We start from the raw sequence: 1,153,433 nt of genomic DNA, 5'->3' as shown, positions 1-1,153,433 counted from the left end.
TTGACTCTTGCCTGCTTTCGGTAGATACCTCATCCAGCATCTAAGAATCTGTTGATTATTATCACTACTCTAAATTGCAAGAGAATGTGGAGTTCAAATTGTAGAAGAAATCTGATCTTTTTTTTACCGTCTAACAAGCCCTGGTGGAAAGCCAATAGCAATATATATCTATTGTCAATGGGAGATCATAGAAAGCTTGGTGTTGTTACAACGGAGCCCCACCTATTTAGATACTAACAACTACTGTCAGGTTAAAGCAGTACAACAAGATATTTTTTAATCCCCATTTTTGTCATTTTTAATGTCAATAAAGATTCCTACCAACTATGTTTATGGATTTAAACCACAAAAGTCAGAAAAGCATTTGTGAAAATAAATGAAGATTTAATGAGATTTTAACTCAAAATTTGTAAATAAAATCAAAATGTCAAGGAATAATTTCTAAAGGAGAAACTGATTTTGAAATGCTTGGATGTGGTCTAAACAAAATATGACTAAAGAACGATTAAAAATTAAACATTTTGGGCAGACTGAATCAATAGCTTGAAATGCATGGCCAGAGAATGGCTCAATGGAGAAAATGGAGAGGGCTGGTTAGTTTTACCATCTCCTGTTAGTTGGTTTAATATAGCTGGAAACATGTGGATATCATCACATCTGTGTTCCTGTTCCAGCTGAGACAGCACTTATCCTTCATCTTTTCCACTGAAGTACAAATACTGGGTACAGAACTCAGTCCTTCCTCCATATCTCAGGCAGTCCAAGTGAATAGATCCTGAAAGTTACTATGCTAAAGGGTCAGTTTATTCAATTCAATTCAAGTTTAATTGTCATTCAACCATTCGTGATACCCATGAATACAGTGAATGAAACAGTGTTACTCCAGGGCCAAGGTGCAAAACACATTACCAACAGTCACACAGCACATACAAGATAGCAAGCATATAGCATATAAAGTATCAGTAAGATGCAGCCACATAAAAAAAATAGTCCAGACCCAAGCCATGAATCTGCAGTCAACCAGAATACAGTCTCTCTACTGCCGAGCAAATACTGTTGGGGGGGAGGGGACTCCGAATCCAACCTGGACACAATGCCACACCACCCTGGGGAAGTGCGCCAAATCCAACAACTCTCTCCTGGTGGCTGTAAGCAGGTAACACCATGGCTTGAGGCCCTGAGTCCTTGCACATACAAGACAGCAAATATAAGATATCAGTAATCAATCACACAAAATATACATATATGGACCAGACACTGAGTCCATGAATGCCCGCAAAAATCTACAGTCAACCTTACTACATCTTGTCTTCTGCCGAGCGAACACTGGGGGGCAGCACCGAATCCAGCCTGGATGCCATGTCGCATCACACCTCCCCCCGCCCCCTCATATATATACTGGTTGTAGTGGATGACCATGACATCTTCTGTGCCTTATGGATAGGTAAACTACCACAATCCTTTTATGAAGCATCCATTTCCTTAATTCTTAAAAAAGATAAAGACCCTACTGCATGTGCTTCATATAGACCAATATCTTTGTTGGATGTAGATTTTAAAAGAATTTTAATTAGATTGGAGAATGTGTTGGTCAAAATTGTTTCAGAAAATTAGACAGGATTCAGACAGAAAATCAGTAGGGGGCAGGGCTTCAGATTCTTGGATAATTGGGATCTCTTCTGGGGGAAGTACGACCTGTTCAAAAAGGACAGGTTACACCTGAACCCAAAGGGGACCAATATCCTGGCGGGAAAGTTTAATAGAGCTGTTAGGGAGGGTTTAAACTAATTTGGCAGGCGGATGGGAACCGGAATGATAGAGCGGAGGAAGGGGAAAACAGAAATAAATCTAAGATAGTGAGCAGTAAAGATGTCAGGAAAGACAGGCAGGTGATGGGGCAAATGTGTAGCCATTGGGATGAGTTGCAGTGCAATAAAGTTGCAGTGAAATCAAAGCAAAAAGTATCAAATACTGGTCTTAAGTTGTTGTACTTAAATGCACGCAGCATAAGAAATAAGGTGGATAATCTTATTGTACAGCTACAGATTGGCAGGTATGATATTGTGGCCATCACTGAGACCTGGCTAAAGGATGCATGTCTCTGGGAGCTGAACGTCCAAGGATACACGGTGTATCGGAAGGATTGGAAGGTAGGCAGAGGGGGAGGCGTGGCTTTATTGGTAAGAAATGATATTAAATCATTAGAAAGAGGTGATATAGGATCGGAAGGTGCAGAATCTTTATGGGTTGAGCTAAGGAATAGCAGGGGTAAAAGGACCCTGATGGCAGTTATTTATAGGCCTCCAAACAGCTGCAAGGATGTGGACTACAAATTACAACTGGAAATAGAAAAGGCTTGTCAGAAGGGCAGTGTTATGATAATTGTGGGGGATTTTAACATGTGAGTAGATTGGAAAAATCAGGTCGGCATTGGATCTCAAGAGAGAGAATTTGTAGAATGTCTGAGAGATGGCTTTTTAGAACAGCTTGTTGTTAAGCCCACTGGGGGACCGGCTGTACTGGATTGGGTATTGTGTAATGAACCGGAGGTGATTGGAGAGATTGAGGTGAAAGAACCCTTAGGAGACAGTGATCATAACCTGATTGAGTTCACTGTGAAATTAGAAAAAGAGAAGCCAAAATCTGATGTGTCGGTGTTTCAGTGGAGTGAAGGAAACTACAGTGGCATGAGAGAGGAACTGGCCAAAGTTGACTGGAAAGAGACACTGGCGGGAAAGACGGCAAAGCAGCAGTGGCTGGAGTTTATGCGAGAAATGAGGAATGTGCAAGACAGGTATATTCCAAAAAAGAAGAAATTTTCCAGTGGAAAAAGGATGCAACCGTGGTTGACAAGAGAAGTCAAAGCCAAAGTTAAAGCTAAGGAGAGGACATACAAGGAAACAAAAATTAGTGGGAAGACAGAGGATTGGGAAGTCTTTAAAACCTTACAAAAGGAAACCAGAAAGGTCATTAAGAGAGAAAAGATTAACTATGAAAGGAAACTAGCAAATAATATCAAAGAGGATACTAAAAGCTTTTTCAAGTATATAAAGAGTAAAAGACAGGTGAGAGTAGATATAGGACCGATAGAAAATGATACTGGAGAAATTGTAATGGGAGATGAGGAGATGGCAGAGGAACTGAACAAGTATTTTGCATCAGTCTTCACTGAGGAAGACAGCAGGATACCGGACACTCAAGGGTGGCAGGGAAGAGAAGTGTGCGCAGTCACAATTACGACAGAGAAAGTACTCAGGAAGCTGAATAGGCTAAAGGTCGATAAATCTCCTGGACCAGATGGAATGCACCCTCGTGTTCTGAAGGAAGTAGCTGTGGAGATCGCGGAGGCATTAGCGAAGATCTTTCAAAAGTCGATAGATTCTGGCATTGTTCCGGAAAACTGGAAGATTGCAAATGTCACTCCGCTATTTAAGAAGGGGGCAAGGAAGCAAAAAGGAAATTATAGACCTGTTAGCTTGACGTCGGTGGTTGGGAAGTTGTTGGAGTTGATTGTCAAGGATGAGGTTACAGAGTACCTGGAGGCATATGACAAGATCGGCAGAACTCAGCATGGATTCCTTAAAGGAAAATCCTGCCTGACAAACCTATTACAATTTTTTGAGGAAATTACCAGTAGGCTAGACAAGGGAGATGCAGTGGATGTTGTATATTTGGATTTTCAGAAGGCCTTTGACAAGGTGCCACACATGAGGCTACTTAACAAGATAAGAGCCCATGGAATTACAGGAAAGTTACATACGTGGATAGAGCATTGGCTGATTGGCAGGAAACAGAGAGTGGGAATAAAGGGATCCTATTCTGGTTGGCTGCCGGTTACCAGTGGTGTTCCACAGGGATCAGTGTTGGGGCCGCTTCTTTTTACATTGTACATCAACGATTTGGATTATGGAATAGATGGCTTTGTGGCTAAGTTTGCTGACGATACGAAGATAGGTGGAGGGGCTGGTAGTGCTGAGGAAACGGAGAGTCTGCAGAGAGACTTGGATAGATTGGAAGAATGGGCAGAGAAGTGGCAAACGAAGTACAATGTTGGAAAGTGTATGGTTATGCACTTTGGCAGAAAAAATAAACGGGCAGACTATTATTTAAATGGGGAAAGAATTCAAAGTTCTGAGATGCAATGGGACTTGGGAGTCCTCGTACAGGATTCCCTTAAAGTTAACCTCCAGGTTGAGTCAGTAGTGAAGAAGGCGAATGCAATGTTGGCATTCATTTCTAGAGGAATAGAGTATAGGAGCAGGATGTGATGTTGAGGCTCTATAAGGCGCCGGTGAGACCTCACTTGGAGTACTGTGGGCACTTTTGGTCTCCTTATTTAAGAAAGGATGTGCTGACGTTGGAGAGGGTACAGAGAAGATTCACTAGAATGATTCCGGGAATGAGAGGGTTAACATATGAGGAACGTTTGTCCGCTCTTGGACTGTATTCCTTGGAGTTTAGAAGAATGAGGGGAGACCTCATAGAAACATTTCGAATGTTAAAAGGCATGGACAGAGTGGATGTGGCAAAGTTGTTTCCCATGATGGGGGAGTCTAGTACGAGAGGGCATGACTTCAGGGTTGAAGGGCGCCCTTTCAGAACAGAAATGTGAAAAAATTTTTTTAGTCAGAGGGTGGTGAATCTATGGAATTTGTTGCCACGGGCAGCAGTGGAGGCCAAGTCATTGGGTGTATTTAAGGCAGAGATTGATAGGTATCTGAGTAGCCAGGGCATCAAAGGTTATGGTGAGAAGGCGGGGCAGTGGGACTAAATAGGATAAAATGGATCAGCTCATGATAAAATGGCGGAGCAGACTCGATGGGCCAAATAGCCTACTTCTGCTCTTTTGTCTTATGGTCTTATGGATTTATAAAAAATCGTTACTCATACTTTAATGTTAGGAGATCATTGAATATTATATATACTTCCTCACCTGAAATTCCAGAATGTATTATTTCATTGGATGCTGAGAAGGCATTTGACAGAATTGATTGGAAATATCTGTTTAATACACTTGAAAATTTTAATTTTAGTCCAAAGTTTATATCCTGGATTAAATTGATATATCATACACCTTTGGCCTCTGTAGTTACAAACAGTCAAATATCTCCCTTTTTTAGGCTTTTTTGTGGTACTAGGCAGGGCTGTCCTTTAAGTCCTTTACTATTTGACATTGCTTTAGAACCCTTGGCAATTGCTTTTCAAGATTCACCAAATATATTTGGCATTATTCGGGCCAATGAAACACATAAGGTATCACTATATGTAGATGATTTGTTATTATATACGTCTAATCCAGTGAAATCCCTTCCTTCAGTAATATCATTACTTGCTCAATTTAGTAGCTTTTCTGGTTATAAATTAAATTTTGATAAGAATGAGTTATTCCCATTAGATACACAAACTTTAATTTACAGAAGTTTTCCATTTAGATTGGCTACAGAATACTTTATGTATTTAGGGGTTAAAATTACTAAGAAACATCAGGACTTATTCAAGGCTAAGTTCTTACCTTTAATTGATCATATTAAACAATTATTAACAAAATGGTCTCCGATGTCCTTATCATTAGTTGGCTGAATCAATGCTATTAAGATGATATTTCTACCTAAGTTTCTTTATTTATTTCAGGTAGTACCATCCTTTTTTGATATTATTGATTCCAAAATTTCTTCATATATATGGCAGAGTAAAAATCCCAGGTTGAGTAAGAAATATTTACAGAAACCCAAAAAGGTTGGTTGTTTGGCGATGTCAAACTTTAGATTTTACTACTGGGCAATTAATATCCGAAATTTAACCTTTTGGACCCAAGAGTTAGATAAAACCCAAAGTCCAAGGTGGTTGAATCTTGAATGTGAGTCTGTGGCGTCTATTTTAGGGGCTTTGCTCCCCTTTGCATTTACTAAATTGAACAAGCAAATTACAAACCCAATAATTAAATACACAATATGAATATGGTTCCAATTTCATAAATTTTTTGATTTGAATAAATTTACCCATTCCAGCCCTATTTTATTTAATTTTTTTTTCAACCATCCAGAATTGATCAAGCCTTTCTTTTTTGGAAAATGAAAGGAATAAACTATTCTCTGGATTTATTTACAGATAACTGTTTTATGTCTTTTGAACAGTTATCTAATAAATACAATTTGCCTAGATTGCACTTTTTTAGATATCAACAGATTAGAATTTTTTTGAATGTTATTTCGCCTACCTTTCCAATGTCACATCAAGCTGAAATCACAGGAAAAATGTTTAAGTTTCAATCCCTTACAAAAGAATGTAATAACAACTATCTACAACTTGATCATGAAAATCCCTTCAGGTATATCTGATAAAATAAAGAATGAATGGGAACGATAACTTCAAGTAAATATATCCATAGAAGAATGGGAAAAGATTCTTAGTTAATACTTCTTCAATGTGTGCTAGACATACTTTAATACAATTTAAAGTGGTTCATAGAACATACATGTCAAAAGACAAACTAACCCATTTTTATTCCCATATAAACCCTATGTGTGACAGATGTACCTCTGAGGTTGCTTCTTTAACCCATATGTTTTGGTCCTGCCCTCTTTTGAAAAAATATTGGAAAGACCTCTTTGATATTGTTTCAGCAGTTTTACATATTGATTTACAACTCCATCCTATTACTGCAATTTTTGGATTGCCGATGATTGATTCTAGTTATTTATCATGTTCAGACTGCCGTTTGACAGCATTTGTTATACTGATGGCCAGAAGATCCATTTTATTTAAGTGGAAAGATTTTGATCCCTCTACTACACTTCAATGGTTTACTCAAACTATAGATTGTTTAAACCTAGAAAAAAATAGGAGTGGCACGGTTAATTCCTCAATTAAGTTTGAGGAAACTTGGGAATCTTTTATTCAAAATTTCCATACATATGACCTAAGCTGATTTTTAAAAATCCTTTTTCCTAATATTTAATCATTTCTGGAAGGAGGAACAGAGTCAAGGACAGAATAATTATAATTGACAAATTATGGCAGCCCAGTTTTTTGTTTTGTTTTGTTTTCTGTTTAGTTTAGGGGATTTTTGGTTTTTTTTGTTTTTTTTCTTGAACAAATCTTTTGAACTTTTTCCTGTTACAGTTATCAAGAAATCGGGTGGACTTGTCTGGATATGATATTTGGAACTTATGTTTGTATATATTATTGTTATTATTGTAATCCTGTTCTCTTGGTATTGTTATTATTGATATGTTCATTTAACTGATTAGAATGCAATTAAAAGATTTGAAAAGAAAGAAAGACATCTTCTGTGCCTTGTCATGCCCTTCACTCTCCACAGAGCATTGCAGAGCCACCTTCCTGGTTGTTGGATCTCACTGTAGATCCCATCCACCCAGTCTGCTGGAGCTGACTTCACAAGCTAGGACAGGCATGTCTCTATCTCACCGGGGTATGAAGATGCCTGCTACCTTCACCTGGGTTAGCCTGCCCTTTGAAGGTGAAAGTGAGTGTAGTTATCCCCATTACTTCAAGAGCCTGATGATTGAGGGGTAGTAACAGTTCTTGAACCTGGTGGTGGTGGTCCTGAGGCTCTTGCACCTTCTACCTGTGAGAAGACAGAGTGACCTGGGTAGTGAGGATCTCTGACGATGGATGCTGCTTTCCTACAACAACGTTTCATGTAGATGTGCTCAATGGTTGAGAGGACTTGACCTGTGATGTACTGGGCCCAATCCACTACCTTTTCTAGGAATTTCAGTTGAAGGGCATTAGTGTTTCCATACCAGGCCATGATGTAGCCAGTCAATGCATTCTCCACTTCACAGCTGAAGAAGTTTTTAGATATCATGCGGAATCTCTGCAGACTCCTAAGGAAGTAGAGGTGCTGCTGTGCTTTCTTTGCTTATGTGCTGGGTCCAGGACAGATCCTTTGAAATAGTAACACATAGGAATTTAAAGTCGCTAACCCTCTCCACCTCTGAGGACTGGCTCAAGTGATCGAACTGCCCCAAACTGGACATGAGAAGCCCCTTCACCAGAGGTGCTCACCCTCCCTGGACACCCCATACACCCCACCCTTAATATACTGCAATGTAAATGTCCGCCTGTCTTTTCTGCTTTGAATGACATGTAAATAAATTGGAATCGCTAAAACCTGATATCTGCAGGACTAGGTGGGCTTCTAAGTTACCATTTCAGCCACACAGCCCCTAAGTGAAGTTAAATTCAACACTTGGAAGTTAAAACTGACTACGCCACTCTCTGACCAAAAAAACAGGAAGCCACCTTATTAAACACTGCACCAGAAGCAATGAATCCTCCTAATTATGAGCAATAACTAGAATGTGCACAAAATAAACGCCATCAAGGAGAATGAGAATGAACAGAGAATGAAAAGTGAACAATTCAGGGAAAAGAATTAGTAAGCTGTCATGACATCACTGCACATCAATGCTTTCTCAGTTGGTGCATTTATCAACATCTATCATGGAAGTATTGATTTTTCTTTGTAATCCTGAAGCATGAGGGTAGATAATTTCCTCAACCAACAGACAGCGGGGCAGGCTAGCAGTGCAGTAGATTGGTTTTCTGACGCTTGGCAAAACAGAATAATGGAACACTGATTCACATCATGATCTGCAGCACAAAGCCTGACTCTGATGTTATACAATACCACCAGAGAAAGGATGACAGGCTTGGAAAGCAATATTCTTCAGTGAAAAAGAGTGAGGAAAAATGGCAAGTTATCTGGGGTCAGTTTTGCATAAGGCCTCATGGGCTACTGCGTTAAGTCTGACCATTATCTGCACAGAAGAATGTTACGAATCAGCATCAGAATCAGGTTTAATATCGCTGACGTATGTCGTGGAATTGGTTGTTATGCAGCAAAAGTACGTAATATTAAAAGCTGTAAATTACAGTATATATATATGTGTATGTGTGTGTGTGTGTGAGTGTGTGTGTGTGTGTGTGTGTGTGTGTGTGTGTGTGTGTGTGTGTGTGTGTACTCCACTGTGCTCTGATCTCAACACCATTGAGGCTGTCTGGGATTACTTGGAAAGACAAGAGCAAGCGAGACAGCCAATGTCTGCAGAAGACCTGTGGCAAGCTCTCCCAGATGCTTGGAACAAGCTACCAGCCGATTTTCTTATAAACCACTCGACAGTGTACCTAAGGGAATTGATGCAAAGGGTGGTCACATCAAATACTTATTTGATGTTTTTAACTGTTTGCTGCTCTTTATCGTAATTTTTAAATATTTATAAACTTCATGTTTCATTGTTTTTGGAAGCAACTTCGCTTCACAGTTTTTACATGTGCCTAAGACTTTTGCACAGTACTGCTTTTCAAAGAAGTTGAATAATTAGTCCAAAAAGAGAAAGAAGGTAGTGAGGTAATGTTCATGGGTTCAATGTCGATTTAGAAGTCTGACGGCAGAAGGGAAGAAGTTATTATTGAATCACTGTGTGTGTGCTTTCAGGCTCCTGTACCCCCTCTCTCATGTTAGCAATGAAAAGAGGGCATGTCCTGGGTGATGAAGGTCCTTGAAGATGGATGCCACCTTTTTGAGCCATCTCTCCTTGAGGATATTCTGAATGCTGGGGAGGCCAGTGTCCATGATGGAGTTGACTGAGTTTACAACCTTCTGTAGTTTATTTCAATCCTGTGCAGCAGCCAGCCCATGCCGGTTTATGATGCAACCAGTTAGAATGCTCTCCATGGTACATCCAGAGAAATTTGGGAGTGTCTTCGGGGACTACCAAATCTCCTCATAACTCCTAATAAAATATAGCTGCTGTCGTGCTTTCTTTGTAACTGCATCGATATGTTGGGCCCAGGATAGACCCTCGGAGATGCTGACACTCAGGAACCTGAAATTGCTCAGCCTTTCCACTTCTGTCCCTTGATGAGGACTGGTGAATGTTCCCATGTCTCACCCTTTCTGAGATCCACAGTCAATTTTTTGGTCTTACTAACGTTGAGTGCAAGGTCACTCCTGCAACACCACTCAGCTAGCTGATCAACCTCTGTCCTGTACGCCTTCTCGTCACCATCTGAAATTCTGCCAACAATAGTTGGGAGCAATGAAAAGCAATAAAGGCAGTTAAGGTTCAGTAGTGGGGAGAAAGGTGGAGGTGGAAAACAGCTATTAATTCATCAAAAACAAACATTAGTTAGAGACCTTGTCCCAAATCTCAGCACACAAGGTTTAGGTTTATTAATGTCACATGCACTGCTTGTGCTTAGTGCCACCTGGACAGATCACTCAATATGCAAGTACATAAGAGTAGAAAAGAGAAAACAGAATGAAGAATAGAGTGTTGCGGTTACAGACAAAGTGCAATGCAGGCAGACAAATAAAGTGCAAGAGCCACAAAGAGATAGATTGCAAGAGCAAGAGTTCATCTTCAAGCAGATCTTTACTGTGTAGACCTTTCTGGCTGCCTAGGGAGTTAACAGATGCTATTATCACAGCCGTGTAATATAACACTACAGGCTGATACTGATCTGGCTCTCGAGGAACTCGATGAGACAATCAAGCACCCTGGAGACTGCACTTCATTGTCGCTGGTGAATCAAATACAGCATCACTGTCTAAAGGTCTCTCTGAAGTTACCAACACATCTCGGTGAGCATATAGGGAGATAACATATTTGACCACTGCTACCCTTACTTCTTCAAAGTATTCTTCGGTCCGCCATTTGGAAAGTAGGATCACTCCTCCATCTTGCTTCTGCTGATGTACAGGCAGAAGCTGAAACAAGAGGCAGCCATTGTTAAAACCCTGCTGTTGGTCACACCAATCGTTCTCCATGCTTTGATGACATCAACTGGAATGCCTTTCATGATGAGGATGTCTTTGAGTTCACGGAAGGGGTCACGAGCTTAATCAGGAAGTGCATCAAAGATGTTGTCCTCCAAAAATCGGACAGGATCTATCCAAACCAGAAACCCTGGATTAACAGCTCCATGCAAGCAGCATTTTATCGCGTGACAGAGCTTACATTACCGGTAATCAGTAGGAGCTCAAGAAATGCAGCTACAACCTGAACAAAGTCAGCAAGGCAGTGAAACAACAATACAGTTACAAGATCCAGACACAGCTCTTCACCAACAACACATGCAGCTTATGGCAAGGTCTGCACACCATCGCAGACGTCAAAGCCAAGCGCAGCAGTGTTGCAAACATCACTGCCCCTCACCCAGATGAGCTAAATCTTTTTTACGCTTGGTTCAATATTGCCAACACTGAGCCCCTGCGGAGGGCCAGCAAAGCGACTTGCACCCTGGTCATCTCTGAGGCGGAATTACGCCGGTGTTTCCAACGAGTGGACAGTCGCAAGGCTGCGGGACCAGACGGCATCTCCCTCTCCCAGTGTAGAGTGTACTCCTGCTTCAAAACATCCACCATTGTTTGTATACCTAAAAAGACCAAGGTAACATGTCTGAACGACTGGCATCCTGTCGCACTCTTCTCAATAATAAGCAAATGCTTTGAGAGGCTGGTCAAGGACCACATCTGCAGCTTGCTACCACCCAAACTGGATCCCCCAAAATTCACATACCAGCACAACCAATTGACAGATGGCACAATAGCCACAGCTCTGCACACCCTCCTTACACATCTGGAGAAAAAGGCCACTTATGTGAGAATACTGTTCTTGGATTACAGTTCAGCATTCAACACCATAATTCCTTCCAGGCTCGACAAGAAGCTCAGAGACCTTGGCTTTCGCGCTGCCCTGTGTAGCTGGATCCTGGACTTCCTGTGAGATCATTGGCAGATAGAAAGAGTGGGCTCCCTCACCTCTGTCCCTCTGACTCTCAATACAGGTGCCCCTCAGTGCTGTGTACTAAGCCTCTTCCCTTATTCTCTGTATACTCAGGACTGTGTCGCCACCCACAGCTCCAATCTACTCATTAAATTTGCTGACAATACTACATTGATTGGCCTAATCTCAAATAATAATGAGGCAGCCTACAGAGAAGAAGTCATCACTCTGACAGAGTCGGGTCAAGAAAACAACCTCTCCTTCTATGTGGCTAAAACAAAGGAGCTGGATGTGGACTACAGGAGGAATGGAGATAGGCTAACCCCTATGGACATCAATGGATCTCGGGTTGAGAGGGTGAACAGCGTTAAGTTCTCCGGCATACATATCACCGAGGATCTCACGTGGTCTGTGCATACCGGCTGTGTGGTGAAAAAAGCACAATAGCACCTCTTTCACCTCAGACGGTTGAAGAAGTTTGGTGTGGGTCCCCAAATCCTAAGAACTTTCTACGGGGGCACAATTGAGAGCATCCTGACTGGCTGAATCACTCCCTGGCATGGGAACTGTACTTCCCTCAATCGCAGGACTCTGCAGAGAGTGGTGTGGACAGCCCAGCACATCTGTAGATGTGAACTTACCACTATTCAGGACATTTACAAAGGCAAGTATGTAAAAAGGGCCTGAAGGATCACTGGGGACTCGAGTCACCCCAACCACAAACTGTTCCAGCTGCTACCCTCTAGAAAACGGTATTGCAGCATAAAAGCCAGGTCCAACAGGTCCTTGGACAGCTTCTTCCACCAGGCCATCAGACAGATTAATTCACGCTTTGTATTTCTATGTTATATTGACTGTCCTGTTGTACATGCTATTTTTTACAATTATCTATAAATTGCACATTGCAGGTCAAGTCACTCGTCTGAGTGCTTCTGGTACCATATAACGCAGTACTGCCTGTCGCATGGTCGGGTGGTCGGCGACTAAACCAGCTCCCCTACCAGGCTTGCCTGGTGAGGAGGGTGGCTAGACATCCTACAGGACGAAAAACAAGACCTGTCAAAGGGCGGATGAACCCTCTCGTAGGGTCAACAACCATCTAGAAAACACGTACCATGAAACGCGAAAAGAGCATCCCTTGCATTGAAGCTTGGTCTGGCCATTCACTGCAACAGAACTTCCCCCAGCCATCTTGGACCCCACCATGCCACTGGATCCGGGAGGAGATGTCGAGAGGGTGGGTCTGGACCTGTGCAACCCCCTACTCACCTAAAATCCACTCACGCACACGCTGTTCCTTTCTGAGGAGTGGGGTATCCTCTGTTACGTACCCCATAACTGGGTTGCCAAACCAGCAGAAATAGACCACTTAGTTGGAGTCTGGATTACTGGAACTAAAAAAGTTTTATTAAAGAAATAAGTAACACAGTACTCTAAACGTAAGGATATAAATGCAACAGGTTAGCAATGATAAAACACACGTACACAGAACTAGAATAGGATCAATCAAGCTCTATCGCAGTCTAGGGGTAAAATGATCAGTCTCAAGTGACACAGAGTTCAGTTCAGTTTCAGTTTGAAGTATTTGCTGTTGTGCCATTGGGGAGAGAGAGAGAGAGAGAGAGAGAGAGAGAGCGCGAATGCTGATATTCAAATCGGATTCAACAGACCGACCTTTGTTCTTCGCAGTTAGCTATCGGCGTGAGCCCTTTTTAATGTCTTCTGAGTTCACCGACTGTGACCCCTCCGTTCCGGATACAATCGTTCTTCTGCAGTGAACCCGGCACCCAGGCAAGGGTGGACACACACACCAGGTTCCCGCCGACCGCACCTTCTCACCCTGTGCGTCTATGGTTGGTCCGGCGACCAGCTCTCCAAAACTCGCACCAACTTGTGGGGGCACACCGCTTTTCCAGGGTCTCGTTATCTCGTGGTGTCGTGTGTCCCTTGCCTTAGCGAACCTGTTCCTTTTATCCCCCTGCTGGGATATCACCTGTCCATCAAACTTCAAACAGTTCAGGTTCAAAGCAACCGGTCTCTGACAATACTCGGAACTGTGTCTCCTTTCGGTAATCTCTCTCGTCTTCCATTAACATTTCTGAATGTTCCCCCATTGTCTTTCTCTTATCTCTCTTATCGGCATCAAGCTTCTGATAACTTGGTCACACCCCTACCCTTCAAAGGATTTTTACCGGGGTAAAAATTATAGGCATGAATACATTATTAGATACACACAAATATACATGTTCATCAGCTATTTGGCTAATACAGAGAACTTTAAGTTGTCAACACCTTGACAGACAGTCAGCAATCACATTTTCCGTTCCTTTTATATGTGTTATTTTAATAATCCTCTAAGACCAGGCTCCAATTTAGCAAACTTCATAGTGGCCAAAAACACTAATGAGTTGTGATCAGTGTAACTTCTCAGTGGTTTTCGTCCCGGACACAGATAACAAGGGTCGTCCCATACCAACTTAGCATTCTTTGGCAAGAGCTTAGTAAGAGGGTGGGTAATATGCGCAAAGTTCTTGCAAAACTTCCTATAGTACCCCACCATCTCCAAGAACCTTCTCAGGGCTCTCTTGTCTGTTGGGGTTGGGACGTCGGAGACAGCCCACACCTTAGCCTGCATCGGAGCCAGCTGCCCCTGTCCTACCACAAATCCCAGATAAGTGACCTTCGCGTGGCCGAACTCACTTTTTTCGAGGTTCACTGTCAGGCTGGCTTTAAACAGCCGTTTAAACAGTTTCACTACTGCCACAAAGTGCTCCTCCCACGTGTCACTCCAGACCACTACATCGCCAATATACACTTCTGTGTTCCTTAGCCCTTTTGTCACTGAATTAATCATTCTATAAGGGTGTTGCTCACTAGGCCGACCTGATGTGACAACAACTCCATGTCCCAGCTCTTTGCATTGCCTCAGGACATTCAGACATACGTGTGCCTTCCATTTAATTAGCTTTATCAATGGCCTGCTTTGTTCGGGGTTTAGGTGAGAGACCTTATCAGCAAAATTAGCCAGAACAATAGAGTTCTCCAATTGGGTCGGCACCATATTCATCTTTTCAAGATGGGGTTTCCCCGTATCATTCGACACCCCAGTCTCATTAATTTTCGTGATAACACCAACCAGATTTGCTTTCTGATCGTGGTAAGCTTTTAACATGTTAATATGTACCAACTGTGTGGGTTTACGCCTGTCTGGTGTTTCAATAACATAATTCAAGGGGTCTAGCTTTTTAATCACTTTGTACAGACCATGGAATCTCGCCTGGAGGGGGCTGGTTACCACTGGGAACAGAACTAAGACCCGATCGCCCACTTGGAACACTTGTTCGCGGGCACGCCTATCATACCATTGTTTCATTTTAGTTTGGGAGTGTCGCAGATTTCCTTTGGCAAGGTCACAGATCCTTTCAAGCCTCTCACGAAATTTGAAAATTAATCAATCACATTAACTTGGACTGCCGGACTGGACCATTGCTCTTTCAGTCAGGTCAGAGGCCCTCTGGGCCGATGACCGAAGACGAGCTCGAATGGGCTGAACCCCAATGACTCTTGAACCGTGTCCCTCAAGGCAAATAACAAGAGGGGCAAAGCATCATCCCAGCCCCTAGCGTTCTCTTGACAGTAAATTTTAATCATGGTCTTTAATGTGGCGTGGAATCGTTCCAACGCCCCTTGGGACTCTGGGTGGTACGCGGAGGCCAAAATCTGCTTTGCTCCCATCTCATCCAACACCCGTCGGAATGTGTGAGATGTGAAGACACTCCCCTGATCTGACTGGATTTCCCTGGGCAGCCCCACCGTAGTGAAAAATTTTACAAGCGCCTTTACCACTGCGGGTGCCTTGACGCTTGCCAGGGGCACCGCCTCCGGAAACCTGGTGACGGCGCACTGCATAGTCATCACATACTCCCGCCCACTCGCAGTTCTGGGCAGGGGATCGACAAAATCCACAATTATTCGGGAAAAAGGTTCCCCGAAAGCAGGTAGTGGTCGAAGGGGCGCTTTTGGCAGGACCTGATTTGGCTTTCCTACCACATGACATAAATGACATCGCCTACAATATTCAACAATATCCTTCCTCATGTTCGGCCAGTAAAACTCTTTCATAATTCTGTCAACTGTCTTCCTCACTCCAAAATGTCCACCGAGGGGTACCTTGTGGGCCAGGTGAAAAATCTTGCCCCTATAAATTTTCGGCACTACCACCTGGTGTACAACTCCCCATTCCTCATCTGCGGGCACAGTACATGGTCTCCATTTCCTCATTAGTACTCCCTCCTTCACATAATAGCCCACTGGCTCCCTTTTTAATTCTGCTTCAGAGAGAGCTGTCTCCGCCAAGACCATCAGCTCCTCGTCTTACTCCTGTGCCTGTATAAAGTCCTTCCTGGCTCATGCTAAGTCTGCCTCAACTCTCTCATTTCCTCCTGTTTCACTACACTCCTTCTTTCCACTTTCTAACCCCCCCCCCCCCCGGTACAAGGCTGGTAGAAACGTCTCAGCTAACTCTATATCAGTCTCTGCAGCCTTTCTGGACATACGCCGAGTCACTGCGCAAACGGGATAAACCTGTGAGTCCATGGGCGGGGTCTCAATGCTGGCAGGCTGGCTTGTCAATCTCACTGCTGGGTACACTTCTTCGCCGGCGAGGTCATTACCGAGTAAGACTTCCACGTCTTCCATTGGTAGTTCGGGCCTCACCCCGATCGTGACCGGTCCGGAGACCAAGTCACTTTGTAAGTTTACCTCGTGCAAAGGTACTGCTTCAGTCCCTTTCCCAATGCCTTTGATCACACTGACCTCCCCAGTCTCGGTCTCTGAACTAAAGTCTAAGACACTCTTTAAAATCAATGACTGACATGCTCCAGTGTCTCTCCAGATCCGTACTGGAACTGGGTTTAGCCCCTCCTTCACCGACACCAATCCGGCCGAGATAAACCTCTTGTGCCCTTTCCTGAACTTTATCAGACCTCTTCTCTCCTAGCGGTTTGTTTGCCGGCTCAATACAGCCAGTCAGAACCATTGTCTTTCCTTTTCCCATCCCCTTCTTTGGGGCAAAGCACCTGGTCGCAAAGTGTCTGACTTTCCCCACAATTATAGCATACGACCCCAGGAGACTTCCTACCAAACTGCTCCCGGTCTACCTTATCCTTCTCACTAGTCCCCGGCTTACTTTCTGACTTTTCTGGCGGACTCTCCCCGCCGTCCTGACTACCCTTCTGGTAGCCTTTACTCGAGGCAAACTTCGTTTTATGTGTCAATGCGTACTCATCCGCTAACTTAGCAGTTGCGGCTAACGTGGCTGCCTCTTTCTCATCGAGGTAGGGTCTCATACCCTCAGGGACACAACCTTTAAACTGCTCAATCAGGATCAGCTGTAGCAGTCTGTCATAATCCCCATTGACCCCTTTCGAGGCGCACCAACGCTCACAATATGTCTGCAGCTCTCAGGCAAACTCTAAATACATGCGGCTCCACTGTTTCCTCGCATTCCGGAACCTCTGCCGGTATGCCTCCGGGACCAACTCATAAATCCTGAGGATGGCCTCCTTCACCACCTCATACCTCTGGGCATCTTCTGTGGACAAAGTCGAGTAAGCTTGTTGGGCTTTTCCTTTAAGTACACTCTGAAGCAAAACAGCCCACTTATCCCTCGGCCAGTCCTGACTTGCAGCAACTTTTTCGAAATGGAGAAAGTACCGATCCACATCGGTATCGTCAAATGGGGGAACCAGCCTAACCTCCTTGGTCACCCTGAACCCTCCACCTTGGTTCGGCACGAGCCCCTGCGCTGCCCTCATCTTTATCCTCTCCAGTTCCAATTCCCTTTCCCTCTGCCTCTCTTCTCGCTCCAACTGTTTGTCCCTCTCTTCTCACTCCAACTGCCTCTCTCTCTCTTGCCGTTCTATCTCTCTCTTTCTTGCCGTTCTAACTGTTTCTCTTCGTGTTCTAGCTGCCGTACCCGGAACTCGTGTTCGAGCCTCAATTTTTCAAGCTGCACCTGTACTGCGTCTCCACCAGGTTTTCCAATAGATAACACCTCCAGCTCCCCTTGGGGAAACACCCCTTTAGACACATAATACTCTATGATAGCTCTGTGCATCTCCTCTCTCCTCATTATCGACTTCCCCTTAAAAAGATTCAACCGTTTGGCCACAGCTGCCAATTCTACTTTCCTGGCATCCTCTAATGCCTCCAAGGTCGGCGCCTTTAGAAATTCCTCAATCTCCATTTCTGCTGTTTGCCTTTTCTTTCTTTCGGGAATTTTAACCCAATCAATTTACCCTGTCCCAAATTTAGCGTTCAAAATCGCGGACGAGAACCCCACTTATGTTACGTACCCCGTAACTGGGTTGCCAAATCAGCAGAAATGGACCACTTAGTTGGAGTCTGGATTACTGGAACTATGGAAGTTTTATTAAAGAAATAAGTAACACAGTACTCTAAACGTAAGGATATAAATGCAATGGGTTAGCAATGATAGAACACACATGTACACAGAACTAGGATAATAGGATCAATCAAGCTCTATCGCAGTCTAGGGGTAAAATGATCAGTCTCAAGTGACACAGAGTTCAGTTCAGTTTCAGTTCGCAGTAATTGCTGTTGTGCCATTGGGAAGAGAGAGAGAGAGAGAGAGAGCGAATGCTGATATTCAAATCGGATTCAACAGACCGACCTTTGTTCTTCACAATTAGCTATCGGTGCGAGCCCTTTTTAATGTCTTCTGAGGTCACCGACTGTGACCCCTCCATTCCAGATACAATCGTTCTTCTGCGGTGAACCCGGCACCCAGGCAAGGGTGAACACATACACCAGGTTCCCACCGACCGCACCTTCTCACCCTGTGCGTCTATGGTTGGTCCGGCGACCAGCTCTCCAAAAATCCTACCAACTTGTGGGGGCACACCGCTTTTCCAGGGTCTCATTATCTCGTGGTGTTGTGTGTCCCTTGCCTTAGCGAACCTGTTCCTTTTATCCCCCTGCTGGGGTATCGCCTGTCCATCAAACTTCAAACAGTTCAGGTTCAAAGCAACCGGTCTCTGACAATACTCGGAACTGTGTCTCCTTTCAGTAATCTCTCTCGTCTTCCATTAACATTTCTGAATGTTCCCCCATTGTCTTTCTCTTATCTCTCTTATCGGCATCAATCTTCTGATAACTTGGTCACACCTCAAACCCCACTAACTGACTGAAAGGGAGAGAGGGAGAAAGGGAGAGAGCGAGAGAGAGGGAGAGAGGGAAAGAGAGGGAAAGAAGGGGAGAGAGGGAGAGAGGGAGAGCGAGAGAGAGAGAGAAGATTGCACATTTAGATAGAGACATAATGTAAAGATTTTTTACTCCTCATGTATGTGAAGGATGTAAGAAATAAAGTCAATTCAATTCAAAATTCCATTCCAGAATCTGATAACTGTAGGTCTGTCACAGCCACGGATTCTGCTGCGGTGTCTATGTGCTTGCGCAAGTGGGCTGCAATACAGGTTCGACAATTGCACTCATGAGTACAAATGTTCCATCTAATTTGTGTTTCAATATGATGATATTTAACTCCCTTCAGTTTGTTGTAGTTTTGTTGAGACTTGACCAAAAGCACAGCAACATTTATGATTCCTGATTACCCTTGCCATTGTCTGGGACTGATGCTGTAAAGGAGTGCTATTCATTTACTATTTAGTTACTGCTTCCAGCTGCAGTGACATTTAACTTTCGGTTTGAGAGTTTTATTTTACAGCCTTGTTGGCCTAGTGTTTACTGTTTTCCCTTCCGTTTAAATTCTGCAACAGCTCTCATTAAAGTCAGTGAACTGTTGACCCACTTCAGTCTCAGTCTCTCTCTCTCTCTCTCTCTCTCTCTCTCTCTCTCTCTCTCTCTCTGTCTCGGAGGGGTGGAAGCGGTAGTGTTGTATGCTGGTTTGTGTAATGAGCTGGGTTTTGTTTACAGCTCTCTGCAATTTCTTGGGTTTAGCAGTTTTAATGTGCCACGATGTGTCATTATTATAGCATTCCCCAAAGACACGTAGAAGCTGTACGCACTTAAGGACCAGTAGAATAGACATTTTGAAATGCCGGGGGAACTCCGCAGGTCAGTCTGCATTGAAATGAACCAACAGTCGACATTTCCAGCCAATACCCTTCTTCAGGACTGGAAAGGAAGGGGGAAAATGCCGGAATAAAAAGGTGGGGAGAGGGAAGTTGGGATAAACTGGAAGGTGATAGGTGAAGCCAGGGAGATGGGAAAGGTAAAGGACTGGAGATGAAGGAATCTGAGAGAAGGAGGACCATAGGAGAAATGGAAGGAGGCTGGTCACTGGAGGAGGTGAAAGGCAGGTGAGAAAAGGTAAAAGGCTAAAGTGGGGAACTGAAAAAGAGGGGATGGGAAGGATTTTTTTTACTCTAAGGAGAAATCAATGTTCATGTCAATAGGCTCCCCAAAATGGAATATCAGGTGTTGCTCCTCCACCCTGAGGGGGACCTCATCATGGCACAAGGGAAGACCATGGACCACCATGTCGGAATGGGAATGGGATTCTCCTCTCCTATCAGATTCTTTCATCTCCAGCCTTTCCCAGCAGCCTGACGTCACCTATCACCTTCCAGCTATCCTCCTTCCCCTCCTCTCACCTCATTGTTAAGTCCTCCCACTTCCTTCTCCAGTTCTGAAGAAGAGTCCCGTCTCCAAACGTCGGCTGTTTGCCCATTTTCATAGATGCCGCCTGACATACTGACCTCCTCCAGCGCTTTGTGGGTGTTGCTTCGGATTTCCAGCATCTGCAGAATTTCTTGTGTTTTGGATATTTTGAACTGACAGAGCCAATCCACGGAGAGATACCTTTTGCGTTTGAACAAATCTTGAGCTTGCGGTGATTGAGCTCAGCAGTGAATTATGATGGTGTTCAGATCAGTTATATCTTTCTTGGCAGGATACTGAAAACAGAAGAAATTATACAAACTACTGCGATCAAGTAAAGTGCTGTGGAGGTTTTCCCTGGGAAATTAAAGTGTCAGCATTCTGTTGCTGCTGGAAAGAACTGGCGTAACTTTACCGAAAAGCCAGAGCACGAAGTTGTGAGAACTGGGACATGGCGCTTCTCCCCGAGGTCTGGGCAGCGTAGTAACCCACTGCGAGAACCCAACGTCTTCACTTCTGAAGTCGCCGGAGAAAGTATTTGCAAGCGCGATGCCGATGAGGCACTGGGGGAATTGAAAGGAGTCGAATCAAAAATATTGTGAGCGTGAACATTTCAAGCATGGCAACAAATTGGCAAGGCAGAGAGTTCAAACCGAACGTATCTCAAAGGGGCCGCAAAACAGAAGTGAAAATAGCCGGAGGTCACAGCAAATCACGTGACGACAGGTCCCTGTTAGAAATAAAGACCCATCGCGGAAAAAATTGAGAGTGAACATGCTGTTGAATTGCAGCAAGATATTAGACTGCCAGCGGCACCTTTGCAGGACCGTACTTGACAGTGAGACATTACAATAGTGTGATGAGTGGTCAAAGAGAATGGGAGCTTCGCACAAAGGGCTGTGACAAACGAGAGCTCTGAGCGTGGTAATTAATCCTGAAAAGAAAATGGGATTATTATGTGGACGTCAAAACCGGTTATTGAAAGGAATATGACGCCGGCAAAAAAAAAACTCAGAGAAGTAAAAGTTAGAAGAAATTGAGAGATTTCCAGGAATTGTTTCCAGGGGAGGTCGTCGTGAGTTATTGCAAGGAAAAGAACGCGAGAGCCTTCCTGCCTCGCATAATGGCAGCACAGCCTTGGAGAAGCGTCAAATTTTATTCCCAACAAAATCAAGCACCGCCCTAAACCTTTAAGAGAAATAGGCGCGTGGTGAAATCCTGATGAAAGGTCTCAGCCCTGAACTTCTATAGATGCTGCCCGACTTGCAGAGCTCCTCCAGCATTTTGTGTGGTGGTGGAGTGTTATTGTGAGGACGAAAAACACGCAGCAAATCATGGCAGGGAATGAAGAACGCGGTGGCAACTATCGGAAACAAAAAAAAATGAATACATTGTGGGGGGGGGGGTTAAAACAGGTTCAGCGGAGTGGGGAATGGACTTCTGCCAGAAATCGGACCCACAAAAAGGAAGTGTTCCCCACGAATTCTGACCTACAGCAAAAAAAAAGAATTTTGCAGCGGGAGCGTCGAAGTTGTGGGGAACTTCAGCACAATGGCAATAAATCCCCGTGGGAAGATGAGCGGCAAGCCATCTTGCGGGAAATACGATGACCACGCGTTGCTGTGAGAAACAAGGATGCCAGATTTGAGCGCTGGAGTAATTTATTGCACCGGACAACTATATTGTAATGCTGTACGTCGTCACAAGGTTTGAAGGCATCATATTGAATCGGAGGGGGATAAAAAAGCTCTAGTAATAGAATACTGGGCGACACTGTAAAACTTAGTCATCTTTCCCAAAATAAAGAACTGCTGAATTACACCTGGAAAAGTGAAAGGCCTCACAACAAGAACATCTGAAAAAGAACAACAGAGGAGTAGAGATAGCCAAATTACCGTCATAAAACTGAAGCTCTGTCTACATGGTTAGTTATTTTTTTGTCTATGTTCAACTTTAAATCACTAACTTCACCCTATTCCTCACATTTACACGGAATTTCTCACAAGATTTGATCGGCTTTAATTTCTGTTGCCTACTGTTTCTTTAATTTCAACTCCTACAGCTGTGATGCAAATAGCTGATAATTGCCATTCACAGCCTTGCTCTAGTCTAGGGGTCCCAACATTTCTTATGCCATAGACCAGTACTATTAAGCAAAGGGTCTGTCGACCCGAGGTTGGGGAGCTCTGCTCTAGTCAGACAGTTGGAAATGGAAACTTGTAAGGACTTCTGGTGGTGCATTTGCCCCATTACCTCATTGTACCACCGGAAGAGAGAATGCCAGTGAAAAGAACATTGTTTGAAGTTCCCCTTGACTAGTAATCACTTTAATGGATATTGGAAAATATTCAGTCCATGGCCTGCTGTTACATGTTAAACTTCAAAGTTTAAAGTAAATGTATTATCAAAGTACATATACGTCACCATATACAACCCGGAGATTCATTTCTTTGCAGACATTCTCAATAAACTCATTATAGAATAATAACCATTATAGGATCAATGAAAGACAGCACCAATGGGCATTCAACCTGTCTGTAAAAGATAACACACTGTGCAATTATAAAAAGAAAGAAAGAATAATAATAAGTAGATAAGCAATAAATATCAAAAGACATGAGGTTAAGTGTCCTTGAAAGTGAGTCCATTGGTTGTGGGAACATTTCAATGATGGGCAAGTGAAGGTGAGTGAAGTTATCCCTTTTGGCTCAAAAGCCTGATGGTTGAGGGGTAATAACTGTTCCTGAATCTGGTGGTGTGTGTCCTGAGCCTTCTGTACCTTCTTCCTGATGGCAGCAGTGAGAAGAAAGCATGTTCTGAGTGGTGTGGGTCCCCGATGATGATGATAAAACGTTGCTAATCAATTTTCTGTAGCCACCCTTTGCTCTTTCAGAGAAGAAGAAGCCATGTATCCTTCTACAAGGTGATTCTCCATAACTTTTCTGAAGTTTTATTGTGCATGTCTGAGTACCTCAAGGGCTCATTCACTGAGTGACACAGTCACGCCAGAAACAGATCAAATGGATGGTGCAGCCAATTATGCTGTCCAGATATTTCCTCAACAAGTGGTAACTGTGTCATGAGCCCTGCAGACTCATATGGCGAACCATCGAGCATTGGGCTCCAAAGTTTCTACAGCACCTGTATTTTGAATTGTTGTCTTAACTAGAGTTAATAAGCCCTATGCTCTCTTTTTAATGTTGTGAAGATTATTTTGACCAGCATGGGTTTTCCATGTGCTGTGATTATTTAAAGTAGGCTCCAGCTTCGCACTTATCGTGGGATCCTTGTTCTGAGAATGATTTGTCTCATGGTGTCACTTGATCGAGCCACCATTTTTTTGTTGGAATTCTCATGTATAAAATCTTGTTTTCATCTCTGCTGTTCCTCTGCCCCTGTTCAGTCTACTTCCTGCTACGTTCTGCTTTCTTCTTCAACAGCTTATGTAGCATCACTATAGAAGAGTCCATGCTGTTTGCCACAACCACTCTTTGTGGGAACGTTCTGGCAAAGTTTACTTCAACAAGTTTTAGGAGGATCTTCTTTCAGTTCATGAATGGCAACACAGTGGTCCAACTGCCTCACAGTTTCAGCAGTGTCATCTTTTATGCAAAGTTTTGGTCTCCTTTCTCTCCAATCATCAGTTTGCCAGTCCTTCTTAGCCCAACCTATGTAAAAGATCTTTCAATCTTTTCAAAGTTTCCACTCCTTGAAAAATTTGGTGATGAAATTATGAAATATAACGAAGTTCATCATCATCATTATGTACCACATCATAAGGCCATGATAGTTCTTGGCAGCATTTTCTTCAGAAGGAGTAAAATTTTAAAAGTGGCAAAGTTATGATATGAAATTTGATAGAAAATACTGAGCTTCAACCATTTTATTAATAACCTAAAAGTGAGTCTCATCACTTGTCATGCTCATTATTAACATAATGGCATTCCTAGAGAAAGCAACAGCATGGTAGTAGAGAAAGTAACAGTGGCACAGCTACTTGAGCTTCTGCCTCACTGCTCCCGCTACCTGGGTTCAATTCGGATGTTCGATCATCTCTGAGTAGAACTTGTACATTGACCAAGTGAGTTCCCTTCCATATCTCTAACTTCTACAATCTGGTAGTCTCATTGGCCATTGTAAATATTGTCCCTGGTGTCTAGGTGAGTGGCAGAACCTGAGGAGATGAGAATGATAGGAACGTGGGGATTGGTGTAAATGAGTGCTTGAATGTCATGGTGGTCTCAGTAAGCTGAAGAACCTACTCTGGTACTGCTATGATTCTATTGCTTCAATGATTATCAACATTAAATTGATCAGGTACTGTAAATAAAACAATAATTGTGATTAATTATGCAATAAAAACATGGATTACAGATTTAGTCAGTGTAAAATGATGGAATGCCAACATTTTTGATGATTCTGAAAGAAAACACTTCACCTTTGAGAGAGGGAGTAAGGGAGCAGAGAGATCAGGCACAGAGAGAGAGTAACACACATCAAAGTTGCTGGTGAACGCAGCAGGCCAGGCAGCATCTGTAGGAAGAGGTGCAGTCGACGTTTCAGGCCGAGACCCTTCGTCAGGACTAACTCACAGAGAGAGAGTTACGGCTTTATGCGAGGGGATGGATAGACAAAGGAGACTCAATAGAAGCATCTTCCTTTCTTTCATGGACTTTGAGTTTGTCTCTGTAGCGAGAGTTTGGGCTGCCCACCAGTGAGATTTCATGTATAGAAGCAGTCAATTTACTGGAGAGGTGGACAGGGTATCAGAGATCCCAATACAAAGGAGTATACAGTTGGCTATTGTGGACTGTAGTAATAATTTATTGTTTTTTTTCCAGGATCTGTGGATTCCTGGCAAGGCCTATATCTATTAAATATCCCTAAATACCTTGAGAAGTTGGTAGTAAGATGCTTGCTTGAAATGCTGCTTTTCTTCTAGTGAAGGTACTTTAACAGTTCAATTGGGAATGAAAAAGTAGATTTGGACAGTGACAATGAAGAATTGGACATTTACTTCCAAGTCAGAATATTGTGAAACACATTCAGGACAAAAAAAAGACGTAAAAGACATAACAGAAGTGAAATAAATAGTCGTGTGGTCTATCCAGAAGATGTCAACCGTGGGAGTGTTGTATACAGATACGAGTGTTGTAACTGAATTGGAGCAACCCAGCTTGGAGATTTAGCTAGTTCTGGTGTGCAGGCCTTCAATACTACAGCGGGGATGCTGTCTGCTCCTGATGTCTACGCTACATCTAGTGCACACAGCATCTCTTTATATCATAGTGTGAACTAAATTGACTGAAGACAAGCTTCATTGAATGTGAGGGATCTCAGGAGAACATTAAGATAGATCACTTACTTGGTATTTCCAGCTGATCATGGCTATGAACCCTTTACCTCTGTCTTCAGCACTCACATGCTGGGCCCCTGCCATCAGCAAGGATATGTCATAGTGTCATCGAATGATACAGCATTGAAATAGGCCCTCTGGTCTATTGAGTCCACACCAACCATTAACCACTCATTCTATACCAATTCTATATTAATCTCTCTGCGTTCTCTTTAACTCTTTCTGGAATCTTGTAATGATGTGCTCCAGTTCTCATAGCTCTTTTTTGTCACTACTTTTGGGTGATTTTTTTGATTCAGGGCAGCCTGCAGATAATGAACACTGAACTGAAATGCACTGATACTGGACTATCCACGCCAGGGGTGCATAAAAAGAGCTACTTTTAAATCAGGATGGTGATTGAGATTTTGAAGGCAGAGTTTTGCGGCAATTTTTCAAGTTTGAGGAGCTAGCAATCAGCAAGAAGCAGTGCATAAAAAGACCTTCAACTCTTACAGGGGAATGAGGAAGTGATAGACAGAAACTACAGGGAGGTACCCATTCCTGGACTGCAGGAGACATGGAGCTAGGTGACTGTCAGGAAAAGGGGAATTGCACAGCAAATGCAAAGTACACCTGTAGCCATTCCCTTCAATAATAGATATATGGCTTTAGATACTATTGAGAAGGATGAACAACCAGGGGGTAGCCACAGTGACCAGGTCTCTGGTGCTGTGGCTCAGAACAGCAGAGAGGTGAAGAGGACTGCAGTGTTGATAGGAGATTCCTTAGTCAGAGGAACAGAGATGAGGTGCTGTGGGTGCGTGAGACACATCCAGATGGTATGTTGCCTCCCTGGTGCCAGGATCATGGATGACTCAAATCGTGTCCGTGGCATTCTCAAGGACGAGGGTGAGCAGCCAGAACTCTTGGTACATATTGGCACCAATAACATAGGTAGACAAGGTGAGGATGTCCTGAAGAGAGATTTTAGGGAGCCAAGTAGAAAGCTGAGAAACAGGATCTCCAGTGTAGTAACCTCTGGATTGTTGCTCGTGCCACATGCCAGTGAGGGTAAGAATAGAATGATTTGGCAGGTGAATGTGTGGCTGAGGAACTGGTGCAGGGATCCAGGATTAAGATTTATGGAAGATTGGGATCTCTTCTGGGGAAGGTATGACCTACACAAAAGGGATGGGTTACACCTGAACACAAGGGGGATCTAATATCCTTGGTTAGAGTTGTTCGGGTGGTTTAAGTTAATTTGGCAGGGGTACGGGAACCAGAAAGATAGTGCTGAAGGTGAGGTAATTGGTTTACAAACAGAGGGTATCTGCAGTGAGTCTCCCAACAAGGAGAGACTGATGATAGGGCAAAATTGCAGTCAACATGATGAGTTGCAGCACAGAAGATGGACAAAATTGAAAAAGGTGAATAGAGGACTGTTATATTTGAATGTGCATAGTATACAGAATAACGTCGATGAACTTGTAGCACAATTACAGATTGGCAAGTATGATGTTGCAGGCATCACTGAATCAGGGCTGAAAGAAGATTATAGCTGGGAGCTTAATGTCCAAGGATATACAGTGTATCAAAAGGATAGGCAGGAAGGCAGAGGATGCAGAGTAGCCCTGTCGGTAAAAATTGAAATCAAATCATTAACATAGGGTTAGAAGAAGTGGATTGAGCTATGGAACTGCACGAGTAAAAAGACCCCGATGGGACTTTTATACAGACCACCAAACAGTAAGGAAGTGGTCTAAAAGTTACATTGATTGATAGAAAATGCATGCCAATAAGGCAATGTTACAATAGACATGGGGGATTTCAATATGCATGTGGATTGGGAAAATCAGGTTGGTGTGGGATTCCAAGACGACAATCTTCCAGAATGCCTAAAAGATGGCTTTTTAGAGCAGCTCATGGTTGAGCCCACTAAGGGATCAGCAATTCTGGACTGGGTGATGTGCAATGATCCGAAATTGATTAGAGAACTCTTGGGGAGAGTAATTATAACATGATCAAATTCATCCTGGAACTTAAGAGGGAGAAGCTAAAATCAGATGTATCAGTATTACAGTGGAGTAAAAGGAATTACAGAGGCATGAGAGTGGAGTTGGCCAGAATTGATTGGAAAAGAACACTGGCAGGGATGATAGCAGAGCAGCAATGATTGCTCTCAGATACATGAGGTGTAAAAGAGAGGCAAGAGTGGATATCAGATAGCTGGAAAAATGATGCGGGAGAGATAGTAAACAGGAGACAAGGAAATGGAAGACAAACTGAGTATTTTGCATCAGTCTTCACTGTGGAAGACACTAGCAGTATGGTGGAAGTTCCATGTATCGGGGGTCAAGAAGTGTGTGAAGTTACCATAACTAGAGAGAAGGTTGTTGGAAAACTGAGAGGTCTGAAGGTAGATAACTCAACTGGTCCAGATGGTCTACACTTCACAGGTTCTGAAAGAGGTGGCTAAAGAGATCATGGAGGCATTAGTAATGATCTTTCAAGAATCAATAGATTCTGGAATGGTTCTGGAGGACTGGAAAATCGCAAATATTACTCTGCTCTTCAAGATGAGAGAGAGACAGTGTAGGGAAACCATAGGGCAGTTAGTCTGACCTTAGTGGTTGGGATGATGTTGAAGTCGATTGTTTTAAGGATGTAGTTTCGGGAAACTTGGAGCCACTTGGTAAAATAGATCGTAGTCAGCATGGTTTCCTCAAGGGAAAACCTTGCCTGACGAATCTGTTGGAATTCTTTGAAGAAATAAGAAGTAGGTTAGACAGAGGAGAATTGGTTAATGCTGTTAACTTTGGACTTTCGGAAAGCATTTGACAAGGTGCCACACATGAGGCTGCTTAACAAGCTATGAGCCCATGGTATTACAGGAAAGATTCTAGCATGGATAAAGCAGTGGCTGATTGGCAGGAGGCAAAGAGTGGGAATAATGGGAGCCTTTTCTGGTTGGCTGCTGGTGACTAGTGGTGTTCTTGGGAAATGTGTTGGGACCAATTCTTTTTATGTTATATGTCAGTGATTTGGATGATGGAATTGATGGCTTTGTGGCAAGGATTGCAGACAATATGAAGACAGAAGGAGGAGTGGGCAGTTTTGTGGAAGTAAGGAGGCTACAGAAGGACTTAGACAGTTTAGGAGAATGGGCAAAGAAGTGGCAGGTGGAATACAGTCAGGAAGTGAATGGTCAGCACTTTGCTAGAAGAAATGAAAGGGTTGACTATTTTCTAAATGGAGAGAAAATACAAAACATACTGAGGTGCAAAGGGAATTGCCAGTCTTTGTGCAGGATTCCCTGAAGGTTAATTTGCAGGTTGAGTCTGTGGTGAGCAAGGCAAATGCAATGTTAGCATCCATCTCAAGAGGATGAGAATATAAAAGCAAGGATGTAATATTGAGACTTTATAAAGCACTGGTGAGGCCTCATTTGTGAGTAGTTTTGGGCTCCTCATCTTAGAAAGGACATGCTGAAACTGGAGAGGGTTCAAAGGAAGTTCATGAAAATGATCCCTGGTTTAAACGGTTTGTCCTATGAAGAGTGTTTGATGACTCTGGGCCAGTATTCACTGGAATTCAGAAGAATGAATAATTCAAACTATCGAATGGTGAAAGGCCTTGATAGAATGGATGTGGTGAGGATGTTTCCTGTGGTGGGAGTATCTAAGACCAGAAAACACAGCCTCAACATAGAGGGGCATCCTTTTAGAACTGAAGTGAGGCAGAATTTCTTTAGGGTGAGGGGTGAATCTGTGGAATTTATTGCCACAGGCAGCTGTGGAGGCTAAGACTTTATGCTTATTTAAGGTGGAGGTTGATAGATTCTTAATTGGACAGGGCATGAAGGTGTGCGGGGGGGGGGGGAGTAAGCAGGAAATTGGGTCTGAGAGGAAAAATGGATCAGTCATGATGAAGTGGAAGAATAGACTTGATGTTCCAAATGGCCTAAATCTGCTCCTATATATTATGGTCTCCTATATCTGATGGTCGTATGGTCTTATGAAATATGCCTTTTATGTTCTTTGCTTTCGCTCATTTTTTTGTTGCCATTTGTGCAGGGAGAGGCAGGTTTGATGATTGATGTTTCTCTTTGGGTGTGTTCGTTCCATGGATCTTCTTTGTTTTGCAACTTTCTGTTGGGAAGACAAATTTCAGGGTTGTATACTGCATACATACTTTGATAATAAATGTACTTTGAATCTATGTCTCACTTTTATAACAAGGGCAATTCATGGTACTTCCTTAACATGCCAGTACAGGTAGTTTTGCGATGTAGGTGTAGTACATCTGTTAACAATGGTTGTTGGGTATCGCGTCTAAATGCAACAATAATCTCATCAGACAGAATATTTCTAGGCCCAATGATACAACCTTCAACAACATAGGAAACAGGTTGAGAGACGGGACGTACAACTCCACAGGTTTGCTCTGACATTCAATGAGATTATACTAATATAATCTTCCACTTCAGCCTGACTCTTCAGTTTGATTTCCATATCCAACAATTTCAATAAACATTTCCCTCTGTTCTTTTTCATTGACAGTGAGATTCTCACAGATAAAGTTTCTATGCTCAGGTTAAAGTCCCATCAAGTGATTAAACATCAGAATGACATCAGATAGTAATAATACTTCAATAACATAACAAGGATTTACAACTAACATTGACCTATTAAAATCAATTTAAATCCATTTTCATGTACAGGTATTAGAAAATGCAGAAGCACTTCTTAATGAAAGTACAGGTATTTTATTCGAACGTAAAGTAAAATGGCCAACTTGTCTCCGGATAAAATGTAATTTTAATATACAATTTTAAAATGTGACTTGAATGGCTAATTGAAAGGCAATGAAGTCTTAAAGCTTTCACTATGCCCTCAGGGGACCATCAACAAATTGCACAAAATAAATGGAACTCATTGGATAAAGTTAGAAGTTATTTAAAGGGAATTGTTTAGGATTCTCTGCAAATTTCCATTTGTCATGAAGTTGCCATTAAGAAATCTCCGAGCAATATTTCCAGAATAATTTCTTAAAACAGACAGCCTTAAACCACGAGAAGGCATCTGCCTAAGCACTCTAATGCAGATGCACTGACATTTAGAAATTGGAATGAAAAGAAAGTTTCTATGACCATGAATTTAGGTTTTGGAATATAAACATGTACATGCTTAACATAATTCCAAAAGTTCTTTTGTGCATCACATTAGTAGAATTGTCACTTTATTAATTTTAAGTGGTTAATGCCTCTATTAAAATAGCAAGGAAATTTCTTACAAAATGATTAACTGAGTGGAAGATAATATTCAAACAGCCTAATTTCAGGCTATGTCGAGGGACTCATGGAACTGAACTCATTTGCAACGCAGAAGAAAAAGATCAAAGAGGTTTATTATCCAGCTCATTAAAGTGATGAAGAGAAAGAATAAGACAGATTCAAGCAGATTACTTGCCTTGAACTTTGACCATAAGGCTAGAGGACGCAAGTAAAGGTAATACATCTTTTCCAAGGTGAGAGAGGAGATTAAAACTCCACGGTTAAAGCCTTTGTGAAAGAGGTCCAACCCTGTCATGGAGAGATACAGCACAGAAACTGGCCCTTCAGCCCACCAGATCAATCAACCATCAATTTTCAATAATCTATGTTATTCCCAATTTTTATCCTCCCTATTTGCCCATCAAATCCCCCCAGATTGTACCGCTCATCCACACACTGCGATCATTTATAGTGGCTAGTTAACCACAAGTCTGCATGGCTTTGGGATGTGTGAGGAAACAACTACAGTCATGGCAGGAACACTGTGGAAGGGCCCAGTAAAGCTTGTTGTTGAAGCACAATGCTTTACAGTCCCAGCCACCCAGGTTCATTTCCTTCCTGGAAGGAGTCCGTACATTCTCCCTGTGATTGCATGAGTTTCCTCAGTGTGCTCTGGTTTCCTCCCACCATCCAAAGACGTACTAGTTGGTAGGTGAATTGGTCATTATAAATTTCCCTGTGATTAGGCTAGGATTAATTGGGGGATTGCTGGGCAGCATGGCTTGAAGGGCCTATTCCGCGCTTATTTCAATAAATAAGTAAACATGTAAACTCAAATTAGACAGAACCTGAGGTGAGGATTGACCTGCACTATGGCAGCACTGAGCACATTCACTGTTGATTGATCCAATGAGAAGGAATAGATAAAATATGACTCATGGATTAAAGCCGGTTACAGCTGGTCAACTTGGAACATTGTAACTTCTTCTCAGGTACAAGAGAGATAGGTTTCACCTTAACTGGAGGGGAATCAATATCCTCATCAGGAGGATTGCTGGTGCCACTTGGGAAGGTCTAAACTTGTTTGATAGGGGGGAGGGAACCGGAGCACGCAGTCAGAAAGCAGAAGGATTGAAAGGAATGTGGATGCCATCACCATGAAGCACAGGCAGGAGCAAAGTAAGAGACACAATAGGACAGAGCTGAAATCCTCGCTCCTGCACCAGTTCTGTAGGAAGCCATTCAATCTGCCCATGCCCTGGTTAATGACCCTGGTCAGGTAACTTGTCAAACCAAAGTAGGCTTATTATCAAAGTACATATTGTATAAGTCACCATATACAAACCTGAGATTCATTTTCTTGTGGGCATACTCAATAAATCTGTAGAATAATAACCATAATAGAATCAGTGAAAGACGACCCAACTAGAATTTTCAACCAGATTGCAGAAGACAACAAACTGTGCAAATACAAAAGAAGAAATAATAATAAATAAATAAGCAATAAGTATGAAGACTCCTTGGAAGTGAGTCCATTGGTTGTGTGAACATTTCAATGATGGGTCAAGTGAAGTTGAGTGAAATTATCCCTTTTGGTTCAAGAGACTGAGGCAATAACTGTTCCTGAACCTGGTGGTGTGAGTCCTGAGACTTCTGTACCTTTCTCCTGATGGCAGCAGTGAGAAGAGAGCATGTTTTGGGTGGTGGGGATCTCTGATGACAGATTCTGCTTTCCTGTGACCACATTTCATGTAGATGTGCTCAATAATTGGGAGGGTTTTATCTGTGATGGATTGGGCTGTATTCATCCTAGGATTTTCCATGCAAGGACATTAATGTTTCACTCCTTTCAGTGGGAAAACAGTTGGGAAACAGTGATCACAACTCCTTAAGTTTTACAGTAGCTATAGATAAGGATAAGTTTGGACCCTGTAGGAGAGTATTAAATTGGAGTAGGGAAAATTACAGGAGTATTATGGAAGAACAAGGGAGATTAGTGGGGAACAATGCTCAGCAAAGCGGTGTCCCGATCTACGTCAGGTCTCACCGATATACAGGAGATTATATCAGGAATACCAGACATAGTAAATGACCCGAACAGACTTACAGGTGAAGTGTCGTCTCACCTGGGACAGCTGTTTAGGGTCCTGAATGGTAGTGAAGGAGGAGGTGTAGGGGGAGGTGTAGCACTTGTTCCACACAATGATAAGTGCCAGGAGGGAGATCAGTGGGGAGGGACGAATGGACAAGGGAGTCGTGTAGGGAGCGATGCCTGTGGAAAGCAGAAAGTGGGGGGGAGGGAGAGGGAAAGGTCTGCTTGGTGGTGGGATCCTAATGGAGATGGCAAAGTTTCAGAGAAATATGTGCTGCGTGCGGAGGCTGGTGAGGTGGTAGATGAGGACAAGAGAAACCTTATCCTTGGTAGAGTGACGGGAGGATGGGGCAAGAGCAGACGTGTGTGAAATGGAAGAGATGCAGTTGAGGGCAACATTGGCAAGTTTTCCTTTTTCAGTTGAGGAATTGAATTCAAAAGTTGGAAAGTTATATTGCAGGTTTATAAATCTCTAGTTAGGCCATATCTGGAGTATTGCATTCAGTTCTAGTCACTCCATTATAGAAAGGGTTTAGAGAACATGCAGAAGAGGTTTACCAAGATACTGCATATATGGCATGAGCTATAAGGATAGTTTGGACAAACTTGGGTTGTTTCCTCTGGAGTGGCAGATGCTGAGGGGAGATCTGATAGAGATTTATAAGACATGAGACCCGAGTCTTTTTCCGAGTGTTGAAATATCCAGAGTGCATGCTTTTAAGGTTAGAGGGGTAAGTTCAAAGAAAATGTTTTATTTACAGAGAATGGAGGATGCCTGGATTATACTGCCAAGGGAGTTGATGGAGACAAATATGGCAGAGACATTTAAGAGGCTCTAGGACAGGCGCATGAATGTGTATGAAATAGGAGGATTTGGACATTGATTAGGCAGAAGGGATTATCCAATTAGTTTGGCACAACATTGTGGGCTGAAGGGCCTTTTGCTATGCTGCCCTGTTTTAGTTTCTTTTTTTTTGCAATTTATTTTTTATTGAGTTTCATCATTAAACAAACATTTCCATAGGATGTATTTCAGATACTGTACATATATATCATATAATCATATTTGTCACAAATCTCCACATAATATTTAACTGAAGTATACTCTTATAGAAAGAAGAGGAAAGAAAGGACAATCGAAAGAAGAAAACTATGTACAGAGTAGGAAGTGATTTTTTTAAATAACATATTCATTGATTGTGAGAATAAAATCAGGCCTATGAGATGTTATGTAGTTAAACCACTTTTTCCAGTATGAATAAAATTGTTCCAACTTATGATTAACAGACGTTGTTATCTTCTCCATTTTGTAAATGTCCATTGTAATTTCCATCCATACACTTAAAGTTGGGCTCTCCTGTGACAACCATTTCCTGGTCAGGGTCTTTTTACCAGCCACCAGCAGTATATTCATTAAATATTTATATTTATCTCTTTTCAACCATTCTTGAGGTATATACCCAAAATATATGGTCTTACTCTCTTAGTATATTGTTGAAGTTTGCAGAATATAACTTTATCGATCTACTCCCTGAACAAATAAGAACTAAGAAAAGTGAATAATAAAAAGAAAGGTAAGGAAGGTGTGGTTCCAAGGCTGGGGTCTCTAGATGACCCTGGGTTGTGCTAGAAGAAAAGTCTAGCCGTGGGGGATAGCCCCTCCTACCTGTGGGTTGTGGGTCCCCACTGCAGTACCTATAAGAGTACGTAAAAAAAAACTATGTCCATTACACAGAAATGATTTTTCTGTGTATTCCTTCCATGTATATATTCTCATTTAGGTGGGGAAAAAGGAATGAATAAATGATTTTTTTAAAAAAATTGAGTAATATAAAATCCACACTATAACACGTATATCACCGTCTAATTTTGCTTCCGTTTAGTTTATCAGCACTTTTAAAGTTAGCCAAACCTTATGGCTCTTCTGGAGGAGGTGAGGGCTGCCCTCGGAGAACTGACAGTCCCTTCCTAAAATCCTTCTCTCGTCCTGCTCCCGTCCCCTGCTTTCTAGGTTCTCTTACTATTTCCCAAGCAGCTCGGGACAACTGCTCAGCCAGAGTTTCACTTGGTTTGACCACGCTAATGGACAGTCCTCTGTTCTTCATGTCTGTAGTCGCCTCTTTCACTGTCTGATATAGTCGCATCCCTTCTTGGTAAAATACCCTCAGTTTAGCAGGGTACAGGGTTTGGAATTTAATCTTTAATATTCGTTTCGCTTCAGAATATTCCTTCCGTTTTTGTAGGACCACCAGGGGGTAATCATGATCAAAGTATATTAACTTCCTATTCCAAACAGCCCTGTTTTAATTTCTATGTTCTAAATGTATTGAATGTGAAGTGAATTATGTTCCTGCTATTTTTCTGGTTGCCCATGCAGACTAATTGGTCAGGATTACATAGATTGTATCAGTCATTCCATTTCACCCAAGCACCCATGGTTGTCTTTCGAGGAGCTGCTTGTTGTTACACACTTCATTTCTGACCTTCAAGATCTGATCATCTTGAATGACACAATATTTCAATTATGAAAACTTATGTCACATCCAACTATAAAAGAATTATGGCTAAGTTATTCCAACCACTGTAAAGGCAATATAAGATTAACCAAGTTTATTGTCACTGTTGTCTTAAAGGTTGAACGTCAGTCAATCTACCATGATATAAATGGTGAGAACTGGAAAGAAAAATCATCAAGAATACTAATAGACAACCGTAAAACCATTAAACACAGGGACTGTTGAGAAGATTCCCTGAGTGCATTTTAAGTAGGCAGAATGGAAACATTATGGGGTTCTTGTAACCAGATAGACTACGACTGGATAATTGGTAAAATTATTAATGGAGCACTTTCTGTGTAACAGCACGAGAGCTTTTCATTTCACAAATGTTTTTTAAATGGAGTCCTAAACACGTTCGAGGCAAATGAAGAACGACTCATGCCACCAGGAAAACAGTGTGCAGCCCTTTCAGGTATTTTAAATGATAATCGGCACTGCAGGCTATACCTAGGAGAAGATATTCAGAGCCAAAAATAGAATAGTAGAGTAAAATATTGCCTCAATTTGAAGTACCTATATCATATAAATGAAAACATTAACCATGTTAAAAAATTATTTCTGCAACAGAAATAGTTGAAGAAAGCCCAATAGATCTTCTCATAATACAGCTTTAGATGAATAGGTGGGAAGAGTGTTGCTGGTAACTTCATCAAAGTATTTCCCCCAGGAATTGTCCAATGTTCCATTGCTAAGCAGAAACCCTAGTGGTATATTGTTAAGTGAATGAAAATGGTACAATTAGATGAGAGCATTTTCAAACATCATTTAATCCATGCTGCTTTGCAACAAGGATTCCCATTGTGTCTGTGTGTTCAGCGCAATGCCCTGCTGAGATCTGAGGTGCGTACTCACAGATACCTGTTCAATCATGTCTCTATGCAATCTTTGTATTCAAGTCTGATGAAGAGATTGCATTTTATATTTAAACACATTAAATGTATGAAGGGAACAATGGCTTTTCACCTCTTACCTTTCATGGTATGCTTAACATTGTTATTTTCTGCATGGCTGAATGTACTGTGATTGCAAATCACATAAAAGAGATTGAAAGTATTTAAGCTAAACATGAGACATGATTTAAATTTGTCATTTCACTGTGATGCAATTCTTGGTATGAAAAACATTGGTTGATTGTTAAATAAAACACAGGTTCAGCAGGAAAGAATGAACGGTTGAATACGTGAACACAATGGAGGGTATGTTGCTGGATGGGGTAATTGTGCGACTGCTAAAGTTATTGCCTCCTCAGCTGAAAGCTTCACGGACTCCAGAAGGTGATGCTATGTCTAGGAAATGGGTGTGAACTAAAGTCTAGTGGGTCAGTAAAAGTATGTTCCATCTGTTTTTTGGAAAACTATGAATATGATCTGTGCTTTGTACTTCATACCTTCTGTACCTAAACCTTACAAATCTAAGAGACCGATTGGGTCCACTGTTTGTCATCTTTATCAATGAACTGGATAATGGTAAACTGGATCAACAAGTTTGTGGATGACACCAAGATTGGGGGTATAATGGACAGCGAGGAAGACTATGAAAACTTGTGGTGGGACCTTGACCCAGATGTAAAAATGGGCTGAAAAATCGCTGCTGGAATTTAAGATAGACAAGTGTGAGGTGTTTGCACTTTGAGAGGGACTGACCAGGGTAGGTCTTACACAGTGAGTGGCAGGGCACTGTGGAGTGTGGTAGAACAATGGGATCTGGGAATACAAGCCATAATTCATTGAAAGTAGTGTCACAAGTAGATAGGGTCATGAAGAAAGCTTTAGCACATTGGCCTTCATAGATCAAAGTATTGAGTACAGGAGTTGGGATGTTATGTTGAAGTTGTATAAGACTTTGGTGAGGCTTAATTTGGAGTATGTCTGCAGTTTTGGTCAGCTATGTACAGGAAAATAGATTCAAAGATTACAAAGGAAATTTCTAAGGATATTGCCAGGACTGGAGGACCTGAGTTATAAGGAAAGATTGAATAGATTAGAACCTTATTCCATTGAAAGTAGACAACTGAGGAAGATTTGATAGAGGTATACAAAATTATGAGGGGTATAGATAGAGTAAATACGACCAGGCTTTTTCCACTGAGGTTGAGTGAGACTACAACTAGAGGTCATACGTTAAGGGTGAAATGTGAAACGTTTAAGGGGAACATGAGGGGAAACTTCTTCACTCAGAGAGTTGTGAGAGTGTGGAATGAGCTGCCAGTGGAAGTGGTGGATGTGATTTCAAATTCAGCATTCAAGAGAAGTTTGGATAAGTACCTGGATGGGAGGGGTGTGGAGGGCTGTGGTCCCGGTGCAGGCTGATGGGACTAAGCAGTTTAAGTGGTTCAGCATGGACTAGATGGGCCTGTTTCTGTGCTGCACTCTTCTTTGACTCTATGTGCCTTACTCTGCAGAGAGTATCACATAACTATTCGGAAGATTCTGGTTAATGCATTCTGAATGATGCTGTTTATCTTTATAAAGAGCCTGAAGAACATCTTCAGTTCATCAATCATTTCTTCATTGTTGCACAGCAAAGCAGATGGACTTGACTGCACCACTCATGACTCTGGATAATGGCGAAAGTAATGTAAAAGTTATTTTACTGGTACTTTTTTATCATTAGCATTACTGATTTCATCCATCTGTCCTAATTATGTTGCCTACTTTCTTACTGAAGAAGCTCACTCACATTCAAGCCTTGTACTCTCAAAATTTTGTTTTTGAAGGCCTCCCACTTGCCAGGTACACCTTTGCCAGAAAACACAGTACTAGCTTCATTTCACCCCTACATCATCTTGATGCATAACAGCAGCAACGTTTTAAGTAGGGATCCTTGTCTTCTGGCAGGCGCAGAGATCATGCAGGTAGTGCTCTCAGAAAGATGCTCTTGCTGTGCGTGACAGCTGTAGACTGAAGGGGTTACAGTTTCCTGGGTGCTCTGGGGATGCCTTAGATCCCATATGCATGGCACTGATGACATCCTGAACGTTTGCAGAGCTACAGAAACAGAACACCAGCTCATTTAGACTGGCGTTGCAGCAGGGAAAGAGTGCATGATTGCCAACCGGGCAAAGAGGCCAACAGCCAGTTACAGTCATGATCCTGACTGGACAGCAGCAGGCATCCAAGTTTCGGCACACCATTTACCCGGAGTATGGTTAGTTGCCGCTGTCCCTTTAAGACTCAGACTGCCAATTATTGCCTGCCACATTCCTTCACGGAAAGTCTGTTCTTAGAGTCACAGAAAAGTAAAGCACAGTAACAGGCCCTTCATCCCCTCTGTTCTGTACCGAACCATTATAACTGCCTATTCCCATTGACCTGCCCAGGGATCATAGCCCTCCATACACCTATCATCCATGTACCTATCCAAACTTCCCTTAAACATTGAAATCGAGTTTGCATGCACCACTTGTGCTGACAGCTCGAAAAACCTGCTTGCATTTACCCTATCTATCCCCTTCATAATGTTGTATACCTCTATCAAATCTCTCAATCTTTTATGTACCAAGGAATAAAATACTAACTTATTCAATCTTTCCTTATAACTCATGTCCTCCAGACCCAGCAACATTCTTGTAAATGTTATCTGTATACTTTCAAACTTCTTTTAGATCTTTCCTGAAGGAAGGTGACCAAGACTGCACACAATACTCCAAATTAGGCCTCACCAACCTCTTATACAACTTCAACATAACATAATCAATACATCGATTTATGAAGGCCAAAGTGCCAAAACCTTTTGCTAAAACCTTATCTACATATGACGCCACTTTCAAAGAATTATGGACCTCTATTCCCAGATCCCTTTGTTCTACCACTGTGATTGGTCCTACTGAAGTCCAATACCTCGCACTTGCCTGCTTTAAATTCCATCTACCATTATTCAGCCCATTTTTCCAGCTTGTCCAGATCACTCTGCAAGCCATGACAGCCTTCCTCACTATCCACAACACCCCTAATCTTGCTGGAAAAAACCTGCTTGCATTTACCCTCTTGATACACCTCATAAATTTGTATATCTCTATCAAATCTCATCTCAGTCTTCTACATTCTGAAGAATATAGTCCGAATCTATTCAATCTTTCCTTGTAACTCAGGAGGAGGTACCTGGCGACCTTATGCTAGTCACTGCCACAACTCCGGGAGTCTCTCTCCACGGCCTGTAATGGACCTGCACGCTTCCTTACCCTCCGCCGGATCCACGATTTCAATTGCCAGTTCTTTGTCTTTCTCACTTCCTGCAAGGAGCGGAAGATCACCTGACTATAGACTCCCATTGACTCCAATGCCGGCAGGCCTGGATGCCTCCAGAACACGATCCCTGCTGCTGATCTCAACGGATCTAACAATCCAGAGCGGACTCAAAACCGGGACTCCACCGCCATCAATACAGGTTCCAATGACCTCGGACATCTCCAAAGTGCTGATTGCGCAACCTCCAACTCCGACTCTGGCATTGACCTCCAGACCGGATCTTCACCGCTGCCCTTAGAACCCCCGTCTCCCTTTCCCCGACCACCACTTCGCAATCCCGTCTGTCTCAGGTCCCACTGTCAGCTCCTGGGTCCTCAGAAACACTCTAAAACTACCCTTTCATCAGACACTACCAACCCCCTTCCCCCCTCCGATCGCAACTTTCATCCAAGTCAGGTTTTCACTATCCCCTCCGACCTTTCCCTCTCTGAGACGGAACGTTCTGACCTCAGTAAGGGCCTCACCTTTGTCAACCATTCCCTCCAACCTTTCCCTCTCTGAAACAGAATGTTCTGTCCTCAGTAAAGTCCTCACTTTTGTCCCCCTGCACCCATACCTCAGTGAGTTCCGTGCCCGCCACAATGTCTCCATCTCCATCTCCGTCTCCGAGCCTATTTCTTTGGAAAGGACTCCCTACCCCGCATCGATGACCCTTTCTCCCATCTTCAACCCTCCTCCTCTTCTTGGACACCCCTCCTGCCTGCTCTGGAGCTTTTCATCGTCAACTGAAGGGACACCAACCATCTCGACTTCAACACTCCTCGCTCCAATTCCAACCTCACTCCTTCCGAATGCTTGGCTCTCCACTCCTTCCGCACTAATACTAACCTCACCATCAAAACCACAGATAAAGGAGGTGCTGTAGTAGTCTGGCGAACTGACCTCTACCTTAATGACGCCCAGCGCCAACTCTCAGACACCTCCTCTTACTTACCCCTCAAAAAGGACCCCACTAAGAAACAATAGGCCATTGTCTCCCATACCATCACCAACCTTACTGACTCTGGGGATCTCCCATCCATTGCACCAACTGCATAGTTCTTCCACCCCACATCTCCGGTCTCTACCTCCTACCCAAAATCTACAAACCTGCTTATCCAGGTAGACCCATTGTTTCAGCTTGTTCCAGCCCCACTGAACTCATATCAGCATACCTCTACTCTGTTTTATTCCCCCCGATTCATTCCCTTCCCACTTATATCCATGACAGCTCACACAGTCTTGATCTTTTCAAGGATTTCAGGTTCATTGGCCCCTATCATCTTATTTTTTCTATGGATGTCCAGTCCCTCCCCCACTAGGAAGGCCTCAAAGCCCTTTATTTCTTTCTGGACACCAGACCCAACCAGTTCCCCACCACCACCACTCTCCTCCACCTAGTGGAACTTGTCCTCACTCTAAATAATTAATTTCTCTTTTGGGTCCTCCCATTTCCTTCAAACAAAAGGTGCAGCCATGGGTACTCGCATAGGTCCCAGCTATGACTGCCTGTTTGTTGGCTACACGGAACAGCCTATGTTGCAAGCCTACACTGTTGACCGTCCTGCACTTTTCTTTAGCTGCATCGACGACTGCATTGGTGCTGCTTTCTGTACCCATGCTCAATTTGTTGATTTCATCCACTTTGTCTCCAACTTCCACTCGGCCTTCAAATTCACCTGGTCCATTTCCGACAATTCCCTTCCATTTCTCGATCTCACTGTCTCTCCGGAGACAGCTTATCCATCTATGTCTATTATAAACCAATGGATTCTCACAGCAACCTGAACTATACCTCATCTCACCCTGCTATTTGTAAAAGCACCATCCCCTTTTCTCAATTCCTCCGTCTCCACCACAACTGCTTTCAGGATGAGGCTTTTCATTCTAGAACAAAGGAGATGTCCTCCTTTTTCAAAGAAGGGGGCTTCTCTTCCCCCACAATCAACGCTGCTCTCAACCACATCTCTTCCATTTCACAACCATCCTTCTGCTACACTACCAGGGATAGGGTTTCTTTTGTCATCATCTACCACCCCACCAGCCTTCGCGTCTAGCACATAATTCTCTGAAACTTCTGCCACCTCCAACTGGATCCCACCACCAAACGTATCTTTCCCTCTCCCCCACTTTCTGCTTTCCGCAGGGATGGCTCCCTACATGACTCTATTATACATTTGTTCTTCCGCACTGATCTGCCTCCTGGCACTTATCCTTTCAAGCATAACAAGTGCTTTGCCTGCCCCTACACCTTCTCCCTCACAACCATTCAGGGCCCCAAACAGCCCTTCGAGCTGAGGCGACACTTCATCTGTGAGACAGTTGGGGTCATATACTATGTTCGGTGCTCCCGGTGTGGCCTCCTGTATATCAGTGAGATCCAACGTAGACTGAGAGACCGCTTCGCTGAGCACCTATGCTCCATCTTCCAGAACAAGTGGGATCTCCCAGTGGCCACGCATTTTAATTCCACTTCTCATTCCCATTCTGACATGTCAGTCCATGGCCTCCTCCACTGTCAGGATACGGCCACGCTTAGACTGGAGGAACAGCACCTTATATTCTGTATTGGTAGCCTCCAACCTGATGGCATGAACATCAATTCGTCAAACTCCCAGTAATGCCTCTACCCACCCCCCCTTCACTATTTCCCATCCCCTTGACCCTCTTTCATGTTATCTCCTTGTCTGCACACCCATCACCTCCCTTTGGTGCTCCTTCCTCCCTTTCTTCTTTCTTCCATGGCCTCTGCCTCTTTCACCAATCAACTTCTGCCTCTTTCACCAATCAACTTCCTAGCTCTTTGCTTCATCACTCCCCCTCCAAGTTGCACTTATCGCCTGGCGTCTCTCTTTCCCCTTCCCTCACTTTCCAAATCTACTCTTCAGCTTTTTTTCTCCAGTCGTGCCAAAGGGTTTCAGCCCAAAACATTGACTGTACTTTTTTCCATAGATGCTGCCTGGCAGCATTTTGTGCAAGTCCCTGTACTTAATACTTTGATTTATGAAGTCCAATGTGCCGAAAGCTTTCTTTATGACCCTATTCTGTGCACCACTTTCAAAAAGTGATGAAACTGTATTTCCAGATCCCTTCATTCCACTGCACTCCTCAATGTCCTGCCATTCATTGTGTAAATACCTCGTGCAGAGCACTCAGTACTTAATCATAGGAGTTCTATTTCTATTACCACTGTTTGTGATTCCACTTTTTGATTTCATTTGTGTCATCTTGTTTATTTTGAGTCTGTGCCTGAGTTAATTCCAGACCTTAATCTGTATTTGGGTTCACCACTATCCATAGCTCTCTCGTTACAGTTTCCACTGAATGGCATTCTGAAAAGATTCAGAAGCACGAGCAGTTGTTATAACGTGTGGCCACCAGGTCAATGACAATAACTCCAGTTCTTGTTGCCTGCAAACAGTTGCCATTCCTTCTGAGAATCGAGATTTATAAAGAAAGATTGGCTTTGTTTGTCAAATGTGCATTGAAACATATGGTAAAATGTGTCATTTGCATCAAATCAAATCAGCGAATATTGTGCTGGGCCCCAGTGTTTCAGATCCCAACATACCATTCCCACAACTTACTAACTCTAACCCATACAGTATTGTGCAAAGTCTTAGCTTCATATATATTAGCTAGGGTGACTAAGACTTTTGCAGAGTACTGTAGTAATTTTATGTATTGCACTGTATTGTTGCCGCAAAATAAATCAAACTTCATGACATATGTGAGTGATACTAGAAGACACTAGACACTAGAACACTACAGCACAGTACAGGTCCTTTGGCCCTCGATGTTGTGCCGACCCATATATTCTTAAAAAAAAAGTACTAACCCACACTACCCCGTAACCCTCTATTTTTCTTTCATCCATTTGCCTGTCCAAGAGGCTCTTAAACGCCCCTAATGTTTTAGCCTACACCACCATCCCTGGCAAGTCATTCCAGGCACCCACAGCCTTCTGTGTAAAAACTTAACCCTGATGTCTCCCTTAAACTTCCCTCTCTTAACTTTGTACATATGCCCTCTGGTGTTTGCTATTCAAGCCCTGGGAAACAGGTACTGGCTATCCACCCTATCTATGCCTCTCATAATCTTGTAGACCTCTATCAAATCCCCTCTCATCCTTCTACATTCCAAAAAGAAAAGTCCCAGTTCTGCTAACCTTGCCTCATAAGACTTGTTTTCCAATCCAGACAACATCCTGGTAAATCTCCTCTGCACCCTCTCCATAGCTTCCACATCCTTCCTATAATGAGGTGACCAAAACTGAACACAATACTCTAAGTGTGGTCTCACCAGAGATTTGTAGAGTTGCAACATGACCTCTCTACTCTTGAACTCAATCACCCTCGTAATGAAGCCAAGCATCCCATAGGCCTTCTTAACTATCCTATCAACCTGTGCAGCGACCTTGAGGGATGTATGGATTTGAACCCCAAGGTCCCTCTGTTCATCCACACTCTTAAGAAACCGACCATTAACCCTGTACTCAGCCTTCTGGTTTGTCCTTCCAAAATGCATCACCTCACACTTAACCGGATTGAACTCCACCTGCCACTTTTCTGCTCAACTCTGCATCCTGTCTATATCTTCTTGTAATCTTCCACAACCTACAGCTTCTCCAATCTTCGTGTCATCCGCAAACTTACTCACCCATCTTTCCGCCTCTTCATCCAGGTCATTAACAAAAATCACAAAGAGCAGGGGTCCCAGGACAGATCCTTGCGGCACTCCACTAGTCACCGACCTCCAGGCAGAATACTTTCCTTCCACTACTACCCTCTGCTTTCTTCCTGTAAGCCAATGTTTCATCCAAACAGCCAAAGTTCCACTGATGCCATGCCTCATGACTTTCTGGATGAGTCTCTCATGGGGGACCTTGTCAAATGCCTTGCTAAAATCCATGTAGACCACATCTACTGCCCTACCCTCATCAACTTCTTTTGTTACTTCTTCAAAAAACTCAGTTAGGCTCGTGAGGCGCACCTTCCCTTCACAAAGCCATGTTGACTATCCTTGAGTAGACTGTACTTCTCCAAATGCTTGTAGATCCTATCCTTAAGAATGATAAACCTGATTCTGATACGGATCTCTATTGTGGACTGAGAGTGGGAAGAGTGCAGAGAGAGGGGAATCACCATTGCGAAAAGGGAAAGTGAGATGGGAGGGAGCAGGAAGCACCAGAGAGACACTCTGTAATGATCAATACACCAATTGTTTGGAATCAAATAACCTTACCTGGTGTCTCAGGCTGGGTGTGTCTGCACCGGCACCACTTCAAGCCTCTGGCACTTCTTCTCTGCCACCTGCCCCAGACCCCTCCCATAGTACCTCACCCTCAAGATTCCCAAAATCCTTTGCTCCCCACCCCCAGATTTACTCACTCTCTGCTCGCTCCACGTTGATAAATACAGTACTGTGCAAAAGTCTTAGGCATGCTAGCTATGATGCAATATATGTGACTAAGACTTTTGCACAGTACATTACTGTATGTCTCTGGAATGTGGGAGGAAAACAGAGCACCCAGAGGAAACCCATGTGGTCACGCGAAGAATTTACAAATTCTTTATGGACAGCGGTGGAAATCAAATTCTAATCATACAGCTGGTGCTGCAAAAATGGCTGTGCTAACCTCTGTGCTGCCAGATTACGGTATCATTAACCATAAACTGAAGAAGCTGAGAGATTCTGCCTGTAAACCTTAAGGACTGCAGTGGCCTTTTGTAAGCTAAACCTCCTTCCTACTCCCTACCACACTTCAGTGTCCTGTGGACTGGAGACATGTGTTGTGCTGACTGTTGCTGCTGGTCCTGTACTTACAGGTCCTGCTAATTATCCTTGATCTTCATTTGTGGCCCAACATTATGCAGTAAAAGTGGCTCCCATGGTGATTTAATAGATGAATGCAGTGCAGTGATGACCTGCTTCCTGCCTGTGGACTTACTTTTGTGAACTTCAGTTTTGAATGCTATCACCTTCCAGCTAGCCTCCTTTCTCTCAACCCACCTTCTTATTCTGGCATCTTCTCCCTTTCTTCTCAGTCTTGAAAGAGGGTCTTGCCCCAAAACATTAACTGCTTACTCATTTCCATATGTTCTGCCTGACTTGCTGAGGTCCTCCAGCACTTTTCGTGTTGCTATGGATCTCCAGCATCTGCAGATTTTTGCGTGTTTCACAATGTTATTTGCTTGCTTTTATCCTTTTTTTTGTATATTGGGTGTCTACCAGTCTTTTTTTTAATGGGTTCGATTGTATTTCTTGGTTTTATGGATGCTTGTAAGGAGATGAATCTCAAGGTTGGATATAGTATACATACTTCGATAATAAATGTACTTTGAACTTTGTACTTTCCAGAGTACAGATCTAACAATAAAAGTTAATTCTCAGCACAAGTGTAGGAAAGAAATTGGAATTGGTTTATCATTGTCACATGTATCAAGATACAGTGAAAAGTTTGTCTTGCATACTGGTCATATAGATCAATTCATTACACAGTACATTGAGGTAGTACCGAATAAAACAATAACAGAATGCAGAATAAAGTAACTAGAAAGAAAAATCAGGTGATAAAGCAAGGTGCATTAATTATTGGTGTAGTTTCTTGTGAGGTCTTCAATATTAAGTTGCAAAAGCCACATTTACAGGTTATTTAATACCATGGAATTGATAAGACTGTCTTCCTAAGTTGATATTGGTTTGCAGGCTTATGCATTGGAATGAAATACAGATGTCTGCATTGGAAAGAGTAATATCAAACACTGTTATCACCTCACGTTCCTGTCCCATTCCCACTATAACCCTACATTCTCAAATCCATGCATTCCTGTAATTCAAATTTCAGCCCAGGTCCTGATTTTAAACTGAAGTGGATTGGTTCAAGAACTTAAAAAGCAGTCTAAACATCTTCACTTCAGAGACGGTAATCCACGTGGCCCTAGTCATTTTCCAGTTCAGAACTGATAGGAATTCACAGCTCGACATTAGTTTGTTGATGGCGTAAGAGTGTGATATCAAGCAAAAGGGTGTGGAGTAATGGCCCCAACATTCAAGTCCCAAGAAGGTCAGTTGGGTTTGTGAAGCAGGAAGTGAAGACAAAGTAAAGAGGTGGGGAAGGGGAGAACAAAGCCCTGGATTTTAAAATTGGACTTTTGAAAGCACCTACACTGCTTACAAGTTAGAAAAAATATTTTTTATGAACTCACAACTTTGGAATCACAACCCAGTAGTCTTTCCATTCATTTCTTCTTCAGTACAGAAGCCATTGCTCAAAAAAAAATACTTTCTGAGAAACAGAGACACCATTAAAGAGTGATCTGTCTATATTCAGCAAGGACCCACCAAATTTTGGCAGTGAGGTAGGTTGCCTGCTCAGAAGTACTTGGCATTTGAAACGACAGGAAAAAAAAGTGAGTTTTCATTGAATGGTACCTTCAAACTTTTGTCTTCCTGTCAATCTAAATGCCTTCAAAAAAGATGGCTAAAATTGGTCCTGATGATGAGACATCAAACTTATAGCATTCTGTTGTGGTTATTACTCCATTCACAAGCAACAGTGAAACAAATCTAAGTTTTAAAAAAGGTTTGATTTTGCTTGCAGGGTCCAGCTTTCCTCTTGTTCTTCATGTTTTAGTGAAGAGAGTTATCAAAGTCAGCAAAGTGAAGTATAAAAGTCTTAGGTATATGTGTATATAAACTGTACCTTCTTAAATGGTCTTCTCTGCAGAATATCTGTTTACATAGCAGATGGTGCAGAGAAAAATTACAACAATTAAAGTTAAAATCTGTATCCTAAATTCTGCAAAGAACCAAGCTACCTATCAGTGATCCAGGATTTCACAAGCTGCCCAAATTAACTCTGCAAATGTGATTGCTTCTGGTCAAAAACAATTGTATAGATTTTTAATTTAAGAAACCAACATGATTCTTCACACTGAACATAGGTTTTGATGTCTTTCTTCTTAATTATATCAACAGACACATTTTTTACATGTGTTCTGGAGTTTGAAACAAGCAGCAACCAACCCCTCAGATAATTCAGCAGTCCCTTGACAGAACCAAGAATTGTAAAAGTCTTCCATCCCTAGGTGTTTTTATTTATTACAGAAAACCTGTGTAAGTCTCTTCAAGAGAATTTCAAGATAAATGGTAGACTGGGATTTAAAATCTGCTCCCAGGGTTCAAAGCTGTATTCACTATTTTTTTATTTCTACTGAACAAACAGGAGTGTTCAAATCTGCAGAGACACATCTACTTTTGGAAATAGTCCATGGAAGAGGTTACCCAACTATTGCTATGGAAAATTTTTTAATAACAATTCTAAATCTATGCTTTCCTTGAAAACTATTCTAGATTCCTTGTAGCTTGTGCAGCGGATATAAAGTTCATGGTTATCAACATGCTTTCTAAAGGCAAATTTCTACTCTCCCAACAGGAGACAAAAAGGAGTACGTGTGGAACATTCAGCATGTTAACCAGTGCTGAACTGAGGCCCAGGCTGTGGTCTGCTCTGGCTGCTCTGGGCTCCATGACATTTACTTGGCTGAGGCTATGGTCTGCTTCAGGCTCCATGTCTGAGGCTCTGTGATGTTTACGCAACCGTGCACTGAACAGAGGCTGAGGCTGAGACGATGGCCGCTCCAGGCTCCATGTCTGAGAGCTCCATGGCATTTGCTTGCCTCTGCAATGAATTGAGTCTGAGACAGTGGCCTGCTCCCACTGCCGTGTGCTTCATGTCTATGGACTCACTTTTGCCCTGAATGCTATTTGCTTACCTTTATTGTTTGTACGATTTGCTGTTGTTTTTTCTTCTGTCTGCATATGGGTGTTTGAAGTCTTTTTTTTAATCAACACACATCAAAGTTGCTGGTGAACGCAGCAGGCCAAGCAGCATCTATAGGAAGAGGCGCAGTCGACGTTTCAGGCCGAGACCCTTCATCAGGACCTCTGGTGTCTCGGCCTGAAACGTCGACTGCGCCTCTTCCTATAGATGCTGCTTGGCCTGCTGCGTTCATCAGCAACTTTGATGTGTGTTGCTTGAATTTCCAGCATCTGCAGAATTCCTGTTGTTTTCTTTTTTTTAATGTTTATTTTTGGGTTTCTTTGTTCTGTGGCTGCCTGTAAGGAGCTGAAACTCAAGGCTGCATAATTTGTACATTCTTTGATAATAAATATACTTTGAAACTTTGAAACATTTTCCTTCTCAGTCCACAGATTTTGGCAACACATGGTTACGGTTATCAACATACTTTCTAAAGCTCAATTTCTACTTTTCCAACAGGAGACAAAAGAGAATATGTGTGGAATATTCAGCATGTGAATTTTCATAGCTTAGCTCAAAACTGCCCTCACCTTACATCACTGGATAGGAATAAGAGCATTTTTCTTACAAATCCCTCCTCAGTCCAAAGATATTGTCAATTTTGATTTCATTATTCATGCACGTGATGTTGGTTTAACTGGATAGGCTATCGTTCACTGTCTGTCTCAAACTGTTCTTGAACCAAGTGGCATTCAAGGTCATCCAGGGAGCAGTTAAAAGCCAATCACATTGTTATAAATCTTGGCTCACAGAGAGGTCAGATTGATTAAGGATATCATGCATATGGATTCTGTTCCATATGACAAGAGACTTGCATGTTTTAGGGGCAGGAATGGCTGCGGAATGTGCCAGGCTTTAGATGTTTCTAAAAGGACAGGGAAGGAGGCAAGAGAGGTGGGGGTGTGGCATTGCTAATCAGAGATAGTGTCATGGCTACAGAAAAGGAGTAAATCATGGAGGGATTATCTACTGAGTCAGTCTGGGTGGAAGTCAGAAACAGGAAGGGAGCAATAACTCCACAGGGTGTTTTTTTATAGACCCCCCGCCCAATAGTAATAAAGACATCAAGGAGCAAATAAGGAGACAGATTCTGGAACAGTGCAATACTAATAGAGTTGTTGTGAATGGGAGATTTTAACTTTCCTAATATTGACAGGCATCTCCTTAGAGCAAGGGGTTTAGGTAAGGTGGGGTTTGTTAGGTGTGTTCAGGAATGTTTCCTGATGCAATATGTAGACAAGCCAAAGTGAAGAGAAGCTGTATTTGATCTGGTATTGGGAAATGAACCTGGTCAGGTGTCATCTCTCGGTGGGAGAGCATTTTTGAGGTAATGATTACAACTCTAATTCCTTTACCATAGTGCTGGAGAGGGAGAGGAGACAATTCGGGAGAACATTTAATTGGGGTAGGGGGAAATATGATGCTATTAGACAAGAACTTCTGAGCATATATTGGGAGCAGAAGCTCTCAGGGAAATGTGTGGCAGAAATGTGGTAAATGTTCAGGGAACATTTGTATGGCATTTTGCATGGGTATGTTCCATTGAGGAAGGGAATGGATGGTAGGGTAAAAGAACCATGGTGTACGAAGGATGTGGGAATTCTAATGAAGAAGTAAAGAAAAGCTTATGAAAGGTTCAAGAAAATATGTACTGATAAAGTTCTAGAAAATTACAAGGTTGCCAGGAAGGAGCTTAAGAATGAGATTAGGAGAGCAGAAAGGGGCTATGAGAAGGCCTTGAGGAGCAGGATTAAGGAAAACTCCAAGGCATTCTGCAAGTATGTGAAGAGCAAAAGGATGAGCTGTGTGAGAAAGAGGATCAATCAGTGCAACAGGGGAAAAGTGTGCATGGAGTTGGAGGTACTTAATGAATACTTCAGTATTCACCAGGGAAAAGGACCTTGGCAGTTTTAGGGTTGATTTACAGCAGACTGAAATGCTTGAGCATATAGGCATTAAGAACGAGGATGTGCTGGAGTTTTTGAAAAGCATTAAGTTAGATAAGTTGCCAGACGAGATATACCCCAGGCTACTGTGAAAAGCAAGGGAAAAGATTGCTGAGTTTCTGGCAATGATCTTTACATCATCAATAGGGATGGGAGAAGTACCGGAGGATTGGAGTGTTGCAAATATCATTCCTTTGTTCAAAAAAGGAGTGAAGATACCCCAGGAAATTATAGACCAGTGAGTTTGACTTCAGTGGTGGGCAAGTTGTTGGAGAAGATCCTGAGAGGCAGGATCTATGAGCATTTGGAGAGACATAATCTGATTAGGGATAGTCAGGGTGGCTTTGTCAAGGGCAGGGCCTTATAAGTCTGATTGAATTCTTAGAGGATATAACAAAACATATTGATGAAGGTAGAGCAGTGGATGTAGTGTATGTGGATTTCAGTAAGGTATTTGATAAGGTCCCCCATGCCAGGATCATTCAAAAAGTAAGGAGGCATGGGATCCAAAGAGACCTTGCTTTGTGGATTCAGAATGGGCTTGCCCACAGAAGGCAAAAGGTGTTTGTAGATGGTTTGTAGTCTGCATGGAGGACGGTGACCAGTGGTGTTCTGGGACCCCTCCTCTTTGCAATTTTTATAAAAGACCTGGACGAAATGGAGGGTGGGTGAGTAAGTTTGCTGATGACACAAAGGCTGGGGATGTTGTGGATAGTCTACAGGATCGTCAGAGGGACATCAGTAGGATGCAGAACTGTGCTGAGAAGTGACAGATGTGTGAAGTGGTTCATTGCAGTAGGTCAAACTTGATGGCAGAATATAGTATTAATGGTAAGACTCCTGGCAGTATGGAGGATCAGAGAGATCCTGGGGTACTTGTCCGTAGGATACTCAAAGCTGCTGAACATGTTGACAGTATTGTTAAGAAGGTGTATGGTGTGTGGGCATTCATCAACCATAGGATTGAGTTCAAGGGCCGTGAGGTAATATTATAGTTATATAAGGCCTTAGTCAGACCCCACTTGGAGTACTGTGTTCAGTTCTGGTCACCTCATTACAGAAAGGATGTGGATACTATAGAAAGAGTGCAAAGGAAATTTACAGGATGTTGCCTGCATTGAACAGCTTGCCTTATGATAATAGGTTGAGTGAACCTGGTCTTTTCACTTTGGAGCGACGGAGGATGAGATGTGAACTGATAGAGGGGTATAAGGTGATGAGAGGCATTGATCATGTGGAAAAGCCAGAGGCTTTTTCCCAGACTGAAATAGCTAACACTGGGGGGGGGGGGGCATAGTTTAAAGGTGGTTGGAAATAGGTACAGAGGGGATGTCAGGGGTAAGTTTTTCACACAGGGTAATGTGTGCATGAGTATACAATAGGGTCTTTTAAGAGACCCTTAGATAGGGACATGGAGCTTAGAAAAATAGAGGGCTGTGTGCTAGGGTATATCTAGGCAGTTTCTAGAGTAGGTTACATGGTCGGCACAACATTGTGGGTCGAAGGGCCTGTAATATTCTGTAGTTCTATGTTCCTGTGAATTGCTCATAACCCAAACAATTTGTAAATTGGAAGTATGGTCGCGCACCAAGTTTCACAGTGCGAAAAATGCCCGCGTCCTCACAGTAGCCAGAAAATTCATCCTGTGAATCTCCCAGAAATATGTTCCTATGTATAGGCTTTACATACTTCAGCTGTTCATATTTGGGGAGAACTCATATTCATTCATGGAATGAGGATTTCACAGAGGGAGTCAGCATTTAATTGTCCATCCCCAGCTGTGTTTGAGAAGGTGGTAATGATATGCTTTCATGAACCGCTGCAGTCCTTATAGGATATGAACAAATCAAGTCAGTTTTTACAAATATCCACCATTTCACAGTCGCCTTCTGATACTAGTATTTTCATTATTTTTCAAAAGGTTTGTTCATGTCTGTGACTATCAAGTAAGATGAGCACATCTTCATTACCCTGCAGGTCATCATACAAGCCAGTCACATTCCCCACCCTGCACTCTTACTTCTTCTCACCTGCCTATCACTTCCTACTTGGTTCCCTCCTCCTTCCCTTTCGTCTATGATCCACTCTCCTCTCCTATCACATTCCTTCCTCTCCAGCCCTTTACCTTTTCCATCCACCTGGCTTCAGCTCCCTCCTTCTAGCTGTCCTCCTTTCCCTCCCACCACCTTTTTATTCTGTCGTCTTCCCCTTTCCATTCCAGTCCTGAAGAAGGGTCTTGGTGAAAAACATCAGCTGTTTGTTCATTTCCATAGATGCTGCCTGACCTGCAGAGTTCCCCCGACATTTTGTGTGTGTTACTCTTGTATATTGGTATGTCTGGATTCACACACAAGACAGCCTAGATCATGATCTTCAGTGAACAAGATGGCTGTTTAACTATAATCTGAACGGTTCATTGACATCATCATTGATAATTACTTCTCATGAGCAATTACACCTTCAGTTTATAGAGCAGGACAAAACACTTGTAGCCACTAGTTTCTCGACAAGTCTTTGAATTGTTTCCAGATTGTGAAGCTGGATTTTCATCATGGCTGCTGATTTCACATGGCCTCATTTCACATGGCTTGCTTAGAAGGACTTTATCTCTTATACTTGACTCTAAATTGTTATGCTGTATCACTGCAATAATTTGTACTTAGTCTGTAAGTTTCAAAAATGAATTCTTGGCATGTTTCTTGGTTTCAACCCCTTCAAAGTTCAAAGTAAATTTTATTATCAAAGTACATATATGTCAGCCTATACAACCCTGAGGTTCAGTTTCTTGTGGACATACTCAACAAATCTGCAGAATGGTAACTATAACAGATTCAATTAAAGACCGCCCAACTAGCGCATTCAAACAAAGTGCAGAAGACAACAAAATGTGCAAATGCAGAAGGAAGAAACAACAGTAATAAATAAATAAGCAGCAAATATTGAGAACCTGAAGTGATGAGTCCTTGAAAGTGAGCTCATTGGTTGTGGGGACATTTCAATGATGGGGCAAGTGAAGTTGAGTGAAGTTACCTGCTTCGTTCAAGAGCCTAATTGTTCTTGAACCTGGTGATGTGAGTTCTGATAATGGATAATGGATAATTTCAGTCTTCATGTCATTAACTTCCTTTTAGCTTTCATCACTGCTTCTTGTTGATCATCACAATCCGTATCAGACAGCACGAGCTAGTATTTCCACAGAAGCGTCTGCAACCTGTTGTGTTCTTCACTCCACAACTTTACTAGTGCTGTGCCTAACCCTCAGTCTGAGGAATCGGGGTGTCTGGGTTATGTGGCCCCTGCTCTTCAGACCAACTTGTTTGGGCAAGGTTAAATTCTGTTACCAAATTCATTTTTATCCCCGCCTCACCATATCCTCATCTTCCCATCCCAAAGAATAGTGCATTCACTGTTGTGCTGCCAACTTACAAACTACAGTACTGTGCAGAAATCTGAGGCACATCTATAGCAAGGTTGCCTAAGACTTTACCACAGTACAGTATTTGTCCACATGGAGCAGAGAGCGAGTTTGTAAGTCTGACAGGAACAAAGGATGTTAGGAATGGTGAGGATGAAGCACCTCACAAGGGGAGTGGGACAGGAGGCAGAGGAGGAGTGCAGGGGCGTGGGGGTGGCATGGATGCAGTTGTACCCAACCCTGAGACACAGGCAAGGCCAATTGATGCCAAACAATTGGTTTATTGATCATTATAGATTGTCTCTCTGGTGCCTCCAACTCCCTCCCTCTTCCTTCTCCTTTTACCAGCCATGATTCCCCTCTCCCTGCCCCCTTCCCACTCTCAGTCCACAATAGAGACCCATGTCAGAATCAGGATTATCATCATTCACATATGTCATGAAATTAGCTTTTTCTTTTGCGGCAGCAGTACAGTGCAAGACATTAAATTACCACAGTACTATGCAAAAGTCTTAGGCACCCTGGTGGTATATATGTGCCTAAGACTTTTGCACAGTACTGTATATCACCCAAATTTTGCAGGCAGCCTTGCCATGTTCATGCTTTTCCCGTCCTCTATTGTGCAATGAACAGAGTCCAATAAATGTTGTGTTTGCAACATGCTTTTAAGCTGTGAACCTGAAAGAAAGTCATGTGTTGCACCATTACACTCATTCAGCTGAATCATGTGGAAAACTCAGAAAGCTTAATAGAAAGACTGATCATTTCAACCCTTACAAATGAACTGCAAAGTGCTTGGGTCACCCAACCTCTGTCAAGTCTTCATTCTACTAAATATGTTTCTGAAAGCTATTATACTATTCACCATCTAATATCACAGGTAGGTCTTAATTATTTAATAGCTTAATAGGACCAAAAATTAAGCAAAAACCCAGCTGTTAGAGTGGATTTCTTTTTGGGAAGATGATTTGTTAACACTTAAATGACTTTGGCCACCAGACTTCTATTTTAAAAATGCAAACAACAGGAATTCTGCAGATGCTGGAAATTCAAGCAACACACATCAAAGTTGCCTCCCCCTCCCCCTCCAACTTTCATATCTCTTACTCACTCTTCCTTCAGTTAGTCCTGACGAAGGGTCTCGGCCTGAAACGTCGACTGTACCTCTTCCTAGAGATGCTGCCTGGCCTGCTGCGTTCACCAGCAACTTTGATGTGTGAGACTTCTATTTTAACTGTTTGACAAAGGACTGTGGATTGAGTCCACCACAATGGGCTTCCTAAAAGGTGTAAATACCAGATGTTTCTGGTGCCCGATGCTGTAGTTTAGAAGACAGTCTTATCTATACATTATAAATATTAATTGTCTTCTATGTTAGCACGTAAAATGCCAAATAAATGTATTGTGGATTGAACTAAAGGCTGTGGATACCAACACAGACATGTTGGCGTCAGAAGGAAAGGATGAAATCCGAAGGTGTGATGTTTGTATGTAACTTCAAAAGGAAGCATTGTCTGTAACTTTTTAAGTAGCAATTGCCTTTGTGTTTAGCATATAAATATCGAGCCCACATTTTATCTAGCAGACCTTTCTACGGAAAGCGTCTCCATCCGTAAGATGCCTGCTGTACCTTGTTGTGTTGAATAAAGAAGCTGCTTTGTGACTCTGTCTCTCCAGTAATTTCATCCACGCTACAACACCAGCCTTATAATATATTAACTAAACTGAGAGCCAAATTTAACATTGATGCTATTTCTATTTCTGTTGTTACAGGAGAAAGGCCTTAATAAATATATTTCCAACCACAAAATACATTTGTTATCAAAGTTTTTTCCAAACCCTGTGCACCGCCTACACGGCACAAATCAAGTGTGCGATGGAATTCTCTCCACTAGCCTGAGTGAGTGCAGCTTCAGCAACACCCAAAGAGTTTGACACCACACAGGACGGGTAGGCACCCAATCTACCATCAGCTACCCGCTCCACTTCAGATGCACAGTAGCAGCAGTTTCTCCCATCCACAGGATACACTGCAGCCATTCACCAAACATCTTAGAGAGCACATTCCAAACCCACAATCTATTACAGCTAGTAGGACTAGACAGCAAAAGCATGGGAATATCAAAGAATCAAGATTCAAAGCATGTTTATTATCAAAGTATGTGTGCAGTACACAACCCTGAGATTCGTGAGGTGGTTGCGAAGAAAAAGCATTTCAGGATGTATATTGTATACATTTCTCTGACATTAAATTGTACCTTTGAACCTTTGAACCCACAGACAGCCCTGAAACAAGATACAATCCATGGCACCCATTCAGAGAAAAACAATCCATGGCACCCATTCAGAGAAAAACATCAACTACCCTATGTACAAAAGAACCAAATATGCAAATGGTAATGAAAAAAAAACAAACAAAAAAAACACTGAATATAAAACACAAAATTGAAAGAATCCAGGCATATTTAAGTTCAGCTTAGTGTTCATTATCTGCAGGCCGCCCCAATTCAAAATCCAAACTGGCAACAAAAAAAGAAATGACAAGAAACTAGAGACACATCACAACATGAACTAGAAACCAATGCACAGATCGCATCGACTAAAAATTGCTCTGGCACCATCCTCTGACAGCATTTCAACCCACACACTGTTCTGACTTGGTAATACCTTCACCATCACTGGGTCAAAGTCCAGGTACTCTCTCCCTATCTGCATTGACGGATGGCTTGCACTCTATGAATTGCAGAAGGGCAACTAGAGATGAGCAACTAAATGTCCGAGTAGCTCGCATTTCTTGAATCAATTAATAAAGTGTATTGGACTTTACTATTTTGTAAATCATGTTCAGTTTTAATGTGTCTCAGATAGGATGGCAAAGTTGGAGGGTGAATATTTACACTATTCTGGCAATAAGTGATAATACTAAAAATTATTGACAAGATGTTGATTGACATTTTTGATGTAAGACCATTGACCTAAAATGTTAACTCTGATTCGGGCCAAGACCTCCCATCCCATACTCCCCTGCCCCTTTCTTTCTCCTTTCTCCCTAGGCCTCCCGTCCCATGATCCTCTCCCTTCTCCAGCTCTGTATCCATTTTGCCAATCAACTTTCCGTCTCTTAGCTTCATCCCTCCTTCTCCTGTCTTCTCTTATCATTTCAGATCTCCCCTTCCCCCTCCCACTTTCAAATCTCTTACCATCTCTTCTTTCAGTTAGTCCTGATGAAGAGTCTCGGCCCAAAATGTCGACTGTATCTCTTCCTATAGATACTGCCTGGCCTGCTGCATTCCACCAGCATTTTGTGTGTTTTGCTTATAATTAGGTTGCCATCTTCATGGACTGTGCACAGTCTGCTTGGAGCTTTCTTTTACCACGAAATGATCAATAACTTTGTGACTACACATTTTGGATGATGCCGTTTTGCTCCATAATTTTGTATTCTGTTAATGTTCTTCTTCAACATGCTCAGACATCTCAGGAATTCCAAAAGGTCAGCACCAATGATCAGAGACTAAGAGAACAGTCAATAGACCCCAGAATTCAGTGAGGAATTTAAAAGCGATTACACAGGTAAGAAACCCATCTTTGATTTCCCACTGCACTGGTGGGATGCATTTAAAGTGAATACCAAATGATCATCCATTCTGAAGGCTTTACAAAAAAAAGCAAAGGAATCAATCAGATGAAGAGATGCCATCTCCCTGAGAGTATGCAGCAGAGTGATATCCAGCTGTAATTAATGTCAAGGAGAAACCTTTATGGGTAAAGATCCAGAAAACTATAATCATTGCTTCGAGTTCTGCAAATTAGATTTTTTTTAGATTAGATTATGAGGACATGCAGTCCTCTTTTATTGTCATTTAGTAATGCATGCATAAAGAAATGATACAATGGTCCTCCAGAATGATATCACAGAAACACAAGACAAACCAAGACTAAAAAAACTGACAAAAACCACATAATTATAATATATAGTTACAACAGTGCAAAGCAATACTGCAATTTGATAAAGAACAGACCATGGGCACGGGAAAAAAAAGTCTCAAAGTCTCTTGAAAGTCCCATCGTCTCACGCAGACGGTAGAAGGAAGAAAGACTCTCCCTGCCATGAACCTCCAGCGCCACAAACTTGCCGATGCAGCACCCTGGAAGCACCCAGCCGCAGCCGACTCTTGAGTCTGTCCGAAAACTTTGAGCCTCCGACCAGCCCTCCGACACCGAGCACTGAGCACCATCTCTGCTGGGCGCTTCAACTCCAGCCCCGGCAACAGGCAATAGGCAAAGCCGAGGATTTGGGGCCTTCCCCTCCGGAGATTCTCGATCGCACAGTAGCAGCGGCAGCGAAGCAGGCATTTCAGAAGTTTCTCCAGATGTTCCTCCGTGCTTCTCACATCTGCCTCCATCAAATCAGGATTGTGCATGGTACCTACTTAACAAATACTGATATCTTTTCAGAGTGTCCACGTGCTGCGTCGCACCACCATCTTCTCCTCCCCTCCTTAGTTAATTAATTAGACTATTAACTTTTATCCAGGGAATTAGCAACCATTTTCTCACAAAGATGTATTTTCAAAAAAAAAGATTGCTTAATGTCATTTCCTGTACACAAGTGAAAAGGAGAACAAAGTATTTGTTACTTCTAATCTGATGCAGCATAAAAAACGCAATAAGATAAAGAGCACACTAATATAAAAACAATAAATATACATAATTTGTAAGCTGGCTTACATACATAGAATGATTTATATCCATATAGTGAACCTAGGCTCAGGAGTGCCTGTACATTAAGTGACTGAAAGGAGATGATAAAGTAATGGTGGTTGATCAGCCTTACTGCTTGGGAAAAGTAACTGTTTTTGAGTCTGGTGGTCCTGGCATAGATGCTATGAAGCCGCTTCCCTGATGAGAGTGGGACAAACAGCTTATGATCAGACTGGCAGGGTCCTTCATGATGTTACTGGCTCTTTCTATACACGTATATGTTCTTGCTGGTAAACATGCTGGTGCTGGTGGTACATTGGACAGTTTAGACAACTCATTGTAAAGCCCTCCTTTCCACAACGGTGCAATTTCCATACCATGCTTGTTAGAATGCTCTCTACTGTACATTTGTAGAATGACATGAATATAGGTATACAGAGTCCAGCTCTCTTCAGCCTCCTCAGAAAGTTGAGGTATCAATCTGACTATGAGGAAGGAAAAGTAGGCTGCTTCAACTGTAACATCTAGTCCAGTTGTTCTGAAGGGTGACACCATTGATGTATGGCAAGCTCTTCCAGCGGAGCCATCGGCAAACTCAAACCAAGGCTTCCATGAGGCACTGTGATCACAAACAGCAACAGATATATACGTCATCTTGGACTGTAACCTCACATTCAACCTATCTCTTAATCTGCTGGTTTTAGCAAGCCTGGCATCCCTGGCTCACGGGGGAGTGCAGAAGGACATGTTAGGACCACCAGCAAGAATATACATATATGAACTAGATACCAAGCCGGTGAAGCAACAATTCAGGATTGTATCTGTGCTAAACAGTAAAATCAACATGCAGTAGACAGGGTTAAGCAATCGCACACTGAGACTCTGCAATTCTGCTACACCAAATCATGAGTCGTTGAGGGTAATTCAATTATTAATGGGAGGGCCAACTCTCCATTCAGGCCCACAAATGCCAAAATGTTCACAACACTGTTCAGCCAGGTGGATCAAGTAGATCCACTTCAGCTTCCTCCTGAGATCTCCACCACCACAGAAACCTATTATAAACAAATCTGATTCACTCAAACATCATCAAGAAATGGCTCACATTACTGAGCAAATCAAAGACCATTAGACCAGGCAACATCTCAGCTGTAATACTAATGATACAACTCCAGAACTAACTCTAATTATGTTTCAGAATTGCCTTCAACCTGAATGTGGAAATTCATACAGTATGCCCCATTCTCACAAAGCAAGAAGCAGTTCCAATCCTATCCAATTAATTATCAACCAATTTATTCTGAGTCATCATTAGACTGTTAAAAATATTGTTACCATCTGTGCTATTGAGTGACACTTACACATCAATAACCAGATCTGTAATGTCCAGTTTGCAGTTCACCTGAATCACTTTACTCTAGACCTCATTACACGTATCGTCCACGCATGGATGCAGACCCAACTTCCAGAGGTTAGGAAAGAAAGACAAGCCTTGACATTGAAGCACATGTGGAACGGGGTAGCAAACCCCCCCCCCCATGACTCATGACTGTAGCAAGGAAACTACTCATTAGATGGGATGTCCTCTCGGTATTGCTGTTCATTTTGTGGATGTGGAGTCCATCCTACGCTTGTGTTGCAGCAGTTACCCAAGCCGTTTTCTACTTTTCCTTTTTTCAATATTTTTATTAGTTTCTACATAGAAGAATACAGAGTACAAGAAAGTATATATAAAGGTCGAAAAAAAAACAACAATCAATTACATTATATCTATTCATAATAACAATCTCATTACCCTGTATTCATGTAGGTTAGTCAAAGTTATATTGAAATATGCTAATTTATCACAAAAAAAGAGTCTAACCCCTAACAAGACCAAAGCTGTTTATTAAGGAAAAAAAAGGTAAAATACCTTCTTGAATAATAAAAAATGAATAATAGCCAACATCTAATTTAAACAATAAATTGAGGGTTTTGAAAGTTTTGAAAAATAATTCAGAAAGGGTCCCCACAATGAAAGTATTGATGAGATTCAGAAATTGAACAATGAATCTTCTCTAAATTTAAGCATGACAAAACGTCGCATAACCATTGAACATGAGTAGGAGGAGAAACATCCTTCCATTTAAACAAAAGCGCCCTCCTAGCTACAAGAGAACTAAAGGCCAAAATATGTAAATCGGATGCCTTCAACTTGATATCTTGTCCTGCAACAATACCGAATAGGGCTGTCAGAAGATTAGGCTTAAAATTGACTTTGAAAAGTAAAGAAAAAGTTTGAAAGACTTCCTTCCAACATTTTTCAAGAAATGGACAAGTCCAAAACATATGAATTAATGAAACTTCTCCATTATTGCATCTGTCACAGTAGGGAGATATATCCGAATAAAAACATGACAGCTTATCTTTAGTCATATGGACTCTCTGTACCACCTTAAATTGTATGAAGGAATGGCGAGCACATAGCCATGAAGTATTAACCAGCTTAAAAATTTCATTCCAAGTTTCCTCAGATATTGATGTCTGTAAATCTTGTTCCCAGAGATTCTTAATTTTGTTTAAAGGAACATTCCTTGTCTCCAGTAACATACCATAAATGTTAGATATTGATCCATTATAAAAAGGTGTCAAATTAAAAATTATGTCTAGTAAGTTCTTATCTGAGTTTGTAGGAAATGTGCATAATTGAGATCTTAGAAAGTCTCTGATTTGTAGATATCTAAAAACATGAGTTTTGGGTAGGCTATATTTAGCTGACATTTGCTCAAATGAAAAAATATTTCCTCCAACAATCAGATCTCAAAAACATTTACTGTAATACCCAACCTGTCCCATTCCTTAAAGACTAAATCAGTCATGGAGGGTTTAAAAAAATTAGAATAAATGGGACAAGAAAGGGAAAATCTCAATAAACCAGAATGTTTTCTAAATTGTCTCCAGATCCTCAGAGTATGTTTAACTATTAAATTATCAGTTAATTTACTTACAAATAAAGGAAGTGAGGGTCCAGGAAGAGAAATAATAGAAAATTTATTAACAGAATTTGCTTCTAAAGAAACCCATGCCGGGCAGTCTACACGATTAATATAATATAGCCAAAACGTGAGATATCATATATTAACTGCCCAGTAATAAAACCTAAAATTAGGTAAGGCTAGACCTCCAGACTTTTTAGGTTTTTGAAGATGAACTTTACTTAAACGAGGACATTTATTTTTCCATATATAGGAGGAAAAAATAGATTCAAGAGAGTCAAAAAAGGATTTAGGAATAAAAACGGGTAAAGCCTGAAAAAGATATATAAATTTAGGTAGAATATTCATTTTAATAGAATTAATTTGTCCAATCAACAATTTTGGAAGAGGAGACCAATTTAATAATATCTTTTTTACATGGTTGAATAAAGTCAGAAAGTTTTCTTTAAACAGGTGTTTGTAATTCTCAGCGATTGTTACACCCAAATAAGTAAATTGATTCCTTACAATTTTAAAAGGGAGATTGGTATTAATTGATACCACATTGTTTAAAGGAAATAATTCATTCTTATGTAGGTTCAGTTTATATCCTGAAAACTGGCTAAAAGGGGAGAGTAAAGAAAGTACAGAAGGTAATGAGGTCTCAACATTAGAGATAAAAAGCAATATATCATCAGCGTAAAGCGAGATTTTGTGGGTGATACCTCTCCTTAAAATACCACAAATGCCATTAGATTCTCAAAAAGCAATGGCAAGGGTTTCTAAAGCTAAATCAAAAAGCAAAGGACTCAACGGACAGCCTTGTCTAGTTCCGCGGTGAAGTTTAAGTGGTTTGGAATTTTGAAAATTAGTAAGAACCCAAGCAGAAGGAGGTAAATAAAGTAATTTAATCCATTGAATAAAATCTGGTCCAAAATTAAATTTTTCTAAGGTTTTAAACAAATAATTCCATTCAACCCGATCAAAGGCCTTCTCAGCATCTAAGGATATCACACATTCCGATATCTCCTGAGAAGGAGAATAAGTAACATTTAATACACAGCATATATTAAAATGGGAATGTCGGTTTTTAATAAATCCAGTCTGATCATCAGAAATAATAGAAGATAACATATTATCAATCCTACGAGCCAGAACTTTAGAAAGAATTTTAGTATCTACATTAAGTAATGAAATGGACCTATATGAAGAGCATTCAGTTGGATCCTTGTACTTTTTTAGGATAAGCGAAATAGAAGCTTCATAAAAAGATTGAGGCAAACTACCCGATTTGAAAGAATCTAAAAAGATTAAGTGTAACTGCAGTATAATTAATGAAGAAAAAGCCTTATAAAATTCTCCAGAAAATCCATCTGGACCCATTTTGTGGATGTGGAGTCTATCCAACGCTTGTGTTGCAGCAGTTACCCAAGCCGTTTTCCACTTTACTTGGAAGTTGAAAATTGACCATGTCCACAAAGATGCAATGTACGTCATTGATCTGTAATGTGCCATGTTGTATAACGTGGACGATCATGGTCTTATCCATGACCCATCATTGGTGTTGGCAATTTCTCCTACAGAAGTGGTTTTCCATTGTCTTCTTCTGGGCTGTATCTTTACAAGAGGGGTGACCCCAGCCATCATAAATCATCTCTGGATATAGTCTCCCTGGTGTCAGTGGTCGCATAACCAAGAGCACCACCTACTCCCATGGCTTCAGGTAACCTTGATTGAGGTGCGGGGGGGGGGAGTGGGTGAGCTTAGCATGTGCTACATCTTGCTCAATGATGACCTATAGGCTAGTGGAGGGAAGAAGTGCTTTGAACCTCCTTTGGAAGAGACGTATCTTCACGCTGCCAGCAATGTACATATAAAACCAATAACTAAGCATCTGGTGCAATGTACATATTTACAGAGAAAAGGGTGAAAATGCACCTGACATGGTCCTTCTTTCTGCCAATGTTCCCTATTTCTGTGGCGTACTCAAGTTGGATTACTGACAAGAAGTGTCATTACTTCATTAGGTTCTGTCTGTTCCTGATGTTGCAAAAAATGGCTCTGGCTATGTTGTCATAGAATATTTAATTCAAATGGACCAACTTTCCCTCAGACAAATGCTTGTACCTTTAAACATAAGCCAATCAGACAGTGGTCTGTGCAGAAAGTCTCAAGACCTTGTGAGAATAGGTGATGATGGCCCCTGTAGAGCCGTTTTATGAGTTAACTGCCATTGTCACTTGGCATCACTGGAACTTCAAAACAAGCTTGGCCTTTATATACTGATCAATCAACTGATAAAAAAGCCAAACATTCACAGGACATATGACAATTAACAGCACACTGATGATGTCTCCTTGTATAGCGATGAAATGCTTACAAGTAATTTGCCAAAATCAGAAAACAACTCAACCCAAACACCAAACACCTGAGCTACAATTTTACAAATTATTCCAATCCTTAAACTTGTTTGATGCTTTTTGTGAAATGATGACAGCAGTTCAATTGTCTCTTGTTTCTTCACTACTGAAACAAGAGACATATACTCCAACATCATCTATCCACAAATTACAATATATTCCTGTGTTTCTTCAAATGAAAAGTGTCCTGGTTTTAATCATCTTTCATTCCTATAGATGTCTTATCAATTATCTTTACACCTTATCTATGGTCTCAATGCAGTTGCAAAAGAACAACAACCAAAATAGGACATTAAGAAGTACAAGGTGTCCAAGAACATTTAAACATAACCATTTGTAAGAAGAACATTGCATGTTTTTCTTGAAGAAGTTTTGCATTGTTGATTTACACTGCTTTCACATTGAAACACTGTAATTACGTACTTCTGTTATAATCTATAGTGTGTCTGAGATTACTTTCTCTTCAATTTTCTTACACCCACTTGCAAAAGGCCTGTTTGTGAGAGTTTCCAACATTTCTTCAAATAACACATTGACTTAAACTTCTAAAATCTCAGGTACAGTGAATGTTGATGTAAAGGAGATTTCTGGAGATCAGGGCATGAATAGCTACATAGTTTTTAACTTTGCCTTAGTTTAAACCTTTTGATGGTTAATGCATAGATTTCAGCAGGCTAGTGTTTCTAAGCATGGCTATTGATAAATTAAAGGCACAATTACATTTTGAAATAGATACATAACTATTTCCTTAGATATATGTCAAAGAATCTTGCTATAGTTTCACTTTGATACTGACTATATAATTGTTAACATTGTGGAACATAATTCATATTTTAATTTCCAGCCATTTCAGAATAATAATACTGATGCTGAGGAGAGAAAGGTATCAGGAAGGAGACAACAGCCAATTTTAAGGTGTGTTGTAGAGTAGTACTAAGATAAATCAATCAAACAGTTGAGTGTGCTCAGACAGATTATCATCAGAATGAAGAGCCATAGAAAATCATAGCACAGAAACAGGCCATTCGGTCCATCTAGACTATGCTGAACAATTTAAATTGCCTACACCTATCGACCTGCACTGGGACCATCACTGTCCATACCACTTTCGTCCGTGTACCTATCCAGAGTTCTCTTAAACGTTGAAATTGAGCTTGCGTACACCACTTGTGCTGGCAGCTCTTTCCACACTCTCTGAGTAAAGAAGTTTCCCCTCATGTTTCCCTTAAACTTTTCACCTTTCACCGTTAATAAACGACCACTGGTTGTATTTCCACCCAACCTCAGTGGAAAAAATTGTTTGCATTTACTGTATCTACACCCCTCAAAATTTTGTATACCTCTATCAAATCACCTCTCAATCTCCTACTTTCCAAGTATTCAGTCTTTTCTTACAACTCAGATTCTCCAGATGCAGCAATATCCTTGTCAATTTTCTCTGTACTTGTTCAAACTTATTTACATCTTTCCCATAGGTAGGTGACCAAAACTGCACACAATACTCCAAATTAGGCCTGACCAATTTCTTATACAAGTTCAACATAACATCCTATCTCCTGGACTCAATACTCTGATTTATGAATGCTTTCTTTACAACTCAATCAACCTGTGAAGCTACTATCAATAAATTTTGGTCCTGTATTCCCCACAGTTCTCAGTGCCCTACCATTCACTGTGTAAGACCTACCATGGTTGGTCCTACCTAAATGCAACACCTCACACTTGTTTGTATTAAATTCCACTTACCATATTTTGGCTCATTTTTCCAGCTGGTTCAGATCACTCTGCAAGCCATGATAGCCTTCCTCACTATCCAGTACACACCAAATCTTGGGGTCATCTGCAAATTTACTGACCCAGTTAACCAGATTATCATCCAGATCATTGATATAGATGACAAACAACAATGGACCCAGCACCATTCGCTGTAGCACTCCACTAATCACAGGCCTCCAGTCAGAGAGGAAACCATCTACTACCACTGCCTGGCTTCTCCCACAAAGCCAATGTCCAATCCAATTTACTACCTCATCATGAATACCTAGTGACTGAACTTTCTTGACCAATCTCCCATGTAATTCCTTGTCAAATGCCATGCTAAAGTCCATGTAGACAAAATCCACTACCTTGCCTTCATCAATTTCCCTGGAAACTTCCTCAAAAAACTCTATAAGATTAGTTAGACATTCCCTATCACAAATGAAGCAATACTAACTATCCTTAACCAGTCAAAATACTTATCTATCAATTCCCATAGAATACCTTCCAGTAACTTCCCCTCTACTGATGTCAGGCTCACTAGCCTATAATTTCCTGGTTTATTTTAAGAGCCTTTCTTAAACAGCCAAACAACATTCAAGATGCGAAATATTCATTCAAGATCTCCCCCATCTCTTTTGACTCCATACATGGGTTACCATTGTGATGTCCCAGAGGAACCAATTTTGTCCCTTGTAATCTTTTTGCTTTTATCGTAACTGTAGAATCTCTTGAGATTCTCCTTCATCTCGTCTGTTAAAGCAATCTCATGCCTTCTTTTAGCCCTCCTGATTTCTTTCTTAATTGTCCTCTTGCATTTCCTATAGTTCTTAAGCACCCCATTTTTCCTATCTGCCTATACCTGCTATGCACCTCTTTTTATCTTAACCAAGGTCTCAATATCTCTTAAAAACCAAGATTCCTTACACCTGTTAGTTTTACCTTTTATTCTGACAGGCACATACAAGCTTTGTACTCACAAAATTTCCCTCTTGAAGGCCTTCCACTTACCAAGTACATCTTATCCAGAAAACAGATTATCCCAATCTACATTTGCCAGATCCTTTCTGATAACATCAAAATTGGCCTTTCTCCAATTTAGAATCTCAGCCCGCAGACCAGACCTATCTTTCTGCATATTTTCTTTGAAGCAAATGGCATTATGATCACTAGATGCAAAATCTTCCCCTACACAAACTTTTGTCATCTGCTTTGTCTCTTTTGTTTCCGCTAGACCTGTTAGCTTGACGTCGGTGGTTGGGAAGTTGTTGGAGTCGATTGTCAAGGATGAGGTTACAGAGTACCTGGAGGTATATGACAAGATAGGCAGAACTCAGCATGGATTCCTTAAAGGAAAATCCTGCCTGAGAAACCTATTACAATTTTTTGAGGAAATTACCAGTAGGCTAGACAAGGGAGATGCAGTGGATGTTGTGTATCTGGATATTCAGAAGGCCTTTGACAAGGTGCCACACATGAGGCTACTTAACAAAATAAGAGCCCAGGGGATTATGGGAAAGTTACATATGTGGATAGAGCGTTGGCTGATTGGCAGGAAACAGAGAGTGGGAATAAAGGGATCCTATTCTGGCTGGCTGCCAGTTACCAGTGGTGTTCCACAGGGGTCTGTGTTGGGGCCGCTTCTTTATACATTGTACATCAACGATTTGGGTTATGGAATAGATGGCTTTGTGGCTAAGTTTGCTGACGATACGAAGATAGGTGGAGGGGCTGGTAGTGCTGAGGAAACGAAGAGTCTGCAGAGAGACTTGGATAGATTGGAAGAATGGGCAGAGAAGTGGCAAATGAAGTACAATGTTGGAAAGTGTATGGTTATGCACTTTGGCAGAAAAAATAAACAGGCAGACTATTATTTAAATGGGGAAAGAATTCAAAGTTCTGAGATGCAATGGGACTTGGGAGTCCTTGTACAAGATACCCTTAAAGTTAATCTCCAGGTTGAGTCGGTACTGAAGAAGGCAAATGTAATGTTGGCATTCATTTCTAGAGGTATAGAGTATAGGAGCAGGGATGTGATGTTGAGGCTCTATAAGGTGCTGGTGAGACCTCACTTGGAGTACTGTAGGCAGTTTTGGTCTCCTTATTTAAGAAAGGATGTGCTGACGTTTGAGAAGGTACAGAGTAGATTCACTAGAATGGTTCTGGGAATGAGAGGGTTAACATATGAGGAACGTTTGTCTACTCTTGGACTGTATTCCTTGGAGTTTAGAAGAATGAGGGGAGACCTCATAGAAACATTTCGAATGTTGAAAGGCATGGACAGAGTGAATGTGGCAAAATTGTTTCCCATGATGGGGGAGTCTAGTACGAGAGGGCATGACTTAAGGATTGAAGGGCGCCCATTCAGAACAGAAATGCGAAGAAATTTTTTTAGTCAGGGGGTGGTGAATCTATGGAATTTGTTGCCACGGGCAGCAGTGGAGGCCAAGTCATTGAGTGTATTTAAGGCAGAGATTGATAGGTATCTGAGTAGCCAGGGCATCAAAGATTATGGTGAGAAGGCAGGGGAGTGAGACTAAATGGGAGAATAGATCAGCTCATGATAAAATGGCGGAGCAGACTCAATGGGCCAAATGGCCGACTTCTCCTCCTTTGTCTTATGGTCTTATTCCCTAATGGCCCACTCTCTTATTGGGATTGCTACATACTGATTAAGGAAACTTTTATACACGCATTTTACAAACTCTGTCCAGCTAGTTATTTACAATATTTGAGTCTCATTCAATGTGTGGAAAGTTAAAATCAACAAATTTATTTCTCTTGCAACAGTCAGCGATCAGTCTGCAAATTTGTGCCTCTAAATCCCTCACACAGTTGGGTGGTCTGTAATATAGCCTCATTAACATGGTCATACATTTCTTATCACTCATTTCCACCCATAATGCCTCACTAGATAAGTTCTTCAGTCCGTCCTGACTGAGCTTTGCCATGACGTTTTCCCTGACTAATAACACCACCAATCCTCTTTTAATTCCTCCCACTCTCATGTGTCTAAAACAACTGTACCCCCAAATAGTGAGCTGCCAGTCCTGCCCCTCCTGCAACCAAGTCTCACTAATGTATACAATGTCAGAATTCCATGAGTTGATCCATGCCTTGAGCTCTTCTGCCTTACCTATGATACTTCTTGCACTGAAATATATGCAGTGGCACGATGCTTAACCTTTTGATTCCTGGCTTCGTCTGAGGTCTTAACCACATCCGTGTCCACAACGTCTCCGCTAATTGTTCAAGCACTCTGATTCCGATCTCCTGGTAAATTCTACTTAAGTAGTGGTTAAAACAGCCACACATGTTCAGCCAGATTTTTCCCAGGGGCGAGGGCAAGTAGGAAGAGAAGCAGCACCTTGATATTTGCTGCCTGGCATTCACTATTAAGTGAGAATTGGAAGATGGGGAATGGGATCATGAGTGGAAATGCAGCATGATGGAGTGTGTTTCCTACTCCGTCTTCCTTCTCTTATCTTCCTTGTTCGTAAATGCATAATATAGCTAGTTTGTAGTAAAATCAAAAAAGTACTAAACATATCCAACAGATTAAGCAGACTCTGTGAAGATAGAAAGAGTGTTTGATCAGTGACTAGGAAAAGATAAAACATATTTTAACTAGCAGTCCAGGGAAGCACTGTAGAGAATAAATTCTAGCTCCTATGTAATGTCATGCTGATAAAACCAAAGGAAACGAGAAGTTTAAAATTGCCTTCAATTAAGCAGATAACCAAAGTAATTTAATCTGGAGTTGAAATCATTGGGAAGTTTGCTCTAACTATGACTTGCACGTGTTTTTTTTGAAAGTCAAACTATCGATGTATAAGTTAAGTCAAGTCTTTACTTTTTATTGTCATTTCGACTATAACTGCTGGTACAGTACATAATAAAAATGAAGCAACGTTTTTCAGGACCATGGTGCTGCATGAAACAACACAAAAACTACACTGAACTACAGACCTACCCAGGACTGCATAAGGTGCACAAAACAGTGCAGGCATTACAATAAATAATAAACAAGACAATAGGCACAGTAGAGGGCAGTAGGTTGGTGTCAGTCCAGGCTCTGGGTATTGAGGAGTCTGATGACTTGGGGGAAGAAACTGTTACATAGTCTGGCCATGAGAGTCTGAATGCTTCGGTGCCTTTTGCCAGATGGCAGGAGGGAGAAGAGTTTGTATGAGGGGTGCGTGGGGTCCTTCATAATGCTGTTTGCTTTACAGATACAGCATGTGGTGTAAACGTCTGTAATGGCAGGAAGAGAGACCCCGAGGATCTTCTCAGCTGACCTCACTATCCACAGCAGGGTCTTGTGATCCTGTTGATTGACAATGTGAAATTGTCATGTGGAGCGTCAGTCATCATAATCTTTTTATGTGCATTCACCACGGAAAAAAATCGGCATACAATTATCCATTAGAGAATGCTTTTGAAGCAAGCAATAAAGATAGCCATTGTTAAATGCAAATATTGTATTGGTATCTTTCTACATTAGAGATTTAAGTCATAGACTGCCCTGGCCAATTAACAATATACCACACAACAATGTCACAATGGCAACTGCTGGAAAGATGCCAATGTTTGTTGCAACTTAACATAACCTGAACATTGCTTGATTTAATGTTTAGATTATAGCAACCATCCTATATTGTAGAATATTTATGGAGGATGTGATTATGTGCTTGTGATGTTAAAAGATTGGGGCATAAAATGTACTGTAAGTTGTTAAGCTTGTATATTTTGAATCAGAGAGGTTTATAATTACCTGCTAAATGGCAAAAAAGTAGTTGTTTGATTCATAAAAGTAGGTTTATGTTTGTAAAAATAAAGGAGTTAGGTGTCAATACTACTTGTTACTCTAAATTTGGGAGGTTCTGAATTGTGTGACGGACTTTCAGGTGACTTGTCTATTATCAGTGTGGTTCTAGAAACAGTAATAATGATAATCCAGGGGAAGTCAACGAACCTTCGTCCCTCATCATTGTGATATGTAAAGAACGAATATCATGCAATTTATTTGCCTTTGTTACTCTGACAAGATGGATAGCAGGGTGGAGATACGTCCCTACCGGAGGAAGTGTAAGGTGCTCCGTACCTTCACTGATTTGTAGGTCACCTTTGGGCAAGGTGTAACACCTGTTTAGCACCTCCCCCCAAATCAGGGTCTCGTGAAGCCACAGGAGCAGGTGATGGATGGTCCTATGAGCAGCCAGTGCACATCATAAGTCTACTGATGCAGTACAGACAGTCTCTGAAGAGTATTGATGATGGCTGGGGTCAGCCATCTGCAAAGACACTGCCCAGAAAAAGGCAATGGCAAACTACTTCTGTAGAAAAAATTGTCGAGAACAATCAAGGTGATGGAAAGTATTCAGGATATCTTCAGGAGGGATGCCTCAAAATGGTCATGCCTTGTTCTTATTGCTACCATCAGGAAGGAGGTACAGTCTCAATGTCTCAGGAACATCTTCTTCCCCTCTGACTTCTGATTGGACATTGAATCCCTGAACACACCTCATTATTTTTTAATTTCTATTTTTGTACTTCTTATTTAATTTAACTGTTCTATATATATAAATTTACTGTAACTCCCAGTTGTTTTTCTCTGTTATTATGTATTGCATTGTACTGCTGCCACAAAGTCAATAAATTTCACAATGTCTGCCGGTGATACTAAAGCTGAACCATTTTAAGCTAGGAAGGAAGTCTATATTACATGGCACCTCTTGCAGCTTCACAATCTGAGGAAGAATCTTTCACCCAGAGGACTGTGGGATCTAGAACACACTGTTTCAGAGGACTCAGTTAGAAACTCTCACAGCATTCACTAAGTCTGGAGATGAACACTTGAATCGTCAAATCACTAAGTGTTATGGAAAAAGTGCTGGTAAATGGATTTACTACACCCAGGTACTTGATAGTTGACGTGGACGTAGTGGGCTGGATGTCTCTGTAACTTTTCAAAGTACTCATGGTTATTAAAATTACTGTTTGAATGTTGGAAAGAACATGATACCACATACCAGATATTGGAGGGGAAAGTGGCAGGACAAGAGATGGTTACTAAAAGTGAGCAAAGTAGCCAGTAATGTTTTTGCTCTTCAAGAACTTATGGAGTAGAGGGCAGTTATAGTAGAAGAAAATTAGACAAAAAATCAAGACATCGCTCTGCTGGTGATGAATTGCCGAGCTACCTATATAGCCAAGAAGATATGCCAAGTCTTATTTCTGAGAGGATTGTTTACCGATGTATTTGGGGAATTCACAGAGATGAGCCAGTGACGAGTTTGCTGTGTACAAGGGCAACAGAAATGGACGCAAAAAAAAAAAGAAATTGTTGTCAGATTGAACCTGCTGAAGTGTTATGGAGAAAGAATAGCAGAAATGAAGGTAAGTTAGATTTAGAAAGCACAATTGCAGGTGACTTGGGAGGACTTTTTCCAAGACACTTAATCAAGTTGCAGATGAAACAGATAGACCGTAACATTCTGCCTGTGAAAGGGCAGCTGGTGAAAGGAGCTGTGCTGATGAAACGCTAAGCAACATGGTTTGAAATATATATTTAGAGTGAAATAGTTTCATTTATAATAAATTGAACACTTATTCAAAGAGTTTTTAGATAAAAAGTTATATTCAGTTTTAAATTGAATATTTAAGAGATTTGCAGTAAATTTTCAGAGCTTCTAGACATACCTTTGGGAGAAAAGGTTTAACGAGGGATCAGGATGACAAGAAATTACTTTCAGTCGGTAGGTGTATAACTTAAGGAGGCAAGCATTGAATTATTTAGGCAGATTTAACATAAGCTATAAGGACTTTTGTTGATGTTCTTCCCTTTAGGAGAGTATCTATTGCACAGCAGAGTTGTGATTCATCCAAGCACTTTACCAGATGGCACATCTGTCTGTTAGCAGGAACATCCATTGAGCAGATAATTGGACACTTCAGGCAATGATACCATTGCCTCTGCACATTTTCTACTTTCAAAACAGCCCACAAAGAATGACCATAATTTCTTAGTAGGCTGGATGTACTTTACTTCGCAATGGGCATCCAGATGGATATATTTGTGACTAAGAATTGTTATCATGAAGGAAGGAAGGCGGGATTCAACATTTCACTTTAGCAGCAGCTCTTTCAATGATGCTAGCTAAATGACCTTCATAATTCCGATTCTCATTCTGATGTCAGAACACCTTATATTCAGTCCGGGTATCCTCCAACCTGTTGGCATGAGTATTGATTTCTCCTTACGGTGAACAAAAATTCCCCCACCCCCACCTCTATTTCCCCCTCTGACCTTATACTTCTTCTCACATGCCTATTACTTCCCCCCGGTTCCTAGATTCCCTCTTCCCCCACCTTCTCTTTTTCTGTCCGCTCTCCTCTCCTATCAGATTCTTTCCTCTCCAGCCCTTGACTTTTCCCATCCACCTAACCTATCACTTCCAGCTCATTTCTCCCCCTCCCCCCACCTTCTGATTCAGGCAACCCGCCCCTTCCCCCCCAGTCCTGAAGGAGGGTTTTGGCCCAAAATGTTGATTGTTTGCTCGTTTCCATCGATGCTGCCTGGCCTGCTGAGCTCCTCCAGCATTTTGTGTGTGTTACTTCGGATTTCCAGCGTCTGCAGATTTTCTCCTGTCTGCAACCTTTATACGAATAAACATTCCTACAGTAAGCTCAGATGCTCAAACACTAACATTAGTATGCCAATCCATTTAGCACTGAATATTCACTAGCCTTTCATGTAACACCACTCACAAACATTTGAAGAATATTGCAATTACCAAATCTCCCAAGTATTACCAATAGTGTTTCCTACAGAAAATTCCTAGTGTCTGCATTAATATTCTTTATCCTGTCCTCTGATGCTTTGAACTTCCCTTCCACAGTCTGAGAATAAACAGTGTTAGAGTTGCTCAGACTCTGCTGATGTTCGAGCCTCAGGAGTTTAGCTGTGTGGCATTGCCTTTTTGCTGCCTCACGTGCAGCACTGAACAGCCAGTGATCCCATATCCTGACAGCCATTGGTGGAATGACAATGGAAAAGATGTATTACTACTTCAAACTTCAACTATTCTGCATGAAAACAGACTGACAGAGGCCCGTTATCAAATTGATCCATATCCATTTGGTTTCTAGAACACAAACTATGGATCTTTAATCCTGTCCAGCAGCAATATCATCAAGAGATGCTGCTACCAGTGGATGAGGGACTTGCACATGACCATCTGCAGTATCCTTTGTGCTGACAATTGTCTGCTACCTGAGGTTGGGAGTGGCTGTATTTACACTCACGATTATACTGGAGCAACCCAGTCTCTCTACTGTCCGTTACGCTGCTGGCATTTACAACAGCAAGGAAGGTCCTCCATCTCCTTCATTGTGCCAGTAGCTCCGTTTCACTGCTGTCAGTCATGCAAGTTCCGGGTGGAGACTCAGGAAAACCATCTCGCTAAATTGTAGATGGATTCTTCATTGCTGTTTCTGTAACAATTTTGTTACACTGGTCATGGTTGTGCTCCTCTTGAAGGGGAGAAATCCACTGGCTGCTTTAAAGAGGAGGCAACATGAAAGATAGTTGCCCTCAAAGTCCAAACCTCTGTCCTTTCTACTAGGAGCTACTGAACTTTCGCACAGACGTTCCCCTGAGCTCTTCATCATTGAAACTCAGTTACTTGTTCCTGGCTAACTTTCTAACTCTTTTAGAAAGCATGGGAGTGAATGGTGGTGTATTCTTCAGAGGGATCTCCCTGTGTATGCTGGCCTCAGCTCAAGCTTAGGAAAAGAGAGACAGGCAGCTATTATTTGCTGTAGAGGTTCATTGTAACAGAATGTTGGTCACACTATTCAACAACAGATTGGTGTGTTATGTTAGTGAGCAGATTGCTGTAATGTTCGTGATCAGATTGGTGTGACATGTCAGTATGAGAAAGAGAAGATGCCCAAGTTCCCTCCTCTGCTTTGCCTTCAGCCTCACCCTTTTACAGGTTTCAGATCCCCACTCTGCTTGTGATATTAATAACTTTTACCTCTGTCAATGTTAACCGTTCCCCTGATGCCAGCATATCTCCTGTTTCTCTTCATCCCTTTGCTAATGTGCCAATTTATGCTTATAGTGTGCTATTATGTAATCTTGAAGGTTTTTAGAATAAGTGTGCATGTTGTGTGCATGGATGGAGACAAGGTCTTGTAAAGTGCATGAGGGTTTGGTGAGGTTACATCAACACTAAGACAGCAGTCAAGTGTGTGCCTGGGCTGCAGTTGTGTCGATGGGAAGTCAGCAAGGGGCAATGAGAAGTTGAAAAGCAAGATTACTAATACAAGCTGCGCATATAGTTGTGAACTGGGCTGTTGTGCAAAAAAAAAACACTACATTACATTACACTACATTAAAAACAAGTTTATTCCAGCATACGGAAAGGAAAACTCTCCATGACTTATGTACATATATGCACATGTGTTTGTGTGTATATATGTGTGTGTGTGTGTGTATATATATACACATACACGTATATGTTTGTACATACACAGTATATTTGTTGTCTTTGCAGCAGCAGTACAATGCAATACATAATAATAGAAAAAACTGTGAACAGTAAGTACATATATAATAGGTAAATTAAATAAGTAATGCAAAAATAGAAATTTAAAAAAGTAGTGAGGTCATGTTGATGGGTTCAATGTCCATTCAGAAATCAGATGGCAGAGGGGAGGAAGCTGTTCTTGAATCACTGAGTGTACCTTCAGGCTCCTGTAGCAATAAGAATAAGGTATGTCTTGGGTAATGGGGATGAATGGGTGACCAGTAGGTCCGTACTTCTCGTTATCCCTGTCCGGTAGAGCTGACTTTATACTTATAAGGTGCACATGCAAGGCTAAGGAGCAGCTTGAACACTTCTGGTTGTACTTGTGCACTCCAGGACAGTGGCATTCCTTAACACATCCTGTTTGTTGTTGCTAACAGTTTGCAGGAGGGGACCCTACTGATGGTGGAATATCTTTAAATAGGTACCTCTTTGTGGTGGCACGTGCTCAGTGGAAGAGTTATTTTTTGGGGATGGGGAGAGCTGGATCCTGGAAAGCGCTGAGTTGTTGATTGATTTTGTTGCACTATGTCATTGCGGTCTTACTGTGATGAATGTATTTATGGATGTTTGTGATTGTGAAGAAAGATGTGAAATCCTGTGGTTTGGCTTTTGTGTAATTGTTCAGGCTCATGGTAACAACTCCCCTGCAATCCAAAGAATGGACTACCTCTTTTCTGCTGGAGTAAGGAGATGCCCACTTAAAGGCTCATTTGGGTGTAAGCAGTGAGGTGAGGTGAATTTGTATCTTGGTGAATGATTTATGTCATATGGCCATAATGCTCTGTAACTTCTGCCATCTACAATGAAATCCTACCACAAGGCTCGTCATCCTCTCAGCTTCCCCCCCCCCAACAAATCTCCATTTTCCATAGGGATCACTCTCTATGTGAATCCCTTGTCCACTTGTCCCTCCCCCTGACTCCCTCCTGGCAATCACGGCTGGTGGGACAAGTGCTACACCTCCTCCTTCACCACTGTTACAGGCCGCAAGCAGTCCTTGCAACATTTCAGTTGCAATGCTCTCTAGTTCATCTGCTCAATGTTCATCATCCCAGTGTGGAGCACACAATACAATATATGACCCCGATAGTATACCCCACCACAGGAAAACATCCTCTCCACGACCACTCTTTCAAGGCCTTTCAGCATTTGATAGGTTTCAATGAGATCCCCCCTCATTCTTTTGAATTCCAGTGAGTACAGTCCCACAGCCGTCTACCGGTCCTCATATGGTAACCCTTCCATTCCTGGAATCATTCTCGTGAGCCTTCTCAAAGATTCAAAGTACATTTATTATCAAAGTACGTATGCTGTAAGCAACCCTGAGATTTGTCTTTCCCGCAGACAGCCACAAAACTAAGAAAAACCATGGAACTCGTTCGAAGAAAAACATCAACACCCCCCCCCCGTGCATTAAAAAAAACAAATCGCACCAAATGGCAATAAAAATAATGGAGTGAAAAACACAGAATGTAAAACAAAAAAATTAAAAGAAATCAGGCATATTCAGCTCAGCTCAGTGTTCATTATCTGCTGGATTCTCTCCAATGTCAGCACATCCTTTCTTAGATAAGTGGCCAAAACCTGCTCAGAATACTCCAGCCGAGGCCGCACCAGTGCCTTGTGACGCCTCGCATTCCATCCTTGCTTCTATATTCTAACCACAAACGCAGAGGCAAGTCGAGAAATCTGTAGTTTTGCAGCAGCATTACAGTGCAATACATGAAAATACCATAAATCACAATAAGAAATATATATAAAAATAAATTAAATAAGTAAATAAAAAGCGATCAAAAATAGTGAGGTAGTGTTCATTGTTCGGTTCAGAGACCTAATGGAGGAGTGGAAGAACCTACTTGTAAAATTTTGAGTGTGCGTTGCCTCTCCTCTGATGGTACTAATGAGAAAGGGCATGTTCTGGGTGATAGGGCTTCTTCATTTATTGAAGGTGTCCCCAATGGTGGGGAGGCAAGTGTTTGTGATGGAACATGATGGAGTAATTTGTCATTATTGAAAAATAATTTAACTTTTCCTCTCAAAGCCCTTAAAATAAAATGTATTTTGTTCTAAAATGCTGAATACCATGGGGTGGAAATATCTATTGTTGAATCACCATGAACAGCCATTAGATAATTAGAATATGGCAAATAGATTTCATTAAATCATCCACAAGTAATAATTTCCCATTATTTTAAAAAGTGATTGCATCACTAATTATACCCTTCAATTTTCACAATACAGATCTTAAGAATATACAGATATGAACAGAAATGATAATAAAAGCAAATTTAAATTTTAAGTACTTCTGTTTTCTTTGCAAACTTAACACTGTCATTTAATAATGCACAGGTTTATAATTGGAGCTGTGCTGATAGGTTTTGACTTGAACACTTTCCAGTGGAATAACTTTGCATGATTTTGCAATTGTGATTTCTGCTGAGCCTTGTGAACTGGGTCACAAAGAGATAGGAAGCTACTCGGGAGACATGGAGACAAGGCTGGAACAAAATGCAAGATTTTCAATTGAAGGGATTTGAGATGAAAGAGCACTCCAAACAACAGAAAACACCAGAGGCAAGTACAAGATGGTGCTTCATCTACCAGCAGGCAGAAGTAAAGATCAAGCTGTGAAGCTAAGAAAAAATGTTTTTCTTCCCCCTAGTCACAGTTTACCCTCTTGCAACCTTGGACTTTCCTTCAGTCTTTAATTGTTCGAATTGTATCATTTCATTAAATGTTGCATTTATTCACAAATACATAAAAGTGGAAATTCATTACTTTATAATTACCAGCTGTTACAATGAAGTTAAAATATGTCTCTTTGAGAATTTATTCTACAGACATGAAAGGACTGGTTCAGCCGTCACTCTGTCTGGGTCACTTTTTATACTTAAGCTCTTACAGCTCCTGCCATTTGACTTATCTACATCTCCAGTGTGAGCAATTGCCTTAATTTAAAACATTAAATGACTCAGTTTGTTAAATTTATCACCTTCCCTTGTACTGATGTAAGTTTAGCTTCTTGGCTCTCTTGATTTTCAATACGATCAGTTTTCATATTTCACTCCCATTTATCTTCGAAGCCTAAGGAATCAGCAAATTATTCTTCACCTGAATAATTTTTGGTGACATTATATACCATAAAATTAGAAAATGCCACAAGTACCACAATATCGACAGATGAGCACAATCTGACTTTGAAAGTGCACTACAAACATTAAATGATTCAGTTTGTTAAACCCATCACAAAACTAGCTTCTCGTTTGATTCTAAACATTCATGTTTGATTCGATAACGATACTGTGGAGTAACTCATTTTCTCCTTCATAACTGGGACTTGATTCACAAACGGATGAGGAAGAGCAAACGTAATAGAGAAATGCTCTTAGTATTATTTAAAACGTGCTTTCAGTTCCTTACAGATACAGATGCTAGAAATCTAGAGCAATGCACAATGCGTTGGAGGAGTTCAGCAGGATAGGCAGCATCTATGGATGGGAAGTAACAATCGATGTTTCGCGCTGAGACCATTCACCAGGGCTGGAAAGGAAGGGGGAAGAAATCAGAATGAGAAGGTGGGGCGGGGGGAGAGGAGGAAGGAATACAAGGTGGCAGGGGATAAGTGAAACTGGGAGAGAGGAAGGGGAAGTGAAGAGTGGGAAGTTGATTGGTGGAAGGTTCCCTTTCTTCCACGGTCTTCTGTCCTTTCCTATCAGATTCCCCTTCTCCTGTTCTCTATCTCTCACCAATCAACTTCACAGCTCTATACTTTACCCCCCCTTCTCTCTCCCCAGTTTCACCCATCATCTGCCACTTTGTACTTCTTCCACCCCTCCCCTCCCCTGACCTTCTTGTTCTGAATTGTTCCCCATTCCTTTCCAGTCCTGATGAACGATCTCAGCCTGAAGCTCCAACTGTTTATTCCCATCCATAGATGCTGCCTGACTGCTGAGTTTCTCCAGCATTTTGTGTGTGTTGCAAATGTCTAAAGAATTCAGCAGATTAAGGTTTTTCTTTTTCAAAAGCCTTAATAAAATAGCTTTGCTATTTACAATCCAATTCTAAAATATTGTATTATAAGCATTACAAATCTTAATGGATTTAGGAGGCATAGAAGGTGTAACATACTGCATAATGTAATACCTTCTCAATTCTCCCACCCTTTGCCTCTCCTGAGAGAATTTAAGGCTTTGTTAATATTTATTAGTATTGCAATGACACCAGTAACCATGGCAATGAAAATCACAGTGACATCAGATTTTATCAATTTGGAATTGTTCCGAATACCAAGAAGCCCTTTTCCTGAAATGGAATAGGATGCATTCTTTTTCACTGAAACTAAAAGCATTCTCACTGGAAAACTAAAAGACTCAATTATCTCCACAAAAAAGCAGATCGTATAAAGCCTAAAATAATACCATAAAGGTACACACGAGCAGTGAACCTCTAGCTTTTTTCTGAATGCTGATCTCAAGATTTACTAATAGTGATGCGACTGAGGAGGAAAAATAGCTGCTGAGTGTATAAAGAAAATCTCAGTGATGTGAGCATGTGAAACCAAGAGAAAAGAGGAAGCAGTAATTACTGACTTATATGATGGCATTTTAACACCATACCTGTACAAAGGATCAATGATCTGACCATAAGACCTGGGAGTAGAGTTAGGCCATTTGGCCCGTCGAGTCTGTTCCATCATTCAATGAAATCTATTTGCTAGTTTGTAAATTTTACTGTTCATGGCAATTCTGCAAGACATTTTCACCCCATAATATCTAACATGTTACAACAAAATAAATTAAGTTTTCAAGGGCTTTGAGAGGAAAAGCTAAATTATTTTTCAATCAGGATGAGTTACTCTATCACTTGTTTCAGAAGAATTTTTTTTTCATCGGAAGGGACTGTGCAATGTTACACTTACCCATTCCAAAGTGGTTTACTGCCTATAATCTCCTGTCCCCAACTTAAATCTTACAGCTTTCATGAACTATAAAAATATGAAGTAACATTCATTTCTTTTTCTTACAGATTCTGTCTTCCCCCAATACCTGTGGCTGGTTCTTTAATTGCAAGCTTTGCAGGCATGGAGCATGCAATACATTTGACCTTATATATTTGTGAAGGATCTATTGACAACAGGAATACATGGAGAAGGACCATCCTTTCTCAATATTTCTACTATAACTTGCACTGTTTGAAATTGATACTTGGCCAGGAAGAGAAGGAGCAGATGATAGGGAGTATTCTGCATTTTGCCATCTTGCTCTGCCCTAACAACTCACCAAGATATCTTACCACTTGATCAGCATCAAATTAAATCTTCCACTATTGACTAATATTCATACTGTAACTCCTGACCAAATTATGTCAGTGATGCACGCACTAAGTGTGATATCATGTTGGCTGAGGTATAATGAATCTGGTCTTTAGACATCATTTCAGAGCCAGTGTAGAGGGATACAGGGCCATCTCACTGAAGGAAAGTTTGCTGAGGCCCTATTTTTATGCCCCATGCTGAAGTGAAGGGTCTTTGACTTGAAATGATAATTCTGTCCCTCTCAGTTGTTGCTTGATATGCCAAACAATTTCCTAATTTTCTGTTTTCATGACAAGCAATTGTGCTGTTGGAATTGGTATAGAAACGTAAGGATAAATGAGAGGATCTGAGATTACTACCTCAGCTGCTCAACAGGTTAAAAGGGGAAGCCGTTAACACAACAGTAATCCTTGGAATGCAGTGGTCTCCAGAGTACCATGAGTATCCATTTGGTAGGTGAGGGAACATTGATGACCCTGTAGAAAAATTCACAAATCAGCTTTAAAGTCAACAGTGCGCCTTGGGTGCAAGTCCAATAGGTGAGCAGCCAGTGTATTATGAAATTACTAAAAGTAGTCACGGTCACAGTTTCTCTCCCCTCTTGATGTTTCCGGAGGAACGTCCCCGAGTTCAAATGGTCTCTTTCTCCTTCTCGATCACTGCTACCAGAGTCCAGGGACAGGGTAAGGTTTAACTGATGCCGTTTGTGGATTAGACTCTGCAATTCACATAGTGATGTGCTTCTGCTTTCTGGTCGCTCCTTTTTTGTTGCTATTTTGTGCGATTTTGATTGGTGCAGATTGGCTCTGCAGCCTGAGGTTACCGAACAACACAGAGCTAGAATGAACTGAACTGAGCTGAACTGATCAGTGATTTGTGGTTTGGTGTTTTATATTCTCAGTTTTTTTTGCTAATTATTTTGCCATTTGCACGATTTTTTTGAAACATTGGGGTTTGATGTTTTCCTTTGAACGGGTTCCATGGTTTTCTATCTTCGTTTCGTGGCTGTCTATGGGGAAGACGAATCTCAGGGTTGTATACTGCATACGTACTTTGATAATATAAGTTCTTTGAATCTTTGAACCTAAAGTTCATGTTTCTAGTGGAGGCGAGGAATTGCAGTGTAGCTTCACTCGGGAAGGATGCTATCCTTGTGCCACGCAGGACAGCACATCTTCAGGAGGCCTCTGCCCCTACGACAGCTTGCGATTCATGTTTCAGAACTAGAATGGCGCTGGAGTCACTGTGGCGGATCTCTGAAGCTGAGTCTTTATCAACAGCATGCTTAAAGTGGAGGCCACACTGCAGCTTTGACTGAGCAGGCACAGAGAGCAGGGGTGACCAGCAGACAGACTAGGAGAGCAGCCAGATAGTGCAGGCATTCTCTGACTCTCCCTCTCTAACTGCTATAGGGGAACGTTTAAATGACATTAGTTGAGAATGACTGTCATGCATAAGAGAGAAACAAAGGATGAAAAGGTGGTGAAGTGAAATAAATACTTCAAGTATTTAGATCAAGGGAATTAAATTAATTGCAGAAAATTTTTCGGAAGTGATCTAATTGCCATTCCCAGAGCATGGCTGCAATGCGAATTAAATTAGGAACTAAATATTCCTGGCCACTTGACATGCAATTAGGGCAGAAAGGAATGGACAGGGGTGATAACTTAGCAGATCATTCAAGAATCTAGGACCATGAGGCACAGTCTGAGAATGAGGGGTAGCTCATTTATTTCTGAAATGAGGAAAATTTCCTCACAAACGATAGAATATAGAACATAGAACAGTACAGGCCAAACCAGCTAAAAAGTAAATCAAAAAACCCTCAAAAACTAATCCCTCCTATTAACCCAATGTCCATATCCCTCCATCTTTCTTATATTAATGTACCTATACAAACATCTCTTAAAAGCCTCTAAGTTTTTGCCTCTACCACCATGCAGAGCATTTCAAGCATCCACCACGCTTTGAATAAAAAACGTACCCCTCACATTCCCTTTGAAATTACCCTTCACGTCCCCTCTCACCTTCAACGCATGCCCTCTAGTATTAGACATTTCTACCCTGGAACAAAGATATTCCCTGTCTACTCTATCTATGCCTCTCATAATTTTATAGACCTCTATCAGATCTCCCCTCAGCTTCTGCCACTCCAGAGAAAACAACCCGGCCTCTCATGATAGCACATGTCCTCTAAACTGGGCAGTGTCCTGGTAAACCTCCTCTCCACCCTCTCCAAAGCATCAACATCTTTCCTATAGTTGGGTGACCAATTACAATATAATTAGCAAAAAAACACACACAACAAACACTAACAAACTAGAAATATGTAAAATAAAACAAACTGTGCAAAACAAAAAAGATGCAATAATAATATATAAATGAATAAATGAATATATAATTCTGAGAAAGTGAATTGTAGAGTCCTTGAAAGTGAGTCCATAGGTAGTGGAATCAATTCAGTGTTGAGGTGAGTGAAGTTTTCTCCGCTGGTTCAAGAGCCTGATGGCTGATGGGAAATCGCTGTTCCTGAACCTGGTGGTGTGGGGACTGAGGCTCCTTTACCTTCTTTCTGATGGCAGCAGCTGGAAGAGAAGATGGCCTAGATGTCAGGGGTACTGATGATGGATCCTGCGACAGCTCTCCTTGTGGACGTGCCCAGTGGCAGTGGGGACTTCACCTGTGATGATATGGGCTGTATCCACCACTTCTTGTAGTCTTTTCTGTTCAAGGGCATTGCTGTTTCTGTAATCTTAAATTGGTGATGCATTTAGAAATCTCTACCCAAAAGGGTGTGGAGCCTCAATTATTGAGTTCATTTAGGATCAAGATTATAGATTTTTGGATATTAAGCAAATTAAAGGATACCGGGCTTGTACTGGAAAATGGCGACTGTATGTTCAAAGTCAGATGACCTACTGCTACTCCTACTCCTATTTCTTGTTTATGTGTAGAGTTAGAGCCAACATAGTTGTACCTAGTCCCATATATCAAATAGCTAAGATCATTTACAAATCAATATGACCTTTTACTTCTTCTCAACTGCCTATTACTTCCTCCTGGATCCCCTCCTCATTCCCTTTCTCCTATGGTCCACTCCCCTCTCCTATCAGATTCTTTCTCTCCATCTCTTGATCTTTCCCACTCACCTGGCTTCACCTATCACCTTCCAGCTAGCCTCCTTCCCCTCCCCCCACCACCTTTTAATTAAGGGATCTCCCTCCTTCCTACTCAGTCCTGAAGAAGGGTCTCAGCCCAAAATGTGGCCTGCTTACTCTTCTCCACAGATGCAGCCTGACCTGCTGAGTTCCTCCAGCATTTTTTTTGTGTGTATTGCTTTAGATTTCCAGCATCTGCGGCTTTTCTGGTGTTTGCGATGTCCCGTCTCTTTAGTTTTTGCTTCCTGAAATGTTTTTCCCCTCTCCTCAGCTACCACATACCACAGTGAGAAAGATGCACATGCAGTGTCACTCTCATATGTGTGAGAGCCCAATAAAAGAGATTTAACAGAGAAAACAGCAGAAGTGTTAGACTGAAGCGGAGACTGCTGGCACAGTGTACAAGACTGTGAAAGTGCAGTCCGCAGAGAGCGATGGGGAGGAGGAGATCACAATCTCACGTGTAACGTCCCAGGCACACCTGGGAGTGTTGCTAAGCCTGCAGTTCTTGCTTGCTCGCATTCAGAGCTAGCTTTAAGTACTGAGGGAGGATAAATGTGCTTACATGGTGATCAGAGGACTAATAGTCAACCTATTAGTGTACATCAACCACAGAGCCTCCTTCAAAAGGACAGGGAGCACACGTCCACGAGATTATGTAATTCCATCCGCACAGGTTCCTCCATATTCGCAGTATGGTACAAAGCACAAGGTAATAGTTATTGCTATCAAGCAGTTATCTCTCTGTAGACTACTGTGACAGGAGAACGCAGAATGCTCATTGCACCACAGTTGTAAAGATTGGTCCCTAGGGAAATCACATGCTATTTTCAGCTATATTTAGACTTATTCCTTCTTGGGAACAGGAAAGGGGGGCCATTTGATGATAGGATTTCAGTGGTGTCAATCAGCACCCCAAATAAAAAAGGAAATGTGAGTGAATTAAGAAATATAAACAGGAAATACTGAGCATGCTCAGCAGACCTGACATCATTGGTGGAAAAAGGCAATCGGTGGAGAAGAGAAAGGTAAGAAAGTAGCTATGGTTTAAGTTGCAGAGGAAGGTATTGATGGAAAGAGCAGAGGAAACATCTTGGTAGAGTTATTGTCCAATGACAATATTTCAATACCTCTTAAGAGTGGGAAATGAATATCCATTTGTCATTGCTGATCTACACTTTATGGCCTGTTTATTAGATATACCTGTACACCTGTTTGTTATTACAATCATGTAGCAGAAAGGCAATGCATAAGAGCATGCAGACATGGTCAAGAGGTTCAGTTGTTGTTCAGAATGGGAAAGAAATATGATGTAAGTGGCTTTGACTGTTACATGATTGTTAGTGCCAGGCAGAGTGGTTTCAGCATCTCAGGATCCGCTGATCTCCTGGGATTTTCATGCACAGAGTTTACGGAGAATAGTGCATAAAACAAAGAACATCCAGAGAGTGGTGTTTTGTGGGTGAAAACACCTTGCTAATGTGAGAAGTCAGAGGTGAATTGCCAGACTGATTCAAGTTGACATAACATGTTGAACCTTGAACTGGATGGGCACCAGCATCAGATCACCACGAACATACACTCAGTGGGCACTTTATTAGGTAGAGGGGGTAGCTTATAAAATCTCCACTGAGTGTATGTGAAGCAATGTAAATAATTAAGATCTTTAACCTAAACTACTCTCCCTGTTTTCTTTCCAGAGATCCTTTCTAAGCTGCCGAGAAGCTCCAGGTTTTTTTTTTCTGCTATTTTCCCCAGATTTCTAGCATCTGCAAACTTCCACTTTTTAATGGCGTTAAAAAAACAGCACTGACTGAAGACGCATTTCATAAATTCTTGGAATCTTATGGTACAGCAAGCTATTGAACCAACAATGATATATCAATCCAAAGAAATCGTGTTCTTGGTTCCTTCCCAAAGACCCATAAATGGCTGCTTCCCCACTCCACCCACCAACTACAAATCCAATTCCCTTTGGAAATTTTTTATTGAAACTGTTTCTGGCACCTTCTCAGGAAGCACGTTCCATAGCACGACAATTCATGCATTAAAATATATGTCCCTTCTGTGTCCTCTGGTTGGTAACCCTCCAACATAGAAACAGTTTCTCCTCCATATAAGTGCTCAAAATCATTGAAAACCTCTACTAAATCTCATCTAAACCTGCCCTTTTAAAAGGGGAAAAATTCATGGCTAACCCAGTCATGCTATAAAACTAATGGCCTTTGTCTCTTAAAATATCATCTCAATAAATGTCCTCAGAACTATCTTGGCATTCTTCTTAAAATATGGTATCAGTGCAAAACTCAATAATTGGGCTAGGACATACAGCGTGATTTAAAAGCACTTCATACTCCCGAGAAATAGAAATTTGTTCTCAAGCACTTATCCTATGCAAGTGAAGGCATGTTGCATCCTGTTTTCAAAATTCAACTCCATTCACTATGCTGGTCATTTAGTAACCAAGGGCAAATTCCAATGGTGGCTCTCTTAACAATGTATAATAAAAAATACAAGTAAAAACACAGAGCTTTACCTGACTTTTCTTGCTGCATTCAAAGTTACAAATGATCAGTTGAGATTATTCCAAAAATGTTTATTTATTTATTGAGATGTAGTGTGGAATAGGCCCTTCCAGCCCTTTGAGACACACCACCTAGCAACCCCACAACTCAATCCTAGCCTAATCACTGGACAATTTACAATGACCAATTAACCTACCAACCAGTACATCTTTGGACTGTGGGAGGAAACCGGAGCATCTAGAGGAAACCCATGTGGTCATAGCGAGAACATACAAACTCCTTACAGTCATCAGTGGGAATTGAACCCAGGTCGACTGTATTGTAAACTCTTGTGCTAACCACTATGCTACCATATCACTTTGACATTATTCAATACATTTTAGGACTTTGAAGGCTGTTAGATACGTGCGTAATGTCCAAAGGAAATAATGGCTGGGGCCGTCTTGCACTTTCGCGCAAGGGTGTTTATAGGTGCATCAAAAATCAAACTTACAAAAATTAGCAAATATAGTGAAAAGAAAATTACCAGTATTTACAAAAGACATCTAAATAAAAAACACAATAACATCTCTGTTCTTTGTCCAGAGGTAATTGGTGGCAGCCCTATTCTATCTCTCTGCTACTGAGAATGATGATCCCCATTTATTAGGCACCAGGACTTACCACTTTTAATTTTCCACAAAGGTAACTTAAGACTAGAGATGAATTAGAATATGATGCACCCTACAATGCAGTTGCAATCATATTACAAATTAAACAGAAATATCTACCTTAAATAGGGAATACAAACAACATTTACACATTTACACATCCCATTACTAGTGAAATGGAATATTCCGGTGTGTATGGTGAAAAAGGCATCATAAAGCCTACCTGTTATAATAATATGCCAAGGAAAGGCATTGAAGTGTGTGCACTCTGCACAATGACAAGACAATGCTTCTGTGTGTGTGTGTGTGTGTGTGTGTGTAGAGTGCATTTACTGAGTGCTCTATCACAATGGCCTTTGGATTTTGCCATAAATGTAACTAATATTCTCTGATACCATAGTGAGTATATATCTGCTAGTGTGTTACTGAATATCATCGAGCAAAAGGCTGATGATTTGTTGTTCTCAGTTCTGGTAGCAGGTGGGTAACCATGGTTAGGAAGGGGGGAAACTTTAGCTTCAAGTTCTTGTTCTCTTTTTTTTCATCCTATAACAGTAAATCTGTTGTTTTTGTCGCAGCAATGAAATGCAATACATTATAATAAAAAACTGTGGATTACAGAAAATATATACATATGTATATAGTAATTAAATTAGTGCAAAAAAGTAGTGAGGTAGTGTTCATAGGTTCAATGTACATTCATAAATTGGATAGTAGAGGGGAAAAAGCTGTTTCCAAATCATTGAGTGTGTACCTTCAGGTTCCTGTACCTCCTTCCTGATGGTAGCAATGAGAAGAGGGCATGTCCTGGGTGACGGGGGTCCTTAATGATGGATGCCACCTTTTCGAGACAATGTTTCTTGAATATGTTCTGGATGCTAAAAAATAGGAACATAAGTGGATATTGGAAGGGCATAAGGAGGGATGTTTTGCTCTATGGATATGTTCCTTTTTTGAATTATTTAGTTTTGTGACTTTTTGGGTGCCATGGTAGTACAGTGATTAGTACAATGTTATTAGACCTCAGGGTGTCAGAGTTCAGAACTCAATTCTGACACCATCGGGAAGTAGTCTGTTTGTCCTTCCCTGGAATGTGTGGGGTTTCTCCGCGTGCTCCAGTTTCCCTCCACAATTCAAAGATGTACTGGCTAATAGGTTAATTGGTCTTCGTAAATTGTCCCGTGATTAGGGTAGGGCTAATTCGGGAGTTTGCCAGATGTATACTCAATAAATCTATGGAATAATAACCATAACAGAATCAATGAAAGACCGGCCAACTATGGCATTCAACCGGTGTGCTGAAGGCAACAATTATGCAAACACGAAAGAAAGGAATAATAATAATAAATAAATAAACAAACAAACAAATAAATAAATGTGAAGAACATATATATGCAACCATATACAACCTGGAGTTTCACTTTCTTGCGGGCATCCCTAATAAACCCCAAATAGAATAAAAACTATAATAGAGTAAATGAAAGATTGAACAAACTGTGTGCAAAAGACAACAGACTGTTCAAGTACAGAAAGAAAGAAAGAAGAAGAATACATAAATAAGTAATAAATATCGAGAACCTGAGATGAAGAGTCCTTGAAAGAGAGTCCATTGGTTGTGGGAAAATTTCAATGATGAGGCAAGTGAAGTTGAGTGAAGTTATCCCCTTTGGTTCAACAGCCTGATGGTAGAGGGGTCGGCTACATCCTGGGAAATAAAAGAACCAGTAGACCACATTCCTGTACATGCCAGTGACATCAGCAATGATTGGTCTAAGAATTTTGATGATGCTTTTACATTGCAGAGAAAGAATACAAAAACTGCTTCTGAAAGCCATGATATTTGGAAGTGGAAATGTATTCGTCACACGTGCATTGAAATCAAACCATTTGCAGAGTACATGGTAGGCACTAAGATCTTAGCCTTTCAGCACAGTGCAGTGGTGGCAAAACATTCTACTTGTTTGACATTTAGTTTTAATGAGATGAATGGGACAGCATTTCAGAGACAGAATGTGACATACAGCCATAACTAAATTGTGCATTTGATCATACAATAAAGAATGAACAATGAAGATTATTTCAGCAAAAGACATCACTTCAAACTCTATTTTAAAACTTCAGTGTAAAATTATGTTGCAACTCAGAATTTTGGACCAGGCTACACAGGGAGAAAAAGGTGTGAACATTTCAACTACTGAGCTAAATTTAGCACTCAACGGGTTAAATTTTACTGGGCAGCAGGGGTTGACAGAGTAGGATTAGGTTTGAACCATCTGTTGAAGACAATGAAAGATAATTTGACAACCCAGTGAACATTCACACTCTTGGCTGCTGTGACACTCCATTCATTTTGAACCCAGCAGGGATCATTGGCAAGTTAGGCTGGTGAATCCTGCTGGGTTGGTTGAGTAATCAGTCTGACTAAATGCTAATACTACAGAGGCTTTTCGAAGCAGGATGCTGCACAGTTAGTCAGACAGCAAAGTTCTGCAATTACGATGGAATACAGAAAAGTTAGAAAATTAATGTGAAGTCAAGCAGTAGAACTCTGATGTGGGGCAGTGTACACTGCGTGGTGTCAATTTATAATGAAGGGAATAGATTGAATCAATACTTAACTACTATTATGATGAAAATGATCATTCTAAACTAATTTAACCTGCTACTCGTATTCTCAATGAACCTGAAACAAATGCAAAAGACATGGGTAGCCAGTCCAGATCAAGTTTGTTATGTCCTTGTGAAATGTGCCAGTTTTGAAAAAGTGTGGGACAATCATGGTCAAATCCATTAGGATGCAAAACTCAAATCATGCAAGAAAGAAAGAGACATTACTGAACCAATAAAGGCCTGGAGATAACTTATTTCTTGTGGTTACTAATTTATTACGTTACCACACAAAATACAAGTTACAATTTTAATTCCAGAAGCGCACATTTCAATAAATAATAACTTGTATAAGTTTGTGATTCTATGAATCAGTTAGCCACTTTTAAACATATTCTTTGTTACCAGTGATTCCTGGTTCGAAGACTGATACAGAATCCAGAGCATGAAAAGGTGAGGAGGGAGCATCTCAAAAATATGTAGTTGATTAGAATCTGGATAGAGACAACTCCAGATTAAGAATACTCGGTGGAGCATGGCCAGTTCCAATACAATAAAAACAGTGTTGACTTGAAGAAATTGGAGTCAAAACTTGACAGGAGGAACTACAATTGAACAATAGGAAGTCATTATGGTGGAGATGTTTCAGCTGATGGCACATTTTCATAAGGGTCCCCACTTATTAATCAAATGGATAAATAGAGAAAAAAACAATAAAAGCCAAAAATTATAAATGCCAGGATGTTAATAAAGCATGAACCAAAATGTAGGAGCAATACAGCACAAAAACAGGCCCTTTGGCCCATCTATTCCATGCCCACCTAAGCTGGTCCCATTTGCCCACATGTGGTTCATATTTCTCTGGATCTTTCCTACCCAAGTGTCTTTCAAATCTTATTATTGTGACACCCTCATCCACTTTCTATGGCAGCTCACCCTCTACATGACGTTGCTGCTGTTATGTTTTGAAACTTCAGACACTAATGGAAAGGAAAACACAGGAGCCGGGAAGCAGGTCTACTTCAGTGAGGCACTCACCTATGACGAGGTGACCCAGGACATATGCCATTCACATACTTCTTCCATATACCGTATTTGTTTACTGAGATACAGCATGGAATACTCCCTTCTGACCCTTCAAGCCAGCGCCAGCCAGCAACCCCTGATTTAACCCTACCCTCACCATGGGATAATATACAATGACCGATTAATCTACCAACCGATATGTCTTTGGACTGTGGGAGGAAACCGGAACAGCCAGAGGAGAACATACAGACTCCTTACGGACAGCAGTGGGAATATGACCCATAATGAATTACGTAGAAAAAAAAGTCTTATTCAAACAATATACAATATTACTGAAATATAAAATATACTACACTTTTCCTGCTATGCTATCCACCCCAACTCAATGTAGAAAGCATCTCAATTCCAATATGCAGCATATTGTTTTCTAGTCATATACAATATATATATATATATATATACACAGTCTGTTACTCCCATGTGGGCCTCTACAGCCACAACAGACACTGCTCTAACACAGACTGAAGCAAGACTTTCCAGGCGCAGATCCATGGTCTCACGAGACTAATAGATGCCACCAGTATATATATATATATATACACACACTGTATAATATATAACATAAAGACTGCGCAAACATTCATAGCATAATAAATCTTAAATTGTCCTATTCAGGACTAAAGATGTAATCACTCTGGAGGATTTCTTATTTTTGTGGGATAATATCTTTCCTGAAAAGAAGGGTCATTCTACTTGGCAGGTGAGGCTTGAATTGAATTGACTTTATTTCTTATATCCTTCACAAACATGAGGAGTAAAAATCTTTATGTTACATCTCCATCTAAATGTGCAATGTGCAATCATAGTAATTAATAATAATTTATAATAAATAGAACAGTCAATAGAAACACTCTCAGATCAGCATGAGTTAATCAGTCTGATGGCCTAGTGGAAGAAGCTGTCCTGGAGATTGTTGTTCCTGACTTTTATACTGTAATACTGTTTCCCGGATGGTAGCAGCTGGAATAGGTTGTGGTTGGGGTGACTCAGGTCCCCAATGATCCTTTGGGAACTTTTTAGACACCTGTCATTGTAAATGTCCTGAATAGTGGGAAGTTCACAACTACAGATGTGCTGGGCTGTCCGCTCCACTCTCTGCAGAATCCAATCCTGCGACTGGGATTAAACAATTTCAGATTCTGGGTCCTTCTCTGTGGTAGTTGTGGGAGTTGACTCTGGGACTGTAGGAAGTAAGTGGTTCTGACTGTTCTGCACTCCTTTCTTCTGCCTGTGCTGGCATCCGAAACAGTGCACGGCAAGCTGCTCTGCTCGATCTGCTGATCCGTCCCAGGCTGGCACTTTCATTATGACCATGCCAAGATGACCAGCAATTAGCTCCTCTGTTATTTTAGCTCTCAGCTTGGATGGTACAACAACTCTCAATCCCCACATAAGGCAAGCCCCATCAAGGGTAAGTTCATCCTAGAACTGGTAAAAATAGAGGAAATGAAATTTCTGCTGCACACTTCAGCCATTTTGGGTTGCCACGTAGACCAAAGACAGGGTGCAGTCTTCTCCGGTTTCCATTTGGATCATAACTTCTACAAATGTACAACGGAGAGCATTCTGACTGGCTGGTATGGTGGGATGGGGTGGGGTGGGGTGGGGCACTGCATAAGGTTGAAATAAGTTGCAGAAACTGGTAAAATTAGTCAGCTCCATCATGGTTACCGGCCTCCGTAGTATCCAAGATATTTTCAAGGAGCGGTGCCTTAGGAAGGTGGGGTCCATGATTAAGGATCCACACCACCCAGGACGTGCCCTCTTCACACTTGTACCATGGTGAAGGAGGTACAGAAGCCTGACGACATACAGTTAGTGATTTAGCAACAGCTTCTTCCCCTCTGCCATCAGATTTCTGAATGGACATTGAACCCATGAACACTACCTCATTACCTTTTTATTTCTGTATTTTACACTGTTTATTTTAACTATTTAATAGACATATTAATGCAACTCAATTTTTTTCTCTATATTTGTTATCATGTATTTCATTGTACTGCTGCTGTAAAGTTAACAAATTTCACGACACATGCTGGTGATATTAAACCTGATTCTGATTCTGATTCTAGATCATCTCTGCAATAATAGGGGGACTTTCAATTTGCATTAGGGAGAATGCCCCCTTTCATAACTTTTTCAGGTATTCCCTCTTCCAAGGGTAAACAGGACAATCCATCAGCACTTCTATGATTAGTCATGCTCTTGAATTGTGTCAAGAGCCCATCTCTGAATTTGCGCGGCAGCAGTTAGTGGCATACCCTTCCAGAGATTGAAAACAGACACCGGTGGCTGATGATCAGTAACAAGGATAATCTCTCTCCCAAATAGATACTGGTTGACACATTTCACTCCCCAAACCAGCCTCAAGGCCCCTGTCAATCTGTGTAAATTTCCTTTGCAGCAGTAAGGGAACGTGATGCAAAGGCTATGGAGATTCTTGACTGGTCAGGACTTGAAGGGATACAGGCAGAAGGAAGGAGATTGGGACTAAGAGGAAAATTGGATCAGCCATGATTAAATGGTGGTACAGACTCAATGGGCCAAATGGGCTAATTCTGCTCCTATATTTTATGTTATTATCACCCATAACATGTGACATGACTGCACCTACACTATTAGGCAAGGCATCATAGGCAAGCGTCGCTATATGATGTGGATCATAATGTGTGAGTACAGTGCTTGATGTCAACATTCCCTTTGTCTTTTGGAAAGCCATCTCACACTGCTTCTCCATTGCCAATTCTTCTCAATCTGTAGTAATCAGTTCAAGGGGTGGAGCATAGTAGCCACGTTTGACAGGAACATGTCATAGTAATTGTCAAATCCTGAAAAGGTCTGCAACTGTGACACATCCTTTGGGCTTGGGGCATTCACTACTGCTTGAATTTTCTCATCACCCTCGTCTAATCCTTGTGTTTCAGTGGCTTGACCACAGTATCCAGTATCCAGGTGAGGATGACATCATCCAGGTTACATTGAGTGCCTGGGCATTCTTGCAGCAACTGGTTCATAGTTTTCTGCCAGAGTGCAGGTGAAGATGCTACTCTAAAAATAAGCCTACTATAGCGATGAAGCCCTTTGTAAGTGCTTATATTGGGAAACACTTTAGACTCTTCTTCCATCTCCATCTGTAGGTAGGCCTTAGCTATGTCCACTTTGTTGAAGTGTTGCCCTCCAGAAAGGTTTGCAAAGATGTCCATTATCCTGGGCAGAGAATATCGATCTACATTCAGCACTGGGTTGATGGTGACCTTAACATCGCCACAGGTCCTGACAGACCCATTGTACTTGGCTACTGGGATTACTGGTGTTGCCCATGGGGTCCCCTCAACCTTTGAAAGAATTCCTTCAGCCTCTATGTGATCTAGCTCATTGGCTACTTAATCACAGATGGTATAAGGAACCAAACAGGCTTTGTAAAATCTGGTTATGGTGTTTTCATTTAACAGCATTTTACCCTTGATATCTTTAAGTTTTCAAATGTCATTCTTGAACACTACAGTGGCATCATCCAGGATTAACTGAATGCACTACATTAGTATTTCCAAGAAGGATGCTACTGATGGAGACAAAATTCTGAATGGGCTAAAAATGGAAGACGCAGAGTCAGGCAGTGTCATAGATCACAGATACATACCTTACAGCCCATTGAATTTATTCTGATAATTAATTTTACACGAGCTTACACTATTACAATTTTATTCTCCCACATTCCCATCAACTCTCCTTGATTCTACCATTCACCTATCATTATGGTTACTGAATGTAAAATAGATAAATTCCTTGGTCCTGATGTAGTACCATCTGGATTAGGAAGGGAGGACCTTACAAAGGTTATGGCTCAAATAATTCAATCATCTATAGATTCAATGGTGATGTCAAATGATAGTAAAATTGTAAATATTGCAGTATTATTCAATACAAGTGGGGCAGGAATAGCGGTAAATACAAGGGAGACAACCTAACCTTGCAGACAGAGGACCATTCTTGCACAAATTGTTCTGATATTAGGAGAGCAACTACATTTTCTCTGGTCTGTCCACATAAATAAAGTAAATCTCTGTTTCAAATCCTTTATGTCTTACCTAAAGTGTGTCATCCAGATTGGGAAATAATGCTCCATTTGTGCCTAAGTCATATCTTGTAGTTTATACATTATTTACTAAGTCCATCGCCCCAATTACTTTTAACTCTGCCTTGCCACTTCCAATGAATTATACACATACACACACACTCCCAGACTTCTGCTTGGTACTCCTTTGACAACTAAACCCACCAGATTATTGTCCCGTCCACTGATCCCTCTAAACTGTGCAGATGCCTGCAGAGCAGTAACTGAAATGCTCCTGTGCACATAGTTTTGTTGCCAAGCAGCTAGAATTTTCCTTTATAAAATGTGCCGCGCAGTTTTCAGGCTGTGTAAAAAATCCCTGTTCAGAGAAATTGTTGGTCCATGCAGCTGTAAAAAGAATTAGAGGGAATTTTGGTCCCTTCTTAATCAATGCACCAAAATGAACTAGTTTACATCGCTAGGAATTAAGTTCGGTCTGATGCTTAGTTATTCCACAAGGCTATACATTTCTTCTCAGTCCGTTTTACCAGGCACCACACTCCCAAGTTTTATGTTACCTGCAGGTCTGGAAAGTATGCTCTTTATAGCCAAGTCAAATTAATTATATGCATTAAGAAAACAGAGTAAGTCCAACAGCAATCCTTGTGAAACTCTACTGCACCTATCCCTCCATGATTCTCTGCTACACTCTAATTCTTGCCAACTAGCTAATTTTCTTTCCCCACGGCTACGTTTTGTATTATTTCTTTGGCTCTACTATTGAAGACAGAAGTATTACGTGGAGCTCTATAAAATGCCTTTCAGAATTCCATATATGCAACGTCTGTCATGGTGACCGCTGTCCAGGTGCGGAGAAACTGCAGACTCCCATGTAAAGATGGGAGCAAGGGCTTAAACATGGGAATTGCAACAGGACATCAGTGGCACAACTGTGCGACGCTGCGAGACAAATCATTCTCAACACAATGAGCACTAAATGGAGTCTGCATTAAATAATCATAGAATGCAGAGAACCTGTGTCGATCACAATTAACTTGACAAGAATAAACAGAAAGCACAAAGGCTTATCAACTCTAGTTAAGTCAACAATTATTAAATACAGGTGTTTGGGAAACCTAGAAGCCCTTCTGCACACCATTATTATAATACATCACTATTGGAGCTACTTTCCTATCGGCTTGAATCAGTTTGGCCATTCTCCTCTGAGCTTTCTTATTAACAAGGTATTTTAGACCACTGAACTGATGTTGACTGGATTTTTTTTTGTTTTATGCACCATTCTGGGTAAACTCTAGAGACTGCTGTACATGAAAATCCCAGGAGTTTAGTAGCTTATGATTACTCAAACCATCCCATCTAGCACCAACAATCATTCTATGGTCAAAATCACTTAGATCATATTTCTTCTCCATTCTGATATTTTGTCTGAACAGCAACAGAACCTCTGGACCATGTCTGCATGCTTTGATGCACTGAGTTGCTACTATGTGATTGGCTGACTAAATATTTAAATTAACAAGAGGCGTGCTTAATAAAGTGGCCACTGAGTGTATATTACATGGTGCTTTATAAAATGCCTCTTAGCGTTCCATTTCTGCAACATCAGCTGGATGCCACACTTTCAACTTCTCTGTTAATTTATTAACTCTGCTAACCTAATTGCACTCTTGAATTACCACAGAATATTATTTAAGGCAAAACAATTTAAAAAATACGCTTTAATATTTTACTCAACTGGGCTAGCTCTTGCAAATAGCCTTCAGCAATAAAGTGAAAAAAGAAAAAGCACTTCCGAGAAGTAACTTTGGTTTAAAATTGTATTTGACCCACCAATTGCATCCGAAAATGAAACCTTTGTTTTATTACATCTGTTTTCATAATTTCACTTACAGTAAACAGATCTATACAAATTTACCAACGCTCTTTCATGACTGAATTATTTTTATGCGGTATGTTTTTCGGCAAACGGCTTTATGAAATGGAATTGTAGGATTAAAAGTGCAAAGATGAATGAAAATTGACATTTGATGCTCAGTAAATGATGATGAATTCATTCCATTCCTGCTGCTGATATGTACAAGAAAATAAAGATAAATTACTTTTTACTTCATTACTTTAAGCCAACAAAGCATGAGATTTGTATACCCATATCATATCCGAGCTGATTTCTGAAAACAATGTCTCATATGCACATGCAGCCAATAAGTGCAACCTTTCATTCCATTTCATTAGAAAACAGCTTATCATTTTAATGACAGCATCAGTTCTGCAAATGGAATCCTGTTCTGCAAAAGGAAATATAATTTCATCATATACGGGGGAAGTATGCAAGTACATTGACTAGAATCAAGAATAATATATTAAATTCTGGCCCTTTAAAATAGATATTTACAAAAAAGAACAATATATGGTTTGCAAGAAAAAAAAATGTAGGAATTGTCACACAAGGCTCTGCAAAGTTGGCATCCTGCTGAGGGTGACCCTGGTTTTGATGCATAACTGAGACATTATGAGTGAGTCACAAATGCATTTGCACTAATAATCTCAAAGAGTATATTTTCTTTCAATTGCTTCCTCTGTACTTATCAATTTGATTTTAATATGCTTGCTAAACCTACGACATCCCAAAGGTAAATGTATAGCACTCAAGTACGGTATCCCCCTCTTATTAAAAAAGATGTACAATTTCAATGCAAATCTCAGTTTTAGAGTCATAGAGCAACAGAACGCTGAAACACGCCTTCTGACCCATTTAGTCTCTGCTGCCCTCGAAGCTAGTCCCATTGCCTGCATTTGGACCACATCCCCCAAAATCTTTTCCATCCATTAAAAGTCCAATGTGTTTTAAAATTGGATTTGGGTCACATCATCAAAACCTTTCCTGTCCATGTAACTCTCCAATGTGATTCCATCCTCTCCAGCCCTTCATCTTTCCTACCCACATGGCTTCACCTTTCATCTTCTAGCTATCTTCCTTCCCCTACCCCTCACCTTTTTATTCTCATGTCTCTTCCCTTCCTTCTCAGACCTAATGAAGAGTCTTTGGCTAGAATTGTCGACCGTTTGCTCATTTCCACGGATGCTGCCAATATCTTGTGTGTGTCACTTTGGATTTCTAGTATCTGCAAATTACTTCTGTTTATATCCCAGCTGGTGGTGCAACGGGATCAGTGCCGGACCCCGGGTCGAAGGTTCCCGAGTTCGGATCCAAGTCGGGCTACCCCTGAGCATGCTTTCCATCCGTGCTGGGTTCAGAGTCGAGCTAGCCGCTCGGCCTCGTTAAAAAAAAGGGTCGAATCAGGAACGTTCATATCGTGACCCGGTTAATCCGAAAGGAGACCAATCCTGACACCACGCACCAGACAAGAATGGCTGACTGTCCAGTGTGACACACTAAAACAAAAACTTGTGTTTATAATGTGCTATAAATGTTGTCATTGTACCTGAACCAACTACTCTCTCTTGCAGCCTGTTCCATATGCATACCATCCTCTGTGGTAAGAAGTTGTCCCTCGGCTCTCTTTTACATCTTTTCACTCTCAGCTTTAACCTGTGCCTTCATGTTTTTGCTTTTCTTTTACTGGAAAAAGAAAGTGTGAATTTACCCTGTCCAGCACCTTCATGATTTTATACACCTCTGTAAGGTTACTGTACAGTTTCCTATGCTCCAATAAAAAATGTTTTAGTTTATCCTAACTCTCAAGTCCTGGCAACATTCTTATAAATCTTCTTTGCAGTGTTTCCAACTTAATGACATAGTTACTATAATGGGGTAACTAAAACTATATGCAATATTTCAAATGCAGCCTCACCAGCATCATGTACAACAGCAACATTGCTGCAGGAAAGCAGCATCCATCATCAGAGACCCCCACCACACAGGCCATGCTCTGTTCTCACTACTGCCCATCAGGGAAAAGGAACCGGAGCCTCAGGGAACATACCACCGGGTTCAGGAGCAGCTTTCAGCTCTTAGCTATCAGGCTTTTGAACCAAAAGGGTTTACCTCACTTGCCCCTTCACTGAACTGTTCCCACAACCTATAGACTCATTTTCAAGGACTCTTCATCTCATGTTCTCAATAATTATTGCTTATTTATTTATTATTATTTCTTTCTTTTTGTATTTGCACAGTGTTTGCTGTCTTCTGCACACTGGTTGAAAACCCAAGTTGGGTGGTCTTTCATTGATTCTACTATGGATTTATTGAGTATGCCCGCAAGAAAATGAATCTCAGGGTTGGATATGGTGACATTGATAATAAATTTATTTAAACTTTGAACATTGAACTCCCCACTCAGTGCCTTGACTGAAGTCCAGTAAGCCAAGTGACTTCTTCACCAACCTGTCTACCTGTAATGACACTTTTAGGGAACCATGTACATTGACTTCTGGGTCCCATGTTATACATCAGTCTCTAGTGCCACTGTGAAAGTCCTACCCTGCTTAGTCTTCCTAAAATGCAACACCTCACACGTACCTGGATTGAAGGCCATTTATCATTCCTCACCCACTTACCAAGTTAATCAAAGTCCCCTATAATCATTGGTGTTTGCGTCTGTGAAATCCACGTAAGGCCAGGCTACGTTCTTCTTGAGAAATCAAACTAAATAAAACTGGCTGGTGTATTCCCAAATATCTTCAACCTCTTGTTCCGGTGGTGTGTGGTACACCTGCTGCCAGCAGGCTTCAGTCAAACTGGTGCCCAAGCAGATCGTGGTGCCCTGTCTCAGTGACTATCGTCCAGTAGCACTTACATCCACAGTGACAAAGTGTTTTGAGAAGCTGGCATTGAAGCATACTTGTAGATACCAGTCAGTTCAGATTGACACAAACATCTCCTCCACAATCTCCATCAACACAAGAGCACCACATGGATGTGTGCCGAGAACCCTGCTCTACTTGCTTTACACCTATGACTGTGTGGCTAATTACAGCTCCAACACCATATACAAGTTTGCTGATGACTTCACTGTCGTGGGCTGTATTAAAGCTGGTGATGAATCAGCATTCAGGAGAGAGATTGAAAACTTGGCTGAGTGGTGTCATAACAACAACCTCTCATTCAATGTCAATAAAACCAAGGAACAGATTGTGGACTTCAGGAAAAGGAAACCATAGGTCCTTCAGCCAAGAATCATCAGAGAATATGAGGTGGAGAGGGTCAGTAACTTTAAATTCCTGGGTGTCACTATCTCAGAGGACCTATGCTAGACCCACCATATAAAATATAATTGCAAAGAAAGCACGACAGGGCCTCTGCTTCCTCAGGAGTCTGCAGAGATTAGACATGTCATCAAAACCTTTGCAAGGCTCTATAGATATGGGGTGAAAATATTACAATAAATTGTTAATAACTTGTGTAACAACTTTGTTCATCCATGTTCTAACATTTACCATATCGATGAAGTTGTACTCAGAACTGTTCCATTTGCACATAACGAGCTTTAATAGAGAAAAAGTTAAGAAAATATTCCAAGATATTCTGAAGCAAGGGAAATACAGAAAAGGGAAGATGATGCAAGGAGAAGGTACTGGAGCATGCAGTTCAAGCAGGATATCTGTTAGCACATACACTGAAACCACATGTGATGCAGGAAGCAAATTTGTTGCACATAACATAGTCCAAAGTTTAAAGAACCAAAGTAAGTTTTATTAACAAAGGACATATTTCTCGCCATGTACAACCTTGGGATTCATTTTCTTGTGGACATATTCAATAGATCTATCGAATAATAACTATATAGAATAATAACTATAACAGAATCAATGAAAGACCTCCCAACTGGGATATTTAACCAGAGTGCAGAAGCCAACAAACTGTGCAAATACTAAAGAAGAAATAGTAAAAATAAATAACAAGCAATAAATATCAATGACGTGATAAGGAGTCCTTGAAAGTGAGTCCATTGCCTGTGGGAACACTACAATGATGGGGCAAGTGAGGTTGAGTGAAGTTATCCCCTTTGGTTCAAGAGCCTAATGGTTGATGGGTAATAACTGTTCCTGAACTTGGTAGTGTGAGCCCTAAGGCTCCTGCACCTTCTTTCTGATGACAGCAGCAAGAAGAGAGCATGTCGTGGGTATTGGGAGTTCCTAATGATGGATGCTACTTTCCTGTGACAGCATTTCATATAGATGTGCTCAATGGTGAGGAGTGCTTTATTTGTGAGGGACTGGGCCGTATCCACTACTTTTTGTATCCAGTACTTTCTGTATGTTTCACTTTATCAAATGTTAGCATAGCTCAAATGAAGTAATTGGAGAATATTTTAGAAGCACAAAGCTATTCCTTAAAATGAAAAAAAGAACTGTCTTTATTCTTAGCTAATATTTTTTTTCAGCTCTTTCCACTGTTATCACCCAACATAAGCTTTAAACATTTTTTATTTTTATTAATATTTTGCATTTTTACCTCATACGGTAAATTATGCTTAAAGTTACTGAAGAAGTCCTGGGATTATTGGGTTATGCAGATGCAGTGGTAGATGATAGAAGTGGTAGTGGTTTGAAAGTGGAAACTTATAATTTAAAACAGGAGAAAGTCTGCAGATGCTGGAAATCCAAAGCAACTTGCACATAATGCTGGAGGAACTCAGCAGACCAGGCAGCATCTATGGAAATGAATAAACTTTTGACTTTTCAGGCTGAGACCATTCTTCAGTACTGGAAGGAAGGGAGAAGACGTCAGAACAAAAAGGTATGGGAAGGACGATAGCTAGAAGGTGATAGGTGAAGCCAGTTGAGTATGAAATGTAAAGGGCTTGAGGAAGGAATCTGATAGGAGGAGAGCATATCATAGGAGAAAAGGAGGGAGGAGTGGACAAACGAGGAGGTGATAGGTAGCTGAGAAGAGGTAAGAGTTCAGAGTAGAGAATAGAAGGGGAGGGGGAGTGATTTTTTTTTTAAACTAAGAGAAATCAATATTCATACCATTAGGTTGGAGGCTACCTAGATGGAATATAAGGTATTTCTCCTCCACCCTAAGGGAGGCCTCATCTTAGCACAAGACGAGGTTATGGACAGAAATGTTAGAATGTGTATGGGAATTGGAATTAAATGTTTGTCCACATAGAAGTTCCACAGAGGTGCTTGATGAACCAGTCCTGCATCAGAAGCACTGGACACAATAGACAACCTCAACAGATTCACTGGTGAAATGTTGCCTCACGTGGAAGGACTGTTTGGGGCCCTGAACTGGGGTGAGGGAATAGTTGAATGTGTAGCACTTTGGTCACTTGCAGGGATAAGTGCCAGGAGGGAGATTAGTGGGGAAGGACAGGTGAACAAGGGAATCACTGAGGGAGTGATCCCTGTGGAAAGCCAGGTGGGGGAGGGTGTGGAAGGTAAAGACATGCTTGGTGGTAGGATCCCTTTGGAGATGGTGGAAGTTGTAGAGAATGATGCATTGGATGCGGAGGCTCATGGGATGCTAGGTAAGGACAAGAGGACTTCTATCACTGTTAAGATGAGGGACAGATGGGGTGAGCACAGATGTTCAGGAAATGAAGGAGATGCAGGTGAGGGCAGCCTCAGTAGTTGAGGAAGGGAAACCCTGTTCTTTGAAGAAGGAGGACATCTCCGATGTCTTGGAAAGGAAAGACACTTTCTGGGACACATGGTGGAAGCAAAGGAACTGAAAAAAGGGAATTGCATTTTTACAGGAAACAGGGTGGGAAGAGGTATAGTCAAAATAACTATGGGAATTGGGAGGTTTATAAAAGATGTCAGTCAACTGTTTGTCTCCAGGAATAGAGAGGGAGAGATTGAGGAAATGGAGAGAGGAGTCAGAAATGGACCAAGTGAATTTAAGGGAAGCGTGGAAGTTGGAGGCAAAGTTGATGAAAACGATGAGCTCAGCATATGATATTTGACTTTTACCTCTCATGTATTCTGCCCTAGAAAAAGAGCGAGAGTTGATTAAAACAAATCATTCTGAAAATATGCTGTTGCTTGTTAGAACCTTGTTAATGAGATTTCAGGGCAAGATACAACAGGTTTTTTCCTGATGTTATTAAAATTATCCAGTAGGAATTAGCTTCCCAACAGAGCTGGAGTTAAATCAATGTTAGATCAGTTTTTTTGTTTGACAGAGCATCTGTTCAACATAGATGTTGCAACAGCTACTAACTGGTCTTGCACTGGCATTGATGGTAAATGCCGTCCATGTTGACAATGAGCAGTCTTTCAAGCAATAAAATCTACTCAATGCCTATTAACCAACTGAGTATCACTTGGCTTTGGGGGACCTTAAACAGGCACACCAATAAAGATCCCAATGAGTGGCAGAGCAGTGTGTATTTCAGTTGGCCCTGTGGGAAACTGTAAGTAACAATTTGGATGTGCATGTCAAACATTTTGAATGAATTAGCTGGTCAGTTGTTTCAAGAAGTCATTATTTAGAGTCATAGAAAAGTACAGCACAGAAACAGGCCTTTCGGCCCATCTAGTATGCACTGAACCATTTAATTTCCGTATTCCCATCTACCTGCACCTGGACCATTGCCCTCCATACCCTTACCATCCATGGGCCTATCCAAACTTCACTTAAACGTTGAAATCAAACTCGCATGGATCACTTGTGCTGAGTTAATTCAACATTCTCTCTGAGTGATGAAGTTTTCCCTTATGTTTCCCTTAAATACTTCACCCTTAACCCATGACCTCTAATTGTAGTCCCACTGAACCTCAGTGGAAAAAGCCTGCTTGCATTTACCCTATCTAAACCCCTCATAATTTTGTATACCTCTATCAAGTCTCCCCTCAATCGTCTACTTTCAATGGAATAACGTCTTAACCTATTCAATCTTCCCATATTGAACTTCACCAATGTCTTATACAATTTCAATATAACATCTCAGTTTGGCAGATTGACCCCAGGAGCTATGTCATCACTTCTTGACCTTTATAATTGTCCAAGAGGATTTTACCATCTGCTTCTAAGATGGTGAGGCCTAATTTGGACTATTTTGTGTAATGTTGTTCACCTACCCCAATAGGAAAGATGGAAATAAGGTTGAAAGGGTACAGAAAAAATTTACAATGATGTTATTGGGACAGGAAGACCTAAGTTATAAGGAACGATTGAATAGGTTAGGACTTTATTCCTTGGAACGTAAAAGATTGAGAGGAGATTTGATAAAGATATACAAAATTTTGAGTGGTATAGACAGGTCTCGTGTGGGGTTATGGCTTATTTGACAGCCGAAAGCCGCTTCCACTGTGTCAGTCACTAATTGGCCAGTTTGAAATCTATAGCAGCTCTTTGCCATTGGTTGCCTTGTGTGCCAGAGCTCAGGTGTTCAGTTTCAAACACCCCAGGTATAAAGAATAGCATGTGCGGCAGGATTGCTCTCTTTCCCTTTGTCTCCAAGGCACGCTTCATAGAACCATTAGGAAGGTATGCTACGTGCGCACTTTTAGCTAAGTATCTGCTTGTTGATTATTTAGTTTTGTAGTAAGAGTATCTTGGGGGAGCTTAAATGTTTGGCTGAATCTTTTATTGTTTGTAAGTAAATGATTAATGTGCTTATAATATCTCACTCACCAAACCCGTGAAACGGCTTCCACGTTACAATAGGATAAACGCAAGCAGGTTTTTTTCCTCTGAGGTTGGGTGGAACTACAACTAGAGTTCATGGGTTGAGGGTAAAAGCTGAAAAACTTAAAGGGAACATGAGGGGAAACTTCTTCACTCAGAGGGTGGTGAGAGTACGGAAAAAGCTGCCAATGCAAGTGGTGTATGTGACCTCAATTTCAACATTTAAGTGAAGTTCAGATAGGTACATGGATGGTAGGGGTATGGAGGGCTATGGTCTGAGTGCAGGTCAATGGGAGTGGGCTGTTTAATGGTTCATCATGGACTAGATGGGCTGAAGGGCCTGTTTCTGTGCTGTATTTTTCTATGACTATTTTATTTTTTTCTAGTTAGGATATGCCTTTTTCCTGGTTGGCCGCACTAGATCAAATAGGTTGCAGTGGGATGGAATCATAGTTCAGACGACCAATGAAACATAGGGAGAGCACCACTGAGGAGGTTTTTCAATGATGGATACACACCTATTCTTGCCTTTAGCACCCCAAATCCTTGGATATTCTGACATAGATCGGTTTTAAAATTATAACGAAGCTGAGCGTGTTATGGCTTTCAGCAAGTTGCCAATTCTCTTCCAATCAGCCTTGTTTCCTCTTAGTCCAGTGACCAACAGTCTATTCACAGGTAAAATTATGGCTCACTTCAGGGTAGCTGATAAACTGCTGACACCCTGCAGCTCCTGAAGTTTGGGAGTTGACAGGTTGTGAGACGCTGTGTCCTTGAGAGCTTTAACATTGATCTGCTTGCAGCAACACTTCTGATGAAGTGCATGCTTTGTGGCCAGGTTGATAGAGATAACAGACTAGATTAAGCCTGGACAGTTCGGCAGTCATCATTCTGGTTTGCCTGTGAGAAAGACTACCAGTGTTTAGACTGGGGTGTCAATCGATGTCTTTTAGCTAATCCTTTATAATGAAATTATTTATTATGGCAAAGTGAAGCTACAAGTACTTTTTCCAAGAGGACCACACAAAAGACCAACATAATCAGAAGACCGTCCCAAAATATAACCACCATCATTCACCTTCTGTCCCATCTATGGAAGAGGCTGCAGTTTCCATATCAGCAGCCTCAGAACCCACAAAACCAGGAATAGAAGTACGTCATCGTTGATCTTGAGGGACTCTTAAAAAACAAGAACACAATGTCCAAAAGCCAAAGCAAAGCTTCTGTGCCGCAAGTTCAACAATTAGCTCAAAAGGCACAGGGCTGAATCAGAAAGGATGTTTACAGGCCAAATCGAGGCAGTGGGGTCCTGGCTCCAGAGCATATCGAATCCAAAGTTTGGAAGTCGTTTTAGGCGCCAGGCTAGATTGAAAAGTTCAGGGAGTAGGGGCCCGAGCTAAGAGATGGGCCAGTTCGTATCACTGATCCACGACTCGGCTGAGCACTGAACTATGGGACTCTTTGCAGACTTCAGTTCAAAATGATATTTGCTTGCAGTTATCGTTTGCCTGATGTGTTCTTTTTCTCTGCATATTGGATGTTCAATGGCCGTTTTGTTGTGGGTTCTTTTTTATGGGCATAATGTGTTTCTTTTCTCTCTGCACTTTGTGTGTTTGACGGTCTTCTTTTCTCATTCGGGTTTCTTTGTTTCATGACTGCCTGTCAGGTGACGATTCTCAAGGTTGTATAGGGCACTTTGATCATAAATGTTCTTTGAACTTTGAAATATGGCAAAAGTTGAGCAGCAAAAGGGCCAACCACAGAAAGGGATGATGGTGCAAAGCAAAAGAGAAGGTATCAATGGCAGAAGGATAAAAGCAAACAATGTGAGTTAGTTCAGACTTGTTATTCTCATATATATTCATAATCGTTATTCCTGATCAAAAGATGATGTTTTTTTTTCCCTCAGGCTTATTTAGAGTTTTATTAGAAAGCTGTGGGAGACTGCAGAAATGCCAGATAAGAAATGGGCCATAGAATCAAGGTAATCGGTGACCAATAATCTAAGGCTCACTCCTGCAAACTGAGAGGAAGAGTATTACGTTTGGTGTTTCCACAATTTAGAGGAGATTGATACATTAATCAAGTCTAACTTATTTGATAGCCAGAGCTTCCATGGTTTCTCATCAGTATTGTTTTCTAACCTCAATTTCTTTTTCTGTTTTTTGGTGGTCTCTATATGTCAGGATCGACCATGGATGTTGTGTCCTAGCTGCCTTGGCAGTACCGTACAGGGAGCAAACTTTTGCCATGTAGGAAGCTCCCCCTCTCTACGCACCTGATTAACCCAAAGGAATGGCAGAGACCAATACAGTTTGGGACCAGTAGCATTGCAGGAGTTGCCAGTCAGCGTTGAACTCAACATAGGAACTCCAGATTTGGATCTATCCCTCGGGGTTTACTCCTGAAGTCTTCCCCATAACTGGGTATATCCACAAGGCAGCAGAGGTTTGAGATCAGAGTTTTCCTTCTAGATAAGCTGCCAACCATGGCTGATGTACCGCATCTACCCAAATTGACTGGTTTTACAGTGCCAGTAAATCATCTTCTCCTGTCAGTAGAAACAGTCCCACCAGGCTTAGTAGCTAAGGCCAACAAGAAGGCCTGGAGCTAGAACTGGTTGTCAAAGGCTATTTGAGACATACACCATTGGGAGCATCTAATAGGTAGTGGGAGTGTGTCTCCCTCCCCCACTACGCCCTGTTATAACAACCTTGAGGAAGCATTTTTCTCTTTATTAGCCTCATTATCACATTTCAAATCATCTCTTTTTTGAAGTAAATTACTTCAACCCTCGACCAGATGAGTGTTTTCCATCTTCATAATTTCAGAACTTTTAATCTCTTAAATTCTGATTGCTATGGAAGGTCACAATCTGAAATAGTAAATCTGCTTTTCTCTCACAGACGTTGCCTTACTCATTAACATTTTCCAGTACTCTCTGCTTTGTGCTATTGTCAACTTCAGAGGTCATCTGTTGGATATTGTTCAGTGTGTGGACCTGACAAGTGGCCTTCAACAAAGAAATCCAACATTGTATAAACTTCAGCAAATCTAGGAAAGAGCATTCTCTTCAAAAGTGGTTGTGATCATTGGACTAATAAAGAAATGAAAGCAATGTAATCTCCTTCACTGTAAAATAAAATCAAACTAAATTATGTATGAGCTCAATTCTTGAAACAGTCTAATGATAAGAAGCTGCTTTTCAGACATCAATAATTGTCATTTCAGTTTGCACTATTTTTGGCTGGATTAGAATAAAAGAGATCAATAGTATGAGAAAATTACAAACAATTATTCATTTTCAAGAAATGTTCTAATAAATTGAAAGCCAATATGTTCTCTGGAAGAAGAATTGGGCAGTGAAAATTTTAAGATGAATTGGAATTATTTCATGGTTTGTTGTGATCTTGGCAAGCAACTAAAGTCCCCTGACTTCATCACATCAACATCCCTGAGGCCTGACATGGTCATTCTGTCAGAAACCTCAAAGCAGGTGGTTGTGGTAGGACTGACAGTGTCTTGGCAAGACTGGATTGAGGAGGCATTTGAGCGTAAGAAAGCCAAATGCCAGGAGTTGGTAGAGCAGTGCCACAGATAAGGATGTAGGGCATGATGTGAGCCTATAGCGGGGGGATGCAGAGGTTTTGGTGGCTGGTTGTTGTGCAGAACTGACTTTCTCTCCTTGGCATTTTGGGGGCTGCAAAAGAAAAGAGTCATCAAGACCGTCACATAGCCTCCAATGCTATGTGAACTGTGGACTAATACTGCTGGGACACAAGCCAGGGCCTGATCAAGCCTGGCTGGGTCACCTGGCCAAGGATGTCTGATGTTGAGTGACCCGAAACACCCGATGACCCCAGGTTACATCAGTATTGGTGTGTCATAGCATATCCTAGGATATATCTCAGCATCAGTGCTGCTTGTTTGCAGACAACTTCTCTTCCTTCTTCACATATGTTATCTAACCTGTTAAATGTTTCCAGTGCTTCCTGTTTTTATTTCGGATTTCCAGCATCTACAGTACATTTCCCCCTTTATGAAGCACCTTTTTTTGGAGACCCCTGGTTGCCTGACCATCTTAGGTACCCCAGCAGTTTGTACTTTTTTGCTCCAAATCACAGCATCAGCAGGTTCGTGCATATCTATACCTACAGTACGGTGCAAAAGTCTTGGGCAAATGTAAAAAATAGTTGTGAAGTGAAGATGCTTTCAACAATAATAAAACAAGAAGTTCCTAAATATCAAAAAGAATTACAATAAAGACCAGTAAACAGTAAAAAACTAAATTGTATTTATATTTGGTGTGATCACACTTTACCTTTCAAACTGCACCAACTCTCTTTGAAGTTTAAAGTTCAATGTAAATTTATTATCAAAGCACATATGTGTCACCATATACAATTTTGAGATTCATTTTCCTTTGGGCTTAGTCAGCAAACCTACAGAATAGTAACTATAACAGGATCAATAAAAGATCAATCGGAGTGCAGATGACAATAAACTTTGCAAATGCAAATATAAATAAATAGCAATAAATAAAGAGAACATGAGATAATGAGATAAAGAGTCCTTAAACTGAGATCATTGGTTGAGGGAACATTTCACTGATGGGATAAGTGAGTGTAGTTTTTCCCTTTTATTCAAGAGCCTGATGTTTGAGGGTGAGAAACATTCTTGATTCTGGTGGAATGAGTCCTGATGCTCTTGTACCAGCAGCAAAGAGAGAACATAACCTGAGTACACTGTCAAGAAGTTTTATAAGAAGCCTGTCTGGTAAGTTGTAAGCATATTGGAGAACTTGCCACCATTCTTCTGCATACTTTGGCTGAATTGATTACTTCTGTCTCTCCAGGTAATCACAGAGCCTCAACGATATTGAGATCAGGGCTCTGTGGAGCTCATAATATCTGAAACTATTTTAAAAATCTAAGGTGCCTAAGACATTTTCACAGTACTGTGTTGATCAATAATATATATACAGTTCTGTGCAAATGCCTTAGACACATATATATAGCTAAGGTGCCTCAGACTTTGGCACAGTACTGTATTTGTCAATGTGAAGCAGACAGCAAGTTTCTAAATCTGATGGAAGCGAAGGATGTTGAGAATGGTAAGGGTGGATATCCTTGGGAGGGGTGTGGGTCAGGTGGCAGAGAAGGAGTGCAGGGGTGGGGTTATGCAGATGGAGACACACTCAGCTCTGAGACACCAGGCAAGGTCATTTGATTCCAAACAATTGGTTTATTGATCATTACAGAATGAGTCTCTGCTTCCTCCCCTTTCTCTTCCCCTTTCTCTTCCCTTTTTCAACCTCTTCCTGCCCTCTTCCCACTCTCAGCCCATAATCAAAGATCAAAGTTCAAAGTAAATTTTATCATAAATGTTCATATATATCACCGTAGGTAATGGAGGCAACAGTTAGGGTTGTCGAATGCTCCGTTTGCAGGATGTGTGAAGTCAGGGTGAGCACAATTGTCCCTGATGACTACACCTGTAAAAGGTGCATCCAGCTGCAGCTCCTGACAAACCGAGTTAGGGAACTGGAGCTGGAGCTGGATGAACTTCGGATCATTTGTGAGGCAGAGGCAGAAATAGAAATAGACAGGAGTTTCAGGGAGATAGACACCCCTAAAGGTCAGGAGACAGGTAGCTGGGTGACTGTCAGGAGAGGGAAGGGGAATAGACAGAATGAGCAGAGCACCCCTGTGGCTGTTCCCACCAATAATAAGTACATCATTTTGGATACTGTTGATGGGGACGACCTACCAGGGACAAGTTGCAGTGGTTGCATCTCTGGCACCGAGACTGGACCCTCAGCTCAGAAAGCAAGGAGGGAAAAGAGGAGAGCAGTAGTGACAGGGGATTCCATAGTTAGGGGAACAGATAAGAGGTTCTGTGGGAGAGATTGAGAATCCCGGATGGCCTATTGCCTCCCTGGTGCCAGGGTCCACGATATCTCGGACCAAGTTCTCAGTATTCTCAAGAAGGAGGGTGAGCAGCCAGATGTCGTGGTCTATGTAGGGACCAATGACATAGATAGGAAGAAGGAGGAGGACCTGCAAAGAGAGTTTAGGGAGTTAGGTGCAAAGTTGAAGGACAGGACTTCCAGGGTGGCAATCTCAGGATTGCTACCTCTGCCACGTGCTAGTGAGGCTGGAAATAGGAAGATAAAGCAGCTAAATACGTGGCTAAGGAGTTGGTGTAGGAGGGAGGGCTTCATGTTTCTGGACAATTGGGCCTTGTTCCAGGGAAGGTGGGACCTGTTCCGACGGGACGGGTTGCACCTGAACTGGATGGGGACTAACATCCTTGCGGGAAGGTTTGCTAGTGCTGCTCTGGAGGGTTTAAACTAGATTTGCAGGGGGAGGGGAACCAGAGTGTTAGAGCAGATAGTGAGGTGGAGGAGGATAAAGGTCATGCGAGAACTGCAAGTATACTGCATGGAGTAAAGCCAGACCCAACATATAAAGAGGCTTTGAGGAAAGAGAAGCAGAATAAAGGGTGTAAAGGTAGTAAGTTAGAAGGGCTAAAGTGCATGTACTTCAATGCAAGAAGCATCAGGAACAAAGGTGATGAACTGAGAGCTTGGATACATACATGGAATTATGATGTAGTGGCCATTACAGAGACTTGGCTTGCACCAGGGCAAGAATGGGTTCTCAGTGTTCCTGGATTTCAGTGCTTTAAAAGGGATAGAGGGGAGGAAGAAAGGTGGCATTACTGGTTAGGAATACTATTACAGCTACAGAAAGGGTGGGTAATGTAGCAGGATCCTCTTTTGAGTCAGTATGGGTGGAAGTCAGGAACAGGAAGGGAGCAGTTACTCTATTAAGGGTATTCTATAGGCCCCCTGGTAGCAGCAGAGATACCGAGGAGCAGATTGGGAGGCAGATTTTGGAAAGGTGCAAAAATAACAGGGTTGTTACCGTGGGTGACTTTAACTTCCCTAATATTGATTGACACCTGATTAGTTCCAAGGGTTTGGATGGGGCAGAGTTTGTTAAGTGTGTCCAGGATGGATTCCTGTCACAGTATGTGGACAGGCCGACTAGGGGGAATGCCATACTAGGTCTAGTATTAGGTAACGAACCGGGTCAGGTCACAGATCTCTCAGTGGGTGAGCATCTGGGGGACAGGGACAGTGACCACCGCTCCCTGGCCTTTAGCATTATCATAGAAAAGGATAGAATCAGAGAGGACAGGAACATTTTTAATTGGGGAAGGGCAAATTATGAGGCTATAAGGCTAGAGCTTGCGGGTGTGAATTGGGATGATGTTTTTGCAGAGAAGTGTACTATGGACATGTGGTCGATGTTTAGGGATTTCTTGCAAGGTGTTAAGGATAAATTTGTCCCGGTGAGAAAGATAAAGAATGGTAGGGTGAAGGAACCATGGGTGACAAGTGAGGTGGAAAATCTAGTCAGATGGAAGAAGGCAACATACATAGATCTAGGAAGCAAGGATCAGATGGGTCTATTGAGGAATATAGGGTAGCAAGAAAGGAGCTTAAGCAGGGGCTGAGGAGAGCAAGAAGGGGGCATGAGAAGGCCTTGGCAAGAAGGGTAAAGGAAAACCCCAAGGCTTTCTTCAATTATGTGAAGAACAAAAGGATGACAGGAGTGAAGGTAGGACCGATTAGAGATAAAGGTGGGAGTGAGCGAGGTCCTCAATAAACACTTCTCTTTGGTATTCACCAAGAGAAGGAACTTGATGACAGTGAGGACAATATGAGTGAGGTTGATGTTCTGGAACACGTTGATATTAAGGGAGAGAAGGTATTGGAGTTTCTAAAATACATTAGGACGGGTACTTCCCCAGGGCCTGACGGAATATTCCCCAGGCTGCTCCATGAGGCGGGGAAAGAGATTGCTGATCCTCTGGCTAGGATCTTTACGTCCTTGTTGTCTACGGGAATGATACCAGAGGACTGGAGGGAGGCGAATGTTGTCCCCTTGTTCAAAAAAGGTAGTAGGGATAGTCGGGTAGTCTGGATAATTATAGACCAGTGAACCTTACGTCTATGGTGGGAAAACTGTTGGAAAGGATTCTTAGAGATAGGATCTCTGGGCACTTACAGAATCATGTGTGATCAGGGGCAGTCAGTAAGGCTTTGTGAAGGGCAGATCGTGTCTAACAAGCCTGATAGAGTTCTTTGAGGAGGTGACCAGGCATATAGATGAGGGTAGTGCAGTGGATGTGATCTATATGGATTTTAGTAAGGCATTTGACAAGGTTCCACACAGTAGGCTTATTCAGAAAGTCAGAAGGCATTGGATCCAGGGGAGTTTGGCCAGGTGGATTCAGAATTGGCTTGCCTGCAGAAAGCAGAGGGTCATGGTGGAGGGAGTACGTTCAGATTAGAGGGTTGTGACTAGTGGTGTCCCACAAGGATTGGTTCCAGGACCTCTACTTTTCGTGATTTTTATTAACCACCTGGATGTGGGGGTAGAAGGGTGGGTTGGCAAGTTTGCAGACGACATAAAGTTTGGTGGTGTTGTGGATAGTGTAGAGGATTGTCAAAGATTGCAGAGAGACATTAATAGGATGTAAAAGTGGGCTGAGAAGTGGCAGATGGAGTTCAACCCGGAGAAGTGTGAGGTGGTACACTTTGGAAGGACAAACTCCAAGTCAGAGTACAAAATAAGTGGCAGGATACTTGGTAGTGTGGAGGAGCAGAGGGATCTCGGGGTACATGTCCTCAGATCCCTGAAAGTTGCCTCACAGGTAGATAGGGTAGTTAAGAAAGCTTATGGGGTGTTAGTTTTCATAAGTCGAGGGATAGAGTTTAAGAGTCGCAAGATAATGATGCAGCTCTATAAAACTCTGGTTAGGCCACACTTGGAGTACTGTGTCCAGTTCTGGTCACCTCACTATAGGAAGGATGTGGAAGCGTTGGAAAGGGTACAAAGGAGATTTACCAAGATGCTGCCTGGTTTAGAATATATGCATTGTGATCAGAGATTAAGGGAGCTAGGGCTTTACTCTTTGGAGAGAAGGAGAATGAGAGGAGATATGATAGAGGTATACAAGATAAGAAAAGGAATAGGTAAAGTGGACAGCCAGCGCCTCTTCCCCAGGGCACCACTGCTCAATACAAGAGGACATGGATTTAAAGTAAGGGGTAGGAAGTTCAAGGGGGATATTAGAGGAAGGTTTTTTACTCAGAGAGTGGTTGGTGCGTGGAATGCACTGCCTGAGTCAGTGGTGGAGGCAGATACACTAGTGAAATTTAAGAGACTACTGGACAGGTACGTGGAGGAATTTAAGGTGGGGGGTTATATGGGAGGCAGGTTTTAAGGATCGGCACAACATTGTAGGCTGAAGGGCCTGTAATGTGCTGTACTATTCTATGTTCTATGTTCTTTATATACAATTCTGAGATTCATTTTCCTGGGGGTATACTCAGCAAATCTATAGAATAGTAACTACAACAGGAACAGTGAAAGATCACAGTGCAGAAGACAACAAACTGTGCAGATGCAAATATAGATAAATAGCAATAACTAATGAGAACATGAGATAATGAGATAAAGAGTCCTTAAACTGAGATCATTGACTCCGAGAACATCTCCATGAATGGGTGAGTGTATTTATCTCCTTTTGTTCAAGAGTCTAATGGTAGTGGAGTTGTAGCAGTACTTGAACCTGGAGGCATGAGTCCAGAGGCTCTTGTATCTTCTACCGGATGGCAGCAGCAGGAAAAGAGCATGGCCTGAGTGGTGAGAATCTCTGATGATGGATGCTGCTTTCCTCTGTCAATGTTTTATGTAGATATGAATAATGGTTTTGAGGGCTTTAGTGGAATGTACTGGGTTGAATCCATTACCTCGGTCCAAGACATATCCTCTGAAATATTAACACTCAGCAATTTAAAGTTGCTAAGCGTGTCCATGTCTGATGATCCAATGTGGACTGCTCATGGATCCCTAGTTTCCTTCTCCAGAAGTCTACCTTCAGTTACATGGTCTTGCTGACATTGAGTGAGAGGTTATTGTTCTGATACCACTCAGCCAGACTTTCAATCACCATCCTATACATTGATTCATCACCACCTATGGTTTGCCCCACAACAGTGGTGTCATCAAAAAGCTTGAATATGGTATTGGAGCTGTCCAGTCATTGGTGTAAAGTGAGTAGAACAGGGGGCTGAGCACTCAGCTCATGGTGCATCTGTAAATATACGTGTGTGTGTGTGTGTGTGTGTGTGTGTGTGTGTGTGTGTGTGTGTGTATTATATTTATGTATATATACACATGTATATTTATGTACTGTATATACATTCCTCAATTAACCTGTTTCCTAGAAATAGTTAAAAAGGCATAAAAATTACAAACTACTCTTCAACTGAGTAACAAATTATGTTTTTAAATGAAATACGGAAAAAATTTGAACACTAACAATGCTACTACAGTTCTATAAAACTACGTAATAGTTTCTAATAGTTCTTTCATTGTACACTGCCACATTCTTTTGCTTGACTATAAGTGAACAAAATTAGTGCAGATAATGGAGTGCCTTCTTACAAAATACTTTCAAAGATTGTACCCTCAAAATCTTCATTTTCATTGTAACATTCAAGATGATTGTCGATACCTTTAAGTTTTTAGTTGTTCCTAACTTGCTGAAATAGTGGAATTGTTTAATTTTCACTCCTGGCCATTCGTGGCATCTCCAAACCTTAATGCTTGAAATTGCAGTGAGCAAAACAGTTCTGGATTGTCTTAATGCTGAATTCTCACTAACTATCAGTGACAAAAATCACTATTTTTTGAACACAAGCACATTCAACTGATGCTATTTAAAAGCTGTTCGTTTTAAGCACGGTGTAGTGTCTGACAGTCACAAGATGTGCATGCAACCAACACTGGTTACAAAGCTTTCAGCAACAGTCTGCTGCTCTAATTAAGCAGCATAATATCCCAAATAAACAAAGGGAACCCAGGCTATTTTTTCGATTAATTTTTGTTCTTTAAAAGATGTTCCAATTTAATGGTTGCCTGATTAACTGATGCCCCCTTTAACCAGAATTCACTGTTTCTGTAAATCTAGGAAAGACCGTTTTCTTCAACAATGGTCATGATCATTGGACTAAACAGGAAATGAAAGTGATGTAATCTGCTTCCACTTTAAAATAAAATCAAACTAAATTATGCATGAGCTCAATTCTTGAACCAGTCTAATGATAACAAGCTGCTTTTCAGACATCAATCAGTGTCATTTCAGTTTGCACTACTCTTTGTTGGTTGATTTAAAATAAAAGAAATCAATAGCATGAGAAAAATTACAAATAATTATTCATTTTCAAGAAATTTTCTAATAAACTGAAAGCCAATATGTTCTCTGGAAGAAAAATTAGGCAGTGAAAATTTTAAGGAAGATGAACTGGAATTACTTCAGGGTTTGTTGTTGCAGCACCGCTTGTTTTCAGACAAAAAAACGTTGACTTCGCTACCTTAATCATACATGCAGTCAAACCTGTTAAATGTTCCCAATGCCTCCTGTTTTTATTTTGGGTTTCCAACTTCCACGGCACATCTCCCTCTTTATGAAGCACCTTTTATTTAGAGACCCCTTGTTCTCCACAGTTGTTGCCTGACCATCTTATTATCTCAGAATATTGACTTCTGCTCCAAGTCCCAGCATTGACAGTGTTGTGTGTTCGTTTGTGTTTTTTCTTTTTTTCTTCTCTCTCTCTCTCTCTCTCTCTCTCTATTATATATATATATATAGTGGCTCAGACTTTTGCACAGAACTACAGTAATTTTATATATTGCACTATATTGCTGCAAAAAATCAAGTCTCATCACCTATCTGAATGATGATAATCTGATTTTGATATGGATCTCTATGAGGACTGAGAGTGGGAATGGAACAAGGAGAGGGTAATCATGGTTGGAAAAATGGGAAAGGAGGGGGAAGGAAGCAGGAAGCAACAGAGAGACATTCTGCAATGATCAATAAACCAATTGTTTGGAATCAAGTGACCTTGCCTGATATTTCAGGGCTAGGTGTGTCTGCACCCACGCCAACCCCAACCCTAGATTCCTTCTCCGCCACACTCCTCCCACAGAACTCCACCCTTACCATTCCCAACACCTTTTGCTTGCACAGGCTTTACAAACTTAAAGGTTCAAAGGTTCATTTTCTGTCAAGGTATACAACTCTGAAATTCTTCAATTCTCTAGGTAACCTTGAAACCAAGAAAAAATAGAAAGGCACCAAGATCATCAAACCCCAAATCCCACCTCCCTTTAAAAAACAATGAACAAAAAATGGAACAGGCAAATCAACCCCCAAATCCCTCTTACTACACAAATAAAGAAGAAAATCAGGAGATAAAACACAGAATATAAAAGCCATAAGATTGAAAAAAAGAGTCCCTTGTCCAAAACACAGGAAAAACCTGAGTAACACTCTCCGAACATACAGCAGGCTTTCCTCTCTCCAAGAGTAAGCAACAGATCAAAAGGCAAGCAGCCAGCACTCACCCTCTGCACTCACTTTGGTGCTTCAATCTCCCTCATCACTTTAATCGGCAAACAACGGAAGCTATCATCGGTGAAATGGAGCCAAACATCAGCTTGCACCCCGTCTTGCAGCCTGCCCGCTACAAAGTTCGTCCACGCTGCCTCTGCCTCTCAGAATCCTCTCGGAGACTGCAGAAACTCCGTTTCCATTCCACATTGAACAATACAATACTGTGCAAGAGTCGTGGGCATCCTAACTATATATGTGTCTAAGACATTTGTGCATTACTATATACAGTTTTTAAATCAGATATAAAGTTTTCAGCTGACTGTGGTATTTATTAATTATGAATGGGTTTGTGAAAGCGTATGTGGTTTACTGATAGTTGTGACATATTTTAAAATATTAAAATATATGAAATATAAATCCATTATCATTATTACTTCTCTCTCACATATTCCTACCCAATTTATTTTGGGCAAATACAGACTCTGTTTCAGAGATTCACATGAATCACACGGACAATTACTCATTAAATAGACTATACAATTTCTGAGCAGACTTTTTCAAAACATTTGAAAGTAAATTCGCAATTTCTCCATTGAAATAACGTAAATACAAAAGGAACTTTTCCCCAAATATACAGTAGTATCCTATTGAGTTAAGAAAGTGTCCCAAGTTAGATCATCCATGCTTTGCCATATATTCTGCAGATGTTCTCAACAGAAATGAAATCTCCACTCTGCTGTAGAAATCGGAGTGATATAATTGTTTGAAATTATTACCACACAAGATGAAGAATTCACTCTGGCCATGGCACAATATTTTCACTACATCAAAGCTTGAGAGCTATCAATTTGCTTAGTATTATGGCACTGCTTTCATGCATTGTGTCATCTCTCAGCACATAGTAACAAATCATCTGATTTAGAACCATAGAACCATATAACATTGCAGCACAGAAACAGGCCTTTTGGCCCTTCTTGGCTGTGCCGAACCATTTTTCTGCCTAGTCTCACTGACCTGCACCTGGACCATAACCCTCCATACACCTCTTATCCACGTACCTGTCCAAGTTTTTCTTAAATGTTAAAAGTGAACCCGCATTTACCACTTCATCTGGCAGCTGATTCCACACTCCCACCACTCTCTGTGTGAAGAAGCCCCCCAGTGTTCTCTTTAAACTTTTCCCCCTACACCCTTAACCCATGTCCTCTGTTTTATTTTCTCCCCTAGCCTCAGTGAAAAAGCCTGCTTGCATTCACTCAGTCTATACCCATCATAATTTTATATACCTCTATCAAATCTCCCCTCATTCTCCTACGCTCCAGGGAATAAAGTCCTAACATATTCAACCTTTCTCTGTAACTCAGTTTCTCAAGTCCTGGCAACATCCTTGTAAACCTTCTCTGCACTCTTTCAACCTTATTAATACCCTTCCTGTAATTTGGTGACCAAAACTGTACACAATACTCCAAATTCAGCCTCACCAATGCCTTATGGAACCTCACCATAACATTCCAGCTCTTATACTCAATACTTTGATATATAAAGGCCAATGTATCAAAAGCTCTCTATGACGCCACTTTTAGGGAATTTTGTATCTGTATTCCAGATCCCTCTGTTCTACTGCACTCCTCAGTGCCCTACCATTTACCTTGTATGTCCTACCTTGGTTTGTCCTTCCAAAGTGCAATACCTCACACTTGTCTGTATTAAACTCCATCTGCAATTTTTCAGCCCATTTTTCTAGCTGGTCCAAATCCCTCTGCAAGCTATACAGAACACGTTTCTCCATAGAACACGTAGTTCAGAATTTTCATGAGTACTCACTCAGTAAGCCATTGATTAAATTAACTCTATGCTTTAATAGCTGCTTACAGGATTTAAGAACTATCTGTAATTGAATGCTATGATCTCTAAATTTCATCATTCAGTAAGATTTGAAATTATAATTTTTCAGCTTTCTGCCACTTAACTACAAATGCAGGTATCTTAATGAAACTTATTACAGAACACCTCTACTATTGTCACACTAAGATACTTAAGCCAAGGCTGGATTTTGGATAAATTGTAGGTCATTTAAAGTCCATTGATGTCATCCCCATGTCATTAATTAGACAATTTCCAGCAACATCCAGTATGTATTTATTTAATTATTCGATCATTCATTTATTGAGTTACAGTGTGGAATAGGCCCATCCAGCCCTTCCAGCTGCGCTGCCCCGCAATCTCCTGATTTAACCCTAGCCTAACCTCGGGACAACTCACAATGACCAATTAACCTACAAACTGGTAAACTGGAGCACCCGAAGGAAACCCACGCGGTCACAGGCAAACCCTTTACAGGCAGCAGTGGGAATTGAACCCACGTTGCTGGTACTGTAAAGCGTTGTGCTAACCACTACGCTTCCATGCAATATGATCTCTAGCACTGTAAAAAGTAGCACTGTATACTTTGATTAAGGTCCAATACGTTTTATATAAACCATTAGAATAAATTAGTTTAATGGCAGTTTCTTTAATAACTTAGCATTCATCTTTCAAAATTCAATTTCACATGTGAAATTGCTCAAGTCACATTTCTGCATATTTATAATGATCTTTAAATTATATTCGGTTAACCCAATTAATCTGTTATCTGTTTCAATGTAATCTGGGTATCATTGCATTATGTAAGGAAATTATTCTGTGTTCATTTCAGTACCATCCTAATCCATCACCCCACCAGAAAACTAATCACAAGCTCAGTCTTTCCTGCCAACTATCACCATGTAAATCTATGTAGAGCAGTGCATCTTGAATGGATATTCACACATACTTATCTAGGTATACACAGAAATATTGGCATATTTTAGCATCTACGTGAAGATGGAGAACATTGTGTCACTGTATGTAGGTATTGTTTAATAAATAATTATAAAATAAGCAGCAATTGATTTAAAAAAAGTCAAATATAGGGTTAATTGGATACATTGCATTGGAAATGAACAAGTAATCAATTATTGCATTGTTGTTGTTGTTCTTTTCTGTGTCCTGTGACGTATCGACTGCAACCTTGTCATTTCTTTACCAATTTTTTCTGTTCTTTATGAGGCCGAGTTGCTAGTTCGACGCTCGCCCAGCATGGATGAAGTGTGTAAGCAGTTCCCCTGCGTGGATGCCATTATGCCACCGGCTGGCTAATTATTGGGCTTCATATACTACTGTGAGATTCATTTTCTTGTGGGCATTCACAGTAAATGCAAACATACACAATAGAATCAATGAAAAACTGCACACAAACCAAGATGGACAAACAACCAATGTGCAAAAGACAATAAATAGTACAAATACAAAAAAGAGAAAAAAATAAGAACACCAAATAAATAAGTAATAAATATTGATAACATGAGTTATACAGTCCTTGAAAGTGAGACCATAGGTTGTGGAATCTGTTTTTTTTTGGGGTGAGTGAAGTTATCCACTCTGGTTCACAAGCCTGATAGTTGAGGGGTAATAACTGTTCTTGAACCTAATGGTATTGAACCTAAGGCTCCTCTACCTCCTTTTTTGATGGCAGCAGCGAGAAGAGAGCATGGCCTGGATGGTGGGGTCTTAGCGGGGTGAATATTCAACACCTTATTACCTATTCTGTGGTTCATAGCTAGTGGCTACAGAGCTATGATGGTTGGCCTTTGCACCCTAACTACTGCTCAATTTAATAGGGCCTTTTCTTTATTTAGGTGGCAACACAGATTACCTGCAAGTAATCAGGACATCAATGCCGTGGTAAAATGAGACTTGTCCATAATTCTAGGCTCATTATTCAAAATGGTTAAAAGTATATTCCATTATAAGATGCAGCTGCTCCTAATTATTACCATTAGCCACCATTACCATCCTGAATCGATTCACCCAGTGCACACCCCAAGCATCCACAGGCTGACTCAGTACATATCTGCAGATGACCAGAGATCAAACACTGAAGCACGTGATCCAGTTTAAGATGTTGGGCATTTCTGTTTTGACACAGATTTGGTATCTACTTCATGAACGCTACTTCATAGGAGGCAGTGTGAAATGTGAGGAGGATGTTATGAGGATGCAGGGTGACTTGGACAGGCTGGGTGAGTGGGCAGGTGCATGACAGATGCAGTTTAATGTGGATAAATGTGAGGTTATCCACTTTGGTGGTAAGAACGGGAAGGCAGATTATTATCTAAATGGAGTCAAGTTAAGAAAAGGGGAAGCACAATGAGATCTAGGTGTTCTTGTACATCAGTCACTGAAAGCAAGCATGCAAGTACAGCAGGCAGTGAAAAAAGCTAATGGCATGCTGGCAAGGGGAATTGAGTATAAGAGCAAAGAGGTCCTTCTGCAGCTGTACAGGGCCCTGTTGAGACCACACCTAGAGTACTGTGTGCAGTTTTGGTCTCCAAATTTGAGGAAGGACATTCTTGCTATTGAGGGAGTGAAGCGTAGGTTCACAAGGTTAATTCCCGGAATGACGGGACTGTCATATGTTGAACGATTGGAGCGACTGGGCTTGTATACTCTGGAATTTAGAAGGCTGAGAGGGGATCTTATTGAAACATATAAGATTATTAAGGGATTGGACACGCTGCAGGCAGGAAGCATGTTCCCGCTGATGGGTGAGTCCAGAACCAGAGGCCACAGTTTAAGAATTAGGGGTAGGCCATTTAGAACGGAGTTGAGGAAAAACTTTTTCACCCAGAGAGTGGTGGATATATGGAATGCTCTGCCCCAGAAGGCTGCGGAGGCCAAGTCTCTGGATGCTTTCAAGGAAGAGATGGATAGAGCTCTTAAAGATAGTGGAATCAAAGGTTATGGGGATAAGGCAGGAACTGGATACTGATAGTGGATGATCAGCCATGATCACAGTGAATGGCGGTGCTGGCACGAAGGGCCGAATGGCCTACTCCTGCACCTATTGTCTATTGTCTATTGTCATTTGGAGCAGTAAGGAAGTCAGTTATCAGCAGGTTTGCTATTTTTCAATAACTGCAATACACAGAAAAAGAATCCCAGATGCAGTTTGTTGTGTATTTAATATTTTAATAATATTTGAGTAATGCTGTAAATGTATTTTTTGATTAAGCATTATTTGTTTGTTTACATAATTCATTACAGGTTATATGTAAAAGTATGTGAATGGCATATGGAGGAATCTAAGGTGGGGGCTTATATGGGAGGCAGGGTTTGAGGGTCGGCACAATATTGTGGGCCGAAGGGCCTGTACTGTGCTGTACTATTCTATATGTTCTATAAGTTCTATATATGTCTTTACACCACCAAGTCAAAACTCCATGCCTCATTAAGGTAAAAAAAAACTAAACATATGCGAGCTATTCAATTAGTTATGTCTTTTGATCATGATTGCCCATGGCAAATTTTTCTGCAGAAGTAGTTTGCCATTGCCTTCTTCTGGGCAGTATCTTTACACGACGGGTGATCCAGCCATTATCACCAGAGATTGTTAGCCTGGTGCCAATGGCTGCATAACCATGATTTGGGATATGTACCAGCTGTTCCTATGACCATCTACCATCAGCTTCCATGGCTTCTCATGACTCTGATCCGGTGGGGGGGGGGGCTAAGCGGGTGCTACCTTGCCCAAGGGTGACCTGCAGTCTAGCGGAGGGAAGGAGTGTGTTACACCTCCTTTGGTAGAGGCATATCTCCACCTTGCCACCCATACAAAAAATAACACTTTTATAATCTTGTGAATAGTTGTGTATTAGACTTCTCAAAAGGAAATAGTTTGGAATGGGACAGAGAAAAGAACAAACAAGGAGAAATAAATTGATATTGTAAGTGTGCTCTCAATCATTACTTTGCCTAACATTTCTGAATGTATAGTATTAGGTTTGCATTCAACCTGCAAGGCAGTACTGGTAGTGACAGAAGTTCATTGACACTGAGAACACTGGAAATGTATCATTGCAAACCCACATTTTGACAACACTTTTAACACAGTTAAACATGAACATTTGCTGATGTATTAACGCAAGGGAATAAGTGTTGTATGGCTTCTCGTAGCTAAGAAATGACTGTCTAGAAGAATATCATTATCACAGGAGTTAGGTATGTTATACTGCCTTAGAGATAAGGAAAAATCAGATTTAGAATCAGAATCACTTTATAGCCAGTATGTGAAATATACCAGAGTTGATTGTGGTTTGGTGCCAAGCATAAAACAGAAGACAATACCATAACAGACAGCACTATAGCAACCAACAACTTACAAGACAATAGTGCAAATGTCATGAGCAACAACAATTAGTGCAATCGTCAATAATTAAACGTAAATAGAACACAGAACAGTACAGTACAGGAGCAGGCCCTTCAGCCCACAATGTTGTGCTGAACCAGCTAAAAAGTTAATCAAAAACACCCAAAAGTTAATCCCTCCTACCTACACAATGTCCATATCCCTCCATTTTCCTCATATTCATGTGCCCATCTAAATGTGCCTTAAAAACCTCTAATGCATTTGCCTCTACCACCATACCAGGCAGTGCATTCCAGGCATCCACCAGTGTCTGAGTAAAAAACTTAGCCCTCCATGCTCTTTGAAGCTAACTCCACTCACCTTCAATGCATGCCCTCTGGTATTAGACATCTCTACCTTGGGAAAAAGATATTCCCTGTCTACTCTATCTATGCCTCTCATAATCTTATAAACCTCTCTCAGATCTCCCCTCAGACTCTGCCACTCCAGAGAAAAGAACACGTTTGTCCAGCCTATCATGATAGTACATACCCTCTAAACCAGGCAGCGATATAGTAATCCTCTTCTGCACCCTCTCAAAGCCTCAACATCCTTCCTATAGTGGGGCGACTAGAACTGTATGTAATACTTCAGATGTGGCCTAACCAGAGTTCCGTAAAGATGCAATGTAACCTCTTGGCCTCAAATAATAAATCAAGCATTACATGAGCCTTCTTAACTACCCTATTGCCCAGTGTAGCAACTTTCAAAGAGCTATGAACTTGGACCCCAAGATCTCTCCACTCAGCAAAATTGTTAAGGGCCTTGCCCTTAACAGTGTTCTGTCTCCTTGCAGTTGCCCTACCGAGGTGAAACACCTCACTTTTATCGGGGTCAAACTCCATCTTCCATTTCTCTGCACATATCTGCATCTGATCTATATCGTGCTGTATTCTTTGACAGTCTTCTACACTATCCACAATAAATGCGAACGTATGAACAGACTCAATAATTATCAACAGGACAAGAAGAGCAGGAAAAGACTATTTAACGGATTGTGCAGGGACAATTAGGATATTACACCTGAGTGAGTTTTGTTAAGATGCTGGATACCTACAGGAAAGAAGCTTTGGAGATGATATATCGTCCTGGTGGTGATGGAGTTCTGGGTCTCCCTGGCGGAAATTTGGTGACTGCATGACTGCTAGGGTCATTCTAATCAGTGAAATTATTTTATTAATATGCTCCTTCATGCCATAGAATGTTAAAAACAACAAGAGAAGAAAGCAAAACCCTGATAGGAAACTCAAAAATTACCTCTTGTCACCTTAAACACCTTTATCACTGTATTGTTAAACAAATAAAATTTAATTAACATTGGATGTGTTTGTTTATTCATCAATAGGTTGATAACCATGAGTTCTGAACTTACTGCTACACAACTTCTTAGCTCTTAGAATAACAACTTATTCAGAAATATTGCCTCATTTTGGCAAATTTGCAGCCAAGATCTAACATTGGCCTGGATGCATCTTTGGCCAGATGGATTGATGAGAACAATATTTGGTCTCACTCCCAAACCCAACTCATTATTACTAACAGGAAACCATGCTCAGCTTTTTTTTTTGCAGCTGATAATACACAACACTTTCGTTCAACAGAATGATGGATATTTGTATGAAAGAATTGCATCATCCATGATATAAGTGGATTGTGAAGGTCTCCTGTCTTTGCAAACCGGCAGTGTTCTCTGCTCGGTAATAAAAATAACTTTTTAATTTTCATTCTAATTTACTGTCTCTATTCTGTAAAGATCATATTAAAAAACAGAACCATTCAGTCCAAAGTATTCAATCAGAACACATGTTGAATAGTTAATTTGTTGTGGGGAAGATTGAAGGTCATATGATTTAAGATTCAGGATTAAAGTCATTTCCAGTACAGAAGTGTAAAGGAGAATGAAATAATTGTTACTCCAGATCCATTGCAGCATATGAAAACACAATAAGATAAAGAACACAATAATAAAAAAACACAATAAATATAAATCCATAAGATAGCTTATATACATAAATTATTTATAAGTCCATAAGGTGATGCTAAGCACAGGAATGTCTGTACATAAGGTGACCCTAACGGGAAATGATAAAGTAGTGGTAGTGGGGGTTGTGTAGGGCTAGGTTAGTAGGTGGAGGTGGAGGTGGTGAAAGCAATTGTTTTTGTGTATGGTAGTTCTGGCTTGGATGCTACATTGCCTCCTCCCTTATGGGAGTGGGACAAATGGTCCCACTGTTTGGCGATACTCGTTAAGCATGTTTAAATTTTGACAGTTGGTTTGACCAAAAATATGACTCTACCAGAGGGAATATGGATAAAATAAATGAGGCTCATTTGTTTAAAATAGAACAGAAAATGCTGGAAATACTCAACCAATCAGGAAGTGAATATGGAGAAAAAAACATTTCACATGGACGACCTCGTATCTGAACTGAGAAAAGTTAAAGTTAAAACAAGGTTTAAGATCCAAAGAAAGGACAGAAACAAAATAATGATCTGTAATATAGAAGGGGGTAGGGATGATTGAATGAAAATACTGAGGAAATATCTTGTGTCCTGTTATCTTGTATGTGCTATGGGTGCTTTGTGCTGTATGTGATGTTGGTACTGTGTTTTGCACAGGAGATGCGTTATTAACTTCAAACTTTCTGCATGATCACTCAAAGCGTTGAACTGCATGTGCATGCAACGAGAGCCGTATAACTCCTCTCTTTCTACTGTAGGCCACGAACTTATCAATCACCCCTGCTGTGGACCACTTTCTGGAGGTCCAAGACATTTACTTCTACAAAGAAGGGATCCGTATGCTCTATGACTTCTGGACTAAGTGTGTAAATGTAGGAGGGGACTACGTTGAAAAATAAATGTGCTAAGTTTTCTAAAATTGACTCCTTCTACCTTAGGCCACAAACGTATCAATCACCCCTCGTATGTCACTATATACAACCTTGAGATTTATTTCCTTGTGGGTATGCTCAATAAATCTATAGAACAATAACCAGAAGAGAATCAGTGAAAGACCACTCAACTAGGGCATTCAACCAGAGTGCAGAAGGCAACAAGCTGTGCAAATGCAAAAAGAAGAAATAATAATAATAAATAAATAAGCAATAAATATCATGAACATGAGATGAAGAGTCCAGAAGGGAATGAAACAATGATCTATTTCCAGCATTGTGTAGTTTATGATTTGAAATGAATTTAGACATAATGCTGACTGCCGTTTCTTGACGTCTTTCCCTTCATCGTGACAGATGGTGCTATCCAACAACACTTGGCAAGTTCTAGCAATGTTTCATAAAGCTGGTTCAGCTGATTTTAATACACCTGTCCACAGTTGAAAGAAGTAACCCCACATGCCAAGGTGGTTACACAAGGAAATTGAGGTGAGCATGTGAGACTGGGATTAAACAAAAGAATGCCTGTAGTGTATGCAGCATAATTACTATATTGCATCAGCAACTTTCTTCCTCTTTCTTCTGCTAATGAAGGGATTTCCAATCATTTTTATGCCATGGACCAATACCATTAATCAAGGGGTTCGTGGACCCCAGGTTGGGAAGATAGATTAGAGTCTTCTAAATATTTACCTAATTCCCATACATGCTCCATTAACTCAGCTTCAGTTACCATTTCAATAATCATATGTATCCCAATTCTTCTATTCTCTTCCTTTCTGAATGTTATACTTGTGGTAAAAAAAAATGACAGAAGAAGATGGGAGAGTTTGTCAATGAAATGTCGCTTAAAATTGATACTTGTACTCAGCTGGAAGCCCGAGAAGAGTTTGTTTGTTATATTTCTGTTGTTGATTCTCCAGTCAGTGGAACAGACTATTATGCATCCCTCAAATTATTTTACCATTTTAAATGTATCTTTCAAAACTGTTCTTTGTCTGGTAGGTAATGCACTCCTTCTGAAACAATAATTGTTTGCAACAAAAGAATCCTCATTCTGGTTACAACACATTCTACAGTTGAGTATATCTTTGTAATTCAGGCACACAGTGAAACAGAGTGGAAAAGGCATCATGAAAACAGCAACAAGACCAGTGGGGCCTTTGGTGCTGACCATGCCTTTGCTGAAATAAACCAACCTTCCGTGACCAGGAGCTTAACTCACAGGGTACTTAAATACCACGGCTCCATGAGCAGGTCAGAGACTAAATATTCCACCGCCACTGGAGACTCACATCCAAAGTCCCCGAGGTTTTGTCATTATCTGCAGGATACAAGCCAAGATCATGGAGAAATATCCACTTTAAATGGTTAATTTTAATACCAGATAATGTATACAGTATACAGCCTGAAATTCTTACGCTTGGTAGGGAAAACCATGTAACAAGAAGTCCCAAAGAATGAATGATTGTAATATCAGTACTCCCAAAGCCCCCTCCTCCCACGCGCAAGCAGCAGAAACATCGATCTTCCCTCTCCCCCTTCCCCCAACTGCATCAGCATAAGCATCACCACCCACCCCCCCTCCACCATGCAAGCAATAGCAAAAGCCCCCAAAGAGACCATCAAAAATGACAGTCCATAACCCAACACTTCAGTATCTCGGGCAGACTCTGTCTCACCATTGAGGGCGATCACTCCTGCAACAATGAGAGCGGGAGACAGCAGACCGTTGGTCCTATGTTACGATCTTCTGTGGTGATTCTCGAAGCCCCCCAACTTGAGGATGGACAGGTCTTCACCCTCCATCAAGAGAGCGAGAGAGGGGGATAGGTCAAGTACAGAGATCTTCTTCCTGCAGCAGCACGCATCACCTACTATCTCGATGTTTCATTCTCCCTCAGCCGGCGAAATCAGTGAGGAATCAGGTCATCTATGGAGCCGCCCCACACCCCCCAAAGGCGCACCTCCCCGAGGCCACCCTGGGAGATATCGAGTAAGTACAACTTCAGCTACATCAGAAACTTAATTCCCAGAATAAACCTGCTCAAATGATCAATATTCCATTCACCACCCGAAACATTCACTAAACAGTGGTTACTACAATGAGAACTAAACATTGCCTTGTACAAACACAGTTTCATGAGACCCAGTTGATGAGCATTCATGGAGGCTGGTGGGGACTAATGCCCAGGAACAGAAAAGAATACAGAAAGTGGTAGATACAGTCCAGTCCATCACAGGTAAAGCCCTCTCCATCACTGAATACATTTACAAGAAAGCAGCGTCCATCATGAAAGACTCCTACCATCCAGATCATGCCCTCTTCTCACTTCTACCATTGGGCAGGAGGTACAAGTGACTTAGGTCCCACACCACAAGGTTCAAGAACAGTTACAACAGGAATTCTGCAGATGCTGGAAATTCAAGCAACACACATAAAAGTTGCTGGTGAACGCAGCAGGCCAGGCAACATCTCTAGGAAGAGGTGCAGTCGATGTTTCAGGCCGAGACCCTTCGTCAGGACTAACTGAAGGAAGAGTGAGTAAGGGATTTGAAAGTTGGAGGGGGAGGGGGAGATCCAAAATGATAGGAGAAGACAGGAGGGGGCCATTAGCAGAAGTAAGAGAAGTCGATGTTCATGCCCTCAGGTTGGAGGCTACCCAGACGGAATATAAGGTGTTGTTCCTCCAACCTGAGTGTGGCTTCATCATTACAGTAGAGGAGGCCGTGGATAGACATGTCAGAATGGGAATGGGATGTGGAATTAAAATGTGTGGCCACTGGGAGATCCTGCTTTCTCTGGCGGACAGAGCGTAGGTGTTCAGCAAAGCCGTCTCCCAGTCTGCGTCGGGTCTCGCCAATAAATAAAAGGCCACATTGGGAGCACCGGATCTCCCCTATTTCACGTACGTCTGCTCTCACTCCATCCTCCCGCCACCCCACTAGGAATAGGGTTCCCCTGGTCCTCACCTACCACCCCACCAGCCTCCGGGTCCAACATATTATTCTCCGTAACTTCCGTCACCTCCAACGGGATCCCACCACTAAGCACATCTTTCCCTCCCGCCCCCCTCTGCATTCCGCAGGGATCGCTCCCTGTCGCAACTCCCTTGTCCATTCGTCCCCCCCATCCCTCCCCACTGATCTCCCTCCTGGCACTTATCCGTGTAAGCGGAACAAGTGCTACACATGCCCTTACATTTCATCCCTTACTACCATTCAGGGCCCCCAAACAGTCCTTCCAGGTGAGGCAACACTTCACCTGTGAGTCGGCTGGGGTGATATACTGCATCCGGTGCTCCCGATGTGGCCTTTTATATATTGGCGAGACCTGACGCAGACTGGGAGACCGCTTTGCTGAACATCTATGCTCTGTCCGCCAGAGAAAGCAGGATCTCCCAGTGGCCACACATTTTAATTCCACATCCCATTCCCATTCTGACATGTCTATCCACGGCCTCCTCTACTGTAAAGATGAAGCCACACTCAGGTTGGAGGAACGACACCTTATATTCCGTCTGGATAGCCTCCAACCTGAGGGCATGAACATCGACTTCTCTAACTTCCGCTAATGCCCCACCTCCCCCTCGTACCCCATCTGTTACTTATTTTTATACACACATTCTTTCTCTCACTCTCCTTTTTCTCCCTCTGTTCCCTCTGAATATACCCCTTGCCCATCCTCTGGGTCCCCCCCCCCCACCCTTGTCTTTCTCCCCGGATCTCCTGTCCCATGATCCTCTCATATCCCCTTTGCCTATCACCTGTCCAGCTCTTGGCTCCATCCCTCCCCCTCCTGTCTTCTCCTATCATTTTGGATCTCCCCCTCCCCCTCCAACTTTCAAATCCTTTACTCACTCTTCCTTCAGTTAGTCCTGACGAAGGGTCTCGGCCTGAAACGTCGACTGCACCTCTTCCCAGAGATGCTGCCTGGCCTGCTGCATTCACCAGCAACTTTGATGTGTGTTGCTTGAATTTCCAGAATCTGCAGAATTCCTGTTGTTTGCAGTATTATATATTGCAAATGTCCAGCAGGGTCTTTCGATCACAAGAGAAATAGTTAAGACACATTTGCACCATGTGTGCACTTGGAGAAGCCACTGTGACCAAACACACTGCAATCTTGCCAGAAGAATGACTGGAGAAACAAGCTCCAATGCAATGCAGTTAACTAGTGATTAACTCCATCGAATTATTTTAAGAGGCAATAATCTCTCAAGCCAAGATAAACAAAATCAACAGAATCTGTGTAAAGAAACTTCAAAGTTCAAAGTAAATTTGTTATGAAAGTACATATATGTCACCATATATATAACAACCCTAAGATTCAGTTTCTTCCAGGTGCACACAATAAGTCTACAATTGAATAAGAACCACATTAGAATTAGTTGAAAGACTGCACCAACCTGGGTGTTCAACTAGTTTTGAACACATTCTGATGTCATTGCACAGTGCAACGACAGCAGGATGACAAGGCAATGTTTGTGTGTGTGTGTGTTTGTGAATATGTGTAAATGTGTGCGTGAGTGTAAATGTGCCTGCGTATGTAATGTGTTTACTGAGCACTCTCTGTCACACTTTGCAAAGCCACAACCCTTTAAAGTTGGTTATTTTACTACAAGCTCCCTTTCACAATAGCAACCATAGAAACTACAGCACAGAAACAGGCCCTTTGGCCCTTCTTGGCTGTGCCGTATCATTTTCTGCCTAGTCCCACTGACCTGCACACGGACCATATCCCTCCATACACCTCCCATCCATGTATCTGTCCAATGTATTCTTAAATGTTAAAAAAGAACCCGCATTTACCACCTCGTCTGGCAGCTCATTCCATACTCCCACCACTCTCTGTGTGAAGAAGCCCCCCCTAATGTTCCCTTTAAACTTTTCCCCCCTCACCCTTAACCCATGTCCTCTGGTTTTTTTCTCCCCTTGCCTCGGTGGAAAAAGCCTGCTTGCATTCACTCTATCTATACCCATCATAATTTTATATACCTCTATCAAATCTCCCCTCATTCTTCTACGCTCCAGGGAATAAAGTCCTAACCTATTCAACCTTTCTCTGTAACTGAGTTTCTCAAGTCCCAGCAACATCCTTGTAAACCTTCTCTGCACTCTTTCAACCTTATTTATATCCTTCCTGTAATTTGGTGATCAAAACTGAACACAATACTCCAGATTCGGCCTCACCAATGCCTTATACAACCTCATCATAACATTCCAGCTCTTATACTCAATACTTCCATTAATAAAGGCCAATGTACCAAAAGCTCTCTTTACGATCCTATCTACCTGTGATGACACTTTTAGGGAATTTTGTATCTGTATTCCCAGATCCCTCTGTTCCACTGCACTCCTCAGTGCCTTACCATTAACCCTGTATGTTCTACGTTGGTTTGTCCTTCCAATGTGCAATACCTCACACTTGTCAGTATTAAACTCCATCTGCTATTTTTCAGCCCATTTTTCCAGGTGGTCCAAGTCCCTCTGCAGGCTCTGAAAACCTTCCTCACCGTCTACTACACCTCCAATCTTTGTATCATCAGCAAACTTGCTGATCCAATTTACCACATTATCATCCAGATCATTGATATAGATGACAAATAACAATGGACCCAGCACTGATCCCTGTGGCACACCACTAGTCACAGGCCTCCACTCAGAGAAGCAATTCTCTACCACCACTCTCAAACTTCTTCCATCGAGCCAATGTCTAATCCAATTTACCACCTCTCCATGTATACCTAGCGACTGAATTTTCCTAACTAACCTCGCATGCGGGACCTTGTCAAAGGCCTTACTGAAGTCCATGTAGACAATATCCACTGCCTTCCCGTCATCCACTTTCCTGGTAACCTCCTCGAAAAATTCCAACAGATTGGTCAAACATGACCTACCACGCACAAAGCCATGTTGACTTTCCCTAATAAGCCCCTGTCTATCCAAATGTTTGTAGATTCTGTCTCTTAGTACTCCCTCCAATAACTTACCTACTACTGATGTTAAACTCACCGGCCTATAATTTCCCGGATTACTTTTTGATCCTTTTTTAAACAACGGAACAACATGAGCCACTCTCCAATCCTCCGGCACTTCACCCGTAGACAGCGACATTTTAAATATTTCCGCCAGGGCCCCTGCAATTTCAACACTAGTCTCCTTCAAGGTCCGAGGGAATACTCTGTCAGGTCCTGGGGATTTATCCACTTTAATTTTCCTCAAGACAGCAAGCACCTCCTCCTTTTCAATCTGTACAGTTTCCATGGTCTCACTACTTGATTCCCTCAATTCCATAGATTTCATGCCAGCTTCCTTAGTAAATACAGACGCAAAAATCCTATTTAAGATCTCCCCCATTTCCTTTGGTTCCGCACAAAGCCAACCACTCTGATCTTCAAGAGGACCAATTTTATCCCTTACAATCCTTTTGCTCTTAATATACTTGTAAAAGCTCTTTGGATTATCCTTCACTTTGATTGCCAAGGCAGCCTCATGTCTTCTTTTTGCCCTCCTGATTTCTTTCTTAAGTATTTTCTTGCACTTCTTATACTCCTCAAGCACCTGATTTACCCCCCTGTTTCCTATACATTTCATACAACTCCCTCTTCTTCTTTATCAGAGTTGCAATATCCCTTGAGAACCAAGGTTCCTTATTCCTATTCAATTTGCCTTTAATCCTGACAGGAACATACAAACAATGCCTCTTACAGGCTTGTTGAACAGACTTTGAAGTTTTTAACTCCTGTTTTTATTGTGAACTTGAATTTGAAAGGGTAAGAAAATGAAGATCTCATGTGAACAAGGTTCTTTTTCATTTGACGAAATTGTATGAATAAAATTCAATAGTCTTTAATTAAATGTCTGATTAATCTTCACAGAAGCTTCCAAATATAAAGTAGCGCTTGTAGACTAAAAGAAGCATAGAGAAAAATTAAACTAATTATTGGAAAATATTTTCCTCACAATTAATTCTATAATTCACTTTGATGTTCATCCAAGAAAACATAATGGTCACAAAGGGACTTCAGAAGCAATAGTTTTCTGCTTCATGAATCTACTAAAGTTCTTTTAATAAATTAATTAATTAAAATGTGATTTTGTAGTGCACTTAGATTTCTAGATAGTGTTAGACACAGTTCCACATGCATGATTTTTAAAGATAAGATGAATAAAATTAATGATAGACTCAAAAAAAATAGATTATTTTTAAGATTTTAATAGATTAAGAGCTGAGGGAAAAAACGTGGGGGTGGTTATAAATATACAAAAGGCTTTGTTTCAAGAAGTGATGCTGAGAAGGAAATGAATTATTGTAGAATCAGATGAATTGTGAAACTGGATGGGATGGGTAGATGACCCATGTAGTGAGCTTGTTGTAACAGAAGAAGATTGAGTTACTATAAATTAACTGAATGGCCTCAGAAAATTACATTTTGCGTTGGTAAAATTTTGAAGGTGTTGGTCCTTTATGTCCATATACACATGGAGTGAAGGATAGGTACAAAAGAAGAGTTAACTTCAGGTGTGATATTTCCTAAGCTCCTGAATATCCCCCACCCATGACTATTCAAAAGGGAGAAGGAACATTTGGTATGGCATAGAGAGCCCTGATGTACCAGGCAATACACAGCATTCGTGTCAGAAGAATCATTTTTCAAGCTGCTTATCCATCCATCCCACTGGCTACCAATCACCTCACGTATGGAAGAGGTTGGACTTCATTGACCATATCAGAACCCATACAATCAGATTGGCAGCAAGAAGAAAAAGAAGAGTTAATGAAAATTGATCAGAACAATCAATTGTAAAAATAATTAAATTAAAGAAAGATAATTTCAGTGATTTATAAAGTATCTGACCATGGCAATGATGCATGGCCTTCACAGAACAGAAACATTTGTACAAGAGAAAAAGAGAACACATAGAATACTGGATTTTCCTAAATGAGCAAGGACATAAAATTTCAGCTTAAATGTTGGTGTAATTTTTGATGGTAATTACTGTTAATCAAAAAACTTCAGTGTAACTACACTGTAATTCCCAAACACTAATATTTTTAAATATGGTGGCTCTAAGATATAATATGCTTTTAGAAACTAACTTGTCATCTGATGGGGGTCCTTAATGCTGGCTGCTGCCTTTTTAAGCCATTGCTCCTTGAAGGTGCCCTGGATACTACGGAGCTGGCTAAGTTTACAAGCCTCTGCAGCCTATTTCGATCCTGCGCAGTAGCCACCGCACCCCCATTACCAGACAGTTAGAATGCTCTTCATGGTACATCTGTAGAAATTTGCAAGGTCATGAAGAATTCTTTAATGCAAATACATTCTAAAAGTAGTTGATGAGACTACAGCTGCTGGGTGACAAAGATTAAACAGTTACTCAACAGTAACTGAGACTAGAAAAGCCAAAGTCCACATTGCAGATACTACAGTCAATCCTCAAGTCAGAACCATGTGCAATGAATCACTGGGCATTGGCCATTTAGCTCTCTGAACTTTAAGTCAGGTATTTCTTGCCATTATTGTACGATTGTCTAATTCCTTGTGATGGAGGAGGCTTGACAAAGCAGACATACGGGGTGATTCCTTAAGTGGCTGTGAATGATTGAATGAGCTTCATAGGTTGGGTTAAAATTTCAAAAATCAGATTCCATGTCCTTAAATGTTCTCATTTTGATAGAATGGATTGAGAGAGCTGTAGGTAGGATGAAGATCCAAATGATTATCAGAATCAAGTTTAAAATCAGTGCCATATCTCATGAAATTTCCTATTATAAGACAGCAACACATTGCAATACGTAATAATAAAAACTGTAAATTACAGTAAGAAGTATATATATTTAGAAAGTTAAATAGGTAGTGAAAAAAAGAAAAAAAAGTCATGAGGTAATGTTCATGGGTTCAATGTCCATTCAGAAATCTGATGGCAGAGGGAAGAAGCTGTTCCTGAATTGTTGAGTGTGTGCTTTCAGGATCCTGTACTTCCTCCCTGATGGTAGTAATGAGAAGATTCTTTCCATCCAGAAATGGTCCATTCCAACAAGGTTACATCCCTCAAATCTCATGTTGATTCTACATTTAAGTGCTATTGCTCAGCTTTTCCAGGCTTTGGGAAATGCAAGGAAGAAAAAATAGTTAAGATCCCACAAGTAAATGTCTTTCCATCAGAGCATACAACCCAGGAGGATAAAAAATGACTCTTTTCAGCATCCCTCCTTCTCTAATCTTGTTTGATTCCTCTGTAAAACATTTCCTTCTCCCCCCACACAACCAAAGATTACTATAATCTCTCTTTCTATTCATAGCAAATCCATACAGCCATAAGATATAGGAGCAGAATTCGGCCATTGGCCCATTGAGTCTGCTCTGCCATTTCACCATGCCGGATCCATTTTTTATTTTCAGCTCCAATCTCCTGCCTTCTCCCTGTCTGTTTCCCTTCATGCCCTGATTAATCAAGAATTTATCAACCTCTGCCTTCAATATACCCTGTGATAACAAATTCCACAGATTCACCACTCTCTGGCTAAAGAAATTCCTGCTCATTTCTTTAGACATCCTTCTATTCTGAAGCTGTGTTCTCTGCTCTTAGCCTCCCCCACCATAGGAAACATCCTGTCCAAATTGACTCTGTTGTGGCTTTTCAATACCCTATTGGTTTCAATGAGATCCCCCGCTTATTCTTGTGAATTCTAGTGAATATGGGCACAGAGCCATCAATGCTCCTCATCTGATAAGCCTTTTAATCTTGAAATCACTTTAATGAACCTTCTTTGAACCCTCTCCAATGTAAGCATGTCCTTTCTTAGGTAAGGGGCCCAAAACTGCTCACAATGCCCCAAATAAGGCTTCACCAGTGCTCTATAAAGTCTCAACGTTGCATCCTGGCCTCTGAACACAGCAACTCACCATCAATTCTATTTCTATCTCTCTGCATTATTCCTGGTCACAGAAGACCTTCCAACCTGCCAAGCAGCCAACCTGCCAAACTGGGAGAGGAGAAAATAAATTGAGTCTGGCTATAAAATTGTGCAGGACCTCAGGGTTACCCATATATTATGGTTACCTTGACCTTCACTATTCAATATTCACCTCCATCTCCCTCAGTTCCTCTGCCTTCAATGCAATAAATATCAGGACCATGACATTGGCAACTTTTCCTTCAATGTGATAATATTTTACACTACAGAAAACTCGATTGCCCTAAGAAATTGATTATTGACAATAAACACTTAATGTGCTTTTAATGGCCAAACCAAGTACTAAACAATGTGTTACGCATGGTTTCACAAAATAATGACATATCGATGCGAATATTTTCACTAAATAAGCTATAAAAGCATTTGTTGGTTGAAATGGTGAAAATATTAATCAAGAGCTTTATTTCATCTCTACTTCCAACTTGTCTGCGTTGTTTTGAGTTGGCAATCACTTCGTTTCTGTTACCTACGGCCTTTACTGAACATTACTGAAGACAGGCTAATTATGTTTTCTCCACAGTACAAAACAACTACTAAATTTAGGAAATAATGTTTGTACAGAAGCACTAGAAGGAGTCTGAGATATTAACATATTTGATATAGTGAGCACTGTGAGGGTCATGTTTTTTGACTTCTCCAGCGCGTTCAACACCATCTGCCCTGCTCCGCTGGGGGAGAAACTGACAGCGATGCAGGTGGATGCTTCCCTGGTGTCATGGATTCTTGATTACCTGACTGGCAGACCACAGTACGTGTCCTTGCAACACTGTGTGTCCAACAGAGTGATCAGTAGCACTGGGGCTCCACAGGGCACTGTCTTGTCTCCCTTTCTCTTCACCATGTACACCTCGGGCTTCAACTACTGCACAGAGACTTGTCATCTTCAGAAGTTTTCGGATGACTCTGCCATAGTTGGATGCATCAGCAAGGGAGATGAGGCTGAGTACAGGGCTACGGTAGGAAACTTTGTCACATGGTGTGAGCAGAATTATCTGCAGCTTAATGTGAAAAAGACTAAGGAGCTGTTGGTAGACCTGAGAAGAGCTAAAGTACCGGTGACCCCTGTTTCCATCCAGGGGGTCAGTGTGGACATGGTGGAGGATTACAAATACCTGGGGATACGAATTGACAATAAACTGGACTGGTCAAAGAACACTGAGGCTGTCTACAAGAAGGGTCAGAGCTGTCTCTATTTCCTGAGGAGACTGAGGTTCTTTAACATCTGCCGGACGATGCTGAGGATGTTCTACGAGTCTGTGGTGGCCATTGCGATCATGTTTGCTGTTGTGTGCTGGGGCAGCAGGCTGAGGGTAGCAGACACCAACAGAATCAACGAACTCATTCGTAAGGCCAGTGATGTTGTGGGGATGGAACTGGACTCTCTGACGTTGGTGTCTGAAAAGAGGATGCTGTCCAAGTTGCATGCCATCTTGGACAATGTCTCCCATCCACTACATAATGTACTGGTTGGGCACAGGAATACATTCAGCCAGAGACTCATTCCACCAAGATGCAACACAGAGCATCATAGGAAGTCATTCCTGCCTGTGGCCATCAAACTTTACAACTCCTCCCTTGGAGGGTCAGACACCCGGAGCCGATAGGCTGGTCCTGGACTTATTTCCTGGCATAACTTACATATTACTATTTAATTATTTATGGTTTTATTACTAATTAATTATTTATGGTGCAACTATAATGAAAACCAATTTCCCCCGGGATCAATAAAGTACGACTATGACTATGACTATGACTATAAATATTGGTGTATCATTACAAAGGAAGATGCTGGGGATATTTCTTCACATGGTTGGATTAACTGTAAAAGAGATACTAAATACCCTTCAAATCCTTCCATGCACAGTTCAGACAACCAAACTTTTAGGCATGAATTATTTTACAACTCCAGGCAGTCCCAAAGTTAGACAGGGTTTTATTCTGTAATCGGAAGTATTCATAAGTGGAAAGCAATCACAATATTTGGAAGATCACAGAAACAGCTGTGAAGGAAGAAGGAGAAGGCACGGGAAGAGTGGCTGCCAACTGGCTTCACTGAATCAGTGACTCTGCTTAGTGCTCCCAGTTTTGCCCCACTCAATCAAGCCTCTAATTGCATTCACTGGGTTGTGGAGGTAGAGATAGAATGCACATGGAAATGCCACAATGCCCCATCTCCACCCAGCAGAGGATGCCTTCAGCCTTGCAGCAACCAACAAGTCCATCCCCATCCATCCTACTGTTCTCCCCCATCCTTCCCGCTAATCTCCCACCTCCATCCTGACAATCTCTCCCATACATCCTGCCGATCTCCCACTTGCATCCTGATGACCTCCCCCATCTACCCTGACAACCTCCCACCTCAATCCTGACAATCTCTCCCATACATCCTGGCGATCTCCCACCTGCATCCTAATGATCTCCCCCACCCATCCTGACAACCTCCCCCATCCATCCTGCCGATTTCCCTAATCCATCCTACTGATCTCCCTCATCCATCCTGACAATCTCCCTCATCCATCCTGCCGATCTCTCACCTCCATCCTGACGATCTCCCACATCCATCCTGACGAGCTCTCCCATCCATCCTGACATTCTTTCCCATCCATCCTACTGATCTCCCACATCCATCATGCCGATATCCCCATTCCATCCTGCCAATCTCCCCCATCCATCCTGCCGATCTCTCACCTCCATCCTGACGATCTCCCACATCCATCCTGATGATATCACAAATGCTCATTCATTAGTGCTGACTGTCCATAAATCAAGCCTTCATTAAAGAACACGTGGTTGAGATTCCACTTCAGTTGATAAATGGAGTCCTTCTAGTGCAATAGTTGCTTCAAGACTGATATTAGGTGGAGCAGTAGTGTAACACTTTACTGTGGTATAGATCAGTCACTTCAATTTCCTCACTATTTGAAGGGAGTTTATATGGTCTCCCCGTGTCCACATGGGTTTCCTCCAGGTGCTCTGGTTTCCTCCTGCATTCCGAAGCCATATGGATTAGTAAGGGTTGATAAAGTCGTGGACATGCTGTGTGGGCTGCCTCTAGCATATATTCAGACCGTGCTGGCCATTGACGCAAACCATTCACTTCAATGTATGTTCCAATGTTTTTGATGTGCATGTGACAAATAAAGCTAATCTTAAATTTTAAATCTTAGTCTTTCAAACTCACATACTGACAGGCTTTTTGATGCTTGAAACTCGTAACACAGTGAAGATGTGTGTGGATGTCATAGTGGTATTCAAAGTTCAAAGTAAATTTATCACCTATGTACATACAAGTCACCATAAGTGCTCACCTACAGAGCAGGTGAGAAGGGCTCTGGGGAAGCTCAGACACAGCTAAGCACTGGGACCGAATGGTGTGAACCCCAGGGTCCTGAAGGACTGTGCTGAGCAGCTGTGTGGAGGTCTCCAGCGCATTTTCAATCAGAGTCACTGTCTGGAAAGGGTCCCGACTGTGTGGAAAACATCATGTGCGGTCCCAGTACCCAAGAAAGGCCAACCAAAAGTCTTCAGTGACTACCATCCAGTGGCCCTAACCTCACACATCATGAAGACTTGAGAAAGGCTGGTGCTGGCTAACCTCTGACCCCTGGTCCAATCAGCCCTCGATCCCCTGCAGTTTGCTGACCAGGAGTACATTAGAGTTGACGATGCTGTCATCTACCTGCTGAACAGAGCCTACTCCCATTTGGATAAGAAGGGCCGCAACTGTGAGGATCAAATTTTCTGATTTCTCAAGTGCCTTCAGTACATAACAGTTCTCATTGCTGGAGGAAAAAGCTCTGTTCAGTGCAGGTTGGCACTTCCATTGTAAGCTGGATAATGGACTACTTGAGTGACAGACTACAGTTTGTGCGGCTTCAGTGGTGTGTGTCAGACATGGCTATTAGCAGCACTGGGGCCCCCACAGGGAACTGTATTGGCTCCCTTCTTGTTTACCCTGAATATCTCAGACTTTAGATACAACACTGAGTCACGTCATCTGCAGAAATTCTCTGCTGACAGCAATAATTGGGTGTATAAAGGGAGGATGGGAGGATGAATACAGAACCCTGGTGAAGAACATTGCCAAATAGTACAAGTTGAATCATCTGCAGCTCAACATCAGTAAAACAAAGGAGATGGTGATGGACTTTAGGGAGACTAAGCCTGCACTATTCCCTGTTACTGTTGATGGGGAGGATGTGGATGTGGTGAGGACCCACAAGACTTGAGTGGAGCACCGACACAGATGCTGTGTACAAAAAGGGCCGGAGTCTCCTCTATTTCCTGAGGAGACTGAGGTCCTTTGGAGTATGCAGGCGTCTCCTTCACATGTTCTACCAGTCTGTTATTGTCAATACAATCTTTTATACAGTGGCATGCTGGGGCAATGGCACCAAGACAGGTGATGCCAACAGGCTCAATAAACTGATTAGAAAGAGTGGCTCTGTTGTAGAAATCAAACCGAACACATCAGAGGCGGTGGTATAACAATGGATTCTATGAAATATCCTGGCATTTCTGGATAATGTTTCTCACCCTCTGCATGCCATCTTGGCTGAACAGAGGAACAACTTTAGAAATAGTCTCAGACAACTGTGCTACTCCAAAGGTCATATGAGGTCATTTGAGGTCTCTATGAGGTCATTCTTACCCTTGACTTTTAAGCTCTATAATGAGTCAACCTATAACCAGGGAAGTGATGACCCCCTCCTGTTAGGCTGTTTGAGGTAACTTGTTTTTTTTTATTCTTTCTTACTTCTCTTCTAATATTTGTATATCTGTGCATTTGTAATGCTGCTATGACACTGTACTTTCCTTTGGGATCAATAATGTATCTATCTATCTATATACAACCCTGAGATTCATTTTCTTGTGGGCAGACTCAAAAAATCCATAATCAAATAACAGAATCAATGAAAGGCCTTACCATCTTGGGTGTTCAACCAGTGTGCAAAGACAACAAACTGTACACATACAAAAAGAGAGAAATAATAATAATAAATAAATAAGCAATAAATATCAAGAATATGAGGTGAAGAGTCCTTGAAAGTGAGTCTATAGGTTGTGGGAAAATTTCAATGATGGGGCAAGAGAAGTTGAATGAAGTTATCCTGTCTGGTTCAAGAGCTCGATGGTTGTGGATAATTACAGTTTCTGAACCTGGTGGTGTGAGTCCTGAGTCTCCTGTACCTTCTTCCTGAAGGTGGCATCAAGAAGAGAGCATGCTCTGAGTGGTGAGGTGGAGGGGTCCCTACTTTCCTGTGAAATCATTTTGTGTAGATGTGCTCAATGGTGGGTTGTGCTTTACCCCTGATGGACTGGGTCACATCCACTACTTTTTGTAGGATTTTCCATTTCAAGGCATTGTTGTATCCATACAGGAAAAGAAAAGGTCTGTTTTTTTATCGAACTATGGTCTGAATGTTTTCCACGAAGACCATGTTGAAATACCACAGATCTCGCAGCAGTTGATTTTCTATCTATAAACTGTTTTCTCACTGGCCTTCAGACCTCAGTAAAGTGTTCCAGCAAGGCTTGTTCCTCTACTCCAGCTCATCTGGAGCAGTTAGATTCAATTGATCCAGTCAGCTAAGGCATCACTGATTAGGTTTACACACAAACTGCAGGAGGTGGAAGAGAGTGCCTGCTCCCATCTTTTCAAGAGCAATTAGAATCAACAATAAACATTGGCATTGCTAATGATGCTTAAACCCTACTTATAAATAAACAAAAGGATGGCTTAACATCCTGTAGTTTATTTTCTTTTCCTCAGCTAAATATTAATCATAACATTCTACAAGTTTGCCTGAACTCAGGGGCTAACCGGGTCCAGGAACTGCATCCCAATTGGCGCTTGTATGTGACTCTATGTGGGAACATTGTGTACAACAGGGTCATGGTCATTGCCTACAGGACTGAACCCAAGTGCAGAGGAACGGTATAATCCGTCATGGTGGTCGCTGGCAGGACTGAACCCAGGAGCGGAGGAATGGTAGAGTGAGTGCTGGCAACGAGTCAACCCAGATGTGGAGAAATGGCAGACACCCACGTAGAGAGGAAAACAGGAGGATATACACAGGAATACCAACAGAGTGTCAGTAGCACAACTGAGCAACACCATGATACAAATCATTTTATACACAAGGACTCCATGATCAGCGCTAATTGAGGTCCGAATAAAATAAACATAAAAAGTGGAAACAACATACATCAAAGTTGCTGGTGAACGCAGCAGGCCAGGCAGCATCTCTAGGAGGAGGTGCAGTCGACGTTTCAGGCCGAGACTTTTCGTCAGGACTAACTGAAGGAAGAGTGAGTAAGGGATTTGAAAGCTGGAGGGGGAGGGGGAGATCCAAAATGATAGGAGAAGACAGGAGGGGGAGGGATGGAGCCAAGAGCTGGACAGGTGATTGGCAAAAGGGGATACGAGAGGATCATGGGACAGGAGGTCCGGGAAGAAAGACGGGGGGGGGTGACCCAGAGGATGGGCAAGAGGTATATTCAGAGGGACAGAGGGAGAAAAAGGAGAGTGAGAGAAAGAATGTGTGCATAAAAATGAGTAACAGATGTGGTACGAGGGGGAGGTGGGTCCTTAGCGGAAGTTAGAGAAGTCGATGTTCATGCCATCAGGTTGGAGGTTACCCAGACGGAATATAAGGTGTTGTTCCTCCAACCTGAGTGTGGCTTCATCTTTACAGTAGAGGAGGCCGTGGATAGACAGTGGAAAAAATGGACAGTGGAAAACCCATTCCAGTTACAATTAATTTGACAAAAAGCACAAAGGGTTAATGACTTTTGTTAAGGCGCTAATGAGTAGATACAGAGGCTTGAGAAACCTGAAACCCAAAGTTCTACGGCAAGCGGTAGAGGCCCGAGGAGATCATGATAAGCAGATTTTCCAATGAAACAAAGGATATTGCAACACCTACGTTGGCTCAGGACTGTGCTTAACATGGATAAGCAATGTCTTATATTGCTACCCAGGCAGGAAAATGCTGGCTTGTAGACGTTGCCATGGCTGTGTGGGTTTCAGCTACGATCTCCCATGTTCACATTATATGTCACCCCACTCCCAAAAATCATTTGCTCAAATTAGTAATTTGCACTTATGGTCTGATAACAGATGGAAAACAAGCAATAATTTGGAGAAATACAGAAAATGTGCTGAAAAACCAAGTGTTTTTCAAGTATGTGCATCAGGTAAATGCAGGTGCACCAAGCACCATTATCAATTTATGTGAAAGAAGAACAGCATCAGGCTAGAATGAATTCTGTAAAGCCAGGCAGATTCAACTCCTGGGCATGTTTCTGATTGGTCAATTCAGCAAATTAAGGAAAAAAATATCAATTGGGTGGTGAGCAGATGAAGAATTTTGAGCAGAAAGAGGCCGTCAGCTGACATCAATGGAACGAGGTCAAAAAGAACAATTTAAACCATGGAAAGAGGGTTTTAAAGAGTCTGGGTTGAAGTTTAAAGTTTAGAAGATCGAAGTAAATTTATTATCAAAATACATATAGATGAAAATTGGCATCCGTTAGTCTCATGAGACCATGGATTTGTGCCTTGGAAGGTTTCCAGGGTGCAGGCCTGGGCAAGGTTGTATGGAAGACCAGCAGTTGCCCATGCTGCAAGTCTCCCCTCTCCACACCACCGACGTTGTCCAAGGGAAGGGCATTAGGACCCATACAGCTTGGCACTGGTGTCGTCGCAGAGCAATGCGTGGTTAAGTGACTTGCTCAAGGACACACGCGCTGCCTCAGCCAAGATTCGAACCAGCAACCTTCAAATCACTAGACAAATGCCTTAACTTCTTGGCCATGTGCCAACACCATATATACACCAAAATACATATATATCACCATATACAACCCTAAGATTCATTTTCTCACAGGCATACTCAATAAATTCATAATAGAATAACAACCATAATAGAAGGGACAATTTTAACAGTTCTGTGCAGGGATACTTAATAAAACTAAAATAGAAGTATTTATCTGCATAAGAATTCCCCATCCCTAGATCTACTTTAAACTGCTTTCACTTGATGAGAAAGCCACAATTACCATCAACCACGCCTATCAAAGTTCAAAGTAAATTTATTATCAAAGTACAATCCTGAGATTAGTTTTCTTGCAAAGATGCTCAGGAAATCCAAGAGCCATATAGAATCAATGAAAGACCGCATCCAACAGGACAAACAATGAATGTGCAAAAGACAGCAAATTATGCAAATACAAAAGAAAAAATAATAACAATAAATAAATAAGCAATAATACCAAGAACATAAGACGAAGAGTCCTTGAAAGTGAGACCATAGATTGCAGGAACATTTCAATGATGAGGTGTGTGAAGTTATCACCTTTGGTTCAAGAGCCTGATGTTGAGGGGTAGTAGTTGTTCCTGAACTTGGTGGTATGAAACCTGAGACTCCTGTACCTTCTTCCTGATGGCAACAGTAAGAAGAGAGCATGACCTGGGTCTTGGAGGTCCCTGATGATGGATGCTGATTTCCTGCTACAGCACAGATAAAACTGCAGTCACTGCCTGAAGTAATTATTGGGCCCCAATCTACATACTTTAACTTAAAACAAGACAGTTCAGACAGGTGACATCGGCTATTTTTTTAACTAAAAAAGGAGAATTATTTCCAGGATTGCAACACTTATATTGTTCTCAATTTAATATTTACAAAAATACTTTCAATTAAAAAATCAAAGTAAAATGTTGCCAACCTTGTCCAGGATGCTTTCCTCCTCTGCAGTGCCCACCTTTTCTGGCTTACCACCGGTCAGGCAGTACAAGTCCTTTTATGTCAGTTTTCTGTATTTTCCCTCCATTTAGAAAATAGTCAACCCTTTTACTACTTCTACCAAAGTGCATAACCATACACTTTTCAACACATTACCATCACATCCCGTGACACTGCTAGTGATATGAAATACCCTCTTATTAAATATAAAAAGCACCAACTAAATGAACTTTATCTTAATATTTCTGGAAGACACAAGAAGAAATTTCTGATTTATAGAAATATATTTTGCATTAAAACTTAGCTTATTAGAGGGATTTGAAGCCACATTATTTTAATTAACTATTGTAGTAACCTGAACTGATGAAAATCAATTTCTAGGACAGGTAGTCTACAGTCAGAGGACACATAGTTAATTGGCAAAAAACACAGCAATTTCTTTTTAACCAGATGAGCTGCTTCAATCTGGAATGTACAGCTGGAATAGAATCTGGAAACAGATTTGGTGATAATTTTCAAAAAGACAGATTTTTTTTTGTTTAACAAGACGAATGGTAAGCCACCAAATGGGGAATAGGGATAATTGTTCTATTAAAGACAAGGAGGAAAATAATGTGTCAAATGGCCCCCTTCTGTGTTGCATGGCACTATAATTCTAGGTATCAATTATATTTTCTACCAAATGGAAGACTTGAATTGTTTCAAAGATTCAAAGTCCATTTATTATCAAAGTATGTATGCAATATGCAGAAATTAATCTTCCCCACAGACAGTCACAAAACAATGAACCATGGAACCAAGCCAAACAAAGAAACACATCATACATCAGATCCCCCCTTCCCCCACGTGTAACAATTGGCACAAACGACAACAAAAAGAGAGCAAAAACACAGAATATAAAACACAAAATCAAAAGTCATATTTCAGTACAGTTCAACTCAGAGTTTATTATCCGCAGGCTGACCTGATTCAAATATCACCCAAAAGTAGTAATGAAAAAGAGCAAACAGAACTAGAATAGGAAGCCAGCACACATCATAAACCTCAATTAGAGTCCAAATCTTCAATCCACTTTGACTAAACCTTGCTCCAGTACCATTCAGCGACAGCATTGTGGGAGAGAGAGAGATCCCTCAAACGCAAGAACCTTCCCTTGATAGCAGCGAGAGAAAGCGAGAGACCACTGCATGCAGACACCTTCTCTGGCAGCAGCGAGTTAGAGGCTGATAGATGACATTGACCCGCCTTGAGGAAGTCACCTTTGGTAGCGCTGTGCGCTGACGCCATCTTCTTACTGATTTGAAAATCAATGCATTGCTTTCAAACCCTACCTTGCAGGTTACAAGGTTATCATGAATGAACTAAGCAAATACATTGCAAATCATAAGATTAGCTCCCCGATTTCAAGTCCATAGCTGTTAATGAACATACTGGATATAACAGACTTTGCACATCTAGTTCAAAGTTCAAGGTACATTTATTATCAAAGTATGTATACTTTATACAACCTTGAGATTCATCTGTACTGCTGTAGATATTGTACTGCTGCAAAAAAAAATTCAGAACAAAATTTATACCAAATTTCATTTCCCGGTAACTACAAATTTCAGTTACTAATATCCGATGAAGTATTGCACTTAAACACAAACTAAAATGCCAGTTGCAAAGTCTTACAATATTAAACATCATTATATGTGCATTACTTTACTTTATTGTCGCCAAACAATTGGTACTGGAATGTACAATCATCACAGTGATATTTGATTCTCGCTTCACACTCCCTGGATTACAAATATTAAATATTAAAGATATTAAAAATAGTTAAAATTAGTAAATATTAAAAATTTAAATTATAAATCATAAATAGAAAATAGAAAAATGGGAAGTAAGGTAGTGCAAAAAAACCGAGAGGCAGGTCCAGATATTTGGAGGGTATGGCCCAGATCTGGGTCAGGATTCGTTCAGCAGTCTTATCACAGTTGGAAAGAAGCTGTTCCCAAATCTGGCCGTACGAGTCTTCAAGCCCCTGAACCTTCTCCCGGAGGGAAGAGGGACGAAAAGTGTGTTGGCTGGGTGGGTCGTGTCCTTGATTATCCTGGCAGCACTGCTCCAACAGCGTGTGGTGTAAAGTGAGTCCACGGACAGAAGATTGGTTTGTGTGATGTGCTGCGCTGTGTTCGCGATCTTCTGCAGCTTCTTTCGGTCTTGGACAGCACAACTTCCATACCAGGTTGTGATGCACCCTAGAAGAATGCTTTCTATGGTGCATCTATAAAAATTAGTGAGAGTTTTAGGGGACAGAGCAAATTTCTTTAGTTTTCTCAGGAAGTAAAGGCGCTGGTGGGCCTTCTTGGCAGTGAACTCCTCTTGGTTGGACCAAGTCAGGTCATTTGTGATATTGCCGTGAGGAACTTAAAGCTTTTGACCTGTTCCACTTGCGCACCACCAATGTAAGTTGGGTCATGCGGTCCGCTACTCCTTCTGAAGTCAGCAGCCAATTCCTTCGTCTTGCTGACGTTGAGGGATAGGTTATTGTCTTTGCACCATGCCACCAGGTTCTTAATTTCTTCTCTGTACTCAAACTCATCATTACCCGAGATACAGCCTACAATTGTTGTGTCATCAGCAAACTTATATATTGAGTTTAATGGACACTTGGCTACACAATCATGGGTGTACAGTGAGTACAGCAGGGGGCTGAGTACACAGCCTTGTGGGGCACCGGTGCTCAGACCGATTGTAGAGGAGAGCTTGTCCCCTATTTTTACAGCCTGAGTCCTGTCTGTGAGGAAGTTGAAGATCCAGCTGCAGATCTGAGTGCTAAGGTCCAGGTTCCAGGGCTTTGGAATCAGTTTATTTGGAATGATAGTATTAAAGGGAGAGCTGTAGTCAATGAAAACGAGCCTTACGTATGTGTCTTTATTCTCCAGGTGTTCTAAGGAGGAATGTGGGGCCAGAGAGATGGCATCTGCCCTTGACCTGTTGCTCTGGTAGGCGAATAGCAAAGCATCGAGGTTGACCGGTAGGCTGTGGTTGATGTGTGCCAAAACCAATCTCTCGAAGCACCTCATAGCAATTGATGTCAGAGCCACAGGTCGATAGTTATTCAGGCATGCCACCTTGCTCTTCTTCGGCACTGGGATTGTCATTGCCTTCTTAAACCACGAGGGGATCTTAGACTGAAGCAAGGAGCAGTTGAAGATGTCAGCAAACACTCCAGCTAGCTCGCTTGCACAGGTCCGGAGAACCTGTCCTGGGACGCCATCTGGGCCCGTCGCCTTCCTTGGATTTATCGTCAGGAAGGCCCTTCTAACATCCTCCTCGGTGACGATGAATCTCGATGCCACCAGGTCCAGTTCATCTGGAGGGAACAGGATGCTCCTCTTCTGTTCGAATCTTGCGTAGAATACGTTAAGTTCGTCAGGAAGAGAAGCGCCACTGTTATTGATATTCCCAGCCTTTTCTTTGCGCCCAGTGATCTCATTTAGACCCTTATTATCATTATTATTACTCTCATTATTCTGGCTTTCCAATTTCCAATTAATTTTTAAGTTGTGCTGAGCTCTGCAGCTTGCTGTACAGCATTAGGCTTCAAGGTTCTAGAGTACCTGTGTTTATTAATTATTGTCCTAACTAGAGCTGTTAAGCCCTGGTGCTTTCAGATTAATCTTGTCAACTTCACTGTGACTGGCATGGGTTTCCACTTTCTATGATTATTTGAAGGGGACTATCATTGTAGCAGAGCTTTTGTGTTTGTGGAGAATGATTTGTCTTATGCTGCAACTAGGTTGTGCCTCTGATGTTCTGTTGGTAATCCTGTGTCTAATCTCTTCCTTCCATTTCTTCGTGGGGCGTCAGCCATTCCTCTGCTCCTGGGTTGATTCACTACCAGTGCTCACTGTGACCGAGTCAGCTGTTCTTCCACTCATCAGTACTGCCAGCGACCACTGTGAGAACGAATCCTATTTGATGAATTGGAGTTTACAGCATGAATTGAAGTAATATTTTTCCTAAATTTGTATTTAGTCTTCTCTGGTGTAATTTGATGCCTATGACATGAAAAATTATTTTCAAGCACATTGTCACTATCATGACTTCAGGAATGGTGGTTTAATATAATGTATTGTCTGCATGATGTTTTCTGTATCTTGGGTAATCATCTCAAGTCAGCACTTTTTAGTTTTTATAAAAGGCAACAGGGCACAAATTTACCTGTGCCACAAGTTCATAATGGAAAATATTCAACAAATTGATCTTCCATAATAACATAATTCAATACACAATTCAACCATGTTACCAAATACATGACATGAAAGTACAAATGCATCAACATGTGTAATCGCTTTTCTCGCCAGTGATTTGGAATAAATAGGAATGGCAACACAATCCTATTCTATAATCCTCTCAATATATTTAAATTAAAACATTAGTGAAATCCAATCAAATGCAAAATAATCACAAATTCCCAAGCCTTGCTATGTACAAGCCACATAAGTTGTAACCTTGTTTTATGGTTTAAGCATTTTGAAACTTAACAATATTCAGATAGTTGCTGTAATATGGCTGATTTATTTTACTGATGAAATAAAACAAGAAATTGAACAAGTATCCACATGCCTTGACTGGAAAACGGAAGGAATTACAACTGGAAGGTACAATCATCACACTGAATCATGACAACTGGACAGAATTTTATTTGCAATAAAATAATTCTTTTAAAAGTCACAATGTACGGGATGTATTTTTTAGCATTGGGTGATATATCTAAGGGTGCCCAGGTGGAGATACAGTACATCTCTACCAAAGGAGGTGTAAGGTGCTCTTTCACTCCACTAGCCTGCAGGTCACCCTTGGGCAAGGGTGTAGCACCTGATTAGCCCCCTGATCAGGGTCAGCAGAAGCCATGGGAGCAGGTGATGGATGGTCACATGAGCAGCTGATACATATCACAAGTCCTGGTTATGCAACTGCTAATGCCAGGCAGACAATCTCTGAAGAGTATTGATAATGGCTGGGCTCACCTGTCTTGTAAAGACACTGCCCAGAAGAAGGCAGTGGGAAACCACTTCTGCAGAAAAAAATGCCAAGAACGATCATGGTCAAGACCATGATCGTCTATGTCATACGACAAAATACGTAATAAATGAATGAATGATGTATTCAAATTTTCTGTCAGAAGTAGACCTTAGAATTATTTATGGACTCAGTTCAGGAAAGTAAATAGAAAAATATGTGTTTTCAGTCCTGTTGAAGGGTTTTAGCCTGAAACATCAACTATACTCTCTTGCAAAATTGTTACTTGATCTGCTGAGTTCCTCCAGTTTTTTGTGTGTGTTGCTCAGATTTCCAGCATCTGCAGATTTTCTCTTATTTATGTGTTCCAAAATGTTGTTTTCTAATTTTTTTTTAAATTATGTCTGTTATCTGACTGATCATTAATAGACACTGGAAGATGCAAAGTTTTGTTACATGGCAACTTAATTTGTTGCAGAAGTTTGGAATAGGCCTTGAAGATATTGAAAGTCTACACTCAATTTAGTTAAAACTGAATCAGTTCTCAAATACTCCTTTAAATTAAGACACACTTAGAATTGCTGTCAATAACTCCTCCGGTACAAGGAGCATTTCTCATCTTTTCATTTTTTAATTGTTGCTGGATGTGTTATTATGTGTGTACATAATAAAGAACTTCATTTCCCAATGTGCATCGCGGGTGCTTCACCCGGAACTTGATGGACTTTGGTAAATGGGACAGACAGACACGCTCTTGGCGGGCTTGAGGGCTGGAGTAAAATAAAATATTTTTCCGTTTTTTATCCATGTAAGTTTGTCCTTGTTAAAGAACAAGCATAACATGGCGTCAGAATATGAAGTGAAACTGAATACTATGAGTGACTAAGAAAGAGACGCTGGTTTCGACAGAGAAAAGCTGCCGGCCAGAGAGGATGCTGTACGCTGAAGCTGCCTTTGTTGCTCACCAAAAGATTCTGGTAAATGAAGCCTGAAAATTCCATAATGGATAACTTATGCAGTTTACCAGCAATCCAACTGATCACTGGAAACGCTTCAAGCAGCAATTGAATATATATTTAATGGTGAGCGGAGCCGGAGGGGCAGAGGAAAAATTGAAAGCATCTATCCTTCTACACATAATTGGCGAAGATGTTTTGGACATCTACAAAACCTTTCACATTGATGAAACAGACTTTAAATTGGACACTCTGATGACAAAATTTGAGGAGTGTTTTGTCCCAAGTGAAAACATTACGGTTGAGATAGAAAATCTTTCTCATGTGAACAGCAATAAGGTGTTAGCTTTTACCAATACTTAACTTTGCTTCACAAACTAAGTACTGTGAGTTTGGAGATTTGAGAGACTCGCTTGTCAGATTCAAAATAGTTTGTGGAATCCCAGATAATATTTTTAGAGAAAGATTGGTCTGAGAAAATGAATTAGTACTAGAAAAGTCTGTGAATATGTGTAGGGCAGTGGAAACCACACGAGCACAAGCTAAACAGCTGCTCAGGGCAGAAACAACAGTGAATACTGTGAAAACGGAGGGGCAGAGCACAAAATATTTCCCAAAACAACAGCAAACCAATGAGGTACACTAAAACAGCAAATGTGGAGGGAAACGCATTCTAAAGAAGTGTCCTGTAATGGAAAGTACTGCAATTATTGTGGGAAGAAGAATCATTTCACAAAGTGCTGCAAAACTGCCAAGGGAAAGGTGCATACGGTTGCTGAGGAAATGGAGGAAGTCCTTCTAAATTCTCTGTAGACTGCTGTTGCTGGTAAAACAGAATGGATTGTTCCAGTGACTGTGAATGAGACAGTAATCCATTCAAGTTTGATACCGAAGCCCAGGAAAATCTGCTGTCTATGGATGATTACAAGACTTTCAAAGTAGAGAACAAGATTTACCCAGTGAAGTTAAAAGTGACAGGCTATACTAGAGAGAACTTTCCAGTAAAAGGAGGCTCTATAACGACCTCCAGGCACAGAGGAGAGCACCTAAAGGCACAGCCAATATTAGGTCTGAGTGCCTGTGAAGAGCTCAAGAAGAGTGTTGAAAAGAGTTTTTGTAGTGGCTTCACAGATCAAAGACTATACTCACTCATGGTAGAATATGCAGATGCCTTTGAGGGGCTCAGATGCTTACCTGGTGTACACAAAATCCATATAGTTAAGACAGTTAGCTCCTGTTGTCCATGCATGCAGGAAAGTTGCGTTTGCACTTACAGATAAACTTAAGTAAGAGCTAGTATGCATGGTGTGGATAAATGTCATACAGAAAATGGAAGAACCGACAAATTGGATGAGCTCACCGGTCATTGTGCAAAAATGGAGCATTGCGGATACCTCTAGGCCCAAGAGATCTCAATAAATCCACAGAGAGAGAGCATTTTAAGTTGCCAACACAGGAGGAGATTGTTGTGTCCGTACAACTACATATCAAATAAATAAAGGCACGCACTCAGAGGAGAAGTTAATGTGTATTTACTTTTCAGAGAGCAACAAAACAATGCACATGCATAAGTTATTAGTCAATAATTAATACTGAGGGGAGTCATTGTGCTAAAAAAAAAAATTGATCCATACATTACAGAGATCATTTCCCGGTTTGCAGGTGCCAAGTGGTTTAGCAAACTTGAGGCGTCGTCTGGGTTTTGGTAGATGAAGTTTGATGAGGCAAGTTCAAGACTGTGTACTTTTCCCATACCAGAGGGAAGATTTCACTTTCTTTGGCTATCATATGGGGTCCTGTCCACACTAGAAGTCCACCACAAAACCATCCAGGTGATCTTTGAGGGCACACCTGGTGTCAAGACCATGATGGATGACATCATCATTTGGGGATCCACCAAAAAAGAACATGATGCATGACTGCAATATGTCCAAGATATGACACGAATGGCAATTTGAAATGAGATAAAGAGAAATGCGTATTTGGTGCTAAGGAACAGATTTTCATAGGAGCTGTCATATCAGAAGAGGGGTTAAAGCCTGACCCAAGAAAGATGTCAGCCATTGAGAACATGGAGAGGCCCCAAAACAAAAAGGTGGTGAGATGTTACCTGGGATGTGACTTAGCTGGCTAAGTTCATCCCTCGACTGTCTACTGTGTCAGCATCACTCAGATCACTCGTGGTACAGCAAATTGAATGAATTTGATCTCAGGAGCAAGAAGAGTGTTTCCAGAAGCTGAAAAGAATCCTAAATCAAAAGCCCATGCTGAAGTATTATGATCTAGAAAGATGTACTAGGATCTCAGCTGATGCCTCCTGGTGTCGCCTTGGAGCAGTACTACTGCAGCAGTATGATGACACGTGGCAACCAGTGACCTATTCATCAAGGGCTTTAACAAGTGCAGAAGATACATGATCTTGGTGAAGATAAATGTAAACAAAGAGCTCGTGAAGTGATGTGCTGGCCAAGAATGAGCCAAGACATCAGCCAGACAACTGCTTCATGTGAGATATGCCTTACCCACAGAACAAAGCAGCAAGCAGAACCTCTTACACCACACCCTGTACCAGACAGGCCATACTTCAAGTTTTGTGTGGTCTTTTCTGGATGTAATGGGAAGAGTTACATTGTTTTAAAGTCTACTTTTCCGATTACCTGGAGGTTGCAACACTGCCCAGCAAAGCAGTCATTGCCCTTCTGAAAGCCGTGCCTGCAAGGCATGGAGTTCCATGTGAGATAGTATCTGACAGTGGTCCACAATTTTCAGTCTATGAACTTGAGTCCTTGGCCAGTGATTAGGGGTTTCACAAACTTCAAGCCTACATTACCCAAAATCTAATGGCCTAGCAGAGAGTTCAGTCAGGGTAGTGAATAGCCTCATGAGGAAGGCACAAGATGGATGAGAGGATTTCCACAAAAGTCTGATGATTTACAGAAGAGCGTCACTGCAGAATGGCCTTTCACAGGCCCAAATGCTGATGGGTCAACACATATGCACTAATGTTCCAGTGCACAAAAACCAGTTGACACCTAAAGCAGCACACAAGGTCAAATTGGCTAAGGAGAAAGGGAAAGAAAATCAGAAACGGTATCATGACAAGACTGCAAAATCCTGAAACCAAGAGATCAAGTGCAAATCCAAGATCATGATTCCAGCATTTGGTCCATGCAAGGATATGTGTAAGAAGAAGTTGCTCCACATTCCTATCACATCCAGAGAGAGTGAGGAACACCTTTGAGAAGGAACAGTATGGATCTACGACCACAAGCTCCAACCATAGCTATGGCATTTCATCTGTCAGTACGCCAAAAGGACTCACAGATGTGAAAAATAAACTTGTTGTTCAGAGTGCTCACAAATACATTAATACTAAGAAAGCAAGTGAAAGCAATACATCTGTGGAGACCAACAGCAGACCAAAAAGGATCATGAAACCACCACAGAGACTGACTGAGGGTAACAGAGTGAACAAGGGACTGTATTTGCTCATTACAATTGAAGTTAGTGTAAATATCTTCATTGGAGAGCATTATTGTGTCTTGCAGGTTTATGAGGACATAATATTGTGTTTGTTTTCTTTAAAGGGGGAAGATGTGTTATTATGTGAGAACATAATATAGAACTGCAGTTCCCAGTGTGCAAAGTGGATGGTTCACCTGAAAACAGCAGTAATGTTGGTGAATGAGACAGGAAGACTTGCCTTTGGCAGGCTGGAGGTCCTGAGTAAAATGTGGTCAAGCTGAAGCTATGACTGTAGGATTCTGTAAATAAAATACTTCTAGCGTTTTTACCCAGAGAAGTTTATCTTTGTTAAAGAACAAACAGAACACAGGAAATTTAAAAAACTAAAGTATTAAAGAAATATACTTGCTTTATCTCTTTTCCTTGTTTCTGACTACCTTTACCTGTCTTTATATTGCACAAAAATTAACTCCTCCAATTTTGTTTAGACAATGCATTATTAATTGCAGGTGGTTCAATCAAATTAGACAATGAAACACACACAAAAGAGGAATTCAACGGGTCAGATAGCCTCTATGGAAATGAGTAAATGGTTGACGTTTCAGGTCGATACCCTTCTTCAGGACAGAAAAGGAAAGAGGAAGATACCAGAATAAAATGGTGGGTGGAGGGGAAGGAGGCTAGCTGGAAGGTGAGAGGTGAAGCCAAGTGGGTGGGAAAGCTAAAGGGCTGGAGAAGAAGGAATCGAATAGGAGAGGAGAGTTGATCATAGGAGAAAGCGAAGGACAAAGGGACCTATGGGGAAGTGATAATGGAATATATGGTTTTAGCTACAAGATGCCTATTTTTCCTTTGCAACGAGTTATGTAATTAGTATAGGACTATAAGACCATATGATATTATTATTGCAATTTCATGATATTATGGCAATTAATAAAATTATTTAAATTAAACAAATACAAGCAGGTAGTTTTGACGACTGGATGGTCTGCTCAGCAAAATATGACCTGTTGCACTTGTAGCAGCAATTTTAATACTTGTCAACAAATATTTTAAAAATATACAAATATTACATTGATAGCATCAAGAAGGAGTTATGGTTTCTTATGTTTGTGAGTTATGGTTTCTTATGTTTGTTATAGCCAGTGGTGATAAGCGAGACAAGCTCCCACTGACTATGAAATGCTCCCAGTGGTGTGCACCTCAAACAGCCTCTGACAACCAAGTCTAGAACCTGGTCTTCACACATGGCTTGGCTACTAAGCCCGGTGGAACTGTTTCTAAAGGGCAAAGGCAGGTTACTGGAACCTCAAAAACGTTTGCTTCGCAGATGGAGCTCGTGTCAGCCATGTTTGGCATCTTATCTAGGAGAAGGGAAACTCTGATCTCACACCTCCACTGCTTTGCGACTATACCCACTCATGGAGAAGGCTTCGGGAGTAACCCCGAGAGGAAAAATCTGGAGTTGGAGCCTCTAAGGCAGTTCTATGTTGGGTTCTATGATGTCTGACAACTGATGTGATGCTGCTGATGCCAGACTGTATTGGTCTCTGCTGTTCCTTCGGGTTCATCAGATGCTTGGAGAGGTGGAGCCTGCCATGGAGGCATCTGCTTGCTCTCCAAATTTCACTGCCCAGGCTTGCATATCTAGACAACTAGGATACAACATCCATGGTCACCCTTGGCCTATGGAGGCTTCTGAACTGAGCTATGAAATGTACAACAGAATTATCAGTAGCAACATCAAATGTTGTAGATGGATACTTTTATAAACTCTAAGTGTAGCTAGAGTGTATTTCAGTTACTCAAAGAACCTACCTCTAGTGCAGGGGTTCCCAGCCTGATGTCTACGGACCCTTCAATTTATGGTAGGGGTCCATGGCATTAAAAAGGTTGGGAACTCCTCCCCTAGTGAAATAATATTCTGGAGATGGATTTCTGGGAAGGTTGGTGCACTAGTTTTGTTACTACAGTAGTATCTTGAAGACAAATACTGCAGAGCCAAAAATTCAAATTGCATGACAACAAGTAGGGAAGTGTAATTCTAGTTAACTAAGTAATCTGGCATTTTGAAAACAAAGCTGCTCTCGGTATTGGTGACCTTGCAAGCCAGGTCATTGTAAATATCCATCTCATTCACTGAAGTTGTTCAAAAAGGAGATCGACCGCTGTTACCAGGTTTGCACTCTTGTGACCCTGAAAATGCTGAACATACAATGAATCGGGAATCAAATGTTTGGAGAGACAGAGAAATATTTCAAGTCAACGACCTTTGATCATAACTTGGTATAATTAGACATAGGGCTACGATTAATATGCAGTAGTATGGCGCAGAGAGTAAAAATGGAAGGTGTTGATAGGGTGATGCTGAGTTACATCCTAGGATGCTCTGAGACACACTATCAGTTGGACCCAGGATGCAGCCAGGGTCTCAGCCCGAAATGTTGACTGTTTATTCATTTCCATAGATGCTGCCTGTGTGTTGCTTTGGGTTTCCAGCATCTGCAGACTTTCTCATTTTAATGATTGGCTGTAACATTTTTAGCACTCTTTCTCAAACTTCTTTGGAACAAAGTAGAAACAAACTATAGAAAGGGATAGGCAGAGAACTAATTAGACAAGAGACAAGAATAGTGGGGATATTATTGCAGTCAGTGTGGATCTGCTGAGTGAAACATCAATGGAGTATAATTGAAGTAGAAAAGATGCAGGAGGAATTCAGCAAGTTAAGCAGTATTTGTGGATAAGAATATAAACAATCAATGTTCTGGGTTGAGTCCCTTCATCAGGACTGGAAAGGAAGGGGACATAAGCCAGAAAATAGATGTAGGTGAAGATTATAAGACATAGGAGCAGAATTAGGCCATTTGGTCTATCGAGTCTGCTCCACCATTTCATCATGGCTAATCCATTTCCCTCTTAACCCTATTCTCCTGCTTTGTCCCTATAACCTTTCATGACCTCACTAATTAAGAACCATCATCTTCTTCCTTAAATGCACCCAGTCTCCACGGCCACTCGCAGCAACGAATTCCACAGACTTCCTCCCCCCGGCTAAAAAATTCCTCCTCACCTTCGTTCTAAATGGAGGTTCTTCTATTTTGAGGCTGTGCCCTCTGGTTTTAGACTCCTCACCAAAGGAAACATTCTCGTCACATTCACTCTATCTAGGTCTTTCAAAGTTTGATAGGTTTCAATGACATTCCCACTCATTCTTCTGAATTTCAGTGAGTACAGGCCCTGAGCCATCAATCAATGCTCACATGATAAACCTTTCATTCCCAGAAACATTCTTGTGAACCCCCCCTGAACCCTCTCCAATATCAGCACACTTTTTCTATTGTTTTACAAAATTGAATTACAGTGGATTTAATTTGACTTTTTTGACACTGATCAACAGAAAAAGGCACTTTCGTGTCAAAGTGAAAACAGATCTCTACAAAGTGATCTAAATTAACTAAAAATATAAAACACAGAATAATTGATAACATAAGTATCACCCCTTCTTAATATGAAACACCAAATCATCACTAGTGCAGCCAATTGGTTGTAGAAGTCACATAATTAGTTAAATGGAGATCTGTTTTTGAAGACCTGTGTGCAGTCAAGGTGTTTCAACTGCTTGTAGTAAAAATACACCTGTATCTGGAAGGTCCAACTGCTGGCAAGTCAGTATCATAGCAAAAATTACACCATGAAGACAAAAGAGCACTCCAAGCAACTCCGCGAAAAGGTTATTGAAAAGCACAATTTGGGAGATGGATACAAGAACATTTCCAAGTCACTGAATATCCTCAGAGTACAGTTAAGTCAATTGTTAATAAGAGAAAGAATATGGCACAGCCGTAGATATGCCTAGAGCAGGCCGTCCTCAAAAACTGAGTGACCATGCAATAAGGGGGACTAGTGAGGGAAGCCACCAAGAGAGCTATGACAACTTTGGAGGAGTTACAAACTTCAGTGGCTGAGATGGGATAGACTGCGCATACAACAACTGTTGCCCTGGTGCTTCACCAGTCACAGCTTTATGGGAAAGCCACTGCTGAAAAAAATTCACATGAAATCTCAGCTAGAGTTTGCCAGAAAGCACGTGGGAGACACTGAAGTCAGCTGAAAGAAGGTTCTATGGTCTGACGAAACCAAGATTCTCCTCACAGTCCTTTGTAGGGACCTGGTCTGATGATCAGCTGCTCCCATACCAGATGGAGATGCAACTTGTCAGGACGCTGTCAATGGTGCTTCTGTAAACGCAGTTAAGATGGCGGCGGCGGGGGGGGGGCGGTAGAAGAGGGAGACTTGCTTACCTCAATCTCCTTAGGAGACGCTGCTGTGCTTCACGTTTAGGGGGGTGATTTTGAGGGTCCAGGTGACATAATCCTGCAGTTATCACATTTCAGGCAATGGGGATGACCCAGTTCATTTCAAAAATTACGTTATAAGCGAGCAGTTAACCCTCTTTAAATTGTAAGGAAAAAGTATATTTGTACACTACTGTGGCTTTTTTACAGTATTGTTTAAAAGGTCAGTTATCTTACCGAATAGAAGGGGTAAACGAGATCATCTTTAAAATTTGCATCATAAATAACAGCGCAATGTTTTTGTTTTGAAAATCTTGGCGCATGGAGAAGCATTTAACAGCTTACCTTGGACTCAAGGTCTTGGCAACATTATCTCCTAAAGTGGTGCCACAAAATTTAAATTTAATTTTATCGCATTGATATTACAGCACTCGTGGGAAACAGATTACAGCCCGCAGCTTCCATCGAGCTCAGCGCCATAAAATGTCCAGGCAACCCAGTGAGGAAGCAGATACATCCTCAGATTGCTTTCCTTGGTGATGTATTCATGCATATTTCCTTCAAAATTCACTGCCCTTGTTCCTAATAGAAGCTGACAGAATGTAAATGAGTTTCCAAAGGAACTGGCAAAAGTGGTAATTTTTCTCATTTAATCTTTAAATGAGCTGTCCATCTCCCAGCTGCTGAGCCTCATTAGAATTCTGAAACTAATTCCACCTATCAACAATGGCCAGGGTGAGATATCCTATTTTGAGGTGGGGAGGCTGCTGTGATTCGTTATGCAGTATGTTAAACTTTTGCCCAACAAAGAGATTGCCACATCAAACAATCTGCCTTTTTTTTTCAATAAGTTCAGGCTTCCCCTTGGCTTCATAACAAGAATTCAACCAATACATGCTACTGGTATAAAAAAACACAGAACCGAGTTCACTTCTGAATGAGGTTCATTGTCCATTAAGGTTTCAGTGTAACATTTCTGAGCAGATTTACAGGGACCACACATTTGCAATGCTGCAAGCAGATTGGCTTAGTGCAGTGAAATCTTCATTAGAGGCAAAACAATGTCTTTTTGTGCATCTGGGACACTTCGATTGGCTTACAGTGGATCAGAATGTTTGTAAAGCCAGCACCACCGGAAAAAATATTCGACGTTACTACTATGCCATCCAAATATTCTGGCTGCATTATTAGGCAGTGTGCATTCAGATTAAGGTTCAAACTCTACACTATTCAAGTATATTCATTACCATTCTATTTCAAAGATGTGCTTTTCTGGATTAATTTACAATGAGAAAATTTAAAATTTGTTATGGTCCGTTATTGTATGGTATGTTGTTTCACGGGATAGAAAGAGGTCTTACTACAAACCTACAGTTACAATTGTAATATCTACAGGGTTATAGCCTTTTTATCAGCTCCTCACATCTGAACATATATATTTATAGATCACTCCAACTTACTAGTTAGATGAGAAAAATATCTCGATATCCATAGAGTGGTACAGTGTGAACACTCAATTTGCTTAACAATATTACTTCTATATGCAATACTATTTTAAGTTCATTTTTATGAAGTTATTAATTATAAAATTATGCTTTAAATTTTTCTGACTTTATTGTTTGTACTTATAACATTTATTTTGATTAAAGTTGAACCATATTCCAAATACGTTCAATCACTTAAAAACCCTTGTGCCTAAGAACCAGACAAAACCACCCTTGTTAATTGGAGAACTGTGGTTAATATGGGAATTGTGCGGCCAATGAGAGGCTTTAATTTATTCAACTTGCTTAAGACGTTAAATGAGCCGTAAAGGCCAAATGACAGAGACAAATAACCCCTTTCCCTTGAAAGAGCAAGGTTTGGAGATTTGAGTTTGTTTTTTCCACTGCCATATTTTGAGAGGCTTCACGAGGTGGGTGTCATATTATGTACAATGTTTAACCTTCAGCTGGAATAAAACTGTCCTGTCCTTAGCCTGCTGGTTTGAACAAGCTCAAGTACACCACCTTTTCCTGCTTAAGTGTGTATTATCTTTATTTCTTCCAAATAAATACTTTTTAAGTAGCATTTTGACTATTCAATAACAAACTGTGGTATCAATGATTGAACAAACAACATCCCGAAGAGTTCAATAAATCAAATGCTGATTGTAACGAATGCAGTGGACAAATGAGTCAAAACATTTTCCCTTCACCTTTAGGAATTGCTTTGTAGCCCAGCCTACGCAGATGGAAATAAAATTTCCTTTTCCAATGACCTCCAGGGGTCCAAGGTAAAATTAATCTGTGATGTTGCAGGGCCAGTTTTCAGTCCATGAATATGAGTCAAGGGGAAGGCTCTGCACATAAGTCAATAATATCTGGCACACACTGGGCAATTTCAACTCAGAGAGCGCATTTTGAACAGATGGTGTGGAAAACGTAAATGTCATGTTGGTTCAGCAGGAGGGGCCCAAATAGCATTCAGTCTAAGGAACATCATGAGGGCAGTGTGCAGGAGGTTTGGAGATGCATCTTTTTTTTTTGGCATGACTAATGTGGATCAGTTCCCACAGAAGAAAGGCATGCCATTATTCAGCAGAACGCTAAGTTCACATAGAGAGTAAATCAAATTGGTTACTAAAATAAAACTGTAAAGTATGGGCTGAATAATGTGAAATCTATATTTTAAATCTGTGGGATTTTTAAATGTTTTGTTTCTATTTCTTAATATATCCAGGGCATCTGCAAGGAGCAATATCTCAAGAAAGCGGCATCCATCATTAAGGACCCCCATTACCCTGGTCATGCCTTGTTCTCATTGCTAAGATCAGGGAGGAGGTACAGGAGCCTGAGGGTACACACTCAGAGATTTAGGGACAGCTTCTTCCCCTCTGCCATACTATTTCTGAGAGAGCACTGTAGCTATGAACACTATCTCACTGAAAAACACACAAAATGCTGGAGGAATTTACCAGGCCAGGCAGCATCCATGGAAAAGAGTAAACAGTTGACATTTTGGGCTAACGGTCCTGATTAAGGGTCTCAGCCTGAAACGTCGACTGTTTACTCTTTTCCATAGAGGCTGCCTGGCCTGCTGAGTTCCTCCAGCATTTTGTCTGTGTTGCTGTCTTCCAGCACCTGCAGATTTTCTCTTGTTTGTGTTAAATCTACCTCACTATTTTTATGTTTCCATTTTTGCACTACTTATTTAATTCGACTATTTTATATATATATATACTCACTGTAATTCATGTTTTTCTGTTATTAAGCATTGCATTGCACTGCGTTGCAAATTCAACAAATTTCACATCATTTGTCGGTGACTGATTCTGATCCCCGTGTAGACTTATGTTTGTCACTCCAGTATGGATGGATGGGTCAGTGAGACATTTAGTTGCTGCTGCAAGTTGCAGTAAGTAATATTCCATGTCATTTTTCAATATCAAAATTTATCCATTACTCCATCAGTAGTTAATGTATTGTGTATGTTCTACTTCAAGGGCGGCATTGCAGCATAGTGGTTAGTGTAATGTTTTACAGTTCCAGCAATGGGGGTTCAATGTGCGCTGTGCTCTGTAAGGCATTTTGTGCACTCTTCCCTTGGGATTCCTCTGGGTGCTCTGATTTCCTCCCTTGTTCTAAAGTCATACAGGTTAGAGTGAAGTTTGGACATGCTGTATAGGTGCTGAATGCATGGTGACACTGCAAGTCAAATCAAATTTATTGTTATTTAACTATAAACATGTATACCGTCATATGAGACAACGTTTCTTCAGACCAGTGTGTAAAGCACAGTAATAAACATAACACACAATAACTTAGGAAAATAAGCATAAAATCTAGAAATGAATTGTGCATAAATAAACAAAGCAAAGCACATAAATTAAATATTGTCAGGTAGAGAACAGATTAACCGGTGACCCTTCGAATGCGTTATGACAAGGAGTTCAGAAGCCTATTGGCCCGAGGGAAGAAACTGTCTCCCATTCTGACCACTTGTGTTTTTATGCATTGGAGTCTGGTAGAAAGTCAAAGAGGGTGCTGGATGGATGAGTGTGATCATTGATTGTACTACAGGTCCTGAGTACACAGCATTCCTGTAATGTCCCTGATGGATGGTAGAGCAGCCCCTGTGATCCTCTGAACCATTCTCATAGTCTTTTGTAGGAACCTCAGATCTAACGCTCTGCTGTTCCCATACAAGATGGAGGTGCAGCTTGTCAGGACTGCTCGTCTTGCGGGCTGCCCCAGCACATCCTCAGACTCTGTTGGATGTTGACACAAACGACGCATTGCACTGTATGTTTCAATGTTTAAACATAAATGTGACAAGGAAAGCAGCTCTTTCATCTTTAATCTTTGTCTTTAACTTCTTTCATAAAAGCCTCTTTTCTTTTCACAGTGGGTGTCAGGACCCTCCTGACCTACCATGACAATAAAAATGAGAGACTGAGAGAAATACTCAGCAAGTCAGGCAGCATCCTGTGGAGAGAGAAATGGATTTTGAATGATACCATTACAAAATTGAGTGGAGCTTTTCTTCCACGTATAGGAAAAACATTCCACCATCAAGAACCTGATGAGGCTGTTTGCCAAGTTTTATTTTACCCTACACTTATACTTCCTCCAGAAACAGATTCTATTTTTGTACGGGCAATAAAAGAAAATACAGAACCAAAGACTGAAGAGAAATGCCTAACAATATAAAAGATGGAAAGAAAATTGAACAAAGAATCAATCTTACTAGGTTTATTTGGATTTATTTATTTATTTAGAGATACAGTATAACAACAGGCCTTTCTAGTCTAATGAACTCACACCACCAAATTACACCCATATGACCAATTAGGGGTGGCGGGGTGGAGATATGTCTCTCCCAAAGGAGTTGTAAGGTGCCCCTTCTCTTCACTAGCCTGCAGGTCACCCTTGGGCAAGGTGTAGCACCTCCTTAGTCTCCGATCAGGGAGCAGGAGGTGGATGGTTCTATGAGCAGCTGGTGCATATCACAAGTCCTGGTTATGTGACCACTGACACCAGGCAGGCAATCTCTGAAGAGTGTTGATAATAGCTGGGGTCGCCATCTTGTAAAGACACTGCCCAGAAGAAGGCAATGCCAAGCAACTTCTACAGAAACACCCACCAAGAACAATCATGGTCATGGAAAGAGCATGAACGCCCATGTCAAACGACCTGTCACATAGTGAATGAATGATAAACAATTAACCAACTAACCCCTACATCCTTGGAATGTGGGAGGAAACCAAAGAACCTGGAGGAAACTCAACTAATTACGAGGAGAATGTGCAAACTCCGTACAGTCAGCTGAAGAAATGAACTCGAATCGCTGGTGCTGTAATATCATCAAACTCTCTGCTACGCCTAGACAAATGCAGGCAGAAATAGACACAAATCAAGGTAAGTTTTGGGCCCCTTCTCTAAGAAACAATGTGCTGATATTGGAGAGGGTTCAGAGGAGGTTCACAAAAATGATTCCAGGATTGAATGGCTTATCATATGAGGGGAGTTTGATGGCTCTAGGCCTGTATGCACTGGAAATCAAAAGAATGATGGTGAGGGGGGTCTCAATGAAATCTATCGAAAGCTGAAAGGTCTCACAAGGGTGGATGTGGAGAGGATGCTTCCTATCTAGAGGAATTATAAGACCAGCCTCAAAATAGGGAGAGAACGGAGATGAAGAGCAATTTCTTTAGCCAGGGAGTGATGAGTCTGTAGAATTTGTTGTCACAGGTGGCTGTGGAGGCCAAGTCATTGGGTATATTAAAGGCAGAGTTTGGCAGATTCTTGATTAGTCAGTGCATGAAAGGTAACAGGAGAAGGCAGGAGACTGGGACTGAGAGGAAAATTGGATCAGCGATATGATATGACCAAGCAGATACGATGAACCACATGGCCTAATTCTGCTCCTATATCTTATGGTCTTAAACTTTCTCACTAGCTTTTCTGCAAAGCAATAATCTATGAGAAATAAATTGTTAAAAGACATAAAGAAGAGAAGACAGACCTTATGAAGGAGCAGTTCTGGGACACACTCTTCTGAAGAGGCAAAATGGTTCCCTCTTGTTTGGTTCCAATCCATTGTTTTGGTTTAGAGGAATTCCACAAGAATTTTTTTTAGAGCTTTTCAGAACATCTGTCAAATTCTATACTAAGGACATTAAAGTGACACTCATTGAGATGGAAGCATTTCCTCAGAAGATTGGATGTTTATGATTTGTTTCAAAAGACAATGAAAACTGGCTGTGTTAATCTATTTGTGGCATGTGACAACAATTCAGTCATTTTCAAAGTGACTGAAGTTAAGATAGATGATGTGCTGAAACTTTTGAAAAACATTTGGATAAGTAAATTCCCTGTGCAAGACAAAAACTCTCATCCTGCCTGGACAGGCGGAGGATGAGATAGCAACGTGCTGCGTGCGCGCAGCCCTCTGGTGAAAAATTATATCGTATCTGTTAAATAGGGGCCGTGGACAATTCTGATTTCGTGAGTCAGACGTGAAAGCACAGAGGAACATCTGGAGAAATTTCTGAAATGCCAGTTCGCTGCCATTGTTACTGCGCGATGGAGAAATCTTCCAGAAGGAAGGCCCTGAAATCCCCAGCTTTGCCTGCTGCTGGCGACCGAGATTGAGGTCGAATTGTTCGGATAGAGATGGTGCTCAGTAGTCGGTGTCAGAGGGCTGATGGGAGGCTCGAAGTTTTCGGACGACTCAGAGTCGGACTGTGGTTGGGCATGGCAGGGAGAGTTTTCTTCCTTCTCCCATCTGCGTGAGATGTGGGACATTTGAGAGACTTTGAACTTTTTACTGTGCCATGGACTGTTCTTCATCAAGTTATGGTATTGTTGCACTGTTGTAACTATATGTTATAATTATGTGGTTTTGTTAGTTTTTCTAGTCTTGGTCTGTCCTGTGTTTTTGTGGTATCACACCGGAGGAAATATTGTATCATTTCATAACGCATGCATTACTAAATGACGATAAAAGAGGACTGTGTGTCTTCATAATTTTAAAAAATATATCCCGGGATACTTAGAGAAGTGAGGGAAGAGATTGCTGTGTCATTGTTAATGACCTTTGTGACATCATTGGAGACAGGGGTAGTACCAGAAGATTGAAGAATGGCAAACATAATTTATTATTTTATTGGGATACAGCGTGAAATAGGCCCTTCCAGCCCTTCAAGCTATGTTGCCCAGCAATCCCCTAATGTAATCCTTGCTGAATCACAGAACAAATTACAATGACCAATTAACCTACCAACTGGTACATCTTTGGACTGTGGAAAGAAACCCACAAGGTCACGGGGAGAACATACCAACTCTTTACAGACTGCAGCAGGAACTGAACCTGTGTCGCCAGTTCTGTAAAGCAAAGATTGGAAGGTGGGAAATGTAATTCCTTTGTTCAAGAAAGGTAATAGGGATAACCCTGGGAATTATAGAGCAATGAGTTTTACATCAGTAATGGACAAACTACTGAAGAGGATTTACAAGCATTTGGAGAAGCATAGCCTGTTCAAGGATAGTCCACAAGGTTTGCTGAGGGACAGGTACTCACAAGCCTGACGGAATTTTTCGGGAAAGTGACAAAACAAGTTGATGAAAGTAGAGTAGTTGATGTGATGTAAATAGATTTTAGTAAGGCCTTTGACAAGGTGCCCATTGTAGATTTATTCAGTAAGTCAGGAGGAAAGGGATCTAGAGAAACTTGGCTGCATGGATGCTGGATTGGCTTGTCCACAGAAGGCAGAGGGTGGTAGTAGATGGAATGTGTTCTCCCATGAGGTCAGTGACTAGTGGTGTTCCACAGGAATCTGCTCTGGGACTCCTGCTATTTTCGACTTTTCTTTTGGAACAGGAAATGGAAGGGTGGGTTAGTAAGTTTCCAGATGACAATAAAGTAGGTAGTATTATCGATAGTGTATTAGTTTGTTGTAAGTAGCAGTGGGACATTTTATGCATGTTGTTCTGCATGCTATCAATATTGGAGGAACTCAGCTGGTCAGTGAGCAGCTGAGGAGGGAATAAATAGCTAACATTTCAGACTGAGACCCTTCATCAGCACTGGAAAGGAAGGGAGAAGAAACCAGAATAAGAAGGTGGGAGGAGGAGAAGGAGCACAACCAAGCAGGTGATACTTGACACCAGGAGAGGGGAAAGGTGCGTGGGTGGAGGAGGGAGGATGAAGCAAGAAGTTGTGAGGTGATAGGTGGAAAAGGCAAAGATCTGAAGAAGAAAGACCCTGCTGGGAGAAGAGAGTGGAGCATGGGGGAAAGGGAAGGAGGATGGCCAACAGAGGGAGGTGATGGGCAGGTGAGGAGAAGAATAGGGGTAGGAGTGAAGCCAGAGTGGGGAATGGGAAAAGAAAGAAGGAGGAGCAAGCAGAAATTACTGGAAGCCAGAGAAATTGGTGCTTATGCCAAAAGGCCAAAGGCCACCCAAACTGAATATGAGGTATGACAAGAATACACATAGATTAAGATGTAGCTGGCCTGGGCTGGCACCAGTGGAATCAGCAGTTGGTCTGCCACCTGTCTTCAGGAGAGAGAGAGATAAGGAAAACAATGGAGCAGCATTTGGAGATGTTAATGAAGGAAGGAGAGCTGTCAAGAGCGGCTCCCCTTTGAACCCTGAACTGTTTGAAGTGATGGACAGGCAATACCCCAGCAGGGGGATAAAAAGGGACAGGTTCGCTAAGGCAGGACACACACGACACCCGAGGTAACGAGACCCTGGAAGCGGTGCGTCTCTCACAAGTCGGTGGGAGGTTTTGGAAAGGCACGATCGGTGGGAACCCAGTGTGTGTCCACCCTTGCCTGGGTGCCAGGTTCACCGCAGGGAAATGATTCGTATCTGGAAACGGAGGGGTCACGGTTGGTGACCTCAGATGACATCACAAAGGACTCGCCCGAAAGCTGACTGCGAAGGTCTGTGTGGAAGCCGTTTTGAATATTCATTCGTTTTGCTCTCTCTCTCCTCCCCCCCCCCCCCCCACTGTCCATCGCCACGGCAGCGATTACTGCGAACTGAACTGAACTAAATTGAACTGAACTTTGCGTCACTTTGAAACTGGTCATTTACCCCTAGACAACGATAGAGCTTGATTGATCCTGTTATCTTAATTCTGTGTGCATGTGTGTTTATCATTGCTGAACTGTTGCATTTATTATCCTTTTGATTAGAGTACTGTGTTGCTTGTTTCTTTAATAAAACTTTCTTAGTTCTAGTAATCCAGACTCCAACTGAGTGATCCATTTCTGCTGGTTTGGCAACCCAGTTACGGGGTACGTAACAGAGGTGTTACACCTCCAACTCGATATTGCCCTCACTATGACATGTCAGAATAGGAATGGGAAGTAGAATTAAAAATGAATGACCACAGAGAATTCCCACCTCATAGGATTTGGAGCCAAGCTGAGAAGAGACAGACGAAGGTCTTTCTGAAAAAAAGTGAAGTGGTACACTTTGGAATGCTGAATTTGAAGGGAGAGTACAAGGTTCATGGCAGGATTCTTACTGGTGTGGAGGAAAAGAGGGATCTTGGGATCAAATTTCAAAGTTTAAAGTAAAATTTATTATCAGAGTACGTACATGTCACCACATACAACCCTGAGATTCTTTTTCTGCAAACATACATAGCAAATCAATAGAACAGTAACTGTAAGCAGGATCAGCACAACGCGCAGGTAACCAACCTGGCGAGATGAAGGAGGGGCCAGGCCCAGAGTCACCCAATAGCGCCCGGAACCTCCAAATGTTGCAAACTAATCCCTATAACATGAAGTCTAACAGGAGGCGGATCAAATGGTCTGCAGCTAACATGACTTCACTGTGGAAGCAGTTTGATGAAGATGTTAACCAAATTCTGGAGGCAACGGCGAAGGGAGGGGTTGATAGGAAGCTGTAAGCCCAGTGGAGGTTGGTTGTAGGGGATTTGCAGCCCGTTCCTTAGTTAGAGCCTTCAGCAATTTGGGCATCGAGGAAGAGAGGAAGAGGAGAGCCATCCGCAGTACCACCGATGCGGCAGAGAGGGCCTCAAGATGGCTGTGGCTCAAAAGAGGGGAGCCATGGAGTCATAAGTAGCTAGCCATCTGGACACAAGCTGGGGTCTGATCAGCCCCGGCTGGGTCACCTGGAGGAGGTTGTATGATGTTGAAAGACCCAAAACACCCGATGATTCCAGGAACATTACTGAGGATGTGTCCAGAAGCATCAGAAGATATATGTACACAGTGTAAACTGTAAACATTAGAAACTATAAACTGTAAACAAACTGTGCAAATGCAGTTGATAAACAAATAGCAATAAATAATGACAGCATGAAATAACAAGATAAAAGAGTCCTTAAATGAGCGTAGTTATCCCCCTTTGTTGAAGAGCCTGATGGTTAAGGGGTAGTAATTGTTCTTGAACCTGGTGGTGCAAGTTCTGAGGTTCTTGTACCTTCTGCCTGATAGCAGCAGAGAGAAAAGAGCATGGCCTGGCTGGCAAGGATCTTTGATAATGGATGTTGCTTTTCTACCACAATGCTTCATGTAGATGTGCACAAAGATTGGGATGGCTTTACGCATGATGTACTGGGCCGAATCCATGACATTTTGTAGGATTTTCCACTCAAAGGCTTTGGTATACCAGCCTGCAATGCAGCCAGTCAGAACACTTTCCACCATACATCTATAGAGGTTTACAAAGGTTTATGATGACATCCCTAATCTTTGCAGACGCCTGAGGAAGTAGAGGCCTTTTGTGCTTTCTTCACAGTTATATTTATATAATGGGTCCAGGACAGATCATCTGAGATAGTGACACCCAGGAATTTAAAGTTACTGACCCTCTCCACCTCTGATCCTACAACGATTACCAGGTCATGGACCTCTGGTTTCCCTCTCCTGAAGTCTACTATCAGTTCTTTGGTCTTACTGACATTGAGTGAGAGGATGTTGTTATTACACCACCGAGCCACATTTTGAATCTCCCCCTTGTATGCTGATTTATTGCCACCTTTGATACAACCCATAACAGTGGTGTCATCAGCAAACTTGTATATGATGTTGGAGCTGTACTTAAGGCATGCAGTCGGAGGTGTAGAGCAGGGTTTAAGTGCACATCTCTGCTGCACTCCTGTGCTGATAGAGATTGTAGAGGAGATGATTTTGCCAATACAAACTGGCTGGAGTCTATAAGACAGGAAATTGCACAACGGGGTATTGAGGCTCAGTTCTTTGAGCTTAAACTGATTAATTTTGAGGGGTTGATGGTGTTAAATGCCAAGCTGTAAGTGATAAAGAGCATCCTGATGTATGCATCCATATATCTCTCAAAGTTGCAGTGCAAATTGATAGGGTGGTTAAGAAGGCAAAGTTCAAATTTCAAAGTTTATATATGTCAGAATACACAACCCTAAGATTCATTTTCTTGTGGGCATACTCAGTGAATCCATAATGGAATAATAACCATAACAGAATCAATGTAAGACCGTCCAACTTGGGTGTTCAACCAAGGTGCAAAAGGCAACAAACTATGAAAATACAAAAAGAAAGAAATGATAATAATAACTAAATAAGCAAAAAATATCAAGAACATGAGATGAAGAGTTCTTGAAAGTGAGTCCATAGGTTGTTGGAACATTTCAATGATGAGGCAAGTGGAGTGAAATTATCCCCTTTGGTTGAAGAGCCTGATGGTTGAGGGGTAGTAACTTTTCCTGGATCTGGTGGTGTGTGTCCTGAGGCTCCTGTACCTTCTGCCTGATGGCAGCAGTGAGAAGAGAGTTAACCTGGGGGAGAGGTCCCTGATGATGGATGATGCTTTCTCGTGACAACACCTTGTGTAGATGTGCTCAATGGTGGGGATGGTTTTACCCAGGATTGACTGGGCTGTATCCATGACATTTTGTAGGATTTTCCATTCAAGGGCACTGGTGCTTCCATACCAGGCTGTGATGCAGCCTATCAATATTCCCTCCATAGACATCTATAGAATTCTGACCAAGTTTCAGAGGTTGTGTCAAATTTTTGCGAACTCCTAAGGAAATAAAGGTGCTGCCGTGCTTTCTTCCTAATTGCACTTATATGCTGGGCCCAAGACAGGTCCTCTGAAATAATAACACTGAGGAACTTAAGGTTGCTGTCCCTCTCCACTTCTGATCCTCTGATGAAGACTGGCTCACAGGCCTCCGGTTTCCTCCTTCTGAAGTCAATAATCGGACTTGCTGCCATTGAGTAGGAGGTCGCTGTTATGGCAACACTCAACCAGAATTTCAATCTTCCTCCTATATGCTTATTCATCACCAGCTTTGATTCAGCCTATGACAGTGGTGTTGTCAGCAAACTTGAATATGGCATTGGAACTATGCTTAGCTGCACAGTCATAAGTGTAAAGCAAATAGAGCAGGGGACTAAGCACACAGCCTTGTGGTGCACTTGTGTTGATGGAGATTTTGGTGGAGGTGCTGTCGCCATATAAAACATAGCATAGGCATATAGGATGTTGGCCTTCATTAGCTGGAGGTTTGAGTTCAAGAGCAGCAAGATAATGTTGCAGCTTATAAAACTCTGGTTTGCACGCACATGAAGTATTGTGTCCAGTTCTGGTTGTCTTGTTACAGGAGAATGTGGAATCTATCAACTGAGTGCGGAGGTTTACAAAGACAATGCCTGGATTAGAGAACATGTCTTATGAGGGAAGGCTGAGTAAGTTAGAGCGTTTTTTCTTTGCAATGAAGGAGGATAAGAGATCAATTGATACAGGTATATAAGATGATATAGGTAGTGTGACAATGCCATTTATCCGAAGGTAACAATGGCTCATTTGGTGGGGGGGCATTGGAGGAACATGTAAAAGGATGCCAGGTGTAGATTATTTTTACACAGAATGTGCATGGAATGATCTGCTGAGGATGGAGGTAGAGGCAAATATGTTAGCGACATTTAAGAGACTCTTGGATAGGCATATGAATGAAAGAAAAATGTAGAGCAGTGTGGAAGGGAAGGGTTAGGTTGTAAAGGAGTAGGTTGAAATGTTGGTTTCACCTTTTCAGCTTTGTGTTTGTGTGTGTGTGTGTGTGTGTGTGTGTGTGTGTGTTGCACTGGATTCACAGAACCTCTTTTGAATATTATCCAATCCATTCCCTTAGTCCAGAAGGAGGAAATGGCAAACAACTTCTGTAGAAAAATTTGCCATAGATATTTATGGTTATGGAAAGACTATGATCACCCATATCACATGACACAGCACATAATGAATGAAAGAACATCCCCTTAAACATTTTTTAATATAGGAGGACTTCAAGCCATAATGACTTTCACTAACATCTGGTTGCTAGCGTCAGAAGGCAAGTCTTTTGCACTGTCAATAGAGTTGAAGAGTAACTATGTTTCGCATAATTTTAGTTAAATGGACCAGTTTTCTTTTAGTTTAACATAATGCTCTTATTCACACTTCACTGATGATTCTGTCACTTTCTTTTCTTCCAATGCACAGTTGTAAGACAGCCCTCTCAGACTGCATGAGACTTAATGAATGGTTTGCTTGTAGAGAAAGCGTAGTGCACAGGAGGGATGCACAAATTGGCAGCAGGCTGCTGAAAGAAATAAGTGACCGGTATGCATGGAGTAGTCCCATTTAAAAGGCTAATCACTATGCATTATCGCTCCTGTGATTTGCCAAACAAAAATTAACCAAGACTTTCAGTGATGATTCATTCCATAAATATCTTGCATTGGAAAACTGGGTTTCTTCACCTTTCCGTGTTTATTTTTATGTACTTACAGTAAATAAGGTTTGCAGCTGTTTCTTAAAACAGGGCCTTCCCATCCTGTGAGTTGAAAGGACCTTTCAGTGTTCCCAGGATGAACTAAGCCAGTCTCAGAAGCAGGATCAGCCCTGAAGACCCTGGACTCTCAGCAACACTATCTGAAATTATGCCAATCTCTCATCATCACTGAGGAACAGAACAGCATTCAGTTTCAACTTCACATTTTCCCTTTAGTCCAGTGGTTTGATGCTGCATATGATTGACATGTGCCCAGGAGTTAACTGTCAGTGTAAATTGTCCCGTGTTTAAGTTAGGGTTTAATTAGGGGCTTCTGATGGATACTGTACATTAAGGTCTCTTTGGGGGCTTTGCTATGCATGCATGGTGGGTGGGGGGTGTCAGTGCTGTTGCTAGAGCAAATGGTGGGAGGGTCAATGCTTTTGCTACTGCTTGTGCATGGGAGGGGAGGGGGGCTTTGGATTTCTGGTGTTTTTGTTATTCATTCTTTTTTTTCTGTTTTGTGGATGTCTGAGAAGAATAAACATTTCAGGTTGTATACTGTATGCATTCTCTGATAATAATTAAATTAATGAACCATTGAACCATTAAAAAAAACATCACCCCTGCTTGGAAATAAATCTGGAAACCTAGGATCCGTTATCTGTTTTTTTTATGTCACACTATTAGAAGTAATTATCAATTATGATGGACTATGTTGACAATGGTTAAAATGTGGTGGGTATATGGGGCATCTACAAGGTGAAACGTTCTGACATACAAGACTACTAGGTGATTGTAGCTTTCTTTATCCAATTCCATTCATTACCACAATAAAAATGCACAAGTTGGTATTCAACTAGAAATACTATTCTCCGAGGATCGTCACCTTGTCATGGTGGAGAGGTATTTGATTGCTGAGGTCCCGAGAGTAATTCTTTTTGGAGTTTAGCCATCTGGATCTTAACTCCTGGTATGCTCATCCATGGCGGAGATTCCAGATAAAGAGCAATTCAACAAAGACATCAGTGGTGCAGGTGTCAGAAGTTAATGACACATCACAATGGCAATGAACACAGCAGAAGGCTGCAGCAGCCAAGTGTCCCCCGCAGTGTTGCTTTCCACTGAACCCCAACCCTGATCTGTCATGGGCTGGTGCCCGTGCATCAGCCTCTCCACGTTAAACAAAGTCACGCACGGGCGTTCTCCACTTGGGTGATCCAGAGTGACCTCTACAGCCACCTGAGGACCCACTACTAAACCACCCCTTAGGAGAACGTCATACTCAACTCAAAAGATCACACTACTACCACTAATTGAATATCAACTCTAACTTCCAAGAGAGACATTGCTGAGAAATTTAACCCAATGGAGTTTATCACCATACCTTTTTATTTATTAAGATACAGTGAGGAGGGCCGGCTGGTGGCGCAATGACATCAGCACTGGACTTCGGAACAAAGGTTCCTGGGTTCGAATCCAGTCGGGGCCGCTACCGAGTACGCCTTCCATCCGTGCCGGGTTGAGTGTCAAGATCGCAACTTGACCTCGTAAAATAAAAAGGAAAAATACTGCGACGTGTCTGTGTGAGGAGTGGCTCACCACACAGTCTCTCTCTCGCTCCGCGCCTTGTAAAGGCATGAAAAAGACATTGCCCCACCAACATCGCACACGCGCACACGGACACACGGACACGCACAGATGCGCACACCAAAAAAAATACAATCCAGCCCTTGCAGCACAATTTAATTCTAGCCTAATCACAGGACAATTTACAATAACCTATCAAGCAGTACATCTTTGGACTGTGGAAGGTACTGAACCACAAGTGGTTACTGGGAGAACGTACAAACTCCTTACAGGCGGGGGATACGAATTGACCCTCTGTCGTCTCTACTGTACTGCGTTGTACTAACCACCACGCTACTGTGCCGCCACCCCCCCCCCCACTAAGTAGTTGATTTCATTCCCCCATACACATTAGGGACTGGGTATTATTTTCTTCTCATACAGCAGCCATTAGTGTCTCTTGGCCTAGCCGAGCCTGACTCTTTCTTGTGATTAATGGTGCTCTTGTTTGCTTTTACTCAGTGTACTCTGTGCAGATGAAGACCTGGGAGGAGAAGCAGACAGCTGAAGACTGATGTTATTTATTCAAGTACAGCTGACATTTTCCAGATAAAACAACAAACAACAAACTTGCCGCCCAACTGAACAACAACAGTTTTATTTATGTACTGTCTTTAGCAGAGCAACATATTCTGAGATATTTTGGAACAGTGTCTTCAAATAAAATTTAACATGTGAAGTGGTAGCAAAAATATAAAACCTGGGTCAAAGGTTCCTTTCCAGTCCTGATGAAGGGTCTCAGCCCAAAATAAAAGAATTAGATTTGCTCGCATTCCCCTCCTCTTTCTCTCCCCAGTCTTCCCTCTTATCTCCTCTCATCTGCCTATCACCTCACCCTGGATTCCACCCTCCTTCCCCTTTCTCCTATGCTCCACTCTCCTCTCCTATCAGATTTCTTCTTCTCCAGCCCGTTACCAGTCCCACCCACCTGGCTTCACCTATCACCTTCCAGCTAGCCTCCTTCCCCTCCCCACCCACCTTTATATTCTGGCACCTTCCCTCTTCTTTCTCAGTCCTGAAGAAGAGTCCCGGCCCGAAACATCGACACTTCATTCATTTCCATAGGTGCTTCCTGGCCTGCTGAGTTCCTCCAGTGATTTGCCTATGTTGCTATGGATTTCCAGCATCTGCTGAATTTCTTGTGTCCCTCTGCATGGATACTGCTCGACCTGCTAAGATCCTCCAGAATGCAGTGTGTTGCTTAAAGACATTAGAAGAACTAATTAAGGAGAAGTGCAGAGGAGAGGAAGTGCCAGCAGTAGTACCTACAGTTTTCCTTAAGTATTCAAAATGGATGTACCTGTACCAGCTCTCTGTTTGAGGCAGCTATGGGTAAACTTCTGAAAATTACTGCTCCATGAGCATAATATTAAGTATCAAAAACATTACTGAAAGAATATACTTTCACTTCCCAATGAGTCAGTGCCTTCTATGTTCACTTTGACTGTGAAAACATGGAGAACCATCATGAACTCCAACAGCCCCCAATGAACCTGTGATTTCATTCTCTAAGGCTGACATGCAAATAGCCTTCAGGAGGCTGAACTGCTCGAAAAGCATCCTGCCCAGGCGAGGTCCCTGGCCGAGCACTAAAGTCCTGTGCTGAGCAACTGACTGAAGTGTTTACTGAGACCTTCAACCTCTCACTTTTGCAGTCTGAGGTACCCACCTGCTTCAAGCAGGCTTCAATCCTACCAGTGCCTAAGAAGGACACTGTGACCTGCCTCAATGACTATCATCCAGTAGTACTTACATCCACAGTGATGAAGTGTTTTGAGATGTTAGTGATGAAACATATCAATTCCTGCCTGAGAAGTGACTTTGATCCACTCCAACTTGCCAACCGTCATGACACGTCCACAGCAGATGCCATCTCGTTGGCTCCTAACTCAACCCTGGAACATCTAGACAACAAAGATGCACACATCAGGATGCTCTTTAATGACTACAGCTCATCATTCAATACCATCATCCCCTCCAAACTAATCAATAAGCTCCAAGAACTTGGCCTCAGTACCTCCATATGCAATTGGATCCTTGGTTTCCTCACTTGCAGTCCACATTCAGTTTGGATTGACAACAACATCATCTCCATAATCTCCACCAGCACATGCACTACAGGGTTGTGCACTTAGACCCCTGGCCTTCTTGCTTTACATTGATGACTGTGTGGATAAGCACAGTTCCAATCACATATTCAAGTTTGCTGATGACACCACTGTCGTAGGCCTAATCCTAAACTGGTGACGAATCAATGTATAGGACGGAGATTGAAAATCTGGCTGAGTGGTGTCACAACAACAACCTCTCACTCAATGCCAGCAATACCAACAAACTGATTATTGACTTCAGGACAAGGAACCCAGAGGCCATGATCCAGTCCTCATCCATAGGTCAGAGGTGGAGAGAATCAGAAACTTTAAATTCCTTGGTGTTATTATTTCGGAAGACATGTCTGGGCCCATCGCATAAGTGCAATTATGGAAAAAGCATGGAAGTACCTTTATTTCCTTAGGAGTTTGAGAAGATATGGCATGACATCTAAAACTTTGACAACTTCTACACTTGCGTAGTAGAGAGTATATTGACTATCTGCATCTCAGCCTGGTATGGGAACATCAATGACCTTGAGCAGAAAATCCTACAAAATATAATGGATATAGCCCAGTCCATCACAGGTAGCCCTTTCCACCATTGAGTAAATCAACATGAAATGCTGTTGGAGAAAGCAGCATCCATCATCAGGGACCCCCAGCACCCTCGTCATGTTCTCTTCTCACTGCTGCCATCAGAAAGAAGGTATGGGAGCCTCAGAACTCACACCACCTGGGATCAGGAACCATTATTACCCCTGATTCATTAAGCTCTTGAAGTACGATTGACAACAATTAGTGGCCACTTTATTAAGTTCCTCCTGTACCTAATAAATTGGTCATTAAGTGTATATTTATAGACTTCCGCTGTTGTAGTCCATCCACTTCAAGGTTCAATGTGTTGTGCATTCTGAGATACCTTTCTGCACACCACTGTTGTAACGCATCATTATTTGAGTCACTGTCATCTTCCTATCAGCTTGAACCAATCTGGACAATCTCCTCTAACCCCTTTCATTAATAAGGCTTTTTCACATAAAACTGCTACACAATAGATGTGCTTTTGATTTCTCACACCCTTTTCTGTAATCTGTACAGAACTGTTGTGCATGCAAATCTCAGATCAGCAGTTTCTGTGATACTCAAACCACCTGGTCTGGCACCAACGATCATTCCATGGTTATATCACATTTCTTCTAATGTTTTCTCAAAACAATAACTGAACCTCTTGACCATGCCTGCATTGAGTGGCTGCCACATGATTGGCTGATTAAATATTTGCATGAACAAGCAACTGTACAGTTGTACCTAATAAAATGGCCACTGAACATATTCGGGCCACAGAGTGGAATGTTAGATCTGGACAAACTGGCACTGTGTTGCAGATTTCCTTGCAGTAACCCGTTGGCTCAGTCTTCAGGGTGAGCATGATACAACTTGGGTCTACATGATAATGAAGAGCTTTGTTGGAAAGAATGAAAAGAGGACGTTTCTCCTTATGGAGAAGAGTATAACTAGAGCTCCTCACCAAAATCCAATAGAAATTAAAAAGACAAATGCAACACAAATCTCAATATAAAATTCCAAGTTTATTAAGGTCCAGAAATTCTTGACTAGGCTCTGGCTTCTGTAGAATTTGAGGTAAGAAACAAGCCAGGTTTTGTCAGATCTCCTTTGAAGCTAAAACATCCTAAATGTGAGCAAAAAATTTTTAGACAAATCACATTCTGCATCCTTATGAATTGAAGAATTCAGTAAATATATCCACAGACACAGCTGGCAAATTCCACTTCAATAACACTAAACAGGCCACTGAATATCAGTCTAAATTCATTGACCTCTACTAACAATTAATATTAATATTTATTGTTCTGGATTCAGTATCCATCATTTTATTATCCTGTGTATGGCTAAATCAGATTATGTACAATTGATTGCAACATTCTGAATTGGTAACATGGTTCCATTTGATTTGAAATTATTTGTGATAATTCTTTACCACTGGAATATCTGTTGCATCCTCTAAGTAATGCTTAAATAGGTGTTGTTGATTTGATTTTAGCTGGTTCAGCATAACATTGTGGGCCGAATGGCCCGTTCCTGTGCTATACTCTTCTATGTATGGCCAACCTAATTGTCTCATCTTTCCTATTGAGAAATATTGTTCTATTTCCTATCACTTGCCAATGAAGGCGTGTAAACGGAAGATAGTTACTCAGGCTACACTTCATATGCTACCATTTTAGGTCTATAGGTGTAACACGATACACTATTATATATTAATTGTAGTTTTCTTTATCATAGATGCCCTCCGTTGTTCAGGGTCAACCACAGAAGTTGTGTCCTAGCTGTCTATGTTTATGTAAGCAATTGTGCAAGTCAGGGCAGAGCAAGTTGCTACCCATGCGGCAGGCTCCTCCTCTCCATGCAACTGAGGAATCCAAAACATTGGCAGAGACCGATACGGTTTGGCACCAGTGACGTTGCAGGAACTGCCAGTCAGCATTGAACTCGATGTAGGACTGCCTTAGTTTACTACTGAAGCCTTCCTCATGAGTGGGTAGCTGAAGCCTGAGATCAGAATTTTTCTTCACCTAGTTGAGCTACCAACTACAGCTGATGAGCCCTATCTGCCCAGAGCAACTGGTTTTAAGATGCCAGTAACCCACCTTTGCCCCATCTTGTGTCACAGAAACAGTTCCACCAGGCACAGTAGTTAAGCCACACATGAAGACCAGGAGCTGGATTTGATTGTCAGAGGCTATTTGAGATGCACGCCATTGAGAGCATTTAATGGGTAGTAGGAGCTTATTCTGAATACCAACCCCAGCTATAACAATATTAAGGACTGTTTTATTTATCAGTCTGGAAGAAATTATAACAATGCTCATATTTTGTACCTCACCATCTAAGCATCAGGATGAGAAATTTAACAGCAGAAAATAAGACAATGCCAATCCATAACACCTTGCATTTAATGAGAACTTTTTTTGTTTTGATGAACATGTATTTGATCAATGATACTGAGTCCTTTTTAAAACAATCAAATCCAATATAGCTAAGTGATTAATTCATGATACAACCCTCCAGTGGAGCATGTTGGAGCAATAACTGTTGACTTTATTGTCAGTCTGCTCTATGAACTATTGATAAGGTGATCTATTCATCTATTTCCCTGCATAAGCTGTTTTGTTGATGCTGGCTGTTGTTCTGCCTTTGTTTGCAGAAAGGATTGTACTGATCTCCTGGATTCGAAACCTATATCATCAAACAAGTCCCATATGTGACTTTTTAACTGACACAGAGCTGATTGGTGACTTTAAAGACACTCATATACAAGGTCAGACATTCTTCTTTCCCAGTGTGAATAGGCAAAGGAACTGGAGCTGCTGCTGGATGATTTTCGGCTCATACGCGAAAATAAGGAGGTAATAGATGCGAACTACAGGGAGGTAGTCACCGCTAAGTTGCAGGAGGTAGGTAGCAGGGTGACTGTCAGGAGAGGAAAGCAGATAGACACCCCTGTGGCAGTTCCCCTCAGTATTAATTTGGATACTATTAGGGGGGGATGACATATCAGGGAAGCCCCAGTGACCTGATTTCCGGCACAGTGTCTGTATCTGTGGCTCAGAAGGGAAGTAGGCAGAACAGAAGGGCAGTAGTGACAGGGGATTCCATAGTTAGAGGAGCAGACAGCAACTTCTGCGGACATGATTGATACACCTGACAGTCTGTTGCCTTCCAGGTGCCCAGGTACCATGGTCGGGGATATCTCGGATCAGGTCCATAGCATTCTAAGGGGGCAATGTGAACAGCCTGAAATTATGGTACATATTGGTACCAACATCATAGATAGGAAATGGGAGGAGGTCCTAAGAGAGAATATCGGGAGATAAATAGCTGAAAAGCAGACCTCCAGGATAGTAATCTCTGGATTGCTGCCTGTGCCATGTGAGGAAGGGTAGACAGATGATAGAGCAAAGTAGGATGAATTAAAGTGTAACAGGGGGACAAAATCAAAATGGGTAGGTAGTGAATACATGACTGAAGGTGTTATATTTGAATGCACATGGTATAGGGAATAAGGCAAAGATCTTGTAGTGCAGTTAGAGACTGGCAGATATGATGTTGTGGGCAGTGCAGAACCGTGGCTGAAAGAAGATGATAGTTGGGAGTTCAACATCCAAAGGTACACATTGCAGTAGAAGGACAGGCAAATAAGCAGGGGGGTGGAGTGGTTCTGTTGGCAAAAAATGAAATCAAATCCTTAGAAAGAGGTGACATAGGATCAGAAGATCTAGAATTATTGTGAGTAGATTTAAGAAAATGCAAGTGTAAAAAAGATCCTGATAGAAATTATATATAGATCGCTGAATAGTAGCTAGGATGTGGGCTACAAGTTACAATGGAAGATAGAAAAGTCATGTAATAAATGCAATGTTACAATAGTGATGGGGGAATTTCAATATGTAAGTACAATAGATTGAGAAAATCAGGTTGGTGCTGGATCCCAAGAGAGGGTATGTATAAAATGCCTATGAAATAGCTTTTTAAATCAAATTGAGATTGAGCCCACTAGTGGAATAGTAATCTGGATTGGGTCTTTTGTAATGACCCTGATTTGATTAGGGAGCTTAAGGTACAGTAACCTTTAGGAGACCGTGATCATATTATGATAGGATTCACCCTGCAGTTTGAGAAGGAGAGGCTAAAATTGTATGTATTGGTATTACAGTGGAGTAAAGGGAACTACACAGGCATGAGAGAGGAGCTAACTGAAGTTGATTGGAAGGGGACAATAGCAGGGATGCTGGCAGAATAGCAATGGCTGGATTTTCTGGAACCAACTGAGATGATGTAGGATAGATACATTCTAAAGGTGAAGAAGTATTCTAAAGGGAGAATAAGGCAAATGTGACTGGCAAGGGAAATTAAAAAACAGCATAAAAGCAAATGAAAGTGCATATAATATCACAAAAATGAGCAGGAAAGTAGAGGATTGGGAAGCTTTTAAAATACAGCTACAGGCAACTAAAAAGCCATTAAGAGAGAAAAGATAAAATATGAGGTTAAGCTAACCAACAATATAAAAATGGATACAAAACGTTTTTATAGGTATACTGTCGGAAGAGAAAAACAGAGTTAAGAGTCGATCAGACTGTTGGAAAATTACACTGGAGAGGAGGTGATGGAGGACAAAGAAATGGTGGAAATTAATGAGTATTTTTCATCAGTCTTCTCTGTGGAAGACACTAGCAGATGGGTAGTAATGCAGAGTGTCAGGGGGCAGGAGTGAGTGTCATTGCTATTACTAAGGAGAAAGTGCTTGGAAAACTGTGACATCTGAAGTCCAGTTGCCTGGAGCAGATGGACTGCACCACTGGGTTAAGAAAGAGCTGAAGACATTATAGAGGCATTAGTAATGATCTTCTGGAATGAGATTAGTAATGAGATTCTGGAATTGTTACAGAGGACCAGAAAATTGCAAATGTCACTCCACCCTTTAAGAAGGGAGGGAGGCAGTAGAAAGAACATCATAGGCCAATTAGACTTCAGTGGTTGGAAAGATGTTGGAGTCTGTTATTAAGGATGAGGTTTTGTGGTACTTGGAGGTACATGATAAAATAGGCCAAAGTCAGGATGGCATCCTTAAGGAGAAATCCTGCCTGACAAATCTGTTGGAATTCTTTGAGAAAATAACAGGCAGGATAGACAAAAGTGAGTCATTGGATGTTGCTTCTTTGGATTTTCAGAAGGCCTTTGGCAAGGAGCCACACATGAGACTGCTTAACAAGATAAGAGCCCATGGTATTACAGGAAAGATATTATCATAGATAGAAGATTGTCTGACTGACAAGAGGCTAAGGCTGCGTCCACTCTAGACCGGATAAATCCGTAACCAAAGCTTTTCCTCTTCATTTTAACCCTCCGTCCACACTAAAACAGTGTTTTCATCCCCCGAAAACGGAGATTTTCAGAAACGGTCTCCAGAGTGAACAAATCTGAAAACGCCTAATATCCGTTGTAGAGAGGACGGGATAAATGGAGAGATTTTAAAACGCTGTCATGACAACACCACAACAACAATGCTTTTTCTGCTTCTGCTTGGTACCGCACAAGCACTGCTGGGTGGCCGTTATAATATGCAGTCGGTGTGAACGGCGAGAGTTAAATTGTAAAGTGAGCCTTTTTGACTATTTAAAAACGCTGTCATGGCGTGCTGGAACAGATGGCCGGAGCGCGGCATTTCATTGTATTCTTGAACGCAACTCCCCACACAACCTAACAATTTCAGAACAGACGGCAATGAGACTGAAGCCAAGAGAGTTAGAAATATACTCACCAAATACTTTGACCGATAGCTTACTGAATAAATGAGTATACTCACTTTGCCCTGTTTTCTGTCCTTGTTTGAATGAAGGTGGTTTACCTATTTATGCAAGTACTTCTCTGACAATAGATGTGTAACAGCCTAATGTAACATTGTATGGAAATACAAGATAACACTGATGCAGACATGTTTTATACATTTAACAAAGTACTCTATTAATGCAACAGAGTTAGTCAGTTTTTCAATGTTTGTCGTCAGCCGGGTCGTACTGTCTGTGAACTCGCTGTCGGTTGCATCCATATGCTCCAGTATTTGTTGTTTTTTAGTTTTAAGTCCTCCTGCGTGAGAGCTAACAGCAATTCCTTTAAAGTTTTTCTAGTCTGTAACTGGACAAACGTGCACCAAGTATACAATTTCATCTTTGCTTGTTTTCTGTGTCCTGCGCATGCCCAGTAGGAGGAGATTCGCCCAAATATCCGTTCTAATGTGGACGGAGATATTTTGAAAAATGCTTGGTGTGGACGCCTGTCGTTTTTACTTGAAACTGGCGTTTTCAAAATTATCCGGTCTAGTGTGGACTAAAGGGGGACTTTTCTGGTTGGCTGCCATTGACTAGGAGTGTACTGTAAGGGTCGGAGCTAGGGCTGCTTCTTTTCATGTTATATGTCAATGATTTGGATGAATGAAATGATGGCTTTTTGACCAAGTTTGTGGACGATAGGGAGATGGAATATAGTGCAGGGGAGTGTATGGTCATGCACTTTAGTAGAAAGAATAAAGCATGAAGTACTTTCTAAATGTGGAGAAATTTCAAACATTAGAAGTGCAACGGAACTTGGGAGTCCTCGTGCAGGATCCCCTAAAGGTTAACTTGCAGGTTGAGTCAATGGTAAGGAAGCCAAATTCAATGTTAGCATTCATTTTGAGAGGACTAGAATACAAAAGCAAGGATGTGATGCTAAGGGTTTATAAGGCATTGTTCAGACTACACTTGGAGTATTGTAAGTAGTTTTTGGCCCTCTATCTAAGAAAAGATATGCTGGTATTGGAGAGGAGCCAGAGGAAGTTCACAAGAATGATCCCAGGTTAACATATGAAAAGCATTTGATGGCGCTGGGCATGTACGTACTGAAGTTTAGAAGAATGATAAGAGATCTCCTTGAAACCTATCAAATACTGGAAGTTCTATATGGAGTGGATGTGACGAGAATGTTTCCTGTAGTGGGGGAATCAAGGACCAGAAAGCAAAACCTGCGAATAAAAAGACATCCATTTAGAACACAGATGAGGTGGAATTTCTTTAGCCAGAGGGTAATAAATCTGTGGAATTCACTGCCCCAGACAGCTGTGCGGACTAATTCATTGGGTATATTTAAAGTGGAGGTTGATAGGTTCTTGATTTGTAAGGGCATCAATGGTTACAGGGACAAGGCAGGTGAATGGGGTTGAGGTGGATAATAAACCAGCCATGATGGAATGGTGGAGCAGACTCAATGAGCTGACTGGCCTAATTCTGCTCCTATGTCTTACTGTCTTATGGTCTTATTAATCCTTGCGCCAAATACCTCTTCAAAACACACTTCATCAAACTAGTCCAACGAATACATTTCTCATATCTTCAACTCCAAATCTTTATCAAGGCTACTTTCCATTGAAGCTCAGTTTTATATTCAGCCACTGCTAACACCCGCGCCAATTTAGGTGCCATTAGCATTAAAGACAAATGCAGACACAGAACGTAGAACACCACTACGCAGGAAATAGCCATTCAGCACACAATGTTGTGCTGAACCAGCTAAGAGCAAATCAAAAGCACCCAAACACTAATCCCTCCTACCTACACCATGTCCATATCCCTCCCCCTTTCTTACATCCATGTGCCTATCCAAACGTCGCTTAAAAACCTGCAATATTTTCTGCCTCTACCACCATAACAGGCAGCACATTCCAGACACACACCACTCTCGGAGTAAAAAACTTACCTCTCACATCCCCCTCGATCCTACTCACTCTCACCTTCAATCCATACCCTTTCAACCCTGAGAAACAGATACTCTCTGTCCACTCTATCTATACCTCTCATAATCGTATAAACCTCTATCAGACCTCCCCTCAGCCTCTAGCAGTTCAGAGAAAACAACACAAGTTTATTCAGCCTCTCATGATTGTACTAAACCAGGCAGCATCCTGGTAAACCTCTTCTGTACCATCTGCAAAGCTTCAACATCCTTCCTATAGTGGGGCAATCAGAACCGTATGCAAAGTTCTAAGTTCTTAAATGAACTATGTTCTTTCTCTGACTGCAGGTCTTTCTCCACGGCTACAGATGACAGGAATTATGCTGAGGCATATTTATTGAACCAACCAAATCTAAAATGCTCTGTAATTATTCATGGACCAAGTACTTGAAGAATCAGTGGAGTGTGCTAAGTTCTGTATACATTAACTTATTGTCAGTTTGCAATATGAACTATCAATAAGGTGAGCCATTGATCTAATTCTTGGTATAAGCTCTTTTGGTTGTGTTGGCTCTTGTTCTGTCTTTGCTCAATTATTTCACAGTGCATCAGAAGTGTCTGACACATTATCACTAGACCTCCATTCAAGTTCATTTTGAAAAATATTTGATGCATGACTGCTAATCAGTTCTGTGTTCTGAAATCATTGTTGCCCAATTTTCAATTAGTTATAAAACAAAAAAAAAAGAAATTTCTTTGAGAGCCTCATTGGAATTGAGTTCACCTTTCTAATGTGAATTGTGATGCAAACACAAATATTTGCTATTCTGAATTTGAGAATCTCGTGTAATGTGTTTTCTTTGCAGTATAGAGTTAAAAGAAAAGTACTATTTTTAAATGGTAATTAGATTATAAAAATAATTTGTTGAAGATATTTATAAATGTAACGTTCAGTTATATTGGCTCGTGTATGTCTAGGGGAAATCCAGCCCAGCACCTGCTTCAACACTCCCCACAGGGTCGGTTGGCGCCCGAATCAATCACAAACATCAATCATCAGCCAGCACACCCAGTAAATTTTAACAAATACACTTTATAGATATTACTAATTCTATGACATTAATATACATTTGATACAGAGAGGAAAGTAATGAAAAAAAAGGCGCCAACACTTATCAAAGTCCAAGTTCTTTACGCGCTAGGTTGGAGCTCAATTCGACTTCAGACGACCACCCGAATTCCGTCGACTCACGGCTCGGGACCACCCTGAGTGATCGACCGGAGCCTCTCCACACGTCCGCGGTCTTCCTCGTCTCTCCTCCGACTCCCCGCCAAACTCAGTCCACAGTCATATCATACAGCATGGTATCCGAAAACAAAACGGTACATAACCACCCATTGGCTAATAGAACCCTGTTATCTCATTTTAAAATAAAACAAACTGTTAGCGCAAACTCTCTTCAACGTTAAAGCACAACAAAGCCGCATTCCCCAGATTAACATAACAAAGTCGCCATTTTAAATGTAACAAAAGAAAGACCCTGTAAACTCTCCCCCCACCACAAAAAGTCATGCCCTCATGACGTTAACAGAGTTCACCAGTGCTTCTTGTAAAACACAAAACCCAACCCATGTGCATAAAGCAGTGACATAACTTTGCAGGGCAGTAAAGATCACACTCTGCTCTCCCGGCGCTTTATGAGTAAGTCTTTCCGGGGGATGCCTACTCCTCTGAGGCCTCTGTACTTCCTCTGCTGTTCAGACACCCCAGTTGATCCCTCGGGCCTATCTGTCGGACCCTCCCCTTCACCGGGATCCCTCTGCCCCTGTGAGCCCTCTGGCTCAGGTTCTGCCTCCACCCTCTCCTCCCCCAATCCCGGCTGTAATACAGGCGGCTCTGCAACTCCCTCCCCCAATCCCGGCTGTAATACAGGCGGCTCTGCAACACCCTCCCTCGGTTCCCCTGACTCAGTGATGGAAGGGCCAAGAGTCTCTTCTTCCGGCACCGGGGAATCAGCGAACGGAAGCAGGTACCACACGTCCGACTCATCATCTTCCGATGACGTATCCCTTCTCGAGGTGGGGACCGGCCCCGTTTTCTTCGCAGCGGGCTCTTCCCGCGCCCCGCGCCCTCGCAAAGTCCTCGTAATAGGCGTAAACTCCCATTCGGGCTCTGGGTCCATCTTCACCTCTCGACCCAGAGGCAACAGGTGGTTCCGATGGAGTACCTTGACAGGCCCCTGCCTGCCCTCAGGTCTCACCCGGTAAACCGGGAGATTCGGCATCTGACTCTCCACCACATATGGGGTGGCTGCCCAACGGTCCGCCAACTTGTGCTTACCCTGTAGTCCTAAATTCCGGATAAGGACTCGGTCTCCCGGCAATAGCTGGACGAACTTTACCTTCTGATCATACCTCCTTTTATTCCGCTGGTTCTGCTTGGTGGCTACCGCCTCAGCCAACTCGTACGCCCTTTTCAACTCTCTCCTCATATCGGACACGTACTTCAGACATGGCTTCGAAGGTATTTCCCCCGCTTCAGTCCCAAAACACAGATCAATGGGCAACCTCGCTTCTCGTCCGAACATCAGATAGTAGGGCGAGTACCCCGTAGCATTATTGCGAGTACAATTGTAACAATGAACCAAATGGGCAATGTGCCAACTCCACTTTCTCTTCTGTCCAATCTCCAAGGTGCCGAGCATGTCCAGCAGGGTCCGGTTAAACCTCTCGGGTTGAGGATCACCCTGTGGGTGATAGGGGGTGGTTCTGGACTTTTCAACCCCAAGCATATCCAGCAATTCATGTATAAGCCTGCTCTCGAAGTCCCATCCCTGATCACTGTGGATCCGCTGGGGAAGGCCATAATGAACAAAGTACTTCTCCCATAACACCTTCACCACTGTAGTCGCTTTCTGATCCTTAGTAGGAAAAGCCTGCGCATATCTAGTGTAGTGATCCGTGAGGACCAAGACATTCGTGGTATTGCTGGTGTCCAGCTCAATAGACAGGAAATCCATACACACCAGGTCCATGGGTCCCACACTCTGCAAGTGGGATAACAGGGCCGCCTGCGTAGGCAAGGTCTTCCTCCTGATGCAACGGCTACAGGTCTTACAGTATTCTTCCACCTCCCCCCTCATCCGGGGCCAGTAAAACCGGTCCTTGAGTAATCCATAGGTCTTCTCTACCCCTAAGTGCCCAGAATCATCATGTAGAGCCTGGAGCACAGTCTTCCGATACTTCTCAGGCATGACCAGCTGCCAGCGCCGGGGGTGGTCCGGAGGCGACGTGACCCGGTACAGGACGTGGTTCTTCAGCTTCAACCGGGGCCACTCCTTCAGTAGTAGGGGAATGGAGGCATGCTTCGCCTTCTGCACCTGCCCCATATCACCCTGGCTAACCGCGTACCAGATAGTGCCAATGCTTGGGTCATCACGCTGAGCCGCCTCTACTTCCTGGGGACTCAACTCCGGCAGCTGCCTGTTCCTCAGAGCAGTCACGTTACAGTAAACAGTGGGCAGTGCGTCATCGTCAGCCCCCAGATGATCTACTGCCCAATCCGTTCCCATCTGTGCTCCTACTTCCCCGTCGCTCCCAACTTGACACATGGCCTTTACTCCCTGGGCAGGGACACTCTTCCACTCTTCAGCCGTGCCTGACTCGTCGTGCGCCCGACGAGACAGGGCATCTGCATCGATGTTCCGACTCCCCGGGCGGTACTTCAGGCTGAACTCATTGGCAGACAAGGCTGCTAACCACCGGTGCCCAGTAGCGTCCAGCTTCGCCGAGGTCAGGATATAAGTGAGGGGGTTGTTATCAGTTCTCACCTCAAACTGGGCCCCGTATAGGTAGTCACTCAACTTGTCCACCACCGCCCATTTCAACGCCAAGAACTCCAGCTTGTGAGTGGGATAGTTTCTCTCAGATGGCGACAAGCTCCGACTGACAAATACCACCGGCCTCAAGCCGTTTCCCTGTTCCTGGTACAGAACAACCCCCAGACCGTCGTGACTGGTATCAGTGTGTAGAACACACGGCTTCCGGGGATCAGCAAATGCCAACACTGGGGCCTGCGTCAGCACCCTTTTTAGAGATTGGAACGCCTCCTCACATTGAGCATCCCACCTCAATCCAAAAGGCTCTCCCGGGTTCAAGTATCCTCCTACCTCCGACCCTCGGTCTCCCTTCCTCCTCCTCCCCACAGGTGGATAGCCACACAGCAGCTGGTTCAATGGATGACTCATTTTCGCATATCCTTTTACGAACCGCCGGTAATATCCGCAAAACCCCAAAAACGAGCGTAAGGCGCTCACCTTCTGAGGTCTCGGTCAGGTGGTGACTGCGGCTATCTTATCCGGATCGGTGGCCACTCCATTTCGTGAGATTATGTGCCCAACATAACTGACTGACGTCTTACAGAACTGGCATTTATCCAGGGAAAGTTTTAACCCTTCCTCCTTCAGCCGACTCAGCACCTTCAGCAGCCGCTCCTCATGTTACTCCAACGTAGATCCAAACACTATCAGGTCGTCCAGGTACACCAATACCTCCAGCAGGTTCATGTCCCCCACTGTCCGCTCCATGAGCCGCTGGAAGGTGGCTGGGGCCCCCGAGATGCCATGGGGCATTCGTTCGAACTGGAAAAACCCCAGCGGGCAGATAAAGGCTGTCTTCTCCTTATCAGTCTCGCTCATCGGAATCTGGTAATACCCACTCCACAAATCCAATACACTGAACCACTGTGCACCACTCAGACAGGCCAAGGCATCTTCCATCCTCGGGACCGTATATTGGTCGGGAACAGTGCGGCGGTTCAAGGTCCTATTGTCCACGCACATGCGTACCTTCCCATTTTTCTTCCTTGCCACCACTATGGGGGACGCATAGGGGCTTCGGGACTCCACAATAATCCCTGCGTCTTTCAACTGCCGCAAGTGCTGCCGCACATCTTCCACATCTGCTGGGGCCAACCGCCACGACCTCTCCCTAAACGGGGTGTCATTTGTTACCCGAATGGTGTGCTGAGTGCTCTTGGAACATCCCACATCAAACTCGTCCTGAGAAAAGACATCCCCTAACTTCAGCATCTTCTCCACCAGCCTGCTCTTATACTCCGGCGGTACAGGGGAGTTTTCAAAATTAAAGGCCTCCTCGGTCAGCCGCCCCCCTGTTTCCCAATAGTTTCCCTCCAGTGGGCTTCACGGGGGCGCTGGACATCGAACAAGTGCGCGAGGGGCATCCCGCGCTTAAAGGTGATCTCCCTCTCTGTTATGTTCCTTACCATCACCCCCATCCGCCGTGCCTGTTCAGCTGAGGGCCTCTGCAATTCAGGTCTCACTAGCGCCCCAGCCGGGAACCGGGACTCCCTTTCCAGGTCGTCGGGGGCGTCTACTAGCAGGGCCTCGCCCGGCGGTAATCCGGGGAATCTGGGGGTCCCCATCACTAGTGCTGCCTCCCCTGACTGTATCACCTTAGGCCTCGCCTGAGTGCACCACACAGTCCCTCGTTTGCACTCAGGATCCAGCCCCTGGGGGTCACCCACTCCTTCGTACACCGCTCGGAACACGGGGTGGACCGAGAGGGTCTCCAGAAAGTTCTCCCCCCGCTTCTTCTTACAGGCTCCCAAGAGCCATCGCACCAGAGGGGAGTTAGTCCCCACCAACAGGGCAGCACCACCGGTCTCCACCAGGTCCGGACAAACCAACACCAGCGTCTCAAAGGCTTCCGATACTCCCACATCTCCCTCCGAAAATTCCAATCTCACTGACAAGTATCCATCATAAGGGTAATCACCATCACTTATGCCCCAAATCTCCAATGCTTTAAACTGAGTGACTGCCAAATGTTTCAGACATTTGTTGTAGAACGACCGGTACAGTTAGGTAACCTGCGACCCGGTGTCAAGGATGGCTTTCGCAAAGATTCCCTCTATCCGTAGGGACACTCTGGAACGGGGTCCCACCAGTCCATCAGGAATTTGGGCTTGTTCTTTCTGGGGTTCCATAGCGGTTTTCTGGGAACGTGTTCCTCCCGAGACTCCAGTCCGTTCCCTCACTGAGCCTCTTCTAAGTTTCCCGACACCTCTCCTTTCTTAGTGGCCTGGGGGCCCTCCCCCTTCGGCGCATCTCGTCTCTCACAATCCTTCCGCAAGTGGCCAGCTTCCCCACAGCGGTAGCATGCCCCCGGCCGCTCACATTCCCGGCGGAAATGCCCCTCTCTTCCACAGTTATAGCACCCACTACTCGCCACCTCTCTCCTCCCAATACGGCCCCCCGGAGACCCCTTGGATTTCTCTGGTCTCACCCCGACTACCACCTCCTGAACCGCTGAAGACCGTCCCTGAGGGTCCGAGCCCCCTGGTCAGCCCAAAGCACACTCCTCGGCCCGTACCTCTCGGATCAGCTGTCCGAATGATGGAGGGGGGCTCTGCTTAAATGACTGTCGTACACTCCAAGCCGCTCTGACATCCTCCCGGGAACCGCTACATACCTGGCTCATCCTTAACTCCGCTACTTCGTCCTCCTTCACTACGCCTCGTCGCAGCAACCCTGTAAGCTTTCCTTCCAGCCTGAAAGCATAGTCTGAGAACTTTCCCCTCTTCTCTGCCCCATCCGTTGAAACTCCACTAAATGCCGCCAGGGATCCCCTGACAGTCCAAACACTTCCTCCAAAGCGTCCAAACACTCCGATAGGGAAGCCAAGGAGCGTGCCGCTCTCAGATCGCGGACCACCCGGGCCGCCCCGCCCCTTAAGCTTTCCACCAATCGCTGTCTCTTTTCCTCATCCGAAACTGGCCACACCTCTAACAATTGGGATGTATCTTCAACCCAGGTATCATAGTCATCCTCCCCTTCCTGGGTGGGCTTGGCTCTCGAGATAATTCTCAGCTTCAGGCGGTGCCCCTCAACCCTTCTCGCCAGGGAGGTAATGGCAACCGTTAACTCGGCAGTCTCATCCCGCCCATGGGGGCTGGGCCTGGCCAAACCTTCCCACTCCACACCTCCACCCCTGGCTACTGGCACCTCCCTTGGGGCGTCATCTAGCTCCTCCTCCTCCGGCACCTCCTCACTTGCGTCCTCGGGGAGGGTGTGGAGACCCCACGGCCCCACCTCCCCCTGGACGTGGACTGTTGCTGGTAGTTCCAAAGTCATGACGTCGGCACTTGTCCGCACCAACATCCAGCTAGCCTCCAGTTCTTTCCCACCCCTTCTAGCTACAAGTTCTACCTGCCTGATACCTTTAATCAAACTCAACCCTCGCACCAGTACCTCTGCCGGAATGCGATAATCGACCCCGCTTACCACACATGCATGATTCACCGGTACCTCCTCCAATTCACACCAACTTACAATCTTATCTCGATCCATCTTCACACCACTTACTGCAACTACAAGTACAACTTTCCCGAAAAAGTCCAAATCCCGGAAGGTAGCCCCCACTTGTAACGTTCCGTTATATTGGCTCGTGTATGTCTAGGGGAAATTCTGCCCAGCACCTGCTTCAACACTCCCCTCAGGGTCAGTCACCGCCCGAATCAATCACAAACATCAATCATCAGCCAGCACACCCAGTAAATTTTAACAAATACACTTTATAAATATTACTAATTCTATGACATTAATATACATTTGATACAGAGAGGAAAGTAATGAAAAAAAAGGCGCCAACACTTATCAAAGTCCAAGTTCTTTGCGCGCTACGTTGGAGCTCAATTCGACTTCAGACGACCACCCGAATTCCGTCGACTCACGGCTCGGGACCACCCAGAGTGATCGACCAGAGCCTCTCCACACGTCCGCGGTCTTCCTCGTCTCTCCTCCGACTCCCCGCCAAAACCCAGTCCACAGTCATATCATACAGCATGGCATCCGAAAACAAAACGATACATAACCACCCATTGGCTAATAGAACCTTGTTATCTCATTTTAAAGTAAAACAAACTGTTAGCGCAAACTCTCTTCAGCGTTAAAGCACAACAAAGCCGCATTCCCCAGATTAACATAACAAATTCGCCATTTTAAATGTAACAAAAGAAAGACCCCGTACATAAAGAAAGGTGGAAATAAATCTTAATTTTGAAATCATACAAGATGATGAATTTTGCAATTTAAAATTACTACCACATAAATCTGTATGAGCGGTACCGTCTACCCAGTAAGTAAATTACTTTAGCAGAAAGAATAAAAACATGGATTATTTTCTAAATGGAGAGGGAACACAGATCTGAGGTATAAAGGGACTTGGAATCATCATGCAGGACTCCCTAAAGGTTAATTTGCAGGTTGAGTCGGTGGGGAGGAAGGCAAATGTGATGTTAATATTCATTTTGAGAAGACTAGAATATAAAAGCAACAATGTAACGTAGAGGCTTTATAAGGCACTGGTGAGGCCTTAGTTGGAGTATTGTGAGCAATTTTGAGCCCCTTATCTGAGAAACAGACATCCCACCTCTCCCGGAACTTCTGGGAGTCTCTTGCATATTAATAGTGGTTCCCTGATGCCCACAGATTATATATAATATCATGGAAATCAATTTTTTTGAGAGCAAGCAAGAGAAAAGCAAGAGAGAGCGCGAGAGCGACCACGAAAGAGAGTGCACGTGCGAGAGAGCAAGAGAGAAAGCAAGCAAGAGCAAAGGCAAGCGAGAGAGCGAGAGACAGAGAGAGAGAAAGAGTGAGTGGGTGTGTGAGTGAGAGTGCGCCATTGCAGAGTGTTCCAAAAAAAAAACGCACATCACCACAGACTACACTAAAGTGTACCCCTGCCGAATAGGGGTCAAAATAATGACAGTGTCGCTCACTGCACTGTTTGCAACAGTGACTTTTCTATTGCCCTCGGTGGGTTTAGACTGTAAAAGACATGTTGAGGTGAGTTTAACAGGTGTCATTTGTTCATTAGCATAGCTAACATTATTTGAACTAACTGGCTAGCTGCTAAGGAGCTACGTTATTGCAGACATCCCACCTCTCCCGGAAGTCTCCGGAAAATTGATGGTGCTACCTCAGGGTGGGATGTCTGGAGAAAGGATGTGCTGACATTGGAGAGGGTTAAAAGGAGGATCACAAAAATAATTCCAGGATTGAAAGGGTTGTCATATGAGGTGTGTTTGATGGCTCTGGGCATCTACTCACTGGAATTCAGAAGAATGAGGGGTGACCACATTGAAAACTATCGAATGTTGAAAGGCTTTGATAGAGTGAACGTGGAGAGGATGTTTCCTATGCTGGGGGAATGTAAGACTAGAGGATATAGCCTCAGAATAGAGATGGGGAGGAATTTTGTTTGCCAGAGAGTGGTGAATTTGTGGAATTTGTTGCCACAGGCAGATGTGGTGGCCTAGTCATTGGGTATACTTAAGCCAGAGCTTGATAGATCCTTGATGAGTTAGGGTATGAATAGATATTGGAGAAGGCAGCAGATTGTGGCTGAGAGGGAAAATATATTAGCCATGATAAATTGATGGAGAAACTCACTGGGCCAAATGGCTTAATTCTGCTCCTATAATTTACGGTCTTACGGTCTTATGGTCTTATAATCCCAAAGTTGAGATGTTAAATTGAATAACACTAGATTCTTTTTTCTCTATTTTCTTAACTATAAAACTTTGTGATAAAGTGAATTTCTTCAGCTTGACCTGTTATATAACTTTGGACCTGAAAGTAGAGGATAACTACAGCTTGTAGCTTCCTTAAATTTTTGAATTATATTCTGAATTTAGCCTCTTTCAAAATCCAGACAACACATTTGAGAGATAAATGCTAGGGGAATTGCAATACATAATTCAAAGCTGGAGATTTTAAGGCACCAAGCTTTGGAAAGCACAAAGGAGGAATGCTAAGCACTGTTTGTGTGGCCACTATCTCTTGTCCTTATGGATAATTGAAGCAAACTTGAATATTAAAACTATGTCTAAGGGAGCACTGGATGCACAATGCTAGCTTCCTTAGTGACATGCTTGTTTTGATAAAGGTATTGGTGCTCAGATTGAAGTTTGAAATAAATATTGGGATTCGTTCATATACAATTAGCTATTGAGTTCCTGTTTCAATAGTCTAGGGTTAGGCACTTCAGTTACAATGTGTTTTACATTTATTTGACTTCAGCACTCCCAAGTTAAAATTGAGCTTTGCATTTTAGTTTGCGCTTTTTCTTGGCTGGTAACAGTGTGGAAAAGACAACCATTCTGGATATGCTCCTATCTATTAGGTACCTCATACATCATTAAGCAAGTGTTTGAAGCATTGAAATAATATTCAAACATTACATGACTCAGTTCATGTCCGGAAGAATGCAGTCTAATTATGTTTTCACTGGCAGGAAAGGCATAAACAAGGTAGAGAAGTTAAGAGGTATGAGGAAGGTAATTTAAAAGCGTGGGTGCTTATAAATTTCTTCTCTCAGAGAGTAGAAAATCTCTGGAATTCTCTGACACAAAAGATGGTGGGCTGCAATTGGTGCCAGAGGTCATTAATTGGTGAGGCAGTGCGAGATTTAAAAGGGGCTCCAGTGCATTCGGCTGTTTTGGGCGGTCTGCAATCAGTGAGAGAGGTTGTTCGTTGGTGATGCAGAGTGAAGTTTCAAAAGAGCTCTGGTGCTTTTGGGTCTTATGAGCGGACTGCAATCAGCACAGGGCCAATAAAAAGAGGTGTAAGCGGAGCAGCCATTGTGTGAGTGAGCCAGTGTTAGAATGGGCAGGCTTTGACTCAACAGGCTTGGGGAAGTTCTAATTAAGAAAGTTTCTATTTCTTTTTTGTTGATAATACATAGCTAGTGTGCTGAGAATGGTTCTGGAGGTATGCTCCTTTTGTAAGATGCGGGATCTCTGTAAGACCTCCAGTCTCCTTGATAAGTACATCTTCGTGAAGTGCACCGTGATACAGCTCCTTAATGACTGTGTTCAGGAACTCGAGCTGCAACTTGGGAACTCATCTCCTAATTTTCTTATACCTTCAGCACATATGGGAAAATTAGGAGGCGATACATAGGAGCTACAGGGAGATAGACACCCCTAAGTTGCAGGAAGCAGGTACTGTCAGGAAGAGGAAAATGGAATAGGCAGCCAGTGCAGAGATACTGTTGCGGGGGTTGGGGGGGGGGAATGGCCTACTGGGAAAATCTGCAGCAAACAAGACTCTGGAACTAAGTCTGGCTCTGCATCCCAGAGGGGAAAATGGGAGAAGAGGAATACGGTAGTGATTGGGGATTCCATAGGAATTGAATTGAATTGAATTGAATGGAATGATCTTTATTGTCATTATACATGGTACAATGAAACTCTGTTTGGTTTCCTCTCAGGCAATTAAATAAAGTGGTAGATAAAAACAAGACAGTAATAGAAAAACAATATTAAATAGATAAGTAGCAGAAAATAAGTTGCAGCAGCACCAGAATATCACAGTAATGCACGGAGTGCCGTTAGTGCAAGTATTTGAGTCCTTGTGTATGCATGTGTGTGCTCACAGTCTCAGTCGTTGTTCTCTGGGAGTGGTGTGATGGAGGCCACAGCTTTGGAGCAGATTTGTGGCACAAATCTGAGACAGGAGCAGAAAGCAGATTTCTGGATGTGAAAGAGACACCTGGAGAGTATGTTGCCTCCCAGGTGCCAGGATCAGGGATTTCACAGATCAAGTCCAAGGCATTCTGAAGGGCCTGGGCGAACAGCCAGAAATAGTGGTACATACAGGTACTAGTGGCATAGGTGGTAAAAGGGAGAAGGTCCTGAAGAGAGAATATAACGAGTTGAGCAAAAATCTGAAAAGCACGACTTCCAGGGTTCTAATCTCTGGATTGCAGCCTGTACTACGTGAGGAAGGATAGGCAGATGATAGGGCAAAGTGGAATGAATTAAAGTGTAATGGGGGACAAAATCAAAAAGGGTAATGAATACAGGCCTTTGTTATTATTGCCACATGTCAATAATGGGATGATTTGGCAGGTGAATGCGTGGCTGAAGAATTTGTGCAGGGGGCAGGGTTTCAGATTTCTCGATCATTGGGATTTTTTCAAGGGAAGGTATGACCTGTACAAAAAGGGCATATTATGAGGCGGATGAGTATCCTCGTGGGCATGTTTTCTGGAGCTACTGGGGAGGGTTTAAACTAATTTTGCAGGGGAATGGGAACTGGAGTAATAGAGCTAAGGATGGGACAGTTGGTATACAATTAAATGTGGTGTGTCGTGAAACTGTGCAGAAGGATAGTCAGATGATAGAGCAAAATTGCAGTCAGTGGGATAAGTTAAAGTGTAACAGGGGCCAAGTTCAAAAAGGGTGATGAAGGTATTATATTTGAATATATGGAATAAGGTAAATGATCTTGTAGTGCAGTTGGAGATTGGCAGGTATGATGTTGCAGACATGGCAGAAAGAAGATCATAGTTGGGAGCTTAACATACAAGATACACATTGTATCAAAAGGACAGGCAGGGAGGCAGAGGGGGTGGGGTGGCTCTGTTGGCAATAAAGATGTGAAATCAAAGCCTTAGAAAGAGGTGACATAGGATTGGAAAATGCAGAACCCTTGTAAGTAGAGTTAAGAAACTCCACGGGATGGGAGTTATACACAGACCTCCAAACAGGAGCTGGGATGTAAGCGACAAATTACAACTGGAGATAGAAAACATATGTCAGAAGGACAACTTTACGATAATCATGAGGGATTTCAATATGCAAGTAGATTGGGAAATTGTGGTTGCTGCTGGATCACACGAGGGGGAATTTGTAGAATACTGATGAGATGGCTTTCTAGAGCAGCTTGTGGTTGAGCCTACTAGGGGAATGGTAATTCTGGTTTGGATGTTATGTAATGTAAAGTGGGTGCTCAGTCTTAGGCATTGAGATAATGGTGGTGCGATGCAGCACGCGCGGCCGTTCCGAATGTGTTAACTAGGGGGCCGTGCACAATCCTGATTTGATGGAGACAACCGTGAGGAGCACAGAGGAACACCTGGAGAAACTTCTGAAATGCCCGCTTCGCTGCCGCTGCTACTGTGCGATCGAGAATCTCCGGAGGGGAAGGCCCCAAATCCTCGGCTTTGCCTATTGCCTGTTGCTGGGGCCGGGGTTGAAGCGCTCGGCAGAGATGGTGCTCGGTGCTCGGTGTCGGAGAGCTGGTCGGAGGCTCGGAGTTTTTGGACGGACTCGGAGTCGGACTGTGGTCGGGTGCTTCCAGGATGCTGCATCGGCAAGTTTGCGGCACTGGAGGTGCACTGCCTGCATGAGATGATGGGACTTTCGAGAGACTTTGAGACTTTTTACCGTGCCCATGGTCTGTTCTTTATCAAATTACGGTATTGCTTTGCACTGTTGTAACTATATGTTATAATTATGTGGTTTTTGTCAGTTTTTCCAGTTGGTTTGTCTTGTGTTTCTGTGATATCATTCTGGAGAAACATTGTATTATTTCTTAATGCATGCATTACTAAATTACAATAAAAGAGGACTGTGTGTCCTCATAATCTAATCTAATCTAATCTAATAATCTAATCATCTGATCCATGTATTTCCAAAATAATTCAGGCAGATCTTCCCTTGAAGCATACATTTTTAAATGATTTTAGCAAATTAATTGTCCAAACTACAGTACATATGGGAAGCAATGAGAGAAACTACAGCATCAAAAGTCCGACTCAAATCACCCAGAGACTGGCAGCTTCAGCTGTTCACCTTCGCCTCTGGTGAACTTAAAAAACAGTTTGTTCAGTCATTTGCCAAGCTACAGTACTTCTTTGTTTCAATTTAGTAGGATATCACTGACATATAATGTATGGATCATCACTCCTTCCCCGTTTCCTTTGAAATCAGGAAAATCAATTAACTAGTCAGACAGAAATTTCCACTTTTGTCTCATTGTCCATTTGCTTCAGAAATAACACCAATCACAGCAATTCTATCACCGAAATCATCGCTGGTCAAAGCAATATTGTCTGATATTCTGACCAATGGGCTGCAGCTCATTCCGTTAGTTTTTCTCACATGGGAAGTTATGTACATATTCCCTGCATCTTCTAGAGTCCTGAAACCAAGTAGGGTGGAGTTTTATTTTTAAATCTCATCACCTTCTCCAGTTTATTGATAATTGTGGACAAGCTTTGGAGCGAGGAAGAAGTTAGGCATCTTTGGAGGTAAACACCACATCTAGAAATCAGGCTGCAAATTCAAATATACAGTATACCCTGAAAGTTCAGTTAGGTTTAGGCTGTGCAGAAGCAGATAGTGAACAATAGTTCTCGAATGATAAAAGATAAAATGGCTTGTCTTTTGGGGGCTGATTCTCTCACCTTCTCCAGTCATCCTCGATCAGGAGTTCCCAATCCGGGGTCCTCTGACCCCTCAGTTAACGGTAGGGGCCCATAACATTAAAAAAAGGCTGGGAAACCCTGCCCTAGAGGTACAAACTTTCAAAATATGCCTTCACACTGTTTATGGGATTTGAAGCTACCTTCCTTAATCTTATTAGAGCAGGTAATATTTCATATTTTTCTGGTTCTCCATGAGCTCTATATTGCATTTGGCTAAGCATCCTGCATTTACCAAGTACTAAAACTTTGCAGATTCTAGTAAGTATCCAGAAAAAGTGTAGGTGAAAACTGTCCAGTTAAAATACAACTTAGTGTCATAAGGGGGGGGGTGGGGTGTTGATGGCAGACCCAAAAGCAAGGCACAGACACTGAAGTACTAGGAACAGGACAAGGTTTAGCAAGAAAGCAAGGGGAGTCAGGAAGAAATGACGCTGAACATTGACAAAGGCCCTGGACGAGACTAGGATTCAAGGCCTGGGCTAGGACTTGGACTAGAAACAAGGGATCCGGATGGGGAACTAGGAATGAGGAGCCTGGACTAGGAACACGGAACTCTGGAACCAGAGCCTGGACAAGGACACAGAACCTGGGTCTTGACTTGGAGCCAGAACCCGGGTCTAGTCTAGGACTCGGGACTAGGATTTTGGCAAGGACAGGACGTAGTTACAGGACAGGACGTGGAACTTCTGCACAGGACGAGGCACATGGACAAGACAAGAACACAAAGCCATGGCTTGGACTGGACGAGGTACTTGACATGGCTTGCACAAGGGATCTCCAGCACTGGATTGGGCGAGGTACTCCTGGGCCAGTGAGGAATCTCCAGCACAGGACAAGGCTCTTGAACTAGATTTGGCTCGGCTCTTGGACTTGGAGTAGTTAGGCTCTTGGGTACGGAGCTGGGACTCCTCCTTGGAGCACAGGGCCGGGATCCTTTCTAGGAAACAGGGCCGGGATGCTTTCTAGGAAACAGGGCCAGGATGACTGCCGAGGTAACTGTCAGGGATTCAGATGGGGATGATCCAGCACAGGACGAGGAACCTCCAGCACAGGGCTGGGCGAGGTACTCCTAGGCTGGGCGAGGAACCAGAACTGGATGAGGACACAAAGATCAGACTTGGACAGGGCTGGAACACAGCACCTGGAACTTGGAACACAGAATACAGAATCAAACCCCTCCTTGAGAACAGGACCTAAGGTTGGGACTCTTCTTTGACACAGACACAAAACACAGGGACAAAAAGAGACAGTTCCAAGCTCAAAGACAGATAGTTCCTTATCTTGGCGTGGCAAGGCTACGGTCTCACTCCGGTGGTTGAACTGGACGGGGATGCTGGCAAGGTTTCAGAAGGAAGGGGAAGGGAACAGTCCAACCAGGAATCCTTGGTTTGAGAGGTATTTATGTGCCAGCCCACAACGAGAATCAGGTGCCTCAAATAAGGCACCCAATAGAACAAGGGAGAAAACAGGAAAACCTGGAATAAGGATCAATGGACTGGACCATGAACTGGAATGCGGACATCACGGACCGGACCATGACACTTAGAACAGTACAGTGGAGGAAGAGGACCTTTGGTCTGGGAGGGTGTGCCAAACTAATTAGAGATGAAATATCACAACTAACTAGCAACTTCAAATGCCTAAGTGCATAAGATTCTGCAGATGCTGGAAATCTTGAGCGACACTCTCAGAATGCTGAAGGAACTCAGCAGGTGAGGCAGGATCCAATGAGAGAAATAAATATCCAAAGTTTCTGCTTGATACTCTTCATCAGGACTGGAAATGAAGGGGGCAGAAGGCAGACTAAGCAAACACAAGAAGCTGGGAGGTAACAGATGGAAGTGGGAAAGGGCTGAAGAAGAAGGAACCTAACAGGAGTGGACAGTGGACTATCGAATAAAGGAAACGATGTGGAGAAACCAAAGCGGGGCGGGGGGGGCGGGTTGGTGAGGGGCAGGTCTTGAGGTTGGCAGAGAACAGAAAGGGCGAGAAGGCAACCACAATGTGAATGCAAAAAGAGAGAAGGGGGAAGTGTGTGGAAACAGAGGGAAATGATGACCAGAAGTTAGAGAAATCAATATTCATACCATCTGGTTGGAGGCTACCTAAATGGATGAGGTGATGCACCTCCAACCCGAGTTTGCCTTCATTGAGGTAGTACAATCATGGATAGACATGCTGGTATGGGAGATTCTGGTTACCCTTTCACCCCTTCTCTTCTACTCCCCTGTCCTCAAGACCATCCATTCACCTCCCTCTGGTTCCCCACCTCCTTCCCATTCTTCCATGGTTCATTGTCCTCTCCTAGTAGATTCCTTCTTCTTCACCCCTTTACCTCTTCCACCTATCAGCTCCCAGATTCTCACATCATTTCCTTCCCCATACACCTATGCCCCCCTCACCTATCACTTGCCAACTTTTATTCCTCCCTCTCTTCCACCTTCTTGTTCTCTCTTCTGCCCCCTTCCTTTCCGGTCTTTGGTGATCTCTGCCCAAAACATCAAATCTTTATTTCCCTCCCTAGATGCTGCCTGACCTGCTCAGTTCTTCCAGCGTCTGCAGAATCTCTTGTGCAGATAAACTAGCAATTAAACAGCTAACTAACCCAATCTCTTCTGCCTGCATGATGGCTATAATTCTGTATTTTCTGCACTTTCGTGTGCCTATTTAAGTATCTCTTAAATGCCTCTATCATATTTGCCTCTACTACCACCCCTGGTAGTTCATTTCAGGCACCTACCATGCTCTATATAAAATAAATCTGGCCCTATGTATCTCCTTTGAATTTAACCTCTTACCTTAAATTAATGGCTACTAATATCAGATAAAAAGAGGACAGCTGTGTACTCTATCCATGTCTCCTTTAATCTTACAAACTTGGTTCAAGTCTCACCTTAGTCTCTGTTGCTCCAGGGAAAGCAACCCATTCTTGTCCAACCCCTCCTTATACTTCTTAATAATTTGATCTTTTATCGTGCGCTGGGTGTTCGATGTTTTCTTGAACAGGTTCCATGGTTTTTCTTTGTCTTGTGGTTGCCTGCGGGAGGACGAATCTTAGAGTTGTATTCTGTATACATACTTTGATAACAAGTGAACTTTGAATCCTTTGCAGCAGTGGTCCCCAACTTCCAGGCCGCGAAGCAAGCAGTCGGCCCAGGTCAGAGGCGATTGCCAATTTCACTTGCTCTACGCAATCGGCAATCGCCTCTGATCTGGACCGAAATTCATGTGCCAGGCAGCACCTAATTAATTAGCTTGCTTATTTCGGCTTTTTTCTGAAAGATGTGCTGGGTGCGTCCCGGCTACCACTGCACTCCTGTCATGCTTCACAGCCCGGAGGTTGGGGACCACTGCTTTACAGCACGTGCCTTCTAATCTGGTTCAGAAGCACTATAGCTCAAGTTTTATTAGTTAGTTTAGTACAGATTGTGATTGGAAACAGAGATCTTCCAGCTCTATAGCTCTGCAGCTGTACACTAAACAAACTATAAAAGAGGATTTTGTTGGTCTCTTTACCCCTGAACCATTTCCACAGCTGTGTGTGCAATGGAAAATTGAGCACTCTTGTCAGCTGAATCTTAGATGATAGTCAGAGTTGCAAAGCTAAAAGGTTTATTGATTTTCACTTTTAGATTTCAATCATTCAAAAGAATCATTACCTGCAACTGATTCTCTGATACTATTACAAGCCATCTTTATGACGTTTCTCTGCTGTTATCTTAAAATAGATACGTACTTTAGTTTGTATTACCTGGTCTGTTTGCAAAAGAAAAATCTAACGAGTGCAAAATAAACTTTCATTATCCAGTGTAATAAAAATCAGCACATCTCTTCCTGAGAGAATAAAATGAGGTTAAGAGTGCATGCTTTACCTTCTGTACCAGTTCTACAGAAAATCCTGTTTGAGATGTGGATAAAATCAGAAATTAAAAAGTTGCTGCTGAAGGTTTGTTATTCCATTGTTAGTTTTACTGATCTCATCATCTGTATCTTCAATCAAATCCGGTGAATGAGGGGAAATTTCTGTCCTTGCAATGTGGAAAAGAATTCAAATTGCTACAATATTATATCAAGTCTTTCCAAGTGCAGATGTCCAATTATAATCCCTTAATAAAGTGCAGATGATATGAAGGTTGGTGGTGTTGTGGATAGTGTCGAAGGTGGTTATCGATTGCAATGGTACATTAATGAGATGTAGGCTTGGCTGAGAAAGTGGCAGATGGAATTCAATCCAGGTAAGTGTGGAATGATGCACTGTGGAAGGTTGAGTTTGAAGGCAGATTACAAGGCAGGGTTCTTTGCAGTGTAAAAGAAAAGAGGGATCTTGAGGTCCATGTCCGTTGATCCCTCAAAGTTGCCAGAAAAATTAATAGGGTAGTTAAGCATGTGTATGGCGTACTGACCTTCCATAGTCAAGGAACTGAGTTCAAGAGCTCTGAAACAGCTCTGTAAAACTCCAGCTCATCACACTTCAAGTATTGTGTTCAGTTCTATTCGCCTCATTATAGGAAGGATGTGGAATTTTTAAAGGGGGTGCTGGGGAAACTCACCAGAATACTGCCTGGATTGGAGTAAATGATTTAAGAGGAAACATTGAGCAAGCTAGGACTTTTCTCTTTGAAGCAAATGAAGATGAGATGTGAATTGACGGAGGTGTATAAGATCACAAGAGTTATAGACAGAGTGGATAGCCAGTGCCTTTTTCTCAATGTGGAAATAGTTAATGAGAGGACATAATCTTGAGGTGATTGAAGGAAAGGAGAGGCAAGATGTCAGAGATAGGATTTTACACAGAGTGGTGGGTGTATGGAATACGCTTACCGGGGTGGTGGTAAAGGCAGATACATCAGGTCTTTTAAGAGACTTTTAGACAGTCACATGGTTGATAGAAAAATCAGAATTAGAGTCAGGTTTAATATCACCGGCATCCATCTTGAAATATGTTAACTGTGGCAGCAATACAATGCAATACATAATAATAATTGTTAAATGTGGATTACAGTAATATATATATTAATGTATATAAATTTTAAAATGTAATGAGGTAGTGTTCATGGGTTCAATATTGATTCAGAAATCAGATGGCAGAGGGGAAGAAGCTGTTCCTGAATCATTGAGCATGTCCCTTCAGACTTCTGTACCTCCTTCCTGATGGTAGCAATGAGAACAAGGCATGACCTGGGCAATGGAGGTCCTTAACGATGGATGCCATCTTTTTGAGGCATGGCTCCTTGAAGATGTCCTGGATACTATGACGGATAGTGCCCATGATAGAGCTGACTAAGTTTACAACTCTCAGCAGCCTACTTGGATCTTGTGCTGTAGCCACTTCCCCCATAACAAATCATGATGCAGCCAAAAAAATGGAAAGTTATGTGGGAGGGAAGGGTTGGAGTAGGAATAGGTTGAAGGGTTGACACAACTTCGTGGGCTGAAGGGCCTATACAGTGTTGCACTTTGCTGTGTTCCATGTTTAATGATTGTAATTTTTAATTACTCTCAGTTAATCCCCCTGGTATTGAAAATTAATGATCTCAACCATGGAGTCACATTCCATTAAGGTTTTAATTATGTTTGCAGATTCAAAAACTAATATCAAAGTATTTCTTTGGTAGTTGTCTCTTTCATCTCATTCACTTAATCTGGTCTGGATTACCTCATTTCTTTTTTAATTATTTTTACACTTCATCAGCTATAGAATCTGTTAATTCAAAATTCTTTTGTTTTTTTTTGGCCTTTAAACTATTTATTTCATCAGTTTTCAATCTCAATAGGTTCAATCTAGCTGAATTGTTAGATACTCTCCTGGTTAATTTGTTTAATTCAGATCCCAGATTTATTTTATTAATTGACATGAACAACTTTGGCTAGGCCTGCATTTAATGTCCATTCCAAAATACCCTTAGAGAGGTAGCATAGAGCCAATTCCGAAACTACATCAGACTTTCTGTGAAGATATACCCACAATGCACTTAGGCATGGAGTTTCAGCAGTTAGACTCATAGAACATTACAACATAGAAACAGGCCCTTCAGCCCATCTAGTCCATGCCTCGACCTGCACCTGGACCATACTCCTCCATACCCCTCCCATCCATGTACCTATTCAAACTTCTCATAAATGTTGAAACTGACCACGCATCCACGACTTGCACTGACAGCTCGTTCCACACTCTCAGTGAAGAAGATGCCCCTCATGTTCTTCTTAAACATTTTACCTTTCACCCTTAACCCAACATCTCTAATTGTAGTCTCACCCAAACTCAGTGGAAAAAGCCTGTTTGCATTTATCCAAGCTATATCCTAAACCTCATAATTTTGTATACCTCTATCAAATCTCTCCTCAATCTTCTAAACTCTAGGAAAGATTTTAGACTCAATAACAATGACAGATGAGTAATATGTTTCCTTTTGAGGGTTTGTGCTATTTTCAATTGTCCATGCAGCATCGGCAGAGCAAAATGTCTTCATTGTGAAAAAGACAATGATATTCTGGAGCCATTCCTTTTCCTCTCCAGTCCTGATAAAGGGTCTTAGCCTAAAACATTGACTGTTTATTCATTCCCATAGATGCTGCCTGACCTGCTGAGTTCCTCCAGCATTTTGTGTGCGTTGCTCTGGATTTCCATTATCTACAGAAACTCTTATATTTATATCTTGTTCCTAACCTTTTAGTCCAGCCTCTCATCACATCCTTCTATCTTCCCTCCAATTTATTTATTTATTTATGTATTTATGTATTTGTTTATTTATTTATTGATTGAGCTACAGCACAGAATAGGCCTTTCTGCCCTTTTGAGCCATGCTGCCCAGCAATCCCCTGATTTAATCTTAGCCTAGTCACAGGACAATTTACAATGACCAATTAACCTACCAATGCATCTGCTTAAAATACTGGATTGTATTAAAGTTGCTCCTATTTAAGATCTCGAGAAATGAATCTAGCTCAGCTGAAGTCATGTTGTTTGTTCCCTTACTCCCCAGGTTATCAGCTTTCTTATTATCTACCCACCTAGACTCGGTTTGACAATGTAATCGTACGTTGTGGAGTTACTGGTCAACTTTACCTTGTGTAGCTACCATTAATACACCTAATCATCATCACCTTCCGCCAATTGATCTGAACCTAGTTCTGTTCTGCAGAGCTAGATTCTCCTGTCAGGATGCTCAACTAAACCTGAGCCTGAATTGAATGCTGTAAATTAGAAGGATTTCCAGCTGGCTGAATAAAAACACACATCACCATGGCCAATTCTGTCTATTCATGTTCCTCATATTTGGAATATTCCTCATACTCCATCTCAGCAGCATCCAACTTAATGGCAAGAACATCGAATTCTCAATCTGGTAATGTTTTTCTCTTTCTTTTTCTCATTCCCCACCCCCTTCCCTATTTTTTCAATCCCCACTTGGCCTTTTATTTCTTCTCACCTGCCTAGCAGCCTCCAGTGTCCCTCCTTTGACCATTTTCCCCGCAGTCCACTCTCCCCTCCTATCAGATTCTTTCTTCTCCAGCCCTTTATCTTTCCCACCCACCTGGCTTGGATTAGAAAGAAGACTTACAACTAAATCTACTGTCATTTCTGTATAGTATATTTTAGAACTTCATTTCCCTTCAACCTGCAGCACAATACAGGACCCATCCATGAATATTTCTCTTCTTTCAGGATTCAATTATAATTATCCATATTCCTTCCGTTATATTCACAGCTCATTTACAGGTGTTGGTGCCTGTAAAAGGGATTTTGTTGACCACAATCAACGGGGAAGATCTCTAGGTGCCATCGAAGTCCAGCTCCTTTTCTTTTCTCTGGCAAATAAAGCCTCAATCATTGTGTGAAGAGCTTCAGGGGCTGCGGACTGATCTGGTGTAAGTTATCAGCACTGTATCTAATTACGTAGAATTTCACTTTCTACAGTTTTTGTGCCTATGAGCAGAACCTCTCATGTGGTAGAAATTGCCTGCAATTTGCTTTTATAGGGACAGTATGACCAGGCAAAAGTCTTTCTGAAGCGGTAACATCAAAAATAAGTCACTACTGATCTAGATGATTCAGTGATAAAAGATATCTGAAAAGAATTTGTAATTTCTAATTATGCCTGACTCCTTGAAAGGAAAAAAAACATAAAATAGTTTTGCAAGTCAAATAAAATTAAGCTTTTTAACCAACAGCAAGAAGTGTGTTAATGAAATACCACCGACAGAGCTAATAAAGCGTAAATCAATGATTTTAATGGGCGTTCAGGTTAGACAGGAGAAGCAGCGGTTATTGTTCTTGAAGAAAAGATATGGAGGAGACTTAGTAGTGGTGTACAAAATGATGACTGATTTAGACAGAGAAAAACAATTCTCACAGGAGGATGGTTCGAGAACAATGTACGTAGACTTCACGTTATGGGCAAAAGGTAGTAAGAATTGTGAGCAATATAAGCTTCTTTATGCAAAGTCTTTTATGATCAGTAATTTTCTGCTGTAAGAGAGGTGGAAACAGAGTTAATCAAGTCTTTCAGAAAGGAATTGCATCAGCACTTTACAGAAAGTAATTTTGAGAGTGCTGGGAAAAGAGCAGGGAAATGGATACAAATGGAATCCCAGGAGCTAACACAGACTCAATGTGCCAAGCGGCCTCCTTCGGAGCTGTAACCAACCTAAATCTGAAAGTATATCAGCAAACAAAGTTAATCAAATGTCTTTCGCTGAAAACTGCAAAATACCTCTATGGGTTTAAGTTTGAAAAAAAATCATGATATTACTGGAGTGTCTAACAGCCATGCAATTTTATGGGTAAATTATAATATAGAGGAAGAAATTCTGTTAAGCTTATATGCTCTCACTCACAACAGCTATTTTAGAAATGAAAAAGCTTCAATTACTCAGCAAGGCAGCTTCCAGAAGTCTGTAAACTGGGAATGTCCAATCCTACTATAGCAGCAAAACTGAACTAATACCAAAAACTGAACAATTCCTGCCAGCCTGAGACCCCACGGAGTTGTTATATTTGAGTGACATGCCCATAGCTCCAATGATCGCCCTAAAGAGCAATTCTCTATTTTGACCCTTTGTCAGCTATTAGCAAACATACAATTGAGCATGATTGAGCGTAATCTCGCTTGTCAGCAAAGATATGACCTCCACAGTCCCAAGCTACAAACTGCCCTGAAATAAGCTTGAATACATAATTTATTCGCTTCACTTTTACCATGCCCCCACTAATGTGACTATTTACCATAACAAACACAGCAAACGCACAGCACAGAAACAAGGCTCCTACACCTATGGTCTGTACTTGTGCTGAGTATCATGAGCACAGGCTGTTAAAGAAGCACCCTTTACTTGTCAGAAGCCAACACTGTTTACTAGTCCCAAGAATCAAGTAGCAATTCTGAGATAATCATCAAAGTACATTGGGGTAGCGTGGTAGTGTAGTGGTTAGCACAAAGCGTTATAGTACCCATGACACAGGTCCAATTCCCACCATTGCCTTTGTACATTCTCCCCCTGGGTTTCCTCCCACGGCCCAAAGATATACCAGTTGGTAGGTTAGAGATCGAAAAAGAGAGGCATTGATCAGATATTCCACCTCCCCGGAAGTGCCGGGAGTCTCCCGCATATAAATGGTGGCTCCCTGATGCCTGCAAATTATATACAATATCACGGAAATCAATTTTTTTGAGAGTGAGCGAGCGAGCGAGAGAAAGCAAGCAAGAGAGCGAGAGAGCGCGCGTGAGAGAGAGAGCGCGAGAGCGCGAGAGAGAGAGCAAGCGAGAGAGAGAGAGAACGAGAGAGAGAGCAAGCAAGAGAGAAAGAGAGAAAGCATGCAAGAGAGCAAGAGCGCAAGCAAGCAAGAGAGAGAGAGCGCGAGAGAGCAAGCAAGCTGAGCGTGAGAGCGCGTGCGAGTGATCACGAGGGAGAGAGAGAGAAAGCGAGAGCGCGCCATGGCAGAGTGTTCCAAAAAAAAAGAAAATATAAAACGTACGTCACCCCAGACTACACTGAAGTGTACCCCTGCCTAATAGGGCTCAAAAATAATGAGTGTTGCTCGCTGCACTGTTTGCAACAGTGACTTTTCTATTGCCCATGGTGGGTTAAGACTGTAAAAGACATGTTGAGGTGAGTTTAACAGGTGTCATTCATTCATTAGCATAGCTAACGTTATTTAAACTAGCTGGCTAGCTGCTAAGGAGCTACTCTATTGCAGACATCCCACCTCTCCCGGAAGTCTCCCGCAAATTGATGGTGCTACCTCCCTGAAATCAGTTTTTGCAGGGTGGGATGTCCACTTTGTGGATGGCCACTTGGATCTCATGCCTCCTTACTTTCTCAATAAGCCTTGCATGAGGTACCTTATCTAAAATCCATATACACTATATCTACTGCTCTTCCTTTAACAAAGTGTTTAGTCACATCCTCAAAAAATTCAATCAGGCTCGTAAGGCACGACCTGCCTTTGACAAAGCCGTGCTGACTATTCCTAATCATATTATGCCTCTCCGAATGTTCATAAATCCTGCCTCTCAGGATCTTCTCCATCAACTTACCAACCACTTGATAAATAAATAAATAAACAAATAAATACTGACTGGGCACTTAACATCATTAAGCACTTTTTTTTGTAATTGGAAAACTTGGAAATTCAAGGTTTTAATGGATTACAGAGTTGCGATTATTAAAAGAGATGACACCAATGAAGTAGGTGTTGTACAATGTCAAGCAGTATTTTTAATGACCAATTGTTTAAAGGAATGAGGATGACAAAATGTTACATTTCCACTGCTAAAATAAAAGCTGGTTTGCTTCTGGAGATACAGCCCATGTTTTGTGAACGCTGAAGTTCACTACTGCGCTCAGCTATGTGATGTCCAAGGGATTATCTCAGCATTCTGAATGAAAGCTCAGAATGAACTGTTCAATAACCAGCTATTAATTACTGGATTTGCGTTGAAGTCTTGTAGCGTATTCTATCACAATCCACCTTGTCTCTATCACTGGAAAAATAACAAAGTGCAAATGTAAAGGTTCTGTGGTATTGACCTTTTCGTTCAGGTGTTCGTGATGCTGTGCAAAGCAGCTGGGAAAACAGTATTACATATTGATTTCTTCCCCAATCCTGTACACCTGTTAATTAGATTTAGATGGCAAACAATGTTGGATTACAGTAAGATGGTGTTATCAAGAATTGGACTGCATGCTCCTGGCTAAATTACAATATCCTCACAAACTCCAGACAAACTGTGCCAACCGAAACTTTTTTGGGGGGAGAGCAGCTACAGCTTTAAGGTGATCATAACATTCAATCATTGTGCCCATCATAATGAAAGATCTCAATGGACTGACATTAATACTTCAAGGAAGTGGGCATTCATTGAAGCTGAGAAAGGGTAGGTTTGAGGGGATGTGAGGGGTACGTTTTTTTACTCAGAGTGGTGGATGCCCGGAATGTGCTGCATGATACGGCAGTATACCAGCAAATACATTAAAGGTATTTAAGAAAGACATTTAAATAGGCACATGGAATCAAGGAAGATGAAGGGATATGGACATGGTGTAGGTAGGAGAGATTAGTGTTTGGATGTTTTTGATTTGTTTTTTAGCTGGTTCAGCACAACTTTTTGAGCCGAATGGCCTGTTCCAATGCTGTACTCTTCTATGTTCTCTGTTCTATTTTTAATGGGTTTTAGCCACAGTTTACTCTTTTACACTGTATTCCTAGCAAATGCAAATAGATGCAAAACATTTCACTTGAATGCCACATTCATCATGTTGGGAAAATATTAGATTGCAAAGATATTTCGAAGATTTCCATGGGAGAATGATATTTCACAAGGATTGTGCCATTTACATGCCTCAGTGATTTCAGAACCACTTCTCTAATTCCTCCCAGTTATAGAGTGTGGAGCTAGCAGTGTGAAGAGATCGATGTCACCCAGATGTATAAACCCTCTCCATTAGAGAGAACTATTGATCTCAAGGGAAATAATGTTCCTTCGCTGCACAGTTGGGAGGCTGCAAAATGTCTTTATGAGGCTGTGTGTTCCCACTGTTTCAGTGGTATTTGGGAAGGTTATCTTTATCTTCAGTTAATTACCTAAATAATTTGTGGTGTTGTTAAAAACTCCTGTTGAGGGACCCCTGCCCTGTAAAACTCCACTTACAAGATATTACACTGTTGAATCTTTTGCTTTTCACTCAACAGTAAGAAGAAAGAGGACTATATGAGTGGGTTAAACTGGATGTATGCTTAGTGAAGGCTTTAGTAATAGACATTACACTGAGTTATGTTCATGGTCTTCTGCTGCTGTAGCCCATCCACTTCAAGGTTCAATAGTTGTGCATTCAGAGATGCTCTTCAGCACACCACTATTGTAATGCATGTTTATTTGAGATACTGTTGCCTTCCTGTCAGCTTGAACCAGTCAGGCCATTCTCCTCCGATCTCTCTCATTAACAAGGCATTTTCACCCACAGAACTGCCACTCACTGGATAATTTTGTTTTTGTGTCTCGCACCATTTTCCGGAAATTGTAGAGACTGTTGTGCGTGAAAATCTCAGGAGATCAGCAGTTTCTGAGATACTCAAACCACCCCATCTAGCACTAACAATCATTCCATGGTCAAAGTCACTTAGATCCCATTTCTCCCCCATTCTGATATTTGGTCTGTACGGCAACTGAACCTCTTGACCATATTTGCATACTTTTATGTATTAAGTCCCTGCCATGTGATTAGCTGATTCGATATTTGCACTAACAAGTAGGAATACAGGCGTACCTAATAATGTGGCTACTGAGTGTAGTACAGGTCGACCTTCACTAATCCGACTACCTGTAATCCGGTTCCTTCGATAATCCAGCACTGACTATGCTTAATGTGATCCTTCTGTAATTCGGCATTTTCACTAATCCGGCAGTCCTCAGGTCCCAATGGTGCCGGATTAGTGAAGGTTGACCTGCTGGTCCTTAACTATGATCTCATGAGTTGACGAGAGTTTTGCATAATTGGAAGGGATAGACTCATTTATTCCTGCTCTAGTTCACTGTGCACTTCCTCCAAGTTGAGTAGAGGAGGGTTTTGTTTAATAATATTTCAGTAATATTGTAAGTATATCATTTGACTAAACATTTTTTGTTTATTTAGCGCATCTCACTATAAAAAAAAGTGAAATTTACATGCATCTCTCAGGCTCCCTTGATTTTCATTCAATTAGTTTTATGTTTTGGGGTTTTAAAACACAACAGAGGGGAGGTCGTCAAGTTTGGAAGACTTGATTCAAGAATAACAAACAAGAAGTCATCACTTGGAATGCTGTCTATTTATTGACAGTAGACTATCATGGAATGACGATAAAATCCAAAAGAACCAATTAACTTCATGAATTGTTTCATGCATATTGATTTTTTTCCTCTTATTGGAATATAGGCTCTTTAAAACTCTTCTTAACTATAACTAAACATAAAATATAAAAGTTCAAGTGATTTATGAACATTATTTGTACCCCAACCCCTCGGTTACTGTTTCAAACCTAATTATAAAATATACGTGCTGCATTTCTCAGTTGTTGAAAGATGTTATTTGAGGCTTTGAATTGTGAATTCAGTGTATCAATACAGTATTGAATAACACTCATACTAGGTATTACTATGAAACCAAAACTTCAGGGTCAGGAAAAATATCTTTCGTCGATTTCAGAGGTCTGCATAGAGATACTATATGTTATTAATACAAATCACTAAGCTTTTCTCAACCTCAAGGCCAAAGGGACTGGAGCCCATGATCGGCTCCATTTCTCATTGATCTCGCCGATCAAAGTGCTGAGGAAGATTGAAATCATCAAGGCAAGTGTGGAAGGCAAGCAAGTGTTCAGCGATGCCTACCAACATCTTGCTCACTACTGCGGAAGAAGGTGTTTGCCTGTGATGGTCTCTCTTGCCTTTTTGGTCACTTCTCTTGAAGGAAGATCCCAACGCTTGAAGGATAGTGCTGGAGTCTTGGGTCTTCAGCAAGGTTTAATCAACATGGTTTGTGGATTGGACTCCATCGTTCACATTATGATGTGTTTCCGGTTTCTGGTTGCTCCTTTTTTTGTTGCTATTTTGGGCGATTTTGAGTCTGGTAGCCTGCTAATAATGAATACTGAACTGAACTGAATAGGCCTGGACCCTTTCATTTTTGGGTTCCATATTCTGTGTTTTTATTTCAATTTGTTTTGTTGCCATCTGCATGATTTTTTTTTGCATATTGGGTGTTGGGTTTGATTTTTTTTTGAACAGGTTCCATGGTTTTCCTAGTTTCATGGCTGTTTGTGAGGAAGACAAAATTTGTTTGGATACTGCATACATACTTTGATAATAAACGTATTTTGAATCTTTGAATTTTAAATCTAAATTCATGAATAACTTTTTCAAGAGTCCTTCATTATTTCTTTCAAAAAATTAAATAAAGAAAAATAATTTTAATTAAAGCTCTAATCTGATTGTGGCCAATTTTTTCATGACTCCAAATTCATTTTTGCTTAAAGAGCAAATTCTGATAACTTTATTAAAGGATCTGGCAGGAGAAAAGGCCAGTCTAAGGATGTAAAGGGAAATATATTGGTTAATAATCCACAGTAGTTCAACAAATGCTGAACCTCAGGTCAAACAGTACATTTAGTTCCTGAGTGGTTGCCCAGTGAATTTAATGCTTCCTTCCAGCCAGTGCAATGGCTATATTATCAGCCTTCATTGTTAAAATGAACTTCTGCAAGGCCAAAATGCATAGGCAAAAAAGATTAAATTCTTATCTGAGGCTTCAACTTCAGTCACTGCTATGCCCAAAGTTCCTGAGCAAAGTTTAATATGTTACTTTGTGGCTTCATTTGAATGGTACCAATCATTTCAATTTTATGCCACAATAATAGCTGATCATTAGTTTTTTACAAATGTTTTGCACAGCCTATAAAAGAGCAGTTGAATAGTTGAAAAGAACTCTGAAAGAGTAATGATTGTAGAATTGTCTGGAATTATACTACCAAAGATGTTGTGATGAAGGTCTCACTGTATGTTGAAAGGTTTGGCCTTGACGAGCGTGACAAGACGGCGAATAACTGGTTTAAAATAAATGGTTTAAAATAAAAAGATAATCATCTACTTTTTGATGATATTGCTACTCTGTTACACTTACTCGACTCTGCGCTGAACTGAGGCCTGCACTGGCTGCTCCAGCTTCGTGTCCGTGGGCTCCGTGATGCTTACTCAGCTCTGCACTGAACTGAGGCCGAACTGCGGCCTGCTGCTGCAGCTTCGGCTTCGTGCCTGTGGGCTCCGTGATACTTACTCAGCTCTGCACTGAACTGAGGCTGAACTGAGGCCTGCACTGTTCGTGTCCGTGGGCTCCGCGATGCTTACTCAGCTCTGCACTGAAGTGAGGCTGAACTGAGGCCTGCACTGGCTGCTCCGGCTTCGTGTCCGTGGGCTCCGCGATGCTTACTCAGCTCAGCACTGAACTGAGGCTGAGGATGAGGCCTGCTCTGGCTTTGTGTCTGTGACCTCTACAACATTTACTCAGCTCTGCACTGAACTGAGGCTGAACTGAGGCCTGCTGCTGCTGTTCCAGCTTCGTGTCTGTGGGCTCCATGACGCTTACTCAGCTCTGCACTGAACTGAGGCTGAGGATGAGGCCTGCTCTGGCTTTGTGTCTGTGACCTCTACAACATTTACTCAGCTCTGCACTGAACTGAGGCTGAACTGAGGCTGAAGCGTGCTGCTGCTCTGGTCTTTATGTCCATGGACTCGCTTTCATTCTGAATGTTATTTGCTTACTTTTATTGTTTGCACAATTTGTTTCTTTTTCTCTGCACATTGGGTAATTGATGGTCTTCTTTCTTATGGGTTTCTTTGTTTTGTGCTGCCTGCTAGGAGATGAATCTCAAGGTTGTATAATGTATAATGAAGTGAGCACGTGGCCAAGTGGTTAAGGTATTGGACTAGCTACCTGAAGGTCGTGAGTTCAAGCCCCAGCTGAGGGAATGTGTTGTGTCCTTGAGCAAGGCACTTAATCACACATTGCTCTGCGACAACACTGGTGCCAAGCTGTATGGGACCTAATGCCCTTCCCTTGGACAACATTGGTGTCGTGGAGAGGGGAGACTTGCAGCATGGGCAACTGCTGGTCTTCCATGCAACCTTGCCCAGGCCTGCGCCCTGGAGAGTGAAGACTTTCCAGGCTCAGATCAATGGTCTCGCAAGACTAACGGATGCCTTTATTATTAGTACATACTTTGATAATAAATGTACTTTGAATTTTGAACTTTGAACAGGATTTCATGAAGAATAAGAAAAAAGTCAAAAATCTTGCTTTAGAGAACAATATTAATAGTGACACGTAGCTACTGACGTGATGAAGGAAGCTTTCAACACCACCAGAAATGGAAGACCTTCATTGCTACCCAAAATGCCATGGGCATAAAGGGCAAGAGAGAGAGAGAGAGAGAGAAGGGGGGAATCTGATAGGAGAGGAGAGAGGAACTATAATCTCCACTATTATATGATTACTACATAACTGCTGCCTAACTTTGCACAGTAACTTTAATCCTTGTGCCTTATTATATTTTGTTTCTTCATTCATTCACAAAACGTGAACGCCATTGGCAATGACCATGTTTGTAATCCTGACAAGGCAGTTAGGAATATACTACACTGATTGTCTGGAATTACATATTGGCCAAACCAAATAAAGATGACAGATTTCCCACCACGACAAACATTAGAGAACCAGATGGTTTTTCTTTTAGCAACAATCTGTTAATTTCATCTTATCCGGTACTGAAACTGTTTTTACTTTGTTTAACTTCCACATTAACTTGGATGCTTAAATGTATTTTCTCCTTAGTAGATGTTACAGTCTAGACCTCAGGGTGCTAGTTCTGTGTTGTGATTTGGCTGCTCTGGACTTCGTGTCTGTGAGCTCTGCGCCAATTTGCCCCGCTGTGTGATCAACTGGGACTCAGGCTATGGGCCTGCCCTGGCTCCTCCAGGTTTTGGATTTATGGACTCAATTTCATTCTGAATGCTGTTGCTTGCTTTATTGTTGGCATAATTAGTGTTTTTTTCTGTCTCTGCGCATTGGGTGTTCATCTTTTTTTTAATTTGGGTTCTTTCAGGTTTCTTGTTTTGTAACTGCTTGTAAGTGGATGTATCTCATGGTTGTATGATTTATACATACTTTAATAATAAATATACTTTGAACTTCGCACTTTTCTACCATTTGGCTAACATCACATGGCTAGATCTTTCAAAGTAGTTAATCAGCCAATGACATACAGTACCTTCTGATTACCTTTGAAGCATTCTGCACAACATCATTCTGATCATTTGATTTTTAAAATGTCCATTTTCAAATTGACATTCCTCTTTATTTAATAAATTATCTTGTTGATCCATAATTTGTCTCTTGACAGTTGTTCTCGCAAACAATTATTTAAGCTCAAATATTAAAAAGTCTGCAGATGACGGAAATCCAAAGCAACACACACAAAATGCTGGGAGATCACAGCAGGTCAGGTAGCATCTATGAAAAAGAGTAAACAGTTGACGTTTCAGGCCGAAAAGGATGGGGAAGATGCCAGAATAAAATGTTGGGGGGAGGGAAAAGAGGCTACCTGGAAAGTGATAGTTGAAGCCAGGCGGTGGGAAAGGAGAAAGGCTGGAGAACAAAGAATCTGGTAGGAGAGAAGAATGGACCATAGGAGAAAGCAAAGGGGGAGAGGATCAAAGGAGAAGTAATAGGCAGGTGAGAAGAAGTAAAAGGTCAGACTGGGGAATAGAGAAGTGGGCAGGGGGGGGAGGAAATTTTGTTACTGGAAGGAGAAATCAGTATTTATGCCTTCAACTTGGAGGCTACTTGGATGGAGTTGCTCCTCCACCCTGAGGTGTTATCACCATGGCACAAGAGGAGGCATTGGATCAACATGTTGGAATGGGAATGGTAATTAGATCTAAAATGTTTAACTATCGGGAGGTCTTGGTAACCAATAAGAAGCTTCTTATTACTAAATTAAGGTGTTCCTTGTTCTGTTGAAAATGTAATTGTGCATTCAGCATTGTTTTGGATTGTTGACATTCACCAGAAACCTCCTACAACTTGATCTGCTGGGTCTCTCATCATCAGCAGCCTGAGACAGACCAAACTCTACCACTCACTTAAACGCTGTGGGAAATAATGGATGGGCGTCCTATGTTTATCACCCACTCTGCTTTGCAGTCACCCCAGAGGACCACAACCTTGTCATGGTTTCAAGGCTCGCATGCCTCAATAACACAGAGAACTATGTTGGCTGGAGTCAGGGCTCTATGCTTTGGCTCTTGGTAGGGTCACCCATGCCGAACAGGTCAAAGGGTAAGAGTTGTCCACCAGGTTCGGGGGTACAGCTTAGAGCTAACAACCCTGACTGGTAAAAAAAACTGTTACGGAAACAGCAATGAAGAATTCTACATCTGAGTGCAATGGTATTCCTGAGTCTCCAGCTTACATGACTGACAGTCGTGAAAACTGAGAGGAAGCTACTGACGCAATGAAGGAAGCCCTGAACACTGCCAGAGATGGAAGACCTTTATTGCTGTCCTAAACGTCAGCGACGGAACAGGCAGTAAGTTAGTAAGTGCTTTGCCATCTGCTACTAACCTCATCAGGAATGTGGGACAATATCCCAAAAAGTGTGAGGTAATCCGTTTTAGGAAGATAAATTAAAGTTAGAATATGTGCAGTAAATGGTGCAGTGCAGACTTTGAAGCTCTTACCTATAACTACCTGAAAGTGGCCACAGTTGGACAGTATCACCAAGTCCCCAGTCTACCTGCTGGATGGATAAGAATATGGAATGCAAAGCCACTCTTTGACCTCTAAATTCTTCCTCAGATCTCACATGGATATTCATTCAATATGTGCACTGTGGAGAGTCGCATAGTCTCTGTTGCACACTATATACTGTACATTCACATCTGTTGCATCTGAAAAAAGCAATTCCCTACCTACCACACTTTGCATCAGCTATGACTGAAGAAGACAGCTTACCAGTAATTCTCAGGAACGCATGCAGATAGGAGCATGAGAGGGCCACCTGGCCCCTTGGGCCTGCCAAACCAATAAATATGACAGCAGCTGATCTGCCTCAGGCCTCCACTCCTCTTCGGTGCCAGTTTCCCATAGCCTTCAATTCCCTCATCTTACAAATGCAGAGGATTCTTGTTAATTAGTCCATCATTTTATCAGTGCAGCCACTTATTTGGGACAATTCTTAAAGAAGGAAAACTAGCTGAGAAAATAGCCACAAGTCCCTTCATTTATTTGGGATACTACGCCGCCTTATTGGGACAGCAGACTGTTGCTGAACAGTTTCTGACCAACATAAGTCATGTGCACTTGTGTGGCTGTTCGACAATGTACCATGCTTACAGCAAATAGTTTTTAAATAATGTAGTTGCATGTGTTTGTTTTCAAAGAACAGTGCTTTTAGTCACTGATCGTTGGCAAGAAATAAGCAGCAAGACAATTTAGAACTGTTTTGCTCACTGCGGTTTCCAGCAATCAGGCTTGGAGTGCCTGATCAGGAGTGAAAATGAAATGATTTCACTACATCAACAAGTTAGGACCCATGAAGAATTTGAAGGTATCGACAATCATCATTAATGTTATAATGAGAATGAAGATTTGAAGCATGCAGTAGTCGAAAGCATTGTATGAAGACAGTTCATTATCTGCACTAGGTGCCTACACTGATTTTGTTCATTTATAGTCGATCAAAAGATCACGGCAGTGTACACTGGATGAATTCCTCTATCAATAACTCTTAGGAACTAATACAGTTTTATAATACTGTAACAGCATTGGTAGTGTTCTAATTTGTTCTGTATTTCACTTAGATACATAAATTGTTACAGTATTCAGTTAAATGGTAGTTTGTCTTTTTTCTACCCCTTTAACTATTTTTCTACCCTTTTAACTAAATTCAGCTATCTGGGGCAGCCATTTAATTGGGCCAAAATGTACTGCTGCCGATGTGTCCCACTTAACTGGAATCCACTGTATTTCTTTAATTACTCCAGCATTTTGTGCGCATTGATATGTCTTTATATGAGAACGGTTCGAGTCTGAACATTTTAAATTCTTTAGTGGAGCTCATTCAAGTCAGAGCTCATATACTAAAGTAACACACACACACACACACACAATGCTGGAGGAACTCAGCAGGTCAGGCAGCATTCACGGAAATGAATAATCAGTCAATGTTTTGGGCCGAGACCCTTTTTTAGGACTGGAAAGGGAGAAGACACCAGAATAAAAAGGTGGGGGCTGAGGGAGGAGAAGAGGGATAGTGAGAAGGTGATAGATGAATCCAGATGAGTGGGAAAGGTAAAGGGCAGGAAAGGAAAGAATCTGATAGGAGAGGAGCGTGGACCATAGGAGAAAGGGAAGGAGGAGGGTGACAGGTAGATGAGAAGAGGTAGGAGGTCAGAGTGGGGTATAGAAGAATTGGGGCTGAGTGAGGGAATTTTTTTTTACCAAAGGAGAAATCGATACTTATGCCATCAATTTGGATGTTACCTAGATGGATTATAAGGTGTTGTTCCTCCACCCTGAGGGTGGGGAGGCTGTGGATTGATAAGTCGGAATGGGAATGGGAATTGGAATTATAATGTTTGGCCATTGGGAAATTTTGCTTTAGGTGACTGGACTGGAAATGCTTGTTGAAGAGGTCCCTTAATTTATGACAGGTCTCCCCAGTGCAGAGTAGGCCACATTGAGTGCACCAGACACAATAGACAACCCAGCAGATCTGCAGATGAGGTGCTGCCTCACCTGGAAGGACTGCTTGGGGCCCTGAATGGAAGTGAGGGAGGAATCCCTGCCCAAAGCAGAGAGAGGAGGGAGAGGTAAAGATGTGTTTGGTGGTCGGATCCCTTTGGAGATGAAGGAGATTACAGAGAATGAGGTGTTGGATGCGGAGGCTCATGGGGTGGTAGGTAAGGACAAAAGGAACTCTATCGTTGGTAAGATGGCAGGAAGATGAGGTGACCGTGGGTGTCTGGGAAATGGAGCAGGTGTGGGTGAGGGCAGCATCAATTGCAGCTGATATACTGCAAATGTGGATATTAAATAGAATGATCGGATACGGGGACAGACAGGAAAGTGCCACTAAGTTGTGAAGATCAGCCTTGATGCACGTGAATGGCAGAGATGTAATGAAGGGCCAGATGACTGAATCCTCTTCCTAATTTTTTATATTCTTTAAAAACACAAAATTCACCAAAGTAAAACAGCTGAGATAGGCTTTTATTTTGCTTCTACTTTAAATGCATGTTGATAAGGTGGAATTAGTAACTCTATACAACCGGAACTAGCCTGGGCGGGAAAGATCAGCATAGTAGAGCAGCTATTGTTATATAAGTGAATGATGTAGAATATGCAGAAGCTGAGGACTGACTGTGATATTGTCAAATCACCAAATGGCACTCACAAATGGAAAAAGATTCCCTGAACAGTTATATTTCATCATCTGTCAGAGCTACATCTGGAGAGGTAAGAAGCTAATGTGGTGGCAGGGTGGGTAGAAATGCTTTGGTTTATTAGATTTAAGAAATTTCTTAGCTAGTCATTCATCTTACTAATGCCAGAGAAATAATATGTTCAAAATTCAAAGCAGAAGCATAAAGAAATGCATTGAACAGATAAAAACAATTTCACTTGGCAGCATTTTTGAGGTATCATTTCTATCTAATCTGTACAGTAATGGTTTCAGTACTGAGCTCTTTGAAATTGCAAATATGGAGGAGGGTAAGACAGACAACAGAATGTCTCAGTTCATCATTAAAGAATGACTCAAGGCTTCCAGTCGATTGTTATTTTAATTTTCTCACCAAATCCCATTCTAACCTCAATCTCCTTCCTAGTTCCAATGAAGTTTCTGTCAATTTGTAAATTGTACCTTCCCTTTCACATTGCAGTGTAATGAACTCAAGAATTTCAGATGGTGGTTTTGCTATTCCATTTACACCTCCACTAAAAATATTTTTCTTTATTTGCTGCAATGTCACTTCCTTTGGTTTTGTACTTTTGTCCCTTTTATCTATCAAAACATCTTTAGCTTACCATTTATCCAATTTTGCTAATACGTCATTGACCTTAAATACCAAATTGTGTTTGCCTCTCTCTTGAAAGCAGAGTGTTTCCAGAGCATTTAAAAAATTTTTTTCATGAGGGTAAGTTGAAGGCAGTGAGGATGTGTGCCCAAACCTCATTGAAGACAGTGTTGGCCATTATTGTAATGGTTTGTTGCTGAGGTACTGTCCAGTAATGTAGCAGAAACAATGAAGGAGGAATTATCTTCATACTTTATCTTCTGTCTCACATTCAATCAACTGATACAAATAACACATTCAGCATCTTCAAGTTTCAGCTACAATGTATAATGCACATTGTCTAACCCAAAAAAACACAGACAGGAACAACCTAGAGCAGGGATTCCTAACCTAGGGTCCATGGACACCTTGCTTAATGGTATCGGTCTGTGGCACAAAAACGCTTGGAGATCCCTGACCAAGAGGCCTTGATTTTTGTTTCATTGCAAAATGGACCCAGTGATGATGTGGGGAAGGTAGGTCTGAGAATTGGGAAGTATAGCTCGGCTATTTATAGTTAAGTGAGATGGGTTGTTCATGGGTCAACTGGTCCAGGTTGCATCCCTCTTCCCTCTTCTTTCTCACAATCAACTCAAAGGCAAGGACTGTTCCTTCATGTTAGCATTGCTCTGGTAACAGAGCACGTTAACACCTATTCTGGAGAAATGCACGGTCCGTGCACAGCAATGAAGGGAGCAGCGTAACAGTTGAAGAATTTTATTAGATGGCATGCATGATAAGGATAGTTCCCACCAGGCTGGACTACGCACAGTAACCCAATGTTGCTGATGATTCAAAAGACAGCCAGTGAAATGTAATCTACTGTTTTCTAAAATATATAGCAGAGAGCACTAGGGGAAAATGAAGGTATCCTTCAAGATGCAGGCACTGGCCTCGGTGATATAAGGAGTGTTGCAGTTTTCGATGCTTTTTAAATTATTTCCATGTTCTACTGAAACTAAATATTATTAATTACAGTAAATCTTGGACTTTAATTATAGTGACTGAAAAGTGTCCCCTGATTTCTGGCCTGCCATGCTACTTGCAGTATTAATGTAGCTGGTTGAATACCCGGCCAATGATAGCTCTAGTAGCATTGACGTGACTCACAGTATGAGGATAATACTATTAAATGTTCAACTCTTAAACACAAGAGTTTCTGCAGATGCTGGAAACTCAGAGCAACACACACACAATGCTGGAGGCACTCTATGGAGTGGAGGGTTCATTTTGAATGTCAATTTCCATCGGACAGCCTCATAGAAACATAGAAACATAGAAAATAGGTGCAGGAGTAGGCCATTCGGCCCTTCGAGCCTGCACCGCCATTTATTATGATCATGGCTGATCCTCCAACTCAGAACCCCGCCCCAGCCTTCCCTCCATACCCCCTGACCCCTGTAGCCACAAGGGCCATATCTAACTCCCTCTTAAATATAGCCAATGAACTGGCCTCAACTGTTTCCCGTGGCAGAGAATTCCACAGATTCACCACTCTCTGTGTGAAGAAGTTTTTCCTATCTCAGTCCTAAAAGGCTTCCCCTCTATCCTCAAACTGTGGCCCCTCGTTCTGGACTTCCCCAACATCGGGAACAATCTTCCTGCATCTAGCCTGTCCAATCCCTTTAGGATCTTATATGTTTCAATCAGATCCCCCCTCAATCTTCTAAATTCCAACGAGTACAAGCCCAGTTCATCCAGTCTTTCTTCATATGCAAGTCCTGCCATCCCAGGAATCAATCTGGTGAACCTTCTTTGTACTCCCTCTATGGCAAGGATGTCTTTCCTCAGATTAGGGGACCAAAACTGCACACAATACTCCAGGTGTGGTCTCACCAAGGCCTTGTACAACTGCAGTAGTACCTCCCTGCTCCTGTACTCGAATCCTCTCGCTATAAATGCCAGCATACCCTTCGCCTTTTTCACCGCCTGCTGTACCTGCATGCCCACTTTCAATGACTGGTGTATAACGACACCCAGGTCTCGTTGCACCTCCCCTTTTCCTAATCGGCCACCATTCACATAATAATCTGTTTTCCTATTTTTGCCACCAAAGTGGATAACTTCACATTTATCATGTTTAAATGTGGACTAGATCTGGCTTCATAGTGAACTTCATTTACAGAAGAGGTGTGAATTGGACTGAGTATAATGCAGTCATTGGTGAACATCATGGTGCAAGTCTTGGGAAGCAGCTGAAGTTAGGATAATGCTCCGAGGAACTCCCACTGTGATGTCTCAGGGAGAGATGATTGACTTCCAATAACCACAACCACTTTGTGTTGTGTGTGGTATAACTCTAGCATGTGGATACCTTACCATTGATATCCTTTGGCTTTAGTTGTACCAGAGCTCCTCAGTACCCTAGTTGAACAAATGGAGCAATGGTGTCAAAAGCAGGTTCTCAAAGATTGTTGCTGGAATTCCACCTTAACTATGTGAAGACCATAACAGAATCCTGAGCTGTGTGTCCTTGAGAAGAGCTGGACAAGGAGGTGACTGTTGAAGAGAAGCTGCCACCTGACCTGTCTGGCAGTAACATTCTCCCTTCCATTTCCAGTGATTTGAAGGTGAAGTGATGGAAGAGTAATTCAAATGTTCTTTATTTTGTGGACAGGATACACCTAACCAATTTCCCATGTTCCAAAAGTGATTATGTACTGATTCTGGAAATCTGAAATAAAAACATAAAGCTTTGAAAGATGAGACTAGCACAGCATTTCTGTTTTTATTTTGTTCTCCATGGCTGGTGGTAGGTCAAGATCTGGAACTTGTATAGCTGCAGTACAGTCCAGGCCCGTTTATCTTTTGTTGAATCCACTACTCTCAGATATTTCTTGATATCACATGAAGTGAATTGACCGTAAGACCATTCGACATAGTAGCCATTCGGCCCATCCAATCTGCTCCCACCCATTGAATGGACTGAAGACCTGTTTCTGTAAAATGAACAGTCCAACGGTATTCTTATGTGATTTACTCTGCAGATGGACCCAAACATTAGAAACCTGCGGAAATACTTTGATTCACCAGTAAGTTTGTTGTTGTTCCTCTCTGTACCTTGTGGGCAACAACCTTGCCATTTCCTTAGCCTTTGTCTATTTGCTTATGTGGCTGAGTTGCTAACTTAAATCTCAATGGATGGAAAGCTTGCAGGGAGCTGGCTGGATTTGAACCTAGGACCACTTACCTTGAAGTCTATTGTACGAAGGGTGATTGATAAGTTTGTGGCCTACGGTAGAAGGAGATGAGTTATTAACTTCAAACTTTCTGCATAATCACTCAAAGAGTTGAACTGCACGTGCACGTAACGAGAGCTGTATAACTCATCTCCTTCTACCTTAGGCCACGAACTTATCAATCACCCCTGCTGTAGACCACATTCTGGAGGTCCAAGATGCCGACTTCTACAAAGAGATTCGTATGCTCCACGACCGCTGGACTAAGTGTGTAAATGAATGAGGGGACTATATTGAAATATAAATGTGCTAGGTTTTCTAAAATTGACTCCTTGTACCTTAGGCCACGGACGTATCAATCACCCCTCGTAGATACCCCTACACCACTGGCTGGCTAAACAGTAAACTTGGTCATCTCATTTAGGGCATTCCTTGGATTGCTTGCAACATGTACATCTTGTAATTTTAACAATCAAAGTCTGCGAAGAGCATTACATATTTTACCTGGTGTTGCATATTTTAAAGGACATGTTTGGAAGAAAATTACACCTTAAGCAAATTCCAACCAATTTTTATCCAGTTCAACCTCCTTTATCTAATATCATATTTAAGTTTAATGATATTTATTAATTGAATTAAATCAAGGTAACATTTTTTCAATATTAGCATTAAGGCTGTATTTTAAATAACATTAAGACTAAAATTGCAATTTATATGGACATTGTGCATAGGTTTTCTTTGTAAATTGTGTCAAAAAAAGAATGTTTCTGAATCTTACAGAGCTGCACTTGAAAATTTAAACATGAGAGGACTTATCTGCTTGTTGAAGAGGTGTATCACAACTATTCCCAAGATTGTATCCTTCTCTCTTATGAGATTTCTGTCTTACTTCAAATTTTTAAAGTGGGTGTAAAGATGAGAAACTATTTCTCCTCTGGTGGTCCCTCAAGATGATCAATGATTTGTCCTTGCTCTGGTTCTGTGGGTACTGAGGCCATTGTGGGGACTACAGTTGAGTCAGTAGCCACCAGGTAGGCCAAGTAGATTTGGAAGGTAAAAAACTCCATCTGGTACTTACAATGGACTTCAAAGTCCCCAAACCATTGACTCAAGGCTTTCAGTGTCTTCCCAAGTACTTCTTCTTCACTTTGAACACTATTGGTCAGTGATGATCTTGCTTATTTTTCTCCCCAAGGAAACTTTGAATATATGAAGAGTGGTTGATGGCTTTGGGCCTGTACTTCCTAGAGTTTAGAAGATCTCATTGAATATTGAAAGGCCTAGACGGAGTGAACATGGAGAGGATGCTTCTTACATTGGGGGAGTCTAGGACCAGAAGGCACAACCTCAGATTAGAAGGATATCCCTTTAAAGCAGTGATGAGGAAGTTTTTTTTTAGCCAGAGGGTGGTGAATCTGTGGAATTCATTGCCACAGATGACTGCAGAAGCCGTCACTGGGTATACAGTATTTAAAGCAGAGGTTGATCATTTCTTGATCAATAACTGAGTCAAAGATTATGGTGAAACGGCACAAGAATGGTGTTGAGAGGGATCATAAGTACTATGATGGATTGGTGGAGCAGACTAGATAGACCAAGTTGCCTAGTTCTGCTCACATGTTCACATGTCTTATGGTTTTATGAACACATTCTTGAATCTTTTCTTTTCTGGAATGTAATATGAGCTTTGGGCATCTTGTGTCAAACATGTGACTGATAAAGCCTGTCCAACAAAACTGACTGGTTGTGATTAGGGCCTCAGGATAGGGACGCTGACTAAGAATAGAATGCTTTTGTTGCTTCACTTATCCTTGGAATGAATTTGGAGAATGCTGTTGTAGGAAAGCAGCATTCATCATCAGAGATCCTCACCACCCAGGCCATGCTCTATTCTTGCTGCTGCCATCAGGTAGAAGGTTCAAAAGTCTCAGAACTCTCACCACCAGGTTCAAGAACAGTTACAACACTACAAGCATCAGGGTCTTGAACAAAGGCACTAACTACACTCAATTGCCCATCATTGATGTTCCCATACCCTATGATCTTAATTTAAGGACTCTTACCTTCTCATCTCATGTTCTCATTATTTATTTATATTTGCATTTGCACACTTGTATAGTCTTCAGCATTCTGGTTGATCTTTCATTGATCCGGTTAGAGTTACTAGCTTTATTGAGTATGCCCACAGGAAAATGAATCTCATTGTTGTATATGGTGACATATATGCACTTTGATAATAAAACTTACTTTGAACTTTTTGAACTTTGAAGATTGTAGACACAACTATTGTGGTACCTTTCCAGAGCCTTGAGAAACCTCTTGTAGGTATTAGAAGCATACCAGGAAAAGGCTCACAATTCAATCAATACATAGATCACTAGTTTTTTGCCAGGTTTGTGTAATTGACCCTCAGATACCACTTTCATAACCAAACTTCCCTAATTTACCTTCCATTATGGGAAATATGAAACAACATGGGTACCATTCACAGAATCTGTGGACCATGATGCAGAGTGAAAGAACAGATTTCATTTAATTAATAAGGATGATATAAGTTCATGTTTAGTCTAGAAAACATGTACATATTTACTGTGGAATATGATTAGATTAAAGGTTTTTAATTCCATGAAATAAATCATTCAATTTCAAACTGCATTTGCTTCAAATAATACTGCTGTTTGAACCTTATTTATTGCCACCTTAGAAAAATGATGGATCCTCAAGTTTTGTGAGCAATTTTATCTTAATATTACTAATAGGCCAACATTTAGTCTTACCTGCTCAGGAACAACCCTTGAATAACATTCCAGCATGTAAGTCTGTCCTCCAAGAGGACCACAACCTTGTCACAGGTTGTCACAGGGTTTGGAGGCTTGCGTGCCTCAATGACCTGGAGATCTATGTTGGCTGGAATCAGGGCTTTATGCTTTGGCTCTTGGTAGGGTCACCCATGTCAAACAGGTCAAAGGGTAGAGGCCAGACTAAGACGTCTAGATTCAGAGATTCAGCTCAGGGCTAATAGGCTTTACTAGTAAAACAAAACTCTTAGGGAAACAACAAGAATTCTTCTTCTACATCTGAGTGTGATGGTATTCCTGAGTCTCCACCCGGGACTTGCATAACTGATAGCAGTGAAAACTGAGCTACTGATACAATGAAGGAAGACCTAAGTGCCACCAAAGATGGAGAACCTTCATTGCTGCCCTAAACGCCAGTGGCGTAATGGGCAGTAGGTAGGTAAGTAAGTCTATACTTTACTGATTATTTTAAACTAGATCTACATTGATTGAAATCAAAACCAAATGACATCTGAATTTTCTGTTGCTCATTGATATCTTGACAGACAAGGGAAAATTTAATTTCAGATTCAAGCTTTGGTCTTTTACCTTGCTTACTATTCAGACTAATGTGAAGTTCAAAGAAAACCAGTTTCATAGTGGACTGTACAATCATCTGTTTTCAATGTAAGTGAGCCAGCAAGTTGAGTGTCTGCTTTTTGAACTAAAGAAGTTCAAGATTCTTTTGGAGGCAAATACAATGGCTTTCAACTTATAGAACACAAATATAGGCTGTAACAAGAATTTACTGTTTAAAAACTGACCTAGACTTTGGCTGCTCTGTTGTAGTAAATTAGCAACTCACATTTTAGGTCAGACATATCTCATTTTGTGTATAATAGCAAAAAAAGAGTATTATTTCAGTGGATCTGAGAGAACAGGATAATGATTAGTCCTGCCCACTGTTTTTCAACAAAACTCCAGTGAGAGCTTGTATTGTACAACTTTAGAATAGCTCAGAAATCCAATTTAGTAAGAGTCAACCACGAGAAAAAGGGGGAGAAATGAAAACCAGTACTGATAGCAAAGTTTACAATGTTTTCCACTCTATTATACCAGTACATAAAAGAAATGAACTGCCTTCCTACAGTGCAATGGTTGAATGTATTGATGTATAAACAGCATTTTTTTTCTACAGAGTTCTTTGTGGTCAGTTTTCAGATCCAGAATGGTCCAAAGGAAAAAATACACCAATCATCTCTTTGACAGATACCAGAAGTTAAAACACAACTCTTGACTGCTTTCAAGGCTGGCATAGTACGACCACATTATTTGTTAAATAAGATTTTCTACAAAGATACAACATATAAAAACTGTTAAATATATAACTTTAGGTTTCTCAAAATACATTTAATGATCCTGTTTTCAAGAAATGTTACTTTCTCCTCTAATGTGATCTTTTTTTTTATTTCTCGCGGTAGATGGTTGATTGAAATGTGACACAGGCTGCAGGTAGCCAGACATGCTCATTGCGAATGTTGTTGGACAGTAGCTACTATTGTGCTGGGAAAGAAAATAAAGAGCTGCAAAGGGTTCACTTTTTTTGTTCTTTCTTTCTGGTTGAAATACAACATGACTTAAGAATGAGAAATAAGTCAGCCAAACTAAACAGGAGACTAAGATATCCTCCCAGCGCAAATGTTCATATGTGTCTTTTTTGTGACAGGAAATAAACTATTTTATCTCCATGCTCCATTAGATCCTTAGACATCTTACATCAGGACTCCCTTTATTTTTTTTTCCCAATAAAGAATTTACCCTAGCCAGTAATGATTTATTTCAGCTCTAGGAAAGAAAAACTGAATCAAAATCCATCAGAAACTCACTACAATCGAAACCAGTAAAGCTCATTCACAATGAGATAGTGTCCACTTCAGCATTCTCCGTGTGTTCTTTGGTCTACTGTTTTGTGAACAACGATGAGGAAATAGATGTATAGACGTCAGAGAAAGAGTTACACGCATAAAAGCACAGTGTCTTTGTTTGAGGAGCCTTCTGTAACTCTTTTAATGTCCCACCTGAAGCTAAGATTCATCACCTGCTAAGGACTGATAAAAATAGTTCAGTCTTCTGTAAAACAGGCTGTCTGGGTTGCAACATCAACAGGGCAAAGGCAAGTCCAACTTCGGCTGAAATGTAGGGACAAGGAGTTCCAAACATGGTCAACATTGCTGCCATCCAGGATTGGCTCAGTCATCTACGTGTTGCACCTGTTCATCTTCAGAATGAATGAAATTTCAGCTCTAAAGTCAGAGATGGGATTGTGTCCTTTGACTCACAGTCAAAGAAAATTGAGGAAATAACGTATACCAGGTGACAGTCTGCAGCAGAAGAACGTGGCTAGGGTAAATAGGTCACTCAGAGTTCTAAGCTGCTCCTAAAAGGATTCTTTCTTGATGCATTTGTCAGGAGACCTGCAAATCAATAGAAACAAAGATGAAAACATTATGTTTTACAATCACCAAACACAATGTTAATTAATCACACAATCTCATGGGAAGTCTAGAACTTGTTAGAAGTTCAGAAAGATCAAATGTTTCATCACCAAATTTCTGTTACTTCACTTCCAACTAGTAAGCATAGTGAAAGGTTTCACAAGGACATTGTGGTCATGGAGAAATAGTATTAGGGCAACTGGAATCCATCAATGCTGGCTAATTATTGTCGGACTCATAAGCAAGAAGCCTCAGATACTGAGTACAAACAAAATACATCAACCAAATATTTTTAGCTTAGTTGAACTATTGCAAAACATCAGCATCATTATGCAATTAAACACATTCTAATTCAATTAAAGTTAATTTTTTGTTTCTCCAAATTCCTACATGATATAAGTAGTCTGAAATTATATTTGTGTTTGGCTTCAATCAAAAACAAAAAACAATCCTGAGGAAGCAACACTTTCAAAAAAAATTGTTGTCCAGTGTATTTAAAGGCACAAAAGGATAAAGACCTAATGTGGGCAAACGGATTAGTGCAGATGGGGATGAAGGCTAAAATGGACATGGGGAATTATAAGGCTTGTTTCTGAGTTGCAAATGTATATATCTAAACCAGCCTGGTGCAAACCTTTTAAAAAATCAAAATAAACTCTTAGGTTTTCCAGCATGGTGATAATTTCCACTTTACTGGGATCTCCTTTGGAAAAATCTGAATTAAAATTCTCAAACTGAAAAAGCGGGATTGAAATTTCTGAATTATTGCTCCATATCAGGGGTTCCCAATCTTTTTTATGCCATGGTCCCCTGCCATTAACAGAGAGTACCGTGGACCCCAGGTTGGGAACTTCTGGTCTAGATTCTTCAGTTCCCAACTCTATGTGTGAGCTTTCTGTGTTCAACAAAATAAAACCAGTCACCACGATCATCTGTGTTTTTGTAGTTTTATATAAAAAAAGAATGTTCCAGCTTGGAGAGAAGAGAAATTTAATCAGCAAGACCAACACCTCACCCTACCCCCACACCGCCTTGCCTGGCTCTCACCATCAGAATGGATGTAGTTTATCACATCTTTGCAAGGCAATGAAAACAAAAAGAAATGCTATTTAATCATCAATCAACAGTATTTGTCACGTTCAGCACTTCAGAACTATATACAGTTTACAAGGTCTGCTTACCAGAAAAAAAGTATAGAACTATCTGAAAGAAATATTGTGGCTTATTCTCTCAGCTGGGAATCTATTTATAATAAGCAAACATTTTGCGTATCCTCAGTAGTATGAATTATGCTTACTTGTCAGTCGGCAGTGGTATCACGGAGGGCCAGCTGACAAAGTTCCTACATCCAGATGTTTCGGACTTTCAGGCCTCAAGTTCAAAACATCTCAGAGATCAGGGACGCTTCCTGATCCACCAGCAGGTTCACTGCTGACCTCAGCAATTGAGTGCTTGTTTACTAATGAGAGTGGTTGGATGAAGTATTGCCCAGCTCCTCCCATGGCCCTAGGATTCGGGGGTAGTCAAGATGGCCTCAGTGATCTGAATGGGGTCAGTAACTCTAGAAATACAAAGGAGATCCGAGGTATTTCACTTCATTTTAGTATTTTTAATTATTTTAAAATTAATTTTGGTTATTTTAATTGTTTTATATTTTATATTTTTGATTATTTAGATTTTAAATTTAGTACCATTTATATTTGCTGGTTATTAAAGACACTATATGACTACTTTTGTTTCCTCTTTGCACTACTTAATAATTTTTTATATCTATTTCTTATAGTTTATATGTTATGCATTGCACTGTTCTTTACTCATTTACAGGAACACAAATTGTCACTGATCTCAGTACATGAAGATCAAGAAAGACATCATTTTAATTGGGACACCACGGAGATTCTGGCGCAGGCAAACACGAGAATTTTTGTAAGTGCGGTTCCCTTCTAATAACTCCGTAAACCAGCATATTGAAATAGATGCCATCTACGGACCCCATAGAGCCAAAGAAATGCAAGCCAATAGAATTCAAAGGTCAATTGAAGGGCTAGCCAGTTAGGACTGAGGCAAGCGAATGGAGGTCCATATAAATGCGAGCACTTCCAGAGAGAAACACTGACAACCATGCACTGAGGATGTCACCTCGACTGGTAATGAAGTGTCTCCAAGCTAATTGCCAAGCTCGGTGAACACCACAACATCAAATTGTACTGTATTGTTGCCATAAAACAACTGAGTTCATGACATATGTCAGTGATAATAAACTGAATTCTGATTCTGAAAATGGTTTGAAGACCTTTGAAAAGAAGAGATGGCAAAGGCCATCAGGGTGGGTCAGAGATCTGGGCCTTGATAGAATGCTGGCTGAAGCCTGCTTCATGCTTAGAACTGACCCACCCCACACAATGGGTTCTTGGGTGCCAAGGGCCTGCTTATCCTGGTCTCGGATCTGGAAGAATCCAGTGTGGCCAAGTCAGTCAGACCTCACAAATATTTTGTGACTGCAGTATGAGGGTATCCTTGTAATAAAATGATTTTACAGAATAACGGCAAAATATAATCCTTTAATTGGCAAAATACTAACCCTTTCTGTATTTCATTTTAAAGTTCCTTCAACCAAACCTATGCTAAACACATTCAAAGCACGTTTATTATCAAAGAATGTATAAATTGTACACCTTGAAATATGTCTGCTTATAGGCAGCCACCAATCAACAAACCAAATATCACAATTAAAAGAAAGAAATAAAATTCGAATGGATTTCACTGCCCCTTGCACATCCTCCCACAGTGATCTCTAAGAAGCTTTAGCATCAATCTACAGTACTGTGTAAAAGTCTTGGGTTTATTTAGCATTGTGGTGAGCATTCAGTCCATGATAACAGATGAGAAAAGCCTGGTTAACTCAACAGCTGGTTTAATTGCAACAAACACAAAACAGACCGGGTGCAATCACATGGGGAGAGAACTCCCTCAGTCACATACAGATGGGGGGAGAGATCATTATTACACACCCCAGTTACAGTCAGGGTGACCCACAAACACACATGCAAATAACTGTATTAACCCGAGCTAAAAAGCAACAAGAAATGAACTTGAACAAACATCCCACCATAATCCCACAAAAGCATTTTAACACAAGAACAAATAGTACCGGTCATTAGGAATTCTGGGATGGCCTGTCGACCACACGCCCCCCCCCCGGAGTACCACACTGCCCCCATCTGAGGGATCAATCGCCCTCAGCAACCCAAGAATCCACAACAAAGTCCATAATTCCCCATGGTGGTTGGCGCTGCCGCCTGAGGTGCTGGGGGGTAGGGGTGCTCTGGAATCTCCCCAGGGGAGGCATTGATTGGTGAGGCAAGAGGCAGGGCAGCTAAAATGTTACTTCTTTCCTTCAGCCACCATAATCCCTCAAAAGCATTTTAACACACGAACAATAAATAAATAGCTCTGGTTATTAGGTATGCTGGGGCAGGCTGTTGACCATGCCCCCTCCACAGAGTGCAACAGTATATCTTTTGTAGATATATATTACTTATGAAATTTTGAACTTTCAACAACAGTGACTACATTCCGAAAAGCAAATATATGTCTGTAAAGTACTTTGGTATTTCTCCAAGGTCATAAAAGGTGCCATAATAAATGCAATCATGGGAGGTGCCACATATATCTACCTTCTTCAACATTATTTATATCAGGTCTTTATAAGTTTTACCCTAATAAACAGAGAACTTCAATCATGAAAATGAAGAACAGAGGAATGATTGCTCGCAGTGGGTTGCAATCTCTTTCCACAAATTATTGTTTTGTAGAAACACAAAATATTCTGCAGGTGCTGAGAATCTTGCACGATATACACAAAATGCCAGAGGATTCAGCAAGTCAGACAGCATTTATGGAGGGAAATAAACAGTCAGCGTTTTGTGCTGAGGTTTTTCTCTTCTCTTCCACCGCCCTCACGATCTGCCCATCACTTCCATGTTTCCTCACCTGCTTCCTTTTACTTCATGTCCGAAAGTGCTAATAGGTCCTATTAGTCTCCTCCTTCTTCAGCACTTAACCTTTTTCCAACTATTACCTCCCAGCTCTTAACATCACCAATCCCCCCATCCACCAACTTTTCCCTTCACCAGCTCTCACTGATCACCTACCAGCTTGTACTCCTCCTTCTCCTCATCCACTCCCCACCTTCATGTTCTGATTTCTGGCCCCTTTCAGTCCAGTCCTGATGAAGGGTCCTGGCTCAAGATGTTAACTGTTTATTAACATCCATAGATGCTGCCTGACCTACAGAGTTCCTTCAGCATTTTGTGTGTGTTGCTTGTGTTTTGTAAGGATATCTGCAAACATAGGTTGGAAATTATTCTATTTCAAACAAAAATCTTAATATTAAAGCCATTTTTATTATTTGCAGTTGGTTGAATTATATCAAATGAACAGGAAGCAAAAGTCACCTGGACCTCCAGCATTGAGAAAGATGCAGATGAAACTTGTCTGGCTTGTAGAGCCCCCTTGTGGCATTGTTTGAAATTTCATCTAGTTTTCTTAAAATAAAGTAATACAAATAATGGAATTTGACAAGGTACAATAAAACCTCTCAAATCTCAGTGCATCCCAAAGGCAAATTAATTGAATTGTTTCTCAAAGCACTGGAAGTTATTAATTCATTCCCTGTACATTCCTGTGTCAAATATGTCCTGCCAGACAAGTCATTTCCTCGAATATATTCATGCATTATGTTGAGCTATGCAAGGAGAAAATAATTTGAAGCGGAATAATTCCTTTAAACTGAACAATTCTTAAAGAATAAAGCAGGCAGTTACTTAATTTGGAACAATAAAGTAGATTGGGGCAAGGTTATACTCTTGGCATCAATTTATTTTTGTGCTTTTTATTCCCTGCCAGATGATAGCACACAATGACGGAAACAATCACATTGGCAGCTGAAAATCTTACATTTGTTACAGTGAAGTTGGCAGCAATGTCAGCACTTGAACAGTGAACCTGCAATCCCAGCTTCTGAAAAACATCCTTCATGATGCACGGGAGTGTAGTGGTTAGGACAATGCTTTACAGTTCCAGCGATCCGGGTTCATTTCCCACTGCTGCTTGTAAGGAGTTTGTACGTTCTCCCTGTGACTGCGTGCACTCCCTCTGGGTGCTCCGGTTTCCTCCCACAATCAAAAGACATTCAGGTTGATAGGTTAATTGGTCATTGTAAATTGTGCTGCAATCATGGAAGTCTGTCAAGGATTAAATCAGGGGTTGCTGGGTGGGCAGTGTGGTTTGAAATGGTCTGTTGAAGTGGTGTGGCCGCTGTGGCATGCAAACAGCTATTGGAGCCACAGGTGAGAGCTGAGTGTTCAGTGAGGACCAAAAGCGAGTGAGCAGCCCCAGAAAAGACACAGCAAGCCCCTTCATCAGAGTTGCTACCTGGATACCCCATACACCCCAATAATAATAATAAATAGTAAATAATTAATACTAAGGCACATGTTGTTGAGTCCCTGAAAGTGAGTCCATAAATTGTGGAATCAGTTCCATATTGATTTGTAAAGTTATTCACACTGGTTCAGGAGCCAGCTTGGGGGTACCTGTGAATGATCCACACGCTGTGTTACAGAAAGTCTGTTCATGATTTTCCTCATCAGCACAAAGGTGATAACAAACATTGTGGGCTACATAATTGCACAAATATATCTAAAAATGAGAGTTTGACGGGTACCGAAATTATCTACCAATGAAGATATTAGCCTTTTAATTATCTATCTATCTATCTAGATACAGCATTGGATAGGCCTTCTGGCCCTTCAAGCCACACCACCCAGGAACCCCAGATTTAATCCCAGCAGTGGGAAAAGAACCAGGTAGGGGTAGCCGGTGGACTGGGTGGATGAGAGCTTCAGTGAGATCCAACGGCAGGAAGGTGGTACTGCGACCCTCCATGGAGATCGAAGGGCATGACAAAATACAGAAGATGTCATGGTCATCCACTGCAACCAAGGAAGACCCCACTTTGTGGCACTTGTTCGTACCACAGGACTCAGACTTCGGAGGTTGAGAGAGTGGAACTACGCCAGTGCAAAGTCTTCTCCACTTTAAGAACTCTCTCACACAGGTCTCCTGCCATTGTTGGGCATGACAGACAACCAGTTTTATTTGTATTTTTTTTGTATTTGCACAGTTTGTCTTCATTCCTGTGTAGTTTTTCATTGATTCTATTGTATCTCTTTGCTCTACTGTGAATTCTGACAAGAAATTGAAGCTCGGGATTGTGTATAGTGACATACACGTACTTTGATAATAAATTTTCTTTAAACTTCTAAGTGCAGCTGCTAGTGGAAGGATTGGTATACAAAATAAATATAGATGTGTAATATTTTGAAGTTTCCGTGTAACTCTACTAGCAAAACCTGAGGCAAATTTGCAAATTTCCTCTGTACATTATAATACTGGGGTCTCCTGCAGTGCATTGTACAGAACAAATGCAAATTGCAAATAAGAGATTCAGCAAGGGGCCACCACTATCACAGGAGAGTGTATAGTCAGTGAAGGAAATAATGAGCATTTCATTTGCCATATCAGGGAGTTTGTTTGCTTCTATTTATTAAAATATTATTGCATATTTTAATAATCCAGCAGTTTCAAAGGCAATAACACTGACCTGACCTGGATCAGGAGACTACTGTAAAACAGAACAGAGAAGACAAATTCCGGGGTGTTGCACCCTTACTCGCTGAAACAGTTTTCGGTAGCTCGCATGCTGTTCAGCACCTTAAGCCACAAATGCAAAAAGGAGATTCATACCTTCAGAAGAAAGCATGACACAACAACAATACAGCAACAAAATCCTTTCTGCTGGTGTAAGTATAAACATATCAAACTGATAAGAAAATGGCCTCTGAAAGTCCAAAGTCATGAGAGATGGAAATGGGTAAGGTCAGGGAACAGGGTGAAGGTGCGTAGGGCAACCCCTGTACTGTGGATGTAATAGATTACAGAAACATTGACAAACTCCAACCATACCATCCACTTTGGACAATAGAGAGGGCAGGTTATCAATGGCTTGAGCAAAGGGCCCAAGCAAACGTGTGCAAATACACTTAAAACTGAATTTTGACTTTAGTCTCATAAAGCTCTTGTTTGCTTTGCAATAAGTACCTACAGCATTGTTTTTATCCTGAGTTGTAGAAGCAAATGATTTGAATCTTCATCTAAGAATAATGAAAATGGAAGATCAGTTTAAATAATTTACGTGTGGTGAGATTAATGCTTTTGCTAAAGTGCCGCCAAATTCCAAGCAACACTTCTGCGATGATAATAAATTTATTATTTCAAAGTTCAAAGTTCAAAGTAAATTTATTATGTGTCACCACATACTATCCTGAGATTCATTTTCTTGCAGGCATTCACAGTAGAACAAACAATTCCAATAAACTCAAACAAAAACTAAACCCAGTCATGGACAAACAAGCAATATGCAAAAGACAAACTGTGTGAGTTCAAACAAACTAGCAATAATAGTAATAATAACTGACCTGAAAAATTTACAAAGAACATAAGAACTGAAATGACAAATTTCAGAAAACACTATGTACACTTCAACACATTTAGATTAACACTACCCAGGGACAGAAGGAGGAAGAGGAATAACAGACATAAAAGATTTACACAACAATCAGATAAAACCTTTAAGGATATATTTTCACCAATGACAACAGGAATCAGCACTCCATGTGAACGTATGCAATTCTGCTAAGAAGTATACACCACTAAACTTAAAACATAACCCAGAAAAATGAAGAAACTATCACTACAGATGAAAAAGTTCACCAATGAAGAGCATGACCCTCCATTGAAAACACCCACATGATCTGAGCAGACTAGATATCATCAAGGGAGTGTTGAAAGCCTGGTTCAGAGTTGGAAACTTCCCAGAAACAGGATTCCTTGTGGCAATACAGGATCAGGTAGTTAACAGATAAAAAAATCAAAAATACAAAATAAAAGACCAAAACATTTAAGATGGTAAATGTAGGAAATGCCAAGAGAAACCAGAAACAATCCAACACATTACAGGATTCCGCAACAGTTTAACTCAATCTGATTACTTACATAGGCACAATCAAGTGGCAAACATCATTCACCAAAACCTTGCTTTAAAATACAAACTCAAAGACACCATACTTTACAACAAATACAGGTCTCATCCAACTGTAGTGTCAGAGTCCTACAAATTGTATTACAACTGAACTGTTATTACTGATAAACCAATACATAATAACCACCCAGATATAATATTACATGATAAAGAAGCAAGAACAACTTATTTAACAGATATAGCAATTCCAAACATATATAACATACAGAAATCAATAAGTGAAGAACACCACAAATATGCCAATTAAAACTGGAAGTTGAAAGACTATGGAACTTGAACAGGGTATACATTGTCCCAATAGTAATATCTACAACTGGTATCATCCCAAAGTCACTATACAATAACATTAAACAATTAGGGCTACACAGCCCTATGTCGATCTCCAGAAAGTCACACTATTAAACACCACTAGAATAGTCTGAAAGTTCTAGCAATTGAGAAATGAGTGTGCTTGGCTACACCTGTACCTCAGGTTTTACTGAGAATAAATGAATGAATGATAGTAAGATACTAAAAATACTGAGAACATGTGTTGTAGAGTCCTTGAAAGTGAAGCTGTAGGATGTGGAATCATTTCAGTGTTGAGGTGAGTGAAGTTATCCACGCTGATTCAGGAGCCTAATGGTTGAAGGATAATAACTGTTTGTGAACTTGGTGGTGTGGGATCTAAGGCCAGTTTGAGGATCATGCCCAAATATGAGACCAAATCATCAGATGGATGGTGTAGAACAGCAATGAAAGCTGGGGGATGTTGTTTGACCAAATAATGTTATTCCTTAATTGCACAAATACTGAATATTTAGTTTTACCACCAAATAAACATAAATCAATCAGAGAAAAGTTAATGCATACAGTTCAAAATGTAAATAGCTATTAATACATTAAATTGATGTCAATCTGTGATAAAATGTTAATGAAGAATAAATCTTGCAGTTTGAAATAGTCAAAAAGGATTTAAACAAGCACATTTATAAATTCCCTAAGTTTCTAAGCTCAAGTTGAAATAACTAGGATTGATGACATTAGTGCATGGGTTACGGGTGAAATGACCTTAGTTGCCTGAGTGAAATTCACTGCACTTTGGAATCCACAACAATGCTAACTCGGTGCTCAGGGAATGAAAGACTGGACAAGAAATTACACGCAACTAGGTGGCTGGTCAGTGGAGGGTTGGACTTGCAAGGCTTTGTCAAGTGTCCAGCTGAGCTCTGCTGGAATTGAGAGCAATAATAACCACTAAGGTGAGATTCTGCAGATGCTGGAAATCTTCACCAACACACAAAAAATACTGGAGGATCCTAGCAAGTCAGGCAGCATGATAGAGGGTCCTGGCCCAAGACATCGAGTGTTTATAGATACCGCCTGAGGTGCTGAGTTTCTCCAGCATTTTGAGGGTGTGTTCCTCAATTACTCTGAGGCAGTCTGGTTCCACAGCCTGGGATTAAAGCTGAACCTCAAAGCACAAAGCTATAGTCATAGACAGTACAGAAGAAAAGTACTGCATAGAAACAGGCCCTTTAGCCCATCTAGCCTGTGCTAAACCATTTAAACTCCCTTCTCCCATAGGCCTACACTGGGACCATAGCCCTCCATGTACCTATCCAAACTTCTCTTAAACATTGAAACCAAGCTTTCATACATCAGTTTTACTGGCAGCTTGTACCACACTTTCACGACCCTCTGTCTGAAGAAGATTCCCCTCATGTTCCCCTTAAACTATTTCCTTTTCACCTTTAACCTCTGTCCTCCTGTTGTAGTCCTACCCAACTTCAGTGGAAGAAGCCTACTTGCATTTATCCTATCTATACCCCTCATAATTTTGTATACCTCTATCAAATCTTCTCTGAACTTTCTATGTTCCAAGGAATGAAGTTCTAACCTATTTAACCTTTCCTTATAACTCAGGTCCTCCAGATTTGGCAGGACCATTATTTTGTTCTTAACTTTACATAAAATGTTCTATTTTTTTTGGATCAGGATTTAAAGTATATAAAAAAATGTCAGCCTTCAGAAGTAAAGTAAAATCCAGAATTGTACATTTTACAGTACAATATATATAATGATAAATTATATGCTGCTTTTGCAATGGTTTCTTACCTTGCCTAACAAAGAGTTTATGCTTGACCTTAACAGAATCTAAGGCAGTGGTACATTTGAAATGTAATGAAGTTGGAAAGCAAATGAGCTTGCTTTGATGACAGGCACCAGGACACAGCAATGACAGAACCATTAGTCAATTCCACACAGGGACGGTCACCACTATTTATTACTTCGCTATTTCTGAGTTTATCAATTGTTAGCCATGGCAATATTAAACTGATATTAGCTGAAAACTTTTCTTCGTCAAGTATTCATCTTGGTGAACAATTTGATATCTGCAGAAAGAAATTCTTCGTTATTTCTCGTGAAACAAGTAGAACCTTGTGATTTCGTGTAACCAATGAATTCAAAAGGCAAATCCCAAGGGCTCTTGAAAAGGCCACTGTAAAGGTAAGCAGAGCCATCCTTTGCAGGCTCTAAGCACTGTGCTGTTGGAATCTTCCTAACAGTTCTCATTAAGCTACAAGGAGGCAGACAAGATTCTCTTGTCCTTTCACCCTCCCCACTAATCTCCCTCCCAGCGTTTATCCTTGCAAGCAGCCAGATTGCTACACCAGCCCATTAAGGGCCCCAAGTAGTCCTTCCAGGTGAGGCAACACTTTAGCTGTGAACCTGGTGGGGTCGACTATTGCATCTGGTGCTCCTGATGCGGCCGCCTTTTCATTTGTGAAACCTGTCGTAAATTGGGGAACCACTTCAACGACCACCTCTGCCCCATCCGCCACATCCAAACTTCTCGGTAGCCAAACATTTTAATTCTGCTTCCCATTTCTGTTCCGTCATGTTGGTTCATCTCCATCCTTAGGGTGGAGGAGCAACACCTTGTAATCCATCTGGGTAGCCTCCTACCTGACGGCATGAATATTGATTTCTCTTTTCTGTAAAAAAAAATCCCTTCCGCTCCCCTCTTCTTCTATTCCTCACTCCAGCCTCTTAATTCTTCTCATCTGCCTATCACCATCCCCTGGCTCCCCTCTGTTCTCCCTTTCTCCTTCGGTCCACCCTCCTGTCCCATCAGATTCCTTTCTCTCCAGCCCTTCACTTTTCCCACCCACCTGGCTTCACCTATTACCTTCTAGCTACCCTCCTTCCCCTACCCCCAACTTTTTCATTCTGGCAGCATCTCCCTTCCTTTCCGGTCCTGAAGAATAGTCTTGGCCCAAAAGATTGACTGTTCGTTAATTTCCGTAGATGCTGCCCGACCTGCTGTGTTCCTCCAGCATTTTGTGTGTGAGACTTTAAATGTTCTGAGGCAGTCTGTTTCTGCACCATGAGTAAGTGATATTGGTGAGTATCCAAGCAGATTAACATCGTTGGACATTCTGGGTGCCCCATCAATCAAACGTACATGGAAGACCCAGAGGAAAGTTGTGGTCTCAGTGGAGAGCTTGGTTGAGTTCCAGGTCATAGTCTACAGACGGTATTTTTCTACATAATTGGATCATGTTGTTCCTATAAACAAAACTGGAATAGTAGGCTGCTGTTTATGGGGCAAGACATTAAATGGAGGCTCCACCTGGGATCTCAAGTGTATAGAAAAGATCCCATGAGACCATTTTGACAAGTTACGCAAGCTTGCTCCTTATTATAGTCATCGTTTGCTTCCTGAGAAATAAATCACCGCTACCGTTATCACAGTACTTTTCTCTGTTTCTGGTGTGTTGTTGTATGTAATTTTCTAACATCACCATAGTGACTACATTTCAAAACTGTTGTAAGGCTGGGAATTGATTTGGGACATCCTGAGATTATGGTGATGCTGTCTAAACACAGGGTTTTCTAAAACAAACAACCCTCTTGTAACCAAGAGAGCAGGTGATGGTAGGGCACTGCCCTATCTCCTCCTACCTCTGCTCCATCCCCAAAAGTTGAATTTCCTGCTGGATAAACATTGTAACACCTATTCCCACTCTGACATGTCATCCGTCGCCTCCTCTTGTGCTACAAAGAGTTCACTCTCAGGGTGGAGGAGCAACACCTAATATTTCATCTGGGTAGCCTCCAACCTGATGGTATGAACAATGATTTCTCCTTCCTGTGAAAAAAAACTCCCCCAATTCCCTCTTCGTCTATTCCCTACTCTCCCCACTCTGGCCTCTTACCTCTGCTCACCTGCAATCACTTACCCCGGTGCAATTCTTTCTTCCCTTTCTCCCACTGTCCTCTCTCCTCTCCCATTAGATTCCTTCTTCTCCATCCCTTTACCTTTCCTACCCAAATAGCTCCATCTATCATCTTCCAGCTATCCTTCTTCTTCCCCTCCCCCCACCTTTTTATTCTGGCATCTTTCCCCTTCCTTGTCAATTCTGATGGAGGGTCTTGGCCCAACATGTCAACTGCTTATTCATTTCCATTGATGCTGCCCGACCTCCCAAGTTCCTCCAGCATTTTGTGTGTGCTGGTCTATATTTCCAGCCTCTGCAGAATTTATTGTGTTTATGACCGTGGATGTTGTCTATATGGACTCTAACAAGGTCACTCATGGCAGGCTAAACTGGAAGGTTAGATCACATGAGATCAAGTGGCTTGGTTTCATAATTGGTTCAGCAGTAGGAAGATGGTCAAGGTCTTTTTCCTCAGAATGGAGGCCCGTGTCTAGTGCTGTGCCACGGGGGTCAGTGCTGGGACCCTTATTGTTTATAATTTATATTAGCAATTTAGATGTGAATGTGCAAGGCATTGTTTATTAGTTTGCAGATGACACTAAAGTAGGTGGTGTTGTAGATAGTGTAGAAAGCTATGACAAATTACAACAGGATCTTGATCAGCTGGATATGTGGGCTCGTGACTAGCAAATGGATTTGCTCCCCATCCACCTATCTTCACCTCACTTGGCTTCAGCAATCACCTTCCAACTTGTACTCCTTCCCTTTCCTCACCTTCTTATCCTGGTTTCATCCCCCTTCCGTTTCCAGGCTGATGAAGGGTCTTGGCCCGAAACATCAGCTCTTTATTCCTCACCATAAATACTGCCTGATCTGTGGGGCTCCTCCAGAATTTTGTTTGTGTCACAAACAAGAGAAAATCTGTAGATGCTGCAAATCAAAGTAATGCACACAAAATGCTGGAGGAACTCAGCAGGCCAGGCAGCATGAAAAAGAGTAAACAGTTGACATTTCAGGCCAAGATCCTGCATCAGGACTGGACAACAAAAGATGAGGAATCAGTGTAAGAAGCTGGGGGGGGGGGGTGGATGGAGGGGAGGAAGAAACACAAGGTGATAGGTGAAACTGGGAGAGGAAGACGGGTGAAGTAATGAGCTGGGAAGTTGATTGGTGAAAGAGATACAGGGTTGGAGAAGGGGGAATCTGATAGGAGTGGACAGAAGGCCATGGAAGAAGGGATAGAGGGAGGAGCACCAGAGGAAGGTGAGGGACAGGCAAGGAGATAATGTGAGAGAGGGAAATGGAAATGGGGAACTGAGAATGGTGAAGGGAGGTGCAATTACTGGAAGGTCTACAAAGTGTGAGTATTATTTTTAGCATCAGCAGTTTTTTTCTTGATTTTCATTTGATTAGATAGTTTGACAGTCTTTTTCATAGTGTCTAAGTTTTGCGGGAACAGGAGGCAAATAGTTATGGATGCCATTAGTCTAAGATTTTGATCAATATACTTCCTTTGGAAGCTGATGAAAGAATTATACGGGACAGCAGTACTCTACTCACCGTCCGACTTAACACACAAGGGCTCCAAAGACATGAATTTCTGAAAACACTTCCATAAATTACAGCCAAAACCATTATTGAAAGTAACTTGAGAATATACCTCTTCTGGTAATTGAAGGAAATAAATTGTCACTGAAAGGAAACAAAAATCTGGATATAAAAGAGCAACCACCAGAGAGTATCCTCCCGATTATTTGTAACACTTATACCCATTTAATGAATGTCAGCAAGAAGATTCACTTCATTGCCAAGTTTAAAGCCCTGCCAGGGTGAAGCACCATATATCTTAGACAAGAAATTGTTAGAAATTATGATACTAAAATATTATACTTATGTAATCTGGTAACTGTGTGCAGTTTTGACAGGGTAATTAATTAGCTAATTGAATTAGCAAGTTAATGGAACTCTTATAATGCTGGACTGAATAATTTTGTTATGATTGTATCAAATGCTCAACTGTTAATGTAACACAGATTCCCACTTTTATTACTTTCTTTAAGTTACTTAAACCACAGTTCAAAGATTCAAAGATTCAAAGTATATTTACTATTAAAGAATGGATACAGAATACAGCTCTGAGATTCATCTTCCTACAGGCAACTACAGAACAAATAAACACCATGGAAGCCGTTCAAGAAAACATTAGACACCCAGCTCGCACAAAAAAGAATAAATTATGCAAACAGCAAAAAGTGAGCAAGCAACACATTGAATATCAAACATCAAACCAGGCATCCGGAAGTATTCACGTTAGTTCAGTTGAGTTCAGTTCAGCACCATGTTGCTAGCCCTCTGTGGAGTGCACGCAGAGCCATTCTACGCTGAAACGCCCCAGTCCGCATCGATCACTCTGAATAAACAGCTCAGAAGCAGCAAAGAACCGTAACCAGAATCCGGAAATACATGCACCATGGACATCAAAGCCCTCCAAAACAAGTCCACAGCCTCACTGATCAATCCCTGCACCATGGAACCCAAGGCTCCTGCACTCTCCTTGGACAGGTCCTAGCAAGAAGGAGAGGAAGGTCAGTCAAGCACAGTGGATGGTGCTGATCATCCACCCGTCCTCCGTCCTCAACTTTGTCGACTTCAGTCTTGCTCGACACCTCGTTCGGAGAGAAGCAATGGAGTCAGTCATGGTCTCCAGGCTTCCAGGCTGCACAATCCACTCCAAATCTTACTGAACTCCTTCAGATACAGCGTGGAGACAGATTGCACAATAGGCCAGAAAAACACACCATCAAACAGGTTCCAATTACACACTGCTTAGCGGTAGAATTATATTTGAAAGGAAAATTAGTAAAATAAATATTTTCATGAACATCTGCAGGACAGAATCAGAATCAGGTTCAGTAGCATCAATAAGTGTTGTGAAATTTGTTGACGTTGTGGCAGCAGTACAATACATAATTATATAGAAAAAACTGGGAATTTCATAAGACTATAAGACATAGAAGCAGAATTAGGCCACTTAGCCGACCAAGTCTGTTCCACCATTCAATCATGGCTGATCCTTTTATTTTTTTCTTACCTCAGCTCCACTCCCTGGCCTTCTCCCTGTAACCTTTGATACCGTGGCCTATCAATCTCCTACTTAAATGCACCCAATGACCTGGCCTCCACAGCTGCCTGTGGCATCAAACTCCACAAATTCACCACCCTCTGGCTAAAGAAATTTCTCTGCATCTCTGTTTTAAATAGACACCCCTCTGCTCTCTTGTCCTAGACTCCCACTCCCATGGAAACATCCTTTCCACTTCTACTCTGACTAGGCCTTTAACATTAGAATGGTTTCAACGAGATCCCCCTTCATCTTTCTAACATTCCTCATATGATAAGCCTTTCATTCCCGGAATCATCCTTGTGAACCTCTAATGAACCCTGTCCAATGCTAGCACAACTTTTTTTAGATCAGGAGCCCAAAACTGTTCACAAATCTCAAGGTGAGTCCTCACCAGTACCTTATAAAGCCTCAGCATCACATCCCTGCGCTTGTATTCTGGAACTCTCGAAACGAATGCTAACATTGCATTTGCCTTCCTCACCACTGATCAACCTGCAAGTTAACCTTTAGGGTGTTCTGCAGAAGGACTCCCAAGTTCCTTTGCATCCCAGATTTTGGATTTTCGACCTGTGTAGAAAATAGTCTGCACATTTATTTCTACTACCAAAGTGCATGACCATGCATTTTCCAACACTGTATTTCTTTTGCCACTTTCTTGCCCATTCTCCTAGTCTGTCTAAGTCCTTCTGCAGCCTTCCTGTTCCCTCAGCACTACCTGTCCCTTCACCAATCTTCGTATCATCTACAAACCTTGCAACAAAGCCATCTAGTCCATTATCTATATCATTGATATACAGCATAAAAAGAAACAGTCCCAACATCTACTCCTGCGAAACACCATTAGTTACTGGCAGCCAACCAGAAAAGGATCCTTTAATCCCCACTCGCTGCCTCCTGCCAATCAATGCTCTAACCATGCCTGTAACTTTCCTGTAATACCACGGGCTCTTAACTTGGTAAGCAGCCTCATGTGTGACACTTTGTCAAAGGCCTTTTGAAAATCCAAATATATAACATCTACTACATCCCTTTATCTATCTTACTTGTAATCTCCTCAAAGAATTCCAACAGGTTCATCAGGCAAGATTTTTCCCTAAGGAAATCATGCTGACTTTGTCCTGTCTTGTCCTGTGTCGCCAAGTACTCCATAACCTTTTCATTAACAATTGACTCCAACATCTTCCCAACCACTGAGGTCAAGTTAATAGGTTCCACCTCTGTTAAAGAGTGAAGCGACACTGGCAATTTTCCCAATCCAGTATAGCTGATCCTTTAGTAGACTCAACAACAAACTGCTCTAAAACACCACCTTGTCGGCATTCAACAAATTTACTCTCTTGACATACATTACCAACCTGATTTTCCCCATCTACCTGCATGTTAAAATCTCACATAACTATCATAACATTGCCCTTTCGACATGCCTTTTCTATTGTAAACTGTAGTCCATATCGCAGCTACTGTTGGGAGGCCTGTATATAACTGCCATCAGGGTCCTTTTATCCTTGCAGTTTCTTAACATTTTCAGATTCTATGTCACATCTTCCTAATAATTTGATGTTATTCTTTACCAGCAGAGCCATGCCACCCCTTCTGCCTACCTTCCTATCCCTCTGATACAATGTGTAACCCTGGACATCCAGCTCCCAACTACAACCATCCTTCAGCACAATTCAGTGATGGCCACAACATCATACCTAACAATCTGTAAAAGTGCAACAAGATCACCACCTTATTTCTTAGACACCATACTTTCAGTTATAAAACTTTGAATACTGCATTTGCTATCCTTTTTGGTTCTGCATTCTTAATGCACTGATACTCACCCTGCTGGCTGCAATTTTGTCCTATCAGTCAGCCTGCCCTCCCTGATAGTTTGACTGCATGCTACCTTTGCTTTTTTTACCATCCATCCTATCTGAGTTCCCACATCCCTGCCAAATTAGTTAATTAGTTGTTAGTTCCCAACAGCTCTAACGAAACTGCCCATGAGTATATTGGTCCCTCTTGGGTTCAGGTGCAACCATGCCAATGTACAGGTCATAACTCCCCCAGAAGAGATCCCCATGGTCCAAGAACCTGAAGCCCTGCCCCCTGCACCAGCTTCTTAGCCATGCATTTATCTGCCAAATCGTCTTGTTTCTATCCTCACTGATGTGTGGCACAGGTATCAATCCAGAAATTACTACCTTGGAGGTCATGCTTCTCAGCTTTCTGCCTCGCTCTCTAAGTTCTCTCTTCAGGACCTCTTTGCTTTTCCTCCTTATGTCATTGGTACCAATATGTACCAAGATATCTGGCTGCTCTCCCACCCTCTCCATAATGCTGTGGACACGATCTGAAATGTCCCTGGCAAACAAGTAACCAAGTAAACGAGTATATATATATATAGTTAAATTAAACAAGTAGTGCATAATTAGAAATAAAAAAGTAGTGAGATGTTGTTCAGAGCTTCAATGTCCACTAAGAAATCAGATGGCAGAGGGGAAGAAGCTGTTCCTGAATCATTGAGTGTGTGCCTGCAGGTTTTTGTAACTCCTTCCTGATGGCAGCAATGAGAAGAGGACATGTTTTGGTCCTTAATGATGGATGCCACCTTCCTGAGTCACCTTTCCTTGAAGATGTTCTGGACACTAGTGCTTATGATAGAGATGACAACTCTCTTACTTCGATCCTGTGCAGTAGCCTGCCGCCCCACACCCCCCACCCCCAAAGTCAGATAGTGATGCAGCCAGTTAGAATGCTCTCAATGTTCTCTGTACATCTGTAGAAATTTATGTTTTGGAGACATACCAAATCATCTCAAACTCCTAATGAAAAATAGCCCCTGTTGCAAGCAATAAATCTACAAAGAATGCATCGAAATTGAAACCTCGGTACACTGGAAGAAGAAAACACTAAGCTGAGGAACTTAAAAGAAGAAAAGTTGCTCAAATAGCAGAACAGTGGGTTCAGAGTGTTACTTCCAATGAGCAATAACTGCAAAACATAAGTTAGGGCGTTAGCATTTCAGGTCTGAAGACTGCAGCAATACCAGCTGATTTGATGAGCATGTCCTGCTTAAATGCTGATCTTTCCACATTCCTGGTATTTTGTTTCTTAATTAATGCTGTTGCTTTACTAGATTTGGAGTGGGAGGGGCTTGTGGGAGAGAGCAGGGTTAGAGAAGCCCCAACAGCTGGCTGAAGAAATGGAAAGAATCTACATGTGGGAGTTTGAAATTGCAGCCGTCAGATTGGGCAATTACCGCAGAATTAAGATCAGGGAAGGTTGGAGAGAACATGGTTAATTTGGCACCTGTGTTTTCCTGATTGGGGATTTCACTTGCAAACAGTGCGGAAGAAAGAACAGATCTAGCAATTAAATCCATTAATGCTGATGAAGGCAGTATTTTTCCCTTAAATTACATGATAATGTAGCCATTGGCCTTAAAACACGGCAGTTCCTCTGCTTCCTTAGGAGTTTACGAAGATTCGGCATGACTTCTGAAACTTTGACAAACTTCTGTAGAAGTGTCATCACAGCCTGGTATAGAAGCACTAATGCCCTTGAATAGAAAATCCTCCATCATAGGTAAAGCCCACCCCACCACTGAGTACATCTACACAGTACAGTGTCGCAGGAAAGCAGCATCCATTATCAGAGATCCCCATCACTCAGGACACGCTCTCTTCTCGTTGCTGCCATCAGGAGGGTGGTACAGGAGCCTCAGGGCTCATGCCAGCAAGTTCTGGAACAGTTATTACCCTTCAATGATCAGGCACTTGAACCAAAGGGAATAACTTTACTTATCTTCACTTGCTCTATCATTGAAATGTTCCTATAACCTATGGACTCACTCTCAAGGACTCTTCATCTCTCATTTTCTCAAAATTTATTGCTTATTTATTTATTACTATTATTTTTTAGTTATTTTTGTGCTTGCACAGTTTGCTGCCTTTTGCACATTGATTGAACGCCCAAGTAGGTGATTCTATTACAGTTATTATTCTATTATGGATTTATTGGGTATGCACACAAATGAATCTCAGGGCTGTATATGTTGATATATTATGTACTTTGACAATAAATTTACTTTGAACACAACTGGTTAAGGTGGTGTTAATGATATTTGCTGAATATTGAACACCAATTTTGCAACATCTCTTCCTCACTGCCACTATGAAACCAAACTACAATTACTCAGGCTGCTGTTAACCTCCTCTCCCGTGGATATGCAAGGCTTTCATGATCATGGTCCTCCAGCTTAGCACAGCCTGCATCTGCTTCTTTCATATGATACAGAAGTAGAAAGACGGATAGATACTTCCTTGATCCCAACAGAAATGAGAGTGCCACAGTAGTATTACAAGTGTACAGATATACAAATATTAGAAAAGAAAGAAAATATAAGTTACCTTAAAAATAAGATGTACAAGATGTACAAGTCAAAGATCACAAGGTTTACAAGATTTCTGAGTTCCCACTGATAAGATAGCAGTGCAAGAATTACCGTAATATTATACAGTAGTGGGTGCACATTCACACCATCCAGATAGGAATTGATGGTAGTATTGCATAGGGTGTCTGCAATAGCAGAGTGTGGTAAACAGAGCTCAAAGAAGGTTGCCCTGGTGAGCAGCTTTTTTTTAAAGCTGGTCTTAAATCAGATTTCCCTAAATTTCCCAGCACTCCCACAAGGAGTTCAGTTTCCTGGCCTTAACCATATCATTTGTGCAGGAACAAGTGCCATTTTACCCCCAGCCCTCTTTATGTGGCCTGTGATGTGAGTCTCAGCTTCGATCATTCTCCACCCACAATCACACACAATAACCAGACTAGATGTATCCTCACTTTGAACAATTGCTCCTTTGAAACCATTCACTTCTTGGCATGGGAATCTGTTTGTGTACTTCAGTGGGATAAAACTGATGTACTTTGTCCCAGTCCTAAAAGTCCTTTTCTCCGCTTCCAGCTACTGACCGTTCTATTCCAGCTTTCCATTTTCCCAATTTGAAATAGAAAATATCAGTTATATGGGTTACAGATAAGATTTATTTCAGGAATCTCTGCGCCATATCAGAGCAAAAAGCACAAAATGTTGGAGGAACTCAGCTGGTCAAGCAGCATTTCTGGAAAGGAACAAACAGTCAACGTTTCAGGCTGAGACCCTTCTTCAGGACTGGAAAGGAAGGGGGGGCTTGAGAGGCCTGCGTCAGGCATTTTCATGCCTTACAAGGTGCAGATTGGAAGTCTGTGTGGGGCACCACTCTTCGCACAGACACTAGAGCAATGTGTGGTTAAGTGCCTTGCTCAAGGACACAAACACGCTGCCACAGCTGAGGCTCCAACTAGCGACCTTCAGATCACTAGACGAACGCCTTAACCACTTGGCCACGTGCCCAGGGAAGAGAAGACAGAGTAAGAAAGGGAGGGGAAGGAGTACAAGTAGGAAGGTGATAGGTGGGTGGCGGGGTTGGGTTGGGGGGGGGGATGAAGTAAGAAGCTTGGAGATGGTAGGTGGAAAAGGGAGATAAGAAAGGAGAACGGACCGTGGAAGAAAGGGAAGGAGGAAGGCACCAAGGGGAGGTTATAAGCAGGTGAGGAGAAGAGAAGGGGTGAGAGGGGATCTAGAGTGGGGAAATTGAAGAAGAGGGAAGGTGTTGGTGGGGGGGTTGGGGGGGAATTGTCGAAATTGATGTTCATGCCTTTAGGTCGGAGGCTACCCAGACGGAATATGAGGTGTTGCTTCTCCAACCTGAGAGTGGCCTTATTATGGCAGTAGAGGAAGCCATGGACTGGCATGTTGGGAGGGAATGGGGATTGGAATTAAAATGGTTGGCCACCAGAAAATCCTGCCTTTTGTGGATGGAGTGAGGGTGCCCGACAAAGCAGTCTCCCCAAACTACGTTGGGTGACACCAATGTAGAGGAGGCCATATTGATTGCACTGGATACAGTAGAGGACACCAACAGACTTGCTGTGGAAATGTTGCCTCACCTGAATGGACTGTTTTGGGCCCTGAATGGAGTGAGGAAGGAAGTGAATGGGCAGGTGTAGCACTTAGGCCGCTTGCAAAGATAAGTGCCTGGAGGGAGTTTAATGGAAAGGAACAACTGGACAAGCAAATCATGGAGGGAGCAATCACTGTAGAAAACAGAGTGCGGGAGTGGGTAGGTAAAAGATGTGTTTGGTGGTGGGGTCCTGTTGAAGGTAGCGGCAGTTGCGGAGAACGATGTGCTGGATGTGGAGGCTCGTGGAGTGACAAGAGGAACTCTATCTCCGTTAAGGCAGCGGGAGGATGGGGTGAGGGTGAATGTAAGGTAAATGGAGGAGATGCGGATGCTGGATGCAGAGGCTCCTCACCTCCCAATATCAGAGGTAGATTAAGTTAGGGGACATAGAAACAGATATGATAGTGGCTTTAACAGACAATTAGATTGGAAAAGGAATATGCAGGGGACGGAAGGTTGTGGATCACGTGCAGGCAAAAGAGATTTAGTTGAATGTGGCATCATGTTTAGCACGAAGGGTGAACTGTGCTGACTGACGTACGCTCTATGTTCTGGATTTAGAGATTTATGGGGGAACTTTAATGTCCCTTGACAAAAGACTCACACAGTAAGTAACGAGAAGGCTCAAGTCAAATCAAGAGCAACATTCCTCTGACGAGAGAAATAGAAAATTGGTCTAATATATATGTCTTGCTTTCATGCATTCAAAGCAACAAGGTCTAAATTATAACCAGGCAAAATGGGAAAGTGAGTCATAAATGTAGGTTTCAAGCAGACTGAAAAGAGGAAAGAAATAAAGCAGCAGAGATATTGAGAGAGCAAAATGTGCGGCTCTGAGTAAGGAAATGAAAGAATTGGAGATTCATAGAACAATATACTGGAAAGAGTGTGTGCCTAGAACAGGCGTTCCCAACCAGGGATCCATGGAGCTCCTGCTTAGTGGTATTAGTTCATGACATAAAAATGTTGGGAACATCAGACTTAGAAGTTGATTGGTCACTGGAAACGTATTTTAATCAGTCAGTTGGTTTGACGTGTTATGACTTAACAGATCTTGTGCAGTTGGTATAAAACATCTGTGGTGATAACGATTGGGTGTAGAGGTGGAGGTAAATAGCATAAGACGTTGAGGTAGTCAGGATGCCAATGATGACCTTGAGATGGAAGGTAGCAGATTTTCAGTGTGGACAGATGTGCAGATATGGAGGAGGGGTGTTGCATTAGGTTAGCACATAGTTGGTATAATGGGTGGGAGGGGGCCTGGTATCAGGAGAGCTTCTTCAGCTTGGTGGGAAGGAAATTAGCAACCAAGAAATCGATGGGTGGTGGGGGCTCTTTCTGAGGGAGGCCTGAGTATTAAGTGACTAATAGGAGACCAGCATGAGCCAAACTCCCTATCAGTGATGATGGAACAACAGCAAGAGCTTGCTTTATAATCCTGTAAATGATAATTATGGAAGTGGCTTCCAGGCATATGTTGCAGTTTGTTGAACACCACTGTGAAGTTCCTGGCTCCTCCATGCATTAATAAACAAATTCAGGGAAGACTGCAAAAGAAAAATTGTGGAGATTGCATTCCACTCAGGCAGTCTCTGAGTGTATTTATATTTCAATTTCCATTGAAATTGAAGTATGTAACAAACAATATGGCAATATCTCAGCTTGCATAGAGGAAGCCTAATAATATGGAAACCAGAGTGTTTTTTGTCTAATAATACATTTTTAATGTTAAAATGCTTTTAAGGTACCTCCAGTTAAAGATGAAAAACTTTCAGTGTCCAAACCATTGCACTTCCGTCACTGAAAGATCATTTTTCAGCTCAACTGTTTTGAACTAACAGTGGAAGGGTCTCCACACCTCTGACTGAAGGACGGTGAAGGCTCTTAGGTTTTTAACTAACAGGAAATTTGAACTGCCACAAATGAAATGCAGGTACATTAAAAAAATAATTGGGTAATAGTAACCAGTAAAAATGGATGTCGGATGAGCAGACTGTCAGCAAGTGGAACAATTGTTTCTGATAATGGCTATTCCTATCTAAGACTGCTGCAGTTCAAAGCTTCCATGATATTATTAGCGGCTATGGTCTGTGATTTTTTTTGTCTCAGAATAAATTTATCTCTTGTCATTTTGTACATGGTGCTCTTTCAAGTCATATTTACTTTGATATGGTCGGTCCTGCTCAGGACTGTTAATGAGCAAATGGCTGGGTAACTAAATATCCAGCACAATGCATCCAAAATGATTATGCAGAATTTCAATGGAATTATTGACAATTCAATCATCCTTTCTAGCATGCAAATTTAATTTCCCTGAACAAAACTGAAAGACCTAGATACCAGTGGAGTTGGAGAGGATGTCTCATGTAGTGGGAGAGGCTAGGAGCAGAGGACACAGCCTTAGAATAGAAGGACCTTGCTTTAGAACAGAGAAGAGGAAGAATTTTTAAAGCCAGAGGCTGATGAATCTGTGGAAATCATTGCCACAGACGGCTGCGGAGGGCAAGTTATTGGGTATATTTAAAGCGGAGGTTGATACATTGCTAAAGCGAAAGGCTTCCGTCTGAAACATCAACTGTGCCTTTTTCCATAGTTGCTGCCTGGGCCTGCTGTGTTCCTCCAGCATTCTGTGTGTGTTGCTCAGATTTCTAGCACCTGCACATTTTCACTTGTTTGTTGATACATTCTTGATTAGTAAGAGCATCAAAGGTTACGGGAAGAAGGCAGGAGAATGGGGTTGAGAGGGAAAATAAACCAGCCATGATGAAATGGCAGAGCAGACTTGATGAGCTGTGACCTAATTATGCTCCTGTGTATCCGTCTCAATTACTCCCTTAGCACCTTGTTCCATGCAATTACTCTGTGTAAATAAAAATCTGAGGAACCATATTAACTAGTCACCAGTCCTGTAGGAATTAGCCAGTAACTAGTGAGTTCACAAGGATATTGGTCAAGGCCCCAACAATCTCATCTCTTTCCTCCCTTAACAACCCGGGGTATATCCAACATGTTCCGAGGACTTACCTGCCTTAATGTTCTTCAAGAGACCAGTACTACATCTTTATCACAAAATACCCTAGCATAGTAGGATTATCCACAATGACCATGTGCCAGCAAATCCCCTGTGGGTTGGAGGTCCTTATGGGCCGGAGTCATGAGGAGCAGTGATTCCTCCCTTCCCCCCAGGTCACCAGGGTCAGAGTGAGTCCAGAACTCAAGGTCTAAAAGGTCAAAGCTGTGATAGGCAAGTGCTGGAGTCGTAACCCAGAGGGAAAATCCAAAGCTCGAAGTCTGCAGCATAGAGTCCGGAAGGTCTGAAGGCCCAAGGCTGTAGTCAGCAAGCCCGAAACCCCTGGGTCAGTTCATCTGGAGGTCAGAGGCCTGATGTCTGCAAGTCTGCGAGTCCAGGGCCAAGAATTGGAGGACCCTCTGCTTGAGAGGGTGCATGGGTGGGTGAGGAAGGGGCTTGTTTTGCTGTTGTCTTATTTTGTTTTGTTGTTGCTGCTGCTCGTGTTGTTCTGTTGAACATGGTGGGCATGTTAGGTAGGCACCCAAATATGTGCTGACACTTGCTGGCTACCCCTAGCACATTTTGGTTATGTTGGTTGTTAACAATACATTTCACTGTATGTTTCAATGTACATGTCATAAATCTGAATATGTCTTATGGTCTTATAACAATTTCTAACAGTGAATATCACAAAACAATTTCAACAAATAACAGAAATTAAGTTCATGAAGAATAGTTTTTGAATTGTCCTGCACTATTGCATTGTCCGTGACAATTTTGATGCGTCAACGTAAAGAGGTAAAGAGCAAAGTAAGCTTTAACCCCCAGTTTGACTTCATTTGAGTCCCCTGACTCGACGTGAATTGCAACCTTTCTCCTACTTTTCCCAAATTCAGTCAAAATCGTCAGAATTAATCAAATTCTCATTGACTCTGATATCTATTGAAGCAGCAGTTGTGGTCCTTCTCTGTGCTGAGGCTTGCATTCACTACTGTGCTAACCCACCTGTACACATCAGCTACAGAACTTAGTACCAAATAACAGAGGAAATTCTATCTTAGCTGTTTAGAGTGGAACTGACATGATGAAAGCAATTCAGACAATCCTCTTCTTCCACCAACGTATTGTACATTGTACTGTATATAAGATATATATAAAACATGACAGTGGAAACATTGTAAAGAAGCATTAGTATGTCATTAACATGAGGCTGGGCAAGAAATGTGATGTAGTCTGTCAGACGCTTCTACTCAAAAAAAAATGAACGTATCCTTGTACAACGCCTTTCTAAAAATCAAGTCAAATAGCTGGCTTGTGAATAACTACAAAACTATAAGATAATTGAAGGGTTTTAATAGCATCTGTTTCAAATCTCAGGTCTGCCCTAGTTATTCTCTCGGGTTCATATGACTGGTTCCTCAGATAATTGGATCTCATGTCTGTTATAATCGGGAGCCTGCAGTAAATGCCCAATATCAAGGTTTATGATAATGTGACCTGAAACTATAACAATGAAGTGGTATATTAAATCGACTGGATATTTCAATCTCACACATGACACCCTGTCTACTACTCCTGTCTTCTGAAGATGGTTTGATTGGCACTGCTGAGGCAAACTCAAACACAAATTACCTTGACGGCTTTATTTCTCAATTGTTAAATGTGCAATCAGGAATATCATAGGAACCTCACTGCACTTCGTATGATTCCCTTTGCCAACAGAAGCGATTGAATGTACTGCAACACACACAAGCTTGTTATAGCCAGGGGTGGTAATAGGGACAAGTTCCCACTACCTATTAAATGCTCCCAATGGCGTGCACCTCAAATAGCCTCTGACCACCAAGTCCAGCTCCTGGTATTAATATATGGTTTAGCTACTAAGCCCAGTGGAACTGTTTCTACTGACAGGAGAAGGGGCAAAGGCAGGTTACTGGCACCTTAAAACCAGACGCGTTGGGCAGATGGGGCTCATCAGCTGTAGTTGGCAGCTCATCTGGGAGAAGGAAAACTCTGATCTCAAACCTCAGCTGTACCCACTCGTCAGGAGGGCTTCAGGAGTAAAACCCTGAGGGAAAAATCCAGAGCTGGAGTCCCTAAGGCAGTCCTACTTTGAACTTAATGGTGACTGGCAACTCTGGCGATGTTGCTGGTACCAAACTGAATCGGTCTCTGGCATTTCTTTGTGTTCATCAGAAACTTGGAGAAGGGGAGCTTGCTACGTGGGAAACAGCTTGCTCTCCATATTGTACAACCCAGGCTTGGGTATCTAGACAGCTAGCACACAATATCCATGGTTAACTCTGACCGACGAAGGCCTCACTCACACACAAAATGCTGGAGGCTTTCAGCAAGCCAGGCAGCATCTATGGAAAAGATGAAACAGTTGGCGTTTCGGGCCGAGATCCCCCTTCAGCTCAAGGGTTGGAGAAGAAAGAATCTGACAGGAGAGGAGAGAAAGTCTTCTCTCCTAATAGATGCTTTCTTCTCCAAGCTGTGACATTTCCTATCCACCTGTCTTCACCTATCAACTCCCATCTAGCCTCTTTCCCCTCTCCCTTTCTTTTTATTCAGGAACGTCCTTCTTTCTTCTCAGTCCTAAGGAAGGGTTTTGGCCTGACACATCGACTATTTACTTTTTCCCATAAATGCTGCCTGACCTGTTGAGTTCATCCAGCATTTTGTGTGAGTTGCTTTGGATTTGCAGCACTGGAGATTTTCTTATGTTTGGGATTAAATGTACTTTTCTGCTTCTAACAGTGGACTAAATACTCCACTTAACCAATAAGCCATTTCTGAAGCTAATTGATTCTATCTTAAGATAATAAAATTTTTAAAGTGATAAACAGTGGAAATATGAAAAATATAGGATTTTGGTAACTCCAGTTTCTATTAAGTATCCATGACCTTGTGATGTTTCCTGTCTGTGGATTCTGTTCGGGTATCAGATAACCAAAGGGCCGTCCTTTGATTCCCATTGAGGTGGGGGTCTGAGGACATGATGTATATTTTGTAAGTCATTTGCAGCGTGGTCCAGACAGCCAATGTTATCTCACTCACATAACACTGAGGAATACTCAGCAGGTCAGGTAGCATTAGTGGAATGAATAACAAAGTGAACATTTTTATGTCAAAGTCTCATTTTCAAAACAGAGGCAAGGGCCTACAACCTGATAGCTAAATTCTTGTTGCTGCCTTGAGATAACATTGGTTGTCTGGATCACACTACAAATGACATACTAAATATATATCATATCCTCAGAACCATATCTTGATGGGAATCAAAGGATAGCCCTTAGGTTTTTTGATACCTGAACAGGATCCACAGTCAGATAACATCACAAGCTCATGAATATTTAATAGAAACTTGGGTTACCAAAATTTATTTTGATTTATTTATTGAGATACAGTGCAGTATAGGCCTTTTCCAGTCCCTTGAGCCACGGCACACAGCAATCTCCCGATCTAATCCTAGTCTAATTGTGGGACAATTTACAGTGAATAATCAACCTATCAACCTACCAAATCTTGTATTGCAAGTTAAATCTTAGAGTTAAATTGAGAATTGGTAACTCATTAAACTATAATTTCTCACCTTTTCTCCTATATTGAAACATTGTCCATAGCCAGGCTGGAGTTAGATGTTTGTCCCCTAATCTCCTGAAAGACACAGACTAGAATATAATTATGTCATTTCCTAGTATGATAAAATGATTCTCAACCTTGGAATCTACCTGATCATAGTTTTGCATTTTCTTGTTTACCTGTCCTGCACATTTTCTGTGGCTGTTACACTTCATTATGCATCGTTATTGTTTGACCTTGTTCTACCTCAATGCACTGTGTAATGATCTGGATGAACAATATGCAAGACAAGATTTTCTCTATATCTTTGTACAAGTGACAATAAGCCAATTTCACTTCTGCAGTTGATAGCTGCCAGTGCTATTGGTTGGCTGGCGATTGCTTAAATAAAGTCAAAGTCACTCCACACTAAAACTTCCAGATACCTCTTTGAGGAAGAACAAACCCACCTCAAACAAGCCCACTCTTGCAAAAGACAAATAGTCAATTAAGCCATGCCCCAATATATCAGTGGACATTTCAAAGGCAATGTTTGTACAGTTAAATGGATTGAAAAGGTTGAGAGGGATATGGTCTAAACACAGGCAAATGGGACTAGTTTGGTTAGACATTTTGGTTGGCATGGACGAGTTGTGCTGAAAGACTTGCTTCTATGTTGCATAACTCTATGCTCCTATATAAACTGCAATTAACTTTTGCCTGGAGCAGCAAGAGATGCCAGCAACAGCAGCAACATACCAAGGAAAATGTCTTGCATTTTTGAAATGCAAATCTGAAAAATCTCTGAAGTTATTTCATTGACAAATGACAATGTGTCTGAAGGGTTCTAAACAAATTTCTGTACATACATTATTTAAGCAAAACCAACCTTGCTCAGATTCTTCAGCATAATTACCACTCAAAGAGCTGCAGTCAAAAAGGGATTGAAACAACTTTCCATAATATTTGGAGAAAATGTCTTCATGGAAGTGAATAATTCAGACTTTGATCCATGTTCCATAACTCCCCATACCTTTCATAGCAGATGCGGTTGTGGAAAGCCTGAACTGCTCCAGGTTTTAGTTCTGTGGTCTGTGTTGAAACGAGTTCCCATCACCACACTGTGGAAGTTCACCACATTTGACCTGACACAACATCTGAGAGTTGATTGATGTTGAAAAGAATTGAATGGCTGCATTTACAAACCAGGGAAACTGTTAAACTTTCCTTCTCTTTACTATTTCAGTTTTATTGAATGTTCTTAAACGTTTCAATTGTTTGACATCATTTATATTTTAAATTGTCCTGGTCCAGTTTGTTCTTCAACTGAGTGAACACCAGAGGGCAGCACCAAGTGAATACTAAAGGATAACACCAAGCGAATATGTGAGGGGCCAGACCCACCCAGCACGGACTCCCAGGGCTTCCACAGAGACCTCTGCACTCTTCCACAACACCTCGGTATCTCCTTTTCGAGGCAGCTGCACCAAGAGAACTCGCAGCCTGACAGCCTAGTCCTCACCATAACCAAAGCAACACAGTTCACTCACCATCAGTCTTTCCAGTAAACCAGTGAGCCAAACCTGTAGTATTTCACATTACCAATGTCCAACAGGGTCTTGTGATGACAAGGAAAATATCCAGGACAATCATTCACAACTGTTTTTGGACCCACATACCACCTCTGCACAACAACAGTGTGCAAGGTATGGGGAGGCCTTGAGTTGTGATCCTGGGTACACACAAGAACACACACAAGAAAATAGGACCTGGGGAAGGCCTTTCAGCCCTCAAGCCTACTATGCCTATACATAATCATGACTGATCTATCCCTTGCCTCATCTCTTGTCAGTTCCAAGATTCATCAAGCTTTTAAAATTATGCTTTTCTTTGACTGTCTCTCATGATACAGCCTCCACATGCTCCTGGGGTGGAGAATTCCAGAGGTTCATCACCCACTGTTAGAAGAATGCAAAGCACCAAGCCTGGCCAGCAAACTTTGACCTGAGAAGCAATTGCCGTGAGCAATCATATTGCCCCAGCCTACTAAGGACGATTGTTTCAGTCCTTTTTTGGATCCACAAGATGATTCAGCTTACCCTCTGTAAGGTGTCAGGTAGGCTGTGAACCCAATGGGAAGCAATTCCCAAAATTTTTCAACTTCAGTTCTAAACAAAAATTAACTGCATCTTCAGCCAAGCAGCACTCCATAAGCAACTAACAATAAACAATTGGCAAAACATCACAATATAATGTAAAGAAATAGTGAATAATGTTGTCCTCATAACACATGGAATATGTTCTGATTATGAATTGGGGGTCTACACATCCAAAGAAATACTAGTTGTATGGCCAGGTGAGCTGATTTTCCTTCCAGTGGTTCAACAGCTTTGGTTCATATTTTGTTAAGTTTGTACAATGATATTCTGCTAACAGTATATAACCAGCAGCTTCCAGACCTACTGTATTATTAACAAGGCAAAAAGGGTCGTAGCATATTATCAGATTACTTACAAGACTGCACGTATTGTTAGTTTGATGCATTAAGCACATTTTAACAATTAGACATGGGTCATTTGCTGCTCGCAATCAAGTTATCCCCAAAAAATTTTTTTCATGTAATTTGAAAATAAATTTGCTGACAAACTAACTATAAACAAATCACATAGAATTATCATTGCATGGTACTAGGTTTTATTCAAATACCAAAGCAGAATAATAAAACAAGGCGGAACTGATTTTTCTGACCTTCAGCTCTTCCAACATGGTCTCCCTGGACAAAAGATCAAGAAATGGAAATACAGCAAGGAAGCAAACTCGTCAGCCCATTAAATAGACAATGATTACTTACATTAACCCTGCACTAATCTTATGTTTTCCACATTTCTGTCTTCCCTCTGCATCCACCCCCCACCCCCACACTCTGTTCACACCACCCAGGACTCTATTATTTACCTGCATGAATGGCCAATTCCCAACCACCTCCACACCTGTAGGATATGGCCAAAAACAGGAGCATCCAGAGGAAACCAAAACAGTGATAAGGAAACTGTACAAATTCCACTACACGGCCAGAAACAGAGGGTAGGATAGAACCAGAGTCTCTAAAGCTGAGTAGCGGCAGCTCTCCTCACTGTGCCACCTACAGAAACTTCTAATTAGGAACCTGTTATGCAAGGTTTTTCTCCCACTTTGCAAAGAATGGAACCTCGGGCGTCTTTCTAAAGAAGTGTAATGATTCAAAGTTCATTTATTATCGAAGTATGTATACAGAATACAACTCTGAGATCCGTCCTCCCACAGGCGGCATCAAAACAATGAGACACCATGGGATCTGTTCAAGAATGCATCAAACACCCAATGCACTAAAAATAACAAGTTGTGGAAATGGCAAAAAACGAGTGAAGAACACAAACAATATTAAACATTAAACCAGGAGTCTAGTAGTATTCGGTTTAGTTCAGTTCAGTGCTGCACCGCTAGCCCACTTCAGGATGTTGATCCAAACAGCAGAAAAAAAGAGTAACCAGAACCCAGGAGCACATGAGACGTGTCCTCAAAGTCCCTCCAAACTAGTCCACAGCCTCACTGATCAATCCTTGTAATGTATATGGAGAATCACCTAATGCATGCTCTGCAAAAATGCTTAAAATGGGGTTGGGATTATTTTTAATCACCTGCCATTTTCTCAACAGGACATTGGCATGGTATATATTATGAAACAGGCAGTGGGTTAAATCTGAAACTCTATTCATCCTGTTTTCTAAAGGAGCACAGCGAAAGGAAGGCAGGGATTACAGTGTTTCCAAATGGCCATGAAATTGCTGATGAGAAGTGTTCATATGAAATACTGGAATAGGCAAATAATACAGGAAGATTTAGTGAAAACAGCATTCTGTAAAAACAGGAGGGTGGCATTTAGAAGCAATCTTGGACAGGACAATATGTTTAAAATTCAGGGCTCTCTGCACCCCAGATAAAAAGAAAATTCTCATGATGGTCATTGCAAAATTTTGGCCCAGATCATACAGACTCACTTGAGTGGATTGGCTTAAACATACAAAGTGGCTGAATTCCATTACGAACACTGAGTTCTACTGAAGCGATATTACATTATATAGTGCATCAACAAAAGCAATTAACGATGAATTCCTGCAGCACGCATGGAAACCATTCAGTTCATTATCATGATTTTTTTGAATTCAATCCCAAAATAGGTTCAGATTCAGATCCTGCCATTCATTAAGAATCAGAATCAGGTTTATTATCACTGGCAATTTGTTATTTTGTGGCAGCAATACAGTGCAAAACCTACTATAAATCACAAAAAGGATATACAAAGAAAGCACAACGAGAGAGCAAAATAGTGAGATAGTGTTCAATGGCTCATGGACCATTTACAAGTCCGATGGCAGAGGAGAAGCAATTATTCCTAAAATGTTGACTGTGTCTACAGGCTCCTGTACTTCCTCCTTGATGGTAGTAATGAGAAGATGACACTAGTTAGGCCGCACTTGGAGTATTGTCAATAGTTTTGGGTCCCATATCTCAGAAAGGATATGCTGTCGTTGGAGGAGTCCAGGGGATGTTCACGAGGATGATTCTGGGAATAAAGGGGTTAACATATGAGGAACATTTGGCAGTTTTGGGCCTGTACTCACTGGAATTTAGAAGAATATATGGCGAACTCATTGAAATGCTGAAAGGACTAGATAGGGTGGATGTGGAGAGGATGTTTCCAATGGTGGGGGTATCTAGAACCAGAGGGCACAACCTCAAAATTGAGGGGTGACCCTTTAGAATCAGAAGTAAGGAGCAATTTTTTTTTGCCAAGGAGTAGTAAATCTGTGGAATGCTCTGCCACGGACTGTGGTGGAGGCCAAGTTCGTGCATATACTTAAGGAGGAAGCTGATCAATTCCTGATGGGTTGGGCATCAAAGGATATGGCGAGAAGGCAGCTGTATGGGGTTGAGTCGGATTCGGGATCAATCATGATGGAATGGTGGAGCAAACTCAATGGGCTGAATGGCCTAATTCTGCTCCTCTGTCTTATGTTCTTATAGGACATGTACTAGACGGTGACGGTCCCTCGTGAAGGATGCCCTCTTCTTGAGGTATTGTCTTTTGGAGGTGTGTTCAATGCTGGGGAGGCTAGTACCCATGATGGAGCTGTCTGAGTTCATAACACTCTGCAATTCTGTGGATTGGTGCCTCCATACCAAACCATGACAAAACCAGTCAGAATGCTTTCCATGGTACATCTGTAGAAAATTGCTACTGTCTTTGGTGACATATCAAATCTCCTCATACTCCCAATGAAATATAGCCATTGGTGTTCCCTGTCCATAATTGTATCAATATGTTGAGCCTAGGATAGATCTTCAGAGATATTGACACCCAGGAGCTTGAAGCTGGTCACTCGTTTCACGGCTGAGCCCTCGATGAGAATTGCTGTGTGTTCTTCCAATTTCCCCTTCCTGAAGTCCACAATCAATTCCTTGGACTTATTGATGTCAAGTGCAAGGATATTGTTGTAAGCCCATTCAACCAGCTGATCTGATGTTAACTTCATCTCTGTGTTTCTAAACACAACGTAGCCCTTCACCTCCATGGGTTTTAATAATAATAATGTAATTTATTGATCCCGAGTGGGAAACTATTTTGTTACAGCTTATCAATAATAATAATAAATAGTAACAAATATAATCATAAAAATATTAACTAATAATAAAGTACAGAATAATAAAATACACAATAATAATTTACCAATGTGCAATAATAATGTTTGAAATAATAAACCAGAGACTATTGTACTATGATGTGTGTTCTTCCGTCGCACAGAGGTGAATTGTTGTATATGCTTATTGTATTTGGTAGGAATCATTTTCTGTAACGATCCTTGTGACAGCAGAGCTGAATGAGCCTGTTGGGAAGGGTGCTCCACTGGTTATTCAGTAGGTCATGGAGGGGATTGCCCGATTGTCCATAATGGACAATGGTTTGTTTAATGACCTTCTCTCCACCACTAACTTAAAAGAGTCTGGGTTGTAGCCAAGGATGGATCCAGCCTTTTAGATGAGTTTATTTAGTCTTTTTCTATCACCAATACTGATGTTGGTCCCCCAACATAAAACCACAAAGAAGACTGCACGCATTACAACAGACAGGTAAAAGATCTCCAGCATCCTGCAGCACACACTGAAGGATCTCAGCTTCCTTAGAACTTAGAGTCTGCTGATCCCTTTCTTGTAAACAGCCTTGGTGTTGGTTTTCCAGTCACGTCTGTTGTTGAGGTGAACACCCAAGTATTTGTCCTCCTCCACCACTGCAACTTCTTCTCTCAGAGTGAAAACAGGGCTAATTACAGTCCTCTTCCTCCTAAAATCAATCACCACCTCCCTGGTTTTTGCCACATTCAGGAGCAGGTAATTCCTCCCGCACCACTCCACAAATTTGTCCACCAATCCTCTGTACTCTGACTCCTGCCCACCTCTGAAACATCCAACCACCACAGAGTCAGCAGAGAACTTCTGCAAATGACAAGACTCAGATTTGTTACTGAAAGTCTGAGGTGTTCGGTGTGAACAGAAACTGAGACAAGACAGTCCCTTGTGGGGCTCCAGTGTCACTCGTCACCATCTCAGACAGAGAGCTACCCAACCGTACAAACTGGGGTCTATTTGTCAGGTAGTCATTAATCCAGGAGATAGTGAATTTGTCTATGCCCATCCTTTGTAGCTTCTTGCTCAGAAGAAGCGACTAGATTGTACTGAAGGCACTAAAGAAATCAAAAAATGTGATTCTCACAATGACATCAGCATCATCCAGGTGGGAGTGAGCTCTCTGCAAGAGGCAGATGTTGGCATCATCCATTCCCACATGAGGTTGGTAGGCAAACTGTAGAGGGTCCAATGAAGATCTCATCTGTGGTCCAAGGTAAGTCAGGACCAGCCTCTCCAGCACCTTCATCACATGAGATGTGAGGGCAATTGGTCTGTATTTCTTAAGTTCAGATGGAGTCACCTTCTTGGGTATAGGAACAAAGCAAGAAGTTTTCCATAGCACTGGTATCTTTTCCGGACTCAGACTCAGATTGTAAAGGTGTTGTAAAATACCAGACAGCTGGCTCGCAAATGCCTTCGGTACCTTGGAGCTTATACCATCCGGCCCAGCAGCCTTGTCTTGATGTAGTTCTCTCCAGCTATCTCCTAACCTGACCTGCAGTCACAGTCAGGTGGGGAGGGTGGTCATCCCCATGGAGGCAGGTGTTACGTACCCCTTAACTGGGTTGCCAAACCAGCAGAAATGGAACGCTCGTTGGAGTCTGGGTTACTAGGAACTAATAAAGTTTTATTAAAGAAATAAGTAATACAGTACACTAATCGTAAGGATATAAATGTAACAGGTTAGCAATGATAATACACACATATACACAGAACTAGAGTAATAGGAATCAACCAAGCTCTATCGCAGTCTAGGGGTAAAATGATCATGCTTAAGTGAAGCAGAATTCAGTTCAGTTTAGTGCAGTTCGCAGTAATCACTGTTGTCATACCGTTGGGGGGAGGGAGAGAGAGAGAGAGATGCAATTTGATTTCAGGCAGACCTTTTGATGTCTTCGAAGTTGGTTTCGGGCAGACCTTTTGATGTCTTCGAAGTTGGTTTCGGGCAGACCTTTTGATGTCTTCTAATCCCGCTGTGGTCACCGACTGTGACCCCTCTGTTCCGGATACGATCGTTCTTCCGCAGTGAACCCGGCACCCAGGCAAGGGCGGACACACACCCCAGGTTCCCACCGATCGTACCTTTTACACCCTGTGAGCCTCTGGTCGGTTCCCGTGAACCGGTCCTCCAAGCTCCTACCAACTTGTGGGGGCACACTGCTCTTTCCAGGGTCTTGTGGTGTGTCGTGCCTTAGCAAACCTGCTCCTTTTATCCCTCTGCTGGGGTATCACCTGTCCATCAAACTTCAAACAATTCAGGTTCAAAGCAACCGGTCTGTCAATATCTGAATTGTGTTTCTTTCCCATTAATCCCTCTCTTCTCTCTTATTAGCATTCTGAATGTTTCTCCATTGTCTTTCTTTTCTCTCTCATTAGCATCATCCGTCCGGTAGCTCTGCTGGGCATCACACATGACAGTGGGGAAGGTGGTCATCCCCATGGAGGCAGGATACTCCAAAGTTGGGCTGGTTTGGAACACAAGCACTCACTAGAGGGGAGGGAGGGGTGGAGGGAGAAGACTTCAGGGGCAGAGAGGGTGTTTGGTTTGGGCAAGTGGGGGAGGAGACAGCAGGAAAAGCTGTTGAAAAACAAATTCAAATTGTTGGCCCTATCCAGGCAGCCCTCCGATTTTCCTTTCCTTAAATGTGAAGCCAGTGATCTGCTTCATGTCCGACCACAAATCCCTAATGCTGTCGTACTGCAGCTTGTACTCCAGCTTCCTCTTGTAGGAGTTCATTCTGTACTTGCCTCAGTACTTGCCCATCTCCAGACCTAAAGCCTTTCTTCTTCATATTCAAAAATCCTTTCACGTTACTGGTAATCCAGAGCTTGCTGTTGGGGAAGCAGCGTACAGTTCTGCCTGGCAAGATGGTGTTCTCACAGAATTTGATATAGTCTGAGATATTAATCAGTCACTTTGTTAATGTCCTCCTTGGGTGGCTCACATAACACATCCCAGTCCATCCTCTGAAAGCATTCCTGCAGTGCTTTTAGCAACATGTCCGCCACAATTATTCTAAAAAATGGAGCTCCTCAAGGTTGCATCCGCAGCCCCATACGCTACTCCCTGTACACTCATGACTGCATGGCCAGGTTCTGCTCTAATTCCATCGACAAGTTTTCAGATGATGCCACAATAGCGTTGAAATGAAAAATGTTCCCTCAATGTCAGCAAAATAAAAGAACTGGTCATTGAATTCAGAAAGTAGGGGAGAAACACATGCTCCTGTCTACAGCAATGGTACTGAGGTTGAGAACCTTGAGGGCTTCCAGTTCCTTAGAGTGAACGTCACCAATGATAGCCTCTTTTGGTCCAACCATCTTGTTGTCATAGCCAAGAAAACTCACTAACACCTCTATTTCCTCAAAGAAATTTGTCATTCCTTGTTGACTCCTAAAGCATTCTGTCTGGATGTATAATGGCTTGGTATGCCAACTATTCTGTTGAGATGGCAAGAAACTGCAGATAGTTGTGGACACAGCTCGGCACATCACACAAAAAGCCATAACTCGGTCTTAAATGGCTATTCCTTATTCCTGAAGAGTGATCCTTAGTTTTAAATTCTCCTACAACAGGAAACTCACTTGGCATTCAGCCCATCAAAATCGCTCTAAGCCATTTATGCTTCACTCTGGGAAAGTAGGGCCCTTTTCCAAAACACTGCAAATTATTGCACTCCAATTTATCTAATCATAGACTCTGACTTTAGTAACCTCCTTAAAGTTCCATCAGCATTCAATTTCTCAACCCTTTCTTGGTTGGACCTTTCAAATCTTGACCAAAATTTATATGGAAAATAAATAGCTTTACGATCTCACTTTGAAAATCATTTTAATCTTTTGGCACATGAATGTTATCCCACTTGCTAGAGGAAGTTATTTCCCTCCATCTTTGCTTTATTATAACTGCATATCTAATATCTCCATTATGTTTCTCCTTAAGTATCTTTGCTGCCAGTGCAAATATATGTATACACTTAAGCCATCTCTTCCTTAGCCACCCACATTACCATCCATAATCCTTGAAATATCTAAGCTCCTTGGCTGTACTTTCCCCGTCTCCCTTTTATATCTCGCAAGTAGTTCCTTCTGTTAGATAATTCACATCTTGCCATGTCTGTAACGGACCTTAAAAGGAGCAATTGTGTCTCTGGGTGGCCAGATGGAGATATGTCTCTACCAAAGGAGATGTAAGGCACTCCTTCCTGCTGTTAGCCTGCAGGTTACCCTTGGGCAAGGAGTAGCCCCCCGATCAGGGTCACATGAGGCCATGGGAGCAGGTGGTGGGTGCATGGTCATATATCACAAGTCCTGGTATGCAACCACTGACGCCAGGCAGGCAATCTCTGAGAAGTATTGATAATGACTGGGGTCACCCGTCTTGTAAAGACACTGCCCAGAAGAAGGCAATGGCAAACCACTTCTGTAAAAAAAATTTGCCAAGAAAAATGATCGCCTACGTCATACGACACAGCACATAAAGAATGATGAATTCTGTCTCACAAATTAGCTGCTTCCTCAGTCTGCATTCTTGGTTTCACAAATCATCCCATCCCTAGTAATTTTTTGAAATCTGTGAAACTGTAATTATCTACGAACAACATTGGCTCCATTAGAAAAGCATGAAATGATTCTCTCTGCTTTTTGTTCAAATAGAGAACCCAAGCAAGGGTCAACTATTTCATTTCTGGAATCATTGTATTGCATTCTTAGTACATCAGTGAATTCTCCATGATCCGATTTAACAGTTTGTGGTATGCAATAATTCGCTCCCCTTATGACCAATCAGATACAATAAAATATATTAACTTTTGTCCGTTTTGCAATTTTTGTTCACTGCCTCCATTGTTTAGACTTGCCTTGAAATCCAGCAGCTTGGGAAGCCTATTGTATGCTTTTCTACTAACTCACACAGCTGATTGTATCTTGGCACAGCTCATTATGTTGCCTCAATTAGGAGGATCACACTGATTGTTCAGAATTCCAGTTCAAGCATGGAGCCGATATTACGTAGTTTCATCAAGCAGCACCTGTGACACACCATGGTTCAGAATCTATTCTTGTTCACTCACTGTGAAACTGGATGACAGATACTTGGTAACTTAGAGTAATAATCAAAAGTCATCATCATCAATACTCTTCAGGGATTATTTGTCTGGCGTCAGTGGTCGCATAACCAGGACTCGTGTGAGCAGCTGTTGCATATTACAACACCCATCTCCTGTCCCCATGGCTTCACGTGATCCTGATCCCGGGGGTGGGGTGGGGGTGCACATTCTAAGCAGGTGCTACACCTTGCCCAAGGATGACCTGCAGGCTAGCGGAGGGAAGGAGTGCCTTACACCTCCTTTGGTAGAGACATATTTCCACCCTGTCACCCAAATCAAAAGAAGCTCATCAAAGTTGCTGGTGAACGCAGCAGGCCAGGCAGCATCTCTAGGAAGAGGTACAGTCGACGTTTCAGGCCGAGACCCTTCGTCAGGACTAACTGAAGGAAGAGTTAGTAAGAGATTTGAAAGTGGGAGGGGGAGGGGGAGATCCAAAATGATAGGAGAAGACAGGAGGGGGAGGGATGGAGCCAAGAGCTGGACAGGTGATTGGCAAAGGGGATATGAGAGGATCATGGGACAGGAGGTGCAGGGAGAAAGACAGGTGAGGGGGGAGAAAAACCAGAGGATGGGCAAGGGGTATAGTTAGAGGGACAGAGGGAGAAAAAGGAGAGTGAGAGAAAGAATGTGTGTATAAAAATAAATAACGGATGGGGTACGAGGGGGAGGTGGGGCATTAGCGGAAGTTAGAGAAGTCGATGTTCATGCCATCAGGTTGGAGGCTACCCAGACGGAATATAAGGTGTTGCTCCTCCAACCTGAGTGTGGCTTCATCTTTACAGTAGAGGAGGCCGTGGATAGACATGTCAGAATGGGAATGGGATGTGGAATTAAAATGTGTGGCCACTGGGAGATCCTGCTTTCTCTGGCGGACAGAGCGTAGGTGTTCAGCAAAGCGGTCTCCCAGTCTGCGTCAGGTCTCGCCAATATATAGAAGGCCACATCGGGAGCACCGGACGCAGTATATCACTCCAGCCGACTCACAGGTGAAGTGCGCCAATATATAGAAGGCCACATCGGGAGCACCAGAAGCAGTATATCACCCCAGTCCAGCAGACTGGGAGACCGTTTTGCTGAACACCTATGCTCTGTCCGCCAGAGAAAGCAGGATCTCCCAGTGGCCACACATTTTAATTCCACATCCCATTCCCATTCTGACATGTCTATCCACGGCCTCCTCTACTGTAAAAATGAAGCCACACTCAGGTTGGAGGAACAACACCTTATATTCCGTCTGGGTAGCCTCCAACCTGATGGCATGAACATCGACTTCTCTAACTTCCACTAATGCCCCACCTCCCCCTCGTACCCCATCCGTTATTTATTTTTATACACACATTCTTTCTCTTACTCTCCTTTTTCTCCCTCTGTTCCTCTGACTATACACCTTGCCCATCCTCAGATTTTTCTCCCCCCCCACCTGTCTTTCTCCCTGGACCTCCTGTCCCATGATCCTCTCATATCCCCTTTGCCAATCACCTGTCCAGCTCTTGGCTCCATCCCTCCCCCTCCTGTCTTCTCCTATCATTTTGGATCGCCCCCTCCCCCTCCCACTTTCAAATCTCTTACTACAGTTAGTCCTGACGAAGGGTCTCGGCCTGAAACATCGACTGTACCTCTTCTTAGAGATGCTGCGTTCACCAGCAACTTTGATGTGTGTTGCTTGAATTTCCAGCATCTGCAGAATTCCTGTTGTTGCTGTTATAAGCTCACGTTGTCCAACGCTACACTTTTTTACTGTGGCTTTCCAGATCTATATTTGTTCATGGGAGGGATGTTTATACTGTCTTCATGAAAGTCTTGTGCAGGTATATAATGCCTTGAGTATTGTTAGTAGGGATTTTGACCTGGTGTTATGTAAGAATAGGAATATTACAATGGTATGTGGCAAGGAGAAGAAATTAGGGATATGGTATTACCATTATTCGGCTTCATAGTTACAAAATACATTTATTATCAAAGTATGTGTGCAGTATACAACCCTGAGATTCATCTTTTCACATACAGTCACCGCATAAAAGAAAACCAAGTTGTACAAATGGCAAAAAATGCCCAGAAACAGAATATACAATATCCAACCACAGAGTCACTCAAACAGTCTAGTTCAGTTCAGTCCTATTTAACACTCTGCCAGCCGTTGACTGCAGGCTGCAGAGCCACTTCGCCCCAATCAAAATTGCACAAAATAGCAATTTTAAAAAAGCAGTAACCAGAAACTAGAGAAGCATGATCACATGAACTGCAGAGTTCAATCCACAAACCGAGTTAATTAGACATTGCCCTCGAACCAGGACTCTGGCACCATCCTCGGGCAGCAGTGAATGAGAGTGAGAAAGAGACCAATCAAATGCAGGCACCTTCCTCCAGCACCAGCAAGTGAGAAAGAGACCGGTTAATAATAGGCAGATGGTGCTGAATACTAGCTAGCATTCTACTCTCATGCTTGTTGATTTCAATCTTGCTTGACGTTTTAATCGGCATTGATCACTGGAGTTGATCATTGGCTCGCGTCCCTTGTCCAGTATCCTTGGTCTCCAGGTCACATATTCACCGAAACTTCACCAAAATCCCTCGGAGACAGCAAAGTACCAGATCGTTCAATCGGTCCGAAAACACACCATCAAAAATGTAAATCACTGGTTCCAATACTGGCACAATGATACTTGAAAGAAGTAGTAAAAGAAATTGTTTTGTGAACTGTTTAAAGGACATCGCCTTTGGTTGCATTGCTCACTAGTGCCATCTTCTCCCCTTGAAGTGAAAGATATAATGCTTACCATAAGACCATAAAACAAAGGAGCAGAAGTCGGCCATTCGGCCCATCGAGTCTGCTCCGCCATTTTATCATGAGCTGATCCATTCTCCCATTTAGTCCCACTCCCCCCGCCTTCTCACCATAACATTTGATGCCCTGGCTACTCAGATACCTATCAATGTCGTCTGCAGATATAGCACACTGGAGTCATGGCGAAGGTAATGAATGCTTAGCGTGCCAATAAAATGGAAGGCTTTGTTCTAGATCTAGAAGCACTCATCCATGAGTTTATTCTTGACTTTTGATGGTATAAAGTCATTTCAAGAGATGAAATTTACAATCAGCCACAATCAAACCTCTGATTTGTTCTTGTAATCTTGCATATGACAGCTTCAACAATGTTCAGGGTAGATATAATTCAATGTTTTGGTCAATTCAGCAAAAGTAAAGCAGCTGATTGTCGTCAGAGGATGGTTATACTCCTGTTGGAAATGGATTTTTGCTAGGCAGCTGTTTGGCATGAATATTACTAGCCCAACCTTGAAGGTTGTCATGTTTTAACAGTGAGTGGACTATTATCTGGGCAGTTGCAAATGGAACTGAGGACAATATAATAAGCAGCAAAATTCCTGCTCTAATCATTCATTGGAAGAAGGGTCATTGATGGAAGAATTCCTGCAATAACAGGACACGCCCTGTTGTCATTGCGACCATCAGCAAGGAGGTATAGGAGCTCGAGAGCACTCAAAGACTCAGGAACAGGCTCTTCCCCTCTGCCATCCAATTTCTGAATGGACATTGAACTCATGGACACTACATCACTACTTTTACTTATTTTTGCACTATTTATATAACTATTTAATACATATACACACACATATACATATACTTACTGTAATTCACCTTCTCTATTATTATGCATTGCATTTTACCACTACTGCAAACTGAACAGATTTCAGGGCATATGCTGGTGATGTTAAACCTGAATCAGATTCTTTTTTTCTAGTGAGACATCAGCAATGCTGCTTATCTGATGCTAAGTACCTGTGGTGTTGCTGCAAATAATTTTTTCATTGCACCTGTGTATACATGTAGTTAAGCATATGACATTAAACTCAACTTCAGTATTGATTTTAGAAACTATACTATTCTAGGTTTTCATTTTCACCAGTTAGATTTAGAACCATAGAACCATAGAAACTACAGCACAGAAACAGGCCCTTTGGCCCTTCTTGGCTGTGCCGAACCATTTTCTGCCTAGTCCCACTGACCTGCACACGGACCATATCCCTCCATACACCTCCCATCCATGTATCTGTCCAATTTATTCTTAAATGTTAAAAAAGAACCCGCATTTACCACCTCGTCTGGCAGCTCATTCCATACTCCCACCACTCTCTGTGTGAAGAAGCCCCCCCTAATGTTCCCTTTAAACTTTTCCCCCCTCACCCTTAACCCATGTCCTCTGGTTTTTTTTCTCCCCTTGCCTCAGTGGAAAAAGCCTGTTTGCATTCACTCTATCTATACCCATCATAATTTTATATACCTCTATCAAATCTCCCCTCATTCTTCTACGCTCCAGGGAATAAAATCCTAACCTATTCAACCTTTCTCTGTAACTGAGTTTCTCAAGTCCCAGCAACATCCTTGTAAACCTTCTCTGCACTCTTTCAACCTTATTTATATCCTTCCTGTAATTTGGTGACCAAAACTGAACACAATACTCCAGATTCGACCTCAACAATGCCTTATACAACCTCATCATAACATTCCAGCTCTTATACTCAATACTTCCATTAATAAAGGCCAATGTACCAAAAGCTCTCTTTACGACCCTATCTACCTGTGACGCCACTTTTAGGGAATTTTGTATCTGTATTCCCAGATCCCTCTGTTCCACTGCACTCCTCAGTGCCTTACCATTAACCCTGTATGTTCTACCTTGGTTTGTCCTTCCAAGTTGGGTTCCAAGTTCTAGCATCCTCCAAATGATCAGTGAGTGTAGCAAGAGGTATGTTCCCAATGATAAGTCTCCCAGTAGGCTACTTCATTGTGTTCACTCATCTTGCTAAATAAACAAGCAGAGACAACACACACAAAATGTTAGAGGAACTCAGCAGGGCAGGCAGCATCTATGGAGAGGAACAAACAGTCAACATTCCGGGGCAAGATCCTTCATCAGGACCGAATGCTCAGGAAGTGAATTCCAGATTATTTATTTATTGAGATACAGCCCGCAATAGGCCTGTCCGGCCCTTCGAGCTGCAGTACCCAGCAACCCTCGATTCAATCCTAGCCTAATCACAGGACAATGTACAATGAGCAATTAACCTACCCATCAGCACATCTTTGGACTGTGGGAGGAAACTGGAGCACCCAGAGGAAGCTCACACGGTCATGGAGAAAACATTCAAGCTCCTCACAGCCAGCGGTGGGAATTGAACCTGGGTCTCTGGTAAAGCATTGTGCTAACTGTAGTGGGCCGACGTAATTGAATGAGCAGCCACTAGTGATTACAACATTCAGTGATTGAAGACTTTTACCGCAAGTGGATTATTAGAGCATCAGGACTCTAATCTCACACTGATTTTATCAGTCAATGTATCAAGATCCTTAACGACATTATGTCGGAATGCTAAAAGTACTGGAGTTGCACTGCATTATCTTGTTTCAATCCAAAGTATTCACTTAGAACGTTACACACTACTGTTTGTGGTTGTAGAACTTCTACATTACTTGACTGTGAAATTAAAAATAATGATTATTCCTCTTGTTCCATCTTGACTGTGAAGGTACCTCAGATATGGGGAACATTACTGTCATGTCTGGTCCTGAACTTAGCCACGTTGAAGAAATGAAAACTTCCAGGAGAGATCAGCTCAAACCAAAGTCCCTGTTTTAAGAATGACTGGTTATTTTGTATTTTCACCAAAACGGATCCATTTTACTTCATGCTAATTGGTTTAAAATCTGCCCCATGGGGAGATCAATTCTTAAAGATTTATAAAAAAATTAACTTGATTTAGCTTGAAATTTTCCAGCAGTCAAGGCTTTGTTAGAGTTCTACAGCTTTTAATCAATTGCTTGAAATATCCTGATCAATAACTATTTTGTTGCATTGACGAGATATTCAGGTTGGCTTTCAGAGGCTCCTTCAGGGTTATGGATACTTCAGTGGCCAAAGTCGATTCTGCACATTTTCTCCGGATTTCTCTATTTGATTTTGTGGTGACTCATTTGCTTCCTCCTCTTGCTTTTACAATCTACACAAATGGAAATGTCCCTCCTGTGCAGCCACTACTGAAACCGTTCCCCCATTTTAAAATTTGACATCCATATTTCCCTTTTGAATAGGGAAGAAAATCCGTCTGATTTTACACTCTTGATGGGCATAACTTCAAACTTTAGGTGCAAAAAGTTTTACAAGAATTTTGTCATTCTCTAAGTCTTTACAACATTTTTACAATGAAGTAGCCAGAACCATACACTATATTTTTATGCCTGATTTTTGCCAGGAGGGAGATCAGTGGGGAGGCAACACTTCACCTGTGAGTCGACTGGGGTGATATACTGCGTCCGGTGCTCCCGATGTGGCCTTTTATATATTGGCAAGACCCGACGCAGACTGGGAGATCACTTTGCTGAACATCTACGCTCTGTCCGCCAGAGAAAGCAGGATCTCCCAGTGGCCACACATTTTAATTCCACATCCCATTCCCATTTTGACATGTCTATCCACGGCCTCCTCTACTGTAAAGGTGAAGCCACACTCAGGTTGGAGGAACAACACCCTATATTCCGTCTGGGTAGCCTCCAACCTGATGGCATGAACATCGACTTCTCTAACTTCCACTAAGGCCCCACCTCCCCCTCGTACCCCATCTGTTACTCATTTTTATACACACATTCTTTCTCTCACTCTCCTTTTTCTCCCTCTGTCCCTCTGAATATACCTCTTGCCCATCCTCTGGGTCCCCCCCCCCCGTCTTTCTTCCCAGACCTCCTGTCCCATGATCCTCTCGTATCCCCTTTTGCCTATCACCTGTCCAGCTCTTGGCTCTATCCCTCCCCCTCCTGTCTTCTCCTATCATTTTGGATCTCCCCCTCCTCCTCCAACTTTCAAATCCCTTACTCACTCTTCCTTCAGTTAGTCCTGACGAAGTGTCTCGGCCTGAAATGTCGACTGCACCTCTTCCTACAGATGCTGCCTGGCCTGCTGCGTTCACCAGCAACTTTGATGTGTGTTACTATATTTTTATGTGTGCCTGAACCAATGTTATGCATCCCTCCTCTATCAACAATTCTTTCTCTCCCACTCAAAGTTCAAAGTAAATTTATTATCAAAGTACATATATATCACCGTATACAACCCTGAGTTTCATTTCCTTGTGGGCATTCACAGTAAATACAAAGAAACAGAATAGGATCAATTGAGGATCGCACCTAATAAGACAAACAGCCAATGTGATAAAGACAACAAACTATGCAAATACTAACTAATTAACTAAATATGTACATACATAAATAAATAAATAAGCACTAAATATCAAGAACATGAGATGAGAGTCCTTGAAAGCTAGTCCATTAGTTGTGCAAACTGTTCAGTGTTGGGGTAAGTGAAGTAATCCCCACTGGTTCAAGAGCTGAGGGGTAATAACTGTTCCTGGACCTGGTGGTATGGGTCCTGAGGCTCCTGTACCTCCTCCTTAATGGCAGCACTGAGAAGACAGCATAGCCTGGTCGGTGTTGTCCTTGATGGTGGATGCTGCTTTCCTGCAATAATGCTCAATGGTGGAGAGGTCTTTACCAATGGTGATGGACTGGGCTGTATCCATTACTTTTTGTAGTCTTTTTCATTCAAGGGGATTGGTGTATCAATACCAGGCCATGATGTAATCAGTGAATATACACTACGCTACACATCGATAAAAGTTTGTCAAAGTTTTAAATGACATGCTGAATCTTCACAAACTTCGAAGAAAGTAGAGGTGCTGTAATACTGGCAATAATTTCAGATACTCTGAAATAGTACTGCTGAAGAATTTAAAGTTGCTGACCCTCTCCACCTTTGATCTCCAAATGAGGACTGGCTCATGGACATGCAGTTTCCTCCTTCTGCAGTCAATAATCAGCTCCTTGGTCTTACCCACATTGACTGAGAGGTTGTTGTTGTACCACTCAGCTGGATTTTCAACCTCCCTCCTAGATCCTGATTCACCACCTCCTTTGGTTTGGCCAACGATAATGGAGTCATTAGCGAACTCATATATGGCATTCGAGCTGTTCTTAGCCTCCCTGTCATAAGCATAGAGAAAGCAGAGCCTGGGGCCTTATCACACAACTGTGTGATGCACCTTTGTTGATGATGAACTGCTGCTAATCCAAACTGACTTGAGTCGGCAACCGAGGAAATCGAGGATCCCGTTGCACAAGGAGGTATTGAGGCCAAGAAGTAGGATTGGAGGTAGCCTGCGTAAATTGCAGCACAATACTGAGCCCAAGTAAAACTTGAGCTTTTACCCCCGGGACATTTTGGCAACTCAAATATTCAAGTAGTTTGGCATCAACTAGGACAAAGCGGTCCACTGGTTTAGTATCCCATCCAACAGATTAAGCATTCACTCCTCCTGTCACTAGCATATCTTGTTTCTACTGTGTGCCCTGCAGTAATTAAGCAAGACTATTGTAACAGCACTTCTCAAGCCAACACACTGCACTGCCAGGAAGGACAAAGAAAACAGAGTTCTGGGAACTTGACCATCTCCAGGATTCCTTCTGAGTCAAAAAGCAAACTGATTTGGAAATAGTGATATATTACAACTATGTATCACCATCATCATTATGTGCCATGCCGTATGATGTGGGCAATCATGGTCTTCCAGCTCTTCTCAATCTAAGAAGTTCTAATAAGCTCTTCAAAACTTCTGCCTGTCCAACTCTTGATGTAACTCATGAATGACATGATATGTATCATAAATAAATATATATTACTATTTTGGTTCCTTAAGTTTGTTATAGCTGGGGGTGGTAATGGAGACAAGCTGCCAATGGTGTGCGCCTCAAATAGCCTCTGACAACCCAGTCCAGTTCCTGGCCTTCACTTGTGGCTTAGCTACTAAGCCCTGAGGGACTGCTTCTACTGACAGGAGGAGGGGCAAAGGCAGGTTACTGGCGCCTTAAAACCAGTCGCTTCGGGCAGATAGGGCTCGTCAGCCATGGCTGGCAGCTCATCTAGGAGAAGGAAAACTCCGCTCAAACCTCCGCTGACTTGCGGCTATATCCACTCATGGGGAAGGCTTTGGGAGTAAACTCTGAGGGAAAAATCTGGAGCTGGATTCCCTAAGGAGCTCAATGCTGACTGGCAATTTCTGTGACGGTCCTGGTACCAAACTATATTGGTCTTTGCCATTCCTTTGGGTTCATCAGATGCATGGAGAGGGGGACTTGCTACATGGGTGACAGCTTGCTTTCCATATCGTACTGCCCAGGCTTGCGTATCTAGACAGGTAGGATGCAGTATACGTGGTTGATCCTGACCGACGGAGGCCTCAGCAGCATTACTATTTCAAACTATATTGCGTATATATCTTTTAAATATATATTTGAGAACATGTATTCCCATTGTTCCTTCATCTGCAAATGGTCTAGCTCATGGAATTAGCTGCCCAACAGCACAGTGGTGTAGCTTTTGTCATTGTTCAAGAAGATCATCTACAATTATTTTCTGAATGGATATTAGAGATATTTAACAAATACTAAGTAAAGTACACAAAAAGCTCCAGGCCAATTCAGATTATTACAATCAACATGCTGGGCGTGGACTAGATGGGCTGAAGGGCCTGTTACTGTGTTGTACTCTTCTATGTCTCTATCAATGTCAAGGCACAAAACTGAGGGCTAAAACCAGATTTTCAAACAGATGTGCCTTAATAACCCAGCACAGAAGAGATGTGATAGCCAAGGCCATTTGTGGTTTCACCTGACTTTAAGGTTCACAGCTGAAACCTGGATTACTAATCCAGGGATGCAAGTGACATCATGTGGCTCAGGACAAACAGTGAGCAAACCCAAAAGATTTGCTTGTTGTGGAGATGATTTAAACCAGCGGTCCCCAACCACCGGGCCGCAAAGCATGCGCTACGGGGCAGCAAGGAAACGATATGATTTGGCAATATGAGTCAGCTGCACCTTTCCTCATTCCCTGTCACGGTCTGTTGAACCATTACGCACGCGTTGTCCATGTCAGCGCGGGAAGGAGATCAACTCCTCGAGCTTGCAAATGACGGCGGGCTGAAAAGTCTGTTTGACATAACATCTCTGCCGGCATTCTGGATCAAAGTCAAGGCTCAATATCCTGAGATAGCCACGGAAGCACCGAAAACGTTGCTTCCATTTCCAACATATCTCTGCGATGAATGTAACAAAAACTAAATTGCGGATTAGACTGGACATAAGGAACCCCGTTCGAGTATCGCTGTCTCCCATCACCCCTCGATGGCACCGTCTTGTTGCAGGAAAACAAGCCCAGGGCTCCCACTGATTCAGCGATATTGGTGCGTTGCAATGATTTTATAAGTTCATACAGGGAAAATATGCGCTGTGTTTAATATCCAAACGTTACTTAAAATGTTATGATGCTATTGACTTATATAACCATATAACAATTACAGCACGGAAACAGGCCATCTCTGCCCTTCCAGTCCGTGCCGAACGCTACTCTCACCTCGTCCCACCGACCTGCACTCAGCCCATAACCCTCCATTACTTTCCTATCCATATACCTATTCAATTTTTCTTTAAACGATAATATCGAACCTGCTTCTACCACTTCTACTGGAAGTTCATTCAACACTTACTTCAAGCTCCCCTGTCCTCCCCTGATAATTGACTTATTGCTATATTCATGCGAGGAAAATGCGCTGCGTGTTTAATATTAAATTTGTTAGATAAAGCCTTTGAGAAACGAAATTGAGTGTATTAGCCACGTATCACCGATATTCCGGTCGTGATTAACACCCACCTCCAAACAGAATCACCAAAAACGATTTACAGAAAAATAATCAGCAGGTGCGTTCATGCGTAAATAACGCATGCGCACTGGTGCCCGCGCAAGTCTTCATGGTCATTGTAGTCTTTCTGTGGGTAAACGCAACGTATTTGACTGCTACTCTTGTCCGTTGGCAACCATCCCGCCCCCCCCCGGTCGGCCGGTCCGCAAGAATATTGTCAACATGAAACCGGTCCGCTCTGCAAAAAAAGGTTGGGGACCCCTGATTTAAACCATCAGTGCAAACTGAAGTGGTGCAAAGTCTAGGCTTAACAACCCACACTTACTGCTGTGAGTTTCTTCCTTGTAATGGTCAACTTCAAAAATCTGGGTCAGAAGAGGGCGAGACTTAGTTATGATGGCGCAAAACGGCGACTCCTTTGCTTGCACCTTCAGAAACAGCTCTTTTTCCATCTTTAATATCTCTATTTTTCCATTTCAGGGTTCTTTTGAAGACCCTGACCTGGAGTTACATGTTGACTTTGGTTCTTTGCAGGAATAGGACCCACTCTCGGGGTTTCATGACTGGCTGTTATTTGACATGCCAAGGACGCAGCCTAAGAGCTCAGCTCACCTTCGGAGGGCTGGGATCTCGTAGCTCTGGAGACAGACGGATCAAAGGTCAGTATCCTGGCAGGAAATCAGTGCGTCATAGGAGTTGGAAGATCTCTGGCTGTGTGCCCAAAGACCCGAGATCTTTGGGCACAGAGCTCTGAGAAAGCGAAAACACAAAATAATCTGCAGATGCTATGATCAAAGCAACACTTTCAGTACTCAGCAGGTCGGGCAGCATCAGTTAGAAATGATGAGTTGACGTTTCGGGCCAGAACCCTTTGTCAAGACTGAAGAATGAAAGATGGGGAAGGATTTGAAGAAGAATGAAAGATGGGGAAGGATTTGAAAGCAATGCAACAGACTTTTAACACCGTAAACCAGGAGTTGTTTGTTATGTCTCCTCTCTCAGCTTGAAATGGAGACATCTCTTTCTCCCTTATTAGGGAGAGAGAAGAGCCTGTGGTATGTCGAACCAGGCAAATGAGTAGTCTTTAGGGTACGGTAAGTCTGTGTCTTTGCTGTCTGCTAGAGTGCCCGGTGACGCTTTTTTTTGCTGGTGGGGGGAGGGGGTTCATTGCTTTGCTGCTGCTTATGTACAGGAGGGGCACTAGGGGGGGACTTTGGGGTTCTAACATTTAACTGTCATTCATTCTTTGGGGGCACTCCTCTGTTTTCATGGATGGTTGCAAGGAAAAAGCATTTCAGAATGTATATTTTATACATTTCTCTGACATTAAATGTACCTTCGAAACCTTGAAACCTTTGAATACTTTTAGGTCTGGCCTGTTGCCTGGGACCTCTGCAACCTTGCACTCACTGCACCTCTATCTCTTAAAGAAAGCTGGTGTGGTCTCGATGGGGTCCAATGCCAGGTGGAGTACAGCTGAGGCCCTGTTGCTGGAACTCCCCCCAGAACATCACCTGAGCAAGAGATAATACTGGAGAGTGAAGCTATGATGCTGTTTTACAATCTTTAGGTGTCTCCAACAGTCAGAGACATTGAAAATACTATTAAAATATAATTCAAATGAAAATTATTTAAAGAAAAATGTATCAGACAGAGACAAACCAAAATAAGAAACTGGAAAACTAAAGCACAGTCATATATTATGTTGGCCAAACTGGGAGAAAAATATCCACAAGGACTCATGAAGATCAACCGGCTGTAAAGTGGTGTGATGAGCCTCTACCCATGAAGATCAAGAGAGGCACAAATTCAACTCAGCAAGAATGAAAGTCCATGTGGCAAACATGCAGCATGCAAGGGAATTCCTAGAAGTATGGTTTTCCACTTACAATTCTGTAAACAGACATGTAGACCTTGATCTTATTTACAAGCCAATGCGAGTAAAATTCCTGACCACAATGCACAGAGTTCACCAGGCAACCAATCAGCAACGAAACCCCCTCCCTACATTACAATTGATTTTCCATAATGACGGGAGGAGAAAGAGCAGCGCACCTGCGCGTGCGCAGCCCTCTGGTGAAAAATGATACCGTATCCGTTAAATAGGGGCCATGGACAATTCTGATTTGATGGAGATGGACGTGAAAGCACAGAGGAACATCTGGAAAAATTTCTGAAACGCTCGTTCGCTGCTGTCGTTACTGCGCGGTCAGGAATCTTTCGGAGGGAAGTCCTCGAAATCCCCGGCCTTGCCTGCTGTTGGCGACCAAGATGGAGGTCAAATCGTTCGGATAGAGATGGTGCTCAGTGCTCAGTGCCGGAGAGCTGATCAGAGCTCGAAGTTTTTGGATGACTCAGAGTCGGACTGTGGTCGGGTATGGCAGGGAGAGTTTTCTTCTTTCTTCCGTCTGCATGAGATGTGGGACATTTGAGAGACTTTGAACTTTTACTGTGCTTGTGGACTTCTTCATCAAGTTATGGTATTGTTGTACTGTTGTAACTATATGTTATAATTATGTGGTTTTGTTAGTTTTTTCCAGTCCTGGTCTGTCCTGTGTTTTGTGACATCACACCGGAGGAAATATTGTATCATTTCTTAATGCACGCATTACTAAATGACAATAGAAGAGGACTGCGTGTCTTCATAATCTAATCTAATCTAATAATGGTAAATCATCTGATTGATAAGTATGTAAAGGCCAAGCATTCGGAGGACACACCACAATTGATAGCTCTCTCATGATGTCTCATCGTATGGTGACAAAATGTTTCCAAATTGACTGCCAAGATCGGAGAATGACTCAGCCCAACCACAGTCATATTAATAAAATATCACCCAGTTTACCGTATCTTTCAGGCCAAGAATTCCAGCTGAAATTGGTGAGGCCTCCTGACCCAGTCAAAGTCTGGATGATGTGGCATCAAATAAATGAACTCCCAGTGTATTACTCGGAAATGCCAGCAAGAATGAACTCAACATTGAGTCCAATGATGGAGAGGAGTGGAGTGGAGTGGAGTGACAGGCGAGGCAGCACCTGTCCCTCAGTATGCCCTGGATTGATACTCGGTCTGTGTACGTCTGAGGTTCACTTGCATGGGAATAGCTGCTGGTCGACAGTTCATATAGCACACAAAGAACAAAATAGTGAATTAAGGCAGAATAAAAGCGAAACAAAATTGAGATATAACAGGAAGTAGCAGCCAGCTGAAGTACTGCACTTTAAATAAATTGTTAAGTACTATTCTGTGCAAGGCATTGGAAATGATTAATTATTAATACAACTTTGTTTCCTTGCTAATAGGTAATTCTACTTAGCTGTGCAGCTCTGTTAATTTGTAATTTAACTTCATTTTGATTCAAGTATTACCCCTCTTGTTCTGAAGAAGCAGAAGCTGCCCCCATAATGGTCCCTGAATGCCGATAGACACAGAGGGCCATTCACCTGAAAATCAATTTATTGTTGATGCCAGAAGGAATTCACTACATGGCTCTATTGTCACTTGTTCAAGCACACAAGAACTGATGTTTGTCCCAAGTAGACAATTTCATTACACAGAGCTAATGTTTTCAGTAGCAGCTCTGACAGAATATGTAGCCTTTAGCTGCAAGTTTCTCATTCTGTCCTCAACAGAATACATTCTTGCAAGTGGGAAGTAAATTGGTTGCAGCTTCCCTTGGCCAATTAGGCATAGCCAGTGTGGTTGGTCTTCAAAGATAATGAAAGAATAATAAAAAAAAACACAGAAAACTTGCTCTGGATAATTTTGATCTCCTTATGGTGGATGGGCATACTTCGAGAGGAAGGAGCTCATTATTTTGATTTCTGGAATGTAGAGAATCTCTTAAGGGGAAATGTTGAACAGCTTGGACCTATAGTTATTTGAATTCAAAAGGAGAAGTGAGTTTACAGAAATATTGAAGATGCTGAGGTGGTGTAATGGGGAACAATTTCAAAACAAGGCCCATTTAAGATGAGCAATTTTAATTCTCAGTGGGCTCTGAACCTTTGGAATTCTCTACACCAAGAAGCTGAAGCAAAGCCATTGATTATAATTAAGGGTAAGAAAGGCGGATGTTTGAACTTATGGGAGGCAAGGGGTTTAAGAAGCAAGCAGAAGAGTGGAGTCAGGGTCAAGATTGGATTAGCGAAGATGTTTAAAGCTGGATCAAGCTTGAGAGGTCCTATTGTCTTCTCCTTCTCTTCTTAATTCTCCTTGTTATCTTCCTATGAAACCAAAATAGCTCCAAGGTAAATTTGTGACAGATACTTGTGCCAAGTTGTAGAGTCTCTGTGGGTTGAGTTAAATGGCAAGGGTAAAAGGACCCTCATGGCAGTTATTTACAGGCCTCCAAAGAGCAGCCAGGATGTGGATTACAAATTACAGCAGGAGTAAAAAAGGCATGTCAGAAAGGCAATATCATGATAATTGTGGGGGATTTTAACATGAAAGTAGATTGGGAAAACCAGGCTAGTACTGGACCACAAGGGAGAGAATTTGCAGAATGTCTAAGGGATGGCTTTTTAGAACAGCTTGTTGTTGAGCCCACTAGGGGATTGGCTGTGCTGGATTAGGTGTTGTGCAATGATCCAGAGGTGATAAGAGAGCTTAAGGTTAAGGAACTCTTAGGGAACAGTGATCACAATATGATCGAGTTCGCTCTGAAATTTGAGAGGGAACAAATAAAATCTAATGTGTTGGTATTTCAGTGGAATAAAGGAAATTACAATGGCATGAGAGGGGAACTGGCCGAAGTTGACTGGAAAGGGACATTTGCAGGAAGGACAGCAGAGCAGCAATGGCTGGAGTTTCTGCGATAAATAAGGGAAGTGCAACAGATATATTCCAAACAAGAAGAAATTTTCAAAGGGGAGAAGGACACTACCATGGCAGACAAGTGAAGTCAGAGCCAAAGTAAAAGCTAAAGAGAGGGCATACAAGGAAGCCAGAGGTAGTGGGAAGATAGAGGATTGGGGAGCTTTTAAAAACTTGCAGAAGGAAACTAAGAAGGTCATTCAGAAGGAAAAGATGAATTATGAGAGGAAGCTGGAGACTAATATCAAAGAAGATACTAAAAGCTTTTTTAAGCATATAAAGGGTAAAAGAGAGTCGAGGGTAGATATAGGACCAATACAAAATGACGCTGGAGATATTGTAATGAGAGATGCAGAGGTGGCAGAGGAACTGAATGTGTATTTTGCACCAGTCCTCAGAGTGGAAGACATCTGCAGTATACCAGACATTCAAGAGTGTCAGGGGAAGTGAGGTTTGAGCAGTGAAAATTACCACTCAAAAAGTGCTCAGGAAGCTTAGTAGTCTAAGGGTGGATAAATCTCCTGGACCTGATGGAATGCACCCTTGGGTTCTGAAGGATGTAGCTGGAGAGATAGTGCAGACATTAACAATAATCTTTCATGAATTGATAGATTCTGGCATTGTACTGGATGACTGGAAAATTGCAAATGTTACTCCACTATTTAAGAAGGGTGGGAGGCAGCAGAAAGGAAACTATAGATCTGTTAGCCTGATATCAGTGGTTGGAAAGTTGTTGGAATCGATTATTAGGGAAGACATTATGGCATACCTGGAGGCACATGACAAGACAGGCCAAAGCCAGCATGGTTTCCTGAAAGGAAGTTCATGCCTGACAAACCTACTGCAATTCTTTGAGGAATTTACAAGCAGGGTAGACAAAGGAGATGTAGTAGACATGGTATACTTGGATTTTCAGAAGGCCTTTGACAAGGTGCCGCACATGAGGCTGCTTAGCAAGTTAAGAGCCCATGGAATTACAGGGAAGCGTGGGTGGAACATTGGCTGATCGTCAGAAAACAGAGAGTGGGAATAAAGAGATCCTATTCTGGCTGGCTGCCGGTTACCAGTGGAGTTCCACAGGGGTCGGTGTTGGGACCGTTACTTTTTACGATGTGTGTCAATGATTTGGACTATGGTATTAAGGGATTTGTGGCTAAATTTGCCGATGATACAATGGAGGAGTGGGTAGTGTTGAGGAAACAGAGAGCCTGCAGAGAGACCTAGATAGTTTAGGGGAATGTGCAAAGAAGTGGCAAATGAAATACAATGTTGGAAAGTATATTGTCATGCACTTTGCTGGAAGAAATAAACGGCAGACTATTATTTAGATGGGGAGAGAATTCAAAATGCGAAGATGCAAAGAGACTTGGGAGTCCTTGTGCAAGATACCCTAAAGGTTAACCTCCAGGTTGGGTCAATTGTGAAGAAGGCAAATGTAATGTTGGCATTCATTTCTAGAGGTATAGAATATAAAAGCTGGGATGTGACGTTGAGGCTTTATAAGGCACTTGTAAGACCACACTTTGAGTATTGTGTGCTGTTCTGGGCTCCTTATTTTAGAAAGGATATACCGACATTGGAGAGGGTTCAGAGAAGATTCACGAGAATGATTCCAGGAATGAGAGGGTTACTGTATGAGGAACGTCTGGCAACTCTTGGGTTGTATTCCCTGGAGTTCAGGAGAATGAAGGGGGATCTCATAGAAACATTCCAAATGTAAAAAAGGCCTGAACAGATTAGATATGGCAAAGTTATTTCCATTGGTAGGGGATTCTAGGACAAGAGGGCACGACTTCGGGATTGAAGGACATCCTTTTAGAACTGAGATGCGGAGAAATTACTTTAATCAGAGGGCGGTAAATCTGTGGAATTTGTTGCCACGAGTGGTTGTGGAGGCCAAGTCATTGGGTGTATTTAAGGCAGAAATAGATAGCTTCTTAATTAGCCAAGGTATCAAAGGGTATGGGGTGAAAGCAGGGGAGTGGGGATGACTGGATGAAGTGGATTAGCCAGTGATTGAATGGCAGAGCAGACTCGATGGGCCGAATGGCCTACCTCTGCTCCTGAATCTTATGGTCTTATTATGGTCAATAATAACATTGACTGCAGCCTGCAGACCCTTTCCTCCCCATTGGTATAAACATTTACTCTGGTGAGGATGGGTGAGAAACTGGGGGATTGCAAATAAAGCTTTAACCATTAGATACTGAAACCTCAGCCCTGAAAGACCCTAAAAGCCTTTGATACGTCATTGACAGTCAAAAGCTGTTATAATTTTTTTTTAAATTTTGTTTATGATCAAGGATGTTTAAAAGATACGGTATCTAATTGAAGAGAAATAAAATCAGAACAAAAATAAATTTAGTGAATCGAATATTAGAATAGCTAATGCATAATTTGGGGTGGCGGGTTGGAGATATGTCTCTACCAAAGGAGGTGTAAGGCACTCCTTCTCTCCACTAGACTGCAGGTCATCCTTGGGCAAGATGCAGCCCCTACTTAGCCCCCACCCTGCCACCTCAATTAGGGCGGTAGATGGTTGCATGAGTAGTGGGTGCAAATCACAAGTCCTGGTTATGTGACCATGGACACCTGAGAGACAATCTCTGAATAGTGTTGATAATGACTGGGGTCACCCATCCTGTAAAGACACCACCCAGAAGGCGGCAATGCCAAGCCACTTCTAAAGAAAAGTTTGGCAAGAATAATCATGGTCATGAGACCATGATCATCTGTGTCATATGACACTGCTCAGAATGATGATGTTGATTCAGCAGGGACTTCTCTGGATAGGTCTGTCCCATTGTGGCAGAGAAGGGATGGTAGGGAGAAGGAACTATGGTTGACAAGAAAAGTGGAACTTTTAATCAAGAGGAAGAACGAAACATATTTAACATTTAGGAAGCAAAGAAGAAGCAGGGCTCTTAAAAGTTACAAGGTGGCCCGGAAGGAGCTCAGGAAGGCACTTAGCAAATGGTGGAGTACTTTACTTATTGTAGGTACTTTTGAGACTGGGATTTAGTTTATTGTTGTATGTACCAAGATACAGTTGCTGTTTGAACAGATTATTCTATAAATAAATATATTGAGGTAGTGAAAAGAAAGCAGCACACAATGTAGTATTACAGTTACAGAGAAAGTATAGTGCTGGTAGTCTTAGAGTACTGTGCAAAAGTCTTAGGCACATATATATATAGCTAGGGTGCCTAAAACCTTTGTACAGTACTGTATTTGTTCATGTGGAGCAGAGGATGAGTTTATAAATCTGGTGGGATTATAGAATGCTGTGAATGAGTGGAGTGCAGAGGGAGGGATGTGGGACAGATGACAGAGAAGGAGTGCAGGGGTGGGTGGAGGTGCAAGTGTAGACACACCCAGTCCTGAGACACCAGGCAAGCTCATTTGATTCCAAACAATTGGTTTGTTAATCATTACAGAATGCCTCTCTGTTGCTTCCTGCTCCCTCCTCTCTCCCCTCCACTTTTCCCAACAATGATGTCCCTCTCCCTGTCCCCTTTGCACTCTCAGTCTCCAATAGAGACCCATATCAGAATCTGCTTTATCATCACTCACATACATCAAGAAACTTGTTTCTTTTTGCGGCAGCAGTACAGTGCAACATGTAGAATAACTACAGTACTGTGAAAAAGTCATAAATAGTTGGGGTGCCAGTGACGTTTGCACAGTACTGTATATTGTCACATGTATTGATGTGCAGTGAAAAACTTTATTTTAATTGCCATTCAGGCAGATCATTTCATCACGTCAATGCATTGCAGCAGTACAGGGGAAAAGCAATAAAAATTCAGAATAAGATGTTATAGTTGCAGAGAAATGCAGTGCAAGCAGGCAATAAATTGCAAGATCACAGGAAGGTAGATTGCGAGGTCAAGAGACCATCTTATTTTACTAAGGGATCACTGAATAGTCATAGAGTATAACAGTGTGATAGTGCCTGGTGTTACGTACTTTCAGATTTCTGTATCTTCTATCCATCGGGATTGGCAAGAAGAGGGAATGTCTGGGATGGGTTCTGTAATTATGTTGGTTGCTTTACCAATGTTGCGAGAAGTATAAACATAGCTTATGGATGGGAGCATGAGGAAATCTGCAGATGCTGGAATTTCAAGCAACCTCTTCTTATAGATGCTGCCTGGCCTGCTGCGTTCACCAGCAACTTTTATGTGTGTTGTTATTGATGGGAGGATGGTTCTATTGATGTGTTGAGCTATGCTGACAAGTCCCGAAATACTGATTGAACTAGAGGTCCTTTGATGTGTTAAGAAGGCACCTTGAATGCACAACAGATATTCTCAGTTAATCGGGTGAAAGTACAGGGTCAGATCAGTAAGTCTATCACTTCCATTTTAAACTCCATCTTCACTTCATCTCCAATAGGTTTTTTGAGGTGAGATGATGGTACTTTGGTTCACCACATAAAACCTAGCTTTGGTGACTATGTATTCATATAGAGCTGCCCGCTTATTAACATTGTTTTAAAGAGAGATAAATACTTTGGGAATTCTCTTGCTAATTCTAATAACTAAAGATATATTTGTCAAATGTGGTGTACTTGACTCTATATAATTAGACAAAGTCAAAATATATTTATTATCAAAGTACATATATGTCACCATATACTATCCTGAGATTTATTTCTTTGTGGGCATACTTAGTAAACCCATAGAATAATAACCATAACCGAATCAATGAAAGACCGCACCAATTTGGGCATTCAACCAGTGTGCAAAAGACAAACTGTGAAAATACAAAAGAAAGACATAATAATAATAATTTAATAAATACACAATAAATATCAAGAACATGAGATGAAGAGTTCTTGAATATGAGTCCATTGGTCGTGGGACAATGATGGGACAAGTGAAGTTGAGTGTTTGACCCTTTGGTTCAAAATCCTGATGGCTGAGGGGCAGTAATGGTTTTTGAAAATGGTAGTGTGAATCCTGAGGCTCTTCTACCTCCTTCTTGATAGCAGCAGTGAGAACAGAGCACATCCTGGACGGTGGGGGTCCCTGATGATAGATGCTGCTTTCCTGCAACAGCTTTTCATGTAGATGTGTTCAATGGTGGGAAGTGCTTTACCTGTGCTGGACTGGGCTATATTCACTACTTTTCCATTCAAGGGCATTGGTATTTCCATACCAGGCTGTGAGATAGCAAGTCAGTATACTCTCCACCACACATCTATAAATGATAGTCAAAGTTTTTGATGTCCTGCTGAATATGACAGAACGAAAAGCATGGGGAATAACAGTAACTGTAACAGTGAAAGCGACTCGGACCAGCCTTTCAAGGAAAGATGCCCATCTGTGCCACCTTTGTACTTTAGCACAACAAGCGTAGTGCAAATAGTTGGCCTTATCCAGAAGTCAGTGCATAGGTGTTTTCTCGTCTACTGTTTCTTTCTAAATCGTAAGCCTCAATATTCAAAGATCCAGAAATAAAAATCTGAACTCTCCAAATGTCAAATACCAGGACTGCTTGCAAATATCAACATCTTCCATTGCAACTTGAATGACAACTTGAATGGAAATTTCAAAAAAAAAAGTTGCATCTCCGAGAGGATTTTTTTTCAGACGTTTTAAAAAGCTTTTGCAAAGCTCAAGCATTCTCTTTAGATTACATCAAAAATCCAATAAGACTGCAAGGATCAGAAACGATATTACCTTTCAAGGAACACAAGCAAGCTACAAACTATCTCATAGCCCTGCTACACAGGTACTATCAGATATAACTTGTCATTCCCGAATGTTATGCCGAACTTCTTGTTTGTATAAACTTATAATTTAAGTGCCTTTTTATGTGTTAAAATCTTGGGGGAGGAGTATCAAAGAATATTTATTTATAAGCAGGTAGGGTATTAAATATAAAAGAGCTATCGATGCCTCAAGCAAAAACACACTCTGAACTAAAAACACGGGTACTCACTAAATAGCAGAATAAATTCTGTGCAAAATTCAAAGGAAAGGAAAGAATGGTTAGATACACCAGTTCATGCTCTGTTCTTGCCTAGTGTTGATGTGATGGTGTGCCATCTGTAGCCTACAAGGTAATGTTCCCACCTTCTGAAGGTTACTGGTATGGAGACATACCAAAAGAAGCAATAGGAGGGGTTGGTCATTTGGCTCCTCTTTCCTACTCTGGCACATAATAGGAATATGGCCTGCCAAGTACCTCAATGTCATTGTCCTGAACTAACTTCATTTCCTTAATCTAAAAAAACCTATTCATCACTCTTCTGAATATGCTTAGAAACCAAGCATCCGCAGCTCTCTTAGGTGAAGAATTCTAAATATTAACAACCCTTGAGTAATGGAATTTCTTCTCATTTCATCCAATTTCTAAGCTTGATTTTGTGACTTCTGCTTATAGAGATCACACTAGGGGAAACATCATCCCTATCATGCCCCATGTAAAGCTTGCTCAGAAGGGTAGGGAAAGGAAGAGGGGGGCAGTTGTAATAGGGGACTCGATAGTAAGGGGGTCAGATAGGCGATTCTGTGGACGCAGTCCAGAGACCCGGATGTAGTTTGCCTCCCTGGTGCCAGATCCGGGATATTTCTGATCGTGTCCAAGATATCCTGAAGTGTGAGGGTGAGGAGCCAGAGGTCGTGGTACATATAGGTACCAATGACATAGGTAGGAAATGGGAAGAGGTCCTGAAAGGAGAATGTAGTGAGTAGGAAGGGAGTTGAGAAAAAGGACCGCAAAGGTAGTAATCTCGGGATTACTGCCTGTGTCATGCGACAGTGAGAGTAGGAATGCAATGAGGTGGAGGATAAATGCGTGGCTGAGGGATTGGAGCAGGAGGCAGGGATTCAAGTTTTTGGATCATTGGGACCTCCTTTCGTGCAGGTATGACCTGTTCAAAAAGGACGGGTTACACTTGAATGCTAGGGGGACCAATATCCTGGCAGGGAGATTTGCGAGAGCTACTGAGGTGACTTTAAACTAGAATGGTTGGGGGGTGGGAATCAAATTAAAGATACTAGGAGAGAGGAGGTTAGTTCACAACAGGGGGATGGGAACAAGTGCAGAGAGACAGAGGGGTGTAAAATGAGGGTAGAAGCAAAAAGTAGTAAGGTGAAAAGTAAAAGTGGCAGCCAGCAAATCCAGGGCAAAAATCAAAAAGGGCCACTTTTCAACATAATTATATAAGGGCTAAGACTGTTGTAAATGCGAGCCTGAAGGCTTTGTGTATCAATGCAAGGAGCATTCGTAACAAGGTGGATGAATTGAAAGTGCAGATTGTTATTAATGAATATGATATAGTTGGGATCACAGAGACATGGCTCCAGGGTGACCAGGGATGGGAGCTCAACATTCAGGGATATTCAATATTCAGGAGGGATAGACATGAAAGGAAAGGAGGTGGGGTAGCATTGCTGGTTAGAGAGGAGATTAACTCAATAGAAAGGAAGGACATTAGCCGGGAGGATGTGGAATCGATATGGGTAGAGCTGCATAACACTAAGGGGCAGAAAACGCTGGCAGGAGTTGTGTACAGGCCACCTAACAGTAGTAGTGAGGCTGGGGATGGTATTAAACAGGAAATTAGAAATGTGTGCAATCAAGGAACAGCAGTTATAATGGGTGACTTCAATCTACATATAGATTGGGTGAACTAAATTGGTAAGGGTGCTGAGGAAGAGGATTTCTTGGAATGTATGCGGGATGGTTTTTTGAACCAACATGTCGAGGAACCAACTAAAGAGTGGGCTATTCTAGACTGGGTATTGAGCAATGAGGAAGGGTTAATTAGCAATCTTGTCGTGAGAGGCCCCTTGGGTAAGAGTGACCATAATATGATGGAATTCCTTATTAAGATGGAGAGTGACATAGTTAATTCAGAAACAAAGGTTCTGAACTTAAAGAAGGGTAACTTTGAAGGTATGAGACGTGAAGTAGCTAAGATAGACTGGCAAATGACACTTAAAGGGTTGATGGTGGATATGCAATGGCAAGCATTTAAAGATTGCATGGATGAACTACAACAATTGTTCATCCCAGTTTGGCAAAAGAATAAATCAAGAAAGGTAGTGAACCCGTGGCTAACAAGGGAAATTAGGGATAGTATCAATTTCAAAGAAGAAGCATACAAATTAGCCAGAGAAAGTGGCTCACCTGAGGACTGGGAGAAATTCAGAGTCCAGCAGAGGAGGACAAAGGGCTTAATTAGGAAGGGGAAAAAAGATTATGAGAGAAAACTGGCAGGGAACATAAAAACTGACTGTAAAAGCTTTATAGATATGTGAAAAGAAAAGGATTGGTTAAGACAAATGTAGGTCTCCTACAGACAGAAACAGATGAATTGATTATGGGGAGCAAGGACATGGCAGACGAATTGAATAACTACTTTGGTTCTGTCTTCACTAAGGAGGACATAAATAATCTTCCAGAAATAGTAGGGGGGACAGGGTCCAGTGAGATGGAGGAACTGAGGGAAATACATGTTAGTAGGGAAGTGGTATTAGGTAAATTGAAGGGATTAAAGGCAGATAAAAATCCCCAGGGCCAGATAGTCTGCATCCCAGAGTGCTTAAGGAAGTAGCCCAAGAAATAATGGATGCATTAGTGATAATTTTTCAAAACTCTTTAGATTCTGGACTAGTTCCTGAGGATTGGAGGGTGGCTAATGTAACCCCACTTTTTAAAAAAGGAGGGAGAGAGAAACCGGGGAATTATAGACCAGTTAGCCTGACATCGGTGGTGGGGAAAATGCTAGAGTCAGTTATCAAAGATGTGATAACAGCACATTTGAAAAACGGTGAAATCATCGGACAAAGTCAGCATGGATTTGTGAAAGGAAAATCATGTCTGACGAATCTCACAGAATTTTTTGAGGATGTAACTAGTGGAGTGGATAGGGGAGAACCAGTGGATGTGGTATATTTGGATTTTCAAAAGGCTTTTGACAAGGTCCCACACAGGAGATTAGTGTGCAAACTTAAAGCACACGGTATTGGGGGTAAGGTATTAATGTGGATAGAGAATTGGTTGGCAGACAGGAAGCAAAGAGTGGGAATAAATAGGACCTTTTCAGAATGGCAGGCAGTGACTAGTGGAGTACCGCAAGGCTCAGTGCTGGGACCCCAGTTGTTTACAATATATATTAATGACTTAGATGAGAGAATTAAATGCAGCATCTCCAAGTTTGTGGTTGACACGAAGCTGGGCGGCAGTGTTAGCTGTGAGGAGGATGCTAAGAGGATGCAGGGTGACTTGGATAGGTTAAGTGAGTGGGCAAATTCATGGCAGATGCGATTTAATATGGATAAACGTGAGGTTATCCACTTTGGTGGCAAAAACAGGAAAACAGATTATTATCTGAATGGTGGCCGATTAGGAAAAGGGGAGGTGCAACGAGACCTGGGTGTCATTATACACCAGTCATTGAAAGTGGGCATTCAGGTACAGCAGACGGTGAAAAAGGCGAATGGTATGCTGGCATTCATAGCAAGAGGATTCGAGTACAGGAGCAGGGAGGTACTACTGCAGTTGTACAAGGCCTTGGTGAGACCACACCTGGAGTATTGCGTACAGTTTTGGTCCCCTAATCTGAGGAAAGACATCCTTGCCATAGAGGGAGTACAAAGAAGGTTCACCAGATTGATTCCTGGAATGGCAGGACTTTCATATGATGAAAGACTGGATCGACTAGGCTTATACTCATTGGAATTTAGAAGATTGAGGGGGGATCTTATTGAAACATATAAAATCCTAAAGGGATTGGACAGGCTAGATGCAGGAAGATTGTTCCTGATGTTGGGGATGTCCAGAACGAGGGGTCACAGTTTGAGGATAAAGGGGAAGCCTTTTAGGACTGAGATTAGGAAAAACTTCTTCACACAGAGAGTGGTGAATCTGTGGAATTCTCTGCCACAGGAAATAGTTGAGGCCAGTTCATTGGCTATATTTAAGAGGGCGTTAGATATGGCCCTTGTGGTTAAAGGGATCAGGGGGTATGGAGAGAAGGCAGGTACAGGGTTCTGAGCTGGATGATCAGCCATGATCATACTGAATGGCGGTGCAGGCTCGAAGGGCCGAATGGCCTACTCCTGCACCTATTTTCTATGTTTCTATTTATATACTTATTTGCTGTCCGTGTTTTCTGTCTCACCTGCTAGACATACAAATCTGATTCAGTATTACACTTTCTTACAACAGGGTGAACAAAACTGTACACAGTGCTCCAAATGCAGCCTCACAGATGACTTTGACACTGCAACATTAAAATTTATTTATTATTTATTAAGATACAGCAGAGAATAGGCCCTTCTGGCCCTTTGAGCCACGCCACCCAGCAATCCCCTAATTTAACCCTGAGCCTAATCACAGGACAATTTACAATGATCAAATAACCTACCAATGGTACACCTTTGGACTGTGTGAGGAAGTGGAGCACCCAGAGGAAACCCATGCAGTCACAGAGAGGATGTATAAACTCTTTATAGACAACGGTGGGAATAGAACCTGGGTCGCTGGTACTATAAGGCATTGTGATAACCACTATATTACTGTTATTATGAAATCTGTGCAATTGTCTGCATTGTCTTGATTTTCTTTGGTATAAGTATGAAAAAAAATCTATTTTTGAATCAGTACATCAAAATGTTTAAAAAAAAAACAAAATAATTTTCATTATTTTCATTTTAATCATATCAGGCAAATCCTGATAACCCATTCAGGCTTAAATACATCTTCTAGTCTTCTGTTCCAAGAATCTTTAATGGTCCTCGTGTATGATAAAATGATCTCCTGGATCTCTCAATTGACATTGTTATGGCCCTTACACTTCCTACACCACTGTGCAAAAGTTTTAGGCACATATCTATAGCTAGCAACACATACAAAATGCTGCAGGAACTCTGCAGGTCAGGCAGCATCTATGGAAATAATAAACAGTCAACGTTTCAGGCCGGGACCCTTCTTCAGAACTAAAGTAGAAAGGGGGAAAACATCAGAATAACAAGGTGGTGGGAGGGGAGAGGAAGGGGGCTAGCTGGAAGGTGATAGGTGAAGTGGCAGCAGCATCTTGTATTCCACCTGAGTAAACTCCAACCTGATGGCATGAGTATCAGTTTTTTCTTTCCAGTAAAAAGCTTCTTCTCTCTTCTCCCTCTTCATCTATTCCCCACTCATTTATCTCTCCTCGACCTGCCTATCATCTCCCCCAGTACCCTTCCTCCTTCCCTTTCTCCTATGGTCCACTCCTATCAGATTCCTTCTTCTCCGGCCCTTGACCTTTCCACCCACCTGCCTTCACCTTTCACCTTTATTCCGGCGTCTTGCCTTTTGCCTTCCAGTCCTGAAGAACTGCCTCGGCCTGAGACGTCGACTGTTTATTCATTTTCATAGATGCTGCCTGACCTGCTGAGTCTCTCCAGTATCTTGTGTATGTGGCTTTGGATTTCCAGCATCTGCAGACTTTCTCATGGTCATATATAGCTGGGGTGCCTAGTTTTGCGCAGTACTATAGTGACTTTATGTATTGCACTGTACTGCTGCCACAAAAAAACTAATTTCATGATATATGTGAGTGAACCTGATTCTGATATGGGCCTCTATTGCAGACTAAGAGTGGGAAGGGGATTGGGAGAGTGGAATTATGAATGGGAAAAGGGAAGGGAGAGGAAAGGAAGCAGGAAGCACCAGATCATTCTGTAATGATCAATAAAACAATTGCTTAGAATCAAATGACCTTCCCTGATGTCTCAGGGCCGGGTGTGTCTGCACCCGCACCAGCCTCGCACCTGGCATTCCTTCTCTGCCACCTGTCCCACACTTTTCCCACCCTCACCATTTCCAAAATCCTTTGCTCCTGCCAGATTTACAAACTCACTCTCCACTCCGCATTGACAAATACAGTGCTATGCAAACGTTTCAGGCACTGTAGCTATATACATGTGCCCAAGCCTGTTGCACATTACTGTATGTCTGCCAGCACTAACCTTTCCCTGCAACTGTAACACTACATTCTGCATTCTCAACTGACTTACTTATAGAATAATCTGTTCAGATAACATGCAAACAAAAGTTTTTTCACTGTATCTTAGTACATATAACATTAATCAACCAATTACAAAAATCTCAAACTCAAAAGTAAGCCAGTTAAAGTACCATTCAATTGGTCATACTGGTAGATACACAGAACTCTGTCTTTTGTACTAATACCACAGCAAGTTCAGAAGCACTTAATTATTCTTTTCTGTAGATCACTCACATGCTGTTCAAATGAGGCACCCTTCCTTGGGTTTTAGAGAAAAATACGTCTATTGCTGGTCAATGGGTTCCCCAGTGAAAGTCACACACTGTGAACCTGAATTATTCATTGCATTAGCAGAATTTTAATTTTAACTAAAAATACAGAAAGTGCTGGGAAAACTCAGCAAGTCACACAGCAAGAAGCAAGTTGTTTCATAAAGTGAGAAACACAGAGTGAAAAACAAGTTAGTTTTCAGTGGCAGAGAAGGTGGAGGAACAAAGGGAATACCTCCGATGGCGTGAAGTCAGATAACCCTGTGTGGCAGTCAGCATCATTGTGCAATATGTTACATAGAAACATAGAAAATAGGTGCAGGAGTAGGCCATTTGGCCCTTCGAGCCTGCATCGCCATTTATTATGATCATGGCTGATCATCCAACTCAGAACCCTGCACCAGCCTTCCCTCCATACCCCCCGATCCCCGTAGCCACAAGGGCCATATCTAACTCCCTCTTAAATATAGCCAATGAACTGGCCTCAACTGTTTCCTGTGGCAGAGAATTCCACAGATTCACCACTCTCTGTGTGAAGAAGTTTTTCCTAATCTCGGTCCTAAAAGGCTTCCCCTTTATCCTCAAACTGTGTTGCTATGGTAAAATTGTGGAACATGCCCAAGAAGGCATAATACAAAAAAAAATCCCAAAAAAATGACCCATTCTGATAGACAGAAAATATGAGTTACAAAAACTGACATCCCTATCTCCTGTAATCTAAGAAATATTTTAGCATTTAGATTACAGATGATTAACTGGCAGTTACTCACCTTCAGTTTCACTGAACCTCATAGTTACTTAACGCAATAGACATCTTATGGTGCCAGACTGATTGTTACCCATTTGGTAAAAAAAAGTCTTCTTTGTAAACCTAATGGAAATATAGCACCCCTGTTCCCCCAAGCTTCAACACATGAGCTTGGGCAGCAGACACACTAATAGGACAACACTTCAGATGTCTTTTATCAATCGTGTCCACCATAGGATGTACAGATGGAAGAATCAGTTATTGTTTGCTCCATCTCCTACACATTGTCCCTCAGCACAGGTGCACCACACATAGCCGTGTGCTTAGCTCCCTGCTCTATACTTTATGACTGTGTGGCTAAGCACAGCTCCAATGTCATATTTAAGTTTGCTGGTGACATTACTGTCACTGGCTGAATCGAAGGTGGTGATGAATCAGCATATAGGAGGGAGACTGAAAATCTGGCTGAGTGGTGTCACAACAACAACCTCTTACTCAATGTCAGCAAGACAAACTTCAATAGATGTGTGATGGAGAGTACATTGACTGGTTGTACCATGGCCTGGAAGGAAAACGCCAATACAGGTTTGCCCCGCCATCCAAAGGTAGAGCATTCCTATGAAATGGTTCATAAGCCGAAACATCATAAAGCGAAGAAGCAATTACCATTTATTTATATGGGAAAATTTTGTGAGCATTCGCAGACCCAAAAATAACTCACCAAATCATGCCAAATAACACATAAAACCTAAAATAACAGTAACATATAGTAAAAGCAGGAATGATAGAATAAATACACAGCCTATATAAAGTAGAAATACTTCTCTACAACGATTGCCTGCATAGATCTCCGTAGTGAAAATCTCACGCAAGCGCTGTTGGCATAAATGCGCTCTCCAGTAACCTTTAAACTATGAAGCTGCCAAATCTACCAAATAACACGTAAAAATACGCAGCCTATATAAAATAGAAATAATGAATGTACAGTGTAGTATCACTTACGGGAATTGGGAAGACATCAAGCACACTGATGATGGTGTGTTAGACTGAGTCATCGCAGGTTGGGGCAGTGCAGTGGCCCCCACCCTCCGGTCCGCCGACTGATACATTGCCGCGAAGCACGCAGGGGTAGCCAGGAGGCACATAGCGCATCTTTAATAAAAAACCCGAAATAAACATGTTAATTAATTACGTGCTAGTCGGCACCTAATTAATTAGCATGTTTATTTCAGCTTTTTTCTTAAAGATGTGCTGTGTGCCTCCTGGCTGCCCCTGCGTTCTCCGCGAATCGGTACAGTATCTGTCCGGGGCCCGGGGGTTGGGGTGGTGGGACACGGGGGTGTCATCTCATCGTCGATCAGGGCAGGCAGCTCATCTTCAGCTGAAATAAACATGAAGACTGGACTTCCATTCTTACAGCTTCATTTTCCAATTGGATAATAATGGGTGTAACTATGGTCTCAGGTCTCTGACTTATTTCTTTGAAAACTGAATGTTTTTGATAGCATTTAATGTGATACCTGTTGATGTAGTGATGTTCACTACAAAGTATCTGTTTGTGTAAGCTTGAAAGCCTTTAGCGCAAAGCTTTTGTTGCCCTGTAAGTTGCAAGTCAGTTATCAGGTAAAAATTTCTGCACAATAAACATTGAGGATTAACTTGAATAATCTGCTTTTTCCCTTATCATGTAGATGGATCATATTCATCAAATCTTAACGATTCCTTCCCACCACCTCCTGGAAGGAGTTTGCATGTTCTACCTGTGGCCGTTCAGTTTCCTCCAGGTGCTCTGGTTTCCTCCCACAGTCTAAAAACGTACCAGTTGGTAGGTTAATTGGTCGTTGGGAATTGTCCTGTGATTAGGCTCGGGTTAAATCTGCAGATTGCTGGATGACATGGTTCTAAGGGCCAGAAGGACTTATTCTGTGTTACATTTCATTTATTATCAAAGTATGCAGGCAGTATACAGCCATGAGATTTGACTTCCCACAGACAGTCAGGAAACAAAGAAGAGACACGGAAGCAAACCGTTGAAAGAAAAGCATCAAACACCCCTCCCTCATGCAAATGGCAACAAAAAAAGTGACCAGAACGAGAACACATCATAAACCTGAATTAGAGTCCAAATTTACAATTTGTGTCTCAACAAATAAATAAAAATCCAAGCAGCAGAATAAATATCAACAAATGTTTTTCAATGAAAAATTAGGTTGACAGAACTACTGACAGGTTGTAAAACATAACATTAAACCTATTAAAGTGTCAGCTAACTGATGAAAACATTAAGACTCTTAACTTTTTGGTATTACTGTTAATGATTTAACCTATTGCCCGTTTATGTATGTAATTCTTTAAAACAAATATAACAACTCAGTGACTCTCAACTGAAATCTTAGCGCTTGTCTGAAATCAATAATGTGCTCAAAGGTAAGACAACATCAAATATAACAAAGCAGCTCCAAAGGCTGTTCCATACTTGACAAAACATTGGTGGCTTTGATCAGATTTCTAACTCACCGCCAGAGACCAGCAGAGCCCCCATTAGCAATCAGGCCGCCATGATGGTCAAGAAACCCCTTTATTGTGAATGGTCGAACTGTCAGGAAGCCAGCAAGGCTGGTAGTAGCAAGTCAAAACAAAAACTTGGCTTGAAAATCAAACACCTACAGATGCTGGAAGTCTGAAATAAGAGCAGGACTTGCTGGAAACGTCAGCAAGACAAGCAGCATTGAATCAGAATGAGGTTTAATATCAACGGCATCTGCCGTGAAATGTGTTGATTTTGCGGCAGAAATACATTGCAATTTGCAATGATAAATAATATAATATATATATACTTATTAATTAAATAAAATTATTAGTGCAAAAAAGTAGTGAGGTTGCGTTCATGGGTTCAATATCCATTCTGAAGGCAAGAAGCTGTTCCTAAATCACCAAGTGTGTGCCTTCAGGCTTCTCTACCTCATTCCTGTGGTCCCCTGCGGTGAACATAGAAACAGTTAACTGTTCAGGTTGAAGACTTCGGTAACACGAAAGAGCAAGTTGAGAACTGGCTGCCGAAAACCAATTTAAACTTCAGTCAGGAAACCAATGGACATCGATAGACACAAAAAAAAACTTAAGAAATATACTCAAACACGAGGAAATCTGCAGATGCTGGAAATTCAAGCAACACACATTAAAGTTGCTGGTGAACGCAGCAGGCCAGGCAGCATCTCTAGGAAGAGGTACAGTCGACGTTTCGGGCCGAGACCCTTCGTCCAGTCCTGCTGCATTCACCAGCAACTTTGATCTGTGTTGCTTAAGAAATATACTTCTTTTTTTATTTAAGTTATTTACTGTAGAAATGTACAGTCCGGATGAAGGGTCTCGACCTAAAACATTGACTGTTTTTCTTTTGATGCTGTGCTGCGTCGCCTCTGAAAGTTTTGTGGAGCTCTAAAATCCAGCATCTGAGTGACTTCTGTCTCCAGTGCACATGCTTGTTTTATTTTAATTATACAAATAAATTCAAATAAATGATAATTTTTTGATAAAGGCATTGTAAGGTCCCCACCAAGTGCACTCCCTTGGAGTACTATCTGTCTTTGTTATGGCACCAGTTTGTTTGAAAACATCTTGATTTGTGATGCAACACTATTGAGCTTTATTGAAGTGACTGTGCTGTCACAACAATGTTTTTATTCACTTAAACAACTATGGAATACACGCTCGTCATTGTGCCGAACAAAGATAGCTGGACAAATAAAGAGCTTAACCTTTGGTCTCATCTTTCAATCATCGACACATCCTAAAGCTGGAAGGGCACACAGATGCCAATACATTATGTATTAAGCAGTAAGCGTTCAGATAACCCACTATTCAGCTATTGCTTGACTTCATTTCAGAAGGAAATTGCCCAGTCATTGAAATTGCGATTTGCAACTACATTTCTTGATAAGATATTGAAGCAAAATTATGCTAGATTACATTAGCATCATATTTTGCAATGAGAAAGAAGCATATTATCTATACTGTGCGACATTTGATGTGATCTTAAAGGACTCTCATTCTAGTTTTATCCATAGTATACTGCACTTTCACAAAACCTTAAATCTGTATTGCATTGAGGTCGTGGAGCAGCAAAATTACTTTAAGATTATTGAGCCAGACAGTTGTGCTAAGGCCAGTAGACTGTAACACATCCTTCATTTCTCTGGATAAGGCACTGAGATGCTTCTATTACATGGTCTATTATACGAGTGTACTGGAGAGATTAAAATTTTCCATTTGTGCATTAAATATCGGTGACCTCATTGATCCTTGTGGGTGGCCTGCTCGGGCTGCTCCAGGCCCCATGTCTGAGGTCTTTGCGACACTTACTCGACAGCGCTGAACTGAGGCTGAAGCTGTGATCTGCTCCAGGCTCTGTGTCTGACGGCTTAGTGACATTTACTCAGCTCTGTGCTGAACTGAGGTTGAAGCTGTGATCTGCTCTAGCTGTCCTGGGCTTCATGTCTCTGGACTCTGATTGCTATTTTTTGCTTACTTTTATTGCTTATTTGTTCTTTTACCCCCTCTCTGCACATTGGGTATTTAACAGTCTTCTATTTTAAGTGGGTTCTTTTGAGTTTCTTTGTCTTGTGGCTGCCTGTAAGGAGACAAATCTCAAGGTTGTATAGTGTATACATACTTTGATAATAAATATACTTTGAACTTTGGGTTTTGGAGTTCTAAATATACAGGGTGTAATCAGACCCGTTAGCCTAAGAGTCCATGCTGATCAGCAAACATCCACTTACTCTAATGGCACTTTACTCTCACCATGTACCCATCAGCTCTCTCCCGATTCACCTATACACCAGAAGCAATTTACAATGGCCTATTACCCTATCAATCATCACATCTCTGGCACTTGGGTGGAAACTGAAGCACCCAGAGAAATTTCTTGTGATCCAGGGTGAATGTGTAAACACCATACACCTCTGAACCTGTCTTCCTCGCCCTGTTAAGCAGCTGTACTGCCCAGTCACCAAAATGGAGAATTCCCTCCCCAAAAGCTTTGGCAATATCCATGAACTACTTTTTTCCCCTCTGCCATCAGATTTCATGAAGCCATGAACTGGCCAGAAGACTCAAAATGCTGGAGGAACTCAGCAGTTCAAGCAGCATCTGTGGAAATGATTAAACAGTCGAAATTTCAGGCCAAGACTCTTCATCAGGATCTGATGAAGGTTCTCAGCCTGAAATGGTGACTGATAATTCATCCCCATAGAGTTCATCCAGCACTTTGAATGTTTTGCCTTGGATTTCCAGTAACTGCAGACCTTCTCATGTTTGTAACACTATCTCACTATTCCTTTTTGATATTATTCAGTTGTAATTTGTAATAATCTCCGACTTGCATAGCAGAGATAACACAAAACAACAAGTTTTAATCAGTAAACCCATAACATTTGCAATATGAGGTAACAGACATGGCTGATAGTAAAAGGTTAAATTCTGATAATCAAATTAAAGGCTATGTATACTATTTTTATGCTTAAGTCTACAAAGAATAAACTATCATTTCGACACACGTTTGACTCCAATTTTACTGAGTTGTTTAATCACTGGAATAAAAGCATATTAAAAAGATTGCTTCAATATACTTTAGTGCCAGGAACCAAATCTCCTATCCATTCTGGGCAGAGATCTTGACTATTCTTTTAAAGACCTGTTTTAGTATTGATTCAAGGCAGCCAATGCATGTCAAAATGATCACCACATTTATCTATGTTGAACAACTGCTTCTCAGCAAGAAAGCAACGGCTGGTGTTTGAATATTGTACCAACTGGCTTATCATCAGCAACGTCCCATAGGCTGTCCAAACACCATGCCTGGTATTGCCACTGTAGGGATGCCTGTGTCAACAATGATGAACAAACAACTTCTTAGCCACTTCAAATCTTAGTGGTCAGATTATTAATGATCAAAATATAAAACAAGCATAGAAAATAGTTAATATAAATGATCATGTAAATCAAGCACTGTAGAAATATTAGTAATTTCACTAAGGATTTAGTTGATGAGATAATAGCAAAAAAATTCCTTTGGAAGTGAATAATCATCAGGATTATGTCATTGCCTTAAAGGCATACTGCAGAAGCCTCAGATTTTATAATCATCTCCTGTTGTGTTCTGAAGAGAAAATAAACATTAATTTCCTCTTGCATTTTTGACTTGCTCATCTGAGTCGATTTGTTGCTTTTCAAAGCTAATATCTTCAGTGGCTCGCTCTCTCAAATAGCTGTCTAATACACACTTCAATAACTCTGTACTGAACAGTGCATACCAATGCAACACACATAAAAGTTGCTGGTGAACGCAGCAGGCCAGGCAGCATCTCTAGGAAGAGGTACAGTTGATGTTTCGGGCCGAGACCCTTCGTCAGGACTAATTGAAAGAAGAGCTAGTAAGATATTTGAAAGTGGGAGGGGGAGGAGGAGATTCGAAATGATAGGAGAAGACAGGAGGGGGAGGGATGGAGCCAAGAGCTGGACAGGTGATTGGCAAAAGGGATATGAGAATATCATGGGACAGGAGGTGTAGGGAGAAAGAAAAGGGGGAGGGGGGAAGCCCAGAGGATGGGCAAGGGGTATAGTGAGAGGGACAGAGGGAGAAAAAGGAGAGAGAGAAAAAGAGTGTGTGTATATAAATAAATAACGGATGGGGTACGAGGGGGAGGTGGGGCATTAGCGGAAGTTTGAAAAGTCAATGTTCATGCCATCAGGTTGGAGGCTACCCAGACAGAATATAAGGTGTTGTTCCTGCAACCTGTGTGTAGCTTCATCTTTACAGTAGAGGAGGCAGTGGATATACATATCAGAATGGGAATGGGACGTGGAATTAAAATGTGTGGCCACTGGGATATCCTGCTTTCTCTGGCCGACAGAGCGTAGGTGTTCAGCTAAACGATCTTCCAGTCTGCGTCAGGTCTCGCCAATATATAGAAGGCCTAATCGGGAGCACCAGACGCAGTATATCACCCCAGCCGACTCACAGGTGAAGTGTCGCCTCACCTGGAAGGACTGTCTGGGGCCCTGCATGGTAGTGAGGGAGGAAGTGTAAGGGCATGTGTAGCACTTGTTCCACTTACAAGGATACGTGCCAGGAGGGAGATCGGTGGGGAGGGATGGAGGGGACGAATGGGTAAGGGAGTCGCGTAGAGAGCAATTCCTGCGGAGAGCTGGGGGGGGGGGCAGGGAAAGATGTGCTTAGTGGTGAGAACATGTTGGAGGTGACGCAAGTTACGGAGAATTATATGTTGGACCTGGAGGCTGGTGGGGTGGTAAGTGAGGACAAGTGCTCCTGATGTGGCCTTCTATATATTGGCGAGACCTGACGCAGACTGGGAGATCGTTTCGCTGAACACCTACGCTCTGTCCACCAGAGAAAGCAGGATCTCCCAGTGGCCACACATTTTAATTCCACGTCCCATTCCCATTCTGATATGTCTATCCACGGCCTCCTCTACTGTAAAGATGAAGCCACACTCAGGGTGGAGGAACAACACCTTATATTTCATCTGGGTAGCCACCAACCTGATGGCATGAACATTGACTTTTCAAACTTCCGCTAATGCCCCACCTCCCCCTCGTACCCAATCCGTTATTTATTTATATACACACACTCTTTTTCTCTCTCTCTCTCCTTTTTTCTCCCTCTGTCCCTCTCACTATACACCTTGCCCATCCTCTGGGCTTCCCCCCTCTCCCTTTTTTTTCTCCTTAGGCCTCTTGTCCCATGATCCTCTCATATCCCTTTTGCCAATCACCTGTCCAGCTCTTGGCTCCATCCCTCCCCCTCCTGTCTTCTCCTATCATTTCGAATCTCCCCCTCCCCTCCCATTTCCAAACCTCTTACTAGCTCCTCCTTCAGTTAGTCCTGACGAAGGGTCTCGACCCGAAACGTCGACTGTACCTCTCCATACAGATGCTGCCTGGCCTGCTGCATTCACCAGCAACTTTGATGTGTGTTGCTTGAAATTCCAGCATCTGCAGATTTCCTCGTGAGTGCATACCAATGGTTGCATCAATCATGATGACTTTCTGTTTGCATTCCAGTTACTTTCTTTGTCTCTTCTCGCCTCATTTCCCCCTCACTCTTGATCAAAAGCACATACATTGGCAGAGCAAATGCGTAGTGGTAACTCTAATAGACCAATGCCATTATTGATGGCCTAGCATGGGTTGTTATCCTTGTATGATCTATCCAGTAATTATCCTTCAAAGATTGGAATGTGCATGGAATTGGCTGCCAGTGGCAGTGGTTGAGGCGGATACAATAGGGTCTTTTAAGAGGCTCCTGGATGGCTACATGGAGCTTTGAAAAGTAGAGGGCTATGAGTAAAGCCTAGGTAGTTCTAAGGTAGGGACCTGTTTGACACAACTTTGTGGGCCGAAGGGCCTGTATTGTGCTGTAGGTTTTCCATTTTTCTATGTTTCTATGTTTCTATTTCTTTGTGTATAGTTTTTCATTGATTCTGTTGTATTTCTTCGTCCTACTGGGCATACCCGCAAGAAAATGAATCTCACAGTTGAATATGGTGACATTTACAGTATGTAGTTTGGTAATAAATTTACTTTGAATTTTGTATTCACGGTGCAATGAAAAGCTTCCAACGGAATTTCCGGCAGAGCATCAGATAAGCAGTGCTCACAGAAAACAGAAATAGATCAATAAAGTCCATTTTCGAGCTTTGATCAAAGTAGTTCAAAGTTCAAAGTAAATTTATTATCGAAATACATGCATATCTGACACATATACAACCACAAGGCTAATTTTCTTCTGGACACTGTGTTTTTTGGCTCTACTGAGGTGGAGATCTGGGTTGTGCTGGTCAGTTCAGGAACTGAGTGGTTGAAGATAAGTAGCTGTTCCTGAGACCTGTGGTGTGGGACTTCAAGCTTCTGTACCTCCTGCCTAATGGGAGCTCTGTGAAGGTGGCATGGAAATGATGGTGGGGATCTTTGTTTTTAGACATCGTAGACAAAACTATCCAGTGCATCACCTGCACCAGCCAACCCTCCATCGAGGACATAAATTTTTGGACAAACAACGTCAACGGATGCATAAAAAGGGCTACCTTTCGGTCAGGTCCATTTTGTGGTAGTGTCTCTGATTGAGGAGTGACCAATCAAGAACAGGGATTCATTAGAAAAAGCCAATAAAAATAACTCGAGTGAAAGTGGGGCAGCCATCCTTTGAGTGTGCCAGTGTTTAGTGAGGCTCTGGCTCATCAAGTTTGGGCCAGGCTTGGGCGAGGTACAGCATCTGGTAAGTTTGACACTTTCTGTTGTTATTTGTTCATTCCCCGTCTGTTAGGGTGTAGTTGTTCAGTGAGAATGGCTCCAGGGGCAGTGTCTGTACTCTGTGTGCAATGAGGGAAATCTGGGAGACCACCAGTCTCCCAGATAAACACATCCGCACCGGGGCACCGAGCTGCAGCTCCTCACAGAACGTATTAAAGAAATGGAGCTGCAGTTCAATCACCTTCGACTCGTATGGGAGATTGAGAAGGTGATAGACTGAGCGGCAGTGTCAATGTGTAGTGAGGAGAAGCTGATGATAGGACAAAATTGCAGTCAACAGGATGAGTTGCAACATAAAAGGCGGACAAATTCGAAAAGGGTGAATACAGGACTGAAAGTGTTACATGTGAATGTGTGCTATATACAGAATAAGGTAGATGAACTTGTAGAACAATTACAGATTGGCATGTACGGAGGCCAGGTCGATATGTGTATTCAAGGCAGATATTAATCGATAATTGATTGGACATAGTATCAAAGGTTACGGGGAGAGAGCTGGGAACTGCGGCTGAGGAGCAGATAGAAAAATAGCTTCAGCCATGATTGAATGGTGAAGCAGACTCGATGGGCCTAATGGCCTAATTCTGCTCCTTTGTCTTGTCTTGTCTTAAATTAAAGAATTATATTCAATCCTTTATTAGCAACTAGCAAAGCATACAATCCTGAAGTGATGAAACTAAGCACAATTAAGCAGTTAGCAAAAGATATGACACCCGGCAGTCCCCAGAGCCAAACTGCCCATGTGGGTCATTATTGTCCTTCATGAAAGAATATCTATGGTCCTTTCTCAGTATGGCCTATAGGCCAGATAAGGAAGATAATTAATTTAAAATTGCTTGGCATTATTATTTCAGATGATTTGTCCTGGTAACACAATACAAGTTCTATTACAAAGAAAATATGGCTGCACCTCTAGTTTCTGAGTAGCTTGTGCAGATTCAGCAAGTCAACTGAAACTTTAACAAACTTCCACTGATGCACAGTGGAAAGTACCCTGACTGGTTACAGCATGGCCTGGAATGGAAATGCCATCACCAAAGAATCAGAATCAGAATCAAAATTAGGTTTATTATCACCGGCATGGGACGTGAAATTTGTTAAGTTAGCAGCAGCAGTTCAATCCAACAAAGAGAAAAAAAATAATAAATTAAAAAAATCATAATAATAAATAAAGTAAATCAATTACGTATATTGAATAGATTTTAAAAACATGCAAAAACAGAAATACTGTATATTTAAAAAAAAGTGAGGTAGTGTTCAAAGCTTCAATGTCCATTTAGCAATCGGATGGCAGAGGGGAAGAAGTTGTTCCTGAATTGCTGAGTGTGTGCCTTCAGGTTTCTGTACTTCCCACCTGATGGTAACAGTGAGAAAAGGGCATGCCCTGGGTGCTGGAGGACCTTAATAATGGATGCTGCCTTTCTGAGACACCACTCCCTAAAAATGTCCTGGGTACTTTGTAGGCTAGTGCCCAAGGTGGAGCTGACTAGATTTACAACCTTCTGCAGCTTCTTTTGGTCCTGTGCAGTAGCCCCTCCATACCAGACAGTATTGCAACCTGTCAGAATCTTCTCTATGGTACAACTATAGTAGTTTTTGAGTGTACTTGTTGACATGCCAAATCTCTTCAAACTCCTAATAAAGTATAGTCGCTGTCTTGCCTCCTTTATGACTACATCTATATGTTGGAACCAGGTTGGACCCTCAGAGAATGGAAAAGCTTACAAATAATGGTGGATACAGTCCAGTCCATCAAAGGGAAAGTCCTCCCCACCATTACACTCCTCTTCACAAAGCACTGTCACAAGAAAGTAGCATGCCTCATCAAAGACCCGCACCATCCAGGCCATGCACGCCTCTCACTGCTGCCATCAAGGTTACGGGAGCCTTAGGTCCCACACCACCAGGTACAGGAGCAGTTATTAACCATCATGCTCCTGAATGAGAGTGGATAATTTCACTCACCTCAACAATGAACTGATTCCACAACCTATAGTCTCACTTTAAAGGACACTACAACTTATGCCCTCAGTTTTAATTACCTATTTGTAGCTGCACACTTTGTCTTCTGTTTCACATTGGTTGTTCATCAGTCTTGGTCTGTGTGTAGTTTTTCATTGATTCTGTTGTATTTCTTTCTTGAACTTTGAATGCCCACAAGAAAACAAATCTCAGGGTACTATATACATATACATACTTTGATAATAAATTTACTTTGAAGTTCATATGTGACTCCATACCAACTGATAAGGTTGAACCATAGCTATCTCCTCTATTCAGATGCAACTAAGACTGGGCAATAAATGCACACACTGCCAGCTAAACACACCACTAAATGAAAGATGAAGTGTTATAAAACACATTCATTCCTTTAAAACAAATGAGGCACAGCACTCTACAAAACTCCTAGGCACATGTGTATAGCTAGGGTGCCTAAGACTATTGCACAGTACTGTATTTGTCAACGTGGAGCAGCGACCGAGCTTGTAAATCTGGCGGGAGCAAAGGATGTTGGGAATGGTGAGGGTGGAGCACTGTGGGAGGGGTGTGGGCCAGGTGGCAGAGAAGGAGTGCCAGGGGAGGGGGGCACAGGTGCAGACACACTCAGCCCTGAGACACCAGGCAAGCTCATTTGATTCCAAACAATTAGTTTATTGATCATTACAATACGTCTCTCTGGTGCTTCCCATTCCTTCCCCTTTTCCCGTCTCTTATTCTACAATAGAGACCCGTGTCATCACTCACATATCTGCAGTGTCTATTGTTTTAAAAAGTATTTAAGTATTGGCTTTTGCTAGTGACTTTTATTCTAGGTAACAATTTTGACATTGTTATTCAAAGGGTAATACAGCTTTAAAATTTTCCTGACAAACTATCATTTAATGGCAAATGATGGAACTATCTATTTATTACTCCGTGCAGCACCTGTTGTGGTGTGCACCAGCAGTTCATTTCCTCTGTGAATGCAACTCGAAGTAATGATTCCAATCCCAATTCCAGACCCCTGGAGAGAAACTGCTTTTGCCATGCTAAGTAAATGAGATCAACACAAACAAGCTTCCAGAAAGAGAATTAGGATTCATATTTTTTAAGAATTTTCACATATTTCTGCCATCTGTTTTTGCATATTATGGCCTGAAGCTCTAAGTTCATTGATATGCAGAACTGAATTAACGTCAGTAAATTCAGTGATTAACTCAGTCTTTGGGCATACTTGTCATTGAAAAAGCTTCTGCTAACTTTCACCTCACAATTTCCTGGTGCATTCTACTTCCAGCACTGTACCGAAATTAAACGTATAATACTGTACATCAATCAGCGAGCTGTTGGCCTCCCCTTCTCCCTGTGGCAGGAGCGATCTCTCTCTCTCTCTCTCATTAGTGAAAGAGAGCGAGCCTGTCTGAGATGTCGAAGTGTTGAGATGAACAGTAGTTTTTGATGGACCCTAAATCATGGTCTCCGGGGGCTGTGCTGTTGCTTGCAGGGTGGGTGGTGGAGGTGGGTGATGCTTGCTCAAGGAAGTGAGAGGAGGGGGGAGTGTTGATGATTTTGTTACTGTTTGTGCATGCAAAGGGGCAGGGGGAGCTTCGGGGTTCTAACTTTTTTTGTCATTCATTCATTGGGGATTTTTTTCTCTGTTTTGTGGGTGTCTGCAAAGAGTAAGAATTTCAGGTTGTTTACTGTATGCATTCTGATATTAAGTTGAACCACTGAAATATTAAAATAAATTGGGATAGGCTGTAGGCTTATCCTCATAAAATGTTGTTCTATATGCTTGACAGGTATGATACAAGTTAGGCATTAAGTAAAACTTCTGTTGTCAATGGCTTTACCAGGACCCCAGATGGGAGATGTAAGGTATTTCCAAAATTTCTAACTCCAGCTGTGTTAAAAAGTGTTTTATTAATGTGTGAAATTTGTCTTGACTCCCAAAAGCAACAACAAGTTATTACTCCAACATAATGCTATCTACACGCTTCAATCTGAGTCAGTTATCCAATGGTTGATATCTTCATGGTTGCAGCAGGGTTGGAATTAAGAGTATTTTATCATTCGCATCTGTCTACAGTTTTCCTTATAATCTTCAGCCCCATTCTTAAGTAGGTATTGATCCAGTTCCTCTTGAAAGATTTAACTCATAAGGCATTAACTGCTTCTGATGGGAATCTATTCTATATTTCTTTAACAAGAATTTTTTTTCATTTCCAGCTTGACTTAAAGCACATCAGTTTGAGCTTACAATCGCAGCACTGATGCCACAACCAAGTTAAGGTCCATCTTCACAGTTGTGTTAGTCAAACCATACAACACTCTGAATGCACAGTATCTGTTTCCTTTCAACCTCCTTTTCCGCAGAGCTCAGTGCACAAGTTTCTGGCTATTAGTTAGAAATCAAATTAGTTTAAGAAAAAGATATGTTAGGATGCCAAAGGCTTTTGCACAGTACTGTATTTATTAATATGGTGAAGAGAATGAGTTTGTAAACCTGGCAGGAGCGAAGGATGTTGGGGATGGAGAGGGTGGGGCGCCACACGAGGGCTGTAGGACCAGTGTTGGAGTGTTGGCTGTACAGGTGTAGACACACCCAGCCTTGTGACACCAGGCAAGATCATTTGATTCCAAGGAATTGGCTTATTGTTCATTACAGAACGTCTCTTTGGTGCTTCCAGTTCCCTCCCTCTCTCTCTTTCCCTTTCCCTAACCATGATTCCCCTTTCCCTGCCCTTTCTTGCTCTCAGTCCACAATAGGGACTCATATCAGAAACAGGTTTATCATCACTCACATATGTCATGATTTTTTTGTGGCAGCAGAACAATGCAATACAAACTTTACTACAGTATTGTGGAAAGGTTTTAGGCACCCTAGCTTATATATCTAAGATTTTACACAGTACTGCATATGTTTAATGTTGTTCAGTCATTAAGTCGAGTCCAACTCTTCGCGACCTCATAGACCATAGGGTCTTCATGGCAAGATACACAAGTAGATTGCCAGGCCTTTCTTCTGCACAGATACTGCTGCTGCCCAGGGTGGGACCCGGCTGGGTTTGAACATCAGTGCAGAGAGCAGGAGTTAATATTTCTAGTCAGTGTGCTTTTATCTGCCTCAATCCTGCAAGTGTCTGATATCTTCCTCCCTGCACCATTCCCTCAGCCAGACATTCATCGGCATGATAGGAACAAAGGAGATTGATGAAAATTATTCCAGGGTTGAACGGTTTGTCATATGAAGAGGATTTGATGGCTCTGGGCCTGTGCTCACTAGAACTCAGAAGAATAAGGAGTGACCTAATTGAAACCTATCGAATGATGAAAGGCCTTGATAGAGTGGATGCGGAGAGGATGTTTCCTACGGTGGGAGTGCCTAAGACCAGAGGAGACAGCTTCAGAATAGAAGGACGTCATTTTAGAAAGGAGATGAAGAGGAATTTCTTTAGCCAGTGAGTGGTATATCTGTGGAATTCTTTGCCACAGGCAGCTATGGCGGACAAGTCTTATGTATATTTATGGCAGAGGTTGATAGATTCTTGATTGGTCAGGGTATGAAGAGATACTTTTATCTGGGAGATGTCAGGAGATTGGTGCTGAGAGGAAACATGGGCCAGCCATAATAAAATGGTGGAGCAGACTCGACGGGCCAAATGGCCTGGTTCTGTTCCTCTATCTTATGGTCTTCTGGTGGTCATAATCCCAACATTCCTGTATGCATCAGAAAACTTGAACAACATACCAACGGCATCTGAAGGCACTTGAAAAGTTCCATCAACACTGTCTTCAAAACATCTTAAATATCAGCAGGGAAGATAGAAGAACCAACGTCAGTGTGCTAAATGAAGCAAAAACAACAAGCATTGAAGCCTAGCAACACACATAAAAGTTGCTGGTGAATGCAGCAGGCCAGGCAGCATCTCTAGGAAAAGGTACAGTCGACGTTTCCGGCCGAGACCCTTCGTCAGGGCTAACTGAAAGAAAAGCTAGTAAGAGATTTGAAAGTGGGAGGGGGAGGGGGAGATCTGAAATGATGGGAGAAGACAGGAGGGGGAGGGATGGAGCCAAGATCTGGACAGGTGATTGGCAAAGGGGATATGAGAGGATCATGGGACAGGAGGCCTAGGGAGAAAGAAAGGGGAACGGGGGAAGTCCAGAGGATGGGCAAGGGGTATAGTGAAAGGGACAAAGGGAGAAAAAGGAAAGAGAGAAAAAGAATGTGTGTATATAAAAAAATAAATAAATAACGGTTGAGGTGGGGCCATTAGCGGAAGTTTGAGAAGTCAATGTTCATGCCATCAGGTTGGAGGATACCCAGACGGAATATAAGGTGTCTTCCTGCAATCTGTGTGTGGCTTCATCTTTACAGTAGAGGAGGCCGTGGATAGACATATCAGAATGGGAATGGGACATGGAATTAAAAACACATCTCCCCTGTTTCATGCACATCTGCTCTCACTCCATCCTCCCACCACCCCACTAGGAATGGGGTTCCCCTTGTCCTCACCTACCACCCCACCAACCTCCGGGTCCAACATGTAATTCTCCGTAACTTCCGCCACCATCATCCGAGAAGGAACAGCAACTTTCGAAGCCAACAGATGTGCAGAATTAGAAGAAAAGAGAAGAAAATGGAAAGAGAGGCAGCAACAACCAAAGCCCGATCTGCCATCTGGAACTACCTGTCCTGAATGCGGAAGAACTTTCAAAGCCAAGATTGGACTCAAAGCCACTTGAGAGCCCATAAGTAGATCAACAGAACGAAGACTATCATCCTCGACCTCAAGGGATAGCCACGACGACCAGTGCAGTCTGATGTGACCAGAATGAACATCCAATTTTCCTGAATGCTATTGGTATCGCTTTGCTTTCGAAACTGAAGTAGAAAACCTCAGTTTATAAAAGAGCGAAGCGTAGCAAAACAAATATAGCTGCTCCTCATTTAACGAAGGACACTTTTGATGGCATCATTCTGGTTTATCTGCCACCCTTGTGCCTCTCATTGTCATTCTGGAGACGTGCAGCCCTTTCATCCCCTGTCTCTTCATCTCCTCGGCTGTTTGTTGTTTGTCTCTGATCCTGGAGACGTGCATACGTCTCCTCCTCTGTCTCTTCTTCTCTCATCTTTTTTTGTCCTGACTCTTTGATCCTGGAGTTGTGCGGCCCTGGCCTCATCCGATTCTTGTTCTCTACCTCTCCTTGCTGCTTCCTGACGACGTTTGGCCATAATGTCCCCCTTCCCTTTCCACGTGGCATAATTAGGCTGACTATTTTTTTACTCTAATGCTGGATAGAAGATACGAACCAATAACACCAAAGGATGCTGATTATTTTTGATATGTGGTTGGCGGTCTCCTAAATGGACGTGATATAGTCACCGCTGTCCTTTGACTGCAGCAAAGGGTTTCATGGATGTCTCGAACTATGTCATTACAATAAGATTAAATTATCTCTTATTGATGGGTGGCAGTTAGATCTGTCCCAATCCTGCACATGCTGATGGTTTAGCAGAATGTCACCCCTCAAAATAGGGTTACCCTGCCCTTATGCTCCGGTAGGTATTGCTGCTGAGGCTGGCCATGTGCTTGCATCGGGCTGTTGCGTCCCGATTTCCGTGATGGCGGATCGACTCTCGGGTTAAAAGAGAGCCTGTTGATTTTGGTGAATCAGCAATTTTATACGAATATATAACCCTGAACTTTGCCTGCATTCTGTAAGTTAGCACATTTTAATTCAATTTGGCCAAAAAAAGTTCTGCTGTAATGCACCGTTTGCGTTAATTGGAGGTCACAAACAGACAAACAGACAGACAGAGCATGAGAATTTTAGTAGTATATAGATAGATAGATAGATAGATAGATAGAGTGGACAGCCAGTGCCTTTTCCCCAGGGCACCACTGCTCAATACAAGAGGACATGGTTTTAAGGTAAGGGATGGGAAGTTCAAGGGGGACATTAGAATAAGGTTTTTTACTCAGAGAGTGGTTGGTACGTGGAATGCACTGCCTGGGTCAGTGGTGGAAGCAGATTCACTAGTGAAGTTTAAGAGACTACTAGACAGGTATATGGAGGAATTTAAGGTGGAGGCAGGGTTTGAGGGTCGGCACACATTGTGGGCCGAAGGGCCTGTACTGTGCTGTACTATTCTATGATCTACGTTGTAGATGCACTTCTGTTCTGAATGTTATTGGCTTACGTTATTGTTTGCACAATGTTTTTTTTCCTCTGCTCATTGGGTGTTTGACAGTCTTCTTTTAAAATAGGTTCTTTTGAGTTTCTTTGTTTTGTAGCTGCCTATAAGGAGATGACTCTCGAGGTTGCATAATGCATACATACTCTGATAATAAATGTACTTTGAACTTTGAGCAATCCAGAGTTACCTACCTGTGAAATCCCAGCTCTTCCATCCTAGATTCTGAAAATTGGACTGTAATGCTACTATTTCTTCCCTTTCTATATCATTGATGCTCCATGTAACTGAATCTTTAGCTCGCTCATTTCTCTTTTAAAATATTCTGCACCCATTTTCTGCTCTCCTTTATCCTTGTACCAGGGTGCCAAAGCACTACGAGGGAGACATTATCTATCTCTAACAATAAATTATCATTGACTTATACAGTTTGATGTTTCACTCTTTTCCTATGTACACACTAACTCGCTGCATGGTAACATGCTGTGGTTTGAAATCCTTTAAGTGCCTCTGATGCTGTGTACCAGTTTTTGAGCAGCACATCCTTGAAGATTTCTGCTTTTTCAGTCCTATTTGAAGACTGACAACTTGTTACCATGAACCCACTGACTGCAGGAGATTGAGAGACAGAAATACTTTCAAGTACCTCAGTAGCTGAAAGCAGGAAAGCAGAGCTGAATCCATAATCCACTGGCATTCTCATGTCCTACAAATTGTGTCTCCACTCTGCAGTTGGTCTAATCCTTCAAAATGTACCTTAAATATTCACCTGTCTGCACGCTCCGTTTCAATAACAATCTCTCAATCATCCTCTCAGGCACTATTTTCTATAACCCCAGTTACTATCTTCTGACGACGGTGGCAACTCCAGTTTATGCAACAATTTCACACAAAAGTTCAGAAAAATTTATTATCAAAGCAAGCGTGTCACCAAATATTACCCTGAGATTGATTTTCTTGTCGGCAGTCGCAGTAAAACAATGAAATACAATGGAATCGATGAAGATCAGCACACAAACACTGTCAAGCAACCAATGTGCAAAAGACCACAAACTGTGCAAATGTAAAGAAAAATCAAATAATAATAATAAATCAATTGTAGAGTCCTTGAAAGTGAGTCCATAGATTGTATTCAGTGATCAGTCAGTGCTGTGGTGAGAGAATTTATCCATGCTGACGAAGCTTGATGGTGGAAGGGTAATAATTGCTCCTGAGCCTGGTATCATGGGACCCAAGGCTCCTCACCTTAGCTAGCTTAGCACTCCTTGCTCCCTGTCTTCAAAGTGTTGTTCTGTGAAGCAGGGTTTTACCATTCCATGGAGCACACATGGACCTCCAGCCTGCGAACCTGGCTACATGTGCAATCCGCTTAAGGGAACCCATGAAGTTAAAATCCAATATTTTAGAAAGCCTTTCCCTGAACTTCCAATGTGTACAACAGCAGGATGTATCACCCAGAGCTAAATACTTTAACTCTGCATAAATAATGCTAACAATATCTGATTTATACAGTACTGTGTAAAAGTCAGTAATTTTATGTATTGCACTATACAGCTGCTGCTGCAAAAAGCAAACAAGTTACATGACATGTGTGAGTGATGATAAATAGGATTATGATACGGGTCCCTATTGTGGATTGAGAGTGGGAGGGGAAAATCATGATTGGAAAAAGGCGAAGGGAAAGGGGAGGGAACAGGAAGCATCCAGAGAGACATTCTGTAATGATCAATAAACCAATTGTTTGGAATCAAATAACCTTGCCTGGTGTCTCAGGGCTGGGTGTGTCTGCACCTGTGCCAAACACTGGTACTTCTTCTCTGCTACCTGTCCCACACCCGTCCTGTGCTGCTCTGCCCTCGCCATTGCCAGCAGCCTATGTTCCCACCAGGTTTATCAACTCGCTCTCCACGTTTGCATATACAGTACTGCGCAAAAGTCTTTGGTACCATAACGATATACTGTCACACAGAGTAGAGAGCACCTGGAATTCACTGCCTGGGTGGTGGCAGAGTCAAATACAACCAGGGCATTCAAAAGCCTCTTAGTCAGTCACAGGAATGTGCAGCAAATTGAAGGACATGGACGTTATGTAGATAAAAGCAATTAGGTTAGTTGGGCTTCTGATTACTAATGTAATTAGTTCAGCACATTGTAGTTCTGTTCCTGTTCTGTACTCTACTCTATGTTCTGAGTTCTCATTGTAGAGGGAATTGCAGTCAACATTATGCCAGTGTTTTGCAGTAAATTTGATATATCAGCAGAGTGCAAAACTGCTTTGTATCAACTTGATTAAAAAGTTTTTAATTCTTCTCTCTCATTTTCAACAAGCTCCAGAATAATTAAAGAATTCCAGAGGGAATCCTCCTCATCACCGAGCTAAGGAAAGCAAAGTAAACTGAACACAAAATTTCTTGTAACATCATTTTGCAGAGGGATGTATAATGTTTTAAATGAACTGTGGAGCATGTTCACAGTTGAAAACGGTAGTTATGAAAGACTTGATTCAGGTATCTATTTTGACCATCTACAAGTTTGCCAGTCTCTTATAATGTTATTACAGGGAACACCAAAGTCAAATGGAAGCCACCTTCAGATTTGTAAAAAGCCTTGAGTTTCTCTTCCTTCTTATTGAAATATGCACAACTGAGACTGTGATGCATAACTCACCACAGCAGTTTAAATCAAAAGGAAGAAAACGAGGAATGATTTATGTAAAACAGAAAATTTTTTGCAGATCCTGGAAATCCAAAGCAACATGCAGAAAATGTACGCGGAACTCAGCAGGTCAAGAAGCATTCATGGATATGAACTCACAGTTGATTCAGGTAAAGACCCTTCTTCAGGACTGGAATGGAAGGGGAAAGATGCCAAAATAAAAAGGTGGGGGGGACGGGAAGGAGGAGAGCTAGAAGGTGATAGGTGAAGCCAGGTGGGTTGGAAAGGTCGAGGCTGGAGAAGAAGGAATCTGATAGGAGAGGAGAGTGGACTACAGGAGAAGGGGTACCAGGGAAGGTGAGAAGAGGTAAGAGGCTACAGTGAGGAATGGAAGAACAGGGGAGGGGGAAGGAAACATTTTTTAAACCGATAGGAGAAATCTACTTGTATATTCGTGCCATCAGTCTGGAGGCTACGCAGACAGAATACACACTGTTACTCCTCCAATCTGAGGATGGTCTCATGGCAGAAGAGGCCATGGACTGACAAGTTGGAATGGGGGTCAGAATTAAAATGCTTGGCCAACGGGAATTTCGATTTTGGAAGATGGAGCAGAGGTGCTTGACAAAGTGGTCCCCCAAACTTTTATATGCAATTTTCCACATCCTTGGGATACCTAAATGCTTTAAAATCAATGAAATCATTTGAAGTATATTCATTGGTATAAGTTCTTGCCAACAGAAATATGACAGCATTAGATAATTTGCTTCAGTCATATAAACTAAAAGACAAGCATTAATCAGAATGATGGGAACAATCTTTGAATTACTACCATGGGAACTATTATAGCCAGCTGAGAGAAAAGATGGAGTCATGGTTAAACACCACATCCAAACAGCAGCACTTCTGACAGCGTAGATTATCTTCATTTCTTCACTGGAGTCAGTATGAATTACATGCTGATGCATCAAGGATCTGGAGCCAATGGATGCTGGTTCACACCCCAACCTCCTCAACAATTCATAATTAACCTGGAATTTTCCGCAGTGAACAATATAAAAAAAGTGGAAAGAGTAAGCTGGCATAAAAATTTGCTTCTGAATTGAATACAAGGTTGTGGATTTGTCAGTCCTGGGAACAAAAGGCAAAGGCTTGGGCCTCACTGTTATGAGACAGATCTGTCAGTGGCCTTTTGCGACAAAAATGCTCCACTAATGTGCAAACTCAATGTAGTTATCCGTGGTACTTGACTATTCCATAAAAGCAAGAGATTGTGAAGATGCTGGAAATCCAGAACAACACACACAAAATGCTGAAGGAAGTCAACAGATCAGGCAGCATCTTTGGAAATGAATAAACAGTTGATGTTATTTCGGGCCAAGACTCTACTTCAGGGTTGAATCCTCCATGTAGGGCACAGTTGCCTCACTCAGTGGTAAATTATACAATGAAATCACAGTGGAGGAGTGGGGAAAGTTATGGCTGGACCTTATAACAGTAAGGACATCCCCAGTGATGTCAAAATAGATACCTGAATCAAGTCTTTCATAACCACAGTCAGCACTCAGATTGGGCTTGTGGTCAGCTTGCCGGAAGACGATAATTTAGTGGTTGAGTGGTGCTGCAACCACAATCACTTGCTCATTGTCACTAAAACTATAGAAAAAGGCATGGAGTGTGAACATGTTGGGGTACTGGCAGTGAAGGGAGTCAGCAGCTTTAAAATCTTGGCCATTAACATATCAGACAATCTGTCCTGGGCCCAGCACATTGATACAATCATACAGGTCAAAGTTAATTTATTATCAAAGTACATATACCTCACCATACGCAGGTATACTCAATAAAACCATAATAGAATCAATGAATAACCTCAACAACTTGGGCATACAACCAATGTGCAAAAGAAACTGTGCAAATACAAAAAGAAAGAAAGACATAATAATAATAAGTAAACAATAAATATCAAGCATATGAGATGAAGAAACCTTCAACGAGAGTCCATATATTATAGGAATATTTCAATGATGAAGTTAAGTTATCCCCTTTGGTTGAATAGCCTAATGGTTGAGGGGTAATAACTCTTCCTGAACCTGGTGGTGAGAGACCAGAAGGTACTGTACGCTCTTCCTGACGGCAGCAGCAAGAGGAATCAGATTTAATATCACTGCCATATGTCGCGAAATTTGTTAACTTAGCAGCAGCAGTACAATCAATACATGATATAGAAAAAACTATGTACATTAAATAGTTAAATTAAAAATAGTGCAAAAACAGATGTAAAAGTGAAGCAACACACACAAAATGCTGGTGGAACACAGCAGGCCAGGCAGCATCTATAGGAAGAGGTACAGTCGATGTTTCGGGCCAAGACCCTTCGTCAGGACTAACTGAAAGAAGAGATAATAAGAGATTTGAAAGTGGGAGGGGGAGGGGGAGATCTGAAATGATAGGAGAAGACAGGAGGGGAGGGATGGAGCCAAGAGCTGGAAAGTTGATTGGCAAAAGGGATACAGAGTTGGAGAAGGATCATGGGATGGGAAGCCTATGGAGAAAGAAAGAAAGGGGGAGGGGAGCCCAGAGGAAGATTTAGAGCAGGCAAGGAGTGATTGTGAGAGGGACAGAGAGAGGAAAAAAAGGGGGGAAATAAAAGTAAATAAGGGATGTGGTAAGACGGGGAGGAGGGGCATTAACGGAAGTGAGAGAAATCAATGTTCATGCAATCAGGTTGGAGGCTACCCAGACGGAATATAAGGTGTTGAAGTAGTGTTTATGAGTTCAATCATCTTTTAGGGATCAGATGGCAGAGCAGAAGGAGCTGTTCCTGCATCGCTGAGTGTGTGCCTTCAGGCTTCTGCAGCTCCTTCCTGATGGTGACAGTGAGAACAGGACATGGCCTGAGTGATGGGGGTCCTTAGTAATGGCTTTCTGAGTCACCACTTATCTTAGATAATACGGAGGCTAGTACCCAAAAGAAGCTGAGTAATTCTACACCTTTCTGTAGCTTCTTTTGTTCCTGTGTAGTAGTCTCCCCCCACACCAGACAGTGATGCAGCTTTTCAGAATACTCTCCACAGCACAACTACAACACTCAAACTTCGAAAGGTTGAAAAACAAATCTTTACCCTCCTATTAAAATATAGCCACTGTTCCTGAGTCACTGAGTGCGTGCCTTCGGGCTTCTGAACCTCCTTCCTGGTGGTAACAATAAGAAGAGAGCATATCCTGGGTGGTGGGGGACCTTGATGATGGATGCCACTTTCCTGCGAAAACGTTTCCTGTAGATGTGCTCAATGGTGGGAAGGTCTGTGATGGGTAGGTGAACCAGCATCTTGACTTTCTTAGGAGGTTTGGCTCATCAGCAAACACTAAAACTTCCACAGATATGCTGTTGAAAGTATCATGAATGGTTGCATCATGATCAGGTTCAGCAATTCAAATGTGCAGGAATGTAAGAAGCTGCAGAAAGTAATGGATGCAGCCTAATATATAACAGACAGATCCCTTCCCACCATCAGTAGTATCTGTGGGGGACATTTCCTCAAGGAGGTAATATCCCTCAAAGATCCCCACTCTCTGGGCGATGCATTCTTCTCATAACTACCATCAGACACGTGTTACAGAAGCCTTAAGTCTAACAACAGCAGGTTCAAAAACAGATACCTGCCTTCAGCTATTCGGGTCAAGTTCTTAAATTAATTGGCACAACCCTAATCACAACAGTCCATTTGTAGTGATTGTGCTCTTTCTTATAATAATTGTTTACCCTGTGAATGCTGCTTATATGATATTATGGCCATATGATACTGCTGCAGGCAATTTTCCTGTGCACTTATGCATAGTTGCATGTATACACAAGTACAAAAAATAAACATTGTGTTGGATACTATCATTATTTGAAAATTATAAGCTATAATTTAATTATCTGAGGAATAGAATTAAATGAAGTTTTGTTACATATCAAAATAGATCTTATTGTACACAGATGTTATGTCTAACTATTCAGAATTAGTAAATGCTCTGTTGTGGAATTCAAATTTATCACAAGGGAAATTGTTTACCTGTGTCTCTTCATCTTTCATGGCAATATTTTGATTCCTTACACAGATCAACAGATAATTCAATGGAGTACTAGATTGCTTTTTGTCAAAGATAGCTAATCTAAACAGGATTAAAAATGCATTGCATAGATTAATAAAATTAACCTAAGAGAGTCTGATATAACTCACACAGAAAAGGAGCTTATCAAGATGAATTTTGTTGAGGCTTGCTGCAGCAATATTTTGAGTGATACGTCATTTGCTTCCAGGGGAATATAGTTGTTTTCAACATCAATTGATTTTCACTGAAGCAATCAAAAGTGTTGCTCTAAGATATAATTCTGTTGTAATTTTTTTCCCATTGTTATGAATACAGGTTCTGTCAAAATAATTGCGATTTTTGTGATATCTAAGCGAGGTGCATTTTTGGGAGGCAGTGCTTTTATCTGTTCTGATTGTTTCCATTAAACGCTCTCCTCATAAATATCAATAGAATTAGTAACCACAATGGCATTTGGTTCACAAAAGGGTCATCACACTCAATGGGACGAAATCCACTTCTGGGCCAATTTTCAAATTCATACTAACATTAAAATTTGAACAATAACATTTTAAGACTGCAACAGATCCCTTGGGATGAAATGTTTCTCTTCACAAAATGAGAGACTATTTTGAGATACTGTAGCTGGCATAAATGTAATATTGCTATGACAGCATTTTTATTGCTTGATGAGATATGCAGATTAGATATAGTTACCCTGTTTCTCAAGGCTTCAATAAGAAACATTCTCATTTTCAGATTCACAGTCAACTGAGGCTTTCCTACGGGGGAGAATGGCCTGTTTCAAAGGCCAATGATCAGAGAAAGAATAGATGAACCAACAGAAGGGTGAGGGCTGTTTGCCACACTGCCTAATCCACCCTTGAGAAAGTTACCTTATGACTACCACAGACAAGGACCATACACCCAAAGACTTTATATTTATCTTGTACTGATGAGGATATGACAAGGTCATACTGTATACAAGGCAAATAACACTAAACTTTGAGATAACTGGTAGGATGTACAGTCCTATGCAAAAGGACGTTGAGAATGGCGAGGGTTGAGTGCTGTGGGAGGTGTGTGGGACGGGTAGGAGAAGAAGTGCTGGGACAGAGCGATGACTCAGGTGCCGATGCATCCAGCCCTGGGACACCAGGAGGCAGAGTCATTCGATTCCAAACAATTGGCTTATTGAACTGGGGCTTTCTGCTCCCTCCCCTCTCCCCTTCAACTTTCCCAACCATGATTCCCCTCTCCCTGCCCCCTTCCCACTCTCAGTCCACAATAGAGACCCAGATCAGAATCAGATTTCTCATCACTCACAAATGTTGTGAAATTTGATTTTTTTTGTGGCAGTACAGTGCAATACATAAAGTTACTACAGTATTAAGGAAAAATCTTAGGCACCCTAGCTATATATGTGCCCAAGACATTTGCATAGTACATTATAACTATCTTATCTTGAGTAATTTTAATTTGCAAAGCTATTGTCCCAACATGGGTTTGCTTTAAATACATTATACTACCTATCTCACCCTACGTGGGATTAGTTAATATTTGATATCGTAAAATTAGAAAGATGTACTGGAAATGGAATTTGAATTGGTATATCATTGCCACGTACTGAGGTACTGTGAAAAACTTGTCTGCATACTGGTCATATTTAATAAACTCATCAAAAAGGCTGGATCCGCCCTTGGCTACAACCCGGACTCTTTTGAATTTAAAACTGTGCCGAACATGTATTTGCTTAGAAATTACCTCAGTTTACCCATAGCCCTCTATTTTTCTAAACTCTGTGTAACTATCCAAGAATCTCTTACAAGACCCTATCATATCCGGCAACTGGCAGCCCATTCCATGCACTCACCACTCGCTGCACAAAAAACATATCCCCCATATCTGCTCTGTACCTACTTCCAAGCATCCTAAAACTGTGCCCTGTCGTGTTAGCCATTTTAGCCCTGGGAAAAAGCCTCTGACTATTGTTACGTACCCCGTAACTGGGTTGCCAAACCAGCAGAAATGGATCACTCAGTTGGAGTCTGGAGTACTAGAACTAAGAAAGTTTTATTAAAGAAACAAGCAACACAGTAATCGAAAGGATAATAAATGCAACAGTTCAGTGATGATAAACACACATGTGCACAGCACTAAGATAACAGCATCAATCAAGCTCTATCGTTGTCTAGGGGTAAATGACCAATTTCAAAATGACTCAAAGTTCAGTCCAGTTAGTAGTTCAGTTCGCAGTAATCGTTGCCATGGCGATGGACAAGGTGGGGGAAGAGAGACAGAGAGAACAGGAACAACTCATCATTCAGCACAGCTTCACTCACAGACCAGCGAGATTGCTCACGAGCAACTTTTGGGCGGGTCCTTGGTGATGTCACCTGAGGTCACCGACTGTGACCCCTCCTCCAGATGCGGTCGATCCTCTGCAGTGAACCCGGCACCCAGGCAAGGGCGGACACACACCGGGTTCCCGCTGATCGTACCTTTCCACCCTTGTCGTTGTCTGGTACTTCTCATCCACTCGTGAGAGGCGCACCGCTTCCAGGGTCTCGTTACCTCGGGTGGCGTGTGTGTGTCCTGCCTTAGCGAACCTGTCCCTTTTTATCCCCCTGCTGGGGTATCGCCTGTCCATCACTTCAAACAGTTCAGGGTTCAAAGGGGGGAGCCGCTCCAGACAGCTCTCCCTCCCACATCCCTTCATTACACATCTCCAGACGCTGCTCCATTGTTCCTTATCTCTCCTTCCCCTGAGGGCAGGTGGCAGACCAACTGCTGATGCCACTGATGCTAGCCCAGGCCAGCAAACATCTTAATTTTATGTGTATTCTCGTAACACTATCCATACGATTAATGCCTCCCATCATCATATACACCCTCTATCAGGTCATCTCTCATCCTCTGTCGCCCCAAGGAGAAAAGGCTGAGTTCACTCAACCTATTCTCATAAGGCACACTCCCCAATCCAGGCAACATCCTTTTAAATCTCCTCTGCACCCTTTCTATAGTTTCCACATCCTTCCTGTTGTAAAGTGACCAGAAATGAGCACTGTACTCCAAATGGGGCCTGACAAGGGTCCTGTGTAGCTGTAACATTACCTCTCAGCTCTTACACTCAATCCCACGGTTGATGAAGACCAATGCACTGTATGCCTTCTTAACCACAGAGTCAACCTGTGCAGCAGCTTTGAGTGTCCTATGGACCTGGACCCCAAGATCCCTCTGATCCTCCACACTGCCAAGAGTCTTACCAATAGTACTATATTCTGCCATCAAATTTAACCAACAAAAATGAATCACCTCACACTTACCTGGGTTAAATTCCATCTGCCACTTCTCAGCCCAGTTTTGCATCCTATCGATGTCCCGATGTAACCTCTGACAGCCCTCCACACTATCCACAACACCCCCAACCTTTGTGTCATCAACAAACTTACTAACCCATCCTCCACTTCCTCATTCAGGTCATTTATAAAAATCATGAAGAGAACAGATCCCAGAACAGATCACTGAGGCACACCACTGGTCACTGCCCTCCATGCAGATAATGATCCGTCTACAACCACTCTTTGCCTTCTCTGAACAAGTCAATTCTGGATCCACAAAGCAAGGTCCCCTTGGATCCCATGCCTCCTTACTTTCACAATAAGCCTTGCATAGAAATCTAGTCAACTCCATCTTGGGCACTAGCCTATAAACTACCGAGGACAGCTTCAGAGCGCAGTGTCTCAGAAAGGCAGCGTATATTATGAAGGACCTCCAGCACCCAGGGCATGCCGTTTTTCACTGTTACCATCAGATACAGAAGCCTGAAGGCACACACTCAGCGGTTCAGGAACACCTTCTTCCCCTCTGCCATCTGATTCCTAAATAGGCATTGAAGCTTTGGACACTATCCCACATTTTTAATACACAGTATTTCTGTTTTTGCACATTTTTAAAAATCTATTCAATATACGTAATTGATTGACTTGTTTATTTATTAGTTTTTATTTTATTTAAGATTTTTTTTCTTTCTCTGCTAGATTATGTATTGCTTTGAACTGCTGCTGCTAAGTTAACAAATTTCACGTTACATGCTGGTGATAATAAACCTGATTCTGATTCTGATTCTGGGGTATCTTATCAAATGCCTTGCTGAAATCCATGTACATGACATCTACTACTCCACCTTCATCAATGTGTTTAGTCACATCCTCAAAAAATTCAATCTGGTTCATAAGGCACGACCTGCCTTTGACAAAGCCATGCTGACTATTCCTAATCATATTATCCCTCTCCAAATATTCATAAATCCTGCCTCTCAGGATCTTCTCCATCAACTTACCAAGCACTGAATTTAGACTCACTGGTCTATAATTTCCTGGGCTATCTCCATCCCTTTCTTGAATAAAGAAACAACATCTGCAACCCTCCAATCCTCCAGAACCTCTCCCATCCCCATTGATGATGCAAAGATCATCGACAGAGGCTCATCAGTCTCCTCCCTTTGCAATGCACTGAAGTAGTACAAGGTAAAACAATAACAGAATGCAGAATAAAGTGTAACAGCTATAGGGAAAGCATTGTGCAGGAAGACAATAAGTTGCACCATGTGGCAGATTGTAATATTGAGTCTATCTTTTTCTATTGGGGAACCATATAGCAGCAAAGAAAGGAGCTTTCCTTGCAGTTAGTGCTTTCAGCCTTTTACATCTACCCGATGGGGAACAGATGAGAGAAGGACCAGAATGGACATGGTCTTTGACTATACTAGCTGCTTACTGAGGCAGTGAGAAATATAGGCGGAATCCTAAATGCTATTTTATTAAAAATCAGGTTTTTATTTTCCCATTCCTATACTGTACAATTGAAAGTTGACCTTTTTTCCCCCACTACTCGAGTTTGTAGCAGGGAGCCAACTATGGGAACAGCTGTTAGTTGCTCAAAGCTGCAATCACCCCATGCACGCTTTAACCTTCGCTACAATTTCCAAGTTTTTTTCCAACAAATATCTATAATGGGTTAAAAACAAAATCAATGAACAGAGGGAAGATTGATCAAGTTCAATTATCGTTCAACATACATGAATGCAGGCAAATGAAACAGCATTCCGCCAGGGCCAACATGCAGAAGCACATCACCAACAGCACACAGCCCATAACACATACAGTTATGATAGCCTAGTCCTCAACACAACCAAGGCAACAGAGCTCCACCACTCTTGTTTTTGTCATTGAACCAAACCTGCAGTATTCCACAATACCAATGTTCAACCAGGTCTTGCAATAACAAGAAGAACGTCCAACACAATCACTTGCACCTTTCTTGGACCGCACACCACCTCACCACAACAATGGTACAAATCCAGTCCAGGTGACAACACAACCATGGTACATAATAAGACCAGCTTCATCACCACTGAGCAACTTGCTGAAGGGGTAGGTGTGCAGTACTTGCTGTTCTTGACTACCAAGAGTGTCTATTGCTAAAGCAAAAAAGACAAAGGGCGAACAGTTTCACCTTTGGTCGCACCCGGAATAGCTGCTGCATCTGAGCACACTGCCACCTTTCTGGAAAAATATCTTCGAAAGTTCAAAGTTCAAGTAAGCTCATGAACTGTTTGTCCCACTCCTAACAAGAAGGCTACATAGCATCCACACTAGGACCACAAGACACAAAAACAGTTACTTTACCCAAGCAGTAAGACCAATCAACACTTCCACCCACAACACAGCCCACCACACCCTCCACTACCACTATATTATTTCAGTCAGAGTCACCTTATGTATAGACATCTGTGCCTAGGAATCACTTTATGTACATACAATTAATGTACAAAGGCTATCTTATCTGAGTTTTTAAAAAATTATTATGTTCTTTACCTTATTGTTTTTGTGCTGCATCGGATCCAGATTAAAAATTACTTTAACAACAGGAATTCTGCAGATGCTGGAAATTCAAGCAACATACATCAAAGTTGCTGGTGAACGCAGCAGGCCAAGCAGCATCTATAGGAAGAGGCGCAGTCGACGTTTCAGGCCGAGACCCTTCGTCAGGACTAACTGAAGGAAGAGTCAGTTAGTCCTGACGAAGGGTCTCGGCCTGAAACGTCGACTGCGCCTCTTCCTATAGATGCTGCTTGGCCTGCTGCGTTCACCAGCAACTTTGATAAAAATTACTTTGTTCCCCTTTACACTGGCGCGCGCGAAATAACATTAATCTTGAAATCAATTATCAAGGTACATGTTACCGTACATAACCTTGACATTTATTTCCTTGCAAAAATTTACAGAAAAATAAACAAAACTTACAAAACACTGACAAGCAACCAACGTGCAAAAGATGACAAACTTCAAAAATACAGTATATATAAAAATACTAAGAACATGAGTTGTAAAGAGACCTTGAAAGTGAGTCTGTAGGTTATAGAATCAATTCAGAGTTGTGCTGATTAAAGTTGTCCATGCTGATTCAGAACTGTGATCGTGTGGGGCCTAAGGCTTCTGTACCTCCTTCCTGAGGGTAGTAACAAGAGGGCATGCTTGATGATGGATGCTGCTTTCTTATGGCAGCACTCCAGGTAAAAATGTACTCTGTAGTAGGAAGGGCTTTGCCTGTGATGGACTGGGCTGTATCCACCACCTTCTATCGTCTTTCTTGTTACTGGGCATTAGTATTTCCAAACTAGGCCATGATCCAACCAGTTAGGATACTCTCCACTGTGAAAAGTTAGGTGCTGTTATTTTTCACTAAAGGCAATAAATCTAAAAGAACATACTTCAAAATAAATGAAAGATGAGATCTATTTGTACTCTCTATGTGAAATCCACTCGCTGTGAACAGCCTGACATACTGTCTTCCTTCCTTTTATACTCAGAAAACGTCCCCCTCCAAAGACTATGCTTTCTTTCAATGAGCTTATCGGCAGACCAATGCATGTCACTTGTCTGGCAGGAAGCCAGCACCACATTGCGTCCGCTGTGCAGTGACATCATGTTCTGAAATAATGAAGACTGCCAAATGCTTGAGGGAATATCGAGAATCAATGCAACTGTTAAGATTGCTAAGGTAATAACATCCTCAAATGTCTAGAAAATTATCATTGTGTCAGCCTACAAATGTATGAAATAACGTCATTTCCATGCCGTGAAGAAAAATCAACATCATCACAGAACCTGAAAATGCTGAATTAATGTGAAAATCAATTAATCGGATGTTTTTATGAAGTGTGTGTTACATTATCGTACTGTAGTTTCACCTTTAGAAAAGGAAACAAATCCACATCTAAACTGCTGTCCGATTTTTTTTTCATTTCTTTCATCCCTTGCATTGAGAATCCCACATGAAATGAAATTAAGCAATTCCAACCAAATTTGAGTGGACATGTCACCCTAGTCTATAATTTGTTGTTCATACTCAAGTCCACAGGACATTTGGAAAAGGGAATAAAGAGCCTTACACCTGCACATGTTCTTCCAAGTGTAGGCAGTTCTTTCCCAATGCTACTGTGCAGGATTTAGATAAGTTGCAGAGAGTTGTAAACTCAATCAGCTCCAACATGGGCACTAGCCTCTATAGTATCCAGGACATCTTCAAGGAGCCATGCCTCCAAAGACGGCGTCCATCATCAATGACCCCTAAAATCTAGGTCATGCCTTGTTCTCATTGCTACCATCAGGAAGGAGGTGAAGGAGCCTGAACACACTGACACAGACACGAACACACAGACACACAAACATGATTCAGGAACAGCTTCTTTCAGTCTGCCATCTGATTTCTGAATGGACATTAAACCCATGAATGCTACATCACTACCTTTTTTTATTCCTATTTTGCTCTATTTATTTAACCATTTCATATACACTTACTGTAATTCATGTTTTTTTCTATTGTTATATATCGCATTGTACTGCTGCCACAAAACCAGTAAATTTCACGGCATACACCGGTGATATTAAGCTTGATTCCGATTCAATTAACTTGGAAATGCTTGGTGCCAGTATGAAGTAACTTACTCATTTGGTACAAGGGAAGAAAATCAAAAGAAGTGGATCAACCACTTTCCAAAATAAATGGCAATGTAAAATAAATCAGCAAACCATCTGAGCTAAAATATAGAAGTAGGATCATTCATCTGACATTCAAATTGCTCCAAATTATATTTGAAATGACCGCAGTCAGGCAAATAACTAAATGTTTCTCCAAGGACAACCTGCATCTTGGAAGAAAATCATGACCGATTTCAGAAAATCAAGCAAAATAACTTACTTGGTGGCACAGTAATAGAATGGTTAGAGCAACACTATATATACCAGCTACTGGGGCTCAATTTCTACCGTTATCTGTAAGGAGTTTGTACATACTCCCCATGACCTCATGGGTTTCCTCCACGTGCTCCAGATTCCTCCCACAGTCCAAAGACGTACCAGTTGGAGGTGAATTGGTCATTGTGAATTGTCCCTCATTAGTAAGAACTGTGCTGAGCAGCCAACAAATGTTGCCATGCTTCCAGAGTCAACATTACATGCCCACAATGCACTAACCTTAACTGTAGTTCTTTGGAATGTGGGAGGAAACTGGAGCATGTAGCAGAAACCTGCATGGTCAAGGGAAGAATATATGAACTCCCTATAAACAGTGATGGGAATTGAACTCCTATCTTACAAGGCATTGTAATAACATCACTCTAATGCCACCGAGCTGTATATATGATCATATATGCAATCAATATCGTAAATAGTGTACTGACAGTGAAAGGGTCAACCTGGGAGGTTGCACCATATAAACCTCATGATATTGTTCACCTGCTATACAGATTACCAATATTCAGTTCTAGTACAGTGAATGGAATTAAATAACTAACATTACTTGATGCCATTGTTTTTGTTATCGTGCAAAACTAATTTCTAACTTATTCAGATCTTTGGGCACAGATTTGTCCGTCTCTGCCCAAACACTGCTTCTGATTTTCATAATAATTAATTTAAGCATATATACATAGGTCATTTTACTAGTTATCTCTTGTACCTAATAAAATGGCCAAAGTGTAGGATCATGGTTTTCTGCTGCTGTAGGCTTGAAGTGTTGTACATTCAGAGATGCTCTTCTGCACACCGCTATTGTAACGCATAGTTACTTGAGTTACTGTCGCCTTCCTGTCAGCTTGAACCAGTCTGGCCCTTTACCTCTGATCTCTCATTAACAGGATAGTTTTGCCCACAAAACTGTCACTTACTGGATTTTTAATTCATTTCTTGCACCATCCTTTAAACTCTAGACACTGTTGTGCATGAAAATCCCAGGAGGTCAACAGCTTTTGAGAAACTCAAACCGCTCTGTCTGGCACCAATTATTTCACAGTCAAAGTCACTTAGGTCACATTTCTTCTTCTTTCTGATAATTGATCTGAACAACTGAATCTCTTGCTTATCGCTGCATGCTTCTATTCATTGTGTTGCTGCCACATGATTTCTTGATTAGATATTTGCATTAATGAGCTGATATACAGATGTAGCTAATAAAGCTAATACTAAATGTATACTGGCCAGGGAAGCAGTGGTGATCAAGACATTGTCCATTTTGCAACTTAATCACATTTCACCTAAGTAGCATGGGAGCAACTATAATTAACAGTTCACTAAGTTGACAAGGGACATGATAAATCAAGGAAAGCACGTTTTGTTTCAAGTACTATTATTTCCTGAAATTGTGTCTATAAAGAGAATGGCCGGGGGTGGGGAGAGTACTACCACTGCACTGTTACTATGATACAAAATTTTGGACTTTCCAATAAATAGCTTCTTAAAACAATGCCAAACACAATTGTAAAGTAGTTGGCATTTTTTTGCTAAACGAGGCAATACCATTTCTCAATTTTTTTGCACTAAATCCCATAGAAAAATAAACAAACATCAGAAAGATGGCATGGTAGTGTAGTGGTTAGCACAACAAATAACAATAGCAGTGACCAGGGTTCAATTCCTGCCACTACCTGTAAGCAGTCTGTACGTTCTCCCTAAGGCCATGTTGATTTCCTCTGGGTGTCCTGGTTTCCTCCCACAGTCCAAAGACATACTGGTAGGTAAGTTAATTGGTCATTGTAAATTGTCCAGGGTTAAACTGGGGGGTTGCTGGGTGGCCTTCGCTTGAAGGGCCATTTCTATGCTGTATCCCAATAAAGAAATAAATAATAAATACAGCACAAAACCAAAGGGAGGCCATTTAACCACTGTTGCTAGCACTATGCTAACACTAATTTCAAACATCTGCTTTCTCCCAAAAGCTCCAAATCATTACTAATGTTTATCAACTGTTTTTTCCTCAAAATTATAGTTTACCTCAAACTAGTTTCTGCAGCAGAGCATTCCAACCTACAAAAAAAAATTCAATAAATTCTACCTAATCTTTCATTTACTTTGTTAGGATTTCAAATTGTTGGTTCCGGTGACGTCATCGTCCAGAATGGCAGCTTAAATCAATAGCTCCTCCGGAAAAACGCACATATTGCCCCATTAATCCAACAAATATAAGATCTTTCAAACATATCTGAATTGATAAGGGGGGCAGGAATGGGGAAAAAGAATGGAGATAAAAAAAGCATCACTGCGGAGCCTACGGACGAGAGAGGTGCAACGCATGGCACTCCTACCCGAACACGTGCTAGCGAGGCTGACGATGGGCCTCATTCAGGTGAAGCAGCAAATATGATAAAAATTCTGGAAGAGATACGGGGATTCCGAAAAGATATAAAACAGCAACGCAATGATATCAAGTCAGAGCTCACCAACATCAATAAAAAAATAGCGGTTGCAGAGGCTCGAATTGAGAAGGTGGAAGATCGCATGCAAAATGTGGAACGGATACTAAGTAAGACGATAAAAATATTAAATCAACAAGAAAGTAAGCTGATTGACCAGGAGGGAAGATCACGATGGAAAAATATCAGGATATACTATGTTCCTGAAGGAGCGGAGGATTTGTCTATGATGGAGTTTGTAGGAAAGTTGCTGCGGAACGCGCTAGAGATTCCCTCCACTATGGAGCTTGAAATTGAGAGGACGCATCATGCGCTCGTCCCGAGGCCTACTGGAGACAGAGAAGATAAGCCACGCTCAATAGTAATTAGATTCCTTCTATACTATACCAAGGCAGAGATTCTACAAAGGGCCTGAGGTAAGAAGAGGGTGTTTTTGGATGTTAAATTAATATATTTCGATCTAGCTTACCTCCTGGCGGTCCTGCAGAAACATAAAGAATACCCTGCAATAAAGCGAATATTAAAGCAAAGAAAGATTAGATTCCAAACTCTGTACCCTGCTAAACTGAGGGTGTTTTATGAAGATGGTATGCAACTGTATCAGACAGTGGAAGAGGCGACTACAGACATGAGGAACAGAGGGCTGCCCATCAGCGTGATCAAACCGAGGGAAAGCCTGGCTGAGCAGTTATCCCGATAAGCGAAAAATAAGAGAACCAAGAAAGCAGGGGACGGGAGGAGGGCGAGAGAATATCAGGAAGAGAACGTGAGTTTTCTGAAGACAGTCCTCACCCCCTCCAGAAGAGCCATAAGGTTTGGCTAACTTTAAAAGTGTTGATAAGATAAATGGAAGCAAAAAATAGACGGTGCTATACCTCTTTCAAGAAATACTTACTATAATGTGGATTTTATATTACTCAATTTTTTTAATTCATTCATTCGCTACTTTTTCCCCACTTAAATGAGAATATATATATATGGGAGGAATACACAGGGAAATCTTTTCTGTGTATTGACATAGACTTGTTCACTTACTTTTATAGGTACAGTAATGGGGGCCCCCAACTCACAGGGAGGAGGGGCTATCCCCCACGGCTAGACGTTTCCTCTAGCTCAACCCAGGGTCATCTACTAGAGACCTCAGCCTTGGAATCACACCTTTGCTGCCTTATTTTTATTATTCGCATTTCTTGGTTCTTGTTTGTTCAGGGAGTAGATCGATTAAGTTTTATTCTGCTAATTTCAATGATATATTGACAGATAAATACACATGGCTAAGGACAAAGTAAAATTAATTTCTTTTAATGTCAATGGGCTGTTAAATCCAATCAAACACAGTAAAATTCTATCCAAAATGAAAAAAGAACAAGCCCATGTAGTATATTTACAGGAAAATCACTTAAGTGATAATGAGCATGGAAAACTAAAGAGAATGGGCTTCACTAATTTGTTTTTCTCCTCATATAAATCAGGACATAGAAGAGGAGTTGTTATTCTCATCTCAAGCAAGCTAAATTTTGAAAAAGTATTTTAAATGGGAGATAAGGAGGGCAGATGTATTCTGGTAAGGGGGAATATAGATGGAAATTCATTACTCTGTTGAATTACGCACCCCCAGGAAGTGATATTAGTTTCTTTCAGAAAATTGTTAATATTATGGTAATGGAAACAGAAGGTCTCCTGATATGTGGGGGAGACTTAAATTTACAATTACAACAAAAGTTCGACTCTTCCAATAGAAAAACCTATGAAACAATATCCTTACCTAAGGGAGTTAATACACTTTTTGAGGATGTTGGTTTAGTTGATATACGGAGGGACCTTTTCCCCGACAGAAGGGATTACACTCATTATTCTGCCCCCCATTCTGTATACACAAGAGTAGACTATTTCATAACATTTGAAAAAGACAAAGACAAAATAATCACCTGTGGATTTGGGACAATAGATGTAAGTGACCATGCACCTATATATTTATACGTTGATTTTGACCTACAACAAAAGAATACTATTTGGAAACTAAACTCAAGTTTACTCAATGATCCCTACTTTAAGGAACAAATTAAAAAAGAAATTGGTCTTTACTTAGAATTCAATGATAATGGAGAGGTTTCACCTCCCATTCTATGGGATTCTCTGAAGGCTATCTTAAGAGGGAAAATTATAGCGAAATCTTCACATATATAAAAAATAAGGAATAAAACATTAGAGGAATTACAAAATAGGCTGAAGGAACTAGAAATAAAAACACAAATTGAATTTGGCACAGGATACGTTAGAGGAAATTTTAAAAATTAGAATGAAATTAATAGTTTGGCTACGTAAGAAATCAGGAAAAATTTATTGTTTCTGAAACAGAGACATTATGAAAGTGGATCTAAATCTATGAAAATACTGGCATGGAAACAAGAAAAAGCAAAAAATACAATTCATAGAATTAGGGATCACAGAACAAAAATGATAAAAAAAATAACCTAAGTGAAATTGAAGAAGCTTTTGAAGTGTTTTACAAAACTCTATATTCCAAAGTTCCAGGGGGAAGCATAACTCAAACTGACACTTTCCTGAATACTCTAGAGTTACTCACTTTAAGCAAAGAACAGACTAGAGCGATGACTGCTGACATAACTGAAGTTGAACTAAAAACTACAATTAGTAGGCTTAAATTAAGCAAGTCACCAGGTTCACATGGGTATATGGCAGAGTGGTTCAAAGAATTTAAAATGAGTTAATTCCTGTCTTACTCCCCACATTAAACTGGGCTCTAAAAAAGGCACAAATGCCACCCAGCTAGAAGGAAGTGATAATCTCAGCTATACCGAAAGAAGGCAAGGATAAAATGGAATGTGGGTCATTTAGACCAATATCCGTTCTTAATGTAGATTATAAATTATTTACCTCCATCATGGCCAAACGATTAGAAGAGTTTCGACCCATACTGATACATAAGGTCAGACAGGTTTTATACAACAACGCCAAACACAAGGCAATATACAAAGGACACTTCACATTATGGATCATATACAAAAAAATAAAATCGAAGCAATAGTGATAAGTGTAGACGCTGAAAAGGCATTTGATTCGGTTAATCGGAATTTTCTTTACAGAGTTTTACATAGATTTGGTTTCCATGACACAATTATTAAAACTATACAGGCACTATACGACAACCCTACTGCTAAGATTAAAATCAATGGATATTTATCAAATAGTTTTACCCTAGAAAGGGGATGAGACAGGGTTGTGCATGGTCACCGCTACTCTTCGCATTATATCTGGAGCCATTAGCTCAATACATCAGACAAAATGAAGATATCAGGGGAATTACTATTAAAGGGACAGAGCATAAATTGGCCTGTTACGTGGATGACATTTTGACCTATCTAGGGCAACGAACATACTCTTTACCTAAATTGATGCAATCCTTTGAACAATATGGTCAATTATCAGGATACAAGATCAACATAGATAAAACTGAATTACTTTCATATAACTATAGCCCACCAAAAGAAATTGAAAGTAGATATCCCTGGGCATGGATATGTCTTTCAAATATTTGGGCATCATTACACCAAAAGATTTGTCAAAATTATCAGAATGCAATTATCAGCCTATATATAAAATAATTAAGGAAGATATAACAAGATGGAACCTAATTCCTTTTTATATTCTCAGTTCAAGGATTGAATCTATTAAAATGAATATATTGCCCAGACTATTATATCTCTTTTAGATCCTACCAATAGAGATTTATCAGAATCAATTCAATGAATGGAACAAAATGTTATCAAGATATATATGGCAAGGTAAAAGGCCTAGAGTTCGTCTCAAAACTTTGCAGTTAGCCAAGGAAAGGGGAGGATGGGGTCTACCTTCTCTGAGAGATTATTTTTTGCAGCACAGTTGAGAGCTGTGATGTGTTGGTGCAAACCATCATATGACGCTCAATGGAAAAACATTGAGGAGCGGATACTTCCCATCCCCATACAGGCAATTTTGGCTGATAACAACCTACAAAGGTATATAAATACTATTGATAATCCATGGGTGAAATGGACTCTTAAAATATGGAAAACTGTTATAGAAGAATATAAACTAGAGGGAGATATTGCAATTCTTAAATGGTGTGCATATGACTCAGATTTTATGCTGAATAAACTGTTGTTAGATTTAAGGACTGGACAGGTAAAGCAAAAACAGTTCTTTGCAAGATAATGAAAGAAGGAACACTGTTTAGTATTGAAATGCTTAAAGAGAAACACTTATTAGAAAAACAAGACTTTTATCGGTATCTACAGATGCGACAGTATGTTAATAGGAGGGTTAAAAATGTAACCAAGGCAAGTACACGTTTGATAGAGCTATTTAGAAAAGCATATTATTCAGGTAACGGTTGTAGAATCATCTCAAGCGTGTATAAGTGTTTGTCAAATCATAAAACATATTTGACTTCATACATTAAAACAAAATGGGAGAAAGAAGGAGAGATCTTGTTACTTGTTACATACACCTGTTAGGGTGCATTCTCCAGTTACCTTATAAGGTAACCGTAGCCTTCAGCCAGGAGCAGATGTCATCAGGTGGTTCCCAACCTTCGCGGAGTGTTTCGACCCTTTAACCACGACACTCTCCAGTTGGTGGGCCGGCAGTGGTGGCCAAATCACTGCCCATCCGCTCCTGTCTTCCAGCTTCCCGCCTCTCGCCTACTCCAAATCCAACAAGAGGCTCGTTCTGCCTCATCCCCAATCCTGCAAGCTGCTTGTTTTTTGCTCCTTTTATCCAGGCCCAGATCTGACAACAACTGCCATGCTGATTTGGCTGGGAAACCTCTGCAGCCGATCTCCACAGGGAACAACCATGCCTGCCATCCCTTGTCTTTACACTCCTGCACTAAGGGCTGGTACTTCAAGGCCTTTCTCTCATGGGCCTCTTCCCATCCCTCCTCCCACGGCACAGTCAGCTCAACCAGAATTATATCTGAGGAAGAATGTACAATAATATGGAGGTATCAATGGAAGTGTACCAGTTCACAGAAATGGAGGGAGTTTGGATGGAAAAACTTGATAAGATATTTTATTACACCCTCTCAGAAATCCCATTATGATAGTAACCTCCCTGTTTGCTGGAGAAATTGTGGAAATCAAAATGCAAACCATTATCATATTTTCTGGGATTGCCCTGTTATCAAAGACTATTGGAATGGGATACACAATACCCTACAAGACACTTTTAAGTGTGAAATACCCTTAGAAAGTAAGACCATATATTCTGGGTATGTATCTCAAGAATGGTTGAAAAGGGACAAATATTTAATGAATATACTGCTGGTGGCTGGTAAAAAGATTCTTACCAGGAAATAGTTATCACAGGGGAGCCCAATTTTAAACGCATGGATGGAAATTACAACGGACATTTACAAAATAGAGAAGATAACAGCATCGTTTAATCATAAGTTGGAACAATTTGATACATACTGGGAAAAATGGTTCAACTGCATAACACCTCATAGGCCTGATTTTACTCTCACAAATCAATGAATATGTTGTAAAAAAAAAGATCACTCCCTACCTGTACATGGTTTTCTCCTTTTGCTTGTTCTTTCTTTCCTCTCTTTTCTATAGGTGTATACCTCAGATAAATATTATGTGGAGATTTGTGGCAAATATGATTATATGATATATATGTACAATGTCTGAAATACATCTTATGTTCATGTTTGTTTGATGCTGAACTTCAATAAAAAATAAATTACAAAAAAAAAGGATTTCAAATTGTTAACCTTTTGTGAACAAGGAGCAGTGAATCAGATTGATTGTGAGAATCTGACGAGTGTGCATACGGACATTTGATAGCAGTGAATAGATTGGGCCCCCTACATGTGGAGGACTCTTTTAGGTGTGGGCTCTCGAGTGCACACGTTTTCATCTCAGTGGGCCCGGTTCATCCCTCGCACACTTTAAATTGCTCAGCGTGTACCTTTACTGAAACGACTCCATGAAAACATTTAATCACACCACTTGATTAGTTCTCGCGCAGTGCCTCTGTAACACAAGTTCATTCAAAGGAATGTGCTTTTTCCACATTTGATTATCAAATCCCTTCATACTTGTACAAGTCTCTATTTAGCATACTCTGTGACAATGGGAATAATTCAGAAACACAAGAGATTCCGCACATGCTGGAAATCTTGAGCAATATGAATAAAATGCTGGATGAACTCAGCAGGTCAGATAGACTCAATGAATGGAATTGAACAGTTTATCTTTCAGGCTGAGGCCGTTCATCAGGAAAGGATGGGAGCAGATGCCAGATTAAGGTTGAGGGTGGGGAGAGGAAGGAGTACAGCTGGCAGGTGATCGGTGAGACAAGGCAAGGGGGAAGGTCGGTCAGTTGGGGAGGAGGGATAATGCGAGCAGCTGGGAAGTGATAGGTGGAAGAGGTAGGATAAAGAAGGAGGAATCTGATAGAAGAGGAAGGAAACCATGAGAAAAAGAGAAAGATGTGGGTATCCAGAAGGAGGGAAGAGAAAGGTTGAGAGGGCCATCGGAATAAGAGAAAACAAAAATTGAGGGAAGGGGAAGGCAGAGGAGTGAACACAAGAAGTTAGAGAAATCGATTTGCATGCATTAGATTGGGGACTACCTAGGTCAGGGGTTCCCAACCTTTCTTATGCCATGAACAATGCCATTAAGCGGGGGTCAATGCGCCTCTGGTTGGGAGCCCCTGACCTAGATGGAATACAAGGTGTTGCTCATAACTTCCGGTACTCGTAGTTCAAATTTATCCAGACATATTTCCCTGGCTGTCATGTTTTGGAAAATCAGCAATCCATTAACTCCAGCTGTCAGTGAGTGAAAGCAAAGGCATTTCCTCAAGTTGTAGTTATTAGCAGCAGGATCACAGTCCGTAAAATCTCACTTACTCCATCTGACAAAGTCTGCTGTGACATTTAGAATTATTTTTTAATTTATATTTTCAAATATTACCTGAAATTAGATTAGATAGACAACCTCTGGCTTAAAAAGCCTACTGTTTACTCAGCCTCAATGCTTGCTTTGATACATCTTTGAGACGTCCCCCTGCGTAATAAAGTTTAACAAACAGAGGACAATTCAACTCTAATGTTCATACAATGAACAATTTAATGTTCCAGGGAGCTACATTGGTTGGAGTCAGGGCTCTGTGTTTTGACTCTTGATAGGGTCACCCATGTCAAACAGGTCAAAGGGTAGAGGCTAAACTAAGAGTAATCCAACAGTCCTCCAGCTTTTTAGGTTTGTTAGCCATGAGCTGAACTCCAACTAGTCAAAAGAAATTGTCATATAAACAGCAATAAAGAATCCTTCTATATCTCTGTGGATGGACAGACAGAGTTGGAGGGCCTTCACTGCTGCCCTAAATGCTAGTGGCATAATGGGGAGCAAGACATAAAACTGTTTAAAAATTAATGCTTTAAAACTACACATTTTGCAGTTGCATTACTGCATTCATCTTGAAATTGTCTTTTCCATTTTTAAGATACTTTACAGTCTTTTAAACATCAACTTGTCAAAAATACTCGGGCTTTGACTGGATAACTCTACCTCAGGGAAGACGGTTCAATCACATTATACAGCTTCAGCATATAGAGATGTTAAAAAACTTCTTGCAAGGAAACTGCAGTTGTAAGAATTAAAAAGCATATCTATTTGTCATATAAAGCTGAAGGTCGTACAAGTCTTAAGCTTTCTCTACACAAAAGGAATTGTATCACCATACCAACAACTTCACTCCTCTGTTGCAAACCATTTTTAGCAAACACGTATCAGCATGTGTGGAAAGCCATGGTGTTCATGCGACTTTGGGGTAGCCTGCCAGCTCCTGTTGTAACTCCAGAGAGATGGCAGAATTTGCAGAGAATCAGCCAAGCTTCACTGTTTCCACCTTCCCTCCAAGGAGTTGCCTTGTTGATTCACCAAACCCTGAGGGGGCTGGTGGTTGGGAGAGATGGCGAAGGACAGAGATTTCTGATGGTTTTTGGAGGGTTCCCCTTTTTTGACTAAACTAAATCTTTAAAAATCCTCTTCTCAATCTTTAAGGAGCTGTGATAGCTGAGTGCTTTGTGCATTCAAAGAAATGGTTTTATAAAAGTGAAGCCATCAGGAAATATATTAATAGAATATCATTTCATTATATTTGTGTTACTGGCATACAACCAAAATGCAAATCAGGCAGATAACTTTATGTTCTGAAGTATCAATCCATTTCATTTATGAAGTATAGAATACACAAGTCCTGGTAATGCAAGCACTGATGCCAAGCAGATAATCTCTGAAAGAGTATTGGTAATGGCTGGGGACACCCGTCTTGTAAAGACACTACACAGAAGGCAGCAATGGCAACATGTAGAAACATTTGGCAAGAACAATCCTGGTCATGGATAGGGCCATAATTGCCCACATTACATGATATGGCACATAATGATGATGACGACGACTTTTGATTGCTACTCTAAGTTACTCTGTGTGTGTAATCCAGTTTCACAGCGAGTGAACAAGAATAAATACTGAACCATGGTGTCACAGGTGCTGGTTGATGAAACTATGAAATATTGGCTCCATGCTTGAACTGGAATTCTGAACAAATGAGTGTGATCCTCCTAATTGAGACAACATAATGAGCTGTGCCAAGATACAATGAGCTTATGTCGTATGACGCAGAACATAATGAGCAAATGAAAATATACAGTTGAATTTGTTAAATCATGAACAAAAAAGCTGGATGAAAGTAACATGGTGGTGGAACACCTAATTCACATCATACCGCATCCCAAAAGTTCTCTTACCTCAACAGTATAGCTGTAAATTGAGCAATCTAGGCTGTCCAATTTCCTCCTTAAGCCTTTTTCTCTCTGCCCTTCCTTCAAATCATTTTAGATGCTGCTTAAGACCTTCCTCATCCTCCGTCCTACTTTTCTCTAAGGTGTACAATAAAGTGCAGCACATTTTTCCCCAGTTTTGAATGACTGAATGAGGAGTGTTACGAGAATACACATAAAATTAAGATGTTTGCTGGCCTGGGTTAGCATCAGTGACATCAGCAGTTGGTCTGCCACCTGCCCTCAGGGGAAGGAGAGATAAGGAACAATGGAGCAGCGTCTGGAGATGTGTAATGAAGGGATGTGGGAGAGAGAGCTGTCTGGAGCGGCTCCCCCTTTGAACCCTGAACTGTTTGAACTGGTGGACAGGCGATGCCCCAGCAGGGGGATAAAAAGGGACAGGTTCGCTAAGGCAGGACACACACGCCACCCGAGGTAACAAGACCCTGGAAGCGGTGCGCCTCTCACGAGTGGGTGAGAAGTACCAGATAACGCCCGGGGTGGAAAGGTACGATCAGCGGGAACCCGGTGTGTGTCCGCCCTTGCCTGGGTGCCGGGTTCACTGCAGAGGATCGACCGCATCTGGAGGAGGGGTCACAGTCGGTGACCTCAGGTGACATCACCAAGGACCCGCCCAAAAGCTGCTTGTGAGCCATATCGCCGGTCTGTGAGTGAAGCAGTGTTCTGAATGATCAGTTGTTCCTGTTCTCTCTGTCTCTCTTCCCCCCACGTTGTCCATCGCCATGGCAACGATTACTGCGAACTGAACTGGACTGAACTTTGAGTCATTTTGAAATTTGGTCATTTACCCCTAGACAACGATAGAGCTTGATTGATGCTGTTATCTTAATTCTGTGCACATGTGTGTTTATCATCGCTGAACTGCTGCATTTATTATCCTTTCGATTACTGTGTTGCTTGTTTCTTTAATAAAACTTTCTTAGTTCTAGTACTCCAGACTCCAACTGAGTGATCCATTTCTGCTGGTTTGGCAACCCAGTTACGGGGTACGTAACATAAGTGGGGTTCTCGTCCGCGATTTTGAACGCTAAATTTGGGACGGAGTAAATTGATTGGGTTAAAATTCCCGAAAGAAAGAAAAGACAAACAGCAGAAATGGAGGTTGAGGAATTTATAAAGGCGCCGACCTTGGAGGCATTAGAGGATGCCAGGAAATCGGAATTGATAGCTGTGGCCAAATGGTTGAATCTTACTAAGGTGAAGTCGACAATGAGGAGAGAGGAGATACACAGAGCTATTGTAGAGCACTATGTATCTAAAGGTGTGTTTCCCCAAGGTGAGCTGGGGGTGGTGTCTATTGAAAAACCTGCTGGAGACGCGGTACAGGTACAGCTTGAAAAACTGAGACTCGAGCACGAGTTCCGGGTACGGCAGTTAGAACACGAAGAGAGACAGTTAGAAAGGCGGGAGAAAGAGAGGGACAGACAGTTGGAGAGAGAGGAGAAACAGAGGGAAAGGGAATTTGAGCTGGAGAAGTTAAAGATAAGGGCCGAGCAGGGGCTCGTGCCGAACCAAGGTGGAGGGTTCCGGGCGACCCAGGAGGTAAGGCTGGTTCCCCCTTTTGACGATACCGACGTGGATCGGTACTTTCTCCACTTCGAAAAGGTGGCTATAAGTCAGGAATGGCCGAGGGATAAGTGGGTTGTTTTACTTCAGAGTGTACTGAAAGGGAAGGCCCAAGAAGCTTACTCAGCTTTGTCCGCGGAAGATGCCCAGAGGTATGAGGTGGTGAAAGAGGCCATCCTCAGGATTTATGAGTTGGTCCCGGAGGCATACCGGCAGAGGTTCCGGAATGCGAGGAAGCGGTGGGACCGCACGTATTTGGAGTTTGCTCGCGAGATGCAAACATATTGTGAGCGTTGGTGCGCCTTGAAGGGGGTAGAGGGGGATTATGACAGACTGCTGCAGCTGATTCTGATTGAGCAGTTTAAAGGTTGTGTCCCTGAGGGTATGAGACCCTACCTCGATGAGAAAGAGGCAGCCACGTTAGCCGCAACTGCTAAGTTAGCGGATGAGTATGCGTTGACGCATAAAATGAAGTTTGCCCCCAGTAAAGGCTACCAGAAGGGTAGTCAGGACGGCGGGGAGAGTCCGCCGGAAAAGTCAGAAAGTAGGCCGGGGACTAGTGAAAAGGATAAGGTAGACCGGGAGCAGTCTGGTAGGAAGTCTCCTGGGGTCGTCTGTTATAATTGTGGGAAAGGCGGACACTTTGCGTCCAGGTGCTTTGCCCCAAGGAAGGAGACGGGGAAAGGAAAAGCGGAAATTTTGAATGGCTGTATCGAGCTGTTAAGCGAACCGCTAGGGAAGGACAGGTCTGAAAAAGTCCAGGAAGGGCGCGAGAGGTTTATCTCGGCCGGACTGGTGTCAGTGAAGGAGGGGTTAAAACCAGTTCCAGTGCGGATCTGGAGAGACACGGGAGCGTGTCAGTCACTAATACTGAGGAGTGTATTAGAGTTTAGCTCAGAGACCCAGACTGGGGAGGTCAAGGTCAAAGGTGTTGGGGAAGGGATAGAGTCAGTCCCTTTGCACCAGATACACTTACAGAGCAACCTGGTGTCTGGACTAGTCACGATCGGGGTGAGGTCCGAATTACCGATGAAAGACGTGGAAGTCTTGCTCGGTAATGACATCGCCGGGGGAATCGTGTTCCCAGTCGTGAGATTGACAGGTCAGCCTGCCAGCATTGAGGCCCCGCCCATGGACTCACAGGTTCATCACCGGCCCGCGATGGTGAATTTGGCTGAAACATTTCTGCCAACCTTGTATGACACAGGGTGTAGTGAGATAAGAGGTAGTGAGGGAGCTGGGACGGACGTAGCAGTAGCCAGGAAAGAATTTGTGCAGACGCAGGAGCGAGACGAGGGGCTGATGGTTTTTGCCGAGACCGCTCTCTCTGACACAGCCTTGACAAGCTATTGTGCGGATGAGGAAGTGCTAAGGAAGAAAGGGAAATCAAGTACAGTATCCGCAGATGAGGAGTGGGGGGTGGTGCAAAAGAGTTATGGGGATGAGGTTTTTAACATGGCCCACGAGGTACCCCCCAGTGGACATTTTGCGGTGCTGGAGGAAACAGTTGGTGGAATCATGAAAGAGATTTACCGGCTGCCCAGGGGGAAGAATGTTATTGATCATGACCGACGCGAACTGAGACGGTCACCGGCTTTTGATATGCTAACAAACCTAGTCGGTGTTAGTGTGGAAATCAATGAAGCTAGGTGCCCCCTGATAAGAGGAAAAAACCATTTTGAAAAGATTAGTATGGGATCGATCAGATGGGAGAAGGCTATTGTTTTGGCCAGGTCTACTGATAAGGTCTCTCCCTTAATCCCCGAACAAAGCGTATCTTTAGAAGGAGTAATTAAACGACTCGCACCCATGTGTTTGATTGTCCCGAGGAAATGCAAAGAACTGGGACGTTGGGTGATTGTGGTTACAATAGGGCAGCCAAGTAAACAACACCCATATTTTTTGAGTAATTCAGTGACTAAAGGGCTGATGAACCCAGAGGTGTGTATTGGCAATTTAATACGGCTGTCTGAAGCCAGTTTGATAGTGAACCTTGAAAAAAATGAATTCGGCCACACGAGGGTCACTTACCTGGGAATTGTGGTGACACAGGGGCAGCTGGCAGCGATGCAAGCTACAGTGCAGGCTCTCGCTGACCTCCCAACCCCGACAGACAAGAGGCCCTCGGAAGGCTTTTGGAGATGGTGGGGTACTGCAGGAAGTTTTGCAATAACTCTGCGGTCAATACCCGTCCCCCTCCTACTAAGCCCTTGCGAGAGAAAATTGAGTCGGAATGGGACGACCCTTGTTATTGTGGTCCGGGACAAAACCCAATGAGAGGTTACATTGGTCGCAATTCATCAGTGTTTTTGGCCACTATGAAGTTTGCTGAGTTGGAGCCTGGTCTAAGGGATTATTAATAACACGTGTAAAAGGAACAGAAAATGTGATGACTGTCTGTCAAGGTGTTGACAGCTTCAAACTCGCTGTGTTAGCCAAATAGCTGATAAAGATGTATATTGTGTATGTATCAAATAATGTAGTCATGTTTGGAATTTTTACCTCCCGGTAAAAATCCTTAAAGGGGGGAAGTGTTACGAGAATACACATAAAATTAAGATGTTTGCTGGCCTGGGTTAGCATCAGTGACATCAGCAAGTGGTCTGCCACCTGCCCTCAGGGGAAGGAGAGATAAGGAACAATGGAGCAGCGTCTGGAGATGTGTAATGAAGGGACGTGGGAGAGAGAGCTGTCTGGAGCGGCTCCCCCTTTGAACCCTGAACTGTTTGAAGTGATGGACAGGCGATGCCCCAGCAGGGGGATAAAAAGGGACCGGTTCGCTAAGGCTGGACACACACGCCACCCGAGGTAACGAGACCCTGGAAGCGGTGCGCCTCTCACGAGTGGGTGAGAAGTACCAGATAACGCCCGGGGTGGAAAGGTACGATCAGCGGGAACCCGGTGTGTGTCCGCCCTTGCCTGGGTGCCGGGTTCACTGCAGAGGATCGACCACATCTGGAGGAGGGGTCACAGTCGGTGACCTCAGGTGACATCACCAAGGACCCGCCCAAAAGCTGCTTGTGAGCCATCTCTCCGGACAGTGAGTGAAGCCGTGTCTGAATGATCAGTTGTTCCTGTTCTATCTCTCTCTTCCCCCACGTTGTCCATCGCCATGGCAACGATTACTGCGAACTGAACTGGACTGAACTTTGAGTCATTTTGAAATTTGGTCATTTACCCCTAGACAACGATAGAGCTTGATTGATGCTGTTATCTTAATTCTGTGCACATGTGTGTTTATCATCGCTGAACTGTTGCATTTATTATCCTTTTGATTACTGTGTTGCTTGTTTCTTTAATAAAACTTTCTTAGTTCTAGTAATCCAGACTCCAACTGAGTGATCCATTTCTGCTGGTTTGGCAACCCAGTTACGGGGTACGTAACAGGAGCAATGCCTCAAAAAGGTGGCATCCATTATTAAGGACCCGCATCACCCAGGTCATGCCCTGCTCTCATTGTTACCATCAAGAAGAAGGTTTAGAAGCCTGAAAGCACACTCAATGATTCAGGAACAGCTTCTCACCTTCTGTCATCCAATTTCTGAATGAACATTGAACCCATGAACACCAACTCATTATTTTTTAATTCCTATTTCTGCACTAATTATTTAATATATATATTTACTCTTTACCATTTACACCTCGGACTTCAACTACTGCACAGAATCTTGTCATCTTCAGAAGTTTTCTGATGACTCTGCCATAGTTGGATGCATCAGCAAGGGAGATGAGGCTGAGTACAGGGCTACGGTGGGAAACTCTGTCACATGGTGTGAGCAGAATTATCTGCAGCTTAATGTGAAAAAGTCTAAGGAGCTGGTGCTAGACCTGAGGAGAGCTAAGGTAGCGGTGACCCCTGTTTCCATCCAAGGGGTCAGGGTGGACATGGTGGAGGATTACAAATACCTGGGGATACGAATTGACAATAAACTGGACTGGTCAAAGAACACTGAGGCTGTCTACAAGAAGGGTCAGAGCCGTCTCTATTTCCTGAGGAGACTGAGGTCCTTTAACATCTGCCGGACAATGCTGAGGATGTTCTACGAGTCTGTGGTGGCCAGTGCTATCATGTTTGCTGTTGTGTGCTGGGGAAGCAGGCTGAGGGTAGCAGACACCAACAGAATCAACAAAGTCATTCATAAGGCCAGTGATGTTGTGGGGATGGAACTGGACTCTCTGACGGTGGTGTCTGAAAAGAGGATGCTGTCCAAGTTGCATGCCATCTTGGACAATGTCTCCCATCCACTACATAATGTACGGGGTGGGCACAGGAGTACATTCAGCCAGAGACTCATTCCACCCAGATGCAGCACAGAGCGTCATAGGAAGTCATTCCTGCCTGTGGCCAACAAACTTTACAACTCCTCACTTGGAGGGTCAGACACCCTGAGCCAATAGGCTGATCCTGGACTTACTTCCTGGCATAATTTACATATTACTATTTAATTATTTATGGTGCAACTGTAACAAAAAACAATTTCCCCCGGGATCAATAAGGTATGACTACCACTACTACTACTACTGTCATTCAAGTTTTTTTTCTATTACTATGTATTTCATTGTACTGTTGCAATTAAGTCAACAAATTTCATGACTTACTTTGTTGATATTAAACCTGATTCTGACTGATAACTGGATAGGCAGCTGTTGCCGTATTTGTCCTTTTACATATCCCGCTGAAACACCTTGATATATTTATTACACACAAGCTCAAACCAGACCTCAGTCAGAATTTTCAGAATACTGACAAAGACCATTTGGCTTCCACTTCCTTTGAAGACTTCATTTGTGATGAAAATGTTAGAACTGGGGAAATAAAATGTTTTTGACCACCTGAAGGTGAAAATCCAGAGAACAAAGCAGCCTAGAAGATATCAGACAATAGTGACTCATTCAGTGAATTCAAGGTAAGCAACTTCCATGTCAAAACATTATATTGTTTTTTTTGTGTGATCAGACCAAGGCAGTTTCTTCTATCTGCCCTTGGGGTTTGGTTGCTGACCTCTTGTGGAAAAACTAGAATAGTACTTTATTTCAAAGAGGAACACACTTCTTACTAAGCAAAGAAAAATCAAATTCTTTATAATCTTATCAGCAGATAGCAGCTGTGTATGTTTCTCAAACTAGACCTCAGTTATTTTATAAATAATTGAATCCTTTTGCACAGAGGTGGAGTTTGTGTGCCCATCACTCAAAATTATGCAGACCTGCTAAAATATTATTTGCTTATAGCTGGAATGTTCAGCAGCATGAGCATTAAATTGTAACAAATGATTCTGCTGTGTGTTTTCCCCTGTTTAAAAATGCATTACCTGCCTACATCATTTAAGGATGTCAGAACACACACAAGAACTGTCTGGCGTTCCCAGCTGCCGAAGCTATTGATGATAATTTCTATTCATCTGAGTGACCACATGAAAAGTGTTCATTAAGTGAACCAATACGATTAACATCACCAACACCAATGCACACAAACTCAGGAGAATATGGCTGCAAGGTATAATGTGTACAGTACTGTGCCAAAACTCCTAGGCACATGTACACAGGTAGGGTGCCTAAGACTTTTGCACAGTACTGTATTTGTCAACGTGGATTGGAGAGCAAGTTTGGAAATCTGCCAGGAGCAAAGAACGTTGGGAGTAGCGAGGGTGGAGCACCATGAGAGGGGTGTGGGACAGGTAGCAGAGGAGTCCCAGGAGCTTGGGGTGGTTTAGGTGCAGACCACCCAGCCCTGAGACACCAGGCACAGTCATTAGTTTCCAAACAATTGGTTATTGATCATCACAGAGTGTCTCTGGCACTTACATTTCCCTTCCCCTTTTCCTAACCATTATTCACTTCTCTCTGCTTCCTTCCCACTCTCAGTCCACAAAAGCGACCAATATCAGTATCAGCAACACACATCAAAGTTGCTGGTGAACACAGCAGGCCAGGCAGCATCTCTAGGAAGAGGTACAGTCGAGGTTTCGGGCTGAGACCCTTCATCAGGACTAACTTCGTCAATTACTAGATTCTGTATTGGAGGACATTAGAAGGGACTTCCTGAAGATAAATTCAAGGAAGGCGACGGGCCCAGATGGCGTCCCAGGACGGGTTCTCCGGGCCTGTGCAAGCGAGCTAGCTGGAGTCTTTGCTGACATCTTCAGCTGCTCCTTGCTTCAGTCTAAGATCCCCTCGTGTTTTAAGAAGGCAACGATAATCCCAGTGCCGAAGAAGAGCAAGGTGGCATGCCTGAATGACTGTCGACCTGTGGCTCTGACATCAGTTGCTATGAAGTGCTTCAAGAGATTGGTTATTGCACACATCAACCACAGCCTACCGGTCAACCTCGACGCTTTGCAATTCGCCTACCGGAGCAACAGGTCAACGGCAGATGCCATCTCTCTGGCCCTACATTCCTCCTTAGAACACCTGGAGAATAAAGACGCATACGTAAGGCTCCTTTTCATTGACTACAGCTCTGTCTTTAATACCATCATTCCAAATAAACTGCTTCCTAAGCTCCGGAACCTGGGCCTTAGCACTCAGATCTGCAGCTGGATCTTCAACTTCCTCACAGACAGGACCCGGGCTGTAAAAACAGGGGACAAGCTCTACTCTACAATCACTCTGAGAACCGGTGCCCCACAAGGTTGTGTACTCAGCCCCCTGCTGTACTCACTGTACACCCATGATTCTGTAGCTAAGTTTCCATTAAACTCAATATATAAGTTTGCTGATGACACAACAATTGTAGACCGTATCTCAAGTAATGATGAGTTTGAGTACAGAGAGGAAATTAAGAACCTGGTGGCGTGGTGCGAAGACAATAACCTATCCCTCAACGTCAGCAAGACGAAGGAATTGGTGTTGACTTCCGAAGGAGTAGCGGTTCGCACGACCCAATTTACATCGGTGGTGCGCAAGTGGAACAGGTCAAAAGCTTTAAGTTCCTCGGGGTCAATATCACAAATGACCGGACTTGGTACAACCAACCAGAGTTCACTGCCAAGAAGGCCCACCAGCGCCTTTACTTCCTGAGAAAACTAAAGAAATTTGGCCTGTCCCCTAAAACACTCACTAATTTTTATAGATGCACCGTAGAAAGCATTCTTCTAGGGTGCATCACAACCTGGTATGGAAGTTGTCCTGTCCAAGACCGAAAGAAGCTGCAGAAGATTGTGAACACGGCGCAGCACATCACACAAACCAATCTTCCGTCCTTGGACTCACTTTACACCACATGCTGTTGGAGCAGTGCTGCCAGGATAATCAAGGACACGATTCACCCAGCCAACACACTTTTCGTCCCTCTTCCCTCCGGGAGAAGGCTCAGGAGCTTGAAGACTCGTAAGGCCAGATTTGGGAACAGGTTTTTTCCAACTGTGATAAGACTGCTGAGCAGATCCTGACCCGGATCTGGGCTGCACCCTCCAAATATCCGGACCTGCCTCTCGTTTTTTTTTGCACTACCTTACTTCCCATTTTTCTATTTTCTATTTATGATTTATAATTTAAATTTTTAATATTTACTAATTTTTACTATTTTAAATATTTAATATTTATAATCCAGGGAGTGGGAAGCACAGAATCAAATATCGCTGTGATGATTGTACGTCCTAGTATCAATTGTTTTGGCGACAATAAATTATAAAGTATAAGTATAAAGTATAATCTTAGTGCAGTAAGGATATAAAGGCAGCTTCTTTTTAGATGCTGAAATGACAGAGTTTTGCAAGAGTTGGAAGTAGAGATTGTTGTCCAATCCCACTATATTTCCCTTAAAGGAACCACTTCACTATCTGTTGTACAGGGCTGCTGAATAATTCAGCAAGTCAGGCACGGGGAACAGGTTACGGATCCTGACCCAAAACATTTAATTATTTTCAGCATTTTCTGTTTTGTTTTACTTCAGATTTCATCATTTGCCATTCTTCTTCATTTTCTGTGGCAGATGAATTGTTGCATCAAACATTCAAAATGCTCCATTATATAGAATTTCAGTAATATTTTCTTCAGGATATAGCCTTCACTGTCAATGTTGGCCAACGGGACATCATTGGCCTGTTTACCAAAAGTATTCCCTGTGCAGAATAGGAGTGAAATGACCTGCCCCTTGAAGGATCTCAGTTGCAATGTTATAAGACCATAAGATATAGGAGGAGGATTAGGCTATCTGGCCCATCGAGCCTGGTCCACCATTTTAGCATGGCTGATCTATTTTCCCTCAGGCCCAATCAGCTGCCTTCTTCCTGCGTTTCTTCATGCCCTGACTAATCAAGAACCTACCAACCTCTGCTTTAGATATATCAAATGACTTGGCCTCCACAGCCACCCGTGACAATGAATTCCACAGATTCACCACTCTCTGGCTGAAGGAATTCCTCTTCACCTCAGTTCTAAAAGGACGTCCCTCTATTTAGAGGCCGTGTCCTCTGGTCCTTGAATCCCCCCATCCCTTTTCACATCCACTCTATTTAGGCCCTTCAATATTCAATCGGATTCAATGAGGTCACCTCACATTCTTCTGCATTCCCGTGAGTACAGGCCATCAAGTGCTCCTCATATGATACGCCTTTCAATCCCGGAATCATTTTCGTGAATCTCCTTTGAACCTTCTCCAATTTCAGCACATCCTTTCTGAGATAAGAGGCCCAGAACTGCTCACAGTACTCCAAGTGCGGCCTCACCAGTGCATTACAAAGTCTCAATATTACATCCTTGCTTTTACAGTAGGTTAAAGTCTATAATGAAGAATAATGAATTCACTCACAAGGCATGTTTTGCTCATCCAATGTTGACTTTCCATTCACTTACAACTAAACATGTGCAGTCTGCTTGAAGGTTGGAATGCGATCTGTACTTGCCAAATGTTGTGATAAGCACATGGTGCTGATCAGACTGATGAGACAATTCGCTTTCTACCACTGTTGACAGTCCTTATCCTACTTTGTGTTTGCATTCTACTCTTTAGTCCACTCCTATATATTTCTGATGCATTTTAATCGTTTAATATTTTCTGTTGTTTTTAATGCTGTGTCTTTTCACTGTTGTACTTTTGAGTGATTTTTCACTTGCACTTCTTTACTGAATTGACACTGTTCGCCCTTTCAGAAGTGCGGGCCAAATGTGTAGCAAGCAATGGGTCACAAGGCAGTATTAGATTTGGTTCGTCACGATACCAGGGGTATCCCACTATCTGGCAGAAAAATCTAAGGTAGTGTAGGTAAACAAACGATGAAACATTGGGGAGATTTGGAAAGAGTCGAGATAAGCATGGAGGAAGTGAGATACAGGATAGAGGGTCATCTTGTGGGGGGGGGGGGGGATTATGCCAAAGTTTGAGATGGTTCTTTGGTACAAAGACAAAACAGATTTTCCCCAAGTCTGGATATATAGGGCTTGCGGTCTGAGTCAGAAGCTACCTGTTGTCTGGAAGGGGGTAAAAGCAGACTGAGCATTTTTAGTAACCGGTCTGTAGTGCAACAATGAATTTGTGAAGGGATTGCAGGAGATGAGCAGAGTTAATTCTGGGATCCATCAGCAAAACTGATGTGTTTGTCATCAACTATACCTTAGGAAGACAAGAATGGCAGCATTCAAGTGGATTTGGGATCGACTGACACCGAAGAACCTTTGAGAGAGCGGACATGATTCAAAAGTTAGGTGACTAGCAGTGTCCATTGCTTCTCAATTCAGCAGAATCTGAGACAAATGGTATTATTTTGAGAAACAGTGTATTCGGAACCCAGTACATTGTGGGCAGGTACCTGTAGGAACGCAGGTAATTACCGAGCATTTGTCGGCATCATAGTAGGGCAGTAGTTGGTACAACATTTTACAGTACCAGTGACCCAGATTCAATTCCCACCACTGCTTGAAAGGAATCGATATGTTCTCCCCGTGAACACGTGGGTTTCCTCCGGGTGCTCAGGTTTCCTCCCACAGTCCTAAGACGTATTGCTTAGGAGGTTAATTGGTCATCGTTAAGTGTCCCATGATCTGGCTAGGAATAAATCGGAGAATTATTAGGCGATGTGTATTGAAGGGCCAGGAAGGCCGATTCCGCGCTTATCTCAATAAAATAGAAATAAAATACACATAAAATGACAGCTAAGTGGGAAATCCAAAACTTTTTATGCAGGAATTGCAGACAAATAAACCTCAAAAGAGAAATTGACCCTTAGTTTCCAACAGTATAAAGAATCACTTAATTGCAAGAAAATAAAAGTTAGGACATTCGGGAAAAAAAAGACATCCTGATTGAAACTATGCCACTGTGAGGTTTCTGATACAAAAAGAAAGTGAGAAAGATAATTAGGACTGTGCAAATGAGTCAGCAACTCAACTTTGGTTGCTAGGATTCACTCATACATCGTACCCACTGATGTTCGACTTCATTGGAACCAGCAGCTACGATCCTTGTACTGATTTAGGTCTTATGACTAAAAACAAATTTCTACTTGTGGGTTTTTATCAGGTGGTTTTGGGTTAATCAGCAGGATTTACACTTAAATCATTATTAGGTACACCTGCTTGTTAATGTAAGTATCTAATCAGCCAATCATATGGCAGCAATACAATGCATAAAAGCATGCAGACATGGTCAAGAGGTTCAGTTGTTGTTCAGACCAAACATCAGAATAGGGAAGAAAGGTGATCTAAGTGACTTTGATCATGGAATGATTGTTGGTGCCAGACGGGGTGGTTGTAAGTCTTCAAAATTGCTGATCTCCTGGGATTTTCACGCACAACCACCTCCAGAGCAGGGGTTCCCAACCTGGGTCCAGGGACACTTCAGTTAATGGTAGGGGGTCCATGGCATAAAAAAGAGTTGGGAACCCCTGCTCTGGAGTTTACAGAGAATGGTGCAAAACAAAATAGTGAGCAGCAGTTCTGTGAATGAAAATGCCTTGTTAAAAAGAGAGGTGAGAGGAAAATGGGCAGACTGGTTCAAACTGACAGGAATGCAACAGTAATTCGATTAACCACACAATACAACAGTGGTGTACAGAAGGGAATCTCTAAACATGTCAGATGTTGAAGTAGATAGGCTGCAGCAGCAGGAGGCCACACCTGATTCTACTACTGCACCTAATAAAGTGACTGGATTGAGTGTAGTTAGAGTCAGAAATCAATAGGGGAAAAAACTATGGACTAGAAATTGTTCTGCAGCCTTTAGTTCGGGCCTACTCATTTTGTCCGGCCTTGTTTGTGCAGATTAATTTTGCAAAAGTAACTGAAAAATGCACACTGAGCCTGACAGTCTCTGAACGAAAGGCGAAAGACAAAAATCTAAAAGAGTGTTTTGGAACAGCAAGCACCCAACTGTGTTTAGTTATCAATAAAATTCAGAATAATTCCATCATGTAGCCCATAAAGGCATCATTACATCAATTGCCTTCATGTGATTCAAGCCACAACTCAGTCTTGAGGGCAGAGTTGCTGAATTCTTAATTCTCCTGCCGGTTTGTGTTAAAAGAAGTAAACTTTATAAACTAATGTGGTAAGTGGTGTGGGACTTCTATGAATTGCTCGGAGCAGAAGTATAACCAAGTTCCTGTATTCACAGAGGCTTCTTGTCTTTATTTTAGGACAGCATTTTATTATTGAAAATTATTGTCTTCATTCATGAGTGTCCCCTGGCTATTTTTAAACTGCAGTAGATCCCTTTACAACCCTCTTTTTCTATCTAGAATTAGCAACTGTGAACAACTGCTTTTAGCAGTTAGCATGTTGGATACTTCCCATTGCACACCATTGAGTTCAAGAGATTAATAAGTGACCACCAGCTAAGGTGTGACAGCTTTATGGAGAACACATTAACTTACTTTGTGCCTTGAGGAGAACAATTAAAGAAAAGTGAAAGCCAAAAAGTGGGAAGATCAAAGCAATGGCTCAGACACAAAGCCATATTTATCTATTGAGATGCAGTGTGGAATAAGCCCTTCTGGCCCTTCAAGCCACGCTGCCCAGCAATCCCCCATTTTAATCCTAGCCTAACCACACGACAATTTACAATGACCAATTAACCTACCAACTGGTACATCTTTGGACTGTGGGAAAAACTTGGAGCACCTGGAGAAAACCCACATGGTTACAGGAGAATGTACAAGCTCCTTACAGGCAGTGGCAGAAATTGAACCTGTGTCGCCTCTACTGTAAAGCATTGTGTTAACCACTACAGTAATGGGCTGCGCCAAATGCTAAAATGGTAGCACAAATACACAAGACTATAAGGTAAAGGAGGCAGGAATAGTCTTATTGTGCTTTGAACTCACTCTGCCAGTACATGGCTGACCTAGATGAGTGACATTTTTCAGTATCATTCTTGCACCCCTCAATTTCCTTAACACAAAGGAATACAGACAGAAAATAAATTGTAAGACAAGTTTCACCTATTGTGCACCGTTGTCCCTGCCTCCTGAAGGTGCCGTGGTAGCAATTAGTGCAACTCTATTACAGCTCGGTTGTTGGAGTTTGGAGTTCGGAGTTCATTTCTGGTGACACCTGTGAGGAGTTTGTATGTTCTACCTGTGACCGTGTGGGTTTCCTCTGGCTGCTCTGGGTTCCTCCCATGGCTCATAGACGTACTGGTTAGGCGAGGGTTAAATAGGTGGGTTGTGGAACAGTGTTACTCATTGGGACACAAGGGCTGTTCCGTACCATTATTTCTAAATAAATAAATATTCTGTGTAATGTAGAGTACTTTTCCTCACCAGGAGGAGCTAAACCAGCCTTTTATTATCAGATAATTTAAATATCTGTGGAATAATACTAAATTCACTCACAGAAGCAATTTATGTTCATCTCTGGTTGACCCTCCACCCACTTATGACACAATGACCAGCAAGTAACAAGTTGTGCCTCTGTGGTTTTGTTTCCACAGTAATTATAATACTTAATTAAAAGCAAATCTTGTAGCTGGGGCTAAGAAATCAAGCCCAATTAAAGATATGGCTAGTTTCACAAACCATTTAACTGAGTAGGTTTGGTGATTGATAATTACCATGTTCATACATTGCTTGTTAGTTCATTCACTGAAGATGCATATATTGTAATTGTAAAACATACAACCACAAACACAAATTTACAGCCCTATGCATAAAAATGTTAATCTACTTAAATATACAGCTGCTTCTTTGAGAGGCGAAACAAATCTAGATTGCACCTAATCACTTAATCTGTCAACAGTTCACCAACCAGAGCAGGAGTCCACTTACCCCTGGGTTTTCAATCTTTATGCTATGGACTAATACCATTAAGCAAGGGGTTCATAGCCCCAGGTTGGGAACCCCTGTTGGTAAGGGTCCACGGCATAAAAAAAGTTTGGGAACCCCTGAACTAGAGCTTTGTAATGGAAAGTGACGCTTCACCTCAGCAGATACATTGATTACAAGGTACCGAAAAAATTGTGGGCACCTACATTAATTTAACAAAGTATATGAATGGCTTTATAGATAGCAGGAAACATCAAGGTAAGAAACACTGAAAGGCAACAAAGAGATAAACAAGAAGTGAAAACAGTTGTGGAAAAGGAGTTTTACTTTGAAATCATCTTGGCATGTAAGTAAAAAAAAATCAAGATGTTGTCATTGGCTTTTGGATTGTGCAGGACTGTTCCCAAAATTGACAAGAATTTTTAAAGTGCTTGCAGAATAGTTAATGAGTGATTTTATGATGGTGACAGCTTTCACATTTCTACTGTCAACAGAAATCCACATTGTAGACATGTGCAACACTGGCACCAGAGACAACTGTCAGCTGGACTATTCTTGCTATTATTCAGAGCATCTGTCTCTCACAGCTTTGATCGACAGCCCTGGCAACTTCTGCAACAGTATTAGCCTTGCAATTTCAAAATATCCTTGGAGCAAAGTGTTCAACCTGCTGGAGCGTGATTTCACATCCTTATTTCCACTCATGACCTGTCTTGCGTGGAGCAACGATGGGTGATGCTGGGCAAAGTCCCTGCCTAAATTAAAGTTAATATGAGTAATGCAAATAGTCTCATTCAGCTCAGTATCAGACCCAGTCCCCTCGAGTGCCCACCAGTCATGGATAGTTTCCAGTAAAATAATAAAGACCCTGTGATCAGACTCCACAATCACCCTGCTGTGAGCTAAAGCTCAGAAAATCTGCTTCTTGATCCCTTTGGGACACTGTACATTTCCACTGCTGTGAGGCTTCAACTTCTCTGGCACCCCACAATCTGGAGAATAAATTGCTTCTCTTCCTCACCAACAATGATTACAACACACTTTGTCCGATAATAAAGGACAATTGTGATATCAAGCAGAGTTTGATGTTACCAGTTGCCTGAAGCACTTATCCAAGATACAGGCACTTTCTTTGGCTCAAAATCTATCTCCATACATTACCTGTGTAGAGCATAACTAGGCATCAGTACTGGGAACATGAGGCATTGCCACCTCCCTTTGTATTTTGAACCCCCAAGAAGACCACAACCTTGTCAAGGTTTGGAGGCTGCATGCCTCAAGGACCCAGAGAGCTATGTTGGCTAGAGTCAGGGCTTTGTGCTTTGGCTCCTTGTATGGACACCCATGCCAGTCAGGTCAGAGGGTAGTGGTCAGACCAAGAGTGGCTCACTGGTCCTCCAGGTCTGGTTATTCGGCTCGGGGCTAACAATCCTGTCAGGTAAAACAAAATTGTTACAGAAACAGCAATGAGGAATTCTTCTACATCTGAGTGGCCAAGGACACTCAGATGGATGATCTACATTCATGCCCTAAACACCAGCAGGCGTAATGGGCAGCAAATTACATTTTGAAATCATTTATTTTGAAGATTATATTCTCAAAAGATTATATTCTTTTTCTTAAAAAAAAATCTAGGTTTCTTAATTCTGTCACGAAGTGCAAATAGGAGGGGAATGAGTAATACAGATAACATCAAAATATTGAGGAGGGAATTGAGATAATTTGAGGGCAGGAAGGCTATTGAAGAGAAGATTCAGGAACATGAGGAAAATCTGAATGCCAAAGACATTCGAGGTACTTAGACATTAATTTCAAAGGGTGTTGGAATGAAAGTGAGGGAAAAAAGGCATAAATTCACAACATGTTGAGATTTACAACCACTTCCTGTTAAACAATCAACAGGGAAACAGGGCATGCCTTTCACAAGTAATGGCAAAGCAAATCTTTGGGCTAATTGCCTATATGGAAGTTGTTTGAGTTTAACTTGCACAAAAAAAAGCTGTCATTTGGCTAAATTCAGAACCCAGAAGTAAGAGTTTAAAGCATACCTCAGCAACAGAGGAATTTAAATTCAGTTAACTAATTAAATGAATCTAAAATGGAATGCCTGTCAATATGATGGCTGTGAAACTGATGAACATTTCCATAAACTCAGCAACTGTGTGAATGCCGTTTAAAGCACGACATCGTACTTGTTTACATACAGCAGCTACCTATACCAACATGTTTGTCTATTAATTCTCATGAAATAGCCTAGTCTGCTACTTAGTTTCAAAAAGTGATAAAAATAGATTATTAAAAAGAATAATTATAAAGAAAAATTATTTTAAAAAGGTCACACCATCCAACATCCAACCGAGCACCATATTTGAATAGGCAGCTATGGAGGTCAAGTTATTGGCTATATTTAAGGCAGAGGTTGATAGATCTGTGGTGTTTCAAGGCATGAAGGGAAATAGGGAGAAGACAGGTGGATGGGATTGAGAAGGAAATAGATCAGCATTAATCAAATGGAGGGCAGATCCGATGGGCCAAATGGCGTCTGCTCCTATATCATATGATCAAACGAAGAACAAGACTACATACTAAGCACTGATAAATGGGTTCAGTATACATGGGCAATTAATGGCTAGTGGAAACACAGTAGGCCAAAGTGCCTGTTTCTGTATGGTATGACCCTGTCTCTACATCAACCTATCGACCATGGAATACACTCCACACTAACACTTACCAATGAGAGCGAATGCGAGGAATTGCCCAAATTACAACAATACTGATTGTTGAATCTGGTATCAAACTGAAACCAGGCATGACTACAGCCAATTCAAACCTAACCTATTCTTAAAGACTTAAAGCAATAGAGTCATAGAGCAATACAGCATGCATACAGGCACATCGAGTCCATGCTGACCATGGTACCACCTGGCTATTCCCAATTTGGCTATGACCCAAATCCCAACATGTACCCATCCAAGCGCTTCTTAAATGACAATACAGGTTTCCCCCGCCATCCGAAGGTAGAGCATTCCTATGAAATGGTTCGTAAGCCGAAATGTTGTAAAGTGAAGAAGCAATTACCATTTATTTACATGAGAAAATTTTGTGAGCGTTCGCAGACCCAAAAATAACCTACCAAATCATGCCAAATAACACATAAAACCTAAAATAACAGTAACATATAGTAAAAGCAGGAATGATATGATAAATACACAGCCTATATATTAAGTAGAAATACTTCTCTACAATGATTGCCTGCACAGATCTCCGTAGTGAAAATCTCACGCAAGCGCCGTCGGCAGAAAATCTCACGCAAGCACTGATGGCAAGAACACAATGCAAGCGCTCTCCAGTAACCTTTAAGCTATGAAGCTGCCAAATCATACCAAATAACAGGTAAAAATACACAGCCTATATAAAGTAGAAATAATGTATGTACAGTGTAGTATCACTTACGGGAATCGGGAAGACAGCACCGAGCACACTGATGATGGTGTGTTAGACTGAATCGTCACAGGTTGGGGTATTGCAGTGGCCCCCACCCTCTGGGCCACCAACTGATACCGATCCTCGAAGCATGCAGGGGTGCAGCAGTAGCCAGGAGGCACACAGCACATCTTTAAGAAAAAAAGCCGAAACAAACATGCTAATTAATTAGGTGCCGCCCGGCACGACACTGCATCGTCCCTGATCTCGGCCGACAATTAGGTATCGGGCGGCACCTAATTAATTAGCATGTTTATTTCGGCTTTTTTCTTAAAGATGTGCTGTGTGTCTCCCGGCTACTGCTGCATTCTCTGCGAATCGGTATCTGTCCATGGCCCGGGGATTGGGATGGTGGGACACTGGGGTGTCATCTCATCATCATCTGTTTCCATTAGAGCAGGCAGCTCATCTTCTTCTATGACCGCCCAACTCGATGTCGAAAATTGAGGTTCGTCGTCTGCTGTGGCTGATGCGGAAGGCTTGCTTGACTGCTGAGCCTCGCGCATTTTTCTATCACACAGTACTTTGTAAGGATTCAAACCATCCTGCAAATATCCCCTAAACCGACGTACCCTTTCAAAATTAAAGTCGCACTTTATCATTACTCATTCGGTTTCGATTGTTATCCTTTTTTCTTCCAATTGCATCAGCTCTTCATCTATCAGTTCTTGGTCATGGGATGCCAAAACCTCTTCAACATCATGTTCGTCAGCTTCCACAAGCCAAACTCATGTTGTCCTTACTTCATTCACCACGATCAAAACGCTTAATTATGTCTAGTTTTACGCTAAGTGTAACACCCTTACGAGCTCTTTTAGGCTTTCCCGATACCTTAGAACTCATCTTGCAAACGACTGCTCACAAGCATGTATTAAAGCAATGCCGGCGAGAATGTCGTTCCGAATCCGGGAAGAGCGGCTGCTCGGGGCGCGCGCTGCCTTTTATTGTGCGCTGATTTTTTTTCATAACAGTGAAAACACCTTCTGAAAGTGAAAACAGGGTACCAATGTAGGTCTTTCGTAACAGTGAGGTTTCGTAAAGCGAACATTCGAAAAGCTGGGGACACCTATAATATTTCTACCTCAATCAATACCTCTGGCAGCTCATACTCACTCTGAAAAAGTTGTTCCTCAGATCACTTTAAATCGTTCCCTTCACCGTAAACCTATATACCCTAATTTTCGCCTCCCCTACCCTGAGGTAAAGACAGTTTCTGTCTGGCTTACCCATACCTCTCATAATTTTAAACACTTTCTACAAGGCCCCTCCTCTTCCCCACACCTCATTCTCCTAAGTTCTAAGGAATAGAGACCTAGCTGACCAACTTTTTCCCTATACCTCAAACCTTCTAGTCCTGGCAACACCCTTGTAATTATTCTATACACACTTTCTAGTTTAATCATGCCTTTTCTACAGTAGGATTAAAACCAGACACAGTATCCAAGTGCACCCTCCTCAATGACTTATATGTACAACTGTAACACAACGCCACAACTCCTATACTCAGGGACCTGGCTGATGAAGGCCAGTGTGATAAGCGCCTTTCTCACTACCCTGTCTACCTGTGCTGTCGCTTTCAATGAAGTATGCACTTGCACTCTCACTCTCAGGTCCCCCGTTCTATTACACACCTTAGTGGCCTACCATTCATAGTATAAAGCCTACACTGGTTTAACTTTCCAATTTTGCCTACAGAGGAGAGGTTAATAGATGGTGCCAAGATCACAACCTCTCCCTCAATGTCCAAAAAACAAAAGAGCTGACCATGGATTACAGAAGAATGGAGATAAGTTTGCCCCGATCAACATCAATAGGACTGCAGTTGGGAGGAGGAGTAGTTACAAACTCCTTGGTATAGACACCACTGAAGATCTCACCCGGCCTGTACATACAGGATGCGTGGCAAAAAAAGCACAACAGCGTATCTTCCACCTCAGGAAACTGAAGAAGATTGGCATGAGCCTCCAAATCCTCAAGACCTTCTATACATGTCTGTACATTGTGATGGAGTCATAACACAAAGATTGTTACTCCGTCACTTTGTGGGATGGAGGTAAGACTTAAATAAATAAATACAATTTCCCAATGCGGGTTTGGCTTGGTGTAGCTTTATCGATATCTGGCCCAAGCATTGCCAAGAATCCAATTCCAGTATTGACATTCAGTCAGAATCAGAATCAAGTTCAATATCTCCAACACATCATGAAATTTGAAATTTATTAACCTTGCAGCAGCAGTACAATGCAATACAAGATAAATATAGAAAAAATACTAAATTACAGTATGTATATTAAGTAAGTAGTACAAAAACAAAACTAAATGTAAAAAAGTAGTGAGGCAGTGTTCATAGTTTCAATGTCCATTCAGAAATCTGCTGGCAGAGGGGAAGAACCTGTTCCTGAATTACTTAGTGTGTGCCTTCAGACTTCTGTACATAACCAACAAGAAGAGGGCATGTCCTAGGTGGCGGGGGAAGGGGGGGTGGGTCCTTAATGATGGACGCTGCCTTCCTGAGGTATCATTCTTTGAAGACGTCTCGGATACTATGGAGGCTAGTACTCAAGACGGATTTGACTAATTTTACAACTTTCTGTAGTTTCTTTTGATCTGTGCAGTATACCCCTCATAGCAGACAGTGATGTAGCCAATCAGAATGCTCTCCACGGTACAACTGGAGAAGTTTGAGTGTTTTTGGTGCCAAACCAAATTTCCTCAAACTCCTTATCAAATATAGCCACTGTCATGCCTTTTTTATAGCTGCATTGATATGTTGGGACCAGGTTAGGTCCTCAGAGAAACTGACACCCAGGAAAACTTGAAATTGCTCACTCTCTCCACTTCTGATCTCTCTAAGAACTGCCTTGTTCTACCCTTTCTGAAGTCTCCAATCAGCTCTTTGGTCTCACTAATGTTGAGTGCAAGGATGTTGCTACGACAACACTCAACTAGCTGGTATATCTTGTTCCTGTACCCCCTCATCACCATCTGAGATTCTACCAACAATGGTTGTATCATCAACAAATTTATAGATGGTATTTGAGCTGTGCCTAGCCACAGTCATGGGTGTAGAGTAGTGGTTGCCAACCTTTTTAAGCCCAAGATCCCCCATCTCGGCCTTAGTGAAAGGCAAGATTGACCTACTAAATCGTTTAAAGAAAAAACAGCTCAGATTGTTCTTCCAACTTGAGGCCTTTTATTTGGGCTAATTGTATTTGAATTACATAAAATGCTTTTGTCAAACTTTCAAATTAATTCAACCAAGAAAACACAGTAACTAGCATATCAAACAGGCTATAGCTGTCTTTCTTTAAGAATATTATAATACTTCATACCTTTTGTAGTAATTTCTACTTTGAAAAAGGACCACTTGACAACTTCATGTCCAAAGGAAGAACTTTATCTGGGACAGCAAAACCAATGCTTCGGAGGGGCTTATACACGCATGCGTAGAAAAGACAGGAAGTAAAAACCCGCAACCCCGGAAACAACCTCTGTTTACAAAAAGTTTTCCATGGCGGGAATATTGCTATATTACCATTATCCTAACTGGTATTAACTTGGCGCATGGCCAAGTGGTTAAGGTGTCGGTCTAGTGATCTGAAGGTCGTGAGTTCAAGCCCCAGCTGAGGCAGCATATTGTGTCCTTGAGCAAGGCACTTAACCACATATTGCTCTGCGATGACACCGGTGCCAAGCTGTATCGGCCCTAGTGCCCTTCCCTTTAGACAACATCAGTGGCGTGGAGAGGGGAGACTTGCAGCATGGGCAGCTGCTGCTCTTCCATACAACCTTGCCCAGGCCTGCGCCCCGGAAACCTTGCAAGGCACAAATCCATGGTCTCATGAGACTAATGGATGCCTATTTATTTATAATACTCACATTACAACACCTCTCCCCCTTTAAATTCCAACATTCCCCAAATGTAAAAGAACTGGGAAACAAAAAACAGTGGTGTCATTAGCTTGCGTACCCCTGAAACTTATACTAGTGTCTCAGTAACAGTTTACCAATACAAACACCTGAAAAACGTGGCAGATTCAACATTCATTCTAACAAAGGAAACCGTCCATTCCAATATGCATTCTGTCAGGAGGTTTGCGAGGGCGCTGAGCTGCAACGGTTTGTTGACTTGCTGCCTGAGATAAAGAAACGAGGAGCATGAGGAACTGTCAGATGATGTGTGGCTACTGGATTTAGGATTTCTGACAGACCTAATGGCTAAATTAAACGCACTTAACAGCGAGCTCATGGGAAAAGACTGACACCTGCCCAACATGATAAGCGCAGTAAATGCGTTTAAGGCCAAGCTCAGTGCTTGGATTTCAAATTTAAAGAATGGGAGGCTGACACACTTTCCCAACTAGGAGAAACTGTTATAGGCAATCAAGGAAAAAAATGCTTTTCGCCTTGAGCAGTACTGTGCTTACCTAGACAAACTGGCAATATAGTTCAATCTGTGTTTTGGGGAGTTAAACGTCATGAAAGATATTGCTGCATTTATTTCAAACCCATTTCTGCCGATCAATATAGAACAGATAGCAGCCAAATTCCAGCAAGTATTTGGTGTGCCAAGTGATATTGAAATGGAAATAATTGATTTGCAAAATGACATCGAGCTTTAAGCAAGATCAAAGGACGATGACTTTTGGGGGCTTGTCGGCAGGGAAAAGGATTCCTCTTCTCACCACATGTGCACTAAAAGTCAGTGCCTACTTTGAGTCAACTTATCTGTGTGAACTTGCATTTTCACAGATGAAAATTATTAAATCTAAGTACAGGAGCTGTTTTACTGAAAGACACCTCACAGACTGTCTCAGACTGGCTGTCTGTAGTTATGAGCTAAATTTCAGGGAACAAGCAGAAAGTATTCAGCTCCAGTCATCACACTGAGTACAACAGTCAAATTTTATTCATTTATTTTTCATATTGAAATAAAATTAAATAATGAAACTTAGGATTAAAGTTGTTGTGATGTGAGCATTATAAAGATAAGTTAATACCAATGAAGATAATGATAATATAGCAATATTCCCGCTACAGAAAGCTGTTTGTAAACAGAGGTTGTTTCCGGGGTTGCAGGGTTTTACTTCTGGTCTTTTCTGTGCATGTGTGTATAAGCCCCTCTGCCGCATTGGTTTTGTCGTCCCAGATAAAGTTGTTCCTTTGGACATGAAGTTGTCGAGTAGTAAGTAGAAGTTACTACATATGACTCACATATGTGCTCTAAGGGTAAAATTTGCTTTTGCATCAAAAGGTTTAACAGGCATAATGTATTTGTGTATTCATTTTTAATTTTCTTTCGGGATCTACTGGGAAAGTCTCAAAGATCGACCGGTTGATCGCGATCGACTGGTTGGTGATCACTAGTGTAGAGAAAGTAGAGCAGTGGGCTAAGAACACATCTCTGTGGTGTGCCAGTGTTGATTGTCATCGAGGTTGAGATGTTATTTCCAATCCACACAGACTGTGGTTTTCCAGTTAGGAAGCTATGGATCCAGGTGCAGGGAAAGGTATAGGGGGCCAGGTTCTGTAGCTTTTCGATCAGGACTTCAGGAATGATGGTATTAAACGCTGAGCTATAGTCAATAAACAGCATCCCAACATGGGAAATTGTCTAGGCAATCCAAGACTACATGGAGAGCTATTGAGATTGTGTCTGCTGTTGACCTATTGTGGGGATAAGCAAATTGCAGAGTGTCCAGAATCTTACTGAGATAGGAGTTGACTCTAGCCATGACCAACCTCTCAAAGAATTTCATCACTTAGAAGTGAATGCGACTGGACAATAGTTGTTAAAGCAGGTTGCACTGCTGTTCTTGGGCACTGGTATAAGTTTTGCCCTTTTGAAGCAGGAGGGGACTTCCAACCGTAGCAATAAGAGATTGAAAATGTCTTTGAATATCCCTGCCAATTGGTTGGCACAGATTTTCAGAGCCTTACCAGGTACTCAATCGGAGCCTGCTGCTTTGCAAGGGTTTAACCTCCTGAAAGACAGCTTGACATCGGCCTCTGAGACAGAGATCGCAGGGTCACCAGATGCTGCAGGGATCGTCACAGCTGTAGTTCTTATTCTTCCTTTCAAAGCAAGCATAAAAGGTGTTGAGTTCACTTGGAAGTGAAACATCACTGTCATTCATGATGCTGGGTTTTGCTTTGTAGGAAGTAATGGCCTGTAAACCCTGCCAGAGTTGACGTGCACCAACATCACCTCTAACCTCTCATGGCATAGTTTCTTCGCTATTGAAACAGCCCTCCACTAGCCATACCTGGTTTTCTTGTACAGACCTGGGTCACCAGACTTAAATGCCACAGACCTAGCCGACAGACTACAAAGCTCCTGGTTCATCCACTGCTTTAGGTTTGGGAATGCACAGTAAGAATTCATTGGCACACACTCAGCCACATAGGTTTTAATGATGTCAGTAACGATTGTGGCATACTGATCCAGACTCTAAGATGAATCCCTGAATACAGTCCAGTCCACCAATTCAAAACAGCCCTGTAAGCGCTCTTGTGTTTCACTTGTCCATACTTTCTTGGTCCTCACTACTGGTGCTGTGATCTCCATTCTCTGCCTGTAATCTGGGAGTAGAAACACAGCCAGGTGATCAGACTTTCCAAAGTGTGAACGTGGAATAGCACAGTAGGCACTCATGATCTTAGTGTAACAATGGTCTAGTGTGTTGTTTCCTCTGGTACTACAAGTGATTTGTTGATAATTATTTCATGACTTTATCAAGCTGGCCTGGTTAAAATCCCCCAAAGTGATGGGGAAGGCATCAGGACGTGCTGTTTCATGCCTGTTGTGTGTGCTTGCCTATTTTCCTATGAGGTTCGCATCCTGGCCTATTCCAAAACCCATTTATATATCTCCTAAACAAAGCTACTGTGTCTGATTTTCCACTACCTTCTTTGCTAGCAAATTCCAGATATTATAACACATACTTATTGGGTCCAGTACTTTAGGAGTCCAGTCGCTACCTCACGAAGAGTCATACAACACAATATTAGGTCCTTTGGCCAACTAATTCCAAGCCAAGCCTTTTGAGTTAATTCCATTTCCCCATATAAGGTCCACATCCTGGCCTATTCAAATGCCTGTCTAAATATCTCCTAATCATAGTGATTGTGTCTGATTTTTCACTACCTCCTTTGGCAGCACATTCCAGATAACAACTACTCTATCTGTAAAAAAATAAACCCGTTGCCCTCAGAACCCCTTTTAAAACCCATCCCCACATCTTGAACTTGCACCCTCTTGTTTTTCTAACCCTAGGCCTTTACAAGTACATAAAACCTTCAGCATGGGAGCAGTTCTTTATTATCCTCCTTATTTTCAAAACAAATTCATTGGCTCTCCATCTCTTAGACATCTAGAATCTGAGTTGGATCTCCTACTTCATTCAGAGACAACTTTTCCCAGTGCCACTCCTTAGCCACTTCAAGAGCAGTGATGATTTGACCCATGAAGCCACGCCACTGCATCTATGCTATTGTTGTACTTCCAGCATCAAATCTTCTCCAACTATTTTATGACAGGATGAAATATGTATATATGACAGTACTTCATTTACCTTGCTTCAAAACGATGAAACCTCTGGGGGTCATCTTCATTTATAACAATAGCTCCCAAAATGGGGTCCATGGACTCCTCAGTAAATGGTAAGGCTCCATGGCATTTTCTGAATTATAACAATCTGGAAACTGTCAGCACAGCCTGATCCATTCCAAGCACACAATCTAATACTTTTGTTTCAATGGACGCCCTTGAATGGAAAAGCCTACAAAAAGTAGTGGATATAATCCAATCCATCACAGGCAAAACTCTCTGCACTACTGAGCACATCTACAAGGAGTGCTGTCACAGGAAAGCAATATCCATCACCAAGGATCCCCACCATCCAAGCAATACTCTCGTCTCCCTGCTGCCATCGGGAAAGGGATACAAGAGCCTTAGGACTCACACCACCAGTTTCATGAGCAGTTATTACCCCTCAACCATCAGGCTCTTGAATCAGAGTAGATAACTTCAGTTGCCCCAACACTGAAGCGATTTCACAACCTATGGACTCACTTTCAAGGAGTGTTCTCAGTATTATTTATTAATTGCTATTTTGCTGTATTTGCATAATTTGTTGTCTTTGCAGATTCATTGTCCGTCAGTCTTTGTTTTCTGTGTTGTTTCTCATTTTATTGTGTTTATTTGTATTTTCTGTGAATGTCCACAAGTAAATTAATCCTAGGATAGTATATGGTGCCATATATGTACTTTTATAATAACACTTACCTCAAACATTATAGCGAGATCCTGTCAGACTCAGGTTGGGTAGCAGAATGTTTAGCCCAATTCACCACAACCAGTCATGGTACCCGAGGCAAATTCTGAATGGATTTTCTCAATTAAACATTGGACTTCCATGAAGCAGAACTATATTGCTCCACAATCTGCCAGCTGATGATCTGAGATAATCCCCACTCTAGTAATAGCATCAAGGCAGGTGTTGAATCCCTAGTTCAACGAGGAGTGTGAAACTGCCTACTGTGAGCACCACACATACGGTTTAAGAAGTGCAGAACTCAACTATTTAAGCAGTATGCGAAGTATAGAATTTAGCAATTCCACAAACAAGGTTCTGTGGCCCTGCCACATCCAGTGAAAAATGATGACGGATAATTGGCCAATTAATAGGCATCGCCATCCTCAATGATAGCAGAACTTAGCAAGGCTGTAGAAAAGTAAAGAAAGGCTGACACGTTTGGAACTATCTTCATCCAGAAATACCAAGTGATGGCACCCTGTCCTCCTCCGAAGACTCCAGCACATCAGAAGTCATTTTATCCTACTATCAAGAGCACGTTAAGAACATTGGTCACAATGGCACTTGCAGGCCTTTACAACATGCTGGCTCTATTGTTAAGAATTTGTGCTCAAGAATTAATCTCACTTCTACATTTGCCATTCCAGTTCAGGTAAAATATTGGCATCTAACTGGCAATGTAAAGAATTGCCTGGGTATATTCTGCTCAGAAAAATCCATAAAACTCCAGTCTGACCAAGTGCAACTGTAAGGGAAACGGCCCGATCAGGAATCAAACTCAGTTCATTGGGTTAAAGGCACAGCACTCTACCACTGAGGATTGTGAGTGAACCCAATTGCAGGAACCACAATGCAGACAGGATTTGATGTGCAGATTCAAAAGCAAAATTTACGTTCTTTGAGCCAAGATGGGCAAAAAAAAAAGGTAACCAGTCCAACTCAAAAATGCAGTAATTCAAACACAGGTTCAGTAATGCAAGATCTTGATGCTCAAATAAGATCCAGAAATGATAGGCGGTAAGCAGACATCATAAAACACTGAAAAGACTAAAAAAAAATCAAAAAAAAAATACCAAGGCTCTTGTTATTTACAAGATCACAATTTCAGACTGAGCAAAGTAAGAAACAGGAAGCAGGGTTTAATTACCCTGGCGTTAATTGGGAGCATGAGCAGTCAATGATCAATAACAAGAGAGTCCAATCAGTTCTGAAAAATCCCTTGGGAAAAAAGTCTGCCCCTGCTGGCCAACCCTGGAATAGACCAGATTCCCAACAGCAACCCCTCAATCTATTCTCAGACATTTGAGAAATGATTGAGGATGTCAAGGGCAATAACACCGTGATACTTACTCACCAATTCACCGATGCTCAGCTTGGGTTCCATTATGACCACTTCACTCCTGACCTCATCACAGCCATGGAGAAAAGGCATGAATTCCAGGGGTGAAGCAAGAATTACAGCCTTGGCATCAAGGCAAGGTTTCACCAAGAGTACCTCAAGGAATCCTAGAAAAATTAAAACCCATAAAGTCATATGAAACTGGGCATCAAGGGCGTTACTGACTATGTAAGGAAAAACAGTGCCAGCTGTACCAGTGATGCCTCCCTCCCCGATGACCTAAACAACTTTTATGCACACTTTGAGGAATGCAACACAACACCGGCCACAAAAGCTACTGCCCCCTCCCAGGTGAGCAGCCACTGTCTGTAACAGCAGTAGATATGAAATGGACTCTGCAGAGAATCAACCCCTGTAAGGCAGCCAGGTCAGACAACTTCTCAGCCGAGTACTCAGGGGTGTGCACACCAACATTTTCACAGACATTTTTAACACTTTACTTGTACAGGCTACTGTTCCCACATGCTTCAAATCAGCCACTATCACCACTGTACCACGGAACTCAACACCATCAGAACTAAGTGGCTACCGCTAGGTGGCACTGACACCAATCATCATGAGGTGCGTTGAATGGCTGGTAATGGTACATATCAAAACTCCATTCCTGCCACACTAAACACTCACCAATATGCTTACTGACAGAAATGCTCTACAACAGATACCATAGCATCTGTCGTGCACCTGGCCCTGCCACACCTAGAAAACAAGGATACTTTTGTCAGGATGCTGCTACTGGATTTCAGTTTGGCATACAACACTATTGTCTCACAGACTTTGGTGAACAAGCTCCTACCCTTCAGTGTTAACTGTGCAACTGGGTGTTGGAATTCTTAACCAACAGTCCCCAGATAGTCAGGATACACAACTGCTCCTCCCGCCCCAGTATCCTCAACATGGGTGCCCCCCAGGGCTGTGTGCTAAGCCCATTCCTGTACACTCTGCTCACACATGACTGCACGGTCAGCCGCCCAAGTAACCACGTTGTCAGGTTTGCCGATGACATGGCTGCGGCGGGGCTCATCACCAGCAACGATGAGATGGCTTCCAGAGAGGAGGTGGAGGAGCTCGAGGACTGGTGCCAGGCAAAATACCTCTTCCCCAATGTCAACAAGACAAAGGAGGTGGATATCGACTTCAGAACGTGCACCCCTCTTTACATCAACTGTACAGCAGTGGAAACTGGGATCAGTTTCAAACTTCAAGGGGTACACATCTTATTCGACTTCCCATGGTTCCAGAACACATTCTACGCAATCAGGAAAGCTCACCAATGCCTCTACTTTCTGAAGAGACTGACGAGAGCTGGATTATACACATCTATATTCACATCATTCTACAGATGCACAGTAGAGAGCGTCCTAACATGCTGCACCATTGCATGGTATGGAAATTGCACTTTAGCTGACAGGAAGGCCCTACAATGGGTGGTCATAACTGCCCAACGCATTTCCAGCAGTAATCTACTCACTATCATAGACATACATACAGACAGGTGCCAGAAGAAGGCTAGTAACATCATGAAGGATCCCTTCCACCTTGCTCACAGACTATTTGTCTCTCTCCCATCAGGAAGGAGGCTACGTAGCATCCATGCCAGTACTATCAGACTCAAAACCTTTCCCAACCAGTAAGCCAAATCAACACCTCCACTCACTAACGCATCCTTCCCCACCGCCAACCATCATTATGTTATCATTTCCTGTCAGTCACCTAATGTACAGACACACACTTCTCTTTATAGACATACAATCAATGTACATAGGTTATCTTATGTATTTGTATGTTGTGTTTTTAAAATTATTATTGACTTCTTTATCTTATTGTGTTTTCTTTTCTGCTGCATTGGATCCAGAGTAACAATTATTTCATTTTTCTTTATACTTGTATACTGGAAATGGCATTAAACAATCTAAAATCTTGAATTTTTACGTTGCTCCCGTTTTATCAGAAGTATTTGACTGACACATAGAGGAAAATTGCAATTTCAAATGAAGTACATATTTCAAACCTCAAACCCATGCTGGGAATAAATTGCACCCCATGAGAGAAATAGGCAATGGATTCTGCAATGGAAAACTTCTTTGTTCTGCAAATGATAAATGGAATAATCTGTGAATAGTTCCTTGTTGTGAACATGAACTGTACATTACAACAAAGGTTAATGCAGCAACTCTGTGAATCAATCAGAATTTCATTCTTGCTTGGTTTGGTCCGGCCTGGATACACATGATGCTGATTTATTTGATTTGATTCAGTAAGGATCACGTTGTGAAACTCTTTCTTTGAATACGCTGCCTCATTGAAGGTTATTTAGAATATAAAAGCAAGGATGTAATGCTGAGGCTTTATAAGGCACTGGCGAGGCCTCACTTGCAGCATTGTGAGCATTTCTGGGCCCCTCATTTAAGAAAGGATGCGCTGACATTGGAGAGGGTTCAGAGGAGGTTCATGAGAATGATTCCAGCAATGAAAGGCTTATCGTATGAGCAGCAACTGATGGCTCTAGGCCTTTACTTGCTGGAATTTAGAAGAATGAGTGGGGATCTCATTGAAATCTATCGAGGGTTGAAAGCCTAGGTGAAGTGGATGTGGAGAGGATGTTTCCTATGGTGGGGAAGTTTTGGACCATAGGGCACAGCCTCAGAACAGAGGGATGTCTATTTAGAATGGAGATGAGGAGGAGTTGCTTTTGTGGAATTTATTGCCGCAGGCAGCAGTGGAGGCCGGGTCATTGGGTGCATTTAACGCAGAGGTTAGTAGGTTCTTGATTAGTCATGGTGTCAAAGGTAATGGGGAGAAAGCAAGAGAATGGGGTTGAGAGGGAAATGATCAGCTATGATGAAATGGTGGAGCAGGCATGATGGGCCAAATCGCCTAATTCTGCTCCTATAGTTTTATTGTAGAGACTCATGGTACAAAGGTAAGATGTCAGTGTGAATAGAAGAATGACTGACTAACAGGAAACAGAGTTTAGACTTAAAGTGCTTGCAAATTTCTGGTTTGTAAAAATGAGTCGCTTGCCATTGGAGTCGGTGCAAAGTCTTCACTTTAAACAATTCATATAATTCATATTATTGGCTGTTGACACCAAAATTATTCCTGCCAAATTTGCTGATGTGATTTAGAAAGGTTGGAAGAGAAAATTGTTAAGAGGAAATAGGAGCAATAAATAAGATACAAATAAGACTAATTGAGTAGGCAATTGGAGCAAAATGTGAAATTGTCCATTTTGGCAGGAAAAAAAATTAAAAATGAAGCATTTTATCCAAATGTTGACAGAACCTTGAGACACAGAGGGATCTTAGTGTTTAGGTTTATAATTCACAACAGTTAGAATGCAAATTCAGTTAGTGGTTTGAAATGAGTTTTACAAAATGTGATTGTTTACTTGGAACTGAGCAAAAATACAGTGGAAAACTTTGCTTTGGTTACATCGAAAATTATTGAGACCACTTTTGAGGTACTGTACACAGTATTAGTTTCCTTAATAAAGGAAAGATGTTAGCATGTTAGAATCAATTCAAGAAGGCTTAGCAGACTAACTTCTGGAATGAGCAAAGGAAATTTTGGGTAGGTTAGGCTTGGTATCTGCTGTATTGAGGTGGGGCTTGGATGAGACATCTACAATCTGAAAGAATTATAAGAAAATGTTTCCTCTTGAGCAATAATCTAGAACAGGGGTTCCCAACCTTTTTTATGCCATGGACCCCTACCATTAATCAAGGGGTCTATGGACCACAGGATGGGAACCGCTGATCTAGAAGTTACAGTCAGTGTTTAAAAATCTGACTTTGCCCATTTAGGACTATGTGATCAATCCATCTTCTGATCATACAATTGGTAGCTTACCTAGTATGGAAATCAATGTCATAGAAAGTAACTTATGATTGAAATCAAGTAGCTACACATATGACTGTAGGGAAAAACAAGTAAGTTTGGATGGCATTGTGATAATGCAACTTGTACAAAATTCTCAAGACTTTTTCATAAGTGATCTTAAAAAAAATACTATTATATTAATTAATTGCCTATATGTTCAATAATCAATGCTCAATCTTTGTAGATTACCAAAACTTTTCTTTAGTGTTTAGGTTTTAGAAATGATGACTTTCGTGAAGACTCTGTGTGTCCATTTCCAGTTGATCAAGTTTAAATTTGGCTTCTCCCCAATCATTGCTGATGATTTACAGTACAGTATAAAGACTGTTTTCCTGAAGTTAAAGAAATATGTTTGTAGTGCAATACTTATTTATTCTTTTTCTGATAAACATTGTGCTTGGTTAGGTTTTCTATCTGTTAGGAGTTATAAATAATTACTACCCGATTATTTAAGAACTGTGCCTAAATCATGAAGATTGTGCTTCTCAACACAACTATGTATCTGTGATATTGAACAGTCTGTTGCATTTCTGAAATAAGAAACGTTGATGCAAGAAATTGTATTAACTCGCATTGTCTAGTTAATTAAAACTGCTGGAAGCTCTCCTATGATTTGGAAGCACTGGATGCCGTTAATCCAGGGAGCAATGTATTCAATCTAATTCAATAGGCACTGAGGCCACCTGGACAATTTCACAAGTGAAGACAAATTAGCTTCTTAATGCAGCCAGGCACAGTGTGCTGGAGACACTTTTTACTAATAGTGCGGTGTGTCAAGTTCCGTTGTGCATAAGTAAACTCTATTAAGAAAGTCACATCCCTCGATAAGCTTCAGTCTTCAATAAATTCTTCTAGCTCCATTACTGTGCAGAATGTCAGAGTAATTACACCTTTTATTCAGATGCAGCTCCGTAACAGCTTTTCCCTTGCACTTGCTAATTTCCCACCCCAACTCATTTAGAAGTGAAATCACTGAGGTTTAGGAAGGTTAGCTACCAATTAGTCTGTACATGAATGTCCTTTTACAGTTTGTGCATTGAAGCAGGACAGAGAGGGAAAAAGAACAATAGAGTTCAATGGGCCAGATGCATTCCCTATAAAATATTTCAAACTTCTCTCTGAATAGTATTTTTACAATGCAAAGTATTACATTAGAAGTATCTGTGCTTCCAACTTGATAATATTCTTATTGTCATATTCCCTAAACAAAACAGTGCATGGATGAGAAAGTGAATTTCTGCCACTGTCTGTAAGGAGTTTGTACGTTCTCCCGATGACTGTGTGGGTTTCCTCCAGGTGCTCCGGTTTCCTCCCACAGTCCAAAGACCTACCGATTGGTTGGTTAATTGATCATTGTAATTTGTCCAGTAATTAGGCTAAGATTACATTTGGGGTTGATGGAATTGTTCCTACTGAGAGGAGAAGGAGCAAATGTGGGTTACTGGTGCCTTAAAACCAGTTGCTCTTGGCAGATAGGGCTCGTCAGCCGTGGTTGGCAGCTCATCTAGGAGAAGGAAAACTCTGACCTCAAACCTCTACTACCTTGAGGGCTATACCCATTCATGGGGGAAGGCTTTGGGAGTAAACCCCAAGGAACAAATCTGGAGCTGAAGTCCCTAAGACAGACCTACGTTGAGTTCAACGCTGACTGACAACTCCTGTGGAGCTGCTGGTTCCAAACTGTAGTGAGCTTGTCTCTTAGGTACATAACAGTATTGAAAGAGCTTCTATTATGCTGTTGGTTAGAACTTCCTCTGCTCTGATCCAGCAAAAACTGAATAATAGAATATCTTTCCAAGTACATGTTATTTGCTGGGAAAATCATGGTGATATTTGTCCATGTTTCTAAATGGTTTTACACGTTTATGGGTTGTCATTAAAACAAACTGTGATAAGTTGCTCCATGTTCAAAGTAAATTATACAACCCGGAGATTAATTTTCTTGTGGGCATACTCTATAAATCTATTATAGAATAATAACTATAATAGAATCAGTGGAAGACCACAACAACTTGGGCATTTAACCAGTGTGCAAGACAACAAACTATACAAATACAACAAGAAAGAAAGAATAATGATAATAAATAAATAAATAAATAAATAAGCAGTAAATATCGAGAACATGAAATAAAGAGTTATTGAAAGTAAGTCTATTGGTTGTGGAAACATTTCAATAATGGGACAAGTGGAGTTATCCCCATTGGTTCAAGAGCCTAATGGTTGAGGGTTAATAGCTGTTCCTGAACCTGGTGGTGCAAGTCCTGGGGCACCTGAACCTTCATCCTGACGGCAGCAGTGAGACAAGAGCATATCCTGGGTGGTAGGGGCCCCTGATGATGGCTTTCCTGCGACAACATTTTGTGTAGATGTACTCAGTGGTGGCGATGGTTTTACCTGTGATGGACTGGGCCAGAGTGCATTCTGCAAACATTCTGTCCAAGCAGTGCTGCCAGGATAATCAAGGACATGACCCACCCAGCCAACACACTTTTTGTCCCTCTTCCCTCCGGGAGGAGGTTCAGGAGCTGGAAGACTCGTACGGCCAGATTTGGAAACAGCTTCTTTCCAACTGTGATAAGACTGCTGAGCGGATCCTGACCCGGATCGGGGCCGTACCCTCCAAATATCCGGACCTGCCTCTCGGTTTTTTTGCACTACCTTACTTCCCATTTTTCTATTTTCTATTTATGATTTATAATTTAAATTTTTAATATTTACTAATTTTAACTATTTTTAATATTTAATATTTGTAATCCAGGGAGTGTGAAACACAGAATCAAATATCGCTGCGATGATTGTACGTTCTAGTACCAATTGTTTGGTGACAATAAAGTATAAAGTATAAAGTACTACATCCAAATGAGAGGGTGAAAGAAACTGAATGTTTAAAGTGGTGCACATTGGCTATCAACAGAGCAGGGTACTCTTGCTTGGATACTATCAAAGCAAATACGTTATCGGAATTGCACATGTGTGGGAGTTGCATTATACGCGGGGAAGCCCGGTGGATCAGGGTCTGACCTCTGTCTAGAGTTTGCACGTTCTCTCAGTGAGTGCGTGGTTTTCCTGCTGGTCCTCTGGTTTCTTCCTGTGGACCAAACATGTACGGGTTTGCAGGTAAATTGGCCACAATAAACTGCTCGTGGTGAATAGATGTGTAGTAAAATTTGGGAGGAGTTGATGAGAAAAATTTGTGGAATAAAATAGGATTAGGCTAGGATTATTGTAAGTAGTTGCTTGATGGTTAGTGGGTCGAAGGGCCAGATTCTGTTCTGTAAGACTTGGGATTCTACAAAAGAAGAGTGTATATTCCATTATTCCTGAGGATGGCGAGTCTCTTTCTTGAAAATACTTCTGACCTATTTTTGGCAATAGTGTTTATGTGATTGGGCCAGTTAAGATTCTGGTCATTATTACCCCTCCGGACGTTGACGGAGTAAGATTTAAGAGTAATAGTGCCATTGAATCTGAAGGCTAAGTGGTTAGATGTTCTCCTTTTTGAGACGTTCATTGCTTGGCACATTTTGATGGAAATGTTATCTGACTAGTTCAACCCCTGCCTGAATGTTGTCTATGTCTTTCTGCATAATGACAATAGATGGCTTCAATATCCAAGGAGTCACAAATGGCATTGAGCACCTCTGAGCAAGACATCCTCAACTGTGGGCAGTTTAAGATGTTTGGGCTAGGACACTGCCTGAGGAACTTTGGAGCAATATCTTGGACCTGAACAGAATGGCTTCCAATATGGAATTAGCTTCCATTGCAAAAATATGATCATTACTGGACAGGTATTCCTGAATTTTTTTGTGCCTAGGCAGACTTTGCCCACTTGATGCCTAAGACAGAGATTCTTCTGGCTGCTCTTAGAGCTGTTCTGCACCAGACTTGAAGGGAACAACCCGGGCTTTTAGTAGGAAGCACACCACTGCATTCGGTCAGAGCTTCTGGTTGGGCTACAGGATGACAATTCATGAAATACCAACACTGTCTACACACTTACTGATGTATCCGGTGACAGATGAAGTTCATTCCTCAAGGTCTGTGTCTTCTCTGTTTGTGGCTTGTTTAAAGAATATTCACTAGGCCTCTGTTCCCATTATGATCAATACTACACTTAAGCTTGTTTATTTTCTATGGGTTCTGCCTCTTAAAGATGACATAAGAATGTAATTCTCAACAAATGAAAAATTTGACACAGGGATTAATGAAAATCTTGGATTTTCAGAAGGCCTTTGACAAGGTTTGGTACATGAGGCTGCTTAACAAAGATAAGAACCCATGGTATTACAGGAGAAATACTAGTATTGGTAGAAGATTGGCTGACTGGCAGGAGTCAAAAAGTGGAAATGAAGGGAGCCTTTTCAGGTTCGCTGCCAGTGACCAGTGGTGTCTTGAAGGTGTTGGTATTGGGACTGCTCCTTTTCATGTTATATGTCAACAATTTGAATGATGGATTTGATGGATTTATGGCCAAATTTGCAGACAGTACAAAGGTAGGTGGAGGGATAGAGAGTTCTGAGGAAGCAGGGTGTCTTCAGAAGGATTTAGACAGGTTGGGAGAATGAGCAAAGAAATGGCAGATGAAGTATAGTGTAGGGAAGTGCATGGTCATGCACTTTGGTAGAAGGAATAAAGGCATGGACTATTTTCTAAACTGGAAGAAAATTCAAAATCTGTGGTGGAAAGGGCCTTGGGAGTCCTTATGGAGGATTCCCAATGGTCAATAATAAGGAAGGCAAATTCAATGCTAGCATTCTGTCTATGAAAGTTCTCGGACATCCAGGTCATTGTATATCAAACAATAGTAAATCAAGGTAACTAGACTTGCTGTGTTGTCTAGAAGACATTTTGCCAATCATTCAAGAGGTTTCCTCAGTTCTAATCCATAGTGGGTAGTTTTCTCATTTATAAAAATTTTGTGAGTTGTTAAAAGGATAGGAATCACATGAGGGGCATTAAAAGTCATAGAGGTAGTGAGAGGGTTATTAGTCTTATCTTTGCATGAAAGGAGGCGTGAATTGTTGTGGAGACACCAGGGTAGAGATGGGCCAATCAACATTACAACTAAAGACAAGGAGCACAAGTATTCGAGAGAAGTCTTGAACACTTGCAGCTACCCTAACAAAGGCTATGTCCACAATACGCCGGATAATTTTGAAAACAAAGCTTTTCTCTTCGTCCACACTAAAACGGCGTTTTCATCCCCCGAAAACGGAGATTTTCAGAAACGGTCTCCAGAGTGAATAAATCTGAAAACACCTAATATCCGTTGTCGTGTGTATGAGGTAAATGGAGAGATTTAAAAACGCTGTCATGACAACACCACAACAACAATGCTTTTTCTGCTTCTGCTTGGTACTGCGCAAGCACTGCCGTATGGCTGTTATAAAGCGCAGTCGGTGTGAACGGCGAGAGTTAAGTTGTAAAATGAGCTATTGTGACTATTTAAAAACGCTGCCATGACGTGCTGGAACAGATGGCCGCAGCGCGACATTTCGTTGTTTTCTTGAATGCAACCCCCCACATAACCTAACAATTTCAGAACAGACAGCAACGAGACTGAAGCCAGAAGAGTTAGAAATGTACTCACCAAATACTTTGACCCATAGCTTACTGAATAAGTATATTCAGTTTGCCCTGTTTTCTATCCTTGCTTGTATGAAGGTGGTTTACCTACTTATGCAAGTACTTCTCTGACAATAGGTGTGTAACAGCCTAATGTAACATGTATGGAAATACATGATAACACTGATGCAGACATGTTTTATACACTTAACAAGGTGCTCTATTAATGCTACAGAGTTAGTCAGTATTTTAATGTTCGTTGTCAGCTGGGTCATACTGTCCATGAACTCCCTCTTGGTTGCCTCCATACACTCCAGTATTTGTTTTTTTTTAGTTTTAAGTCCTCCTGCGCAAGAGCCAAGAGCAATTCCTTTAAAGTTTTCCTACTCTGTAACTGGACAAATGCGCACCAAGTATACCGTTTCCTCTTCGCTTGTTTTCTGTGTCCTGCGCATGCCCAGTAGGAGGAGATTCGCCCAAATATCCATCTAATGTGGACAGAGATATTTTGAAAAACGCTTAGTGTGGATGCCTGTTGTTTTTACTTGAAACCGGCGTTTTCAAAATTATCCAGTGTAATGTGGACGTAGCCTAACCCTTCATTGTGACAGCAACAAAAACCAGAAGAGACATCAGCCCAACAGACAGAGCAAAGCAGACGGGAAAACACAGTCATCCTATATGTAGCTCGAGTTTCAGAGAAACTCAGAAGGATTTTCAGCAAACACCAAATCGCTGTGTTTTTTAAAACTACAAACACACTCAGACAGAAACTTGTCCACCCCAAGGATACTGCACTCAAACATAAATAGAGCTATATTTGTATATGCTATCCAATGCCATGAGAATGGCACAGATCTGTATATTGGCATGACAAAACAACCACTTCAAAAACGAATGGCCCAACATAGGAGGGCGAACACATCAGGTCAAGACCCAGCTGTATATGTACACCTAAAGGACAAAGTACTCTTTTGATGACAACAATGTGCATATTTTGGACAGAGAGGACAGGTGGCTTGAAAGAGGGGTTAAAGAAGTCATGCAACACGCATCAAAGTTGCTGGTGAACACAGCAGACCAGGCAGCATCTCTAGGAAGAGGTACAGTTGACGTTTTAGGACAAGACCCTTCGTCAGGACTAACTGAAGTAAGAGCTAGTATGAGATTTGAAAGTGGGAGGGGGTGGGAGAGATCCAAGATGTTAGGAGAAGACACAGGAGGGGGAGGGATGGAGCCAAGAGCTGGACAAGTGATTGGCAAAGGGGATATGAGAGGATCATGGGACAGGAGGCCCAGGGAGAAGGAAAAGGGGGGGGAACCCAGAGGATGGGCAAGGGGTATAGTCAGAGGTACAGAGGGAGAAAAAGGAGAGTGAGAGAAAGAATGTGTGTATAAAAATAAATAACGGGTGGGGTACGAAGGGGAGGTGGGGCATTAGCGGAAGTTTGAGAAGTCAATGTTCATGCCATCAGGTTGGAGGCTACCCAGACGGAACATAAGGTGTTGTTCCTCCAACCTGAGTGTGGCTTCATCTTTACGGTAGAGGAGGCCGTGGATAGACATGTCAGAATGGGAATGGGATATGGAATTGAAATGTGTGGCCACTATTGTTAAAGAAGTCATCTTTGTCAGACTGGAAAACCCATCTCTGAACAGAGGTGGTGGGGTACGACACCACCTATCAGATACTTACAATGTAGTCCTAACATTTCTACCCTGGTGTCTCCACAACAGTTCGCACTTTCATTCATTCAAAGGTGAGATGAGTGGTGAAACGTCTTCGCGACAACACAGCAAGTCCAGTTGCCTTGATTTACTATTGCTTGATAATGTTAGCATTCATTGCAAGAGAACTAAAATATAAGAGCAAAGGTATATGCAGAAGCTTTCTAGGGTATTGGACAGACAACAGTTGGGAGTATTGAGAGCAGTTTTGGTCCCGTTACCTAAGAAAAGATGTGCTGGTGTTCAAGAGGGTCCAGAGGAGGTTCACGAGAGTGATTCCTGGTATGAAAGGTTTTGTTATTAATTACATTTTTCCACGACGACTTCAAGTTTATGAATGATATTACATCTTCCAAATTTCTGGGTGTCAATTTTATATGTTACAGTAACTACCACAATCATGTGATTAAAAATCAAGTTACACAATAATTAATACATTTTCATACACATATTACTCTAACAGTTGGGAGCATTTATTAATTTTTATGTTGATTTTCTACAGGTGTCTGTAATACAGTAAAGCTGCTGCTTGGCTTCATACTGACAACTCGCTGAAAGAAATGAAACAACAGTTTGTAATTTACTTTTGATTTTTGAATATATTTTTCACATTAACAATTCATTGATAGAGAATCTGTGAGACGTTCTATAAACAGGAACTTGCTAAGTATCAGCTAGAATATAATACACATTCTGGTTTTTGCATTTTCCTAATTATTACATTGCCTCAGCTGCCCATTTACTGTGAGATAATGAGCTATGTGTCGACAGCGAACATAAGAGCAGATCTAATCTCACTTTTATGGTGTCAATAACATCCTCTTTTGTTTCCACCAACAAGGCAAAGAATATGAATATTTGAGGAACTCTGTGTCTGGCAACCCTGGGCCAGTGAGTGGCTCAAACTGATTACATAACAACAATGCCTTGACTCTTCATGAAATCACATCTCAAAGATTCAATGATCCAAAGTACATTTGTTATCAAAGTATGTATGCAGTATGCAAACCTGAGGTTCATTCATCTTTCCACAGACAGCCATGAAACAAAGAAACTCCATGGAACCTGTTCAAAGAAACCATCAAACACCCAACAAGCAAAAAAAATAAATCGTGCAAATGCAGAAAAATGAGTGAAAAACACAGAATATAAAATCTCCAACTGGAGAGTCATTGAAACAATTTAGTTCAGTTCAGTTAGGGCTGTGTCGTTTGTTGACTACAGAGCCAGTCCGCCCCAATCAAACAATAGAAATCAAGCAATAAAACAAGGAGTAAACTTTTTGACAATTGAATTGAATTGGCTTTATTATTTACATCCTTCATATACATGAGAAGTAAAAATCTTTACGTTACCTCTCCATCTAAATGTAAATTGAGAGTAATTTATAATAAATAGTATGTCCAACAGGACAGTCAATATAACATAGAATTACAATTGTATCAGCATGAATAAATCAGTCTGATAGCCTGGTGGAAGAAGCTGTCCCGGAGCCTGTTGATCCTGGCTTTTATGCTGCAGCATACATCAAAGTTGCTGGTATGCTGCAGTACTGCTCCCATATTGTAGCAGCTGGAACAGTTTGTGGTTGGGGTGACTCAGGTCCCCAATGATCCTTTGGGCTCTTTTCACATACCTGTCTGTCAGTATCTCCAGTTGAACTCTGTCTTTTAGTGCATTTCCCCCTAGCTGTCAGTCTGTGGTTTGGTATTACCACATGCTCCTATCCCCACTCCTGCTCTTCTCTGGCCCCTGTATTACTGAGTACTCTATCTCTCATTTGTTTCTCATTATTACCTGTACTGCTGCCACCTGTGTCTCATTGCGCTCCACCTATCATCTGCCTCTCTGTTTATTGCTCTGTGTATTTCAGTCCTGCATTTTCAATTATTGGTTACCAGATTGTGCCACTGAATATTCCTGAGCCTTTCCAGCTGAACTCTTTCTGGTTTTTGGATTTCTCTGGAACTTTTGATCTCTGCCTGAACTTTGATGCTGACTTCCTTGCCTCTCTGGATTTGCTACTCAAGAAATATCACAGTGTGCACAGTACTTGGTCTGTGATTGGGTCCCTGCTTCAGCACCCTGACACTGGCTTTGTAAATGTCCTAAATAATGGGAAGTTCACATCTACAGATGTCCTGGGCTGTCCGTACCACTCTCTGCAATTGGTGGAAACAAAACCAAGTGGCTAGATTTGCAGTGAATGGCAGAATAAAGTTATCTGCAAAGTGTATTATAAGGAGGATAAAATGTGATAGCATTTGACAAAATGGTTCAGTGAGGGATGGGAGTAATAATGAGTTGTAGGGAGAATAAAGAGTAGCTAGTGGATGTCAGATGATATACAAGTTAAGTACTGTGTAGAAGCAGGCCCCTTTTGGAGAATTCAAAGATTTTTTGCCTTTTTCTTCAATTAATCTTGCTGGCTGAACAGAATGCGAAACGGCCTTTTTGCAATTCTTCTAAAGTGGGGGTTCCCAACCTGGGGTCATGGACCCCTTGCTTAATGGTATTAGTCCATGAGAAAAAAGGCTGGAAACCATTGTTCTAAAGCCAGTGGGACAATGAAAGGTTAACACCAAAGATTCTGCAGTTGCTAGGAATCCAGAGCACACACACACACTAAAAGCTGAAGGCATTCAACAGGACAGAAGGGGTCTTGGCCCGAAACATCGACTGTTTATTCCTCTCCATAGATGCTGCATGACCTGCTGAGTTCCTTCAGCATTTGGTGTGGGAAAATGATGGGAACATGACAAAATAACAACAGGAACAACACTGAAGTAGATGTGAACTAAAAAAAAGCGGCAAATTGCAGAAAGCAGTAGAGAAATAAAAGTGAGCATCAGTCCCAACACATGAAAAACTTACAATGATCAGCTTGTGGGTGGAAAGACAGCATTCAAAATGCCAATCTCCAAAAAACATAGCAACCTAATTTTGAGCTATAGAGTTTGAAACTCAACAGCTTGTGGGCTCTCTGTGCCTAGTTTACACTGACTCTCAGTGAGTCAGAACTATATTGTTAATAATCTGCAGGAAATTTGTTCGAAAACCATAATAATTAATTCCAATATTTTCAGAGGCTGTAAAAGGATTGGTTTATGCATCTCATCTGCCTGGCAAATCTGTATGAACTGTTACATAGGCATAGTCATACTTTATTGATCCCGGGGGAAATTGGTTGAACCCTACCAGAGGTTGCCTGGAAAAGAGTTGAGGTTAATCTATTTTAGACTGCTGGGTTTTTGCTTTTGTTAACAAGTATGATATGACAACATCAATGGCCTTATTTCCTAGAATGGATATAGCTTACCAACTACACTTTAAGTGTGCATAAGGTGATCATATTTAATCTACTATTTGAAGAGGCCAACAGTAAAAGGAGGATAGACATGTTGATCATGCCCTACCTTTTGGAACTTACTGCAACACATAAATTTCCACCGTCAGGGACTTCCACTATTCAGGTCTTGGTCTTGTCTCATTGCTGCCATCAGAAAGAAGGTACAGGAGACTCAGGACTCACCACCAGGGTCAGGAACAGTTATTAACCCTCAACCATCAGGCTGTTGAACCAAAGGGGATAACTTCACTTGCCCCATCATTGAAATGTTCCCATAACCAAAGAACTCGCTTTCAAGGACTCTTCGTCTCATGTTCTCAAAATTTAGTGCTAGTACATTTATTATTATAAACTTCTTTTCGTAGTTATGAATTTGGCGTCTTTTGCACACTGGTTGTAGGCCCATTTGGTGCAGTTTTTCATTGATTCTGTTATGGATATTACTCTATGGATTTATTGAAAGTGCCCACAAGAAAATGAATCTTTGGGTTGTATATGGTGACAGATACGTACTTTGATAGTAGACTTACTTTGAACTTCATCACAGCAATATGCCCTCAAACGAATCTCGAACCAGGGTTTTATAGGGCTATTTTCATTTCTTAGGCTGCTCCCTTGTAAGTTTCAGTCAGCTAAAGGACACAAGTTCAAATCCTGCCATGGCATTTAGTGAAACTGAATTCAGTAAAAGCTGCTGCACTGTTGTTAAAGCTCAATGGCTTCAGCAATATCGATAACTGAGCTTGACAAGACCTAAGTGACTCTCTCGTCCAATGTATGATTAGTTTGAAAATGTTCAGTGAGCATGCTCTCATCAACCTCTCGAATGATCAGCAAGTTCACGTGCATCAGGAAAATATAAAAAAGGTCCTTCCCCTTTTATTCTTATCCACAGAGAATGTTTTTTTTGTTAATTCCCAGATAATAAGGGTGAGTAATTTTAGCCGTATAATTAAAATGTAGCAATTGGATTTTTCTTCTGCTTGGCAACTTATCACTTAATTTCAAAAAAGTAAATGGCGAGTTGAAAATCCGCTTCCAGCTAGAACAGCATTGTATAAGTATTTGTTGTCAACCAATGAAAAGCATCCGCAAATTCCAGTTAATCCTGCATTTCATTTGATTCCATCTGAAGCACTTCACCTTCTATGATGTGCTTTATTGTGTGTCACTTATTGCGATGCATTGTTTGATAAGTTCAAGTTCAAGTTTAGTCGTCATTCAACCATGCATGATTACCCATGAATACAGGCAAATGAAACAGCGTTAGTCTGGGGCCAAAGTGCAACACACAGTACCAACAGTCCCACCCAGCACACAGCAGATAGAGCATATACCAGCCAGCAAGCACATATATCAGTAAAATACAGTCACACAAAAAAATATTATGCACAGTATAAATACACTGTGGCATTTATTAATTACTCTGCCAAAGAGGGCCATGCAACAAAATATGTACAAAAGAGAAACAGAAATACCTATATTTGCTTTATTGCATATCAACAAGTGTGCAAAATAGATAGAAGCTTGGATTTTTAAAAGTTTGTATTGATTCAAAGTAAATTACCTGGAAACAGTCTGCACTAAAGATTAGAAAATAAAATTTCTGCGATGTTCTGTGCAAGCTTGTAAAGTTTTCTCTGCTAGTTCCAAACCTTAAAGATAGCTCTTAAAATTAAGTATTTTTAGGCAAATTTAAAATATTTGTTACAAAAATAAGCCTTTTTTTCATATGCCCAATTTATCATCTGTGAGGAAGCAAATAAAATTGACTTAAAAGTACACAGAACTATTACGCTATTGGCATGCACTGGCATCTTTTTTGATGGCATTATTATTTGTGTCATCTTTAAAGTAAATATTTTCTTTTTTCACAGGTGGTGAACTCAAAATTTGTTAAAAAAAATTGCTTATGGGGATTGTGTATTCTAAAACTGACCTGGTGCAGGATCATGAAATTCACTTATCCTACTGGAGAATAATGGTTATTCGAAACCAAGGTAGATTAAAAACCATTACCATTTTTTGAATTGTGCTTATATAACTATTCAAAACAATTTTTTGAAGTGTTAAAGATCTTTTAAATTATTTTTTGTATTTTTCGACAGCTTTGACTGTTATTGAATATCTGTCTGAGTCATTGCATAGCCAGCTGACAATATTTATTCCAGCTGTTTTCATCCATGGGCCTTATTTTGGCATACTTATGTGAAGGCATTAATAATGTCACCACCCAGGGTCTGGCCACATTGTACCCAGGTGGCTATGGGCCAACAGGAGTGGATCCTGTAGAGATGAGCTGAACTTACAAGCCCACTTCCTGCTGCAAGTTCTGGGTAATTAAAGTTCAAAGAAAATTTTATTATTACAGTACATATATGTCACCATATACAACCCTGAAATTTGTTTCCTTGTGGGCGTACTCAATAAATCTATAGAATAATAACCATAACAGAATCAATGAAAGACTGCCCAACTAGGCAGATCAACCAGAGTGCACAAGACAAATTGTGCAAATACAAAAAGAAGAAATAATAATAAATAAATAATATTGAGAACATAAGATGAAGAGTCCTTGAAGGTAGTCCATTGGTTGTGGGAACATTTCAATGATGGGGCAGGTGAAGTTGAATGAAGTTATCCCCTTTGATTGAAGATCCTGATGGGTGAGGATTAGTAAGTCTGAGGCTTCTGTATGACCTTCCTGATGGCAGCAACGAGGTGGTCGGGGTCCCTGATAATTGATGCTGCTTTCCTAAGAGAGCGTCTTATGTAGATGTGCTCTGTGGTTGGGAGGACTTTACCTTTGATGGACTGGGCCATATCCACTATTTTTTTTTGTAGGATTTTTTTGTTCAAGGGCATTATGGCTCATTAATGTAATTGTATTCAAGGAAGAGGCAGTTCTTAACGAATGACAGCAGTACGTTCAAACTCAGTTGAGTAATACAAGAACGTGCAAAATGCTGAACCATTAAGTTGGAAGGCACTGTGAATGAGGTATCACTTGGATGGTTTGAATTTTGATTTCTAAAAGCAGCAAAGGGGAAAGTCACTGATTCAAGTCGATCGAATTGTAATAATGAGCTTTGCCTTCCGCAGCTGGGGAATTGAGCATTCTGGGCTGATTGAAGGACTCAACCTGCAGACTTGTCTGTTAAATCAGTCTGTCTACTCTCAGATCCCCAATGTAATACAAGCACTTCATCATTACTCAAAGGCAAAGGGAAGCCTTGAGGGGATTATTATCCGTTTAAAATACTCCTCCAGCAGTCTCTTAAACAAATATATGAAGAACCAGACACAAAGCCTTTCAGCAAAGAAGCTTGAATTATATGCCCACATTGGAGAAAAAAATGTCATCACTCTCATCCTTGGCTGTTCCAGTAACGCACAGTGCAGGTGCATCATTTGACTCTTAGACAAGCTAACTAACTTTAATAGGAATTACAGCTTAACAGGTCTGAAGACTAATAAGGTCTCCATGAACCAAGGAATAGATGTGCATAGAAGAGTACAGCTGTTTGTAGATTTCTGCACATTGGTGGTTCTGCATCAGCATCACTAATCTCAACTGGACCCACGTTTAGCAAAGGTGCAGTGAGAACTAAGAATGTTTCAAGCCATCGTCTAGATTCAGTTCTGGCTCAAAATCAATTGAATATTGTCATGGACTGATGCTATAAATGTTGAGACAAAAGGATTTAAGCATTGCTTGCTCATTTGTTACATGCCTTGTTATATGACATGGGTGAACATGGTACTTCCATGATTGTTCTTTGCAAATTTTTCTACATAAATTGTTTGCCATTGCTTTCTTCTGTGCAGCGTCTTTACAAGATAGCTGACCCCAGCCATTATCAATACTCTTCAGATATTGCCTGCCTGTGTCAGTTGGTCACATAACCAGGACAACCCAGGAACTTCTGCGAAGGTCCTGTTTGTTGACTTCAGCTCGGTGTTCAACACCATCGTCCCAGAAATCCTCCACTCCAAACTCACCCAGCTCACTGTCTCCTCCGCCATCTGTCAGTGGATCACAAGCTTCCTGACAGGGTGCAGCAAGTGAGGCTGGGGAGCATCATTTCTAGCACCCAGACAATCAGTACCGGTGCCCCCCAGGGATGTGTGCTCTCCCCATTGCTCTTCTCCCTTTACACTAATGACTGCACCTCACAGGATCCATCTGTTAAACTCCTGAAGTTTGCAGACGACACAACTGCCATTGGCCTTATCCGAGACGGTGATGAGTCTGCATACAGACAAGTGGTGGAACGGCTGGCCCTCTGGTGTGGTCAGAACAATCTGGAGCTAAATATGCTCAAGACTGTGGAGATGACAGTGGACTTCAGGAGGAGCCCCCCAATACTCCCTCCACTCACTATACTCAACAGTATTGTGTCTGCTGTGGAGGCCTTCAGGTTTCTGGATGTCACAATCTCCCAGGACCTGAAGTGGACACCCAATGTGGACACTCTGATCAAAAAGGCTCAGCAGAGGTTGTATTTCCTGTGTCAACTCAGGAAGTACAACCTGCCTCAGGAGCTGCTAATTCAATTCTATTCAGGAATAATCCAGTCTGTTCTCTGTTCATCCATCACTGTCTGGTTTGGATCAGCTACCAAACAGGACAAGAATAGACTCCAAAGAACCATCAGGGCTGCAGAAAGGATTATTGATGTGAAGCTGCCCTCGATCCAGGACTTGTATGCATCTAGAGTCAGGAAGCGAGCAAGCAGCATCATTGTAGACCCATCACACCCTGGACATCACCTGTTCCAACTCCTTCCTTCTGGTAGGCGTTTTAGATCACTGTATGCCAGGACAAATAGGTACAAGAACAGTTTCTTTCTGTATGCCATCAGTCTTATGAACACTTGAATTTTAGTCTATTATAAACCAAGTCCACCTGTACATACATAGGTATACCTCATTGTATATAGTTCACGATTATTTGCACTATTGTTTTGTTTGCTTTTTGATCCTGTACAGCGAGAACTCAGGGAAACTGGCATCAAATTTCCTGTATGTGTCCACATACTTGGCGATAATAAAAGATTCTGATTCTGATGTACCAGCTGCTCATACGACCGCCCACCACCTGCTCTCATGGCTTCATGTGACCCTGATCGGGGTGCTAAGCAGATGCTACACCTGCCTAAGGGTGATCTGCACACTAGTGGAGAGAAGGACCATCTTACACCTCCTTTGGTAGAGCCGTATCTCACCCTGCCACCCATTCAGCATTGTGCTACTGCTAAAATGGCAGCAAATACCTCAGATGCAGATTTGACCTCGCTCCAGATCAGGTGTCCTGGATTCCATCAGCTTTTCAGTGTTTTTGAAACATGATGCTGTTGGCTTTCTTCCTGTAGAGAAAACCACCTTCAATATTGTACAGTATTTTTTCCTTAAAAGTTTAGTAAGTGGGACACCCTGATGGAATCTAAGGATCAGAATTGTTGGTCAACACCAAAGCACCAAATGGAAGCAACTCGCAGATTTAGAGGGAGTATATTCACGTGTTACTATCATGTATTTGAATGGTAAATCCTTCAAAAAGTAGTGGATTCGGCCCAGTCTATAACAAGTAAGGCCCTCCTTGCCATTGAGTAAATCTGCCCAAGTGTTATCGCAGGAAACAGCATCCATCATCGGGATCCCCACCACCCAGGGCGTGCTTGCCTCTCACTGCTGCCATCAGAAAGGTTATATGGGAGCCTCAGGACTTGCACCACCAGGTTCAGGAACGGTTACTACCCGTCAGCCATGAGGCTCTTGAAACAGAAGGAATAATAGCATTCGACTTCACTTGTCTCATCAATGAGCTTTCCCCACAACCTATGGACTCACTTTCAAGGACTCTGCATTTCATTTTCACAATATTTATTGCTTATTTATTATTTTTTTTGTATTTGCACAGTTTGTTGTGTTTTGCATACTGGTTGTCCACCCTTTTGGTGTGGTCGTTCATTGATTCTATTACGGTTATTTGATCTATTGAATATACTGCACTAAAATTAATCTCAGAGTTGTAAATATATGTACTTTGATAACAAAAACAACAGGAATTCTGCAGATGCTGGAAATTCAAGCAACACACATAAAAGTTGCTGGTGAACGCAGCAGGCCAGGCAGCATCTCTAGGAAGGGGTGCAGTCGACGTTTCAGGCCCAGACCCTTCGTCAGGACTAACTGAAGGAAGAGTGAGTAAGGGATTTGAAAGTTGGAGGGGGAGGGGGAGATCCAAAATGATAGGAGAAGACAGGAGGGGGAGGGATGGAGCCAAGAGCTGGACAGGTGATAGGCAAAAGGGATACGAGAGGATCATGGGACATGAGGTCCGGGAAGAAAGACAAGGGGGGGGGGGACCCAGAGGATGGGCAAGGGGTATATTCAGAGGGACAGAGGGAGAAAAAGGAGAGTGAGAGAAAGAATGTGTGTATAAAAATAAGTAACAGATGGGGTATGAGGGGGAGGTGGGGCATTAGCGGAAGTTAGAGAAGTCAATGTTCATGCCATCAGGTTGGAGGCTACCCAGACGGAATATAAGGTGTTGTTCCTCCAACCTGAGTGTGGCTTCATCTTTACAGTAGAGGAGGCCGTGGATAGACATGTCAGAATGGGAATGGGATGTGGAATTAAAATGTGTGGCCACTGGGAGATCCTGCTTTCTCTGGCGGACAGAGCGTAGATGTTCAGAATGGGAATCACGTGGTATAGTGGTATGGTAGCTGGTGGTTAGCACAGCACAGCGCTTTACAGTACGGGTGACCCGGTTTAGTTCCTGCTGCTGCCTGCAAGGAGTTTGTACGTTCTCCCTGTGACCTCATGAGTTACCTCTGGATGCTCCGGTTTCCTCCCACAGTCCAAAGATGTAGCGGTTGGTAGGTTAATTAGTCATTGTAAATTGTCCTATGGTTAAGCTAGGGTTAAATAAGGGGGGGGTGGAATTGCTGGGCGGCATGGCTCAAAGGGCTTGAAGGGCCTACTCTGTGATGTATCTCAATAAATAAATGTTAATAAAATTTTAAACATTAGCAAAGAGCCAAACAAAGAATGGAATATGCACATATGGTTAAAGTAAAAATTCAAATATTCAAGAAATGTTATAGTCTTGTATTATATCGCACATATTTTTAAATATTTTGATCAGAAAGTTACAACTTACGCACAACAAAATCCACTTCACAAAGATCAGCTGTCTTACCAGTCAGTAAATGTAGCCGGGTGCATCTCTTGGTTCTTACATAACTAAACATTTTATCATCATGGTATTTTACAGTGGGTATACTTTTTGCTCTTAATTATTGAATGTGAACAATGCTGGCAATTTTGTCCACGCTAAAAGTCAACCACCTGTGTGTGTCTGCTGGCACCAAAAGACTGGGCACTTCCTCCCATCTCGTGGGAGGCTGTGGTCCCAGTGCAGCTTGACGGCAGTAGGCAGTTCAAGTGTTTCAGCACATACTAGATGGGCTGAAGGGCCTACTTCTGTGCTGTACTTTTCTATGACTCTGTGATTGGCTGACTGGCAGGAGACAAAGCGTAGGAATAAAGGGGGCTTTTTCTGGTTGGCTGCCGGCAACTAGGGGGTTTCTACAGGGGTTGGTACTGAGACCATTTCTCCGATTTTGTGTCAATGATTTGGATGATGGAATTGTTGAGAACTGTTGAGGACACAGAGAGTCTGCAGAAAGAATTAGATCGATTTGGAGCATGATCAAAATGGCAAATGGATGTAGTGTAGAGAAGTGCATAGTCATGCACTTTGGTAGAAAGAATAAAGTATAAACTATTTTCTAAGCAGGGAGCAAATTTAGAATTCACAGGTGCAAAGGGACTTCGTCGTCCCTATGTAGGATTCCCAAAAGGTTAACTTGCAGGTTGAGTCAGTGAAAAGGCAGTGAAAGGCAAATGCAATGTGAGTTAGCAGTCATTTCAAGAGGACTAGAATATAAGAGCAAGGATGTAATGCTGAGGCTTTATAGGCGTTGGTCAGTCCACACTTGGAGTACTATAATCAGTTTTGGACCCTATATCTAATAAAAGATGTGCTGGCATTGGAGAGGGAACATAGAAGGTCCCAGGAATGATCCCAGGAATGAAAGGGTTAACTCATGAGGAGCATTTGCTGGCTCTGGGCCTGTACGCGCTGGAGTTTAGAAGTATCACAGGGGATCCCATTGAAAGCTATCGAATATTGAAAGGCGTGGATAGAGTGGATCTGGAGAGGCTGTTTCCTATAGTGGATGAGTCTAGAACCAAAAAGAACAGCCTCGGAATAGAGGGACATCCATTTAGATCAGATATCAGGAGGAATTTCTTTAACCAGATGGTAGTGAATCTGTGGAATTCATTGCCACAGGCAGCTTTGAAGGCCAAATCATTGAGTATATTTAAAGCAGAGGTTGATAGGTTCTTGATTAGTCAGGGCATCAAAGTTTACAGGGAGAAGTCAGGAGAATGGGGTTAAGGATAATAAATCAGCTCTGATGGAATGGTGGAGCGGACTCGATGGGCTGAATGGCCTAATTCTGCTCATATGTCTTCCCCGAGCCAGATAATTTTTTTAAATATAATCCAGGAGTTTCAAACTCATCATTAATTATACAAAACTATCAATTCAAATTCCTCCATTGCATTGCTGCTCGATTAATAATCTGAACAGTAATTGAGAAAATGATGCCACCCTGCTCACATGGTTTCACCTTCCCTCTGCAAGTGAATACGGCAAATAACAGAATCCTGTATACATATGCTGGATCGCTGGCAGAGTTCACCGAACTGAGTGTGAGCATCCTGATATTGCTGTCACTTGTGCTGAGCAATGATTCCTGGCTCCAGTCCCCAGAGTGTATCAAAACGACTGAACCCGATGTTTGGACGGCAATTTAAGCACCAAGTCAGATAGAAAAGGTCAGGGTGTTGGGGCACGAAGGACAGGCCAGTTCAATTTGCTGTCCTGTGATGCTTATTCAGCTCTGCACTGAACTGAGGGTCTGTGGACAGACTCTCTTTCGTGGATTTCGGTTCTGAATGGCTGTTTGCTTGCTTTTATTGTTTGCATGCTTTTGTTTTCTCTCTGCACTTTGGGGGTTTGACGGTCTTTTTTTTAATGGGTTCTTTTGGATGTCTTTGTTTTCTGGCTGCCTGTATGGAGATGAATCTTAAGGCAGTATAATGTATATATACTTTGACGATAAATGTACTTTGAACTTTGATGCTGGTAGTTACAACTATAATTACAAACAGAAAATCTAAGATTTCTAACATAGGAGACAAATCATGGTGCACATGCAGCCACACATAGAGCAATATCTTGCACAGGGCAGAGAAAAAAGATTGACAGGAATATCACGACTCGCACCAGGTTCAGGAAGAGTTACTACCCCACCCCCCCAACCATCACAACCAATCCCCTTGAACCAAAGGGGATGACTTCACTCAACTTCACTTGCCCCATCATTGAAAAGTCCCCGCAGCCTATAGACTCACTTTCAAGGACTCTTCATTTCATGTTCTCATTATTTATTATTATTATTTCTTACTTATTGTATTTGAACAGTTTGTTGAATTTTGCACCTTGAATGCTCAGGCTGATGTGGTCTTTCATTGATTTTATTATTGTTATTATTCGATTATGGATTTATTGAGTATGCCCACAAAAATGAATCTCAGGGTTGTATACAGTGACATATAATTGACTTTGAACTTTTGCTGTTGAGACTGAAAAAGGCTTATTATTGTTTAGATTGTAATTTCCAGTTGTTTCACTCAATTCCTTCAGGTACTTTTTTTGTGTGGCACTGGCAAAGATAATGGTTGCCACCTGTGCAACTATTGCCATGGCAAGCAAAATGGAGAGATCACTGTCAACCCGTCAAGTTGGAAACAGAATCAGCTGTTGGAAATCATTGCTGAGATAAGGCATTGTCATTAGGCAGTCCTTGAAACAAACTTCAACACTTTATCTTATTGTACTATATGGGGAGGAAAGACTGAAGAAGGCTAAAGTCAACCTCCAATGCTGTGAACCTTCATTGATAAAGTAGTGACAGATATGACCTGGTCACAGCAATTGTAGTTATGCTTGAGAGAGCTGCTTTCTCATCAGAAGTCTTCGCATAATGGGAGAGAGGTTGATTAGAAGTGACCTCCCCTTCATTTAGTTGGAGTGGATTACAGTAAGATTAATCATAGGTGAACAGATCTGTCACCTCTTCCGGTGATGCCTACACTGAAGAAGTTTAAATCTTCCTGACGAAGGGTCTCGGCCTGAAATGTCGACTGTACCTCTTCCTAGAGATGCTGCCTGGCCTGTTGCGTTCACCAGCAACTTTGACGTGTGTTCTGTTGTAGTCCTGATCTGTTTCCATTCCTTGGGCATTCCTTGGCCTAATGCATAGCAGCCAGGACACGTATCAATGCTAAATCCAGTTGTAGCATTTGGCCTGCATCCCTCTAAGTCAGGGGATTCCAACCTAGGGTCCGCTAACCCTTCAGTTAATGGTAGGGGTCCATGGCATAAAGAAGGCTGGGAACTCCTGCTCTAAGCCTTACTTATCTACGTAGCTGAACAAATAATTTTTAAATCTCTGGCTGTGTGCTCTATTTATTGACAGCCTTTGTGTGGAAAAATTTGCTCCTTCGATACCCTTTAAACCTTTCCTCTCACCTTCAACCTATGCCTGCTAGTTTTAGACTCCCTTATGCTGGGATAAAAGTCTATGACTATCTATCATATCTTTGCCCCTCATAGTTTTATAAACTGCCACAAGGTCTCCCCCTCAGGTTCCTTCACTCCAAGGAAAAGAGTCCAGGCCTACACATTCTATAATCACATCTTGGAGAATCACATCCTTCAAAGAGTCTCTCATTTCATTTTCTCCATGATTTGAGAATTTGTTCAGGATTAACTGACTCTAACGTTACACTTCAGAATCTGACCCATGGATCAAAAAGCTCCAAAACGTGGGCTTCGCTACCTCCTTCTGCAGTCGGGTCCTCAACTTCGTAACTGTAAAACTACAGTGCATGTGGATTGGAAATAAGATCACTGACAATTAACACTGGTGCACCTCAGGGATGTGTGGTTAGCACACTGCCTTACTCTCTCTACACCCATGGCTGTGTGGCTAGGCACAGAACAAATGCCATCTATAAACTTGCTGATGACACAACAATTATTCGCAGAGTTTCAGATGGTGATGACAGGGCATACAGGAGCGAGATATTTCAGCTAGTTGAGTGATGTCACAGCAACGACCTTGCACTCAACGTCAGTAAGACCAAAGAACTGATTGTGGACTTTAGAAAGGGTAAGACAAGGGAACACAGACCATACCTCGTAGACAGATCAGAAATGGAAATAGACAGCAATGTCAACATCTCTGAGGATCTATCCTGGACCCAACCTATCAATGCAGCTACAAAGAAGACATGACAGTAGCTATATTTCATTAGGAGTTTGAGGAGAAATGTTATGTCACCAATGACGCTCACAAATTGCTAAGATGTAACACAGACAGCATTCTAACTGGCTGCATTACCATCTGGTGCATGGGGTGGGGCTGCTGCACAAGATCAAAATAAGCTGCAGAGAGCTTTAAACAAAGTCAGCTCCATCATGGGCACTAGCCTCCATAGTATTCAGGACATCTTCAAGGAGCGATGCCTCTAAAATGCCGTATCCATCAGTAGGGTACCCCATCACCCAGGACATATCCTCTTTTCATTGGTCCCATTAGGACGGAGGTACAAGAGCCTGAAGGAACATACTCAATGAATCAGTAACAGCTTCTTCCCCTCTGCCATCTGATTTCTGAATGGACATTGAACCCATGAACATTACCTCACTACTTTTAATTTTTAAATTTTTTTTCACTACTTATTTAACTATTTAATCTACATACACTTACTGTAATTCACAGGTTTTTTGCCTCTATTATATATTGCATTGTACTGCTATAATAAAGACAAAAAATTTTCACAACATATGCCGGCGATATTAAAACTGATTCTGATTCGTGGAATATCATGGTAGTGGACATTCTCTTTGTGTGAGATTTTCATCAATGGCAGCTGGTAAAGTGCTGCATTGTCCCTTCTGATTGGCTGAAGTAGTTGACATTATACCTGGGGAATTTCAACAATAAGGTCAATTTAAGCCTTTCCTGCCACTGCCAGGCAATTTACTGTTGACATTTGGGAGTTCATCACTGAGGAGTGTGAGACATTGCTAATGCTGCAAGTGCCTGGAGCTGTTTAAATGTGGAACCAGCGAGCCATCCTTTGTCTCTAGTATACTCTGGGTACATGGAGTGTATTACATCTAGAATTGCAAAGGCAATGAAAAAAAACTGGGAGATAAACTGTATAAAAGATGTTGATTTTCTTAATTATCTACTGCTGTGCAATAGACTTAATGATTTTAACTTTCCACTAGTGATAAAGTTCACTATATTTTTATTTTGATCTCAAAAACATTCAAAGTTTCTGTACCCAAAATAGAATTCCCATTGAACGCAAAACGTCCACTGTATTTCCATGACAACATCTCATTTTGAGTGCTAAGTGCAAATCTTTAACAGTGTTAAAAAAAAACTGCAACCATACAAGTCAATGTTGCTGTCAAAAAGTATGACTGAGAAAATTATGATCCACTAATTCTTATGTTCATCTGGCAGGGAACTCCAGCACTGGATTCCTTAGAAGTCAAAAGATCAATGTGAGAGCAAGTCATTTCGAAGGGGCAGGCCATGTCCATGCAATAGATTTGACAATCACCGGTGTTTGATTATGGAGAACACTATCATTTGCATGACACTAGCAGCATCTCTCTCCAGCCTGAGGGCAAAGGAAGTGATTTATGCAGCAAAGTTTAACAAGACGAGCACTTAAGTGTTGTAAATATAATCCAATTATCATCTTTCCCATTGTCTCCTGTGGAATTGGATAATACAGTACTTCCATTCACCTGGTTTACATGGGCCAGAGGAATGTTATGTCATAACGGAGCTAGATCACAAAGAACACAAAATATGTGATTCCTGTACTCCAGTGCCAACTATTATTTGCCTTATACTTTGCAGTTTTCATAAACATTATAGGTTCATCATGATGGTGAAGAACAGCAGGAATCTTAATAAATTTTCCGGAAGGTGTTGCATCACAGTTATAATAATGCTATCTAAATCACTCCGTGTTGGTTATCAGAATACATTGGAAAAAAAAACAGATCATTGTCACATACAAGATTCTCCCACACTGGCTCTTTAATAACATCGCAGACTCTTATTTGGTCAAATTGTCACTTTTTGAGAGTTGCTCTATCATTGTTGATTTTCCTCTGACATATGCTAGGTGCCAGTTAAAGGATGAAAGTCTTTAGATGCTTGAGATTTAGTACAGGTTGATTACCCCTTATCCAAAATGCTTGGGACCAAAAGTGTTTCGGATTTCAGAATTTTTCAGACTTTGGCATACATAATGAGCTTAGAATCACTATCATTTCTGACTGAATTTACAGTATGAGCTATTGGTAAGCAGTTTTTGTCTTACACTTGTTCATAACACATATGGACTGATGCAACTTTTCAGGATGTTAGATTTTTATCAGTGAATATCTTGGAAAACTCAAAGTATTTCTCTGCAATTTCGTAATCAGTAAACGCTGATCTGCTGATCATAACAAATCTTAAAAAAGATAATGCCGTGCCTTTTCTTAAATTTCTGCAACAAGCCTGCTGAATGTTCACAATTACCTTCAATTTTCAGTTTGTTGTGATAGCTCTTTGCTTTTTTCATGATCAGTGTAGGTTAAGCGGAATATGTTCACTCCGATGCTGATGAATTCACTCTTTCAGTACACATTCAAGATCTTCATTCTTTGCTTTATGAGTGTTTTTCTATGTTTCATTAACTTCTGTTTATTACATATATGAGGTCACTTTCCAAAACTGTCTGTAGTGTGCAAAGACCTGCGCATCGCCTGGAAAACTTCCCAGTGCCTTACGGAATTTTCCATTTGTGTTGTCACATCAGCGCTCAAAAAAAAATTGGATTTCAGAGGTTTTTTGATATTGAAATTTCAGAGAAGGGGTACTCAACCTGGACTTTTAAATTTGTGTTACAATGCACTAAATTCTCCAGCACATGACAGATATTGAAGCATACAATCGCAATTGAAACCAAGTACATTTTCTTAGTCTTTAGTAATTGCAGAGACAATAGAACTGCAGTCTTATTTATCATTCTCTGCAGTTCCTGAGCATGTTAACTGTCTCAAACTCAGCAATGAATTGCTTAAAAGTAATCAGAGTGCACTGTCTTCTATTGAATTCACTAATGTGAGAGGGAACATCATGTACATGAACTGGTTCAGCACCTAACCTATTCATCCAATTGGAATACAGATCAAAATTCACTTGTTAACTCACACAGATGAACATCAGTATTGCATAAGTAACTATAATGTATACAAAATACGACAATGGAAACATATATTACAATTGTCATCCAAAGCATTCAAATACTTAATGTCCAGAACATGTTATTTCCATAATGTGGATATTGGTCATTTTTGAGGTAAGATAAAATAGATCATTTTTAATCTTCACAATTATAACAAAAATAATAAATCATATTGTTACAGTAATTAAAAAGCAATATATTTCAGCCAATTGGTTTTTCAAGGCAATCATATCTCAGAATATTTTAAAATGTCCCACAATCAGTTTGTGTATCCACTGAAGTTGGATTTTGAGTTATTGTTAATGTAATTATTATATTGATAATATAAGTAATTAATATTTCCTTGTCTGATGCAACTTCAGCTTTAAGCATGGGATCGATTATATATTATATTCAGTACGTACTTGGTTAGTCTGTCGATCGGATCCCTGCCTTACCGTAGTTGTCTTTATTCGCCCACCTGGCTGTGTGCAGGTCCAGCCTGATTTATTCATTAACAAATTGCAGCCTTCTCCTTCCAAACAGGGAAGCATTTCACACCATTGTCTAGTCTTTACAATCCGTGCTGAAAAAATAAAGAAGGATAGGCATGAGTCTTCCAACATTCTGCAGTGCTAAGAAAGGCAAGCTAAATTAACTGATTAGATCTGAATGTATACAAACAAATTTGCTTTTTCAGAGCAAGTTACCCTCAGGAATTTTTTTAGACCCACACACAGAATGTGGGAGGATCTCAACAGGTCAGGCAATGAATAAATAGTTGACATTTCTGACCAAGACCCTTCTTCAGGAATAAGATCCCAGAATAAAAAAGGTGGGGGGAGGGGAAGGAGGGTAGCTGGAAGGTGATAGGTGAGGCCAGGTGGGTGGGAGAGGTCAAGGGCTGAAGAAGTATTCTGATAGGTGAGGAGAGTGGACAATAGGAGGAAGGGAAGGAGGACAGGACCTGGTGGTAAGTAATAGGCAGGTGAAAAGAGATAAAAGGTCAGGGTGGGGAATAGAGGAGGGGGGTGGAATTTGTATACCAGAAGGAGAAATCGATATTCATGCCATTAGGTTGGAGGCTACCCAGACAGAATATAAGGTGTTGCTCCTCTACACTGAGGGTGGCCTCACCTTAGCTCAAGAGGAAGCCATGGACTGACACGTTGGAACAGAAGTGGGAATTGGAAATTAAAATATTTGGCCACCGGGAAGTCCCACTTGTGGCAGATGGTGTGGAGGTGCTCACACTGGGAAGCCCTTTCACATCCTTTACTTTCATCATTAAAATTTTGTTCAAGGTAGTTTTTGAGAGTGTGAAGATAAGCATGGAATCTCTATCAAAGCTTTGCAAACACAAAGTGAGTCATTCTGAATGGGTTCAACAAAATCCCTTAATTACAACCTCAGAAGACCATCTATTAATTTCACCATACCAACCATTATTATTAAAAGCCAAGTAAGTCTGCAAAATTACTGCCAAGCTCTTGGAGTCAGGCTCATTAGGAGCTATAAATATTGTGATGACCACAGACTTTTTATAAAAATCTCCTGAGGATTGTCTACTATTAACAGTAGGAAATAATGGGTTGTAGTTCACACTGAGAATTGGGGCAGTGGTGGTGGGATGGATTAGCAATGAGTCATCTGTGCCTTTGACAGCATACAGCCAGATGCTCGACAAAATCCTCCTAACCTGGGATTTCCAACCTTTTTCAAATTTCAAAGTCAATTTTATTATTAAATTCTATATATGTCACCATATACAACCCTGAGATTCATTTTCTTGTGGGCATACTCAATAAATCTATGGAATAATAACCATAACAGAATTGATGAAAGACCACCCAATTGGGGCATTCAACCCCTACCATTAACCGAGTAGTCTATAGACCCCAGATTGAGAACCCCTATCCTAATCTATTTCCTCTCTCCTTCATTATACTACAACTCTATGACCCCCATTTGCAATGCAAGGTAAGTATCACAAATTAATCCCAATCCCAATGGGTCTACTGCAAAAGAAATAAAGCTTATGGTGGAGCCTTTAAATGGTTTAACCTAGTTAAAGGGAAGCATCATTTTTTTCTGTATTAATGGCTGAAGCCTGATGGAATGTAAAGAGTTGGCAGTGCTCCAACATCTTACATGTGCCTCAGGAGATTCACATAGCATAGATTATGGCCAAAAACACACTTCTTTTAGACTCCAAGGGCAGGAAGCCCTTAGTGGAGACTGAACACTGGGAGGGGGCCAGAATCTTGCAGTGTTACTTCCAGTCCCACGAAACATTGCAAAAAATTTATTCACTACCCTCATAAGTGTAGCCATGACTACGCAGACACATCGATACACAGCTCAGCCATCTCGTCACATAATAGAGAGCTAAGGCAATTTATATAATACAGAGTGCAAACATCTTAATGCACAATGCATGACTCAGGCAGCTCATCATATAAAGCATACTGTACTTTAGCAATCTCATTGTACAATACACGGCTTAGATATCTCAGTACACTATATGCATTTCAGGCATCATCTCACAGTCTTATGTCTCCTTCAGTAAATGGGCAACTGGGGAATATACTTCATGAAAGTGCTGCCTCTAGTAAGCTGTTTCACTCAAATCATTGCCAATTTATTTAACGCCACCAAGAGTACTCCCAGTCTTGAAGGATAGGAATTTTGGATATATTACAATTTTCCTCTGTAGAATGTGAGAGGGGTCAATGTGTATCACTGGCTTCTCTCTTTCTCTCTCCATCACCAATCCTCGTACCACCCATAGAGTCATAGAAAAGTGCAGCATACAATCAGGCCCTTCGGCCCATCCAGTCAGTGCCGTTCCATTGAACTGCACCTGTACCATAGCCTACCATCCATGTATCTATCCACACTTCTCTTAAATGTTTCTCGCTGCTGCCATCAAGAAGGAGTTAAAGGAGCCTTAGGTTCATTACCATCAGGTTCAGGAACAGTTATTACCCCTCAACCATCGGGCTCTTGAATCAGAGCAAAAAACTTCACTCACTCCAACACTGAACTGATTCTATAACGTACTGGCTCACTTTCAAGGACTTTACAGCTCATGTTCTCAATATTTACTATTTATTTATTATTATTTAGGGTTTTTTTGTATTTGCACAATTTCTTGTCTTTTGCATGTTGGTTGTATGCCTATCTTTATTGTGTGCAGTTTTCAGAGATTATACTGTATTTATTTGTATTTACTGTGAATTCCCACAAGAAAATGAGTCTCATGGTGGTACATGATGACATGGTGATAATAAAGTACTTTGAACTTTTTAACCCTCTCCACGCTTCCACGCTCACAAAAGTGACTGCTGCCAATTCTTGAGATATGGGTATGATTTGTGCATTGTGCAATGAGATGCCTAGGGTATACAGACAGTTCCAGTCATGGAAATCTCAAAGCTCAAATGAAACATACATTGTCCTAGAAATCTTTTAATTGCCATATGCCTCTTGAGGAATGTTCACCTTGCTGCAAGGTTCTCCTGTCCAACAGGACTGAGGTGTTGCGCATAAAATTTTCCGGTCATTGGTCTAAGGATGTAAACAATAGGCGAGGCAACTACCAAGAGCCCAGTGGGCGTCTGTGGCTTGCCATAGAGTGTTGGGCTTCTAAGTTTCCAGAGCACCGGTATTTAGTAATTGCTGTTTTAACAAGAGTCATTAAGCCTTTGTGCTTTCTGTTTAATCTTCTCAGATTTATTGTGACTCGCATGGATTTCCCACATTCTATAATTATTTAAAGTGGACTCTCCTTGAAGGCTGGTGCGCAGTCCTTCTTTGTGGAGTACGATTAGTCTTGCGGTGTCGCTTGGTCATGCCTCTGATGCTCTGTTGGTATTCCCAAGTCTTGTTTCCATCTCTTCATGGGGAGTCTTCCATTCCTCCGCTCCTGGGCTGAGTCTTTGCCAGCACTCACTGTGACAGAGCCTGCTATGCCTCCGCACCTGGGTTGAGTCACTGTCAGCGCTCAAAGTGACAAGAATCAGCTGATCTTCTGCACCTGGGTTGAGTCGTTGCCAGTGCTCACCGTGGCAGATTCCGCCCTTCCTCCGCTCCTGGGTTGAGTCTTCGTCAGCGACCACCATGACACCAACCCTTCACAGATCCACCGGGCACTAAAATCTTTGAGTCTGTCAGATCCCCAAAATATTACATTCAACATCTGCACAGCTGCAACAACGCCCGTTGATCTCCCGCCCTCTGGAGCTGGTATTACATTCCATATAACCATACAACAATTACAGCATGGCAATAGGCCATCTCGGTCGGCCCTTCTAGTCCGTGCCGAACTCTTACTCTCACCTAGTCCCACCGACCTGCACTCAGCCCATAACCCTCCATTCCTTTCCTGTCCATATAGCTGTCCAATTTAACTTCAAACGACAACATCGAACCTGCCTCAACCACTTCTGCTGGAAACTCGTTCCACACAGCTACCACTCTCTGAGTAAAGAAGTTCCCCCTCATGTTACCCCTAAACTTTTGCCCTTTAACTCTCAACTCGTGTCCTCTTGTTTGAATCTCCCCCACTCTCAATGGAAAAAGCCTATCCACGTCAACGCTATCTATCCCCCTCATAATTTTAAATATCTCTATCAAGTCCCCCCCCAACCTTCTACGCTCCAAGGAATAAAGACCCAACTTGTTCAATCTTTCTCTGTAACTTAGGTGATGAAACCCAGGTAACATTCTAGTAAATCTTCTCTGTACTCTCTCTATTTTGTTGACATCTTTCTTATAATTCCTTAGAAATAATTACAGGACTCTCAATTATTTTCACCCAAATGAAGAAAAAGTTCTGCTGGGTCCACAAGGGAAAATACGCAAAACCCTGCCAGAAGGCTTAAAAAATGTCAGAGATGTTCAACATTAAATATCCCAGCTACCATGCCCATTGATATCCTCACAGGTAAATGGCCACAATCTAATGGAGAAAGTGTGCCAAAAAACTCAGAAACTGATGGTCCTTCACAAAACTCGGGATCCAAGTCTCAGTCTCCTTGAAAGGAAAAGGATCTCCCAGTATATACAACACCGTGCATAAATCTTGGGCACAAATACTGTATATAGCTACGGTGCCTAAGAGTTTGCACAGTGCTGTGTTTGTCAACGTGGAGTGGAGAGTGAGTTTATAAATCTGGAAGGAGCAAAGGATGTTGGGAATAGCGAGGATGGAGTGCCATGGGAGGGCTGTGGTATAGTGAGGGACACCAGGCAAGGTTATTTGATTCCAAATAATTGGTTTATTGATCATTACAAAATGTCTCTCTGGTGCTTCCCATTCCCTCCCATCTTCTTCCCCTTTTCCCAATCATGATTCCCCTCTCCCTGCCCCCTTCCCACTCTCAGTCCACAATTGAGACCCATATCAGAATCAGGTTTATCATCACTCACATATGTCATGAAATTTGTTAGTTTTTTTGTGGCAGCAGTACAGTGCAATACATGAAATTACTACTGTACTGTGCAAAAGGCTTAGCTGCTGTAGCTATATATATGCATGTGCCAAAGGCTTTGCACCAGTTCCGTAAATATCACTAGTATTCACAGTGCTGGATGTTGATTAGAGACTCTTGCCTCCTGTTTAGCGGAGACTTCCATCACGCTGGCTGCTGCAATAGTACAGCATCCTTTGTGGATGTCCAAGGAAAGGACAGATAACACTGAGTCTCTGATGGTAAATTCAGGTTGGCTCGAGTTGGATAAAACAGCTACTAAAGCAGAAAGAGGATATATCCTGCTCTCTAGAATCATTGATCAGAGCTTCTGACTGCACAAGAGAACATGGAACCCAGTGTCCAGTGGTGATGGGAGAGCTAGGTAGACTGCTAGCAACATGAAAAGAGAAGGCTCAGCCTTTGAAACAATAAGGATTCAGGTAGTGTCCTGGGGCACACAGCTTCTGACATTATTATAGTTTGTCAGTTCATGTGTGACAGCAACAGGGAAATATCCCCAAGTCTACGTTATAAGCAACGATTGAACAGGCTAGGACATTATTCCTTGGAATGTAGAAGATTGAAGGGAGATTTGACAGTATACAAAATTATGAGCAGTATAGATAGGGTAAATGCAAGCAGGCTTTCTCAACTGAAGTTGAGTGGGACTACAACGAGGGGTCATTGGTTAAGGGCAAAAGGTGAAAAGTTTAAGGGGAACATGAGGAGCAACTTCTTCAGTCAGAGATTGTTGAGAGTGTGGAATGAGCTGCAAGCGCGAGTAGTGCACGCGAGCTCAATTTCAACGTTTGGCAGAGGTTTGGATAGATACATGGATGGTAAGAGTACAGATGGCTATTGTCCAGGTGCAGGTCAATGGGGCTAGGCAATTTAAATAGTTCAACATGGAATAGATGGGATGAAAAGCCTGTTTTTGTGTTGTACTTTTCAATGACTCTATGACTGGAAGAGATATCTGCTTCTAGGATCAGAACTTAGAATTGGTCTATTATGGACAGTATGCAAGGCAATCTTTTCATTCTACAATGACTAACTAATTCCAATACCAAACTGTAAGCCATTCATGGGCAGAGAGATTTGGAAATACTGTCTGGATTGTAACAACACTGGGGAGAGTTCAAAGAATTGGAGACACCTTCCAAATTTAGAAAGATTTTAAAGCAATTGCAGGGGAACTCCCTGTATCTGACACTACAAAGCATAGCATACAGCAAACTTACATCAGTCTGCTAGAAACCAGTTAAAACTTGCCAAACACAACTCGGACAATCCATCTTGTTACAGATAAAAGCAAAAGACCACAGACGTATCCAAAACAAGCATTTTGTGCATTGTGCATCTTACATTGCATTTATACAACTAATTAATGATAACTATCAACAATTGCAGCAAAGGCACTGAGAAACAGCTTTGAAATAAGAATGGATCTGAACAGTGTGGCAAGCATACAAGATGAGGAAGTCAACATCCTGTTTAATTTAAAGTAAAATTCAGGCTAGGCAGTAGTTGAATTCAATCAGTAGTTTTCCTCCAATGGATTTTGTGTCATCATCACATTCTTCTGAGGGAGTATCAAATTGTGAGAGGTAGGATGTAGACAGTTTACCTATATTGCCAGTGCCAGACATAAAAAAAAGGAAGAAGTACCATGGAATTTCACCAGAGCATATTTACCAGCAAAAGAGAATTGCCCTGGTAAAAACCTAAACTGGAAATTTTGAGTCAAATGTTTTTTGAATCAATATATTGTGAAAAGTTATTGCTGGCATTGAAATCTGAAAATAGTCATAGTGCCATAGAAAAGTACAGCACAGAAACAGGCCCTTTGGCCCATCTAGTCCATGCTGAACCATTTAAACTGCCACCTCCCACTGGCCTGCACGGGACCATAACCCTCCATACCCATACCATCCATGTACCTGTCCAAACTTCTCTTAAACGTTGAAATTGAGTTCACATGTACCACTTGTGCTGACAGCCTCATATGACCCTCTGAGTGAAGAAGTTTCTCCCTGTTCCTCTTAAACTTTTCACCTTTCACCTTTAACCCATGACCTCTGGTTGTAGTCCCACCCAACCTCAGTGGAAAAAGCTTGCTAGCATTTATCTTATCAGTAACCCTCATAATTTTGTATAGCTCCATCAAATCTCCTCTCAATCTTCTACATTCCAAGGAATAAAGTCCTAACCTATTTAGTTTATCCGTATAACCCAGGTCCTCCAGACTCAGCAACATTCTTCTATATTTTCTCAGTACTCTTTCAACCTTATTTACATCTTCCCTGTAAGAAGGTAGCCAAAACTGCACACAACATTCCAAATTAGTCCTCACCAATGTCTCATACAACTTCAACATAACACCCCATCTCCTGTACTCAATATTGCAATTGTTTCAATAGTTCTTCCTAAATCCTTCCTAATATTTACCAATGGGATCAGGTGGTGCTATAGTCACCTAAAGTCTCAGAAGTCAGTGGGTTGTGAAAGACTTCATGGTTTGTAACCGCTGCCTTTCCCTATTCAGCACAGACCACCCACCTCCATGCAGAAAACGTCACAGAATTGGATTCTAGCATGTTAGAGTCTTAAATAAATAATGCCCTCAAAGTAAATTTACAGAAAGATAAATATAGATCTTCCCACTTTAACTGTTCCCAACAAAGGAATTAGTCGAGTTATAATTCACATAGCTTGTGATATAATTGAATGTTTTAGTCTGCAAATACAGGAACACACACAGTACCTGGCTGTGAATTGTACTGAACCTGTGGCAATACTTTATAATATCCAGATCAGAATAGCAGCATCAGTGGGTGGAGAGGTTAAGAAAGGTGAGATATCAAACCTGCATTGAGTAAATTATTCAGATTCTGATGGATTCACCATCAATTAATCCAGTTATAGCTTGTCTGGTGCAGCCACTGTTTTATCTGGCACACAGGGATAAATGTTGTTTTACTGATGTACTGTCTTTTTTTTTTAACCCCAATAGTGCTATAATGGCTTTGAATGACACAGTTTTATCAAAATCCTTCTATCCAGAGTAGGCATTACAAAGCTACATTGAGGGAAAGGTTGTTGTCATAACACCATATCACTAGGCCCTCTACCTCCTTTCTGCACCTCAACTCATCACTATTTGAGATCTGGCTGACTACAGTGATACCATCTGCAAACTTGTAGAGGGAGTTAGAGCAGAATCTGCTCACATCATCATGAATGCATAGGGAGCATGAGGATAGATCCTTTAGGGGAACTTATATTGAGGATAATCATGGTAAAGGCGTTGCTGTCTATCTTTGCTGATTTTTTTTCATGCCCATTACACCACTGGCATTTAGGGTAGCAATGAAGGCCCTTTAAGGATTCATGATTGCTGTTCTTGTAACAATTTTTGTTTTGATCAGTCTTGGTTGATAGGCCTGAGCTAAACACCCGAACTAGAAGACCGGTGGACCACTCTTTGTCTGCCCTCTGCCCTCTGACCTGTTTAGCATGGGTGACCCTACCAAGAGCCAAAGCAGAAAATCCTGACTCCAGCCAACACAGGTGACTGAGGCACGCAAGCCTCCAAACCTTATGACAAGGTTGCGGTCCTCTACGAGGCTTGTGGTCTGCATCTGGAAGTTAGGGATCCTGTTGCAAAGGCAGATGTTAAATCCCATGCTCAGGAGGTATTTTTTGAGCTCGTTTGAACTATAGCATTTAAGGCAGAGCTGTAATCAATTGTCTAATGTGGGTGTCTTTACTGTCCAGATGCTTCACCATGTTACCATCTGGCAGTGGAGGAAGTCCCCAGTGGAAGTCTCTTAATGCAGACGTGCTTCCCCTGTACATTGGGAACCTGGGGTAGAAGGTGTGGCATCAGGCAGTACTGTACAACAGGTCTTTGAGCAGGTTCACTGACATGCTGTCCGCTTGTCCACTCTGTGGGCGGGAGGAGTTAGTACACCACAGGTATACGGAGTGTGAGAGGTTGCAGCAGCTTCTTCAGTTTCTCAAGGGGCTGCTGCTGAGGTTCTGGCTGCACTTTAGTCCCGTGCTGCTTGTATATAGGCACCCGGTTTGGAAGGGGGCAGGTCGTGAGGAAGATCTCCTGGTGGGCTTGCTCCTGGGCCTGGCCAAGAGAGCCATTCATGGGTCTAGGCGGCAGGAAGAGGAGAGCACTGCCCAATGACTGCCTGCCCATTTTTTTGAAGATATGTTTGTGCCCGGCGGTCCTTGGAGAGGAAGCGTGTGGTCGCAATGGGGTACTCTGGGAGTGGTAGGCCTCCCAGGGTATTGACTGTTTTATAGACAGTAGTAACCATATTTTAAGCTTTGTAAATATTGAATGTCTGTACCCAGTGTATATGTGTTGTAAGTAAATTTTTATGGTTTTGTAAAAAAGAGATGAATGTAGAGCCAAGGAGATGGCATCTGCGTTACTCTGTTTCAGTGGTAGGTGAAATGCAGTGGGTTGCGATTACCTAGAGGGCTGGAGTTAATGTTTTGCATGACCAGCCTCTCAAAGCACTTTATAACGCCTGTCATCAAAGCTATCAAATGGTAATCATAAAGCAGATTACTTGTTTTGTTTTTGGGTTCTGGGATGCTAGTGGTCCTCTTAAAGCAGACAGACACCTCAGATTGAAGCCGGGAGAGATTAAAAATGTCTGCAAATACCCCCGCCAGCTGATCTGCACAGGATCTAAGTGCAAGGGCGTGGACAACATCTAAGGCAGATCTTTTCTGAGGGTTCACTCTCCAGATGACTGATTTTATGTTTGCAACAGTGACTGTGAATTCAGGTGCATTGGGTGCTGTAGTGGTGGCTGGTGACATTCCAATCCCCTTCTGTTCAAAACATGGATAGAAATCGAGATGCTCATCAGGGATGCTGCCTGACTCAGTGTGTAACCTCTTATAGCATGACAGCCCTGTTGCAACTGATGGGTCTGGAAGTCAATTTTAGACTTGCATTCTCTCTTGAAACTATGGATGGAAAGCTAAGAATTTGGTACAGGAGAGGTTTACCAGCTTGCTGTCTGGTTTAGATGGCATGTGCTATCACGAGACGCTGGATAAACTTAATTTTCTGGACCGCCAGATGTTTATAAGGTGATGACAGGCGCAGATAGGGTAGTTAGCGGGTATCTGTTTCCCAGAGTTGAAATGTCTAATGCCAGAGGGCATGCAGTGAAGGTGAGAGGGGGTAGGCTCAAGGGGAGGTTAGGGGTGAGGGGTGAGGGGTAAGATTTTTACTCAGAGAGTAGTCGATGCCTGAAATGCGCTGCCTGGTATGGTGTCAGAGGCAAATATATTAGAGGCTTTTAAGAGATGTTTGGATAGGCACATGAATGTAAGGAAGATGGAGGGAAATGGACATTGTGTAAGAGGGAGGGATCAGCGTTTGGGTGTTTTTGATTTGCCTTTTAGCTGGTTCGGCACAACCTTGTGGGCTGAATTGCCAGTTCCTTTGCGGCAAGAGTTCCATGTTATGTGCCTTTGATGTATTGGGCAAAGTCTACTACCCTCTACAGTTTCTTACGTCCCTGTGCATTTGAATTGCATACCAGACCATAATGCAACCAGTCAGGACACTTTCAACAGTACATGAAACAGTGCCGGCAACGGCGGTGGAGGCAGATACGATAGGGTCTTTTTAAGAAACTGCTGGATAGGTACATGGAGCTTAGAAAAATAGAAGGCTATCGGTAACCCTAGGTAATTTCTAAAGTAAGTACACGTTCGGCACAGCGTTGTGGCCAAAGGACCTGTATTGTGCTGTAGGTTTTCAAAATTTCTACATCTGGAGAAGATTGTTGCACCGACAAACCAAACCCCCTTAATCATTCACATGGATTGTTGAAAAGCTAACAAACATTTGAAATATGTGTTGATTGCCGAAATGAGATGTATCTTTTGCCAAGTCCTCCTCTTCAACAAGTATACTCTATGCAACCAAGGCTCCTAGCAACCAGCAGTGTTGACAATATGGATAAGTTCAGTGAGCTCCCAAGCCAGAGTGAAACAGGTCGTTTGACCCAGCAAGTCTATGCCAAACATCAGCTAGCCATTTATACTAATCTTACTGTGATCCCATGTTTTATTCTCTCCATCTTCTCATCAACACACCAGATACTTTCACTCTTGTACACATTAAAGACAGTTTACTCGGACAATTTATCTTCCAATATACACAACGTGCTGGAGGAGCTCAGCTGCTTCCCCCAGCAACCTGCTGAGCTCTTCCAACACGTTGTGTGTATTAATCAAGATTTCCAGCATCCACTGTATCCCTTGTGTCCACAATTAATCTTCCAAACTACATTCTACATATCTGGGAGGCCTGGTAGCATAGTGGTTAGCACAATGCTTTACAGTAAATATGACCTGGGTTTAATTCCTGCCGCTGTGTTTTAGGAGTTTGTAGAATCTCCCCATGACCACATGGGTTTCCTCCAGGTGCTCTGGTTTCCTCCCACAGTCCAAAGACTGTGTTGGTAGGTTAATTGGTCATTGTAAGTTGTCCCACGATTAGGCTGGGATTAAGGGAGATGTCGGGCAGTGTGGCTCGAGGTACAGGAGGGGCCTATTCCACGCTGTATCTCGAAGTTCAGAAGTTGAAAGTACACTTATTATCAAATTCTGTATGCATTATACAATCTTGAGATTCATCTCCTTATTAGCAGCCGCAAAAACATGAAACCCAAAAGAACCCATTAAAAAAAGATCAAACACTCAATGTGCAGATCCTGCAAACAATGAAAGCAAGTAAATATCTCAATAAATAAATAAATAACTTCATCCCCTCAATATGTGCTTAAAAATGGTTGGAAAGTTAATACGTCATTGCAAATGATTAGTCTTGCATTAAATGGGAGGATTGCTGGGCAGTGTGGCTTGAAAGGACGGAAGGATCTATTCTGCAGTGTATCTCAATAAATAATAAATAATAAAAATTATAATAATTCTTGGGGAAGTGTGAAGAAACCTGGGCATCCAGAGAAAACCCATATGAACAGTACCTGAGGTGAGGATTGAACCCACGACTCTAGTGTTGCTAGGCAGCAGCTCTTCTAGTTGTTCCACTGCACAATGAGAATGAGGATGAATTGAAGTTCAGAGAACTGGACCCAGAAGATAGAAATACATTTTATGTTGGTAATAATGTACATTAATTTCATATATTCACTTTCCTCAATATCACCTCTCTGAACAAGAAGGCAGAGCAAGGCCTCCAGTACCTAAGGAGATTGAAGCAAATGAGGATCCGCTCCCCACTCCACCAACTTGATTGAATTTTACAGGAGCATCATTGACAACATCCTAACAAGCTGCATCTCCATCTGGTATGGGAGCAGCTGAGCATTGGCCCGGAAGACCCTACAAAGGACTGTGATAACAGCTGAGAGGATCATAGAGGTCTCCCTACTATCCAGTGGGGACTTTTATCAGGAGTGCTGCATACACAGGAGATCCCACCTGTCCATGCAGCTTTGACTTTCCTCCGTCAGGCAGGAGACTCTGATGCATAAAAACAAGAATGGTCACGATGGGAAACATTTTCTTCCTTCAGGCCATTATGTACTTTACTTTGTTTATTTATGTGTAATTCATTTTATCACTTTCATAAGTTATTGTGTGTTATATGTGTTATGTATACTATATTGCTTACACCCTGGTCCAGAGAAACATTGTCTCATTTGATGGTATATAGTTAGAGTTAAATGTATAGAGTTAAGTGACGATAAACGTATCATGTATGGCTCATGATACAACTGACTTGACTCCTTTTAGGAGTCCCACTGATAATTCTAATATAATACCATAAGATATAGGAACAGAATTAGGTCATATAGCCCTTCGAGTCTGCTCCGCCATTTTGTCAGCCCCAATCTCCTACTTTCTCCCATATCCCTTCATGCTCCTACTAATCAAGAATCTATCAACCTCTTCCTTAAATATATCCAATGACTTGACCTTCACAGCCGCCTGTGGCAACAAATTCCACATATTTACCAATCTCTGGCTAAAGGAATCCCTCCTCATCTCTATTCTAAAAGACAGCCCACTATTTTGGGGCAGTGTCCTCTGATCTTAGACTTTCCCACCACTGGAAACATCCTCTCCACATGCACACTATCTAGGCCTTTTGATGTTTGACAGGTTTCAATGAGGTCACCCATCATTCTCCTGAACTCCAGTGAGTAGAGGCCCAGAGCCATCAAACGCTCTTCATATGACAAGTCCTTCAATCTCGGATTCATTTTCATCAACATCCTTTTAATCCTCTCCAACGTCAACAAACGGTTAACCTAATTGTCAGCCATCTTTTGGGTTGTGGAATAAATTGGATCATTTGGGGAAAAACCATCATTAAGGACTACACCAGAGCCAGCATCAAAACTTAGGCATTGGAGCTGCAGCTCTTCCTGCAATATATTTTTATTAACAATTGGTAACATCATGAGCATATAAAATCCTTCTTAAATTTATCACACTGTCATCCATGCACACAACAGCAGTGCACTGAAGCATAGACTAACTGCAAATCCACCGTTTGTGGCTGAATCAATGGTAGGTGAAGGCCTGCTCCTCATCCTAACCTGGCTAGACCTCTGCCATAAAGGCTGACAATTCTTATTGAGTGGTCTAAGATCATTCTTTTGCAATGCAAGATCTTTTCTCTAATTCTCTTGTGATCCCCAACCACACCATCTCCACTTATTGAATGTTCCTAGGATCAGGGAAGAGGTACAGGAGATTGAAGGCACACACTCAACAATACAGAAATTGCTTCTTCCCCTCCGCCATCAGATTTCTGAATGGACATTAAACCCATAAAGAGAACCTCACTACTTTCATTTCTCTTTTTGTATTACATATTTAACTTAACTTTTTAAATATATATATACATCTTAATGTAATTTAAAATTTTTATTACTATATATTGTGACCACCAACCACCTAGACTCTGCATAGAAGACTATTTCCAGTGGTATGCTGTGCTTTGTCCGACCAGGGCTTTAGTGTGCATCGACATAAGCTAAATCCCATTCAAAATTGCCCAAAGTGCCATGAACCAATCGTTAACAGTGGGGGCTGCCACCTAAACTGAACTGCAGGCATGGCTGGAGATGGTGGAAGAAAGTCTGTGCTTCTGCAAAAATGTGGCCTGAAGTGTATATTATGCAAATATGACCAAGGCTCAGAATTCTAATCTGCATATTTCTATGTACATTGTATACTTTGGATCATCACTCCCTCTACAGTTTCTCCCAGGGCAGAAAGACATCTAGCCTACTTTAACTTTTGAAGTGACATTATGTGATATTTTTCACATTTGCAAAGCTGTTTTCTTCACTTTAAGATCTTAAAGTACTGCAAATCTTCTTCACATTCTTGATGTAGTCGGGTACAGATAAGATGCAACAATGGTTTTCCCTTCCTCTTACAAAAATATGCACTGCAAATGGTAGAGTCATAGAAAAGTACAGCACAGAAACTTCAGCCCATCTAATCCATGCGGAACCATTTAAACTGCCTACTCCCATCAACCTGTACCGGAACCATAGACCTCTATACCCCTACTATCCATGTATCTATTCAAACTTCTCTTGAACGTTGAAATCAAACTCACATGTACCACTGTGCTGGCAGCTCATATGACCCTCTGAGTGAAGACATTTCCCCTCATGCTCCCCTTAAATTTTCCCCTTTCACCCTTAACCCATGATCTCTGGCTGTAGTCCCACTCAATCTCAGTGGGAAAAGCTTGCTTGTGGTTACCCTCATAACTTTGTATACTTCTATCAAATCTCCTCTCAATCTTCCCGATGCGAATCACACCTGAAGTGTGCCTCGCAACAGGAAGTGGCCAAGCAATTTTTTTCCCAAGTGGACCAAGTGGTCAGCATCAGGTTTCACAATGGTAGGGACTGAATGAACAAAATTTCTTCTGCATCTCCTTGGAAAAAAATATCTTGAAGCAAGAAGGAATATTTCTAAGCAAGAGAGGAACAAAAAGCAGAATTGAGGATGACGTTCAGTTCCAATAGTGCTGAATGGTTAAGCAGGTTGGAAGATGCACACGGTTTACTCCTGCTTTTATGTTCTCAAATAACTTTGAATTTATGACCTTACAGCATAGGAGCAGAATTTATCCTTTTGGCCCATTGAGTCTGCTCCCACATTTGATCATGGCTTATTTACTTTCCCTCTCAACCTCATTCTCCTGACTTCCCCCCATTACCTTTGACGTCCATACTAACTAAGTACCTATCAACCTTCGCTTTCAATATACCCAATAACTTGATCTCCACAAGCCATGTGTGGCAATGAGTTCCACAGATTCACTATCCTCTGGCTAAAGAAATTCCTCCTCAACTCTGTTCTAAAGGGATGCCCTTCTATTCTGAGGCTGTGCCCTCTGGTCCTAGATTCTCTCACAATTGGAAACACCCTCTCCATGCCCACTCGTATCTTATCCTTTCAATATTTTGTAGTTTTAGTGAATCTTCCTCTTTTTCTTAACTCCAACAAGTACAGGGCAGAGGCATCAAACACTCCTTATACATTAACCCTTTCCTTATTGGGATAATTCTCGTATACGTCCTCTGGACCCTCTCTAATGCTAGCACAACCTTTCCTAGATATGGGGCCCAAAACTGCTCACAATATTCCAAATGTGGCCTGATCAGTGTCTTACTAATCCTCAGTATTACAGCCTCGCTTTTATATTCCAGTACTCTTGAAATGAATGTTAACTTACTGAAGAACGGTGGTTAATCTGCATTGTTTGCCGCAGTTTTCAGCAAAGACAGATGGAATCTGTGTGATTTATATAAGGCATGGTATATTATGAAATGTCTGAATTAATTCTTGTATATTTTAGTGCATATGGTGGTTGTGAGAATTCTTCCCTTCATACTTTTTCTGTCAGTTGATAGTTATGCGATATTTAACATCCACCTGAATGAACAGATGGAACCTTGGTTTAATGTCCCATACAGAAGATGACATCATTCAAAATTCAGTGCTATCTCAGTAATGTGCTGGTGTGATAGCTCAGATAATGAGCACAAACTGCGTGCCTTGTGCAGAAATGTGTCATGAATGTATCAACCGCAGAAAGTGCATTCCTGCTTTTTACGTGTTAAAACAGTGTTATATAGCATGGTAACACTACTTTAAAAAGGACCAATAAGATTACAATATTCCAGTGCGCTACTTGGAACGCAACTGTGATTGTCATTCTGGAGTAACAATGTTGTGCTGTTGCAGAATTTCATAATGGCTGGCTCAATGTCTCAGCACTGTGACATCTGGGTCCAGGCCTTAAAGGGAGACATGCACAATATAAGATGCATTATTGAGACCGCTGCTGAGTGACACTTCAACCATAGTGACATAGTTATTTGCATGCTCTGAGAGCAGGACCTGGACTGGTTGGTGAGGAACAGAAAGGAAGAGGGATGCCCTCTAACACTACAACCATGTGCTCCAGACAGGAGGTTACCACTGGCGTCTTGTTAAGGAATAATGATAGATAAGTGCAGATAATGACTGTTCAGAGGAGTAGCCGTGCTCACCCCTATCATGTTGAGGGGTGGGGGGGGGGCGGTGGTTGGCTTACTTGCCAGTCAAAAGCTGCTACTGCTGTGTCAACTGTTGACTGATCTGTTTAAAGGTTGTTGCCACAGTTTCCCACTGGTTGGCTTGCACAGCACGGCACCAATTTCCGGTTCCCGGCGAATCGATTCAGGGGTATAAGAACAGCGCATGCGGGAGGCTTGGCCTCTCTTTCCTTTGATAAACCTTTTCTCGCAGCACTTTCAAATTTGGATCCCATTCTGTACTTTGGTGTTTTATCTAAATAAAATACATTATATCCAAAAGTAATATTCGTTCATTATGCATTATATCGTCTGACAAGGACGATCTTGGTCTTTCCATCACAAAGATTGTTCTTGGCAATTTTTTCTACAGAAGTGTTTTTTTAATTTATTTATTGTTTTATTGAGATATAATGTGAGCCTTTGAGCCGCGCCGCTAAGCAATCCCAATTTAACCCTAGCCTAATCAAAGTACAATTTATAATGACCAATTAACCTACTAACTAGTCTGCCTTTGGACCATAGGGGAAAACTGGAGCACCCGTTGAAAACCCGCGCAGTCATGGGGAGAGCATATAAACTCCCTACATGCAGCGGGAAGAATTGAAGCCGGGCTGCCTGTACTGTAAAGCATTCCACTGTGCTACCATGCCACCCACATTTGTGGAATGTGCCATTGCCCTCTTCTGGGCAGTGTCTTTGCAAGACGGGTGACCCCAGCCATTATCAAGACTCTTCAGAGATTGTTTGTCTGATGTCAGGGGTCGCATAACCAGGACTTGTGATATCTACCACCTGCTGCCTGATCTAAGGGTGACCCACAGGCTACTGGAGGGAAGGAGTGCCTTACACCTCCTTTGGTAGAGACGCAGCTCCACCCCACCAACTATTAAAGTAATATAAATGCTTCTAATTGTGTGTATTGTTCCCCCTTCATGTTTTTGGAGGGAATAATCAACCCTTCATTTACATTGATGAACACCTGCAATAATTTGTTTTCTTGAAATATTACCAAACCCATTTGGTTTCTGACTTGTCCTTGACTCTTTTAATAAACAATGATCGGAGGGTCATTATCAGGGAGTCAGGTGACCCAAAATGTCTTCATGGCATGACTGTTGTTCCCCTAGAAACAGAACTAGTGTTAACACAACACTAATAGAATTAAGATAAGACTCTGTGTCTACAGAGGGTGGCCACACTAATAGGTACCTCTTGTATCTACTAAAGTGGCTACTGATTGTATGTTCATGGTCTTAAATTGCTGTTGCCCATCCACTTCAAGGTTCAATGCTGTGCAATCAGAGATGCTCTTCTGCACACAACTTCTGCCCATTCTCTTCTGACCTCTGTTATTAACAAGGCACTTTTGCCCACAGAACTACCACTCACTAGATTTTTGTTTGGTTTATTTGCACCATTAGGGACTGTTATGCATTACTCAAACCCTGGGTCATGAGGGTGACGGGATAAGAGGCAGATGCTGCCTTGCTTATGCAAGCTGACAATAGCCAGACATATTGTTAACCTTTTTTCAAGATTGTCTACTAAGTAGCAAATAGACAAACTAACTGTAGATATGTATCTCTGATTTTGTGCATCACACAGGAACTCTAGCAAACTTGCTGATACCTACAAGGTGCTTTGGAAATCCCTGACCAAGTATGCTTATCTGCTGGCTATTGCCCAAAATTTACTGTACAACTCTAAGATGCAACCTAACATTGTGAGTGTCATAAGACAATGGCTTCCCATGATCATGTGATAAAGAGTTAACTGTATACTGAGGTCTGTGTCTTTATTTCTGTTCCCTAACAGAAAAAATTCTTTTATGGTAAATCAGAGTAAAATTTTCAACACACCTAGATCAATTTATAATCCCATACTGATATCTGGTCTGAACAACAACTGAACCACTTGACTATGTCTACATGCTTTTATGCATTAAGTTGCTGCCACGTGATAGGCTGATTAGATATTTGCATTAATGAGATGTACATGTGTTCCTAATAATGTGGCCACTGAGTGTATTACCTTGTTTCCTGTAAGTTCAAATGGACTGCACAAACAATAAGTGAAGCCAATTCAATCCTAGTTCAATCTTCTTCAGTCATAAGACTCTGTTGTATTCTCTGCTGTGATTCTGACACTTTTACATGATTGGCTGAACTAAGTCAGAAGACAATTAAGAGGCAAATGCATTAATATAGAACAGATATAAATGGAAGAGATAAGGTAAGAAAATTAGGCTTGCTTCCCTCAGAGACATTAGTACTCCAGCAGGATTTTTGAAGAAATGAAGCTTCATGTTCACATACAATGGCATTATTGACATTTTTATTTTGAAACGTACTTAATTTTCTAAATTTGTATTGATGAGACTTGAACCACATTTCTCTGGATTATTGGTCCAGTAACATAATCATAACAAGGCAAATCTGAATGAGAGACCTGCTGGGCCACATTTAGTTGTACAGCTAGAAATAGAAATTTATAATATCAACAACAATCAAGAGCTACTATGGCAATCTTAGGAAGGCGTCCATCAATTTGAACAATCTCATACTAATGTGGAAGTTTACCCTGACGTGAAAGAAATATGAGAAAATCAGAAGCTGAGCATAGAGATTTCACTCTGCCTTCAATCAATAAATTCAACTGTGAGACTATTGAGAAAGAGCAGAAAGGGAATGCTTCAGCGAGTGTTGCTGTAAACATTTCCCATTACACTTCATAAAAAAAGATCTATTGCTCTGGGTTTATTCCTGATGGCCTGACAGATTATCTGATACATAACATCACCCAGGGACAGAAACCCCTGCTGAACAAGGGCCGCTGTCTTCTTGTCGTGTAGGAAGCAAGAAAAAAATATATATACGATGAGAGATGCAATCAATATCAAGTAGTTTGGTAATCATTCTGAAACTGGGTCAATATAGGAAGGCTAAAATAATATCAATTCAACTACATAGGCTCAGTGATGTTTTGAGGAAAACACAAGTCTGCAAAAATGCTTTCCGCGCAAAAGAGTAGAATGTCATATTATTAGATGCTTGTTTGTGTGGCTTCCACTGATTGTTTGAAGTAGGATCGGAGGACATGGGTTTGTAACCTCAGTGTTTAGCCAAATCAGAATCAGAATTAGGTTTAATATGACCGGCATTTGTTGTAAGATCTGTTGGCTTTGCAGCAGCAGTACAATACAAAACAAAATAATAGAGAAAAATAAATCAGTGAATTACAGTAAGTATATACAAACAGTTTTAAATTGTTAAATTAAATAAATGATACAAAATAATAGAAATTAAAAAGAAGTAGTGAGGTAGTGTTCATGTGTTCAATGTCCATTCCGAAATTGGATGGCAGAGGGGAAGAAGCTGTTCCTGAATCTTTGAGTGTGTACCTTCAAGCTTCTATTCCTCGTTCCTGATGGTAGCAATGAGAACCAGGCATGACCTGGGTGCTGGTGGTTTGTTAATAATGGATGCCGCCTTTTGAAGGCATCACTCCATTAAGATGTCCTGGATACTACAAAGGTTAGTGACCATGATGGAGCTGACAAAGTTTATAACTCTCTGCAGCGTACTTCGATCCTGTGAGGTAGCACCCCCCACCCCAGGCCAATACCAGACGGTGATGCAGCCAGTTAGAATGCTCTCCATGGTTCATCTGTAGAAATTTCCGAGAAATTTTCCGTCCTGCCTTTGCAACAGTTAACTCTCGGCAACATACTTTTTCTACAACAGGCATTCTTCATTAATTTATGGTATCATTTTTGGAAATGATGCTCATATCTGCAAACTTGAAACAATGCTTGTGACAGTGACATGGATTGCCCATCTTGCCACTCCATCATAACATTATCATTTGGTAAACCTTAATCCAGATATACAAAATAGTTGGACCAATTGTGCTACCGATTCCTTTGAAACCCATTGGCTGGTTGGGCAAAAGTCCTCTCTAAATCCAGGTGAATTCCATATCTTACTGAACTGAAGCACTGGATACTCTTTATGCCTGGTCCCTCAGCTCCATACCAGCACAAGCTGGCATACATGATGTAGCCCCATTCATTTGAATGAAATTGTCAACCTTAATTAAATAGTTAGCTCTGCTCGTGAGGTACTCGTGGAGCTACAAAGTTACAGGAGGCTGTGAGACCGTGAAACGTAGGGGCAGTTGTGGGGCTAAAATGGTGAGCAAGTTGCATGATGTGAAACCCAATCCATTTTTCTTTAACCACACTCACAGGGCATCAGGGTCTCAAAGTGCTGAAGCGATTTCATAAAATGATATTGGGGCGACAAACTTAAAGGAAACAGAAGCTGGATTTTTTTTTCACTTCCATGCAGAGAACCTTAAATAGAGATTTGATAGCAATTCTCAAAATTATGAGGAGATTTTATATAAATAGACGACTGATAACTTGTTTCCATGGGTACGAAGAACACTAGCCGGAAGGTACAGATTTAACATATTTGGCAAAATGCAAAAGGCAAGGCGGGTGGGTGGAAATGAAGAGAATTTGGTTTTATACATTGAGTTATGACAATCTGGAAAGCATCAGACCTCAGAGATGATGGAAGCCGATTTGACCATAACTTCTGAAATTAAGTTCCTTTGTATTTAAAGTGTAAACAGAAAGGCAGTGGGTGAAGACCAGGGGAGTAGAGCTACAGAGCTGCTCTTTCAAAGTGCTGGTACCGATAAGATTATGTCAAATGGTCTCACAATTCTGTGCTGATTGGTTCTTTGTTATCAAATCTGTACTCCAGAGAGCCAAAACTGCATCACATCTAGCTCCACAGAGAACTGAGATTTATGGAAAACAGGGACTACCTTTTGCAGTTTAGAATATTTCTGGTCTCATCAATACAGGAGAAAGTAATATTATAAAAATTGTGTTTTTTAACATGGATATATAAAAAATACCACAAGAACGAGACTGTCTTGCCCTTAGAAGATAGGGAGCAATGGTTGATGGGACCGATGGTGTTATGGATAGCCTGGACTGGCAAAGGATTTGCAGGATTATGGTTCAGTTGAAGGCATGGATGGAGAATGGCAGATGGAGTTTAAACTGGCCAGATACAAAGTGCTGCACTTTGGGAGATCAAATGTAAAGAGACAGTTCACTGTTAGTGGCAAGACCCTCAATCATGATGAATAAAAGGATCTTGGGGTTAAGTCCATAGCTCCCTAAAAGTGGCCACATAGGTTGACAGGGTGATAAAGAAGGCATGTAGAATGGTTGTTTTCCCTGGAGTAACAGAGATTGAGCAGAAACTGGAAACCTAGCACATTTATTTTTCAATATAGTCCCCTCCTACATGTACACACTTAGTCCAGCGATCGTGGAGCAAACGGATCCCTTCTTTGTAGAAGTCGGTGTCTTGGACCTCCAGAAGTGGTTCACAACAGGGGTGATTGATAAGTTCGTGGCCTAAGGTAGAAGGAGATGAGTTACTAACATCAAATTTTCTGCATTTTCACACAGAGTTGAATTACACGTGCAGGTACCGAGAGCTGTACAACTCATCGCCTTCTACCTTAGGCCACAAACTTATCAATCACACCTGCTGTGGACCACCTGGAGGTCAAAGACACTCTCGTTACATGCATGTGCAGTTCAACTCTTTGAGTGATAATGCAGAAAGTTTGAAGGGATCTGTATGCTTCACGACTGCTGGACTAAGTGTGTACATGTAAGGAAGGGACAATGTTGAAAAATAAATGTGCTAGGTTTTCTAAAATTGACTCCTTCTACCTTACGCTACAAACTTATCAATCACCCTTCATAAGGTCAATTCAATTCAAGGCCATGCTTTTCAGCAGCTGGTATCTTCCTATTCTGAAAATATCTGACAGACATTTCTAGCACTGATATTTAAAGCCAAAGTTCATATATGGCCCCATATACAACCCTGAAGTTCATTTTCTTGTGGGCATACTCAATAAATCCATAATAAAATTATAACCATAATTGTATCAATAAGAATTCATACTAACTTGGGCATTCAAGCAGTGCACAAAAGACAACAAACTGTAAATACAAAAGGAAAGAATTACTAATAATAAATAAATAAACAATAAATATCAAGAATATGAGATGAAGAGTCCTTAAAAATGAGTCCACAGCTTGTGAGAACATTTCAGTGATTGGGCAAGAGAAGTTGAATTAAGTAATCCCATTTGGTTTAAGAGCCTTGAAAAGTACTGCATGTCCTTCAAACCTGAAATTGACAAAAAAAAACTGCAAATACTCAACTTGCCAGGAAGCATCTGTGAAACGGAGTCAATGTTTTAAGTCGATGGCTCTTCATCAGAAAATGTTTTCAACTTAAAGCATGGTGCTTCGGCAAAAGAAACATATCATAAATTGGACCTTTCAGATAATTGAGCTATGAAGGAAAATCGTTTACACAATTATATTCTGGCAGATGTTGCTTTCATTCTCTCAATATCCATGAAATCTTCTTGAATCCATATTCCAACTTAATAAGCTATCATTCTAACTGATGGGTAGTAAACAGCATTAACAAGTGCAAAAAGGAACACTGGTTATTTTTGAAATTTTCAATTTTTCATCCTAAGCATTCTTTACTATTAAATGGTAGATCAGCACAGTGCCACTGAAGGTTGGTTACTTTGGGGGAGATGATTCCATTAGAACTTCATAGAGTTAAAGTGCAAAAAGTCAACAATAATCCAGGAACATTAAATGGTCAGAGTTAACTTTCTAAATATGGAATGCTAGCAGTAAATATAATTTGTACAGTATTTTGGTGCAATATCACAGAAATCAGGAAGGAAGTTAAATGAATCAGTGCTGATTTGTCAGAAATTTTATGTATCAAACCAGCTGCAATCCACAAGAAATTATTCAAGCTTCACATTTATTACATTTTGACAGCCACAACTCATTCATTTTACTTCTATTGTAATCAGACAGTGTTACTTTGATGGAGCTAAATATTTTTGAGATACTGATCTCTACACTTCCTATCCAATGATAACATCATTTAGCTCAGGCAATGCTACTTAATTGACCTGCTGAATGAGGATAGCAGGTTCAGCCATGGTGGCTAGCAGTTAGCGCGATTAGAGCTCGGACCATCAGAGTTTGAAGTTCGATACCGGCGTCATCTGCAAGGTGTCTTTATGTCTTCCCTGTGGAAAGTGTGAGTTTTCTCCAGGCGTTCCGGTTTACTCCCACAGTCCAAAGATGTACTGGTTAGTAGGGTAATTGGTCATTGTAAATCATCTCGTGATTAGGCTAGTGTTAAATCAACGTTCTAGTTTGGGGAACAAGAATGTGACAAGAATGACACATCTGAGCACCATGAAGATTTTATCATAAGACACAGGCCCCCACCTTTGCCCTCTTCCAATCAGTTGCCTAGTCCGTCCAGTGGGTGGAGAAGCCCTAGGGTCTTACCAGCGCATCTGGTATGTCTAAAGTTAGCCATGCCTCTGTGAAACACTGAATGCAGCAAGTCCCTCATTTTCCTCTGAATCAGCAGTCTTTCCCTTATGTCCTCAAGTCTTGTTCTCCAGCAACGGTACATTGCTAACAAGATACTAGGCAGAGGAATTTTCATATCCCAAATTCTTAGTCTGGTTTGAAGTCCTCTAACTGCTCCATCTCTTCTGGCCATGAAAATATAATTTTGCCTGTATAAAGATGCCATACCTGCATTCCTGAGAGTTGAGTCTGTCAAGTTCTTCAGGATATCATAAAATTGCTAGCTCATTAAGTGGGTTTAAAAGTACGTAACTTAAAGGGAAAATACAAGCTGCAGATTGCAGCGATAGTAATTCAGAAGAAATTGTGTATATCTAGGAAGTTTTATGTGCAGCCCACAAGATCTGTCACCAGTGCCATCTTGAAAATATACTCAATGGTTCAAGCTATTGCTCTGCCTTGTTTCCACAGGTGAAAGTTCTGCAGATGGCCATGGGAAGAGTTGCAATATTATTTGAATAGCAGAAGACATGGTGAAAAATTGACAATATCATTTCAAATTAAGTCATTATCCCACTCTTTCTCAGCAGCTTACTTATTTATCTCAACCATTGTTTCTTGTTCCAATTATCAGCCTTTCAAAAACTTCTCTTGGTATCATAAACACGATCTATGGAAATAAATAAACAGTTGACATTTCAGGCCATGACCCTTCATTGGGACAGGAAAGGAAGAGGAAAAGTCAGAATAAGAAGGTGTGGAGAGGGGAGGAAGAAGTACAAGGAGGTAGGTGATAGGTGAAAGGGCTGAAGAAGGGGGAATATGATAGCAGAAGACAGATGACCATGGAAGAAAGGGAGGAGGAAGAGCGCCAGAGGGAGGGGATGGGCAGGTAAGGAGATGAGGTGAGAGAGGGAAGTAGAAATGGGGAATGGTGAAGGGGGGGTGCAATTAGCAGAATTTCAAGAAATGGATGTTTCTGCCATCGGGTTGGAAGCTACCCAGAGAGAATATAAGGTATTGATCCTCCAACCTGAGTGTGCCCTCTTGTGGCAGTAAAGAAGGCCATGGACTGACACATCAGAATGGGAATGGGAAGCAGAATTGAAATGGGTGGAAGCGGGAGATCCCGCTTTTTGTGGTGGATGGAATCATTGTTTTTTGACTTGCCTCTTCTTGACTGACTTGAAACTTTTCAATCACTATATTGTGCTTAAGGCTTTTTCTTAATGAAAATAGGTATTTTTGTAGAAGTTAGGGTGCTGTTCTTAGAAGTGGATCTTCTCATTATTGAACAGCATGTGAAGGAACTCTTACTGCACCCTTATGGATTTGGCTGTAATTATATAAGGTTTAGTTTTATTTGTTATACGTACAGTGAAACATACAGTGAAATATGTTACTTGCATCAAATCAAATCAGCAAGGATGGTGTTGGACAGCCCCTAGGTGCTGCCACCATAGCTTGCTCAATACTGACTAACCCTAACCATACGTCTTTCAAAAGTCAGAGGGAACCAGAACAACCAGAGGAAACCCACCCACTCTTGGGAAGAACGTATAAACTCCTTACAGACAGCAGTGGAAATTGAACCTCACTTTTACAGCCGATGCTGTAAAGCAATGTGCTAACCACTAAGCTACTGTGTGAATCAGTTCAACGTGCAGCCAGTGGACAGCAGTCATTTCCTGAGTTCTACATCCATGTTGATCACAGTAAAATGTGCCTCAGAACAGTAATTTTGTATGTGTTCAAAATTCAAAGTAAATTTTATTATCAAAGTACATATATAGAACATAGAACATAGAATAGTACAGCACAGTACAGGCCCTTCGGCCCACAATGTTGTGCCGACCCTCCCACCCTGCCTCCCATATAAGCCCCCACCTTAAATTCCTCCATATACCTGTCTAGTAGTCTCTTAAACTTCACTAGTGTATCTGCCTCCACCACTGACTCAGGCAGTGCATTCCACGCACCAACCACTCTCTAATATCCCCCTTGAACTTCCCACCCCTTACCTTAAAGCCATGTCCTCTTGTATTGAGCAGTGGTGCCCTGGGGAAGAGGCGCTGGCTATCCACTCTATCTATTCCTTTTATTATCTTGTACACCTCTATCATGTCTCCTCTCATCCTCCTTCTCTCCAAAGAGTAAAGCCCTAGCTCCCTTAATCTCTGATCATAATGCATACTCTCTAAACCAGGCAGCATCCTGGTAAATCTCCTCTGTACCCTTTCCAATGCTTCCACATCCTTCCCATAGTGAGGCGACCAGAACTGGACACAGTACTGTAAGTGTGGCCTAACCAGAGTTTTATAGAGCTGCATCATTACATCGCGACTCTTAAACTCTATCCCTCGACTTATGAAAGCTAACACCCCATAAGCTTTCTTAACTACCCTATCCACCTGTGAGGCAACTTTCAGGGATCTGTGGACATGTACTCCCAGATCCCTCTGCTCCTCCACACTACCAAGTATCCTACCATTTACTTTGTTTATTGTCTTGGAGTTTGTCCTTCCAAAGTGTACCACGCTTCTCTGGGTTGAACTCCATCTGCCACTTCTCAGTCCACTTCTGTATCCTATCAATGTCTCTCTGCAATCTTTGACAATCCTCTACACTATCTACAACACCATCAACCTTTGTGTCATCTGCAAACTTGCCAACCCACCCTTCTATCCCCACATCCAGGTCGTTAATAAAAATCACAAAAAGTAGAGGTCCCAGAACAGATCCTTGTGGGACACCACTAGTCACAACCCTTCAATCCGAATGTACTCCCTCCACCATGACCCTCTGCCTTCTGCAGGCAAGCCAATTCTCAATCCACCTGGCCAAACCTCCCTGGATCCCATGCCTTCTGACTTTCTGAATAAGCCTACCGTGTAGAACCTTGTCAAATACCTTACTAAAATCCATATAGATCACATATATATGTACATATATATTCATTTTCCTGTGGGCATACTCAGCAAATCTATAGAATAGTAACTATAACAGGATCAATGAAAGATCAACCAGCGTGCAGAAGACAACAAACTGCAAACACAAATATAAATAAATAGCAATAAATAATGAGAACAATAGATAAAGAGTCCTTAAAGTGATATCATTGGTTGTAGGAGCATTTCAATGACAGGGCAAGTGAGTGTAGTTACTAGTCTTTTATTCAAGAGCATGATGGTTAAGGGGTAGTAACTGTTCTTGAACCTGCAGCCAGCCAATTAACTCTCCGCTACTCGTCTATGGAAGTCGGTCAATGTTTTAGATGTTGTGCTGAATCTCCTCAGAAGTCACACGTGGTTTTGCTCATTTGTTTACATTAGAGTAAATGAACAGAAACCAATGCACTTGGGGAGGCACGGTACCATGGTGGTTAGTACAATGCCTTGCAGTACGGGTGAGCTGGGTTCAATTCCCACCACTAACTGTCAGGGGTATCTATTGCTGCATAGGTTTCCTCTGGGGGCACCAGTTTCCTCCCACAGTCCAAAGACGTACCCGTTGCTAAGTTAATTGGTCATTGTAAATTGTCCCATGATTAGGTGAGGATTAAATTGAAGGTTTAGTGGACCTTGTGGCTCAAAGGGCTGGAAGGGCCTGTCTATGCGGTATCTCAGTAAAAAAATCAATTAATGGGATCTGCCATTCAAACTCTGGCACTTTCTTCCCACTTTGTGTCAACTTGACAATGGTAGTTTAATTGTAAGCCGTCTCCTTTGTTTTCCCCATTAAAATGACTTGATGTAGCTGTAATGATAGATGGTGCACAACTCACAGAACAGCTGCCACACATTACAATGATACTGAAAAATGGTCTGTACAGTCCGAGATAAACACTGCTGTTCACATACTTGGCTCTAAGTTCTCAATTGTTGCATATATCTTGTTTCATGTAGGTAATCAAAAAACAAACACTTTTTTACTTCAATTTTTGTACTTCTTCGCTCATCCAGAGACTTCCCCAGTTACTTCAGCTGCACTTTTATCAACATTAATTTGCTTTGACAAGCAGAGCTGCCGAGGAAAATTGATGAACTCAGAGCTCCTTTCCTTCCGGTGCTGAAGCTCTCCAAACCACCAAGCTGAAAGCTGGATGCATAAATGCAGGGAAATAGAAATGATGATGGCAGTGGAGGTGGAGATCGGATAGGATCAATCAACATTCAGAAGAGAAAATCTGCCGCTGTTGGAAATCCAGCATGCTGCAGGAACTCAGCAGGCCCGGCAGCATCAGAGACATGAATAAACGGTTGATGCTTTGGTCCGAGCCCTTCATCAGGACTGGTGAAGAAGGGAAGAAGTCAGAGTGAGGGGGAAGGGGAGGGGAGGAAGAAGTGGGTGGGAGGTGATAGGTGAAACTGGGAGAGGGGGAGAAGGTGAAGTAAAAGGCTGAGAAGTTGATTGGTGAAAGAGATAAAGGGCTGGAGAAGGGCAATCAGGCAGGAGAGGACGGAAGACCATGGAAGAAAGAGAAGGGGGAGGAGCACCAGAGGGAGGTGATGGGCAGGTAAGGAGATAAGGTGAAAGAGAGAAACAGGGATGGGGAATAGTGAAAGGGATGGGGAATGGTGAAAGAGATGGGGGGGGCAATTACCCAAAGTTCGAGAAATCTACATTTATGCAATCCGGTTGGAGGCTACCCAAATAGAATATAAGGTGTTGCTCTTCCAATTTGAGTATGGCTTTATCATGGCAGTAGAGAAGACTGTCGGAATGGGAAGTGGAATTGAAATGGGTGGTTACCCGGACAGCCCGCTTTTTGTGGTGCTCGATGAAAGTGATCATCATTTGCTATTTGTGGTACAGTGCATTAACCAACCCAATGGTATTATCAAATAATTGTACTAGTACAAATTTAAGGTAATCCTCCTTGCTGTTGCTGAATTTAAGCTCCCAGGAGAACCTAATGCAGGAGAACTCAGCAGGCCAGGCAGGACACCATACTGTAGGGATGATGAAGGGTCTCGGCCCAAAATGTCGGCCGTTTACTCTTTTCCATCGATATTGCCTGGCCTGCTGAGTTCCTCCAGCATCTTGTGTGTATTACTTTAATTTCCAGCATCTGCAGATTTTCCCTTGTTTGTGATTCCCTACTGTCAAATATGGTGGAATTAGCATCATGCTATGAGGATGCCTTTAAGCAGCAGGGACTGGATATCTGGACAGGATTGATGGGAAGGTGAATGCTGCTAAATACGGAGAGATCCCGGGTAAAAACCTGCTAGCTTCTGCCAGAAAGCATAAACTGAGGAGGAAGTTTATCTTTCAGCAGGACAATGACTCAACACACACTGCCAGAGCAACTACTGAATGGCTTCAAATGAAGAAAATTAATGTGGCCCAGTCAAAGTTCTGACCTTAAACTGATCGAACATATCCGGAAAAACCACAAGATCGCTGTCCACCCCCATTCCCCAACTAATCTGGCACAGCTTGAACAATTTTGCAAGGAGAAATGGGCAAACCTTGCTCCATCGCATTGTGCAAGGCCAAGAGACACATATCCAAAGAGTCTACTGGTTATAATAAATGGGAGAGGTGGTTTAACCAAGTACTGAGCAAAAGAGCGATGAATACTTTGAACTGTGACATTTCTGGTTTTAAATTTTTGGTTTTTCATGCTTTACAATTTCACATTTGTTTGGGCTCTACTGTGAAGAAAGGAGCATGTGATTCACAAATAAAAATTCTCAGTTAAATTGATCAAAATCCTGGTTGTAATACTCATTTATGTGAACAAAGGGTTGAGAGCTGGGTACTTTTTCAAGGCATTGAATGTCCATAAAATGATGCTAGCCACAGGGATATTTGTATATATCGTGCCTGACAGGAAATGATAAAGTTGTGGTGGTTGGGAGGGAGAAGGGGGGAAGGGGTTAGTGGGTAGGGATGTTGAATAGCCTTATTGCTGAGGGAAAGTAACTGCTTTTGAGTCTGGTGGTCCTGCCATGTATGCAACATAGTCAACTCCTCGATGACAAAAAGTCCATGAGCAGGGTGGGTGGGATCCTTCATGATGCTACTGGTCCTTTTCTGCCGCCTTTCTCTATATATGTCGTTGATGGTGGGCAGGTTGGTGATGGTGATACATTGGGCAGTTTTGACTACCTATTGTAGAACTGTCCTGTCCACCGCAGTGAAGTTTCCATACCATACAGTGATGCAGCTTGTTTGGATGCTCTCTACTGCGCACCTGTAGAATGATGTGAGTACAGATCTCTTCAGAAAGTAGAGGCATTGGTGAGCTTTCCTGATTGAGTAGGATACAGTCTGGGATCATGAAAGGTTGCTTGAACCTAGGAGTTTGAAACTGCACACAGTTTCCACTGCTGTGGCACAAACATACAGAGAGGTGTGATTAGTGCGAGTTGTCCTGAAGCTCATAAACATCTCCTTTGTCTTGTTGACATTGAGGAAAAGGTTATTACCTGGCATCAGGCCTCGAGTTCTCCCACCTCCACCACCTCTCTGCAGGCCATCTCATCGTGCTTGGTGATGACTCCCACCACTGTGGTGTCATTGGCGAACTTGATAATGTGATTATTTGGGTGTTTGTCCATGCAGTTTTGTGTGAGCAGAGCATCCATGCATTTCAGGTGAGAGTGGGTAAGTGAAAAGCAAATGTGCAGGCAAGTTTTTTTTAAAACATTGAGAGTAGCGGGTGTCTTGAATGTGCTGCCTGGGGTGGTGATACGGACATATATGATAGAGATGACTGAGGCTCTTGCGCTTCAAGGAAATGGAAGGTTATTGACATTGTGTAGGCAGAAGAGATTAATTTAGTTGGGCATTTAATTGCTAACTTAGTTAGTTTTGCACAGCACTATGCGCTGACAGGCCTGTTCTTGTGTTGTTCTATTTGATAGAACATAAGATATAGGAGCAGGATTAAGCCATTTGGCCCAACAAGTCTGCTCACCATTCCATCATGGTTGATCCACTCTTCCTCTCAGCTGCCGTCTCCTGCCTTCTTCTTCCATGTTCTCTTCTAAATTTCCCTATCAATCAGTTCAGTTGAGAAGAATACAGAACCAGATGTCCAATCTTTTCTAGCATCATGGAAATTTACAGACAAGTAAGAAGGCCTTTCTGTCCATTGTTTGCATGATGGCCAAACAAAATCTCATTTAGGTTAATAGCACCTCCCAGTATTTGGTCTATGGTCTCTAGTTTACAACTTCTAACATTCACATCCGTAGTAATTAAATGTGACTAGGCTTCCTGCCTTCAAAGAAGCAGTTCTATGCTTACGTTGCTGCTTGAGGAAAAATATTTTCCTTAAACCCTTAATCATTTTCTGGAAAGAATTTAAATCCACATCGCATCTAATGTGATAATCCTCTGCATATCACCATTGTTATGGAAGGGGTTTCAGGGAGCTGCAGACTCAGCAAGCGCCAATTGCAACTTGTACGGATTTGTTATACCTGCACTGCAAGGCTGCCAAAACTCAACAAATTTCATGACTAATGTCAGTGACAATAAGCCTGATTCTGATTCCTGGCTGTTGTCTTCACTATTATTGTACTTGTTCATTCTGAGTAGGCTTTTATGTCTTTCTCAATTAAATCAGCTTCACAAAAGCTTTAGATGGACCTACCTCCTGGAAATGAATTTTTCCATGGAGAACTGTTGTTTGCAATCAGCAAATTAACCACATTTGTCCAGAAATTGGATCCCTTGTCAAAAATACATCAAACATTACTCTTTTGTGAAACTGCATCTTAGGACACCTATGTAAGTTGGGCATATCATTCACTTACAGAAAGTGTCAATGTGTGATAACAGCACTACCTTGACCTTGTTAGTACTCATTGATCAGTGACACACCACCGAGTACTTCACAGCCATTTAATAAGCAATTGATGTCAGCACTCTAGTCCGTACAGCAGGAGGAGGGCAGGGCAAGGAATGTATTCTCCATGTTACCTCCGTGGACCTTCATAACCTGCAGCCTCAGATAAGCCATGTCCATTGTTCTGAGGGATGCAGGAGGGGTCAATGAGCAGAAGTGAGGGAATATCAGGAAATAAATTCTCAGAATGTTGCATTCTGCAGCAGTGCAGAAGGAAATTCCACAACCTCACTGGTTGAGTTCAGAAGATATATTGAAACAGTTGCAACACTTGTACACAAAGGCATACAAAGCTCTAATTTTGATGATACGATAATAACTCCTCTCTTTCTCTTAGTGTAAGATCAATTGCAACACTCTCCTAGTGAATTCAACAGAAACACTTCCAGTCCCAAAGGTTTAGCGGGAAGGAACAGATGCATCCTGTGGATTCTAACCATGCCATGGATACAGAAACCTATTCCCTTTACTTATGGCATTGATTGTCCTGTTTATGCACCCCATGGAAAAATGGTACCAACTCCATCAGGAAAGTGATGCAAGGGGTCCTTGAAAGTGACATTAATACGAGACATATCAATGATTTGGTCATCTCTGAGAGTCTGGATTTCACCAGGTGACTCATTTCTAGACGTCATCACAAATTTGATCCAATTATGTATTGAACTGCTGTAGAGATAAAACTTAATATCAAGTTGATGTAGCATGAAGGAAAATTGGTAAAAGCAAAGAAAATGGACATTAAAAGATTGTATTCACACCTTACAAAAAGGATAGCTGTGATTGTTGGAGGTCAATCACCCCTGCCCCAAGACATAGCTACAGAGGTCCTGCAGGGCAGTCTACTTGGCCCAATAATCCCCATCTGCTTCTCAATGGCCTTCACTTCGTCAGAAGTGGGGCTGTTCAGTTCCAGACATAGCTCCTCAGCAAGTGAAGCATGCCGCAAGACCTGGACATCCTTCAGAAATGGGCTGTTAAGTGGAAAGTAACATTCATGTCAAAGATGTGCCAAGCAAAGATTATCTCCATCACTTTATTCCTTAGACCGTAGAAGATTGAGAGGAGATTTGATGAAGGTAATCAAATTTGTGCGAGGTATAGATAGGGTAAATGCTAGCAGGTTGTTTCCACAGAGGTTGTGTGGGATACAATGAGATCATGGGTTATGGGAGAAAGGAGAAAAGTTTGAGGGGAGCATGAGGGGAAACTTCTGGTCAAAATGGTGCCAGCATACAACGCTCCCTCAGTTGACATCTTCCAGATAGCTCACGAAAAATTATTTTTTACTTCTCTTACGTCTGTTGTTTTTTTTTACTTTAAATGTGTTCCTGGGACTGTTAGAACCTGAGATTTACAGTTAAGAAACAGTTTGAGTGACCCAACGCTTTGTTGTCTTTGAGAAGATTCCAGGAGACAAGCGGATATCAGACAGCCTTGATACGAAGAAACCTCAAGTTGGGAAACAAGTCAACGTTTGAGTCCATTTCACTGATTAAAGCATCCATTGATCGCCAATTAAAGTGGTGAGGAAGATTGAGACATTGAGGCAAATGTTGAAGATAAGCAAAAGTTCAGCGCTGACTGCTTTCCTTTTGATCAATGATGGAGAAGGAAACTATGAGCGGCTTATCGCTGTGTGGCTCACTGTGGCAGGCAGGTAGGCCCTTGCGCTCATGTGGGATCCATCTCTTTCGATCCATCTCACAATTATCTGGACTATTCCTCTTCTCACCCTGTCTCTTGCAAAAACGCCATCCCCTTCTTGCAATTCCTCCGTCTCCGTCGCATCTGCTCTCAGGATGAGGCTTTTCATTCTAGGACGAGGGAGATGTCTTCCTTTTTTAAAGAAAGGGGCTTCCCTTCCTCCACTATCAACTCTGCTCTTAAACGCATCTCCCCCATTTCACGTACATCTGCTCTCACTCCATCCTCCCGCCACCCCACTAGGAATAGGATTCCCCTGGTCCTCACCTACCACCCCACCAGCCTCCGGGTCCAACATATTATTCTCCGTAACTTCCGCCACCTCCAACGGGATCTCACCACTAAGCACATCTTTCCCTCCCTCCCTCTCTCTGCGTTCCGCAGGGATCGCTCCCTACGCAACTCCCTTGTCCATTCGTCCCCCCCATCCCTCCCCACTGATCTCCCTCCTGGCACTTATCTGTGTAAGCGGAACAAATGCTACACATGCCCTTACACTTCCTCCCTTACCACCATTCAGGGCCCCAAACAGTCCTTCCAGGTGAGGCATTACTTCACCTGTGAGTCGACTGGGGTGATATACTGCGTCCGGTGCTCCCGATGTGGCCTTTTATATATTGGTGAGACCCGACGCAGACTGGGAGACCGCTTTGCTGAACATCTACGCTCTGTCCGCCAGAAAAAGCAGGATCTCCCAGTGGCCACACATTTTAATTCCACATCCCATTCCCATTCTGACGTGTCTATCCACGGCCTCCTCTACTGTAAAGATGAAGCCACACTCAGGTTGGAGGAAAAACACCTTATATTCCGTCTGGGTAGCCTCCAACCTGATGGCATGAACATCGACTTCTCTAACTTCCGCTAAGGCCCCACCTCCCCCTCGTACCCCATCTGTTACTCATTTTTATGCACACATTCTTTCTCTCACTCTCCTTTTTCTCCCTCTGTCCCTCTGAATATACCTCTTGCCCATCCTCTGGGTCACCCCCCCCTTGTCTTTCTTCCCGGACCTCCTGTCCCATGATCCTCTCGTATCCCCTTTTGCCTATCACCTGTCCAGCTCTCGGCTCTATCCCTCTCCCTCCTGTCTTCTCCTATCATTTTGCATCTCCCCCTCCCCCTCCAGCTTTCAAATCCCTTACTCACTCTTCCTTCAGTTAGTCCTGACGAAGGGTCTCGGCCTGAAACGTCGACTGCGCCTCTTCCTATAGATGCTGCTTGGCCTGCTGCGTTCACCAGCAACTTTGATGTGTCTTTCGATGAATGTTGGTGATATCGGAGAATGGTATCATGGTTCTGCGTTTATGGACTGCAAACTTTTTCAGACTTACAGTTTTCACTATTCTGTGTTTTTTTATTACCCATTCCTTTTCCATTTTGTTGTGCAAGGGGAGGATGTTTGGGGTTGATGTTCTGCTATTTGTGTGGAGAACAGGTTGTTTTGGGAGTTTGATATTCTTGTTTTGTTTTGTGTGGGGGAGGGTTTTTTTGGGGGTGATGAGTGGGATGCCTTTCTTTATGTGCGGGAGGGTGTGGGTCTGATCTTTCTCTCTGAACAACTTTCATGTTCTTTCTTTGTTTCGTGGATATCTGGAGAAGACATTTCAGAGTTCTATATGGATACATGCTTTGATAGTAAATGAATCTTCGAACCTTTAAACTTTTTTGCTCAGAGGGTCGTGTGAAATTGGAATGAACTACTAGCACAAGTAGAGTATGCGAGTTCAATTTCAACATTTAAGCAAAGTTTGGATAGTTACATTGATGATAGGGGTATGGAGGCTATGGTCCCAGCACAGTCTGATGGGAGAAGGCCGTGTAAATGATTTCCTTAAGACGATAAGACCATAAGACATAGGAGCAGAATTAGACCATCTGGCCCATCAAGTCTGCTCCGCCATTCAATTATGGCCAATCCTTTCTTTCTATCTCCTCCTTAACCCTAGTTCCTGGCCTTCTCCCCATAACCCTTGATGCCATGTCCAATCAAGAACGTATCAATCTCTGTCTTAAATATACCCAACCACCTGGCCTCCACAGCTGCACGTGACAACAAATTCCACAAACCCAGCACCCTTTGGCTAAAGAAATTTCTCTGCATCTCTATTTTGAAACAGCTCCATCCTGAGGCTATGCCTTGCTGTTCTAGACTCTCCCACCATGGGAAATATCCTTTCCACATCTACCCAGTCAAGGCTTTTCAACATTCTAAAGATTTCAATGAGATCCCCCTTCATACTCCTGAGTTCCAGTGAGTACAGACACAAAGCCATCAAACGTTCCTCGTATGATAACCCTTTCATTCCTGGAATCATCCTTGTGAACCTCCTCTGGACCCTCTCCAATGCAGCACATCTTTTCTAAGATGAGAGGTCCAAACAGTTCACAATACTGAAGGTGAGGCCTCTCTAGACCTCTTGAAATGGCATTTGCTTTCCTCACCACCACCTCAACCTGCAAGTTAACCTTTAGGTTGTTCTGCACAAGGACTCCCAAGTTCCTCTGCATCTGGATTTTCTCCCCATTTAGAAAATAGTCCACACATTTATTTCTATTACCAAAGTGCGTGACCATGTATTTTCCAACATTGTATTTTATTTGCCACTTTATTGCCCATTCTCCGAATCTGTCTAGGTCCTTCTGCATCCTACCTGTTTCCTCAACATTACCTACCCCTCCACCAATCTTCGTATCATCTGCAAACTTGCCAACAAAGTCACCTATTCCATCTACATCTTTATATACAGCATGAAAAGAAGTGGTCCCAACACCAACCCCTGCAGAACACCACTAGTCACTGGCAGCCAACCAGAAAAGGATCCTTTTATTCCTACTTGCTACCTCCGATCAATCAGCCACTGCTCTAACCATGTTAGTAAATATCCTGTAATACCATGAGCTCTTAACTTGGTAAGCAGCCTCATGTGTGACACCTTGTCAAAGGTCTTCTGGTAGTCCAAATAAACAACATTCACTGCATCCCCTTTATCCATCCTAATGTAATCTCCTCAAAAAATTCCAACAGGTTTGCCAGGCAGGATTACCCCTGAAGAAAACCATGCTGATTTTGTACTATCTTGTCCTGTGTCACGAAGTAGACCAACACCTCATCCTTAAAAATTGACTCCAACATCTTCCCAACCACTGAGGTCAGGCTAACTGGTCTATAATTTCTCTTCTGCTGCGTTCCTCCTTTCTTAAAGTGTGGAGTAACATTTGCATTTTTCCAGTTGTCTTGCAGCATGCCAGAGTCCAATGATTTCATCATGTCCTAGATGGACCAAAGGTCCTAATTTTGTGCTGTATTTTTCTGTAGCTATGATTTTATAAGTAAAACTCTCATCACCTATACTTGATGCTCAATAGTGTCTTGCCAGTAAGCAGTACTGAACTAGACTATGCTATTGCCACTTTTGAAGGTGCAGGTCAGAAGTCAAGTATCCTGCAGCAAGTGACTCACCACCTGACCACCTCAGACCTTCCCACAATCTTCAAAGCAGATCAGGAACATGATCAAACATTCTACCCTTGCTTGTTCAAAACTCAGTATCCTCAGGGCCTTGCAGGACAAAGTAGCCCACTGGATTGGTATCTCATCCTAAACATTCATCCCCACCACTACCCTCCACCATGTTTGCAGTGTGAGCCATTTTGAAAACGCATAACGGTTATCTTCACGGTCTATTAGAGAAAGGGGGACAGCAGGTTCCAAGAAGCATGACCATTTAAAAGCTTGAAAATATTTCAATGTTGCTTTGCCAATGCTGGGCCTAATCCCAAATCTTCCTCCCAAACATTACTGAGGCATACTTTCACCAAAAGGACAGTTACGGTTTAAAATGGTGTCTCACCATCAGCCTCCCATGAGGGGAAGATAAAGGTTCAAAATACAATTATTTTCAAAGCATGTGTACAGTATACAACCCTGAGGGTCGCCTTCCCTATGGATAGCCACAAAAAATAGCAAATCATGCAAACAGCAACAAAAGAAAGTGCTAAAGACACAGAATATAAAATACTAAATCAAAAGAGTCCAGGCATATTCAGTTCAGCTCAGTGTTCATTATCTGCAGGCTGCCCCCATTCAAAGTCGCCCGAAATATCAACGAAAAGAGAAGTGACCAGAAATACATCATAACATGAACGATAGAGTTCAATCCACAATCCGCATTGATTAAACCTTGCCAAAGACCCAGGACTCTGCTACCATTCTCTGACAGCATCAATGGGGGGAGGGAGAGAGAGAGAGAGCATTTGAATGCAAAGATCTTCCTTTCGGAGCAGCGAGTGAGAGGAAGACAGAGAGACCATCATGCGCAACCACCTTCTTCTGCCAACAGTGAGCAAGAGGCTGGCAGAGAGTTCTGACCACTCTCTCACCCTCTGCACCCACCTCAATGTTTTCAATCTTCCTCAGCACTTTAATCGGTGAGAAATGGAGTTGATAATAGGCTCACACTCTATCTCCAAGCTTCGTGGCCTCGAGGCCGATACCATTGGAGACAGCAAAGTGCCAGATTGCTGAATCAGCCTGAAAATACACCATCAAATTGTAGATCTCAGGCTCCAATAGTGGCAAAACCACATTTGAAAGAAAAAGAAGTGAAAGAAGTAGTTTTTTGAACCGTCTGGAAGATGTTGCCCTTAGTCACATTGTTCGCTGGTGACATTGTCTTCTGGAAGTGATACAGATCTTTCCAGTGACATTCATATTGTAAGAAATGAAAATTAAGTTGTAAGTGTTTTCCATTCAAAACCACTGGCATCTGTCAGTCAGGTGTTGAGCACTGAGTTCACTGAACACACCGCAGAAGTATCATGTTGCTGCAGTGAATTACACATAAAGGCACGCAGATCTAGATCAAAATCGCATGATCTAATTTTTAGGCAAGTTCTACAAATTTCGGACAATTCAGGAATTTGCACGAATGAAGTCACCGGAGTGAAGACTGGTAGTTCTGAAACAGTCTCTTTATTTGACAAAATGAGATACAGCAGGCATCAGATTGTGACCCCTTTCAAAGCAAAAGGTCTGCCTGGCCCAACACTACACAATATTTTATACGCTAAAGATCAAAGGGCAATTCCATATTTACAATGCTTCCTTTGAACTACGTGTAACCATTGCAAATGCCTGGACTTTCCCACCATCACATCTCCCTTTTCGCACCTATATTACAGACAGTGAAATACACACAATGGTGGAGCAGACTTGATGGGCCATTGTCTGCTCTTCTAGTTAACTTAATTCATGGTTCTGAGGAACTCATTGTTCAGAGCTGCATTTTAGACTTAATCCAGAAATCATATTCGAATCTGAAGGCTTGTGGCTGAAGTCAGTTGAAGTTATTTGTTAATCTCAAGTTACGTGCAGACTAGACCGGATAAATCCATAACCGAAGCTTTTTCTCTTCGTTTTGACCCTCCGTCCGCACTGAAACAGCGTTTTCCTCCTCCGAAAATGAAGCTTTTCTAAAACACTCTCCAGAGTGTTTAAATCTGAAAACGCCAGTTGGCTGTTGTAGTATGTACGGGGTAACCGGCTAATTTTAAAAACGCTATCATGACGTGCCGGAACAAATGGTGGCGGCAGCACGGTATTTCATTATTTTCTTGAACGCAACCTCCAACACCACAACAACAATATCTGACAAATAGATGTGTAACAGCCTAATGTAACATTGTATGGAAATACAAAATAACACTGATGCAGACATGTTTTATACATTTAACAAGGTGCTTTATTAATGTATTGCTTGTGGAAACATTCAATAGATGCAATTGTCACTTTTGCCCAGTGACTCGTTTTATTGCACATGTTAAATACAGCAAAAATAATACACAAAGACATGGCAAAAGTAAAGGCAAACAAATGAGGTAACAGCAAATTTCACTTTTGCCCAGTAACAGGCCTTATTGCATTTAGTTGTAGCTGTCGTCCCTTTCATCGGTGAAGAGACTATGGCTGTAGGAAATGGACAAACGCGCACCAAGTCTTTCATTTGGCAATTTCATTTTAAGTTTTAATAGTACGTAACTGGACGAACGTGCACCAAGTCTTTCGTCTGGCAATTTCCTTTTAAGTTTTTCTAGTCTGTAACTGGACAAACCCGCATCAAGTATACTGTTTCCTCTTCGCTTGTTTTCTGTGTGTTCTGCGCATGCCCAGTAGGAGGAGATTCGCCCAAATATCCGCTCTAATGTGGATGGATGTATTTTCAAAAACGCCTGGTGTGGATCCCTATCGCTTTTACGCAAAACCGGCGTTATCAAAATTATCCGGTCTAGTGTGGATGTAGCCTCAAAAATCACTCTAAGAGATACAAACGTAAACATATATTCTTACAAATGGAGATGGTTTGACAAATTGACTGAACTTTGTAGGAATGGGTGGTTTCCAGAACAAAGAAAAATCACCATCCTCTCTTAGTCGTTTTTGTGACAAGAGGAATTAAAGCACAGTGGAAAAAAGGCTCAAGGATGTCAAATTAAATTTAATCACACTTTCCTTTCAACATCCTTACCAGTGTTAGCACAATCAAAAATGACCTGTAACAGTGTCATGATTCATCTGCTCATGACAATCTGCTCTGCAGGTTCTCAGTTGTGGATCACAATCCTTGTTACAGAAGTTCTGGTCCCATTAACACTAATAAGCAGTGAAGCGTGAAATAGATACACACCAATAGAAATTTTTAAGATCCTTTTAAAACTCTAATAGGTAGGAAACAAGGGAAACAAATTAGTTAATTAACACGTCGCAAGTGTGAAAAAAATCTGTTGCCTCATACAAATACATTCGTGATTTATTTGTTAATTAGCCGGCATCATAAACTGCCTTTTAAGACATCATTGAACCCTGCTCAAAGTAGGAGACAAAAGGAAGAGATGCATCCTTACATTTACCAGTTCAATTTCATATCATTACAGTCCCATCAAAAGATAATTTGAATCAACAACAGAAATTGAAATTTTAATAAATTGTAAATTCAACAGTACTCTCTAATAACCTAATCTGGAGACAAATCATAACTTCATTCCTCTTTGCTCATGTGGTATTAGGATGTGATTCTTGTGAAAGAGATGTCTTCATAATCAGGGTTAATATCACCAGGATATGTTGTGAATTTGCTGTCTTGGTGGCAGCAGTACAATGCAATAAAATGTGAAGAAAAAGCATTTCAGGATGTATATTGTGTGCATTTCTCTGACATTAAATTGGACCTTTGAATGTTGAAATAATAATAGAAAAATCTGTATATAAAATATAATATCGTTCAAAAATAGAAATAAAAAAGTAGGGAGGTAGTGCTCATGGATTCAATATCCATTCAGAAATCAAGTGGAAGTGGGGAGGAAGCTGTTCCTGAATCATTGAGTGTGTGCCTTCAGGCAACTGTACCTCCTTCCTGATTCGTAGCAATGAGAATAAGGCATGACCTGGGTGCTGGGGGTCCTTAATGATGGATGCCGCCGTTTATAGGCATTGCTTCGTGAAGACATGCTGGATACTACGGAGGCTATTGCCCATGACTAAGTTTACAACCCTCTGCAGCTTACTTTGATCCTGTGCAGTAGCGCCCGCAACCCCTCCCCCACAAACCAGATGGTGATGCAGCCAGCAAGAATACCCCCCATGGTACATCTGTAGAAATTGCGAGTGTTTTCGGTGGCATACAAAATCTCCTTAAACTCCTAATGAAATATCGCCTCTACTGTGCCTTCATCAATATGTTGTGTCCAGGCAAGATCCTTAGAGATATTGACACCCAGGAATTTGATATTTCTCACTCTTTCCACTTCTGATTCCTATAACATCGGATCTGTCTTGCAGAGCACGAAAGCTTGGTAAAAATATCACAGTAAATGGTACGATTTGTTCTTTTATTGAGAAAAGTCACAGTAGTAGTGGTGGCACGGTAGCAAGCAATTACCACAATGCTATTACAGCTCAGGGCAAAAGGGTTCAAGTTCAATTCCAGCATTATCTGTAAGAAAGTTTGTACGTTATTCCCATGAGCGCGTGGGATTCCTCCAGTTTCTCCCCACAGTTTATTTTGTGACAGTAGTAAGGTTCAATACATAAAATTACTCCAATACTGAGCAAGTCGTAGGCACCCCAGCTGTATGTATATACAGTATGTTCCTAGGACTTTTGCACAGTACTGTATCTAATACAACAGAAAACAATCACCTGAGCACAATTCCAAGTATAGACATGGTCCATGAAACCATCTCACCATATTCACATCAATTTTAGTGAAAAGCCATTAGAGAAAATGTTGGAGTGGTTTAACAGCCCTTTGAAATGGAACCAGGTAAAACGTGGATTCATGCACCATTGCAGAATACACAATAAATCTTAGTTCTATTATCTGCACAATATATTGTCTTTATGACAACATTTTAATGGTCAAAGTAAACTTTATTATCAAAGTATGTAACTGTCACCTTATAGAAACATAGAAACATAGAAAATAGGTGCAGGAGTAGGCCCTTCGGCCCTTCGAGCTTGCACCGCCATTTATTATGATCATGGCTGATCATCCAACTCAGAATCCTGCACCAGCCTTCCCTCCATACCCCCTGATCCCCGTAGCCACAAGGGCCATATCTAACTCCCTCTTAAATATAGCCAATGAACCGGCCTCAACTGTTTCCTGTGGCAGAGAATTCCACAGATTCACCACTCTCTGTGTGAAGAAGTTTTTCCTAATCTCAGTCCTAAAAGGTTTTCCCTTTATCCTCAAACTGTGACCCCTCATTCTGGACTTCCCCAACATCGGGAACAATCTTCCTGCATCTAGCCTGTCCAATCCCTTTAGGATTTTATACGTTTCAATCAGATCCCCCCTCAATCTTCTAAATTCCAACGAGTACAAGTCTAGTTCATCCAGTCTTTCTTCATATGAAAGTCCTGCCATCCCAGGAATCAATCTGGTGAACCTTCTTTGTACTCCCTCTATGGCAAGGATATCTTTCCTCAGATTAGGGGACCAAAACTGCACACAATACTCCAGGTGTGGTCTCACCAAGGCCTTGTACAACTGCAGTAGTACCTCCCTGCTCCTGTACTCGAATCCTCTCACTATAAATACCAGCATACCATTCGCCTTTTTCACTGCCTGCTGTATCTGCATGCCCACTTTCAATGACTGGTGTATAATGACACCCAGGTCTCGTTGCACCTCCCCTTCTCCTAATCGGCCACCATTCAGATAATAATCTGTTTTCCTATTTTTGCCACCAAAGTGGATAACTTCACATTTATCCACATTAAATTGCATCTGCCATGAATTTGCCCACTCACCCAACCTATCCAAGTCACCCTGCATCCTGTTAGCATCCTCCTCACAGCTAACACTGCCGCCCAGCTTCGTGTCATCCGCAAACTTGGAGATGCTGCATTTAATTCCCTCATCCAAGTCATTAATATATATTGTAAACAACTGGGGTCCCAGCACTGAGCCTTGCGGTACCCCACTAGTCACTGCCTGCCATTCTGAAAAGGTCCCGTTTATTCCCACTCTTTGCTTCCTGTCTGCTAACCAATTCTCTATCCACATCAATACCTTACCCCCAATACCGTGTGCTTTAAGTTTGCACACTAATCTCCTGTGTGGGACCTTGTCAAAAGCCTTTTGAAAATCCAAATATACCACATCCACTGGTCCTCCCCTATCCACTCTACTAGTTACATCCTCAAAAAATTCTATGAGATTCGTCAGACATGATTTTCCTTTCACAAATCCATGCTGACTTTGTCCGATGATTTCAGCGCTTTCCAAATGTGCTGTTATCACATCCTTGATAACTGACTCCAGCAGTTTCCCCACCACCGACGTTAGGCTAACCGGTCTATAATTCCCCGGTTTCTCTCTCCCTCCTTTTTTAAAAAGTGGGGTTACATTAGCCACCCTCCAATCCTCAGGAACTAGTCCAGAATCTAACGAGTTTTGAAAAATTATCACTAATGCATCCACTATTTCTTGGGCTACTTCCTTAAGCACTCTGGGATGCAGAACATCTGGCCCTGGGGATTTATCTGCCTTCAATCCCTTCAATTTACCTAACACCACTTCCCTACTAACATGTATTTCGCTCAGTTCCTCCATCTCACTGGACCCTCTGTCCCTTACTATTTCTGGAAGATTATTTATGTCCTCCTTAGTGAAGACAGAACCAAAGTAATTATTCATTTGGTCTGCCATGTCCTTGCTCTCCATAATAAATTCACCTGTTTCTGTCTGTAGGGGACCTACATTTGTCTTTACCAGTCTTTTCCTTTTTACATATCTATAAAAGCTTTTACAGTCAGTTTTTATGTTCCCTGCCAGTTTTCTCTCATAATCTTTTTTCCCCTTCCTAATTAAGCCCTTTGTCCTCCTCTGCTGAACTCTGAATTTCTCCCAGTCCTCAGGTGAGCCACTTTTTCTGGCTAATCTGTATGCTTCTTCTTTGGAATTGATACTATCCCTAATTTCTCTTGTCAGCCACGGGTGCACTACCTTCCTTGATTTATTCTTTTGCCAAACTGGGATGAACAATTGTTGTAGTTCATCCATGCAATCTTTAAATGCTTGCCATTGCATATCCACCGTCAATCCTTTAAGTGTCATTTGCCAATCTATCTTAGCTAATTCACGACTCATACCTTCAAAGTTACCCCTCTTTAAGTTCAGAATCTTTGTTTCTGAATTAACTATGTCACTCTCCATCTTAATGAAGAATTCCACCATAATATGGTCACTCTTACCCAAGGGGCCTCTCACGACAAGATTGCTAATTAACCCTTCCTCATTGCTCAAAACCCAGTCTAGAATAGCCTGCTCTCTAGTTGGTTCCTCGACATGTTGGTTCAAAAAACCATCCTGCATATATTCCAAGAAATCCTCTTCCTCAGCACCTTTACCAATTTGGTTCACCCAATCTACATGTAGATTGAAGTCACCCATTATAACTGCTGTTCCTTTATTGCACACATTTCTAATTTCCTGTTTAATACCATCTCCGACCTCACTACTACTGTTAGGTGGCCTGTACACAACTCCCACCAGCGTTTTCTGCCTCTTAATGTTATGCAGCTCTACCCATATCGATTCCACATCTTCCCGGCTTATGTCCTTCCTTTCTATTGCGTTAATCTCCTCTTTAACCAGCAACGCCACCCCACCTCCTTTTCTTTCATGTCTATCCCTCCTGAATATTGAATATCCCTGAACGTTGAGCTCCCATCCTTGGTCACCCTGGTGCCATGTCTCTGTGATCCCAACTATATCATAATCATTAATAACAATCTGCACTTTCAATTCATCCACCTTGTTACGAATGCTCCTTGCATTGACACACAAAGCCTTCAGGCGCTCTTTTACAACTCTCTTAGCCCTTATACAATTATGTTGAAAAGTAGCCCTTTTTGATGCTTGCCCTGGATTTGTCGGCCTGCCACTTTTACTTTCCTCCTTACTACTTTTTGCTTCTACCCTCACTTTACACCCCTCTGTCTCTCTGCACTGGTTCCCATCCCCCTGTTGTGAACTAACCTCCTCTCGCCTAGCCTCTTTAATTTGATTCCCAACCCCCAACCATTCTAGTTTAAAGTCACCTCAGTAGCCCTCGCTAATCTCCCTGCCAGGATATTGGTCCCCCTAGGATTCAAGTGTAACTCGTCCTTTTTGTACAGGTCACACCTGCGCCAAAAGAGGTCCCAATGATCCAAAAACTTGAATCCTGCTCCAATCCCTCAGCCACGCATTTATCCTCCACCTCATCGCATTCCTACTCTCACTGTCGCGTGGCACAGGCAGTAATCCCGAGATTACTACCTTTGCAGTCCTTTTTCTCAACTCTCTTCCTAGCTCCCTATATTCTCCTTTCAGGACGTCTTCCCTTTTCCTACCTATGTCATTGGTACCTATATGTACCACGACCTCTGGCTCCTCACCCTCCCACTTCAGGATATCTTGAACACGATCAGAAATATCCCGGACCCTGGCACCAGGGAGGCAAACTACCATCTGGGTCTCTGGACTACGTCCACAGAATCGCCTATCTGACCCCCTTACTATCGAGTCCCCTAACACAACTGCCCTCCTCCTCCTTTCCCTACCCTTCTGAGCAACAGGGCCGGACTCTGTGCCGGAGGCATGGCCACTGTCACTTACCCCGGGTAAGCTGTCCCCCCCAACAGTACTCAAACAGGAGTACCTATTGTTAAGGGGCACAGCCACCGGGGTACTCTCTATTACCTGACTCTTCCCCTTCCCCCTCCTAACCGTGACCCACTTGTCTGCGTCCCGTGGCCCCGGTGTGACCGCCTGCCTGTAACTCCTCTCTATCAACTCCTTACTCTCCCTGACCAGACGAAGGTCATCAAGCTGCAGCTCCAGTTCCGTAACGCGGTCCCTTTGGAGCTGCATCTCGATGCACTTGGCGCAGATGTGGACGTCCGGGAGGCTTGGAGACTCCAGGGCCTCCCACATCCAAGATCGAGAACAACAAACTGCCCTCACACTCATACTGCCCCTTTCCTCAAATAACAACAGAAAATGAATACCAAACCTTCCTTGCCTCGCCCGTTTCCGCCTAAGCCCGTTGAGCCAAAGCCCTTAAGCCTTCACTCTGCTCCTGGCTCACTCCGCAAGGTTCATCGTCTTGCAGGCACACTCAACAAATCTATAGAACAGTAACTATAACAGAATCAATGAAAGACCACCCAACTAGGGGTGTTCAACCAGAGAGCAGAAGTCAATTGCGCAATTACAAATATAAATAAATAGCAATAATTAATGAGAACATGAGATGAGAGTCCTTGAAAGTGATTGATTGTGGAAACATTTCAATTATGAGGCAAGTGAATTTGAGTGAAATTATCCCCTTTGCAGCAGCAAGAAGGCAACATGCCTTGGTGGTGGAGATCCCTCATGGTGGATGCTGCTTTCCTACAAAAGCTTTCATGCAGCTCTGCTCAATGGTTGGGAAGGCTTAACTGTGATGGACTGGACCAAATCCACGACCTTGTGTAGGATCTTCCATTCAAGTGCATTGATGTTTGCACACCAGGCTGTATAATACCACACAGATAACAATTTGCAGTTTTGATGTTTTCAGTTGAAAGAATTTGTGAAGGACAAAGGAATTTATCTCCTTTATTTCTTCTTACCTTCGAGCCACAAACTGAGAAGCTGAAAGATCTGTGCACATGCTGAAAAAACCACTGAAACTATTAAAGAAATGAGTCTGGAAGGTCAAACGAACATCAACGTGATGTATTGATGCAGCACTTCCTTTAAGCTATTCAACAATGCCATACTCCATGATGTGGTTTCTTCCTGTAGAAACATTTTTTACACAGAAGGCTCAGGACATATTTCAGCTGAATCTGGAAGGGATGCTGGTGAACAGTAGAAACATCAAAGCACAAACTGCAAGAAAAAGGATTCAGCTTGCACAGCAAAGTTACTGTGCAGAGATTTCTCGACAAGTCACTGCCAAGGAAGTGAGAGATATTGGGGAGACAGCAGAAATATACGGTTTCAATTATTTCCTCACGAGTTTGGTAAGAGATTCAGAAAACTTCACAGCAACATCTTGATCATGGCACAAAATACCCAAAAATAGAATAAAAATGATAATGATATAGAAGATATTCCTGATGTGTGCCCCATCAGTGTTCCAGAATCAATATGTAAAATTACTGAAAGGAGTCCGTATGTGGTAACATCACTGAGTCCATTAGAGATAAAAAGAATAGATATGGTCTGCTCTATTTTAGCAAATGCAGACATCCCACCCCTCCTGGAAGTTCCGGGAGTCTCCCGCATATTAATAGTGGCTCCCTGATGCCGGCAAATTATATACAATGTCACGGAAATCAATTTTTTTGAGAGCGATCACGAGAGAGAGAAAGCAAGAGAGAGCGTGAGAGCGAGAGAGAGCGCGCTCGAGCGACCACGAGAGAGGGAGAGGGGGAGAGGGGGAGAGGGGGAAGAGGGAGAGTGTTCCAAAAAAAGAAAATATAAAATGTACGTCTCCCTAGACTACCCTAAAGTTTACCCCTGCCTAATAGGGGTCAAAAATAATGACAGTGCTGCTCGCTGCACTGTTTGCAACAGTGACTTTTCTATTGCCCATGGCGGGTTAAGACTGTAAGAGACATGTTGAGGTGAGTTTAACAGGTGTCATTCATTCATTAGCATAGCTAACGTTATTTAAATTAGCTGACTAGCTGCTCAGGAGCTACTCTATTGCAGACATCCCACCTCTCCCGGAAGTTCCGGGAGTCTCCCGCAAATTGATGGTGCCACCTCCCTGAAATGAGTTTTTGTAGGATGGGATGTCTGCAAATGTTTGGCAAAATTTCCATGGTAGACTGTTCAAGATAGTAAAATCCTATTTGTCCTACATAATTTTAGTGAAAGTATATGTGTATGTGCTGCAGTTCTACAGGGTTTTGTGTTAGACTGCTTAATCTCCATGATATATACCAATGGCTCTGGGCCTGTATTCAATGGAATTCAGAAGAATGAGAGGGAATCTCATTCAAACCTCTCAAATATTGAAAGCCCTGGTTAGAGTGGATGTGAAGGGGATGTTTCCTATAGTGGATGAGCCCAGGACCGGAGAGCACAGACAGAATAGAGCAGGGCTCCCAACCATTTTTTTTTATGTCATGGACTCTGATCATGAACCAATAGGTTTGTGGACCCCAGTTTGGAAACTCCTGGAATAGAGGGACAACCATTTAGAACAGAGATGAGGAGGATTTTTTTTTAGCCAGAATTTATGGAATTCATTGCCATGGATGACTGTGGAGGCCACATAATTGAGTATATTTTAAACCAATTTCGATAGTTTCTTGATTAATCAGGGTGTCAGAGGTTATGGGGAGAAGGCAGGAGAATGTGGTTGAGAAGTTTTATAAATCAGTCATGATGGAATGGTGGAGCAGACTTGATGGGCCAAATGGCCTAATTCTGCTCCTATGTCTCATAGCCTTATGGCTGGAACACAAATATAGGAACAAAAATTAAGGTATTTCCAGATGAAATCACAGATTGGTAGCTTGGCTCAGTGTGTGGTAAGAAATCCTAAATTGTATATAGATATTATTGGACTGGTCATATCAAGAAATTCAATCTAGAGGACCCTGAGATAACGCACTTGGAGAGAGCTAATGAGACAAAGGAATTCACAATAAATGTTAAGGGACAGTTATATTTTGGGGAAAAGACTTGGAGTAGATGGCCACATATTCCTTGTGATAGCAGAACAGCTGGATAAGTGGTTAGGAGGGCATATAGGATAATCATCTTTACTGCTGAGACTCAGAATAGAACAGCATGAAGGTCAGGACTACAACTATATAAAACTCATTAAACCCTTACATGAGTACTTGAAATCTAGTAATTCACAAGCCTGCCGACTGAGAGCTGAGAGATGGGATTAGCCTAAATTGCTCTTTTGTTTGGCTGGTGTGAACATTATGACCTTCCCCTGTGCTGTAAAATTCTCTGAATCTGAAATTATACAGATAAATGTCATGACAGTCCTCAACAAGCCTCACATAGGGCAAAATATCTGCTTTGTCCAATGTTTCCACGTTAACTATCAGCAATATAAATAGCCAGATGACTCTCCAGTGCCTTATCTAAATGTACAAACATAAATTGCAGAAGCAAGGACAGAATAAGGGTATGAACCACAGGAAAGGTAAACTTTCAGCATTCAAGGATTGGATCAATCAAATCCCTTTACCTGATGAGCTGATATCAAGAGATCAGGGAAATGACAGATTTAAAATTAATTACACCGACAGCTAGTAAACTTCTAAAAACCTGCTGAATTACAAGTCTGTGCAAGATGGCGATAAAATAAATGAGGTGCTTTACAAGGCACTAATGAGATATTGCACTCTAGTATTTCGAGCCAATCTATCTGATTGCGATAACCTGTTGGCCCCAACTTGGCAATCCACTTCAGTAAAAAAAAGTAATAAATGGGTAACAATAAGTGAAAAGACAAGTACATATTATCTGCTGTTTCATAATCAGCTTCTCCATATGACTTCTGCTGTTGAATGTGGACATTTTTCAGGTGACCCACTATTAAATCTCAGGCAATTAACTGAAAAGCCAGGACAGACTGCAGGCAATTGTCAAAGCAGTTCACCACATCATATGGTATCATTAAGTTATAAATTCTATTCTGAGAATCTAGAAAGGAAGTGAAATCTCTACATGGGTCTTAAAAGAAATTGGGTGGCAAACTAGTTCAGCTGCCAATTTCTTCCAGTGCAAGATCTTCAGTAAATCTTCCTGCTAATCTGCACTCAAGCTAACTATAATATGTACTAAAAACAGAAAAGGCTGGAAATACTCAGCAGGTCATCTGCTGAGCCAGAAACAGTGAGTGACTTAAACTGATGATCCATCTTCAACAGAACTGGAAAGGGTTCCAGATAGAAAGGTGGGTGGAATGGGGGAAAGGTGGAATAAACAAAAGGGAAGATCTATAAAAGAGTGGTAGACAACAGACAAACAGGCTGGCGACATTGGAGGAAAAGGATCTATAGTAGGGCATACAAAGAAACAAACTAAGGCTTTTCTAAATGCCAATGGAGAATTGTGACAAGGAACATACTTTATTCTCTCCTACTCCATGCGGCAAGGTGGTGTAGTGGTTAGCCCAACACTTTACAGTACAGGCAACCCACTTTTAATTCCCACCACTGCCTGTAAAGAGTTTTTACGTTCTCTGTGACATCCCATTAGTCCCAGCCTAATCGCAGGACAATTTACAATGACCAATTAACTTACCAACTGGTACATCTTTGGTCTGTGGGAGGAAACCCAAACGGTCACAGGGAGAATGTACAATGGTCTTCCTGGAGCTGCTGATTGGGGTTGATTGTAAACCAGGAAACACTCCATTAACCTGAGATGTCTGCATATGCACGATCTAGCTTAGAGACAGTGGCGATTAACATTCAATTTAGGTTGTCTTGAGTGTAGGAGTGAAGATCCAGGTGTTTGAAACTCAAAGGAAGTGTTATGTAACTGAAATAAAGCATTATTAATGTATTGTAACTATAGAATTGTCGTGCTGTTACCTTTGATCTTTAATATATAAAAATGTGATGTGATGTTGAATCAGGGAACCTCTCCCAAGAGTGTCTCCAGAATGATGCCTGCTTGTTGTGCTGAGTAAATACTTCTAAATCACCAGCGTCAGTGTCTCTCTGATGAATTTGTTCACAACACCATGATTCACCTCCAAAAGCCTATTTTAATTTTTTTTCTGTATTACCCCTCTGGCACATGTTGTCTCTGTGAGCACCTCCATCCCAAAGTCTTCATGTAAAATTATCTTCTATCCCCATTCTACTGGAGCACTATCATGCACCCCCCCCCACTCCCACTACATCCTCTTCCAGTTCTCCACCAGCTTCCTCATTAAAATATTCTCCAACGTCTCTTCCCGTGGCCTTTCAATCAAGTCAGCACTTTCTAAAACTTTTTAACCTTCAGCCCAATTGCGTCCCCTCCTTTGAAATCATTATATTATCCTCAATGGCAGAATCACAGAAAGATTACAACATGGAAGGATGTCACTTGGCCTCTTGAGAATGCACTGACATTACCTACAACAATATAACTAGTCCTCTTCTCTCTCCGCCCTCCCCCACCCCAGGGCTTACACAGAAATATGTTTACTTATTTAGCAAGTCAACATGGAGTAGAGTCTTTTGGCCCTTCCAGTTCTGCTGCCCCAGCAACCCTCAACAACGATGACTGACTGCAACCTAAACACGGGACAGTTTACAATCACCAATAAACCTACCCAGTACATCTTTGGACTGTTGGTGGAAACTGGGGCATCCGGGGAAAATCCATGGATTCCCTATGGAGAATGTACAGAGACTCCTTACGGATGGTGTCCGAATTGAACTCTGAGCTCCGACACCCCAAGCTGTAATCGCGTTGTGCTAACCGCTAGATGACTGTGATGCCCTGTCCTTGTACATATTATCCAATTCCCTTTTGAACATTGCAATTGTCCATGTTGGTGCTGCATTTATAACCTAACCACACACTACATTAAAGGATTGTCTCATTCCAGCTCCAGTTCAGTAGCCAATGCCCTTCAACCTATGTCCTCTAGGCCTTGAATTGCCCACCAATACAAACAGTTTCCTTCTACATAGGTGAATTAAAACCCTTATTTTAAATATCTCTAACACAGCCCCTCACAATTTGTTCTGAATCAAGAACAACTGCAGTGTCTTCAGACAACCCCATTACTAAAATTCTCAATCTTAGGATACTACACACATGCTGTGACCAAGTCAATGATTTCTAAGGATTCAACATGACTTCCTGGCTCTTCACCTCTGCCATCCGATTCCTAAATGGACATTGAACCCTTGAACACTACCTCACTTTTTTAATATATATTATTTCTGCTTATCTATTCAATATATGTATACTGTAATTGATTTACTTATTTATTTACCATTATTATTTTCTTCTATATTATGTATTGCATTGACCTGCTGCTGCTAAGTTAACAAATTTCACAACACATGCCAGTGATAATAAACCTGATTCTGATTCTGATAATCTGTGATCTAGTACTAAAATCCAATATTCCATGTCTTTTCACATGCCCAATTTGCCCTAACACTCCCAGCAATCTGTGCACATATAGCCCAGAATTCCCTCCCCTTGTACACATTTTTAATTCTGTTCTTCAGCTTATATAATTTCTTACCCATTCTTCTCTAGCAAAATGCAACACTTTGCATTTTTGAGCTCAAATTACATCTGAAATTTATTTACCTATTCCAAACAGCTGTTGAAGTATCTTAGATGAACAGAGATTATAAAACTTGATGTCATGATAGACTGGTGTTTATTACACTCTGTTAATCATATTCTACCTTAATTTTATATTCCTTATTCTCTCCTTTATCCCTTCTTCTAACCTTAATAATATGTCACATCTATACCTCTACTCCCTCTCTACCCATCTAATAAGCCCTGCCTTCAGGAGGTAACCCGACAAGAGGAGCACAACCTTGAAAGGAGTTTGGGGCTTGCATGCCTCAGTGATCCAGAGAATTAAGCTGGCTGGAGTCAAGGCCTTAGGCTGTGGTAGGGTCACCTATGCCAAATAGGTCAAAGGGTAGAGGCCAGACTAAGAGTGGTCCACTGGTCCTACAGGTTCAGGAGTTTAGCTTAGGGCTAACAATCCTGACTGGTAAAACAAAATTGTTACAGAAACAGCAATGAAGAATCCTTCTACATCTGAGTGAGATAGTATTCCTGAGTCTCTACCTGAGACTTGCATGAGCTGACAGTAGTGAAAGCGAAGAGGGAGCTACCAACTTGAAGAAGGAAGCTCCAAACACCACCGGCAATGGAGAACCTTCATTGCTGCCCTAAATGCCAGCGGCGTAATGGGCAGTAATTAAGTAAGGTGGTAACATTTTCTGTGGCATGTCATGAAAAGTCTTTTGAAAATCTAAATACTTGGCATCTGCTTTTTCCCCTCCTTATCTACTCTATTCATTATAGCTTCAAAATGCTATTATAAATTTGAGATACATATTTTCCCTTCATAAAAAAATTGAATAAGCATGTCTTTGATTGACAGACACAAAATACTAGAGGAACTCCACAGGTCAAGCAGCATCTTTGGAAATGAATAAACAGTTGACATTTCTAGCCAAGACTTTTCTTCAGGACTGGAAAGGAAGGAGGAAGATGCTAGAATAAAAAGCTGGGGGTTGGGGGGAAGAGGATAACTAGTAAGTGATCGGTGAAGCCAGATGGGTGGGAAAGATAAAGGGCTGGAGAAGAATGAATCTGACAGGAGAGGAGAGTAGGCCACAGGAGAATGGGAAGGAGGAGGGGCCCAGGATAGGCAGGTGAGAACAACTAAGAGGTCAGAGTGAGGAACAGAAGGGGGGTGAAAAGTTTTTTATGGGAAAGAGAAATCGATATTCATGCCATCAGGTTGGAGGTTACCCAGGTGAAATACAAGGAGTTTTCCCTCTAACCTGAAGGTGGCCTCATTTTGGCACAAGAGGGGGCCATGAACCAACATGTTGGAATGGGAATGGGAATCGGATTTAAAATGCTTGGCCACCGGGAAGTTCCGCTTTTGGTGGATAGAGTGGAGGTGCTTGATGAAGCTGTCCTCCAATTTACAACAGGTCTCACCAATGTAGAGGAGGCTGCATAGGGAGCACCGGGAACAATAGACAACCCCAGCAGATTTGCAGGTGAAGCGTTGCCTCACTGTTTGGGGCCCTGAACGGAGGTGAATGGGCAAGTGCAGCACTTTGGCCATTTGCAAGGATAAGTGCCTGGAGGGAAATTAGTGGGGAGGGACAAATGGATAAGGGAATCATGGAGGAAGCGATCCGTGTGGAAAGTGGAAAGGAGAGTGGAGGTAAGGATATGTTTGGCGGTAGGATCTCTTTGGCGATGGCGGAAGTTGATGTGTTAGATGTGGAGGCTCATAGAATGGAACCTCAGGAGAAGAGAAACTCTATCACTGTTAAGGCAGCGGGAAGATGGTACGACTGCGGATGTTTGGGAAATGGAAGAGATGCAGGTGAAGGCAGTATCAGTGGTGGAGGAAGGGAAAGCCCACTCCTTGAAGAAGGAGGACATCTCCGGTGTATTGGAAAGGAAAGCCACATCCTGGGAATAGGTGTTACAGAGATGAAGGAGCTAAGAAAAGGGGTATAGCATTTTTACAAGGGACAGGGTGAGAAGAGGTATAGTCAAGTTAACCTTGGGAATCAGCAGGTTTATAAAAGATGTCAGTTGACAGTTTATCTCCAGAGATGGAAACAGAGAGATCGAGTAAGGGGATGGAGGTTCAGAAATGGACCGTGAATTTAAAGGCCCTTTTTAATTTAAGGGTCTTTGAGTGTCCTTTACCATATTCCTAATGATACATCCCAGGACTGACATTTAGCATCAAACTAAGTGGTGTTTACACTGTAACTTCTCTCTCCTTTCCTTCAAATGTTGTTACGTGTGGTCTTTCAAATTGTTGTCACTGTTCCAGAAATTTGAGACTTCTGGAAGATCACTACAAATGGATCCACCTCATTGTTCAGCAAAACATGTTTGATCCTATCTTGTGTGCCAACTGTGCAGACTTTGCACATTTTTGCCATTGTCACAAATGTTCCAGTTTCTTCCTACATGCTAAAGATGTACTTTCTGCCCGTTATGCCACCAGTGTTCAGGGCAGCAATAAAGGCTCTCCATCTCTGTCTGTCCTTGGCCAATACCATCGCACACAAATATAGAAGGATTCTTCATTGCTGTTTCCGTAACAATTTTTCTTTGATCAATCAGGGTCGTTAGCCCCGAGCTGAACTCCTGAACCTAGAGGACCGGTGGACCACTCTTAGTCAGGGCTCTACCCTTTGACCTATTTGGCATGGGTGACTGTACCAAGAGTCAGAACACGAAGGCCCTGACTCCAGCCAACATAGCTCAACAGGTCTTTGAGGCACGCGAGCCTCCAAATCCTATGATAAGGTTGTGGTCCTCTGGGAGGATGCTAAGGACATGCCAGTTAGTATTTCAATTGGCTGCTATAAACTGTCCCCACTGTAGGTGGCTGCCAGGAAAATCATGAAGGAGGGAGTGGTTGGGAGGAGCAGACGGGATGCATATTAGTGTACATGGGTGCTCGATGGTCTGTGCAGACATCGTGATTCAAAGGGCCTGCTTCACCGTGCCTTTATAACTAGGACATAGGCTTATTGGGTCCATGGATTTGTTTAGCTTCCCCTTATTTGTTCAGTCCCCTTATTTTCTTTGGACCCATTAATTTTTAGTGATGTGATTACCTTATGTTAATTTAATCACTATGTAATTTGTAATTCATTAGGAAGACCAAAGGCAACATAATATGATTCCATTTCAGCAAATTTGTCTTTTGAAAGCACATTAATGCATTAAAACCAATTTTTTTAAAAGATCATTAATCTTTCAGCTCCAAACTAAGGGGAACAGTAACTGGATGAATGGGGAAACTGCATGGAAGAGTGATTCTGTACAAGGTGGAAGGAGGTTTGGAAATTTTGAAGCTAAATCCCTGGAATCCCTGCAATTACAGGAATATTTGTTCTTCATTGTAAGCGTCTTTATACATTTTCTGCATGCACTGATGCTGTAGTTTTCAGGCATGAGAAGTTACAGCACTGTGCAAAAGTCTTCAAAACACATATATAGCTAGGGTGCTTAAGACTTTTGTACAGTACTGTATTTGTCAACTTGGAGCAGAGAGTGAGTTTGTAAATCTGGCAGGAGCAAAGGATGTTGGGAATGATGAGGGCTGTGGGACAGGTAGCAGGGAATGAATGCTGGTAAGGGATGGCTTGAGTGGAGACACAGAGCCCTGCGACACCAGGCAAGGTTAATTGCTTCCAAACAATTGGTCTATTGATCATTACAGAATGTCCATCTGGTGCTTCCTGCTCCCTCCCCTCTCCCTTCCCCTTTACCCAACCATGATTCCCCTCTCCCTGCCCTCTTCCCACTCTCAGTCCACAATAGAGACCCATATCAGAATCAGGTTTAGCATCACTCACATATATCATGAAATTTGATTTTTTTTTGTGTGGCAGCAGTACAGTGCAATACATAAAATTACTACAATACCGTTCAAAAGGCTTAGACACACTAACTATACAGACTTTTGCACAGTTCTGTAGTAATTACATATTGTCAACTATTATAATGCAAATTAAAAAAAAACACTGATTGCTTTGGGTCTTTCTATCTAACCTTCATTTTCTTTTTTTAATGTTTAGTTTAATATTTGCTTCTATAATTAATATCAAACTTAGTGCAAAGATCAGAATTGCCTGTTTCCCCGACTCGGATTTCTACTATACACATTAAGAGGTAAGAGCATTGTTTGAAGAAAATCATGAATGCTTTAAAGTGATTAAACAAATTCAATATTTGTTTTACAAGTGAGAACATGATGGTAGTGTAGTGATTAGCACAACACTTTATAGTGCTAATGACCCAGGTTCAATTCCCTCTGCTGTCACTATGAGGTTTGAATGTTTTCCCTGTGACCAAATGGGTTTCCTCTGGGTGCTCCAGTTTCCTCCCACAGTCCAAAGACAGACTGGTTGGTAGGTTAATTGATCATTGTAAATTGTCCCATGATTAAGCTAGAATTAAATCAGGGCTTGTTGGGTAGCACAGCGCAAAAGGCTAGAAGGCACTACTGTGTTCCGCACTATATGTCAATAAATTAAAAAAATTAAATCTACTACATCACATGTGACTAAAACCAGTGTTGCTGCATTTGAAAGTTTAAAACTACAAGAGTTGAATCACAATCAGGTTTAATATCATTGGCATATGTTGTGAAATTTGTGTTTTGCAGTAGCAACCCAGTGCAATATATAATAATAATTTAAAAAATTCTGAATTACAATAACAAAATATATTAAATAATTTGTGCAAAAAGAAAAAAATAGTGAGGTTGTGTAAGTGGTTTCATTTTCTATTCAGGGATCTAATGGCAGAGGGGAAGAAGTTCCTAAAACATTGACTGTCTGTCTTTCGGCTCCTGTACCTCCTTCTTAATGGCAGCAATGAGAAAAGGGCATGTCCTGGGTTTTGGAGGCCCTTAATGATCGATGCAGCCTTTTTGATGCATCACCTGTTGAAGAAATCCTCTATGCTGGGGAAGCTAGCATGCATGATGGAGCTGGCTGAGCGTGTAACTTTCTGCAGCTTTTTTCCAGTCCAGTGCAGTGGCCCCTCCATAACAGACAGTGAGGCAACCAGCTAGAATGCTCTCCACAGTACATCTATAGAAATTTGCTGGTCCTTGGTGCCATACCAAGTCTTCTGAAACTCATAATGAAACATAGCCTCTGCCGTGCCTTCGTTGTAATTGTGTCATTATGTTGGGTCCAGGATAAGTTCTCACAGATGTTGAAACCAGGAACTTGAAATTGCTCAACCTTTCCACTGCTGATCCCTCGATGAAGACTAGTGTGTGTGCCTTCAACTTCCCCTTCCTGAAGTCCACAATCAGTTTCTTGGTCTTACCGAGTTTGAGTGCAATGTTATAGTTGGAACATCACTTAATCAGCTGATCTACCTCACTCTTGTATGCCTCTTCTTCACCATCTGAAATTCTGTCAACAATAGTTGTGTCACTGGCAGATTTATAGATGATACTTGAGATTAACAGGTGAAGAATGCAAATGGCATACTTGTTTTCATATGTTAGGACACAGAACATAAAAGTTGGGATGTTAAGTTACAACTTTAAAAAATACTAGTTAAATCACACTGGGTGCAGTTGTAGTCATCACACAAAAGGAAAGATGTGGTGGTGCAGAGGAGGTTCACCAGGAAGACTATTACGGTGTCCTTTTAAGGGTATATAACTTTGTAAGGCGCGTACTGTAGCTACGATGAATAATCCGTTTCCAGTGGTAGCAGTATCAAGAACAAGAGGGCACAGGTTTAAGGTGAGCAGAAGGAGTTTTGGAAGGGTTTTATTGAGAAAGTTGAAATTTGGAACTCACTGCCAGAGAGATGGTAGAATCAAAGTTCAAAGTAAATTTATTATCAAAGTACATACAGTATATGTCACCATATACAACACTGAGAATCATTTTCTTGTGGGCAATCACAGTAAACTCAAGAAACACCACAGAATCAATGAAGGATCATTGTTGGTAGAATCTCAGGTGGTGATGAGAGGGCGTACAGGAGCGAGATGTGCCAACTAGTGGAGTGGTGTCACAGCAACAACCTGGCACTCAACATCATCAGTAAGACGAAAGAGCTGATTGTGGTCTTCAGGAAGGGTAAGATAAAGGAACACTTACCAATCCTCATAGAGGAATCAGAAGTGGAGAAAGTGAGCAGATTCAAGTTTCTGGGTGTCAAGATCTTTGAGGATCTAACCTAGTCCCAACATATCGATGGAGTTATAAAGAAGGCAAGACAGCAGCTATACTTCATTAGGAGTCTGAAGAGATTTGGTATGTCAACAAAACACACTCAAAAACATCTATAGATGTACCATGGACAGCATTCTGACAGGCTGCATCATTGTCTCATATGGGGGTTGGGGCTACTGCACAGGACTGAAAGAAGCTGCGGAGGGTTGTAAATTTAGTCAGCTTCATCTTGGGCACTAGCCTACAAAGTACCTAGGACAACTTCAGGGAGCGATGTCTCAGAAAGGCAGCGTCCATTATTAAGACTTCCAGCACCCAGGGCATGCCCTTTTCTCACTGTTACCATCAGGTAGAAGGTACAGAAGCCTGAAAGCACACACTCAGTAATTCAGGAAGAGCTTCTTCCCCTCTGCCATCTGATTCCTAAATGGACATTGACACTACCTTACTTTTTAAAAATTTATTATTTCTGATTTTTTGCACGATTTTTAATCTATTCAATATAGGTATACTGTAATTGATTTACTTATTTATTTATTATTATTATTATTTTATTTTGTTATTTTTCTTCTATATTATGTATTGCATTGTAACTGCTGCTGCTAAGTTAACAAATTTCATGACGCATGCCAGTGATAATAAACCTGATTCTGATTCTGATTCTGAAAGAAAATGGAAAAAATATCAGATACAATTTCTACTTTTAAGGGACATTTAGACTGGCACTTGAATATGCATTATTAAGATTTGTGCAGACAGGCAGAAAGGTCGGTATTGTGGGCTGGAGGGCCTATTTCTGACTTGTACAATTCTTTGATTCTATGATGATGTGTCACTTTTACAAGAAGTTCCTCAACAAATGAAATAAGTTATTTCAGTTAACGTTTTGTAGTTGGGGAATAAGACAAATGAAAGCGAGGTGGAGAGTCACACCTTCACCAAATGCTGCTTAATGAGTGAAACAAGAGAATTATCCCGTTTTCCCTGTTTATATGTTAGCACTTTACATTTGTGATTCATTGTAGAGGAAGACTATTTTTTGATTGACTTCACTGATATACACTTCCAGTACTTTTCTGGTTCTGTTTATTACCCCATTATGCACTTAACTGTCGTTGGAAAATGTGTTCTGTAAAGTCTCAGGAGTAATAACCTAGAGCACGGCAATAATGAAGCCTGCCTTTAAGCTGCTAAGCAAAATAATAACAGTGCGAGGAAAATTTCCACAGGAACTTGTTCACAGCGGTACTGACAATGAACACGTATAATATGAGCAAGTTGACAATAACACTTTATCCTCTTACTCCCTCTGAGTACAGATCAACAAAACGGTGGGAGTGAAAACTCTCGCTACAGAATCCTTAACCACAGGAGCCTCAGGACTCACACCACCAGGTTCAGGAACAGTTATTACCCCTCCACCATCAGGCTCTTGAACTAAAGGGGACAACTTCACTAGCCCCATCATTGAAAGGTTCCCACAGCCAATGGGCTCACTTTCAATGACTCTTCATCTCATGTTCTTATTTGTATATTAGTATTGTTTCTTTCTTTCTGTATTCGCTCAGTTTGTTGTCTTCTGCACTCTGGCTGAAGACCCAAGTTGGGTGGTCTTTCATTGATTCTATAGATTTGTTGAGTATACCTACAAGAAAATGAACCTCGCAGTTGTATATGGTGATAATAAAATTTACTTTGAACTTTGAAGAATTGTATTTTTGGTGTATTTTATATACTTTTATCTTTTCATTGCTACCATCTTTTCATTACTAACTCTGTCACCCTTCAGATAGAGTTTTCAGATTTCAACCACCCTCTGGGTAAACCAAATTTTCAATTCCCCTGTGATTCACCCAGCCCATATGTTAAACTTATGTCCTTCAGATATAAACACCTTTGCTATGCTTCTCACGATCGACCCTACTCTCCTTGTTATTGCGTACATATTGGTCAGGTCTACCCCACAACAGGGCACCTGTTTCCAAGGAAAATAAATGCAGTTTTTTCCAGTCTCTCATTGCTAAAATGCTCCATCCTAGGCAACATCACCTCTTCCTTTTTCCTTAACTATGATGTCCCCTTCCACTCTCAACCGTCTTTCCTCCACAGACACTCTTCTGCTCTCACCAACTCCCACTGCAATCAAACATGGGTTGGTTTGAATTCTGTTTTTCGTACCACTCTGATCTCTCTGCCTTTAGCCTCTTAAATTGTCCTAAAAGTGCCCAAAGTAAACTTATCTGCTGCCTGGGCACATTGCAGCCCTCCGAACATTTAACCATTTCTGGTAAACACCTTCATCTTTCTCTGTCTCCAGGGGTTTGTGCACCTTTCTACTGCAGCTTATTACCCTGTTTCTATATTTCTTTTTGTGTTTAAAAGTAAGTACTTGGAAAGGATGTTACCTTGACAACTTCAGCCAGCGACACCAAATTTCCATATTCTCTTTCGACTCACCCTTTCCCTTAGTGCTCTGTAACTTAAAATTTTGTTGGTACAGCCTTAAAACTGGCAGCATACAATAAAAATTGGATTCAAACTATTTTCCATATTTATGCAATCTTCTGGTATCATCTTTTGTTTTAAAAAATATATATAACAACATCATACCTGTCTGCACGGTCATCACACGGCATAGCACATAACAATGATGATGAATCCTGTTCACTTTTGAAGTTAGTTCATAACAATATTGTTGTCTCGTGAGTATACTTAGAAAGTGGGAAAGTGTCACAACTTAAAGCTCTTGATTTCAGAAAGAAAAAATATTGGACTTGTGGAGTAAGAGACAAAGTTTTCTTACAATGTGACTTTCTGTCAGCACGGCTGTGCAAAATAATATCCACCAAAAGTGGGAGAACACAAGTGTGTTTCTACACCAACACCAAAAGTAGGACTGCTGAGACAGCTCATGCATTCTTTCTTGAAAACAAACCAAAACACTGAGAGACTGAGTACGGGAGCTGACACTCTATGATGCGCTTTCAAATAATAAAGTTCCAAGTTGAAAAAAGCACGTTTGATCCTTTATTACAAAACCAGCAGAGCTGAAAGATCATATAGTGATATTAGAATTTAGGGAAATTAGATTAGTGATAGAGCGGAATAAGTGTAAATAGCATTCAAATTAATGTGATTAAGCAGTCAACAAAAAATATTATCCCTGCCCTCGGCTGCCTCTAACTGACTAGGACAAAGCGTGAATACATAACTATACTCATTCACTTCTACCATGCCCGACCCACGTAACACATAATAAATGCACAACACAAGTTATGATACAGACAGACAAAAAAAATCATACATGGCTCCTACACCTTGTGATGGGCAGTAAGCAAAAGAAACTGGAAGCTGAACTGCAGAGCAAAGCAGCTGGCTGAAGTGCATCTGATGTGAGTGGCAGGAGGAAATTGCTTGAGAATTTACAGAATGAAAGGTCTGTGATCCTCTCTTATTTGGAGAATAATTATTAATAACAATAACCATGAACTGAAAATCAAAAAAAAACTATATACGTTCAGTGGTTATTAAGACATCTATGCTACAGTTGTTTGCAATGATGTGCTTTTGAGCTGAACGGAGATGGATTCTGCACTGATGTCAATGGTATCGTTGTACAAATTTGATATACAAATGCTGATTTTAGACAACCTAGATAGAATTAGTTTTCTGCACACAGACAACTGTTTAAGTGCTTGTCAGAGAAGACTTCACAGTAGGAAAGGTTTTCTCAGCACTTCATCGCTAGTGGCAGCTCTAAATGCACTGGAAAAAAAAAAGAAAAAATATCAAAGTTGGCATCAAATTTATAACTGGAAGGAACTGGTAATCAAAAGGTTATGAAAAATGTTTTGAACACAGATTTTGTGATTTTGTATGTGGTGTTGAAAAAATGTTTCAATTGATATATTCACATTTTTACTGTTTTATTTATTGAGTCATTTCTTGGTTAAATGCAACTCAGCACAGAATTCAGCAACTCACCCTACTTATGCTGACCACCAGGTACCTCTCTGTATAAATCCCCCTGACCAGCAAATGGCCTATAGCCTTCTACGTCTTGGCAATTCAAGTAATATGATAGTCTCTGCCTCTACCATCCTCTCTAGCAGTGAAGTCCAAACTCCAACCACATTCTATTCCTTACTTTGAACTGGTGCAATCTGGTTAAAGGCCTTTCTGTTTTAAGCAGAAGTTTACTGCTGTCCATCCTATCTATGCTGCAAATAATCTTGTACATCTATCAGTTCCATTCCATAGCATTCTCCATTCCAAAGAAAATAAAACTAGCCAATCCAGTCTCTCCTCATAATTGAGACACTTCATTCGAAACAACACCTCCTCTGTATCCTCACCAAATGAATCATGTCCTTTCCATACTGTGGCGACTAAAACTACACATAATACTTCAGATATGGCCTCACTTATGTTTTAAAAAATTAAAGTATACTTCCTCAATCACAAGAGAAAATCTGCAGATGCTGGAAATCCAAGCAACACACACAAAATGCTGGAGGAACTCAGCAGGCCATGCAGCATCTATGGAAAAGAGTACAGCCAAATTTTAGGCCAAGACCCTTCAGCAGGACTGGAAGAAAAGATGAGGAGTCAGAGTAAGAAAGTGCTTCCCTCCTTTGTGTGTTCCTGTACATTTGAATTGTTGTACCCATCCATGATGCAAACAGTCAACAGTACATCTGGAGACATTAGAGTATTGGGTGACAGACCAAACCTCCTCCATCTCCTAAGAAAGTAAAGACACTGACATACATTCCTTGTGATGAAATTTATATCTATTTGCCTTTATCAAAAGAAAAAGGTTTTATGCTAACCAAGGTGAAGCTGTACCAGAGCTGTGTTCTGTCTACACTCTTGTATAGGTCAGAATGCTGGCATATGCCAGAGAACATTCTTGCCAAGCTGTCATCATTGCACACCATGAGCCTCTGGAAGATCCTCCCTATTTAATGGCCAAGAAAAATCTCCAACCACGCCCTACTCCTTCAAAGGTTTCAAAGGTACATTTAATGTCAGAGAAATGTATACAATAAACATCCTGAAATTCTTTTTCTTTGCAACCATCCACGAAAACAGAGGAGTGCTCCAAAGAATGAATGACAGTTAAATATTAGAACCCCAAAGCCCGCCCCAGCTCCCCCAACCGACTCATAAGCAGCAGTAGAGCAACAAACCCCACCCCCCATCAGCGCCGTCAAGATGACATAGCTACAATCGTCATGAGGAAACACTGGAGATAGATTGGGCACATGATGGGAATGACCTTGCCTGATATCTCAGGGCTGAGTGTGAATGCACCCATACCACCTCTTGCCCCTGGCACTCCTCTGCCACCTATCCCACACCCCGCCTGCAGGGTCCACCCTCACCATTCCCAACATGTTTTGCTCTTGCCAGATTTACAAATTCGCTCTCTGCTCAACTTTGGCAGGTACAGTACTATGCAAATGTCTAGGACTGTTGCACAGTCCTATATTAAGAGCCTTAGTACAAATCACTGTGGTACAGAACATGTCATAGACTTTCAATCATATAAGCAAACCTCCATTATTCCACCTGGCACACTCCATTCGTCACCCAGCACACATATCTGCAAGGTAAACTACTGACCTAATATTTTTATGGCTAATAACAAGGACATTATAGTAGAAAAAAATTAAACAACTTTTAATGTGACCTTACATTCCCATTCTCTAAAGTAGTGACCAGGATATTATTTATACTCTTGTTGGAGCTTGGTTCAATGTGCAAGTCTAAACATCAAGAAAATAATCAGTATTTGTTTATTTATTTATTGAGATACAGTGCAGAATAGACCTTTATGGCCCTTTGAGCCACATTGCCCAGCAAATAGCCTAAACATAGCCTAATCATGGACCAATTAATCGACCAACTGGAGGAAGCTGGAGCACCTGAAGGAAGCCCACGCGGTCACGGGGAGAATGTACAAACGTCTTTCAGGCAGTGGTGGGAATTGAACCCAGACTTCCTGTACTGTTTGTGTTGTGCTAGCCACACTACAGCAGCACCCCACATTTGTTTGTGAAAGTAACAGATTATGAATGACAAAAAAAACATATTGTTGTTACAAATGTTACAGCATTAGTCATTTTAGAAGTACAGATTGAAAACCACCTACGTCTCTGTATATCTTAGTGGGAAGCCAGAAAGGAAGCTGACTAGAGACCTATTAATGAAGCAGCAAAATACTTTTGACTGATAGAGAGGTTGGGGTCACCAAGAAGGCAAAGACTTTATTCTTATGAACTAGACCAATACCTCGAAGGTAAAATGGGATGTACTTATAGAAAAATTGACTGCTTGAAAATTAAGTATTCCATACCTAATATTAACATCAATCAAATCATTTACTGCAAGAAAGAACTATATTGTAGAACGATTATTTAGAATAGAGGTTCTCAAACTGGGGTCGGCAGATCCCTCCATTAATGTTAAGGGTCTAAGGCATAAAAAAGGTTGGAAACCCCTGATTTAGCATTAGATTTTGAAAAAGTTCTGGAAGAATTTATATTGATGATATTCAAGTAATATTGAAACACCTTCACTGTCCTTAATGATTTTCAGAAAACAAATCAGAAGTAAAAGGTTGCCAATGAAAGAGCCAATGATAATTCAAAAATATCTTTGTAATCAATAACTGCAAGAGCGGACATAATCAGAAGTACAGATCCACAAATACATAGCATCTCAGTCAGACACATACCCTGACAGTGGGAACCTGTCAGCAGATTTAACAAAGACACTAGTCAGGGTTATTTTGTTTTCCAAAGTGAGCTCGAGGCTTCTGTCTTCTTCTGTCTGGTTTTTGTACTTGACAATCTTGAACTTTCAGAACATTTCTGTCCTTTATGCCATTTACAATCTTCATGTTCCCATGTTTCCTGTCATTATAATTTTCCATATCATATGTAATTTTTAAATCAGGCCCTAACATGATACTGTGTATCTGACAGAGCATCTGAATAACATCCACCCAATTCCCAGTGCTGTTTGAGTTCGTGACACCCAGTGGGAGAGAACAGCTGAAGTTTTGACTTTTCTTTCTATTTCTTTAAGAATGTTGAGCGAAGTCGTGATTTGCTTTGGTTCTCAATTAACGGGACTAATTGAAGGGTTTCCTTCTATAAGGTTTTTACCACCATTTGCAAACCTTTATGTAGTAGACATGCAACAGGAGGAAATGAGAGAGGGAAAAAAAAACAGGAAGCAGGGAAGAGGAGAGGAGGCATCTTTGATAACTTTTTTTAAATTGAAAGTGAGGAAAACATCATTGTGGGGTTGTTTAGAGATATTGTTCCACATTTAAAGATTTTACTTTCTAAAGCACCGAAGGAAAAGATATCAAAGCAATGAGCCAAAGTGACAGAAGTAGAAGAGGTACTACAACATCTGGCTTAGGAGGAATAAGACTACTCAAAGTTCAATGTACTGTAAATTTATTCTCAAAGTATGTAAACCATATACAATCTTGAGATTCATTTTCTTATATGCAACCACAAATCAGAGAAATACAATAGAAATCACAAAAACACACACAAAAGACTGATGAACATCCAATGTGCAATAAAAGAACAAATCATGGAAACAATAACAAATAATCATATGAAATACACAGTCAATCCCCAGCCTCAAAGCCAGTTCAAAGCTGAGGTGAGTGAAGCCAGTTCAGGAGCCCGATGGCTGCAGGCCACAGCTCCAGAGTCCACTCTGCCCTGAGGCGACTAAAGCCTACTTACTGATGTTAGTAAAGTTGGTCCAGGAGCCTCACGATGACAGGGCAACAACTACTCCCAAACCTGGAGCTGTGGACCAAAGATTCCTGTACCACCCGTCTGATGGCAGCAGCGAGAAGAAAGGAAGGGGGACTACGGATCAATTTGGAAAATAAAAATGGTTCATGAAGTACTTGAAGAAAAAGAGTCTAATGCAGAGGTTCCCAGCCTTCTTTATGCCATGGACCAATACCATTAAGTAAGTGGTCCATGGACCTTAGGTTGGGAACCCCTGGTCTATTGGAAATTATATAACATGGATCTCTGAAAAGATGATGCGGTTTAGCTCAATGCATGGTGGAGACAAGACAGGTAAGGATTCACTAAGCCAACACAATGAATGAATGAAATAATGAATAGAGTTGTTTAAGTAGATGGTATTTGTAAATTTCACAATATAACCATGAAAATCTACCATGTGAATGAGCTAATATTGGGATGACAATTAAGATTAAAGACTACCCGATCCATGCTGAGCAGACAGCTAGGACAATGAGGTCTCTAGTACCAGAGATGTGCAGTTAGTAAAGGGAACCAAGAAAATTCTTATTTCATTCTGTACTTGCCAACACTGAACAGCACAATCCAAGATAACATTAGGCAAACAGTCAGATAGTGATAGGTCAGCACTGGAATTAGTGATGAAATATCTTGAGGGAAGGTTAAACCTTGTGTCTGTGGGTGATGTAAAAATATATCCTGGCAACAATCCTTCCCGTGTATTTTAATGGCTAGGAATTCTACGAAGGTATTTTGTGCTTATTGGGGGTTGAGAAAACAGCTTTTCTTTTTAATCAGTATCACTGTTTGCTGCTTCAACAACACAAAGCAACTCAGCTACAGACCATACTCCATTGAAGAAATTTCTATAAATCTACAACCTGAGCAAAGATGGTGGTAAATGATGCTTTCTTCAAGATGTGCCTTAGGTAACCGATTAAAAACTGCACCTTTAACATCTTGACATTTGTAATAGTCTGAATGCATAGCCTCCATTTCATCAGTGAATGAATCAATGCCCTTGAAATCTAGTCAATTGTGATGAGGAAGTCAATGTTTCACTTTACACAAGATTATAGCCATTTCCTCTCTCTGTATCCATGGAGACTTTGTGAAATACAAGATTTATCATGTTTTTTTCTCTTATTTGCAAAGAAGTTCTGCTGAAAATGTTCTAGTTTTTCTTCCAGCTGTGTCACAATTGTTTCAGCAGTCCAGCCCTTGATGAGTATTATTTTACACAATCACACTCAAAAAGTCACAGGTGTGAAACACCCAGAGTGAGCTATTTCAAGTTCTTGGATGTCAATATCTCTAACCTGAGCACAACATATCGAAGCAGCTGCAAACAAGGCACAACAGCGGCTATATTTCTTTAGGAGTTTGAGAAGATTTGGTATGTCTACAAAGACACTGGAAAATTTCTACAGATGTACCATGCAGAGCTTTCTAACTGGCTATATTACCATCTGGTATGGAGGGATGGGGTGGACTACTGCACAGGACAAAATAAGCTGCAGAGAGTTGTAAACTTAGTCAGGTCCATCATAAGGACCAGCCTCCATAGTATCCACGACATCTTCAAGGAACAATGCATCAAAAGGCGGCATCCATCATTAAGGACACCCATCACTTAGGTCACGCCTTGTTTTCATTGCTACCATTGGAAAGAGGCACAGATGCATTTCTTATTTTGCCCTACATACATATGTAGGTTAGGACTTTATTCCTTGTAACATAGACAGGAGATTTGTAGAGGTATACAAAATTATGAGGGTAAATGCAAGCAACACACATCAAAGTGTCAAACACACATCAAACACACACCAGCAACTTTGATGTGTGTTGCTTGAATTTCCAGCATCTGCAGAATTCCTGTTGTTTGAGGGTAAATGCAAGTAGGCTTTTTTCACTGAGGTTGGGTGGGATTACAACTGATGGTCATTGGTTAAGGGTGAAAGGTGAAAAGTTTAAGGGGAACATGAGGGGAAACTTCTTCACTCTAGAGGGTCATGAGAGTGTGGAACGAGCTGCCAACACAAGTCGTGTATGCGAGCTCAATTTCAATGCTTAACGTAAGTTTGGATAGGAGTATGGAGGGCTATGGTCCCAGTGCAAGTTGATGGGAGTAGGAAGTTAAAATGGTTCAGCACAGACTAGATGGACCAAAGGGCCTGTTTCTGTGCTGTACTTTTCTATGACTATGTTTGTGGGTTAAAAGAGAGAAGAAATGTGGCAAAAGATTTTAGTCAGACAAAACAGCTAGAAAAATCAATAAAGAATTGAACGAGCCACAGATGGAACAAATGTTATTATCTTCATTGGAATAACACCTTAATTAGTATTTAATATCCCAGTGCGATACAAAGCGAACTGAGGATATTAGCAGCCTCATTGTTTAATGTGTCCAATTATTACACAGCAACAATCAATAAAGCCAGCGAACACTGAACTCCAAGTGATTGACTACATGTGGAGGATGCCTTTCAAAATCGTGCAATGTCTGGGTTAGTCCCATAATCTTGTACATTATGTTGATTGTTATTCATCGAGGCAGAAGTTTTGAAACCAGTGAAATGACACACAGGCTCACCCCCCAGATTCCAAAGACTTTAAGAATAAGAATGAGAAGAAACTGTACCGTGGAAAGTGGCATTTAAAATAGATACGTATAAAACTGTATGGAATTCACTTGGCTACTTCCTGCGGTAAAGGGACTGATTTTATTTATTTATTTGGATACAATGCGGATGAGGCCCTCCAACCCTTCAAGCCACGCTGCCCAGCAACCTAATCACCGGACAATTTACAATGGCCAATTAACCTACTGAAAGGTGCATCTTTGCATTGTGGAGGGAAACTGTAGCACCCAGAGAAATCTGACATGGTCACGAGGAGAATGTACAAACTTCTTACATACAATGGCGGGAATTGAACCTGGGTTACAGATACTGGTAAACATTGTGCTAACCCCTACACTACCTTACAATGACAATTTTTGCCTAGGAAAACTTCAGATGAATGAGGAGTGATCTTTTGAGCATACAAGTACCTTTGAGGTCATGAAAGTGTAGATGACAAAATATTTTCAATAGTAGGAGTATGTCAAATGAGGGGCCATAGTTACAAGATAAGTGGGTGGTCATTAGCACTTCTCAGCGAGGGTAGTAAATCTCTGGAATTCTCTGTCCAAGAGATTTATAGATGCAAGATCATTGGAGATACTTAAAGGGAATTTTGGATTCCGGGGAGCTGACATAGGAGAGAAGTTGAGTCCTAGGGTCTATCTGCACAAGCAGACTGAATGACAGAACAAGCTTATGGGGTCAATGGTCTCTTCCTGCTCACATTTTCTTGTATTCTTATTAATGTTATTTCGCTCATCAATGATGCTGCCTGAACTGTTAAGCATTTCTAGAATTTTATGTTTTTATTTCAGATTTCCAGCACCTACAGAGCATTTCCTTTTATGTTTTCCGTTTGAGCAATTTCAATACATAACCAATGTAATGCATTTCTGAATAGAACAGAGATGGCAAAATTCATGGAAGAACTGAAGCAACAGTTGACAACTACTTCTGGGAATAGTGATTTATCCTGACTGTTTAGATAGGAAGGAACAGCCTTTCAAGCAAGATTTGCCTTTCAATAAAATCCTGGCTAGATCCAGTGTCAGACTTTCAAGCCCACTTTGCTTCTGGATCCCTTTGATCCTCCTAAGATTAAAAATCTAATTTAGCCCTGAATAAACAATGTCTGAAGCCTCTCTGGTGTGGCAAACTCCAAAAGTTCACGTCCCTTCAAAATCATTTCTCCCATATTTCCACTTTAAACAGACAGGCCCTTTGAAAGACAACAACTCTAGTTCTAGACTCATCCTGGGAAAGTTCAACATTCAAAGTAAATTTCATGATCAAAGTACATACACATTACCATTAACGGCCCTGAGTTTAATTTTCATGTAGGCATACTCAACAAATCTATAGAATAGTAACTATAACAGAATCTATGAAAGACTGCCCAATTAGGACATTCAACCGGAGTGCAGAAGACAACAAATTATGAAAATGCAAATGTAAATACATAGCAAAAAATAATGAGAACATGAGATGAAGAGTTCTTGAAAGTGAGTCCATTGGTTGTGGGAACATTTCACTGATGGGACAAGTGAAGTTGAGTGAAGTTATCTCCTTGTAGTCAAGAGCCTGATGGTTGAGGGTTAGTAACTTTTCTTGAACTTGGTGGTGTGAGTCCTGAGGCTCTTGTGCCTTCTACCTGATGGCAGCAGTGAGAAGAGTGCAGAACCAGGGTGATGGTGTTCCCTAATGATGAACGTCATGTAAATATGCTCATTGGTTGGGAGGGCTTCACTCATGATGTAGTGGGCCGAATGCACTGCTCTCCTTTCAAGGGTAATGGGGTCTCCATTCCCAGCTGTGATACAGCCAGACAATACACTTTCCCACCACACACCTATAGCAGTTGGTCCTCGTTTTAGATGTGAAGCAGAACCTCCTAAGAAAATAGAGTTGCTGCCGTGTTTTCTTCACAATTGCACTTACATGCTGGGCCCTGTTACAGTATCTAAGCTACTATGTCCCTTCATAATTGAATGCATCATGTAGATGACCTCCTGGTGTTTCTTTAGACCAAATATTAGTGAGAATATAAATAACTTCTAACTTAGAAGCAATTTAGTGTTATGTACATTCATTTGTAACAGACTAGTGCAAAACAACCAAATATGACTTAACTGGCAAGAAATTTGGATTACTGAAGTGAAAGATTGCAACCATATCAAGTTTGACTGAAGCTGTCAAATTATAAAATGACTCTCTGTTTGAAAGAACATTTACAAAACACTGGTTGGGCACAAATAATTCTCAACACAATTGTGTATTCACAAGACCATAAGATACAGGAGCAGAATTAGGCCACTTAGCCCATCATCATGGATGATCTATTTTCATCTCAGCCCTGATCTCCTGCCTTCTCCCCATATCACTTCATGCCCTGACTAATCAAGAATCTATCAACCTTTATCTTAAATATTTACAATGATGGACTCCACAGCTGCCTGTGGCAGTGAACTCCACAGATTCACCACTCTCTCACTAAAGAAATTCATCCACATCTCTGTTCTAAAAGGACGTCATTCGATCCTTTTATCATCTGCTGGCATTGGAGTGGGAAGCAATGTAGACAAAGCACTGCTGCTGCTAAAAGGTTGGAAAATCACCACAACTTCCCAATCTGTGGTACTTCAATTAAACCCTGCTCAACTTTTTAAATACAGTACTGTGCAAAAATCTTAGGCATGTGTAAAAAAATCTGTAAATGAAGGTGCTTTCAAAAATAATGAAATTGAAAGTCTCCAAATATAAAAAAATACTATAAACAGCAGTAATCAGTAAAAAAGAATAAAATCAGTATTTGGTGTGACTGTTCTTTGCCTTTAAAACTACATCAATGCACTGTCGTACAGTTTTATAAGAAAATCAGCTGGTAGGTTGTTCCAATCATCTTGGAGAACTTTCCACAGTTTTTCCGCAGACTTTGGCTGTCTTGCTTACTTCTGTGTCTCCAGGTTATCTCAGGCAGCCTCAATGATGTTGAGATCAGGGCTGTGTGGAAGTCATACCATCTGAAACCATATAAAAAATCTAGGGTGCCTAAGACTTTTGCACGGTACTGTCGGTGTGATTTTTTTCTGGAATTCTACTTTTTATTGATACAACATTAATGAAGTTGCAATGCTACATGTGTCCCAGTCAGCTGTGTGTAACAAAAGAAATTGCCAATTGTGAGCCAAATCAACCTGCTTTTGCATGATATGACAAGATCTTGTGTGATGGGTATTCACTATTCAGGGCCCAGGGCGAGGATTTTGCCAAGCTGAGCCCTCTAATATAGCAGTTGACTTTTTCAGAGGTCAAAAGAGTTGCTATTGAATAAGTTCAACTCCCAGCCAATATTCATGAACACAAGGGATTCTGCAGATGCTGGAAATCCAAAGCAACAGACAGAAAATGCTGGAGGAACTCAGCAGATCAAGCAGCATCTATGGAAATAAATAAACAATTGACTTTTCAGGCCGAGACTATTCTTCAGGGCTGGAAGGGAGGGTAAAAATGCCAGAATAAAAAGGTGAGGGAAGGGAAGAAGGATAGCTAGAAGCCGATAGGTGAAGCAAGGTGGGTGGGAAAGGTAAAGGGCTGGAGAGGAAAGAATCTAATAGGAGAGGAGAATGGACCATTGGAGGAAGGGAAGGAGGATGGTAGCCAGGGGAAAATAGGTAAGAAGCCAGAATGGGGAATAGAAGATGAGAGGAGGAGGAGGGAATTTTTTTTTACGGGTAGGAGAAATCTATATTCATGCCATCACATTGGAGAATGCCCAGACTGAATGTAAGGTGTTGCTTCACCACCCTGAGGGTGGCCTCATCCTGGCACAAGAGGAGACCATGGATGACATGTCGGAATGGGAATGGGAGTGGGAATTAAAATGTTTGGCTATGTGGAAGTTCCGCATTTGGTTAATGGAGTAGAGGTGCTCAACGAAGCTGTCCCCCAATTTATGACGGTCTCATCAACGTAGAGGAGGCCGCATTAGGAGCACTGGATACAACAGATGACGCCAGCAAATTCTCAGGTGAAGTGTTGCCTATCGAGCCTGCTCTGCCATTGCATCACAACTGATTTATTATCCCTCCTGAGGCCATACCCTCTGGTCCTAAACTCACCCAAAAAAATGAAACATCTTAGCCACATTCACGCTATCACGGTCTTTCAATATTCAAAAGGTTTCAAGGAGGGACATCATCATTCTTCTAAATTCCAGCGAGTGCAGGTGCAGAACTATCAAATGCCCCTCATATATTGAGCCTTTCATTCCTAGGATCACTCTCGTGAGTCTCATCTGAGCGCTCTCCGAAGACAACACATCTTTTCTTATTTAAGGGGTCCAAAACTACTCACTATACTTCAAGTGTGACTGACTAATACCTTAGAAAGCTTCAGTGTCACATCCTTGCTCTTACATTCTTGTCCTCGCAAAATGAATGCTAACATCTCATTTGCCTTCCGTTCCACTGACTCAACCTGCAAGTTAATCTTTAGGGAATCCTGCAGAAAGATCTCAAGTCCCTTTGCACATCTGATTTTTGAAATTTCTCCCCATTCAGAAAACAGTCCACACCTTTATTCCTTCTATTAAAGTGCATGACCATGCACTTCTCCATACTATTCTCCATCTGCCCCTTCCTTGCCCATTCTCCCAGTCTGTCCTGGTTCTTCTGCAGACACCTACTTCCTCAGCACTACCTGCCTCTCCACCTATCTTCATATCATCTACAAACGTGGCTACAAAGTCATCAGTTCCTTCATCCAAACCATTTCATGTAACATGAAATGCCACTTGCAGCACAGCACTAGTCACCGGCAGTCAACCAGAAAAGGCCCCTTTTATTTCCACTCTTTGCCTCCTGACAGTCAACTAATCCTCCATCCACGCTAGTATCTTTTTGCTGTAATATCATGGGATCTTAACCTTCTCAAGCAGGCTCTTGTGCAACACCTTGTCAAAGGCCTTCTGAAAGTCCAAATAAACAACATCCACCGACTCTCCTTTGTCTATCCTGCCTGTTACATCCTCTAAGAATTCCAAAAGATTTACCAGGCAAGATTACCCCTTAATGAAACCATGCTGACTTTGGCCTAATTTGTTGTGTGCCTTCAAGTCCCCTGAAACCTCATCCTTGATAATACGCTCTGATACCTTACCAACCACCGAGAAAAGGCTAACTGGCTTATAATTTCCTTTCTTCTGCCTTCCTCAATTTGTATCACTAAAAAATAATGAACTTTGTTTAAAGTATTTCATTCAATCAAGGTATCCCCTCCTTGGTTGGGAGGTGGCACTCACTGCTCAAACAGGGAAGTGATCTTGCCTTTGATGAGTAGATGGCTGCAGTATAACCTCCCTTTAGTGAGGGTGTAGAAGTAACTGTTGTTACTAAGAATAAATGGTTGGTAAGTTGATGGGGAAGATCCAGAGAGGCAGGATTTATGACCATTTGGAGAGGTATAATATGATTAGGAATAGTCAGCATGGCTTTGTCAAGGGCAGGTCGTGCCTTATGAGCCTGATTGAATTTTTTGAGGATGTGACTAAACACATTGATGAAGGAAGAGCAGTAGATATAGTGTATGTAGATTTCAGCAAGGCATTTGATAAGGTACACCATGCAAGGCTTTTGAGAAAGAAAGGAGGCATGGGATCCAAGGGAACATTGCTTTGTGGATCAAGAACTGGCTTGCCCACAGAAGGCAAAGAGTGGTTGTAGATGGGGCATATTCTGCATGGAGGTTGGTCACCAGTTTTGTGCCTCAGGGATCTGTTCTGGGACCCTTACTCTTAGTGATTTTTATAAATGACCTGGATGAGGAAGTGGAGGGATGGGTTAGTAAATTTGCTGATGACACAAAGGTTGGAGGTGTTGTGGATAGTGTGGAGGGCTGTCAGAGGTTACAGCGGGACATTGATAGGATGCAAAACTGGACTGAGAAGTGGCAGATGGAGTTCAACCCAGATAAGTGCGAAGTGGTTCATTTTGGTTGGTCAAATATGATGGCAGGATATAGTATTAATAGTCAGACTCTTGGCAGTGTGGAGGATCAAAGGGATCTTGGGGTCCAAGTCCATAGGACGATCAAAGCAGCTGTGCAGGTTCACTCTGTGGTTAAGAAGGCATAAGGTGTATTGGCCTTCATCAATCATGGAGTTGAATTTAGGAGCCGAGAGGTAATGTTGCAGCTATATAGGACCATGGTCAGACCCCGCTTGGAGTACTGTGCTCAGTTCTGGTCACCTCACTGCTGGAAGGATGTGGAAACCGTAGAAAGGGTGCAGAGGAGATTTACAAGGATGTTACCTGGATTGGGGAGCATGCCTTATGAAACCAGGTTGCGTGAACTTGGCCTTTTCTCCTTGGAGCGACGGAGGATGAGAGGTGACCTGATAGAGGTGTATAAGATGATAAGAGGCATTGATTGTGTGGATAGTCAGAGGCTTTTTCCCAGAGCTGAAATGGCTGCCACAAGAGGGCACAGGTTTAAGGTGCTAGGTACAGAGGAGATGTCAGGGGTAAGTTTTTTACTCAGAGTGGTGAGTGTGTGGAATGGGCTGACAGCAACAGTGGTGGAGGTGAATACGATAGGGTCTTTTAAGAGACTTTTGGATAGGTACTTGGAGCTTAGAAAAATGGAGGGCTATGGGTAACCCTAGTAATTTCTAAGGTAGGGACATGTTCGGCACAACTTTGTGGGCCGAAGGGCCTGTATTGTGCTGTAGGTTTTCTATGTTCAATGTTCTAAAATAAAATAACTAAAATAACTGGGCCTAGAACACATGCAATCTTATGACATAAGCATTTATGTTTATTTTACCTGTGCACAAGGGGGACAGCATTGGCCCCAGTCACCCACCCTGTTCTGAAATCTGAACAGAAAACTGCTACTTTCATTCAGAATTCACTTATGATTTATGCATATTGATCATTGAAAATATTATCTGTTTGACTTTCTTACTTGCAAGATCAATCAGCATTCACGATGGAGGTGTTCAATTCAATCAAAACTTCTAGTGGATAGCCGATGATACCTTGAAGTTAGTAAAGATGATAGAGCCTTACTTATTGGGTATGTTTCACATCCCTCTGTTACCTCGCCTGTCTATGTGTATAGGGATGCTACATTTTGGGAAGAAATTTCTGAAAAAATCCACTGCAGAGGCCACACTTGCCTGGCTTGAGTATACACTATCTGGTCTGTAGTAAGCAGAGGTATCTCTGGTAGTCTCACTTCAAAGGTCTCACTTGAGTACAACTGCTGTAGCCTATCCTTTACCAACTGTGATTTCCACAAGATTACCCACATCTACCTGTATCAGCAGGGCTTAAGGTCTTTGTTTGAGTTCAGAACTACGTGGAGAACAAACCAAATACCATCATAGTTGTACATTTTGACTCTCAAGGCAAAGCTCCATTCTTTGTTACTTTAGTTTTCAAAGATCCTTGAGTGAGTGAATTGTGATGAATAAATACTAATTGCATGAGCGTGCAGTTTCTATTAAATATCTGATTTCATTAGAAACACGGGAGGTTTTAATAATTGGTCCCACACACCTTTTAAACTAATTTGAACAGGGATTCCAGGGCAAATCCACATAGAGTGCTGCAGCCTAATGTGCAATTAATTATTCAATCACAGAGCAAAAATACAAGACCATTGTATTTCATGTGAATATTTTTAATATTCGTGGTGTATTCTTGTCAGGCCAAACATTATAAAGCATATAATTTCACTTAATTGAAACCTATAAAACTATAGAGCTAAAGCTAAGAATGAGATAATATCACATGCAACTGGACGTTTATTACAAACTCACAAACAGGAAACATAACTGCCCAAGTGACTCACAACTACACTGCCAGATCCAGCTCAAACTGCATCAGCAAGTTTGTTGATGATTCAATAGCAGTTGTCCTCATCGGCAACAATGACGATTCAGCATACAAAGAGGAGATAGGAAGGCTTGTCTAATGGTGTGAGAACAACAATCTGAGTCTCGACATGGACAAGACAAAAGAGATGATTGTGGACTTTAGGAAGGTGCAGGTTGACCACTGTCTATTGTGCATACTGTGTGCATGCGCTGGTCGTGCATGCAGCCGGTTACAGTTGCTCCGTAGTTTCTTACTTTTAAACTTTTTAACTTAGTTATTTGTTGTATTTTTTTTCTCACGGTAACACATTGAAGCTGCACCCTCTCTAACATGCTGGTGGAGAGAGTTTTACTTGTTTTTGTAGCGCTGGAAATAGTTACATTCGGACACGTCTCGTTAGCGTGGCAGCAGGATGGCCGCATTGTGTATTCCAGGGACCAGCTGATTGCGCTCATGCCGGCCGGTTTAGCGAACAGAGCAGCGGACATCCCGGCTGAAATCCGGAGGAAAACACACAGACGATGCAGAGGGGAATCAAAAAGGCGAGGGAAGAGGACCGGGTCGAGACAACAGAGGCTTTTGGAGAAGAGAAGTTATAAGCTGTGTCTCCCCTCTCCTATCATGGGAAATGTGAGATCGCTGGGGAATAAAATGGATGAACTGACTGCGCTTGTCAGGAGTCAGAGAACATTTCGGGAGAGCAGTGTTATGTGCTTCACTGAGACGTGGCTGCACGAGGACGTACCCGATCAAAGCGTTTCCATAGAGGGCTTCCAGAAGGTTTGAGCTGACTGGAATTGCACTAAGAGCAGTAAGCGTAAAGGAGGGGGGCTGGCGGTTCTGGTAAACAACAGGCGGTGCAGTCCTGGGCATATTACGATCAAGGAACGTGTCTGTAGCCCGGATATTGAACCTTTTGCTGTTGGACTCCGGCCATATTATTTGCCAAGGGAAATCTCGCATGCAATTGTGGTTGTTGTGTACATCCCTCCCTCTGCCAACCCGACGTCGGTGTGTAACATCATTTACACCGTCATAGCCAGATTACAAACCCAGCACCCGAGTGCCCTCATTACCATCTCGGGTGGCTTCAACCATATTACCATGGCTAGAACACTGCCCAACTTCACGCGGTATGTGAGCTGTACAACCAGAGGGGAGAGAACTCTGGATTTGATGTATGCTAACGTTAAGGATGCATACAGCTCCTCTCCCCTCCCCCCACTGGGAAGGTCAGATCACAACCTGGTGCATCTAAAACCCTGCTACGTGCCTCTGGTGAAGAGTAAACCTGCAACCTCGAGGACAGTGAGAAAATGGTCGGAGGAGGCTTATGAGGTGCTCCAGGGTTGTTTTGAGGTGACAGACTGGCAGGCACTCTGTGAGTCACATGGAGAGGATATTGATGGGCTCACAGAGTGCATCACTGATTACACCAACTTCTGTGTGGACTGCAATGTTCCGACAGGAACTGTCCTTTGTTATTCAAATAGCAAGCCATGGATGACAAAGGACATTAAGGACATCCTGAATGCTAAAAAGAGGGCGTTTAGAGATGGAAATAGGGAGGAGCTGAGGGCAATGCAGAGTGACCTGAAAGCCAGGATCAGGGAGGCTAAAGACAGGTACAGGAGGAAGCTTGAGTGGAAACTCCAGCAGAACAACATGAGAGAGGTCTGGAGGGGGATGAGGACCATCACTGGGTTCTGGCAAACTAGCAACAGAGGAGCGGAACACAGTGTGGACAGGGCCAATGAACTTAACCTGTTCTTTAGCACATTTGACATTGTGGCCCCTGCCCATCCCACACATGAGCCATCTGTTGTCAGCCCCCAACCAATACATATTCCACTCTCCCCTCCTACCCCTCCTCACAGTCCCCCACATGGACGATGCTGAGGTTGTTCTACAAGTCTGTGGTGGCCAGTGCTATCATGTTTGCTGTTGTGTGCTGGGGCAGCAGGCTGAGGGTAGCAGACACCAAAAGAATCAACAAACTCATTCGTAAAGTCAGTGATGTTGAGGGGATGGAACTGAACTCTCTGACGGTGGTGTCTGAAAAGAGGATGCTGTCTAAGTTGCATGCCATCTTGGTCAATGTCTCCCATCCACTACATAATGTACTGGGTGAGCACAGGAGTACATTCAGCCAGAGACTCATTCCACCGAGATGCAGCACAGAGCGTCATAGGAAGTCATTCCTGCCTGTTGTCATCAAACTTTACAACTCCTCCCTTGGAGGGTCAGACACCCTGAGCCAATAGGCTGGTCCTGGACTTATTTCATAATTTACTGGCATAATTTACATATTACTATTTAACTATTTATGGTTCTATTACTATTTATTATTTATAGAGCAACTGTAATGAAAACCAATTTCCCCCGGGATTAATAAAGTATGACTATGACTATGACTATCAAAGGCTCTGTGTGGAGACAGTGAAGAGCTCAAAGTTCTTTGGTGTGCACATAGCAGACAATCAGCCTTGACCCACAACACCTCCTCATCTGATAAGAAGGCACAGCAGCATCTACACTTTCTGAGAAGATTGAGGTGTGCAAGTCTCCACGCCCCCATTCTAACAACTTTCTATGGGAGCACTTTTAAGAGGGCCTTGTCTGGCTGCATCATTGTGTGGTACGGAAGCAGCAAGACATTGAAGTGCAAGACCTTACAGAGGACAGCGAACACTGCCGAGAGGATCACTGGCGTATCCCTCACACCTATTTGTACATTTACGAGAAGTGTTGTATACGAAGGGTCCGCGGCATTCCCTACCACCCATCCCACAATCTCTTTGACCCGCTACTGCCAGAAAAGAGGCACGGGAGCATCAGGTCTAAGACCCCAGAATGGGGAACGGCTTCTTCCTTTGGGCTTTGAGTAGAATGAATGCCTTGAAATAACTGAGGTCTCACACTAGGACAGCGAGCTGCTTACTGTTCTGGTTATCTGCACTGTGCACTTCACATGAATTTTGAATTATATTTTATTAAACTGTTTGTGGAAATATTTTGTTTTATGTGAGATATGGGTTGTGAGTGCACCGTGGTCTGGAGGAACTTTGCTTTGTTTGCTTGTATATATGTACAGTCAGATAACAATAGACTTGAACTTCAACTTCATGTTCTGTAAGTTCTGTAAGTATGTCTGCAAGAAAATGAATCTGTGTTGTATATAATGACATCCATGTATATTGATAATAAATTTACTTTGAACTTTGAAATGCTCATTTTAAATATCTCAAATACTCCAAAGTATTGTACAAAATGCTCCTTTTTCATACCTGCTAGAGTTCATTGAGCAACCAGCTGAACGAGGTCAGAGTGCAGACAAACCCAGCCCTGAGACACCAGGCAAGGTCATTTGATTCCAAACAATTGGTTTATTGATCATTACTGAATGTCTCTCTGGTGTTTCCTGCTCCCTCCCCTCTCCCTTCCCGTTTTCCCAATCATGATTCCCCTCTCCCTGCCCCCTTCCCATTCTCAGTGCACAATAGTGACCCATATCAGAATCAGGTTTATCAGCACTCACATATGTCATGAAACTTGTTTTTTTGTGTGTGTGTGGCAGCAGTATAGTGCAATACATAAAATTACTACAGTACTGTGCAAAAGTATAGGCGCCAAAGAATTTTGCACAGTACAGATTATATTGTAACGCTTCAAGCAAAGTAACTTTTTGGCAATGGACAAGCACCCCCAAATGTTAAATACATACATTAAGGAACCGATTGCTTTAGGAAAGTTTAACTGTACTTCCCCATTTTCAAGTTGAGTATGATTAAAAAATAAATTGAATGAGTTCTCTGTTTCTTTTTGTTGATAGACTGTTCAATATGTAATGTATTTAATACTTTAAGTTACCTCTAACGTAAACAATGAATATTGTAATTTTGTGAAGCAATGTAAATGTCCTACCTGAGAAAATGAACCAAACACCAAAATGAAGAATACATCTTTATAAATTGATACCACAAAACCATAAGACATAGGAGCAGAATTAGGCCATCTAGTCTGCTCCGACATTCAATCCTGGCAGTTCCTTTTTCCCCCTCCTCAGCCCCACTCCCCATAACCTTTGATGCCATTTCCAATCAAGAACCTATCAAGCTCTGCCTTAAATATACCTTTTCATCTGGCCTCCACAGCTGCCTGTGGTAATAAATTCCACCAATTCACCATCCTCTGGCAAAAGAAATTTCTTTGCACCTCTGTTTCAAATGGACGTACCTCTATCCTGAGGCTGTGCCCTCTTGTCCTAGACTCCCCCACCATGAGAAACATCCTTTCCACATCTACTCTGTCTAGGCCATCCAACAGTCAAAAGGTTTCACTGAGATCCCCCCTCATCCTTCTGAATTCCAGCGAGTACTGTCCTAAAGCTATCAAACATTCCTCGTATGACAATCATTTCATTCTCGGAATCATCCTTGTGAACTTCCTCTCATCCCCTCCAATGCCAGCACATCTTTTCTTAGATCAGGATCCCAAAACTGTTCACAATACTCAAGGTGAAGCCTCACCAGTGCCTTATACAGCCTTAACATCCTTGTTCTTGTTTTCTAGACCTCTTAAAATGAAAGCTAATATTGCATTTGCCTTCCTCACCACTGATTCAAACTGCCAGTTAACCATTAGGGTGTTCTGCACAAGGACTCCCAAGTCCCTTTGCATCTCAGATTTTCGGATTTTCTCCCATTTAGAAAATAATCTGCACATTTGTTTCTACTACTAAAGTACATGACCATGCATTTTCCAACATTGTATTTCTTTTGCCACTCTCTTGCCCATTGTCCTAATCTGTTTAAGTCATTCTGCAGCTTACCTGTTTCCTCAACACTACCTGCCCCTCCATCAATCTTCGTCTCATCTGCAAACCTGGCAACAAAGCCATCTATTTCATCATCTAAATCATTGATATACAGCATAAAAGGAAGTGGTCCCAACACCAACCCCAGCGGAACACCTCTACTCACTGGCAGCCAACCAGAAAAGTATCCTCTTATTCCCACTCACTGCCTCCGACCAATCAGCCAGTATGCTAACCATGCCAGTAACTTTCCTGAAATACCATGGGCTCTTAACTTGGTAAGTAGCCTCATATGTGGCACCTTGTCAATAGCCTTCTGAAAGTCCAAATATGCAACATCCACCGCATCCTTTTTATCTATCCTACTTGTAATCTCCTCAAAGAATTCCAACAAGTTCATCAGGCAAGATTTTCCCTTAAGGACACCATGCTGACTTTGTCCCATCTTGTCCTGTGTCTTCAAGTATTCCATCACCTGATCCTTAACAATTGACTCCAACATCTTTCCAGCCACAGAGGTCAGACTAAGTGACCTATAATTTCCTTTCTGCTGCCTTCCTCCTTTATTAAAGAATGGAGTGATACACTCAATTTGAATACTGCAGTGTTTTCTAAGGTGCAGCAATATTTGCCAAATTTCAAAATCTTTCCTCGATGGTGAGCTTCATCTCATCAGCCCATTTTGGATTAAAACCAGTCCCAGCACCTGAACAGTGCTGATTTTTAATGTTAAAGTGGAAATTATTGACATAAAGTACAGCACATAAATAGGCCCTTTGGCCCATCTAGTCCATGCTAAACTATTTGAACTGCCTAATCACTTCAACCTGCACCCAGACCAGAGCTCTCTACACCCTTCCTCATCCATGTACCTGTTTAAACTTGCCTTAAATGCTGAAATTGAGCTTGCATGCTCCACTAATTAGACTAAGAAAACAACTTAAAAACACACAGATGCAGAGTAATTTTTTTCTTCATGAAACAGATTTAAAAAGTACCACCAAAGGCACTCTACTCAGTCTCCACTTCTCTGCCACTGCAGCATCTGGATATTTAAAATATCTGGACTTGTTAGAAGAGAAAGCAGATTGATGCTGAAATAGAATCTAAATGGTAATTTACAGCTGAAAACAATCATAGAGTTGGTTCCATTGAGTTAATAGAAACATAGAAACATAGAAAATAGGTGCAGGAGTAGGCCATTCGGCCCTTCGAGCCTGCACCGCCATTTATTATGATCGTGGCTGATCATCCAACTCAGAACCCTATACCAGCCTTCCCTCCATACCCCCTGACCCCCGTAGCCACAAGGGCCATATCTAACTCCCTCTTAAACATAGCCAATGAACTGGCCTCAACAGTTTGCTGTGGCAGAGAATTCCACAGATTCACCACTCTCTGTGTGAAGAAGATTTTCCTAATCTCGGTCCTAAAAGGCTTCCCCTCTATCCTCAAACTGTGACCCCTCGTTCTGGACTTCCCCAACATCGGGAACAATCTTCCTGTATCTAGCCTGTCCAATCCCTTTAGGATCTTATACGTTTCAATCATATCCCCCCTCAATCTTCTAAATTCCAACGAGTACAAGCCCAGTTCATCCAGTCTTTCTTCATATGAAAGTCCTGCCATCCCAGGAATCAATCTGGTGAACCTTCTTTGTACTCCCTCTATGGCAAAGATGTCTTTCCTCAGATTAGGGGACCAAAACTGCACACAATACTCCAGGTGTGGTCTCACCAAGGCCTTGTACAACTGCAGTAGTACCCCCCTGCTCCTGTACTCGAATCCTCTCGCTATAAATGCCAGCATACCATTCGCCTTTTTCACCGCCTGCTGTACCTGCATGCCCACTTTCAATAACTGGTGTATAATGACACCCAGGTCTCATTGCACCTCCCCTTTTCCTAATCTGCCACCATTCAGATAATAATCTGTTTTCCTATTTTTGCCACCAAAGTGGATAACTTCACATTTATCCACATTAAATTGCATCTGCCATGAGTTTGCCCACTCACCCAACCTATCCAAGTCACCCTGCATCCTCTTAGCATCCTCCTCACAGCTAACACTGCCACCCAGCTTCGTGTCATCCGCAAACTTGGAGATGCTGCATTTAATTCCCTCATCCAAGTCATTAATATATATTGTAAACAACTGGGGTCCCAGCACTGAGCCTCGCGGTACCCCACTAGTCACCGCCTGCCATTCTGAAAAGGTCCCGTTTATTCCCACTCTTTGCTTCCTGTCTGCTAACCAATTCTCCACCCACACCAATACCTTACCCCCAATACCGTGTGCTTTAAGTTTGCACACTAATCTCCTGTGTGGGACCTTGTCAAAAGCCTTTTGAAAATCCAAATATACCACATCCACTGGTTCTCCCCTATCCACTCTACTAGTTACATCCTCAAAAAATTCTATGAGATTCGTCAGACATGATTTTCCTTTCACAAATCCATGCTGACTTTGTCCGATCATTTCACCGCTTTCCAAATGTGCTGTTATCACATCCTTGATAACTGACTCCAGCAGTTTCCCCACCACCGACGTTAGGCTAACCGGTCTATAATTCCCCAGTTTCTCTCTCCCTCCTTTTTTAAAAAGTGGGGTTACATTAGCCACCCTCCAATCCTCAGGAACTAGTCCAGAATCTAAAGAGTTTTGAAAAATTATCACTGATGCATCCACTATTTCTTGGGCTACTTCCTTAAGCACTCTAGGATGCAGACCATCTGGCCCTGGGGATTTATCTGCCTTCAATCCCTTCAATTTACCTAACACCACTTCCCTACTAACATGTATTTCATTCAGTTCCTCCATCTCACTGGACCCTCTGTCCCTTACTATTTCTGGAAGATTATTTATGTCCTCCTTAGTGAAGACAGAACCAAAGTAATTATTCATTTGGTCTGCCATGTCCTTGCTCCCCATAATCAATTCACCTGTTTCTGTCTGCAGGGGACCTACATTTGTCTTTACCAGTCTTTTCCTTTTTACATATCTATAAAAGCTTTTACAGTCCGTTTTTATGTTCCCCGCCAGTTTTCTCTCATAATCTTTTTTCCCCTTCCTAATTAAGCCCTTTGTCCTCCTCTGCTGAACTCTGAATTTCTCCCAGTCCTCAGGTGAGCCACTTTCTCTGGCTAATTTGTATGCTACTTCTTTGGAATTGATACTATCCCTAATTTCTCTTGTCAGCCACGGGTGCACTACCTTCCTTGATTTATTCTTTTGCCAAACTGGGATGAACAATTGTTGTAGTTCATCCATGCAACCTTTAAATGCTTGCCATTGCATATCCACCGTCAATCCTTTAAGTGTCATTTGCCAGTCTATCTTAGCTAATTCACGTCTCATACCTTCAAAGTTACCCCTATTTAAGTTCAGAACCTTTGTTTCTGAATTAACTATGTCACTCTCCATCTTAATGAAGAATTCCACCATATTATGGTCACTCTTACCCAAGGGGCCTCTCACGACAAGATCGCTAATTAACCCTTCCTCATTGCTCAAAACCCAGTCTAGAATAGCCTGCTCTCTAGTTGGTTCCTCGACATGTTGGTTCAAAAAACCATCCCGCATATATTCAAGGCCGTGTTCAAGGACTTATCAGAGGAGCTGAACAAATATGCCATGCTTGTCACTAAATTTATAAAGAAACACTTTGACAAACTTACTTCCAGAAAATTATTCGGAGTCTTTCTCAACCAGAAACGCTTTATGAGCCGAGAGAATCTCAATCTGCTGAGGGTTAGATCGATGGGATTTAGAATTTTCAGTCTGGGAAAGTGCAAGGCATGACCTTCGAAAAGACAGCTCACATACAATCTGCCTCTACAGTGCACTGAAGCTGAGGCTGTGGCCTGCTCTGTGCTTTGTGGCTGCGGGCTCTGCGATATTTACTCACTATGTACTGAGCTGCGGCCTGCTCCAACTGCCCAGGGCTTTGTGTCTGAGGACTCACTTTCGTTCTAAATGTTATTTGCTTTTTATAATTGTTTGCAGGATTTGTTTTATTGTCTCTCTCTGCACATTGAGTGTTCGATGGTCTTCATTTTTATATTGGTTCTTTTGGGTTTCTTTGTTTTGGGGCTGCTAGTAAGGAGATGAATCTCAAGGTTGTATAATGCATACATACTTTGATAATAAATGCACTTCGAATTTTGAAGTGGCAATTCCAGGCCAAACCTGAATCACAGAAGGATGCTCAACAACTGTGGCAGGACTTGATGACATTGCCTTCTACGAAGCAAAATTAAACAATATTAATGACAAGGTTTCGCTCCTAGATGAGCTCAACAAATTTTATGCTTACTTTGTAGAACAGAACATTAAAGCACCTTCATGAATCCTTGTAGCCACCGTGAGCTTGTGATTTCGGTCTCTGAGGCCGACGTGACAACATCCTTCAGGAAGGTAAGCCCACAGAAGACATCTGGCCCAGATGCCTTTCCTGGCTGAGTACTGAAGAGCTGTCCATATCAACTGGCTGGAGTATTTATGGATATCTTCAGCCTCTTGCTTCAGCAAATCTGAGGTGCTCACTTGCTTCAAGGAAGCTTCAATCACACAGAAAACCAAGAAGAACGTGGTACCCTGCCTCAGTGATGGTCATCCAGTAGCAGTTACATCCACTGTGATGAAGTGCTTTGGGAAGCTGTTCATGATCATATCAACATCTGCCTGAGAAGCAACTTGACCTGCTCCAATCACACTAGGCCAACAGCAAATGCCATTTAATTAGTTCTTCACTCAGCTCTGGAACACCTGGACTACGAAGATGCATACAACAGAATGCTCCTCATTGATTACAGGTCAGCATTCAACACCATCATACCCTTGATCACTAAGCTCCAAGGTTTGAGCCTTGATAACTCCCTGTGCAACTGGATCCTTGATTTCTTCACTGGCAGACCCCAGAGAGTACAGATTGGCAACAACCCACCATCAGCACTGGTACACCACAGGACTGTGTGTTTAGCCACATAGTCATATTCATCAAGCAGGGAACTAAGTACAGATCCAAAGCTGTATGTAAGTTTGCTGACAAACACCACTATTGATGGCCGAATCAAAAATGGTGATGAACTGGCATAGGTGAGGTGGAGTAAAAATCTGGTTGAGTGGTACCACAATGAGAAATTTTCACTTGATGTCAGCAAAACCAAAGAACGTTTTATTGACTACAGGAGGAAGAAGTTGAAGGTCCTTAAACCTGTTCTCATTGGGAAAAGAGAGGTGGAGAAGGTCTGGAGCTTTAATTTCCTTGGATTCAATATATCAGAGGATCTCTCAAAGGACCAACACATAAGTTTCATCGCAAAGAAGCTATGACAGTGCCTTTCCTTTTTCAAAAGTTTGCATAGATTTGGCATGTCACCAACATTTTTGACAAACTTCTATCGATGCACAGTGGAGAGTATCCAAACTGGTTGCATCATTGCCTGGTAGGGAAACACCAAAGTCCAGGAACAGAAAAGGCTACTGTAAGTGGTGGTTACAGCCTAGCTCATCACAGGTGAAGCCCTTCCAACTATTGAGTAGTTGCAGAGTGCTGTCTTTAGAAAGCAGAATCTATCATCAAAATCCCCACCATCCAGGTCATGCCCCCTTTCTGCTTCTACCATCAAATAGGAGGCAGCATTAGCATTAGAGTCCACACCACCAGGTTCAGAAACAGTTATTATCCGACAACCATTAGGCTCCTGAACCATTGTGGATAACTTCATTCACCACTGCTCTGAACTGATTCTATGAATCAATTTCAAGAATTCTTTACAACTCATGTTCTTTGTATTATTTTCATTTGCACAGCTTCTCTTCTTTTGTGAATTGGAGTTTGTCAGTTTTTGTCTGTTTATGTGTAGCTTTTTGTAACTTCTATTGTATTTCTTTTTTCCCTATAAATATCTTCAAGAAAATGAAATTCCAGATAGTATATACTGTATACTTACTTTGATAATAAATTTACTTTTTATTTTGAAGTTTCTGCCAATTTTGATCCGTGATCTTCTGAGGGTTCTTGTATTATCCATTACAAAGACTGCAGACACTAAATGCACTCTTTTTTAAAATATGGCACTAGTGGTTTTTAATCCTCTTCCTGAAGGATTAAAGAAAATATTCTTTAAAACTCTTTAAATCCAAATGAATATTGCTTCTCTTATCAAAGGACAAACCAAAATGTCCTTTGGGAAAGGAATTGATTGAACTTCTGTGATACGATGACTCAAATGCTTCCTTGTATGTCTATGTACCTTCCACACCATTGAGTTTCATTGCTCTACTGTACAGTCCCACATTGGAAAAGATCTTACAGCTTCAAGGTCTGATTATTTTTACCTGTCTCTCCCATCCTAGTAATAAAATGTTCCCTAATAAAGGAGATACCAGTGGTGAGAGAGGATGCTAATTGAAATCCTGACGAAGGGTCTCGGCCCGAAACGTCAACTGTACCTCTTCCTAGAGATGCTGCCTGGCCTGCTGCGTTCACCAGCAACTTTTATGTGTGTTGCTGATTGAAATTATATTTTCATCCTGTCAAATTTAAACTGGAGAGTTTCTACAGTAATTAAAAAAAGATAAACTCAGTACCATAACAACACAACCAAGCCAGAACAGAGAGGAGAATGGTTGCGAACAAAGAGGTTGTTAAGCCTGCACACAAAAACAGGAATGTAACGATTGTGCATAGTGGGAGTGATGTTCTATGTTGCATATATTTCAATGCATTAAGTACTGTAGGAAAGTTAGATGAGTTTAGAGCCTGGATCAGCACTTGGAATTATAACATGTCGGCACTGTTGTGACTTGGTTGCAGGAGGGCAGGATTGGCAGCTCACTGTTCCAGGGTTCCTTTGTTTTAGACATGGTAGAGTGGGAGGGATTAGAAGCAAAGAGGAGGTATTACTAGTCAGGGAAAATGATATGGCAGTGCTCAACCAGGACAGGCAAAAGAGCTGATCTACTGAGGCTAGATAGGTTGAACTGAGGAATAAAAATGGGATGAACTTTGTTAATGGGATCATATTATAGACCATCCAATAGTCATAGAGATTTAGAGGAGCAAATTTTTAGAGAGATCACAGACTGTTGCAAGAAATATAAGTCTGTGATAGTAGGTGATTTTAACCTTCCACAAGTTGACTGGGACTTCCATACTGTAAAAGGACTGGATGGGCTAGAGCTTGTTAAGTGTGTTCAGGAAATTTTTCTTAATCAGTACACAGAAGTCCCTGCTAGAGAGAGTGTGATATTAGATCTCCCATTAGGCAATGAGACAGGGCAGGTGACAGAAGTGTATGTAGGGGAACACTTTGGATCTAGTGATTACAATATCAATAGTTTGAAGTTAATTATGGAGAATGATAGGTCTGGTCCTCAGATTGAGATTATAAATAAGAAAAAGACCAATTTTGGTGATATCAGAAAGGATCTGGCAAGTGTAGATAGGGACAGATTGTTTTCTGACAAAGGTGTACTTAGAAAGTGGGAGGCCTTTAAATGTGAAATTTTGGAAGTCCAGAGTTTGTATATTCCTGTCAGAATAAAAGGCGAGGATAACAGACTTAGTTTTCCTGGGATAACCTGGGTTTATGAGAGATATTGAGGTCCTAGTTAAGAAGAAGAATAAGATGCATAGGAAGTATAGGCAGGAAGGAACAAATGAAGTAGTTGGGGAGCATAAAATGCAGGAGAACACTTAGGAAGGAGATCAGGAGGGCTTAAAGAAGACATGAGGTTGCAGGAAAGATGAAAGAGAATCCTAAGGACTTCTAGAGATACATTAAGAGCAAAAGGATAGGAAGGGACAAAACTGGTCCTCTTGAAGATCAGAGTGGTCATTATACATGGAGTCAAAAGAGATGGGAGAGATAGTAAATTAATTTTTTTTTTGCATCTGTATTTGCTTGTGCAACACCCTGTGAAAGGTTTCACTGCTAATGTAGAAACAAGGTTTGTGTTGTAGTTAGAGATTATGAGTGCTTTGGAATGCGAGCCATCCAAAAAGGGGAGTGTGTTTTTGTGTTGTGTCCCTGACACCCGTGTGAGCTGGGTCCTTTTGTTCGGCAGGAGATGAAGAGAAAAGACACTGGGGAGAAACCATCATATGATATGACTTGGTGGAGACCCATTTGTTCAAGATGGATTGTGAGCGACGTTCGGTAGGTGCCGTGTGCTTTCACACAGACCAAGGGCACAGTGCTTGGATGACACAGAAGTTCAAGATGATCTCCAACTTCTGCACATTTGACTGTTTAATTATAATGGGCTCTTCTTGTTTTTTTCCTTTCTTCTCTTTACTAACCCTTAGCAACCCTTTAGTTAAGTAAGATTCATAGATATAATTCCTTTAATCGTATGCAGGGTGCTGTCGTTATTTCTTGGCACTGAGATATAACAGGGTAGCAAATTACACAGCATCCACACAGACCGGGGTTTGGGGTGGGAGAGCCATCTGAATCTCACGGGTTTGGTGGGACTGGAATGCATTTTCCCTAGACATACACAGCGAGGGAATCAGGTGGTTTCACTTGGTAGACGGACACAAAGTCCATTGAAGTGAGGCAAAGCAGCAGTGAGATCTTGGACCGTACACAGAGTACAAAGGAAGAGATGTTTGCTGCCTTAAGGCAAATTGAGGTGGATAAATCCCCAGGACCTGACATGGCATTTCTTCAAATCTAGTGGGTGGCCAGTGTAGAAATTTCAGGAGCCCTGCTAGAGGTATTTAAAAAGTTCTCAGCCACAGTTGATGTGCCGGAGGATTGGAGGATACCAAATGTTATTCCATTGTTTAAGAAAGGCTCAAAGAATAAACTGGGAAATTACAGGCGATGAGCCTGGCATCAGTATTGAAAGTTATTGGAAAGGGTTCTCAGGGACTGCATATTTACATATTTGGATAGAGAAGGACCGACTAGGATTAGTCAACATGGTTTTGTGCATGGTAAGTCAGGTCTAACCAATCTTACAAAGTTTTTTGAAGAAGTTAACACAGGAAAATTGATGAAGGCAAGGCAGTGAATGCTGTCTACATGAACTTTAGCAAAGCCTTTGACAAGGTCCCACATGGGAGATTGGCCAAGAGGTTCAGTCACTTGGCATTCAGGATGAAATAATAAATTGAATTAGACATTGGTTTTGTGGGAGAAGCCAGAGAGAGGTAGTAGATGGTTGCCTCTCTGACTGGAGGGTAGGGTCTAGTGGTGTGCTGGAGGGATTGGTGCAGGGTTGTTTTGTTTTTGTCATCTATATCAATGAACTGGATGATAATGTAGTAAATTGGATCAGCAAATTTGTGGATGACACCAAGATTGGGGGTGTGGTGGACAGCGACGAAAGCTATCAATGCTTGCAGCGGAATCTGGACCAGCTGGATAAGTGGGCTGAAAAATGGCAGATAGAACTTAATGCAGACAAGTGTGAGGTGTTGCAGTTTGGGAGGACAAACCAGGGTAGGTCTTGCACAGTGAGCATTAATCCCCAACAAATTCCTCATGAAGATAACTCATGGCAGACTGGACTCACTGCTTGGAATTGCTGCTCTCATTCCCAGGACAGGTAGCTGCTTTGGCAGGAGCCATATGTTAAGGGTCTATTGTGATGTTCCTCCATATTCTTGAATTCAATTCAAAAGATTCAGCCAGAAGCACTCTGGTACAGGAGCCTGACCCCTACATTTTCCTGTCTGAAGGCAGTGACGTTTTCAGGGCACTACCAGATATGAATGTTGTAAGCAATATCAGTAACTGTCTCTGATATTATGAGACAGTTAAAAACTATTAAATTAGAAATAAAATTTGCATTATGATAAAGTTAATTAAAACATAAAATAATTTAATAATTTAAAACTAAATCAAATCAATTAAAACTTGCCTTCTCCTATGCCTTTTAATCCACAGTCCAAAAACCCTATTGCCATTGCAGACCCTGTATCTCATTAGAAATTCACAGGGTAAAGCAGTCAGCATGGATTCTGGCCATTCACCAGAGACTTGTAAACTTAGTCAGCTCCATCATGGGCACTAGCCTCCCCAGCATCCAGAACATCTTCAAAAAGCGATCTTCAAGTCAGCACTCATCATTAAGGACCCGCATCAGCCAAGACTTGCCCTGTTCTCCTTGCTAGCATCAGGAAGGAGGAACAGAAGCCTGAAGGAACACACTCAATGATTCCAGAATAGCTTTTTCCCCTCTGCCATCTGATTTCTGAACGGACATTGAACCCTTGAACACTACCTCACTACATTTTTAATTTTTTATTTTTGAACTATTTATTTAATTTGACCATATATATCTCTACTGTAATTCACTGTTTCTGTCTCTCTATTGTTGTGTACTGCATTGTATTGTTGCTGCAAAGACAACAAGTTTCATGACATATGCTGGTGATATTAAACCTGATTCTAATTCCGATCAAATCCCTTTGACTATCAAGCACAAATCCCACTTTTATTCTTTCCCATCATCTCCCTACAGATTCTACCCCTCAGCTGCACACTAGGAAATATATACAATGGTCAATTAATCCCCCTATCAGCCTGCACGACTTTGGGATGTGGAAGCAAACCCATGCAGTCAGCGGGAGAACATGCAAACTCCGTTGAGGGACCATTGAAGATCAGACTGAACTCAGGTCAATGCAGCTGTAGGAAGGCAGTTCTACTGGTCTCCATGGTATCCAAGTGGCAATTCCACAGTGAAGATTTGGGAAATCCCAGCAAAACTGAGTCCACCCCGGCTAGAGTCCAGGGACAGAGCAAGGTGACAGATCCAATGAACTATACCGTTTGATATGTATATCCAGACCTCAGACTCTGGATTCATAGCTGTTCAAGCAGCTATGCACTGAAATTGCTGGCAAAACAGCAAGACCGTGCCCATTTTTTGTTAAATTATTTGGGAAGTCTCCAATCCAGCCTATGCTTGTCATGGCTCTGTACAACTGAAGGAAAGTCCTTATACACTGCCGCTTATCAGCTGTGTATGGTGAATGCTGGGAGTAAGGAACTTCGAAGGAACAGCACCACTCATACTCATTTTCCAAAATGATGAGAGGTACAAGGAAAATGAGGAGCAAACAGATTAAAATTAAGTTAAAAAGTCAAAACTGTAGGAAATGAAGCCACAAACTGGTGTCCTTGAGCATTAAGATATTCAATACTATTCATAACTTTACTCTTAAGTCATGTGCGTTCTCAGCACATAAATTCATGCAGGGGGTCTGTGTGTTCTTTATTTAAAAGAATCTGAGGATTATTTTTAGCCTTGGCTTTAATCCTCCATAAATTATTACTGACATTATTTTTGGTTGAGTTAATAACTCAAGTGATTATATGGTGAATTTTAAATTGTCAGTGCACTGGGTATAGATTAGATTAGATTAAAGAGGGAGAAGGGCAACTGCAGGAAGCCCAGAAGAAAGTCCATCAATTGTGTTCCTGGCTTCAAACACAGCCAATTAACAAAGGCAATAAAAACAGCATGGATGAGTCAATTGCAATCTTAGCATGTAAAGGAGAATTGCAAACAAAATGATTGAAGAAATCCAGTCTAAAGAAAGAATGCAATTATGGAACCAAATCAGAACCAGGTCTAATATCACTGGCATATCTCGTGAAATTTGTTGCTATGCGGCAGCAGTACGTTACAATACATAACAGAAGTTGTAAATTACAGTCAATATAAGTAAGCAGAGCAAAAAGAGGAAATAGTGAGGTAGTGTTCATGAGTTCAATGTCCATTCAGAAATCTGATGGCAGAGGGAAAGAAGCTGTTCCTGAATTGATGAGTGTGTGGCTTCAGGCTTCTGTACCTCCTCCCTGATGGTAACAATGAGAAGTAGGCATGTCCTACGTGATGGGGGTCCTTAACGATAGATGTCACCTTTTTGAGTTATCGCTCCTTGAAGATGCCTTGGACGTTGGGGAGGCGAGTGCCAAATAGTGCCAAAGCCAGCAATGTGATCTAACTAGAGGAAAGCCAGTTAAATTCAGGGATGCATTCACCAAATTTATGCATCTTTTAGCTCCAACCCTTCAATCTGCCCTCTCAAACTTACTCTAGCACATCCATCTCACACCACTTACCATGCGGGCACAGTTTCTTCTAAGCTGCGCGTTGCATGGGTGCGCAGTAACTGAAATGTTCCCGCGCACGTAGCCTTTGTTACCACACAGCTGGAATTGAACGCAGCTCGAAGAAGTTTACAAAAAGTGAAAGATTTTCTTTGCTGTACTGTGTTTCTTTATATCCTTCAATTAATAAATAAAAAGTATGTGATTTTTCAATTTTCATTCTAAATATTCACAGTATGCACATTACAAAAGAAACATTCAAAGTACCACGCAGTTTTCAGGCTATGCAAAAATTTCCTTCTCACAGCAATAGTTGGTCTGCGCAGCTGTAACGAAAATAGAGGGAATGTTGCCTGCAGGTATTCCAGTCTATGACCTTTATTACTCCACATCGCTTCAGCTACGAATCAAACTCAACCCAATGCTTAAGCAGTCACTTCCTCCACATAGCAACCCTCGACTACTCATCCTTCTGTTCAACATATAACATTACACTCAAACACTTTTCCCTGCTTCCCTGCTCACGGTAAGGGCGAGCACAAATTTGACAAACAGAGCGGGAGACCCAGTCATTTGGAAGGGGTAGTGGTGATGGAGACAGGAAATAGCATTGATGATAAGATAAGTCTTAGCATCCTGGACTGCAGGGGATGCAAGCCCAGTAGGCATCTAGTGACAGAATTAAATATGCACCGTATAAATGTCATCTTACAAAGATGTCCTTAGCCATGCATCGCCAAATTAATCTGTTCATTCTATCATCTTAAAGAAGGTGTCACGGAGACAGCCTTGCTACAATATGGAAAATGGGAATATTGCTCAAAACTATGTCTTGATTGACACATTTGTGCAGTTGAAGTCACTGTGCTCCTTTACGAAACTAAGCCCTTACTTATTCTGTCTACATCAAAGTTGCTGGTGAACGCAGCAGGCCAGGCAGCATCTGTAGGTAGAGGTGCAGTCGACGTTTCAGGCCGACACCCTTCGTCAGGACTAACTGAAGGAAGAGTGAGTAAGGGATTTGAAAGTTGGAGGGGGATGGGGAGATCCAAAATGATAGGAGAAGACAGGAGGGGGAGGGATGGAGCCAAGAGCTGGACAGGTGATTGGCAAAAGGGGATACGAGAGGATCCTGGGACAGGAGGTCCGGGAAGAAAGAGAAGGGGGGGGGGACCCAGAGGATGGGCAAGAGGTATAGTCAGAGGGACAGAGGGAGAAAAAGGAGAGTGAGAGAAAGAATGTGTGCATAAAAATAAGTAACAGATGGGGTACGAGGGGGAGGTGGGGCCTTAGCGGAAGTTAGAGAAGTCGATGTTCATGCCATCAGGTTGGAGGCTACCCAGACGGAATATAAGGTGTTGTTCCTCCAACCTGAGTGTGGCTTCATCTTTACAGTAGAGGAGGCCGTGGATAGACATGTCAGAATGGGAATGGGATGTGGAATTAAAATGTGTGGCCACTGGGAGATCCTGCTTTCTCTGGCGGACAGAGCATAGATGTTCAGCAAAGTGGTCTCCCAGTCTGCGTCAGGTCTCGCCAATATATAAAAGGTCGACTGCACCTCTTCCTACAGATGCTGCCTGGCCTGCTGCGTTCACCAGCAACTTTGATGTGTGTTGCTTGAATTTCGAGCATCTGCAGAATTCCTGTTGTTTACTTATTCTGTCTGATTGGTTTCATGGTAAGAAGAAATTGCCTGCCCTGGTAATAAGTTATCAGTCACTTATCCAGTGTGTCAGCTGCCTGCAGGATTCTTCAAATGTCTCCGCCAAAAGCTCTTCCAAAATATAGTACTTTTCTATTAGCTATTCTTCAATAATTTCCAATAGAAGGGACAGCAATTATAAACATGAAGTGTTGGTGCATATTTAAAAAGTAATATAGAAGTGATCTAGAAATTGGAAGCCAGCTGCCTTTTGGGAACTGTCACTCACTAATGAGATGGAAAAATTATGATTAATATTAAACTCAGAGTGAATTCAGAGTTAATCGAAATTACAATCCAAACTGTAAAAAAAAGTTGTTTATTTCTGCCATTTGTAAAAAAAACACTTAATTACAACTGTGAAATAACCATAATCCCCCCGACCTAAACAATTGTGATCCAATCCCAAGTATAGCAGGTCTTCACCTTTCTAGCAGTAATAATGTATTTGAATTGCCAGAGGAGATCACATCATGATTCACAGACACAAGAGGTTACTGCAGATGCTGGAAATCTAGAGCAAGTCCTGAAGAAGGGCCTCGGCCCGAAACATCGACTGCTTATTCCCATCCACAGGTGCCTGACCTGCTGATTGTATAACCCTTGTGTAACCCTCAACTATTCATCCATCTGCTCCACATATAAAATTACACTCCAACACTTCTCCCCACTTCCCTGCTTATGGTTAAGGACATGCACAAAGTAGACAAACAGGGAACCAGAGCGGGTTCGGCACATTGTGTGTATTGCTCACATCATGATTGTTGTGTCGTGGGCATATCTTAGTGCTTTTCCTGAACTGCAGCACAAATTAAGAGATTCTCTTCTGCGGTTCAAAATAAAAAAAAACAAATAACTGGTACTGGATTAGACAGAGTTAACAGCTTGAAGATATTCTACTGGCATCTGAAATAAAAGCTCAGAAACCCATGGCTGCTCTCAGCATCAGGCATTTTACTTTCAAATCTGATTACTTGCAGGTCAAGTTGTCCAATATTGTCACCTGTCTGCCAGTCACTTACTCTGCTCTAAATGATTGAATCTGAAAACTGCTTATAATTGGAGAGAAGAATCAAGTGGATTGTGAAAAAGGCCTCAATTTTCTCTTCATTACAACATTCATGCAGCAAACTTTCAAAGCAATTTTAAATAGGATTCACAAAATTGACTTTAGTGGAGAATTTGGATTAGTCAGAAGCTTTTGGGAGATAAAATGCTTAATCCTGGGAGGAGGATTCTGTGATAGAACCAATGGCAATTACAAATGGTAGTAAGAACTAGGGATGATAATCAGACAAAAAGAGCCAGAAAGGAAGATTTTAGAAAATACCTTTAAATACAGAAGGGACAGCAGTGTTTCACAAGGGAAATACAGGCCTTTTCATCGATTAGCAATATTCTTCCATCATAAGAAACTGCTTCAGCTTAGTTCAGCCATAGAGTATTTGGGCTGAACAATTCCCCACAATTTTTCACCAAGCATCTGCTTGGAATAAGATTCTGGAGGACTTAAAGCTCTGACTGCTATTCAACCAAGTGGGATTACAGAGAGGACTTTTGTGTCACGTGGGGAGATGGCTGTATGTCACTTAATAAAATTGTGTCAAAATTATTCTGTCCTGTTCTAGTGATTGAAAACTAGCTGGACACTGAGTGATGGCTGCTCCTATTTACTAAAATTGCTGGCTGGTCTTCTGGGACACTACTGACCGAATTTGTGCAGTCACTGCATACAAGGGAAACTAGTCATTATATCAAATCTGTGAATCCCCTGAACACTGCATCAATTGGAAATATGATGTATTGGTGGGAATTAATAAAGAGGGCATTGGGGACCCTGCTGTCACATGCACTACTGACTGGGAGACATCCCGATAACAGCTTGGAAGGAGCCAAGGATGGTAACTTTGACAGCCCGTTGTTGTGTGTAGCCTCCAAGAAGCTAACATGTTGAGCAATCTGCCTGTAGAGACAGAGCCAATTGACCCAGTGCTTCTCAGAGGAATCAACAAAGGTGACTTACAGCCAGGAGGCCTTGAGCAGTGGCCTTGTGCAACTAGTTCCTGCTGAGCATCTTCACTAATCTAAAAAATGCACAGCTAAAATGGAGGCCAGTTATGAAGTATTTGGAAATAAGGTTTAAGTATTCCCAAGATTTCACACAGCTCTTGGGGATGTGATGTTAGAATCAGTTCTCAATTTTGCTTTAAGTAACGTACATTTTTCCTTTCAGTATCCTTTGGAAGACCCGGGTGGTGGGATCAGCGTCTGACTTCGGGACAAAAGGTCCCGAGTTCGAATCCAGCTGGTTCCCCTGCACGCTTTCCATCCGTGCTTGGTTACGAGCTGGTGATCTCTTTGGAAACTCACCCGGCAGAAGGCAATGGCAAACCACTGCTGTAACTTGCCTCGTATGCGGTTTCCCCACTACGTCAGAGAGGCGTGGAGGGAAATCGTCCACTAACCGGAAAAACTCCGGATGCGACGTACCTTTCCTTTCCATCCTTTGGAAACAATCCAGAATACAGTTTACGGTTTTGGACTTCTTAATGCAGATTATATTTGAAATGAAAGAGAGGATCGGTAGCTCGGCTTGGCTGCTTGCTTGTAGGGCTGCTCACTGAGCCTGGAGGCTAGGTCGCAAACGTTTCCCCACCAGTCAGGTAACATCGTCTGTGCATAATTGAGCCAACCAATCAGAACAATGAGTCAGACCAATATAAATGTGAGCCCTCCACAGAAAAGCCTACCAGTGGTGTAGTGGCATCAGCACTGGAATTCGAGGTGAAATGTCCCAATTTCTAATCCAGCTGGTCCATTGCATACTTTTGACTGTTAAAAAAGTCAAATGCTACAGAAACAGTAAAATGCCACCCGATGCACTACAAGGTGTGAAAAGGAACAGTGAAAAAAACTCTGCAGAAACAACACTCAATAGCGCGCTGATGATATCACCTCGACTGTTGATGAAATGTCTGTGACCAAACCTTCAGGCTTGGCGATCAACCCTACAAACAAGTAGATTACATCCCCATTACAAATCTTTCAATTCAGTGTATTATTTCACAGATTTTCTTATGAGCCTCAAGAGATTTCCAACAGCCTCACCTTTTCCCCTGTAACCTAATCTCCTTTACATGCATATCAACATTCCTTGATTCACCTGCCACCTACAGTAACTAGTTAACTAGCCAACCAGTCAGCACACTTTGGAAACTAGGGGGAAAAAATATATACGCTCACAGGGAAAACTCCACACCAATGGCAGCTGGTGTGTGCTGCTGTTGGAAGAAGGCCCCTGTACTCGAGCGATCCCCCCTCTCTCTTTTTTGATGTTGAGTGGGAGCCTGTCAGGCTTCGAATCAGGAGCTTGGAGAAGTGGCACGGAAGACCATGACATCGGAACAGCCAGTCGCTGGTCTTCGTAGGAGTGACATCTCTCACCCTCAATGGTGACAGAGAGAGCCTCTGAGATACTGAAGTAGTTTTTGATGGGCTCTGGATCAAGGTCTCTTTGAGGCTGGGCTTTTGCTATTGGTTGCAAGGTGCAAGGGTGTGGGAGGAGGGGAGAGGGGATGGTCAAAGTGTCTACTGCTGTTTGTGTGATTGGCTTGGCTTTGGCATTCTGATGTTTCTCTCATTCATTCTATGTGGCTTCTTGATTTGTGGATGTCTGTGAAGAGTAAGAATTTCAGGCTGTATACTGTTTACATTCTCTGATAGTAAATTGAATCATTTAAACCACTTGATAGCACCAAAGGTCAGAATTAAACCTGGGTAGTTGGAACTGCGTGACATCAGAACCTACTGTTGTTGCACTGTATTGCTCCTTCATTGGTCTTACTTCACATTGTGGAACATTTGAACTCCACCTGCCACCCCTTTGCCCACTCAACTAACCTGCTTACAGCTTCCTCTGACCTCATATATTCCTCTCATAGTTTCTGACATCCTCCTAATTTGTCTTCATCAGCCAGCTCCAACCTTGTGTCTTTTTACACATCATCCTTAATGGGAAACAGAAGAGTTTCCAGCACGGATCCAAGGCATATCATTATACATATCAATATCAACACATCTTCAGCAGAGTACTTTATTCCTCATCCAAGCATAATATTAAAAAGAAAATGCATATTTTGTGCTCCTGTAATTATATTTTTTCCTTTTGCATAAATAACTGGTAGCTACTTCAAAACACTGGGAAGGTCATTGAATAGTTTATGATCTGTATTCTAATCAATAAGTGCTGTCATTCCTGAGAAAGCTTCTTTTAGAAAGCAGAATCTAACCCAAGATGAGAACTGACAACATCAGTGAAGACAAGCTATCTTTAAATATGAAGTTCGTTACTCTTTGATAATTTTCTTTAGATGTGCTCTCTGCAATTCTGGATGTCTTTTCACAGTTGATGTCATCCAACTATCAACCAGCTGCAAAGATAACAGAAAAGGAATGATCTTCAAGATAAATAATCCAAACCTTCATTGTCTGCACTGACTGTTAATAGACACAAGAGAATCTGCAGATGCTGGAAATCTAAAGCAGCACACACACAAAATATTGGAGGAATTCAGCAAGTCAGGCAGTGTCTATGGAAGTGAATAAACAGTGAATATTTGGGGCCTAAACTCTTCTCCAGGACATTACTAAATAGCACACTTCAGATCAATGAGCAACATATGGGGATCAACCAAGTATAGCATCCACACCAAGGTGAAGCTGCACCAGAGCTGTGTTCTGTCCACTCACTTGTATGGGTCAGAAACCTGGCGCATGACAGAAAATGAACTTGACAAGGTGTCGTTATTCCACTCCATGAGTCTCCAGAAGATCCTCTGTATTTTCTGGCCAAGAAATATCTCCAACTATGCCCTGCTCCTTCATTGTCACCAGGAGGATATGGCCACAGTCATCATGAGGAAACGTTGGAGGTAGATTGGGCACATGATGAGAAGAGAGGCCAAGTCCATCATCAAGACAGCACTTCACTGGACCTCAGAAGGCCGGAGGAGCCAAAGACAACATGTCACCATACAGCAGAGGCAGAAGTGAGGACTCTGAACCACACCTGGGCACAATAGAGAAGATGACCAAGGACAAAGATAGAGCACCTTCGCTGCTGCCCTAAATGCCAGCGAAGTAACAGGCAGTAACTAACTAATTAACAAACAGCGAGGTACAAAGAACAACCCTACGCAACCAATACTATAAGTAAAATAAAACAGACATTAATTTAAGGCTGAGGTGAGCTGAATGGAATCAATGGTTTCTCAGGTCACAAATTTATTATTAGAATTGATATTAGAGACTCAGCATGAAAACAATGAAATATAAAGAAGGGAAAATGGGTTAAGATGAATGAATCTCAACAGTAATAACGTATACCTCAAAGTTTAATGTAAAGCAAATCTGTTATCGAGATGTCCATCTTGCAGCCTCCTTACCATTTTTGTTCTGTTACAAATCATTCATTCAGCCACAACTTGTTACTAAATAGTGATATGCCTTTATAAAATTATAATGATAAAATTCTAAAATTACAGTAACTAGTCAGTGCCTCTCACTCACTGTAGCCGGAGAAGGTGTCGGCATTTGGTGGTCTCTTGCTCAATGCTCCAAAGGGAAGATCCTTGCATTCGAATGATCTCTCTCTCCCCAGATGGTGCCAGGGCAAGATTTAATTGATGCGGGTTATAGATTTGGACTCTAATTAAGTTTTTTGATGTGTTCTAGTTCTAATTCTAGTTATGGTCGCTCACTTTTATTCCTACTTTTGAGCAATTTTTGAATGGGGGTGGCTGAGGGTAATGAACACTGAGCCGAACTGTACTGAAATATGCCTTTTGATTTTTTTTTTGTTTTATATTCTGTGTTACCTTGCTTTTCTTCTGTAGCTTGCGCAAGTTTTTTGCGTGGGGGGGAGTGGTTTTGCTTTTTGAGCTTTTCTTTGATCGGGTTAGTTCCATAGTTCTTTTTTGTATCGTGGGAAAGATCTCTGTGTCGAAGTCAAATTTCAGGGTTGTATACTGCATACATACTTTGATAATAAATGTACTTTGAACCTTTGAATAATTACATTTTGTGTAATTATTTCCTGAACACATCTTCTTCATGATACAAGGTATTACAGCCTGGGTAACTCTACTCTAATTTTCAAAGATTATCTCGGGTTATACAGAGAAACATCAGACCATGTATCCAATGGAGGCTCCTGTTTCAATTGCTTCCATGATTTCAGTTATGAAGCAAGCCCTTTATAACAATTCAATGTGTTCTTAAAAATGCTACAAAATAAAATGTCTCTGCTGATTTTCCAGCTGAAGTTGGTTGATCAGGAAAAATAATTGTTTACCATTTGGTGCTATGATTTTGTGGATAGTGAGGAAGTCTGTTGTAGGTTACAACGAGACACTGATAGGAAGCAGAGCTAGGCAGGGTAGTGCCTGATAGATTTCAATCTGGTAAAGTGTGAAGTGATAGATTTAGGAAGACCAAACTTGAAGACAGGATTAATGGCAGGGTTCTCAACAGTGCAGATGAACAAACGGATCTTGGCGTCCACACCCATAGATCCCTCAAAGTTGCCGAGCAAGTTGATAGGGTGATTAAGAAGGCGTATGAAGTCACTAGTCAGGGGTTTGAGTTCAAGAGCCATGAGGAAATGCTCAATAAAACTCTAGGTCTACCGCACTTGGAGTACTGGATTCAATTCTAATCACCTCATTATTGGAAAGATGTGGAAGCTCTACAGAGGGCAGAGAGGATGCTGCCTAGATTAGAGAGAATGCATTATGAGGAAAGGTTGAGCGAAGGATTTTCTCTTTAATATTAAGAAAGATGAGAGCTGACTTGATTGAGGTGTACGACATGATAAGAGGTATAGATCAATTGGACAACCAGAGATATTTTCTCAAAGCAGAAATGGGAACATGATTTTAATACGGTTGGAGGAAAGTATAGGGGGAGATGACAGGGGTACTTTTTTTTAAACACAGCGAGTGGTGGGTGCATGGAATGTACTGGTGGTGGTAGAGACAGATAAGCCAAGGAAATATAAGAGACTTTTAGATAAGCACATGGATGAAAGAGAAATAAAGGGCTATGTGGGAGGGATGGGAAAGTTTGATTTTACAGTAGGTTAATAAAAGGTCGGCACAACATTTTGGACAAGTGGTCTGTAGAACTTGTAATCTATGAAATAAAAACAGATAGTGTTGGAAAAATTTAGCAGGTGGAGCAACATCTAAACAACTTGAAATTTGATGAAGGCAAAGCAGTAGATTTGCCTAGCACGGATTTTGGAATGGTTAGTTCGAATGGTTAAGGCACAGAGGAAACAAGCCATATTGACAAACTGAGTCCCAAGTTAGCTTGGTGATAAGAGGCAGAAGGTAGCAGTGGATGGATGTTTTTTTTTCCCGACAGGAAATCTTTATTAAAAAGGGTGTACCGCAGGATATGTGCTGAGACATGTATAAATGCTTGGCTGAGCACGTAGATGCTATGAACAGTAAGTTTGCAAACAGCATGAAAACTGTGGATCGTGGATATTAAAGGAGCTTATCTAAGGATACAGTAGGAGAAAGATCAGTGCCAGATCCATTGTTGATGGTCATTTAAATAAATGATTTGAATGGGAAAAATACAAGACATAGTTAGTAAGTTTGCAGATATACTAAAATAGTTGGTATTATAAATCGTGAAGGTTATCTAAAAGGGGATTTTGATTAGCTCAGTAAATTATAAAGAGAAAATGACGTTCAATGCAGATAAATGTGTGGCATTGCATTTTGAATCAGACTCAGAATCAGGTTTAATATCACTGGCATATGTTGTGAAATTCATTGTTTTGCAGCAGCAGTACACTGCAATACATAGTAAAAAAACCCTATAAATTACAATAAGAAATATATATTAAAAATAAATTAATTAAGTAGTGCAAAAAGAGAGCAAAGAAAATAACCGTGAGGTAACGTTCATGGGCTCATTGTCCATTGAGAAATCAGATGGTGGAGTGGAAGAAGTTGTTCCTAAAATGTTTAGTGTATGTCTTCAGACTCCAGTGCCTCCTCCCTGAGGGCAGCAATGAGAAAAGGACGTGACCTGGGTGATGGGGTTCCAGATAGACGCCACGTTTTTGAGGCACTGCCTTTGGATGATGTCCTCAATGCATGAAGAAGCTGGCTCAGTTTACAACTTTCTACAGCTTTTTCTGAATATGTGCAGTGGCCCCTCCATACCAGATGGAGATATAACTACTCAGAATGCTCTCCATGGTACGTCTGTAGAAATTTGCGGGAGTCTTTGCTGACGTATCAAGTCTCTTCAAACTCCTAATGAAAAATATCCACTGGTGTGCCTTTTTTGTAATTGCATCGATATGTTTGGCCTGGGATAGATCTTCAGAGATGACACACAGGGGCTTGAAACTGCTCACCTTTTCCACTGCTGATCCCACAATGAGGACTGGTTTGTGTTCCCTCGATCTGCCCTTCTTCAAGTCCACAATCAATTAGTGACATTAAGTGCTAAGAGTAAGTCAAGGTTCCAGTTGCAGGCAGAGGTACAGAGGGCTAGGTTTTGGAGCTTGTTTACGAATACTGAGGGTATGATAGTGTTGAACGCTGTGCTGTAATCAATAAACAGCAGTCAAATGTAGGCATTGCTATTATTCAGGTGATCCTGCTAGGTGGAGAACCAGTGAGATTGTGTCCACTGTGGACACACGCTCAACAATTCAGGAACAGTTCTTCCTCTCTGCCATCAGATTTCTGTGTGGACATTGAATGCATGAATACTACCTCATTACCTTGTATTTCTTTTTGCACTACTTAGTTAATTTAACTTTTAAAAAAAATATTTACTTCTTACTGTAACTTACAGGTTTTATTATTATGTATTGCATTGTAGTTCTGCCACATAACAAAAAATTTCATGACTTCTGCCAGGGATATTAAACCTGATTCTGATGTATTGTTGTGATAGGCAAATTGCATGTTTCCAGGCGCTGACTTAGGTCATATCAGTCAGGTGAGGATTTTAATGGTGAATAGTTGGGCACTGGGTACTGTTGTAGAAAGTGGCAACACAGGCGGAGAGGGTATTGAAGAAGACATTTGCCATATTACCCTTCATCAGTCAGGGCACTGAGTACAGGAGTTGGTTTGTTATATTTCAGCTGCCCCTCAAGTATAACGTACAGTTTTGGTTACATTGTTATAAGAAAGACATCATAAAGCTGGAAAGGGTGTAAAAAAGATTTACAGGAATCTTGCCAGGAATCAAAAAGGTCCCAAGTTATAGCGCAAGCTATGATTTTATTCAATAGAGCAGAGGACACTGAGGGGTGACATTAGAGAGGTGTATGTAGTCATGAGGGGCATAGATAGAGTGAGTGCACTGTAGTTTTTTCAACAAAAGAGGGAACTAAAAATGAGAAGATATAGGTTTAAGGTAAGAGGTAAGATATTTAAAAGGGACTTGAGAAGCAACTTCTTCATGTTGAGGGTGGTGCGTCTATGGAACAAGCTGCTAGAGGGTGCAGGTACCGTAATCATGTTTAAAAGATACCAGGACAGATACATGGATAGGAAGGGTTCAGGGCAGAGATTCCTAACCTTGTTATGGCGCCTTTAGACCCCAGGCTGGGAATCCCTGGTGTAGAGAGATATGGGGACCAACAGTAAGCAAATGGGATTAGTTCAGATGGAAATTTTGGTCAGAAGGGATGACTTGTCCCAAAGGGACCTGTTTTCCATGACACTATTAAAATAAACAGCAGGGTCTTTGGGAGTGTTGATGTGTAGAGAGTGCTTGGGCAAGTCCATACTTCCATGAAAGGGGTGACACAGGTGGAAGGGGTAATGAAAAGGCATCTGGTGGGCTTGCCTTCATAGACCAAGGCATTAAATACAATGAGTCATGATCATGTTGTAATTGTACAAAACATGACTGCACTGGAGTATCATTTTATTTATTTATTTATCATGATACTGTGCGGAATTGGCGCTCACGGCTCTTCGTGCACACCGCCCAGCAATTCCCCCCGATTTAATCCTAGCCTAATCACGGGACAATTTACACTGATCAATTGACCTACTAACCGGTATGTCCGTAGGCTGTAGGAGGAAATGGGAGCACCCAGAGGAAACCTGTGTGGTCACAGGTAGAACGTGTAAGCTACTATGGGCAGCAGCGGGAATTGAACCTGGGTTAGCTGTACTGTAAAGTGTTGTGCTAATCACTACGTTATACTGCCCCATTTTCTTGACAAGTTTCAGAGGAACAGAGTATTATTACTTTGGAACTCTTTAAAATTTATTGGGTATCATGGCTGCTAGCTTTTATTGTTCATTATTTGATGATTTTTCTCCTATTTCGTTGGTGGGATATCATAGACTTGTAAAGGTAGAAACAGTCATTGCACTCCTCTGTTGTACTGTAAAATATTTTAATAGCATGCACAAAATATCGAATAGATTTGTACCTCTGGCACTACATTAATGCACATTCCACAATCTCTCTCACCATGTCCTTCAACCTGTTCTCTGCATTTCTGTAAATACAAATTGTAAAGAGAATCTTGCATTCTCTTTGTGCCTTTCAAACTTTCCAAAGCATTTTTAGCATCTTAAATGTACAGTACTGTGCAAAATCTCAGGCACATTTATATAGCTAGGGTGCCTAAGACTTTTGCACAGTACTGTATTTGTCAACATGGAGTGGACAGCAAGTTTGTAAATCTGGAGGGAGCAAAGGATGTTGGAAATGGCGAGGGTGGAGCACCGCAGGAGGGGTGTAGGACAGGTAGCAGAGAGGAAGTGCCAGGGGCGGGTTTAGCAAGGGTGCTGACACACCCAGCCCTGAGACACCCAGGCAAGATCATTTGATTCCAAACAATTGGTCTATTGATTATTATAGGATGTCCCTCTGGTGCTTCCAGCTCTCTCCCCTCTCCTCTCCCCTATTCCCAACCATGATCCCCTCTTCCTACCCATTTCCACTCTCAGCCGCAGATCCCATATCCCAATCAAATTTATCATCACTCACATATGTCAATATAATCCATGAGATTATAACTGCAAAGTAAGCAAAGTTTTGGGGCACAACTAGAATTTATAGAAATTGCCTTTGGCCAGTTAAAGTTCAAAGTTCCAAGTAAATTTATTATCAAAGTACATACAGTATATGTCACCATATGCAACCCTGTGATTCATTTCTTTGTGGTCATACTCAAGATTGAAAGAGTGTATATCAAAGGGAGTCTGATGAGTTGAAGATGAGTTTTGTGTTCCCCCACAGTTACTATACAGGCTACTGTAAAACTTCAGTTTAATCTTCTCTGCAATAATGGTTCTTACAAATAAGTGTCCAGTTGAATTAGATGTGGAGATGATGTTTCCAATAGTGGGAGATTCTAGAATCAGGGGGCACAGCCTCACAATACAAGGATGTCCCTTTAGAGCAGAAATGAGGTATCTCTTTAGCTCGAGGGAGGTAAATCTGTGGAATTCATTGGCACAGGAAGCTGTTGAAGCCAATTCATTGGGTATATTTAAAGCAGAGGTTGATAGGTCCAAGGTTACAGGGAGAAGGCAGGAGAATGGGGATGAGAGTGATAATAAATCAGCCATGATGGAATGACAGAGCAGACTCGATGGGCTGAATGGTTTAATTCTGCCACAGTAACTTATGGTCTGAAGTACTGTGATCTTGCAAATGCGGTGTTTCACAATCTCAGTTTTGTTCAGTAGACTTTGACTAACTATAAGCAGTATCACAACCAAAGTACATTTGTTGGGCTGTTTGCCAAATTCATTTACAAAGAATGACTGTCGTTACTACCCACAGCATGTTGATCAGTTTACTGAAGCTGCCTGCAGTTTCAACACTGCAAAGACAAAAAGCTCAACGAGGGCCATTCACCTCTGTAACAAAACACATGTGTCAGCTTTAGGCTTTTCCAAGGTTTGGTATGCCATTCTGATAGTTAACATTCATATACTTAGTGACCATTTTATTAGGAAACACTTGTACCTAATTAAGTAGGCACTGAGTGCATGTTTGTCATCTTCTGCTGCTGTAGCCTATCCACTTTAGGGTTCAATGTGTTGTGCATTCAGAGATGCTTTTGAAGAGGTTACTAGGAAAGTTGACGAGGGTAAAGCAGTGGATGTTGTCTATATGGACTTCAGTAAGGCCTTTGACAAGGTCCCACATGGAAAGTTGGTTAGGAAGGTTCAATCGTTAGGTATTAATATTGAAGTAGTAAAATGGATTCAGCAGTGGCTGGATGGGAGACAGCAGAGAGTGGTGGTGGATAACTGTTTGTCAGATTGGAGACCGGTGACTAGTGGTGTGCCTCATAGATCTGTACTGGGTCCAATGTTGTTTATCATACTCATTAATAATCTGGATGATGGGGTGGTAAATTGGATGAGTAAGTATGTATAGATAGATAGATAGATAGGGGGATAGATATACTTTATTGATCCCGAGGGAAATTGGGTTTTGTTACAGCTGCACCAACCAAGAATAGAGCATAAATATAGCAATACAAAAACCACAAACAATCAAATAACAAAATGCAAACTATGCCGGTGGAATAATCAAGGACCATTCTATTGGGTCATGATGATACTAAAATAGGTGGAGTTGTGGATAATGAAGTAGGTTTTCAAAGCTTGCAGAGAGATTTAGGCCAGTTAGAAGAGTGGGCTGAAAGATGGCAGATGGAGTTTAATGCTGATAAATGTCAGGTGCTACATTTTGGTAAGACTAATCAAAATAGGACATACATGGTAAATGGTAGGGCATTGAAGAATGCAGTAGAACAGAGGGATTTAGGAATAATGGTGCCTAGTTCCCTGAAGGTGGAATCTCATGTGGATAGGGTAGTGAAGAAAGCTTTTGGTATGCTGGCCTTTATAAATCAGAGCATTGAGTACAGGAGTTGGGATGCAATGTTGAAATTGTACAAGGCATTGGTGAGGCGAAATTTGGAATATTGTGTACAGTTTTGGTCACCGAATTATAGGAAAAATGCCAACAAAATAGAGAGAGTACAGAGAAGATTTACTAAAATGTTACCTGGGTTTCATCACCTAAGTTACAGAGAAAGGTTGAGCAAGTTGGGCCTTTATTCTTTGGAATGTAGAAGGTTGAGGGGGGACTTGAGAGAGGTGTTTAAAATTACGAGGGGAATAGATAGAATTGACATGGATAGGCTTTTTCCATTGAGAGTGGGAGAGATTCAAACAAGAGGACATGAGTTGAGAGTTAAAGGGCAAAATTTTAGGGGTAACACAAGGGGGAACTTCTTTATTCAGAGAGTGGTAGCTTTGTGGAATGAGCTTCCAGCAGAAGTGGTTGAGGCAGGTTTGATGTTGTCGTTTAAAGTTAAATTGGACAGCTATATGGACACGAAAGGAATGGAGGGTTATGGGCTGAGTGCAGGTCGGTGGGACTAGGTGAGAGTAAGAGTTTGGCACGGACTAGAAGGGCTGAGATGGCCTGTTTCCGTGCTGTAATTGTTATATGGTTATATGCTCTTCTACACACAACTGCTGTAACATGTGGTTATTTAAGTTACTGTTACTTACCTATCAGCTTGAACCAGTCTGACCATTCTCCTCTGACTTGTCTCATCAACAAGGTGTTATCACCCACAGAACTGACACTCACTAGATTTTTATTTTGGGTTTTGTTTGTGCCATTCTCTCTAAATTCTAGGGACTATTGTGTGTGAAAATCCCAGGAGATCTGCAGTTTCTGAGATACTCTAACCACCCCATCTGGCACCAACACAGTCAAAGTCACTTATATCACATTTCTTCCCTATTCTGATAATTGATCTGAATAACAACTGAACCTCTTGACCATGTTTGCATGCTTTCACACATTGAGTTGCTGCCACATGATTGGCTGATTAAATATTTGCATGAAGAAGCATAGGTGTACCTAATAAAGTGGCCACTGAGTGTTGATATTAAATTACCTAACTATTATTTAAATCAAAATGAAAAACATTAATAAAAAGACAAAACATTTCATGCTATTTGTATTCATAACACTGCTATAATGAATTTAGAAAAAACAGACTTTTAACCCTATTAATGATGAGTTGAAGAGGATTTACTTTAGATCTAATTAGTCTTCTGCTGGGCTCCAAAGATTGTAACTACTGGCACTGGTCACTGACAATAAGTATTATGTTTCATCACAAATACTAATTCACTGATAAATTAAATGACAATCTTAATTCAGCTTTATAACCCACGTGACTGCAGTGCAGTGGATTACTGCTTTATCACAACTCCTAGATTAAGTGTGATATGATTCTATAAACATCAATAACACAGTCTGTACCAAACTTTTGAGCAGTATGAACTGTGAATATACACAATCTTCAAACAAATTATTTTCAGCTCCAAAGATGAAACTGGAAGGAAACTTTGAAAGGGTTTGATTAAATTTAGCTGAAAAAAATATATATTGTCATGCTCAGATCACATCTCTCTGGGCAATTGTCAGCTAATGCATGAAGTATGCTCTTGCTCTAATGCAGATTATCATAGCTGTATGTTTCCATGGCAACTAATATCAAGACTTTTCTTTAGTCAATGAATGTAGCTGAACAAGATAAACATTTATTTCAGAAGATCTAATCTGTAAGCAAATTCATGGTAAATCTGAGATTTTGGTGGAAAGAGCTTCATCTCTCAATTCCCTAAAATCTTGCCTCCATGACAAGGCATAAGTCAAGAATATGAAAGAACACTGATCTTACATGGATGGATTGAAGCACTGACAAAAATCAGCACTAGCATACTATTTTATATCCACTGCATTAAGACTTTCACTTCCCTCACTGATGCTCTAAATACAGGATGTGTTGCAGTAAATCACCACTTCTTCCTTGGTAGCAACTTGCAAACCAAGAGTTTCCTCAACCCCTGGCAAGAGCAGTAGATGATGGCAGCACTAGCATCTCCCCAGAGTTTTCTACCAAGTCACATATTGAATTAGCTAATATATACCTGGGTCTTCATTGTCAAGGGTGAAATCCTGTAATAACACATCTAAATAATACCGAGGGTGGAGGGGTAGAGATACATCTCTGCCAAAGGAGGTGTAAGGTGCTCCTTCCCTCTGCTAAGCTGCAGGTCACTCTTGGGCAAGGTGTAGCACCTGCTTAGTTCCCCCGATCAGGGTGAGGTGAAGCCATGGGAGCAGGTGGTGGAAGATTGTGTGAGCAGCTAGTATATATCACAAGTCCTGATTATGCAACCACTGAGGCCAGGCGGACAATCTCTGAACAGTATTGATAATGGCTCAGATCATCTGTATTGTAAGGACACTGCCCAAGATAAGGCAATGGCAAACAACTTCTGTGGAAAAATTTGCCATTAACAATCACGGACATGGAAAGATCATGGTCATCCATGTCATATGACATGGCACATAATGACCGAATGAAACCATACAGGTTATTTGCACCATTGCTTCAAGGAGGTGACACAGCATTATCTTCCAAAAATTGATGAGAGAATAGGAGCGAATATGTTTCATGTGCTCCACACAGCTGAAAAACCATTTTAAGTGTGAAATTCCAAATCAAGTAAATTAGCTCAACAAGCTTCATTAGAAAATTTGCTCCTGTGAACATGAAGAACTTTGCTAAGCCGGCTTTTCCCATCACAGAAACAAACATTAATTTATCTATGAGGCATTTTCAATATTCAAGATTCAAGACTTTTAATGTAATTTCCAAAATGCAAGTGTAGAAGAGAACAAAGTAATTATTACTCTTGATCTGATGCAACACAAAAAAGTAACTCAATAAGATAAAGAACACAATAAAATAAAAAAACACAATTAATGTAAATACATAAGATAGCTTATGTACATAGACTGGTTGTACATGCTAGGTGCAAAGGTGTTTGTACATAAGGTGACTATCAGGAAATAATAAGGTAGTGGTGATCAGGGATGTGGTGGGGTTAGGTTACTGGGTGGAGGTTCTGACTTGAATGCTAGGTAGCCCCTCCTGATGGGAGTGGGATTAAACAGTCTATGAACAGAGTGGATGGGATCCTTCATGATGTTACTGGGCCTTTTCTGGCACCTTTCTCTATAGACAGTATGTCCTTGATGGTGGCAGGCTGGTGTGCTGGACAGTATTCCTGTCTGCCACAGTGCAGTTTCAGTATTAAACAGTGGTACAGCTTGTTAGGGTGTTCTCTGCTACACACCTGTGGAAGAACATGAATATAGATGTGCATATGCCAAGACTGTTTAGCCTCCTCAAAATGTCGAGGCATTGGTGAGCTTTCCTGATTTTGTAGGATGTGTTCTAGGATGATGAGAGTTCCTTTGTCTTGTCGATATTGAGGAAGAGGTTATTTGCCTGGCACTAGGCCTTGAGCTTTTTCACTTCCTCACTGCAGGCTGTCTCATCATTGCTGGTGATGAGGCCCACTGCCACTGTGTCATCAGCAAACCTGGCAGTGTGATTACCCGGGTGTGTGGCCAAGCGTTCACGTGCGAGCAGCATGTGCAGCAATTGGTTCAGCACACAGCTCCGGGTGGGGGTTGGAGGCACCAGTGTTGATGAGTTCATGATGAAGGCATGCCCGTTATTATGGAGTTTGAGTACAGAACCAAATACTAGCAAGCTTCCACAGGTGTATTGTGAACAGCGTTCTAACTGGTTGCATCACTGCCTGCTACGAAGGTACACGACACAGGATGGAAGAGGTTTCGGCGGTAACAGACTCAGCCAGTTCCATCGTGGGCACAATCCTCCCCACAACTGAGGACATCTTCAAAATGCAGTGCCTCAAGAAAGTGGCATCCATCATTAAGTACCCTCACCATCTGGGACATGGCCTCTTCATTATATCATTAGGGAGGAGTCACAGGAGCCTGAAGACTCACGCGCAAAGTTTGAAGAACAGCTTCTTTCCCTCAGCCATCAGATTCCTGAAAGGTCCATAAACCCATGAAAACTACCTTGCACGCACTCTTTTACAACGCTTATTATTTTTATTGTAGCTTATTGTAAGTGGTTACACCTGTACTGTAACACTGCCACAAACCAACAAATTTCATGACTTATTTCAGTGATAATGATTCTGATATTTCCCAATGGTTAAATAGATCCTAAAATACCGTAAAGTTTGAATGAAGTGATGTTTAAGTATCACATACTGAATACAAAGGAAGGGGAATGGTTCTTGTTAAAATAATGACATCTGATTTGCAGATTGGCATAGTCATGGTACAAAAGCTATTTATTTCCTAAATAAACATCACACTGCTGTGCCACAATGCTTATTTTCTTCATTTTGATGTAACATTCAAAATGATTGTAGATACCTTCAAATTCTTTATAGTTCCTAACTGAATGAAGTAGTGGAATTGTTTCATTTTCACTCCCGCCCGCTTTTGGCATCGCCAAGCCTGAATGCTTGAAGCGGCTGTGAGCAAAACAGTTCTGAATTGTTTTACTGCTTATTTCTTGCCAACTAAGGTCACTGCTTTTTGAACACAAATGCATGCAAATGATGATGTTTAAAAACTGCTTGCTCTAAGCTCGGTGTAGTGTCCAATGAGCACGCAAGTGCATGAGACTGATGTTAGTTAGAACCTTGTTTTTTGCATCAATTGATGCATGACCTGTATTTTTTTCTCTTGCCCAAAGAGGGTTGGGCCTTTATTTTTATTGTTATTCTTTATTTTCTTTAATTGGGTTCTTTCAGGTTTCTTGCCTCATGGCTATCTGTGAGCAAGGCAAATTTCAAGGTTGTATCATTCATACATCCTTTGATAATAAATGAATCTTGAATCTTGAACTTGTTCAGCAACAGTCTCCTGTCCCAATCACGGGGCCTTGATTCCCATATAAGCTGAAGGAATCCGGAATGTTTTTGCGTTTGTTTTTGTTATTTAAGGGTTGCTTCAATTAAGCAATTGTTCTGATTAACTAATGGCCCAGTTATAACCAAAATCCACTGTATTTAGATAATTTTCCATTCATGTTTATTAGTTTTTCCAGCTTAATCTTTTATCAAACATTTACATATCAGAAGATTACATATTGAACTGTTTTATTCCTGTTGCAGAAGAGAATTTAAAACATTAAAAACACCTATGGTGCTCCTTTTAAAAATTAAATGAACACTTGTAATAAACTCTTCTTTGCAAGGAGAGCCAGCTTTATAGACCAGTTATCTCTTCTCATCATGGCAACAGAAATGAGGAAGTGCTTGCATACATCTCTTTCAGAGAAGTAAGTGAACTCAATTCAGAGAACAGCTCACCAGAAACATGTTTATTTCACTCACATGTAACCTTAGTTGATATTTACTCTTATATTGAAAGTCACAAATATCGAAAGTCTCATTGCGACACCATTGTCTCCCCATGGCCTCAAGTCCTGCAACTCTTTGCCTCTTCATTGCCTCTTCATTTTTACAGACTCAATTTTCCTAATGTTTCAATTAGCACATCTTTGCTCCACCTTGCCCAACCCATATTGAATAATTCAATATGTATGTGGGTTGAGAGTTGGGTAAGACATCAATTTGAACTTGGGCCCAAAGGAACCAACATGTGCAGTCGTATACTCTGGATTCCTGGCCTTGTTGCCTGGCAAAAGATGGGCCTGACACCTGACATCAGGAGGCCCTGAAGAAGCAGAACCATTTGATGCTGTAACATGTCATCAAAGTTCAAAGTAAATTTACCATCAAAGTATATACATGTCACCATATACAATCCTGAGATTCATTTTCTTGCAGGCATACTCAGAAAATCCAAGAAACTTAATAGAATCAATGAACAACCAAAGGACAACAGGACTGACAAACAAAGGACAACAAAATGTGTAAACACACAAAAAAATTAATAATAGACAATAAATATGAAGAACATGAGATGAAGAGTCTTTGAATGTGAATCCATAAGTTGCGGGAACAGTTCAGTGACAGGGGAGTGAAGTTGAGTGAAATTATCTCCACAGGGTTAAGAGCCTGATGGTTAAGGGGTAATAACTATCCCTGAACCTGCTGGTATAGATCCTGAGGCTCCTTTATCTTTTTCCTGATGGCAGCAGTGAGAAAAGAGCATGGCTTGGACGGTGGGGCTCCTTGATGATGGATGCTACATTTCAGCGAAAGCAAACTGTGTATAGATGTGCTTAATGATGGGGAGGGCTTTACCTGAGATGCACTGGGCTGTATTCAGTGCTTATTGTAGATTGTGTTACGTACCCCGTAACTGGGTTGCCAAACCAGCAGAAATGGATCACTCAGTTGGAGTCTGGAGTACTAGAACTAAGAAAGTTTTATTAAAGAAACAAGCAACACAGTAATCGAAAGGATAATAAATGCAACAGTTCAGTGATGATAAACACACATGTGCACAGAATTAAGATAACAGCATCAATCAAGCTCTATCGTTGTCTAGGGGTAAATGACCAATTTCAAAATGACTCAAAGTTCAGTCCAGTTTAGTAGTTCAGTTCGCAGTAATCGTTGCCATGGCGGTGGACAACGTGGGGGAAGAGAGAGATAGAATAGGAACAACTCATCATTCAGAACGGCTTCACTCACAGACCAGCAAGATGGCTCACAGACCAGCGAGATGGCTCACAAACAGCTTTTGGGCAGGTCCTTGGTGATGTCACCTGAGGTCACCGACTGTGACCCCTCCTCCAGATGCGGTCGATCCTCTGCAGTGAACCCGGCACCCAGGCAAGGGCGGACACACACCGGGTTCCCGCTGATCGTACCTTTCCACCCTTGTCGTTGTCTGGGACTTCTCACCCACTCGTGAGAAGTGCACCGCTTCCAGGGTCTCGTTACCTCGGGTGGCGTGTGTGTCTGTCTTAGCGAACCTGTCCCTTTTTATCCCCCTGCTGGGGTATCGCCTGTCCATCACTTCAAACAGTTCAGGGCTCAAAGGGGGGAGCCGCTCCAGACAGCTCTTCCTCCCACATCCCTTCATTACACATCTCCAGACGCTGCTCCATTGTTCCTTATCTCTCCTTCCCCTGAGGGCAGGTGGCAGACCAACTGCTGATGCCACTGATGCTAGCCCAGGCCAGCAAACATCTTAATTTTATGTGTATTCTCGTAACAATTGTCTATTCAAGGATGTGTTATTATGTGTGCATAATAAAGAACCGCAGTTCCCAGTGGGCAATGCGGGCGGTTCACCCGGAACTGGAAATGACATTGGTGAACAGGTTGCATACGCTCATGTGGTGCTGGAACCATTATTAAATGGTCCTGTAAATAAATATGTGTTAGTTTTACCCAAACTGTTTGTCTTTATTAAGAACAAACATAACAAAGGCATTGGCATTTCCATACCAGGCTATGATGCAACCAGTCAATATACGCTCTACCACATATCTATAGAAGTTCGTCAAAGTTTTAGATGCCATCTCAAACCTCTAAGGAAGTAGAGGCATTTTTCACAATTGCACTTGTGCTCAGCCCGGGACAAATCATCTGAAATCATAACACCAAGGAATTTAAATTGCTGACCCTCTCCATGATGAGAACTGGCTTATGGACCTCGGTTTCCTCCTCAAGAAGTTAATAACTCCTTCAGCTTCAATCATCCACTTCAGGAGACATGCTGAAGAACAGACACTGCACTGCAGCGTTTGGATGTAGAACCACTGATTCAATGAGCCAAATTAGATCTGAATTTGGTATTTAGCTACATTACATTTTTCTTTTATCAATAGCGTTTGCATTTTATCTTTAAGGATACTGCTTATGGATTCAGTCCATAATCAGTAAGGCAATAAGGAAAACATCCATGTTTTCACTGACAAAGTTCTTTAACTTTCTCCACAGACACTGCTTGACCTGCTAGACTTTCATACATTTTAAAAAATATATATTTCAGGCATCTATTGTTTTTTTTATTTTCACATTTCCAATGCAGTCAGCAGTATATTCAAATAATTATTTATAAACATAAAGGATTAAACGACTAGAGTTTACAACAGAAGCCAACTGGACTCTCCAAAATTGCACTGAACTCACAGCTCTGAAGATGTGGCATTTTATAAACACCATGGTATTAGCAATGAAGAAGAGAGTGGAGAAAAGGAAATCAATGTGATGTACAGGGCAGCATTGCAATTATCAGAGTCACAATCAGGATTAATATCACTGGCACATGTGGTGAAACTTGCAGTTATGTGGCAGCAGTACAATGCAATACATAATAAAAACTGAATTACAGTAAGTATATATTGAAAAGTTGAATTAAATAAGTAGTTCAAAAAAGTAGAATGATAGCATTCATGGGTTCAATGTCCATTCAGAATTCTGATGGCAGAGGGGAAGAAGCTGATCCTGAAACATTGAATGTGTGTCTTCAGGCTTCTGAACCTCTTCTCAGATGGTAGCAATGAGAAGGGGGCATGTTCTGGGTGATGGGGGTCCTTAATGACGGATGCTGCCTTTTCTATTTTACTTTAATAATGTAATGATTTAAAAAATAAAATAGAAAACTACAAGGACTACCTTTTTACCTCTCTCACAGGACAGCCTTCTCACCTTAGGATGTTGCTGGTCGATCTCCTTTGTATGCTTTCCATTGTTACAATACCTTCTATGAGGGAATCAGATTCTTCTTGTTTACTCTACCTTAGTCTCTCATTAAGTTTATACACCTCAATTAAGTCTTCCTTCCGCCTCCTTGGTTCTAAAGAAAACAACCACAGCATAAGCTAACTTTCGTCATAGACACATTTTTTTTCCTCAGTCCTGGCAACAGCCTTTTAAAATTCTTTGGCATTCTTTACTGCTATACACTGAATTATATGATTAGAATTGTACTAACAAGCTGCTGTAAGTATTTGGCAATAATCTGTCTACTCTCATACACTTTGCTTCAGTTAAAAGAGGAAAATATCCTTTTTTTCCTTTCAACCATCATTTCATTTGTCCTGCTACCTAAATGGATCTATGAACACAAATGCCCAGGTCCTTTTGTTCCTCCACACTGCCACTATCCTTCCATCTATTGTGTATGGTCATTCTTTCTTACATCGTCCAACACTCCAGAATGAATTCAATTTACCATTTTTCCACTTTAAGTGACCAGTTCCTGACATCTTCCAGCAATTAAAAATTTTCCTTCTATCATCCACCAATCTACTTCAAAGTTCAAAGTATATTTATGATCAAAGTGTGTATAATGTAGACAAACTTGAGATTCATCTTCTTGCAGACGGCTACATAACGAAGAACGCACTTAAAGAAAATCCCCACAAAACAAGAGATTTTGCAGGAACTGGAAATCCAAGCAACACACAACAAAATGCTGGAGGAACTCAGCAGGCCAGCCAGCACCTATGGAAAAGAGTACAGTTAACATTTCAGGTCGTGGCCCTTTGTCAGGACTTCATGAGATCTTCAGACATGCAAAAAAATGAACAAAAAACAGACAAAATATTTTGTATCAGATCGTAGTGTTCCCAAAAGTGAGTCCACAGCCATGAGCCACTGGGGCATGTAGAGCCGATGGCTATGGCCACAGCCACCGAGTCAGTCAGTTCAGCACTGTGTGGATGGCTACAGACCTCGATAAAGGGTAAAGTTGCACAAATAGTAAAGCGCGCTCAGCACTGAGAACATTAAATATAAAATCGTTAATCAGCCATCAAAATTTGTTAGATGGAAGAATCTGGGTGGAGAAGATGAACTGACTGAGAAATAAAATTAGATTTTTATAGTATTAGTGTAAATATCACAAATCGCAATACCACAAATGTCCTGACTTGGTCCAACCAAGCAGAGTCCACTGCCAAGAAGGCCCACCAGTGCCTTTACTTCCTGAGAAAACGAAAGAAATTTGGCCTGTCCCCTAAAACCCTCACTAATTTTTATAGATGCACCGTAGAAAGCATTCTTCTAGGGTGCATCACAACTTGGTATGGAAGTTGTCCTGTCCAAGACCGGAAGAAGCTGCAGAGGATCGTGAACACGGCGCAGCACATCACACAAACCAATCTTCCGTCCTTGGACTCACTTTACACCACATGCTGTTGGAGCAGTACTGCCAGGATAACCAAGGACACGACCCACCCAGCCAACACACATTTTGTCCCTCTCCCCTCCGGGAGAAGGCTCAGGAGCTTGAAGACTCGTACGGCCAGATTTGGGAACAGCTTCTTTCCAACTGTGATAAGACTGCTGAAGGGATCCTGACCTGGATCTGGGCCGTACCCTCCAAATATCTGGACCTGCCTCTCAGTTTTTTTCCATCTTTCTATTTTTTATTTATGATTTATAATTTTAATATTTACTTTCAATTTGTAATCCAGGGAGCGCAAAGCGCAGAATCAAATATCGCTGTGATGATTGTACGTTCTAGTATCAATTGTTTGGAAACAATAAAGTATAAAGTAAATGGGTGTTTGAACACTCATTTACACTAATATGGCTCTTCTTTAAACTCTCAGTAGCCTTAAATATGTATTACATATCTCTGATTATTTACTTTCCTATATTTATTCAGTACCTTCTAATAGCAATAAAATTATCAGAGATTACATTAGCCAACGTAATCCACTGCAGGTTTGAGATTTTCATACCTGCACAAGGAAATGCTGAAGATGCGTTCTCGGGATGACCTCACCTGGTCCCGCAGCACCACCCCTTTGGTCAACAAAGCAGAGCAGCGTCTCCACTTCTTGAGGAGTTTGAAGCTTGTGAGCTTCACCCCGACCCACGTTTTAACTGATTTTTACAGGACCACCATCAAAAGGGGGTCCCGACCAGCTGCATCACCGTCTGGTATGGGAATTACAAGGCATCTGGCCGCAAATCCGGACAAAGGATTGTGAGAACTGCCTAGAGGATCATTCAAAGATTCCAGATTCAAAGTACATTTATTATCAAAGAATGTATAAATTATACAACCGTGAGATTTGTTTGCTCTCAGGCAATCACAAAGCAAGAAACCCAAAAGAACACAATTTTAAAAAATTAAGACCAGCCTCCAATGCGCACAAAGAGAAAAACAAATCATGCAAACAATAGAAGCAAGCAACAACTACAGCACTCTGAACCAAAATGAGTCCTTAGATCCAAATCCCTGGAGTAAGCCTAAAGCCTCAATATTACTTTATGTAATGTGTGTGAGTTTTATGTACTGTATTGTGCACCTTGGACTGGAGGAACGTTGTTGTATTTGGCGGTATACATGTGTACAGTTGACTGACAGTAAACTTAACTTGATCTTGAACTTAAATTTGAATGATTCAACCTTCCTCCATCCGTTGCAAATTTCTCCATCAGAATGATGAACAAAAACAGTTGAATTGATGTGAGCTTATGGTTCTTAAATGCAAAAATCGACATTAAAAAAATCCTGTAAAATGTTACTGAATGCAGGAGTTATCTGTTTAATCCATAACAATCTATAATTACTGCTCGGCAAACTCATTGACAAAAATAATTCTTTTGCTATTTGATTTGTAATTGCTTTACTATTCTTTGGTAAACATTAATATTTTATGGGTAATGTTATTTTAGTTAGTAGTATCAAATGAAGTGAAAGATGTATTTGATGTTGAAAGTAAATTTATTATCTAAGTACATATATGACACCATATATAAGACCATACGACAAAGGAGCAGAAGTTGGCCATTCGGCCCATCGAGTCTGCTCCACCATTTTATCATGAGCTAATCCATTCTCCCATTTAGTCCCACTCCCCCGCCTTCTCACCATAACCTTTGATGCCCTGAGATTCTTTTCCTTGCGGGCATATTCAATAAATCCAATAACCGTAATAGAGTCAATGATAGATTACACCAACAGAGTGGACAACAAACTGTGCAAACACAAAAAGAGAATAACAGTAATAATAAAAATAATAATAATAATAAATACATAAATAATAAGTATTGAGAACGTGACATGAAAAGCCCTTTGAAGTGAGTCCATAGATTGTGGGAACATTTCAATGATGGGGCAAGTGAAGTTGAGTGAACTTTTCCATTCAACTTGGCTGCCCAGTTTGATGTCATTATGGCAATGAATACTAGAAATCCCTTAAACTGATGTCCAACAGCACAGACAGCCTTAAGAAAGGGAACTCTTCCTTCATTTCAGGTCACTGTTGTTTTGCTCCTGACTATAAATTAGGTGTCACTTCATTTCTATTCTCACAATGTTGCAGGAGTTATGTTCTACTTAGATTCAGGCAAAAAAAAATTAAATTCTATTGTCATAATCCAAAACTTAATTTCTGATTAAATATTAAAGTGGGTCCAGGAAAGGATGAGTTTAAACAAGAGATAATGACATCAAAATAGCAATGTTGAAAGAAGCAGCATTTAGGAAGACAGAAAGACCTCAGGCAAGAAACTGCTAAACAGACTTCATATATAGTGCAGGCATACAGTATCAGCAGTGAAATGATTCAAGTTGGCACTTCATATAATGGATCGGTAAACACAAGGAAGTGAACTGAAACTGGATGGGATTCAGAAGGATGGGGTCCATAATGATATATTTCAGACAGGATCATGGAACACGAAGAAACCCAAGAAAGAATATTAGTTGATAGACACATTTAAGATGTTTTGGTTTAGAATTTGTATCAGGTAGCACTGTGTCTTTGTGTACAGCAAGATTTAATTTTATTAAAAAGCAAATTGAATTGAATTGGTTTAATTATTGTCACATGTACTGAGTTACAATGAAAAGCTGGGTTTGCATGCTATCCATACAGATGATTTCATTACATCAGTGTTCTGAGACACTACAAGGGAAAGCAATAACAGAATGCAGAATAAAGTGTTATCATTACGGAGGACGTACAGGCAGACAAGAAGGTGTAAGGCCATAATGAGGTCGTCAATCCATCAAATTGTACTTGAGAATGGTTTGATAGTCTTAGAATAGGATGGAAGATGTCCTTTGGCCTGGTGGTAATTGCTTTCCAGCTTTTGTATTTTCTGCCCGATGAGAGATTGCCTCGGGCCCTCCATGTACACACTGTGTGGCCGCTTGAGAATCCTTGGACCTGTGCGGTGGTGCCACTGGCATTCAAAGCACCTTTGGAGCACTCTTAGCTAAAATTATTTTCCATGTGTATGGCCTATTCACATGGCAGCCATTCCCACAGGACGAGCAGACCTGCAGATGGTATCAACAGCCCAAGACCAGAGGCCGCATAGTCGACCTGGTGGGTCCACTATGTTCTCCACTTATTATCAAGTCCCCACACACCATACCTTTCCTTCGGCTCCCCTGTCATGTGACCCAGCTCCAACTACAACACCCCGTTCACAGCATTCATTCTCAGCCACTAAACTCTTCACCTGAAGCATGAAATAGCAAAGTGTTCCCACTTCCTTGCCACACTGATCACAGACCCAACCCTTCAACTTCGGCCCTGCCTGATTAAAGCCCTCCCAGCCAAAAGCACTCCCCCTGCTGCATTTCTATTCCTCAGACACCATGGCTCACAACACAACTACAATCACCAGTTTCTCTGTTGAATCCGCAGTCAGTTGTGCAGGAACTGTCTACCAAAGGCAATATTTTGGGTTTGGTGCAAGTCCAGTACAAAACTTTTGTTGGCCTACTGCGTGTTCATTGGTGCCTTTGGGAATTGTCATCTACCTCCTGCTCCTGTGTACTGAAATGTGGACATTGGAGATGAACAGGTGCTAGTTTCTGAGTCCAGTTTCCATTGCACTGGCCTGCTGAGGCTTCACACCAGGACTGGCTGGTAAGCAATGGCATAAGCTGGTGTATGGGTTTCCCACCGCATGACAGAACAATTGTTAAATTAAATAGCTTGTTTATTTTTGCTGTTTGATTAATTTTCTAGTGCGTTAAGACTTGAAAATTATACTTTTAATTGTATTAGTTAAATAAATCTATCTATCTAGTACTTTTAAAGGTCTTTGATTCAAGTATTTCATCAGGGGTGGAGGTAGGTTAAAATCGGGTCAGGGTCACAGTATGTCTTCCAAAAGAAAGCTACAGTGGGTGCGAAATCAGGACTATTTCATCTATTCTATTCAATGACGCAAATACTAAACTTCTTTACGCTACAAAATCTAAATTTCAGAAAGCATATTTTTGTTTTTATTTTATTCAAGAACCTGTATTATTCAATTTTATTCCTAATAACAGCTAGATTTTTTAAGTGCCTTCTTTGTTTTCAAGTGATAATATTCTCATTATGTAACCTAAATCAGCTGAGTAAATTGGGAGCATATCATCAGTTGGTTCAGTTCCGTTTCCTCAGCACCCACATATAATTTGTCTTTTTTATGGAAAACAAAAGCAAATGCAAAATGATAATTGCTACTATTATGTCAACCATACACGTAATGGCACAGAAAATACATACAAGTTCACAAAGTCTTTCTGGATCTCCACTGCTGTGTCATGTTGCATTCTTTCAGTAACCACACTCATGAGTGTGCAACAACTGAAAAAGAAAGATACCGTTGATTCCAGTTAATTGGGCCATCAGTTAATCAGGGCAGCAGCTAACTTGCGGCAACTCTCAAGAAAGAAAAACAAATCAAGAAGGAAATAACCGGGATTCCCTTCATTTATTTGGGACACCATGCAACTTACTTTACTCACCTTGGAGGCTCTTGGCTGTGGACTCACTTTTGGGGACGTTGCGGTTTGATGTTTTGTTTGCTACTTGTTCGCTTTTAGCTGGGCGATTTCTTCTTTTTATTGCACGTCTGATGGCCTTGTTGTGTGAGGATTTTCTTTGTTTTGTGGCTGTCTGCACGAACGCCAATCTCAAGGTTGTATACCATATACATACTTTGATAATAAATGTATTTTGAACTTTAAATGTCCTTTGAACTTTAATTGAGACAGGAGACTGCTGCCAAACATTTTCCAACTGGCATCAGTCATGTGTACTCTGTGCGGCTGTTTGTCACTATTCCAAGCAAAACGCTTTTAAAGAGCACTACTTGCATTTTATGTTCAAAAAGCAGCAAATTTGTCACTGATAGTTCACGAGTAATAAACAGTAAGACAATTCAGAACTGTTTTGCTCACTGTGGTTTCTAACATCCAGGCTTTGAGATACCAGAAATGGCCATGAGTGAATACAAAATTATTTCACTACTTCAGCAAGTTAGAAACAATAGAAACTTCGAAGGTATCAACAATCATCTTGAATGTTACAAGTAAAATGAGGATTTGGTGGATGAATTGTTGAAAGCACTGTTTGAAGGCAGTCCATTATGCACTAGGTGCCTATGCTGTTTTTGTTCATTTACAGTCAATCAAAAGAAGACATCAGATGAATTTCTCCATCAATAAATATCAGGAACTAATACACAATTTTATAGTACTATAGTAGTATTGGTACTCTTCCAGTATATTCTGTATTCCATTTAAATACATCATTCGTTACTCAATTAAATCACAAACAAGAGAAAATCTGCAGATGCTGGAAATCCAAGCAACACACACAAAATACTGAAGGAACTCAGCAGGCCAGGCAGCATCCATGGAAAAGAGTATATTTTTTTCCAATCCTGATGAAGGGTCTCAGCTCAAAACATCTACTGTACTCTTGATGCTGCCTGGCCTACTGAGCTCCTCCAGAATTTTATGTGTGTTACTCAATTAAATAGTAGTTTGTCTTTTTATACCCTTTTAACTATTTCATGAAACTTTAGCTGATCAAGGCAGCCACTTAACTGGCTGAAAATATACTGGTCCTGATGCGTCCCAATTAATGGAAATCCACTGTAATTATGTTTACTATGGCAGCAATGTATTTTTTTTCAAAAACTCCATGCATGCTCCTGACTTCAAAGACTCAAGTGCCAAAAAAGGTCTTTTTATTTCTCAAAGTTCACTCCCTCATTTTTTGAGACCGATTAAGAAATGTACTTGTATATTTTATGTCAAGCTCCTTCACTACCAGGCCCCATAGCTGCTGTAGCAAAAAAGAATTTGTTAATGGATAGAAGCACAGGTAATCAGCAGCAGTAATTTAAAGATAAAGTATAGTAACCTTGTCAAGTAGCAAAAATTGTAAATAAGAAAAAGTTCTTAGTAATTCACTTTCTCTATAAATACCACAGCAAGTGTGCAACGGACTGAAAAATGATGGCATTTTGATCCACCAGGTTTACTCTGATTTCTAAAAGAGGCAAACCATCACAGTGGGTGGTTTGCTGAACCACTGGGATCATCAGTGGGAAGCCAGCTACCATCCAATGCAATTTTTAGAAACGCTTCATTGAACATTGTCCTGACCTCGACTTCACAAATTATCCATTGTGCTGCGTGGGAATTTAAATGTCTAAGTTCAAAATACATTATTATCAAAGCATGTAAACATTATACAACCTAGAGATTCGTCTTACAGGCAGCCACTAAAGAAAGAAACCCAAAAGAACCCATAACAAAAAGGACTGTTAAATATCCATTTTACAGAACGAAACAAAGAGAAAAACAAATAGTGCAAACAATAAGAGCAAGCAAATAGCATTCAGAACTGAAGGAAACGAAAGAGAGTCTGTGCACAGACACGAAGCCACAGCCTCAGTTTAGCGCAGAGCCGAGTAAACGTTGCGGAGTGGCCAGCTGAAGTGGCCTGTCCCTGGCCTCCAGCCTTGGCACCCTGACGTTAATAGCTGGATTGCAAAGATATTGAACCTGGACACATGCTGTGCCAGCCATACCTTCTGCTTACTACATGGCCAGCATTAACCCTTTCTTTTGGGATAATTGAACTAATAGCTCTATCGATTTCATCAAGCAATATACCAGCTCTTTGATGGTGTTACTGTTTGAAAAATGTATCATTGTTTCTGAGTTATCATGCATATTAATAAACCTTTGAGGAATTTTTGCAACTCAGGTGATATAATCAACTAGAATGCCAGTGATTAGGATATTAATGTTAGTCTCCACTCAATAAATTAAAATGAACCAATTCAAGGAAGAGAAACAACATTTGACTGCATAATGATTGGCTCGCACGTTATTTTACAAGTTTTTTTCACAGTGGAATATATGACACAGCTGCCAACTTGACCCGACATCTGTGACTGCAGATCACAAAGACTCCAAGAGTCCAAGTCTCCAGGTCTCCAGTGAGCTCGAGCTCTTTTGAGCAAACAACTGGCAGTAAACACTGCAGAACTCCTGTTTTCTAAAAAAATGTACAAAACAAATTGATATAATAGCCTTCAGCTCTCCTAAAGCATGCCTGGATTTTATTTAGGTAAATTAAATTTAAAGTTCTTTGCTTATTTTGCAAAACAAAATTCACCAAAATCATTTAAAATTCAGATAGTGATAACGTGGTTAAACCTTATTGGTTGTTATGTTGTGCAGACATGGGTTGTATTAACAAGCCCAATATTTATTGACCACTCCTACTTGCCTTTTAGTTTTCCCTGTCCTTATTTATCTCCATCTCTTTATATCTCCTCCAGACCAATCGGTAGCACACGACAAGCCTTCATCAGCTTCTTTTACCTAACAACACTCCACTATCTGGATCACAGTATTATTCATTTTGTTCTCAAAGTTCAAAGTAAATTTTATTATCAAATTACATATACGTCACCATATACAACTCTGAGATTCATTTTCTTGTGGGCATGCTCAACAAATATATAGAATAGTAATTATAACAGGATCCATGAAAGACCATCCAACTGGGGCATCCAACCAGAGTGCAGAAGACAACAAACTGCAAATGCAAAAACTAGTAATAATAATAATAAATAATTAAGCAATAAATATTGAGAACATTAGATGAAGGGTCCTTGAAAGTGTATCCACAGATTGTGGGAACATCTGAATGATGGGGGCGAGTAAAGTTATCCCCTATGGTCACGAGCCTGATGGTTAAGGAGTAGGAAATCTTCCTAAACCTGGTGGTGCAAGTTCTGAGGCTCATGCACCTTCTTCCTTATGGCAGCTGCGAGAAGAGAGCATGTCCTGGGTGGTGGGGGTCCTTGATGATGGCTGCTGCTTTCCTGCAACAGTGTTTCATGTAGATATGCTCAATGGTTACGAAGCCTTTACCCATGATGGACTAGGTAGAATTTTCTGTTGAAGGGCATTGATGTTTCCATACCAGGCTGTGATGCAGCCAGTCAAAATACTCTCTACGACACATCTATAGTAATTTCTCAAAGTTTTAGATATCCTGCTGAATCTCTGCAAAATCTTAAGAGAGTGGAGGCACTGCCATGTTTTCTTTGTAATTATACTTTCGTGCTGGACCCAGGACAGGTCCTTGGAAATAATAACATCCGGGTATTTAAAGTTGCTAACACTCTCCATCTCTGATCATCTGATCAGGACTGGCTCATGGACCTCTGGTCTCCTTCTCCTGAAGTCTATAATCAGTTCCTATAATCTCTTGGCCTTTCTCCTTTTCTCCAACCTAAAACATGTTTGTTCCCCTAAAATTGCATACTATAATGAAAAGCCATCGACCTGAAATTGTCACAGTGGCAGGGCATTGGGAGCAAGGGTGGACCCAAATGCAAGACACATCTTGTGAGGTTACTTAGGTTTAGTTTATTGCACAATACCAGGAGAGCAAGACAGAAGCAGGAGTAGTGAACAGGATAAAGACTACAGGACTACGATTAGGCTGGGACCAAGGGTCTGGGCTTGGACTCAGAACTGGCTCCCAGAACTACAGGAGACATGAAGAGGCTAGGGTATGGACTCCGAGCACAAGACTGGGCAAGGACCCAGTACTTGGGTCTTGCCTCGGGCTCGGACCCCAGAACCAGGCATGGACATGACATGGACTAGGGAGAGGAGGAACATGGAAAACAGAGCCTCAGTCTCAGGAGAGCAGGTACATGGAACCATGGACACATACACAGAACAGAGAGCCGGGACCCCTCCTTGGGTACAGGACATAGGGCCGGGACTCATGACCCTCCACGGGGCAAAGGTAAGACGGCCTGACTTACCCCATGGAGGCAAGGACAAGACACGACACGACATGACCCTCTGCGGGGCAACGGCAAGACGGCCTGACTTACCCCACAGAGGCGAGGACAGGACGAGACATGACTCCCCGCGGGGCAACAGCTTGACAGCCAGACTCAACCCTCGGAGGCGAGGACAAGACAAGACAAGGCCAACACGAATGAACACCAGACAGTACCTATCTAGCTCTGGTGATGGAACTAGACCGAAGTGCAAGCAAGGGCTGCAGACGAGGGCTAGAGAAGGGATTCAGTCAAGGGGGTAGGACAGGAATCACAGACCACCAGGGCCAGGACTAGACTCAGAACTGGAAGCCGCCAGGGCCAGGACTTGACTCAGAACTGGAAGCCGCCAGGGTCAGGACTTGACATGGTACTTGAACGCCGCCAGGGTCAGGACATGGACGTGGTACTTGGATGCCGCTAGGGCCAGGACATGAACGTGGTACTTGGATGCCACCGGAGCCAGGACGTGGTGCTTGGAACCTTCAGGTAGTGCCGAGCTCTCGACTCGGCCCGGGAACAGTAGACAGCGGCTCTTGATTCTCTCTGGCGGGTTAACTGACGGACCACCTTGATGAGGAAAGTTTGCAGGCTCGCTTTGGCAAGGTAACTGGACAGGGTTGCTCCGGTGAGGAAAGGCGAATTACCGACACTCGCTTCGGGCAGAGACAAGGCTTGCTCCGGCCAGGTGATATTGGCACGCCGTGACTTTGCAGACGTTCCCGCACCGAACGGCTGAAAGCCGGAGACTATAAACTACCAGTTCAGCCGAGTGTTAATTGCCTCTAATCACCAAGGTCAAGGGACACGGGAAAACAGGGAATCAATGGTCCGGATCGTAACATAAACAAGCTAAATTTAAAGGGACCCCGATCCAGACCATGACAGAAATAGTAAATCTGCTTCTCTCCATAGAGGCTACCTGGTCTCCTGGATATTTCCAGGTGTTGTTGTTTCATTGGAGAGTTCCAGTATGTGAGAACCAATATGGAGGAAGGAAGGCTGGGAAAAGAGATCAAGAAATAATGGATGTCCTGAATCTGTTGCCTTTGTCTTTCAAGGCTATAGAGCTAAGTTCATAAATGGCAACCTAGCTCATCATGAAGAACCTCAGCTCACTGCAATACAAAATGGTGTTCGTGAAAGTAGACCAACAGCATAGAAAATGGAATAAGTCTTCATCCAGATTACTTTGTTGATACCCACATGTACACTGTTAATGTGAGGTTTTCTTTCAGATAGAACTACAAATTTCTAATTATGTTTTAGATTTATCCACCAGAGTTATTTTCCTTGTGCTTTAGCATTTTAAATGTGCATTCATGATTTTCAACAGCAAGTGCAGGTGAAGATTTTCAAAGAAGTTCAATCGCAATGGTAACATTAATGTATTATTTGGCAAATCAGTGAAACAAAAACACACCTCCGCTCCATCCACCAAAAGCAGAACTTTCCAGTGGCCAAACATTTTAATTCCACTTCCCATTCCTGTTTTGGCATGTCGGTCCATAGCTTGCTCTTGCACCATGGTGAGGCCACCCTCAAGGTGGAGAAGCAACACTTTATATTCTGTCTGGGTAGCATTTTATTCCCCACACTGACCTCTTACCTCTTCTCACCTGCCTATCACCTCCACCTGGTGCCCCTCCTCCCTCCATTTCTCTTATGGTCCACACTCCTCTCCTATCAGATTCTTTCCTCTCCACCTCTTTATCTTTCCTACCCACCTAGATTCACCTATCACCTTCTCAGTATCCTCCTTCCCCTTCCCTACCTTTTTTATTCTGGCATCTTCCCCTGTCCTTTTCAGACCTGAAGAAAGGTCTCAGCCAAAAATGTTGATTGTTTGTTCATTTCCATAAATGCTGCCTGACCTGCTGAGTTCTTCCATTATTTTGTGTGTGTGTTGCTTTGGATTTCCAGCATCTGATGAACTTCTTGTGTTTATCAAATACACAAACTGTGAAAAAACTGTGGCTATATAATCCATGTTTGATTAATGTACTCATCAAAAACAACCTTTATTTTGTATCAATTTGCTGTAATTTTAACAAAATGCAACTTCACTCACAGGTACCCTTCAAAGCAGAACTGATTCTGAAAGTATGCAGCAGCTCTTGTAACAGGTTTCTTATACAAGAACTGTTCTTCGTAGCAACAAAGTAGGCTGAACACATTCTGTTCACTTTAATCGGCTATGTGACTCTGAAGGTTGAGGGAAGCAGTGGTTAATGATGTGTGTCACAAGTTTCTACACCTTTTCCCTGATTACTAGAAGTATCAAGGTTCTTTCCTGCTGAGATCTACAATACAGTCAAATGCTTGGACAAAATGCAAAAAAAAAAAAATGGAAATTCACTTCTCCTTCAATATTTAACTGCCTTCAAACTGCTAACCTTGCTCCACAGACCATAAACTTAAGAAAATCATAAAACTGAAGGTTTCTTGTACAGATTTTTTTGCCGTATTGTGAGTTGATCTTTGCTGACAAGGCCAATGTGCAATTCCATCCATAACTACCCCTGTAAAGGTGATAGGACAACTTCTACGATCACCACAGATTTCAGAATGAAGGTTCTCCTAAATTTCTCCCAGTTAATAGTTTAATTAATGTTTTGCGAGGCCATTTCAAATGGTAATTCCCTTTGGGATTCCTTGGTTATGGAGTTGCATACATTCGAGATCAAAGATTCAAAGTACATTTATTATCAAAGTATGTCTCCAGTACACAACCCTGACATTCATCCTCCCACAGATACTATCAAAGAAAACCATGGAACCCATTTAAAGAAAAACATCAAACCACCAATGCACCAAAAAAAACCAAATCACACAAACGGCAAATAAAGAGCAAGAAACACAGAATACTAAACAGCAAATCACAAAGATGTCAAAAGCGTCCAGGCGTATTCAGTTCAGGAAAGGAAGACAGATTACCTTCCACAAAGGACATTAATGAAATAATTCCTTTGTTTTCTTGACAATCCTACAACTTCCAGGAAGGAGCTAATACGGCCTTTACCAATTTGATGACCCTTTTAATTTAAGATATAGGAGCAGAATTAGGCCATTTGGCCCATCAAGTCTAATGCACTATACCATTAAGACTAATCTATTTCCGTGTCAGCCCCATCCTCCTGCCTTTTACCCATATCACTTGACGCCCTGACTAATCAAGAATCTATCAACTCTGCCTTAAATATACCCAGTGACTTGGCCTCCACAGCTGCCCATGGCAACAAATTCTACAGATTCTCTACTCTCCGGTTAAAGGAATTTCTCCTCATCTCAGTTCTAAAAGTACGCCTCTATTCTGAGGCTGTGTCCTCTCGTCTTAGACTCCCCCACCACAGGAAACATTGTCTCCAGATCTGTTCTGTTGAGGCTTTTCATCATTCAATATGATTCAATGATGTCACCCCTCATTCTTCTGAATTCCAGTGAGTAGAGGCCCAGAGCCATCAAATTCTCCTCATATGCCAAGCCTTTCAATCCCGGAATTATTTTTGTGAATCTCCTTTGAACCCTCTCCAGTGTCAGCAAATCCTTTCTTAGATAAGCAGCCCAAAACTGCTCACAATACTCCAAGTTAGGCCTCACCAGATTCTGGACATCACCCGTTGATAGTAATTGGGAAAACATTTAAATGTCAGCAATTCCAGACCTTCAACACAAAGTGCAAAAAAAGTGTTTATTCTTCCTGCCTTTACCTGCTATGTACCTCCTTCTTCTTCTGAACAAAGCCTCAATATCTCTCAATAACCAAGGTTCCCTAATTCTGTTATACTTGCCTTTTAATCTGACAGGAAAATACAAACTCTGTACTCTCAAAATTTCAATTACGAAGTACATCCTTACCAGAAAACAACAGGTCCCAATCCACACGCCATATTCTTTCTGAAACCATCAAAATTGGCCTTTCTCCACTTTGGAATCTCAACCCGAGGACCAGATCTATCCTTTTCCATATTTACTTTAAAATGAATGGAATTATGATCACTAGGTGCAAAGGGTTCCCCTACACAAACTCTGTCACCTACCCTGTCTCATTCCCTAATAGGAGATCTAGTTTCACACACTCTCAAGTTGGGACTTCTATGTATTGATTAAGAAAACCTTCCTGAACACATTTGACAAACTCCATCCCATCCAGCCCTTTTACAATATGGGAGTCCTAGTCATATGTGAGAATTTAAAATCATCTACCGTAACCTTATGTTTCTTGCAACAGACTGCAAACTCTCTACAATCCTGCTCCTCTAAATTTCATGAACTATTAGGTGGTTATCCCTTTCTTATTCCTTAGTTCCACCCATATAGCCTCTGGAGAGACTTGTTCTGGAGCTGCTCCAGCCTATGGTTAGGCCACACTTAGATCCCCTCCAGTTCGCCTACCAGCCCCAACTAGGAGTTGAGGATGCCATCGTCCACCTGCTGAACCGTGTCTACGCCCACCTGGACAAGCCAGCAAGCATTGTGAGGGTCATGTTTTTTGACTTCTCCAGTGCGTTCAACACCATCTGACCTGCTCTGCTGGGGGAGAGGCTGACAGCGATGCAGGTGGATGCTTCCCTGGTGTCATGGATTCTTGATTACCTGACTGGCAGACCACAGTACGTGTGCTTGCAACACTGTGTGTCCGACAGAGTGATCAGCAGCACTGGGGCTCCACAGGGGACTGTCTTGTCTCCCTTTCTCTTCACCATTTACACCTCGGACTTCAACTACTGCACAGAGTCTTGTCATCTTCAGAAGTTTTCTGATGACTCTGCCATAGTTGGATGCATCAGCAAGGGAGATGAGGCTGAGTACAGGGCTACAGTAGGAAACTTTGTCACATGGTGTGAGCAGAATTATCTGCAGCTTAATGTGAAAAAGACTTAAGAGCTGGTGGTAGACCTGAGGAGAGCTAAGGTACCGGTGACCCCTGTTTCCATCTAGGGGGTCAGTGTGGACATGGTGGAGGATTACAAATACCTGGGGATACGAATTGACAATAAACTGGATTGGTCAAAGAACACTGAGGCTGTCTACAAGAAGGGTCAGAGCTGTCTCTATTTCCTGAGGAGACTGAGGTCCTTTAACATCTGCCGGACGATGCTGAGGATGTTGTACGAGTCTGTGGTGGCCAGTGCTATCATGTTTGCTGTTGTGTGCTGGGGCAGCAGGCTGAGGGTAGCAGACACCAACAGAATCAACAAACTCATTCGTAAGGCCAGTGATGTTGTGGGGATGGAACTGGACTCTCTGACGGTGGTGTCTGAAAAGAGGGTGCTGTCTAAGTTGCATGCCATCTTGGACGATGTCTCCCATCCACTACATAATGTACTGGGCGGGCACAGGAGTACTTTCAGCTAGAGACTCATTTCACAGAGATGCAACACAGAGCGTCATAAGAAGTCATTCCTGCCTGTGGCCATCAAACTTTACAACTCCTCCCTTGGAGGGTCAGACACCCTGAGCGAATAGGCTGGTCCTGGACCTATTTCCTGGCATTATTTATGGTTTTATTACTATTTATTATTTATGGTGCAACTGTAATGAAAACCAATTTCCCCCGGGATCAATAAAGTATGACTATGACTATGACTAGCTGAACTCTCCTCTCTGGCCTGCCTGAGCAATGCTGTGACATTTTCTTTAACTAGTAGTGCACCCCCTCCCCCTTATGTCCCCTCCTGCTCTATCACAGCTAAAACAGCGGACCTAGGTTTTTCGTGATTATTTGAGTGAGCTAAGTTGTGGTAATTATTTTGTGACCTGTGCAATAGCTAACTCAACTTCAACGCTTGGTGAATTACATCGAGTTTATGTCGCAAGTCCTCAATAGCACAGCCTTTGTTGGGGTTTTATGAGCAAAATCAGTCAAATCTGAAAAGGTATTAATTTCCATAATCCCTCCTGGAAGATTTGTGTGCCCCAGGAAGCTATTTTATCGCCGGGCTTCTTGTTGATCTCCACAGTTGCATCTGTGATTGATTAACTACATACGTCTTGTAACGAAAATTTCCAGTTTTAATAGAAATACATATAAGAGGCATATTAGCTCAGCTGTAGATGTCGGAGTATTGTTGATTAGGGTCAAGAGATCAATAAAACTGAGATCCTAATCCAGTTCGCACCAGCTCCTCTCCATAATCCAAAAGACAGTTTAATAGGTTATGGCATCTCAATTGAAAACTATTTTTCAGTCTTTGTATGGTTGCAAGATACAACGCTTTACTGAGGAGAAGAGATTATATTGTGCGAGTGGGCCAATGTTGCTTCAGTGAGAATTTCAGGTTTCGGATCACAGAGACTTCAGCGAGCAGAGGCGGAGACTGTAGGAAGATTTCTTTTAAATTTAATTTCTCTTTCTGTCTTATTGCACATTCAGAGCATCGGGGATGCCAGGCAGGATAGTGGAATGCTCCTCTTGCGGAATGTGGGAAGGCAGGGAGACCTTCAGTGTCCTTGATGACTACAACTACAAGAAGAGCATCCACCTGCAGCTTCCTACACACTGTGTTAAGCAATTGGAGCTGCAACTGGACGAACTCCAGATCATTCAAGAAGCCAAGGGGTTTGAATGGGGCAATAAAGGGAGGTAGTTACATTCAAGGTGCAGGACACAGATAACGGGCGACTGTCAGGAGGGGGTAAGTGGAATGTAGGCAGTGCAGAGAACCCCGTGGCTGTTCCCCTTACAACAGCTATACCACTTTGGGTACCTTTGGGAAGGATGACATAGCAGAGAAAAGCCACAGTGCTCAGGTCTCTGGCACTGGCTGGCTCAGAAGGGAAGAAGGAAGAAAAGGCGAGTTGTAGTGATAGGAAATTCATTGGTCAACAGACAGGAGGCTCTGTGGATGAGAACGAGATTTTGAGATGCTATGTTGCCTTCCAGGTGCCAGGTTCAGGGACATTACAGTTCAAATCCACAGCAGCCTTAAAGTGGGAGTGGGAGCAGACTGAAGCTGTGGCCCATGTCGGTACTGAGGACATGGGTAAGAAGGTTCTGTAAAATAACTTTGGGATGTTAAGAGCTAACAGCATCTCCAGGGTTGTTATCTCAGGATTGCTACCCGTGTTATATGCTAGTGAGGCCAGAAGTAAGAAGATTATACAGTTGAACATGTAGCTAAGGAGATGGTACAGAAGGAAGGCCTTCAGATATTTGGATGTCCTTGCGAACCATCTGCATTCTGAATTAGCTGAAGTCTTTGCTTTTAAGTATGTAGTTCGGGCAATAGACATCTTTGCATTCAAAGTTTCTATGATCAAATCTGATTGTGAGGCCAAATTTAAAAAGTCGGGTACAGGCCGAATCGTGGCGGTAGGACCTGTTTCCAAGAGCGAGGAGTGACCCAAGGTTTGGATGCTTTCAGTGCTGGGCCATATTGAAAAGGTCAGGGTGTCAGGGCCGGAGGTGATGGATGGGCTGGTTTAACTCAATGCTGCGCGAGGTTTACTTATCTCTGTGCTGAACTGAGGCTGTGGCCTGCAACTAATAGGCTGCTGAATCGGCTGCAGTGATGAACTGGCTACATGGCTGTGGATTCACTTGTGAACTTCAGTTCTCAACGTTATTTGCTTACTTTTATTGTTTGCACAATTTGTTTTTATCTACACATTGGGCTTTTGATGGTCTTCTCTTTTAAATGGGTTCTATAGGGTTTCTTTGCTCTGTGGCTGCCTGAAAGGAGACAAATCTCAGGGCTGTATATAGTATACAATACATAGTTTCATAATAGACGTGCTTTGAACTTGGAGTCTCAGGCAAGAAACTAGAGGAGAAACTCCAGTTTAGCCTGGTGAAGAGTACAAAGACAAAAGGTAATGCAAGTGCTAGAATCTAGAACGAAAAACATAATGCAGGAAGGACTTAGTGGGTCAGGCAAATGGTGTGCATTAATATTTTGGGTTGAGTCCCAGCATCTGAACTGTATGGAATTAAGAAGGAGGCAGATAAGATTCCAGATACCTAAGGACCAAAGATGTTTAGGGAGAAAGCAAGAATATGCTATAGCAGCCAACATTAGTTTGAAAGGTAAAATGGCCCACTCTTAATCCCGTTTCCTTTGTTTCTAACAGCAGATTATCCACACATTATCATATTGTACCTTGTACATCTCTGAGCAAACTGGTTGCCGTATTGTCTGCATTAAAACAATGACCAGCACTGTAGCAATGCGGTTAAGGTGACGTTACTATAGTTCGGGATGTTGGGGTTTGGAGTTCATTCCCGGCGTCCTGTGTAAGGAATTTGTATGTCCTCCCTATGGAATGTGTGTGTTTTCTCTAGGTGCTCCAATTTCCTCCCACAGTCCAAAGGTTGGTAGGTTAATTGGTCATTGTAAGTATTCCCGTGATTAGGCTAGGGTTAAATCAAAAGTTGCTGGGCAGTGCAGCTTGAAGGGCAGGAAGTGCCTATTTCACACTATATCCCTAAATAAAATAAATAAATAAATCACACACCTCCTTGTTTTCATTGTTTGAAAACCCTTAAATCATCCTAAAAAAAAGGCATAAAAGGCACTGTTAATATTCTTTTTCTTCTACTTCCCCATCTTTAGAAAATAGTTCAAGCGTTGGTTATAATTTATGTGAAGAATATAGTTGTAGGGTGAGGAAAGGTTAAAATAGTGGGAAATTTAGAGAAGTTAAAGCGAAAGAACAAAACTTTGTGTGGGATGGTGGTAAGAGAAACAATAACTACAGTATGAAAGAAAGGGACAGGATAGATCGGTAAAAAGAATGCAAATGCTGATTCAATAAAATAGGGAGAATAGGCAGAGAGAAACAGAAAATCAACTACTCTCTGTCCAAATAAACAGTGCATTGGTAACAAGGTCAATGAAATGATGGCACCAATAGAAATAACAGGTACGATCTATTAAAGAGTCAAGGTTCCATGATGAATGAGAGTGCGAATTAAGAATTTTGGAGCATAATCATTTGGAATCATCAGAACAAAAGAAAAAGTAAGCGAGGTAGTTTTGTTAGCAACTATTAGGACAAAAGCAAGGAAAAAATCTTGGCAGAAGATGTAGTCTCAATTTTTAATGGAGATCATAATTAGTGAGGGAGAAAAAAACCAAATTAGGCCAGACAGAGTAGCTGTAGGCAATTCACCTTGGAGATGGTTCCATTGAAATAACTGGAGCTAGTCAGGCCTAATCCACGGATGGCCATCTGAAGGCTTTCAATAACAACCTACATAGAAGGTTCATCAACAAGGACAGGACACATGGAATTGTGGCTAATGTACAGCCGTGCATTAAGTTGACTATTGGACTGAAAGCAAACAGTGTGAATAAACATATCACACTAACGGGCTGTTGTTAGTGATATATCAGGGATTGGTGCTTGAACTTAGCTTCATAACATATATCAATGATTTAGCCAATATGACAAAGTTTCATCAATCCTTTTAAAAAAAATAATATTTTTGAAGTTCTAAGTTCAAAGTAGATTTATTATCAAAGTACACATTGTAAGGGCATATTCTAGAGTTATGGTATGTAGCAAATAATAATTTCAACAGCAACCAACCTTCAGATCTAAACGTGGATTGTAGATTGAGCTGCAAATGCAGCCCATATTCTTGGAGATGCTGACTGGGGTCAATTGCAAACAAACACTCCATTTGACCTGAGATAGCTGCATATGCATGAATGTAGCCCAGAGTCAGTGTTGATTAACGTTTATTTTGGGTGTCTGAAATGTTGGTGTCAAGATCTAGGTGTTTGAAAATTATATGTAATTCAAAGGAAGCATTGTAGGATACATTGTAACCATAAAATTGTCCTGTTGTTACCTTTGATCTTTACCATATAAAAGCATGATTTAATATTGGGTCAGGAGGCCTCGACTCAGAGTGTCTGCAGTGTGATACCTGCTTGTTTAGCTGAATAAAGACTTCTATATCCATTAGCTTCAGTGTCTCACGGTGACTTCTTTCACAGTCACAACACATATGCCACGATATACATTGTGAGATTCATTTTCTTGCAGGCATTGACATAAATACAAAGAAACACAATAGCATCAATGAAAAACTGCACCCAACAAAGCTGGACAAACAACCAATATGCAAAACACAAGTTGTGCAAATCAAAAAAAAGAATGATAATAAATAATTAAGTAATAAGTATCAAGGAAATGAGTTGCAGAATCTTTGAAAATGCCTCCACAGGTTGTGGAATCAGTTCAGATATGGGCTAAGTGAGGTTATCCCTGCTGTTCAAGAGCCTGATGGTTGAGAGATGATAACAGTTCCTGAACCTGGAGGTTTGGGACCTCGGGCTCCTGTGTCTCCTAACACAATTAAAAGTTTGCTTATGATACAGTTATTGGGACAGGGTGGCGGTGTAGAAGTTAACACAACGTTTTACAGTACCAGTGACCTGGGGTCAATTCCTGCCACTGCTTGTAAGGAGTTTGTCTGTTCTCCCCCCATGACTGCATGGGTTTCCTCCGGGTGCTCCAGCTTCCTCCCACAGTCCAAAGATGTAGTAGGTGGTAGGTTAATTGGTCATTGTAACTTGTCCCTGGATTAAGATAGGGTTAAATCAGGGGATTGATAGGCAGCATGGCTCGAAAGGCCAGAAGGGCTTATTCCATGCTGTAACAGACTAATAATAATAGTAATAATAAAACTGGCTGGGACTTAAAGTCAGGAGGAGAACATAAATAAGCCTCAAGAGTTTATATGTAGGTTGAGGGAATGGATAGGGACATGCAAAATGCAATTTAGTGTGGAAAACACTTGAAAGCATCCACTTTACTGAAAAAAACAAAAAAGTGAGAAAAAAATAGTGAGAGATTGGCTAGTATTGCAACTTAAAGGGAGCTAGATGTTCTTGTAAACAAATCAATGAAGGCCAACACACAGGTGCAGCAAGCAATTGGAAAGACAAATGGCGTATTGGCCCTTATTCAAGAGGATTTAAGTACTGGAATAAAGATGTCATACTGCAATTACATTGAACTTTGGTGAAACTGAACCTTGAGACAGAGTACTGTGCATAGGTTTGGTGTCCTTACCTGAATAATAAACAGCATACATTTCCCATTAGTGTGGCAAGGATTTACTGGACTGGTTTTCCTGAAAGTTGGTTTACTGGATGAAGTGAGATGGCTGTTTGCCAGAATGTTTTAGAATGAGAGGAGATTACAATAAAATGCGCAAAATTCTTACTCGGCTTCATAGACTAAGGGCAGGCAGATATATGGAGAATGTTTTTACCCCTAGCTGAGGAGAATAGAAGAGGCAATCATTTTCTCAGAACACGGCCTGGGAACCTTTTTGTAATGCCATGGACCCCTACCATTAGTTGGGAACCCCTGGCATAAGCTGTTTTGGATTTAAATGAGTAGAAATGATTCTTATGCACTGTGTGATAATCTTTGGAAATCCCCACTTGGAGGCTCCATCATTGTTCATTTAAAAACAGAGATCAATATACTGTATTTCTGAATATTAATGAAAACAAAGGATTTGTAGATAGTGAAGGAAAATGTAATTGAGATAGCAGACATGGACTAGATGGGACAAATGGCCTGTTTCTGTGCTGTAGTTTTCTATGACGCTGATCTTGATGAATGAAGGAACAGGCTCCCAGGGCCAAAGTGCCCAGTCTTGCTCCCAGTTTTCAAGTTCTATGTGTTGTGGACCGATAGAAAGCTGGAGTTTGCAGAACAAAGTTCAAAAGCCAGGACAGTTTTCTGGAGCTATAGAAAATTTAAGCTGATGCAACACTCTACCTTTAGCAAATCTAATAACCAAAGCAGTGAAGAAATACAGTGCAGTGGTGGGAGGATTGTCACCAGTATCCATGTGAAAGTTAGCTTCATGTCTCTTGATACATCACTGAAAGACCAACATAATACATCTAAGGAAAAATGTCTGTGAGATTCTGGGGCGGAATGTCGTTTATTAATAAACTTAATGTAACAATATATCCCTTAAGCTTCACTCATCAAAGTTGCTGGTGAACGCAGCAGGCCAGGCAGCATCTATAGGAAGAAGCGCAGTCGACGTTTCAGGCCGAGACCCTTCGTCAGGACTAACTGAAGGAAGAGTGAGTAAGCTTACAGTTATTTATTTAGTAATTAAAGTCTTGTATCATTTAGCTGTTTGTATTTGTCATTGGAACCAAAATAATATGCATTTATATATGCTTAGCTTTCACAGCACAAACCAGATAGCAATGGAAAAATTCATGATAATTTATTGTGATTGCAGTCTGGCAACTAAATGCTATAAACGAGCAAATTATTATATAATCTGTTATTATATTCAGAAATGTTGATATGAATTCTGAAGCAAAATTCTGATGAAAACAAGCAAGTAAAATACCCTGGGAGTGATGGCATGAAAGGCAAGATCTATGTTATAGACCTGCTGATATACAATATAAGCACTGCATTTTTAGCCATCTATCTATTTATTTATCTATTTATTGATTGACTGATTGATTGATTAATTAGTTAATTATTGAGATACAGCGTGGAATAAGCCATTCCAGCCTTTCGAGCCACACCGTCTAGCAATCCTCCGATTTTAATCCTAGCCTAATCACTGGACAATTTACAATGACCAATTAACCTACTAACCAGTATGTCTTTGGACTGTGGGAGGAGACCAGAGCACCCGGAGGAACCCCATGTGGTCACAGAAAAAATGTGCAAACTCCTTACAGGCGGCAGTGGGAATTGAACCCGGGTCGCTGGTACTGTAAAGCATTGTGCTAACCACTATGCTACCGTGCCACCCCAAACTAATTATTTATTAACAAACACTGCAACTTCACAGTGGCCGAATTAAAAATATCTGCAGGAAGAACACTGTCATTTATCTGTGCCTGAAGGAAACTTGGAGAAAATGGCACATATAATGAAATATGAAGATTTTTATTCGCATTTTAGTGATAACACCTTTGTGCAAAATGTATCCATCAGCAATTTGTTGAATGAGGATTTCTAGCCCCTTTCAACAATCCATTTAGCCACATACAAATAATCTTCTTCAATCACAAAGTGAAGCAGGAAGGCTAAAAGTAATGTATTTTGTTTGGGGAGCCACTAAAGATGTTATAGCCGTAGCGGCTCAGCAGAATGCACAAGCATAAATATCTGTCAGCAGTGACATGGCCAGAGAAATATCTCCTGTCTAAGCTATCTCAAGAATTCCTTCAAAAAAGCTGATAGAAAATGGCTTCTATTATTAAGTCAAAGACAGCTTCCACACACAGGTGGCTGAAATAAACCTTGCTACCTTTTATTGTGAGAGAGAAGGCAGCTTTTCCTAACACAGTCCTGCAATCACTCAACCTCAACAATATACCGGCTGAAATTGCAACAAATTTTGACTGAGTAACAGAAAAGCAATTTACAAGTCAATGCATTTGCATACAGATGTACCAAGTGTAAATGAGCAAAAACAAAAATGTATCTAGTTAAACTCTCAGGCTTAAATTGCATGTATGCCCCTTTTTAATGTAAAAATCAGGGAATTTGTTTTGTGTTGCAAGGAACACACATAAGAGAGCAGATCGATTCTGTTATGTCTTGTAACTTCGAGTTTAAGCGAGGCACACACATATAATATGGTAGCATAATGACATAGGCAATTTACATATCTGTACATATATTATTTGTACATGAATTATTTAAAGTAGAATGCTGAATCAATATATCCATACACACACATACAAGATTACTTAAATATAACTGAGATATTAAATACACAGCATATTCTACTGTAATGACCACACCTGCATTCAAAGCTGTCAGCAGGAAGAGTGCACATGCTGCTTCATTCTTCATTTTCCTGCATTCATAATTTTTCTACAAAAATTACAATCTGGTTATCTTGCTTTGAATGGCGAAATGGCAATTTTTTTTCTCAACACAAGAGATTTTGCAGACGCTGGAAATCTGGAGCAGAACTCACAATCTCAGCAAGTCAGGAAGCATATGGAGGGGAATAAACTGTCGACAGTTTGAGCCAAGACCCTCCATCAGGACTGGGAAGGAAGGAGGCAGAAGCCAGATCTCCCGGAATGCAAATAAGCAGAGAAAAGGGAAGCAATTAGCTCAGTAATTTTGTTTAGTTAGAATAGAAAGTCAATTTATCCATAAGCAACATTCTTACATAGAAAAGCAATTTGGCAGATGTGTTTTCTGGCCAGCAGCAAATTTTCATAAACTATATGATAAATAATTGAATGAGAGTTCTTACTATAAATATTACTCTCAGTGCTAGCTGCAGCTTTGCTTCAGTAATAGATATTGCAACTATCCTTGGAGGACTAGTTTTCCAGTATTTGCTGGTGTTGCATTGCCGAGTTCAGAACTTATTTATAATCCCAATTGGTACTGCAGTGGCAATTCAAACAAACAATGCCACTGTTACAGACGACATGGGGAGTTACCTCTTATGAGGTGCCCCCTGATCAAGCCAATAACAGCAGTCCAAAATGTCAAAGAAATGTATTCGATCCTTTATTAGCAACTCACAAAACACACAATCTTGAAGTGATGAAAGTTATAAAACTAAAACTAGCAATATTAAACGTACTTAAGCAAAGTTAAGCAGATTTAGGGGATTTCAAATGTAATTAAGCCAAGTTAAGCAGTCAACAAAAGCTAAGACATGACATCTAGTGATCCCCAGCTGTAAACTGCGGAAAACAAAAGAGGAATACATAACTTATTCCCTTCACTTTTACCACGCCCCCACTCATGTGACTAGTTACCATAATAAATACGTAACACAAAAAACAATGTAGATAGAAAACAGATGCATGGCTCCTACAGATACTGTTCTACATGAAGGGATTTCTATGCACTTTGGTTTTAAATGATCAGCTTCACCTCCCTCACAGCTATGTTCTCTCCTTTGAAACACTGTCCCTAATTTCTTGAGCAAATGGCTGACCCCTTGACCTGCTTGCTGGTTCTATACTCTGCATGTGGAAGGAGCTTTTCAACATCTATCCTGTTGATCTCTCTTGTTATCTTGTCTGCTGTAATATGAAAATATGTGGCCCCCCTTGCCAAATCAATGTGCCTCCATGGGAAATGCTTTTCAACAGCGTGTTTGGGCCTCTCCCTTGCTCTGAAAGTACATTTTTATCCCCCCATCACTGGGTATGAAAATGGCAATGGAATTTAATCTGGGAAAGAGCAAGAAAATACAGTTCGCATGGGGAGATACAAGTAGACAAGAAGATAAACAGTAAATGGGAGGCTGTTGAGTGGAGGGACACGGCTTTGAAGGGAATGACACCAAGTATCAAGATAGGTCAAAAAAAGTGGTGAAAATGGTATACAAGATTCTTTCCTTCATTAGCTGATGAACAGAATACACGAACAAGGAGGTTATGCTAGACTTGTATTCAACATTCGTGAAGGTCACAGCTAATAGTGTAAGAGATTACAGTATTTATTGAGATACAGCTTGGAATACGCCCATCCAGTCCTTCGAGCCGCACCACCCAGCAACCCTAACCTAATCATGAGACAACTTACAAGGACCAATTAACCAACCAACCAGTACAACTTTGGACTGTGGGAGGAAAGCAGAGCACCTGGAGAAAACCCATGTGGTCATGGATAGAATGTACAAACTCCTTAAAGACAGCAGCGGGAAATGAATCCAGGTCGATAGTGAAGCGCTATGCTACCATGCCACCTGGAGCAATGGAATTATGTGGATAGAAGGCATTAGTTAAAACAAGAATGATCTGTGCCCAAGTGGCCAGCCCATCAACATCCCTCTGGACCTTTTTGCAATCTGCAAATCTCTTTAAAAATTATCAATGTACATATGTCACCATGTTCAACCTTGAGATTCATTTTATTGTGGGCATAATAACCATAACAGAATCAGAGAAAGACCGCTCAACTAGGGCGTTTAACCCGAGTGCAGAAGACAACAAACTGTGCAAATACAAAAGGAAGAAATAATAAATAAGCAATAGTTATCAAGTACATGAGATGAAGAATCCTTGAAAGTCCATTGATTATGGAGACATTTCAATGATAGAGCAAGTGAAGCTGAGTGAAGAATATCGCCTTTGGTCAAGAGCCTAATCCAGTCATAGCAATTACTGTCTACACATTTATCCTTATTTTGAACATTCCTGAATCATAATTTTTCACACCTTCATTATGTCATAGGTAGAATGAAATAAGGTCATCTGTTGAAAATCAGTCTGATTGAATTTGAGACTAATTAGCTTTTTTTGAGTGGGATGGGTTGCAGTTTGTGCTCTGATGTTCGTGCCATTTGTATGATTTGCTTTTCAGGGTGGGGAGGGGTTTGATGATCGTGCTGCCATTTGCGAGATTTGGGTTTTTTGGTGGGGGAGGGGGAGAGTTGATGTTTTTCTTTGACCGACCTCCATGGTTTTCTTTGTTTTGTGGCTATCTAGAGAAGATGAATCTCAGAGTTGTATACTGCGTACATACTTTTATAATAAAGGAACCTTTGACCTCTGCCCCTTATGAAGGAGGCAGCAATCGATTTACTTCCATTTCAACAATTTTAGCTTTATGCCAGAAACTCAGTAAATAAGAAAACACAAATAAGAGAAAATTATTTACTGTGTTCGGTGCTCGCAGTGCGGCCTGCTGTATATTGATGGGACCCGATGTAGATTGGGTAACTAATTTGCCGAGCGTCTACGTTCCGTTCGTCAGAACAAGCGGGGTCTCCCAGTGGCCACCCATTTGGATTCCACTTCCCATTCCCATTCTGATATGTCCATCCATGGTCTCCCCCACTGTCGTGATGCGGCCACACGTAGATTGGAGGAGCAACACCTTATATTCCGTTTGGGTAGCCTCCAACCTGATGGAATGAACATCGATTTCTCAAACTTCTGGTAATGTCCCCCAACCCCCCATTTCTCCATTTCCCATCCCTTTTTCTCTCCCTCATCTCATCTCACCAATCAACTATGCAGCGTTTTACTTCATCCTTCCCTCTCCAGGTTTCACGTATCACTTGGTGGTTCTCTCTCTCTCCCCTCACTCCACCTTTTAATTCTACTCCTCAGCTTTTTTTTCTCCAGTCCTGCTGAAGGATTCTGGCCCGAAACATCAACTATACTTTTTTTCCATAGATGCTGCCTGGCCTGCTGAGCTCCTCCAGCAGTTTGTGTGTGTTGCTTAAGTAAGAAAGCAGCCTGGAGGATGTCCTGAATGTCGAAAATTGTTATCTTATCAAAGTCAACAAATAAGTTTTATCCCTAAAGCCAAACTGTGGCCTACAGTAGAACTGAGCTGGCACGATACTTTGTACTTCTGTTACTCAAAATATTGCAACATATTTCAAAGATAATTAACAAATAATATTTATGCTGCCTGTCTCTTATTTCTACATGGACAATTTATCGGTGCTATATCCTAAGCTAAAGTACTGATGACTAACATGGATTACATGATCAGATCAACCACAGCAGGGGTTTACAACCTGAGGTCTATGGACCCCTCAGTTACTGATAGAGGTTAATGGCATAAATGGTAGGATGGCTCACTGAAACAAAAAGCCATAATTTAATGAACGAATACTGTACATAAAACTGTTCCTGGATGTGTTTTTATTTGTTTATTTTCATCCATAAGATGTTGAGGACAATGTTTGTGAAATTCCTTTCCCAGCTTCAACTTCAAGGTTTTTTATTATTTAGCAGCTTAAGTATACTTTGCATGCTAATCTTCCTATTTTTCATAGCAAATTTTATAGCTTCCAAACATTTTTCCTTCTCATCTCAGCTCTCCTATAGTCACCCTGTCACTGCATCCACTAATAAAAAATTCACTGCATTCGAAGTTCAAAGTAAACGTTATTATCAAAGTACATAGATGTCACCGCATACAATCCCGAGATTCATTTTGTTGTGGGCAAACTCAACAAATCCATAGAATTGACACTGTAACAGAATCCAGTGAAAGATCACCCAACTAGGGCATTCAACCAGAGTGTAGAAGACAACAAACTGTGCAAATATAAAAAGAAGGAACAATAATATAAATAAATAAATAAACAAACAAACAAAGAAACAAACAAACAAACAAACAAACACACACACACACACACACACACACACACACACACATATATAGAGAACATCAAATGAAGAGTCCTTGAAAGTGAGGCAATGCTTCCTTCCTAGCGTGTCGCACCAGACAGTCAGCTATTCTTGTCTGGTGCGTAGTGTCAGGATTGGTCTGCTTTCGGATTAACTGGGTCACGATATGAACTTTCCTGACTCGACCCTTGTTTTTTTATGAAGCCGAGTGGCTAGCTCGCTGCTCAACCCGGCGCGGATAGAAAACGTGCTCGGGGGGCGGCCCAACTTGGATTCGAACTCAGGAGCCTTCGCTCCGAAGTCCGGCACTGGTGCCACTGCGCCACCAGCCGGCAATGCTAGGGCAATTGAAGTTGAGTGCAATTATACTTTTTGTTCAAGAACCTGATGGTTGAGGGGTAATAGCTCTTCCTGATCCTGCTGGTGCATTCCTGAGGCTTCTGTTCCTTTTTCCTGATGGCAGCAGCGAGAAGAGAGCATGTCCTGGGTGACAGATCTCCCTGATGACGTGGTCTGGGCATTCCACAATCTCGATGGAGAATCAGCTGCAAAAGTATCTGCCAGCAATGCTGAGGTATTCTGGTAATGGATGGGTATGGTTGCCCATTGGAGAGGCAAACAGAGCAGATACATCAAATGTAATTGCATGATGCTAAATTAAAGCTTCTAACACAAGCATTGGCTGATGCAGAGATGCATCCTAGGATGTGCTGGGACACATCACCAGTGATATAAGCAGCACACATCAAAGTTGCTGGTGAACGCAGCAGGCCAGGCAGCATCTCTAGGAAGAGGTACGGTCCACAGTTCAGGCCGAGACCCTTTGTCAGGAGTGTCCTGGCCTGCTGCGTTCACCAGCAACTTTGATGTGTGTTGCTTGAATTTCCAGCATCTGCAGAATTCCTGTTGTTATCAGTGATATAACCTGGGGTCATCAGGTGACCCAGCCAAGGTGATCAGGCCCCAGGACCATTGGTCCACAGGTCACACCTCTTGATCCAGAGCCAAACGGAGGTCATTCAGCAGCCTCCGTGACAGCCCTAATGACTCTTCTCTTTGCAGCCAATGAGAATGGTTCACCAGAACAAGCAGCCAGCAAAACATCTACACCCCATTTCTATAAGCTCACATCGTGCCTTCCATCCTTGTCTCTGGCACTGCTTTACCAGCTCCTGGTATATGCAATATTTGTTGGGAGTTTTTGTTTAAGTTTAAGCTGCAACAACCTCCAAAATGTGATGGTTCATTTGCCTAGTTAACAGTACCGTGAAAAAGAATTGTTTAAAAATGACAAGATGATCAGGAGATGGATAAATTAAGAGACCGTTTTTCCACTCAATGCACAAGGTATATTTCTTGAGCTATGCATCATGGGTAAGGTGGCTGTTAAATAGAAGGGAAAAAAATGCTCATTATTGAGGCGATGCTGCAAGAAGGATCTGGAAGGTAGCAAAGTTTATTTTTAGTAATAATAAACTTAATGAAATTGGCAAGTGAAATCATTTTGTAGCCTTTTTTGGTCCTTATTTGAAAAAGATAACTGCGGATTAGCTATATGCACTGCTATGGGGAAAAAAGAAGGTGCAGAATTAGAAGGCCATAGTCAACTCTTCACTTCAGAACGATATTTTGTGTTTTTGCATAGAGTAGCGAAGAGAAAAGGGTCAATAGTCAATTGTATTTTAAGAACAATACTAAATATTCTGGTGCAGTTTCTCCTAAATACACATGCACTCCTATTTGACTGCTATATTTCTGAGATGTGGATGTATATTCAGTATTTTTTCATACGGTATTATATTAAGTTTAGTTTAATGGAATATTGCTATTTAACTTTTGACTAAAATATTATGAGCGTGGCCCACTGTGGTTTACTTAACTTGCTCTCTCGATAAGCATCACCCAAATGCCACTGAAACTAGAGAGTTTTAAGTGGCTGAATGTGCAGTATTGAGCACGGCATGTCAATAAAGTTCATCTCCTGATACCTACAGAATATCTGCTTCATATCTTATTCTCACATTTTCTTCAAATTATTGTTTCTACCCTCCATTTGAATGCCATAAATTCAATTGTCCCCCTAATAAGCACAAGAGAACCTGCTTCTACTACTGATCGGCAAGGTCTGATCAGCACAATTTATGGATTGGATTTGTTTTTAGAGGACTCTGTAGTTCATATTAAATGTGTTTCAGGTTACTCATTATTTTATTGCTGTTTTGCTTCATTTTCATTGGGGTGGATCAGCTCTGTGGCCTGCAGTCAATGAATGACACAGTGCCAAATTGAACTGAACTGAACTAAACGGAACATTCCCAGACTGTTTCAAGGACTCTGTGGCTTGAGGCTTAATATCATACATGTTATTCGCTCGCTTGCTTTCCATTTAGATCACAAGACCATAAGAAATAGGAGCACAATTAGGCCATTTGGCCCTTCGAGTCTGCTCTGCCATTTTATCATGGCTGATCAAATGTTCCTCTCAGCCCCAATCTCCTGCTCCTCCCCATATCCCTTCATGCTTGATCAATCAAGAATCTATCTGCCCCTGCCTTAAATATTCTGTACATACAGACTTGGTCTCCACAGCTGCCTATGACAACAAATTCCATAGATTCACCATTCTCTGGCTAAAGAAATTCCTCCTCATCTCCGTTATGAAAGGCCGCCTCTCTATTCTGAGGCTGTGTCCTCTGATCTTAGACTAAATCCCACCATAGGAAGCATCCACTCCCCATCAACTCTATCAAGGCCTTTTACCATTCACAGACAAGAGAAAATCTGCGGATGCTGGAAATCCAAGCAGCACACACAAAGTGCTGGAGGAACTCAGCAGGCCAGGCAGTATCTGTGGAAAATAGTACAGACTTCTTCTCCATCTTGTTTTACGGCGGTTGGCACCCAGCTTAATGGTGCATTACTGCCAAAATAGTACAGTCAATGAGGAGTAGATTTAAAAGGTGGAGGGAGGGCAGGGAGAAACACAAGGTGATTCAATAGGTTTCAATGAGGTCACCCCTTATTCTTCTGAATTCTAGTGACTACAGGCCCAGGGCCATCAAAAGCTCTTCATATGACAAGCCATTCAAACACAGGATCATTTTTGTGAACTTCCTTTGAACCATCTCCAGTTTTAGCAGATCCTTTCAAAGACAAAATGCCCAAAACTGGTCACGATACTTCAAGTAATGCCTCACGAATGCTTTATAAAATTTCAACATTACATCCTTGCTTTTATATTCTAGTCCTCTTCAAATGCATGCTAACATCACTTTTTTCTTCCTCACCACAGTTGTGACCTGCAAACTAACCTTTAGGGATTCTTGCACAAGGACTCTGAAGTCCCTTTGTACCTCAGTTTTTTGCATTTTCTCTCCATTTAGAAAATAGTCAACCCTTTCATTTCTTCTACCAAACTGCATGACCACACACTTCCCAACACTGCATTCCATCTGTAATTTCTCTGCCCAATCTCCTAATCCGTCAAAGTCTTTCTGTAACCTCTTTACTTCCTCAAAGCTACCTGCCTTTGTATCATCTGCAAATCATTAACGTATAAAGTAAAAAGAATTGGTCCCAACGCAGACCCCTGTGGAACACCACTAGTCACTGGCAGCGAACCAGAAAAGGCTCTCTTTGTTCCCACTCTTTGACACCTGCCAGTCAGCTGCTCCTTTACCAATGCTAGATTCGTTCCTGTTAATACCATGGGCTCCTAGCTTGTTAAGCAGCCTTATGTGTGGCACCTTGTCAAAGGCCTTCTGAAGATCCAAGTACACCACATCTACTGATTCTCTTGTCTATCCCGCTTGTTATTTCTTCAAAGAATTCCAACAGATTTGTCAGGCAAGATTTTCCCTGAGGAAACCATGCTGACTATGGCCTATTTTATCATTTACTTCCAAGTTCCCTGAAACCACATCCTTCACAAATGACTCTAACATTTTCCCAACCTCTGAAGTCAGACTAACTGGCCTATAATTTCCTTTCTTCTGCCTCTCTTCCTTCTTGAAGAGTAGAGTGACATTTTCAGTTTTCAAGTCTTTCAGAACTATTCGGGAATCTACTGATTCTAGAAAGATCATAACTAATGCCTCCACAATCACTTCAGCCACCTCTTTCAGAATCCTGGGGTGGAAACCATCTGGTCCAGGTGACTTATCTACCTTCAGATCTTTCAGTTCCCCAAGAATATTCTCCCCAGTGATAGTAACTTCACAAACTTCATGACCCTTGCCTCCTGGAACTACCACCAAACTGCTAGTATCTTCCACAGTGAATACTGATGCAAAATAGTTAGATTCAGTTTTATTCACCATTTCCTTGCCCCCCAACCCCCACCCCCATTACTACCTCTCTAGCATTGTTTCCCAGCAGTCCAATGTCTACTCTTTCCTCTCTTTTAAACTTTATGAATCAGAAGAAACTTTTGGTTTTCTCTTTAATATTATTGGCTAGCTTACTTTCATATTCTATCATTACCCTCTCAATGACTTTTTAGTTGCCTTCAATTGGTATTTGAAAGTTCCCCAATCCTCTAACTTCACGCTAATTTTTGTTTTATTATATAGCCTCTCTTTGGCTTTTACGTTGGCTTTGACTTCTCTTGTTAGCCACAGTTGGGTCATCTCACCTTTAGACTGCTTCTTCCTCTTTGGGATGTATATATCCTGTGCCTTCTGAATTGCTTCCAGAAATTCCAGCCATTGCTTCTCTTCCATGATCCCTGCCAGTGTTCTTTTCCAATCAATTCTGGCCATCTCCTCTCTCATGTTTCTGTAATTTCCTTTACTCCACTGTAATACTGATACATCTGACTTTAGCTTCTCCTTCTCAAAATTCAGAATGAATTCAATCATATTACAATCACTTTCCTCTAAGGATTTTTTTTACCTTAAGCTCGCCAATCAATTCTGGTTCATTGCACAACACCCAATCCAAAATTGCTGATCTCCTAGTGAGTTCAACTACAAGGTGCTCTAAAAAGCCATCTCATAGGCATTCTGGAACCTCCCTCACTTGGAATCCAGCACCAACCTGATTTTCCCAATCTACCTGCATATTGAAATCCCCTATGACTATTGTAACATTGACTTTTTGACATGCAATTTCATTATGCCATTATAATTGTAGACCACATCCTCACTACTCTTTGGCAGTCTGCATACAACTCCCATCAGTGTCTTTTTACCCTTGCAGTCTCTTCACCCTAACCACAGTGATTAACACCTTCTGACTCCATGTTAACTCTTTCTAATGATTAGACTTCATTTTTCACCAATAGAGAAATGCCATGTCCTCTGCCTTCCTGCCTGTCCTTTTGATACGATGTGTATCCTTGGACGTTAAGTTCCCAGCTATAATTTTCTTTCAGCCATGATTCAGCAATGCTACAACATCATGTATGCCAATGTGTAACTGTGCTACAAGTTCATCAACGTTTTTCCATTTACTGCGTGCATTTAAATATAACTCCTTCAGTCTTGTATTCACCCTTCTCAATTTTATCTGCCTTTTATGTAGCAACTCATCCTGTTGACTGCAAATTTGGCCTATCATCAGCCTCTCCTTGCTAGGAGTCTCACTACACGTCTCCCCTTTTGTAAACCAACTACCTCATCTTCAGCACTATCACTCTGGTTCCCATCCCCCTGCCAAATTAGTTGAACCCCACCCAGGCAACTCTAGCCAACCTGCTTGCAAGGATATTGGACCCCCTTGGGTTTGCATACAGATCATACCTTCCCAAGAAAAGATCCCAAAGGTCCATAACTCTGAACCCCTGCCCCCTACACCAGTTCCTCAGCTAGGCACTCACCTGCCAAATCATCCTATTCTTACCCTCACTGGCATGTGGCACAGGCAGCAATCCAGAGATTACTACGCTAGAGGTCCTGTTTCTCAGCTTTCTACCTAGCTCCCTAAGATTGCTCTTAAGGACTTGCTCACTCTGTCTACCTTTGCCATTGGTGCCAATGTGCACCAAGACTTTTGGCTGCTCACCCTTGCCCTTGAGAATGCCATGGACCTGATCCAAGACATCCCTGATCCTGGCACCAGGGAGGCAACATACCATCTGAACATCTCTATTGCACCCACACAACCTGCCTCTGTTCCACTAACTAAGGAATTTCCTGTCAACACTGCAGTCTTCTTCATTTTACAGTTTTTCTGAGCCACAGCACCAGACTCAGTGCCAGAGACCCGGTCACTGTGGCTCCCCTGGTCGGTCGACCTCTCAACAGAGGGGAACTGCCACAGGGTAGAAATGTAGAAACATAGAAAACCTACAGCACAATACAGGCCTTTCGGCCCACAATGCTGTGCCGAACATGTCCTTACTTTAGAAATTACCTACGGTTACCCATAGCCCTTTATTTTTCTAAGCTCCATGTACCTATCCAGGAGTCTCTTAAAAGACTCTATTGTATCCACCTCCACCACCGTTGCCGGCAGCCCCATTCCACGCACTCACCACTCTCTGGGTGAAAAACCTATCCCTGACATCTGCTCTGTACCTCCTTCCAAGCACCTTAAAACTGTGCCCTCTCGTGTTAGCCATTTCAGCCCTGGGGAAAAAGCCTCTGACTATCCACACGATCAATGCCTCTCATCATCTTATACACAAGGGTACTCTGCACTAGCTGTGCATTTCCCTTCCTTCTTTTGACAAGTCACCCACTTACCTGTCTCCTGCAACCTTGGGGTAAATACCTCCCTGTAGCTCCCGGCTGTCACCTCCTCATTCTCCTGTACGAGTCGAAGATCATCGAGCTGCAGCTCCAGTTCTTTAATATGTTCTCTCAGAAGTTGCAGCTCGGTGCACCTGGTGCAGATGTGTTTATCCAGGAGACTAAGGTAGCCCAGACTTCCTACATCCCACACAGAGTACGAAACACTGCCCCGGAACCCTTCTCACTGATCTACTATGCCCTAACCGATGAAAAATGAACAAATAAGGACAGAACGAGAATAACTTACAAAATGATGTACCTCACCCAAACCTGATCTTGCCCAAGGATGAGCCAAAGACACTCTAAACAGTGGCACACTCAGAAGAATGGCCGCTCTGCTTGCAACTGTGATACTTCAATTGGCCCCTTCCAATGAATCCATCTTGCTGATTGGTCGCTCCTCAACTCGGACAAACCTCCGCGAAAATCTGCCTTCAAAAAATCAATCAAGCTCTGATTAAAAGGAAGCTCTTTTCACGCACCCCTGGTGTGACTTTGTCTGATTTATTCTTTTTTTTTTGTGCATTGGATGTTTGATGTTTTCTTGAATGGGTTCAGTGGTGTTTCTTCATTTCGTGGCTGTCTGCAGGTAGCTAAGTCTCAGGGTTGTATACTGCATACATACTTTGAGAATAAACGTACTTTGAATCTTTGATTATCATGCAGGTCACTCAATCATGATAACAGTGACAGCAGACTTAGCCAATTTCGTGCTGACACAGAGGGAGAAATCCAATCTTGAGTAAGTTCTATTCTGTATTTGTCCTGAAGGTTTATCCAGGTTATACAAATCACAATGGAGCAAGATTTACTTGATGCTTTAGATACAGAAACTGTCTGCGTCCAGAGAAATGAGAACAGCTCTGGTCTGTGCAGCAAATAATTTTGTGGAGCTATGAATGTCAGCTTCTAATTTTCTAACAATCCAGTCCAATATTTACAGCCTCAATTTTTCACTCCTCAAACTCATTCTGACCTATACTCTTCTAACTTGCAGCACACTGTTCACTAGGGACTACCCTTAGGGGTGGCACCTTAGTGTAGTGGTTAGCACAACGCTTTACAGTACCAGTAACCCAGGTTCAATTCCCACCGCTGCCTGTAAGGAATTTGTGCATATTCCCCATGACTGTGAGGGTTTCCTCCAGGTGCTCAGTTTCCTCCCACAGTCCAAAGATGTACCAGTTGGTAGGTAAATTGGTCATTGTAAATTGTCCCCTGATTCAGCTCGGATTAAATCAGGGGGTTGGGCAGGAAGGACCTGTTCCACACTGTATCTAATAAATAAGTGAACCCCAACATTAAACTCAAACTTGAATTTCAAGAGCAATGCTGTTGTGGCTTGGTGAACTAACCTTGACCTCAAGCAAGGCCAGTGTCAGTTCTCAGACTCATCCTTCTACCTCCTATTTGACCATCAGCCCAACACGGAACATTAGCAGGATATTTTTATCAGTCACTGACCTCCGCAGCTTCCAGTCTTCCTTCTACATCCTTCCCATGACCCACAATCAGGACTGCCCGGGCACACCCTCTATTCTGATTTCCATTCCTGTCGGTCCATGGCCTCCTCTTACGCCAAGATGAGGCCACCCTCAGAATGGAGGAGCGACATGCTATATTCTGTCTGAGTAGCCTCCAAACTAATGGCTCAAATATAGCTTTCTCCTTCCAGTAAAGTAAAATAATAATATTCCCTCCTCCTCCCCTCTTCCTCTATTCCCCCGCTCTGGCCTTTTACCCTTTTCTCACCTGTCTATCATTTCAGCCTGGTGTCCCTCTTTACTCCCCCTCTCCTATGGTCCACCCTCCTCTCCTATCAGATTCCTCCCTCTCAGCCCTTTATCTTTCCCATCCCTCTGGCTTCACCTATCACCTTCTAGCTGTCTACCTTTCCCTCCCCCCACCTTTTTATTCTAGTGTATTCCCCCCCTTCCTTTTCAGTCCTGATGAAGGGTCTTCACCCGAAATGTCGACTGTTTATTCATTTCCATAGATACTGCTTGACCTGCCGAGTTCCCCCAGCATTTTGTGCGTGTCCCTTTATTTTTCAGCCTATTATTACCCAGTGGGACTTGTCTCCTGATTTTACTTATCCTTTCTGCCAGTGGCTTCCTATTGCTCTCCACCACTCTGACAATTTCCATCGTCATGCTCACAATGCCATTTTCACCATGGATGCCTAATCCCGCAGGTCCTTGTATCGCACACCAGGGTGACCTGAAAGACCTTCACTCCTTTTTTGCACCACTCTCCTGTATCTAGATGAACTTGTTTCTGTATTGAATGTCTCCACTCACTCTCCAAATGAAAGATGTAACTATGCGAACTCACAGAGGCCCTTACTAAGCATGACCTTTCATTGGATGTGTGGAACAGTTCGAGTTTCAGTTAAATTCAGACCACCCTCCTCAATATTTTTAGTCATGCATTGATGACAATTTTGGCACTGCTTTCAGCATTCAAACAAAACTCAAAAATTTCATCTTTTTTTGACAAATTTCACCTTTGACTCATCTCTTCTCCTTCTTGACATTTCCATCTCACCTTGGGGGATGCTTTAACAACCAATATCTATTACAAACTCTCCACCAGCTAGATTAGACTTTGCTCACATTTCTTCCAGTAAGAATCTATTTCTTTCAGCTAGACACTCCAGTTTTGGCCCATATGCTCTGCCTTCTCGACATTTCTAAGTGTCTATTCGCCTTTGAGACTCTCTGTCTACCTTACATCTCCAGTAAGCACTACCCTTCTCAAACTTTTCTTTCAGATGAAGGAGAACAAACCAATTAAAGATTAGGTTACTCCTTTCCATAACCATGACCATGAAGCTAGTTCTATCATTTTAGTCTCTTGTTAGACAATTCTCCAGCCCAATCCCACTTTGACCTCTCTATCTTTGAGCTCTGACATGGCTTCAATGACAGCCAGTGTAAACTAAAAATACAACACCATGTCTTTTTCCTGGGTAGGTTAAAATTCTTCACACTTATCTTTGTTGTTAACAATTTCAGGTAGCCATTCATTTCTACCCTTTTCTCTGCAGAGTTATTTGTACCTTGCAGTTTCTATTTGTTTTATCTAACAATAACTGTCTTTTACCTCCAACTCAAATCAAAAATAAGCTGAAACAAACTGCAGAAAGTTATAAACTCAGTCAGCTCCATCATGGGCATTAGTCTCCATAGTATCCAGCAGGACATCTTCAAGGAGTAATGTCTCAAAAAGCGGCGTCATCTTTATGGACCCCCCATCACCTGGGTCATGCCTTGTTCTTATTTCTACCATCAGGAAGGAGGTACAGGAGCCTGAAGGCACACACTCAACATTTCAGGAATAGCTTCTTCCCCTCTGCCATCTGATTTCTGAATGGACTTTGAACACATGAACATTAACTTTCTGTTTCTTTTGCACTACTTAAAATAAGTTTGTTTTCTCACTGTTCTAGATTTGCTAAAGGTCCTTGACTTGGAAAAGTCAGCTGTTTCTCTACCCTGGGTGCTGTTTGACCTGCTGATGACACCACTGTCATGGGCCAAATCGAAGGTGGCGATGAAGCAGCATATAGGAGGGAGATTGAAAATTCGACTGAGTGGTGTCTTAACCACAAATCCCACTCAATGTCAGCAACACCAAGGAACTGATTATGGGCTTCAGGACAGGGAAACCAGAGGTCCATGTGCCAGACTTCATTGGAGGATCAGAGGTGAAGAGCGTTAGAAACTTAAAATTCCTGTGTGCTACTATTTCAGAAAACCTATCCTGGACCCAGCATGTAAGTGCAATTGTGAAGATAGAACAGCAGCACCTCTACTTCCTCAGCTGTTTGTGGAGATTTGGCATGACATCTAAAACTCTGACAAACTTCTATTGATGAGTCGTCGAGAGAGAGTACTGATTGGCTACGTCACGACCTGGTATGGAAACACCAATGGCTTTGAACAGACAATCCTAAAAAAAAAATAGTGAACTCAGCCCAGTATACCTCGGATAAAGCTTGGCCAACCATTGAGCACACCTACATTGAACACTCTCGTGGGAAAGCAGCATCCATCATCAGAGATCCTCACCACCCAGGCCATGCTCTTTTCTCGCTGCTGCCATCAGGTAGAAGGTGCAAGAGCCTCAGGACTCACACCACCGGGTTCAAGAACAGTTACTACCCCACAGCCACCAGGTTCTTGAATAAAAGGGAATAACTCCACTTGCCCCATCATTAAAATGCCCCCTCAACGAATGATCTCACTTTCAATGATTCTTTATCTTGTTTTCTCATGTTGTTGTTATTTATTTGTATTTGCATTTACACACTTGTGGTTTCCTGCACTCTGGTTGATCTTTCATTGATCCTGTTATAGTTACTATTCTATAAATTTGCTGTTTATGCCCACAGGAAAATAAATTTCAGGGTTGTATATGGTGACATATAAGTACTTTGACAATAACATTTACTTTGAGCTTTAAGTTCTTCTAGTAATTTCTGTTTTGGTTTACATTTGCTAATTAATGATAAAGTACATTGAAGATTTACTTCAATATGCTTCTCAATTCACAATGAACTTTTCATTTATATTCCCATTTCTTATCTAATGCATCACTGCAGGAAAACTTGATTTTGTCACTTTGTACTCAAGCATCAATAATCATAATTACTGAAGTTAAAGTTGGTTATTATTTAAAACTCTGTGTAATTTAATAAGTTTAAACATTCACAGAAAAGAACTGAAAAGAGAAGAGTCAAGTTTTGATGGCCCATTTCTCTTTACTGATGCTACCAAACTTGTTAACTTCCTCCAGCAGTTTATTTTCTGCTTGGAAAATCTTTCTTTTTCATTGCACGTTGTAAAATATCACATTTTACAATGGGCCACAGTAGATTATCCACCAGTACTGCCACTTGTAATCCCACAGCAAGTTGTGCTGACACAAAATCATTCACTATATTGAGAAAGTTGGAGTTAGCTGAGTCTATCACAGTGTTACAACATGAATAAAATTGCATTTCCATAAACCTGCCCCAGCAGCAAGGTTCCAGCACAAAGTGACATGACAGTTGTACCATATTTAATGTTCCTCTGGAGCTCAGCATTGCTAGCATAGTTCATGACAGGCTAACTGTTGCAGCTGACACTTGCATTGGAAGGGTTGAAATAGTAAGACTGGTTTCCAAAGCTTCATTCCATTCCATCAATAATGACAGGCAATTTGAAGAACTTAAATGAGAAAAATCTTCAGATGCTGGAAATCCAAGCAACACACACAAAATGCTGAAGGAACTCAGCAGACTAGACAACATCCATAGAAAAGAGATGGACTCAGCCCGAAACGTCGACCACTTAATCTTTTCCATAGATGCTGCCTGGACTGCTGACTTCTTCCAGTATTGTGTGAGTGTTAATTCGAAGAACTTCTCGTGGACCGGAGAAAATCGCATGGAAGGCATCCAAAGTTGAAGAAAAATTTTCTTGGCAACTACAGAGCACCAAACTTGAAGTGCAACATGTCACTAAAGATTCATTGCCTACATACTCATTTAGATTTCTTCCTTGCAAATCTTGGCACTGTCAGTGACAAGCATAGTGAAAGGTTTTACCAGGATATTGCAGTCAATGAGAAATGTTATCAGGGTAAATAGAATCCATCAATGCTGGCTGATTATTGTCGTAAATTGTAGCAAAAATCGTCAGGCACTGAGTACAAATGGAAATCATCAATAAAACTTTTTTTTAGCTCAGTTGAACTATTGAAAAGCGTTAGTACCGTTAAACACATTACATTCAATAAAAGAAAAATTGTTTCTCCAAATTCTTACATGATACATGTAGTCTGAATTTGTGTTCTGCTTCAAGCAGTCTATCATAAACAAACAAAAAATTCTGAGGTAGCAACACCGAAAAAAATTGATATCCAGCGTTACGTTAGTGAGTTAATTCCAAAGTGAAAAATAATATTTTGTGGCTCTAAAGACTGGCAAATTAGCATTTAAGGATATGTCAGCTTCAGACACAATATTTACAAATATTATTTACACTTTTATGAAGAGTAAATTTCATGAACTAGGTTATTACTGTTCTGTTTAAGCTTAGGTTAAGGATTAGAAATTTGGAGTCACATCATTTGAACACAAGATGAACTAACACCGGTGTCTTATTATAAGTATGATGCAGGTTTTGGATAGTCACAGCTCATAATTATTACATCAAGAGCCTATTGTCAAAGTATTGTCACAGTTTTCATATTGTTCTCCCCCAGAATCTTTCCATAGTAATAATTTGACTTTCCAGCCAGAAACAATGTTCAACACGCATTTGCTAGTGCCTCTTAATCATCCTTTGACTTTCCATCTCTGCTGACATCAGTTATCGCTCTCGGTTTTGATGCAATAATTAATTAGCTACTGTACATAGAGCATTTAAGTTGAGGTCTGAAAAATGAAATATGCACCTGCCAAGTGCTCACCACATAAGTTACCAAGTTGCCAAGTCAAGATTTCAGCAGTATCATGAATGTACGGAAGGATGAGAACCCTAGTAACATAATTCCCAACAGTCTGAATGAAAGATAATATGGTATTTCAGTATGGAACCTATAGTTTGAATCTATGATCTTCAACTACATATAGTTTCCTAGGGGTACAGTACTCTGCAAAAGTCTTCAGCACGTATATATCGCTTGGGTACCTAAGACTTTTGCACATTACTGTATTGTCAATGTGGAGCAGAGACCGAGTTTGTAAATCTGGCAGGAGGGTGGGGCACCATGGGAGGGGTGTAGTTCAGGTGACACAGGAGTGCCGGGGGGGCGGGGGTTGAGGGGGAGGATGTGATGTGGGTGCAGACACACCCAGCCCTGAGACAGCAGGCAAGGTCATTTGATCCCACCCAACTGGTTTATTAATCTTTACAGAGTGTTCTCTGGTACTTCTGTCTCCCTTCCACTTTCTCAAACATGGCTGTCCTCCCCTGCCCTCTTCCCACTCTCAGCCCACAATAGAGACCCATATCAGAATCAGGTTTATCGTCACTCATATATGTTATGAAATTTGTTTTTTTTATAGCAGCAGTACACTGCAATGCATAAAATTACTACAATATTGTGTAAGTTTTAGGCACCCTAGCTATACATGCACTGTATGTGCTCTGTACGTTCAAAGAAAAGTTCCTTATCATGTTGGTGTAATGAACTGTGTTTCCTTAACATACTTTAATCCATATTGACTATAGCAATATCTTCACACAGTGGGCTCCGGTTAATTGGGAAGAATTGAAACTAGTTGCAAAAACAGCCGGGATTCCCTATGTTTATGTGGAACACCATGTCACTTAATTGGGACAGGAGACTGTTGCTGTACGATTTCTAACCTATATCAGATAATTGCACTGGCATGGCTGTTAGACATTACACTGTGCTTTGAGTGAACAGTTTTAAAATAACATCAGTTGCATGTACTTGTGTACAAAAAACAGTAATATATTTCATTGTTAGTTGGTGAAAAATAAGCAGTAAGACAATTCAGAGCCATCTTACTCACTGTAGTTTCAAACATTCAGGCTTGGAGATCCCAGAAACGGCCGGGAGTAAAAAATGAAATGGTTTCACTCCTCCAACAAGCTGGGAACTATGAAGAATTTGAAGGTATTGACAATCACCTTGAATATTACAATGAAAATGAAGATTTGGAGGATGCAATCATTGAAAGCATTGTATGAAGGCAATCCAATATCTAAACTAGGTGTCTGCGCTGATTTTATTCATCTACAATTAATCAAGAGAACGTGTCATCATACACTGGATGAATTCCTTTGTCAATAACTATTAGGAACTAATACAGTTTTATAATACTGTAGTAATATTGATGCTGCTCTAATTTGTTCTGTATTTCATTTAAAAACCTAATTTGTTACTCGGCTAAACGCCAGTTTGTCTTTTTTTATACCTTTTTAACTATTTCCATGAAACTTCAGCTAATTGGGACAGCTGCTTATTTGAGTCAAAATGTACTTGTCCCAATGTGTTCCAATTAACCAGAGTCCACCATAAAAATAATGAAATTGACTCAACCACAGGCAAATTTAGAAAAATTAACTGCAAAACATTTAGTGGCATGGTAGTGTAGCACAACAGTTTACAGTACAGACAACCTGGATTCAATTCCTGCCACTGCCCATGAGGAGTTTATACATTCTGCCTGTGATCACGGAGTGCTCCATTTTCCTCCCATGGTACAAACACATACTGGCTGTAAGGTTAATTGTTCATTGGACTCAGGTTGTTAGGCGGCTAAGCTCAAAGGGCTATTCCACATTGTATGTTAATAAATAAAATGTATTTCTAAAAACTACTTATGCAATGTCTATTGATCAAGTAATACTAAGCAGTTTATCCTCACCTAGATAAAATATTAAACTTGGCTCTCTTCACCTACCCCATCCCAGAAGCAAAGATATATCTACGTCATCCAAACACTGCACAGATAGAGTGGATCTGCACACAAAATCAATGGGTTATCTCAGACAGCATACTTAAACAATCTAGTCCAGAAAATGTTGCTGCATGTGTGTGAAACTGTTACATCATTGCAAAGCAGGTACACCAGATGAATGTTCTGGCTGAGATTACAAACATACTCAGACAACAGTAAATGCAAAGAAACATTACACTTGTAAAATGTACCTGATTCACTAACTGCATTGTCAGAAACACAAGAAAAAGTCTGCAGACGCTGAAAATCCAAAGCAACACACACAAAATGGTGGAGGAACTCAACAGATCAGGCAGCATCTATGGGAAAGAGTAAATGGTTGATGTTTCGGGCTGAGAGGTCTGCTGTTTTTTTCAGATCCATAGATGCTGCCTGAAACGTTGAGTTCCTCCTGCATTTTATGTGTGTTGTCAGAAACACACTGAGTGCAACATATAATGAGAACTACGAACTAGGAAAGAGGAGTCAAGATTCGCTACAGGTAGCAATGCCACCTGAGAGAAAATTAGAAATATTCTAGAGTGTAGGCAGGAGTTTTGACTGTTTATACACTTCTACAGTGGCAGAATAATAAAATAACTAAGCTAGATAATTAACCGGAGCTTCTTTTGGAAAACTAAATGAAAGTTCAAAAAGCTTCTTAATTTATAGTCACCTTCAAGAGATACTATAACTTTTAGGTTTATTTTGGAGACAAGATGAAAGTTTAGATTTGTTTTAACTTGAACAATCAAAGGAAGTGTGGGGGAGTGAACTAAGAGAACTCAAATATTAATAGCTTCAATACGGTAAATGGATTCGACTGCTGGATTTATTTCACTTACAAAGTAAGATCATTATTTACATACACTTATAAAATAAAGTCCACTATTGAAATTATTAATAGTTTGTTGATAGGTAGAGAAGGCCAAGTTGGGCTCGTGTTGGCAGAATTCACTCATTTGATTTGTATTTTGATGTGGAGTTGGTGGAATATGCAGAGTATACAGATCCCACAGTAAGCAGTACTTTCAGGTACACACAACTTATGTTCCATCACTTGTAAACATTGCCTTCAATTAAGCACCCCATTGGAATACTGATCAAGAGCAAATCTATCTTTGGCACACTAGCTGCTTGCAATTCTAGCACTAGTAATCTCATCACGGGAAAACTGATCGCAGACAATCCTGTCGCTGACAAACTGGTCACAAGTAATCCCATGACTGGAACGTCAATCACAGGTAAAGCAATCATTGATACAATGACATCATCATGCGGATACAGATCACAGTTTATGCCATTATTAGCTTGCTGACACATTCTTCAAGTAATTATTGTGAGAAACCACTTTTTAAAAATCATTCTTTTTATAAGATTTGTACTTTTGAGCAAACTCATGTATTACAAATAAACTCTTCTTGGGCTTCCAGCTGGGTACAGGTATCGATTACAACTGACGTTTCGATGACAAACTCTGCCACCTTCTTCAGAGATTGTGCCTGGGTATGTCAAGACCAGAGGTATTTATGTATTTTTCACACTCACTGGCAGAAAGTGGTATAGAAACTAAACTGACAGTTTATCCTCTGTCTCATTTTTCATTGGCTAAGTAGTAGTACATTTCCCACATGATGTAATTGTTTCAATTAAGTAACCTATTAACTAATTCATTCCTATTTAAGGAATTTGTCTCATCTTACCTATAAAAGTGATCGATTTTTCAAAAGCATTGTTGTTTATTCCTTTGTCTCATACCTTTTAGCATTGTTTCTCAGCTTTTTATATAGTTTGCTTAGTATTCGTATGTTTGCACTCTAAAATAAACTGAAATCTCAGAATTACGACTACAGTACTCGTCATTCTTGATTCCTGGAAGAACCATAATAAGGATCAGAAATTAAACAAAGATCCAACATTCTATATATTGTGCTCGGAACTTCGCACCAGCAGAGAAGGATATTTGACTCAATGTGTCTCTGCTAGTTGGCTCTTTGGTACGGCTATCCAATTAGCCATCCTGCCCCCTACCAGTCCCTCACTCCTCCTCCACAAATTGCGTCTGTAACTGTTTCTCTTAGTGCAATTATTTTTTTTCAGAATCCTGTTTGATGTTTCTCCATCATCCTCTCAGACAACCATTTGCATCAGTACTTCATGAAGTAAGAATAAGCCTTAAACTTCTCCACTTCCATTCAAAAGACACACTGAAATTAACACGAATGTTAAAATAAATATAACAATGATTTGATTATGGACAATTACCAAATGTCAAGAGAGCTCAAGATTACATTTTATAGATTACAAGTCACACTGCAATTGTGTGGGAGTCTCAAAGGCCAACAATGAATCAGACAGCTAAAATTACATAAATAAATTGTCTAATTAGTGTCTCCTAAAGAACAGAAAATGTCAGATTAATTATTACTGAGCAATTGAGATTTATCAAACATATTAATTCAATATAACAATGTTATTACTGATTGAATTTAGGTCCCGGGCACTGCAATCAATACAAGCACAGGCAGGGTATCTTATTCTGTAAACCTGTAAGTGCACATTGGAGATATAAAGAGAATAAAATAACATAGAAGCAACTGCCGTGACTTCGAGCAGAGGTTATATTGCAGTCTGTACAGAGCACAAGTTTCCTGATGTTGGATGAGCAACATCCAATCATCCTGGATCATAGGTCCCAGAGAGAAAAAAAATCCACACAGTTATTTTGTGTTGGCTTTAGGGGAACAGTTAATGACTGAAGAGATCTGACGAGAGAGCGCACAGGAGAGAGATATATATCAGCTAGTTGAGTGGTGTCACAGTAACAACCTTGCACTCAACGCCATTTTGACCAAAGAACTGATTGTGGACTTCAGAAAGGGCGAGACGAAGGAACACACACCAGTCCTCATTGAAGGATCAGAAGTTGAGCGAGTGAGTGATTTCAGGTTCCTGGGTGTCAGTATCACTGAGGATATAACCTATTGATTCAATTACAAAGAAGGTACAACAGCGACTATATTTCATTAGGAGTTTTAGGAGATTTTGTATGTCACCTAAAATGCACGCAAATTTCTACAGTTAAGCCATGAAGAGCATTCTAACTGGCTGCATTGCCATCTAACTGGAGGGAGAAGGGTCGCTACTGCACAGGATCAAAGAAAGCCGCAGAGAGTTGTACACTCAGTCAGCTTCATCATAGGTAATAGTCTTCGTAGTAACTAGGACATCTTCAAGGAGCGATGCTGCAAGAAGCCAGTGTCCATCATTAAGGACCCTCATCACTCAGGTTTTAATGTATGAATCTATATATTTTAGAGCAACAAACCCTAACCATCCCCGTCCCCCCCTCCCCAGCACTGGGTATTGATCTGTTGTCTGCACATGCGTTGTTGTCTACGTATGCACATTGTTCTCTTTCTCACTGCAATGTCAATACACCAGTTACAGCAATCTCCCGTGTGGTGTTTTTATTTATTTGATATGTAGTTGTGTATAGACACAACAAATTGGCAACACGTAGGAAGCTGAATGTCAGAGAATATCATAATCTGCACCAACAGCTAAGGGACGAACCTGCAAGAGTTAAACAACACGGGAAAGCCAAAGGACACATGAGCAACAAAGAAAGTTGACATAATTGATTGAAACACACAAAATGTCCCTGAATGGTGCAAAAAGCCAAAACTGTTATCAATGTGGCAAATTCTCCCATGATGCAAATGACTGTTGCTTCAAAGAAAAATTGTGCAGAACGTGTCACAGACAAGGACACACCAAAAGAATGTGCAAGACAGACAAAAAGCACAACTGAATGAAAAATCTCAAACACAAAACTAAGCAAATGATAAAGTTACCGAACGTAAAACAGATTCAGATAACATAGAGTCTGACAAACGTGAACTGTCATGCCTAGAATTGCATAGTATAACTGAAGCAGATCACAAAATCATCTGGATCAAAAAAGATGTATCCGGTGTCAAACTGAAAATGCTGCTGGATACAGGGTGAGCTTTGTCCATAATTCCAGACGCTGACTACAAAAGACTGCTTTCTAAGATACCATTAGAGAAGACCTCAGTAATGCCAAAGACGTATACGGGTGATAAAGTGTCTCCCAAAGGCAAACTGAAAGGAAATGCGATATAACCAGACACAACTGTTAAGAGTTTTATGTATTGAAAAATGGAGGGCCAGCACTTTTCAGACGTGAATGGTTGAGAAAAATCCAACTAGACTGGCACTCAATCAACAGGCAACTGCAGCTGAAAGGGCAGCACTAACCAGAGCCTACCAGAACTGCTTAATGCTAATCAGAAGGTGTTTGAGAAAGGAATAGATAAATAGATTAAAGACTTGGTCAAGAGTTGTTCAGGATGCCAGAAAGTTCAAAATGCACCCCAATAGGCACTGTTACACCCATGGGAGTGGCCATCTTCACCATGGTAAAGAGTACATATTGACTTTGCTGGGCTATTCATGGACTCCATGTTTCTGATTGCTGTGGATGCTCATTTGAAGTGGCCGGAGGTTATACCAATGAGGTTATACCAGTTCATCAGATATAGCTTACCAGAACAAATTGTGAGTGACAACAGACCACAATAAACATCAAAAGAATTCCGACTGTTCATGGAGAAAAATGGCATCAGACATCTCAAGTCAGCTCCTCACTACCCAGCATCAAATGGATTAGCTGAAAGAATTATCCTACATTCAGGAAGTCCACTAAAGTGATGGACAAGGAGGACATTCCTCTACAAGACAAAACTTTCTTTTTGTCTATCGAAACTCTGTTTATGCAATGACAAATCAAACACCCGCAATGCTGTTCATGAACAGGGATCTGAAATCTCACATAGACCTCCTGAAACCAGATCTATGGAGAGAAATGCAGAATAAACAGTTCAGCCAGTTGCCAGGTGATCGGACAGGAAGTCCTTGCATGTGATTATCGAGAAGACAAATGGACACGCAGCAGGATAGCCACAAGAACTGGACAACTGCTGTACACAGTGGATGTTGGAGATCATACATGGAGACATCATGTGGACCAGATACTTGATGCTCAACCAAAGAACATACCTGAGTCGATTACATGCAAAAAGACAGACACATTACAGTCACTGGACTTACCTCTGAGTGATGATGTCCCTGACAGAAACATGACACTGGAAACCGAGAACTTTATCCTGAAAGAAACAGAGTGCCACCCAAAAGACTGAATCTTTAGAACTGTGAAGTTAGTGATGGACTGTTATTGTGAAATCATGTTTATTTGGAATATGGGTTTATGAAAAGGAAATTGAATGTTTTGTACATATACCATTTTATGTTGCATTAATCTAAAGGGGGAGGAAGTGTAATGTATGAATCTATTTCTTTTAGACCTGTGATCCCTCCCCTTCAGCACTATGTATCGGTCTGATGCCTGTACATGCACTGCTGCCTGTACATGCACTGCTGCCTATGCATGCACACTGTTCTGTCTCTCGCTGCAATGTGAAGAAACCAGTTGAAGCCATCTCCCATGTACATGCTTTTCTGTAATTGATGTGTAGTTGTGCAAGGACACAACACAGGTCATGCGTTGTTCTCATTGCTACCATCGGGAAGAAGGCAGAATGCTCAACGCTTCAGGCACAGCTTCTTCCCCTCTGCTACTATCTGATTTCTGAATGGACTTTGAACCCATGAACACTACCTCACTACTTTTGCATTACTTATTTAATTGAGCACCGCATTTCTGATTTTAGAATTCAAATATTCAGATTCATCTCTCATACGGTATACGCAAAGCAGATTGCCAATTGTTACCACATTTGGAAGGTAACTCCACTATCTTCGAGTTGAAATATGCTGACGTTCAGACTTCATGGAGTGGACGTCCATTCTGCTGTTTGCACTGAATGATGTATGGATATCTCAGAAGTACAGACTGGTGCACGTCCCACTTTTGATTTCTGTTAATTCACAGCTAATAACTCAGAAAAGGAAAAATCCAGCCATGCATTTATGCCTTGTCTAAGAAGGCTGATCAGGTCAGCATGATAGCTGAAACACAAAAGAAAATCTTTGAGGAAGAGACGAGATAAGCATGGTAGAAAATGAACAAATTTAACCACGAATGAAAAAAAACATGACCAACATACTGAGAGACTTCCAATAAACTGGGACAAGACAGCCACCCAGAGAAAACTGCTTTTCAAGCATGTTTCTCACTTCTCTACTTACTTGTCCACCCAAAAATCACCCCAAGATATCTCAAGTACTTATAAGTGGACAAAGTTAGCTAAGCAAATTGCTGCTTTTGGATTTAGCTGAATGTCAATGCACTGAAAGCATTTCCTAAATATAGGGCACCATGGTAGTGTAGCAGTTTGTGCAATGCTACTAGAGCTCAGGAAATTCTGGTATTTGGAGTTCAATTCCAGCGCCATTCACCAGCATTTGGACCTTCCAGTTACAGGTGTATTTTTACTACAACCAATTGAAACACCGTGACTTGCACACAGGTGATCTTTATTTAACTACTTATGTGACCTCTAAAACCAATTGGCTGCACCAGTGATGATTTATTGTGTCATATTAAAGGGAGTGAATACTTTTGCAATCAATTACTTTGTGTTTTATATTTGTATTTAATTTAGATTACTTTGCAGACATCTGTTTTCACTTTGACACAAGTAAGATATTTTCTGTTGATTAGTGTCCAAAAAAAGCCAAATTAAATCCATTGTGATTCATTGTTGTAAAACACTAAAACAAGGGGGATGAATACTTTTTATAGGCGCTGTATATATATACAGACACACACACATATAGACACACACATAATTCTTTTTCTCACTCCTTATGGGTGGTGTGTATGTGTATTTTTCCCTCAAACTCGGGTCCTCTACAAGAGACCAGGGAGTTTGGGCGTTCGGTGTAATATGCTTGCTCTTCCGAGATCTCAGATGTTATTCCAAGGATTGTTGGAGCCCCTCTCCCAGTCTAGGTGCCACAGTCCCAAGCGCACCTATCACCACTGGGATTAATCTGGCTTTAACGTTCCACATTATTTCTATCTGTTCTTTCAAGCCCTGGTATTTCTCCAGCTTCTTATTTCTTTCTTCCTGATGTTACTATTATTCAGGATTTACCACATCTATTACTATTGTTTTCTTCTGTTCCTTGCCCAGTAATACTATGTCTGGTTGGTTAGCCAGTATCTGATTATCAGTCAGTATTTGGAAGTCCCTCAGGATCTTAGCTCTGTCACTCTTCACTACCTTCTCAGGTGTTTCCCATTTCGACTCTAGAGTGTCCCGTCCATACTCAGCGCAGATGTTCCTGTACACAATTCCTGCAACTTGGTTATGCCGTTCAAAGTATGCTGTCCCTGCCTGCATCTTGCACCCTACTACGATGTGCTGGATGGTTTCAGTAGATAATTTCATACAATCTGCATCTTGGGCCTTGCCTGGTGGATAGACCCCTGCTTCTATTGCTCGTGCTCAGTGCCTGTTCTTGTGCAGCCATGAGCAGTGCCTCTCTGTAGTCCCTCAGCCCTGCCATTTCCATCCATTGCTAGGACATTCTTATGTCAATCACCACTGATATCTGGCTATGGTATATCCCGTGTAGTGATATCCTGCCATGATCTCTGGTCCTCTGGCTCTGACCCACTTCCATTTCCATATCCCCTGCATGCTATCTGGTCCTCTTTAAGGTCATCCTTAGGGGCCATCTTCCTGACATACTCATGGATGTTTCTCATTTCTTCCAGGACTGTGGCCTTGACACTCCCAAGTCCCTGTCCTCCTTTATTCCAGCAAGTGTACAGTTGTTCGACATTGGACGTTGGATGGAATCCTTCAAGTATTGTTAGTAGCTTCCAAATCTTGATGTCGGCGGCTTCCAATTCATTCCCAACACACTGTTGCAACTGGGTATCTGATGAGTGGTAGGGCAAATGTCTTGATGGCCCTGACCTTGTTCTTCCCATTCAGCTGGCTTTTTAGGACCTGTCTCACTCTTTGGAGGTACTTGGATGTTGCAGCATTCTTTGTGTCCTCATCGTCGCTTCCATGCGCCTGCAGGATCCCCAAGTAATTGTAGTTGTCCTGTACTTCTGGTATGAGGCCTTCAGGTGGCCTTCACTACCCTCCAGCTGCGCTTTTCCAGTCCAAATGACATCCAATGTCTCTGCTGTGCACCCTTGTTAGGTGGATTAGTGAGTCAATGTCTCTTTCATTTCTGGCATACAGCTTGACGTCATCCAGGTGGCTGATGGTCACTCCACTCTTGAATCTGTACCCATATCCACTCTTTGAGATGAACTGGCTGCGGGGATTCAGGTCCATACAGAACTGCATTGGGGATAGTATATCACCTGGTATGGTCACTTGTGCTATTGGCTTTGAGTTAACTTCTACCATTGTCCTCTAAAAGCCCACTGAGTTCTTGAAGAAGGTCCTTAATGTCTAGTTGCCCTTGTACTGAGACAGGCATTCCAGGATCCATGTGTGGGGCGTTGAATCATATGCTTTCTGGTAGTTGATCCAGGCTGTGCTTACGTTGGTTTGCCTGGTCTTGGAGTTTCGTGTAATTGCTTTGTCTACCAGTAATAGGTGCTTGGAGCCTCTGGTTCCATTACTAATCCCCCACTGAATAGGGCTCAGGAATTTAAACACATGTTTCTTCAGCTTGGTGTCTATGATGCCTGATAGGAGCTTCCATTTTGTAGGCAGGCAGGTTATAGGCCAGTAGTTTGATAGTGTTGCTCTTTGTGAGGATCCTACATTATAAGTACTGACCTTCCTTGAGTTAGCCAGTCAGGGTGGGATCCTGTTTCAAGCAGCTGGTTCATTTGAGCTGCCAACTGTGTATGTAATGCTGTTATATTGTTCAGCCAAATAGGTAAGAAGTATATACCATATACTTACCGTAATTTAGTTTCTTATTGCTTTTGCAATTTACTGCTGCCACATAATGACAAATTTCATGACATATGCCAGTGATATTAAAATTGATTCTGATTCTGAATAAATAAAACCAATTCTGCTTCCAAATCGTTCGGTAGAATACAAACAAGTAGAAAAATATCATGAAAATTGTTTCATCAATACTATGTAAATGTTTGAAACAGTTGCAACTCCTCATATTCAAACTAATGAATGAATTATTATCAGAACCAATACCAGTGGTTGGGAACCCCTGGACTACGCAATACTATAACAGGTGAACTGTATGTAACATCAGTTCAAATTGTAACCTTTCATCCCCTTGCTTCTTAGAACCAGAATCAAGTTTATTACCACTGACACATGTTTGGAAATTTGTTGCCTTGTTAGTAGCAGTACCGTGTAAAACATTAACAATTACTATGAGTTACAAAAACATATAAATATTGAAAAAAATAATTGCAAGAAAGTCTTTGTGGGTCATGGACTGTTCAGCAATCTGTTGGCACAGGAAGAAGAAGATTAAGAATCTGTTTAATACTATTTAAAATATTCAAAGAATCTGCTTCCAACAACTTTGGGGGCGGGGGGGAAGAAAAGAGATCTGAAGGTTCACAATTCTGTAAGAAAGTAATTCAAGCACCTCTGCTCCATCTGCCAAAAGCAAAATTTCCCAGTGGACAAACATCTTAATTCCAATTCCCACTCCCATTGCAACGTGTTTGTCCATGGCCCCCTCTTGGGCCATGAGGATGGCCGTCCTCCGGGAGGGGGATCAATACCTTATATTCTTTCTAGGTAGCCTCCAACATGATGGCGTGAACATCAATTTCTCCAGTTAAAAAAAAAATTCCTCCCCCTCCCCTCTTCTTCTATTTCCCACTCTGGTCTCTTACCTCTCCCTACCTGCCTATCTCCTCCTAGATCCTTTCCTACTTCTCTTTCTCCTGCGGTCCACTCTCCACTTCTCGGAGATCCCTTCCTCTCCAGCCCTTTACCTTTCCAACCCACCTGGCTTCACCTATCACCTTCCAATTAGCCTCCTTCCCCTCCCCCACCCCACCATCTTTTTATTCTGGCGTTGTCGCCCTTCTTTTTCAGTCCCCAGAGGGGTCTCACTCACATTTTGTGTGTGTTTTCTGGTGTCAGAAAATGTTTCTCGGATCTCAAGAGGCCACTCTGCTTGTTGGGGTTTGGTGGGCTGAAGATTCAATAATGCATTCATTTTCAGCCCATCTCCCACAAAATACCACTCTAAGTCCATTGGGTAAACAGGATCACTGTCCCTCGGCAGAGTGGTCAACAGTCTATGCTGCAATCCAAATAAACCAACCCTGGGCTTACTGTCAGCAGCTCTGGTGACCGCCTGCCAACATTACAGCACAGGTCTGCCTCGACTCATACTGGCCTTCACTCAGCAGCTGTCAATCACCACCCCACAAATTTCAAACAGTGACCTGCACGGGAAGGATTCTTATTTCGGCATTTGTACCGACCTGCTAGGCACAAGTACAGAGAGCAGAGCAGCGACCTCGCACTGGCCATTATCTCGGCATCTTTCCACTGATCATTAACCCCACGGTGAACAACAGGAAAGTGCAAGTCACACAGATGACTCCCAGACAGAATGAAAACGCATACAGGGCAGAGTGCACATCTGACGGGGTTGTCTGTTAATGCATCCATGGTCTATTCTTCCATCATCATGCAGATGATAAAGCTTTTACTCATCACAAATTAAACCAAAAAGTACACGTTATTTTCTGTGGCTAATCAAATAACACAAACCACAGTGTACAGCAGTGAATTAGTTTGGAGCAAACACTCGTATGATATCCATCCATAATTCGGTACAGCAGAACACTGTTGCTAAGTGAATACATTACCCAAATGAAAGATAGGATTGATTAAAAATAAATATTGGGTCTGTGCAGATGACGCTGGTTTAATTAGAGTGAATAGAGAAGGTCTGTGAAAATACAGATCTTAACAGAAGCACTGGGTAAAGTGGTGATTGTTGACCTACATCACCACTTTACAGTGCAGTGCAGCCCTTCGAGCCATGCCGCACAGGAATCTCCGGATTTAATCCTAGTCTAATCACGGAATGATTTACAATGACCAATTAACCTACCGATCGCTACATCCTTGGACTGTAGGAGGAAACCAGAGCACCCAGAGGAAACCCACACAGTCATAGGGGGAACGTCTAATCTCCTTACAAGCAGCATTGGGAATTGAACCTGGATCGCCTGTACTGTAAAGGGGAAACCAAGAGGAAACCCACGCAGTCACAGGGGGAACGTCTAATCTCCTTACAGGCAGCATTGGGAATTGAACCTAGATCGCCTGTACGGTAAAGCACTGTACCATTACGCTACAGTGCCGTCGTGTACATGGAGAAAAATGGAAGGGTAAATTCAGCAACCCAAAACTCCTGAAGGAGGATAATCCTTGATTTTATAAACATTAACAGGAATTGTTGAGATTTTCAGCAGGTCGGGTTGTACTTGTAGATAGTTCATAGTTCTTTGTTTAACATATATCAATAATAATATACATCATATATCAGGCTCTGGCAAAAAAAAATGAAGCTCAAACTTAACTGTATTTCACTTTTCATGGAATTTCTTGACCTGATGAGTAGTTTTCACATTTTCAGGGTTCACTCCCACTTTTTGTTATGATAACCCAGGAGAACTGGGACTATGGTATATATAGTTCGAGAGATGTTCCCTGCTGGTGCGCTGCTAACACACGTGGAGTTGGAGCCATGCTGGTTGGAGTGAATGATTCTGAGAGGAGAAGACAAGGCAAGGACATTTAGATGCCCATCTAACCAGCCTGGGTGTGAGGTTGGGTTGCTTCAAGCGCCACACCGATTTGGAGAGGTCGAGAACAGCTTCTTCAGCAGTGAAACCAAGGCTCGAAATGAATCACAAGATGGCATGTTCTCAGCCTGGAGTGATTCACCACAGCGGACCCTCGGTCCTAAAGTGACCTACGATCTGCTGTTCAGACAATTTAAATGCCAGGCCAGATAGACTGGGAGCTCTTCTCTCCACAACACCAAGGCTGTGAGTCTGTCCCCAGCTGCTGTGCTTCTTGTCCGCAAACTTCGTGGTGATATGATGAACTGAATACAGAGGCTTTGGGCCTACTCTGGCTGCTCCAGGGATTTGCAACTGAGAACTCAGTTTGGTTCTGAATGCTGTTGCTGTCACTTGCTTCTATTGTTTACAATATTTGTATTTTCTTCTCTTCTCTGCGCATTGTGGGTTGGTCTTTATTTCTTTTTAATTGGGTTCTTTTGGGATTCTGGTTTTGCTGTTGCCTGTGAGCAGAAGTGTGATTGTGGGTACAATAAAATTATTATTGAATATCATTCATCTTCATAATCATTGTGATATGTCGTATGACATAGGTTATCATGGTGTTGACCATGATTGTTCTTGGCAAAGTTTTCCACGGAAGTGGTTTGACATTGCCTTCTTCTGGGAAGCGTCTTTACAAGACTGTTGACCCCAGTCATTATCAATAATCTTCAGAGACTGTCTGCTTGTTGTCAGTGATCGCATAACCAGGGCTTGTGATATGCACCAGCTGCTCATACGACCATCCACCACCTGCTCCCATGGCTTCACATTTATTGGAGGGCTAAGCAGATACTACATCTTGCCCTAGGGTGACTTGCAGGCTAGTGGAGGGAAGGAGCACCTTACACCTCCTTTGGTAGGGATGCATCTCTACACCACCATACCAGAATACAATTATCAGTGTAAAATTGATGGAACTGGAGATGGTGGATCAAGACTGGACTCAATGAAATTTTATGGTAAATTATCATTGCACTTAGAAACATCCAGACCAGAACTTCAGCAACAAATAAGGCAGGCTCTGGGCTATTTTAGCATATTAGTGAAATACTAATGTTAAGTAACATGATCTCAAGAGAGGTAAGTTCAAGTACCACCATGGCACCTCTAAGTGGACCACAACCTTGTCAGAAGGTTTGGAGAGCTTTGTTGTTTGGCTCTTGATAGGGTCTCCCATGCCAAAGAGGTCAAAGGGTAGAGGCCAGACTAACAGCAGTCCACCGGTCGTCCAGTTTTAGGGATTCAGCTCAGGGCTAATAACCCTGACTGGTAAAATAAAGCTGTTATGGAACCAGCAATGAAGAATCCTTCTACAACTGTATGTGACTGTATGGACAGACCAAGATGGAGGACCTTAATTGATGTCCTAATTGCCAGCGGCTTAACAGACAGTAAGTAAGTAAGTAACCACCATGGCAGCTGGGATATCTAAATTCAGATAATTGAACACAGTTGGAATCAAAAGTTAGCAAAAAAATTATGATCATGAATGATCAAATTGTTCAATGTCTATAGATCTACAGCAATAGCAACATTTCACAGAAGTCTCCTTTTACTTATTCAGTCCGAGACAATTACAAAGAGAATGACAGAGAGGTCACTGTTTATAAATACTTCTATAGATGAGCACCTACTGGGTGTGCACCCAATTCTTTACCAGTGTCGCCAACTGAAACGTCACAGGAGATCAGAACACTGAGACAGTGAGTACATCAGTCAGAGGCTTCGACACTCAAGTGATTGCATGCTCTCTCTCTCTCTCTCTCTCTCTCTCTCTCTCCTTCTCTCTCACACACAATGGGGGTGGGGGGGAGAGTCTGCTGGTTCTCGAGTCATATGTGTCATTTCACACTGTAACATCATAACAGTGAGCTGTTTGTGGTCTCCCTTCTTGCTGTGGAAGGAGTGACACCTCTCTCTCCCTTGTTAGTGAGAGAGAGAGTCTGTGGCATGTTGAACTGTTGGGTGAACAGTGGTTTTTGTTGGCCTGCAGACCATGGTCTCTCTCTGGGGGCTTTGCCTTTGCTTGCTTGGTGGGTGGTAGACGCTGATGCTTCCAGCTGGAACAATTGGGGGGTGGGGGAAGGGGTACTTTGGGGTTCTAATGTTTTTCTGTCATTTGTTCTTGGAGTTTTCTTCTGTTTCATGGATGTCTGCATAGAGTAAGAATTTCTGGTTGTACTTTGTGTACATTCTCTGATATTAAATGGAACCATTGAATTATTGAACAGTCATTGAACTATCTTGTGTTGTTCAGCAGACTGGCTCTACAGAAGTCAGATGGTTAAAATCTGATATATATTTGATAAATTACTTCACAAAATGAGCAGAGAATCACAGTAGTAGGATTGCAATAATAATCAATATTATCAGCATGTCACAACTAGAATATCTATCTTCATCGTTGAAGATTGATTGTAATAATATTGCACAGTGCATACCATGAGCAATACATTTCACTGAATTGTGCTACCAATTTAAAGTAGGCTTAGGGAGAAAAAAATGAGCAAGATATACAGTAATGATGTTTCTGAACAAAGTCGAACCATGCACAAGTAGAATCAGCTACTGTCCTGCACTGGAGGATTCATGTAAAACACATCTGTTTTACAACTTCTCAAAAACTTTGACAAACTTCTATAGAAGCATAGTGGAGAGTGTATTGGCCGACCGCATCACAGCCTGGTATAGAAACACCAATGACTTTGAATGGAAAACCGTGCAAAAGATAATGGATTCAGCCCAGTACATCACAGGTAAAGCCCTCCCAACCATTGAACACATCTACTACACACGAAACGCTATCATAGGAAAGCAGCGTCCATCATCAGAGATCCTCTTCACCCAGGCCATCCCTTTTCTCGCTGCTGCCATCAGGTAGAAGGAATAAGAGCCTCAGGACTTGCACCACCAGATTCAAGAATAGTTACTACCCCTCAACCATCAGACTCTTGAACAAAAGAGGATAACTAAACTCACTTGCCCATCCAGTGAGATGTTCCCACAACCAATGATCTCACTTTAAGGACTCTTAATCTTGTTAGTTCATGTTCTCGTTATTTATTGCTACTTATTTACGTTACATTAGCATAGTTTGTTGTCTTCTACATTCTGGTTGATCTTTCGTTGACCCTGTTATAGTGACTATTCTACAGATTTGTTCAGTTTGCCTGCAGAAAAATGAATCTCAGGGTTGTAGGTGGTGACATATATGTACTTCAATAATAAAATTCACTATGAACTTTAAACTTTTGATCTTTAATGTTTCTGATTCAAGGTAAATTTTAAATAATAAGCTGTCTCAGTCAGGCAAAGTTATTTAGCAGCTAAATCCATTATATCCCCAAATAGAGCATTAAATGGTACATTAAACAAAGCATCAAAACAAATTGAATGTTTGGAATGTTGGAACCCAACAGCTATAATAAACCAATTATTGACACTGATGCATCCAGAGCATGGTTATGACCTACTGATCTTGGATGCTTTTAACCACTAACTTTGGCAATGGATTTTAGAAAATAAATATCTTTGGATAAGCATCCTGAATGGGTTTAATTCATGACATTGCAGATTTGGAAACAGTTATTGTATGAGTGGTTTTCGTTTCAAACATATTATTTCGTATGTCTGATTAAAAAGTTAGAACTGGTAGCCTATTCATGAATTATATGGCTTTATATCAACAACAACTTGCATTAAGGTTAACAATCCCTAAGTGTCACACTGGAATTTATAAAGGTGCTCAAGGTGGTAGTAACTGAAAATAAGCTGACTAAAGGGTCAGTTTTTTGGGAAAAAGAAGCAGAAAAGTGAGAAGTCCAGTGCTTCGAGATTGGCCAGCCGAAGGTACAGTCACCAGAGCCGGGAGAAGAAAAATAAAAGCTGTTCAAAAGACCAAAAATCAGAGCAGAACAAAGGTCTCAAAAAGTCTGCAGTACTGGAGACAGCCACAGGATCCAGGGGAACATAAAGCAACAGGGACACTTGAAGACAAGCACAATCATTTTAAAACTGAGGCATTGTCGCAACAGGAGACAATGTGATGTGTTTCTAGCTTCTGTTCGCTCGTTTATTTTTGTTGCTACTTTGGACGATTTTGATCGAGGCAGTCTGCAGATGGTAAGCGACACAGCGTTGAATTGAACTGGACTGGGCTGGACTGAATATGCCTGGACTCTTTTGATTTTGTGTTTTGCATTCTGTGTTTTCTCGCTCGTTCTTGCCATTTGCACAATTTGTTATTTTTGTTCATTGGGAGGGTTTGGTATCTACTTCTTTGAATATGTTCTACGGTTTTCTTTATTTCGTAGCTATCTTTACGAAGATGCATCTCAGGGTTGCATATGGCATACATACTTTGATAATAAATATACCTTGAATATTTGATTCATTGATTAAAGCATAAGATAACCAGGAGAACAGGAGTTAGTGCCAGCTGGGATATGAGCAGCAGTCTTTTGATGAACGATGAGGAACCAGCCACCACTGCATCAGAAATGATTATAGATTGTGAGGGTATGAACCAGGCCCACGTTCAGTTATTATACTCTAAGAGAAAATATTTAGGGTGCCCAAGTACAATTATCGAAAAGTACCATTTATTATATTAAAATCACTTTGGAAATCTACAAACTTTCCGGTATTGCATCCAATAGTTTCCTGAATCCTAATTGTTCACCCTCTGCAGAGGCCCCATTTCAATGCTAAACAGCTTCCTTAATTATCAACCCAACTTTGGTATATGCTGATTTGGATTTAATATTCATGCACTGTATGCTGGTAGTATCACCATGTAGTAGTTGATTTATAACAGGTCTGATTCAGGATGGCCATTTCAGCACTCCTTTGAACACTCAAGTTCTTTAGGTATATTTTCAAAGTGTATTTCTCTCAGACTAGGGATCTTTGTAGCCAACATCAAATAGGATATCTTGTTTTCCATAAAACTGATCATTTTATTGATTGTAGGGTTTGATAGAAACACTAAAATTGTAAGTTGACTTGTGTGTCCAGAATTGGAAATAAGGTTTTCTTATGTCTGCTTATTGCATCACATTGCATGGTAACACTTAACATAGAATAAAGAACAGTATAAGCCCTTTGGTCCACAATATTGTGCTGACTTTTTAACCTACTCCAAGATCAATCTATTGCTTCTCTTTTGCATAGCTCTTCTTTTTTCTTTCATCCACGTGCCTATCAGACAGCCTCCATCACACCATGTTCCACACATCCACCACTCCCTACATAAAATACTACCCTATAGCATACCTCTACAATCACCTTAAAATATACCCTTGCGTCTCAACCATTTTTGTCCAGCAAATGGCTCCATGGAGAACAACTAGCTCATTACAGTGTTCATGCCTAGACATACTGGAACTTTGGAGACTCTCCCTTGCCAAAGCACCAAATTGGTTTGAGGTGAAATGAGGGAGGATCTGACCTCACCAAAAGTTCAAAGGCATTGGACAACATCAGGGAGCAAATGCACTTCGCATCTGGCCCCACATTTTGCCACAAGTAAAACAGAACAATTGATTTGTTCAAGTAAGGTCAATGACTTCAGCTTAGTAAGATAAAAGTATTTTGTTTGTTTTTTTTTAATTTCATTATATATCTATTTTATTAATTTTGTTCTCCCATAACCTTTGGTATTTTAATATTTTTATTTAAATCAATTCATTCGTGTTTCTATTTTACTATGAGCTTGACAATGCAAGCTGTTAAAGGCCATCGGGCAGGAGCTAGGGCCACAGGACGTAACACCTTAAGGCTTGCTCACCACTTGCACTTTGCAAAACCACAGGTATAATGTGGAGAGTGAGCACAGACTGTAAATCAGATTGAACATGATCTTGCCCAGTCATACATTAAGAGCTCTAATCATGCCACCCACCAAGTGCAGATTCTCTTTGGCAGTAAAAAAAAAAGTAAGGCAGCACGGGTCACCAGAGACCTGGTTTTGAAAGCTATGCAAAGAGGTAAAACTTCAATTACAAGGTTCAGGGAACAGTGTTGTCGAGTGTTCCTGTTAAATGCCATGCTGAATCTAATACTTGTGGTTTTAATTTGGCATCCTTCTTGATGCATTGCAAGTTTTCAGCATTTTGCACAGAAAACTTGAGTTTCACACACATCTCTTCTTAAACCAGGGGTTCCCAACCTGAGGTCCACAGATCCTTCCATTAACGATAAGGCTCAATGTCATAGAAAATTTGGAAACCCTTGTTTTAAAGGGACATATCACAGTATTAGCAACACTCCACCAACTGCTGGCAAATGCCACTACTGAAAAATAGTATTCTACAAACTTGGGCGGGGGGGGGGGGCGCAGAATGGATGGAAGTCTTCACAGGAGAAAGAAAGGTATGGATTAGCTGATAAAGAATAGTGCCATCAGTTCTATGCCTCTGGTGTTCCCGGCAGGACATTGCTCGGGAGGTTTCTGCACCTTGGAGAAGCCAGCCTTTACTCACACTGTGCCTGCTTTTGTGAGGTGAAAGAACATCGAACTAAGTCCCTTGACTTATGCAGCTCAGGTGCTCTGTTTCATGCAGCGGCGAGCAGAAAAAAGAACAAAGATCAGTTGCTTGCAACGATCCTGAAGTCAAGAGTGACTGCATTTTCAGGCTTCCGTGAGTAAAGCAGTCCCAACACACAAGTTTATATTTAATGTTACAAATTGTCCTAAATCTCAATGAGAACAAACACTGTGGCTTGGCACTTTAAATTGCACTATTTCCTGGAAAGCTCTTCATAAAATCTGGCCATTTGGAAATGCACAGAAAAATTGAGGTTCAGAGTTCAAAAATTCGAAGCACATATATTATCTAAGTATGTATACTTTATAAAACCATGCCAGTCATCTCCTTAAAGGCAGCAATAAAACAAAGAACCCCAATAGAACCCAGTCAAAAAACAAAAGAAGACTGTCGAACACTCAATGTGCAGAGAGAAAAAAATAGTGCAAACATTAAAGCAAGCAAACAGCATTCAGAACAGCAAGTTAAAACTTCCACTGCACATGAGAATTGTCTATTGGGTTGTTGATAAATTTGAGGAAGCTCTATGTTAAAAGATGTGCAAGCATTGTTTAGAAGATGTGTGAGTGCGTCTCCAATGTAAAACAAAAATTCTGCTGATTTTCTCTGGTCGGGAAGTGGTTTCCTCACCTAGATGGGCAATCCCCATTCCTTACCCTACAACTCAACATTTTCCTGCCAACAAGTACGTGTTCTTTGTACTTACCCAGACAGTAACTGGGCCGGCACAGTAGCATAGTGGTTAACATGTTGCCTTACAAATACAGGTGACCTGAGTTCAATTCCCACCGCTGCCTGTAGGAGTTAGCACATTCTCCCCATGATCGTCTGTGTTTCCTCGTGGTGCTCCGTTTTATTCCCTCGGTCCAAAGATGTACAGGTTATTAGGTTAATTGGTCATTATAAATTGCCCTGTGATTAGGCTAGGGTTAAATTGGGGAATTGCTGGGCAGTGCGGCTCGACAAGCTGGAAGGGCCTGTTCCATGCTGTAACTCAATAAGTAAATAATATTTTGATTCCTGATTTTGGTTTTAGCCTGGATTCCCAGCATATAATGACTTATGGAGCAAGGAGTAAAGTGGGATTAAATGTCATATGTAGCTAAATAATCCCTGGTTTTCAGTTTGGATATGTTAGATCAGAGGGTATGATCACCATCCATGACATTAAATCCCATAACTTATAATCATCATTACAGATTTACAAGCCAATTTTGTGATCTGCCTTACGCAGGACGTTTCTGATCCATTGACTCGAAGTCAATTTTCTAGGATTAGTCCAGTGCCAATGGAGCACGTTATTTCATAAAATAAACATAAGTTGCAAACATAATTCTTGCAAACACTGCCATTTCCATTTTCAAGGTACCAAAGTATATCCTTATCTAACTATAAAATGTTTGTATCTTTGGCCATCCCTAGTGTAGTCCAGATGCAGTGCTGTCCTATATTTGTGGTTATTTAGCTATGGATTTAAGCTTAGCCATTTTCATTTCATACACTACAATAACAGAATTATTACTGCCACTGTGACTATCTCAAATTCTACCTGTTTCATACTTTTGCACATTCAGCAATATGTTATTAGACCTGCATCTCACAGTCATAGTCAGAGTCATACTTTATTGACCCTGGGGGGAAATTGGTTGATCTGTCATTCAGAAAGTCTTTTCTTTTACTTTTGCTTTTCTGTTCTGCTCCTCCCCACCCCCCCAATATCTGCTCGGAAGAAGACGAGCTGTGTTGCGGCCGCCTGCAGATTTCTGCGGCATTCTTGAACTCAGGGCTTCTAGCCGTGGTGTTGCCTGTTATAGCGGCCAGGAGAGAAGCATCAGAGCTGGTGCACTCCATGGGGGGGGATGTGGCGTGACATTCAAGCCGCAGTCAGTGCTGCCGACATCAGTGTTCACTCGGTGGAAGACACGCCGTATTAAGGTTGACTGCATACTACTGCAGCATACTTGGACTTAGGGTCTGGACTTTTTTTTGCATGGCTGTATTTTACTGATATCTTAAATGTGCTCGCTACCTTGTATGTGCTATGTGTGCTTTGTGCTATGTGTGATTGTTGATTTTGTACCTTGCCCCCAAAGTAATGCTATGTTGTTTGGCTGTATTCATGGGTATTCATGTATGGTTAAAGGACAATTAAACTTGAATTGAATTTAGTTAAATTTTCCTCTCTTCTATTGTGCATTGGAAATTTCCAGGTTCCTGTGTACATCATATAAAATATTAGAATCCATTGAATCACAGGTCCATCTCCCATCTATGTCTCTGACAACTAACAGAGCAATGGGCAAAAACTATAAGACGTAGGAGCAGAATTAGGCCATCGAGTCAGCTCCTCCATTCCATGAAGGCTGATTTATTATCCCTCTCAACCCCATTCTCCTGCCTTCTCTCCATAACATTTCATGCCCTGACTAATCAAAAACATTTTAACTTATGCTTTAAATATATTCAATGATTTGGCCTCCACAGCTGTCCATGGCAATGAATTTCATCAATTCATCACACTCTGGCTGAAGAAATTCCATCTCATTTCAGTTCTAAGTTGATGTCCCTCTATTCTGAGGCTTTATTCCCATTCTTTTCCTCCTGCCAGTCAGCCAATCTTCCATCCATGCTAGTATTTTCCCTGTAATATCATGGGTCTTACCTTGTTATCTTGTAAAGCAGACTCATGTAAGGCACCTTGTCAAAGGCCTTCTGAAAATCCAATTAAACAACCTCCACTGACTCTCCTTGTCGATCCTGCATGTTACTTCCTCAAAGATTTCCAACAGATTTGGAAGGCATGATTTTCCCTTAAGGAAACCATGCTGACTATGGCCTATTTTATCATGTGCCTCCAAGTACCCTGAAACCTGATCCTTAATAATGGACTCTAACATCTTCCCAACCATTGAATTCAGGTTGGCTACCCTATAACTTTCTTTCTTCAGCTCCTTCCCTTCATTAAAAGCGGAGTGACATTTGCAATTTTCCAGACCTCTGGAACCATCCCCAGAATCAAATGATTATTGAAAGATCATTACTAATATCTCCATAAGCTTTTCAGCTACCTCTTCCAGAATCAAGGGCTATAGTCCATGTGGTCCAGGTGACTTGTCAACCTTCAGACCTTTCAGCTTCTCAAGCACCTTCTCCTTAGTAATAGCAACTACATTCATTTCTGCCAAATGACACTGTCAAATTTCGGACATAATGCTAGCGTCTTCCACTGTGAAGACTGGCGCAAAAATACATTAACTTCATATAAAATTTCTTTGTTCCCCATTACTACCGCTCTATCATCATTTTCCAGTAGTCCGATATCCATTCTTGTCTCTCATTTACTCTTTATAGATCTGAAAGTAATTTTGGCATCCTATTTAGATTATTGGTGAGCTCACTTGCATATTTAATCTTTTCTCGCCTTATGACTTTTTGAATTGTCTTCAGTTGTTTTTTCAAAGCTTTCCAACCCTCTAACTTCCCGTTAATTCTTGCTATAGTATAGGCCCTCTCTTCTGCTTTTATGCTGTTTTTGACTTTCCTTGCCAGCCACAGTTGTCTCATCCTCCCTTTAGAATGCTTCTCCGTTTTTGGGATATCTATCCTGTATCTTCCAAATTGCCCCCAGAAATTCCACCCATTGCAATTCTGCCATCATTCCTGATTGTATCCCCTTCAAATCAATTTTGGCCTCTCTCATGCATCTGTAATTCTCTTTACTCCACTGTAATGCTGATACATTTGACTTTATCTTCTTTCTCTCAGACTGCAGGGTGAATTCTACCATATTTCCATTGGCTTTGTACTGCATCTGTACTTGACACAATGACAATAAAGTTGAATCTAATCTAATCTAATTATGATCACTGCCTCCTAAGAGTTATTTTACCTTAAGCTTCCTAATAAAATCTGATTTATTACACAACAACCAATCCAGAATTGTCTTTCCTGTAATGGGCTCAACCACAAGCTGCTCTAAAAAGCATTTCATAGTCATTCTACAAATTCCCTCTCCTGAGGGAATCAGGACCAACCTGATTTTCCCAATCTATTTGCATATTGAAATCCTCCTTGACTATCAGAACGTTTGCCTTTTTATATGCCTTTTCTATATCCCATTGGAACATATCCTACATCCTGGCAACTGTTCAGAGGCTTGAAAATAATTCCCATCAGTGCCTTTTCATCTTTGCAGTTCCTTTACCTATTAGCATTCTACATCTTCCTATCCAATGCCACCTCTTTCCAAGCATTTGATTTAATATTTTACCAACAGAGCCCCTCCAACCCCTCTGCCTACCTGCCCGTCCTTTCGATACAATGTGTATCCTTGTATGTTAAGTTCCCAACTATGATTTTCTTTCAGCCATGACTCAGTGATGTCCAAGGCGTCATATATGCCAATCCTTAACTGTGCTACAAGATCTTCTACCTTACTCAATATACTACATACATTCAAATATAATACCTTCAATCTTGCATTCATCACCTTTTTTGATTTTGCCCCCATGTTACACTTCAACTCGTCTCACTGACTGCAATTTTACCCTATCATCTGCCTGTCCTTCCTCAGCGTCGCTACACACTGCATCTAGTTGTATATCAACTGCCCATTTTCAGCCCTGGTTCCCATACCCCTGCCAATTTAGTTTAAATCCTCACCAACAGCTCTAGCAATCATGCCCACAAGGATACTGGTCACCCTCAGGTTCAGGTGTAAGGTCATACCTTCCTTAGAAGAGATCTGAATGATCCAAAAATATGAGGCCCTATCCCCTGCACCAGATCACCAGCTACTCATTCTTCTGTATTGTCATCCCACTCCTGCCCTGACTCGCATGTGGGACTGGGAGTAATCTGAAGATTATTACCTTGGAAGTCCTGCTCTTTAGCCACTTCCGTAACAGCCTACACTCACTGTGAAGGACCCCTTCCCCATTTCTACCTATGTTATTGGTGCCAACGTGCACCACAACTTCTGACTGCTCACACTCCCTCTTGAGAATCTTGTGCAGGATCCTCTGAGGTACCCTGGACCCTAGCACCTGGGAGACAACACACCATCTAGGCAACTTTTTCATGATCACAGAGTCTCCTGTCTGTCCTCTAACCATCGATTCTCCTATCACTACTGCCATGCCTGACTTTACCCTTCCCTGGTGAACCTCAGAGCCGACCACAGTGCCACTGGACTGCCAGCTGCTGCTATGCCATGATAGGTCATACCCACCTCCCCCCACCGCCCCCAGCAATATCCTAAGGGGTATACTTGTTACTGAGGGGAATGGCCACAGGTGAACCTTGCACTACTTCCTTTCCATACTTCTCCTGGTGGTCCCCCATCTACTATCTGAAGGCTGCACTCTGTGTGTGTCCACCTCAGTACAGTCTCAACTATGAGGTTTTCAGCCTCCTGGGTGGTCCTGAGTACATCCAGCTCTGGATCCATTTACTTGGCCTTGTCTGTCAGGAGGTGAAGTTGGGTGCACTTCTTACAGATGTAGATACCCTGCAATCCTATATCTTACAGGGGTAACATTCCACTACCTTAACTGCCATCCTACTTACATTCGCTATAACTTTGGCCCTAACTTGCTAAGCTTCTCAACTAAATTATTCCAAACGACTCAGCACCATTAGCCTCCTCTATTCGGCCAAAACAAGCATTCAGCAAACTAAAAAGCCACTGGATGGATCATGGTTGATTTCTGCAGCCAAACACAGATCTCAAGCTCCGGGAAGTCTCACTCCCAGTGAGGCAGGCTAATCCATGAACAGTGAATAGACTTCAAGGGCATATCCTGAGATCCACCACAGACCTTGTTGGTGATCTCCTGACAAGTTTATTTAAAGCCATCCCCATCCGATAAGTTAATTGGAAATAAGGATATTCATAGAAAGTGTGGAGAAAAGCCAAACCACGTAGCTGCATTTACCTTTTGAATAAAGGCTGGCAAACTGATCCAAATCAGTGGTGAATGGAAGGGCAGGGTGGAAAGTGAGATGTACTGGGAGCTGATCTCAGGTGGGTCCAACACTTCACCATGCAGTGGGCAGACACAGAAGTGTGAGATGCATATGTAAGCCAGGTTAATTAAACCCAAAGATGTAATGTTAGAAAGTTCTACCGCGGAGAGATGAAAAGGAGGTTTACCGATTTAAAAACAGAGAATTTGAGGAAAAAAGCGTTATGCGAGAAGAGGCAAGGCTGACACAGAACAGACAAGGAGAGAAACGCAACAACGATTAGAAGCTGAAGACAGGAACTGTTAAGAGTGGAATTAGTAGTGAGTATCTTTACCCTACTAACTTGATGTAGCCCCCCTGGCCACCCTCAGGGTTGCTCGGCTCGCTGTCGTCTAGGGAACCGGTCCGGTCCGGCCAAACTGGGTAATTGGTTTGTGTGGATGCTGTGTGATGTACCCCACCCCGCCCAAATGACAGACAATACACCAGATACGATTAAATGATTTACAGTTTATAGGTATTACTGGAACTATATAATTAATAGAGAATAAAATATAAAAGGAAAATAAATGGCGCCACACTTATCAAAGTTCAATCTCTTCGTGCACAAACAGTTGGAGCTCAGGACCCTTCTTCTTCACCCTGCGACCCCTTGGACCAACTCGACCGGCCGCCTGGGACCAACAACGGTGGTCGACCAGACGCTCTACATGAGTCCATCTCCGTCTCCTCTCCTCGCCGACGCCCTCCTCGGGGTCCGACCCCGTTAGCGGACATCGCAGCACCTGGTGCATCCTCTGTCCCTCTCTCCCGCCTTCTGCCCCAAAACCCCACGCATACAGTATCTTCAAACACACCAAAAACATAACAACTATCCCAATTGGTTCAGAACATCTTCTTATCAGTAACGTGATTCAACAAACTGCTAGCGGAAGGACTTTCTCAGCGTTTAACATAACAAAGAAGCATTCCCAAGTATAACATAACAAAGAAGCCATTTTAAATTTAACATACAAAAAAAAAACCCCGTACATTGAAAACCTCAGGGTGAAACCCCTGGAGCAAAGACATAGCGATAAAAGATTTATTGAAGCCGCGGCTATAACACGCAGCAGCTATAACGAGACAATGTCAGCAGAAACGAGTGTCCAAAATCCCCACCACGTAGTTGGGAATTAGTTCTGTAAAATCATACCAAGGGATTTGGTCAAGCTTTTTTACAAGTTCGTGAACTGACTTTCTGTGGATGATCAACTACTTCATCCAATGAACCAAGAAACAAGATGGTGAGCCACCCAAGAGGAGGGTGCTCAGCACAGGAACGAAATGTGTGATGACGCAGAGGATTTAATATGGTTGGATGTGTAAGTTTATTTTCATTCAAAGAATCGGAATTTGATTTTTTGCAAGAACTGATTATTTTTGTAAATACTTTGATAAGCTACTGAATGAGATTTCCTTTGTATAAAAGTTGTGATGTTGGAGAATTGTTGTGAAAGGCGTTAAACTGTACATATATTATAAAATATATATAAAATTTCTGAATTTGTATTAAAACTTGTAGATATACTGCCTGGACTGAAACTGAAATTAATTATAATTCTTAAGAATAGGAATTATATTTGATTTTCTAACTACCTAGGGATAAGTAAAAAGGAAAGTTTAGTCTGTAAACTTTTAACTAGGGAATAACAATAGATCTAATTAGTTAGAGAGATTAGGGTAATAAAGGAATCTCACCGATGCTAATTAAAAAGGAATTTGTTTGGATTTGATATCTAAGATTTAGAACCTAAACAGAATGTTGGAATTTTGAATTGTTCTTGTTCATGTAAATATTTTGTACGTTGTTTTTTTTCTTATCAAACAAAATTGATCTCCAGAAGTGTGTGGTATTCTATTCATTGCTTCTGATACCTAGAATTTTTGGATGGGCTACTAGCATTTAGTGTAGTACTATGTAATTTGATTTTATCAAAGAGCGCGGCGACTTGTCATACGTGATAAGATGGATGTTACATGGGTGTTACACATGGAAATCTGGAATGCACTCTGTAGCTGATTGGCACACTTTGTCGGACTGTTGGGTAAAAATCGGCACAACCAAGCAAAATTTACTTTCACAAAGGATAGCAAAATAGAAGCTTACCAGTCAGCTTTCTAAGACTCAGAGAATCAATGTATTAAGAGAATAGTGTGACCAGAGAACTAAGTAAACAATACAGCACTGTACAAAAGTCTTAAGCAGATATATGTATACAGCAGCTAGGGTACCTTAGACATTTGCACAGTACAGTATTTGTCAATGTGGAGTGGACAGCAAATTTGCAAATCTGGCAGAAGCAAAGGATGTTGGGACTGGTGAGGGTGGAGTGCCGTGGGGAAGATGGCAGAGAAAGAGTGCCAGAGGCAGTGGGGTGGCATAGGTGCAGACATACCCAGCTCTGACACACCGGGCAAAGTCATTTGATTCCAAACAATTGGTATATTGATTATTACAGAGTGTCCTTGTGGTGCTTCCCACTTCCTGCCCTCTCTCTTCCCCTTTTCCCAACCATGATTCCCCTCTCCCTGACCCCTTCCTGCTTTCAGTCCACAGTAGAGACCCATATCAGAATCAGGTTTATCATCACTCACATATGTCATGAAATTTATTTTCTTTTGTGGCAGCAGTACAGTTTAATGCATAAAACTACTACAGTACTGTGCAAAAGTCTTAGGCACCTTATACCTTAGATCTTTGCACAGAGCTGTAAATAAAACTGCCTTGTTGTTGTAATGAACCATAGTTGGCAGCCAGAAGTGATGTGTGGGTCAACACATTCATAAATTAACTACACTTTGCTGTAAGGCACCTAGATTGCCATCACACAGTGAGCTCAGCACTAAGCCCAGGAACAGGGGTCAGATGTAATTAAAAACATGCACTTCCATCTTTTATTGTGTAGGGCTACCCCAATCGTATATGCGTGAATACTGAACTGGATCGGAAATGCAGTGAGCATCTTTACCTTCTGTTACCAAATACAGTGAAACTTCAACGGGGTCAGAATAAGAGATTTGTCAGGTTACCAGATGTCCATGAATACCCCAACACAGTTTTTATTTGGATCGCACTGGGCACCGAGCCGATTTGGAGAGGCCAACAACTGCTTCTCCAGCAGCAAAATCTAGGGTTGGAGCAATTCGCCGCAGAGGGGCTGGGTCCTAGTGCGAGGTTCGGACAATTTAAACAGCATCCCAGATAGTCTGGGGGCTCCTCGCTCTGTGACGCTAAGGCTGTGAGACTGCCTCCAGTTGCAATGATTTGTGTTTGTGAACTTTGCAGTGATTTGCCCCGCTAGTATGCTGAATTGAATACCGAGGCTTTGGGCCTGCTCCAGATATTAGGAGGTAAGGACTCAATCAGGTTCGGAATTATGTTCTTGTTGCTCGCTTGTATTGTTTGCATGATTTGTTCTGTGTTTTTTTTCCTCTTTCTCTGCAGGCACTGGGGATTGGTCTTTTTTTAAATTGGGTTATTTTCTCAAGGTTGTATAATTTATTCATTCTTTGATAATAAATGCGCTTTGAATCTTGAATCTTTGAATTCAGTTCTTTTTAAGATGATAGAATAATAAATTTAAAGAATGGTAAGTCAAAGGGAGCACGGGCCCTGGTGAACAGAAGGGAATCTATGAACCGGGGCCCCTAGGATCAGAGGGGACAAACGGAATCAGGACCTGGTAAGTCAGGTGCCAAACCACTAAGATTTCCTAACAATCATTAGTGTTTTGCTGATTCAATATTTATTAAACATTTGTACAATCATTAAAATGCATTTAAGGTGTTCACATTTTTAATTCCGTAAGATAATTTTTGCAAATGACTTTGGTATGCTTGAATAATTTTCAATGTCTACGATCATCAGCAGCTTTTTAAAGGCAATCAAAGGCCTATAACAACAGCAAACCACCAACAGGCCATCAACACAGCCCAAGGATTGGGCATCAGGATCAAACCGCCACGGCCTTGCAGAAGGTTGGTATTGTTGGAAACCACTGTTTTTTTGTAATACTTTTTATAAGACTTGTACTTTTTAACAAACACATGTATTTTTCACACTCACTGGTAGAAAGCGGGATAGCAGGTAAACTTACAGGTTATCACCTTTCTCATTTTTCTTTGGCTAAGCATGAGCGATGTAATTGATATAATTATGTAGCCTATTAGCTAGTTCAATCCTATCTGAGGAATTTCTTTATCTTATCTATAAAAGTAATGGATTTTTCAGATGTACCAACTTGGCCATCTTTATTCCTTTCTCTTACACCCATTAGCATAATTCTCAGCATTTTATTTAGTTTGCTTAGTACATGCATGTTCATTTGTACTCTAAAATAAACCAAAATCTAGGAATTAAGATTGTTCAACATTCCAGATTCCCAGAAGAACCCTGAGGATCAGAAAATAAACAGAGATGCAACAATACAGATGAAATAAAACACAGGAAGCTAATGCGAGGTGTGAAGTTGACTGGGCACTATCCAGCCTAACAATGTACATTGCACGTTGACTGTGTCCTCAGCAGCATCTTTGTTTATAGATATCTTGAAACGCCATGCAATTGCCCCTCAATCCAATCTCATGAGTAATAATTGGTAGAGGTTTCACAGGAAGACACCCAGAAACAAAATCTCTTACTAACTGTGTCATCTAATGATTTGGAGCAGAGGGAAAGGTGATGGGGTTGGAAGGCTCAGGATGGCTACAACTTTCTAAAATTGCTGAGATTTGCTAATTTAAAAATTAAGTACCCACCCCTCAACACTCCTGGTTTATGCTGGTACCATTAATACAGTTGTGACCAGCTCAGCTGCTGAATAGCCTAAAATGCTGCTTCCTGATATGTACATACAGTTACAGACTCTTCCCAGTTTACAGCGGGATTCTGTTTCTGTGCACTGTTTGTAATTTGAAAAGTTCACAAGCTGCAACTGCGTCCGCGATCCGATTTCCCACACAGCGGAAGATGCTTGCAACCCTACAGCAGTCAGCGAGTGGACCCTGCCAGTCTCCCAGATGCCCATTGAAAGTCAATGTCAGATGCATGTCCATGTGTGCCCAGGTGCAATGACAAACTTACTGGCAGCAACATCACAGGCACAGAGCATCAGATGCACCAAGTTCACATGAAAAACATACACACATTCTTTACAACAAAGAACAAACACAATTAGAACAAAAAGTCCACTTTATAGAAAGTGATCAAAGTGGCCATATAATTGCTAAACTATTATGATTAGAGTTTTTCCATTTGGTTCAGGAACCAAACAGCTGAAGGTAAGTGACGGATATTGAACCTGATCAGGTGAGACTTTGGGCTTCTGGACAGGCTGATGGCAGCCACTGAAAGATGGCATGGCCCAGACGGTGGGGATCTCTGATAATATAATATTGCCTTCTTGAGGCAGCAGCTCCTGTAGGTACTACCACTGGTGGGGAGGAATGTGCCTCTGATGATTCAGGCAGAGTCCACCACTCCTTGAAGCCTCTTACATCCCTGACCATGATGCAAACAATTAAGCTACTTTCAACAGTACATCTGCCGAAGTTTGTTCATGTTCAGTGACGTCAAATCTCCTTAACCTCCTAAGAAAGGAAAGACATTGAAGAACTTTCGTTATGATTGCATTTGCATGTTGGGCCCAGGACAGGGCAGTACATATGTTGGGTATTCGGTAGCTGGGGAAAATGTGTATTCCATTTATAATTACGATGATAAAGGGTGACTTCACATTTGATTTCAGATAGCCCATTCAGCTCCTCCCTCAACTCCACTCAGGGCCCCAGACAATCCTCCCAGGTGAGGCTTGACCTGCGAATCTGCTGGGGTCATCTACTGTATCCAGTGCTCCCGCTGTAGCCTCCTCTACATTGGCGAGACCCATAGTAAATTGGAGTAGCACATCAGCTCCATCTGCCAAAGTGGAACATGATGGTGGCCAAACATTTTAATTCTGATTCCCATTACTGTTCTGACACGTCAGTCTATGGCCTCCTCTTGTGCTAAGATGAGGCCCCCTATGGGTGGAGGATCAATACCTCATATATCGTCTAGATAGCCGCCAGCCTGATGGTATAAATCTTGATTTCTCCTTCCAGTCAAAAAATATTCTTCCCCCTCCCCCTCTCCTCTGCTTCAATTCACCATTCTGGCCTCTTACCTCTTCTCACCTGCCTACCACTTCATGGATCCCCTCCTGCTCTGCTCCTATCAGATTCCTTCCGCTCTAGCCCTTTATCTACCTCACCCACCTGGTTTCACCTATCACCTTCTAGCTATCCTCCTTCTCCTCTCCCCTTCTTTTCGGTCTGACATCTCCCCCTTTTCTCTCCGGTCCTGAAGAAGGGTCTCAGCCCAAAATGTCGACTGCTTATTCATATCCATAGATGTAGCCTGACCTGCCCAGTTCCTCCAGCATTTCATGTGTGTTACCTATCTGGGGTGCTTTCTTATTAGATCCTATCATCTACTCCTACTTCAAATTATGAATTAAGTATTTTCTAAATTAAAAAATCATTCATTATGAATGCACAATACATGAAATTGTACCCATACTTATTCTTATCAAATGCAAAGTGTTTGGCACGTTGCACCAGAAAGGCTACAGATGCTGGAAATCTGGAGCAACACTCAAATTGCTGGCACTCTTTCATGTATGGCATGTTACACCAGGTGATTTGAAATCCAGTTCTCACCATTTCTAAGCCAGATTGATTATCGACCAAAGCAGGGGGTGTTTATAAGTTTTTTTTAAATTTCCTATTCTTTTGTATTCAACAGTATTCAATATCAACCAGATCCAATATTGGCAATGAAGTGATGAAGAAACCAGAAAGCATGAAATTACAATCAGAGACTTGTAAAGTGTTCTGTTTTATAGGAAAAGAATTATTTTTTAAGAGTACAAAGGGGTGGCTTGGTTGGATCTATTAAAGAAACAAAATGATGGAAATATAAACATTGACAAGCGCACACAAAATGCTGGATGAACTCAGCAGGTCAGATAGCATCTATGGAAATAAATAAACTGTCAATGTTCTGGAACAAGACCCTTCTCCAAGAATGGAAAGGAAGGGGAATTATGCTGGAACAAAAAGGTGGAGGGGTCTTCCCAGCCCTTTACCTGTCCCATCCACCTGGCTTCACCTATCACCTTCTTACTAGCCTCCTTCTCCTCACCCAACCTTTTTTAATCTGACATCTTCCCCACTTCCACTTCAGTCCTGAAAAAGGATTTTGGTCAAAGCACAGACTGTTTATTCATTTCCATAGATGCTGCCTAACTTGCTGAGTTCCTCCAGCATTTTGTGTGTGTTGCTTTGGATTTCCAGCATCTGCAGACTTTCTCATGTCTACAATCATTGCAGTTCTCTCTTCTCTCTGATGGTGTTATAAACCATTGGAAGCATCTCCATTTATTCCTTTAATGACACACTGAGTATTTGGCATTTACTACTTTCACCCATCACTGCAAGGGTTGATGAAACAACAACTAACATTCCATTCAAATTTTAAACATAATTAGAATGTATGGATATCAAAGACTCAGCTGGTGTATAAACTATAAAAATTGCAGTTCAGGAGATTCTCCTAGATAACTGCACCACAATCTAAACCTCTGAAGATTTCCGCATTTCAATAACAAACACATCGGCAATACATTTTCACTGTGAAATGCTCTTTTTAACATTTTCAATTGCCACAACTTGATTTCTCTCATATATATGTATGTAAACCCTGGTTATTTAGATCAGAAGACCATAAGACATAGGAGCAGAATTAGGCTACTCAGCAATGTCAAACCAATTCTTTTATGGTATTAGGAGTAATTTTTTTTTATTCAAGATATTTGGTTGATTATTCCTCCAGGCTGCTCTTCTCTGCTGCAAGACTGAACCCTTCACTATTTCTCCAGCAATCACCATTCCATTGGTTCATTTATTACTAAGATTGATACAATTAAAGTTAGTTGCCCTGTCTTTTCTTCTCCCAGCCCACTGGAATATACACCTAAGATTCCTCTTGATCCCAGCATCCCACCTGACTATAAATCATCTTTTCCTACTTGACCCCCTCTTGAAGCCCATCTTGTCCATTAGATACATTTTCTGTTTCTTCAACCCTATTTCCATTGAATATTTTCTCATATAATCTCCCAACCTGACAAAACCAGCTAACGATAATTGTTTTCTTTCTCTTTCTTTACAGTCACTCTCTTCAAATCATCAACACCTTCCTCAGAATTCAGTCCTTCATTCTCCATTCTTACAATCATCTTATCTTCCTGATCTTTTTCAAAACCCCTGTACATATTTTGGATAGTCTCCCAAAATCCGTAACCATCTTTCTCAAGACTTCTGATTTCAGACTCTCCAGTCAGGTTTCTGACACAATATCAAATGTGACCCAAGTAAGTAAAGATGATTGTGGTAATGGTGACCTGTCCCTCCTTATCCTATTTGCTACCTTTGTATGGTTGACCGTACCAACCCCTTACAACTCTCTCCTCCATCACAGAGCAAACTTGGACCATGCATTCTTTTATTTTCATTTATTCAAAAATCACCGTCAGTTCTTTCTACCTATCCTTACATTGTCACCTTCAGCATTCCCCATCCTAGATCTCCTCCTAAATCTGTTCCAAACCTGGCCCTCGGCAACATGATCTGAAAATACAGTACCACCAATCTTACACGTGTCATCTTACCACCACTCAGGACTCTACATTGCCACAAAACTTGATTAATATCCAATAAACATCGGGAAATTCTTAGATGTTGTCTATGCTCATCATCATAAGTTGCATTCCCCAGTTGAATCTGACTCTATCATTGCCACCAGTCTGCAACTGAACAAGATAGCTCTATAAACCCTGGAATAAATTATTGACAATATCACCAAGGCCATCTATTTTCACATCAACTTATCTGCAGCTAATACCCTCATCCATGCCTTCAGACTTGACTGCTACATAGCACTTCAAACCTGCTTCTTTCAACCCAGCCTCAATAAGCCTGCAAGGATCCGTTCTGTATTACAGTGTGCAACAATCTCATTCACCCGTTACCTCAGCAGCTGCCATCCTGCATTGATTCCTGGCTCAGTAATTCTTCACATTTAATATTCTTATCTTCACTTTTAAATTCTTTCTTGGTCTCATCAAACTTTCTGTTGTGTCTTTGATATTTCAGTAATATTTGAGTAATCTTGTATATATCGGTTGATTAAGCATTCTTGTCCGTTAAATAATTCATTACGAGTTATATGTACAAGTATGTGAATTACATACACTATCACGCTACCACGTGATATGTGTGCATCTTACTTAAGGTAAATTCAACGTCTTACTTGAATTTCGGGCCCCTGTGTCTTCCTTTGAATTAGTTTAATGTTCTGAAGTTACAGAACATAATACTTACCTTTTCCAACGTTCTACAGCCGAAACACTCATTCAGAGCTCCAAACTTTTAAAAGTTCTGATCTCTTGTTCAAGGATGAATTGTATTGATGTCTTTGGGCAGACAGGACTTGTCAGCCATGGGTGGCAACTCATCTAGGAGAAGGAAAACACTGATCTCAAACCTCCACTACCCGGCAGCTACACCGACTCATAGGGAAGGCTCCGGGAGTAAACCCCAAGGAAAAATCCAGAGCTGGGGTCCCTAAGGGAGTCCTATGTTGAGTTCAATGCTGACTGGCAGCTTCTGCGATTCCACTGGTGACAAACTGTATTGGTTTCTGCTGTTCCTTTGGATTCATCAGCTGTGTGGAGAGGATGCCTGCTGCATGGGTGACAGCTTGTTCTCCATATCATATTGCCTTGGCTTGTGAGGCTGGGACACCACATCCATGTTTGGACCCTGACCAATGGAAGGCCTCATTGATACCTGAGTTTTCAGGTGCTGAAGTGCCAGATCCATCGGAAGTCTGCCCACCTCCAGTCCTTTTATTTGTTCTTTTCACCTACTGCTTTGAAGTATACTTGACTGATCAAGCTTTTGGACACATCCCAAAAAATCTCCTTATGATGATGTTTAATGTTGTTTGAAAATGTTCCTGTGAAACACTTTGGGATATTTGCTCAAAAGAAAATTCTGATGAGCTAAACCAAGGACTCCCAACCTATTTTTGTACCAAGGATCAATACGATTAAGCAAGGGTCTATAGATCCCATGTTGAAAAAAATTAATTCATATTTTCTTTCTCTCTCTCTCGCTCTCTGCATAAATAGAGAGAGAGAGAGAGAGAGAGTGTGAGAGTATATATATATACTGCCTGACCTACTAACTATTTTCTGTTCTGTTATAACTATCAGATTTTATTATTTTCAGAAACAATGAATTGCAACCTAATGAAGTTCGATTTCGGCACTATTTTGAGATGGCTGAAACTTCTAGCAGGTATCAATTATATCAAATTCCGCCCCAGCAGGGTGAAATTATTGTCTTAAAATACAAGATTTTAAAATTGTTAAAGAAAATACTGAAAGCTTTTAACATCAGGTGATCAAAGGCTGTGGTATAACCATGCTAGACGTTGAATATGCTCCAACACACAAAACGTTGCACCATGTCAAATTATCATTCAATTTAATTTGGAAATCCTATTAAGAAAACAAGTAATGCCTAGTGGTATTAACATTCTAAATTTCCTAAAAAGCATCACAACATTGTGTTGAGCATTAACTAACGTAGGTTGAAGCTGTGAAGATATCAGGATTAAAGAATGTGTTTAACACAACAGAGTGAGGCAAAGAGCCAGGGAATTTTGAGGGAACACACACAAAATGCTGGAGGAACTTAGAAGGCCAGGCAGCATCTATGGAAAAGTGTATAGTCAACGTTTCGGGCCAAGACACTTCATCAGGACTGAAAAAGAAGATGAGGAATCGGAGTAAGAAAGTATGGGGAGGGGAGGAAGAAACATGAGGTGACAGGTGAAACCGGATGGAGGATGGGTGAAGTAAAGAGCTGGGAAGTTGATTGGTGAAAGAGATACAGGCCTGGAGAAGGGGGAATCCAATCAGAGAGGACAGAAGGCCTTGGAAGAAAGAAAAGGAGGAGGAACACTAGAGAGAGGGAGGTGATAGGCTGGTAAGAAATAAGTTGAGAGGGAAATGGGAATGGGGAATGGTGAAGTGGGGGGCATTACCAGAAGTTTGAGAATCAATGTTCATGCCATCAGGTTGGAGGGTACCTATAAGATGTTGCTCCTCCAATCTGAGTGTGCCCTCATTGTGACAGTAGAGGAGGCCATGGACTAATGTGGAATTTTATAGCTTTGACCTCTGGGGTGGTGGGGTACAGATATGTCTTTACCAAAGGAGGAGTAAGATACTCCTTCCCTCCACTAGTCTGCAGGTCACCCTTGGGCAGGGTGTAGTAACTGCTTCGTCCCCTGATCAGTTACGTGAAGCCATGGGAGCAGGTGGTGGATGGTCTTAAGAGCATATAGTGCATTTCACAAGTCCTGGCTATGTAACCACTGACGCCAGGCAGACAATATCTGAAGAGTATTGATACTGGCTGGGGTCATCCGTCTTATAAAGACACTGCCCAGAAGAAGGCATTGGCAAACCAATTCTGTAGAAACTTAGCCAAGAACAATCACAGTCATTCAGATGGAAGTTAATGATCGGCCACATTATACGCCACACCGCATAATGATGATGACCTCAGGCAACTGAACCTTTGACATTTGGACAGTTACATGGTCAGGAAAGGTACAGAGGCAAATGGGCCAAAGGCAGCTTAGTTAGGCAGCTTGATCAGCATGGATGAGTTGTGCCGAGGAGCCTGTTTCATGCTGTATCATTATATAACGGAATAATCAAAGCCAGGAAGGGACCAGAGCATTAAAAATTATGGAGGTTATAGCAATTGGGAAGGGTGAGACCATGTAGGAACTTGAAAACAGATTTAAAACCTGGGGCTTTTTGCCTGATAAATGGACACATAACAGGGAATGACAGAAAATCAAAAACACGAGAAGTCTACAGATGCTGGAAATCCAAAGCAACACACACAGAATGCTAGAGGGACTCTGCAGGTCAAGCAGCATCCATGGATCTGAATATGGAAGTCAATGATTCAGACCGAGGCCCTTCTTCAGGACCGGAAAGGAAGGGGGAAGATGCCAGAATAAAAAGGTGTGGGGAGGGGAAGGAGGATAGCTAGAGGGTGAAGCAAGGTGGGTAGGAAATGTAAAGGGCCAGGGAAGAAATCTGATAGGAGACGAGAGTGGACCAAGGGAGAAAGGGAAGGAAGAGGGGCACGCAGGGGAGATGACAGGCAAGTGGGAAGAGGTAAGAGTCCAGAGTGGGAATTAGAAGAAGAAGAGAGGGGGAAGAAAACATGTTTTTACTGGAAGGAGAAATCTAAAACAGAAAACTGTTGGGAGGTTAATGCTGCAATTGTCCACATATTACAGCTGCTTAAGGTCTGTTCTTATTTTAAACTTGTAACATTGAATACTGTACATCGTTGAGCAAATGGATAAAAAAAAATTGTGAGTATTAGCAATGTGACAGTCTGCTTGGTTTGGCAACTGCTGAGATCATTCTCTGCAGAAATCTTGGTACATTCTGTAATACGTATAAGGGCAGGTTCCCAACATGTTTATGCCTTGGACCAATTACCATTAATCAAGGGGTCTATGGACCCCAGGATGGGTACCCCTGTGTTAAAGAGAATGCATGTGACAAGAGGTACTGCTTTTAAATTACGAACCTATCCTAAGCAATGTACGTCAGACATCTATTACCTCAGTCGCTGCACCATACACTGTAAATACTTTAAACCTCTAACAAGAAAAAATCTTGTTAGATGCTGGAAACCCAAAGCAACGCACACAAATGCTGGAGGAACTCAGCGGAAAAGAGTAAACAGTCGAGGTTTCAGACCGAGAAGAGTTTCAGCACGAAATGTCAACTGTTTGCTCTTTTCCATAGATGCTGCCTGACCTGCTGAGTTCCTCCGTATTTTGTTTGTGCTACTTTAAGTAGCACAAGTAACTGTTTGCAGTGAGGAAAGCTTTGACTGTGATGGGCTGTGCTGTATCAACACCTCTCTGTAGCTTTTCCCATTCCTGGGCATGAGTATTTCCATACAAGGCTGTGAATGAGATGCAAACAGTTAGGATATTCTCCACGGTGCATCAATAAGAAAATGTGTGCATGCAAAACTGTGTTTGTGTGTGTGTGTGTGTTAGTAACTTGATTTACCATTATTTGAAAAGACATGCTGAAAACACAAGGCCCTGTGAATAAACAACTACAACGTGACTGCCCTGGTGTTAAATGTTAATTATAAAATACAAGGTTTAATGCCTGGAACAGAAATTTTCATGCATTACGTCTGAAGGAGGGAGAGAAAGCTTTTCTGAACATTTTATCACAAAAAATAATGAGCTGAACAGTGCACATGACTGAACAGCTCACATTTCAATTTTGTGGAAAAAATGAGTTTAAAGGTCCAAACGCACTTTCTACATTGTACATTTCCTTCTCTGTATTAATAGTTTATAGGAAACCTGTCAAGATAACATATTCTTGGGAATTAACTGGGTTAAATACAGGCCTTATACATGCACGGCTTATGTTGACATGCCAGGTGTAAAAGATGAGTTCCTATATGAGGTGTATTGTTCTCAGGAGATCACATGGGCTTCTCATCACTTTCTCCTGTCTTTCTTGAAGGGTAGAAATTGCTATGTTAATATAGATATGCAAATTGCTATGCAACCACTCATACCATCTCTCTCACACAGTCTCTCTCTTTCTCTCTCTCTCTCTGTGAGTTACAATCTCTAACTTTCTTTCTCTCTAGCACATCCTCTTCCCCTTCTCTTTCTTTCCCCCATCTCTTTCTCCCTCTCACATGCTGATACTCACTCACTAGAAATGGAATTGCACTTATTTTTAATATGCTAATAAAGCTCTGCTTCAGGACAGGAAAACAGCATCCATCATCAAGGACCCCCACCGCCCAGAACATGCTCTCTTCTCGTTGCTGCCATCAGGAAGAAGGTACAGGAGCCTCAGGACTCACACTACTAGGTTCAGAAACGGTAATTACCCCTCAAATAGCAGGTTCTTGAACCAGCGGGACTAAATTCACTCAACTTCACTCACCCCATCACTGAATCGATGTGGTTTATGTGCTTTAGAAAGTGTTAGAAATCAATCTGCATATTCAGAGAATGCATCTGAAATTAACAGCCTCTCGCGGACTTGTGCTAACATTATTTTGTGACTGTACATGCTGGATCAGAATTATAAGCGCTGTGTGTGACTATATATACTGTGTTTTGCATCGAGGCTCCTGAGGAATGATGTTCCACTAAGCTGTATTCGTGCGTATGGTTGAATGACAATAAACTTGAACTTTCACTGGTGAGTTGACAGCTATCTCAGCATGTTCACCCATCCCTATAGCCATCACTTCCTTACAATGGTTCTACATTCCCCAACATTCCATATTCCAGAACTTGACACTGCCTGACTCTGTGACAATTTTCAACTGCTGAATTGACCAAGCCAACTCCAGCTGACCCTAGCCCCGTATTCCAGTGACAACCTGATTTTCTTTCCTAGTTCTGCAGTAGCGTTTCTGTGCACAAGGCATGCAAAGTCTGCTCTTTTTTTACTATACCTGGCAGCCCTGGGCTTCCTCACTTCGAGAAATTCATGGTAGGATGGGCTCACAAAATACTGCCGTCCTCCCCACACACTGATACATTAATGCAGCGTTCCTGTCGCTGAGAAATGTCCAATCCATGATTTTTTTCAATATATATATTGAAATATAAAAGCAAAAAGCAGTGGAAAAGATAACTGGGTCAGTTAAAAATATAGTAGCTACACTTCATGCTGAGAACCTATGCAGAAGTTTACAGCCACCCTTGACAGTGAATGCAAAATTAAATATTTGTCCTTGAATGTTTATCCAATTCATGACATTTGGTCAATTTTGTTCTGGCATTAACAGTACATTGAAACAGATAATTTGTTTGGATTCATTAATTGTCAAATGCTATTAATAGAGATTTTAAATCTAGATTAATGCCTCCAGTGTCTGCAATGAACACTCCCTCTTTGAGCTTCAGTGAAGGTTAGAAGCTCTGAGTTCTCTGCAGCTGCATTCAAACAATTGAATGTAAAACCCAACCACAAATGAACACCACTCAAGTGACATTTCTATTTCAAACACCTTCATGAACTCTCAGAGTGAGACTGCTAATTATGGCCAATTGTAGGAAAATTTCTCCTGAAGAGATACAGCCAATCAGACCTGAACTACGGCCTTTTAGATTGTCAGCCGCTGCAGTAATGATATCGAGGCCCTAGATGTGAAATAGTAGGAAGTGAAATGACATTTAAGTGCCTCGTTACCTTTTTCAGGATTATTAAATGCTTGTTATGGACGTTACAGCCAGATTTATTGATTTTTTTTTTCATTCTTTGAGGGCACAAATTCCATGACACCTTACCCAGCTGAATGTAGTTTTTATGGCTGATTTTGGTTTCAAATCCAAAAATAGGCAGAGGTACCATAGAGACAGAAAATGCTGGAAATACTCAGCAGGCCAGAACAGAATTTAAGAGATTATTCAAGTCGCTGGCACACAATCCAATTCACCATTCACATTACATAAGAAAATGCCTGGGTCCAATGTTAATGATAAGCAGGGGCTCACACTGATGATATGAAAGCATTGATAGAATATGACGAGTTCAGTATTATGGTGCAAAGAATTTGACATATTCCTGTTGAGTTACCCTGTGGCACAGCGTGTAATTAGAGCAAGCATGAGGTAGGGTGTGTGTGTGTGTGTGTGTGTGTGTGTGTATTCTGCCGTCTGTAGTCCAGGCACAAATTAGAGGTGATAATGCTTGATGAAGATTTGAGTCTTACTGTACCAGAGAAGAAAGCATTGTATATATTACCACACTTTTAGAAATATCCATTGATTTTCAATGGGCTAGGAGTGTTTCCTATTGATTTTAATTTACTATGTGTCAGACTCTTGACAGCAAAACAAAAGCTGAGGTCTGACTGTGCCATAGATTTATAAAATTGTCTTTTGTGTCGTCTGGCACTTCTTTATTTTGTTCTGTTTCTATTTGCAAATCTCATTCTCTGAAAAGCTCAAGGTGGAATTGTAAAGATCACAGCACTTGAGCCCATTCATTTCCTTTGGTCTCAATGCATGTTGCTCAGTACAACAATTTAAAGAGCATGTTAGTAATTACGTTTTCCCCCCCCCCCCCCCTTTTAAGGGATTTCCAATGAGATGGACCATAACTTTGGAAAAGGTCTGGCAAGAAAACACTCTGGAGGGTTTCTGTTTTACTTCAAGGAGGGAGAAGACTGAGGGAGATAGAGATGATTACAACATCTGCTTTGTTTTTAGATAATTGGGGACAAGAATAATATTAATCCATCAGTTGTTCACAATGCAAAACATGAGTTGATTTAAAACAGACTGCCAATTCACCGTCTCTTGTTTAAACATGATTGCCCAAAGTCAAAATATCCCCATGGAGTCATAGACAAACCAATGTTAATTAATCGAGAGCATTTTGAATGTTAACAGAACCATTTTTTTCCTCACAAAGATTTACTTTGCAGCTGTGATGTATGCTGATATATTTAGCTGAGGTTACACAGCCTAAAAGTGTGTGGGGTGAATCTTGAAACTGATGATTGGGAATCCTATAGTCCTAAAAGAGTGTCTTATAGGACAGGAAATGTAAGAAAATGATAACAAAGAGAGGCAAAGAAATAGAAAGCAGCTTGCAAAATTTGTTGCATTTTTTCAACTCCCTACTCTCAATGCTGCTGGAAATTTTTTTGTTTCTTTACATAATTCATTATGGGTTATTATGTAAAAGTACATGAATGGCAAACGTCATACGTGCGCGACTCACTAAAGTAAAATCTGAGTACACTTGAACAGAGAAGTGCAGAACATCATTTTCTTCATAAGCCCAGTGAGACAGTTGTTACAAAAAAGTAAAAAATTTGATGAAATTCACAGTTATATAAACAGAGAATAGCGGGTGATAACAATACTAACATTAAAAAAAACAGAAATGGCTCTAAAAGTAATCCGGGAAATTATAGGCCCGTAAATTTGACGTCAGTAGTAGGTAAATTATTGGAAGGAATATTAAGAGACAGGATCTACAAGTATTTGGATACACGGGGACATATTAGGGAGAGTCAACATGGCTTTGTGCGTGGTTGGTCATGTTTAAACAATCTATTAGAGTTTTTCGAGGAGGTTACCAGGAAAGTGGATGAAGGGAAGGCAGTGGATGTTGTCTACATGGACTTCAGGAAGGCCTTTGACAAGGTCCCGCATGGGAGGTTAGTTAGGAAGACTCAGTCGCTAGGAATACATGGAGAGGAAGTAAATTGGATTAGACATTAGCTCAATGGAAGAAGCCAGAGAGTGGTAGTGGAGGATTGCTTCTCTGAGTGGAGGCCCGTGACTAGTGGTGTGCCACAGGGGTCAGTGCTGGGTCCATTGATATTTGGCATCTATATCACTGATCCGCATGATAATGTAGTAAATTGGATCAGCTGATGATACAAAGATTGGAGGTGTAGTGGACAGTGAGGAAGTTTTTCAAAGCTTGCAGAGGGATTTGGACCAGCTGGAAAAATGGGCTGAAAATGGCAGATGGAGTTTAATACAGACAAGTGTGAGGTATTGCACTTTGAAAGGACAAACTAAGGTAGAACATACAAGGTAAATGGTAGGGCACTAAGGAGTGCAGTAGAACAGAGAGATCTGGGAATACAGATACAAAATTCCCTAAAAGTGGCGTCACAGGTAGACAGAGTCGTAAAGAAATCTTTTGGTACATTGGCCTTTATAAATCAAAGTATTGAGTATATCAGTTGGAATGTTATGGTGAGGTTGTATAAGGCATTGGTGAGGCCAGATTTGGAGTATTGTGTGCAGTTTTGGTCACCAAATTACATGAAGGATATTAATAAGGTTGTAAGAGTGCCGAGAAGGTTTACAAGGATGTTGCCGGGACTTGAGAAACTGAGTTACAGAGAAAGGTTGAATAGGTTAAGACTTTATTCCCTGGAGCATAGAAGAATGAGGGGAGATTTGACAGAGGTATATAAAATTATGATGGGTATAGACAGAGTGACTGCAAGCAGGCTTTTTCCACTGAGGCTAGGGGACAAAAAAAAAAGAGAACACGGGTTAAGGGTGAAGGGGAAAATGTTTAAAGGGAACACTGGGGAGGCTTTTCACACAGAGAGTGGTGGGAGTGTGGAATGAGCTGCCAGATGAAGTGGTAAATGCAGGCTCAATTTAACATTTAAGAAAAACTTGGACAGGTACATGGATGAGAGGTGTATGGAGGGATATGGTCCAGGTACAGGTCAGTGGGACTAGGCAGAAAAATGGTTCAGCACAGCCAAGAAGGGCCAAAAGGCCTGTTTCTGTGCTGTAATGTTCTATGGTTCTATGGTTCTATGGCTAGCTACTTATGAAAGATAGATACATTCAATTGTACAACAGATAACTGGAATATGTATACTGAAAGAATTGAGAAGTATTTTAAAGCAAATAAAATAGCCAGTAAAAAGTGAATGGCAATTTTCTTGAGTGTAATTGGTGGAAAAGTATAGAATTTGCTTATAAGTTTGAATGCTCCAACCAAACCAGCTGAAATGAGCTTTGCTGATATCATGAAAATAATGCAGGAAAATTGAGAACTGATTGTGAATGTTTTGGGCTTTATAATCAGAATCAGAAGAAAGTGGAGTTCATTTCAACTTATGTGCCTGAATTGAAGAATTATGGAGCATTGTCAGTGCATGGATAGGCTTAATAATGCACTGGTAAATTGTTTAGTTTGTAGAATCTTACAAGATAGCATTCAAAAATAGATCCTAACGAAAACAGAATTTATGTTTAAATGAGCAGCTGAAATCACTGAATCAATAGAAATTGCAGATCAGGACACAAGTGAGTTACAACCAGAAATGAAAGTGAGCATGAACAAAGTTACAACATCTAAACAGATACTTGTCTGGCTGAACAAATTGTGTTTCCATTATGGCAGGGGCTCACATACACCAGGTCAATGCAAGTTTAAAGATGAAACTTTCAGAAAATGCAACAAAGCAGGACTTACACTAAGAGTGTGTCAGGCAGACAAAATTAAAAAGGGCTGCACAGGAAAGAGAAAAAGATTAAATGTCAAGTTACAATTTCAAAAAGAGCACAAAACTGTATGTTTTGATGAAAAATCTGATAATGATCAGTGACAGAGGGTTGAGTAAGATTTACATTGTAAAAAAACTAGCATGAAACTAGCAATGTGGCTTACACCAGAAGTAGACGGCAAATTAATTAAAATGTAATTGGACATGAGCTCAGTTGTTTCAGTCATTACACAAAATGAGTTTGAATGGCATTTCGAAGATACTAAACTGAAACCTGCAGATATCCAACTATGAACTTCTACTGGTGAGAAGATAACTCTAGTGGGAATGAAAAGCTGTAATGGTGAAATAACACAACCAACAATCCACACTGGGCTCGTATGTGCTAAAAAAAAATACAGGAGGGGCAGCATTTTGGGGGGGGGGGTTGACTGGCAGAGGAAAATTACAATGGGATTAGTGATTCGCATAGACTCAGCTGAAAGTGAATTAAGAAATGTACTCGATGATGTCACAGCTGCCGTCTAGCATGGCATTGGAAAGCTCAAACATATCAAGTGTAAAGTAGTGTTAAATTAAAATGCCTCAACCAAGTTTTACAAAGCCCATCCAGTTCCTTATACCGTCCATGATAAAGCAGCCAGTGAACTAGATCATATGGAGGCCGAAGGAATTCCTTCCAAGGTTGAATGGAGTTCATGGGCAATGTCAGTGGTCCCAGTAGCTAAGGAGGATGGCTCTGTCATGATCAATGGTGATTTTAATTTCATCAGCGATCCAGTACTGAAAGGAGACCCATACCCTCTGCCCAGGATAGAGATTATCTTTGCAAACCTTTCTGGAGGGAAACATTTCAGTCTGGTTTGGGGTTTAAAACATTTCAATTAGTATTTCTATGGGAGAGGGTTTACCCTCATTACTGATCATCGATCACTGGTGTCCATTTTCAATTCACAGAAAGGTGTTCCACTAACAGCAGCAGCAGGAATGCGGAGATGGGCTCTGTTTCTTGGCGGGGGGGGGGAGAATTATGTGGAAATTGAGAGTTGCTCTACCATCCAAACTGACAGCTAAAATGTTAGATGAACTACATGCTGGTCATCAAAGTGTGGTCAAAATGAGAGTGTGGGCTCGTAGTTTTGTCTGATGGCCTGGGATAGATCAGCAGAACTGTTTGGAATGCCAACATGTCCAGGAGATGCCAAGAGTAGCGCCTCTCCATCCCTGGGAATGGCTCGCATTGCCCTGGCAAAGGAGTCATCTGGATTTTACCAAACAATTCAGGGAAATGAGTTTCTGGGTAGTAGTGTATGCAGCTACTGCCAGGAGTGTTCCCAATAGCCTCCTCTACAGCCTTGCATACTGTTATGTGTTGAAAAGCATCTTCTGAAGGACTGGTGCTCCAAAACACTTAGTCAGTGACAATGGACCGCAGTTTGTTGCAGAACAGTTTGTCATTCATGACAATGAATTGCAGTATGGTCGCATTGTTTATTCCAGGGACCAACTGATTGCGCTTATGCCAGCCGGTTTAGCAAACAGAGCAGCGGACACCCCTGCTGAAATCTGGAGGAAAACACACGGAGGATGCAGAGGGGGATCACAAAGGCAAGGAAAGAGGACTGGGTCAAGACAACAGAGACTTGTGGAGAAGAGGAGTTCGGTGGGTAATAAAATGGATGAGTTGACAGCACTAGCCAGGAGTCAGAGAACATTTCGGGAGAGCAGTGTTATGTGTTTTACTGAAATGTGGCTGCGTGAGGACATACCCGACCAAAATATTTCCATGGAGGGCTTCCAGACCGTTTGGGCTGACCGGAAGGGCACTGAGAGCGGTAAGCGTAAAGGAGTTGGGGGCTTGCTGTTCTGGTTAACAACGGATGGTGCAATCCTAGTCATATTACAATTGAGGAACGTGTTTGTAGCCCGGATATTGAACTTTTTGCTGTTGGACTCTGGCGATATTCCACCGAGATACAACACTGGGCATCATGGGAGGTTGTTCCTGCCTGTGGCCATAGAACTTTGCAGCTCCTCCTGTGGAGGGTCAGACACCCTGAGTCAATAGGCTGGTCCTGGACTTACTTCCATCTGGCATAGTTTCCATATTGTTGTTTGATTGTTTGTGGTTTTTGTATTGCTATATTTATGCTCTATTCTTGGTTGGTGCAGCTGTAACGAAACCCGGTTTCCCTCAGGATCAATAAAGTATCTTTATCTCTCTATATATCTATCTATGTATAAGACATATTACATCGGCACCATACCACCCAGCTACAAGTAGCTTGTGGAAAGATTAGTCCAGAGTCTAAAGAACACGTTGTGATCAATATCAGCAGAAAACAGTGAATCAGAAGCTCACTACTTTCCTCCTTCATGTTGCAATGTAGCACACTCCACAACCAAAAGCATAACAGCTATGCTGTTCCTGAATTGTCCCCTGCACTCACGTTTGGTTCTCCATCCACCCAATTTCAGAAGGAGCATGCAGACAAAGAGCTCGGTCAAACTGAGGGCTCCTTGAACAAGGAGGTTCAGGGACGCTGCTTGTACAAGCAGTCCTGGCGAGGGACTACAGAGGTGACCAAAAGAGGGTACTTGGAAAGATTAATTACAGTACTGGACCACGCTCCTACACAGTGAAGGATGTGTCTGATATCACCGGGAGACACACCTCCATCAGTTGAGGAGAGCAGTCAATTGTGTCCAGAGTTGTCAGAATGATTTCTTGCTGTCCCAGAGACAACTCTTACAACCACCGTGGAGGAGGCTCCAGAATCTGAGATTGTTTCACAGCCATGTCTCACCTGCCCAGAAAAGTGACCACCTCCCCATCAGAAAAGATGTTATCCAACAAGAGGAAGAAAACCTTCACAGCAATTAAATATTTAGGCCTGAATGGGACAACTTAAAATTACTATGCTGTTGATGTCAATATGGTAGCAGTTGTATTATATAGTATACTGTACACATACATGCACACACACAAGTTGAAATGCATTCTATATTGAGCTGGCATTTATAGCTCACCAGGGAGGAGGGCTGTGTATTTAATATTTCAAAAATATTTGTGTAATATTGCAAATATATTGTTTGATTAAGCATTCTTTGCTTACATAATTCATGACTAGTTATATGTAAAAATTTGTGAATGGCATACATTGTTACACTATCACATCATAGTTGAGCGCCTCACTAAAGTAAAAACTAAACGTCTGCTAATTATCCCTGGTTCCATGTTTTTCTTTCAATTAGTTCTGAAGGCACAGAATTATATTGTTGTTGCTTCTATATTATACATTGGCTAACATGTCCAGTATGCAGGAAGTACTTGCCAGACTTAAATTGTTAACAGCAAGCTGGAGCTGGGCATAGAGCAGATATTTCAGAATTTGTCCCAAATTAAAGACCACTTGTCTGTGATTCCCTATCTACTGCATCAAGACTATTTATTTGTCAGTTTTACAGACCTCCCAATTCTTATTTTCATTTATTTGTGCATTGTGTAAAACTGACTGTTTAATGTATTGATGTTACCTGTGTTAGCATGATGATCATGTAGGATTGAGGAAAATTACCATGTTAGCAACCATTGGTACTATAGTACACCAAATGGATTCATATCAGTTTGAAGTTTTGGCCATGCTTTCTCCAATATATGAGTTTCCTGGGTTAGAAGCAATTATCAGTGACTTAGTGTATGAATTTTGTCCCAATGCTGTGCACATTTCATTCCTTTGCCGCACTTTATCCTTTATGCAACATAACATAAAGGAAACATTGCTCCTTTAGCAATTTCGGTGCAGAGATTTATTGTCAAAAGAGGCAAGAGAATGAATTCATGCAGTCTGCTTTAAAATCACTGGTTTAGTCAATTTGGAAGTTGTGTGATACAATTGTCTGCAACTTCTCGAGATTGAATTGAACAATCAAATAAATAAATGATTCACCACCATAAAATACATTAAATAAAGTCATTCACAACAAGTTACTACAGAGTTTTATTGTAAAAGAGGCGATGGAATGCATTTATTAAAAACTCTGACAGTCACTTTGGAAGTTTTTAAATCACTACCACGCAGCCCACAATGTTATGCCAACGTTTCAAGCTACTCCAAGATCAATCATACCATTGCCTCCCACATAATGCTCTCTTTTATGTTCATCCATGTGCCTATCTATGAGTCCCTTAAATGTACCTAATGTACTGCCTCTACCACAACCCCAGGCAGAGTCTTCCATGCATCAGCCACCGACGTCTTTAAAGACTTTGTACATTCTCCACATGACCGCACCAGGTTTCCTCCTACAGTCCAAAGACATACTGGTTGGTAGATTAACCTGTGGAATTCTTCACCACAGGCAGCTGTGGAGACCAAGTCTTTACGTATATTTAAGGCAGAAGTTGATAGATTCTTGATTGGTCAGGATATGGGAAGAAGGTAGGAGATTGGGGCTGAGAGTAAAATTGGATCAGCTATGATGAAATGGTGAAGCAGATGGATGGGCCAAATGGCCTAATTCTGTTTCAATATGTTATGGTCTTATGGTCTTAATTGACCATTGTAAAATTGTCCCGTGATTAGACTAGGATTAAATCAGCTGTTGCTGGGTGGTGCCGATCAAAGGGCTGGGAGGGACTATTCTGTGTTGTGTCTCAATAAACAATAAAAAATACCACTCTCTGTGTATTAAAAAAATCGACCTCTGACAAACCCCCCCCCCCCCCACTATCCAGTCATCTTAAAATTATGCCCTTTTCGCCCAGGGAGAAAGGCGCTGGCTCTTCCCTCTACCTACGCTGCTTATCATCTTGTATACCTCTATCAAGTCACCTCTCATCCTCCTTCGTTCCAAAGAGAAAGGTCTTAGCTTACTTTACAGCTTTTGAACAGCATCCAGGTAAATCTCCTCTACACCCTCTCTAAAGCTTCAGCATCCTTCCTGTAACAAGGCAACAAGAACTGAACACAAACCCAAGTGTTGACTAACAAGAATTTTATAGAGCTACAACATTATCTCATAGCTCTTGAACTCATTTCTCTGAATAATGAAAGCCTACACACCACATGCCTTCTTAAACACTCTATCAACTTTGTGCAGCAAAATTGAAGGATCTGTGGACGATGACTCTAAGATCCCTTTGTTCCCCACATTGCTAAAAATTCTGCATTTAATCTTATACTCTTCCTTCAAGTTCAACCTCCCTAAGTGTATCACTTCACATTTTTCCAGATTGAACTCCATCTGCTATTTCTTAGCCCAGGTCTGCATGCCATAAATGTGCCATTAAAATCTACAACAGCCTTCTACACTATCCACAACAAAACCAATCTTCATGTCATCTGCAAATTTACTAACCCACATCATCATCCAAATTTTCTATAACCAGGGGTCCCAGAACAGAATCCTGCAGAACACCACTAGCCACTGACCTCCAGGCAAAGTACACTCCATCTTTTACCATGTTCAGCCTTATGTGGGCAAGCCAATTCCAAATCCATACAACTAAGATCCTCTGGATCTCATGCCTCCTGACTTTCTGAATGGGAAACCTCAACAAACACCTTACTAAAATCTATATACACAACCTCCACTGCTCTACCTTCAACAACTTGCTGCGGCACTTCCTCAAAGAGTTCATTTAGGATCGTGAGGCCTGACCTGCTCCTAACAGATCATAGATGTCTGATGCTCAAAGGATATGGTAAAATATTAATCAACAAATCATGAGAGAATTACTAGATATTACAACAGGGATGAGGATTTCAGCAACAAGGACACAGTGGGAAATCTGGGGTTGTTCTTCATGGAGGATAAGAAGTTGAGGGGTGATTTGATGTAGGAGGGCGAGCTTTGGCATAGGGAGCAAAAACAGGGTTTTGCTGCGAGTTGATGGCGCGAGTACTAGGGGACGCAGATTTGGGGCTGTGGATGCAAGGGGGAAATAATGAAGAATGGTGTGACAGAGTACAATGCAATACATAATAATAGAGGGGAAAAAACTGAATTATCTCCTTCCTCCTGATTGTAGCAATGAGAACAAAGCATAACCTGGCCGATGGAGGCCCTTAATAATGGATGTCAATTTTTTGAGACATCGTTCCTTAAAGATGTCCTGGATATGACAGAGGCTAGTGCCTATGATGAAGTTGACTAAGCTTTTAACTTTGTGCAGCTTACTTCAATCCTGCATAGTATACCCTACTTCCCCCCCATATAAAACAGTGATGCAGCCAGTTAGAATGTAGAATGCTCTCCACAGTGCATCTGTAACAAATTTTCAAGTGTTTTTGATGACATACCAAATCTTCTCAAACTCCTAATGAAATCTATCCACTGTCATGCCTTCTTTGTTGCTGCATCAGTATATTGGGAACACTTGAAATGTGCTGCCATTGAATTAGAGAAAGTAGAGCAGATCAGTACTTTCAAAGGAACTTTGTAATTCAACATGGGAAATAAATTGCAATGCAATGGAAGGAGCATTGAGGAAATATGCTGACTGGATTGTCTTGAGCAACAGCTGGCACGGAGTTGAGGGGCCAAATGATGTCCTGTTCTACAATGACTACCTGACACTTTATCATTTCATAAAGCAATTCAATCAGACAAAATTCCTCATCATTTCTACAATAGGGCAATGAAACAGCTTTGAGTATCTAAGACTAATTTTGTTGCATATTGTAATGCTAATTTGTAACTGGCAAAGATGATGAAGCTATCAAATATCCTCAAAGAAAACTGGGCTTGCATCATAATAGTACTTAATCACAATTATCAACAGAACTTTGATTATTATGCAAATTTTTGTGGCAAATTATACTTCTTGTAATTTCATAATGAAAGCAACTAGCTGCTGCATTTAAAACAAATTAGTATTTTGCGTCTTCTAGAGGCACATATCTGGCAGAGCTCTTACAGTTGTTTCCAGTAGATGAACATTTTGTATCTATAAAGTAATAACACATCTTCCTATAAATTATAAACAATAGAAAATCTGCAGATGTTGGAAATCCAAGCATGACACACACACACAAAATGTTGGAGGAACTTAGCAGGCCAACCAGTATCTATGGAAAAGAGTACAGTCAATGCTTCAGGCCAAGACCCTTCAGCAGAAATATTTTTCTCTTAAAAAGTTCTGTACAGCAATCCAAAACTTGCTTGAAACTTATATCAAAACTATGCTTAGGGTTGTGTAATGCCATTATTCAGTAAAAATTTGGAGGAATATTTTAAGTCACAATGACATTTTTTTACACTGCCTGTATCTCTGTGACCTTATGTGCTGACTTACCAAGAGATCCTCTTCCTTGTGTTTAAGAAAAACACCAGTGGGGAGCTACAGTGACCGAGTCTGGCACTGTGACTCAGAAGGGAAGGGGGAAGAAGAGGACTACAATAGTCAGAGGAGTAGACATGAGATTCTGTGGAAGCGAAAGAGACACTTGAATGGTGTGTTGCCTCCCGGGTGCCAGGGTCAGGGACATCTAGGATCAGGCCCACAGCATTCTAAAGTGGGAAGGTGAACAGCCAGAAGTCCTGCTACATATTAGCACCAATGCCATAGGTAGGAAAAGGGAGGAGGTCCTGAAGATTGAATTTAGGGAGTGAGGTAAAAAGCTGAAAAGCAGGACCTCCAGGGCAGTGATCTCTGGATTGCTGACTGTGCCACACACCAGTAAGGGTAAGAATAGGATGAATTGTGTCTGACAAACTGGTGCAGGGGTCAGAGCTTCAGATGTCTGTATCACTGGAATCTCTTCTGGGGAAAGTATGACCTGTACACCTGAACTTGAGTACAGGTTTGTTAGCTGTTGGGGAGCACTTAAACTAATTTGGCAGAGTGATGGGGCTAAGGATGGGGCAATTGTTATACAGCTAGAAGCAGTGTGCAGTGAGACTGTCGGGACAGACAGATGAAAGAGCAAAATTGCAGTCAATGAAATGAGTTACAGTGTAAAGTAGGGACAAAATTGAAAAGGGTGATGGATACAGGACCGAAGATGTTACATTTGAATGCGTGAATTATACAGAATAGGGTAGATGATCTTGTAACGCAGTTAGAGATTGATAAGTACAAAGTTGTGAGTATCACTAAGTCATGGCTGAAAGAAGATCATAGTTGGGAGCTTAACATCCAAAGATACACCTTGTATTGAAAGGACAAGCAGGTAGGCAGAATGGGTAAAAAATTAAATCAAATCCCTAGAAGGAGGTGATATAGGATCAGAATATGTAGAATTCCTATGGGTAGAGTTAAGAAACTGCAAGTGTGTTAAGGCCCTGATGTGAGTGACAGTATATCCAGTAGCCAGGATGTGGGATACATATTTCAATGGAAGATAGAAAATACATGTCAAAACGGCAATGGATTTTAATCTGCAGGTGGATTGGGAAAATCGGCTTGGTTGCACCTCCATATATCTTCATATCATCCGCAAATTTGGCCACAAATCCATCAATTCTGTCATGCGAATCATTGACATATAATGTGAAATGAAGAGGTCCTATCACTTAAGGTTCAATTGAACATAGCTTTGCCCTTTCTGATACAACTAACCAATTAACAGTCCTGAATGGAGCATAAATTTTTTGTGCAACTGGATCCCTGAATATACTTTCATAGTACAGGTTTCCCCCGCCATCCGAAGGTAGAGCGTTCCTATGAGACGGTTCATAAGCCGAAATGTCGTAAAGCGAAGAAGCAATTACCATTTATTTATATGGGAAAAATTTGTGAGCGTTCGCAGACCCAAAAATAACCTGCCAAATCATGCCAAATAACACATAAAACCTAAAATAACAGTAACATATAGTAAAAGCAGGAATGATATGATAAATACACAGCTTATATAAAGTAGAAATACTTTTCCACAATCATTGCCTGAACTGTTCTCCGTAGCGAAAATCTCGCGCAAGCGCCGTCGGCAGAAAATCTTACGCAAGCGCTGTTGGCAAAAACACGGCGCAAGCGCTCTCCAGTAACCTTTAAGCTATGAAGCTGCCAAGTCATACCAAATAACATGTAAAAATACACAGCCTATATAAAGTAGAAATAATGTATGTACAGTGTAGTATCACTTACCGGAATTGGTTCAGCGCCGAGCACACTGTGATGGTGTGTTAGACTGAGCCATCGGAGGCTGCGGTGGTACAGTGGCCCCCACTGCTCCAGGCCGCCAATCGATACCGAAACGCGAAGCATGCAGGGGTGCAGTGGTAGCCAGGAGGCATCCAGCACATCTTTAAGCAAAAAGCCAAAATAAACATGCTAATTAATTAGGTGCCGCCTGGCACGTAGTTGTCGGCCCAGATCAGTGCCGATTTCCGATTGCGTTGTCTCTGATCTGGGCCGACAACTATGTGTCGGGTCGCACCTAATTAATTAGCTTGTTTATTTCAGCTTTTTTCCTAAAGATGTGCTGTGTGCCTCCTGGCTTCTGTTGCATTCTCTGCGAATCGCGGGATGGTGGGACACTGGGGTGTCATCTCGTCATCTGTTTCCATTAGAGCAAGCAGCTCATCTTCGCCTATGACTGCCCGCCTCGATGTCGAAGGTTGAGGTTCGTCGTCTGCTGTGGCTGATGCGGAAGGCTTGCTTGACGGCTGAGCCTTGCGCATTTTTCTATCATACAGTTCTTTTTAAGGACTCAAAGCACACTGCAAATATCCCCTAAACCTAAGTACCCTTTCAAAATTAAAGTCATACTTTATCATTGCAGCAAAAATCTCACGTAGTTGCTTCATGTTCAGTTCCTGGATGACTTCACTTTCGGTCCGTTCACTACTGCATTCAATTTCAATTGTTATCCTTACCTCTTTCAATTGCATCAGCTCTTCATCTATCAGTTCTTGGTCATGGGATGCCACAACCTCTTCAACATCCAACGTCAGCTTCCACAAGCCAAACTCACTTAGTCCTTACTTCGTTCACCACGATCGAAACGCTTAATTATGTCTAGTTTTACGCTAAGTGTAACACCCTTACGAGCTCTTTTAGGCTTTCCCAATACCTTAGAACTCATCTTGCTAATGGCTGCTCACAGGCACGTGTTTAAGCAATGCCAGCTAGAATGAAGTTCCGAATCCAGGGGAGAGCGGCTGCTCGGGGCGCGCGCTGCCTTTTATCGCGCGCTGATTTTCCCCGTGCACTGCTTTTTTTCCGTAACAGTGAAAACACCTTCTGAAAGCGAAAGCAGGGTACTAATTTGGGTCTTTCTTAACAGTGAGGTTTCGTAAAACCAACATTGGAAAAGCGGGGGACACCTGCATTAGAATGTTTCAATTTATAAATGAAAAAGGCTCGCTGGTTAAATTTCGTCAATCATGCTTCCTTGGTAATATAAACAGTGGCATATAGCAACAAATATTCTCAAGGACAATTGGGGTATGTACTATCAATTGGTCTTGCTAGTAATGTTAATATTCTGTATTAACAATAATATTATTAGTTAATATTCTGTAGCAAATAAAATCAACTTTAAAGTTTGGTTTCGGTCCAAGGTTATGTCCATAATATTGATTATGATTATGAACATGATGTCTGTTATTTTGTTTGTATCCCCATAATGTCATTTTAGGCAGATACCTTCATCAATTTTGGACATTATTTGAACAACCCAAAAAATGCAAACACTAATTCTATGAATTACCAATAATCTAGAATGAATACAAAACTCAGAACATGGTATTCATGCAGGATTCCTGAAACACAAAGACACTTACTGTACATTGAGAATTGGCAGCAATTCTACAAGGAACTGCCAAGATTTACTAAATAAATAAAAGGCAAATAATTTAGTAATTATTTTGGGTAGGGTTGTATCTTTAAGAAAACACTAATAGGTTATAAACTAGTTCAAAGGCTCTCCCTTTTTGGAAAGGGACAGTTGGACAGTGTTGTACAGTCATGCAGAGGAGACCATTGTGCATTTATTAGGACACATTTCCCAACGGTTACTTTGGTGTAAAGATAGATTGATATGCTGTTAACTCACCAAGATGACATCACACCTTTAAAGATTCATGGATTTTGCGCACCGCTGCCGTGAAAGGCTTCAGGCCACAACCACGCCACCCAGTGACTCACTCTGGGAGGCGAAATCTGGGCCCGTAAGTCGGTCTCTGGGTAGCGCTGTCTAGCCCTTAAGCCATTCACTGCAGCAGTGCCTGGATCCCAGTGCGAGGTACGATATGTCGTTTAGACAATTTAAAGCCAGCCCAAAGAGACTGGGAAGACAGTGTGTTGGGATTGGAGGCAACAGCCGATTTTGCTCACTCTCCTGTGATGTTCCCTCCTCTCTCCATGGCACTGAGGCTATGAAGACTGTCCTGCCAGCTGTGCTCTGTGCCTGCTAATATGATGAACTGATACTGAGGCTTTGGGCCGACTCCGGGCTGCTCAGGGTTTCAGATCTGAGGACTCATTTTGGTTCAGAATGTTGTTGCTCGCTTCTATTATTTGAAGGATTTGTGTATTTTTCCCATTCTCTGCACATCAGTTGTTGGTCTTCATTTTATTTTAATTGGATTCGTTTGAATTTCTTGCTTTGTGGCTGCTTATAAGCAAACAAATCTCAAGATTCACACCTCAAAGTTGCTGGTGAACACAGCAGCAGGCCCAGCAACTTTGATGTGTGTTGCTTGAATTTCCAGCATCTGCAGAATTCCTGTTGTTTGCGGTTTAAAAATCTCAAGATTGTTTAATTTATACATTCTTTGATAATAAATGTACTTTGAAACTTTGAAATGAATTGCAACAGTTGTAATGTACTTTCTGTATTTATTTATTTATTCACTTACTTGTTTGCTGAGATACAATGCAGAATAAACCTCTTCTGCCCTTCCAGCCACAACGCCCAGAAATCCCCCAAATTAATCCTAGCCTAATTAGATTAGATTAGATTCAACTTTACTGTCATTGTGCTGAATACAGATACAATGCCAATGAAATGCAGTTAGCATCTAACCAGAAATGCAAAGAATAGTGTTATTTACAAAATAACTGTGAATAAAAAGTAAGTGCTACAGCACACAAATATGAAAGTACTGAGACAGTACAATATGCGTGCAATACTGCTTAACGCTGTGATGTGAGGTTCAGCAGGGACACAGACTCAGGGAAGAAGCTCTTCCTGTGCCTGCTGGTGCAGGAAGCGGAGGCTCCTGTAGCGCCTACCGGATGGGAGAAGAGTAAAAAGTCCATGGTTAGGGTGAGATGCATCCTTGATAATGCTTTTCGCCCTGCCCAGGCAGCGTTTATGGTAGATGTTCTCAATGGTGGGCAATTGGGTGCCGATAATCCGCTGGGCAGTTTTCACCACATGCTGGAGTGCTTTGCACTCCAATACGGGACAATTGCCATACCACACTGAGATGCAGTTGGTGAGTATGCTCTCAATGGTAGAGTGGTAAAAGTCCGTCAGTATCTTGGGACAGAGGTGAGCTTTCTTGATGCTCTGCAGTTACGGAACAATTTACAATGTCCAAGTAACCTACCATCCCGTATGCCTTTGAACTGTGGGAGTAAACCCGAGCACACGGAGGAAACCCACGCGACACCTGGAGAATGTACAAGCACATTACAGACGATGGCACGGAATAAACCTGGATTGCTAGTACTGTGAAGCGTTGTGCTAACCACTACACCACCGTGCCGCCCTACCGCATAAAATCACTGTTGGATGAGAAAATTTTAGTGTGTTCACCCTTGGAGCTTATTCATTTGATATCCATGTTTCAATGGTCAGTGAATATCATGACATGGCCTTCCTGGTCTTTGGCATTATCAGACTGAGCTGGCTGCTTAGAATTAAGATGGCAAGTAGTTAAATAACCCCACCTTGCATTTAATACAAAGAAGTCATTACCCGACCATTGATGTTCAAAAGTAGTAGCTGCTTATAAAATATCCTGTTACTGGAATTTATGGCAAGGAGCATTGTAATAATTCAAACAATTGCCGCCAGAGTCTGTAGAGTTGTACGTTCCCCCCGTGACCACGTGGGTTTCCTCTAAGTGCTGTGGTTTCCTCCCACAATCCAAGGATGTTGTTAGATTAATTGTAAATTGTCCCATGGTTAGGCAAGGGTTAAATCAGAGGTTGCAGGGCGGCACAGCTCAAGTGCCAAAAGGGCTTGTTCTGCACAGCATCTCAATAAATAAATAAAAATAAATAAATTATTAACAGCACAGGGCCCACCTTTGCAGATTTTGCCTGCTTATAAGAAGCAATAAAAATAATAAAAGATGTTTTTTCAATTGTACTCATTGCCAAGGTGTGACGGGGTTGTGTAAGAAGTTGTTCAAAATGAGAAACTACTGTTTCAAAACAAAAAAAAAAGACAGCTGGCATTATGAGTTGGGCTGTAGCCTTCTCTTGGGACCCCTAATTTTCACACAATGCAAATTTATCTGTTCAGAAGATGATTGAAAAAGGTATAAACAATGAGTATCACAACTTGGTCTGATTCCCAGATCTCTTCATGTTCACAACAAAGTGTCATTTGCATGAGTACGCGTGCACCATCTGTGATATACACTAAGGAGCACATTCAGCTAGAGTTGTCTGCCACCACAGCAGTAGCATATACTAATATTACATGGGATCTCCATGTGGTGTTTCTGCCTCATTGGAAAGCAGGCCCCACATTACTAAAGAAACTGAAGTCAACATTTCCAATTCAGTTGAAGTGTCATCGAACTGAAATGTTACTATTTTCTCTTTCCATACATCCTCCCTTGGTTACCTGGTTCAGATGTAACAGTGGCAATGAAAACCTCTTGAGGTTTCAATAGACAATAGACAATAGGTGCAGGAGCAGGCCATTCAGCCCTTCAAGCCAGCTGATCATCCACAATCAGTACCCTGTTCCTGCCTTCTCCCTATATCCCTTGACTCCCCTGTCTTTAAGAGCTCTATCTAACTCTTTCTTGAAAGAATCCAGAGAACTGGCCTCCACTGCCTTCTGAGGCAGAGCATTCCACAGATCCACAACCCTCTGTGTGAAAAGTTTCTTGCAAATGGATTGAGTATCCTTATCAGAAATAGTTTTTATAAATCTATGTAGGGTTTCTACTTGTCCTTGAGGAAATTACAGATGTGCTAGTCAACAACAAATAACTATAACTGTGGTATGTCTTCTTTCTGCTATTTATCAGAATCAGAATCAGGTTTAATACCACTGGCCTATGTCATGGAATTTGTTGTTATGTGGCCGCAGTACAATGCAATACATAATAATAGAAACTGCGAATTACAGTAAGTGCATCTATGTATATAAATAAGAAGCGATCAGAAGTTCAAAATAAGTAATGAGGTATTAATAAAGTTAGACAGATGTTTGCTTGCAGGCCTTGGCTTTCCACTAATAGTTTAATGTAGTGTGGGTTCGATGCCCATTCAGAAAGCTGATGGCAGAGCGGAAGAAGCTGTTCCTGAATCAACACAACATTATAACGCAACATTGGCTTTTCTCCAAAAATATAATCAGTTGTTTACTGGTCAATTAATAATATTCCAACAATAATGTGATACAGTTGTACCCCCGGTTCTCAGAGGCATCGGTAATAAGGTCCATTTGTTAATTTTGAAGATCATGGCTCCAGCTGACCAAGATCTGATCTGATCTGATCAGTTACACAGATCTTTGCTTAGCAGGCCTTGTTAAATGGGGGGGGGGGGTGCGAGAACACATTCCTCACGCTTACTTACTAGATATCTTATACTTCCATTATACCTGAAGAAATTATGTACTATACAATATATTATGTTATTGTGTGCTGGATGCTGGTCACTGTACTAATTAATATATTTAGACCAGCCAATCAAGATTTTTAACTGTCTAAATGATTTAAATGTCAGGTAACCCTAGATCTGAGGATTTCAGCTACAAATCTTAGTGATTAAAACTTACTAAGAACATCCACTACAAGTAAATTAATTACCTTAATGGTTTCTTCTGTTGCTCTGACAACTTGAAGCATAGTAGTACTAAAGTGTGTCTCAGCTAGTTTTGTTCCTAGCATTAAAATCTTTGGCTTGGGGCTTTTTTTTTATATTATCATGTGAAAGTAATTGGTTGTCAAAATGCGATGGCATTAATTTCAAAACAACATGGCCTGGAAATTCTTATAATTACGTGCTGGCAGACTGAATTTCAGAGCAACATCGGTCACCGTTTGCATGTCAGAATATTGGATTGTGCAAAAACGCCACAAGGATGTCAATATCATATGTTACTGATGCAAATCTGACCTGCAATATATAACAATGACATTATGGGTCATGCACAGAAAAGCAGAACACAGGGAGCAAATTGTGAAAAGGTACAGAATTACTTGCATTTTATTTTGTGACTTTTAGAGCAAACATTGATGGAGTTATTGTCAGCAATCATGAAGCAGATTTTTGTTGGTGTCTGGGTGAAGTCATCTATATTCTTATTTTGGTGGCAAGGGTTCTGGGGTCAACTTCTGGCATCAGGATATCTCAGTCATCCGGTGACATTCAACTAAATCAGGCTGTGACCGCAGTAGCAGTCCAGCAGCAGCAGGGCAAGCTGGCGTAAGTCTCCCATACAGTGTCATAGTGTAGCTTTGCATTATTTGTCACGCGTACATCAAAACATCAAAAAAAACAGTAAAATGTGTCATTCTGCATCAACAAGCGACATAAATCTGGAGGCAGCCTGTCAAGTGTTACCACGCTTCCAGCATCACCACTGCCCACAACTTACTAACTCTAACTGTATGCCTTTGGAATGTAGGAGGAAAGCAGAGCACTCAGGAGAAACACACACACACACACACACTCTCACACACACACACACACACACACACACACACACACACACACACACACGAAGAACAAAGTCCTTACCGACTGCAACAAGAATCGAACACCGAATCGCTGACACTGTAAAACAATTGTGCTAACTACTATGCTATGGTGAAAACGTTGATAGAAGTTTGAAGTAAATTTTTATCAAATTATATACTGTATATGTCAACATATAAAATCCTGAGATTCACTTTCTGCAGGCCAAGTACATCCAAGAAACACAATAGAATCAGGATGGACAAACAAGCAACATGCAAAAGACAACAAACTGTGCAAATACGAAAGAACAATAAATAAATATTGAGAACATGAGATGAAGAGTCCTTTAAAGTGAGTCCATAGGTTGTGCAAACAGTGAAGTTACACCCTCTGGTTCAAGAACCTGACGGTAGAGGGGTAATAACAGTTCCTGAACTTGGTGATGTGAGTCCTAATGGTCCGGTACCTTCTTCCTGATGGCAGCAGCGATAAGAGAGCATGGCTTGGGTAGTGGGTGTTCTTGATGATGGACACTGCTCCCCTGCAATAGTGCACTGTGTAGATGTGCTTACTGGTGCACAGGACTCATAGTGGACTTGGCGCATGCTCAAGAAGAAGTGAATACTCTATCTTCTGGTTTCAGGTTAGATCATCTTCTGCATGACGGGGTGGATATACATCTCTACCAAAGGAGGTGTAATGCGCTCCTTTCTTCCGCTAGCCTGCAGGTCACCCTTGGACAAGATGTAACACCCGCTTAGCCCCCTCGATCAGGGTGACATGGAGCCATGGGAGCAGGTGGTGGATGGTCATATGAGTAGCTGGTGCATATCACAAATCCTGGTTATGCAATGACTGATGCCAGGCAGACGATCTCTGAAGAGTATTGATAATGGCTGGGATCATCTGTCTTGTAAAGACACTGTCCAGAAGAAGGCAATGGCAAACCAATTCTGTAGAAAAGCTTGCTAAGGACTATCATGGTGAAGATCATGATCACCCACATCATATGACATGGCACAAAACCATTAAAGAAATTTGCTGTGACTTCCTCGTGACTGGCAGAGAAGTTGTAATTGGGAAGGAGTTCTTTCTGCATCTACTTTGTGTTCAATTATGAACAGGGAAAAAATAATTATCATTTTGAAACTACATGAAAGAACAAAGGAAAATATTAGTACACAATAATATTCAGTTATATGTCGAAGAACATTTTTATGGTGCAGCCAGACTTGGTGAATCCCATATTAAATGCTTACATCTCCCAATCAATTCCTTTGAAATGAATGAAATTATCCCATGTTATTATATCTAGTACCTGCAGTGATAAATTAGAATACAAATTCTCTATGGTTTACCCTTTTGTACCACAATTCATGGATTGTGTGGAGCATATATTTATTTTGATAATATATTGATCTGTGTGTTGATTATGATAGATTTGTTTAACCTTACGACAAGTATGAAAGCACTCGAATCCCACTTTACTTGTGAGAGTTACTTGGCTATTAATATAGCATCAATAGGCAAATGAAACAGGAACAGCCTTTAGAGATTTTCCCATCATTTGATAGGATAGAGCCGATCCAACTTTACTCAAATATTCTTCTGTCACTCTCCCCTTAATGATTCCTTACTGATTAAAAATCTGTTTCAGCTTTGAATATATTCAAGGATTCAACTATCACAGTTTTCTCAGACAAGGAATTCCAAACATTCATAACTTTTTGATCCCCTTCTTAAATGGGCATCCCCTTCTTCTGATTCTGTGTATTCTGCTCATGAACTCTCCTATGAGAGGAAAAATCCTCATAGCACTTAACCTGCTACACTTTATATAGTACTGTCTTCTGTGTAGGGGGTGGCACAGGTGCAGACACACCCAGCCCTGAGTAACCAGTCACGGTCATTTGATTCCAAATAATTGATTTATTGATCATTACAGAATGTCTCTTTGGTACTTCCTGCTTCTCCCCACCTCATCCTTCCCCTTTTCCCGACCATGATACCCCTCTCCCTACTCCTTCCCACTCTCAGTCCACAATAGAGACCCACATCAGAATCAAGTTTACCATCACTCACATATGCCATGAAATTTGCTTTTTTTTTGTAGCTACAGTGCAGTGTAATACAAAAAATTACTACAGTACCGTGCAAAGGTAGGTACCCTAGCTATATATAGTATATTTGTCTAGGACCTTTGCAGAGTACTGTATGTTCAAGCATGCAATAGGGATATTGTTATAAACTCCAATGAGCACAAACTCAGTGTGTTCAACTTCACCTGATATGATGCTCCCTCCATTTATCGTTGCTTCATCCTCAAGAAACCTCTCTGAAGTGCCTCCAAGGGTTTCTGCTCTCTCCTTTTCTGTTGCTATTTTGATCAGTGCAGACTGTCTCTGCAGCCTGCAAATAACAAACCATACAGCGCAACATTGAACTGAACTTAACTGAATTGAATATGCCTGGACTCTTCCGATGACTCTTTGGTTTGGTGTTTTATATTCTGCGGTTTTCATTCTTTGTTTTGCTGTTTGAACAATTTGTTCTTTCTTTTTTCCCCGTTGACGGTTTGATGTTTTTCTTTGATCAGGTCTTATGGTTTTCTTTGTTTTGTGGCTATCTCTGGGAGGACAAACCTCAGGATTGTATACTGCACACATACTTCGATTCTTTGAATCTTTCAAAGTGAAAATATTGAGACCTTAAAACTAAGATATTTGTTGATTTGTTACTTACCAACTTCAGCATTTAGATGGTGAACTGATAGAGAAAAAAGGAAAACCTTTATGAAATTTGCCTGATAATCAATGGAAGGTTCTATAGAGAAAGCCAAGTCTATATTGTGTTGCTTTTTATAATGACAAATACAAAATAAATATTGTGGTAAAATGATGAGATGAGTCTAGGTCAAGAGGCTCCCAACTTGGGGTTCATAGACCCCTTGATTAATCATATTGTTCCATGGTATAAAACAGGTTGAGAACCAGGCACTTTGAGCAGCCGAAAACAGTGATTCAGTTCTTGAGTTTCACTGCTCCTTAGAATCTATTACATTTCATGGTAATTTTCTTTCAAATAACTGTTGGCTATCAGTAGGAATGAGCCTAGCTTCACTCCATATCTCAATCCCAATTTGCCACATGCTGAGTGCCTAGATCTGAGAGGATATTTACTTTCAGATATCCACAGCTACGTGCAGGAAGCCACGGATGATGGTCATCCGTGTTCTCATCAGCAACGTAAGTGCTACTGTGTGCAGCCAATGTAACATGACTTTTGAAATTGAGATGGTATTGTTCAATATGCAACAAAGACATCAGTCGGAATGAAAAATGGAGCTATTCAGGATCATCCCATGGAGCTTTCCCGTGATCCTCTCATATCCCTTTTGCCAATCAGCTGTCCAGCTCTTGGCTCCATCCCTTCCCCCTCCTGTCTTCTCCTATCATTTTGGATCTCCCCCTCCCCCTCCCACTTTCAAATCTCTTACTATCTCTTCTTTCAGTTAGTCCTGACGAAGGGTCTCGGCCCAAAACGTTGACTGTACCTCTTCCTAGAGATGCTGCCTGGCCTGCTGCGTTCACCAGCAATTTTTATGTGTGTTGCTATTCATGATTGCCTGCTTTTTGGAATGCAACCTGAGCTTGCTTCACTTTGAGAAGTTACCGGTTCCTGATGCTGAGTTACACCTGACAGTGAACATAAAAGAAAATTCACCCAATATACAGAATTCATTAGCCACTGGATTTTTCTTTGTAAACTAGATATGATACTGATGTGCTAAAATGGAAGTTCTAGATTTTGTTTCTTCATTGGGAATTATGTTTGATTTTCATATCATCAAAAACCAACAATGTTAAACCAATGTATGATCCTTTTATCAGAGCACACTATCAAATTGCAATGCATTAGTTATCAGTACTTTTTGTGATTGCAAAGAAATCTACTACAGCCTAAAGCAAAATGTCAAGGCATTAATTTCAGGTCAGCCATTAGTCACACTATTAAACCTCTGGACTGTCAGCTTCTATTCTTGAAGGTGAAATCACTGGGCAATCAGGCCACTTGAAGCTTTGTTTCTAGTGTTATCTATAACAGGGAAGCTGATGAATGAGTTGACTATGCTCAGGAATACAATAAGGGTATCAGCCTCACCATAACTACCCCTGTTGAAGGCTTCCAATCTGTTGAATGAATCCTTCTGAAGCACAGAAGTTTTTCACTCAGAGGTTCTTTGGTCTTTAAAAAATTATTCGAATCTGGTCTAAACGTAAACGTCCAAGACAAAAATATACAACCTTTGGAAAGCTAAATATGCACAGAGGCTGGAAATCTGAAATAAGAACAGAACAGCAGAAACTGTTCAGCAGGTTAAAATCAAAGCTGTACAGGGTTCCCAACCTGGTGTCTACAGTAAATGGTATGGTCCATGGCATAAAAAAGCTTGGGAAAATTCTTGGAGTTCTTTATACTTTTGTATTTAAAGGGTGGTCGAACAGAACACAATCATAACTCACACAAAATGCTGGAGGAACTTAGCAGGTCAAGCAGCATCTATGGAAAAGAGCAAACAGTCGATGTTTCAGGCTAAGACCATTCTTCAGGGCTTGATGAGGGATGCCTACCCTGAAGAAATTTAAATCTTCCCTTTGACGGGAGTTTGGTGAAACCATTTCTCACTGCTCCCCCTATGTGCCATCTGCTGCCCTCCAACTCTTCAAACGTGCTCACCCAGACCCGCAACCACAGCCATGTATCCTTCCTGAGAACTTGTTTTCACTGCCATCCTGTGCCACGTGGCTTCCAGATCCATTTTCAGACTTCTCGGTTTGTACTCACCGAAGACTCAGGTACTCACAATCAGTTGTCTGCCTTTCCCCCCGCACTCTACGTGGCATCCTTTCTGCCATGCAGAGATACCTGGCGGCCCCGTCCCAGTCACTGCCACAGTTAGATCATAAGACATAGAAGCAGAATTATACCATTCGGCCCATCGAGTCTGCTTGCCACCTGGTAATGGCTAATCTATTATCTCTTTCAACCCCATTCTCCTGCCTTCTCTCCGTAATCATTGACGTCCTGACTAATCGGGAACCTATCAGCCTCTGCTTTAAACATACCCATGGACTTACCCCCACCACTGTATGGGGCACTATGGCAACACGGTGGTTAATGCAGTGCCTTCACAGCACGGTGCTTTGGCGTTTGGAGTTCAATTTTAGTGTCGTCTGTAAGGAGTTTGTATGCTCTAGTTCTGGAATTTCTCTTCTCTGCCTGCAATGGACCTCTCCGATACTTTATCCTACAGCAGATTCATGCTTTCACCTGCCAAAAAAAGTGTCCTGATGTGGGGACCCAGCCTGAAACGTCAACTGTTTATCCATTTCCATAGATGCTGCCTGACCCACTGAGTTCCTCCAGCAATTTGTGTGTGTTGCTTTGCATTTCCAGCATCTGCTAGTTTCCTCGTGTTTGTCACTTACAATAACGTTGCTGTCCATAGAGCATTCAGAAAATGATGGATAAGCACCAAGTTATATCTACTGTGCGTTGGGTGGACAAGTTGTTCAAAATGATCCTGAATATGTTAGCATGCCCAAAAGGTTCTTTTTTGTTTTTTTTTTGCATGTGGGCAGAAGATGTTGATTTTTTAATTGAATGGGTTCCATGGATCTTTGCTTTGTGGCTGTTTGTGCGAAGACAAACCTCAGAGTTGTATACTACATACACACTTTGATAATGAATATACTTTGAATCCTTGAATCCTTTGAAATGCTACCTTGTACAGAATTAGCTGAAACATTGGCTTTGCTGTTATAATTGATCTCAATATTTCCTGGTTTAATAAGTGTAAATTCAGCCAGTTTTTTTCTGACACTACTTCTTGTATTGCATGACGGAAAACACTGATGGATTTTGTCAGCCCTGACAGGATAAAGCTTGAGCGCAATGCCCATTGTAGTTAGCAGCTGTGACTGCCAATGTTCACACACAAACAAGACTTAGGCAATTTCCAGAATAACTTGCCAACGTGCATGATTGTTTAGAACAGGGGTTCCCAACCTGAGATCCATGAACCCCAGTTAATGGTAAAGGACCATGGCATAAAAAAGGTTGAAAACCTCTGGTTCAGAAAAACTAATAAACCAGAAGAACTATGGTTTGAAAAAGAAGAATAAACAAGCAATTAAAGGAAGAACATTGTCAGTGGACACTCGATACACGGAGATATTTAAAAGGTTTGAAAATGTTTAATTGCTGAAGAAGTTTCAGTGATCACAATCAGACTAAATTACACACTTGATTTATCCACCTTGTGTTGGGTAATCAGACAGTGCTATATAATTGCATTGAAAAGGGTTGAAGAAATGTCCACCAATGTATAGCAGAAGCCTCAAGAGTTTATGTAAATTTTTATTAAGAGAGAAAGTCTTAATTTATTTCAATGGCTTCGTAACCAAAGAGTGTATTACAGATTGCACTGGACAACAAAGATTTTGCATCCTGAATACTTTTGTGTGTATCTTATGGATTTTAGGCTGCCGATCATGAAAATTACCATGAAATTTCCTTACTGCGCACTGTTTAAAAAAATCTCTAATATTTGTTATTTCGTTTCATAATTCAATTCAGAATAAATGATGCCAAAATTAAGGAAAGCATTTTTGTTGGTCTGAAAATCAAACAGATCATTAATGACAATCACTTAAAGAACTTCTAGTGGGACTGGAGAAAATTGCATGGAAGGCACACAAGGTTGTTGCTGAAAATTTTCTTGGCAACTACAGAACACCAAAGTATGTGCAGCTGGTTGACAACATGCTTCAAGTATACAAAACTATGAAGTGCAATTAAATATTACTTTTCTACATTCCTATTTAGACTTCTTCCCTGCAAACCTTGAACAGTCAGTGACGAACATGGTGAAAGGTTTCACCAGGTCATTGCAGTCACAGATAAACAGTGTCAGGGCAACTGGAATCTATCAGTGCCTGCTGATTATTGTTGGACACTTAAGTGAGAAGCCTCAGAAATGGAGTAAAAATGAAAATCATCAACAAAACACTTCTAGCTTAGTTGAACTACTACAACCTGTCAGCACCGTTATGCAATTAAACGTTTTATATTCAATAAAAGTTAGTTTCTTTTTTCTCCAAATTCCTACATAATACAAGTAGTCTGAAATTATATTTGTGTTCAGCTTCAAATGCTCTATCCTAAACAAAAGAAAATTCTACAGAAGCAACACTTTTCAAAAAAATGTGTTGTCTGCTTTATAGAAACTATCAGCCCCCATTGGGGAAATGTTCAATATTTTAAGTACTCTTCAAGATTACAAAAATAAGTTGGGTTCCTCATGAATCAGACTTCTTTCCTCCATCTCTAGTTCCTCTGGACCCTCCTGACTACATAGGAAGGTTCAAAAGTGTTTCTCTTTTTGCTGAATTCCAAAGCTTCCAATAACAATGTCACTGATGCTATGCTTTCCTTTTCAAAGCCAGCATAAACATGCCTCATTAAATGGAACACAATGTCACAATGAAGCCAATTTGTGGCCACAGCTTAAAAAGAATTAAATGCCTGTTAAACTTCTAAGGAACAAAAGGAAGCAACATTTCTATAGAAGAAAAGAATAAAATTTATTCTGGGTATCAAAGCTGCATGAAACACTTAGAAAAGTAATGAAAGGCTTGGGCCAGTCATTATAGATCTTCAATGCACTACTTTGAATTGTTTTTATGAAACACCACATATTCACCCACTGTGTGTTAAAAGCTTAATTCAGTAATTACGATACTGAAAAAATACATCTTCCTTTTGGATCTGTAACCAAGAATATCAAAGTAATTTTCAAAGTACTGTAATGTAGATAATACAGATTTTACTCTCTAGAAAGACCTACTGTGGCAGAATGTTTTACTATTTTTGCCACCATTGATACCTCCAGTATTTTGCGTTATTTAAAAGTATGGACAGATATAATGTATGATGTATTTACTACTGCATTATGTCCGCAAACAAAGTGCACTTTATTTAAATATGCATACTGTGTATCCCGATGACTGGGTGATTTTATCCTGTGCCATGATGGTCCATACATACGAGGCCGTAGAGTTGTCCAGCAACATGCAGCCCAACCAACAAAATCCACCAAATGCAAACAGCAGTTGACCAACAAAATCCTCCATGAGCAAACAGCAACTGGTTACAGGAATTCATTTATGCACCAGCAGATGATCCAGAGTCCATCTTAACCAACCAAGAGCTGACCAAATCCCAGCAGCTGCCAGCCAAGAGAAAAATCACCAAATCCTGATCACAAATAAACAGCATCTAACTAACAGTCGACACACAGGCAATTACCAAAATTCAGCCTGTACCCAAAAGTGCAAAGATGGAAAGTAATGCTTGATCACCAGTGCTAAACAGGAACTATTGGCATTTCACGAGGAATTCTGCAGATGCTGGAAATTCAAGCAACACACATCAAAGTTGCTGGTGAACGCAGCAGGCCAGGCAGCATCTCTAGGAAGAGGTATAGTTGACGTCTCGGCCCGAAACGTCGACTGTTCCTCTTCCTAGAGATGCTACCTGGCCTGCTGCATTCACCAGCAACTATTAACATTTATCACTTTTGATTCACTCTCCGGATAGTTTGTTCTATGATCATTACATTGAGAAATTACGATCTCCTTTGCTTGCAGGTGCCCCTCATCACCCATTCCCTTGCCGGTACAGTCAGAGTGTTTGGAGCTTGCTGCTGGATGTCGTTGTAACAATCAGGAGAGGGGGCTAGGTGCATGGATCCAGAGATATCAGCTTCTGGGGTAGTAGTGATGGGAGAGGAGACAGCGAACAAAAGAATACTCAGATTCTTGCAAATCCAGAGGCTGCATCACTGTTAGCTCATACAGTCAGTTAGTTCAGCTCCTCCAATAATGCTCTGATTTTATCCAAAAGCAATTCCTTGTTCTAATGACAGTATGAAACTTTGCAAAAGAGCAGGAGAAATAGAGTATCTACACAATGTGTTCAAAATTAGGATAATTCTCCATTTATTAAAAGCCAAAATCTGTTCTTTTATAGTGAGTCAATTGTAAAGTACAAAATATATGGTTAAGGTTAATGACAAAAGAGAAAAAAAATTGGTATTTGTTTTTCGCATTATGGAATATTCTGCAAAACTGCTACTTAAAATGGGAAGGTATATTAATATTCGCAAAAGAATATGTTTAACTGGATAGCCACATTCACAGTTCCCAGTGAAAGATTGGGCTCTTTCTATGTTCAACAATTATGATTCTTCTCAAACTCCCATTAAATTAAAGTGGCCTGATGTACCAGTCCTGCGATTTTGTCTCGGGGCATCGCTGCCCATTAACTGAAAAAGTGACTAGGTACAGTATTGTGGAAAAGCTCTAGGTTACATCACTGGTCTTGGACCTCACCTCACAGACAACCTCCAGAACCACAGATAGAATACTATAATACTGAACGCAACTCGTGTACACACTGCTGAATAATATCAGTGTAATGTCTTGGCATAACGTTGTTCCTATTTTGAAGTCTGCCTGAATGTTTTCCAATGGATTTTGTATCTGGTACTCAAAATAAAAGTAATTTTGTACTAGTGTGCTACTTAAAAAGTAAAAGCACCATTTTCAGAAAGAAAAAAATAGCTTAAGTTATTGATAAAGAAATCCAAATAGAATTAGTTGTCTTTTTTTAACTGATAAACAACACAAACACTCTTTTCAGACAATTTCAATTAACCAATCACGGAATACAGTGTATATTATGGCTTTCAGATCATGACGAACAACAACTTGAAGTAGTTTTAGCTGCAGAAGATCTAGTTTTCTCTTTGTCATTGACAGTAACATTTCTTCTACAAATCAACATTATGCTCTGGTTTCCCATCTCATGTCACCTCAAGTTGAAACAAATAAAAATAGGCTCACTCTGCATTTTCTCTTCCTCATCCAAACAAATACAAATTTCTATTAAATACAGTAGAAAAAAAATGTGTCCTTTTGCAAACTTCGTTTTTCTTTACATAGACCAAAGAAGAAATATTAATAATTATTATTATTATATTACGACTAATCCATTATTACAGATAGGACAATCCTTAATAACCGTCCGGATATAATACAACAAGATAAACAAGCAAGAACAACTTACTAAATAGATACAGCCATTCCAAACACACATAACATACAGAAATCAGTAAGTGGAAAACACCAGAAATATGCTGAATTAAAAGAGGAAATTGAAAGACTATGGAACATGAATAGGTTATATGTTATCCCAATTTTAAGATCTACACTGGTATTTTCCCAAAGTCACTGCACAATAGCATTAACCAATAAGGCCTACACAGCAATACTTATTTAAGACTCAAGAAAGTCACTCTACTAAACACCACTTCAAGAGTCCAAAAGTTCCAAGCAATGGAGAAATGAGTAGGGCTTGGCTCTGCCCATACCTCAGGTTTTACTAAATTGAGCTGAGAAAATAAACAATAGTATTAATAATATATAAGCTTCAATTACTTACCATCCACACAGGCTGGTTTTGCTCTTGTTGTGCCGGCAATCTGCCCCTTTTTACATGCACACCTAGCAGTTTGTCTGGCTATAGTCCTTCGTGGTTGACTGCTATCTTTGTCCAGGGTGACTATCTCACAAGTGCCTGCAGCAAGTTGACCTGAGAGGAGAAAAATACAAACACCAGGTATTATTGTGTCCATGGAAACAGAGCAACAAGCAACAGAATCACATCCTTTAAACACTATTAAATTGGTTAGATAAATATATAGGCAAAACAAAGTTTGAAAATCATTTTAATAATCTGCACACAGATAAATCATAGAGGCAAGCAATCACAGAAAGAAGTGACTTCTTGGCCTTTCAATCTTGCTCAACTATGCAATAGGATGTCAGCTAATTGTCTACCTCAATACAAAATATTAATTACAATACAATACTAACGGAGTGGTACAGTGAACTAGCCGTTAGAACAACGCTTTACAGTACCAGCGACCTGGGTTCAGTTTCTGCCACTGCCTGCAAGGAGTTGGTATGCTTTCCCTGTGACCAGATGGGTTTCCTCCGGGTGCTCCAGCTTCCTCCCACAGTCTAAAGAACTACTGGTTGACAGGTTAAATGGTCATTGTAAATTATCCTGTGATTAGGCTAGGATTAAATCAACAGATAATAGGTGCAGGAGTAGGCCATTTGGCCCTTTGAGCTAGCACCGCCATTCACTGTGATCATGGCTGATCATCCACAATCTGTACCCCGTTCCTGCCTTCTCCCCATATCCCTTGACTCCAATATCTTTCAGAGCTCTACCTAACTCTTTCTTGAAAGCATCCAGAGAATTGGCCTCCACTACCTTCTGAGGCAGAGCATTCCACAGATCCATAACTCTCTGGGTGAAAAAAATCAGGGGATTGCTGGGCGGTATGGCTCGAAAGGCTGATTCCACATTGTCTCAAATAAATTAAATAAATAATTAAATACTATATTCCCATGCCCTCTCCCTTTTATTCATGTTGCTATTTGTCTATAGAAAAATTTCTCCATCAAAACAACATTCAGTTAAAAGGTTTCTATACACTCTTTAGTTGCTAATTCCACCCCTCAAGTACTCCCAACCTTTTTTATGCCATGGACCCTTATCATTAACCGAGGGGACCACAGGCCCCAGTATTGAAACCCCTCAGGCCAATGAAGAAAGAGCACAAAAGATATCCTTTGATCTATTGTTTTCCTGCTGGCTATCAAGTATATTTCTACAGTATTCACAGTTAATAGTGTTTAGCCCATTATCTTCCAGGCCGTGTATTTTAACTGGCTGTGTAACGGTCTAATATGGGAGTCCACTGCACAGGATCAAAGTAAGCTGCAGAGAATTGTAAACTCAGTCAGATTCATCATGGGCACTAGCCTTCATAGTATCCAGGACACCTTCAAGGAGTGATGTCTCAAAAAGGTGGCATCCATCATTAAGGGCTCCCATCACCCAGGTTATTCACTGCTACCATCAGGAAGGAGGTACAGGAGCCTGAAGGCACACACTCAATGATTCAGGAACACCTTCTTTCCCTCTGCCATCTGATCTCCAAATGGACACTGAACCCAGAAACACTACCTCACTAGGTTTCTATTTCTATTTTTGCATTACTTATTTAATCGGCGGGAGGAGAAGATGGTGGCGCGCCGCGCATGCGCAGCTCTCCCGTGAAAATGATATCGTATCCGTTAAATAGGGGCCGTGGACAATTCTGATTTGATGGAGAATGGACGTGAAAGCACAGAGGAACATCTGGAGAAATTTCTGAAACGCCCGTTTGCTGCTGTCGTTACTGTTTGGTCGTGAATCTTTCGGAGGGTAGGCCTCAAAATCCCCGGCCTTGCCTGGTTTTGGCGACCGAGAAAGAGGTTGAATCGTTCGAACAGAGATGGCGCTCGGTACTCAGTGTCGGACAGTTGATCAGAGCTCGAAGTTTTTGGATGACTCAGGGTCGGATTGTGGTCGGCATGGCAGGAAGAGTTTTTCTTCCTTCTCCCATCTGCGTGAGATGTGGGACATTTGAGAAACTTTGAACTTTACTGTGCTCACGGACTTCTTCATCAAGTTATGGTATTGTTGCACTGTTGTAACTATATGTTATGTAGTTTTGTCAGTTTTTTCAGTCTTGTCCTGTGTTTTGTTATATCACACCAGAGGAAATAATGTATCATTTCTTAATGCATGCATTACTAAATGACAATAAAAGAGGACTACGTGTCTTCATAATCATAATAATTCAACTATTTAACATATGTACTGACTGTAATCCACTTTTTTCTATTATTATGCAGTGCGTTGTACTGCTGCTGCATAACAATGTTTCATTATATGTCGGCGATATTAAACCTGATTCTGATTTCAAGTGCGTATCTGTATACTTTTAGAATATTTAGAGAGTTCCTGACATGTTCTAGATTTAAACTACCCACTCGGTGAAATATTCTTTCTCAAATCCCCTCTAAACCCCCTGCCCCCTTACCTTAAACCAACTCTCACTGGTTAAAGCATCTAGGAAAAGAAAAGCTTCATCAAATGATACCCTAACTATCCTCCTCAAATTTGTATACCTCCATCAGTTCACCCTTTAGTCTCTTGAACTAGTCTCCTACATGGCACCTTGTCAAAGACCTTATTGAAATCCATAAAGACAATACCACTCCACTGCTTACATCAATACATTGAATTTTCACAGTGGTAACAAAATTGAATTGGATAGATAGGATCTCCCCTGACCAAAACCAAGCTCTCTTTGATTAATCCTTGCCAGTGACATTAATCTCACAGTTTTTTAATTAACCCCCCTAATTATCTTGCTGATCCCTCCTGCCCTTGAATAAAAGGTACTATGCCTGCTGACCTTCAATCATCTGACAGTGTGACAATGGCCAGAGAAGATGTGAACATTTCTGGCAAGGATCGAAGAATTGCTAATGCCACCGAAAGTAGTTGATTTCAGTCCCAAATTTCCTGTTTGCATTGTCCCAGATATATCAGCTAGTGGTAACACCTCCCCATGTCCCATGTGTGTTTTCTTCATTCGTGACCAATTGTCAGCACAGCAAAGCAGAGCAATGGAGGGATCGGGGTCCCAGAATCTAGATTACAGGCACAGCAAAGGAAAGGTAAGGGCTTTTGTACCTGGCTTGTGGCACAGTGGCACTCTCAGAGATATATCTTGCCTTATACAATATGTTCTCCAATAACCGCATTTTGCATTACTAATACAAACTGGGAGGCTGGGTGAAGATATATCTGTATCAAAAGTGGCGTAGAGATTATGGTTTGTGGTCTATGGCCTCTTGCCTAAGCTTTATGTTCTGTGGTCTATGGTCTCTAGCCTAAGCTCCACTAGCCTGCAGGTCACACTTGGGCAAGGTGTAGCACCTGCTAAGCCCCTTGATCTGGGTCACGTGAAGCCATGGGAGAAGGTGGTGGATGCCCATATGAGCAGCTGGTGCACATCACAGGTCCTGGCTATGTGATTTCTAATGCCAGGCAATCTCTGAAGAGTATTGATAATGGCTGGGGACACCCATCTTGTAACAACACTCAGAAGAAGGCAATGGCAAACCACTTCCATAGAAAAATTTGCCAATAATAATCATGGTCATGGACAGGCCATGATCACCCACATCATACTACATGGCACATAATGAATGAATGAAATTGCCATTAGCACTCTTATTTCTTGACATGAATCCTGTGCACTGGCAAGTTATTTCACAATGTCTTTCTTTCATTTTTTTTATAGATTGTTCAGTTCCACTTGCAGCCCACCTATCTGCATGAATTATTCCACTGTTACAACACAAGGTTATTTGAGTTACTGTCATTTTCCTGTCAGTTTGAACTAGACTGGCTATTGTCCTCTGACCTCTCTCATTAACAAGGCATTTTTGCCCACAGAGCTGCCATTCACTCAATGCTTTAGGTTTTTTTCCCACACATTCTTTGTACTTAGAGACTGTCTGAAAATCCCAGGAGATCTGCAGTTTCTGAGATACTCAAACCATGCAGTCTGGCACCACTAACCATTCCACGGTCAAAGTCACTTAGATCACATTTCTTCCCCAATCTGATGTTTGGTCTGAACAACAACTGAAACTCTTGACCATATCGGCATGCTTTTATGCATTATATTGCTGCCACATGATTGGTTGATTATATACACTGTATTTGCATTAACAAGCAGTGTACAAGTGTAACTAATACAGTGGCCCCCAAGTGCATATTAAAACTCCAATAATTCCCCATGTTTGGAATATCAGTGGACCAGGACAGGCAGTTTTATCAGATTATTAAATGTTATTCTACTAATAGCCTTAACAAGCTTCTAATTAACTTACTTTTAAAAAAGATGTTCAGCTGTATTATTGCAAAAAGTTTCCAGTGTATCAGCTTAAGATAAAGGGAGCAAAATGGGAAGTGAAGGGGGGACTGGGGAGCTAGTGATGGAAGAGAAAGTGGGAAGTAGAGAACTGGTGAGTTTAAAAGGAGAACCCAGTGAGCCAACTAATGAATTATTGAGATTTCTGACCAGTTAGAGGATTATCAAAGTTTTACTGTACTTGGATACTGTTGTATATTTTCATTTAGATTCAGCAGTGTAACACCATGTGGCCTTACATTATAATTCACATGTTGGAATGAATTCTTTGCTCTTGTATTCTATCTCTGCACTAATAAACACAAATAACCTGAGTCTTTTTTTAAATACTCTATTTTCAAAATTTTCAAAAAAAACAATGAAATCAACAAAAACATACCGGCTCTGACATATATAAAAAAGAAATAAGCAAAAAAAAGACATAACATTCGAGGGATGCCTATTGTACAAAGTGCTCAAAAATACTAAACATTAAATCTCAAATGAGGGCCGTGAGAAATCAGCTGGGAGGAAATTGCTCATCCGCCCCCGGCCTCGTCCAGGTAGGCAAGAAATGGATCCCAGGTAGCTGAAAATTTTTTAATTGAATTGGTTCTTAAGAACCTAAGTTTCTCCATCTGTATGACTGAGATCATATCAGCCGTCCATCTCCGAAAGGAAGGGGGAAAGGGTGATTTCCATTCCCTCAAGATAAGTCTTTTGGCAACAATCATCCCCAGCATTAGAGACTGTTGTATGACCGCAGGGAAACAAATAGTAGATTGCGAGCAGCCAAATATAGCGAGACCGGCTTCCAAGGGGAAGGATCTTTTACAGGCCTTTTGAGTACCAGTCGAATATTTTGGACCAAAATCCAGTCAGTAATGGGCAAAACCAAAATGTTTGTGACAACGTGGCTTCCATCCCTTGGCATCTATCACACATTGGCAAGACAGAAGGGTAAATCCTGTGCAATCTAAGTTTAGAGTAATGGAGACGGTGGACAACTTTAAACTGGATCAGTTGGTGCCTGCTGTTAACAGAGCAAGCCTGTATCATAGACAAACACTTATCCCAGGCAGCTTCAAATGATTCAATGGCCAACTCCTCTCTGCAGGCATCTCTAATCTTCACAGTAGACACTACAGTGCAATTATCAAACAAACGTACAAACTTAGAAACGAGTTGCCTGGAACCTGCGTATTCTTACATGGTTCCTATCAGTATATGGGACTGATCTTTGTCCTATTGCTTTCTCTAAATGTATAATATCCTATATCCCCATATTGAATTCCATGTCATTCTTCCTGTCTGCCCAGAGTATTGAAATTTTCTTGAAATATGCAGCTTTCTTTGTCCTTTTTGCTCAAACTGTTTTGATATTGTTCCATCAGGTCCATGGCAAGATCACGTATGTGTCCAAGTAACAACTACTTCTCCCTCTCACTGATGTGGCACCCTGTGGCAGACAGCCCAATGTGTCCTGGGTAGAATTGCTGGCCAGCAGTGCCTTACAAGGGATGTGCTCTCTCACAGTCAACATGAGAATTTAGGGCAGGAGGAAGGAGCACAAATCTGACTAAAGAGCCAGCAGCATTGTGACCCAAATAAAACAAATAAAAAGGTTTTAACCTTCTTAGTCACAAACAAGAGAAAATCTGCAGAAAGGTCTCAGCCCGAAACGTCAACTATACTCTTTTCCATAGATGTTGCCTGACCTGCTGAGTTCCTCCAGCATTTTGTGCGTGTTGCTTAAACTTCTTAGATCTGATTTTTGCTTAACCTACAATTTACGATGGATTTCATCAATGTAGAGGAGGATGACCCCAGCAGATTCATAGGTGAAGTGTTGCCTCACCTGGAAGGACTATTTGAGCCCTTGAATGGAGGTGAGGGAGGAGATGAATGGGCAGGTGTAACACTTTGGCCTCTTACAGGGATAAGTGCCAGGAGGGAGTTTTGTGGAAGATTTAGTCTGAACTGCAAATCAGTTTTTGGCAAACTTGCAACCCCCTTTTAAAAAAAGGCATGAACTTTGAGGTCAGCAGCCATGTTTCACAATAATGAGGAAATTTTCCCACAAAAATCCAGAAAACTGATATGAATGTTGCCTCCTTTAAAGTTAGATGATGTTAGTATTCTTCTTGCTCCAGTTGTCCACCAATGATCCTGTCATCCAGCGCAATGTATAGTCAACAACCACAATAAAAAAGTTCTCACAGACAGTAAAGCTGAAACAGAAGAGCTCTATAATGGAGACTGGAAAAAATCTTTTTTGCATATTCCAATCTTTAAAGTTGAAGCCGAAGTATTAGAGAGTCTGTCTGCAGCACTTGAGTTCCTTCAGTGCCATGAACAAACTTTTGCAAAATTTCAGTTTCTTCTTTAAATCCATTTGCAACTCTTTCAAAAATATAGACATTTGAAATATTAGCCCAAGGGAACAATAATGCATACTTAATATGATTGGGGCCAGCCTGAAAGATTATTATGCAATAATTACTATTTAATAAGCTATTGAACTATAAAACAAAGAGCTAGATTTTCAAGGACTTTACTTCCAAACTAAATAAGAATAGTCTGGGAATACCATAGCTCAGTATTTTTTGTGAACTGAGCTGAAGAAGATTGTAATAGGGCAGCTAGTAGGGAGTAAATTAGCAATGACACTTCTTTAACTAAGCCTTGGACTAAGCCAGAAGTTGCTGCTGTTTTCCTTTATTGCAAAGAGCCCAGAGTATCATTATTATTCTCACTCCAAATTGAGGCCTGAATTAATTCATTAAAACTTTTTGAGTCACTTTAACATTTCATAAAATCTGGAACATTCACACTAACCCATTAATTAAGTGATTAACTCAAGTGTATGAAATGCAACTAGGCAGAAAGTAGACTGAAAATTTAACTTGCCCATTATAATTTATTTACCGATTGAATTCAACACTAGGAAAAGAAAAATACTCATTTTCACTTAAACAGAAAAGCATTAGCCTCTAATTACAAAGTCTGCAGGATTCCACATAGAATGTGACACAAAGGTTGCAGCATCTTTAGACCATAAGACCATAAGATCGTAAGACAAAGAAGCAGAAGTAGGCCATTCGGCCCATCGAGTCTGCTCCGCCATTTTATCATGAGCTGATCCATTTTATCCTATTTAGTCCCATTGCCCCGCCTTCTCACCATAACCTTTGATGCCCTGGCTCCTCAGATACCTATCAATCTCTGCCTTAAAGACACCCAATGACTTGGCCTCCACTGCTGCCCGTGGCAACAAATTCCATAGATTCACCACCCTCTGACTAAAAAAATTTTTTCGCATTTCTGTTCTGAAAGGGCGCCCTACAATCCTGAAGTCCTGCCCTCTTGTACTAGACTCCCCCATCATGGGAAACAACTTTGCCACATCCACTCTGTCCATGCCTTTTAACATTCGAAATGTTTCTATGAGGTCTCCCCTCATTCTTCTAAACTCCAAGGAATACAGTCCAAGAGCAGACAAACGTTCCTCATATGTTAACCCTCTCATTCCCGGAATCATTCTAGTGAATCTTCTCTGTACCCTCTCCAACGTCAGCACATCCTTTCTTAAATAAGGAGACCAAAACTGCCCACAGTACTCCAAGTGAGGTCTCACCAGCGCCTTATAGAGCCTCAACATCACATCCCTGCTCCTATACTCTATTCCTCTAGAAATGAATGCCAACATTGCATTCGCCTTCTTCACTACCGACTCAACCTGGAGGTTAACTTTAAGGAAATCCTGTACGAGGACTCCCAAGTCCCTTTGCATCTCAGAACTTTGAATTCTTTCCTCATTTAAATAATAGTCTGCCCGTTTATTTTTTCTGCCAAAGTGCATAACCATACACTTTCCAACATTGTACTTCATTTGCCACTTCTCTGCCCATTCTTCCAATCTATCCAAGTCTCTCTGCAGACTCTCCGTTTCCTCAGCACTACCGGCCTCTCCATCTATCTTTGTACCGTCAGCAAACTTAGCCACAAAGCCCTCTATTCCGTAATCCAAATCGTTGATGTACAATGTAAAAAGAAGCGGCCCCAACACTGATCCCTGTGGAACACCACTGGTAACCGGCAGCCAACCAGAATAGGACCCCTTTATTCCCACTCTCTGTTTCCTGCCAATCAGCCAACACTCTATCCACGTATGTAACTTTCCTGTAATTCCATGGGCTCTTATCTTGTTAAGCAGCCTCATGTGTGGCACCTTGTCAAAGGCCTTCTGAAAATCCAAATATACAACATCCACTGCATCTCCCTTGTCTAGCCTACTGGTAATTTCCTCAAAAAATTGTAATAGGTTTGTCAGGCAGCATTTTCCTTTAAGGAATCCATGCTGAGTTCTGCCTATCTTGTCATATGCCTCCAGGTACTCTGTAACCTCATCCTTGACAATCGACTCCAACAACTTCCCAACCACTGACGTCAAGCTAACAGGTCTATAATTTCCTTTTTGCTTCTTTGCCCCCTTCTTAAATAGCGGAGTGACATTTGCAATCTTCCAGTCCTCCAGAACCAAGCCAGGATCTATTAACTTTTGAAAGATCATCGCTAATGCCTCCGCAATCTCCACAGCTACTTCCTTCAGAACACGAGGGTGCATTCCATCTAGTCCAGGAGATTTATCGACCTTTAGCCTATTCAGCTTCCTGAGTACTTTCTCTGTCGTAATTGTGACTGCGCACACTTCTCTTCCCTGCCACCCTTGAGTGTCCGGTATCCTGCTGTCTTCCTCAGTGAAGACTGATGCAAAATACTTGTTGAGTTCCTCTGCCATCTCCTCATCTCCCATTACAATTTCTCCAGTATCATTTTCTATCGGTCCTATATCTACTCTCACCTGTCTTTTACTCTTTATATACTTGAAAAAGCTTTTAGTATCCTCTTCGATATTATTTGCTAGTTTCCTTTCATAGTTAATCTTTTCTCTCTTAATGACCTTCTTTAGGGAGAAAAGTGATGGTATCATTTTAAATGCAATATATCAACATCACTGCATCGAACTTCTGGAGCTACTGCACAACTCTCTGCAGGCACTATGTTATCATTACTATTAAAACTTATACTGCACATCCAAATGCAGTCAGAAAGCTCAAACTGAATATTTTACAAATTTAGCAACTTGAGATATAAAGATCATCTAATTGAAAATTTTTTCCCATTTCTCTATAGTTAGGAAAGTTGAAGTTCCCTTTCCCATTCATTTTTGATTTTATCAGGTATATCTGGCAGTAATTTCATAATTATATCATCAATTATTTGCTATTAATCCCTTCTGCAAAGGATTAAAACCTAAAATTTTATCAAAAATGCCAGAAGGGGTTGAAATCAGAAAGGTAGGCAACGTAGTATTTTAAAAAAATTCTTATTTGTAGGTATCTTAAAAAATGGGATCCAGGCAAATCAAATTTCTCAGATAATTGCTCAAAAGACATAAAGCCGTTATCCAGAAATAGATCACGAAAACATGTTATACCTTTTGTTTTCCATATCAAAAAGGCTTGGTCCATTACCGAGGGTTGGAAAAAGAACATTCCAATCGTTTTCTCAAACCATATTAAGTTTAAATTTAGAGAAAATTAGAAGTGATATTTTTGACCCTTTGGTTAAATTTGAAGAAATTTGGAAACCTTTTATGCAACATTTTCATATGATGTAATCTGACCTTTCCGAATCTTTTTCCTAAACTTAAATTATATGATGAGAGTAGCGGAGTTAACGGCATTATTGAACGTGTCTGATACAAGCTGTTGGTCTAGCCCTGTTTTGCTTTTTTTTGGGTTTTGTTTCTCTTTTTCTTTTGGGGTTTTTTTTTGTTTATATATTTTTTTTCTTTTTATTTCTTTTTCTAATGTTTAATCTCATTATGAGTTTGGAAGTCTTTTATATCTATGTTACTTAACATTCATTTCATATATGCTGATGAACATTTTTCCAATCTCTTTGTACCAACTTTGTTATTGAGTGTATAATTTTGAAAAATTAATAAAAAGATTTAAAAAGAAAGATCATCATCAACATCATTATGTGCCGTGTTGTGCTGTGGGCGATCATGGTTTTTGACCATGATTGTTCTTGGCAAGTGTGTTTACAGAAGTGGTTTGCCATTACCTTCGTCTGGGCAGTGTCTACAAGATGGGTCACCCCAGCCATTATCAAACCTCTTCAGAGATCGTATGCTGATGTCAATGGTCGCATAACCAGGACTTGTGATATGCACTAGCTGCTCATACGACCAGCCACCACCTGCTCACATGGGTTCAAGTGACCCTGATCGGGGGGTGGGGGTTAAGAAGGTGCTACACCTTGCCCAAGGATGACCTGCAGTCTAGCGAAGGGAAGGAGCGTCTTACACCTCCTTTGGTAGAGATGTAACTCCACACCACTGCGCAAGAGACAGCATTAATTAGCACCATATCACCTTTTTCAGGGACACTCAGAAGTACAATATAACCTTCTGATATGCAGTCATTGCTGAGCGTCCAAGCTGGAGAATCGCTTTAAATGATCACTTTGAATTTCTTGTTTCATGCCAAGGAAAGGTAGTGAAAGCAGGCTTCAAGAATAAGAAAAGAAATTTTAACAAGATTGTAGGACAACTGCAGGGGAGAGGCACTAATTTAGTTCTATTTGACAGAACTGCAACTGGTGCAGACAGACAAATTCCTATTCTGATTTTTTCTCTAAATCTATCAAATATTGGCTTGCAATCCGTAAATGAACTATTGAAACAGACATGGTCATTATATTGTCAGTGATACTGCCTGAGCTGAAGAACAGCATCTATGAGACCCCTAGTATGATATTGAAGCGTCAAGCTCAATTACAAACACATGAAATGGCATGAGATTGGAATGAATTCAAAACCTTCTGGCTGCAAAGTGAGTGTGCTACCAATTGTATCTGCAAAAAGAAGGCATGAAATGCACAGATATCTCCCCGAGGACCGACTTAAAGTGCTTCATCAGAACAGTTAAACAAATCCCTTGAGCTGAGTTGGATGGTGATAGGAAAGACGATCCTTGTCAGATCCTCCACCAACAGCCAAAGAGGCAGCTGGGTCCAGGCCCAAGCGACAGAACCCAATGTTTGGATGACTACTTAAGCACCGGGCCAGATTGAACAGGTCAGGAGGTTGGTAACTGAGGTGAGGACCGGGCCAGCTCAGCTCCCTACCATGCGACGTTTACTCAGCTCTGCGTCGGGCTCTCTTTGTGGACTTCAGTTTTGAACGCTATTTGCTTGTTTTTATTGTTTGCATGATTTTTTTTTGGCACATTAGATATTTGATGGCCTTTTTCTTAATTGTTTTTTGTTTTGTGACTGCCTGTTAGGAGACAAATCTCAAGGTCGCATAATATATACATACTTTAATAATAAATGTACTTTGAACTTTGAAACCTATAAATATCTACTCCTGAAATTGTGCATTTCAGAAGATAAACAAGAAAACTTTTTGTCAAGATTCATCTCAAACAACTAAGCAGCCAGGGCTTGGTGCTCTGCAAGCTGCTCCCAGGAACAAATATCAACGACGCAGATAGACCATCAACTCAGGGCACCACATCCGCTGGTCTGCCCAAAACTCGCTCTTCTCCAAGTATGAGAAGCTGTCCACAGGGACGTCCATTTAGAACGGAGATGAAGAGGGATTTCTTTTGCCAGAGAGTGAAGAATCTGTGGAATTTGTCGCCACAGGAGGCTTTGGAGCCCAAGTCAATGGGTGTATTTAAGGCCTTGATCAGTCAGAGCATGAAGGGATATGGGGAGAAGGCAGGAGGTTGGGGCTGAGCGGGAAATGGTGAGGCAGGCTTGATGGGCCAAATGACTAATTCTCCTCCTATATCTTATGGTCTATAAGGTCCACAGCTATTTGTTGAGCACGCTGCTGAAGCTTAATGAGACCTTCATAAACGCTCAAGTTAAGGCCCCCCTGCCATTGCACACTGCGGAACTGGAACCTGCGTAAAATCCCTTTAAGACAATTTCATGGAGTAATCTACAGAAAGGAAAACCAACACCATGCTGAGATAACAGGAGTGAAATAACATGGTGAGGTAACAGGAATGGAATAACATGTATTACACTGAAAATGGTGAAGATATTCTATTACAGGTTGAGAACCTCATATCAGAAATTCCAAAATCCAAAAACTTGTGAAATCCAAATTTTTTTGAGCGCTGACATGACGTCACAAATAGAAAAATCCACAAGATGCTGGGAAGGTTCCCAGGCGATGCCCAGGTCTCTGCACACCACAGTCACAGACAATTCTGATAAATAACCTCACATATGTAACGAACGGAATTTAATGAAAAATAGAAAACAAAACAGTGTAAATCAAACAATGAAGATCTTGATCCTGTATGGTCACTGTCAGTGTGAACACAGAGCACCTATCGGTATGCCGATTATAAAACAAGCAAAGATCTATCACGATGAATTGAAAATACAAGGTAATTGTGAATATTCAGTAGGTTGGTTGCAGAAATTTAAGAGAAGGTACAGCATTATAATTTTAAAGTGTCTGCCGCTCACGAAAATATAGCACCAGAACAATCATACAAAGCTAATTGGTTTTATACCTTACATACTGGCGTCCAATTTTTAAAGAGTCGCTGATGAAAATCTAGCACCAGAACAAGTCTACAATGCTGAATGTTTTTATACCTTACATAAAACCTTTAAAAAGTAAAATAAATAGAGTGCACTGTAACCTTTTAATAAACACACAGCATCATAGGTGGAGACTGAGAACCTGCCATTATTTGTAGTTGTTCAACAGCTGATTCAGGTATTCTCCCAATGCTGCTGTGCTGCTTTTGTCTCCCTGAACACATTATGTTTTCATCATAACTTTTCATAACTTTTACTGTTAAGTACATATGTGTGATGAACAGGTGTAAGACCAAGACAGCTTACCAGTAGCACGTAAATTCAGAGTCAGAAATGATGGCAATCCCAAGCTATCTGAATATATATCGCCCTGTTTCTCAACTTCAATACATTTGTGATGAAAGCAAATAGGACATTAGGTCTCCTAATCTCCTTTCTGCTAATACTATGTAATGTGTATACAAGAACAACTAGATCCCTTTTGTATCATATTCACCTGCAGTCCTTCTTCATTTAGATAATAATTCATCATTAGATTCCTCCTATCACAGTGCGTAACGTCATACTTTTATACATTAGACTTCATTTTCTAAGGTTTTGCCAACTCAGTCTCCCTATCCAGATTCCATTATACAATCCAAATATCTTCTTTACAACATGTCCTCCCAAAAACTTTCAACTCGTAGGCAAACTTTGACCTGACACTTTGCCTCTCCTCCAGGACATTAATATAAATAGTAAATAACTGAGGAGCAAGTACTGATCCACAGGGCTCTCCACTAAGTAAATCTTTCCCACCTGAAGACCCAAAGATTCCAAGCCTGTCGGTTGTGTGGTGACCAATATTCATCATACTGCCCCTAATAACATGAACTCATCTAATGAGCATCATCAGTAGTCATGTGGTACCTTATCAAATGTCTTTTCTGTCAGAGTGAATATATTTTAGTTAATATTAACCTTGTTAAAGTGTACAAATGAATTTTGTTTAACAGAGCAAGATTTTTGGAAGTGTTATTGTGATATATTATATTAAATTTACTGTATTCTTCAAGTACAATAACATTTCTAAGCATAGTTTTAATCTAATATCCACAGCAAAGTACTCCTGAGAATTTTTGTTCTCATATTGACAACATTCCCCATAGTCATTCTGGCACTAGTTTTAGTCTATAGTTAATTTGCAGCGATGTCTATGGCAACAATTCTGAGAAAGGTAATCTGCGTTAGTTTTCCATGGATGTGATCAATTGCACAAACCTGGCTAGAGTGTTTCTTTGAGAGAGAGAGAGAGACAGACAGAGAGAGAGAGAGAGAGAGCGAGAGAGAGAGAGAGTGTGTGTGTGTGAGTGTGTGTGTGTGTGTGTGTGTGTGTGTGTATATTTGTTTGGGCCACACTGACGCACTGGATTGCCTCAGTAAAAACATCCTGCTGCCCTCTCAGAATAGTTTTGATTGTTGGTGAAGCACTACCAACAGGCTTCTCAAATGCTGTGATCATCCAGACAGGTGGACCATATGACATTGCACTTTTCACTCGTGCCCTGTAGTTGATGGAAAGACTTGGGATATCGGCAGATAGAATATCCAACCTCTGCCCTGTTCTATAATCATGATCTTTATGTAGTTGATCCAGTTGAGTCTCTAGTCAATGGCAAACCACAGATCATTAACAATGAAGATCTGGCAATAGTAGAGTTGTTGAATGAGTGATAAGATACAATGTTTGTGTGATCAGTTAACACATACCATTTCTGTTTCAGACATACTCCTGAGTTGCCGCTAGGTATGCTGTATGTAGCCTCCATCAAAACATTCTACTCTCCACCGTGAACCAAGATTGATGCATTTGGTTGATACTAATGGTAGAGTGAGAGATATTGTATACTGGGCTATGAATTTAGAGATGGGATGAGAGTCTATGTCCCTGCTGATGCTGGTGATACACAGTGACTCATGGATGGCCAGTTTCTGAGCTGCCAGACCTGTTCTGAATCTATCCTGTTTAGCATGTTTATCTGACATTTGCAAAGATTCCAAGTCACCTTGAACCAGCTAAAGGAAAAGTAAATTATTATTTTCGATGGGAACGTTATAATGACTTGAAAATTCACATGCTTGCACATGTTTAAAACAACAAATTACACTCACTTAATTAAACAAGTGTAAGACAAAGACTTCTTAGTGGCAGTACACGAATTCAGAGTCAGAAATGACTGTGATCAAAACTCCCAAATAAAAAGCAAAATCCAAAACACTTCTAGCCTCAAGCATTTCGGATAAGGGGGTACTCAACCCACATATACTTCTGTAAGTTTAATGAATAATTGAAAAGTGATTCAAACCACTGATGTTCACAGAAATTGTGAAAAAAATTCAAGCAATGACAGAGTTACTTGGGGTATTGTGCATATTTTTGTTTATTCTCTTGAAGGAAAATTGTTACTAGACAAGAAAGAATGCAGAAAAGATCTACTAGAAAAATTGTCTGCAATTGAACAAAAGGATAGGTTTAAGATTTGAGGCAAGAGATTTAACAGGGACATTGGGGCAGCTTCTGGCACAGTGATATGTATTTGGATCAAGCTGCCATAAATAGTGGCTGAAGTTTAGTCAACGTCAAAGTACAGTCAGTAACAAAGCGTGTATGCGAGGACAACCCTGACGTTCGTCTTCCCACTGGCAGCCATGAAACAAAAAGAGAAATCCATGGAACCCGTTCAAAGAAAGTCATCAGACCCTCAATGTGCAATAAGAAAAAGGAAATCACTCTATTGGCAAAAAAAGAGCTGGAAACACAGAAAATGAAACGCCAAACCACATACCACTAAAACAATCAAGCCATATTCAGTTCAGCTCAGTTCAGTTCAAACTAGCACTGTGCTGTTCGTTAAGCTGATACATTAGCAACTTTTAAAAGGCATCCAGGTAAGAGAGGAGAGGTTTAGGGGGACATGGGGTAAGTGTAGGCAGACAGAACTAGCATGCTGGGCAACATTGTTGAATGAGTTGGGCCGAAGGGCCTGATTCTATGTTGCATTCCACTATAAAGCCCTCCCCATCATTGAACAGATCTACTCCGAGTGCTGTCGCAGGAAAACAACATCCATCATCAAAGACCCCTATCACCCATGCTCCCTTCTCACTGCTGCCATCAGGAATGAGGTTTAGGAACCTCCTGACCCACACCAGCAGGTTCAGGAACAGTTATTACCTCTCAACCATCAGGCTCTTGAAACAATGGGGATAACTTCACTCAGCTCATTACTGAACTGTTCCCACAATCTATGGACTCACTTTCAAGAAATTCATCTCATGTTTTCAATATGTATTGCTTATTTATTCATTTTTTTTGTTTTGTATTTGCACAGTTTGTTGTTGTTTGTGTATTGGCCCTTTCTCTGTCCTGTTGGGTATGGTCTTTCATTGCTCCTAATGTGTTTCTTGGATTTACTGAGAATTCCCACAAGAAAATGAACCTCAAGGTTGTATATGGTTACATCTATGTACTTTGATAATAAGCTTACTTTGAACTTTGAAATGACTGGTTAATTTGCAAGTAGAGATGTCCTTGGGTACCTATAAACTCTTCCTTAAAACATTGACATAACTAGTTAATCTTTTTTCAAGAGTTGTTGCATATATTCAGGGAAAATGTTGACTCAAAACCTCTCATATTAATGAATTGATTGCATTTAACATACGTCTAAAAGAGTATACAGGATTTAAATATTTTGTCTAATTTAAAAATTAAAGTCAGGATAATTAATCGTTCCCTCAGTACTACAGAAGCCTTAACCTTCAATCTTGCAACAACATGAACGTCGAAGCCAAATGTTGAAAACAAACTGTTGTTGCGAAATCAAACAGTACAAAGAGATAATATTATACTCCCACTTTGCACCAAGCATTTCTAAGTGACCTATGACATAGGCCGGATACAACCTCAAAACTCTGCTACATTACCCTGCCAATCTACCTCAGTAACCTCCTGCTCTAGTGTGCCTCTTCCATTTATTCTATCTCTTGGCCTTTGAGCCAACCGAGTTCCAATTACAAACCCCAGAAAGTCTGTGGATGCTGGAAATCCAAAGCAACACACCCAAAATGCAGGAAAACTCAGCAGGTCAGGCAGCATCTCTGGAAGTGAACAGTTGACGTTTAGGGCTGAGACCCTTCTTCAGGACTGATAAGGAAGGGAGAAGATGCTGGAAGAAGACCATGGCGGGAGGGGAACGAGGCTAGCTGGAAGGTGATAGGTGAAACCAGGTGGGTGGGAAAGGTCAAGGGCTGGAGTATAAGGAATCAGATAGGAGAGGAGAGGGGACCCAGGGGGAAGTGATAGGCAGGTGAGAAGAAGTAAAAAATCAGAGTGGGGAACAGATGAAGTAGGGGGGAGTTCCAATTAGTGCAGCTTTTGAGGTCAGTTGATGCTATGGGCTCAGAACCATTGTAGTCCAAGTTGTTGAGTTTCCAAAGTCTATTAATTTAAAAGTTATTACAGGCAGACACTTTTTCAGGTCTTGAGCCAGAATTCAAACCTAGATCCCAGTGACAGAGATAAAAAGATCTTTTATATTTATTATACCATCTGGCTCATTTTCACATCTCACATTCACAGGTACACACAACATTTTCTGCATTGAAATACAATATACCAATAAAGTGGTAATCTGCTACAATAAAAAGGGCATTGGGTAACTGAAATACCAAGATGACTAACTTTTATCTTGAGCCTTTTGTTTTCACAGGTCATTGCACATCAGTTCCTGGGCAGTGAAAAATTTCTCAACTACAAGGTCAATGCTGTAATGCTGGCAGGCACAATAGCTAAAAATATGAATGTAAAACCTGTCAACTAACAATGAAATAAAAAATGATTATTAATTCCTGCTAATGCAAATTCGCAAAGTGAATGGGAGTGATGGTGGATAGGACATGAACTGCCACTGACTCATAAATATAATCAGAATTTTGTTTTTTTATTTATTGTGATACAGCGTGGAATAGGCCTTTCAGTCCCTTTGTGCCGTACAGCCCAGCAGTCCCTCGATTTAACACAGGAAAATTTGCAATGACCAATTGACCTACTAACTAGTATGTCTATGAGCTGTGGAAGGAAACCGGAGCACCCACAGAAAACGCACATGGAGAATGAACAAACTCCTTACAGGCAGCGTCGGGATTGGACCCCCTGGTACTGTAAAGCGTTGTGCTAAACACTATGCTACCATGCCACTTAATTTGTAAACTGTGTAAATGGTGGTGATTTTAATTTCTGATAGGTACAAACCAATTTCCTGGAGAGGTAAATAATATCACAACGCAGGTAGATCTGAACAACCTGCTGGGGCTTCACATGGGAGAGAAATCCAAGAACTTATTACTTATCAGTGATTAAGAGCATTAAAAATAATAAACAAGAGAAAATCTGAAGATGCTGGAAATCCAAGGAACAGGCACAAGATGCTGGAGGAACTCAGCAGGCCAGGCGGCATCTGTTGAAAAAAGTACAGTCAATGTTTTGGGCTGAAACCCTTCGGCAGGACTGGAGAAAAAAAACTGAGGAGGAGATTTAAAAGGTGGGGAGAGCAAAGAGAGAAAACAAAGTGATAGGTGAAACCTGAAAGGGGGGGGGGAACGAAGTAAAGAGCTGGGAAGTTGATAGGTGAAAGAGACAGAAGGCCATTGAAGAAAGAGAAAGGGGGAAGAGCACTAGATAGAGGTGATGGGCGGGCAAGGAGATAAGGTGAGAGGGAAAGCGGGATGGGAAATGGTGAAAGGAGGGTTGGGGGCATTACCAGAAGTTCAAGAAATCAATGTTCGTGCCATCAGGTTGGAGACTACACAAACAGAATATAAGGTGTTGTTCCTCCAACCTAAGTGTGGCCTCATCACGACAGTGGAGGAGACCATGGATAGAAATATCAGAATGGGAATGGTGAGTGGAATTCAAATAGGTGGCCACTGGGAGATCCCACTTTTTCTGGCGGACAGAGTGTAGGCACTCAGTGAAGCAGTCTTCTGATCTATATTGGGTCTCACCGATGAACAGGAGGCCACACTGGGAGCACCGAACACAGTATATGACCCCAACAGACTCACAGGTGAAGTGTCCCCTCACCTGGAAGGACTGTTTGGGGCCCTGAACAGTAGTGAGGGAGGAGGTGTAGGGGCAGGTGTAGCACTTGTTCCACTTGCAAGGAAAAGTGCCGGGAGGGAGATCAGTGGGGAGGATCAAATGGACAAAGGAGTCGCGTAGGGAGTGATTCTTGCTAAAAACAGAAATTAGGGAGGGGGCGTGAAAGAAGTGCTTGGGATCCTGTTGGAGATGGTGGTAGTTTCGGAGAATTATGTGTCAGAAGCAGAGGCTAGTGGGTGGTGGGTGATTGGACACGGAGGCTGGTGGGGTGGTAGGTGAAAATAGTAAGATTGGACAAATTTAGCCAAATCGTGATTGTCAAGCCTGTTAGACTTTTTCTGAGATGACAATTAGCAAAACAGGGAAGATTAAACCAATGGATGTGGTGTATTTGGGTTTTCAGAAGGGTTACAATGAGCTGCCCCAAAAGAGGTAATTAAGTAAATGAAGTATTAAAAGGATTGGGCACAAAATAGTGGACTTAATCATGAATTGGTTAACAAACAGAAAGCAGTGAAGGTATGAATAGATCAGCCCATGATTGAATGACAGAGCAGACTTGATGGGCCAAGTGGCATACTTCTGCTCCTATATCTTATGATCTTATGGTCTTATTATTTTCCAGTTTTGAGGCAGTAACTTAGGTGTCAATGGCTCAGAGTTGTGGCTCAAGCTGTTCATGAGTATTAGGGCAGACACGAGGAAATCTGCAGATGCTGGAAATTCAAGCAACACACACAAAAAATGCTGGTGGAATGCAGCAGGTCAGGCAGCATCTATGGGAAGAGGTACAGTCGACGTTTCAGGCCGGGACCCAGCATTTTTTGTGTGTGTTGCATGAGTATTAGGGCATAGTCTGGAATTAGAGTCTATAGCAAACATTAACTTCAGCAACCAATATTTAGACTGAAACATGGATTGTACATTAAGCTTAAAATGCAGCCCTGGACAATAGCTTCCTGAAGCCGTGGACAGCAGTTAATTGAAAAACCGAACAATGCTGATTAACATTCATTTTGGGCGTTTGGGGTGTGGGTACAAAGAAAGAGGTATGAAAATTATATGCAATTCAAAGGAAGCACTGCAGATACATTGTAAATATATAATTGTCCTCTAATATTTAGCATATAAAATGTCATGTAATATTGGGTGGAATAGGCCGCTTTCTCTGAAAGGGTCTCAATATGATGCCTGTTACTCATTTTTGTTGAATACTGTAAAAGACCTACATCCACTGACTTCAGTGTCTTTCCAAAAACTTTGTTCATGTTATAACAATGAGCTCTGAATAGAAGAGCATGACAAATGGAATACACTTGGGCAGGTGTCCCCAACCTTTTTCAGACCATGGACCAATACCATTAAACAAGGTGTCCGTGGACCCTAGGTTGGGAACCTCTAGTCTAAAGAAAAGATTCAAAAGTCACCCATTTTGACGGAAATACTGTAAAATCAAGAGTAAATTTAATTTAGCACAAACATTGGTGTTCAGAAGGATCTACAGGCGCTGATGTGCTCCAATCATGGAGAGTTAGCACGCAGGAACAACAAGCAAACAGAATGTTGGCTTTATTGCAATAAGCAAAGAGTAAAGGTACCTTACACAAGTATACAGTGCCCTGGTGAGAGTGTAATGGGAATATTTTATGTATGGTCCTCATATCCCACTGGAAGGATATGTATGGTATAAGGCGGTATTAGGAGTGCAATGACAATTCACTGATCGATTCAGGAGTGTGGTTGTTGGGAGTGATTAAAAGAACTGGACCTACACTCTCATGTATAGAATAATTAAATTTGAAAGAATTGAAATAATTATTCACTTTGCCATAAATCAGATTTGAGAAAGTGAATGTTATTTCCCCTTGCCTGTTATGCTTTGTAACTTCAAAACATTAAACTAATTCAACGGAGGACAAGGGAGTGCGAAATGTGAGTCTAACTTTGTGTTTACTTTAAGCGAGGTGCACATGTATCACATGGTAGCGTGATAATGTATGCAATTCATGTATTCATATACATGACTTGTAGTGAATTATTTAAATGAAAAAGAATGCTTAATCAACAACCTATTTAAAAGTTCAAATTTCAAAGTACATTTATTATCAAAGTATGTATACATTATGCAGCCTTGAGATTTGTCTCCTTAAAGGCAGCCATAAATCAAACAAGCCCAAAATAACCAATTAAAAAAAGAACTGTCAAAAACCCAATATGCGAAGAGTGAAAACATATCATGCAAACAATAAATGCAAGCAAATAGTGTTCTGAACTGAAGTAATATTGTAAGTATTACAATATTACTGAAATATTAAATACTCAACAGTCTCGACCAATGGTCACAGTGTTAAGAGTAAGGGTTCAGCTGTTTGGACTGAGATAACAAAAAGTTCCTTTACCCAGAGAAGAAAATCTGTGTAATTTGCCTTACAGAGCTGTAGAGAATTAGTCATTTGATATTTTCAAGGCATAGGTGGTTGATTTTTGGATATTAAAGGAATCAAGGGATATAGGATTGGTACAGGAAGGTGGTAGAGGGGTCAAAGTTCTGTCATAACCTTATTGTTTTATGGAGAAGGTACAAGGAGATGAATGGTCTCCCCCTGTTTTACTTTGCTATTATTCTTAAGACCATACCTGCAATAATCCCTCATAACAAATTGTGAAGCAGTTAGTGACATAATAATGTGATTAAATTTGTAGGACACTGCTAACAACTTGGTCACTGCAAACTGTTTTACATCTTTGGATCTCAGCTCAGCTAAAGGCATTCCTTCACCTTGACTTAATGAGGAAAATGTAAATCTGCAACTTGTGGTAGTACTAACTGAGTCTGAGCCACTTAGCCACTTGATAAGGAATATCAATATAGAATCCCGCAAATCATATTTTATTTGAATTGGGAACAGTGTATCTGTAGTGATAATGGTAAACAGTTTTGCATAAATCTATGGTTAAAAAATTGAATTGTACTCCTGATTCTATAAGCTGAGTTGTGAAACACCGGGATATTTTAAAAAGTAATAAACTGGTGAGGAACCACAAATACTATAGCATCAAAATGGATTAAGTATTTCAGGTCTGCTTTGCTTTTAGACCACTCTAAGCAGTCAAGTGCAGCCATTACAAATAAGGTATGAAAGAGAAAAGGAACAAAATAATAAAATGCATTCCAGCCTGAAACACGACATTATAAACTGTATCTTGGTATTCTCATGCATAGCTTTTCACTGACCTCATCCTCGTGAATTGTATAATTGACTTACAGAGTTCAGCAATCATGAAGTCAAGAATATTCTCATTCAGGGTCTAAAACTTAATGGTCTGGATATTGCAGTTGTAATGAAGATGGAATTTTCAGTATTCTCAGTCATTACTCAGTGAAACTGAGAACGGCTTACTGAATCTGTAGGACTGCACAGATTTAATTGTTGGGATCCTTAAGCTGTTGTTAGTGACAGCTGAACTTATACACTTGACCTATTTGTGCTTGTGTTTCTATGATTTGAAAGGCATTTTAAAATAAAATGCCACATTTCTAGTGGAAGGCTTGCCCATCAGGAAAGTGAACCAGGCTCTGCAGGATGTAATTTACCTTCAGCTCGTGCTGATGTCATTGGTGTGTGGAACACATGCTTCGGGGCCCCTTGACTGAAATTAGATCAATAATCCATAATTCATTCCCTGATTGTAACTCTCGAAGAAACAAAAAGCAAACATGAATTTAAAAGATCTCACTGGGACATTGATATGCTCTCTCTGTTTCTGCCTGCCTGGGTTTTCCTTGCCCTGCAGACACACACTTCATGCACCACCGCTGGCTCTCATGGTACTGAAAGTGCACTCGTATCCCTGCACAGTGATGAACCTTGCAGTGATTTGGGGTTATTTGTGGCACAGGGTTCGATCCACACTGATGATGGTGTCAGGTTTGTGGGTAAGGTAGGGGAGCATTGGAGGATGAGAGCTTCTCCACAGTCCTGAGGCAATGTGGCACAGCGGCTGATACTGCTGAGGCATAGCTCTAGCAAGCTGGTTTGCTCGTGACCGAGTATTGTGTGTAGTTTCCATGTTCTCCCTTTGCCCTGTAGTATTTCTCCCACACCCAAAAAATATTGTCTGTCATGTTAATTGGATGCTGTATATTAACCCAAAGGTGGTAGACCAATCAGAGTGCAATTGATAGAAAGACAGCTACTTTATTGATCGCAAAGGAAATTACAGTGTCACAGTAGCATTCCAAGTGCACAGATATACAAATATTAAAAGAGAAGTAAGAAAGAATAAAAACATAAGTGACCTCCAACAGACTAACAGGACGGGCTCATCACTTCTCCAACTATAGGTTGACTCTTTATTGAGCCCAATGGCCAAGGGTAAGAATAACCTCATATAGTGGTCTTTGGAGTAGCGCAGTTGTCCTAGCATGTGAAAGAGAATAGAGTATGGGGAAGTGAGTGAGGAACTGATGGACATGCTCGAGGAGCTGCCGTAGACTCAATGGAATGAATAGCCTCCTTTTATGACATAAGAAATTATCACAAAATGTCACATATTTATAGCAGACTTTTCTGCAGATGCTTTGGCTGCCATAAAAACTACACCTTTAAAACTTCCCATGCTTCCTAGTGGCAATGATATGCCAGCTGACATTTGGGGCCATGTACATTGAGATTCTACACAGCAACCAGACTGAAAAAAACTCTGATATTTTTATTGTTAAAATTCTCCTTCATCTGAATGCTAACTCAAAACACATCTATTGGAGCTCACCAAATAAGCGCAAGCTGTAATTAGAAAGCATCTACTATTTTGCAGGGCCAGCTGCTGAAGTATTCAAAGATGACACCATAGGGGGCATGGTAACATAGTGGTTAACACAATGCCTTACAGCACCAATGACATAGGTTCAATTCCCACTGTTGCCTGTAAGAAGTTTGTACATTCTCCCTGTGACCACGTGGCTTTCCTACGGGTACTCCAGTTTCCTCTTACAGTCCAAAGATGTACCGTTTGGTAGGTTAATTGGTCATTGTAAATTGTCCTGTGATTTGGCTAGGGTTGCTGGGCAGCGTGACTCAAAGAGCCAGAAGGGCCTATGCTGTGCTGTGCCTCAATCAATCAATCAATCAATCAATCAATCAATGAACAAATGAATGAATAAACCTGTTAAAGCTTCATTGAATTAGTCATAACTAAGTTTGTGTGGTGCTCTAATTCATTATCTCAGGTTCTTAAAAATTATTTTCTTTTTTTTGTAAGGTCAAGCTTATTTTATCAATGAAAGATTTTCTACCAATTTTTCAGGTTTTATTTTTAAATGTTTTTAAGCATACTTTGTATAATTCAAACATTAAATTTTCTGTAAAATTATCAAAACCTGCTTGTAATTCCTACTTTACTGTCTGTTGATGCTTTTCTTCGTCTTTTCCATGATGGTCACTCCTCTCTCCATGGTGCTGAGGCTACAAAGGCTGCCCTGGCCGCTGTGCTCTGCGCCCGCTGATGTGATGAACTGATAAGCAAGGCTTTGGGCCTACTCCCGGCTGCTCCAGGGTTTGGATCTGAGGACTCAATTTCATTCGGAATGTTGTTGTTTGCTTCAATTGTTTGCATGATTTATTTCTTATTTCCTTTCTGTTGTGCATTGGGTGTTGATCTTTTATTTTCTTTAACTGGGTCCTTTTGGGTTTCTTGCTTTGAGGCTATCTGTAGGCAAACTAATCTCAAGGTTGGATAATTTATACGTTCTTTAAGCTGCATCAGCGATTTGATAGCATCCCTTGTAGGAGATGCCACAATTAAATTTACAATCAGAAAGATGAAAGCTACATCAGGGAGTTCATTAGGTCTTTGCAGGTACCGTTTATACTTTAAGCCAGTTGCGACTTGACACTGACCTCAGAAGCTGTCATGCACTCATTTCATAAAATTTCTCTGAAGTTCTCAGTGGAAGAGAAGACAATTGGCACATATTTAACACGAACTCATTAAGCAATTGGGTTGAGTTATTGAACCGATACAAATGACATCAGCAACAACCACATCCAGAAACTTTTGAAAACTTTTCAAAGTTCAAAGTAAATTTTATCATCAAAGTACATATATGTCACTGTATACCACCCTGAGATTCATTTTCTTGCGAGCATACTCAATAAATCTATAGAAAAGTAACTATAACAGAATCATGAAAGATCAACCAGCATGCAGAAGGCAATAAACTGTGCAAATGCAAATATATAGCAATAAATAATGAGAGCATGAAATAATGAAATAGAGTCCTTAAAATGAGACAGATCATTGGTTGTAGGAACATTTCAATGATGGGGCAAATGAGTGCAGTTATCCCCTTTGATTCAAGAGACTGATGGTTGAGGGGTCAAACTGTTCTTGAACTTGGTGGTGCAAATCCTGAGGCTCTTGTACAATCTACCTGATGGCAATAGTGAGAAGAGAGCATGACCTGGGTGGTGGGGATCTCTGGTGATGGATGCTGCTTTCCATTTCATAGAGTCCTGCATTTTACTGTGTTTTTTTTTAATCCCCAAAAGGATAAGGGCTATTTTATCTTAATTCCAAGAAGTGGTAGACTGCTCTGAGAACGAGAACAGTTCAAGAGAATTAGTTACCAAATTCAGGCTTGACTTTAGCACAGCACTGCCAGAACACTCTTTCGGGTGAGATATTATACCAAGGCTTCCAGCAGCAAAAACTTCCCACTACACTCTCCTCTGTACTTATCAGCCAAGTACAATTTGGATTTGCGCAGAGCCCTTAACATAGGTGTATTAGTAGGAATATCATCTGATACATTTTATGCTTGGGAAGGAAAAACAGCCAGTACAATGCAATGCATGATAATATAAGGAAAAAACTATGAATTACAGAAAGTACATATGTATGTCAAATAGTTGAATTAGATAAGTTGTGCAAAAATATAAATAAAAATAGTAGTGAGGTAGTATTCATGGTTTCAATGTCTATTCAGAAAACAGATGGCAGAGGGAAAGAAGCAGTTCCTGAGTCACTAAGTAGGTGTCTTCAGGCTTCTGTAATTCCTGTCAATGTTTCAGGCCAAGCCCCGCTCATATAAAGGGTCTCAGCACAAAACATCGGTTGTTTATTCTTGCAACACACATAAAAGTTGCTGGTGAACGCAGCAGGCCAGGCAGCATCTCTAGGAAGAGGTGCAGTCGACGTTTCAGGCCCAGACCCTTCTTCAGGACTAACTGAAGGAAGAGTGAGTAAGGGATTTGAAAGTTGGAGGGGGAGGGGGAGATCCAAAATGATAGGAGAAGACAGGAGAGGGAGGGATGGAGCCAAGAGCTGGACAGATGATAGGCAAAAGGGATATGAGGGGATCATGGGACAGGAGGTCTGGGAAGAAAGACGGGGGTGGGCGGGGGGACCCAGAGGATGGGCAAGGGGTATATTCAGAGGGACAGAGGGAGAAAAAGGAGAGTGAGAGAAAGAATGTGTGTATAAAAATAAGTAACAGATGGAGTACGAGGGGGAGGTGGGGCATTAGCGGAAGTTAGAGAAGTCGATGTTCATGCCATCAGGTTGGAGGCTACCCAGACGGAATATAAGGTGTTGTTCCTCCAACCTGAGTGTGGCTTCATCTTTACAGTAGAGGAGGCCGTGGATAGACATGTCAGAATGGGAATGGGATGTGGACTTAAAATGTGTGGCCACTGGGAGATCCTGCTTTCTCTGGCGGACAGAGCGTAGGTGTTCAGCAAAGCAGTCTCCCAGTCTGCGTTGGGTGTTCAGCAAAGTGGTCTCCCAGTCTGCGTCGGGTGTTCAGCAAAGCGGTCTCCCAGTGGCCACACATTTTAATTCCACATCCCATTCCCATTCTGACATGTCTATCCACGGCCTCCTCTACTGTAAAGATGAAGCCACACTCAGGTTGGAGGAACAACACCTTATATTCCTTCTGGGTAGCCTCCAACCTGATGGCATGAACATCGACTTCTCTAACTTCCGCTAATGCCCCACCTCCCCCTCGTACTCCATCTGTTACTTATTTTTATACACACATTCTTTCTCTCACTCTCCTTTTTCTCCCTCTGTCCCTCTGAATATACCCCTTGCCCATCCTCTGGGTCCCCCCGCCCACCCCCGTCTTTCTTCCCGGACCTCCTGTCTCATGATCCTCTCGTATTCCCTTTGCCTATGACCTGTCCAGCTCTTGGCTCCATCCCTCCCCCTCCTGTCTTCTCCTATCATTTTGGATCTCCCCCTTCCCCTCCAACTTTCAAATCCCTTACTCACTCTTCCTTCAGTTAGTCCTGACGAAGGGTCTCAGCCTGAAACGTCGACTGTACCTCTTCCTACAGATGCTGCCTGGCCTGCTGCGTTCACCAGCAACTTTAATGTGTGTTGCTTGAATTTCCAGCATCTGCAGAACTCCTGTTGGTTGTTTATTCTTTTCCATTGATGCTACCTCACCTGCTGAATTCCTCCAGCATGTTGTGTGTGGTGCTTGGATTTCCAGCATCTGCAGATTTTCTCGTGTTCTATACCACGTTCCTAACAGTAACAATGAGAAGAGAGCATGTGGTGGGGGTCCTTAATGTTGGATGCCACCTTCCTGAGGCACAGCAACTTGAAGTTGTCATGGATACTATGGATACCATGGAGGCTGGTGGCCATGATGGAGCTGGCTAATTTTACCACTTTCTACAAATTACTTCGATCCTGTGCAGTAGCACCCACCCCCCTCCCCCCACCTCTCATACCAGATGAAGTAGGGGAAAATAAAAGAAGAAACTTCAAATACTGGAATCTAAAATAAAAACCACAAAAGTTCTGGAAAAACTCAGTGTGTCAGGCTGCATCTGTGGGGAGAGAACTAGATTCAATGCTGTTGGTCAAAGAATACTCTATTTCACTTCCCACAGATTTGGCCTGAACTGGTATTTTCTGCATATTCTGTTAATATTTTATATATAATGATGGAAGGAGTGAATATGCAAAAGGCCTAAATGAAACGACTTGAAGACAGTTTTACTGAAGCAGTTTACAGAAAGGCAGGGACAAGGTCATGGAGGTTAAAACTTGAAACTTCAATTCCAAAGAAAGCAAACACTGAATAACAAGTACCAGGCTCCAAGGTAACTAGAACTGGCTCAGATGATACAATCACATTCAATCTTTTATTTGTTCATCGCTACATCATCATTTGTGTGTGGGGGGGGCGGGGGGGGGGTCGACATATTGAGATTTACTGTCTTTCACACATCAAGAAAATGAGCATTTTTCTAAATTATTTAATTGGCTGTGAAACATAAGGGATAGCTTGAAGTTGCATAAAGTTATTTCAAAGAACATTTACTAACAAAGTATGTATGCATTAAACAACCTTGAAATTCGTCTTCTTACAGGAAGCCACAAAACAAAGAAACTCAAGAGAACCCATTTTAAAAAAAAGACTGTATCAATACAAGTAATTTTCAGTCATTTTTCTTTTCAATTTCCCAACTCGCTCACACAATCTTGGTTGCAATTCCTAGACCCTAAGGCATAGGAGCAGAATTAGGCATTTCAGCCCACTGAGTCTGGTTTGCCATTATATCATGGCTGGTCCATTTCCTTCTCAACCTCCATTTCTTGTCTTCTCTTCATAACATTTCACACACTCACTAATTAAGAATCTACCAGTCTCTTTCTTAAATATACCCAATGACCTGGCCTCCACAGCTTCTTGTGGCAATGAACTCCCCAGATCACCATCCTCTGGCTAAAGAAATTCCTCCTGATTTCCATTCAAAATGGTTGCACCTCTACTCTGAGGCTGTGCCCTCTGGACCTAGACTCCCCCAACATAGGAAACATCCTCTCCACATCCACTCTATCTAAGACTTTCAATGTTTCTTTGAGACTTCCCCCTCCTGCCCCATTAGTAGTCATAGTCATAGTCATAGTCATACTTTATTGATCCCGGGGGAAATTGGTTTTCGCTACAGTTGCACCATAAATAATTAAATAGTAATATGTAAATTATGCAAGGAAATAAGTCCAGGACCAGACTATTGGCTCAGGGTGTCTGACCCTCCAAGGGAGGAGTTGTTAAGTTTGATGTCCACAGGCAGGAATGACTTCCTATGACGCTCTGTGTTGCATCTTGGTGGAATGAGTCTCTGGCTGAATGTACTCCTGTGCCCAACCAATCCATTATGTAGTGGATGGCAGACATTGTCCAAGATGGCATGCAACTTGGACAGCATCCTCTTTTCAGACACCACCGTCAGAGAGTCCAGTTCCATCCCCACAACATCACTGGCCTTACGAATGAGTTTGTTGATTCTGTTGAGGTCTGCTACCCTCAGCCTGCTGCCCCAGCACACAACAGCAAACATGATCACAGTGACCACCACAGACTCGAAGAACATCCTCAGCATCGTCCGGCAGATGTTAAGGGACCTCAGTCTCCTCAGGAAATAGAGACGACTCTGACCCTCCTTGTAGACAGCCTCAGTGTTCTTTGACCAGTCCAGTTTATTGTCAATTTGTATCCCCAGGTATTTGTAATCCTCCACCATGTCCACACTGACCCCCTGGATGGAAACAGGGGTCACCAGTACCTTAGCTCTCCTCAGGTCTACCACCAGCTCCTTAGTCTTTTTCACATTAAGCTGCAGATAATTCTGCTCACACCATGTGACAAAGTTTCCTACCGTAGCCCTGTACTCAGACTCATCTCCCTTGCTGATGCATCCAACTATGGCAGAGTCATCAGAAAACTTTTGAAGATGACAAGACTCTGTGCAGTAGTTGAAGTCTGAGGTGTAAATGGTGAAGAGAAAGGGAGACAAGACAGTCCCCTGTGGAGCCCTAGTGCTGCTGATCACTCTGTCGGACACACAGTGTTGCAAGCACACGTACTGTGGTCTGCCAGTCAGGTAATCAAGGATCCATGACACCAGGGAAGCACCCACCTGCATCGCTATCAGCTTCTCCCCCAGCAGAGCAGGGCAGATGGTGTTGAACGCACTGGAGAAGTCAAAAAACATGACCCTCACAGTGCTCGCTGGCTTGTCCAGGTGGGCATAGACACGGTTCAGCAGGCAAACGATGGCATCTTCAACTCCTAGTCGGGGCTGGTAGGGGAACTGGAGGGGATCTAAGTGTGGCCTGACCATAGGCCGGAGCAGCTCCAGAACAAGTCTCTCCAGGGTCTTCAGGATGTGGGAGGTCAATGCCACCGGTCTGTAGTCATTGAGGCCACTGGGGCGCGGCCTATTCGGCACAGGGACGAGGCAGGACGTCTTCCACAGCACAGGAACCCTCCAGAGCCTCAGGCTCAGGGTGAAGACATGGCGAAGTACTCCAAATAGCTGAGGAGCACCCTGGTACTGACAGCATCCGGTCCTGCAGCCTTGCTTGGGTTGAGACGTTTCAGCTGTCTTCTCACCTGTTCAGCTGTGAAGCCCACCGTGGTGGTTTCGTGTGGGGAAGGGGTATAGTCATGAGAGCAGGGTGGGGGACTGTGAAGAGGGGTAGGAGGGGAGAGTGGAATATGTGTTGGTTGGGGGCGACAACAGATGACTCATGTGGGGGATGGGCAGGGGCCACAATGCCATATCTGTTAAAGAACAGGTTAAGTTCATTGGCCCTGTCCACACTGCCTTCAGCTCCTCTGTTGCTAGTTTGCCGGAACCCAGTGATGGTCCTCATCCCCCTCCAGACCTCTCTCATGTTGTTCTGCTGGAGTTTCCACTCAAGCTTCCTCCTGTACCTGTCTTTAGTCTCCCTGATCCTGGCTTTCAGATTCCTCTGTATTGCCCTCAGCTCCTCCCTATTTTCATCTCTAAACGCCCTCTTTTTAACATTTAGGATGTCCTTAATGTCCTTTGTTACCCATGGAAGAAGTTTTCTAAATTCTTCAGATCATTGGTCTTAATCTGAATTCAGGCCCATGACAACAGTACCCATATTCTGAGTAAGTGGAAAAAATGTTTCCATGGTAATAGATAGAACCTTCATTTTAGATACTATAGAAGTATTCTAGATATCAAAGGAAAGGACACCAATAGTATCCCAATACATTGGAATTACAGGATGCACAACAACCCATATATTAAAGACCATCTTTGCATTCAACATAAATTCAGTATCACAATATGTTTGTGATAATGTCCAGATTATTTACTTATTTATTTTATTTGTTTAGGAACAGGCTCTTCCGGCCCAATGAGATGAGCCACCCAGCAACCCATCTATTTAATCCTCGCCTAACCAGAGGACAATTTACAACGACCAATCAACTACCAACCGGTACTTCTTCGAACAATGGGAGTAAAGTGGATCGCCCGGAGGAAACCCGCACAGTCACAGGAAGAACATTCCAACTCCTTACAGACGGCGCTGGATTTGAACTCCTTGAGCTATAGTAGTGTCACATGAACTGCAACGCTATGGTGGCACCACATGGAAGACAAGGAATGGAAATATTGGTAAAGCTTGAATTTATTCAATCAAGAGCAATATAATTCACCAATCCAAAATTAATGTCAATTAAACCAAATAACATTTATTAATAAGCTATTTGAATTAGAAAAACTTATATACTTCTTGTAGCATGGTTTCAAAACAACTAACAGCCAATTGGAAATATGTTTATCTTCAAAATTTATGTCTCAAATGAAAATATTTGCTTATTTGAAGATTGCTGTAATAAATTGGGTATAAATCAATGCTTTAGTTTAACACAGACTTTAAAACTCACTTTGGTCATAATTAAATGAAATAAATCTTCCTGTAAAATAGAATGTACTGATCTTGGAAAAATTAATTATAAAATAGATATAAATCCAGATTAATTCACCATGGTATATTTATACTGATATTGATTTATGGCATGTTGTTCTTTTTAAATATTATCTTGCAGATTTCACAAGGTTTACTAAGTTGTTTGCTGCTCCTCTCCGCGCCTTACAGCGGATCAGGTGGCAACCTCGCCATTGCTTTAGCAATTGTCTGTTTTTACGAGTTCAAGTTTCTAGTTTGATACTCAACCCAGCATGGATGGAACATAAGAACATAAGAAATAGGAGCAGGAGTTGGCCATCTGGCCCATCGAGCCTGCTCCACCATTCAATAAAATCATGGCTGATCTGTCCATGGACTCATCTCCACCGACACGCCTTTTCCCCGTAACCCTTAATTCCCCTACTGTGCCAAAAAAAAAAGGTGGGCAAGGAACCAACGGGATTCAAACCTGGTACTATTTGCCTTGAAATCCGTTGTGGATGCCACCACACCACTGGCTGGCCAATTACGAAGTATAATTAAATAATTTTGGCACCTGTACGCAAAAATGAACATCAGCATTTGATACTTTAACATATAAATATGAAGGTTCTCAGTCACCCAGGATCCTTGGGGTGATGAGTTTCTGAGTGTGTTTGTAGGTTTGAAAAACACAGGGTTTTGCTGTTTGTTGAAAGTCCTTCTGAGTTTCTCTGAAACTCCAGCTACATATGGGATGACTATGTTCTCCCAAGGATCCTACACCCAAACATAAACTGAGCTATATTGTATATGCTATCCAATGTAATGAGAACTGCACAGATATGTATATCGGTAAGACAAACAACCACTTCACAAGAGGATGGCCCAACATAAGATGGCTAACGCCTCAGGTCAAGAGTCAGCTGTATATCTACCTTAAAGGACAAGGGGCACTCTTCTGATGTTAACAATGTGCACATTTTGGACAGGGAACACAGGTGGTTTGAAAGAGGATTAAAGAAGCCATCATTGTCAAACTGGAAAACCCATTCCTGAACAGAGGAGGTGGGAGATAACACCACCTATCAGCTACTGAAAATGTAGTCCTAACATCTCTACCCCGGCATCTCCACAACAGTTCACACCTTCACTCGTGGAAAGGTAAGACTACGACCCTCTCATTACCTCCACGAAGCTAAATGACCCTCATGTGATTGCTATACCTTTAAACAACTCAGAGTTTATAAGCCGGAAAACTACCCACCGTGGATCAGAACAGAAGAAGCCTCTCAGATGAGTGGCAAAACATTTTCTAGACAACACAGCAAGTCCAGTTGCTTTGATTTATTACTGCTTGATATTTAACATATAAACATGCTTGTGTTTTTCTATTATTGACATGTTAATTAATGGAGCACCCTTTGTTCAGACAATAGAACAGTGCTGCAGGAAAAGGAGATCATTTGATGATTTGACTCTCCTGAAGAACATACAGATTGACCCCATTCCCAACACCAAGAATATGAATTAATTACCCTATCAGGTACCTCCAAGAGGACCACAACCTTGTTCTGGAGCCAGAGCCTTGTGCTTTGTTTCTTGGTAGGGTCATCCATGCCAAACAGGTCAAAGGGTAGGGGTCAGACTGAGAGTTGCCCACCGATATTCCAGGTTTGGGAGTTCAGCTCAGGGCTAAGCATACTGACTGGTAAAAAATATCGTTATGGGAGCAACAATGCAGAATCCTTCTATACAAACAGAGATTGGGGACCTTTATTGCTGCCTTAAATGTCAGCAGAGCATGGGCAGTAAGCAAGTACCCTATCAGGTAATGTGTCCCTTACCCAAACTCCTCAAATCAAAAAGTGATAGCAAATGTTTTTTTCCCTCATATAACCTCTCGTTCTTTTCCCATTTACCCTTACAGCAGTGCCCTCTTCATATATATCCTTCAGCAGCTAAGGACAGTTTCTCTTCTTTATCCTCTGTAAACCATTCAGGATTACACAGACAAGGCGATGTTCACTGAACAGTCTTTCTTGTGCCTGCCACATTATCTCAGCTGTCTTCTGACATGGTGGTCTCCCTCCCTGGTAAGTACCAGTGCCAACTACTACTTCTGTTCTATAGCCAAGTCTTTGCCTGAACTAACAGAGTTCCATGTTCTCAATTGTTCCTCAACTAACAATCAATGTGCCCAAATAAATAACTTTTTTATATTTAAGAGGCAATTAATTTCACACAATCTGACTGGCTTGTGTCCTTCATAGTCTTATCAGTTCTTTTATATTCAGCCATTGTTTGATCAGGCTGACACCTGTCAACCACCTATTCTATCACAATCACTCATCCACAACCACTTCCATGCTCTTATACTCGTCTCCTGTTTTAATTATTTACCAGCTCGTAGACACTTCTGACGATCTCAATGCCCATGAGCTATGCAGGCTGTTAAGAGAAGATCACAAGGCGGATCTGAAGTCACATAAAGGGCAAAAATAGCAGATTTATTTCCCTGAAGGACAGACGTGAACTGGGTGAGCTTTTAACAACAATCCCACAATTCCCTCAATACTGTTACTAAGACCATCTTCTTTATAATTCTTTTACTTAAATGGAAATCAAATTTGCATCTCTGAATCAATGTGTGGTGGTGCAGTAAGCCAATACACTACCACACCAGAAAAATCTTGTATATGCTTTCTACCTTACCTCCTTTTAAAATCCAGGCAGCACAAGCATCGGCTGCCTTCTACCTCCCTCCCCTTGTGGAAATGCAGCTGGAATTAAGGCAGAACACTCACTGCTTCATTACATTTCACTGACCAGAATTTGAATTGGCCCAAGCCAAAATATTCTTCATTCAATCTTTTTCAAATTAAGTTTTCTGTTTCAATCGGGGTCCATGTCTCAGGTAACATGTCACTATTTCTGAGACCTTCCCAACTGATAGTCCCTCAAGCTATTGCATTCTTCAGGATTAAATCCATCAATACCTCATTTTTCGTTGAGTGAGAAAACTCCTAACCAAGAAAACTCAACCGAACAAACATCAGAAATTCTGCCCTTTCTCAGCTCTTAATGTAATCACTGCCTGTTTCAAGCAACACACATAAAAGTTGCTGGTGAACGAGGCCGGCCAGGCAGCATCTCTAGGAAGAGGTACAGTCGATGTTTCAGGCCGGGACCCTTCGTCACGACTAACTGAAAGAAGAGCTAGTAAGAGATTTGAAAGTGGGAAGGGGAGGGGAAGATCCAAAATGATAGGAGAAGACAGGAGGGGGAGGGATGGAGCCAAGAGCTGGACAGTTGATTGGCAAAAGGGATATGGCAGCATCTCTAGGAAGAGGTACAGTTGGCAGCATTTCTAGGAAGAGGTACAGTTTATATATGTGTTGCTTGAAATTACAGCATCTGCAGATTTCCTCGTGACTGCCTGTTTCAATATTGGAAGGTCAAACTCTTCCATTATTATGATCGCTTGAGCCCTTCCACAAATTTACATAATTAGCTGGTTCTCCAATATTTCTCACCTTCTGAAGATACCAACGATCTTTACTGTTTTTCAACTTGAATAAGATAGATAAATTTGTTACTTCAAGGTCATATTTTCAGTTCCCATAGGATTGCCGATAGTTACCCATGTAACAGTCAGAAAGTTCAGAAATTCCTCACCAATGTGAAATTAACAACTTACTAAAAGAACATCACTAGTGATAGCCAGTTGCTCAAGATTGGCTTTTTTCTAATGCCCTGTCTCAGCTCCTCAACTCTTTCACTGAAAAATCTACGTGTTAAATCTGTCCCAGGTCTCAATGAGAAGAAACAACAGCAGGAAGAGAGGCAAGTCTCAGGTAATTTCAGGTGAGTTCTGGTGAAGATCCTGGACACAAAACAGAAACTCTTCTCTTCCTACAGCCGCTTCTTGACCTGGTAAGTTGTAATCGGCTGGGTTCATCACACCCAGGCAACTCGAGTGTCCAGGAGATGTGGTTACAAGGGTACAAGCACAACAAAGTAACTTAGGCCTAATTTAATATCATAAAAAACAAAAGCACAAATAAACTACGCTAAATACTATATCATAATTTACAAAGATTTCCACAGGGATTTCAGGGCTCATGATTCTTAGTCTCCACTTGATTGCAGCTGTCGTCAGGGGACTTGATGTCGCTGTTGTCAAGGTAATTTGGAATTCCGACTCGCAAAACTACCCTGGGTCTGGATTGCGATTCCTCCAGTCTAGATGAAGTTCTCAAGAAACTGATCAAAAGGTACCCCAATGAATAGGGAGTTCTACAAGTGTAGAGAGACACACTAAGACAGGCAATCCCTTCGATCATTTGTTCTCATGCCAGTTCCTCAGCACAATTTCTTTCATTCAAACAACTCGTGTTCATCGACAGACATCCTCATGCCAGTGGTGCTTCTGAGGCCAGGAAAGAATTCAGTCGCTATCAGCAAATATTTAACAAGGCTACAAGTGTTTAACTTGTACAGGCACTTTACGTGCTGTGAACTCAGTGTCACTTGGAGCCGTTCAGACGTTCACCCAGTATTTTACAAAATTTGATACACCACAGCATATTGACCTGATTAAGTGCTTCCACGAACTTCGGTTTTATTTTTACTTCTGTTTTTATTATATTGATTTAAATGCATTTAATTGATATTAAATGTACATTGATGATGCAGCAACTAACTTATTACTCATAATCCAGAGACCTGCAACAGGAACTGTAGATCTTAAATTCACGTAAAATTATTAGTAATCATTAATAATTATTAGCGAATATAACCATTTGTAGTAATGGCCTTGAAAGTTAGCAGATTGTCATTAAAATCCATCTGGTTTTCTATTGTCCTTCAGTGGAGGAAATATGCCATCCTTACTCTGTCTGGCCTATATGTATGGCCAGATTTGGGAACAGCTTCTTTCCAACTGACCTGGATCTGGGCTGTACCCTCCAAATATCTGGACCTGCCTCTCGGATTTTTTGCACTACCTTACTTTCCCTTTTCGATCTTCTATTTATGATTTATAATTTAAATTTTTAATATTTACAATCAATTTGTACTCCAGGGAGCGCAAAGCGCAGAATCAAATATCGCTGTGATGATTGTACGCTCTAGTATCAATTGTTTGGCGACAATAAAGTAAAGTAAAGTAACTCTGCTATGCTGGACCCTTAAATGCATTCTAGAATGGACTACCTGGTTACCCAACTGTAGCTGTTCTGGAGAATACGAAAAGAATCAGATCTTAAAATTTTAAAAGCATTTTCATATAATTTTCTAATATGTTTTCAATTTTAAAACTTTAGAATATATATATATAGAATATAGAATAGTACAGCACAGTACAGGCCCTTCGGCCCACAATGTTGTGCTGACCATTAAACCCTGCCTCCCATATAAGCCCCCACCTTAAATTCCTCTATATACCTGTCTAGTAGTCTCTTAAACTTCACGAGTGTATCTGCCTCCACCACTGACTCAGGCAGTGCATTCCACGCACCAACCACTCTCTGAGTAAAAAACCTTCCTCTAATATCCCCCTTGAACTTCCCACCCCTTACCTTAAAGCCATGTCCTCTTGTATTGAGCAGTGGTGCCCTGGAGAAGAGGCGCTGGCTATCTAGGAAGCATGTGTTTAATTTATTGTAGATCTAAATGTTTGAGAATGCCAGAGATGCTCTTGGAAGTCAAACCCTGCTCGCTTCAGCCCATTATTTCAACAGAGATACTGGCCCAAAATTTGCAACCAATAGAGTGTCCCAGATCTGTGGATTTTGACTACACCAGCTTCCTCTTTAAGTGCCCTGTTCTTCCTGCTGAAAAGGCAGATGAGGTAGGTGCAATGGGTTATCAGGAAGGCAAATGGAATGTTAGTTGAGGGATTGGATTTAGGAGCAGGGAAGTTATGCTGCAACTGCGCAGGGAATTGATGAGGCTATTCCTGCAGTACAACCTATTTGAGGAAAACATACTGGCAATGGAGGTGACACAAATACTGATTCCTGACATGTGAGATTTAGCCTATTAAATTGAATGAGAGAGGATCTTACAAAAACATAACATTATGAAAAAAATAGATAACACTGGGAAATAGATAACCACGGGGAAGTGAGACTAGAACTAGGGAATCTAGCCTCAAGATACGGGTGGAATACATTTAGGATGGAGATGAGGAGAAACTGCTTTACCCAGACAGCAGTCAATCTGTGAAATTCTCTGTCCAGGGAAGCAGTAGAGTTTACTTCATTAAATATATTTAAGAAACAGTTGGATTGATTTTTACATAGCAGGGGAATTGAAAGTTATGAGGAAAAAGCAGGTGGATAGAGCTGTGTCCATGGCTGGATCACCTATGATCTTGCTGTATGCCAGAGCAGACTCAACAGGCCAGAAGGATGAACCCTGTTTCTTTTTCTAATGCTTTCCAAAGCTAACAGCACTGTGCCTCTCCATCAGCAACTTCTTGATTTCAGTCCAGTGATTCTTGCATGAAGTTTTTTGAGATTTGCGTGACTTTTCTCACATTTTACTCTGAACCTCTGTGAGTTCAAAGATGTACATGACAATCGATCTTCTGTGAGTTGACCAAATGCCCAGAATACTTTGTGCGGCCAATTGAATTTTAAAATGAACGCTTAGGAATTCCTGAAGGTAGTGACTGCTGTACTGAAGCTGTTTTCCTGCATGTAAGAAAGGAGATTTTAACTGGCTGCTTTCTCGCGGGAATAAACAAAAACTACTTTTACACAGTCATTAGACTTCACAAGGACATAAGGTTTAGCACCTCTGGCACTTCAAGCAGCACAGGGAGTAATAAACCATGGCAAGAACAGATCAAAACTTCTTCAAACCATGTCTGACAAGGGTTCTTCAACCTGCAGCATTAATTCTATTCTCTTCCCATAGGGTGTTGCCTAACCTACTGAGCATTTCCTGCACGTTATTTTGGATTCAAATTTTCAGAATCTGCAAGTTCTTCTTTTATTTTACTAGGATGAATTGACGAGTCAGCTACTGTAAACATCATTATGTGAATTAGAACGTATCCTGAAACCTTGGAAAATGAACCCCATAGCCAAAAAACATTAAAACATGGTATAATTTGTTACTGTGCACGAATATTATTGTCATCATCATTATGTGCCATGTTGTATGACATGGACAATTATAGTCTTGACCATGACTGTTCTTGGCAATTTTTTCTATATAAGTGGTTCACCATTGCTTTCTTCTGGGCTGTGTCTTTACAAGACAGGTGATCCCAGCCATTACCAATTCTCTTCAGAGAATATCTGCTTGGCATCAGTGGTCACATAACCAGGACTTGTGATATGCGCCAGCTGCTCCCATGGCTTCACCTAACCCTGACTGAGGGGAATAAGCTGGTGTTACACCTTGCCCAAGGGTGACCTGCAGGTTAGTGGAAAGAAGGAGCACCTTACACCTCCTTTGGTAGAGATGTATATCCACCCCGCCAACCTGATATAAAATTATACAGTGTGTAATTGGGTTGGGAGCTGGAAAAACAAGGCCAATTTTAGAAATATTTGGTTTACATATTTGAGAATGGGGTGGCAATTTGCGAGGGATTGTAGATGGAGCCAACTATCTGTACACACGGCAGTCTAGCTCATGGCTGATTAATGAGATGGGAAGAACTTACATTTAGATGGTCAAGTACTAATACCATTTTAAAAAATCAGTGTTTGATATAACAGTCATTGTGCCATTACCCTGGTCCGATACCCACCATAAGGCAATAGAGATGGAACCATTAGGTATGATCTACAAGATGCAGAGAGCAAAGTGAAAATATGTTTTATTTCCCTTTGAAAAAGGGCACTTTCTACATATTAGGGATACCAATTTAAAATAGGTGGGATACATTTGTTCTTTCAGAGTTCTGAACTTCTGTAATTTTTGTGTTTCTTTTCCAAAAAGCAGTCTTTAAATATTTCTAAGATGGAAGTAGGTAGGTTCTTGATAATTAAAAAGGGAACAAGATAAAGGGGCAAGCAAGAATGCTGCTAATATCTGGGTCATCCATCATCTCTTTAAATGGCAGTGTAGGTGTAATGCCAATCCTGCCCCAAACTTATGTTTTCATGCCCATTTGCTAAGTAAATCAAGTCAAAATATTTTCTTCATGGTATTGATTATGTTAACTACTGTTCGATAACATCTCTAATTCTTAAGATTAATCATTACAAAGTAAGAGCTTTATTCCTTAAGGTTTTAATTTTGGAGTCTACAGCTCATTTTCTTCCTTCATGCCAATAGATTTTCCCTTTTCTGTTTAACTAGTTTTGCTCCCTGATATGCCACCAAGTTGACAATTTTAGTTCACATTCCTAGCTCAGACTTTGGATTGCTAATCTCTCTAGGCAAGGAGAAACATAGGCCCAGACTTTCATGAGGGGTTTCAGCAGTATGCATCAGCCTCCCTTTTACCCAATCTACTAATATCCCCAACCTATCCCCTCCCCCCAAACTTGTCTCATTGGTTTAAACGGTCTTGGATGAGTGGTCCTGGAGGTGAACCAAGTAACAGTGAGATTGATCTCATGGATAAGCCAGAACAGGCTCTCCGTATCCCTACCATCGATGTATCTATCCAAGTTTCTCATAAACATTGAAATCGAGCTCTCATATACCACTTGTGCTGGCAGTTTGTTCTACACTCTCGCCACCCTCTGAGTAAACAAGTTTTTCTCCTCATGTTCCCCGTAATACTTTTCACCTTTCACCCTTAACCCATAACAGCTAGTGTAGTCCCATCCAACATCAGTGAAAAAACCCTGCTTTCAATCTATACCCCTCATCCTCCAAGAGGACCACAACCTTGTCATAGGGTTTGGAGGCTTGTGTACCTCAAAGACCCAGAGGGCTATATTGGCTAGAGTCAGGGCCTTGTGCTTTGGCTCTTGGCTGGGTCACCCATGCTGAACAGGTCAAAGGGTAGAGGTCAGACTAAGAGTAGTCCACCAGTCCTCCAGCTTTGGGGGTTCAGCTCAGGACTAACAACCCTACCTGGTCAAAAAAAGTAGTTATGGAAACAGCAAATGACGAATCTGCCTTTATCTATGTGTGATGGTATGGACACATAGACCTTCAAAAGACCTTCAAAGCTGCCTTTAAAGGCAGCAGCATAATGTGCAGTAAGATACCCCTCATAATTTTCTATACTACATCAAATCTCCTCTCAATCTCCAATGTTGGCACATCACCTATCTCTGAATCAGGGTGTATGGGGCGTCAGGGAGGGGTAGCACCTCTGGTCCCCACCTGGCACTCAGCTCTCACCTGTGGCTCCCCGTAGCTGTTTGCATGCGACAGCGGCCACACACCGGGCAACGTCTTTGACAAGCCAGCTAAACCAGGTGAGGGTAGCCGACGGGTCTCAAACCTCAGTGAGAAAGGGAGTTGTCTATCCCAGCATGTGAAGACAGACTCCGGTGGATTGAGCGGACGAGACCAGTGGAAGGTCCAACGGTCAAGAAGGCGGTCTCTGCAAGCGCCGTGGAATGCATAGAGCAGGACAAGACACAGAAGACATCCTGATCATCCACTGCGCCTAGTCCCATCTCCAGCTGTCTCGACTCTGTCTTGCCACTGGATCCAGATGGGAATTGGGAAGAGAGAGTGAGGCTGACACTGCGCAACTCTCCCTCACTTAAATCCAAATCAAGCGCTAGTTTCGACACCATAGCCGGCTGGTGGCGCAGTGATATCAGCGCCGGACTCCGGGAGCGAAGGTTCCCGAGTTCGAATCTAGTCGAGCCACTCCCGGGGACGCTTTCCATTCGTGCCAGGTTGAGTGTCGAGCTAGCAACTCAACCTTGTAAAAAGTACTAATGGTGTCAAGGTCTTCATCGATGACGATGGACGAACCTTACCTCTGAATCTCCCAGGGACTTTCAGATCAAAATATCATAAGGTCTAAATGAACAAAGTGCACTTCCAAACCAACCACAAACCAGCATGTGTTCCAGCAAAGTTTTATCAGTAGTCAATTTAAAATAATGTGGAATATTCACAACGAAACCTACTTGAATAAACGTAATTGGACTATCTTTGAGCAAAGGATGTGCATCACCTTCCACCCAGTACAGCTGGAACCAGGACATTGTTCCAGGGTTGTATGCCTGGGTTTCAGGCTGCAGTATCTGCTTGCTCAGTCTGTGTTTGGTTTAACCTGGGGCAAGTACACTATTCCCATTAAAATGAATTTTAAAAAATGGCAAGACAATTAAGTGAAATTTTTACAAGTTCTAATTAAGTTAATATAATTTGCTGTTCTAAACGTGTGCGAGCATGTGGATTTTCAAATTATTAAAATATTGCTATCGAAAATAATAATATACTTTTCCTTTAGCTGGTTCAAGGTGACTTGGAACCTTTGCAAATGTCAGATAAACATGCTAAACAGGATAGATTCAGAACAGGTCTGGCAGCTCAGAAACTGGGCATCCATGAGTCACTGTGTATCATCAGCAACAGCAGGGACATAGACTCTCATAATCTCTAAATTCATGGCCCAGTATACAATATCTCTCACTCTACCATTAGTATCAACCAAATGCATCAATCTTGGTTCAAGGTGGAGACTAGAATGTTTTGATGGAGGCTACATACAGCATACCTAGCGGCAACTCAGGAGTATGTCTGAAACAGAAATGGTATGTGTTAACTGATCACACAAACATTGTATCTTATCACTCATTCAACAACTCTACTATTGCCAGATCTTCATTGTTAATGATCTGTGGTTTGCCATTGGCTAGAGACTCAACTGGATCAACTACATAAAGATCATGATTACAAAACAGGGCAGAGGTTGGGTATTCCATCTCCTGATATCCCAAGTCTTTCCATCAACTACAGGGCACGACTGAGAAGTGCAATGTCATATGGTCCACCTGTCTGGATGATCACAGCAAAGTACAGATTTGAGAAGCCTGTTCGTAGTGCTTCACCAATTATCAATCAAAGCCATTCTGAGAGGGCAGCAGGATGTTTTCACTGAGGCAATCCAATGCTTCAGTGTGTCATAAAAACACACACACACACACACACACACACACACACACACACACACACACACACACACCTCCACTTCCTACTGCAAAAGGAAAGAAACACTCTATTGAGGTTTGTGCAATTGCTCACATCCATGAAAAACTAACACAGATTACTTTCCACAGAATTGTTGCCATAGATAGCGCTGGAAACTAATTATAAACTGAAACTAGTGCCAGAATGACTATGGGGAATGTTATCAATAGGAGAACAAAAATTCTCAGGAGTACTTTGCTGTGGATAACAAATTAAAATTATGCTTAGAAATATTATTGTACTTGATAAAGTTAATATAATGTATCACAATTAACACTTCCAAAAATCTTGCTCTGTTAAACAAGATTCATTTGTACACTTCTCTAACAAGGTTAACATTTACAGAAATATATTCACTCTGACAGAAAAAAACATCTGATAAGGCGCCACGTGATTACTGACGACGAACATTAGAAGAGTTCATATTGGTAGCGGCAGTATGATGAATATTGGTCACTACACAGCCAACAGGCTTGGAATCTTTGGGTCTTCTTCAGGCAGGAAGGGTGTACTTAGTGGAGAGCCCGTGGATCAGTACTTGCTCCTCAGTTATTTGCTATTTATATTATATTAATATCCTGGAGGAGAGGCAAAGTGTCGAGGGTCAAAGTTTCGCTACGAGTCGAAAGTATTTGGGAAGACATGTTTGTAAGACTCGTTGCATCTAGTGGCATGATCTCGAGGGTGGCATCCCCTCCCTGACCAAACTTTATCACTCTTGTTTGGGCGGATGCTGCGTGTTGTGTCCCTTGTGTAACATCAGTACCCCGAAATAACATTCAGTCCACGATATGTGGTTGAACAATTAAGATTTTATATTTAAGTATGGGGTTAGTAGAGAAACAAAAGAAAAGGAAAACAACTAAAAGGCGCCAATAATCTCATAAACATGTCCAGTGCACAAACATTGGAGCTCATGGATTCCCTTTCACTGATCCTCCTTTGCTAGTTGGCCCCTAGGCTCCCATGCCAAGCCCAGGCCCAGCGGGTCTGGCAACTCTCCTCAAGCCACGTCTTCTCTCTTCATCCTCCTCGTGCCTTCTTCCCCAAGCCCACGCAAACTAACAGCTTTCACACAGACAGAAAGAATAACATCTATCCCAATTGGTTAGCAAATGAATACAAGTCCTGTTATCACTAATTATAACCCAAACACGCTGCTACAGAGAACATTACCTCATCAGTTAACATTACAGAGAAGCCATTTCATTATGCACTACACAGAAGCCATTTCATTATTAGCCTTAGCAAGTAACATGAAGGAAGAAACCCTTACATGTTGTAGAGAGGATATCTGGATTGTACAATGGAATCTGGATAGGGAGACTGAGTTGGCAAAACCTTGGCAAATTAAGTCTAAGTTCAAAGGTTCAAAGGTCAAGTTTAATGTCAGAGAAATGTATACAATATACATCCTGAAATGCTTTTTCTTCGCAAAACATTCACGAAAATAGAGTGCCCCAAAGAATGAACACCAGTTAAACATGAGAACCCCAAGGCCACCCCCAGCTCCCCCCTCCCAGGCATAAGCGGCAGTGAGCAGCGATACCCCCTCCTCCCACCAGCAAAATTAAATGCGCATCGATCTAAAGTATAAAATTTACACACTGTGATCAGAGGAATCTAATGATGAACTATTACCTAAATGAAGAGGGACTGCAGGTGAATATGACACAAAAGGATGTTCTTGTATACACACTGCATAGTATGAACAAATATGAAGTTAGAAAGCCAAATGTCATATTTGCTTTTATCACAAACGTAATGTTGGAGTTTAAAAACAGGGGAGTATTGTTACAATTCAACATGTGTTTGGTGAAGACATGCCTGAGTAGACAGTCTTGGTTCTCATAATTAAGAAAGAATATAGTCAGGCACTAGGGATAATTTGCAACAGATCCACTATCAAACGAAAGAGAAGATTGGTAGCTCAGGTTGGTGCTTGGTGTAAGGTTGCTCGCCGAGCCTGGAGGTTAGTGTGCAAACATTTCATCACCAGTCGAAGTGACATCACCATTGTGCGATTGAATGTTGTTTCTGCCCAGTGCTCGATTACATTGGGGGATTGTTGGGCACTGTAGCCTTGAAGGCCGGAAGGACCTATTCAATGCTGTATGTCAATAAATAAATTAATAAATAAAATGCTGGAGGAACTTAGCAGGTCAGGCAGCATTTATGAAAATGAATAGATTGTTGACATTTTGGACCGACACCCTACCCCAGGACTGGGTATGGTGGTCTACCAAGGTCCTGAGAAAGGATCTCGGATTGAAACATCAATGACCTATTCATTTCTATATATGCTGCCTGACCTGCTGAGTTCGTGTGTGATGCTTATCCAATAATCTGTTGCATTTGTTGTGAAGTTGTTACTTTCCTTAAGATTTCAAAACTTCTCTACCTTTCCACTATTCACTTCTCCCAAAGACGCTGCCTGACCTGCCAAGTATTTCTGGCATTTTGTTTTTAATTCTGTATAATTTCAAGTTTTTTGTTGTTGAAATCTAAGGCTTAACGTGAAATACCCCGTGACTTTAATGATAATTTACTGAAAATGAAGGATCACTGTACATTTTGATGTAAGTGTCCAAGAATGTCTCAGAATATTAATTGGAAAAACGTTACTTCCATATCAAATATTGGATAACTTTTCCCCTCCCAAGAAAAACATTTTATGAAAGAAAAATTGTTCATAGATGAACAAATTGCATACAATGTGGTATTGTTATAAAATCACAGAGTTATAGTGGTTTAACCAAAGACTGGAATCTAATATTTAAAAGATTTCATGGGGAACAAATGGACATTTATTGTAAAATTATTCAAAAATATTACATAAGATATGAATACATTTAAAATACTGCTCTGCACATTACAATTCTCGTAGAGCGCAAGATGTTCTACTGAGTAGAATAAGAATTATATGGAATAAATTTTAACAATTTAATTAGCTTTATTTGGACAGTGTAAAACAATGAAGAAGATGCAAAATAGATCATGAAAGTAATTCTTGTTAAATATGGACAGAACACGGTATTAAAGAATAAATATTTGGCTGACACTTTCTAAAAACCATATATTCTGCTAATACTTCAAAATTCTCTATATGAAACTTTTATTTGTGTAATCTATAATTTATCCTGCATATCACAGCTGAATTCTACTGCAGTTTATAACCTACCAATTTACATTATCTTCCAACCGGGCAAAAAGTACTAGCAGTTCCATGTGAACTAATATAAAGGACAACATCAGGTGAGGTGGCAAATTGTCTCAGTCAACCAGGCCTACCAATTACCAGTTTGCAACCAACCAAGCTTTTTAATACAAAGTCCAGACTAAATGCGTTAATGTCTGACCACATAAACTTGTACTCTAGCACAAACTGCAGAATGAAGAGACTTCTACACTGTATAATCAGATTTTTGTCTTCTTTATTTTAATCAGTCCCATATGGACTGGTCAACCAAGTCATATCATTGCAGCAACCCTGTTCAAGCAGTTGAACCATTTGCCTGCAAGGTGTAATCTTTTGGTAAAATTTTCCTTCAAAAAAGCAAGGAAAAAAAAGCGACACATACAGATCCCTGGAGGAACTCAGCAGGTCAGGTAACATCTATGGAAAACAGTAAACATTTTGGACCAAGACCCTTCTTCAGGACAAAGGAGGAAGATGCCTGAATAAAAAATTAGGAGGCAGGGGAAGGAGACTAGCCGGGAGGTGATAGGTGAAGTCAAGTGGGTGGGGAAAGTCAAGGGCTGGAGAAGAAAGAATCTGATAGGAGAGGAGAGTGGACCATAGAAGAAAGTGGGGGGGGGGGAGAGGAAGGGACCCAGGGAGAAATAATAATCAGGTGAGAAGTAGTGAAAATTCAGAGTGGGGAATGGGGGGTAGGGGAATTTGTTCACCGGAAGGAGACATCTCGATTCATGCCATCTGTTTGGAGGGTAACCAGATAGAATACAAGGAAAAGTTCACGCTTAACCTTATTTTTCTTGGTTTTTAGGAGATGAATTAAAAGATCAATTGCTCCACTCTCTACTATGGGTGTTCAATGTTGTTCAAAATAGTTCAAATTTTGAAATCTGCCTTGCCGATCCACATTAATAGACAAACATTGTGCTTCTATAACATTCCCCTGCTAATTTAGCAGAGACATTGACCCAGTTAACAACATAATTTTAAAAGGAACAGATGCCAAAAGTCACGTCGACACCAAGTGTCTGCCCGCTAATGCTGCCAATTGTAATTTTAGATATCAAGTGGGGACATGAACAATGAAAGGGGATAAAATAAAACTGAATTTCCATTCCAGTGGATGCAATGTTTCCTAGGAGATGGAAAGACCACAAAGCAGCCTGTTATACAGTTGCATTAAGGCTATGGATATGTTAAGCCCCACCGAGTTTTAACTTAAGGAACAGCAGTAAGTAGGTGCCTCAGGATAGATAAATCCACTGGGAAAGCCGCAAGCACCACAGAAAAATTGGCAGTGACTTTGAGAAAAATAGTGGCAGATGTTTCGAAGAATCCAATTGCTAGGCACTGAGTTAAGCAGCTATGATGAAACACTTTGAAGGATATTAGTCTGCCCTGATTAAGATCAGCTCTGCCCAAAATTTATTAAAGAAAACAAGTGGATGACTTTGAGTCAACTGCAGATAGTTTTGTAGGCTGAGCGGTTTCAAAGTCTCCCTAGCCATAGCCCACATCCTATACATACTTGATCTGATCCATGCAGCCCAATATCTCTGTATACAAGAAGATATTACAGGATAGAAATCTGGCTTCAACTGCTGATGCAACAGAGATCTCAGAGTTTCGGCCTCTGTTTGTATTCACATCAAGAGATAATTACTTCAGTTTTAATTAAATGAATGTCTCGAACATTGCCTCTAATATTTTTTACAGCTGCTTGGACCAACCACTGCTCTGAGCAGGAAACATATACACACCCTGAAAGCTGCACGACACTTGAAATGTTTTTTTATGTATAACATAAATACTATGAATAGTGAGAATGAAAATTGGAAAATACTTTTGATCTTATTTATTAATTGAAGGGCATGGTAGAGTAGTGGCTAGCACAACACTTTACAGTACAGACAACCAGGTTCAATTCCCATCTCTGCCTGTAAGGAGTATATTACATTCTCATCGTGACCATGAGTGTTTCCTCTGGATGATTCAGTTTCTTCCCACAGACTTTGTAGGTTAATAGGTCATTGTAAATTGTTCCGTGATTAGGCTAGAGTTAAACTGGGGGAGTGCTGGGTGGTGAGCAGTGGTGCAGTGCTAGTTGGAGCGCACCGGAGTGCGTCCGGCACCTCTTTAAGAAAAAAGCCAAAATAAACAAGCTAATTAATTAGGTGCCGCCCAGGGTGATTTGAGTATCTCAGAAACTGCCAATCTCCTGGGATTTTTATGCACAACAGACTCTGGAGTTTACAAAGAATGGTGCCAAAAACAAAAAAAATCCAGCGAATGGGTTTAACAAAATGTTTTCGCTCACAGAACAGCCACACGCTGGATTTTTTTTAGTTTTTGGCACCATTCTTTGTAAACTCCAGAGTCTGTTGTGCGTAAAAATCCCAGGAGATCGGCAGTTTCTGAGATATTCATATCACAATGGGCGGCACCTAATTAATTAGCTTGTTTATTTCGGCTTTTTTCTCTTAAAGAGGTGCCGGATGCACTCTGGTGCGCTCCGGCTAGCACTGCACCACTGGTGGTGTGGCTCGAAGGGCCAGAAGGGCCTTATCTGTACTGCATCTCAATAAATATGTTTTTTTTAAAAATAGTGAAATACAAAGAAAATCTTTCACATTTTGCAAACCTTTTCTCATGTCTTTATTACAAATCCAATGTCTATATACACTATCCAGTTAAATTTCACATCCAGATGAAAGATACATCTTAATCCTCATTAGTTCATCCAAAATGTTCCACCTCTAGTCTGTTTCTGGATTTGCACTTGCTTGAATGTGTAAGACCGAATCAATGATCACCGTCAGCACTAGAATCTTGAAATATTCCATTCTCCAAATTCTTCATATCTAAGCACATAGTTCAACATATTAGTAAACGTCTTAATTGAACCAGGCTTAACTTTCTCAGAAATGACAAATTTGAAATCACAGTATTGCTGTGATATTTTGAGGCAACACTTTGTTTGTAGCTCAGAATGGCAGCTGAGTATTTATTCCTGTTGGTCATACAATATTTGCTTTTCTAAATCAAAATTGGATGCATTTGCAAGAGCAACCCGGTGAAAAGCTTGCCATTCTCTTAACTCATCGTCAGGAAATCTATTATCCAAGTGATTACACGCACATTGAATGGACTGAATTCCAGATGCATGGCAACAAAGGCTATGTGCGTAGCAGTATTTCAGTTACTGCGCAGCTGTGCAGCTTAGAGGGGACAGTGATCAGGAGGTACATTCAAGTAGCAAATGATATTCTTAAACCCATTTTCTGCTCTTCACATGTATTCCCAAGTGTTTTTTTTATTGTCCAAAACTTTCATACTTTGAAAGATGAGGCAGCTTGACAGAATTACAGTTTAAAATAGCTCAAATAATGTCCTTTTGTACTAGAACACAAAATAATACTTTTCAACTTAATGAGTCATCTTGCAAGACTTTAAAAAAACTCTTGTATTTTTCAGCATTCTAACATCAGTTTGGACCAATTTACTTTTCTCTTGACTATATATGTGTATTTATTTCACTACATTATGTTCCTGTGATCAGTATCAAATGGGGGAGACAACTAACATAGAATGTCTAGCATCAGGCAATTCAGAACAAAGCAGTTGTGATTTCAATGTGTTTGGGATTTGTCCATGAGAGGAGCTTGCTGTATGATTGAATCTGAACATTTGGATGACAGTTCTACACTCAAACTCAAGTTTTAACTTGTTACAGTTAGGACTCTATCACAATCAGAATGAGGTTTAATATCACTGGCATATGTCATGAAATTTGTTGCTTTGTGACTGCAGTACTTTGTGACGAGAAGTGCTTGGGCACCCTAGCTATATATATATATATATATATATGTGCCTAAGACTTTTGTACAATACTGTACATAAACAGTTCAAGACTCCTAGTCCAAACCATTTGCTACTCTCTGTTTCCCATAGTGTTTACACTTCTCTGGAAACTTGTTGTAAATGACAACACTAGAAGTATGGGCAGATGGATTTTTCATGCATGTGGATGCCCTCTACACATAAGAGATCACAAGGGAGTAAAGCAACCAGCTAGTGATTAGTGCTTTAAGATACATTACAGATTAATTAAATTTTTGAAGCACTCCATTATGGTTTTAATGTTGTTAACTGATAGCACAGTAAAAATGATAGATGATTTACAATGGATAATCATCATTTTGCTGGGCTGTAATCGATGAAACTTGCTAAGCATGCTCCCTGCTGCTCCCTTCCCTCAGTGAACCAGCGAAACACATTCACTTACATGTTGTGCTGGCAATAACAGAGCACGTTTCACAACAACCTTTCTCCCAAGTGTAGGGCTGGATAGAGTCTCCCCTTGCCCTCCACATTTATGAGACAGTATAGTGATTTACCATCGTGCGCAAATCCTGTCTAGGGATTTTTTTCCTGTACAAAACAACAAATCAGAATTCCTTATTCTGTAATATCCAAGGTTGAGATATTAAAGCAATCTTAGTGTAACAGCTGACATGAGGATACCCTTCCCCTTGTCTCTAACCACCTGACTGTACGCTAAACCTTGTGTATACTCAGAACTGTTCTGGTAATCAAATCTACTAATGAACTGATGAGATAAAACTCCTGATGAAACACCAGTTCACCCGTCCTGACATATAAATCTCTGGCTGACAAAAAAAAAATAGTCTGACCATAGTCCCTGCCCTGATTATTTTAATATATTTCATAAACAAATTTTATTCATTAAAAAAAATATATATCCCCATGACAGCATGGGTTTCCTCTGGGTGCTCCGGTTTCCTCCTACAGTTCAAAGACGTACCTGTCGGTAGGTTAGTTGGTCATTGTAGATTGTCTCATGATTAGGCTGGGGTTAAATTGGAGGATTGCTGGGTGGTGTGGCTCAGAGGACCAAAATAGGCTGTAGTACAATAAACAAACAAACAAACAAACATCCAAATGCAAGGCCACAGTGCATGTTTCCATTTACGTTTGTAATGTCAGTCCTTTTATACACTTGCTGTTATCAGTTCGATACTGTACATACATATTGTTGTGTATTTAATATATCAGTAATATTTGAGTAATGTTGTAAATATATTGTTGGATTAAGCATTCTTTGTTTGTTTACATAATTCATTACAGGTCAGGTGTAAAAGCACTGTACGTGAATGGCAAACATCATTACGCCACCACGTTAAAAGTGCACACCTCACTAAAAGTAGAAACAAAGAGGACACATTTATCCTGGTCTCCCGCCTTTTTCTTTCAACTAGTCTTATGTATTGGAGTTAGTACTTACCATTTGCACGTCTTGTGTGCACAGTGTCACTGGAACTTATGTGACCTCCTGGATGTTACAAATGTCAAGTGTTTGAGAGGCTTCTCCTCCAGACTTAGCACCCCCCCACCCCCACAATGTTTAGTAGTCGAAGGACTCTATATTGTGGTCTGTCTCCACAAAGCCTTACATTGGCTGCAGTAAGCTTCCATGCATCCCTCAGTAATCTTGCAACCTGGAATTACACTGGCTGCACTAAGCTTCCATGCATCCCTCAGTAATCCTGCAACCCCGAATGTGCTGGGCAGCAGGAGGCTGTGTTACGTACCCCGTAACTGGGTTGCCAAACCAGCAGAAATGGATCACTCAGTTGGAGTCTGGATTACTAGAACTAAGAAAGTTTTATTAAAGAAACAAGCAACACAGTAATCGAAAGGATAATAAATGCAACAGTTCAGCAATGATAAACACACATGTGCACAGAATTAAGATAACAGGATCAATCAAGCTCTATCGTCTAGGGGTAAATGACCAATTTCAAAGTGACGCAAAGTTCAGTCCAATTCAGTTCAGTTCGCAGTAATCGTTGCCGTGGCGATGAACAATGTGGAGGGAAGGAGAGAGAGAACAAGAACGAATGATCATTCAAAACGGCTTCCACACACAGACCTGCGATATTGCTCACAAGCAGCTTTCGGGCAAGTCCTTTGTGATGTCATCTGAGGTCACCGACTGTGACCCCTCCTCCAGATGCGGTCAATCCTCTGCAGTGAACCTGGCACCCAAGCAAGGGCGGACACACACCGGGTTCCCGCTGATCGTACCTTTCCACCCTGTGCGTCTAAGGCTTGGTTCCTCAACCAGCCTTCCAAACGACTCCCGCCGACTTGCGGGGGGGGGGGGCACCGCTTCCAGGGTTTCGTTACCTCGTGGTGTCGTGTGTGTCTTGCCTTAGCAAACCTATCCCTTTTTATCCCCCTGCTGGGGTATCGCCTGTCCATCACTTCAAACAGTTCAGGGTTCAAAGGGGGAGCTGCTCCTGACAGCTCTCCTTCCCCTTCATTACACATCTCCAAATGCTGCTCCATTGTTTTCCTTATATCTCTCTCTCTCCTGAAGACAGGTGGCAGACCAACTGCTGATCACACAGGACAGCTAACATCTTATCTATGTGTATTCTCGTCACAGCTGTTACTGGCATCTCATTCCACTGGACGATCAAGTTTTAGGCAGATGGATCTTTTAGGCATCTTTCGTTGAACTGATGATATCCCAGTGGCAATTGGTGTCTGTACAACCCACAAAGAGAAGGGGGCAACTGTCTTGCCCTACACATTGCTGTCCTGAGAGTAGCATCTGTGAAGAGTCAGACAGGATCTGACAGGGGGAATCCTTTTCACAGCCAGCCAAGTGATGTCTCTGTGCTTGTTGGTGAGTTCTGGTGAGGAGGTGTTCAGCCAGATGATTTGGTCAGTCTGCTCAGGGAACCATCCCACAGGATCCATGTGTCTTTGTCCCACAGTGCCTGCAGCACATTCCGTGCTGACCAAGATGCTTTTCAGAAAGCCATTTTCCACGGAGGATAAGTATTGTGGGGCAATGTCCAACTGACTGGGACTGTCATTCACAACGCCAGGAACAGGTAGAATCTCAGCACAGAGTGACCACATTAGATTCTAACCTTATTGCAATAACACTGGCTGACTGGAGTAATTCAATCTGACTGCCAGACCTGCCACGCCTGCAGTAGTCCTGTAGCTCTGAGTCTACTTCTAAGGTAAAGTCTCTTTACAACTAATAGAATTTGTAAAATTCAAATTCATCAAATACTTGTTTTTAATTCTCCCTTCCCTGCTGCTCTGAGCAAATAGTACTTCAACTCCTTCCTCCTTCCTGTCTGCAACTTGCATCATTTCTGTCAATTTCACCAGTTACAACTGTACCACATTTTAGGTGAAATCTAAAAAGCTTTTGAAAGCTTCTGATTTTGACAAGCACCTATTTTCTGCTTTAGAGCCAATGTTGTTGGAAAACAAACAACTTCTGAAGGTCAGGCCTTCTAAAAGCTTCAGGGACAATCTATTTTACCCAGGTATTCTGAAGGCTGATTCAATGGATAAACAGACATCCCAGCTGGTCACACAAACTGAATCAGAATCAGGTCTAATATCACTGGGATACATTGTGAGATTTGTTGTTACGTGACAGCAGTACATTGCAATGCATAATAATAAAAACTATAAATTTAGTATACAGTATACAAAAAAATCAAATTAATTAAGTAGTGCAAAAAGAGAAGAAAAAATACTGAGGTAGTGGCTCATTGTCCATTCAGAAATCTGATGGCAGAGGGGAAGAAGCAGTTCCTGAAACGTTGAGTGTGTGTCTTCTGGCTCTTGTACCTGTTCCTTGATGGTAGCAATGAAAAGGGGGCATGTCCTGGGTGATGGGGGTCCTTGATGATGGCTGCTGCTGTTCTGAGGCGTCACCTTTTAAAGGAGTCCTCAATGCTGGGGGGGTGCTTGTGCCCATGACGGAGCTGGATAAGTTTACAATGAACCGTTTGCAGCTTTTTCCAACCCTGTGCAGTGGCCCTTACATTCCAGACGGTGATGCGACCAGTTACAACGCTCTCTGCAGTACATCTGTAGAAACTGCGAGTGTCTTTGGTGACATACCAGGTCTCTTCGAACTCCTAATGAAATATAGACACTGACCTGCCTTTCTTGAAATTGCATCAATATGGCACAGGTTAGATCCTCAGAGATGTTGACACCTAGGAACTCAAAACTGATCACCCTTTGCATTTCTGATCCCTCGATAAGGACTGGTGTCCTGAAGTCCACAATCTGCCCCTCCCCCAGCTGCCTATCACCTCCCTCATGGTCCCGCCTCCTTCCACTACCCATTGTGTTTTCCCCTATTCCTTCTCCACCTTTCCTGCCTATCACCTCCCTGCTTCCCCTCCCCTACACCTTTATCTTTCCCCTTACTGGTTTTTCACCTGGAACCTACCAGCCTTCTCCTTCCCACCCTTCCCCCACCTTCTTTATAGGACCTCTGCCCCTTCCCTCTACAGTCCTGACGAAGGGTTCCGGCCCGAAACATTGACTGATTGTTTCCACGGATACTGCCCGACCTGCTGAGTTCCTCCAGCGTGTTGTGAGTGTTGCTTTGACCCCAGCATCTGCAGAGTATTTTGTGGCTACCTTGGTGTTAGTGATCTTGAGTACAAGGCTGCGACTACAACACAACACACTCGGCTGATCTATCTTGCTCTTGTATGTCTTCTCATCACCATCTGAAATTCTACCAATAGTTGTGTTGCCAGCAAACTTAGAGGTAGTGTTTGAACTATGCCCAGCCACACAACCGTGGGTGTAGAGAGAGAGCAGAGCAGTGGGCTAGGCATCGATCCTCGATGTTATTTCCAATTTGTACTGACTGTGATCTCCTGATGAGGAAAACAGTGATCCAGTTGCAGAGCTAGCTACAAGGCCCAGGCTTTGGGGCTTGCTGATTAGAAACGAGGGTATGATTGTGTTGAATGCAAAGCTATAGTCAATAAACAGCAGTCTGGCATAGACTTTGCTGCTGTCCAAGTGATCCTCGGGCCACATTTGGATTGCATATCTGTTCTGTTTCTGACAGCCCACATTTAAAGCTGTCAAGTAGTTGGATGAAAATTGAAAAAGGCAATTAGATTCTTTTGAACTGATACCTGTAATGTGTTGTAAAGAGCATACAGCTGACATAGCCTTCCAGCTTCGTTCGTCAGCCGTTCTTCCTGTAGCTGGTACCTCATGAGGCCCATCCTTTGTCCAGGACCCAAATTATTGCTGATTTCATTTTCTACAGATGCTGCCTGATCTAAGTGAACTGAGCATGTTCTGTTTTAACTCCGACTCCTGTCTATTCACATGAGATGATATTGGCTGGATTGATTGCTTAGCAGGTGCAGTCCAATCTGCAGCAGCATCCTAGCTTTGAAGTGTGCCTGGAAAGCCTCAATGATTGAAACTACATCTCACCATATTGTTACAGGCTGTGCAGCAGATGGCACGGTTTTACATCTGTTTCTTTGCTGATACAATCCCCGAGAAGAACGGTTCCCAGCTAGTTCTGCTACTGCCATCTTTGCCAAACAAGCCAGGTCAAATGTTGAACACCTAAAATAACTTCTTTCGCACGGCACCGATGAAATGTTGAGTAAAGTCTTGCATGTTTCTTCTGGGTGCTCCGGTTTCTTCCCAGAGTGTGAGGACTGTAAGCAGGTTAATTGGTCATTGTAAATTTTCCTGTTCTGGTAGTGGGGTGGAGATACGACCCTACCAAAGGAGGTGTAAGGTGCTCCTTGCCTTCACTAGCCTGAAGGTTACCCTTGGGCAAGTTGCTTAGCTCCACCCACCTCCCCCCAACCCTGATGAAGGTCAAGTGAATCCATGGGAGCAGGTGGTGGATGGTTGTATAAGCAGCTGGTGTATATCACAAATCCTGGTTATGCGACCATTGATGCCAGGCTGACATTCTCTGAACAGTATTGATAATGGCTGGGGTTACCTGCCTCAAAAAGACACCGCCCAGAAGAAGGCAATGGTAAACCTCTTCTGGAGTAAAAATCTGCCAAGAACAATTACCGTCATGGATAAGACCATGATCGCCTATGTCATAAAGACATGGTACATAATAATGATAATGTAGTTGTCCTGTAGTTAGGCTAGGGTTAAATCAGTGGGATGCTGGATGGCGCAGCTCAGTGGCCAGAAGGATGTGTTCCACACTGTATTGCTAAATAAATAATAGAGAATCCTCCATCAATACCAGTACAATTCTTTGTGAGGCAACTACAGACACCGTTAAAAACTGTGGCTCATGCATACACTAATTCTGTTATGAAGAAGAGTAGGTCAACTTGTTCTCTTTGTATAGCAATAGAGTGATAATGAAAAAAAGCAAACTCTTTGGTTACCAAGCAATACACACAAAATGCTGGGGGAACTCAGCAGGCTAGGCAGCACCTATGGAAAAGAGTGAACAGTCGACATTTCAGGCCGAGACTCTTCAAGAAGAACTGGAGGGTCTCAGCCCAAATTATCAACTATTTACTCTTTTCCATAGACGCTACCTGGCCTGCTAAGCCCCACCAGTATTTTGTGTATGTTGCATGGATTTCCAGCATCTGCAGATTTTATCTTGCCTGTGTTTGGTTACCAACTCCATGTCAACGACCAAGTAGCCATTATCACACCAATCCAATTTTATACTCCCCACATCCTACTACTACTCATTCACAAACAGTCAAAATCAGAATCATGTTTATTATCACTGATATATGTCATGAAGTTTGTTGCCAATTAATGAACCAACTCATACTCTTTTTTGTCATGCGAGAGGAAAAGAGCGCACCTGGAGGAAACCGAGAACATTTAAACACAACACAGCCTGTCTGTTTTTTTTGTGCAGGGAGGGGCATTTGGGTGTCAATGCTGGGGGTCAATGTACCTGTTCCATTTTGTTCAGTACTTTCTGCAGGAGGAGGGACTTTGGGGTCAATAAGCCTGTTCTGTTTCGTTGGTTTTCTTTGTGCGGAGAGGGAGACTTGAGGGTTGATGTGCCTGTTTCATTTTGTTCATTTTCTTTGTGTGGGAGGAGAGATTTGGGGCTTGATGTCCCTGTTCCATTTTTCTTCGTTTTTTGTGTGGGAAGAGGAGATTTAGGGGGTTATGACTGTGCTGCCTTTCTTTTCTTTCTTGGTTTCATGGCGACCCAGAGAAGAAGAATTTCAAGTTGTATTCTTTGATAATAAATGAAGTTTTGAACCTTTGAACCTTTGGATAAAACCAAAAATTGGCATTGAACTTGGTCGCTGGAGCTAAGAGTCAGCACCGAAACACTGCGCACATGCCCTGGAAGAGTATGCTTACTGAGCAATTCTACAGCAGTTTAGATCAAAGAACTGTCCTTTTTGAAATCATAAAAACGTGAAATTCTGTCAGAATGAGCAGTTCTATTTGAGAAATCCAGGTTGGCAATGAACTGTGCTATTAAGGAGATTAGCTATATGTGACAAAAAATGGTATCTAAGCAGAAGAACCTGAGGGGAGAAATAAAAGTGCTGAAATAGTCTTAATTTTTTTAAATTATTCATTTTTGACCCTCATTCATCGGTGAACATAGGCTGAACAACTATTTAAGGCAAGCAAGTCAAAGTAAATTTATTTTCAAAGTATGTATACTATATACAACTTTGAGATTCGTCTCCTTACAGGCAGCCACTAAACAAAGAAACCCAATAGATCCTATTTAAAATAACGGTCCTCAAACACCCAATGTGCAGAAAAAAAAACAAATTGTGCAAACAACAAAAGCAAGCAAACCACTGACGTTCAACAAAGTGAGTCTGCAGCCACTGTAGCTGATTCAGGGGCCCGTCAGTTGCAGGCCACAGCATCAGTTCAGTGCAGAGACAAGTAAACCTTGCAGAGCAGCAAGCTGAACTGGCCCCAACACCCTGACCTTTTCAATTTGGCCGCCCGGTGCTTAAATTGTCCAAACCTCGGGACGTTCTTCACTCTCAGACTCAGACCCTGCACTTCGATACGCTATTGGGCCTAGATCCAGCCATCTCGATTCAGCCGTACCTGACCTTTCCAATTTGGCCCTGTGATTAAATGAAATCTACTCCAAATTCCAAATTGACTAAAGGAATAGATTAGAAAGTATGAATTTTATTTGTTGACACTTTTCTGTACCTTCCGACATAACTATGTAAATTGTAACAAAGACAAACAAACTAAGGCAGAATCTTTAGCCGACCATTTAAACTACAACAAGGTAACTGATCTTCCTCAACCTCAATGATGAAGCCATTCAGGTCAGCATCTCTGGCCTCAAAGAATCTTACCATATCTGTAAGAATTAGAGCAACACTCATGAGCATTACCTGCTTAACTTTACTCAGATGGGAGGGAAGCAAATTATCTAAACCCATCTGCAGATTAGTAACTATACAGGACATCTGGGTACAGCCTATGGAAGGCTATTTTAAGAGTGGAAAAAACAATTCAGATTGAAGTTAGAGACAGAATCGGATGCACATCAGCTCTGGCATGGTTGCAGGCTATTACTTCCTACAAAGTGAAACCCAATATCATGAATGGCTGTGGTCACTCACAAACAAGCTTAATGCCTTCCACTGTGCTTTGAGAGTGAGAACAAAATTTCACCTGTGCAAATCCCGACAGCATTCGTTGACCTTATGATCTCTGTCTTGGAGGCCAACGTCAGAATAGCTTTCGTGAGGGTGAATTCTTGAAAGGCATCAGGCCCTGATGGTGTACCTGGTAATGCATTAAAACCCCGTGCCAACGAACTGGCTGGAGTGTTCAAGGACATTTTCAGTCTCTCACTGCTGTGGTCAGAGGTTCCCAGATGCTTCAAAAGGGCGACAGTCATACCTGTGCCCAAGAAGAGCAGGGTGAGCTGCCTCAGCCACTATTGCCCAGTGGCCCTCACATCTACTGAGAAGAAGTGCTTGCGAGATTGGTCACAGCCAGAATCGACTCCTGCCTGAGCAAAGACCCAGACCAGCTGCAATTTGCCTATCATCACAATAGACCTAGAGCAGATACAATCTCACTGGCTCTCCACTTTGCCTTGGGTCACCTGGACAATAGCAATAATCTGCTTCAGACTGCTGTTTATTGATTACCGCTCAGTGTTCAACATCATCATGCCCTCAGTGGTAATCAACAAGCTCAAAAATCCAGGTCCCCGGACATCCCTCTGCAACTGGATCTCAGGCTTCCTCATCGGGAGACCACAGTCAGTGAAGACTGGAGATGTTGTCTCTTCCTCACTGACAATGCACAGTGGCGCATCTAAGCAACGGTTGCTTAGCCCACTGCTCTACTCTCTCTACACCCAATACTGTGTGGCTAGACACTGTTCAAATGTCATCAATAAATTGCAACTATTGTTGGCAGAATTTCAGATGGTGACAAGAAGGCCTATAAGAGCGAGATAGATCAGCTAGTTGAGTGGTGTCACAGCAACCTTGCACTCAATGTCAGCAAGACCAAGAAACTGACTGTGGACTTCAGGAAGGGGAAGTCGAGGAAACGCACACCAGCCCTCATCGAGGGATCGGCAATGGCAATGATGAGCAGGTTCAAATTCCTGGGTGGTAACATCTCTAAAGATCCATCCTGGGTCCACCACATTAATGCAATTAAAAAGAAGACACAACAGTGGCTATATTTCTTGAAGAGTTTGAGTGTTTAGAAGTTTGAGAGTTCTTGGTATGTCACCAAAGATTCTCGCAAATTTCTACAGATTCACCATGGAGAGAATTCTAGCTGGTCACATCACCACCTGGTATGGAGGGTCTCTGCAAAAGGTTAGAAGAAGCTGCAGAAAGTTGAAAGCTCATCCAGCTCCATCATAGGCACTAGCTTCCTCAGCATCCACGACATCTTCATGTGCACTATCTCACTATTTTCTATTTTCTCTGTCATTTTGCACAACTTACTTTATATAGAATAAAATTTAATTTGATGGCTCTGGCCCTGTATTCATTGGAGTTCAGAAGAATGAGGGGTGACCTACTTGAAACCTGTCGAATGGTGAAAGGCCCTGATAAAGTGGATGTGGAGAGGATGTTTCCTATGGTGGGAAAAACTAAGACTAGAGGACACAGCCTCAGAATAGCGAGCATCCTTTTAGAACAGAGATGAGGAGGAATTTCTCAGGGAAATTTCTTCCCCTCTGCCATCCAATTCCTAAACAGACATTGAACCCATGAATACTACCTCACCTTTTTAATATACATTATTTCTGTTTTTGCACAACTTTTAATCTATTCAATATACATATAATATTATTTATTTATTTCTTCTATATTATATGGTATTGAACTGCTGCTGCAAAGTTGACAAATTCATGACACATGCTGGTGATAATAAACCTGATTTTGATTCTGATTCTGAGCCAGAGAGTGGTGAATCTGTGGAATTTATTGCCACAGACAGCTGTGGAGGCCAAATTATTGGATATATTTAAGGCAGAGGTTGATAGATTCTTGATTGGTCAGGGATATGGGGGAAGGCAGGAGATTGAACAGAGAGGGAAAATGGATCAGCCATGATGAGATGGCAGAGCAGACTCGATGGGCCAAATCATTCTAATTGCAATTTATACGCTTTTTTGGGTTTTTTTATTATTGTGTTTTGCAATGTACTGCTGCCGCAAAACAACATATTTCACGACCTATGCGAGTGATATTAAACCTTATTCAGATTCTGATTCTACTGTACCTGCCTCCTGACAGTAGGGGTATTTTTCATGAAAGAATAGCAACAAATCATGACAAAAATTCTCACAGAGAGCAAGCAAGGAAAGAAAAACAGCTGTTCTTTTTTAAGCCGGCTTTTCAAATATTTTCGAGGTTAAAAACTGGAAAACAGAATCTAGAAAAACTGCAACATTGGGGGAAAATATAAAACAGCAATCTTTTTATTAGGTTTTGCAATGAAAGGCATGGAAATTTGAAACATTTAAAAAAGGAGTGAAAATACACAATTCGAGTGAGGACTGAGGACATGAAGGTGGTATTTAAGGCTTAGTTTGTCATTTAAAGAAATTCACTCAATATAGTATAACTTTTTATATTCTCACAGCAAGGTTATTTTGCAAATACTTTAAGCTTGCCGCACTCTCGGTTAAACTGGTATACCCCATCGAGCAACAATTTACTGCATTCAACTGCACATTTCAAGGCTACATAAATTACTAACTTTCACAATGCAGTTAAGGGCAAGATAACAATCTTGTCATTGTTACCACAGCAGGATAAATATTATTTTTTAAGTAAGTAAAAATACGTAATCGTCATAGGCATATAGAATTCAAAGAGAGGATCATAGCACTGTATGACACAGAAACAAGTCCTTCAGCCCAACAAGCCATGCTGACTTCAATGTCCATCTATACTAATCCAATCTGCCCACACTAGAACTGTATCCTTCTACCCTAGGGGTTCCCAACATTTTTATGCCATGGATCCCTACCATTAGCCAAGGGGTCTGTGGACCCAGGTTGGGAACCCCTGCTCTATCGCTTTCCTATCCAAGTACAGTACTGTGCACCCTAGGTATACATATGTGCCTAAGACTTTTGCATAGTATTGTACCTGTTCAAGTGCCTTTCAGACATTGTAACTGTATTGCCTCTTCCTCTTACAGCTCGTTCCTTATAGCCATTCCTCCTATGTGAAAAACTTGACCCTCAGATCTCCTTTGAACTTCTCCCTTCTCATCGTAAACCTATGCTCTCAGTTTTAGAATTCCCCACACTAGGTAAAAGACTCCGGCTATTTATTATATCTATACACCCCATGATATTATAAATCTCAATCAGGTCACACTCAGCCTCCTTCGTTTTACAGACAAAAAACATAGTCTGTGCAATTTATTCTTTAAAGCAGTGTTTCCTAATCTGGGGACACGGACCGCTTGGTTAATGGTAAGGCTCCATGGCATAAAAAGGTTGAGAACACATACTTTAAAGTAAAGCCCTTCAGTCCAGGCAACATTACAGTGAATCTCCAATGTACTCTTTCTAATGCTACTACATTCTTCCTGTAGTATGGCAGTATTGGGGTGTATGGGGTGTCAGGGAGGGGTAGCACCTCTGGTGGGGGAACATGTCGCGTCCTTTTCAGGGCGGTTAGTCCACCTTTGGTCCCCACCTGGCACTCAGCTCTCACCTGTGGCTCCCCGTAGCTGTTTGCATGCGACAGCGGCCACACCCCGGGCAACGGCTTCGACAAGCCGGCTAAACCAGGTGAGGGTAGCCGACGGGTCTCAAACCCTCGGTGAGATAGGGAGTTGTCTATCCCAGCATGTGAAGACAGACTCCGGTGGATTGAGCGGACGAGACCAATGGAAGGTCCAACGGTCAAGAAGGCGGTCTCTGCAAGCGTCGTGGAACGTGTAGAGCAGGACAAGACACAGGAGACGTCTTGGTCATCCACTGCACCTAGTCCTATCTCCAGCCGTCTAGACTCTGTCTTGCCGCTGGATCCAGATGGGAATTGGGAAAAGACAGTGAGGCTGACGCTGCGCAACTCTCCCTCACTTAAATCCAAATCACGCGCTAGTCTCGACACCATCATAATGGTGTTGAGGTCTTCATCGACGTCAATGATGGACGAACAACCAGTATGGCAACCAGAGTGTACACAATACTCCAGATATGACTTGACCAATGGTTTGTATACATGCAATGTGATCATGCAATCCTTATAGTCGGTAATGTAAGCATACTGAATGCCTTCTTCACTGCTGTATCTACTTATGCCACCAATTTCAGGGTTCTATGACACCCCAAGATTCTTCTATTTTCAAACCCCTGATGTCCCAAAATAAATTACTTGGCATTTCTCTGAATTAAATTCCATCTCCCAGTACTCAACCCAACTTTTCAGCTGATCTATGTCCCTCTGTAACCTTTCACAACCTTCTTCGATATCTACTACTCTGCAATTTCTGTACTGTTGCAAACTTATCAAACCACTCCACCAACATTGTCATCCAAGGTATTTAAATACTTAAGAATAAACAATAATCCCACCACTGGTTACAAATTTTTAGTCAGAAAAACATCCCTTAACCACTACCCTTCACGTCCTATCACCAAATCGCTTTTGGATCCAGATTGCCAACACACTTGGATGCTATATGTCCAAACCTTCTTGTTATGTTTTGTAACTTCAAAACATTACACTAGTTCAAAGGAAGACACGAGAGTCAGGGAATGTGGGTCTAACTTCAAGTTTACTTTAAGCAAGGCATGCACGTGTCAAGAGGTAGTGTGATGATGTATGCAATTCACGTACTTATACATTCAAAACGTAATGAATTATTTAAGTAAACAAGAATGTTTAATCAATACACACATATTTTTATTTTATATATAAAATACACACATATATATATATAAGATGACTCACACATTACTTAAATATTAAATAAACAACACTTCTGATCCAGCCTACTGTACAGGATTATGGGATTTTTTCAAAAGTCTTGATAAATCCATGTAAAATACATCTACTATCTTGCTTTCATCAATTTTCAAGAAACTCAGATTTGTGAGGCAGTATTTCCCCCTGTACAAGACCATGATGACTCGTCATAATTAGTTCTTGCCTTTCCAGTTGAACATAGATCCTGAGCCTTACTATTTTTTTTGATAATTTCCCAACTATTCATAAATGCCCACCAACTATGGACTCCGGACTTACTCCTATCCCTTCCCTGAATAAGGAAGATCTTTAGGTATCCTCTGGTACTTCACTCAAGGCTAACAAAGAAAAAAAAAATCTCCATCACATCTTTCTCTCGTCTGACTCAACAGATTGTGGGTTCAAGTAATCAGGGAAAACTTTAGGACATGGTAGCATAGTGGTTAGCACAAGGCTTTACAGTACTAGTGACCTGCTCATTTCCTGCCAATGTCTGTAAATAGTTTGTACACTCTCCCTGTGACCACAACGGTTTCCTTCAGGTGTTCTTGCTTCTTCCTACTGTCCAAAGATGTACTAGTTGGTAGGTTAATTGGTAGATAAATTGTCCCGTGATTAGGCAAGGGTTAAACTGGGGGCCTCCAGGCGGCACACATCGAAGGGCTTGAAAGGCCTGTTCCACACTGTAACAAAATAAATAAGTAAGTAAAGTAAAATAAAAATGCAGATTGATGAGTTCGCTTTCTGGAAAAGACATTAAACTGAGGGGCACAATTATTTTTCAAGTCAAGTTTAAAAACTCCCAAGGTACTTTTTCAAAGAACTGCAGGAATTTTTTTCTTAGTGCTCCACCCAACCATTATCCAACAATCAAAAAAATGATGGTAGAATAGCTGGGCATTGTCATGTTGAATTATTTACTACTGTAATGCATGTAGTATATTTACTGAAACTTAGAGGCCTGGAAGCATTTGAAATAAATTAAAGTCTCTGTTTTTAAAAAATCAGTTTGCTGAAAATTGCAGCCAGATACTACTTCCTAGCCTTACAACATGGTGCCTTTTTTGAAAGGCACTTGGCACTAGGCACTAGGTTTAAATAACAGAAGCAAACAAGATACTTCCTTATGTATGAACTGTCTATATGGCTTATGCTCACTTTCTACTCATTAATCTGCTCCTAGCTTGGTATTAGTAATATTAGTATTAGTATCAATATGATGTGGCAATTATTTATTCTTACAAGCTAAAAATATTTTCAATTTGCATGTCTTGTCATACATATAGAATTAATTTAGTTTGGTTAAACTTAAAAATTAACATGCAAATTATAAAAGAGCTGCTGGGGCAAAATCATAACTTGTGCCTAGATGCTATAAGTGGTGCTGATGTTCAATCCGACATTATGGAACTGCCTTCCATTTCATTGTGATTCAGATGAAATGACAGAAGATGGGAGTCAAAGCAGCAGAATATACTGTAGCTTAATTTTTGTGAACACATTTTTGTGGTATTCCTTTGTTCAATACTTCAAGGGAGGCATTAACCTTGAACTTTACCTAGCTAAAACTTTATTAAAATAGGTGGACTCAATTTCACTTGACTTGACTCAAGAAACACGGGGTAATGTGTTATGTGTTTACGATTTGGCTGCTAACTTTGTCAACAATGATTTGTAGGTTTTAAAGTGATGTTGGGGTTTTAGATTGGACTGGCTAGAGATAAAACTAATGGGAGTAATTGGAGTAATTATCATTTTCGATCTGCTGGCAGTAAACTGGTGAATAAATTATCAATCCCTTGGAAAGCATGGCACTCTTTTATTTTCAAGTAGAAAAGTTCAAAGTTCATTTTTGATCACGACACCAAGAAAGAGTATGGATTTCTACTTGGAAGTTTGGGTCATATTTTCAATACTTTGTCAGATACAGTATTGTTAACCATATCCAAAGTCAGTCTAATCATACTTAGTAGTTTGTCCTGATGCAGACAGATGTGATCCAAACTGAGTCTCTGGCTCTTGCATGACCTTCTTCAATCTCTTTGAAGACCTGCCAAGTAAGCACTAGGGGAAATGAGGCCAGGGAAGAATTTCTAAGCTTCATTACACAGCAATAGTTATAATATTTATGACACAATTTACAGAATAGCAGATTTTTTTTCAAGAATAGTCACCCTGGTGGTTCACATATTTATTTGGCAGTCATCTAAACACATTTAAATATGTTTATTCAGTTTTAATTTTCCCAAACTATTCAGACTTGTTTTCTGAAAAAATAATCATAATTGATATGCTGGAGAACTGTGATGGATATTCACTGTCCAGAGCCAGGGAAATTTTTTGTCAAGCTCAGCTTTGTATACAGCAAGATCAAAGAGTTGTTTTTAAGTAAATTAAACTTCCAACCAATATTCTTTGTAAGTTGCAAGCAATAATCAGTCTGAAGTTAAAAAGACAGTTTTGCAAACAAACTGCACTGTCTATAGAGCACAAATTGCTGAACCTTAGCACAGGGCTGGCTGCTCAAGAAATACAGTGTAAAACAATGGGTTATGTTAATTAGCCTGCATCAACCCAGACAACAGTGGCTAGAATTGTTTAACACATCAACTAGATACAAATATCAACAGATGGAAGATTTGTGTACTCAGAGAGTTAGCATTGACAGCATTAATTTTGGGTGTCTGGGATACCTGTGCCCAGAAGCTTTTATACTATCTGTGTGGAAAATGTATCTGAAAAAAATATCACATATGTATGAAGTCACCCAAGTGGTAAAAGAAAGTAATCAATATGAGAGAGCAGTCAGGCTTGTTAGGAATGGTCAATGGATGAATGACAGAAGGATAGAGTGAACTAGAATCTATTCTTCTGCCTTTGATTTCTGCAAAGGATAACTCATCCATTTGCAGTTCATTGGTATGCCTTTTTAGCTTATAGGAAATGTACCAGTGTTTTGAAAATCCTTTGTATTTCAGAAATCATTCATAATTTGGAAATATTTTATAATATAGAAAACCACTGGAAGTTTTAAATGTACTTTATGAATTTGATTTAATTTAAACTTGTAGCAATAAAGATAAATGAAATGTGTTTAAACTACAGTACTTTGTTAGCAGTATCTCTTCCTTGGTTCGGATGGGACTGGTGGTGGAGAATATACTACCCATATAGTCAGTATTGGCAGCTAAGCGTGCCATGGAGGATAAACAGGGAAGTGATCTTTCTTTAGGGAGGGTATCCATGGCTATCTATATCAGATAGGTCTTAAGATCGTTGTTTATATTTAGAACTTTGCAGTCAGCAAACCCAATACCATCACAAGACTAAGGCTGCCCTGGGGCATACAAAATTTTGACTTTTGTGATGCTTTCGTCTTTGGTGAGGCTCTAGTCGAGATTAACCCCAAAAATGTGTTTATTAAATGAGATGAGGAAAGAAACATCATATATCACAGGTACTGAGGGATTTATATACGTGCGCACAAAGAGCTAGACAGGTGCAGTTTTAAAATTTATTATTCACAACGTAAAGAAAGCAGTAAATATTCCAGTTATAATTCAAACTTTTCTTGGAAATATACTAGGTAAAGAATTATACTCTTGGAATATGTTAAGAATGTAGATTACATTACATTAAACCAGCAGTTCCCAACCTGGGGTTCACAGACCCCTCAGCTAATTGTAGAGGTTCATGGCAGTAAAAAGATTAGGAACACTGCTTTAAGCAACTATTAGCAATAGATACAAAGACAAAAATGGAGAATGCTGGGAAGTAAAAACAGAAAATGCTGCACCAATCAGAAAATCGGGCAACATCTGCAGACGGAGAGAGATCTGTTAATCTCTGCACAGGATGATTATTGGCAGCACTTAAAGTTTTATTTTATTTTACTGAAAACTAGTAAAGAATTACATGGAGCCAATTTTGATTGTGTAGTGCTTGTTCTTCTATTGAAAATCAAAAATATTCTCTCTTGACAACAAACTCAACGTCTATTTCTGAGAAATTTGTCCAGTCACTGCCCAGAGTGCTTCACACTTCTTCAGAGATGCATTTCCAATATTAGGTGCACAGCCAGTGCTCTTGCTTCTGATGTACCATCATTTCACCCCATCATCTGCTCTGCCATATCTTCCCAGAGTTATCCCATTGTTCATCCTCAAAAAACAGCCGAATTATCATGATATTGTTCACTCTGCAATTGCAGAATTTAGAGCAGTGTTTCCCAACCTGGTGTCCATGGACCCCTTGCCTAATGGTATTGATCCATGGCATAAAAAAGATTGTGAAGACGTGATTTACAGGGATGTTCATACTGTTCCTTGCAACTTCTACCACCACAGTAATCTGGAAGCTGCCTGCTCTTTCAAAAGTCAAACTCCCAGTTGCTATGGCTAATGTCCACTACCGTTTCAGAATTAACATTGCTGGATGGTCTGGGACCCTATCAAGTACTTTTCAGGGTTGAAAGTTCTGAAGGAGGTCCACAAGAGAGGCACTAAAGAATTCACCTCTGTTGCCTTGAACACTACCAGGATTCAAGCTAGGATCCATCTGCCCCTCCTGAGCAAAGTCTACACTGATCAAGGTTTATCAAACTATCGCTGAGATCATTTAACTTAAAGCTGGCACATGCCAACAATAAACTGACAATCAAGCTCAAAGTCATGATAACACTTAAAGGTGCAGCCTTCATTGTGATTTGCTAGCTTCCCATAATGGGCTATGCTCTGAAGGAACTTCAGAGTCCTATTAAAAATCTGGACACTTTATGATCACAAGGGCTCCATTTGATTCTCTTGCCATGGTCAGCCAAGGTAGGTGTTTCCTAATGGTTAATGTCAGATATCTTGGGAACTTTTTAATTTTTAAAAATTTATTGAGATACAGCCCTTTTGGCACTTTGAGTCTTGCTGCCCAGTACCCCCTGATTTAACATTAGCCTAATCATGGGACAAGTTACAATGACCAATTAACTGGCACGTCTTTTGACTGTGGGAGGAAAATGGAACACCCAGAGGAAATCCAACTTGTTACATTCTACCTCCTTCCCTGCAATCTGCAGGCAATCTTCTCAGTACTTCCGTAGTCACGGTCAGAACATACAAACTCCGTATATAGCGGCAGGAATGGAACCTTGGTCACTGGTACTGTGAAGCATTGTGCTAACCACTTTGCTACTGTGCTGCCCTTCACTTTGAAATGTGATTGCAGTCCGCATCACTCCAGTACCTGCCAGACAGGGCCTCATCCTTCACTGTCATCTACCGTTTACTACACAATCTGAAAAATTGACCAGCACAGCTCATGCACCAATAGTAAGTGCAAGAACCTAATGGCCAATGGTGCAGAAGGGGAGACCTTTTTGGGATCTGCTAACAGGGGTAACTTAATGAACTTCATTACACTGTACTGCGAGTTCCACTTCAGTCTGCCTACCATCTCAACAGATCAACAGGTGTGTGTTTCTCTAGCTCTTCCCTTCAGGCCATTTGGAATATAGGAACATATACCTCAAGCTGCTGTTCATCATCAACAGTTCAGCAGTCAGCATAATCGTTCCATCCAAATTCATCCAACAAGATTCAAGATCCGGGCTTGTAGCTCCCTCTGCAACTAGCTACTCAACTTCCTCATCAGTAGGCTTCAATCAGTCAGGATTGGTAGCAACATCTCCTTGCTGACCATCAGCACAGTGGCACCTCAAGGGCTTAACCTCCTGGTCTACTTTCCAGACACACAGGACTATGTGTCTAAGCACAGCTCCAATGCCATATACACATGTCCGCACAACACTGTTGTTGGACGAATCGCAGGTGGTGATGAGTCAGGACACTGCAGTGAGACATGACACCAGGTTGACTGGCACTACAACAGCATCCTCTCACTCAACGTTGGGAAGATACAGAGATAACTGTTGAAGGAAGGAAGGTGAACATGTGTCAGTCTACATGGGGTGGGGGTGGAATTGGCAGTGGCGATGGTCAGCTTTAAAGTTCTAATTCAATGGGGATGGCAGAGAGGAAGTCAAAAGGAAAGTACACCAGTATTTTTTTAAACCTTCTTAGAAAACTGACATTCACCTTGTCACAAACATTCCCAACAAATTTTTAGAAATATACTGTTGAAGGTAGCCTGGCTGTTTGCATCATGGCCTGGTAAGGCAATTTAAATGCACAGGAACACAAGCAGTGTGGAGAGGGGCGGACACAGCCCAGTACATCATGGGCACACCCCTGCACACCATTAGCTGTGTCTACTTGAGACACTCTCTCAGGATGTCAATATCCCACCATCTGAGCCAATCAGGTTCAAGAACAACAAGTTTCTTGCAACTGGTCCGTCGTTGAACCAATCAGCACAACACTAGTCACTACAGTATAGCAACAATTTGACCAATTTGATCACTTTGCACTAAAATGGTCTTGTAGTCCTGATGAAGGATCTGGGCCCAAAACGGCAGCAGTTTACTTATTTCCATACATGCTGTCTGACCTGCTGAGTTCCTCCAACATCTTTTTTCTGTTGCTCTCATTGAGTTTTCTTTTAAAAGTTGTGTATATTTTATGTTTAGTTTATGTATTTAATTTAGATGCTGCTTACATGATGCTATCCCCTTATGATGCTGCTTCACCTGTTTTTCCTTGCACCTGTGCTTAAGCAGATCACAAGACCACACCAGTAATGGCACAATACATTGGAGCAGTATCCAAAACATAAACACAATTTAACATTAATTAAATACACCCCGGTTGCAACCTTCTTTCCACAATAGCAGAAGCAAATATCTGTGGCAAAGGGCCACATGAACTCTTTTGCTGCTTCAGGCCACTGCATTCTAAGAGGAACAGCAGAATTTTGGGAAACATGCACAAAAACTCAGAACGTCAGGCAGCATCTATGGATAGGAATAAACAGTCAACTTTCTGGGCCAATACCCTTCATTAGGACCAATGAAGTCATGGTTTTGAGTTCCGGGCCAAAACACTGACTGCTTATTCCTTTCCATAGCCGCTGACTGACTTGCTGAGTTGCTCCAGCATTCTGAGTTGTTCTAGATTTCCAGCATCTGTAGAAGCTCTTGTGTTTGTGTGCGCCTCGCTACAGTAAACTCAAAGTTTGACCTGCATTTCAGACTCGCGTGTCTTCCTTTGAACTAGTCTAATGTACTAAAATCACAGAACATAACATTTAATATTTTGGGAATTCGGCCAGCAGTGGAGCACAGAATTTGAGATAGGATGAGAGGAGAAACCAAGCCATCTCATATTTTCTCACCATAGAGGTAAAGCAGCAAAGAATTACAGAATCACGCCACACAGAAATGCGTCCTTTAGTGCACCAAATCCATGCCGCTTATACCAAACCTACACTAATCCCAGATTTAGGAACATCTAATGCAGAGTGAAATTTCACACTGCTTCTGAGGAAAAGAATATTTCAATCAGTTCCTTTAATGATTTCATTAATCGTGCAACATTGATGTTGTCTGGTATGGAGGGGGTCTCTGCACAGGCTCGGAAAAAGCTGCAAGAAGTTGTAAACTCAGCCAGTTCCAACATGGGCACCAGTCTCCCCAGCATCCAGGTCACCAGAAGGTGATGCCTCCAGAAGGCAGAATCCATTGTTAAGGAAGCCCTTCACTCAGGACATGTCCTCTTCTCATTGCTACCATCAAGGAGAAGGTAAAGGAGCATGAAGACACACACTCCATGTTTCAGGAACAGCTCCTTCCCCTCTGCCATCAGATTTCTGAATGCTCAAAGAACTGAACACGACCTCCCCTCGTTTTTTGCACTAATTATTTTTAAATATACTTATTGTAATTTATAGTTTTTATTATGTATTGCAATGTACTTCTGCCACAAAGCAATACATTTCACAACATATGCTAGTGATATTAAACCTGATTCTGATACTGACAATGACATTTATTGCTCACCTCTAATTACACCTGACTGATACCTTATCAATTAATAAATCTTAAAAGTAATAAGTTCACTTAAAGCCACATAAAATACTAATATTTGTTAAAATACAATATTTACATGTTTTGGGTTCAAGTAGAATACAGCTACATTTTATTTTAATGAAGATTGGTGATCTTATTCATAACAAATGAAGTAGTACTTGAAACCATGGCTACGGCTGATGCAAACCCCAGGGACTAAATATGAACTGCATCTGGCCCCTCGGCTCATGGCTTGAGACCTGCCCCAGGACTCAGTGTATCTGGGACAGAGTAGGTCAGGTGCCTCCACATCTAATCTCCAGCATGTCCTCAGTGCAGGACTCAGGGACAGGAGTTCAAAGTCCACTGATGCATAAACAGCTCACCACCATTCTATCAAACCAAAGGTTAGCCATAACTGCAATTTGCCTATTGCTTCTTGCTCTTCAAGACAAATTCTCACATATATTCATCATTTTTGATAGAGCAGTAAAATTCTCTTGATTCATGGAAAAGGCCAGCACAGAAACAGACCTGCAGACCATCTAGTCTGTACTGAACCATTTAAACTGCCTACTCCCATTGACTATAGCTATCCCTTCTAAGATCTGTGCACTTACACTCTTACTTCTTTAAAACTACCCCATATTTACCTATCTTACCTCTCTTTATTTGTTCTGCCGAAGTATAACTCTCACATTGCTGTGTATTAAATACCACCAGCTGCCCACCCCATGAGTCTCTGCAGCTCGCCATCTCTGTCCATCACCATCTTTCTCATTGTTTACCTCACCTCTATGTTTGGTGTCATACACGACTTGATATAATATATCTAGACGTTATGTGTCAGAAAACTATGGAGCAGGCAGTAATCTCTGAGAAATAGCATGGTTCATCGTCTTCCCATCTGAAAAAGGTTTGAGGTAAGGAGCATGAGCCATTCAATGAGTGCTCCACTTAAGGGTCTACAGCTGCTGAGTTTAAAGGTGTTACTGAACCAGCATTATACTTGGCTTTTTGTGTGCTCACAACAGATTCAGATGTTAATGCTCCAAATTATATCTGTTGTTTTTTTCTGGATCTATTTTCAAATCTTTAAGTTTCAGGATTGTAAGACTGGTACTGATTAGTAACAAAACCAAGGCACCATGCCTGGTTCCCAGTGGGAGAAAAACTATGGGAGAACACATTAAGATTTCCAGTCAGGAATCAGATATTAGAATTGACTGTTCCTGCCCAAAAGTGTTTCCAGATAGCTCCTCCTGAATGTTAGGAATCAGTGATAATAGTCACTAACTTTTTTTGTTAAACTATTGCATTTGAAGAGTGGCGCCAAGGAGAGTCAAGAACTACTTAAAAGCTCTTGTGTGCTTCAGCTGAATGTTACAACAAGGACCCTCTCAGGCTGTGAAAAATTCACCAAGTAGTCTCAAATTTGGCTATCAATAGTGCCCAAGTACAGAACACTGCCAAGGACAGAACAGTGCTAAATTATCTGAAGGGTTACAAATGGAAGATATACAGAAAGAGAATTGATTCATTTAGGGGAGGTAAGTTTAAACCAGCTAAAATGAAGTGCATTCATTCCAATTCCATACTTTGGTTAGTTTTTGATTTACTTGTGGATCATTTGCACAGCAATATCAAATCAAATGTTCACATGAATTACTATATCATCACTTCAGGTTTCCTCTTGGATCACAATATAAAACAGTGACTGTGAAATAATCAGAATATTTTATTTTCCTTTACCGAGTAATACTACTATTATAATATCCAACCACAAATGAGCAATATTTTTTTCCTATTTCAAACTATTCACTTAAAAGAAATCTAAATAATTGATCATATTCCAGGAGGCGGTTGACCTCTAAAGACCAAATTCATATTTACTATAAACAAATAAATCATAAATAGCTCATCTTATATGGTTGTGATTTTAGCAAACAAGACAAAGTATCAAATTTCAAATCTTGTGATCAAAATTTTCAATTATAAAGTCTAAGTGAGCTCAATAATGGACAAGGAGCTTCTTCCGTTGCTAAGCAAGCGTTTGATTTGGTCTAAGCCCCTGTCCGAGTACAAGCAGTAATCAGTGCAGCATTAGATATATTCAAATAAAAGTACATGAGACTATTCATGGTGCCTCATCAAAATGCAGAAAGCAAACTGAACGACCGCAGTGATTGAATACACCCTCAGCTATTGCCTCTAATCTCCATCTCATTCATCAGGGCTTCACTTTGGCATTGCTGTACAGTAAACAGTGACATCTTTTTTTTCTGCAATACTTCAATGCATTCAGAAAACTGCTGGTAAAGGCTGGATGTGTACAAATGTTCACACGTACAGGAAAATATTGATGTCAGTCATTCTCACATCTCGACATTCATTTTGCAGAGTAAAGAGAAATCATAGTTTAAAATGAAGAGGAGATAACAAGCACTTAATCAAAATAAATTGGAATGGAAAGAAGATAAGGAAAAGCATTTGTTGATCTATTTCACCGTGAAAAAATCTTTCATTTTAATTCTGGCTTCAGCAATAGACAGCCTGTGTTTTACACGTTCAAAAATGCCTCCTACTCAAGAAGAACATACTGGGAAAAAGTATTCAAATGATTATAATTCCAAAGACTTTAGACATTAAAACTATAGGTTATAGAACTTGAGGTTACTACACTTGTCAGTGTACATTTCAAGTCAAATAAAATTACAGCCACTGTGCCAACATTTTTGGACTTTTTTTTCTGGCCCGCAAGCAAATTCAAAATGAAAAGGAATAAACAACATCACCAAGGTTTTAAGTTATTATCTGCCTTTCTGAATAGACCCTGATTCATACACAGAAGCACTATGGTGTTCTGCCAGAATCAGCCTATGTCTGAGCTTAGGCAATTCAGTAAATACGCAGGCCTTCATTCACTAACTTAAACTGGTGGCAGGCATTCGGCACATTCAGAAATTCTCCTCATGTGCTTCAATATTCAGCATTCCTTTTATTGAATCTAGTGTTTGTTTAGAAAATGGGTGCTTGTAAGGACTTCCCATTTCAGGCTTCTATGTTAAACCAACAACTTCATTTCAGAATAATAGTTTTCATTGCTATCAAGCGGAACATTTTAATAGACTACATCAGGATTAAAATCTACTGTGGGAATGTACTTGTATTTCTCCCAGCTTGTTTCTCTATGAAGCCACTGACAGAATTGACTTAATTATCAAATGTTTACTCTTTGATAAACCACCTGCTCTATACAAACCTTTTTAGTTTTGTGCTAATTACGTAAGTGAACTAGTGGCTGTGATAGCTGGTTTATCATCCATTCTAGATCTTTTCCCCCAATTTTTTCACCACTTAGTGAAAAATAATACAAAATTAATTTGAACTCCTCTCAAGGAATTGTTTACAAATCATCAACACATACAAGAGATTAGTGTCCATGTTGATAAACTTCCTATTAATCACTTATTAGCTATGATGTTACAGTTGCTATACACAATAACTGCTTGGTCCATCATCTCCACATCAATGCTTATATTAGAAATGAGGCAGCAGAAATTATACAATAGGAATGGCTCAAACTGTACAAGGTCAAAGATTCAAAATACTTTTACCATTAAATTCTGCATTCAGTATCCAAACCTTAGATTCATCTTCCCACAGGGAGCCACAAAACAAACAAGATAATGGAAACCATTCAAAGAAAAACATCAAGCCCCAACATGCAAAAAAAATCACGCAAACGGTAAAAAAAAGGCAAAAAACACAAAATATAAAATACCAAACCACAAAGTCATCAAAGCAGTCCACGCATATTCAGTTAAGTTCAGTTCAATCTTGCACTGCCATTGACTGCAGTCCACTGAGCCAATCAACTGCAATCAATATCACACAAAAAAGTAATAAAAAGGGGCAACCAGAAACCAGCAACATAACGTAACGTCGTCACCAAATGAGCCTACATCGATATCAATTATTTCCTCTTCTTTAATAAAATCCAGACATTAAAAACAAAGGAATTGAACTTCGAATTTCTTCCTCCTAGGTCTCACCAACAAAATTTGGTAAGCAGCAGAGGAAAAGTCTGGTAGGGATCTTCTGCATTTCCGACTTTTTCATTGCAGATAGACTCCAAAACGGAATCCACCCCTGACAATCAAAACAGCCATCAGGTAATACACAACCTGCAGAATCCTGACTGGATTTTAGATCCTACATTTTCTCACAATCAAGTGATCTAGTTGGATGCCTTCCAACTAGTCTTTGTTTTGGAGGGTGAAATGATTATCCAGTGACTTTACCTAACTCCAAAGTTATCATATTAAGGGTGCAGCCATTATTCCTGGTCAGGACTACCTTCTATCTTCATCATTATGTGCCATGTTGTGTGATGTGAACGATCATGGTCTTTCCATGACCATGATTATTCCTGACAAATTTTTCTACAGATGTGCTTTGCCATTGCCTTCTTCTGGATAGTGTGTTTATAAGACGGGTGATCCCAGCCGTCATCAATACTCTTCAGAGATTGTCTGTTTTGCATCAGTGGACGTGACATGCACCAGCTGCTCTTATGACCATCCACCACCTGTGCCCATGGCTTCACCTGACACTGATCGAGGGGCTAAGCAGGTGCTTCACCCTTGCCCAAGGGTGACCTGTAGGTCAGCAAAGGGAAGAAGTCACTTATACCTCCTTTGGTGGAGACGTATCTCCATACCACCACACTATTTAAGAGCATATAGATTCTATGTGGTCCTAAACAAGAAAATACATATATACAGAGTGATCCATAGAAAGTCATGTTCTTGGCCAGGGCTTCACCAGTGTCAACCATAGGCACAAGGAGTCCAGGTAGAGGTGTGACTTCATCTTTTACTGTAAGCAAGGTGAGCTGGTATCACGTGGTAGCATGATGGCGTATACAATTAGCGTAATTTACATATAACCCATAATTAATTACTTAAATGAACAAGAATGCTTTTTCAACCCATATAGACACAAAGATTACTCAAATATTATTGAAATATTACATAAACACTCATCCCTGCTTAGCTATAAATTCCAACTCAATAGGGAATGCATTTCACTATATACACACTGTATATTATATAACTATCATACACAGACATCCACAGCAGAGTAAATTTTTAATTTGTCTTCATCAGATTTGCCTTTTTTAATCTGTACAGATTTTAACTCTTCATTACAGCAGTTTAAAGGTGGTTAAAAGCAATCAGTCATCTCAGATTTATGGAGCTTTTTGTGAGATTGTATTCAAGAACATTACTGGATTTTCATTACAGTAAAAAGGAAGCACTTTTATCATGGCTAATTTTCACTTCCCATTTTCTCCCCATTCCCCTTGATTGATTCCATGAATCTCAAGGTTGTGTACGGTGACATATATGTAATTTGATAAGAGGTTTACTTTCAACTTTGAAACATATCCAAATATTTTATTACCATATTTAACAAGGCAAGCTCCATTGCATTCTACGATAGAGAATTCCACAGTTTCACATCCTCTGAAAGAAGAAATGTCTCAGCTCAAGGTAGCATAAACTAAATCCAGAGACTATGACTGCATTCTGGACTCTGCATAAGCATCTTCCCTCTCTCTACTGGAGTCTTCCTTCTTCAGGCCTATATCTCTTTCACCGATCACCTCCCAGCTTCTAACTTCATTCCCCACCCCACCACCTTCCGAATCACCTGGTCTTACCTATCACCTGCCAGCTTGGACCCCTCCCTCTTCCCCTACCTCTTATTCTGGCTTTGGCCCCCTTCTTTTCCAGTTCTCATGATGGGTCCAGGAACAAAATGTTGACCGTTTATTCCTCTCCATAGGTACTACCTGACTTGCTGACTTCCTCCAGAATTTTGTGTGTGTTGCTCAAGGTTTCCATCACTTGAAGAATATCAAGACCATAATTTCCTCCATCTAGTCTAATTAAAATTTCAAGCTTTCTATAGGATTCCCCCTTATTCTTAAAATGCCAATTAAAATGGATGCCTAATTGACCCAATTTTTCTTCAGATGTCAGTTCCACAAGTACTGGAACAGAAAGAATACAAGAAAGCTGGTGTATTGCATTTTGATGTATAACCACAAAAATACATTATTTTTCTTCATTGACTACAACTGTATAAAAGAAACCTTGCAGGTCAAATGTCCAGTTCTCCAGCAAGGCTTGATGGTCAACTTTAGAAAGGTATAAATAGTGTAAAGCCATGAAACTAGAAACAAGTGCCTTAAAACATCCTTTGTGTGGAACCCCAACAAACAGGTTAAGCCCAACAAAAACAGAGATAAGAATTTCTCGATATGAAGTCACAATACAGTTTATTTTTCTGCAGGGTGCTGTAAGTCTTTCAAACAAGTGCCCAAAGTTCTGAATTAATCTGACTCACTGATGCCCACAAGGGAACTCTATGGAAAGGAGAAACAGAAAGGGTGACACAGTAGCATAGTGGCATACTTAACACTTTGCAGCACCAGAGATCAGCGTTCAATTCCCACCGCTGTCTGTAAGGAGTTTGTACGTTCTCCCGTGACCACGTGGGTTTCTTCCATGTGCTCCGGTTTCCTCCCACGTTCCAAAGCTGTAGATGAGCTAGTAAGGGTTAGTAAGTTGTGGGCATGCTACGTTGGCATTGGACGCATGGTGAGACTTGCAGGCTGCACCCAGCACACCCTCAGATAGTTTTGGTCATTGACGCAAATAACACATTTCACTGTTGCTTCGATAAACATGTGACAAATAAAGCTAATCTTTCATCTTTAGATTGGGGAAATAATAAGCACACTGAAGTATTGGATGGTGAAACTCTAAATGCGGCCATAGCGCAGAGACAACTGCTGTAGCAGACCAGAAACAGCTTCATCTACTTTCCACAAATAGCTTTTCCATCTAGTTTAGGTCATAATACTGAGGTTTGCCGCCATCATTTATTCTTCACTTAAAACAACTTTTAAAAAATTGTCAGCTCATTAAAACACCACACTGTGTTCTATTTTGTGATGTTACTTCTGATCCTTGAAATAGTAAGAGACAAATTTAATCTTTTGCATTAAAATTGAATTATCTCGGGCCAACCATGTTAGAATTTCCGTCCGATTCACTACACATGTTAGCGAACTACAATACACAAATCTTCACAAAAAAGAAATAAATATAATTGATTAAATTCTGAAATGCAGCTATGTGAGTTAACTGAATCTTCAGTAACTATGTGGTCCAATATACTATCACATATTTCTATTCCCCACTCCGATCTTTCACCTGCCTCTTACTTCTCCTGGGCCCCCTCCTCCTTCTCTTTCTCCTATGGTCCATTCTCCTGTCCTATCAGATTCCTTCTTTTCCAGCCTTTGAACTTCTCCACCCACCTGGCTTCACCTATCACCTTCCAGCTCGTTTCTTTCCCCTCCCCTCACATTTTTATTCTGGCATCTTCCCCCTTCCTCCTCAGCTCTGAGGAAAGGTCTCGGCCCATAATGTCGACTGTACTCTTATCCATCGATGTTGCCAGGCCTGCTGAGATCCTCCAGCATCTTGTGTGTGTTGCTTTGGATTTCCAGCATTGGCAGACTTTCTTGAATTTGTAATATCACATATTTAAGAACAATTAGCAGATGTACTTCACAAACCTGAGTGGCAATAAGACTGTGCAGGTGTCTGTAAAAAGTATTCAAAACACTGAAATGCCTGAAATACCATGAAATAACATGAAAAACATTGAAAAATATTTTTTCAGAGAAGGTTTTAATAAAAATATGCACATATTAAAAATTAAGTACATCCTAAGCCAATATTATGTCAGTTTCAAATTCAAGAAAGCTATACTGTACTCCCTGCCCACATTTCATTCCCTGATTAAAATTATAGCTCTTTGATGATTTAAAAAGATAATCTGGTAAATGTGCGTACTTTGGCATCATTTACACGCCAGTTTAAAAACTGTATAATTAAGATTGTAAAACATAAAACAGCTCAATTTTAAAATAAATCAGAAGTAAATATAAAATTATTAGACCATACTTTAATTTGCAGTTTAATTGTGTAAATTCACTGCATGGGAGCAACAATTCTAACATTTATAGAAGAATAAGACTCAATGGCCCTGATCTGCTCAAATTCAAACTCCTTCACAATTTAATCAAAATGATCTTTATGATTTAGTAAAGTAAAACTAATGTTTCTGTAATTAACAAAAACTGCAATTTCTGAAACACTTAAAGTCTTTATTACAAGTGAATGTTATTTAAACTCTCACAAAAATCATATTAACACACACAAAGCAAAAATAAAAGTTTCTATCACAGGTGGAGCTTGATAATTAATTCAAAATGTAACACTTCCACTTTTCAGACTCTTCAAGCAGAGTTGCTGACCTACAGGTTCCATGTGTCTGTAGACAGCACTAATTAAAAGTAAATTGCTCTCTCATGGCTGCTTACTAGAAGAGACAACATCATAAAAGTTCTCTATTCCCCACTCTGACCTTTTATGTCTTCTCATCTACTTATTACTTCCCTCGGGTCACCTCCTCCTTCCATTTTTCCTATGGTCCACTCTCCTCTCCTATCAGATTCCTTCCTCTCCAGCCCTTGACCTTTCTCACTCACCTGACTTCACCTACCACCTTCTAACTATCCTCCTTCGCTTCCCCCACCTTTTTATTCTGGTATCTGCCCCCTTCTTTCTCAGTCCTGAAGAAGGGTCTCGGCCAAAAACGTTGACTATTTATTCCTCTCCATTGATGCTGCCTGACCTATTGAGTTCCTCCAACATTTTGAGCGTGTGTTGATCAAAGAAGTCAGTCAGTGATAATAGGAATACAATATGTCGATGCACCCAACACTCTAAGAATAGTGCCCAAATCTGGATAGTGCTCCTGATTTGGGCATTATCAAACAGGCCCAAATCAGAAGCACGAGTGAATAGTCTTTAGTTGCCAAGATGGCTCTAGCACCAGTCAGTCAGTCAGTGGGTGCAGTCCCGAATCCAGGGTTGGCGGCTATGCACCTCCATCTTCTTTGATCTTGCGACAGCACTGATTCTAGCACCAACAATCTTAAAAAGGCATCTGCCCCACCAAAGAAAGAAGGTGCATGGGAAAGTCATCATATGTAGGTTGTCCTCATACCCTCTGAAAATCTATTGCCAGTCCTTCAGTGACTAAATTCTGGAACTCTCTTTCCAACACCTCAATGAGAGTGCTTTCACCGAGAATGCAACAGTTCAAAGTAGTGCCTAATCTTCATCTTCATGGTAATTAAGGATGGACAATATGCTGGCAGTGCTGAAAATTACACCACCCAAAAATTAACATTTGGTTCACACCATTTCTGGAAATATAGTGTGGCAGAATATAGCCTCCGGAATTTTTACACATAGAATGTGCTACAGCATAGTATTTACCATGAGCAATGTAAGTTGTAATCTGCTTGGCGTTTAATAATAAACAAATGTGTGATACCAGTCTGGTTTCATTATTGCATTATTCTCTCACGACCGTCCATTACTCATTCCTTCTCTTACACTTCTAAGCTCCTAACATTTCTGAGCTTCCTGCTCACTCACTTTCTCCATATTTTGTCATTACTTTATTACGTTGTTAATCTCTTATACCTCCTCTGACAAGCTTCCTTTTTTTCCGCCTCCAATCCTATTAATGTTTTCTCACAGAATCATAGCTTCATTTGAACAATCCCAAATCCAGCCAAACTCATTGTTCTCAGAAATTGTGCTTTCTGGATCCTACTCCAACTAAAATTCTGATGCCCATATATGTTGACAACTTCATTTATGGTTCCTTTTCTTTGCCTGTTGGTCTTTCTCTCTCCTTCTCTTCCTCCTTTTCTGATAAGCTATCAAACTTCCTCAAAAATCCCACTGCACATCCCATGTTACTTGAATGGCATGTTACTCCGTATCTATATTTATCAATATCAGTATATCGGTTAATCTTAAAAAATTAACACACTGTGATAAAACAAACAAAAATAAAGAATGAATACAGATGAGTAGGTGAATATAAAGAGCAGACATATCTATAATCATGATAAGGTCCACAGTAGTAAGCATAGTCCTTTGGTAAACTGAACGAGAGACTTCCTCTTTTCCTTGGTGTGCATCCATGGCCCTACTCCCTTGTGCCCCACAATGCTCCTAAGCTGGTATAAGTTTAAAGTTGCATAATGGCTGCAACCTCAAAAGACACACAAATGTGCTCCAACTTTTATATATTTTTTTCATTCAGCTTTCTAACTAAAGCTCCTCAATATGTTGCCTTCCTTTCTCCATTGTTCCCACAATTATCAGGTTGAATCAAACCATCCTTTGTGACATTTGTGATGATGAATTATTGCTCATTTTTCTTTATCTATTGGTGTTGCTGATCACATTAATGCACAGAGCCCATTTGCATTGTTGCTTGTATTAGCAAAAAAATCGAGGTAGAGCTTTCAACTGAACACCCTTCACTGAAGGCAACGCTGAAGGCACATATCCACCAGTACAACAATGTGCCAAGGTTACTCATGCAGTTTTTGAAAGTATTCTTACACTTATTAACTCTATCATCTCCCATTATAAACGAAACCATCAAATAGTTTTACAGACAAGTTCATATAATACAGTACTGTGCAAAAGTCTTAGGCACATATATATAGCTAGGGTGCCTCAGACTTTTCTAGAGTACTTTATGTACTTTAGAGTAATTTTATGTACACTGTACTGCTGCTGTAAAAAAACCCACAAATTTCATGACATACATCAAAGTTGCTGGTAAACGCAGCAGGCCAAGCAGCATCTGTAGGAAAAGGTGCAGCCGACGTTTCAGGCCGAGACCCTTCGTCAGGACTAACTGAAAGAAGATGCTGCTTGGCCTGCTGCGTTTACCAGCAACTTTGATGTATGTTGCTTGAATTTCCAGCATCTGCAGAATTCCTGTTGTTTGAATTTCATGACATATATGAGCAAGGATAAACCTGATCCTGATATGGGCCATTTGTGGACTGAGAGTGGGAAGGGGGCAGGGAGGGAATCATGGTTGGGAAAAGGGGGAGGGAGCGGGAAGCCCCAGAGGGACATTCTGTAATGATCGATACACCAATTGTTTGGAATCAAATTACCTTGCCTGGTGTCTCGTGCTGGGTGTGTCTAGAACCACACCAACCCCTGCCCCGGTACACCTTCTCTGCCACGTGCCCCACACCCCTACTGTGGTCCTCCAATATCGTCATTCCAACATCCTTTGCTCCCAATGTCTACAACCAATGTCTCTGCTTCACATTGATTTACAGACTTACAGATCTGTAAACCAGATTTACAACCAATGTCTCTGCTTCACATTGATGAATACAGTACTTTACAAAAGTCTTAGGCACTTTAGCTATATATATCTACCTAAGACTTTTGCACAGAGCTGTATGTTAAGCATTCATATGTCCTTAGACAATTACACATTATTATAACCAGTCACATTGAGGAAAATAAGCACCACTTCCCATGTCTTAATGATGAAATCAGCCATCAACAAGAAGACTTCACGTCTGTCACAAAATTCATGATGGCATGTACAGTGATCTCAGCACTCATGTTGTTCTGAAACCTACATTTGGCCTCTCAGGCACCCCCAATGTTGTCTCCATAAAGTCTTCCAAACTCGCTGCAAAAATAAACAAACCAGCAACAACATCCTCTCTCAGATCAACATCCAGACCACTGAGGTCCTGATTACATTCTGACAAACCAGGTCATTTATGTACCCAGTACTAAGCTCCTGAAGATCCATCGACCATTTGGCTAATGGTAAGGCTCCTTGGCATAAAGGAGATTGGGAACCCCTGCTCTAGTCCAAGGCCTGTCATGGAATTGGAACTGATTTATGATGGTCATGTGTACTGAGGTACAATGAAAAGCTTGCCTTGCATATTATTCATAAGGATTAGATCATTACACAGTGTGGAGTACCAAGAGAACAGCACGAAAAATAATAGAGCATACTAAAGCCTCCTTGAAAAAGTTGCAAATTCCTCACTACATTTTCTGAAACTCTGACTCACAGAAGTGGAACATGAACGATTAAAGTGGTATTGAGATTGAGGATCGAGGATACCTTCTCGTCAGTCCATCAATGTCAGCATCTTCCACCCATCTGTGGAAAATGCAATGGTGCCCTTATGAACTTTACCAATCACGTCTAAACAATATCCAGTCACATCACCTTCCCTCGATACCTAAGAAGAGGATGATATATCAACCACTTATAAATTCAATCAACATAATGTCTTTTTAAACTTCTGAAATCACCTTAACTACAATGGTGCCATAGCTACTCCAAAATTGTCGAATCCAGGTACCCTAATTCTTAAGGATTGCTTCTTCATGTAGGTGAGATTACATTGGACAACAAAGATTTGGCTTCCTGAACACATTTGGGTGTACCTTATGGATTTTGGGCTGGTGATCATAAAAATCACCATGAAATTACCTCCCCACCTCCCCTTCATACCCATCCATTATTTATTTATCTTTTATTATTATATATTTTTTTTCTCTCTCTCTCTCCTTTTTCTCCCTCTGTCCTTCTCACTATACTCCTGCCCATCCTCTGGGCTTCCCCCCTCCCCCTTTCTTTCTCCTAGGCCTCCCACCCGTCCCATGATCCTCTCATATCCCTTTGCCAATCACCTGTCCAGCTCTTGGCTCCATCCCTTCCCCCTCCTGCCTTCTCTTATCATTTCAGATCTCCCCCTCCCCCTCCCACTTTCAAATCTCTTACTATCTCTTCTTTCAGTTAGTCCTGACAAAGGGTCTCGGCCCAAGACGTCAACTGTACCTCTTCCTATAGATGCTGCCTGGCCTGCTGCGTTCACCAGCAATTTTTATGTGTGTTGCATGAAATTTCCCTATCACGCACCATTTTTTTGAAATTACCTGTATTTGTTATTTCAATTCATAATTCAAGTCAGAATAATTGATGCCAAGATTAAGGAAAGCATTTTTATTGGTCTACAAATCAAACAGGTCACCAATAGCAGGCTTCTAGTGGGACTGGAGAAAATAGCATGGAAGACATTCAAGGCTATTGTTGAAAATTTTCCTGGCAACTACAGAGCACCAAACTATGTGCAGCTGGCTGACAACATCCTTCAAATCTACAAAACCATGAATTGCAACATGTCACTAAAATTTAATTTTCTGCATTCCCAGTTAGACTTCTTCCCTGCAAATCTAGGTGCTGTCAACGGCAAGCATGGTGAAAGGTTTCACCAGGATATTGCGGTCATGGAGAAACGGTATCAGGGCTACTGGAATCTATCACTGCTGGCTGATTATTGTTAGACAATTAAGTGAGAAGCCTCAGACACTGAGTACAAATGAAAATCGTCAACAAAATATTTTTGACTTAGTTGAACTATTGCAAAGCATCAGCACCGTTAAGCAATTAAATGCATTATATTCAATAAAAGCAAACTGGTTTTTCCAAATTCCTACATAATACAACTAGTCTGAAATTATATTTGTGTTCAGCTTCAAGAGGTCTATCATAGTCACAAAATATTTCTGAGGAAGCAACACTCTGCTGTCTGGAATTATGTGTGTTTTCATCAGCATGAGGCTGCAGCTCAAGCAAATTAATTACAAATTGTGAGCCATCAGAATACGTTGCCAAATCTGAAGCAAGTTTATGTTCTGTTCCACATACTTTGATTTTGATGCCACTAGATTTGCAGACCCATGTCATTTGGTCATTCGTTATTCCTTTATAAAAATTATTTCAGCAATAATAATGGACACATTAGAAGTCACATTCACAGTGAGATTACATTTCCTAATTAGGTGCCATACTTCTTGTGCAAGAGTGAACTTAATTTTTCTCATTAAATTAGCACTGAAATGTAATTGTTCCTCTTTGAAAATCAATTAGTTTCTTAAAGCTTCCTTAAAGCATTGCTCAGAACTTCACAGAGAAGTTAGAAATAATAATCATGTGCATTGAGTTAAACCAAAATAAAAGGCCATTTTCACCTGAGTTTTGTATCTCAGCAGTTCCATGTGGTGGTAGTAACAAAAAGTACCACTGACAGGGTAGATTGTATCAATTAGGAAGGATACTCATCAACCAACCATACAGAGTGAACAGGATCAAGCCATTTAAAAGTCTGATTTCATTTGTTGCCTTGTTGAATGCAGAGCAGTTTCAGGTAGATGTGGGAAACGGGACTGGGATACATCAGGATTATGATCACAAGGGAGTAATCTAAAATTTCAATTTCCCAGTGTAATTATTTTAAAAATATAAGCATTCACAGGATCTGGATGTGACTGACAATAGCAGCTTTAATTTCCAATCTCTTCTGGAAAAATCGTGGCGCATTCAATCGCAGCGGCTTCTATGTGGGTTAACCTAAGGTGCTATTGTATTTTTTTTATATAATTGCAAGACCCTGCTGGACATTAAGAAGTTAACTACTGCAGGTCTACCGCATCAGCAATTTGCTCATTGGTGGAAAAACTGAAGGAGCTGGATTTTTCGTGGATCATGCTGCTGCCTGCGTCAGGGAAGCATCAGAGGAGTCAGTGCGCGAAGATGGTGTGATCATCTTAGTCACTTTTCTTGCGATTGCAAGACCCTGTTGGACTTTGCTAATGTGGAATGCTGCCAGTCCGATTCACTGATATATTGGTGAATGGCAGGGGCAGAGAGTGGGGGAGCTGCATGGCCTCAGTTATAACAAGGACTAGGCCTCAAGCCGTGGTGTTGCCTGCTCACAGCTGCCCAGGAGAGAGGCAGAGTCAGTGCACTTCACGGAGTCAGTGTGGTGCGGTGTCCATGCTGGAGTTGGTGCTGCCCCCAGTGTTTGCTCGGCAGAAGACAAGCCATATTGTGTTTGACTGCAGATTTCTGCACCATTCATGGTTTCAGGTCTTGTACTATTTTTGTTTTGTGTGAATGTATTTTACTGATAATCTTACATGTGCTTGCTATCTTATACGTGGCTTGTGCTGTGTGTGTGAGTGTTTGTACTGTGTCGCACACCTTGACCCTGGAGTTGTTTCATTTGTCTGTATTCATGGGTATTGATGTATGGTTGAATGATAATTAAACTTGAACTTGAACTGAGCTGAGAAGGCAGTTGAAGGTCAACCAATTGGATGGATCTGGAGTGAGATCTAAGCCAGACTGGTCAAGTATGGGGGATTACTTTCCTCAAAGATATTAGTGAACCTGACGGTTTTCTATGATAATCCAATAGTTTTGTGGTTACTGTAACAGTGGCCAGCTTGATATCTTGATTTGTTAAACTCCTTTAATTTAAATGTCTGAGGTACCAAGATAGGATTTAAACTTCCATTTCTGGAATGATAGTTAAGAACTTCCACTGCTACTCCAGTAACTCAACTACAATGTTACCACATTCCAGCCCGCACAATTGCTAACTAGTAACTTGGAACCTCCTTTTCGGTCCTCTTCAATAATATAACCAACAAACCCGCTTAAAATATGCATGGTGCAGGTTCCAAAATGGTCTGGCCCAAGACTTTGATCAAATCGCAGTGGAGCAGAAGTGTGACTTGGATATCCCGTGTAAACAGCAGCAACTACAATGTCAGTGCGAATGGAGCCCATGAAACCTATTCTGAAGCTGACCAGTGGTGTAGTGGTATTAGCACCAGACTCCAAGGCAAAGAATCCAGCCGGCTCCTTGCATGCTTTCCATCCGTGCTGGGTTGAGCGTTGAGCTAGCAACTCAGCCTCATTAAAAGTCAAATACTACAAAAACGGCAAAAATGCCGCCAGATTCACCACAAGGCGTGAATGGGACAACAGCAACAACAAAACCTATTCTGAGATCTTAAATCTCTTTTCAATATCCTTCTGGCATCATTTAAGCAGAGCAATTTTGCATATAGAATTAGGCTGATTGGTTGCAATTCTAATTTGGGGTAGGTCTATCTTTACCAAACCTAGATGTTAACAAAATAGAGGATGCACTCTATGTTTGCAGACATAAGAAAGTTCTCAGCCAATCTGCTCCTGCAGCCTTATCTCTTCCAAGTGCTCCCCTGCCCGAGTAGTGGTGATGCAGCAGCCCCAAAGACCCGAGTCCAATCATGCCCTTGGGTGCTGCCTGGGTAGAATTTCTACATTCTCCCCATTACTGCACCGGTTTTCTCCAGGTGCTCTGCTTTTTTCTCACGGCCCAGAGATGCCCGAGTTAAAATTTTTTGGCTTCTGTAAGTTGTGCCAAATATACAAATGACTGGGAGAACTTGCGAGAAGCTGTTGAGAAAGTCAGGTGAAGAATATATTTATTATAACTATGGACATATTTTGTTGTAATTATTATTACCAGGTATGCTGTTCGCTCTGTGAGCTTCATGTAACCAAAGGATTTCATTGTACCCTGGTGAGTATGACAATAGACTCAAAAAAAAACCTGAACTGGATATCTTAAACTGTTTTCCCTCTAATTCCACAAGTATTATTTTGGAAAATAACCATCAAATTCTACATGCAATAATTTTATTAGACAATCATAATGTTATCTACTGTAGCTTGCATTGTGAAACACATCATCGACCTGCCTCCGAAACCTACTCCAGCTACCAATATATTTTAACCGCTTTCAAAATTAACCCAGGAAGTAGATTTAATTGCTCATATAATGTTATTTTAATTTAAACCTAAAAGGAAAACATTAGCAGTGTGCATGATGAACTGATAGTGATAGTTAGTTGGATTCAGTGCACACATATAGCTCTATTTGTGCCAGCGGTGCATGGAGAGAGGGGGGAGGCTGAGGGGAAAATTATTTTGTAGTTCACAAAGGTTGAAGCATCAACTTGAGTGAATTTATCAGATAATTGAGATGCACTTTGTCACACTAAAAATAAAGGGCATTGTTATTTTTAACATGAATCTCTTAGGTCATAATTTGTGGCACTTCAAGCAGCTTGCTTAGGATCAATGTTCCAAAGGAATATTAAAAGGGAATGACAGAGGAAGGAAATATAGATGTGATGAGAATAATAAGCTGCTAATCTAAAAAAGGTAATTCTTTTGAGTATTTGAGCTTGATGCTGGAAATCCACAGTCCATATTTCAAATTTGGAAAAGACATGAAACCTACCATCTGCTGGTCTAACACTGTGGTGGTCCTTTGTGATAGATGTATTGCCTCAGCATGGCTCAGAGTTCAATTTGGGTAGTAGGAGATCTACAAGAACATTCTGCTTATATATTACTTTATTCATCCATGGCATAAGTCATTTATACAAATCTTCAGGTGATGTAGGAGAGCTGGAGCATTAGGACGGCTAAGGACACAAAACCAAGGGACAGAGTTAGGGAGGAGAATAATAGTATAGACTATTGTCATTGCTCAAGACAACAAGAAGGTATGGGGGGGATGATGTAGGGCAAGTGGGAAGCTGGGGGAGGTTGGAAATGGTTAAAGATTGGAGGCAAAGAAGAAAGCAGGGCTACAGGAAAAGAGCAAGAACAGATGAGAAAGACCAAAACCAATACCAAGAAAAGGGCTGGAGGAAATGCAGGACTATAGAGTGTTGGAAGGAAGACAGAAATGAAGATTAGAAGTGGTGCGTTTGGTGCTCTGATATGTACTGGGGGAGCAACACAACAGAACAACAAATTCCCAAGAACTGGGTTGACATTAAATCTCTCCACAATTCACATTAAAATGTCCAAAATGCTATTAGCAGCATCAAGAATATTAACTTTATAACGCCATTAATCTCATCCATTTGTGGTATGTTGGACTCTAATTAAAATGCTTCATCTGGTTACAGTAAAACTTGCGAAAACACCAAAATTAGGTTGAGTGCAAATTTCTCACGATACCTATACTGTTGCTTGAGAAAGGAAGAAGACACAGCAAACAAAGGGCCTGCAGAAGTCAGAATCGATAAATTGAAAGGTGCTCATCGTCCATTATTAAACAGCAGGCAGAATGTCACAATAGATGTACCTGACCACTGAGGCAATGAGTCCTGAGTAAGAACTAAAGAGGACAACTGCAGAAATGGTCATACTGGATCAGGGCTCTGAACTCATCTTGGCGCTAGACTGAAAGTGCAGGAGTCAAAGGAATCTAAGGGAGTAGAGGCCGAAAACTACAGGAATGGAGCACTTAGCAAATAATTAGATAACATTCAGATCTCTAAATATAGAGGAAAGCACCGGATACATTTGGGCAAAAAAATGGCTTCAGGGCTGGAATTGACCGCTTAAAATTTTGGCTTATACCACCATCCAGGGGTCAGTCTGTGCAATTACAAATCATGACAAGTTGAAATAAACTCCCATCATACATGTGGACTTGACATGTGGTCATACATTGACAGAAAAGGTAATGTGATATCAGAGGAAAAGAAAAAAGGTTTCCAGGCTTTTCTTAGTGATGAAATGTCTACAGGCTAAGTTTTAAGATTGAGCTAGATTTCTCATAAATCCACCATATTTGATGCAACAATCTGTAATTATATAATGCCTTTTGAACTGTAATGCTTTTCTTCAATACAATGGAAAATGAGTGATGATTTCTTAGATTAAAATGAAAATCCAAAATCTATTTTTCTCGCCAATGAGGAGCTTTGCGTAAAACAGCATATCTTTTAAGAATAGATCAAACAGTTGATAACCACTGCCACCGGGGGACACATTACCTCTAAATTTGACTTGTTTTGTCTGCAACAAAAGGTGGGATTTCCTGGCAGCTACCTACATCAATTTGACTACCCATTTTGACAGGTCAATCCAAGGCCCCCTTGACTGTTCTGATGAGGCCACATGAAGGTTGGGGGAGCAACATCTTACATTTTGTCTAGATAGCCTCCAACCTGATGGCATGAACACCAATTTCTCTAACTTCTTGATATTTCTTCCCCTTCCTCTTCTCCCTTCTTCCATCCCCATTTTGGTTCCTTCTCACTTCTTTCCTTCTTCTCACTTACCCTCCACCTCTCTCTGATGTCCCTCTTCCTTCCCTTTCTTTCATGGTCCACTGTTCCCTCCGATCAGATTCCTTCTTCTTCAGCCTCTTTTTCCACTTATCACCTCTCAGAACTCCACTCCCCCAACCACCCACCTTCCCCTTTACCTGGTTTCACCTATCACCTGACAGCTTGTCCTTCTTTCCTTTCCCCCAACTTCCTCATTCTTTTCCAGTCCAGTTGAAGGGCCTTGGGCAGAAACATTGACTACCTATTCCTCTCTATGCTGCCTGACTTGTTCAGTTTCTCCAACATATTGTCTGTGTTGCTCTACATTTGGTGATATTTGTGAATTCTTGACTTGCTCCTTTGGAAACTCTTAAGTCAAGAATTGTCCCAAAGAAATTAACTATCTTTTTTCTCCTCCCCATCTCAATTGTAAAAAAAATGCATCCTTTTTGAGATGCATTTAAATATCTAAAATTTTATTTAAAATGCTAGAATGACTCATGTAAGTTCAACACTTTTGTTTGGCACGTACTATTCCCCCCCATACAGAGTGGATATGTTGTAAATACTTCTACCTCAAAATTCACTGCTGGTTAATAGCACTTGTAGGAGCCATGTATCTATTTTCTTTTTGCCAGTATTGTATATTGCATTACGCGTGTATTACAGGTAATTTGTCACATGGGTGGGGGATGTGGTAGAAGTTCAGTTTCATCCAGGTACAAACGTTTGTAGAACCAGAGCAGCAGCTGAAATATTGTTTTGTTGACTTCTTAAGAATACTTAAATACTCTTAAATGTTCTACTGGCAGCATCAGCGTCTGGTTCGGAAGGGGAGTGGGTTACTGCACAGGATCAAAATAAGCAGAAGAGAGTTCTTAGTCAGCCCATCATGGGTACAAGCAGTCTAGCATCCAGGATGTCTTCAAGGAGCAATGCCTCAGAAAGGCGGCGTCCATCATTAAGGACCCCCATCAGCCAGGTCACGCCCTCTTCTCATTGCTACCATCAGGGAGGAGGTACAGGAGCCTGAAGGCACACACTCAATGATTCAGGAACAGGTTCTTCCCCTCTGCCATCCAATTTCTGAATAGACAATGAACCCACAAACATTACCTCACTACTTTTTTAAGTTATTTTTGCACTATGTATTTAATTTAACTATTTTATATATATTTACTGTAATTCAGTTTTTTTTTCTATCTGCATTGCATTGTACTGTTGCCACAAAGGCAACAAAATTTCACAGCATATGCCAGTGATATAAGTCTGGTTGTGATTCTGATTTCTGATACGCTTAGACCACTTATTTCATTATATTGCTAGTTTTAATTTCATTAGTTTTGCTTATCGTTCATCTTTGCCAGTTTCTTAATAAAGGATCGAGCGTACTTTCTTTGACTTCGAACTTCATTATAGTAGATAGCGCGTCATACAGTGCCAACACGCTGTGCTTCGTCTCTGAGCAGTTCTGCTTTGTTTTCAGGTAACAGCCACAGCATGAAGTGAACTAAAGTTAATGGCATGAATTTGAGAGATAGAAAACAAAGCAACAATGTCTCTATAAGCTGTGCACATAGTCAAAGTTGAGATCATTCTCATATACACAAGTACATGTGAGACATGGGTGCAAAGAAAAACATACAGCAGTATCAAAGTTCAAAGTTCAATGTAAAATTTATCAGAGTACATACATGCCACCTCATACAACCCTGAGATTATTTTATCTGTGGGCATACATAGCAAATTTATAGAACAATAACTATAAACATGATCAATGAACAACACACTGTGCTAATGCAAATATAAGCAAATAGCAATAAATAACAAGAGCATGAAATAACAAGATAAAGAATCCTTAATGTGAGTCCATCTGTTATGGGAACAGTAGAAATTGAATGAGTGTTGTTATCACCTTTTTGTCAAGAGCCTGATGGTTGAGGGGTAGTAACTGTTCTTGAACCTGTTAGGGCAAGTCCTGAGGCTCTATGGTGACAAGAGATGAAATGCGTGGCAAATTAAACTTCTTGAGGCTTCAAATGCCACACAAAAAAAATAAAACTGTGAGTAGGGTTGTTTTGCATATTACTATCACAAGGGGAGATTCTACCCCAGCAACAGAAAATCAACAAACTGTGCATTTGAAAACCTATTTACTTCATTAGAAGCCATAGTTTGTTACATTCAGAAATAGGTTGGGTTGGGGGGGGGGGGGTTAATGTTGCATGAATGAAGTCACCAGAGAAAAGATACTGGTAGTTATGAAGTAGCCTCTTTATTCGACAAAACAAGATACAACAGGCATCATATGGAGACTCTTTTGGTTGATAAAGGTCTGCCTGGCTCAACACTACACAACATTTTATGTGCTAATGATGGAAGAAAACTTAGGACAATTCAGATAAATCATTTAGAATGCCCCCTTGAACTACACATGTAACAATTTAAAATCTCTGGATCTTCCCACCAACACACCAGAAGTAAGTGTTATTTACTGTTGTATCAATGCAATGGGATATTGATTTGATTTATGCATATGTAGACCATCAGTTAAATGCCTGTTTCCTTGTCTGTCTGATCTGCATTTTAAATTTAATCTTCAATGCATATTGTAATCTAAAGGCTAGTGGCCAAAGTCGCTTAAGTTAATTGCTACATGTGCTAAACCCCAATATTCCTCTAATGGGGTTGGGGGAGGGGAAGAAATTACCCTATTGATTAAGGTGATAGCAGATTTAAATCGGTTCACTTGATAGATGGGTTCATAAACAATTTAAGGTATTTAACACAGCAAAATTGCGTGGTGGCGCTTCAATTAAGTGTATTCAAAGTTTGACAAAAATATGACATTTACTAAAAATTGTTTTAGATGCTTCTTGTCAAGCTGCATTTAATGTTTAAATTTTATTCAGGAAACCAAATTTGCTAAATGGTGTGAGAATGTTTAAAAGAAAAACTGAAACAAATATTCCCATAAACAGGAACAAAACACAGTTAAAGAGTACAATCATGGAATTGAAGCAAATAGCCCTTCACCGTTTTCTCCCATTCACTGTAAACATTGATATTCGAAGTCCCTTCTGCCTGAGTATGCAAAAGAAGGCATGTTCAGGAAGTGGAAGTCTTAGGCCCTGACGAGTGCTTGGCAACCGAGAATGTGCTGTTCCAAAGAAACTGAAATGTTTCTGGGTGTGCGCAGTTTAGACCTTGTTAATCCTTAGTTTAGTCATGTCTGCCAGACGGCAAGGTATAAAATCTAGCATGCTGGGGATGAAATCTGGCCTATACCCCAAAGCGATGTTTGTTGACAGCGCGACTAATTCCTTTGTCAGGCAGACAGTCAGTGTACACAATCATCGGAAGTTATCAACAATGTGGTTTTGTGCTCTGCAGTACATTTACAGTCATGTAATGTCACAGTAGTTTTGAAATTATTTTACTTCAGTCTACTGTGTTAGAATTATGTTGTGTTGGTCATCCGTACTGAGTTCTGTTTCCCCTAGTGCAAGCTGGAAAACTAACATTACCCCAACAAATCTGTTTTGGTTTGCACCGCATCCAACAAATTGTTCTTAATTATCAGTTTTAAGCAAGTATTCATGTCCTTAAATTAATGGGAGTCACATTTTTGGATAATAATGAGAAGAAGGAACTTCAGCTGGATTAGCTAGGATCAATGGACTCCTACAAATTTCATAAATGGAGTTTACTGATAGCTTAGGAAGGTGCAGCTTATTCTTCACCTACATATGTTACTATTTTCTGGACTCAACATTGACATTAACAATTTAAGTTAATAATTCTAAACTTTCCATTCACACTTTTATTAAAATCTTTAATATTTATTTTCCTTGCCCTTTAATTGCCATCTTGTTGTGTTCAATATTGAGGGGTAGTGCAGAGCACACCAAGACACGAGTCTTGCAGGATATTCAACTGAACTTTATTGATAACACTGCTTGTACAATGTGTGAACTCCTCCCATGTGGGAGCGGCTAACTGAGTGGCACAGGAATAACCTATTAACTATCACAACATGTCTTTCAACATGCAGCCATCTCTTGTTTATGTCTACTCTGTATTCTAACCCATCACAGACCTAGTCTTCCATTCTCTCTTTCCTCTCTACTCTAAAACTGAAAGATCATTGACCAGAAATGTTCGCACAATTTCACTCACTGCAAATGCTGTCTGGCTAAGTACTTTTTGTATTTGCTGATTTAATTCCATATTTTCAGTATTTTTATTTCAAGCTCTCCCAGGTTGGGTTTGGCTAAAGAACTATTTTATCACTACATTGTACCAGATCCAGATTCAACTATGCAATTTTCTTTCCCAACCCGTCACAACGTGGCAGTTTAAATGGTTTTGGCATGGACTAGATGGGCCAAAGGGCCTGTTTCTGTGCTGTACTTCTCTATGACTATCAGTGCCGGGGGCTGATTCTATTCTCATAAAATTAAGATATAGAAGAAATAAGCCATTTGGGCCAGAGTCAGCTCCACCATCCATCATGGCTGCTTTATAATCCCTCCCAGTCTCAATCTGCTGCTTTCTCCCTGCAAGCTTTGACATCCTGCCTAATGAAGAACCAACTCCACTTTAAATATACCCAATGATGTGGCAATTATGTGGCAATGAATTCCACAGATTCACCACCCTTTGGCTAAAGTATTCCTCTTCATCTCTGTTCACAGACTCCCCCACCACAGGAAACATCCTCTCCACATCCATTTTATCTAGTCCTTTCAATATTTGATAGATTTCAATGACAGTCCCCCCACCACCCCCACTTTCTTTCTTCTAAGCTCCAGCAAGTACAGGCCGAGACCCATCAAAAGTTCCTCACACATTAACCCTTTCATTCCCAGGATCATCCTCATGAATCTCCTCTGAAGGTGAAAGGAATGGTTGAAAATACTTTTTTTATGTTAGCCTTAACCAGATTTTACATGTCAGTATTAATGCTCAAATATTTGGAAACTAGTACAGATGTTGTACGAATAAAAATAAACACAACAGTTGTCCGAAAAGTTAATATTCTGGTCCACAAACACATTACATTAGTTCAGTGGCATGCCTCAGAGTACAGGCAATACAGGCTCTTGTGTTGAAACTGTCAGTTTACAAGATGCAGACACAGGTCATTGTTATTTATGTGTCAGCTTCAGTGTTGTCACATTACTGCTCAATATAGTCTGCTTTGAGACACGTCAAGGATCTCCTCACTTTTTTCCTCCATTAAATCGGTCTAATGGGTCAAACCTTTGCATACTCAAAACAATCCTTGTCTCTTTTTCTCAGAAACAGAAAGGCAGGCCCAAATGCCATGGCAACACCAGCACTTCAAACTCTCTGTGCAGCTTTCAGGCCTCTTTATCAGGCAGTATCTGTTTCACTGGCACAGTCATGAAACTCCATCATGTCCCTGGACACCCCTTCTCCTTGCTACTCTGATGGATGTTCCCAGTGCACCTTGTACTCCCTATGTTTTGTGACAATCCTTTTGTTTGTCTACATTTAATGAGCGATGAACATTTCAGTCACATTAGTCACACTGACAGCAGAATTCTACACAAACAAGTGACAAATTCATACATCCTGTTTATATGATAACTGCAGGGTATAAATATAAAGGTGCTCTGCCAATTTTTTTTTATTATTTGCTTTTTTATCACTAATCTCTTCCTGTACTACCACGAGCCCTGTGGCTACATATCTGCATACATCCCAACAGCATAAGGCAAACCAGATGACAGATTCGTCAAGAGTTGCCAACATTGCTCTTGTTCTCCAGATTTAGCCATTTGTTGTACCCTACGCATTGGTACCTCCGCCCACCTGTGAGTTATCCAAACCCCAGGTTCATCTCAATTGCAGCAATTCACCTTTCTCTGGTGGGTCGCATGAAGTCATAGTCAGAGATGTACAGCACAGGAACAATACCTCTGGCCCAGCAGTCTATGCCGTCCAATTGCTCATCTATACTAAACTCACTAGCTTTCAAAACTACTGCATGCTTCTATGCCTTGCTTATTTGAGTGTCTGTCTAAATTCCCCTTTTTATGATTTTTTTTAACGTTTCAGTGCAAAATAAAACAGATTTGTTGTGGCTATGTTATTTTTCCAGTTTGAACTGGGATATAAAACTTGGTTGAGATGATCAATTCAACATAATTCTAACATGAAAGTGTAGCGATTGCATCAGATTCCACCACAGCCTCTGGCAGCATTTTCCAATCACTGGAGAATTGTAATGGAATAACTTATTTATTTCAGTGTGGAATAGGCCCTTCCAACGCTTCAAGCCATGCCACCCAAACAATCCCATGATCTTAATCTGAGCCTAATCATGGCACAATTTACAATGGCCAATTAACCTACCAACCAGTAAGTCATTGGACCGTGGAAGGCAACTGGAGCACCGGGAGGAAACCCACGTGGTCACGGGGAGAATGTGTAAACTTCTTACAGGCAGCGGCTGGAATTGAACCCGAGTCACCTGTACTGTAAAGAGCTGTGCTAATCACTGTGTTACAGTGCCACCCAATATCCTTCAGATTTGTAAAGAAAATCCTCCTCAAATGTATACTGGAATTATCAGTGCTAGAAACTGTAGAGGCATTCAGAACAATGCAACCCCATCTATTTGTAGCTAACTGCTAAATTGTCAAAGACCACTAGATTTCTACTATTTTTTATTTCTTTGGTTGCGATTTCACAAAGAAGCCTCATCTTGCCAGCAAAAAATTCATAGTCATAGTCATAGTCATACTTTATTGATCCCGGGGGAAATTGGGTTTCATTACAGTTGCACCATAAATAATTAAATAGTAATAAAACGAGAAATAGTTAAATGGTAATATGTAAATTATGCCAGGAAATAATTCCAGGACCAGCCTATTGGCTCAGGGTGTCTGACCCTCCAAGGGAGGAGTTGTAAAGTTTGATGGCCACAGGCAGGAATGACTTCCTATGACGCTTTGTGTTGCATCTCAGTGGAATGAGTCTCTGGCTGAATGTACTCCTGTGCCTAACCAGTCCATTATGTAGTGGATGGGAGACATTGTCCAAGATGGCATGCAACTTGGACAGCATCCTCTTTTCAGACACCACCGTCAGAGAGTCCAGTTCCATCCCCACAACATCACTGGCCTTACGAATGACTTTGTTGATCCTGTTGGTGTCTGCCACCCTCAGCCTGCTGCCCCAGCACACGACAGCAAACATGATCGCACTGGCCACCACAGTACAACATCCTCAGCATCGTCCGGCAGATGTTAAGGGACCTCAGTCTCCTCAGGAAAAAGAGATGGCTCTGACCTTTCTTGTAGACAGCCTGAGTGTTCTTTGACCAGTCCAGTTTTTTGTCAATTCGTATCCCCAGGTATTTGTAATCCTCCACCATGTCCACACTGACTCCCTGGATGGAAACAGGGGTCACCACTGCCTTAGCTCTCCTCAGGTCTACCACCAGCTCCTTAGTCTTTTTCACATTAAGCTGCAGATAATTCTGCTCACACCATGTGACAAAGTGTCCTACCGTAGCCCTGTACTCAGCCTCATCTCCATTGCTGATGCATCCAACTATGGCAGAGTCATCAGAAAACTTCTGAAGATGACAAGACTCTGTGCAGTTGTTGAAGTCCGAGGTGTAAATGGTGAAGAGAAAGGGAGACAAGACAGTCCCCTGTGGAGCCCCAGTGCTGCTGATCACTCTGTCGGACAAATTCAGGCTGCTCAAGACAAAACACTGAAGGAATATTGGCCGCATTGTTCACAGCTTTCAATATATAGTACAGGATTCCAAATAAGACATTTTTATGCTCCATCCAGTCAGAAACATGCCAGGCTCTGGGCAGAATAAAAGGTTGTTAACAGACAGAGAAAACTCATTTGGTCCATCCAGTATTGACTGGCGGGCTCTTCAACTCAGCTACCTGGTTGATAGGAGCACAAGTTCTAATGGCAGAATCATTGCATCACAGCTCCAGCAACTTTGAGTGGAAAATCTGACAAAAGGTAGTGGGTTCAGCCCAGTACATCATGAGTAAAGCCCTCCCAACCATTGAGCACACCTACATGAAACACTGTCGTAGGAAAGCAGCGTCCATCATCAGAGATCCCCAACACCCAGGCCATGCTCTCTTCGCACTGCTGCCATCAGGTAGAAGGTACAAGAGCCTCAGGAATCACACCACTAGGATCAAGAATAGTTACTGCCCCTCAACTATCAGGCTTTTGAATACAAGGGGCATAACTACACCCACTTGCCCATCATTCAAATGTTTCTACAACCAATGATCTCACTTTAATGACTCTTTATCTCATTATCTCATGTTCTTGTTATTTATCGCTATTTATTTATATTTGCATTTGCACAGTTTGTTGTCTTCTGCACTCTAGCTGATCTTTCATCGATCCTGTTATAGTTGCTATTCTATAGATTTGCTGAGTATGCCTGTAGGAAAATGAATCTCAGGGTTGTATATGGTGCCTTATATGTACTTTGATAATAAAATTTACTTTGAGCTTTGAACTCAGGCTCAGTCTCAACCTTGGGTGCTATCAGAGTGTAGTTTGTATGATTTTCCTGGGTGCTCTGGTCCCCTCATACATGTGAGTTCCCAGTTAAGTTATTACTGCAAGTTGTCTTGGTGTGTAGGTGAGTGGAAGAATCTGGATTTGTGTAGAATAAAATGAGATTAGTGTAGACTGGGTGTTTGATGATTGGCTTGAATCCACTTGGCCAAATAATATTCCTGTATTGTATGAGTATATGGTTCTAGGACCGAATTGTACACTTTTGATGGGCACTGGAATTGATGGTACCTTCTTTAAAAAAATCTATATGTTAACTCCCCATGAACTCTACAAGAATAAAAGATTAAAATTAGGCTTGGAGAAATTTCTCTGCAGAGAACTGCTTAGTTTGCTAGTGTCTCTGTAAGGGGTCACCTTCAAAGCAGGATTTATACTTCCCGCATCATTTTATTTAAATTAATAGAGTCATAAAACACTACAGAAAAGAAACAGGCCCTTCAGCCCATCTAGTCGGTGCCAAACCATTAACCTGCCTAGTTCCATCGATCTGCATACAGACTGTAGACCTCCGTATCGCTCCCATCCATGTACCAATCCAAGTTTCTCTTAAATGTTGAAATCGAACCTGCATTCACCACTTGTGCTGGCAGCACATTCCACACTCTCACTTCCCTCTGAGTGAAGAAGTTCCCCCTCATGCTCCCCTTAAACATTTCACCTTTCACCCTTAACCCATTTCTCACCCAACCTCAGTGGAGGTTGCAAACCTGCTTGTATTTACCCTCTCTACATCCCTCATAATTTTGTATTCCTCTATCAAATCTCCCATCAATCGCTGACATTTTAGGGAATGAAGTCCGGACCTATTGAATCTTTCCCTATAACTCAGGTCCTAAAGTCCCAGCAACAATCTTGTAAATTTTATCTGCACTTCTTCAATCTTACTTGCATCTTTCCTATAGGTAGGTGACCAAAACTGCACACAATTCTCCAAATTAGGCCTCACCAACATTTTATACAATTTCAACTTAATATCCCAACTCCTATACTCGATATATTGATTTATGAAGGCCAAGGTGTAAAAACTATCATATGACCCTATCCAGCTGTGATACTATTTTCAAGGAATTATGGATCTGTATTCCCAGGTCCCTCTGTTTTACTGCAGTCCTCAGTTCTCTGCAGCCTACCATGTACAACGTAGCCTGGTTGATCCTCCCAAGGTGCAAAATTTCACACTAGTCTGCATTTTTCAGCCTGTTTTGCCAGCTGGTCCAGATCCCGTTGCAAGCTTTTATAGTCTTACTCATTCCCCGTTGCACCCACAATTTTGGTGACATCTGCAAATTTGCTGATCCAGTTTACTACATTATCATTGAGATTGTTGATATAGATGACAAACAACAATGGACCCAACACCAATCCCTGCAGCATATCACTAGGCACAGACCTTTAGTCAGAGAGGAAACCCTCTACTATCACTCTCTGGCTTCTTCGTGAAAGCCAATGTCTATTCCAATTTACTACCTCAACCTGTCTGCAAGCGAGTGAATCATCTAGACCAAAATCCCATGCAGAACCTTGTCAAAGATCTTGCTAAAGTCCATGTTGACAACAACAACATCATTGCCTTCATCAATGATCCTGGTAAATTCCTCGGAAAACTCTATAAGATTGGTTAGACATGATTTACCATGTACAAAGCAATTTTGACTATTCCTGATTATCCCTGTCTATCCAAATAATCATATATCATTTCCTTAGAATACCTTTCAATAACTTTCCCACTACTGATGTCAGGCTCACCGACCTATAATTTCCCGGCTTATTCTTAGAGTGTCACAATGGCGGGGCATTGGGAGCAAGGGTGGGCCCAAATGCAAGACACATCTTGTGAGGTTACTTAGATTTAGTTTATTGTTTGATACCAGGAGAGCAAGGCAGAAGCAGGAATAGCGAACTGGACAGGGACTCAGGACTACGACTAGGCTGGGACCAAGGGTCTGGACTTGGACTCGGAATTGGATCCCAGAACTAGCGGCGACATGAAGAGGCTATGGTATGGACTCCGAGCCAGAGACTGGGCAAGGACCCAGTACCTGGGTCGTGCCCCGGGCTCGGACCCCAGAACCAGGCATGGACATGACATGGGCTAGGGAGAGGAGGAACATGGAAAACTGAGCCTCGGTCTCAGGAGGGCAGGTACATGGAACCTTGGACACATACACAGAACAGAGAGTTGGGACCCCTCCCTGGGTACAGGACATAGGGCCGGGACTCACACACGGAACAGAGAGCCGGGACCCCTCCTTGGGTACAGGACACAGGGCCGGGACTCGCACACAGAACAGAGAGCCGGGACCCCTCCTTGGGTACAGGACATAGGGCCGGGACTCATGACCCTCCGCGGGGCAAAGGCAAGACGGCCTGACTTATCCCACGGAGGCAAGGACAGGACAAGACAAGACAGAACATAACCCCCCGCAGGGCAACGGCAAGACGCCCTGACCTACCCCATGGAGGCGAGGACAAGACAAGACAAGACATGACTCCCCGCGGGGTAACGGCCAGACAGCCAGACTTACCCCACGGAGGCGAGGACAGGACAAGACAAGACAAGACAGAACATGACCCCCCGCGGGGCAACGGCAAGACGGCCTGACCTACCCCATGGAGGCGAGGACAAGACAAGACAAGACATGACCCCCGTGGGGCAACGGCAAGACGGCCTGACTTACCCCACGGAGGCGAGGACAGGACAAGACAAGACAAGACAGAACATGACCCCCCGCGGGGCAACGGCAAGACGGCCTGACCTACCCCATGGAGGCGAGGACAAGACAAGACAAGACATGACTCCCTGTGGGGCAACGGCAAGACGGCCAAACTTACCCCCACGGAGGCGAGGACAAGGCAAGACAAAACCAACACGAATGAACACCAGACAGTACCTATCTAGCTCCGGTGATGGAACTAGTCCGAAGTGCAGGCGGGGGCTGCAGAAGAGGACTAGAGGTGAGAGGGTCAGAGAAGGGATTCAGACAAGGGGGTAGGACAGGAATCACAGACCGCCAGGGCCAGGACTTGACTCAGAACTGGGAAACCGCCAGGGCCAGGACTTGACTTGGTGCTAGAATGTCACCAGGGCCAGGACTTGACTTGGTGCTAGAATGCCGCCAGGGCCAGGATTTGAGTTGGTGCTTCCGGGCAGTGGCGAGCTCTTGACTCGGCCCAGGAACTGTAGACAGTGGTTCTTGATTCCCTCCGGCAGATTAACTGACGGACCCACCTCAGTGAGGAAACTTTGCAGACTCGCTTTGGCGAGGTATCTTGACAGGGTTGCTCCGGTAAGGAAAGGCGAATTACCGGCACTCACTTCGGACGGAGACTAGGCTTGCTTCGGCCAGATGACATTGGCACGCCATACCTTGGTGACTTTGCAGACTCTCCCACGCCAAATGGCTGAAAGCCAGAGACTATAAACTACCGGTTTTGCCGAGCGTTCATTGCCTCTAATCACCAAAGTCGAGGGACACGGTAAAACAGGGAATCAACGGTCCGGATCATAACATAAACAAGGTAAATTTAAAGGGACCCCGATCCGGACCATGACTTGGAACCTTTTAAATAATGGAACAATGTTAGCTATCCGCCAATCCTCTGGCATCTCACCCATAGCAAAGGATATTTTAAATATTGCTGCTGGAACCCCTGCAATTTCTGCACAAGGATCAATTAGACTCAAAACAGCAACCACCTTCTCTTCTGTAATCTGCATATGCTCTATGAGCTTCTTGCTGCATTGCCTCATGTCTATAGACTGTATCTGTCTCCTGAGTAAATACAGATAAAAAATCCATTTAAGATCCCCCCGCCACCTTTCGGCTCCATACATAGATTATCATTCTGATCTTCCAGAGGACTAATTATGTCCCTTGCAATCCTTTTACTTTTAGTATATCTATAATATATCTATAGAAGCCCTTAGGATTCTCCTTCAGCATGTCTGCTAGATCAACCCCATGTCTTCTTTTAGCTCTCCTGATTTCCTTCATAAGTGTTCTTGCATTTCTTATACTCCCCAAGTACCTCATTTGTTCCTAACTGCCTGTACCTGCTATGCACCTCCTTCTTTTTCTTAACAAGCGTCACATTTATCTCTTGAAAACCAAGTTTCCATAAACCTGTTATCCCTGCCTTTTATTCTGACAGGAAATAAAACTGTGCATTCAAAATTTCACTTTCAAAGGCCTCCCACTTAAGAAGTACACCTTTGCCAAGAAACAACCTGTCCCAGTCCACATTTGCCAGATCCTTTCTGATACCATCAAAATTGGCCTTTCTCCATTTTGGAATCTCAACTCGAGAACCAGACCTATCCTTTACCATAATGGTATTAGGATCACTAGATGCAAAGTGTTCTCCTACATAAACACCTGTTACCTGCTCTATCCCATCTATTATTGCATTCTCTCTAGTTGTGTCTTCTATGTACTGAATGAGGAAACTTTCTTGAACACATTTGATAACCTCTTTCCCTACCAGCCTTTTTACAGTATGGGAGTCCCAGTCAATATTTGGAAAGTTAAAACCACTTACTATCACAATCTTATATTTCTTGTGATTTCTCTCCAAATTTGCTCCTCTAAATTCTGTGGACTATTGGGTGGTCAATAGCATAATCGGATTAATGTGGTCATACCCTTCTTATTACTCAGTTCTACCCATAAGTCCTCAATCGACAATCTCCAATCTGTCCTGACTGAGCACTGCCATGACATTTTCCCTGACTAACAATGCCACCCCTTCCCTTTGATTCCCTCCCACTCTGTTGCATTTAAAACAATGGAATCCTGGATCACTGAGCTGCCATTATCCCTGTAAGCGTAAGTGCTACACCTGTCCCTACACCTCCTCTCTTGCTACCATTCAGGGCCCCAAACAGTCCTTCCAAGTGAGGCAACACTTCACTTGTGAGTCTGTTGGCGTCATCTATTGCATCCGGTGCTCCCGGTGCGGCCTCTTGTACATCGGTGAAACCCGACGCAGATTGGGGGACCGTTTTGTCGAGCACCTCCGCTCCGTCTGCAAAAACAGACAGGATCTCCCAGTAGCCACCCACTTCAACTCTGCTTCCCACTCCCATTCGGATATGTCCATACATGGCCTCCTCTACTGCCATGATGATGCTAAACTCAGGTTGGAGGAGCAACACCTCATATACCGTCTAGGTAGTCTCTAGCCCCTTGGTATGAACATAGAATTCTCCAACTTCCGGTAATTCCCTCCCCCTCCCTTCCCCTATCCCTGTGTCACTCTGCCCCCTCCCCCAGCTGCCTATCACCTCCCTCTTGGTTCCGCCTCCTTCTATCACCCATTGTGTTTTCCCCTATTCTTTCTTCACCTTTCCTGCCTATCACCTCCCTGCCTCCCCTGCCCCACCCTTTTATCTTTCCACTTACTGGATTTTCACCTGGAACCTACCAACCTTCTCCTTCCCACCCTCCCCCCACCTTCTTTATAAGGCCTCCGCCCCTTCCCTCTACTGTCCTGACGAAGGGTTCCGGCCCAAAACATCGACTGATCGTTTCCACCGATGCTGCCCGACCTGCTGAGTTCCTCCACCCAGGTACCTGCCTCCTGCAACTTAAGGATGACTATCTCCTATCTATCACCTCTTCATTTTCCCATATGAGTCGAGTCGAAGGCCATCCAGCTGCAGCTCCAGTTCTTTAACACGGTCTCTAAGGAACTGTGGCTCAGTGCAATTTCCGGGAGACTGGAGGTCTCCAAAAGTTCCTAAATCTCACCCAAGGAACATATCACTAACTCTGGACCTCTTCACATCACACTAGTTATGTAATGACAGAAAAAAAACTTACTAGAAACTTACTTAGACCGTCTCTCTGTGTTTGTCAAAGCCTATTCTCTCCCAAGCCTGTTGAGGCAAAGTCGTACCTCCCTAACACTGCCCCGCTCCACCTACAAGACAATACTATTCTATTCAAATTATGAGCAAAAAAACTTAAATGAACAGAATTTAGTAAATACCTTTACGTTTTTACTTTGCTTCTTGCAATGGGAGTTTGAAATTGTAATATAAACTTTAAGGTCCTGTGCTTTCAATAATTTCTTCTTGTGTGTGTACTGTTTCTTTCAGTTCAGGAAGACAGACTCAGCTACCCCATTTCATGATCTTCTAAGATTAACTATGGAAATATAAATACCTATTAAACTGTACCCAACAGTTCCTAATTTCAAAAAACTAGGGAACAATATACCATTCTATTCACGATTATCGGCCCTCACCAGCACACAAACACCTGACTCCTGTACAGCTGTACATACGAAAGAACATTTGGGAGACTGGCGGGAATGTTTTGCTGGCTGCTGTGGGGCTGCAGGCGGTTGTTCATGATATTATCTGGAAATTTACCACATCAAGCACAAGAAGAAATCATTCCAATTAACACTTTGATGTCCATTTTTCAAATCCTATCTGGAGACATACCATTCAGGCCAGCAGCAGTATCCAATTTAAAACTGCAAATCACATTTAAAACCTCGTCTGCAAAACATTATCAGCACAAGATAGGTTTGTGCTAAATTTGTTAATGGCAGCTTTATTATTAAGAATGGCAAAAGATGGTTTAAAATGGTTCAACTGATTACCTTATTATATTTAAAGCGGAGGTGAACAGGTCCTTGATTAGTCAGACTATCAAAGGTTACAGGAAGAAGGCAGGAGAATAAGGATGGAGAGAGATAATAAATAAGACATGATGGAAAGCAGAGCAGGTTCAAAGGGCCAAATGGCCTGATTCAGCTCCTTTGTCTTATGGTCTTATTAAATTCTATGTGACAACCCAGCTCTGTAGGCATCTATTGCCATGTGGGATCTCTGTTTGTGACCACTTTCCCCAATTGAAATTTGATTCAGTTACACACAATTCTTAGGGAGAGAGCCTTGCTCTAGCCTGGGCAGGTTCTGTACATTCTTGTCAGATATTTATCCAGTTTTCCAGTGAACCAGAATAACTTTCTTCATCATGTCCTTGTTGCATTCTCCATCTTTATCCTTCTGATACAAAATGCAGTCCGTGTTTCCTTTTAGAGCTTTTAATTGACCAGAAACTCCCTCAGGATTGTTCACACTCAACAATCCTACAATCAGGTTATGACATCAAGGGGCCCTAGGGCATGAGGTCACAGCTTTTATTTAGACTCAAAATATACTCTCTTTAAGATTATAAATGCAGCGATCCAAGGCACAAAGCGAGGAAAACTATCGGAGCTTGCAGCAGGATCTGAATTAGCTGGAAATATGGTCTGAAAAACGGCAAATGGAATTTAGTGCAGACAAGAGTGAGGTGTTACACTTCGATAGTACCAAGCAAGGTAGGTCTTACACAGCAAACGGTAGGGCACTGAGGAATGCTGTAGAACAAAGGGATCTGGGAATTCAGCTCCATAATTCATTGAGAGTGGAGTAAGTGCTGTTACAGAGTTCGTATTCTAGATTGGTAGTTGTGTAGACAGAAGAAACACGATAGTAGACTGAGCAACTTTGGTATGATGTGAGCAGGTCCAGGGTTAACAGGAGGTAGGAGTGCAGTGGAGCAAAGGAATCTGGGAATACAGGCCCATAATTCATTGGAAGTGGCATAAAATGTGGATAGGATCATAAAGAAAGCATTTGGCACATTGGCCTTGATAAATCAATGTACTGAGTACAAGAGAATAGATGTCATGTTGAAGTTGTACAAGACTTTGGTGAGGCCTAATTTGGAGATACTGTGTGCAGCTTTGGTCACCTACCTACAGGAAAGATGTAAGTAATGTTGAAAGAGTACAGAGAAAATTTACAAGGATGTTGCCGGGACTGGATTACCCGAGTTATAAAATAGTATAGATTAGGACTTCAATCCTTGGAACATAGAAGATTGAGGGGAGATTTGACAGAGGTATAGATAGCATAAATGCAAGCAGACTTTTTCCACTAAGGTTGGGTGGACTACAACTAGAGGACATGGGTTAAAAGTGAAAGGTGAAATCTTTAAGGGGAACATAAGCGGGAACATCTTCAGAGGGTCATGAGAGAGGGAAATGAGCTGTCAGTGCAAGTGATGCATGTGAGCTTGATTTCAACATTTAAGAGAAGTTTGGACAGGTACATCGATGTTATGGGTTTGGAGGTCTATGGACCCCATGTAGGTTGATGGGAGTAGATAGTTGAAATGGTTTGGTATAGACAAGGTGGGTCGAAGGGCCTGTTTACACTCTGTACTATTCTATGACTCTAACCTTGTGTTTTGTATTAGCTACCCTCCATATCTCAGGTCCTTAATTCAATGCAAATGTCCTTCAGTGTGTCTCCTTCAATTCACGCTGCATGCAACCAGAATTATAGAGCTCTTTTGGTGGAAGATGTTTCTCCAAATATGTTACAAACGTTAAGGACATACTGTGAGTAAGCTCCCCAAGATATCAAAAAGTTACTTCTGCAGCATTTTGCAGCATGCAGTGAGAGCAAAACTATTGTTTTCTACCTTTGGATCAAAAAACTGATATCAACTTTCAGATTCTCCCATTTGAGTAGTGTGGTTCAGAAACCCCCAACTTATTGATTCAGCACACCATTGCAGAATGAAGCAGTTGCCGCTATTTCCACTACAAACAAGGGAATCAATTCAACCAATGTGTCGACAAACCATTTATCACCTGGAACCACAGCAAGGAACAAACACTGAAAAATATTACGAACAAGAGAAAATCTGCAGATGCTGGAAATCAAAGTAATAACACAAAAAATGCTAGAGTAACTCAGCAGGCCAGGACTGCACCTATGGGAAAAAGTAAACAGTCGATGTTTTGGGTCGAGACCTTTCATCAGGACTGGGAAAAAAATGAGAGGTGAGAAGTCAGATTAAGAAGGTGGGGGGAGTGGAGGAAGAAGTACAAGGTAGTAGGTGATAGGTGAAATCAGGAGGGGGAGAGGTGAAGGTTAGAGCTGGGAATTCGATTTGTGAACAAAATAAAGGGCTGGAGAAGGGGGAATTTGATGAGGGACCATGGAAGAAAGGGAAGGGAGAGGGGAACCAGTGGCAAGTGATGGGCAGCTAAGGGGGTAAGGGGAAAGAGGGAAATGGGAATGGGGAATGGTGAAGGAGATTACTGGAAGTTCGAGAAATCATTACTGAAAGCATTAACAACTTAAAGACCTTGTGTGACCAAATATTATGCCTTGATACATCCTAATTACTGCTCAAACAATCTAGCCCTGCAGTATGACAACTTGAACTGAATATTCCAGAATATGGCTCAGTTTCATAATTAAGGAAACAGCTGAAATGTCATATATTCATATTGATAACATTCACAACGTTAATTCAAACTTTCATATTGTGCTTCTTAACATGTTGCTATGACAATTCTTTAATGTGACTGGTTGCTAAGGTAGCTCAATTATATTGGAACAATTATATGACAGTGATCCTCTTCAATTTATTCCTAAAACTACCAGACATAAGAGAAACTCTTACTCTAGAGATCACTGGCTCTTTGCATAGAGTTTCTTTGAGGTTAACAGCGAATGTTGTTGTTTCAAGCTTACCAAAAGGCATATACTTCTAATGCAACTTGCATTGCTCTTCACAAATGCTTCACATTCTCCTGCCTATTCTGTACCCTGCACAAGAAGAGGGGGAAATGTTATGTTTGGATGGAGGGGATGAGAATGGGGCGACACGGTAAGGTAATGGTTAGCATAACGCTTTACAGTACCAGTCATCGGGGTTCAATTCCCACCACTGTCTATAAGGAGTTTGTACGTTCTCCCCGTGACTGTGTGAGTTTCCTCTGGGTGTTTTGACTTCCTCTCACAGTCCAAAGATGTACCAGTTGGTAGGTTAATTGGTCATTGTAAATTGTCCTGTGATTAGGCTAGGGTTAAATTGGGGGATTGCTGGCAGTTTGACTCTAAAGTCCAAAAGGGTCTACTCCAGGAGGGAGGGAGGATGGGAATGAAGGAGGAAAGGAAAGAAGAAAAGAAGGAAAGAAGAAGGAAAGAAGGAAGATGTATAACTCAACCTACGCAGTTTAGGTTCCCATGAGTTCATTGCAAGAAGCTCAAATATGTATCACTTTAAATGGCAGATCCGGAGTGCAATGACAGCTGTTCCAGTCATTAAAAGTGTCAGTGCATTTTTGAATGAGTTACTTGTTTACTGTCCAAGAAGCCATGGGGGAGAACAGCAAAGTATGTCATATAGCATGTGGTGCAACTCAGTCCTCCAGGCCTTCCAAAGAATTCCAAATATCTGCTGGCAACTCAGACCTCTGAAGTAATACCATCATACAAATGGGTCATTCGACTGCGGGCATACATACTACATGGTTAAAGCCCCTTGTGTTTTCATCATTGTTTTATGTTAAGAAACCATTGCTTCAATATAATTAATAAGACATTTTGGGAGATTCCTTCAACCAGCATTGCAATGATAACAAAAGAATATTTCTATATTTAATCATGAGAGTTCATTGAAAAGAATTCATTGATAATACTATATTATTTTCTAAACCCAGGAAAGTACTAAGAACCTGAACACATCCTTTATGGACCTTCCTCCAGCTTGAGCATATCTTAGGAATAAGCATTAAAAATAACAAGAGTGAACATACAAGTTTCCTTTTCCAAGCATCCCAAAAATTCAGAAATTACAACATTTTAACCAAACTCTAATAAAAGTTACGACACAGCTCCAGCAGTTCAGGAGATACTTTGTCTTCTCCTAACCCTAACCACTGTAAATATACCAATAAACCTGAAAAAGAGCCAAGAAAATGTTTAAGGATGTTGCCGGGGCTCGAGGACCTGAGTTGTAGAGAAAGGTTAAATAGGTTAGGAGTCCAGTAAAATGAAGAGAGATAGACCATAAGCCCATACGACATCGGAGCAGAATTAGGCCATTTGGCCCATCGAGTCTGTTCCGCAGATCCATTTCCCTCTCAACTCTCTCCTCCTGCCTTCTCCCCATAAATAGAGATGTACTAAATTATGAAGGTTATAGATAGGGTGAATGCATGCAGGCACTTCCCCTCTGGTTGGATGAGACTAGAAATAGAGGTCATAGGTTTAGGTCAAAGGTGGAATATTTAAGGAAAATCTGAGGAGAACTTCTTCACTCAGATGGTGGTGTGAGTGTTCGAACAAGCTGCCAGTGGAAATGGTAAATATGGATTCAATTGTAATATTTTAAAGTTTGGATAGGACGATGGAGAAGTGAAATATGGAGGGTTAGATGCAACTAGGCAGTAGACCAGCATGAACTAAATCGGCCAAAGAGCCTGTTTCTGTGTAGTTGTGCTCCATGGCTCTCTAACATAGGGATTCCCAACCATTTTTATGCCATGCACCAATACCATTACGCAAGGGCTCCATGGACCCCAGGATGGGAACCCCTGCTCTAATACCTTTGTGTGATGCAAGATGGAGGTGGGTGTGAAATGACGAATTTTCTCCCAAGGCCACACTAAGTTAATTACCACAAAGAAAGTGGAGACTAATTATACCTCGACAAGCCAGCCTTTCTAAACAAAAAGATGTCACATTGCTTAGCGAGGATTGAGGTTCTGGCTTTGACACACTGAATTCTGGGGGACTGTGTGGAGTTCATTCTGAAGCAACTTTAACACTTAACAATACAGGAGCAGCATCTTCCCCTCTGCCATCGATTTGTGAATGGACATTGAACCCATGAACACTACCTCACTACTTACTTATTTCCCATTTATTTTGCGATACACTTATTTAATTTAACTACTTATTATAAATATTTACTGTAATTCAGTTTATATTATCATATATTGCATTGTACTACTGCTGCAAAGTCACCAAATCTCACGACATATGCCGGTGATATTAAACTTGATTCTGAACTTAGCTCCTCCTGGAAATGTACAATGCAGTTTAGAATGGAATGCGTTCCCTTTGTTATAATGATAACACCATATTTAAAAAGAAATATTTTAGAAGGACACAAAGAACAAATAGGTTTCCATCCCATACGGCCAGGAAGCCAGCATAACCTCGCTTGGAGAGGGACGGAAACCAGACGGTGAGGAAATCTGTAAACCCGCTGCCAAGCCACTTCATTTATGGGAAGTGATATCAGGTGCATCATTCATCCTCCTGCATATAGGCAGAAAAATCTAAATAGGAGGCCAAGGATGAAATAACATCACAGAAGACGGTTCCCACAATTAATTACAATTGAACTAAACACTAATTAACCATAGCCATTCACACCCTATAGGTGACGACTGAGCATTTTGTTACAATTGATTTTTCAATGATCCAATTCAAAAGTTACACCATTTTTTTGTCTTGTAATTACTCACTCCTGCTGCTGTTTTGTGAAGAATATTTGCATTACAGACTGGGATATGTGCCTGAGATGAAATCTGTTGTCATTGTTCATCTTTCACTAGAAATATCAGCTACCTTTCACAGCAATTTTAGAAATGAATTGACAAAAATTATTCAAAGGAAGTAAATCCGGAATTAATCAGAAAACTAGTTCATCATGTTGCTAGCAGTGGAAAGTTATTGCCCCTTTAGACACCATGTTGTACACTGCAAAAGAGAATCTGAATCAGGTTTAATATCACTAACATAAGTCTGAAATTTGTTAACTTTGTGGTAGCAAATGCAGTACATGATAATAGAGGAAAAAAAAAGAAAACGGAATTATATATACTGTACATATTAAATATGTACAGTATATATAATTCCGTTTTCTTTTTTCCGGTTTCTGAATGGATTTGAAACCCATGAACACTACCTCACTACATTTTAATTTCCTTTTTTTTGCGCTACTTATTTAACCTAACTATTTAATATGTACAGTATATACTTATATATAGTACTGTACATATTAAATATGTACAGTACTATATATAAGTATATACTGTACATATTAAATAGTTAGGTTAAATAAGTAGCGCAAAAAAAAGGAAATTAAAATGTAGTGAGGTAGTGTTCATGGGTTTCAAATCCATTCAGAAACCGGATGACAGGGGAAGAAGCTGTTCCTGAGTCATTGAGCATGTGTCTTCAGGCTTCTGTACCTCCTTCCCAATGGTAACAGTGAGAATGTCCTGGGTGGTGGAAGTCTTTAGTGATGGACGCTGCTTTCCCAAGGCACCGCTCCTGGAAGATGTCTTGGGTACTACAGAATCCAGAGCCCATGATGAAGCTGGCTAATATAACAACTCTCTGCAGCTTACTTCGATCTCGTGCAGTACCCAACCAGCCCCTCACCGCATACCAGACAGTGATGCTGCCAGTTAGAACGCTCTCCACTGTACATCTGTAGAAATTAGCAAGCTCCATAAAGTATGTACAATTGATTCCGTAAAATACAGGCAATTACCTGTGATTCATATTTTTTGCAGCACTTACAGATGAGCTGGTGTTAGATCTTAACTCAAAAACAACATAATTGATTTTGTTTCAGATCATTAAAGAAGACTGAAAAGGAAGTTCCCTTTGGTATACATGCTGTACAAGTAGAACTTTATAAACCTCTTATTTTGCTGGCAGCTACATTCTGTTGAAATAAAACTGATTACAGTGTGAATATTTACAAAGATCACTCACAACTTTATGCCACGGCATGAAATGATTTTAATACAAAGACTTGAGACATTTCAAGAATTCAGATTACTCAGCTGGTTTTATGCCGACAATTTTTGCAACTTATTAAGTGAAGCCTTTGTCTTTCTATAAGCTACAATATCTAATGTTGTACACACTGAGTAAGAGGGCTCACGGAAACACACATACAATTAAATTAATTACCCAAATATAAATATAAAATGTTACCTTAAGGTTGTCATAGCCATGGGAGGTCGTGGGGATAAGCTCCCACTACCTATTAAAATGCTCCCAATGGTGTGTGTCTCAAATAGCCTCTGACTACCAAGTCCAACTCCTGGTCTTCACATGTGGTTTAGCCATTAAGCCTGGTAGAAACATTTCTACTGACAGGAGAAGGGGAAAAGGCAGATTACTGGCACCTTAAAACTAGTTTCTTCGGACACATGGGGCTCATCAGCTGTGTCTGGCAGCTCATCTAAGAGACGGAAAATTCTGATTTCAATCCCCTGATGGCTTGTGGCTATACGCACTCATGGGGAAGGCTTTGGAAGTGAACCCTGAGAAGGATCCAGAGCTGGAGTCCCAAAGGCAGTCCAACATTGAGTTCAACGCTGACAGGCAACACTTGCGACACCACTACTGCCAAACTGTATCGGACTCTGCTGTTACTTTTGGATTCATCAGCTGTGTGGGAGAGGGTTAGCATGCCACATGGGTAACAGCTTGCTCTCCATATTGTACTGCCCTGGCCTGTGTATCACATAGACCGCCGGGACACAACATCCATGGTCAATCCCAACCAACGGAGCACCTCAAAAATGTAGAAGCCACACATTTAAAATTAAATGCACCCTTATTCCAACCAAGAAGATTTTAAGTCAGATACAGAAATTCATACACTCATCAAGTTGTTATTCATTTTTTTTAGGAACTGGAATTCACTGGCAAAGCTAGAATTTGTTGCACTTTCATTGCTCTCATCAGACTCTGGTGGACTATTAGGTCAGCCAAACTGAGAGAAAACTATCCACTAAGATCCATGAACATAAACTGGCTGTAAAGCAGCATGACTAACTCTCCGTAGTCTCTACCCATGGAGATCGAGAGGGAAACAGGGTTGACTTGGCATCAGTGAAAGTCATGGCACAAGCAAACACACGGCATGCAAGAGCATGGTTTTCAGCAAACAATTCTGTAAACAAACACACAGACCTCAATCCTATTTATGAGATGATGTGGGCAAAATCCCTGATTACAACTGCCACACAGCCAATCAGCGATGAAATTTCCTCTCCTCATCACAAATGAGTTTCCAAAACAATGACCAATTGAGAAGTATATAAAGGCCAGGCATTCAGAGGATACACCACAATCAACAGCACACTGATGATGTCCTTGCACGGTGATGAAATGTTTGCAAATAAATTGCCAAGATCAGAGAACAACTCAACCCAATCATCCACCACCCGACCTACACATCTTTTGAATTATTTCATGAACCATTCCAAGAAATCCAATGTGCAGGGAGTTCCAACGAAGAAAAAAAAAATGTATTTCCGATTCAGGATGATATGTGATTGGAGAGGCGAGGTTCAAGAATTCCCATACACTTGAAACCTTTCCTGGTGGTGGGAGCCACAGATTCAAGGGGAACTTCCCAGAGACGCCCAACCAAAGCTGTGGGATCCCAAAAATTACTATTCACAGCTTTCAAAGCAATGCAGCTCACTGCAGAGTCTGACATATCACATATATTGAAATGGATTGCACAGAACTCAGCCATGCTGTTTTTTTCCTCAAATGCCAATGGTCACACACAAACTTTGGGGCCATACAGCTTTCAATATCTTGCCTATTTTTAGTTGCAGCAGCGATACAGTACAATACATAAAATTATTACAGTACTGTGCAAAAGTCTCAGGCACCCTAGTTATATATACAGAATATATATGTGCCTGAAACTTTACCATGGTACTGTAGGTTTCCAGCCATGACTGACCTAAAACTGAGGGGCCAGGTGCAAAATGTATCCAGTTTGTTTGTTGAACAGATTCCCTGAACAGACTACATTCGACAGCGAGTCCAGAACAGAACAGGAAATCAAGGACTTTACCATCCAAGCCCAGTCCATTCTGAAATGGAAAGCCCAACTATATAACTCTGGTACGAAGTGAACTATGCACAGACTTCACCACCACTTCCCTAATGGAATCATTGACTGAATAGCAGTGCAAGCAGCCCTTCAATAATATTACTGAAACGCTCAGATTGTCTGATCAGTATTATGTGACCTCTTGTAGGTGTTTTGCCATGAACAAACCATTAGTGATGTTTCCCACATTACAACTTGTACTTAAAGTTATTTACTTGGCTGTAAGATGTTTGGGATCTGAAAGTTAATGGATAGGCATGGCTGTTACTTTTGCTTTCCATTTGAAAAATAATTATGTACAGAAAAAGGATCCATGAAATCAATTTAAAGATTTGGAACTTCGGATTAGGCTGAACTGCTGATGGACAACTTCGCTGGTAACCCACTCAATACTTACTGTTTCTAAGGGCAACGAAGATTGGACAGCATGGGGTCTAATTCCATTTCACAATGGTCCAAACCGTTGTGCAGACCGGTGAAAATTATTTAATTTAATAATAGTTATTTTAATTATTAGATGCTCAGTCTATTGTATTATTGTTCCTATATTGTACAGCCTACTAGCAAATACATTTATTTATGTAGTTTATTCTACCCACGGTGACATATATACAGTACAGTGCAAAATACTTAAGCACATCTATATAGCTAGGGTACCTAAGACTTTTGCAGAGTACTGCAGTAATTTTATGTATTGCACCGTACTGCTGCCGCAAAGAGAACCAAATTTCATGACATGTGTGAGTGATGATAAACCTGATTCTGATATGGGACTCTTGTGGACCGGCAGAAGGAAGGGGGCAGGGAGAGGTTATCGTGGTTGGGTAAAGAGCAAAGGAGAGGAGAGGGAGCTGGAAACACCAGAGAGACCATTTGTAATGATCAATAAACCAATTGTTTAGAATCAAATGACCTTGCTTGGTGTCTCAGGGCTGGGTGTGTTGGCACCCACGGCACCCCCTGGCCCTGACATTCCTTCTCTGCCACACCTCTCCTGCTATGCTCCACCCTCACCATTCCCAACATTCTTTACTCCTGTCAGATTTACAAACTCACTTTCCGCTCCATGTTGAAATACAGTACTGTACAAAAGTCTTAGGCACCCTAGATTCATATTTATACACACACAAACTTTTGCACAGTACTATAGTCCATTCATCCTCTCCCTTCTCAACTTGTCCAAGATCAGACGGAATGAATGTTGTGGCTCCAAGATATAACTGTCTGATTCCTAAAATGAGCTGGTATGAATGCATGATGAGTTGAGGTACTACATGGCTGCCCTGACCAGGAACAGGAATACTACTCACATTTAATTACCCTTGTAAATGAGACACAAGGTTGAAAGTTAATTGCTGGGAATAATGGCACTGAAACTGAGCTACTATTACGAATAATATAAAACAAATCCTTCATGCATGTTCATACTTCATTGTCAGTTTTTTCTCTGTCCTTACTATCACAAGTACATCTTTCAGACACTTCTCTGCCAGCCTGCCATTTAACATTAAAAGGAGAAAAGCTGGAAGAACTCAAACAGCCAAGTGGCATCTACGGGAAGATAAATCGGTTAACATTTCGGGCCAGGTACTGACTGTAAAATAGTAAATAAATACAAGAAAATATGCAGATGCTGGAAATCCAAAGCAACACACACAAAATGCTGGATGAACTCAGCAGGTCAGGCAGCACCTATGGAAATGATTAAACAGTTAACATTTTGGGTCGAGACCCTTCATCAAGACTGCAAAAGAAGGGGAGAGACACCAGAATAAAAAGGTGGGTGGGAGGGAAGGAGAATAGCTAGAAGTTGATAGGTGAAGCCAGGTGGGTGGGAAAGGTCAAGGCCTGGAGAAGAAGGAATCTGATAGGAGAGGAGAGTGGACCATAGGAGAAAGGACAGGCGAGAAGAGGTAAAAGGCCAGAATAGGGAATGATATTAGATAGGGAGATTTCGTATGGAACAGAGAATATATTCACAATCTAAATGACTGATGCTGCAGACTTTATGGTCGAAGTTACCTATTCCTGCTCATTCTGATCCATGCATATCTAAAGAAGGTCAAACAAAGATTACACCTGACCTGTACTGATTAGTTTTGAAGTTATAAGATGCAAAACAATGCAAATTTCTTTCTCTTTACTAATAATGTATTAATCTGACAATGTGATTATTATTCTGAGGATGATAGTTAAAATACAGAAAAAATAACATTTTCTGAATCTGGCAATGAAGAAAATGATGAATACAGACACTGAAAATATTTTTCTGCATCTCATTTGGCTTTACGTTACATTACATATTCACTTAACCTTCACACAATAACCATAAAAGTGTTTTGCATAGAGAAGAAATGAATCGTATAAACATTTATCATTGACAAGCAAGGGTACTGTAAGTGAGAATTTCTGATGAATTCCTATTAAAGATAATAGAGCAAGTTCTACACAAAGAAATTACAGAAATCATTACAGGATGAGGTTATTTCTTTATTTTTTTGTGAATACCTGCAAGAAAATGAATCTCAAGGTAGTATATGGTAACATTTCCCTAACAATCAATACCTCAACAGGATAGAGAGGAACACAAGAATAAATGTTGTGTGAGACTGGTAACAACAGACATTTACAGAACTTGACAGAAAGGATGAAAGAAGGGGAAATTCAGCAAATTGTAAAAACTGAGATGGAAAGAGAAAAGAACAAATCAAAAGGAAAAAAAGGCAAAAGTACATTATACTGGGGTTCCCAACCTTTCTTTCTTTTCAAATCTTTTTATTGTTATATTATACAGGAAAAATAACATGAGTACATTGAAGTAACAACACTTACAATGCCTCAAAAAAGACATTATCTTAGAGATTGAAAAAAATTTTTGTGATAACGATAAAAACCTACTAAGCAGAAAAGTGAGGAAAAAAAAGAACCCATTAGGTGTACAACCCCGGAGTCATGCGTCATACAAAAAGCTTCTAAAAATAAACATCAAACCGCCAGCAAGCAAAGAAAATATACTAAAAAATTTACAATTAGATCGTGGAAAAATTATATCAATTAACTCAAATGATAATAACCAGCAAATGAGCCCCATCTTTTCTCAAAATCAAATAAAGGTTCAAAGGTTCGACTTCTAATTTTCTCCAAACTAAGACATAGCATCACTTGAGAGAACCATTGTGACAAAGTGGGAGCTGATGTATCCTTCCACTTCAACAAAATGGCCCTCCTAGCTATCGATGTAACAAATGCAATAACATGTTGGTCAGACACAGAAATACCATGAATATTTTGAGGAATTATTCCCAAAAGCACAGTTAATTTATTAGGTTGTAAATTAATTTTAAGTGCTTTAGAAATTGTTGAAAAAACCGACTTCCAGAACTGTTCCAATATAGAACAAGACCAAAACATATGTGTCAGTGTAGCTATCTCAGTTTTACATCTATCACAATGACTATCAACATTAGAAAAGATTTTAGAAAGTATCTCTTTTGTCAAATGATAACGATGTACAATTTTAAATTGAATCAATGAATGGCTAGCACAAATTGAAGAAGAGTTAACCAACTTCAATATCCGCATCAAATCCTCTGTCATAAAAGTCAAATTAAGTTCCTTTTCCCAATCCTGTTTAATCTTAGATAAAGGACGCTTATCCCATTGTAATAATAAATTATAAATTTTTCCAGTAGAACCCTTAATCAAAGGATTTATGCTCATAATAGTATCTAACAGGTCAGCCTCCAATATGTAAGGAAAATTACTTAAATATTTTTGTAAAAAATGTCTAACTTGAAGGTATTGCAGAAAGTGTGAGTATGAAAGAGAATATTTATCAATTAATTGTTCAAAAGACATCAATCTATCTTCTTTAAATAAATCCAAAAAAGAATTAATACTTTATTTTTCCAAAGTAAAAAAATTGGATCACTCAAAGAAGGCTTAAAAAAGTAATTTCGGTAAATTAAAGTACAAAGTTTAAATTTTTTAAGATTAAAAAAACCGCGGAATTGGAGCCAAATTTGTAAAGAATACTTAATCACAGGATATAGGCTTAAATTAACAACTTTAAATAATTGCATAGGTAAAGGAGCTCCCAATAACGAGGTTAAATAAATCTGTTTTACAACTTTCAGTTCTAGGTCTACCCAAATTGGCCGATCACTTTTATCAACCCAGTATAACCAAAAAGACATATATCGCACATTAACAGCCCAATAATACGTTCTTAGATTAGGCAAAGCAAGACCTCCATCCTTTTTCAATTTTTGTAAATGACATTTACTAATTCTTGGTCTTTTATTATTCCAAATAAAAGATAAAATAATAGAATCAATCCGATCAAAATACTTCCTAGTCAAAAAAACAGGAATATTCTGAAATAAATATAAAAATTTCGGTAAAATCATCATTTTAACTCTATGAATACGACCAACAAGTGAAAATGTAAGTGGACTCTATCGACTAAATAAATACTTCATAGAGTCTACTAAGGGAACAAAATTGGCTTTATAAAGATCCTTACATTTTTTAGTAATTATAATACCTAGATATCTAAAAGAGTCTGTAACTTTAAAAGGAGTATTATCATATATAGAGACAGAATCATTTAAAGGAAACAATTCACTTCTACTAAAATTTATTTTATATCCTGAAAAACCTCCAAATTCATTAAATAATTTTAGCAAGGCATGAATGGATTCGTCAGGGTTAGATATATAAACCAATAAGTCATCAGCGTAAAGAGAAATCTTATGCATGGTCTCAGCCACAAAAATCCCATGGATATTTTTAGTCTCACAAAGAGCAATAGCAAGGGGTTCTAATATTAAATTAAACAACAAAGGACTTAATGGACAGCCTTGCCTTGTCCCCCATGAAAGCTGAAAAAAAGGAGACCTACAATTATTAGTGACAACAGTAGCAATAGGGGCTTTATATATCATTTTAATCCAATTATTAAAATTAGCACCAAAGCCAAATTTCTCTAAAACATTGAATAAATATTTCCATTCGACTCGGTCGAACGCTTTTTCAGCATCCAAAGATACAACATATTGTGGAGTTGTAAAAGAGGATGAATATATAATGTTAAATAGTCTCCGAACATTTGAAAAAGAATAGCGACCCTTTATAAAGCCTGTTTAATCTTTAAAAATAATTTTACCCAAAATATTCTCCAACCAATTGGCCATTATCTTTGACAAAATCTTAGCGTCGACATTCAGTAATGAAATAGGTCTATATGGAGCACAGTCAGTAGGATCTTTATCTTTTTTAAGAATTAAAGAGATAGAAGCCTCATAAAAAGTAGAGGGTAAGTCACCTTTCACAAAAGAATCCTTAAACATTTCCAACATATGCGGAGAAAGCAACTTTCCAAATTTTTTATAAAATTCTACAGGATAGCCATCAAGTCCTGTGGACTTACCAGACTGCATTGAAAAAATAGCTTTATGAATTTCGGCTTCAGTAATTTGAGCATCGAGAGTTTTTTGATCCTCAGCCAAGATTTTAGGGAAAACAATCTTTCGTAAAAAAGCATTCATTTCAGAGGAATCTAACGGACAATGAGATTTTTAAAGCTCAGCATAAAAATCTTGAAAAATCTTATTAATTTCTTCATATTCCTGAGCTAAGGTACCATCTTTCCTACGAATTTTCATGATTTGCCTTTTGGCTGCAGCCATTTTTAATTGAGATGCAAGCAGTTTATTATTTTTATCTCCAAACATATAAAATTGGCTTTTTAACTTAAGCAAATATCCTTCAATGGGATGAGTTAATAACAGGTTATATTGTGATTGAAGTTCCACCCTTTGTTTAAATAAATCAGAATTGGGGGAAATTGCATAGATATTATCTAAATCTTTAATTTGTTTTGAAATTCTATCTAATTCTGCTTTAGTTTGTTTTTTAAGTTTAGCTGAATAAGAAATAATCTGACCACGTAAAAATGCTTTAAGTGTATCCCATATAGCTAATTTAGACATACCCCCTATATCATTAAAAAGAAAAAATTCTTTTATCTGGGTTTCAATGAAACTGACAAAGTCAGAGTTTTGCAATAATGTCTGAGACATGCGCCAAGGTGGGTGGGCAAGAATGACATCATCAAATTCAAAAGACAAACTCAGAGGAGCATGATCAGATATAGCAATAGTGTCATATTCGCAAGTTTTAACACTAGGCAAGAAGCGGGGATCGATTATAATATAATCGATCCTCGAATATTTTTTATAAACATGTAAGAAGAAAGAATATTCTCTATTATCGGGATGAAGATACCTCCACAAATCAATCAATCCAAAATCAATCAAAAAGGAATTAATAAATGACGCGGATCGATTTGGAAGTTACTGATTGGTTGAGCTCTTATCAATCATAGGATTTAAGCAGTAATTAAAATCCCCACCCATTATCAGCACATATTCATTTAAATCAGGCAGTAAAGCAAAGACCTTTTTAAAAAAATAAGGATCCTCTAAGTTAGGACTGGGGTTCCCAACCTTTTGATGACATGGACCTCAACCATTATCCTAAGTGTCTGTGGATCATAGGTTGGAAACCTTTGACTTAAAAGAACCCACACTGAAATTATAAAAAGACAATACTCCATCTGCCAAAGGGGGAACTTCCAGGTGGCCAAACTTAATAATTCTGATTCCGATTCCAATTCTGATATATCAGTCCATGGCTTCCTCTTGTGCCACAATCAGGCCACCCTCAGTGTGGAGGAACAGCAGCAAATATTCCATCTAGGTATCAATTTAGATATCAATTTCTCCTTCTGGTTAAAAGTTTCCCTTCCTCTCCCCTCTTCTTTTCTTCTCCACTCTTGCCTCTTACCTCTTCTTACCTGCCTATCACCTACCCTTCCTCCTAAGGAAGAGAGTGAACCAATCAGATTCCTTCCGCTCCAGCCGTTTATTTTTCCTGCCCACCTTCCTTCACCCATCACGTTCTAGTTATCCTACTTACCCTCCCCTCCCATCTTTTAATTCTGGTGCCTTCCCCCTTCCTTTTCGGTCCTGAAGAAGGATCTCAGCCTGAAACATCGACTATTTATTCATTTCTATAGACACTGCCTGACCTGCTGAGTTCCTCCAGCATTTTGTGTGTGTTGCTTTGGATTTCCAGCATCTGCAGATTTTCTTGTATTTTGATATTCACTCAGGCGAGTAAATGACATTAGCATGTTAAGGAAAACAGAAATAAAAATTGAAGTTGTAAAGCAGTAAAGAAAACAGAAAAAAAAGCATTTGTATTAACTACATAAACCATAAAATTAAAAAAAGAGAGGCAACTTTCAAGCCCATGATTCCGCTGAGGAGGTATGTACTAGAAAGTAGTAACAGGAATCAGACCACAAGTGCCAGTGGGATAGTTAATTTGACCTGATTGGACCTCTTCCTGGCCCTTTTATATGCTCTCACCATGCCAAGTGCTGTGGCAGAAGGCAGCAATCAGGAGAGAGAGAGAAGCAAATTACTGAGTTCAAATTACCTACTGTTCATAATTGAGCTGCCAGCAACAGTGACCAGCAAAGGAAACAAGTTAAACAAAATACATTTTGAAAATGCCTGAGATCTTAATTGGACCCTCTTCTAACACAAAATTCCTTTCAGAATCAGAAACATTTAATATCATTGGCGTATGTCATAAAAAGTTGTTGTCTTGCAGTACAGTGCAATACAAAATAATACTGAAAAATTACAGTAAGTATAAATATATTAGTCAAATAACTAATGCAAAAGTAAAAATAAAAAGCAATGAGGAAGTGTTCATGGATTTTATGTCCATTCAGAAATCCGATGGCAGAGGGGAAGAAGCTGTGCCTGAATTACTGAGTGTGTGCCTTCAGGCTCCTGTACCTGACGGTAGCAATGAGAACAAGGCATGACCTGGGTGATGAGGGTCCTAAATGATAGACGCCACCTTTTTTGAGGCATTGATCCTTGAAGATGTCCTGGATGCTGGTGAGGCTGGTGCCCATGATGGGGCTGACTGTGTTGACAACTCTCTGCTGCTTATTTTGATCCTTTCCAGTAGCTCCCCAACACCCCACCCCATACCAGACAGTAATACAGCCAGTTAGAAAGCTCTCCAAGGTACATCTGTAGAAATTTGCCAGTGTCTTTGAGGACACACCAAATCTCTTCAAACTTGTAATGAAATATTGTCGCTCTCATGTCTTCTGGACAACAGCTTCCTACCTTAAAATATTTGCAGAAAACAACTGCATTCACAACAGTATTTTCTATTGCATTCTAACATCCACCAGGTTCAGGAACAGCCCCTCAACCATCAGGCTCTTGAACCAAAGGGGATAACTTCACCCAACTTCACTTGCCCCATCATCGAAATGTTCCCACAATCTATGTATGTCACAACCGTGGATTCGGCAGCACAGTAGACACGGCAACTGCACTCATGAATATGCACGTGTCAGCTAATTATTATTTCATTGCGATAGGATTTAACTCTATTCTTTCCTTTCTTTCTCTTTAATCTTCATTAATCTTCAACTCTCTTCTTTCCATCGCAGTGCTTGTCGAGACTTGAGCACAGCAACATTTCGCTGCCTGCTTGCATTCGGCCTTGCTTGAGAAAATCAGACTGTTGAGTCAACTGACTCTGAAGACTAGTAGTATTCGTTTAATGTTTAGTTATTCCTTTCAGCCACAGTGTAGGCTTAATTTTCCATTTGAGAGTTTTAGTTAATGGCCCTGTTTGGCCTAGGGTTTATTGTTTTCTTTTCCTTCAAACTCTGTTCGCATTAAAATCTGTGAACTATCGACCCATTTCAGTGTCTGTCACTCCGAACTTGGGCCATATCCCAACCCAGTGACAATGGACTCACTTTCAAAGACTCTTCATCTCATATTATCAACATTTATTTCTTATTTATTTATCATTATTATGTTTTTCTTTTTGTATTTGCACAGTTTGTTGTCTTTTGCACACTGGTTGAACATCCAAGTTGGTGCTGACTTTCATTGATTCTGTTATGGTTATTATTCTTTGGAATAATTGAGTATGCCCACAAGAAAATGAATCTCAGGGTTGTATATAGTGATATATATGTACCTTGATAATAAATTTACAGACATTCCACCCTGCAAAAACTCATTTCAGGGAGGTAGCACCATCAATTTGCGGGAGACTCCTGGAACTTCCGGGAGAGGTGGGACGTCTGCAATAGCGTAGCTCCTTAGCAGCTAGCCAGCTAGTTTAAATAACGCTAACTATGCTAATGAACGAATGACACCTGTTAAACTCACCTCAACATGTCTTTTACAGTCTTAACCCACCGTCGGCAATAGAAAAGTCACTGTTGCAAACACTGTCATTATTTTTGACCCCTATTAGGCAGGGGTACAGTTTAGGGTAGTCTGGGGTGACGTACATTTTATATTTTCTTTTTTTGGAACACTCTGCCATGGCACGCGCTCGCTCTCTCGCTCTCTCTTTCTCTCGTGGTCTCTCTCGCGCTCGCTCTCTCTCTCGTGGTCTCTCTTGCGCTACCTCTTGCTCGCTCGCTCTCAAAAAAATTGATTTCTGGGACATTTTATATAATTTGCGGGCATCAAGGAGCCACTATTAAGATGTGGGAGACTCCCGGAACTTCCGGGAGAGGTGGGATGTCTGAATTTACTGTGAACATTGAATTTTGAAAGTATATGCACTATTTAACAGGGATCCTGAACAAAGCAAGGCCTTGACTTTATTAGGATGCCCAGAGCCATTACTCTTAAATTAGAGGATCCAGCTCCCATCATGCTTCCTCCATCTTCTTCTCCAGCCCTTTACTTTTCCCACCTACCTGGCCTCACCCATCACCCCCTAGCTAGCCTCCTTCCTCTCTTCCCACCTTTTTTATACTGGTGCCTTTCCCCTTTCTTTTCAGTAGTGAAGAAAGGTCTTGGCCCAAGATGTCAACCATTCATTCATTTTCATTGATGCTGCCTGACCTGCTGAACTCCTCCAGCATTTTGTGTATGTGTGTTTCTTTGGATTTCCAGCTTTTGCAGACTTTCTCATGTTTATATGATTCTTAAACTGCTTATGCATTACAGGCAGTTTGAAAGCTCTTTGGCCTCTTACTTGTTCAGGAAAACAGTATTACTGACAAGCAGCCTCTTGGGAGATTAAGGAACATGTGTTTGCTTCACTTTTAGTCATAAGGCATAGGTAAAAATTCGGTCACCTGATGATTTTCTGCTCCTCCACACCAATGGTCATTGAGTGCAATTAGAATGCCCACTGCAGCTACAGCAAGACGAAGGTGACCGAAGCAGATAGAGATGCAAGAACGCCATACAATTTTCATGAGTAGGATATTTTTAGTGGCTGTACAATTTTGATATCTCTTAATTGTGATTTTTTGGAGTAAATAATCAGAGCTTGAATAAGCCATTATTCATGAGCAAATTACTACAATTTCTATGCTTTGTTCATACAAAAATTTCTATTTTCAGTAAATAATGTGGAGATGATGAAATGAAAGTCAAATGAAATCTGGTCTGAAATTTTCTTCAAGATTCATATATTTTTTTAGAATTGGCAATAAAAATGCATCCAACTGGAATCTCACTTCCTTCAGATTTCCTCCCTTGAAACTTACATCACTTTTGCCTCAGGCTACCGAATTAAAATTGGGAGTTGGGTTCCAATGACATAATTAAAACATGGAAATGTTAAAAGTACCCTACAGGCTTTGGACAACTGCCCTTGTTACCTGCTCAAATGCTCAAATTAAAATTAGGATTAGCTTGTTCCTGTCATTGACAGTATTGTGAAATAGCAATCAACTTTACCAGCATGATATGGGTCAGGTGAGCAGAGTTTTGTGGACTTGCATCTTAAAGCAGATGAAAGAAAAATACATAGAGTTGTTGCCTATGTTGCAATTGAACAAATATTCTCTGTGAATGTGCAGTGGATATTTAATTGTGTTATATCTCAACTTGTTTTCTATGATTATCCACTCCAAAAATAATCACAATTAAAACATATCAAAAATGTACAGCCACTAAAAATGTTTCACTCACGAAAATGGTACAGAAATCTTGCATCCAAATTTCCTTCGGTCACCTGCTGTATATCCTCTGATTGCACTTGACGACCATTACTGTGGAAGATCCGAGACAAGGAGTTGAAAATCAGCAGGTGACTTTGTCTTCTCTCACTCCTAGAATTCCGGTGACACTTGACTTCTGTCAGCAAATTGTTCTAATGCCCAGCCTGGCTTCCTAGGTTGGCCTGAACTGCAGTACCCTCCCAAACCAACCCTATCCCGTAAGTGCTTTATAATGAGGCATGGCATCTTTAGGGATCTGGCCAAAATCTGAGAAATATTAAACATATTTCATCGATGATAATAGATTCAAACTGAAATTATCAGAATTCATTAGTGTGAGCAAGGATGGTGAGTGAGCCTTTTATTTGGGAAGCTAAGGGAAACAAATGGATGTATCTTCACCAAGCTCCCTCTTAAGAGCAGGGAGCTTCTGTGGATTGTCATACCAGGGAAACTCAGATTAGATTAGATTAGATTATGAGGGCACGCAGTCCTCTTTTATTGTCATTTAGTAATGCATGCATTAAGAAATGATACAATGTTCCTCCAGAATGATATCACAGAAACACAAGACAAACCAGGACTGAAAAACTGACAAAAACCACATAATTATAACATATAGTTACAACAGTGCAAAGCAATACTGTAATTTGATAAAGAACAGACCATGGGCACGGTAAAAAAAAAGTCTCAAAGTCTCTCGAAAGTCCCATCATCTCACGCAGACGGTAGACGGAAGAAAAACTCTCTCTGCCATGAGCTTCCAGCGCCGCAAACTTGCCAATGCAGCACCCTGGAAGTACCCGGGCCACAGCGACTCTTGAGTCCGTCCGAAAACTTCGAGCCTCCGACCAGCCCTCAGACACCGAGCACCCTCTCTGCCGAGCACTTCGACCCTGGCCCTGGCAACAGGCAATAGGCAAAGCCAAGGAATTGGGGCCTTCCCCTCCGAAGATTCTCGATCACACAGTAGCAGCAGCAGCGAAGCAGGCATTTCATAAATTTCTCCAGATGTTCCTCCATGCTGCTCATGGCTGTCTCCATCAAATCAGGATCGTGCACGGCACCCTACTTCACAAATATGATATCATTTCGGAGCGGCCACGTGCGCTGTGTCGCGCCGCCATCTTCTCCTCCCACCGAGATCATGTTGTGGCACAAGATCTTACTGTCGGTCTTTGGTTTCAATGAACTTCCTGGCCTACCTCCCAAGACTGTGGGGTCACAAGAAGAGACTGATTCTGGAAATATGATTATAAAATGCTACAATGTCCAAGAATAGCCATTTTATTTTCTGTTGGCATTATTAGAATTAAAAATAGAAATCATCCAAGCCTATTTATAACCCACATATCTGTGACTGACCTTATGTAGCTGCTCTGATAGCCAATTCCCACTCGTGCCACACAGGCTGCCATCTGGGCACAGGAAAAGTAATTGGCACAAGTTGAGAAAAGGAGGAGTGCCGGGAGGTATAGACACAGAGAGGGGGAAACCCCTCAGGGACCTGGTACAAGGCAAGGTACGAGTCACAGGAAAAAGGAGGGGATGAGAAAAATAAGGAAGACAAGACACTGCATTTGAAAAATAAAGAACTGGAAAGTTGTAGAAAAACAGCAATAGTTACCGGAAGCAAGACATTGCTGAAATGTGATTTTTTTAAAACTTTGAATAATGCTATTAGAAATTATGTGGTATTCTATTACAAATTACCACCATTTTTCTCACACTCACACATGTGACGACTGTAATTTGCAACTATTTTCTTTCATTCAGCATCTGAAACGGGTGCTAATTTGTAATTTTGCTAAACTGAAAGATGCCTAGAGACTGCAGAAAATTATTTTTGCTGGATTTTTGGCACATTGACATCAGCAGCGTAAAATATGCAGCCATCTGGCACCTACATTCTGTTCTGAGATGACTGCTTATCAACAACACAATGAAAATGCTTCATAATACTGGAAATGAAGAGGTATCAGACAAATGTAGTTGGTACTCAGCTAAGGACAGCCTCCGTAGTATCCAAGATACCTTCAAGGAACGGTGCCTGAGAAAGGCAGCGTCCATTATTAAGAACATCCGTCACCCAGGACATGCCTTCTGCTCATTGTTACCATCAAGAATGAGGTACAGAAGCCTGAAGGTACTCACTTGGTGATTCAGGAACAGCTTCTTCCCCTCTGCCATCTGATATCTAAATAGACATGAACACTACCTCACTTTTTAAAAATTATTTCTGTTTTTGCACTATTTTTAATTTAGCTATTTAATATATATAGATACACACATACTTACCGTAATTGATTTACCTTTTTTCTGCATTATTAGGTGTTTCATTGAACTGCTGTTGCTAAGTTAATAAATTTCATGACATGGGTCAGTGACATTAAACCTGATTCTGACTCTAATACTGAAGAACTAATTTTGAGATCCAAACTGGGAATGAACCAAGAAGACTTTCTTATTGACAACAGACAATAGACAATAGGTGCAGGAGTAGGCCATTCGGCCCTTCGAGCCAGCACCGCCATTCACTGTGATCATGGCTGATCATCCACAATCAGTATCCAGTTCCTGCCTTATCCCCATAACCTTTGATTCCGCTATCTTTAAGAGCTCTATCCATCTCTTTCTTGAAAGCATCCAGAGACTTGGCCTCCACTGCCTTCTGGGGCAGAGCATTCCACATATCCACCACTCTCTGGGTGAAAAAGTTTTTCCTCAACTCTGTTCTAAATGGCCTACCCCTTATTCTTAAATTGTGGCCTCTAGTTCTGGACTCACCCATCAGCGGGAACATGCTTCCTGCCTCCAGCGTGTCCAATCCCTTAATAATCTTATATGTTCCAATCAGATCCCCTCTCATCCTTCTAAATTCCAGTGTATACAAGCCCAGTCGCTCCAATCTTTCAACAGATGACAGTCCCGCCATCCCGGGAATTAACCTTGTGAACCTGCGCTGCACTACCTCAGCAAGAATTGCTGCACGTTAAAATTGCCTGATCTCTGTCAAAAACAACTCATGTGTTTTGTTTGTGTAAAGGGGTGGGGGGAGTGTTTTGGGGGATTACCATGGCAGTTTATTCTTTTGTGTGTTACGGATTGATCAGACTTTCTTTTCATTGTGCATTATTTTGTGCAACTTATGCCCTCGCACTGTTTTGGATTGTAGGCCCTGTGTGCCTTTTGATATGGTTAACGTGAGTGCTGCTGACGGAGGCCACCCTGTGAGGTTTATTTCTTGGGATGTAAAGGGGCTCAATGGTCCGGTTAAAAGAGCTAAAGTTTTCTCTCATCTGAAACAATTAAAAGCAGATATACTATTTCTACAAGAGACACATTTAAGAGTGGAGGACCATAATAGACTTCGTAAAGCATGGAATAGTCAGGTTTTTCCATTCCAGATTTAATAGTAGGTCCAGGGGGGTGGCAATATTAATCACCAAAAGAATGCAGTTCACACCATCTGATGTAATCAGTGACCCTAATGGTGGCTTTATTATAGTCTCTGGCTCTCTCTTTCAGATGCCTGTTATTTTGGTAAATGTTTATGCTCCTAATTGGGACGATGTCCAATTTGCAAATAAGGTTTTATCATTAATACCTAACCTGAATACACATAAACTAATCTTTTCCGGAGATTTGAACTGTGCTATTGACCCACTGCTTCATAGGTCTTGCCCTAGGGGAACATTTTCTGGTATGGCAAAGGCCTTCTCGATGTTTATGCAACAAAATGGTTATATGGATCCTTGGAGATTTTTGAATCCATCAGTTAGGCAATTCTCTTTCTTTTCTCATGTTCACCACTCCTATTCCAGGCTAGACTATTTCTTTATAGATAACTCCTTGATACCAATGATTAGACAAATTGAATACACTGCTATAGTTATATCTGACCACTCGCTTGTGAAACTGGACCTAAGTTTTCCTTTAACCGTTAGAGATCGGCCTCTGTGGAAACTTAACCCCCTTTTGCTTTCTAATAAGAAATTTTGTAGTTATATATCGGCTAACATTGACACATTCTTTGAGACTAACAAAACTGAGTCGGTATCGTACTCTTTACTTTGGGAAACTTTAAAAGCTTACTTGAGGAGTCAAATAATATCTTATACTTCACATGCCAATAAAGAGCGTAGGAAGGAAATGCAAGTGTTATTGCAATCTATTTGGGATCTGGATAGAAAATACTCGGAGGCACCCACTGCGGAATTATATAAAAGCCGGGTTGATTTGCAAGCGAAGTTTAATCTTCTGTCTACAAACCTATCAGAACAATTCATTCTTAAGACACGTGGCCTCTATTATGAATATGGTGACGAGGCGAGCCGGCTTATGGCTCATCAGTTGAAACGTCAAGCTGCATCACGACTTATTCCCCAGATAAGACACATGCACCAGAACTTGACAAGCAATCCAAAAGAGATTAATAACATCTTTGCAACTTTTTATTCCTCTCTGTATGCCTCAGAGTTCCCCTTAGATAAAATAAATATGGAATGTTTTTTAGATAATTTGGAAATACCAACTCTTGAACCAGAGGAGGTGGAGAACCTAGATCGAGCTCTTGGGCAGGAAGAGATTAATAATGCCATTATCGCTATGCAGAGTGGTAAGTCCCCAGGTCCTGATGGTTATCCAATAGAATTTTATAAGAAATTTAAGAATAAGCTCATACCGGTCCTTCTAGAAGTGTTTCAGGAATCTTTGGAGAATGGCTCCTTACCCCCTTCTCTTTCACAGGCAGCTATTTCACTACTTCTTAAAAAGGACAAGGACCTGACTCAATGTGGATCATATCGCCCCATCTCACTTTTGAATGTAGATGTGAAAATTTTGGCTAAAGTGCTTGCATGCCGTTTAGAACATCCCCTTCCCAAGATAATTTCAGACGATCAAACAGGTTTTATTAAAAATCGCTATTCTTTTTTTAAGATCCGTCGACTGGCTGATGTGGTTTATTCACCCAGTGATTCTCTAAGTCCAGAGGTTGCTATCTCCTTGGACGCGGAGAAGGCGTTTGATAGAGTGGAGTGGGCATACTTATTTAGTGTTTTGGAGAAATTTGGATTTGGCAGAATATTTATAGCTTGGGTTAAGCTATTATACCACTCGCAATTAGCATGTATACAGACAAATTATTTTCGATCTGACTATTTCCCATTAACACGTGGCACTCGCCAAGGCTGCCCATTGTCCCCTCTTCTTTTTGCAATTGCAATTGAGCCTCTTTCTATTGCACTTAAGTCAACTACATTATTTCAAGGTGTTAGAAAAGGGGACATGGAACACCGTGTATCCCTATATGCTGATGACCTCTTACTTTATGTTAGCGGCCCTGTAGGTAGTACTCCTGCTATTGTGTCATTATTAGCTCAATTTGGAGCCTTCTCTGGATATAAACTGAACTTTCAAAAAAGCAAATGCTTTCCCATTAATAACTTGGTCCTACAGATCCGACAGGAGTCTTTGCCTTTTCCTTTATCTCAAGATGGTTTTGTATTCCTAGGAATACATATTACTCGCTCTTTTACATCTCTGTTTGAAGCTAACTACAGGCCTCAGGTTAGCCAAATGAAAGCTGATTTCGAGAGATGGCGCAGTTTACCCCTTACTATAGCTGGGAGAATTCAGTCAGTGAAAATGACTATACTTCTTAGATTTCTTTATTTGTTTCAGTGTTTGCTAGTTTCCTTATCTAAGTTATTTTTTAAATCAGTCGACCAAGCTATAACCTCCTTTATTTGGGAAAATAAGGTCCCAAGGGTTAATAAGCACACTCTCCACAGAGGTCGTGACGTAGGTGGAATGGGTCTTCCCAGCTTTATTCATTATTACTGGGCATCGAACATTCAAAAAGTATTATTTTGGCTCCACCGGCCAGATATAATCTGGTGCCTGCTTGAGTCACGGTTTTGCCACTCCTCGTCTCTCCCAGCTTTGGTGTATTCTTCCTTACCATTGAAATCCTCTCAATTCACATCTAACCCGGTCGTGCTCTCTACCCTCAAAATTTTTAATCAATTTCGCTGCCACTATAAGTTCATATCAGCTTCAGTTTTGGGCCCCATTCATAAAAACCATTTATTTCCTCCCTCCACATTTGATTCAGCTTTTAGACAATGGGGTTTGAACGGTCTTATGCACATTAAGGATTTGTATACTGATAACATATTTGATAGTTTTGATAACCTGCGCGGTAAGTATGGCTTTCCGCATAATCATTTTTTAAAATACCTGCAGATTCGCCACTTTGTCAAGGAAAAATTTCCCTCAATTCCTGATCTACCACCTGCTATGTTATGGGAAAAACTCACTCTTAGCTTTAACAATAAAGGGCGGATCTCTGCACTATACTCTCAGCTGATGTCTTTGGGAGTTCAAGAACTAAACAAAACTAAGAGTAGGTGGGAGGATGAGCTCGGTATGGATCTGGCTGAGGAATATTGGGCAAAAGTATTGAATAGGGTTCATTTTTCATCATCATGTGCTAGACTGGGGCTCATACAATTTGAAGTTTTACACAGGATACGTTTAAGTAAAGCCAGACTTGCAGACATATACCCTGGGACAGACGCTGGCTGTGACAGGTGTTCCTTCTCTCCGGCTGGTTTAGTACATGCATTTTGGTCATGCCCTCGGCTTGATGACTATTGGGCACTGGTTTTTAAAATTATCAGTGAGGTTTTGGAGGTGAGACTGAGACCTTGCCCGCTCATAGCTGTGTTTGGTGTGGCAGATGATGATTTGGGTTTAACTGCAAGCCAGTCGGATATCATTTCATTTACATCGCTATTGGCCTGTAGGAGAATTTTGCTGGTTTGGAAATCTGCCACTCCCCCAACTACTGCTGCTTGGTTAGAAGATGTAATGTTTTTTTCTGAAATTAGAAAAGATTAAATTCACTTTGGGGGGGGTCTGTGAAAAAGTTCTATTCAAAATGGGGACCTTTCTTATCATATTTTGGGAGTCTTAAGGAATTACCTACTAGTTGAGGGCATTTGATTGTACTTGGGAAGTTGCCTCCCATTTAACACGCTTATAATTTACCTCACAGGGTAGTTGATGAATTGTAAATACGAGTGTATTTTGGATCATCTGACATGTTGCAGATGTGTGTGAGCCGTCGTCTTGAAGTAGTGTGGGGGTATGATTGTGAAATGTCCGTACTTGTATTTGTGAATTGTTGTGTTATAAATATATTAGCTGCCATGATATGTTCAGGGAGGGCGGGTGGGGGGAGGTTTGTTTTGGGGGTACGATATTATAGCAAAATGGAGGAAAATGTATTCCATTATATATTCTGTATTGTGTCATTCCTTCAATAAAAATAAAAAAATTTTTAAGAATTTAAAAAACACAATTCATATTCAGGAGTTCCATTGCAGGTTGTAAGTGGGGAACTTTCAATAGGAAAGAAGCTTAGACCACCACCCAATGAACATGGCTCAAATGCCATGTCTTATGGAGAAGCAGTCAATACTCATACTGAAAAAATAAACTTTGCTCAACAGAACAGCTCTTGATTAATCAATGACCACAAGTCACACACTGCTGCAGCACTTTAAAACACAAGCCCCGATTCAGAGAAGCCAGTCTACCTTTATACATTTGAGGAAGGTTGCAACTGCTCACTACACATGCAGAACATGAGCCCAAAACTCAGATGCGGCAGCAGCTATGGCAGTCGAACCTGTGCTCCTATCATGACCTCTTTTCCTTAACGCTCCTGTTATTGCGGCAAAGCAACCATCCACCCAGCCTCAACTGAAGTTGCTCAATGGATCCACAATCTCAAAGTTCAAAGTAAATTTATTATCAAATTACATACATGTCACCATATATAACCCTGAGATCAATTTTCTTGCAGGCATACTCAATAATTTCAAAAACTATAATAGAATCAATGAAAGACTGCACTTAATGGGGTGGACAACCAGTGTGAAAAAGACAACTAGGCAAATACAGAAAGTAAAAATAATAATACAGGTGTCCCCCGCTTTTCGAACATTCGCTTTACGAAACCTCACTGTTACAAAAGACCTACATTAGTACCCTGTTTTCACTGTTACGAAAAAAAAGAAGCGCACGGGGAAAATCAGCGCGTGATAAAAGGCAGCACACCGCGCGCCCCGAGCAGCCGCTCTCCCACGGATTCGGAACTGCATTCTCGCCGGCATTGCTTAAACACGTGCCTGTGAGCAGCCGTTTTCAAGATGAGTTCTAAGGTATTGGAAAAGCCTAAAAGAGCTCGTAAGGGTGTTACACTTAGCGTAAAACTAGACATAATTAAGCGTTCTGAGCGTGCTGAACGAAGTAAGGACTAAGTGAGTTTGGCTTGTGGAAGCTGACGAACATGATGTTGAAGAGGTTTTGGCATCCTATGACCAAGAACTGATAGATGAAGAGCTGATGCAATTGGAAGAGGAAAGGATAACAATCAAAACCGAATGCAGTAGCGAACGGACCGAAAGTGACTGCGTGAGATTTTCATTGCAATGATAAAGTACGACTTTAATGTTGAAAGGGTACATAGGTTTAGGGGATATTTGCAGGATGGCTTGAGTCCTTATAAAGAACTGTGTGATAGAAAAATGCGCGAGGCTCAGCAGTCAAGCAAGCCTTCCACATCAGCCACAGCAGACGACGAACCTCGACCTTCGACATTGAGGCAGGCAGTCATAGGAGAAGATGAGCTGCCTGCTCTAATGGAAACAGACAACGAGATGACACCCCAGTGTCCCACCATCCCAACACCCAGGCCACGGACAGATACTGTACCGATTCGCGGAGAATGCAGCAGTAGCCGGGAGACACACAGCACATCTTTAAGAAAAAAGCTGAAATAAACATACTAATTAATTAGGTGCCGCCTGATACGTAATTAATTAGCATGTTTACTTCGGCTTTTTTCTTAAAGATGTGCTGGATGCCTCCCCGCTACCGCTGCACCCCTGCATGCTTCGCGGTTCAGTATCTGTCGGTGGCCCGGAGGGTGGGGGCCACTGCACCACCCAATCTGCGAAGACTCAGTCTAACACACCATCATCAGTGCGCTCGGTGCTGAACCAATTCCGGTAAGTGATACTACACTGTACATACATTATTTCTACTTTATATAAGCTGTGTATTTTTACGTGTTATTTGGTATGATTTGGCAGCTTCATAGCTGAAAGGTTACTGGAGAGCGCTTGTGCCGTGTTTCTGCCAACAGCGTTTGCGTGAGATTTTCGCTACGGAGAACAGTGCAGTAATGATTGTGGAAAAGTATTTCTACTTTATATAGGCTGTGTATTTATCATATCAATCCTGCTTTTACTATATGTTACTGTTACTTTAGGTTTTATGTGTTATTTGGCATGATTTGGTCGGTTATTTTTGGGTTGCGAATGCTCACAAAATTTTCCCATATAAATAAATGGTAATTGCTTCTTCGCTTTACATCATTTCGGCTTACGAACCGTTTCACAGGAACACTCTACCTTTGGATGGCGGGGGAAACCTGTAATAATAGATAAATAAACAATAAATATCAAGAACGAGGTGAAGAGTCCTTGAAAGTGAGTCCATGAAAGGGAATCCATAGGTAGAGGGAACAGTTCAGTCATGGGCGAGTGAAGTTAAGGGAAGATATTCCCTTTTGTTCAAGAGTCTGATGGGTGTGGGGTAATAACGGTTTCTGAACCTGATGGCGTGCATCCTGAGGCTCCTGTCTCTTCTTCCTGATGGCTGTAGTGAAAGCAGAGCATGACTTGAGTGGCGGGGGTGGCTGATGATGGATGTTGCTTTCCTTTGACAATGCTCCATGTAGATGTGATCATTGATGGGGAGGACTTTACCCATGATGAACTCGGCCATAACCACTACTCTTTGTAGGATTTTGCATTCAAGGGCATTGATTTTTCCACACCAGGCTATGATGCAGCCAGTCGATATACAGTCCACTACACATCTGTAGAAGTTTCTCAAAGTTTTAGATGACATGCTGAATCTTTGCAAACTCCTAAGGAAGTAGAAGATTTGCTGTGCTTTCTTCATAATTGCACATGTGCTGGGTCCAGGACAGGTCCTCCAAGTGATAACGCCAAGAAATTTAAAGTTGATGACTCTCTCCACCTCTATCCCCTGCTGAGGATTGGCTCATAGATTGCGATTTCCTCCACCTGAAGGTAATAATCAGCTCCTCGATCTTGCTGACATCAAGTGAGAGGTTGCTGTTGTGACACCACTCAGCCAGAGTTTCAATCACACTCCTGTCTGCTGATGTGTCACCACCTTTAATTTGGCCTACGGTAGTGGTGTCGTCAGCAAACTTAAATATGGCATTGGAGCTGTGCTTAGCCACTCAGTCACAAGTGTAAAGTGAGTAGAACAGGGGACTAAGCACACAGCCTTGGGGTGCACCTGTGCTGATGGAGATTATGGAGGTGATGTTGCAAATCCAAGTCTGCAAGTGAAGAAATCAAGGATCCAAATGCACAAGGAGGTATTGAGGCTGTGGCGGCTGCAATTACCAGCCGCACCATCAACCAGGCATATTAACGTGTTCTGCAGCCGACCATCCTCCTGATAATCTGGCAAACGATTGAGCTGTTGCATTACACCAGCCTAAGTAGATGGGGCTGGATACTGCAATTGGATTGTGCCATTCTGCTACAGCCAGCGGGGTGTTCTCTGGAGCTGCTTCATTTATGCCCTGTCTTTTTAAGGAAAGGAATGTTTTCTCTCCCCCGCAATTTACTATGGACTGGCCAGCATCGAATATAAACCCACAGTCAGGAGATGAGTGGTGTCTCTTGGTTTGAGGAGTATTTACTATGTTGTTGTAACCAAGTTCTGTTTAGCTGATTCAAGTTCCGACTCTAGAACAGTTCTATTGAGTTTGTAAACATTTTGGGTAAATAAAACATCTATTTTTTTCACCTTTACCTGCTCTCCCAGTTTTATGCTTACCCTGGTCCTTCACAGAGGCCAGCGGCTTGGAGCTTATTGATTAGTTTTGACAGGATGATGTATTGAATGCTGAGATACAGTTGATAAAAGAGCACCCTAATATATGAATCTTTGCTGTCCAGATGTTCCAGGGTTGAGCGTACAGCCAATGAAATGGCATCTGCTGTGGACCTGTTGTGATGATAGGCAAATTGAAACAGATCCAAGTTGCATGTCAGGCAGGATTTAATATGTTTCATCACCAACCTCTCAAAGTACTTCATCACAGTGGATGTAGATGCTGCTGGATGATAGTCATTGAGGCAGATTACCACGTTCTTCTTCCGCACTGTAATATTTGACGCCTGCTTGAAGCAGGTGGGTACCTCAGACGCCAAAGCGATAAGTAAAAGATCGCAATGAACACTCCAGCCAGTTGATCACAGGTCTTTGGCACTCCGCCAGGTACCCCATCAGGGCCGGATGCTTTCTGTGCATTCACCCTCCTGAAGGCCGCTCGAGTAGTCAAATGCAACAATAAACACCATACCAGTGGCAAATATGGCTGTACTGTGTACTGTCACCAAGATGCATTGCGTCAAGGGTAGTTGATACAAGGGAACGTACGAAGATGCAAAATGCTCTACGAGCCACACTCTCTCTGGATTTGGAAACTCACACCAGTCAACACACTGCTTTCAGCTTACAAAATAAACAATTCGTTGGCATTTTTAACAAGGTAAATAACATTAAATGATGCAAGGTACTGGATCTATTGACAGTGAATGGATGGAAAGAAAATGGACCATGGCCTTTGATTAAAGACCTTTAGTCTTTGTGTAACACAATCAAAATGCTGGAGGAACTTAGCAGGCCAGGAAGGATCTATGAAATAGAGTACAGTCAACTTTTCAGGTGGTGTGATTTTTTTTAAAAATGGGTTCTATTATGTTTCTTTGTTTTGTGGCTGCCTGCAAGAGGACGAATCTCAAGGTTATATACAGCATTTATACTTTGATAATAAATGTACTTCGAACTTCGGAAGATTGAGAGATATCCTTTCTCAAACAGAATATTCCGAGAAGACTTGACATGGTGAATTGCAGCTAGTATGGGGTAGACAGCATTGAAATGGGAGTCTTTGTCTGGGACTAAAAGGGTTGGCCATTTGGGGCTCAGATGAGAAGAAATTCAGCCATTTGGAAGGTAGCGGGTTCTCTATCACAGGAAGCTATGAATACTCAGCTGTTCAGTAGTTACATGGACAAAATTAATGAATTTTTGGACACCATGGGATGCAGGAATTAGATGGGAATGTAGCTTTTAAGGATCAGCTGTGATCTTACAATACAAGTAACGTTTCTGTACATCTTTGTTCAAATTATTTACAAATAAATTTTCTGAGAGTAACCCTGTCTTTGGATGAATTACAGTTGACAGTGAGTTAATGTTTTGCATTATGACAGAGTGCTAATCACAGATGCAAGGGTGTTATAGGAGATAAATATAAAGGTGTATGCAGAGCATTGGTTATATTTCAAGTCAACTTCCTATATGGGCTTAAAGTCAAATCCAAGTGTGCATTTCAGATAGAGTTCAAGAGTATGAAGGTGAGCAGACTTGTTCAATCCTCATAAAGGCAGAAGAGTTGGACTTAGTAATAGTTCACACACACATCACATGGGGGAGCTTGGATAAGCTGGAGCAAAGGAGCCTGAGGGGTGACCTGATGAATCTATACAAATTGTGAGATGCATCTTTCAGATGCCTGAAGATGAGAGGAGCATCAAAAGCAAGACATCAGTTTAAGGTGAGAGGAAGGTGTTTTAAGAAAAATTTGAGGGGACTTTTTCTTTATATACAGACAATAGATGATATCTGGAACTCATTACAAGAGTAGGTGGTGGAATAAGATATGGTGCTTTCTTTAAGAGACTTTTAGACAGGTATTTGACTGCACAAGTGCCAGCTGGCAATGGCATCCGCACTGGAATTCAAGGCCAGTGGCCTTCAAATCGAGTCGGCTCCTTGCGGCTTTCCATCCATGCTGGGCTGATTGTGAGCTAGTAACTCAGCCTTGTAAAAAAAAGACAAATTAGATTATGAGAATACTCAGTCCTCTTTTATTGTCATTTAGAAATGCATACATGCATTAAGAAATGATGCAATGTTTCTCTGAAGTGATATCACAGAAAACAGGACAAATCAAAGACTAACACTGACAGAACCACATAACTATAACATATAGTTACAGCAGTGCAAAGCAATGCCATAATTTGATGAAGAACAAACCATGGGCACGGTAAATAAAGTCTCAAAAGTCCTCGAGTCGATCGACTACCGAGTCCCTGATAGCAGGCGGCAAAAGAGAGAAACTCCTTGCCATAAACCTCCAGGCACCGTCAACTTGCCAATGCCTTGGAAGCAGCCGACCACAGCCAACACTGAGTCCATCCGTCTGAAAACTTCGAGCTTCCGACCAGCCTCTCCGATATAGCATCCCGAGCACCATCCTCTGCCGAGTGCCTTCGACCTCGCCCCGGCCGCTGAAACACGCAAAGCCGAGGATTTTGGGGCCTTCTGCTCCGGAGATTCCGGTTACCCCACAGTAGCAGCGGCAGCGAAGCGGGCATTTCAGAAGTTTTCCAGATGTTCCTCCATACTCTCACATCCGTCTCCATCAAATCAGAATTGTGCATGATCCTCTACTTGACAGATAACAGACATCACCACTGAAGTGGCCACGTGCACTGCTGTCGCGCCGCCATCTTCTCCTCCTCCTCCTCTGTGATGCTAAAGAAATGGCAAATGCCGCCCAATGTGCAGAGAGGAATTGAATGGGCAAGGCATAGAAAGGTGCAGACCTAATACGGGCAAATGAGATTAGTGTGGGTGGGCAAAATGTTCAGTGGAGCTCATTTTGGCATTGTACGACTCCAGACAGTACATCTAAAACAAGCAGTCTGAAAAAACCCTGCATGGAACCTTATTCCTCTCCTCAGGGGCATTGGTCTCCCACACTGGGCACCAATGAAAAGTTCAATGTCAAAGCCCAGTCAGAAAAGGATGGATGAATAGCTGTCAGCAATTTCTGGAATATTGCTTTCACTAATGTATACGTGGAAAACCAGAAATCACTGGCACTTTTGAATGGTGCAGTAAATTATTTGGAGATTGATGTGGCTCTAACTGCATTTCCTGTAGAATCCAGCCAAGAAACTCAAGTGCTGTAGGCAATACCCTCACGAATTAGTATTTTCTTTGACAGGAAAATTGCTTGACAATTACGTCATGACTCTAGGTTTCTATTAAATTGACAGCCTGAAGGAGTAACCACACTATTGTTTTACTGTAACCACTAGTCTATCAAGTCATACATTGTTGGAGATAATTCTGATGCCTTTCCCCACATAAAGGATTAAGAGTGGGATAGGTGGAGTAAGGTGCAAGATAAAGACCTTTCCCAGCTGAACTAAGGCAGGACAGCGTGTTGAGTGCTTCAGCCTCTTTCAGAATGTGGGCTGGTCACTGTTGATAATCATGAACCTGGCAGCCTCAATGTTAATGGGGCAGATCTTCTGTTAGTATTAACGTGATTACCAAGTATGAGCTGTGGCACTACCCCTGCTCAGCAGAGTGCCAGCCCTGGCACACTTGAACCAGCTTCAGCAGATTTCCCAGCTCTCGGGTTGGGAAATCTGCCAGGTGATCTGGTGCCAATTTAGACTGGCATGTCAAGCAGCCTCATTAACAGGAATGGTGAAGTTCACTGCCAGCGGGAAGATAAGCAAAATTATTTTAGTGGATTTAATTAATTTTGTTTATATGCTTTTAATTGTGCGCATGTATTTTTTCCAGTCTTAAATTTTATTCATTAACTTTAATATTATCATATATTTTCTGAATATGTCACATGGGTGGCACGATAGTGTAGTGGTTAGCATAGCGCTTTATAGTACAAACGACCCAGGTTCAATTCCCGCCGCTGCCTCGAAAGAGCTTGTATGTTTTTTTCATGACCACATGAGTTTCTTCCAGGTGCTCTGGTTTCCTCCCACAGTCCAAAGTGGTTGGTAGGTTCATTGGTCATTGTAAATTGTCCTGTGATTAGGCTAGGATTAAATCAGGGAGTTGCTGGGCAGTGCGACTCAAAGGAACAAAGGGGACTATTCCATGCTGCAGCTCAATAAATAAAAATAATATAAATAACATGATTGTGAGGACACAAGAACACTGCAGAATCAATGGTTGCACCTCCTCTGCTCCAATTCCATTAAAAACCTTGGATGCAGGTATTCAGATTCCAGCTACTTGTTGGCCTTTAGACTCTTTACTAATCCTTCACAATAGCGATGTTCTTCACTCCTTTTTGAAAATTAGTCCATCTGTTATCCCTTACATACTTGCAATGTATTAGTCTTTATGGTAAATGGCAAAATATTAGTGTAAAACATCTAACCTTTCCTAGCTTCCCATTACTAACTCCCACCTTTTCTTCAGGGGCCCACACACTCTTAGATATCCTCTTTATGTATTAGACATAGACCAATACTAGAAGACTGTCAAATTTGTAAATCTATATATCTATATGAGGAAGGGTATCACTAACTGCTCATCTCGTTATTACAAAGCCCTGGCTGCTTAAACAAGGACAGTTCCTCCACAACGACACCCTGGGAGCCAAGTTCCTTGTGGCAAACTGCACCTGAGGCAAAAATGAAATGAGGACACCAGCCAAATAGCTGATAGCCAATCAGCGCAGTCTTTAAGTCTCAACTTTAGAACAGAGATGAGGAAGAACTTCTTCAGCCAGAGGGTGGAGAATTTGTGGATCTCCTTGCCACAGACAGCTGTGGAGGCCAAGTCTTTGGGTATATTTAAAGCAAAGGTTGACAGGTTCTTAATTAGTAAATGTGTCAAAGATAATTGGGTTGAGGGGAAAATAAATCAGCCATTATTAATTGGTGGAGCAGCTTGATGTTGGTCTCAATGGCCTAATTGGACTCCTACATCATATGGTCTTAACACAACAGTTCATAAGGAATGAGGCAGAGGAAAGAAGACTTTCAGACAAAGGTACCTAGACTATTGATTATGGCGTGAAGAAACTAAGAAACTTAAACTAGCACACCATGCTAAACCTCGAAGCAGTTGGTTATGGTAGAACTGACAGTTCCTTGGGAAGAACGGATTGAGGAGGTGTTTGAAAACAAGAAAGCCAAATACCAGGAGCTGAAAGAACCGTGTCAGAGACAGGGGTGGAGAGCACAACATGAGCCTAAAAAGGTGGGGCGAAGAGGTATTTGCCAGCTGCTCACTGTGCAGAACCTACTCTCTCCTTGGCATTAGGGGGCTGCAAGGAAAAGAGCCATCAGAACTATCAAAAATGCTGCTGGGGCAAGCCTCCAGATGGCTATGGCTCAAGAAGTGTGACCGTGGACCAATGTTGCTGGGACACAAGCCAGGTCCTGATCAACCTTGACCGGGTCACCAGGGTGAGAGCATCTGATGTTGAAGGATGCAAAACTTCCGATAAACCAAGGTTACACCACTGACGATGTGTCCCAGCACATCCAAGGAATAATCTCAACATCCCCTTGCCATCTGATCCTACAATTCAAATAAAGCCTAACCACTCCTGGGATTCACAATCCAATCTCTCTCCCTGCAATCTGGTGCAACCTTGAGATCTAGTCAGCCCATTGCATATACAGCAGCAGATCCCTTGTTAGCTCCTGCACTTGCCACTAACACCTTGTAGGATGTGCCAAAGAACAGTGATCAAATCTAAGGAAAGAGGCCAATCTACAGACAGACAGGGCAAAATTATCCATCACAAACGAGTAAGATACTTCTGCAAACCTTGTTTTAATGACTTGAATAAAATTTAGATTCTTTATCAAAAATAACTTAATTTCAATTCCACCCCCACATGATAATCCAGTTCCACAAGGATGTTAAAAACAAGTAGGTTAATTGGTCATTGTAAACTGCCGCACGATTAGGCCAGGATTAAATTGGGGGATTGCTGGGTGGCGTGGCTCGAAGGGATGGAAGGGCCTATTTCACCCTGTATCTTGTATCTCAACAATAATAAACAAGGTTGTCATAAATGCAAAACTATTTTGTGAAAGAATGTTAAGTTCAAATGGAGTAAAATGTAGATATAACTATAAATAGCCATTTGGCAAATCACCAAAAACTGCCTATTGAATTATTCATTCATAATTCAATCCAAAGTTGAAATGGAATTTATTTGCTAAAGCATAATTTACACAATTATAATTACATTTCAAAAAGTTGTTCCAATCTCTTTGGTTAAGTTTAGCATTTTGCCAATTATACTGAACATCCTGCATTTCAATCTCAGAAGATTATGTTGGCGTCAGTAAACAACAACAATGAAAATTACATGGTTTGTTGTTCCTCTCCACACCTTGTGGCACATCGGGCGACAACCTTGCTGCTTCTTTAGCGTTTTGTCTGTTTTTATGGGGCCAAGTTGATAGATCGATGCTCAAGCTAGCACGGATGGAAAGCATGTAAGGAGCACACCGGACTCGAGCCTGGGACCACTCACTTTGACATCTGGTTCTGACGCCACTACACCACCGGCCATTGAAAATTACATAATGGAAATTAACAAAAAGGTGTTTCAGTATCCTGAAGCTTTATGCCATATTGAAATATCATGCCCCCACCTGATGTATATTTTCCCCTTGGTAATTATAAGTGTTTACAAGGTTAAGCTTCAAGCACTTTATTCATGGATCAGAATCCCTGCTGACTTATCACAAAGGACCCTTTCCACCTGGAAAATATCTAGATTCAAAGATTCAAAGTACATTTATTATCAATGTATACAGTCTACAGCCCTGAAATTTATCTTCCTCCCCACAGGCAGCCATGAAACAAAGAAAAACAATACAATTCATTCAAAGCAAAACACGCCCCCCCCCCCACACACACACACAAAATCAAATCATGCAAATGGCAACAAAAAGAATGAGCAAAAAACACAGACTACGAAACACAAAACCAAGAGTCCAGACATACTTCAGTTCAGCTCAGTGTTCATTATCTGCAAGCTGGCCCTATTCAAAATCTCCCAAAAATAGCAACAGAAAATAATCAATCAGAGATCAGAAACACATCATAACGTGAATTATAGAGTCCAATCCATTAACTGCATCGATTAAACCTTGTCCAGGAAATCTGGCACCATCCTCCGATGGAATTGAGTGAGAGAAAGAGAGACCATTCAAATGCACGGACCCTCCTTCGGGAGCAGCGAGTGAGAGGGAGAGAGACCGTCACATACAGACACCTTTCTCCTGGGCAGCAGAGGCTAGAGGATGGCGCTGAACGCTCACTCGCCTTCTGTACTCGCCTTGATGATTTCAATCTTCCTTGGGACTTTAATTGACAAGATGAGTGAAGAATGGAGTTGATCATGGGTTCATTTCCCCCGCCTCATCTCCAGGCTTTTTGGCCTCAAGGTCGCATGCTTCATCCACAGCCTCACAGAGACAGCAAAGTGCTAGATTACTCATTCGGCCCGAAAACACGCTACCAAAAAGTAGATCACCCGCTCCAAAAGTAGCAGAACCACAGTTAAAACAAAAATATGTAAAGGAAGTGAAGGAGGTAGTTTTGTAAACCATCTGGAGGTTGTCACCTTCGGTAGCGTTGTTCACTGGCGCCATCATCTACCAAGCATTATGAAAAAGTGGTGGGTATTCCTGGCCAAGACATAAATAAAAAAACAAATTGAACATTGCAAGCAATGTGAAAATTTGAAAATTTTCTATGCCCACAAGAGATCACTTTGATCAGCCAAATGAAGACTCGTGTGGTGTAGAAAAAAGACACAAGGAATATTCTCACTACAAAATGTCATGCCATCTGCATAGTACTGTTGTTGGCTGGATGAAATAACAGTTTGGGGAATTGGTTGATTTTTGTCACATGTATTGAGGTACAGTGAAAAATTTTGCTTTGCATGCAATCCATACAGGTCATTTGATTACAAAAGGTGCAATGATTCGAAGTCAAGGTACATTTATTATCCAAGTGTGCATACAGAAGCCAGCTGGTGGCGTAGTGTCATCAGCGCCGGACTTCGGAGCGAAGGCACCCGAGTTCGAACCCAGTCGGCTCCCCAGGCACGCTTTCCATCCGTGCTGGGTTGTGCATCGAGCTAGCAACTCGATCTCGTAAAAAAGAAATTGTCTGCTACAGAAACATCAACAGCAAAAAGTTGATGGCCTATGCTCTCTCGTGAGTTTAAAAGGCAATTTCCTTATTTCCTTCATGCATACAGAACACAATTCAGATTTGTCTTCCCACAGGCAGTCATGAAACAAAGAAATACCCATGGAACCTGTTCAAGCACTCAACGTGAAAGGGATCAGGGGCTGTGGACCGAGGTGGTGTGCAGTCCAACAAATGGTACAAGTGATTGTCTTGAACATTTTTCTTCTGACCACAAAACCCTGTTGGGCTTTGGTAATGTAGAATACCACAAGTCTGATTCACTGCTTCATTGATGAGACCAATGGCAGGGGAGCTGTGTGACCTCAGGCCCTCATGCTGCAGGTTCCACTGTTGTATCTGCCCAGGGGAGCAGTCGCAGGAGCCAGTGTCGGAGGGAGCTGGAGTCAGGGCTGGCCATTCCTGTCAGTGCTGCTCTCCAATGTTTGCTTGGTGGAAGGTGAGCTGTCCACGACTGAGGACAGCTGCACCAGCAGTCGACAGGCCATGACACGAAGAGACTTGGGATATATATGTTTTTGTGACTGTACAGTACTATGCAAAAGTCTGAGGCATCTATACAGTGTGTGTGTGTATATATATATATATATATATATATATATATATATATATATATATATATATATATAGCGCTATGGTGCCTAAGACTTTTGTAAAATACTGTATTTGTCAATGTAGAAGGGAAAGCAAGTTTGTAAATCTAGTGGGAGCAAAGGATTTTGGGAATGGTGAAGGTGGAACACCACGGGAGGCGTGTGGGACAAATGACAAAAGAGTGCCAGGGGCAGGGGTTGGCATGGGTGCAGACACACCCAGCCCTGAGACACCACGCAAGGTCATTTGATTCCAAACTCTTGGTTTATTGATCATTACAAAACATCTCTATGGAGCTTCCCAATCCCGCCTCTCTCCCTTCCCCTTTTCACAACCATGATTCCCCTCTCCCTGCCGCCTTCCCACTCTCTGTCCACAATTAAGATCCATATCAGAATCAGGTTTAACATCACTCATATATGTTATGATTTTATTTTGGTGGCAGCTATGTGGTGCACGCCCCAGCGGAGATACTTAAGCCTAAATGTAGGGTAAATGTCAAGAGGCTTAGAAGGAATCTGAGGAAGAATCCTTACAAGCAGCGGACATAATCTGAAACTCGCTGCCAGAGCATGTAATGAAGGCAGGTCTTCCGACATTGAAAAGTGCTTCAATCTTCAGGATATTGAAGGCTTTGGATCAAGTGGTCACAAATGGGATAATACAGAAGGGCACTTGTGGTCAGCATACAGTAACAGGGTGGGCTGATAGGCCTGTTACCTTGGTATATGATTCTATGATCCCAAGTATCAACATTTACAGTTGAGTTGAGTTGATCTCTGATCTTGGTAATTTACTTGCAATCATTTTGTCACCATGTGAGGAGATAGCATCAGTGCACTGTTCACTTGTGGTATGTCCTCTGAACGTTTACTTATCAATTAGCTGATTGGCCATCATTACTGAAATTCAATTGTGATGTAGGAAGAAAATCTCATTACTGATTGGTTGCGTGGCAAAATTCATGTGTTGTGGTCTGGGATTTTGCTTGCATTGACTCATAAATAGGATTGAGGTTTACATGTCCGTTTACAGAATTGTATGCAGAAAACCACTTCTAGGAATTTTGTTGCATGCCACGTGTTTGCTTCCTCCATGACTTCCAGAGATGCCCAGTTGAATTTGTACCCCCCTCGATCTTCGTAGCCGGTGGTGTGATGGTATCTGCACTGGACTTCGAGGTGAGTCGTGCTGGGTTCAAGTCCGGTTGGATCCTTGCATGCTTTCCAGACATGCTGGGTTGAACGACAAGCTAGCAACTCAGCCTTGTTAAAAAACTGAGAAATGCTAAAGAAATGGGAAGATTGCTGCCAATGCGCCACAAAGCGGAGAGAGGAACTCAAAAACAACTAAAACTTCATGGGTAGAGACTTATTGCCAGGATTGGAGAACAACTCAACCCAACTATCAAGTATCTCAGCTACACATTTTCCTGAATAATTTCCATCAACATTTACATTGTGCACAATGAAACTACAGGGATATCAAAGCAAAATTCAAGGTCAAACTAACTGAAGCAGAACTTCCAGGTGTGAATATTGGTGCATCCAGTAAACAAAAAGAAAAATAAAACATCTTCTGTTTAATGTTCAATAAAACCAAGGAACTTTGAAAACTTCATATTGTGAAATGCTTTAAGTGATCACCTGAAGTCTACTTTTTGTGCTGCTGAAACTCACCTGGATGAATTACAATGAGCCGTGCACGGCTACGTCGGAATCTATTATACGATGCTAACATATCCATCAAGTCTGACGACTGCTTCCTTATGAATAAAACGAATGGATTAATAAGACTGATTGACAGTGAAATTCAGCAGCTTACCACCGAAACACAACAGTATGCTACGACAAAGATAAAATTCAGAACTATTTAATGTCAGCGTGGAGTGGAAGAGAGTGTATTTAATCTATTCTTTATAGTCAAACAAAAAGTAGGGGGAAAATACAACTTGAACCCACTACGAAAAAAAAGCTCATTATTATCTAGCCAGCATGAGACACTCTGTGCTGTGGCACAGGTCTTCACGTTTCAGCAGACTAAAGCTCTTCAATGTTCACAGGTTAGGCCCCAGCTGAGATATGGTGACTAAGTCAGTGCACCTAACTTTAGCAATCCTCCCGAGGACTAAGAGAGTTCAGACAACAAACTGAACAGTTGTCCCGGAAGTGAGGAAGTTCATTGACATACAAAGTCTATGTAAGAGAGATAGTTCTTTGCAAACAAAGCCAAACAAAAAATATAAATGAAAACCAGAAAATACTCAGTAACATCTACAGATATTGCCTAGCCTAATATTTCTAGCTAACATGGCTGATCCAAGAATGTTCTGGAACCCATCATCATTGATGTAACCTAGGGCCATCAATGTTTTGGCTCGTTCAACATCAGACTCTCTGGCCCAGACTGCCCAGTCAGGGTTGATCAAGCTTTGGCTTGTGTCCCAACTGCATTGGTCCATGGGTCCAATTTGGTAATCAGGAGGAAGAGAGGAAAGATTTAATCTCAGTCTTAAGCATGTTCAGTGTCCTAGCCATAGTAGCCTCCAGGGTAGAAAATACCATGGGTTCTCAACCCTCTAAGAATTTCTCCTCATTTCTACCTTTTCCTCATCTCTAATACCAATAGCCTTGAATGGAAAAACCTACAGAAACCTACAGCTCAGTCCATTACGGGTAAAGCCCTCCCTACCGCTGAGCACATCAACACAGAGCACTGTCTCAGGAAAGCAGCATCTATCTTCAAGGTCCCTCACCACCCAAGCCATGCTCTCTTCTCATGCTGCCATCAGATTGAAGGTACAAGAACTTCAGGACTCGCAGCACCAAGTTGAAGAACATTTACTACCCCTCAACTATCAGTCTCTTGAATAATAGGGGATAACTATACTCAGTTGCCCCATCATTGAAATGTTCCCACAGCCAATGACCTCACTTTAAGGATTTTACCTCATTATCTCATGTTCTCATTATTTATTGCTATTTATTTAAATTTGCATTTGCACAGTTTGTTGTCTTCTGCACTCTGGTTGATCTTTCACTGATCCTGTTATAATTACTGAACCTATAGATTTATTGGGAATGCCCACAGGAAAATAAATCACAGGGATGTATTACAGTGACATATGTACTTTGACAATAAATTTACTTTACTTAACTATGGACTCAAATTCAAGGACTCTTCATCTCATGTCCTCAATACTTATTGCTTATATATTTTTTATTATTATTTTGTTTTTCCTTCTTTTTTTGCACACCTTGTTGTCCTTTCCACATTGTTTCTTGTTTATCCTGTGGGGGGTTGGGGGGATCTTCCATTAATTCTATTGTGGTTCTTGTATTTGCAGTGAATGCCTGCAAGAAAATGAATTTCAGAGTGCTATATTGTGACATACACAGCATGTACTTTGATAATAAATTTATTTTGAACTTTGAACTTAAATGGCAAGCTCCTTATTCTGAAACCGTGGTTGCTGGTTCTCAATTTCCACCTAAGAGAAACATTAGCACAGTTTCCAACTTGTCAATGCCTCAAAATCATACATACATTAAAAATATCACCAGTCAAATCTTCTAAACTCCAGTGAGCCTAGACCCAGCCTCCTTAAACTTTCTTCGCAAGTCAGCAGTTCACCCCAGGAAACCATGCAATGAACCTTGTTCGATCTGACCCATCCTTCCTTAACTAAAGTCCCTAAAACTGTATGCAGTGCTCCCAGTGACACCACTTGAATTTGTGTAGGAAGTCACTATGAATGTGGTTAGTGCACCAGAGATCAACATGTGGCTTGCCAGGGACACATCTTTTATTGGCAATTCCAAAAGGAAAATGTTCCTCTTATAATTGCTCTGAAGCAAGGGGAAGGGTTGGAAACAATTAGTGAAAGTAATAACATTCCGAGATTTCGAAAGAAATTAACTTTTTTTTGCAAAGCAGCTAAATTTCTCAATCCAACTGGATTAATTGGAAACCTCCAAAGATCATCTCCCTGACCACCATACATAACAAGAATTCACTGGGTGTAGGATTTTGTAATTTCAGGTTTAAGCCTACCTTCCCAGATTAGGTGACTGTGTTCAACCTGTCCACTCTCTCTCTCGCTCATTGCTGCTGCTGGATGTTGCTGGAGTTTTGGGTCTCAGACACTGATTAGTTGATGCAGTTTGTGGATTGGACCCTGTAGTTCATGTTATGGTGTGTTTCTGGTGTTTTTTATATTGCTATTTTTTACGATTTTGATAAGAGGTGGATTGACTCTGCAGCCTGCAGTCAACCAATGACACAGTGCTAAACTGAACTGAACCGAAGACTGTTTCAATGGCTGTGGTTTGATGTTTAACGTTCCGTGTTTTTCACTTGGTTTATGCCTTTTGCGTGATTTGATTTTTTTGTGCATTGGAGTTTTGATGTTTTTCTTTGAACGAGTTCCACGGTTTTCTTTGTTTTCTGGCTGTCTACAGGAAGAAGAAACTCAGGGTTGTATACTGCATGCATACTTTGATAATAAATGTACTTTGAGTCTTTGAATCTGAAGATACCAAAGTCCTTTTCTTCTCTGATTTTCCTTGAAACGAACAAAGGAATTAATTCTTAGCAACAGGAGAAGATGTGGGATAACATATGTTGTCCAGTCAAAGTGAAACACAAATTCTTGTGCACTGGTGACAAGATAGCACCTTACAACAATCTGACGGGGGACAGCTTGCTACAACTACAAGCAACAATGTGAAAAAATGCAAGTCATTTGAATTAATTGCACATGTTGGAGCGAAAATGCAATGTAGGTAAAACAAAATCCTTTAACAGAGGCGATCCGTTCACAAAATGAACAACATAAATTGATGAATCAAAAATCTACTTATTGCATCACCACATTCAACATGTTCCTAAATCAATGCAGTCAAGGGCTTAATCTAATGCAGCTCCATCAAGAAGCAGCATAATTTTCATTTAAGTCTACTTTTGAAATATTATTGTGGGAATTATTTTAGACAAATACTCATCTTAGGGGTTCCCAATCTGGGGTCCACAGACACCTTGCTTAATGATATTTGCCATGGTAGAAAAGAAGGTTGGAAACCTCTGGCACATTTATACACTGATGCTACTTTGATACTATTGTTGAGTCGAGTTTAATTGAGCTGAGTTTATTGTTGGATGCACAATGTATGCATGCACAGGTCCAAAGAAAAGCATAATTGCAGAACATTGTAGGCATATTGCATCATAAAAGCATCGTTCACAATTTTTACAAGAAAGAATGGAATTGGAGCGATAAAAAAAAGGAATACCATGTTAGGACAAAGTGATCAGAGTAATCATAATGTTTTTAAACTGTTGTGATGATTAAGGGTTTGACAGTTGGTTCAAGAAGCAAGTGGTTGAAAGGAAGTAGAACTAGCTGTTCTTGAACTAGATGGTGTGGAATTTCAGGCTTCTGTGCATCCCACCCAATGATAGCTGCAAAACGATGGCATGGCCCTGATGATGGAGAACTGTGTCGATGGAGATCTGGCGCCGAATGTTGCCTTCTTGATGCATCAACTCCTGTAGATACTATTGATGGTGGGGGAGGATGTGCCTGTAATACATAGGGCTGAAACCATTACCCTTTGCAGCATTCGAATTATCATGCCAAACCAGGAGCAACTTGTCAGGATCTTTCAACAGTGCATTTATTAGAGTGTTTTGTGACAAACCAAACTCCTACGTAAAGATGCTGACATGCATTCCTTATGATTGCATTAACATACTGACACCGAGACAGGCTACGGGATATGCTAATACCCAAGAATTTAAAGCTGCTGACTCTCTCCACCACCGATCCCCCAGTGTAGACTGGTGCATGTTCATTCTTCTTCCCTCCCTGAAGTCAACAATCAATTCATCCGTTTTGCTGATGATGACCGAAAGTTTGTTGTGGCACCACTCATCCAAGTGCCCTATCTCACTCTGGTAAGCAAACTCATCTCTATCTACCATTTATTCAACAACACTGTGTCTTCAATGAATTTAGAAATGGTATTGTAACTGTGTTTAGTCAGTCATGCACATGGAGAGTAGAGTGGTGGGCTAAGCATGCAGCCTTGAAGAGTACCTATGTTCATCGAGGAGATGCTATTACCAATTCTCACTACTAAATATTTGCCAGTGAGGAAGATGATTATGCCATTGCAGCATAAAGCTTGAGTCTGGGTGGGAGAGTTGTGCTGAAGACAAAGCTGAAGTCAATGAACAGCAGCCTGACATACAAATTCCTGTTGTCCTCATGGTCCAGAGCAAAGATCCAGAGAAATCATCCGCTGTTGATCTGTTGTGGCGGCCAGCAAATTAGAGTGGATTCAGGGCACGAGGCAAGAGATGATTCCTGAAATAACCAACCACTTAAGGTTGGTACCAAAGCCTTTAAGGTTCTTTAAGGTTGATACCAGTACTACTGGAACTCCGCCATGGACGGTCCCAAGCCCAGCTGCAGAAGGAGGAAGGTTGGGCACGGGGATAGCAACTCTATCCCATAGAAACCCAGTGCTATGGAAACAGCAACAGAAGCTCCAAGGACCTCATCCCTGGGAGGAAAAGGATCTTCAAAGATGGGCTGCACCTGGGAACAAGTTGAAAGACTGGCCCAGGACAGAGGACTCTGGTGAGCTGCCGTTTGGTTGCCTATGCCCCAATAGGGATGATGAGCATAAGAGAAAGAGAGAAGTGCTACTGGATGGTAGTCATTGAGGCAGATCACGAACTTTATGAGCACCAGTATAAAGAAGCCTTTTTGAAGCATGTGAGACCTTCAGACTGCAGAAGTGATAGATTGAACAAGTCTGTAAATACTCTTCAGTTTAAGATTAATACCAATTTTACAATTTTAAAATATCAGCTTACTATTTTAACAATGGAAATATTACTAATGTAAATAACTACTACAATAATTCTATTCTTGACTGCAGCATCCATGGGAAAAAGTTTGCATTTTTCCCCCCCAAGTTTTCTCCTTCAACAATTAAAACCTGCTGACGTGATTTAAAGTTTAACAATGACTGGTTGATGTTATATGCCGAGAAAATTTATTGGTTGTAATTACAATAATTAATTCAAAGATATTTACAAATTGAAAAAGTTTGGCTCGACTTTGTGATGTTTTAATTTGTATCCACAAGTAAACAGTTGCAAATACAGCAACCTCATGGCATTGAATGTATTTCTGAAGTGAGACAGTGAGATGCTGTCCTGAAAGGGACACATCTGCTCCTCAGTGCAGTGCCAGTCATGCATAAATAAAAGCAAATGCCCTTAGTCTCTTAATCTTATGACATCAAATTCCGGCCAAACATTATTTTGCAATGCAGTGCAAAGACTTGCAATGACTTTTAATTACACTACACTTTAAAAGGAGGAAGAATGTGCGATGCTTTGCCAGTCGTTTTTTTCTAAATGCAGGAGAATGCTCAAGTTGTTGCAAATCAATATGTCGAGCCTGTGTCTCATTAAATCTGACGAGTAATTAACACCAAAAACGTTGCCAACATAAATAACTAGAATGCTGGCCGTTTTCATGCACTCTCAGAAGACAGCTGATAGTTTAAGCACTTGATAGTGCACAGCATAATCCCAAAATACTACTTTCAATTCACATCCTTTCCAGGTTCACTTGCTGGACTAGTCAGCCAGCATTTAGAGGAGGGGAAATGCTTTTGCTGTCCTGACATCATCAGCTTTGTCCATTTCAAGAGCACAGTTTCCTGTACAGTATATAACAGGGGAAAATGTCAGCTGGGCCTGCAATACAAAGGAGGCACAAGGGCAGAACAGACAAGTGGGAATTGTAATGTTTTATAACTTCAAAACATTAAACTAATTCGAAACAAAAACATTTGAGTCCAAAATGTGACTCTGTGTTTTACTTTAAGCAAAGACACTCACGTATCACATGGGAGCGTGATGACGTACACAATTCATGTCTTTATACATATAACCTGTAATTAATTATTTAAACAAACAGGAGTGCTTAATCAACCAAAATATATACAAGATAAACACACACAAAACACTGGAGGAAGTCAGCAGGAAAGGCAGCATCTAAGAAAAAGAATAAACAGTTGGTGTTTCGGGCTGAAACCTTTCTTCAGGACTCTTCCAAAATGGTGTTTCAGCCTGAAACGTCGACTGTTTATTCTTTTTCATAGATGCTGCCTGACCTGCTGAGTTCCTCCAGCATCTTGTGAGTGTTGCTTTGGATTTCCAAGATCTGCAGACTTTCTCATGTTTGTTATATACAAGACTACACAACAGGAATCGAGCGAGCGAGTTTTGTAAAAACAAAATACCAAGCAAAGCCGAATTGTGTTTAGTAGCTGCAAATACGATCCGTTTATGCAATCAGACATTATTGGAATGGGAATGTAGAAAAGGTAGCTAGTGCACAGAGAGGGTAAAACAATTTGCATTTTCCTTAAGAGATGAATGAGGGAAATTGTTTTTTGTAGGCTGTCACCATTTTCACTGACTACAGCAAAACATAATCTAATGGCACAAATCTAGAATTTCACTCCTTAAGGTAATTTTTACGATCCATCCTCTGATATATTGAAAAGTTGTCAATGAGGACATATTAAAACAATATAATCAAAGTTCAAAAGTTCAATGTACAAAGTTCAAAGTACATTTATTATCAAAGTATGCAGTACACAACCCTGAGATTCATTTTCCCCACAGACAGCGACGAAACAAGGAAAATCATTGAACCCATTCAAAGAAAACATCAAACAAGGGTAAAAGCAGAATTCCCACCGCTGCTTGTAAGGAGTTTGTACGTTCTCCCCATGACCGTGTGGGTTTCCGCTGGGGGCTCCGGTTTCCTTCCACAGACCAAAGACGTACTGATGTTCGGTTAATTGGTCACTGTAAATTGCCCCATGATCAGGCTACCGTTAAATTGAGAGTAACTGGGCAGCTCAACTTTAAGGGCCAGAAGGGCCTATTCTGCACTGAATCTCAATAAATAAATATATTTTTAAAAAACTGAGCCATTGTATAGGATAATAGCTTATTTCTTAATTTTACCTGCAAGAACCTTTATTGGAAGAGGAGAACCCCAGATGTAAAATGTTCCAATTATTTATGCCCAAATACAAGTCAGTGTTTAAGTCAAATCAACTCTGCAAAACTGTTTACTTTAAAGGGTTAATAAAAGCTGGCTTGACCATTTTTTGAAAATGTGTCCTTCCAACTGTTTAATGTTATTAGAAAATTATATATCATTTCTAGGTTTAAAATCACAATCAACACAAACCTAAGTCAGACACATTTGGAAATGAGTTTAGGTTTTGGTTTGTTATGGTTAATTAAACGTTTGGTCCATTAAATCCGGTGTTTATCTTTCTCATCCCATTGTTATTAGTACCATTCAGTGAGATAAGGTGGTTACTACAGCAATCAGGCCAGTTGTACTTCCAGGAAACAATCAAAAACTTAAAGAAGATAAAGGCTGCAGATGCTGGAAATCCAAAGCAACACACACAAAAGGTTGAAGGAACTCAGCATGTCAGGCAGCATCGATGGAAATGAATAAGCAGTCAATGTTTTGGGCCGACACCCTTCTTCAGGACTGAGAAGGAAGTGGAAAAGACACCAGAATATAAAGGTGTGGGGAGGGGGAAAGAGACTGGAGGAGAAGGAATCTGATAGGAGAGGAAGGTGGACCATAGGAGAAAGGGATGGAGGAGGGGACCCAGAGGGAAGAGATAGGCAGGTGAGAAGAGGTAAAAGTCAGAGTAGGGAATAGAGGAAGAGGGGAGGAGGAGGGAATTTTTTGTACCATAAATTTATCCTTGAAGGTAGTTAAAAAGGCTGTATTGCAGCTGAAAACATTGTTTTGGGAACAGGTTGTATCCCTGCAGATGTCCTGAAACTTGGTGGAGGGAAACCTCTGTCACAAACATCACCAACCTCAGCACCCTCATATGGGAATTGGTGGACATCCTGGTCCTTTCAAAGATGCTACAATTGTGACCTTCTCTGAGAAAGGGTACCGATGTCTGTGTGGTAATGACAAAGAGATCTCTCTAATTATCTGCTATAGGAAAAATCATTTGCTGAGTCCTCTTTCAAGTGTCTGAAGAGTTTATCATGGATTCTGTTCATCAGGCAGAAGAATGGGGTTGAGAGGGAAAATGAATCAGCCATGATGGAATGGCTGAGAATCTCAGTGGGATGAACGGCCATGTCTTACGGTCTTATCTGCAGACACAATGGACTTTATCCTCGCAATGCGTCAACTTGAAAAGAAAAATGCAGGGATCAGCATCAGTCACAATACATGACTTGTTTTGACATCAACTGAGGTTTGTGCTCCATCCTTCTCTAAGTTGGCTATCTGTAAAAGTTTGTTACCATCTTACAAATGCTACTTGATAGTGCATGATCCATGATCTTAATAAAAAAAGGGTCCACAAATCACTGAAGTTGGAAGTCTATATTATTGTTCCAAGACTTCCCTTATCCCTCGCCAAACCTTTCTCCCATTGTAGGGTAATGTAAAGATAGAAATATATGCATAATTCACAGTGACTGACATTGAGTTGGGGTTCATTTTAAGAGGCTAGTCTGACACGGTGACGTAATGACATGAAGTTTTTTACCACGCTTTATATTCTGTGCTTAGTTGACAATAAAAATGAGTTGTTATGGCTTCCCATTAAACTTAAAACGCTTCTGCCATTTTCTTTATGAAAACCCTGCACTCACATGCTGCATCTCACCAAGTTCCTGGACAGAGTAGAATTCATATATAGAAAAATGGAAAACGATTCAATTGAAGCCACTATTCAGTACCAAGGACAGCTCCATTTCAATCACTGAGTTGCAGACCACAGAAGCATTCATATCCTCTCCCCTCTTCATTCCATCATCCTGTCTTTTGGAATGTCATGTTTAAAATGCAAACCCACATGCTAGTGAAATATAAAGATATTAACAAATTTTGAAAACTTTCGTCTACATCATTACATGAACTGAAATCATAGATTTTTCATTGACTTTTCTTCCACACCTTGCTCAATAACTTCCACTGATAATATGCTATCTGCTCCAAATAACGGGAATGTGAAAATGCCTGCAATTAACAAAGATACTGCACTTAAATCATTTCTAATTGTAGCCTTGCATCATATTTCTTGGCATTTTTTTTTACTTCATTCTCTGGGCAAAGGGAGCATCACTATTCTGAAATTTATCATGAAGAAGAATGTGTATTGTTTCAAAACCATTGCCTTTGAATGAAAAATCCTACAAAAGGTAATGGATTCAGCCTAGTAGATCACAGGTAAAGTCCTTCCAACCATCTACATGAAATGACGTCATAGGAAAGCAGCATCCATCATCAGGGATCCCCATCACCCAGGCCATGCTATTTTCTTGCTGCTGCCATTGGGTAGAAAGTACAAAAACCTGAAGACTTGCACCACCAGGTTCAAGAACAGTTACTACCGCACAACCATCAGGTTCTTGAATGAAGGGGCCAACTACACTCACCTGCCCATCCATTGAGATGCTCCTACAACCAATGGTCTCACTTTAAGGACTCTATCTTGTTATCTCATATTTTCATTATTTATTGCTATTTGTTTATATTCCTATATGCATTCTAGTTGATCTTTCATTGATCCTGTTGTAGTTACTATTCTTTCGATTTGCTGAGTATACCCACAGGAAAATGAATCTCAGGGTTGTATATGCTGATATATGTGAACTTTGATAATAAAAATTACTTTGAATGTTGAAAAAAAAAGCATTAAATTGCTTTATGCAATTTACATCAATGTTCCAAGCCTATTTCCCACCAAGCCTGATACGTTTATATATTATTCTATTCAGTACGATTTCTTTGGCAAACCTACATGAGTGATCTCTCAAAGATATTTTATATAACGAAAATACCAAATAGGCTGAGGCAGCTCAACTTTGTCTCCATCCAAACTTAAAGCAATGCAGAATGCTCTATTATTTTCTGGAATTTGTCCCAATAACTATAGTCAATAACATTGAAAGCAAGAATCAAGATATTTTGTAGGAACTTTTGTAGGATTTTTCATTCAAAGGCAATGGTTTTGAAACAATACACATTCTTCTTCATGATAAATTTCAGAATAGTGATGCTACCTTTGCCCAGAGAATGCAGTAAAAAAATAATGCCAAGAAATATAATGCAAGGCTACAATGAGGAATGATTTAAGTGCAGTGTCTTTGTAGGTCCCTTACAGTCAGAAACAGGTGAATTGATCATGGGGAACAAGGACATGGCAGACCAATTGAATAACTACTTTGGTTCTGTCTTCACTAAGGAGGACATAAATAATGTTCCGGAAATAGTAGGGGACCGAGGGTCTAGTGAGATGGAGGAACTGAGGGAAATACATGTTAGTAGGGAGGTGGTGTTAGGTAAATTAAAGGGATTAGAGGCAGATAAATCCCCAGGACCAGATGGTCTGCATTCCAGAATGCTTAAGGAAGTAGCCCAAGAAATAGTGGATGCATTAGTGATAATTTTTCAAAACTCTTTAGATTCTGGATTAGTTCCTGAGGATTAGAGGGTGGCTAATGTAACCCCGCTTTTTAAAAAAAAGGAGGGAGAGAGAAATCGGGGAATTATAGACCGGTTAGCCTAACATCGGTGGTGGGGGAAATGCTAGAGCCAGTTATCAAAGATATGATAACAGCACATTTGGAAAGCGGTGAAATCATTGGACAAAATCAGCATGGATTTGTGAAAAGAAAATCATGTCTGATGAATCTTATAGAATTTTTTGAGGAGGTAACTAGTAGAGTGGATAGGGAAGAACCAGTGGATGTGGTATATTTGGATTTTCAAAAGGCTTTTGACAAGGTCCCAAACAGAAGATTAGTGGGCAAACTTAAAGCACACAGTACTGGGGGTGTGGTATTGATGTGGATAGAGAATTGGTTGGCAGACAGGAAGCAAAGAGTGGGAATAAACGGGACCTTTTCAGAACGGTAGGCAGTGACTAGTGGGGTACCGCAAAGCTCAGTGCTGGGACCCCAGATGTTTACAATATATATTAATGACTTAGACAAAGGAATTAAATGCAGCATCTCCAAGTTTGCGGATGACACGAAGCTGGGCGGCAGTATTAGCTGTGAGGAGGATGCTAAGAGGATGCAGGGTGACTTGGATAGGTTAGGTAAGTGGGCAAATTCATGGCAGATGCAATTTAATGTGGATAAATGTGAGGTTATCCACTTTGGTGGCAAGAACAGGAAAAAAGATTATTATCTGAATGGTGGCCGATTAGGAAAAGGGGAGGTGCAACGAGATGTGGGTGTCATTGTGCACCAGTCATTGAAAGTGGGCATGCAGGTACAGCAGGCGGTGAAAAAGGCGAATGGTATGCTGGCATTTATAGCAAGAGGATTCGGGTACAGGAGCAGGGAGGTACTACTGCAGTTGTACAAGGCCTTGGTGAGACCACACCTGGAGTAATGTGTGCAGCTTTGGTCCCCTAATCTGAGGAAAGACATTCTTGCCATAGAGGGAGTACAAAGAAGGTTCACCAGATTGATTCCTGGGATGGCAGGACTTTCATATGATGAAAGACTGGATTGACTAGGCTTATACTCGCTGGAATTTAGAAGATTGAGGGGGGATCTTATTGAAAGGTATAAAATTCTAAAGGGATTGGACAGGCTAGATGCAGGAAGATTGTTCCCAACGTTGGGGAAGTCCAGAACGAGGGGTCACAGTTTAAGGATAAAAGGGAAGCCTTTTAGGGCCGAGATGAGGGAAAACTTCTTCACACAGAGAGTGGTGAATCTATGGAATTCTCTGCCACAGGAAACAGTTGAGGCCAGTTCATTGGCTATATTTAAGAGAGAGTTAGATATGGCCCTTGTGGCTAAAGGGATCAGGGGGTATGGAGAGAAGGCAGGTACAGGTTTCTGAGTTGGATGATCAGCCATGATCACTGAATGGTGGTGCAAGCTCGAAGGGCCGAAAGGCCTACTCCTGCACCTATTTTCTATGTTTTTCTATGTTTCTAAGATCCTTCTATTTTTGACTGAGCTTGGCCTTTCATAATTAAGCAAACATTTATGTGGTGTTTTAAACGCAAACAACAGGAATTCCGCAGATGCTGGAAATTCAAGCAACATACATCAAAGTTGCTGGTGAACGCAGCAGGCCAGGCAGCATCTATAGGAAGAGGCGCAGTCGACGTTTCAGGCCGAGACCCTTCGTCAGGACTAACTGAAGGAAGAGTGAGTAAGGGATTTGAAAGCTGGAGGGGGAGGGGGAGATGCAAAATGATAGGAGAAGACAGGAGGGGGAGGGATGGAGCCGAGAGCTGGACAGATGATAGGCAGAAGGGGATACGAGAGGATCATGGGACAGGAGGTCCGGGAAGAAAGACGGGGGGGGGGTGACCCAGAGGATGGGCAAGAGGTATATTCAGAGGGACAGAGGGAGAAAAAGGAGAGTGAGAGAAAGAATGTGTGCATAAAAATGAGTAACAGATGGGGTACGAGGGGGAGGTGGGGCCTAGCGGAAGTTAGAGAAGTCAATGTTCATGCCATCAGGTTGGAGGCTACCCAGACGGAATATAAGGTGTTGTTCCTCCAACCTGAGTGTGGCTTCATGTTTACAGTAGAGGAGGCCGTGGATAGACATGTCAGAATGGGAATGGGATGTGGAATTAAAATGTGTGGCCACTGGGAGATCCTGCTTTCTCTGGCGGACAGAGCGTAGATGTTCAGCAAAGCGGTCTCCCAGTCTGCGTCGGGTCTCACCAATATATAAAAGGCCACATCGGGAGCACCGGACGCAGTATATCACCCCAGTCGACTCACAGGTGAAGTGATGCCTCACCTGGAAGGACTGTTTGGGGCCCTGAGTGGTGGTAAGGGAGGAAGTGTAAGGGCATGTGTAGCACTTGTTCCACTTACACGGATAAGTGCCAGGAGGGAGATCAGTGGGGAGGGATGGGGGGGACGAATGGACAAGGGAGTTGTGTAGGGAGCGATCCCTGCGGAATGCAGAGAGAGGCGGGGAGGGAAAGATATGCTTAGTGGTGGGATCCCGTTGGAGGTGGCGGAAGTTACGGAGAATAATATGTTGGACCCGAAGGCTGGTGGGGTGGTAGGTGAGGACCAGGGGAACCCTATTCCTAGTGGGGTGGTGGGAGGATGGAGTGAGAGCAGATGTACGTGAAATGGGGGAGATGCGTTTAAGAGCAGAGTTGATAGTGGAGGAAGGGAAGCCCCTTTCTTTAAAAAATGAAGACATCTCCCTCGTCCTAGAATGAAAAGCCTCATCCTGAGAGCAGATGCGGCGGAGACGGAGGAATTGCGAGAAGGGGATGGCGTTTTTGCAAGAGACAGGGTGAGAAGAGGAATAGTCCAGATAGCTGTGAGAGTCAGTAGGCTTATAGTAGACATCAGTGGATAAGCTGTGTCCAGAGACAGAGACAGAAAGATCTAGAAAGGGGAGGGAGGTGTCAGAAATGGACCAGGTAAACTTGAGGGCAGGGTGAAAGTTGGAGGCAAAGTTAATAAAGTTAACGAGTTCTGCATGCGTGCAGGAAGCAGCGCCAATGCAGTCGTCGATGTAGCGAAGGAAAAGTGGGGGACAGATACCAGAATAGGCACGGAACATAGATTGTTCCACATCCTTTACTCACTCTTTACTTACTCCACAATCCCTTACTCACTCTTCCTTCAGTTAGTCCTGACGAAGGGTCTCGGCCTGAAACGTCGACTGCGCCTCTTCCTATAGATGCTGCCTGGCCTGCTGCGTTCACCAGCAACTTTGATGTATGTTGTGGTGTTTTAAGTTGATTACTCCATCAATTTAGCATCACTAATTCAACATTTATCATCTTTGGAAGACGAGTTTAAATACATCAGTCTTTATTTTGGACACTAGATTTTTCATTTCTAGATGGGAAGGAAAGAAAAATTATCATTCAACTGGCTGCACTGGCTTGCCTTCTCCCTTTTATTGACAAGTTCTTTAAAGCTTATTGTGTTTATAAGCCCTTCCTAGTTTCTCATTAATGTCTTTTCATCATTAATGTGTTTGAATCTTGAGTCTTGCAAAACTTCAAAGTTCAAAGTGCATTTATTTTCAAAGTATAAATTATACAACCTTGAGATCCATCTCCTTCCCAGTACCCACAAAACAAGAAACCCAAAGGAATCCATTTTAAAGAAAGACAAACAAACACCCAATACACAGAGAGAGGGAAAAAAACACAAATTGTGCCAACAGTAAAAGCAAGCGACTGCATTCAGAACTAACGTAAGCCCATGGACTAAGCTCGGAGAAGGCCACAGCCTCAGGCGCAGTTCATAACCCAGTGGCAGACATCCCACCTCTGCCGGAAATTTCGGGAGTCTCCCGCATATTAGTAGTGGCTCGCTGATGCCCGCAAATTGTATACAATATCATGGAAATCAATTTTTTTGAGAGCGAGTGAGTGAGAGAAAGCAAGACAGAGCGCGAGAGCAAGAGAGAGTGAGAGAAAGCAAGCGAGAGCGCAAGAGAGCGCACGAGCAACCACGAGAGAGAGAGAGAGAGAGAGAGTGTGTGTGAGTGAGAGAGCGAGAGAGCGCCATGGCAGAGTGTTCCAAAAAATATATAAAACGTACGTCACCCCAGACTACACTGAAGTGTACCCCTGCCTAATAGGAGTAAAAATAATGACAGTGTTGCTCGCTGCACTGTTTCCAACAGTGACTTTTCTATTGCCCATGATGGGTTAAGACTGTAAAAGATATGTTGAGGTGAGTTTAACAGGTGTCATTCGTTCACTAGCATAGCTAACGTTGTTTAAACTATCTGGCCAGCTGCTAAGGAGCTACTCTATTGCAGACATCCCACCTCTCCCGGAACTTCTGGGAGTCTCCCGCAAATTGATGGTGCTACCCCCCTGAAATGAGTTTTTGCAGGGTGGGATGTCTGCAGTGGAGCAAAACTGAGCTTGCAAACACGATGCCTGGAGCAGATACAACAGGCCAGAATCTCACCCTCATCACTGTGGAGAGTGGTGTAAACATCACAGAGCAGTGAGCAGAACTGCCTTGAACCCTGTCTCCAGTCCCAGCACTTGCCTTTTCAATCCATCCAACCCGGCATTTAAATTGTCCATACAATGGGCCGTCCCACAGAAAATGTTATCATCCTACTGTATATAATCTGTTATTGCTCTAAATGCCAGCAAACCTTTCTCTGATAGTGACAGACCATCTCCTTAAAGCAGCGGTCCCCAACCACCGGGCTGCAAAGCATGTGCTACCGGGCCGCGAGGAAACAATATGATTTGGCGATATGAGTCAGCTGCACTTTTCCTCATTCCCTGTCACGCCCACTGTTGACCTTGAATGCACGCAAGGTCATTACCCGCGCATCATCCATTTCAGCACGGGAAGGAGATCAACTCCTCGAGTTTGTAAATGACGGCGGACTGAAAAGTATGTTTGACATAACATCTCTGCCGGCATTCTGGATCAAAGTCAAGGCTAAAGATCCTGGGATAGCCACGAAAGCACTGAAAACGTTGCTTCCATTTCCAACATATCTCTGCAATGAATGCAATGAAAACTAAATTGCGGAATCGACTGGACATAAGGAACCCCGTTCGAGTATTGCTGTCTCCCATCACCCCTCGATGGCACCGTCTTGTTGCAGGGAAACAAGCCCAGGGCTCCCACTGATTCAGCGATATTGGTGTGTTGCAATGATTTTATATGTTCATATGGGGAAGATATGTGCTGCGTGTTTAATATCCAAACGTTACTTAAAATGTTATGATGCTAATGACTTATATAACCATATAACAATTACAGCACGGAGATCTCTCCCCTTCTAGTCCGTGCCAAACGCTACTCTCACCTAGTCCCACCGACCTGCACTCAGCCCATAACCCTCCATTCCTTTCCTGTCTATATACCTATCCAATTTTTCTTTAAATGATAATATCGAACCTGCCTCTACCACTTCTACTGGAAGTTCTTTCAACACTTACTTAAAGCTCCCCTGATAATTGACTTATCACTATATTCATGCCAAGAAAGTATGCGCTGTGTGCTTAATATTAAATTCGTTAGATAAACCCTTTTAGAAAGGAAATTGAGTGTATTAGCCACTTATCACCAATATTCCGGTCGTGATTAACAGCCCGCCACCCCCCGAACAGAATCGCCAAAACCAATTTATGGAAAAAACGTACACACATGGCAAGTCACGCATGCGCACTGGTGCCCGCGCAAGGCTTCATGGTCATTGTAGTCTTTTCGGGGTAAACCCAGCGTATTTGACTGCTACTCTCGTCCGTTGGCAACCCTACCAGCACCACCCCACCCCCCCACCCCCCCGGTCGGCCGGTCCGCAAGAATATTGTCAATATGAAACCAGTCCGCAGTGTGAAAAAGGTTGGGGACCCCTGCCTTAAAGTGTCCATTGATTGTAAGCATAACTGGACAGCTTGCCAGGGTGCTTCAGAAGCTGTTGAGCATCAATCACAATGTGGACTAGAGCAAGTTTCCTTCCATGAAGGAGATAAATGAGCCATTTGAATCCATGGTCAATTTCCTAGCAGTAGCTCACTAACCCCACACTATGCTGAATTCAGTTCCATATCTTATAGTTGGATTTGAGCTCGAGACGTTTGATGGAGTGAAGTAGAACCATGACTCTGGAAGGAAGCAGTCATGAATTCAGAATGATAACTGTACTGTACCACACGACTCCAAGTCACAGTTTAGGGCATGGATTGATAATCTAATGCCACATGCATGGTATTAAAGTTAAAAAGGAACCTCAAAGGGGGAAGAATTGCTCATCCAACACGATAATATTGCTGTGCAATATCCTCAATGATTATAGTGAAAGGGTTTTGTTGTGTATCTAATTTTTCAATAATATTTGTGTAATCGTGCATATTATATATTTGTGTGTGTGTATATTATATATATTTATATTGATTAAGCATTCTTGTTCATTTAATTAATTGGCTAAAAGTTAAATGTACAAGTATGTGAATTGCATACATCATCACACAACCACGTGATATATGCATGCCTCACTTAAAGTAAACTCAAAGTTAGACCCATATCCCCGGACTCCCGTGGCCTCCTTTGAATCAGTTTTGAAGTTACACAGCATAACATGTCTCTAATCCTATATAATACCACACAACAAATAAATCTTATTGTCTTTAATTGATACTTAATAATTAAAGTCTGCTATGAAAAAAAGAATTGCCTGGACCACAGGAATCCCTCTGCAGTGTAGTTGATGAGATGAGAGATGTGAAACAGGCCACCAGCATCACTCCTGTCCAAAGGACTATATTTCAAATACGACAAGTATACTCTGGTAGATTTTCTAATTCTGTAATTGCAGACATAGAAAAGTAATGGAAAAGAGTGAAAGGAAATTGTGGAATAACAATGCAAACACCATTTCTGTTGGCAGGAATCAGAGGCTGATGCAAGGCAGTTAATATATTACAGAATCTCAACAGCTAAACAACATATCGGGAACAAAAGAAACTGAAAGCACCATGTGTCATTTATATTAGGATTTTGTCACACTTAAGTGCCATATTGCATTCCACAATATGTCATCATAATTCTTTGGGAAAAGTGATTTTAAAAAGTCCATTATGATATCATGTTTCTTGATACATTTTAATGACACCAATATATTCTGATTTATACTACTTCGCTGCCACTTAGCAAGTTTAGGTAGAGCTTGAGTTAAAAAAATATTCCGTGAGACATATACTAGTGCTAGACATTCTTTTTAACTAGGAAAAATATTAGTAAGATAAATTGTACAAGACACATTCACTTGTCAATGTTGACTTTTTTTTAACAGTTCGTTTTTTCAAGTGTTTGTGAAATGCAGACACCTATACTGTAATCAAAATATTCGTTTCGGTAACAAGGTGAGAAGTGACAATCGACACCCCAGAGTAATTTAATAATTCTGTACCGCAAATGTCACTTAAAGCTGTACTCCTCCCAGAATCTTCTGAAATAAAGTATCCACCTTTAGAAATAGTCAGGCTAATACAGTACAATAGGAATCAAAGTGATGAAATAGACATTTTGCCTGTGCTGCTAAAGGAGGGATGGCTGAGAGAGAGAATGCTCTTGGGTCATCAGAAAATAATTATAGGAAGGAACGTACACAGAATGCTAGTTTCTCATGTTGTAATTATAGGGGACTATTCTTGGCCAGTAACATAGACTCCAAATTTTATTACAAGATGCTTTAGTGACAGCTGTGGGTAGGTAGACAGCAGTAGATATGCAATAGGACTGCATCAAGATTGCAAAGATGAGGAAGAGTTCGAAGGTATAGAGGCATAATAGATAAACAATTTGGTGCAAATTGGCTAAAGATTACAATGTAGATGGTGTAGAGCGGATTTTATTTAGAGATACAGTGTGGAACAGGCCCTTCTAGCCCAACAAGTCACACCAACCAGCTACACACCTATTTAACACTAGCCTAATCACAGGACAATTTACAATGACCAATTAACCGAGATGGATTGGAGAGACAGAGTGTCAGGAGCAGAGGTGGGGGGTCGGGCCAATTCTGCGCACTGCTCCGCAACATTTACCCCGTTGTTCTCTGTACTGAGGCTGTGGCCGTGGGCCTGCTCCAAGATTCGTGACACTTACTCCGCTATGTGCTGAACTGACGCTGAGGCTGTGGGCCTGTTCTGGCTGCTCCGGGCTTAGCTTCTGAGCTCTCACTTTTCGTTCTAAATGCTATTAGCTTACTTTTATTGTTTGCACGATTTGTTTTTTTTTGTTCTCTCTCAGCACATTGGGTATTTGTCGGTCTTTTTTAATGGATTCTTTTGGGTTGCTTGTTTAGTGGCCGCCTGAAGATGAATCTCAGGATGTACAATTTATGCAAACTTTGATAATAAGTGTACTTTTCAACTTTTTTGTTCTACTGCTATGCCTTTGGACTGTGGAAGGAAACCCACGTGATCATGGCGAGAACGTATAAACACCTTATAGATGACACTGGAAATAAACAGATAATGGAGAGAACATGGTAGTTTACAGGGGACAGCAGCTGATCTGATATTGTTGTGACAAAGCACTAATCTGAAGAATGGAAATTGGCGTGTTGATTAATGGACTGATCTGCAGAATGGAAGCTTTGGGTTTGCTACGGTTTTCCAACAAAGAGAGAAGCAACCGGGATGTTGAGCATTTACTATAGAAGTGCGAAGATCTTCAAGAGAAGCAGCTGTGATGAACAAGGTAATAAAAATAAAATGATTCAAGTACTTTTATTATCAAAATCTGTATGTGGTATACAACCCCGAGATTCATCTTCCCACAGACAGCCATGAAACAAAAAACCTGTTCAAAGAAAAACATCAAACCCCCAAAGTGCAAAAAAAAGAACAAATCATACAAACAGCCAAAGAAAACTAGCAAAAAAACACAGAATATAAAACACCAAACCACAAAGTCAATGAAAAAGTCCAGGCATATTTATCTCAGCTCAGTTCAGTTCAATCCAGCACTGTGTCGTTCATTATCTGCAGGCTGCAGATAATCAAAATCACAATTTAAAAAACACACACTGCTCTATATTTCAGCAATAAAGAGGAAAGGAATCTGTGGCAATGTTCCACAGGTACAAGTAACATTTATAGGTAATCAGAATTGTTACTATTTGTCTTCATCAGATCAGGTTGATGTGTACCTGCAGATTCAGGGTCACCAATTGGTAGAATCAGTACCAGACGTTTGAAACTAACAATGGGAACCAAACGACTTGTCATTCAACTTAAGGTTATTCAGCCAAATGCTCTTCTCATCAATCTTACACTTATGAGGCAATAAGGGAAGGAGATATCCATCCTCAAACCTGAAAACAAAATTTTGGGAGAATATCAGAGAATTACAGAGGATAATCTCAGAGAATTTGTCAGAGTATGGGAGAAAACGATTCAAACCAATGAATCCATGCCAGCCTATTCGTTTCTTCCCCTAATGATATAGAAGTTATTTTCCCATCCAATTTCCTTTTGGAGTCCCAACCGGTTCTGTTTCTATCACATTTACAGAGAAGAGTTCCAGATTATAAACATACATTGCATCAGAAAGCTTTATCTGACATACCATCAAATTCTTTTGTGCATCAGTTTGAATCTGTGCCAAGTAGCAGCCTAACTAATGATGTATAGAGATTGCAAAGTAGTTGTCAGGCATTTATAGCTTCCCACCTCCATTTATTTCATTTAGTACCTCCGTATGAAATAGGAGGCAGCTATTTGGCCAGTGAGTCAATGCCACCTCTGAGAGAAATCCCATCAATCATCTGTCCCTATGAAAACATACACTCTCATATGTCTGATTAATAACTACCCCCACTCCCAAAATTCTCTTAATACCCACTTCCCCTCAAAGTGATTTTCATTTGTCAATAATTCTACCAACAGGTATTTCTTTGCCTCTCAACGTCCAACCCTACATCCCCATCATGAGAAATGGAAACAGGTAAGGCAGGACAACAGGGCTCTGGTGAAGCTATACAGGCCGATCCCACGTACAGTTGATGTAATGGATTGCAGAGGGGTTGATGAACTCCAACTATAACACCGACTTCAGAGGACGATGGAGACAGAAGGTCATCAATGGCCTGTGCTCCACTTAGAAGCTGAGGGCCCAAATAAGTAAGAAAGAAAGATATCTCCTTGATAGCTGGGAGGGAACGAAAATACCCAGGGGAGCCTCTTGCGAAGAGATGAAGGTACAAAATCCACCTGAAGGAAGGATTGAACTCATGTCCCTGTTTCTGTAAGCAGTAGCACTACCTGTCACCACTTCTGAAAGCCCAGGATTCAAGTTGCTTTCCATTCGGTCATTGTCATAGAAAAGTACAGCATAGGAACAGGACCTTCGACCCATCTAGTCCATGCCGAACCATTTAAACTTCCTACTCCCATCGACCTGCACCAGGACCATAGCTATCACTTTCAAGATTTGTGCACTTATACTCTTACATCTTTATAACCACCCCATTTTTACCTATCTTACCGCTCTTTATTTTTCTTCTGCCAATGTATAACTCTCACACTGCTGTGTATTAAATACCACCAGCTGCCCACTCCATGAGTCTCTGCAGCTCGCCATCTCTGTCCATCACCATCTTTCTTACTGCTTACCTCACCTCCATATTTGGTGTCATACGCAACTTGAAATGTTTTCCTAGAATGCAATATCCAAGCAAGTTATGTATCAGACAGCTATGGAGCTGAAACACCTGAAAAAGATTTTTGAGGTATGGAGCATGAGCCATTCCATGAGTGCTCCACTTACGGGCCTACAGCTGCCGAGTTTAAAAGTGTTACTGAACCAGCATTATTCAAAGATTCAAAGTACATTTATTATTAAAGTATGTTTGCAGTATACAGCTCTGAGGTTTGTCTTCTTGCAGTTCACCATGAAACAAAGAAACACCATGGAACCCGTTCAAAGAAAACATCAGGCACTCAACGCACAAAACAAAAGAGCAAATCATACATATGGCAAAAAGAAATGAGTGAATAACACAGAGAATATTAAGCATTAAACTGCAGAGTCCTTGAAACAGTCTAGGAATGTTCAGTTTAGTTCAATGCAGATTAATTTCGTGCTGTGTCATTCGCAGACTGCAGGCCGAGGGCCAATCCACCCCAATCAAAATTCCACAAATTAGCAATTAAAAAAAAGAGTACTGTAACCAGAAACACGTCATAACATGGCACCAATCAACAAACTGCGCCAATCAAATCTTACCCAAGACTAAAGACTTGAGTACCTACCTCTGGCAGCAGTGAGCAAGAGGGAGAGGGAGAGGGAGACTGGTGAAATGCATGCAGATGACACAGAACGTCCACTTGCCTTCTGCTCTCATCCTCATTCATTTCAATCTTGCTCGATGCTTTAATCAGTGAGATCAGTAAGAATTGGAGTGGATCATGGACTCGCACCCTGTCTCCGGGCTTCTTGGCCTCCAGGTTGCACACTCCGCTCAAAGTCTGACTGAACTCCCTCGGAGAGAGCAAAGTGCTCAATCAGCCCAAAAACACACCATCAAAATGTAAATCACAGGTTCCAATCGCACCCGGCTACGTAGTAGAATCATATTTGAAAGAAGCAGCCTCGTGAACCGTCTGAAAGATGTCAGCATTGGTCATGCTGTTTGGCAGTGCTAGCTTGATCTGATAGCATCACCAGATCATTGTACTTAGCCTTTTGTCTCTTCACAACACTTTCAGGGAGTGCTCTGGCTGTGACCAAGACTGGGTCCTGAAGGCCACTGGATGAAACCTCGATGGGGTTCTTGAGTTGCCACCCACAATCCAAAGATGTACTGGTTTGTAGGTTAATTGATCATTGTAAATTGTCTTGTGATTCGGTTAGGGTTGAATCAAGGGTTGCTGAGCAATCTGGCTAGAGGGGCTGGAAGGACCTATTCAAACACTGTATCTCAATCAATCAATCAATAAATAAATAAATTCCACAACAAATACAATTAAACTCAACTTTTCCATTATTATTGGCAGATGAAGATTCACACCATTCCCTGGAATGGATTCCAATCTTTTGCCTATTACTGAAGCTAAACTGACTAGGAATTACTTGATTTATTCCTCTTTCTCTCATTCTCTCTCCATTTAAACAAATGAACAATTTTGATAGTCCTCCAATCCATTGGCACCACTCCCACAGAGAAGATTTAAACATTATCAAAACCTCCACAATTTCCTACTTTGTTTCCTTCAGTGGCATGTAACTGATTTATTTTCAAAGATGTTAAACCTCTTAGTACTTTTATATCCCATTTAATATTTCACAAACATTTGTTGTAACTGAAACATTACTGTCATCTCCCCTGTCGTGAAGGCAGCCACAATATACTTAGAGAAAGGACCTTAAATGCGTTCTCTACTACTGTATATTTAACATTTGAGTAATATTGTAAATATATTGTTGATTAAGCATTCTTTATTTAAATAATTATGGATTACATAGTATGTAAAAATATATTAATAGCTTATGTCATAATGCTACAACGTGATATGTGCGCACCTCGCTTAAAGTAAACATGAATTTCAACTCAAACAACAGGAATTCTGCAGATGCTGGAAATTCAAGCAACACACATCAAAGTTGCTGGTGAACGCAGCAGGCCAGGCAGCATCTATAGGAAGAGGCGCAGAACTCTTCCTTCAGTTAGTCCTGACGAAGGGTCTCGGCCTGAAACGTCGACTGCGCCTCTTCCTATAGATGCTGCCTGGCCTGCTGCGTTCACCAGCAACTTTGATGTGTGTTGCATAAATTTCAACTCACATTTTGGACTCCTGTGTCTTCCTTTGAATTAGAGAAATGTTTTTGAAGTTACAAAACATAACATCTACCTTCATACATGCAGTTTGCCTCCTGTTCCCCATTAAGCCTGGGGTTACACTGTGGCACAACTCATAAAAATGCTGTCTCAAAGTTCCAGCAGACTGGGCTTCAATGCGTGGTGCAAGCATATTCTCACTGTAACTGCATAGGGCAGTTTCTGGTGCTCTTGTGTCCTCTCACATCCCAAAGATGGGTGGATGACTAGATTAAATCATCCCTGTAAATGTTCTCTAGTGGGTAGGCAAGTGGCAGAATCTAGGGGAGTTGATGGCAGCATCAGTAAAATAAAATGGCATTAATGTAAATAGGTGCTTGATGTTGGCATGGATTCTCTGGACCTGTGCTGTGCGAACTATGTCTCGACTCTTTCCTTAGTTATCTACTTGCTCTTGTGTACTTAAGACATGTTAGGATGTTCATTACTTGGAATTTCTCCACCTCCTCATCACTGCCATATCTTCTTTGCCTTCAGAATTACCCTTTTAAATTCATTCTTATATGTCCAAAGCAGAATTAACTCTCAAATGTCTGACCCAGCTTCTTATCCACCCCTCCCTCACCGCCACCACTTTTCCCCACCTTCTGTGCAACTCATCATCCAAGGATTTCTAAATTTGGCAATCCCATCCTTTCTCTGTGGGGTTATGATCACTCTAAACCTTATCTTCATATATGATGCCGATGTGTTGAGACTAATTTGGCTCTCAGTCCATTTCAAAATAACTTCTCCATCTCAAAACTAACTTCACCCCAATTTAGAATGTTTACTTCTATTTTATCTATCTTTTTCAAGAACCAAGTTCAATTTAATTATGATCACTGCACCAAGAATGCAACTCCACTAATATTCTGTCCATGTATCAAGTTACACCCCCACTCCATTTGTTGGGTTTACTTTATTCTAGTTAAGAAGTTTGGAAATTAAGAAATTATACAGACTCAACTCATCAGTGGTTCTGAAATATTTTTATGCCATGGATCCCTACCATTAATCGTGGGTCTATGGACCGCAGGTTGGGGATCCCTACACTTCACTATCTATATTTCACGTAATTTGAAGATAATTAAAATCTTTCACTACTACATAGAAATTTGCAGAAAACAATGTTCTGTCTCCTCCAGAAACTGAGGCTATAGTACACTTCCAATAATCTTTGTTCCGATTGCATCTTACACAATGATCCTTCTTCCCCAACTGTGGTCATTTTTCAAATTAAGTCTGCAACAATCTACAGACCATAAGATATAGGAACAGAAGTAGGCCATTCAGCCCATCAAGTCTTCTCCATGCCCTTTTAAAATTCCACCCCATCTCTTTTTCATTCAAAAAAGACCTAATGTTAAGCCCTTTGAACCATGTTTCTGTGATAGTAATAATAACATACTTTAATTTCTCCATCATAAAATTCATTGCATTTACAGTGCCATGCAATAGTCTTAGGCAAACATATACATCTAGGGAGCTGAAGACTTTTGCATAGTACTATATCTATCTACATGGTGCGGAGAGTGATTCTGTAAACCTGACAGGATCAAAGAGTGTTGAGAATGGCGAGGATGGAGGGCCATGAGAGGAGTGTGGGACAAGTGGCAGAGGAGTGCCCAGGGTGAGGAGGGGAGGTGGAGCGGGTGCAGGCACTCCCAGCCCTGAGACAGCAGGCAAGGTCATTTGATTCCAAAAATTGGTTTATTTGTCATTGCAGAAAGTCTCTCTGGTGCTTCCCGCTCCCTCCCCTCTCCCTACCCCCTTCCCACTCTCAGTCCACCATAGAGACCCATGTCAGACTCAGGTTTATCATTACTCACATGTGTCACGATTTTTTTTGTGCCAGCAGTACATAAAATTACTACAGTACAGTATGGTTCAACAACAAATGAATATAAGTACTATATGATCTTATTCAGCTCTCGCTTGTGGCTCCAAGTAGCTATTTGCATGTGACAGTGGCCACACCTGCTTCGGCTAAAGCAGGTGAGGGTAACCAGCAGCCTTGTGCTCCGGTGAGTTAGGGACATGCCTGTCCCAGCACGCAAAGTCAGCTCCAGTGGTCTACAGAGACATCTGATGGTCAGGAAGGTTGTACTGCTACATTCCATGGAGTGCAAATGGCACAACAAGGCACAGAAGACATCATGGTTATTGACAGCAACCAAGGAAGACCCCAGTTTTTGATGCCTGTTTGTAGCACCGAACCTGGGCTCCTGAGGTTGAGAGAGTGGAACAGCCCCAATGCAATGGCTTTCCCACTTTAAAACTCTCTTGACATCGTTGGACATGAAGGACAACCACCATTCATGATATGCATTTAATTGATAAGCTTATTTGCAGAAAACTATTTGAGTGCAAAGCAGGTAGATCTAACTAAGCTGCACATTATGCTCCCTTCTTGATATTCGTTGCTCCATTGTAATGAAGTCAATGTACTGAGAGAGGGCAGTGGGGTTTGGATAAGAAGGATAAATCGGCACTTCAACATTCTGGCCTTGACCTGATAATCGTAAGATTGTATCCATTTATCATTCAACAGTCAATAACATTACCTGAAGCAAACTTCACAATGAAAACAAAATGCTTTACAGTTTTCACAAGTTTCTAATTCTTGTTGCTTAATGAGTTTAACCTGTGTTGAATGAGCAGCAGTAATCAATCATATGCTCAATACCATTGATAGTAACCAGGAACAACATTGAAGAAGGCATCTCCATTGACCTTTTCCCATCAATGTAATCAGTATTCATCACAAAATCAGGCTCAAGAAAGACATGTGCTTGGAAATTTCTGGTTAAAGGCAGGGCGTCCCCTTCTGAAATTTCAAAAGTTCCCCATTATCTCCAAGGCAGCAGTCAGGAGCACAATGTTATAGTTCTGGTTTGCTTCCATCAGTGAGATTCAAGACGATCAACACCCTTCAGGAAAAAGCAGTATCCATTTCACTTGTACACCATTCACCAAACTAAATATCGATGCCATCTGCTTTCACTGTTGGGTGGCAGGGTGGCGATAGGTCTCTATCAAAGGAGGTATAAGACACTCCTTCCCTCAGCTAGCCTGCAGGTTACCCTTGGGCAAGGTGTAGCACTTTCTTAGACCCCCCCCCCCCCGCCACCCAGTCAGGGTCACGTGAAGCCATGGGAGCATAGTGGATGAATGAATGAACAGCTGGTGCATATCATAAGTCCTAGTTATGCGACCACTGACACCAATATTGATATATCAATACTGAAGGGTATTGATAATGGCTGGAATCACCAGACTTGTAAAGACACTACCCAGAAAACATAGAATAGTACAGCACAGTACAGACCCTTCGGCCCACAATATTGTGCCGACCCTCAAACCCTGCCTCCCATATAAGCCCCCACCTTAGATTCCTCCATATACCCGTCTAGTAGTCTCTTAAACTTCACTAGTGTATCTGCCTCCACCACTGACTCAGGCAGTGCATTCCACGCACCAACCACTCTCTGAGTAAAAAACCTTCCTCTAATATCCCCCATGAACTTCCCACCCCTTACCTTAAAGCCATGTCCTCTTGTATTGAGCAGTGGTGCCCTGGGGAAGAGGCGCTGGCTATCCACTCTATCCATTCCTCTTATTATCTTGTACACCTCTATCATGTCTCCTCTCATCCTCCTTCTCTCCAAAGAGTGAAGCCCTAGCTCCCTTAATCTCTAATCATAATGCATACTTTCTAAACCAGGCAGCATCCTGGTAAATCTCCTCTGTACCCTTTCCAATGCTTCCACATCCTTCCTATAGTGAAGTGACCAGAACTGGACACAGTACTCCAAGTGTGGCCTAACCAGAGTTTTATAGAGCTGCATCATTACATCGCGACTCTTAAACTCTATCCCTCGACTTATGAAAGCTAACACCCCATAAGCTTTCTTAACTACCCTATCCACCTGTGAGGCAACTTTCAGGGATCTGTGGACATGTACCCCGAGATTCCTCTGCTCCTCCACACTTCCAAGTATCCTGCCATTTACTTTGTACTCTGCCTTGGAGTTTGTCCTTCCAAAGTGTACCACCTCACACTTCTCCGAGTTGAACTCCATCTGCCACTTTTCAGCCCACTTCTGCATCCTATCCAATGTCTTTCTGCAATCTTCGACAATCCTCTACACTATCTACAACACCACCAACCTTTGTGTCGTCTGCAAACTTGCCAACCCACCCTTCTATCCCCACATTCAGGTCGTTAATAAAAATCACAAAAAGTAGAGGTCCCAGAACAGATCCGTGTGGGACACCACTAGTCACAATCCTCCAATCTGAATGTACTCCCTCCACCACCACCCTCTGCCTTCTGCAGGCAAGCCAATTCTTAATCCACCTGACCAAACTTCCCTGGATCCCATGCCTTCTAACTTTCTGAATAAGCCTACCGTGTGGAACCTTGTCAAATGCCTTACTAAAATCCATACAGATCACATCCACTGCACTACCCTCATCTATATGCCTGGTCACCTCCTCAAAGAACTCTATTAGGCTTGTTAGACACGATCTGCCCTTCACAAAGCCATGCTGACTGTCCCTGATCAGACCATGATTCTCTTAATGCCTATAGATCCTATCTCTAAGAATCTTTTCCAACAGCTTTCCCACCACAGACGTAAGGCTCACTGGTCTATAATTACCTGGACTATCCCTACTACCTTTTTTGAACAAGGGAACAACATTTGCCTCCCTCCAGTCCTCCGGTACCATTCCCGTGGACAACAAGGACATAAAGATCCTAGCCAGAGGCTCAGCAATCTCTTCTTTCGCCTCGTGGAGCAGCCTGGGGAACATTCCGTCAGGCCCTGGGGACTTATCTGTCCTAATGTATTTTAACAACTCCAACACCTCCTCTCCCTTAATATCAACATGCTCCAGAACATCAACCTCACTCATATTGTCCTCACCATCATCGTTCCCTCTCATTGGTGAATACCGAAGAGAAGTATTCATTGAGGACCTTGCTCACTTCCACAGCCTCCAGGCACATCTTCCCACCTTTATCTCTAATCGGTTCTACCTTCACTCCTGTCATCCTTTTTTTCTTCACATAGTTGAAGAATGCCTTGGGGTTTTCCTTTACCCTACTCGCCAAGGCCTTCTCATGCCCCCTTCTTGCTCTTCTCAGCCCCTTCTTAAGCTCCTTTCTTGCTTCCCTATATTCCTCAATAGACCCATCTGAACCTTGCTTCCTAAACCTCGTGTATGCTACCTTCTTCCACCTGACTAGATTTTCCACCTCACTTGTCACCCATGGTTCCTTCACCCTACCATTCTTTATCTTCCTCAACGGGACAAATTTATCCCTTACATCCCGCAGGAGATCTCTAAACATCGACCTCATGTCCATAGTACATTTCCCTGCAAAAACATCATCCCAATTCACACCCGCAAGTTCTAGCCTTATAGCCTCATAATTTGCCTTTCCCCAATTAAAAATTTTCCTGTCCTCTTTGATTCTATCCTTTTCCATGATAATTATAAAGGCCAGGGAGCATTGGTCACTGTCCCCCAGATGCTCACCCACTGAGAGATCTGTGACCTGACCCGGTTCATTACCTAGTACTAGATCTAGTATGGCATTCCCCCTGGTCGGCCTGTCCACATACTGTGACAGGAATCCGTCCTGGACACACTTAACAAACTCTGCCCCATCTAAACCCTTGGAACTAATCAGGTGCCAATCAATATTAGGGAAGTTAAAGTCACCCATGATAACAACCCTGTTATTTTTGCACCTTTCCAAAATCTGCCTCCCAATCTGCTCCTCTGTATCTCTGCTGCTACCAGGGAGGCAAAAAGGCAATGGCAAACCACATCTGTGGAAAAAATTTGCCAAGAACAATCATGGTCATAGAGACCATGACAACCCAGGCAATATGACACAACACATAATGATGATGATCATTATTGGTGCATCATGTTGCAATGTGTACTGTCTACAAAATGCAGGGAAGTTACTTACCTAGGCCACTAAACTGCAACCCCTAATTTATTTGCAATAAAGAAAGACACTACCGACAGACACATGGGAACAGCATCACCTGAAGGTTTCATTCAAAGTCACACGCCACACTAACTTGGAAACATATCTTTAACTGTAACTGAGCCTCTGGTCCTGGAAACATTTATCAATAGCATTGTGGGAATACTTTCAAAGTAGTAACTGCTGTGGTTGCAGAAGATGGTATGTGATGACATTGCACGTACCCATTCTCGAATCCTAAACTTTAAGCCAAGACCTTGGACCTTGCAGGTGCCTCATTTTTGGAAGATTATACTTTTTCAACTTATAGTGTAAATACTAACTTACTTTAATGAGTCTTTTTCCTGGAGGGGTTTAACTGTCAATAATCACCATTTTGAGCAGTGAGTACACCCTCCCAACCAAGGCAGGGATACTTCCAGCTAATAAAGCAGATTAAACACAGTTAAAAATCAGAATGAGGTTTATTATCACTGACATATGTCATAAAATTTATTCTTTTGTGGCAGGAGTACAGTGAAATAAATAAAAATTATCATAAATTACTATATTCTAGTTAATTGGGTCATTAGTTATTTGGGCAACTTAAAGAACAAAAACAAATTTGTTACACACAGTTGGCAAGAAATGAATAGCACGACAATTCAGAAGCAACTTGCTCATTGCATTTTCAAGCATTCAGGCTTGGATATGCCAGAAGTAGCCGGGTGTGAAAATAAAATGATTTCACCACTTCAACAAGTTAGGGTGTACAAAGAATTTGAATGTATCATCAATAATCTTGAATGTTACAATGAAAATGAAGACTTGGATGATGCAATCAATCGGGAAGGATTGTATGAAGACATTCTGTTATCTGCACTGGATGTCTGTACTGATTTTGTGCATTTAGAGTCAAAAGAACACAGCAGCATATACTGGATGAATTCCTCCATCAACAACTATTAGGTACTAATACAGTTTTTAATACTGCAGTAGCCTTGATAGTATTCTAATTGTTCAGTTTTCTTTCATTTAAATGTATAATTTTTTACTCAGTTAAATGGTAGCTTATATACCTTTTTTAAAAAATATACCTTTTCAATTATTGGCATGAAACTTTGGCTAATTGGGGCAGCCGCTTTATTAGGCCAAAATATACTAGGGCCCAATTAATTAGTGTGTGTATGTATTGTGCAAAAAGAGAGCAAAATAGTTAGACAGTGATTTTAAGTGGGACACATTTAATTTGAGAAATAATACCAGCAGAGATTATAATTCGACAAAGGATTTTCAACCACAAATACAACTCCTACAAAACTGAAAAACCACATCAATATGTTGCAGACAAGTATGCCGTCTACTGTAAAAAGTGGTTCTGGGAAGAACTACAGGTTGAGAAGTGTTTTCATCTCTTTTACTTGTCCCCACCTTTTCTGCTTTCTAATATTTATTATTTTTGTCAGTCATCTAATACCAAAATCATTTGCATGTAATGTTTGTATGTAATGTAATGTTCAGATGGCAGGGGGTTTGGGTTTACAAGACAATAATTGTTTCTAGTAATTAGGTTGCAGTCTCATTTATGTCAACAATATTGTTTCTGAGCCTGGACAGTATTGTTTCAGAATCAGAACTAGGTTTAATATTACTGGCATATGTTGTGAAGTTTGTTGTGTTACGTAACTGGCAACAATGAATATCAGTTGAGACAGGTTATATAAAAACAAGCAAACATTTATTAAACATGGATAAACAATAAAAAAACAAACAAAATCCTTAACCGGAAGTTAACCACTATGCAGCCGTTCAACAAACCATCACTCAGCACTGGTTCTTAAACCATTAAATGCGAAAACAGTTCTTAAAGCGATAAAGTCAGATATAGTTCTTAAAATGGTAAATTTGAAAGTCCAACAGATTTATACGCTCAATTGGGAGAGACTTCCCTGGAGAAGGATTTCTTCATAGACGCGACTTTCCTGTTGGTTCTGTTCAAAGGATTCACGATGCAGGAAATAAAAAGTTTAAAACAACTGACCTTAATTTCTTTTAGAAAAAGCAAATTCCACATGAACTTCCTTGCTCTTTTGGCAAGAGTTATCTTCGATGCAGGTCGCTACTTCTTCAACGAAGACTCAGTAATGTCGATCCTTTGTTAAACTGCCGAACGATACCAACTTCCCTTAATCCTTCGGGTCCTGTACTTCGATAAAGTCTTCACTCTCCCATACTACTGGAAAAACGTACATCAACACATCTAGCAAAAGTTGCCAGTCCAGCACTATTGTACCTTGCAACAGAACACAACACTCCATTTTAAAAATGAAACTGCGTCATAAAAACAAATATGCAACAGAAACTGAGACACATTAACGTTCTAGCTGGAAAACTAAAACCTAAAAACTAACTGCGTCATCTGAGGTCTTCCCTTATATACCCATGGTGCACATGTCATCACGTGACCTCACATCGGGGGGAAAATTACATTAGGTGACCTCCAAAAGACCATTACATCATCCTCACAAAAAAAATCACAGATCTCCTTGAGGTATGTAACAGTTGTTATGTGGCAGCAGTACATTGCAATTCATAATAATAGGAAAAAACATGAATTAAAGTATATTTGTTATATACTTTAATTTTATATATATTTAAAATAGTTAAATGAAACAAGTTGCGCAAATATAAAAAGTGTAGTGAGGTAGTGTTCATGGGTTCAATATCCATTCAGAGATTAGATGACAGAGGAGAAAAAGCTATTTCTGAATCACTGAGCATGCCTTCAGGCTCCTGTACCTCCTTCCTGATGGTAGCAATGAGAATAAGGCATGGCCTGGCTGGTGGGGGACCTTAATGATAGGTGTCGCCTTTTTGAGGCATCTCTCCTTAAAGATGTCGTGTTTTTCAAGACAATGGCTAATACTAGATAAAATTTAAGAATAAACATATTGGACCTTCAACAATTTTGTTTGCTGTGAAAAAAGCCAAGCTTAGCAAAGATCTCCCGACCCTGGAGAGTGACTATCCATCACAGACTCACCACTATATTCTCAAGGGCAATTACGGATAGGCAATAAATGCAGGTCTTGCCAAATCCTGTAAAGATAATTAAGAACTCACACTGACAATCTCAAGCTTTCTGATGGAGTACACTAAAGGACGCTAGACTATCAAACTCATCTTTATAGATTATTCATCACAATTTGATCTAAGGAGCAATTCATTCACTATTGATTACTAGGTATATTTTGTGTGTGTGTGTGTGTGTGTGTGTGTGTGTGTGTATATATATAAGATTTCTGATGTCACCGTGTGGCCCTTCTGGAGTAGAGAGGCCGCCCCTCAGCTCCTGTGACCTGGTTGCCGTCCTGAACTCCTGCGTTGGTTGCATGGTGCTTGTGAGTTCTCCCTGTTTACTCCGCAAGGTGTTGAACTGAGGCTGAGGCTGCAGGCCGCAGGCCTGCTCCTGCTGCTCTGGGCTTCGTGCCTGATGACGCACTTTCATTCCAAATGCTATTTGCTTACTTTCATTCTTTGCACCATTTGTTTTTTTTTAATCTCTTGGGTGTTTGTCATTTTTTAAAATGGGTTCTTTTTGGGTTTCTTGTTTTGTGGCGTCCTGCAAGGAAACAATTCTCAAGATTGTATAATGTATACATACTTTGATAATAAATGTACCTTGAACTTTGAACTGTGACCATTGGATCCTCCTGTTTCCCTCTCACATCCTAAAACAGGTTGGCACTGTAAATTGCTTCTAAGAAGTGGCTAAATGGTATGTGGGGGTGGGAGGGTTTGAACAGAATACAAGGGAGAAAAACATCAATCTGATTTTCAGTCAGTGCTTGATGGTCAGCATGGAGTTTGTGGGACAAAGGTCCATTTCAGTGTTGGATGCCTTTAAAAGATATCACCGTTGAATTTCTACTGGAGTTATACACAAAAAAATCCTGCATGATGTTTACAGGTCAGGTAGCATCTGTGAAGGGAAATGAACAGCTGACATTTCAGGCCAAAACCCTCATGCATATGACCTATTATTTGAGTTTGGTATTAACAGGCAAAGGACACATTGCTCTAATATTTAAATATATCCTACTTGGAATCTGTTTAAAGCTGGAGAAAACCAAGGAGCATTGCTGGCAGATCTAAAGAGAATTCTTTGTTTTAGACAGTGTTTTTGCTCCATGTGTTTATTCCCTTTTCCTGTTACTGTTGAAGTTAACCAATCCAGCATACTGGGTGTGGCCTGGAAGATGGCAGAAAGCTGTCAAGTGGAATACATTGACTAATACCATTCAATCAGCAAATGAATGATCATGCCAAATCCAGCTGGTCAATAGAGGAACATTCAAAGCCATTTTTTAAAAAAATACACAGAAGACTTATGAATGCCTCATTGTGGTGACAAAAATGTGCATACTAATAACAGGTTAAGCAATTGTCAGGAGTAGAAGGTTTTAGCTCCAAGGAAGTTTGCATGAAATTGGTCCCTTCAGTTGTCAAGAAACAGCCAAATGAGAAGCTTATATATCAATATATCAAATTATGAAGGAACATATTTAACTTCACATCTTCTGGGCCAGGAGTGACCTGTACAAAAGGGACAGCTTGCACTTGAATCTGAGGGGGTCTAATATCCTCATGGGCAGGTTTGCTCGAGCTGTTGAGAGTGGTTTAAACTAACATAGCAGGGGTGATAGGAACCAGTATGATAGAGCTGAGGATGAGCCAGCAGGTTTATAAATAGATGATGTAAGGAAGGCCAAGCCAATAATTGGGTACAAATGCAGACAGAACATAGAATTAAGTTGTACCACAGAGACAAAATTCATAAGGGTGAAGAACGCAGAACTGAACGTGCTCTGTTCAAATGAACGTAGTATTTGGAATAAGGTGGATGAACTCGTGGCGCAATTACAGATTGCTTGGTATGACTGAAGGGGATGACAGCAGAACAGAGGTGGCTGAAGTTTCTGGGAATAGTTCACAAGGTGCAAGACACATATGTCGGACAGGAGTAGTTCTCAAATGGCAAGGGTAGGCAACCATGGCTGAAAACGGAACTGAAGGACTGCATAAAAGCCAAGGAAAGGGTAGCAAAAGTGAGTGGGAAGTTTTTAAAATCCAACAAAAGGCAAGTAAAAGAGTTCAAGAAGGAAAAAGATGAAATATGAGGGCAAACTAGCTGATAATATAAAGTAGAATATTGAAAGTACTGTTTTTCAGTTATATAAAAAAAGGGAGGTGAGAGTTAATATTGGACCACTGGAAAATGATGCTGTTGAGATAGCAATGGGGGCAAAGAAATGGCTAATGAACTTAATGGTACTATGCGTCTATCTTTATTGTGGAAAACACTAGCTGTACACCAGAAGTTCATAAGTGTCAGGGTGCAGGAGTGAGTGCACAAAGGAAAAAATGCTGGGCTAACTGAAAGGTCTTAAGGTGGATAAGTCATCTGGACCAGATGGACTATATCCCGGAGTCCTGAAAGAGATTTCTGAAGAGATAACAGATGCATTGATCATGATCTTTCAAGAATCAAATGATTCTGGCATGGTCCTGGAGGACTGCAAGATTGCAAATGTCACTCCACTCTTTAAGAAGGGAGGAAGGCAAAAGAGAAGAAATTATAGGCCAGTTATCCTAACCTCAGTGGTTGGGAAAGTGTTGGAGTCCATTATTAAGGGTGAGGTTTTGGGGTACTTGGAGACTAATGATAAAATAGGTCAAAGTCAGCATGGTTTCTGTAAACGCAAATCATGCCTGACAAATCTGTTGGAATTCTTCCAGGAAGTAACAAGTAGGGCGGACAAAGGAGAGGCAATGGATGTCATTTCAATTTTCAGAAGGCATAGGACAAGGTGCCACACATGAGGCTACTTAACAAGATAAAGTCCTGCGATGTTATAGGAAATATACTGGCATGGATCGAGGAATGGCTAACAGGCAGGGGGCAGCAAGTGGGAATAAATTGGGCCTTTTCTGCTTGGCTACCGGTGACTAGTGGTAGTCCTCAGTGTTCAGTATTGGGACTGTTACTTTTCACATTATATTTCAATGATTAGAATAATGGAATTGATGGCTTTGTGGCAAAGTTTGCAGACGATATGAAGATAGGTGGAGGGGAAGTTGTGCTGAGGGAGCAATGTGATTGCATCAAGAGTTAGACAAATTGGAAGAATGGGCACAGAAGTGGCAGATAGAATACAGTGCTGGGAAATGTATGATAATGCATTTTGGTAAAAGGAACAATAGTGCAGACTATTACCTAAATGGGGAGAAAATTCAAACTTAGGGGTCCTCGTGTAAGACTCCCAGAAGGTTAATTCACAGGTTGAGTCTCGTAAAGGCGGCAAATGCAATGTTGGCATTTATTTCAAGGGGAATAGAATATAAAAACAATGAGATAATTCTAAAGCTTTATAAGACACTAGTCAGGCCGCACTTGGAGTATTGTCAACGGTTTTGGACCCCTTATCTCAGAAGAACGTATTGTCATTGGAGAGAGTCCAAAGGAGGTGCACGAGGATTATTCTGGGAATGAGGAGTGTCTGGCAGCTTTGGGCCTGTACTCACTGGAATTTAGAAGAATTCAGGGGGATCTGGATGAAACCTACAGAACTAGAGGGAACAGTCTCAATATTGAGGGGCAACCTTTTAGAACGGAAATAAGAAGGAAATTTTTAGCCAAAGTGTGGTGAATCTGTGGAATGCCTTGCATGGACTGCAGTGGAGGCCAAGTCCATGGGTATATTTAAAGTGGAAGTTGATAGATTTCTGATTGGTTGAGGCATCATAGTGAGAGGGCAGGTGAATGAAGTTGAATGGGATCTGGGATCAGCCATGATGAAAAGGCGAAGCAGACTTGACAGGCTGAATGGCCTAATTCAGCTCCTAGCTCTATGGTCTTATCATTGATAGTGATGAGTGGAGCAATGAGAGTTTTATCGCTTCAGAGGATGGTACAGCCTGCAACTTGGGGCCTGAAGAAAAGGTGGTAGAGAGAGAAACCCTCAAATTTCAGCACGATGGGCTGAATAATCTCCTAGGTTGTAACTTTTCTATGATTTGATAAATATTTGTATTGTTTTGTTCAAAAGCAAATACTGATGAATATTTTGGACAGAAGATGAATCCAACCAAAGATAAAAAAGGCAACATCAAAATTGATTATGTTCACCAGCCTCAGATTTAGCAAATTTGTTAACAATGATGACTGATCACAAAGTCATTAATTCAAAAGTTCAATGTGGAAATTAAATTTATTTTCAAAGTACATATATGTCACCATATAAAACCCTGAGATCCGTTTTCTTGTGGGCACATTCAATTAATATATAGAATAATAACTATAACATAATCAATGAAAGACCACCTAACTAGGGTGTTCAGAGTGCAGAAGTCAACAAACTGTGTAAATGCAGAAAGAAGAAATAATAATAATAAATAAGCAATAAATATTGAGAACATGAGATGAAGAGTCCTTGAAAGCAAGTCCATTGACTGTGGGAACATTTCAATGATGAGGCAAATGAAGTTGAGTGAACATATCCCCTTTGGTTCAAGATCCTGATGGTTGAGGGGTGGTAACTGTTCCTGACCTGGTGGTGCAAGTCCTGAGACTCCTGTATCTTCTTCCTGATGGCAGTACAAGAGTTAGCAATAATTGTTTAAGAATATGTTTGCCTTGAATATTACATTTAGAATACAACCCTACGGTATCCTGCAAGTTCACACATATCATAAACGCCTCACTGCAGAATCCAGGATTATAAATTCAGTCAGTGTGATTTAATACTGCACAAAGCTACTTCTAAACACCAGATCGAAGTTAACAGTTCAATATAGCAGCAAAATTATAGCCTGAGTGAAGTAATAGCCAAAGATATTTAAATATTACATTAACCATATGATTATGGTGGATGCTTTACTGAGACAGAAGAAAGTAGAGATAGAGTCCATAAAGGGGAGACCAGTTTCGTTGATTTTTTGAGCTACGTCCACAACTCACTGGGGCTTACTACGAACACATATGGAGTAGTTCCCTTATTAAGCCATTATGCATCCAGATAGAATGCTTTTTTTATGGTGTTTCAATTACAATAGGCAATGTTCAATAGAAATATACCAAATATCTTTAGCGACCTGACAGAAGTGGAAGCATGAGAGAGCTTTCTTTGTAAGGGCATCCTTGTGGCTAGACCAGGACAGGTTAGTGGTGATGTTCATTCCTAGGACCTAGAAACTCTCAATCCTCTCAACCAGAGCGCCACTGAGTTACACAGAAGCACGTGCACCAACCATATCCTGAATTCAATAACCAAGCCCTTTTGTTTTGCCGACTTTGAGGGAAAGGTTGCTTGAGCATAATAGAATTTCTGTCATTTTTGTATTAAAATTGAACTGGCATGCATGGATTTGCTCTGATCCGTGAAATAAATAGGCTATATCAGATAGCTTCATAGGACACTGCTGCATTTGTGTACTTGTATTTTTTTTTAAAGTAGTATTGATTTTTCTTTAAACTAAAATACATTTATAGTCCAAAGACCATAAGGAGCTTTTGTGAAGGCACACCGAAGCAATGTTCATCATAGTATAAGTAAACGATTGTAATTTCCAATAATATCACCCAAAAAATCACATACAATGGCAACAACAACAAAATCGCATGACTGCCAAATTCCTCGACAGCAGCTGGTGGAATCATTTTTTCAGGAAAAGAGACCAGTCACACAAGGTTGAAAAGTGAAGGATGAGAGGATATTAATGGGGGCTGATATTTCAGAAGTGGATGAAAAGTATCAAAATAGGATTAACTACTTGTGGGGCGATGGGAATTATGCATTGTTTTAATTTTGCTCTGATACGCCTTGTGCATAAAGACACCAGTAAGGAGGATGCACACAAAATGCTGGAGGATCTCAGGCAGCATCTATGGAAATTAATAAATAGTCAACGTTTCAGGCCGAGACACTTCATCAGACTGGAAAGGAAGGGAGAAGATGCTAGAATAAGCTGGAGAAAGGGGAAGTAGTACAAGCCAGAAGGTGATAGGTGAAGCCAGGTGGGTGGGGGAAGGGTGATGAAGTAAGAAGCTGGAAGTTGATAGGCGGAAAAGTCAAAGGGCATGTACAATACTCTGCAAAGGTCTTGGGCACATATATACAGCTAGGGTGCCTAAGAATTTGGCACAGTACTGTATTTGTTAATGTGGAGCGGAGAGCGAGTTTGTAAATCTGGCAGGAGCAAAGGATGTTGGGAATGGTGAGGGTGGAGTGCTGCAGGAGGGGTGTGGGACAGGTGGCAGAGAAGGAGTGCCAGGGCTGGGGGTGGTTCAGGTGCAAACACATCCAGCCTCGAGACACCAGGCAAGATCATTTGATTCCAAACAATTGGTATATTGATTATTACAAGAATGTCTCTCTAGTACGTCCTGTTCCCTCCCCTCTCCCTTACCTTTTCCCAACAATGATTCCCCTCTCCCTGCCCCCCTCCCACACTCAGTCCACAACAGAGACCGATATCAGAATCAGTTTTATCATCACGCACGTATGTCATGAGATTTGCTTTTTTTTTGCAGCAGTACATAAAATTACTACAGTACTGTGCAAAAGTCTTGGGACCCTAGCTATCTACTGTATATACAACTCTATCTCTGCATATCTAAGACTTTTTGCAGAATACAACACATTATGAAAACATATACAAAAACATCTCAGAACAAATCAATAGAACTAAAGACAACAGTCGTCAAAAATAATGACAGCTGCCCCTGACATCAATTACAAATGGACCTAGATGTCAATATTTTATAATCATTATCAGTGGTACAAAAAGTTAGCAAAAAGGTTATTCCACAATTCCTGGCCAGGAATAGAATGATATTGATGGAAGCTTGTCCATTGCCTTAACAAGAGATGGCATCAAAGGAGTGTATAGGGGGAGGCAGGGTGGGAAGTGATCATAGCCAAGTAGAACAAAGGAGGAAGCAAAGTGTGGAGAAATGATTTACTTCGTTGCAACTGAGTGACATTTATTAGACTGGGATTCAAGGGTAATCTATTAGTAATGTCATAGAGTAATCTCTTCCTTCACCAAAATTACTGACTTCAACTGCACTTGTATCAGCTGGCCCCCTGAGCAATGAGTAACTGCAAATGTCATATAGATTCTACTGGTCCAAATCTTGTGTGCGCCTTCTGGCAGCCAATTAAGGGCGACAATTATACAGTTGGAGGAGTTTTCTCTACATCCCATACACTAGAGATTTTTGACCTGAAAGAGGATTAGCGGGGGGGGGGGGGGGAGTCAAGGGAAGAAGTCACCAACTTTAAAGAAAACCTACAGATTAGATATGTATAACTGATAGAACTGCTGAAAGACAGGAGGAACTATTATGCATTCAATTACACCTTTTATTAAAATCATATAGGCACTGACAATATTTTAGCTGTGAAACAAAGCTTCCACTGATGTTGAAGTTGCTGTAAGTTCTTATATAGAATTTTAAAAAGACCTGCTTTAGAATCAAAGGATTTGTACAATTAGCATGGATTTGCTAAGCGTTATTTGATTTGTTAACCTGATATTCTCAGATACATTTGAACCCTGGCTAATGTGCAGTATTAGCTTCTGAGAATCAAGCCCTGAGTACACATTTATAGAATTTGAGGTGAAGCTTTTAATCACATGCTATCCTCAAGTACGGGATAAAGTGTTACAGTGAAAAACTCTAATGATGCACCATGCTTTGGTTAGCATTTATCTTCCCGTTCTAATTTAACTCACTGACAAATCAATTTTGTCATTTAATTTGCTACAATCGCATGTTTGTTTGTCAAATTAATGAAAATTTTCAAACTATCAAATCAAAGCTCAAAGTATATTTATTATCAAAGTATATGTGAATTGTACAACCCAGAGATTCATCTCAGGCAGCCACAAAACAAAGAAACCCAAAAGAATCCATTTTTAAAAATACCATCAAACACCCAATGTGCAGAGAAAAAAGACCCACAAATTGTGCAAACAATAAAAGTAAGCAAATGGCTCTCAGAACTGTGATCCACAAGAAGAGTCTGTCCACAGACACGAAGCCACAGCCTCAGTTTAGCACAGAGGCAAACAAACCTCATGAAGCAGCGTGCTGAACTATCCTGTCCCCGTCTTAGCCCCGAAACCCTGACCTTTTCAATCTGGCCCACCACTTAAATCGTTGAAGCACTGGGTTCTATCGCTTCGATACGCTTTGAGGCCTGGACCCTGCTGCCACAATTCAGCCCTGGACTCAACCTTTCCAATTCGGCCCGGTACTTAAAATTAATCGAACCTCAGGTCTTTCCTCACTCTCGGGAATAGGACCAGACTCCACCTCGACTCAGGCCCACCTCTGCGAGCCACAACTCTACCAGGCCTCAGTTCTGTAGCATCAAGTTGCCTCCAACTCCAAATAAAAGTTACCGGCTATTGTTTGCAGTGATTGTTTACTAGAAAAATGTGTTATTAAGAAAGTATTTAGCTGTTTTGTTTGTCACTGGTAAGTAGTCACTGTGCTTCATCATCAGATCTGTTGTCATTACACTGTAAGGTCCAGATCTACAAGTTCCATTTGCAAATGCCAAACGAACCAATAGAATAATTGGTGTTAAACATCCAAATTAGTTCCCGTTCACTGTGCATGCAGGATACGTATACAAGGTTTCTTCAAAATTCCCTTCCAAAATCACAATCTTCACCTCCCCAAGAGAAAACATTCAGAAGTAACATTGATGTTTTATTACCTCCGAGAATCTTCCAAATCTGAAATTAAAAATCCGCTTGATTAGTCAGGGCATGAAGGGATATGGGAAGAAGCCAGGAGATTGGGGCTGAGAGAAACAATGGATCAGCCATGATGAAATGGCAGAGTAGGCTCAATGGGAAAAAAAGGCCTAATTCTTCTCCTATATCTAATGGTCTATGGTCTAAAAGGTTACAGATCGGAAAGATGAACTTAGTTTCCACCTTCCCAGGTGCTGTCTATCCTGGTCACTGTTCCATTATTTTCTGCTTACATCACAGACATTGCTATCTCCAATTTCAGTTTTCTTTTAGACCAAGAGGGTCTAGGCCAAGGGTTTTTTTTATGTCATGGACCCCTACCATTAAACGAGGGGTCTATGGACCCCACGTTGGGAACCCCTGCTCTAGGGCTTCAAGTTCCTAGGAGTGAACATCACCAACAGCCTGTCCTAGTCTAACCACATAGATGCCACAGCCAAGAAAGCTCACCGATGCCTCTACTTCCTTATGAGAAAAATAAAATTGGCATGTCCCCTTTGGCCCTCACCAATTTTTAAACTGATCCACCATAGAAAACGTCCTATCTGGATGTCTCACAGCTTGGTATGACAACTGCTCTGCCCGAGATAGCAAGAAACTGCTGAGAGTTGTGGATACAGTTCACACATCACTGAACGTGCTACAGAAACACCAACAGAAGCTCCAAAGACCTCATCCCTGGGACGGGAAGGATCTCTCATGGGCTACATCTGGGCCAGGACAGAGGACTCCAGTGAACTACTGTCAGCAGCCTGTGCCCTGTAAGGGTAATGGACTTAAGTAAGTGCATCACAGAAACTAGCCTCCCCCCTCCACAGACTGTCTAAGTTGTTCGTTGCCTCAGTAAAGCAGCCGGAATAATCTAAACAATTACCCACCCAGACATTCCCTCTTCTCACCCCTCCCATCGGGCAGAAGATACAAAAGCTTGCAAACACGTACCACCAGGCTCAAGGACAGATTGATCCCGCTGTTGTAAGACTATCGATTGGTTCCCTACAAGATGGACTCTTGACCTCACTAACCTCATGACCATGCACCTTATTGTCTGCCTGTACTTCACAGCAACTGTAGCTTTCTTTTAGGGTTTCACCCCTTGTACTACCTCAAGGCATGATGAGATGAAATGATCTGTATGGATGGCATGCAAAGTAAAATTTACACTGTACTTCAGTGCATATGACAATCATAAGCTAATTTACAAATTTCTCTTTCCTAGTCTAAGCAGCATCAGTCTCTCAAGTGTTACAGTGCAAACAAACTATGAAAGTGAGAACCAGACTCAACTGAACTAACACAGTAGCACACCCTCACAACACTGATTTATATGATATAACATAATATAATAGGTTCGTTTCCAGTTTCTTGTCAGATTCAAATTTATCAAATGAACATCAAAACATGCATCGAAATGTGTTGTTTGCGTTAACAACCAACACAACCCAAGGATGTGTTGAGGGCAGCCTACAAGTGTGGCCACACATTCTGACACCAACAGACCATCCCCAAAACGTTCAGCAGAACAACAGCAACAAAGCAAGCCCCTTTCCTCCCTCCCACCAGCAGCATTCACACACACAGCCAGGCCTCCAGCCTCCTTTGGAGCCACAGACATGTATTGTGCTAAGTTGCAAATGGCTGTCCTGTACAACAACACAATAATTGTGATCACACCCAATGATTGTTCACCAGCTACAAACCATTTCAGGATATCCATAGATTATGAAAGCTGCTATTAAAATACAAGTTCTTTCTTTAATAAACATGATACAAATATGATTCAGCAGTATATCAACAAGCAGCATATTTCATGACATTTCTGATATAAGCTGGCAATAGGATCTTAATGAAACCTGACTGATATAGCACAGCTTCAGGTTTATGTTTCCCCCTCCCGCATTGCTTTCAACTTAGTCCAGTTTTCAGGTTTATGATCTGTACTAGTTCTGGTCATTCCTTTTTCCTGTTGCTACTTTAGGGCGATTTTTTTTTTGAATCAGGGTGGCATGCAGATAATGAACGCTGAACTGATCTGAAATATGCCTTTTGATTTTGTGTTTTATATTCTGTGTTTAAACTAATTTTCTCGTTGCCGTTGGTGCAATTTTTTTGCCTGTAGGGGGAGTTTGATGTTTTCCTTTGAGCAGGTTGGTTCCACGCTTCTTTTTGTGGCAGTCTGCGGGGGAGACAAATTTCAGGATTGTATGCCACATACATATTTTGATAAATAAATGTACTTTGAGCTTAGCCTATTAAGACGCGATGTTTAGCTTCAAGTATTGGCATTATCTCCTGACCCAACGCCATTACTGTTACTGGGACTTGCTAGACTTTCTCAGTTCTGAAGTTCAGGACTAGCTTAGCTTTTGGCGAGATAACTCAAGCTGTTCGCAGTATCTCCATTCTGCTTGCTGCTCCTTGCTATTCAGGTGGCCTCTGCAAAGAAGCCAAAGGGCAGCTTGAAATCTGGGAAGCCTGCATGGAACTAAGCCAGGCCCAGTACCGATGCAATAAAATAAAAAGGAGAGAGTGTCTGCTGGGAAAAAGACAAGTACTTACTTACTTATTCCCCATTATGCTGCTGGTGTTTAGGGCCGAAATGAAAGATTTCTTGTCAGCGCTGTTTTCGTAACAATTTCTTTTGATCAATCAGGGTTGTTAGCCCTGAGCTGAACCTCTGAATCTGGAGGACTGGAGGACCAGAGGACCACTCTTAGCCTGACCTCTACCCTTTGACCTGTTTGGCATGGGTGACCCCACCAAGAGCCAAAACTCAAGTCCCTGACACCAGCCAACACAGCTCTCCAGGTCATTAAGGCACACAACCTTCCAAACCATATGGCAAGTTTAGGGTCCTCTTGGAAGAAAAAGATGAGTACAGTCTTTTTATTCCAAATTAAAATTAACATAATGAGTTTTAGTATTGTAAGTGTATTTAATTTTAACTTTTAAAATATTAGTTCCGGTATTATTTTAATAAGCTGGTTATGCAAGTTTGGGGAAAGTAAGAATTTTAACAGCCAGTTGGCGGCACCAGGTTGTCCTCACCAGCTGTCAAAACAGTTTTACGAGTACAAAGGTTGTCTGCATTAAGACAACTACAATAACACACTGACTTGCCAGTAGTCAAGATTACAGAAGTATAACCAGCTTGGACCAAGACCAGGGGTTTAGAGATGTAAAATTTGCTCTCACGTTCATTGATGATTGATTTCATCTTTTTTCCACAGTACACCTTCAGTGATCATGTGAAATGCGAGCCCTTGTTAGACTAATTCCCATGGTAAAGGATGGTGCTCTTCGCATTTGAGAGAAATATTAAAACAAACTAATAAACATGTTTACAATGTAAATGTAATATTTCCCTTGATTATTAAAATAATTTAAAATAAAAATCTTATCAGACACCTAATATTTAAGGTCTTAGGTATTACAGTATCAGTGTTTTAACCATTTTTCATAAAATTGGAAGCAGTTCACATCAACTGATTTCTTCAAATCAATGTTCCATAGCTCAATAAGGATTATTCTCATGCAGACCAATATGTTTAATGGGGAAACCAAGGCTCTCCGTTGTTAATTGGTCTTCCAATCCAGCTTTAACCACTTTCTAGCCACTTCCTTTGACTAATTTTCATTTGCAATAATTTTTGTTTTGTAATCCTGTGTTAGATCTCAAGCCTTCTTCCGCAGTCTCTTAAGTTTAAATTTTCTCCCTCAAAAGATAATTGGCAGGTCAACTATTTTGAACAATGCTCTTAAACTTTGGAATTCAATACTCAAACTATAAAGGGATGTTCACTCAGTTGATACTTTTAAACACCTATTTCTAGTTTTTTTTCTGGTCATCCCTTTTTTATTGCAAGTTTGGGTAATTTTGGATCGGGGCAGCCTGCAGATAATGAACACTGAGCTAAACTATATTATGCCTTTTATATCCTGTGTTTTCACTCGTTTTTTGTTGCCATTTGCATGATTTGTCTTTTTTTGCACATGGGGGAGTGGAGGTTGACTTATTTTTTCTTTGGTTCTATGGTACTTCTTTGTTTTGTGGCTGTCTGTGCAGAAGATGAATCTCAGAGCTGTGTACATACTTTGAATGTACTCTGAATCCTTCAAAACCTCTTTATTCAAGATTAAAGTCTGTCACGAGCCTTGTGGCCCATCAGGCTGGTTTCCATGGTGTGAAGCGACTGAGAGTATGAGACTCCCCCCCCAGATAGGACGCCAGTCTATTGAGAGGTTAACCCTCAGCAATTTTGCCAGTACTCATTCTCAGCTGGGTAGACTGGAGCATTGTTTGGTTAAGTGCTTTGCTCAAGCTTGCTCACACATGCTGCCTCGGCTGAGGCCCGAACCCACGACCTTCAGATCGCTAGTCCAACGCCCTAACCACTTGGCCACCATCTTTTTGTCTTTTATTTTCATGTTTATTTTTATTTTCATTTTCATGTTTGTACTTTTATCCCATTGTAAAGCACTTAGAACTAAATCATCAGTAGGAAAAGTGCTCTATAAATAAAGATAGTGGTAATATTTACATAGATGAAAATTTTGCAATATAAGACCTCGTACCAATGTCATGTAAACTGATGCCAAGTGAAAATTGTGTTTAATCCTGACTTCCAAAACAATGAATAAAATGCCATGTCTATTGCACAGGTGCAATGGACCAATGCAAACAGCCAGTGGACAGGACACCAGACAGTCTGGTGAAGGAGAAATTAAATATGCCCCATCTCCAGATTGAGTGGTTACAGCCTTAAAACTAAGGCATTTCCTGCAGGCCTTAATCTGAAAAAGTCTGAACATAATGCAAATTAACTGTCACTGCTCACTCTCTACTTATTGCATACATTACGTGCGTTTCTCTCAACCTCCATAAACTCAGCTGAGGCTACCACATGACCAGAAATTGCCTTCTGAAACAAGCCAGTCATTACTAAGAAAACAGACTCAAATCACTTATACAATAGCATATCATGTCAACAGCTGCTATTCCTGCTATTTAATCATTACCTTAACAGAATTTCTCTTCAATCATTGTAAATTTTAAGTGCCCTCAAAATAAATCTTGGCTCCTTGACTGACTAGAATTACAACCTTTTTTTAAAATAACCACCACATCAAATGAAGTACCCAATCTACACTGACAGTTGTTTCCCACCCATCTTCAATGTTAAGTAGATCTGTTTTGAAATCAGCCAGAAAAAAACAACACAAAATTACACTCAACTCTACAGCTATATATACACAATCACAGCTAAAATACATTCAATGGCCATTTTATTAGGTACACCAGCTTGTTAAAGCTAATATTTAATCAGCCAATCCTGTGGCAGCAATTCGATGCATAAAAGCATGCGGACATGGTCAAGAGGTTCAGTTGTTGCACAGACCAAAATCAGAATGGGAAAGAAATGTGATCTAAATGACTTCCACCGTGGAATGATTGTTGGTGCCAGATTTAAGTGCTTTGAGCATCTCAGAAACTGCTGATCTCCTGGGATTTTCACATATCCCAATCCCTGGAGTTTACAGAGAAAATGGTATGAGAAACAAAATACATCGAGTGAGCATCAGTTCTGTGGGCAAAAATGCCTTGTTAATGACAGAGGTCGGAGGAGAATGGCCAGACTGGTTTAAACTGACAGGAAGGGGACAGTAACTCAAGTAACCATGCCTTACAACAGTGGTGTGCAGGAGAGCACAACATGCCAAACCTTGAAGTGGATGGGCAACAGCAGCAGAAGACCACGAACATAGACTCAGTGGCCACTATTAGATACAGGAGGTATCTAATATATTAGCCACTGAGTGTACATGTTCTGTATCCTTTAACACAGGGGTTCCCAAACTTTTTACACGATGGACCAATACCATTAAACAAGTGGTCTATGGACCCCATGTTGGGAACCTCTGCGTTAACACATTTTTAACATTTCTGCTGGAATTTCTATCTATTTCAACAATAGACCAGCCATCAATGACTGTGAAACATCTTTCTCCAATTCACGGTTTCCTTACTCAGAACTGTCAGTGAAAGGGCTTTGTTCCTGAGAACTATAAGCTGATTTCTCCTGAAATTAGAAATATCCATTTTCTATAGTTACCAATATCAACTTAGAAACATAGAAAAGCTACAGTACAATACAGGCCCTTCGGCCCACAAAGTTGTGCCAAACATGTCCCTACCTTAAAAATTACTAGCCCTCCATTTTTGTAAGCTCCATGTACCTATCCGAAAGTCTCTTAAAAGACCCTATCGTATCCGCCTCTACCACCATTGCCAGCAGCCCATTCCACATACTCACCAGTCTGAGGAAAAAACTTACCCCTGACGTCTCCTCTGTACCTACTCCCCAGCACCTTAAACCTGTGTCCTCTTGTGGCAACCATTTCAGCCCTGGGAAAAAGCCTCTGACTATCCACACGATCAATGCCTCTCAGCATCTTATACACCTCTATCAGGTCACCTCTCATCCTCCGTCACTCCAAGGAGAAAAAGCCACGTTCACTCAACCTATTCTCATAAGGCATGCTGCCCAATCCACGCAACATCCTTGTAAATCTCCTCTGCACCCTTTCTATGGCTTCCACATCCTTCCTGTAGTGAGGCGCCAGAACTGAGTACTGTACTCCAAGTGGAGTCTGAACAGGGTCCTATATAGCTGCAACATTACCTCTCGGCTCCTAAATTCAATTCAATGATTGATGAAGGCCAATATACCGTATGCCTTCTTAACCACAGAGTCAACCTGCGCAGCTGCTTTGAGCGTCCTATGGACTCGGTTCCCAAGATCCCTCTGATCCTTCACATTGCCAAGAGTCTTACCATTAATACTATATTCTTTCATCGTATTTGACCTACCAAAATGAAGCACTTCACACTTATCTGGGTTGAACTCCATCTGCCACCTCTCAGCCCAGTTTTGCATTCTATTGATGTCCCGCTGTAACCTCTGACAGCCCTCCATACTATCCACAACACCCCCAACCTTTGTGTCATCAGCAAATTTATTAACCCATCCCTCTACTTCCTCTTCCAGGTCATTTATAAAAATCACGAAGAGTAAGGGTCCCAGAACAGATCCCTGAGGCACACCACTGGTCACCGACCTCCATGCAGAATATGACCCATCTACAACTACTCTTTGCCTTCTGTGGGCAAGCCAGTTCTTGATCCACAAAGCAATGTCCCCTTGGATCCCATGCCTCCTTACTTCCTCAATAAGACTTGCATGGGGTACCTTATCGAATGCCTTGCTGAAATCCATATACACTACATCTATTGCTCTTCCTTCATCAATGTGTTAAGTCGCATCCTCAAAAAATTCAATCAGGCTCATAAGGCATGACCAGCCCTTGACAAAGCCATGCTGACTATTCCTAATCATATTATGCCTCTCCAAATGTTCATAAATCCTGCCGCTCAGGATCTTCTCCAACAACTTACCAACCACTGAGGTAAGACTCACTGGTCTATAATTTCCTAGGCTATCTCTACTCCCTTTCTTGAATAAAGGAACAACATTCACAACCCTCCAATCCTCCGGAACCTCTCCCATCCCTATTGATGATGTTTTGAAAAATCACCTTAACACCCATAATTAAACTAATAGAATAGACTCAGTACTGTATCTAGTTATCTGAATATGTAATACTTCTTTATGTTAATATTACCTTGACAAATACTTTTAAAAATAGTATCAGTTTATTATTGTCACATGTTCCAAGACAGAAGGAAGACTAGTTCCCATGATATGCTGAGCTGTGTCCACAACTCTTCACAGTTTCTCACGGTTAAGTGCAGAGCAGTTACGATACCAAATCGTTATGCACCTAAACAGAATGCCTTCAAAAGTGTATCAATAAAAATTGGTAAGCGTCCATGGGAACGTGTCAAACTCCTTTAGCCTCCTGCAGAAGCCCACAACCACATTCTTAGCAATCAACTTCAACATCTTCCCAACCAGACCAACTGGCCAATAATTTTCTTTCTTCTGCCCCTCTCTCTACTTGGAGAGGAGCAATATTTGCAATTTTACATTCTTCTGGAAGCATTCCAGAATTTAGTGATTCTTCAAAGATCATAGCTAATGCCTCCACAATCTTTTCAGCCACCTCTTTCAGAACCCAAGAGTGCACACCATCTGGTCCAGGTGACTTTTCTACCTTCAGACCTTTCAGTTTCCCAACAACCTTCTCCGAAGTAATGGTACCTTCACATATTTCATGATTCCTGACACCTGGAAATTCCTCCATACTCTTAGAGTCTTCCACAGTGAAGACTGATGTAAAATACTTATTCTGTTCATCCACCCTTTCTTCGTTCCCCATTACTACCTATCGAGCACCATTTTCCAGCGCCCTGATATCCACCCACACCTCTCATTTTCACTTTATATACTGTATCTGAAGAAACTCTTTAATATTATTGGCTAGCTTAGTTTCGTATTCCATCTTTACCTTCTTAATGATTTTTTAGTTGTCTTCTGTTGACATTTAAAAGCTTGCCAATCCCCTAACTTCCCACTGATTTTTGCTCTATTATATGCCCTGTCTTTGGGTTTTATGATGGTTTTAACTTCCTTTGTTATCCCTGTTTGTGTTATCTTTAGAATATTTCTTCCCCTTTCTAAGAGGTAATTTCTTTTTTATTACCAACAGAGTCTTGCCATCCCCTCTGCCTTTCTCTGCCTGTATCCTTGGACATTAAGCTCCCAGCTATAATCTTTCAGCTATGATTCAGTGATGCCTACATCATACTTGCCAATTTGTAACTGTACTACAAGTTCATCAACCTTTTTCCATATACTGAGCGCATTCAAGTAAAGTACCCTCAATCCTGTGTTCACATTTTTCAATTTTGTCCATGTTTTAATGTTGCAACTCATCCTGCTGACTGCAATTTACCTTGTCATCAGCCTCTCCTTGCTAGGAGACTCACTACACATTGTCTCTGTTTGTAAACCAACTTCCTCATCTTCAGCAACATCACTCCACCCCCCTGCCAAATTAGTTTATCTAATTAGCACAAAATCAGTAAAATCCAAATTTCTATCTAAAGTTGTAGTGAAGGAAAGAATGTATTACCACAGAAGAAAAGGACATAAGAATTACAGATCGTATTGGGGTAACTGCAAGTTTGTGTTTTTGCTATTGCTTGGTGCTTGGTGGCAGTGCCAATGTTTGCTTTTTTTTGCCAGTGGGGGGAGGGTGGATTGTTTCTCGCTGCTGCTCATGTGAGGGAGGGAGGGGAGCTGGGGTGTCTTTGGGGTTCTTACATTTAACTGTCATTCATTCTTTGGGACACTTCCCTGTTTTCGTGGATGTTTGTGAAGAAAAAAAGTATTTCAGGATGTATATTGTATACATTTCTCTGACATTAAATTGGACCTTTGAATCTTTGAACCTTTGAAGAAAAGAACATAAGAATTAGAGAGCAGGAGTAGGCCAAATAGCATTGGGAGCTCACTATACCGTGCATATGATCATAGCTTATCGAACTCAAGACCATTTGCCAACATATCATCTCTCTTCATTCTCTTAAATTCATGGATAGTTTTTGAATGACTACATTGCTAGAGACTCCACAGCTCTCTGGGGCAGAAAATTCCTCAGGTTCATCACACTTGGAGATAAAATTTCACTTACACTTCTCAGCCAAGAGAAACTTCCTCCTTGCACCCAGCCTGCTGGGCCCTTTAAGAACTTTGTAAATTTCAATGAGATTTCCTTTCATAACTCTGGGAAATAAGGTCACAGTTTACTCAATCACTCTGCACATGGGGAATCTGCCACCCCTTGAACCAAATTTTTGCTGCATTTCTTTCAAGGCAAGTATTCCTTTCAGAAGGAGACCACAACAAAGTGTTCCAGGTGTGTCGCAAAGGCTCTATGAGCTTCAGTAAACATTTCCTTAGTTCTGTATTCATATCCTCTGCTACCAAAGGCCACCATATAACTTGCTCTCCTGAGTTTGCTCTTCAACAATTTGCCATCTCTCACCATTCAACTTTCTTTCTGTAATATGTACCAGATAACATCACGATCAGTAAGACCAAGGAACTGATAGTGGACTTCAGAAAAGATGAAATGAGGGAACACACACCAGTCCTCAGAGGGATCAGAAGTTATAAGTGTGAGGATTTCAAGTTCCGGAGTGCCCATATCTCTGAGGATCTATCATGGGCCCAACATATTTATGCAGCTACAAAGGCGGCACGACAGCAGCTATATTTCATTAGGAGTTTGAAGAGATTTGGTATGTCACCAAAGACACTCGCAACTTCTACAGATGTACTATGGAGAGCATTCTAACTGGCTGCATCACCGTCTGTTGTGGAGAGGGCGGGGGTTGCTACTGCACAGGACCGAAGTAAGTTGCAGAGAGTTGTAAACTTAGTTAGCTCTATCATGGGCACTAGCCTCTGTAGCATCCAGGATACCTTCAAGGAGCAATGCCTCAAAAAGGCAGCATCCACCATTAAGGACCCCCATCACCCTGGCTTGTTACGAAACATCACTTTATTTATTCATTATTTAATTAAGCTGATGATTGTTGAATCTTCATTTATTTATTTCACACTAATAGAAGAATACCTCAAGGTGGTATTTAAATGCTGCACAAGAGCACAAGTAAAAGCTCAATTAAGAGCATGGAACCTGATTGCAGAGTGGTGTTTTTTGTTGAGCATTACTGGTTTCCATGTGAACATTGCTCTTGGTTTAAGTGACTTGCTGTAAACAGTTAGTGTGAGCCATAGCCACCTCTAAAGAGCACAGGAATCATGAACGTTACACGTTATAACATTTTACATAAAAGAGAAGATTTTTGCACTTTTATTTCACTTATAAATCGAAGGCCTACAAGGTCCTTCTTAAATGTATTGAGTTTATATTGATGGGATGGGCAGGTGGTAGGAGCAATGTGGCAATCAAAAGGAGGCATTCGATAGACATACATTGAGGATTAACTTGATAATGTTCCTCCAAGAGGCCCATAACCTTGCTGTAGGGTTTGGAGTTCTATGTTCGCTGGAGTCCGGGTCTTGTGCTTTGGCTCTGGGTAGGGTCACTCATGCCAAACAGATCAAAGGGTAGAGGGCAGACTAAGAGTGGTCCACCAGTCCTCCAAGTTCAGAGGTTCAGCTCAGGGCTGACAACTCTGACTGACCAAAAAAACAACTGTAATAGCAACAGCAATGAAGAATCCTTCTACAGAGACAAAGATTGTGAACCTTCACTGCTGCCCCAGACGCCAGCAGTTTTAGGAATTACGCTGGTAAAGATAAATCACATGAGATTTCCCACTAATGACTCCACTTTTAGAAAAAGAGAACAAACACCAGGATGTTAACCTGGTAGGAATAATGTTGGTATCAATGCTAAAGGATGTAATAACAGAACGCTTGGTGGGAAAAATTAACAGGATCAAGCAGAGCCGCCATGAAATTATGAAAAAAGAAAAACATTACTTGATCTGCTCGCATTTTCTGAGGAAGTGACTCATGGAATAGATAAGGAAGAAACCATAAATCTGGTATTCTTGGAACGATTTCAATAAGGACCCACACAGGAGGTTTATCAGTCAGGTCAGAGCACTTGGACTCAAGAGTAGGAAAAAGTAGATCACTTTAGTGGCTTACTGCAGGGATTGAAACATGGACCCCAGTTATTTGCCAGCTTTATCAATGATAAGATTTTAAGAGTTAAGATTAGCTTTACTTGTCCCTTGTACATCGAAACATACAGTGAACTATGTCATAGTCAGAGCAAAGCACAGCACAGAAACAAGTCCTTTGCCTATTCCCATCGAACTGCACCAGGACCATAGCCCTCCATACCCCTATGGTCCATGTTCCTATCAAAACTTCTCTTAAGTGTTGAAATTGAGCTTGCTTGCATTACTTGTACTGCCAGCTTGTTCCACGCTCTTACGACCCTCTGAATGAAGTTTCCTGTCATGTTCCCCTTAAATTTTTTACCTTTCACCCTTAACCCATGACTTCTAGCTGTAGTCCCACCCAACCTCAGTGGAAAAAGCCTGCTTGCATTTACCCTAACTATACCACTCATAATTTTGTACACTTCTATTAAATCTCCTCTCAATCTTCTATGTTCCAAGAAATAAATTCCTAGCCTACTCAACGCCAATGAAGAGAATATGTCAAGATAAGTTATATGTTGGTGATTTCTTTTTTGCTTTAAGTATCAGAGATTGATAATTGATTCCACTCCAGCTTTACAAGTTATGACATCAACCATGGACTCATGTTCAAGCCCACATAGTGCAAATCCACTGAGGTTTGAGTGAGTATGGTTCTGGCGTATAGTTGCAGCAGCTTAGCCAGGTTTCATGTAGTTCTGAAGTTAGTCACACTCCCATGTTAGGAGGAGGTCGGGCACAGCATTGCAGTAATACAATCATTCAAATCAAACATGGCTTGATAAACCTGGATATTCTGATTAGAAAAGTGCATCGGAACAATAATGCAATTCATAAATTCCCATCTTCACTGGGATTAGTTCTGTGTAGACCCATTTGTTAGGATCCGGGCTTGAAAACTCTCTTGAAGCAAGCTCAAAATGGAAACCAATTACTGCAAGTAGCCAAATATGAAGATTGCTTGACAGTCCCTCCAGACTAAGGAAGCCAATGGGCCTCAGTGAAGCTGGAAAATTTGCTCCATGCATTTCACTTCAAGTTTGCACTCTCTGACAATCACATCTACAATCTCAAATTGGATAGAATCCACACTACAAGTGGGAAATAGCTATTTGGCTTCTGGGAGAAGCTGACTGAGGAGAATCCCAGCAATGATTTTCCCCATGGCTGGCAGCAGGGAGATGTCTCTGCAATTACTACAGTTGGACTTAGTCTCCTTTCATGAAAACAGCTACATTATATTGCCAGCAACATAGCAAACATCCAAGACAAATCCTTCATTAATACATTCAACAAAATAACTGTCCCACTGAGATAGACATTTTAAAGCTGGGGAACCTCAGAGTTTTCTCAAAAGGATCACATGCTAAATGTACAAATTTCTGCTTTGCTGACAAGCTTATTCAAGCAACTATGAAATCCTGCTATTGATCTTCAAAAGAACAAGAATTAAAGTGTATTTCTTTAAAGGCAAATTCCATCAAACAAGATTTCAAAGCACTTCAAATCAGACTAAACATATATCCCATGTCATATTTAGATGATCCAGTTTTGCAGAACAAATCTTCTTGAAGAACACAAGTGCAATCTCCTGAGAAAAAAAATCAAAATGACAAATTCTTCTCAAGTTAAGCTTGTAACTAATTCAGTTATACAGATGAAATCGTGTCCTTCAATTCCAGTTTTGTATTCAAACCAGCAAACTTGAAACCAGTCAGTCTGTATACAGTGCAATGGCTACACTGTCATTACTGTGTTAATAGCAGAACAGATTCCTCTTTACATCAATATAAAAGCGGAGATTTAACTGCTTGCCAGCCAGCTTGAATCCAAGTATACAGAAACATGCAGGAAATGTGAAAGTATAATATAACATAATGACACTTGGTGCTGGTGAAACTGTGAGAAGGGTCTTCCCCAGTTTCACCAACAAAATGTGACCTTTCAATAAATTTACTGAAATTTTTATCAATTTACAGTACATTCTGTAGTCAGCAATGCACGATACTGCTAGCAGTGTAAGGAACATGCTTAAAGGTGGGCTCAAGGTAAGAGAATTAATATGACTTTGTTCACTTGTGTTCAAAGGAGCAAGTGTATCAGCCACCGGCTGTGGCCACCACCTCCCTATTTTCAGCTTCACTAACTTCAGTTAACATTGGTGCAAGTACTATCAGCATTTTGATACACTGGTACAGATTTCTCCTTCAATTCTCCCTTCTGCTTTGACTGGTAAAATAGATCAGCATGAACCTTAGAACGACAATCTGAGATTTCAATACATCATAGCTTATAAACTTTTGAAATATAAATACTCCTTTCGTAAAAGTACATCAAAATTGCTATTCCGCTTTTACTACTAAATGCAGAAAATGGAATAAAAATACATAATTGCAAGAGCCTGACAGATGATATACCAAGCTAACATATTACCCTTTTGTATCTCAAGAACTGGAACTAATATAATCTCCCATGTAGATGGAATGGAAGAATTCTCTGCAGGTTGTAGATATCCCAGCTGCAATGGTCGGCCTGTACTGTTCAACCCAGACCAGCCCCAAGGCCATAGTCCATTTTATTAGTTCTAAGATGGCAATGAGGATTTTATCTTGCCTCTGTTCAACAATGAACAAGCTACAATCCACAAACCCAGTTAGCAACTCTACAAGATCAGACAAATCAGTTATCAATGGTTCACCATGTTTGAAATTTAAAAAGCTGAGAAGGCATTCTCATTGATAAGTTCAGACTTCTGAAAGAAGACATCAAGATCTTCAGTAATTTAAGATGTTAGAAAATTAACAGGAATACGGACTTAAAAGAACCACAAGATTAACTTTATGCATTCAAGGCAGACAAATTAAAGCATTTTCATTACATCATCATAACAACCTTATAGAAGATTAGTCATACTTAATTATTACCCATGGCATCTGAACACTTGCAACAGTAAAACAGATTTAATAATCAATGTAAACAGCAGTTTAATAATTTGGAATTGTGTTCTCCTATCATTAAAAACGTGAAGTTGAACAAACTAGTGGGACAAAAGGTAGATATCTCCCCTGGGTCTGATGGGATGCATCACAGGGTATGGAATTAAATGGCAGAAGTTACATTAGAGACACTTATAATTTGCCAACATTTTCTAGATTCTGGGCAGGGCCCAGTGGATTAGAAGCCAGTAAATGTCACACCACTGTTTAAAATAATGCAGGCAAAAGGCAGATAGGCTTGTTAGCTTAACTTCTGTAGTAAGGAAAAGGCTTGAAGCTATCATTGAGAAATAACCAGACATATGGTTAGAAATGGTTCCACTAGGCGATCACAGCATGGATTCAGGAAACGCACAGCCTATTTGATAAACTTACTGGAGTTTATTTACAATACTGAGCAGACGTCTTAGGCACATATATATGTTATATATACTCTCTAGTTTCATCACATCCTTTCTAAGGTAAGGGATCCAAACCTGCTCACCATACTTCAAGTGAAGTTTCACCAATCCTTTATAAAGTCTCAACATTACAGACTTGCTTTTAAATTCTAGTCCTCTTGAAATGAAGGCTAACATCACATTTGCCTCTTACCATGGACTCAACCTGCATATTAACCTCTAGAGAATCCTGCATGACTCCTAAATCCCTTTACACCTCAGATTTTTCTGTTTTCTCTCCCTTTAAAAATAGTCAACCCTTTCATTTTTTCTACCAAAGTGCATGGCCCTGTCTTTCATCTACCACTCCCTTGTCCACTCTCCGATTGTGTCTAAGTCCATCTGCGGCCTCTCTACTTCCTCAAAGCTATCCGACCCTCCAATTATCTCTGTATCATCTGCAAACTTCGTTAACAGAGCCATCAATTCCATCATCCAAATCATTGACATTACATAAAAAGATTTGGTCCCAACGCAGACCACTGTGGAACACCACTAGTCACTAGCAGACAACCAGAAAAGGCTCTTTATTCCCACTCTTTGTCTCCTGCTCTTCAGCCACTGCTTTATCCATGGTAGAGTCTTTCCTGTAATAACATGGGCTCATAGCTTGTTCAGCCATCTTGTGTGGCACCTTGTCAAAGGCCTTCTGAAAATACACAACATCAACCGATTGTCCATTGTCTATTCTGCTTGTTCTTTCTCCCCCCAAAGAATTCCAATAGATTTGTCGGCAAGATTTTCTCTTGAGGAAACCATGCTGACTACAGCCAAGCACCCTGAAACCGTACTCTTAAGAATCGATTTCAACATTTTCGCAACCACCGAGATCAGATTTACTGGTCTCTAACTTCCTTTCTTTTGGTTCCCACTTCTTGAAGACTGGAGTGACATTTGCAGTTTTCCAATCTTCAGGAGCCATTCCAGAATCTAGTGATTCTTGAAAGATCATTATTAATGCCTCCATAATCTCTTCTGCCACCTCTTTCGGAACCCTGTGGTATATATTATCTGGTCCAGGTGACTTTTCTACCTTCAGACCTTTCAGTTTCCCAAGAACCTTCTCTCTAGCAATGGTAACTTCACACAGTTCATGACTCCTGACACCTGGAAATTCCACCATACAGCTAGAGTCTTCCGCAGTGAAGAATGATGTAAAATACTCCTTAGGTTCATCCGCCATTTCCTTGTTCCCCATTACTACCTCTCCAGTATCGTTTTTCAGTGGTCTGATATCCACTCTCACCTCTCATTTACACCTTATGTATCTGCAGAAACCTTTGTTACTCTCTTTAATATTAATGGCTAGCTTACTTTCGTAATACATCTTTACCTTCTTGATGACTTTTTGGTTGCCTTCTCCTGGTTTTTAAAAAAGCATCCCAATCCTCTACCTTCCCACTAATTTTTGCTCTACGATATGCCCTCTCTTTGGCTTTTATGTTGGCTTTGGTTAGCCATGGTTATGTCATTGTGCCTTTAGAATACTTCCTCTTTGGGATGTATGTATCCTGTGTTTTCAGAATTGTTTCCAGGAATTCCAGCCATTGCTGCTCTGCTGTCATCCCTGCCAGTGATCTTTTCCAATCAATTCTGGTCAACTCCTGACTCCACACTGGCTTATGAGGCGCTCCAGGGTTGTTTTGAGGTGACAGACTGGCAGGTACTCTGTGAGCCACATGGAGAGGATATTGATGGGCTCACAGAGTGCATCACTGATTACATCAACTTCTGTGTGGACTGCAATGTTCCGACAAGAACTGTCCTTTGTTATTCAAATAATAAGCCATGGGGGACAAAGGACATTAAGGACATCCTGAATGCTGAAAAGAGGGCGTTTAGAGATGGAAATAGGAAGGAGCTGAGGGCAATACAGAGTGACCTGAAAGCCAGGATCAGGGAGGCTAAAGACAGGTACAGGAGGAAGCTTGAGTGGAAAATCCAGCAGAGCAACATGAGAGAGATCTGGAGAGGGATGAGGACCATCACTGGGTTCCGGCAAACTAGCAACAGAGGAGCTGAAGGCAGTGTGGACAGGGCCAATGAACTTAACCTGTTCTTTAACAGATTTGACATTGTGGCCCCTGCCCATCCCCCACGAGTCATCTGTTGTCGGCCCCCAACCAACACATATTCCACTCTCTCCTCCTACCCCTCCTCACAGTCCCCCACCCCGCTCTCATGACTATACCCCTTCCCCACACGAAACCACCACGGTGGCTTCACGGCTGAACAGGTGAGAAGACAGCTGAAACGTCTCAACCCAAGCAAGGCTGCAGGACCAGATGGTGTCGGTACCAGGGTGCTCAAAGCCTGTGCCCCTCAGCTATGTGGAGTGTTTCGCCATGTTTTCAACCTGAGCCTGAGGCTCCGGAGGGTTCCTGTATTCTGGAAGACGTCCTGCCTTGTCCCTGTGCTGAAGACGCCGCGCCCCAGCGGCCTCAATGACTACAGACCGGTGGCATTGACCTCCCACATCATGAAGACCCTGGAGAGACTTGTTCTGGAGCTGCTCCGGCCTATGGTCAGGCCACACTTAGATCCCCTCCAGTTCGCCTACCAGCCCCGACTAGGAGTTGAGGATGCCATCGTCTACCTGCTGAACCGTGTCTACGCCCACCTGGACAAGCCAGTGAGCACTGTGAGGGTCATGTTTTTTGACTTCTCCAGTGCGTTCAACACCATCCGCCCTGCTCTGCCGGGGGAAGATGCTGACAGCGATACAGGTAGACGCTGGTGTCATGGATTCTTGATTACCTGACTGGCAGACCACAGTATGTGTGCTTGCAACCTGTGTGTCCGACAGAGTGATCAGCAGCACTAGGGCTCCACAGGGGACTGTCTTGTCTCCCTTTCTCTTCACCATCTACACCTCGAACTTCAACTACTGAGTTTTCTGACGACTCTGCCATAGTTGGATGCATCAGCAAGCAAGATGAGGCTGAGTATAGGGCTACGGTAGGAAACTTTGTCACATGGTGTGAGCAGAATTATCTGCGGCATAATGTGAAAAAGACTAAGGAGCTGGTGGTAGACCTGAGGAGAGCTAAGGTACCGGTGACCCGTTTCCATCCAGGGGGTCAGTGTGGACTTGGTGGAGGATTACAAATACCTGGGGATACGAATTGACAATAAACTGGACTGGTCAAAGAACACTGAGGCTGTCTACAAGAAGGGTCAGAGCCGTCTCTATTTCCTGAGGAGACTGAGGTCCTTTAACATCTGCCGGACGATGCTGAGGATGTTCTACGAGTCTGTGGGGGCCAGTGCAATCATGTTTGCTGTTGTGTGCTGGGGCAGCAGGCTGAGGGTAGCAGACACCAACAGAATCAACAAACTCATTCGTAAGGCCAGTGATGTTGTGAGGATGGAACTGGACTCTCTGACGGTGGTGTCTGAAAAGAGGATGCTGTCCAAGTTGCATGCCATCTTGGACAATGTCTCCCATCCACTACATAATGTACTGGTTGGACACAGGAGTACATTCAGCCAGAGACTCATTCCTCCATGAGATGCAACACAGAGCGTCATAGGAAGTCATTCCTGCCTGTGGCCATCAAACTTTACAACTCCTCCCTTGGAGGGTCAGACACCCTGAGCCAATAGGTTGGTCCTGGACTTATTTCCTGGCATAATTTACATATTACTATTTAACTATTTATGGTTTTATTACTATTTAATTGTACGGGGTCTTTCTTTTGTTACATTTAAAATGGCGATTTTGTTATGTTAATCTGGGGAATGCGGCTTTGTTGTGCTTTAACGCTGCAGAGAGTTTGCGCTAACAGTTTGTTTTACTTTAAAATGATGATAACAAGGTTCTATTAGCCAATGGGTGGTTATGTATCGTTTAGTTTTCGGATGCCATGCTGTATGATATGACTGTGGACTGGGTTTTGGCGGGGAGTCGGAGGAGAGACGAGGAGGACGGCGGACGTGCAGAGAGGCTCCGGTCAATCACTCAGGGTGGTCCCGAGCCGTGAGTCGACGGAATTCGGGTGGTCATCTGACGTCGAATTGAGCTCCAACGTAGCGCGTAAAGAACTTGGACTTTGATAAGTGTTGGCGTCTTTTTTTTCCATTACTTTCCTCTCTGTTTCAAATGCATATTAATGTCATAGAATTAGTAATATCTATAAAGTGTATTTGTTAAAACTTACTGGGTGTGCTGGCTGATGATTGATGTTTGTGATTGATTCGGGCTGGCGACTGACCCTGTGGGGAGTGTTGAGGCTGGTGCTGGGCGGGATTTCCCCTAGACATACACGAGCCTATATAACGGAACGTTACAAGTGGGGGCTACCGTCCTGGATTTGGACTTTTTCGGGAAAGTTGTACTTGTTGTTGCGGTAAGTGGTGTGAAGATGGATCGAGATAAGATTGTAAGTTGGTGTGAATTGGAGGAGGTACCGGTGAATCATATGTGTGTGGTAAGCGGGGTCGATTATCGCATTCCGGCAGAGGTACTGGTGCGAGGGTTGAGTTTGATTAAAGGTATCGGGCAGGTAGAACTCGTAGCTAGAAGGGGTGGGAAAGAACTGGAGGCTAGCTGGATGTTGGTGCGGACGAGTGCCGACGTCATGACTTTGGAACTACCAGCGACAGTCCACGTCCAGGGGGAGGCGGGGCCGTGGGGTCTCCACACCCTCCCCGAGGACGCAAGTGAGGAGGTGCTGGAATGGGAAGGTTTGGCCAGGCCCTGCCTCCATGGGCTTGAGGAGACTGCCGAGTTAACAGCTGCCATTACCTCCCTGGTGAGAAGGGTTGAGGGGCCCCACCCGAAGCTGAGAATTTTCTCGGGAGCCAAGCCCACCCAGGAAGGGGAGGATGACTATGATACCTGGGTTGAAGATACAACCCAATTGTTAGAGGTGTGGCCAGTTTCGAATGAGGAAAAGAGACAGCGATTGGTGGAAAGCTTAAGGGGCGGGGCGGCCCGGGTGGTCCGCGATCTGAGAGCGGCACGCCCCTTGGCTTCCCTATCGGAGTGTTTGAACGCTTTGGAGGAAGTGTTTGGACTGTCAGGGGATCCCTGGCAGCATTTAGCAGAGTTTCAACGGATGGGGCAGAGAAGAGGGGAAAGCTCTCAGACTATGCTTTCAGTCTGGAACGAAAGCTTACGGGGTTGCTGCGACGAGGGTTAGTGAGGGAGGACAAAGTGGCAGAGTTAAGGATGAGCCAGATATGTAGCGGTTCCCGGGAGGATGACAGGGTGGCTTGGAGTGTACGGCAGTCATTTAAGCGGAGCCCCCCCTCCATCCTTCGGACAGCTGATCCGAGAGGTACGGGCCGAGGAGTGTGCTTTGGGCTGACGGTCTTCAGCGGTTCAGGAGGTGGTAGCCGGGGTGAGACCAGAGAAATCCAAGGGGTCCCCGGGGGCCCGTATCGGGAGGAGAGAGGCGGCGAGTAGTGGGTGCTATAACTGTGGGAGAGAGGAGCATTTCCGCCGGGAATGTGAGTGGCCGGGGGCATGCTACCGCTGTGGGGAAGCTGGCCACTTGCGGAAGGATTGTGAGAGACGAGATGCGCCGAAGGGGGAGGGCCCCTGGGCCACCAAGAAGGGAGAGGTGTCGGGAAACTTAGGAGAGGCTCAGTGAGGGAACGGACTGGAGTCTCGGGAGGAACACGTTCCCAGAAAACCGCTATGGAACCCCAGAAAGAACAAGCCCAAATTCCTGATGGACTGGTGGGACCCCGTTCCAGCGTGTCCCTACGGATAGAGGGAATCTTTGCGAAAGCCATCCTTGACACCGGGTCACAGGTTACCTTACTGTGCCGGTCGTTCTACAACAAATATCTGAAGCATTTGGCAGTAACTCGGTTTAAAGCATTGGAGATTTGGGGCATAAGTGATGGTGATCACCCATACGATGGATACTTGTCAGTGAGATTGGAATTTTCAGAGGGAGATGTGGGAGTATCGGAAGCCTTTGAGACGCTGGTGTTGGTTTGTCCGGACCTGGTGGAGACCGGTGGTGCTGCCCTGTTGGTGGGGACTAACTCCCCTCTGGTGCGACGGCTCTTGGGAGCCTGTAAGAAGAAGTGGGGAGGAGAACTTTCTGGAGACCCTCTCGGTCCACCCCGTGTTCCGAGCGGTGTACGAAGGAGTGGGTGACCCCCAGGGGCTGGATCCGGAGTGCAAACGAGGGACGGTGTGGTGCACTCAGGCAAGGCCTAAGGTGATACGGCCAGGGGAGGCGGCATTAGTGATGGGGACCCCCAGATTCCCCGGATTACCGCCGGGCGAGGCCCTGCTAGTAGGCGCCCCCGACGACCTGGAAAGGGAGTCCCGGTTCCCGGCTGGGGCGCTGGTGAGACCTGAATTGCAGAAGCCCTCAGCTGTACAGGCACGGCAGATGGGGGTGATGGTAAGGAACATAACGGAGAGGGAGATCACCTTTAAGCGCGGGATGCCCCTCGCGCACTTGTTCCCGGTGACGGTGATGTCCAGCGCCCCCGTGAAGCCCACTGGAGGAGAACTATTGGGAAACGGGAGGCAGCTGACCGAGGAGGCCTTTAATTTTGAAAACTCCCCTGTACCGCCGGAGTATAAGGGCAGGCTGGTGGAGAAGATGCTGAAGTTAGGGGATGTCTTTTCTCAGGACGAGTTTGATGTAGGGTGTTCCAAGAGCACTCGACACACCATTCGGGTGACAGATGACACCCTGTTTAGGGAGAGGTCGCGGCGGTTGGCCCCAGCAGATGTGGAAGATGTGCGGCAGTTGGAAGACGCAGGGATTATTGTGGAGTCCCGAAGCCCCTATGCATCCCCCATAGTGGTGGCAAGGAAGAAAAATGGGAAGGTACGCATGTGCGTGGACTATAGGACCCTGAACCGCCGCACTGTTCCCGACCAATATATGGTCCCGAGGGTGGAAGATGCCTTGGCCTGTCTGAGTGGTGCACAGTGGTTCAGTGTATTGGATTTGTGGAGTGGGTATTACCAGATTCCGATGGGCGAGACTGATAAGGAGAAGACAGCCTTTATCTGCCCGCTGGGGTTTTTCCAGTTTGAACGAATGCCCCAAGGTATCTCGGGGGCCCCAGCCACCTTCCAGCGGCTCATGGAGCGGACAGTGGGGGACATGAACCTGCTGGAGGTATTGGTGTACCTGGACGACCTGATAGTGTTTGGATCTACGTTGGAGGAACATGAGGAGCGGCTGCTGAAGGTGCTGAGTCGGCTGAAGGAGGAAGGGTTAAAACTTTCCCTGGATAAATGTCAGTTTTGCAAGACGTCAGTCAGTTATGTTGGGCACATAATCTCGCGAAATGGAGTGGCCACCGATCCGGATAAGATAGCAGCAGTCACCACCTGGCCGAGACCTCAGAAGGTGAGCGCCTTACGCTCGTTTTTGGGGTTTTACGGATATTACCGGCGATTCGTGAAAGGATATGCGAAAATGAGTCATCCATTGAACCAGCTGCTGTGTGGCATCCACCTGTGGGGAGGAGGAGGAAGGGAGACCGAGGGTCGGAGGTAGGAGGATACTTGAACCTGGGAGAGCCTTTTGGATTGAGGTGGGATGCTCAATGTGAGGAGGCGTTCCAATCTCTAAAAAGGGTGCTGACGCAGGCCCCAGTGTTGGCATTTGCTGATCCCCGGAAGCCGTATGTTCTACACACTGATACCAGTCACGACGGTCTGGGGGTTGTTCTGTACCAGGAACAGGGAAACGGCTTGAGGCCGGTGGCATTTGTCAGTCGGAGCTTGTCGCTATCTGAGAGAAACTATCCCACTCACAAGCTGGAGTTCTTGGCGTTGAAATGGGCGGTGGTGGACAAGTTGAGTGACTACCTATACGGGGCCCAGTTTGAGGTGAGAACTGATAACAACCCCCTCACTTATATCCTGACCTCGGCGAAGCTGGACGCTACTGGGCACCGGTGGTTAGCAGCCTTGTCTGCCAATGAGTTCAGCCTGAAGTACCGCCCGGGGAGTCGGAACATCGATGCAGATGCCCTGTCTCGTCGGGCGCACGACAAGTCAGGCACGGCTGAAGAGTGGAAGAGTGTCCCTGCTCAGGGAGTAAAGGCCATGTGTCAAGTTGGGAGCGACGGGGAAGTAGGAGCACAGATGGGAACGGATTGGGCAGTAGATCATCTGGGGGCTGACGATGACGCGCTGCCCACTGTTTACTGTAATGTGACTGCTCTGAGGAACAGGCAGCTGCCGGAGTTGAGTCCCCAGGAAGTAGAGGCGGCTCAGCGTGATGACCCGAGCATTGGCACTATCTGGTACGCGGTTAGCCAGGGTGATATGGGGCAGGTGGAGAAGGCAAAACATGCCTCCGTTCCCCTACTACTGAAGGAGTGGCCCCGGTTGAAGCTGAAGAACCACGTCCTGTATCGAGTCACGTCGCCTCCGGACCACCCCCGGCGCTGGCAGCTGGTCATGCCTGAGAAGTATCGGAAGACTGTGCTCCAGGCTCTACATGATGATTCTGGGCACTTAGGGGTAGAGAAGACCTATGGATTAGTCAAGGACCGGTTTTACTGGCCCCAGATGAGGGGGGAGGTGGAAGAATACTGTAAGACCTGTAGCCGTTGCGTCAGGAGGAAGACCTTGCCTGTGCAGGCGGCCCTGTATTCCCACTTGCAGAGTGCGGGACCCATGGACCTGGTGTGTATGGATTTCCTGTCTATTGAGCCAGACACCAGCAACACCGCCAATGTCTTGGTCCTCACGGATCACTACACTAGATATGCGCAGGATTTTCCTACTAAGGATCAGAAAGCGACTACAGTGGTGAAGGTGTTATGGGAGAAGTACTTGTTCATTATAGCCTTCCACCGGCGGATCCACAGTGATCAGGGATGGGACTTCGAGAGCAGGCTTATACATGAATTACTGGGTATGCTTGGGGTTGAAAAGTCCAGAACCACCCCCTATCACCCACAGGGTGATCCTCAACCCGAGAGGTTTAACCGGACCCTGCTGGACATGCTCGGCACCTTGGAGATTGGACAGAAGAGAAAGTGGAGTCGGCACATTGGCCATTTGGTTCATTGTTACAATTGTACTCACAACGATGCTACGGGGTACTCGCCCTACTATCTGATGTTCGGACGGGAAGCGAGGTTGCCCATTGATCTGTGTTTTGGGACTGAAGCGGGGGAAATACCTTCGAAGCCATGTCTGAAGTACGTGTCCAATATGAGGAGAGAGTTGAAAAGGGCGTACGAGTTGGCTGAGGCGGCAGCCACCAAGCAGAACCAGCGGAATAAAAGGAGGTATGATCAGAAGGTAAAGTTCGTCCAGCTATTGCCGGGAGACCGAGTCCTTATCCGGAATTTAGGACTACAGGGTAAGCACAAGTTGGCGGACCGTTGGGCAGCCACCCCATATGTGGTGGAGAGTCAAATGCCGAATCTCCCGGTTTACCGGGTGAGACCTGAGGGCGGGCAGGGGCCTGTCAAGGTACTCCATCGGAACCACCTGTTGCCTCTGGGTCGAGAGGTGAAGATGGACCCAGAGCCCGAATGGGAGTTTACGCCTAGTACGAGGACTCTGCGAGGGCGCGGGGCGAGGGAAGCGCCGGCTGCGAAGAAAACGGGGCCGGTCCCCACCTCGAGAAGGGATACGTCATCGGAAGATGATGAGTCGGACGTGTGGTACCTGCTTCCGTTCGCTGATTCCCCGGTGCCGGGAGAAGAGACTCTTGGCCCTTCCATCACTGAATCAGGGGAACCGAGGGAGGGTGTTGCAGAGCCGCCTGTATTACAGCCGGGATTGGGGGAGGGTGTTGCAGAGCCGCCTGTATTACAGCCGGGATTGGGGGAGCAGAGGGTGGAGGCAGAACCCGAGGCAGAGGGCTCACCGGGGCAGAGGGATCCCGGTGAAGGGGAAGGTCCGACAGATAGGCCCGAGGGATCAACTGGGGTGTCTGAACAGGGAGAGTCAGCAGGGGAAGTACAGAGGCCTCAGAGGAGTAGGCATCCCCCGGAAAGACTCACTTATATAGCGCCGGGAGAGCAGGGTGTGATCTTTACTGCCCTGCAAAGTTATGTCACTGCTTTATGCACCTGGGTTGGGTTTTGTGTTTTACAAGGAGTACTGGTGAACTCTGTTAACGTCATATTTATGGTGCAACTGCAACGAAAACCAATTTCCCCCGGGATCAATAAAGTATGACTATGACTAAGTCTCTGTAAATTCCATTGCATCACTGTAATACTGATACATCTGACTTTAGCTTCTCCTTCTCAATCTCAGGGTGAATTCGGTCATATTATGATCACCTTCCCCTAAGGGTTCTTTCACCTTAATCCCTCTAATCAATTCTGGCTCATTGCACAACACCCAATGCACAATAGCTGATCCCCTCATGGGCTCAACCACGAGCTACTCTAAAAAAAAAATCATCTTGCAGGCATTCTAGAAATTCCCCCTTTTGGAATCCAGCACCAACCTGTTTTTCCTAATCTACCTGCATATTGAAACCCCCCATGACTATTGTAACATTGCCCTATTGGCATGCATTTTCCATCTCCTATTATAACTTGTAGACCACATCCTTACTACTATTTGGGGGTCTGTATATAAATCCCATCAGGGTCTTTTTACCCTTGCAGTTCCTTAGTTCTGTCCACAGTGAATCAACACCTTCCAAACCAAAGTCACCTCTTTCTAAGAGGTACACAATTTCTTTTTTTTTTAAACCAACAGAGCCTTGCCACCCCCTCTGCCTTTCTGCCTATCCTTTCGATACAATCTGTATCCTTGGAAGTTAAGCTCCCCGCTATGATTCAGTGATGCCTACATCATACTTATCATCAGCCTCTCCTCGCTAGGAGTCTCACTACACATTGCCTCTGCTTTTAAAACCAACCACCTCATCTTCAGCACCATCACTTCAGTTCCCATCCCCCTGCCAATTAGTTGAGACCCACCCAAATAACTCTAGCCAAACTGCCTACAAGAATATTGGACTCCCTCACGTTCAGGTGTAACCCATCACTTTTACACAGATCATACGTTCCCCAGAAGAGATCCAAATGATTTATCAACTAGAACTCCTGCCCCAGTTCATTAGCCACATATTCACCCGCCAAATCATCCAGTTCTTACCCTCACTTGCACATGGCACAGGCAGCAATCCAGAGATTACTACCTGAGAGATCCTGTTTCTCAGCTTTCAACCCATCTCCAAAAATCTCTGTTTAGGACTTCCTCACCTTGTCTACCTATGTCATTGGTGCCAATATGCACCAGGACTTCTGGGTACTCACCCTCACCCTTGAGAATGCCATGACCACGACCACAATCAGAGACATCCCTGATCCTGGCACCAGGGAGGCAACATACTATCCAGGTGTCTCTATCGCATCCACAGAACCTCATCTCTGTTCCTCTGGCTAAGGAATCTCCTATCCACTCTGCAGCCCTCTTCATCTCTCTGCTCTTCTGAGCAATTGGAACAGACTCAGTGCCAGAAACCCAGCTACTCACCCCAGTGGGTTGTCTCCCTCAATTGAGGAGAACGGCTACAGGTGTACTCTGCACTGGCTGTGCATTTCCCTACCTTCTCCTGACCATTACCCAGTTACCTGCAACCTAGTGGTAACTACCTCCCTGTAGCTCCTATTTATCACCTCCTCATTCTCCCATATGAGTCGAAGGTCATCGAGCTGCGGCTCCCATCCCTTAATACTTTCTCTCAGGAGCAGCAACTCGGTGCACCTGGTGCAGGTGTGTTTATCCAGGAGACTAAGGTTGCCCAGACTTCCCACATCTCACACACAGTACAAAGCACTGTCCCTGGAGCCATTCTCACTGAACTACAATGCACTAAAATATGAGGAATGAACAAATAAGAACAGAGAAAGAGTAACTTACCAGACAACTTATCTCACCCAAGCCTGATGAGCCAAAGTCACTGTAAGGACTGGCACACTCCAGAAGAATGGCCGCTCCACTTGCACTTGAATTATTCTTATTGGCCCTTTCTAATGAATCCCTCGTGCTGACTGGTCGCTCCTCAACTTAGAGAAACTACCACAAAGTTCTGCCTTTAAAATCTTGATCACCGTCCTGATTAAAAAATAGCTCTGATATGCACCCCTAACATGGATAGTAAAACTCAGAAAAAAACTGATCGAAGCTCTGCATTTTAAATCTTGAATGCGGTACTGGAGTAACAGTACTATAGCAATTTTATGTATTGCATTTTACTGCCGCCACACAAAATAAACAACAAAATTTCATAACGTATGTGAGTGATAATAAACCTTTATATGGGTTTTGATATGGGTCTCTGTTGTGGATTGAGTGGAAAGGGGCAGGGAGAGGGGAATCATGGTTGGGATAAAGGGACAGGAGCAGAAAGCACCAGAGAGATGTTCTGTAATCACCAATAAACTAATTGTTAGGAATTAAATGACCTTAGGGCTGGGTATGTCTGCTAACCCTCCCCACCACCGGCACTCCTTCTCTGCCACGTGTCCCACAATCATCCCACAGTGCTCCACCCTCGTCACTCCCACCAGCTTTGGTTCCCACCATATTTACAAACTCACTCTCCGCTCCACGTTGAAAACTACAAGTGTAAAATTCTTAAGCATCCTGGATATTATATATGAGTCTTGCACGCAGAGGGGGGCAAGTTGATTGTATATAGTTGGATTTTCAGAATACAATTGATAAAGTGCCACATAAGGATACATGGAGTTGGGATTAATGCCGTAGAATGGATATTGGACTGAGTAACCAATAGAAGGCAGGGATTCAAGGTAAATAAGAGTTTTTCTAGTTAGTGGTCAGTGGTCAGTGGTGAGCTGAGTGTGCAGGGGTCAGTGCTGGGCCTGCAACTGTTCACGATATGCATTAAGAATGCGGAAGAGGGAAAGCATAATACATCCAAGTTTGCTGATAACACCAAACAGAGCAGGAAAGCAAATGTCCATGAGTAACCAAACAAATGGGAAGTAATCATCAACAGTCTTGCATGTCTACTGATGACAGAGAGCTTTGGAAATATGATTAATTGAACATGTATTTGGTTACAGCAATGCGCCAACTCTGCCTAGCTCCATTCAGCAAGCTTTTGTTAATGTTTTGCTCGTGTGAAAGCTAAAAATTTTCAGCAAACATTGGAACATTGTGAATTTAACAAAAAGAGTATACTGCTCCTTCTCACCTCCCAACTCTCGCTGTGACGATATGGATGTGCTCTAGGTTTCTCCCAATTGCTACGCATAAGATAGGTTAAGTGGCAAAAGGAGAGAGAGATAGAGACAGAGACACAGCTGCTGACATACAGGGAAATAAGATTCAGGGGAGTGATCCCAGCGGTATTCCTACCCCAGGAGCCAGCATGATTCCAAGTGACTGCCTCCTCTATCATTACAAGCACAGACTAATGTTCAGTGTACACTGGTACAACTTAAAACAATTCTCAGCTTCAAAAATATGAGCAGTATGAGGGTCCTATGACCCTTCTGCTGTTTACCAAGGTGATGATTGCTCCTTTGCCTCGTGCCACATATCTTTCCAATCCTTTAGAGTCCCAAATAGCTACACAAGTCTTAGTTTTGCTCAGGCATAAGACTACAGAATAGAATCAGAGATTACTGTAGCAGAGAAGGGGAATATTTTATTTTATTGATTTTATTGAGATATAGCGCGGAATAGGCCCTTCAAGCCACATCACCCAGTAAACCCATGATTAAACCTAGCCTAATTACAGGACAATTTGCAATGACCAATTAACCTACCAACCAGTACAGTACGTCTTTGGACTGTGGGAGGAAACCAGATCACCCAGAGGAAACCCACGAAGTTATTGGGAGAATGTACGAACTCCTTTCAGACTATGGCGGGAATAGAACCCATATCACCTGGACTGTAAAGCGTTGTGCTAACCATTACACTACCGTGCCACCCCTAGTTCAACTCAATCAAAGCCTGTACTGAGTGTAGCAGTATATTCAGTCGCACACCTCCGCCCTGAAAATTTTTCTCTCTCAATTACCTTTCCAGTTCCCCCTTGAAAGTCTCAATCGACCTTCACTGTCATTGCATTCCAGATCATTACAACTATTTTCCTTCTTTCACATTTTATGCCTAAACTTTCTTATCTGTATCCCTGCTCCTTCAACCATGTGCCAATGGGAATGGTTTCTATCGCTTTCTAAACCAGTCATGATCTCCTGCTCTCCTTTCAAGTTTTTTTTTACCCCAAGGAAAACACTTGCTAGCGTCTCTAATCCAACCTTATAATGGAAAGGTTTCAACCATGGATTAGTTCTGGTAAATCTTTACTGTACCCTCTCTAGGGCTTTTATATTCTTTCTAAAGTTAATTGACCCAATACTCCAATTACAGCCTATCCAATCTTTTTTTAACTAAACACAGATTCAAAATAAATTTCTTGTTTTTGAACTCAATATTTCTATGAATATCAGATTTCTATTTGCTTCAGCCACCACTCTCCTAATATTCCATACGCCGTTCAAAACTCCTCATGTTTCTGAATTCCCTTTAGCACTGTACCAAATTGATTCAGCTCACACGCTTCATATTAAATTTCATCAAAAGCAGGTTTAATATCATAGGTATATGTCGTGAAATTTGGTAAATTTGCAGCAACAGTACGATGCAATACGTACTATAAAATGTTTAAAAACTGTAAATTAAAGTACACACATGTGTAATAAATATTTAAATTAAATAAGTAGTTCAAAAAACAGAAATAAAAGGTAGTGAGATAGTGTTCATGGATTCAATGTCCATTCAGAAATCAGATGGCAGAAGGGGAAAAAGCTGTTCACGAATCATGTGTGTGCCTTCAGACTTCAGTACCTTCTTACTGATGGTAATATTGAGAAGAGGGCATGTCCTGGGTGGTGGGCGTCTTTAATAATGGACATTCCCTTTCTGAGGCACTGCTCCTTGTAGGCAGCTTGGATACTACATTGGCTTCTACCCATGACAGAGCAGACTAATTTAACAACTATCTGCAGCTTACTTCAATCCTGTGCAGTAGACCCCCCCCCCACCCAACCCATCATACCAGTCAGCAATGCAGCCAATCAGAATGCTCTGCACAGTATCTGTAGAAATTTGAGTGATTTAGGTGACATACCAAATGCCCTCAAACTCCTAATGAAATATATCTGCTGTCTTGCTTTCTTTAAAGCTGCATCAACATGCTGGGACCAGGTTAGATCCTCAGAGAATTAAACATTTGGGAACTTGAAATTACTCCCTCCACTTTTGATCCCTCTATGAGGACTGGTGTGTGTTCCCTCGTCTTACTCTGTCTGAAGTCCACAGTCAGTCCTTTGGTCTGACTGACATTGAGGTTATTGCAAGAACAAGGTTGTTGCTGCAACACCACTCAACTAGCAGCTACATCCCGCTCCTGTACCCACTCATGTCACCACCTGAGATTCTGCCAGCAATGGTTCTATCACCCACAAATTTACAGATGGCATTTGAGCTGTGCCTAGCCACAGTCGTGGGTGTAGAGAGAGTAGTGCTACTCATCTGACCATTTTGTCAGTTTATCCTTGCCCTCCTGAAATTTAGTGCTGTCTTTCTCAGTTAATTTTCTAAATAATGAACACAGTGTAATACGTCAGAGTATGAACCCTTCAGGCCATGATGATATGATGATGTGCCCACCCCTAACCTGCTCTAAGACAATGTAATCCAGGGGTTCCCAACCTGTGGTCCACGGACCCCTTGCTTAATGGCATTGGTCTATGACATAAAAAAAGGTTCGGAACCCTGACCTAATCCTTCCCTCTTACATAGTCCTCCATTTCTCTTCATCCATGACCCGGATGTGTTTCCCGCCACTGCCTGTGAAGAGTTTGTACATGCCTAGGTTTCCTCCAGGTGTTCTGGTTTCCTCCCACAGTCCAAAGACAGACCAGTTGGCAGGTTAATTGGTCTTTGTAAACCGTCCTGCGATTTGGGTAGGAATAAATCGGGGGATTGCTGTGTGGCGCAGCTCGAACGGCCAGAAGGGCCTATCCTGCACTGCATCACGATAGACAGATAGATAGATAAATGTGAGTTACGTAAAAGTTAATAAGAGTCCCTGACGTATATTGCTCAACCACATGGAACAGAAGGTTCCATGTACTAACCCCTCTCTGTGTAATGCACAAGGTACTGACAAACCCAATATCCTTTCCTCGAACCACCTTAAAAGTTACACCCCTTATATCAGTCATTTCTGCTGTGGGAAAAAGTCTCGGGCTATCCACTCTATCTATGCCTCTTATCATTTTGTACAAGCCACCTCTCATCTTCCCTCATTCCAGAGAAAAGTCTCCCAAGTTTAGTTCTAAATAGCAAATTCTAATTGGTCTACAACCTATAATTCTTGAATGAATGGGCATATTTATGGTTATGGAGCTGTAGTGTCAGAGCAATACAGCATAGACATGTGTCAGTAGCATAGAGGTCAATGCGACGCTATTGGAACTCCGGGTGTCCGAGTTCAATTCCAGCATCCTCTGTAAGGAGTCTCTGTACGTCCTCCCATTGGAAGTTGTGGGCTTTTCCCAGGTGCTCCGGCTTCCTCTTACAGCCCAAAGACATACTGCATAGATTAATTGGTCATCTTAAAGTGTCCCATGATTTGGTTAGAGTTAAATTGGGGTTGCCAGGTGATGCAGGGGCAGCACAGGGCCTACTCCAAGCTGTATCACTAAATAAATAAAAAATATATACCATCTCCCTGGTGATACAAATTTTCTCCAAAACATCTCCAGATATTTCCATCATCTACTGAACAATTCTGATTTTCTCCTCAAGTAAACACAAAGGAGAAATATTCATTAAAATCCCATCTATCCCCTGTGGCTTGAGACAAAGGCAGCCCTGCTGATTTCTAAGGGGAACTACTCGCTCTCTAGCTAGCCTTTTAATTTCAATATAACTATAGATTCTTTGTAACTTTACTTGCGAGACCCATCACATCCCTTGCTCTTGAGGTTCACAAACCATAAGAACAAAGGATTCAAATTCAAATCTTCCTCTTGAGATATCCCTAACAATTATTCAAAAATTTCTGTTTCTTTTTTAAATTGGCACTTCAGAATCAGACATAATATCACCAACATATTTTGTGAAATTTGTTCTTTGCGGCAGCGGTGCAATGCCATACGTAATAATAGAAAAAACGTGAATCCAGAAAGTATGCTTATACTTAAATAGTTAAACTAAATAAATAATGCAAAAAAAATAGTGAGGTAGTGTTCATGGGTTCAATGTCCATTCAGAAATCATATGGCAGAGGGGAAGAAGCTGTTCTTGTATTGTTTCATGTCTCCTTTCTGGTAGTAGCAATGAGAAGCTGGCATGTTCTGGGTGATGGGAGTCCTTAATGATGGATGCTGCCTTTTTGAGGCATCGCTCCTTGAAGGTGTCCTGGATATTACAGAGGCTAGTGCCCATGATGGAGCTGAGTAAATTTACAATTGTCCGCAGCTTATTTCGATCCTGTGCAGTGGACATACCCCATCGCTCCCCCCACCCACTAGGCAGTGATGCAGTCAGTTTCTGTAGGAATTTTTGCAAGTCTCTTCAATGACGTGCCAAATCTCCTCAAACTCCTAATGAAATATAGCCAATATCATGCTTTCTTTGTAGTTGCATCGATATGTTTAAAAACACATTCTGGTTAACACACTTCAAAAACATAAATAAGAACTGTGCAGTTATTTTTGCAGTTCCTCCTCTTCCTTACAGATCTACGTAATGAGAAGATTCAATGATGCGGATACAATGTGTGGCAACTTTTGCATCTGCTCATCAACAATACATACAAATTACTGACCTCATTCTAAAAGATTTCTCAGCAGCACTCTTTGAAGCCACTCCATCAGTCACCATGACGACTTTCTTTAGGCTCTAACCCACAAATGGGTTATTTGTCATTTTTCTCTAAGTATCAGCAAGTTGTAGAGGTCAGAATCGGAAAGGCGCAAGTTTGATGTGCTGACAGTACAGAGGGTCATCATCATACACAAATGCCTTGACAGTCAGAGGAATCTTAATAAAAAATTCTTTAACGTAAAACTAGAAAATTGTGTGTATTTTCAAGAGTAAGTTAAGAAAAAAAGCCTGCTACCACAGTTTGTTGCATAGAAACCCTATCAACTCTTCCAAAGTGACTGACTGAAATCCACAATGTAATTAGAACCTTTCAAGAAAATTTACTCCTGCACAGCTATTACCCTCCCATAACTAGTCACAGGGTTTTTCTAAAACACAATTTTCTTCCAATTTTTCTCCCACTTCCTTGGTTGAAGGTACTGATTCCATGCTTGGAGTAAAGTTAATGAGTGGTTGTCACCCTCTCAGAGTCAGCATTCCTCATGGGTGAATCGAAGCACACTGTTGAATGCTTGTTGAAGGTTTTACAGTGGAGCTTGATTACGCCTTCACCTGATGTCCACTGACTCATCATGCCTTTTAGCATCACTGCTTCAGAACTCACAACTTCCTCATTAAAAGCATGATGAAATTGTCTAAAATACATTAATTAATGCAATTACATGTTCCTCCCTGCGACTTGTTCAAGGTGGCAACTTTGCTGTTTCATGAGGCTCGGTTGCTAGCTCGATGCTCAAACCAGCATGGATGAAAACCGAGTGGAGGAGCCGGCTAGATTTGAACCCAAGACCTTTTGTTTCAAAGCCCTGGTGCAGATACCACAACACTACCGGCACAGACTAATGCAAATAAAATCAGCTTTAACGCTTAAAGCTGGTTTGGTTGACACAGGTTAAAATCTAAAAACTCAGACCACTTAGAGCACATATTGCAGCCCAACACATTTCTATCTGTATTCTCCACAATCCACCACACATCCAACCGCACCCCCCACACCATGACCACCTCCTTCAATAACATGTACAGGCTCTCCCTGAAATCTCTCACTCGTCCCCAACCATGACAACTCCCAAACCTTACTGATATTCTTCCCCTATAACGACACTTAATCATCATCTTCATGGAAGTCCTCCAGAAAAATAACATTAATATCTGAAGAATGCCCAAGAAACTCAATTTGCTGTAACTAATGGACTAAAGAATCCACAAGATCCTCAAACATAGGAGCAAAGTTAAGCCATTTGGCCCATTGAGACTTCCACCATTCCATCATAACTGATTTATTATCCATATCAACCCCATTCTCGTGTCTTCTCTGAATAACCTTTGATGCCCATATTAATCAAGAACCTACCAAACTCTGCTTCAAATACACTCAATGACTTGGCCTCCACAAACATCTGTGTCAATAAATTCCACAGATTAATTGATCTCTAGCTTAAAACTTCCCCCCTCATCTCTGTTTTAAAGAGTATCCTGAGGCCATGCCCTCTGTCCTAAACAACCCAATGTAGGAAACATTCTCTCCATATCCATTCTATCTAGGCCTTTCAATATTCGGCAGGTTACAATGCAATTGCATCCCCACCTCCATTCTCCCCCCCAACCCAACTCATTCTTCTAAACACCAACGAGCACAGGCCCAAAGTGGCCCTTAAATTCAGGTGGTTGGATTAGATTGTAGTAGGCTACTATATTCAGAAATTAGTATTCTATTGCATCTAATGCCCTAGATAATACCCCCACCCTGTGAACAGGAAAAATCAATTATTCAGAATTATCTGTTAATAATAATTTTACATAGTTAATACCCTCAAGCAATTCTTAGATTCAGTGGATTTTGTTTGAAAGCAGTAAATAATGCATGAACCAGATGGGCTGAAGGGCCAGCTTCTATATTACTCTATGACTCTAATTCAGGTGGAAATCAGACAACAGGTACGGTAGCCATTTATGGAAACTCAGTGATATACAGTACTGTGCAGAAGTATTAGGCACATATACATAGCCGGTGTGCCTAGGACCTTTGCACAGTACCTATTTGTCAATGTAGGGCAGAGAGAGAGTTTGCAAATCTAGCGGGAGCAACGGATGCTGGAAATGTTGAAGGTTGAAGCACCAGAGGAGGGGTGTGAGACAGGTGGCGGAAAAGAAGTGACAAAGGCAGAAAGTGGCGGGGCGCAATCACACCCAGCCCTGAGATACCAGGCAAAGTCATTTTACTCCAAACAATTGGTTTATTGATCGTTACCGAGTGTGTCTCTGGTGTTTCCCGCTCCCTCCATTCTCCCTTCCCCTTTTCCCAAACATGATCCCCCTCTCCCTGTCCCCTTCCCACCCTCAGTCCACAATAGAGACCCATATCAGAATCTGGTTTATCATTACTCACATGTGTCATGAATTCCCCACTGTGGCCTCTATATCTTCTCATTCACCTATCATCTCTCATATCACCATATAACCATATAACAATTACAGCACGGAAACAGCCCATCTTGGCCCTACTAATCCGTGCCGAACTCTTACCCTCACTTAGTCCCACCAACCTGCACTCGGTCCATAACCCTCCATTCCCTTCCTGTCCATATATCTATCCAATTTAACTTTAAACAACAACATCGAACCTGCCTCAACCACTTCTGCTAAAAGCTCGCTCCACACAGCCACCACTCTCTGGGTAAAGAAGTTCCCCCTCATGTTACCCCTAAACTTTTGCCCTTTAACTCACAATTCATGTCCTCTTGTTTAAATCTCCCCCATTCTCAATGGAAAAAGCCTATCCACGTCAACTCTATCAATCCACCTCATAATTTTAAACACCTCTATCAAGTCCTCCCCTCAACCTTCTATGCTCCAAAGAATAAAGACCTAACTTGTTCAACCTTTCTCTGTAACTTAGGAGATGAAACCCAGGCAACATTTTGGTAAATCTCCTCTGTACTCTCTCAATTTTATTGACATCTTTCCTATAATTCGGTGACCAGAACTATACACAATACTCCAAATTTGGCCTTACCAATGCCTTATACAATTTCAACATTGCATCCCAACTCCTATACTCAATGCTCTGAATAATCAAGGCCAGCATACCAAAAGCTTTCTTCACCACCCTATCCACGTGAGATTCCACCTTCAGGGAACTATGCACCATTATTCCTAGATCCCCCTGTTCTACAGCATTCTTCAATGCCCTACTATTTAACATGTATGTGCTATTTTGATTAGTCCTACCAAAATGTAGCACCTCATATTTTTCAGCATTAAACTCCATCTGCCATCTTTCAGCCCACTCTTCTAACTGGCCTAAATCTCTCTGCAAGCTTTGAAAACCTACTTCATTATCCACAACTCCACCTATCTTAGTATCATCTGCATACTTACTAATCCGATTTACCACCCCATCATCCAGATAATTAATATATATGACAAACAACATTGGACCCAGTACAGATCCCTGAGGCACACTGCTACACATCATCTTCCAATCTGACACACAGTTATCCACCACTACTCTTGTCGTCTCCCATCCAGCCACTACTGAATGCGTTTTACTACTTCGATATTAATGCCTAACGATTGAACCTTCCTAACTAGCCTTCTGTGTGGAACCTTGTCAAAGGCCTTACTGAAGTCCATATAGACAACATCCACCTCTTTACCCTCGTCAACTTTCCTAGTAACCTCATCAAAAAATTCAATAAGATTTGTCAAACATGACCTTCCACGCACAAATCCATGTTGACTGTTCCTAATCAGACCCTGTCTATCCAGATAATTACATATACTATCTCTAAGAATACTTTCCATCAATTTACCCACCACTGACGTCAAACTCACAGGCCGATAATTGCTAGGTTTACTCTGAGAACCCTTTTTAAACAATGGAACCACATGTGCAATACGCCAATCCTCCAGCACCATCCCCGTTTCTAATGACTTTGAAATATTTCTGTCAGAGCCCCTGCTATTTTCACACTAACTTCCCTCAAAGTCCTAGGGAATATCCTGTCTGGACCCGGAGACTTATCCACTTTTATATTCCTTAAAAGCGCCAGTACTTCTTCTTCTTTAATCGTCTTACACAATTCGATATCCTTCTCCTTAGTGAATACCGAAGAAAAGAAATTGTTCAAAATTTCCCCCATCTCTTTTGGCTCCGCACATAGCCGTCCACTCTGATTCTCTAAGGGACCAATTTTATTCCTCACTATCCTTTTCCTATTAATGTAACTGTAGAAACCCTTTGGATTTATTTTCACTTCACTTGTTAAAGCAGCCTCGTATCTTCTTTTAGCTTTTCTAATTTCTTTCTTAAGATTCTTTTTACATTCTTTATATTCCTCGAGCACCTCATTAACTCCAAGCTGCCTATATTTATTGTAGATCCCTCTCTTTTTCCAAACCACGTTTCCTATATCCCTTGAAAACCATGGCTCTCTCAAACTTTTAACCTTTCCTTTCAACCTAACAGGAACATAGAGAACCTGTACCCTCAAAATTTCACCTTTAATTTACCTCCATTTCTCTATTACATCCTTCCCATAAATCAAATTGTCCCAATCCACTCCTTCTAAATCCTTTCACATCTCCTCAAAGTTAGCCTTTCTCCAATTATATATCGCAACCCCGGGTCCAGTCCTATCCTTCTCCATAATTATACAGGTTTCCCCCGCCATCCGAAGGTAGAGCGTTCCTATGAATCGGTTCGTAAGCCGAAATGTCGTAAAGCGAAGAAGCAATTACCATTAATTTATATGGGAAAATTTTGTGAGCATTCGCAAACTCAAAAATAACCTACGAAATCATGGCAAATATCACATAAAACCTAAAATAACAGTAACATATATTAAAAGCAGGAATGATATGATTAATTACGTGCTGCCCGACACGTAATTGTCAGCCCAGATCAGTGCCGATTGCATCGCCTCTGATCTGGGCCGACAATTACGTGTGGGGCGGCACCTAATTAATTAGCATGTTTATTTCAGCTTTTTTCTTAAAGATGTGCTGTGTGCCTCTCGGCTACTGCTGCATTCTCCGCGAATCGGTACTGTATCTGTACGCGGCCTGGGGGTTGGGGTGGTGGGACACTGGGGTGTCATCTCGTCGTCTGTTTCCATTAGAGCAGGCAGCTCATCTTCTCCTATGACTGCCTGCCTCGATGTCGAAGGTCGAGGTTCGTCGTCTGCTGTGGCTGATGTGGAAGGTTTGCTTGACTGCTGAGCCTTGCGCATTTTTCTATCATACAGTTCTTTGTAAGGGCTCAAGGAATCTTGCAAATATCCCCTAAACCTACGTACCCTTTCAAAATTAAAGTCGTACTTTATCATTACTCATTCGGTTTCGATTGTTATCCTTTCCTCTTCCAATTGCATCAGCTCTTCATCTATCAGTTCTTGGTCATGGGATGCCAAAACCTCTTCAACATCATCTTCGTCAGCTTCCACAAACCAAACTCACTTTGTCCTTGCTTCGTTCACCACGATCGAAACGCTTAATTATGTCTAGTTTTACGCTAAGTGTAACACCCTTACAAGCTCTTTCAGGCTTTTCCGACACCATAGAGCTCATCTTGCAAACGACTGCTCACAGGCTCGTGTTAAAGCAATGCTGGTGAGAGTGCTGTCCCGAATCCAGGGAGAGCAGCTACTCGGGGCGGGCGCTGTTTTTTATCACGCGCTATTTTTCGCGCGCTGAATTTTTTTTGTAACAGTGAAAACACCTTCTGAAAGCAAAAACACCTTCTGAAAGCGAGAACAGGGTACTAGTGTAGGTCTTTCGTAACAGTGAGGTTTCGTAAAGCGAACGTTCGAAAAGCAGGGGACACCTGTATTGAAACTTATGGTATTGTGATCACTGGACCTGAAGTGCTCCCCAGCACATACCTCCGTCACCTGCCCTATCTCAATCTCTAACAGGAGATCCAACACTACCCCTTCTCTAGTTGGTACCTCTATGTATTGCTGCAAAAAACTATCCTGCACACATTTGACAAACTCCAAACCATCCAGCCCTTTTACAGAATGGGCTTCCCAGTCTATGTGTGGAAAATTAGTATCTCCCACAATCACAACCTTGTGCTTACTACAAATATCTGCTATCTCCTTACAAATTTGCTCCTCCAGCTCTCAGTCCCCATTAGGTGGTCTATAATATACCCCTATAAGTGTCACAACACCTTTCCTATTCCTCAATTCCACCCAAATAACCTCCCTGGACGAGTCCACTAATCTATCCTGCCACAGCACTGCTGTTATATTTTCTCTGACAAGCAATGCAACACTTCCCCCTCTTGCCCCTCCTGTTCTATCACACCTGAAGCAACAAAATCCAGGAATATTTAGTTGCCAATCACACCCCTCCTGCAACCACGTTTCACTAATAGTTACAACATCATGGTGCCCCACCTTCTTCCCTTTCTCCAATAATCCACTCTCAAGAGAGGTACAGCACAGAAACAGGCCCTTTGGCCCATCTAGTCTGTGCCGAACCATATAAATTGCCTATTGCCATAGACCTGCACTGGCTCCAAAGCCCTCCATACATCTACTATCCCTTCTAACAGATTCCTTCCTCTCCAGTCCTTTACCTTTCCTACCTACCTTTTACCTAGTCCTCCTTCCCCTCCACCCACCTTTTTATTCAGGACGAGATCCCCCTTCCCTTCCAGTCCTGAAGAAGGTTTCAACTCTAAACATCGTCGGCTTATTCACTTCCATAGACAATTGCCTGACCTGCCAAGTTCTTCCATCACTTTATGTGTGTTGCTCTAGATCTCCAGCCTCTGCAGAAGTTGATAATTTTTGAAATAAGGCAGTGATTCAAATCTGCTGATCTATATACTCTATATGACTGAATATATATGGAATATACAGTATCTCTATATACCAGGGGTCTCCAACCTTTTTTGCACTGCAGACCGGCAGACGGGTGGGGCGGTGGGGGGGGGGGGCTAGGGTTGCCAACGGACAAGAGTAGCAGTCAAAATGTTGGGTTTACCCCGAGAAAGACTACAATGACCATGAAGCCTTGCGCGGGCACCAGTGTGCATGCGTGACTTGCGCATGCACATTCGTGCCAATTTTTTTTCTGCAAATTGTTTTTGGCGATTCTGTTCCGGGGGTGGGGGGGGGGAGAAGAGGTTAATCACGACCGCAATATAGGTGATAAGTGGCTAATACTCTCAATTTCGTTTCTCAAAGGGTTTATCTAATGAATTGAATATTAAACGCACAGCGCATACTTTCCTCGCATGAATAAAGCGATAAGTCATTTATCAGGGGAGGACAGGGGAGCTTGAAGTAAGTGTTGAACGAACTTCCAGTAGAAGTGGTAGAGGCAGGTTCGATATTATCATTTAATGAAAAATTGGATAGGTATATGGACAGGAAAGGAATGGAGGATTATGGGGTGAGTGCAGGTCGGTGGGACTAGGTAAGAGTAACGTTCAGCACGGATTAGAAGGGCTGAGATCACCTGTTTCCATGCTGTAATTGTTATATGGTTATATAAGCCAATAGCAACATAACATTTGAAGTACCGCTTGGATATTAAACACACAGCACATATTTTCCCCGTATGAACATATAAAATCATTGCAACGCACCAATATCGCTGAATCAGTGAGAGCCCCGGGCTTGTTTTCCTTCAAGGAGGCGGTCCCATCGAGGGGTGATGGGAGACAGTGATACTCGAAGGGGGTTCCTTATGTCCAGTCTATTCCACAATTTAGTTTTCGTTGCATTCATTGCAGAGATATGTTGGAAATGGAAGCAACATTTTCAGTGCTTTCATGGCTATCTCAGGATAGTCAGCTTTGACTTTGATCCAGATGTTATGTCAAACATACTTTTCAGCCCGCTGTCATTTGCAAGCTCGAAGTGTTGATCTCCTTCCCACGCTGACAAGGATGACGTACAGGTAATGACCTCGCGTGCGTCCAAGCTCAACAGTGGGCGTGACAGGGAATGAGGAAAGGTGCAGCTGACTCATATCGCCAAATCATATCGTTTCCTCGTGGCCCTGTAGCGCATGCATTGCGACCCGGTACCGGTCCGCGGCCCGGTAGTTGGGGACCGCTGCTATATACTATATCCCATATGTTCATGGATCGAAACAGTTTATAAATTAGAGGAAACTTCATTTATGGTTAACTGGTGGTGTATTTTGAGAAGAAAACAGTTTTAAACACAGGCAGTTTCTACTCTAATGCCTTGATGTCATACAAAAAGTATCAGTCAACTTACATAAAACATAGCAACTCAGAAGGCTCATAGAAGTGCCTGAGTTTGATAAGCTTAAGCATTTACGTCGGACATACATTTGTAACAATAATCAGGTAAGAGAATGCAGAGCACAGCCAGAAATCAGCGCTACCCCTTACTCCCCAATATTAGATCATTGATACATGGATTGCATTTTATAGAAATAGATCATTACTTTTCAATTATTATTCCCACCACTGCTTCTCAAAACAGGAGCTACAAAGGGCTCAAAAATCACTAACAGCAACAATGGCAGAGGAAACATTGAAGCAGTTCTATGACCGTCATTAGCTCATTGACTTAAAGGAGACAGAAATCCATGTATTTTCAATGGAATAATGGCTCTATTAAAAAAAAGCAGAAAAGCAAATGGCACACAAAAATACAAAACCTCTAATTTTGCAGAAATCTTTTATTCTGTGTTTTAAACATTTATGAACAAATGGATCTAAAAACCAGCCATCTACCAAAACTATAGAGAAGTGAGCAAAACTACATAACCTACATGTCCAATGCAAATCAACTATACTACGCTTTAATCCACAGTGCCTGGACACCCTTTCATAGTGACTACGGCAGGGTTGGACGATCACCTCGGTCAACATGGAATCAAACAGCCTAAGTTGGTCATGATGCTCAAATACTATGACCATGGTGTCTCTGTCCATCTATCCTTTACCCACCCACCCCTTTTAAACATTTATAAGGTCAGTCAGCCATAGGCAATCTAATCAGAATAAATTAAATCTTTCCAATCAATTCGTTAACTGTAATTCTCCATTCCAAACAACGTCCTGATAAATCTCTTCAGCCATCTCTGTTGCTACCAGACCCTTCCTGCATTGTGGCAACCAGAACTGAACACAAGACTCCAAGTGAATACTAAGCAGTGTGTGGGCACTGCAATGTGGTGTCCCAGCTGTTATACTCAATATCTCAGCCTATGAAGTCAGAATACCAAATGCCTTTTCTATAAGCTTTATCAACTGTGCAGTGGTAGTGTAGGGATACGTCTCTACCAAAGGAGGTGTAAGGCACTCCTTCCATCCGCTAGCCTGCAGGTCACCTTTGGGCAAGGTGTAGCACCTGCTTAGCACCACACCCCCCCCCCACCCCGATCAGGGTCACGTGCAGCCATGGGAGCAGGTGGCGGATGGTCGTATGAGCAGCTGGTGCATATCGTAAGTCCTGGTTATGTGACTACTGACACCAGGCAGACAATTTCTGAAGAATATTGTAATGGCTGGGGTCACCCATCTTGTAAAGAAAGTCCCCAGAAGGCAACAATGGCAAACAACTTTTGGAGAATATTTTGCCAAGGCATTCATAGTCATGGAAAGACTATGATCGCTCACATCATACGACAGTGCACACAATGATGATGATGACGATGAAGAAGAATCAACTGTGTCATTATTTACAATAAACTAAGGGATCGAACTCCAAGGTGTTTCTGTACATCAACATGAAGATTCCAGCTAGATTTTGGCTACTTGTCCTATCCGCTATCAAAATTTGATTACTAAGTGCATTACCTCACACTTTTCTGGCTTAAATTCCATCCTTCACTGCTTGATCCAATTTTCTGCTGATCTATATCCTGCTCTATCCTCAGACTACATTCTTTTCCATCTGTGACTCTGCAATATTATGTCTACAGACTCACTAATCAGAGCACCTACTTTCTCACCCAAGTTATTTATATACATGAGAAACAGCAAAGGTTCCAGCACTGATCTTTGCAGTACACCACTTGTTATAGATATCCTGTCAGAAAGATATCCGTTCACTACTACCCCCAGCTCTCTTTCAATTTTGGATTCAATTTCTGAACACATCTGAAATCCCTATGCCTCACATTTTTGGAGCAACTGACTATATGGGACCTTGTCAAAGCTTTAATGAAGTCCACATAAACCATGCTCATTCTCTACCTTCGATTCTTATACTTAATTCATTCAAAATTGTAGATTTTTCAGACACGATTTCCCCTGCACAGAATCATGCTCACTCCTTCTAATCAGACCTTGCCTTTCCAAATGAACATAACTCTTATCCCTCTGAATCTTTTCCTACAGTTCTCTCCCAGTGATTCAACACTCACTCACCTGTGGTGTCTGAGCTTGTCCTGATAGCCCTTTCTGAACAAGGGGATAAAGTTAGATATCACCCATGGCTAATAAAGATGGAAACATGCCTGTCAGAGCCCCAGAAGACAACTCTCTTGTGTCCTTATGCAAGCTGGATAGATCCAGTCAGGGTTTGACACACATTAAGGTGCATAATTCCCCAGTGTTTCTAATACTTCTTCTTTCTAATGCATATATTTTATCGAAGTGGAGTTCCTAAGCTTTTAATGCCATGGACTAATACCATTAAGTAAGGTATTATTGTTCTTCCTGACAAATTGCAAGTGGGTGGAGCCAACTCCCCCGCAGAGATGCAAGTAGTCTAACAAAATTTAATTCCAGATCATGGGAGAATTACATTGCCCTTGGATTTTTATCAATAATAGTGGCAATTACTACAAATAAATTTAGATGGCACCTTTTACAACCTCAATACATCCCAAAGCTCTTGACAGAGATTTAAAATATAAACACTACTGTAACATGGAAAACACCTTGGTGAACAAATTGCACAACAAGCTCTCAAAAAAATTGGAAATACGGTAATGACAAGATTATCTGCACAGTGATTATGGGATAAATAAGTGTTTACCCTACTACTGACAAGGAATCTTCCACCCTTCATTTAAACATGGAGCATTTTATATCAACCCATAAGGCAACGAAAACTCAACTAATGCAGCAATCCTTCAGCTCAAGAATCCAAGATAGTTCATCTGCAAAGTTCTGACTCAGTGTTTCTTTTCTTGCTCTTTTCTTCTCTTGAGATACAGTGTGGAATAGGCTTTTTCTGCCTTTCGAGCCATGCCACCCAGCAAATCCCGATTTAATCCTAGCCTAATCACATGACAATTTACAATGACCAATCAATTTACCAACTGGCACATCTTTGACTGTGGGAGGAAACTGGAGCACCCAGAGGAAACACACACAGTCACAGGGAGAACATACAATCTCCTTACAGGCAGTGACGAGAATTGAACCCTAGTCATTGTGATCATACAGTGATGTGCTAATCACTATCCTACGGTGTTTCACAACCGATTGAAATCAAATTTAAACAGCTGGAAGGCCCATCCAACAAGACTCACATACAATAATTGACACGTTTCGTAAAAAATATATAAAATTTGATAATGAGAAGTGCTGAACCTGAGATATAGAGAGGTAGGCGCAGCTCCCAATTCACAAAAAGCCTCATGCCAGGTTTCTTGCCGCATTAGAACTAATATCTACAACCGGCCCAGAGACTTTACCTGGAAACACAGTACAAGATCCAATCACAAAAAGTTCAACAATTAAGTTATTGCTTATTGGAACCTCTTGACTTTGCACTCACATAACGATGAGTAACATTCTAAACAAGTACTGATACAGGTGCTGGATGGTCATACGAGCAGCTGGTTCATGTCACAAGCTTTGGTTATGCAACAACTGACGCCAGGCAGACAATCTCTGAAGAGTATTGATAATGGGTGGGGTTACCGGTCTTGTAAAGACACTGCTCAGAAGAAAGCAAGTTTAAACCACTTCTATAGAAATATTTGCCAAGAACATTCATGGTCAAGCAAAGACCATGACTGCCTACGTCACACGACGTGGCACATAGCAAATGAACAGATGCAGCTTTAAATTGGGAAGCTAAACAAGGAGAATACCACTGAACATCTCTATTTTTTTAAAGAAACTTTCTGCATTAGTTAAGCTGGTAACTTAATTAGCACCAGAATCAATGCAGATGGCAGTACCAGAGAATTTCTGGCAGCAGCTTGAGTTTGGCCAGGCTTGCTTGTTGAGTGTGCTAGCCCATTTACATTGGCATAGCAAATTTGCATTTGCTATGAACTTGCAGAACAATCAAAGCGACTTCCCCATTATAACTAATGGTGCGCAAGAGACAAAGACATCACCAAGCTAGCTCGCAGCTCAAGTTTTAGAAATGATTCCCTTTCAAACCTGACGGAATTAGATTTTCAGCTCAGCAGGAAGGATCACTTCAGGCAGGAAACTCAGCCTTGTTAAAGAGAATGAATTTCCCTTCGTTCGAGGCAGAATAGAAAATGCTCACTGAGTCAGGCAGAAGTGCAATGTCAAAAACTACTAAAAATTAGAGAAGAAAATAAAGCCATTAACCTGATGTGACTTGCAAACTGACAATTTGCCTAATTTGATGCTGTTGCAAAGTACTGTTGGAGTGCCGGGTTGGTAACCAGGAATCTTAAAGCCTAGAGCGGGAAATAACGTACAAATTAAATATGGGACTGCAAAGTGGGAATTTCCGATTTATCGGGTATAATTCATTGTTGAACAAAAATGTACTGAGATTCAAATGAGCGAAAATAAACTCTGTAGCAAAAGGCAATCCCTTTTCGGTAAGAATCATCATAAGAGAGCATTCATTCAGATGCTGCAGTAATAACTGGGAAGTGGGAGGGGAGGAATACTCAAGAAAATAATTCTGCTAGAAGCCAAAAATTAAAAGCTTACACTTCTTTGGACACACTGCTAGAGGACATGCTTTAATACTTATTTTGCAATTCTTTTTAAAAGGTTAATTCTGAGCTTGACTGCAGTCAGAAGTACATGTTGATCCAGTACTTCCTATGGAAAGGTCAACCATTTTAATATTTATCCTAGCACTTTCTTTAATATCTTTTTGTGTTTGTTATAAAGGTGCACAATACTATTCTTACTGCAGCACAAACAAATACTTGGTCTAAACATGTAGCAATCATTTTTTTGAAAATTAGTCATCATGGCGCAAACAAAAATGTAGTACAATTCTGAAAATTAATATTAAAATGTATGTTGGTGCGTGGCCAAGTGGTTAAGGCGTTCGTCTAGTGACTTGAAGGTCACTGGTTCGAGCCTTGGCTGAGGAAGCGCGTGTGTCTTTGAGCAAGGCACTTAACCACACATTGTTCTGTGACGACACCGGTGCCAAGCTGTATGGGTCTTAATGCCCTTCCCTTGGACAACATCGGTGGCGTGGAGAGGGGAGACTTGCAGCATGGGCAACTGCTGGTCTTCCGTACAACCTTGCCCAGGACTGTGCCCTGGAAACCTTTCAAGGCGCAAATCCATGGTCTCATGAGACTAACGGATGCCCATATTCTAATTAAAATTCAAAATATGTACAAATAGCACATGTTCTTCATTTGGAGCAATGCTTAAGATTTGCCTTTAATCTCCAGCTTTCCCTCACTTTAGATGAAGTTGACCAAAAATATTGAAATCTACAGTACACCTTGTAAAGATAACTACAGTTTACTGAAACAATATGATTGCATCTTTAAGACTGCCCTTCTGAAAGCAAGGCTTCAATGATGATTTTTTTGATTGCTTTGTTAGGATCTGGCAAGCAGAAGTGTGAAGTTACCAATCACTAACCTCCGCATCTCACAGATGAAAGCCCTTTTAATGAGCACAGAAATGTGATCGGGGATTAGGTCTGAGGATTAGCTATGCAAAGACTTGCACAGCAACTTATTTTTAATATAAGAGAACTCAGAATGTAGAAAACTTGCACTGCATGTATCCTACTCTGTCTTCAAATATAAAATCTGAAATAAAGAGGGATATTTTAGTAGCTCCTTCCCACTCAACTATATAACAAAGGTGGATTGTTCCACTATTGTGCACAGTTTGACCAATTGATACAGTACAATGATCTGGTGACAACATCACGAAAACATGAGAGGAGAAATGGAAAGGCGTGAATGGAGAAAACAGGCATCCATTTATGATAAGAACTCAAAGAAGTATTACTTTTTTTTCATTTTTAATTTGAATTTTTATTCTCCTTGCTTTTTTATTGTTAGAGAAATCTTAGTCACTTAGTATAAAAAGGATACCTTTAACACAGGTTTGCTCCAAATAAAATTTAAAATTTTCATTCAGACAACAGTTTGAGTTTCATGCACTTTCTTTGTTGTGTAACCCAAAGCACTCACACCAAGCTTGTGGTGTTATTTGCCTTGACATAAACATAACCCACAGGAAGTTAGGGCAACATTACTAATCAGTCATTTGTCAATGCATGTTTAATGATTCAAATCTGTTGTCTCTGTGCCTTAAGCAGCAAGTCATATTCCCCTCCACCCACCACTTTCTTATTCTGGCATCTTCCCCCTTCCTTCTCAATCCTGAAGAAGAGTCCCGGCCTGAAACATCGACTCTTCATTCATGTCCATAGATGCTGCCTGACCTGCTGAGTTCCTTCAGCATTTTGTGTGTGTTGCTTTTGGATTTCCAGCATCTGCAGAATTTTTCAAGTTTAAGTCATTAAAATTCAGAAACTAAATTAAATTGCACTCGCAAATTTCTACAGATGTACTGCAGAGAGCTTTTTAAACTGGCTGCATCACCATCTGGTATGAGATGGGGTGGGGCCACTGCACAGGATCAAAATGAGCTGCAGAAAGCTGTAAACCCAGTCAGGTCCATTATTGGCACAAGCCTCCCCAGCATCCAGGATATCTTCAAGGAGCAATGCCTCAAAAAGGCAGCATCCATCAATAAGGACCAACATCACTCAGGCCATGCCCACTCCTCAGTGCTAATATCAGGAAGGAGGTACAGGAGCCTGAAGGCACACACTCAGTCATTCAGGAATAGCTTCTTCCCCTCTGCCATTAGATTTCTGAATGGACATTGAACCGATGAACATTACATCACTATTTTTATCCTCTTTTCACACTACTTAAACATAATAGTATTTTTACTGTAATTTACAGTTTTATGTTTTGCAATTCAGTGCTGCCAGATAACAACAAATTTCATGACATTTGCCAGTGATATTAAACTTAATTCCAATTCTGATTCCAAATTGTTAACAAACCAAGTGAGACTGCCGAGCCACAAACAAGAGAAAATCTGCAGAGTGGTCTGCAGGCCTGATTGCAAACCTCAGATTCAGCCTTTGCACCACCAGATCTACCCTATCCATGACTTGCTTTTAGGTCACAGCTAATGTGTTGAGAATCAGCAGTTCAACTGTTGTTTAGTGAAATTATTCAAATAATTGAATGAATTTAGTTTTGTTATATGGTCTTTGCTCACATCAGTCATTCAACTACAAGTAATAAGTTTTATTAAAAGAATCAGTATGATTTCATTTCCCTTAAAACAATATTTTTTTTTAAATCCACACTGTCTTTGTTTTCTCCTCAAACTGGAACTCCAGGCATGTTTTCTGGCAGTCAGGGTGCGGCTGCGGAACAATAGCCAGAAGGTGCCAATTTGATATCACTGAAGCTCATTGCTGGATATTATTGAAGCACTGCACATGTTTTTACTATATTGTGTTAGACACAATTTTAATTACACTGTTCATTCTTCTTTATATTGTTCTCAGCCTATATTCTCTTTGAACACTCAAGCCAATCACTGCCTGCACCTTTAATAACATGAAGCAATAATATATGGAATGAAGCAATCGCAATCATGAATTTAGATCTACAAGGATACATTCAACAGGCATATTTAAAATATGTTACAGAAACCAGAACTTGTATTTTTGACCTATCCTTTCAGAATAACAACCACTATTGTAACATTCTAATTCCGGGCAGTACACTCGTAATATTTCGAGTATTTTAAGAGATTGCAAAAAAATCATTTTTTATTTTATTACTGAAGGAACATGTTCCATTACTTTTAACTGACTTTCTAATTGGCTTTGCTGCTCTGACAGATTCAGGTACCTAATTTCTTTTTCCTCATCCCTTCTAAAATTGGACCAATGGATTCACACCGGCTCTCAGCATTACACATCTCTTTTCCATGTTAAATTTCATCATTATGTTGTTTCTATGTTATTTAACTATCCTCCAAAGGTCCACAAATTTTATCGTATTTGAGTTTTGCCTTTATGTATTTTAAATCCAAGCCCCACTCATTTATATTAACTCGCAAGGAGCACTACCATATAATTCCCCAATCTATTTTCTAATTTCTGATTTTCAGTCAGTCTTTTTCCAGCTGTCACCATCACTTTAACCACACAGGGTTTAATCAATTTTCCAATTATAAATTTCAGTCTCATATTTAAACATCATGTCTACGATCCTCCCTGTGTCAACTATCCTCCAAATGTACAACGCCCATCTTTCTACATACTGTTTCATTACACCATACTAATAGTCTTGCAGTTACTTATCCAAACTCCACATTACAAAATTCTCTTCTACTTTTCCCACATCTACCAAGATCAGTCTTCAAATTTATCTACTTGAGTATCCTATTTTGGCTGTGGTTTATTTTTATATTTGACAAATCTATAGCTTATAAAGGAACACTCTCGGATGTAATGCAGTGTACAAATAAAATCAAAGAGTCAAATTGCCACTATTTTACAACAAATATTTTCAATAGGAAGAGTGGACAAACAACATCCTCTTTATGTCCTATTACAATGAAAGCAATTCTGAAATTTTCTTATGCAAAAAATCCATTGATTTATTATAGTAGAAGACCACTAATCATGGCTATGGCTTCAAGAGGTGGATTTTTCTGGGAAATACTTGATTCTATTTATTCTGTAATAGACAAGTTATGCTGAGACTGAATCACACAAATATCCAAAAAGAGGAACTCACTTAGTTTTCTGTTCAATGGGTTAGATTACATTAAGTTGTTACCTTTCTCATAATTCAAATTGAGAATAAAATTTCTGTTCTGAAGGAAAATGTACATGTTTAAAATCAAACATGATAGTTTGATCATGGGCTGTTTGTTAGATAATGCTTTTTATTCCAAGTAATCTCATGTTTGAGAAACAAGTGCTGGTTCACAAAGGTTTGCAATACAATTCCCTACTCAAGTGAAGAGATTTAACCATAATCCTATGTAGAAAAATACTTAAGGTGCATTGAACTCAACACCTTCTGAAGAAATTCTACATTATGACTATACATAGTTGACTATATATAGTATACAGTTATACTTGACTATAGATGACCACAAGTATTATCTATCATAAAATACTGGTTTAGATTAATTCACTAAAATAAATCAAGAGCTAGTACATTTTAAGCAAGATTCCTTACATTTTTGACCATATATTTCTAGAAAAAAAGATAGGATTACCAAAAATGTACGTTAAAGTATTCTGCAAGAACAGAATATCCCGAGTTAATGAAGTTAAGATACAGATTTTCTTAGATATAATGGGGCATCTTAATTGAGGCAGGAAATCAAAGATGCTCACTATTTAATTAAGGAAAGCATGGGCTAATAAATAGTAGAAGATTAGTTAAGAATTAGATTGCCTGAAGCATTGAGAAACAATTAATTTAAAGTATACCTAATTAAAATAATGAATGAAATTTGTAATAATAGGTTATAAACTTGTGAATCAGATATTAATAAAAGAACACAATGCAGTATTTTATAAAGCTTGGGATTTGAGAAGAACCTTTCTACTAATGGAGCTTGAGTCTGAAACTAGCAACAGATTCTAATGAGCTGCCATTTCGTCGATAGGTACAAGTGTATACGCTGAAAGTTAGTTACATCAACGCTTAGTCATTTGCTGGGAGGAAATACTTAACTGATGGGTTCAAAAATGGGTCACGATGCAAGAAACAGCAAGAAAAATCAACGAGATTGTATTATAAACGATTTAGACAACGACAAAATAAACCAACTCCCCCTTAACTATTAGTAATACTGAAATATAATTGATAAGTCAAGAAATTTTGATAGTTTTTTAAAAATCTGAACTCAGTTTGTAAATAAAATTGTAGTTAAGTTCTGACCAATCAGTGTCAGTTTCACTGCGCTGTTATGTTACATAATATGCTGTAGCCAGAGCAACAGGATTGAACGCGCCCGTTACACTTTTTAAAATGTTTTATTTAACGTAACCTGCAATACAAGTTACTAATTCTTCTAGTGTGATCATGGGCAATTCCCTCATTCACTGGCACTGATTCAGTTACAAGAACTTTTGTCCTGTCCTGGAATTTGTTTATAGGCGAGTGCCAGCCACGGACTGTAGCCGGTGAAATGTCAGAAAGTCTTTTACCGTTAGTTCTCTGCATCGCTCCAGTATGATCAAATACTACCTGCAAATCTTACTCTAGCTCTGGGTTAACAGCAAATACCAGTTAAGATGTAGGGTTAGTGTTCTTGCATCCGCAAAACAAGAGAGGAAGGACGAGACTAATTTTCTATGCCTGTGAAATAGACATTATAAATCCGGATTGGGATACCAATTAAACTAACCACGCATTTAGCTCTAACCACCTAGAATTATTTTACTACTCTACAATCAACGTGACCTGATAAATGTTCTATCTAAATCATAAAAATCTGCTAGCATCCGAAGACATATTATGCTCGACAGTAAACGACGAAACTTTTAACAAAAGTTTTAAGTGCAAACCGCTAAAACAATTAGCTAATTGAATGCTCGCTCAGATTTAATAACAATGCTTGTGTGTGACTTTACTCTATTTTATGAGAGGGAGTTTTACTCAGATGAGCTAATCCAATCAGTTTTTTATTTTTTTTAAAAAAAGGCCTGGACTGTGTTTCAGATGAATGCAATTCCCGCACAACTGCACTTGGTGTTGCGTAAGCGCTGACTAACATTTCAGCAAACCGACAGTCCGTGGCTGAAAAGACGCTCTTCCATTCTGCAAGGTTAACCTTATTATTTACACAAATCTGGTATAAAGCAATGTCCGCATTTTGTCGCCCGGAAGTTTCTGATGAGGGGTGGGAGGAAAATTAAGCTGAATGCCAGGTGGAAGTAACGGCGGAGAGAAACCCCTCAGTAACCAGACGGCAGAGAACGCGGATACCCGGCTATAAGTGCGGAGTTACAGCGCCCTCCGCCGAATCTCACACTGCTACCCGGCTCCGCCGCGAATCCCGAGGAGAAAGAACGTGAATCCTTCCCCTTCTCACTCCTTCCTTTCTCACCACCTCTCCACATTCAGGTTAACTCAAGTTAATATAACCCTCAAGCTCCAAGTAGTAAAAATCCAAGCCAGCCCGACTTGGGAAATAAAAGACAGGTCTGTAAATGGAATAGGCTGCAATCTGACAGTATCAGGAGATAATTGAGAAGATTTGACTCTGATTTTGCTTATAATGGTAGATTGTATATCCAAATGACAGAACAACTAACTCACTGTTTCGCCGCATCTCGGAGATTGTTTACATTGTCATGTAACCAAAAGGCGCAAATAAAACTCGGAAGCGAGAAGGAAGGGAGGGTGCAGGATAAGTAACTGAAAGTGTTTACCTTCTTTTAGGAAGTGTGAATGGATAACGAACAGCAGCACACAGCAGACAGCGGCTCCGGCCAAAGCCCACACAGCTTTCAGGAGCTGCATGGTGCGAGGCGGTTGAGTGGCTGGCAGCAAGCGGTACTCTTCGCCAGAAGGGAGCATGTAGAAAGCCCGTGCCTTTCCCCTTTCTGCTCTCCTCCTCCGGCCCAGAAACGGTGCAATCCTTCAGAGGGGCGAGGGGTGCGCGCCGCCCGGCTCCGCTCGATCCATGCAGTGGGGATGAGGCGGCGTTCCTCTCTCCGGCTCCTCGCTGCACCCGGTCTCCGCACTCGACCCTTTCGAGGGTAAACTCACTCCGGGTGGGACGGCGGAACCCTCTCTCCCGCTCTCTTCCCCCCAGCCAGACCTCTCCCGGCAATGAAAACAGCTGTAGCTTGTTGGGCGAGGTGGGGGGTGGGGGGAGGTATTGGCGGGGACACTCGCTGCCCGTCCCTTGCCTTCACTTCACCGGGAGGTGTCCCCGCACGCCGCTGCTGACAACCTGGCGCTTCGCCGCGGCTCTCCTCCACTCCTGGGGCAGAGCGGACAGCTCATGATCTGGAGGGGGAGGAGATCTGCCGGCCGGACTTTTGCTTCTGTCCGCCGGCGACGCTTTAAAGCAACTCCACACACACGCAGCCGGCCCAACACACCGGGGGAGCTTCGGCAGCCGCCCCGTTCCCTGGCTCCGGATCAGGCTCAGGCTCTTCTCTGTATCCCCCGCCGTCACTTTCCTGAAGCTTGTTCTTTTCCCCCCTCAGGTACAGGCTCAGCGAAATCTCCGTTCGCCCTCCCCTTTCTTCAACAGCTGGCTCTTAAATACTCTTTTTTATGGGGGAGGGGGGCGATCTCGGCTTATTAGTAAGATGTAGTCATCCCGGAGACTTCTCCACTGCGAGCTGCCGGGGCAATTTCACGGTGAGCCTGCCTGCCTGCCGCTGCCGCTCCTCCTCCCCACTAACCCCCGGCCCGGGGAGATTCCTGTTTTCCCAACTCGGCACTCTTTATATTTCAAGCCAGCATCCTGATCCGGTTGTCAGGTTCGCGGGACTGGGGGGGAAAAAAACACGTTCGGGCAAATCCTCTCCTGACGTCAGACGGAATACATCTGAAATTAGCAGTGGATTGTGGAGTATCTACCCCCCGCCGCTCTCCCAGTCTGCCACAGCGTGCCAGCCGAGTTTCGTTGTGATCAATAACCACGTTAAGCGATAGGACCCACTCGCTGGCAGCAACACCGTCATTGTATACACCACGGCAGCAGCAGTCCGAATCGCCAAGGGTTACATCATATCATCCAGCAATTTTAAAAAGGTTTTAAACCGGCGACAGACATCGAAGAAGCAGAAATTGAGTGCATGTGAGTTACATAATTCGTTATCAACGCGGGTACCAATGAGTTAAACTGCGTCGAGCGCTTTACTTGCCATAATTTACCCCGTTCCCAATATGTGATATGCTTGCGATACACAGGCTAACAGTTATAGACTGCAAAACGCCCAGCGCAACCCCCTGTGTGAGTAAATGTTGATCGTTTTAAATGCCGGATAAGACATTTGATACGTTATAGTGCCATGATTTACTGTAGGTGAATGTGGTACTTTGCAAGTCACTTAGTAGGGTTCAATGTACATAAACTTGGAAACCACCATTTAGACGAGTGGTATCCAAAGCTTTGCCCAGTGACAAACTGAAACGTTTCTTTGTTTCAAGTGAAATATTTTATTCAAAAAATAAATAAATTATTTTCTCAAATTTCAGAATTACAGCATTCCATATCAAGTTCAGCTAAAGAAAGAAGTGTAAAATATTAACATCCGTTTTAGGCTAAAGTACCTTTACAGATGGGAAAAGCAGATGATGTATATTGCAGTAGAACCTTCAGACTATCAAATCAATAAACCAAGAGATCAAATTGCATGCGGTGTGACAGCTCGAATGAACATTCCAGCGCACTGTGTGCTGCGACTGGAGACAGAAAGCTGACAGTCAAACGCTTTAATCAACCCGCATTCTATCGCTGTCTGCAATATTCATTATAACCATCAGCAATAAGGACAAAACACCCGCTGGGAATTATTTCTTGCTCTCACCTCTGCAGAATCTTCCATTTCTCAGTCAAGCGGGCAAGGTGCTTTGGGGCATTTCTGGCAGTGCTGCGGTTACATCTGGAGTTGGGCGCTGCCCGCCACATATCCCGCCCGTAACATCACACGGGCAGCCTCGCACAGTACGGCCTATCAACTGACTGGTTAGTGCAACAGAAATACTAGACTATTTCAGGAAGTTTGTGCATTTTACTATAAGTTAAAGACCTAAGCAAACTTGCTAATGTAAAGCGCACCTATATGTCTTCAAGGCATCCCAACATATTTCACACTTTACGTACTTTTCAGGCAACATCACCTTTGGAATGGATGGAAAGCACTACTTAAAGTGCATAACCACCAGGGATGTTGTTTGATAGGTAATTAGTTCCTGTGATACTGGTTGAGGGAATTATTGGCAGGAAGTGCAGTAGAAACTTTTAATAGAAACAAGCAGACAGTTTGGATCTTTCTTCAAGTAAATAATTATCAGGATGTGAGCTTCACTGGCAAGGCCACAGATTGAGAAAGTGGTGGAGTACAGATAGGTGGAGTTTAACATTTTGGCCTGGTGACAATACACTAATATTTCATTTTAAAGACTCACTTCAACAGTACAGCACCCTGGGTCCAGACTATCTGCATATGGAGTGATAGTGAACCCACTCATTTCTGAGTCTGAAACCTGCATCTGGGGTAAGGCTATTATTTACAATTTTTAAACTGATTTGTTCTATTTAAGTCCACAAACCACACACTCTAATATTTTAACTCGCTTCAGCATTCCAGAAGACCATTTCTAAAACTGATGCAAAATAGTGTCACCCTGACCTATATTTCGCACTTCTGAACATTATTAACGAAGAAGGTTCCTCTCAAACAGCATGAAAGTATTCTGAATCACAGAGATACTGTACTAACGTAACAATACACTTAATGTTCTAACTTTACTTAACTGCCCATTATGTCACTGGCATTTAGGACAGCGATTAAGGTCCACCATCTCTGTCTGTCCATAGCATCACACCCAGATATAGGAGAATTCTTCATTGCTGTTTCCATAACAATTGGTTTTGACCTGTCAGGGTTGTTAGCTCTGACGGAAACCCTGAATCTGGAGGACCGGTGGCCCACTCTTAATCTGGGCTCTAAATTTTGACCTGATTGACATGGGTGACCCCAGCAAGAGCCAAAACATAAAATCCAGATTCCAGCCAACATAGCTCTCCGAGTCATTGAGGCATGCAAACCTTCAAACCTATGACAACATTGTAGGTCCTCTTGTATGGTTCTATCTTTAACTCAGTAAAATGACCAGCCCTGGCAAGATACATAGTAGTATGATGTACCAGTAAATCAACTTCACTCTGAAGTTATTTACAGTTTTATAATATAAAAGAATGACATCTTCAGTTACTCTCCTCAAGTCTGAGCCTGATCCTCTGCAGCAACTGTTTACACTATAAATTAACTTAATTTGTTATCTACCCCAATATATAAAATGAGGGAGAATATTCAGTTGTTTATTGATTTATTGAGATACAGTGCAGAATAGGCCCTTCCAGTCTACCAAGCCACACCACGCAGCAATCCCCAATTTAACCCTAGCCTAATCACAGGACAATTTACAATGACCAATTAGCCATCCTACCGGTACATCTTTGGACTGTGGGAGGAGACCAGAGCACCCAGAGGAAACCCACGTGGTCACAGGGAGAACAGATGTATTCTTTACAGGCAGCGGATGGAGTTGAACCCCAGATCACCTGTCCTGTAATGTGTTGTGCTAACCACTATGCTACTGTGTATGCTATCATGCTGTCCTTCACATATACAATTGAAAACAAATTGAAATTATATACTTTGAAAAGATAGTAACTAAAAATTAGATTACACACTTCCTTCCATGTTTGAAGTTCAAAGTAAATTTGTTATCTAAGTATATTATGTCATCATATACAGCCCTGAGATTTGTTTTCTTGCTGGCATACACAGTAAGTCCAAGAAAAACAATAGAAATACCACACCTAACAGGGTGGACAAAGAACCAATGTGCAAACGAGAACAAACCGTGCAAATATAAAAATAAATAAATAAATAAATAAGCAATAAATATAGATAACGTGAGATGAAGAGTCCTCGAAAGTGAGTCCATAAGTTATGGGAACAGTACAGTGATGGTGCGAGTTAAGTTATCCCCTCTGGTTCAAGAGCCTAATGGTAGAGGGACAATATTTGTTCCTGAACTTGGTGGTGTGTGTCCTGAGGTTCCTGTACCTTTATCCTGATAGCAGAAGTGAGAAGAGAGCTTGCGTGGTGGGAGTCGTTGATGATGGATGCTGCTTTCCAGCAACAGCATTCCTTGGAGATATGCTCAATGGAGCGGAGGGCTTTACCATGATGGACCAGGCCACTACTTTTTGTTGGATGTTCGATTCAAGGGCATTGGTGTTTCCATGCCAGACTGAGTCAATACTTTCACTATACTCTCCACCACACATCTTATAGAAGTTTGTCAAGGTTTTAGATTCATGCCAAATCTTCACAAGCTTCTAAGGAAGTAAAACGTTAAAACTGAGATTTAAAATATCCAAGCGCTAAAGAATACAAGAGTTTAATGGTAAACCAATAAAGACAATAATGATGAAAATATTTTTGAGTTTGACCTTTTTCCATAATTATTCTGATCAGACCTTGCAACCCTGTTAGTACTTTATTTACTTTTTATTAGTAGGTCTTTGTAACTCTTGTAACCAAACAAATCTAATTTAATAGATCAAGTCCGGTATGTCAGTCAGCATATTTTCTCTTCTTTGTCTTTCTATGCAAATTTTGTCATTAAATACTATTACTGTAAAGCAATCCAGATTGCCTCTTCATCTGCTTAAGATCCAGAACAATTTATATGAAAAAAACGTAACTCATTAAGCTAAGTAAATCACCCGAATTTCAGATTTTCAACAAATTGCATTGGTATAAAATAATCCAATTAAAAGTTGAACCATTATTCAATGTAGTCAGTTGAGATGCGTAGCACCTGCATTCTCTATAGTGATGCCAGTGATCTCCCAGTTCTCCAATAATGGGATCCAAATCAGTCAAAGTGATGTTGTTGGCTCAAGGGATTTTCAATTTTTCATAAGATTGAAGATCCAACAAGTTATTATTCCAAACTTGGATAGAAGATAAATCTAAGGAAATACATTGCAGTAAAATGATTTTATTTTAGCTTCAAGAACATATAATTAATTGATTACAACAATATATAATTAATTGATTTTAACAATATATAATTAATTGATTTTGTTGCTTTCTTCCTGTAAAGTTCATCTTCTGACATGCAAAGTAAAAATAACTCCAAGCTCCACATTAACAAGAGCTTTGATAATGATGGATGCCAGCTGGGTAAATCAATCCTTGTCTGGAGTCATGTTTAAACATGACTAAAACATTCGGCAAACAATTTAATCTTCATTTTCTCTCTCTAATAATCATGCGATGATTTTACAGAAAGAAATGAAGAGGGTTTTGCAAAAAAAAACACATTTATGAAAATTTGAAGAAAAGAACTTAGCAGACTAAGCCTCTTTCATGAAGCATATTAACCACACTACTGATAAACTTTTTGATTAAGATGGCACTCCCTGCCTCTGTCTCCCAAACTACCAATTTATCATTGAATATAGCCCTCCAGTATTGTCTACTGGGAATATGTATCACCAACGTTAAAAGCTTTCTGACCCAACTTCAGTTTATTTTTTAATTTTACATTGGAAGATCTCCTAAGTAAGCATCATAAGAAAGTGAATCTGACTTGACCTTCCTAGGCCACTGGGTTACATTAATTTCATTGAGGGCAACAGTGAATATCTTTATTCATCACATGCTGGTGTTTTATCATTTGTGTTTTATAAGGGTTTGGACTCAGAAGACAATGGACTCCTTAAGCCTGAGGAATGCAATAGGAAAAAAAGGGAAGCTGGGAATATAGCTACATAGTTCTTTAGAAGAGGTGTCACAGGTTGATAGGGTTGTAAAGAAAGCTTTTGGCACATTGGTCTTCATAAATCAAAGTACTGAGTACAAGAGATGAGATATTATGTTGAACTTGTATAAGATATTGGTGAGGTCTAATTTGGAACATTGTGTTCAGTTTTGGTCATGTATCTGCAGGAAAGATGTAAATAAGATTGAAAGAGTACAGGAAAAAATTATCAGGATGTTGCAAGTCTAGAAGACCTGAGTTATAAGGAAAGACTGAACAGGTTAGGACTTTATTCCTTAGAACATAGAAGATTGAGAGGAGATATGATAGAGGTATACAAAATTATAAAGGGTAGAGATAGCATAAATGCAAGCAGGCTTTTTCCACTGAGGTTGGGTAGGACTACAACTAGAGGTCATGGGTTAAGGGTTAAAGATGAAAAGTTTAGGAGGAACATGAGGGGAAACAGAAGGTTGTGAGGGTGTGGAATGAACTGCCAGCGTTTAAGAGAAGTTTGGATAGGTACACGGATGGTAGGGGTTTGGAGGGCTATATTCCTGGTGCAGGTCGATGGGAGTAGGCATGGACTGGGTGAGCTACAGGGCCTATTTCTGTGCTGTACTTTTCTATGACTCTGTGACTCTTGATTGGCTGTCTTATTAGCTCAAACATGTTATTTGGGATGATGCAACTGAGGTCGGATTTTTATATTCCAGATAAAATCTTGTAAAATCAACTAGCTAATCTGTTGACTATTCTTCCTACTAGAACACACTGTTCTGTTTAAATACAGTGATGGGGTTGCGTTTAATTAGCGTATTCCTTTCAGGTTATCTTCTGGAATTCCCTTTTTGTGAGTGAGCTAAATTAGTATACCTTGAGGTCAGTGTTGCAGCAGAAAATGGTGTTCATAGAATTGCAATTACTTGCAAATTTCAGTTTCCACCCTTGAAGAAAAGCCCAGGTTATTAATAATACTATATTATAAAGGAAGTGACAAGCCTTCTTTGTCTTTTTAAAAGATGTTTTTGAAGCTCATTTTGATTCAAAGTCATTTGTGAAGAATAAAGATTTCACTTGAAACCAGCTACCATGTGGCTGATCTTGATTCACCATTGTTATGAATGTTTTTGATTCCAGCAAGCTAATCCAGGAATTTAAAACAATATACAGGAGATTTACTGTAGATGAGGGATATTACCTGCAAAGAGAGGTTAGGTTGTAAACATTATAACTGTTCTCCTTGGAACTAAAGATGTTAAGGTTCTCTGAGCAATGAAAGGTTACGATACAAAAACTATTCCCTTCAGTGAGTGGGTCAATAACTAGAGGTCATAGATCTAAAAGCATTGGCAAAATATCTAGTAGAGAAATGGAAAGGAGATTTTTTTTTCCACCAGTCAGGTTCTCAGAATCAAGGACCACTCTATCTGGAGATGTAATTGTAAAGGCGAGTGCATGGATCCTTGAGAATGTGGAATATTTAGGACTAAAGCAAGAGGAAATATGATAAAGGTATGATGGGCTGGATGGCTTCTATATATTTTACAGATTTCTATGATTCCTGACGGGTGGAACTCTCACACAGGAAATGCTGCAGAGAAGTCATAACAACAGAGAAGATGTATCTCTTGCTGTTATTATGGAGGTGCTGAAAGGGACTGTCAGCACACCATCATTTAAAATGGCCAGAAGCTGCCATGTGGGATTGCAGAGCACTACAGCTACAGTACTAAGCAAAAGTCTTAGGCAGATATATATAGCTAGGGTGCCAAAGACTTTTGCTTAGTATTGTGGTAATTTTATGCATTGCACTGTACTGCTGCCGCAAAGACAAAAACAAATTTCATGAAATTTGTGAGTGATGATAAACCTGATTCTGATATAGGTCTCTGTTATGGGCTGAGAGTGGGAAGGGAGCAGGGAGGGGGGAATCTTGGTTGGGAAAAGGGGAAGCAAGAAAGGGAGAGAGGAGGGAGCAGGAAGCACCAGAGGCACATTCTGTAACGATCAATAAACCAATTGTTTGGAGTAAAATGACTTTGCCTGGTATCTCAGGGCTGGGTGTGATTGCACCCCGCCACTCTCCGCGTCTGTCACTTCTTTTCTGCCACCTGTCTCACACCCCTCCTCTGGTGCTTCACTGCCACCATTTCCAGCATCCCATGCTCCCGCTAAATTTGCAAACTCTCTCTCTGCTCTACATTGCCAATTAAGTACTGTGCAAAAGCCTTAGGCACCCTAGCTATATATATGTACCTAATGTTTTTCCACAGTACTGTATATCACTGAGTTTCCATAAATGGCCACTGTACCTGTTGTCTATTCTCCACCTGAATTAAAGTTATAGAGAAGTACAACACTGATATGTGAGTGATGATAAATCTGATTCTGATGGGTCTCTATCGTGGACTGAGAGTGGGAAGGGAGCAGGGGGAAGCATGCAGCAGGGTTGGGAAAAGGGGAAGGGCTGGGTGGGGTGTGACTGTACCATGACCCCCCCCTCCACCCCTAGCACTCCTTCCCCGCTGCCTGTCCCACACCCATCCTGCAGTCCACATTGACAAATACAGTACTGTGCAGAAGTCTTAGGCACCCTAGCTATCTATCTATATATAGACTTTTCCACACTACTGTACATAAGGAACTAACACCTTACTGGGATAATTTACATCATGAGGAGCCAGATTTTGGGTGTGGGTGTGTCTGTGTGGTAGATGTTCGATTGTGTGGGTAGGTTCTAGTGATGAGATGAGAGGATGATGGAAACAGAACAGAAATACCCTGCACATTCCAGCTCCAAACATGGCTGGAAGGGTCTTCTTCCATGGACTGTTATCATTTCTGCCCAACTACCACATTTCCTGAGGCACAGGAGACCAAATTTTATAGGTTGGAACCAGAAGGCAGATACAATGAGGTACACGCCCTTATCAAAATATGTGAGGAATGCTGGCCACCCATTATCCCTTTGTATTTCCATTAAAGCTGAGTAGTAGTTGGGTCTGAGATTGGGTGGGATTGGCTTCAGGTTTCTAAAATTTCAACATCCCAACTGCCTTAACCTTCCAATTTTGTGGAGTTTCACTTATGCCAAACATCTTTAGAGCAGTTTAACTTGTACTGGGGGAATAAATGGACTTCACATTTATGTCAGCATAGCTTAAGTGGATGGTCACTGGAAAGAAAGTCTTTAGCCCAGGCCAGTGACAAACTGGAGGCCAATAATGGTGCCAAAAGAAAATGGCTGAATTAACAGCAAGAGCTCTATGCACCATACAACTACTGTCTGTAGTATCGAAATGAAACAACCAAATTCCACCTATACTCTTAGTCAATTTTGAGTTCTCCCCCACAAGGGTTTACAATCAAATCTAGACAGTAACCTCAGTCAAATGCATATGCAGATGATTGGAGATCTTTGATAAAAGATCTTCCCTTCAGCACCCCATACATTGCACAAGAGGAACACAGTTACCGTTGCCCATAACATATTAAAAGTGTTAATATATCTCACTTCCAATTATTTAGGAAATGAACTTTAGAAGAATGTAGCTGTATGGTGATGAGGAAGAGCAGAGGAAATGCAGCAAATCTAATCATGAGAAAATCTCACTGCTTTGCTCCAAACCAAAGTGAGCAGCTGATTATTTTGAAATCTATCATGTTAGAACAGTCCTGAAGAAGGGTCTCAGCCCACAACGGTGACAGCTTATTTATATACATGGATGCTGCCAACATTCTGTGTGTGTTGCATATTGTAACATTTTTTTTTATTTTGGTCACACACATTCCAAGATACTGTGAAATATCTTGGTAACAAGTCTACTTGTCTTGCATACTGTTCATAGAGATCAAATCATTACTGAGGAAGAATAAGGTGAAATGATAACAATGCAGAATAAATTGTAAAAGCAACCAAAAAAGTGAAGTACAGTTAAGTGATAAAGTGCACGATTATAATGAGGTGGACTGTGAAGTCGAGAGTTCATTTTATTGTATAATTATTAAATTATGGATTGATAATTTGAAATTAAATCTCAATTTAATACAGTACATGGCTCAGTTTTATTCATATGAAACAATTATTTCCATAACATTATACTCCAGATCTAATGAAGCGTGAAGCATTATTTTAAGGTTATTAACAAAGGAAACAGAAGCATTATGAGGAGGCAGTGGGAAAGCACGAGGTCTGTTCAAGAGTCTGATAACAATGGGATAGAAGCTGTCTTTCAGCCTGGTGATATGTACTTTCAGGCTTTTGTAACTTCTGCATGAGAGGAGAGAATGGCCAAGGTGGGTGGGGACTTTGATTTACTGGGGCAGAAAGGATCCATGGAGGGAGGTTGGTACCTATGATGTGTCCATAGCTGTCTGCTGTTTCTTGCAGTTTTGTGCAGAGCAATTCCCATTCCGAACTGTTATGCATCCAAACAGAATGCTTTCTATGGTAAGCATAAAAATGCTTAAAGGTCGATAGGGACATACTGAACACCTTTAGCCTCCTGAAGAAGTAGAGGCATTGCTGAATTTTCTTGGCAGTGACATCAACTTGGTTGGACAGGCTATTGGCAATGTTCATACCTAGGAACCTGAAGCCATCAGCCCTCTGAATCTCATCACCAATGATGTAGACAGGAGCATGTGCTTCACTCCTCTTTCTGAACTCTCTGATCCAGCTCCATTGATGAAATTAAGGAAAAGTTTGTTGTTATTACAATATGGCACTACACTCCCTCTCTCCTTCCTGTATTCCAACTCATCATTATTTGAAATGCGCTCCGCTACGCTGGTATCATCAGCCGGCTTGGAGATAGAATTAGAGCAGAATCTGGCCACGCAATCATGAGTGTACAGGGAGGCCGGAGGCTGAGGACACAGCCCTGTAGAGCACCAATGTTGATAATAATTGTGACGGTATTGCTGCTTGCTTACAGATTGCAGTCCATTGGTCAGGAAGTCAAGGATCCAATTGCAGAGGGAGGCATTGAAGCCTGGTGTCTGAGTTCATGACAAGTTTGGTTGGAGAAATAGTACTGAAGTCAGAACTATAGTCAGTAAACTGACATAGGTGCCTTTACTGTCCAGATACTCCAGAGATGAATGTAGGGCCAGGGAGATGACAACCACCGTAGACCTGTTACAGCAGTAAGCAAATTTCAGTGGGTTACAGTTGACTGAAAAGCTGAAGTTCATGCCTATCACGACCAGCCTCTCAAAGCACTTCCTGATGGTGGATGTTACAGCCACACAGTAGCAGTCATTAAGGCCTTTTTTTGGGGGTACTGGGATGATAGTGGTCTTCCTAAAGCAGAAGGGAACCACAGCCTGAAGGTGCAGAGGTTAAAAACACCTTCAAAGATCCCTGGCAGCTAATCCACAGCAGGATCTAAGGACCCTCTGTGCCCAATGCTTTTCATAGGTACACCCTCTGGAAGACTGATCTTACATCAGTGATGATGATTGTAGATTTAGATGTACTGGAGACAATCATGGTGGGTGGTGACGAACTCATTCCCTTCTGTTCAAAACATCTTTACCTAGCACCCCATCAGCCTCCGCATCCAACACGTTATCCTCCTCAACTTCCGCCATCTCCAAAGGGATCCTACCGCTAAACTTATCTTTATCTTCCCCCCTCCTCCTCCACTGTCCGCAGGGATCGCTCCCTCCTCAATTCCCTGGTCCATTCATCCCTGCCCACTAATCTCCCTCTTGACACTTATCCTTGCAAGGGGCCTAAGTGCTACACCTACCTATAGACCTCCTGCCTCACTTGCGCCATTCAATTGCCCAAACAGTCTTTCCAGGTGAGGCAATATTTCACCTGCAGATCTGCTGGGGTCACCTATTGTGATCAGTGCTCCCAATGTGGCCTCATCTACATTGGTGAGATCCGTCATAAATTGGGGGACTGCTTCGTCGAGCACCTCCGCATCATCGGCCACAGGCGGGATTTCTTGGTGACCAAATATATTTAATTCCAGTTACCATTCCCATTCTGATGTGTCAAAGCACGGCCTCCTCTTGTGCCAGGATGAGGCCACCACAGGGTGGAGAAGCAACACCTTATATTCAGTCTGGGGTGGGTAGCCTCCAACCTGATAGCACGAAATTCAATTTCTCTTTCCAGTATTCAAATTTATTGCCTGCACTCCATTTATTTCCCACTCTGACCTTTTACCTCTTCTCACCTGCCTATTATGGTCCCCTGGGTACCCCTCTCCATAAGACATAGGTGCAGAATTAGGCCATCTGGCCCATTGAGTCTGCTCTGCCATTCAATCATAGCTGATCCTTTTTTTTTCTCCTCAACCCTAGTTCCCAGCCTTCTCCCTGTAACCCTTAATGCCATGTCCAATCAAGAACCTATCAATCTCTGCCTTAAATACACCCTACAACATGGCCTCCACTGCTGCATGTGGCAAGAAATTCCACAAATTCACCACCATTTAGCTAAAGAAATTTCTCTGCATCTCTGTTTTGAAAGGGTGCCCCTCTATTCTGAGGCTGTGCCCTCTTGTTCTAGACTTTCCCGCCATGGGAAACATCCTTTCCACATCTACTCTGTTTAAGCTATTCAACATTCAAAAGCTTTCAATGAGATCCCCCCTCATCCTTCTGAATTCCAGCGAGTACAGACCCAGAACCATCAAGCATTCCTCTTATGATAACCCTTTCATTCCTGGAATCATCCTTGTGAACTTCCTCTGGACCCTCTCCAATGCCAGCACATATTTTCTAAGATGAAGGGCCCAAAACTGTTAACAATACTCAAGGTGAGGCCTCACCAGTGCCTTATAAAGCCTCAGCATCACATCCTTGCTCTTGTATTCTAGACTTCTTGAAATGAATTTTAACATTGTATTTGCCTTCCTCACCATCCGATTCAACCTGCAAGTTAATCTTTAGGGTGTTCTGCAGAAGGACTCCCAAGTCCCTTTGCATCTCAGATTTTTGGATTTTCTCCCCATTTAGGAAATTGTTGGCATATTTTTTATCACCAAAGTGCATGACCATGCATTTTTCAACATTTTATTTCATTTGCCACTTTCTTGCCTATTCTCCTAATCTGTCTAAGTCCTTCTGCATCCTACCTGTTTCCTCAACACTACCTGCCCCTCCACCAATCTTCATATCACCTGCAAACTTGGCAAGACAGCCATGCTCTAACCATGTTAGTAACTTTCCTGTAATATCATGAGCCCTTAACTCGGTAAGCAGCCTCGTGTACAGTATGGCACCTCTTTCCCTTTCTCCTATGGTCCACTGTCATCTATCAGATCTCTTCTTCTCCAGCCCTTGACATTTCCCACCCACTTCACATCAGTTACCACCTTCCAACAGGCCTCTTCCGTCCCCCCACCCCTGCATTTTTATTCTGGTGAACTCCCCCTTCCTTCTCAGTCCTCGTGAAGGGTCTCGGCCCGAAACATCAACAATCTATTAATTTCCAGAGATACTGCCTCACCTGCTGAGTTCCCTCCAGTGTTTTGTGTGTGTTACCAAACATCGAATGCTTTAAGCTTATCAGAAAGGGACGTGTTGGCAATGCCTGACCTTTTATACCATGGAAGCTATGGCACACCTGATGGCTGGCTGCGACTTGATTTTGGACCAGTACTGTCTCTAAACAACTCTGCTAGCCTTGATTTTTGTAGCTGATTTAAATGTTGGAAACCTGGACTTCAGAAGAGAGTGAATCTGTGGTTCATCTACAGTACATCTTCAAAAACAATAATATGCGTACAGCAGTATTGCGCAAAAGTCTTAGGCATGTACAATACGTTGGGTGATTGATAAGTTCGTGGCCTAAGGTAAAAGGAATCAATTTTAGAAAACCTAGCACATTTAGGTAGAAGGAGATGAGTTATTAACTTCAAACCTTTTGCATAATCACTCAAAGAGTTGAACTGCACGTGCATGTATATCCTTCTACATTAGGCCACGAACCTATGAATCACCCCTGCTGTGGACCACTTTCTGGAGGTCCAAGACGCCGACTTCTACAAAGAATGGATCCGTATGCTCCACGGCTGCTGGACTAAGTGTGTAAATGTAGGAGGGGACTATGTTGAAAAATAAATGTGCTAGGTTTTCTAAATTTGACTCCTTCTACCTTAGGCCACAAACGTATCAATCACCCCTCGTATATATAGCTAGGATGCCTAAAACCTTTGCACAGTGATACATTTGTCAACATGGAGCGGGGAGTGAGTTTGTAAATCTGACAGGAGCAAAGGATGTTGGGAATGGTGAGGGTGGAGCGCCACAGGAGGAGTGCCTGAGTGCCCGAGTGCCATGGGTTCAGACACTATCAGCCCTAAGACATCAGGCAAGGTCATTTCATTCCAAACAATTGGTTTAGTGTTCACTGCTTCCTGTTCCCTCCCCTCTCCCTACCGTGATTTCCCTCTCCCTGCTCCCTTCTCACTCCAAGTGCACGGTAGATTTTTTTTTTGGTTTTGCGGTAGCAGTACAGTGCAATACGTACAATTACTACAGTACTGTGCAAAAGTCTTAGACACTAGCTAGCTACATATAGTCAGCAGATTGAGGCCTGGTGTTTGCAGAGATGAAGGACCTTCATTGCTGCCTTAAGCACCAGCACTGTAATGAGCAGCAAGTAATATGACCGTGTAAATGAAAGTTGGTGGTGGTGGTTTGTAGTGAAAGCAACTTACGAATATGAATAAGAATGATATTTATTTTTACTGCACGTTTCCAAATATGATTGTGCTAATACTTGAATTTGTTACGTTTTGTAACTTCAAAACTTTAAACTAATTCAAAGGAGTACACAGGAGTCCCAAAATGCGGCACTAAGTTCGAATTTACTTCAAGTGAGGCACGCACCCATCACGTGGTAGTGCGATGACATATGCAATTCACTTATTTTTAGATATAACCCTACAATGAATTATTGAAATTAACAAAAATGCTTAATCAAACAATATATTTACAAGATTACTCAACTATTGGAGAAATATTAAATACACAGCAAATTAATTCCAAATTTAATATTAGTACATTCATGTTTGAAAAAGCACAGCCAGTTAATGGTTTATCGATATCATTTCTGGCACTAACAACACTATTGATATTGCACAGTACATAGGAAGAGTGAAGATCGAGAGTACTAAATAAACCCTTGGTTTAATTTACAGTTCTTGGCAGCGCAGGACAATTATCATTCTGAGTTTTGCAGAACAATCCCACTTGCTATTTCAGAAAAAAAGAACACCCCAGAGTCTTTGGACATATTTTGATTTATGTTCTGTCCTGGTGAAAACAGAAAATTCCACCTTCTGCTACAAGCTAGACAACATAAAAAAAAGACTTCAGTCTTCCAAAGATCAATACAATTTCTATTTTTTTTTTGTTTTCTGTTTTCCTTCCCAGATTCGTGACAATATACGTACTTCAATATGTCAATTGTAGTTTATCCAGTAACATGTCTGATTCTGTGTCAGTAGATTCTGGGTTCAAGTCTCACATCAAAACTACAAGATTTACTTATTGATTAATCACGTCAAAAGATACAGTAAAATGTCTTGTTTGTGTTAACAAGCAACACAATCTGAGCAGAGCCCTCAAGTGTCGCCACACATCCCGGTGCAAACATAACATGCCGACAAAGTTCAGCAGAATGACACACAGCCAGCAGACAACAAGCACGTACAGCAAAACTAACTCCTTCCCAATACACACACACACACACACACACACACACACACACACACCCATTGTCAAGGATAACGTACTCCAAAAGGGCTTCCGACCTCTAGACTTGCTGATCTAGGGACTTCAATAAAATCTTATAGATGAGATTAAAATGTTGGCTCAGGTGAAAATGAAAATTGCTGTGGTGCTAATAGAAGAAGAGCATGTGCATTCTTCCCTGACCATCAATGTCTACCACTCCATATACTAGATACCCATTACCAGATTATCATCTCATTAGTTATGGGAACTTGCTTTGCACAAATTGCCTAAAGTCTTCTTACATTACAATAGTACTTCACTGGCTGTAAAACACTTTGGGATATTAGAACACTACAGCACAAAACAGGCTCTTCAGCCCTTCTAGTCCATGCCAAGTTGTTACTCTGTCCAGTCCCATCGACCTGCATCTGGATTGTAGTTCTACATATATTCGCATCCATGCACTTATCCAAACTACTCTCAGAGTGGAAACCGAACCTGTATCCATCACTTACATTGGCAGCTCATTCCACACTCTCACCACCCTCTGAGTGAAGAAGTTCTCCCTTAAGGTTCTCATTAAATATTTCACCTTTCACCCTTAACCTTATAACCTCTCACAATCTCAGTGGAAGAAGTCTGCTTGTGTTTACCTATCTATACTCCTCATATTGTGTATAAAATCTCCCTTCCTTTTCCTATGCTCCAGGCAATAAAGTCTTAATATATTCTTCCTTTCCATAAGTTACCAGAGCATTCAATAAAGTTATCCTGATAGAGAGGGAACATCTTCAAGGATTTCCTGTTGAATTCGAGAAAGTGGGGTAGGACTAGAGCAAACAAATGCAAAAGGAAAGAAAAATATTTAACATTATTTTGTGGCATATTTCATTATTAGTATTTTGTGATTTACACTTCTTGTCTATTTAAGTCCTTGTCTAATTAAACAGAAATATGAATATATAACTTGATCTAGCGATTTTGAAAAGTAGCTTTTAAAGATCTTAAACAACACACACAAAATACTGCAGGAACTCAGCAGGCCAGGCAGCATCTATGGAAAAAAAGTGCAGTTGATGCTTTGGGCAGGTTTCAGCCGAAACGTTGACTGTACTTTTTTCCATAGGTGCCTCCTGGCCTGCTGAGTTCCTTCAGCATTTTGTATGCGTTGCTCGCATTTCCAGCATCTACAGATTTTCTCTTGGTTTAAGTTCTTAAACTCAAAGGTTTTGCAGATGCTGGAAATCCAGAGTAATATATATATCAAAAAATGAGATAGATAAAAAACATTACATATATAGAAGAAAAAATCAAAAAAAAAGTTGTGACTGGAAATCTGAAATGAATTCTGAAAAAAGACGTCAATCTCAAACTCTCTCCAAAGATGCTGCCTGATATTCTGAGGTTTTTGAGCAATTTCTGTGACTATATGAATGGAAGGGTATTCTTTGTTCTCACATAGATTATATGTAGCCCCTTTAGCTGCAAGATCCAAAACATTTTTGCCTTCATAAAAAATGTTTTTCATTCAGTTGTCGTTAATGTTTATCAGATAAGCAACTGTTGTTGCCTACAAAGGAGTCGGAAAACCAGCCATTCGTAAAAGAATGAAAAGCAAAACACAAATATGGGAAGCTGATGCACTCTGAGTAATCTTTTGATGTCCTCTTGAATTTCAATTATCAATCAACTCTGTCATCTTTAAAGTAAGCAAGAAAATATCAATTTATTAACAAAGAAATAGTTCAATTCTGGCACATTAAATAACATTATAAAACTTCAAAACAAGGGATATGGCAAGCAGCACCATTGCTGTGTTTAATAAAACCAGCGAGGTTAGGTGAGATTAGAACCAGTGGCCAGATATTAAAGGTGAAAGGTAAAATATTTACCTTCAAGAGGACCACAACCGTGTTGTAGGGTTTGGAGGCTTGCATGCCTCAATAACCTGGAGAGCTATGTTGGCTAGAGTTAGGGCCTTGTGGTTAGGCTCTTGGTAGGGTCATCCATGCCAAACAGGTCAAAGGTTAGAGGCCAAAGTAAAGTGGTCCACCAGTCCTCCAGTAAGGGGTTCAGCTCAGGGCTAATAACCCTGACTGGTCAAAAAGTATTCTTATGGAAAAAACAATGAAGAGTTCTTCTGCATCTGTGTGTGACAGTATGAACAGAGACAGAGAGCCTTGATTGCTGCCCTAAACACCAGCAGCATAGCGGGCAGTAAGTAAGTAAAATATTTACGGAGAACTTCTTCACTCAGAGCATGGTGAGAATCTGGAACGAGCTATCAGTGTAAGTGGTGGATGTGGGTTTGATCTCAACATTGAAGAGAAATTTGGATAAGTACATTGAAGGAAGGGGTATGGAGGATTATGGGCCAGGTACTGGTCGATGGGACTAGGAACATTCAGTGTGGACTAGATTGGCCAAATTCCCTGCTTCAGTGCTGTTGTGTTCTGTGACCCTATGACTCAGTACTTGGTAGATGTATTTTTATCCAATTTTCACTTGAACTCAATAATCAGAATCAGATTGAATAGCACCAGCATATATCGTGAAATTTGTTACCTTCACGGCAGCAGTACAATTAAATACATAATATATGTAGAAAAATCTGAATTACCATGAGTATTTATATGTATATTAAATAGTTAAGTTAAAACAAATAGTGCAAAAACAGAAATAAGTAAAAGAAGTAGTGAGGTAATGTTCATGGGTTCAGTGTCCATTCAGAACTCAGACGGCAGAGGAGAAGAAGCTGTTTCTGAGTCACTGAGTGTGTGCTTCAGGCTTCTGTATCTCCTTCCTGATGGTAACAATGAGAAAAGGGAAGGTGCTGGGTGATGGGGGGGGTCGTTCCTCAGGCATCGCTCCTTGAAGATGTCTTGGATACTACAGAGGCTAGAACCCAGGATGGCGCTGACTAATTTTACAACTCTCTGCAGCTTTGATCCTGTGCAGTAGCTCCCCCCTCCCCCCCATTCCAAAGGGTGATGCAGCTAGCCAGAATGCTCTCCACAGTACATCTGCAGAAGTTTTTGAGTGTTTTAGGTGTATTGTATTTATTAGACAATAAGTTTCAGATACAAAACCCTGCGTGCACAATATACCGTATGATCAAAGACTATCACATTTACGCCATAAGCCTTGTCATATCCTAATTCAGTGCTTACATTAAACCCTTCTCCAGTCAATGCCTTCTTACTTGGCACTATAATGAACTACGGCGATTACAGTCCATTTCAATGCTTTTTCAGAGGAGGTGGTGGGTGTGGAAAATCAGTTACCAGACCTTGGAATATTTGCTGTTTTCATTGCTACTTGTATGATATATGAGAGGATATGATTTATCAGAAACAGGCGACTGAGCAATGCGGTCGTGACTGATTAGATGGAAAGAATTATTGACTGTGATAAGTGCATAACAAGACACTTACAGAGGAGTTAAAGTTGCAATGATTAAATGAGCCATTCAGATCCTAGTGGATGATGCCGTTATTAGAGTTACTTCCTCATAACCGCAGTGGCGTTGGTTCAGTCCTGACGCTGGTGCTATCTATGCGGTGTTTGTATGTTCTCCCTGTGTTATCTGCAGAAAAGTCCTTGTTTCCTTCCATATGATAAAGATAGGTTAATTAAAGCCATAGACTAATGGGAAAGTACAGCTCAGAAATAGGCCCTTCAGCCCACCTAGTCTGTGCTGAACCATGTGGGAGGCGGGGTGGAGATAGGTCTCTACCAAAGTAAGTGTAAGGCACTTCATCCCTCTGCTAGCCTGAAGATCCCCTTGGGCACAGTGTAGCGCCCCCCCCCCCACCGATCAGGGACACATGAAACTATGGGCACAGCTGGTAGACGATCATTTGAGCAGCTGATGCATATCACAAGTCCTATTTATGCGACCACTGACGCCAGGCAGACATTTTCTGAGGGGTATTGACAATGACTGGAGTCACCCACCTTGTAAAGACACTGCCCAGACGAAGGCAATGGCAAAGCAGTTCTGTAGAAAAACTTGCCAAGAACAATCCTGGTGATGAGACCATAACCACCGACATCATTTGACACAGCACCTAATGACGATGAGGTTAATCAGCCACTATAAGTATCCCGTTCAGTAGGTGGGTGATAAATTCCTGGAGAAGTTGCTGGAAATATGGGGAGAATAAAGTGGGATTAGTGTAGAAATGATGTAAATGGATGCTTGATAGCCAACATCAATTTAGTGGATTGATGTTTCCATGTCATGACTCTGTAATTCTTGAACATGAAATGTAGTACGGCTGTTTAGCATGGTGGTGAGTATTGGTAGCTCCGGTTGAAATGCTTGACTTTGTGGAGTTTGCCGAGCTTGGCACTTACTATAGCTTGCAGATGTTTCATCACCAATCAAGATGACAGCTTCAGTGCACAGTCATTGGTGATTCTCTCTAGGAGTGCTCATTTTATAAATACATCCCCTTCACTTGCATCTTGATTGGCTACCCCTTCAAGTAGACCCTTGAATTCTATTGGCTTACATTTCTTTGGCTCTTAAGAGTTCATAGATGGTGTCTATATGTTTGTTAATGGAGCTGTCAGCACAGATCCACTCTTCTAAACATTCTAGTGCTTGTTTCGTGTTTGCCTGGCAAGAAATGAAGGATGAATGCAAAGAATTTATAAACATCATATTTCTTAAACCATTACTCCTTAGAAAGGAAGTCATGGTCCCTTTGTAATTATAATCATAAGACGTGTAACCCAAAACAATGCTTCCTCATGAACTTAGTATAATGCACACAGTCCTATGCATTGTCATGGAGTTAAATGCAAAGTAAGCAGACTAATATGCTCCAGAAGGTGTCTCATTTATTGAAGGTTCCTCTCTAACACTGGCACACAAAGATAATTAATAATCAAACAAATGTAATCAAGTCACACTTATTGAAATGTACCACATTAAAAAATTAATCTAGTTTTACAATGTTAACATATCTAACTCATTGATTGGTTTCCAAATTCTCTTTGATCTTTATAATTTCCTGTGCTGTTAGTGTTGATACTGGAAATTCAATAGGTATTGTTGATGTCAACTCTTTCAATTATGTTCCACGTCAACTCTTCCACAATAACTCTAGGACTTACTTCAGGAGTAAGTTCACACCCACAATCTTTCTCAGTAACCTCTTGGGTTTCTTCAAATAAGACTGAGTTGTCTACATGAAACTTTCTGAATCTGTCACCTTCCCTTGTGAGATTTTTAATTGAAACATGTATCTCCACCGTTCCTCCAATATTCCATTTTGTCTTCTGAATCTCAGCCATTTTGAAATATGAAGCTTGCCTGTGGTTCAACTATCTTTCTTGCACCTTCCCTTTCAGTTTTAGCTGAACCAGACTTATCCCAATTCTTCTGAGTGTCAGCATTTATACAGGAGTTTATCCTACCTCAGAGCATGACATTGATCGACACCACAAAGAAAAAAAACTACACAAGTGAGTGTTCTGTAGCAAAGCCAGACCTGTTTTGCAAATTTTGCTCCTATAATACCTTGTCCACTCCGTGAACTTTCCTCTCAGTTCTTTTTTGAGGCTGGATGATAAGCAAGTGTAAAGTGATGCTTGATCCAATTCCAATTCATAAAATGTTCAAATTGAAATCTTTGAAGTCATGGACCATTAACCAATACAGTCTGTAACTGAATGTGAGTTCTTCTATAGTGCATTCAGTAGTGATACATGATCCATTGTGCTTTATCTGAATCCATTTTGAATGGTGAGCATGTCTACACTTTTCCCACAGCTGTCCAGCCACAGTGGCCTCATATAACTTTGACCTACAGAGGGATCCTTTTAGTGGGTTTTATCTGCACTCATGGAAAATATGCATTTGATGGCTTACTTCTCTCGATCCTGTAGACAAACTTCTATGAACTAATGCTTTTGTGTTCTGAAAGAAGTGCTTCCATTTTCTGCCTCATAGTTAATTGGATATTGTTATTCAACAGCCTCAGTTATACAACTCTGATTTGTGAACAGGCATCATTTGCAAGATTCAGCTTGGGTGTAGTGCAGGGTTTCCCAACATTTTTTATGCCATGGTCCCCCACTATTAACCAAGGAGACAGTGGACCCCAGGAGTACTGTGATGGTGCATCAGAAAGGCTAACTGCTTCCATCCAAATAAAGCATTTCGTTTTGGACAGACCCATTCAGTCTTTATCGAGCTTAATATGCTCATGGATTTCTCAAGTATTTGGAAATTTTGGCCAACATATGGTGCCAATTTTCCAAGGGGAACACAACCTTGTCCTAGCTTTTGGAGGCTTATGTACCTCAATGAACCAGAGAGCTATGTTGGCTGGAGTCAGCACCTCGCGCTTTGGCTCTTAGTAGGGTCACTCCTACCAAACAAGTTAAAGGGTAGAGGTCAGACTATGAGTGGTCCATCAGTTATCTAGGTTCAGGGGTTCACCTCATGGCTAACAACCATGACTGGTCAAAAAGTGTTGTATGGAAACAGCCATAAAGAATCCTTTTATATCTGTGTGCGACAGTATGGACAACTCCATCATCACAACAGCACTTCTTTGGACCCAGAAGGGCAGAGGAAACACAGGAGACAAAAGACAACTTGGCACTATAGCGTAGAGGCGGAAATGAAGATCCTGAGCCACACCTGATGCACAATAGTGAAGATGGCCAGGGACAGACAGAGAGGGAGGACCTTCATTGCTGCCCTAAACGTCAACAAAGACATGGCTGTAAGTATGATGCTATTGAAATGTGTTCAACTTCTCCTCTGTCTGACCACTTGGCACTAATGGTAGCCATCTGGGCTTCCAATGGATTCTGTGCTCCTTAACGCAAGTATGTTTCTTTGAACGCATATTGTTCTAGAACCTTAGCTAAATGTGATGACAAAATATCCATATTTAATCTGTTCTTCCAATTGACTGCAAGTTCTCTGAACTCATCATTTGTTAATAGATTTGGTCTTATTTTGGAGGCATCAACCATGATAAGTAGCTTCTGTTTCCAACTTTTAAGGATAAAATACACAGCACATCACACGTGACTGGTTTTCAAAGTCTCACCAGAATACATTTTAAGACCTAGTATAGTTATTGTCCATGACACAATGCTGAACCTCTTGATGTACATTTCCCCTCTCCATTTGCTGATGATAAATTTTCACTTTAATTCTAAAGATTTTTGGTTCTCATTATTCTCCCTAATGGCAATAATGCTGTTTAAGCAGTGCTCATCAAGTTCACTGTTCCAATCTGGGACATTCGATTGGTACTCCACCCATTTGCTAAACATTTATTCTATACACCACTGGCCCGTGTGTAACATCTACAAAGTGTGCCACATCCATTCCCTTGGCTACTTTAACAGCACCTCCAAACCCAACTGCAGGTTTCTTTCCAGAATGTCCACTGCCATGGCTTGAAAATACAGTGGATTCCAGTTAACTGGGCCATTGGTTAATCAGGGCAGCCAGTGATTTGGGACAACTCTTCAGGAACAAAAACATATCAAGATAATAGCCAGGATTCCTTTCATTTATTTGGGACACTATGTCACTTAATTGGGGCAGGAGACTATTGCTGAACATTTTCTAACTAGCATCAGTCACATGCACGTCATGCGGCTATTTGATACTGTGATTAGAGTGAACACTTCTTAAATAGCCTCACTTGCGAGCTTATGTTCAAAAAGCAGCTATTTTTGTCACTTATAGTTGGTGATTAATAAGCAGTAAGAGAATTCAGAACTGTTTTGCTCACTGCAGTTTCAAGCATTCGGGCTTGGGTATGCCAGAAATAGCCAGAAGTGAAAATGAAATGATTTTACTGCTTCAATAAGTTAGGAACTATGAAGAATTTGAAGGTATCAACAATTGCCTTGATTGTTACAATGAAAATGAAGATTTGGAGGACGCAATCATCATAAGCACTGTTTGAAGACGATACACTGTCTGGAGAAGGTGGCTGCATTGATCTTGTTTATTTACAGTCAATCAAAACAACACATCAATGTACACTGAATGAATTCCTCCATCGATAACTATCAGGAACGAATACACATTTTTAAAGTACAGTAGTAGTTTGGATAGAATTATAATTTATCATGAATAATTTGTTCCTCAGTTAAATGGTAGTTTGTCTTTTTTATACCTTTTTAACTATTTCCATGAAAATTTTTGCTAACTGGGGCAACAGCTACAGTCCTTGCCAGTGATGTCAAGACCCCCAAACAAATGATCATATAAATGCTGTGATGGATGATTGACTTTTCATCAGTGGAAACTTTTACCATCAATCTTCCCTTTCACACTTGACTCATTCATTTGACTCAGGCTCAGTTTTAAAGTTCCTGACTTTGACATTGCCATTTTTCTTATATAGCACATTAATACACATGCTATGCACAGACAGACATTTCTGAATGCCCTCTCTATTGAAGTTCCGTTTTTGCTAAAATGATAAATCTTATGTATGTAATAATGTAAGATGAATTTCCTCATCTGCTGAAGCACATAGCAATTCAGTCCAGTAAGGTGCCAAAATTGCAATGTCAATGTAGATTCTTCAATGCACTGATGTAAACACTAAACAGCTCGCCTGATCTTTACTTTCTGGTTCCAGGTTTGTGGCTCTTTACCATCTCCAAAGGTGGCAGACTAAGATGGCTGACTGCTCCTAGTCTCCAGTGTGCTAACATGCAGAATGTGTGGTTAAACACAGCAGAACAGGAGTTCCCAATCTATTTTATGCCATGGACCCCTACCATTAACCAAGGGATCCATGGACCCCAAGTTGGGAACCCCTGCTTCAGACAGTGTGTTTGCTTTATTTGAGGTTCTAATCAGACTATGCATCGCAATAAAAGAAGTGATCAAACATGTCATGCGGTGGCCTAACACTTTTTATTTATATATACTATGTACCAAATCAGTCAAGTTAATCAATGATGAAGAAAATTTATATGCAGATTTTCAGAAAATAATTCTGAATTTGAGTGCATTATCCTTCCATAAACATTTAAAGAGACACAGAAAGCAAAAGAGCACATGGCACTGTAGTCAGTGAGTGTTATACTTCATCTATTGGTACCACATTCATTGCTGTTTGTGTTTTGTGATTCAGAATTATCACAGTTAATTAACAACTCGACTTACCTCCAGCCAGGTTCTGGAAACTGGTGATTGATATACATGTATTACATAGCAATCCCCACAGTATGCCTGTTCAGGTTATGGTTTCTGGTCCCTCCTTGTTTTTTGTTGCTATTTTGGGCGATTTTGATCAGGGTGGGCTGCAGATAACGAACAACACGGAACAGAGCTGAACTAGAACAGAGCCGAACTGAATATGCCTGGACTCTTTTCAATTTCATGTTTATACTCTAATTGAGTTTTTGCTCTTTTTTTGCCATTTGCATGATTTTGGAGGGGTTTTTTTTGCATGGTGGGGAGGGGGAGTTTGATGATTTTTCTTTGAACGGGTTTCACGGTTTTCGTTGTTTTGAGGCTGTCTATGGGGAAGACAAATCTCAGGGTTGTATACTGCACACATACTTTAATAATAAATGTGCTTTAAATTTAATTTTTGAATTTGAATTGAAATGTGATCTTACATCATTTTGAGGGGAGGCCTCAAAATCCCCGGCCTTGCCTGCTTTTGGCGACCAAGAAAGAGGTCGAATCGCTCGGACAGAGATGGCGCTCAGTACTTGGTGTCGGAGAGTTGATCAGAGCTCGAAGTTTTCGGATGACTCAGAGTCGGATTGTGGTCGGCATGGCAGGGAGAGTTTTTCTTCCCTCTCCCGTCTGCGTGAGATGTGGAACATTTGAGAAACTTTGAATTTTACTGTGCTCACGGACTTTCTTCATCAAGTTATCGTATTGCGCACTGTTGTAACTATGTGTATAGTTATGTGGTTTTGTCAGTTTTTTCAGTCTTGGTTTGTCCTGTGTTTTGTGATATCACACCGGAGGAAATAATGTATCATTTCTTAATGCATGCATTACTAAATGACAATAAAAGGGGACTATGTGTCTTCATAATCTAAATTCACAAGTCACTACCTAGATGTTTGAGATACAGAATAAAATTCATACTCATGGAATTTAAGTCAGAATCAGATTCAGGTTTATTATCACTGGCATATATCATGAAATTTGTTGTTTTGCAGCAGCAGTACATTGTAATACATAATAAACATTATTATTGTAAATTTCAGTAAATATATATATATATTTATAAAGTTAAATTAAGTAAGTAGTGCAGAAAGAGAAAAAAAGTAGTCAGGTAGTGTTCATGTGTTCAATGTCAGAAGTCTGATGTCAGAGGGGAAGAAGCTGTTCCTGAATCGTTTGATAAAAATTTCTTGACATATGCACAGGTGGCATGGCTTTTGTGTTAAGGAAAATGGCAATATGGCCATCCTCTATGAACACAGTCCTCCTGTAATACAGGAATAGCCTGTTTATCAATATTATGCTATACACTTGGGTATCATGATTAAATGACCAAAGTTCTGATGTTTTGAAGAGCAGAGTTAGTACAATTGTCAAGAAGCTAAACACTTATATATGTAGATAGGCCATAAGACATTGGAGCAGAATTTGGTCATTTGGCCCATCGAGTCTTCTGCCATTCAATCGTGGCTGATCCTTTTGTCCCCTCCTCAGCCCCACTCAAGAATGTATCATGTCCAATCAAGAACATATCAAGCTTTGCCTTAAATACACTGAACAACCTGGCCTCCACAGCTGCCTGTGATAATAAATTCCACAAATTCACCACCCTTAGGCTGAAGAAATTTCTCTGCATCTCTGTTTTAAGTGCACGACCCTCTATCCTGAGGCTGAGCCCTTATGTCCTTGACTTCCCCACCATGGGAAACATCCGTTCCACATCTACTCTGTCTAGGCCTTTCAACAATCAAAATATATATACATATACATGCTCTACATACAGGTAAGAATGAACTGTTAATAAGAATTATTCTGCTTGAGTTTGGATGGCAGGATAGAGTTATGTCTCTGCCAAAGGAGGTGTAAGGCACTCCTTCCCACTGCTGGCCTGCAGGTCACCCTTGGGTAAGGTGTAGCCTAGACGCCCTCCCACACTGATCAGGGTCACGTGAAGCCATGGGAGCAGGTGGTAGACAGTCGTATGAGCAGCTGGTGCATATCTCAAGTGCTGGTTTTGTGACTGCTGACGCCAGGCAGACAATCTCTGAAGCACAGGATAATGGCTGGGGTCACCTGTCTTGTAAGGGCCCTGCCCAGAAGAAGGCAATGGCAAACCACTTCTGTAGAAAAAATTGCCAAGAACATGTCATACAACATGGCGTATAATGATGACGATCTGCTTGGGTTAGAAGACTCATTTCAGAAACTACACTCAATCTATCATATATTAGGAAGGCTCTTTAGGGCTGGTATTCCACAAAGTGCAAGAACTAAATGGTTTCATCCAAATCTTGTTATCTTGTGAAAATGACATTAAAGGTGACAAGTAATGGAAGAAAGCAATAAATGGAAGTCAAGCAATTGAGAAATATGTGAAGAAAACTCAGAATGTGAAGGGATTGAAGCTAAAAGGTAAATGTGGATTTTTAAGAGTGAATAATTCTTTACATGGCTGACAATGTACTGTAGCAAAATACAAGCATGAAATGCAATCAAATTTTCCAAAAATGTATGGGTAAGTGAGAACCTCTACATGATCTGCATTGTCTCAAATTCCTATAAAACACAGCACTAATTATTTGATAGGTATCTAAATGCTGAAACATTTATGTTCGGTCTGAAAATGAAACTGCTGACCTTCAAAAGAAGATTGGCTATAATGATACTATCTGGAAATCCAATATCAAATTTATGTTCAATTCATTTCAAGTTTAATTTTCATTCAATCATACATGAATACTGCTAAATGAAACAGCGTTACTCTGGGATCAAGGTGCAAAACACAGTACCAAACAGTCACACACAGCACAAAGCACACACAAGGTAGCAAGCACAAATCGTATCACAAAAGAAACCAAAGCCCGTCCCATCAATCTACAGTTGACCACAGTAGAGCCTGTCTCCCACTGAGCGAACACTGGGTATGGTGGAACTGAAAGTAAATCCAGACATTTCTCATTCCCAACCATTAACTTATTACATCAATTAAAAAATATATTCATAGACAAAAACTTTGCTATTGTTCTTCTTGCATATCATTTCATATTCATAGAGGGATTATGTACCCAATTCAAAACTTCTTTTGTTTAAAGACCACGCATAAATTTTCTGCGTCACTGATAGAAATGACCCTTAGAGTATGCACACTGTGAGATCATGAATGATGTTCCACTTTGTATTTGAATCTTTTTAAATATAGCTTCAAGTATGGTGTTGCTAAGCAGCATGAATATAGCAAGGTATCGCCATTGAAGCATGTCAACCCAGCAAAGAAGGCTACCTTCTCCATTTAGTTTTCTTACAGGCTTAGATTACAGTAAAGGCTCATTTCTTTACAGATACATCTTACGCTGACAAGCAAACCTCCAGGTAGTTCTGCCACAGAAATATATCTCTACAAGAGCCTAATTAAAAATAGTTTCATCATTCTCGTTTATTGACAGTGATAACGCTGAGAGAGTAAGCAATTACCAGGATAATTTTAACATCCTGGTATTAGCATTGTTTAAGTAATATACCGTACAGTGCAGAAGTCTTGGGCACACATATATAACTAAGGTGCCTAAGAATTTTGCGCAGTATTGTATTTGTCAAGGTGGAGCAGAGAGTGCGTTTGTAAATCTGGTGGGGGCAAAGTATGTTGGGAACAGTGCAGGAGGACTGTGGGATAAGTGGCAGTGAAGGAGTGTTCAGAGCAGGGGGTGGTGTGGGTGCAGACACACCCATCCCTGAGACACCACACATGGTCATTTGATTCCAAGCATTTGGTTTATTGATCATTACAGAATGACTCTCTGGTGTTTCCCACTCCGTCCCCTCTCCTTTCTCCTTTACCCAACCATGATTCCCCTCTCCCTGTCCCTGTCCCTTTCCCACTCTCAATCTACAATAGAGATCCATATCCAAATCAGGTTTATCATCACTCACATATGTCATGAAATTTGTTTTTTTGTGGGGCAGCCAGCAGTACAGTGCAATACATAACATTACTACAGTACTCTGTGAAAGTCTTATGCACCCTAGCTATACATATGTGTAATTCACCACTATCTAGTTGAGGTAAGTAAGTTATGTCTCCTACAGATGCTCTATGTGATAACATTTCATGTTGTTTAATAACTCAGGACCTGAGATACCTATAATTTAATTCAAGTCCAGAGATGTCTTGAGTGATTGGATCATCCCTTAGGATTGTCCAATGATGTTGAGAATGGTTTTCATGGACCAGTAAGGAAAACGCCTTTTATATTCTGGTTCATAATGTTGGGTGGTAAGGAAAAATATAAATGTGACTGTGGAGGCCAAGTAACTATTTAAGTCAGAGGTTCATAGTTCCTTGATTAGTCAAGGACATGAAGGGATATGAGGAGAAGACAGAAGATTGGATTTGAGAGGGGAAAGGATCAGCCATGATGAAATAGCGGACCAGATTCAATGGGCCAAATGGCCTATTTCTGCCCCTATATCTTAGGTAGCATCAACTAAGGGGAATACATCTGTTGGGATTAAATTAGTAAGACCAGCAGCGAATGGGAAGATGTAGAGTTCAACTCCAGTTCCAGTGATTTGAGCAAAGAGATCTCTGACCATCTAGCACAGTCGTAAGGAAGTGATGCATTGGTGGGGATGATATGTTTTGGATTAAATATTAAATAAAAGATGTACCTACCATCCTATTCAATAATTTACAATAACTATATTCATCATACACAGAACAACATTTAAAAAACATCTGAATTCCTGATCCTTTTCACATTGCTATTGACCTAATTTTCAATGTGTATATTGGGCGCGATACTTCCTGTTTTACAAACATGAGATATACAGATGTTGCCTCGGCTGCTGAGTTCCTCCAGCAGTTTGTGTGTGTTGCTTTCCTATTCTAAAACTGTTCTTTATCTTAAAATTGTGTTTGATGGGTTCTGTAACTTTCTTGGAAGTTCTGAAATTGTGAAACATCTTTTAGAAATGTAACCCTTAATATTCCTATGTTACTATTTGAGATTAGGGTGGTGGGGTGGTGGTTCGTCTCTACCAAAGGAGGTGTAAGATGCTCCTTCCCTCCACTAGCGAGCAGGTTACCCTTAAGCAAGGTGTAGCACAAAGTGTAGATCAGAGTTATATGAAGCCATGGGAGCAGGTGGTGGATGGTCATATCAGCAGCTGGTGCATATCACAAGTCCTGGTTTTGTGACCACTGACGCCAGGCAGACAATCTCTGAACAGTATTGATAATGGCTGGGGTCACCTCTCTTGTAAAGGCACTGCCCAGAAGAAGGCAATGCCAAACCACTTCTGTAGAAAAATTTGCCAAGAACAACCAAAGACCATCATTGCCAACGTCATATAACATGGCACATAACAAACGAACAAACCAGTTGAGAATTATTGTTTGCTTAAAAGTATTCCAGAAAAGAAAATTGATGGGATACATATTTTCTTGAGGTACTGTTTGATTTTCCTCAGCATGCTATTTTCAAAAATATTTCTAGGCTTTACAGAGTGCCATACTTAAACAAGGTACCAACATTGGTCTTATAAATATTTTGTAAACGGAGTTTTTTTGTGCACATTTTCGGATGACTGGTTAAGATATTGAACTGATTCTACAACCTATAGGCTCACTTTGAAGGACTCTTTACAACTCATGTTCACGGTCTTATTTTTACTTGCAGAGTTTATTTCCTTTTACACATTGGTGTTTGTCAGTATTTGTCTGTTTATGTAAGTTTTTTTTCATAAAATGTCATTGATTTTTTCCTGTAAATTCCCGGAAGAAAATGAAGACAGTGATATATATGCACTTTAATAATAAAGTGACTTTGAACTTTGAATACAAATATCCAGAACTATCTGTTCATTATTCCATGACCAAATCTTTGCTCTTTTGTCAAATATCATACAGCCTCATTTACAAACCAATGAATGTGAATCTAAGCTGTCTGGGATGTATATAAAGCACAACAGACCAGAAAATGTTTGGGAGTTTAACAATGATTAGGCAAGGAGCTAACTGAGTGAGTCTTTCAGCAGCCAGCTCTGCTGTGCTAACTGAGGGTCACCTCAGCAGCAACAAGGCCCTTCTCCATGTGGGACACCTCATCTTCCTTAACAAATATATTGCTAATATTTTTAGATGATGTATGGCACCAATTTAGCAGTTGGTTTGCCACCTTCAAAGCTGCAATACGCTTCGACCACCAACAAAGAAGACCACTTCACTTCACCCAGCTATTGTTGCAGAGATCGTGCTTTCCTATCCATAACACCACATATGTGAAATATATAATCTGATTCTGTTACACTATTAGAGAGTCTGTCTGATATACTAAAGTGTTGGGTTATGGACTATAGTTTTCGATGGACTCTAGATCGATCTCTTTAGGGGCTTTTGCTATTGGTTGCATGGTAGGGGAAGGTGATACTTTGCTGTTAATTGTGCATGGGAGGGGGTCAGGGGCTTTGGGGTTCTGATGTTTCTGTCATTCATTCTTTGGGTGTTTTTTCTGTTTTTTGGATGTCTGTGAAGAGTAAGAGTTTCAGGTTGTGTACTGCATACTTTCTCTAATTTTTTAATTTATATTTTTATTGACATACAGCACGGAAGAGGCCCTTCCAGCCATTTCAGCCTCACTGCCCAGCAATCCACCAATTTAATGCTAGCCTAATCATAGGACAATTTACGATGACCAATCAACCTCCCAAACAGTACGTCTTTGGACTATGGGAGGAAGCCGGATCATCCAGAAGTAACCCATGCAGTCTTGGGGAGAACATACAAACACCTTACAGGCAGTGGTAAGAATTATTAAACTATTTGAACCTATTAATGTGAACAGCATTTTGCTGGTTTCCCCACTCTGGTTAGTAGAGATGCAACCATATCCTTTTTGTTGAAAGTGGTCACATAACCCCGGAGTTTAATGAATATAACAATTCAGGCAGAAATTGCACAGCAGCACAATGCATGGGTAGTCCAGAATGCTTTGTCATAGAGAGCAGATTCATGCTAATGATTTCCTCATGATCATTTGTCAATCAAAAAGAGGTGCCAGTGCAGACAAAGAACAAGAAGTTAATAAATGACAGCTAATTGTAGCCACAAAGGTTATTCAGTTGTCCTTTACTTGAATCTGCATGATTGTTCTGTGGGAATTCTTCCTCACATGCTCACATGAAAATTATATTACTTCCGTAGGGTAGATACAAAGATACTCTGGGTGACATTGGGAATTCAATACTGAAGCAACCACACCTTAGCTGTGGCATTATATAGATGTACATTAACATAGTGAAGTTATATTGCAAGGCAAAATTAAACCTTAATCAATTTGAAATCCAAAGATCTTGGATTAAACTAATATGGAAGGATGAGTATTTTCACATCTATATTTAAAGTGGCTCTTTTAGTCAATACTCCATAAGAGTTAATACATTTATTGACATTGACTTGATATTAAAATGACAATAATAGCATTGCTAATCAAGGCAGTGATGAGAAAAGAATAGATCTTTAAAAGGGTGACAAGAGAATCATCAGATGTAAGACAATCTGATCTGTATGCTTTATTCTTCTGCAGAAAATGCTTACAAAATAATGTTAAGACAAGGCATAGGACAGAAAATAATTGTTCCTCAGTATCTTTAAATGTCTTGACAGATAGTTTACACAATTACATTATTGCTTTCCAGACATCAACAATAAAGAATTCTAACATTGAAGGCCTTTGAGAAGACGTTACAAAAAGTGTTTAAAAAGTAGGAATGACAGCTTAAAAAATTCAGGAGTCTGTAGTCAAAGATTGTGAAAACTGTAGTGTTAGACATTTGTTTTCACCCGGACAAAATATTGAATTGATAAAAGAAAAAATCATTCTCTGTCTCTTTGAATAAGGAGCCTTCAGTACTTCTTCTGACACCACTAATTCTTACAAGGTTAATATTATTTTATTGAACTATTTTCTCTGCTATTCTCAGCTGTTTTTGACTCCATACTGTACCATTCAATAATAGTGAAATCCCTTTAAAGTATTCGTGTACAGTTATAATTATATCTGGACTTTTCTATAAAGTTGGTGCTCAAACTTCATCCAAAATCTTATTAAGACAGTCATGCCCTATGAATAATTCAATGTGAATCTAACTTCAGGGAAGCTACACCTAACATACTGCTGCGAATATTTTTTTTTCAATTTTTTTTCATCAACACCTATGTGATTTGGTGCAGTGTGACTTTCCATGATAAATCCTGGGAATTTCTACACCTTATAGCATCTGTTCCAATTTAATGCCTAACCACATCATTTTGGGTAAAACAAAATTCTGGAGGCAGCAATTACAGTTTTTAAAGTGGGTTGATTGATATGTCAGGTGTTCTACCCATTCCATTAATTGATAATATATGTAAATAATATTAGCATCTGCAGGCATTCTGACCTCTGCAAGGGACTGGCAGCTGTTGGTGGACCTCGAAGGGCAACTGAAGTTCCCCAACCATATTGCAGCCACCACCTTGCGACCAGACATTGTCCTAGTGTCTGAGTCTACTAAGCAAGTGGTGCTGCTGGAGCTGACAGTCCCATGGGAAGATAACTTGGAGGAGGCCTTTGAAAGGAAGCTCTCCAAGTACACAGGACTGGTCAGCAACTGTCAGCAGGCTGGATGGAGAACGAGGTGTCTCCCAGTGGAGGATGGTTGTAGGGGATTCGTAGCCCGTTCTTTAGTTAGAGCCTTCAGCATTTTGGGCATCGAGGGAGAGAGGAAGAGGAGAGCCATCCGCAGTACCACCGATCCGGCAGAGAGGGCCTCAAGATGGCTGTGGCTCAAAAGAGGGGAGCCATGGAGTCATAAGTAGCTAGCCATCTGGACACAAGCTGGGGTCTGATCAGCCCCGGCTGGGTCACCTGGAGCAGGTTGTATGATGTTGAAAGACCCGAAACACCCGATGATTCCAGGAATATCACTGAAGATGTGTCCAGAAGCATCAATAGATGTATGTACACAGCTAATACATGCTTAACTTGTTCATATCACTTGTTTCAGTTCTCTGTAATATTAACAGGGGCTCTAAACAAATATTTATTTATTGAGATGCAGCACAGAATAGGCCCTTCCGGCGCTTTGAGCCTCGCCACCAGTAACCCCGAACTCAACCCTAGCTTAATCACGGGACAATTTACAATGAGCAATTAATCTACCAGCCAGTACAGCTTTGGACTGTGGAAGGAAACCGGAGCACCTGGAAGAAACCTATGCATTCACAGGGAGAACGTACAAACTCCTTAGAGGTAGTGGCGGGAATTGAACCCCGGTTGCCTGTACTGTAAAGTCCTCCTTCAATCTCCTATGCTCTTACCCACTTCCTCTGTCTCCACACATAAAATTTATAGCTAACTATTTCTAGAACAATGCTTGGTGAAGGAGAAGAATACTAAAGGGAGATTTGAAAGAGGTGGAGAAGCCACACTTCTCATTGCTTCAGTAAAGCAGCCAGCACAATCAAAGTTTACACCTACCATGGATATTCGCTCCTCTCCCCTCTCCCATCGGGCAGAAGATACAAAAGCCTGAAAGTACGTACCACCAGGCTCAAGGACAGCTTTTACCATGCAGTTAAGAGACTATTGAATGGTCCCCTCATATGATAAGTATGATAAAACTATTGAGCAACTCTGCATCTACCTGTTTACATCCTTGCTCCTTATTGTCAACCTGTACTGTATTTTCTCCATAACTGTAACACTTTATTCCAGTGTCTCTTATTGCCTTTCCTTGCACGATCTCAATTTAATGTTATAATGAACTGATCTGTATGGATGGCATGCAAAACAGAGTTTTCTACCGCACCTTGATACATCTGAAATAGTAAGACTACTTGCCAAATATAGTGCCAGAGCATGAGGCTGAGGTAAGCAAGGATATCAGCACCAATTGTTAGTCAAAAGAGAGCAAGGACAGGGCTGAAGTTCAGGGTTCATACATTTTTCAGGTATAGGAGTGTTCAAAGGTAGGGATTTCAGCATAAAGTAGAAAATATTAAAATTGAGGAAATGAGGAATAGAAAACTGTTGTGTATTTAGTATTTTGGTAATGCTTGAGTAATCTCATCAATATATCATTAGATTAAGCGTTCTTGTTTATTTTAATAATTCATTATGATTTATACGTATAAATATGTAAATTGCATATATCATCACGCTATCATGTGATACGCATGCACCTCATTTAAAATAAGCTCAAAGTTAGACTCACATTCCCAGAGTCCTGTGTCTTCCTTTGGATTAGTCTCCTGTTTTGAAGTTACAAACCATAACAAAAAAAACCTGAGTCATTCACACAGGAGAATGAATGAGTGAATTGGGATTTATAATATGGAATGAATGAGGTGCTCTGTTAGGTACGTGCTTGGTGGAGAGTGAACGATAGAAGGTGAGGTAGAAGAAAATTGGAAACACCAAGTCCAAAATGCATGAATAAAGAATCAGCAGAATAACGTGAGGTGGAGGTCAAGATGGATCATGTTATAGAGGTGAAAGCTTAAGAAAGTTACGTTCCAATTTCATTTCAGGAGCAAATGGATTACCAATGCAACATGAAATCTAATTTAACCCAACACAGCATCAGAAGACAAGTTTGAAATGGAGTTTGAAAACAATTCGTTCAATCATCCAGGTATTAAGCTGGGAAAATTGTGGCTTATCCAGCACCAGATGTTGTCAAAGATTTTAAAAAGTGCAGAGGCTGCGGACACATCAGTAAAGCAGGTAGGGAGATAGAACGAATGGACTGGAAGCTGGCCATAATAATATGACCGTTAAATAATATTGCCAAGAAGTATTACATTAATGAGGAAAAGGGAAGATATTCAAGAGTCACCATGATACAAGAATACAACTCACAAAAATAATGGATTCCCTAACAGAAAGATTCATGAGGATGTGCACTTAGTTGAAGAGGCCGAAGAAAGCAGATTGCCGTGGAGATAGTGGACTGTGTACGTGTGTAGGTGGGAGGAGGGAACAAGGGCTTGATTTGCTATTGTTGTTTTGTGTTGCTTGTTGTATCGTGCCGAGCATGGTGGGCACGTTATGTTGGTGCCAGAATGTGTGGAGACACTTACAGGCTGCTCCAGCACACCACTTGTAAAAGCAAATGAGATATTTCACAGCATGTTTTGATATCATCAGCATCGTCAGTATGTGTCCTGCCAATGACCATGATTGCCTATGTTCCAATGTAAACATGATAAATAAACTTAAATTTTTTATCTTGATCTTGAATCTTGTTGTTAGACAGGAATGAATGTGGCAAGCAAATATGTTAAAGGAAATGTCTGACATGCGTAAAAGTGCAGTGTGGATAAAGTGAATAATCGGATAGAGATTTTGTCGATTGACTTGTCACATACAGCTCAAAAAAATTAAGATATTCCCACTGGAAGTGGACAACAGAGAAGCACCCTGAAGAGCCACACAAGCAGCTACAGGCATATAAAAATGCAGATACATGTTATGCAAAAGAATTGGACAAGTTCAAAAACATAGGCAAAATAGAAAATGCTGGAAATACTCAACAGGTCAAAATATCTTTGTGGAAAGAAACAGTCAATGGACAATTATCAAACTTGAGGGGCTCACAAAGAACAAAGCACAACATGCTTAAGATGTTGCGTAAACACGAGATGTTCCACAGATGCTGGAAAGCCAAAGCAACACACACTCAAAACTCTGGAGGAATTCAGCCAGTCAGGCAGCAAATATGGAAATGAATAAACAGTTGAAGTTTCAGGCCAAGGCTCTTCTTCAGGACTGGAAAGGAAGGGGAAAGTGACAGAACAAAAAGGTGGGGAAGTGAAAAGAGGCTAGCTGTTAGGTGAAGGCAGGTTGGTGGGAACGGTCAAGGGCTGGAGAAGAAGGAATCTGATAGGAGAGGAGAGCAGACCATAGGAGAAAGGGCAGGAGGAGGGGAGCCAGGTGAGAAGAGATAAAATGTTTGAGCGGGGAATAGAGGAAGGAGTGGGACATTGATATTGTGTATGATTATTTGGTCATTACTTTAAAGAATTTTACTTGATTGTAATGCTGTATTGAAGCATGATATTTTTGCCCAAGGAAAGGTAAATAGTGCTCCTAGGCAAAGCTATAGTAACTTGGAGAAACAGAAAGGCTGAGTTAATAAACAGGGGAAAAAAGTATGAGGATCTTGAATGGAATTCATACTAAAGTAAAGTTTGTGAATAATTACTAGTAGACAAAAATACCCACAGCTGCAAGGCTTAGGATCAGTCCTAAACTTTGGTGCTATCTGTGTGTAATTTACATGTTCGCTTTGTAATTGTGAGGTGTTCATGGATGTTCAGGTTTCCTGTAGTCTGTCATTGTGGCAACAGCAAATTATCACTTAGTAAGTGTACAGTAGTGGAAAAACAAAAGTGTTAGGCACGTATATATAGCTAATTGCTAAGACATTTGCACAGTACTGCAACACACATCAAAGTTGCTGGTGAACGCAGCAGGCCAGGCAGCATCTCTAGGAAGAGGTGCAGTCGACGTTTCAGGCTGAGACCTTTCGTCAGGACTAACTGAAGGAAGAGTGAGTAAGGGATTTGAAAGTTGGAGGGGGAGGGGGAGATCCAAAATGATAGGAGAAGACAGGAGGGGGAGGGATGGAGCCAAGAGCTGGACGGGTGATAGGCAAAAGGGATACGAGAGGATCATGGGACAGGAGGTCCGGGAAGAAAGACGGGGGGTGGGGGGGGGAACCCAGAGGATGGGCAAGGGGTATATTCAGAGGGACAGAGGGAGAAAAAGGAGAGTGAGAGAAAGAATGTGTGTATAAAAATAAGTAACAGATGGGGTACGAGGGGGAGGTGGGGCACTAGCGGAAGTTAGAGAAGTCGATGTTCATGCCATCAGGTTGGAGGCTGCCCAGACGGAATATAAGGTGTTGTTCCTCCAACCTGAGTGTGGCTTCATCTTTACAGTAGAGGAGGCCGTGGATAGACATGTCAGAATGGGAATGGGATGTGGAATTAAAATGTGTGGCCACTGGGAGATCCTGCGTTCTCTGGCGGACAGAGCGTAGGTGTTCAGCAAAGCGGTCTCCCAGTCTGCGTCGGGTCTCGCCAATATATAAAAGGCCACATCGGGAGCACCGGATGCAGTATATCACCCCAGCCGACTCACAGGTGAAGTGTTGCCTCACCTGGAAGGACTGTTTGGGGCCCTGAACGGTGGTAAGGGAGGAATTGTAAGGGCATGTGTAGCACTTGTTCCGCTTACACAGATAAGTGCCAGGAGGGAGATCAGTGGGGAGGGATGTGGGGGACGAATGGACAAGGGAGTTGCGTAGGGAGTGATCCCTGCGGAATGCAGAGGGGGGGAGGGAAAGATGTGTTTAGTGGTGGGATCCCCTTGGAGGTGGCGGAAGTTACGGAGAATAATATGTTAGACCCGGAGGCTGGTGTGGTGGTAGGTGAGGACCAGGGGAACCCTATTCCTAGTGGGGTGGCGGGAGGATGGAGTGAGAGCAAATGTACGTGAAATGGGGGAGATGTGTTTAAGAGTAGAGTTGATAGTGGAGGAAGGGAAGCCCCTTTCTTTAAAAAAGGAAGACATCTCCCTTGTCCTAGAATGAAGAGCCTCATCCTGAGAGCAGATGCGGCGGAGAGGGAGGAATTGCAAGAAGGGGATGGCATTTTTGCAAGAGACAGGGTGAGAAGAGGAATAGTCCAGATAGCTATGAGAGTCAGTAGGCTTATAGTAGATATCAGTGGATAAGCTGTCTCCAGAGACAGAGACAGAAAGATCTAGAAAGGGAGGGAGGTGTCCGAAATGGACCAGGTAAACCTGAGGGCAGGGTGAAAGTTGGAGGCAAAGTTAATAAAGTCAACGAGCTCTGCATGCGTGCAGGAAGCAGCGCCAATGCAGTCGTCGATGTAGCGAAGGAAAAGTGGGGGACAGATACCAGAATAGGCACGGAACATAGATTGTTCCACAAAGCCAACAAAAAGGCAGGCATAGCTAGGACCCATACGGGTGCCCATAGCTACACCTTTAGTTTGGAGGAAGTGGGAGGAGCCAAAGGAGAAATTATTAAGAGTAAGGACTAATTCCGCTAGACGGAGCAGAGTGGTGGTAGAGGGGAACTGATTAGGTCTGGAATCTAAAAAGAAGCTGAGAGCTTTAAGACCTTCCTGATGAGGGATGGAAGTATATAGGGACTGGACATCCATGGTGAAAATAAAGTGGTGGGGACCAGGGAACTTAAAATCATCGAAAAGTTTAAGAGCGTGAGAAGTGTCACGAACATAGGTCGGAAGGGATTGAACAAGGGGTGATAAAATAGTGTCGAGGTATGCTGAAACGAGTTCGGCGGGGCAGGAGCAAGCTGAGACAATAGGTCGGCCAGGACAGGCAGGTTTGTGGATCTTGGGTAGGAGGTAGAAACGGGAAGTGCGAGGTGTGGGAATTATAAGGTTGGTAGCAGTTGATGGGAGATCCCCTGAGCGGATAAAGTCGGTGATGGTGTGGGAGACAATGGCCTGGTGCTCCTTAGTGGGGTCACGATCGAGGGGTAAATAAGAGGAGGTATCCGCGAGTTGTCGCTGTGCCTTGGAAAGGTAGAGGTCAGTACGCCAGACTACAACAGCAACCCCCTTATCGGCGGGTTTAATAGTAAAGTTAGGATTAGTGCGGAGGGAGTGGAGAGCAGAGCGTTCCGAAGGAATGAGGTTGGAATGGGGACAAGGTGCGGTGAAGTCGAGACAGTTGATGTCCTGTCGGCAGTTAGCGATAAAGAGATCCAGAGCAGGCAGAAGACCAGAGCGGGGTGTCCATGAAGAAGAGGAGGGTTGAAGACGGGAGAAGGGGTCATCGGTGGGGGTGGAAGAGTCCTTGCCGAAGAAGTAGTCTCGGAGACGGAGACGGCGGAAGAAAAGTTCCGCATCATGGCGAACACGGAACTCGCTGAGGTGTGGGCGAAGGGGGACAAACGTGAGGCCCTTACTGAGAACAGAGCGTTCTGCCTCCGACAGTTGAAGGTCGGAGGGGATGGTAAAGACCCGGCACGGATGAGAGCTGGGATCAGAGCGGGGAGGGGGGAGGCTGGGGGTGTCAGTGGAGAGGGGAGGGTTGGGGTGAGAGGAAGATGGAGCCTCTGAGGGCCCAGGAGCTGACAGTGGGATCTGAGGGAGACGGCGCTGCGGAGTGGTGGTGGGGGAAGGGGAGACGGGAGTCACAACAGCAGCACATAAAGACCCGGCCTGGAGTTGAAGGCTGGAGTCGCAGTTGGTTGCGCGATCGCTTTGAATGTCTCCATGGTCGTTGCTGGAGTCCGGGTTTTGAATATGCCCTGAGGTGTTGGAGCCGGCGAGATCAATGGGTAGGGCCGCAATCTGAAGTTCATGCCTGCTAGTTTCATGGCCGGCAGGCTCTGGAGTCCGTAGATGTAGGATCTTGCGATCTTTGCCTAACATGACAAAGTCAAAAAAACGGCGATTGCGATTGCAGGCGTGAATCCGACGGAGGATGAAATAACATCTCCCTCCCCTTTCTAGATCTTTCTGTCTCTGTCTCTGGAAACAGCCTATCCACTGATGTCTACTATAAGCCTACTGATTCTCATAGCTATCTGGACTATTCCTCTTCTCACCCTGTCTCTTGCAAAAACGCCGTCCCCTTCTCGCAATTCCTCCGTCTCCGCCGCATCTGCTCTCAGGATGAGGCTCTTCATTCTAGGACGAGGGAGGTGTCTTCCTTTTTTAAAGAAAGGGGCTTCCCTTCCTCCACTATCAACTCTGCTCTTAAACGCATCTCCCCCATTTCACGTACATCTGCTCTCACTCCATCCTCCCGCCACCCCACTAGGAATAGGGTTCCCCTGGTCCTCACCTACCACCCCACCAGCCTCCGGGTCTAACATACTATTCTCCGTAACTTCCGCCACCTCCAACGGGATCCCACCACTAAGCACATCTTTCCCTCCCCCCCTCTCTCTGCATTCCGCAGGGATCGCTCCCTCCGCAACTCCCTTGTCCATTCATCCCCCACATCCCTCCCCACTGATCTCCCTCCTGGCACTTATCCGTGTAAGCGGAACAAGTGTTACACATGCCCTTACACTTCCTCCCTTACCACCATTCAGGGCCCCAAACAGTCCATCCAGGTGAGGCAACACCTCACCTGTGAGTCGGCTGGGGTGATATACTGCATCCGGTGCTCCCGATGTGGCCTTTTATATATTGGCGAGACCCAACGCAGACTGGGAGACCACTTTGCTGAACACCTACGCTCTGTCCACCATAGAAAGCAGGATCTCCCAGTGGCCACATATTTTAATTCCACATCCCATTCCCATTCTGACATGTCTATCCACGGCCTCCTCTACTGTAAAGATGAAGCCACACTCAGGTTGGAGGAACAACACCTTATATTCCGTCTGGGTAGCCTCCAACCTGATGGCATGAACATCGACTTCTCTAACTTCCGCTCATGCCCCACCTCCCCCTCGTACCCCATCCGTTATTTATTTTTATACACACATTCTTTCTCTCACTCTCCTTTTTCTCCCTCTGTCCCTCTGAATATACCCCTTGCCCATCCTCTGGGTCCCCCCCCCCATCTTTCTTCCCGGACCTCCTGTCCCATGATCCTCTCGTATCCCTTTTGCCTATCACCTGTCCAGCTCTTGGCTCCATCCCTCCCCCTCCTGTCTTCTCCTATTATTTTGGATCTCCCCCTTCCCCCTCCAACTTTCAAATCCCTTACTCACTCTTCCTTCAATTAGTCCTGATGAAGGGTCTCGGCCTGAAACGTCGACTGCACCTCTTCCTAGAGATGCTGCCTGGCCTGCTGCGTTCACCAGCAACTTTTATGTGTGTTGCTTGAATTTCCAGCATCTGCAGAATTCCTGTTGTTTGCACAGTACTGCAGTAATTTTAGGATTCTACTGTACTGCTACCACAAAAAAAAACACATTTCATGACAAATGTGAGTGATGATAAATCTGATTCTGATATGGACTGAGTGTGTGAAGGGGGCAGGGAGATGGGAATCATGGTTGGGAAAAGGGGAAGGGAAAGGCAAGGGAGTGGGAAGCACCAGAGAGATGTTCTGTAATGATCAATAAACCAATTGTTTGGAGTCAAATGACTTTGCCTGTGTCTCCGTGTCTGCACCTGTTTCACCCCCTCCCTCCCCCACCCCGGCACTCCTTCTCTACCAACAGTCCCAACCACACCCACCCCCAGCGGCAATCCTCTCTCGCCATTCCCAACATACTTTGCTCCCGCTAGATTTATAAACTACCTCTCCACTCTGCATTGAAAAATACAGTACTGTAAGTGGTTAAAAAAAAACTGCTTGGTATAGATAAGTTATAAAGAACTGGGCATGTAACAGAAAAGGAAACAGGAAAATAACAGTAGGGGTGGGGCAGAAACTAGCCTGAAGCCAGGGGCTGGAATGTGGCAGCGGGATTCAGGCACAGAGCATATCGAAGCAACAGACCCTGGGACTTAGAACAAGGCATGACTTGATGTTAGGAAGGTTTACACTCCAGGCCAGATGGATTGAAAAGGCAGGGTGTTAGGTCTGGAGGCGAGGGCCGGACTAGTTTTGCTCACTGCTCTGCTCTTTGCTGCACTGAGGCTGTGGGCCTGCTCTGAGCTTTGTGCCTGTGGGCTCAGTGACATTTACTCCACTGTGTGCTGCATTGAGGCTGAGGCTGGGCCTGTTCCGGGCTTTGTGTCTGTGGGCCCAGTGATGTTTACTCCACTGTGTGCTGGACTGAAGCTGTGGGTCTGCTTCAGGCTTTGTGTCTGTGGGCCCAGTGACGTTAACTCCACTGTGTGCTGAACTGAGGCTGAGGCTGAGGCTGGGCCTGCTCCAGCTGCTCCGGGCTTTGTGTCTGATGACTCAACTTTATTCTAAATGCTGTCTGCTTACTTTTATTGTTTGTACCATTTGTTCTTTACTCTCTCTCTCACATTGGGTGTTTCTCAGGTATTGTTGATGGGTTCTTTTGGGTTTCTTTGTTTCCTGTAAGGAGATAAATCTCAAGGTTGTATAATAAATTAACTTTGAACTTTGAACTTTGCTCTATTGGGAACTAGCATGGCTTTCAAGGGCCAAAATATGTCATAGTAGGTATAAGGAAGACAGTCTACACAATGATTCCTTCCACCGATTCAGTGGTGCTGTTGTATTATTACAGAACAAGAGCAGTATGTTTACACTGCTGACAAGAAAGGTAACTTTATTAAGCCATGTCTGACAAAAAAGACCATAATCTCATTGCTATTCAAGCAGCAATATTATGTCCAATTAAACCTGAGTTTGGTTTGACACACTATCATTACTTAGCTGCATAATAAGGCAGGCTAGTGCTAGATGATGCCCCAAGTGCTCAGCTCTATGGGACGACAGAGTGACAATGACTGAGCTGCTCATTAATAGGCAGAGCAGAGTGACATTTCCACTGAAACTTTAAAACATAGTGTAACTGATCATTCATTCAAAGTAATCAATGCACTCTGTATCCGTTTGCTAGTTGCTTTGTATTCTGTGTTGTGCATTTATTTTGGTAACTAGTTACATTAGTGGGGGCATGGTAAAAGCAAAGGGAATAAGTTACGTGTTCTTGCTTATTTCATGGCTGCTTGTAGCTTGGGACCGGTGGAGGTCACATCTTTGCTGACCGCTGAGACATTCAATAATGTTTAATTGTATGTTTTCTATTTGCTAATAAAGGATTGAAACAGGGAATTTGACTCCTTGGAGCAATCATTGAAGCTGTGGGCGTGTCATGAACGTATAACAACTCTGTCCGGTGTTGCAAGTTGGCGGCAATTGATTGGCTTTGAATCTGAATAATTTTTTTTGCTGCTAGAGTTTCTTTCTCTCAATTACTCTGGCAAAAAGTCAGATAATTCATTATAAAATACAGAAACAGATCAAATTAACTTTGCTTACAAAGTACCAATGTACACACAAATGTTATTTTGACATAGGGACATATTTTTAGAAGATCAATTTTACTGGATTACAATTTGGAAAATACCACATCTACTGCCACCAAAATTTTCCCTGTACTATTAAAAGGATGGGTGATGGGGTGGAGATACATTTCTACCAAAGGAGGTGTAAGATGCTTCTTTCCTCTGCTAGACTGCAGGTCACCCTTAGGCAAGGTGTAGCAGCTACACAGCCCCCAATCAGGGTCATGTGAAGCCATGGGAGCTGGTGGTGGATGGTCATGTGAGCAGCTGGTGCATATCACAACTCCAGGTTATGCGACCACTGACACCAGGTAGACAATCTCCGAAGAGTATTGATAATGGCTGGGGTTACCCATCTTATGAAGACACTGCCCACAAGAAGGCAATTGCAAACCACCTATGTAGAAAAATTTGCCAAGAATCATCATGGTCATGGATGGACAATGATTGGCTATGTCATACGCCATGACACATAATGAATGAACAAACAAACTATTAAAAGGACTTGTCCTGAATGAGTCTGGACTTGCCAGACAATTAAAACAAGCCTCTCCTAATTTACTTGAATAAATATTCTTCAGATTCAGTTTTATTTATCACATCTACATCAAAACAATGAAATGTATCATTTGTGTTAACAACCAACACACCCAAGGATGCGCAGGGGACCCCAAGTTTTCCAGCGCCAACATAACATACCCACAATGTTCAGCAGAACAACACAAGCCACAACAACAACAAAACAACATAATAAATCCAAAGCAATCCACTTCCTCACTTTCCCATTCACCCAGCCCCTCACACTCACACTCACACACAGGCAGGACTCCAATTCCAGTACAGGCCACCTCCAGGCCTCCAGGCCTTGACCTCGAACTCTCAATGTCAGGTCTCCAAGTTCAGACTTCACCCAAGGTTTTGCCAATCACAGGTTTGTTTTTTGGCCTTTGACCTTGAGACTCACATGGACACCAACCCTGGTAACCTGGGCCCTTGTGACTCATTCAGGCCTCGACCTTCAAGCTTCTACCTCTGGGCCCAATGTATTCCACACTTTGACCTTTGGTTTTGCCCTCAGGATTTTGCCAACATCTGAGGATCAACCCTAAGATTCGCTGATTATGATACCATGACTAAACATTTCTGAAGTTCAGATGTAAATTACTTAACTGAAAATAAATAATAAATGAAACTAATAAATTAGGATTAGATTTCTGGAATATGAAGCATGTTTTGAGCAAAGAGAAGATTTATATTTCAGATAACATCATTCCATATGGTTGCTCTAATTTTACATGGTTAAAAGCACAATTTAAATTTAGTAATTATAGTATTTCCAACTTTGCAGAATATTAGAGAGTAGCTATTTGTTAAATCACAAAATGGCATTTGATAATCGTTCCAAAAAAAAACTGATTCTCAGAAAACTTTGAAGTTAACATGTAATTATTGTGTTGCCATTAAGAGCTAATTACTTGATGTAAAAAGCTCTACTTGTTGAAATGAATAATATTCTTCAAAGACTTGATTGGGTACTTGACAAATTGGTGTATCCTTTGGCTGGGAAGTAAAGAACAAATCAGTCTCAAAATAAGTTGGCCATTCAGGAGAAATGTCTTCAATCAGAGGGTGATATATTTTTGAAGTTACTTAAAATTTCCAAGTTTTCCACAAAAGAGATGGGTGAAATTTTAGCTATAACAGATTAAGGGATATAAGGTTAGTGCAGCATCTTTGAGGTAAGTCCAGGTTTTCTTCTGTGTTAAACACAGAGGGGATGATCTGCTGTTTGGACAAATTGACAGTCCAAGTAGACTCTAAAGGCAGGGTGCTGGGATCGGAGGCAAGAGTCGGACCAATTTTGCTTGGTCTCCCACGATGTTCACTTCTCTCTCCACGGCACTGAGGCTGAGAGACTGCCCTTGGCCACTGTGCTTCGTGTCTGCGAGCTTCACAGCAATTCGGCTTGCTGATATGATGAACTGATACCAAAGCTTTGGGCCTACTCTGGGCTGCTGTGGGGATTTGGTTCTAAGAACTCAATTTGGTTCGGAATGCTGTTGCTTGCTTCTATTGTTCGCATGATTTGTGTTTTTTTTTCTCTTTCTCTGTGCAATGGGGGTTGGTCTTTATTTCTTATAAATCAGGTTCTTTCAGCTTTCTTGTTTTGTGGCTGAAGCAGACAAATCTCAAGGTTGTATAATTTGTACATTCTTTGATGATGAATATATTTTGAATCTTTGTTTTCTCACATATGCTAATGATTCCACCTAGCTTACCCTTTATACAACTTGCTGCTTGGGAGCACTAGATTTCATGGTTCCACTCTTTCCAATTGCTTCCAACACCATCAACAAGATTGGAAAATTTTAGCCAGCAGTAAAGATTCTTGAAGGTAGATTCTTGTCTATGGAAGAGGACACCTAATCAGAGTGCATAAACATTATGGGGATAAATAGGGAGGAGAGCATCAATGTGTCAGAACAAGTGGTACTGTCACTTCACAATTCCAGTTTTGGTGCATAGAGTTTCTATGCTCATCCTCTGAATACAGTGAATCAATTTTCTTCAGCATGCCGAAGGTAAACTGGTTAGTTGGTGAACTAGTTTTGTTAAGGTACCAGTCATTTAACTGGGTGTCCAGTGAACCAGCGTGGAATTCATGGGCATGTGAAAGAAGTTGCAAGGAAGTAATTGGGGGAATGGTGCTGCTGGAAGTGCTCTGAATGCCAGCATAGATTCAACTAGTTGAACTTCTATAGTTGTACCATGAGCATTCTGTCAGGCTGCATCACTGTTTGGTATGAAGGGGCTACTGCACAGGACAGAAAGAAGCTGCAGAAGGTTGTAAATCTAGTCAGCTCCATCTTGGGAACTAGCCTACAAAGTACCCAGGACATCTTCAGGGAGCGGTGTCTCAGAAAGGCAGCGTCCATTCTTAAAGACCTCCAGCACCCAGGGCATGCCCTTTTCTCACTGTTACCATCAGGCAGGAGGTACAGAAGCCTGAAGGTACACACTCAGCGATTCAGGAACAGCTTCTTCCCCTCTACCATCCGATTCCTAAATGGACATTGTAGCTTTGACACTACCTCACTTTTTTAATATAAGTATTTCTGTTTCTGCACATTTTTTAATAATCTATTCAATATACGTAATTTACTTGTTTATCTATTATTTTATTTTATTTATTATTTTTTTTCTCTCTGCTAGATTATGTATTGCATAGAACTGCTGCTGCTAAGTTAACAAATTTCATGTCACATGCCGGTGATAATAAACCTGATTCTGATTGTGATGAGTGAATGGCTCCCTTCTGTGTTGTAAGGAAGAATGAAAAATTATATATTTCTTGATGTACAACATTCTGCTACTATTGAACCCTGTGATTTACATTCTGATGGTGTGTTTTCAGACTGATTGAGTGATCTCGTGCCCCGCTGTCTCCAAGGAAGTTCAGAGAGGTTACGGCTGGAGTGTGCAGCCTGGAACCCAAGAAGCCTGGAGAAGGGGTGAGAGCCCATATTCATTCCCTTTCTTGCCGATCTCACCGATTAAAGCATCAAGCAAGATTGAAATGAACGAGGATGAGAATGCAAAAAGTGAGCAGGTGTTCAGCACTGTCTCCCTGCGCTTGACCCGTCCCTCTCTCGCTCCCACTCTCTGCTGCCAGAGGAAGGTGCCTGGGTTTGACCAGCCTCTCTCCAACTCTTGCTCTCTGCCTCTGGAGGAAGGCGCCTGGGTTTGATCAGTCTCTCGCTCCCTCTACGTTAATGGCCGGAGGATGGTGCCAGAGTCTTGTGCCTTGGGAAAGGTTTAATCAGTGTGGTTTGTGGATTGGACTCTATAGTTCATGTTATGGTGTGTTTCTGGTTTCTGGTTACTCCTTTTATTGCTATTTTGTGCAATTTTGTTTGCAGTCAATGAATGACACAGCACTAAATTGAACAGAATTGAACATTCCTACACTGTTTCAACAACTCTGTGGTGTGATGGTTTCTTTGAATGGGTTACGTGGTGCTTCTTTGTTTTGTGGCTATCTGAGCAGAAGATGAATCTCACGATGGTATACTGCATACATTCTCAGATAATAAATATACTTTGAATTTTTGGAACGCCAGTGGACACAGATTTAATGTCACTGATGGAAGGGTTAAAGCTGAAATGTGGAATTTTCTTCCACCTTGAGCGCAGGAGGTGTCTGAAAGTCTGAAAGGGCACTAAATTCGAAATGTTCCTGACATTATTAAAGTACCTTGATCTTCAGAACTTTGGGTTCAGTGTTGGAAAATGCAAGCAGACTGGATAGTTCTTAATCCAATGGTACCAATATGTTGGACTAGCATCCTCCTCCCATGTCATACTTTTTTTGCAATTGATAACTTTTTTTAAAAAACTTTCTAATGTGTACTTCCTAGTAATTGATTTTGAATAATCTGATTAAGTTCTGCTCTATTTAATCAAACCATTACAGGTTTCCCCGGCTATCCGAAGGTAGAGCGTTCCTATGAAACAGTTCGTAAGTCAGGATGCCATAAAGTGAAGAGGCAATTACCATTTATTAATATGGGAAAAATTTCTGAGCATTCCCAGACCCAAAAAATAACCTACAAAATCATGCCAAATAACACACAAAACCTAAAATAACAGTAATGTATAGTAAAAGCAAGAATGATATGATAAATACACAGCCTATATAAAGTAGAAATACTTTTCTGCAGCACTGTCTAGTGCAGCAAAAGTCTTGCAAAAGCGCTCTCTGCAGAAACACTCTCCAGTAACCTTTAAGCTATGAAGCTGCCAAATCATACCAAATAACACATAAAAATACACAGCCTATATAAATTAGAAATAATGTATGTACAGTGTAGTTTCACTTACCGGAATCGGGAAGACTCCAATAAATTGCAGTTTCATCACAGTTAAACACTTGCTTATATGAATAACCACCTGACGCAATCAGCAATCACCTCTGATCTGGGCCGACGCTTACGTGCCAGGCGGCACCTAATTAATTAGCTTGTTTATTTTGGCTTTTTTCTTAAAGATGTGCTGGGTGCATTCTGACTACTGCTGCACCGCTGCAATCTTTGCGGCAATGTATCGGTCTGCGGTCCGGAGTTTGCGGACCACTGCTTAAACTATGAAGCTGCCTTCGCCTCAGAAACCGATCAAACCACCCATGACTACCTTTAAATTCCACTTTCACAACACTTTCATCACCATCGTCCACTGCTTTCTGTTTCAGCTTATTAAAAAGACTGACTGATTTCTCCTTAAGTAAAGGAAAAATAAACCATCAATCCACACAAGCAACAGACTTTCCATTTTATCCATTATTGGATGCCGACTAAGAGCATTGCTATGAGCAGAACCAACAGTATGTCATGGTCCAGATCAGGGACCCTTTAAATTTGCTTTGTTTATGTTACGATCTGGACCATTGACTCCCTGTTTCCCTTTGGTTCCCTGTTTTCCCGTGTCCCTCGGCCTTGGTGATTGGAGGCAATTAACTCTCGGCTGAACCGGTAGTTTATAGTCTCTGGCTTTCAGCCGTTCGGCGCGAGAGCGTCTGCAAAGTCACCAAAGGTACGGCGTGCCAATGTTATCTGGCTGGAGCAAGCCTAGTCTCCACCCGAAGTGAGTGCCGGTAATTTGCCTTTCCTCACCGGAGCACCCCTGTCAAGTTACCTCACCAAAGCGAGCCTTAAAAGTTTCTTCACCGAGGTGGGTCCGTCAGGTAACCCACCGGAGGGAATCAAGAACCGCTGTCTACTGTTCCTGAGCCGAGTCGAGAGCTTGCCACTACCCGGAGGCTCCAAGTCAAGTCCTCGCTCCGGGGGCATTCAAGTACCAGGTCAAGTCCTGGCCCTGGCGGCATCCACGTACCGACTCAAGTCCCAGCCCTGGCGGCATCCAAGTTCCGAGTCAAGTCCTGGCCCTGGCAGTCTGTGATTCCTGCCCTACCCCCCTGTCTGAATCCCTTCTCTGCCCCTCTCACCTCTAGCCCTCGTCTGCAACCTTCGCCTGCACCTTGGTCTAGTTCTATCACCGGAGCTAGATAGGTACTGTCTGGTGTTCTTTCGTGTTGGTCTTGTCTTGTCCTCGCCTCCGTGGAGTAAGTCAGGCCGTCTTGCTGTTGCCTCGCGGGGTGACCTGAGTCCCGGCCCTATGTCCTGTACCCAAGGAGGGGTCCCGACTCTGTGTTCTGTGTATGTGTCCATGGTTCCATGTACCTGCTCTCCTGAGACCGAGGCTCTGTTTTCCATGTTCCTCCTCTCCCTAGCCCATGTCATGTCCATGCCTGGTTCTGGCGTCCGAGCCCGGGGCACGACCCAGGTACTGGGTCCTTGCTCAGTCTCTGGCTCGAAGTCCATACCCTAGCCTCTTCATGTCGCCGCTAGTTCTGGGATCCAATTCCGAGTCCAAGCCCAGACCCTTGTCCCAGCCTAGTCGTAGTCCTGAGTCCTTGTCCAGTTCGCTACTCCTGCTTCTGCTTTGCTCTCCTGGTATCAAACAATAAACTCAATTTAATTAACCCTACAAGCTGTGTCTTGCATTTGGGTCCCCCAATGCCTCCCCCATTGTGACACAGTAACGTCGGCAGCTTTCAAAATTCTTTCTTTCTGTGTATAAATAGTGCGAATGGTGGATGCAAGCAAGTTCAACGTGCGGACAATGTCCTTACTTCATTCACCATGATTGAACCGCTTAATTATATCTAGTTTTATGCTAAGTGTAACACCTTTCCGATACCTTAGAACTCATCTTGCTAACGGATGCACAAAATAAGTCGAGATAAAGCACGTGTTTAAGCAATGCCGGCTAGAATACAGTTCCGGGGGTGGAGCAGTGAAAACAGGTAACTAATGTAGGTCTTTCGTAACAGCGAGGTATCGTAAAGCAAACGTTCGGAAAACGGGGGCCACCTGTACTTTTAATTATTAGGAAATAATGTGTGAGAGAATGAAAATCCATCCCAGAGCAGCTTAATCTGGAAGTGTGTATACTTGTTTGGTAAATAAGCAATGTTACTGATTTTGGAAATTGGTTAAGGCAGAAGATGCTGGAAATTTTCAGCAGATCAATTAGTCTGAGGGAAGAAACAGGTCTCAGTCCAGCTGCTATACTTTTTTCCCTGATGTTTCCCAATATGTACTTCCAGCTTTTGGTCTGTTATGAGCCCTGAACAGTTTGATTTCATTTTCTACAATAAAGCAAATGTCAGGATTATTGTGCTCTTTGATTATGGCTGACTAGAGGACTAGTTCTGCTGTTGGTAAGGCAAAAAGCACATTTATTGCTGAGGTGACCTCATTGCAAGTATATAAAGAGGAAATGGGTCTTTGGAAAAGCTCGAATTTGTTTCCTCTGATCTAGGGATATGGTTTTCATACAGTTTGATTGTTAGATTTCAAGTGACTGAGACTCCTCTAAATCATTTTAATTAAGATGATAATATTCCAGTCCTCCTTCTTATAAAATCATTAACTGACAGCAGTATGTGTGGTCTTTGACAAACACTGAGTGGAGCAAGCAGGACGGATCCGTCAATTTAGATTCATGCATAAACCTAACATTATTACAACTTAATAAGATTTCAATGTTTCCAAAGAAAGCATCAGATTAAAAAGAGTGAAATGCAACATGCAAATGGCCTATAGATGCCGGAATCTGGAACATAGTACAAATAGCCAGAAGAACCAAATGGATTGGGCAGCACGTGTGGAAGTAGAGCAGGGGTGACCAACCTTTTTTATGCCATGGACCTCTACCATTAAGCAAGGGGTCCCTGGACCCTGGGTTGGGAACCCCTGGAAAGGGATGGTCCTAAAACAACAACAAAACCTTTGCTTCCACGGATGCTGCCTAATTGATTGTATTCCTCTATCAGTTTGCTGCTTGCTTAAAAGACCGAAATCTCACAAGGTATTGATCTAAATATTTAAAATCAGATATTGTCTGTTCATTCATTACATGCCGTGTTGTATGACGTGGGTAATCATGGTCTTTCCATGACCAAGTTCTTGATTAGTCAGGGCATCAAAGAGTATGGGGAGAAGGCAAGGGAGTGGGGATGACTGGAAGAATTGGATCAGCCCATGATTGAATGGTGGAGCAGACTCGATGGGCCAAATGGCCTACTTCAGCTCCTAAATCTTACGGTCTTATGATTGTTCTTGGCATATTTTTCTACGGACGTGGTTTGCCACTGCCTTCTTCTGGGCAGTATCTTTACAAAACGGGTGACCCCAGCCATTATCGATACTCTTCAGAGATTGTCTGCCTGGCGTCAGTGGTCACATAGCCAGGACTTGTGCTATGTACCAGCTGCTCATACGGCCATCTGCCACCTGCTCCCATGGCTTCATTTGACCCTGATCGGAGGGGGCTAAGCAAGTGCTACACCTTGCTTAAGGGTGACCTGCAGGCTAGCGAGGAAAGAGGTGTCTTGTACCTCCTTTGGTACACCTCCCCACCACCCAAAACATGATGGATCTTCTCAAAATAAGCATCATAATTTTGTCATCAATAAGACTCCTAACCACAGGACTGTAGTAGTAATTTTTTACACAGTTAAGCAACTATTTTTCTGGGTAACACAAGAATTATTGATATCTTTCATGTAATTTAGTTCCTCCAGTGCCCTTTTGTAAAACAATTGCATCTTAAATCCGAAGATCTGTTCTCTAGCTAATTACATAGTTAAACAGTTAAGCGGATCTAACTAGCTAAGGGGATCCTCTCAAAGTGTACGAGTTTCACCTCATTTCATATCAAATAATTTTCAGATTGGTCATCAGCATCTTACTTTCTTGATGTTTAGCCTTTATAGTGAGGAAGACTCATTAAAGTATAGAAAATGAACTGATCAAGATATGCCGACAAAACATTAATAGCAGATTAGAAATCTGATTGTGCTTTTGTCCTATGGGCTCTCAGCACACTTGTTCCCCATCAGGAGTAAATTACACACTACACGCAGAATATATTAAATATAATTTGAATTTCAAAGTCAACTTAATACAATTTATACATCTATTACTGATCTACATGTACATTGGGGTATAGGGGCTGGCATCCCTGGTGAAGGGGTTTGTCATGTCCATTCTGGGGAAGCTCACTCATCTTTGGTCCCTAGCGGACACTCAGATCTCACCTGGGGCTCCAAGAAGCTGTTTGCAAGTGACTTCAAAAACTCTCCCTCACAGATTTCTTGTCATCATCAGACATGATGGACAACCACCTCAGATATATAGTTTAGCCTGTTAATTGTACTACTTGTGTCTTGTAGAGGATGCTTAATAAGATTCTAGGTCATAAATTGTACAATGCAATTTGTTATATTATGTCATGTTATATGCTGAAAAACTACAAATAAACATATCATTAACCAATAATTAATTCCCTTAAGTTTCCAATCTTTATACCTACACAATGCCTAACGTACAAGTAATGTAGTTCACTCGTCAGCTTTTTACTGAAACAATTTAAACTAGTCACGTTGCATCTTCCCCTAAATCCAAGGTTACCCTGTCAAATCTTAATCTAAGTTTCCTTCATGATACAAGTGATCTCTGCTTCAATACATCTTTGAGGCAAGGTTTTCCATGCAACAAACAACAGTTACATAAAATAATATCATCCCTGTCTCAGTCCTTTGTCTTTGTGCAACAATTTTGAACTGCTGATGTCTCATCAGTAAATCCCCAACCGAGGAAATAGCCCTGTTTTGAATTGCTTTCTCAAAATTCTTCATAGTTTTAAAAACCCTATTAAATTTCCTTTGAGCTGCTGCTGTTCCTGTGGAAATAACCACCATTTTTCAAATCCCATCTCATTACCAAACAACCACACAATCAGAAAATTTTACATTTGAGTCCCTGATCTCTTAACTTTTTTTAAAAGCCAGCATCTTTTCCTATCCCTTGCATTTCCTTCCGACAAATATTATCGCACACCTACAGTATCTACAAAGCATTGATTGTGCTAATTTTCTATAATTCTCTCACTGTTTGCTAAACTCCTTCTGCAGAATAAGAAAATATAGAGAATGCTGGCAAATATAAATATTGTGCCATGATGAGGCCACCCTCAGGGTGGAGGAGCAACACCTTATATTCCTTCTGGGTAGCCTCCAACCTGATCGCATGAATATCAATTTGTCCTACTGGTAAAAAAAAATCCTTCCCCCTCCCTTCTTCTTCTATTCCCCACTCTAGCCTCTTACCTCTCCTCACTGGCCTATCACCTCCCCCTGGGTCCCTTCCTCCTATGGTTCACTCTCCTGTCCTATCAGATTCCTTCCTCTCCAGCCCTTTACCTTTCCCACCCACCTGGCTTCACCTATCATCTTCGAACTCGCTTCCTTCCACTCCGCTCCCACCTTTTTTTATTTGGGCGTCTTCCTCCTTCCTTTTCAGTCCTGAAGAAGGGTCTTGGCCGGAAACAATGACTGTTTATTTACCTCCACAGATGGTGTTTTGCTGGGATCCTCTAGCGTTTTGTATGTGTTGCTTTAGAACATCATACAGCACAGGAACAGGCCCTTCAGCACACAATGTTGTGCCGAAGCAGCTAAAAAGCAAATCAAAAACACCCAAACACTAATTCCTCTACCTACACAGCGTCCATATCCCTCCATCTTCCTCATATTCACATGCCGAACTAAATGTCTCTTAAAAGCCTCTAATGTATTTGCCCCTACCGCCATACCACCCAGCACATTCCAGGCATCCACCACTCTCTGAGTAAAACAAAATATCCCTCACATCCTCTTTAAACCTATCCCCCTCGCCTTCATTGCATGCCCTCTGGTATTAGATATTTCAACGCTGGGAAACATATTCTTTAACTACTCGCATAATCTTACTTTAAAATTATAATTTAAATTATTAAAATATTGTTTCTACATTAATATAGGAGCGACATAATTTTCAATGTATTCCCAACGTGCACTGCATAAATTTGCCTCATTGGGTATTTACTGCTTATCAACCAACTTTCTATGATGAAAAGCCTGCAAAAAATCCATGTATGCTGCATTTACTTTATTTATCCAGTTGTTTATTCAAAAATAGGTTATCATATATTAACTCCTTTTTAACAAACTTAAATGGATATTCTTCATTAGCTAATTATCTTCTTGTATCGTTTAATGGGTGCCATGGTGGAGATACTCTCTACCAAAGGAGGTGTAAGGTGCTCCTTCCCTGTGCTAGCCTGCAGGTCACCCTTAGGCAAGGCGTAGCATCTGCTTTGCTCCCCCTCCTCCTGATCAGGGTCACATGAAGCCCTGGAAGCAGGTGGTGGATGGTCGTATGAGCAGCTGGTGCATATCTCAAGTGCTGGTTATGCGACTGTTGACGCCAGGCAGACAATCTCTGAAGCATAGGATAATGCCTGGGGTCACCTGGCTTAAAGGGCACTGCCCAAAAGAAGGCAATGGCAAACCACTTCTGTAGAAAAATTTATCAGGAATGTGTATGGTCATGGATAGATCATGATCACCCACATCATACGACACGGCATGTGATGATGATCATCATCATTTAATGTGCATTAAAAATGTTCCTTGTCAGGAAAAATGGGATGTGAGATGGAATATTAAGCAACCATGAGTTCCAGTGGTCTTTGAGACAGCACTACCCATGATTCTGATTGTTACTCTCACAATGGCCAGCACATTGTGAGCCTCTGAGGTGTCATTTATGAGGAGCCATTAAGGACTTCCAATACTAATCATGGAATCTACTGTGTTGGTTCAGATCCAAAACTTTACCCAGCTTGATAACACCTTCCCGTACATGGTCTATGGCCCTGAAGGCCATGACTTTTCAAGTGGGTATCCAAGCACTTGAAAATTTAAAATTTAAGATACAAAGGCCCAGGCAGGTTAGACAATATGTTTCAGCCTATGAGGTTGAGCCTTAGTTTCCAACCATCCGTCACTAAAATTCTCCATCCTCCTCCCATACTGACCTCTCATTATGGCCTCCTTAAACTCACTGAAATCTTGAGAAAAAGCAGCTTATTTTTTTATCAGTGCAATTGCGCCTTCAGGATTTCTCTTTTTTTTTAGATTAGATTATGAGGACACGCAGTCCTTTTTTATTGTCATTTAGTAATGCATGCATTAAGAAATGATACAATGTTCCTCCAGTATGATATCACAGAAACACAAGACAAACCAAGACTGGAGAAACTAACAAAACCACATAATTTTAACATATAGTTACAACAGTGCAAAGCAATATCGTAATTTGATAAAGAACAGACCATGGGCATGGTAAAAAAAAGTCTCAAAGTCTCTCGAAAGTCCCATCATCTCACGCAGACGGTAGAAGGAAGAAAAGCTCTTCCTGCCATGAACCTCCAGCGCTGCAAACTTGCCGATGCAGCATCCTGGAAGCACCCGACCACAGCCGACTCTTGAGTCCGTCCGAAAACTTCGAGCCTCCGACCAGCCCTTCAACACCGAGCACTGAGCACCATCTCTGCCGAGTGCTTCAACCCCGGCCTCGGCCACCAAGCAATAGGCAAAGCCAAGAATTTGGGGCCTTCCCCTCTGGAGATTCTCGATCGCACAGTAGCAGCGGCAGTGAAGTGGGCACTTTAGAAGTTTCTCCAGATGTTCCTCTGTGCTTCTCACGGCTGTCTCCATCAAATCAGGATTGTGCACGGTACCTTCTTAACAAATATCGATATCATTCCGGAGTGGCCGCACGCTCTGCGTTGTGCCACCATCTTCTCCTCCCCTCCCCTATACTAACTGTTCTCATTAATTTATTAACCGGTCAGCTCTGTAAACATTGGGATCATCTTGGCCTCATCCTATCAAGGATATTCCTCTCATCCGATCTATCCTATCCAGTCAAGATGGAACCAAGCTGCATAGTCTGTCAATGTCTTGTCTCAGTCTTATATTTTTAGGTTCACAGAGATTATTCTGGGGCAGCGTGGGGAGTTAGGGGTCAGGTTAAGGATTGCAACAGGGGTGAGGGGGAGTTAAAGGCCAGGGCAATAAAAAATAAAGAATCTGGGCAGGTCTTCGAGTTCAGGTTGAAGCACTCCATTATCGAATGTCAACAATGCCAGAGGTCATCTTGGCAGCTGTTGAGGAGACCAATAATCCTCAGATCCAATTGTGCATTGGAGGTCAGTATGTATAGGAATTACAAGGTCCAGTAACATCCTCCACCTCCCCAGCGCCACACGTCAACAGAATTGAAAAGATCCATGCGAATGCAGAAATTATTGCCTGTAGGTCAAACCTGCCGAAGTCCAAAGGGCAAAGCTGAAGATCTAAGTCCAAGGCATGGTGAGTTCGAAGATCGAAGACTGCAAAGAGGCCTGAAAGAGTCTAGAGGACTCATGTCACCAGATTTAGAGTTCCAAGCTAGTTTGGAAGTTGAATCCCAAAGGTTAACTCTGTGATCAGCGAGTCCTGGGTCAGAATCCAAAGCTGGAGGCCTGATGTCTGTGAAGAATCCAGAGCCAAGGACTGGAGGCCCAGAGGTAGCCCATTTTGGGATTGCATGCCTCTGTGTGTGTGTGAGTGGGTGGGTAGGTGGGAGGGATGAGAAGGGTTTGTTGCGCTGTTTTGTCTTGTTTTGTTGTTGCTGCTTGTTTTGTTCTGTGGAACATTGAGGGCATGCTTTATTGGCTCCAGAACATGTAGCAACACTTGCAGGCTGCCACCAACATATCCTTGACTGCGCTGGTTGTTAAAACACACGACACGTTTCTCTGTGTGTTTCAATGTACATGTGATGAATGAATCTAAATCTGAACCTCTCTGCTCTTGTTTTCTCAATTTCCCAATTCTGTATTAGATTTTTAACCTGAACCAGATGCTATCTAACCTGCTATTATTTTCAGAGTCTGAATACTACTTAAACATGATGAGCGTATCTGTCTCTGATAACCTTTCAGATACTGAATTCAAAATCCCCGCCTCTATTTCTCATCTTTCTAGTTACCCTCTACTAATCAGAATCAGAATCATAATCATGTTTAATATTACTGGTATATGTCATGAAATTTGGTTGTTACACGGCAGCAATATATTGCAATGCTAAATAATAAAAACTGTAAATTACAGAAAGTATATACATATTAAAAAGGTTAAATTGAAAGCAACACACACAAAATGCTGGAGGAACTCAGCCGGACAAGCAGTATCTATGGAAATGAGTAGTTAGTCGATGTTTCAGGCTGAGACCCTTCCTGAGGACTGAAAAGGAAGGGGGGAGATGCCAGCATAAAAAGGTGGGGTGGGGGTGGGGGAGGAGGCTAGCTGTAAGGTAACAGGTGAAGCCAGGTGGGTGGGAAAGGTCAAGGGCCAGAGAGAAAGGAATCTGACAGGAGAGGAGAGTGTGAGAAAGGGATGGAAGAGGGAACCCAGAGGGAAGTAATAGGCAGGTGAGAAGTAAAAGGTCAGAGTATGGAATAGAGGGGTGGGGGGGGGAGGTTAAATTAAATAAGTGGTGCAAAAAGAGAAAAAAAAAAGTAGTGTAGTTGTATTCATGGGCTCAATGTCCATTGAGAAATCTGATGGCAGAGGGGAAGGAGCTATTCCTGAATCACTGAGTTCTTTCAAAGCTGTGTCCCTTAGCCAAGAAGACAAAGTCCTTCCTGTTTACTCCAAATCCCCCAAATATTCAACCTAAAGAAGGATACAGTGCCGTGTAGGTATCAGTCAAATTTTCCCCACCTACGTCACGCCTAAGCCATGCACATGCTGGAGGAGCAAAGCAAGTCTCTCCTGGTCTTGAAGGCATTAAGAAGCATAATGATCTATGCTCTTACAGCAATATCTGTGACTCTCATTGTGTTACAGACTCATACTACACTGCTTTGTATGTGCTACATAACCTTTACAATCCTATTTGAAAGTGCTTGTGGCAGTAATGGGATGGATACTGGAGAATGCAATTTGCGACACAAAATAGCAGCATTCTGATTGAATTTAATGTTACCTATCTCCACAATTTTATATCGGTAATTTGGTTAGTTCACATTTTAATTAAATTACCATAATATATTTTGTGGTGACTGTATATTGATTTAATTAAAGCCAAATGAGCAGTTTCTTTAAAAATAATTTTCTCCCAATTGTTCTCTCAGAAGGGATCATTTCTCAGTCATGGCGGCTGATTGGCAGGACTATCAAGATACACATGCAAAATGCTGGAGGATCTCAGCAGGTCGGGCAGCATCTATGGAAACGAATAAACAGTTGACGTTTCGTGTCGAGACCCTTCTTCAGGACTGTGGAGGAAGGGAGTAAGATGCCAGAATAAAAAGGTGAGGGGAGGGGAAAAAGGGTAGCTGGAAGGCATTAGGTGAAGCCAGGTGGGAGGGTAAGGTCAGGGGCTGGAGAACTAAGAATCTGATAGGAGGGGAGAGTGGACAACAGAAGAAAGAGAAGGAGATGGGGTCCCAGGAATAATAGCCAGGTGAGAAGAATTGAAAGGTGGGGATTACGGGGTGGGGGGTGGGGGTGGTGGTAGAATTTGTTCACCAGAAGTAGAAATTGATACCCATGGCATCAGTTTGAAGGGTATGCAGGTGGAATATGAGGTGTTGTTTCTCCATCCTGAGGGTGGCCTCATGTTGGTACAAGAGGAGGTTGTGGACCAAAGTGTCAGAACTATAAAGCGATACACTAAACTGGACGGCCTCGACCCTCGTACTGGGAGTACTCGTCCGGCATGCCATTTAGACCGTCTAAGGTGTCCTTGACACCACCAATTAAACAAAATGATGCATTTTAATCCAAGAGTTGCATAATTTTCCATTCACTTAGTGTAGATCTTTGAAGGTCGCTGCCTTTGCCCGTCTACTCAGCCTGAGGGAAGCCTCATGGAGCCAGTTGCACAGTATATTCTTGATGCTAGTTTCTTGTTATTCTTTGTTGATTTTATGCAAATTGTTACTTTGTTCACATGTAGTTTGCTTGTCATAACAGCAGGTTATTTTTAAGTAGAATCTAAAATCGGCTGGTATTTGTTGTCTGCTAATCCCTGAAAAGCTCTCTGTAATTGAAACATTAAAGCAATTTCAACAGAGCAGCTTAAAAAAAAAAGGAACGCATTAAAAAAAAGCTCTTGCGGTAGCAATTTCTCAAGCGTTCTAAGCAATGAGGCATCCAGGTGCTAGCTGAGCTTTTGAAAGTCAGTTAGCAGGTCAAGTTAAATTTAACCAGTAGCATCAGTTTTGAAAACACCCCAGAATATTGAACTTTATGTTTGAACTGGTATGAGTTGAACAGACGCAGATCAAGGAGATAAGAGCCAGACTTTCTCATACCTGCCATTAAGCCATCAACTAAATGGCAGGTACTGGGCCCCTTATCTATAAAACGATGTGCTTATGTTGGAGAGGGTTCAAAGTAAGTTCATGAAAATGATTCCAGGATTGAAAGGCTTATCATATGAGGAGCATTTGATGGCTCTTGGCTGGTACTCATTAGAATTCAGAAGAATGGTGGGGGGGGGGGGAATCTCATTGAAACCATTGAATGTTGAAAGGCATCAATAGAGTAAATTTGGAGAGGATGCTTCCTATGCCTGGGGAGTCTAAGACCGGAGGACACAGCCTCAGATAGAGGGACATCCATTTAGAACGGAGTTGAGGAGGAAGTTCTTTAGCCAGAGGGTGGTGAATCTGTGGAACCCTTTGCCACAGGTGGGCTGTGGAGGCCAAGTGATTAGGTTATTTAAGGCAGAGGTTGATAGATTTTTATATCTGGAAAAAGGGGCTCCCAACCTGGGGTCATGGACCCCTCGGTTAATGGTAGTAGTCCATAGCATTAAAAAGGGTTGGGAACCCCTGTCTGGAAACCTCAGCATGCCTACGTAGAATGAGAATCTTTCTGTGGCTTCCAGGATAGAAAGAAGCCAATTATAAGACTATTAATCAGCATAGTGACATATTGAGTAGGGATGTTTCCTCAGAGCTCCAGAGATCCCGTTTCAATCCTAATATCGAGTGTTGTCTGAGTAGGGTTTACTTGCACATGGTTTTTATAAGATCATAAGATATAGAAGCAGAATTAGGCCATTTGGCCCATCAGGTCTGCTCCACCATTTTCCCTCTCAGCTCCGAACTCCTGCCTTCTCCCCATATACCCAACAACTTGGTCTCCACAGCTGCCTGTGGCAATGAATCCCACAGTCCTTCAGCATCCTTCCACATCACCAACATGTTCAGGTTGCTGGCTCAGTTGGGCATCATAACTTGCTCCAAGTGGGTAGGTCAGTGGTAGCGTCTTGGGGGAGTTTGTGAGAATATAAGTAGAATTAAAAATAAGAGAACATGGTCCAGCGAATCAGTGAAAAAAGGTCCTGGGTGTTTAGTGTGGACTGGGTGGGGTGGGGCAAAGAGTCTGTTTCAACATGTGGTGTAAGGATATGGAAGCAGAACAGCAGCACAGCCAGAGGCACACTGGGTCACCTCTTCCGTTAACCTCCACCTCCATTTTGAGGCATCAATCATTGTACTTCATGCATATGTATTAAACAGGTGACTGATGCATCATTCAGCATTTTATCTGTTTTTTTTCCCCACTGAATAACAACAGTGTCAAGATGCCAGTGGTGAATATCAGTGTGATGTCACGTTTTCCAAAATAGCTCAGTCACCTGAGCAACAGGCAGAAATTTCCTGCTTCTGCTTTAGCGTCACCACCTGGTCCCCTCTCCCGTGCACGGTACGGCTGGATACACATTCAAACTCACGACCTGCTGGTCCACGTACATTCAAAAGCTTCCAGCCATTGGAGTGCAGAGTGATATAAACTGCTAGCTTGCTCTTGGTCATCAGCTGACTGCATTTGTTTGTCGACTTAAAGCATGCAGATATTGTTGCTAAACCTAACATTCATTTGCCCTTCCTAATTGCCAGATGCAAGCTTCACCATGGACAGTCCCAAGCCCAGATATGAAAGGGGGAAAGTTAGTTATGGGGCTAACAACCCCATCCCATAAAAACCCAGAGCTACAGAAACTCTAACAGAAGCTCCAAGGACCTCATCTCTGGGAGAGGAAGGATACATCAAGAAGATGGGCTACACCTCAGGACAACTCAAAAGACCGGCTCAGGACAGAGGACTCTGTTGAGGTGCTGTCGGCAACCTATGCCCCAGATTGATGATGGGCTTAAGTAAGTAACTGGCAGATGCAGTCTGAGTCATCAATGATGTGATGTAACTGAGCTTGCTCAGACATTTCAGATTGCAGTACAGTCACCCACATTGCTTTGGGCCAGATCGGAGAAGGTCAGAAGATCTCCATACTTAAAAGACATGAGGATAAACCATCTGTTTCATCACTCATCCAGAAGGTTCAAGGTCATCGATATCGGTTTACTTTTGTTAAAAGTTCCAGGATATTTAATTAGCAGAGGAATTGAATGACTACATCTTTAGGGAACATGAGGAAGGCATGACTGGAGTGTTTTAGAATAGTTAAGTTTTTATTTACTTATTGAGATACAGCACACAATAGGCTCTTCTGACCTTTTGAGCCTTGTCACCCAGCAATTCTCTGATTTAATCCTAGTCTAATCATGGGGTGACTTACAGTAACTAATTTGCCCACCAACCAATACGTCTTTGGACTGTGGGAGGAAATGGAAGCACCTGGAGGAAACTCACACAGTCTCGGGGAGAACGTACAAACTCCTTCCAGGCAGTGGGGGGAATTGAACCTGTGTCACTGGTACTGTAAAGTGTTGTGTTACACACTATGCTACCGTGCCACCACAGATGTATCAAATGTAAAACAGCATGGAACAGTTTCATCCGTAAGCAAGTGATTTGAGGTAAACTCGATATAGGCTGGGAACTCTCCATGCATCTTCGTTATGACCGACCATGGAAGAATACGCAAAACTGAGTTGTAAGGCCTCACTGTTTGAGCTCTCTCTCTAGCTCTAATGCTTTGACAAACCAGACAATTATCTCTATCTTCTCCAAATGTTTCTCTGCAAGTTACAAACAGATGAAGCTGGATGGTCACTGTGCTGATAAAGTAGTCCAGTTCGACTGCCGTTTCTTGCCCAGACACAGTCCTCTCTTTGCAAGTCATGCCATCACTGTGAAGTGTCTAAAAAGTAACTTAGAGGAATTTGCCCAAATCAATAAAGGTAATGAAGCAAATTACAAAGACAGTACTAACTGCTCAACTATAACTGATGTTCAACTGCTTGTTAAAACTTGTTATATCTTACACTCTCAGGAATTCCCTTTCACAGCCCTGAAGTGACTTGATCTCTGTCCAAAATTCCTGCTGTCTATACTTTAAAGTTTCCAACCTACGACCCCAGAGTGTTACTGGTCCACCTTTAACCATGTTTATGATGCTATGGTACTCTCCCTGGACGGATTAACTGGAATCTCACTGACTCCAGGGTTTCATTCACATGATGACCACCAATTACTGCCCAATGTTATCAGGAAGTCCCAACTGCAAGGTAATTAATGCTGTATCATTTGGTTGCCTGGCAACTCTGATGGAAGCTCAGTAGATGACAGGGAAGACATTTTGAATGGAATTTTGTAAAAGGGTTCATATTTTGAAAGTGCAAGTGTAAGGGGGTTTCATCTTTTATGTTACTGTGGAGGCTAATTAAAATGGCTTCTTTGTTATGTTATAATCGGGAATGCTTCTTTGTTATGGTAAACGCTGAGAAAGCTTCGTGCAAGCAGCCTGTTGTGGGTTAGGGGGTGATAGGAGGATGTTACGAACCGATTGGGATAATTGTTATGACTTTGGTGTATCTGGAAGATTTGTATGCGCAGGGTTTTGAGGCAGAAGGTGGGAGAGAGAGACAGAGAATGGACCAGGTGCTGTGAGTCCGCTAACGGGGTGGGACCCCAAGCAGGACGTTCGGCGGGGAGAGGAGACGGAGACAGACTTGTGTGGAGCGTCTGGTCGACCACCGTTGTTAGTCCCAGGCGGCCGGTCGAGGCAGTCCGAGGGGTCGCAGGGTGAAGAAGAAGGGTCCAGAGCTCCAACTGTTTGTGCACGAAGAGATTGAACTTTGATAAGTGTGGCGCCTTTTATTTTCCTTTTATATTTTATTCTCTATTAATTATATAGTTCCAGTAATATCTATAAACTATAACGCATTTAATGGTATCTGGTGTATTGTCTGTTATTTGGGTGGGGTGGGGTACATCACACAGCATCCACACAAACTAATTACCCAGTTTGCCGGGTCTGAGGGCTGTTTCCCTAGACGACAGTGAGCCCAGCGACCCCGAGGATGGCCGGGGGGGCTACACAAGTTTTATAACTGCTCAGTGGTTGGGAGGGCTTTATTTGTGATGTACTGGGTCGAATCCACTACCTTTCATAGGATTTTTCGCTCAAGGGAGCATCAATGGTTTGGAGTAGAAAATCCTACAAAAGGTAGTGGATTCAGCCTAGTACATCATGGGGAAAGCCCTCCCAACCATTGAGCACATCTACATGAAACACTGTCGTAGGAAAGCAGCATCCATCATCAAAAATCCTCGCCACTCAGGCCATGCTCTTTTCTCACTGTTGCCATCAGGTAGAAGATACAGGTGCCTCAGGATTCACACTCCAGGTTCAAGAACAGTTACTCCCCCTCAATTATCAGGCTCTTGAACAAAAGAGGATAACTACACTCATTCTATTTCTGATGTTCCCACCACTAATGATCTCACTTTAAGGACTCTATTTCATGCTAATGTTATTTATTGCTATTTATTGAAATGGCACTTGCACAGTTTGTTGTTCATTGATCCTGTTTACAGTTACTGTACTATAGATTTGCTGAGTATGCCTGCAGGAAAAAGAATCTCGGTGTTGTACTTGGTGACACGTACGTACTCTGAAAATAAATTTTACTTTCAACTTTGAACTTGTAACATATGCCAGGGAGAATGGAACTGGCATGAATAATCCTGTGTTAATGGCCACTGACCACCAGAGGCTACATCTCTTCGCCCTGCGCAGGGGCCAGAATCAAAAGACCATAATCGCTGTCTTAAACAATGCTCGGCACCCAAGGGTCATCTGCAGTGAAATGTCCTTTTGCTGGCAGCCTTGGAAGGGCGAAACAAGTACCTATGATGTACTGAGGTCCGCTGTGTCATCTGCAATAAGCTTGAGGCATTAAAGTTCTGAGCTCTGATGGCCTTGTTGATGGAAAGCATGGCCCTCCCCATGGTGAAGTTGATCACAGGTCATACCCAAGCAAACACCACAGCTCCCTCGTGAAACACAGTGCTGGTCCTCATATCTAAATGATAACATTTTTAATATAATATGATTTTCAGATGATAAAATTACTCCATATCTGCTGCATAAACCCAAGCAATTAAGTGATTCCTTTGAATTAAATATTTAAAATTCCAGCTGAATTCCAACACTATTAGATGCCACAAGCAGAACTTCCTGGTGGCCAATTTTTTAAAATCCAATTCCCATTCCTATTCCAACATGTTGGTTCCATGGCCTCTCCTTGTGCTGTGTCCACCATTTTCTGTTAGATTTTCCGTTCCTGGTAAAACTCATGGAGTCTCCCTTGAACTTGTAAGGTTGATATCTGAGTAAGGCCACAGTAATGTTATCAAAGCCTAAATTGAGTACGTAGAGAAAAGACCCTGCTTTCTTCAAGCAGTTGTCAAGCTGGTTTGCATGATGGAGCAGACACATAGAAAGGAAAGGCTTGAGGTCATTTAGAATATTTTAACTGTTACTTGGTCCAGTTTCTTATTGGTAGGAACAGATGAAATTAGTCATTATTTGAAATCCAGTTTTCTTATTAGGAGTGTACACTTCATATTGGACATCAGATAATGAATGAAGAACAGACCACGAAGTGTATCTTCATGTTTTTATTTATTGAGAAACAGTGTGGATAGACCATTCTGGCCCTTTGAGTCTGGGTTTCCAGCAATCCTCTGATTTAACATTGGCGTAATCACGGGGCAAGTTTCAATCACGAATTAACCTACCAACCAGTACATCTTTGGACTGTGGGAGGAAACCGGAGCACCCGGAGGAAACCCATTGGTCACAGGGAGAATGAACAAGTTCCTTATAGGCAGCAGCGGGAATTGAACCCTGGTTGCCTGTACTGTAAAGCGTTGTGCTAACCACTATGCTACCAACAAAGATTTATAAAGATAATGTGAGTCCATTACACATAGTCAAAGCCTTCCCAAGCAATAGAATTTTCCTCTGATCTTTTGAAATTTGGGACATTACATGAACACAGCTTAAAAAACAGATGTTTGCAATTATTTTTACATTTATGTTTAATCTAAATAATGACAAGACTGTAAGTGAAAGTGCAAGAGTTTTAAATGTCTGATAATTTTTACACTAATAATATACACAACTATAACTTAATCTTCAAAGTTACAGAATCACTCAGTTGTTACAAGCTGTTCTGTTATTTTCTGTTGTGCAGGTCCGAGCAAAGGAAGACAATCTGTTAAAATGATTTTTTTTCAAGCCATCCATTCTGAAAGTGTTGGCAGCAGCAGTCAGTTCTAAGACATGCATGATTTGTGTTCCCATGCTGGTGACTTCTGTTGTTTGTACCTGATTCCAGCTTTGTGATTGGCAAGAGCCCAGGGGCAAAAAGGCAAAGTACTTAAGCCAGGAGCCTCTGAACTTGGCTTCCAATGCACAACAGTCAGTGCTTCTGTCAAATTTTCTCTCCTTTCCTCACCTGCTCAAGGCAGAGACTTATGCCTGACTAAAGTCTCATTCCCACAGTTGCTGGCAGCTTGACAGTAAGTTGCCCAAATGATCGTTCTTCATTTGCGAGCACAGACAAGGAGAGCTGGCTGCCTTTCCTTTTGCCATGGGAATATGTTAGGGCAAAAAAAATTAAAACAGAACCTAATCCTGCTCTCATTCTGTGTTGACAGCCTTCAACCTTGAAGCAGCAGTGAACCACCTCAACCTTGAAGCAGCAGTGAACCACCTCAACCTTGAAGCAGCAGTGAACCACCTCAACCTTGAAGCAGCAGTGAACCACCAGAGTCTGACTTGAGACTGAAGTTCCTCATGTCAAAGCAACTAACTGGGTCCAAGTGGATATTATTCACAGACTAAAATAGCCAAGAAAAATGGCTATTTTAGCATCCTCCCTTTTTATTCAGGCATCTTCCCCCTTCCTTTCCAGTGCTGAAGGGTCTCAGCCCGAAATGTTGACTCTTTATTCATTTCCATAGATGCTGCCTGACCTGCTGAGTTCCTGCAGCATTTGGTGTGTGCAGCCAAGAAAAAATGCATTGAAGTATCCGGCAAAACTCAAAATACTAGTGTAAGGTGCTTGATATGCATTTGTCCTTTTACCTATCTACATTTTATTAAACATACAGTGAACTAACTTTCAGGTGACATATTGATTAGGATGTGTATTAAACCAGGCTGCCAGGGAGAAACTAGACAGATGAGAAGACTAAAACAACCTTCCTGTGTTCCCAGAGGCTGTAATTCTACGTTGCTTTGAGCAACTGAGTGGGAGACCTACAGGGGTCTTCCTTTCTTTACATATGCATGTGATGGTTTAATTAGGTCTTGTCTATAACCTGAGATATGCATTGTAAGCACCTCTTATGCACCTCTGCCAGTCTAACAGCTAACTGTCCTTCGGTTTGCGGCAGCACAGAAAGGAAAGCTGCTTATATTTTTTGACAATGTTTCTAGGTGTAGATTCTACAATGAAATCTTTGGTCTTCCCTGCTTTGTGCACCCTTGTTGCTGTTTCCCAGACACCCTCCTAACATTAAAATGGGACAGTTCTTTGAGATCCTATGCCATGCAAAATCCATCTCCAGCCCATTGAGTAGCTGACATCTCGTGGTGACTGGAAGGACCCTTGATGATCATATAACATCTCCTGTGTCTCACAATACAGTGAGCTAGTTTCTTATTTGCCTTGGCCTGGACCTAAGCAGTTCTCACTGAGAATTAAAATCAGAACCAATGAACTTGTGATATGACAAATCTCTATTTTATTTTTCCAACTGTCACATTCAAAGATTCAAAGTACATTTATTATTGAAGTATGTATGCAGTGAGATCTGACTACCCACAGACAGCCACAAAATAAAGAAAATCATGGCACCCATTCACAAAAAATACATCCAGCCCTTAATGCACTAAAAAAGATAAAACTAATGAGTGAAAAACACAGAATATAAAACATTAAACCACAATGTCAATGAAACAGTCCAGGAATGTTCAATTTCAGCTCAGTTCAGTTCAATCTAGCGCTGCATTGTCATTGACTGCAGTCTGCCCTGATCAAAATTGCACAGAATAGAAAAAAAAGCCAGAAACACATCATATGACAATGGCCTATTAGCAATGTACATAAAACCAACCAATTCATCACTCAATGCTTATCCAAAGTTCTAATCAAGAACTGGCAACTGTCGCAGAACCAATCAATCAATCCTTTCATGAAAATGTCCGCCACTTCCTTGGAGTGTCTACATATTGTCCATGCTAATGACTTTACAAAAAAAAATACAGAAGCAAAGTTGAAAGGCCAGAAGTATAGATTACGAAAGATAATCAGAGTGAACTCCGTCTTGGTGATGAGCACAATAAGAAAACTGAGAAAATCTAAAACAGGGTTCCCAACCTAAACCCCATGGCATACAACTGATCCCCTGATCTAAAGCAACACATCAACTCACATTCCCGACCTTGCACAATTGCCCAAAGGAAATGCTGCCTTTAGGTGCATTGCAAAGGAACTTAGATAATTAATAAAATGAGCTTCAACAGTTTTCCACTGAAGTTAGAAGTTCAACTAAATAGATGTGTCATGAAAAATCGACCCTCCCTCAGGAACGTGGGATCCAACTTGCCTTTTCAAACTATTGACTTTTTCACTGCATACATCCCTTTTATATTTTTAAGCCATTCTACACATGCAGCAGCAGTAAAAACAATTGTATTCATGTCCAGAACAAACTAACAACTGCTTCATGGTTCCACCTGCTGTGGCTCTTAGAATCTGCTCCATAATTTTTTGGGATGAGGACTCAGGCATCCTTGAATGTGACAGGAGGCACTCGGTAAATGCACTCCTTACACACACGCAATCACTCACACCCGTTGCTTTGTCATTCTGCTGTCGTTGAGCTGAGAGTGGGCACTTCAATGTCTTCCTCAGTATATTCTCATAATTGACTTACTGTTTTCCCTCCTTATTCAGAGTCATAAACCAAAGATTAGTTGAATTTCTTTCTTTAATTGCACTTAACTATAAATGTGCAATGATGTTGAATGTTCTGCTGTTTCATGCTGTCATTTTCCTGCAGTCACGTGGCGCCCACTTGGTCCTAAACCATACTGATGTGCTGGGTTGGCTTTATGGTGCCTTTCCCGCCACACACAGCGAATATTCTATTTCTTTAGTAATGGGGATGTGTATACTGTATGCTGTTTGTACACTGCATTTAGATCCATGAGGACCACAATCTTGTCGAACGGGTTTGAAGGCTTGTGTTCCTCAGTGGCCTGGAGATTTACATTGGCTGGAGTCAGGGCCTTAGGCTTTGGCTCTTGGTAGGATCACCACACCAAACAGGTCAAAGGATAGAGGCTAGAATAAGAGTGAACCTTCAGGTTCCAGTGTTCATTTCAGGGCTAACAACCCTGTCTGGTCAAAAAGCAATTGTTATGGAAACCCCAATGAAGAATCTTTCTCTACAGGAAGTGATGAAGGACCTTCGTTGCTAGAATTGAATTGAAAGTACACTTGGACTAAGATGTTAACTGTCCTATGCTATCACCAGTAGGATCATCAGTTGACCTGCCACCTGTCTTCAGGAGTTCGGCCTGTTTATGATCAAGACTCCCTTGAGGTGGTGGGCCAGCAGTGCTAAAACACCACCTCCCACTTAAAAACTTGAATGCCAGTGGCGTAACAGGCAGTAAGTAAGTGTATTGTATTTAAGGTAGATACTCACGTTTATTTTGTAATATGATTGCAACAACATTGTGGGGTGCATCGTTTTCTAATTCATGGGTAATCTTAAGTTAACCTTGTTGGTAACTAAAAATGATATGCCCTAGTGCCTATTAAAAGGAGCTCGTCACCCTCAGTATGGGAGAGGGATAGCAGACTGCCAGGAGTTCACACTAGTCAACAATAAGTACAGAGCTTTTATTGTGTTTTCTTGAAGATATCTTTTTGTAACTATTGGCATTTTTCTTTTCATAACCCCACATTTCTACCAGTAGCAAAGCAGACATTTATTGTTGATCCCTTATAGGCCTTGGTGAGGTAGTGGTGAGCTGCTGTCTCGAACTACTGCAGCTTGGTCACACCCCAATCTCGCTCCTGCATAGACATCACTAGATTGTTGTTCAATTAAAAAAGATGTGCTATCCTCCTCCTCTCCTGCTTCATAGCTCCCTCCTCAATAGGGCGTGTTTAGTTGGCCTTTTACACCTCCTCCGATCTCACACCACCAGTGTCACCTCTTAGTACTCCCAGATTCGAAGTCATGTTTATTAAAATTGATATATTTTAACTCAATAAATTTAACCAGAGTGAGAAAGGTAAAATGAGAATTAAGATATACTGATGAGAACAGCAAGAATTTCAGTTTTAATTTTTTCTTCATTGAAGAAACCAGTTAAAACTAACTGGGTTGGATTGAATCTGGTCTGAACTGCACTTCCACCCCACCCCACACCCCAACATCCCAATCCCAATTGCAAGTTTACCACATCTGCTCTGCTTCTTGGAGTAGCCTGTGAGCATCAGTTAGACCCTCCTCCTGAATCGCTAGCAATCTTTTAACAGCTCTTGCTGTCAAAGGCCTTTTCAATTTATTTGAATATGCTTTGATAAGCAGTTGATAAAAACAATAAAACCATTGTAGCATTTAAAGTGTTAAAAGTTTATAATTCCAATAAAATAAGCAAACCATTTATGTTTTCTATTGAGTTTGGCAACACCACTGGGTGAATTGGAAGCAATAGCTACAGATGGCATTAAACTTGGAGCCAGAGAAATCATGTAATTAGTCCCTCAAGTCATGACTTTTGTGCTCTTGCCGTAGTGTCTAGGGCCTAGACTCAGTGCTGAGCCCAGTTACTGAGATGGAAATCAGCTCAGTTTTGCTTTGAGTTCAATGCTGCAAACTGTGGGTACAGACAAGAGGAGGAGCTTTCCTTTGAGTTCTTCACTGTTATCTTCCACATCCTCAGAGAGTATGTACATCCTCAGTCCATTTAATTTGCACACAGAAAGAAACATGGATGATGTATCAGAGAATCTTTTCAAAAAGACATCAATTTTTACCAGTAAGTCTAGTTTTGAAAGTTCAGAAGGCGCGCAGTCACCGATATAGTAACAGCTTCCTGCTCTCTGCCATCCGATTTCTGAATGGACATTAAACCCATGAACACAACCTCACTACTATTTTTTATTTCTACTTTTGCACTATTTACAGTTTTTTTCTTATTATTACATATTGCATTGTCCTGCTGCCACAAAGTCAAGAAATTTCACGATATATTACACCTGATATTACACCATATTAGGATATTACACCAATTCTGATTGTGAAGTATAGTTTGGAAATCTCAAAGATTTTGTTTGAATAAATAAGATCTGTTGAAATTTTTGATCATCGCTGTCAATGTAAATGTTAAAGTGGTCACATCTGAAGTAAAACTGCGTGACTTAAGTAAATGGGCGGGAGGGGACAAGGTTTGCTAATGACAGTGATCGGTCTGATGTGCAGTAATAAATTAACTGTGATTGTTCCTGAGATGAATTACCTTCTGGGAATGCAAATACTGACAACAGAATAACCGATTCATCGTTAGCCATCAGTTTTACCGACTAGGGAATCATCACACATATCACAACTCTCAGATGCAAGTAATGTGGTGCTATTTAAATTAACCTTTAGCAAAACTTGTGAAACTTTCCTAGTGAACTATTTCTTAATTAGTTAGAATTCCCCAGTAACACCATTATTTATGGTATGTGCAGTACTGGGCAAAAAGTCTTAGGCATATATATATGTATATATATCCTATTTCATGACACATGTGAGTGATGATAAACCTGATTCTGACATGGGTCTCTATTGTGGACTGAGAGTGGGAAGGGGGCAGGGAAAAGGGAATCATGGTTAGGAAAAGGGGAAGGGAGAGGCGACTCATGGTTGGGAAAAGGGGAAAGGAGAGGGGAGGGAGTGGGAAGCCCCAGAGAGACATTCTGTCTACATTCTGTAGACATTCAATGAACCAATTGTTTGGAATCAAGTGACCTTGTTCGGTGTCTCAGGACTAGGTGTGTTTGCACCCGTGCCAACCTCTGCACCAGGCACTCCTTCTCTGCTACCACACCACTCCTGTGGTGCTCCACACTCGCCATTCCCAACACCCTTGGCTCCCACTAGATTTACAAACTCACCCTCCACTCCACGTTGACAAATAGCGTACGGTGCAAAAGTCGACTAGCTACGGAAAATACTGTATACATGCTTATGACTTTTGCATAGTGCTGGTTTATTAAACATTATAGATTGTCTCTCCAGTGATTCCCGCTCTCTCGCCTCTTGCTTCCCCTTTTCCCAACCATGATTCCCCTCTCCCTGCCGCCTTCCTTCTCTCAGTCCACAATAGAGACCCATATCAGAATCAGGTTTATCATCACTCACATGTGTCTGGAAATTTGTTTTTTGTTCTTTGGCAGCAGTATTACAGTACTATGCAAAGACTTCTTCCCAGTACTGTATCTAGACCACCTTCATAAGCAACTCCCATTGCTATGATTAACTGGGTAATTTAAAGCCATGAGTTAGGGTTTTAATTCCATAAGCAATAGTGGATACCACAAAACGGAACTAAATATCTGATTTTACTGTAATAATTTGGGGGGTTAATTTAAAACTATGCCTTGGAGATGACGTGGGATACACTGTCAATTCTCTGCTAGAACCCAGGTACGTGAATGATGGATGGTGAAAGAGTGCATAGCCGTGCTCCTGATAGTGCAGTCACCAGAAGAATTTATAAAGACAGCGAGTCGAGGCTTCAAAGAAGTGCAAGAATGGATAATTAAAGCCATTCAAACTGCAATTAAACAACTGAAATTAGCATTTTAAAAGCCTCATTATTATTCATTATCAATGATTAAACCACCTTGCAGTAATGAGGATATTGTTATGTTAGGACCAAAAAAAGATAAAGAAGGTTTTTTTTGAGGATTTAGCTCATATCTGTGACAACCAATAACTGGAATGGATAATTATCGTGACAAAATAATTCCTGATGCATATCACAATCCCTTCCTGTTCGGCGCTTTAACTAAAATGTGTTTATCTGCTTTAAGGAATGAATCATGATCGTCAAAATGTTATTATTCAGAATCAGAATCAGGTTGAATATCATCAGCATATATCATGGAATTTATTGACTTTGCAGCAGCATACATAACAGCATACAGTGCGATACATAAAAAGAGAGAAATAGAACTGAATTACTGTAAGTATAAATGTTAAATAGTTAAATTAAGTAAGTAGTGCAAAAATAGAAATAAAAAAGTAGTGAGGTAGTGCTCATGGGTTCAATGTCCATTCAGAAATTGGATGACAGAGGGGAAGAAGCTGTTCCTGAATCATTGCGTGTGTTCCTTCAGGCTTCTAAACTTCCTTCCTGATGGTAGCATTGAAAAGAGGGCATGTCCTGGGTGATGGGGGTCCTTAATGATGGACACTGCCTTTTTGAGGCATCGCTCCTTGAAGATGTCCTGCATGCTGGTGTCCATGATGGAGCTGACTTGAGTTCACAACACTCTACAGCTTACTTCAATCCTGTGCAGTAGCACTGCCCACCTCCCCATACCAGCAGGGTTGCAGTCACTTAGAATATGCTCCACTGTACATCTTCAAGGATACATTTGATGTTGTGAATCATACTTATTAGTTGATAGAACATACTCTCTGATGCCTATTGAGTATTTACCTTTCTAAGGTGAATGTTGTTTATAACCTGTACTTCTTTTCATCCTGAATGAACTGTGTCCTAGTAAAGAAAAGGCAAAAAAAGGCAAAGCAACATACACACAATATTGGAGAAACTTAGCATGTCAGGCAGCATCCATGGAAATGAACAAACAGTCGATGTTTTGGGCTGAGACCCGCCTTCAGGAGAGGAAAGACCCCAGAATAAAAGGGTGAGGGGAAAAAGGCTAGTTGGAAAGTGATTGGGGAAGCCAGTGGGTGGGAAAGGACAAGGGCTGGAGAGGAGGAATGTGATAGAGTAGAGCTGAGCACAGGAGAAAGGAAGGAGATTATAGACAGGTGAGAAGAGGTAAAAGGTCAGAGTAGAGAATAGAGAAAGACTACTACTTGTAATATATCTGTTATTTCTCAAGTTACTCTACAAAATCCTTTACAATCTGTAAAATATGTCTGAAATATAATTATTAGGATGATGTCGGATACTTATCATACCATTCCAATATCCTAAAGCAACTGATACATATATCTCTCTATAATGTTAGACAAATATTGGTGGAACCCTTGTTACTCAAACCCAGATCTATCTAAATATCAGTTCATTGACTTGACTTGGAACAACATAAATGAAAACATCCCTTTGTTTTGGACAGTTTGCCACAGAGGGTGTTGGGGTGTAGATATGTCTCTTCCAAAGAAGGTGTAAGTTACTCCTTCTGTCCATTAATCTGTAGGACACCCTTGGGAAGGATGTACCACCTGCTTAGCCCCCCACCACTGCCCGATCAGGGTCACGTGAAGCCAATGGAGCAGGTGGTGGATGGTCGTATGAGCAGCTGGTGCATATCACAAGTCCTGGTTATGCAACCACTCGTCAGGCAGACAATCTCTGAAGAGTATCGATAACACTGGTCAGAAGAAAGCAATGGCAAACCACTTCTGTAGAAAAATTTGCCATGAACAATCATGGTTACAGAAAGACCATGATCACCTGCATATGGCATGGCACATAATTAACGAGCGAGCCACAGAGAATGCATCTATGGCTGCTGATGATATTCCTCCTATCTTCAGCAAAGTGTGTGCCAGAATAAACCTTTGTCCCTTAAACTGTTTAATTGTGACTCATTTATAATTCTGCTTGGAAACTTGTTTGCTGAGTAATCTGCATGAGGACTAAGGTTCTGGTAGCTGCTATTAAAGTTAAGAACTAAATAATGGTTGAAAGCACTCTATAACCTCCACTATGTTTATGACATTGTTTTTTTTTCCATTATTGATGTTGTTACCCACCTCTAGACCTGGAGACCCTTTGCCTGCTAAGTTCATTTCATTCTTCATATCAATTACCTTTTTACCTGATTTTGTAGATTTGTTCTTTCGTTCTTGTAGATTTGTCAGTTTCCTTCAGGTCTCCTTGATTGAACAGCTAGTTTTTGATGGACTGTAGACCATGGTCTCTCTTTGGAGGCTTTACTGCTGCTTGCACGGTGGATGTTGGGAATGGTGATGCTTTATGCCACAATAACTAGGGGGAGGGAGGAGGACTGATACTGCATATGCATGGGAGGGTTATAGGGGGCTTTGGGGTTCTCACTTTTTCCCCCGTCATTCATTCTTTGGGGTTTTCTGTTTCAAGGTTGTCTGCAGAGAGTAAGAATTTCAGGTTGTATAGTCTATACATTCTCTGATATTAGATAGAACCATTGAGCTACTGAGCCATTGAACATAGAACTGAAAGTCTTTTTCCAATATCATTGCGGAATCATTATATCATCATAGCCTCAGAATCCATAAATTAAGCATTAAATCACTCAGTGTTAGGCAGTTCGTCTTTCTTTATTATTTGACTTTCCCAATCTCCCCATCTCTTCTGACCTTGTGGTACTCTCAGATCCCTGCTTCCCCTCCAAAGCATCTATCCAGAAAGCTTACCTTCCACTTTAATCTTCCTTCTCGCTGAACAAATCTTGATTTTCAATAAAGCCTGGATTTAAGCAAGATTTGCGTGAAAGTGGATTGTGTGCTCATTTAAAACCAGCTGTTCTCTCTCTTTCTCCTTCACTCAACAGGTTTTTTTTTCCCTCTTGATTTTCTGTCTTCTATCAAAAATTCGGAGCATTGCTGAACTTTTGTATCTTGTTCTGTCTATGCTTCAGATCCACAATGTTTTTGTCTCACATTACTAAGATACTGGAAAACAGTCTGGAACTCAAACTGAAAATATTAAAACAAAACAAAATGCCCAACCTATCTACAGTCGTCTTCACTAAACACAGACTAACTTTCCAGAGGGTAGTTAGTCGTGTGATCAATCGATAACACGGTCATTGGGGAAGCAAGGCAGCGTAATGGTTAGCACAATGAATCACAGTACAGATGACCAGGTTTAAATCCCACGGCTGCCTGTAAGGAGTTCGTATGATCTCCCTGTGACCACGTGGGTTTCCTCGGGATGCTCTGATTTCTTCTCACACTCCAAAGACGTACCGGTTGGTAGGTTAATTGGTCATTGTAAATTGTCCCATGATTAGGCTAGGATTAAATCGGGGGATTGCTATGCAGTGTGGCTCGAAGGGCCAAAAGGACCTATTCTGTGCTGTATCCTAATAAATAAATAAATAAATAAATAAAATTGGCTATTAGTAATCAATTTATTATACGCTATGTTTTCATAAATTGAAATCAAGATTCAATGTGGAACCTCCTGCTCTCACCTCATTCTTTTCCACTCAATATTTCCTCACTTCTGTGATCTTGAGACTTCAAGTTTGCATCTCTTAATCAATACTTGTTAATTTATTTTGTTTTCTCTTTTGGCCTTTTCAACCTTAGTTGTGTACTGCCTTGTATAACATGATGAACTCATTGTTTCCTTTTACTGTGAGAGAAGCAAAATGAAATGAGAAGAGTGAGTAGCTTTCGATTGGAACTGGTACTCTGTATATTCGTGAGGTGTTCATTAAAGCTGAATGATGATTGGCATCTGGCCCAGTCCTAGTAAATATTTGCTTGGTTCTCCTTTAGCGAGATTGAAAGAACATGCACAGATGTGATAAATATCTGATTCAAGTCACAATAGGGTTATGTCATTATGTAATTATGAAAATAGGTATGGAGCATTGTGAATCAACCCTCATAAAAAGGCTGACAATTTATACGGATGACTAATTGCATCAACTGTCAGTTTCTGTGGCAGACTGGAATTCGTAAAACAATCAGCCTGAATTTTGTTAATTTTAGTTTGTCTCAAATAAAGTCTCTTTTGAAGAATTTTAAGTTCATTCTTTATTCAAATTTTTAAATTTTGCTTTGCTTTCATATTATTATTAATTTTTACAAAACATTAACATTAATTTTAAGTTATAGAATTATTTATATGTTATCAATGTTATTGTCTGCATGATATTTAAAACACTTATTTGAAATAAAACTATGCATGTTACTTTTTTTATTTTGCATACTGGTCCTTCAGGACTGTGTGGTAAGTTATAATTAAAAGGGAATTTAACAGAAGCTGTTAAGATTCTTCTGCAGGTCCAGGGTTCCTTTATTCTTTTTAGCTAGACTGACTGAGGAGGGTGGCATCTGATGCAAAAAGATGAAAGCTCAGAGACATGCAAGAGAGGCAGACACCAAGACAGAGGCTGACACGCAAGATAGGGACAGTCATGCAAGATAGGGACAGACACGCAAGATAGGAACAGACACGCAAGATAAAGACAGACATGCAAGACAGAGAGAGAAAAACTCTTAAGAGGCACTTGGGCATGACACTTAATAGAAGTCTGAATAAAATTTGATACCTATCTGCAGATTCAATGTCCAGAAACACATCGTTTAGTTCAAAAGCAATATTTTTATTTGGTGAATAATTAAACTCTAGTATACAAATACATTCCAATCCACATACCCCAAGTCAATATCAAGAGTGATGAAAGGGCAAATGAGCAAATTATAGGGAAAACACCTACAAATCAATCATGATGCAAAAAAAAATTGTATTCTTCTGTTTTGTTCTGTTTCTCACTGTTACCATCAGGTAGGAGGTACAGAAGGCTGAAGGCACAGACTCAGCGATTCAGGAACAACTTCTTCTCCTCTGCCATCCAATTCCTAAATGGACATTGAACCCATGAACACTACCTCACTTTTTAAATATATATTATTTCTGTTTTTGCACGATTTTCAATCTATTCAATATACATACACTGTAATTGATTTACTTATTTATTTATTACTATTTTTTTTCCTTTTTTCTATTATGCATTGCATTGCACTGCTGCTGCTAAGTTAGCAAATTTCACGAGACATGCCATGATAATAAACCTGATTCTGATTCTGATTCTGCTGCAAACAATAATTCAGAGGCTGGTTGTTTGGCGTGAGTGCTGTTACAGAGTTTGTACTCTAGATTGGTAGTTGTGTAGACAGAAGAAACAGGAGAGTAGCTTGAGTAGCTTTGCTATGATATGAATAGGTACAGCTGTTAACAGGCGATAGGACACTGGGAAGTGCAGTGGAGCAAAGGAATCTGGGAATACAGGTCCATAATTCGTTGAAAGTGGTGTTACATAGAAACATAGAAACATAGAAAATAGGTGCAGGAGTAGGCCATTCGGCCCTTCGAGCCTGCACCGCCATTTATTATGATCATGGCTGATCATCCAACTCAGAACCCCGCCCCAGCCTTCCCTCCATACCCGCTGACCCCCGTAGCCACAAGGGCCATATCTAACTCCCTCTTAAATATAGCCAATGAACTGGCCTCAACAGTTTCCTGTGGCAGAGAATTCCACAGATTCACCATTCTCTGTGTGAAGAAGTTTTTCCTAATCTCGGTCCTAAAAGGCTTCCCCTCTATCCTCAAACTGTGACCCCTCGTTCTGGACTTCCCCAACATCGGGAACAATCTTCCTGCATCTAGCCTGTCCAATCCCTTTAGGATCTTATACGTTTCAATCAGATCCCCCCTCAATCTTCTAAATTCCAACGAGTACAAGCCCAATTCATCCAGTCTTTCTTCATATGAAAGTCCCGCCATCCCAGGAATCAATCTGGTGAACCTTCTTTGTACTCCCTCTATGGCAAAGATGTCTTTCCTCAGATTAGGGGACCAAAACTGCACACAATACTCCAGGTGTGGTCTCACCAAGGCCTTGTACAACTGCAGTAGTACCTCCCTGCTCCTGTACTCGAATCCTCTCGCTATAAATGCCAGCATACCATTCGCCCTTTTCACCACCTGCTGTACCTGCATGCCCACTTTCAATGACTGGTGTATAATGACACCCAGGTCTCGTTGCACCTCCCCTTTTCCTAATCGGCCACCATTCAGATAATAATCTGTTTTCCTATTTTTGCCACCAAAGTGGATAACTTCACATTTATCCACATTAAATTGCATCTGCCATGAATTTGCCCACTCACCCAACCTATCCAAGTCACCCTGCATCCTCTCAGCATCCTCCTCACTGCTAACACTGCCACCCAGCTTCGTGTCATCTGCAAACTTGGAGATGCTGCATTTAATTCCCTCATCCAAGTCATTAATATATATTGTAAACAACTGGGGTCCCAGCACTGAGCCTTGCGGTACCCCACTAGTCACTGCCTGCCATTCTGAAAAGGTCCCGTTTATTCCCACTCTTTGCTTCCTGTCTGCTAACCAATTCTCCACCCACACCAATACCTTACCCACAATACCGTGTGCTTTAAGTTTGCACACTAATCTCCTGTGTGGGACCTTGTCAAAAGCCTTTTGAAAATCCAAATATACCACATCCACCGGTTCTCCCCTATCCACTCTACTAGTTACATCCTCAAAAAATTCTATGAGATTCGTCAGACATGATTTTCCTTTCACAAATCCATGCTGACTTTGTCCGACCATTTCACCGCTTTCCAAATGTGCTGTTATCACATCCTTGATAACTGACTCCAGCAGTTTCCCCACCACCGACGTTAGGCTAACTGGTCTATAATTCCCCGGTTTCTCTCTCCCTCCTTTTTTAAAAAGTGGGGTTACATTAGCCACCCTCCAATCCTCAGGAACTAGTCCAGAATCTAACGAGTTTTGAAAAATTATCACTAATGCATCCACTATTTCTTGGGCTACTTCTTTAAGCACTCTAGGATGCAGACCATCTGGCCCTGGGGATTTATCTGCCTTCAATCCCTTCAATTTACCTAACACCACTTCCCTACTAACATGTATTTCGCTCAGTTCCTCCATCCCACTGGACCCTCTGTCCCTTACTATTTCTGGAAGATTATTTATGTCCTCCTTAGTGAAGACAGAACCAAAGTAATTATTCAATTGGTCTGCCATGTCCTTGCTCCCCATAATCAATTCACCTGTTTCTGTCTGCAGGGGACCTACATTTGTCTTTACCAGTCTTTTCCTTTTTACATATCTATAAAAGCTTTTACAGTCCGTTTTTATGTTCCCTGCCAGTTTTCTCTCATAATCTTTTTTCCCCTTCCTAATTAAGCCCTTTGTCCTCCTCCGCTGAACTCTGAATTTCTCCCAGTCCTCAGGTGAGCCACTTTCTCTGGCTAATTTGTATGCTTCTTCTTTGGAATTGATACTATCCCTAATTTCTCTTGTCAGCCACGGGTGCACTACCTTCCTTGATTTATTCTTTTGCTAAACTGGGATGAACAATTGTTGTAGTTCATCCATGCAACCTTTAAATGCTTGCCATTGCATATCCACCGTCAATCCTTTAAGTGTCATTTGCCAGTCTATCTTAGCTAATTCACGTGTCATACCTTCAAAGTTACCCCTCTTTAAGTTCAGAACCTTTGTTTCTGAATTAACTATGTCACTCTCCATCTTAATGAAGAATTCCACCATATTATGGTCACTCTTACCCAAGGGGACTCTCACGACAAGATCGCTAATTAACCCTTCCTCATTGCTCAAAACTCAGGTCGATAACCCAGGTGTTACAGGTCGATAGGGTCAGAAAGAAAGCTTTAGGCACATTGGCCTTCATAAATCAAAGTACAGGAGATGGGACGTTATGCCGAAGTTGTATTGGACTTGATGAGGACAAATTTGGAGTATAGTGTGAAGTTTTCGTCACCTACGTACAGGAAGGATGTAAATAAGGTTGAAAGAGTACCATGAAAATTTACAAGCACGTTGCAAGATCTGGAGGACCTGGGTTATTCAGGAAGATGGAATAGATTAGGACTTTATTCCTTGTAATGTAGAAGATTGAGAGGAGATTTGATAGAGGTCTACAAAATTATAAGGGGCATAGATAGGATAAATGCAAGCAGGCTTTTTCCACTGAGGTTGGGTGGGAATACGACCAGTCGTCACAGGTTAAGGGTGAAAGGTGAAAAGTTTAAGGGGAACACTTCGGGAAACTTTTTCACTCAGAGGGTCATAAGAGCATGGAATGAGCTGTTAGTACAAGTGGTGCATGCAAGCTCGATTTCAACATTGAAGAGACGTTTGGATAAGTACATGGATGATGGGATATGGGAGCTATTGCAGCGCAGATCGGTGGGACTAGACAGTTTAAACGGTTCAGCATGGACTAGATAGGCTGAAAGGCCTCTTTCTGAGCTGTACTTTTCTATGACTCTCTGACTCTAACTAACAAGACAAAAGAGAATGTCAGCAGAGAAAAGAAAGAGATGCATAGGGCTAGATCTGACCCAGACTCAGGACTGCAATAAAGTCATTCAAGCGTTACAAGTGACCTGCAGAGCATTTACTAAGTATCTCTAATCTGTCATTTCAACTACTTCCCTTGGGCCTCTCAGTGCCTTGTCAGTTATGGAGAAATGCCCATTATCCTCTTATCCAGATTACATTCTCAGTGGGCTAAAAGTCATGCTATGTACATGGCGCTGTAAGAAAAGTACACACAAATTTACTCTAGCTGAGTTATTTTTCATGTGTCCACTCATGTGTGGTATGTAATTTCCATGTAAATGGTATTTTAACTACATTAGGCAAATAAATTGTCATCAGAAGGGAGCAGGTTGCAAGCAGCGTGTTTGGAAAGATCAGCTGGTGATTTACTTCCTTGCTGCTCATGAATTGGATGTTGCATTTTGCTGCACAACTTTGGCCACCCCTGAAAGTAATTCATCGTCTAGCAAGTCATTTGGGCATTTTGCAAAGATTTGATAAGGCACGATGCACCAAGTAGTAGATAAGGCATCTATTGATGCAAGACCCTAGCAGTGGCACGATTCTTCGTGCATTCTGAGCAGACACAAACGTAACCTATGGCATCAGCTGAAGGACTGAGTTCCAGGTCTCAGAACTTGAGCACCAGCTGCCTGGCTTCTGGTCATCTGGGAGGTTGAGAGTTATGTGACTACCAGATTTCAAGGACTAGTCTCCCATACACACTTCTTACTGCCCTTTTTGCCATTGTTTAGGGCAAAAATGAAGGTCCTCCATCCCTGTCTGTCCATACCATCACACACAGATATAGAAGGATTCTTCATTGCTGTTTCCATAACAACTTTTTTTGACAAGCCCTGAGCTGAACCCCCGAACTCTTAGTCTGGCCTCCACCCTTTGACCTGTTTGGCATGGATGACCCTACCAAGAGCTAAAGTGCAAATCCCTGACAACAGCCAATATAGCTCTCCAAGTCATTGGGGCATGCAATCCTCCAAAACCCTACAACACGATTGTGGTCTTCTTGGAGGATCCTAAAGAGAATTGATGATTATCAGACAGATGAGGAAGACTATACAAGTATCCCCTATGCACATTGCATTCCCATACTGGTATTCAGCTTTAAAACCCAGAGAGGGCATACGTTTCTCAAAGGTGTGCTAAAGTCTGGTTCATAACACTGTGGATGGTTCAGCTGTGCAGAGGGGTGTAGGAAGCTTGGGAGATCAGCAGGGTTGGAGGATTCAATAGCCAGGGGAGGAAGTTGGTGACTCTGTAGCCACAGGTATGAATCGGGAGTCTTATGCTACTTCCCTCATGACAAGGTCAAGGTCATCACTGAATGAGAGGAGGGTAAAGTGCCATCCTTCCTTCTGTGTAAACCAGTAGTTCTCCACATCAGAAACAGTGGTAATGCAAAAGTAAGAATAACGTGCTGTAGGTTGGTTACTGGGAATCTGGGAAGAAATTTAAAACAAGTCTCAGCCATCGATGTTGGAAAGAAACTGAAGGAGAGTACAGAACAAATGTTGAGGGACAGATAACTTTAGACCAAGGGCTCCCAACAATTTTTATGCCATGGACCGTTACCACGAAGCATGGGGTCCTTGGAGCCCAAGATGGGAAATCCTGCCTTAGATTCTGGAACTAGTTCTTGTGGAGCCAAACTGGTTCCATCACAGTGCACCAGGAAGGTAGCCCTTTCAAGGGTTTTCATAATGTTCTGAGGAACGAGCTTGACAGGATCATGGAACCTAAAGTGGTTTCAGAGGGAGGAGACAAAATTGGATGTAGAAAGGAGGGACTTACTCGAAAATACACATAAATTGTGGAGCAAGTCTGGCAGCATCCATGGAGGGAAATGAACAGTCCAGATTTTGCGCCAAGACCCTTTATCAAGACTAAGAAGTTCTACCCCCTTCCTTTCCAGAAGGGCCTGAAACATCGACTGTTCACTTCCCTTCATAGATGCTTCTTGACTTGCTGAATTCCTGCAGCATTGTCTATGTGTTGATCAAGGTTTCCAACGTCTGTACGATCTCTTGTGTCTCTAAATTGTTTAGCAAGTTTGGTAGGTAGTTTTTACAGCACTAAATCATATATATTTTCGTGAAAGCAGTGCAGCAAATACTGATGAAGTGAGGACAAAGATAAATGTGGGAGTGTGATTTTGTCACCAGCACAAATTCTTTCTCCCTGAAGAAGGAAAGACAAAAACTGGAGGGCACATGTTCAAGGTGAGAGATGAAAGATTTAAAGTCTCCTGAGGGGCAACTTCTTCACAGAGAAGGCGGTGCATATTGGTTCCGAAGAAAATGGTTCAGACAGGTACAATAACAAACTTTGAGGCATTTTGATAAATAGATAGGAAATGTTTAGAGAGATATGGGCAAGTGGGACTAGCTTGGGCACCATATTTGAAATGGACGTGTTGGACAGAAAGGCCCGTTTCTGTGCTGCATTACTCTATATTCATACCGAAAGTCGATAGGTTATCAGGGTGTCAAAGCTTATGGGGAAAAGGCTGGAGATTGGAGTTGAGAGGGATAATACATCAGCCATGATTGAATGGCAGAGCAGACTCGATGGGCTCAATGGCCTAATTCTGTTCCTATGTTTTATAGTCTTATGGTCTTATTACTTAAACATGATTTCTTAAGGATAGACAGTAATGGTAGCTCAATAATCCACTGTACAAAACAGCAGGAAGACGTAGAGCTATTTATGTGATATGTTAGCTCTCTTTTTTGTCCCACAGATGTGGCCTGAAATGCTGAGTGTTTCCAGCATTTTCTGGTTTTATATTGATAAATGTTCTCTGTATTGACAATTGCTGACAAGAAAAAAAAGAAAAAACAATCAAATGTTAAATTATGTCACTTTACAAAAAATAACTGTATATATAATAACACAAGCAGATTCTCAGGGGTGATTTTAAGACGATAATTTAATTTCATATATCATTGCTATACAGTGCTGTGCAAAAATCTTAGACACGTATATATACAGTTGCATGCAAAAGTTTGGGCACCCCGGTCAAATTTTCTGTTACTGTGAATAGCTAAGTGAGTAAAAGATGACCTGATTTCCAAAAGGTATAAGGTTAAAGATGATACATTTCTTTAATATTTTAAGCAAGATTACTTTTTTATTTCCATCTTTTACAGTTTCAAAATAACAAAAAAGGAAAAGGGCCCGAAGCAAAAGTTTGGGCACCTTGCATGGTCAGTACTTAGTAACACCCCCTTTGGCAAGTATCACAGCTTGTAAACGCTTTCTGTAGCCAGCTAAGAGTCTTTCAATTCTTGTTTGGGGGATTTTCGCCCATTCTTCCTTGCAAAAGGCTTCTAGTTTTGTGAGATTCTTGGGCCGTCTTGCATGCACTGCCCTTTTTGAGGTCTAGCCACAGATTTCCGATGATGATTAGGTCAGGGGACTGTGAGGGCCATGGCAAAACCTTTAGCTTGCATCTCTTGAGGTAGTCCATTGTGGATTTTGAGGTGTGTTTAGGATCATTATCCTGTTGTAGAAGCCATTTTCTTTTCATCTTCAGCTTTTTTTACAGACAGTGTGACGTTTACTTCCTGAATTTGCTGGTATTTAATTGAATTCATTCTTCCCTCTACCAGTGAAATGTTCCCCATGCCACTGGCTGCAACACAAGCCCAAAGCATGATCGATCCACCCCCATGCTTAACAGCTGGAGAGGTGTTCTTTTCATGAAATTCTGCACCCTTTTTTCTCCAAACATACCTTTGTTCATTGCAGCCAAAAAGTTCTATTTTAACTTCATCGGTCCACAGGACTTGTTTCCAAAATGCATCAGGTTTGTTTAGATGTTCCTTTGCAAACTTCTGACACTGAATTTTGTGGTGAGGAAGCAGGAAAGGTTTTCATCTGGTGACTCTTCCATGAAGGTCATATTTGTGCAGGTGTCGCTGCACAGTGGAACAGTGCACCACCACTCCAGAGTCTGCTAAATCTTTCTGAAGGTCTTTTGCAGTCAAACGGAGGTTTTGATTTGCCTTTCTAGCAATCCTACGAGCAGTTCTCTCAGAAAGTTTTCTTGGTCTTCCAGACCTCAACTTGATCTCCACCGTTCCTGTTAACTGCCATTTCTTAATTACATTACAAACTGAGGAAACGGCTGCCTGAAAAAGGCTTTGTTATCTTCTTACAGCCTTCTCCTGCTTTGTGGGCATCATTTATTTTAACTTTCAGGGTGCTAGGCAGCTGCTTAGAGGAGCCCATGGCTGCTGATTGTTGGGTCAAGGTTTGAGGAGACAGGATATTTATAAAGCTTTGAAATTTGCATCACCTGGCCTTTCCTAATGATGACTGCAACAAGCCATAGCCCTAACAAGCTAATTAATGTCTGAGACCTTGGTAAAAATTGTCTGAGAGCTCAAATCTCTTGGGGTGCCCAAACATTTGCATGGTGCTCCTTTCCTTTTTTTCATTCCAAAATTGTACAAAACAAAAAAATATATACTAATCTTGCTTAAAATGCTAAAAAGAATGTTTCATCTTTAACTTTATGTCTTTTGGAGATCAATTCATCTTCTACTCAGTTAACTATTCACAGTAACAGAAATTTTGACCAGGGGTGCCAAAACATTTGCTTGCCACTGTAGCTAGGGTGCCTAAGACTTTTGTACAGAACTGTTGTAATTCTACATATTGTACTGTGCTGCTGCCGCAAAAGAAAACTATGACATATGTGAGTCATGATTCCGATATGGGTCTCTATTGTGGACTGAGAGTGGGAAGGGGGCAGGGAGAGGGAAATCATGGTTGGGGAAAAGGGAAGAGAGAGGGGAGGGAGTGGGAACTATAATCGAGACATTCTGTAATGACCAATGAACCAATTGTTTTGGAATCAATTGACCTTGCCTGGTGTCTCATGGCTGGGTATGTCTGCACCTGCACCATCCCCCCACCCCTGGCACTCCTCTCTCTCACCTGTTCATCACCCTTCCCACCCCAGCATAGCACTCTACTCTAGTTGATTTGAAGCAGCTCCCAAGATATTGTTCAATGCTAACACTTAAGAATGAAAAGCAGATCAATGCATTCCCTAAGTTAAGATGATTTGGCATCCGACATAGACAATCACATAGATGCCATGGTAACTGAATCCTCTTGTGCGCAACTCCATAAAAAGCAGAGTAAGAAAGATTTCATGTTTCTTTACTGCCTCAGAATGCAGGAAGAACTGGTTTCTCTCTCCACAGTACTGATGGCTAACAGACTGCAAGACCTATCATTCAGTTCTTGCAGAATCTTCCTGAACTCAGCAAGCACTTATTTCCCTTTCTTAGATGACACCTAAAGCAATGGTGTCAATGCACAACCTTGGTCTCCACATGTCTGCTCTGGAGAATAATCTCCCTGTAAAAAGAACTCAAACAACCCGTGCCTAATCAATTGTTTTCAGGGAAACAGTAAACCAATCAATAATTATTTCTGGAAGTTATCAGAAAGAAATGCCTCTAAGCTGAACTTAGCTCTTATTTGCCTTAATTGTACCGCCAGTTCAAAGTTCAAAGTAAATTTTATTATCAAAGTACATATATGTCAGCATATACAACCCTGAGATTTATTTTCTTGTGCACATAATCAATAAATCTATAGAATAATAACCATAATGGAATGATCATCAATGGAAGATCATCCAATTAGGGCATTCAACCAGAGTGCAGAAGACAACAAACTGTGCACACACAAAAAGAAGAAATAATAAATAAATAAGAAATAAATATAGGAACATGACATGAAGAGTCCTTGAAGCTGAGAGAACATTTCACTGATGGGGCAAGTGAAGTTGAATGAAGTTGTCCCCTTTAGTTCAAGAACCTGATAGTTGAGGGGTAGTAACTGTTCCTGAACCTGGTGTTGAGAGTCCTGAGGATCCTGTACCTTCTTCTTTATGGCAGCAGCGAGAAGAGATCATGTCCTGGGTGTTGGGGGTCCTGAAGACAGATGGTGCTTTCCTGCAACAGCGTTTCATGCAGAGGTGCTCAATGATGGGAGTGGTGTACGCATGATGGACTGGGCCATATCCACTACCTTTTGCAGGATTTTCTGTTCAAGGGCATTGGTGTTCTCATACCACGCTGTGATGCAGCCAGTCAACACACTCTTCCTGACACATCTATAGAAGTTTGTCACTACAGACACTGGAGCTTATGTGGCTGAGGAGACTGAACAATTAGAACTTGGCTGTAATCAGGTGAATTAATTATGAAAACTCTTTAAAACAGCCCTGTGGATCTGCTACTTAGTAAAATCAAATCCAAAGCGAATTTCACAGACCAAGTCAAAGTGAGAGGCTGGTGTGCAAAAATAAAATGTTCTTCTATTTTATCTGCAAAAATAAAATAATTAAGTGCTGTTCTGGACTCTATTTAAAAGTGTTTCTGAATTCACCTGCCATATTTCTCCAGCTCTCGGCAGTGAGTCAGTAGTTAAAAATAAACACCAATTTTGAAAAATAAGTCTGATAAATCATGGATAAAATATAAAACAAGAAATAATAAATATATATATTTCTGGAATTGTAACAGGATGTTGTGCCTCAAGCTTACTGGCATAGTGTAGAAGACTTAAAATGAAGGTCAGAATGGAAGTAGGATGGAAAATTAAAATGATAAGGAACTAACTTCTCTGACAGAGTATAGGAAATCACAGTAAAGACAATGTACAACCTCGCTCTCTACTCCACATTTACAAATACAGTACAGTTCAAAAGTCTTAGACATATTTCCAGTATACATAGTTAGGAGGGCCCGAGATTTTGGCACAATACTGTATTTGTCAACGTAGAGCAGTGAGTGGCAGGAGCAAAAATATTTGGAATGTTAAGGATGGAGCACCATAGGTGGGAGTGGTGCAGGTACAGACACACCCAGCCTTGAGACAGCAGGTAAGGTCATTTGATTGCAAACAATTGGATTATTGTTTATCTCCTAATCAAGATGACGCCTGCATACAATGCTCCTTCGGTGGACATCTTCTAGATAGATCATGAACCAATATATTTCACTTCTTTAATGTCTCTTACATTTGTTTTTTGTCTTGAATGTGATTCTGGAACTGTTGGAGCCTGTGATTTGCAGTTTATGGATTGTGTGGGTGTCTCAGTCCTCTGCAGTCACCGAGAGGATTCTGGGAGGCAGAGACCGCATGAACAAACCTTGTGGCGAGGAGACTATAGGATGGCTGTGGGGTACGAGTAGATGTTTGACCCCATTTCACCAACTAAAGCTTCTATTGTTTGCTGTTTAAAGCAATGAGGGAAATTGAAACATTGAGGCAAACGTGGAAGGTGAGCACCTTCTGCCTGATTTTTTGATTGCTGGTACGATCACTCTGCTGCTGGAGAAGGAAAGGCCTTGCTGCAGGGCTTGGAAAATATTACCCAAGTTTTCTGTGTTTTGGATATGGACCTGGGCTATAGAATTTTTCCAGATTTATTCTGTTTTTCATCCGATCTTTTTAGTTTTTACATGTGTGGGGGTGGGGGATTTGGGGGTCGATGTGCCTGTTCCATTTTGTTTTGTTTTTTTGTGTGTGGGCGGGAGGGATTTGGGGGTTGACAATCGTGCTGCCGTTCTTTTTTTCATTTCGTGGCTATCTGGAGAAGAAGAATTTCAGAGTCGTATACTTTGGTAATAAGTGAACCTGTGAACCTTTGAACCTTTATTGATCATTACAGAATGTCTGTCTGGTATTTCCCATTCCCACCCAACCACAATATGTCCTCTCCCTGTCCCTTTCCCACTCTCAGTCCACAATAGAGATCCATAGAGACATCAATTTTATCATCACTTACGTATATCATGAAATATGTTTTTTTCTAGCAGCAGTTCAGTGCAATACATAAAAGTACTATGGTACAGTGTAAAAGTCTTATGCAACCTAGCTATATATATATATATATATGCCTCAGACTTTTGCACATTTCTGCAAATTTTATGGATCTTAATACTAATGTTGTATTTACCACATATACCAATATAGGCAATTGGAACAAACTGACAGATTGCTTCAAATATCTGACACAAATTAATGCAAATTAATTATATAAAAGCACCAGATTTAGATGTTCTGAGATATGGAGTAGATTTTCAATGTAGAATTATATGATTTTCACTTCCACTGTAATGTACACTTAATGTCAAATCCAAAAACTTCAAAACTGGGTGGAAATTTAAAAATATGACCCAATGCCCCAATATTCTTTGAAACTTCCAGGAGATATGAGCTAATTCTAAGATCTGAAAAATTGAGAAAGCACATAAATGCCTGTGAAGGGAATGCAAGGAGTTAACCACAGTTTCTTTTTCATGCGTCACTTTCTGCACAGCATTAGGTCAGATTTATGTTTTCTTCTGGAGATATAGATCAACATGGAGGGCTAAAGCTATGGTTTTAAAAATAGAGATGATTAACATGCAGGGTGGGAAGATCCCAGTGGTGCAACTTACCCCAAGGAGAGATCTCAGAGTGAAGAGATGAGGAAATGCTGTGGGCTGATATGATCACAGATAGATTGGGTACTGAGGAGACTGCCTGTAGGTTGCAGGGAAGGAGGCAGAATGTAACAAGTGCCATAGTGGTAGCACAACGTTTTATAGTACCAGTGACCTAGGTTCAATTCCCACCACCGTCTGTAAGGAGTTTGTACATTCTCCCTGTGACTGGGTTTCCTCCTGGTGCTCCGGTTTCCTCCCACAGTCCGGTTGGTAGGTTATTCGGTCATTGTAAATTGTCCCATGATTAAGCTGGGGTTAACACAGGGTTTGCTGGTCAGCACAACTTAAAGGGTCAGAAGGGTCTATTTCACACTAAATAAAAAAATCCATCTGGGCGGGGAGATCACTTCTACAGAGTACTGCAGCATAACTTATCTCATGCCCCATGCTGCACAGAACATCGCATATCATTTGTGAACGCAGGCTCCAAGTCAAGGGTGTACAGCACGGGCTCACGATCAAGCATACTTTCCTCAGCCAATGATTGGTGTGTCAAGGCTGACCTGGACGGGAAAGGCAGTTTCCCGGAGCAAATAGCTTTCACAACATTGCGTCCAGATATAATCGTATGGTCTGACACCAGTAGAGAAGTGGTTATTGGTGAACTCACAGTCCCCTGGGAAGACAACATCGATGAAGCCCAGGAGCACAAGTTAACCAAGTATGCAGAATTAAGATCAGAGTGCAGAGACAGAGGGTGGAAGGTCTCATGCTATCCATTCGAAGTAGGCTGCTGTGGGTTTATTGCATTCACTTTCCAGAAGTGGCTGCGTGACCTTGGCTTCACTAGAAGAGAGATCAAGTCAACCAGCAGGGCTGTAGCTGAAGCAGCAGAGAAAGGATCAGCATGGGTGTGAACCAAGTATGTCCAGAGGGGCAGATAGTCAGACAGTGTATACATCTTTTGCAAACCCTTCAGTAGTTGCATAGACACCTGAAGAGCAGACTATCTGTTGGATGGAAGTGACCAACAACTCTGATAGAGGCAGATACCAAGTTTTTAAGCTCACCAGTGGGAGGTGGTGCTTTAGCACTGCTGGCCCACCACCTCGAGGGAGTCTTGATCATAAGCAGGCCGAAACTCCTGAAAACAGGTGGCAGATCAACTGATGATCCCACTGGTGATAGCACAGGACAGTTAACATCTTAGTCCACGTGTATTTTGTAACTCTTACTGACCTTCTTGATGCATAAGCCATGTCCTGGTGTGCCCTTACCCTGCTGAATCTTGACTCTCCTTAGTATTCAAATTTACCGTGACATAGGCAATCCAAATGACTGCTAGGAGTTGACAACACCTATTTCATAACCATTACTATCCTCTATCTCAAGGGCAGGTTTCTCACCTGTCCAACCACTGCAATTCCCAGCTCTCTACAGTTTAAGCCAAAACCCACGGCGAAGTTTCCCATTTGCAAGTGTTTAACTAATCTGTCAGACCTCCACCTTCATCATGTCATTCTTTTAACTGCCCAAGGACTGATGGAACTCACTGTATTTCTAATTTAACCTGCGACTATACAGCCCGAACATTCCAGCACACATAATATCAAAGGAAAGTCGGTAGTTACCCAGACAGATAGCAGATTTTGAATTTCCAGACCAGTTAAGTGTTGAAGGAAGCAGTCGGCTGGGGACATAACCAACAATGTTATTTTTGATAATCCTAGCCAGTTTGGAGTTGCCTGTAAATTTTTCCTTTCAATTCAAATTCACCTTGGATTATAGATAGAGTATTTAAAATACATCGCTCCCAGTAATCTAACACAAGGTGCTCCATGTTAATCTTCAAAAAATAAAATATTTTACACCATGCATTTTCAATAATCCGAAGCAGCAAAGCTTTCTTTATGCATAAAGCTGAAGTGACTCACCACTACATCTGTCTCTGTCCCTGACCCTATGGAAGCTCAGTCAGGCGCGGGATTACATGAATTGAGAGCATGCTGATTTAACTATTTTAAATGAATAACTTGTATGTTTAAGTAGCTTCTGAAGGGACAAGGACAAGTCAATATCATTGCAAAACAATCTGTGGGATTCACAGCCAAATATTAACCTGCTTTTTTCTCTCTCTTAGAAAACGATCAGCCTGTACATTTCAAATGTTTTCTAACATAGGGCTTGTAATTACTGTTGGTGATAACAGCATTCCTCTTTATGCTATTTTTAACATTTGAAATAAGTGGTTTAATGGTCTTCATTAATGTCAGACCAGTGTGTTCATTACTTATCTGCGGTTACTACCAGCAGTAGTCTGTGACACATTTTCACTCTCAATGCTCTTGAAAAATATTTATGCTCTTGTAGTAGAAATAAAAGTTAACGCAAACTGCATTTCAAAGACTCAAGCACCAGAAAGACTTGGAAAAAAAAGAGCAGGTGCTTGGATCTAACCTGCTAGATCTCCTTCAAGAATTATGTATTTTTAGAATATTCCTGTTTTATTTGTAACTTCAAGTCACAAAAAAACACAGCAGTGAGGATTTGCAGTCTTTATCAATTTTTGGCCCTGATATATGCATTGGTATCTTTTTATTAATTGCCACATATACCAAGATGCAGTAAAAATCTTGTCTTGTATACTTTATATACAGATCAAATCATTGAGCTGGATTAAGGTAAAACAACAACAATGCAGAATAAAGTGTGTAAATGCTACAAAAATGTGCAGTGCAGGTAAATGCTAAAAAGCAAGATCATACGACGTATATTGTGAGGCCAAGAGTCCATCCTATTATACAAGAGGTCCATTCAAGAGTTTGATAACCGTGAAACAGAAGCTGTCGTTGAGCCATTGAGCACACCTACACGGGCTCCATCGCAGCATCCATCATCAAGGACCCACACCATCCAGGCTATGCTTTCTTCTCACTGCTGCCATCAGGAAAGGAGATACAGAAGCCTCGTAACCCATGCCACCAGGCCCAGGTTCATTACCCCTCAACCATCAGGCTCTGGAACCAGAGGGGACAATTTCACTCAACTACCCAAACTGTTCCCACAACCTATGGACTCATTTTCAATGACTCCTCATCTCATGTTCTTGACATTTATTGTTTATTTATTTATTTATTTTTCTTTTTGTAATTTTACAGTTTGGTGTCTTCTACACTTTGGTTGCTTATCCATCTTGTTCTGTGCAGCTTTTCATTGATTCTATTGTGTTTCTTTGTGTTTACTGTGAATACGCTCAAGAAAATGAATGACATATATGTATTTTGACAATAATTTTACTTTGACTACTGAGCTTTGGTGGTAGAGGACAGAACAGAGTATGTCCAAGGTGGGTGAGGTTTTTAATGATGCTGGCTGCTTTACTGAGGCAGCGAGAAGTGTAGACAGAGTCCAAAGAGTGGAGGCTGGTTCCTGTGATATGCTGATCTGTGTCCATAACTCTATGCAGTTATTTGTGGTCATGTACACAGTAGTTGCCATAGCAAGCTGTTATACATCCAGACAGAATGCTTTCTATGGTGCATCAATAAAACTTGGTTAAGAGTCAATGGAGGCATGCTGAATTTCTTCAGCCTCCTGACGAGATGCCATCACCTTCCTGTCAGCTTGAACAAGTCTCCTCTGACCTCTCTCATTAACAAGGCATTTTTGCCCATAGAATTGCAATTCACTAGCCATTTTTTTTTGCACCATTTTTCTGTAAACTCTAAAGAATGCCATGCCTGAAAATCCAGGAGATCAGCAGTTTCTGAGATTGTAAAAACCACCTTGTGTGGCACCAACAATCATTCCCTAGTCAAAGTCACATAGATCACATTTCTTCCCCATTCTGATGTTTGTTCTGAGCAATACTTGAACCTCTTGGCAATGTCTGCATTGCTTTTACACTGTTACATGGTTGGTTCATTATATATTTGCATTGACAAGCAGCTGTACCTAGTAAAGTGACCATTGAGAGTATGTGCAGGCTTTCTCCCAAACATCCGCAGTAATAAAGAATAAAGAACAAATAAAATGTTGGAGAAACTCAGCAGGTCAGGCAGCATCCGCGGAAATGAATAAACAGTCGATGTTTCAGGCCGAGACCCTTCATCAGGACTGGAAAGGAATGAGGAAGGTGCCAGAATAAGACGATGGAGGGAGGGGAAGCAATACAAGCGAGAAGGTAATAGGAGGATCCAGGTGGGTCGAGGAAGGAAGGGGGGGGGGATGAAGTAAGAAGCTGAGAGTGGATAGGTGGAAAAGGGAAAGGACTGGAGAAGGAGATATCTGATAGGAGAGGGAAATGGGCCATGGGAGAAAGGAAAGGAGGAGGGGCACGAGAGGAGGTGATAGGACATTGAAGAGAAGAGGTAAGAGTGGGGAAATAAAGAAGTGGGAAGGGAGAAGGGGAGAAAATTTATCGTAAGTTGTAATAATCTATGTTCTTGCCATCATGTTGGATGCTACTTGAACAGAATATAAGGTTCTGCTCCTCTCACCTGAAAGTGGCCTCATAAATAATGAACTAATATGTAATAAAGGGACTATTACAGCAAGCATGCAATTACAAATGACTATCCAAGCTACAGAAGATAACAAACATCACAAATCATCCTCGGTCTGCCTGTGTCCAGCGTAAACATTACACCACTAAAACTCTAAACAAGAATTGCAGTGCAAATTTAAGAAATATGTATTATTAGACTATTTCTGTTTTATTGTTAAATCTCAGCAAGTCACTGTTATAGGAATGTACAGAAACAGCCCAAATATAATTTATAATGAAACTTTGTCAGCTTAAATCTCAAGAGGTAATATTCCGAGAGTCGAACAATAAATGACTGAAAATCTCAGAAGCCATCAGCTCTTTTGAAAACATGTCTGGTTAAAACTGTATACAACTGGGGCAAGTAAACATTTGATTAATTGCTTCTATTAGTGTTCAGATCAACATCAACCAATCCTGACTGGTTGAAACTGACAACCTACCCTAGTACAGAATATATTGATATTTCTTGTTAAGTGCTGACAAGCTGATATATAGGTTAAGGACTTGAGATTACACTTGTACATATTATTGGTTTGGCATCAATACTACCTTATACTGTAAATGTCGTGTCAAAGCAAAGTTGTTTCAGTACTTGCAGCAGGGCTCTGTTGATGGAGCATAATATTGTTGTCCAAGACTTGAGCTCTCTTTGAAAAGAGACAAATGAGACTGTCTTACCCATGATGTCTCCTGTTTTTTGTTTCAGTGTCAATCCATATCCCGACTCTGGAAAGAAAGGAATGTACAAGTATGCTATGCCCTGAATTTGTGCAAAGTAAGATTATTGGTTTGAATCAAAACCGTTTATGGAGAATATATTGATGTAAGACAGTGTTGCTTTTGTACTGTTCTTGTTGTCGTGGAAAGGGCCCTTAGTATTATTAAAGATCTCACCCATCCATCCAGAAACGCTTTGACCTTCACCATCATGCAGGAGACTACAATGCATAAAAACAAGAACAGTCAGGATGGGAAACAGTTTCTTCCCTCAGGCCATTAGGCTTCTGAACATCCTGCTGCATTGCATTCAAAGTGTCACTGCTTAATCTGTTCTGTACCTTACAATATTTGATTTATGCACTTTAGTTTGTTTATCTGTAATCCATCTGTAGACTTCATCCTTATGTTCATAAATTATTGTGGGTTATGAGTGTACTGTACTGTAGTGCTTTTCACCCTGTTTCAGAGGAACGTTGTCTTGTTTGACGGTATAAATGTATATACTTAAATGACAGTAAACTTCACTTGATATGAGGTTCTCGCTTGTGTGCTTTCATGCAAAAGCAAAAATGCATTCACTAATTCTGAACTTGCGGCTATAATTTTAATGTTGCACGTTCAAAGAGCCAGTGTTCTTTCTATTGCTGAAATATATCATTGTGTGTTTAAGTAGCTTAACTGACTGGGAACAGATGAAAGTTCAGCTTTCAGTTTGCATTTATACTGAAATTGGTATGAAGTTGAAAGTTGAAAGGCTTTTTCGCCAGAATGGTCTTTGCCCACTTTGAGTGCAAGCACTGTGAAATTGGTAATTTCTCCCGAGTTCCATTGCTCCTTTTAATATTTCTATTTTTCAAAAATCTCATTGGATTATCTCAAAATCAGCATGAAAAGTTTACAACATCAAAAAAAAAGCGAAGATTTCTATGCTAACATGGGAATTCCAAGAGCTCACAGTATCTCTCTCAAGCTGCAAGCTGATCAAATGTACAGAGTGAGGGCTGTTGAAAGATTTGCTCAAAGAATTCTTTATGAATTTAAAGGAATCAAGCACTTCTGAAATTTCTGCAAATGTATATGAACAGAAGAGTGTTCCAGCATCAAATTTATTATTGGTATTAGCGACAAGAGAAAATCAATCCTCTTGCTTTTCATATTTCAATTGAGATTCTGATTGTGTGACTTGGCAATTTACAGTGTGCTTAAGCATACTGCACATAGCAACGCACCAAATCTATGCTACCGCTCCAGTTGTCCCATCAGCATACTAATTCAAGTTGAGGCACCAGCAAGGCTCTTCTAATACACCGCTTCTGATATAAAATTCATTCCATAGTCCTTAACTATAATTTGTGCTTGTGTCAAGTCATTTCTTTTATCTTCTTAATGTGCAGCAGTTGACAATTCCTCCTTTGGGCAGAATGCAATTTATCAAGACCTGTATTATTTCTAAAATAAGGATTTCACCAGTCAGTTAGGTGGGACCTGAAGCTCTACTTACTACAGGAGTAAATTATTTCAAACCTGGGAATAACAGTTGCAAAATTCAGCTCTTGTTTTCAAATTCTCCAAGAGGGATTTTGATTTCCCTACTGTTTTAGTTGACATTTTTACTTCCGGAAATCACATGCCGTCAGAAATTCTCAGTGCTGTCAGTGATTTAAAACAATTTCATGTGTGTGCCCTCGTACTGGGTTTCATGTCCGCCTTTTTCTGTTCCAACCCGCTCACCTCTAGCTATACCCATCTCCCCTACAAAAAATACTAAAGTGAAGCACAGAGCTTTTGGGTCAAATGGCATCAAATGGTATCGATGGATTAAAATAAAAGACACACCAGCTGGTTTTAGCCTGCAAGATGGACACTGATGTATTAGCTAACATATTAATGTGCGGCTTCATGCATTATAATGATTAGGATATTTATTGACCACACTAGCAGCTAGAGGCAGTGGACTCTATGGTTCATGGCAAACATTCTATCATATACCAAATAAAGCCATTTTGTTATATAAACAACTATTAATAGATCAGTAAAATCTGCAGTGTCTTCTCCTAATAAAAGCTAGATAACTTTATGAAAAATACAGCAAATGTATAAATTCTGACCATTAAATCAATCTGAAACAGTGAAATTTGATTAATGGTCAAAATACTTCAATCACATCCATTCTGGTTAGGTTCAGCATTGTCATGAGATGCAGCCTAAAATAATTTAACTATAAATTTCAACCACAGCATAAACGAATAAGAAGTCATCACACATTTTGTCCCAAAAATAGCAGCTTTATGTCAAAAAAATTATGACATTTATATGTTGCTAATTGTTGTACTGATGTTTGGTTCAAGATTATCAACACAAGGCCTGGACTTCCATATCATTCAGAATTTTTTTTAAAAGTCAAATACATCACATTTCCTAGAACATGACACTAGGAATAGCACAAATGGAGTTCTAGCAAGGCCGTTTTTTCCATTTCATCCAGATGCATTTGGTTTCTGGGGTTATTTCAATAGTAGATTGCCATCTAGCAACTGACTTGAGAATAACAAGGCAATGCAACCCTGCACATACACTCTCAGGATGATTATCTTTGTATTCCTTTTAGAAGTGTTTGCCATTAAAGCCAAAAATGAATTTAACTTAAAACTATGAAGTAAGTAAATCTGATAAGGCATCTTTTCTCCAAATAAAATAATAGGTTGGCAGAGTTGTTGGAAGTTTGAATCCCAGTTTACCCCAGTTTTGGAGATGCAGAGAATGCGCATGTTAGAATCTTGAGTAAAAGAAGAGCATATTGCTGGAGGAACTCAGCAGGTCAGGCAGCATTTATGGAAGGAAATGTACAGTCAATAATTCAGGTCATCAACCTTCATATCAACCCAATTCTTGTTTACAAAAGATAATTTTATCCTCATCATTTGAATGGCATTTTTGCAGAGGGAAAAGAAAGAAAATCCCCCCCCCCCTTCATACTGATGATGCTGCCAGTTAAAATGGTCTCCATGGTACATCTGTATAAATTTCAAAGATTCAAAGGTTCATTTAATATCAGAGAATGTATACAGTATACAACCTAAAATTCGTACTCTTCACAGACATCCATGAAACCAAAAACCCAGAGAACATCAAAGCCCCAAAGCCCACCCTTCCGCCACCCATCCACCCTTCATACAAATTTACAAGTGCATTTGGTGACATACCAAATCTCCTTAAACTTACAACAAAATATAGCCACTGTCATGCCTTCTTTGTAACTGCATCGATATGTTAGCCCCAGGGTACATCCTCAGAGATGTTGACTCCCAGGAAGTTGAAATTGCTCAGCCATGAATTTGCCATATTATAGAATTTGGGGTTCTTGAGATTGCACCGTAGATCCCATCCATCTTGCAAGTGAGCTGCAGCAGGACGTTCCACCCGGCCTCTAGTCTGTCTATGCCTGGGAATTTGCACTTTCTCTCTGTGACCATGTAGGTCTCCTTTGGCTGCTCAGATTTCCTCCTACATCACAGACCCATGCCAATGGGATAACTGGCCACTGCAGGTCACCTCTTACTGTTGGCTCATGGCAAGAAGAATTAAAGGTGAATTGATGAGCATATGTGAGAGAGAATAAGCTGCAGGAGTATGGGCAATAAGAGATGAGCAATGGGGCTAATAGTATTGATCTCTTGGGAGCCATCATGAGCCAGACAGGCTGAATGGCCTCCTGTGTCATTACACAGTACTGTGCAAAAGTCTTAGGAACATATATTGTATATAGTCAGGGTGCCTGAGATATTTGCACAGTATTGTAGTAATTTAATGTATTGCATTGTATTGCTGCCACACAGAAAAAATCATGACATATGTGAGTGATGATAAACCTGATTCTGATATGGGTCTCTATTGTGGACAGAGAGTGGGAAGAGGGCAGGGAGAGAGGAATCATGATTGGGAAAAAGGGGAAGGAAGAGGGGAGTAGAGTATCGTGCAAAGGTCTTGGGCACCATAGCTATGTGTACTGTATAGGTGTCTAAGGCTTTTGCATATTACTATAAATATAGGAGAAGAAAATTATTATAATTTCAGGATATTGTTTTGGATGCCTTCATGTGCTGTCATCACCTGCACGCAGAGCCAGAAGTTTAACAGGTGTTGTTGTTGCAGTGTGAAGAAATTTATCATTCAGTCAAACTCTACCAACCAGCACTGCTATACAACCTCTGTGGGATGAGTTTACGTTGCTCCACCCGACAATATTTGCTGTTAATATCCTTTAACTTCAGGCACTGGAATGTTTCCAGCAGAGGCCTCATTCCATTCTATTGTTCCTGGTCATACATGGAAGAAACCAGTACACAGTCCCCACTACAACGGCATTCTGCTCTCATATGATCCAAAGTCCAGTGAGGGCCTGGTCCCAGTCCAATGGATCTCTTCGCCGCCTTTGGCATTCATTTGTGGCTTTTGAGTTGCTCTCGGTGTTCCCTATTTCATTGCTCATTGAATTCTGGCCGGTGCCCTGACTCAATCATGAGAAAGCAACACACTGTGAAGGAATTCTGCTGTTGCTAAATACCGACAGCACTTCATAACCTTACATGTTCAGATTCTATCCCATTTAAGAGATATTTCCTTATCACTATCCAATGTGTTACCATTAGATAACTAGGAGTCCAGAAACAATGTTGGGGACCAATCACTTCTCCTCCTTTCCATCTGCATATCATCGTATACAGCACTGGGGGGGTCCCCCCAGAGAGACCAGACTTACCCGAGGAAGATGACAGATATGTCTGGAATGTTGTCTGAGAGGGAGGACCTTAAGAGCGTGACTATGTCAAATTGTTATTTGGAAGATTGTGCTGCTAATCCAGGCACATGTACAGGTGTTTAAGAGGAGAGCTTTGATAGATCAGTAGATCAAATTCATGAATTCAATGTTCTCTGTGAATTCATCCCAGGTTTGTACACCTGACTTAGACTTTAATTCCTACTGCTGTGTGATAAGATGGGCAGGAACTTTGTCATTTCAAGAGTAAATCTGTGCGGTATCGGGTTCTTGTACTGGGTTTCCTAAGTGCTGGCAGTTTGCACACCAGGCACTTGGAGTATGTGTGAGCCAGCTAGCAAGTGAAATCTAGCCAATTAGCATGACACCTTACAGTGCAGGAGACCTGGGTTCAATTCCTGTTGCTGCCAGTAAGGAGTTTGTACATTCTCCTCATGGCCGCCTGGGTTTCCTCCCACAGTCCGAAGCTGGACGGCTCAAAGGGCTGGAAGGGCTTATTCTGCACTGTGTCTCAATAAATAAAAACAGAGAAGTTTCATTGGACAGCACACCCCACATTACAACAGTTTGAGTAATGGATATTTGCCCTTTTCGAATACATAAATCATTCCCATAAACTTTGAGATACAGAATTAAAATCCACCCTTATAGAATATAAGTAAGAAAACAGACTAAATAAATACAAAATGTTATTTTTTAACAACAAATTTAGTCATTTTTGTCAAGAGTTGTGTTATAAAACAACAAATTTCACGACATATGCCAGGGTTATTAAACTTGATTTTAATTCGATAAAAGAATCACAACATGGCAGTTTTCTAGGAATGCAACATCTCCATACTGCCAAGATGTACTGTAAACTGATAAAAACCTTGTGTCACACAAGCTAAAAGGCTGCTGGAGACTGATGTTACCAAGTAAGCATTCATCTCCCTCTGTGTGTAAATCATAGTTTGGATGACAGCACTACTTACCAAATTACAAACACCACTTTAAAATGTTTTTATTCATCTTGAACATACACATTAAACAGTCATACTCACTGACCCGTAAGCAATGTCAATTGTAGAAAGCAGATATACAAAAGGAGTCAATACAGGAATGTATTAAGTACCTTTTAAAAGAACAACCAGAGGACAGATTCTGATTCTTAATCTATTTTACCTTCTGCATCTACAATACAGTTAATGAATGCAAACAAACCTCAGAATCTACTGACCCATTAGAATCCTCTCTGCTCATACAACAGTTCATATCTGTGCCTGTGGCTATGGGGGTGGGGGGTGTGGAGGCATAGATGTTTAGTTGAGTGTATGTTAACAGGCTTTCTCATACAACCAGTTTCATTATTAAGGTTAGAAATGCTTGAAGTGGGAAAGGTCATTTCCGTATTAGAGTGCTCAGAGATCTGACAATGCTTTTCAATCTGTCAATCACTGTGATTAATGGGATCTCATGAATTACATCAATAAACTGTGATTATCCTATTAATCTAAGTAGACAGCTTTGACACTATTTAAATTTAGCTTCAGAAAACAAACAGCTGGAATTTAGCTTTAGATTTTAGAAAAGTGAGAGACAGATTGATGGAAACAAGTAAGATCTTGAAAGGATAGATGTGGGGATGATGTTTCTTCTAGAACAGAGGGTCTCTGTAAAGCCAGAAAATGTTGGATAACAAATTTTTTTGGAAGTTTTGCCTCCTCAGAACTTTTTTTTGGTTTATAATAGACTGCTTGAAGCTGAACACAAATATAATTTCAGACTACTTGTATCACATAGGAACTTGGACAAACAAGAAATTAACTTTTATTGAATATAATGTGTTTAATTGCATAATGGTGCTGACATGTTGCAATTGTTTAACTAAGCTAAAAATGTTTTCTTGATGATTTTCATTTGTGTCTCAGGTTTCCAGATTAGGTGTGCAAGAAGAATCAGCCAGCATTGATGGATTCCAGTTGCCCTGATACCATTTCTCCATGACCCCAATGTCCTAGTGAAACCTTTCACCATGCTCGACACTGACAGCACCAAAATTTGCAGGGAGGAACTTTAAATGGGAATGCAAAAAATGAATCTTCGGTGACATGTTTCACTTCAAGGTTTTGTATGCTTGAAATAGGTTGTCAACCAGCTGCACAAAGTTTCGTGCTCTGTAGTTGCCAAGGAATTTTTTCAACAACATCTTTGAATGCCTTCCATGCGATTTTCTCCAGTGCCACTAGAAGTTCTTCAAATTGCTTGTCATTCATGACCTGTTTGATATGTGGACCAACAAAAATGCCTTCCTAAATTTTGTCATCAGTTATTCTGACTTGAGTTATGAACTGAAATAACAAATGTAGGCGATTTTGAAGAAATAGTGCACGATAAGGAATTCTCATGGTGACTTTCATGATCAGCAGACCAAACGTATTCAGGGAGCAAAATCTTGGTTGTCTGGTGTAATTTATATTTTCAATTTCAGAGTTGTGAATTTTTGAAACTCTCTACCCTCTGGACAAATGGTCATAGCACCTTTGAATATTTTAAAAGCAGATTTAGATAAACTCTTAATAAGCAAAGAGATGAGAGGTTACTGGGAACAGGCAGGAAAACCATTATACCTTGTCATTAAATAGCAGAATAGGCTTGAGGCAGCAAATAGCCTACTTATGTTTTCAATTTATGTTTGTATGCTCCTGAAGGGGATGTAGAGGAAATTTACAAATGTATTATCAAGATCTGAATACACAAAATACTGGAGGAACTCAGCAGGTCAATCGGCATCTATGGAGAGGAATAAACAGTCAACATTTTGGGAAGAGAACCTTCAGTAGGACTGGAAAGGAATGAGGCAGAAGTCATAATACCATTGCAGGTTGCACTCCTTCCCCTTCCCCCATCTTCTTATTTTGGTTTATTCCCTCTTCCTTTCCAGTTCTGATGATAACAGGTCCCACAGGCTTCAGACCTGGTGCTGGAAGGTGGGCTTGGTCTGGGTGGCTTTTTAGTTATTAATTTTACTTAGAGACACAGCATGGAGTATGCCCTTCCACCCCTTTGAGCCATGCCACCCAGCAAACCCCAATTTAACCCTGGCTTAATCACGGGACAATTTACAATCACCAACCTACCAAATGGTACGACGGGTGATTGATAAGTTCATGGCCTAAGGTAGAAGGAGTCAGTTTTAGAAAACCTAGCACATTTATTTTTCAACATAGTCCCCTCCTACATTTACACACTTAGTCCAGCGGTTGTGAGGCATACGGATCCCTTCTTTGTAGAAGTCGGCATCTTGGACCTCCAGAAAGTGGTCCACAGCAGGGGTGATTGATAAGTTTGTGGCCTAAGGTAGAAGAAGATGAGTTATTAACTTCAAACTTTCTGCATTTTCACTCAAAGAGTTGAACTGCACGTGCATGTAACAAGAGCTGTATAACACATCTCCTTCTACCTTAGGCCACGAACCTATCAATCACCCCTGCTGTGGGCCACTTCTGGAAGTCCAAGACATTGACTTCTACAAAGAAGGGATCCGTATGCTCCACGACCTCCGGACTAAGTGTGTAAATGTAGGAGGGGACTATGTTGGAAAATAAATGCTCTAGGTTTTCTAAAATTGGCTCCTTCTACCTTAGGCCACAAACTTATCAATCACCCCTCGTTTGTTTTTGGACTGTGGGAGGAAACTGGAGCACCTGAAGAAAACTCATGTGGACACAGGAAGGACATACAAACTCCTTATAAGCAGCGGCACAGCAGGAATTGAACCCGTGTCACTGGGACTGTAAAGTATTGTACTAACCATAACGCGATCCTGCTGCCACCTTCGTCCTTGTTAGTACAGTCATAGTGCACTGAATGCTCTCATATTCTTCATAAATTTTCTGTGATTCCAATTTTTAGTTGGCACAGTGCTTTTCTGTTGTAAACATGGGAAAGAAAATAATCGTGTCACAAAAGACTTCCAGAATATGATGAACAGACAACAATGTACTCTGGTAAGACAGTGAACTGATCTCAAGGAGCTGCAGTAAATGTGAGAGCAGGTTTTCAGGAGTCCCAGTGAAATTGTGAAGGGTTCTCAAGGGCCTTTGTTGTGTACAAATATGGCTTAATGAGAGTGTGACTAAATCTGAAACGTGTTCTAGCCAGAGGGTGAATACATCTGAAAGAGCTCTGCGGAGTATGAATGTGTCAGGAGAGCTGTGTGAGTGTTCTTGTGTACCTGAGGCCCTTGCCCTCCTGGAGGCAGAGATTGAGAGCGTAGGAGGTGCTGCCTGATTAGTCTGGGTGGGTAAGTGCTGTGCATTTTGTGGATGGAACAGGCAGCAGCCATTGTGTGCCAGTAGTGAGGTTAGTGAATGTTTAGGGCAGGGGTTCCCAAACTTTCTATGAATTGGACCCTTACCATTAACTGAGGGGTCCGTGAACCTCAGGTTGGGAACCCCTGGTTCAGGATATGTCAATAAAGTGTACTTTGTCCTGGATGGTGAAATGCTTCAAGTGTTAGTGCTGCACTCAACCACTCATTTGGCGATTACTCCATCACACTTCTTACTTGAGCCTTTTAGATCACAGGGACTCTTTTGGATGTCAGAAGGCAAGTCAGCAAAGATTATGCAGCCTTTCTTCTTCTCTCACAGCCATGGTATTTGTGACTGCTCCGGCTGAATTTCTGGCAAACAGTCTCAGCAATAGTAATGCCATTCAATATCAAGGATAATTCATTCAACATTTTTCTTGCAAGTGACTATTGTCTGGCATGTTACTTGCCATTCATCAGCCTACATTCGAATATTGTCTCAGTCTTTCTGCAAGTGGTCATGGACTGCATCACTTGCTGTGGAGTTTCAAATGGAATTCAAAGTTCAAAGTAAAGTTCATTATCAAAGTGCATACTGCACTATATGCAACTGTTAGATTAATTTTCCTGTGAGAACACTCAACAAATCTATAGAATAGTTACGAGAACAGAACCAATGAGAGACTGGCCAACTAGGGCGTTCATCCAGAGTGTAAAAGAAAACAAATTGTGTAAATGCACACTTAAAGCAAAAAGCAATATAATATCAGGAACATGAGATGAAGAGTCCTTGAAAGTGAGTCCATAGGTTCTGGGAACCTTTCGAAGATTGGGCAAGTGAAGTTGAGTGATGTTAACTCCTTTTGTTCCGGAGCCCAATGGTAGAGGGGTAGTAACTTGGCACGCCGGTCGTGAGCTGGAGAGCTCCGAGACAGGAGGCGGTGCACAGGTCCAGGAGCGAAGCTTAATAGGAGAAAGCTTCATGGGAACTCGGCCATAACCAGCACACCGATTGTGAATTGGAGAGCAGGAAAGGTTCAGGCATAAAAGGGAGACACTGCCTAGCAGAACGGTCATCGACGGAGTGATCTGAGGCAGAGTGGTAGGGCTTTGGCTCATTTTGGATTTGGCGAGGTAAGTGGGTAGATGGACTTCGGTTTTTCCTTGCATTTTTTTTTGGAGGAACAGAGAGCATGTCTGTAGGGTTACACACATCAAAGTTGCTGGTGAACGCAGCAGGCTGTAGGGTTAGTACTTTGTTCTGGGTATCAGATTTGGGAATCCTGGGAATCTTCCAGTCTCCCAGATGGCCACATCTGCACCAGGTGCACCGAGATGCAGCTTCTGAGAGACCATGTTAGGGATCTGGAGCTGTGGCTCGATGACCTACAGATTATTAGGGAAAGTGAGCAGGAGATAGATAAGAGCTACAAGGAGTTAGTCACCCCCAGGCTGCAGGAGTTAGATAGGTGGATGACTGTCAGGGAAGGTATGGGAAGAGCTCAGATAGTAGAGAGCACCCCTGTGGCTATCCCCCTCAGTAATCGTTATCTTGTTTTGGATGCTGTTGAAGGGGTGACCTGACAGAGGACAACCACGGCGATCGGGTCTCTGGCACTCTCTGGTTCCATGGTCCAGAAGTGGGGGAAGAAGATGAGGAACGTGGAAGTCACAGGAGATTCCTTAGTGAGGGGAACAGACAGGAGGTTCTGTCAGCCTGATAGAGATACCCGCATGGTGTGTTGCCTCCCAGGTGCCAGGGTACGGGTTGTCTCGGATCAGGTGCAGATTATTCTGAAGGGAGGGGATGAACAGCCAGAAGTCTTGGTACACGTTGGTACCAATGACACAGGTAGACAAAGGAACGAGGTCCTGAAGAGATAATTCAGAGAGTTGGGTAGGAAGCTGAAAAGCAGGACCTGTAGGGTAGTAATCTCAAGATTGCTGCCTGTGCCACATGTTAACGAGTGCAAGAATAGCATGATTAGGCATATTTATGCGTGGCTGAGAGACTGGTGTAGCGGGCAGGGCTTCGGGTTCCTGGATCAGTGGGGCCTCTTCTGGGGGAGGTACAACCTATACAAAAAGGGCAGGTTACAACTGAAACCAAAGGAGTCCAATTTCCTAGCAGGCAGGTTTAATAGTGCTGCTAAAGAGTGTTTAAATTAATTTGGCAGGGGGATGGGAACCGGAGTGATAGGGCTGAAGAAGGGGAAAACAGAAATAAATCAAAGATAGCGTGTAACAGAGGTGATAGAAAGGATAGGCAGGAGATGAGGCATAATCATAGCCAGTGGGATGATTTACAGGGCAATAGAGGCGTGGTGCAGTTAAAACAGCAAGCAACAAATACCGGACTGAAGTGTTATATTTGAACGCACGCAGCATAAGAGATAAAATGGACGATTTTGAAATTCAACTACAGATTGGCAAGTCTGACGTTGTGGCCATCTCTGAAACTTGACTAAAGGATGGCTGCCATTGGGAGCTGAACATCCAAGGGTGTACGATGTATCAGAAAGATAGTAGGCAGAGGGGGTGGTGTGGCCCTCTGTATAATAAATAATATTAAATCATCAGAAAGGGATGACATAGAATTGGAAGGTGTAGAGTCTCTATGGGTTGAGTTAAGAAATGGCAAGGGTAAAAGGACCCTAATGAAAGTTATATACAGGCTTCAAACAGCAGCCGGGTGTGGATTACAAACTACAGCAGGAGATATAAAAGGTGTGTCAGAAGAGCAATGTCATGATAATCGTTGGGGATTTTAACGCGAAAGTAGATTGGGAAAACCAGGCCAGAATTTGTAATATGTCTAAGGAAAGGCTTTTTAGAACAGCTTGTTATTGAGCCCACTCGGGGATCGGCTGTGCTGTATTGGGTGTTGTGTAATGATCCGGAAGTGATACAAGAGCTTAGGGTTAAGGAACCCTTGGGGAACAGAGATCACAATATGATTGAGTGCACTTTGAAATTTGAGAAGGAGAAACTAAATTCCAATATGTCAGTATTTCAGTGGAATAAAGGAAATTACAATGGCATGAGAGGGGAACTGGCCAAGGTTGACTGGAAAGGGACACTAGCAGGAAGGACAGCAGAGCAGCAATGGCTGGGATTTCTGTGAAAAATGAGGGAAGTGCAAGACAGATATATTCCAAGTAAGAAGAAATTTTTGAAAGGAAGAAGGACACTACTGTGGCTGACAAGTTAAGTCAGAGCCAAAGTAAAAGCAAAAGAGAGGGCATACAAGGAAGCTAAAGCTAGTGGGAAGACAGAAGATTGGGAAGCTTTTAAAAACTTGCAGAAGGAAACTAAGAAGGTCATTAGGAAGGAAAAGATTAATTATGAAAGGAAATTGGCGACTAATATCAAAGAAGATATTAAAAGCTTTTTTATGTATATAAAGAGTAAAAGAGAGTTGAGTGTAGATGGAGGACCAATAGAAAATTATGCTAGAGATATTCTAATGAGAGACGCAGAGATGGTGGAGGAACTGAGTGCGTATTTTGCATCTGCCTTCACAGTGGAAGACATCTGACGTATACCGGACATTCAAGAGTGTCAATGAAATGAAGTATGTGCAGTGAAAATTACGACTGAGAAGTTACTCAGGAAGTTTAATGGTCTGAGGGTGGATAAATCTTCTGGACCTGATGGAACGCACCCCGGGGTTCTGAAGGAAGTAGCTGGAGAGACTGCAGAGGCATTAACAGTGATCTTTCAAGAATCAACAGATTCTGACATTATTGGAAAATTGCAAAATTTTCTCCCCTATTTAAGAAGGGTGGGAGGCAGCAGAAAGGAAACTATAGACCTGTTAACCTGACATCAAAGTACCTGGAAGCACATAACAAGACAGGCTAAACCCAGCATGGTTTCCTGAAAGGAAAACTTACTGCAATTTTTTGAGGAAATTACAAGCAGGGTAGACAAAGAAGATGCAGTAGATGTGGTGTACTTGGATTTTCAGAAGGTCTTTGAGAAGATGCTGCACATGAGGCTGCTTAGCAAGATAAGGGAAGTTACTAGCATGGGTGGAACATTGGCTGATAGGTAGAAAACAGAGAATGGGAATAAAGGGATCCTATTCTGGCTGGCTGCCGGTTACCAGTGGAGTTCTACAGGGGTCGGAGTTGGGACCACTGATTTTTATGATGTATGTCATTGATTTGGACTATGGGATTAATAGATTAGTGACTAAATGTGCCGATGATACAAAGATAGGTGGAGGAGTGGGTAGTGTTGAGGAAACAGAGAGCTAGCTGGCAGAGAGACTTAGATAGTTTAGGGGAATGAGCAAAGAAGCGGCAAATGAAATACAATGTTGGAAGGTGTATGGTCATGCGCTTTGGTGCAAGAAATAAAGGGGTAGACTATTATTTAGATGGGAGAGAATTCAAAATGCAGAGATGCAAAGAGAGTTGGGAGTCCTTGTGCAGGATACCCCAAAGTTTAACCTCCAGGTTGAGTCGGTAGTGAATGATTCCAGGAATGAAAGGGTTATCATTTGAGGAACATCTGGCAGCTCTTGGGCTGTATTCCCTGGAGTTCAGGAGAATGCGGGGGGGATCTCATAGAAACATTCTGAATGTTAAAATGTCTGAACAGATTAGATATGGCAAAGTTATTTCCCATGGTAGGGAGTCTAGGACAAGAGGGCACGACTTCAGGATTGAAGGACATCCATTTAGAACAGAGATGAGGAGAAATTACTTTACTCAGAGGATAGTAAATCTGTGGAATATTTTGCCACGAGCGGCTGTGGAGGCCAAGTTATTGGGTGCATTTAAGGCAGAGATAGATAGGGTCTTGATTAGCCAGGGCATCAAAGGATACGGGAAGAAGGCAGGGGAGTGGGGATAACTAGAAGAATTGGATCAGCCCACAATTGAATGGCGGAGCAAACTCAATGGGCTGAATGGCCCACTTCTGCTCCTATATCTTATGATCTTATAACTCTTCTTGAACCTGGTGGTGTGAGTCCTGAGACTTTTGTACCTTCTTCCTAATGGCAGAAGCAAGAAGAGAGCATGACCTGGGTGGTGGGGTGGTGGGGCTCCCTGATGACTCAGTGAAACACGGCGCAAACACATGATAGAAGGTAAGCCACTGATGAAATAATTGAAGATGGCTAGAACTAGGACACTGTCCTGAAGAAGTCTTGGGACAGAGACAACTGACCTCCATCACCTACAGCTATCTTCCTTTCGAGAGGGCTGTAGATATGCCAGCAACTATATTGAGGAGGATTATGAATAAGGGGCATCTACAGAAATCTGAGGGCAAATATGACAATACACTAACTATTCTACCGGTGGCGTTAGTTTTAACAGTTCTATAATTCATGTTGCAAGACAGACCCAGCATTACAGGCAGCAGTACTGATAAGCAACAAAATGGTGAGATGACTCAAATTACATTACAGGATCTTACCTTGTAGAGTTAAATGAGGTCTCAAATGTAAATAAAGATTTACTGGCTATTAAATTGCAGTATGCTTAAAAATAGGTTCATCTGTTTGGGAAGGTGATGAAGTTTTTATTTCAGCATTGATCCCATTGGAAAAAATAGATAGACAGACTATAGTTGGAGCCAACTGTACTTAAAGATCAGTTTCTTTTCCAGATTGTAGTAACTGCTGACAGTGGAAGATGTTCCACACCATAAAGAATTTAGAGTTATATTTAGTGCAGTTAAAATTTGTTTGCCAACCAATTTTGTGATAGTGAGAAAGATGTTAAAAAAGCAGCCCTTGAAAAGACAGATGATTGAACTATAAATCAAAATTGAAAAGAAATTAAGGAAAATTACTGGAGACAATTGCAGTCCAGAGATTATTTTCAAAGAGTTGAACGATAGTAAATAGTAATTTTGCAAAGTGGAGCAAGATGGACAGCCAGCTTGAACAGTGTCCTTTCTTGTCTGAGACCAGCATTTGAATTCAGTTTTGATTGATGAGATTTCTACTTGGAATAAATTGAGTTACTTGCATTCTAGTTCTTGATGGTTAAACAAAATCTGATAGAATATGAAGTCAGTCAGCACTAACTGTCAGTCTCCTGAAACATGTTGGGAAAGCGACTGTGAGAACTGGGCTGATCATTCAAGTGCAGTTAGTGGTACTTCGGTATCGTGTCCAGGACATCTTCAAAGAATGATGCCTCAAAAAGGCAGCAATCCGTCGTTAAGGACCTCCATCACCCAGGTCATGCCTTGTTCTCATTGCTATCATCAGGAAGCAAGAACAGTGCTTCCTGATGGTAGGAAATAGGGAGGAGCTGAGGGCAATACAGAGGGACCTGAAAGCAAGGACCAGGGAGGCTAAAGACAGGTACAGGAGGAAGCTTGAGTGGAAACTCCAGCAGAACAACATGAGAGAGGTCTGGAGGGGGATGAGGACCATCACTGGGTTCTGGCAAACTAGCAACAGAGGAGCTGAAGGCAGTGTGGACAGGGCCAATGAACTTAACCTGTTCTTTAACAGATTTGACATTGTGATCCCTGCCCATCCCCCACATGTGCCATCTGTTGTCGGCCCCCAACCAACACATATTCCACTCTCCCCTCCTACCCCTCCTCACAGTCCCCCACCCTGCTCTCATGACTATACCCCTTCCCCACACGAAACCACCACGGTGGGCTTCACGGCTGAACAGGTGAGAAGACAGCTAAAACATGTCAACCCAAGCAAGGCTGCAGGACCAGATGATGTCAGTACCAGGGTGCTCAAAGCCTGTGCCCCTCAGCTATGTGGAGTACTTCGCCATGTATTCAATCCGAGCCTGAGGCTCCGGAGGGTTCCTGTATTGTGGAAGACGTCCTGCCTCGTCCCTGTGCCGAAGACGCCGCGCCCCAGCGGCCTCAATGACTACAGACTGGTGGCATTGACCTCCCACATCATGGAGACCCTGGACAGACTTGTTCTGGAGCTGCTCCGGCCTATGGTCAGGCCACACTTAGATCCCCTCCAGTTCGCCTACCAGCCCCGACTAGGAGTTGAGGATGCCATTGTCTACCTGCTGAACCGTGTCTACGCCCACCTGGACAAGCCAGCGAGCACTGTGAGGGTCATGTTTTTTGACTTCTCTAGTGCGTTCAACACCATCCACCCTGCTCTGCTGGGGGAGAAGCTGACAGCGATGCAGGTGGATGCTTTCCTGGTGTCATGGATTCTTGATTACCTGACTGGCAGACCACAGTACGTGTGCTTGCAACACTGTGTGTCTGACAGATTGATCAGCAGCACTGGGGCTCCACAGGGGACTGTCTTGTCTCCCTTTCTCTTCACCATTTACACCTCGGACTTCAACTACTGCACAGAGTCTTGTCATCTTCAGAAGCTTCCTGATGACTCTGCCATAGTTGGATGCATCAGCAAGGGAGATGAGGCTGAGTACAGGGCTACGGTAGGAAACTTTGTCACATGGTGTGAGCAGATTTATCTGCAGCTTAATGTGAAAAAGACTAAGGAGCTGGTGGTAGACCTGAGGAGAGCTAAGGTACTGGTGACCCCTGTTTCCATCCAGGGGGTCAGGGTGGACATGGTGGAGGATTACAAATACCTGGGGATACGAATTGACAATAAACTGGACTGGTCAAAGAACACTGAGGCTGTCTACAAGAAGGGTCAGAGACGTCTCTATTTCCTGAGGAGACTGAAGTTCTTTAACATCTGCCGGACGATGCTGAGGATGTTCTACGAGTCTGTGGTGGCCAGTGCTATCATGTTTGCTGTTGTGTGCTGGGGCAGCAGGCTGAGGGTAGCAGACACCAACAGAATCAACAAACTCATTTGTAAGGCCAGTGATGTTGTGGGGATGGAACTGGACTCTCTGACGGTGGTGTCTGAAAAGAGGATGCTGTCCAAGTTGCCTGCCATCTTGGACAATGTCTCCCATCCACTACATAACGTACTGGGTGGGCACAGGAGTATATTCAGCCGGAGACTCATTCCACCGAGATGCAGCACAGAGCATCATAGGAAGTCATTCCTGCCTGTAGCCATCAAGCTTTACATCTCCTCCCTTGGAGGGTCAGACACCCTGAGCCAATAGGCTGGTGCTGGACTTATTTCCTGGCATAATTTACATATTACTATTCAACTATTTATGGTTTTATTACTATTTATTATTTATGGTGCAACTGTAATGAAAACCAATTTCCCCCCGGGATCAATAAAATATGACTATGACTACAGGAAGAAGGAACAGGAGCCTGAACCCACACACCACACACTACACAATTCAGAACAGTTTCTTCCTCTCCGCCATCTGATCTCTGAAAGGATAATGAATCCACATACATACCTCACTACTTTTTAGTTGCACTACGTATCTAATTTAACTAATATATATTTCTAGAAATCCCCAGACCAATGAATCCTTACCCCACTTGTCAGCCTCATCTCCAGCTGGGAGAGAGAGAGTCCTTGCTGGAAGTCAATTTCTTTTGCCAGATAATCGGCCCCTTATCCAAACCTCACTCCCTACCCTGAAGCTTGGAATTTCAATACTTGGCCTTGTTTTTAGTCTGGATTTGTAACCTCGTCCCCAGATGGTTTTCTTATCCGACAGCATTGCCTATGGGCCTGGAATCTTGCCTCAGGCTTGGAGATTCAACCATGGAAGGGAACTTCACTACGTGGTTACGACCTTCATTTACTGGCATCATGTATTTAATTTACATTTTACTAGGCAATAAATATTGCTCCAAGGTGTTCTACAGGAGAACACCTCTCCCTCAAGACAATTCCTGAGTATTCCAAGTCTTTGTTTTGAATCATTCTCCCTGTAGGTTTACTTAAGTGTTCATATTTCTGAGCACAGCAGACATCATTTAATTCAAGTAACTGTTTCTAACACAGAGAGACTTTAATTATCATTAGTTATTAGTGTAGCAGTTTGTGTAATGTTATTACAGTGTCAGTGACCTGTGTTCAGTTTCACTGCTGTCTGTAAGAAGCTTGAACATTCCCCATGTGACCACGTGGGCTTCCTTCAGGTGTTCTGATTTCCTCCCACAGTCAAACCACATGAGGTTTAATAGGTTAATTGCTCACATGAGTGTAATTGCACACTGCAGGCTCATTGGGCTGGAAGGGCTTGTTACTGCGGTGTATCTCTAAATAACAAAATTGTATTCGATCAGATTATTATTTACATGGTAAAAAAAAATTGCAGCGTGCTGCCCTGCAGAGGAACTTGGGAGTGCTTGTTCATGAATCACAAAAGGTTGGTTTGCAGGTGCAATGGGCAATTAAGAAGGCAACTAGAATGTTGGCCTTTATTGTTAGAGGGATTGAATTTAAGAGCAGGGAGGTCGTGCTGCAACAGTACAGGGTACCGGTGAGGCCACACCTGGAGTACTACGTGCAGTTCTGGTCTCCTTACTTCAGGAAGGATATACTGGCTTTGGAGGTGGTGCAGAGGAGGTTCATCAGGTTAATTCCAGAGATGAGTGGGCTAGACTATGAGGAGAAATTGAATCTCCTGGGATTGTACTCGCTAGAATTCAGATGAATGAGAGGAGATCTTATAGAAACATATAAAATTATGAAAGGTATAAATAAGATAGAGGCAGGAAAATGTTTCCACTGGTAGGTGAGACTAGAACTTGGGGACATAGCCTCAAGATTCGGGGAGTAGATTTAGGACGGAGATGAGGAGGAACTGCTTTTCCCTGAGAGTAGTGAATCTATGGAATTCTCTGCCCAATGAAGCAGTGGAGGCTACCTCAGTAAATATATTTAAGACAAGGTTGAATAGATTTTTGCATAGTAGAGGAATTAAGGGTTATGGGGAACAGGCAGGTAAGTGGAGATGAGTCCATGGCCAGATCAGTTATGATCTTACTGATTGCAGAGCAGGCTCAATGGGCCAGATAGCCTACTCCCGCTCCTATTTTTTATGCTCTTATGTACCTTGGTTAAAACCTGAAGTGGATGGTTTTTGGATGGATTGGGATGTTTCAGATTTTATGAATCTTTTTTCTTCTAGAACAACTATGTTTAGGGTTTACAGTGCAGCCCGTTAAAGACTTTAAAAAGATTAGCTTTACTTCTCACATACACATCGAAATATAATGAAATGCATCATTTGTGTCAATGATCTACACAGTCCAAGGATATGCTGGGGGCAGTCCACAAGCATTGTCATGCTTCTGGTACCAACACAGCATGTCCACCACTGACTATCCCTAACCTGTACGTTTTTGGAATAGGAGCCCGGAGGAATTCTACACCAGGGGAAAACATACAAACTCCTTACACACAGTGGCGGGAATTATTAATTTGTAAATGATCAGCCCAGCTAAATATATTCTGTAGCTGCAAGGTATGAGACAACATCTTTAATGAAAGGAAGGACAATTTTACACTTTTCACCTCTATTATGCCAGTTTATTTTTTAGCTTTTGTGTTCTACAGAGAGGCTATGCTAAATCTGGAGCTCAGTACAAACTGTTTGTAATGCTACTGATACACTACGGTTCACATTTCCTTTGCAGTATTATTTCAATCTTTCCAGAGCTACCCTGCTGGCAACTATTTTAATTACTATACAAAAGTGCAACGAAACAGCAATTCAGAGTTTCAGGCTAGTTCAATCAGAATTTTACAGGTTATTTGGCCTGTCCCCTAAAACCCACACGAATTTTTATAGATGCACCATAGAAAGCATTCTTCTAGGATGCATCACAACCTGGTATGGAAGTTGTCCTGTCCAAGACCAGAAGAAGCTGCAGAAGATCGTGAACACGGCGCAGCACATCACACAAACCAATCTTCCATCCGTGGACTCACTTTACACCGCACGCTGTTGGAGCAGTGAACATAGAACATAAAACATAGAATAGTACAGCACAGTACAGGCCCTTCAGCCCACAATGTTGTGCCGACCCTCAAACCCTGCCTCCCATATAAGCCCCCACCTTAGATTCCTCCATATACCTGTCTAGTAGTCTCTTAAACTTCACTAGTGTATCGGCCTCCACCACTGATTCAGGCAGTGCATTCCACGCACCAACCACTCTCTGAGTAAAAAACCTTCCTCTAATATCCCCCTTGAACTTCCCACCCCTTACCTTAAAGCCATGTCCTCTTGTATTGAGCAGTGGTGCCCTGAGGAAGAGGCGCTGGCTATCCCCTCTATCTATTCCTCTTATTATCTTGTACACCTCTATCATGTCTCCTCTCATCTTCCTTCTCTCCAAAGAGTAAAGCCCTAGCTCCCTTAATCTCTGATCATAATGCATACTTTCTAAACCAGGCAGCATCCTGGTAAATCTCCTCTGTACCCTTTCCAATGCTTCCACATCCTTCCTAAAGTAAGGTGACCAGAACTGGACACAGTACTGCAAGTGTGGCCTAACCAGAGTTTTATAGAGCTGCATCATTACATCGCGACTCTTAAACTCTATCCCTCGATTTATGAAAGCTAACACCCCATAAGCTTTCTTAACTACCTTATCCACCTGTGAGGCAACTTTCAGAGATCTGTGGACATGTACCCCGAGATCCCTCTGCTCCTCCACACTACCAAGTATCCTGCCATTTACTTTGTGCTCTGCCTTGGAGTTTGTCCTTCCAAAGTGTACCACCTCACACTTCTCCAGGTTGAACTCCATCTGCCACTTCTCAGCCCACTTCTGCATCCTATCAATGTCTCTCTGCAATCTTTGACAATCCTCTACACTATCTACAACACCATCAACCTTTGTGTTGTCTGCAAACTTGCCAACCCACCCTTCTACCCCCACATCCAGGTCGTTAATAAAAATCACGAAAAGTAGAGGTCCCAGAACAGATCCTTGTGGGACACCACTAGTCACAATCCTCCAATCTGAATGTACTCCCTCCACCACCACCCTCTGCCTTCTGCAGGCAAGCCAATTCTGAATCCACCTGGCCAAACTTCCCTGGATCCCATCCCTTCTAACTTTCTGAATAAGCCTACCGTGTGGAACCTTGTCAAATGCCTTACTAAAATCTATATAGATCACATCCACAGCACTACCCTCATCTATATGCCTGGTCACCTCCTCAAAGAACTCTATCAGGCTTGTTAGACATGATCTGCTCTTCACAAAGCCATGCTGACTGTCCCTGACCAGACCATGATTCTCTAAATGCCTATAGATCCTATCTCTAAGAACCTTTTCCAACAGCTTTCCCACCACAGACGTAAGGCTCACTAGTCTATAATTACCTGGACTATCCCTACTACCTTTTTTGAACAAGGGGACATAATTCGCCTCCCTCCAATCCTCCGGTACCATTCCCGTGGACAACGAGGACATAAAGATCCTAGCCAGAGGCTCAGCAATCTCTTCTCTCACCTCGTGGAGCAGCCTGGGGAATATTCCGTCAGGCCCCGGGGACTTAACTGTCCTAATGTATTTTAACCACTCCAACACCTCCTCTCCCTTAATATCAACATGCTCCAGAACATCAACCTCACTCATATTGTCCTCACCATCATCGTTCCCTCTCATTGGTGAATACCGAAGAGAAGTATTCATTGAGGACGTTGCTCACTTCCACAGCCTCCAGGCACATCTTCCCACCTTTATCTCTAATCGGTCCTACCTTCACTCCTGTCATCCTTTTTTTCTTCACATAATTGAAGAATGCCTTGGGGTTTTCCTTTACCCTATTCGCCAAGGCCTTCTCATGCCCCCTTCTTGCTCTTCTCAGCCCCTTCTTAAGCTCCTTTCTTGCTTCCCTATATTCCTCAATAGACCCATCTGAACCTTGCTTCCTAAACCTCATGTATGCTGCCTTCTTCCACCTGACTAGATTTTCCACCTCACTTGTCACCCATGGTTCCTTCACCCTACCATGCTTTATCTTCCTCAACGGGACAAATTTATCCCTTACATCCCGCAAGAGATCTCTAAACATCGACCACATGTCCATAGTACATTTCCCTGCAAAAACATCATCCCAATTCACACCCGCAAGTTCTACCCTTATAGCCTCATAATTTGCCTTTCCCCAATTAAAAATTTTCCTGTCCTCTTTGATTCTATCCTTTTCCATGATAATGCTAAAGGCCAGGGAGCGGTGGTCACTGTCCCCCAGATGCTCACCCACTGAGAGATCTGTGACCTGACCCGGTTCATTACCTAGTACTAGATCTAGTATGGCATTCCCCCTGGTCGGCCTGTCCACATACTGTGACAGGAATCCATCCTGGACACACTTAACAAACTCTGCCAGGATAATCAAGGACACGACCCACCCAGCCAACACACTTTTCGTCCATCTTCGCCCCAGGAGAAGGCTCAGGAGGTTGAAGACTTGTACGGCCAGAATTGGGAACAGCTTCTTTCCAACTGTGATAAGACTGCTGAACGGATCCTGACCTGGATCTGGGCCATACCCTCCAAATATCCGGACCTGCCTCTCGGTTCTTACTTTCCATTTTCTACTTTCTATTTATGATTTATAATTTAAATTTTTAATATTTACTATCGATTTGTACTCCAGGGCGTGGGAAGCGCAGAATCAAATATCACTGTGATGATTGTACGTTCTAGTATCAATTGTTTGGAAACAATAAAGTATGAAGTATAAAGGTTAGTTTGTTGAACTTCTAGTCTACCATCACAATGCGAAAAATGTGAAAAGGAGCATTAATTTTTCCATTCTGATGAGAACCATTAAGCTCTGGAACTATACACTTTACGTGGACTGAAAGGAAACAGATGGAAATGTGAGCAGTTACTACATGGGATGGATTGGGTGGTGGGGTATAGGGTTTTCAGCAATGTTCCCCTGGGGGGGTGTGTGAGTGTGTGTGTGTGTGTGTGTGTGTGTGTGTGTGTGTGAATGTGTGTGTGCACGCGCGCTCGCGCATATCTTTTTGCAGAGAGTGGTGCGGACAGCCCAGCGCATCTGTAGATGTGAACTTCCCACTATTCAGGACATTTACAAAGACAGGTGTGTAAAAAGGAACCGAAGGATCATTGGGGACCTGAGTCACCCCAACCACAAACTGTTCAAGCTGCTACGATCCGAGAAATGGTACCACAGCATAAAAGCCAGGACAGCCTCTTCCACCAGGGCATCAGACTTATTAACTCATGCTGACACAACTGTATTTCTATGTTACATTGACTCGTCGTCATCGTGGCTATCCCTCGAGGTTGAGGATGATGGGTTTCATTCTGAAGGAGTGGCCCACAGAGTGAAGACACCTGGGCGTGTACTTGTTTAATGTGTACTTGATGTTGCACTCCAAGAAGCACACGCTACTTCACAAATCAACCAACTGATTCCAATGGCATGGAAACCACGACGATTGGAGCTGATGGATTTGTTGCAGCCTTCATCCGCCTTCACGGCCGTTGAGTTCAAAGTAACTTCATCCACCTGTTCCACCGTTGAGGTCTTGGTTGGATTGTTCTTTGTCAGGGACCTTACCCTCGACCTTACCACCATGGGTGACCCTACCAGGAGCATAACTCCAGACGGCATCACTCTATTAACCATCCTGTTATACATACTATTTATTATAAATTACCATAAATTGCACATTGCACATTTAGACAGAGAAGTAACGTAAAAAATTTTATTCCTCATGTATACAAAGGATGTAAGTAATAAAGTCAATTCAATTCAAAGGAATTTAAACTGTGCACAAAAGGTTGTCCCCCTCAGCTCGATGGCAGGTGAAACCCATTTTACTGGGCATCTCTAGAATTTGTGTCTCGTTAGCCCCTTGCTAACAGCAGTGAGAAAACCACCTTTCTTCAGGCTCTGTACGCCTAGGGTAGATACGACTAGGTTCCGGCCAAACCCTTGAGACTGGTATGTCTCACCCACCCAAGCCCTCGTTTGTGTGAATGCTGTGTAATTTACTGCTCCCTGCAGTCGCCCGTGGCAAGAAATAACAGATCATACATTGTATACAATTATGAAGAAAGTATATTTATGAATGCTAACTTAACCAAAGGGTTATTAAAGTAAAGAAAAATACTAAAAAGGCCCATTATAATTAAACAGTCACATGTGCACGTTGGAACTCAAATCTTCCAGAAGCCATTGTTTTTGATGTACTCACTGCACCAATTCCTGTTCACTGTTCCCCAGTAATAGTTCCCCTCTTGGGCTCCATTTGATCACACATTCCCACCGAATTGAATCCTACGGCCAGTTCTCTTGAGCTCTTTCTCTCTCCATTTCCTGCTGAAAAAGACCTTGATCCACACTGGTATCTGTCACAAAAGCAGCTCCCCAAACCATCTCTAGAACCTTCTAGTTCCACCCTCCTGAGTGGATGACACACACATTCCTAAGCATCCCTTATCTTTAATGGTAACCCAAAACTTGCCAGCAGAACACACTGCTTCAACAGAAAACCCAGTACATGAAATACCCTGCAACATTTATAGTATAACCTTTACACTTGTTAAGTATATTTCAACACATTAAAGTCATATTTCAAGTTTCAACGTTTTTTACCAGAAAATTCAGGTCATACACAATCATGTTTCCATTTCCAGTTTCTGATGTGGACAATGCTGACAATGTGCAGCTTGCAATGTTTTGTCTGCAGATTTTAGAACTGGTTTATTTGTACTGTTTTTATTGAAGAAATTATTGATTCAATATGGTTGAATTCCAGAGAAGCAAAGGGCATGAAGCATAAAAGAACTACGTTCATTTAAAGCAGAATGGCTTAATGAAACAGTAGAAACTGCTACACTGAAAGCTCATGAGGTCAGGTACGTGCAGCTACGAGAGATATTTATGTACAATACAGAAACTTGTGTTATCTGCGTGTACTGTCACGATGCAGAATTTGCAAATGGGAAGAAGTGGAGTGATATTGGGAAACTTGATGTTTTAAAGCGTCATTTAGCAAGCAAATCACATACGGACCGTGTGCAAAAGCTGCGGTGAGAAAATCCTTCATTACCCGCTACAGGCCTGCAACGTATGTTTTGTGAGAGTGCACATGAACAAGAGCAAAAACAATCACACCCAGAGGAGATCAAAGTTATTATAGATAGTGTTTAGCTAGCTGTTAAAATGAATATCTCTATACGTTCAGTTCAACACATTGATGAACATATGGAAAATGGGTCAAACCCCAAACAGCTGGAGAAGCAAAAATTATGCATTTGAATTACCTGATGTTATCAACATGTTTGAAGAAATAGCATCAGCAGATTTTCACACGTTAACATTGAATGAATCCACAGATATATCTGTCAACAAATGTCTCATTCTGTACTTCAGATTCAGATCTAAAAGCTGTACTCTGTATAAATAGTTCAGCTGAAGGCATCTGATGCTTCCTCCGTCGTATTGGTGATCAAAGAGTTTATGAAAAGAACAAATTCGACCTCCATTAAATGGTAAACTTCACATCTGGTGGAGCATCAGTGATATTGGGCAAAGTCAATGGGGTTGCAGCGCGACTAGAACAGGATATCCCACACTTAGTTCAACAGCACGGTGTTATTATCCTTGGAATGGCTTCAGGTTTACTTCCACTTAAAGATTCAGTGTGCACATATTATTGTCACTGGGCAAAAGATTGCACAGCACAAGATTTTTGTGCACACTGGTCATTACAAATTAGAGGGAACATTGGTCATCAGACAATATGAAAATATGAAGGGATACTGGACAGGGCAATGGGCTTGTGAAGGATTACCCTTCAGAGTAACAGGGTGTAATGGATTATTAGGTAGCATTATGGAGGTATGAAAAATTATCAGAAACTTCGGGAGTCTAGAGGGTTAATAGGAAATCAAAAAACTGAAAACAACAGAATGCATGTTAGCAAAAGGATTTTTTACTTTACAACAAATTATCATCCACATAGTCCATTTCAAAGACACCACAGCCTTTGTTGACAATAACAAACTATCTACATCGAAATCAGGTTGAGGAAAAAAAAACAAACTCTATCAGGAAGACTCTCATTTTCTACAGCAAAATACTTCCTTATGATTTTGAGGTAATCCTACCATACAGAGAAAAAAAAATCTACTTTTCTCAAAAGAGAGATAACTATTATTTCAGTGTGGACAGTTTATTGCTAAATTCCTGCATCAAAGTCCATTCCTTTCCTAAACATATTCTGCACATGCAGCAAAGCACATGGAATTGTGCTCAATTCAGGATTTGAATCATAACATTGTGACTGCAAAATAAAATGTATCTGTAGAACATCCTTCAAATGTGAGGACATCTCACAAAAAGAGATCTTTAGAGTAAATGAAGGCCATTCCTGCGAAGGAGGGAAAGTGAATCAGAATCAGATTTAATATCCCCGACATATGTTGTGAGATTTGTTATTATGTGGCAGCAGTACATTGCAATACATAATAATAAAAGCTGTGAATTGCTGTAAGGAGTATATGTATAAAAGTTAAATTAAATAAGAAGTGCAAAAAGGATGTGAGGTAATGTTCATGGGCTCAATGTCCATTCAGAAATCAGACGGCAGACAGGAATAAGCTGTTCCTGAATCATCGAGTGTGTGACTTCAGGCTTCCCCACCTCCTCTCTATTGGTAGCAATGTGAGCAAGGCACGTCTTGGACAATGGGGGTCCTTAATGATGGATGCTGCCTTTTTGAGGCATTGAAATTACACACTATTTACACACAACAGGTTTACATACACAGGGAGAAAAATAATGGCCAGATATATTTATTTTCATCAATTGACCTGTTTACCAAAATGAACTCCTTTATCTTCTTCGAAATAGTAGCACAAAGGGAGTATTGTTCAATAGCTGACCCAAAGAGGATATCTCTTCGCTGCAATATTCCATCATTACTGTATTGGGAAAATCAGTCTGATTTTGCACTGGACTATAACCAATAACATTATGACCAGAAGATGAACATACCACCACTGAGCAGCCGGTAATGCCTCAGTTCCCATGTCAGCCGTGAAAGGAAATTGTCAACTATTTACTTCACTGCAGCAGTAAGATACCAATGACAGAAAAGCTACAATCACTCTATTAACAATACAAGGATGCCAGTGCCTCCAGAGAAATGCCAAACACCTCTCACATCTCCATTCCATAATAAGCTTCCTTCAACATAGCCTAATTTTCCCAGAGGCTCAGCTACATTTGATTTTGCTTTGTAATTACAGTGCTCCTCAATCATCACCTGTCTGTCATGGGCATAATGGGACCACGGACATCCCTTCTTTGGTTAAATTTCAATAATTCTACCATTTTAAAACAAAGAGCAAACACAAATGCCCCCCTGAAAAGCTGGCATTTATATATATATTTAATTATTTTGTGGTTTTAGCACACTTATGTGGCAGGTTGGAGGAGAATGATTTATACAGAAAAAAACAACTAGTACGGATATGATCCTTTGCCAACTACACAATGTAAGATGATGGATTGACCATTCCCCTAAGAGTACATCAGTTAAGTGCATGGTGGAAATGGCAGCTTCCCAAACTATTGATTCCCTGCAGGGAAAGTCTAACACTTGATACAATGAAATCAGTGGCATTTCTTATTCGCTCTATGAAGTCAAAGCATTAATACGCCTTTAAAGGCATGTTAAACATTGTAATTTCAATAGGATTTCTTAAAATAGTCTTTCGTGTTTCTCTGCTACCCTCACAATTTCAAAAAAATCGTTAGAACTTCAGATATTAATATATTAATATTAAATTAATATTGTCTTCTGATAACTCCATAAACAAACATGTTAAAATAGACAGCATCTACAAACACTTGTTACGAGAATACACATAAAATTAAGATGTTTGCTGGCCTGGGCTAGCATCAGTGGCATCAGCAGTTGGTCTGCCACCTGCCCTCAGGGGAAGGAGAGATAAGGAACAATGGAGCAGCGTCTGGAGATGTGTAATGAAGGGATGTGGGAGGAAGAGCTGTCTGGAGCGGCTCCCCCCTTTGAACCCTGAACTGTTTGAAGTGATGGACAGGCGATACCCCAGCAGGGGGATAAAAAGGGACAGGTTCGCTAAGACAGACACACACGCCACCCGAGGTAACGAGACCCTGGAAGCGGTGCGCTTCTCACGAGTGGGTGAGAAGTCCCAGACAACGACAAGGGTGGAAAGGTACGATCAGCGGGAACCCGGTGTGTGTCCGCCCTTGCCTGGGTGCCGGGTTCACTGCAGAGGATCGACCGCATCTGGAGGAGGGGTCACAGTCGGTGACCTCAGGTGACATCACCAAGGACCTGCCCAAAAGCTGGTTGTGAGCCATCCCGCTGGTCTGTGAGTGAAGCTGTGCTGAATGATGAGTTGTTCTCTCCGTCTCTCTTCCCCCACCTTGTCCATCGCCATGGCAACGATTACTGCGACCTGAACTTTGAGTCATTTTGAAATTGGTCATTTACCCCTAGACAACGATAGAGCTTGATTGATGCTGTTATCTTAATTCTGTGCACATGTGTGGTTATCATTGTTGAATTGTTGCATTTATTATCCTTTCGATTACTGTGTTACTTGTTTCTTTAATAAAACTTTCTTAGTTCTAGTACTCCAGACTCCAACTGAGTGATCCATTTCTGCTGGTTTGGCAACCCAGTTACGGGGTACGTAACACACTTAAGAGCGAAAGAAACATAAACCAATAGAATTCAAAGGTTATCTGAAGGGGTAGCCAATCAAGACAGAGGAAAGCAAACGAGGGCCTATATAAATGCAAGCACTCCCAGAGAGAAACGCCAACAGCTGCATACTGAGGATGTCACCTTGACTGGTGTTGAGATAACTACCAGGCTCAGCATACACTGAAACATCAAATGCCTCAACCCGAGCTACTAATATTCACCACCATCCTCAAAATGGAAATGAAAACATTCAATTAAGGAAAAAATGATAGAACTTAGATACATTGCTTATTTTTATTTATTGAGATATAGTAGGCCCAACCAGCACTTCGAGCTACACTGCTCAGCAATCCCCCAATTTAATCCTAGCCTAATCACTGGGCAACTTACAATGACCATTTAACCTATCAACCAGTGTGCCTTTGGACTGGGAGAGGAATACGGCACACCCAGCAGAAACCCACTTGGTCGCAGGGGATAAAGTACAAACTCCTTACAGGTGTTACGTACCCCGTAACCGGGTTGCCAAACCAGCAGAAATGGACCACTTAGTTGGAGTCTGGATTACTGGAACTAAGAAAGTTTTATTAAAGAAATAAGTAACACAGTACTCTAATAGCAAGGATATAAATGCAACAGGTTAGCAATGAATAAACACACATGTACACAGAACTAGGATAATAGGATCAATCAAGCTCTATCGCAGTCTAGGGGTAAAATGATCAGTCTCGAGTGACACAGAGTTCAGTTTAGTTTCAGTTCGCAGTAATCGCTGTTGTGCTGTTGGGGAGAGAGAGAGAGTGAATGCTGATATTTAAATTGGATTCAACAGACCTTTGATATTCCTCGCAGTTAGCTTTCGGCGCGAGCGCTTTTTAATGTCTTCTGAGGTCACCGACTGTGACCCCTCCGTTCCGGATACAATCGTTCTTCTGCGGTGAACCCGGCACCCAGGCAAGGGTGGACACACACACCAGGTTCCCGCCGATCGTACCTTCTCACCCTGTGCGCCTATGGTTAGTCCCATGACCAGACCTCCAAAACTCCTACCAACTTGTTGGGGCATACCGCTTTTAAGGAGTCTCGTTATCTCGTGGTGTCATAGTGTCATGGTGTGTCGCTTGCCTTAGCGAACCTGTTCCTTTTATCCCCCTGCTGGGGTATCGCCTGTCCATCAAACTTCAAACAGTTCAGGGTTCAAAGCCACCGGTCTCTGACAATACTCGGAACTGTATCTCCTTTTCGTTAATCCCTCTCGTCTCTCTCTTATTAGCATTTTGAATGTTTCCCCCATTTGTCTCTCTCTTATCTCTCTTATCGGCATCAATCTTCTGATAACTTGGTCACACAGGCAACGGCGCGAATTGGCCTGCACTGTAACGCATTGTGCTAAGCACTACGCTACCATGCCGCCCCAATGGTGTCCACATTGTCCTGGAATAAATATTCATTTGATCATAAATGGATCATGGTTTCTTGTAATACATATCTTTATCGGCAAAATATGAAAATGTGTGCCTTAGTTATATTAGATTATGAGGACACGCAGTCCTCTTTTATTGTCATTTAGTAATGCATGCATTAAGAAATGATACAATGTTCCTCCAGAATGATATCACAGAAACACAAGACAAATCAAGACTGAAAAACTGACAAAACCACATAATTATAACATATAGTTACAACAGTACAAAGCAATACCATAATTCGATGAAGAACAGGCCATGGGCACAGTAAAAAAAGGTCTCAAAGTCTCTTGAAAGTCCCATCATCTCATGCAGATGGTAGAAGGAAGAAAAAAAACTCTCTCTGCCATGAACCTCCAGTGCTGCAAACTTGCCGATGCAGCATCCTGGAAGCACCCAACCACAGCCAACTCTTGAGTCCGTCCAAAGACTTCGAGCCTCCGACCAGCCCTCTGACACCCAGCATCGAGCACCATCTCCGCTGAGCGCTTCGACCCCGGCCCTGGCAACAGGCAATAGGCAAAGCCGAGGATTTGGGGCCTTCCCCTCCGAAGATTCTCGCTCGCACAGTAGCAGCGGCAGCGAAGCAGGCATTTCAGAAGTTTCTCCAGATGTTCCTCCATGCTTCTCATGGCTGTCTCCATCAAATCGGGATTGTGCACGGCTCCTACTTAACAAATACGATATCATTTCAGAACGGCTGCCCGCGCTGCGTCGCACCGCCATCTTCTCCTCCCCTCCAAGCTGAACGAATCTTTCAATTTCCTCCTGATTTCACAGAGCATTTTGCTTAGTGAAGCTACTCTTTTGAGTTAACCTTTATTTTTCTGGGATACCAGTAAATACATAGTTGACATAAATAAATCTGTGTGAGAATTGTATTTCTGAATGTCACCATTATAATGGTCCCAAATGACCCATGGCACATCCCCCATCACTCCCCCTCCCAAAACATACGGCCTTTGGCACTAATTGAACAGCTCCTTGATTTTCAAGCACTAAGCACTAAGTAATTGTTTTCCTCGGCCTTCAAGATTTTCCATTTCAAAGCCTTGAATGAATTTGTCATTATTTGGCATTAAAGGAAATTGGTTAACTTATGGTTGAGAACGTATTTTTTCTTGAATTTCTTTGAAACCGGCGGCGGGGTGAAGATAGGTGTAAGGCACTCCTTCCCTCCGCTAGAGGTGTAGCCCTTGCCTTGCCCCCGATCAGGGTCACGTGATATTATAAGCGGTGGCTGGTCATATGAGCAGTTGGTGCATATCACAAGTCCTGGTTATGTGACCATTGAGGCCAGACAATCTCTGAAGAGTATTGATAATGGCTGGGGTCACCTGTCTTGCCCAGAAGAAGGCAATGGCAAACCACTTCTGTAAAAAAATCGGTCAAGAGCAATCATGGTTATGGAAAGACCATGATCGCCCACATCATACAACAAGACACATAATAGTGATGATGGTATCTGGGTTTTTCTGGCACTTGGCCTTTCAGAATGTGGCAGCACACAGTAATTCTGTGTAAAGTACTCACACAATGCATTAGGTATCATGTTCCGTGACTTTGACCCACTTACAATATCAGAAAGGTGACATTTTCCAGATCAGGATCGTGTGCAGCTTGGAAGGAAACATGCAAGTGGCAGTTTTTCCATTGGTAGACAATGTGATCTCAGTCAGAAAGAAGAAGCACAAAAAATGAGTAATTGCTGGCAAGAGCAAGTATAGTGTAATGATTTGGTGGATTCCTGTTGTGAGTTGGATTCACTAGTCTCTCAGGCCTTCTTTGCCATTCAATAAGCTTATGGCTGATCTGACTGTAACCTCAAACCCATATTTCCATTTCCCTGATAACCTTTCAAACCCCTGCTCGTTATGAATCTACCCCATCTTAAAAAATTGTTCCTTTTATTTAATTTTTATTTTCTGAGACACAGCACACAATAGGCCCTTCCAGCCCTTTGAGCCCTGCTATTCAGCAACCCCCCATTTAACCCTAGCCTAATCATGGGATAATTTACAGTGACCAATTAACTTACCACCCAGTATTCTTTGAACTGTGGGAGGAAACTGGAGCACCCAGAGAAAACCCACGCAGTCAGAGGGAGGACATACAAAATTCTTACAGACAGAAGCAGTAATTGAACCTGGGTCACCTGTGTTGTAAAGCATTGTGCTAACCACTACACTACTGGGCCACTCCTATTCAGAATCTCCTTCCACTGTCAAGTTCCTCACTCAAAGTTCATTACTCTCTGAGTACAAAAATATTGCCTCAAGTCATTCTTAAATGGATGTCAACTTTTTTAAACCTCAGTTCAACAGTTTCCCACCAGATCAGTCTCTCCATGTACACAATATTCCTCAGTACCTTATGTTCCAATCAAATTCCTTCCCACTGATCTAAACTCCAGCAGGGTCAGGATTTGTTGTCCAACTAGTCTTTATAACACAATCTGACCCTTCCACACATTGGAAAAGAACCTTCCAGAAAGCTTCTTGAAGGGAAATAAAGCAAGTCAATGTCACTGAATGGTTCAAACTTCCAAATACCGCACAAGTTAATCATCTGCAGAAATGAGTAGATGCAATGGAAGATAATGTTGTGACCTGAACAAAGTCACCGGATAGACACTGAAGCTAGTGGGTACAGAAGTGTTTTATCCAACAAATTTGAGCAGCAGACATCATATTGAGACACTCTTGGAGGAAGAGGGCTCTTGAACCAACTCACATGACATTTTTATATGCTAAAGATCAAAGGTAACAGTAGGGCCATTCTATGATTGCAATGTATCTACATGCTTCCTTTGAATTACATATAGTTTTCACACACTTCCTTCTTCACATCCACCCTCCAGACACCCAAAATGAAAGCTAATCTCCACTGACTATTGTCAGCATTCATGCATACTTGGGCATCTGAGGTCTAATTGTTCTCAGCTGTGTTTTAAATTCAATCTGCAATCCACGTTCAAATCTGAAGATTGGTTGCTGGTGAAATTAATATTTGCTCCATACCCCGGCTCTAAAATGAACCCTAACAGATAACAATCAACTCCTAAACATGTTTCTTGGAATAAAGGTTGCATAAAAATTTCGGATTCATTGAATAATTATTTCTGTTGAAAACAGAATACATAAATGTACAACTTTAAAATAGGAAAAGTTGTCTGTAAACATTGACAATTTTAACGTGCACTCAAGAATCATATTTGTTGATGTGGATCGAGTTAACCCTTACTGAAAATTTATACATTGCTCTCCTGCTGCAAATTGAACTCAGCTAATACAAAGCATTTAAAAATGTATTCTAGGAAACTTGACTGCTCGCTACATATAATTTCAAATCATTTTAACAGCTGGGAAATAAATTGGTGCAACTATTTCAATATGTTCAAAGGCAAGGCTAGCTACGCATGGACAGTAATATAAAGTTAACTCAGTGATAAAGCTGCTTAATAGTTTCCTTCTTGAAAATTTATGTATGGGGAGCGGGCAAGGTGGAATCTCTAGTAACTCGCATCTTTGCTGACATTTCTGCTTCCTCTGAAATAACAGGCAATTTCTGCCTACGTCTGTATGAGTCAATAATAAGAGGACAAGACGAAAGGAAGAATGATAATCTAGGAGTTTGGAGACAGAGAGGATATAAATAGCAAACAACAAATGAAAATGTTCGTCTTTCATGCTTTGACATCTCAAAATATAAGCCCTATTCAAGTCAATATAGAGTACTATATACAAGGTATTCCTGGAACATATTTCTGGAAGTGGCCCAAGTGCTACACCTGCCCAAACACCTCCTCCCTCACCTCCAAACAGTCCTTCCATTTGTGAATCTGCTGGGGTCGTCTAATGTGTCCAGTGCTCCCAATGCGGCCTCCTCTACACTGGCGAGTCCTGTCGTAAATCGGGGGGCGGTGAACAGCTTCGCCAAGACCACTGCTTCATCCACCACAAGCATAACTTCCCGTGGGGCCAAATATTTTAATTCCTATTCCCATCCTGATGTGTCGGTCCATGGTCTCCTCTTGCGACAAGATGAGGCCCACCCTCAGTGTGGGGGAGCAGCATCTTATATTCTGTCTAGGCAGCCTCCAACCTGATGGCATGAATATCAATTCCTACTTCCCGTTAAAACTCCCTTCCTTCCCCTCTTCCTGTATTCCATACTCTGACTTCTATCCTCTTCTCACCTTGAGTCCTCTCCTCCTTCCATTTCTCCTATGGTTCACTCTCCTATCCTATCAGATTCCTTCTTCTCCAGCCTTTGGCGTTTCCCACCCACCTGGCATAACCTATCTAGCTATCCTCTGTCCCCTCCCCCCACTTTTTTATTCTACCATCTTCCCCTTTCCTTCTCAGTCCTGAAGAAGGGTCTTCGCTGGAAACATCAATTGTTTATTCATTTCCAAAGATGCTGCCTGACCTGCTGGGTTCCTCCAGCATTTTGTGTGTGTTACTACAGTATACAGTATGAGGTGCTTGGAATGTATGATTGAAAGTATCTAGGAGGTAGTGTGGACTTCTTCCCCATACCTTATGGGTCTTTTCAACACAAGCACATGAAACTGAATCAAGCTTCATTGAGACTTACTTAACTTACTGCCCATTACACCACTGGCTTTTAGGACAGCAATGAAAGCCCTCCATCTCTGTCTGTCCATACCATCGCACACAGATATAGAAGGATTCTTCATTGCTATTTCCGTAATAATTTTTTTTGACCAGTTAGGGTTGTTAGTCCTGAGCTGAACCCCCAATCCTGGAGTACCAGGGATCACTCTTAGTCTGGCCTCTACCTTTTGACCTGTCTGACATGGGAGACCCTACCAAGAGCCAAAGCACAAGACCCTGGCTCTAGCCAACATTGCTCTCCGGGTCATTGAGGCATGCAAGCCTCCAATCCCTACAACGAGTTTGTGGTCCTTTCTGGAGGTAGCCTCACTGAGAAGCTGCCTCTAAAGCTTTGAGAAGAGTCTTGGCCCAATTATTCTGGTTAAGTCTGAGGTCTAATTCCAGTTGCCAAACTTATCATGTTTATATTCATCCAATATCAGAGAACACCTTTGTTTTCTTTAATTTGGCGGGTAATAACTTAGTACGAAATCTAACTTTATTTTGAAAATTAAAACTGTCCTTATAACATGACAAAAGACATTTCCTTCAAGAGGATAATAGCAAACATTCTGCCCAGAGCAAGTTAAAGCTCTGCTCTTTTTTTTACCTTTGAATTTTGTCAATAGGAAATGTGTTCAAGGATGTGTTGTAATGGGCTCCCTTTCCACTGAGATGTAATGTTATCTCTGCATGAAGCTCTCTACCCAGCAGCACAGCCAAGAACTGACAAAAGTCATCCCAAGTGTGACAGATAGATTCAAATGACAGTTAGCCCCTGAGACTCCATGTAATCTCCACTGCAATTGTAAGCTGCTGACCACGTTCAGTTTCACATTAAAATATATCCAGTAGCTAATAAAATAGCACTGAATACGTGTTTTCCATGTATATAAAACTCATACTGTCATGCACATTAAGATGTATAAGTAGATGGAATGGAATGAGCTGGAATATTATGGAATGATTTTCTGTAGCATTGCACTCTGGACAGTTACCAAAGATGCACTTGAACGCTTTCTATTTATGTAAGGCAATGAATCATTTTTTGATAGCAACTCAGACATTTCAGTTACAAATTAAGAGCACTTTGCAATGAAAAATTCCGAAGAGGGCAACATTTAAATGAGATTTAAATTAATTTCTTTAGGCCAACTAATTTAATATCAACATATCAATGTGCATTTCTGTAGATCACAACCTATATCACTGCATATTAGTAATAGTGCATTCTTGAAAAAGCCATGCACACTGTAGCGGATAACGAGATCCAGCCACCAGAGAGGGAATGTTATCTTATTTAAATACGGGAGTAAATCATTTTGATTGCTTTTAATAGTGGTAGATTGACATGGCTGAAGCAAGCATGTGTTGGATGGTGCAGTGCATTTTTGTTTGTTTTGAAAGTTGATGCAAGAGCATTTTGGGGTCACATTCAATTTAAATTGACATTCGAAGTTCAGCCGTTTGAATAATGACAGTGGGAGTCACAATGATGTGATCAACAGATGCCTGGCTTGCTTTCTGGATTTCATTTCTCAAACAAACTGACACTAGCAATTTACAACTTTATGCTGTAACTTAATGTGATAATATCTACGGGAAAGGTTACACACACCAAGACTCATACGTGCAACAGTCCAATATATGCAGCTCAGTGGATGTTCATCCAACTATCCAGGAAAAAGATACTAATTAAAGTTATATCTTCTTGGCTTTTCATACCAGGGATGGACATGATCCAAATGTCTCAGGGCCTGTGGATAGCTGAAGATGGTTTCCAGGTTAAGACTTGGATTTTAAAAAATAATCTGTGCAGTTTATCTGCAAGAAGACATGCACTGGCGATTTTTCAATCTATGTCTTTTTGCCCCGATGGTGAATTTTTCATACTTAAGCTTAACATATTTATTCCAATCTATTTTTTATTCCATCACTTCTATACTGCTAGAAGTGATTACAATAAAAGGACCGTACATTTCTGGTGATCTGATAATCAGATGAAATGCAGCCATATCGCATCCCACAGGATAATAATAAAAAAAAACTCATCACATTGGTCTTCCATCTTCTGTAAGGCCATAGGTTGCCAGAAATATGTAATGTACAGGAAGATTTATCTAGTCAATTCTTGGCTATTACTATCATTATATATGGCCATAACATTTCTGTCCTACGGCAAGGAAAGTTTCTGTCACCAGCTCCGTCCATTATACATGAAGCAAGTACTGTAACACAAGATGAACTTCTGTTTCCTTCCGCCTGTGGCAACATTTTTTGTGAGGGCTATTGAGTGAGCCCCAAATTCAATTAACTTTATCACTGATTGCTTCTTCTCCTTGCCCTTACCTTATTCACAGATCTATAGCCTATGGGAGCTCTTTGCCCATAAGAAGGTATTTAAATTCACAAATCAAGTTAATTTATCCATTAATATTCAGATTGTGTAAAACGATATGAGAAATTTAAGAAATTTCAACTGTTTGCCCCTTCAGTCATTATCAATATTTCTCATCCAGGTTTTCAGTACCATGGACCTTTGAAACATTTAATTTCTATGTCATCAAGAAGCAGCAATCTAGCTAGGCCGGGTTTTTCGGGCCGACCCAAGCCCCATGGTCATGGTGTATATATACGTTAATAATAACGTGTGTGAATGCTTTGGTTGTGGCAATGCACTGCTCGCCTCAGGTAGAGTTGTTAATGGTGAAGTGTAGGCCTTTCCACTTACTGAAGGAGTTCACTGCTATTGTGAATGTGGCTGCATACCTCACCCCTCTGCTAATGCTGGGGAAGCACTGCAAAAGCTTTACAGCACCATTAGTGATTCACAAACCATGCACCCTGATGGTTTATTTACTGTTGTTGGCTTCAACCATGCCAAACAAGAGCGAGTCTACAGATGCTGGAAATCCAAGGCAAAACAAACAAAATGCTGAAGGAACTGAGCAGGTTCTGGAGGCATGATTATTGATTTCTTCCTCAAGTAAAGTAATTCCCCCCCTCCCCTTCTTCTATTCCCCACTCTGACATTTACCTCTTCTCATATGCCTATTATTTCCCCTTGCATCCTCTCCTCCTTCCCTTTTTCCCTCTTGTCCACTCTCCTCTCCTAGCCGATTCCTTTTTTTCCAGTTCTTGATCTTTCCCACCCACCTGGCTTCACCTATCACTGTCTGACTAGCCCATTCCCATCCCCCCTCCATCTTTTTATGCTGGCATCTTCCCCCTTCCTTCTCAGTCCTGAAGAAGGTCCAAAACATTGACTATTCATTTCCTTAAACATCACCTGACCTGCTGAGTTTCTTCAGCATTTTGTATGTGTGCTTCAACCACGCTAATGTCAAAACAATCCTGTTCTTGTCGCAGTTTTTTTTTGTGAGGGAGGCGGTTGGGGGTTTGGGGTTTGATGTTCCAGTCACCATTTTCCGTGTGGGCAATTTGTTAGCTTTTGTGCAAGGAAGGGGGTGGAGAGTTTGGGGTTTACGAGTTTTCTTTCTTTTTCCTTTTCATGTGGGAAGGGATTGATGTCTTTTCTTTCAACAACACCTGTGATTTTTTCTTCTATATTTCATGGCTATCTGGGGAGGATGAATATCAGAGTTGTATTGCACATGCATACTTTGGCAATAAAATTATTCTTTGAACCTTTGAGCTTAAATTCTATCAGCATGTTGACTTTGCTACCAGAGGTGAGAACACACTAGACTTGGTTTAACCAACATCTCTGGTGCGTACAAAGCTGCTTTTGGTCACCACATTGGATTCTCTGACCACTTAGCTGTTATGCTAATTCCCGCATACAGCCTACTGATTAAATCTGTCAATGGAAGTAAAGATTTGGTCAGAAGGAGCAGCCTCAGCATTACAGGGCTTTATTATATACACAGACTGGAATATGTTCAGGCAGGTGGCCTGTCAACATCACATTAACCGATTAATATGTGAGATCTATGACCAGCTACATAGAGAAGTGGACTGAAGACATCTCCGTTATTAAACAAATCTCTGTGATGACAAATCCAAAATCATGGTCGACAGCAGAGATCTAAGCCCGGCTGAGAGATCGGGATGCTGCCTTCAAATCGGGGTATAAGACAGCTCTCAAGGAAGCAAGAGCTGCACTTTCCTGCACCATCGGGAAGGCAAATCAGGATTATTCACAGAGAATATTCAGCCATTTTTTGCCACGCCATAGACACAAGGCGCATGTGACAGGCGGATTACGAGACCACACTGCCTGTCCATAACAGTGATAACTCTCTTCCTGATGGACTGAATGTCTTTTACGCTCTGTTTGATGCACGGAACGATGAGCTGGTCAGCAAGGCCCCTCTTCCCAGCCATCCCACTGGATGTGAGGAAGACCCAAGCCCATGGTAGTGTAGTGTTCAATGTGACGTTGTTACTGCTGGGGATGTCAGAGTTCAATACTGGCATCATTCTGTAAGGAGTCTCTATATGTCCTCTCTGTGGAATGTGTGGGTTTTTCCTGGTGTTCTGGTTTCCTCCCCCAGTCCAAAGACATTTTTAGACATTATAATCTGTCCCATAATTAGGTCAGGTTTAAATTGGGGTTGCTGGGGCAGTATGGCATGAAGGGCCGGGAGGGCTACTGCGTGCTGTATCTCTGAATAAAAAAATACAACCATGTACCATAAAGCTGTGAGGCCTGATAACGTACCTGGTCATGTGCTGAGGGACTGTGAAGACCAGTTAACTGAGGTCCCAACAGACATCTTCAACATCTCTCTGGAATAGACCACTGACCCCTCAGGCTTCAAGATGGCCACCACCTTCCTGGTTCCTAAGAGGGCAACAGTAACCTGCCTCAACGACTACTGTCTAGCGGGACTGACCGCAACAACAGCGAATTGCTTTGAGTGGCTGGTTATGCATCACATTAAATTTCATCATCCTCCTGAATTGGACCCTTTACTGTTTGCTTATTGCTCAAATTGGTCCACTGATGATGCAATAGTCTCTGCATTCTTCTCCGTCCTGTCCCAGCTGGAAAACAGCGCCTTATATGCCAGGACGCTGTTTATCAACTTCAGCTCAGTGTTCAATACGATCATACCTCAGAAAATGGTGGGTAAGCTGTCCTTATTGGGTCTCAACATCTCCCTCTGTAATGGGATCCTGGACTTCTTAACAGAAAGGCCAAAGGCCAAAGTCAGTCTATGTTGGTAGAAGCATCTTTAGCTCCGTCACGCTGAGCACGGGCATTCCCCAGGGCTTCGTTCTCAGGCTGCTGCGGTTCACTTTGCTGATGAGTGACTGCACTGCTAGATCCAGTTTAAACCAAATCATCTAGTTCACTGATGATACGACAGCGGTGTCCTCATCAAAGTCAAAAATGAGTCGGCGTACAGAGAAGTAGCTGATAGAATGGTGTGAGCTCAACAACTGAAGTCTCGTGGACAAGGTCAAAGATAAGACTGTGGACTTTAGGGACCTGCAGGCTGACCACTGTTCACTGCACATACATGGCTCCTCTGTGTAGAGAGCACCAAACTTTTCTGAGTGCACGTAACAGACAATTTCACCTGGTCCCTCAACACCACCTCTTTAGTGAAGAAAGCACAGCAGCGTCTCCATTTCCTGACGAGATTGAGTTGATTGAGCCTCCCGGCCCACCTCCATTTTAACCAGTTTTTACAGGAGAACACTGAGAGTGCCCTGACTAGATGCATCACCGGCTAATACAGGAAGTGCAAGCCACCTGACCGCAATTCCCTACGAAGGATTACAAGGGCTGCTGCGGTGATTATTGAGGTCCCTCTTTCATCCATTAAAGAGATTTATCAGGAGTGCTGCGTACACAAGCTTCTCAGCATTGCCAGTGATCCCTCCCATCAATCCCACAATCTTTTTGACTGCCAACTATCAGGCAGGAGGTACCATACCATTAGGACAAGAACTATTAGGATGTAAGGCAGCTTCTTCCCCAGTCGTAAGACTACTGAACTCCCTACTACCACCTATGTCTCAATACATATGAAGCACCAGTGGTGTTATACAGTTTACTTTTTTAACTTGAGTCTTACGTATATGTAACTTATTATTTATTAATTTATCAGTGGCACTGACTAACTTACCGCCCATTATGCCACTGCCACAAGGGGCAGCAACAAAGTTCCTCCATCTTCATTGCTGCTTATGTAACTTTTTTTTTGACCAATCAGGATTGTTATCCCTGAGATGAACCCCCGAACCCGGAGGACCAGTGGACCTCTCTTAGTTTGGCCTTTACCCTTTGACCTGTTTGGCATGGGTGACCCATCGAGAACCAAAGCTCCAGGTGCCGGCTCCAGCCCACATAGCTCTCCGGGTCATTGAGGCACGCAAGCCTCCAAATCCTATGACAAGGTTGTGGTTCTCTTGGAGGTTATTTGTGGTAATATTACTTTAAGTGTTGCGTGTGAGTTGTATGTACTGTATTGTGCACCTTGGTCCAGAGGAACATTGTCTCGTTTGGCGATATATATGTGTGTGGCGGAATAACAATGCACTTGAACTTCAAAAGTTAGTATCTAATATGTTCAAGCAACACACATCAAAGTTGCTGGTGAACGCAGCAGGCCAGGCAGCAGCTATAGGAAGAGGTACAGTCGACGTTTCAGGCCGAGACCCCTTAGTCTTTCAGGACTAACTGAAGGAAGAGCTAGTAAGAGATTTGAAAGTGGGAGAGGGAGGGGAGATCCAAAATGATAGGAGAAGTCAGGAGGGGGAGGGATGGAGCCAAGAGCTGGACAGGTGATTGGCAAAAGGGATATGAGAGGATTATGGGACAGGAGGCCCAGGGAGAAGGAAAAGGGGGGGGAAACCCAGAGGATGGTCAAGGGGTATAGTCAGAGGGACAGAGGGAGAAAAGGGAGAGAGAGAGAAAGAATGTGTGTATAAAAATAAATAACGGATTGGGTACGAAGGGGAGGTGGGGCATTAGCGGAAGTTAGAGAAGTCAACGTTCATGCCATCAAGTTGGAGGCTACCCAGACGGAATATAAGGTGTTGTTCCTCCAACCTGAGTGTGGCTTCATCTTTACAGTAGAGGAGGCCATGGATAGACATGTCAGAATGGGAATGGGATGTGGAATTAAAATGTGTGGCCAGGAATGGGATGTGGAATGAAAATGTGTAATGTTTCCTGACACCTCACCACATCTCATTAAAGATCCTACTTGACACTGTAAATCACAGCTTCTCCCTTGGAAACAACTATCTGGTTAGAGACTGATCCAGACTAATCAGTTAGGTTGCAGGAAACCACTGGGAGTTATAAAACCAAAAAGAGGTTTTGAAGTTTAAAAGAAATCAGCAGTCTTTGCTACCTTTGTTATCTTTGTCTACCCTTCATTAAATGTCTTAAAGAATGTTGTCTGGCAAAGGAGATGAGAAGGAATTTTTAGGCAGAATTGTTACTTGGGATATGTTTGATCTGCAGCCTTAAATGGCCAGAGTTTCCCCAATGGGGGCTACAATTATAATTCAGATACAGTCATCAAGTTGTGAGAAAGATTTCAGAATGAATTGATACTGCATTCAGCATGTTTGTCAAACAGTTGATATTTGACATCAAGGTTTGGTAAATTTTGTAGGTAGGTTAAAACATTCCAATTTATTCTGAAGAGACAGGAATTGAAAGATCCAAAGGTACTGGCTTTCAGTACGGCTGGTGCTAATTTGCTTTGAATTTTTGGTGTGGAGCAAGTTTTGCACAATTTTGCATCTGGTAGATTGAATAATGCAGCAGTTGGTGCAACGCTCTTGAATGTTAAATGTATTCAGTGTAGGCAGATCCTGGCTTTGATTCTGACACAGAACTTAACTCAGCACAACTTAGTGAAACAAGCTCATGACGATCCAGCTGACATCATATTTCTATCAGACCTGGAAAACTTATGCTTAACCTTCAAACTCCTGGAAACCCACAATGGATGCAGTTTTAGCTCGCATATCAGCCTACTGTGCCACCATAGTAGATTTCAGGGTTTCTACTGCAATACTCAGGCACCGAATGGCTTCCTCCTACTGGAAGAGATCTGAGATACCAGCAATCACAGGATGCTTGAAAGCTGTATCAGTAGTGCTGAACTGGAGCTTCTCTTCACTTTCATGTTGAAAAAGGGTACACTCAGGGCAAGCTGAAAGCTGAATTTCCTACTGTTCCTTGATGTGTTATACATGCTTTCAGGCTACTCTACCAGACCACCAGCTGGTATCTCATGCATATCCTCAGCCATTCTAGAATACAAGCCCAACCCATCATCCACATAACCCTCAGTTCCAGAATTATTCACAAATTTGTGGTCCTCCCCTTTAAAGATCTCCAGTGACCCAGACTCCACAACCTACTGAGGTAAGGAATTCCAGAGATTCACGAGCCTCTGCAGGAAGAAGTTCCTAAGTACTTCAGTTTTAAATGCTATTCTTCTTCGCTTGAAATTGTGTCCCCTCATTCTAGACTCTCCCATTAGTAGAAACATCTCATCCTCTATTCAGTCAACATCCAGGATTTTTCATTTTTTGCTAAGACCATTCCTCATTCTTCTAAACTCGAAAGAGAACATCCAACTACTTTAGCAGTTCATGATAAGACAACCCTCCTATTTCAGGAATTATCCAGATGAATCTCCTTTGGGCTGCCTCCAATGCTTGTAATCCTTTCTTAAAGATTGTGCCATAATTGTACACAGTACTGCATGTGTGGTACAATTGTAACAATACATCTTTATCTGAAGGCTAACCAAAGTTTCCATCTGAATCCTCTGGAACAGATCTAGCTTGTGCCTTTGTCCTTCAGAGAGCTGGCATTGAATCTACCCATGGCTGTTGGCGGGGAGAGAGTTGCACCCTGTGTTTAATTGGCCCAAGCACTTTCTTTGTGCATTTCACTTGAACACATGACATTTTAATAATCTTACATCTGATGTCTTCACTGGGCTTGATTAGATGTCAGGTTATTAAAATGGCATGTGTTAAAGTGAGATGCACAGAAAGTACTTGGACCTATTTTACACTGGGGTGTAATTTCACCTGTGGATGATCACAAGTGCAATCTATACAGGTTAAAGTACTGCTTTGCCATATCTTTAGGTACAGATAGAATTTTTTGCATTAATTTCTTAGTTTTTCCTCCCTCACTCTTAGTCTACAATATGTTTCCTTTCCTTCTACAATAGTTTTCCTTTTTCACCTAAATTGACATGTGATCATACTAATTATTTGCTGCCCAGCTCTGCACTCCTGATTTCAATCCTTGGAGCCAGTTTCCATCTTCACACATGTCCCAGAAATCAGATGTCCTCTCTGTGATGTCAGTAACAGCTTGCAAAGAGGAAAGGCATATAACTAACTTCAGAAACAACAATTTCTACTAAAACTGGGTTCACTCATAACAAAACTCCCCTAAATTAAAACCAAAGTGTTATGTTCTGTAACTCCAGAAACTATTCAAAAGAAGAAGACAGGAGCTGGGGATAAAGGTATCTACTGTGTTTTACTTTATTGAGGTGCTCACATATGCCATAGTGGTGCAATGATGTATGTCATTCACATACTTTTACATGTAACCCCTAATGAATTATGTAAATAAAGAAAGATTGCTAAATTATACAGTACGTTTACAATACTACTCAAATATTTCTGAAATATTATATACACAACACACTTCCTCGCTTAGGTATAAACTCCAACTCCATATAGAATGCAACTCGACTCAAATATGTAATGTATTGCTCTCTAGTTATCTATATCTCAATCTCTATAGTGCTGTGCAAAAGTCTTAGGGGTATATATATTTAGCTAAGGTGCCAAAGACTTCTGAATAGTACACTATTAGACAATGTGGGCATAGAGTGAGATTGTAAATCTGGTGGGAGCAAAGGATATTGGGAATGACAACGGTGGAGCACCATGGGAGGTGCATGCGCGACAAGTGGCAGAGAAGGAGTGCCAGGATAGGGAGTGGGGGTGGGGGGTTGGTGGTGTGGCATGGGTGCAGACACACCCAGCCCTGAGACACCAGGCAAGATTATTTGATTCCAGAAATTTAGTTTATTGGCCATTAAAGAATGTCTCTTTGATGCATCCTGTTCTCTCCCTTCCCCTTTTCCTAATCATGATTCCCCTCTCTCTGCCTCCTTCCCACTCTCAGTCCACAACAGAGACCCATTATCAGTATCAGGTTTATCATCATTCAGATAGGTCATGAAATTTGTTACTTTTTTGTGGCAGCAATACAGAGCAATGCATAAAATTACTATACACACACACACACACACACACACACACACACACACACACACACACGAGCGGTGATTGATAAGTTTGTAGCCTAAGGTAGAAGGAGTCAATTTTACAAAACCTAGCACATTTATTTTTCCTACATTTACACACTTAGTCCAGCGGTTGTGAGGCATACGGATCCCTTCTTTGTAGAAGTCGGCGTCTTGGACCTCCAGTAGTGGTCCACAGCAGGGGTGATTGATAAGTTTGTGGCCTAAAGTAGAAGGAGATGATGAGAAACTTCAAACTTTCTGCATTTTTCACTCAAAGAGTTGAACTGCACGTGCCTGTAACAAGTACTGTATAACTCATCTCCTTCTACCTTAGGCCACGAACTTATCAATCACCTCTGCTGTGGACACTTTCTGGAGATCCAAGAACTGTACGCTCCATGACTGCTGGACTAAGTATGTAAACGTAGGAGGGGACTATGTTGAAAAATAAATGTGCTAGGTTTTCTAAAATTGACTCCTTCTACCTTAGGCCATGAACTTATCAATTACCCCTCGTATATATAATGCAACTTATATATAAGTCATCCGCAGCACAAGAGTTTCTATTTGACTTACTTAGTTGTTGAGGGGCACTGATACTATTGCAGAACCTACTACCCAATAACATTACCAGGACTGCAGTTACTCCAAAAGGACCTTCTCAAAGTCAATAAAAGCTGGTTGTCAGTGATGCTCAGATCCTTTAATAAAGAATAATAATACATGAGGCAGATCTGCAAAATAAGCAAATACATGACTGATAAATGATTACAATATTCACTATTTTATTCTTGTGTAAAGTCACGTTGTACACATCAGCTGGGAGTTAAGTAAGTGAATCTTGGGGTATTTTCTTGGACTTGATTTCATATCAGCTTTGCAAAGCCCAATATTGGAAGACATTGCCATGCTTCACTTTATCATTCAAAATTTTTAATAATCACAGCAGCTCTCACTTAACTCAGCATATCTGATTCAATGCAATATGTTGTATTAGGCTCCTGTGCAAACTAGTTAAAAGAAAGAAAACAATTCAATCAGTTTACTAGAAATCAACATGATTACATTTTAATTGGAGTTGGACCTCAACCAATTTCCAATCAATTCCCATTTCTACTTTTTGGTCCCAATTATCACCTAACCTTTCCTTCGAGGGGTGGTAGGGTGTGAGTAGGTGTCAAGATTCGCACGAGAGAATCTCGTACATCAAAGCTGTAGCTACATTACAAACAAAACTGGCTTTTTTCGTAAAATGTCGGAAAGCGAACAAGAATCCATCTTTCTTTTATTATAGTCAGCAACGATTTATTTCTACATCTATAAGAGTCACCTTTGCTTACTTAATCCTTTAGGTTTGGAGTCATATTAAAATTGCAGCGATGTGTGAACTTCAAACTGGACCTGTTTAATTCCTCATTCTTATACCGAGATAATTAATAATGCCTTCATTAATGCTCATCAATGAGACATGAAAAACAAAGTGATTTTCTACCACATCGTAGTCAAAACCATTACACTGAAAGGAGGAAATGATAAGAATTGAGACAAAGCCCTGTGGCCTGACTTTGTTTATGATAAGAACATTAGAAGCTAATGGACTAAATTATGCTTACCTCTTGTTAGAGGTTTCATAGGAAATCACATCCTCTCTATAATTTATAGTTTATAGCCTGGTTTTTCTGCTAGACATTGCAAGGCCGAAACAAGCTGGAGGTGAGATGACGATGCATTTGACCTCCTGCTCCATTGAAGATTCAGCACTGGGTCTAGAATTGGGCAGAAACGCCTGAACTGAGGGTGCAGATACACTTCATCAGCCTTCTACCAGAGATGGTTGTCACATATGATTTGGAGGTATACAAAATTACCAGACTGGCAGAATTTTGGTTCAATAATTTCTCCAGATCTCTTTGCTGGAGTAAAGTAATTTATTGGTTTGATTATGAGTTTCAGTTATTAATCAAAAGTAAAGTTTGTTCTTCATAAGTAACACACATTGGCTTTGAACTCGATCAGAGCCTACAAAGGACATTTAAATAACCTCCATATTGAGGGCTCATAACTGATAGTTAGTGAGAGAAGCACTTGGAAATCCAACAGTATATGAGGGCCACAGCCTCCTCTACATATTACACAATGTCACGCCATGCAGAAGAGATCAGGTGGGCTTAGAGTCAGGCCTGGTCCTCTGGAAAGGCTGTGGGTAGTAAAGATGGTGGCATATTGAAAGGTGATGGAGTTTATTAGGGTTTCATTGATGACAGATGATTGGTGATGATGGTGTATTGAAATGGGATTTGGGGGTTTTTAGGGTTTGATCGAAGTACGAGATAGATGATGTTGGTGGATGGAGGTCAATGCATTGGTTTGCATTAACCACAGATCGAGGTGTTTGGGAAGTGCTGGGTCCAAATATCATTTGGTTCAGCATGATCACGACGAATTGTGAATGTCTGGAAAACCATAGGGCACAAATATAACAAAAAAACTCTGAGTCATTTCCCAGAGGACTCTTGACAGACTCAGATTGGTCCCAGTAGTAGCAGAAGCCTGGTCTTTCAGGAGTAAGCTTCATCAATGCAAATGAAAATCGCAGTCATGAATTCCAGATATGTACACAGATTCATGTACTTCCAGGTCACTTTGCAAATGAAACGCAAAGAAGTAGCAAAAATACGCTAATGATCTATCTGTATGTGTCCCTTAATTTTTGTCCAGCTTTTATTTTCACAGGAAGCATTCATTCATTCATTTTTATTAATTGAGATAGAGCGCAGAATAGGCCTTTCTAGCCCTTCAAGCACTCAGCAACCCCCGATTTAACCCCATCCTAATCAAGGGACAATTTACAATGTCCAATTAATCTACCTACCGGTACATCTTTGGACTGTGGGGGGAAACCCATGCAGTCATGGAAAGAATGTACAACCTCTTACACACAGCAGCGGGAATTGAACCCGGGTCATCGGTACTGTAAAACATTGTGCTAACCACTATGCTACTGTGCCTCCCGCAGTATTGTGCAGCACTGGGAAACATGCGCGAGACAGTTCCAGGGAGTAGGGAAAAGACCATTGATAAATACAGCTTGAATTTTCAGATCTATACAGTTAAAATGATTACTTAATAAACACAGCAATTTTTAGATGCAATCACTGTAATCCTCCAGTCGCCTTTTCCTCAGCACATATGCTTGCACTTAAAGGCATCCGTTAGTCTTGCGAGACCATGGATCTGCACCTGGAAAGTCTTCACTCTCCAGGGCGCAGGCCTGGGCAAGGTTGCGTGGAAGACCGGCAGTTGCCCATGCTGCGTCTCCCCTCTCCATGACACTGATGTTGTCCAAGAGAAGGGCATTAGGACCCATACAGCTTGGCACCAGTATCATCACAGAGCAATGTGTGATTGAGTGCCTTGCTCAAAGACACAACATACTGCCTTGGCTGGGGCTTGAACTCACGACCTTCAGATCACTAGTCGAATGCTTCAACCACTTGGCCACGTGCTCACACTATGCTTGCTCTTATTGCACTGCTTATACGTAATTCTAGGGATGATTAATACATCACTGTAACTATAACATAACACTGCACATTTCTTTGGCCTCTGATAGCCTTTGTAACTGATGGCTACCACAGCAATGGTGGAAAGTAGAGTACTGGAATGAAGACAAGTGAAGAATCTAATGATGAAAGATATAAATAACTCCTCTATATTAACCACAGAGACAGATTGAGTTTTGATATGTTCCTTTTCCCTCAGGCTTTAATGGCTTTCAGGAACACATAAGCTTTGCATTTCTTTTGATGTTATCAGAGTACTCAACAGAACCCACTCTCCACACTTTGGCAGACTAACAAGGACTTTAGATGTGTGAAACAAATTTACATGGACTACTGAAATCTTTCCCATAGGCAATCTCTCAGGATCAAGGGTGTCTTGATTTTTCAATTTTGAAATTGGTGATGTGGACCATTTGGAATCCACAGGCTCCACCTCTTCCAGTTTTCTGCCAAGACTGAGGTTTGATCTTCAAATACACTTTTTGTTCAATCTGTCAAAGACTGCCGCTGACACATTGAAGACAGTTAAGAATTTCATCAAAGATTTAGAAGAATGAGGGGGGATCTCATTGAAATCTATTGAACATTGAGAAGCCGAGATAGAGTGGATGCGGAGAGGATAGATCGGATGCGGAGAGGATAGATCGGATGCGGAGAGGATAGATCGGATGCGGAGAGGATAGAGCGGATGCTGAGAGGATAGAGTGGATGCGGAGAGGATAGAGTGGATGCTGAGAGGATAGAGTGGATGCGGAGAGGATAGAGCGGATGCTGAGAGGATAGAGTGGATGCGGAGAGGATAGATCGGATGCGGAGAGGATAGATCGGATGCGGAGAGGATAGAGCGGATGCGGAGAGGATAGAGCGGATGCGGGGAGGATAGAGCAGATGCGGAGAGGATAGAGTGGATGCGGAGAGGATAGAGTGGATGCTGAGAGGATAGAGTGGATGCGGAGAGGATAGAGTGGATGCTGAGAGGATAGAGTGGATGCGGAGAGGATGTTTCCTACGGTGGGGCAGAAGTCAGAATAAGAAGGTGGGGGAGTGGAGGAAGAATTACAAGATGGCAGGTGATAGGTGAAACCAGGAGAGAGGGAGGAGGTGAAGTAAAGAGATGGGAAGTTGATTTTTGGAAGAGATAAAGGACTGGAGAGGGGGTAATCTGATAGGAGAGGACCATGGAAGAAGTGGAAGGGGGAGGAGCACCAGAGGGAGGTGACGGTCTTGGAAGAAGAGAAGGTGTGAAAAGGAAACACAAATGGAGAATGGTGAAGGAAAGGAGGGGGACAATTGCTGGAAGCTCAAGAAATTGATATTCATACCATCAGGTCAGAGTCTAGCCAGACGGAATATAAAGTGTTGTTCCTCCAACCTGAGTGTGGCCTTATTTTGGCAGTTTCTTTTATCAAACCAAAATGATCAAGGCAGAAACAAACTGCACAGTTAATGATACTTTTCTTCTGCTGATCTCACTGCACTTGCCAATTTGCTTTTACGCAATTCACTTAATGCAAGAATAACAATCAAATGAGGTCGAGCTTCACAGTTGGAGACGATGTGCTATTATCATTTAACTAGCTCTCATGATGAGCTGCTGCATACCTCTGAATCCATTGCAGGATAGAGATACACTCACATGCTGAATTTAATTAAAGGGGCACTGCATTATCTTTAAATTGACAGGCAAGGCAATAGTCAATAAAGATTTTTTTTAAAGTAAGTCTTTGGTATGCAGTTAGAATGCCACAAACCACATATATTCTCCTTCACTGGTTTTATAGCTGGATAGGTTAAGAGAACATTAACAATTAAATGTGTATAATAGTTTAGAAACAAATACAACCAGGACAGCTATATGTTGTAAATTGTTTTTCCTAACTAAAACAAATAGACCGGTGAGAAATTTGAAATAAAAATCAAACTTCAATAGCTGTCTTTTTTTGGTGCTAGATTAGGTGGAAATGCATTTGTGACTGAGATGCTGCAGCATCCCTCAGTACTGCTACTAGAGGGTTAGCTGAGATTTTTATGCTGTGTTGAATGGAACTAGACTTGGGCCTGAATCACCATTTGGCAATGAGTTCATTCCATGCACTCAGTGTTATTAACGAGGTGCTAGCTCTTCTTTCAGTTAGTCCTGATGAAGGGTCTCGGCCCGAAACATGGACCGTATCTCTTCCTATTGACACTGCCTGGCCTACTGCGTTCCATCAGCAACTTTGATGTGTGTTGCTTGAATTTCCAGCATCTGCAGAATTCCTCGTGTGTAGTTGCTGGTTATGGTGGAATTCTTATGTTGCAGAAAACTTGTATTACAGGAATGTAGGAGCCACTCATTTGAAAACTATCAATTTCATGCCAATGTCACATTAATAGTGATTAACTAATTGCTTCTTCTTCAACAGAGACAACAGTTAAAAATTGTTCAGTAACTTTAATCATGGGTTTGGGGGTTAATAGTAATACGAACAGGATCAAGTTGTCAAACTGCTCAAATGTAACCAATTTCCCTCGGGATCAATAAAGTATGACTATGACTATGACTATGACAATCAGAAATTGGTTCAAAATGACAGAAATAGCTGTGTGAACAAACACCATTGTCTGAGAAGAGAGCAGGCTGTTGCTCACAATGGGAATTCTCTTCAGATCTTTACCTTGGATACTGACAAAAGAATCTATTCTCCTTAAAAAGGACCTTGCTAAATAATCTAACAATCATTAATACAATAAATGTAATAACACCAGCCATTAGGTATGGGGCATTCTGAATGTACACTATTGTGAATCACACAGGAAAACAGAAAAATGGTTATGTAAACCACACTGCATTGAGATCTCTAGGATGAGATCTGAAAAGAAATTTATTGTTTATCTTCCCAGTTAACACATGCTCATAGACATATTTGTTCAATGCGTCCATATTTGAACAACTCCCTCGGGTCCTCTCCTTCTTCCCTTTCTCCGACGTTCCACTCTCCTATCAGATTCCTTCCTCTCTAGCCCCTTTACCTATTCCACCTACCTGGCTCCACCTAGCACCTTCTAGCTGTCATCTTTCCCCTTCCCCCACCTTTTTATTCTGGCATCTCCCCCCTTCCTTTACAGTCTTGAAGAAGGGTTTTGGCCGGAATCGTTGATTGTTCATTCATTTCCATAGATGCTGCCTGATCTGCTGAGTTTCTCCAGCATTTGTGTGCATTGATTCGGATTTCCAGCATCTGCAGACTTTTTCATATTTAATATTTGAAGAGTTTGTGTACCCAGAGAGCCATCTCTCACTAGAAGTTGTAAAAGAAATCTGTTTCATGTGTCTGGATTCTCAACAAAGATGTTTAAATGTTTAGAAGCACAAACATTTGTAGTTTTATCAGTTGAGATGTGCTCCCATTGTAAACTTGTAATTCTAGAGAACTCCTTGTCCACATCCAAAAATACAGTGTAGGTAAACATGTACCATTCTTCCTTAACGGTTGTGATCCACACTCGAAACATTGAAGAAACTGTGTGCAAGGCTACTGATTGCAGTGCTGTGGGCAAATGCACCACTTGATTAATGGAGACTCTGCTCGCTGTAGCCCTTCTTATAATTTTGCCCTGCATTCTATTTATTAATTTATAGCTAAGCAAAATATGCCTTTTTATCTGACTATAGATGTGCCACATTGCAATTGGTGGTGTAGGTGTAACAGGTCTTTATTCAGCACAGTCAGAACAAGAACTCATTGGAGAATCACCCTCAAAAACCCTGAAGGTTTTATACTCCTGAAGTACAAAGATGACTAAACTGATCAAATCCTATTTCAATGGTGACACTTGCATAGTTTTCATCTGTGCATTTAGGAGAAAGGCTAAAGGAACAGAAGGTATTTGACAAGGCAGGTGGATGGGTACTTTAGGAGGTAATGCATTCCTTCCACCATTTAAGTTGTGCTTTTGTGAGTTCTTGTTGCATGTACTTGAGTTTCTTGGTGTCATCCTTCTCTGCACATCCAATAATCTCTTGCTATAATGGATTTCAGAACAGAGCATTTGTTCTGAGTGTCTGATGCTGGGCATGCCAAACAATGTGAACGGTCCATCGGAGCCAAGCGGGTATAATTAGTGATTTCTTGCTGGAGATAATTGAATGAGGAAAATTGTTTATGGATATAGGGGATCTTACAGAAAAAGTTTTGTTTATACCTCTTCAATGCTTTGAGGGCATGCTGAAGGAAGCCGACAACTACCGCCCAGAAGGCTGTGAGCTTTGATTTTAAAAACCTCCCTTTCCACATTCAGCCACCTATTAGAGGCTTTGGTAAAATCCTCCATCGATGTCTGCCTTTACTGCTCTGTGACTCCCAAAAAATCAGAAATGGTCCTGGTTTTTTTAGGGTCTCGTCATTGAATTGAATCGACCTTGGTTCTAAGGAGGAAGTGATCTAGATTGAGTAGTTTCCCATTTGTCCTATAGATTTGATCACTTGTAAACAAGGCTTGTTTGGAGTGAGGTGAAGCTTTGTGGAGAGTAAAACTTAGAAAAACCTTGGATCAACTACGCTGGCTTTCTAAAGCCAGGCTGCACTGAGATTAGCTCTGTTGTGGAGCTGGCATTCCAAGATGTAGGGAACATGAACTGGGAAAAAGGACTGCTGTTGGCAATTAAATATGAGAAGACTGCTCCATAGTTCCTCTTGTTTGACATGGTCAAGAACTTTTTGTAGGTCAACTATGCCCAAGGATACTGTTCCCACATTTCTTCTGGAGTTCACATCGTGTCAATTGTGCCTCTATGTGGTGGAATCTGTAGAACTATAAGAACAGAACTAGATGCTAGAACATTTTCATCTGTTGCCCAAGTGACCCACTGATGAATTTTGATACAATTTATATCACCTGACTCCATGTCATCATCATCATCATCATCATCATTATGTGCCATGTCGTATGATGTGGGCAATCATGATCTTCCATCTGTCTTCAATCTAAGAAGTTCTAATAAGCTCTTCAAAACTTTTGCCTGTCCATCCCTTGATGTAACTCATGAATGTCATGCACTCCTGACCATGACCTTCTCTTCCATCAGATTTTCCCATCTTTGCAAGAATTTTGAGCTTCTCTTCTCTCAGTACATGTTCCATGGACTCCAGGTGCAAAACAGGAAAGATCAATTATGCACTGTTGTGACTGTGAGCAATGTCACTGGGAGACACTTATAGAAGTCTTTATTTAGTACACAAGCAGCCATCACACTAAAGATACTCTTGGAAGAAGAGGCCTGCCTGACCCAATATTACTTGACATTTTTATATGCTAAAGATCAAAAGCAATAGCCTGGACAATTCTATAGTTACAATGTATCTACAATGCTTCCTTTGAATTACATATAATTTTCAAACACCTCCATCTTCACACTAACACTCCAGACACCCAAAATGAATGTTAATCCCCACTGAGTGAGCTGTATTCATGCATATGCAGACATCAGAAGTCAAAATCAGTGTTCCATTGTTTGCAATCCTCATTCTGCAGCTCCAAGAACACCATTGTTCTGGGTGCATTTTAAACTCAACCTACAATCCACATTCAGGTCTGAAGACTGGTTGTGGTTGAAGTTAATATTTGCTATATTCCATAACTCCACAATATGCCCTAACAGGGACAATTTTAGAACAACAGTGCCATTTTGTGACTGGGGCTAATTGTTAGAACCATGCGGAATCACTTACAGTTGTCATACCTAGCAATGTATTCGAATATAAAACAGCGCAATACAGGAACAAACCCCCAAGCCCCACAACATCTGTGCTGACCGTGATGCCAAATTAAACTAATCCCATCTGCCTCTGCGTAATCCAGGTCCCTCCATTCCTGGCATGTTTATGTGCTGATCTAAATGCTTCCTAAACTCCACTATCATGTTTGCTTTCACTTTCAACATTCCCTCTAATTTATTTTACGGCTGTGCAGACCAACCATTGCTTTGACCAGGAAATTTTTACACGGCCTGAAAACTATGCAGCATTTTAAATGTTTTTTTTCAAATATACATACTATGAATATTTAGAATGAAAATAGAAAAAAATTACATACTTTTTATTTTATTTATTAATTAAAGGATGTAATGAAGTAGAGTGCAACAAAGAAAATCATTCAGGTCTCATAAAATTTTCTCCTCTGCCTTTATTCCAGCTGTGTGGTAACAAAGGCTATGTGTGCGGGAACATTTCATTACTGCGTGGCCGCACACCCGAGAAGGTTAGAGGGAACAGTGTTCACCACCGACCCTAGTAGAGCATTCTAGGCACCTGCTGCTTTCTATGCAAAAATACTTAACAAGCAAAAACTTTAACTTTTCCCTCTCACCATAAAACTATGCCCTCTAGTACTTGACATATCTACCTTGGGAGAAAGACTGTGACTATTTACCTTATCTATGCATCTCAAAATTTTATAAACATCTCCACAGAAAGTGATCTGAGGTTCTCCAACCTCTTCTTATAACTCTCACCTTCTAATCCAGGCAGCATTCTGGTGAACCTCTTCTGCATACCCTCTAAAGCCTCCACATGTTTCCTGTAATGGGGTGATCAGGTCTGCATGAAAAAACTCCAAATACAATCTAACCAAAGTTTTATACAACTGCAACATGACTTCCTGACTCTTAGTTTCAATGCCTCAACTTATATAGACAAGCATGCCATTTGGCTCTTTTACCACCCTATCTACTTGTGTTGCTGCTTTCTTGGAGCTATGGACTTAGGCCACAAGATCCCTCTATACAACAATGTTGTTTAGGGTACTATCAGTTACTGTACATTCAGTTACTGCCATTCTCCTTACAATTGACCTTCCAAAGTGTAACACCTCTCACTTGCCAAGATTAAAATCTTGCCATTTCTCTGTGCAGATCTGCAACTGATCAATTTGCTGCTATAACCTTTGATGATCTTCTTTGTGATCCACATCCTCCCCACTTTCACTGTCATCCAGATAGTTACTAATCAGTCCATCAGCCTATCATGAGGTACCTTGTCACATGACTCATTAAAAATAAATGTAGGCACCATCCTCTGGCCTGCCTTCATCAATGATCATCATCACCTCCTTAAAACAGCCAAACAAGTTTGTAAGATATGACCTGTCTCACACAAAGCACAAAGACAAGAACAGTCAAGGTGGAAAACAACTTCTTCCCTCAGGCCATTAGGCTTCCGAACTTCCTGCCACATCGCATTTGAAGTGTCACTGGATGATTTGTACTGTGCCCTACAATATTTAGTTTTGGCATTTTACTTTGTTTATCTATGTGTAATTCACTTGTAGATTTAATTCTTACTTCCCTAAGTTATTGTGTGCTATGTGTACTACTGTGATTTACACCCTGGTTCAGAGAAATGTTGTCTCATTTGATGATATACATATGTATTAAATGACAATAAACTTGACTTGACATGACTTAATAAATGCATGCTTTTCCAAATGTGAATAGATCCTATCCCTCAGAATTCTCTCCAATAGCGTCTCTATCACTGATGTGAGGCTCAACAATCTGTAATTTCCAAGATCATTGTTTTTTTTTCTTAAGCAAAGGAACAACATATGCTCATGTGCAGTCCTTTGGTACTTCACTTGTAGCCAGAAAGGAAACAAGGATTTTTGTCAAGGCTCCAGCAATCCCCTCTCTTGCTCATTCAATAATCTGGAATAGATCCCATCAATCCATGGGTATTTTCCACTTTAATGTTCCTCAATAGACCTAATATCACCTCCATCTTGACTGCCGCAAGCCCTGGATTATTAGTATAGCCTATCCTGATCTCACTATCCTTCATTGTTGAAAACCAATGTGATATAGTCATTTAGTACCTTGCCTGCATCCTCTATCTCTCGTCCTAAATTTCACATTAATCCTTGATGGCTGCTCTCTCTCCCTAGCTACCCTCTTCTTTTAATATTTGTAAAAAGATGCCTTTGGATTTTTCCTAATCCTTCTCACCATGTTGGACAGCCACAGCCAGAATTTTAAGGGACATTGCTGACACACCAAAGAGGGATGCTCCATCTCTTCAGATCTAGAGCAAAGAAAAGAATTGCTCTGCTTGAAACATTTTTATCTAAACCTTTAGCATCTTTGTTAGTAACACATGGAATCAAACAAGGAAACCAATTAAAAATAAGCTCTGGAAGAAAAATGGGAATTTTTAACAAACCCAAAAGATAGTGCACAGATTCTGCTTTTCAGCTGTCAACATTGGAACGTGTATATCAGCCAAATATAGCTACGCTTCCCATCTGTGCTTCAAACATGATTGTCTGGCAGCAAAGTTGGATGATCAATCTGAATTCCTACACCCTAGAACATCTAACTTGGAGATGGAAGAGTGGCAGTGCTCCACAATTGTCATCTGAGTTTACAATAGATCAGTTACAATGCACTGCAATTCACAACCTCGGGGCACAAAACACTTATATCCCAGCACCAGCAGAGCACTGCAGAGTAAAGCCCAATTTATACTTCTGTGTTAAATGTACGTCATAGGTACTGAGTACCCTACACTGTACTCTACGCCGTAGGGATACGTGCACCTCCCCAAAAAAGTAACTCATGCGTCGTTGCGACGCAGACCACAACAACTGCGATTGGTCTACTTGGTAGCATCGCATTTCCTCCTACACATTTCTGGTTGCTTTACTCCACCATGTCTGTACACTGATGCGAAATAAATGGTTGGAGACGACGAATCAAATCGTCAAATCTACCTGCCGACATCTGAAAATATTTGAAATGCATTTCCTCGTCCATGTCTCTCACGAAGAAACTCAACACAGTGGCATAGAAACCCCACCACAAACTAGCGTTTTGTCGGTGAATTGCAGAGCAGCACAGACACAACTACGCATGCTCGCTACGGCGTAGGGCTACGCAAAAGTATAAATCAGGCCTACGGCGTAGCCTGTACACACGAGTATAGATCAGCCTTTAAGCTTCGGCTAACAAAGTACATGAAACTTCCAAAAGGAATTGACAATTGCTCAGTGAAATTCTTCCTGCTGAATAACAATCATCGTGCTCATCTGTACGGAGCAGGGAGTCACCATATGTTTTTGAATAACCCACACGGGCTGTAAATGTAGACTGTAGATATTATAACTAAATTGGCATTTTATCATTGAAAGAGGATTAATGTAAATGGCTGTTCCTGTTATTTTGGCATTTAGTCTCTCTGTTTCCGATTTCAGTAATAGATACAGAAGCTGGAAAGCAGAACTCCTCAGCATGTACAAGCCAGAGGAGGGCCAGCTGTAAAGTCCATAGCTTTCGCACATGCAGTTCAAAAGGTGACAACTGCAGGTGCATGGGCTCATTATCACCTGTAAGCATCCTCCCCCCCCACCCCTCCATGCATCTCTCCACCAACTAAATGAAACACCATCTCAACCCGGAAAATACACTTAAGTTGCTTTATGTTTGCAAACTGAAACTGAAAACCCCTGTGGTTCTTTGTTCAGCGGCACTGTGGGAGTACCTTTACTGCATTGATTGCTGCAGTCCAAACACTAGTGATTCCAGTCAAGGGCAATTGTTAACTGCTAGCCTTGCCAAATCTCACACACCTAAAAAAAGCCTGCAAAGATTTGGCCAAAATTCTACCTCATCAGGGGTAGATTGATCAACAAACATATCGGTCTTCATATTGTTTGTATAAATGACTTCCTTAAGATCTGTGGGATCAGGTCATCGAAGGTGCTTTTTGTTGCTGTTTTGTGTGATGCTGATTGAGGTGGACTGGCTCTGGGGTCTGCGGTCAGTGAATGGCACAACACTTGATTGGACAGAACTGAGTTGAAGCTGGACATTCCTGGACTGTTTAGTTAACTTTGTGGTTGATGTTTCAGATTGTGTTTTTTTGCCCTTTATTTTGCTGTTTGTGCAATTAATTGACTTTGTGTTTGATGTTTTATATTCTGTGTTAATCACTAGATTGTTTCCATTTGCAAGATTTGTTCTTCTTTTGCATGTTGGGAGTTTGGTGTTTTTCTTTGATTGGGCTTCATGGTTTTCTTTGTTCCATGGCTTTCTGAGGGAAGACAAATCTCAGGGTTGTGTAGTTCATACATACTTTGATAATAAGGGTGTTTTGAATTTGAACCTTTAAAATATTTGTATTAGGGTAAAAAAAACAGCAACGATTAATTTTTCCCATTCCAAAATTTGTTTTCCCATCTTCTATTCTATTTTAGAAATGTTATTGATGGTATTGTCATGCATAGCAACCTACAATCCTTGCTCTCAAATTGTAACATCATTATTGACTAAAATGTTATGAAAGACACCCTCCAGAATTCTTCCTGCCTTCGAGCATGAATGTGAGGAGATTCCAGCAATAATTCACACAGGGATAAGATGTAAAACCATTCAACCCCAATTCCTCAGAGACTGCAAAAATAATCACTTACACTTATAAGGCAATTTTTATAATGAAACTTTAGAAGTTACTTAAAAGGGGGTGTTAATATGAATGTAGGAAGGATAGAAGTAAAAAGGCAGTTCAGACCATAAATGAACAAGAGAAAAAGGGTTTAAAGTGAGGCATTTTACCAAGTGTACCCCAGGGTGATATAAAGTACAAATACAGCAACAGAATGTCAGAGGGAAAGGTGGCAGAGATGAGAATATTCATAAATAGTAGAGAGTAAAAGGTGTCTATTATTGGCACAATTTCAGATGGTGATGTGAAGGGGAACAGGAGCGAGATCGATCAGCTGGCTAAGTGGTGTTGCAGCAACAACATTGCACTCGAAGTCAGTAAGAACAAAGCATTGGTTGTGGGCTTCAGTAAGGGTAAGGTGGAGGCAAACACACCAATCTTCAGTGAGGGACTAGCAGAGGAAAGGGTGAGCAATTTCAAGTTCCTGGGTGTCAGCATCTCTGAGGATTTGTCCTGGGCCCAGCATATGACGCAGTTACAATGAAGGCACAACAGCGGCTATATTTCATTAAGAGTTTGAGGGGATTTGGTAGGTCACCAAAGACACTCGCAGATTTCTAAAGATATACCATAGAGAGCATTCTAACTGTATGGTATGGTGGGGGCGGGGATGGGGGTGCTACTGCACACAATCGATATAAGCTGCAGGAAGTTGTGACCTCAGTCAGCTCCATCATGGCCACTAGCCTCCCCAAGATTCAGGACATCTTCAAGATGTGATGCCTCAAAAAGGCAGCATCCATCATTAAAGACCCTCATCACCCAGGACATGCCCTCTTCTCAAGGCTACCATTAGGAAGGAGGTACAGGAACCTGAAGGCACACATTCAACAGTTCAGGAACAGCTTCTACTCCTCTGCCATCCGATTGCTGATAGACATTGAACATACGAACACTACCTCACTATTTTTTTTGCACTACTTATTTAATGTAACTGTTTAATACATATACTGTATACTTACTGTAATTTACAGTTAAAAAATTTTTAAAAATGCATTGTATTGTACTACTCCTGCAAAACAACAAATTTCACAACACATGTCAGTGCTATTAAACTTGATTCTGATAAAACCTGATTCTGGTAGGAAAATACATCAACGGGATGGAATGAAGCAAGAAAAGATTTAGAACTAAATGGAATAGACTAAAGCAGTTCAGGAAAGGTATTAGAAGGGATCATAGAGTATATGCCCTTCAGCCAACCATGCAGGACAAACATCAAGCACCATTTTACTCTAATCTCATTTCATTCTCCTAATATCCCCTCAATTCTCCCCAGGTTTTACCTATAGTACGGTGCAAAATTCTTAGGCACATATACGTTGGGGCTGGAGGTGAGGGTAGGGCTAAATGTGCTCGCTCTTCCTCGATGCTTACTCTTCTCTCCGTGACGCTGAAACTGTGACACTGCTCAGGTACTCCAGGCTCTGTATCAGTGAGCATCACATGGATTTGCCCCGCTGTGTGATGAACTGAGGCAGACGCTGTGGGCCTGCTCTGGCTGCATGAGGCTTCAGGTCTATGGACTCAATTTGGTTCTGAATGCTGTTGCTTGCTTTTACTGGTGGCACAATTTGTGTTTTATTTATCTCTCTCTGCTGATTGGGTGTTAATCTTTTTTAAACTGGGCACCTAAGACTTCTGCACAGTACTGTAATTTTATACTATCACAGTACTGTAATAGTAATTTTATGTATTACACTGTACTGCTACCATTAAAAAAAATCAAACTTCGTGACAGTGAGAGATGATAAACGGGATTCTGATACGGGTGTCTATTGTGGACTGAATGTGGGAATGGGGTAGGGAGAGGGGAAATTATGGTTGATAAAAGGGAATGGGAGAGAGGAGGAAGTGGGAAGCACCAGAGAGACATTCTGTAATGATCAGTAAACTAATTGTTTGGAATCAAATGACTTTGCCCGGTGCTTCAGGGCTGGGTGTGTCTGCAGTCATGCCATCGCTCCTACCCCAGCACACGTTTTATGACACCTGTCATACACCCCTCCCATGGCGCTCCGCCCTCACCATTCCCAACATCCTTTGTTCCTGTCAGATTTACAAACTCGATCTCTGCTCCACTTTGATAAATACTGTACTGTGCAAGAGTCTTAGGCACCCTAGCTATATTTAAGACTTTTGCACAGTACAGTACATGCCAGTGAAAACATACTGTGAAAAGGGCGAATGTCCGAACGCATTGAGCACTGGAGGTCAGGAATGAACACGGTCACGTGAGCTGTGAGACAGTAGCTCTCTTTGCTTTGTCACACTGCAGCTCATATAATATCTAATGCAAGATCCAGATAGGAGAAATGTATGAAATGAACACGTGGCAGAGCTTGAGAGATGGATGAGGAGAAAAAAAATATTCGAAGAATAAGGAGAAGGGCTTATCTGGGCCAGGGTCATTATTAGGGAGATATAAATTTACATTTTTGGTGACTGCACATGACATATGAAGCTCCACTGATCTACTTTCATTTTCATCAGCAGAAACAAGGATTGAATAAATCAGAGACAAGAGATTGGAGTGGGAAAAAAAACAACCTGACAGAAGCACTCAGTAGTTCAGGCAGCATCTGTGGAGGCAAAGAGGTGGTCTATGTTTTGGGATGAGCCCTTCCTGATTCAAGATCTCAGGCCAAAGCATCAACTATCCCTTTTTGCCTCCACGGATGCTGCCTGGTTTACTGAGTTCATTCAGCTGCTTGTGCCTTTGCTGATGAGTAAATGGGTCCTTGAAGTCAAAGTTTTACAAAGGGCCTAAGTAAGCTACCCTTTGGCTTATGTATTGATCTGCGAAATGTTATGGATGAAATTGTGTTTTATTCTGACAGACATTTATCAATTCAACATTCCAGCTGCAGAGATGAAGCGTCTTCAGTTTAAATTGTGGGTCTGAATCCACGTTCTGGACAAGGTCATTGAGAACGGTGAGTGAATGAGAGAAACAAATTGACCCAGAGAGGAGGTTCGGGGTGTGGCAGGGTCAACAAAAACAAATCATGAGACTGGGGCTTAGTGTGATGAAAATTAATGTGTGTGCTGCAAAACACACCAGTTTTCAATCTCAGCAAGTATACTTATTGGTTTATCAGATGTGTTTTAGTTCAAACTCCCTACTAAACACAATGTACCCATTCTATTTATTCATTCAGGGCTGAAATTCCATATAGAGTCTAGCATTCAGGTCAACTTCAAGGAGCGATGTCTCAAAAGAGCGGGGTCCATCATTAAGGACCACCATCGCCCAGGACATGCCCTCTTCTCAATGTTACCTTTAGGAAGAAGGTACAGGAGCCTGAAGGCACACACTCAACAATTCCGGAGCAGCTTCCTCCCCTCTGCCATCAGATTTCTGTAGGTTTATATTATAAACCCAGAAATAAACTATACTGTAGACATGCTTACAGGTTTACAGTGGAAGTTTTTATTAAATATATATATATATATATATATATATATATATATATATATATATATATATATATACATACACACAGTATGTTATAGTATATATGTTAATTAAGTAGTGCAAAAAGCAGTGAGATAGTATTCATGGGTTCAATGTCCATTCAGAGATCTGATGACAGCGGGGAAGAAGCTGTTCCTGAATCACTGAATGTGTGCCTCCAGGCTCCTATACCCCCTTCCCAAAGGGAGCAATGAGAACATGGCATGCCCTGGGAGTTGGGGATCCTTAATGACTGATGCCACCTTTTTGAGGCATTGCTACTTGAAAAAGTCCTGGATGCTGTGGAGTCTAGTGCCCATGATGGAGCTGACTGTGTTTACAACTTTCTGCAGTTTATATTGATCCTGGCACCAACAATTTGCATTGTTAAATAACCTGGGTGCAAGATCTGTGACTCCACCCTCTGCCACTGAGTAGCCACTTAGTCATGTTTACAGCTATAATCAAAACCAAAGGAAGGATCTGGGTTCATGGAGTAAGTGAATAATCTGAGAGACTGTGCTCAGTAATCCTGTTATATATGGTACAGGAATGAATTTCCTAACCCACACACTGGCTGGAAACACTGGCTGAAAATTGTGATTTTATGAAATAAAACAAAATTGAAATCAGTTGAAGAAAGATTATAGTGATATGCTGTATAAGTGGTGGTCGTCCATTGTGTCCAAAGATGACAGGAAACCTGTGCGAGAGCACTTTTTCAGATTGGAGCACTTCCACGCTCTCAACCTCAGAAGTTTGGTCCAGTGTTACAAATAAGCATCTCAAGCTGGGGTCTCCCTTAGCTGCAGTGGATGTCTATTATGTCTTGTCATGCACTTCACTCTCCACAGAGTGTAGCAGTACTGCCTTCCTGGCTGTTGGATCTCACTGTGGATGACGTCTGCTCAGTTCGCCGGAGCTGAGTTTGCATGCTGGGACAGGCATGTCCCTACCTCACTGGTGTTGGAGGCCACCGGCCACCCTCGCCTGGTGCAGCCTGCCTGTTGAAGCGGTGTACCAGGATGTGGCTGCAGTCGCATACAAATAGTTACTTGGAATCACGGGTGAGAGGTGGGTGTCCGGTAGGGACCAAATAGAGGAATCTTTCGGAGAGTGGCAATCACTGTGATAGGATAAGAAGCCTCATTTTATCCTGACTATTTTACATAAAGGCTAAGGATTTGAATGGCAAATATTCATTTAAAAAATTACAGAATTGATTAAGCAAACTTTCTATAGAGGCATTTTCTTAATGTGCCTGCGAAGTCTGATGTGTGAGGTAGATGTCTGTGAAGAGTACGAATTTCAGGTTGTGTCCTGTATATATCTGATATTAAATCAAACTTTGAACATTTTGAATTTTTGTACTTTTTTCTATATTCTATATATTGTCCACTATGTTGATTGTTTGCCTTTTTGCCATACTGTACTTCCACACCATTTGTTATTGGCAAACTATTTCACTACATTTGCTTTGTGGCTGCTCTTTAGGAAGAATTGAATCCTTGTTTTCCCTATGATGGTTCATCCCAGCATTTCCTTTGCCTGTTTGTCAGATGCAGGCACTTCCTATGCTTGGAGGAGAGTAGGATTAGGGTGGTGTGAGAAAACCAGCTGTGTAAACTGAAACACAAACTCCATCCTGTGATTTTACTGATGCATTCCACTAAGGTTACCAGTTTGAAACCTGTTTCTGGAATAACATATGCATTGAATTACACCACTGCAAACAGGTTAAGCACAGCAAGACTTACAGCCATATTCAGCATAAGTGGGAAACAATAGAGTTTTAGCAGGGTGAAACAGAACATTTTCTTTGTCCCAGTATAAAGCTGCCTCCAAGAGGACCACAACCTTGCCGTGCTCTGGAGGCGTGTGTGCCTTAATAACCCAGAGAGCTCTACTGGCTGGAGTCACAGCTTTATGCTTTCACTCTCACTGGGGACACACATGCCAAACAGGTTAAAGGATAGAGGCCAGATTAAGAGTGGTCCACTGGTACTTCAGATTCTGGGGTTCATCTCAGGGCTAACAACCCTGATTGGTCAAATAAAACTGTTACAGAAAGAGCGATAAATAATCCTTCTATATCTGAGTGTGATGCTTTTCCTCAGTCTTCACCTGGGACTTGCATGGCTGACAGTAGTGAAAACTGATAGGAAGCCACTGACACGATGAAGGAAACCATGAATGAGATGGAGGACCTTCATTGCTGCCCAAAATGTTAGGGCGTAATGGGAAAAGAAGAAGTATAAAGCTGGGACTCATCGTCATTGCTAGTTAGGATTCTTTGGTTTTTCAACAACTATTACTTTTCTATCTCTGGTATTTCCTGCCAACTGAAATCCTGCTTGTTGTCATCATGTTTTGGCATACTTTTGCGTCAACATTTTCTATTAAAAACACTGAGATTGACAGCTATAATAGAAAATGCTTCTGCAAACTGGTCTCACGGGAACTCCATCCTCCCACTTGGAATGGTACATTAGCCAACAGATTTTTTTTCAACTTCCAGTTCTCTTGACAGTGAAACTCCTGCATTGCAACCATCTCTACTTTGTTTTCCAAATTGTAAACAGTTTGGCTGTATGGCTATAAATTACGTTAGGCCCTTATTATGAGGGAGGGTGGAGTGCAAGGGTAATGAATGCTGGCTGCAAACATGCAGGGGTTTAGAGAGACACACATAGTCCGATGTATATGTGGGAAAGTACAACTGTTTTATTCCACTAGTTTTCTCCAGTAACTGCTGTGATAAGGGGATAGCAGTATTGGGAGCGATTGAAAGAAATGATCCCCACTCAGGGATTTAGAAGATTTAAAGGAGTCATCATCATCATTATTAAGTGCTGTGTTGAATGATGTGGGCAATCATGCTCCCATCACCAGGATTGTTCTTAGCAAATTTTTCTACAGAAGTGGTTTGCCATTGCCTTCCTCTGGGCAGTGTCTTTACAGAACAGGTGACCCCAGCCATTATCAATACTCTTCAGAGATTGTCGGCCTGGCGTCAGAGGTCACATAACCCGGACTTATGCTATGCACCAGCTGTTCATATGACCGTCCGCCTCCTGCTCCCATGCCTTCACGTCACCCTGATCGGGGTCTAAGCAGGTGCTACACCTTGCTCAAGGGTGATCTGCACACGAGCAACACCTTTCACCTTCTTTGGTAGAGATGTATCTCCAACCCACCTCTCACACTGTCCACCCACTTAAAGGAGATCTTACTGAAGTGTAGAATTTGGACAAGGTGGATGCTGATCCCTCTTCTTGAGCTAGAGAAACAAAAGCTAGGGGATGTGATCATAAGGTAGGACACCTAATCAGGAGGAACGTCTTCATTCCAGAAGATAAATGTGTTATTTTCTTATAGAGGACACTTCAAGCTGGTGGGAAAGGGAATTATGAGGAGGATTCAAACAGCTTCAAGGAGACAGCCATAGGGTAAGTGACTGGATCACGACACAGCAGGCAGGATATAATATGGAAAACATATACTGAGGTGATGTTTCGCCCAATATGGGACGTCTAGAATAATTATGCAAAATTTCAGATTACAGCAGAGCTGAGGAGAGGATTATGTTTCTTTTGAATTTTCTACTCAGAGAGAGCAAGAATTATTGATAGGCATTGGAAACGCAAAGGAGTTAAGCAGTCTGGGGTAAGTGGAAGTGCTGTGGCGTGATCAAGATTTTAACAATTATCAGCTCAACTTGGAATTGAAGTAGTTTAGAAGTGCAGCTGTGAGGAAAGGTGGACCTCTAAGCAAAATTGATGAACGGGGAATGGAAGTGGAGAATACGGAAGAGCCAAGGAGCTGTGGGAAATAGAAAAAACAGCTTCAAAACAGCCCACATCTGATCCACTGAGGAAGTATGTGCCAGAATCAGGTCCAGGATCAACGAATAGGAAATGTGGAAGGTTAGTATGTGTTATGCTGGAACTGAAGTGAATTAATGGCATTATTCATAAATGTGAAATGTATTTTAAAACAGCCTCGGGGATGAAGCAACACATGACTAAATAAAACTGCAAACAGAATAACTAAAATGTTAAGCAAACTAACTCTGGCATAATTTGACTAATTCAGATGGTAACACTTGTCTCTGATTCAGAATGTTGTGAAGGCAAGTCCTATTGCAGAGGATCGCAGTCAAATATTAGGCTCCAGTGCATTGCTGAGGGAATGCTGCTCTGTTGAAGGTTTTGGCTTTCTAATAGGACGATGGGATGGAAATTTAGTACCAGTCTTCCAGCTCAAAATCACCACCTGTGCCCTCCACACACCTGGATTGGATGCAGAGATCTATTCTGTGGCGGCTACATGATTCAAAGGATTCAAAGTTCATTTATTATCAAACTATAAATAAATTATATAAGCTGTGATTTGTCTGTTTACAGGCTGCCACAAAGCAAGAAACCCGAAATAAACCAATTTAAGAAAGAGTAGCACAGAGAAAGAGGAAAAAATGCGATCATGCAAACAACAGAAGAAACCAACAGCATTCCAAACCAAGTTGAGTCAGTGGATTTGAATCCCCGGAGCATCTGGAGTAGGCCCAAAGCCTCAGGCCCAGTTCATCATATTAGCAGGGCAAATCACTGCGAAGCATGCACACCTTCGATCTATTTAACAGATCCAGCATTTACAGAAACTAAAGTCAAATGAGGTTTGGCCACTGTTCCAACATTCATCTCAACGTTTCTCAATGCACTGTTTCAGTTTACCTTCAACAAGCTTACTGCTAAAGTGAAACGAATCTGCAAGACAAACGGGAAATAGTTCAACCTCCATTGCTTCCATTCCAGAACAAAACTTAAAACTTCAGACTCATTCACTGGAGCATATTGGAGAATGAGCCCTATGCCTGAATACCTCTGCTACATGATACTCTTCTTCCTAGATTGGAGACAGTAGACCATAGGCCAAAGAGATTTATCCAGAGACCTTAGACTACAGACCGTACAGCTTAAGCCAGAGGCCATAGACCACAGACCATAGAGCTTAGGCCAGAGACTATAGACCACACATAGTATCAGTGAAATGACCATAGATCAGTATTTGTGAAATCACCTTCCATCCGTACCTTGTGATTCCATCTCAGTAAAGAACACCACCACCACCCCATCTCCAGTATTCCAGCATTTGTGGAAATTTATGTTTTAAGATCAAAACCTTAAACCTTGTAACAGACTCACAGTCTATGAGGTAAAAGTTAACCCCACCTGCCTGTAAAATTCATGGCACGGATAAATTATGAGTTTGTTCATTATATGACATGGTCTTTCCATAACCACAATTTTTTTGGGCAAATTTTTCTGCAGAAGTGGTTTGTCATTGCCTTCTTCTGGGCAGTGTCTTTACAAGACGGTGACACCAACCATTATTAATACTCATTATAGTTTGTCTGCCTGGCGGTCGCAAAACTAGGACTTGTGACATGCTACAGCTGCTCATACGACCATCCACTACGTGCTCCCATGGCTTCTCATGACCCTGAACTGGGTCGGGGGGGGGCGGGGGGAAGGAAGCTAAGCAGGTCCTACACCTTGCCCAAGGGTGACTTGCTGGCTAGTGGAGGGAAGGAGCGCCCTACGCCTCCTTTGGTAGAGACGTATCTCCATCCATGATGGATGAATTTAAAGGAACAATTGCGCTTTTGATAATATTAAAATAAACTCCACATCTGGATTTTTCAGTCAGCAAAATTAATAAAGAAGATTATTTAATTAATACTTTCATAGAAATAATACATCTCTTCTAATTGACCATCCACCCACATAAATTAATGCACCATGTTTTGTATTACTATAATGAAGAAAAGATTCATGATGGAGTAAGCTTTTATCTTTTATCATTAGCAGGTATTATAATCTTTCAGTTGAGATAACATTTCTTCTATTTAAATTGAATCCAGACAGAATCCAACAATGTGGTCATTTAATATCATTCTCACCTCATATGAAGTTATTAAAGTTCAGGGCCTGAAAATTACAGGCTGAGGCAAAGCAATTGCTCAGCAAGTCGAGCTGCTGCCTTGTAGAGGTAGCGTCCCAGATTCAATGCTGCCCTGTCTGTGTGGAGAACACATCTGTTTTCCCTGTGACCCTGTAGGTTTCCTCCAGATTCCCTGGTTTCCTACCACATTTCTAAGCCATCTGGGTTGACCAGTTCTCGACATTTGTTTACTAAAATTCTAAGTAAATTTTATTATCAAAGTACATACATGTCACCATATTCAATCCTGAGAGTCACTTGCTTGTGGTTATTCACAATAAATCTATAGAATAATAACTGTAACAGAATCAGTGAAAGATGACCTAACTAGGACACTCAACCAGAGTGCAGAATACAAAAAATGCAAATACAAATACAAAAAGAAGAAACAATAATAATAGTTAAGTAATAAATATCAAAACCATGAGATGAAGAGTCCTTGAAAATGAGTCCATTTGATATGGGACCATTTCAATGATTGGGCAAGTGAAGTTATCCCCTTTGGTTCAAGAGTCTGATGTATGAGGAGTAGCAACTGTTCTTGAACCTGGTGGTGTGAGCCCTGAGGCTCCTGTACCTTCTTCCTGATGACAGAAGCTAGAAGAGATCATGACTTGGGTGGTGGGTGTCCCTAATGATAGATGCTGCTCTTCTCTGAAACCATTTTGTGTAAATGTGCTCATTGGTACGGAGGACTTTACCCATTAAATGGTTATTGTAATTTGCTCAAACTGTGTTAGAACCTGGAAGGAGTTTTTGGGAATGTAGGGAGAAAAGAACAATAATGAGATTTGTGTATGAATAGAGCAAACTGATGTTTGATGATCAGTGTGGGTGGAAATTTACACAATCTAAGACTAAAATTCAGTGTGTCAGGACAAATAGGGTTCAATGCAAGAGACCTCAAATATTGGGAATATGTTCACATGAGCTAGCAGCACAGCCATGGGTTTAAGAATATGGAGTAAGCCAGCTTTTCCATCACTAGCTCTCTAGTTATGGCTTACTGGAGCACCTGTGGGCTAGTTGAAATCAGTTAAATCAAATGTTGGGCATTGGGTTATTTGCATCTCATTCAGCAGTCCGATGTCACGGAGGCAGGAAACATGTTCCCGCTGATGGATGAGTCCAGAACCGGAGGGCACAGTTTAAGAATAAGGAGTAGGCCATTTAGAACGGAGTTGAGGAGAAACTTTTTCACCCAGAGAGTGGTGGATATATGGAATGCTCTGCCCCAGAAGGCTGTGGAGGCCAAGTCTCTGGATGCTTTCAAGAAAGAGATGGATAGAGCTCTTAAAGATAGCGGAATCAAAGGTTATGGGGATAAGGCAAGAACTGGATACTGATTGTGGATGATCAGCCATGATCACAGTGAATGGCGGTGCTGGCTTGATGGGCCGAATGGCCTACTCCTGCACCTATTGTCTATTGTCACATTCTGCAAAATATTCAAATCAAGTCAAGTTTATTGTCATTTAACAATATGCCCGTATACTAAATAGGACGTTTCTCTGGACCAGGGTGTAAAGCACAGTGGAATGCATGACTCACATATAACACACAACAACTTAGGAAAGAAAGAATTAATTTACAAATGAAGTAATGCATAGGTAAACAAAGTAAAGAGCATAAATTAAATATTGTAGGGTACAGTACAAATTACCCAGTGACACTTCGAATGCAATGTGGCAAGGAGCTCAGAAGGCTAATGGCTTCAGGGATGAAGTTGTTTCCCATCCTGACCATTCTTGTCTAAATGCATTAGAATCTCCTGCCTGATGGTAGAAAGTCAAAGAGGATGCTGGATGAATGGGAGGGATCCTTAATAACACTAATGGCCCTGTGTACAGTGCTCCTGACAAATGCCCCCGACTGATGGTAGGGAACTATGATCCTCTTGGCCATTCTCACAGTCCTTTATAGGCACATCCGGTTCCCACAAAGATTTGTGAAAACTCTTCACCTCTTCAAAAACTGGAATTTCTACAACACAACTACAAAAACATGAAGTCCCCATGCCTTACAGACTAGCAGTGATGCTGTGACTGAACCACCAGTTTCTGAGAAACCTCACAGCAGCAAACCAAAAGAGTTGACATCATGCGAACTGTCACCACCTACTGTTTAGGGTGTAAAAATGTCAGTGGTGTTTGCCTGCAGCTTTCATTACCTGTGACAGGATTAAACTTGCAGAATTCTGTCTGAGATTTGCCTTTGCATCAAGTTTTTAAATTACTATTTAACAGTAACTTGCGAAAGAATCCCCTTTCAAATCAAAGCATAAAAAGTGGAGAACTAAGCTAAGGATATATTCTGATTTGCTAAATTACTTATTACATTTTAAAAATAGATGTGACCATACCTCATTGGAATTTCTAATATCAGGAGTTTATTTTAAAACCTGTTACTGTACAATGGCTTTCTCCCAAATGAAAATTATTTTCTCCCTTTCTAATTTACACTTGTTTCTTTATATTTATCTTTGCATTCTGTAATATGGATTCGTTAAGGTTGTTATAGCCTGGTAATAGGGACAAGCTCCCACTGCCTATTAACTGCTCCCAGTGGTGTGCATCTCAAATAGTCTCAAGCCCAGCTGCTGGCATTTACATGAGGCTCAGCTATTAAGCCTGGAAGAACTATTTCTACTCACAGAAGGAGGGACAAAGGCAGGTCATTGGCATCTTAAGACCAGTTGCTCTGGGCACATGGGGCTCGTCAGCATTGGTTGATAGTTCATCCAGGAGAAGGAAGACTCTGATCTCAAATCTCCACTGTCTTGCAGCTGTACCCACTTATGGGGAAGGCTTCAGGAATAAACCTCGAGGTAAGATCTTGAGCTGGAGTCCCTCAGGCAGTTCAACGCTGACTGGTAACTCATGCGGCACTGCTGGTGCTAAACTGTATCGATCTCTGCCGTACCTTTGGGTTCATCAGATGAATGGAGAGGGGGAGCTGGCTACACGGGCAACAGCTTGCTCTCCCTATTGTACTGCCCAGGCTTGCGAGTCTAGACAGCTAGGACACGACGTCCATGGTCAACCCCGACTGCTGAAGGTCTCTGTAATACATCCTGAAATCTGGAACGCAATGGTCCCTCTGTATTTATTTGTGTCTGTACTGTAAGTTGGTTGTACCAGAGTCACACTGTGTGTCTGCTTCTCAATATTGAACTGACACTGAGTTAGAGGCAAGGCTTAAAAATTCCACATGTACTGATAAATGTTCTGCCTTGTAAACAAATTACCCTTTTTAGATATATATGCCTTGTATTCTGAAGACATCACAGTTCATGAACTAGAACTTGATATTCAAGTAGGTAATTTCTCTAAAACTTGGCTACTCACACTGGGAATAGTGCCGGGTACAATTGTAATAAACAAATTCCACACTGCGAAAGAACATCTGAGGGCATCCTATTAAACGACAGAAATAGGAGAATGAATTTCCATCCTGCTTCCTCAGAAACCATTACCCTTTTGGCCAGCCTGCCAGTGATTTTATTTATTTATTTACATAGCGATACGGCGTGGAGTAGGCCTCCCAGCCCTTTGAGTCATGCTGCCCCAGCAACCCCTGACAAACCCGATTAACCCTAGCCTCATCATGGGTCAATTTCCAATCACCAGTTAACCTACCCGGTACAACTTTGGACTGTGGAGGGAAACTGGAGCACCCAGGAAAAGCCCATTCATTCCACGGGGAGGGCGAATGGACTCTTTACAGCTGGTGTCAGAATTGAACTCTGAACTCCGGTACACCCTGAGCTGTAATAGTGTCACAGTAAGCGCCATTTAGTGCTCACTCATCAATATCTCAATGCCAGTGGAGTAAATTTGATATACACCGTGCCTCTTTCCCCCATTTTGTTTACAAAGAAATAGACCATTTGGGCCATCTGGTCCAAATCCACACAAGTATCATCTCAATGTATTTAACTTTACTCTATCATCATATCCCTTCTAGATCTTTTTCCATTATCGTGTCTATTTCTAGCTTCCCTTTAACAATGTACGCATCAAAGTATTTATGCTGTTCCCTCATCTAATTTACATGACACTACTCCCTATTTCTAACTGTTCTTTAGATAATAGAATTCCTTCCATATGTTTTGATGGATTCATTCATCTTTAACTTACGAAACGCTCATCATATGAGGAGCATTTTATAGCTCTGGGCCTCTACTCACTGAAATTCAGAAGAATGAGGGGTGACCTCATTGAAACCGATTGAATGTTAGAAGGCATCAATAGAGGGGATGTGGGGAGGATGTTTCCTTTGGTGGGAGAGTCCGGGATCAGAGGACACAGCCTCAGAATAGAGGGGCATCATTTTAGAATGGATATGAGGAGGAATTTCTTTAGCCAGAGAATGGTGAATCTGTGGAATTCGTTGTCACAGGCGGATGTGGAGGCCAAGTCACTGGGTGTATTTAAGGCAGAGGTTGTAAGATTATTGGTTAGTCAGGGCATGAAGAGATATGGGGTGAAGGCAGGAGATTGGGGCGGAGTGGAATAATGGATCGACCATGATAAGATGGCAAAGCAGACTCAATGGGCCAAATGGCCTAATTCTACATCTACATCTTACGGTCTTATGGTCTTAATCACAAAATCTGAAAGCGACAATAAATTTTAATTTCATGCAAACAGGGAGCAATTGGTGTTTAGTCAACATTCAGGTTTATTATGATACGCTCTAGTACATGTGGGGTGGCAGAGTGGAGCTACGTCTCTACCAAAGGAGGTGTAAGGCGCTCCTACTCTCCGCTAGCCTGCAGATCATCTTTGGGCAAGCTGTAGCACCTGCTCAGTCCCCTGATCAGGGTCACGTAAAGCCATGGGAGCAGGTGGTGGATGGTCGTATGAGCAGCTGGTGCATATCACAAGTCCTGGTTATGCGACCACTGACACCAGTCAGATAACCTCTGAAGAATGTTGATAATGGCTGAGATCACTTATCTTGTAAAGCCACTGCCTAGAAGAAGGTAATGGCAATCCATTTCTGTAGAAAAAATTTCCAAGAGCAATCACAGTCATGGAAAGACCATAAATGCCCATGTCATACATCAAGGCACAAATCGAATAAATCTGTGCATAAATGCAGGGGTGCAAAGAAAAGCTTATTTGCAGCAGCATCACAGGTGTAAAACAACATCTAAGCAGCATTCATAAGAGAAACATAAACTCAACATAAATTATCCCCAATTCCAATTTGGAATGGACTCTATGCTGAGATAATTGTATGGACATAGTGGTTAGCGAAACAGTTTACAGTACCAGTAACACTGGTTCAATTCCTGCCGCTGACCGTAAGGTGTTTGTAGCCTCTCTTTGTGGAATGCGTGGGTTTCCTCTAGGCATTCCAGCTTTTTCCCACACTGGTTGATAGGCTGTCCTATGACAATGTAAACTACCCTGTGATTAGGGGTAAATCAAGGGTGGCTGGGCAGTGTGGCTCAGAGAACCAGAAGGGCCTGTTCCATGCTGTATCCCAACAAATCAATAAATAAATAAATCAGCATTGCAAGTTCCACCCTTGTGTACTGAAAATCCCTGCCATGATCTTATTTTGTTATCAGAATCAGGGTCCTATCTTGTCATTAATTTAAATATTACATTGCCTCCCACATAAAACAGACAGATGTTTGCACTGGTTAACCTGCTCAGATTACCATAGCTCTAGGTGAGCGACTGCCATTTTCAGAACATCATCACCTTGATTCAGCAAACCAAAGCACTTAGTCGGGGAAAGCGCTGACTGACTTGGCATCAAACTTTACGTCTGATGACCCAATGAGAAAAAATTTGGAAGCCTTAACCATATATCCCCAAGCAATATATTTCTGGGTGACAAATGAGAAATGGACGTGTCAACTCAGTAATTGAAGGATAGACGTACACTCAGTTGAAAAAGGAAAGGAACGAGTGCACACTAAGATTGAAAGCAAAAATTATTGTATATGCTTAACTGGAGAGCCAGAAGGTGGAGCACGGGTACATACAATTGGAAGCTGAGTTCATGATCAAAGGTTGTGGATGAGCAGAGAGAACAGAGTTTAGCTTTTCTTTTTGCTGACCCATTTAGAAACCACAGGCAAAAAGTCTTTTCCATCAAACTACCACCCCAAAATATTACATCACTACAGTTTTTCATTCATGTCTCTGAGGTAAATAATAGAACCAATTGTAGTTGAAAGGTAGAGAAGAGAAGATGGGGAGGTGGGTTGGAAGGCTCCTTTTGTGTCCACCGTGTAAATTATTGTTCCAAGAAAGCTGGCTGTGCTGAGCTTGTGAGGTGCTCCGCTTGAGAATATTGAGCAGAACAAAGGCCATCCTGCAGTCCAGTTCTACTACATCGCTTGCCAAAGAGTCACTTCCACTGCTTAAAAGCAATGGCATCCAAGGTACTTTGAGATATTTCTATAAAGTTCAGGGGAAGTGCTGACGATGGATTTTTTTTTCTCAGCAGTTTCCAATCTTCTTGTGATTTGAGGGGAAATGCTGACTCCAAGGAGAAAAAATACATGGTAGCAAAGGTAGGCAGTACTGACCTGCAGGTATCCAGGTATAAATACCACGACTCAGGAGGGCTAGATAGATTACTCCTTCATTATTGGCCAAAATTCTAGGTGGAAGCTTGCTGCCAGCAATTCAGAGTGTGTGGCTGAGGCTTATTGTGGCCTCTCTGTGTTGTCTGATTAGTTCACAAGATGGCTTACCACAATCAGATAGGACCTATGATGCTCTTAACCAGTGAGTTCTGCATTATAGATACAAATTATGTAAGGCAGGCTATAAGAAAACAGGAATAAGACGATCAGCATCTTGAAAGATGGTGCCAGTGGGCAACTTGCCCAACTCATCAGCAAAACTGTTACATTCTTCCTATTCTAATCTCTTTGTTTTCCTTTTCAGGGTCCTATTGGGAACTTTGATCTACAGTGAGACTCAAAAACTGTGGTTCTGCACAACGGTGTGCTCCCATTCTTGGAGCTTGGCTGATCTGCCACGTTTCGGTATTTCCAGGTTTGGCCTGAAGTCGGGTGACTTCAAAATAATATCAAAATAACAAAAAGTATATTAATAATAAAAAAATAACAGCAAAGTGGATAGTAAAAGTTTTTTCAAGTATGTTAAAAATAAAAGAGAAATGAGAGTGTATATAGGACCGCTAGAAAATGAGGCAGGTAATAACAGGGGACAAGGAGATGGCTGATGAACTAAATGAGTATTTTGCAACAGTTTTCACTGTGGAGTACATGCTTGATGTTGTAGTGTGCTAGATGTTGTAGTGTGTGAAGGAAGAGAAGTGGGTGCAGTTACTATTACAAGAGAGAAGGTGCTCAAAAAGCTGAAAGACCTAAACTTACATAAGTCACGCGGACTAGATGAACTGCATCCTAGGGTCCTGAAGGAGATAGCATTAAAGATTGTGGTGGCATTCGAAATGTTCTTTCAAACATCATTGGTCTCTGTCATAGTGCAAGAGGACTGGAAAATTGCAAATGCACTCCACTCTTTAAGAAAGGAGGAAGGCAGCAGAAAAGAAATTATACATCTGTTAGCCTGACCTCAGTGGTTGGGAAGATGTTGGAGTCAATTGTTAAGGATGAGGTTATGGAGTACTTGGTAACACAGGACAAGGTCGGACAAAGTCAGCATGGTTTCCTTCAGGGAAAATCCTGTCTGACAAACCTGCTGGAATTCTTTGAGGAGATTACAAGTGGGATAGATAAAGGGGATGTAGTGGATGTTGTATATTTGGACTTTCAGAAGCCCTTGACAAGGTGCCACACATGAGGCTGCTTACCAGTTAAAAGCCCATGGTATTACTGGAAAGTTACTAAAATGGTTAGAGCATTGGCTGATTGATAGAAGGCAGCGAGTGGGAATCAAAAGATCCTTTTCTGGCTGGCTGCCAGTGACGAGTGGTGTTCCACAGGGGTCGGTGTTGGGACCACTTCTTTTTATGCTGTATGTAAATAATTTAGATGATGGAATAAATGGCGTTGTTGCCCAGTTTACAGATGATACGAAGATTCATAGAGGGGCAGGTAGTGTTTTGGCCAAGTGGTTAAGGTGTTGGACTAGCGATCTGAAGGTCGTGAGTTCGAGCCCCAGCCGAGGCACTGTGTTGTGTCCTTGAGCAAGGCACTTAACCACACACTGCTCCATCCACCCAGCTGAAAATGGGTGCCGGCAAAATGCTGGGTGTTAACCTCGCGATAGACTGGCGTCCTATCCGGTGGGGCGGGGGGGGGGGTAGTCTCATACTCTCAGTCACTTCACGCCACTGAAACCGGCATAAGCACCAGCCTGATGAGCCTATAAGGCTCAGGACAGACTTTAACTTAGCAGGTAGTATTGAGGAAACATGTAGGATGCAGAAGGACTTTGACAGATTAGGAGAATGGGCAAGAAAGTGGCAAATGAAATACAATGATGGAAAATGATTGGTCATGCACGTTGGTAGTAGAAATAAATGTGCATACTATTTTCTAAATAGGGAGAAATTCCAGGAATCTGCGATGCAGAGGGACTTGGAAGTCTTTGTGCAGAGCACCATGAAGGTTAACTTGCAGGTTGAGTCAGTGGTGAGGAAGGCAAATGCCATGTTAGCAATCATTTCAAGAGGTCTAGAATACAACAGCAAGGATGTGATGCTGAGGCTTTATAAGACACTGGTGAGACCTCACCTTGAGTATTGTGAACAGTTTTGGGCTCCGCATCTCAGGAAAAATGTGCTGGCCTTGGAAAGGGTCCAGAGGAGGTTCACTAGGATGATTCCAGGAATGAAAGGGTTATCACACTAGAAACGTTTGATGGCTCTGGGTCTGTACTCGCTGGAATTCAGAAGGAATGAGGAGGGATGTCATTGAAACCTTTTGAATGTTGAAAGGCCTAGACAGTGTAGATGTAGAAAGAATATTTCCTATGGTGGGAGAGTCTTGGACAAGAGGGTACAGCCTCAGGATAGAGGGGCACCCTTTCAAAGCAGAGATGAGCAGAAACTTCTTTAGCCAAAGGGTGGTGATTTTGTGGAATTTGTTGTCACATGCACCTGTGGAGGCCACGTCGTTGGGTGTATTTAAGGCAGAGCTTGACAGGTTCTTGTTTGGCCATGGCATCAAAGGTTACGAGGAGAAGGCCAGAAATTGGGGTTGAGGAGGAGAAAAAAAAGGGATTGAATGGCAGAGCAGACTTGATGGGCCAGTTGGCCTAATTCTGCTCCTTTGTCTTATGGTCTTATGGTGTTATGGACCTCGGGGCCTACGCGACCCTGTGGACACGAATTCTTGCCGGTGTCACATACTAAAGTGTAGTGGGAACTGGAACATCAAAGACAGCATGAGTGGCTGTCGGAGGGCTCTGTGCTCGGTAATCAATTTGCCAAAATTCAAGTTGGAGAACTCAAAATAAAAACCAATGCTTCAAACTGACTGTAATATCAAAATAATGACTGTTTCCTCCCCTTTTCTCCCCTGAGAGACAGAAAGCCTGTGGGATGTTGACATGTTGGAGTGAACAGTTAATTTTTAATGGACTGTAGACCATTAAGCCTCTTTGGGGGCTTTGTTGTTGCTGGCATGGTGGGTGATGGGAATGCTGATGCTTTGTGCTAGAATAAGTAGGGGGAGGGTTGTTGTTGCTTTCTGCAGATTGTGCGTGGGAGGGGGTAGGGAGCTTTGGGGTTCTTATGTCTTTTTTCTGTCATTTATTCTTTGTTTTTTTCTGTTTCAAGGATGTCTGTGAAGAGTAAGAATTTCAGGTTGTATATTGTATACAATCTCTGATAGTAAATGGAACAATTGAACTATTGAACCTACTACATTATTCAATAAGATTATGGCTGATCCAATATTGGCCTGAGCACCACATCCCCACACTCTCCTAATACACAATGACTCCCTTGTAATTCAGAGGAACACAAATCTCCATCTCAGGTATTTTCGCTTACTCCACCTTCCCCACTTTCTGATGTAAAGTGACTGTTTCCTAAGAGAAGAAATTGCTTTTCACCTCTGTCTAAAATGGGCAGCCCTTTATATTGAAACTGCAACCATGTTCTAGATACCCCAAGGAGGAAATTATCTTCTCAGTCTGTCCTTCCTTCAGAACCTTATTTTCAACAAGGTCATTCCTCATTTTCTCAGTGGCCACTTTTTTTTAGCTACACCTGTACACCTGTTCGTTAATGCAAACATCTAATCAGCCAAACATATGGTAGCAACTCAATACATATAAGCATGGAGACATGGTTAAGAGGTTCAGTTGTTGTGCAGACCAAACATCAGAATGGGGAACTAATGTGATCTCAGTGACTTTATCTGTGGAATGATTGTTAATGCCAGACGGGGTGGTTTGAGTATCTCAGAATCTGTTGATCCCCTGGGGTTTTCATGCACAATAGTCTCTAGAGCAGGGGTTCCTAACCTGGGGTCCACAGATCCCTCGGTTAAAGGTAGGTGTTCATAGCATAAAAAAAGTGTGGGAACCCTTGATACAGAGTTTACAGAGAATGGTGAGCAAAACCTTAAGTGAGTGGTAGTTCTGTAAGTGACTCTACCTTGATAATCACAGAGATCAGAGGAGAATGGCCAAACTTGTTCAAGAAAGTGACAGTAACCCATATAACCACATGTTACAACAGTGGTGTGCAGAAGATCTCCTCTTGAAATGGATGAGCACTAGCAAGACCATGAACATACATGCAGTGGCCACTTTGCTAGGAGCCTAACAAGTGGGCACTAAATATACATTAGCCTATATATATTATATGGCAACTAGAATGGTTTATATTACTCCAGATGCAGCCACCAATGCTCTGTCAGGTGCATTAAACCTCCCGTATACTTTGATACTCCATATCTCAAGCAATGCAAGTGAAATCCCTAATAATAAAAGCCAACATTCTATCAGGTCTTCTCATTATTTGCTGTACACACCTTAAATGGATGTTGGTAGAGAATATACCTACAAAGTGAATTGTGGGCTATTGTGAAAACTTACAATGCAATAGCAAAGTATGTGCTGAAACTGAAAGTGCGATGTTTCACAGTGAAACCTGATATCATTGCTAATGGGTGACATTAACACTGCCAATTCACCATTGCAGATTGCATTGTTCAATGCATCCCTGCAATTTAAGGTTTTATCCGTTAGGTACCTTTAACAAACAGCATCAGAGTGACCATAACACTGTTTAAACAGTAAAGATAGTAGAGGTATTACATTGAATCAAAGAAAGGGAATTGACCGCATACCGATTCACTTGCAATTACTCAGGTAACAAAGCAGCATTGGCCTTCAAGCAGGAAGGCCTAGGCAATATCCATTCTTAGGAGTGATGAAAACTCAGTTACACGAGTGCATGGAAGCCAGCATCACTGTTGAGAGGGCATATTCTGGAGAAATGGAATGTAGCAGATATTAGCTTCAACAGCAACCAGTCTTCAAATCTGATTGTGGACTGTAGATTGAAATTAAAATGCAGCTTAGAACAATGGTTTCCCTGGACCCACAGACTGTGTTGATTGCAAATCAGAAAACACCCATTCACCTGAGATTTCTGCATATCCATGAATGCAGCTCAGACAGAGGTGATTTTGGATGTGGTGTCTGAAGATCTGGATGTTTGAAATTATGCGCAATTCAATGGAAGCGTAATGAATGAATTGTAACTATAGAAATTGTCCTGTTGTTACCTTTATTCTTTAACATATAACATGTGATTTAGCATGAGGTCAGGAGGCCTCTTCTTCCAAGAGTGTCTAGAGTATGATGGCTGTTTGTTTTGCTAAATAACGACTTTTAAATCCACCAGCTTCAGTGTCTCTCCAGTTACTTAGTTCACAGTCACAACAATCACCAAAGGACAGAAACTGAACACTTTACCTTGAAATTGGGTGACATCAACATTGGCAATTCACCATGACCTCACATGCAGCACATCTGAAACTATAGAGCCAGCAGTAATTTGAAAGAGAAAGGTAGCAAAAAAAGAGGAACTCAGTCACTTCCAATGTCCCTTGCAAACCAAACACCAACCAGAGCTGGACAAATCTTGCACTTCCTTCTCAGTTGCCCATGAATGCTCAATACCTTCTCAATGACAGCTTGGGATGGCCAATAAGTTCTGCCTTGCCTCAAGCATCATAAATTACTTGCAACCAGGGATCATCTGGTACTTGAACCAAAGGGGAAAACTTCACTCTACTGCACTTGCTCCATCATTGAAATGTTCCCATAACCAATTGACTCACTTTCAATGACTCTTCATCTCATATTCCTGATACTTATTGCTTATTTATTTTTTATTATTATTTCTTTCTTTTTGTATTTGGACAGTTTCTTGTCTTCTGCACTTTGATTGAATGCCCAAGCTGGGTGGTCTTTCATTGATTCTGTTATGGTTATTATTCTATAGATTTATTGAGTATGCCCACATGAAAATGAATTTCAGGGCTGCATATGTACATTAATCATAAATTTGCTTTGAACTTTGACACTGATGATTAACCCTATAGATACTGAGAACACAAGATTACCCCAAAGCTTGTGCTGTGGTTTTTCACATCAAAGACAATGATGGTATTTTTGGTTGCTAGGGATCTGGGGAAGTACATGTCAGCTTTCTGGAAGCTGTTGCTGATCACGCTTTTCTCAGGTTACCATATATGATTTGCTGAAAAATGAACACCAAGAAGAATCGCTGTCGGTTTTAAACTTTATACGGATTAGCATAAAATTCAAAAAAGTAACTTCAGTATTGAGTTATGCAGAATGCAACTACTTCCTTTATTTAACTCGCACCTTGAGATTGGCTCCAGATGTTATTTTATTAGTTCTGACTATTTTGGATGTGGGGAGACCACAATGGATCATTTAGGCTAGGTGAACACATTTCCAGAGCTGCATTTTCAAAATGTGGAGGACTGGATAAACTTAACCTCAGTGGGCATCAAGGCCTTGACTTAGAATTCCCTATCAACCTTTAATGGCTCATTCATGTCCCAGTCTGGTCACCTTGGGCAAATGTGTTTCACCAAAAGTATTCAGAAGTCTGAGACAAACGAGTGATTAGCTTGATACTGTTTAAGGTTTTCAAACTCCTTAAATATCTTTGATAAAATTTGGAAGGTTCAGAGGAAATTCAAGAGAAGAAGATGTTTCCTATGGTGGGAGAGCCTGGGACCAGAGGGCACTGCCTCAAAATAGAGGGACATCTGTTTAGAACAGAGATGAGGAAGAGCTTCTTCACCCAGAGGGGGATGAATCTGTGGAATTCATTGCCACATACGGCTGTAGAGGCCAGGTCACTGGGTGCTTTTAAGGTGAGGATGATAGGTTCTTGATTCATCAAGATTTCTTTAGCTGACAAAGCTAAAGAAATTTGGCCTGTTCCCTAAAACCCTCACTAATTTTTATAGATTCACCGTAGAAATCATTCTTCTAGAGTGCATCACAACCTGGTATGGAAGTTGTCCTGTCCAAGACTGGAAGAAGCTGCAGAAGATCGTAAACACAGCCCAGCACATCACACAAACCAATCTTCTGTCCTTGGACTCACTTTACACCGCACGCTGTCGGAGCAGTGCTGCCAGGATAATCAAGGACACGACTCACCCAGCCAACACACTTTTTGTCCCTCTTCCCCCCAAGAGAAGGCTCAGGAGCTTGAAGACTTGTACAGCCAGATTTGGGAACAGCTTCTTTCCAACTGTGATAAGACTGGTGAACAGATCCTGACCCACATCTGGGCCGTACCTTCCAAATATCCGGAGATGCCTCTCGGTTTTTTTGCACTACCTTACTTTCCCTTTTCTATTTTCTATTTATGATTTATAACTTAAATTATTAATATTTGCTATCGATTTGTACTCAAGGGAGTGCGAAGCACAGAATCAAATATCACTGTGATGATTGTACGCTCTAGTATCAATTGTTTGGCGACAATAAAGTAAAGTTAGGGTGGGAAAGGTTACTAGGAGAATGGGGTTGAGAGGGAAAGTCGATCAGTCAAGATGAAATGGCAAAGTAAACTCAATGGGCCAAATGGCCTAATTCTGCTCCTATAGTTTATGGTCTTTATGGTCTAAAACACTTTTAAAAATAAGCTTTTTAAACTGTTAAAATATGTATTGAAAACTCCAACATATAACAAAATAACACTGAAAGAATATAGAATAACTGAAAGACTTCTCTGCACTTCCACTTTTACATTGAACTGCTATCTCCTTGGCTTGTGTTCATACACTAGAGGTACAGCTGAGGCGTCAGATATGACGTGCTCTCAGCCCCTGTGCTCAGTATGCTTGCAGCTGCACTCCATCATGAGATCTGAGATGTCCAGAGCTGTGATAGTCTGATAGTTGGCAGGGGTTCCTTACTAAACCAGAAATTTTCAGTCTGCTTGTTTGATCCCATTGCTGTCTTAATGTGATTGTGACCATAACTGGAGATTATATGTTTCTCTTCTGAACACAATCTGCAACCCAACAGGTCTATCTTTGAAAGATCGGATCATGGAGCCTTGCTTGATGCGAGTGCCAATAGAAGACTGGAAGCACTGGATGCCTTGCTCAGATCTCAGAATTCCTGATTTTCCACTGCAAGCTTTGATATCATCGAATCATGGTCACATGAGTTTAAAATTCATTATTTTGCATGTCACGAGGTAATTAGCCTAAAAGATCAATCAATCATTCTTACCTGTCATCAAGATTCAATACACTTTCCAAATGTTTAATATTTAAACAATACAGATCTCTTGAGGGTTATTAATTGAACTGTGCAGAATTGTTGTGGAAAGCACTAAAGAAAAAAATTTGCAGAACATTTTAAATACTACATTGTGCTGGTTTAAGCAAACTGCATAAAAAGAATTTCAATAAAGGAAAGAGGCAAGGTAAATGAAGATACATCACTGCATATGAAAACATAATAGCTAACAGTCAAAACACATACAGTATTGAGAGGTAAGAGCAAAACTATGAGGTAGAGGGAAGCTCTTCTCAAATTTAGCAGCATGGCTTCTGGAAAGAGCAAAATATGGTAATAACATAGAGAGAACATTCTATGTTAATAATATCATCAGTGAAAATAGGAAGGATACAAACTCGGCAAAATATGTAAATTAGCATTCTGAAAGTAGCCGAGCAAGAAATTTACATAAAGCAGACTGAATTTTGTATCTTTTGGTTTGTAGGAGAAATTATGCTTATCTATTTGGTACAATTTGTGGGGTTTTAACTGAAAACAGCTGGAGTTGTTTAGCACTAAAGTGCAAGGGTGTTTATTAGGTGTGTCAAAAATCAAACTTACAAAAATTAGTGAAAATAGTAAAAAGAAAACTGCTGATATTTACCAGATATTTACATATCTACCAGAAAACAGAATTATAGCTACAATCTATGTCTAGTGTGAACTCCTGGCAGCGCGATCTCTCTCTGTCTTGCACCTACTGAGAGCAATCTGCCCCTTTATAGGCACCAACACATACATCGCTAATCTTATACTTATACTTTTTTATACTTTATACTTTATTGTCGCCAAACAATTGATAATAGAACGTACAATCATCACAGCGATATTTGATTCTGCGCTTCCCGCTCCTTGGATTACAAATATTAAACATTAAAAATATTAAAAATAGTAAAAATTAGTAAATATTAAAATTTAAATTATAAATCATAAATAGAAAATAGAAACATGGAAAGTAAGGAAGTGCAAAAAAACCGAGAGGCAGGTCCGGATATTTGGAGGATACGGCCCACATCCGGGTCAGGATCCATTCAGCAGTCTTATCACAGTTGGAAAGAAGCTGTTCCCAAATCTGGCCGTATGAGTCTTCAAGCTCCCGAGCCTTCTCCCGGAGGGAAGAGGGACGAAAAGTGTGTTGGCTGGGTGGGTCGTGTACTTGATTATCCTGGCAGCACTGCTCTGACAGCGTGCGGTGTAAAGTGAGTCCAAGGACGGAGGATTGGTTTGTGTGATGTGCTGCACCGTGTTCACGATCTTCTGCAGATTCTTGCCCGCAGAGTTAACTTAAGACTACATATGAATCAGAATATGATGCACCCTACAATGTAGTTACAATCACATTACAATCTAAACTGAAGTATTTATTTAAAATAAAGTATACAAACAATATATACACATGATTTACATATCCCCATTATGAAATAAATTGAATGTTCCACCGCGTATGACAGGAAGGGCACCATAAAGCACTTTCAATACTCTTTCCAAATGTTTAGTATTTAAACAATATGGTTCTCTCGAGGGTTATTAATTGAACTGTGTAGAACTGACCGTTGGTGTAAAGGATCAAAGAAAAAAATTTGCAGAACATTTTAGACACTAGATTGTGCTAGTTTAAGCAAACTGTATTCTATGGCTATCTGGAGAAGACAAATTTCAGATTTGTATTCTGCATTCACACTTTGATAATAAAATCAATCTCTGAACCTTTGATAAAGCCATTTAGGACCCATTAGGATCCTTTAGGAACATATTGGGGAGGGGGGGGGAAGAGACAGTAAAGTTTGCACACTCAACATAACAACAGCAGAATGACAAGGCAATGTTTGAGTGTGTGTGTGTGTGTGTATGCACAGAAATATGCATATGTACAGAGCGTATACTAAGAGCTCTCCATCATACATGGTCTCCAGGAAGAGACGGGTTTCTGCATGTGCAGACACATTAAACTGTAGTTGCTAGAATCTAGAGCAAAAAAAATACAAGATGCTGGGAAAAATCAGCAGATCAGGCAACAGCTGTGGATGCAAATGGATAGCTGACATTTTGAGTATCAGGACTGAGAGCATAAAGAGGAAATAGCCATTTCAAAGAGGTAAAGGTGAGGGGTAAGGCAGACACTGGCAAGCGATAAGCGAATCCAGGTGAGGAGCGGGGGAGGGGGTGATGGGCAGATGGAGCTAGGCTGGAACAGGCAGGACAGAGCTGTAGATTTTTGCAAATAGAAATGGCTGAGGCATTTTATATTTAAGAAAAACTCTAGCAAAATTTATAGTACTCCAAACACTGAACACAAAGAGCAGTAAAAGTACTTAATGTAATTACATCATCACATCAGAACAGCCTCTTAGAGTGAACCCCAACTCAATGTCAGTGGCTGTGAATTATGTACATTTCCATCAGTTGCATTACCCTGTAGAGTTAGCAGCAGAGGCTGGCAAGTGGGAAGTGGAGACAACAAAGGGCTGCAAATGATAGAATCTGTATGTGGCCCTTTCTTCTCACAGCGGTTGGATGCACGGTTAACTTCCATCAGCCTTCACAGTAGAAAACACTAAAAGCATCCCAATAGCAAAGGATAATTAAGGGGCTATTGTAAGGAAGGATCTTAAAGCAATCAATAAAAAAAGAGGAAAAATAATAGGATTAAAGGCTGATGACTCCCTGTTCCTGGATCTGTTGGCCTGTAATCTAGAGTCTTAAAGGAAATGACAGCAGAACTAGTCAATACATTGGTTGTAATATACCAAAGTTTTCTGGACTCTGGGAAGATCATAGGTCTGTAAAACTACAAATGCAACACCAGTATTCAAGGCAGGAAGAAGACAGAAATCATGGAAGTTAGCCTGTCACGTACACGCAACGCAGTAAAAGTATCAGCAGCAATAAAACACAACTGGAGTCTGGTTTTGCTGTTAGCAAAACACTGTTTTATTAGTAACTACATCATTTAGTAATTTAAATCAGGTAAATCAAGAGTTAATGGTGTTATGCATATATAGGTGTACATATATAAATCCCCAAACTTCTTCAGAGCAAGGGTGGTAAGTGATACAGTCTTACAATGGTGTGGCAAGGAAAGTCAGTTCAATCATCAGGTTAATTAATGCGAGATATTTGTAATCCAAAGGCAAATGTTGTGAGAAGGCAATTACGTCGAATTCCACAGATTCCATGACAGCAATACAAAATAACAACAGCAGTAGGTTTTATCTCTGAAGTTGTTCCACTCCACACACGAAATATCATCTTCAACGAATATCCTTTCAACACAAGTGGTACCACACCTGAATTCAGCAATGGGACATCCCAAAGTGGTGGCCACAGGATACTCAAACCGAACCAACATATGGATTATCACCAACAGTAGCCTATCACAAAGGGGAGCCACCACCCAGGCAAGGGTAGACACACCGGTAGATTCCACAAGGTTACCCGAGACACACAATGTGATAGCCACTTATCCATTTCCACAACATACGAGATAACTCCAACAGTGATTTGCCTTTCTCAGTGAACTACTGCACCCAGACAAAAGGTTAACACACACGTGGTATTCACAAAGGTTTTTCCCTCACCAGAGAACCCACTCCTGTGGATTAACTAAGTGACAATCACACTTACCTATTCGAATGGAATCAAACTCACCCGTACGGGCTACTTGGAGAAAGTCCAAACAGTGACCTTTTTGTCACTAGGTTTCTTCTGTTTCAAACCCTCCTATCCCCTTCTGTTTCTGCCAACTTCTGCTAGTTGCAGTACTTTGTGAGAGTCATTTATCAATACTGTACTCTGGATCGATCTCAACTCACCTTTTTTGGGCTACTGAAAGTTTAAACCAGCGACCTCACTCACTGGTGTCTTTCATTGATCAAAACCATCTCGACTCTGACTGTATGGCTCTGTGTCTTTGTAAAGCATATTCAAAACAAGCCACAGAAATGAATGTAAACATTCATTGTCCATCAAATAACTCCTCCTCTCTCACCATAGTAACCAAGCAATTCTGTAGTCAGCAGAAATCCAACAGTGTCCAGAAGTCAGTCTCATTCTCTCGACGTTTTAAAGTGACAGTCCACAGAAAAAATTAACCCTAGGGGTGTATAACAAGCCTAAAGCCTATCCTTAGTAAATTGCTAGAATGCATTATCACAGAGGGAAAGCAAAGCATTTACAAATAAGTCAACATGGTTTTACGAAAGGCAATAATTTTAATACATTTGTCAGAGTTCCTTGAGAATTTAACAAGCATGATAAATAAATGGAAACCTGCAGATATAGTGTATTCAGATTTTAAGAAGACATTGTTGAATGAAATGTTACTACACAAGATAAGAATACATGAGTTTGAGTTTGAGGATAATGTTTTGGCATGGGATGGGAATAGCCAACTAACAAAAATAGAGAGTCTGGATAAATGCCTCATTTTTGGATTGGCAGTCAATGACTAATAGGCTGCCAGAGACATCAATGTTAGGACTGATCGACTTGAAATCATTGAAATGACTGATCGTACTGTGAGCAAATTTGCAGATGATGCAAAGACAGACAGGTTAGCAAGTTTGGAGGAAGACAAAAAGAGATTGCAAAGAGACATAGTGTAAATAGGTTAAGTGTAAGGGAAATGAGCTGATACATAGAATTTGATGTAAGTATTTGCAATTAAGAATTAAAAAGCAAATTGTTATTTAAATGGAGTGAAATTATAAAATGTTGGATCTGAGGGTTCTACCAAAAGCTTGGCACGAGTTACAGCAGGTAATGCAGGTACATACTAAAATGCAAGCAACACTCTTCCAGACACAGGGAAGTAGTGCTACTGAGCAAATAGATGCTGCAAAGCTAGACAAGATGGAGGTGTCAAGGGAAATTACTGTTGAAGAACACTGCCAACAGGAAGCATGCTCTTTATGCAAGAAGGTAATATAAAATTTCAGTAGATGCAGCTAGGCAGTCTTTGCAGGAGTTTATCACACAATTCCTCTCAAGGAATAAAACTATATAAGTATACTTATGAATGCCTAAACTTTGGGGATGCTTACAAACTGCACAAATTCCTGTGCACACACCTTGCTTGCTCCTGTAGACTGAAGAAGCAACTCATGAAGCCTTCTCGTCTTCATTGTGGCACTTGGGGGTGTTCATCCTTCCACAGCAGTGACATGTGGTAAAGACCAACAAAAGTAGCCTGGAACGTTCTGGGAGATTGGAAGCTGAGGGTGACTGTGGCATTGACCCCAATGTGCAAAGCAGTTAAACCAGAAGAATGAGGTTGCATATGAGGTCACAGAAAGTCAGACATGAGGTCAGAATAAGCCATTTGAATGCTAGTTCTTTAAATAGGATGGTTTCAATGGGAATGGGTTTATGAAATCTGGTGGTTCTACGGGTAAGCAAACAATATTGTTTTGAAAACCAGATAAGCTCAACATCAAATTACAGACAAACTTTATCAAATTTGAAGAATGTAACAATAGTGATAGATCAATGATTCTTTTCGCCAAAAAGTCAAGAGTCAAAAATACTGCTGAGTGCACAGACACTCAATACGTACGGTGCTGTGCAAATGTCTTAGGCACATATATATAGCTAGGGTGCCTAAGACTTTTGCACAGTACTGTATTTGGCAATGTGGAATGGAGAGTGAGTTTGTAAATCTGACGGGAGCAAAGGATGTTGGGAATGTTGAGGATGAAATGCTGTGGAAAGGATTTAGGATATGTGGCAAAGATGGAATGCCACCAGCGGGGAGGCGGTGGCACAGGTATAGGGACACCCAGCCCTGAGATGCCAGGCAAAGTCATCTGATTGCAAACAATTGCTTTACAGATCATTACAGAATGTCTCTCTGGTGCTTCCCATTCACCCCCCTCTCCCTTCCCCTTTTCCCAACCATGATTTCACTCTCCCTGTCCTGTTCCCACTCTCAGTCTGCAATGGAGACCTACATTAGAATCAGATTTATCATCACTTACATATATTATGAAATGTGTTTTTTTTTGTAGCAACAACATAGAGCAATACATAAAGTTACCAAAGTACTATGCAAAAAGTGCCTAGTACCCTAGCTACAGTGTGTACTGCATATGCGCCTAAGACTTTTGCACAATACTGTAAGAACATAAGACACTAAAGGAACAGGCAAGTCAGATCTGTGACTTTGCACTTCCATTCAGTAAGATGATGGCTTGTGATCATTACACCTGCATCTGCTCTACCGTGCCTCAGCAGAATTTTTCGTGTTTTAATGATGTCATGATTCACTCTTGGAAGTGCATAGCTTAATATCTCCTCATAGGACAAAGCATCATCGAGTAATCAATTGTGTGGTACTCTCCATGTTGTAAGTATATTCTTCCTTCAGTAGGGAGACTGACCTGTACACAGTAAATCAGGTGCAGTTTCATGAACGGTGTCATGAAGACTCTTTTTAGATTGCAACATCTTTGCACTTATACTCAATTTTTTTTGCAATAAAGTCAAACCTTTCTAATTAGTTGCAGAACCTGCATGTTTTCATCCAATGGTTCATGTTAAGGGACATCCTGATATTTCAGAGCAGCAACAACTTCTTAACTCCCAGCATTTAACAAATACACAACATTTCCAGTTTTCCTATTGAAATGGGTAGCCTTATATATTCCACATCACATCCCATATGCCATCCTCATTTATTTACTGGCTTGTCTATATCTATCTGAATAATCTCTGGATCCATCTCACTGTATATTAATTGTGTATTTTTACTGGCCAGTTCAGTAATATATCACAGTCACAATGCCATCTTGTTAGGACTCCAGTCTATTCCGGGGTTGCCAAGCAGGGGCAGACATAGTTCCCTCAGAGTTTTTTTGAAACTGATTGGACTCTCTTGTTATTGATCATTGACTGTATATGTTCCCAATTAACGTCTGTGTATTTAAATCCTGCTTCCTGTCTCTTACTTTGCTCTGTCTTAAAAATGTGTGATCTTGTAAGTAGCAAGAGCCTCTGGTATATGTGTTTGAGTCTTTTCTCCGTGTGTGTGTGTGTGTGTGTGTGTGTGTGTGTGTGTGTGTGTGTTTGTATGTCTGCTTATTGCCTGTCATTTTTAGATCTTATCGGTGCATCAAGATCTTGTATTACTGAATTTGTGTTTGGATTATTGCATTTTTGGGTTGGACTGGTTGCCTATTTTTTGCCCACGTCTGTTTTGGCTAAAATAAAATGAACTTGCTTTTGAATTTGCACATCAACTCCTGTCTGTAAGTTGGTTCCTGCTATTGGGTTTACTCACAATCCTCAGTTGTAGAGTGCTGTGCTTTTATCCCAGTGACCTGAGTTTGATTCCCAATTAGGCTATTTCTCTTCCACATCCAACTCTTGAGGATCAGCTTTGACTCTATGTCACCCACACCCAAATGAGCCTTTTATTCAGATTCTCTCTGTTATGCTCAGTTCATGCCAGTACATTCTCCTAATCACACATGCCCTAGTCTGTCACTCACGTGTCTAATTTTATTGAAGCATTCTAATGTTCTGTTGTTATGGTCCATGTAATAACCAAAGAGCTAGGAAAATGAAGGACATACTATTGAATTAGTATGAGGAGATTGGGTCTAATCTATATAGCAGAAACACACTTACCTGAGTGGACAAGTGCATGGGCTAATGCTCCTCTAGCATTGACTTCTAGATCCATACCTGTCTAGCCCTCCATAACCACATAGCCTTGACTTACGAGTTCTGCAGTCTGTAATCTAAATGGTTGGTCCCTTTAGGTTATTATAGTCAGGGTTGGTTATGAGGACAAGCTCCCACTACCTGTTAAATGCTCCCAATGGCGGGTGCCTCAAATAGTCTTTGGCAACCAAGTCTAGCCCCTGGCCTTCATGTGTGGCTTAGCTACAAAGCCCAGCAGAGCCATTTCTACTGACAGGAGAAAAGGTAAAGGCAGGTTACTGGTGTCTTAAAACCAGTCACTTTGAGCAGATGGGGCTCATCAGTTATGGTTGGCAGCTCATCTAGGAGAAGGAAAACTCTGAACTGAAACCTCCACTGCCTGGCGGCTATACCCACTCATGGGGAAGGCTTCGGCAGCAAACCCTGAGGGAAAAATCCAGAGGTGGAGCCTCTACTTTGAGTTGAACGCTGGCTGGCAACTCCTGTGATGCTGCTGGTATCAAACTGTATCAGTCTCTGCATATCGTATTGCCCAGGCTTTAGTATCTCGACAGCTAGGTCGCAACATCTATGCTCAACTCTGACAGACAGAGTCCATCTCAATCTAAATGGTACAAAGTGTCCAGGTATCCGTCTCTCCCTTTGATGCATCACACTGTTTGAATCTTTGATTTGAGAATTCATTTTAACGTAGAGACTTCTTGCAGTTGTCATATCCATAGATCTTAGTGGTTTCCATCAGCTTCTACACTGTTCAACTGAACCTTTCGTCGGTCCACCAGTTCCCCATCTCACCAAAGTCCATAGTTCAGAGACAGCAACCATAGTGGTCACTGTGGTGTGGTGGTTCTGAACAAGGATCTCGGCCCGAAACATTGGCTGTTCATTCCATTTCAATGATGCTGCCTGACCTGCTGAGTTCCTCCAGCATTTTGAGTGTGTCACTGTGGTGGGGTGCTGGGCTAAAATGTGTGTGCAACACAACTTTTTCCAATGTCAGTGATCTTCACTTGCACCGGATTTTGTTTGTCTGTGCAAAAGAATTTTGAGGCAATCATTATTCAGACTATATTACAGAAACTTTATCTTGAATTCCAGAGTTAAATAAGCATTGTTGAACTTATAGAGAAAAATCACAATAAGTTGCTCTAAATTATAAAGGTGAATACAGAAAATGTCTATCATTTCCTTCCCCAGTTCAGGATGGTACTACTTGCTCTTGCTCTCCTTTAGATATCCCCATTCACCAATTCACCAGGGACCATCTCCACCAAATCCTTTAATTTGTCTTCACTTCTTTCCACTCTTATTATTGATTTCTCCCTCTCTTCTGTTAGCAGAACCAATCATTTCCACTCCTACACTACTACTGAACATAATACTAATGTAGAAGATTCCAACCAGGTGTTGCTTCTGCCACCCAGGTTATGTACCAGTCACTGTCTGCAAAATCCTAGTTTAGAGCAGTGGTTCCCAACCTGGAGTCCACAGACCCCTCAGTTAATGGTAGGGGTCTGTTAGGATATATTCCAGAGCTGAGGTAGAGAGCAAATACTGATTTCAATAGCAGCCCATCCTCAGACCTTAACATGGATTGTTGATTGAATTTAAAATGCAGCTCTGAACAATAGTGTTCCTGGAGCTGCATCTTAGGGTTGATTGTAAAGAAAGAAACACTCTATTTGACCTCACGTGCCTGCATATGCATGAATGCTGCGCAGAGTGAGTGGGATTAAACATTGACTTTGGGTGTCTGGAGTGTGGGTGTGAAAATTGAAATGTTTGAAAATTATATATGATTCAAAGGAAGCACTGTAGATACATTATAACTATAGAACTGTCCTGCAGTTATCTTTGATTGTTAGCATATAAAAATGTCATGTAATATTGGGCCAGGCAGGCATCTTCTTCCAAGAGTGTCTCAAGTATGATGCCTGCTGCTTGTTTTGCTGAATAAAGACTTCTACATCCATGAGCTTCAATGCCTCTCCAGTGACTTTTTTCGAGGTCACAACAGAGTCCATGGCACAAAAAAGGTTGGGAACCCCTGGTTTAGAGTGTGCTTGATAACCCTAGTGAATTTTGTCAGCAAATCCTTTGCTCCTATTCAATAGTTCTACAACATGCCAGTAGTGGGAATTAAGATTTATTTCAATCAGGTCAAAAATCATATGTCTCAATCCACATATATCCTATCCACCATAACTCAGTTTTATTTTTTGCAAAATTTAATGTTTACTTTTACATTCAAAGGTAGCAGGGAAATATGTTAGTCAAAGATTCAGAAAGTCAGACTCAAAACTACTTAGATGATGACTCCAAACCTATGAATGCATAATGAAATCGAAATTTAGTTAAGCTCAATATCATTTTTTCACTTACATTATATATCAATAATATGTAGTGGCTCTGAATGTAAATAGCCTCAGCAGTTATATGAAAAATTACCCTGTCAGCTTTGATTTCATTCCAGTGTTTTAATTTACAATTCATGGTACTAAAGTTATTTGTTAAAATATAATGTACCAAACCTAAGTAAGAAATGATCTGCTAAGTTTATTTTAAATGTTTTTCACTCTTGCATTAATTTATCTTTTTTCTCCAGCCGAATACCTCTGTATCTCATTTACATACTGTCAATTAGTTTGCCACTGCCTCTTCCATTTATCCATAGTTAGTTATTATACATATCACCAGCATTTTTTTAACTACAGGAAATGAGAGTATTATGTTTGTGAAAGATATTTACATGCGAAATAAAGAGCAGCCTGTTGGTAAATTATTGCAATAACACATCAACATTTTCCTCGGTTGTTTACACTGGAAAGGTACATACTAATGCACATAAATTTCTGACAGTTTCAAAAAGCAACAGGAGACAATGTCAACCTGTGGAGAACCTTAGTTATGGAAACTATTTCTTTTCTTCAGACTAGACTTAATGTCAGCTTCAAGCCACCCTGAAACATGCATAACCAATCACAAAACATCATGCCAATGTCAATGATCAAAACAGTATAGAATACCACATATGAAGACCATCTACATGAAACGCTGTCGCAGGAAAGCAACATCCACCATCAGAGATCCTCACCACCCAGCTCACGCTCTCTTCTCGCTGCGGCCATCCGGTAGAAGGTTCAAGAGCCTCAGGACTCTCACCACCAAGTTCAAGAACAGTTACTACCCCTCAACCATCAGGCTCTTGAATAAAAGAGGATAACTACACTCACTTGCTCCATCATTGAAATATTCCTACTACCAATTATCTCACTTTAAGGTCTGTTTACTTCATGTTCTCATTATTTATTTCTATTTATTTATATTTGCATTTGCACTGTTTGTTGTCTTCTGCACTCTGGTTGATCTTTCATTGATCCTGTTATAGTTACTATTCTATAGATTTGCTGAGTATGCTCACAGGAAAAATGAATCTCAGGGCTATATAGAACCATAGAACCATAGAAACTACAGCACAGAAACAGGCCTTTTTATGGTGACATATATGTACTTTGATAACAACATTTACTTTGAACTTTGAACTCTCAGTAAAAGGAACTTCTAATGGAATTCCAGGACTTTCATGCAAAATGCAAGAGATTGTGCTGCATCTGCTCTTGTGCATTGCACATACTAGCAGGGGTTCCCAACCCATTTTATGCTTTGGACCTATACCATTAAGCAAAGGGTCCATGGACCCCAGGTTGGGAACTCCTGGACTAAGGGAATTGAAAGCAAGTCCCTCCACATAAGTAGTATATCAGAAAATGTTTCTCACCCATGAGCTGCTCTTCAGCTAAAGAGAACACAGGGAACATTGCTGAGAAGTGGCTACAAATTGACATTGACTTCCAATAAAAATACACTTACCAAAAGAACAATCCGAACACATATCAAATTTTTAAAAATAACATGGTACATGAATACTTCAGCAGAACACACAGAATGCTGGAGGAACTCAGGATGCAGCATCAATGGGGGGAAATAAAGAATCAACATCTTGGGCTAAGACCCTTCATCAGGACTGGAAAGAAAGGGTGCAGAAGCCAAATTGAGAAGGTGGGGGGATGGGGGAGAAGTACAAGCTGGCAGGTGACAGGTGTGAGGAAGGTGGGTGGGTCGGGGAGGAGGAGGGATGCTGTAAGAAGCTGGGAGGGGATAGTGAAAGAGGTAAACGGTTAAAGAAGAAGGAATCTGATAGGTGGAAGAGGCAAAGAGCTGAAGAAGAAGGAATCTGATAGGTGGAAGAGGTAAGGGACAGAAGAAGAAGAAGGAATCATAGGAGAGAACAGTGAAATAAAGGGACAGATATAGGGAATCTAACTATTGGTTAGGTGGGTCATAAAGGCAGAGAAGGAGAAGAGCAGGGATGAGAGGGCTTCGAGAATGGGAATAACAGAAAAAAAAAGTACAGGAGGTGGATCAGAGGGGGAGTGGCTACTGGAGGCTAGAGAAATCTATGTTCATGCCATCAGGAATAAGAGGTGTTGCTCCTCTAACCTGAGTCTGACCTCACTGTGGCAGTAGAGGAGGCCATGGACAGCCATGTCAGTGGGGTAATGGGAAGCCAAATTGAAATAGGTGACTACCAGGAGACCTTGCCTTCGGCTGCAGTATAAAGATGCTCTGCAGAGCAGTTCCCAACCTATATCTGGTCTTACCAGTGTAGACTAGGCCACACCAGGAGCACCATTACAATAAATGACCCTGACAGATTCATGAGTTAAGCTTATTATTTATTGTTTCATTAATTTGCACTGCCAGCTTCAAGTACAGTTACCACGCCTCAACCATCAGGCTCTTTTACAATAGGATTAAGTTCACTCAACTTCACTTGCCTCATCAGTGAAATGTTCCTACAACCAATTTCAAGGACTCTCATCGCATGTTCTCATTATTCATTGCAATTCATTTATATTTGTATTTGCACAGTTGTTGTCTTCTGCACTTTGGTTGACCACCTTAGTTGGGTGGTCTTTCATTGACCCTGTTATTGTTAGTATTCTATAGATTTATTGAGTGTGCCCATAAGAAAATGAATCTCAGGGCTGTATATGGTAACATATATGTACTTTGATAATAAAGTTTACTTTGAACTTTAAACTTTGTAAATTGATTAATGGCATTTGGAAAATCAAAAACTGCAGATGCTGGAAGTCTGAAATAAAAAGAGTGAATTCTGCAAATATTCCTCAGGACAAGCAACTTCAATGGAAAGTGAATGAGAGAAAATGTCCAGAACTCTGATGAAGGACCTTTGACCCCAAACATCAATTCTGTTTCCCTTTTTACAGACGCTGACCACTCTGCTGAGCATTTAAAAACATATCTTATTTTAATTAAAATAAATTAATTTTTCTTCAGTGATTGAACATTATAAAATGTTTACACGTCAAACATCAGCTCCCAGTTGGAACTCTCCCAAGAAAAATAGCCTCCAATTTAGGGTGAACTCGATCTACAGACATGTTGCTCCCCAATTATCAATATCTACAACAACATTTCAAAGGAATATATATATAGCTAAAATTGTACAGCAAACAGACTTAATTTTTGCAGTAAACAGAGTAAATGACAGAATTGAATTTATGACAGAACTGCAGAAAATGCTCCCGATAAAAACAGAGTATTCTGCCAAAATAGTGAGGAGATGATAGTTACACATAAAACCTTACAGCAATGTGATAAATAGATTTGCTCTTACCCAATAATGCCCAGCCTCTGAAAAAGATGCCACTGTTATGTTTTGTAACTTTAAAACATTAAACTAATTCAAAAGAAAACACAGGAATCTGGGAATGTAAGTCTGAACTTAAAGCAAAGAGTGCACAAATCATGTGGTAGCATAATGACGTATGCAATTGACGTATTTTTACATTTAACACCTAACTAATTATTTAAATGAACAAGAATGCCTAATCAAACAAGATACATACAAAATTACTCAAATATTATTGAAATACAGCACCCACTATATGGTATCTAGAAACAAGTTCAGAGGTGAGGAGTTGAGAGAAAACATAAAGGACAAAATGAATGGAAGCATTTCACCAATTAGGTGGTAATCTTTCATGGAATAATCCTCCGGAATTATAAAATAGAACAGCAGAATCATTATATGTAATTGTTGACTTCAATATTAATTTCAGAGGTTGTAAAATGTTGAGTTGAAGGAATCAGAGAAGAGGAGAAAAGAACCAGAAGTACAAAAATGAAATCAGTGTTGTTAATATTTTCCAGATCACAGTGATTAGAAAATCACAACAATCTGGCATTCCTGAACCGAAGTTGGACACCTTTCAGTGAATGAAGCAAAGAATCGTATAGGTAAGGCAACATAACCAGGCTCCATAAAGATTCTCTAAACCACAGCCTTATCTGGAAGTAGTGGAGCCAAATAAGACTATTCAATATATGGATGAGTTCAGTCAGGTGACGGATGGGGGAGCATTTGAATCTCAAGTCAGGGAAAAGAAGCAGAGAGACAAATTAACTTATAAGAGCAATAAGCGATGACTCCACTAACAAATACACAAAGTAAGAGGAAGTATAAATATGATGAAGATGTCTAGAGATTATTGCTTTCCCTGGAAATGCGAGTGTTAAACCATAATACACACTGCTTATCAATGCTGATGATCAGTCCAAATAAAACCCCTCGAGAAATCATTTGTTGCTTATGCCAAGTGTTCTGACTAAATGCTGCCAAACTAGTTCAATTCCCTATTGACTTTCTGGCAAGTAATGATACAGTTCAAAAATATTCAGCACTCGCCTCAAATCCCAGAAGGTATCCATCTGCTTTCTGCCAAGAATTTATAGAACTACCAGGGCAACATCATTCATTTGTTGGGTTATAAGAATCTAACAATTATTTTTATTCAAAATATATTCAAGATATGAAAGTCTCTTTTGCTGTAACCCTAAAGCTTACAAACATCAAGCTGCAGCTGGTAGTGAAGATAATTTTTGTGGTGACCACTTCACATTGAATCTTCTTAACATCCTAAGTATGGCTTAATTTTTCAACATTATTACCATTCTGTACTATTTCATGCAAAAACGGACATTGTAGAGATTTTCTGCATATTAACAGTTCATGACTTTTTTAAAAATTAAGTTTGGGTGGCGGTATTGCTCTCAAGGCCAGTATTCATTGTCCACCTCTAATCGGACGTAATAGGTGGTGGTGATCTGATTTTTTAAAAACTGCTGCAGTCCTTCTTGAGGAGTCTAAGATTAGGACCCGATTCTGATACAGGACCAGTGACTGATACCCACGTCAGGATAATGCGTGACTCTAACTGGGAATATGCGGAATGTGCTGTTCCCATGCATCTGCTGTTTTTGCTTTTCTTGGTGAAGGCATTCAAGCATTTGAAATGAAAAGCCAGTTCAACTAACTCCCCTGCCTTTTGTAAGTGGTGTATTTTGCAGCCACAGTGCAATGGAGGTGTAAAGATCTCAAAAAAGAACAAATTGTCCAAACAATAAGAAAAAGTAAACAAATAACACACAGAACATGAACTACAGAGTCCCCAAAAGCTATGGGGCCAGTTTAGTGCTGCAGGCATCAGCTGCAGAGTCAGTTCAGCACTGAGGTAAGTAAATCCTCACAGAGCAGTGAGCTAAAGACCAGTTTGTTCTTCTGCCTCAGCCTCTTTTTAATTTGGCTCAATGCTTAAATTGGTTTGTTTTTCACTCTTGGACCTGTGTCCCACCACTTCGATCTGGTCCAAAATTTGCTCCAGCAATGGCCGCTATGATTGTACCTGCATTGTTGAGAGTCCAGTTCGCCAAATTCTTCTGGATACCACAAAAGTGCCAGGTCGTACAAATGGATCAAAAACACAACTCCCAGAAGGGCAATTATAAGCTACGGATTGCAGCCATTGTAGTCCAGAAAAACTGTTATGAATAGCATAGTTTGTAGTTTTGTTTGCTGCCTACAAAATGTCATCGTGTCTCACCAGAGCTATCTTGCAAAGTAGAGTTGTTGCATCAATCATACCTTCACATTAACAGAACATTTTTGTTAAGCTGATTTTTGGGATCTGGCCATCACTGGCAAAAGCAGAATCCACTGCACGTAATAAGGTGGTGGTGATGTGTCTTCCTGAATGGCTGCATTGCTTGGCAGTATGAATGTTACTTGCCTCTTATCAGGCCAAATTAAAATGTTGAAACTCTTTCTGTGCGCAGAAATGGACTCCTTAATTGACTAAGGAGTCATGAATGGTATTAAACATTGAGCAATTGGCAGACATCCCTATCTGACCGCATCATGGAATGAAAGTTATTTTTGAAGCAGCTGACAGCCGAGGACACTGCACTGAGGAACTGCTACAATGATGTTATAGACTTGGGATGATTGACTTCTGATGACCACAACCATCTTCCATTGTGCAAACAAGAGAAAATCTGCAGATGCTGGAAATCCAAGTAACACACACAAAATGCTGGAGGAACTCAGCAGGCCAGGTAGCATCTATGGAAAAAAGTACAGTCGACATCTCGGGCTGAGACCCTTCAGCAAAGTCCTCCATCCTGCCACCAGATTGTCTTCTCTTTAATCCCCTTTGACACAGTTTCAGTCTTAATAACGCTGTTTGCTCAAATTCTGCCTTGATGCCAAGAGCAGTCACTTACATCTTACCTCTGGAGTATGTCGCTTTGATCAATGTTTGGATTAGGACTGTGGTCAAGTGTGGAGCCGAGCAGTCCTAGAGAAGTCAAAGACAGGACATGTGCAAGCATATTATTGGTGAGTAAATACTACTTGACAGCTTTGTTGACAATAGCTTCCAGCACTGCGAGAGCTGATGATTCCGAGTAGACCGATTGGGCAGTAATTGGTCTAATTCAGATCTGTCAGATCTGATTTCTTCTTCTTGTGAATAGGACACGCCCATGTAATTCTTTACATTGTTAGGTAGCAGCCAATCTTGTAGATTGACTGGAACACCTTGGATACAGGTCGAGCTAATTCTGGGGTGCAGGTTTTCAGTACTACGATTTAGATGTTGTCTTGTCCCATTGCCTTGATGTATCTAAATCTCTCTGACCTCCCTTGATATCATAAAGTGTACATTAGAATTCCTAAAGCTTGACTCTTGTGATGGTGGGGAAAGAAGCAGATTTATATAATCTATTTGGCATATTTTTAGCCTTTTTTTCATATTCACATGCTGGGTCTAACTGTTGTTAAGAATGAGCATGTTTTTGGATCACCTTCTTCCTGTTGGTTGCTTAATTATCCAACACCATTCTTGACTAGAAGTGGTTGAACTGCAGGGGTTTGACCTTACCTATATCAACTGGAAGATGCCTTTGTTGTTGGGAATGATTGGAGTCCTGTCATGATTCATTGAGGAATATGGTGGGCCATGAGTTTACAGATTTGGTGATGCACATTCCTTTGGCTGCAGGTGATCCACAGCGGCTGTTGGATGGCCAGCTTTGAGCTCCCTGCTATATTATCATAGTCGATCCCACTTAGCATGTCTATTGTGCAGCATAAATGACAGAGGGTGTCTTTAGTATGAAGATGAGAAATTGTCTCCATAAGATCTGTGCAATGGTCATGTCTATTAATGATGTCTTGAATAGATCCATCATCAACAGGTAGATTTAACCCACGTGCTGGTTCACTCTCAACCTGCCACCGACAATCTGGCAGTACTGTCTTCCACGACTCAGCTGGCTCAGTCTATTATCAGACTACTTTCAGTGATGGACAATCAGGTCCCTGCCCAGGATACATTCTCTGTTCTTGCTGTTCTCAGTTTGTCTGCCAAGTGCTGTTCAACTGATGGTCGAGGTAGGTGGCAATGAGGAAGAGGTTTCAATGTCTGTACTTAACTGTTGGTAGATCTGTACTGCTGATGAGACAAGGCATATTTGACCATAAGACTATAAGGCCATAATTTATAGGAGCAGAATTTAGCCATTTCGCCCAACCATTGACTGCTCTGCCATTCAAATATGGCTGTATTCCATCCACCATTCTTCTGATGAGTCCAGTGCTTCTGCAGACTACTGCTTCCTCAACACTTCTTGCCCTTCCATCCGTCTCTGTATCATTTGCAAACTACACCACAAAGTCACCAATTCCGTCATCCAGATCATTAACGTATAACGTGAAAAGTATGGATCCAACACCAGCCCCTGCAAAGCATCACTAGCCACCTGCAGACAATGTGAAAAGGCCCCCATTGTTCCCACTCTTTGCCTCCTGCCAGTCAGCCAATCGTCTGTGTAAGCTAGTAGATTTCCCGTATTATCAGGGGCTGTTATCTTGTTTAACAGTCATGTGTGCATCATCTTTGGGGATTGCGATGGAGCAATCAGGCTGTTTGTTCATTAGTCTATAGGATAGCTCTCCCAATTTAGGCACCAGTTTCTGGATGTTTATGAGGAGGACTTTGCATCTTCATTTGGACTAGGAGAGAACTTGGTGCATCTGAATTTTGTGCCTAAGTCAAGGTCAGGTGGTCCTTCTATGTTGATTCCTTCTCAATTTGAGAGTAACATTATTGGTACAACTAAGTGATGTGGTACCCCAATTCAGTTAACTTTTAAGTGTCAGCTACATGTCCTGAGTCTGAAGTTACATGTCATATATCCTGGGTCACTCCGGGAAAGGATGCTGTTTGCCTCTTTTCAAGGGCATTAGTGAAATGGTTGGACAAGCAGTCATTGTCATTGGTCAAGCAGTCATTTTCATTCTCACTAAGACTAGTTGGTAATTTTTGGTTTCACAAATTCTAGGTTATCAATCTAAATTGAAATTATATAAAGTTCAAAATAAATTTTATTATTAAAGCACATGAATGTCACCATATACAAACCTTGAGATTTATTTTCCTGTGGGCTTACTCAGCAAATCTATAGAATAGTAGCTCTAAAAGGATCAGTGAAAAATCAACTAGGATGCAGAAAACAACAAACTGTGCAAATGCAAATATAAATAAATAGTAATAAATAATGGGAACATGAGATAAATAGGTGAAGAGCCCTTAAAGTGAGTTCATTGGTTGTGGGAACATCTCAAACGATGGGCAAATGAGTGTAGTTATCCCCTTTGTTCAAGAGCCTGATGGTTGAGGTGGTAGTGTGGTAGCTGTTGTTGTGAGCTATGAACTCACATCTCCGATTTATTAATCCTATAAAGTCTCAGTTACAATTTGGCAACAGAACCACACCATCACCATTTGATCCATTTTGCAAAGTTGGTTGCTCCAAAATATTTATTTCTGAGCAGCAGCTAAATCCATTGTGGTTCAGAATGCAAGAAATGAAATTGGAACTATCCATAAGTTGTTGAACTATTAATCAGAATTGTTTGTTATTAAGACACCAGCCAGGAGGAGTATCACCAAATACAAATTATTTATTGATATTATTACCAATGGCCAAATTTATCTAATTTATATGTTGACTATATCTACATTTCACACCATCTGCTTTCACACAGCCAACCAAACATCTCAGTGGTCCATTCGTGCATGTTTGACCATACACAAATTAAACAAAAGGAATCACATGAAGAAGCTCAGGATGAATAAGCAGATCAAATAGTACGAGGGTCTTTGAAAAACATAAAGGTAAATCATGTCACACTGCAAAAGGTGTGCCAAAACCTACAGCATTAGAATTGTTTCATCCAGATGTTGGTAGAACAGAAATAATGCTACAATATTTAATGAATTCCAACATAAATATTCTAGATGTTATTAATAAAATATGCTAGTGGGGTACCTTTCTGCAAACTATTGAAAGCAGTGTCTTTTTAACATTATGCTTTATGTTCAGCATTTTGGTTCCATAAATTCAAGCAATTATTGCTCTTCATGATGAGTTTCTGGTTTTTGTATTCATGTTTTATTTTTCCTCGCAACTTAATGTGTACATAAACATTTTACTGTTTCTAAGTTGTTCCTACAGTGAAAATCACTGCTTCAAATGGCTGTAAATGCAGACCTTAAATTTGTTGATAAGATCTAATGGTAGCCTTGAGGAGCTGTGTTATCCTTTCATTACAAATGCAGTTCTTGTCTGATATCTGATGACAATTGAAAATGGGAACTCTCTGTTGGAAACCTTCTGTAAGACACATTCTGGCTGCAAACCAGAACAGTACCATTTCATGATACATTGTTTGATGCTTTACTGTGCATCTATGCTTAGGGTTCATTCTAATCTTTTGTCAACAGCCCAGAAAAAATAAGTTTATACTGTTCAATTTCCTGCATAGGATGATATACTGTATATTAAGAGTGTTCTCCCTTTCCTACCTTGTGATCTGTACAATGATAGGATGAAATCTTAACTGCCTAGCTAGAAGGTGATAACCGTTCATATATATGATCACTGCAGTAATATTTTAGAACATCATCAGGATTCAGATGAGTAAAGTCTTTTACCATTTAATCAAATCCTTTCTAAATGCCAACCTTACTATCTTTCAATTACAGTGAGTAATGAAGGAGTCCACATTTTCTGAAATTTCAGATCTATCATTGATTTAATAGTCAACTTAGATTCTGTTTGTTTGTCAAACATTTTGATGTATGGAAAGATGCCCAGAATAAATTGCAATTAAAATCTCAGTGTTTAACACCATCATTCTTAAAATTCTGATTGAAAAGCTCCAGAACCTAGACCTCTGTACCTCCCTCTGCAACTGGACCCTTAGACTTCCTAACTGGAAGACCACCATCGGTGTGGATTGGAAATAACATCTCCACATTGCTGACAATGAAATCACCGCACCACAAGGATTATGTGCTTGGCCCACTGCTCTACTCTCTCTACACCCATGACTGTGTGGCAAGGCACAACTCAAATGTCGCTTATAATTTGCTGATGACACAACTATTGTTGGCAAAATCTCAGATGGTGACGAGAGGGTGTACAGGAGCGAGATATACCAGTCAGTTGAGTGGTGTCGCAGCAACAACATTGCACTCAATCTCAGTAAGACTAAAGAGCTGATTGTGGACTTGAGAAGTAGTAAGATGATGGAACACACACAAGTTCTTATTGAGGAATCAGAAGTGGAGAAATTGAGTGATTTCAAGTTCCTAGGTGTCAACATCTCTGAGGACCTAACCTGGATCTATCATATAGATGCAACTATAAATAAGACAGCAGCTATATTTCATTAGGAGTTTGTGGAGATTTGGTATGTCAACTAAAACACTCCCAAATTTCTACAGATGTACCATGGAGAACATCCTAACTGGTTGTACTTCTGTCTGGTATGGGGAGTTGGGGGGCTACTGCACAGGATCAAAGTAAGCTGCAGAGAATTGTAAAATCAATCAGCTCCATCATCAGCACTAGCCTCTGTAGTATCTAGGACGTCTTCAAGGAATGGTGCCTCAAAAAGGCAGTATCCATCATTAAGGACACCCACCACTCAGGATATGACCTCTTCTCATTGTTACCATCAGGAAGGAGGTACACAACCTAAAAGCACACACTTAGTGATTCAGGAACAGGTTCCTCCCCTCTGCCATCCAATCTCTGAATGGACATTGAACCCATGAACACCACCTTAACACATTTTATTTCTATATTTTTGTACTACATATTCAAGTTATTTTTTTATTTATTTAGAGTGTTTATATATATATTTACTGTAATTCACAGTATTATTTCTCTATATTATCATGTATTGCATTGTACTGCTGCTGCAAAGTTAACAGATTTCATGACATATGCCAATAATATTAAACCTGATTCTGATTCTGTTGTGCCTCTGACACCTAGATATAATGGTATAAAGGTTGCACTTGCTAAAATGAAAGTCTCCTCATTATGGAGAACAAGTACTGCAGATTGAAACCACTCACTGAATACATGATCCCAAAACTGTTGCGAACTTCTCAATGAACTCAAAATAGATCCGAAGGGTGATTGTGTGATACGTGGAGACGCTCTACTGAGGCCTGAAGAGAAGCCTCATGAGGTGAAATGGATTTTGGTTTCCACCTGCTAGTTGTAAACCATGGGGCACTAATCTATGGGCTTGGAAAAGAATGTACCTCATTCTCCAATGCTAGCATCTTCACTCTGATGGGTATGCAATTTTAATTCATGTTTTTGACGTATTCTCAAAAATGTATAGTTGGAAATGTATGAACCAAACAAATAGTTTAAATAAATTTTGTTACCTTGAGAACTTGTTCACTAACCTGTTCCCCAGCAATGGCAAAAATCACATTCAATCTTATCAGGTGCATCACTCTCTAAGAAATGCATTCAGCTGGCAGACATACAAAGAAGAAATAAAACTGTACTGTTAAGCCATACTGAAGTGTAGGCTCAGCAGGAGCATTGTACTTCTTGGATAAAATATAGCTTTTATTCTGCAGTCATTTCATATTTTTATTGGCATTTGGCAAAATGTTAGTAATTATAGCACGCACAATTCATGAAGTATTTATTCCAAAAAGATGCATATGATTCTTTAAGGGCTAATTGCATCAAATCGTAATTTTAAGGGTCTTGATTTACATCATTGTGATGTTACCTAACAGAAAGAGATATTCAGTTGAGATAAAATTACATGTCTCTGAAATACTGCATCAGTAGCACACCAACATTTTTATATATGGGCTAGTAGTATCACTGTAAAACAAGACCTTCCATCGACTAGCTGGTTATGTGGGTGGTTAATGCAGTAAGGTGCTCTGAAGCAGAAAATGCACTGACACAGCCAATGCATGTAAACACACAGTGTGTTTGTTGCTAGGGCAGATTAAACTGATTGCATGAGGGGATAAACAACTTGGCTGATGTCATAAATCATGAGATTCAATTTATCGTCATTCAAATATCAATCTTGCAGCTGTTGGCATAACTAGGATTTGTTTTGTTAGTTATATTCAGGTGTTGCAGTTTTATTACCAATAGTAACCTGTGTCACAATAGCTGTCAGATACCCTGCATAGCTTTGACAGAAATAGGGGTTGTTTAAAAGCACAGAAATGCTGTTACTTCAGAGCAAGTGAAGCAAGGAAGAGTTTTTTAAACAAAGAATATTTATTCATCATTACTACATTTCACATTAAAGTTGAGGCTGAAAGATTCTTCTGGTTTGGTTGAAACTATCATAATCCAAAACAATATATTCATTCCAGATAACCCATTATCTTATTTATCTACATTTTTCATTTACCTGTAAAAATCACAACTAACTTAGCAACTTCAAATGCCTAAGCACAACAGGTTCTGTAAATCTTGGGAATTTGTATTACACACACAATGCTGGAGGAACTCAGCAAGTCAGGCAGCATCTATGGAGGGGAATAAATAGTCAACGTTTTGGATTGAGACCCTTCAATGGGACTGGAAGGGAAGGGGGCAGAAGCCAGAATAAGAAGGTAGGGAAGAGGAAGGAGTACACGCTGGCAAATGATAGGTTGGACCTGGTGAGGGGGAAGGTGGGTGGCGCAGAGGAGATAAAGTAAGAAGCTGAGAGGTGATAGGTGGAAGAGGTAAAGAGCTGAAGAAGAAGGAATCTGATAAGAGAGAACAGTGAATTATGGAAGAAAGGGAAGGAAGGAACTGGTTCCCTGATCGCTTCTTCTCCTCTCATCATCTGCCCATCTCCTCCCTCTGGTGCCCGTCCGCCTTCCCTTCCACCCACCTTCACCCTCACCTAGTCTCAGTGCTACAACCTACCACTTCCTCATCTTCTTACTCTGGCTTCTGCCCCCTTCCTTTCCAGTCCTGATAAAGGATCTCCACCCAAAACATCAACTGTTTATCCCCCTCCATGGACACTGCCTGACTTGCTATGTTCCTCCAGCATTTTGAGCGTGCACTTCAAATGCCTAATAGGCAAATGAATCTAGCAAACTTAAACAAAAATAAAGCTGATCAAACTTCTTATTTCTTGTTAATTTATATGCTGACCTAGATTTATCTCAGCAGAAGAACACATTCCTTGTGGTTTGTTTAGGTGCTGTTCAGTTGACGTCTCCTTGGAAATATATGAAATATATACTCTATGTGTCACTATATACAACCCTGAGATCCCTTTTCTTGTGGGCATTCTCAATCAATTCATAACAGAACCAATGAAAGACCACATCAAATGGGCATTCAACCAGGGTGCAAAAGACAACAAACTGTGCAAAGAAAGATGACATGAAGAGTCCTTGAAAGTGAGTTCAGAAGTTGTAAGAATATTTCAGTGATGGGGCAAGTGAAGCTATGTTCAAGAGCCTGATGGCTGAGGGGTAATAATTGTTCCTGAACCTGGTAGTGTGAGTCCTGAGGCTGCTGTACCTTCTTCTTGACGGCAGCAGCGAGAGGAGAGCACGTCCTGGGTGGGGAGGTTCCCTGACGATGGATGCTGCTTTCCTGCAACAACGCTCCGTGTAGATGTGCTCAGTGCTGAGAAGGCTTTACCCATGATGGCTGGGCCGTATGATTAAATGCACAGAAGGTATCTTTGAACCTTACTGGTTTTAAAGACGTGCATTATTCACACAGGAACGATAAAGATATGTTATAGACAAAGATATTTTTATATACTCCATATTGTTAACACGGATATAACCTTGGCTCTTTTAAAGCTGATCTGAACTCAGGCAGCTGAATCTTGTCGTTTAAGCCTGCATTGTGTCACCATAGCAACTGAGAAAAGTGCACTTTTAAATCCAACCAGTGGAAGGCACCAATGGATCCCTCATTTTACAGAGGTTTCTGCTTTCTGGAAGGAAGTTCACCAAATCGCCGCAATTCTACTGCGTTCATCCAAAGCACTGGAGGGAGCTGGGATGAAAATAGTTAAGGAGTTGCTTTAGATTTCTGCTAAGCTCCCAAGCCCATTCTATAACACAGATAAAACTTTAACTTCTGCTAATTTTCCTCACCGTCCACATTCTCTGTTCTAAGCAAACTGCCAGCGCCAAGTGAACACAGAATTGCAAAGCACGTGCAGCCGAGCATTTTACCAAGCACATCACCCATCTGCATCCGCTCAAAACACACCACCCCGCTCCAGCCGCCTGCTTGCATAAGAACCCATCAGAAATGCAACGAGCGAAATATGATAAACACGAGAAAGTCTGCAGATGCTGGAAATCCAGAGGGCACGCATAAAATGCTGGAGGAACTCAGCGACGTTTCGAGCCGAAACTCTCCTGCAGGACATCAGCTCATTTCTTCCAAGTGTCCTGGACCTGTGGTCCGCGGACACCTCAATGGTCGGGATGCATGGCATATATAAAAAAAAGTTTGGGAAACCCTGCGACCCGACGGTCCGCTGCCTTCTTGTTTTAACTAAATTGATTGTATTGATTCGTAACGCTATTAATTTGATCATGGCAGTAGGAGATGATTAAGTCCTGTCTCTGTAGCTGTCTCTGCACCAATTACCCTTGCCTTCTCAAATGGTTAACCACGCCAAATATTCCTGCTGTGTGTGTGTGTGCGTGTTTTTTTTTGTTTTAATTTGGGAAGGATTTATCCATGTATATCACGAAAGCGACCCACAAGGACCTGCTCTGTACTCGGTGTTTCAGATCCGTATTATCCCGTCTTGCTCTGTGACGGTGAAATCCGAAGGGATACACCGTACTGAGGAGCAAATGCGGGATATTACTTGCTTAAACAATTTCTCCGTGCTCCACGACTACATTCCAGCCATCAAGCCCAGCGTCAAACTCACCGCACACTCACATTTTGTTTCCAGCCGGCTGTACTGAGCTCAGGCCAACTTGCCAGCGGCCGGTTTATCGCTTAAATGAACTGCTTCTGTGGCGGATCTTAATCTGAAGTTTAATGTTCAGCTGCCTATGTGCTTTGAGTTTACTAGTTTAGAAAAGTTAACCACGAGTATCAATATTGATGAGAGCAAGAGTCGATTCCATGAAATAAAATATTTACCAACTTTAACAATTGGATACGTATATCTTCTATTCTGATGGAAGAAATTTGATAAGGTACTGCTTGGTTTACATCTAGGGAGATTTCATTTTCAAATGTTTGCGTGTGATGATGTATTTTTTTTTCATTTGTATCTGTGTCACTGTGCCAAGCTTCGCGGTCCTGATTTGTAACAAACGGACACGCAAACACACTGATAAGACTTGTGGAAGAAGGTGAAGCGATTCTCTGCATAGCTTGACTGCTTCCATTCCCGGAAGCGAAGCGTCCATGAAGTCGGGGATAGAATCGCCAATACATAGCGTAATCTTAAGGGTTAGACTTCGTGAACGAGTGCTGCTTCCGATCTGACGTGAGGAAGTGGGCGTTAGATGGGGGAACAGTGGCCGCCACAGAGAGAACTGCGCTGAAACAAAACGTTGGCGGTTTCAAGACGCAAAATAAAACAGATTTAATCACAGACCAGATGCAATTACTTCCCAGTGTGCCATTGATGGTAGGGGCTATGGAGGGCTATGATCAGGGTGCAGGTCAATAAGACTTTAAATGGTTCGGCACGGACTAGATGGGCCAATGGGCCTTTTCTATGCTGTACTTTGTAATGACTCTATGAATCTATTTTACTGAACCAAATGCAGCAGCTTCACTCCCTCAAAAGCAAAATACTGCCGATGATGAACATCTGAGCCAAAATCAATGCCGGGAAAACTCATCGAGTCAAGCAGCGTCTGTGAAGACAGAAACAGCGCGAAGACGGTCACATCAGTCACTTGGACTGATGGAATCTCGCCGAGATGTTGCAGCCTGACCTGAAGATTAACGTCATATCATTTTCAGTTTTCATGCTTGTGTAGCCCTGGTGCGACAGTTCGATAATGTCACTAGCGCAGCAATACAGAAAAGTTAAATTTATTTAAATATTTGCACTCCAACGAACTGAACACTTTACTTAAAAAATGTCACGTCACTTCGACATAAAACGCAAACTGATCATGTCCAGATTCAACCATAAACGGCGTTGAGACAGTCGGGCAATAGTTCAGCATTCCTGTGTCAATATTTCTTTGGAAATAACCATCATTTTCTGTAAGATGGACAGCGAGTATCAATCAGCTTCCTGGGTAGTGACACGGTCTCGGCTCATGGCCACAGGCGGTGAAATTGGTCACGCAGCCCAGACAGTAGCTCGGCCTTGAAGGGGGTTACCGTCATTCTCGGCTCCGATAAATGAGCGCAACTTGCCAATAGGATTTCAACAAAACGCGGAAGATTCCGGGTGAAATTTGAACTCGAGCCTTGATAGATTTGTCCGAGTTGAGCAAATTGTCAATCTGACCACACCAAGGTAACAAACACATCATTGCTCCAGCTTTTGCCTTCTTTCAGTTTGGTCTTAGAGCTCCTCTAGAGCGGGACCGATCAATAGACAACGCGCACACACACATCTTACATTTCAGCAATATCTGACCACCGAGTTGCTCAAGGACATGCAAGGAATTGATATTTAATACAAGGCTATTAGTCGGTTAATTGGCCGTAGCAAACAAATAAAAAGAAAACCTATACTCACTGCAGTATGCGATCAGGAGGCTAGCCAGGATAATCACCGCCCAGAAAGTTGAGGGCATGCTTGGCCAAGTATTGGCATCCTTGCGGGTGTTTGGTGGAGCCATGGAAGGGGGTTCTGTCTGTTTCGCTTCACAAACCAATTCACCTGTCCAAAGAGACCCTTCCTCCTCGTGTAAACCCTAACAGGGACATGACCCTCCTGTGGGATCTCCGCTCAGCATCGCTGCCGCCTTCCTCCGTCCATTGCTACGCACAATGCAGAAGTTACACTCGCTCCTTCGGTAACCGACCGCAGTCAGGCCAGACCTCCGTGTTAGGTTTCTCGGCTGCTTATTATGAATAATAACAATATAATGATTTCCCGAGCCACTTTATTTACACTTATTCAAACTCCTTGATGATATAAAATATTTATCATTGACTAAAGCCTCGGGTTTGGTCGCTAGCAGCTCAGGGAGATCTAGGTATGGGACTCTCGTTACAGATCCTAACCTTATAAAACATCCCAACACGCTGGGGGCCGGAGACGAGCTTCGTGATGACAATGACTTGTAACACCCATTTAAAGAGAAAGGAATCAGAGAGGGCCTGGCTGTAGAACGAGAGAGTGACTCCAGGTGTGCACCGGAGAGAGCCTGGTGCCCGTGGATGGCGACACACACACACACACACAAACACTTCAAGAGAGGCGGCACTACCGCACCGGCCGTGTTACAATATCACATCCGTCCACCAGCTGTCGTTGAGAGCCCCTTGTTAACAGCTCCCAGTCGAGAGACAGCTCCAGACCCCCAGACGTGGTCGGCGACAGAGTCTTTTCAGTCAGTTTCGGCTTGTTCCGAGCGGCCCCGAGGGACGGCGTTGATCCAAAGTTTGCAAGGTGTTTCGGAAAGGCTCCCGCCAGTAACGCTGTTCCGGGCTGCAGCGCAGAATTCAAGCCTCTCTCAGCATCTGACGCAGCTGCCTCTTAAAGCGAGGAATAATATTCCAATTCCCGAGCACGCCCACAAAATTCGCCGCCGGTAAGCCTGGAAAAGATTATTTTAAACTATTTAATTTCCTAGCAATTTAACGCCCTTTTATTATTCACTGGGCATTAAATGTGCTCTGTTCGAAATTAAATAAGAAAGACGCTGGAAACTCTTCAGCGGGTTAGGCAGCATCTGTGGAAAAAGAACCAGGGTCAGCGTTTCAGAGTGAAGATGGTACTCCGCTCCGAACGTCGTTAGGCGGACTCATAATTTGCAAGTGGGGACATCGCTGAGATTCCATAAAATGCCTCAGTAGTAGAGCCATAACTTTATAAATGGAATATTTTGCGCCTAATCGTTGTATAACGGGGCATACACGAGCGACACAAGGTATGAGGAGATTCAAAATATAAAGTTTTGTATCTTAATACAGTGGATTAAATGAGATACTGTATGTATCAATGCGCGGGTCACAGCATTCTGACGGTGACGCTTCAGATCTATGCCAGGCTGTATGTACAGCCCAAGACTGATCTGACAAATGTTCTCCCATTCGGCCACCATGATTCCAGCTATTTGTCCTGTTGTAAATACTCACCTGTCACTTCGCTCCAGATTAGGCCCTTTTTGTGGAATAAAAATAGTGTTTTCTTCGAATATCCCATACCAGGTGGTAATGGAGTCCCATGATACCATTTGCACTATTGCTCGCCATGCATCGGCAGAGATACTTTCGCCGAGGGCAAGTTAATGTCATCTATAACAAGAAAGATCAGGTTTAATATTGCTGGCATACGTCGTGAAATTTGTTGTCTCTGCGGCAGCGGTACAATGCAATTTGTAATAAGAAAGAAAAAAAAGCCGTGAATTACAGTAAGTATGTATGTAAATAAAAGTAGCGAGGTAGTGTTCATGGGTTCAATGTCCATTCAGAAATCGGATGGCAGAGGGCAAAAAGCTGTTCTTGAATCGTTGAGTGCGTGCCTTCAGGCTTCTATACCTCTATCCTGATGGTAGCAATGAAAAGATGGCACGTCCAGGGAGATGGGGGTCATTAATCTTGGATGCCGCATTTTTGAGGCATCGCTCCTTGAAGATGCCCATGATGGTGCTGACTAAATTTACAACTCTCTCCTATCACTCCTAAAATGCTTTAAAGTACTGTAGTTTCAGTCTGGATTGCACTAGACAGAACAATCATCAGCTACATTCTCAATTCTTCATTCCCGTCGCGCCAGGTTCACCCAATTTCAATGGGATTAGAACTAAAGCAACCATTACAATAAAAATACCTGTATACCTTTCATCAAAAATGCTAGTACTCTGGGTACTCCATGTTGCAGGCAGTATATACAGTACAGAGGTATATCTCTGAAAATGGAGCAAGTGAGATATTCAGTGTCCCTGACCTTGTTTATGGGTTACTGGGGGGTCACCAGATGATTGACTGATCACCATGTCCACTACCTAATGGAGCCAAAAAAGGTTAGAAGCTCCAAGGGACTGATGTTTATGCATGTTGCTCGGGCAACATGTCATCATGAGGAATTGTGCAGTTGCCTGAAGTCGGTTGTGCTCAAAAATTGTACTCAACCTGTAGCTTTTCTCTGTAGCAGACTGCAGGAATTCCTGGCTAAATGATTTGCTTGGGTAAAAATATTGATCATTTGAATAAGCTTGCTGTCTTTCATTGGATCAGCCTGAAGATTATAGATGAGAATGTCCTGTATATAATCAGGACGACAGGTAATTTCGCAGTCCATAGAATTGCTCTTTCATACGCATGAAATAATGTAGCACATGGTTCAGCTAGAACTGATTAAAAGATGTTCAGATGGGATGTGGACACATATCTGTTTGTATCTTAAGTCAGCCAGCACAGAGAAATAATGCTTTGAAAGGATCAGTATTTCACTGATGACCATGGACGGTAAGGACATAAAGTGATCATGGAACCATTCACTAATGTGGCAGGTTAGCATCTTGCTGCCAATTTCACAAGCGGTACTGACTGTAGATGGATTGGTGATGAGGTAACATAAATAAGCAGTGGCAATGCACTTTTTCTTCATTAAGAGGAGGGAGAAAAATATAATTGAACAGTGAGTTAACTCACTCCCAGCCAATTGTCACCTTTCAGTTAGAGCATATGTCAGCAAGGAAATCTTAATAGTGCAGATCAACTCTAAACAGGAGAAAAGATTTCTGAAATAAGTAAAGAGAAAATTCATGACATTTTTCAGAAGTGAGATACTGTATTCACTTCCACTCTTCATAGGCTTAGAGCAAACAGAATTTCAGATTCTGACCATCCTCGCAATATGAAAACACCAAATGCAATCAAGTTAAATGGTTTTGCACAAGCATATCTAAAACCATCTCTGTAAATGCCTTACAATACAGTACAATCTGTACTTCAGTGTAGTAGCTAAATTAGTAGATTGGCAGCCAGAGTCCAGGCTCTTCAACTAGAGATTTGTGCTCGAATATCACTTTGGCGATTGTAAATTAAAATTATTCAATAATTTAGAAATTTAAACAAGTCTCAGTAATAGGGACCCTGAAAATATCAGATTGCCATGAAAATCCATATGATTTACTGATGTCCATCAGGAAAGGAAATCTGCCATTCTAACCCAATCTAGTTTCGCACAGCCACTAATATTGGCGATGCTTAACTGCCCCTCCCCCACCTTCTTACTCTAGCTCCTCATTGTATTTTCTCCAGTCCTGATGAAGGGTCTCAGCCTAAAAATTCAACTGTACACTTTTCTATAGATGTTGCCTGGCCCGCCGAGTTCCTCCTGTATTTTGTGTGTGTTTCTTGGATTTCTGACATCTACAGATTTTCTCTGTTTGTGCTTGGACTCTTAACTGCCTCTGCAATTCAGGACACAGTCAGCAATAGAGAGTAAATGCCAGTATTGCCAATAACATCTACAGCCGGTGAATGAATAATAAGAATTTCACCAGCCCGGTCGACCTATAATAAGTTCTGCAAATTAAGCACTTGATGTACAGTCATCAACATTATGTGATGTGACATATGTCATGGATGATCATTGACTTTTGACCATAATTGTCAAAATAAGCTTCACTATCAATATCAATATCAATGTAACGAACACAATGTAAGCCAATGTAACCCAGTAGTAAAAGTGTCATAAAAAGATAGTTAGGAGTAAAGTTTTGAAGAAGTTTCTGAAAGCAGAGTTAAAACTGATGGCTTTTTTTTGAAAATTGGGAGCTTTATAAAGGAGAAATGACTGCTGGAGGCTTAACTGATGGTGGAATGAAAGGACTGCTAGACTTTTCTGTAATGAGAGAGCTATGGATAGTGGTGAACCAAAGTGCATACTAAGGTCTAGAATAGACTCAGCCTCTCAATACAAATGAAGGTCAAAGGAAATATCACAAACAGTAATACTAGAAATGGAACTCCTACAATTGAGCACTGAGTGCTCAGCATAAGGCCTTTAAATACAGACTTTCCATGGAGGAATGTGGCAGGTAGTAATTGGCAGTCTGTGTCTTAAAGGGACAGCAGCATCTAACCATATTCCAGGGAACTGGAGCACTGAAACTTGGATGTTTGCCGCTGTTCAGTCGGGGCCATGCCACTTAACTAATTACTCCGATGTTAAATGAAGCAGTGTTTGTGAAGGGCAGTGAGGGGCTGTGAACTTTATGAAAGAGAGCTTTCCTGAACAGTATGTCATGTGCACAAGATGAAGAAGGAATTGTCGGATGCCTTTGCATTGCTAAAAATGAAGTGGGAAATGTCAAGGTGGGGGAAGCATCTCGGAAATATTGATCATTGTGGAACAAGGTTAAAACAAGTTTTGGAGAAGCAACAGCGATAATTAGAGAAGGGGTAATTTCAACACATTGAGGAGAGAACTGGCCAAAGTATATTAGAGCTAAAGTTGACAAATATAAGAGTATATATGGATGGTATGGTAGCCTAACGGTTGCTTTATAGTGCCAATGGTCATGGATGGGGGTTCGACTCCTGCTGGTTTCTGTAAGGAGTATGTAAGTTCTCCCACCTGGGATTCCTCTGGGTGCTCCAGTTTCTTGGGCGCCATGGTAGTGCAATGGTTATTATAGCTCAGGGCATCAGAGATCAGAGTTCAATCCTGGTGTTCTCTGTAAGTAGTCTCTGTTTATCCTCCCCATGGCATGTGTGTGTTTTCTCTGGATGTTCTGGTTTCCTCCCACAGTCAAAGACAGTGCTCATTGTGGATTGTCTTGTCATTAGGTTCGGGATAAATTAAGGTTGTCAGGGGATGATGGGCACTGCAGCCTGATTGGTTGGAAGGGCCTATTCTGCAGCAACACACAAAACACTGCAGGTCAGGCAGCATCTATGAATAAAGAGGCGATGTTTGGGCCGAGACCCTTCTTCATCACATAAATAAATGCAATGGATTATATTGAAAAAATTGTTCGGGTATAGGCCAGATACATTTCTACAAAGACAACTTTGAAACGATTCCAACTTATGACACACTAAATGAAAAAACAAACGGGAGCAAAAGGATAGACATCATACTGCAGAGAGCCTATAAAATATAGATATGAAGCCATCAAGAAAATAAGGGTGTTAAGTACATTCTGGAAGAATAGATTGTCAGCAAATGTAAAAAGGAATCCAAAAGCCTTCTGTAATCATATTGAGAGTAACAAAGAGTAATGAGGTCTCTTCGCATTAAAAAAAATGTTATATTAACAGAGAGAAGGAGAGAGGAGGAGAGAGAGAGGGAGAGGGACAGAGAGAGAGAGAGAGAGAGAGAACAGGGAGAGAGAAAAAGAGAAGGAGAGAGAGAAAGAGAGAAGACTTGACTGAAGTTCTAAGTGAGTGGCTTGCATTACTGTCTAACAAGTAAAAGACTCCATCAAGTTATATAGAGATTCTAGTTGAGGTAAAATCTATAAAGGGGAAGTTATTAGTATGTAGCGATAAATTACCCAACTCAGATGGGCTGTATCCAAGCTTGAGAAATACAGTAAGTGAGTGTAAAAACTACAGAGATGCTAGTCACAATGTTTCACTTCTTAGACTCGAGGGTGGTGTCAGATTGCTGACTGCAAATGTTACAACTTGTTCTTCAAACAATACAAGGTCAATTAGATAACAACATGGCATTAGACAATAACATGATTAAGACAACCAGAATTTTGATCAATAGCTGTTTTTTTGGGATTGAATGGAAGTATTCAATGGAATTTATTTATTATTGTGCATTTTAGGGCCATTGCTGCCTTTGAGAGGTTCTGTCTCATGTTGTACACCTCCAAATGATTCTAATTCTTGATCAGAGGGACTAAGCACAAAGACAAAAATGCTAAAACTATTTGACTGGTTCCTAATAAAGTAACATGCCCATTTCCAAGCACTGCATTTTAAGAAGACTTGACAGCTTTAGAGAGATTATTTACCAGAAGGCTTTCACAGTCGAGGGATTGAACTCTCATGGATAAACTAGACAAGTTATGGTCATTTCCATTAGAGTTGGAAAGGTTTGAAGAACAGTTGACTGAGAAATTTAAAGTCAAGAAGGGTTTGGGTAGATTATATTAAAAGAGACCAATTCCAATGATCAAAGTGAACAGATTTAATGTATTTAATATAGGAAGCATTTTTTTACAAAACACGACTAGGATTTGGAGTCACTGATGGGGTAATGGAAACAGCTACAGCATTAGCTTTTTCCAGGGATTAGATATGTGTGAGAGGGATACTTTGTAGGGATAAGGGGAATGTGCTTAAAGTGGGACAAACTATTTTGTTTTACAAAAATGTTGGTGCTTATATGATGAACCAAATGGGTTCCTACGGTACTCAATATTTTAAAACTGTTTAAAAGGATTGAGGATGAGGTGTGGGATTGAAAATGATTGCAGAGGTCAAAATTAGTGGCATCATGAATTGATCTGCAGAGAATGACTAGGAGTAAGAACTATGCGACAACTGAAGGGAAGGGTTGAAACAGTGAAGCATAAAGTACAGGTAGGATACTTCTGAATGGATTAATGTTAGTTCAAGTTAGATTTAGAGTATCATAGACATTGGAGTTTGTGGTGCCTTTCAGTGTTGCGATGTGTAAAGATTCAGAAATCCAAAGATTGAAAGTACTTTTATTATTACAATATGTATGTAACATACAACCCTGAGATTTGTCTTCCTGCAGTCAACCACGAAACAAAGAAACACCATAGAATCTGTTCAAACAACTGACACACACAAAAAAAGAACAAATGGTGCAAACAGCAAAACATGAGCGAATAAGACACAGAATATTAAACATCAAACTGCAGAGTCCTTGAAACAGTTCAGTGGGAAGTAATAAAAAGGTAAGTGCTGATAAGGTATTGGTTACAGATTTGAAACTCAGGTCAAGGTCACACACAACAATTAAGGCTGTAAATCATCTCATTCAGTCAGGTAGAAATGTATTGGACAAGGTACAGAATATTTGGTGGGAGCAAAGTAAGGGTTTGGATCTGCTTACTATTCTTCTTGGACAATTCTAACATTATGATTAAACATATTAGTGATATCTTTTAAATTTCAATAGTTCAAATAATATTTACAGTGTTAGAACTAAGGACCACTATTTTATTACAAACTTATGTTCTTAATTTTGTTATTATTTTATTTATGGAATTCATAGTTTTTAGAAATTAAAGGGCATTCACGATATTTATATTTCTGGGAAAATGTTATTAGAGCCATGATGAAATTTGCAAATTACAAAATGACAGATTATCAGTTAAACTGAAAGCAAGCTCCATCATTTAGCGAGAAAGATTATCATGCATTTCATTTCACAATTGTAAGTATATTTATTTGTTCTATATTTATTAAAATTTACCAACACAGATGACAACTAGTTAATGTACACAATTCAAGAAGATAACTTTAATAAAAATGCTCTGTAAACAATGGATTATCATTCTCTTATTCCCTTCAGCAAATGCCTGAATGTAAGTCCAAAAATAAGAGTAAGTTTGCCTATTTTTATGCAAATGAGAATCCGCCAGGAGTTGATTCAATGGGTAAGCTTATTATTAATAAGATGCCAATGATGTGGTTTCCCTCGAGGCTGCATCTTTGCATTCTGTTTTTTAACAACACAGAGCCTTTTCCCATGTCTCTGACAAACTCGTCATTCTTTGAGATGCTGCTTCATCCAATCATTTAATGCCTACAGGGAGGTAAATTGCAGTACAGGGTATTGAGGCAGAAGTGATTTTAAACAGATGATCAAGATATGATAAGAAGCACAGAATATTAAAAAATATATTGAACTTTGAATATTTTATACTCAATACCATTTTTGGTTTTAATATAATTTTATGGCAGCATTATAATTTCTTTGTGCAATTTGATATAGACAGAAACAATGTTTCAAATTAAAAATAAGATTAATAGTTTGATTGTCATTTCAACAATCATTTTGCATAAGGTAGTTAAACGCAGCACATGCCAGTCTGAGCAAACCATAATAATATTTTACTGACAATTTCCTTTCCACAATCAAGCTACCCAGACCAAGACCAGAAAATACACAGCCTGCAAGAAGGCCAGTGAAAATTTTCGTCCAGCTTGATTGTGGATGAGTGTCCATTCTATCCTTGAGCATGGAACCTCTGTTGTAAATCTGTCTCTGGGGCATTTTGTCCTTGACCAAAATCATTCTGTCCTTATCCAAGAGTAATAATTTCCCAGTACTTGGCAAACCTTCAAAACCCTTATCAGAAAGCTCATGAATTTCTAGGAAATTCATGTTTGCAGATGACACAAAGGTTGGTGGTGTTGTAGATAGTGTAGAGGATTGTCAAAGATTGCAGAGAGACATTGATAGGATGCAGAAGTGGGCTGAGAAGTGGCAGATGGAGTTCAACCTGGAGAAGTGTGAGGTGGTACACTTTGGAAGGACAAACTCCAAGGCAGAGTACAAAGTAAATGGCAGGATACTTGATAGTGTGGAAGAGCAGAGGGATCTGGGGGTACATGTCCACAGATCCCTGAAAGTTGCCTCACAGGTGGATAAGGTAGTTAAGAAAGCTTATGGGGTGTTAGCTTTCATAAGTCGAGGGATAGAGTTTAAGAGTCGCGATGTAATGATGCAGCTCTATAAAACTCTGGTTAGGCCACACTTGGAGTACTGTGTCCAGTTCTGGTCACTTCACTATAGGAAGGATGTGGAAGCATTGGAAAGGGTACAGAGGAGATTTACCAGGATGCTGCCTGGTTTAGAAAGTATGCATTATGATTAGAGATTAAGGGAGCTAGGGCTTCACTCTTTGGAGAGAAGGAGGATGAGAGGAGACATGATAGAGGTGTACAAGATAATAAGAGGAATAGAGCACCTCTTCCCCAGGGCACCACTGCTCAATACAAGAGGACGTGGCTTTAAGGTAAGGGGTGGGAAGTTCAAGGGGGATATTAGAGGAAGGTTTTTTACTCAGAGAGTGGTTGGTGTGTGGAATGCACTGCCTGAGTCAGTGGTGGAGGCAGATATACTAGTGAAGTTTAAGAGACTACTAGACAGGCATATGGAGGAATTTAAGGTAGGGGGTTATATGGGAGGCAGGGTTTGAGGGTTGGCATAACATTGTGGGCCGAAGGGCCTGTACTGTGCTGTACTATTCTACGTTCTATGTTCTATGAGATCCATTTTTGTGTTGTCTATTATTTATTAAAAATAATTGGTAAATGAATTAGTAGAATCAGGTGATATAGTTTGATAAACTTTCTATTTCCATATTAGGGTAATGACAGTACATCACAGGTAAAAAACCCTCCCAAACATTGAGTACATCTTCATGAAACATTGCCGTAGAAAAGTACCATTCATCATCAAAGATCCTCACCACCCAGGGCATGTTCTTTTCTCACTGCTGCCACCAGGTAGATGGTACAGGTGCCTCAGGACTTGCACAAACCAGGTCGAGAACAGTTACTGCTCCTCTACCATCAGGTTCTTGAACAAAAGGGGAAAACTACACTCATTTAAGGATTCTTTTACCTTATTTCATTTTCATTATCTATTGCTATTTGTTTATTATCTGCATTTTCACAGTTCGTCCACAGTTCCTGGTGTTTACAGTTTACAGATCCTGTTTACAGCTACTTTTCTGTAGATTTGCTAAGTATGCCACAGAAAAAGAAAAGAATCTCAAGGTTGTATGCGTTGACAAGTATGTACTCAGATAATACATTTTACTTTGAATTTTGAGACATGCTGAGCATTTCCACCATTTGTTTTATACTCTAAATGAATATTGTGGTGTATGGGGTGTCTAGGGAGGGGTAGCACCTCTAATGGGGGGCCTGCTGTGCCCTTTTTCAGGGCAGCTCATCCCACCTTTGGTCCTGACCTGGCGCTCCGCTCTCACCTGTGGCTCCAAGTAGCTGCAACTTGCACAGCGGCCACACCCAGGTAAACCGTCTCGGCAGATGGGCCAAACCAGGTGAAGGTTGCCGACGGGTCTTCGACCCTTAGTGAGGTAGGGGATCTGTCTGTCCCAGCGTGTGAAGTCTGGCCCTGGCAGATTGAGCGGAGGAGACCGATTAATGGTCTAATGGTCAAGAAGGCAAGCCAGCTGGCATTTGTGGAGCGCTAAGAGCATGACAAGCCACTTAGACGTCCTGGTCATCCACTGCAGGAGGTGGTGATCTCTTTAAACACACCCGGCAGAAGGCACAGGAAAACCACTGCTGTAACCTGCCGAGAACATGATTTCCCAATATGTCAGAGCGGCATGGAGGGAAATCGTCCACCAACTGGAAATTCCAGATGCGACCTAACGATGAAATGAATATTACCTTCTGTAGTATAAATATTGACAATTATATGCAAAGAGTGCTTAGGGGTAGCTTCACCTGACTCAGTACTTAACAGGGTAATGACTTCTCAATTTAATTTCATTAAGTATTCTGTTTACACCATAAGCATTAAATAAAATTCAGTAAGAGAGAAGGATTTTGTAATTGAACTTACATCAGACTGCCGTAAATGTTCTAATTTAAATTGTATGACTTTGACTGGTACCTTAAAATTTTCTGCAGTACGAATGAGGTGAAAAATATTGAGTAGCTCCAGTTTAATAAATTGTTTATCTTTATTGGCTCACTATGGATCCAGATTTGAATATTTATATCTACAACAACTCAGCACTTTAAATCACAAGAAGGATCTAAATATATTCTATCAGTGCTAATATCCTCCAAGAAAACCATAGCCTTGTTGATGGGTTGAAGGCTTGTGTGCCTCAAAGACCTGGAGAGCTATCATAGCTGGAGTCAGGGCTTTATGCAACACACATAAAAATTGCTGGTGAATGCAGCAGGCCAGGCAGCATCTATAGGAAGAGGTACAGTCAACGTTTCTGGCCGAGACCCTTCATCAGAACTAACTGAAAGAAGAGGTAGTACGAGTTTTGAAAGGGGGAGGGGGAGGGGGATATCTGAAATGATAGGAGAAGACAGGAGGGGGAGGGATGAAGATAAGAGCTGGAAAGTTGATTGGCAAAAGGGATATGAGAGGATGATGGGACGGGAGGCCTAGGGAGAAAGAAGAGGGGGAGGGGGGAAAAAGCCCAGAGGATGGGCAAGGGGTTTAGTGAGAGGGACAGAGGGAGAAAAAGAGAGAGCGAAAAAATATATAATAATAATAAATAAATAACGGATGGGGTACGAAGGGGAGGTGGGGCATTAATGGAAGTTAGAGAAGTCAATGTTCATGCCATCAAGTTGGAGGCTACCCAGACGGAATATAAGGTGTTGTTCTTCCAACCTGAGTGTGGACCCAGATGGAATATAAGGTGTTGTTCCTCCAACCTGATGGCATGAACATTGACTTCTCTAACTTCCATTAATGCCCCACCTCCCCTTCGTATCCCATCCATTATTTATTTATTATTATTATGTATATATATTTTTTCTCTCTCTTTTTCTCCCTCTGTCCCTCTCACTATACCCCTTGCCCATCCTCTGGGCTTCCCCCCTTCCCCTTTCTTTCTCCCTAGGCCTCCCGTCCCATGATCCTCTCATATCCCTTTTGCCAATCAAATTTCCAGCTCTTAGCTTCATCCCTCCCCATCCTGTCTTCTCCTATCATTTCGGATCTCCCGCTCCCCCTCCCACTTTCAAATCTCTTACTGTCTCTTCTTTCAGTTAGTCCTGGCAAAGGGTCTCAACCCGAAACGTCGACTGCACCTCTTCCTATAGATGCTGCCTGCCCTGTTGCGTTCACCAGCAATTTTTATGTGTGTGGCTTAAAATTCCAGCATCTGCAGATTTCCTCATGTCAGAGCTTTATGCTTTGGTCCTTGGTAGCATCACCTATGTCAAACAGGTCAAAGGGTAGAGGCCAGACTCAGAGTGGTCCACCAGTCCACCAGCTTCAGAGGTTCAGTTTGGGGCTAACAACCCTGACTGTTACAGAAACAGTAATGAAGATTCCCTCTACACGTGAGTGCAACAGAATTCCTGATACACCACCAGGGACTTGTATGACTGACTGTAGTGAAAACCGAGAGGAAGCCAGTAACATGATGAAGGAAGCTCTGAACACTGCCAGAGTTGGAGGACCTTCATTGCTGCCCTAAACACCAGCGGTGTAATGGGCAAATAAGTAAGTGCTAATATGAGATTATATCAGCACTTTCAAAAACACTGAAACATTTTCTCGTATTAGAACTTTTGAAGCTCCATCTTTATTTAATAGATGTGCCAAAACACTGTACAAGGGGCCTTTTCTGGTTGGCTGCCAGTGACTAGCACAGTATATATTAATGATCTGGATGATGGAACTGATAGATTTGTGGCCAACTTTGCAGATAATACAAATATAGGTGGAGGGGCAGAGAAAGCAGGATGACTGCAGAAGGAGTGGACAGATTAGGGGAATGGGCAAAGAAGTAGCAGATGGAATTCAGCATATGGAGATGTATGGGCTTGCACTTTGTTAGAAGGAATAAAGGTATAGGCTATCTTTAAACAGTTCAGAAATCAGAAAATCAGAGACGCAAGACTTCCTAATGGTTAACTTGTTGGTTGCAATGCTAAGGCTTTATAAGGCATTGGTCAGACCTCATTTGGAGTACTGTGAACAGTTTGGATACAAATATCTAAGAAAGTATTGGAGAGGGTCTAGAAGAGCATTTGATGGCTCTGAGTCTGCACTCACTGGAATTTAGAAGAATGAGGGGGAATCTTAATGAAATATACCAAATATTGAAAGGCCTACATATGTCAGGGGTTCCCAACCTTTCTCAAGCCAAGGACCAATACCATTAAGTGAGGGGTCCATGGACCTTAGATTGGGAGACGCTGGCCTAGATAGAGGGGGACATGGAGTGGATGGTACAAAGAGTTGGAGAGTCTAGGACCAGAAGGCACAATCTCAGAATACAAAGATGTCCCTTTAGAATAGAGATGAGGAGGATTTTTTTTTAGCCAGAATATGGTGAATCTGTGGAATTCACTGCCACAGAAGAATGCGGAGGCAAAATCATTAGGTATATTTAAAATGGTAGTTGTTAGGATCTTGATTAGTTAAAGGGCTTCAAAGATTACAGGGAGAAAGCAGGAAAAGGGAGTTGAGAGGGAAAATTAATCTGCCATGATAAAATGGCAGAGCAGACTCAATGAGCCAAACAGCCTAATCTGCTCTTAAGTCATATGGTCTTATAACAATTAGGTAAGTGAATGGATTTCAGAGTACTAACTGATGAAGTTCTGGAAATTGTGTTGAGTAGAAAATTAGTTCATCTTTGTGCCTTAAAGATATCTTCAACTAAATGAACTGATGACAAACAAAAAACAAGGAACACATCATTGCTTAAATAATGCATCAATTGTTTACATTACCGTGTGTAACAGTTTTATGCACATATATGTAGCTAGGGTGCCTAAGACTTCTTCACAGTACTGTAGTAATTTTACATATTGCACTGTACCGCTGCCACAAAAAAAAGAACAAATCTCATGACATATGTGAGTGATGATAAACCTGATTCTGATATGGGTCTCTATTGTGGGCTGAGTGGGGCGGGGGCAGGAAGAGGGGAACCATGGTTGGGAATAGGGAAGGGAGAGGGGAGGGAGCAGGAAAAACCAGAGAGACAGTGTGTAGTAATCAATAAACCAATTGGAATCAAATAACCTTTCCCGATGTCTCAAGTCAGGGTGTGTCTGCACCCACACTACTCCCCGCTGTTGGCACTCCTTCTCTGCCAACTGTCCCACACGCCAACCATGGCACTCGACCCTCTTCAGTCCCAATATCCTTTGCTCCCATCAAGTTTACAAACTCGCTCTCTGTTCCACATTGACAAATACAGTAACATGCAAAAGTCTTAGACACTCTAGCTACATATATGTGCCTAAGACTCTTGCACAGTACTGTAAGTGTATATCATTTGTCAATGCTAGTAAACAGTGATCTAAAATATTTATCATAAAAATAAGTATATAAACAGGGTCTGTTTAGAATGAGTGATGGCATTAAACGTTGAATGCACTATCCAGGAAACCTCATTTTCAAGCTACATTGATAAAGCAAATGTTAACCTTAAGGAGGCAATTTTCTTTTGAATTCAACAGGTTTCTAATGCAATTAAATCTATCTGATTGCTGGACTAAGCAGTTACTTGCAAAAGCAGTCACAGTCGCTTCTGGAACAACAAAATAGCAATATAGATAAAAGGAGCGAGCAAGCACATTAAGCTGTACTCCATATGCACAGTCATCATCTCTGTTGAAAATTGACACTGTAACTAGGTTTAAGGCAAAACAAGTCAGCACTATCAGTGGAACTTAACTACCTCTCTGAAAGAGTGATATCTCCTTTTTGGATGTTCCAGGATTTGCCATATGCAGGCACTCCTTTGCATGGAAATTTAAAATAGACTGTACTCGAACTGGTATCTATTATGACAATGTTTTATCTTTAGATAGTAAGGTTGCAAGTAGGTTTCATTATTATATAAGTGTCCAGAAAAAGAAAAATAAAGCAATTAATGAACTACAGCATATTTTCTAGAAAAAAATTAACTTTCTTGCTGAATAATAAACATGAGAATGTCTGCAGATGCTGGAAATCTGTAGCAACACACACAAAATGCTGGAGGAACTCAAAAGATCAGGCAGCATCTATGAAAATGGGAACAGTCGACGTTTCAGGATGAGACCCTTCATTGCGACTGTAAAGGAAGGGGGAAGGAGCCATAGGCTTCGTCCACTATTGAGCTTGCTGCCATAAAGAAATTTCTAGGCAGACAAGTACAAAGCAACTGAAGAAAGAGCACAGAGACAGCAGTTTCCAACACATCTTGTGCGTGTGGCTTCTTGCGAAAGAAGTTTGAGGAAACTATAAAACTGGGGAATGGTGAAAGAAGCACTTACATTCATGTATTCACTGCTTCAGGACTTCCCAATATTTATACAGCTAAGTGGCATACTTTGAAGCACTAGTCAATCTAGCAATGAAGGAAAGAGAGCAATCAATTTGCACACAAATCCCACAAAAGAAAGGGGAATGATGATCTACTTCTTAATCATGTCGCATTGATACATCGCTAAATTTTGGTCAGCAGCTATGCAGCTGATTTTGTCTGCTTCCCTATTTTTTTAGTTAGAACCAGGTTTAATATCACAGGCGTATGTTGTGAAATTTGTTGTCTTTGCAGCAGCAGTGCAATGCGATACATAATGACAGAGAAAAAAACTGTGAATTACAGTAAATTAAACAAGTCCGAAAATAGAAATAACAAAGTAATGAGGTAGTGCTCATGGGTTCAATGTCCATTCAGAAATTGGATGGCAGAGGGGAAGAAGCTGTTACTGAAACATTGAATGTGTGCCTTCAGGCTTCTGTACCTCTTTCCAAATGGTACCAATGAGAACAATGCATGACCTGGGTAATGGAGGTCCTTTTCAGGCATCAGGAGAGTTCAAGCAATAATTTATATTTTTGCTAGACAGAAGAAGGCAGATTAATTTACTGGTTCATCGGAAAGATGGAACCTCCAACAATATGCCAGCCAAGTGAAGGATTTCTGTTTTTTGACCTCTTGCCCTTGGAATAGGAACTGAACCCACAATCACCTGGCTTAAAGACAAGATGACTGCACACTGGGTGACAAATGACGCAAATTATTAAATATTTAATTATTTAAAATGCCTTAGATGGAATGCCCACAAAATGATGCAAGATGAGGATACATCTTATAGAACTGTCTTCAGTCTGAAAAACAGTTCTGTGAGATGAAATAGAAAATTCAGTTCATAAATATAACTGATAGAAAACCATTATGTGTATGAACTTTGAGGTGGCCAATGGAAAAATACCCAAAGTATAAGGAACATTTCTCTTTCCCTACATCATGATATACGTGTAATATATACTATGCTCTTTTGAATTTTGAAAAATGGGATATATTTTAGTGATTAATATACTTTAAGTATTAAGGAATTGGTTAACCTATTTCAGTAATCGACAAACAACAGGAATTCTGCAGATGCTGGAAATTCAAGCAACACACATAAAAGTTGCTGGTGAACGCAGCAGGCCAGGCAGCATCTCTAGGAGGAGGTGCAGTCGACGTTTCGGGCCGAGACGTCGACTGCACCTCTTCCTAGAGATGCTGCCTGGCCTGCTGCGTTCACCAGCAACTTTGATGTATATTTATTTATGTACTTGTTTAGTGATACAGCACGGAATAGGCCCTTATTGCCCTTTGAGCCACGCCGCCTGAGAAAACCTCGACAACCCAATATAACCCAAACCTAATCATGGGACATTTGGTGGCACATGGAGATACGTCCCTGCCAAAGGAGGTGTAAGGCACTCCTTCCCTCAGCTAGCTTTCAGGTCACTCTAGGGCAAGGCGTAGCGCCTGCTTAGCCCCTCGAACAGGGTCATGTGAAGCCATGGTCGTATGAGCAGCTGGTGCATATCACAAACCCTGGTTATGCGATCTCTGACTCCAGTCAGACAATCTCTGAAGAGTATTGATAACGGCTAGGGTCACCCAACATGTAAAGACACTGCCCAGAAGAAGGCACTGGCAAGTCACTTCTGTCGAAAAATTTGCTAAGAACAATCAGAGTCATGAGACCATGATCACCTATGTCATACAACACGGCACATAATAATGATGGTGATGACTCACGGGACAACTTACAATGACCGATTAATCTACCCAGTACATCTTTGGTCTGCGGGAGGGAACTGGAGGCCCTAGAGGAAACCCATGCATTCCACAGGGAGGACGTATAGGGACTCCTTATAGAATGGCACCAGAATTGAATTCTCAACTCCAGAATGCCCCAGCTGTAATAGCATCATACTAAGTGTCTAAGTGATTAAGTGCTCATTTTGACACTTCTTAAATGCTGTCAATGAATCTGCTTCCCCCACTCTCTCAGTATGAGTATTCCAGGTACTCACTCCTCTTTGGGTGGTAATGGTTCCCTCTAAACCTCTTACCCTTCAGCCTGTATCTGTGCTCTCTACTGTTCTCTGTCATTGATGTGGGGAGTAGTTCACTGAAGCACAACACTCATAATTTTATATATCTCAATCATATACCTTCTTAATCCCTCCTGCTCCAGGGAAACAAACCTAACTTCTCCGCTCTGCTCTCATAACTCTCTCCCAGGCAACTTTCGGCTGAATCTCTGGTCTGCAGTCTCTTTCATCATTATCCTGCTGAATCTCGTCTGTGTCCCCGAACGTTTATGTATTTGTTTGTTTGTTCATTGAGATGCAGCATGGAGTAGGCCCTTCCAGCCCTTCGCTACCCCGGATTTAGCCCTAGCCTAACCACGGGACAATTGACAATGACTAATTAACCTACCAACTGGTGGGTCTTTGAACTGTGGGAGGAAACTGGAGCACCTGGAGGAAACCCACATGGTTGCAGGAGAATTTCCAAGCTCCTTACAGGCAGTGGCAGGAATAGAACCCAGGTCAATGGTATTGTAAAACATTGTGCTAACTACTATGCCACCTCTTATGTTTATTCTTTAACAAAGCCAAACTTGTATGGGTAAAAAATGCTAGAAATATTTTATGGATTTACAGAAGGGCTTCAGTAGATGACATTTTACTCGGGACTCTCTAGCCTACCAAGGACATGTGTATATCCCATTCACCAATGTCACTTCCAGTTCCAGGTGAACCACCCGCATTGCACACTGGGAACTGAAGTTCTTTATTATGTACACACATATTAACACTTCTTCCCTGTTTAAAGAAAATAACACAATAGTATGTCCTCATAAATCTACAAGGAACAATAATGCCTTCCAACAAAGATATTTACATTAACTTCAATTGTAGTGAGCAAATACAGTCCCTTATTCACTCATCCATCTCTGTGGTGGCTTAATAATCCCTTTTGGATTGCTGTTTGTTTCCACAGGTGTCTTGCTTTCACTTGCTACATTAATGCCAGTGCTCATTTGAGAGCTTTGATCTTGGTGTTCATTTTTTTCACATCCTTCTGCCAAGATTCCATCTGTTTGTCTCTGTTCTTGTTCTTGCTTTGTGATCGTAATTCACTACACATGCTTCATAAAGGAGCCCTGGACTACATCCATGTGATCAGCAAGTCTTTGCACAAGTTCCAGCTGATTCTGTCTTAATTCACAGATTTACCTGGGCTCCAGTGTCAAACTTCAATGGAATTACTGTCTTATTCACAGTCAGTGGAATGATCCATTCTGTTTTACCAACTCCAGCGGTCTGCAGAGAATCTACAAAGACTTCTTCTATTTCCTCAGCAATGTATGCACTTTTCTCTTGGTAGCTTTGCAGAACTTAGCAAAATGATTCCTCTTCCTACAATTATTGCAGGAGTTTTCACAAGCAGGACACTTCTTTGGGATGTGCCTACCTCCAAATTTGTTGCAGTTACTTTTTGATCTTACCTCTTTGCTAAGCTGTTGCTTTTGGAAACATCTTGTGCTCTGCCCCACTGTGTTTACAGCATGCACTTTTGTTTCTGCTCTGTGCAGCTCTTTAGCTTGTGTTCTTGTGGTCTCCACTGCCCTATACATATTCACAGCTTTTTCTAGTGCTAGATCATTTTCTTGGAGCAATCTTTCTCTGAGTCTGTTCCCTGTGATTCTGCAGAGTATACTGCCTTTAACTGGCGAGTCCCTCAAATCTCCAAACTCACAGGACTTATTCAATGTGTGAATCTCAGCCAAGTGTTGGTCAAAGCTAACAAATTGTTTCTGTTTCACAGGAAAATAATTTATATCTTTCAAATGTGATGTTTTTACTTGTGACAAAACGCTCCTCAAATTTTGTCATCAGAGTGTCCAATTTAGAGTCTGTCTCATCAAGTTGAAATCTGTTGTAGATGTCCAAAGCCTCCTCACAAAGTGCTGCAAAGCAACCAAGAGAAAGGTGCATACTTTGCTGAGGCCAGGTTACTGGAATCATTTAAGGTGGAGGTTGATAAGTTCTTGATTAGTCAGGGTGTGAATGGTTATGGGGATAAGGTAGGAGAATAGGGTGCAGAGGGAAATGAATCAGTCATGATGAGATGGCAGAGCAAACTTGATGGGGCAAATTGCCTAATTGTGCTTCCATGTCTGATGGTCTTATATAAATTTTGTCAGTCACTACACTTTCCACGGTTCTATTTGATCCTAGGAGAATGGTTTCCACCAGAACTTGGCCTCCTCCAGGAATCCAAGAGAACAAATCTTGGCAATCGTAGTGTAATGCAACTTCTGCAAGGCTGCAGCTGCCTGAATTTTCAGAGCTGCCATTGAGACATAAAATTGATGTTCGTGAGCTGTGTAATTAATTATGTGATGTCATTTACTCTCACTGTGTTTCTTTGTTAGTCTACAGCTCCCTTCATTGAGTTTTAGTGATGCTCAAAATGAGACCTATTCTTTCTGATTTCTTCTGAATTTAATCTGTTCAATTGGCTTAACCTCCCTCAGTATTTATATATTTGTATTGATAATTGAAACAAAAATACACCTGGAAGAATAATTTGGTTTTAAGCAGGCAGTAAAAATGATTTAACAATGTGTAATGATGTACTATCTGAGTGCACTAGTCTCTATATTGTAACTGAGAAAACCAGTCTGACTGATTTCCATTTCACTAATGTTAAATAGAAACGTCAATGCCTTTGGACTGAAAGCTCCTTGGACCAAGACATGATAATGACATTAATATGCCTTCAATATTTGGCCTCTTATCGCTTGTTTCAATCTAATGCTCATTGTAAAAGGATGATTAGTCTTGCAACTGCTCTTCTACTGTTTTCAACCTATTCTCTAAAAACCCAGTGTCATTTTCATCCATCTCGATGTATTGCAGTGTCAATGGATACCATTACCAAATCTTTCACTCCATTTCCTTGGTCAGAATGTATGATCTAGTGGCAGCAATAGAGAACTTTTCTTAGTCAGTTCAGTTGAGGCTGTAGATGTCAACTTTAGGAATTTATTTATTTATTTATTTATTGAGATGCAATATGGAATAGACCCTTCGAGCTGTGCTGCCCAGCAAACCCCTGAAGTAATCGCAGCCTAATCACGGGACAATTTTCAATGACCTAACAACTGGTACTTCTTTGGATTGTAGGAGGAAACCGGAGAACCCAGAGGAAACCCACACACTCACGGGAATAATGTACAAACTCCTGACAGGCAGCAGTAGGAACTGAATCTGGATCTCCTGTATGGTAAAGCTTGTGCTAACCGCTATGCTACTGTGCTACCCATGGCTAGCAATCAAGAATAAATTCAAATTTTCATTATTAAGTTTGCAGTTAAGTATCCTGCTGTTAAAACTATGCTCCAACATGTAACATTGGTTTACTGATTTATCAGCAACGCATAATTTTCATGTTACTAAATTTATAGTTTCCCTTTTCAGTGCATAATGGATTAATTGCTCATATCTTGTAGTTTTAATAAAGCAACTGGGAAAGTCCACTTCTTTGTTTCTTTAATTTCCACGGTTTGCAAATGGCTTTGCTGGCAGAGATCAAACAGTAAAAAGCACTTGTCAAAGTCCTGTTTCAATATTTGTTGAGCATGTCGTGTTTACCTCTTATACTGACTATTCCAATGGAGCCTAATATAAGCTCAAGGAATAACATCTCAGCCTACATCTTGGTACATACAGCTTCTCAGCTTTCAAACATTGAATTTAACAATTTCAGATAACCACCCTCTCCAGTTTGTCTCTGCAGTAACTCGTTTGAATGAAAAATCATCAGCCTCAAACATTAACTCTGTCTTTCACTCTCCACAGATGCTACCTGACCTGCTGAATATTTCCATCATTCTCGGATTATATTTTGGACAGTTAAGAAAGAAAAGAGATGTTAAAGAATATAATGTGAGAAAATACAAATTGTCTACTTGGATAGGAAAAATGAAATAAAAGCAAGATATTTAAGTGATGATTGACTGCGGAGTTCTTAGATACACAGGGATCTAGAAACTGGGTGCCAGATTTGCTAAAAGCTACTGGAGTAAATAATTGAGAAAGCTAAAGGAATGTTAATGCTTATTTTTAGAGGAATTGAATACAAAACTAAGGAACAAAGTTACAAAGGGTTTTGGTGAGATAGTATCATGTTCAATATTAATCTTTTTTAAGGAAGTTGTTAATGCGTTTGGGTCAGCTCAGAGAAACTTCACTGGACCAATACCTGGAAAGGGTGTAATGTTCTATAAAGTAAAAATTGGAAAGGCCAGACGTACTGTACATTCACTGGAGTTCAGAGGTGTGAGGGGACATGGTTGAAATATGTAAGATCCTGAGTGATTCTGACACAGAGTGGATGTGGAGAAGATGTTTCTTTCCATGGGAGAATCTAAAACTGGGATGACAGATTAAAAATAAGACTAGCCCATTTACAACAGAGATAAGGAATGATCTTTTTAGATCATACAGCATGGTAAAGTGCCATTCAGACCCAATGAGCCCTTGCTGCCCAGTTATACCCATGTGACCAATTAACCTGCTAAACACCATTTCTTTGGAATGTTCGGGAGTTTGCAAGTTTTTGCAATTCTCTTCCTCGGAGTGCAGTGGAAGCAGGATTTTTCATGGTCTTAAGGTGGACAGACACTTAAGCAACACACGTAAAAAATGCTGGTGAACACAGCAGGCCAGGTAGCATCTATAGGAAGAGGTACAGTTGACGTTTCGGGCCGAGACCCTTCGTCAGGACTAACTGAAAGAAGAGACAGTAAGAGATTTGAAAGTGGGAGGGGGAGTGGGAGATCCGCTTGACAATCTAAGTTTAGGAAGGTTGACATCTGTACATCGTGGGAATTGCAGGTTGAGGTTAATCAGCCTTGGTTTTGCAAAATGGCCGAGCAGGCTTGAAGGATTAACACAATAGTCAGAACCAAGCAACTACGTGAATGGATGATTAAATAGCTATCTGAATGAAGAAGACCCAAGGACACCTTCTTCCTCGGTAGTGGAAGAACCCACTAGGTAACTGCTAGCAAAAAGGACTTGCAACTACATTCAACCTGAATTGCTGAATAAATGATCCATGTTGGCTTAATCTTGAGAACCCCAGCAACCTAGAAGCCAGTCTCTAGCTAACTTAGTTCACTTCATATAATAAGGGCAGCAGTGACCCTGACACAACTGGCCCGGTTTGATTTTAACCTCTTGTGCTGTCTCTATGGATTTGGGTATTCTTTCTCCAAGTGCACTGCTTTCCTACCACCCATCCCAAGACATGCAAGTTGTGTGAATTGGCTCCTGTAATGAGTTCTTCAGGACTGTGTGGGGCACCAGAGAGCACTGGGCTCCAAGGGTTTTAGAACACCTGAATTAGTTAATTGTTGTTAATTGTTTAGAGTTGCTTGTGTTTTTCTCGAGCAACTTGCTCCTTGTAATATGGTCTCCTGCTGCCTTCTGTTGTAGTTTGTTAAGTTTATTTTGAGAGGCTCAGGGAATCTGTGTTACTTGTATTATTTAAGCGGGTGCCCAATTAGCGCTAATTGCGGGGTTTTGTGAATGTTACTTCTCATGGTGTCGCTCAGCTGAGCTACTGATTTTTTTTGGAATTACTATGAATAAACTCTCGTCGCCATCTCTTCATCGCAGTCTAACTTTCCTCCACACTTGGGTTCCGATATTACCAGCGCACATTGTGACACCCAACCTGATGGCGTAAATATCGATTTCTGTTTCTGGTAAAAAAAACCCCTCCCCTTCTTCTATTCCCTACGCTGGCCTCTTATCTCTCTTCACCTGCCTATCACTTCCTGCTGGGTCCTCTTGTCCTTCCCTTTTTCCTATGACCTACTCTCCTCTCCTATCAGATTCCTTCCTCTCCAGCCCTTTATCTTTCCTACCCACCTGGCTTCACCTATCACCTTCTAGGTTTCAATTGGTTCATTTAATGTCAGAGAAATGTATGCAATATACATCCTGAAATTCTTTTTCTTCGCAACATCCACGAAAATAGATGAGTGCCCCAAAGAATGAATGACAGTTAAATGTTGGAACCCTAAAGCTGCCCTAGCTCCCCCTTCCCACGCGCAAGCAGCAGCAAGGCAACGACCCTCCCTCCTTCCCACAAGCAAAAACACATCGCGTCTCCCACTGAGCACTCAAGCATGGGTACAAAGCATCAATAAAGACACAGACTTGCGGTATCCCAAAGACTACTTGTTCACCCTGTATTCGACATACCACAGGCTCTCTCTCTCCTTATTAAGGGAAAAAGAGGTATCCCCATTTCACAGCGAGAGGGGAGACATAATAAAATAACTCACTGATTTGTGGTGTTAGAAGTCTGTTACATCGCTTTTTCCGAGCTCTGTGCCTCTGGGCACACAGCCAGCAGCAAGTCTGTGGCTTCCGATCTTCCTTGTTTTCCTGCAAAGCATCAGTTGGTGGCACCAGCCTTAAATCAGCCTGCCCCCAGAGCCACAAAAATCCAGCAGCCTGAAGCTCCCTATCTTCTAGGCTGTGTCCTTGGGATGTCGAAAAGCGGCCAGTCGTGAAGCCCTGAGAGTGGGTCCCATTCTCGCAAAGAGCCAAAGCCAGCATGTAACTCCAGGTCAGGATCTTCATATGAACCCTGAAAGGGAAAAAAAAGAGATATCGCAGATAGAAACAGAGCTGTTTCTGAAGATGCAAGCAGAGGAGTCCGCATCTGGCAGCATCTTCACTAAGCTCTGCCCTCTTCTAGCCATCGTTCTTCCTCTTTCCCCACCTTTTTATTCTGGCATCTACCCCCTTCCTTTCCAGTCTTGAAGAAGGGTTTTAGCCGGAATCATTGACTGTTTATTAATTTCCATAGATGCTGCCTGACCTGCTGCGTTCCTCCAGCAGGCTGTGAGTGTTACAAAGGAAGATGGTTGCTTTTGGAATCCAGTCACCCCATTTCCAATAGATCACCATGGCTATTCCTTAGGGTAGTGTCCTATGCCCAACCAGCATCATTTGCTTCAAAAATAGTCTTTCTTTCATCTTAAGGTCACAGATGATGATTTTGCTGATGATTGCATTTCAGTTGACTGAGGGGACGGGGGGGAGCACTTTGGGACCTGTGAACATAGTTTCACTACTTTCAAGATAGTTCTGGAAAAGGAACAAACTGATCTGCAGGTACAAGTTTTAAATTATGACAGGCAGATTTTGATAGAATCACACAAGAGCATGGAAAGGCTAATGGTCGTTTTTTGGGAAAAAAAGGTCACAGGAAAGTGGAAGGTTTTAACAAGGTGAGACAGCGAGAGTGCTATGTCTTCATGTTCCTTTTTGAGTGAAAGGCAAGTCTAGTAGGAATAGGGCCAGGAAAAAGGCATTGGTCAGTTAGGATCAAGTGAATTTCTGGAAGAATATGAGGGGTGCAGGAGAACAGGATGGCAAAAAAAAAATGGGCATGAGGTGACTTTAGCAGAAGATTATAGAAAATCCAAAAAGATTTTGTCTTCCAAGAGGACCACTACCTTATTGTGGTTTGGAGGCTTGCTTGCCTCAATAACCTGGAAAGTCGTGCTGGCTGGGAGTCAGGGCTTTATGCTTTGCTCTTGGTAGGGTCACCCAAGTCAATCATGTCAAAGGGTGGAGGACAGACTAAGAGCGGTCCACTCTTAGCTTCGGGGCTTCAGCTCAGGGCTAACAACCTTGACTGGTAAAACAAAATTGTTATGGAAACAGCAATGAGGAATCTTACAACATCGGAGTGTGATATTATTCCTGACTCTCCACCTGGGACTTGATTGATTGACAGTGGTGAAAACCGACAGGACGTTACTGACATGATGAAGGGTGCCCTGAACACTGCTAAAGATGGAGGATCTTCATTGCTGCCCTAAATGTCTGCAATATAATGGGCAGTAAGTAAGTAAGTGAGGAGATTTTATAGGTAGAGTAAGGGTAAAAGAGTAATTAGAGAGAAAGTAGGGCCCTAAAAGACCAAAGGGGCCACCTTTGTGTAGAGATGGGCAAGCTCCTTAATGAATATTTCTCCTCTGCTTTTATTGTGGAACAAAATGTGAAGACTTCAGAATTAGGAAGAATAAATGGGGATGGCTTGGAAATGGTCATTATTGCTGTAGGGAAGGTGTTGTATGCTTTGAAAGAACACAGATAGACAAATCTCTGAGGCCTGACTAGCAAAAGACAAGAACACTATGATAAGAAATTGGAGAAACCCTGGCTGAGATATTTACAGCATCGTCATCAGCCACATGTGAGGTGCTGGTGGATTGGACTGTAGCTAATGTAGTCCTCTGAGAATAGTGGCAAAGAGAAACCCAAGAACTATGCAGCAGTACATCTAACATCTATGGTAGTAAGTTACTGGAGAGAATTCAGCAAGATAATACAAACACACAACAGGAAAGACACAGATGGACTAGGGCTAGTCAGTATGCCTTTGTGAATGGGAGATCATATCTAATAACTGTGATTGAGTTTTTGATGAGATGATCATGGAAGTTGATGAGTGCAGGGAGATAGATATGGTTTATATGGAGTTTTGGATTTCAGTAAAGTTTTTGGTAAAGTTGCACATGGCAGGCTGTTTGGGAAGGTGAGATCACATGGAATTCAGAGAGAGCTGTCTAATTGGATATATAATTGTCTTGATGCTAGAAAGCAAGGGGTGGTAGTGGACTGTTGTTTCTCAGAATGGAGGTCCGAGACTAGTGATATGATTCAGGGGTTGGTGCTCATTGTTGTTTGTCATCTGGAGTATATCAGGGGTTTGGATAAAAATGTACATGCCATGGTGGAAAGTTTGATAATGACACTGAAATATAAGGGATGGAGGACAGTGAAGAAGTACATCAGAAATTACAAGGGATATTGATTAACTGAGCAAATGAAGCAAGGAATTGCAAGTGGAGTTTAACTCTGATAAGTGTGAGGTGTTGCATTGAGGAAAGTCAGATCCAGGTAGGACTTACACAGTAAATGGCAAGGCCCTAGAGAGTGTTGTAGAGAAGAGGGATGTTAGAGTACATGTACATGGTTCTTTGAAAGTAGACAAGGTGGTGAAGAAGGCTTTTAGCATGCTAGTCAGGGTATGAATAGAAAAGTTGGGAGCTTATGATGCAATTCTACAAGGTATTTGTGAGGCTGCACTTCGAGTATTGTTTGATTTTGGTTATCCTGTTACATGAAAGATGTCATCAAACTCGAATGAATACAGGCAAGATTTACAATTATGTTGGAAAGCCAAGAGGAACTGAGTTATAGGAAGAGATTGGACAGGCTAGGTCTTCATTTCTTAGCCTGTAGGAGATTGAGAGGTGATTTTATAGAGGTGTATAAAATCATGAGGAGCCATGATGGGTGAACTCAATCAGTCTTTTTTCTAGAATTGGGTAACAAGAACTAGAAATTAAAGGTGAGAGGGGAAAGATTTAGGAAAAACTTGATGATAATATTATTATAGAAAGAGTGATAACTGTTCTGGCCTCTAGAGATGCAGTTAATTTTGTATAAACATCACTTCTTGTAACAAATGTTTTTGTTTTTGTTTGAAGCACACAGTGGAAAGACATCAGTCTCTATCCTCCTTTGTTTGCCCTTGTAACGGCAATATCTGTGAATCTTAAATTTCGTTAATATCAGTAAACATTTAGTAGATATATTTTGAAGGAAATATTGTGTTTATCATTTATGGCTATTGTGATAGCATTGTGCCATGAGTTATGGCAGAGTTATGGAGTGTTACATGTGTGAGAATAATTGACAATATCAATATATTCAGGAACATGACAATTGTGTATTGAATTGAATGTGTATTTAACTTAACTTTCTGCAGTTTCACAAGTAAGATCTCATTGAAACACTGAGGGAAGCTTCTGTCTCAGATTAATTTTGAGAAGGTGTTTACTCACTCCATGCCTTTGTATATCCACACTGCAAGGGCATTAGAGTATCTATGTGGAAAGAGGTACCAGAGGAAGTAGTTGAGGCAGGTCCAATAGCAACTTTTGAAAGACAGTCGGACAGATAGATGGACTTGAAAGATTTAGAAGGTTCTCAACAAAATACTGGGAAATAGGATGAGCTTGGATGGGGTATTTTTGTCAGCATGGACCAGAAGGACACAAGGGCCTGTTCCTTTGCTGTATAAAGCTCTAACTGTAGGTGATACAGCCAGTAGATCTGCCACCAAACAGATTCACTGAACTATCTTCAATATGTGTGTGGAGTTGCCCACTTGTCTCAAATAGTTTCCCATAGTATTCAAAGCTGAGGCCAAATAAATATGGTATTATGTTCATGAATAGTCTGGATAGCTTTGTAACAAATATCTAGAAGGGCAGGAGCTTGGGCCCAGGAATGAGGCAAATCAGTTTCGTCATTGAGAAGAGAAAGAAACTGTTATATATTTAATATTTCAGTAATATTTGAGTAATATTATAAATATATGGTTTGATTAAGCATTATTTGTTGTTTACATAATACTTTGCAGGAAATACGTAAAACTATGTAAATTGCATACGTCATTATGCTTTGGTTAAAGTAAAATTGAAGTTAGATTCGCATTCCCCACTCTCTTGTTTTCCTTTCAATTAGCTTTTATGTTTTGGAGTTACAAAATATAACAGCAAAGATGAGGTATTTTTAAAACGAACATAAGACGACTACCTACTGTTGAAGGGCAGCGAGATGTTCAAGTTTTTAAAAAGTGCACCGAGAAATGGTCATGTAAAAAAACAGCACAGACCTGCTTCTATGGGAAGGGACCAAGATTGTTGAGTTAAAAAAAGGCAGGAAACAGAAGAATTCATGGGTTCATAAACAGTGAGTACCAAGTAATAATAATCATTTTAAAAAAGAGTGGAAATTGCTGGCTACATTGGAAAGATAGACACGTTCGATTGCACAACAAACTCATGGCTCATATATACTGAAGTACCTGAGCTGTATATTGAAGCAAATGAAATAGCAAAGAGAAGCGAGTACTAGTTTTGCTGAGTACATTGGGTTCAAAGGCATGCAGTTTGTTAAAAAATTTGACTGCTTCGACCAAACCAGCCGAAGTGAGCTTTGCTGACATCATGAAAGTAAATCAGGAACATTTAGAACCATAACCATTGTTGATTGTAGAATGCTTTAGGTTTCATAAGTGGAATGAAAAAGAAGGGATGTCCATTTCAGCATATGTGGCTGAATTGAAGAGATGCCTGAGCATTGTCAGTTCAGTTAAGAGCTTAATAATGCACTGAGAGATTGTTTCGTTTGTGGAATCTTACAAGAAAGCATTCAAAAATAGCTCCTAACAAGCACGTTTACATTTACAGCAGAGAGAGATGCAATTGAGTTGCAGTCAGGAATGAAAATGAGTGTGAACAAAATTACAACGTCAAAACAGTAACCAGCCTGACCAAACAAATTGTGTGACTGTTGTAGCAGGGTTTCAGATGCACCACAACAATACAGATTTAATGGCAAAACTTGCAGAAAATGCACCAAGATAGAACACATGCAAAGAGAATGTCAGGCTGACAAAAAAATAATGTACTGCTCAAGAAAGAGAAAAAGATAAAAATCAACTTGCTGTTTCAAAAAGAGCACTGATCTGCATGCTGTTGATGAAAAATCTGATAATGATGAAAGTGATACAGGACTGTGTAGCCTTGAGATTTACAATGTAAAAACTAACAATAGACTAGCAATATGGTTTACACCAGAAGTGAATGGCAAACTAATTAAAGTAGGATTGGACACTAGCTAGGCTGTTTCAGCCATTCCATAAAATTAGTTTGAATGACATTTCAAAGATACTGAACTGAAGACTGCAGATACTCAGCTGAAAACTTTACAATGGAAAAAGGCAACTCCTGTGGGAAAGACATTCATTACAGTGAAATACAACAAAATGAAAGCATTGGCTTGAAGCTTTGTCTGGTGGCCTGGGATGGACCAGTAGATTGAGCAGCTTGCTATGCACTGTTCAGGATGGCAACCTGTCCAGAAGATGCCAAGAGCAGTGCCTCTGCATCCTTTGGAATAGCCTGCACTGCCTATTCATGTAGATTTTACCACACTATTAATGGGCACAAATTTCTTGGTAGTAGTGGCTGCAGCTACACAACTGCCAGAAGTACTCCCAATAGCCACAATAGCCTCACAGACTGCTGATGTGTTGCAAAGCCTCTTCTCAAGGATTGGTGTTCCAGAACACTTACTCTGTCACAATAGACCACTGTTCGTTGCAGAACAGCTTCAGGCATTCCTGAAAATGGATCAAATAAGACCTATTCCATCGGTACTGTACCACCCAGTTACAAATGGCTTGGCAGAAAGATTTGTCCAGAGTCTAAAGAATGCACTGTGAGCAATGTCAGTAGAACACACTGCACTGACACTGAATTAGAAGTTTGCCCATTTCCTCCTTGCATATCGCAATGCAGCACACTTCACAACCAACAACTCACTAGCATTCCTGGATATCGCTTGTGTTAATGCTTGGATCTCCTCAAATCCAATCTCAGAAGAGGTATGCAGGACATACCTTTTCTGAGACAAACTGAGGGCTCCTTAAACAAGGCCATTTGATCTTTCACTCCTGGACAAACAGTCCTGGTGAGGGATTACAGACGTCATCAAAGGTGGGTACTCTGAAAAACTAAGGACCAAACTGGACCACTGCCTTACACAGTGGAGATGGCATCTAATATCATCTCTACACAACATATTGATCAGCTGAGGAGAGCAGAGTCAACTGTTAGAGAAGAAAGGTGGCCAGAGCTGAGAGAACCACTTGCTGCAGTCCCAGCATCAACTCCTACAACCATGATGGGGGAAATCCTTAAACCTGAGATCGTTTTCACAGCCACAAATCTCACCAGCCAAGCAAAGTGATCCCCCTTGTCAGGAAAGACTTTATTCCACAAGAGTAAGAAAGCTTCCACAGCAATTAAAACCTTATGTCTGAATGGGACAATTAAAAATTTACTCTGCTGTGGATTCCTATATATTAATTGAATTATATAATATACTCTGTATGTAAGTTGAACTGCATTCTACGTTTGTATACTGAGTGGGAGTTTATAGCTAAGCAGGGAGGAGTGTTGTGTTTTAATATGTCAGTAATATTTGAATAATATTGTAAAAATATATTGTTAGATTAAGCATCATCTGTTGATTTCATAATGCATTGTTGGCTGTGTGTAAAAGTACGTAAATGGCATACGTCATTATGCCACCATGTCATATGTGCACATGTCGCTTAAAGTAAAAACTGAAGTTAGACTCGCATTCCTGGCTCCATTGTTTTCCTTTCAATTTTGTTTTATGCCTTAGGGTTACAAACCATAACTAACTTTTAAATGATGGATTTTTTTCTTTTAACTTTTTAGTCAGCATGCATTTCTCCACCTTCAAAGTTTTTCATGAATAGAACAAGTCAAAAGGAAATGACACAGAGTTTGTGCTTTTCAGAACTATTAAACAATTCTGAATATATTTTTCATTGCTGGAAGAAGCTTGATGCAACTAATTTTCCAGGACTGCAGAAAGTTCAAGATTCAACAACATGTTGCACAAGCAACACTTCATACATCATTATGAACATGCATTATCAAGTAATGGAACTTGAGATATAGGGAGATAAGGGAGAAGATGTAATTTCCTCGCACCAGAAGGTAAAATGTCAGAAATTCTTTCCTTACTCAGAAGTTCAAACCATAGAGGCCAATGGACAGAAATATGCATACTGAAGGTAGCAAACTGCCACTTCTATATGTGATATTTGGTCCCAATGGCAGGTGATGAACTTCCATTAAACTGCCTTTGTTAGATGATGTTATTAACACTTTGTTTGCTGATGTTATTTATGAAAGCCTTAAAAGAAAAAGCATTATCATCCCTCCCTTTTACCATAAAAAATGGGAAATTGGCAGAGTACCTTTTGAACTTCTTTGATTAAATTTTAAGAGGGAAGTAGTTAATTGAAAAATAAATAAAATTTGGGTTCCTTCGAATTGGGCTGGCTCTTTGCACACTTTCCATCCTGCTGGTTTGAGAGTAGAGCTAGCAACTCAGCCTTGTAAAAAAACAGTCAAATGCTACAGAAATGGCAAAAAAATGTCACCAGATGTGCCACAAGGCACAAAAATGAACACAAATCTGGCTGAGTGATAGTAAAGCCAACTGAGAAACTGTAAATGCTAGAAATATGAAGTACACCATTCCCTTAATTTATGAGCAATTAATTTACAAACTTTCACAGCAATGCCAGTAACACTCAGAGGTCCATGGCTTTGACTTACAAAACTGTTTTCTATTACAGTAAACAACATGCTACTCTTAGCATAGGGAATTACACAGTTGCCACATGCATTTAATGCACTTCACCTCATCTTTCTGAATTACCAGGAGCCACATCACAAACCTATGCTTCAATGGAACCAGAGGACTAATTTTATGCCAAGTCATTCAAAAACATGCCTGAACAGATGCTGGTGCCAGGAGCGGCTGTGCAGGGTCTGTGGCAGCAGGCACAACCCCTCCTACACCTTATTCAGCTGTAAGGAGTGCCTGTACTCCTCAAATTAATAGAACATCAGCAGTGAAAGTGCAGCATGCTGATACATCTTTGAGGTACAGTGACTAGGATGGTGGAGAAAATGAAAACCCTCCAGGCAGCACGGTGATGTCATTGAGCACACGAATTATACTATATGTACTTTCATGGATAGAAAGAGCAGTGTAAACAAGTCCATACATACAGTACCTTGAATGTGTTCATGCAGAATCTGGATGCTAGCATGTTTCACTGATCACACCCTATCCTGCACACCACCTTGCTGTGGCATTGTCCCCTGTACTGGGAGAGGTGATAGCCTTCAGATACTGGGCAAAAATGTGCCTCTGGCTAACTCCAGTGGGATCTACCAAACAGGAGCAGAAGGAAAAGGAAGAATAAGGATTTACAGTTGTACAGGGATGTGCCTAATACAAAACCCTGTAGTTAAGTATCTTGTTTAGCTAAAGCACATAGATGTTACATTTATATGGGACATTCTGACCCTCAGCATTCTTCCTCTAAAGTAATAACTGCAGCCCAGTCCTACATGAGTAAAGGCCTTCCTAACATCTACATGAAATGGTGTTGCCACTTCTGATCCCTCTATGAGGATTGGTACCTGTTCCTTTGTCTTACATTTCCAGAAGTCCACAATCAGCTCTTTCGTCTTACTGACATCAAGTGCCAGGTTGTTGCTGTGACACCACTCTACTAGTTGGCATATCTCCTGTACTCCCTCTCATCACCATCTGAGATTCTACTAATAATGATTGTATCATCAGCAAATTTATAGATGGTTTTTGAGTTATGCCTAGCCACACAGTCATGGGTATAGAGAGAGTAGAGCAGTGGACTAAGCACACACCCCTGAGGTGCACCAGTGTTGATTGCAAGCGAGGAGGAGATGTTATCACCAATCCACACAAATTGTGGTCTTCTGGTTAGGAAGTCGAGGATTTAAGAGGGAGGTACAGAGGCCCAGGTTCTGTAACCTCTCAATCAGGATTGTGGGAATGATGGTACTAAATGCTGAGCTATAGTCGATGAACTGCATCCTGACATAGGTGTTTATGTTGTCCAGGTGGTCTAAAGCTGCATGGAGAGCCATTGAGATTGAGTCTGCTGTTGACCTGTTGTGGTGATAGGCAAATTGCAATGGGTTCAGGTCCTCACAGAGGCAGGAGTTCAGTCTAGTCATGACCAACCTCTCAAACCATTTCATCACTGCAGATGTGAGTGCTACTGGGCAATAGTTATCAAGGCAGCTCACAATATTCTTCTTAGGCACTGGTATAATTGTTGCCTTTTTGAAGCAAGTGGGAACTTCCACCCGTAGCAGTGAGAGGTTGAAAATGTCCTTGAATGCTCCCACCAGTTGTTTGGCACAGGTTCTTCATCGCGATCTTCCGCCTTGTGAGTGTTCACTCTCTTTAAAGACAGCCTAACGTTGCCCTTTGGGACAGAGATTATAGGGTCATCAGGTGCAGCAGAGATCTTCACAGCTGTAGTTATATTCTCCCTTTCAAAGCAGGCATAGAAGGCGTTGAGTTCATCTGGTAATGAAATATCACTGCCGCTCATGCTATTGGGTTTCGCTTTGTAGGAAGTAATGTCTTTCAAACCCTGCCAGAGTTGTCATACATCTGATATCGTCTCCAATCTCATTTAAAATTGTCTCTTCATGCTTGAAATAGCCCCCCGCAAATCATACCTAGTTTTCTGGTGTAGGCCTGGGTCGCCAGACTTGAATGCCACAGATCTAGCCTGCAGCAGATGATGTGCCTCCTGGTTCATCTACAGCTTTCGGTTTGGGAATATACAGTAATTCTTTGTAGGCACACTCTCATCGACACAGGTTTTAATGAAGTTGGTAACAACTGCAACATACTCATCCAGGTCATGCCCTCTTCTCACTGCTGCCATCAGGAAGAAGGTATAGGAGCCTCAGGACCACACCACCAGGTTCAGGAGCAGTTATTATCCTTCAACCATCAGGCAAAAGGGATAACCATACTGAACTTTACTTGTCCTCACCATGGAGATTGTCCCATTACTAATGGACTCACTTTCATCATGTGTTCGCTATATATATTGCTTATTTATTTATTTTCATTATTCATTCTTTTTGTATTTGCACAGTTTGCTATCTTCTGCACTCTCATTGGATGCCAAAGTTGGACAGTCCTTCATTGATTCTTTTATGGTTATCATTCTATAGATTTATTCAGAATGCCCACAAGAAAATGAATGGTGACATATATGTACTTTGATAATAAATTTACCTTGAACTTGTTTTATGATGAGTGGGAAGACCACAGTTAATCAGATCTATGGATTTGAACCATTAAATCATTTTCTCCCTACATAAGCACACACAAACAGAAAAGGTTTTGCAGATGTTGGAAATCATGAGCAATACACACAAAATGCTGGATGAACTCAGAAAGTTAGTTGCTCTACGGAGGGGAATAAACATTCGATGAATTGGGTCAAGATTCTTCATCAGAAGTGGAAAGTAACGGATAGAGGCCACAATAAGAAGGTGGGAGGAGAGGACAGAATATAAATTGGCATGTGACAAGCAGCCATGTGAGGGGGAGGTAGGTGGATGGGGGAGGGAGGATAAATTAAGAAGCTGGGAGGTGATTGGTAGAAGAGGTATAGGGATGAAGAAGAATGAATTTGATGGGAGAAAACAGTGGACTGTGGATGAAATGGAAGCAGATGGGGAACCAAGGGGAGGAAAGCGGCAAGTAAGGAGAAGAGTAGGGGTGAGAAAGATACCAGAATGGGGAATGGAAGAAAAGGAAGGGAGAAATTAGTGGAAGTTTAAAAAATTGATGTTTGTGCCATCACTTTGGAAACTACCCAGAGAGAACATGAAAAGTTGCTCCTCCAACCAGGGAGTGGGCTCATCATGGCAGTAGAGAAGCCATGGACCGACATGTTGGAATGGAAATGGGAAATTGAATTGATATGTGTGGCCATCGGGAGGTCCTGCCTTTGCAGCGAACAGAGTGAAAGTAATTGACAAAATGGTTCCCCCAATCTACATCGCATCCCACAGACCAGTAGGTTTGGTGTCGCCCCACCTGGAAGGACTGTCTGGGGCTCTTAATGGTGGTGAGGGAGAAGATTTATGGGCAGGTGTAGAACATCACGCTTGCAGGGTTAAGTGCCAAGAGGAAGATCAGTGGACAGTGACAAGGGAGGCATGTAGAGAGTGATCTGTACACAGATTTTGCCTGACTCGCATTTCCAGCCATTTATGTTGATATCAGGCTTTATAACAGCTTCACTTTAGATTAACCTCACTTACTAAAATTATGTATCAGAAACTCAGCCGCGTGCTGCAAGTGATTTGCAGTGTTCTATACAATATTTCTCAACTATGCCTCATAATCAGGGGTATCAAAAAGACTCCAGTTGGCACAACCAATGAGGTTTCTGGATATTACTTTTAACACTGAATTAACAAGTTTGATCCAACACATGGAAGGACTTGGTAGCTAGAGAAACACAGCATGTAGGATGTCAGGAATGAAAAGAATAATTCAGTATTCTGAAATAAGTTGATTTCTAGAATAGTTACTACAGAAGACCATTGAAATGGATAGAATGAATAGACTTAAAAGACAATTGGATCGATTTCTAGAAAGGGAAGACATTACAGGATTAGCTACTCAGTGGTATCACCGAGGCTGTTGCAGCAAAATGAAATGAAAAATCTTCATCTTTCTAGGCTTAGCAAGGAAATCAAGTTTTGCAGCTTGGTAATCTTTATCATGGAGAGTGGACCATAGGAGAAAGGGAAGACAGAGGGGAGCCGGGGGAGGTGATAGGCAGATGAGAAGAGGTAAGAGGCCAGAGTTGGGGAATAGAAGATGGGAGGGGTAGGGGAAAACAAATAATCGGAAAGAGAAATCAATATTCTTGCAATCAATTTGCCGACAACTCTCCACTCCTATCAGATTTTTTCCTCTCCAGCCCTTTACTTTTCCCACCTACCTGGCCTCACCTATCACCTTCCAGCCAGTGCTCCTTCCCTTCGCCCCACCTTGTTATTCTGGCATCTTCCTCCTTTCTTTCTAGTCCAGAAGAAAAGTCGACAGCTTATTCATTTCCATAGATGCTGCCTGACCTGCTAAGTTTGTTCAGTATTTTGTGTGAGTTGCTCTGGATTTCAAGCCTCTGCAGAATTTCTCATGTTTATGATTCTCTGCACTTCCTGTTTTATGGATGACACTGAAGTAAATTAGTTCCAAATGGAAGAACCCAGCACTGGATATTCCAGGAGACATTTGTCTTCATTTAACAGAAACACAGTAGTCAATTGAGAATAAGGAACAAGTGAAGAAATGAGTATGAATTAGAAGGCAAGGAGATAGCAAATGTGATACCATCTGTAAAAAAAGGAGAGAAATCTAGAGTTAGCTGATTAACCTTCCTCCAGTTAATGATATAGTATTAGAGATTTGAGTACAAAGCGAAAATACAAAGCACCTGGAGAAGTGCAATTTCAGTTTTATTTCAAAGGATAGGTGCTGTTTGATCAACGTTATTGAATTAGTTGAAGAAATCATTCAGGTCTTTTGTATGGGTTTTCAAAAGCATTAGGCAAGGTACCATAAAAGATGAATAAGGTAAAAAAAAAGCTATAAGGAGTGATAAAATGGTGAAAAGGTCAGGAAAAGGAAGGTAACAATAGAAGCACATTTCTCAGACTTGAAGGATGTGCAGATGAACTACAGAAGCCTCTGTTGGTTAGCTCTTACTTACTGTATGCATAATTGGTCTGTCCTGGAAGAAAGTGGCATTAAATAGCAGATAATTGACAACAAGGAGACAATGTGAGAAGTGAGATTATAAAAAGTCTGGAAAGATAGATCCTGTAAGAGGACAATGACCTTGTCGTGGCGTGCAGGCTTGCGTGTGTCAGTGACCGGGAGAGCTATGCTGGCTAGAGTCAGTGTTTTATGCTTTGCTCTTGGCAGCGTCATCCATGACGAACAGGTCAATGGATAGAGGCAAGAATAAGAGTGGTCCACTAATCCGCCACGTTTGGGGGTTCCGCTCAGGGCTAACAACCCTGACTGGTAAAACAAGATTGGTACGGGAGCAGTAATGAAGAATCTGGAGTGCGAAGGTATTCCTGAGTCTCCACCCGGGATTTCCATGACTGGCAGTAGTGAAAACCAAGAGGAAACTATTGGTGTAACGAAGGAAGCCCTGAACGTTGCAGATCTGGAGGAACTTCATTGCTGCCCTAAATGCCAGCGGCGTAACGGGCAGTAAGTAAGAAGTATAGGTAAGAAGGTGGCAGCCGCAGTTCATTACTATTGGAAACCAGAAAATGCAAAGATAATACAATTTAAATAACATAATTGTAACTAGAACTCAGGAGACTGTTTTGTAGCCACGTTGAACCAAGTTCGCAGTATAAATAGAAAGGGTGAGGTGTAAATAAAACACTAAACAGTATCCGTGGTGACACATCCAGATGAATGAATACATAATTGAGTAACCAAATTTCTTATTGAACTTGTACAAAATTATTGGGACAGCTTACAAAGATCAATGTACATAATTAACAGCTTTCAGCACTGGAAAATGTCCAGTGCACGTTCACTAGGCCTTTTCCAGGATTCCTGGGAGAAGAAAAGCTTGAGTTTGTTTTTTTTAAAACTGGAGCCAATTCGGTGAAAGAATGAGTGATTTATGTCTTCAGAATTTTGAAGGATATACTAGTCAAGTCAATCATACATGATTATTTGCAGTGTCACGTGACCGGCAACAATGAATATAGAATTGAGTCAGGTTCTATAAACAAATAAACATTTATTAAACTCAGTTCAAAATTAGTAAAATGATAAACAAACGAAAAACCTTAACCGGAAGTAAACTGCTATGCGGCCATTTGGCAAACCGCCACTCAGTACTAGTTCTTAAAGCAGTAAATGCGAACACAGAATTAAAGTGGTAAATTAGAACACAGTTCTTAGAATGGTAAATTTAAAAGTCCAAGAGATTTATACAGTCAGTTAGGAGAGACTTTCCTGAAGTAAAGAATTCCTCGAAGACACGACATTACTGTCGATCCCAGCTGGAACTTGCCTTGTCTGCAGGATTCACGACGACGGAAAGAAAACGGTTTAAAGGCACTGACCTTTTTCTCTGTAGAATAGATTAGATAATGTACAATCTTTTCTGCTGCTTTTAGCAGAGGTTATCTCATGCAGATCACTCTTACTTGAACGAATTCAATAATGGTCAATCCTCTCCAAAACCACCAAACAACTCCTTCAGGTTCCCGTAGTCACTCTCCGATATTACTGAAAAGGTACATCAACAGATCTGGCAGTTATTGGTGAAACTGCCAGCCCAACACTTCTGAACCTTACAACAGAAAGTAAAACTCCATTTTAAAACTATACCGCGTCATGAGATTAATAAGCAGTGTAGCAGAGTATCTGACTGACAATCTAACTGAAAACTAACTGTGTCACCAGGGGTCTACACTTATATACCTGGTGAGAACAGGTCATCACATGACCTCATATTGGCGGGAAAATTACATCATGTGACCTCCGCAAGACCATTACATCATCCTCATAAGACGATCACAAGATATCCATGAAGTATGTAACAGCAGTGCTTGTTTATAGAATAACAAAGAGGGTAAAAATTAAGACCATTCCAAAAAGAAGTGAACTGGAAATGGTAAGCCAACTCTTCACACTAGAAGCATTTAAATGTAGAGTTCAGATAACCAGAAATGTAGATAAATGACAACCTGGTTACTGGTCAGATTGCTGACACCAGGCAGACAATCTCTAAAGAGTATTGATAATAGCTGGGTTCACCTGTCTTGTGAAGACACTTCTGTAGAAAAATTTGCCAAGACCATGATTGCCCAGATCATACAGCGTGGCACATAATGAACATATGAGTTCCTATAAAAATCCAGTCATTTCTTAGTTATGATTGATCCATACCTTTTTAATTCTGGTTAATACAATTGCAATTTATATGCTAGAGCGAAATAATAAAGCAGTAACTTAAGTTTGTGGATTACTCATGAAATATTTCAGCCACTATGTTCCAGTATCTTGTCAAATAATGGCCACGGGAAGAGAACAAGAAGTTTCACAAGGGATTGCATCTTCCAAACATGGTGAATCTTTTTGTCAATTGTTGCCTTTCTGCTGATTTAGTTACAAGTCCCAAGTCAAGTTTATTTTTATTTAACTATATGCATGTATACTGTCAAACAAGACAACATCTCTCTGGACCACGACGTAAAGCACAGTAACACGCATAACACACATATAACAGACAACAATTTAGGGAAGTAAGAATAAAATCTACCAATGAATCACTCATAAATAAAGTATAGTGCATAAATTACATATTATAGGGTACAGATCAAATTAATAGGTGACACTTCGAATGTGATGCAGCAAGGAGATCAGAAGCCTAGTAGCCTGAGGGATGAAATTCTTTGCAAGCTTGTCTGTTCTAGTGTTTATGCATTGAGGTCTCCTGCCTGATGGGAGAAGGGCAATGAGGATGCTGGATGGATGGGGAGCCTCGCTTGCCTCAGTCTCCTTAGTGAAGGCAAGTAGTTTAACTTTTCTCAGAGTAATATTGTTTCAGGTAATTCAGAAACCCAGACTACTTTTAAGTGAAACCATAATTTTAAAAAATTTTTAATCTTTCAGTTATACAAGTTTTTTAAAGTTTCATATTGTGGATCATGGCGTTAAAGGACAATACATCACAGAGACAGGCCCTTTGGCATATCCAGTTCATTACTGGAGCTGCTATGCTGCCTAATCCCATCCGGCACCTGGGCCACAGCCCTCCGTACCCCTCTCATCCATGTACTTATCCAAACTTCTGTAAAATGTTGAAATCAAACCTGTGTTCACCACTTATGCGGCAAGGTTGTTCCACACTCACACCACCCTCTGAGTGAAGAAGTTCCCCTCAGGTTCCTCTTAAATATTTCACATTTCACCCTTAACCTATGAACTCTAGGTCTAGTGTCACTCAATCTCAGTGAAAAAACCTTATCTATCACCCTTATTTGGGTGGAGAGGTGGGGATATATCTCTACCAAAGGAGGTGTAAGGGACTCGTTCCCTCTGCTAGACTGTGGGTCACCATTGGGCAGGAAATAGCACCTGCTTAGCACCCCCTCTCACCACCCCAATCAGGGTCACATGAAGCCAATGCCGGATGGCTGTATGAGCAGCTGATGCATATCATAAGCCTTGTTTATGCAACCGGTGATACCAGGCAGACAATCTCGGAAGAGTATTGATGATGGCTGGGCACCCATCTTGTAAAGACACTGCCCAGAAGAAGGCAATGATAAACCACTTCTCTAGAAATATTTGCCAAGATCAAACATGGTCATAGACCATGGTCGCCCACATCATATGACATGGCACATAATGAAGATGATGATGATACCCTTCATCATTTTGTATACCACTACCAAATCTCCACTTATTCTCCAGTGCTCCAAGGAATAAAATCTTAATCTATTCAGCCTTTCATATAATTCAGGTCCTCAAGTCCCAGCACCACTTTTGTAAATATTCTCTCTTGCAGGTTGCTGACCAGAACAGAGCACAATACTCCAAATCTGGTCTTACAAGTGTCTCACACAACTTCAACGTAAGCGTCATCAGGGGCATTTGGAAGTGGGGGAAAAGCTCTATGACAGCTCAGGCTATAAGAAGGGCCATTAGTGCAGAAGGGGTTCTGAGGGATGGATGGTGATTTTCACTGCATGTAACTTCATTGCCTCAAATGGTAAACTCTGCTTTGTGAAGATACTAAGAGAAGCACGGTCACTAAAGGCAAGTGTGTTTGTGGGGTGCATATAATGTACAGGCAAGGTGCTGCACAACCTGACTCCCTACATTTCAATAGTCCACCAGAGTTTCATCTTCTGTCTTTTCCACAGGTTTGCAGGTATCTGAACTGGGAGATGACACATTACCTTCCAATTCAGACAGCAGTGCTGTACTGTGAGCCATACCCTAAAAAGTTGATCCTGCCCCTGGATGTGCTCATATTTAGATTGTTTCCAGCCAACTTTGTCCGAAAAGGTGTGAGAAATTTGAACGACACACATCAAAGTTGCTGGTGAACGCAGCAGGCCAGGCAGCATCTCTAGGAAGAGGTGCAGTCAACGTTTCAGGCCGAGACTCTTCGTCAGGACTAATTGAAGGAAGAGTGAGTAAGGGATTTGAAAGTTGGAGGGGGAGGGGGAGATCAAAAATGATAGGAGAAGACAGGAGGGGGAGGGATGGAGCCAAGAGCTGGACAGGTGATAGGCAAAAGGGATACGAGAGGATCATGGGACAGGAGGTCCGGGAAGAAAGACGGGGGGGGGGGACCCAGAGGATGGGCAAGGGGTATATTCAGAGGGACAGAGGGAGAAAAAGGAGAGTGAGAGAAAGAATGTGTGTATAAAAATAAGTAACAGATGGGGTACGAGGGGGAGGTGGGGCCTTAGCGGAAGTTAGAGAAGTCGACGTTCATGCCATCAGGTTGGAGGCTACCCAGACGGAATATAAGGTGTTGTTCCTCCAACCTGAGTGTGGCTTCATCTTTACAGTAGAGGAGGCCATGGATAGACATGTCAGAATGGGAATGGGATGTGGAATTAAAATGTGTGGCCACTGGGAGATCTTGCTTTCTCTGGCGGACAGAGCGTAGATGTTCAGCAAAGCAGTCACCCAGTCTGCGTTGGGTCTCGCCAATATATAAAAGGCCACATCGGGAGTACCGGACGCAGTATATCACCCCAGTCGACTCACAGGTGAAGTGTTGCCTCACCTGGAAGGACTGTTTGGGGCCCTGAATGGTGGTAAGGGAGGAAGTGTAAGGGCATGTGTAGCACTTGTTCCACTTACACAGATAAGTGCCAGGAGGGAGATCAGTGGGGAGGGATGGGGGGGACGAATGGACAAGGGAGTTGCGTAGGGAGCGAGCGGAATGCAGAGAGAAGGGGGGAGGGAAAGATGTGCTTAGTGGTGGGATCCCGTTGGAGGTGGCGGAAGTTACGGAGAATAATATGTTGGATCTGGAGGCTGATGGGGTGGTAGGTGAGGACCAGGGAAACCCTGTTCCTAGTGGGGTGGCGGGAGGATGGAGTGAGAGCAGATGTACATGAAATGGGGGAGATGCGTTTAAGAGCAGAGTTGATAGTGGAGGAAGGGAAGCCCCTTTCTTTAAAAAAGGAAGACATCTCCCTCATCCTGAGAGCAGATGCGGCGGAGACGGAGGAATTGCGAGAAGGGGATGGCGTGTTTGCAAGAGACAGGGTGAGAAGAAGAATAGTCCAGATAGCTGTGAGAGTCAGTAGGCTTATAGTAGACATCAGTGGGTAAGCTGTCTCCAGAGACAGAGACAGAAAGATCTAGAAAGGGGAGGGAGGAGTCGGAAATGGACCAGGTAAACTTGAGGGCAGGGTGAAAGTTGGAGGCAAAGTTAATAAAGTCAACGAGCTCTGCATGTGTGCAGGAAGCAGCGCCAATGCAGTCGTCGATGTAGTGAAGGAAAAGTGGGGGACAGATACCAGAATAGGCACGGAACATAGATTGTTCCACAAAGCCAACAAAAAGGCAGGCATAGCTAGGACCCATACGGGTGCCCATAGCTACACCTTTAGTTTGGAGGAAGTGGGAGGAGTCTGGAATCTGGATTCCAGACCTAATCAGTTCCCCTCTACCACCACTCTGCTCCGTCTAGTGGAATTAATCCTTACTCTTAATAATTTCTCCTTTGGCTCTTCCTCTTTTAAAGAAAGGGGCTTCCCTTCCTCCACTATCAACTCTGCTCTTTAACGCATCTCCCCCATTTCATGTACATCTGCTCTCACTCCATTCTCCCACCACCCCACTAGGAACAGGGTTGCCCTGGTCCTCACCTACCACCCCACCAGCCTCCGGGTCCAACATATTATTCTCCGTAACTTTCGCCACCTCCAACGGGATCCCACCACTAAGCACATCTTTCCCTCCCCCCACCTCTGCATTCCGCAGGGATCGCTCCCTACGCAACTCCCTTGTCCATTCGTCCCCCCCATCCCTCCCCACTGATCTCCCTCCTGGCACTTATCTGTGTAAGCGGAACAAGTGCTACACATGCCCTTACACTTCCTCCCTTACCACCATTCAGGGCCCCAAACAGTCCTTCCAGGTGAGGCAACACTTCACCTGTGAGTCGACTGGGGTGATATACTGCGTCCGGTGCTCCCGATGTGGCCTTTTATATATTGGCGAGACCCGACGCAGACTGGGAGACTGCTTTGCTGAACATCTATGCTCTGTCCGCCAGAGAAAGCAGGATCTCCCAGTGGCCACACATTTTAATTCCACATCCCATTCCCATTCTGACATGTCTATCCACGGCCTCCTCTACTGTAAAGATGAAGCCACACTCAGGTTGGAGGAACAACACCTTATATTCCGTCTGGGTAGCCTCCAACCTGATGGCATGAACATCGACTTCTCTAACTTCCGCTAAGGCCCCACCTCCCCATCGTACCCCATCTGTTACTTATTTTTATACACACATTCTTTCTCTCACTCTCCTTTTTCTCCCTCTGTCCCTCTGAATATACCCCTTGCCCATCCTCTGGGTCCCCCCCCCCCCGTCTTTCTTCCCGGACCTCCTGTCCCATGATCCTCTCGTATCCCTTTTGCCTATCACCTGTCCAGCTCTTGGCTCCATCCCTCCCCCTCCTGTCTTCTCCTATCATTTTTGATCTCCCCCTCCCCCTCCAACTTTCAAATCCCTTACTCACTCTTCCTTCAGTTAGTCCTGACGAAGGGTCTCGGCCTGAAGCGTCGACTGCACCTCTTCCTAGAGATGCTGCCTGGCCTGCTGCGTTCACCAGCAACTTTGATGTGTGTTGCTTGAATTTCCAGCATCTGCAGAATTCCTGTTGTTTGAGAAATTTGAAGGCATTTTTAGTTGCTTCAGAAGTGTTTTTATCTGACTTGTAGAGGAGAATATTGTGTGATTTGAATACATTGGAAGGGTCGACACAGTTTCTATTGCAGTAGAAATATTATGCAGAGTTGATGAATGAAATACTGGATTGTTGAGATGTTATTCAAAATAAACAATTGTATAGCATGGCCTCAGCCAGAGAAGAAGAGACTGAATCGTATCCTGGCTACTTTTGCTGCATGGATCAGGTAATTAAACTTCTACCTTCACTGCACTGACGTCTGGGTGTAATGGACCAGGTATCAACATTCCCGGCTGCATTCTTCAGTGTCTGAGTTATCACCCTTCACTGAACTTCCATCCACTCCATCAGAACAGCCACAGTTACATCAGTGAAATTGCTGGAGATAATCTGTCACAGAAAACCCTCCAAGCCATGCCTAAACAAAATGCTCTTTTGCTTAGATTCCTAATTCTGGATACAGAATACTATTCACAGAGGAGAAGGGACTTGCCTTCCTTGGGCTCAGAACAGACCACATTATGGCTAATGGCATGTACTGGAATTCTTACCTCTTTAGTTAGTTGTGTAAGATCATTTTTAAAGATATTTCAGCTTTAGGTGGAATGAAAAAGAAACACACTCCATGGCTATGGAGAGGGGAGCTCAGGTCAATTATCCATTGATCCAGCCTACCCTTCACACTGCTAATATCCAGATAGATTCTCTCAACCATAGACTTCAAACGAGTAGCCATTCACTTGAAATACTGACCCTACCTTCCTTGGTATCATTTGATTCTCAGAATTCCAACTTGGTTTTACTTCAATTTTCTCTGGTTGAATTATTTTGCTTTATATTCTTCAGAGGAACTGGCCCGCGATTTCTCATGTATCCAGTGATAAGCAGACGTCTATCAGTTCCTATTCACTCTCTGTGGGGGACTAACTCTTCTTTGCTGGGTGTGGTTTTCATGCCCTCAGTTAATAAGTAAAAATGTTAATATTTCCCACTGTATCGAAATCCACTGTGTAAATGCTAATTGAAGACGATATTCAATCATGAGTTTAAAGTCCTGCTGCCACCCCGGGAATCAATTTAAACTGGTGGTGAGGATTGGGGAAGAAGAATTATCTTCAGAATTATCTGAAGATCTTGCAGGATGGGGCATTGAAAATTTAAACTTGTCCCATGCACAGATTCAGTGAGAAGCCATTCCAGGCAAGAGCAAGACTTCTGATAGTGGAAGGTGCCAGAGACTTGAAAAGAGATGCCAAGAGACATTGAAAGGAATGGGAAGGCCTGTTAGTTGAGGAAGTGAGGCTGGATAATGCTGAAACCTACTTTTTGGAATATTCTTGAAAGATAACTTTTTGGATTTTTTTAGTGAGCTCCTGTTTCTCTTTGGTTGGCTTGGCAGTGAGGCTACTTGGCTTCCTCTGTAGGCCTCTGCTTAAAAAGAAATGAGCCACTCAGTGGCATCAGCAATCAGAAGATGGCTCCATTGCTTCAGGCTGTGGTACTCTATCCAGAAAATCAGCTGAAACTGTAAAACAGTAGCATTAGATTGGATAAATTCGTCAATTGTTTTATTGGTATTGGAATTGGTTTATTATTGTCTCATGTGCGAAGATACAGTGAAAAGCTTGTCTTGCATACTGTTCACACAAATCAAGTAATTACTCAGTGCATTGAGCAAGAAAAACGTAAAACAATTAAAGAGGCCCTCCACCAGTTGGAGTCAACCATCAATGTTGCACCCCCACTGTCTATACTACATGATATACAAGTTAGGACAGTACAGTATGGGGAGCAAACTGTTGCCCATGCAGCAGGCTCCCCCACTCTCATGCAGCTGTTGAATCCAAAGGAACGGCAGGGGCCGATACAGATTATCATGACTGGTGTCACAGGAGTTGCCAGTCAGCGTAGACCTCAATGTAGAACTGCCTTAGGGACTCCAGCTCCAGATTTTCCCTTAGGGTTTACTCCTGAAGTCTTCCTCATGAGTGGGTATAGCAGCAAGGCAGTGGAGGTTTGAGATCAGAGTTTTCCTTCTCCCAGGTGAGCTGCCAACCACGGCAGATGAGCCCCATCTGGTTTAAAGGCACCAAACCCCACCTTTTCCCCTTCTCCTGTCAGTAGAAATAGTTCCACCAGGTGGAGTAGTAGCTAAGTCACAAATGAAAGCCAAAAGCTGGATTTGGTTGTCAGAGGCTATTTGAGACGCACACCACTGGGAGCATTTAATAGGTAGTGGGAGTTTATCTCCACTACCACCCCAGCTATAACAACCTTAAGGAACCGGTAAAACAATAACGAAGCAGAATAAAGTATAAAGGCTACTAAAAAATCAGTGCAGGTAAGCAATAAAGTGCAAGATCATAACAAGGCAGATTGTGAATTCAAGAGCACATCTTATCATACAAGAATCCCATTCAAGAGTCTGCTAACAGTGGGATAGAAGCTATCCTTGATCTTGGTGCTATGTACTATCAGGCTTTTGTATCTTCCGTCTGATGGGAGAGTGGAGAAGAAGGAATGTCTGGGCTAATGGGGTCATTGATTATACCGGTTGCTTTACCTGAGAGAGTGAGATGTACAGACAGAGAGCATGGATAGGATTTTTGAATTGAATTGAACTGACTTTATTACTTACATCCTTCACATACATGGGGAGTAAAAAACTTTACATTACGTCTCTGTCTAAATGTGCAATATGCAGTTTATAATAATTTGTAATAAATAGTAGATACACCAGGACAGTTAATATAACATGGAAATAGAATTGTATCAGCATGAGTTAATCAGTCTGATGGCCTGGTGGAAAAAGCTGTCCGGGAGTCTGTTAGTCCTGGCTTTTATGCTGCGATACCGGTTCCCAGATGGTAGCAGCTGAAACAGTTTGTGGTTGGGGTGACTCAGGTCCCCAATGATCCTTGGGCCCTTTTTAAACACCTGTCTTTGTAAATGTCTTGAATAGTGGGAAGTTCACATCTACAGATGCGCTGGGCTGTCTGCACCACTCTGTGCAGAGTCCTGCGATAGAGGGAAGTACAGTTCCCATACCAGGCAGTGATGCAGCCAGTCAGGATGCTCTCAATTGTGCCCCTGTAGAAAGTCCTTAGGATTTGGGGGCCCATACCAAACTTCTTCAACCGTCTGAGGTGAAAGAGGCGTTGTTGTGCTTTTTTCACCACACAGCCGGTATGTACAAACAATATGAAATCCTTGGTGATGTGTATGTCGAGGAACTTAAAGCTGTTCACCATCTCAATCCCAGATCCATTGATGTCAATAGGGGTTAGCTTATCTCCGTTCCTCCTGAAGTCCACAGCCAGCTCCTTTGTGTTTGCGACATTGAGGGAGAGGTTGTTTTCTTGACACCACTGTGTCAGAGTGATAACTTCTTCTCTGTAGGCTGCCTCATTATCATTTGAGATTAGGCCAATCAATGTAGCATCATCAGCAAATTTAGTTTCCAGATTGGAGCTGTGGGTGGTGACACAACCTTGGGTATACAGAGAGAAAAGGAGGGGGCTTAGGACACAGTCCTGAGGAGCACCTGTGTTGAGGGTCAGAGGGGCTGAGGTGAGAGAGCCCACTCTTACCACCTGCCGGTGATCTGACAGGACGTCTAGGATCCAGCTGCACAAAGCAAGGTGAAGGACAAGGTTTCTGAGCTTCTTGTCAAGCCTGGAGAGATTTATGCAGTTGAATGCTGAACTGTAGTCCAAGAACAGCATTCTCATATAAGTATCCTTCTTCTCCAGATGTATAAGGATGGAGCGTAGAGCTGTGGCTATTCTGTCATCTGTTGATCACTTGTGTCGGTAGGCGAATGGTAGGGGGTCCAGTGTGGGTGGTAGCATGCTGCGGATGTAATCTTTGACCAGAGGAGATCTCCTCTAGCTGGGAAGAGTTAAAATCAACTTTTCACTTACCAAAACAATGCAGACTAGATCCAGTTCTATAACAGAATCAGACAAGGAGCATTGCAAGTATAAATTTGTGATCTGCAGTTAATATAGCCTCAATTACATTTTCTTAATTTTTTTGTACAAAATATTTATAGATCCAGGTAACTATTTATTCTGAGAAGAAAAGGAACATAACTCCAGAGGTATTTATGGAAAGCCCATGAGAAAATAAACGTATGAAGAATGAATGCAATGCAATTCCTAATTCTAGTTGCCTCAGTAGAAACAACAGCAACTGTTGTTAAGCAAACATTTACAGCAAATAACAAGGAAATGTCTGATTGGTGGAGAGGATCGATACCTGTAGATCAGGAGAGCTTGGAGACAGTAAAGGACAGAGACTGGAAACAAATAAAAAAAGTTAATACAATCAAAAAATAAAGTAATAATTGAGAGAATACTGGTAAGAGAATAGAGGAAAATGAAAAATGTATAATCTTTTTAATTAGATATTATAGCAGAGAAAAAAAGAAAGTGGTGGTCAGGCAAATGGAGGAAAAACAGGATCTACCTAAATAATTAAAAAAATAACGACAGGAATAAGAAGATGAAAGCAATCAGGTCATTGGAGAGAAAAGAGAGAGGAGACTTATTTGACATTGAATTATTTTGCTTTGTCATTTCAGACAGAATGAGAGAGTACCACTGACGATTGGCCTTTCTGACTGCGGCAAGACAAGTTTATCTTCAATTTGTCTCGCTGCAAGAAACAATGTGGCTGCAAACTACATATGTATTTTGCTGGGTGAGTTTAGAAGCCAAATATTCTAATGGGAATATTTGTAATTCTCATGGGATTTAGGAGGCTCTATTTGCAAAAGGAAATCCATCCAATAAGAATCTTTAGCGATTAATGCCTCCAGCGAATCAGTTTCTTTTTTATTTCAGCCCGCTCCTTCAATCTTTCAGCATCATGAACAACTACTGTCAGTTATGGATGACTTTTTACAATCTGTCATCACTCAGATCTGTGAGATATTGCTGTTTCTCTACAAGGTCATATATCAAATGAATGATCCAATGTTAAAGGGATTGCTTAAGCTCTTATTAACAAATGGGGGTCATGGGTGGATTTTAGTCTTTTCATATTAACCTGGATGTTGCTCTAAAATTATGATATGTTGTTATTTACAAAAATGTAAAGTCAACAGGAATTAGTTGGAAAATGTTGCTAAACCCTTATGGAGCAATAAATACATATTATTGTTGCTGTTGTGCAGTTGAACTCTGTATTGCTGACCAGAATACCTAAGGACAACATTTCAAGGGAGATCTAGCCAAGAGTTTTAAAATAGCTGAATTATATCATGACACTGAATGCCTTGTGGCACTTTTACATTGCAGAGCTAAATCCATAACTGAAACAAAATAACTTAGGATGCATTAGCTTCTAAAAACGGGGAATAACAAATATTTTACACTTTTTCCATCACCTTTGTTATTGCTTTTATCAATTTCCTTTAATAGCTTGACAGGGTTGCAGTTCCAAATTTCCAGACACTATTCATTTGGTAAGAACTGCATGCAATGTAATTAAATCCATGAAGACTGTCAGAATCTGAATCAGAGTTAATATCACCGGCATATGTCGTGAAATTAGTTAACTTTACGACAGCACTACAATGCAATACGTGATAAATACAGAAAAAACTGAATTGCAGTAGGTATATATATGTATATTAAATATATGTATATTATATATGTATATGTATATTATATATATGTATATGTATATTAAACAGTTAAATTAAGATAAGTAGTGCACAGGGACCACAGTTGAACAGACTCCAAGTGGATACGCTCCATGGCCTCTGAGATGTATTCCAGATCAAGCTATTGGGGAAACTGGACAACAAAGGCACCCCAAGCACAGACACAGGAAAGAAAGGAGAGCACCTGAAGATTGCCATCCAAGATGCAGTCAAGTTTGGAGTATTGTGTACAGTTCTGGTCACCGAATTATAGGAAAGATGCCTACAAAATAGAGAGAGTACAGAGGCGATTTATTAGAATGTTAGCTGGGTTTCAGCACCTAACTTACAGAGAAAGGTTGAACAAGTTAGGTCTTTATTCTTTGGAGCGTAGAAGGTTGAGGGGGGATTTGATAGATGTATTTAAAATTATGAGGGGGATAGATAGAGTTGACATGGATAGGTTTTTTCCATTGAGAGTAGGGGAGATTCAAACAAGAGGACATGAATTGAGAGTTAAGGGGCAAAAGTTTAGGGGCAACACGAGGAGGAACTTCTTTACTCAGAGAGTGGTAGCTATGTGGAACGAGCTTCCAGTAGAAGTGATAGAAGCAGGTTTGATTTTGTCATTTAAAAAAAATTGGATAGGTATATGGACAGGAAAGGAATGGAGGGTTATGGTCTGAGTGCAGGTAGATGGGACTAGGTGAGAGTAAGCGTCCGGCATGGACTAGAACGGCCGAGATGGCCTGTTTCCGTGCTGTAATTGTTATATGGTTATATGTTATGTGCTGCTGTCGAGGTAGTTGGGTACTCCTCAAGAACAAACAAGGACTGGTTTGATGAAAATGATGTTGAAGCCGGGAACCTGCTGCAGAAGAAACGTTCCTTCCATCAATTGGTGTTGTTTAAGTCTGAAGACCAAGCGGTCAAGGCAGAGTACAGAGCTGCATACAGCACTCTCCAAGCCTACAGAGGCAGATACAAAATGACTGGTGGACTGCCCTAGTAGAATGAACACAGCACTATGCAGACACTGGCAATACTCGAGCATTCTGAAAATTGCTGCACCTGATGTATGGTCGGAACCATCAGATTCAAGCCCCTCTACACTCTTCCAATGGCTCCAACCTGTGACGATGAAGCCATCGTGAGGCGATGGACAGAGGTCTACAAGAGCCTTTTCGGGGATAATTGTCAATTATAAGAAACATCCATTGAAATGATCCCCCAGCACAAGGTCAGGCTTAAGCTTGATAGCCCTTCAACGATGGACAAGATCTAAGCCACCACTTCCAAGCTGAAATACCATAAAGCCCCAGACATTGAAATGATCCCAGCGAAAAAGTACAAAATGTGTGGAGATATTTTCCTGAACAAACTCACAAACCCGCTCACACTCTGTTGGGAGAAGGGTTCAGTCCCAAATAACCCATGCGACACTGTAATTGTCTCCCTGTACAAGAACAAAGGGGAGAAATCGGATCAAACTGCAGAAGCTCTCCCCTGCTGTCCGCCACTGGGACTATCCTCGCCAGGATTCTCTTGGACAGAACCGTTGCCGAAGCAACCTCACAGAAAGTCAGTGCAGATTTGGAGCGAACAGAGGCACATCTGACATGATCTTCATCTTGCACTAGTTACTGGAGAGGTGTTGTGAACAGAACATTGGACTGTACGCGATGTTCATTGACCTGACCAAGGGCCTTTCACACAGTCAGCCGCCAGGGTCCCTGGAAGATTCAAAGCTCGGCTGTCCCCCAAAATTCCTCACCATCCTGCAGCAGCTCCATGAAAGCTAAAACAGTCAGGTTCAACACAATGGTGACCTGTCTGACCCCCTCCCCATTGATACCAGTGTGAAACAAGGCTGAGTTTTGGCACCAATGCTTTTTGCCATCTGTTTCAACATGATGCTACTGAAAGTGAACGAGACCACATCGGACAGCCTCTACATTCAGTCCCACACCGGCAGAAATATCTCCAACTCTAACACTAACCTGAACAAAAACCATGCAAGAGCCCATTCTCGAGCTACCATATACAGATGACTGTGCTCTTCTCACACTCACAGAGGACGCACTACAGGCTGCAGTCACTCAGTTCGCCAAGGCTGCAAGGGCTTTCAGGTTAATGGTCAGTCTGAAGAAAACAATGATCCTCCATCAGAAGCCCCCTTGTGGCATTTGCAACCCACCTCTGATGATCATTCATGACCTCCCTTTCCCCACCGTTAAGCTGTTCACCTACCTGGGCAGCATCATCTCCAACGATGCTATGGTAGTAAGGGACATTGACAATCGACTGGCCAGAGCCAGCAGTGCCTTTGGGCGCCTCCAGAAACGTGTGGAAGAACCACCAGCTGTGTCTGTCCAAAAAATCCAGGTGAACAGGGCTGCCAACATTGCAACATCGCTATATGGTTCCAAAGCTTAGATCTTGTACTGCAAGCAAATCTGATTATTCGAGAACTTCCTTCAGTGCTGCCTCCACTCCATCTTGGGTATCAGCTGGCAGGATCATGTCTCCAGCAACGAGGTTCCGGAGAAGGCTCACCTTCCAAGCACTGAAACCACTGTGCTGCTCAAGCAGTCCGCTGGCCAGGCCATGTGTCTCGCATGGACAACTCCCGGTTATGAAAGCATTACTCTACAGAGAACTCTCGCAGGGCAAGAGAGATCATGGTGCCCCATGCAAAAGATATAAAGACCAACTTAAGAGGCAGCTCTCTCAGGCAAATACCGAGGTCAAAGAGTGGCATCAGCTGGCTTGTGACAGAGACTGCTGGAGAACACTGATATGCTGATCCATGGAGCAGCCAAGAACCTTGAGGAATCCAGAAGAGCTACTGCTGAAGGGAAGAGGAGACAAAGGGAGGATTCTACTACCCAAATGCCGGCATCACAGACTTTCCTGTGACCCTACCACTCCAGAGTTGGCTTCTACTGTCACCAACAATCCTCCCATCATTCCTGTGGACTCTTCTTGCTTCCTGATCTTTGCAAGCGAAGAACCAGCCATCATCATCATCATCGGTGCAAAACGGAAATTTAAAAATAAGTAGTGAGCTAGTGTTCATGGGTTCAATTTCCATTCTGAAATGGGATGGCAGAAGAGAAGAAGTTGTTCCTGAATCACAGAGTATATGCCTTTAGGCTTCTGTACCTCCTTCCTGATGTGAAGCATTGAAAACAGGGTGTCAGTGGTGGGCATCCTTGATGATGGAAGCCACTTTTCTGAGGCACCACTCCTTAAAGATGTCTTGGATACTGTGGAGGCTAGCACCCATGATGGAGCTGACTAGTTTTATAACTCTCTGTAGCTTACTTCGATCCTGTGCAGTAGCCCCCCCAGATAGATGGTGATATAGCCAGTCAGAATGCTCTCCACGGCACATCTATGGAAGCTTTTGTGTGGCCTGTTATGAGGTTGGTTAACTACTTCCACACATTTCAATGTTGAAAATTCAAAGCAAATTTATTATCAAAGTACATATATGTTACCATATACAACCCTGAGATTCATTTTTTTTCTGGGCATACACAATAAATCTATAGAACCATAACCACAACAGGACCAATGAAAGATTGCCTACTAGGGCATTCAACCAGAGTGTAGAAGACAACACACTCTGCAAATACAAAAAGAAAGAAATAATAATAAATAAATAAGCAATAAATATTAGGGACACCAAATGAAGAGACCTTGAAAGTGATCCCATTGGATGTGGGAACATTTCAAGGATGGATAAAGTGAAGTCTAGTGAAAGTGAGTAGAGCAGGGGACTAAGCACACAGCTTCGTAGTATACCAGACTGATGGAGAGTTGCATGACTAAATGCTCTATCTATCGCTTGGGTGCCTAAGACTTTTGCATAGTACTGTACAAGATAAATAACAGTGTGACTGTGACTGAAATTTGTAAATGTATGGCTATGAGAATGTATGATTGAGCGATTGTGGGGCTGACTTTAAGATGTGACTGTATGACTATACTGCCGGATAATTTGTCACATCATTGTGACATTGGCCTATATTTTCCCCATGGTGTTAACTATTTAATAAAAGGCGCAGCCATAAAAGCTGCTGAGAAACTTTGTTCATTTTATAAATTCCTTCCTAAATGTGCTATCACCTAAAAGGTGACCTCCCCGCCATTTATAAATGCTAATATTTAAAGACCAAAAGAATAGTGAATAGCAAACTTATTAAAGTCTGGGCTGAGTTGTTCTCCAATCTTGGCAATCCATTTGCAAATGTTTCATCACCATACGAGGAGACATCAGTGCCCTATTCATTTGTGGCGTGTCCTCTGAATGTCTGGCCTTTCTAAACTTATCAAAGCTGATTGATAACTGCTGGGGTCACCCGTCCAGTTAAGACTCTGTCCGGAAGGTGGCACAATCATGGTCCTGAGACTATGGTCATCCATGTCATATGACACGGCACATAATGATTACGATGACTACCTTGAGATTCATTTTCTTGCAGGCATTCATAGTAGTACAAAGAAATATAATAGAATCAATAAAAAGTACACAAAAAGGCAGAAAACACCCATCGTGAAAAAAGGGACAAACACAGCAAATAGTAAATAAGCAAACAAACAAACAAAGAGACAAACTGAGAACATTAGTTGTAGAGTCTATAGGTTGCAAAATCTGTTTACAACCTATGATTATTCATCTCATTGATACTAATGAGATGTGAATTGGCTGTTGCATTTGGTGGCAAAGCAAGTGGCAACTTTTTGAAAATGATTTGCCTGGAATAAAGCTCTGGAAGACCATAAGACCATAAGATATAGGGGCAGAATTAGGCCATCTGGCCATTCAATCATGGCTGACCCTTTTTTCTATCTCCTCCTGAACCCCAGTTCCCAGCCTTCTCCCCGTAACCTTTGATGCCATGTCCAAACAAGAACCTATCAATCTCTGGCTTAAATATACCCAACAACCTGGCCTCCACAGCTGCATGTGGCAACAAATTCCACAAATTCACCACCCTTTGGTTAAAGAGATTTCTCTACATCTTTGTTTTGAAAGGGAACCCCTCAATCCTGAGGCTGTGCCCTCTTGTCCTAGAATCTCCCACCACGGGAAACATCCATATCACATCCACTGCCTAGGCCTTTCAACATTCAAAAGGGTTCAATGAAATCCCCCCTCATCCTTCTGAATTCCAGTGAGTACAGAACTAGAGCCATCAAACGTTCCTCATATGATAACCCTTTCATTCCTAGAATCATCTTTTTGAACCTCCTCTGGACCCTCCCCAACACCAGCACACATTTTCTAAGATGAGGGACCCAAAACTGGTCACAATACTCATGATGAGGTGTCACCAGTGCTTTATAAAGCCTCAGCATCACATCCTTGTCCTTGTGTTCTAGACCTCTCGAAATGAACGCTAACATGAAATTCGTCTTCCTCACCACAGACTCAACCTGCAAGTTAACCTTCAGGGTGTTCTGCACAAGGGCTCCAAAGTCCCACTGCATCTCAGATTCCTGGATTTTCTCATTTAGAAAATAGTCCACACATTTATTTCTACTGCCAAAGTGCATGACAATGCATCTTCCGTCATTGTATTTCATATACCACTTTCTTGTCCATTCTCCTAATCTGTCTAAGTCCTTCTGTATCCTACCTATTTCGTCAACACTACCTGCCATTCCACCAACCTTTATATCTTCTGCAAAGTTGGCAACAGAGCCATCTATTCCATCATCTAAATCATTTATATACAGCATAAAAATAAGTGGTCCCAACACCGACCCCTGAGGAACACCACTAATCACTGGCAGCCAACCAGAAAAGGATCCTTTTATTCCCACTTGCTGCCTCCTACTCATCAGCAAGTGCTCTAACCATGTTAGTAACTTTCCTGTGACACCATGAGCTCTTAACTTGGTAAGCAACCTCATGTATGGCACCTTGTCAAAGGCCTTCTGAAAGTCCAAATATACAACATTCACCGCATCCCCTTTACTTATCCTACTTGTAATCTCCTCAAAGAATTCCAACAGATTCATCAAGCAGGATTTTCCCTGACTTTGTACTATATTGTCCTGTGTCACCAGGTAATCCATCACCTCATCCTTAACAATTGACTCTAACATCTTCCCAACCACTGAGGTCAGGATAACTAGTCCATAACTTCCTTTCTGCTGCCTTTCTCCTTTCTTAAAGAGTGGAGTGACATTTGCAATTTTCCAGTCCTCTGGCACCATGCCAGAGTCCAATAGTGTTTGAAAGATAATTTCTAATACCACCACAATCTCTAACGCTTCCTCTTTCAGAACCCTAGGGTGCAGTTCCTCTGGTCCGGGTGACTTACGTACCTTTAGGTCTTTCAGTTTTTTGAGCACCTTCTCTCTTGTAACAGTAACTGCACCCACTTCTCTTCCTTCACAGACTAAAGCATCAGGCGTATTGCTGGTATCTTCCACAGTGAAGACTGACGCAAAATACCCATTTAGTTCATCAGCCATCTCCTTGTCCTCATTATTATTTCTCCTGACTCATTTTCTAGCTGCCCTATATTCACTCTCATTTTGCTTTTATTTTTAACAAACTTGAAAACACTTTTACTATCCACTTTGATACCATTTGCTAGCTTGCTTTCATATTTCATCTTTTCCCTTCAACTGATTTTTTTATTTGCTCTCTGTAGGTTTTTAAAAACTTTCCAATCCTCTATGTTCCCACGAATTTTTGCTTTGTTGTATGCCTTTTCTTTTGCTTTTACAATAGCTTTAACTTCCCTTGTCACCCATGGTTGTACTATTTTACCATTTGAGTATTTCTTCATGTTTGGAATATGTATGTCCTGCACCTTCTTCATTTTTTCCAGAAACGCTTGCGTTTGCTGCTCTGCTGACATCCCTGCCAGCAGTCCCTTCCAATTTACTTTGGCCAACTCCTCTCTCATACCACTGTAATTTCCCTTCCTCCACTGAAATACTGCTACATCAGACTTTACTTTCTTCCTATCAAATTTCAAGTTAAACAGTCATATTGGATCATTGGTTCCTAAGGGTTCTTTTACCTTAAGCTCCCTAATTGTCCCCGGTTCATTACTTAACACCCAATCTAGTATAGCTGATCCCCTTGTAGACTCAATGACAAATTGCTTTAAAAAGCCATCTCATAGGCATTCAACAAACTCACTCTCTTGAGATCCATTAACAACCTGATTTTCCCAGTCACCCTGCATGTTAAAAGCTCCCATGACTACCATAACATTGCCGTTCTGATACGCCTTTTCTATTTCCTGTTGTAACCTGTGGTCCACTTCTGAGCCTCTGTTGGGAGGCCTGTATATAACAGCCATCAACGTCCTTTTACCCTTGCAGTTTCTTAACTCAACCCACAAGGATTCAACATCTTCTGATCCTATGTCACATCTTTCTACTGCTTTGATGCCATTCTTTGCCTGTAGAGCCACACCACTCCCCCCTGCCCTACCTTCCTATCCCTCCAATATAATGTGTAACCTTGGACATTCAGCTCCCAACTACAACCATCCTTCAGCCATGATTCGGTGATGGCCATAATATCATACCTGACAATCTGCAATATTGCAACAAGATCATCCACCATATTTGTTATACTACATGCATTTAGATACAACATCTTGAGTACAGTATTTGCTGTTCTTTCCGACTCTGCATCCATAATGATTTGATACTCAGCCTGATGGCTGCAACTGAGTCCCATTACCTGCCTGCCCTTTCTGACAATCTGACTGCACGCTATCCAGTGGTGCAGTGCTAGCTGGAGCGCGCTGAAGCGCGTCCAGCACATCTTTAAGAAAAAAGCCTAAGTAAACAAGCTAATTAATTAGGTGCCACCCAGGGTGATTTATCTCAGAAACTGCTGATCTCCTGGGATTTTTGTGCACAACGGGCTCTGGAGTTTACAAAGAATGGTGCAAAAAAAAACATCCAGCGAGTGGCTGTTCTGTGAGTGAAAACATCTTGTTAAATCCACTTGCTGGATTTTTTTTTTGTTTTTGGCACCATTCTTTGTAAACTCCAGAGTCTGTTGTGTGTAAAAATCCCAGGAGATCAGCAGTTTCTGAGATACTCACATCACCCCGGGGGGCACCTGAATAATTAGCTTGTTTATTTCAGCTTTTTTTTTAAAGAGCTGCCGGATGTGCTCTGGCTAACACTGCACCATTGATGTTATCTTTACTTTTTTACCATCCGTCTTTTCCTGAGTCCCTTCACTCCAGTTCTTAGCCCCTGCCAAGTTAGTTTAAACCCTCCCCAACAGCTCTGACAAACCTGCCCATGAGAATATTGGTCCCCTTTGGGTTCCGGTTCAACCCGTCACTTTTGAACAGGTCATACCTCCCCCAGAAGTGATCCCTATTATTCAAAAACCTGAAGGCCTGTCCCCTGCACCAGCCTCTCAGCCACGCATTTATGAGCCAAATCATCCTGTTTCTACCCTCACTAGTGCATGGCACAGGCAACAATCCAGAAAGTACCACCCCGGAGGTCCTGCTTCTCAGCTTTCTACCTAGCTCTCTAAATTCTCTTTTCAGGACCTCATTGCTTTTCCTTCCTATGTCATTGGTACCAATATGTACCAAGACATCTGGCTGCTCCCCCTACCTCTCCAAAATGTTGTGGATGTGAGCTGAGTCATCCCAGACCCTGGCACCTGGGAGGTAACATACCATCCGGGTGTCCCGTTCATGACCACAGAATCTCCTGTCTGTTTCCCTCACTATGAAGTCCCCTATCACTGCTGCTCCCTTCTTCTCTCTCTATCCCATCTGCTCATCTCCTGTAACCCGGTCGCTGTGGCATTCTCCCAGGAGATCATCCCCCACAAAAGTATCCAAATCAGTATACTTGTTTCTGAGGGGAATGGCCACAGGGGTGCTCTGCTCTAATTGCCTATTTCCCTTTCTCCTGACAGTCACTCAGCTGCTTGCCTCCTGCAACTTCGGGGTGACTACTTCCCTGTAACTTTGATCAATTATATCCTCGCTCTCCCATGCAAGCTGAAGGTCATTCTCACTGCTCCAGATCCCTAACACGATCTTCAATGAGCTGCAGCTGGATGCACTTCATGCAGATGTAGTTCCACAGGAGGCTCTGGGTCTCCCAGTTCTCCAACATCCAACACGAGGAGCACACCACAGCCATTTAAATGGGAGAGTAAGAGAGGGAAAAAAGAACAAAAAGAAGACCTTAACAGACGTTTTACACAGAGTGAATGCCTCTTCCGAGCCAAAGCCTAGTTTGAGCCAAAGCCTGTCACTTCTACTCGCCACTGGCCTACTCTTGACAATGGCCACTCCGCTTTTCCTTTCTGTACTTTTATTTAGTTTGTAGAGCTCTGTTGAAGCCGCTGATAGGCCACGTACAATGGACAAACGCTCTCGAGGCTCCCTTCTTAAATAACCGCTGCTGTCCTGCAAGAAATCCCTCTTGGTAGAGCTCCGTTGAAGCTGCTGATGGGCTTTGTGGAAGTTTCCTGCAAGCCCAGCAAGCCCTGATTTAATCCTAGCCTAATCATCCTGTGATTTATTTTCCTTAATGCTCATACATAATTTGCTAAGGGTCAATTTACAATGACCAGCTAAACTACCAGCAGGTATGTCTTTGGACTGTGTCAGGAAACATACAAACTTACAGGCAGCGGCTGGAATTGAACCCAGGTTGCCTGCGCTGCAAAGTGTTGTGCTAACGACTACTTTAATTGATGATAGTGCGGTTCAATTGGATCCTAGAGGTACAAACTGACAGATCATCAGTCAGGAGCCACTTACGGAATTTAAGGATCGATATTTTCTCAGAGTGTTGCATGGTTGAACAGTGATTGGGCTGATGATGAGTAATCCGAGGGCTGGAACAATGTTCTACAGACATGTGTTCAAATCCCAGCTCAGCAGCTGGAGAATTTACATTCAATTACTTAAATAAACCTGGAATTAAAAAGCTAATATCAGTAATGACCATGAATTGCAGGATTGTTGTAAAGGCCCATCTGGTTCACTAGTTTGTGTCAGTGAAGAAAATCCTCTGTCCCTATCCAGTCTACTATTCATTGTACTCCAGACCCACAGACCAAGTGCCTTCTGAAATGGCTCATTTAGACCAGAGGCAATTAGGGCTTGGAACAAAATGCTTTCCTTGATCATGCTGCTCACACCAGAGAAAGAATAAAGCATAAGTAAATTCTTAGAAAGTATTTTATGCCATATGATATATTTGCTTAATTTTTATTACCCAGAACTGGTTACAATCTGCAAGAAAAGGTGTAAATGCAAGAATAAATGGAATTATGCAGAAGGTACAGTACTGTGCAAAAGTCTTAGGCACATACATATAGCTAGAATGCCTAGGACTTTTGCACGATACTGTGGTAATTTTATGTATTACACTGTACTGCTACCACAAAAAAAAAACAGATTTCATGACATATGTGAGTGATGATAAACCTGATTCTGATATGGGTCTCTATTGTGGACTGAGAATGGGAAGGAGGCCGGGAGAGGGAAATCATGTTTGGGTGAAGGGGAAGGGAGAGGGGAGGGATTTGGAAGCACAGGGGAGACATTCTGTAATGATCAATAAACCAGTGGTTTGTAATCAAATGACCTTGCCTGGTGTTCCAGTGCTGGTGTGTCTGCACCCACACAATCCCTGGCCCTGGCATTCCTTCTCTGCCACCTGTCTCACACCCCTCCTGCGGAGCTTCACCCTTACCATTACCAATATCCTTTGTGCCTGCCAGATTTACAAACTCACTCTCTGCTTCTTGCTGACAAATACAGTATCATGCAAAAGTCTTAGGCACCCTCTCTATATATATGTGCCTCAGATTTTTGCACAGGACTGCATTTTCCTTATTCTTTGTCTTTTCCAGCTAAAAGCAGATGAATAACATCTTATTCAATACCAATCACAAATTGGAAGCTCTAACCAGAAATGAAGATTCTTTAATAAAAAACTTGGCAGGGATGAACCAGTTAACACTCACACACCATAAATTTAAAGAACCTTAATACTGAATAAAGTGGAAAAGCAAGAAATACACACAAAGCTCTGAGCAAAGCTATGTGTCTCAATTTTGAAAGCATGAGGAATAGAATATTAAGCAAGTTCACACATAAAATGCTGCAGGCCAGGCACCATCTATGGAAAAAAGCACAGTTGACATACTGGGCTGAAACCCTCTGGCAGGTCTGGAGAAAAAAAGCTGAGGAGTAGATTTGAAAGTGGCCCTGAATGGTAGTGAGGGAGGAGGTGTAGAGTGGAGTGGTAGCTGGGGACAATAGGAACCCTATCCCTTCCCTTACCATCAACGCTACCCTTACCCACAACTCTTCCATTACACGCACATTTACTTTTACTCCATCCTCCTGCCAGACTAGTGTTGATGGTGGAGGAAAAGATAGTGTTCCCCTTGTCCTCACCTACCACGCCGCCAGTCTCCGCATCCAGCACATAATTCTTCAACACTTCTGCCACCTGCAAACACATCTTTCCCTCCCCTCACTTTCTGCTTTCCGCAGGGATGACTCCCTAAGTGACTCCCTTGTTCGTTCATCCCTCCCCACTGATCTCCCTCCTGGCACTTATCCTTGCAAGCAGAACAAGTGTGACTCCTGCCCCTACACCTCCTCCCTCACTATCATTCAGGGCCTCAAAGAATCCTTTCAGGTGAGGTGACACTTCAACTGTGAGTCTGTTGCAGTCATATACTGTGTTCACTGCTCCCAGTGTGGCCTCCTGTATATCAGTGAGATCTGCCGTTGATTGGGAGACCGATTTGCTGAGCACCTATGCTCCATCCGCCAGAGAGAGTGGGATCTCCCATTGGCCACCCATTTTAATTCGCTATCCATGACCTCCTCTACTGTCACAATGAGGCCACACTCAGGTTGGAGGAACAACACCTTATATTCTGTCTGGGTAGCTTCCAACTTGATGGCATGAACATCGATTTCTCAAACTTCCAGTAATGCCTCCCCCCCCCCTCGCCTTTCACCATTTCACATCCATTTGTCCCTCTCTCATGTTATCTCCTTGTCTGTCCATCGCCTCTCTCTGGTGCTCCTCCCCTCTTTTTATCTTTCTTCTATGGCCTTCTCTCTCATTCACTAATAAACTTCTTCGCTCCTTCCTTCATCCTTCCCCTTCCAAGCTTCACCTATTGCCTGGTGTTTCTCTCTTCCCTCCCTCCACCTTTCAAATCTACTCCTCAGCATTTTTCCTCTAGTCCTGCCGAAGGGTCTCAGTCCGAAACATCGACTGCTTTTTTCCATAGATGCTGCCTGGCTTGCTGAGTTCCTCCAGCATTTTGTGTGTGTTGCTTGGATTTCCGGCATCTGCAGATTTTCTCTTGTTTGTAGTTCAGAACGGCCATAAGCTTGGCAGAATTCAGTCACCAGCAAACAGGACATCAGAGTTACCATGACAGTTACTCAGAACACTAGTGGAGCTATATTCTGCATGATTCATGGAGGAGGTACATTTTTAAGCAAGGAGTTTCATTGGAAAGCTGCAAATTGATATGTGCTTATTGATTGCTTCAGGGTAAATAATAAGTGTATTTATTTGGTCTATAGTACTATGTAAAAGTCTTAGGCAGTATATATACTGTATGTGCCTAAAACCTTTGTACAGTACTGTAATTTGTGGAATTCCATCAATTATCCATGATTGGGAATGATTATGGGGATCCAAATGACCAATTTAATATTTCTGGGCACTTTCTGTTTTTATTTCACTTTGTTATGAAGATAACGACACCAATAATTTCTGTCACCAATGAAAATGCTCTGCCAGGCAATGAACTTTCACTTTATCCCACACATATTCCGGATTGTTACGTTCCATGTTATGACTTCTATTTCTTTGCATGAGACTGGGCATGAAACAGATGTTGTCAGGTCCTAAGAACCTTACAACGTCAATTGAAGACATTGCAAGTCCACATCAAACATTTTCCCATTTTGATGTCCATTAGAATGGAAGGATCAGCCCTTCACCTCTTAAAGTCAACATTACAAAGAAAAGAAGACATATCATAAACCAATCATTATCCAGAAGGAACTAAGAAGGTAGAGGAGCCTCAGGATTCACGCCACCAGGTTCAAGAACAGTTACCAAGCCCCGCAACCATCAGGCTCTTCAACTCCAAATTCACTTGCTCCATCATTGAAATATTCCCACAATCAACAGGCTCACTATCAAAGAGCCTTCACCTCATGTTCTTGATATTTATTGCTTATTGATGTATTGTTATTATTTCTTGCTTCTTATATTTGCACAGTTTGTTGTCTTTTGCACACTGGTTGAGTACCCAAGCTGGTGCGGTCGTTCATTGACTCTATTATGGATTTATAGAATATGGCTGCAAGAAAATGAATCCCAGGGTTGTATATGGTGAAGTATATGACCCTTGATATTAAATTTACTTTAAACTTTGAACTTCGAGTCATTTATTGAACTTATTGCTTATTCTTTTATTTGCAGATTGTTTATTTAGTATTTTGTGACATTTGAACACAATTCCCTTTTTATTATTTTGATTTTAATATGCTGTTGTCCCTGCCCATTGAACTGTATAAATTTGATTTGAGCAACCTCACTGAATTTTCATCACCAGTGTCTTTCAGAGTAACTGGCATCCAATGACTTATTTTCCTTAACGCTCATACATAATTTGCTAATGGACTATGTGAAGATGTAGTTTGATTGTGTAATTAAATATCTGAACAAGCAGTTGTGCATCTGGATCAATGTTGATTATTTCAACTGGGAAAACACAACCATATACAATAACACAAATACGATTAAGCAGGAGTTTTATCGAAGTCTGCTTTCTGCAAGTGGTAGGAATGAAGGATCGAGATTCCTACCAACAGGGCAGTTGACCTATTGTTACTGCCCGTGATGATGCTGGGGCTTGGGGCAGCAGTAGAAGTCCTCCATCTCTGGGGGTGTTTTTCAGGGCTTCCTTCATCATGTCAGTAGCTTCCTCTTGATTTTCAACACTGTCAGTTATGCAAGTCGCAGGTGAAGACTCAGGAATACCATCACACTCAGATGTTGGAGGATTTTTCATTGCTCTTTCCATAACAATGTTGTTTTACCAGCCAGGGTCATTAGCCTTGAGCTGAATTCTTAAAACTGGAGGACTCGTGGACCACTCTTAGTCTGGCCTCTGCCCATCAACTATCGACCTGTATGACATTGGTGACCTAACCAAGAACCAACACATGAGCCCTGACTCCAGCCAGCATCGCTCTCTGGATCATTGAAGCACACAAGCCTCCAAACCACAGCAAGGTTGTGGTCCTCTTGGAGGGCAGTGGACTTATATAGAGGACAAAAACACTATCATGGTCGAAATTTTATTAAATGCGGCATATCTGCCATTGAAAGAAAATACCTAGACTCTCTTCCCTGTAGTTCTCTTCCATTATCTGCATTAATTTAATTCTCACTATCGGCCTCTCCTTAGAGGATAAGAGATCATCAGGCAAAGTGAAATTGGTCTTCTGGAAGTTGCTCCTGCATACAAAGTGGTACTGAAGATAACACTGCCTACAGAGTAAAGATCTCAAAGTTGAGTCATGGAGTAGAGCTACTAAATGTTGAAATCCATATGCAAGAAATTCACAAGAGTAATAGTATTGATACATTAGATTTCTAGGCTTGAATATCTTACTTTCAAAATTATTGAAAAAATGATGATGGAAGGAAGGAACTGGGATCAAAGTTCAAGGTTCTAAGTACATTTATTTATCAAAGTAGTGTACAACCCTGAAATTTGTCTTCCCCAGATAGTCGCGAAACAAGAACCACAGAACCAACCCATTCAAAGAAACACATCAATCCCCGCCATGTGCAAAAAAAACATGCAAATAGCAACAAAAAAGAGCAAAAATGCAGAGTTTAAAATCACAAAAATCAAAAGGCATATTTCAGTACAGCTCAGCTTAGAGTTCATTACCTTCTGGCTGCCACGCCTGAAAAATCGTCCAAAAGTATTAACAAAAAAGAACAACCAGAACGAGAACACATCATTAACCTGAGAGCCCAAATCTTCAATCCGCATTGATTAAACCTTTCTATGGCACCATTTGCTGACAGCATCGAGGGAGAGGGAGAGAGAGAGGAGGAGAGAGATATGAGAGAGAGAGAGAGAGAGAGAGAGAGAGAGATCACTCAAATGCAAGAACCTTTCCTTGAGAGACCACCACATGCAAACAGGCTGGAACTGTGAAGTGAAACAGAACATACTGAAAATATTCAGAAGGTATATAGAGAGAAAATGAGCTAACATCTCAGATTATGGCTTTAAGACTGAAAGAATGGAGGTGAGGAAGAGAGAATCAAAAGAAATTCCGTGATGAGATAGCAGATGATAAAATGTAAATACCAGAAAGCATGAAGAATTGGGATGAAAATTGTTGGAAAGAAAATTGATGGATTCAAAGGTGGCTGAATTGGAACAGTAGAACTATCACTGAAACTACTCAACTCAATATGTCTAAGCAGAAATGGTGCCATACCTCAATTCACAGGAAGCTTTACTGAAATGGTGCACAAAATTCAGAGTAGGATGAAGAATTAAAACAACAGGCTAATGGAAGCCTTTGAACAGACAACGTGCTTCTCACAATGGTCACAACGTCTGCAAGTGGTTTCCATGGAGTACAGGAGGCCATTTTCAGACAAGTGAATACCTTATACTTGTCGCTCAAATTCCAACCCTCTGTTCCCGTGGTGAGAGGTGGAAACAGGTAAAGGCCGATTTATACTTATGTGTAAACTTGATGCCGTAGGTACGGCATAGCTGCTGTTACATGCTCAAGGAGATCTGTTTTTTTTGTGAGAATGATGTAATGGTCTTTTGGAGGTCACCTGATGTGATTTTCCCGCCGATGTGAGGTCAGGTGATGACACGTGCTCCATGACTATATAAGAGTCAACCCAGGTGACACAGTAGGGTTTTTAGTTTGTAGATTTCCAGGTAGAACGTGCTGTGTCTCTGTTTCTGTTGCGTGTTTGTTTTTGTGATGCAGTTTCTTTTTTAAAACGGAGTGTGCGTTCTATTGCAAAATACCATATTATTGGACTGGAAATTTTTGGCTAAATGTGTTGATTTACCCAATTCCAACAGTAGAAGGGAGAGTGAAGAATTTATTGAAGTACAGGATTGAAGGATCGAGAGGAGTCGGCATCGTTTGGCAGTTTAATAAAGGATCGACCTTATTGAGGCTTCATTGGAGGAGTAGCTACCTGCATCGGAGGTAACTATTGCCAAAAAGAGCAAGGAGTACATGCAACGGTTTGCTCTGTCTCTAAAAGAAGTTACTGTCAGTTGATTTAAACTGTTTATTTTCGGTATCGTAAATCCTGTGGATAGAACCAGCAGGAAAGTCATGTCTATGAAGAAATCCTTCTCCAGAGAAGTCACTCCCAATTGAACGTATAAATCTGTTGGACTTTTGAATTTATTGCTTTAAGAACTATATCTGACTTACATAGAAACATAGAAAATAGGTGCAGGAGTAGGCCATTCGGCCCTTCGAGCCTGCACCGCCATTTATTATGATTATGGCTGATCATCCAACTCAGAACCCCGCCCCAGCCTTCCCTCCATACCCCCTGATCCCTTTAGCCACAAGGGCCATATCTAACTCCCTCTTAAACATAGCCAATGAACTGGCCTCAACAGTTTCCTGTGGCAGAGAATTCCACAGATTTACCACTCTCTGTGTGAAGAAGTTTTTCCTAATCTCGGTCCTAAAAGGCTTCCCCTCTATCCTCAAACTGTGACCCCTCATTCTGGACTTCCCCAAATTATCACCCGAAGAATGTTTAACAACTGACTGTATCGCTTTAAGAACTTTTTTCGCATTTAATGCTTTAAGAACCGGAGTGGAGTGACGAGTTGGTAAATGGCTGCATAACGGTTAACTTCTGGTTAAAGTTTTCGTTTGTTTTTTTTTCTTTATCGTTTATACATGTTTAATAAATGTTTGGTTGTTGTTATATAACCTGTTTCGATTGATATTCATTGTTGCCGGTTACATAACACTGCGAACCTTATGCAGTGCCTACACGGATCCCTATACCATAGCCTGATGCGCACCTCTCCCAAAATGTAACTACGCGTGGCGGCAACGCAGACCGCAACAGCTGTGATTGGTCCACTTGGTAGCATTGCTTTTCCTCCTATGCTGCAATAGCTTCCCATTGGGCGACTGAAGGGCAGGGAAGGAACTTTGTCTACAATGCTTTCCATAAAGCTTTACAGACCTCCGAAGTTATGGAGGACACATTTTGCTTTTACGAAAAAGACGCTCGCTTCTTATTTATCCCGAGAAAGGCTACCATGACCATGAAGCCTTGCATGGGCAGGTGTGTGTGCACGAATTGCAGAGTGACACAGACGCACCAACGCTCAAGTATAAATGCTCACAATGCGCGTAGGCCATTTGCGTAGGCTACGGCGTTGAGTTGACGCAGAAGTATAAATCAGCCTTAAGGCTGGCCAGCAGAGCTCTGGTGAAGCTGTACAGGCCAATCCCCTGTTCAGTGGATAAAATGGATTGCAGAGATGTTGATGAACTCAACCATACAATCAATTTCAGAGGACAATGGAGACGGGAGGTCGTCGATGGCTCATCTCCAGTTAGGAGCTAAGGGTCCAAGTGAATGAGTAAGAATCCATTATACTAAATTGAAGGAAGTGGAGGTAAATTGCTCAAAATTATTTTAATGCCTGGACCTCAGGAAGCAATAGGGCAACTATTGTACCTCCACCAGCTGCTAGTTTGGATTTTGAGCAGTGGCACAGGGTAATATGAGCACCTAACACCTGGATCTAGGATTGGAGGGAAAATGACCTCCTCAATTCGTAGACATTATTCTTATCTGCTATTTATCCCAATTGCCCATCAAATGATATCAATTTAAAAAATAACATAGATATTTTTGTAATTTTTTTCAAATTCAGATGATCCTGTTGCTCCATTATTGGAAGACTCCTTGAAAGATCACTGTCATTCATCATTCCCTTCACCTAATGAATGGAGTCAAATGCCTTTGATATATAACCCATATGATCTGACATCTTAAAGCAAGGGGGAGTGCCAGGGACTCCAGTTTGAAATGTTCGCAACTGCTCACTAAAACTTCCCACTTCCTCTATAATCTATCACCTTTTATGACATTTGACCACAATCAGTCCACTTGATAAATTACTTGTGGAAATCAAAAGATGGACTGGCACCTAGGAAAACTTGGCAAATCAGGTGTCTATGCTCCTGGGTTAAGTGACAATGCTGAGGGCTCTGGTGTACTTCCCTGCTCCAGTGATTCCTACACTGCCCATCTGCAAAGAGAGCAGAAGGTGCATTTATGAACGTAATGATATGGAAAATGTTGTTCACTGTCAGAGCACTGGGCTGTTCATGTTGGCTGCTGTCAAATCAGACAAAGGTAGCCTGAATTTGAAACCTACCAGATGGCGTACACCTCCATCAGCAGGGTTACTTCTTTGCTGTCTCCACACTGAAGCAGGTAATCATCCTTTCTTTAAGGTTTGTTCGTGACCCCTTTGTGTTATTAACCTCAACAGTATTTCTTTTCTGTGAAAGTGGCATATGCAGTTACTATTGTCCATTCAGCAAGATTCAAGGTACGTGTCAGTTTTCCTGTACTGTCATGATATATCCTAATAGTTTGTGAAAACTATATGAAAAAAAATTCTTCTTCTATTGTTGCTGTCAGTTATATTTGTTGTAATGTAGTATTAAGAATGAGATTTGTTGTCAACATTTGCTTTAACTTAACCTGTCAGATCAACATATATAAACACATTTCACACATAAATATATACATGACACTCAGAGCTAGATAATAGAATTTTTTCCTCTGAATCAGAAAATTTTTGGTGCAAAATCGACTCAGACATTTAATTACTAAACGTAGGCTGGTACTTTGGATGGTATCTTTGGTATTTTACAATTTTTAATAGATCATACATTAAAATAATTTTGTCCTCTAAGTTACTGCTTGTTATGCCACTGGTGTTTAGGGCACCAACGAAGGTCCTCCATCTCTCTCTGCCCTTGGCCATATTTCGTCGCACACAGATAGAAAAGGATTCTTCATTGCCGTTTCCATAACAATTTTGCTTTTGAACAGTCAGGTTTGTCAGCCCTGAGCTGAATTCCCAAACCTGGAGGACCAGTGGACCACTCTTAGTCTGGCCTCTACCCTTTGACCTGCTTGGCATGAGTGGCCCTACCAAAAGCATAAAGCTCTGACTCCAGCCAACATAGCGCTCTGGATCATTGAGGCATGCGAGCCTCCAAACCACAGCAAGGTTGTGGTCCTCTTGGAGTTTGTCCTCTAAGGGATGAATGTAAAACATTCCAAGGCATTGATTCAAAATTGCAGGAGAACTCTCTTTTGGGCTAAGTTTATCCTACAAAAAAATTGTCTTCATCAGCTTTCCTTAAGCAGATGTTTATAGTAATGAATTTATTTAGGAATCTTCAAAAGAATCAAAGTTGAGCAGCTGCTTATAATATGCAGTGGATAGTGTTTCTGTACACTACCAACGGTGGATTTCATTATCTGGTCCTCATTGTTCATTAAAGCTTGCTGCGCACAAATTGACAGCCACATTATGATCCCAATTCCGTCTTAGAAAATAATTAATTGGACATTTAGTCCTTGGAATGTCCTGAGGTCAAAAGGGTACTAAAAAACTGCATTTTTTTTCTGTTTTCTTTATCATTATGATCATCTTCACTTTGGATAGTTCCCAAATAGTTAAGGCAATAATAGTAATCCCTTACCAAAATCTTGGATTTAAGTTTGGATTTAGTGACTGATTTACAATCCTGAAACATTCACACCGCTTTCATAAGAAACATTATAAGATCACATTCAGAGAATCTGTCAGCAGAACATCAGAATCAGGTTTAATATCACCGGTATGTGTCATGAAATTTGTTGTCTTTAGGGCAGCAGTGCAAGGAAATGCATAATAATAGAGGAAAAATATGATATATAGTGACTATTTATATTAAACAGTCAAATTAAATAAGTAGTGTGTGCCTCCTGTACCTCCTTCCTGATGTTAGCAATGAGAGCAAGGCATGACCTGGGTGGATGGATACTGCCTTTTTGAGGGATCGCTCCTTGAAGATGTCCTGGATACTATGAAGTCTAGTTCTCATGATGGAGCTAACTAAGTTGATACTCTTTGCAGCTTATTTTGATCCCCCAATACCAAACAGTGATGCAGCCAGTTAGAATGCTCTCCCTGGTACATCTATAGAAATTTGCGAGTGTCTTTGGTGACGCACCAAATCTCCTCAAACTCCTAATGATATATAGGTGCTGTTGTGCCTCCTTTGTGGCAGCATCGAAATATTGGGCACAGGATTGATCCTCGGAGATAGTGACACCCAGGAACTTGAAATTGACATGGTCTGAATTTAGCTGTGTGCTCTATCAGACAGTTAGGTCTCTGGAAATCTCGATATATGTGGAAATTTGGAAGACGTATTTTGATGTATTTTATTGCCCGCCCCCCCCCCCATCTCTGGACTTACCATCGACTTCAATGGATGAATAGTGACAGTATGAAGAGAGATTTGGATACACTGCATGTCCAGCCCTCTAAAAGGACAAGCTATGAATGGTAACCCTCTGAAAAAAGCTAAGTGCAGATAACTGCTTTACTCAATGATAATATTTCTTATTATAATGAGTATTTAATGTTTTTGTTATTAGTTCTATGTTTAATATCATTTTTATTTAAATCAACTCAACTCCTCGAATGTACCTGAAGCACTTAAAAACATTAAAAAGCCTATTAGAAGTAATAAGCTGTCAAGGTCTGTCACAGTGTTCTGGAGGCCAGTCATAGGATATGGTACCTGATGCCTACTCAGCATTTGAAGCTCACTCCATCTCGCCAGTAGCCTGTCAGCTACAGAGAGTCAGCTTGTTCACCCCTTCTTGCCCTGAAGGGAAAACATTGGGTGCATAAGCAGGAATCTGGGTGGCAAGTCCATGCAGGGAGCCACAACCAGGACAATGCAGCTTGTTCTTTTAATAACAACATACAAGATGCAGGAGGGATCCAGTGGGTCAAAGCAGTAGAGGGAACTGGTCAGTCAACATTTCAGATGAAGACGCTTCATCTGTGGTCTCAACCTCAAACATCGAGCATCCATTTCCTTCCTCAAATACTGTCTGTCTGCAGAATTCCTCCGCCATCCTCAGTTTCTTGTGTCCTCATTGTTCCTTCTTTATTCTATCTTGCCCAGTTTATAACCATGTTTCTGTGCAGAAGGCTTGATGATTAAAATTGCCTACTTTGTGCTTGAGAAGAACTTGTAAGCCGAGTTGTTTTTGTTTTTGGAATAAATGACGATGACGTCACTGTCAGGCCAAACAATGCAAACATTTGATTTTTTTTACCAAAGTAATCATGATGAAAAAAACTCATCAAAGTTCAAAGCAAGTTTATTATCAACTGTATATGTTATCATGCACTACCTTGAGATTAATTTCTATGCAGGCATTTACAGGAAAAATAATGGAATACAACAGAATCTATGAAAAACTAGACATAAACAAAGACTAACAACCACAGAAAATCTGTGGATGCTGGAAATCCAAAGCAACAGCCACAAAATGCTGGAGGAACTCAAAAGGTCAGGCAGCACCATGGAGAAGAGTGAACAGTTGACATTTTGGGCTGAGAGGGCCTGCTGAGTTCCTGACATACAACCAATGTGCAAAAGAAGTCAAACTAGGCAAATTAAAAAAAAAATACTAAGAACACAAGTTCTGGAGGTTCTTGAAAGTGAGTCTGCAGGTTATGAAATCATTTCAGAGTTGCGATGAGTGAAGTTATGCATGCTAGTTCTGGAGCCTATTGGTTGTAGGGTAATAACTGTTCCTGAACCTGTTGGTGTGGGATCTAAGGCTAGTGTACCTCCTGCCTAATGGTAGTAGTGAGATGAGAGCATGGCTGAGATGACGGTGCGCCTTAATGATGGATATTTCTTTCTTGTGGCAGTCTTCATTTAAATGTATTCAATGATACTGTTGACACATGGCCTGGCTTCAGCATTTGAAGTGGAAATTTATTAGGTCACCAATAAAAATAATTATCAATGTGGAACACCAGGAGCTGCAGAGAACCCAATGGGTTTAACATGTTCACATGCCCAAATGGCCAAGAACCAATGAGCCAAACCGTGTTCTTAATAGCCAGAAATTCCAAGTGGAACTACGTATATCCCGTCACTCCCTGACACAGTTTGAGGGTGGTTACAGAACAGATGAATTGTTATTTTTAAAATTATTTTACATCAGTTCATGTATTTTAATTAAGTCATTCTAAAACCAAAAAAAGTGCAGCATGAAAAAGACTGATCTCAGTACCAACAGATCAGATCCAATCTCTGCAGCCCTACCACATCTCGTCGTGAATAGCAGACCATACCTTGGTCCAAACATGGATTAAGGAGCAGATTTCTAGAAGTGTGGCAAAAATGATTGAACTTGATATTAAGGGAGCATTTGACCAAATGTGGCATCAAAAAGCCAGTAAAATTAAAGATGATGAGAAACCACTTCTCTGGTCAGAGTCATATCCAGTGCAAAGTAAGACTGTTTTTCTTGAAGGCTAATCATCTCAGTCTCAGAATATTACTCAATAGCTTCTCCAAAATCCAATCAGTTTTAGCCACTTCATTAACAACCTTCCCTACATCGTAAAATCAGAAATGGAGATGTTCACAGATAATTACAGTGCTCAAGTAATAATTTGGACAACATGAACTGCAAGAGATAATTCTTCTAGAAATTGCCACTTCTAAAGTTCATTCTTAATGTCCAATGATATTTCCATCATCAACACTCTTGGGTGAGAGTTCGTAAAAATGGATAGTAGTCAATATTGATAAAAAACTTAATTGTTGCTGCTAGGGGAAGATCAAAAGCTAAGGTTTCTGTGGCGAGCTACCCAAACTTTTTGCAGCAACGTCAAGCCAATAGCATGATGAAGATTTCTCCGACTGCATGGATAAATACAGCTCCTGTAACACTCAAACAGTTCAATGCCATTCAGTACAAAACAGCCAGCTTAATTATGACTCCATTTACTTTATCAAAGTCAACCCCATGCCACATGTCTGCAATGTGTGAGAGCATCAATATGCATTGCAGCAGCAACTCAGAAGTTTCCTTAACAGTATGTTAATCTTGCAGAATGATAAGCTTAAGAGATGCACCATAGCCTGGCATGGAAACACCCTTAAATAGAAAATCCTACAATCTGAGGAAAGACATCCTTGCCTTAGAGGGAGTACAAAGAAGGTTCACCAGATTGATTCCTGGGATGGCAGGACTTTCATATGAAGAAAGACTGGATGAACTGGGCTTGTACTCGTTGGAATTTAGAAGATTGAGGGGGGATCTGATTGAAACGTATAAGATCCTAAAGGGATTGGACAGGCTAGATGCAGGAAGATTGTTCCCGATGTTGGGGAAGTCCAGAACGAGGGACCACAGTTTGAGGATAGAGGGGAAACCTTTTAGGACCGAGATTAGGAAAAACTTCTTCACACAGTGAGTGGTGAATCTGTGGAATTCTCTGCCACAGGAAACAGTTGAGGCCAGTTCATTGGCTATATTTAAGAGGGAGTTAGATATGGCCCTTGTGGCTACGGGGGTCAGGGGCTATGGAGGGAAGGCTGGGGCGGGGTTCTGAGTTGGATGATCAGCCATGATCATAATAAATGGCGGTGCAGGCTCGAAGGGCCAAATGGCCTACTCCTGCACCTATTTTCTATGTTTCTATGTAAAAAGTAATGGATACTGCCCAGTCCACCATGGGTAAAACCCATCCCACCATTAAGCACATCTGCACGGAGCACTGTCACAGGAAATCAGCTTCCATCATCAGGGACCCCCACCACCCAGGTCATGCTCTGTTCTCACTGGTCCCTTCAGGAAGAGGGTATAGGAGCCTCAGGGCTCACCACCAGGTTCAGGAACAGCTATTACCCCTCAACTATCAGTTTCTTGAACCAGAGGGGATAGCTTCACTGAACTTCACTTGCCCCATTACTGAACTGTTCTCACAACCTATAGACTCACTTTCAAAGACTCTTCATCTCATATTCTCAATATTTATTGTTTATTGATATATTATTGGTATTGATTCCTTTTATTGTGTGTGCACAGTTTGTTGTCTTTTGCACATTTGTTATTTGTTCACCCTGTTGCGTGTGGTCTTTCATTGATTCTATTATGGTTACTGGATTTACTGAAAATGCCTGTGAGAGTGACATACATGTACTTTTATATTAATTTTACTCTGAACATTGGGCTTTCCATGTGGATGAAACCACTGAGCTCACATATCCCTTTGACTTTGAATATGATGCAGCTGCTTCACAATCTGCAGCTTAAAATCCAGGGTTAAACTTCCTGCCTAACAGTACAGTGAGACTGCCTTGCTTCAAGGAAGCATTTAACTACATTTCTCAAGGGAATTATAATGAAAGTGGGCCTGCCTTAAATTACAGTCACCTCACTTTATGCAGTGATAAATGACACTGTCAACATTTTAAAGTGATCTGCCATCATTCTGGAACAAGAATTAATTGTGGGTTTGAGTGTAAGATAAAAACCAGCTATAGGTAAATGTGTCTGCCAAGTCTCTATAAAGGTTGTTCAGTATGTCACCAATTTGCTTCCAGTTGAACTGACATGTAAAATTTTTTTCTTAACGCAGCTAATCTGTGCTCATGTGCTTAATTTTTGATTACTAGGAATGATCATCCGTAAGGACCTGCAAATGATCATAAGATTTTTCACTGAAGTCTACACTGAGTGGCCACTTTGTTAGGTAACTACCTACCTACCGCTCATTACGCCACTGACGTTTAGGGCAGCAGTGAAGGTCCTCCATCTCTGGTGGTGTTCAGGGCTTCCTTCATTGTGTCAAGCTCGATCTTCATGACTGTCAAGCATGGAAGTTCTGAGTAGAGGCTCAGGAATACAGTCGCGCACAGACGTGAAAGGATTCTGCATTGCGTTTCTTTAACAGTTTGGTTTTACCAGTCAGGGTTGTAGCCCAGACCCAAACTCCCGATCCTGGAGGTTCGGTGGACCACTCTTAGTCTAGCCACTCTGCTTGGCACAGATGACCTTACCAAGAGCCAAAGATGAAGCCCTTAATCCAGCCAGCATAGCTCCGTGGGCCAGTTATTAGGTATACCTTCTCATTAATGTCAATATCTAATCAGACAATCATGTTGCAGCAACTCAGTAGTCAAGAGGTTCAGAACCAAACATCAAGATGGAGAAGAAATATGATCTAAGTGAAGTTAACTGCGGATTGAGTGTTTGGTGCCACATGTGGTGGTTTGAGTATTTCAGAGATTGCGGATCTCCTGGGATTTTCACACACAACAGTCTCCAGAGTTCACAGAGAATGGTGCCAAAACTAAGGGACATCCAGGTGAGAGGCATTTCTGTGAACAAAAGCAATTAATGAGAGAGATCAGAGTAGAAATCCCAGACTGGTTCAATCTGAAAGGAAAGTGACAGTAACTTAAATAACCACATATTACAGCAGTGATGTACAATATGAATTTGAATTGACTTTATTATTTACATCCTTCACATGCGTGAGAAGTAAAAACCTTTATGTTGTGTCTCCGTCTGAATGTGTAATGTGCAAATTATAGTAATTTGTAATAAATAGTATGTGGAGTAAAATATACAACAGAACAATCAATATAGCTTAGAAGTACAATTGTGTCAGTGTGAATTAATCAGTTTGATTGCCTGGTGGAAGAAGCTGTCCCAGAGCCTGTTGATCCTGGCTTTAATGCTGCGGTACCGTTTCCCAGATGGTAGCAGCTGGAACAGTTTGTGGTTGGGGTGACTCGGGTCCCCAATGATCCCTTGGGCCTGTTTTACACACTTGTCGCTGTAAATGTCATGAATTGTGGGAAGTTCACATCCACAGATGCGCTGGGCTGTCTGCACCACTCTCTGCAGAGTCCTGCAATTGAGGGAGGTACAGTTCCCATACCAGGCAGTGATTCAGCCAATCAGGATGCTCTCAAGTGTGCCCTGTCGAAAATCCACAGGATTTGGGGACTCATGCCAAACTTCTTCAACCCCATCTAAGGTGAAAGAGGCACTGTTGTGTTTTTCTCACCACACAGCTGGTATGTACAGACCATGTGAGGTCCTCAGTGATGTGTATACTGAGGAACTTGAATCTGTTCACCCTCTCAACCCTAGATCCATTGATGTTCATAGGGGTGAGCCTGTCTCCATTCCTCCCGTAGTCCACAACCAGCTCCTTTGTTTTTGCAACATTGATGGAGAAGTTGTTTACTTGAGACCACTGTGTCAGGGTGATGACTTCTTCTCTGTTGGGTGCCTCATTAATATTTGAGATTAGGCCAATCAATGTAGTGTTGATAGCAAATTTAATTAGCACATTGGTGCTGTGGGTGGCAACACAGTCATTGGTATACAGAGAGTAAAGAAAGGGGCTTAGGACATAGACCTGAGAGGCTCCTGTGTTGAGGGTCAGAGAGGCAAAGGTGAGGGAGTCCACTTTTACCACCTACCGGCGATCTGACAGAAAATCCAGGATCCAGCTGCACAAGGCAGGGTGTAGGCCAAGATCTCTCAGTTTCTTGTCAAGCTTTGTGGGAATTATGGTGTTGATTACTTATCTGTAGTCCAAGAGCAGCATTCTCAAATAAGCATGCCCCTTCTCCAGTTGTGTGTGGATGGTGTATAGATCTGTGGCTAACGCATCATCTGTCAATTGGCATTGTTGGCTAATTGTAGGGGGTTCAGTGTGGGTGGTAGCAAGCTGCAGATGTAGTCCATGAACAGCCTCTCAGAGCATTTGCTTATTATTGAGGTGAGTGCGACATGATGCCAGCCATTTAGACATGTTACCTTGGTCTTTTTAGGTACAGGCACAGTGGTGAATGTTTTGAAGCAAGAGGGCACTCTACACTGGGTGAGGGAGAGATTAAAAATGTCTGCAAACATACCAGCCAGTAGTGCCAGACATGCTTTGAGTACCCGCCCTGGAATGCCATCCGGTCCCGCAGCCTTGCGACTGTTCACTGGTTGGTAAAAACCTGCATACTTCAGCCTCAGAGATGACCAAGATGCAGATCGCATGGTGACCCTCCTCAGGGGCTTGGTGTTGGCGACATCGAACCAAGCATAAAAAAATTTAGCTCATCTGGGAGAGAGGCAGGTATGTTGGCAGCGCCACTGCATTCAGCTTTGAAGTCTGCGATGGTGTGCAGACCTTACCATAAGCTGGGTGTACTGTTGGTGGAAAGTTCTGTCTGGATCTTGTCTTGGTTTGGATCTTGCTTTGGCCATGTCCTCTTTTGCAATGATATTTCCACAGCTGCTGATCTACTATATGCAGGTGGTGCACTGACCA

At 41.5% G+C, this 1,153,433-nt stretch overlaps 1 protein-coding gene and 2 long non-coding RNA genes across 5 annotated transcripts; 2 read left to right on the top strand and 1 right to left on the bottom strand.

Annotated features, from left to right (window-relative positions):
- Positions 1-226,562: 226,562 nt before the first annotated feature.
- Positions 226,563-1,076,477, bottom strand: tafa5a (TAFA chemokine like family member 5a). 3 transcript variants are annotated; one of them, XM_063072585.1, is made up of 4 exons: positions 1,076,252-1,076,477; positions 628,863-629,012; positions 397,984-398,144; positions 226,563-229,218 (listed from the first exon to the last, which is right to left on the bottom strand). In XM_063072585.1, exons 1-4 carry the CDS (start codon positions 1,076,352-1,076,354, stop codon positions 229,210-229,212), a joined length of 423 nt encoding a protein of 140 aa, XP_062928655.1. In that variant the 5' UTR covers positions 1,076,355-1,076,477; the 3' UTR covers positions 226,563-229,209. The 3 variants fall into 3 exon arrangements, with proteins under 3 accessions (XP_062928655.1, XP_062928653.1, XP_062928654.1); XM_063072583.1 differs by lacking the exon at positions 1,076,252-1,076,477 and adding an exon at positions 870,447-870,609; XM_063072584.1 differs by lacking the exon at positions 1,076,252-1,076,477 and adding an exon at positions 870,447-870,609 and having other exon boundaries at positions 398,017-398,144.
- On the top strand, positions 871,735-906,609 carry LOC134359401 (uncharacterized). Its single transcript, XR_010021103.1, has 4 exons — positions 871,735-871,831; positions 892,788-892,994; positions 902,038-902,236; positions 906,006-906,609. It is a non-coding gene; the product is annotated as an uncharacterized LOC134359401 (long non-coding RNA).
- Positions 1,076,478-1,076,989: 512 nt separating the features above from the next.
- LOC134359400 (uncharacterized) lies at positions 1,076,990-1,097,666 on the top strand. The gene is made up of 3 exons (XR_010021102.1): positions 1,076,990-1,077,272; positions 1,096,859-1,097,044; positions 1,097,534-1,097,666. It is a non-coding gene; the product is annotated as an uncharacterized LOC134359400 (long non-coding RNA).
- Positions 1,097,667-1,153,433: the final 55,767 nt, after the last annotated feature.

The sequence above is a fragment of the Mobula hypostoma genome, chromosome 20 (genome assembly GCF_963921235.1).
Source record: "Mobula hypostoma chromosome 20, sMobHyp1.1, whole genome shotgun sequence".
NCBI classification, from domain to species: domain Eukaryota; kingdom Metazoa; phylum Chordata; class Chondrichthyes; order Myliobatiformes; family Myliobatidae; genus Mobula; species Mobula hypostoma.
The sequence above is the reverse complement of the archived record's forward strand: the minus strand, read 5'-3'. Positions and strand labels throughout refer to the sequence as shown.

Bases quoted from the DNA above. Each gene is read 5' to 3' on its own strand.
- tafa5a (XM_063072583.1), bottom strand. From the start codon at position 870,594: ATGCTCCCTTCTGGCGAAGAGTACCGCTTGCTGCCAGCCACTCAACCG. The intron at 629,013-870,446 runs GTAAACACTTTC...TTCTCCTCTCAG, and splicing joins TTCACACTTCCTAAAAGAAG to GTCAACTTGCTGCAGGCACT. The intron at 398,145-628,862 runs GTAAGTAATTGA...TTATTTTTTCAG, and splicing joins AAAACCAGCCTGTGTGGATG to CACGGATTGTAAAGACTAGA.